The following is a 1,153,433-nucleotide window of genomic DNA, read 5'->3' on the forward strand; positions in this document are numbered from 1 at the left end:
GTGCCCCCGCTGCCTACGGGCACGCGTGAGCACTGGTCAATGCTTAAAAAGAAGGCTCTCCATCTATTGAGTAAAAAGACAGGTGTAAGAGACCAGTTATTTGATGAATTTAAAATGGTGCTCAGAATCAGCTGGGGAGGCCACTCACATAAATCTATAATCTATGGCTGGTGACTGCGTGCTGTTAAGTTTTAGGTCTCCTCTCTTGGTACATCATATCCTGGAAAACGGTTGGTTCTTACCCCTCAGTCGTTGAGGCAATTAAAATACTCCCCCTAGGGTTCTTTTACAATCCATGGTACCCGTCGAGACACAAGGAAGTTCTGGTCCCCAACAAGGTTTATAACCCGTCTTTCCAACCAGTCCAAACCAGCAATCGCTCCGAGTTACTTTCAACTCTCGAAGATATCGATTGACTGAGAGGGAGTGATCAACCACTGTGGTATGAAGGGTGAAGAGCCAAAATGAGGGCTGAAGATAATTTGGAAGTTAGTCTGAGTATAATGATGGGTTGTGGGGTTGCTACCTTAGGTGCTACACCGATTAGTGGTATAAGGCTTGCTTGTATGGGAACTAATTCGAGTGTAAAGGTCATCAACTCTGATGTTGGTACAGTGCCTGTTATTTTAGCGAGACCTGATGACCATGCCACACCCATCCTTAGTACCCCCAGTGCAGATACACAACCAATAGATACATTTAATACTGAGGTGGTGCCTATTAATGATGAGAATGTCCGATCCAGTCCCCCCAAATTACATATGACAGTATCTTCCTGGAATATAGCAGGAATTGCTTCTAAAATAAAAACCACTGAATGGTCAACCTATATAGAGTCAATTGATGTATGGTTATTTCAGGAGACGTGGTCCATAGAGGGAGCTTATCATCCGGGCTATTTAAAATTGTTTAAGCCTGCAACAAGGGGTGTAAGGGGGAGACCAGTTGGTGGGCTGACTTGCAGGGTGAGACAACTCGAGGGGATAAGGTGGTTGAGTTATCCATCGAGTGCCCAGATATCTTGGCCATACGGGTTAGTTCACCAAATGGCTTAGACATAACTATCATTAATGTTTACTCACCGGGCTACCGGGTGGCAGGGGCTCGAATGTAATCAAAGCCTTGGAGGGTCACCTGTTGCATGATGTGGTTACTAGTAACAGGATCATCTCAGCGTACCTCAGGCCCTCGTTTTATTAGACCTGTCCGCCGCCTTTGACACGGTGGATCACTCCATCCTCTTACGCCGTGTCAGGTTGGCGGGCATCGAGGGCCCTCCGTTGGTTTGGCTGGAGTCCTTCCTGTCTGGTCGCTCCCAGTCTGTCCATCTGGCAGAATTTGCTGCCCCTTCTCGTGAAATCACGTGCGGGGTCCCTCAGGGCTCTTCGCTGTCCCCTCTACTTTTTAATTTATATATTTTTCCCCTTATTTTTGCTTTACAGCACATGGAGGTCGCGGTGTACAATTACGCCGACGACCTCCAACTCATCTTTGATTTTTCCCCGACCTCGCCAGGTCAAACCAGCTTCCAGTCCGTGATGCTATTCATCCGTGATTGGATGAATACTAACCATCTCAAATTAAATCCGGACAAAACGGAGCTGGTTCTGACGGGCGGGGTCGCAAATCCATGGTCACCTCTTTTTTGGCCCCCATCCTTAGGCACCCCTCCCATTCCTTCCCCTTCAGTTAAAACGCTGGGCATTACTCTTAATCACCAACTCACCTTACATTCACATATTAGTTCAGTTGTTTCCTCTTGTTTCTTTTCCCTACGGACTATTAGGAAAATTTCCCGTTTTTTTTCTGTGTCAGCACTTAAACTGATCGTCATGGCCATGGTACTGTCAAAAATTGATTATGGGAACATCGTCTTCAATGGTGCCCCCGCATACGCCCTTCACCGTCTACAGCTGGTCCAGAACCAGGCAGCCCGCCTGGTTTATGGCCTGGCTAAGTCACACCATTCCACCCCCCTTTTAAAAAACCTTCACTGGCTCCCTATCAAGCAACGGGCTCTGTTCAAATTAGGATGCCTTACATTTCAAGCCCGAGCGGGCACAGCTCCGGCATTTATCAACTCTGCCGTTACAAACTATTGCCCGCCGAGAGCCCTTCGTTCCTCTTCTTTGGGCCTGCTAGTAGTACCCCGTTTTAAAAAGAAAAGAGCCGGTGGTCAGAAATTCACAGTTCTGGCCCCCACTTTTTGGAACGCCCTTCCCCCTTCAATTAGACTCCTACCATCCTATATGGAATATCGTAGGGCCTTAAAAACCCTCTTGTTCCAGCAAGCATTTACTGGTTAGCCGCGTCCCCCGTTTGTTTGTTTTTACCACTGTAGCTCCCAGCGCCAAGAAACTGCTTTAGTATACGAGCGCTCTATAAATGTTTTTAAATTCCAAATTTAACTGTAGCTTAGGGCCCCTGGATGTTGAAGACGGTAGGCTAGGTGAAGCTGTGGACGCGTTATGGGGCATGCCCTAATTAGACCTCCAACCAATTAGGAAATGGTCCGAGGCTGCCCTCAACTGAAGTATTTTGAAACACAGTTTAAATCACTACCTAGTAGTGAGGAGATTATCCAGCCCATCTTGCACCACGAACCTTTGAATTTTACTTGTAGCGAGGTTGAGTCAGCGATTGGTTGGGCTCCGGTGCCAGACTGCATCCCTGCAGATTTATTTAGACAAGATAAAGATCTATGGGTTCCATACATAAAGATCCTAGCGGACTTTATAGTAAGTGGCGCTTCACTCCCGGAATCCTGGTCTGGTGCAGAGATCTTATCAATCTATAAGAAGGGGGATCGTTCTGAACCAGCGTACTATAGACCCATCGGTCTTATTGACGCTGTTCAGAAGATTGTAGCCAGACTAGTTCTCAGTAGGATTCAAGGCTGGATGACTGAAACGAATATTCTTACCCCTCTTCAGGCTGGGTTCCGGTCACACACAAGTACTCTAGACCAGGCCTTTAGGTTTGTTTTAATCTATTGGAAGGAGGTGGTTTTAGGAGGGGGTATGCTTTTTGCGGCATTTGTGGATTTGAAATCCGCTTTTGATCTCGTTCCACGGATGAAATTGTGGAGGGCATTACAGTAAATAGGGATGCCCCCTAACCTGGTTGCTATCCAGGTTAAACTTCATTAAGGATGAAGCCAATATGGAAGAACTTTGGGATCTTATCACTAAGCCGCGTGATAGTAAGCTTCACCACCTGTTCAGAATAGGCACCCTGCCGCTACGCTGTTTTACAAGCAAATGGAACCCTGTTGGTAGCGACAAGTGCCTTTTCGGTCAAGACCATAGTGAGAACCTAGATCACTTCCTATTTGTATGCCCAGCTTACCAGCTGCCTAGGATAACCTGGCTTAACCACATCGCTGCGGCGGCTATTCCGCCGCAGCGCTAAGCGGCCGCACGGCGGCCGCATGCTGGTGATAGAACCGCTCCGTCACCAGCCGCGGTTGGGCTGTGCTTGTGACGGAGCGGTTCCGTCATGGCCCCGCCCGCTCAATAGAACGCGCCGCGCAGGCGCGAAATCAGCGCCGCGCAGGTGCGGCGGCAGGGCCATGACGGAACCGCTCCGTCATCAGCACAGCCCAACCGCAACTGCTGACGGAGTGGTTCCGTTATCAGCATCGAACGGGTTAAACCAGTGTGCCTGCTCATGAACACAAGATCGGCGATGGTTGCCAGGAGAATTCTTAAATCGGACACTACCAATCTAGTTGTGACTGGAGTGTCAACATTTCTAAGTTGGGCGTGGGCCATATGCAACAAAGGGGGGGGGTCAGTAGTAGTACACAATGTAAGATGGGATCTATCTTAGGGGGATGAGTTGAGCTTGGAAGATGACACGTCCCCTTGTAAAACAATTGTTGTTGAATTAAATCTGTATGCTGGTTCACTAATTTAATCTCTTTTTAAGGAACTGTTTTTAAAATATACTTGTATTTATATTTATTTATTAATTTATGATGATATGTACAGAACTAAGGTGTATCTTTTCTAGTACTATGGTGTATTTTAAGTGTTGGAATGTTTATATTAATTTTAGATACTATTGTCTTTGATGATGAACAATCGCAATAAAGACTTAATTAATTGAATTGATTAGCATAAAAACTGAGTTGTTGGTCGCCTGGCGAAATAATCTGAGATTCCTACCACAATTGCCTGATCACCTCCGGGTTCAGAACAGCGCACAGGCTACAAGAACTGAGGCATGAAGTCCGACACTCGACTTTTAGACACCACATCCATGAGGAACATGGGTAAACACGGACCATTGCTGTCTACACTCTGGACAGGGTTTGAAGGCCAAAGATTTAAGAGGAAATCATTTTGGAAAACATCTATTGGAAAAGGGAGGTAAATCAATTACACGTTTGACTAGTGTCTGCATTCTGGTATCAGTAGCTCGGGAAAAGGGGAAACCTCACAAGCACCGGGGCTACCTTTATTAACTAGATGCATCACCCTCGATGATGACTTCTCGAATGACTAGTACCACATCACATGATTGTCCTGTTTATACCATTTTCCATCCAGTGGAAAATCTTTGTTGCACTATCAGAAGAAAAAATAAGCAAAAAGTCTATGCATACTAATGCTGACTAGAATAGTGGTATTATAATCCAATGTTTTTGATTGATCCCTAGGGGAATATTCCTGTTCAAGTAGACATAATAGCCCAAGCTCCCACAGGGTTAGATGGCAATCCTGATTATACAACACATAATGCCACAGTGGCGTCATCTAGTGCCAGAGACATGATGGCTAGGAAACTGGCCCGGATCCAATCTGCTGCCTGAAGATACTTCGTGATGAGGGATCTATCAGAATAAGTGTCCTTTCTGTTCTACTTCTAGCACCTAGTACTATGTCTTTCTATGTGTTGCTATATTAAATGTTAGGAGTCTAGTAATGTTTTGTTCAGTGTTTATATTGAAAAATCTAAGCGTCCGGTGTTGTGTCCAAAGTACACAGGCATTTAAGATTAGGAGTTAGCTTTAACTTACCAGTATGAATAGATCTACTCTGTGATCCGCATAAAATGTTGTATTGTACCAGTATCTTCGCATACCGAGTTAAGTGTCATGTGTTGTAGTTCATGTGTTTCATGGGGCTTCAGGCCCATCAGGTCTCACTCAATCTTTCTTCCTCGTATAGTCAATGAAGTAAGCCCCAATGATTTGCATAATCTATTATTTACAAGGCTACTGTAAAGCAAGGCATGATCTACATAAACAAAAACTAGTTCATGTATATTATTAGAATTGCATCTAGGATATCATTCTTATTTTAGGAATAGTAACACTACATGCAATTAAAATGAAGTTTAATGAAACGTTTATACCAAAGTAACTTATCAGTTGCCATGTTTGCATATCATTTTTATTATTTTACTTAATTTGCAATATGAATTACAATTATTTAGATTTACAAAATTCTATAAAACCAAATTAAAAGTACAGACTATCTGGACACTTCAGTCATAAAGAGGCTTCTAACATGCAGTTATTTGAATGGCATGATTAATCGCTTAGTGCCTGGGTAGTATCTGGGTATTTCTTTGCACTCATTTTTCTTGGCCCTGGTAATGGATATGACTAAATCTGAAACTCCCCACAAACGTATTAAAAAAGGTGTCTGGCAATCATTCTGATCAGTGACCTTCAGTCTCTATGTTGTGTGTCCACTAGTTAAAAAATGGTTGCAATTGGCCAGTCACAGTTCACTCAGTAGTAGGTCTAAGAATACTGTAAAGGAGTTGCTGATCAAAGGGATTTGTGCAGACCCGCCATTCAACAGCATAGTTCTGATAGCAATGTTGGGTGAAGTAGGTCATTTATACTTAGCCGGACTCATTTTTTTGTAGTGTGATTCTTTGCCAAATTATGTATTGCCTGGAAAATGACTTGATGTAGGAAAGGTATTTCTGTCTTATGTATATAGGTTCCGGGCGTATGTTTCACTGTCCCCATTTGATTGGACTTATTAGTGAAGACCATATTCTCGCAGCTATTTTGGTCTCTGCTTGATAGTGTGTTGCAAAACCTCTGTTTACTGATTCATTGTCATTAGAGGGGATGTGATAAGGAGGGGACACGGAGACAGTGCCACACAGGCTGTTCTGCTTGTGCCATTCGACAGAAGAGTGCATTATTCATAAGTGTAGCCCCTTACATTTCCTTACTATTATTTATATATTTAAAATTAAATATAATTTACACTTTTATTTTACATTATATAAAGTACTTGCCACAGTGCATCGATTTTTCCTTTAAACTTTTTAAGTGAAGTACATATTCATTTGTCTGCTCGTGTATTAGTCCTATGATACCACTAGTTAGACATCTGCATTACTTTCTTTTACTGGTGGCTGTTAATCTATAGTGATATCACTAATGGGCGGAAGCCTGGAGTAACCTAAGTGGCGCACTTCACCATGTAGTGAAGTCCCTGGTAAATGTTGGTCTGGAGGTGACATTACGGAAGAACATAAGCTATAAAAGCTGTCAGAGCTGGGAGTCAATCTTGAGTGATGTCACTGGAGTGGTGTTGGAGTGAACTAATGGGCACCAGTTAATCTCCGGTGAGACCCTAATGGGCGTCAGCTGTAAGTGGTGGCACGATGTCACCGGTAGGTGTCTGTTTGGCATGGTGTGATTGTGAGCATTTGTCAGCTTGCACTTGATGCACCTGGGGTATCAATTCTAAGTTAAGTCAGTGGTGGCCCGAGCATGCAAGTCAGTCTAAATCATGTGTCAAAGACCAGGAATATCACGGATAAATATGATATGGAAATGAGTAATGTTCAGCCTACAGTCTCTATAGTCACAAGTGCACCTGGCTCCGTGCTATCACGATGAAAAGGGTGTGCACGTTGATTCTGTGGTCTCTGGTAGACCATAAAGAGGACGCATTTCTATTGCTGGTTCTTGTCCTTCTTTTCCAGTATCGGCAGCTGATGATAACATGTTCTTATGGAAGCGAAGAGCTGTCCAGGTCTTCCATGATGATGGCAATGGTGTGATAAACTTCTTTAGCCTGTAAAGAAGGGACAAAGACAAACTAGTCATCAGACTGTCTTTACTTTCAATGTTTGATACTTAACCTTCTGCGCATAAACTCCCTTACTTTAGTAGGGCCATTGCCAACAAAAAATAACCTTGAAGTATTATCATGGGACTGAATGTGTATACTAAGGCTCAAACAAAGCTGGAAGTGCAGGAGTGCAGAGACAATCCCACAGACTTAGGAGCGCAGGCGTGTATGAAACCATGCGCAGGGCTGGGAGGGATAAACATTGTTAAGCTCTCACTAAGGTTTTTTATAAAATGTTAATATTTTTATTTATGCTTTTGACATATAACCGAAGCAAAAACATATTGCAACATGCATCATTCATGACTTATTCAAGGACCTCCATGACTCATATCCAATGCAAAGTTGCTACTTGTGGGCCTTCACTAGCCTCCTCAGTCCACCCCTTCCCACCATCAAATCTCTGGTCATTGATGACCAGTCCTCAAAGTCATCAGCCAAATACTCATCTATGCTGACCATTTTCATCCGTATTTCCTCTGTTACAGCCTATTCCATCAGGTCTCTCTCCCAGGGTTCAATATCTGGGCCTGTCTCCCTCAGCCATCTGATTGCTGTTCGCCTTTTAGCCAGGCCCAACAATGCAAACTCTTTGCTATATATAGTCTCTTCCCCCTGGACAACAGTATGCCCAGTAGGGAGGCGGGGGGGCTGAGGGACAGATCGATGGACAGTCCAGTGATCCTGCGTAAGTTTGTATCCACATCTGCCCAGTAGCCCTGTAACCATCCACTTCATATGTAATAAATGAGCACGTTCCTGGCTGCATCTGGGGCAGTCCGAGATTCGGGTCGGGTAGATTCTGGCCAGTTGCAGTGGTGTATAGCATGTTTGGTGCACAAAGTGAAAATGTGTTAGCTGGATTCTAGAGGTCGTTTTGACATGTGCACATGCCTGTCTCACTCTGCGTCTGCTAGGGGCATGGTGTTAGCTCTGTCCCATTGTTTGCAGGCTGGCAGTTCCAGCTTCAGTCTCTCTGCTTTTAATGCCCTGTATAATTTGGACACCCCATGGATGACCGTACCGGATTCCAAAAAATATTATTAAGGTCACAGAAATTGGGTGGTGGCAGGGAATCCGGGGCAGATCTCACTCATCACCTTGGTCATCCTTGCATATTGTAAGAATAGTCCCGGTTCCATTCCAAACTGGTCTGGAGCCTCAGCAAATGTCCCAAGCTGTTCTTCTGGGAACTAGTCCCCAATTGTCGTACAGCCCCCTGCATGCCAATGAACCATAGTCATGTCCATTGCTATCTTCTGGAAAGGCAGAAGCCATTTTAGTTCCACTGCCCTAGAAAAGGGACAGTACCTGAGCACTCAGTGCGTCACTTCTGCCCACATCTTTGCCATGTGCCTCATCACGTACGGGAGGTCTGAGGGTGCTTTTTTTTCCCCATCATCAATACCGTTTGTAGTGCATCAAACAGCTGTTACTCCAAATAGTCTATCTGGGTACACCAACTAATGACATGCTGTAATAGTGTTGTGTAGTACTATCATTCTAGGTTAGGAAGGCCAAGGCCCCCCTCTTCCTTGACCAGATTTAAGGTTGTCAGTGCTACTCTGCTGCATCTACCAGCCCAAAATAACATTACCAACATGGGAGTCCAGTCTTCAGAAAGTGTCTTTGGGGATCTCACACAGTGCGTTCTGGAGATAGTATAGGCACTGCTGCGTCAAAATCATCTGTGCCAGAGCCACTTGTCTGACCAGTGATAGTGGTAGAATATTCCCAAAAGCTATGGATTTTTTCATCCCCTTTACGATCCTGTCCATTTAAGTGCATACTTCCTTCCCCCCCTAATGCGTCACAATTATGGCCTAATATTCAAATGCTGTGTTTTCCATCGTAGCCCTATATTGGTGAGAGAGACTGTAGGGGCGTTCGCCCAACTGCTCTAATGCATTCTTTAGTAGGAGCATCAAGACATGACAGTCCCACATGTAGACCAGCATATCGTCTGCGTACAGCGAGACCATGTGTTTCACTATACCGATCTCTATAGCCCAGTTGGCCAGTATCTTTTGCAGGTGTATCTCAAGTGGTTCCAGTGACAATGCAAACAGCAAGGATAACAGAGAGCATCCTTGTTGGGTCCCCCTTCCATATTCCAGGCCTCTGAGCCCGTGCTCCTGACCTTCGCTGTTGGCATTGTGTATAACAGTCGCACCCACCCCCTAAAGCGTGCCCAGGCCCGCAGCGTTTTGAAACCTATAGTCACTGTGTTAAAGGTTTTTTCTATATCTAGGGCCATATACCTGCTATGGAATGAGGTCTGTGTGGGTGTGTATGTATATCAGTCTGTGAATATTATAGGAGGTGCTCCTCTCAGGGATGAAACCGCACTGATCCTCCTGCACCAATGTGCTAATCATTGGTCGTAGCCTGTTCTCCAACAATTTAGCCAATATTTTAGCCATCTGCATTAATCATGGAAAGGGGTCTATAGGATCCAATTTGCATTGGGCCTCATCGTGGGTGAGAGTTGGGATGCAGTGTTAGCCTTGCAGTACACTTCCAATAGCTTAGCCATGACCAGGGGCGCAAATCTTTATAAAAAATAAAGAGGTACGCTGTGGAGCCCTGGCATCTTATTGTGCAGTATTTCCTTAAGTGCCTGAGTCAGCTCTTCCTGTGTGAGCTCCACGTTTAATTGCACAGATTGCTCCTCAGAGACCCGAGGCAGTGGGCACCCCCGCCAGTATTCCCCTATGTCACCTATCCTCTCTCCCTGCAAGTTTTTATAAATACTGGCAGGGTAATGACTCAATGCTTCAATAATGCCAATCTGCGTGTTAACCTGCATACTGTCAGGATTTGTGACGTAGAGGATCTGCAAGTATGGCACCTCAGGACGCATGACCCACGTAAGGAGTCTACCAGATTTATACCATCTCTGTGCAACTATTGCCGGTATTGCAAAAAACACACAAGATGATGGACGGAATGTTGCACAATGGCAAAACATTCACCCCCAGTCGGCCGCCCTACGCAGTTCGGTCTGGACTGTTCCCATGAAGCACAGGGCCAAGACTGATTTGCATATGGCCATGTCTGAACTGGGGTGGCTTGGTGAGCAAAATAACGATGGATTAAACTCAGGTCTGTGACTGGGGGTGAATGTTTTGCCATCGTGCAACATTCCGTCCATCATCTTGTGTGTTTTGCTGTTCACCCTATGTGGGAAGGGTATGCCCATGTCAGACTGATTTGCACATGGCCATGTCTGAACTGGGGTGGCAGAGTGGGCTAAAGAACGGTGATGGATTAAACACAGATCTGTTGACTGGGTGTGAGTGTTTGATTGGTTCAGATGCTCCGTCCATCACCACCCCCTTTTGTACCGCTTTGTTCGCCATAAGTTGGCAGGGTATGCTCAGATGTGAGTCCCTTGCTCACTTTGCCACTGGATTCAAGCAAGCCTGGCTGAAGACTGCTGTAATGCCAGAAACTGGTCCTAGGAAGCTTGTTTCCGGTCCAGGGAAGGCATGGCTTGGAAGTTCGGGCTGGATTGTTCCCATGACGCACAGGGTCAAACTGATTTGCACATGACCATGTCAGAACTGGGGTGGCAGAGTGGGCTAAAGAACGGTGATGGATTAAACCCAGATCTGTTGACTGAGTGCGAGTGTTTGATTGGTTCAGATGCTCCGTCCATCACCACCCCCTTTTGTACCGCTTTTCAGGTATGTGAGCAGCCTGTTGCGCTTGCTCGTTTAGGCCCGGCATATTCGAAGTAGCCATTCTCAGATAGCTTCTAGTAGCTTGTGTCATTCATCTAGTCTTACTGTGAAGCAAAGTTCCTCTGACCCTCCTAGCATCCTGCTCTGTGATATACCCATGGTTTTCATCCTGTGCAGAGTTCATGTCCTACCACCCTCCCACCCTGATACTCCACCTCACCAGTATTCAGCAATAGTTCTGCAACACAAGGAGTGGAAGTCTGTCACTAGCATGACATCCTCATCCATCGTAATCTGTGCTCTCTGAGTAGGTGCAATCAACTCCATCAGTGTTGCAGGATTAGTTCTGCCCGTCCATCTTCACTGTTGCCTTTTCGCTGCCACAGATGGAGTACCCATTCCGCATCTGGTTCTGTCTCCCATCTCCAGCCGCTCCCATGCGTCCTCCGCCCATGTGAAGAAATGGGAGCGTCCATTGCGGAGTACTTTCAGTTTTGCTGGAAACAGCAAAGTGTACTGTACACCCTCTGCTCTGAGTTTCTGCTGAAGTGTCAAAGGACTTCTGCTGTTTTTGTAATCTGTGCATGTAATCAGGAATTAGTTGCATCGAGCCAGCCTCGCATTGGTTTTCCTCAGTTTTTCATGCATATTGTACTGTGTCCCTATATTTATAATTGAAAATGGGAGCAATGATGACAGTAGGAGGCGCTCCAGGAGGGGGCGCAGGCACCAATGCCCGGTGTGCACGCTCCACCGTTAACATTTTGGATAGTCCTGGTGGGTTCAGCATTTCTGTGATCCAGCGCTCTTTATAGCGCTTTGCCGTGGACCCCTCTGCTCTCTCCGGTATTCCAACAAACCAGAGATTATTTCTACGGGACCGTCCCTCCTCATCCATCAACCTGTTATCCATGTGGTACGAGAGGTCAGCATGGGATTATTTATGAAGCTTGTAAAGCACCTGGTTACACTAGCTAGTGTGTCCCCGCGCTGTATAGACCTGACCGGACTGATTCCTAACGCTCATAAATTCTGGGAGCCCGTGCTCTTTGGGGAACAGGATGGTGTTCAGCTCTTTCCGAAAGACAGCATCTGATGTCTCCAGACGGAGCCTCTGAGGTAGTTTGTTCCAATGAGTGGCGGTCATGACTCTAAAGGAGTGCCCTCCCATTCTCACTCTATTGAACTTGGGGACGAAAACTTGCCCGGTCCCACTTGACCGTAGTTGTCGGGTAGGGTGGTATCGGTTAAGTAGGTTGTGTAGGTACGTGGGGCCCTTCCCCTGTAGGATATGATGGCCTACACACAGGGCCTTAAAAATCACAGGTTCTTTCATTGGCAGCCAGTGCAAGGTTCTGAGCGCCTTCTTAGCTGAGGCTCTTTTAGGAAGAATCAGGCGTGCAAGCCGCATTTTGTATTCGCTGCAGCCTCTGGATGCACCTTCCATTGACTCCCATGTACAGGACATTTCCATAGTCCAGTCTAGATGTTATTAGAGCGTGGACCATGGTTTGCCTGGCAGGCAGAGGAAGGACGTCCAATGTCTACCTGAGGACCTTCAGCATACCAAAACAGGTGCCTGCCACTTGTTTGGTCTGGTGCTCGAACGAGATTTTATTGTCTAGCCAGATCCCCAGGTTCTTCACCGAACTGCTGGGAGTGGGTAGGGTACCCAGCGTAGCAGGCCACCATATTGAGGTCCATACTGAGGGAGTCCTAACCACAATCAGCACATCCGTCTTATTACCGTTCAGCGTGAGGCAATTGTCAGCCATCCAAGTGGCAAGTTCCTGCATGCACATGATGAAGTTGGCGGCACATTGTTCCTGTGGCTGTGACACAACCAATTGCGTGTCGTCTGCATAGGACACTACTTCCACCCCAAATCTGTCCGTAATAGCTGCTACAGGTGCAACGTACATGTTAAAGAGTGTGGGACTAAGGCTGGATCCCTGAGGTACTCCCTGTTTGAGGCTGAATTCTTTAGAACGAAAGGGTCCCTGTGCCACTTGGAAGCTGCGGTCTGTTAGAAATGACTCTAGCCAGTCCCAAGCTTTATCCACCACTCCTCCCTTTTTCAGACATTGTAGCAGTGTGTGATGCGCCACAGTGTCAAATGCAGCACTGAGGTCGAGTAAGATCAGAGCTGCTGTTTGACCTTCGTCCACGTATTTCCGCAGGGTTTCAGTAGATATTAATAGTGCTGACTCGGTCGAGTGGAGGGCACGGAACCCTGACTGGGTAGGATGGAGGAGGCTATTAGCCTCAATGTAAGCAGATAGCTGTTTATTAACTGCCTTTTCCGCGATCTTCACTAAATACGGGAGGAGTGAAATGGGGCGTAGATTATCAAGCTGTTCCATGCTGATGTTTGTTTTTTTTCTAAGGGGGAGGACCACTGCCTTCTTCCAATTTTTTGGCACTTGTCCCGAATCAAAAGAAAGTTCTAAGAGGTGTCTGATATGGGGCTCTAGAATTTCCAGACTGCCTTGTAGTACTTTAGGAGATGCCGGGTCTTTGGGGGAGCCTGATTTAATACTGCCTGAAATCCGGCATAAGGCCTCCCGAGGGGGGACTGAGAATGACGTGAGGCAATATCTATCTGGATTAGTGGAGATTATATCACTTCCACAGCCTACCCTGGCCAATTCCGGAAAGGAGGAGTAGATCTTATCCACTTTGTTAGAGAAAAACTCTGCCACCTGATTACAGAAATCTACTGATCCGGTCATGGGAGCCACGGTATTGGACAGGTCCGACATTTCTTTATATACCATAAACAATTCCTTCATGGAATTGTCAGCTCCCTCAATTCTCCTACAATAGTAGGCTTTGCGAGCCTTCCTAATTAGGGCATGATATTCTCTCAGGCCATTTCTATAAGTGTTCCTTTCTGTCTCAGCGAAATTTCTTCTCCACAACCTTTCCAGATGTTTAGATTCTGCTTTCTTTCCCCAAAGTTCCTCATTTAACCATGGGGCGGATTTGGCGTGCCTGCTGCGTGTCCTGTGGGGTGTGGCCATTTCAGTCACCGGAAGCGGGAGTGGCGAGCAACTAGTCCGCCGACCCACTCCTCATCGAAGATGGCGCCTCCAAAAGAATCCCACCTGACAGCACCTATTCGGCTGCGGTGGTACAGTGCAAGCAACTACAGGTAGGTGAAGCCCATTGAAAGTTACACGCATTAGCACAGTTTTCAGGTAACAGTTAAAAGCCCAATTTTAAAAATACAATTCTGAGCAAGGACGCGATGTTACACTCCTGGCTTCCGCCTCAGGAATGCAAGTCAGCAAATCATAGTTGTTGAGTGCAGTTTGGTCAAACAGAAGGTGAGCTATCGCCAGAAGAAGGGAACTGCTGGTTTGGCTGTTCCTGGAGACCAGAAGTCCAGTGACGACTAGACTTTAGCTGGATCAAAGAGCCCCTCCAGGGTCATCAACCCCTGTGGCCAAAGTCACCCCACCTGGACCAAGGAGTTGCCCCAGGAAGTCCCCTGTCGACCGCACAGCATCTTCGGCATCCTGTATTCCTTGCATCAGGACCACTCCACAGAAGATAATGGCAACTGGCCACTAACTCTGGATGGGAGACTGCTTTTCTTGCGGAGAGAACTGTTCCATTGGACCATGGTGGTCCTCCTGCCTGGCTCCCCACATGGGCGGGTTGCCCAAAATACTCTTACTTAACCGTATTCAACCTAGATGTAACTTTAGTTAAAAACTTTCTAAATGTCAAATTTGTTGAATTGGCCTGTGCTTATTCAGAGTTGAGTGAAAAATACTGATCGATTCTTTAAAAATCTCTATTTTTGGCACCCTCGGGTGGATCTTTTGTTTTGGTGTCTATAAATTAATAAAAATACAGTTTTCTTTAAAAAAAATTAGTGTTGGATTTCTTGAGAGTCCAGTTTCTTTCCACTCCAATTGTTTTGATGCTATTTAAATGCTTTACACGTTTTCCTTTGTTGAAGCCTGAATGCTCAAAAACACAGCAACCCAAGGTTGAGCTAAGGTTTGACAAACTAAGCCAGACTATTTCTAAGATGGTTTTAAAATGTATTACTCATGAGAGGTCTCACAACCACACCATATAATACACCCCTTTTTTTCTCAACCAGGACAATTCCTTGGTGGTCCAGAAATTTCTAGATGTACAGGATCCATTACCCCAGGCTGCCACGCTTGTTTCAGTACCACATGGCAGTGGTGTTGTCCGTAAGAATCTGTACTAGCCTCCCCTTAAATTTGCAAAGGTCTGCAAAGAAAAGGGCTTAGAAATAAACTGCTCCAAAACTAAATATATGTCTTTTAATCCCTATAAATCCAACAAGGGCAAACTCGTGCTGGGCACGCAAATATTGGAGCGGGTCAAGTCCTTTGATTACTTGGAAGTTCGCATCAGCTATAGGCTGGTATGGACTCCGCAGCTGGAAAAGAGTCCTCTGACCCTCCAGCATGTAGATTGTGCTATAGTACGAAGGGCTAGGGCTTCCCCCTACTGACCACTTTCACCTATCCTAGAACTTCATATGACAAAAGGTCTAGGAGCTGCCCTATATGGGGCTGAGCTATGGGGGCTGGAAAATCTGACAGACCAAACCCTTGTCGAAAATAAATGTATTAGAGCCATCATGAACCTGCCAGTGAACATACCTCCCCTGCTGTTAAGACTAGATCTTGGTTTAAAACCTATAGAACACTTCGCCATTCTTAGGGCACTTTTGTCACAAAACCAAACCGGGTCCAGAATGGCTTCGATGAAGGATGGGCACATCAGGGAAGGAGTCAGGTGTGACTTCAGCACATTGATAGTGAACCCTGAAAAAGGCAGGATGTTCTCCATAGTCTGGAGGTGATTGAATATTTCTTAGCCTGCCTTCAACAGCATGTCGTCAATGTAGGGGCAAGACTGTCGCTGTTCAATCTCCACACAAGAGTGTTGACAGTTTTGGGTGGAGAACCCTCCCCTGCTGCTGCTGTAACAAAATCCTCCCGAAGGGGCAGCCTGATCGGAGGACCAATGGCCATGCTCAACAGCTTGGGATACCAAACTCTCCAGGCTCAGTTTGGAGCCACAGGGATGACTTGAGCCTGGTCTTTGCTGATCTTCTTGAGAACTCTGGGCACGAGTGGCTTGGGTGTAAAGGAGCACAGGAAGCATGCACTCCATTCAATATGAAAAGTTTCCCTTTGTGAGAGTCATCTTGAAAACTCCAGTACGCAAAACTGCTCATATTGTGCATTCTCGGCAGTGGTGAAAAGCTCTAACCAAGGCTCGCTCCACTCCAGAAAGAGACCTTGCACCACCTCCGGTTTGAGATGCCATTCATAATCCGCTAGGCATCTTCGGCTGAGTTTGTCTGCCAGGTGTTGAACCACCAGGTATATGCACGGACATTCCAGCCATTTCCAGAGATGCAAGGCCTCTTGGCAAAGTGTCCACATCCCCTGTTTGTTGCAGTACCACATTGTGGTGGTGTAGTCTGTGAACACGTGTACTAGCCTTCCTTTGATGGAAGGTAGAACGGCTTTTAATACCAGCCATATTGCCTGGAGCTCCAGAAGGTTGATGTGCAGTCTGAATCCTGCCAGAGACCAGAGGCCTCTGATCTGCACCTCTTCCAGGTGGTCGACCAATCCCAGCAGTAATGCATCTGTCACCACTGAGATCTTGTTGGGAAAGGGAGAGTAGTCTGCTGCTGACCCATTTGCAGTTTGTTAACCACCACTGCAGATCTCTTGCAGTTTGGCCCAAGATCTGGACCATGTCAGAGAGATTTCCCTGATGCGCCCCCTGGAACTTCAGGCCCCACTGCAGGGGCAACATATGCCAGTGGACCTCTGTCACAAGTGGGATGTAAGAGGCCATAAGTCTCAGCAACCTCAGAGTCAGTCTACAGGAAAGAGGCTGTAGCATCCGTATCATAGCCTGAAAACCCTGAACTCGCTTGTTACATTGCATATTATATTACTACAGCTCTCCCTTTTAATTATCTCTTTCCCTTTTAATTATTCTGTATACTTTGAATCTCAGCACCTGCCATACCGTTTGTTATGACTTCATTTGGAATTGTCTCATGTCATTCTTTCTTGGACTTCAGCTGATGCAGTAGTGTGCCCAGTCCATTAAACTACTTTTTACCTTCTACTGGACTCATCTGCCTAATTTTAAGGAATCCTACACAGGCGACGAGTTACATCGTACCTGCTACTTTAGAGGGCACAGGAGCGGTACAATTTATTTTGGGATTTGCCTATTTTTGGACTTGACCATTGTTCTCTCCATGTGGATAATATTATTATGTTATTCACCACCCATTTTTTCTGCAGTTTCTACGAGGTTCCTTCCCCAGGAAAGGATTTTAAACCGGTTTGGGTACTTTTGGCCTGTATAAACAAAGATAACACTGGCTTCTGGAGAGCGGTCAATGCCCCTTTTTTTAACAATAGAGAGACACATTTTATAGACATGGCTGTTACCGGTGACATGTGGGTAGACTTTTTTTCGGGGCTCTATATGATGAGACTACAGATGATAACATGATAGAGACAGTCGTAATGAGAGCAAACGATAATATTGATCAAGGACCATTTTCCCATGAGATTAAGATCACCCTTGAGGAAGTCACTAAGGCAATCAATGAAAGTGCCAGGGCCGGATGGCATCCCAGTGGATGCTTATAAATCTAACGTAGGGTTATGGGCCCCTCTTTTAACTAATGTATTAATTAGTTGTATCCGACACCGTTTTTTTCCGACCTGGGCGGATGCCATAGTGATACCTATATTCAAGAAAGGGAACAGAAATTAACCTAAGTGCTATCGCCCGATATCTTTATTGGATGCCTTTATGAAGATAGCGGGAAGGGTCATTTTAAATAAGCTTGAGATATGGGCCGAAGATACAGGTGTTTTATCAGTCTTTCAATATGATTTTCGACCAGGTTTAGGCACCATTGAACAGGGGCTTAATTTGTCCCTGATTATTGACAAATACACAAAAGCTAAAAAAGGGCAAACTTTTCCTCACCTTTGTGGATTTAAGTTCCACCTTTGATTGTGTCAAACACATCATGCTGTGGGATACTCTTAAAGATCTAGAGTTGGACCCTCCCTTGCTGCTGTTCATAAAGAAATTATATAGGGGGGCAGGTGCGAGGGTAAGGTATGGGGAACAGGGAGAATTCTCAGCTAAGTTCCCCATAAAAAGAGGGGTGAGGCAGAGGTGCATTCTTGCCCCACTGCTTTTGTCCCTCTATATAAACAGCGTGGGACAGTACATGAGCGAGTTCCATCATTATCCAACCATCAGGGATACCCCAGTTTCTATCTTATTATACGCAGATGACGCTGTGATAATGCCGCGGACACAGCTGGGCTTGCAAAGGTTAGTCTCTAATTTTGACGAGCGGGGCTTAAAGGTAAATGTCGCTAAGACATTTACCATGAGCTGCGGAACAAGATTGAGGAAGACATGTGATATCTTTATTGATAATAAAGAAATCGCGAGCAAGTATAAATTCTCTTATCTAGGGATAACCTTTGACAGGAAGGGCTCATGGAAAGCAGCCATGGACAGCAGAAAGCTGGCCCTCTCGAGAGCCATAGGAGCTTTTACTAACTTTTCAAAAAAACTAGGTGGAAGAACCGTCACGGAGCTGCTGGCAATTTATTAATCTAAATGTATCTCAACAGGGACATACGGGGCTGGCAAATGGGGTATCGAGTGCGTAGACCAAATACAACGCTGTGAAAACGCTTTTATGTGCTACCTATTGGTGCTTCCAAGTTCTATCGCCACTTATTGTTGTCACAGGGAACTTGGTCTTGCACATATTTCTGATTCCATAAAGAGTATCCCCCTCCTTCTATGGCACAAGGTATGGGCGTCGATAGAGATGGGCTTCAATAGGGACGTAATTGAAGATTGTCTCAAGCTGGATGGGGTGGCAAACCTGCCCTGGATTAGTTACATAAAAAGTATGACACACAATATAGGCCACCCGGTATATTTCCATAATCCAAGCAGCTTGGAATCTTTTCCCAGAAAATCCCTTAAGATACATTGTTTGAAACACCTAGAAGATAAACAACGGCTCATCGAGAGGGAAAAGAAATCGGTCATGGCAAATCATTTGATGCCCACTTGCACAGGTATACAACCCTACTTGACATCCGTAGAGTAGTTTCTCCCGTATGCAACTGGCCCGCTTTCGCAGTGGGTCCTTTCTTAGGATGGTCACTTTTCCTGATGTCAACGATTGGACAGAACCTCATCCTATATGCCCATGCGATGATATCTCTAGATTGACCACAATGCACTGCACTTTATTCTGTAAATATTATGTTGTACCGAAGAAATATTTTTTATTGCCCATTCTTAGAAGATGGAACCTAAAATAGCTTTTTTAAGAATACAAATGCTAGAAAATTAAAATATCATTGCGGCCCCCTCTTCCTTCTTAATGTTAAAAAGACTTTTAAAAGCATACGAATACCTTACGGTGTCTTGGCGTTGAACTATAGTAGGGCCTATGAACGTAAGGTTCCTGCACACCATGTGAAGTTATCGAGAATATCTGGTGTTCTTGTAACTTCCTTGTATATATATATGGACTTTTTTACATGTACCCCTGATTTTTAATCAGTTGTATTTTTAATCATACTGTTGCTTATGAGAAATGGTACTTTTTAAAAAATGTTTTTTAATACTGTGCTTTTATGATTTTACGACATAAAATCGTATAAAGCTGATTTTGATTTGAGTACTTTTGTCTGCTGCATCTTTTGAGATCCTGCCGTTACCTGGACTGTATTTTTGCCCACGTGACTTCATTGTTGTCATGGTAGTCTAGGACGTGCTGTGACTCTGTGACGACACTCCTCTGCTGTTGCCTAGCACGCGTTACCTTGGACTCTGTGACTATTTCCTTAGTTGGTTGCAGAGGAATCCTCTTGTGGAAGAACGCATTGCTGTTGCTGTGGAGATATCAGTGCGGTTGCTGCAGTCTCCAACGCGTTGATCTCTGTGTATGCGCAACGTGACCCCGGCGCAATCGTGTCATCACGCGACGTGACCTCCGAGGCCATCTTGATTTAACTCCCTTATCATGGAAGCCCACGACTGCGCTCACATCTTTTGATTATTCTTCACACCGCTGATGCGCACGTCCGCGCATACGTGACTTATTGGTTTCTTCATTCATCTACTCATTGCCGACACGCACAGCTGTGCATGTAAACATTTATAAGGTATTTTTTTTATATATATAATATACACTTGGCCATTTTTCATTTTGACTTTTCAGCGTCGATGTGCACGACAGCACATTTCAAATCCAAGCATTGATTCTTATTTCTTCTGCACGTCACACTGATGTGCACAGCTTTCCATGTTTATTTACCCAACTCAATTACACAGTTGTACATAAATACTCATAATTCTTTGTAATCATTCTTCTGGTAGTATAGTGCTGTGTTACTTTCAACATTTTTCATTAGTGCCTGTATTACCATGCAATTTGAACAGCCTGGTAAATTTCTCAAATCCAAGGGTGATCCTCCCATTCCTTGGTCCAGATGAAAGGAATCATTTTTAACCTACATGAAAGCCGTTGATGGGGAAAGGAAGGGCAATGAAAGAAAGAGTATTCCACTACATTGTTTAGGGTCTGAGGGGCAAGACGTATTTAGAACTTTACCTGTAGTGCCTGGTGAACTCACCACCTTTGAGGAAGGACTTGTATGCATGGAAACACGCTTTAAGCCTACTACTAGTATAGCATTAAAGAGGTATCAATTTCATACTAGAGCTCAAAGGGATTCTGAAGCTTTTGACAACTTTTTAACTGCACTTTGGACCCTTGTAGTTTCTTGTAACTTTGGCATCATAGTAGATGAAATGATTAGGGACCACATAATTGTAAATGTTAAAAGCAAGAAACCCCAAGAGCAGTTATGGGTTCTGGGAAATCGTAATCTGCATGATTCCATAGTTACTGCAAAAGCTTTTGAACAATCCGAGAAATGGATGAAGACTATTGAGGATGTTAATGCCAAATGAGATAGGAGTAATGTAAGTATTGATAAAGTTTGTGCTGCGAATAAACCCACCTTCACCAAGATTTCCTATCAAGGAAATAGAGGTGACAAGTCAGTCATATGTTTCAGGTGTGGAAGTACCAACCATGTAGCCTCGTTCACATTTTGTCCTGCTATAGGTAAGGAATGTATCAAGTGTGGCATAATGGGGCATTTTGCCAGGACCTGCAGAGAAGAACCATTAACAAAGATGGGAATGTTCCTGCTAGCAATAGTGAGGTTTCTTGTTTAAGATGTAGCAACTCCTCAGATGATGATCCACTGAGTGAAAGAGGTATTGTAGTATCTACAATTGATGTATGCTCTCTCGAGGAAACTCTATGTTCTCCCAAGTGTGTTGTCAAGTTCTTAAATAAAGATCTGGAACTCATGGCATATTCCGGATCGCCTTGGACTATCATTACAGAAAATTATTTTGATAAAAAATTCAGTAAAGTCATGTCTGTGAAGGATTTGTGCTCTCTGGACATCATAGCTTAAAGTTTTGATGGGTCTACGATTGATCTTATGGGGTATGTTGCTTCAGATGTTGAGTTTAAGGTAAGATCAGCTTCAATTAAAATGTATTTGGCAAGGAACATTGTTAATGTATTAGGTTGGAGAGACCAATGGACGTTAGGGATCATCCTCAATCCCAGCAGCAAAGAACCAGTCATGGTTGTAGAAGAAGGAGTTGGTTTGGATGTAATTGAAAAAGAATTCCCTGAAGTCTTTTCAGAAACATTAGGGAAGCTCAAGGGTTTCACTCGCGTAATTAAACTTAAGCAGGGAGTGTCTCCTGTGAAATAGAAACTCAGAAATTTGCCCATTGATGTAAGGGATGAACTTGGTAAAACCTTGAAGGGTATGTTAGATGAGGGTATCATCGAATAAGTGGAGTCCTCGGAGTGGGTTTCTCAGATTGTCTTAGCACGCAAACCCGACAAATCGTTGAGACTGTACATAGATCTTCGAGCTCTCAATGCTAACATTTTGGTTGATTGCCACCCTATGCCTAATATTAAAGAGGTAGTGAGCAAGTTAGGGGGTGCCACAGTTTTCTCCACCATGACCTTAGGTCCGCGTATCATCAAATTGAATTGGCCAAAGAATCTCGCCACGTGACTTCTTTCATTACTCCCCATGGATTTTTCCAATTCAAGACGGTGTCTTTTGGATTGGCACCTGCGGCCTCTGTGTTTCAGAGGTCTATGTGTCCTCTTTTTAAGAATATGCAGTCGTGCGTGAAATGTTTCCAAGATGATTCCAATTTACTCACCTAATAAAGTAACTCATGCAGAACATCTTAAAAAAGTATGTACCATCCTCAAAGAATATGGACTTACTCTGTAGAAGAGCAAGTGCAAACTATTTCAGGAGTCAGTTGAATATCTTGGACACACACTATCTAAGGAAGGAGTTGTTTATAAAAGAATCTCATGTCGATGCTATTCTCAAGGCGCCTGCTCCTGACTCTAAAGACAAACTTCTCTCATTCTCGGGTCTCTGCGAGTATTATAGTGAATTTATAATGAATTTTGCATCCAAAATTGATCCCTTAAGAGAATTGACAAGGACAAATACTGAATTTATTTATGGTGAAAAACAACAGGAAGCTTTTGATAACATTAAGGCGGATATGATTGCTGCTCCCACACTCAAAACTTATTGTAATGGTAAAACTTGTATACTCACTGTTGATGCTAGCCTATAAGGGCTAGGTTGTGTTTTGTCTCAATGTGCAGGTAAAGATGAATGGAATGTGGCCTTCGCCTCCCGCACTCTAAACCTTACTGAGAGACGCTACGCAGGGATTGAAAGGGATTTATTTGCATGTGTCTGGGGGGTGCAGTATTTCCGTAATTACATCTGGGGTGCGCAGTTTGTCTTGGTGACGGATCACAAGCCTTTAGTTTCTATTTTGTCCCCCTTTGGTGGTCTCAATGCTACTGCCAGAATAGCCAGGTTAATGTCTTGGTTACAGGAGTGCAGTTTTTCTGTGGAGTATGTCCCAGGAAATATTTGCAGACTGTTTATCGAGACTTCTTAGTAGTGTGAATGGAATGTGTGAGGAGGAAGAAGTTGTTGCCAATATTTCTGAGGTAATGTCAGATAAGTTCAGTTCCATTTCTGAGAAAATCTGGGAAAAAGGCATGAATGAGGATGATCTGTTGCGTCAAGTTATAAATTATACCAGAGTAGGTTGGCCTTCTAAGAACAAAGTATCTGTTGAATTGTTTCGTTTTTGGAAGATTTCCAATGAATTAATTATAGAAGGTGGATTTATTTTTAGACAAGGGAAATGTACTCCACCTTTACCCCTTAGTGATCATATTTTATCTATGAGTCATGAAAACCATTTGGGTATGTCCTCCATAAAAAGACTTATCAGGTCTTTATTTTGGTGGCCTGGATTAAACAGATATATTGGTATAATAGAGAATGCCCTGAATGTTTGAGCAGCGAGAAATTGCTCCAATGTGATCCTGCTCCCCTCATCCCTATTCAGTGCCCTGATTACCCATGGCAAAAGGTAGGTTAAGACATTGCAGGGCCTTTTAATTTTCTGCCTCAGGACAGCAGGTTTGCGCTATTAATGGTGGATTACCATTCCGAGTGGCCTAAAGAAAAGTTGGTCCCATGTGCTACTACTGATAGTGTTGTTTCATTCTTAAAGGAAGTTTTTGCCTGAGGAGGTTACCCAGAAGAACTTATTTCAGATCATGGTGTACAGTTGAAGTCTTGTGAAATGACAGATTTTCTAAAAATCTGGAATATTCGTTATGTCACTACAGCCCTTTAGGAACCTCAAGGGAATGGTCAAGTGGAAAGGTACAATAGAATTCTCAAACAAGACATTCTGTGGGCACGTAATTTTCGTTCTATGTGGAAGGATAAGTTGAGGGAGAATTATGGTTATACCGCATAACTCCCCACTCAACCACTGAAGTTTATCCTTTCCGTTTACTCAAGGGGAGAGAGCTGGTTTCCAAATTGTGCCCATGGTGGTTCAAAAAGGCCATAAAAGTTCATAGTCCAGAATTAAATCAAAATGAAGTAGCCCACAGAGTGGAAGAAAAACAACAAATGAGTAGATATTACTATGATCTCCTCATGAAAGTTAAGGTACCCCATTTTGTGGTTGGGGAGTGGGTGTGAATACGTAAGCCTGGCTTTCTAATCAAAGGTCAAGTGCAGTTTGAAAGACCTGTTAAAATTGTCAAAGTCAATTGCAACAGTGTGGTTATCCAGGACGGGAAAGTTTGGAATGTAAAACGGGTTTCTAAATGTACCATCATGCCTTCATAAAGTTTCTAAGGGGGGGGAAATGTGTTACATTGCAAGTTATATTACTACATCTTTCCCTTTTAATTATCTCTTTCCTTTTAATTATTCTGTATACTTTAAATCTCAGCACCTGCCATACAGTTTGTTTTGACTTCATTTGGAATTGTGTCTCATGTCATTCTATCTTGGACTTCTGCTGATGCAGTACTGTGCCCAGTCCATTAAACTACTTTTTACCTTCTACTGGACTCATCTGCTTAATTTTAAGGAATCCTACACCACTGTTCGGGAGAATAGGTCTGAAATTGCACCATGTCCAGAATAGCTCTGATGAAAGGGATTGCCTAAGAGGGAGTCAGGTGTGACTTTGGCACATTGTTAGGGAATCCTAGAGAATGTAGGAGGTCCTCCATATTGTGGAGGTGGGAGACGACAGGCTGGGGCGAGCCCACCTTCAATAGCCAGTCATCGAGATAGAGAAAGGCTGGCACCCCTGATCTCTGCAAATGACCTGCAACCACTGACATAACCTTGATAAACATCAGAGGGGCGTTGGTAAGGCCAACATGGAGCACGTCAAACAAAGTGCTCATGACCCCCAATGAACTGCAGGTAACACCTATGGGCAGGCACGATGAGAGGGTGGAAATATGCGTTCTGCAAGTCCAACACTCACATCCTGTCTCCCGGGTCCAGGAAAGACAAGACTTGAGTGAGCATGAGTATTTTCAACTTCCCCCTTCCTAAGGAAGAAATTTAGAGTGCGCAGGTCTAGATTAGGACGAAGACCTCTGTCCTTTTTGGGCATCAGAAAGTAGCGGGAATAGCAATTGCACCATGTTTCTGGTGTCGGCACCCCCCTCTATGGCTCCCTTGGCCAAGAAAGCCCTCACTGCTTGGCAGAGCGAGGTCAGTCTGTCTCGAGCAAGTGGCATGGCAAGGGGGTAGTCTGGGATGGAGTAGCCTCTTCAGACAATTAGGACAACCCATCAGTCTGATGTTACATACCTCGAGTGGGGCACATGATGGCATATCCTGCCTCCCACTGAAGGGGTTTGGAGGCTGCAGTTGCCAAGGGAGGGCTGGTGGACCGGTCCGACCTCCGGCTGACTGGCACACAGGGCCTGTGGGTTCTACGTCCTCGGCCACGCTGAGGTGGGGAACCTTGGGTGTTGTGGTGGCTGGGTGGATAAAGACATGCCTGGTAGCCCGTTTAGTGGCCATGAAAAGGAGTTAAAGGCAAACTAGGGTTGGTGGGGAGTCGTGTAAAGGCCCAAGGACCTGGCTGCAGTTCTATTGTTTTAGACTGTAGAAATTAAAAGGCATGTCCATAAATGATGCTTGGACACTGCATGAAAACCCAATCGTTCTCAGCCTGGTACGGTGTCGTAAGGCCACCGTTGATGAAAGCACTCTGCCTAACAAGTTGGTGGTATCTAGTACCCATCTGATCATGAACATAACTGCATCTCTCCCATCCGTAAAAGCTTGAGAAAGTATGGCCCGCGCCTGCTCTGGAACCATGGGTAGCCTCTGTGCAACAGAATCCAATAGAGAACAGAGTAACGTCCTAAAAGGCACGTGGTGTTTGTTCACTGCAGTGCCAAACTTGTGGAAAAAACATTGTCTTGCCTAAGGTGTTCAGCCTCTTGGATTCCCTATCCAGTGGGCAGTAAGGAATGTAGCAGAATGACATTAGAGCCAGCAGTCTCAGTCAGTCTCACCAAAATACAGGCCTGAGGTTGAAATATTGGGATCATAGCCATATGTCTTGGATTCTCCGTTCCTGAAGGGAGGCTCAGAATTGCACTGTGTCCAGAATGGCACTGACGGAAGGGAGCAGCTGAGGAGTTGGGTGTGACTTCCACATGTTAATAGTGACCCCAAGGAAATGCAGGCAGTCCGCCGTAGTCTGAAGGTGGGTGAAGACTGCTTGGGGCTACCTTAGGCAACCAGTCGTCGTGGTAGGGCAAGACTGGGTTGGTTGTAGCCCATCTGTGGAGGTCAGGGATCCCAATCACCCTGGTGAACACCCGAGGGGCACTGGTGAAACCAAAGGGGAGCACAGTTAACTGCAAATGCTCCTGGCCCACCGTAAAGAGCAGGTAATGCAGATGGGCCTGCAGAAGGGGATGTGAAAATAGTCATCCAGTAGGTCTAGTGCTACCAATCAGTCTCCAGGGTTGAGCACAGACAGGACCTAAGCAACTGTGAACATCATGAATTTCTCCTTCCTCAGGAATGCATCAAGAGGCTGCAGGTCTAGGATATAGTTGAGAAAGTAGTGGGAATAAGAACGAGATCGACTTCTGCCGGTGGCACCCTTTTGATGGCTCCTTTGACAAAAGACCTTGCACTTCTTGGTGTGATAGGGAGAGGTTGTCCTTTCTCAGCAGATCTGAGGATGGTGGCGAGGACAGTCTTTTTTCTGTAAATGGAAAGTTGTAAACCCACCGGACAATTTGAAGCACCCACTTGTCTGAAGTTATGGCGTGCCATTGTTGCAGGTGGTGCTTGATCCTGCCGCCAACAGGGTGCCCATGTTGGTGTGAGGGCATACTAAAGCGGAATGGAGGCATCGGCTGCCGGGGACGTGGCAGACTGGGCAGATCTCTGGCTCTGAGTTCCACAGGGCTTGTGGGATCCACAGCTGCAAAAAGGCTTGGAAGCTTGTTGGCTGTTGTGACTGGGTTGAAAAGGGTGTGGCTGGATAACCCTTACAGTTGACATAGGAGTATAAAGAAGAGTATGGCTGGTATACGGCTATGGTGAGCCCCAACGACTGGGTGGCGACCCTACTGTATTTAAAGCGCCAAATCAGATAAGTGCCATTGTAGGAAAGTGCCCCTTTTTGCATGGTTAACCCCGCTTTTTGCTTGATATCTGATGCAACCTGACTTGATGTGCCCTGGGTCCCTGCCAATCAGGTTCCCAGGGCCTGTGTTCTTTCCAAAACTGTACCTTTGTACCCTCAATTGGCACATTTCTGGCCATAGGTAAGGCCCTTGTAAAAGGTACCATGGGTACCAAGGCAACTGTGACCCGAGAAGGCCTCTAATGGCTGTAGCACCTATTGTGCCACCCTAAGAGGCCCTGCACCTTAACACTGCCATTGCAGGCTACCTGTTTGTGAAGCCAACATGGCACACATCCCTGTGTGCCATGCCTATAACCCACTGCCTGAGGCCTAGTTAAGTCACCCATCTAGCAGAGTGCACTAGCCCTCATGTGAGGGTACAGTGGCATGAGCCCTGTACCCATATAGTGTCTAAGTCTATTCTTGGACATTGTAAGTGTAGTAAAGCCATAAAGAGTATATGGTCTAGGAGTTGCTCATTACGAACTCCACAGCTCCATAATAGCTTTACTAAAACTTGGTAGCAAACTTCTCAGCACATTAAACCCCCACTGATAACAGTGTGGGATTTAATGTAACATGCTCTCAGAGGGCATCTTAGTGATCCCCCTGAAAATCTACCGTCCCTGGTGTGGTTCCTGAATGGCTGCCCACGATTAACCACCACCAGACAGGTTTCTGGAACCCTGAGTACAGAGCCTAAGCTCTCAGGGTCCAGAGACAAAGCTCTTCCTGGGCAGAGGTGTCATGCCTCCTCTCCCAAGATGGACTGGGTCCACAACAGGGAAGCTTCAAAGGCCCGCCGCCTTTGGCAGCTGTCCCTGCCTTTTGCTGCCCCTGCAACTGGCTCCCACCAGTTCTGCTCCCCACTTTTGGCAGGAGAATCTGCTGGAAAACCAAGCTAGGAAGAGAGGTGCGCTCACCTTTGCCAACTCAGGTGGGGGAGGCAAGGTGAAGCAAAACATCTCAGTCCCCTCTATCTTTAAGATGAGGGGACTCAGCCAATTAGGGAGAAACTTATGCCACCCTCCAACTGGAGGGTGGCATAACAGGGGGTGTACACACCCCAAGGTAGGAACCCATTGATCCCGACCTGTACACCCCTTTAAATGCCCCTAAATCTAGTATTTAGGGCTAGTATTTAGGGTGAACCCTGAACCGTGCCTCCTGAGATTCGAGTAAGAAAGGAGGATGACCAAAGAGCCGTGCTGACCAGGAAGAAGAGAACACCAACTGCTTTGGCCCAGCCCTACCAGCCTGTCTCGTCTATGACCTGCCTAAAGCAAGAACCTCCGCTGCAACCATCTTACAGACTCTGTCTGCCATGATGACCGGATTTGCTCAAGCAAAAAGCTACCTACAGACAAATCTGGATTCCAACGATTCTGCACCAGACGCCCATGGCCTGAGTTAGAGTGACCCAACACTACGAGGAGTTCTCCCCAGTGATCCATCTGATGATCCCCTACCTCCCTCAAGCTTCAAGACGACACCTGCAGCCGTAACCTGAAGGGTCAGCCCGACCGGAGCTGGTAAAAAAACCTGAAGCCAGAAACCACCCTTGCACCTGACGCGCCACGGCCTTGGGTGGCCCACCCAACGGTGTCCAGCCATCCCCCCAAGAACCCAACTTACCTCTCTAGCCAATGGTCGCCGTCAGGAAGTCTCCTTGCCTGAGCCTGCAGCAACTTGCACAACTAAAGTTCTCCATTGAAACGCACAGGGTGCCCAACGTCCTATTTGCACCCTGCACCCGGCCGCCCCAGTGTCGCTGGTGGTGCAGCTCCTGTGTTGTTCGTTGGCCCCTGCAGTGCTGCCCTTAACCCTAGGAGCTTTGCTCCCACAACCGAGTGGCCAGCTTGTCAGCAGTCCCTAATCGAAGGCCCTCTTAGCACCATTGGCTAATGGTGGGCTCCTGCACTCTGCACCCAGCCGCCCCAGTGCCGCTGGTGGTGCAACTTGAGTGTCCATCTAGACCTTGGGGAACGTTGGTCCTAACCCCCAAAACTCCAACTCGTAAGTTGTGTACTTACCCGAGAAGGGCTAACACTTTTCTCCCATAAGAAGCCTTTTTAAGAGATTTTGAGCCTAAAATATTTGGGTTGAACTGATGTTTGTATTGAGAAGAGAGAACTAAACTGCAACTGTATAACAATTCTTACTTATGGTGTATTGTGAAATCCCAAAGTGTGATATCTAGGCATACCACCCCCTCAAAATAACAAAAAATTAATCTGAAAGTAAGTACTGAATAACATTAACATATATATTCGGAATACGTTATATATTATCTTCCAAACCAGTGCTATTCTAAAGGCGCTCCAGTGGCATACTTGTTCCTTTCTCATTCAAGCCCTCATGGAATATCCCATGCTATCCACAATGTTAAATTTCCAGGGCCTACTAGTGTCTGTGTAATCCCCTCCCCCAGCACCTACCCCCTTCCACTCAAACACCCCTCCCTCGCCATGTCTGGTCTATCTCATCCAGTATAACTTCTCATCTCGTAACCGTACAGTCCATATCCATTCATTATCCAGTAAATCCTAATGGTTTGATCCCCCTGTCTCCTGTGTAACCAGTGCTGTGCCTGCGTATTCCCATCCTCCTCCTCGTTTTGTTCACTATCCACATTATCAGTTGTCAATTCCCCTATCATCACCCTCCATGCTCCCACATAGTCCTCCACCTTTTCATCCTCTGTGTACACTATGCCTTACTTTGGTGTAGTATATACAGAGCCAGCTTCCTACAGTCATCAAATGGCATGCCCATAAGAGATGCCTGAACAATCCCAAAGAAGCCAATTGATCTCTGCCTCACTAAAGATGCAATGGCCCTGCACAGCTCATCTGCCGCGTCCAGCCTGCATCTGATGGTGAACTTGGCTGCATCCCTGTCACCAGCAATAGCCTGGGTCAGGATGGCCCTGGTCGCCTCCAAGACCCCATGTAGCTATTGTGCAACCGAATCCCACTCTGTGAGGCTACATCGCCCCAAGAGGCATGCCGTGTTCATGACCACAGTGCAAGGCCGATGGAAGAAAAATTATTTTCCAAAAGGTATCTAGCCTCTTGGATTACCTATCGGGTAATAGCAGGGAACACACTGAGGTTAACCCTACAGGTAGAGGCCTGTGCCACCTGGTTCTCAGGGGTGAGGTGCAAGGTGACTAAAGCTAGGTCTCAAGGAGCGGGGCAGTGGTGGTGTGCGACTGTCCTTTGCACGGGAGTGCCCATTCAGGGCTTGGCCCAGGCCCTCAGTAGGACATCAGAGAGGGCTTTGTTGAAGGGCAGGAGGGGCTCTGTGTGGGACACCCCAGGCTGAAGGACCTCTGTTGAGACATTGGTGTTGACTTTCACCAAGGGCAGAGTCAAGTTAAGGACCTCAGCCACCCTCCACACCACCAGAGCAAAGGGAGGCCCCTTCCTCCATAAACACACTATAGGAGACCAGGCCAGCTTCTGGGGAGGTATGCAGACTACTGGCATCAGCCAGATTCTCATAGCAGTTGTGTACGGCCAAAGGTTCTACAAGGGGGTCGGCGAAGCTGCAAGGATCCTCAGATCCACCCTGGTCATATTCCTCACAGGGCCTGTCAGGAAAAGGGGCACTTTCCACCAGAAAGATTGTTACCACAGGTAAGTAACGTTTTCTCTAGATGTATACTTCTACCTGAAGATTCCTCTCCTGTAGAATAGATCCCAAAGAAATACCCAGCCCAGGAGGAGGGTTGATGGATGGTTAGACAAGAGAATCCTGCAAGATGGACCTGGCAAAGTGTCTGTCTCTGCTCACCTCTGAATCGAGACATTAATGTTTTGTGAAGGCGTGCAAGGAAGCCCACATGGCCGCCTTACAGATTTCTGCTATCCAGACTCCCTGAGCAAAAGCAGAAGTAGTCAATTTAGCCCTGGTGGAATGGACACTTAACTCCTGCACAAGGCTCTTTTTTGGTTAAGGGATAACAGATCTTATTGCGGAGGATGATCCACCGAGACCGAGGCCTCTTCTGTACTGCCTTACCTTTTTTTTGGCATCACAGTAGCTGGCTCCTTGATGGGTCCAGGTAGTAATGAACCCCCTGCTAAGGACCCAACCAAAGCATCTGCTTCTCCTCCTTCACAGGATGAGGCAGAGGATAAAGGTTAGAAAATTAATGGAATAAGCAAGATAGAAAGTGGTTACAACCTTAAGGGGGGACGCAACCCTGTTTCACAAGCCCAACTTATCTGGAAAGAAGGTAGCGAAAGGAGGGAGACAGTTATGGGCTTGCAACTCCCTAACGCTTTTAGCAGAAGTGGTAGCAACAAAAAATACAGTTTTGAGGGTCAACATACAAAAGGTACAACTGTGAAGGGGCTCATACGGTTTCCCCATCAAAAATGTAATAATGGGGGCGTGGCTATCGGCCGTAGAAAATGTCCGCTTAGTCTGAGAGCTCCGGAGTTGTAGCAGCCCTTAAACAAAAATCTGCATACTAATCCGGTGCATCGGAGCTTCCCGAGGGGTTCCCCCGCCGTCGGAACTCAAGCGGCGTACATCGATGCCTCTCTGCTTCCAAACCGAAGCCGACATCTAAAGATATCCACTCATGACTGTGCGGGGCCTGGGAGACCAGGGAGTAAAGTAATTACAGCGGCTGGCGGCGGACACACAGACTTCAGTACGTGCTAAACGGCGTTCCTGCCGCCTTTGTTCCTCCTTGTGGTTTCCTCCCCTGCCGGCGGGACCTTGCTACAAGTGGTGGACCCCCCCACTCCCCCCTGGCACTGTGGATTTGACTAGCGCGGCCTCCCGACTCCGGCGCCAGCTCCGAGACGGCAGAAGAAGCGGGCCTGGACATGGAGCAGTGGTGTGCCTGAACTACCGGCCTTCCCTGCTCGCCACCATACGACCGGTAGTGGCGGCTGGCTCCTCGGTAATAAACCCCCTTCAATGCTTTGGTCTGTACTGTTGCCCGATCCCGGAGTTATGCGTGATTCGTGAGTGGCCTGCTGGACTTGGGGTACTCCTGGTGTGTCGAGCCCTCCAGCCCGGGTGCCAGACGCGGGTGACCCTAGGGCTGGTCCGGAGGGATCATCAGGATTTGGGGGTGCACCTTCCAATTGACGCGGTTTTGTCTGGAGCTGCTCTGTTACCCAACGCCTTGAGACTATAAGCGGACCCTGGGGGTGACGACCAATGGGACTCATTGATCACTCAGTCATACAGGAGGCGTCTACTCCGTCGCCCGTCCCGCCTCCCCCATCACCCCCGGACCACCAACTCACGCTGCTGCGAACCTTCTCGTCTCCGCACAACTGCAAAATCTGGGGACCGGGACGCTGGGAACGGAGCAGTTTGGGAGCGTGATATCGAACTATCTAGGAGCTCCGCCGCGTTCACATCTGCTGCACGCCCTACAACCCAAGGTGAAATGGCAGGCAGAGGGCCCAGAAATCAGACTGTACAGGCCAAATTGGACAAATATGCATATGAGAAAGGATCTCATACAACGCCACCTCATGGAAAAGCACAGGAAGGCGATGGAGGGAAGAAGGTAACACTGGAGGACATCATGAATGCACTTGCAAATGTACAGACGACGGTCGGAACGATCTCTACGGACGTTTCCCTACTGCGGGCGTCCTCAACAAAATGGCGGATAGGGTGAAGGACGTGGAGATAGTGGCAAAATCCCTGGTTCAGGACACGTCAGACCTCCAAGTGTCGGTGGCCCGCCTGGAAAAGGACAACAAATTGCTCACGGACAAACTAGACGACCAAGAAGGCGCGCAAGACGAAACAACGTCAGAATTATAGGTATTCCGGAGACGGAAGGGACCCAGGCGATGGACCTGTACGTTGAAGAGTTGATAAAAACTAGGTTACAGCCTAAGGGACTCTCCCACTTCTTTTCCGTCGAGCGCGCTCATAGAGTACCTGGTGGATGGCCGAAGCCGGGGGCGCCCCCGAGACCAGTACTGGCACGCATCTTCAACTTTAGAGATCGCAACGCAATTCTGCTAGCGGCAAGGATCTCCCCCCCCCTATCCGGATATTAAAATCGACCCTTTCCTTCTTTCCGGATTACACTGGAGCCGTTTCACGGAGACGTCGGAGCTTCTTCGAAGTTAAAAAACTGCTACGGGCACAAGAGTTGCCATATTCCATGCTATTTCCTGCAAGGCTAAGGGTAGTGGCTGAAGGGACGACATGGTTCTTCGACTCGCCGGAGACAACACTCGAATGGCTGGAGGGCTGGCGTCCAGTGAACAAACAGGACCGGAGACTGAGACTGCACCGCCGCCGAGAGGGGGAGGATTCCCCAGAGGATATGGGCTCCGGGGACCACGAGCCCCACCGTGACATACATCCTGAAGAAGAATAGGGCTGGCTGATCTACGGGCACTCCTTTGTAATAGAAGATGCAGCACTAAGAACATTACCACTTGAGCTGACTTGGGGTTCTGGACTGAGGGGAGCCTGAGGGACTCCAAAAGGCTGCTGCCTCATAGGACTCTTCCCCCGACACGCAAGTATTGCAGTTCTGGGAGGGAAAATAAAGCACTCTGCAAAGTTGGGGTGACGGGCAGTTGTAGGTTCGCCTGGCAGGCAGGGAGGCAGGGAGGGTGGGTGGTACGCGGGATGGGAAGGTAACTTATGCTGCAGCTTTTGTTACGTATGTGACTGTTTCTTATTGGTTTGTTAAACTCACTCTGGTTCTGACAGCACTATGGGACGATACTTTAGCTCTACGGGCCACATGCAACTCTAGATTTTTGCTACACTTCACTGTACACGATGGCTGGCAGGCCACATGCAATTTTAGATACTTGATACACCTCACTATAGATAATGGCTGACATTGCCTCGCATGGGCCGCAGGCTCAACGGACAACCCTCACTCTACTTACCTGGAATGTTAGAGGCTTAGGAGATAAAGTGAAGAGAGGCCTGGTACTGCAGTACCTGAAACGCTGTGGCCCTGCGGTGGTCTTTTTTTGCAAGAGACACATCTGGTTGGGTCAGCGATTCGAGCTATGGACAGATGGGGATACCAGATGTTGGCCCATGCAGACTTTTCCATGGGCTCCAGAGGTAGGGGGGATTCTTATTAGGAAAAACTTCCCACTGATGGTGCAGCAAACACGAGTAGATGAACATGGCCGCTTTGCGGCGCTGACCTGTCAGTGGGAAGGAAGGTTATTCAACTTGGTCTCTGTCTATATACCACCTGCACTCCATGCACAATCCCATTCAGCCCTTACGACATTTCTATTGACACTGCCGGAGGCGACACTCCTAATGGGGGGGGGGCGACTTTAACAACCTAGTTGATGGCTCACAGGACAGATTACCTATTAGGCTGGAAACACAGGGTGGGCGACGTCTTCTTGGCTTAATAGATGCACTCGGGCTTACAGATAGCTGGAGATTCAAGCACCCAACTGAAACACGATACACCTTCTACTCAGCAGTACATAAATGTCTTACACGTATCTATTATTTCCTGGTGTCCGCAGACGCCCTATAGGGTATTGAGGAGGTCACTATCCGCCCCAGGGGCATCTCAGATCATTCCCCAATACTGTTTAAATACACCCATCACCAGGTCTGCCGAAGACGCATGTTCCCGGTGCATGCCGGCTTCCTCCAGATCGCACCCATTCAGTCGGCCCTCGCACGTACCACTAAACAATGTTTTTCAAGAAAACCAGGGCTCGGTGGACTCAACCAGTACGCTCTGGGAGGAGTATAAAGTGGTCCTGCGGGGACAAGCTATGGCATCCATCCTGGGTCACAAACGGGAGCGTCGGGCGGAATTGGACAGCCTCGAGGCTGAACTGGCTGTAGCCATCGAAGAGCAGGAGGCCCACCCTTCTCCGGGTCCCGCCTATACGGTTCGCTTAAAACAAGCAGAAGTCTTGCCCACCAGAGAGAAATGGCGCAAAGCAAGATCCAAGCCACTAGACACAGGGTGTATGAGCTGGGAGATAAGGCAGGGAAAATGTTAGCCTGGCTGGATAGGAAAGAAAGAGCACATAAAGTCATTGCACAACTAACTTCTCCTGCAGGCTCCCCGATTTCCGATCCTGATGGTATAGTCAATCTCCTAGCCGATCACTATGAACAAATCTATGCTCCCCGGGCAGCCTACACGGTTGCAGAGGCATATGAATATATTAAGGATCTATCAATACCTAAGCTCTCCCTTGAGGCAGCGCTTCTGTTGGAGGCCGACATTACCACCAACGAGGTGCAGACAGCTACCTATGCGTTAGCGTCCGGCAAGGCGCTGGGGCCAAAGGGGCTCCCATTTGAAATACACAAGAGACGGATACAATCGACAGCCCCCTTCTTCCTAAGCATGCTATCCGACAGACTTGAAATAGGAGAGCTGCCACGAGATCAGCAACTAGCCACGAATGTGGGATCCATAAGCCTGGTAGGCCTAAAACAGACTGTGCCTCATCCCGTCCAATCTCACTCATCAACACGGAGCCTAGGATCCTCGCCAAATTGCTAGCGTTTCGACTTACTCCTCACCTTGCGAAGCTAGTTCATCCGGACCAATCTGGCTTCATGCCACATCGGAGCACGGCCCTCAACCTCCGTCGGCTTCATGCGGTCTTGGCACGTGCCCCCTATCTTGAAGACCCTGCTGTCATCCTTTCGCTTGACGCCACTATGGCGTTCGATACAGTCGAATGGCTTTATTTATTCGCAGTGCTCCAACATATGGGATTTGGCCCCAAATTTTGCGCCTGGGTTCGTTTGCTATACACTAAACCACTAGTGCATGTTGTCGCAAACGGACACATCTCACGTGACTTCCCACTTGGCCGAGGCACGAGACAGGGATGCCCACTGTCACTGTTGCTATTCGCACTGATCCTGGAACCACTTGCGATCTGGATCAGATGGGAACCCTCCATCAAGGGGCTCTGATGGACTGAAGTATGGGAGGATCGTATATCCCTATACGCAGACGATATCCTCCTGTATCTCACCTCCCCCAGAAAATCTGTTCTCGAATTACTAAATGTGTGCGAAAAGTTCGGTAGTGTATCAGGTTATAAGAATAACTGGACTAAGTCCATCCTGTTTATCCTTGCTGGTCCGCCGCCTGTTCTGCCGTTGACCTGCCCCCTAAGGGCTACTACAGAAGCATTTAAATACCTGGGTATCTTTATAACGCCAGACCCCGACGAATTCTATAGCCTAAATCTCAGCCCCCTTCTGGAGCGGTTCAAGCGTGACGTGAAGGTGTGGCAGACTCTCCCTCTCACGCTTTTAGGTAAGGCAGCGCTGTATAAAATGATAGCGCTCCCCCGCTTCCTTTACGTGCTTGAAAATACCCCGTCATTGGTCCCTGCACGATACTTCAAAACTGTTGCTGCAACAGTATCCCACCTACTGTGGGGAGGGAGGCCGCCCCGAATTGCGCAAGATAAATTAACTAGAAGTTGGTACGATGGGGGAATTGCACTTCCAAATATAGAACTATATTATTGGGCGGCACATCTAAAGCAGATTAATTTCTGGTTACACGCTTTGCAAACTGAGCCTGCATACCTTGCTAATAGACACTCTTTGGAAGGCAGGGGACTGCTGGGTAACCTATACAGCCCTCGTCCACCTTCAGACTTGATAGGCCCGACGCAGCACTCTGTACAGCTATGGTACCGGGCCAACAGGCGTCTCAAATGCTTGGGAACTATCACCCAAATGACACCGCTGTAGAACTCAAGCAAGTTGGGCTTCCTCCGAAATAGTAAGGGATTCCAGGCCTGGGACAACATTGGTATTTCAGTGGTAGGGGATTTATGGAAGAAGAATAGGGTGGTAGACTTCGCCCATCTACAAACACAATATGAGATGTCACAGACGGAGATGTTTAGATACCTGCAAGTTAAGCATGCGCTACAATCGGTTATACCGACGGGCACCATCCTTGAGGAATCGTCTCCTCTCGAAGATAGGCTTCCGACTGAACACATGCAGGACAGGGCCACTTCCCTCGCATACAGGAAGCTCGTTAAAAACCTCCCGGACGTGACAGCCACACTGAAACAAAACTGGTCTGAGGAGTTGGGCCCTTTTGACGACTCTGAATGGCAGGAGGCTCTCGCCTCGCCCCGTGAAGCTGCGATCCCCTCAAGATTAAAACTGGTCCAACTCAAAATATTGCATTGTACATACTACACCAGACCACTCCTACACAAGATAGGGAAAGCCATGCATAAATTCTGCCTACGTGGCTGCGGGGAGGAGGGGACATTTTTCCACACCATCTGGGAATGCAGGTCCATATCGACATACTGGACAGCAGTGATGCGCACGATTTCTCAAACAATAGACATCTCCCTGCTGCCAGAGCCTCGGCGTTGCTTGCTAAACGTGTGGGAACCTAATGACTTGAACCACCGGCAGCAGGACTTGGTGATGTTGGGCATGTTGATGGCAAAACGCAACATCGCCAGGCTGTGGGGTTCTGCAGTGCCACCGACACTGCGTAATTGGTGTAAAGATATGGATGGGGCGATGGTAGCGGAGAGGGCTGTCTACATTCACCGTGGCTGCCCACGAAAATTGGGTAGGATATGGGGTGCGTGGAACACGTTTAGGGGTAACATCTGCGAACCACCGAGCACCACTGGGGACGATGAAGAACCAGACTAGTAGTGCTTGTTCAGATGTACAGTTGAAGTAGTGATATGCTCACAATGTCATGTCTAGTATTTCTGATTCCAAATTGAATGTAATTGAGAAAGGCCCGCTAAAGTATTCACGTATCTGTTGTAATAATCCTGTGCAGATCTGTCCCAATTGCTTTGTTGTTATAAAATAAAAAAAATGAAGAGAAATGTAATAACAAGATTTAAGTCCCATTGAGGAACCACAAAGATAGTTGGAGAAAAAAGGTCTGCCAGGTCCATAAGAAAATGCATAACAGGGGATTTTAACAGGGATGGTTGACCCAGCAGATGGAGGAAAGCTGACAAGGCAGCTAATTAACACTTGACAGTACCAATGGCACATTCACTCTGAACTAGAGAAAGTGCAAATTGCAGACCCTGAGAAAGCCTGGCCTTCTAGAGATCTACACCATTGTCTGAACACCATGCAACAAAAATGCCCTATCGGCCGGAATAAACAGGCTTGAAGGAGGGACAAGATGAAGTCTACCACCTCTGGTGGCAGCTGAAAGGAGCTCAGTCACCTCCGCAAAATCTCAAGAATGTAGGTGAAGGTCTTGGAAATTGGGGTGCACAATCATTCCCCTCTCACTGGGAGAGAAGGCCCGGCCTTAGTGGAAATTTTAGCGGGGGACATGTAGAGAAGTGCAGGAGGTCCACATACCACACTCTTCTTGGCCAATCTGGGGCTATGAGAATGATTTGAGCCTCTCTTTGTGAATCTTCCTGTGAACCCGAGTAATCAGGGGCTTGGTGGAAAACCTGTAATGCAACTAAAAGCTCCACCACAACTGAAATGCTTACCTTAAGGATCTCTTCAACGAATACTGGAGGGAGCTGATCTGCCAGCACTGAGCATTTTCCAAGGAGGTGAACAAGTACACCTGAGGGGTAGCCTATTGAGTGAAATTGTCTTGGACTACCTCCGGCAGAAGATGCCACTTGTGATTGGCAATGTGACTCCAGCATAGGGTGTCCGCACTGACATTCAGAGACCCAGATAGGTGAGCCTAAACTTCCAGGCAAGAGAGGTGAGACCCTACTCCCCCTGCTCGTTGCCGTACCACATTGCAGTCGTGTTGTTAGTTCAGAACTGGACAACGACCCATGACGAAGGAGAGAAAGGCCTTAAGTGCCAGCTGTATTGCCCGTAAAACCATCAGGTTGATCTGAAGAACCCGCTCTTCTAGAAACCAGAAGCCTCTAATCTCCAGATGCACTCCGCACTCTAGGGTGGAAGCATCCAACACTACATAGTCACAGTCGGAGGGGGGAGTGAAGGCCATCCCATACGTTAGGATTGCCTCATAGCCCCACCATGCCAGTTCCACCACAGTGCTGTTGAAGATCACAATGGAGTCCGACGGGCCTCCACATACTGAAAGCATCACTGCAGGCTTATGTGTGCCAACTTGCGTTTGTGACTAGGAGGATGCAGGAAACTAGCAGATGTAGAAAATGTAGGATTCTCAGGACTGGGATTCTCACACCTCACTGGAAAGATGGAATCATCTCCTGTATGTTTGATTCTCTGTGCTGGAGGAAAGGTGAGAAATAGGCGATATCCAATACCGACCCTATGAACTGGAGTAGTTGGGAGTGCCACAGGTGAGATTTGAGCTTGTTTATCAAAAAGCATAGGTGGGCCAGCAGAAATGCTGTCTATTGCAAATGGTGCAATTTTTTCTGGAAAGCTTGATTTGAAAAGCCAGTCATCTAGGTATGGAAAGATGGGGATGCCTGACTGTCTGATATGGGCTGCGACCACTGTCAATACCTTTGTTAAGACTAGGTGCTGATGTCAAAGCAAAGGGCAGTGCTGCAAAATGGTAGTGCATAGAACTCACTACAAATCACAAGTACTTCCGATGCGACAGCAGGATTGGGATGTGGAAGTATGCATAATGTAGATCAAAGGACACCATCCAGTCTCCAAGCTCCAACGCCAGTAGATCATGAGCTAGGGTCAGCATATTGAACTTTTTTGAGGAAGAAGTTCAGATTCATGAGCTCCAGAATTGGACACAGACCGCCGCCCTTCTTGGGCACCAGGAAGTAATGCGAGTAACAACCATGGCCCTTTTCCCTCTCTGGCACTAACTCCACTGCCATCCTCTTGCTGTAGGATGGCCAAATGGTGTGTTGGTGGAGAGGAGGGAGGAGTTGGAATGATGGGTGGAACCTGATGGAAGGAAAGGGTGTAGCCTTTTTTATGATTTTAAGGACCCTCTGGTCAGAAGCAAATAGGACACCCTCCCTCCCACAGGCTCTGTGTGGCATTGGGAAAGCAGACTAGGGCTGCTTTCCTTGGGGGCGCAGGGGAGGAGGAGGGTTGTAGGGCAAATTTGCAGCCTCTCACTTTGCTGCAGCTTCTGTATTACTGCATTAGAGAATTTTAGTGCTGGTGGGTACTGGTGTGGATGATTCAAATTGCCACAATTTCATGGCTTCAGCGAATCTGAAGCCACAAAATCAGCAAAAAGACCCAAAGTCCTTTGTAGGGGTGGAAACTGAAGATCAAGACAGGGGCGGCTCTAGGCTCATGGTGGCCCTGGGCAGGAAGCGTAGGTAGGGGGCCCCTGAAGAGGGGGTCTGGGCGGGGCGGAGCGCGGAGGCCAGTGAAGAGAGGGGGGGGGGTGTTTGGAAGTGGAACAGAGCCAGAGGCCACCAAATCCCTGCCAAGGGCCGCCACACAAATATGTATTTATCCTCAGAGGATTATTATATTAAGGATATATATTGGCGTGGTGGCCCCTGGGATTTGGTGGCTCTGTGCAGGTGCACAGCTTGCACATGCCTAAGGCCGCCCCTGATCAAGATGTAGCTTTGCAGGTCTTAAGCCTCTCCAGCACCTCTCTGTCCTAAACAATCGAGTGAAGTCAAAGGAAAGATACATAGGATTAGCCTGGACAGCTGAAGAAAAATTTGACTGAGCCAAGCATGGTGTTGCACCAAAATAGATGTGCCCATTGCTCGGGCCACAGAGCCCGCTGTATCTAGTTCCAATTTGATGATATGCCAGGAGGCATTCTGCCCATCTGCAATGATGGGCAGATGGACAGGGCGGGACACAAGCGGAACGATCATTTAGGCCATATCCAACAAAGCATATAACTAGCAAGCAAGAAGACAGTTGGCTTTGAGGGATTTTAAAGCAATATTTCACATAGAGAAGACCTTTTTGCCCCGGGCCTCCATACTTTTGGACTCCCTGTCAGAGGGAATTGTAGGGAAAGCACCGCCAGTTTGGATGCCCGTACCAAAAACGTTGGTTACCAGACTCTCAGGAGACCACTGCTTAAAGAAGAAAGCAACATCGCCAGGGGCAAAACAATAATGTTAGGCAATCATCCCATTGACTGCAGGCGCAGACAAGGGGTTTCCCCATTCTGCCATAATAGGATCCAGCTAGGGGAGAAGTGGTTCTGGGGAGGCTGATCAAGGAAAAAGAACCTTCGTAAGGACGCCTGCTTTTGTTTCAGTGGTCGGTAACTAAGTCCAACACCTCTGCAGCTTTCAACATTACCCTGTGGAAGGATATGACCTCCAGCATTGGTGGTCCAAGTGGGGAAGTCTAAAGCTAGTTTAGACCCTGTATCCAACCTACTGACTGGATGTGGATCTTTATATACCCAAAGTACTTCTCTGGATCAGACTCTGTTCCAAAGATTTCATGGACAAGTGATCTAGAAGCCTTGTCTTCCAGTAGTCTTGGGGCCTACTTATGAGAATTAATCTGAGGCTTCGCATCAGGCTGTGGTGCGAACAGTGCCATGTCTGGGGCCAGAGGGAGTGACGGTGGAGGTCAAGTCGGTGGTGGAGGCGTGATCAGCACCGTCCATGGCATCAACTGTTGCACTGAGAAGCAGAGCACATGATCAAAACAGTATTGCACAATCAGCGGCTCCAATGGAAAGGCACTGAATGGGATCGGTTGACAGGGCAAAAAGAGTGGCAGATGAAGTAGGTTTTCTGGCCCAAAGGTGCACCGAAGCCTTTGCTAAAACAGGGTACATCACGTTGAGAAAGTCCTCTCCGGGAACTAAGGGAAAGCTGGGGCCAGAGCCAGCGTCAATGGCTTGGGAAATGGGACTGGGAACGAAGGCTATGGAGGTGGAGGTTTATTTGGGTTCACGGGAGGAGTAGGACTGCACGAAGGATCCTCTGGAGGTATGTCGACCAACTCCAGTTCCTAGGACAACCGTTCTTCTGGAGGTGGAGAAAGACCGGGCTACTTCCCCCTGGAGCATTTCTTTTCCTTCCTCCTGTGCTTTCTCTTCTATTTCTGGAAAATTATGATGGAGGCCAGGAGAGGAGTCTGAAACTTTTTCAATGTCGTCAGTCGCCTTTGCTCGGGCCTTTAAAAGTTGGCCTCTTGCTCCTTGATGGCGTTGTGATGCATGCTGATGCACAAGGAGCAAGATTTATAATCCTGTTTGGACCCCAAAGAGAGGAAATGGGGATCTGTGATGGACCTCTGTCCCTTCTAATACCTACAGGGTTTAAACCTAGACTTTTTTTTTGGGTGGGCGAGGTGCTTTCTGGTACTGCAATCATTTTGGCTGAGGTACAATTCTTTAGAGAGTGAAGCTCTGGAGCCGCGTCAAATGTGTGCAAAAAAAGGAACTGACATCGATGCGCCGTGGTGGGCGCTTTATGGTTGCGGTGATGTCGCCCGTTATCACTTCTGATGCCGACTGAGTCTAGCGCCCTCTACTGGTATCTTCATTATTTCAAAGTTCTCTGGATCCAGTCATATGCCTGGGATTGTTCTACAGGTGAGGAATCTGCAGGTAGAAGTATCCATGAGAAGGTTGGGGTCGACATCAGACAACACCTGTCCGCATCTGAGTCGGGAATGACTATGGGTTCAACATAGGCAGTGACGGAAATGGCATCACTGAACCAAACCCTGGCGAAGGTCGTCGATTCGCGACTGGAGTCAGTTCAGAATCAGGAACAGTTCCAGAGGGCTTGACTGGCACCAAGGGCGAACTTGCTAGCATTAACCCAGTCGGGCCTCCTTCTAGGCCAGATGGCGCTCCAGAGGTGTCCGGCTGCCCAATAATGAGGTGCATGGCTTCATAGAACTCCTCAGTTTGGCTGGGGTTGCTCCGGCTCCAGGAAATTCTGGGAGGCTCCTGGATTGCTTTGGGGTTTATCATTTGGCAGTGAGTGCAGGCCCCAAAGTCGTAGTCTGGCTCCAGGCACTACAAAGATGGGTGAATCTGTCACAGACATTTGCCTGTGACAAGCTCAATAGGGTTTAAAACCCACAGGTCGCTTAGGGGACATCTCTAAGGCACACTAGAAGCAAAAAAGTCAACAAAACGTTGAAAATGTGGTTTAAAAAAGAGCTAGGTACCTCTTCCGGATCCATGTTGTTGTTGCGTAAAGAAAGGGTCTGAGGTCCGCATGGTGGAGTGATGCCTATATAGGCCATGCAAACATCGCATCCAGAGGTATTCAGCGCTTCCTACCAGCACACAGAGGTACTATTCAATATTTTCTAAATACAGTCTGACACCTGGGGAATATTCCAAGGTAAGGGATCTGTGGCTAGAAGTCTCTAGCAGATAAGGCAGATCTGTGCTCAAGGATCCTGTCAACAGGAGCTGGAAAAAAAATCACTGGCTAACCTGCCCCATGCAGGGCATAATGGGACACTGGAGGTCAGAGAGCCCTTATAGGCACAGTATTCTATTGTCATTATTTTCAATGCAACAGCCCATACAGTCACATTGCCCTATCATTCACTTTATAATAAAGTAAAAAGAGCTTGTGAAGGATGTTTCACATGTCACTTTAACCTATTTTAGTGACTTTAAAAGGCTCTATGCTTTTTTCCATCTTTTAAAGTAAATTAATAGAATAGTCAATAAAGCCTGTCAAGTCTGCACATTTTATATTTTTATCACATGTACCTCCTGGCCTTTCTGAAGTAAGCGATATGCACATGATTGAGGAGTATTTTTGGTCAGTGCCCACGAAGAATAACAGGTAAGGTACCAACTTGTAGGGATGGAATGTGAGTAGCTTTAAACCCCTAGAGAATGTAACTTTCATGCCAGTGATACAACATCTTATCCTTACGAATGTATTCCTCTATGGCAGAGGTCTTCAAACTTGTTGATGCCGAGACCCCCTTGTAAAACCTTTATAGGCGTAAGGACCCCCTTTCGAAAAAAAATTCTAGAAACTGGTACTCCTCATCATCAACTTTTGACAACCATAAATGCACCTGTTAGACCCCATCACATCCATCCATCATCATTCATCCACCCACACTTTCACACATCCATCCATCTATCTATCCTTCATCCATCTACCCTTTCATCCTTCCATCCATACTTCATCCATCCACCCTTTCATCCATACATCCATAGTTCATCCACCCACCCTTTCATCCATCCATCCACCCATCATTCATCCCCCACCTTTCCACACATCCATCCATCATTCATCCATGCAACCTTTTATCCATCCATACATCCATCCACCCTTTCATCCATCCATCCTTCATCCATCCGCCCTTTCATCCTTCCATCCTTCCATCCATACATCCAGCCTTCATCCGTCCACCCTTTCATCCTTCCATCCATATATCCATCCACCCTTTCATCCATACATCCATTCTTCATCCGCCCACCCTTTCATCCATCCATCCACCTATCGTTCATCTCCCCACCTTTTCACACATCCATCCATCCTTCATCCATCCACACTTTCATCCTTCCATCCATCCATCATTCAGCCATCCACCCTTTTATCCATCCGCCCATCATTCATCCCCCACCTTTCCACACATCCATCCATGCATCATTCATCCATGCAACCGTTTATCCATCCATACATACATCCATCCTTCATCCATCCACCCTTTCATCCTTCTATCCATCCATCCTTCATCCGTCCATCCTTCCATCCATACATCCATCCACCCTTCCATCCATCCACCCATCATTCATCCACCCACCTTTTCACACATCCATCCATCCTTCATCCATCCACCCTTTCATCCTTCCATCCATACATCCATCCACCCTTTCATCCATACATCAATCCTTCATCCACCCACCCTTTCATCCATCCACCCACCTATCATTCATCTCCCCACCTTTTCACACATCCATCCATCCTTCATCCATCCACACTTTCATCCTTCCATCCATACATCCATCCTTCATCCATCCACCCTTTCATCCTTCCATCCATACATCCATCCACCCTTTCATCCATATATCCATCCTTCATCCACCCACCCTTTCATCCATCCACCCACCTATCATTCATCTCCCCACCTTTTCACACATCCATCCATACATCATTCATGCAACCTTTTATCCATCCATACATCCATCCACCCTTTCATCCTTCCTTCCATCCATCCTTCATCCCTCCACTCTTTCATCCATACATCCATCCTTCATCCATCCACCCTTCATCCATCCACCCTTCATCCATCCACTCCTTTCATATTTAATACAATTCAGATGGTCATCTATACCAAAAAACAGCTGTCTTATCTCAGTGTCAGTCTGTATATACCTTTTTGCTCTGTAAATTAGAAATGAATTTTGTTGTAAAAAAAATGTTACACAAGTTTCAGTTTTGCAATGAATATGCATTACCTAAATTAATGACAGGAGTTTTTCGATCTCTGAAAAACTTAGCTGGGATCTGCCAGCTGCACATTTATCACTCCTCCCTACCAAATTGTTGCTGCTGGCTGGTAACATCCTGTCGCAGGGTTGGGTTGTCTCCCGTGTTCAACAGTACACGTCACAAGAAGCGTTCTGCTTTCTGTAAAAAGCCCGGGATCGGTAGAATGGACATTGTGCCCCTGTTCCTGGAACCTATGGGATCGGAGGGCAAGAGCTGCGAAGCGTTTTTTTTTTTTACAGCAATCGGAGGTAAGTAATCTGTGGGGGTTTAGGAAGGCATACCAACTCCCTCGACCATGACCCCCTCCCCCTTCAACACTCTAAGGGCCGGGTCAGACGGCACAGAAAGTCTGCATAGGGCGGCGCTGAAAAGAAAAACAAAGATGCCGCCCTGCGTCATTCTGTCTATCTGGGGCCAATATGCGAATTGTGTGACTCCCCCAGCCACCCCACCTCGCCCCCCCCCTTGTGTATGTGAGGCTGGCTGAAACAGCTTCAGAGACACACCAAAGCCCAAGCCCGAGTACTTCACATTACTTGTTAATGAGGCTTGGATGTTTTTTCACACCTGGGTGTGAATTAGGCCTCCATCGTGAGCACCCTCAATTAGCCCGACGCCACTAAGGCAAAGGAACTGCACGCTCTAACAGAATCTGGGACCCCCTTCCCAGGACTCCACGACCCCCCTGGGGGTCGCGCCCCACAGATTGAAGACCTCTGCTCTATGGTGAATGATGTAGTCGTTGCCTGAAGGATGTTCCTACGGTGAATGATGTAGTCGTTGCCTGAAGGATGTTCCTACATTTCAGGTGGATTTCGCACACTCAAAACACTTAATTGCGCAAAAATAAAACTATCTGGACTCAGGAAAAAGGAGTGTGATGGAGTATGCCACCACCTGTCTTCATCTGCGGTGCAGGATAGACTCTGAACCTCAACAGTCTATCCAATGATAAAGCAAGACGATTCGCGTACCAGAATGGTCTCAAATGTTGTGAATATGATTATAGGCCTCTGCACTCTCTTTTTCTACAGCATATCAAGGGTCAAGGAACTCAGAAAGAATGGCAAAGGCAAGTGGCCATTTCATATAAAATACCTCTCTATGGTTCCCCGTTTACTAGTTCTTTCTGGAAAAGTACTGGTATTTCTTGTTTGACGTACACATGTTTTAGAGGAAACATTGTGAAATTCTTCAGTTCCCATTCATGACTTGTATTTTTGTTTATGCTGATGGTATACTCCAGGTTGTTTACCAGTCTGGACAACTGCTCTATCACGATGAAGACCTTGTGATCTGAAAAGCCATGCACCATAAACTGTGTGTTTCAGTCAAAGGTAAAATCTAGGGATCCATGTTTTCTCAGGTAGAACATAAGGGTCATGTTGTCCATCCAGCTCCTTACAAAAGTACGATGAAATCAGACATAGAAGACTGATTATATAGCTTGCCTTTTCAAAGCATGTATACGTAGCTTTCTTTACTGTATGTATCAGTAACTTTGGGTAGTATAGCTACTGAGGATGCATCCTTTGTGAAATGGAATTGTGGTCCTAGAAAGGAGAGACCTGTGGAGAGTTATACAATGGCTGTGACCAGGTTAAGGACAATTTTATGCCCCTCGATACCTACAACTGCAACAATTAACCACTGTATTCAGTCTCAATAAACCTTTTTGTAATCACTTGCTGTCTGATAGTGCTCGGGTTGGCCTCACGCAGAATTAGCAGTGTTTATGATGAATACATTCCTAAGTGTTGAAGCATGTACCTCGGCACACCTTGTTTTGGCAGGGTCTGAAGCAAGCCTTTTCTTTATTTAATGATGTTACCAGGTGCTGAGGCAGAGAAGGGCGTGGCTGTTGCTCTCCATTTTCACTTTACTGCAACTCATCCAGGAAATAGAATATGTGACATTCCATGATGATGAGGTATATTGCAACCTGTTACCTCTGTGCCAGGTACCAGCCATATGCAATTCAGCCTTGATCCTGCACCCATAGGAACAGTCCAAGCCGAATTGCTAGGTCGGGTCCTGGTTTTTATTTGACGTGGCATTGCAGGCAGAAAAATGATGGACATGGACATCATTGCAGTTGAGAGTAAATACTAGTGGCTGAGATTTGATCAAGCAATCCAACCTTCACTTTTTTGTTTTCTTCAGTATGACACCGTAAGTGCAGACAGGGGTCCCCGTGATTACTGTGTCATAGTATTCAAACCACCCTAGTGACAAGGTCCAAAAACGCTGAAACGGGTCTGGGGTTGCTTATGTTCCCACTTAGAGAGGACCCGTCCATTAAGGCTGGACTGCTCTTTTTGGAGCAGGAAGAAAGCTGAAGTGCATATTACTGGTTCCTCCCTGAGGCAGCATGATGGGCAAAAAACACAGGAAACGGGACTGCAGCTCAGAGTAGTCCTAGGTGGCTGAGATTAATTCAAGAACTACAACCGACACGTTTTTTGGTACATACTTGAGGTAGCATGCATTTGGAGAAAATCAGTGCATCTGCACTCCATGGCCAGCATGGGTGGGTGGCTGAGCCGCCTGGGTGACAATGGCCTTTCAAGATCACCTGGAGTGATGCTGAGAAACCTGCATGCAATGCTTACAATTACAGGCAGTTGTGGGTGAACAGAAGGTTGCAATGGGGGAAAGGGGGGGTCAAATTTAGGATTCTTCTTCCCATGCTGAATCAACCCTATACTCTTAAAGAGGTAGGAATGTTTGGTCCTATAAATGTCGTTTTTTTATTATTATATCTTTTCAATAGATTGATGCCTGAAGTTCTCAAACTAAAGGGGGACAGGTAATCTTTTATCTCTGTTGTCATTTTGTGTTTAGAGCACATTTACGAAGGCAGTGACTAGTGATGGATGCACCACAACACATCGGTTCTTATTTATTTTTTTAAACATTTTGTTGCTTTTTCCTCAGTCCATTTTGCTCCACATTTTGTGCAGCTAAATTCCATTTCAATTCCCTGTCTCTGATTGATCTCTCCCTGGTTTGGGAAAGATTTTATGCCTTACATATCGACACCTGCTAACATTAGTCATCATCTTCAGTCAAAATTGTTAAGGAGTTTTTTTGTCTTTGTGGCATTTTCTTCCTTCTAGGACCCTCACAAGAAGAAAGGTTGATGTTTTTATGGTCATATTAAGTGCAAGGTGGCACCGTGGCTCCGGGGAGCAGATGCTTTCTTCTCAGGCAGTCACAAAGGAAACGTGAAAGGCCTTCTCAGCTTCCAGCTTTTGACACAGACATTTAGTAGATTAGGATTGATGGTTATATGAAAGTAGGCCTCTTGCAAGTTGGTGGACCCCTGAACCTGCACTTGCTGTAGGACTGAAATGGAGTTTGACCGTTCGGAATAAGTGCTTCCTCAGGGTACCTGTTCAATTTGCATGCATCCAACTTCCCAATTTCTTCCTGACCAGGAGATACTTGGAGTAAAAAACAACCTTGCAGTTCCAAAGGGCATTGTAATGCATTGCGGTGGCAGGCTGAGTGTCGAAAGCTAACATTTTCTGGGTATCCCTTAAGATTTTGACTGAAAAGGACTTTCGGGACACTTCCATTCTACCGTCCAAGGTTTCAGCACAAGCAATAGATGAATTCTAAATAGAAATAATCTAGTCAGTAGGTCTTTTGCCACAAGCTCATTGTGCTAGCAATATCTAGCCATGAGACCTGTGCCCAAAAGTCGTGGGTGTTTGGAATCTCCAGCCAGGAGACCTGTGGCTAGACTTTAACTGAAGGTTAAGTCTGAGTAAGGCCCACTCCCCTGGACGGGCCTCACTTCACCCTAGTTAACCCTAACAAGTTGTGGCCTGCGGCATGTTGCCCTTTTACTGCCATCCTTCGCCCTTGTCTGGAATCCTGTTGAAAGCTCTTCGTTGCTTAACTTTTGGGACTAGTGAAGACAGTTGGGGGCCAAGATGAATCCAGCCAGTCTACAAGATCCTTGTGCTATGCAGCCCATGGGTCCCCGAAGTGCCTGTCTGTCCTCCAGAGGAGACTCATCGACTTTCAGGGCCTCCACAAGTAGACCTTTCTCTGCCCTTCTTTGTTGACTGAAGCAACAGGTCTGTAGGCCTGCAATGTCATCAGAAACCTGAACAATCTCACCTTTCTCTTACTACTTTGAAGGCTGTCATCCGATAATTTACCTACAAGCACACTCTCACTCGTTCTTTCTTCTCAAACAAAAAGCTTCAAAGCTCCGCCCAATTACCTGGGTGTACTAGTTATGGCTACCTCTCAGTGCCTGGACGAGCACCGTGAAATAGTCCCCAAAGCCAGACCCATTCTTCCTGCAAATTCTAAGCATACTCACTCAAACCAAGGGGAAGAGGTACCAATATTAGACTCTGAAACTAGTGCGGAAAAAGGACTAGCAGTGTAGGAACAGGATCTCATTCTGCAGTTAGGAAGAAACAGTGTGAAAATAGCGGTGCACACGTGCTGTTACAGGGACCAGTGTAGGAGAGCAATGCATAAAGTCAAGTCCAGGAGGAGAAAGTGTGGGAACAAAGATCCAAAGTAGACATCTGTAGAATGCTATTAGAACAAAATTTAATGCAGCAAGACCCAGGGATCTATGTCGTTCCCGGTGGCAGTATTGGGATAGGACCACATGGAGTCCGACCTATAAGGGAGTCTGAAACCTGAACGGCATTTACTTGGGAGCAGGGAGTACCCAGAAAAGCTTTTTTCCTATTCCTTAAGGTTACGCCTGGTCTTTCCCAAGTTCTAAAAGATAAATTATGATTACCTCATGTAGCTCAAACCATACACTCTTGGGTTTGTTGGTAGTTCCATAATTCACCTCCACACCAGGGAGTGTAGTGCTGTCCATGGGCCGCAGTGTTTTCATGGTCTGAATGTCCATCAGAGGAATGGAAAGATATGTGTTCTGGTAAAGGAAAATGGCAGACTTAAAGATCAACAGCTCAATTCTGGCAGACAATTACAATCAGAAACATGACTAGATCTCCTAGAGTTGTGACGTTGATGCTACAAACATTGCCACATAAGGCATCATCCACCACATAGTCATATGACCAAGTTACGAAATAATTTCTAGTTCCTTTAAAGCAAATATTAAAAATATTTTACTTTCATTTGTTTCAGATTTCATCTTTGTCATCTAGAATTAAAGCAAACGTGTTTTCTAAATTGTTATTGGGTGCATATGATCCAATGAATATCAGAATTACATCGAGCAGGGCAAGCAGTTACTAAAAGAAATACTCAATTGAGTGTACACGCCACGCTAAAATAAGAAAGAAATGCATGCTCTTTGTTAGATAGCAGATGATAATATATTCAGGTGTTGAAAGATTTGTTATTTTTAGAAGCTTTAATGCATTTAATTCTTCCCAAGCATGACCATACCTCATCTATTCAAATGAATCATGGAAAGCGTTCACAGTTAAGCTTAAAATATATATGCACAAGTGTGGTCTGGAGAAGCATTAAGGGCGCATGCCTCTTTAGCAGTCCTCTCTTGCCTGGCCTTTTAGCAGCAAACATCCCATCACTTTAAAGCGGTTCAAACAACAGCACCAGTGGTTTGGGGAGGTATCGTCCTACAGCTAGTGGCAAGTGACAGGAGGACCCCTCCCAGGAAAAAGGAGGAACCATGGAGGCCTGAATCCATAGACACAGAGTTACCAACTTGCATCTTGTTGTTCTTACGTTAGGAGCTAATACCTCACCCGTAAGGGGAGGGGAAGAGTGTGTTTGGCAGTAGGTTGCCCCAGAGCAAAAGAGGGTTGTGTGGAGTCACCAGCAAGTACAGTGAGGTTATGTAAGTAGCTGACCATGTAGAAGGGATCAGGTGGTGTCTGCATGGAAACCCACATCCTGTCTGTAGCCCCACAAGCTAGAGGTATTAAGATGGTCTAATGGATAGCGATGATTATGGCGAGGTGCTCGACCCAGTCATGGAAACAAAAAGGGCCAAAAATGAAGAGACAAAAGAGTATAACCAGAAATAGAGGTGACATCTTGAGCATAGGATCTAAATGAGGCAGAGAATGGGAGGACAATGAGGGGATACTGTACAAACCTAAAGGGGTCAAAACCCAATACATTTTTATGGCAGTCTATAGACGCAGGCTCCACTGACGAAGAAGGATGTTGATCCGGGTTGTGGGGTGACCTTTTTCCCAGTGGGATACTTTGAGTAGAAACTTTGTGAATCCCAGTGCCTTGGGTTTATGAGAGAGAATTTGCTGCACTACTTGCGGTGGCCACTACTTAGTCCCTCTAGGTACATATGTGGCATCAGAGGAAGGATATTGTTACACTGAAAGGGGTCAAAGGGTGAATACGAGGTATGAGGAGTCATCAACCTCTCACTCAGAGTAACTCAACACATGTATCAAAGGCAGGGTCAAGGAATATATCGCTGAGCGTCGGAAGACATGCTTTACTCACCTGCAGCTACAGTTCTCTTTCGGATTGTTAGATTCCCTTCTTGAATAGTTCCCCTCCCTTGTCAAGCAGGGAGTCCCAATGTGACCTTCAAATAGCAGTATTCATATGACAAAGGAGTGTAAACTCTAAAAACTGTGTTCTTAAGTAGAAAACTACATCGGAAATGCCCCAACTTCAGCCAATGAGATGAAAGCACTCTGAATATCCTTATCATCCCTCTGGAGGCCACCATAACTCTGATTTTTAGCAAACGTGAAAGGATACATAGATCGGCTAAGCTTCTGAAACTGGGAAGGATCAAACATGTGAACCTATGAAAGATACCGATGCGGCAGGGCTGTAACTATAGGTAACATGTTTCTTCTCCAGCACTGGAACTTTATTAGATTTGGATACCTGAATCAGAGTAGTGATATGTAGTCAAGTGAATAAGAAGCACTTTATGCATATTGTATATTCTTTGTGTATATATTTGCAAACAGTGGAAAGAGGCTCACCTGTAGAAACAGATGTCACGGCCCTGCTTGCCCCATAGCAGATTGTTGTTTCTGTATTCAGGATGCAGTTTTTCCTGAATGTGTCAGCTGTTCTGTTATGCTGCCCTGCAGATATCTGCCAAAGGCACCCATCCAGTTGAAAGTGCTGTCACTACATTTCTGAGGGGGTGGCTCTCCTTTGTATAACAAAAGGCAACTATAGGTGCGATCCATCTTGCGATGCCTTGGTTAGCAAGAGAACAGCACTTCTTCTAATGGCCAAAGGAGGCGAAAGTTGAACTGCTTTCCTGAAAGTTTTAGTCTGGTTGAGGTAGAATTTAAGGCATCTGAGACTTTCAAGGAATGTGAAGCTAGCCCTGCTGTATTTGTTGTGTAAATAAACAGTGCCTTCGAAATTATGGATAAATTCAGGTTAATGTACCAATCTGAGATTAGTGTGCACACCACCCTGTCATTATTAAACCTTAGATATGAGTCCTTGATCATAAATGCTTGGATCTATGCACTCACCATCAGAGCGGATGGCAAAGCCAAAAACCCAGACACTTTTCATTATAGAAATGTTATGTTTTCTTTGTGAATAGGTTCAAAGTGGCTTTTCATCAGCTGACTTTGAAGCGTATTGAGTTCCCACCTCGCTGCTGGAGGTCTCACTAGTGAACCTTCTTTAAGGAATTTCTTAATGGTTCTTACACAGAAAACAGCAATAGATTTTCAGGTGTTCTGCAGACCAGAGAAATGGCAGACACGTGCACTCTAATAGAACTGTGTCTTAGTCCTGAATGACTAAATGAATGCAGCAGATGTGGTAGGATTTGGTGTGGTTTGGAAATTATATGATACTATCCTTTAGTCAGCACCACGAGCAGAATATATGTTTTATTTGTTGACTCAACTCTTACTTGAGCCAGTGTAAAATATCGCAAGTTGAGAACTCCAAGTGTTCAGGAGCCATACTGATTAACTGAGTGATGGAGGATCATGACCATGAAAATTTATTTTGCGACTCTAGCCAGAAAATCTGGTTGCCTGCCCAGAGGAATGTGCAAGGCTTCTGACGGATGAAAGATTTGTCAACCAGTATTAGTGGGACCAAATTGGCATTAGGCATGGTTCCCTCTTGGGCTTTCTGATCACCTGTAGGGTGATGGGAAGTAATGGAAAAGTGAAGGTTAAGTTATTGGACCTTGACATTAAGGAATATGCTACTTACCAGTATGCATCTGTTCTTGGCATGTAGGGCTGCAGACATTCATATCTGTGCATAGGTCGACGCCTAGTGTTGGGTTCGGATGATGGCACATTGTTGTCCTGGAAGAGTCTTCGAAGTTCACGAGATAGGTGGCTCCTTCCCCAGACTACATTGCGCATGGGCATCCTCTCCATCCTCAGATTGTTTTTCTCCATTGTGGCAGGGCTGGAGTATGATACAGTAAGTGATGTCCATGCTAAGAATAATTCTGAGTGCTACAGCTGTGACAGGCACCGGGGAGGAGGGAGGGCGATATGAATGTCAGCAGCCTTACATGCCAAGAACAGATGCATACTGGTAAGTAGCATATTCCGTTCGAGGCATGTGGGCTGCTGAATTCATATCTGTGTATAGAATGTATAGCAGTCTCCCCCCTAGCGGTGGTTGCCCATGCCAGCTGCAGCAGCCTGAAAAAGAGTCCTGAGTACAGCCTGTCCTACAGCTGCTTGCTGTTTGGAGTGTACATCTACGCAGTAGTGTTTGGTAAATGTATGTAAGGTAGTCCATGTGGCTGCTCTACATATGTCTTCTAGAGGAATGTTTCCCAGGAAAGCCATGGATGCCCCTAACTTGCGTTTGGAATGCGCTCTTGGGGGAACTGTTAATGTGCGTTTAGCTTTCTGATAACAAATTTGTATGCACTTAACAATCCATCTGGCTATACATGATTTGGAAATGGGGTTGCCTGTGTGCTGTGGTGAAAAGGCAACAAACAGTTGTTTATTTTTCTGAACGGTTTTGTCCTGTCTATATAGTACAGGAGAGCTCTTTTAACGTCTAGGGTATGTAGAGCTCTTTCTGCCACTGAATCTGGATTTGGGAAGAATACTGGCAGTTCGATAGTTTGATTGATGTGAAATTGGGATACCACCTTTGGCATAAATTTAGGGTTTGTACGCAGTACTACTCTATTTGCATGAATTTGTATGAATGGATCCTGAATAGTTAGGGCTTGTAGCTCACTAACCCTTCTAAGTGATGTAATCGCCACTAGGAAAGCCACTTTCCACGTTAGGAACTGTATCTCACACGAGTGTAGAGGTTCAAAAGGTGGTCCCATCAGTCTGGTTAGAACCACGTTCAAGTTCCAGACAGGTGAAGGTGGGTGTCTTGGAGGAATCACTCGTTTGAGTCCCTCCATAAAAGCTTTAATAGCAGGTACTCTGAAGAGTGAAAGGTGTTGTCTGTTCTGAAGATAAGCTGCCACCGCAGCTAAGTGTATACGTAAGGAGCTATAGGCTAGATTGCATCTATGTAAATGTAATAGGTAACATATGATGTTCTGAGTAGATGCATCTAGCGGATTTATGTCATTATTGGTACAATAGATGACAAATCGTTTCCACTTAGCCGCATAGCAAGCTCTGGTCGCAAGTCTTCTTGCCTCTTTGATAATGTTCATACAGTCAGGAGGCAAGTTCAGGTAACCAAACTCTATGACTTCAGGTGCCAGATTGCAAGGTTCAACTGTTGCGGATCTGGGTGCTGAATGTCTCCATGGCTCTGCATTAAAAGACTGGGTGTTAATCGCAGCCTTTGATGAGGCACCAAGGAAAGTTCTAGGAACGTGGTGTAACACGGTTGCCTCGCCCACATTGGAGCAACTAGGATGAGTGTCATGGAGTGTTGTCGCAGTTTGCGTGCCACTAGTGGTATGAGCGGGGCTGGGGGAAAAGCGTACGCAAACCTGCCTGACCAGTTCATCCATATCGCATTGCCCTGAGACTGCGGATGTGGAAACCTGGCGGCGAAGCTTTGGCATTTTGCGTTTTCCCTTGTGGCGAACAGGTCTATCTCTGGGTGACCCCACTGCTGGAAGTACGGTTGCAGCACTGAGGGATGCATCTCCCACTCGTGCATCTGGTGGATGTGTCGACTGAGCAGATCCGCCATCTAGTTGTCCCTGCCCGGGAGGTGTTCCGCCAAGAGGAAGATGTTCCTCTGAATGGCCCACTTCCACATGCTTTGCGCTAGATGTGACAATTGTGGAGAGTGTCTGCCTCCCTGCTTCTGTATGTACTACATGGCAGTCATGTTGTCCGTCCGGATCAACACAACTTTGTTGCACAGATGTACTTTGAAGGCCTTCATTGCCATGAAGATCGCCATCAGTTCCAGCAGGTTGATGTGCATCTTTCTTTGCTGTGCCGTCAATAGTCCCTGCACTGTGTAATGGAGGACATGCCCAGGAGAGATACGTCCGTTGTCAGCACTATTTGTGGTACAGGCTCTTGGAACGGTCGTCCCCTGCAAAGGTTTTGTGGGTTCCACCAATGCAGTGAGTGGTATGCACGACCGGTCACCAACCCTAGGTCTTTTAACTGTCCTTGAGCCTGGTTCCACTGCCGTGCTAAGCATTCTTGAAGCGGACGCATGTGTAGCCTCGCGTGAGGGACTATGAAGATGCAGGAGGCCATCATGCCTATCAACTGCATAAACACCCGTGCTGGGAGCGAGTGTTGGGGTCTGAATTTCTGAATCAGTAACTGAATACCGCTGATTCTTGCTGAGTTTGGCTGTGGTTTTGCTACCAGAGTGTCTATCGTCGCTCCTAGGTACTGTTGTACGTGAGCGGGTTGGAGATGAGACTTTGCGTAGTTTAATGAGAATCCAAGGCTGTGCAGGAGGTGAATAGTGCGCGAAATGTGGTTGGCACATTGCTGGATCGACTTTGCCTGGATAAGCCAGTCGTCCAGATAGGGGTAGACGTGGACATGGTTTCTCCTCAGGTGTGCCGCCGCTGTCGCTAAGCACTTGGTAAACACCCTGGGGGCTGTTGTCACCCCGAAAGGTAGGACCTTGAATTGGTAGTGCTGGTTTTGTATGGTGAACCTGAGATACTTCCTGTGTGCAGGATGTATTGGTATGTGGAAGTACGCGTCTTTTAGGTCTAGCGTTGCGAGGAAATCTCCTTGACTGAGCAATGGTAGAACCTGCTGCAAAGTGAGCATGTGAAAATGTTCTGACAAGATGTATTGGTTTAGGGGCCTGAGGTCCAGTATTGGCCTGAGAGACCCGTCCTTTTTGGGGATTAAGAAGTACTGCGAGTATACCCCTGTACCTTGTTCCTGTATAGGGACGAGTTCTATGGCCCCTTTTTGCAGCATGCTGATGACTTCCTGCTGCAATAAGTCTATGTGCTCTGCTGACATAGGACGGTGTCTTGGGGGTATGTTGGGTGGAGTGGAGGTTAGCTCTAGAGAATAGCCGTACTGAATAAGTTGTCTCACCCACCTGTCTGTGGTAATGCTCTCCCAGACAGGCAGGAAGTGTTGTAATCGCCCCCGACCGGTGTTAAATGGTCCGGGGGCAGTGACAAGGCGTCACTGTTTAGTATTGGCGGAGGATCTGGTGTTGTTATTCCGCCGTCCTCTGCCTTTGCTGCTGTTGCCACGGTATCCACCTCTATTATTTTTATTGTAGGTGGTTTGCGTGCTCCCTTTATTGTATGGGATTTGTTGTGATGCTTGGCCTCGTGTAGCTCCTCTGTTACTGGAGCGACGAAAGGAACCTCCTCATAATTGTTGGGACTGCAAGGCACCCATGGATTTGGCCGTGTCTGTGTCTTTTTTAATCTTTTCTAAGATTGTGTCCACATCAGGACCAAAAAGAAAATCTGGGTTCACTGGCTGGTTTAGTAATGTGGTCTGGATTTCAGGGTTGAATCCAGAGATGCGCAACCAAGCATGTCTCCTGAGCATGACGCTTGTGTTGATGGCCCTGGCTGCAGTGTCTGCTGCGTCTAGCGCACACTTAATGGATGCGCTGGTAATGAGTTTACCCTCCTGGATTAGCATCTCTGCTCCCTCCTTGTAGGCCTCAGGCAAATGTTGTAGCAGTTGCTCTAGAGTGTCATAATGTGCCCTATCGTATCTGGCTAATTGGGCCTGTGTATTGGAAATCCTCCAGATATTAGCTGCTTGAGCAGCCACCCTTTTCCCAGAAGCTTCTAGTACTTTAGATTCTTTGTCTGGAGGAGGAGCATCACCCGTAGTTTGTGAGTTGGCGCGCTTACGAGCATTTGAGACCACCAAGGAGTCTAACGGCAGCTGTCCCTTAATATATGTAGGGTCCACAGGCGCCGGTCTGTATTTCCTTTCAATCCTGGGGTTAATAACCCTTGCTCTAGTGGTTTTCTTGAAGATGTCCCCTGCGTGTTAAAGGACACCCTTTAGCATTGGCAAAGTTTTAACAGATTTCTCTGAAGTGGAGAAAGTGTCAAACAGGAAGTCCTCTTCAACTGGGTCAGCATGCATGTCCACATCATGATTTAGTGCTGCCCTTTCAATTAAAGCGTTGAACGCAGCTGTATCTTCCGTTGGTGAAGTTTTCACAGGATAAGAGGGAGTATCAGGAATAGTTTGTGATTCCCCCTGGTCAGCAGGGTCTGCCCAGGTTTGAGTTTGGTCATCCTGATCAGTGTCTGCATAGTAATGATATTGTTCTTCATCATCATACCCCATATCCTCTGTAGTGGGTGTGGGTGAATATGCCGAAGTGTCCTGGCCATAGTACCACACAGTCTCAAAAAGGACAGGTGATGTTGCAGAATCCCTTTTCTTTTTGAGTGGAATTTTGTATGATTCCAAAGTATTTTCAGACCTGATTTACCTCCGATAAATAGTAAGTTTACCAGATTCTGAGTCTATATGTAACTTGGACTGGTCATCATATGAGGGCTCCTGGTACATAATTCCTCTTCCATATAATGACTCCTTTTTCCCCAATGACACCTGTTTGGGGGTTTCGACCCTAGGTTTTGGAACGAGCGCCTTGGGGCGTGCAGTCGGTGGTAGTCCGAATTTTATCGGTGGCATAGTGTCTTTAGACAGACTGACCTTCTTCGGCGCCGGCGTCGATGTAGGCCCGACCGACTTTGCCCTTTCGCCAGTAGTTTTTTGGGCGTGCGCCGACTTCGGTGCTTGTGGCGTCGGATGCGCGCTCTTCTGCCGCGACTCGACGTGGTCCTTCGAGGCGATTTTGACTTTCGACACGAGGACTTTGACAAGCTGGGGTCTGTCGACCTGATGCTTCGGATGGAGACTCTTCCGAGACTCGAGTCCCTTGTTTATTTCGCTGTCCATCGACGTCGACGTCTTCGGTTCAACGTGCTTGGTTTTAATGGCGGACTTTAGCGCCCGATCTTCGGTTCGACACTCTTTACTTTTGACCCCGCAGGGTCGTCGACACCTGATTTCTTCGTCGACTCCGATGGGTTCGAGGTTTTCGACTCGAGGACTGTTTTCAGCACTTTCGGTTTTGTTATGGGCTCAATAGCTTTCGGTTTCGTTTTGAGTATTGGAACAGATGGCTCATGTAATGTTTTCTTATCCGGGCCTTGACGCGGGGCTATAGAATGTTCTTCACGATCTCGGCTAAGGCCTTCTGGCGATGCCTCGACCTGAGCCTTTGAAACTCTTTGAGTGTCTGTTTCGGGCCCATTACCCACTGTTGGGCTTGTTTCATCGCTCGAGTCGTCATCAACGGCTCCGATGGCGGATATGTCGTCCCTTACCTCGACGACGTTTTCAAATTGGACGTTGTCTTCGTCTTCTTCATAAGAGTCGGAGCTAAGCTCCGAACCGGGATCAGACTGCTGTTCTGGATCCTCTGCGTCGACAACCTCATCGTCGTCTTCATCGAAGATATTCACCGGGTCGGGCGCTGGCTTCGACATTGTTTGCCTCGCTGCGCGTCAGAGTCTAAGCGTCTTCTTTGACCTGAATCGAGCACAATCTAGACAGTTATTCTCGTTGTGCTCCGGTGATAAGCACTTGTTGCACACCGGGTGTAAATCGATGTGCAGTTACTTGGAGTTACAACGGAGGCATTGTTTGAACGGGCTCCGTTCCATCGACGATCAGGCCTCCGGTGTCGAAAAGGCCACGCGGCTCTCTTCGACTTCCTGCTCAAGAAAACTGGAACAAGAACTCAGCACTGATCAAAACAATACCGACGACCCCGAAGGCCTTTTGGTCTTTAGAAAGTTTCTGAACTTGAGTAAAGAAAAGTACATCCCAACCCAATGGCGGAAAAAAACAATCTAAGGATGGAGAGGATGCCCATGCGCACTGTAGTCCGGGAGAGGAGCCACCTATCTTGTGATACTTTGAAGACTCTTCCAGGACAACAATGTGCAATCATCCGGACCCAACACTAGGCGGCGATCTATGCACAGATATGAATTCAGCAGCCCACATGCCTCAAACAAAGGCATTCACTGAGGGAAGGGAGAGAGCATGGGGAGAGGTAGGTGAGCCAACATGACTGATGTGAGTCTTTGAGCCTTGAACGAGGTCCAGTAATATCCAGCACCAAGCTGCCTCGCATCCAGAACAAATACAATTTCCCTTCCCTACCTTCTGTGATCCAAAATGTGGCCTTCTACAGATTGAAACGTGGGGCTGTGGAACACATCTGATCTCTGGGTCAGCTGTTCTGAAGACGCCTTTACTGAATCTGCAGGCACACAATGCCAGATACACCTGGGGAAAGCCAAAGAGCCCTAATCAAGTGCTGGGACAGGAAACATTGGGGCAGCTTACTGGGGACATCCTTGAAGACAGAGGTGTACAATGCAGTATTAAGAGACCTCAACCCAGACATGTCACTAATATCTGAAGCCACTGTGTGTGTGTACTCGCAAAGGTGGTGCACGGGCCTGCTAATTAGGAGGAAGTAGGGGTGGATTCTCATTCCACAAAGGCTGGAGTATTGATTGTCTCCTCTTAGGTGCGTAGGTGGGAATGTGCCTGAGGCGAACAAGAGGAGGCACTCAACAAAGGGCATGAAGTGGTAGAGGCTGTGCGTCTGGTTTGCTGACACCTTAAGAGGTCTTGGGGGAGAGTTCATGATAGCCATGGTGATCCCCTGATTAATGGCTACAGCCACCCATCCCCCCACATTAGAAGAGAGCTGGAGACCGGCATGTACCCCAGGCAATTTTTTCAGATTTGGCTCCCTACATAAATATCTCCACCATGGAGAGTGGAGGTGTCCCTACTTGATGTCCTCTATTTGGTGCTGTATAGCTGTTAAATAACTCAGGAGTCCCTGGCAGAGGCAAAGAGAGGGTGGGGAGCTTGTTCACTCGTAGCACCGGCACAATGTGGAGGTGAGTCCCTATGGACTTCTCTTAGCACTCCAAATCAGCAGTAATTCTGCACGGCATGAAGCTCAGCTAAATGATGCTGTATACCAACAAAATCAAGAGCTTGTTCAACTCCAAAGCACAATTATTTGACACTCCATGGGCTACTTAGGGCTTGGTGGTTGAATAGAGAGCACTGAGTGTGGGATTCAGGCTGAAAGGGGACTCCGCCTCCTTAACCTGTACAAGGTGGGCTTGACCTAAAGATAGGTGCCAGGGTGGTGAATGCAGCAAAGGAATTAAATTTGGTGCAGGCAGTAACCCAGGGCACACAGCTTTGAAGACAGAGTCTGAGTCAAATATGAACTATTTCGACCAGGAGAAAGATCCTGCCAGACCCTCTTCAAGGGATTAAGGGTGAAGCAACGACTACTGAGCCCAACCCAGGTAGGTTGGGGTAATTTTCCTCTTATCCAGGATCATCCAACTTTTGCTCTGCAAACAGGACCAAGTACAACTCTTTCAGCACTTGACTCTGTCATAGCAATGGTCAGCAGTCAAAGGCTTCTCTGGGAGGTAGTGTGGCGGTATGTGTGGGGTGAAGTTGGTCGACATGTTTCATGCCCTAAATCGTCCAGTTGGATCTTGGCATTTCATCAGGACCGGGGGATCCTCATCTACTCTAGAGGAGACAGTATGGGTATGTGTAATAATGTCACGTCCCCTACAGTCTGGACTTGTGTCGTAGTCCTGTGTGAAAGTAAATGGGTTGAAAAAACAGAGGAAAAGTGAGGTATACCTTCTGGGGAAGACCTAGAAGGGGGTTATTTTGGCCCCAACTATGATGTCCAGGGTACTCGCAATATGGCTAGGGAGGAAGCACTCAGCTGGAGGTCCTACGAAGCGTGGGATCTACCCCTGTCTGGACATCACCTGTATTCCCATGCATTACACATACCCATACCGTCCCCTCTAGAGTAGATTAGGATCCCCCGGTCCTGATAAAATGCCAAATTCCAACTGGACGATTTAGGGCATGAAACCGGTCATCCAACTTCATCCCAAACATATCACTCTGAGCTTAAGCGGGTATAATTTCCTCTCTTCAGCCACGACTTTTCAGTCTGTTGTTTTTACTCCTAGCATAGGAACCCAGCGAATAAAATTATTTTTGGGAGTCCTTTAGCTATTTTTAATCTACCCTTTTTGTTTCCCATCTCTACTCACTACACATATGCACCAATACTATTTTTTGGCTTCATGTTGGCAACCAGAGAAGACCTCCGGCAAAGAGCCCTCCTGCGGGGTCCGTTGGGCAATGCAGCACCAGCCCAACGAGGAGCTGCCCCATGATGAATCATGACATCCTTTGGGGTGTGTGAGAGCTCTTGCTCCTAATTGGAGCTATTCCTTCTCTAGTTTTTCTTCTCCATAAGGAGCACCTGGTATCTACAATCAAAGAGTCCCCTGTTCTCCACCTCTGCCAGGTGACGTTCCTAGCCCAGCAGCGATGCATCTGTCACCACCATCATCTCTGGGTGTGAAAGGGAGAGCCACTATCCTATGAAACCTGGATATGTGACAGGCTTTCTTGGTGCTGGGCCCAATGAGACTTCAGATCCCACTGCAGCACCAACATATTCCACCTCACAAAAGTTGACAAGCAGGAAGAAGGAGCCCAGCTGGCAAAGAAGCTTCAGAGCTGCTCTAGCCAAGATCCAGGACCAAGGCTGAAACCTCGGGATCATAGCCCAAAGGTCCTGGACTCGCCCTGAACTGAAGTGTGTCGAGAATGGCTCCAAAACAGGTACTAAAGCAACACAAAAAGATGATGAACGGAATGCTGAACATTGTCAAACATTCATCCCCAGTACAGAGATCTGGGCCTAAATCTATTGTTTTTTTGCTTGCCATGCCATTCCAGTTTGGACCCAGCCATATGCAAATCAGTCTACACCATGCTCCCTATGGAAACAGTCCATCCCCATCTGCCAGGCCAGATCCTCCCTGGACCGGAAACAAGCATCCTGGGACTGGTTTCGGGGTATCACCTCATCAGCCAGGCTATCTTGACTCCAATGGCATAGTGAGCATGGGACCTGTCTGGGCATACCCTTAGCACTTAGGGCAACTGTAGAAACACTAAAAGATGACGGACGGAATGCAGAACATTGTCAAACATTCAACCCCAGTTTTGAGATCTGTCCTAAATCCATCTTTTTTTGCATATGCAAATCACTCTTGCCCCTGCTACCCATGGGAACAGTCAAGCCCGAACTGCCAGGCCCTCCATTTTTTTCTTTTTTTACTTTTTTTGACTTTTAGTGTTGTTATCCCATAAAGGGACGCCTGTGCGAAGGAGACCGGTATGACTTTGGCACTTTGAATGAGAAGGCCAGCATTGTCAGGAGGTTTACTGTAATCTGGAACTTGTCTACGACTGACTATGGCGAGTCCGCCTTAAACAGACAGTTGTCAACGTAGAGGCATATTGGTATCCCCAACCTTCGATGGTAAGGGTGACCACCGCTATCATTTCCATGAACACCAGAGGGGTGCTGGCAAGGCTGAAGGGGAACACAGCCAACTGAAAATGCTCCTGGTCGACCTTGAACCACAGAAAAAAGTATGTGGGATTGCAGGACGGAAATATGAAAGTAACCATCCAGTCACCTGGATCCAGATGAGACAGAACTTGGGCCAATGTGAACATTTTTAATTTGCCTTTTCATAAGAAGGTATTATGAGGGTAAAGATCCAAAACAGGATGAAGGGTTCTGTGCTTCTTCGGCACAAGTAAATAGCAAAAGTAACAACTCATCTCTGCTTCCAAAGCCAGCACCCTCTCGATGGCCCCTTTGGCCAATACAGCCTGCATCTCTTGTAGCAAGATGGATATGTGCTCCTCTGAAATCCTCTCTGATGTGGGTGGAAACTCAGGTAGATTAGAAAGGAATAGAAGGGCATAGCCCTGTTGAATAATCTGGAGGACCCATGAGTGGATTGTAATAGCCTGTCATCCTGGAAGAAAATGTCTAATACTTCATCCCACAGGTCGAATGTGTTCTACTAAAGGCAGCCTTCCGAGGCACTCGCTCAGAGGGCTGCGTGGAATAGTGGCCTTGTTGGACTTCAGAATGTCTGCCTGATCCTTGTCCACAACAGAACTGGGGTAACTGCTGCCATGGTGGCAGGGCTTGGTGGAGTCTGTATGCCTGCCACCTGGAGTAGGCTAGGAAGTATCAGGATGCTGAGGCAAATACTAGCCAATGGTCCAAAGACCCAAGGAACGCACTATTGCTGTGCTCTCTTTAAAGTGTATAATTGCAGCCTCAGCCTTTTTGCCAAAAAGGCAGGACTCATCAGAGGGCATTCGCATTAAAAGTCACTTAAAGGAAAAAGGTCAAATGAATAATGAGTACAATTCACAGTTTTCCTTCTCCTCGAGGCAGTCCAAACTGACATGGCTCCCTAGAAAGTAAAGACTTTGTCCATTACACCGCTGTTTCTTCATGGGTCTCATTATTGACTTTACCAATTTCCTCTAAATTACCCTGTGTGCCTGCATCGCAATACTCATGATTTCTACATTGATGTTGGTTCAGCCTCAAGTTCATCTATTCTTAAGGAACCCACGCACTGCTAAAAGTTTTGCAATATTCCCTTATCGCTTAACGTCACATTTGCATCAATAATTTTGATGTTACCGCATGAGGCTGGCTGGACTTGAGGATACAGACTCCAAGCCTTTATCCCGGTCTGATGCCAGTGACTGTCCAGGTCGTCCGCTTATGGTCTCAATTGACAGGCAGAGTCTTGATCATTTGGGGCCAGATGTAGGTAAGTTAATTTTACCGATTCATAAATACCGAATTTTACCGATTCGGTATTTATGAATCGGTAAAATACAAGGGGGGAGATGTAGAAAGAATCGGTAATTGAATTACCGATTCTGTAGGAATCGGTATTTACCGAATCGGTAAATAGCGATTCGGTAATGCCCATTGATTCCTATGGGCATTGAAGCCCATAGGAATCAATGGGCATTACCGAATCGGTATTTACCGATTCGGTAAATACCGATTTTTGCAAGGGTGTAGGGGGTGTCACTTTGACACCCTCTAGCACCCGATTTAAGGCATGTGTGACATGTGGCACACAGACATGCCCTAAGGGCATGTCCACCTGTCACATGCCATAGGTGTGCATGCACACCTGGAATCGGTATTTTACCACCCAATCGGCCGTTACCGGTCGGTAAATAGCCACCTACATCTGGCCCTTGATGTTGTTCTTGAACCCTATATAAAGACTTATATAGCTCTTGCTCTGTCCTGATGATGATCCTGATGATGATCTCAGAATAACAGAGGTTGAAACAGTGTTGACAACCAGACTAAAATAGACTCCTTTTATGTTGCATTATACCAGTATCTTCGCATACCAAGTTAAGTTCCCTGTGTTGTAGTCCATGTGCTTCATGCGGCTTCAGGCCCATCGGGTCTCACTCAATCTTTCTTCCTCGTATAGTCAATGCAGTTAGCACCAATGATTTGCATAATCTATTATTTACAATGCTACTGTAGCAAGCCAGGGTCTACATAAACAACATCTAGTTCATGTATAGTATTAGAATTTCAGCTAGGACAACATTCTTATTCTAGGAATAGTAACACTAACTGCAATTAAAATGGAGTTGAATGAAGCGTTTATACCAAAGTAACTTCAAAACTCCCAGTTACCTAGCGCAGAAGCTTGAATTATCCTGTGGTGGTTGAGCCTCTTGAAGCACTAACACTTTCCTCTTGAAACCACACATCTTTAGCAAAAAGAGAACCTGCCACTGAGCCTTCTCTGGCGCTGCCCTGAAGATGTGCAACTCGCTTCCACCGAAAAGTACGCAGAACCTTCTACACGGTTGCTTTCAAACTGGAAGCCAAAGGATTCCTAATGAACAAGTTCTTACCTTAATTGGGTTAGGATCATCGGCTCTAGGCCACTGATCCTTCAACCGTTAGACCTTCAGTGGATGCTACTCTACTTTAATTTCATCGTGTGCCCCTCTCTTAGCCCGCTATGTACCTGGTATTGTATTACTCTCCTCTGACCCCTTGTCCTGTAATTTTGTAATTATTCATGTTTGTTATTCTTGCTTGATGTCAATATTGCATTTATTACCTGCCTTCCATCCTTTTGTAAAGCGCTCTGACATCCTTCGGGATCTTGTTCACGCTATATAAAACTTTATAAATAAAAATAAATAAATAAATAAAAATATTGTTAAAACTAATCAAGATAGGATTTATATGTCTTTTTTATAAGTGATGCACTGTTTGTTACTCCGTCCAGCCCACCCCACTGCACTTTCCCTTCACTGAAGAGAATGAGCACTAGTTCTTTTTGATTACAGTATATAAAAAGCAAAGGTTCTTAAAGTAATACAAATATATATTTTCCTATGAAAATTTGTGTCCTTGACTCTGATACCTTAAGTGTCTGTAAAAAAGTTTTACGTATGCAACTCATGTTTTCCGAATGGTGAAACTACTAAAGAGATTAATTCTGTGTGAACCTCTTTTTATATATACGTATAACTATGCAAACACTTTGTCCCGAAGACCACGCCGGAAATATTTGCTTGACATTGATGCATAAAATGTCACATCATCCGCGATTGCAAAATACACGGTCACAAAACTCAGTGCTCGAAATGAAAAGTCAAATAGTTTTTTGCACAGAGAACTTTGTCAAGATTTCGAGAGGACCAGCGTGATTTGCTTTATTTAAATTTTAATGAACAAACAATTGCTGGAACTGAAGAATAGTTCATGAGGTAACATTCGCCAAGTGGCCATACACACGTCTCTTGGCACGGGAAAAGTTTCTTTGGCCCACAGTAAAATCTTCTCCAATATTTCTTTCTAAAACTTAGTATGCATGACCATGCATAAACTTTCTTTGCAACACTACTTATTTATTATGTTTTGGTACTACCCACCCTTTTGAGTATCTAACTCTTTGAATAATAACTTTAGTATTTGACTTTTGTTATGTTTTTTCATCTTGGTGGTATTATACCAACACTGGACTATTAGATTGTCCATAAAGGAGTTGCATGCCAGTACCCATAAGAAAGGATCTCTAATCTAACTAACCTTCAATTTCGAATAACTATAAGCACCTTGGGTAATTACAAATTCACACACCACTTTCTTGTTTTTCAAAAACATCTTTTTGGGAACATATGACTAGATACACGCATGTGGGCTATATAAACCGCTCACTTCCTACTTATGGTGGTGGATCTTGCACGACCGTATGTCCAGTGATAGGAATGCAGGCAATTGGAATTTAAATCACACCTTTCTGAATATCCCCAAAAAATTACATCCGCACTTTCTTCAACTTTTCATCCTTGGAAAAACCCCAGGCAATACAGCCGGCGAAACAGGTATTGTCTGTTTGCAATATACCAACAGTTCAAAATACATAGAAGAATGGGACCTCCCTGTTAAGTAACACAATAAAAAGCATACATTGGAATATATTATCAGTAAGGAAAAATTAAAGAATAAAAAACAAGACAGCGACTATTCTGTGTGTCTCTTTAATTCAACGGGTAGGCACACTCAATCTTTCTTTTCTTTCATTTGACTGTAATGAGGTTAAGTAGGTCCAAACCTCAAGAGTGGACCTCCCCCTACAATCGGTTATTATTTAACAGGATAGGAGTGCTGTGCCTTGATGCACCCTAAATTTAGTCATTCTTAAGGTGTAGTAGCCTATTTTATTGCATCAGGTTCATAGGTTTGGCATAGACCTATAACCACACATAGGGACTCAATAAACAGACTAAGAGTACCAAATGATTGCAAATATGTCACACCTCACATTAATGCAGTTTTACTTCTATGTGTTTGTCCCACTTTATAACCGTCTTGAAAGTTCGATATTTTTTGATTTGGAAATGTAAATAAAGTTGTTTATAAGAAAAAAGGCATTCCCCCCTCGAATCTGGTTCCCAGTGTCTGCTGTCCATTATTTATGTTTTGCCATTCCAAATAGTATCAGATTTGGATGGCGCTAATGATGAAAGACTGTCCAGTGGGGCATGGGTCAGTTCCCATTTGGGACGTCTGGTCAAAGTGTTGCTAGGAGCGCCTGCCCACACATTGTCTCATGTTACTTATTGATCTAACTGCATCCTTTGACACAATTAATCCTTAGACGCTATTTTACTCTCTGGAGAATCTTATGAGCTTCAAATAGAAAGTTGGCTCAAATCTTTTTTATTTAACCAACTGCAAATAACTAATGAACATAGGAAATTTAGCTTCAGACCATAAATAAATCTGGTATTTGTAAAGTGTGAACTGTTCACTCCTAAGGGTCTCAAGGCACTGGGGTGCATCGGGGAGATTTAGGGCCAGATGTAGGTAGCCCTTTACCGATCGGAATCGGCCGAAAATACCGATTTTCGGCCGTTTCCGATCGGTAAAGGGCTATCGAGATGTAGGTGCACATTTTCAGTAATTTTACCGAATCGGTATCATTACCGAATCGGTAAATACCGAATTTGTAAGGAATCGGTAACGATTCCAGATGTTGGGACCAGGGACCTACATCCCATTTACTGATTTTGAAATACCGAATCGGTAGCATTCGGTATTTCTAAATCGGTAAATGGGATTTACCTACATCGGGCCCTTACTGAGCTATTGTCCAGAGTCACATGGTGCTGAGCTTAGCTGCTGCTGGGGTTGGGGTTGGAATCGAACCGTGAGCCCTGCGCTCTGGAGTCAGCGCCCTGCCCGCTGTTAGGACTAAGTTAAGGTGCCACAGAGGCATGACAAAGGGTAAGGCGGAAACGTGTTGCAAACCTTTCTAGAACCTATGAACAACAGGGGATTTAAAAAAGGATGGCTGATCGGGCAACCGCAGAAAGGCAGAGATGGTAGAAAGATAACCCTTTAAAGTGCCAAGAACAGAGCACTACTGGGCAAGGGAAAGGATAAAGAGAAAGACCTGAAAAAGTGGAGCAGAAATAGGGTCAACCTGTTTCTCTCACACCACGCCACAAGCTTGCCCTAAGGGCAAGCCTTAATAGTTCTAATTGAGGGAGACCTGGCTTCCAAGATAGCTTTGCAGACTTCAGGCGAAGGTCAAAAACTGTCAACTGTCACTGCTCAATCTCTATAAAAGCATTCACAGGTTCGTGTGGCAAACCGTCCCCTGCTGCTGCAACAGATGCTCAGAGGACTAAAGGCCATGTTCAATAGCTCGGGATACCAATATCTCTGAGCCCAGCCCAGCCCCACAAGGATGACTTGGGCCTGGTTGGCCTGATCTTCTTGAGAACTCTGGGCAGGAGTGGCATGTGCGGAAAGGCCTACAGGAGGCCTGAGCACCACTCAAGATTGAAAGCGTCTCAGAGCAAGAGCCACTTTGAAAACCCCGGCATGGGGGGCGTGGTCTGGCCACGTAGGAAGATGGCCGCCTGCTAAGTGAGCTCCGCCGAGGGACGGACCCCCGACGAGCTTCTATGACTTGCCTGCTGGAGCGGGACGTCCTTTTCCTCATGACAGTGCTCCGGAATTCGTGAGGATTGCAGCAGTGTTGTTCTTCTCTGGGGAGCGGCTCCTATTCCCATGATAGCGAAGTGACGGTGAGGCGACCGGCTCCCACAGCGTACGCCTCGGCATTCGCGCGCTTTTGTGGCCACGCCTCTCTTCAGCCGAGGCGGCGCTTGAACTACTACAGGGCCGCGCCTCCTTAATATCAGGGCCGCGCCTCCTCAGACGCTTCAGAAACGCTGCAAGCTGCTTCTTCACCATTCTATTGCCAATGAAAGCAGTCAACAGCGCCCTCCTCAGGTTCCTTTCATATTACCATTCCTCAGAAGCTGCAATTAATGCTTTTTACATGGGGAAAAGACACCTCGACAGAAATGAAAAGAACCTAAAAGTCTGGCACGCTGGTTCTTTCACGACAACATCTCTATTTAATTACTTTTAATATTTGTCATTACATATGGAAACCAACAATTACTATTATTTGAAGGGGCAGACATAATACTACTGTCAGACTTACATGCAGCAGTACTGATACATTTCGTCCCCTCACCAGTTGGTTTTCCACCTTTTGTTTAACTGCTCTCTAGACCACAAGTGTCCTTTGGGTTAGATTGGCTTGACCTCCTCCATTTGACTACTTTTATTCTCTGCCTTATTCTCCTAAAATGGTACCTTACCAATTACACTAGTCCAAAGAGAAGCAGACGGAGAAAAATACTAACGACTGAACTCACATTTACAGTTACTATTTTCTATTGTGCGCTTTGTTTTTCTTTGCAACCATTTACTGTCTTTACATACTCTGCTTATGAGGTAGTTTACGTACGCAAAATTGGTTACTCTGATATTTCATTGATTTCGTGACATATTATTCGCCTTTCTATGGCAATGTTGTCATAATTTTCCGATTTCAGGAGTTACCTGTCTGCTGTTGGTATTGGTTATTTTATTGCTACGTACACCTTATTACCTCATCGTTATTTGCTATATTCCTGGCTTCATCATTGCCTCATATTCCAATATCTCCTCCATTCGCTACTGCAGACCCCCATTGAAAAGGTCAACCGTCATGTCTAACAGTAGAAATGGTACTCGTGGACCCAAACAACCACTTTTCACTGATGTGGTAAAACAACCCTCTCCTGTGGCAGTTAAAGGTAATGGTTCTGCGTCATTTCCTTCATCGCAAGCTGCATTGCCTCAGAGTGACAAATCCTTATCTGACACTATGCAACGTATTTTGCAAGAACTTTCTGGGGTCAATCGGCGATTAGAGGGTCTGGATATTGCCATGACTTCATTGACTGCAGAAACTAAGTCCATCAGAGCAGAACTTTCTACTTTTCATTCCAGGATTGATGTCATTGACTCTAAAATAATGGACATAGAGGGTCGCCTGGATTCTGTTCAGGGTTCAGAACAAGACTTACTTTTCCTACACAGCAAGATCATCGATTTGGAAGATCGCAGTCGTAGGGACAATATCCGTTTTTTTGGTTTTCCTGAAAATGTTGAGAAGCAAGACATGAAGTCCTTTCTTTGTGATGCCCTTCCCACTCTGACTGGACTCTCTTTTACTCCTCCTCTTGAGCTCCAACGTGCTCACAGATTGGGTCCGCCACGTTCTGGCTCTTCTGCAAGACCTAGACCTATCATTGCTTGCTTCCTTAGACATGAGCAAACCAGACAGATTCTATCATTGGCTCGTACTCATGGTTCCTTCCTGTTTCAGGGTCATACCATCCATATGGCTGCTGATTTCTCTAAAGAAACGAATGAACGACGAAAGGCATTTCTTTCCATGCGACCCCAATTACGTCAAATGGACATCAAATATGGTTTATTTGAGCCTGCGCGTTTTCGTATTACTAGGAATGGAGAATCCAAAGACTTTTATGATCCTGCACTTCTACAACAGTTTCTGAATGACATCAGGTCCGAAGATATGGAAACGCAGTCTTCTTCTTATGCTCAACCTTCTCAGTCCAAGTCCTCACCTCTGAATCCTTCATCGTCTCAATCACATACCTCTTCTGAATCTAGACAACGTGGCAGAGATTTCACTCGTCTGTCTCGCTCTCAGGATGGCAAGGATTCAGCTCTACGTTCTGTCTCTTCTCACACCAATACACAGCAAAGGGACAAGTCCAGATCGCCTCTTAAGACACCCTCTGATGCTGACTGAGATCTTACTCGTCTGCCTCGCTCTCAAGATGACAAGGATTCGGCTCTACGCTCTGTCTCTTCTCACAATACCACGCAGCAAAGAGACAAATCTAGATCTGCTCTTAAGACGCCATCTGATGCTGACTGAATTCTCCTAATGCTTTAATGCTTTATTACTTTTCTCCTTTTATAAGCTTATAGCAGAGTTTACTGTCCACAATGCTTTTGTGCTTGCTTAACTCCCTGAGGTTTTATTGCATGGTATAATAAGGTTTATATTTCGTTTATGTTTTATATAGTGTTCTATGCCTTGCTACATATTTACTGCTACTATGTGATTTTCAATTTTGTGGTTATTTAATTATTTTCAGGTTTTGCTTCTTATACGTTATAAGGCTTTTATCCATTTTACAGGTGACCTTTATTTTCCCATGTTCATTCCCCTAGATGTGGTGGTGTTATTGTTATTTCGCTTATTGCTAAATCTTTTTCTTTTTCTTCTTATTCCGGTTTTATATGATGTCACTTTGTTTCATTGTTCTTTATGTTTACATTGTCTTTGATCATTTTCTTTTGTTTCTCTTCTGTTGTATGACTTTGTGGTTTTTCCTCCTTTTCTTCTACCTATTATCTCTTCCCCTCCTTCTCTATGACATTGTTGGTTTGTTCCCTTTCCGTGTTTTGTTCCTTTCATTATCTATGTCTTCTCTTCTTCTCATCCTATTATTCTCGTCCAGATTTTATACTAATGTCGTGTTCTCTTTTGAAGTATAATTACTTTTTTCTGTTTTCGTATTGTGGTCTATACCTTCTTGTTCTTTTATGTTTTTGCATTAGCCATTTGGCCTCCCAGAGTCTTTACCTGATTACAGGTTTCCTTCACAGCTATTATCTTATACATGGCAATCCTTTTCTAATGCATTCCTTTTCCTATGACGCTATGCTTGTTGTTAAATGTGACATTATTTATTTCCTCCATCCCGCTTTGAACGGTTTCATGTATTTTTCATAATAAGTTCTGTTGTTTTTTATGCTTCTATTCATTTGCACTCTCATCTATACTTTCTTTTCCTTCTTACCTCCCCTCCTTATCATGGTATCGGACCTCTTTCTTCATCTCATTTAACTTTCATATTTCTTTTACTTCACTTCTTACACTTCTCATATTTCTTATTTTACTTTCCTTGCTTTCACCTCTTTCTTCTCGTATTCTTCTCTTATTATATGATTCTCGTAGCATGTTCTAATAATTTTTCTATAATATTGACTATGTTCCATGAAAGTATTGTATGTTTTCCAATTTTGTTGCAAATATGTTCTAAATGCATTTTATAATATTTCGTATTAACAGTTCCTCCCCTAGATCCCTATTCTTCTTTGCTTGAAGGGGGTCTGACCTCCCTTGGCGGTGCTTTAGGTGCACCCAGACCCGTAGTTAACAGTTTAGGTTTCTTTTTTCTTTCTTTCTCTTTTTCTCTCCTCTCTATCTTTCATACTTTTTCTTTCTATTTCTATTTGCTTTGTCTGTTCCACTTTTCATTCTGCCTTTTTAACTTTTTTATCCTTTCCTTTCCTTTCTCTTCCTTTCCTTTTTCTCTTTCTCTTCTTCTTTCCCCTCACACCCAGAGCAACAACTTTCTTCTACTCCTTTTCTTCTTTATTTTCTGTTCTTTTTTTTCCTTATTATCTTCTTGTTCAATCCTATTGTCATGTCTTCTATTCATTCACTGTCGGTGATTTCCTGGAATGTTCATGGGCTCACCCACTATATCAAGCGCAAAAAAGTTCTTTCTTACTTGCATTCTAAGCGTGTAGATGTTGCCTTACTACAGGAAACTCATTTGGACGATGTTGAATCTAGTAAGCTTAGCAGGGATTGGGTTGGTAAAGTCATTCATAGTAGTGTTTCCAAGCCTGATCCCACCAATCCTAACCCTGTTCGTAAGTGTGGGGTGGCCATCCTTTTTTGGAAATCACTTCCGTTTACAATTATCAAGACATGGACTGATCCAGATGGTCGATATATATTTGTCAAATTGAAAATTGGGAACTCTTTTATTTGTCTTGGTTCTGTTTACGCTCCTCTGGGTCCCAAAAAACAATTCTTCCTTCGACTCAATCGTCTTCTTTCGGAAATAAATGCTTCTCAATTTCTCATTGGTGGTGATTGGAATTTGGCACCGGATCCTGCTCTTGACAGAAGAGGCTGCATTGATCACATCAACGCTTCGGACAGAGCCATCTTCTGTGACATCCTTACTGACACTGGTCTTGTTGACCATTGGAGACTAAGTCACCCACAGGACAAAGAATACACTTTTTTCTCTTCTACTCATGGTACGTTTTCGCGCCTTGATTATTTTCTTCTTTCACAACACTCAGTTCCTTTGGTTACTGATTCCCAGATTTTAGAAGCAGCTATTTCTGATCACTCTCCTGTTCTTTTATCGCTCGACTTGGGTCTTATGAGTCCGGGGCGCAAACCGTGGCGTTTGAATATCAACAAATATAAAACGCCAGCGGGTAAACTTCTTTTGCAATCCCACTTTCGTGATTATCTTCTCAATAATGAGGATTCGGTTTCCTCTAAAAGAATGGTTTGGGCAGCGGCTAAAGCAACCATCAGAGGTCAACTTATGCGAGACGCAGCTCTTTATAATAAACAGAATGCTGCTAAGCAACTTGCTCTAGAAAAGGATATTCGTCGACTCTCTCAATTATATATTTCGAAACCGACTCTTCAAAATCGTAAGTTATTGGAACAAGCACGCATGGCCCTCAATACTCTTTATACTTCTAAGGCAGAATATGCCTTGCAAAAGTTAAAAGGTCGTCATTATGAGCAAGGGGAGAAGGCTGGTCGATTATTGGCTGCGCAGCTGCGTCAAAGAGAGGCCGCTATGGCGATTCCAGCAATTAAATCTAGTGGTGGCGATATCCTTACTCGGCCACAAGAGATAGTTGAGGAGTTTGCCTCATTTTATAGATGTCTCTACTCCCCAGGCACTCAGGTAGATACGCTAGCGATGTCTAAATTTTTAGATGACGTCCATCTTCCACGCCTCTCCGATGATGGCAGAGCTCTACTTGAAGGACCTATCACGATGGATGAAATCTCCTCAGCTATATCTGCCTTGCCGTGCCATAAAGCCCCGGGGGATGATAGCTTTCCTCCTGAATTTTTTAAATGGACTGGTCAGAGCATGATTGATACTCTTCATGCTGCCTTTGGGGAAGCCGTGGAGGAGTCTTCTCTTGGTTCTATCTCTAACAAAGCCATCATAGCGGTTTTGCCTAAACCTGGCAAGGATCCTCTATTGTGTAGTAGCTATCGTCCTATATCTCTCTTGAATTCTGATGTTAAGATCCTTGCTAGCATTCTCGCATCACGACTTCGCAAGATTTTACCTTCTTTAATTCATAACTCCCAAGTAGGTTTTGTTCCCGGTCGTTCCTCCCGCAATCATTTACGTACTCTCTCCCATGCCCTGTGGTCAGCTAAACACTTTCCAGATGATGCCCTCCTTCTTTCTTTGGATGCTGAAAAAGCATTTGACCGCATCGAATGGGAATACCTTTTTACTGTCATGCAAAGATTTGGATTAGGTGATCAGTTCATAGCTAAAGTACGACTACTTTATGATAGCCCATCTGCCCAAGTTAACTGTGGTGGTTTTCTTTCTACCCCATTTCCTATCCGACGGGGTACCCGTCAGGGTTGTCCACTCTCCCCTCTTCTTTTCCTTTTGGCTATGGAACCTCTAGCTGCTGCAATTCGTCAATCGGCTGATGTGCTGGGCATTCCTCTTCCAATTGGTCACTCTAAAATTTATTTATATGCGGATGATATTCTTCTTACACTTACGGATCTTCCCCGCTCTCTCCCTGCTCTCCTCCGTGTCATAGATGATTTTTCTTCTTTCTCTGGATATAAGATAAACTGGGACAAGAGCGAAGCATTACCTATGTCCATTGGTACTACGAAGGATGCCATCTCTGGTTTTCCATTTCATTGGCAACCCTCTCGACTTAAATACTTAGGTATACTCCTCAATAGGGGATTGGATCACGTTGTCACGGACAATTTAACCCCTTTAATTGCGCAAATGCAAAGAGACTTCGACAAATGGAAAGCCCTGGGTTTATCCCTTTGGGGACGGGTTCAGGCGATCAAGATGGTCACCTTACCACGTTTTCTCTATGTTATGGGTATGCTCCCTTTGACCATTCCTTTGGCTACTCTTCGGTCCATTGATTCGAAAATTAAACTTTTTATATGGGGTACAGCTAAACCGCGTCTCACCCTATCCAAATTAAAGTCCCACCAATTGCATGGAGGTTTGGGTCTTCCCTCTATCGAGCATTACTCCCTTGCCCTCCATCTTTCCCATCTTTCTTTCTTTTTATCCCACTCTAAAGATGTCCCCCAATGGGTTCCACTTGAACGTCACTTATTGGCTTCTGGCCCTGGTTTATCCCTTTTATATGGCAAGGGTTCCAGTTCTCTTGACCCCAAAAACCCTATATTATCCGCTATGTATAAGTCTTGGCAAAGAAGTCACCGTATCTTTAAATCTAACTCGCGGCTTCACTTTAATGCTCCTATATGGTCTAACTCAGCTATTCGAGTGCGGGGTAGTACTGTGTCCTGGCCTCTATGGCAGGAGGCTGGTATTCATTCCCTGGAACAATTGTTCCATGGTGACAATTTTAAATCCTCTTCCCAACTCAGTGAGGAATTCCATTTCCCGCCCTCACAATCCTGTAAATATTCCCATCTTCAAAAAGCTCTCACAAAACGTCTGGGTTCCACACCTGAGCCGCTGTCCACCTCTCCTATTTTATCTTATTTGAATATATGGGGAACTTTTAAGGGTGTCACCTCTGGCCTTTATAAGACTTTTTTACATCCTCTATTTTCGCAACACCTTTCAAAAGCTCTTCAATTGAAGTGGCAATCACGCCTTTCTGTGACATACTCAGATGCCCAGCGGGATCTCATTTTGGAAGGATTGCATAAAGGTGTTCGAGAAGCTCGCCTTAAATTCTGTATTTTTAAAATTCTCCATGAATGGCACTGGTCCCCGGTCAAATTACATCGTGCTAAGTTACTTTCCCATTCTTTGTGCTGGAGATGCCCTGCTACCAGTTGTGATATAACGCACATTATCTGTGAATGCCCTCGTACTAGATCATTTTGGCTTTTTGTACAAAAGACTTTGGCCACCTCTATGTCCTTGCCTTTACCCTTTTCCTCTGTAAATATAATTTTGCACGACTTTCGTGGCCTTCCAAAATTTACTAAACCACAGACTCGTCTCCTCCATACTGCCCTAGCCACGACAAAAATTCGTATATTGCGTCATTGGAAATCTTCATTACCTCCTTCTCAGGAGGAATGGTTGGTGGCAATGGTACAAACAGCTTCTTACGAACGTGTAATTTATCATTTGCAGGATCAAGCTTCCATTTTTCTTCAAGTTTGGTCCCCATTCCTGGAAACCACAGTGGACAACGACTCTGTTTCTACTCCTTCTTCTACGGTTGCTTTTCCTTCTTAATTCCATCATTTTCTTTTATTCCTCTTTCCTACTCCCCTTCTCACTCCTCTTGCTTCCATCTCAATTCAAAGTTAGTTTTGTTACTCTGGGGTTCCTTTTCTTTTTCTTTTTCCCTCTTTCTTTCTTTTTCTCTTCTCTTTTTTTTATTTATTATTATTTTTTTCTTCTATTCTTAGTTCTGCCCTATGAATTCTAGAGGACTTGTTGTTCTATGCCTCTTTTGTTACACTTTATGACTCAGTTCCTCATTTATGCTACGTTTTCATTGTATCCTCTGCATATGTATCTCCATTTATGCTTTATCTAAAATATTCTTAATAAAAAATTTCAACACAAAAAAAAAAAAAAGAAAACCCCGGCATGCAGAACTGCTGACACTGCATGTTCTCAGCAGTGGCAAACACATCTAACCAAGGCTCTCCCCACTGCTGAAAGAGAACTTTCACCACCTCCAAATGGAGATGCCGCTCTTGAGCTGGTAGGCATTTTCGGCGGACTTCATCCGCCATGGCACTCAGGGAGCCTACCAGGTGTTGAACCACCAGGGATATGCCCTGACAATTCAGCCAAGTCCAGAGATGAAATGCGTTACTTACCTGTAACTGCAGTTATCCAGTATTGGTGTCTTTCATAGATTCACATGCCTGAATCATTCCCCGTCGTCGGGATGGGAGTCCCCGGTATATAAATAAGTAATGTCCTGTAGACCTATATAGAGAAAAGTAGGCCTAGAGGCCTCACCTTAGTAACATATCCATGTCCTTTTGTAAAAAGGACCAAACTATAGAGAAGAGCCAATCAGCTGCCACCTCCCTCTAGAACCTTCCTGTCAGGAGCCACAGTCCCTCAGATTTTCGTACGCACTAAGCTAAGTAGGCGTGTTACTGAGAGAATTAGGTGAGTCCTTCCAGGGAAGGCGGGAGGGTTGCATGTGAATCTATGAAAGACACCAATACTGGATAACTGCAGTTACAGGTAAGTAACGCATTTCTTATCCAGTATTATGGGTGTCTTTCATAGATTCAAATGCCTGAATCAGAGTATCAAGCAATGCCAAGTGCACATTTCTGATGGAACAGCATATACAAGTCATTAGATAATACATATCCTGAGACTATGAACCATCAATAGACATAAACAATAAGCCTTAGTAAAGAAATGTGCATACCAGAGTAGGATGGTGGGATGGAGGAAGGCTCACCTTACTGAAATAGATGGCGTAGCACTGCTTGTCCCACTGCTGCATCCTTCATCAGCTCTGTATGCAGGCAGTAGTGCCTAGTGAAGGTATGCGGCGACTTCCATGTTGCCGCCCTGCAAATGTCAATGAATGGCATCCTTGCAAAGAGTGCCATAGAAGTGGACATAGCTCTCGTGGAGTGCGCTCTCACTTTGGAATGCAATGGCTGTCCAGCTTGGTCATGACAGAAAGCAATGGCTGCAGAAATCCATCGGGAGATGCTCTGCTTGGTAAGCGGTAGACCCTTCCTAGGTCTGCTGTAAGCTACGATTAGCTGGTTAGATTTTCTGAATGTTTTCGTTTTGTCAATATAAAATTTCAAGCATCGTTTGAGATCTAAAGAATGCAGCGATCTCTCAGCTGCTGTGCTTGTGTTTGGAAAGAAGGAACGTAGAACCACAGGTTCTTTTAGGTGGAAGTGCGACGGGAACTTTGGGATAAACCTAGGATTGGTTCTCAGGATTACTCTGTCATTTTTAAACTGTAGAAAAGGATCCTGGATTGAAAACGCCTGTAGCTCACTCACCATCCTTGCAGATGTGAGCGCTAGGAGGAGTGCTGTCTTCCACGAGACATACTTTAGGTTGGCTCTGTGTACTGGTTCGAACGGATGTTTCATGAGCTGATTAAGAACCACATTGAGATGCCAGGTAGGTGGCAACATCCTTACTGGCGGGAAAGACCTGTATAATCCCTTTAGAAATTGCTTAATCAAACTGCTTGACCAAAGAGATGGACTCATTGAAGTTCTTTTATAACGAGATATTGCTGCCAAATACTTTAATGGAGGAGTGGACTAGGCCGGACTGTGCCAGATGTAATAGATAAGGTAAGATTTGCTCTGGTGAGGAGGAGAAAGGCCGAATTCCTTGATCTGCACACCAAACACAGAAGCGCTTCCATTACAGGGAATACGTTTTGGTAGTGCTATCCGCCCTTGCTCTGACAAGAATGTCTCTACAGTCTTGTGGAATATTCAGATTCCGGAACTCTCGGAACTCAGGAGCCAGGCGGCTAACCTGAGAGACTTCAGATCCGGATGTAGAACTTGTTTGTCGTTCATCGTGAGCAGAGATGGATACTGCCGCAGGTGGATCGGCGGTTTCAGGGATAGACGGTGGAGCTCTGTGAACCAATGTTTCCTCTGCCAAGTTGGGGCTATTGAAATTACAGTACTAGGCTCCACTTTCATTTTCCTTAGGACTCTGGGAAGCATCGGGAATGGCGGAAAGGCGTACGCAAAGACGTTGCGCCATGCGATGGAAAATGCATTCCCTAGAGACCCTGACTGGGGATGCCAACTTGCGAAGTGTGGGCATTTGGCGTTCACTCTCGTCGCAAATAGATCGATTTGTGGCGAGCCCCATCTGGAGAAGATCTGGTCGATAATTTGTTGATCTAGCTCCCACTCGGTTGACGATGTTTTCTGCCTGCTCAACGCGTCGGCGAGCACATTGTCTGTGCCTGGGACATATTCCGCCCATAGGGCTACATTGTTGAGTATGAGCCAATTCCAGATTTTTTGCGACTCGCGAGAGAGTGTCAGCGAGCGCGTCCCTCCCTGTTTGTTGAGATAGTGCATTATCATAGTGTTGTCGGTCCTGACGAGCACTAGGGAGTTTTTGATCCTTGGTAGGAATAACTGCAGGGCCAGGAAGACTGCTCTCAGTTCGAGAAGTTTGATACAGAGTTTTTTCTCTGCCACTGACCATTTGCCGCTTATCTGCAACTCCTGCAGGAAGGCCCCCCAACCTTCCAAGGAGGGGTCGTCCTGATGACATGAGGAGCTGCGGGAAGTAGGAATGTCAATCCTTGAGAAAGGTTCTTTGGCGACATCCACCAGCGTATAGCCTTGACCATTTGCACTGTCACCTTTATGCGGTCGTCGAACGACCCCATGCATTGCACCCACTGCGTGGACAATGCCTCTTGCAGAGGACGCATCCGCAGACGGCAATGTGGTATCAGTAGGAATAAACGATGACATCATCCCCAAAAGGGACTTGAAGAGACGAACCGTCGGGACTTGAAGAGACGAACCGTCAACACTTTATTCGAGGCCACTGTCGAGGCTAGAGAAAGGAGCTTGCGTTTTCTCTCCTGTGATGGGAACGCTCTTGCAGAACATGTGTCCAGGGTTGCCCCCAGAAAGGTGACGGTTTGAGAAGGCTGCAGGGTGGACTTCTCTTGGTCGAGCGTAAGACCCAGATGATCGAAGAGACTGAGACAGGCGTTGGAGGATCTGGAAGCGTCTGTGAAGGATGGTGCCTTTATTAGCTAGTCGTCCAGATATGGGAAGACTTGGTGACCGTGTTGCCTGAGGTATGTCGCCACTGGGGAGAGACATTTGGTGAAGATGCGGGCGCCAATTTGAGACCAAAGGGCAGGACACGGAACTGGAAGTGTCTGCCTGCTACTGCAAACCTCAGGTATTTTTTGTGTTTTTTGTGAATTGGAATATGAAAGTACGCGTCCTGTAAATCCAGTGACACCATGAAATCTCCCTCCTCCAGAAGATGCAGGACTTCTTGTATCGTGACCATGCGAAACGACTGCTTCCTAAAGAATTTGTTCAATGCCCTGAGGTCTAGAATCGGCCTCCATTTCTTCTCTTTTTTCTGGATGAGAAAGGATCAGGAATAAAATCCCTTTCCCTTCTGTGATGGTGGTACCTCCTCTATTGCTTCTTTCCTTAGCATAACAGAGAGTTCTCGCAGAAGCAGTCGTAAATTCTTGTGGTGCATTGGGCGAGGAGGAGTTTGTGGAGGAGTACTCTCGAATTCCATGGAATTGATAAATTGTATTAATTGAAGGACCCAACGGTCCATAGTAATTTTCTTCCATTTTTTTAGAAAGTGGGTTAGTTTTCCTCCAATCTTTAATAATTGAGATGAGGTCTGGACTGGCTGGAAAAACAAGTCATTGTCGTCCTCCGTTGTTCCTCTTCTGACCTTTGCCCCGAAAGGATGACTTTCCATATGAGGACTGTCTGCCCTGCTGTTGTTGGCGCTGCTGGTATTGAGGTCTACTCTGATTGGAAGAGTAGGATGACCTGTTTTGATAACCACCTCTGTAGGAGGATTGTACTCTTCCTCTGTTTCCTCGAAAGGACAGATTCCAATACTGGAGCGTGCCCAGCGCTTTTGCAGTGTCAGTGTCTTTCTTTAATATTTTGTACTGCCTCATCAATCTTGGAACCAAACAGAAGTTGGCCGTCATATGGCATATCCAAAACTTTGGACTGTACCTCAGGTCTGAATGAGGTCGCTTTCAGCCATCCCTGCTGCCTTAACACCGCTGCCCCGGCTAGTTGGCGGAATCCTGTCATTGCCACATCCATTGCACAGTCTATCATCTCTGAAGCAGAAGTTTGACCCTCTAGAAGTATCGTTTTCACTTCTTCCTTCGAGGCATCCGGCAGTTCAGACAGGTATGGGCTATATTTGCCCACAGTTGTCTATTAAAGCGCCCCAGAAGCGCTAGAGCATTTGCCGCTTTAACTGTCATAGCTGACATTGTGGAAAATCGTTTTCCTATGTTGTCTAATTTCCTTCCCTCCTTATCCGGTGGTGCCGATAAGGGAGATGAGGGATTTCTGGAGTTCTTCTGTGCCGCCTGCGTCACCATCGAATCAGGCTTAGGATGTTCTGTCAAGCAGGCCGGTGCCGATGTTGGAGCTTTGTAGTTTTTTGTCCAGGCAAGGAACCACTGGCGAAACTGAAGCGGGATTTTGCATCACCTGAACCCCCTGTGTCCACAGATAATCAATAATTGGAATCGATCTCGTCGATTTCGTAAGAGGTTCTTTAAAATCGTACAGGAAGCAGTCCTGCTCCTGTGATTCCATCGTAATCTTCACCTCCAGCAAACATATCTCCTTCAGTCACACCACAGCCCTCCATTGGACGGACCACAGCTGCGTTCACTTTATCTACAAAAAGACCACAACCCACAACCATCCTCAACCTACTCTGCGAAGAAACTGGAACAAAATCACCATCGACCAGATCTCCTCATCGCTTCTTCAAAACCCCCCTGCCCACTCATCGAACGCCAACCAAGCAGCCATTAACCTCACTCAATGGCTAACCAACAGCGCCGACAACCTAGCACCCCTGAAAAAACTTCAAATCAAACAAGGCAACAAAAACGCCCCCTGGTTCAACGAGGATCTTAAGAAATCCAAGAAACTCTGTCGCTCCCTTGAGAAGACCTGGAAAAAAGACCCAAACACCAGCACCAGAGACGCCTTCAAAAACGCCACCCGCATACACCACCAACTGATTCGAACTGCCAAGAAAGCCGCTTTCAAAGACCGACTTGACAACAACGCCCACAACAGCAAGGAATTATTCAACATCATCAAAGAATTCACCAACCCCACTGCCAACTCCAACGACATCACTCCCTCTCAAGACCTCTGCGACTCCCTAGCTTCGTTCTTCCACGACAAAATCGCAGACATCCACAACAGCTTCGACAACCAACCCGGACACCAACCCACCCAACCTTCTGCCACACCTTCACCCCCCTTGAACATCCTTAATGACTGGAACCCAATCTCCACGGATAATACCATCCGCCTGATGAACTCCATCCACTCAAGATCCCCCACAGACCCATGCCCTCACCACATCTTCAACAAAGCAGATTCCATCATCGCACCCCACCTCCGAGATGTCATCAACTGCTCCCTCACCTCCGCCACCTTCCCTGATAGCTGGAAACACGCCGAACTCAGCGCCCTACTGAAAAAACCCACCGCTGACCCCACCGAACTCAAAAACTACCGCCCCATATCACTCCTTCCATTCCCGGCCAAAGTCATCGAGAAAGCTGTCAACAACCAGCTCGCCGCCTTCCTCGAAACCAACAAATCCCTCGACTCCTCACAATCCGGCTTCCGAGCCAAACACAGCACTGAGACCGCACTCATCGCAGCAACAGACGACATTCGAACTCTACTGGACAATGGTGACACCGTCGCCCTCATCCTCCTCGACCTCTCCGCAGCCTTCGACACAGTCTGTCATAGCACCCTGTTACAACGCCTCAGAAACATCGGAATTCAAGGAAAAGCACTGGAGTGGATCACCTCGTTCCTTGCCGGAAGAACTCAGAGAGTCCGCCTCCCACCATTCAAATCAGAAGCCACTGAAGTCATTTGTGGCGTGCCACAAGGATCTTCACTCAGCCCCACCCTCTTCAACGTATACATGAGCCCTCTCGCGGCCATCGCACGTCAACACAACCTCAACATCATCTCCTACGCTGATGACACTCAACTGATCCTCTCACTCACCAAAGACCCTAACACCGCCAAAACCAACCTACATAAAGGAATGAGAGAAGTAGCCGAGTGGCTGAAGCACAGCCGCCTGAAACTGAATTCCGACAAAACAGAAGTCCTTATCTTAGTACCTACCCCTCCGCCTGGGACGACTCGTGGTGGCCAGAATCCCTTGGAAAAGCACCCATCCCAACAGACCACGCACGAAACCTGGGCGTCATTCTGGACTCCTCACTCTCGATGACCAGACAAGTCAACGCAGTTTCATCATCTTGCTTCAACATTCTTCGCATGCTCAAAAAAACATTTCGCTGGATCCCCACTGAAACTAGAAAAACGGTCACCCACGCACTGGTTACAAGCCGCCTGGACTACGGAAACACCCTATACGCCGGTACCACCGCAAAACTTCAGAAAAAACTCCAACGCATCCAGAACGCATCAGCCAGACTCATTCTAGACATTCCGCGTAAAGATCACATTTCTGGTCACCTGAAAAACCTCCACTGGCTCCCCATCAATAAGAGGATAACATTCCGTCTTCTAACCCACGCACAAAAAGCACTTTACGAACTTGGACCCGAATGCCTCAACACACGACTTTCCTTCTACACCCCCTCCCGCCAGCTACGCTCCTCCCACCAAGCCCTTGCTGCTGTACCTCGCATCAACAAAACCACCATGGGAGGAAGATCCTTCTCCTACCTGGCGGCTAAAACCTGGAACTCACTTCCCACTCACCTTCGCATCACTCAGAACCACCTAGCATTCAGAAAGCAACTTAAAACCTGGATATTCGACAAGTAACTCCCCACCCTTCTCCAAGCGCCTTGAGACCCTCTGGGTATGTAGCGCGCTATATAAATCACTGAATTGAATTGAATTGAAGCATTTAGCGGCCCTTTCTACCACATTGTGGAAACCACTGATGTCCACCGGCGGAGAATCTGGAGATGCTGGGGAAGGTATAACATAATCGCAACATAAGAGGTGGCGGACACTGGAGATGCTGGGGAAGGTATAACATAATCGTCCCAGTCTTCATGGACAGATTGATCGTCCCGCACTTCACCTTCCTCTTGTTGTTCTCCCTCCTCTTCTTCATCCGAAGACTGAGGACTAGGCACATTCACCCTTTCCTGCTGGATAACCAAGGGCGGCGGTCGTGGTCTTCGCAATACTGCCGTGGTAGGTGGAGGGACTGGAGATTCTGGGAATCTCTGCTTGTAGTCCTGAATGAGAAATCTCAGATCTGTAACCAAGGATGCTAGTAGACAGACCATAGGCGTAATTTTTGGTTCAACCATGTGCTCCTGAACATCCTCCTCATCCGAGCTTTGACATTTAGCATTTAGTTCTGAGGGGCTAGTGGCTTGAAACATATCCCCGTCATCAGAATCCTCATCTTGAAGGAGACATGCTGGTGGTAAACGCGGCACTCGGCTAGGAGAAGTTAACTCCGGCATTAGTGTCTTTTTGGTGATTTTGAGACGTACAGAAGCTGCTGGAAATCCAGAATCCCTCAACGGCAATGGGCCCGTCGACGAAGTAGTGTCGACAGTTGTTATATTCTGGAAATCTGTCATCGACGGGATTGTCGTCGTCGACTGTACGAAAGGTATCGTCGACAGTATTGTCGTCGATGGCAGTGATGCAGCCGTCGTCTGTGCCTTCGTCGACGGTGTCGTCGTCGACGGTGCCTTCGTCGACGGTGTCTTTGATGACAGGGCCTTCGTCGATAAGACCTTCGTCGACGGTGCCGATGTCGACGGTGATGATCTCGTCGTCGACGCTGTAGCCGGCGAGGTAATCGTCGACGGCATCTTGGGTGTCGACGATGATTTCTTAATGACAATCGTCGACGATAAAGCCTTACCCGCTGTCGACGATGGGGTAGTCGTCGTCGATGAAGATAATGACGACGATACTGTCGCCGTCGACGTTGAGACATAAACAGGAGACACAGCTTTCCTGAATGCTGATGATGTAGTCGACGAGGTCGTCATCGGCGCAGGTTTCTTGAAGGTGTGAACTTTTGACAGAGCCTCTGAAGACTTTCTTGGTGTCTTCTTTTGAGGAGCGTCCAGAGGGCCTTTTAAGAGACATTTTTGAGGAGACTGAAGAGCCCTCACTTTCCTCAGAAGACTCTAGATTATCTCTGTCCTTGAGTCTTTGGAGCCAGATCAAAAGGTGTCCTTCACGGTCTTTGAGGGTTTTTGTAGAAAATGTTCGACATACCTTGCAGTCCTTAGCTGAATGATCAGGGTACAGGCAGTGCTTGTGTTGGTCATCTGTGTGGAACCTTTTCTTTCCACAAGAGCTACATGCTCTGAAGAGACCCTTCTTAGGAGTGTCAGCCATAGTGTACAGCTTTCACTTAAGAGAAAAATCCAAAAGTTTGAAGAAAAAAGCTTTGAAGAAACAAACCTGAGCAGAACTCAGGGGGAGACTCCCTTAGCACAACGTGCGGTAGAAAATCTGAGGGACTGAGGCTCCTGATAGGAAGGTTCTAGAGGGAGGTGGCAGCTGATTGGCTCTTCTCTATAGTTTGGTCCTTTTTACAAAAGGACATGGATATGTTACTAAGGTGAGGCCTCTAGGCCTACTTTTCTCTATATATGTCTATAGGACATTACTTATTTATATACCGGGGACTCCCATCCCAACGACGGGGAATGAGAATCTATGAAAGACACCCATAATACTGGATAATCAGGGCCTCTTGACAACAGGCCCACTACCCCACCAGCACTGTTTATTGCAATACCATATGGCAGTGGTGTTGTCCGTGAACACCTGCACTAGCCTTCCCTTGATGAGAAGTAGAAAGACATTCAATGCCAGCCTGACCACCCGGAGCTTTGGAAGGTTGATGTGGAGTCCAGATTCTGCTGAAGACCAGAGGCCTCTTATCCCACCTCTCCCAGATTGCCGCTCTATCCAAGGAGTGATGTATCTGTCTCCCAGGTCCAGGCAAACCGGACTTGAGCGAGTGTGACCATTTTGTGACTTCTCCTTCTTGAGGAAGAAATTGAGAGGGAGCAGGTCTAGGATAGGGCAGAGGCCTCCATCCTTCTTGGGTACCAGAGAGTAGCAGGAATAGCAACCACAACCTAATTATGGTGTCAGCAGCCTCTCTTTGGCTTCCTTGGCCAAGAGAGCCATCACTTCCTGCCAGACCAAGGAGAGATGGTCCTCTGTCAACCTGCCACAATCAGGTTGCATGGGTGGAAAGGTAGTTATGAAGCGGAGGGAACATTCCTTCCGGACAATTTGAAGAACTCATCGGTCTGGTGCTATATACCTTCAGTGGGTCAGGTGATAGCACATCCTACCTCCCACTGGGTGTCATGATACTAAGAGGGCAGACTATAAGGGCTTGGAGGCTAAGACTGCAAGGGGGTGGTGGACTGGTTGACCTCTGGCTGTCTGACTCAAGGGGGTCTGTGGGCACAGCACCCTCTGCTATGTAGAGGCGGGGAAGCTTGCGTGCCGCGGTAGCTGGGATGTTATAGGTGCAGCTGGAAACCCTTTACATGGCTACTAAAGGAGCAAAAAGCAGACTGTGGATGGCAAGAGGTCATGGAAAGGACCAAGAACATGGCTGTAGTGCTGCTATCCTCCAGGCTTAATATTCCTTATCTCCAAAGAGACAGGAGCCATCAAAGGGCGTGTCCATAAGTGAAGTTTGGCCATCCCCTAAGAAGCCAGTTGTTCTCAACCAGGTGTGGCACTGAAATGCCACAGTAGAGGAAACTGCTCTGCCCAGCAAATCGGTGGCATCTAGTCCACATCGGATCCGGAACTTAGCTGCAACTCTCCCATCAGCAACAGCCTGGGAGAGTATGGCCCGGGCCTCCTCTGGAACCAACCAACCAAATCCTGCATACAATAGGAGTAATGGTAGAAAAGGCATGCAGTGTTTACGGACATCAGTACGAGACTGATGGAAGAAAAAAATCCTCTTGTCTAAGCTGGTTAGCCTTATGGAGTCCCTATCCGGTGGGGCGTTAGAGAATGCACCAGGATTTACGTGAGATGTAGAGGCTTAGACCACCAAACTCTTCTTGGTAGGGTGTTGTGTGAGAAAATTGGGTTCCCCTGGGATGGGGCGAGACTGCAGGCAATTGTCCTATTCACAGGAGCCCCTGTGCTGGGCTTGGACCAGGTTCCAAACAGGACGTCTATAAGACCTTCATTAAATGAAAAAATTAGAGAAGCGGTTCTGAGAGGTCACTCCTAGCTGAAGCACCTCTGTCAAGATGTTTGTCATGAATGCAACAGAGGGCAGGCTAAGATCCTGGACCTCAGCCGCCCTTCTCACCACCATTGCAAAGAACTCTCCCTCCTCCATAGTCACAGTAGGGGTAGAAAGCAAGCTAGTATATGGACAAATGTCCAGTCCACTGGCTTCCCCAAGTCCTTGTACATGTTGGGATCTAAAGGCTGGTTTTCTTCAGGGTCCATCCATGGATCCAAGAGGCCTGACTGGTGCCTGGGACAGAGCCACTGGTGTGGATCCAGTTGGGCCTTCCTGAACCCACGGGGCCCAAAGGCACGCCGGCGGTAACAAGACACTCAAATATGAGGTGCATTGCCACTTAAAACTAGAAGTTGAGCGGGGTCTCTCCAGTTCCCGGAAGCTCCGGGAGGCATGGACCCGGCCCATGCGTTGGCTCAACCACAGAACCAGGCCTCAAATGGCAACTCTTCCTTGTCGGCCGAAGTGAAGTCGAAGACCACTTCAACTTCTTCTTCTTGCGGTGGGACTTACCAGAGTGGCCTGACGACTTTGAGTGTGACAAACAGCTTGGACTCTGTGACCGAATAAGGGACCTTGCTCTCGACTGGGATTAAAACCGTTGCAGCGTCTCACGTCGAGCCGCCAACAGCTAGAGGGACCGCTCCCTCAAGGCCTTCGGATTCATCGCACAACAGTAGACGCAGGTCTTTATATTGTGGTCACACTCAAGGCACCAGAGTAAACAAGGTGCATATTTGTCACCGACATTGATAGGTGCCACAGGGCTTGAAGCTAGCCTTCCTAGATGACATTCCTGCCACATCAGGAGAAGGCTTACTCAAACTGTGACTGGGGTGGCTCTCTCCATATCTGCAATGACTGGCACGGACAGAAAAAATCTCATGTCAGCTTGCTGGGGTGGCACCTATATAGGCACCATGAACATCACTCCCAGCACAGATGACTCCGATATCGTCACGCGGAGCCGAACACCAGCACCTACCGTACTGGATCAGGCTAACAAAACATTGCTGGATCCAGTCAGATGCCTGGGAATAATTCTAATGTAAGGAATCTGCGGCTAGAAGTCTCAATCAGATTAGATCTGATGCAAGCCAAGCATCTGAATTTTTTCTTTCTTTATAAATTTGTTTGTTACCTGTAGGTCTAATATCAGTCTGTATTCTACCTCTGATTCTTTTTATATACCAGGTAATACCTGAAGTAACCTCCTTGGCCCTCCTGATCCCAGCTACTGACTTGTTTTCTTTTATTAGGACTGTTGAACGGGTAACTGATGCTTCAATGTTGGTTTTGGAGGAACAGTCTTGAAATGTAGGAAATATCCATGACCTACAATATTTAGTACCCACTTGTTTCTTAGAAGTCCTGCCTGTCACTGGAGTGAGAAACAGAGGATGGATATACAATTGTCACTGTCTATTACCAAAGTAGTCCTTTCCTCTGGAAGGGAAAGGTTTCATTGAAGATGACTTGGATTTCGACTACCTTCTTTGGTAAGGGCATCTATGTATTTGGGGATACTGCTGTAAATGAGCCTGGAAAGGCCAGTGATTGGATTGAACTCTGCATTGGTAATACCTCTGCTTCTTACCTTGAATTGTTGTCTGAATAATTTTTTTTCAAGCCCCACTGCCTTTAGAGCTTATGCCTTGTTCTTCATCTTTCACATATTTTCCTACCTGTGTTGCCCATAAAAAATGGACCCTGAAAACATGAGGTTCATCATTTTTAACTGTGGTTCCTTCTTTAAGGTGGTAAGGCCCTATCAGATAGATCTGAAGGTAGATGCACCATGACTGTATCTGCTGTGGATCGCAATTCTGTCAAATCATCTGCTGCATTTATAATCTGGTTGGAGCCCATTGAGTTTTCTTGTAAGATTCCTGTGAAGTCGTGTTGATGTTTCAGCAGATCATCGAAAAAGGTTCTCATGCTCGCACAGATTTCCCTCTGACACCTTCAAGGAACCGCCTTCTTGCTGACAGTTGTTTTTTTAGGTGCATAGCTGCCATACAACATACTTTCCTCTGTGATGTCAAGGCAGTCCAGCACAAATGACGGCAAAGGTTTCGGAGCTGTTCTCGACTGTAACATTTCTAAAATTAAAGAAACTGTCAGTTACAGAGCCCCCAAAGAAATGTCCGGTTTAGCTGCTCCCCCATCTAGGGCCTCATGATATGTTGTAATGTAATCGATGGGAGGGACATAAGAGGGAGCTGCAGCTGGTGAAGTCAAAATTAAAGATGAACGAGTGCCATCCAAACCAGATATAGGAGATCTGGAAGGAAATCCGTCTCGCTTTCTCCTCTCCCGAGAAAGATTGGAAGAAGCTGCAGAGCTGCGAAGAGACCTCAGAGTTGGTCTCATTTCGTACAGTGGAGACACAGGTGTTGGTCTTCACACCACTGTGGGATGTGAGAAACAGAGGATGGATATACAATTGTCACTGTCTATTACCAAAGTAGTCCTTTCCTCTGGAAGGTATGTCAAAGAACCTGAAGTAGACCCTCAACAGCTGGTATTGGTCTTATCGGTTTAGAAGGTAGTTGATGCAGATCCGGTGTAGTTCGATGAGACATAATTTGAAGAGGCTTAAACAAGCACTCTACTTTTTTTAAATTTTATTTTTTTAAGAAATGTTGTTAATGATAAAGATGAAAAACGAGGTGTCACGTCAGGCGGCACACCTTGTTGATTAGGTGATGCCAGTTATGGAGAATGTAGTGGCGATGTTGAGGCTAAAGACTTAATTGACTGCAACAGAGTAGCCGTCATATGTATCAACGTTGTTGGTGATGGTGGCACTCCTAGTCTTTTCAAAAGCAATGGTGAAAGGGACTTCGAAGGAGATCCATGGCGTCTCTTTTTTTACATCGATTGGTGACCTGTCTTTGATGTCAGTGATGGGAAACCTATAGATGTTGATATCGTAGCCGGTTTGGACATCAATACCAACACCAGTTTTATCAATGTCGAGCTATGAGCAGTCTTCACCATCAGAAGGTGGGTTGTATTCAACATCAACAGTGAAGACCATTCAGGCTGCGGGTGTTTGGTGTGCTTCTCCATGACAATTATGAGAGGCCAACATTGAACCCACCTTCATAGGAGAGTAGGCTAGAGCTGAAGCTCTCAACACTGATGCCAATACCTTAATTGCCGATCTCGACCAACGGCAAGAATGTTGTTGTCAATGTTTGCTTGAAAATCTCTTTTCTCTATAGAATCCTCTGTGAGAGTCCTTTTCATGAGCAGGCTGTCTTTGAGAGGTAGCATAGAGGATGGCTTCTCCATCATTCCTGAGTCTGATGCCCATTGGGTTTTTAAAGTCCTTTTGAACAATATGTTTTTGAAGATGTCACAGTCTTTCACCAGGTATGACCTTGTAGAGGCCAAAGTCAGTATTTTTCCTCCCACAGAAGGGACACTTCTCAAAACGTGATGGCAGGGCTGAGGTGAGCATGTCTGAAAATAGCAAAAACTCATCTCACTTGACAGGGTGATGTTAAAGTTGTGAAGTGAAAATGAAAAAAACCTGAGGGGGCGTGGCCAAGCCGGCGTACATGTTAATGTTAATGTTAATGTTAATGTTACCGGATTTCTAAAGCGCATAGCTGCCCGTGAGCGTCCAAGCGCTGAACCATTACAGATGGAATGAAGAGGGGGAGAAGCTCACGGGAACAGCCATGTCTTCAGAGATTTTCGAAATGCCAGCAGGTTGGGTTGTGCACGAACGTCAGAGGGAAGGGAATTCCACAATTTGGACGCGTTGTACGAAAAACAACGACCTCCTGATCGTGCTCTATTGATCTTGGGTACTCGAGTGAGGTGGGCATTAGAAGATCGGAGGGGTCTGGAGGTGGTATAAGGAGTGACCAGATCTTTAAGTATAGGGGGGGCTTTTCTGTTAAGAATTTTGTGCGTAAGGCAGAGCGCCTTGAACTGCACTCTTTCTATGACGGGTAGCCAGTGCAGCTCTCGGATAGCTGGTTTGGCCGAGCAGCGGGTCTTAGTATTGGTCAAGATCCTGGCGGCGGCGTTTTGTACTACCTGTAATTTAGTTGTAACTTTCTGTGGTACGCCCAGGTACAGTGCGTTGCCGTAGTCCAACCTTGACAAAATAAGGCCTTGGATCAAAAGTTTCCTTGATTGGAGAGGGAGCAGTGGTAGGATTTTTCGTATTGAGCGCAAGAGACCGAAACAAACTCCCGCCGTTTTCCTTGCTTGGGTTTGCATGGTGAGGTTTTTAATCTAGCCATAGACCGAGGCTTTTAATCTCGGGCTTGGGAGTTGGAGGTTTACCCATGCAGCGGGGCCAAAGAGAGTCTGGGTGGAAATGGGCCTGATTCCCCATCACCATGATCTCCGTCTTGTCACTGTTAAGCTTCAAGTGAGATTTGTCCATCCAGCTGACTATGTCTCTCAGGCAGGAGTAGAGGTCTATGGTGGGATTTTCCTGCTGGGTGAGAGAGACCACCAGCTGCGTGTCATCTGCGTACGTCAGGAGTTTTATCCCATGTGGGGTGACTATCTTTTCCAGGGGGGACATATATACGTTGAAGAGCGTGGGGCTCAAAGAAGAGCCCTGAGGCACTCCACAACGTATAGGGGTCTCTTTAGATGTATAATTGCCCTCTATAACCTGGAATGAGCGGTCCTGAAGAAACGATTTCAGCCAAGACAGGGCAGTGCCTGTGATCCCAAGATCGCTAAGTCGCTGGACTAGGATCTGGTGGTTGACCGTGTCGAAGGCCGCGCTCAGGTCCAGGAGGATCACTGCCACTGATCCTCCTGTGTCCATGATCTTCCTGGCTACCTCGACCACCGTCACCATCGCGGTTTCAGTGCCCTGGCGAAAACATGGCGGTCGTGTAGAGCGTGAGCTCCGACCAGCCTGAAGATATCCTGACCGTGAATCCTTGCCCTGGCCATCTACAAGGCAGTCCGGTCCCCGCACCTGGAGAGGCTGTCCGGGTGCGGAATAGGTGTGATCTTGGTTCCGGGTGCGGAGTGGCGGCCTGGTGACGGAGCGAAGGGAGTGCGGCCCGGCGTGCCCGGTGAAGCCGGGGCCTCGATTTTGGTGAGCCCAGACGGGCGAGCCTGTTGGTGCCGGCGGCGAGAGGCGTAAGGGCGTGCCTGAGCTCCTGGGGACTGGGCTATTTACCGGAGCCCTCTTGCCTGTGGCGCGGCAGTGGGAGGACCCAGCGGCTGAGGAGCGGTGGCATCCACGGGGCGAGGAAGGAGGCAGTGACCTGGGGCGGCCGGCGGGAGCGACCGCCATCTTGTGACTCCCCTGCCAGACCTGCGTGGGAGCGCGGCCGAGAGCTTCTCTTGGTCGGTGGGGACAACCCGCGCGTGTGAAGCGGCGCTGGTGTCCCGCTACAGGCTGCCCTGCATGGATAGACGTGCTTTCGTACTATCAGGCGGCCCACCTCTTAGTCTTAAATGACTGGTGGTATGGAGATAGGGGGGATCCGGCGTACGCGGTTGAGAGGGCCTTGCTGGGCACCGCGTCCGTGCACACGCTCTTGTACTCTGCACCGCTCAGGAATTCCCTTCCCGCTATCATGCAGGTGGTCTTTCAGGTGTGGCGGCAGGCCCTCACTTGCGGGAGGAGTTTGGAATGCCACAAGCCCAGTTCTTTAAGTATCTCCAGTTTCGACACGCCCTGACCCCATACTTGGCGGGTCTGGAGCGACTCCCTGAGTTCAGTCCGTTGGAAGCTAAACTCTTTATGGGGGACCTACCGGATAAGAAGTTGTCACGCATCTACCAGACTCTGGTGCGGCATTGCTCCTCAGACTTACAAAGACTTAAAACTGCCTGGGAACAGGATGTAGGGGACCTGGATGAGGAGGATGGGGGGAGCCCCTGGAGGGTCCCAGAGGGGCGGCAATATCTACACGTTTGAGGCTCATCCATCTCAGATACCTACATCGCACATATTATACCCGGCAGCGCTTGTGGAGGGCGGGCTTGGTGGCGTCTCCCGACTGTCTTCGGTGCGGGACGGAGGTAGGCACACTGCTACACATGGTCTGGGATTGTGGGGCGCTGAGGAGATTTTGGGATGGAGTGTTCTGATGTCTCAGTGAGGTTCTGGCCTGGGTGCTTCAGAGGGACCCTAAGCTAGCCCTGCTACATGTTATGGCGGGGGTGGGGGGCAATAGATTTAAGCGTCACCTACTTCTATTGGGACTCACGCTGGCCAAAAGGGACATTGCACAATCCTGGAAGGCACCCCGAGCCCCCTCGCTCGGGGCCTGCAAGGCTGGGCTGGACTTCTGCATGGGGCTCGAACTACCTATCTTTCTTGCAACGGGCTGCCCCCGAAAGCACTTCAGAATTTGGAAGAGGTGGGCGGACTATCGGGGACTGGAGCTGGACCCACCCCCTGAAGACTCTGTCCTCCCGACTATCTGATATGTTGCCAACCGCAATGTTGTTGTTTGTGCATTGGTGTACTTGGCATGCTTCATTTACGATCAGTTTTGTTTATGTGGGGCAGGCAGCGGCACGTGGGGGGGAGGGGTTGTGGGAGGGTGGGGGGGGGGTCTATTCCTTGGTTTCTGTACACTTGCTAATATGCATCATTGTGGAAAATGGCTACCGTTGATGTTGTTGCATTGATGAGGGCATTTGACTCTGGATGGCAGAGCTATGCATGGTATGGCTTTTTTCTTTACAGCCAATAAAATCTGTTTTCAAAAAAAGAAAATGAAAAAAACCTACGTTTTGATGTATATTTTTAGTAAAAAAGATAGAGGTGTTAAACCTCACCTGTGCTCTCAGATGCTACTCACAGAAGCCAGAAAAAAAGAACGGACTTCACAAGGCAATTGCCAGTACAATCCGTGATGGATAGGGGAAGCCTCTCGACTCTTAACTAGATAGAACAGGTTTCCACACATTTCAATCTAAGATTATCAGGCTGCATTTTTTCCTTCGGTCTCATATTTTCACATCTTTCACCTCCTTCTTAAGGTTCATCAGTGGATGTCAGGAAAAAATACGCCCGCTAGGCTATTAAAGGGTGCTTGCATGACATTTCAATGGTTAATGCATCTATGAAAAGTATTCCAGGGTCCACAAACACTCTCCGGAATTATTCTAGCATTGACTCTCAATGAAGATACTAGATTGCTGAACTTTTAAAGTCCTCTTATTTTTATATTTTGTGCCTATCTATGTAATAGTAGTTGCATGATGCAATCCTTGCTTGAAAGCAATTGAGTTGTTAGCACAGGAATAAGCCAAAGAGAATGATTAAAGTATTTTACAGACAATAAGTTCTTCTGTGTAGAGGAGTAAACTTCCTTGAACAGGTGTGTCTTAAGTTCTTTCTGAACTGCAGGAGGTGAGAGAGCGCTTTTGATGTTGATGGGGATGATGGATGGGATCCTGGATGCATAGTCTGGCAGTGCCCTGGCACCTGGTGTAGAATTGTCTTCCTGAGGTGATCAGTTTCTTGGTAAGCTATGCACGGTGTCATTGCCAATGTCCTTTTAGTTCATGCACCTGGTTTTGGGCTTGTAGGGAGATAACTGTGTAGGGTTAGTGTAGTTCTCTCAGCTTTGAAGCGAGGTGCTGGTGCAGAGGTCTTTCAGGGGTGCCAGAATGGTGTTTTGGAGACCATTAGCAGAGCATTGCCTTTATTCATCACACAATTTAATGAACAATTGACTTACCTTCATTAAAGCTCATTGTGGAAGGTGGAGCTTTGTACATCAAAAGAAGAGCAGTAGCTCTGTACCACACTATTCTCAGCCAGTCCAGTGCAATGAAGATGACTTGGGCTCAGTCCTGGTGAATATTCCTCAGAACCCAGAAGATCAAGTGTATGTCATGAAACGCGTTCTGAATTGGAAAATTCCACCTTAACCGAAATGTGTCCCCTATGGCTCCTTTTAAGAGACACTCGGGGCAAGAACATCGGGCAATGGGCTTTTCTGTGACTGGTGAAAAGATCTATTTGAGGGGTGCTTCAACAGAGTAAAGATGTCTTGCACCAACTCTGTGTGAAGGTGCCACTCGTCGGCAACATGATGCCAACTGAAGCTGATGGCCCTGGTATTCAGCAAGCCGGTCAGATGTTTTAGCATCAGTGATAGAAAAACTGGCAAGGAGCTTGGTGTCGTACGACTCCAACAGGCATCAGAACAGTTCCTAATGGAACGATAGGGGCGCTCCACATCGGGGAAAATCCCTCGGATGGGAACGCAATCGGACCTCCACACAGTCCCATGGAGCCAAAAGGCATTCCACAGGCGGCCAAGGCACACCTGAATATCTCCCACTTCGCACCTAGGAAGAGTGTGTGATCAGCATCCAGTGCTGGAAACTCAGGGTAGTTCAGAGCTTGCATTTCTAGTGGAGTTAGTAGTGGCAGAGCTGGAAAAGGCTCTGGGGCCAGATTTTGAATTCGAGACTCCGGAAGAGGCTTCTGAGGTGGCTTGATGTTCACCATTCATTCTTTGAAGATGAAGACTTGGCTGGAAAAGGGGTATGCAGATGAGATTTACCCCTCTATTTCGACCAACGTATTGAGGACTCCATACCCTTTCAACTTTTTTTCTACTTTGAGGATTTTGATGATGGAGAAGAGTGAAAATGTGACTTTGAGCTTTGACTAGAATGCCATTGAGCCTGACAGTCGTTCCAAGCACGGGCCATGAATAGCGTGGTCTTACGCTCCTTAATGGGCTTACAGAATATGCAGCTTCACTGGTCACAGCAACGAGAATCATTAGTAGAACCCAATCACAACAGATAGCCTTCAATTAGGTATGTGATGGGTGTTTGTTTGTCACAGATAAAACCATAACTTTTTTGTAGTAAACATCCTCAATTATACCTGACGTATTCATCAATTGATAAATCGGCAGATAGTTAGAAGTGCTAATCATAAACTGGGCTAAAGCCGAATCTATTTAAAGGAGAACATCATATCGGAGGTTGATTTGAATTATCACTGCTCCATTAGCCGTGGGGACAATACTCCAAAACTGGACTGGACTGGACGTGTCTTACATTAATGGAACTGCAACACTACTAATTAGGAAAATATGACACAATGTAAGTAGAATTGCATTGCAGGTTAATTCCCTCGTGCAACTAACAACCAACATTCTTACAGCAATCAAAGCCTTCAGGAGGCTGCTTCTTTGCCAGTGCACAGAAGATCTTGATGCAGAGAACCACCCCTCGAGAGACGGTCCGTTTCTGCACCGCATAACCTTTCTTTTCACCAATATATCCCACGAAAAGTTGATCGTTCACCCAGAGCTCTTATGTGCGGTCAAGGTAGAACGATAACACTCTTTTTGGGTCCAGACGGTGGAGTCGCTCCTCTTCTTTAGAGGGATGTGGAAGAACGTAGAAAGTGGGCAAGGTGACAGATTGGCCCACATGAAGTGGTGTTACCACTTTTGGCAGGAAAGAGGCCCCAGTGCGCAGCACCAGTTTGTCAGCAAAAACGTATAGGAACTAGCCTGAGGGGACAACTGTGTAAAGGCTCAAAGGGAGCACACATCAGAAATATGAGAACCAAATTGAGGTCCTACTGAGGCATAATGAAAGTAGAAGGTGGGAACATATGTACAAGACTTTTTAGAAATGTATTTACAATGGGAGATTTAAATAGGGAGGGTTGGTCAGGCAGCCACAAGAAGGCAGAAAGATACTCTTTCAGAGTGCCCAGAGCACAAAGCTGCTGGGCTAGGGTCAAAATAAAAAGTAAAATATCAGAAAGGGAGGCAGAAAGAGGGTCCATAGACTTTTCTGTACAATATGACACAAACTTTCTCCAATGGCAGGCGTATACCGTCTAGGTGGAGAGACGCTTAGCTGCAAGAATAACATTACAGACTTCGGGATGAAGGTCGAAAGCGATCAACTGCCACGGCTCAATCTCTATGTAAGAAAGTGAAGAGTTGAGTGGCTTCGGTGGAGAACCCTCCCCTGCTGCTGCACTCGGAAATCCTCCCAAAGGGGCAGCCCAATCAGCGAATTGATGCTAATGTTCAGAAGGCACCAGATCCTCTGTGCCCAGTTGGGAGCTGCAAAGATGATTTGGGCCCAGTCATCCATGATCTTCTTGAGAACTCTGGGCAGGAGTGATCTAGGCGGAAAGCATACAGGAGGTGAACAGATCTACCCAGAGCTCTCCCCACTATTAAAAGAGGCCTTGCACCACGTCTGGGTGGGGACGCCTTTCGTGATCCAAAAGGCACCAATGGCTAAGTTAGTCTAGCCTGGCGTTTATGGAACTTGCCAGGTGTTGAACCACAAAGGACATGCCCTGCTTTTCCAGCCATGTCCAGAAACACAGGGCCTCTTAACAAAGGGTCTAAGACCCCACCCCGGCCTGTTTGTTGCAGTACCACATAGCGGTGGTGTTGTCTGTGAACACTTGTACCGGTTCTCCTTTGATGGCGGGTAGAAAGGCTTTCAATGCCAATCGGATCGCTCAGAGCTCCAACAGGTTGATGTGGAGTCCTGATTCCACTGGAGACCAGAGTCCTCTGATTTCCACCTCTCCCAGGAGTGATGCATCTGTCAATACTGTGAGATCTGATTGGGGAAGGAAGAGGGATCTGCCTCTGACCCAATCGCGGTTCGTTAGGCACCACTGCAGGTCCTTTGCAGTTCCCTCTGAGATTTGGACCATGTCAGAGAGATTACCCTGATGCTGCGCCGACTGGAAATATAGGTCCCATTGCAGTGCCCTCATATGCCATCTGGCATGTGGCACTAGCAGGATGCAGGAGGCCATGATGCCAAGCAGCCTCAGAGTCAGTTTCACCAAAATACTGGATACAGGCTGTAACATCAGTATCATGGGTTGAATATCCTGGACCAGCACCTCGGTAGGAAAAGCCCGAAACTTCAATGTGTCCAGACCAGCTCAGATGAAAGGGCACATTTGAGAGGGAGTCAGGTGTGACTTTGCCATTTTGATAGTGAACCCCAGCAGATGAAGGAGGTCCGCAAGACCACAGCCTGGGGCGAGCCCATCTTGAGCAGCCAATCGTCAAGCTAGGGGAGACTGGCACCCCTGATCCACGCAAATGAGCTGCGACCACCACCATCACCTTCGTGAATACCCGAAGGGCACTGGTAAGGCCAAAGGGGAGCATAGTGAACTGAACAAGCTTGTGGCCTACCATAAACCAAAGGTAATGCCGATGGGCGGGCAGGACACAGATGTGAAAATTGGCATCCTGCAATGCTGCCATCCAGTCTCCTAGGTTCAGGGCAGACAAGATTTGAGCCAATTTGAGCATCTTGAATTTCTCCTTTTTGCAGAAGTAATTGAGGGCTTGGAGATCTAGGATAGGATGAAGGCCCTTGTCCTTTTCGGGATCAGAGTGTAGCAGTAGTATAGGAACCACAGCCTACTTCTGGCACTAGAACCCTCTCTATGGTTCCTGTGGCCAAGAGAGCCATGACTTCCTCCCGGAGCAGACAAATGATCCTCCATCAGCAGTTGTAAGATGGAGATATGGAGGGAGGAATAGTCTTGAAGGGGAGGGCGTAGCCCTTTCGGATGATCTGCAGAACCCACCTCTCCAATGTTATGGACTGCCAGTGGTGGAGGTGATGGCGGACCCTGCCACCAACAGGACACCCATGTTCTAAAAAGGTGAGGCTAGGAGGGTTTGGAGGCTGCAACTGTCAGGGGATAGTGACTGGACCAGACCACTGGCTACCCAACCCACTATGCCGATAGGAACCGCACCCTCATCCATGGAGAGGCTGGGAAGCTTGCACTGCTTGGTGGCTGGGATATGGTTGGCGTGATTGAAAGCCCATTCTGGGCCACAAAAGGAGTGTACGACAGGCTGGGGATGATGGGATGGCAACCAAGAGGCCCAAGGACTCCCTAAAGCGCTCCAGCGCCGAGTCTGCCTGATGGGTGCCATCGAAGAGCATGTTCATGAGGGAAGCCTGGACATCCCCTGAAAAGCCAGATATTCTCAGCCAGGCGTGGAAATTGAGTGCCACCATTGATGAAACAGCTCTGCTTACCGAGTCTGTCGTGTTCAAGCCATAGCATATAGTGAACTTGCTGCATCTCTCCCCGTCTGTAACTGCTTGGGAGAGAATGGCCCGGCCTCCTCCGAGACCTGTGGCAGCACTTGCGCAATCGTTTCCCACAGCATGTGGGAATAGCGGCCCAATAAGCCTGCAGTGTTCACTGACCACAATGTAACGCTGGTGGAAGAAAACATTTTCTTTCCCAAGCTATCCAGTCTCTTGGATTCCCTGTCCCAAGGAGTTGCAGGGAACGCGCCTTGGGAAATGGAGGCCTGGATCATCAAGCTCTCCAGGGTAGGGTGCTGGGTGAGGAAATTTGGGACCCCTGGAGAGGGACAATGGTGGCAGGCAATCGTCCTATTCACAGTAGCTCATGTGCTGGGTTTGGACCAGGTCCCCAGAATGACGTCGGTGAGGGCTTTGTTGAACGGGGGTAGGGGTACAGAGGAGAAGACTCCTAGTTGCAGCACCTCTTTCAAGATGTGAGGCTTGACTGCCTCTGAGGCTAACTGAAGGCTGAGGACCTCAGCTGCCCTTCGCACCATCATTGCATATGTAGATCCCTCTTCTGTAGCCATGGTAGGGGGAGAAAGCATGCCAGAATCTGGAGATGTGTTCAGTTACCTGGCATCACCCAGTTCTTCACACCAGTCCAGATGTGGTTCATACTGGTATTTCAAAGGATCGCGTGATCCTCCCGTTCCTCCCCAATGCCTAGTCCTTCAAAATAGGACTCAGACGCTGACCTACGATGCAGGGGGTCCTATCAGCGCCGGTCGATGCAGCCCTTTGTCGTCAGGTGTCACAATGGGGATGGCGATGCCAAGAGCATCAGCGTCGGGGCTGGCACCTGGGAAGTGTGCAGCTGCAAGACCGGTGCTGGTCCCGATCCATGAGCGGATTCATAGTGGCCCATTAGAGCCGGGAATGGAGCATCAGCACAGAACCAAATGGGGCCCCCTCTGATTCCATGGGGGCCTGAAGGGGAGTTGGAAAGGTTGGGCTGCTTAAAAATTAGGTAGGTGCATGGCCTCATAGAACTCTTTGATTTGAGCAGGGGTCACTCAGTCTTTTGGAAAATTGGCCTAGAATGCAGATGTTCCTTCATAGTGTTGGGCGACGGATGAGGAGAAGTCAAAGCATATTTTTTGTGCCTTTTATCCGAGTGTCCTGACGATTTGGAGTGGGAAAAAGAGGACTTCGGACTTCCGGAATGGTCCTGAGACCTTCCTCTCGAGAGGGACCATGACTTCCACGGAGTTGCTTTCCAGGCTGCCAGCAGCTTCAGGGACTACTCCCTCAAAACCTTCGGCGCCATGGCCTGGCAGTTGGAGCATGACTTGAAGTTGTGGTCTCGTTCCAAACACAAGAGGTGTGGGTCAATCACAAACATGGTGGAGTGACAGGCCATGGTTTAAAACCTGTCTTCCTTAATGGCCACCTCAACACACCAGGAGGAAATCTCAAAACAAAATGTCACAAAAATCCTGTCCAAAGCTGATTGAAGTGTACCTCTTCTCTTCGATCAGCACTGGCTGGCGCAGAAAGAAAAGAACTGACATCAGAGCACTCAGTTGTCGCCTATATAGGTGACGAGGTGTCGCCTATATAGGTGACGCGGATGTCTCTTCGGTGCGGACAATGCCATGCGAACCTAGCCGATGACACCCACTGGTGCGCAGGGGTACTGCTCACGAAAAATCTTTCCGATCCAGTCTGACGCCTGGGGAAATTAAAAGGTAAGGAATCTGCGGCTAGATGTCTCTATCAGATAAGAAGCTACTGATTTTATAATGGAGCACAAATAGTGGCATGGGTTATGTGACATAAAACACTGCATGCTGGATTTGATGCATTAACAGATGATATAAATTGGAAATGTCTTTCCCAGGCTTGACACCTATTCAAGAGGATGATAGCTAGATAAGAAAGGTCCATCCTTTGCTGTCTGGCAGAGGTATTTAATTAACTGGATCACGGTAGAGCAGACACATGATGCAACAAGTAGTGCATAGTTTTTTTTTTAAGAATGTATTTCTTTTCAAACTCACAATTGTTTAAGTACATCCACAGTTTTATTTTGTAAACAAGTGTACATAAAAAAAAACATTGTAGCCATCCCGCCCCACCCCGTACAGTGTTCAGAGAAGTTTCCAAAATACCAAAGGCACACCTTAATGTTTCAGTAACATAGTAATATCCTCTTCACTTTTACTCTTAAATCCTTCCTGGGTCTTGTTGTATCTCCCTCACTCGGACCCTGAGTCCTCAGTCACGTGCCTTACCGCCTCGAAAACTGCTATGGCCTCCCCCAAGGTTGCCAGGTCTACTTCCGCATGTTCGTTTGCCCCACACCTACGCTGCATTACCTCCTCAGCCACCGCCCAGAGTAGTGCATAGTTTCTTTTGAATGGATTATGGTGTATAGTTTAGTTTTTTAGATTCTATTCATCCACCTAATGAGAACAAAGAGTTAGAAATACCAGCTAACACATGAGGTAATTGGAAAGTTGGGGCTGATAGGTCAAATTACTGTATTTGATTATTGTTGGCAGTTAAAAGTGTTGAAATCTGAGTGTAGGCAATGAGATAAATGTTAGGGCTTCTGATAACACTTCTACACTTGCGGATATGTACATCACTTACCAAATCCAAATATTATGTATTGTAACTTGAAAAGAGATGTGAAGAAGAATAGGAGAAGAGTGGGGCTGCGGAGCTGCGCCGAGAGCAACACTCAGCTTTATCTTTATGGCCACAGGCATTAAGGCACTCAAGAACCTGAATGTGCCCCTGGGATACTGCTCTTAAATGCTACGCAGCAAGAGCATGCATGCAGTTTGCCTTATTTGATGACATGATACAAGAGTGCTACCAGAATTCCAGTAGAGCCGCATGAAGCATCAACACAGGTGTCGAAAGTGCTGGTTGTAGAACAGAGTCGTTTGATCTCTATCCCAGTGCCTGGCACTGGGATAGAGAACATGACAGAGGGTTGCTGAAGAAGGATTAGTTACTTACCTGTAATCCTAGTTTTCTTCCAGGGGTATCCTCATCAAAGCCATAGGCATTAGAATATTCCCGCCCATGCGCCGGACCCCGGAAACACTATATTATATGTGCCCCAGATATATATATATCTATATATATAACTATATATATATATATATATCACGTCGCAAATTGCTTCGTTGCAGGGGGAGCACTCAGGAGTTGGTGCCATCGCCGGGATCAAGGCAGTATCCCGTATTCAAATCTCCAACACAAGTTCCAGAAATTATGGCACTCCACTCGGGGAAGTTTTCAAAGGGTTTTAATCAACAACTGTGATCGCCTACGCGTTTCGAACGTAGCGTTCTTGATCACGGCAAGTTATCAGACAATGAGTCCCTTTTCCCTTTTGTGTTAAATACACATATTGCATGCATTGCATTATGGGATTTGTAGTTAAATTGATTTCATTTAACATACAGGCATTTTTACATTTCCTTCATGTATCATTTTATGCGCTGCCATTTAACCATATGTGTTTGGCTAGTGATGTGTGAAGATGAGCGTTCAACGGACTAAGGGCCAGATGTAGGTCGGTCGGTAACGGCCGAAAATCGGTATTTTCGGCCGTTACCGATCGGTAAATAGGTGACCACTATGTAGGGGGCATCATTTTACCGAATCGGTAAAATTACCGATTCGGTAATCTTACCGATTTGGTAAAATAAAAAAATCGGTAAATTTACCGAATGTGAGCCACCCAGATGTAGGTGGGACTCTTCAGAGTCCCAAAGGCCTTACCGATTCGGTATTTTACCATCAAATCCAATTTGATGGTAAAATACCGATTATCTACCACAAGTAGCTGGAAGTATGCTTAACTGTGTGTGCTTTGGTTCACAATCTCGGTGCTAACAATGGATATTTACAATCACGATTCAAGTTCTCAATAGTCCAAAAAGTTTTAAGAAACAATGTTCTTTTGTAATTATAGATGTACATGTAGTTCAGCATCTCTGTTCAGTCCCAAGGGCTGCATGGTTTTAAATCTCATGATTAGTTTGGACTCAAGCCGTCTCAATTTTAATTTCCTATCCCCGCCACGTTCATGTGGAGGTATCGCGGCTAGTCCTGAGTATGACATATTCAGCGATGTGAGGCCCGCGTGACTTGTCATGTGTTTTGCCATGGCATAGGAGAAGTCTTTTTTCTGTATGGCACGTGTGTGTTCAAGAATGCGTTTTTTCAAAGGGCACGTCGTGCTACCAATGTATCTTTTACCACAGTTGCATTGAAGCAAGCATACTACGAATGGTGTTTCACACGTTATTGTTTGCTTTACTTCGAAGTTCTTCCCAGACGGATCAGACATGTTTTTCAGGTTTTTACCGATTTTGCATGCCTTACATATTAGGCATTTGGTGAATCCTCCTTGTTTTGTATCTAACCAAGAAGGATTTTTTCTAAGTTCAAAGTGGCTATGTACCAGGTGATCTGACAAATTGGGCGCTCTTTTGCAGGTGATCGACGGTCGTTCTCCTATGTCATTTCCAATGTCAATGTCCTTTTTAGGTTTCGCCTAAGTGAAAGCTGTGCACGCAGCTTTTCACGAAGGTGAAAACCTAATGAGAATAATATGTGCTTGGGAATCCGCCCTCTGTTCCATTGGCTAGCTCCATAAATGGAGGCTAGCCATTGGAACAGAGATCTGTCCGCCATGGCCGGACCAGATTCGTGGGTTTTCCCGCGATTTCTTCCCTCTCCACCCCTTTCCGATCGTCATTGCGGCGGTGGGCGTGTGCAATTTTTTTTTTTGGTCTCGCCATTTCCACCGTGTCTTTTGCAGGGGTGGGCTGTGCACTGAGGCCGCTGATCAGGTAAGCTTTTGTTTTTATCCCGTTCCCGACCCCCCCTCCTGCTCTCCGTGTGCCCGTTCCCGCCCCTGCCCCCCCTCCCGCTCTCCATGTGCCCGTTCCTGCACCACTTGTAAATGCTTGTTTAATCCCTACGACCTCGAGTCCAGCCGCCACCCTTGCTCACACCCTCCTCTCACCTCCCCACCCTGAGTGCATCCACAGCGCCCGTCTTCTGACCCTGCTCTCAGTAACGTCCTTCTGCCCTGCTCCCCCCACTGCGCGCCTGCTGCCTCCGCTCCCCGCCGCCCAATATTTCATCTGAAAGAGTCACTTATTCACTGGAAGAGGAGCCTGCAGGTAGACGGTAGCGCTTGCCCCCCTCAGACCCATTCTTTCCCAGCTTCCAGGCATCCGTCCGATAATCAGTGGCGCAGCTGCGGGCAAGGTCCGGGCGTCGGGGTTATTATATCACATACATGTATCGGATCATCTGTGCCATTCTAGGAGCCGAGGCGGATTTATGTCTCAATGAGCAGAGTTTAAAACTGCTATGTTTCGCTTGGTAACTGTGGCCAGCGGTGGGAACGGAGAGACCGGAAGCCCATCAAGTCCCACCTCTCTCGCTGGGTCCTTTTGACTTGCTCCATTCCTCTATTTGTGTTTCTCTGTGGTACGCTGTTTTGGGAATGGAATCTTGCCTGGTTAGTTCTCCACGTTAAATAGGAAAAAAATATGGGATAATGAAGTCTACCCTAGGAAGACCTAAATTCCACCTCTGACGTCCCCGTGTACCGACCTATAACCCCGGTAACCCTGGGGGATCCATGGGAAATTCCCCAAATGCCAGAAGACTCTTCATTCAATTTACGGAACACGCCCCTTCATCAGTAATCAGACGATGCATGTTTTCACACTGGCTGTTTTGCTGTGTATCTATCTACTGCATGGATGTTTGTGTCTATCTGTCTATCCGTGCACCACCCACCTTCTTCCCCACCAATAATTCTGTCAGCCATGACAATCGTCTGAGTAATTTATGGCCAATAGTAATTTTTATTTTCTAATGATTGGCGTGTGCAGGGTCCGAGGGAGCTCTCCCCAGCTAAGGGAATCACTAGCTACCCGTGGGTGGTCTCTGAGAGGACAGGGGCACGCAGACTAGACAAGACACGCTCAGCAGAAATAAGCCCCCCAAAAGCACTGTCTCGTGGCATGTGGACTCGCACAGCGAGCATAGCAACGGCGTCTCCTTCTCAACTGTTGGCGGAGAGAGAATGTGTGTTTTGCTGTTGTCTCAGAGATCCAGCGCCAACAGGTGTCTTTATCGGCTCCCAGACCTTCTATTTCCCCTCCCACCCAGGAGAAGGACTTTCAAATGTACTTCTAGTAAAAGGACTGGTTTAAAAGGAGGTCAAAATACAGGTTTCTTCAGCAATCACCCAAAATACACACTGTTTAGTTTGTGCCGGCGGGTTTACATAAGGTTTTTGTTCTCATTTCTGCACGGTTCGTGCTTTGCGTTAACTGCAGGAGTGTGCACAGCGCTGCTGTCTGTCCCGTTACAGGGACCCATCAAGCTCCAGGGGCTAGGATGCTTTACTACGTAAACATGCATCCGTTTAAAGGGAGAGGCGTTAATGTTTTGTGGGAGGGGCTGTTTGCATATTGATAAATCTTCAGAAATATACACGCGCCTCTTTCTGCACCCTTCCACGCCGTAACTTCCTTTGCGGCACCCAGTAAGCTGGTGTCCCTTCTGACAGGATCTACCCAGGTGGAGTTGGGGGTTTACGAATGTTTTGCCTGGTGGGGCGGAGTAAAACTCGTCATCTCCGCCGCACTCCTTTCCGTCTCTCTTGTAAGCTTACACTTCGCCAACAGTTGATTCTTACCCCAGTGGCCTCTGTTCATTAATCTCGTCCCCTCCCTTTACTGTCCTCTCTTCTTTCCCTGGTGATCTCATCCTTTCCTGCCCGTCTTCACTCCGTCCCCATCCTCTGCCCGCCGTTGGCTCTCTTCTCTCGTCCTTTTTCCTATCTGTCCCTCGCGTCTTCTTCACCTATAAGACTCCCTCCCTAGCTCCTCCCCCATTCATCAGTCCCGTTCACAATTTTTTTTTTAAATGTCCCCCTACCTTCCCTCTCTTCTGCCCTCACTCACCCCTCTGCCCCAGCCGTCCCCTCTCGTGTTTCCCCTCTATTTCCTCGTTGGTTCCTCGCTCTGCCTTTCCCTCTCTTTCTTCTCCTTGCACCCTGACCAGCTCAACCTCCTCCATTCGCCGTCCCTCCTGCCCGCTCCCCGTTGTCCTCACACACCCCTCTCCATTTAGGATGCCCCCTCCTTTCCTTTCTCCCTCCAATCCTCTCACATCCTCCATTGATACATTGTACTCGCCCTATCTTTCTTTTGCTTTCCTCTTCCAAATCTACCTCTTGTTTTTAAAATGTATATTGCCTGTCCACCTCCTGCCCCTTTCCTGTACCCCCCTAACTATCGCCCTCTCTCCCTTTTGTTTTCACCCTTCCAGACTCCCTTCCCCCGTTCTCTCTCTGTCCCCCATTTCTCTCTCTGTCACCCATTTCTCTCTCTGTCCCCCATTTCTCTCTCCTATTTCCCATTTCTCTCTCCATGTACCCCCCTTTCTCTCTCTCCCCCCCTTCTCTCTCTCTCCTCCCCTTCTCTCTATCTCATGTTCCCGTGACCCATGGCGTTGGCTGCAGGTGGGTTGGCACAACTCCTGTCAGAGAAGTGTCTCAATTCTGCCGTGGATTAGGGGCACGTGCCCCTGCTTGGTCCATGGTGAGGTGCTTTTTACACAGAAAAAGGTGTCTCTGTTAAACTGTAGTTTGAGAGTATTTTTAGTTATTGTGTTTTCTTATTGGACAAAATGAAACATGGTGGAACCGGGAATCTTATGCCAGAGCATCCCGGAAAACCCAAAAAGTGAAAGTGAAAAAAACATTTTGGAGAAAAATCACGTGATGTCACAAAAATCGCTTCATCTCTTAGTGGTGTTTAATGTAGGTGCATTTACAAACCCCAGCCCTCACATAAGGTGTCTGAAATGACTCAGACCTGGCAGATTCTCTTGATGCCCATGAGCAACAGTAAAGAGCATGTTCACCGCTGAAGAGAGTGACCACTTCACCATTCATCCCTTTGTGCCTGCAGACAGAGCTGAATACTTCACCTTTCACCACTTTGCATCTGCAAACAGAGCTGACCACTTCACCAGCTGAGCATCATTTGCACAAGCGTCATTGACACCCCATACTACCGATTTTTTTATTACATATGGTACCCACAATCACTTCAAGTACGTATGTTGTGACCGGTAGTCTCTGTCACCTGCTATACATTCCACCATACAGTTTAAGATTCTTTTTTGTATTTGTATTCATCCATTTACACCTTTTATGTTAAAATAGCTATAGCTTTACTGTATAGTTGCTATAAAAGCTTATAATATGGTATAGTGTGCACTTTAAAAAAAAATCACTCCACTGCAAACAAAAAAGCATGAATAAAAAACATTGCCATTTACAATGCCAGTAGCTCCAACTCCAACAAATGTGAGACCTATTGCAATGTAAATAACAATGCCATTTATTTATAAGTAAAAAAAAAAAAAGAAATGTCATGAGCATTGCCAATAGCTCTAACTTTTCCAAAGGCGAAACCATTGCATTGTAAATGCTTGTTTAGTACATGCCAGTACTTTGTCATTACTTTTTGTATTTTGTAACTTTCCTTCGTGTATCTGATTATCATTCTGGGATATTCCTCTGTTGTTTCCTCCATCGTAGTAGTGCTTTGAGTCATTTGTTCATTCGTGCTTTTCCTTTTGCCAAGTAAAGTTTTTTTCTTAGATATTAGCATTTCATCTCTGTTCCTGTCTCTGGCTGCTTTTTCTCCTCTGATTATGTCTGTATTCTTATATTCACTTAGATTCACCAAATGACTAGCCGCGATACCTCCACATGAACGTGGCGGGGATAGGAAATTAAAATTGAGACAGCTTGAGTCCAAACTAATCATGAAATTTAAAACCATGCAGCCCTTGGGACTGAACACAGATGCTGAACTACATGTACATCTATAATTACAAAATAACATTGTTTCTTAAAACTTTTTGGACTATTGAGAACTTGAATCGTGATTGTAAATATCCATTGTTAGCACCGAGATTGTGAACCAAAGCACACACAGTTAAGCATACTTCCAGCTACTTGAGGTAGATAATTGCGGTGGCAAGGGCACTCAGCCCAGGAATCATAGAGCCCTCCTCCCTTTTTGTGCAACCTCACAACGGTCACTCATTCAACACCAAACCACAGTCCAAATCTAAACATGGCTAGCAAACACATAGCCGCACAGGGAGCGCTCAACACCGCATGACCACACAAAAACTGGAAGCAGCAGATTTATCTCACCTACACACACTTGCAACACAAATACACTTGCATGGCATCAATAAGGCACTTAGTCCGTTGAACTCTCATCTTCACACATCACTAGCCAAACACATATGGTTAAATGGCAGTGCATAAAATGATACATGAAGGAAATGTAAAAATGCCTGTATGTTAAATGAAATCAATTTAACTACAAAGGCCATAATGCAATGCGTGCAATATGTGTATTTAACACAAAAGGCAAATGGGACTCATTGTCTGATAACTTGCCATGATCAAGAACGCTACGTTCGAAACGCGTAGGCGATCACAGTTGTTGATTAAAACCCTTTGAAAACTTCCCCGAGTGGAGTGCCATCATGTCTGGAACTTGTGTTGGAGATATATATATATATATATATATATATATATATATATATATATATATATATATATATATATATATATTTTTTTTAATTACGCTCGATACGGCCAATCTCTATACCTGCATAGATCACCAAGAGGGTGTCTCTGCGATGAAATGGTTCCTAGGCACGAAAAACATGAAGTACCATCAACATAACTGTATGCTTTTGAGGATGGCCGAGTTTTGTCTCAACAATAACGTCTTTCTTTTTGCAGGAAATATGTACAGACAAATCAGGGGGACCGCTATGGGCACGTGCTTCGCCCCCAGCTACGCGAACTTGTTCGTGGGCTGGTGGGAGAAGCACGTGGCCTGGGGGGGGGGGGACCAACGAAAAATGGTTGGACCGGATCATGATCTGGACAAGATATATAGACGATTTGTTTGTCGTATGGCGGGGCGATAGATCCTCGGCTGAGGAATATATTGCGGTTCTCAATGATAACAATCTTAATTTGAGATTTACCAGCACCATTAGCGACACATCTGTATATTATCTTGATCTGGAAGTCTTCGTAAAAGGTAGCTCCCTATTAACAAAACTATATCGTAAGACTACAGCGGGCAATACCGTATTACATGCGGATAGCCATCATCCAAGGAGTATGATAAGAAACATCCCCTTTGGGGAACTACTCCGCCTGAAAAGGAACTGCACAGATCCTAAAGATTTTGCACAGGCACGGGATGAAGCTGTATATAGGTTTAAAGATAGAGGGTACTCAAAGGCAACACTAGCGAGTGCAGTAAGTAGAGCTGACCTCCTGGAAAGAAAAGATCTGATGAAAACCAAAGTGAAGGAGGTAGAAACGGAGGGAAGTGCCAGAATGATAACCACATTTAATATGAGATCTAGTGAGTTAGTGACAATTTTCAACAAAAACTGGCACATTCTGAAAACCGATCCAATAATGAAACAAATTTTACCCCCGAGACCCTCTGTGACTTACAGACGATACAAGTCTCTAAGTGATCATTTGACTGAGAGTCGCTTTGAAGATTCCCCGAAAACAAAGAACAAAAAAACAGTTTGTGGCTTCTATCCTTGCATGCACTGTAAGGCGTGCAAGTATAGCAAGAAACGAACAAAATATGAAGGGAGACCCAATGATTCACGCCCTATAAGAACTATCACTAAATTACTAAATTGTAATTCGGAATATGTGATTTATTGCCTGGAATGCCCGTGCTCTAAGAGATACATTGGCAGTAAATCAATCAAGCTAAAAAACATATCCTGGAGCACATGCGGGCTATAACAAATAGGGACAAGAGCTACCCTGTAGCGCGCCACTTCGAGACCCACCACAATAGCAATAGGGATCTATTGTCATACTTCCTCATTGATCAACTGGATAGGAAGGAGCGTGGGGGGGATAAAATCAGAGTGCTGCGAGCCTTGGAGTCCAGGTACATTATAGACCTCCAAAGCATGCAACAGAGAGGTCTAAATAATGACGAAGAATTATGGGTTCACCTGGAATAAAATAGGGGATCAAGCAATCATTACTACTGTTCTGCAATACAAGAGAGACAAAGCTGTGCATGAGTACTTGCCCATTCAGGGCGTAACTGCAAAGCGGGATTAGAGTGTCCAAACACATATGCCCATACAGGGCTATATTATTTGCTCACATGTACACCTACTAATAACTAAGAGACTGAGGAACTAAGAGGATTTTTGAACATCATGAATTGTAATATCCAATGTTTCCGTTCCCATAATACTGATATAAATGTGTATATTGACAGTAAATGTGCTCATATAAATAATCTTGACGCTTGTAATTCATATTAATTTTGCACAAATGAAGGCGCTTTTTTAATAATGAGCACATCCAAATACCAATGGGAAAGGATATGATGCTAATGTGAAATTTGTATTCCTCTTAGGTTTCCCCTAAAACAAAGAGTGTTGTACATATGATCAATATGAATTATTATAATAATATTTTGGACAACCCAATGTTTTTAAATTGCACGAGCACTTTTTATACACCATTTATTCCCCCATGTATATTTTGTATAAAGGATATTCAAACTAAATGTTGCACTTTATAAGATGGCCGCCGATTTGGCGTGATTCAGTCCTCTTTCTATGTTGGGGAGGAGGTGGGGATATAATGGCGTTTTTTTATCACAATCAGGTTGACACTGACGAAGCCCTAGTGGCGAAACGCGTTTGTCGAGGGGGCAGGGGGTCTGCCAAATAAAATTCTTTTCTTGGATGAAAGACTTGGAGTGCCGTCTATTCTTTCGTTGGAAAGCGAAGCGTGACGAACATATATATATATATATATATATATATATATATATAAAAGCAATTGCAGCCTACTAAACATCAGAGCTGAACCATACATGAATAACATGCATTAGAAACATGAGAAAACTGTTTTAATGCTTAGAAAGCAGTAGAAATTCCCATAAAACCCTGAAAGCATAGAAAGCTCCCAGGCTGCATTGCAAGTACACAGTCTAAAAAGACTGAAAAGCTAACCTATAGCTGCATAGCAATAAACTGACACCGTGCCTTTAAGGCACTCATGGCCCCCAGCTTCCCATCATGCCTCAGGGGTGACAGTTAGGTCAGTTGTTCTTTGCGGAAACTGAAAAAACCATTGAACAAGAGGTTAACAATCTCCAAATTAAAATAGTCCTTTGCCCGGGGAGGCGGGAGGGTTGCTTATGACTTTGATGAGGATACCCCTGGAAGAGAACTAGGATTACAGGTAAGTAACTAATCCTTCTCTTCCAGGGGATCCTCATCAATAGTCATAAGCATTACAATAAAATAGCGATCCTCACCTCAACTCCCTGCGGGCAAAGGAGAACACAGAAAACGTGATCAGTAAGCCTAGTAAAAACCAAGCTAGGATAGAGGAAACCACTATCCGAACAGATTTCTCAAGGAGGCCTGGCCTACTTGAGCATCAGCCCTGTAATCAGATTCTAGGCAGTAGTGCCTTGTAAAAGTATGAACTGATTTCCAGGTTGCGGCCTTGCAAATTTCTGACATAGGGACATCATGCAAGAAAGCAACAGTGGCCGCTTTCCCCCTGGTGGAATGTGCCTTGGGAGGTAAAGGTAAGGGCCTTTTCGCCAGCTGGTAAGCTAAGGTAATGCATGAAACAATCCATCTAGAAATGGATCTCTTAGCGGCTGGGAAGCCTGTTCTCATGACGCCATAATTAACAAACAGTTGATCTGTCTTCCTTATTTCCTTGGTACTTTGTAAGTAGAACTTAAGCACCCTCTTAAGGTCTAAAGAATGAAGTGACAGCTCAGCTGGGGTCGCTGGATTAGGGAAGAAAGATGGCAGGGAAATGGACTGATTGATGTGAAAATCAGACACCACCTTAGGGACTACTCTGTTATGGTGGAAAACAGTGTAAGGTTCATTGGTACACAATGCCTGGATCTCGCTTACTCTGCGCGCTGATGTAATTGCTACCAGAAAAGCGGCCTTCCAAGACAAATGCTGCAAGGAAGCTCTGTGGATTGGCTCAAAAGGAGGGCCCATCAACTTTGATAACACCAGGTTTAACTCCCACGGAGGAGAAGGATTGCGAACAGGGGGATACACTTTCTTTAACCCCTGTAAGAAGTCCTTGACCACCTGCATCTGGAAAAAGGAGGGCTGACTAGGCGACTTCCTGTATGCCGTAATGGCAGATAAATGCACCCTGATAGAAGCATACTTAAGACCAGATCTTGCTAGATACAGAAGGTAAGGGAGGATGACATCCTCCTGCCCTTTCGTAGGATCAAAGTGATGTGCCCTACACCAAAGAAAAATCCTCTTCCACTTAAACGCATATGACGTTCTTGTGGAGGGTCTTTTTGCTTCTTTTAAAATAAGCATACAATCAGGAGGCAGATTTAAATGTCCGTATTGCAGGACCTCAGGAGCAATGCTGTCAAGTTCAGTGAGGGAAGGTTGGGAAGAAGACTCCTCCCTCCCATCTTGGTCAGTAGGTCCGGCCTGCAAAGTAGTCTCCTGTGCGGAAGTACCGACAGATGTAGAAGGTCCGGGTACCACCACTGCCGTGGCCAGTCTGGAGCTATCAGAATCATGGTCATGTTGGATCTGAGTAGCTTGGACACCACCTTCGGGATCAGGAGCAGAGGAGGAAAGGTGTAGGCAAATGTCCCTGACCAGTCCATCAAAAGAGCATTACCCCTTGTCCCTGGACGGTGGAATCTGGACGCGAAGGTGTGGCATTTTGTGTTTTCGGCGTCCACGAATAGATCTATTTCCGGACGACCCCAACGATGGAAAAGGTCTGCCACCACCTCGTCGTGCAGCACCCAGTCTGGCTGATCTTCGAAGTGCCTGCTGAGTGCGTTCCGGGAGAACAGCCAGTGCCAGATCGCTTGTGACTCCAGGGAGAGAGGACGCGACCGAGTTCCCCCCTGCTTGTTCAGGTAAAACATGGTCGCCGTGTTGTCTTTCTGGACCAGGACTGAATCAGACTCGATTGCTGGCAGGAAAGCTTTCAGAGCCAGATGGACTGCTTGTAGCTCCAGCATGTTGATGTGGTAGGTCTGTTCTTTTGCCGACCAACGTCCCTGAATCTGAAGGAACCCCATGTGTGCCCCCCAGCCTTGCAGAGATGCGTCTGTCACCACCGATTGCACTAGTAGTGGTTAGTAAAAGGGACTCCCACCATCAGATTCCACTGCTGAGTCCACCATGAGAGGGAGGATCTCGCCGCCTGGGTGGGAGAGATCTGATCCTCCCAGCGACCTGTCGACTGATCCCACTGGTCCTCCAGAGTCTGCTGCAAAGGACGCATCCTCAGCCTGGCGTTGGGAATAAGAAAGATGCAGGACGCCATGGATCCTAGCAGGGAAGCCACCTGCCGGACTGTCGGATTCTGCACCTGGAGCAGAGGCCTGCATCTCTGTCTCATGGAAGACAGTCTCTCCTCCGAAGGATACACTCTTCCCACACTTGTGTCCAGAATGGAGCCAAGGTAGTGGATGGACTGGGTGGGGTGCTGCACTGACTTGTCCATGTTGACATGCAGCCCGAGGTCGTGCAGCTGCTGCAGACAGAACTGGAAGTCGTGACTCACTTGCAGTGGGGATGGACCTTTTAGCAGCCAGTCGTCCAAGTATGGATAGACAAAGAGACCTTTTCTGTGAAGAAAAGCTGCTACCACTGCCATGCATTTGGTGAAGACTCGCAGAGCCGACTTCAGTCCAAAGGGCAGGACCTTGTACTGATAATGTTTGTGGCCGACCACAAAACGCAGGTACTTCAGATGACGTTTTGCAATGGAAATGTGGAAGTACGCATCTTGTAAGTCCACCGAACACATCCAATCCCCTATTTGCAGATGTGGACATATTTGGTGAAGGGCCAACATGTGAAACTTCTCCTTCACAATGACCTTGTTCAGAAGTCTAAGGTCCAGAATTGGTCGAAACTTGTCCTCCTGATCTTGCTTTCTCTTGTTCTCCTGAGGCGAAAAGCCGGGAGCGTGTTTTTAACCTGTTCTTATCTGTTTTTTAAAACATTTGAAAGTCACCTACTTTACTTGTGTGCACTCCCTCTTCCTGCTTGGCACTTTAAAACTCTTCGCTTGTGAGGCGCTGCAGCGGAGTTCAGCGCTACCGCCCTTCCGTCGTCGAGTGAGGCCACGCCCCCTTTCTCGAGGCCACGCCCCGAGGTCGTAGAGCACTCATAAGGACGCTGACCAAAAGCGCCGGTGGTTGCTTCTCTTGTTCTCCTGAGGCGAAAAGCCGGGAGCGTGTTTTTAACCTGTTCTTATCTGTTTTTTAAAACATTTGAAAGTCACCTACTTTACTTGTGTGCACTCCCTCTTCCTGCTTGGCACTTTAAAACTCTTCGCTTGTGAGGCGCTGCAGCGGAGTTCAGTGCTGCCGCCCTTCCGTCGTCGAGTGAGGCCACGCCCCCTTTCTCGAGGCCATGCCCCCGAGGTCGTAGAGCACTCATAAGGACGCTGACCAAAAGCGCCGGTGGTTGCTTCTCTTGTTCTCCTGAGGCGAAAAGCCGGGAGCGTGTTTTTAACCTGTTCTTATCTGTTTTTTAAAACATTTGAAAGTCACCTACTTTACTTGTGTGCACTCCCTCTTCCTGCTTGGCACTTTAAAACTCTTCGCTTGTGAGGCGCTGCAGCGGAGTTCAGCGCTGCCGCCCTTCCGTCGTCGAGTGAGGCCACGCCCCCTTTCTCGAGGCCACGCCCCCCGAGGTCGTAGAGCACTCATAAGGACGCTGACTAAAAGCGCCTGTGGTTGCTTCTCTTGTTCTCCTGAGGCGAAAAACCGGGAGCGTGTTTTTAACCTGTTCTTATCTGTTTTTTAAAACATTTGAAAGTCACCTACTTTACTTGTGTGCACTCCCTCTTCCTGCTTGGCACTTTAAAACTCTTCGCTTGTGAGGTGCTGCAGCGGAGTTCAGCGCTGCCGCCCTTCCGTCGTCGAGTGAGGCCACGCCCCCTTTCTCGAGGCCACGCCCCCTACTGACGTCATCTACAACTATAAAATATGTGCTTCCCTCGGAAGCGCACCGGACGAGCGCAGCGGGAGCGCCGTTTGCGCGCCGAAGGCGCGCCTAAGGCAAGCCCGTCTGCGCCCGTCCGCGACCGGATCGCGGCCAGCGCTAGTGAGTCACGCTGCCTGTGAGAACAGGGCGAACAAGAGGATCGTCTGGCCAAGAGAGAAATTACTAGAACTGAATAAATCTAATATGTGTCAGGCGATCAGTTCTGACCTGGCCAAAACTGCTCTACCATTGATGTGCTCTAAATGCCGCAAAACATTCTGTGATGCTTCTTCATCACAAGTATTACACTTAAAATCAAAAATGAAACCGTCAGCTCATCACACTGAGACTACTATTAAGGCTGGCCTACTAAACTGCAGATCCCTGCCGAGACATGCTAATGACATCTGGTGGCTATTGGTTGATTCTGAATGGGACGTCTTATTCCTTACGGAAACGTGGCTATCTGAGGAAAATATGGCCTCCATATCATTTGTAGTCCCGCCTGGCTTTAAAATAAGTTTTTCGAATAGAGAAAATGGTAGAAGGGGTGGTGGGGTAGCCATTATCTTTAAAAACAAATTTACATTGGCGTCCTCTACTCCTACCACTCTTTCAGGCATAGAGGGGTTACTTTTTTGCCTTCAAATTAATCCTCAACTATCTGTAGCTGGTCTGATTATTTACAGACCCCCGGATTGCTCCTCAACCAACATCTGTGAACTCATGGATTTTATAGTCCAAAGCTCTTTGGCTTATTCATACTTTATTGTAGCTGGCGACTTTAATATTCACGTAGATAGTCCTGATTGCCCCTTGGCCTTGCAACTTATCTCAACACTGGAAGCTGCGAATTTACCCCAAATTATTCTGGAACCTACGCATAAGGCGGGCCATATGCTGGACCTGATTTTCTCCAACATCATGGACATAACCGCCAATCCCCCACAGCCACTGCTATGGACGGATCACTTTTTTATCCCTTTTTCATTCTCTCTCTCTCACCAGCACCGAACAAATGGGAGACGTTCATATGTACGTAGAAAATGGGACAATATATCAGCAGACTCCCTTTGCCCCGCTCTTGCAGCTACCCCCTTGGTTCTGTCTTCGGACGTGAACATTGATGCGGCAGCGTTGAATTCCTGGATAGGAAAAACGGTGGATATCATAGCCCCGGCAACAGTCGCCATATCACGGAGGGAATCCCCCTCCGCCCCTTGGTTCTCTACTGAGCTGAGGGGAAAAAAAAGCGACTGTAAAAGGCTTGAGCGACTGTGGCGGGCAAACTACTGCAACTCAGCAAAAACTCGCTATAAAGAAGCCCTCCATGGTCTCCACCAAGCCATAAGGAAAGCAAAAAAGATATTTTTTGCGTCTTCCATTCAGCGAGCGGAGCAATCCAGCAAAGAAGTCTTCAAGATTGTTCAATCTTTTTTTAAGCCCTCATCTATTGAGACTGAAGTCACTCCGTCGGAGAAACTCTGCGAGGATATCTCAGATTTTTTTGATAAAAAAATTGAGAAGGTTTATGCCTCTTTCATTAGCCCCGAGCCCACAGTATTGACGGATATGACCGACATAGTGCTGCCCTCCCCCTCCCTAGCCCATTTTTACCCCATTCCCTTGGCCGAGGCCCTGTTGGAAATAAAAAAATTTAAAGCAGGGGCCCCTGACGACCCCTGCCCGCCTAAGCTTTGGTCAATGATGTCGGAGGCGATCGCTTTACCGCTCTTACACATATGGAACACGTCCATTGCATCAGGCATATTTCCGGACTGTTGGAAACACGCCACTCTCCTTCCCCTGAAAAAGAAGCCAAATGGCGCTCCGGATGATCTAAGTAATCTCCGCCCAATCTCCCTTCTAGCAGCCCCGGGCAAAATGCTCGAAAAATTGATACGTCAATTGAACAGATTTATCGAGGACAACGAGATTCTGCATGAAACTCAGTCAGGCTTCAGATCGGGATTTAGCACCGAGACTGCCCTCATTGAGGTGGCTGAGTCGATTAGATGGTCTTTAGATTCAGGAGCATCAGCCATGCTGGTACTCCTGGATCTATCAGCCGCATTTGATACGGTGGATCACGACAGATTGATCTCACGGCTGAAGGATATAGGTCTGAAAGACAAAGCATTGGGCTGGCTACAATCCTATCTTACAGATCGTTCCCAGAAAGTAGCGCTGGGCACCTTCACCTCAAAACCAAAACACCTCAAGTGTGGCGTCCCTCAGGGGTCGGCTCTCAGACCATTACTTTTTAATGTTTACTTAGCCCCACTCTTTACCTTGATCTCAAAATGGGGAGTGAAGGCAATTTCGTATGCAGATGATACGCAATTAGTCTTCCCTTTCTCTGACGTATCTGAGGCAGCCTTCAGCAAATTGAGGGGATGTCTTCGGGATATCTCCAGCTGGATGAATACTAACAAATTAAAACTGAATGCTGGCAAAACGGAGGTTGTCTTTTTTGGCAAACATAATCGCCCTCCCTCTGACCTGTGGTGGCCTCCTGAAATGGGTCCCCCCCCTCCTCCTAGCACCTATGCGAAGAACTTAGGTGTCAGATGGGACGAGGGTCTCTCCTTTTCGTCACACATACAACAAGTCACAACTGGCTGTCTTTTCAAACTTAGGAACCTTCGGAAGTTCCTTGCGCTTTTGCCAGCAGACTGCCGAAAAATGGTAGTCCATGCAACAGTTACATCCAGATTGGACTACGCGAATGGCCTATTTCTTGGCCTACCCAAATATTTGGTACATCGCCTGCAGATCGTGCAGAATGCGGCTGCGAGACTGCTAAAACACATCCCTTTTAGACAGCATGTCTCTCCGCATCTACACGACCTGCATTGGCTCCCTGTGGCTAGTAGAATAAAGTTCAAAGCTCTAACCTTGGCGTTCAGAGCACTTAAGGGGTCCTGTCCTGATTACTTAAAACTTAGACTTCCCAGGTATCAGCAGGAGAGGCACCTGCGTTCTAACGCTCGGCTTCAGCTCCTCATCCCTCGCGCCAGAAAAGCCAGACTCGGTGGCAGGTCCTTTTCTGCTAACACGGCAATACTTTGGAATACCCTGCCGGTCGCCATCCAAGCTGCCACGACTGAATCCTGTTTCAAGAAGCTACTACAGACCTGGCTATTTGCCCAGAAAAGATAAGCACTCTCCCCCCTTTTTGGTTTTCCTGCCTAACAAGAGTTGCCCACTTAGCGCCGGGACACCTCCTTGTGAGGTAGCTGATCGCGCTTTAGAAATGTCAGTATTATTATTATTATTATTATTATTATTTTTGGGGGACAAGAAAGTAGCTGGAGTAAACTCCTTTTCCTCTTTGAGCGGGTGGAACATCCTCTATCGCCTGCTTTTGGAGAAGAGCTTTCACCTCTTTTCGAAGCAGCTTTAACTGATGAGGACAAGACTTTTTTGGTGCTATGTCCTTCAGAAGCGCACGGAAACGTAGCGCATATCCATTGCGTAGTATTTTCAGCACCCAGCGATCTCCTGTGATGCTGGCCCACTCTGCTAGATGTTGAGAAGCACTTCCTCCCACTGGAGTGGGCAACGGCGGCGGAGGAAGCCACTGCTCATGACTTCCCGCCTCTCGTCGTGGTAGAGGACTGCTGTTGGTGACCACCTCTACCTCTGTTGGACTTTCCTCCTCGAAACTGGGTCGTCCCCTGGTTCTTGTTTTGGGACCACTGAGGGGTTTGAACCCTCTGTTGAGGCCCCTTGTGCTGGTTGGATTTGTTGCGGCACTTAAATGCCTACTTCTTCTCCAAACACAACCGCTTTGACCGTGTCCAACAGGGTTTTCATCCTATTCATCTCTTCGTCAGCGTGAGTGCCGAAGAGAGAAGAGCCAGAGAAAGGGAGGTTCAGGATTCTTTGCTGAGCATCTGGCTTCAGGCCTGTTAATCGTAACCAGGATACCTCGGCTCCATTCTGGACACAGGTGTGGGAAGAGTGTATCCTTCGGAGGAGAGACTGTCTTCCATGAGACAGAGGTGCAGGCTTCTGCTCCAGGTGCAGAATCCGACAGTCCGGCAGGTGACTTCCCTGCTAGGATCCATGGCGTCCTGCATCTTTCTTATTCCCAACGCAGGGCTGAGTATGCGTCCTCTGCAGCAGACTCAGGAGGACCAGTGGGATCAGTCGACAGGTCGCTGGGAAGATCAGATCTCTCTCCCCCAGGCGGCGAGATCTTCCCTCTCATGGTGGACTCAGCAGCGGAATCTGATGGTGGGAGTCCCTTTTCACCAGCCACTACTAGTGCAATCAGTGGTGACAGACGAATCTCTACAAGGCTGGGGGGCACACATGGGGTGCCTTCAGATTCAGGCACGTTGGTCGGCAAAAGAACAGACCTACCACATCAACATGCTGGAGCTACGAGCAGTCCATCTGGCTTTGAAAGCTTTCCTGCCAGCAATCGAGTCTGATTCAGTCCTGGTCTAGACAGACAACACAACAACCATGTTTTACCTGAACAAGCAGGGTGGAACTCGGTCGCGTCCTCTCTCCCTGGAGTCACAAGCGATCTGGCACTGGCTGCTCTCCCGTAACCTCTCGGTGGTGGCGGTGCATTTTCCAGGAGAGCATATTCCATGGGCGTAAGAGTGCGCCGATAGCACTGCGCCATCTGCCGCTGTGCTTATCACTTGGTTAGCCACCAAAGATCTCTCTGTGACTATCTCAGCAAAATCTTTTTGGTCTTCCTTTGGGAGCTTGGTTTTGAAACGCTCCAAAGAATCCCAGAGAGCTCTGTCATACCTGCCAAGCAACGCAGCCGCGCTGGAGACTTTAAGGGAGGCAGCAGCAGACGTGCAGGCCCTGCGACCCCACGAGTCCTGGGACCCGCTTTCTTTGTCTGGTGGAACAGAAGAAGTGGCCGAAACAGCATGCGTCTTCTTCGCTGCCGCCACAATGACAGAGTCTGCAGGCGGATCCGTCTTGACGAAGACCGGATCCGAGGTAGCTGGCTTGTATTTCTTCAAGAGACGAGCCGGCACCGCCTTAATGGTTGCTGGAGTTAAAAAAGTGTCCATGACAGGGTCAAGGATCCCAGGAACCAATGGCAGCAAAGGACGAGATGCTGTCTTCTGATGGAGTTTATCCAAAATCACTGTTGTCGTGACTTGCGGGACAGACATCTTAATATTGAGCTTCTGCGCACCTCTCTGCAGAACCTCATGGTAGGTGGAAATGTCGTCTATGGGAGAGACCCTGGAAATCGGGCTGTCCGATAGTGTGGGGGAGTAAGCCGTCCTGGAGGATCGGGTGGAGGAAGTCGAGGAAGTAGATGGTGTTCTCCTACTTCTTCGGTGTGCACTACTCCTCCTTTCTCTCGATCTCACAGTGCGTTCCTCGCGTCTCGGAGAACGTGACCTGTCGTGCCTTCTCTCCGGAGACCTCTCATGCCTGTGTCTAGGAGGGCTCGCTCTGTCCGCTTCATCCACCAGTCTCTGAAGAGGAGACCTATGTGCAGAACTGAAGAGTCCTTGTTCTAGCCCTCTTGAAGCCCTTCCTGACTGGAGATCTTCCACTAGATTTCTCTGCCAGGCCATAAATGCAAATTCTTTCCCTGTCCTTCAAAGTTCTTCTGGACAGGTTCTGGCAGTGAGAGCAGGCCTTCGGGTCATGATCTTTAGGGAGACAGAGAATACAGACCTCATGAGAGTCTGTTTTGGACTTCTTCTTACCACAAGAAGGGCAAGAGTCAAAAAGAGATGGCATTTTAAGGTGTTAAAAATGCCCAAACCTGTCAAAAAAAAGACAGCCTCTTACTTCTACTGATGAAAAACGTAGAAGTAAGGAATAAAAGTTGTTAAAAGTGAAAAAGATTTTCTGAAGAAATCAGAAAAGAGTAGAGCTGTGTTGCCAGGATCCTTCCTGAAGGAGCCGGAAAGAACAACTGACCTAACTGTCACCCCTGAGGCATGATGGGAAGCTGGGGGTCATGAGTGCCTTAAAGGCACAGTGTCAGTTTATTGCTATGGAGCTACAGGTTAGCTTTTCAGTCTTTTTAGACTGTGTATTTGCAATGCAGCCTGGGAGCTTTCAATGCTTTCAGTGTTTTATGAGAATTTCTCCTGCTTTCTAAGCATTAAAACAGTTTCTAAACAAACTTTATTGTTGTTTCTCATGTTTCTAATGCATGTTATTTATGTATGGTGGAAATTCTTTACAGCATGATTCAGCTCTGATGTTTATTAGGCTGCAACTGCTTATTTTATATATATATATATATATATATATATATATATATATATATATATATATATATATATGGTTATATATATGGTTATATATATGTGGGGCACATATAATATAGTGTTTCCGGGGTCCCGTGCATGGGCGGTAATATTGTAATGCTTATGACTATTGATGAAGATCCCCTGGAAGAGAAATAGTTCATTACCTTTGGTAACTATCTTTCTGATGGATGCTCTAACCACAGATTCATAACCTTGCGAATACTCCTAGGTACTAGGCTTGATTTGAGAAATGTCTGAGCAATTCCTTGCACATCAGTAGGTGGTATTGTACAGCTCTGTATCAAGTGTGTCCCACCCCAGAAGTAATTTTGGGGCACCTACATAGTTGGCCACGCACCTTCACATGCTGACGCCAGTTCTGTTCTGATGTCTGCTGTGCCTTAGGAATCAAATTGTGCCAGTGTGCCGATCTCTAGATTGGAATCGTTTTATTATGGACTGGATGTGTTCCATTCCACAGAATGGTGGAGGTGGGTGTGATGTATCATTGAAGAATCTGCGGTTAGACTGCAAACCAGAAAGAGTGTTACAGAAGGTAACTGACTTTTTCTTCTGATGGCTACTTGTAAACGCATGGATACAAAGGGCCAGATGTAGGTAATTTCCATTTTCCGATTGGAAAATACCGACTCATACCGAATCGGTATTCCTGAATGGGTAAATGGTATGTAGCTAAAAAGTCGGTAAAAGTTACAGACTCGGTATGACTCGGTAAGCCAAATCGATAATCACCGATTCGGAATTGACCGAGTCGGTAAAATCCGAGTCGGTGAAACCCAAGCAATCCTATGGGCCACATTGCCCATAGGAATGAATGGGATTCACCGATTCGGAAAATCCCGAATCGCATTTCACCGACTCGGAATTTACCGATTCGGTAATTACTGATGTGGGAGTTTGGAACACGCCATGTGAGCCTGGCAACCTATCAGGGAGAGCCTACATGCCCCACAGCCAAGGCCCTGTGAATCCAACCAATGAGAGAGAAGCACCCCACCCCAGTACCTGGGAGTGGCCACACCCATGCAGGTGGAAACCAACTGAACAAACAAATCTGCAGAGGAGAGAGGAGCAGAGCATCCACAGGTAAGCAGACTGACAGAATGGAGGCACAGGAAGGACAGAAGGATGCTGGTGAGAGGAAAAGGAAGCTGAAGTTCAACCCAGAGGAACTACAGGTGGCTGTGGATGAAATTGTCAGCCACTACAGCCGAATATTTGGGAGGCAGTCTCTGCATGTTGCAGAGACTGAAGAGGAACATCTGGCTAGCTATTCAGGGAAAAGTGAATGCCATAGGAGTCACCCACCGGGACATTGAGGACATCAAAAAGCGGTGGTATGACCTGACCAATAGTGACCAAGAAGAAGATTGCAGGACTGAAAAAGGATGCAGGTGTGACTGGAGGTGGCAGGAGCAGAGCCCCAAAACTGACACCAATAGAGGAGCAAGTTGCATCCACCATGGAGCCTTAATGCATCCATGGGATAGGAGACCTGGATAGCACAGCGAAAGCAGCCAAGAAACAAGGTAAGAGGCATGTACCCACATGCACCCCCAGCTATCCCAACCCTGCACCCCACTGTGTACACACATGTCACACAGGAGAGTTCAGAATTTGTGGCAGCAATGCATCATGGTAGACGTAGTCATGTACACACAGATGCAAAGTACACCACACATGACTCAGCAAGGCATGCCACACACATCCCCAAACAAGCAATGTGGACTGTGCAAAGGTGTGCAGATCATCGGAGCCCCCGCAGAGGATCTTGCAGACCTCTGATTCAGAGGATGAGGAAGATGTCCCCCAGAAGAGTGCGCCAGTGCCTGACAGGCCAAGACCAACTATGTCTGCAGGCTCAGCGCGCACTACTGTCCTTGGCAGGAGGGCACGTGATGGTGGGGAGAGCGTGTTCTGTGGGCTGGAGGGCACGATGGTGAAGGTTCAACGCCAGCAGGCCAAATCACTGCAAGTCATGCAGCGGCAGGTGCGCGGTTTGAGCGCAACAATGTCCAACATGGACAAGGGCATAACCCAAATGGCTACTAGCCTGGACCTGATAGCACAAGGGATCTCTGACATATCAACATACATGGGGGTCCTCTCCGACAAGCTTGACAGGGAACATCTCCAGCGTGCCAGGGAACGGCAGTACATGCGCCAACAGACCAAGGCCATGAATAGGTTCGCTGCCAACACAGCTCTCCTCTGCAGACGCTCCATCTCAATGCAGGAAGCAATAGAGCACTGCTGCACTGACTTAACCCGGGGCATGGGTAGAGTGACCTCTGCAATGGAGCAGATGTTGACCTCAAACCTAGGCAATGCTGGTGACACGGGTGTGGAGGAGACTGAGGGGTCAACCAGCAGGAGTGGCTCCAGTACACCTGTCCAGGAGGTGCGCAGGAGCGGCAGGCACAGCCATGCAGAGTCAGGCACCAGCAGGGAACCTGAAGGACAGACACCTAAATCCCGCAATGTAGTGCGAGGACGCAAGCATTGAACTATGCAGGGGATTGACTCTATTGCACACAGTGACAGCAACTGAGTATGTGCAGCCAGTGACATGGACGTACAGTCATGTGACCATCATGAAGTAGTGCAGAATACACTACTCATGTCCTGAAGTATACCTGTGTGTGTGTCATACTTTACCTAGAAATATCGTTGTGTAATTTCAGTCCGTCTCAATCTGCCATCTAGTGCGGCTGGCCCTGTTGCCTGGGGCTCTGCATGTTCTTGGTCCTCATCTATGTTCTCATGATGTGTCATCTCCACCTCTGTGCCTTCCTTGGTAGCAAGATTGTGCAAGATGGCACAGGTCACTATCATTTTGCAACACAGGAGGGGGGTGTACTGTCGCGCACCTCCACTTTTGTGGAGGCAACAGAACCTGCTCTTCAGGAGTCCAAAGGTTCTCTCCACAACATTGCGGGTGGACCTGTGTGCCACATTGTATCGCCTTTCTGCTCTGTTTGTTGGGTTCAGGTACGGTGTCAGCACAAAGGAACGCAGGGCATATGCACTATCACCTGGGAGAGAACGAGAGGTACATGAGTTTCATACATATTTCACATAGAGCTGAGATCCATTTCAGGGTGTGTGCAACATATTTACCTAGCAGATAACCATCTCCAAAATCGCCATTCAGTAGCCGTGTGTATATTCCACTGTTCTGGAATATGTAGGAGTCGTGCGTGCTCCCTGGAAATTTTGCAACTATGTCGGTGATGATGTTCCCTGCATTGCATATCACCTGCACGTTGATGGAGTGCGTAGACTTACGGTTTCTGTATATGTGTTCCGTGGCTGCAGGTGGGCATAGGGGAATGTGGGTGCCATCAATGCAGCCTATCACATGCGGGAAGTGAGCCAGTCCATAGAAGTCTGTTTTAGTTTTGGCAAGTTCCGCAGGTGTGTCAGGGAACTGTATGTAGTGTCCCATTCTCTGAGTCATGACATCCAGGAACTTCCTGAAGAAACGGGACAGACAGCTCTGGGATACACCTCCTACTGCAGCTATCACACTCTGGTAGCTCCCAGAGGCAAGCAGGTGTATGCTGCACAGCACCTGGACGTGGGGAGGAATGGCGTGGGCCCTGGGTGTTGGATGATCCAGGTCTGGGTGGAGGTCCCTTATTAGGTCCATGATGGTATTGGGGTGCAGCCTGTACCTCTGGAGTATCTCAGGCTCAGTCAATTGGAACAGAGTGATCCTCTGCCTGTACACCTGCTCCTCCCTTTGCCATACCCTCAGTCCTGCTGCCTGTAGCCTTCGCCTCCTCGCTATCACAGAGTACAGCCATTTTGACTGGAGGGTTGCATTTTGGGAGCCTTTTTATAGCATCCACATGGTTACCACCACCTTTCAGTCCATGGTAAATACCGACTCTGAAATACCGAATTTGGTTGAACTCAGTATTTTTGGCCTTTCCTACATCTCTATGGCCATGTTTTCCGATTCCTTATTTACCGATTCGGTGTATGCCGACTCGGTAATTTTCCTATCGGTGAATACCGATTCGGTAAATATGAACTCGGAGAATTACGAGTCGGAATTTTTCCGATTGATATTTAACGATTCAGTATTTTTTTGGCACCTACATCTCTTTCTCGCTATACCGGTCGGTAACGGCCGATTTTACCGATTTTGCGCCGTTACCGACCGGTATTTGGCGACCTACATCTGGCCCAAAATGTGGTACCTACCCAGGTGGTGGGCCTGTGGAATTACTTCAATCAGGAAATCCAGCAGGACAGCCGAGACAAAATGCCCTTCCTGTCGAACCTGACTATCTAGGCAGGAGTGCACCATGAACGTGTGAACTAATGCCCACGTAGCAGCCTGAAGGATGTCTACAGCTGCCATACAGCGCGCCAACACATCAGATCTCTCACTCTGTTGGAGTGAGAGTTAAACCTTCCAGAAGCTGCTTCTTTGCAAGCTCATAAGGGATCCTAAAGCACAGGGCTATGCTTCCGGAGATGTTCCTCTTCTGTGCCACTTTTCCCTTTTTCACACAAGAGAAGTCCTCGAAGAGCTGATCATCCATTCAATGTTCTCTGGTGCTGTTGATATGGAAGCTCAGGACCCTCTTGAGGTTGAGACAATAGAGTCCAACTCCTCCCCGGACATCGCCACCGCCATCCCTGACAGCTACAAGATCATTCACAAGGACCGCATCAACCGACTGGGTGGGGGCATTGCTGTCGTACACAAAAGCAACTTCCGCCTCACCACCCACTCGGATGACCACTCCACCAACATGGAACACCCCCACTTCTCGGTCTAGACCAACCCAAACACCACCCTCCACGGCACCCTCATCTACAGACCCCGCTGGCCCCTGTCCACCCTTCAGTGATTCCATCATTGACTTTATTGTACACCATGCTCTCACCTCCACAGATTACATCATTCTCTGCAACCTTAACCTCCAACTGGATAACCCCAATGACCATAACACCTCATCACTGCTGGAGAACCTCACCATCGTCAGACTCACTGGTCACCTCCCAACCCACTCAGCAGGACTCACGCTCAACCCCATCTTCTCAGATGGCAGGTGATGTGGCTGTGGTGGGGGATATTGAGTAAGAGTCTTGGGTGATGCTGGTGTAGAGTGTGTTACCGTAGTCGATTCTGCTGCTGAGGAGCGCTTGGGTGACCGTCTTTCTGGACTCGTTAGGGATCCACTTGAAGATCTTTCGGAGCAGGCTTAGTGTGTGGAAGCAGGATGACGAGACGTCCTGCTTCCACACACAGGTGGTTCATGGTGAGCGAGGATCTAGAATGATGTCATGGTTTTGTGCATGGTCTGTGGGTGTGGTGAGGAGATTCCAAGTGCTGTGGGCCACCAGGAGTTATCCCAGGCGGAGGGGGTGGAGCCCATGATAAGGACTTCGGTCTTCTCTGAGTTGAGCTTGAGGCAGATGATCCTTATCCAGGTGGCGACAGCCTTCATCCTGTCGTGGAAGCCCGTCTTTGTGACTGTCTGTTCTTTGATGAAGGAGAAATTCAGCTGGGTGTCATCTGCATAGGAGACTATGTTGAGTCTGTGGTTCCTGACAATGGCTGCCAGCGGGCCATGTAGATGTGTAAGAGAGTGGGGGTCAGGTTGGAGCCATGAGGCACACTGCAGCTGATCTCTGTGGGTTTGGAGAGGAACTGAGGTAGTCTGACTCTCTATGTTCGTCCGGTCAGGAAGGAGCGAATCCATTCCAGGGCTTGTCACGGATACCGGCGTCATCGTGGAGTCTTGCGCATAGGGTGTGGTGAGAGATGGTATCGAAGGTGGCTGAGAGCTCCAGGAGGATGAGGGCTGTAGTTGTGCCTTGGTCTTTGTCAGTGGCAGCGAGGAGGGCTGGTTCGGTGCTGTGGTTGCTTCAGAAGATGGATTGTGAGAGGTCCAGGATGTGATTTGCTTAGATGAACTTGGAGAGTTGAGGATTGATGGCCTTCTCGATGATCTTGGCTGGGAAGGGGAGAAGAGAGATGGGCCTGAATTTCTTCAGGTCCGATGGGTTGGCGGAGGGGGTCTTCAGTAAGGGGTTTAACTTTGCGTGTTACCAGTCTTCCGGGACGGTGGCGGTGGTGATGGAGCAGTTGATGGTGCGGCTAAGTTTGGGGGCAATGGTGGTGCCAGCTCTGTTAAAGATGTGGTGCGGGCAGGGGTCTGAGCATGCTCCAGAGTGGATGCTCTTTATGATCTTGAGGGCGTTGTCTGCGGTGAGGGCAGTCCAGCTGAGGAGGGTCAGCTGGGGTCTGGTCTCGTTGGGTGCAGTGGTTGCGGGTGAGGTGGGAGGGTCCTGGGTATCAAGACTGTTGAAGCTGTTGTATACCTCCTTAATCTTGCCTTAAAAGTGCCTGGGGTGTTCCAGAGGTCCTGAGAGGGCGAGATGTCTGCTGTCTCTGTGCTGGGTCTGGCAGAATCTTTTGAGTTTTTTACTGTTGAGTGCGCTGGTGTTGATCCTTTCTTGCAGGGACACTTTCTTTGATGTTCTAATGAGGTGGTGGTGTGTGGTGACTGTGGTTTTGAAGGCGGAGTGGTCTCCCAGGGTTTTGCTGCTTCTCCATCTCTTCTTGAGCTGTCTACAAGTACGTATGAACTTATGAAGAGTGGGAGAGAACCAGCAGGCAATCTTGGGTGTCGCTTGCCTGAGGCTTTCTTCAGGGGAGCCAGGGTGTTGACGCAGTTGGAGATTCATTGGTGGAGGCTGCATGCTGAGGTATTGGCGTCCGTGGGTAAAAATGAGGTGTCTGCCACCAATCCAATTGCAGTTTAGCAATCACCACCAAAGGTCTTTTGCAGCCTCCTACAAAACCTGGATGTGATCTGACAGGTTCCCTTCTTGGTCAGCCCACTGAGACCTGGTATGGTCCAAAAGTAGGATATAGGAGGCCAACAAAGCTACAGAGCTGCTATCACAGAGGTCCAGGTCGAAGGTTGGAACATCTGGATCATAGCTACAATGTCCAGGATTCTCTGAGGTGGAGGAAAATTCTTGGAAAAGCGCCATGTCCAGACTAGCTCCAATTAAATGGAGCCTCTACGAAGAAGTCAGGTGTGACTTCTGCATGTTGATGGAAAGACACAACAATGTCAACCAGTTGGCAACCATCTGGAGGTGGTTTAAGACGAGCCAGCCTTTATCAGCCAGTCCTCTAGATACAGGAAAACTGGTGTTCCCAACCTCTGCAGATGGGCAGTGACCACCACCATCACTTTTGTGAACAGCCACTGTGCTCTGGCACGGCTGAAAGGAAGCAGAGACATGGGGAAAGTGCTTGTAGCCTACCTGAAACTGCAGAGAGAATCTGTGGGACTACAGGACGTGAATGTGAAAATAGGCATCCGGAGGTCCAACTCTATCATCCAGTCTCCTGGATCCAAGGCAGACAGACCTTGGGCCAGGGTGAGCATCTTGAACTTGTCTTTCTGATGGAAGAAGTTCAGACGCCAAAGGTCAAGAATAGGGTGGAGGCCTCAGTCCTTCTTTAGCACCAGGAAATAATGTGAGTAGCAACCGGTCATAATGTTTGGTGCCGGCACCCTCTCTATGGATTCCTTGGTCAAGTGAGCTTGACATTCTCCTTGGAATATAGACAAGTGGTCTCAATGAATTAATGGAGTGGCTCTTGAGGATATCAGCCCAGTATGAAGGATATTAGATTTGACTTTTGGAGTGGGTAATTTAAGGTCTAAGAACTCTATCTCATAACAGTAGCAAAGGAGGCAGATTCCTTTATAGCTGTTGCTGGGGTATGTGAATGTAGGCTAGTGTCTGGGAAAGTGTATAGTCCACTGGCGTCCCGTAAGTCAAAAAAGCGATTTTTGTTGTCATAGATTTGACTTTCGTTGTTGTCATCAGGGTCATCATATTTAGTGGGGCAATGTTTTGGGATCAAAGTGGGGACATTGCCAAAGTGATTGCAACCTCAGCTTAGGATGCATTGGATAGCCCTCTGAGTCTGAAATGACTATCAGCACCCCCCTCCGGGATCAGTGGCATCGATTCCAGTGTCAATGCTCAGGGTTGGTTTTTTGGTCATAGAACCGTAAAGGACTTAGCCCCTTGTCTGGAGTCAGGGCCGATACTGGGGCAGGGTTGAGTCGCACAGTCTAGGACAACTCTGCTGGCGGCAAACTGGCTGGAGGCCACCTCAGATCCTCTAGACCCGTAGGTGGTACAAAGGGATTCAGTCAGGTATAAAAAAGCGTGACCATGACCTTCTTGAATTCGCAGAGTTGTTGTGACATCGCCATTGGCCCAGGGAAGTCACGACGCATAAGGGTTGGAAGTATGTTCTAAGGACGGACACTTGGTTTACCACCTGGAGGTACATCGGGTGTCACATGACTCCACATTGTGGAAGTGGCAGGACAAAGGGGATCCATGCTTTGGCTTCTTGTGTGTTTTTTCAGACTTTTGAGCTTACTAGATGAGTGGAACTTCATGGATGAATTGTCTCGAGATCAACCTCTAGAGCAAGAGTGTGTCCAAGCCCTCGACTGGAACTGCGCCTTCCTCATCTTCTGACAGTATTTTGCGACAAACAGTTTTGCTTTCCAGTCCTGAATGGTTTTTGGGTTCAGCTTTGAATACTTGTGACATCTTTGAATCATGTTTGGAGTCTAGACACCAGAGACACACCTTATGGGAGGTCCATCACGTTATTTGTTTGCGAAAATCCTTACATGGGTTGAAACCTGTCCTTCAGAAGGGCCATGTCCCTTGCAGACTGGGAATTTTTTTCTAAAGAGTTTGTTAGACCCGAACCCACGAGGTGCCGACAGCGCCGACCCGACACCAGCCAGTCTCAGACCCCCCGTCCGGGCCTTGGCGGAAGGCCCCATACTGAGCAAGCTCCAGCCGGCACCTGGTGGGACACATACCAGGGCTGGGGGAGGAGGCCCGAGCCAGTAGAGAAGCTGAGAGGCCGAAGGCGGACAGCGGAGCCATAGCAGTGAGACGCCAGTGGCTCCCAGAGGGCGGGGGCCGAAGCGACGGGCCAGGACGAGGTGGGTGGACCCACTGCGAATCACAGACCGGACGAGAGGGCACGGGCACGGTTCAGATAGACGGACCTCCGGACCGACAACACCCACCCCCGCAACAGCGACAAGAGTTGCCCGACCCCGGTTTGGGCGCCGGCTCACAGACGAGGCCGCGGAAGTAGAACACAGCAGGAAACACCGCAATGGTGAATGCTAACCGCCGGGGAGGCCGTTCCATCACTGATCTCCTGGTGAAGCAGCCGCCAAAAGGAGACAAATCCCAAGCAGCGTCGCCGTCGTCCTCGCTTGCCACTAACAAAGGTGAAACCCGGGAGCAAGCCCCAGTCACGAGGTCCTTCCTTGAATCCTTGTTTGGCACATTGCGGGAAGACTTCCAGACCCTAAAACAGGAGCTGGTGAGCGAACAGAGGGAGTTGCGCAGGGACTTGGATGGACTTGGGGAGAGGGTAGCAACAATGGAGGATTCCAATCACGTCCGATGTGAAGAGCTGGTGCATCTCCAGCAAGAGGTCCTGCGACTCCGCGATCAGCAAATGCACCTCCAAGCTCATAATGAGGACTTAGAAAACCGCTCTCGGTGGAACAACATACGGGTCCGGGGAGTCCCATCAAAAGCGGAAGGGAACAGCGTCACCATGTGCCTCCAAGATCTGTTCCGAGATGTTCTCAAGGAACCTGCAGACTTCCCCATTCGCAAAGACCGGGCGCATCGAGTGGGCCTGACACGTCGAGCTCTGGCCCCTCCTCCTGACATACTGGCTTTCCTCCCGGACTTTCCACTCAAGGAGAGGATTCTCAGAGAAGCACGCCAGTCCCAACCTCTCCGGTTCAGAGACGCATCAGTGGAACTCTTCCAAGACCTCTCTGTGATAACGCTCCAAAAGAGGAGGGAATTCAAGAGAGACAAAGGGGTGCCCTACTCTTGGGGCCACCCGTTTAGACTCATCTTTCGGTGGGACGGGGCTCTTCACCAAATGCGCTCCCTCCAAGACACCTGCGATCTACTGGGGCTCGAGTTACCAGATCAGGAACACAGCGACGACGCCAACACGGAGTCGTCACAGGAGAATCAATCGCAGACCCGACGTGATGGCTGGCAGAAGGTCCGAAGACGGCGACGGCCCAAGTCGAGTGCCCGCCCGGACCAGACGACGATTGCCAAGGAACACGCTGTAGCGGTCCAGGAGGTGGCGAAGGACACATCGGGGCCCTCTTAGAACAGCCACAGAGGGGGCATGCATGGATATCCGCGACAAAGAGGAGGGTGGGGTGGGGGGCCACGAGGGTCGCCAATGCCACATCCCCAGTCTACTTTTGACTCCACAGGTTTTGGTCCAATTTGACTTTGGTCACCCTACAGGTCTACGCTACTTTTGACAGACCTGGGACTATGACTTTCTCTTGGGTTTCCTTGGTTGGGATTGTGGGGGAAGGGATTGTTTTTGTGGGTTTTGGGGAGGGGTTGGATGGCGCAGTTGGGGTTGCCGGGAGGGGCTCCTTTTTGGGGTGGGGGGAGGGACCTCCTTGTCCACTAGTGCTGAGAGAAATCGTTTTTCCCTTTTTCACTTCTTTACTATGGCACTGACATTGCACACGCACAGCACACCTGCCCTTGATACTAGCCCGGGATGACTCAACCCTTGACAGTTCTCTCACTGAATGTACGAGGGCTTAATAACCCAAATAAGCGCAGGGCGATTCTCTCCTTCCTGAGGAACTCGCAGGCTGACATCTGCCTTCTGCAGGAGACACACCTGCTGCCCAAAGATCAGCATCGGCTTAAGTCCCGCTTCTTTCCAGAGCAGTTCTACTCCTCAGCATCCAAGAAAGTGGCGGGAGTGGCGATCCTTGTAGCAAGAACCTTTAGGGGACGGGTGGTGCAAAGAGAAGCGGAGATTAAGGGTAGGCTGTTGGCCCATTGCTTCCTGGTGGCGGTACAGGCGTTGTTGATTGGCTCAGCATACGCACCTAATGATGGTCAAGAGCGATACCTACACACAGCATTGGAAGCGGCCACGGCTAATACACATCCACACTTGCTAATTGGGGGAGATCTAAACTTGGTATTTCATTTTTTTTTTTTTTTTTTTTTAAATATATTTTTATTGCAGGAATCAGTACAACAATACAGTAACGACCAGCATCATATTATAGCCAACTCTTACTAGATATAGCCCACCGACCCCCTTCCATAGCATTGCTATACAGCCAAGCGGCCCATATTCCTGGGGTTGGGCGGCGAATGTAGCTGGGGTCAGTAGGATGCTGGAGCTGGTCCGGATAACACACTGTCCGTCATCTGCTTTTCTAAACAAACCCCAACCCCCAAAAAGATACCCCCCCCCCAAACTACCAGTCATTGTGAAACTCCCCCCTCCCCCCCCCCCTACCATCAGCGCCAGGGAGTTTTATCACTGTAGGATCCACTGCTTGACCCTCGGGGAAGGTAATAGTGCTGTTAATGCTAGTGTCTAACGGGACTCGGGTCTAGTTGCTTCTTCGCTTTCGGAGTCGCTGGGGGTACAATAATCCCTGAGGGCCTGCACCAACGTTTCCCATTCTAACGCGGCCTCCTGCGCCTTCTCATTGCTTTGCCTCCAAGCCAACTGATATCGCAGCGCGCTCTCACCCGCCGCCCATTTCAAAAGTTCACCGTGCCATCTGCTGCCCGTAGGACCAGCACGTGCCTTCCAGTTCCTGGTCACCTCTCGCTTAGCCAGTAGGAGCCCCAGGTCTATAAATTTACTGGTGATTTTATTCCGGGGGGTATGGGGGAACCAGTGCAGTAGCCCTACCGCCGCATCGAACGATAAGTGCCTCCCCGTCACCTCTTCTAAAGTCGCCGCCACCTCCTGCCAGTAGGACGTCAATCCGGGACAGGCCCATAGCATGTGTAGGAGGTCCGCCTCCTGAGCCGGGCACCTAGGGCATTCCGCCGAGGCTGTGGCAAAATAACGCCTGATCCTAACCGGGGTCAGGTACGCCCTATGAAGAACATAGTAGTGGACCAGTTGGAAACGGGCGCTACGTGTACCCTTCCATGCTCGCCTCACCAGCTGGGACCAGGTCGTCTCCGGGATCTCCCTACCGATGTCCTCTTCCCAGCGGGACTTCAGTGTGGTGAGAGGGACCAACCCCTCGGTAATCAACCTGCCGTAAAGGCAAGTGACCGCCTTCACTGTGCCCGCCGACATCATTACATACTGGCACACCTGAGACAACTGAGGTTCCTCTAGTCCGTTTTGCCAGTACGCCTGGATCACTCGCACAATGGCCGAGTGCAGCAGAAAGTCGCCCCGGGGGATCCCAAAGCGGTCAATGAGATCCTGAAAGGACAGGAGCACTCCGTCCTCATACAGGTCCCCGACGAGCTGTAAACCCGAATCCTCCCAGTCCGCCAGTCGCGACCAGTCTCCTCCGTGGGGGAGGGCCGTCAGCATCCCCAATGGTATTTCAGGTGCATATGGGGTCCGCAGGTGACCTCTGTTATGAGCCCGATTCCAACAGAGTCGGATAGTCCGCTCCTCCATCGACAGGTCCCGAAGGACTAAACGCTGTCGCAGCGCGATAAAGGAGAGGACGTGCCTGGCTATACCCGTCCCTCTACCGTCTTCCGGGCCTCTGAACTCCCTGGCTATCTCCTGGGTGTATGTCTGGAGCTGCGCCGCCAGGTAGTACTTCTCAAAGTCCGGCACAGCGAGCCCCCCTTCGTCCTTCGGCCTCATCAGGGTATTGAGGGCCACCCGCCGCTGGCCCGTGCCCCAAAGGAACCCGACCACCATAGAACGCAAGCGGCGAAACGTAGCCGGTGGGACCCAGATCGGCAAAGTCCGAAAGTAATACAATAGTCGGGGGAGCGCCACCATTTTGAGCAGGGCGATGCGTCCTGCCACGGAGAGCGGCAGCGTGGCCCAAAAATCCATGCTGCCTCGGAGTGCTCGTATGCAACGGGCAATGTTTCCGTCTAGGAGGTCGGGCTGGTCGTGGTACACGAATACCCCAAGGTATTTAAAGCAGTCGGGTTCCCATCTGATCTCCCTACTTAGCGCCGGAGTGGGGACACCCCTACGCATCGGGAAGAGGCAGGTCTTAGACCAGTTCACTCGTAGGCCTGAGACTTCTCCGAACTCCGTTAGCGCTAATTCCGCTCCCCGTAATGCGTCGACCGGGTCCTCCAGGAAGAGCAACAGGTCGTCCGCATAGAGCGAGACGTAATGCGGGCCCGCCGCTGTCCATAAGCCCGTATAGTGGGCTCCCGAGCGAAGATGCATCGCTAGTGGCTCCACCGCTAGTGCAAAAAGAAGCGGGGATAAGGAACACCCTTGCCGCGTGCCACGCTCCACCGGATATCGCGATGAAATCAAAGGGCCCGATCTAACCCTGGCTGAAGCGGAAGCGTAAAGAACTGCTGTCCATTTGATAAATCCCTCCCCGAGGCCGAATTTCCGCAATACCGCGCTTAAGTAGTCCCACTCCAGGCTATCAAACGCCTTCTCCAGGTCCACCGACAAAACTACCGGGGACGGGGCATCCACGAATGGTTCCCCAAGCAAGCGAAACAACCTTCGGATGTTCATGGTCGTATTTCGCCGTGGGATGAAACCGGCTTGGTCCTCGTGTACCAGGGAGCCCATATGTCCTAACAGCCTCGAGGCCAAGATGCTGCTCAATATTTTGTAGTCCACCGTCAGCATTGAGAGGGGACGGTAGGACCCCGGGTCAGACGAGTCTCGGCCTGGCTTGAGGAGAGGAACCACCAACGCCTCACACATCGAGCCGGGGAGGCGACCCAGCCTCTTCGCCTCCCTGTAGACCACCAGTAAACGAGGGGCCAGAAGGTCAGCATAAGCTGCATAGAACTCCACCGGCAGGCCATCTAGGCCCGGGGTCTTGTTCCTCGCCATCCGTTTGATGGCCCCGCGGATCTCCCCCAAGCCTATGTCAGAACCCAGGGTGTCTGCCACTTCCTGTTCCACTGTGCGGAGTTCCAGCGGGCGAAGATAGTTATCGAGCCGGTCTGGGTCACGCGTGGAGCGACTACGGTATAGACATTCGTAATAATGCCGGAAGCAAGTAAGAATCTCCGGTTGGGTGCACACCTCGGTCCCATCCGCCCTACGCATCCTAGTCGTCGTTTGGGACTGGCGCGTAGGGTTGGCCAGCCACGCCAGTAACGCGCTCGACCTGTCGCCCTCCGCTATAGATCGGACCGTGTAGGCCTTGTAATCGAAACAGCGGAGCCGTTCGACCTCCACCGCCACCGTCTCCCTCGCCTCTACCGTTTGTGTTTGCAATTCCGGGCGTCCGGGTCGGCTAATTTCGAGCGCGCGGAGCGTTCGGTCCGCTGCGTCCAAATCAGCCAGGATAACACGCCGCGTGCCCACCCTCTTAGAGATACAGTACCCCCTCACCACCACCTTGAAAGCGTCCCATTCGAACGCCCTAGTACTCGCGGAACCGCCGTTGGATGCAAAATAATCCGTGATTCTCTCCCCTAAGTCTGCCTTGAAGACACTGTCCTCGAGGATCTCGGGGCGCATCTTCCAGGTAGGTACCGCTGGCGTCCCAGGGAACCAGCGAATGTCCAGCAGGAGGGGGTTATGGTCCGAAATGGTCCGCGATAAATACTCCGATCGGACCGCTGCCGAGACTAATTCGGACGAACCAAGAAAGCCATCCAGTCTGACATGCAGCTCATGAAGGCTCGAAAAGTACGAATAATCTCTAGACGCGGGGTGATGCGCCCTCCATATGTCCGTCAAACCCCAGCGGGTCTGCCAATCTTGACGGCCCTTAGCCGTCCGCCGGACCGGGGAGTCGGGGAGCGGGGGATGCGAGCGGTCTATGTCTACATCTACCACGGAGTTAAAGTCTCCCCCCAGCAGGAGGGGACCGGTGAAAAAGTGGGCCAACGAGCCCGATAACCCGGAAAGGAAGGCAGTCTGGTCCATATTAGGGGCATACACACAGCAAACATTCAAGTCCCTCCCTCCTAGCGTGCCTGATACGGCCACGAAGCGCCCCTCTGGGTCCAACACTGTCCTCGTGACCTGGAAGGGGACTCCTGCCCTGATCCATATTAGCGCCCCCCTGGCATAAGCAGAGTACGCCGTGGAGAAGACCTGCCCTCGCCACCTACGCTGAAGCGCCGCCCCTTCCGCCTTGTTCAGATGCGTTTCCTGCAGCAGCGCCATTTGCACTCCCCTACGCACTAAATAAGCGTGGACCTTGTGACGCCTAGACATAGTGTGAAGCCCCCTCACGTTCCAAGTAATACATTTCAAGTTAGCAACATCAGCCATTGTCCCAAAGTGTTCTTGCACAGTCTCCCCGTCCGGGTCCCCACAAAGAAAAAACATCAATCCTCCCAGCGCTGTCGGCGGCCATTTTCCCCAACCAGAACCAAACCCCCCAAAAACCAACAAAACCCCCTCCCAACCACCCCAGAACAGGACCCAAACTGCACCATCTAGATCCCATCCAAACTTCTACGGAGAACAACCCCAAAAACCCCACTAGTCCTACGGTCGCCACCGTAGGAAGGCCTTATGGGCCAGGTGCGGGCTGAGCGGAGGCAGTGGGCCCTCGTCGCCCAGGCTACCAGGACTATAATAAGCCCCCCGTGTCAAAATCTTTCGGGGCAAGAGTAGAAGCCTCCCAACCCTCCCTCTTCCATTGTCAGCAATAAAGAACGGCAGCCGCCTCCCCCCTGCCGGGCCCCCACCCAAAACAAGGCAACCTATCCCATTACCCTTGTCCGTCCAAAAGGTCCTCCACCGATTTCGGTGTGATCACCGGTGTGTGGGTACTGTCTGCCACTGAGTCTTCCGAGTCCGATGGTGCCCCCTGAGCACCCGGGTTTTCCTCCTCCTCTTCGACGTCTTCGCCCCTTGCTCCCGACAGTTCCGACAGAACTTCCAACACTCCCCTCCGCTCAGATGATGTCTCCGCTGTCGAGGGTCCTCCCGTGCGGCCGCGGCGGTTCCTGACCCTTTTAGATCGCCTCCTTTGTTCCGGCTCCTCCGCCTGATGGGTCGAGGCGTTGTAACCATCCTTCCCTGTTCGGTACAGTTCGAGCCAGTCACAGGCCTCCTCCGGGGTGTCGAAGAACTGGGTTTTGTCGTCGACAATGACTCGGAGCCTCGCGGGAAATAGGAGTGAATATTGGATGCCCTCACTCCTGAGTTCACGCTTAACCGCCAGGAAGGAGAACCGCTTGCGCTGCGTCTCGTAGGTATAGTCAGGGAAGATATTCACCTGGCTGTTTGCAACCTGGAACGGGCCATTGTGTCTGGCGGCATTTAGGATCAGGTCTCTGTCCCGGAAATGTAGCAACCGCGCCACCACCGGCCTCGGGGCTCGTCCCTGCTGTGGGGGCCGCGCTGGAACTCTGTGGGCCCGTTCTAGAGTGTAAAAGGAGGACAGGCCCTCCGGGACCACCGTGTCTCGGAGCCAGGTCTCCAGGTAGCGCACCATATCGCCTTCCTCAACCTTTTCCGGCAGGCCCACTACCCGAATGCTATTCCTCCTGTTTCGGCCTTCCGCATCCTCCGCCCTCCGTTCGAGGGTCTCGATTCGGGACATGGCATCCTTTATCGTCGCAGCCAGGGTTCTCTGCGCCGGTTCGATAGTCTTCACCGTACTCTCCACCTCCTTGACCCGGTCCGAGAGTTTACCGTGGTCTGCCCTAAGGAGGCCCAGGCCAGTCGCCACCTGGGCAATGTCCTGTTGTAGGGCCGACCGAGTTGCCTCTATGGCTTCCAGTACACGGTCGAATTGTTGCTGGAGTGGTGCGCCACCAGGTCTTTTAGGATCTCCATGTTCTTCCTTGTCCTGGGCCTCAGAGTCCGAGGTGGCCTGGCTGGATCCCTTGGCTCCTTTAGGTTTCCCCATGCTGCCAGGGGCTCTCCGCAAAGGTCCCGGAGTAGTCGCCTCCGTGTGCAAGTGCCCAGCACGACTTTCCCGGGGTTTCGCCCTCCAGTCCGGAATGGGCGATCTCCTTCTCCAGAGCCTGTGGAGACTCCGCCGTTTCGGCTCACGCCACCGCCACGGCGTCCGAGGGCACCGATAAGGGGGCGGAGACACCCGTCTCCAAGTCGGGCAGGCCCGTTCACCCACTATAGCTCCGGGGGGAGGGCCACCAACTCCCCCGGTTGTCCTGTGGCGCCCGAGTGTCGCGCCATCCATGTAGTTGGGGTGGCCAGGAACTCGCAGCTAGTTGCGGAGTCGCGGTGCCGACCACTGCCTAGAACTGAGTGCACCCGTGCCCGGTGCCCTCTAACGCGTGGGCACCCGCCCGGTCGTCTAAACGAGTATGGTCCCGCCGTAGAGGGTCCGAACCAGCCAATGTCCAATGTCTAAAACAACTGAGGCTGGTGAAGCCGGGTGCCGGGCGACACCCGCGAGACCTCCTCAACTCCGTAGGTTCGATCAAGGGGACAAAGGGGTCCGGGCGCCATATTGGGTCGCACTCCGCCACTCCGCAAACTCCGGCATTTCTTCAAAGCCACCTCCGTCCAAACTCCACCAGGGCCCTCGGGAGGGTGTCGTCGCCTCGCTCAACCGAATGCGGGGTCTGGGGTGCCCCTCAGCCTCCGATGTTCAGGATAATTCCGGGCTCAGTCCCGGAGCCGAGCTCTCAGGCGACCATCGCCATCGGCGCCCAAGCCACGCCCCAACTTGGTATTTCATAACACAGCAGACCGCTCTAACCAGCACTTCGGTCAGGTCGGGGCGCTTTCCCCAGAGGGACACACACATCTCGCAGACCTGGGCCTGGTTGACCTATGGCGACTCTCACATCCCCGATCTACAGCCTACACGCACTATTCAGCAGCTCATAAATCGTATGCGTGGCTAGACTATTTCTTATGCTCTACCCAGCTAACGGCGCGCGCGAGAGACATCGACATCCTCCCGGCCTCGCTTTCGGATCACTACCCGGTGGTGGCGTCCTTCCTGGTACCAGACACCCCCAGCCCGCAGCGGCACTGGCGCTTACGTATTAGCTTACTGCAAAGCCCTGCTACGGTCGAGAAAATATCAACAGCCATCAGCCACTTCCTTGCTCACAATGCCAATGATGAAACCTCCAAAGCCACCCAATGGGCCGCACTTAAGGCCGTCCTGCCGGGCGAATTTATCTCGGTGGCCGGGCCCAACAATAGGGAGCGCGCACAAAAGAGAGCCGAACTCACGCAAAGGGTGGCAGAGCTGGAGCAGATGCATCAACGCACGGGGGCGGCCAGGGCCTGGCGCCAACTGTGCACTGAGAGGAAGATGTTGGCGGCCTTAGACCAGGATGTGGCGGAATTCGCAGCCCTGCGTTTGAAACATGCCTACTACACCGGGGGGACCGATGTGGGAAATTGCTGGCGATCAAGCTGAGAGAGCAGCGCCAGAGGCAACACGTTCGGACTATTCAATCCAGCACCGGGGACCCGGTCACTGAAGACGCGGCCATAGCGGCAGAGTTCGGTAGCTTCTATGCCGACCTGTACGACGCAGACACTCTAGACCTACAAGCGGGCAGCGATTATCTAGATGGGGCGACCCTCCCATCCCTGAATGAGGCACAAGCGAAGTTCCTAGATAGACCCATTGGTCTAGAGGAAGTCATCTCGGCGATCTCTCGCCTCAAGCTAGGGAAATCCCCTGGCCCAGACAGATACCCCGCGGCTTTCTATAAGAAATTCTGTTCACAAGTGGCCCCCTTATTGAGGGATCTGTTTAACACGTTTGATCAGCCCGGAGCTATCCCCCCAGACCTACTGGAAGCCGCGATCTCAGTGATACCCAAACCCGGTAGAGATCCGACTAAGTGCGGTTCCTACAGGCCGATATCCCTCTAAAATATTGACATCAAACTGTATACAGGTATCATAGCTAGCCGACTGGCCCCATATATGCAGCAGTTGGTAGACCCGGACCAAGCCGGCTTCATTCCTCAAAGACAGACGAGCGATAACACCAAGCGAGTCCTCCACTTGATCGAGGACGGCTCGCGGGCACAACCGGGCTGCATGCTCCTCACCGTCGACGCTGAGAAAGCGTTTGATCGGGTGCACTGGCCCTACCTAGACCTAGCATTACAGCGGTTCGGCCTCGGGACCACTCTGCGTAACCGCATATTCAACTGCTACAGGCAACCTAACGCTACGGTCCGGGTGAATGGCCACACTTCGCCACGATTCCCGATTGGCAGGGGGACCAGACAGGGCTGCCCGCTCTCCCCCCTCTTATTCGTGCTCTACATGGAGCCTCTAGCCCAGCGGATCAGACAACACCGGCTTATCCGAGGCATCCCATTCGGTGGCGATATACACAAAATCAGTCTATACGCCCTGGCCTCGGGCTTTAAAATTAATGTGGATAAATCAGAAGCGCTGAATGTGTCCCTACCCCCAGAGGTTTTGGCGGACGCTAAAGCGGAATTTGACCTGCGGTGGTCTACGTCTACTGTACCCTACCTGGGGGTCCTGCTGGCGTCCACGATACAGGCCACGGCAGAGGTCAACTATGCCAAACTCACGCCATACCGAGACCCTTAGGAAATGGAAACACCTCACGTTGTCCTGGCTGGGTCGTATTGCTGCTATTAAGATGACGCTGCTCCCACAGGCCCTATACGTGTTCCAGACTCTCCCACTGCACCCCCCGGCAGGTTGGCTCCAGAAAACGCAGGCTGATCTATCCCGCTACGTGTGGAATGGTTGCCGCCCTCGCTTTCAGCACCAAATCGCCGCGCTTCCCCCGGCTCATGGGGGAGTGGGACTGCCCGACCTCACCCTGTACTTTCAAGCTGCACAATTGCGCACGCTGGTAGAGTGGTACCAGCTGGAGTCCGGCAAACACTGGCTCTTTCAGGACCAGGCAGTAGCAGGCCGCACACTCCAGGGTGTGCCCTTCCTACCGCGGCGACATAGGCCTCCCAACCTATATGCCTCGTATATCACCGGTACGGTCATGGGGGTGTGGGATAGAGTGGCGGTCAGGAGAAGCCTCACCTCCTTCCCTTCCCCGCTGACGCCGATATTCGACAACCCGGAGTTTACCCCGGGCCTGGATGCACAGGCCTGGAGAGCTACACCCTGCCGGGAAATAGGCCACATGTTTGACCTTCAGGGCATCCTCCCTTTCCAGAAGGTGAAGGAGGCCTATGGCATACCAGAAGCCGATCGCATGCCCTATATGCAGGTCCGGCACTGGGTCCTACAGCCCTCGATAAAACCGGGAGCGCAGCGCTTTCTTACACCCTATGAAAAATGGCTACTGACACGCACGTCGGAGAAGAAACTGCTCTCGGACATATACCAACACCTGCTCCTCACTAACATATACACTTATAATGCGGGGCAGGCTAGATGGGACAGGGACCTGGGAAGGCAGCTCACGCGCAAGGAGTGGGAGGTGATCTATCACAGGGCCCGCCATTCGGCCTACCACTCGGGCCTCACTGAGACACTCACAGAAGTGGCCACCTACTGGTATCACACCCCAGAACGCATACACCGCTGGGATCCCCAAGTCAGTGACCGCTGTTGGAGAGGATGCGGAGGGTTGGGCACACTGGAACACCTGCTGTGGAGTTGTGAGCGGCTGCAGAACTACTGGACCTCTATTCTAGACCTGATAGACCTTCATTTAGACACCCAACTCCCCAGATTCCCTGCCTATGTGTTACTGGGACTGCCCAACGCATTGACGTATCCCCTGAAGTCTATAAGAGGGAGACTGATAGCGCTTGCGTTGGGAGCAGCTGTGCAAAACATTGTAGCCCGCTGGAGAGATCCTCAACCGCCAGCGCAGTTGGGCTGGCTGCACAGACTCTGGACCATTCTGGGAATGGAGAAGCTTTTACTGACCACAGCGGGCAGGGGAGATGAATTTGCGGACCTCTGGCGGCCATTTCTGACGCTGCTTACTGGGGAATTCAGAGAACTGAGCTGTCCCCGATACCTGCGATTGCTACATCTTGCCGACACACCCATCCCAGAGACCAAGACAAAGCCCCGCAGAAAGGCCCCCCGGATCTAAGGTTCTCTCCGTGCTGCTCTGGCCACTATCACTGGTTTCTTTAGCGCTTACTTTCTTTTACCTCAGCGGACAAGGGGGAGGGGGGAGGGCGGGGAGGGGGGGAGGAGAGGGAAAGAGGGGGAGGGGGGTTTCTTATAATACATGCATTGTTGTTGCAACCGACTGTTCCTCAGCCTTTCATACGCGGCCGGGCCGAATGGGTTGTAGGCGGCATGCCGTGTTTAAATTGCACCATTTGACACTCACATTGGCGATGACGCAGATACCGTTTTGTCACTGTTCAACCTTTGTCTCCCAAAGCACTGGTCGGTGTATTGGCTTTCAATAAAAAAAGATTTAATACTAAAGAGTTTGTTAGACTTGACAGAAGTTCAGGGAGAGAACTCTGGATGCGCATCGGAAGGTGCAGAAAGAAAGGAACCGACTTAAGCATGTGGAGGTAGCCGCTATATAGGGTCCCAATGTTACTTCTGGGGTTGGACAGACCCGATTCAGAGCCGTGCGACACCACCTAGTGAAGCACAAGGGTATTGCTGAGAAAATTCTCTGGATCCATTCTAGAACCTGGGGATATTCACAAGTTGAAGAATCTGCACTTAGAGGTATCCATCAGAAACATTCAATGGAATCCCCTAACTAGTATTTGATAAAAGAAGTTGGTACTGCAGAAAGAGCATGCTAAGAAATCATGAACAGTAAATCAGCCTTAACTCTATGACAAGATTTGAGCAGAAGGAGGCTCAGCAGCCAACATAACTGGAGAATGGGAGACATTGACAGACTTCCCAACTCCATAGAAAAGGGGCATTACTACCATACCAGATGGAGTTGCTAGAGGCTGTGGGCCTGCTAAGAATGACTATGAAGTGAAAGTCATATTATTAGTACAGAAGTAGACCAAGCTACATTCTGCTGATCAATCAAGTGGCAGTGTTAGGAACAGCAAGCATTCAAAACTGCTCACTCAGAAGGTGAATAGAGTGGCAAATTGAGAGATTTGTGCTGCAGGTAGAACTGTGAGATGATTAACTTGATGATATGTTGCACTGGCTGGCGGTAAGGCTGATTTGGCACTCATATTAAGTAAGAGGGATATAGATGGTGATATGTGTTCCCTAACTGGAAAAGAAGGAGGAAGTTGCATGGTACATTTTCTGTGACTTGTCTCCCTAGCTATGCGGAAAAGTGAAAATGAGTGAATCCAAAATGTCTGTAACTCCGGTACAAACAGTTTTACCTACTCTTTAGGAATAAGGTGGAAAGATACTTTACAAATGCACAATCTTCTTGCCGTACCCCTCACATCTCCATTGTGTACCAAAATAAAGAATGTGGCTGAATATAAGGAAAAACAGATGATGGCATAAGGAGCAAATGTAACTGAACTACAGAGAATAGATGCATAATGTCCATCTGCTTGATCTCACATTCAATTGCTAAATTAGGTTAAACAGATCTCCTGTCAGATCTTATCTGTCACAAAAGAGTTTTCAAAGGCCTGAGTACTACAGAGACAGATGATAATCATGTACAGTGTGAGAAAGTCAACTCGAGTTGACACCAAAAGATGAATGCATGTTTGAAACAAGAGCTACAACACAGCCTCCTTGAACTTTCATGTCAAAAAACAGTCAGTGATACATTTAATCCTGATCTTAGCTATGGAAATAAAGACTCAATTGCGGATGATCCACAAAAACAGACTGTGCCACACCGGCCTAGCTCTCATAATGAGAGTTTCCAATGAGATTGGGAATGACAAGGTAGTTTTAGTATTCAGCCGAAGAAAATGTCTCTAAGCGTTTCCTATTAGCACCTGAAGAACTCTTTTCAGCCTCTTGGGATGCTGGCAGATGATACTTTCAAGCCTGGTCAACCTTAAACTCAAGCAGAGAAACCACAGGCATCCACAACAGGTTAGACTAAGCAGGCAGACTTTACAGGTGGCTCGGTGTCTGCAATGTACGTGAATGGAATCAGGGGGGCTCCTGAATCATGAAATCATTAAAGGTCCTGGATCGGACTCAAGAATTGAAATTAGTAGTCCAGCAATTAGCATCTCTTCTACAAGACCTATTACCAACTATAGGATCTCCAGTCTGTTTTCTTGCAAAAAAGGTATCCCAGGCATGCTTAGCATAGGATCCCAACTGCACCTGATCCTAGAATCTGTACTAGGATCAAACAATATCCAGCAAATCACAAGTAATGAACTGCAATCAATAAGCACCAAACTTCAAGTTGTAGATAAGAAAATGGAAATTTGTTGAGACGATTAGATGAAGCTGAGGGAAATTTACCCACCACTAAAGACACTTGAAAATCCCAAAAAGATCAAATTTGGACCATACAAAATAAAGGCACACAAACTTGGAAAATTGCTCAAGATGGCCATTTATGACTTGTTGGCTTACCAATATACTCATAAGGTCAGACCTCCCTGGATCAATTTCTAAATAAGCTCACCTAACCTCAGTTTTTCAGTTAGTCAGGCATGAAACAACTATGAAAAAGTGCAAGAATTGCCATGTACTAGATTAGATGGCTTCTCTGACTATAGAATAAAGAAAGAAGTACTTAACCAAAGTCTGGACCGACAGAGTGTTTAAATCAACCACAGGGGTGACAATATAAATGTGTTACTCTACGGTCTTATAGATCAGTTGATCTATAAGACCAGTGCAGTGGAAGATCTGAGCTGCATAATGAAAGGGGGCTTTCGGCTTAGCACATGTTGGTGTGCACTACTTACACATTCCTATGATTAAACTGTGCAAGCTATATTCTGGCCCATGGCTATCAGTCTCGAAAAAGCATGGGGATATAAGAGACCTGTGTTTGACAGCAGTTACCAAAAATGATTAATCCTTGTCCTTAACTGCTCCTGTTGAGGTTAGGAGGGGACGGCTCTGCCACTGTGGGACCTCATCAGCACCTCCAATTTAAACATTACATGGATATTGCTAGCATACAAATGATTAATGGGATCTTTGAGTACCTACCTGGGACGTCTTGTCCACCACCATTATCCGTTCACGGTTCACTGCCATGTAACTAGGGGCTGGTACACCTGGTACACTTATTCGGTTGACCTCATAGATATTACTGTCAAACAGGGGTAGTTGGGTAACGGTTTCTGCAAAAGAAGGAAATTTAGAGTTGAGTGGCAAGTGACCAGCAACAGTATGTTGGTGTAACTCTAATCTACTGCTGCATGTCAATGAGATACAGAATATGACTTAAGACTCATAACATATTATGTGAGTTAAAATCCACGGAATGGTGTGATGGAACCGCTCATAGCCTTTCACGTGAATGAGTGAAAGAAACAAACCTATTTGTTGTTGCCACAGAGAATTCATGAAGTTGTGCACATGAAAAGCATGGCAGAATGTGATACAGCCTCAAAAGGCTTATGATATAAGTATCATAAGAGAAGAGAGCTGATAGGACGATGGTCACAGAAACAAATGTACAAACCTTTACATGTGTATTTCTTCCCAGATTAATGAACGGTAGAATTATTGCTTGCTGCCCAGACCAACTGGGGCACTTTCAAACAGTTTGTAGAAAATCAATTTTAATTAATTTCAATCTAATCCTGTAAAACATTTGGAGTCCCCTGACCCTGCTGTTAAGCAAGGGAAAGATTATTGGTGAAGGAGGGACTCTCAGAGAGCTCTGCGTCAACTAGACTCTCTTCTTACCTCATAATGTAGCTTTTGTGATATATTATTGTAGGTCATATATAACCATGATAGAGTACTACTGATAGCGAAAAAGACTTAGTTCTCTAGCATTGCTTCCTTCCGAGATTCATATCATGTGTAAAAAAATGCCAGGCATCAAGTAGACACAGGTAGACTTGTAGTACTTACAAGTCTTCTTTATTGGTTCCATGTCCAAGTAGCAACAATCTTATCACCAGCCAGCTCTGGTGTAGTGCCAGCCCTACCAGGAGCAGTCCATCTTCAACTGTCACTACTCATCCACTCAGGCACCCAGGCATTCAACGCATCACAGTCATACCAACATTCCGTGACCAACTCACACTCTGGCTAGGAGGACCTAGGCTGGTGTACATGTAAATGTAATATTGTGGATATAAAAAGTCACTAAAAGTAAAACCAGAGGACTGGATAACACACTCTAATCAGAATTCTGAGAGAGGCCAATTCTGCCTGAAAGTTAAATCAAGCCTGTACTCCCAAGTTAAAGTTCCTGGAAAAAGCATAGAAAAATATCCATGGGTGGCTGTGTAAATTCCCTCTTTCTGGAATTGTGTCAAGCAGCACTATTGTTGTTGATTTAGCCCTAGTCACATAACCCACAGCATTTCCTTCAAGAGCATGGTTTACTCTCTGCAAAGAGAATCACATAAAACAAACTATACTTCATGTTATCCTGACTCAATGCTGCCTAACCCAACATTGTCAGGCCACAGACTACTACCAGCTGTTCAAATAGTACAGCAAGGCTCTTTACGCGTCAATTTACTCTGCTAATGATGCTGAATCTGGTTCATGTACACATCTAAAATCACTCCAGAAGCAAACTTGTGTTAGCCCTTAAGCATGTCTTATTTCACAACAAAACATAAGTGGTTTCTTAGAAAAAGCTTCATTTTGTTCACTCTGATTGATGAAGATGGTTACCTTGAAAAAGATGAACTTTAGTTTCAATCTATGTCAAGTGTTAAAAGGAACCGGTCCAGTATGAAAAAAACTAAATCAAGGTCCCTGGCTTGTTGCCCTCATGTGCTCTTCTGGCATGTGATTATAAGCATTGATTTGAATCTGGGGGAAGGGGGCTCACATAGGCTGGAGATCTCTCCCACCACATGTTGACTATGCAGCGGTGGACACTGCACAACATTTTACCATTTTATGTATTTTTATGACATCCATGAAAGCTGCTGCCATCACCGTTTACAGTACAGGAGCTACACTGTCCTGCCCCATAAAGGAGCCAAAATGGCTAGCTATTTGTAGGCTTAAATTAATGTGTTTCTAGCTTGTAAAAGTATCTCCCATATACTGTTCACACAGCTAAAGAAAACCATGTAGCATAATCACACATTTTTTAGGATGTACAATGTTCACACTGATTTCCTTCAACACTGCGGTTGATTGACAAAACATCTACTGTGCCTGAAAACACAATCTAGTCACTAGGCTAAGGGGTCATTTAGAGTTTTTTGTGGATGTGGGACAACCACTAAAAAGTGACAGATATCCATCTGCTAAAGATCCAACGAGAGTATTCAGTTCCCTTTAAAGACAGTGGAATAAGTGTATAAAGGTACCGTTTATTAAAGTGGGAATATGCTCCAATAGTAGCAAGTGCTTGCACACACCCGGACGGGTGTCGTGCTTCATCACTGTGCAAGCTCCTCGCCGGGCTGGTGCTGCAATGCCTGATGGGCACATACAAGGAAGCACTTTGCCGGAGATCTTTTTCACAGAACTTCTGTTTGATGGTGTAAGGGTGTGTGGGCCAATAGTTCTGATTAGTAAAAAATGATATGAAAAGAAAAAGTGTATTAAAATAGACTAAGTGATCCTCAGAGACAAGATATTTTAGTGAATAAGTTCACTTGTCTAGTTAAAATGGTGATTACTATCGAAAGATATAATGGTCCTAGATAGTTTAGTGGGTCTTAATAGGTCAACATGTTTCTCGCTTATTGTCAACAAAAATGATCATGTGGCAATTCTTCAGGACCTAAAGAACAAGTTACTTCGGTAACGCTTTTTCTGGTAGATACAGTATCTGCCTGTGGATTCCTCACCTTGTGAATATCCCCTTGCGTCAGCAACATTCGGAAATTCTTTTTGTAGCTTCGCGCCGACGTGGACGAGGACGACGTCATAGAGGCACGGCATCGCACGCGACTCCGCTGACGTCACCGACACTACAATAGGCCCACGCCGGCATGATGACATCAGTTCCGCCCTTTTTTCCGTGCCTTCGAGGCACACGGACGGACCAATGACAGTAGAAATATACACAGTATACACAGTACACAAATATCAAGGTAACACACACAGTGTGAAACAAAAGCAATAAAACATTTGAAATAAACAATTCCTTGACAATAAAGTAAATACATTACAGTAACTCTGGTATAGAAGAGTGGACAACGGGGAGGCGGGTGGGTCAGTGAGGAATCCACAGGCAGATACTTTATCTACCAGAAAAAGCGTTACCGAAGGTAAGTAACTTGTTCTTCTGATAGATACATCTGCCAGTGGATTCCTCACCTTGTGAAAAGAGTCCCACAGCAGTCCCCACACCCGGAGGAGGGTGTCCACTCTTCTATACCAAAAAATCCTGGAGGACAGAGCGCGCAAAGTGACCTTCCCTCCTCACCTCGGCATCCAAGCAGTAAGGCTTCGCGAAAGTGTGGAGGGAGGTCCAAGTCGCTGCCCTACAAATATCCTCTACAGGTACACCCTGTAGGAAGGTGGATACCTGACTATGGTTCCCCCCAACTTTTTGCCTGGTGTTTTGCTGGTTTTTCGACTTAGTTGACCTGGGACCCTGCTATTCAGGGCCCCAGGCCTACTGCTCTCTCTCTAAAATGGATTCCATGTACCTTAGGTACATATCCAATTGGTACTGGTCCACCTTATCAGACCCTGTAACTCAGGGCATAGGTGTACCCAGGGCCTACCAGGGGCAGCAGCATGTATTATGCCACCCCTGGCTGGCCATCTAAATCTGACACAACTGGCTGCACGACAGCTGGGGCAAAGTGGTGTAATCACCCTTTGCTGTAGATATAGTATACCCATATCTAACCCGAAAATGGACACATAGATTCCTATCAGTCACTCCTATGGCAGGCCTTAACAATCCTGAAGGCAGAGTGCATGGGATCATGTGAGATGGTGCTCTGGCATGAGCTGAGCCCGTCTGCAGCTTGCGGAACCAAGTCCTAATAGCTGTTTTATGATAACGCGTACCATATACTCTTAAGTGCATTATAATCCTCGCGGTTATTTGCTATCTTTGGTATCGCTTTATCAAAACATGTCGAGTAAGGTGTCATACGAATCGGAATACTAACCCCTCGCCAATTCTGGCGACGGGGTTAGCATTCCACCCTTCTAGAGGGACACGACATGTATGTAACTGTGAACCCCGGTTAAAGTTAACTCGAGCCTCAGCATCACAAAATGGATGCTGCCACCACAGACACAAGTCTGACCTCCTGCTGCTGGGAGTCCTTCCAGCGAGGAGAACTTGGACAAAGGGTTTCCTGTCAGGGGCGGTGCTAGCACCGACCCAGACAGGGTTTTGTGTATCCTAGGTAGGCAGGGCTGAATAGGAAGGTGACTGCAAGTGGCACCCCGGTGCGCACTATGCATCTGCCAGTCTGAACCGGTCCCAGGGGCAAACCAGCCCCTGAGCTGGGGAAAGTCCGGCATGGGAGAGGGGTGTAACCACCCCCCTTCCTGGTCCCACCTATGGGCAGGACCTAGTCCCGTACCAGCCCCTTTCTTTAGTATAAAGGTGGGAGCGGGGACCCCTTCCAAATTAGATAATTCCGAATCTTGATGACTTTCCACGAAAGAACTCTTGAACCTTTCAGAAGACTCTCCCTTGTGGCTAAGGAGTAGCCACCCTGCACCCGCAGGCACCATCCAAGCATCGCGGTTTGCTGTAAGTCTCTCCTCCGGATCAAGACTGCCCAGCTCGATGAGAACCGGCTTCCCTGGCACCACTGACCTCTACCTACATCATCAGTCCAGCTGAGATTCGTGGGTGTGACGAGACCTCGAGGGACCGGCCATCTTCAGGACTGCACGACGCTTGCCCAGCACGACCGCCGAGGGACCATCGAGTGAGTGCTTTGGGGTGTGAGAAGCCCTAACCCTGAGCAGCTCCAGCACCGAAGTCCAGCCCCCCAGCATCCACGAGATCTGCGTGGGGCCCTTCTGCTCTTTGCTGCTCACCGCATTGTCTGGCTACTTGCCTGCTGGCTTGTGACCTTCCCGACGACGAACGACGACATTTCCAACGCTGGTCTGGTTGCTCCAGACTGGCCCTTGCTCCCCTCCAACAGAGGAGCACCCCGGACCCTCCTGGTCCACTCCAGACGCCATTTTAAGTCCACCGCGTGGGCTTGCATTTGCCAAGACTTGTTGCCCCAATCCTGGGTCCAGCGACGTCGACAGCAGATTCCATCGTGGGACAGCTCGCACCTCCATCCTGGTCTCCGACAACGCCTCCTGGTCCGTGAGACTGCAGAGCCCAGCGTCGCCCACTCACCTGGTCGAGGTGGCTCCATCCGGTGCCATCCTGGTGCCCATCTAATCACTGGCTAGTAATTCAGAACTTGGTCCCCTCTGCTTACAGGTGTCTTCCATCTTCGATCCAGGCTTGGATCACTTCGAACTTCAACACTGGTCGCCTGCCAGCAACTTCTTCTTTCAGGCTCCATAGACTGCAACGAGGATTCCCGACGTCTTTCCAGACCTATGCATCCGCAGCCCCTGGGCTAGGTAAACTCAGCATTTCGGTGCTCCAGCATAGTTTTGCTATCCAAAGGTCCAGATCCTTTTTCGTTTCAGCTCTACCTAGTCGGATTCGTCCAATAACACTAACTTTATGAAATCTAGCATCAATAGACTTTGTCCCGCATCCCGCGTTAGAGTGCACACTCTGCACCCGATCTCCCTAGGCCTCCTGCTAGTAATCTGAAGGTTCAGTAGTCAAGTCCTAGCGATCCTAAAGCCTATTAGAGTAGTACTTACCTGCTAGTAATTTCGCATTCCACTTTTAGAGTATATGGTTTTTCGTGCCCCTCGGGCATTTGTGTAAATTGTGCGACTTTGCGTATTTTCTTAAGAGCTTTGTATTGTGCTTAGCGCCCTGTCCTCATAAAGAGTCCAGGGCTGTTGTGTTCTAAATAAATATACTTTATTTTCATAACAACTTGTGTGGTGTCCTTTCACTTGGTGTTCAAGGGGTATATGTGATGGTATAACAGCTGGCTTAACACGCCCTCTAGAGTTTAGCTTAAAGACTGCTCTTGTCCATGCTACTAGGATAGCTGGTCTAACGGTTGACTTACAACCAATCATCAATAAGGGTCGTTTGGAATGATACAAGTGATCACTAGAATAGTGAGCACTACATATCAGGCCAACTTCTCACACACCCCTAAACAAAGCAGAATTTGACGACTTTGCTCTAGTAGAGTGAGCTCTTATACCCTCTGGAGGTTCCTTACCGGCCAAAGAGTAGCCGATCTTTATACAGAGGATGATCCATCTTGAAAGAGTGCGCTTGTGCACCGCTCTTCCTTTCTTGCAGCCAGCAAATCCAACAAAGAGCTGGTCATCCACTCAATAGTCTCTATTCCTATCAAGATAAAAGCTCACAGCCCTCTTAGGGTCCAGACGGTGTAGCTTCTCCTCCTCCTTGGATGGGTGAGGGGGAGGATAAAAGGTAGGAAGGGTAATAGATTGTCCTAGGTGGAAGGGAGTTACCACCTTAGGGAGAAAAGCAGCCCTGGTCCTAAGAACCATTCGTTCAGCATGAATGGTCAAGAATGGGGGCTTGGAACTAAGAGCTTGAAGCTCACTTACCCTCCTTGCCGAGGTGATCGCAACCAGGAAGACCGTCTTAAAAGACAAAAGACTCATGGGACACTTGTGTAAGGGTTCGAAGGGAGAACCCATAAAATAGTTTAAGACTAGATTTAAATCCCATTGAGGCACAATAAAGGGAGGAGGAGGGAACTTATTTGTGAGGCTCTTCAAAAACCTTAAAACCACAGGAGACTTGAAAAGTGACGGCTGATCCGGCAAACAGAGAAATGCCGACACTGCCGAAAGATAACCCTTCACTGTGGCAACAGCAAATCCCTGCTGTGCTAAAGAAAGAGCAAACTGTAAAATATCAGACAAACGAGTCTTCAAAGGGTCAACAGACTTCTTCCCACACCAAGAGACAAATTTAGACCATCTGTATGAATAAATGGATTTAGTGGAGTCACGCCTAGCCGAAAGAATGACATCCACCACATTCAATTCAGGTTGCCCCGTTCAATCTGCAGGCATGAAGGTGTAATGTCTGGAGGTGGGGGTATAGAACCTGCCCCTCCATCTGGGAGAGGAGGTCTGCCCTGAACGGGAGACGGAGCAGAGGGTGAGAGGAGAGGTGGAGAAGATCCGTGTACCACACCCTTCTTGGCCAATCCGAGGCGACCAGAATAACTTGGGCCCGGTCTTGGCGAATCTTCCTCAGAACCCGAGGAATCAAAGGTATGGGTGGAAACGCGTAGAGGAGTTGACTTCCCCAACTCAACTGAAACGCGTCCCCCAAAGCTCCTAGCATCAGATACTGGAGACTGCAGAATGATGGGCAGTGAGCATTCTCGCGAGTGGCAAACAGGTCCACCTGAGGAGTTCCCCACGTCCGAAAGACGTGACGAACCACCTCCGGGTGAAGCCTCCACTCGTGGTTGGCCGAGAACTGCCGACTTAGATTGTCTGCACGCACGTTCAGAACTCCGGCCAGATGATTCGCCATCAGACAAATCTGATGGTCTTGAACCCAGGACCAGAGGCGCAGAGCCTCTCTGCAGAGATACTGCGACCCCACTCCTCCCTGCTTGTTGAGATACCACATCGCGGTCGTATTGTCCGTCAGGACTTGAACTGACCGACCGCGAAGGGAAGCGAAGAAGGCCTTGAGTGCCAAACGAATCGCCCGTAACTCTAGAAGGTTGACGTGAAGCAACCTTTCCTATGGAGACCAAAGACCTTTGACCTCCAGATCCCCCAGATGAGCACCCCACCCTAGAGTGAATGCATCCGTAATCACTGTGGCCACCGGGGGAGGCAGATGAAAAGGATTTCCCTGAGACAGATTGCCTTCCGTGCTCCGCCAAGATAGATCCGCCGCAGTTTCTATGGAGATCCTCACAGACTCCCTGAGATCTCCGTTGTGTTGATACCACTGCCTGCGGAGGCACCACTGGAGCGCCCTCATGTGCCAGCGTGCATGGTTGACCAACAGAATGCAAGAAGCCATCAGACCGAGCAGGCGAAGGACCTTCAGGACTGGAACGACCGCTCCATTGTAAAATAAAGGAATCATTTCCTGTATGTCGTGAATCCTTTGAGGAGGAGGGAATGCACGACATACAGTTGTGTCCAGTACAGCACCTATGAACAGGTTGCGCTGGGAGGGCACCAGGTGAGATTTGGGTACATTTATTGAAAGACCCTAACGGTACAACAACTGAGTTATCTCCTGCAGATGTTGGAGCACTTTCTCTGACGACTCTGCTTTGATCAGCTAGTCGTCCAAATAGGTGAATACTGGAATCCCCGACCTTCTAAGATGTGCAGCCACCACCACCATCACCTTGGTGAAGACTCGAGGCGCAGTAGTAATTCCAAAAGGACGGACCGCAAACTGATAATGTTGCGATCCCACCCTAAAACGGAGATACTTCATGTGCGACTTCAGGATTGGGATGTGAAAATACGCATCCTGCAAGTCGAGCGACACCATCCAGTCTTCTTCCAGCAGCGCCTGAAGAACCTGTGCAAGGGTGAGCATCTTGAACTTCTCTTGTTCCAGATAAAGATTCAAGATCCTGAGATCCAGGATTGGACGTAGTCTGCCATCCTTCTTGGGAATCAGGAAATACCGGGAGTAGCATCCCTGACCCCTTTCCTGCTCTGGCACCACCTCTATCGCACCCTTTCTTAATAGTGTCTGCACTTTCTCCTGCAGAAGTAAGAGGTGTTCCTCCGTGCAAAAACCTTGACAAGGAGGGTAATTGGGAGGGAATTCCCGAAAGGGAAGAGCATACCCATTTTCTACGAGATTGAGAACCCAAAGATCTGATGTAACCGATTAGCAATCCCTTAGAAAGTGGGTAAGCCGACCCCTCACCGGACCAGCATGATCCTGAATGGCGGATCTAGGGCTGCTTTTCTGAGGCTGGAGGGTTGGAGGAGGTGGAGGAGGAAGAGGCTTGACGTCCTCGAGGACGAGCTCTTTGCTTACCCCTGTACGACTTGTACAAGGGATTCTGCTGCTGACCTTGCCGATAGGAGCGAAAGGAAGAGCGTCCGAATCCTCTGAACCTTCTGGTAGAAGAACCCCTGGTCTGAAGTCCTAAAGATTTGGCAGTAGCCTTACTGTCCTTAAATCTTTCTAAGGCTGTATCAGCTTTTTTCCCGAAGAGTCCAACACCATCGAAATGGCAGATCTAACAAAGCGGCTTGAACATCTGCCGAAAAATCTGAAGATTTCAGCCAAGCTGATCTTCTTGTGGCAACCGCAGTACCCATGATGCGTGCCACAGAATCCGCAGTGTCTAGCCCACTTTGTATCACCTGGCGAGCCGCTGCCTGTGCATCCGTCAACACCTCCTCAAAATCCTTCCTGCTGTCAACAGGGATCTTAGGTGCCAGAAGACGCAGTGTATCCATGAGAGCATGCACATATCCCCCCATAAGGCAAGTGGCATTGGTTGACTTTAATGCCAGAAAAGGTCTTTTTTGAAACCTGATCTTGTTTCTTGGCATCCTTATCCCCAGGCACTTGTGGAAATGCACCCACAGTCTTTTTGGAACAGGCTGCCTGGATTATCAAACTTTCAGGTGAAGGATGAGAAGTTAGAAAAGCAGGGTCTTCAGGAGTGACCCTGTACCTTCTTGCCACACCCTTGGAAACTGCTGGTGCTGTTAAAGGCTTTTTCCAAACTTCTATAATAGGCTCCGTTAAGGCTTCATTAAATGAGAGTAACGGTTCCACCACAGAACTGGGTGAATGCAGAACCTCAGTCAGTAGATTGGACTTAAATTCTACTGTAGGTAGAGTCAAATTCAAAAGTTCCGCTGCCTTCCTCATAACTAAGTGATAAGGCTGAACGTCTTTTGAAGGGGCATCAGACACAGAAGGTAATTCCCACTCGGGAGAAAACTCCAGGCCACTAGCCTCCGCCAGATCCTCGAAACAGTCCTCCTCAAGCTCACCTTCTTCCATCTCAGCTTGAGCCTCTGTATATCTCTGCTCCTCGATGAGGCGCTGAGCTTCCCTCCTGTACCTTTCCTTTACACGCCACGCCGTCGGATCCACCAGCGACTCCGATGGAGCCGGAACTGACGTCGGTATTGTATCCCATGGTACAGTGGGTTGGTCTTGAGGTCGTCTCGGAGTAGACGACGTCGGTATCGGCGTTGACGACCTCGGCGGAGCCGGTTATTGCCACTGCGGTGTCGGAACCCGCATGTAGGGCATAAATGGAGCCGGAGCCTAGGAGTGAGGAACTCCTAAATTAAATGCTAGTGGACCCATGGGACCCGAAGGTGCGCCAGAGGGGTACCAAGCCCTTGAAAAGACGCCATACATTGCATTAAAAAATGCTGATGGATCTTGGCCTGGGGCTGGAAAAGGTGGCCGAAGACCCTCAGGCTGACCTTGAGGTGGTTCCGAATTCGGCTCTTCCACGGGCACAGAATCATCACCCACAGGAACTTCTTCCTCATCCTCTCGGGCCGGGGACGGAGCCGAAGATGGAACAGGAGATGGAGCCGGCGACTGAACCTGCGACTCCGAAGGCAAAGCCTCACCTTCAGGATCCAAGTCCTCCTCCGGAAGAATCACCTTTGAACATACCTTCTTGGGTGATTTCGACCTCGAGTCCGAATCCCTACCGGAGTGACGTCGGGACTCATGTCTTCTTTTCTTATGTTTCTTCCTTGACTTCGAAGCGTGATCTGAAAATGACTTCGAAGTCGACTCCACCCGAGACCTTGATCTCGACTTCGATCTTTACCTCGACCTCGCCCTTCTCGAACGAGACCTCAAAGACTTTCTTTCCTTGTCACCTTTCAGCTTTGCCACCAGTAGCTTGGCCTCTCTCTCACGCAGAGCCTTCGGGTTCATCTTTCGACATGAAGAACATCCATCTACATCATGGTCCGAACTTAGACACCAGATGCAATCTTCGTGTGGGTCCGTGATAGACATCATTTTCCCACATTCTCCGCAAGGCTTAAAAGCGGTCTTCTTTGTCGACATCGCGAAGGACACAAAGAAACAGGAAAGTGATGAAAATAGCAACAAAGTTACTAAAAGGCTACAGAGATTCCCCGAAACAGTTAGCATCGACGACGCGGAAAAAAGGCAACGGATGTCATCACGCCGGAGTGGGCCTACTGTAGTGTCGGTGATGTCAGCGGAGTCGCGTGCGATGCCGTGCCTCTATGACGTCGTCCACGTCCACGTCGGCGGGAAGCTACAAAAAGAATTTCCGAATGTTGCTGACGCAAGGGGATATTCATAAGGTGAGGAATCCACTGGCAGATGTATCTATCAGAAACTACCCTACTCTACACAGTGGCTGGAATTTCTGGGTGTGCATTCTCAAGAAGAGATTACTAATCAATCAACCAAATTGTGGTAAATCTAGGACCTCAAAGTATGTAAAAACGGCCATAAAACTTAAAAGACAGCCCTATCAATACAGACTGTAAATCACAAGTAATCATTTTTAGGGCGAGGCTTGCGATGAAATGTCAAAACATGCCCCCAAATGACGTGCGTGCAGAAAGCACTGTGAAACATATATCACCACTTACACACACATAAACATGACAATTGTGAAGCCACAAAATTAAGATCACTTACACTGTGGAGATATATGTAAAAAGGTTGAAATAGTATCAAGGACTCACCCAATTAGGGTATCGGTAATGCCCCTGCTTGTATGCGGGACCTAATCCCCTAATCGCTCCTGGTCCCCTCCCTCTTTTGATACAAGCCCATCTGCTAAACAGATGGTATCCCGGCTCAAATTAGTCATAGAAAGCACCAGATTTCTGACACCACATCTCTGCTGACCAACAGGACAGTGGCCATTGGGCTGTTGATCAGTGTACCTTAGACTATCTACCCTATTTACCGAAGACCTTCAGATGTACATTTTTCCATAATGAGACTGCCAGGAAAAGCCTGACTGTCTTGAACAGGAAAGCAAATAAATTACCCCACACTCTGGGAGAAAACTCCCAGCTTGTCAGGGCTACTCATTAAAAAAAAAAAACATTTTCAATTTAAAAAACTCTTTTTTTCTTCGGAAATTTGTTTTTGAAAAACAAAAAATTCTTCAGAGCATGTACATTAAACATATGACACACTAGATTAAGCTTCAGTTCCTTCAGTGGAGTTGCTGTGGAGGCTTCGTTGAAGGTGCAGATATCCCACTTTCCTGACCGGTCTCTCCAAGTATGACGGGCTGTCATCTAGCAGGGGAGCAGCAGACATCCCTTTCCTGCCTTAGTGGGACACCCACTAAATTATACATAGCCTCTACATTTGATGAAGGTTTTAAGATCAAAAATACGTTTTATGTTAAGGGTTTCAAGACTAAGGGCCACATGTACTATCTGGTTGCCAAAAACTGGCTGCAATTGTGACTAATTTTGGCGACACAAAATGTATTTCACTAACCTACGTAAGTCCAAATAGGACGGTTCACAAAATAAACAATAATGAGTCACAGACCATCTCCCTAATGCAACTCACTAGGGTTGGTCACAATCAGATATTCTGGTCTGCAAAGGTCAGCAGAGCACCATACCCGTCATTGATTTAAAAAAACCTTTTGTAAAATCAGCAGCCTAATTTCCTTAAAAGAAACTATAATGCCTTTAAAAAAAACTTTTTTATTTTTTTCAAAAGCTTCAATGATAGTTGGGAGTAATCCCCTACACCACTGCCTTCGCCCCATCAAACTTGTACCCCAATGTGCAAAGTGAATGGGTTCAAAAGTGGGACCCCTTCCCTTCTGCTAATAAGTTACCATCCCAAATTGGGTGTCAGCTACTTACAAGTTTACAACCAGAATTTCAGTCAAACTATTGATACATAGGGTACAGAATTTCTATTTAGAAGATATGCCAACAAAACGGCCCTTCAGAATAGTAATTAGTAAGCCATTTCTAAACCCATTTTAGGAATCTGTAAATCTTTATTAAGTTCTAAAATGGATTTAGTTAATAGGGAAAAAGTTTTAGCAGTGCAAACTCACAAATGTAGCAGATCAAATAAGTTTCATACATCTGGCCCTAATTGCTATTTCAAAGCTCTGACTAAACACACACTTCCCTGTGTTGCTTTTCAATTAAGCATTTCTTCAAGTAAAGACTGCTTTTCTTTTTTGTTTAATAGTGCATTTTCCAGCTTAAGACTGTACTCCTGTCCCCCATATGACTCTATGGTGCTGGGTTCTTAAACATGCAACATTTAGGTGAGGTTGAACCCAAGCAAAGTGAAATTCAGTTTTACTTGCCAGATTTGTTTTCCATTTGCAATACAAATCCGCAAGCATATATATATATTTTATTTGTAAGCATTCCGTCACAGCTATTTGACGTAGTCTGTGGGAGTGTGGTATCATTAGTCAATGTATTTTATAGTTGGTCGAATTAAAGTTATCAGAACCTGTAGTGTTGAATTTTAATAATGATTTAACATGGCTGCAAACACTCATCTAAGAGTACCACTTTTCTAGCAAATGTATACAGTTATTAAAACCCTGGCCAGCCCTAATCTAAGGAAAAAACATATCTGAACAATTATTTTTGGAGCTAAAGACTAGTCTCAGGGGGTGCTGTTATGCTGTATGTAAAGTGGCTGCAACCAGCTTCCCTATTACTCCAATAAATAAACCAGCTGAGTACGAACTGCTCCTTCTTGGGCAGACTCGGCTACATAGGGTGTACCATTTGGCCTTCAGCCGTGGCTCCCAGGGGGTGGCTATATCACTGTAGAAAACGTTTTCAATGGTGGTGCAACAGGTCTCTCCAGACCCCCTTGTCCTGCTTACGGCACTGTAGATGGCAACATGTGAACACTTCATGGCATACATGCCTCCCCCGCGAGCTACTGGGTCTGGCCCTGGAGAAGGCTCCGAAGCTCCTAGCAACCACCCTCCCGGGGTTCATCCTTGAGTGTGTGGGGGGATTTTTTTTGGGGGGGAAAACCTTTATTGATACTTCAACCAGTTACAAGTATGGGCCTACAACCACCAGGGCTGTCCGCTAATCAATATCATTTCAATCAAGCAATTAGAACCAGACTCGGCCTTCTGGGGGGCAAATACAGCACGACTTCAATTAAAACTGGTAGCATAGCATACTATACAAATAGCAGGATAATAAAGGTTCCATTTTATAATATAAGATAGAAGGATCAGGTGCCATACAATGTCACAAAGGTGCATAAAGGGCGGGCAAAACAGTAGGAAGTCGACAGTTAGATCGATATCATTCAAAACAGCGGCCCTGAGGCATACGAATCAGGATCAAAAAGCATACAATTAATTTCGCACCAGTAGAGCGCCCGCCCGATGGTACTGAAGTACCGTGAAAGTATAGGCACAGAGAAAAAGTCGACAATTGACAAAGGAATAGACCCACTACGCTGACCCGAAAAAGAAGAAACAAAAGAAAAGGCGAAGAAAGATAAGAAAAAAGGCCATAGAAACAAATAGTAAAAACAAAATTCCCCCCCTCGAACCCCCCACCCTGCACCCCTGCAGATGACTACGGCCTACCCCCCTAGCAGCGTGCCTGTCGCCCCGTAAATGAACCCGAAATATAGAAGAACAAAGGGAAAAAAAGAAAAGGGAAAGAAAGAAGGGACTAAAACCCTGCCCAAAAAGGGGAAATGGAGGAGGGCTGTGTCATACGCATTCCCGGACTCTCCCCCCCCGTCTTAACGAAGAATCCCCCGCAATGTTAACACAGTCAAGCAGACCACAATAAAACAGTACATCAGAGGAAACTAGAAATCCTGCCCCGCACTCCGGTAACCAAATAAAGCAGTCCCGTTACCAATAAATCAATATTGTGAAACCTCAAACAACAGTCTCAGCCTTGGTCCCGTCGATCAAATTTGCTGATCCCCTTCGATAAAGAGCGCCCCACCGTAAAATTGTCAAAGGTCAAACAGAAGTTATCGAGACATAGTCTATTAGTCGAAGAAAGGATGGCAAGTCCCAAAGTAGACGCTAGAGTCCAACGATGCCCCTTCCTGGCTCTAAGACCAGGCACTATCCCATCCGCCATCTTGATGGACCAGCTGGGAAGGGGGTGAGACACAGTCCCACACAGATCACAATTACGAGCAAACGTCTCCAAATCGGGAAAAGCAGTGAAATGTTCCGCCAATTGCAGTTCCAAAGATTCCGACTTTGTAGGTGCATTGCCAATCTCCACATGTTCGAACCGTTCCACTTCTGTAGGGGCATAGAAAGCTCCAAGCACCGGGTCAAATGGCATCGCTGGGGTAGCAATAGGGAAAGGAACAGGCCACCGGGTCTCGGGCAGCAAGACAGAGTCTGGTCCCGATCCTCTAAGTCCGTCCACCGCCAACATCAGCTTCCAGGCCTGGGTCTTCATAGTCGCCTGAAGTGCCTCAAGTGCCACCATCACTGATCGCAATGACAGGCCGCACTGGACCCGCTCCGCCGGGTTTCGCATAGCATCAAGCATATTGACCCCCACGGAGAGGCGCCTTCCCCGGGGTAAGATTAGGCGGAGCAGGAATGAACCATGAGGGACCGATCGTCAGTAGGCGTTAGTGCGCACCAAGTCTCCGATCCAACGGCACCCGCGCTACGAACGCCAGGCCCCCGGGTCTCGGACCCCCACACACACCACCTCGGGCATCACTCGTCTCCGCACCTCCGGTACAGTTCCAGGCAGCAGATCGGCAGCAAATCAATCATAAAGATGTCGGACGTTCCGTGGACCGGACCCTGCCGCTCTCTCCGGTCCGCTGTTGTTCAACTAGGACCCGGCTAGACCAAAACTTGAGACCCCGGCTTCCAGACTGGGCTAGGCCTCAAATTAAACCTCGACATAACTCCACTCCACCATGTCAGAAAATCCTCGGGATTGCGCCATCCGTTCGCAGAGTAGTTCATGCACCCGGGTATGGGGCGAGAAACCAGGATATACGACAGGATCTTCGAGCGAGAGACGGGGGTCAGCGGAGCCGGGAAGCTATGCGGCCATCTTGCTTGCTGTCGTAGCTCCTCCCCGTGTGGGGTGATTTTAATGCCATTATGCACCCCAGACTGGACACAAATTCAAGATCCGAGGCCGGCAGGTCACAGTGCCTGTCAGACTTGGCGAGGGCTCTCGGTCTTACCGATTTATGGCAACAACACCATCTCAATGCCCGACATCACACTTTCTATTCCGTACCGCTTCCCGCCTCAACTGAACCTTTGCCCCAGCCATAGACACTGGGGAAATTTCTCAGATTCAGATTCTTCCTAGGGGACTCTCAGACCACTCTCATAGTGGTGACGGCCGGGAAACCAGCTGGTGGTGAGCGAGGTCTGCTCAAACTGAATGCTTGGTGGCTCTTAGGCCACTCATTCAGCGACTATCTCCATGACACCCTTATTGAATACTTTGATTGCAACAATGGTACAGTTTCTTCCCGAACCACATTATGGGAAGCCTGTAAGGCCACTGTCCGGGGAGAGGCCTTGGCGAGCATTAGAAGTTGGGCCAAAGGGGCTGCAGAATCGTCCCAGAGATTCATAAGCCGGGCGGGGGGGCTGCGGGGGGGTAGGGCGGGAGTGCTCCGAGCGGTGATAAATATTGCTGCAGTATTCAGCTCTCATTTTGGTGGCCTAAATGCTTACCGTGGGCCCCACCCGCCTAGAAGGATCACCACATTATGGTGGACATCCAGGTGAGAACCCTCTCAGGGAGGAGACGGCTGACCTAGAATCTCAAATCAAGGTGAAGGAGGTGCAGTAGCCAATTGCCTAGATGTGGTCGGGCAAGACACTGGGCCCTAATGGCTTCCCCTAGAATTCTCTAGGAGGTACTTCTCCATGCTCGCCCCACATTTATTGCTCTTATTCAACGATGCTCTGGCAAGTCATAGACTCCCTCCAGATCTCAGGGGGGCCACCATAACCGTCATCTCCCAGCCCAGAAACCCCCCTGAGGAGTGAGTCTCTTATCACCCTGTATCAATAAAAAAACGTTGAAGTGAAAATACTTACCAAAATGTTAGCAACAAGACTAGCGAATGCAATCTGCTCGCTGTTCCACCTGGACCAGAAACTGAAACTGGCAGGAGCACTAGGCACTGACTTTGCCTCCTTCACCTGGCACTGGTGCAGAGAGAGAAACTGCATGAGGCCAGTGATTTGTTGTTAATCGATGTGGAGCATGCATGTGACTCAGTCCAGTGGCCCGTTTAGCTAGCGATCCTTCGTTAAATGCAACTGGGCCCCAGGTTCATCGGCTGGATAGAAACCAATCGTAAAGACTTATGAGCGCAGCTCATGGTCAACAGAATGCTCTCACCTCCCCACCATTGCTGTTCACGCTTGTAGACGAGCCACTGGCGGTGTAAATCAAGGTAGATGCTAGTGAGCAGGGAATCCGGTGATGAAATGGGCTGTAAGACAGTGTCTCTCTCTACTGTGAAATGCTATTAGATGTTCATCGCGCTGAGGCCACTGTTCCCAACCTGATGGAAATCCTTCAGCTCTATGGTGATGCACTGGGGTTCTGGGTGAATTGGGAGAAGTCAGTGTTGGTGTCGGTGAAGGGGGAGGTACAAGGGGAAAGGACGGATTCTCCACTCCAGTTGGCAGGAGACAGCGTCCGCTACCTGGGTATGACTGTGCCTTTCACCCAAAAGAAATATTGGGAACTAAATGTGGTACCTTTACTTAGTAAGCTGAAGCACAACTTTGTGACATGGGCACCACTGCTGCTGACCATGGTGTAACGGGGAGTGCTATTTAAAATGATTACCCTCCCATAATTCATTTACGCCCTTCGGCATTATACATATATTCTCCTCCCATCCTTTTTCTCAAAACTCCAGGCCCAAATTGGGGCTTTCTTATGGGCCAACAAAACTTTGCAAATGTCATTTGCTAAGGGTTGAACGTCCCCGTATGTGGTGGGGCTTGGGTGAACGGATGTAATGATATACTACTGGGCATCCCATCTGGCGCCAGTGGACGACTAGGCCAATGGGGACAGGGACGACCCGGCGAACCCCTTGACCCCTATGCAAGACTTAACTTATTTTATGGCAAGTCACCATCCAACGCACGTTCTCCTATTATGTGCCTTCCTCTCCTTTGTTGGCACGCAGCACTAAAACACTTGCACTGGCATGGGAAGTTTACAACAGCTGCCTGAAACAGCCGGACAAGCCGGTTTTACCAAATGGGATTTAATAGTACTCTTTATGTTGGTGGATATGTGGGGGAGGGGGGACAGGGTCATCAAGTCCTTCCAAGACCTAGTGACTCTTCCACAGATCACAAAAGTATTGTTACTTGCAGCTTCGGTACAACCTGGAAATATACCAAGGTAAACTTACATCCCTCCCAGAATTATATCCCTTAGAACTTTCCCTCATACACGGCATGCTTGGGAAAAGGGGTAGCTCCTGATCATATAAATCAATCATTATTTACACCCCTGACCCCTTGCTCACACTCAAGGCACAATGGGAGGCAGAGTTAGGAGCAATTGAAGATGAGGAGTGGGTTGAGGCCAAAATGGTGCCCCGTCAATTGGCGAGATCAAAGCACTTTTTGGGCTAACATTTAAATGCTTGCATACATTTACTATTCCCTGCACAGACCATGGCAAATGGGATGAACAGCGAGCCACACTTGCACCAGGTGGCACTTCTCTCTTGAGACTTTCTTCCACACCGTTTGGGAGTGCCCAGTGATTGTTCGGTGCTGGAAAACAATTGGATGTGTTGCAAAATGCAGTAAAGAGGCAGTTAGACTTGAGTCTGAAGATAGTGGGTAATGGACTTGCTGGGAGGCCGAGGAGTACACGCTCGCATCCGTGATGACCACAGGATATTTGGTGGCCAATATGAACATAGCCTGCCATAGGCAAGAGGCTCATGTCCCCAATCACAGTAAGGACCATCAGAATGCAGCATTTTGCAGCACTTGAGAAACTGGTCGACAAAGCCCGGAGGTACACAAGAAATACTTCAGAATATGGACTCTCTGGACACGGGCGAAGGCAGTTCTGGGACAGGCTGCAGGTTATTGATTCAGTCTTCTTGTTGCATAATGGGTGGTAGTCTCATTGGGTCTCAAGGATAGATGTGTATATTGTATTGCTGGGTTAGTGGAGACTCCACAAATCACGGCAATAGCTGTATGTTTAAATTTGCATGTTCTTATATGCAGATAATCAATAAAAAGTTCGTTTAAAAAAAGGTGTCTCCGATGTCCTCTATGTCAAGCATAGAAGAAGAATATAATTGGTGAAGAATATAACTGGTGAAGAGCATTTTGTGAGTCCCTTAACACACTAGGGCCTGTATTACAGAAAGTGCCCCAGGGCGCAAAAGACGTTTGTGCCCACTTTGCACACCCGAGGGGCACTTTGGTATTACAGAAGGGGGTGCAGACACTTGTGCGGACCCTTCTGTAATAAATACAGTGCTGGCGCACTTAAAGGGCCAGCGCTATCTGCAGGGGGCTTTCCCTCATTTGCATGGGTATGTGCCCCATCCAAATGAGGGAATCCTTTTGCCTCTGCTCCCGCGCCCTATTACAGACGCAGACAGAGAGGCAAAGAAGCCCTTAGTAGGTGCACTTACAGAGTGCCCCCTAAAAAGTGGCACACTGCCAGTGCACCCCCTGACTGTAGCCTTCTGGTAGGGAGAAAGTGGGTCCCATGGACCCCCCAGACATTCCCTTGCAGGCGGGTTGCTGCCTGTACTGTGGAAACACTGAGGGGCTGCTCCGTTATTTACCTGAATGTGTTACCTTGGGGCAGCACGAGTTTGCAGCTGCCCTGGGGGCAGCACATTCATCTTAATAGGGCGCATTTTCATTGTTTGCGCCAGGCACACCTTTGTAATCGTGCGCCTGGTGTAAACAAGGCAAAAATGTGCTTATTGTCTAATGTGGCCCTAGAAGTCTATATCTTGTTGCAATGTAAGACAGTCTTTAATATGAAGAGGCTTCTTATACATTACACACTGACACTGAACAAAATAAAAATAAAAGTGGTTACAAAATGATGCTGTGGCTCTTCAAAGAACATGAAAGAATTATACAGCAGCTGTTCTTAAGCTTTTGACTTCTTGGGATCCTCAGCGAATTACTAATGCAAGCTAAAGACCCCGGTCTAAGCAATGTCTAGTTAAACTTCAAAACAATACAGAAAAGTACAGAAAAAAGCATAAAACAAACACATCAACAAGTTTCTTACCTTCCATGACGCCTTATCTGGTAGAGACTCTATGCAGCCTCAGATTCTTTACCGTAGAATATTTCCCAGGCATCAGACTGGTTCCAGAAACTTTTCGAGCAGCACCTCTGTCCGCCATTAGGTGGCATCGATCTGCTCCATGTCAGATAAAGGTGCAGAAAGCGGATCGACCATTTTGGAAGCACACCATGGCACAAATTTGTCCTAACGGCAGGTGTATACTGTCTCCGTTGAAGGACGCCTGCCTGCCTGAATGTCGTCACAGACTTCGGTGGGGAGGTCAAAAACATTCAACTGCCGCCGATCAGTCGCAATGCCTAAAGGAGAAGTGTGCACAGGTTCGGGTGCAGGACTCTGGCCTGTTGCTGTGACACTAGCTCCTCCTGAAGGGGCTGCCTGATTGGAGGACCGATATTCATGCGTAGAAGTTCGGGATACCATACTCTCCATGTCCAATCTAGAGCCATAAGAATTACTTGGGCCCAGTAGTTCCTGATCTTCTTGAGAACACTATGCAGTAGTGGTATCGGCAGAAAGGCGTACAGGAGGCCTGAGCTCCACTTAAAGCGAAGAGCGTCTGAATGAAAGATGCCTTAGAAACTCCAGTACACAGAAATGCTGACATTGCGCATTCTCAGTGGTGGGGAATAGATCTAACCAAGGTTCTCCCTTAACGCTGAAGAGATCTTGCACCACCTCTGGATGGATATACCATTTGTGATCTGCTAGGCATCAACCGCTGAGTTTGTCTGCTAAATATGTCCTGATGTTTCAGCCATGTCGAGAGATGCAGAGCCTCTTGACACAGCCCACCCTGCCCTGTTTATTGCAATGCCATATGCAATGGTGCTGTCCGTGAACATCTGAACCAGCCTTTCCTTGATAGAAGAAAGCAAGGTTTTCAATGGCAGGCAAATTGCTCTCAACTCCAACAGGTCGATGTGGAGCCAAGATTCCGCAGGAAAGCACTATTCTCTGACTCTACCTCTCCCAGATTGCTGCTCCAGCCCAAGAGTGATGGATTTGTCACTATAGTCGGTTCTGGATGGGGGAAGGGAGAGGGGTCTGCTGCTAACCCAATCTTGGTTCTTTAGCCACCACCACAGATCTTTTGCAGCACCCTCCATTATCTTGACCATATTAGAGAGATTTCCCTGATGCTGTGACCACTGGGACATGAAACAAGTAAAGGTAAAGGTACCTCTGGGACCATAAATTGAATGTATTTCTCAAGACATAGGATTAATTATTTTACCTACTTCAATTTTCTATAAATAAAAATGCAATACTTTTGACAGCTTAACAACTTGGGTATATAGACATCAACTCATCTCTCTGCTGTTCCAACAATAACCAACAAAGCAGGCAGGGAAAGACTGGAACCCCTGACCTCCGCAGATGTGCTGCGATCACCGCCATCACTTTAGTGAACACCAAGGGTTGCTGGTGAGACTAAAAGGGAGCACAATAAACTGAAAGTGCTTGTGGTCCACCATGTACCGCAGGTAATGCCTGTGAGTAGGGCATTACGGGGATGTGGAAGTAGACCTCCCACAATCCAGTGCTACTGTCCAGTCTCCAGGATCTTGGGCAGACAGAACCAGAGCCAACCTGAGTTTCTTCTTTTTCAGGAGGAAGTTGAGAATGTGCAGGTCTAAAAGACGGTGGAGGCCTCCATCCTTCTTGGGCACCAGAAAGTAGTAGGGATTACAACCACAACCTACTTCTGAGGCAGGCCCCCTCTCAATGGCTCCTTTGGCCAAAAGAGCCTGTACTTCCTGACGGAGCAGAGACGGGTAGTCCTCCATCAGTTCGTTTGTGGATGGTGACAAAAGTGGTGGGGTTTCTAAAAAGAGGATGGATTAACCAAGCTAAACAATATGAACTACCCATTTGTAAGATGTTATGGACTGTCAGCCGGGCAGGTGAATTCAGATCCTCAACTAAAAGGGTTTTGAGGCTGCATATGCCAGGGGTGGCAAACAGGGTGGACGTCTGGCTGTCAGGCCCATGAAGGTTTGCTGGAGTTGCGCCCGTGACCACGAAAGGGCTGGGGAGTCTGTGGGCTTTGTGGGCTGGGTGAGAATGGACGAGACTGATGGCCCCTACCGTAGCTACAGATGGGGCAAAAGGCAGAATGGGGTTGAAATGGGGCAATGGAGAGACACAGGGACCAGTCAGCGGCCCGACTGTCCTCAAACCACTCCAGCTTGGAATCTTCCTTTTCGCAGAAGAGGTTGTTGCCATCAAAAGGCATGTTCATAAGAGATGCCTCAACATCACCCAAGAAGCCATTTGATCTCAGCCATGCATGGTGTCTGAGTGCCGCTGACAATGCAATTTCTCCGCCTAGAAAGTCAGTTGTATCCAGTGTGCAGCAAATGATGAACTTTGCTGCTTCTCTATCGTCGGCAATGGCCTGGGTAACTATAGCTTGGGCCTCCTCCTAAGATCATGGGCACCGCTTATACAATAGAATTACAAATTGTGTGGGTGCATTAACCCATGAGTCATGCGGTGTTCACTGACTGCAGAGCTAGGCTGGTGGAAGAAAACATCCTCTTTCCAAAGGTAGCCAGCCTCTTGGATTCCCTACCGGCGGTATGTTAGGGAAAGTGCCAGGTTTAACTTTGGGGATGCAGCTTTCTTCAACCCACACCCTGTCGCAGTAAATCTGATTATCCATGCCTCTACCTCCAGAGTAGAATAATGGTGCACAGGAGCCCCTGTACAGGGCATGGCACATGCCCCGAGTAGGACATCCTTGAGGGACTCATTAAAGAGGAAGAGAGGTTCTGAGGGGGTGACTCCCGGCTGAAGCATGATAGTTAAGACATTCTTTGTGACTGCTACTGGGGCAGCATAAAGTCTAGGATCTCAGCTGCCCACCTCACCACTACGGCAAAGGAAGTCCCTTCTTTTGTAGCCACACCAGGAGGAGAGACTAAGCCAATGTCTGGTGAGGTGTCAGACCCATGGCATCTGCCAGTTCTTGTACCTGTTATCTCTGGGCTCTTCTAAGCCGTTCTGGTAACAATAAGTATCCTCAGATTAACCCAATCATACTCCTCTGAGGGCCTGTCGAAGAAAGAAGGCCTGTACTGACTTGGCCAGGTACAGAGTCGACGTCAGGCGATGCCAATCCGGCTTTGTATCGGAGTCGGGTATGATAATGGGGTCCTCAACACTGTGGGTAATTGGCTGGCCTGGAAGGATGTTGCTTGAACAGGCTCAGGGGAAATGAAGGCCTCACGACCACAGCTACAATGGCGCTGAGGGTAGACCCACTGGTGGCAATCCAAAGGGGCTGTCTGCTGACCACATGAGGCTCAAAGGCACTTCAGAGGTGTCGGCCCGCCCAAATATAAGCTGCATAGCCTCATAAAATGCTTGTAGTTGGGCAGAGGTCTCTGTGGCTCCGAGAAACTCAGGGAGCTGCAGACTGGACTCTGAGGTAAGCCCTGCATGGGAGTGGGGCTTATTGTTCCAGCACCTCGTTCAATAACTTGCAACAGCGTGGTGAATTCAAAGTGCTTTTTGACTTTTGACTTTTTGTGGGATTTACCCAATGACTTTGATCATGCTGATGAGCACCTGGAATGGCTCTGTGAAAGTGCCTGGGTCCTTTTTCGCGACCGGGACCTGGAACGTCATGGAGGTGAACGGTGTCAGGTGACAAGGGGCTTCAAGGAATGCTCCTGCACCGGCTTGGGGTTCATGCCGCAACAGTCCTCAAAGGCCTTGTAGTCGTGGTTCAGTTCCAGGCACCCAAGACAAAACAGATGGGGATCTGGCACAGACATCTATTTGTGACAGGATCTACACGTCTTTATAAACCCCACAATTGGCGGTTTTTGGAGTCCCTGACAGACTGAAAGACAAAGCCTCAAAAAGAGGTGTCTAAACGATGAAAAATGTTGTCCAAAAAGTGAATAGAGGTAGCTTTCTCTGGATTTTCTGGATTTGCACTGATGTTGCAGACAGAAAAGAACTGATGTCAGTCCACTGGAGTGGTGCCTGTAAAGGCACCGCACACGTCACTTCAGGCGCGTACGATGCAGAGCTGATTTACACCACCTGCAAGCGTACTGAGGTACTGCTCATAAAGTTTCCGGATCCAGTCTGATGCCTGGTGAAGGTGTGTCCAACCAGTCGATCGTGAGCCACCAGTAGCTCCCTGACACCTTCAGAGTAGCTTGCGGCTTTGAGTTAATTTCTAAATAAGCACAGAGTCACATTTCCTTTCCTCAGGTTAAGGGAAATGCTGTGTTTATTTTACATATTATCATCAGGCTGCAGATAGCAGGTCCTTGTAATGAGCAGTGCTCAGTCAGATTTATGACCCAGACAGGGGAACAGAGGTGAAGAACTGAAGCACTGAGGTATTTAACTCTTCAATAAAAGTCCTTGTCGTGTCAGTTTTGGAGCTGAGAACAAATTATGTTTCAGAATGCTTTTAAATGAGAGAAAATGAAAATGGAATGTTAACTCTTCATTTTAATTTCCTCCCATTTCAAAGTGCTGCATTTACAAACAGTAGGCCTCTCGCTTCTAATGACCAGTATACACTGTGCTATATTATAGAACTGGAAATTACAGTCATTTTTTAAATGGGAGAAATTTGAAGTGAGAAAACTGTGCTACATTTTTAATATTTTTGCAAAACATCTTTCTGCACTTTACATTTCTCTCATTTAAAAAAAAAATGTTTCAATGTTTGTGTTCTACATGTAACGGTGTCACACATGGCGAAAGGTATGTCCAGTGCCACATATGCCTATGACACAGGCTCTCAGTCACTCATACACACATATCCTATTCATATGCACACATGTTCATACATCCCCAAAGACCACACACTCACTGAAACACAATGCAGTCCTGTCATAAGGTCCCTAGTCAAAGTATTTTTTTTCAAATTATAGTATTTGGCTCTATGAACATTAAGCTTAAAGTCAATGAAAATGGGTGTGGGTGTCTGGTAACAATCTGAGAGTTGTTTAGCCTTCAGTAGAGCAGGATTATTTTCCCTGATCAGAAGGAGCTCTCACTACAGCAAAGGCGGAAAACGCCTACGTTTAGGAATCTGCGGCTAGAAGTCTCTATCAGATATACAAATTATTCAATGTATTATTTAATTAATAAACAAAAAAAATACAAAAATCAAAACTTCAATTTAATGGGAAGGTAGAAGCTTTTAAAAATGTAGTTTTATTTCTAAAAAACAAAACAATAGGCTAGACTGTAGATTATGTCACTGTCTTTTTTGCTCCTACTGCAAGCTCTCTTTCTGTTGGTGCACACAGGGCTTCAATTGAGCCCACAAACTGTCCATACTAGATTCCATTTGCTGTACTTGTGTTACTCCCACAAATCATACTAAGGCTCTTAATTTGATGTTTAGCCTCCAGCTTGAAACAACTTCATATTTACAGTGTTTACTTTTTTTCAATTTGTCTTTTTTAATATAAATATACTTTATTAATTGGCTGATATTTACTTTTCTAAACAGTTGGGGATTCCCCGATTAGGCATTTTTGGCCCATTGGGTCTCAAGAGCCCAAGTTAAGAACAAGAGACAGAAAGGCAGCAAAGGAAGCAAGAGAAAGAGTGAGATTAAGAAAAAGAAAAAGAAAGTGTATGATGGAGAAAGAAGTGGCATCAAGTGAACTCAAAACAAGGCAGCCTTGTTATTCAGCGGCTCTGGCATTTGGCAGTGCTGGTGACAGGCTTCTAGGAAAAATGTTCAACATATTAAGTAAAGTAAAGGATATAAATCAGGGATGTTTTTCATGCTAGAGAAATTGTTCACATACACATGCACTCATCTCTGCAGGGATACCCTCTTATCAACAGATGACTTAAACTTCCAGAGCCCCTCGTCTCCTCACCTATAAAGCGGACTTTGGCTTGCCATGGGCTCAAATCCATTATGGTTGCTATCTCCTGAAGCACATACTTCTGTGTGGACTGAAGGTTCACCTGCTGGATCAAGCATCGTGGGATGTAGTCCATCAGCTCCTGTCTGAAAAGAACAAAAATGCCACCTCATAAATAGACAAAACCCTCCTGACCACAGGTAAATAATGAAAATGCAGGACTTCTCAGCCATCTTCAGCATTGTTGGCCATCATGTACCTATCCACACTCTAAAGTCTTGAATGAGATCCCTTGGCAATGTTGTTGATTATTCCTTCTACCTATCCAACCAATACCAGTTCATTCACATGGGCAAATGCAGGTCCCAATAACTATTTATCAAATACAGAGTCCCCCGGGCTTCCACCTTGTCCCCAATACATTTCAACCACTATATACCCCCTGAGTATCATAATTCACCAATATGCCAATGACGTACAAACGTACTTTAAAGTCTTTTCTGCTCCAAACATCTTATGCCTTAAACACTCTTAATCTCATCCAAATCTGGGTGCCCCGCACCAACCTAAAATTCAACTCCACCAGAACAGAATATCTGTGATTTAATGAGAACAACAACTAGTTAAATCCTAAGTCAACCAAATTAACCTAGATGGATTTAAACCCCAACTTTCACCAACATCAAGTCATTTGGAATCACACTCGGCACCAACCTCACCGTTAAGGAAAACATTGTGAAGAAAACCAAGATAGCATGATGCAAGCTCTCTCTTTTAAAGAAAGTGAAACCAATTAAAATCAGGGGAGCAGGGAAAACGCATTTTGATCCCAATTTAAGGGGCACTACTGGTGTAATGAGAGCACCTCACCCTGTCCAACATTGGTTATAAGGAGCAGCAGATATTATGAGAGGGACCCAATGAGCCAGAATAATGTAGGTTTTGCCTGAATAGGCAATGAGATGAGTGAAAACTACCACATCTGCATGCTCTATTTGGGACAGCTCTAGGACTATCTCTCCTGCAGTCGCTGGGGGTGTTTTACAGGTCTGTATAATTTAACAGATGGCGGCGGAATTTCTCCTGCACCCATTCTCGTCACTGTACACTAATATAAACGTCACCTGAATAAAACCTCCTGTAATGTGTCTTACAGGACCCTGGCGTAGTGCCTTACCCATGTTTGAGGGAACACACGTCACAGGTCAGTTATTATTGTGCCTTTCTCTCCTGGGACAATGGGTGGGTGATGTTCAAGAGGGATCTGCCTCCTTCTTGATTGAATGTTGGGAGCCCTGGCTCACTTTCGACTGCTCATGTAGTTATTGCGATTCTAGCGAGTGACATTCATTAGCTCATTCTCATGGAAGCTGGAGCCGTTGAGGAATAATTGGGAATTAATTTGTCCAACCAGCACTTCATCCGACCAACTGTAGGGTCACGTCTAGTCAGGGAGGGAGCAGTGGAGTGAAACTAAAGCGGAAATCAGTTAAGTCTCAGATCACTTTCTTGCTTTGCCACATTCTTCATTGCCTTCTTGCGGGTGAGTATGACCTTATCTATTTTATAATTAATTTGAGACTACTGTGGTATGATAATAAGAAACTATAGAGATGCTTGAAATTCTCACCACTGAATCAGGGGCATGATCTCCTGTCTTGAAATTCTTGTGATATTTTTGTGGGTAGCCAATATCATCTATATTTTGGTTAAACCCTTTCTGCAGTCAGTTTGAATAACTGTTTCATCAGCAAATTGAGGGCGGATTGTCTTTCCATCAATGGAATAGCTTTTGCCTTGATGTCTAGTACTGCCCCTAAAAAAGTTAAGCTTCTAGGCAGGTGTTCGAGAGGATTTCTCATTGATGACGAGTCTCAGTCTTACACAGGCCAATATTGATTTTTTTAGGCATTAAGATGAACCTTTGGTCATTTAGTCGTCCAGGTTTGGGTATACCTGGGTATGCCTAGACGTCAAAGGTAGACTGCAACGGTAACTATTCAATTATATCTTGGAAGCAGATCGGAGGACTAAAGGGAGAACTAAAGGGAATGCGCAAAACTGATAGTGGAGACTTGTTACCTCGAACCTGAGGTAGACGCAATGCTTTTATTGGATAAGTATATGAAAGTAGATGTCCATGAGGTCTAAAGATACCTTGTGCTTGTTCCTCATAAGTAACTTTAGAACCTCTTGAAGAATTACCATTCTGAATTACTGTTTCTTTAGATTTAGTTGTCTGAAGTTCAGAACGGGCGCCACTCTTTTGACACTTTCTTTTTGATGAGAAAGTATTTGAAATAGAATCCAATGTTCTGAAGTTTAGGCACTGGTCCGATAGTTCCCTTCTGTAGCATGTTGCAAATCGCTACTTTCAACAATCTTAGAGGCTTGTGCTTGACCCTGTGCGGAGGAGTCATTTGTGAATGTTGAAGAAATTCTAGTGTGTTTCCACACTGGAACATATTGAGCAACTTTATGTCTGTGGTGATCTTTATTCAACAAAAATATCCTACCACTGCATTATATTATGTCCTTCCTTATTTGAAAGACTGCAATTGTAATGATGGTGTAGAAAAAGTGTTAGACCCCTGCAGTTATTCAAAAAAGGGGGATAAGGGGGGAACACTCTGTGTTTTGAAATATACATAATTTAATGTGAGATATATTTGAAGTTGAAGTTGAAGTTGAAGTTAAGGGACTTGTAAAGCGCTCGATCACTGTGCAGTTTCTTGGCGCTAAGGACACAGACCCAGATGAGTGGAGGAGGTCGCCTAGGGCAAAAAGGCTCGTGAGAAAAGGAAAGTCTTGAGGGCTTTACGAAAGTCAAGATAAGTTGGAGTGGACCTAATGGTGAATGGGAGGGTGTTCCAGAAGGTCGGAGCCAAGATGGAGAACTTCAAGCCCCCTGATTTCTTCTTCCTAGAGCGGGGAACAGAGAGTAAAAGTTACGAGGAAGAGCGCAGGTCTCTGTTGGGAACATACGCTTTAATTTTAGAGTTAATATAAGCTGGTGCAGTGCCTGCCAGGGCCTGAAAGGTCATACAACCCATCTTGAAAAAAGCACGCTCAAGGATGGGGAGCCAGTGGAGGGTTTTTAACAGAGGGGTGACATGGTGAAATTTGGGGAGTTTGTGGATGAGTCGAGCTGCATGGTTTTAGATAAGTTGAAGGCGTCGAAGGTCATAAGCAGGGGCGCCGGTGTACAAAACGTTGCCATAGTCAAGTCGTGACATGACCATGGCCAAAAGAATAAGTTTAAGAGCCGAAAAAGAAAAGAAGCGGGAGATCTTACGTATTGTGCGGAGTGTCAGGAAGCATGATGAGACCACAGTGCTGATCTGGGAGTGCATTGGGAGGTCGCTATTGACTTTGGGCCAGATGCATCAAGCGAAATGCGCTCGCAAAAGGGCCAGATTCTGAGAATCTGGCCCTTTGCGAGTGCAATTTTTGCATTTGGGATGCATCATCCCAAATGCAAAAATCGCAAATAGAGAATTCGCTAAATTGCGATTGTTTGCATTTAAGGAATCTCTATTTGAGATTCCCTAAATGCAATGCATGAAAGTATCAAAAATAGCGAATTCGCTAATAGGGCACGCAAATTAACACGAAGTACAACTTCATGGTAATTTGCAAAAACGTTGAAAAATGCACTTGTGTGCATTTTTCAAAGTTTCATGTTGCGCACACACATGCCCTAAGGGCATGTGTGTGCGCAACATATGTGTACAGATCACATTCAGGGGTGTAACCTTGAACTCGCAATTTCAATTTGCGAATCGCTAATTGCGATTCGCAAATTGAGATTGTCTTCCCATTCATTCCTATGGGCCTCTAGGCCCATAGGAATTAATGGGGAGGTATTCATTAATTGCGACTCGCAATTTGCGAGTCGCAATTAAGGAATTCTAAGGAATCGCTATTTTAATAGTGATTGCTTGATGCATTCCATTTTGCTATTCCTTATTAGCGATTCCTTATTTTTCGCTAATGAGGAATCGCAAAATGGATGCTTGATGCATCTGGCCCTAAGATCCTTAACGTTTTAACCGAAGAAGAGGGTGAAGGGGGGGTACCAAGGGAAGGGGGCCAAAAGAGAGAGGTCCAGGGACTGGAACTGCCACCCGTAAGTACCAGTTCGGTCTTGTCGGGGTTTAACTTGAGGTGATTGTAGTTCATCCAGTCACTGATAAAGGTCATTGTAGTTTTGAAATTGTGAATAGAAGCAGGGGAGGGAGAGAGGTTAAAAATCAGCTGGAGGTCATCGGCATGATTAAATACTGTCACCTCCATCTGCTGCAGAGCATATATAAGAGGGACAATATAGAGGTTGAAAAGAAGGGGGGCAAAGGGAGGAACCCTGTGGTACCCCATAGTTAACATCGCGTGTGGGAGCGAAAAAATTTGCCAGCTGAACAGCCTTCCCCAGAAAGGAGGTAAGCCAGGCTAGGGCGGTTCCTCTGATGCCGGTTCCTTAACTTATAATAGATACCCAAGCAATACCTCTCCAGAGGTTGGTCTGAGAACAGACTAGGAAGCCCTAAAGACAGAACACGCAAACTACCTGTCACAATGGACCCGACTATCCAGCCAACAGGGTTTGGTAAACGTGTGCAAAGATGCCCACATTGCAGCCCGACAGCTGTCCAGGACAGGGACTCCACGAGCTAACACATTGGTCGCACCCTTGGCTCTGGTGGATGAGCATGCAAGCCAATGTGAAGCAGATCTTAATGCAGAGCACTATCCACCGTGAGATGGTCAGTTTGTGCATGGCCTTCCCTTTCTTTGCCCCAACAAGCCCAATGAAAAGTTGATCATTCACCCGAAACTCTCTAGTATGATCAATGTAGAACGATAACTCTTTTTTGGTCCAGTCGGTGGAGTCTCTCCTCCTCTTTGTAAGAGTGAGGCGGAGCAAAGAAGGTAGGCAGGGTGATGGCCTGGCCTACATGAAAAGGTGTTACTACTGTTGGGAGGACAGAGGCACATGTTTTCAGAACCAGTTTGTCTGGGAAGAAAGATATGTAAGGAGGGTGCACAGAAAGTGCTGGCATCTCACTAACTCTCCTGGTCAATGTAATGGACACTAGAAAGGCAGGTTTTATGTTTAATCGGCAAAGATGGCAATTGTGCAAGGGCTCAATGGGGTCACATATAAGGAAGGTTAAAACTAGGTTAAGTACCCACTGGGGAATGGTGAAGGGTGTTGGAGGGAACATATGCTGTAGTCCCTTAAGAAAGCAAGTCACATCTGGTGACTAACAGGACAGGCTGATCTGGTAACCGCAAGGATGCCGATACGACTGAAATGTACTCATTACTGTACCCAGAGCAAAGCCTAGCTGGGACAACAAAACATCAGATAAGTGTGCAGAAAGGTGATTAACCTGTTTGGATAACTATCAAGCCACAAATGTATTCCAATGGCTGGCATATACTGTCTTGTTTGAGGGAGCCGTGGCTGCCAGAAGGACATTATAGGCTTCAGAAGGGACGTTAAAAACTGTCAACTGTTGCTGCTCAATATTCATACATGAAGGCAGAGTGTGCACAAGTTCGGGTGCAGGACCCTGCCCTGTGTCTTTGATAGAAGATCCTCCTGAAGGGGCACCCTAACCGGAGGGCAGATGCTCATGCTCAGGAGTTCTGCATGCCATACTCTCTGTGCCCAATCTAGAACCACTGAATGATGTGGGCCCAGTTGTTACTGATCTTCTTCAGAACTCTGGGCCAGAGTGGTATTGGTGGAAAGGAGGCCAGAGCTTCACTTGACACAAAAAAAGGTCTCTGAACGAGAATTGCCTTGGAACGTCCAGAGCACAGAAGTGCTGGCATTGCGCGTTCTCTACAGTGGCAAATAGATCTAACCAAGGTGCTCCCCAATCTCTAAAGCAGCCTTGACCACAGGATGGAGATGCCATTCATGATCCGCTAGGCATCCACAGCTGAGTTTATCCACTTTGGCGCTCACAGAGCCCTCTAGATCCTGCCTTGATGTTCCAGCCATGACCTGAGACGCAGGGCCTCTTGACAGAGGGTCCATGGCCCCACCCCACCCCACGCTGTTTGTTGGAATACAACATGGCGGTGGTGTTGTCTGTGAACACCTGACCTAACCCCTCCTTGACAGAAGGAAGAAAGGCTTTTAATGCCAGATGGATCACGCTCAACCAGCTAGTTGATGTGGAGCTGAGACTCTGCTAGAGGCCTGATCCAACGATCTCCACCTCTCCCCGATGGTCTCAGGTAAAAGTATATTCTGCCCCCCACTGGCCACAAGTGACTTTCTGACTAGGGCAAAAATGGTCCTAGGTTGCTTGTGTTCCAGTTTAGGGAGGACCTGGTCTGGCAATTCGGGCTGGACTGTTCCAAGGAGGAGCAGGGTCAAGACTGATTTGCATACAGCTGGTTCCAAACGAGGTGGCGTGGAGGACAAAAAGCAGTTGATTGGGAAGCGGTGAAAGTGCCTGCCAGTGTCTGAGATTCATTCAAGCATTCCATCCATCACCTTGTTGTTTTCAAAATTGATGCCCTAAGTGTGCTTGGTATGCCCAGACGGGAGTATGGGCTCACTTTGCCACTGGAAGCAAGCTATAGTTGGCTGAAAAGCCCGAATTAGGGCAAAACGGGTCCTAGGCTTGCTTGTGTTCCGGTTCAGGGAAGACCTGGCCTGGCAGTTCAGACTGGACTGTTCCCATTGAGGAGCAGGGTCAAGACTGATTTGCATATGGCTGAGTCCAAACGGAGGTGGCATGGTGCATACAAAAAAGGGTGGATTTGGATGCGGCCCCAGCGATTGCCAGTGAATGAGATTAATTCAAGCATTCCCTCCATCACCTTGTTCTTTTTGCGGTATGGTGGAATGCACAAGAAACTAAGCACTAACTCCAGCTGCAGAATGGGGTTAGAATCAGAGGACTGGGGTGGAGTCCCACCTATTCAGTGCGAACTGCGCACTCCTTTCCTGGAATGGGAGCAATAGAAGGAAGACTCAAGTCTGGACTTCTTGTGTTTAGGCTTTGCCATAAAAAATGTTCATGCCCACGTTTTAACAGGGATTATTTGTTATAGACCTCTAGGGGCTTTTACGGTGTTTCAGCAGCAGTCGCTGCTGGAGATTTTTACCAATTTGGCCGCGGTCCTTCGTAAATTAGTTATCTTGGGAGATTTCAACCTTTGGTTCAATGGATCTCTTGATTCAGGGTACTTCAATGTTCTTCACTCGTGCGAGGGTCTTGGCCTTTTCCAGCGGGTGGCAAAGGCAACCCATAAGCGAGGTCACATACTTGACTAGATCTTTGCTGAAGAGCGGTATCTTAACGTTATGGAAATTCTGCCTTTGGTCTGGTCTTGAGTGCACAAAAAAAGCAGATACCCCCGTCTATTATTGATGGGTGGGGGGGAGTCAGCAAGTGGTTTCTGAAACCACTGACACTGTGGGTTTCAGTGATATGGGAATAAGGGCTAATGATGTTCCTATTACCCCTACAGACAGCATGAATGGTAATTATTTAACTGAGTTTGTGCTTTTGACCTTGGAGGATTTTTGTAAAGTAGCACGTGGCATTTCATCAGGTTCCCCCTTAGACCCTGTTCCTCACAAAATCTGGAAGGAGTTCAAGGCAGAACTGTTTCCTACTCTACGATTAATTTGTAATCAGCCCCTCATTAGTGGGCTAGTGCCATTGCAGTGGAAACAAGCTTTAGTGACTCCTTTGCTAAAAAAGCCTTCTCTGGACCCGCAATGTCCTAGGAACTATAGACTGATTTCTCTTCTGCCCTTTCCGGCCAAAATCGTTGAAAGAGTGGTTAGTAGGGCGCTCTCCAACCAGCAGCATAAATTACTGGAGGAGGCTCAGTTTTGTTTTCGGACTGCTCATGGTACAGAGTCGGCCCTGGTGACCGTGATGGACGAACTTCGGATGTGGGCAGACAGGGGTCAGGCAGCTATTCTCACTCCGCTTAACCTGTCTGCCGCATTCGACACAGTCAATCATGGGACTCTATTGAGTAGGCTGGGGGTGGCAGGCAGTATCCCTCCCCTTATCGTTCTGATCTGATTAACATCACAAACGGTGTGCCACAGGGCTCGGCAATCAGTCCGATTTTATTTAACATATACATGAAACCCCTGATTGCAGTCATTAAAGAGCATAAGATTAACATCATAAACTATGCTGATGACACGCAGCTTATTCTCTCCTTGGAGGGAGAGCAATCAACCTCATTGGAGGAGTTCCATTGCTGCTTGCGTGATACGGCTCTGTGGCTGAAGAGTAATTCACTGCAGTTCAGTGCAGACAAGACTGAGGTGCTCTTCTGCTCGGCAGATAGGGTTTCCTCTGTGTTGCCCAGTAACTTCTGGCTTAGCGATACGTCAACCGCAGTGAGACCAGTGGAAACGGTTCGTAACCTGGGCATCATGTTTAATAACAAGTTGACTACGGAGGCTCAGGTTACTAGAACGGTGGATAGCTGCCTTGCGATTATCAGATCTTTGCAGAAATTTTTTCCTTTACTTCCCCACCAGGCACGGGCATTAGTTGCACAGAGTACAGTCTTGAGTAGATTCGACTACTGTAATGCCCTTCTGTTAGATTCTCCAAAATTTCTGTTGGATAGACTTCTTAGGATCCAGTCCACCGCAGCCAAACTTGCCTTGGGCTGGCCTAGAAGGACTTCTTCCTCTCGGGCCCTGGCAGAATTGCACTGGCTCCCGCTGGGGCAGAGAATTCAGTTTAAATCTCTTTGCCTAGTGTTTAAGGCCCTACATGGCTTGGCCCGAGCTCTCTGCAGAGGAAATTTGAGTGGTATGTTCCAGCCAAAAACCTCCGTTCCTCTTCGGCGAGACTAGTTAGGACCTCGAGGTTCAGGAAAGGCAAAGCAGGGGGCAGAACCTTTATGGTTGCCGCTGCTAGACTTTGGAATGGGCTCCCTCTGGAACTGAGACAAGTGAGCGATCTCCTTCTTTTCAGAAGAAGACTAAAAACGTGGTTGTTTCCGAAAATGTAGGGGCTGTTATTTTTCTGTGCGGTTCCCCCCCTATCCTCCTCCCCCTCTTTTTTTGTACGCTCCCCACCATGTACTCTGAGTTGCCAGTGCCAGGATGCCTGTTAGGTGACAGAGCGCTTTAGAAATTAAATAAGTAAATAAATAAACTGAAACTTCCTATTAGACTTACTTGAGAATGGGGACACGGATCAGATCTTGGAATGGGACCACGATTTGGACCGTGACCAGCCTTGTTCCTTGTGCTCTGCATAAAAACTTTACCTCCTGTTTCCTGATGATCTTCATATGCATTATAGAGCATTTGTTTCATGACTTCAAATCATTCTTGGATCTGAGCCACTAAAGCCGCTAAAGACAGATGTCATGCTGGTCTCTGACCGACATCATCTTCCTGCAGATGTGGCAAAGCTTAGAGCCTGTAGTTTTCTGGAGACACACCCCTAGCAACTGCCCCATAACCATTTTTTGGAAGTCAGTAAAACACCGACAAAAGTTCAGAAGAGGAGCTCCGTCAAAGGGCATAGAAAAAAGTCAGCGCTCAAGGGTGGTGCCCATATGTGACTCCATGTCATCACTTCCAGAGGCAGGGCAGAGCCACCACAGAATCCGATGGTACCACCTAACCACCTAGCAGTGTATAAGGGCAACTGCTAGGAAGTTTCCTGATCCATTGGCCTGTTTGAATTTAAAAAGTGAGGAATCTGTGGTTTGATGTATCCATCAGAATGTGCAACACCGCCAAGAGCCATAAACCGATATAGAACCAAGCCTGGTCGAAAACAAAACCACTCAATTAGGTCGAATTCTAAAGAAGAGAATATAAGCCCAACCCCTGAAAAAAGTACTGAACCCAAACTAGTGCAAAAAGAACAATTGATGGACAAAATACAGAACAATATCATATATTCACCCCAGTACAAATATTTGGGTCTAAATCCATGTTTTTTTTGCTCCCCTTGCCATTCCAGTTTGAACATAGTCATATGCAAACCAGTCTTGACCCTGCGCCCAAAGGAACAGTCCAACCCAAACGAGACTACATTCTGACAGTTAGAGCTACACTTCTAAATAGCTTAAAGTTCGACAAAAGAGGATGTAAACAAAAACCAGGACCCAATCCGACATAAGGGTCTGTTAGCTCAACTACGCTCAAGTCTGACAGGCTGTCAACCGAAATACGCCTGTTCCTGTCAAGTGGAAATACATCAAATTATGGCAATTGTAACACAACACACTGGCATTTCCACTCGACTCAACTCTAGCAGAAAAGCCAGTATTTTGAACTGGACTCAAGTCTACGAGAAAGGACTTTAAAAAAACTAGGCCAACTTACAGTAATCGTCTATCTTACACATGTGCATTTCAGGACTGTGACACAGCTGCTAAAGGCTTGGTGCAACCTTTGGGTGTTTCGTCAGAGCACATATGAAAAAGGTAAGAGGACTAAGCCATTTGAGACATACTTGGAAGGCGGGTCAGCAAGTCCTTTGACAAGGTGCTGCAATGCAGCCAGGATGCCTGTCTGTTTCTCCAGGGGTACAGTTCTATCCATCATGAATAGCTTGCGGTTCAGATACTCCCAGAGCACCTGTGATAAGAGAGGTAGAACGTAAGGGAAAGTTACTTATTTACTTGTTATTCTAATTCACCACACAGGTATTCTAGTTAAATTCATAAAATGTTTGAACACTTTTGATTACCTTATTAAAAATAAAAATGGACAACATCATTTGGCTCCAAAAAGCAGAATTAGACACCAGGTTACAGAAAAACACAATCAAAAGAAGAAATACATGGACTTGTTACCTCGAGTCACAAAACAATAGGTTGTAGAAGAAATAAGAAAACTCAATCACATTTCTTTTCAGTATTCAACTTGCCTGGAGTGAAAATAATGCACCAAAAAGTCGCTTAAAGAAGGTGATGGGGTGGAGGACAGGGAAGGAAAAAGGAACAGAAGGGTAAGGAGGTAGGCAAGAGCATTAGGAAATACTCTGAATCACAAAACCAGTTATCCAACAGTTGTCATAGCTGTCACATACCCCAATGATATGCACTAGTAAGAACGAGTTAAGACAGAAAAGATTTTTTTTATCAGAATCATCCACAGTTAGGGGAAACCTAAATCCCAGGTCTCTTATGCGCTGCCAATTAGACTATTCAGGTGCGACCTCGCTGCCTCAAGGTCAGTACTAGCCACATTTACCACCAAAATCCCAGCAGGGCTCAAACCAAGGATTCTCACCCCATTGGTTAACCTCTCTCCAAATGGCTTGGAGGTGCTGTTTCTTACTTTGAGTCTCATAGGATCAGGATACACCTGCACTCATGTTGAGTGCTTCTTTTAAGGAGGCGCGTCTTTAATAATACCACTGTCGGTGTCATCAAGAGTTACAATGACAGAATCTCCGTTGAGGATTGGGCGAGAGATCCCTTTATGAGCTTGGATCCTACATTCCCTCCTGACCATTAGTGCAACATGGGCCATCTGCAAACAAAAAGTCTCATCGTAACCATGAAATCCAGTTTAGTAGGGGTGGAAGTTATCCCTCCACCGAAAATTAGCAACCCTCCCTGCAGTTGCCAGAATTACAGTTCTGCCCTCCAACTATGGCACTGCTCAAGTTCTATCAGATGTCGAATCTCCAGATTCGAAGGATCTGCTGGAGTCTCCACTTTACTCAGGTTGACACCACTGCATTCAGACCAATCATTCTACCCTCCATTTTCTTCATCCTTGCCTTCATTGCAGAGCCAAAGTTCTCCACATTACAGAGCTGCAGCGTGATGCTCCCTAATGCTGCCAGCATTTTCTTTAGACCACTAAGAACTTAAGGGCTTAATCATCACTAACTCCTTTCTATTTGTGAGTCTTGGAGAGGTTAAAAGTCCACGTTGTCTCGCATGGATTGTTTATCTGCTTCGCTCAGGTGGAACACTCCTACTAACTACAGTGAATCCTGTTACCTTAGGGAGAAGCACTTCTGCACCAATTATCCATCCCTTCAACCAGGCACCACAGACAGCTGTCAGCTAAGAGGACTCTGTTATCCCATCCTCATCCTCCTCTGGCACTGCAGGGTCTTACCCGCTCCACTGGTGCAGTCGCATCTCCTTAAGGATTCGGGATATAAACAGCCTCCTGTATCATGTCTGGCAGAGACCCGAACTCCAACACCTTTGCATACATTTTAGATAGCTTTGGTGTTAGGAGGGGCACGTACACCAGGTAAAATTCTACAGGTAGGCCATCCGTACCAGGGGTCTTGCCCCACACCAGATATTTGATAGCTTCCCAAATTTCAGGTACAGAGAATAGCTGCTCCGAGCACAACCGGATCGTCCTCAGGCAGCCGCGGCAACACGGCCCTAGCAAGGAAAGCCTCAAGCCCCTCCTCTGGTGTAAGGTCAAGTGCCGCATTAAGCTGTATATAATGTTGTGTAAACACATCATGGACCGCCTCTTGGGAGTACACCATCTCCCCCCCACGCCCCCCGCGGTCCAGCTTTAAGTGTAATGGGACGCAGCCTGTTTTCTGGACAAGTCAGTTATGAGAGCAGCCTACCAGCTCAGCCCCCCTCCACATGTGCAGACAACAGATACTCATGTTTGTTTGGGACATGGAGCCATTCTAGCGTAGTCGTGTGTCTTTCCCATTCTTCGTGTACAGAATACAAGACCTGAGGGTGGTCTGGGACTTCCTTCTCTAATCACTGGATATCATCTTCTAGTCTTCTTGCAGCATTTCCACGGTCCTCACTGATTGGCTGAGGCAGTACCTCAACTCACCACCTTGCAAGCTTCCCATTCAACAATGGTGAGATGCAGTGTGAGCGTTGGTGCTGAAATATTCCACAATCGTGTCTGCTAGGGGATCCCTGAAAGTGGGTTCATTCAAAATACGTGACAGGAGCCGCCAAGTAGGAATGGGCGATATAAGCTTACCACATTGAATTCACATAATCAGTGGGTTCTGGTCTAAGAGCGTTTGTCACACATACTCTGTGTGTGTGACCAGTGCTGTGACGCTTACAGAGCACACTAATTTGTCAAGGCGGCCATCTAAGTCACAGACGAGGGAGCAAAAGGAATACTTCCTCCGCCCCATGTTGTGCATGCACCAGATATCAAGGAGGTCCTAATGGCCCAACCAAAGTTCTGTGTCTGTCAGTTGGGGAGCTACTAATCGTTAACTGTAGCCCATTAGGCCTCCCTAAGGTTATGACGTAGGGGCCTTCGGTGCCAATGTGCATCCTCCCATCCTTCAAGGGCAACACAGGTTGCACCTATAGCAAAGTCCCACTGGAAAAAGAGGAAAATCCTGTAGCATAGAGCTGTCCCCGACATTGCTGCGGCAGTCTGTTTACCTCTCATCCACTAGGAGTGTCTCTTAGAGAAGGGCTATATCTATACCACTGAGTGGCAGGTATACCAATATTTTGTATTGTTTGCTGACTGATCCTATCCTCCGAATTTTCTAGGTGAGGAATGAGTATTTCGTCACTCTCTCTGTCATGTCTGGCATAATCTCCAAGTCCTTCCCCTCTCCCCTACCAGCTGCCCGAGCCTACACTGCTTCCCCACCACCAATGAGCCAACTCGCCGCACCCTGACCTCTCTGGTATCTTCATGACAGTATGTTATAGTATTTACATGCCAAAACTGGGTACTTATAAAACCACTATCCCCAACTCCCCGACCCATGGTTGAAAAGGTAATGTCCTTTAGCAAAAACAGTAAACATAGCTCAGTTATGAAGACTAACCCTCCAGAGTCATATTAATCAATCAATACTTGTATTGCACAGCTTATCACCTGTGAGGATATCCAGGCGCTGGGCTGCGGTTCTCAGTCAAAGAGCCAGGTCTTCAGTCCCTTCCTGAAATCTGTCAACAAGGGTGATTTCGAAGGTGGAGGGAAAGGGCATTCAAGGGTTTGGTGGCGAGGTGGGAGGATTGTCTTCCAGTGCGGCAGCAGCAGATGGGCTGTGTCTGTGAGACGGAGAGGTGAGCAGAGGTTTCTGGATGGTTGGTGGAAGTTCAGAAGGTGGTTCATGTATGCCGGTCCCTGGTTGTGGAGGGCTTTGTAGGCTTGGGTCAGAAGCTTGAATTGGCATCATTTCTGGATGGGAAGCCAGTAGAGGTCTCTCAGGTGCTGGGTTATGTGGGCCCTTTTGGGCAACTGGAGGATCAGTCTGGCTGCTGTGTTCTGGATCGTCTGGAATCTTCAAGAGTTCGGTGATGGTGCCTGCATAGAGTGTGTTGGCATAGTCCAGAGAGCTGGTGATGAGGGCCTGTGTCACTCTTTTCCTGGTTGTGATGGGAAGTCATTTGAAGTCTCTGCAGAGCATGCGGAGAGTGTGGAAGCAAGCTGAGGAGATGACGCTGTCATGCCGTTTCATGGAGAGTTTGCTGTCCAGGATGATGCAGAGGTTACTTGCTTGGTCTTCAGGAGTGGAGGTATGCCCAAGTTCCACTGGCCACCAGGTGTTGTGCCAAAGGGAGGTGTGGCTGCTGAAAATCTGCACGTTGATCTTGTTTGCGTTGAGCTTCTGGCAGTTGTCTTTCATCAAGGCTGCAACATACTTTTTTTTTTTTAAACATACTTTTATTAGAGGGTTGCAATATAGTACATCGCTGGGCATAGAATCCCATCCAACTGCGTCATAATGATACAAGTCACATACAACATAATAGTAATTACACTATTCAAGGTCAAGAATTACAGCAATGTCACATTTTAGCACATGTACACCTGAAATTTACCCAGTATCATTTCTACTTTCATTTTATCTTTAAGATTACATATCCCCTCTTGTCCCTATTCATTGTGGCACAGCTTTGATAGGTTACAAATTGTGATCATGGACCACACCCGGTCTATACTGCAACACCATGTGACAGAGCGTAAAAATGAAGGTGAACAAAACATATCAACTTCCCAACCCATTCCCTCCCCCCGTATGCTCAGCAATAAGAAATTGTGCACTCGTAGATATCACTCAGATCAGCACCCTGTCCATTTGTGACGTCCATACATTTGTACACTGGTCCCTAGCAGCTTCCCCTTCGTATCTCAGAGCCCCAGCACCTCTCCCGCTCCGCACATCCCAGGTTACAACAGTTCACCCTCTAGGGGCAGTACTCTAGTATGTCCACTGCGTCAAGCTCTTCTAACAACACATTCCATTCCATGGATATAGGTGTCTTGCGCAGTCCCCTCTGCTCCTCCCTTTTCAACTCCGCCCCTTCAGCTCTGCCCCACTTCAGCAGTTCTTCATTCCAATCTTTCAATGCCAGTGGTCTGGCCGCTTTCCATTTCATTGTGATGTTACATTTGGCTAAAATGAGCGCCAGGTTATTAAATTTAGTGACCGAACCACCCTTCTTCCCCTTGAGTCCCAGCCCCAGCAAACAGTATTCCATGCTGGCATTGTTTGTTACTGGAGCTATATTTGTTAAAATCTCACATATCGATACCCAATAGTGACGTAATCGTGGACAGTTCCACAGCATATGTGTCAAATCTGCCGGATGCCGTTGGCATCGCGGGCACTCATCCGAAGCATCTGGGTACATTACCTTTAACTTGCATGGTGTCAGATAGGCTTGGTGTAGGAGCATGAGTTGTATGAATTACAATTTCGCATTTCTTGACACCTTTCTTGGATATTCCACCAAAGCACCCCATTCCTAAGGCTGCGACGTCCTTAATGCAGTTGTGAAAGCTGGTTTTCGTCATGGTGGGGTCCGCTGAGAGTGGGAGGACAAGGTGGGTATCATCAGCATAGGAAATGATTTTGATGTGGGTTCTGACAATGTCTGCTAGTATTGTCATGTAGATGTTGAAGAGGGTGGGATTGAGGGATGAAGCTTGCGGGATGCCACAGATCATGCTCTTGGGCAGTGCGGTGATGAGTGGGAGACAGATTCTTCGGGTGCGTACCAGTAAGGAAATAGCGACATAAGGGAGGTGTCAATGGAGAGTGGCTGCTGCAAAAACCACTCATGAGGTCCGTTGCCTCCTGTCCCCCTCGAGCAAATAAATACAGGATCCACTGGCCAGGAGCTACTCCACTCTGCTACAGTAAATGTCATACTGCCGACAGGTGCCTTCAACCACATGTCATGCATCCAGGCTGAGAGGGCCTCAACCAGGGTCCCCTCCTCTTAATCAGTGCCTCAGAAGACAGATCCTGCTCCTCACAGTATTTAGAGGTTGTCTGTTAGCCGGCGCATGACCTGAGGGCCAAATATAAATATTTTTCGTAAGGTGTCAGAATCCAAGCTTTCAGATGCTGAGTCAGTGCGTTGTTCTGTGCAATCATCTTGCGACCACACATGAAAGTGTGTTGCCACCTTAATCGCCTCCACCTTCCCGTACTCTATCTGTTTTCTGGTAGGCCTCGATGTTCAAGCTATTCCTCGCTGTTTCCGTCTCTGGCGCTTGGGGAGCGGAGCACCATCAGTCCCTGCTTTATAGTTATCAAGCCAATTTTTTGCTCTCTATTGTTGGACCATCATGGTTTAATGCAGGGAGATGGTCACTAATGTGTTGTCCACGTTGAAGCAGCGTACCAATCAAGCCTTGTTCAGTATGAAGTCTCTGTCTCTGTAGAATAGCAAGTGTGCCATCACTGGGCGCAGGGCTGCTCCAGTACGCTATGCGCCTGTTCCAAAGCGTTCAATTTCAATAGTCCCTGTGGGCCGATCCCCTTCACCAGCGAGGCTTCCAGGAAGGTGACCATGTCTGCTCCCTTCAATTTTCAGACAATTACACTACTCTGATGTTACTGCAGCAGCTTCTCCCCTCTGCGTCCTTCGTTCTGTGGTCCAGTGTTTCCACTCGGCAGAGCAGGTTTGCTAGTTTGTCCTGTAGGCTCTTGACAGTTAAGCAGACCTCTCCAAAAGCCTCCTCGTTATGCTTCACTTTGTCCGCCAGCTCTTGTTGATTATCACAGACGATGCCGAAGTCCAAGGATAATCTGTCAATTTTATTCTCCAAGATTTCCCAAAATGTATTCATGGCATTGAGGATCAAGTCCAATTTATCAGGGGAGCCAGTTGCTTGCAAGAGTGAACCAGCCGATGTGTCCTGGTCAAGGCGGGTGCCCCTGGGGATGGGGCCCTGTCCGGTCTCACCCTCTCCCCTGCCGCCATTCCCTTGCAACCTTTGTGTGACCCATGTTGGGTCGAATGTAGTCTTTCCCCGAAACGTGGGATGGTCAAATCTCTCCTACTGGTCCTGGCCCTGCCATGTGGGTCTCAAAGCGGTTGCAGCAGTGCCTTCTTTCTCACCCCGTAGGGGCCCAGCGTGTTCAAAGCTACACCCTGCCCTGTTCCCAATTGAGATTAGCAGTCAGTCAGGATCTTTGCATCCAACCGAGATTCCAACCAGGGATGGAGGGGAGAGCCCCCCTCCACCTGCCACCAAAGGATAAACAGGTGTCACTGGTATCTCCACTGGGTGCCCAACAGTTTGTCTGGATACTGTCACCTTCAGCCTCCCGGGCTTGCTATGGTCCTCCTCGATCTTGTCCCTCCTCACAGGGCTGCTGGATTTTTCCAGACGTCAGCACCTCACAGTCATCTTGTTGTTGGCACCTCAACCTAAGGAATGGGGCTTGTCCTTGGTGCTGCCCAAAACATCTCCAGGCTTCATTCTTGGCATCTTTGTCTGTGATAGGCCCAGGGAGCCCAGTCTATTGCCCTCATGCTCTGTTGTGGGAACTCTCACCTTGCTCTGTGCCACAGTGGCTCCTCTGACACTGCATCCTCCCTCCTACATCAATGGGAGGCCGACTGACATCTGCGGCAGTCCCCACACTCCCTGGGCACACCACCAGGCCATCAGCAACATTTGACTCCAACGATGACTGCAGCAAACTATGGAGGGCAGTGGGATCCATTTTGGATACCCCTGGCCTAGACTAGCACAATATGGAGGTTGAGGATTTTTCTACCACACAGTGGAAGTGTATTTCTTAATTACTAGAGCTGAAGGGAGAAGACCCAGACTATGAAGCAGGGGAACTGGAGATAGGACTCCTTTAGATATCCTATGATGCCTTTTGATTAGCAAGAATCTGCTTATTAGTCTTCATGAGCACTGCTATTTACTGGATGATAGAGGTGATTGGTGGTACTGCAGACTGTTGTGATAGGTGAAGCCTGCTCTTTTGTCTTTCCTTGATTTCTCCTTTAGGCAACCTGACGACAGTCAAGTGCTGAAACCTCACTGCTCTTTGTGCCTCTGTTGTGGCGGGTAGAGACAGCCCTAGCGGTACCTTTTTTTTTTTATAACTTTCTTTATGGTGTTTTATATTAACAACAGAGTTAGATTACATTTCTGACAGTGTCCAACACGTGCTCTTACATATACCAGCATGCATTGAGAGTAGAATGGGAATATATTACATTACATCAAAAGGCATAAACATATCCTTGCTATACATTCATAGGACGGCCTTCACTTCTCCAAACGGGCATCCCCTTCTCCATCTGACTCTAATAAATGTTGGGCACGATAGTCCACTGGCCCTATAGTCTCATTTGCATACCAAATAAGTTCCCCGACCCAGAAAACATGTCCCGTACTGCACATTAGCGATCAAACCTCCCCACGCTGAATCCCCGTCATCACCGTACTCTATTTGTGGGAAGTTCACGAAGGGACCATCCCCTGTGATGGGTCTTTATCAGACTCCCTTGGGTTCGCTATTAGGTAACATGTTAGTGGTGCCCAAATATCCCTGGGTCTGGATGAACTAGGCATCAATTCAGCATAGTTGGTGAGCTGTTCTTGACAATAAATCATATCATCCATCCAGGTCTTAAACTTGGGCGCCCGTCCCCTGCCCCATCAACAGGACACACGTCTCTTGGCCATGAAGCGAGCAAAGGCTACATATTTGCGATGCGTCACCTGCACATTTTTAACATACCCCAATAAGGCCATTAAAGGTGACGGTTCAATATGCGTGTTAGTCATCACATTCAAGGCTTCAAAGACTTGCCCCCAAAAGAGATTCACCCCTGGGCAGTCCCAGGCCGGATGCAGAAAGTCAGCCTGTGGAGCCTGGCACCTGTCACACCTGTCCTATGCAGGTATTTATAGTGTATTATTCGCAGCCTGCTGCTAGCTGAGACTCGCTCAGTCTGCGCGCAGCAGTATTCCCAGTGCTCATCAGTCAGTGTAAAACCTAGTTCCTTGCCCCAGTGTGCACGGGTCGGTGTAGTTAGTGCTTCACTCTGTGTGTGAACTGTGCGGAATATCAATGAAACCAGGCACTTAACGGACGTGTTCTGGAGGGTCAAGTGTAGCGGTGCCAGCATTGGGGGTTCCATTGGGAAGTCCAGTGCAGTGGCGTCACTAGGGTTGGTGTCACCCGGTGCGGGTAACTCATGGTGTCACCCCCTCACGACTTACCGCATGGACCAAGGATACCAGTAAAAACCCTGGGGCTTATTTTATTTACAAGCCCCTTGCGCCGCCGGTGCGCCACTTTTTCCCATATTAAAAGTGACGCACTGGTCGCGCAAGGGGCTTGTAAATAAGCCCCCCTGTTCCACTCACTAGTCATAGCTGCCACCAGCTAGCTGCCTGTCTCCCTTAGACTGGTGAGAGGAGACTGTACCAATACCCCAGCTGGCTTCAAAAACAACAATGAGCACGTCCAGTGAGATCCAAGATAGGAAGCGAAAGAACTATGCCAGCTGCAGTGTTCTAACAAGGCGCCATTTTATTGTTGTTTTTAAGCAATCTATGGTTTGTGCACTCATATAATTCACACACATTGTTACACTTGCCATCAGCCCTAGCTTTCCGCTCAAATCATTCTTTTAATTGTTGTTGGCCCTTGAAAAAAAACCTTCCTGTTTGGAAAAAAAAAAAGCGAAAATGATGGCTGCGCAGTGCAGAGCGAACCAGCCAGCGTAACCAGATTGGTGTCACCCCATGATGGGGTGACACCCGGTACGGTCCGCACCCCCCTAGTGACGCCACTGCTCCGGTGGGAGAGAACGGACTCCCTGTCTAAGCCTAACGTACAGGAATGCGTTGAGTGGGTTATGTTGCTTGTCCTGAAAGACACTACCTAAGTCCCTAAACCGTCCATCCTGGTACAGGTCGCCCCAAGTACCAATTCCCACCCGGTCTCTAAAGTTATGAAATACCGTCTCCTGAAGAAGGGGCATGTCCGGGTGAGACACAAGTGGCAAAAGCGGGGAGTATGCCTTGGGCTATTCAGCTGGCGTCGAATGCTCTGCCATGCTGTGATTGCACTGACTTTCCCTGGGAGCGGCAGTGGAGAGGAACTAAACTCCAGCACGACGGTCCACGGTTGAATCCTGCTTGATTGCGTGAATTTGCTTCATTGACCAGCCGTCCCTCCATCCCTACTTTGTAACACAGCCTGCAGCACCAGAGCCAAACATGTGAGCCGCCCTTACAACCAAGTTCGCACCGCGTCACGGGCACTATGCCTTCAGTCAATTACCTTGTCCAGCACAGACGTTTTTCTTGAACTGCGGTACACCTACACTCCGGCAGCCTCCGTGCCCGCTGTGCAGATGAATCCCTTCCCAGTCCCTGTCCTGAGGAGAACCTATAACACCCAAGGTTCGAAACGCATTGACATCCCCAACCTGTGGCAAGAACAAAGGGTGCAGCCAGGGTGTAAATCATAGCACTTCTGCGGGCCCTAGCTGTTAAATCCTACAAACATTCGACCACAGGTCCTGTGAGACAGGCAGGCACCTTCAGTTCACCTCAGCTCCGCCTGTTCATTGGCTTTTAGTTCTAAGGACTAATTCTCTTTCCATGCATAAATAATGCACTTTTCCTAAAGGTGTTTTGCACTTTGCAATTGATTTGGAATGTTATGCGTTGTATCTAATTCTTTTTTGGTGTGATAACATGTTCATTTTTTTGATTCTTCACCTTAATTGTTCGTATATCTGTATATTTGTATATTTTGTATATATCGTATACACAATTGCATGTTGCTGAACTAACTGTGCTGACAGTCTTCCGTTTATGTCTGTTGTTTTTGAAATCAATGAAATCTAAGTATAAATGAAAATAAATTCTTTTGGAATATAATTATTTCGGCCACGTAGCATACATTGGCTGCGTGTGTCCAGATTTTTCTTGTTAATCATCCTGACCAGCCAACTTGTTCTGTTTTTCCACTTGTTGAGATCCGGGCTGGCCGGTTGTAGGATCCAGTACCTTCACTGTTTCACAATGCTGTGATTGTAGCATTAACAGTGGTTTGCGTCTTCTCACGGGCGCCCGATACGGCATAAAGTGCACCTGCGATCGGAACTAGGTGTGCAAGCCGCTACCTGTGGCATATATTTTGGTTGGTTCACCCAAAAGTACAGGCAGTGGGCCTGTGCGCTAACATAATAAAGTTCAAAGTCCGGAATTCCAAATCCACTTTTCGAGTAGGGCCTTATCAAAACATTCCAATGCAACTTTGGTTGTTTACCGCCCCATACTAGTCGCACCAGCTCCGTCTTGAGAGCCTTAAAAAAATGTCTCCCCGGAGAATATGGTATATGTAGGAACAGATACAGCAATTGGGGGAGTATTACCATCTTAATTAGAGAAGCTCGGCCAGCCATAGAAAGTGGCAATATAATCCAGCGGGTGACAATCCCCTATGCGATTCAGCACGATTCCATAATTGAGACGCATTAACTCCTCTCTATCTCTGGTAACTCGGATGCCCAGGTAGCGCAGTTCATCATCGCACCACTCCAATGGGTAGTCCAGTGCGAACCGTTCCACCAGTTTATTTGAATCCCGGACAGTTTCCCAACAACAATAAATTCCCTAAAAAGTGTGTTCAAATTGTGTTCTGGGTCCCTGACATATAAAGTGATGTCGTCTGCATATAACAAGATCAATATCTGCCGCATGTTGCACTGCAGGCCTTTATCATTGTGGTGTTGTCTCAGCCTTGCCGCCAATGGCTCCAAGGCCAAGGCGAAGAGCAAGGAGGACAGGGGACACCCTTGGCGAGTCCCCCGGGTGATCGGGAAAGCCTGAGATGTGTGACAATTCATGAGTACCTTAGCACCAGCCGGTGATACATTAGTCGGATCCAGGATTAAAAAAGTGGCGGGAAGCCCATCCTTAACATTATTCCAAATATGTGGTCCGATTCTATGGAATCGAAAGCCTTGGTGGCGTCTAAAAAGACCGCCGCCAAGGGTAGGTCAGGGGAAGCGGTATAGTAAATAACGTTCTCAGGTTGTGGGAGGTCGCTCTTCCCGGGACGAATCCCGACTGATCCGGGAGGACCAGGTGCTCTAACAACAAGTGGAGCCTGTTGGCAACAAGCTTCGCCAAGATTTTAGCATCACAATTCTGAAGGGATAGCGGTCTATAGGACCCGCAGTGTTGGGGCAGCTTCTCCGGCTTCAAAAGGGAAATAATGAGAGCTTTTCTTATGGATGGGGGGAGGCAGCCCACTTCCAAAGACTCCTCATATACTTCACGCAGAATAGGGGCCATTAAATCTATATAAGTTTTATAAATTTCAATCGGAATGGCATCCGTACCGGACGCCTTCCCAGATTGCATTTGCATGGTGGCTTCCCTGACCTCGTCTAGCTCAAAGGGAGCACACAGAAATTTGTGTTGTATGTCGCTTAAGCACCCCAAGGTCACGTCACCCAAGTATGCCTCGAAGTCAAGGTCATCCTCTCTAGTCGTGGTATATAAATCAGTGTAGTGATGTGTGAAAGCTTGTAGGATATGTGCGGTGTCGCGCCAGATAATCCCATCTGATCCCTCCAGTTCTGCTATGTAATTGGAGTATTGCAATCTCCTAATTGTATCTGCCAACGTTTTACCAGACCTTTCACCCTCCCCTTATCTGCGAGCCACCCATTGCTTGCCCCTAAATCGTGTTTCTCTATGTGCCATATCCATGTATTCCGTAAGTGTTTCTCTGAACTTGTGCTGCGTGGCCCTATCGCCAACGCTTTGTCCAGCGCCTTAAGCTCTGCGTCTAACCTGCGCAGTGTGTTGGTGATATCTTTTAGTATTCCAGTCCCTTTAGAGATACAGATCCCCCGGAGTGTGACTTTAAATGCTTCCCAGATGGTTTACACACTCTTTACACACTCTTCACTGTGCCCTTGTTCCGTTCAACAAAGTCCGAATCTCCTCCCTTAGTTCCTCCTGAAAAACGACATCCACTAATATACGTGCGTTAAGTCTCCATGCACATACGGTAAGCATGACCGGAGTGTGGTCCGAGTACATCCTAGCTAAGTGCTGCTCCTTATGTATAGCTGTGCCTAGCCCCTTGGATATGATCCAATAATCTAGTCGCGCCAATGACGCAGCTTGTGCTGTGTAGTGTGTCCCTTCGTGTTTTAAGGGGTTTGTGTGCCTCCACGGGTCTAGTAGGTGGAAGTTGGCAAGTGTATCCTGAATAATAAGGCGCGCCTTGGTGTAGTGGTGGGGTGCAGGGTGAGATCTGTCCCTGTCGGGGTCATAGGTAACATTAAAATCCCCTTTCCAAAGAAGTTATTCGAGCCTAGCGCGTTGATTTCAACCCATAATGTAGTTAAAAATTTGGGGGCATCCATATTAGGCCCATAACAGCATGCCAGAGTTATCGAATTAGATCCCAGTCATCCCCATGCCAAGCAGTAGCGTCCCTGCGCATCACAAGAAGTTCCGGACACTTGGAAAGGTACCTGCTTCTTAACCAGTGTTGCAGTGCCTCTAGTGTAGGAAGAGTAGGAGGAGAATATTCTGTGAGTCGGCCACCTGTTCGCGAATGTATGGATTCTCTGGGGAGCGAGGTGAGTCTCTTGCAACATAGCTATATGTGTCTGGTGCCTATCTAAGTAATCCAGGACCTGTCTCTTTTTCCTTGGGTCCCCCAGCCCCCTGACATTCCACGTGATTATATTCAATTTCGCTGGGTCAGTGCTAGCCATTTGCCCATCCCTTCAATAAAGTCGGCTCATACCCCCGGAATGACCCGCCTATTGACCATATATGTGCCTTGCATGTCGTTACTCTGCACGCCATGAATCCCACCTGCGACTGTCGTGTCAACACAGTTAGCTCGAAAAAACCATCCTCAACATACTTGTGATGCAAACCTGAAATAACCAGCCTCCCACTGATGCCTCCCCCCTCCCACTGAAGCAACCCCAACTTGCCACAAAGAGTGTCCGTCCCCCCTCCCTTCCTCCCTTCTTCTTTTTTTTTTTTTTAAATTTTTGAAAACCTTTATTGTGCATGAAAAAGGGAACAAATACGGGCCTACAACCGTCAGGCCGGCCACGAAACAGTTAAGCACAAATGCAGACAATCCAGGTCCCCCAGCGGTATCAGGCAATATAGCAACAAGTAACAGCAGTTACACTAAGGTGAATCATGCCGCCAAGGAGAAGGAGCAGTGAAGGTTAATTTTAAAGTTTTGATCTAAACATAAATAGGTAAAAATTGAATCAAGGAGAACTGAGTCCATACAATCCGCTTCGCAACACATGCAGGCAGCAATAAACATGGCAGTAGTGATAAACCCCCCAGAAATATGGCGGCACAGTGCTAAACAACAGGAGCGTCAGTCCGCATTTGCATACCACCCACAGCGCCACCCACTCCTTACGAACCCCCATTACAGACCCAGAACAGAAAAAGGAGAAAATTATAAAGAGATCATAAATAGGCACCATAGAAACTAACGAAAACTAAAATATAACCCCCCACCCTACACACATGCAGAGGCTATGGCCTGCCCCCCCCCCAGCAGAGTGTCTGTCGCCCCATAAACCCGAAATGTAGCAAGAAAAGAGAAAAGGGGAAAGAAAAAGAAAGAGAAAGTAAGATCCGAGGATCGGAAGAAAAGCAGAAAAGAAAAAGCGTCACATTTGACATATAGGGAGGAAGACGAGTATACAAACAAGTCTATGACCCCCCAAAAATGAAGAAGGTGGGGAGGAGCCAACAATTATCAAGCTCTCCAGGCTCGCGAGCAATTCAATGGTTACTACCCCAAACGGAGCTTCAAAATTGGAAGACCTTGCAGCAGTTATAAGCAAGTAGTCCACTTCCAGACCCCCTTTTCGCCCAGGACCAAGATCTTAACCACGTAGACTAACAAGAGGATACTAGAACAGCAGTCGTGAAAGAAGGAAAGCATCCCCCCCCCCGGTGCGCAATTCACAACAAATAACATTCCAGGCCAGGTCATCACCAGTCAGTCGGCAAGGTAGCGTGTGAGCATCCTCAGCCCTGGCCAGAGCGCCGAAACACCTCCAAACATGTCCACCGCCATACACTCTTCATCGGCCAGACAAAGGAACAAAATGGCCTCCTCCAGCAAGGAAGGCGAAGAGGAGGAAGGTGCGAGCGCCCCCAGTCGACCCCACCAGCAGCGCGCAAATGGTGGGGCGCCCTCCCCTTCGTTAGGCGACCCACACACTGCAGGCGCGGAGAAAAAGTCACAGTGAGGGCAGGGAGGGAATCCATCGCCCGGAGAGTCTCTGAGGGGTGCAACAGTGTTAAGCCGGTGGCAACAGTATCAGGCAGTGAATCGAAGGGCGGCTTCGCAACAGTAGCCTCCCCAGAAGTGATACAGTCAACTGTGTTTCCAAGGTCTGATCGCTTCTTCACAGCCCCGCAGTGCAACACTGTCTCCTGAACAGGGTTAGTCAGCGGCAGCAAGGGGCCAGTCAAGCGAAGTTGTAGCGGACCGTCCGTAGCTCCCACTATCCGCCGTTCCAAGATGTAGGTTTGTCGCCGCCATTGCGCCCGCAAATCAAGCAAGGCAGTGAGGATATCGCCGTAGGTCGGTTCCCGTCCCATCGCTGGCTGACTCGTACAGAATGGGCGCTCCCCCCTGGTGACCACCTGGTCAGGCATAGGCAGGATCCTTCCCGTTGAGGACGAGGGATCCGCCATCTTCCCTCTACACGGGAGGGGACGGCATGGTCACCTCCGCAGCAAGCCAACGGTAAAGGCAGGGGGGCGACTACCCAGGCGGGAGTTAGAAGAGTGGGAGCCACCGACTAGCAAGCAGCACACAGGTCCGGGCCGAGGCAGAACAAATGCTGTTAAACCAACCAGCGAAGTGGACGAGTTGCGGCAGGGCGGGCACCCCAAGATGGACTCCGTGCAGTCCCCAGGCTCCCCGGGGGGAAGACAATGCGGGTCGGATTCACATGTATCGTGGCAGCAGGGCGATCCGGCCAGGAGCCTTACCAGTTCGGAAGGGGCGATGTGGCTCCTCTCCGCGATCAGGAGCGCTCTTGTCCAAACTAGTGTCCTGTGAGCGAAATCGGCTGACGGCGCCCGGCCATTTCCAGGGCGGCGATCGGCTCCAGGTCCCGGGTCGGCTGCAGGGGCCGGTAAACAGCGCGAGTTCACCGCGTAGGCGATCGGCAGAGGTCTAAAAAGAGCACCGATGGCATAAGCATTCGCGTGTCTGTGGTTAGACACGGGATAATCAGGATGCGTGGCAGGATTTCGGTGCAGGATCGGACGGCTCGCGGAGCCTGTAGCTTACACGTCCGTCCCGGTCGCCATCTTGGTTCCTCCCCCCCCACCCCCCTTCCTCCCTTCTTAAGCAACAATACCCAACTATCCCCGCCAAAGTCTGCGGTTGTCCTCATTGGGGGAATACCCATTAGGGGCTGACTTCAGGTGCCAGCACAACTACAAGTCCGTCCCAGAGCCCTACCCAGACGGTGGTATGTCTGGGCCCTCCGGGGTAGAGGGTGCCTGGCGTACAGTAATTCAGCTCAATGTGTCCTACCAGTTACACAGGATAGGTAGTTCCTGCAGCAAATTCGACTGGTACATATCCAACAACGTTCATTGTGAATCATCTTCCGCTCCCGTCGAGGAGGACTGCTGCAACGACGCCGGCCCAGAAGCTCTGTTCGTACGTTTCACTTGCTTGAGAAATTCCTCCACTTGCTGTGGCTTGGTAAAAAAACACTGTTTTCCTTGGTGGGTGACCCTGAGGCGAGCAGGATATAGCAACGCATAATCGATCTGAGCTAACCTCAATTTGTTTTTGACATCTATGAATTTGCGCCGCTCCTCCTGAACAATAGGGGTGAAGTCTGGGTATATGGAGAACTTGTTGCCATCATAATGCAGTTGTTGCTTACTCTGGGCCACCCGCAATGTCACACCCCTATAGTTTAGTAGTCTTGCAATTATAGGCCGCGGAGTATTACCAGGCGCCGGTCGTGGCCCCAGCGAGCAGTGGGCCCGTTCAACTATGAACTAATTGGATAAGGACTCCGCTCCAATCGTGGCCGGTAATAGCCGCTCCACGTATTCCTCCATCCTGCCCGTGTTAGTCGACTCAAGAATTCCCACTATACGGATATTATTGCACCTACTGCGTGCTTCAAAGTCCTCGTTTCTGGCGGCAATTTGCTTCATAAGGTTCTCCATCCGAGCGAGCTGCGTTGTACCCCTGGCTGTCGTGTCTTCAGTGTCCGATATGCACCTTTCTGCCTCTGTCAGACGGTCCTCTTGTCCCTCCAACTTATGAGCGATAGCATACATCCGCGAGGACATCCTATCTACTTTATCCACAATAGTGGCAAAGCCTTGGCGCACTTCTTGTAAGATACTATGCACATCTGACGCTTGTGTCGCCCCGCTCGCTTGCGTGTCGTCTCTTCTGTCGCCTTCTTGGTTCTCTTGCATGTTCATGGCAGTGCGCTTAGCCGCTTCAAAATTCAACTTGGGATGTCTGGTGCCAGGCGTGGCCATGGTGACTCTGGACTAAGTTGCATTCCTCTCCAGCTAGATACAACTTGTGACGGGTATTGCGTGAAGTCGTTCAATATCAGGTGCGTGAGGTGGCTGGGGGAGCAATATCACCTCCCAGAGTGCAACCAGCCAATAGGTAGTCCCAGTCTGTCAGGCCGAACTAGCGCCCCCTGCTAGGGCCTTCGCTTCTCAGCAAGCCGGCTTTGTTCAAACGGCCCCCTTTATCCACGTAGCGAAATACCGACCTCTTGATGTGCCTCCCTGTCAGTAGTGCCCTGTGCGTTCTCAGGCCCCCACTGGCGATTTTAGCATGTTTGCTCCAGGGGGGTCTAAGCCTCAGACTGAGGGTTCGTGCTACAGGCAAGGGCACAGATGGTGGGGGGGTGGCGGCCCTTCCAGGTGTGCTACACTCACAGGCAGGCTGAGTCCTGACCCTCGCTCCTTGCTTCGGAGCCTGGCCCAGCCAACGTCTTTTCCCGCTTGTTGCAGGGGGCAGAGACCTCCTACCCACCCACGCTATTGGCAGTGTTCAGCAAGAGCCCACCGGGGGGTCCAACATACGCTGCGCAAGGTCTCTCAACGCCGGTCCCCGCAATTGCCGCCGTCAATTCTGTCCCCTTCCGCAGTCCAATCAGTGATGCCGGGCCTGCTGCATGTCCCCCGGGTCTGCAGTGATCATCAGCAGTGCCCTCCAGCCGCCGGGACAGTTGCGCGCTGCCAGGTTAATCGCGGGGCCGATGTCGCACTCACTCTTTGCCCGCACTGAGACCGCCGACTGGAAGCCTATTATGGCCTCCGTAGCCGCTCAGTTATAGGCCTCAGTAGTGTTGCTCAGCAGTCTTTCCCCCCCCCGCGCCTTACAGCAAACCTGTTTGTCGCACACTGCAGCCCATCCGGATCTTCCTTCAATTCCTGTGTCTGACGGGTCTCTCTTTGCGCCTTTCCTTTTTGCTGCAATTCGGCTACACTCCTTCTTGGGCCCAGACTCCACGCCGCAGACCACGGGCTTGCGCAGATCTCAGAGCCGATGCAGCGTTCCACCGCGATGACCCCCTCACGCCTGGTGGATTCTTCGTCGGGCGCTTCTCAGGCAAACCTTTCCCAAAGCATCCAAAACTTTTGGTGGAGCTCCCACAAGTGTTCCACAGCCGTCCGCCCCATGAACTCCGACTTATTTAAGCTTTATAGTAGGATAAATGTCAGATAAAAGCACCAGGCTGCAGGAGCCTCACTGATGTGCGGCCATACTGCTTGTGCCATGCGCAGAAAAGGTCTGTGTATGAGCACAGAGGCAAAGACTGTAAGGAATTCCCTTCTGAGGACACACTGGAACCCTTGTAGGGATTTTTTAGAAGCCCTCACTCACCAACCTGGTTGGTGACATGCTTCATCATCGGGCTCACCAGGAGAAGCCGAATGCCTCCCTGGTGTGCTACAATGCCAGATTACTGCGGAGCTGGATTTTGTGACAGTGATGTGAAAAAGTGATTTAAAAATGTCTGTGACTGTACTAACCAAAAAATTTATTCACTGGTCAGTCTAGACATGGTTAAAAGATATGTGTGGAAGAACTACCATAAGTTATGATGGAAGTTTCCACTTATAGTGGGGTCGACATGTTTCTGCCCGTTTAAGTGTATGATTTACTGGGCATTCTTCAGGACCGTGTATCGTGTACCTCGGCGGTGTGGGCGCGCTAAGGCCCACCCTAACCAGAGGATGTGAAAGTTAAAATAATGCTATATGTGTAAAAATAAGTGCACGAAAACAAACCACAAGTGTGGGAATTACCTCAGTTGTGAGGAACGGGATCACGGGGTCCGGAGCAGGAGCAGCTAGGTGCCGAGCGGGTGCTAGGCGTTGCGGGCGGTGTGCCATTGTCGCCTCCACCCCCTCCCGAGACCTATGGGGCGTGGATTTTTTAAAAAACAAACTTCACAGGTTCCTGCAGAAACATGTCAACCTTTTCTGCGCATGACACTCTTTCTTTGTTTTATACATTCAACCCGGGGGACTGAGAGTGTCTCTTGCCCTCTCTCTCTATTTGTTTTCGAACATACTGCTTGTGCGCCACCTAGCGCCTAGCCCTAGTGGTACCAGCTTTGTAAAACCTCACTCTAAACAAAGGTTGTGTTTGGAGAACAGCCCCAGGAAGAACACTTGGAAGAAGAACCACCTCAAACCACTACAGTTTCAGACAGGGGAACCACATCCCCGGTTTGGAAGATGTGCTTAAAAGTGAGACCAAAATCACCCCACTCTGATCCAGTTTGAAGATCTCTTGGACCAAGGCAGGTAGTGCAACACAGAGTACCCAGAGAAGTGGTATGCATCCAGGGCTGGTGTCTGTCTGCTAGCCAGTCTCCAAGAGCTGAGGGAAATCACCTGAAAACTGGATGTTCTGCTTAACGCTGCTTGCAAGTTTCCCCTCCTGTGCTGGACAGCAATAAAAACGGGTGTGGTCATGACGAACTCAGCTCGTCATGAGCACAGGAGCACTGTACTGCATGACGAGCTGAGCTTGTCATGAGCATGGAAGGGGCTAAGTTGGGTAACAATAAACATCTGTTATTCAGAGCCAAGATACCCTTGGGTGAATGTGTGCTATACAAATACACATCTTAAGTTTATGTGTATGGCGGACCAGAGTGCCTACCCTGCAGTGCCTACAATCTTGCCTGCCTGCTGAGAGAGGGAAAAACCTGCCTTGCCGAAGAAGAGACTGTTCAGGAAAGAGTGAGGTTCAGCACTTCTCTGATGACTGTGCAACATGAACAAGTGAAATGGAAGGACACTGGTGCCTGTGGGCATCCCCAGACTCATTCTGGCTTCTGAATGGACTCACAATACCCTGATCAAGTGCCAGTCCGGGCTGTGATTGCATGACAATTGAAAGCTCTAGCAAGGTAACTGCGAACTGCTAAAGACTCAAGCGGTATGCATCTGACAAATTGGTGTAGACCCGAATGGAGCAGCAACTGCTGAGTCACTGAAGGCCAATGAATGAGAATGAAGTTTGGCCCATTGCTGGTGGACAGAATAAAGTGCATCTACTGCCTGTGGGGTGAATAAAGGGCAACCCAGCCATCCCTCACCTGCAGAAGATGTTGGGTGCAGCCACCAACTGGCGAGTTCTAGCTGTGGTGAGGATGAGAGGCAGCTGTCATATTTGCGATGGGGATGAGAGGCAGTGTCCTATTGTGGTTAAGCAGTTATACTGTGTTCTACCTGTGGTGAGATTACGAAAGGCATTATCTGGCTAGGGTGTGAATGAAGTGCACATCTGCCTACGGTAAGCAATAGATGCAGTGCCCTAGTTCTGGAAAGAGTCCTAGCTGGGCTGAAAGCAAGATGCAGTGGTCTAGCTGTTGAGGAAATGACATGCAGTACCCTACTTGGGTAGAGAGCAATATGCAGTATCGGATCTGTGATGAGAATGAGGTGAAGCTCTGACCTTGGTCCCCAAATAACCTGCTCACCTGGTTATAGTGGACGGTTGTGTATATATCATTCTCAAAGTGCAGTGATGTCTTCCAGGTGATGCGTCTGAACTCCAGGCTCACCGAGTTATCCTCCAATAAGAAGTCATGGATGTATTCCTCCCCTCGGATGGGCCTCACCACCTGACCTGTGCACACAAGATTGTCATTGGTTACCATGTCCAAAACCCGGATGTATACAACCTCTCAGGAATGACTCTGCATGTTACAAGAGCTCTGCTTGCTTAATACAATGATGATTCACCAAAGTCTGAGTGACCCTCTATTCAAAGGGCACCACAGGGAGAAATCAGCTGAATTGAGACAATATTCAAGAACAAATAGTGTGTTTGTGTGTGGGGGGTGGTAACACATGATTATTAGACACTGACAAAGCACGTGAGAGGGAATACAAGCTCATAGGCACTGAAGAGGTGACTGAGACAAAAACACAGGCTCTCTAGGAATCACTGCTGTATGTAAAGGAAGTGCCTGCTCCTTAGGAATTAACACTGTGAGAGACAGGACATTAGCTCACAAGTACTTAGTGAAAACGTAGCTCATGCTTGGACACATGTGCATCCCAGGGAAACATACCTTCTGTCTAGGCAAGAAGAACATCTGCACCATGGGGGCAAAGATATTGTTTAGGCGAGCGGACATGACTGTGAGATGCCTGTCTAAACCTAACAAAAAACCCTAAACCCTTACAACTCCAACTCATCATACCCAGGAGTAATTTTAAAAACTGACCTGTAGAGGAGAAATTCACTTTGAAAATCGATAGACAGCAGATGGTGTCACAGTCTTCCAAAAGCCATGACTACCAGGGAAAAGCACCCTAATGCATCACTCACAGCAGGCAACCTCCCTGACAAATAAAAAGTATGTGTGGGAGCAAAGGGGGATTGTCAAGGCCTGCGTTTCGAGTCTCCTCCGGTGGACTAGTCTTTGTCTGTCAGAGATATAGGTGACAGACTTTCTAGTAGCAGTGATAACGCTAGTGCAGGGCACTCTCCCAGCAACTAGTGCTATCCAGTTTGATTGATTCCCTGTTGACTGGGACTCGTGGGAAACTATGCTTAGAACCCTGCTGAAAAAGCTTAGCACAAAACGCCTGTAGCACTACGCTCCCATGTGAGGAGTGGCTGGACACAAAACTGGGATCAGCAAGCGTAGATCTGTGGAGCCCGGCCACCAGCCTGCTCTCAGCTAGTGATGGAGTTCTTTCCATGCAGCTAATATCAGGTATAATAAGGCTGTGTTAAAAAGGCAAGAGGGGCTCAGATTACTGTTTAGATGTCAGAAGCATCTCAGTGAGGATGATGGCTTATACTTTGATTGATGGAAGGGCGAGGTCTAAAATCACTCCTGCCCATCTCACCAAGGTATCTTAAGAAGCTACCTCACGGGGTCGGGGGAAGAGAACTAGAAGGGTTCACCATTTCTAGTTCAGGATAAGGATTGGTTCCACTATCAACCCCAAAGGCCTGAAACTCTGATTCCGTATTCATGGACAAGAAACGGGTAGCCTCGCTATTATCATCTATCCTGATGTCATCTATAGGGTCTGAATCAGTCCCAAACAGGGTGCGGATAGTGTCTCCATACCACCCAAAGCTAACAGCTTGTCTTGTAAGCTGCTACTCTTCTAGTAAACATTGATCTTCTCTCATCAACTTGACTGTCATGGTGACGGTTGTCCCGACAATGGAACCAGAGTGTTCCACATTAGCGCAGGCAATGGCGTCAACAGTCCCTTTACTGGCATCAGGGGAGTTTGGGTTGAGGCTCAGAAGTCATAAGTCGCACTGCTGCCAGGTGCGAAGCAAAGGAGGTGGCGCTGGAGAAAGTTGAGGCAAGAAGGGGGTGAATGTCACCACAGGAATTTCCACCAGTGACAATCCAAAGGCACCCGTACCAGTCCCATAGTGGCAATGGTGCACCAGGTGGGGGACTATAGCCTTCTTAAAAATAATGAATAAACATTGCAAGGATCTGTTGCGAGATAAGGGAAATCTGGGAAAATGTTGTAATTTATCTTATTAGCCCTTTCTTTGTGTCCTTTCCCATTTAGTGTTCCAGAGTGTTAGGTTGTTCTATGCTCTTGCCTTTCCCAATGATTCTATCTTGTGTCAGTTACGAGTTGGGTCAGCTGGGAAGAGGATTACTTCTGTTATCTGCTCTAATAAACCTCTACGCTGACTTCTACATATTTGCTGTTATCCTGCCTATTTACTTTACAACAGAAAACCAGTGTCTCTGATCATGAGGAAGAGGGGGACGGACCCGAGCCAACATCAGATCTAATGGCGTCTACACCACTGCATCGTCAGGGACTGAAATCTCCAACAGTTCTGGCTAGGAGGACAACTAAGTAGGGTTGGAGACTCTCTAGACTCTCTAGGACAGCAGTTCTTAACCCTTTGACTTCAGTGGACACCCACTAATTCAATACTAGAAACTGGGGCCCCCCACCTATAGAATTTCTATGATTTGAACCTCAAAACAATATAGAAAATAAAGAAACTAGTATACATCAAATATACAAATGACAAAATATTGTAATTCACAAATAGAAACATGCAAAAATCGAAAGTGTTATATCAATAGGAAGGTGTCCGGGTGTGTGGTAAACCCATGGGTTTTCAAATAGTACTTCTTCGAGAATTTGTAAGGTTTCCTTGTGCATTAAACTAGTATAAAGGCTTTCCACATCAAGGACTATCAGGATGTTGGTTGTTGGATCGAATTGTAAGTCTTGGAGGAGGCACAGCACCGCTTAGGTGTCCCGTAGGCACATGCTCGTACTTTGAATGATTGGGCGTAAGAAAGCGATGGCAAATTTAGATATCCACTAGGGACACCTGACTTATTGAAACCATGCCCCTAGTGAGTGAGGGGACTCAAGAAAGGACATTTTTCCTTCTTTGTTAGATTTTTCACCTATAACTGAGCGATATTCTCCTGGTAGGTTGTTTATCCGAGATTTTGGATTTTGTAGGTCTATAGTTAGAATAGGAGGGTGGACCTAGCTTTTCCCTCTACCTTCCCCCCGTTTTTGAACTACATACTTCCTTAATCAGCTAATATTATTTCATTTTGTAAACAGTCACAGACTTCCCGAGAAGACATGGCAGACCGACCATACGTTAAGAGTCACTGCTTCAAAGGCATTGGAGGAATTACTGTTCCTCTTTTTCTTTTTTTTTTCCAACAACATATTTTTTCTCCATATATATATATATTATACATGAGTCAAAAACACATTTTTATGAGAAATTCACAATCCGCCCGACAAGAACTCCCTTCCCAACTAAAATACCTCACTTTGGAATCTGCCTAGGGTTGTACTTTACTACCCCTTACATTAAGCATGAGTAGCATATAATATCTAACATAGGTTCTCTCTAGTGTTTAAGAATTGGAAGGCTCACAGAGATCTAGGGCACCCATACTCCAGCCCCCTGTCTGTATCGTAATTCAACAAAGCTTATCCTTAGCTCTCAAACTTATGATGAAGACTACTGCAAATTCCTATAAAATGTGGTTGAAAACCTGTGATGGCTCATATCATTATGGCAGAGGTAAAACGGTACACTGTGGTAAATCAACATGCATACTAGTGTCTTATCAAGTGTAATCTTACACTCTTCAACCACATTTTATAGGAATTTGCATGTATTCTCACGGGAGAACACCGTCTATTGTTTTACCCAGGCACATCACATTTTGATTCATTGGTCACAAGAGTATACTTACTAGGAACCTCAGCAAGCCAACATCATTGAAGTAATCTAAATCACACAGTCATATTCGATTTCACCTCATAGTTAATTGCATGGATGCTTTTGAAAATGAGACATTTGTTATGGATTCATACTGAGGACACTTTCTTTTATGTTTGTAGAATCTTGCCCCTGATGAGCCCCTGATGAAGGGCACAAGCGAGAAATGCATTGGGCATATTTATGTGAAGAAAGATTGTTACATTTGAAAACAGCATAAGTTGGATACTTCAAACTGAAATGAAAAGGTGGAATTTGCTATGTCATTATCAAGGACTGGACCGAACTTATGCTACCTCTACTGAGTGGGTTGATTAAAAGAGATTTATTATGGTTGCCACTAACTACCTTTCTTTCCAGAGTATCAAACTGACTCTGCTTGTTGCATACTTTTGTTTTCACCATGTTCCTAATCTTGTTTTAAAATTGACTTGTTTGCATTACTTGTAGGACTCCTATTTTTCTTCTCCTCTATGTCCTTCTCCTCTCTTCTTCTCCTTTCTTCTTCTCTCTTTCCTCCCTTTCTCTTTTCCGTAAACCCTTTTAAAATTGCATTTACTCTTAGTACAGTTTTTACCTATGGGGATATAGTTTTGATATTGCTTTAATATCATGTTTTTGTTTTACTCATATCCTCTCGCTACATGACTTTTTACTGATGTTTTACATTGTTTATTATCTCAATAAAGCATTCTAAACAAAAACTGAAATGAAAAGAAAATAAAGAAAAAATATGGTTTGGAATAACACTAATTACTTTTTTGAATATTTGCAGATTGGGGACGTTCCCTACAAGTTGGGGATATCGCATTCAGTTCATTCTCACATATCTCACACTTAGGAGGATTAACCAATCAGCACCAACAAACATAATACGTGATTAACTAAACCACGTGTGAGTGTGTAAGTCTTATCAATAAGTAGCTGGAAGTAACTCATACGGTCAAGTTCCTGGTAGTTGTATTCCTGTTTACATGGGGCAAAATCTATAATGGTATTTCCCAGGAAAAGATCTCGTAACAAATTTGAAACCACACTCATACCAGTGGACAAGAGCACCTGGTATGATCCCTGGGGTGAAATCTACATTATCCTGTAGCAGGGTAAAAGGGGAGGGGAAGGTTGTCATGTAGTGGTCCCTTGTAAAAGAGTCCCAAATATCCATGGTTTGCTTCAGTATATTGGAAACATAGCAAACTTGGGGTATGGCATATCTGGGAGACTAAGGGATGGTCCTCTGGCACAACCCATTACAGCCATGTCCATATGGATCCAATGGTTTTCATTTTCACATACGGACCACTCAAACAAGACTCCAATCTGGGTCGCCTGGTAGTATTTTTTACTATCTAGGAGGCCCAGACCCCCTGAACGCCTGGAGGCCTGTAATATTTTCCTGGAGACTCGAGCTCTCCCTCCTACTCAGTTAGAGAAGTCTATCACTTGCTTGAGTGCTTTCAAGTAGCTTTCTGGAAATTTGTCTTGGAGCGCTTGAAAAATCTATTAAAGCTTAGGCAAAATGTTCTGCTTTATCACTGCCACTCTACCCAACCAGGGTATATACAAAGGTTGCCACTTGTGGAGGTCAGATTTGATTAACTGTTTAGGTCAAGGGTAATTTATCGCATAAAGTATGCTGTGTTTTGGCTTAATGTAGAACTTCCGGGGATTTTAGTTTGCTGTTGGGGGCATAGCTGCTTTTGATATCCGTGGTTAGACCCATACTGAGAATATGTAACTTATCGAGGTTCACCTTGAAGGGCAACACCTCTTCGTAGGATTCCAAAAGCTGCATAATATGGGAGATGGAGATTATTCCGTCTATTATTGTGACGAGAATTTAATCTGCTAACAAGTATATTGAAGGCTGGTCCCCCCCCCCACAAAGGGCATCCCTCTAATGTCTGCATATTGTCGGATGGCTAGCACCAGGGGTACTACGGCCAGCACAAATAGAAGAGAGAGGGGCCAACCCTGTCATGCCCCCCTTAACAGATAGGTCTCCTCCGATTGTTCCCGACTGACCAGGACCCGCACCACAGGGGATTTGTAACTAGCCAACACCTAAGTCTGTACTGGGTTCGTCTAAGATCCTTTCCAAACCTCGAGCAAGGAAAGGTCAGATTACCATAACTAAGGCCTTTTCGGCATCTAGCTCTCTGCTGTCTCATACATGGAATTGTCCTTTTTCTACGTATTGTAAGACTCGTCTAATGTTGTCCGCGGCTTGTCTACGTGGGATAAAGCCTGCTTGATTGAGGTCTATGAGATACAGCAAGTGTGGTTGGAGTCTGTTGGCCAACCGTTTTGTGAAGATGTTTGCATCCAAGTTAAGGAGCGTGATAGGTCTATATAGGCATTGCATATATGAAGAGATTTCCCCTGCTTGTGTGAAAGGGTAATGTTGGCTGAAACCATTGTGTCTGAATGAGTTAAGCAATAACACCAGGTGAGGGACTTAAAATATTTATAGAAACAGTTGGTGAGGCCTTTCGCCCCCCGGTCTTTGTCTGGGCGCAAATCCTGGATAGTTTGGGGGACTTCCTGGTCGGTAATCAGTTCTTCCACTTTGTCACTGTGGCTTTGGAGATTTTAGGTATGTGGGCCTTGGCCAGAATGGGAGCTATCTTATCAGAGGGAAATGAGTCTCTCGGACACAAAGTCGCATAAAACTCATGGAAGGCCCTCACTTTCTCTTCTTGACTATCAAGAAGAGCTCCCCCCCTGGTGGGAGCAGGTCAGGAATTCTATGGGAAGCTGTCTGGGTTCTCAGTCTCCTTGCCAACAGGGATCCAGTCTTGATTGCCTGCATATAAAGCATGGGTGCACACAAACATTTTCCCCTGGTCCACAAAGTTTGGTCTTTGGTGTGACTGAGGGCCGTAGGGGGTAGGGGGAGCGAAGCAAGTTATGTCTAGGCGCTTAACTCAATTGCACAATATGAAATCAGAAAACTTGGGATGAATCTAGGTTTCTCCACTTGACCAAATTGTGTGACTCTTGGCAATTATTTTATTTCAATTTCTTTCCTTTTTCTTCACAATCACATATAATAGGACCTCAAAATACATGACTTTAGGATACGTGCTGTACAACACAATCTCATGTGCTTGGATGTAATCACTAATGGCATTGTTGTAAGGAGGAGGACGTGGGGGGGTTAGGAAGCCTGAACGTTTCTAAATTCATGTTTGAAAATCATCACAATTTTTTTTTATTCTGAAACCACTGCTATAATTTGATTTACTAGGGTTAAATGGTTCTACAGGTCAATGAAATACATGTTTTGAATTTTGAAAACACTATCGTATTTTTACACGTTTACTCTCTTTAAAAATTGAGGTGTTCCTAGAGTTAAGGGCCTAGTTACTTCCTTTCCCTGAGTACAATAACCTTTAAATAAGTGCTTGCTGTATTTTTTTTTTAAATGTTAGTTCGGTAAACAGCAGTCCAGTACTGCTACTGTCCAGGGGGCCGCATGTATAGGTCAGGGGGGCCGCATGTATAGGTCAGGGGGGTCGCATGCGGCCCCTGGGCCATACTTTGAGTATTAATGATATAAAGCTTTTGGCATAGGCACTAAAGTGCCTCTATGAGTTTTCTGTGATTAAAAAGTCTCTTAAGAGCCATCTCCTCCTGTAAGTCCCTCAGGGGGCCCATCTGTCTATGGTTCTGCACTGCTCCTTTGTGGTCTACTTGCAAGGACACCCTATATGTCTTGCTGGTTTGGAGGAGTTTAGCCTGCTCTTCTATACAGTGTAATTGAATCATTGCCTTGACAGCATTCCAAACAACATTGGACTCTGGGCCCCATTAGGATGGATCACCCCCGCCAGACCGGCGGTAGCCACCGCCGGCCTGGCAGGGGCGATCCGCCCGCCATTCGTGCCGGAATGACCCCCTGCCATATTATTATGGCTGGGGGGTCCACGGCGGACGGAAAGACCGGCTGCCGCTTTTCCGCCCCGCTCACCTTGCGACCGGGCGGAAAAGGGTTGTATATGGTGGCGGTGTCTATCAGACACCGCCAGCCATATTAGAATGGGCATTTTCCAATGCCTTTCCATGGCGGCATTGCCGCCACAGAAAGGCAGGCTTTGGGGGTCCGTTGCTGGCACCCAGGGACTCAGGGAAGTATGGGGGGTGCACATGGTCTGCGCAACATGGCAGGCACCGCGCGGTGCCTGTCAAGTTGTGCATGGAAGTGCACAGCATGCCTTCCTGACATTGTGGCGGGCGGTGCTGAGTGCACCGCCCGCCACAATATCAGGAATGCTGGATGCGCCCGCCACGGTGGGGGGCGCATCCTAATTGCAGGCACGGGACCCCACCTTTATAGCGGGCGGTCACTATATACGATGGGATGGCGGGAGGACAAAGTCCGCCCATCATCCTAATGAGCCCCTCTGTCTCTCCTGTATTATTATTCTCAAAGTACTGTTCTTTCCGCCTATGAAGTTCTACTCAAACAAGGTCGTCCCTAAGCAAGGATTTGTCATATCTCCACAGGGGTCATCTGTTAGGGATTTTATGGCACTTACTCTTCCACCCCACCATGGACTGGTCTTAAACCACTGAGGACCTGTGGGGGTGACAGACACTTTTAGTGCTAGGATATAAGGGGTTCCCCAAAGGAGATCAATATGCAAGTAGGATCTATAAACATGTGAGAAACATGTGAAGAGATGGTTGTTTGGGTGTTTGTGGCACAACAAATATTAGACCTAGGTCTCTCATACCTAGAAGCAAGGCTTGGATCATCACTCCCTGTAAGTACCTGTCAGGCGGGTGTCTATTTAGTGATCCATCAGGTACAAGGTTGAAATCAACAACCCACAATAAGCTAGTGGGGTCTTATTCTCCTAGCTTTAACATAAGACATGGGAGGTGCTGGTCTTGGTCTTGATTGGGGCATTAAATGTATTGTATGGAAGATTCTGGTATAGCCCTTCAAGATAAATGTAGCACCCCACCTCCTTATTAGCAATCACCTTTACCACTTCAAAAGGGGCATTTTTATGTCTGCCAATCATGACTCCTCCCCTCTTTTCATAGTGTTGGTAGCAGCAAAGAATTGATTATAGTACAATCTAGGCTTTATTAGATATGTTTCTGCTCTCCTAAGGTGCGTTTCTTGCAGGCAAAATATGGTGCTGAGACAGAATATCGAGTTGGAAATGTCGACTTACACAAATGTCGAGCAAAAATATTGTGATTCAAAAATATCGACAACAAGAATATCTTGGTCAAGAATATCGAATTTAAGGTATGAAATATCGTTAAAAATTTTTTAGAAGTCAATATTGTTTGCACAAATATAGATGTTTAAAATATCAATTTAATTAGTGGTATGTATTTTAGTTTATATTTTAAATGTGATGTATGTTTTATGTATAAGCATTGTTTATGCTTTTTAATGTATGTGTTACATTTTTAGTAGTTATGAATTTTATTTTAATTATATGTTGTATTTTTTTTAGTTCTGTAGTGGGTTGTGGGTTTAGGGGATTAGGATGGGAAGTAATTTAATTATAATAAATTATTGATTATTTATTTATTTAATGTAGATTTTATAACATTAATTGTGGGAAGTAATTTATTTGTAATGAATTACTAATGGTTAATAATATTAATTAATTATTGGTAATGAATTACGGTAATTGTGTAATATGGTTTAGGTGTGGGTTGTGGGGTATATAAGGGTAAAGGGTGGGAAGTAATTTATTTTTGATTAATAATTCGTTGTTAATTTATATTAATTATTTTATTGAAAATGAATTATGGAAATTGTGTAATTAATTTTAGGTGCAGGTTGTGGGGTTTATAGGGGTAAAGGGTGAAAATTAATGTTTGTTTAAATAATTAAAAATTAGTTGATCATTAATATTAATTAATTATTGTATATTTAATTAGTGTATTTGTTTATATTTTTGTGTGGGGGTTTTATTGTTATAGGGGTACAGTGTGGGGAGTAAATACATTTTACCTATTTTATATTTAGTTAAATACTATTAGTTTTTTAACAAAAAATAAGTTTTAATTGTGTAATTATTTTTTTTTACAGTATAATTTTAGCTGTGGGTTGTGGGAATTATAGGGGTAAAGTGAGGGAAGTTAAACAATTAATATGAGTTTTAATTAGTTCTTTAATTCATAATATTTCTTTAATTGACATTTAATTTTGGTAGTTGATGAAGTACATTTTTTTATTTAGATGTGGGTTGTGAATTGTGTGGTGTTATAGGGTAGGAAATAAAAAAAACGTTTATGTAATAATTCATATTTCTGTTTCTAAATAATTTTTAGTTAAAAATATTTATTAGTTAGGAATCATTTTTTTTTATATAATATTTGTAGGTATTCGTTATATTTATTTAACATTATAATATGATTTTCTTACTTTTTAATATTAAATATATTTGTATTTGAATTTTTAACATATTAATATTTTTTTATTTGTTTAGTTTTTTTAAATATTTTTATTATTGTTAAAATTGTGTTTGTTTTTAATTTTTAACTAACTTTCTCTACTGTTACACTCTCTGGAGTGGGAATAGTAATTGTTTTACCCCTCCACTACCCAACACTTTCCTTACTGTTACACTCACTGGAGTTGGCATAGTAATGTTTACCCCTTTGCTATCCAACACTTTCCCTACTGTTACACTTACTGGAGTGGGAATGTCTACCCCTCCGCTATCCAACACTTTCTCTACTGCTGCACTCACTGGAGTGGGGAATAGCAATTTTTACCCATCCAACACTGTCACTACTGTTGCACTCACTGTTGTGTGAAATTTAAGTTTGAGGATTTTTAAATCGTTTAATGTTTTAATTTATAATAGAATGTTTTTTAAATTAGATTTTATGTTATTGCACAAACACACACACATATATATATTTGAACAAGCCTGCGGGTCAGGCGAAACGCGTCCGAGGGTTGACAAATAAATCCATTTGTCTGGTACATAGTCTCGCCAACGTGTGGTTTTTCTACTCGTTAACGTGGTGATTTTAAGAGACCCGGCATCGGAGGTCTTTGATTCAGGCGAGACACCCGTTGGTCTGGAGGCGGTGACGATTTTCTGAGGCAAGGAGGAGAGAAGATATATATATATATATATATATATATATATATATGCTGAAGGACTAAGAAAGATACTTTATCGGAACTGGCATATACTCAAGGCTGATGTGGTGGTTGGTAAGGAGTTACCAGAACAACCACAGATAACCTTTAGACGCAGCAGATCACTGAAAGATCATCTGGTGACGAGTCATTATCAACCAGTTCCTTTTGTCCCTAGGCTGAATGCCATGACAGGATTCTTTCCCCGCTCTAAATGCAAGGCATGCAAGAACAGCACAAAGGTTCAAACATTTCAGTTGCCAGGCAGAAAGGTCATGAAGAAGATAAATAATTTTCTAACTTGTACCACACCTTTCTGCGTTTATTGTCTAGTATGCCCCTGCATGAAAATCTATGTTGGCAGTACTAAACATCCTGCCAAAAAGAGAATTTTAGAGCATGCCCCAGCTATTGAGAATAAAGATCCCACCTATCCGGTGGCGAGACACTTTTCTGAAATTCACACCAGTGACCGCTCACTGCTGAAATTCTAATGCATTGACCATGTCCCAGCGAGTGAACGGGGTGGAGATAGGCTGCAAAAACTGCGCAGACTTGAATCGAGGTATATTATTGATTTGCACACCATCATTCCCTTTGGTCTCAATTCTGAAGAGCAATTATCAATACACCTGGGATAACAAGATCATGATTCCTAAGATCCATTGGGTTGTGCTTTTCCTGTTTGTAGTAACAAATGTTTCCTGTATTGAGTGGATATTCAGGATGGTCATTGACTGAGATTTATGAATGTGTCATGTATTATTTCTACATTGAAATAATTTTTTCATTTATATGCATTAATTAGACACACCATCGGTAAAGCGATATTAGCCCATCCAGGGCTTATCATGTATCCTTCTATAATTCCTGGAGTGGTGCAAAGCCCATACAGGGATCAATTTTGTTGTTTACTGCATAATCCTTATGCACAGGACTTTAAACGGTCAATCTGGCCTTAGAGCTAACAATTTATTTATTTTCGAAATGAAATAATTTTATAATGGTTACATAACAATGGAAACGGATTGTATATAAATATGCAGTGATAGGTTTGCTTTTTTAACTGCATATGAAGCCACTCTAATATGGCCGCCAAAGTAACATTGATGAATTTGCCCGTCTTTTGTGTTTACGAATTCACAAGAAAAAAATGTGATTATTTTTTGAATGCTTTAAATGGCGGCAGCCTCTGTAATCAGGTTGACACAGGGGAAAAAGGCATGGTCGCCGAAACGCGTCCTGTTTGTGCGATAATAAATGTAACTTTTCTTAACCGACCACGCAAGTGCGGCCGCTTCCTTCCTTGGTGGGGGGGGGGGGGGGGGCTTTTTGGACCATATATATATATATATATATATATATATATATATATATATATATATATATATATATATATATATATATATATTTGTACTTTTTTATAGTTTTAAAATTATAAAATAAATTAAAATTAATAGTTTATTTTTTTAAAGTAAATATATATGAATTATTACGTGTGTGTTTAACTTTTTTAAATTAAGTTTATTATATTTTTTTAAATTTATATTACATCTACCTTATTATATTTATATTAATTTTATTGTTTAACATATTTAATATTTATTATATATATATATGTATATGTATATATCAAATTCGATATTTTGTACACCTATATTTTTTACATCAATATTTTTGTACTTACCTGTTTGAGTATAGGAAGTCGATATTTTTGCATTCTATATTTGTGCATCAATTTTTTTTACTTCTATATTTTTAACATCAATATTTTGTCAGTGAACCGCAAAATATATCTGGTGATACTTCTCTTAACTCCCTCCTGATCTTGTTTTGTTTAACCGGGAAGTTAATCCTGTAACATTCCAAGTAAGAAGTTTAACCATAATTTAAGATTCAAAGGATTAGATGTAAAGCTGCCGATGGAGCAGGTATCGTCCTCCTGGCAGCACATTTAAGGTGAAACAGGTTGGTAAAGACATTGTGTAAGGTGACCATACCATCAACTAAGTACTCATTTATAGTGCCCAACCTGAAACTCGACCCCACCTCCAAAGGAGCTGAACGTATTAACATCCCTTGTGGAGAAGGGATTAGATATATCCCCAACGCGGTGATGAGTAGAGTAATGGTCTCTTTCCCCCCACCCACCACCCCCACATGCCCCTCAAGAGGCCTTCTGCTGCTCTGCTAAGGGCTATCTGGTCTTACAGTGAAAGTGTTGAGAGATTTGTTACTGTACAGTTTGGTAAGACTAGCCTTGTTCTGACATTACACTGTTCCTACCCCTCCCAACTACCAGTAGCATATAAACAGCATCAAACAGTTTCTGAAAACCTCTCTATGTCAACCCAAACCAGGCAAAGCAGTGTGACATAGGCTGGAGGCAAAAGCTGTCATCTGGAATGGGCTTGACCTCATTACATGAAAGATTGGAGTTTGTCATTAGTCTTGATGTTTTTGGTCTCTCCCAATTATCCTTGGGCTTCCATAATTGGCCAGTCTTCTCTTTTGTCAGTGCATGTGGATGTTCCTGCACTGTCCCCAGGATTTCCTGGGCTTCCTCCGGAGTGCGTATCATGTAGGGTTTGAAGTCGATCTGAAACCACAGAGCAAAGGGGTAGGCTCACCAGTAACATATCTGTCGTCTGCATAAGTCAGCTGTTACCAGGTCCAGTGAATGCTTCTTGTTTAGAGTGGTCTGGGAGATGTCTTGGAAGATATAAATCTGCTGATCCAGGTAAGTGAGTTGGTCAAGTTTTCAAGCATCCCTCATGATGTGATCATTTAGTGGGTAGGTGTCACGCTTAGCTATGATGTCTCTCTGTCTAGCCCACAGCCTAGCCCACATAAAAGGCCTTGATTGTCCAACTTTGTGTGCCCTTATGACAGGGATCTCTATGTTTTGCTTTCCTTGAGGACAAAGTGAAACAGGAACATGCAAAAGTGGATATTTAAAAAGAGAGCGGATGGAAAGGACATTTTTTTGTGGTTCGGCACAAATCTTACCCAAAGAGAGAATCTGTAAACAGTTCTAATGTGATGTTTTTCCCAAATTCATCACAAAGCCAAATCAACTCGCAGTAACAATGTCATCAGGCTCAGGGACCTTGGACGCAGGGTAGGACATCAAATGCACTCCTGCCATGCCCAACTGGTCAAGGGGCCATAGCTCTTAGGTTACCCTAAGGGACTCTTAGAACAGACCAAATCGGTCATGGGACATTAATAACATTATTTTTTATACTTTAATTTCCTTTCATTTAATCTAAGGTAAACTAAACACACTCTGTGTGATATGAGGTATTTTCTGTTTTACACAAAACGGAACACAATAGATTAGGGTTGGTTCTGGTCCTGAAGAAATGCTTATGACCCTTTGAGACAAAAAGAGACATAAAACATGTTGACTGCACCGTAAAACCAAAGACTCATTACTATGCCCGCTTGGTTCAGTCCCATTTTTAGTCTTGGCACAGACACTCGCTAGGAATAAATACTGTCAAGGGAAGGCCCAAAGCCAATTTTAACCATACCGTTGCCCAGTCTACCTCCCCCTATTATATAAACTCAAACAGGGCAGTGACCTGAACTGTGGAAAATACCAGGCCAAGAGGAGAAAAGATCTTTGCAAAATTGCCTCATTTCATGGGAGCCCGCAGGGTATTACAGCGCCTCCGCACTGAGGAGCTAGCCCGATGATGAAGCTAGGTCTAATCTTTCAACCAGCTTCTTCAAAAAAGAGGTCAAGATGATCCTATTAAACCGACTCCGTACACGATGACTACGATGCTGTTAAACTGCCGAGCATCAAGTATCTCTGTTCTGGCTTCTTCAAACACCTGGAGAGCAAATTATGAAAGCGTAATCTTTATGCTTAACTGTATCAGCAGACAATTATCTGATGGTCTTTTGTTATGGGACAATGTCTACATATATGTATCTATATATTTGTATATTCCCATTTCTGTTATCAGTTATTCTTTTAGTTACTTGGAGCATGTAACAGGTTTTGTATAGCTTTGTACAGTGCTCTGCTACCTGAGGTTCTTGTTCATGCTTTATAAAGCTCTTAAAATAAAAATAAAAAATACAATTAAGTATCATGCCACTTAGATGGATGAGGCCTTTTGCATCCTTTACAAAGGACTCAGCTTGATTAATGGATGACATTTTATTCACAAGTTGATTCAGCTGATGGTGAATTAGTGGAACAGCACACTAGAACTATTTATAGATACAAAACTGGACCACTTCGCCACCCTCCTGCTTCTTTTTTACATTCTGGATACAAATGTTGCCTCGCCTAGATCTATCTTCCAGGTAAGTGCTCTACTCCCATAGCAGTTTGACTTTACTTTTCAGATTGGTGCCAGATTTGGTAGTTTTTTTTAGATCTAGGCTCATAGCTATGGTGTTGTCCTCATTGGTGGCCATATCAAAAACTAAACAGGGAGAGTAGGGTCAAAGGGAAAAGTTTAAAGACCTACTCCTGGTTCATTTCCCCAGTAACAACATATGAACAACAGACTGAAACCTAGGAGGTCTATAAGCCAAGCCACTTGCTGGCCAAGAACTGGCAAAACAACTATGTCAGTTGGTGCTGCAGTCACCATATAACAGCATCAAGGTAATAGAGAGAGAAAGAGAGACACATGTGTGAAAAAAGAAAGAGCCAGATTCGTGATATCTAAGACTCAATTGGAAAGTCTGGTCAAACCAAATCCAGCACACATAGTTTGTGGATAACCATCAAACAAACCAGGTGATCGGTCCTATAATTTGGCCGTCCACACTGTGACCAGGCGGGTCCTTCGATCATCTGGACCTCATGCCACACAGTCGTAGTAAGTACTGGATACGGTCTACAGTAAGAATGAACCTCCAATTGTTGGTCTGGTTGTGATAGTTAGTGAAAAGTAATGAAAAAACAGTGCAACATACAAAAAATGTGGTGAAGCTTAAAATAGGGTGATATGTCTAAACAAACACTTTAATAGGAACCAGGCACATCCCCTAATTAAAACATAGGAACAGCACAAACGACAGTGCGGAACAAATAGCTGTCGCTATTAGGGCCAACATGTTTCTGCCTACCGGGCAACTCGTCCCTTGGCATTCATCAGGGCCACTACTCTAAGAAAGTTGCTACTGTTATGTGTAAGTGAAAAAAAAAAGATAGAAAGATATACGTAGGAACGATACAACCTGTACCTACAGTTATATACACATCCTCCTAGTCAGTGGACGTTCAACGTGATCCAGCATGACAGGGGACTGGACCTCACCTCACCTGGACCGTGCTCAGGTATATGAGGCCCCGCACTCTCCGTCGGTGCCACCAAACTCGCCTGAGGCTTGGGGGAGGCCACCCAATCACCATAGGTTTGAATTTCCTTCCTGACATCTGACAAGTCTGATGCCAAATCTGCTTTCAGCGCTTGCATCTGGGTAGTCACCATGTTCGAGATTTTATCGTGGAGGTCACACAGGCAGGCCTGCCAGTCTTCCTGCCTGATTGCATGCCCACTCTCATTCTTTTTGGAGACCATCGTCGATGTCGGCAATGGCAGTCCCAGAGACCCCACCAACTGCAACGTTCCTGGATATGTGCCCCTCCCACAATTTGCAAAGTTTCCTTTGGCATTCAGGCTTTTTTTAATGGGCAAAAACATGTCCACCCCAGCTTTTCTGTCCCAAAATTAAGCTGTGACAGCACGGGGATGGCACTCAAGGTGATCACCCGTTATGACAAGGGAACCAGGCACCAATGTCCTGGGACTGGTTCACTTGTGAAGCAGCATTGGTGAGGCAATCTCCTCGGGGACTGGGGGTTGAAGAATCAGTACTCATAGCAGAGTAAGGTCATAGAAATGGATCCTGGGCATCTCTTACACAGATCTCTAGGCTGGAATCCAGGATGACTGTTAATGCCCCTCTGACTTAGGTTCTTTGCCACCGGGACACACTGGTTACCGGGTCTGTGGGGGCAGTACTCCTGAGGCGCATGAGGATCCTGCCATCAAATTAGGTAAGGGCCAACCAAGGTCACATTGTGATTTCGGAGGTAGAAAGGGTGACCAGGGACGGGAGCTTATCGGTCGGACGCCATGTTAATCTGACCACTGACCAAGCAGCCCAGCCATTTTTTCTTATGCTTACATCGCTTTTCTTGAGACAACTTTGAGGATGGTTACAGTGATGATTTTGAATGAAGCCAGGACTTGCATATGGTATGGTGTTCATCTCGGGTCCTGGTGAGAAAGAGTTAAACCTCCGTCTCTTTTATTACCTGGGGGTGCATTGCTGAAACATAACTCTCACAACTTTTTGTCATGATCTGACCCACTGGCGGCTGGCACGGGTCAGGGACGGAGAGGGCAGTAAAAAGAAATAAAAATAAACGTACCTCCTTGCCGCCATGTCTCTTCTCATCATCCCTCTTCGTTGTCGTTCTGCTCCGGCCTGAAGCAGGAAACACCCAGGCTCCCCTGAGACAATCACAATGCTGCAGTACAGCGATGTGATTGGTCTTAGCGCCTTGGTTTGGCCCTCAGCCAGAGACTGTGAGCCTGGGCATGTTCTCCACCCAGGCTGCAATGCAGCCTGCGTGAAGAACATGTAAAGTGCGCAAGATGGTTTGGCCAGCCAAACTATTATGGGAACTGATAACAGTGCATAGCACTCCCCGTGGGTGCCTGTTGTCCCTCTGGCCCCAACCCAAAGACTCCAAGATAAAAAAAAAACGATAATAAACCAAGGTTTAGTATAGTTTTAAAAAAAAGTTGTTTTATGCTGATGGAAGTGGGGCGATGCTCCTCCGCCATAGTGGAGGAACCACGGCTGATCTGACCCCAGGTACCAAAAGCAAATGTTTTGAGTAACTGTAGAGCAACTTATGGATCAGCATTGAAGGTACAATAAAAAGGGAACTGAAATCAGGACACAGGGATGTGTGTTTTATGGCTCTGGTGCCCTCAACAGGCATGAAAGAGCTATTGAAAAGGTTTCCGGATTCCGTCTAGTATCTGGGATATTCAGAGGGTGAGAAAACGGCAAGTAGAAGTATCATGAGGATGCTGTAGGTCCATGGTCATTTTTTTCTATGCGATAGTCTCCTTGTTTTTCAACATAACTTGTTTTGACATACTTTCGGTATTCTTTTCCACCAACTACTGACTTGAGAGTTAGTCACTCATTGAGTTTGTCCTATTTTGGGCTATGCTCAATGGGTTTGGCACTGGGTCAGTCAGAACTAATTGAAAAAATACTGCATCACATTTTTAATGTTCTAAGCAGATAAACGTTATTTCCAGTAACTACAGTCCTCCACCTTAAGTATATTTAATAGATTTGCATGCTTGAACTATTCTCCAACATCAGTTTCCCTGCCTCATGTCAGGGAATAATTCAAGCATGAGAATATGTTAAACGTCCTGTAATTACAGTACTTCCACTTTGGTATCTCCCATAGATTCACATGCTTGAATTAGTCCCCAACATCAGTTTCTGAATATGATGTCAAGGAATAATTCAAACATGTGAATCTAAGACAGATCCAATGTTTGAGAAGAAAAAGTTACTTACCTGAAACTACAGTTCTCCAACTTTGGGGTCTATAACAGATTCACATGGTTGAATTATTCCCTGACATCTGGTTGGGAAACTCTCAGCCGGACGCTGGAGAATAGTACAAGCATGTGAATCTATGAAAGATTCAATGTTGGAGAACCCTTCATCTATGTTGGTTGAGAAAGGCAATATTAGCTGCTTTTCTCTATAGTTGCAGTGAACTTTGGTCTTCCGGGTTTTGAGAGCTTGAAAATGGCTAACAATGTTTCTCCAGGCAAAGAACAAGTGTTCCTTTTGACCACATCTGCAGAGGCATGTGTGGTCAGAAGGTCAGGATATGTACTCAAGTAGTCATGCCCCCAAACAGGGACTTATAAAACGCTGAGTTTAAAGGCTACTGTAATAAGCTCAGATGGAACATACTGTATTTAAGTCAAAGTAAACATCTTCCCCATAGAAGATCTATACTGTGTTTGAGTTGTAAATGGCAGAGATGAATAGATTTTAAGGAAATCAGGAAATTACCCAGAAATGGGTCTTTATGAAAGGGCCAACACATGAAATCTTCATCTTCAACACTAGTGACCTACCAGAAACACATGTCTTATATACGACAGACTTTGAATCAGCCATAGTCAGAGGTAGCTACCTGCTGGAAAACATTCAGATTGACTCACCAACCAGTCAGTTTCTAGTAGACGATTTCTAGTTTAAAACCCGACCTGGAGTCTCAATCCAGAGCTGGAGAATTGGCATTCCTGTTCTTTCCCAGCAGCCCCTAGCTAAGATGCCCTGCAAACACTGACCTTGGCTCTTGTTGGCAAAGATGGCAAACTCCTGGATCTCCAACGGCTCATCGATACCCAGCTGCCCACACAGATCCTTCCCTATATGAGCAGCCACCTGGGGGTGAGAAGACAGTGAAGGTAAGGAAAGGGCAGAGGATAGGTATGCAGGGAAGGAACACAGGCAGTTAGTGAGATTGTATTGACAATGGTAATCACCAGTGCCTTTTCCAAAAACACATCAACAGTGTACAGTAATTTCTGCTACTAGTGACATCATTTCACATTGTTCCTTGCAGATGTAATTCTACTCCACAGTGTTCCCTGCATGAGTTACAGCCCTACAACCACCTGTTGTGTAAGCACTCTTATGCCTGCAAGCTTCATTATTAGTTCTATTGCAGGTGTCCTTTAAGAGTAAAGATGTCCAATCTCCAGACACCGCAATGTCATGGATAAAGTCATAATGTATTATCTCTTTACACCTTTTGGCCTCTAAGATTTCTCACCTTGAGCTCAGCTGGGTAAACTCTACCTATCCACTGCTCTCCAGCCTCTATGATCCCATAGTGACAATTTCAGGAGGCAAAAGTGGGATATCCTTAACTGCTGGATATCTCCATTCTCATAATGTCACTTGACATCCACTGCTCTTCCAGTTCCTTTACCCCAGGATATCACTCATGAAGCCAACTGATACTTGCTGTCCTCTCATTCCGCAGTATGACTCTTGAAGTCTACAGGTGCTTCCATTTACCTCTATTTATCTCTATGCACCCCATCATGTCTGGAGATTTGACATCTTCACTTTTAAATGACACCAGCAGCTCAGGTGTTTTTCCCCACACTCACTGCCCTCTATGTTGTGAGTCATGCGGGATCAGTGAAAGATCCATAGACACCCATTTACCCCTGACCCACCTATTTCGATGAGGCCACTAATGCAGTTTTGGGGTGAGATTTCCTGGTGCCTATACCCTTATGTCAATACTGAACTCATGTCTGTCTTGGAACTCAAGTGAGACATCTCCTTTAACCCAGACGCCTCATTCCCTGATGAACTTATTTCATATTCAAATGCTGTCTCTGTGACGTACCGTGAAGGTTTTGACTTTGGTGGTGAATTGGAGTTCTCCAGGCAGGGCTATCTCCAAACGGCGCGAGGCCCGTCCCTTCTGCAAAACATGAGCAGGGCAGTGTTTAACACCAACACACTACAGATTACACTAACACAATAGAATGCACTGACTCCACATAAAAAGACACACTGGAAGCCAGTACCTACAAGGTTATATTAACAGTGCCTGTAATTCTAAAGAGCTATAAAGACTAATCTGTTCCCTCCTTCTGTGTGAGTCTCTCCAAATCACCACTACTGCAACAGCAATCAACCACTAAAAGAGTACATATATATAGTGATTCCTGGTAAACCAATCATAAGCGTAAGATCCACCAGAGATGGTTTGTCAGATTACAAATTTAACAGAGTCAGAAAGAAATATAACAAATGGTGGACTACAAACAAACACAACATTCACTAATACTATAAAGATCCAACAGAGAAACTGACTAACTCACAAAACATACAGGCAGAACATAATTACCATGGATACAGAAGATAATGGCACTAGACAATATGGGCCTGATTCACAAGGTAAACGTACACTTTACATGCGTGAAGTCTCTGCACATAAAAAGACAAATCTTTTTATGTGAGGAGACTCCGCCCACTTAGACATACCACTCGTAAATCCATTTGTGAATAGCAAATAACCGCAAAGGTACATAATGGTGTAAGTTTACCTTTGTGAATCAGGCCCACAGTACCTCAAGGCACACAGAGCACTAACTTGCCAAACTCAGGAGGAAAAATCACACAGATGCTAAGCAGCAACAACATAAACAGAGCACCAGCACAAGTGAGGGACAAAACAACTAAGAAAGGGCACACAAAGCATAAAGTCAGCACAAAGACACAGATCACCAAGCAGATAGAGGAATACGTTAACTAACTTTCGTAATATTTGTTGCTAATCGATACTCTATCTTTTTCAATATACATTATCTGAGAAATATTCCCAGATCCATGACTGTATCTTGACATTTTAAAAACTCCAAACTGGACTTTGTGCAGCCAGAATTACACATACAATCTATGTAATCATTAGTTTATCCTTCTTTCCATTTGCCACAGAAATCAGGAAAAAACACAAGTTACTGGAGAAATAATACCTACCTCAGTATTGAGATAAACTGGGAGGGTGATGATTAATATGAGAGAATGACTTTCCATGATAAAAAGGCTGACAGGGAGTAAATAGGATATTTATACTGCTTTTCCCGCAGCTTAGAAATACTTCACAAGAGTGTACACCAGAGAAGGGGACCCAAGTGTTCTTATGGTAGAAACAGTCCAACCACCATTTGACTAAACTTTGTCTTATTCCTCGTCTCTAAATCCAGACACAGATTTTTTTGGCAGATGTAGGGTAATTCATTGAGAAGAGGGTTTACCTTTATCTTTCTGGACTGTAGAATCCAGGGTAATGGCAAGTACACATATGGCTATTCTTCCAGATTGCTGCCTGGCAAATGTCTGCTATGGACACTCAAGCGAACAAAGTTGTTAACGTAGGCATACTTCTAGCTAAAGCCCTTCCTTGCAAAGGTTAGCCAGCCAGATCACTGCGGGATACAATGGCAGCAGACAACCAGCAAGCTATAGTCTGCTTCAAACGAGATTGTCCTTTTCTAGGAGGATCATAAATGACAAGAAATCAATCCGATTTTCTAAATGTGTTTGTTTTGTCTGAATACAATTCTAGCCATCCTCTAACAAGTGAAATATTCTTTTCACTGTAGTGCTGGAATTTTTGGAGAAAGTTTGAAGGATTACAAGCTTGTTTAAGTGAAAATTCAATAGCTTGAAGGCTTTATAAAGGGATCCGCGCTCACTCAGTAACGTCTCTGACTCCACTCCAGGTAAAATGGGAGGCGGAACTGGGAAAAGAACTCACGGACAGGGACTGGGCAACTATATTGGAGTTCCCCAAGAAAGTCTCCCGGAACGCTAAATTAAAATGTATACACCACATGATCTTACACAGGGCCTATCTGACCCCACACCGACTGAATTGTATTAAGCCAGATGCCCAACTTTCCTGCCCTAGGTGTCAAGAGGCGGATGCTGATCTCATCCACATGTTGTGGTCTTATCCACGCTTGCGAACTTATTGGCAAACAATAGCTTACAGAGTCCGTGAGGTCACAGTCATGGCCGGACGGCTGCTGATAGCGGTCTACTAGGTCTGCATAAATGCCCCAAGACATTGAAAGTGCAATATAAACTCGCTGACCTGGCTGTGCCGTTGGCAAAACGAACCATCACCATGAGGTGGAAATCTGCCCACCACCCTACAGCAGCGACCTGGTAGGCGGAATTGATCAGGTGGGGCACCACAGAAAGCGCTGTCATTAGACAGGAAGAATATTGAGGCCAACGCAAAACTCTAATTTCTATGGATTGGGATCAAATGCTAGAGACGCTTCAAGCCCTTGTCTCACTCACCCCACCCTTCCCCAGTGTCGCCACCTGAGCCTGTATCATCTTCACCCTCCCCCTTCCCCTGTGACTGATTCGCTTGACACGGAGTAGCAATCTATTATGATCTATTGCTGATGCCCAGGGATGTACGCTATTGCCTGTTCCACTGGCTGGAGTTTGATTCCCACGTCAAACTTGCTTTTAGGTCTTGTCTTTTCAGGCAAAAACGTGCACGTGTTGCATTGCTTTGAATGGCAAGGCGGGCACGTTTGGCAATTCCCTTGCAGGAGCGAGCGGTGCCATGTTTTAGCAATTATCGCGCTCGCTCCCGCAAGGTAAACGCCATGTGTTTCCCTGCTCTCGGCCGCAATCCCCCCACCCCTCCCACTTGTTACTTTTAGATTCACAGGGTGCAAAATATGGTTGCTCCTAAACAAAGAAACAAGTGACAAGTTATCCTGAAAGAAATAAAATGACTGGATGATTTCTGGCATTTTACATTGCGTGCAATTTAATAACCTGAAAACATATGTGCTGAAATTTGCCCTTCAAATCCTTTTCGGATTCATGGGTGAAAGGTGTCTGAAACAGCAACACATGCACTGGTCTCTTCATTCCACCGAATTCCTTGAGGAGTGAGGAGAGGGAAGCATGGCACGAGGCGTCTTTGCTGTGACTGTGGGTGGAGGAATTCATAGCAAACGTTTTGCCAAAATAGGGACCCCAAAAATTGCATTGTGATATGAGGAACTTTGCACTAATAGAAACTCTTGTAGTTTATCTGGGCGAAACACCACTATTACAGTGGTAACAAATTTTCTGGAAGACTATCTAGAAAGAGCAATCCGGTTTATTAAAAACTTTGCTTTGAATGTATTTTTTGTAAGTATGAAACTTGCCGTTAAGCATACTTGGCGTTCATTTTGCACCTGCAAGAATGACCGATTTTAGTTTATTTGCAACAACTTATACCATTAGTAGTGTAATCGGGTAACTTTAAACTGATTTATAAAATCAGAACTTGTGTAGGCATTCTGAAGTTTCATACTGTGAATGCTTTCAAGGAGGTTTGAGGGTCAAAACATTATCTGCTCATAACACTTAAAAACATACCAAGTAGATAGCTAGCACAAAGTTTAATTAGTATTCCGTGCTTTAAGAGAGAGGTACAGCCTTTATGTAAGACACATAAGCCCTTCAATTCAATCAACTTTTAATACAAACACTAACTTCTGTATAACCACAGGACAAGGCTTCATGCTAAATGCAAAAACACATGTTTCAGTTACTATATCAAAACTTTACTTTTTTAACCCATGGATAGCAAATTGCTTTCACATTACTTAAATGTATCCACCCAAACCACCGGATCACAAATAATTTCATGCCCACTGTTGTGGGGTCATCAACTAACCCTATGGGTAAGAAATCAAAGAGAAAAAGTTGCGGAACCGGTTTACCAAAGGGACTGAAACCACCATAAAACACGAATACCCCGATTAGATCCCCATTCCTTCAGTAACCTTGGTAGACCGCCATAGCCTGTAGCTGGGTGATGTGCTGGTTCTTGCACTTAAGTTTTCTTCATGTGCTTGAAGAGACAGCCGAGTTCTCTACAGAAAGAGATCTCTGAAGTGCACTGCAAAATAATTAGGGGTGGGCGTAGTTTGCGAAGTAGCGCTACGCAAAGTGAGTTACGTGTAGCACTACGAGAACTGCGTAGTAGTATGTTTGCACTGTGCAAGATGTCGTTTTCAATAATTGCACAGTGCGGACAAGCATCCGGCACTGTGCAATCATTGAAAACAGCATCTTGCACAGTGCGAGCTGTACTTTTCTGCCGCTCGAGTAGATTTTCACTCGAGCTGCAGCTTTCTCAACGCGGACTGGCAGTTTCTCATCAAGAGCGGTCGCGAGCATGCGCGACCACTCGCAATGAGAAACCTGACCTCCCGCGTTGAGAATCTCGGGCGTTAACATTGTAGTTCACGGTGCAAAACCAAACAGTGAGGAGATGTGGCCGTGAGATGTGGGCGTTAGATGTGGGCGTTAACATTCAGAAAGGCAAGTTGTGGGCGTTAGATGTGGGCATTAACATTCAGAGAGGCAAGTTGTGGGCGTTAGATGTGCGCGGAGAACATTGAGATGCGAGGACATGTCACAGTGCAAAACGTAACACACCATTCGCGCTCACAGTGCAGCGTATTTCAACCGTTCGCACTCACAATGCAGCGGATTTCAAACGCGCAATAATCACAGTGCAGCGTATTGCAAACGCGAAATATTCACTCACACACACATCTTCGGGGAGGCAGATTCATTGACCTGGGCGTTCCCGTTGTACGCTGACATCAGGGACGGGGCGCGACTTGCATTTGCGCGCTCATCGCGCGCTCAGGGCCTCGCGTACCAAAAGGGGCGCGGCTTTCACAGCCGACCAATCACGCCACATAACTCGCATAACACCTGCAAGCCTTGCGAGGAATATTTTATAAACGACTAGCAGCCCGTCCCGACGTTGTCCGGGTTCGAAAAGTAAATTGTGCAATCTTGTTAATGAAGGAATATAGAATGATAGTAATAGTTCGTGGTAAACAACATTTTTCATTTCATTAGAATTTGGATGTAGAATAAATTGATTTAGAACATTTCCTGCCCGAGAGAGTGCAATATATAACTGCTCATGAGTGAAGCAGTCTTCTCTTAAGCCGCAATAAGTGGGAGTGTTACAGTGGTAATACAGATAGCGGCGAAAGGTCCCTCTAGTTAATGTTACTCGTGTTTCCTTGTTTGTCCTTGCCCCCCCGTGAGAATGTTGTTGCTTCTGCCAAGACGATATTTTATGGAGCACTTGGTGATGTTGGCGAGTGAAATATTTGTTTAAGCCCTGAAGTCAATTTTTCTTCTTAGCGCCACAATAAGTGGGAGTGCTACAGTGGTAACACAGATAGCAGCAAGTGAATCCGTAGCTTTGTTCTTAGGTTTAGAAAGCAAGTACTGTGGTGAACGCTGACTTGCTTAAGGGCCAAAACCATGCGAAAGCCTGTTTTTTTATGTATGATATCTCCGTGCGATAAATATTGCAGCTTCAGAACGGCAGAACGCTTACTCTCCTAAGCCGTGAAACGCTGTGTAAGCCGCGCCTCTTTTGCTTGAGGTCATCCATCCCCCTGTGACAAAGCAGGAGCGTGACCAGTGGTGAAATAGTTTATAAAATATTCCTCGCAGAGCTTGTAGGTGTTATGCGATTTATGTGGCGTGATTGGTCGGCTGTGAAAACCGCGCCCCTTTGTGTACCCGAGGACCTGAGCGCGCGATGAGCGTGCAAATGCAAGCCGCGCCCCGTCCCTGATGTCAGCGTACAACGGTAACGCCCAGGTCAATGAATCTGCCTCCCCGAAGCTGTGTGTGTGAGTGAATATTTCGCGTTTGCAATACGCTGCACTGTGATTATTGCGCGTTTGAAATAGGCTGCATTGTGGGCGCGAATGGTTAAAATACGCTGCACTGTGAGCGCGAATGGTGTGTTTGGTTATGCACTGTGACATGTCCTCGCATCTGAATGTTCTCCTCGCACATCTAACGCCCACAACTTGCTTCTCTGAATGTTAACGCCCACATCTAACGCCCACAACTTGCCTCTCTGAATGTTAACGCCCACATCTAACGCCCACATCTCACGGCCATATCTCCTCACTGTTTGGTTTTGCACCGTGAACTACAATGTTAACGCCCAGATGTAACGCCCACAACTTGCCTCTCAGAATGTTAACGCCCACATCGAACGCCCAGAAGGGACTTCTTTACCACTGATGGCGCCCCCCCTTTTAGTGCATATGGTGTCCATTTATATAGCCTATGTCCATCTCCTGGACCTCCCCTTTTCAACGCTGTATTGGGTGTTGCGATTGGTGGTGTACTTTTTGAGTTTACCCGCCTCAAAGGACACAGTTCTCTCTTTATAATAGTAGTATATATTTCACCTTTGGTCACGCTCCTGCTTTGTCACAGGGGGATGGATGACTTCAAGCAAGAGGCGCGTCTTACACGGCGTTTCACGGCTTAGGCGAGTAAGCGTTCTGCCGTTCTGAAGCTGCAATATTTATCGCACGGAGATATCATACATAAAAAAACAGGCTTTGGCATGGTTTTGGCCCTCAAGCGAGTCAGCGTTCACCACAGTACTTGCGTTCTAAACCTAAGAACAAAGCTACGGATTCACTCGCTGCTATCTGTGTTACCACTGTAACACTCCCACTTATTGCGGCGCTAAGGAGAAAACTTGACTTCAGGGCTTAAACAAATATTTCACTTGCCAACATCACCAAGTGCTACATAAAATATCGTCTTGGCAGAAGCAACAACATTCTCACGGGGGGGCAAGGACAAACAAGGAAACACGAGTAACATTAACTAGAGGGACCTTTCGCCGCTATCTATATTACCACTGTAACACTCCCACTTATTGCGGCTTAAGAGAAGACTGCTTCACTCATGGGCAGTTATATGTTGCACTCTCTCGGACAGGAAATATTCTAAATCAATTTATTCTACATCCAATTTCTAATGAAACGAAAAATGTTGTTTACCATGAAATATTACTATCATTCTATATTCCTTCATTAACAAGATTACACAATTTACTTTTCGAACCCGGACAACTTCGGGATGGGCTGCTAGTATTGCTTATAATGTTATGTGGTTCACTTATTTAAAAAAAACAGAGTTTCATTTTTTGCTCTGATGGTCCTACGTGAGCAGGGACAGACACACCCCTATGTCATGGTGCACCGAGATGTTATTATGCCATGTGCTAGATAACTTACTGAACGTGTACAAATATTTTCAAAATGAAACTCAATAAAAAATGGTGTTAAAAAAAAAGTGAAAATTCAATTGTACTTTAGGTAGTAAGCATGAATTAGGTCTAAAATGGCTATAGTCACAGAATTGTAGATAAGGTTCTTTTATTGTAAAAGCATTAATTTCTTCTACTCCTGGTGTGGAGGTTGAGCATATAGAATAGCCAGCATCCAAGAGAGAAATGTTATTTCTGCTTAATGTATCGGCTCAAAAGGACTTTTCATATGCTGAAAAAGTACAATATTAAGCGGCCAAGGTATTTTCAGGTGTGCTCTTCTGTAATTGAAATCGCAGCCAGGTGCACCAGTGTGACTGAGACCAGAGCTGGCAATTGTTGAAGATATGGAAGAATATTATGCAAAGGACAAGAAAGTGGGCTTAGTTTTGTTGAGTATACAAATTACAATACAAAAGCATTTCCACTTGGCATTATACAATTTATTTGTTGACACAGCTCTGGCTTGAGCCAGAATTTCTCTGCATTCATCTGGAAGTTTTAAGCAGTAAACCTCACTGTATTTAGGATCCATGCTGATACAGTTAGAGATGCTGGATCTGGTTGCAGGACTTAGCCCTTGATGCGAGAAAGCAGGTGTGACAGAGGTGGTAACAGTTTGTGTGGCTGCTTTGATAGGAGAAGAAGATCTGTGAACAAGAACTGTCTTTGCCACCATGGGGCTATTAGTATTTGTCAACATGGTGTTCCGCTTCATCTTGTTTGTGACTTTTGGGATCAGAAGAAGAGGAGAGGGAACGTAGGCAAAGGTACCAGACCAGGCTATCGAAAAAACATTTCCCCACAACCACAGTAGGATATGCCTACTGGCATAAAGGTGGCATCTGTTGTCTGATTTGCAACAAAGAGGTTCAATTTCGACTTGCCCCAAAGTCAGACACTGTTATTTAGTTGATCTTGAGGAAGCTCCCACTTATGGCATTCCTTTTATGTTCTGTTCAAGTGTCTGCCCATGCAATATCTTTCTCAGTACATGCACAGCTGTGAATTGAATATGGTGCTTGATTGCTTCTTTGGCCGGGGAAGAGTTTGAGTGCCTCCTTGTTTGTTTATATAGCATGTCGAAGTTGTTTTGTCTGTGCGGAACAATACAGAACTCCCTTTTATTAGTAGAAGAAAGGATTGCAAACCTAGAGTGATGGGTCTCATCTCCACAATATTGGTATGAAGATGAGCATTGTGTGTTGACCATAGCCCGATTACTGCTAACTCTGGTGGATGTGCTCCCCAGTTGCCTAGTAAAACATCTGTTGCCATCATAAAGCCGAATTTTGTTGAAGGAAAATTTGTGGTATTGTCGATAACATAGTGGTTGATGAGATAATCGCTGTAGGCAGTATTGCTGATTATGTTGTCAAAATTGATGTCGTTATTGTAAGAACTACTGTTTTTTCTTGTGTGTCTTAGTCAATGGTAATCCCTTCAACATCTTTGTCTACAATATCGTCAATGGCCCTGACGACTAAGGCCTTGATGACTGTGCACCTTAGTCCCATACCCAGAGGAATTTTGGTGTCAGTGTCTCGGATGCTGACTTAGATCTAGCTGGTTTATCACTCGCAATGATCTACTAAGAAAAAAAAACTGTCAATCTTTTCCGTCCTTTGATCCTTTTTTTGGAAGTTCTTTTGACGTAGATTGTGATTTTTCAGATTTTGAAGGTTCAGAGTGTTTCTCACATAAATACGCCCTCTTATTATGTTTTTTGATGCCTTTTTGAAGCATCAATTGATTCCTCCTCAGAAGAGGAAGCTTCTTTGGATTTGGATATTTGTAGCCTGATTAACATTGGAAATAATGCAATGTAGTTTACAGGCCTTTGTGTCATGGTTAGAATAGAGGAAATAAATATCACCTTTGTGAGGGTCCTCTGCAAGAGGCCTCCTTTTTCCACAGGCCTCACAAGTCCTAAAGATAAAGACCGTTTTTATATTATCAGACATTGTATGAATTATTATCAGGTGATAAATCCTTAGCTGTGTGGAGACTCTTCCTAAATAGCAAAGACAAAGTTGAAAAGTATCAACTATCTGTGAGGAAAATGAGCTGCGCTTAGTGGACTCCCTTCACACAAAATGTGCAGTAAAATTGGATGGTGGCCTCTCAGGGTGTGGTCTTCAAACTGATCGTATCTGACTGGTTGAAGTTTGGTTCTTCTTTTAATGATATGAACAGAATACAAAAAACGTTTTTATTACAACCTTAAGGCTTAGTTTTGTAATGAACTTCTATTTTTAGATTACTATAGTACTCCCAGCTCGACGACAGTGTTGGTTCAACCATGTAAATCTATGAAAGATCACATTTTGGAGGACCTTATTATCCAGATGACAACAACCTTTCCTCAGAATGTGGAGATGATTGGGGTTGGTGATGAATCTGCAGGTAGAAAGAGTATCCACCAGAAGGATAATTGTACTTACCAGGAAACATCTGTTCTTGGCATGTAGAGCTGTAGATTAACATGCTTTGCGTACTCCTGCCATCTAGTGTTGTGTCTGGATGTTTGCAAGTTATTTTTCTTCTAAGAAGTCTTTTCAGTAACAAGGTAGGTGACTCCTCCTTTTGGTGATAGTGCGCATGGTCATCGACTCCATTGTTAGATGGTTTTCCTGCAGAGGGTGAAAATGGAGCTGGTAAAGGTAGAATAGAGATGTCCATGCATATGAATGTAAAGTAAGAAAACTCCAACAGGTATAGGTACCCGGGGAGGTGGGTGGGCGCATGTGAATCTACAGCTCTACATGCCAAGAACAGTTGCTTACTGGGTAAGTAACATTATCCGTTTGAGGCATGTGAGCTGTAGATCACATGCTTTGCATAGACTATACAGCAGTGAATTCCCAAAGAGGTGGCTAACCTGTGGCTGTTGCAGTTGTTTGAAAAAGAGTGTTAAAAGAACTGCCTGGCCTACATTAGCTTATTGACTCACGAACACATCTACACAATAGTGCTTGGTGAATGTGTGTGGTGTAGACCATGTTGCTGCCTTACAGATGTCAGCTACAGGAATATTCCCTAAGAAAGCCATTGTAGGCCCTATTTTGCAGGTGGAATGCGCTCCAGTGGGTATTGTCAAGGTTATTTTCTCTTTCACCTAACATGTTTGGGTACATTTCACTATCCATCTTGCAATGCCCGATTTAGAAATGGGATTGCTTTTGTGTGGTGGCAAAATAGCAACTAGGAGCTGTTTTGTCTTACGAAAATCTTTTGTTCTTTCCACATAATATAGTAGAGCTCTTCTAACATCGAGTGAGTGTGGAGCTCGTTCTGCTACAGTATCAGGTTGAGGAAAGAACACAGGTACCTCAACTGATTAATTGAGGTGAAAAGCAGAAACCATTTTAGGAAGAAATTTGGGATTGGTTGGAAGAACCTCTTTGTCCTTGTGAAGTTGAAATAAAGGCTCTTGTATAGTTAGTGCCTGGAGTTCACCAAGTCTTCTTAAGGAAGTGATAGCAATAAGAAAAGCAACCTTCTATGAGAGAAATTGTAGTTGACACTTGTGCATTGGTTCAAAAGGTGGACCCATTAGCCTTATAAGGACTATGTTCAAGTTCCATACTGGTGCAGGTGGAGCTCTTGGTGGTATTATTCTTTTTAGTCCTTCCATAAAGGCTTTAATGACTGGTACTCTGAATAAAGATAAGTGTTGTCTGTTTTGTAAGTATGCAGCTGCTGCTGCTAAATGCAATCGAATGTATGTGTAGGATAATCCAGATTGCTGTAAGTGTAAGAGATAACAGATGATATTTTGCACTGAAGCATTGGTGGATTTATATTGTTATTGTTACAGTATATAACAAATCTTTCCTACTTTGCTGCATAACATACCCTAGTAGTATGTTTCCTAGCCTCCTTTAGGATATTCATACGGTCTGGTGGTAATTATAAATAACCAAACTCTATGACTTCAGGAGCCAAATCGCCAGGTTGTGTTCCTTGGGATTTGGATACCTGATTCCTCCATGGCTCTGAGTGAGGAGACTGGAGTTGAGAAGCAGCTTTTGGTTTGGAACTACTGAGAGCTTTAGCAGGGTGGTGAACCAAGGTTGACGTGCCCATGTGGGAGCTATGAGAATGAGTTTGAGGGATGATTGTCTGAGCATCCGAACTACCAGCGGAATGAGTTGGAGAGGCAGAAAAGTGTAGGCAAATATCCCTGACCAGTTCCTCCATAGGGCATTGCCTTTGGAGAGCGGTGTGGGAACCTGTAGACGAAGCTTGGGCATTTTGTGTTTTGAGCTGTGGCGAATAGGTCAATGTGAGGAAATCCCCATTTCTGAAAGTAGGGGAGTAGAATCTGGGGATGAAGTTTCCACTTGTGGATTTGCTGTCTGTCTGCTGAGAAGGTCTGCAATTTGATTGTTTACTCCTGCAAGATGTTCTGCTAGGAGATACATTTTGCGATGTATGACCCTTTTCCAAGTGGCTTGTGCTAGGTGTGACAGTTGGAGAGAGTACCTCCCCGTTTTTGTATATAGTACATAGCTGTCATGTTGACTGGTCCTCAACCTGCCAAAACACTGCCACATCTCCCAGCACCTGCGCACACTCCACTGTCTCCCCGTCGAGGCGAGAATCACCTTTAAGATGCTCACCCACGCACACAAGGCCCTCCATGGCACCGGACCAGCATACCTGAACAGCCGGCTCAAATTCCACGCACCCCAAAGGACCCTACGATCAGCCCAGCTCTCCTACGCCGAGGTCCCCCGCACCAGAAAGACCAGATCGGGAGGCTGCTCCTTCTTCCTCGCGGCCAAAGCATGGAACGCCCTTCCACTCCACCTCAGACAGACAACATCGCTCCCCATCTTCGCAAGAAACCTCAAAACCTGGCTCTTCGACACCCCCCCTCCTTGATGGATTGGAACCTGCACCCTCCCCACCCCTAGCGCCTTGAGACCCTTACGGGTGAGTAGTTGCGCTTTAACAAACTCCTGATTGATTGATTGATTGATTGACTAGGACAGTTTTGCCTGTTAGGTGAGTTTGAAAGGCTTTGAGCAGTAGAAAGACCGCTAGTAGCTCTAGGTGATTTATATGGAAGCTCTTGTAATTAGACTCTATAATCCTTCAATTGTATGACTTTGTAGGTGAGCGCCCCAACCAGTGAGGGATGCGTCTGCTGTTAGCACTGTCTATGGAACAGGGTCGAGAATGGGGTGCACTTTGGATACATTTTGTGAGTTCCACCACTGCAAAGAGCGATAGGTGTGGCCATCTACCAATACTAGATTGGTCAACTGACCTTGTAACTGGTTCAAATGACTTGCTAAGCATTCTCGAAGGGGACGCATGTGAAGTCTTACTTGGGGAACAATTATAATGCAAGACGCCATCATCGCTAGCAGTTGCATGAGTACTTTTGCTGGTAATGATTGGTTGGGCTAAAATTGAGTGAGAAGGGACTGCATACTGTGAATCCCGGCTGTATTGGGAGAGGCTAGAGCGTTCTGAGTGTCTATTGTGGCTCTCAGATGAGTTTGTGTGTTAGAAGGCTGTAGATGAAACTTCAAAGCATTTACTGTAAACGCTAGTTGGGGAAGTAAGTGAATAGTGGTTTTAGTTTGTTGGAGACAAATTTGGTAAGAGCTGGCTTTAAGGAGCCAGTTTTTCAGGTATGGGAAGACATGGATGTGTTGTCTGCTGCGACTACTGCAAGATATTTGGCAATACCCTGGGAGCGGTGGTGACTCCCAACGGTAGTACCTTGAATTGGTAATGATGACCTGCTATCATGAATCTGAAGTATTTGAGATGAGCGGGATGAATTGGAATGTAGAAATATGCGTCTTTTATGTCTAGAGTAGACATAAAATCACCCTGCTGTAGAAGTGGGAACACTTGTTGAAGTGTCACCATGTGGAAATGCTCTGAAAGTATGTAGAGGTTTAGTTCTCTGAGGTCTAGAATAGGTCTCAAGGAGCTGTCCTTTTTGTGGAATGAGAAGGTACAAGGAGTACACGCCTGTCCCTTGATGTTGTAACGGCACAGGTTCTATGGCTCTTTTGGACAGGAGAGATTGGACCTCTTGCTGAAGTAGATATACATGTTCTGGTGACATTTTGTGAGAACGTGGTGGAATGTTTGGAGGATTGTTGGTGAGCTCCAAGCAATAACCATGCTGGATAATTCCTAACACCCATTTGTCTGTGGTGATAGACTGCCAAATGGGGAGGAATTTGAGAAGACGTCCCCCGACAGGTGTTAAATGATCGGGGGTGTGTAGGCAAGTCACTGCTTGTTGGGGGAGTGGGAATTACGTGGCGTGGAACTCCTGCCTTTACCTTTGTTGTTGTTGCCTCTGTATCCTCCTCTAAAGAAGCCCCTCATAGAGGAAGATTGATTGTTGCCTTTGTAGGTGGCAGCAGTATTGTCTGAGAGCATGGTTTTTGACCCTCCACGGTAGAAGAAGCGACAAAAGGAGCCCTGATTAGAGGGAGACTGCAGCGCTCCCGTAGACGTGGCTACTTCTGTACATTTTTTCATTTTTTCTAATGACTTATCTACTACAGGCCTGAAAAAGGAGTATTTAAAATAGACTGTTATACTTAAGGTTTGAAACCAGAAATCCTCAACCATGCATGTCTCCTTAATAACACACTAGTGTTGGATCTCGCTAGCTGTGGTGTCTGCAGCATCTAAAGTACATCTAATTGAGGAATTAGGTATGAGCTTCCCTTCCTGGACAAAATCCTGGGCTTTTGCTTTGTGCTCAATAGGAGGTTTTGTAGCAATTGCTCCATTTCGTCCCAGTGTGCCCTATCATATCTGGCTAGCAGGGCCTGGGTGTTGGCAATGATTTGCTGCTTGGGCGGCTACCCGTTTACCAGAGGCGTCTAATAGTTTTGACTCTTTGTCTGGAGGGGGAGCATCCCCTGTAGTCTATGAATTGGCCTGTTTACAGGCATTAGAGACCACCAAGCAGTCTAGTGGTAACTGTCCTTAAATAAAGACTGGATCTGAGGGAGAAGGCTTATATTTTTTTATCAGTTCTGGGGGTGAGAATGCGAGCACGCACTGGATCTTTAAAGATATTATCGGCACGTCTCATCATACTTTTAAGTATAGGTAGAGTGTGGTGTGCCCTTTGTATGCTACTGAGCATTTCAAATGGGAAATCTTCCTCTAGAGATTCCTTGTGTAACTGTACCCCATGATATTCTGCAGCTCTAGCATGTAATTCTAAATATCCTACATTGTCGTCAGGAGGAGAAGGCTTTGCAGGGTAAAGATCTGGGTCGTTATCTGTAGGTGAATCTGTGTTATAATTAGGGCTCCGGGCTTTATGGTATTTATATTTTTGTCATTTCCATCTGTATTTATCCATATTTATTTTAGGTTTTGTGAATAAATGAAGCTGAAATGGGTATATGTTTGCATCTATTTAACCGGTTAATGTACACTTGTGCCTGAACCCCTGACAGGTTTCAATGAAATATATACAAACTCATGATAAAATATGCACTTATAAGAAAACATGCACAATGGTTGCGCAAATCTACTGCAGTTTAAGGCTCTTTACTAGAATTCCTTTATTTTTGTAATCCCCTTGCCTGTTATTCCACACAGCTTTTGGCCTGGCAGTCATGATTGACAGCATTCAGAATCACTCAAAAACAACCCAATTTCCGTTTTTATCCACATTTAAAAATAAATACAGACAGGAAAATAAATAGTTTTCTGTCTGTATTTATCTGTAAAAATCAGTAAAAACGTTATCCTTTCAAGGGTGTGTTGGTCAAATATTGCCCCCCTCCTCCCCATCATCATCATCAAGTGGTGGTGGTGGAGAGTTAGTTGGTGTAATCAGTAAATGCTGCAAAGGTTGAGAAGTTGATGTAAGGAAACGTGGTGGAGGAGGAGGAGGAGAGTGGTTAGTACCTACATTCTTCCTCTTCAAAGGAATATGATAAAGGGTGCCTTGTAACTCAGGTTTGCGTTTCTGAGGTGATTTAGTAAGAACACATCCTGTATCTGGACTTTTATAAAGTTCCTTTTGCTTTGGGTCTGATTTGGGTGTTGGGGCGTTGAAAATCGGATCCTGCAGCTTCGGAGGAACAGTTTTATGTTTCGGCACGGGGATTTCGGTGCCGGGGTAGAGTGACTTTTCGGTGCCGAAGGAGGATTCGTATTTTGGTGTTAATGATATCGGCTCCAAATCGGTTTTTGGCTTCGAGCCTAAAGGTTTCGGCTCAGTGCCAGACTTGGGCCGACTCGATCCCGAGCTGGAAGGCTTAGTGACGTGTTTTGGTGCCGAGCCGGAGGTCGGGGCGTCAGAAACATGTTGTCGATGCCGACCATAGCCCGAAGGCGGTGGTGGGACCATTTTGTTTCGGCTCAGTTGCAGTTTGGGTCAAGGGGCAGGGCGTTCGGAACTCACAGGACATTGACCTTGTGGCAAGTCTTTTTTCATCTCGGAGTCCGATTCTGGAATGGAGGCAAGTTCTTCTTGTTCTTCCTCAGCCCCTTGTGCGTCAAATTTGTGCTTGGATCCTTCGCCAAAGATGTCTGCCGTGTATTCGACGTTTTGACTCTGCATTTTGCAATGTTGAGCCCGACTAGCACAGAGTGTTTTCTTCGATCGGAAACATCTGCATGCATTGCAGTCCTGTTTGTTGTGCTCCGGAGAAAAGCACATTGCGCGGATACTTGGTGTGGCACCCAGGGCTGAATTTGAGCGAAGTACGTTCTATCAACTACAAAGTGGACCTACGCGGTTAGGCCGGACGCCCTTCCCGAAGGTCTTCGATCGAAATAGAGGTTTTTCTCGATGGAAACAATGTGCAGAGAAGTAGGATATGAGTTTGAAACAATACCGACGAGGGTAGAGTGGATTGGGTACCGAGGGGAACTCGAAGAAACAGTTTCAAAGCAGAGCGCAGCAGTACACGTCCAAACCCGATGTCGGAAAAAACAATCTAACAATGGAGTGGATTCCCATGGGCACTATCACCAAAAGGAGGAGTCATCTACCTCGTGATTGGAAAGGCTTCTTCGAAGAAAAAACACTTGCAAACATCCGGACCCAACACTAGATGGCAGGAGTATGCAAAGCATGTGATCTACAGATAACATGTCTCGAACAGATAGTTACCAAAAGTAAGTCACTTTCTTTTTTGACAGGGGCTTCTACCTGCAGATTCCTCAACTTTGCATCAGATGCATTAGTAATACCATACCCGCTAGTGGGTCTGTAGGAATTGCCACACCAGAAAAGTCTTGGCAGAATTATCACGTATGTTGTGAAGATGAGCCTTTTTGGTACTACAGGTAAGTATGTTTTAAGTTATAAGGCATTTTAACTTAGTGATATCAGTGACCATGGAAGTTTAGCAACATTTTTGCTAAAGTACCACGGTACATGCAGATGACAATGCATTATGTTATTGGAAGGGGTGGCTCCTCCTCAATGGCGGAGGAGCGTCGCCTCACTGCCTGGCTCAGAGCCAGCAAATGAAAAATAAAACGGTGTTCTAGCATGGGTTTATTTTTCATTTGCCGGCTCTGAGACTGTTGTGTGCCGATTTAGATTCTGTATGCATTTTCCCGATTCATGCCCTTATATAGGTACAATTCACATTGCCCTTACATAGGCATAGACGTCCAGTCCTTATTAGGCATAGCCCATGCTACCCAAATACAGGCATGGCTACTTCCATCCGTTCAATCACGTCACAACGATTATTTGGAAAAGCAGACTCTTAAGCTGAAAAGACTTCCCCTAGCCTGGATATTGATTTCTCCAAGAAATTCATTATTATGCATGAACAACTATTCCTTAGGGGTTCATCCATGACGTTCATATGCCCGACTTTATGTCAAAGCTGGCATTCCTAAACGCCTTCAAGGTATAAATATACCTTCACTTGCTTTAGCAAAGCACGGTGTGGTTCGGTGCAGTTCAACTATCTACTTGAACGACGCAGCTCGCTACAGCAAGTGCAGAAGGAAGCCAACTCTCCAGCTGATGCACTGATCAGAAGCTGTCCTCCCCTGCTGAGAAATCCAGCTCCAGTGTTTCTGACTCCTCTTGCGGGGTGTTGGGAAATCGAGTCCGAGAAAGAGGTACCAACCTCTCTCATTCTAAGGTATGGAGCGGATTAGAACCTAGAGAAACCTTTGGCAATTCTTGGCAAAAACTAAACCTATGCTAAAGACCACACTTACTTCTTCCGCGTACTAGACCTAGGTTAGGTACATTGGGGTAGGTGTATTTTAGAAGCACCAGTTGAGTATTTTAGCCTGTGTTATTTATGTATGTATTTTTATATGTCATAGCACTAGACAATGCTATTACAGTATTATTTAAAAACTACTATTTACGCTGTACATGAAATACTTCGCATTCTGTCTGACAATTGTAGCAGTTCACCTCTCTTGCATAAGAAAGAAAACTGTTCAATAAACCCCTTTTATTGAAACGCCTGTCTCTCTATTTTTCTCTGCAACTCTGTAGAAACTAAGCATGCCCGATTGACTGAGTAAAATAGTAAGCTATTGTTTCCACGACTCTGAAGATACGTTTTAATTCTTGGGAAACAAAGTTGTCATGTTTATGCGGTTGTCAGAAACTAATTCCTTCTTGTGTATTCGAGAAAGTTTCTAGTGACCTCTGAGCTAGCTGGCACTCACAATTAAGTTTAGTATATTCGATAGAGACTTACTGACCTCAGTCCTATGTCATATCTATAGGGTATATTATTCCAACGCGCAGAGCCTATTGGGAATATAGGAAGTACACTACATGGCGCCCAACGTTTGGTAAGCCACTTATTTAACGCTAGATACTAAAGTAACTCAGTCGTGCTTTTCTCAGAGACCCCTCCTTTTCCTGTAAATACTCCAATAGACGTCTGGAGTGGGTAAAAGGATAATATCCGCCATTGTTGAGTAGGACGTAAAGCCTATGTATTAGCTTTTTGGTTTGTTCAACATTGAAGGATATAGTGTTCCAAAATATTGTGCACCTTATCTTTGTTCCCTTGAAACTTGCTCTGCAAATTTACAATAAACAATATTGAATAACGGCAACAACACAGAGAAAAGTGGAGCTACAGGCGATAACGCCAATAGAGCTTTAAACTATACAGGTTTCCAGGAAACCGACGAGGATGCTATAAGCATTCCTATGAATTTAGGGAAAACCATCACTATAAACTTATAAAAAATGGCCTAACATCAAGAGGTGGTAGGATAGTTTTTGTGATAGAGGCACATGAATATCACCAGACAGAGGTATTCTATTTGTGGATAGTCTTTCCCAAAGCAAACCCAGTAACACAGATGTTTCACTTCTACAAAGAAGATGAACCACCAGAGGAATATATTCCTTTCAAGGATATAAAAATTCCACTAACTTACCAGGAGCATGAACTCTGGTTTAAAGGCGCCCTAAAACATTTTAATCACATCACCAGGCTCGGTCCACTGGGTAGACCAGGAGCAACATGGTTAGCCATAGCCGGCTATATACCTGACCCTGACATTGAAGCAATGTCAGACGAAGATTTACTTAGTAATATACAAAATGTAATTGAATTACACAGTTAAACCCCAACTGTCTGAAGATCCTGCAAAGGTCTTTAATAAAAACACTCCTACTCCTTTAAAAAATAAGTGGGAAAATAGCAAACAAACTTCTAAAGAGAAGCGTTCATATTCCAGAGGTAGGTCTCCTCAAAAGGAGCCCTCTGAAAGGAGGAACAACCTCAGGAATAGAGATCATTTGAGAAAACCTGATAGATTTGGCCACAGAAATCCGAAGAAGAGGCTGGTCAGAACACAAGGAAGAACGCGTGAAGTCCAAAGACGATCAACACGTTCAGAAAAACAAGAAACCTCAATTCACCAAACAGAAGGTAGCTGGTCTAAGAATCAGACATGCCGAGAATCTTGAGGACACAACTCAAGAACGGAGAATGGGCGCAGACAATGTTGGACAGCTCAGCAGAAGTCACCACAGCTCGCAAGAACTTGAAGGATCATCTGGAGACATGGACTTCAATGAATTCATTCAAGTTGAAACTGCAGATGCCAGGGTTAGTTCTCCACATAAGTTATGAAATAACATCCAGGATGGAGGGAGACATACCAAGAAAGATAAGAGCACTCTTTTGGGAGTGACGTTCTAAGGGTTATGACATTCTTCTAGCTGAACAAGACTGGCCACCAGAATTTGTCAGGGAGTGCCCACATGGCGAGGACATCCTTATGCCAGCCTTCTCTATCCATATTCCAATTCATTTAAAATATACTTATGCCAGGAAATGAGCGGTAGCATAAGCTCCTGCATTATACAAAAATTATGTAGGATGGGATGAGTTTTCCCCTCACCATAAAATCCAGTTAAAAAATCAGCCCACTGCACAAAGGCAAGGCAGTTAAGCAAGAAGCTAAAAAACAGGTCAGGGAGATCTTAGGTCAACTTGAATACCAGGGGGTGATTGAAACATGCACCTCGTCAATGAACAATCCTTTGTTTCCTGTCTCCAAACCAGACAATACATATTGTCTGGTATTGGATGACAGACCTGTGAATTCTTGTTGCAAAACATTTGCATTGCAAAATGCTCACAGTACAGCATTAATGAATAACATTGTGCATAAAAAATATTGAACAACATTAGATATCTCGAACGGTTTCTTCTGTCAAAACATTGCACCAGAAAGTAGGCATCTGACCACTTTCTCAATTATGGGGACACAGCGTCACTTCTGTCGTCTCCCTCAGGGATTCAAGAATAGTCCTGGGTTATTTTCAGCAAGGGTAACAGAGTTACTACAAACTTATGATGACGAGGCATTGTCATATGTCGATGACATCTATCTGACAAACGATGACTTGGATAGGCACTTGAACAGGGTGAACACCATTATACTGGGATTCGCCTCTGAAGGGTACAAATTCAATTTTAAGGAATCTAGAATTGCCCATCTCAACGTCCTTTTTCTAGGATATGAGCTTTCAAGTGAAGGAAAAAGCCTGGCAGCAAACTTTCCAGAGAAATGTGCGCTGCTCCAATCTCCAAAAACGCTGAAAAACTTAGTCGATTCCAGGTTTCCTAAATTTCGGAAGAACTTACATGCTAAATTATGCAGAAAGGGTTAAACCTCTCCACGAATTAATCAAACCTGATTTCAAATCAGTTAATTGGACACAAAAACACACCGAAATTTTGCGTTCATTCAAAACAGACATGTTAGCATCAACACATTTGCAAACATGCGTAAACGTACCCAACTTAGTGATCTGAATCATTCCAGGACAATACAGATTCATGTGCATAACTTTTAACGAATGTGAAAAAGTACCAATAGCTTACAAATCACAATTAACACACAAGCAGAAATGAAATTCACTTCAACAGAAAAAATTCTGACAGCTGTCCAGACTGCTGTTGCAAAAGAAAGAGCCCTCGTACAAGGTAAGCACATTATGGTCGTTACACCTGTACCTGAATTAGAGGCAGTGACAAAATTGAGCATTCCAAATGCTAAAGCTTTACATCCGATATGGATACCATGGGTTAATTATCTTGCTGCAACAAACGTTTTTGATCCATATTTGAAAACACAAGCATTTCTACAATACGAACAAGAATGTCCTCTGCCAACTGAAATTCTGCCTCTAGACCAGTATGAATGTATAATTTATACTGACGGATTAGCTCAACCCGCTACGGGGGATAAACACGCCTATAGTGCGGCATGCGTGATCGTTCAAGGTCGTTGGCGCGATGGCAAATTCCAACCAATGGTCACTAAAACGCAATCTCTAGGAAAATTCTACAGCTCAGCGAGCTGAACTACAAGCATTCAAGATGGCACTGGAAAATACGGACCTCGAATTCCCCACACTCATAGTGTGCGATTCATATTATTGTGTTCAATCTTACAATGAATACTTGCAAAACTGGATTCAAAACAGTTACAAAGATGCAAAAGGTGATACAATTAAGCATAAACTGCTTTGGGAACAAGTATTTCAGTTACGACAAGGACTACAAAACACTCACGTGATACATACACTGAGTCATCAACGTGATAGAGTTCACGTTGCAGGAAATTCATTGGCTGATGAAGCTGTGACGGCAGCTGTGCAAACGGCTTCCGTAGCTGCAATCGCTCGTTCAAAAACGATAATAGACGTCATAATAATGCTAGCTGTCAATGCTTCAAGCAAAGACAATGATAAAATATTACCGAAAGGGTTTCCACTCAAATACTCATATATAACTGATGCAAACAATGTTCCGTTTGCTCGAATCCCTGGAGCGGGGGATAGGGTATTTCAAAACATGGAACATCGATTAGGACTAATCTTAGCAGCACATAAAGAGCTCGCTTCTGCAGATGCTGGTGTCTCCGCCACAGTGTCATTATTAAAACAGAGATACTGGGGGCTGCGTATGAGGAAACAAACCAGAAACTATGTTTTGGAATGTGAAATATGCCAAAAGATGAAAGTCTCTACTGTGAAACTTCCAGCGCAGACGACTCTGTTAATTTCAGATAAACCATTAGCTTGCGTTTACTTGGACCACTGCGGTCCCTTACAGAGGGATGGTAACTATAATGGTCGCAGTGGATTCGTGTTCAAGGTTAATTCGAATGTGGCCTGAGCGCTCAGCTGACGCTCAAACTGTTATAAAAAGTTTGCGAGTCTTTATCAGCATATACACAGTAGGCACGCTACATTCTGACCAGGGTCCTGCGTTTAGCTCTCAAGCTTACAAGGAGGCCATGGCCAAAATGGGCGTTGCTTTGCGGTACTCTAGTCCATTCCATCCTGAGGGAAATTCGGTTGTGGAGAGAAAAAAAACGGGACATAAAGCAATCTATAACAGCTAGGGTATGAGGTTCGGGTGACGGGTGGGTCAAGCATCTAATAAGTGTCCAACGTATTCTTAATAACTTGCCAAGAAGTTCTCTATGGGGTATCACTCCATATGAGGTCCTTTTTGGGAATAGGATGCTGATTGCGGACCTTGATTGTCAGACTTCAGTGGTAGACCAAAAACATTTGATATCAAAGACCGTTTGGCTGTTTTACAGGACTTAAAGGAAATAAGAACGAAACAAAGCAACGTGATCCTGAAGCCAACCAGCCCTGAAGAGAAACCGACTGTCCCAGCAAGGCCTGTCTGGATTCCTAAGTTTGGGGATCTAGTCAGGGAAAAGATCGTGAACAAGAAGGAATTTGGGCCTTCTTACAGACAACCAGTACCTGTCTTAGCAATCCACGGATCAAGAACAGTATTACTGGCGCCCCTTGCTGGTAAAAAGGAGAATAGGTTTGTGTCCATCGACCTGGTCAAATCACATCATGTGGCCGATAATAAGCAGTAGGCCAAGTGGACTCCGCCAATGTAGCAGATGCCCAGCTCTAGCTACAATCCAAGAGGTTCAAACTGAGAGACTCATCACCTTTGAAGAAACTGCAGTGCGAAAAGAAGGACTAAGCAACAAAGCTATGGAACTTGTACCTCTTGAGACCCAAATAACAGTTTGTCAAGAAACGCCTGTCTACAATGAAGTAGCATCTGACTACACAAATGTAACAAGTGTTCAAGTGGCTCCAACGATTTCAACGAATCCTGATGCAATCCCAACAATTGACAGAACTGCTTCTTATTACATTAACTTTGATCCGTTTTTCGAGGAGCCCAGCGAGCCTGAAACAACGCCAGTAAAAAGAACTTTGAAAGAACAAGCAACAAACCTTTTTCATCACCTGGAAAAGACTTATCTGGTTTCACCATGGATTGAACTTTGGATTGTGTTGGGTGTACTTTTTCCTCTACTTTGTTTGACTCTGGTAATAACTTTGGGAATGCTGATAAATGGAAGATATGTCAAAATGGACACAGCAAGTAAGAACATTAACATACTCCTCAATTGGCACAGAGGGGAGCAGACTATATGGTGCTGAGCACTGAAAAACTGGAAAGATTGCCATTTACGGTAGCAGAAAATCCAGCTACTGAATGAATAATACATGGAACAATCACTCTGCCTGTTACAATTTTCCATTTTCAATATTCCCTAAAACATATATCAGCAGGCACATATGAAAGGTTGGGTAAAGAATACATCAAGACATCCTGGGAATTACCGTACACAGATGTTGGAGTGGAGGACGTGAAGTGTTTCTTAGCGGTAAAAACTGTGAAAACGCACTAAGCGGTCTCTCCTTTGTCAGGGTATAAACTTACACGGAGCCTGCGATGGTTCCTCTAACAATTTATCCTGCCACCTGCAAGGTTCACCAGCTGCAGTGATTGATCCAATTTTTGGACAACTCTCGAATGGGAGTTACCTCATGTTGAAAGATCACGGCTGCTGTGGCATGTTGCCAGGCATACCATATCTAGTAACTGTGTCAGCGAGGATCACTTGCTGTATGCAAGTATATTTTTCTAAAACCAGGACAGACAGGGAGTCGCCTTTATGGCCTTCACAGAACATCTCTTCTATACGAATTGATACTTTAAGCAGAATGAAAGTCATTCTTTTGCAAAAAATTGTGCCACTGACCTTGGCCAAAGAGACCTATGATCTACAAGTCGCAAGGACTTCTGCCCAGATACATGCCCTCTTGACTACAAACTGCCCTGTACATTTCTCGGAAATGCTAAGTCATATCTTAAACATGTCTGATACGTGCGCTATTGTACAGGTATTAAAGACCGTATTTTCTGGACTGTTAGCACATTTTGAAGCAGTCCTAGGAATATTTTCAAACTTTGTGCACTCTGTGTTTGGCGGACTGCCTCTCATTTTGGGGCTCGCTGCAGGGATACTATTTTTGCTCCTACTGCAAGCCACTTCACCAGCAACACCCAGTTCTCCCTGGAGACAACTCTACTGGCGATTAAGTGTCGTGAGCGCATTGTCTAAATTTTGAGACTACCTCATCTACAAGAATTAAATACCACATGGTTTCTGTCATTCAGACCAATCTGACAAGATTGCATCTTACCTGTTCTACGCTGCTTGCTATGCGGAGAAAAATGCGTGTTGGACTCACGTCTCACACTCCCATCAGTCATGCCAACGGATGTTGATGCTTCGCAACGTTTACCAATTCTGATTCATTGAGATCTCACAGATGCAAAATGCTGACGGTGAGGTACGAGAGGAAACAGGCGCGCAGGTACCATCCATTACGAACATTGCTAATGCGACCAATGCTGAAGGCTATGCTTCACATCTATGTGCGGTTAATCTTCGAAACAAGGTAATCCAACTTTCACCTAAATTGTAGATTACTTTTTTACAGACTTAGAAGATTTGATGTTTTCTCCAAACACTAACACTGACTTTTGATTTGGCCCACAGTGTTCTGGGAGACTTTGATTTCGACCTTTATTTTTTCAAAACAAAGTTCTATCTTTGGGACTCTTTTTCTATGCTTAATTTTTTTTTCTCCAAATTTGTATTTTTCTTTTTTTTGGCACAAGTTATCTGCTTATAGTAGAACTATTCATAAAGAACAAGATTTCTTTGAAATGAACTTACGGAGACAATATTTGACCTTGTCCACATACACAAACAAGTTGACGTGATATGACATGATATGGTTTCAGCCTTTTTTCTTCTGTATTTACGAGCCATTTCATAAATGTATATTTTCTTGATTCATTCAGACAGCGTTTACATATGTCACCTATATGATTAGAATGAACCATTGCTTTAAATGCGTACAGCAACAATGCTCTTTTGTGTACAACCAGTGCTATTGCATTTTTATGTATTTTGGGTGGGTTTTAACACTTCATGTTTAGATATATTTAACGTGTTTAAAACTTAGTAATGTCGTACATAAGAAAGTGGAGTGGGTGTTGTGATTTAGATTCCGTATGCATTTTCCCGATTCATGCCCTCATATAGGTACAATTCACATTGCCCTTATTATAGGCTTAGAAATCCAGTCCTTATTTAGGCATAGCTCATGCTACCCAAACACAGGCATGGCTACTTCCATCCGTTCATCTACTTTACAACGATTTCTTAGAAAACCAGACTCTTAAGCTGAAGGGACTTCCCCTAGCCTGGATACTGATTTCTCAAAGAAACTCATTATTATGCATGAACAACTATTCCTTTGGGGTTCATCCATGACTTTCATATGCCCAACTTTACATCAAAGTTGGCATTCCTAAACGCCTTCAAGGTATAAATATATCTTCACTTGCTATAGCAAAGCACGGTGTGGTTCGGTGCAGTTCGACTACCTACTTGCACGACGCAGCTCGCTACAGTAAGTGCTGAAGGAAGCCAACTCTCCAGCTGACGCACTGATCAGAAGCTGTCCTCCTCTGCCGAGAAATCCAGCTCCAGTGTTTCTGACTCCCCTTGCGGGGTGTTGGGAAATCGAATCCGTGAAAGAGATATCAACCTCTCTCATTCTAAGTTATGGAACTGATTAGAACCTAGAGAAACCTTTGGCAATTCTTGGCAAAAACAAAACCTATGCTAAAGACCACACTTACTTCTTCCCACGTACTAGACCTAGGTTAGGTACATTGGGGTAGGCATATTTTAGAAGCACCAGTTGAGTATTTTAGACTGTGGTATTTATGTATGTATTTTTATATGCCATAGCACTTGACAATGCTATTACAGTATTATTTTAACTGTTTACGCTGTACGCATTATACTTCGCATTCTGTCTGACAATTGTAGCAGCTCACCTGTCTTGCATGAGAAAGAAGACTGTTCAATAAACCTATTTTTCTCTGCAACTCTATAGAAATGAAGCATGCACGATTGACTGTGTAAAATAGTTTTTATTCTTGGGAAACAAAATTGTCAAATTTATGCGGTTGTCAGAAACTAATCCCTTCTTGTGTATTCGAGAAAGTTTCTAGTGACCTCTGAGCTAGCTGGCACTCACAATTAAGTTTAGTATATTCAATAGAACATACTGACCTCAGTCCTCTGTCATATCTAAAGGGTATATTATGCCAATGTGCAGAGCCTATTGGGAATATAGGAACTACGCTACAAGATAGGTTGTGCAGGGAGAGGCGGGGCATGGATGGAGGTGAGCTATGTGTACTCCCAATGTGTGCATATGTCAATATAGCTTTATTCGATTTTGATTCAAAAATCATAAAAGCGTACAGTTTAAAACAATTATAAGTAAAAGCATACATACAATAATACATAATATCTACAAGTTAAAAACTTTTGCCCAGCCCGTGGGAGTAAGTATCTTGGTTATAACATACTATACACAGGTTAAAATTTGATCAACCAATAGTTAATAGGGGTTCCAGTACTTAGAACTGTAGAGCAATGATTCCTGACGGGTATGAGTAGGAAAACTTCTGCCACTCAATGCATGAAGTCCTCTGCCCATTAACATGTTGCACCCTACCTTTAGACTTAGGGCCCGATGTAGGTAAATTCATTTTACCACTTCATAAATACCGAATCATACCGATTCGGTATTTAAGAAGTGGTAAAATGGAGGGGCGGTGATGTAGGTATTTCAGATTCGGTAAATACCGAATCGTTCTGATTCGGTATTTACCGATTCTGTAAATACCGAATCGGTAATGCCCATTGATTCCTATGGGCATTGAAGCCCACAGGAATCAATGGGCATTACCGATTCGGTAAATACCGATTGTTTCAAGGGTGCAGGGGGTGTCACTTTGACACCCTCTAGCACCCCGAATTCAGGCACGTGTGACATGTGGCACACAGACATGCCCTAAGGGCATGTCTGTCTGTCACATGGCACAGGTGTGCATGCACACATGTGCATGCACACCTGGATTCGGTATTTTACCACCCAATTGGATTGGGTGGTAAAATACCGATTCTGTAAGGCCTGTGGGACTCAGAAGAGTCCCACCTACATCTCCAAGTTACCGAATGGTTAAAAATACCGATTCTGTATTTTATCGATTCAGTAAATTTACCGAATCGGTAAAATGGGGCACCTACATCACAAATGACCATTTACCAGTCGGTAACGGCCGAAATCGGCCGTTACCGGTCGGTAAATGGCCACCTACATCTGGCCTTAGATGTGGGGGATCACGACATTCTGGGGTAAAAATCGTGCAAATCCCAGACGGAGATTGGGCTGTTTCCCACTTGGGGTGCACAGGTACGCAGGTACGGAACAATGTGTCTCTGCCTAAATCTAACAAGAACTAAGTCACCAATGATATCTTTTTGGAGGGAACCCAGCCAGCCCACCCTTCTAACACTCATTATTGTACCCACAAGGTTGGGTGGCAGGGGTCGGTTGTTGGTCAGCCAAAATTTGACCTTGTTCAGCAAGTCGTGTTGTCTCTCGGTTTTCCCTGGAGGAAGTACTGGTACTCCCGCGAGGACACACACAAAAGGAGCTGCCTTCGGGGGGAGTTGGATGGAAGTTACTTTGTTATGGTGTGCTCTAGGAGCAGCGAGTTGCGAGAGAGCAGGTATAGGGGAGGTTCTGCGGGGTATTGGGGCTGGTACATTGGAGACTATTGGTTGGGTTAAGACCCTTTTGTTTTGCGTGGTTGGCTTTGGGTCTTTCGAAGTAGAAGATGGGTCGGAACATTTGGGTGTTACAGTACTTTTGTTAGCAAGCATGGTGAACTTGATGGTTTCTTCCAGTCCCGTCAGCCTGTCCCCTAGTGTGTTTATTTTATCTATCAGTGGTGATATGATAGAGCTGACCAGTTGTTCAATAAGGGATAATAGATCCAGCTGTATAGGAGATGTTAGAACAACTAATTTCTCGGCAGTCTCAGGGATCATGGAGGGGTTGCTGGCAGGAAGTGTAGGGCTTAAGCACATTTTTTGGGGTTTAGGTTGGTTCCCCATGTTATTAACCCCATTACATTTCCTTATAGCGGATGAGGAATCGGGAATAGCGAGCCTTTGGGTGTTTTCAATGTTGTCTTTATTAGATGATGGCAGGGGTTGGAAAGAACTGTCAGTGTCGGGTGATATACAGAAGCTTTCGGCAGGAAGCGGTGATTCCACTAAAACGTGTGTGGTTTTGCATAGGAGGTTTAGCTCATCTAACCACGAGGACGCTTGGTCTGCGTCTACTGTTTGTGAGGTCAATTGCTTAGTCCATCTATCCTGTGTGGGCGGGGGAGGTAAGCCTTTATCGACTTCTCTCGCAGTGGGCATTGTTGTATTATCCCCCTTGTAGGTCATATTGTGGTTTAAGTCCTAGGACAAAGGCAAAGTCAGTGGATAATACGCCAAACAGAAGCAAGTGTCCTTTACCTCCTCTTAACATGAAATCATGAAATCAAGGGGGATAGCTCCTTCCCGTCCTCCTCGAGTCTCAAAGGGCTTAAGACGGCCAGCCCTTTGCCCGGGCTTAGACCGGCGTCCCGCTCGCGTCCCGCGGGGCGAAGCTCACAGCAAATATATGCGCCTCCTGGCGCGGTTAGAATGATTCACAGGTGCCGCAAGGGTTGCTGGGACTTGTAGTCCCCGCCCACACTCCCCACTGCAGCCTCCCCGGCAAGATTGCTATAGCTGGCGGGGCGGCGGGAGGAAGAAGAACGGCTCTGGCGGTGTGGTGCTGCCTCTATGGTCGCAGCAGCACTTGAAGCAGAAAAAAAGGGAAGCTGTCAGCAGGACCCTCACAGGATCGACGTTGGTCCCTATTCCGTTCCGTTCGGTTTTTTCGAGAAAAATATCTGATGGGAGATGGGAAATGTAGTCTGCTTTACTGTCCCAACTTCAGCAGCAAATGGTCGTATTAAGGGCTGAGTCTTCACTTTTTTTAGGCACCCAGAGCCCAAAGCGCTGAGCCCAGCTAAACTTGAAATCCTGACTTTCCACAAGGAACCACCTGATAGAGAAATGTTTGTAGAAGTATCTGCTTCAGAACAGAGACAGACACAGAGCCTCAGGTGTAGCGCTGAATCAACTAACTTGCCAAATGGATACTACCGCCTCCGTTGAAGGTAGCACAAAACCACTGCAGCCACAGTCTCAAATTCTCCTCTTAAGGGTACCCCGTACTTTGACACAGCAGCGCGAGGAGATAAGCATGAGTGTTCGCCGTACAGAACGTTTGCACCCGCTCCCACTCCTGCTCCTGCTCTCGTCTCCGCTGTTATTCAGGGCTTTCGTAAACCAAACCAAAGGCGATTTCCTCGGAGCCTGAGGGCATCGGAGTCTCACCGCCCCAACGCCAGAGCCGCCGCTGAACCACAGCTCCACCAAAAGTCGCCGCAGTAATGAGTTGAAAGGTGAAACGCAGAAGTCCGAAACAGCATAAAATTAAAGAACGCCATCGGGGCACCGCCCGCACTCCGCCATGGCTATCGCGTGTGCATATGTGTTTGGCCGGCCGTCTCAGGTCGACCAAAATACACATGTGCACTTGTGCCCGGCTGTGCATTAAACAGCCGGGCTGAAGAAACCCCCATAAACTCCCTGGCCTGAGCGGAGCATTTGTTCAGCCCGCCCAGGCCTAGCAGGAGCGCAGCAGCCCGATTCGATGGGAGTCTGTCCCAGGGGCTGCCGGGACTAGGAAGAGAAGAGGAAGAGCGATGCGGGAGGTGGTCTGCAGCTTCAGGTAAGTTCTTTTATTTTTATATATTCTACCACCCCCGGTGCTCCCGTCTCGTGTTCCCTTCACCCACACAACCACCCTTTGTTTGTGGCGGCCGCCACTGGTGATTGGCTAATGACAGCCTCTACTAAAGTTAAAGACAGCCATGTTGTTTTAACTACTCTTTGGCTGTGTTCTGGGTTAGGGCTTACATATAGGTAAGTATCAGGAATCATATTTTTTCCCCTACTCATTACCACTTCTTTAAAATGATAATAGATAGAAAAAATATTTATAAGTTTATATATATATATATATTTTTTTAAATTACGGAGTATCGCAGTATTACCTAATAAGTCCTGTGGTATATAAGAAATTTTTTAAAAATCTATAAATATGTAAACACAAAAAATACACTGTACTACACTATATTTCAAAACTATAGTGTACTACAGTGTATTTAAAAAAAATCATATTTAATTCTTTACAATAAAGTACTGTAGTAATACCTAAAACTTACCACACTAATAAGGTTTTTTTTTTAAAGCGCGATTTTCCTTAAACTGCTTAAAAATTATATAGAAAAATATAAATACATTCCTCTACCTATTACCACTTTAGCAAAGTGGTAATAGGGAGGGAAAAACAATAACACCTACTACTCAGGTGTATATAAGGCCCTAACCCAGAATGTAGCAAATGTGTTTAAAACTACATGGCTGGTTTTAATGTTTTGTAAAAACAGCCATTAGCCAATTAGATACTGCCTTATCATCGGCATGTACTGTGGTATATAACATCACAATATCTAACTTAGTATTTTGAGACTTAGAACTTTAACAATACTTTAACTATTTACACCCACTACCAAAAATTACACACCATAATCTATATTTCTGCCACATTAAATGTACATCCGTTCACCCATTCGCACGCTATGCTTGATTAATGTATCACACTCCACTCTATGCCACTCCACTTTACGTCACTCCACTATATGCCATTCCACTCTACCCAACTCCACTCAATGCCACTTCACTGTATGCTATTACACTCTACACCACTCCATTCTATGACACTCCAGTCTGCTCAACTGTACGCCTCTCCACTCTCTGCTATTTCACTGTACACTACTCCACTCTACCATACTGCACTCTACACTATTCCGCTCTATGCCATTCCACTATACCGCACTCCACGGTTTTCCACTATACACCATTTCGCTGTACGCTATTACACTGTACACCACTCCACTCTATGCCACTCCAATGTACACCATTCCACTCTACACTACTGCACACTACGGTATTCCACTGCACGACACGTCACTCGAAGCTATTCCACTTTATGTCACTCCAATGTATGCCACTACACTCAATGCTATTCACTTTACACCACTACAATGGCAGCTACTCCACTGTATGCCATTTTGCTCTATGGCACTCCACTCTACGCCACTACACTATACTATTCCACTCTACGCTACTTACACTGTAAGTCGCTACAGTCTACCTCACTACACTCAAACCCACTCCACTCTACAACACTCCACTCTACAGTATTTCACTGTGTGCCACTCCACTGCATGCCACTCCAGTCTATGCCATTTCACTGTATGCCACTCTTTGCCACTACACTGTACCTCACTCCACTCTAAGTCACTCCGCACCACCCCAGTCTACACCCCTGTACTGTACGCTATTCCAATCTACGCCATTCCACTCTAGGCATCTCCACTCTATGACATTCTATTTTAAGCTATTCCACTGTACGCACAATCCACTCTACAATACTGCACTCTACACCACGCCACTTTATACTATCCCACTGTACAAAACTACAACCTACACCACTACACAATATGTCACTCCAAACATCTCCTTGTATGCCACTCCACTCTATGATATTCCACTCTATGTCACTCTTGGCCATTATTCCACTGTAGGCTACTCCAATGTATGCCACTACGATCTATGTCACTCCACTCTATGCTATTCAACTCTACGCAACTCCAGTCTACGCTACTCCACTCTACGTTATTCTACTGCACCCAACTTCACTCTACGCTATTCCACTGTACAAAACTACATGCTATTCCGCTGTATGCCTCGCCACTCAAACTCCCTCTGATGTATGCCACTCCACGCTACTCCACTGTACACTATTACACTCTACCCCACTCCACGCACCTCCACCACTCCACTGTATGCTATTCCAATGTACACCACCCCACTCCACACCACTATATACTATTCCACTGTATGCAATTATTGATACTGATGTTGGCCCCAACTGTAATATCCTGAGCTGGAATATCGCAGGGCTTAGATCAAAAAGGGAGGATTTGAGCTGGTTAAAGTTTGTAAAAAAATATGATATTATTGCTTTCCAGGAGACATGGGAGAGGGAGAGCAATTTCTGGTTAGATGGATTTAAATCATATTGATCGCCCGCTCAACCAACGCCGGCAGGTAGAGCTAAGGGAGGTTTAATGCTCCTCTTCTCCCTAAAGATAAAAGGGTCTGTGAAGCTGTTGGAGGTAACTTTTCATAATTGTCTGATAGTTGAATTAAATACCCCTAATCACCCTAAAATATTGCTACTTAACTTTTATAATTCAGGGGAATGTGATTACAGAAACAAACACCTTTATCTGAAATGCTTTTTAGAAGCATATAGCTTACAGCAATCCACTTTTTTTACACCATACTTATGGGCGATTTTAATGTTCATTTGAGTGATCTGAACTGTCGAATTGATGATGCCTTTGGTCCAAATTATTCATCGCTACCCCATTTTGAGCATACATCTAAGGGAGAAACTCTGGAGGATCTCCTCCTAGGAGCCGATCTCTTTGAACCAGGTTTTCATGATTCAAGTGAGAGGGTAGCAACTTTTAAGGCTAGGGGTAGGGAGACCATTATTGACTATATGTTTTTGTCCCCCTCTATGTTAGGGAATGTAGTATTCTATAATGCGAGGCTGTCTCCCTTTAGCGACCACAAACCTGTTATCCTGGAGTTAGATAAAGATATGGACCTTTTAAGCTCCCCGGGCAAAGACACGGGGGCCAATTCTGTGATAACCAGAGACCAAGGGAGGAGGCTAAAATGGTCTAAGGTAATCCCTGATTCTTTCTTTGTTAATTTTTGTATGTAGGTTAAAAACAATATTGCAAAGTGTGTGGACTATTTTACCCCTAAAGATATGGTCATTAGAGCCTCTGAAGTTATTTGTGGTCAGGTTGCAAGAGATTTAACCATTATAAGTAAGCCTAGGTCTAACCCAGGAGAAAGGTAGTTCGACTCTAAATGTTCTAGGGCTCATCAAAATTTAATACAAGCCCTGAAAAATAAACCTAGAGACAGGCAGCAGTTAGTCAGTCTCAGAAAAGAATATAAATTTGCAGTATACACTCACAAAAATGAGATTAAATCAGAGGCCTGGAATGCCTTAATGTCCGTAAACTTTTGAAGGATAGCGCAAAGTTTTGGGCTATTGTTAATAGTCCTCTTTTCTCGGAGCAGGAGAATGGTAGCTTGGAAACTAACATCTCAGAGGACCAGTGGCTATCACATTTCGAGGGTATTTATGGGTCAAACGAGCTACAAGAGTCTTTTACAGCTTTAGATACTGGTAATGACTTACCTCTGTTGGTCTTTAGAGAGGATGACATTGAGAGGGCAATAATAGATTCATCTAGTAATAAGGCACCAGGCCCTGATGGTGTCACTGTTGACCTTTATAAGGGTGACCCTAAATTCTGGTCTAAAATTTTAGCAAATGTTTTTAATGCTACAGTTGTCCAGGGGTTCCCTGTTTCATGGTCCCAGTTCAGGCAGAGAGGGGACCCAAGGTGTTACAGACCCATCTCATTGATTGACTCTTCCGTCAAAATTTTAGGTAAGATGATTTTGGTCAAAGTCACTGATTGGGTAAACGATAATGGGGTCTTATCCAATCTTCAGTATGGTTTTGGATCAGGCAGAAGTACTTTGGACCAGTGCTTTAACTTATATTTGCTGACAAGCAAATATAGCGTAGCGAATAAAGGTTCCATGTATATGGGCTTTATGGATCTGTAGTCAGCTTTCGACCTCGTGAACAGATCAAAGCTTTGGTCCATTTTACTTGAGATAGGGATTGATTCTCATCTGGTTTATTTTTTAGCTGACTTACAATGGGAACTTTTTGCGGCTGTTAGGGTTACTCAGGAGGGCAAATGCACACGACACTTTAAGTCTGGTAGAGGTGTTTGTCAAGGCTGTATATTGGCCCCTTTACTTTTACGTTATATATTAATGCCCTAGACAAAACTCTGGATAAGGCAAGTCTGGACATCCCGCGCATAGGAAATAGGACCATTCCGGTCCTCCTATATGCAGAAGATGCCGTGCTATTATCATGAACCCCGCTAGGCCTTCAGAGACTCCTGGATGCATTTGGGATCTTTATGAATTCCCTGGATTTGGTGGTAAATATTTCTAAATCTCATGTCCTTAATATGGGCCAACGAAAGAACAAAGTTAATACCTTTTATTGTATTGGAGCTGAGGTGACCAGAGTGACTGTTTTTACATATTTGGGGGTTTTATTCGATGACAGATGCTCTTGGGTCCCCCAGCTCAAACCAAAAAGAATGCAGTAGTGAGATCGTCGTCAGCGCTACTGGGTTTCGAGTGGCGACTGGGAGCTAGGCCTTGTGAGGCAATTCTCGCCATTTATAAGTCGCAATGTTTGGCTATCGCTAAACATGGTGCTTCTATCTGGGGGTACAAGCAAGTGGTAGGGGTCCAGATGGCTGAAAATAAATTTTTCCGCTCCCTCCTGTCTGTCCCCCAAACAACCCCAACTTTCACTATTCATCAGGAACTGGGGATGGGTTACGTGACTGACTTGGAGAGATTGGCTCCCTTGGTCTGCTGGATAAAAACTTGGCTTAACCCAGAATTAACGTTAAACCACCAGATTTTAAGGGACTGTGTTGTTTTAGATTAAGCCTGTAATATCCAGTGGTTGTCGTATGTCAAGGGTATGTTCACTAAACTATGGCGTCCAGACATTTATAATGCCCCTGAAAGAAAACTGATCTAAAATGGGTGAAATCACAGTTTTTTGAATATACAGAGGCTGGAACGGGAGGATCAGGAAATAAAAAAACCTTTGGTCAGGGCTCATTATTTAATAACTTCATTGCCATCAATAGAGCCTTATTTAAGAATTGTGACAAAGCCCTTCCATTGTTGGCTTCTGACCAGGTTTCGCTTCAACCTGATCCACTTCTCTCTGGGTAACTTCCCTGGTTGGGGTAAACCAGAAGATATAGCCTGTGTAACTGTGACAGCTTCTCCATTCAGGACACCATGCATTTTATAATGTTTTGTGATTTTTATAGTGACATAGGAAGAGGTTTTTAATTCCGCTCCTGAGAGTAAAGGGTTTTTTACAGGTTAGACCAGCCCTAATGTACCTTCAACTGTTAGACAATACCTGGAATATTTTTAATATTGCCAGTTTTATTGTTGCTGCTGTCCGCCTCAGGAGAAAAAGATTCCCTTTGATGATTGAACTATGAATTTTTCAGAATTTTATTATCAGTAACTGTTTTTATATGATATATACTTGTAGTATTAATTATTTATATTCCTTGTGTAGTAACTGTCTACATTTATGTGTCGCCCATTTGTATTGGAAAGGGCACATGGTATTTTCGTGTCTTGAGTTTTGTATTGTACTTTTATGTTTTTAATTAATTGAACAAAGTGGTTTGACTGACTGAGTTGAGGTAATATGAATTTTTATGGTCCATTGTGTCCCCTAACGTAGACCCCAACGGCTCCATGTACGTGCTTCAAGTACATGTATGTTCCCTCCACAACCAGTTATGAAGACGCAAATACATTTGCGTCCAACGTTAACATGTACTCTTTCAGATCCACCATGAATGGGTCGAGAATTCCGTTCCTAAGTATGCCTTGCCACCGTCTTTACATGGTACACTTTCACGTTTTCCTGGCTCTGGCGAGCTAGGCCCTGATTTCTGCCATCGAGCCCTTCCTGCTTTCTGCCTCTGAAAGCTGCAGCCTGGAATCTGCATCTGTGACCCTTGCCTTACTCCCTGCGCGGCGAGCGGTGCCAGGCTCGGCCTGCTTGCCTGCCAAGACTGTATTTTGCCTTCAAGTTATCTGCTCCGCTCCTCGAAAATACATTCCTGTCTAGTGATTTAGGAAAACATCTCCCCAGCTGCAGAGCAAAGGGCCCGGCCTTTCTGTCTCCATGCAAGTAATTCATTGCTCCTGTTACCATGGTAGGCCCATTGCCCCCTCGCATTACACGTAGTCACATATGCACGCACTAGCAGTCAGTATAGAATAGCCTCTGCCCGAGAGACCTTTCCTTCCAGATAATACAGTTCCTCAAACACAAGATATCAGATATGATTTGGGTTTAGGTTGTTCTGACACTCCAGACTTCTGTCTCCTCATGTAGAGCTAAATGTCAAGTCCCCTTCACCCTCCAGTTCCACGTCAATCACACGTCATGCTGCTGCGCGCGCATCTCTGCCATATATTTCTGCTGACACTACAGGATTCCTCTATGGATCCACCCACCTGTGACACTCTTATGTGACGTTTCTAGCACACACCTTCGTGTACGCCCTCGTGCACGCCTTCTGTTACGTACATGTGTTCTTATCTCTTTTCTCTCAGCTGTTACGCCTTCTGTATCCTTCACCACTGTATGCATTTACTATATATATTGTACTCTGTTAATAAAGCATTGTCTATCCCTTCCTGAACCTTCGTGGTGATGGAACATGATACCTGGTTCGAACCAATTCCATTTTATGGAATAAAACCCTTATAAACTCAGATGCCACGGACTCTGCCTCTCATTTACGATTGAGTTATTTTATTGAACTTTACCGCATAGAAATTCCGCATAGGTAAATTCATTTTACCACATAATTGGCGCCCGAATAGGGACCCCTCCCCCACCTTACGCGCCGGCGGTGCGTTGCAGGCCTGGTCCCCTGCCATAGCCGTGACGGACAACTACGCGTACCCGCAGGATTTCCTGTATCTCCCTCAGGCCAACGGAGGTGACTGAGGCTGCGATCGACACCCAGACGAGGCGGTGAGGAGTGCGGAGGATCCCGACCAGAGCCCAGCCGAGAGAGCAAGGTCCGAGGTGTTCAGAGGCCCACCAGGTCCGAAGTTCCGAAGTATCTACGTCACGAGTCGAGTCCAGTCCGGTCCAGTCCAGTGTCGAGTTTCCGAGGCCTTCCGTTCCGTGCTTCCCGGTGAGTACCGTTGCTGGGGACGCATCTAGACGGGTGCATTAATTTGTGTCCGGTCAAGACGGGTTTGGGTACACAGACCCGGTCTGCACTGTTTTAGCAGTGTATCTGTACTGTTTAGCAGTATATCAAGTATCAAGTTATTGTTGTTTCCGAAATGTTTTAGTGTGTTTTAATGTCGTGGTATGAGTGATTGTTTGACTTTCATTACTGTGTTTATTGTATTAGTTGTGTCCAAGTCCGAGTAAGTATTAAATATCAAGTATCAAGGCTCGAAATGCCGCTGTTTTCGAAACTGAAACAGATAGGAACTAGAAAAGGGATACTCGAGGAAGCTGTTCCCATCCCACCCAGGGACACTCCCGGTTATTTTATGTACCACAAACACGGCTTAGACGCTGTATTGTATCTCGACTTGTGGGTGGATTACACTAAGGATTTAGCAGAGAATCAGAGATGGCCCGCTACAGGGACATGGGATGCTGATTGCATCATGAGAGTAGAAGAAGCATTATGGAAAAAGAAAGCCAGACAGTCACAGAAAGATGCCATTGAGCTATGGCGTAAAGAATCACACAGACGGGCAGAGAAAGCACTCAGAAAAGCAGAGAGAAGTAGAGAGGATTCTGAAAAGGCCAGAGAAAAAGAACTACTAGAAGAAGGAGAACGAGTTAGGATGGAACAACACGATAGACGGAGTAATGCCATTATGACGGGATTGTATCCAGTCCTGGCCGAGGGCCTGCCCAAGGTGACCCCGGAAATACCGAAAGATCTGCCCCCTCCATTGGTTCCGACTAAATTACGTCACAGGACCGCAGCAGATATTTTCCTTTCTTCCTATTTAGACGACGTAGCTCCCGAATATACTAATGTCCCGCCTGCACCTGTACCACCCCCTGATCGTCGGCCCCCAGGTCCGCAACAGCTTACCCCTCCCGGTCGGCTTCCTCCGCCCTTACCTGTTATACCCCCTATTAATCCGCTTAATCCTTTTGGGCCTGACACGGCCTTACAGACAGGCGATGCTCAAGCCTCCGCCTCAGGAGGTGCATCAGGAGGCTACCATACCCCGCCACCAGTACACCGATTAACCGTTAGAGAACTAGCAATGCAACGTACTCCGAAACCAATCACAATTGAAAGACTTAAAGAGTATCTTACAGACTGTAGATATGACCCAATACCAGGCAAAGACGGTTACATGATGTTAGCCTCATTACGTATAAGACGTGCTGCAAACTATTTAGTTCTATTTCCAGGAATGATAGAGTATCTAGACAGGATATATTGTTTCGTTCAGACTGGGGAAGGTCAGGAATGTATTCACGAGGCCATGGCACATCAGAAAGTGGACACTCAAGGTTTAATATTAAGATTCCTCATAAACTGTTTCATAAGAGAACGAGACCGGCCTGGTGTAAATAAATAAGAAATGGAGGTATTAACTACATGGGGTCAGAATATTGCAGACGGAAAACATGATAAACAGAAATGTATAGATGCCATGTACAGAAAAATCCGTAAAGAAATAACAGTATTTCATGAAAGACAGAAAGCTGAAAATGAAGCAGATAATGACAAGAATGACTCCTCAGAGGAGGAGGAGCAAGTAGTAGACACAGGTACGATAGCATATGTAGGAAAGGGTAGACCTTTTAATAAAAGGATACGTCCAGAAAGCAAGAGACTTTTTCACTCTGCTATGTCAAATCCGAAGACTCCTGAACATCTGTTTCAGGCTACCGATAAAATACTTCAAGAACGAATGGGGTACCACGTACTCAATTCCATGGATGAACAAGAATTAGCCAGGTCAGCAGTACAATGGGCTGACAATTCCGATAGATATAATGATGACGCATTAGCGCAAACATTTTTGAATCTTTCCCCAGACGAACAGCGACTAGCTGGTATGTACATGATACAACACCTCCTTACGTTGTATAAGAGCCAACATTCTGATCCAGGTCCCCTACCTGATGTACTAATAGAGTTACTCATGAATAAATGGAGAGGCCTGGGTACCGATTTAATTAAAGTAATTTTAGAACATCGACACAGATATAGTGCCTTCCTGAATCCACAGTTTGTTCCAGTTCCACCCCCAGAAAGAAAAATGTTCTACATAGACAGACAAAATCCCTTGCGAGAAGTACACCCAGTCAGGAATAATGATAACACCCTTACACGTGTATTTGTATACACGCCCATAACTAAAATGGAATTGTTAGAAATGAAGAAAATAGTGCCCAGCCATGATAAAGACCCTGCAGGTTTCCACCGTGAAATAAAAGACATGCTACTCATGGGAGATTATACCTATCCCGACATTATGAAAATATTGAAGGTTTTATTGCCTGCCGGTATTTACGAGAAACTCAAGGAAAAAGAATGGGAGGTGGGAGACAAAAAGATTGATTGGGCTGCATTAGAAAATAAAGAAACGACTCGAACCCCAGGTTTGGGTCTTGGGGATAAAACTAAAGCATTACCAGGATTATTAGTGCAAGTATTGCCAAGACTGTTGGCAACGAAAAAGGAGGACTGGGATGCAATCTCAGCCTGCAAACAGAAACCCGATGAAGACACTAGTGATTTCTATTCCCGATTTGAGAAATGTTTCATTATTAATAGTGGCCTGAAAGCAAGTAGCGAGTCATACCCGCACCTTTTTGTATCCAAATTAGTCGAGAATTCTCTGCCCCAAGTTAAGAATCGTGTATTGAAAGTCGAGAGCACATGGCAAGCAAACACGCCTTCACAAATGTTACAGATGTTACAGTACCACCAGAACAGAATTAGAGAAGAACATGATCACGAACAAAGACGTATGAAAGACACGAAAATGAAAATGCTAGTTGCTCAGTCAGTTTCAGCCGACGGTCAGAAAAAGGGCATGACACAGTCAAATAATTCGGCAGCTCCTGTTAAAGGGACATGCAACTATTGTAAACAGCCCGGTCATTATGTAAACGATTGTGCAGTTTTGAAACACAATATATCTACAGGTAAAACTAAAGAGAGACCGCGTCAACCTAGACAAGACCAGGTCCAACAACACGTTACACAGAATGTACAGCCTATGCATGCTCCACAACAGACAGTACAGACCGTAGCGGTACCACAATCACAACCGATTGCCGCAACCCAACATGCAACTCAGCAGATGTACCAATATGCTCAAACTGATTATCCCGATTATCAGCGATACACATGAAACAGCCTAGAGAGGGAGGTTGGCTTGCCTCTTATTGAGGTTCCTGTAGATCAAGAGGGTCCTTACGTACATAGTCAAGTATTAGGAAAAGATAGAAAGTTTTTGATTGACACAGGGGCAAGCAGAACAACAATCAGTCACGACGAGGTTCCAGGGGCACCCCTCTCAGGCTCACAGAATGTTTCCCTTGGATTTTCAGGAAAGCCTATTGTAAATGAAGTATCGAAACCAGTTCCCCTTTCAGTTGGTCCGTTGTCTCGCACTACAGATCTATTGCTCACGAAATCATGTCCAGAAAACTTATTGGGTATCAAGACACTGAAAGCTCTAGGAGCTGTCATTTGTTGTTCTCCGGAAGGAGTAAGATTGTTTCTGCGTGACGTTAAGGGTCACTATGTGTTGAGAGATATTGATCCCAGATTACAGAATGTTCCTGCACATTTATGGGCACAAGGCCCCACTGATGTAGGTTGTATGCACATTACACCATATCGAGTTACACTGAAACAAGGTGTTGTTTTACCACGAATCCGACAATACAAGTTACCACCAGATGCTGTAGTGGCTTTACTGAAAATCATTGACGAGCTCATTGCACAAGGAGTGGTTGTAGAAACCGACTCGAATCTATGTAATTCCCCTATCATTCCGATTCTTAAACGTACTGATCCAAATGCACCTCCAGTTTATCGATTAGTGATCGATTTACGAGAATTGAATAAATGCATTGTACCGCAGTACCCTGTGGTTCCAGATATCTCTTCATTATTGACAGCTATTGACTCAGAGGCAACGTTCTTTACTGTAATTGATCTGAAGAACGCTTTCTTTAGTGTCCCAATTGATCCGGAAAGCCAATATCTCTTCGGATTCTGTTTAAATGGCCGAAGCTTCAAATTTGCACGCGCACCTCAGGGATTCACAGAAAGCCCCAGCATCTATAGCCAAGCATTGAAAAGACAACTTGACAGTATTCACATGCCTGCCAACACTGCCCTACTTCAGTACGTCAATGATCTACTGATCACCGCCCGTAGTGAACCAGAATGTGAACAAGCATCGCTGACAGTTTTGTATTTCCTGGCAGAGAAGGGACACAAGGTGTCCCCTTCGAAGCTGCAATTCTGTGTTCAGCAAGTGGTATACCTTGGGCACTTGCTGTCCAAAGGGGGGAGGCAGCTAACACCTGATCGTATCCAGTTAATTGTAAACATGTCACAACCCAAGACACAAAAGGAGGTACGGGCCTTTATAGGCCTCACTTCTTACTGTAGACAATGGATCCCTCAGTATGCATTTCTAGCCAAGCCACTCATACAGTTGACAACTCAGGAGGCAGCGTCTTCGACTGTCCTCCCTTGGACTCAGGAACATACACATGCTTTTGACGATTTAAAGAAAGCCTTATGTCAAGCACCAGTTTTAGCGACACCATGTCACAGCAAACCTTTTACACTTTTTGTCACAGAACGCGAAGGTACTGCATTGTCAGCACTCACCCAGGATCAAGCAGGTTCACATAAACCGTGTGCTTATTTTTCAAGTACATTAGATCCAGTAGCCCAGGCTTTGCCTGCGTGCTTGAAATCAGTAGCAGCAACAGCTCTAGCAATCAGACAAAGTGATTCCATAGTGTTAGGACACCAATTGACAGTACAAGTCCCTCATTCCGTGGAAGTCCTTTTAAATAGGACACAAACCCAGCACTTGACTATAGCACGACTGACAGGTTATGAATTGACATTGTTTCAGCCACACATAGAAATCAGCCGTTGCAATACATTGAACCCAGCTACACTTTTGCCATTAAGTGAGACAGACCCTTTGGCACATGATTGTATCGAAGTCATTACCATTACGACGAAACCCAGACAAGACCTGACAGACATTGCATTACCAGATCCAGACCTGACACTCTATGTGGATGGTTCATGTATGAGAACAAATACAGGAGAGTTAGTGGCCGCCTACGCAGTCACGACAGAAACTGAAGTCATAGAAACACATCGCATTGATACACTGTCAGCTCAAGCAGCAGAGCTCATCGCTCTGACTCAAGCCTGTATTCGAGCAAAGAACAAGAGAGTTAACATATACACAGATTCCCGTTATGCATTCGGAGTCGTACACGACTTCGGTGTACTCTGGCGAGAGAGAGGTTTTTTGACCTCTCACGGAGCCAAGATCCAGCACGGCCCCCTCATTCAAGCTCTGTTAGACGCAATACATTTGCCTACAGCGATATCCATCATGAAGTGCAAGGCACATACGAAAGTTATAGATACCATTTCCCAGGGTAATGACCTGGCAGATCGAACAGCCAAGCATACAGCTCAGACTCAGACTCACGCAACTGACCTGATAAAGACAGTAGTCCCGACACCGACACATTGCATGACAGTGAGGGATCCCGCCCTAGATGTAATTGACATACAGACACATGCTACACCAGACGAAATCAAGAAATGGATTGAACTAGGAGGGATCCAGACAGAACAGGGATGGATGACGAAGGGGAAAGCCACATGGTTTCTCCCCGACTCTATGGTTCAAGTAATCATTAACACAGTACATAGTCCTGCACATTTAGGAGACAAAGCCATGTTAGACAGTATTCAAAACCTTTGGTTCAATAAACATTTACGAGCAGCAGCCAAACAGAAAGTGCGTACTTGCATGATCTGCTGTCAGTTCAACCCAGGTAAAGGCATTCCCGTAGAGCAAGGGGGATTTCTTCCTCCCGATCACCCTTTTGAAGTCCTCCAGATGGATTATATCCAGATGGAACGTTGTCGAGGATTCAAATATGTTCTTGTAGTTGTATGTGCACTTTCCCGTTGGACAGAAGCATATCCAGTCCCAGATTACACTGCTCCGACCACTGCCAAGCAGCTGGTACGTGAATTCTTCCCACGGTATGGTTTGCCCCGTATCGTGTACTCAGATAATGGACAGCCATTCTCATCCGAGCTCATGAAGCAGGTGTCACTCCTGCTAGGTTATCAGTGGAAGTTCCACTGTGTCCGACATCCCGAAGCAGCAGGTCTCGTAGAGAGACATAATCAGACCCTGAAAACACGCCTTGCAAAAATATGTAGAGAGAAGGGAGTTGATTGGATAGTAGCTTTACCAGTTGCACTCTTTTACATGAGAATGATAGCACACTCAAGAACAGGGCTATCCCCGTATGAGGTGGTCTTTGGTAGGCCACCGAATATGTGGGGGACGCCTCTGCCTCGTAAGATAACAGATGTTGACTGTAATATGCTGACAGATTACCTTGCCTCCTTGATGTCTGCACTACAATCATGTCGTTCACATGTAGCTGCAGCCTTTCCCGACAACACGGAGGTGAAGCCACACGAGATTGTTCCGGGGGACCTGGTGTTCATGAGGAATTTTGACAGGAGGAGTCCGCTGGAGCCCCGTTGGCAGGCGCCGAAGCTCGTGTTATTGACAACAAGGACAGCAGTAAAGGTGGAGGGCCGCAAGGGCTGGCTCCACTCGAGTCACGTGAAAAGACACTATGGACTGCCTCCGAAACTAGACTCCCAGCCCTGCCCCCTTCCAGAGACTGATACTAAACTCCCCCTGATAGAGAAAACTCCTTCTCAGGAGTTTCGTATGAAGTTGAGGTCTAGCAAGTCAGACAGTTTAATTGTTTAAGTCCTCCCCTAGGTGAATCGGTTAGACAAGTTTCTGACATGTACCCCCTAGACCCCAATAGAGAGAGAGATAGACAGAAACAGATCAAGAAACATGAATATTGTAAATCTCTCCGTAGTCATTGCATTGTGACATTATTGATTATGTTTTTTCTGAGTCTTATGATTATTGCTGCAAGCATATTACTCCACATGTATTTTCCTATTTTCAAACGTGCACATTCTTCTTCAAATAACACTGCCGAGCATACTTTCAGTGAACTGCCCCCGCACGAGTTATCTTACCGACTTGCACTGCGCAACAATACATTCATTAGTATGTTACATCATTCCCATCAGACCAACAATGCTACCAATTGTTGGATATGTGGCCGACTCCCTCCCTATCAGAAGTATAAGGGAGTTCTGCCCCTCTTTCCGTACCCGTTCACACACAATGGTTCCTGTGGTGCATGGTTCAGTTTAATAAATTCTTTAAATTCTGATTCCGTAGTTTACCAGGGAAATTGGGTATGGGGAAATCTGAATACAGTTTTGCATAGAGTATGTTTCCCTGACAAGGAGGGTCTTCCCCAAAGGACAGGAACTGATCTAGAAAACGAAGTATATGGATTAGGTAATTTTACACTTAACCTCATGATTCTGAATGTCCAGTCCGAAACCGAACCAGCCTTGCCCGCTATGTCAGTATTACCAGTCAAAGGGGAATTATGTGTCAGAAAGAATGGTTCAGTACATCTAGGTCATAGTAAATGTACTACTGTGTTCAAATTCAGTGATAAAGGCAAGTCTACATTCAAAGCTTCCCGTCATTCCTATTTCATTTGTGGTCATACAGCATATATACGCTTACCTCTAGATTGGGATGGTACCTGTTACATTGCATTCCTTCTGCCACCTGTTTTCCTAGCCCCTCCTGACTATCATAGGAACTCCCATCTAGTACACAACAGACCCCAGAGAGATCTCCCGATTGTCGACTATACTGAAACGGCATGGGAGCAGTATACAGACTTCAATAAAGGTTTCTTTCCCTATTTAGGTGCTGTCTTTAATAGTAAACTGATACGTAAATTAACCAGAACCCTCGAGGCAGTAGTGAATGAAACTACATCCGCCCTAGGTAACTTGACGGAGGAGCAGTCTGCTATGCGGATTGTTGTTCTTCAAAATCGTCTTGTTCTTGATGTCATCCTGGCCGATAGGGGCGGAGCTTGTAGAGTCATCGGATCGAGTTGCTGTGTTTTCATTCCAGAAAACGCACCATCAGTATATAGAGCCATAACCCGTCTCCACAAGATTGCAAGTCAGATACACCAGAATCCAGGCACCTGGACTTGGTCCGGTTGGTTCTGGAGCGTGTTATCAGCCTGGGGATGGAAAGTCCTATCCTTCCTCGGAATAGCCCTTCTCATAGTGTTCAGTTGTTGTCTATGTCTACAGTGTGGGCCAGCGATTTGCGGCTTGTGTGCCACATCATGTTTCCCCCATCCAAGTTCACGTTCTAAATCCCGCCTGAAAAAGGAAGAACAAATGATGTTATATGAACAAATAGATGGATTAATGAAGATTGATATATCATGAAGGGTCCGTAGGGGACAAGGAGGGAATGAGCTAATATGAATTTTTATGGTCCATTGTGTCCCCTAACGTAGACCCCAACGGCTCCATGTACGTGCTTCAAGTACATGTATGTTCCCTCCACAACCAGTTATGAAGACGCAAATACATTTGCGTCCAACGTTAACATGTCCTCTTTCAGATCCACCATGAATGGGTCGATAATTCCGTTCCTAAGTATACCTTGCCACCGTCTTTACATGGTGCACTTTCACGTTTTCCTGGCTCTGGCGAGCTAGGCCCTGATTTCTGCCATCGAGCCCTTCCTGCTTTCTGCCTCTGAAAGCTGCAGCCTGGAATCTGCATCTGTGACCCTTGCCTTACTCCCTGCGCGGCGAGCGGTGCCAGGCTCGGCCTGCTTGCCTGCCAAGACTGTATTTTGCCTTCAAGTTATCTGCTCCGCTCCTCGAAAATACATTCCTGTCTAGTGATTTAGGAAAACATCTCCCCAGCTGCAGAGCAAAGGGCCCGGCCTTTCTGTCTCCATGCAAGTAATTCATTGCTCCTGTTACCATGGTAGGCCCATGGCCCCCTCGCAATACACGTAGTCACATATGCACGCACTAGCAGTCAGTATAGAATAGCCTCTGCCCGAGAGACCTTTCCTTCCAGATAATACAGTTCCTCAAACACAAGATATCAGATATGATTTGGGTTTAGGTTGTTCTGACACTCCAGACTTCTGTCTCCTCATGTAGAGCTAAATGTCAAGTCCCCTTCACCCTCCAGTTCCACGTCAATCACACGTCATGCTGCTGCGCGCGCATCTCTGCCATATATTTCTGCTGACACTACAGGATTCCTCTATGGATCCACCCACCTGTGACACTCTTATGTGACGTTTCTAGCACACACCTTCGTGTACGCCCTCGTGCACGCCTTCTGTTACGTACATGTGTTCTTCTCTCTTTTCTCTCAGCTGTTACGCCTTCTGTATCCATCACCACTGTATGCATTTACTATATATATTGTACTCTGTTAATAAAGCATTGTCTATCCCTTCCTGAACCTTCGTGGTGATGGAACATGATACCTGGTTCGAACCAATTCCATTTTATGGAATAAAACCCTTATAAACTCAGATGCCACAGACTCTGCCTCTCATTTACGATTGAGTTATTTTATTGAACTTTACCGCATAGAAATTCCGCATAGGTAAATTCATTTTACCACAGAGTGACACTGTATGCAACTACACTCTACACCACTCCATGCAACTTTACTGTACGCTATTACAATGTACCCACTCAATGTCACTCCACCCTACGCCAGCCTACTCCACACCATTCTACTTTACGTTATTCCACTGTACACACCAACACTCTATGTTATGTTATGTTAGAAGAGTTTTATAGAGCTCTCGTTCAAAGGTTGGTTTCTTGGAGTTGATGAGACAGAGGGATCGCCAGTACGAACAGTTTAATTATATGCGCATGAGAAAAGCCATATTTCAAGGGACTTTCTGAATTTGGTAAGGTTAGTGCTTAGTTTGATTTCCACTGGGATGGAATTCCATAGTGGAGGGGCAAGGGTTTCGAACCTGCAGCCCCCTTGCCGCTTCAGTTTGAAGGTGGGTACTGTGAGGAGGTGGAGGTGGGCTGAGCGGAGGTTGCGTGAGGGTGTATAACGGGAAATGCGGTCAGTGATGAATTCGGCGCTTTGATTGTTTAGAGATTTGAACACCAGGCAGGTGATTTTAAAGGCACAACACTGGGGGATAGGTAACCAATACAGTTTTTTTAGGAGAGAGGAGGCGTGTTGCCATCTGGGTTGTTGGTAAATAAGTCTAGCCACTTGATTTTGCACTAGTTGTAGTCGTTTGGTTAGTCCAATTGGGAGTCCCAGGAAGGTGGCGTTTGCATAGTCAAGCCGGGATAAAACCAAGGCTATTATGACCTGGATCAGTGCAGTTTAGGATAGGAGCCTGCTTATTTTCCTGATCTTGCGTAATTGCAGGAAGCAGGTGGAAATCACGGTGCCCATGTGCGCTTTGAGGGACAGATCGTTCCTTATGGTGACCCCAAGACTTTTTACTGAGGTGGCGAGAGAGGGTGGGGGGCCTAGGTTGTTTGGGCAGTAGTGTGGGTCCCAGTGAGTTTGTGCCGCACCTATCAGTATAATTTTCAGTTTTGCTGGGGTTCAGTTTTAAATGGTTGTGATCCATCCATAGGTGGATGAAGGTCATTGTGTCTTTGAAGTCAGATATTGACTGAGGGGAGTTGTCGATCTGGAAGAGGAGTTGGAGATCATCGGCATAATTGAACATAGTGATTCTTCTCTCCTTAAGGGCGCTCTTTAGTGGGTGAAGTTAGATATTGAAAAGGTGGGGGGAGAGAGAAGAGCCCTGTGGGACCCCACAAGTTGTTGTTAGCTTGGAGGCAGTAAACGGGCCGGAGAGGACTGCCTGGGAGCGGTTTTAGGAAGGATTTGATCCAGCAGAGAGCTGGGCCCCGAATGTCAGCCTCTTCGACCCTGGCGCCCAAGATTCAGTGGTCGACCGTATAAACTTTATAAATAAAGGCCGCTGAGAGTTCAAGCAATACCAGGGCCTGTGGTGTGCCTGTATCTGCTTTTTCACGTATGGAGTTAAGTACAGCTAGGATCACAGTTTCGGTTGAGTGTGCTGGGCAAAAGCCGGTTTGATGGGATCCGAGGAATCCTGTCTGTTCCAGGAAGTTAGAGAGGCATCTGGCCACATGAGCTTCCAGTAGCTTGGCCATGTAGGGGAGCAGAGAAATGGGGTGGTAGTTGGCTGGCAGTTGTGGGTCCGCGCCAGGTTTTTTGAGGAGGGGGGCTACAATAGCTTTCTTAAAGGCATTGGGTACGCTGCCTTGAACCAACTCTATGCTATACAACCCTACTCAACTCTACGCTATACAACCCTACGCCACTCCACTCCACTCCACTCTACACCACTCCACCATACACTATTACACTTTTTCCCAATTCACACCACTCCATTCAACACCATTCCACTGTATGGTGATCCACTATATGCTGCTCCATTGTATGCCACTCCACTCTACGCCAGTCCAATCTATGCTATGTCAGTCTATGCCACTCCACTTTACGCCACCCCACTGTACGTTATTCCAATGTATGTCAGTCCACTCTATGCCCCTCCCCTGTACACCACTCCACTTTAAGCCAATCCAATCTACTCTACGCCCCTCTACACCACTGTACTGTACGCTATTCCACTGTATGTCACTCCACTCTACGCTATTTAAGTGTACCATACTCTACTGTGTGCTATTCCAATGTATGCCAATTCACTCTATGCTACTACTCTATACACCACTCTGCAGTAGTCTGTTCCACTGTGTACCACTCCACTCTACACTACTCCACTGTACACCACTCTATTCTACACAACTCCATTCAACAGTGTACCACTCAACTCTACACTACTCTACTCTATACAATTCCACTGTATGTAACCCCACTCTACCCCACTCCACTCAATGCTTTTTTTGGTCTGTTTGGGGAGGGAGGGAGTGATCCCGTATATACCCCTTTTTTAATACCCTTTAACTCCTTTTACTTCTACCTGCCCTTGAACCATAACAAATAATTTCCCTCTTTTACCTCTACCTACCCCAACCATAAAATGTCTGTGCTTCCCTCTACCTATCCCCTCAACACTAAATGCACCCTTACCGCCTTTAACATCTACCCACCCATTATCCTTAAATATCCCTTAACCCCATTTACCTGTCCCCACCCTTAACTCTAAAATCCCCCTCACCTCTATTATCTCTACCCAAACCTTAAACCCTAAAAATCACTCTTACCTCCCCTGACCTCTACCCAGCCCAAAACCCTAAATTCACCCTACCTATCCTTAAACCCTAAATTCTCTCATACCTTTTTCACCTCAGAACATCACTTAACCCTAAATTTACCCATACCTCCCTCTACATCTACCTACCCCATAACCCTAAAATCAGTCGTACCCACATTTACCTCTACCCGCACCTTACCCCTATTGTTAAAATAATTTACTATTATGTTATTTAAAAAAAAATACCTATAAAGTACTGTGCGGTAAAGGATGCAGAGTAAAGGTAAAAACACATTAAAGTCACTTACCTTTGTGGTAAAGACTGCAGGGAAAAGGCAATGCATGTTAAAGATTGCGAGGTAAGCTGTGTAGAAATGCTGCTTCCACTTGGTAAAGATCCTGGGTGACTATGTTATGCTGAATGGGAGAACCGGGAACTGGTAGTGAGTGGAGCCAATCACAAACCAAAGGTACCTCCTGTGCTACTGCAGGATCAGTATGCGGAAATTTGCATCCTGAAAGTTGACAGACACAATTCAGTCTTCAAATTCCAGTGCCAGAAGCACTTGAGCTAGGGATAACATCCTGAACTTCTTCTAGTGAAGAAAGAAATTTAAGGCCCTGAGGTCCAGGATCGGGTCCAGACTGCCATCTTTCTTGAAAACAAGGGAAATACTGCGAGCAACGTCCATGCCCAATTTCCTGCTCAGGGACCAACTCCACTGCCCCTTTCTGTAGACCTCCATCTAGAGAATGCAAGTGTTCTTTTCCGAGATTGGGAGAAAGGAACTGGGAAAATGGGTGGAGTCCTCTGCTGGAAGGAAAGGGCCCTTTTTCTCCAATTTGCAAGACCGACTAGTCAGTTGTAAAGGTCTGTAGATGGAAAAACACACTTCCCCCAGAGGTCTTGCATGCTCCTTCGACGAAAAACAAAAACAGCTGGGGTGAAGGAGGGCTGATGGTCCTAACAGCCCTCGGATTTGTCACATCATCTGTACTTCTAAGGAATTGTTTAGGTGATTGGATGGCTGGTAGGATTGGTGCTAACTAAAGAATAACCTTTTGAAGTAGCCTCAAAACTTACAGTATTGTTAATGAAGGTCTAGCCGGAGGCAGGGGTTGAATCTCCATTAGGGCTCAGGGGCTGCGCCCTTATGATATGCCTTCACAGTATAAAAATATTAAATAGATCAATTTATTTAGAGATACGATCTGATGACCCGCCTCTATCTGAAGCAAGAGATGGAAGCCAGGCAGCAATCAACCTTCTGAACTGTGATGCATGGCTTACTGTTCTAAAGCCCTTCATAATGAATCATTGCATTTGTAGTCTATGGCAGTCAGGATTCTCTATAGGCCAGTGATGCTTTTAGTGTCATGGTTTGGGGCGCTGGAGTCTCCATCTCTGCGTGAGAGAAGCCGCCCGTCATTCACAGGCACAGAGCCCACACATTCCCATTTGTCACACATAGGAGTGGATGCCAGCACTTGTGTTCTGGTGCCTTGTTCTCGGTAAAGGTAAGTGTTACAAAAATGCTAATCTTCTGTTATGAATAGTGTGCTGAGACCGCTCGCCAACTTCCACCACTGTGACACCCCAGGCCCTGGCTGCACGTTGCTGGCCCCGTTAGAAGTAGAGCTGCTGCATTTGTTATCTGCTGTATGACATTAAAACTGGCCCAATCTTCATGTCCTTAACAATATAAATGCCTAATACATGGATTGAGTGTTAAAACGTTAGGGTAATTCATGTCAGGAATATAGTTCCTCTCTTACTTCAAGTTTTACTTAATCTTGCCATACCTCAAGAGTTGGATATTTAAGCTTGTTGTGTTTCTATCTGTATTTTTTCCTTGCATACTTTGAGCTGTCCAGGTGTTTATAAGGGGCTCTGATTGAGAGCTCTGACACTGGAGCCAAAGCAAAGTGCCTGTCAGTGGGTTGGCCTCTCTGCAGAGCACACAGAACAATGGTCATGTATTCCAGTTGTAATTGCAATTTTGTGAAAATGTGTGTGAAGGGGGTCTCAGATGGCAAAAAATGTACAGGGCAAAAACAAAAGTAAATAAACTGCTTAAATGTGGGTGAGTGCAGTGTAAGTTTGGAAGTGGCGAAGTGAGGGAGATGAAAGGAATTGCATTCGGGGAAGCGTCAAAAGAGGGTGCTGAAGAGGAAAGAGAGTTAGTTGAATATGTGCAGATGGACGAGATGTGCAGAGAAAAAGGACATATATATCTAAAATAAAGCACACATAACTGAAGGCCAAAACGGCTTTCACAGGCCTCAATAGTACTGAAACTTTAGAACTGAAACAATTTGAAGGTTAATTATTTATAACAAATCCTTCTTGTTACTCATTTATGTTAAACATCTAACAACCATTGACAAAGCCAATCGTACTGACAGGTTTCAGGTTTAGGTTAGTTGTTGTGTTATATATCAGGATGCAATTACATCTCAGAGAGAAACCAAAATACCAGTCGGGTAGCACATTATGGGCATCACAAGAATGTATTTTATGTATTCCCTTTTAGTCTTTCATCCCACTTAGAGATCTGTCTTCAAATATTTCTATATGACTGATTGCAACCAACAGTATGGTACCTTCCCGAAGCCTGTTTAGAGCATTTTCTTCCAAAATGTATGCCGCATGCTGTGCAAGACTCTGGGCAAGCACACACTTTAATAGGCTGAAGTTCTCGCATTGTACAATTTGCAGCTTACAGTAATGTGTTGAACATATTAATGCAGTAAGATATAGGGCATTTTTTAACGTGTTTAATATTTGAAAACAACACATTCTTACTGCTTTATAAGCCTTGCGTTATCAACAAATTAGTGTGCTTTAAAATGCACCATTTGCCAATCTTTTTTTCAATTATTTTCTCTGGAGTAGGATCCAGCCTTCACCCCACGTTTTTCCATTAAGCTTGCCTGCATTGCTTACTACATAAAAGCCATATCAAAAGTTTACGCCCGCCACTTTTAAATGTCACCGTCCGCCACTGCTCGGAAGTGCTAAACCCAAAGAACGAGCTGTAGCCTATACTGCTTTAATTCTCCAGAGGGCTGAGCCAGCATTGTTGCCAAAGAGGCAAGACCCATCATGGTCCATTAAACTTGCCTGGACATCCCCGGAAAATTCAGCTCGACAAAGCCAGGCATGCCTTTTAAATGCCACAGAAGAACCCATGGCCATGGCCACGGAATTCATGGTGTCTAGACCCAATCTATGGATCTGCTTTGCCACATCTTATCTGTTATTGACCACCTTACAATTAGGTCATCGGTCGTTTCAGCACAATCTACATAATCTCCCACAATGCATGGGAAAATCTGGCCAGCAAGTAGGTGCTGTTCACTGACCTAAATACTAGGTTCCTACAGAGAACACTTTCTTACTTATTGCCTGCAGCTTCTTCAGTTCCCTGTCGAAAGCTAGTGAAGGATCCGGCATTATATTTAGGATACAAAGAGAACTGCACCATCAGACTTTCGGGTGAAGGGACAAGAACTCCAGGTCCCCGGGTGCTGAACTACAGAGGCGAGCAATCAGCCAATTCACAGGTGGTGCCCCAGGCCACCTTGATGGGATCCACAAGTACCTCTTTGAAGATGAGAAGCAGCTCAAACGCAGCTGAGGCTGGTTGGAGGATCTCTTTTAAGAGAGTTTACTTAGTCTCCTCCACTGGAAGCTGCAGGTCCAGTATCTCTGCAGCCTTCCTGATAACAGTGGTAAACAAACCCAGCTCTTAAAGCAGCCTCTCAAAGGGGCCTTCGATCTCCACCTTCAGTGAGTAGCATTTTGAGGTCAAGTAGTCTGCTTTATGCGTATTTGCAGGAGGGAGCAAATTGCAGTCATCCTCATCATACAAAATTATCTCTGACATCTGAATGTGTTTGGAATCTAACATGACGGAGTCCTCTGCCATTATTCCTCCATGAGCAAAGGCCTGGAATGATTGTTGCTTCTGTATCTGGCCTCTTCTGCTAACTATTTTGCCTGGCACCTAGAACGCATCATAATGGCCTTTGAGGCATAGGCTCAAAAGGCGGAGCTGGTGCCGATGCTGTTTATGGTGCCAGCTCCAATGAAGGCATAGGTCTTAGTGGCGTAGGGCTACTGCTGAAGCCCAGTGCACAAATGCCATTCCAGCGGGGGCAGATGCAAGTCCTTAATTGGACATATGGGGTCAAATGGTGCTAGACCATCAGGGTCCCAGTCTGAGGTCCCATAGAATATATGGGGCCTGGAGGGAACTGAGGACCCAAGAAACAGTGCCATCATTGTTTGCATGAAGGCCAGCAGCTGGGCTGGAAGCTCAGGGAAGCTAGAAGGAGTCTTTGGCCAGAATGATGTCGACCTGCTCTGGCTCCATTAAAGATTCTGCTGGTGGTGGAGAGCACAGTAGAGACTTACCTCTGTAGCAAGAACAGTGTCCAGATGTGGAGTCATCCCACCTGGGCTTCTTCTTAGGTTTCCTTTTCTTGTTCTTGTACAAATCTTCGCCTACCGCTTATTGATGGCTTTTGAATGCTGGAGGCTGTACTGCTTGCGGAACTTGGTGTCCTGCTTTGGCCCCAAGTTTCACAATCTTGATTTTTTTGTAGGAGACATTTCCCAGCACGGCAAAATATATGGAAGTTCTTTGATAAATCTCATTGAAAAGCAGCTCTGTATCTGCATTGAAGGGCATGGTTAAACAGCAACTGATGTGAGTGAACTGAGGTGGTATTTTATGGCTCCAGTGATGTCACATCTGGGGAGTAAAGAAACCGAGACAGAACCAATAGTAGCTACTGGTACAAAATGTGTGGCTCCAGTAGAGCAAAATGGTTATTGAAAAAGTAAGAAATCTGCAACTAGAAGTATTCACCAGTAAAACTGGCAAATAGAAGGTAAGTACTTTCCTATACCTAACCACTAAAACCTCTCCTTCTTAGACAGATGACAAAATGATAAATAAAATGTATGAAAAATCAGAAACCAACTTGCCAGCGAGCCTTAGACCAGGGCTTATGGATCAGTCAGCACAGCACTCCCAAGATGGTAGCCACAAGCCCGTTGGGTCTCAGGGATTTCATTGGTTTGCCTAGGCATGTGAGGAATTGACTCCTCGGTGGTTACCTGGGGCCAGGAAAAGACTGGTAGTGAGAGCAGCTAGAATATCTGCACAAAGGCCTCGCGCTGCTCCAGAGGGCCTAAACCCACGGAGGGCCCAGACACCCACAGGCCAAGATGAGTCTGAAGCATTGGGGCCCTTTACACTAGGATTCAAAGAGCCCCTGCAGGCACAGTGTCCCAATGAAGATATGTTCGACCTGGTTACACACCCTTATGCCCCTCCATTGACCAGCGTGCAACTAGGGCCCTGCACTAAACCCACAGACTAGAGGGCAGCCTGAGGGAGGGATGACTGTGTAAATGCATGCAGGCTCCACACAGGTCCCACTGGTGCCACGCTACCGCACTGCTGCACTGGTATTTCTTTATTTTCCCCTGTATCCCCCCATTGTAGCCTAATAACGCTGTTCCCCCTTATTAGATTTTGTATCCTCTGTTTGTGTCAGCATCACGCTGATTGTGCCCCCTGTAGCATTCTGCTCTTCCTCTACTGACCACTATTTGTTGCGTGATTGTGATTGTACTGTTGTCATTTTGTAGTCTGTTTGTTTTTTGCCATATTCCCAACGCAAATCTTTCCCGCCGCAACCCGCCCCGCCTCCCAGCTGCACGTCCCTCCCCTACTTAATGGCGACCGCTGCACAATCGCTCAGCGGACGTGCCGCTGGCGCGCCAAATGAGCGCCTAAGGCAAGCCCATCTGCACCCATCCGCGACCCAACCGCAACCAGCACCAAAAACCCTGGAACTCTGTGCCACCGCCGATACGACTCTGCCGCCCTCCACGCATTCAACCGCGGAAGCCATACCAACTGCCAAAGAGCCGCACCCAACAGCACCATGGACAGTTCTCCTGCAGACACTGCCAACGATCCGTCACCATCAACGATTCCCCTACGATGGCCCACTGGATGGCAGCTCATCTGAAGCCCTGACCTGCATTCTCCTCAATGTGCGCTCCCTACACAGACACGCCTCAGAGATCTGGGACCCGATCGACACCCTGTCGCTTTCTTTGCGGAAACGTGGAACACCACCTCTGGCCCGACATTGCCACCGCCATCCCCGATGGATCCAAGATCCAGAGAAAGCACCGCCCAGGAGGAGGCCTCGCTATTCCACACCAGACCTCCCTCCAACTCTCCACCTCCAGCACGAGCGGCCCCCATGCCAACACAGAACACCTCCACTTCCAGATCCAGACCAGCCCCAGGACCACGCTGCGCGGCACCCTCACCTACAGGCCCCTGGGACCTTGCACCCAGGCCGCCACAACCATCGCCGACCTCGTCGCACCCTACAACATCACCTCCATGGACTACATTATGTTCTGCGACCTAAACTTCCACCTCGACAACCCCAATGACCCCGACTCCACCACCCTCCTCGACAACCTCCCCAACCACGGACTGAAGCAGCTTGTCACTACCCCACGCACAGAGCAGGACACACCCTCAACCCCATCTTCGCAGGAGGAACTAACTTCTGCTTCAGCCACACCACTCAGCCTCTCTGGATGGACCATCACTGCATACACTTCACTTTCAATACCACCACCGCACCCAAACCCCCATGAAGGTACTGGAGCAAGATCACAGCAACACCTCAATCCCACCCTCCGCCTTGATCCCCCCTGTGCCACAACCGACGCCAACTCCGCAGCCAAAGAACTCAACTGCTGGATCTCCATATCCGCCGACAAGCTCGCACCTCTCTGCCACCCCGCAAAACAACGCCCACGAAGGCCGCCTAGTTCACCACCGAACTCCAAGAAGCCAGACGCTCCTTCAGACGCCTCGAGAAAACCTGGCGGAACCGTAAAACCACGGAAGACTGGAACAACCACAAGAATGCCCAGAAGGAATACCACCGGCAAATAAGGGATACCAAGCAGACCTTCATCATGAACAAGATCCACACCAACTCAACCAACGACAAAGTACTGTTCAACATCATACAGCAATTCGACAAACCCCCCAGCGAAGCCACAGACATCACACCATCCCAGGAACTCTGCAACAAGCACAGCTCCTACTTCCATCTGAAAATTAAGGCCCTCTACAACTTCAGCGAACAGACACCAGACACGACTTCCCTCCCCACCACCGCAACCAGCCGACCGTCACTACTTGGAATCTCTCCACAGTAGAACACGTCACTGCGACCAAGAACAACACCCACTCCAGAGCCTCCACGGACACCTGCCCTCCACACATCTACCACAGGGTCGTCGCTGCCATCGCACCCGAAATAGGACGGACCATTGACACCTCCTTCAAATCAGACATCTTCCCAGACAACTGGAAGCGGATGGAAGTCAAGCCTCTCCTCAAGAAGCCCACAGCCGACCCGACGGACCTTAAAAACTACCGACCTATCTCCTTACTCCACTTCGCTGCCAAAGTCACTGAGAGACTTGTTAAACGCTCAGCTGACCACCTTCACCGAAGATAACTCCATCCTAGGCTTCTCCCAGTCTGGATTCCGCAGCAACCATAGCATCAAGACCGCCCTCCTCGCAGCCACCGATGACATCCGCATGCTACTCGGCCAGGGACACACCGCAGCCGACATCCTACTAGATCTCTCCGCAGCCTTGGACACCGTCTCTCACTGCATGCTCACAGCAAGACTTCACAACGCGGGGATATGAGGAACCGCCCTCACCTGGATCTGATCCTTCCTCTCCGGCAGAACCCAGAGGATCAAACCCCCTCCCTTTTTTCTCCGCACCAACAGAGCTCAACTGCGGAGTACCTCAAGGATCGTCACTCAGCCCCATGCTTTTTAACATCTACAAGGCCCCCCTCGCCGCCATCGGCATGGGCACAGCATAGTCTCATATGCCAACGACACCCAGCTCTTCCACTCCCTCTTGAAGAACCCTGAAGACACCAGACTCGGCTTCCATGAAGGAATGAAGGACATTGCGCGCTGGATGAAAGACCGCTGCTTGAACCTCAACTCGGAGAAGACCCAAGTCCTCATCCTAGGACCCTCCAACTTGGCCTGGGACAACCCCTGGTGGCCCTATACCCTCGCAAATCTCGACATCCTCCTGGACTCCTCCTTCACCATGACCCGCCAGATCAACTCTGTCACCTCCACCAGTTTCAACTGCCTTCACATCCTCCGAAAGACCTTCAAATGGATATCCCCCGAATGCAGAAAGAGCATCACCCATGCACTCATAACCAGCAGACTGGACTATGGCAACGCTCTCTACGCCGGAATCAACAAAACTCAGATCTGAATTTCTAGTCTCTAAAAGAGAAATGCGTGCCATCCACTTGTGCCTTGAGAGACATCCGACTCACTTACAAACCCATATTATCCCTTCAGTTAAGGTTTGAGTTAGGAGACGTTGAAGTAGGTGATGCAGGAGGTTTTTAGACCTAAGGGGACAGATTTGAATGTTGGAAACTGATGAGGTGAATTTTCATTAACAAAACTTCATATAGGGTTCTATGAATTTAGTAATAAACCGAGCTAACGGTGGCTCTCATAGACCTATTTTCTTTCTCAATACAGTTGTTAGAATTACCACTAAAAATTGTGACAGCCGAAAGTAAATATATTGTTAGGAAGCTTATTCACCCAAACAATCCAGCTTTATTATTTAAAGACAAGCTAGCAACAATACCAAAAAAAGTTGTCCGCCTCATTGACATTGGTAACAAGGGGGGGGAGAAATGTTGCCCTGATTTCCTTGGACACTGAGAAAGTGTTTGACACGATTGACTTGGACTTCAAGGAAGACACCCTGCATGAGACTGGGCTGTGGGAGGACCATAGAGGGTGGCTAATGGTAGATATTATGCCCCTAATGCAAGAGTTGGGGTTGATAAGAGACTGTTGCATTGCATTCAAACAGAACAGGGCACTAGGCAAAGGTGGGAAAATCCCCCTTCTTTTTCCTCTTACTCCGGAGCCTTTTGCCCAAAGCATCTACAACAACCTATAGATCAGGAGGTCCTACTAACTGGAGATGAGTTTAAACTCACAATGTTTGCGAATTATATAAAAGTATCACTAATGGATCCCACCAGGTTTCTCATATCCTTGATGAAGGAACTATTGAAGTTTAAAAGATTGGCAGGATTTAAGACTAATTGGACTAACTAAATCAGAGGACCTTAAGAGCTCCTCTCCCCTTACAATGATGCTGGCACTTCCAAATGATGGTACCAGTGCAGTGTTTTAGTTCAACGATTTGGTACATGGATTAGTCCTGGGAAAATAATAGGGGTGTCCACAGAGGATAATTTGTACAAATTGAGTAATACTATGTTCTGCACTCAACAATATGAGAAATAATAATATCTTGTAGTTGGGGCGCGTTGCAGCCTTTAAGGAATCATTTTTATTTTACTGGAGAAAAGAGCTCTAACAACAAATTAATTAAATGATAAGGGTTTTGTTGAATGGGAAGAGAAATTGATTATTGTGGGGGGTAGATAAGTGAGTTGCAGGAAATGTTTTATTATTTCAGGTTGTAATATGAAATACAATACATTTAAAGTAAATTCAGGCTGTAACGTACTCACTTCCATGGGACAGCAGTGTGTCAAACCTGTGGGGTAGCCGTTCTGATGTGAATGCCCAGTCTATGTGATCTTGAAAACATTGATGGAGAGGGGAGGCAGGTATGTAAAGGTGCATTGTAGGGTTGGCAAAGAAATCGTCTAAGTTGAATATTGAATATTGAATATGCAGCCCATAAATTGTAATCCTTTCTAATATAGCACAGTGAGTTATGAAGGGCATGTGGCTCCCGTACCTTTTAACCCTCACTGTCTTATATATAATATATTTTCCATAAAATCACTTAATTTTTGTATTGAACTTGCAGTTGAAGCATTGAGGCAATGCTCCTCTGCTTTAACGGAGAAGCCACTGCTGTCTACATACCACAGAGAGTGATGGTATGAGAACAATAATATGCACTCTATTCAGGTGAAAAAGCAGTATTAGGCAGTTTCTGTGATCTACTAGAAGTAATTCAGAGAAAGGGCTTTGTTTTGGCTCATTTCAACCAGTGGTTTGTGTAGAGCTTTCATGGCTTGCCATTTCTTGTATGGTCTGTCCAGCAAGACAGTGGCATGTGTATCTAAATTGAAAAATCTGTCTTAAGACCCCTCACATGGTGCTGTACATGTGGAAATGCAATTTCTTTTCAGTTAAGTAAAAGTTTGGGGTGCTATTTGCACTGATACTTGTCACTGCATTCACATGCATGATCAGGTTCTTGGCGCACATAGACTTGGCTGCAGCACACAGAGAGCATACATCGCCGCCCACAGAGGTAAAAAATTAGAGGGAATATTGGTGCTAGCACCAACTTACACAGGCTGCAATGGCAGGCCTGTAGTCACAATTTGAAAGGTCTCCCATTGGTGGCATAATACATACTTCAGCCCATGGGGGACACCTGGTGTACCCATGCCCTTGGTACCTTAGTACCATATACTAGGGACTTAGATGGGTACATCAGTTGTCAATCGGTGTATTTAACTACTCACCATGTCCAATTTAGGGATGAAGCACAGAGACTGGGGTCCTGATTAGCAGGATTCCAGTCTGTCTAGTCAGTAAAACCTAATGACACCAGCAAAAAGGGGGTTAGGGGGTGGGGGTGACCATGAAAGCAGATCCTACTTTCCTACACACCCTACACAAGGAGGTGAGACTAATCTTGCCCAGATGAGTCTTCATTTTCTAAGTGGAACTATCTGGAGAGTCTATCTGCATTGGCATGGTTACTCCCAGGCTTGTGTTCCACTGAAAAGTCAATCCCCTGTAGGGAAATGGACCATCTCAGAAATAGAGAATGTTCACCCTTCATTTGTTAAAGCCATAAGAGGGGCTTTATGGTCTGTCTGAACAAGGAAGTGAGTACTAAACAGGTCTGGCCTCAACTTCTTCAAGGCCCAGACCACAGCAAAGGCCTTCCTCTCTATAGCTGACCAACATTTCTCCCTGGCCGTCAACCCTCTGCTTATAAAAGCTACTGGTTGGTCCTGGCCCTCTGCATTTAGTTGTGACAAAACAGCTCCTACCCGTATCTCAGCTGCATCTGTGTGGACTTATGAAGGTTTGGGAGTAATCAGGACTTTGCAGAATGGGAGCAGTGCACGTAGCCTGCTTCAGGTCATCAAATGTCTTTTGTTAGCTAACTGTCCATTGAACTTTCTTAGGCATTCTCTTGAAGGTGAGATCATTAAGGGGAGTCGCAATGGACCCATATCCCTTAACAAACCTGCTGTAGTAGCCAGTCAAGCCCACGAAAGCTCTGACTGAGTCTGGGTAGTGGGAGCAACCCAGTCAATGATGGTCTGGATTTTGCTATCTAATGGCTGAACTTGGCCTCCACCGACCAGGTGACCCAAGTATACAACCTTGCTCTGCCCTATCTACCACTTAGTGGCCATGATAGTGAGCAGTCTAGTGTTATGTTATGTTATGTTATATTTGTCTTGTATAGCGCATGGCTACTCAAAGAGTGTCCCGGCGCTTTGATGCAAACCTGTATCACAACATAACAGAAAGAAAAAAACAGAAAAGTGGGGGGGAAACCCTGACTAACCAAGAAAACTGACATCTAAGAAATAAAAAGCCAGGTTTTGAGGCCCTTCCTGAATGCCAGTAAATTTGAAGTACTGCGCAGTGTCACTGGCAAAGTGTTCCAGAGCTGCGGAGCCAACAGTCTGAAAGATCGACCTCCTATGCGTGCCCTTTTTATACGAGGGACCACGGCAAGAAACAAAGACCCGGACCTCAGGGACCTTGCAGGATGGTAGAAAGCTAGCCTTTTTTGTAAATATTTTGCTCCTGAAGCATGAAGAGCTTTATGAGCCAAGGTCAGGGCCTTGAAAATTATCCGCTTCCGGATGGGGAGCCAATGAAGTGACTGCAGGAGACCCGAGGTTCTAGCACGGCCAGGTAATCCGAAAATGGCTCATGCTGCCGTGTTCTGGACCACCTGCAGTCGTTGCAGCAGATACTCCGGCAGGCCGAGATAGAGAATATTAGAGTAATCCATTCTCGAACCGATTATAGCCTGCACTGTTATCTTCCTGTGATCCTCCGATAGTATGGGAAGAAACTTGCGTAGCATCCGGAGCAGACCGAAACAGGTGCCAGTAAGACCGATAATCTGGGTTCGCAATGTCAAGCCATTATCGATCTTAATCCCCAGGTTCTTGGCCAACTGGGAGGAGCCTGCAGGAGGAAACATATTCGCCGGCCACCATTCCTGCCAGTCTGGATCCGATCTGCAACCGAAGAAGAGTACCTCCGATTTATCCGAGTTGCACTTGAGGCTGTTGAGTTGGAACCAATTAAAAACAGCCCCAAGACAACCCCGGATACTCTCTCCATCAAAATCCGCACCTTTCCCGCTCGTAAAGAGGAGCTGAGTGTCATCGGCATAGGAAACGATCCTATGGATCGTGGCGCTGGCAAGTGCAGTCGCCCTGTCCCAATACACTAGGTCCTGTTGGGGTAGTGGTCACACCTCCCTGTGACAGGAAACCTGTTGTTTGGCCTTCCCCTGCTCGAGCTTGGCTCAGCAGCAGGAAGGCAGAATTGTGTCTCTCGTCGGCAGCAGCCATTGTTTGCTGTCTGGGGCTTGAAGACTGGTACCGGGAGCACGGAGGGCCTCCCAGAGGAGCTTTACAGTGCATGGAATCCTTTGGGGTAGGATTCCAACATGTTTAAAACCAAACACGAAAGGGTTAATTACAGTCAGGTCAGAGTTAGCCATCGCAATGACTGACACACTTACAACTCGGGAGAATGGACTCTGTGGATTGTAGAGGTATCCTGCTCAGTTAGCGGCACCCTCACGCTTATAGCTGAGCATCCTGCCTTTAGGATTGAAAGGCCTGCCTTAGGGGTGACATATGTTTTAAGTGCAGTGACCTCAGATATAAGAAAACATACCTGTCCTATAGTGGTGCTAGGACCAGCTTACACATGCTGCAATGGCAGGCCTGTAGTCACAATTTGAGTGGTCTGGCCTGGTGAACCTATACCCTAGGTACCTTAGTACCATATACTAGGGACTTACACAGGTACATCAGTAGCCAATATATGGTGTATTTAAGTACTCACCATGTCCAATTTAGGGAAGAAACACAGAGACTGGGGTCCTGTTTAGCAGGATCCCCGTCAGAGTAGTCAGTAAAACCAAATGACACCAGCACAAAGTGGGGATGACCATAAAAGCAGAACATACTTTCCTACAATGGGTAAAAAAGTGAATTACAGGGATGTTTTCACCTCGGGTTCTGAGTGACATTCTAGATAACTCAAGCTTCGCTCTTCTTTATCTGAAGTCACTCCAAACCCCTCTGTGAAAAACATCCTTGTAATTTATTGTTACCTATCTATAATTCTACATGTAGTCCCAATTCTGCATTGTAGGAATCTTCATTGAAGTGATAAATGCAAGACTAATTCCCTGGAGCCTTTTCCATAGATGTATTGTCCATTGACATGTCACACAGAGTGTCAGTGTCCATCGGACAATCTGAGGCTATTTTTCCCTGGAAATAGGCTGATAAAAACCTAAATAACTATTTCAAGCCAGCATTGCAATATCTGATGTGCAAGAAAGGGGTGAAAGTGTATGAAACTATAGGACAAAATGCACCTTCATAGGCTTGCACTGAAAGGTAGGAATAAACACCCGGGGCCTCATTTATGAGGCTGTGCGTCACATTTACGCCGCCGGTGCGTCACTTTTTGTGACGCACCAGTGGCGTAGAAAATGCGCCTTGTTGCGCCATATTTACAAAGTGACGCATCTAGGTAGATGCGTCACTTTGTAAACCCCTGCGCCACATTATACCTGCGCCAGCTATAATGTATGCAAGGGGGGCGTATTGACGCAAGGAAGGGTCGTAGAAGTGACGCAGTGAAATCTATGAGATTTCCCTGCGTCACTTTTTGGAAGCCGTTGCGTCAAAATCTTGTGCCTGCCTCACAGCAGGCGTAAGACTGACGCAGGCGCTTTCACATGAGGCTTGCCCCATGTGAAAGGACGCATTGCTGGAGTCTCGTCACTTTTGTGACACACTCCAGCAATGCGTCACTTTTGCGCTTACAGATACGTCAGAAATACTGACTTATCTGTAACTCCTTGCGACATGATGCATAATACATTAAATATGACGCATCAGGAATGTCGCAAGGAGTGCGCACTTAGAAGTGACGCATCGCTGCTTTCACGCAGCGATGCGTCATTTCTCATAAACGAGGCCCCCGTCTCTAAGACTACAGGAGCTTCCCCTACCCATGATGCACTCTACTGGCAGCTGACTGACAGTGTCACTTATTTTTCACAGTCTAACAGGTGATACATTTATTTTCAGATGTCCGATCCTACCCATTTGGAGAGGTGATGAGTTGTTAAAGTAACTTTTCCTTCTGCATTGGAAGATCTTCACTGATAGTCTCAAAATGTTAGCCTAGAGTAGCAGGCTAGTTTTATCCACCAGAAGTTGGCTGTTGGGCAGCAGGAAGAAACAGAAAAGACAAAACTCCTAAATGTACACAGTGTGTTTTGACAACTGGAGATTCTGTATTTCCAGAAATTTCTCATGATTTCCCAGCCATTCCAACATCAACCTGCATGTCTAAATCTAAACAATCTTTTGTGAATGCGTAGATTCATAACCATGTTGCTGCCTTGCAGATGTCTGCAATTGGTAAATGTCTAATTCAAACCATAGTAGTTTCTTTTCCTCTGGTCTCTGTGGCTTTGCTAGCAGATGTTTGATTACTAATTAGTAGCATAATGCAATACACGCTACTATACCTTCTAGCAACATTTAGTTTGGATATGGCTAGACCATGCCTGATTTGGCACCAGTTTACAAATAGTTGATTCATTTTTTGTCAGGTTCTTACGTTTTTTTTAGGTAAAAGTTAAAGTGTCTTGTAATGTCAAGTGAATGAAGGCACCTTCTGCTGCTAAGGACGAATTGGGAAAGAAAGTAGATAGAATAATAGTTTGAATAATATGAAAGTCAAACATTTTTTGGGAGGAATGGAGAATGTGTTCTCATTGACATCCTACGACAGTGAAAAACAGTGTAGAGCCCAAATGACAATGAAGCTTCCAACTGGCTCACTCTCCATGATTGCCACTAGGAAAGCGTTCTTCCAGGAGAGATGCTGCAGTGTAGCCTTGTGTATCGACTCCAAAGGGGAGCCGATCAACAATGACATAACATGATCTGCTTGAATGGTGGAGGTCTAATTGGAGGGAATACTTTGAAGCCTTCCAAAATGTCTTTGATGACAGTATTTTTCTAAATGATTTGGAGATTTTCTGCATGCTGTAACAGCAGCCAAGTAAACTTTTAATGATGTGAAAACAAAGCTTAGAGTGGGCTAAATAAAGCAGATAGGTAACAGGTGATTGGATTATGCCCATTATCTTGACACCATATGCAGAATCATTTCCAGTTTAGGAAATAGCATAATCTTGTGGAGGGACGTTTTACCTCTTTTAAGATTTATACAGGCCTGCAGAAGATTCAGATAGCCTTACTGTCTGACTTCAGGAGCTATGCAGCCAAATTCAATACTTTTAAAGTCGGGGTTGAATTTGCCCCAAGCGTTTGGTCAGCAGATCCGGCTTTCCCTGCCTCGGCAATCTGACACTATTAATATATTTTTACCTCGTATCAGCACAGTTTCAGTATTACTCAGTTGATGCGCGAGACTGGGTAAAACGTGTAAAGAAATTACCTTGAGCAACTGACCACAAGGACATTTCTAGAGACTGCAAAGTGTCTTCATTTCCCCACAGGGACGAGGTCCATAGAAGGTGTTCCCCACTCGTCAAAGATGCAGTTGACGGCAAACAAAGTATGCTTGCCAATGCATTGTCCCTGAAATGTGCACTGCTGCTATCGATAGTTCCCTCGAAATGGCTCAGTACCAGATTGTCTGTGCTTTCATATTCTTGACCTGGAGCTTCCTTGTCTGCCTGGGTAATGCACAATTGTGGTGTTGTCTGGTTTAATCGCTAATTTCATTTTCAGGAATGGTAAAAAAGCCTTGAAGGTCAGGTGGACTACGCTCAGTTCCAGATAATATATGTGGTATGAGGCTTCCTTCACTTTCCACTGCCCCTGAACAATCAAATACTGTGGCATGGTCTCATTCTTGACAGGAAAGCATAGGTCACTATGACTTGTGCCCATATTTCCGTCTGAAAGGAAACTCCTTTTAGCACATTGTGTGTTTTGCACTACCATTCTAGACATTATCTTGCTGTTGGGAATTGAGTTTGGTTTGCCTTCCAACTTGTTCCTCTTCAGAATGTCCTCTCGGCCTTGCTGCGGGGCTATTAAGTGCATCCAAGACAAGAAAAATACAGGCTTCCATACAGCTTTGAAGAAAGGTGCTTTCTCTGTCTGTTGGGTTGAAGGTTCGCTCCAGGGTATTACATTTTTCCCAGACAGATGACACCCTCTCCTCCAAACCAACCACTCTTTTCTGTATGATGTATCACATTGCCCCCAAATAAGATAGTCTCTGAACGAGCATTGAAATCGATTTTTGTTGGTTGATTTGGAGATGCAGCCTGTGCAGAAGCTTCAAAGTTGTTAAAAAAAATCCTGCTTTATCTTTTTCTGACTGAGCTATTACCAGCTACTCGCCCTGGTATGGATAGATCAAAATTCCTCTTCTCTGCAGGTGAGTTGCTACTACTGCCATACATTCTCTGAGAATGTGCCAGAAGAAGGCTTGAGTTTAAAGTGTAGAACTGTGTTCTGATAGTGATGTTTCCCTAAAACGAATCAGAGAAATCTTTAGTGATGCTTCGAGGCAGGCATGTGTAAATATGCAGATCTGTTGTAGACATCCATTCCTTGTACAGCAGATGCAGACCAACCTGATTCAAGGCAAGCATCCAGAATTCTTCTTTCTTGATAAACTCGGTTGTGAACCTTAGGTCTAATATTGTTCTTTATTCCCCTTTTTGGGTCTTTTTGCTGAACCAGGAAACACCTGGAGTAAACTCCTTGCCTTTCATGATGCAATTGAAGTAGCTTGGTTGAATGTTTCCTTAACAAGATTGATGCTTCTTTGCAGAGGACGGGTATCTGATACTTCGATGTTGATACTGGAGGAACTTGTGGTGGAATGGCCTTGAAATGTAGATCCTATTAACGATATGTAATATTTAGTACTCATTTGCCTCTTGTATTTCCAGTACACTCTGCCGATGCAAGGACACAGTTCTCCCCCACTGGAGTGGGAAACCAAGGAAGGGTATGAGATTGTCATTGCCTGGTACCAGAAGAATGTCCGCCTCTTGAAATGGAAGCTTTTGTTGATGGTGATTTGGATTTCAACAACTTTCCCTGGTACCTTTGCTCTTGAGGATACTGCTGAGGATGAAAAGGTGAGTGAGGAGATTGAACCCTGCATTGGAAATACCAACAATCTTTTGCTTTGAATTGTTATCAGAAGAGCTTTTCCATTGTTTTCAGCTGTACCTCTGGCTTTAAGGTGGTATGGTGGAGCCATAAGGACTTGTGAATACTCCATGACCGTACACTGTAGCTGCCAATTTCACCAAATCAACAGTTGCATGTTGGATGTTGTTGGAGACCAGCAAATGTTCATGCAGCGTGTCTGTGAAATCTTGCTGTTGAGGCTTTGGAAGATCATTGATAAAACTTTGCATACTCTCACAGATTTCCTGCTGGTATCTCCTGAAGAGAGTCTAACTGACACTGTGAGGCAAATGCCAGTAGAGTGCATCATGGTTAGGGGAAACTCTTGGAGTCTTAAAGAGACAGGACACTTTATTTCACTTTTCAATTTAAACCTATCAGACTGCATTTTTTTCTACATTTTCACCCATTTTGAGTATATCAGATGCTACAATTCAGGCTTGAAACAGCTCATTAGAAGTTCATCAGTTTATTTGCAGGAACAAAATGTAGCCTCAGATAGACTATTACAGGTTGCTGCCCATGATAAAAACATATGAACATTAACACTCTGTGTGACATTTTTGACAAGGGATCCAGGGTCCCGCGTGCATAGGGGACTTACTCTAAAATGTATGACTATCAAAGAAGACCCTGCAATGCAGGACAAAGGTCCATCTACTTCCCTTTCCTTAATGGGAAGGGAGATGGATGGGCATACATTTAACTCATAAAATGCTAAGAATCTCTACACAATATCCACTTGCATAAAACAAGATGGTGCCTCAATTTCCCCCTCTTGGGGAAAGAGAGATAATGGGAGAAAAAGTATAAAGAAAGGAAACCTCCAGTCTGAATTAACTGCAACCCCAACCCTCCATTCCAAGTAAACTCTCTTACAAAATGTCTGATGCATTCTTTGACCGTGGGTAACAAACAAGGGACCGCACCAAACAAAAAGCTCTGAAACTACTACAAATGTAACTCCCGCTCTTTAGCATTCACCTTCATGCTGCTGAGAATTTCTCAAAGCTGTTGTCTCTTCCTGACACAGATCAATTCAGAAGCAGGTGTACACTCGTGCTCTCCTAAGTCGCAGAAGCTGACACCACCTCTCTTGCTATATAGTACAGAGCAATAGTAGTGTTCATCAATAATTGGACCACCACCCTCCAGTAGATAATATAAGAGCCAGCTATATCCACTTAATTTTCAACATCATGTATCTTAATGTCTCTCCTGATGCAAAGAGGTGGGATCCCCAACCAATTAATCAGTCTTGTGTGTAACTACAAATCTTAGGTCACTGAGATCTGATTCGTTCCTCTCCCAAATACTTTAATATTTATTCAACTGCGAATGGCTCACAGGAGAATTGATTCCACTGGGTACATAGGGTCAACTGAAGGGATATCTTCTGCAACTTAATTTGAGGCATAAGAAAAATTAGTATTGCCAGGAGCTGTAGGGGGTGCAAAAAAGATCATCCATAGGAGTCTCTTCAATGGATGGAACAGAGCCACCATTTTCACAAAGTGATATGATCCTCTTGCAAGGCAACCGATTTGACTCTCCTGCGGTGCACTGTATCTGGCCCAGCTTTACAAATTGGATACGTTAAGATGGCATTAAAGAGAATTTTCTATTTTGATAGGAAACCTTTAACTATGGAGGATGGACAGTTAATCTATAGATGGATTTTTCTTTGAAAAGTCTGCCATGAGGGTATGGAAAGAGAAAGTATAGCTCTTGCCAACAGCAAAGTAAATGTTTATGTTAGGAAAATAATTAGGTAAACTACGCTCTGGATCCTGGCATCTGTGACTTTTGGACAAAAGAACGAAGCACAGGACACTAGGGAAGCTGGGTAGTATGGGTCGCATTTAAAATGTTATGTGATGTTTTATAGTAGATCAACTACATGGAGCTGATTCCGCACTGAGCCTGAAGCAGGCAAACTTTCTGGATATAACTCTGCACTTGGGTATATTTCCTAGATGAGAAATCTGAGGAGCATAAGTCTACATCACAAACATTTAGCATTGGCAAATCGGTTGCACAGACCACAAACAATGCTGACAACAGAGTACTTCAGCATTGAAAGGACAGGACTACAACTGGAGAGACATGAACCATGGACGCATTGAATTAATGAGTATGAACACAACGCAGACTGAATGTATCACAGACTGAGACTCATACATGAATCTTTCATTTGCCCGAGACATTACCAAGAGAGCTTCCATCTCCACATTGAATGGAAAGTGCCGGCGACCCCTGTATAGCATGGTTTGTCTGAGGTGATCTTGGCAGGTCCTGGCGATATCTGTGGCAAAAAAAGAGACAAAAATGGGGAGGAGCCCTTAAAAAAGGTTGACTCAACTGTGGAATGAATTGGTACAGTACATCCAGCCATTTAATTCCAGACTGAAAGGAGGTTCATGACTACTAGAAGAGAGGTCACTAGACTGAACAACTTGCCATTTGTGTAGCTGGAACCCAAAGGCTGGATGTGCCCTGGCACGGACAAGGAATCAAAAATCCTGTCAAAGAGAATGATAGAGGCAAGAGATAGAGTATAAATCAGTTGTGGAGATTAAAAGGCAACAGCCTTTACTCCTGGAGAATGGACGAGACAGAAGACAATGTGTCATCCAGGTGTGGTGGTTTAAGGAGACAAAGTGAAGGGAGTGCAATAAGTGTGGAAAGTGATGAAGCAGAAGACAGACAGACCCCAGTGTGAACAGTGAAGGAGACAGTGGGAATGTCCTGCTGGAATACTGTACCTTGGTAGCTGCTGTCTGCTTGCGAACACACCTCCTGCAGATACTTGGTCACATAAGGCAGTAAGGTGGTAGTCGGAAGGAAGTAACCACTCAAGATGCTGAGCAGGCGCCATCCCCGGGTACAACTTTCCCTGACATAGGGAAAACACCAAATTATAGGATTTAGGGGTTTAGAGATTAGGCTGTACATATGGCAATCTGTAATTAGACTTTCTTGGAAGATATCAGAGATGAGCTAGAACATAGAAGATTTACTGATTAGACTGTTCATCCAGAGATTTCAAAAATATAGGAAACTAAGATTACGTAGCAGATGCAGGGGCTGGGAAATACAGCATTCAGGGATGACAGTATGTACAGAGAAAAGATAGCACATAGATGGTCAACAATTAGTTGGGAAATACAGAAATGTTGGATTAAACAGAATGCACGGGAGTTATGGATGGCAACACCCAGGGGTCGGCAACACATATAGGAATTAGGTACTAGAGTTCAACACATATGAAAAGGGCATTACAGAGCAGATACAGGAATCAAAGATTTGACAGCAAGTATAGAGAATAGAGGAAAGACTGCAGATTAAGTGATTAGGTGGTGTAAAAAATGTTCAAGGATTAGACATCGTATACCGGCAGGAGAGATGGGAATGCAGTTATGATTCAACAGCTATGTAGGTAATAATAATTATATATAATATGAAAATATTGAGAGTTGGCTAGCACAAGCAACAGTCGTAAATTAGAACATTCAGGCAAGAATCAGGGTTTAAATAGCTCTTATATTAAGCAGAGATTAATCAGAAGAAAGAAGGATTGGAGCTGAGACAGGTCATCGAGAAACTAGAAATTAGACAGCATATGATGTATCATAGATAACATTGCACACACTTGCATTATACAGCAGATACAGGGTTCAGAGATTTGACATTAAATTCTAAAGGTAGAAGCAGTGCAAGGACTTAGGCAGATACAAGTAGGTAAGCAACTGTACAGCACATGCAGGATTAGGAATTAGAAAGCAGATATAGCTATCAGAGATTAGACAGCAAACAAGAACCAAAGGATAAGGAATTTTTGCAATGGGCAGATATTATACATATTCATTGAATGTAATGCACCCACAGTAATTAAGAGTGGTTCAGTTTGAGTTAAGCATATCTGCCCATCTCTTTGGAGCTGTCTGAGTCGCTTATGAAAGTGGTATGAGCATGCTTAGACTTTGATCCTGAGCTGAGTATGTCATAGAACTCAAGTTGCCCCTGCCTCTTACTGATGGGGCCCAACGAGGCCAGACAAGTCTGGGGTTTCTTTTACTGTACTTTAGTGTTATACTGGCCAACAGTTTGAGCTAGGTTGTTCCTTTTGGGGTGGGGTGAATGCTGATTTCAAATAAATAACAGGCACATGACAAAGAAACTACATTGACAGCAGGCGCTGACCCAGAATATCAGACAGACAACAAAGTCAGCATTCATAGACTAGTCGACAAGTTGGCAGGTGATTTGGAGTTAGGACAAACTGTATTCATAGGATTTATAGACTAGTTTGAGAAAGAAGATGACTAGGAGGTAGCCTGTTTGCAGTTTCCCAGCTGTTCCCACTGTGGCATGGGGTGCTGTATACTCACTTTTTGGGGTTCTCTGTAAGCTGTTTAATGACCTGGCAGTACACCTCATCACGAAGAGTCTCCTTCTCCCTGCAGAGCTGGACAGGCAAGAAACGGATGGTTAAAAGACATGCATTAGGCAGGCTGAAAGACAGATATCTGCATTACTGCAGTTGCGCTTAGTGCGCTAGCCTTTTGTCCACTGTGTAGAACTAATTTCCCCCACAATTCCCCTCTTTAGAACAATTTTAGAGTCTGGTGATATAGCCTAAAATCAGTCAGGCTTTTCTCAGGATATGCTAATGCTATGGTGGTCCTCACAGGCTGTGCTCTGTGTGCCGTCAGTTAGCTGTTAAGCTGTTACTCCTGACTGCCACCACCACTCATCACATACTTTGATTATTATTATTATTATTATTATTATTTATTTTTATAAAGCGCGATAGTCACCCGGAGGTATCCCAGCGCTGAGGAACCCTGAATTCACCAAGTCAGCGGAGCAAGAGACTGAGAAGGAAGAAGGAAGAATGGGGGAACAGAAGCAGAAAAGGAGGGGAGGGGGTGTACAGGTTAGGGAAAAAGATGAGTTTTTAACAGTTTCCTGAAGCGCAGGTATTGAGGTTCAAGACGTAAGTTACGGGGAAGTGAATTCCAAAGGCGGGAGGCTTGTACCGAGAAACGTCTTCCTCCTGCTCGGGTTTTCCTGAATCTAGGGATGTTAGTAAAGTTTTCTGCATTGGAGCGGAGGGACCTAGAGTTTCTATAGGGAGTGACAAAATTACTGAGAACAGGAGGGCCTTGGTTCTGCAGCGTTTTGTGGACGAGACATAGGGCTTTAAATTTGACTCTCTCCCTTATGGGGAGCCAATGGAGGAGTTTAAGAGCGGGCTTGGCAGATGATCTGGCCGGGGTGTTAGTGATGATTCACATGACATGCTGTCATTCACATGCCGTCATTTTTGGGCTTCTTTGTCATACATGGAGTTTGTCTTTCTCACAGAAGATATGATCACTCCCAGGACAGGTTGTTGCTTGTAGACTGTATTTCTCACCTGTAAGATTTCGTACACACAGACATTTTCATCCGGGGTCCTGTGATGCGGTTGGTCTCCCATGAACTTCATCAGATCTACAAGAAGTGGAAATGTGACTCTGTGACACAGGTACAACCACACAGACATCCCCCTCGTCCCTTCAAGGCCAATGCAGCTCTCCCTGCCCCTGATGAAAATTCTATATTTTCCCAACCATGCCTTTGGTCTACAGGAAGGGGAGTGCAGAGAACAGTTTGGTATGTTTGAGAGAGAGGGAAAGAGAGGGAGAGAGAGATAAAGAGAGGGAGAGAGAGATAAAGAGAGGGGGAGAGAGAGAGAGAGAGAGATAAAGAGAGGTAGAGAGATAAAGAGAGGGAGAGAGAGATAAAGAGAGGGAGAGAGATATAAAGAGAGGGAGAGAGAGATAAAGAGAGGGAGAGAGATAAAGAGAGGGAGAGAGAGATAAAGAGAGGGAGAGAGAGAGAGAGATAGAGAGAGAGAGAGAGATAAAGAGAGGGAGAGAGAGATAAAGAGAGGGAGAGAGAGATAAAGAGAGGGAGAGAGAGAGAGAGAGAGAGAGAAAGAAAGATTTCAGACGAAAGAAATCAGAAAGTGATGTGGCACATCTACACAGAGCATCACTCACTCATGAAGTTGTTGGTGGCGAGCTCATTCAGTTCTTTGTCGTCATACAAAATAAGAGACTCCTGAATTGGAACCTGCAGAAGACAGTGAGAAAAGATGAGTCTTGATGGTGTTTGAGGTTAGTAAATCCTGGATAGAGGGTCAATGAGGTAAAAGACAGAGAATACCACAAAGGAGGGAGTTGGGGTGTTCTGAGATAGACATGCAATTAATTTTTTATGGTTGAGCTGCAGCTACATGGCATGCTATGCATAAAGTGGCCAATGGGAGGTCTACAAAAACAGATTTTCGAAAGTTTGGTTGGGGGTGCACGTAGTCAGAAAAGAGTCCAAGAAAAGTAATGTTTATGTGCAAAAAATGTCTTGTTTATTCAATTTCTTTTGTTTTTCAAAGAGTTCCACATTTGTTATCATACATCAGCCATTGCGTTTCTCTCCCTCACTGGGAGCTTCCTCAGGGCTGAAATTCAAGCATATAAAAAAGTACATATAAATAACAATTTATTATCGGTAGACTTAATAAGGCATATATATTTTACACATTTCAAATACTTTTCAAACAGAAAAAAGACGGCGCATAAAGAAATTATAAAAAAACGATTTCTTTACAAGTGTGGAACTCTTTGAAAAACAAAAGAAATTGAATAAACAAGACATTTTTTGCACATAAACATTACTTTTCTTGGACTCTTTTCTGACTACGTGGCTCAAAATGTACTAGTGGTGTATCCAAAAACACATTTGTTAAAGAACATCTTAGAAATAAAAGTGAGTAAAAATGAGTTAATTACCTACAACGCTACTTCGCAGACATTGATACTGTTCCTGGATTAACATGTTTTAATGTCTTTCTACACCAGGAAAGGCAGGCCACCCAATCATAATAAAGTACATATTTATTTGGTTGGGGGTCAAAGAACATGTGTGTTTTTTTTAAATAGTTTTTTTATAATTTCTTTATGCGCCGTCTTTTTTCTGTTTAAAAAGTATTTGAAATGTGTAAAATATATATGCCTTATTAAGTCTACCGATAATAAATTGTTATTTATATGTACTTTTTTATATGCTTGAATTTCAGCCCTGAGGAAGCTCCCAGTGAGGGAGAGAAACGCGTTGGCTGATGTATGATAACAAATGTGGAACTCTTTGAAAAACAAAATAAATTGAACAAACAAGACATTTTTTGCACATAAACATTACTTTTCTTGGACTCTTTTCTGACTACGTGCACCCCCAACCAAACTTTCAAATATCCAAGTGATCTGAAGCTCTGTTGTGTCATTCAGCAGCTGACGCATATTCATTGAACTGGGACTAAGGTGCAGCATCTGAAGGCCCGCTGCTGCTCTGCCAAAAACAGATTTTCATTCATGCCACTGAGCAAATATAAATGTGTTGCCTTGTGGAAGAAGGCTCAAAATGTACTAGTGGTGTATCCACAAACACATTTGTTAAAGAACATCTTAGAAATAAAAGTGAGTAAAAATGAGCTAATTACCTACAACGCTACTTCTCAGGCATTGATACTGTTCCTGAATTAACATATTTTAATGTCTTTCTACACCAGGAAAGGCAGGCCACCCAATCATAATAAAGTACATATTTATTTTCACTTTTGTATGTCACAGACATCACATGTAGAATGTTGTGATGTTAATGAAACTGTAAACGGCACTGCCTCTGGTAGCTATTATAGATTCCTTGAAGAAAAGTTAAATAAAGCAACATGCATAATACACTCAGTAATGCACCCTATTTGTTTATGTTATTAGAAATGGAATTCTCCTTTGAGTGGTGATGAATAAGATACTTACCTTTGATAATGCACTTTCTGGTAGAGACTTCATCTAGCCCCAGATTTGAAAACTTTTCAGTAATGTCGCTGTGTCGATAGATGGTGCCATGCGCCTCCGCACTTATGTTTTTCCGCTCCGGACATGACATGTGGAGTCTATAGAGGTGCCACTCGTGCATCCTGATCTCAGTTGCTTTTGAGAGTGTCGTGCCCTCATACGTAGAGTCCCAAAAGGAAATTGATGGACCAGTGTGCAGATTTCTAGACTTGGGATGTTATTAATAGATAGAGTCCGATTACAGAATGGGGAGGATGGAAGAGTCAGTGAGGAATCTGCAGCTAGATAGTCTCTACCAAAAACAGCGTTACTGAAGTTAAGTCACTTGTTCTTCTGCTAGAAATGTCTAGCCACAGATTCCTAACCTTTTGAATAGATACCACAGCAGTACCTAGTTGGATGTGGGTCTGTGGATGGACTCAAACCTGCAGGACCGAGAGGGCAAAATGTCTCTCTTGTTGAACCTGGCGGTCAAGACAGTGGTGCTACAGCAACACGTGAAGGGACGTCCATGTGGCCACCTTACAAATTTCGAGGATAGGGACTCTGCCTGGTGCCTGGTAAAACAGTGGTAGCAGCATTGATCCTGGTAGAATAAACATGCAATCTATCTGGAGGCTCCTTTTTTGCCAATGTATAGCAGATCTTAATTCAGAGCACAATCCAGGGGGAGATGGTTCTCTTTTGCCAAGCCGTGCCTTTTGTCGCTCCTGGAGACTCTCCAAAGAGCTGAATGTCTACCCTGTGTCCTTTTGTACGATCAATATAAAAGCTGTGAGCTCTCTTGAGGCCCAAACAGTGGAGTCTCAACTCCTACTTGAAAAAATAAGGCAGAGCATAGAACGCAAGCAAGATGATGTTTTGACCAACATAGAACAGTGTCAAAACTTTAGGCAAGAAGAACGATCATGTCCGCGAAACCAGCTTGTCTGGGAAAAAGGTGATAGACAGCAGGATGCCACTGAGTCTGGAGCTCACTCACACGCAGCACCAAGGATGATGATGGTGAAGAACACTGTCTTGAGGGTGAGAAGTCATAATGAACAGCTGTGATGCGGCTCAAAGGGAGCACACATTTGAACTGCGAGGATCTAATTAAGGTCCCACTGAGGCATGACCAAAGGAGAATGAGGAAACAAATGTAAACCTTTTAAAAAGCGCATAACTATTGGAGACTTTCACAAGGAAGGCTGATTCAGTAACCGCAAAAAAGGCTGAAGGGGCCAAAAGGTACCTTTTAACTGTGTGAGAGCAAAGCCTTTCAGAGCTAGAGCCAAACCAAACAATAAAACATTAGATAACTTTTCCTGGAGGCAGTCTATCCACTTAGAAGCGCACCAGCCTACAAATGTGTCCCAATGACAGGAGTATAGAGTTTTTGTTGAGGGATACCTGGGTGCCAAGATGACACCAACAACCTCTGTGGGAAAGTCAAAGGACTCCCAGCAGCAGGAGGTCAGACTTGTGTCTGTGGTGGCAGCATCCATTTTGTGATGCTGAGGCTCGAGTTAACTTTAACCGGGCTTCACAGTTACATACATGTCGTGTCCCTCTAGAAGGGTGGATTGCTACCCCCGTCGCCAGAATTGGCGAGGGGGTAGTATTCCAATTCGTATGACACCTTACTCGACATGTTTTGATAATGCTATGCCAAAGTTAGCATTTGACCGCGAGGTTCATAATGCACTTAAGAGTATATGGTATAGCGTTATCATGGAACAGCTATTAGGACTTGGTTCCGCAAGCTGCAAACGGGCTCAGCTCATGCCAGAGCACCATCTCACATAATTCCAAGCACTCTGCCTTCAGGATTGATAAGGCCTGCCATAGGAGTGACTGATAGGAATATATGTGTCCATTTTAGGTTTAGAAATAGGGAACTATATCTAAAGCAAAGGGTGATTACACCACCTTGCCCCAGCTGTCGTGCAGCCAGTTGTGTCTGTTTAGATGGCCAGCCAGGGGTGGCATAATACATGCTTCAGCCCCCGGTAGGCCCTGGGTACCTATAGTACACTGTACAAAGACTGATAAGGTGGCCCAGTACCAATTGGTAAATGCACCTAAGGTACATGCTTGTCAATTTAGAGAGAGAACAGCTAGGCTGTGGGTCTGATTAGCAGGCCCACAGCCAGGGAAAGTCGTAAACCAGTGAAGCAAAAAGCAAAAATCGGGGGTGACCATAGGATTGCAGACCCTACTCTCCTACAGTCCCCCTCGAAGGTGGCTTTTCAAATCCCTCCCGTATCTTGGGGACCCAGAGCTGCCTCCTACCCTGAGGGTTGGGGTGAAGGACAAGTCCAGAAACATAAGGGAGGCAGATTCTGTCACCAAGGGATAGCGACATTTGCTGCAACAGCACCTCGAGGCCAGAGTGCAAACAAGCACTATATTAATAACCCTTCGAGGATGCGCCCTAACCCAGGAGCGCCACATTAAAAACATTTTTCATCAAAAGTGACCATTGCGGCCTTTGTCCTCTTTTCAGCAGGAGCCGAGGGGGCCTAGGCAGGCGCAGAGAGGCCATGCTTCTAAAATTAACTACTGAACCCCTGTGCCAGTTCTGGGGCTGGAGATAGTTCCATTTGGAAATGTATGATGAAATTTATGAAATTTAATTATGATTTTATAGCAAAATGTAGTTTACCGGGCTCTCAAGTAACTTTTTTCAATAGCGCGCCCTACCGTTTATAGAAAAAAAAGTCACGCAATCAAAGGAGACGACTAGTTTGAGCTGAAAAGGTCACTCTGCGACCCATTGTCTGTGCAAATTAGTGTCCTGGGTGTCACAAGACGTGTCTTGTATACTAGGGGCATGCTTGCTATCAAAGGTCTGTGGAGTAACAGGAGCTCGTGTAGAAGGAGCTCCTTACTCCAAACCTATGAACTACTACCAGTTCTTTATACTGCAGACAGGCGTGAACACTGAAGGGTGTTTGAGAGCAGTGTGATTGGGAGAGAAGGGGGGCAAGGAGGACGAGAAGTATGACGGAGTAAGGATTGAGAGAAGTGATAAATGTAGGGATGAGTGTTTCCTGAGCTCGCCAGAATAGCGCCCCATACGTCGCTGTGTGCGAAGAGCTGTAAAAGAGTAACGCGTGTGACGTACCAGGGTGAACATCTCCCATTTCCACAATGAGAGGATCCCTCGCCATGGCCGGTTTAGAGGTAGCCATGCTTATTTCTCTCCGGTGACATCTAGTAGCTACAGGAGACTTCATATAATATGAATCACACTGAACAGGGAGCCGCAGCAGTATTCTCCGTTTTCAACCACATGCTCTGAAAATGGGTTACCCCTTCCCGCTCTTTCTCGGTCAGTAGAGTTGCTCCTAACATTTACCTTTGAGCTCAGCAGTGTAGCGCTGAAAGGCTGGGAGCACGCGCTCATTTTATCAATGCGGATAAGGTTTAATAAAATGTCAAATGCAAGGCAGGCTTCTATTCTAATCCAATCGAGCTGAGCACTGCAGTGCAAGCACGGCCCCCAGAGAAGGCTCCTGTGCTTTACTGTGCTCAAGCAGCGCCAGGAGCCATGACAAAGACTGATTTTTATGTTTGTTTTTTTTGCTTGTTTTGTTTTAGCTCCCAGCTCACCAGTCTGGAATACAGCGCAGCTTTTAGCTGTCCCGTATTTGAATAGCAAGGCAGCAGGAAATACACAACTAAAGACAAGGAGAGGCTTACAACAAATTACAAACATTGGCTGCGCGCTCATAAAAGTAGCACTGCGCAGCCGCGAAATGAAATTTAAAAAAACGAGAGTGGTGATGCGAGTTTTGTGCGCCCGCGCGCAACGGGAAAAAGTGCTAAGTAATAGCAAGCTGGTGGCCGGCCTGGGTAGCACTTTTAGACCACATACTAAATTTCTTGCAAGACAGCACATACGCTGACTCTAGCGAGACCTAATAATAAAAACCACCATCTGTACAGCGTGAACTGACCTGGAAATACCGCAGGCCCTGGCACTTTCATTTTTACAAACTAAACACTGGGCAATAGTCAAACAGAGGAAAGGAGTTGTGTACAGTCAGGAGGGAGTCTTTTATACCAAAATCCATCTGCCCTCTACTCCTGGGACAGTGCATTTGAGGTATGTAAGGGCTTGAACATAAGAAGAGGCCACAGCTCCGTAGAAGGCACACTTATCCTCAAGAGACTAGGATGCTCTACATACGCTACATATAACCTATAAATAATGAAAATAGATGTTTGTTTATGATAAGGACGATTATTATGCTGGCTTTTCTTTAAATATATCTCCTGTTGAAGCTCTAAAATTCTTCATATACACAATAATAAACTGTTTGGGTTTTTTGGGATTTAACATTCCGATTTTAGCTAATATGCAACATCAATTTTGAAGATTTTACTATTTTAGTAAATATTACACAGGTGATGAGTTACAATATCTGAAAAGGTAAAAAAAATGCCAAGAGGTTTTTAGGTCAAGCCTGAGCAGCGCATGCGCTGGTCTGCGAGGCATGCTGTATTGAGGTATGACATAGAAGCTCCGCCCATTTCCCCGCCCATCTTTTTAAAGGGCTTCTGTTACTGCTCTTTCAAAATCATTGCTTTTCATTTGTGAATAGGCTTAGTAGTCCCTTCTTCGTACCGCCTTGTCTGCATTTGTAACCTCCCATAATGACTGGAATTTGTATTTGTGTTGTTACATGTTATACGGTCTGCTTTAACTATAGCGCCCACACTTATTTAATTATTTAATTTACGGTGTGGTCCTCTTTCACTTTAGTGGCCACACTTATTTATTTAGTTTACAGCGTGACCACTTTCATGGCAGTGCTACAAAAGGTTTCTTTCTTTCTTTATTTTTACACTTTGTCTAAAAGCACGCCACATGCGCTTTCAATTTAATATTGGCCGCGCCCCTTTCTTTAGACGCTAATCACTGTAACCTGAATACAGCGAGCACCCTCTAAAGAAAGGGCCGTGGCCACGATTAAAGAGGTCTCGTATTTGTGAAAGCTTGAGCTATAAATAATAGAAATGACAATTCCTTTTATATATGTGTTGCTTTTAAAAACAGATAAATAAAAGGTATTTTCATTTATAATGTCAATAGCTTAAAATCTCGCAATTGTGAAGCCTATTGCATTGAAAAGGCTTGTTAACTTAAAGGATACAAACGTGAGCACACCTGTCGGATTTTCTTTTTGGTCCAGAGTCCTACTTAAGCCCTTGGCTGCTGGGGTAATTTTCCTGCTGTGCTGGGGGGCGGGGGCGGGGGGCGCGCACAGTGCCCCGGTGCTCATGACGAGCTCAGCTCGTCATGAGCTACAGTGCTCCTGTGCTCATGACGAGCTGAGCTCGTCATGGCCACACCCGTTTCAATAGAACGTTCAGCACAGCAAGGGAAATATCCTAGTGTGTGAGCGTTCTAATGGCCATGACGAGCTCAGCTCGTCATGAGCACCGGAGCACTGTAGCTCATGACGAGCTGAGCTCGTCACGAGCATGCAAGGGGCTAAAGTCGGAGCATGAATTCTGCGACACAGCATAACGAGCCCACTACCCTCAGGCTTGTGAGAACCATGAACCTCGGGCCTAAGTTGCAGTCACCAGCAGGCCTGTTGTCTGTGAAGCACCTCCACCCACCAGCAGATCTTCCCCATGCCCTACCTTACATTCAGGCCCTGTTCCAACTTTCCGCAACAAAGGAGGCCCCTGCAAATAAATAAACGCTAACCGGAAAAAAATCTGTAAGTCAGATGACAAAACTTTCAAACTATCCATTTTATGAAAGTTGTTACATTTGCAGGTGAACTTAGTTCTAACCCCAAAATCCACGTAAAATCACAGATAACGTCAGCTTTAAAGAGTTTCCTTCTTCAAATGAAACAATTTCAATAGTTTTTAAAAAATGAAAAACGTATTCATAAACACTGGGAACAAGGACAAACATCCTGTTGCTATCTCCACTGAGTCAATTAGTGACTTTTATGCAGCCAGGCTCGCTATAGCCCAAATATGGAAATTCCCGGTCCCTCCCTGTAAAGGACTACTATCATGCAGCCTCTGGGCAAAAGGAAGGAGATGTTAGTGTTAGTCCCCAGCCAACTTTCGAAATAAGAACAAACCTGGATTTTATGAGCTTTTGTTAATACTTTTGAAAACTTTTCTGAATTGCGTACTTAATGGAAGGAGAAGACTTTTTTGAAAATATTTGTGAATAGCAAACTCGCTGGAAGATGACCATAAGTTACCAAACAGAGTTAGTGAGGAGATTGGCCCACCTTAGAGAACCTGGCCCCACCACTAGACTCTTACGTGTGATTGGGCCTCCTTAGAGAACCTGACCCCACCTCTAGACACTTAAGTGTCATTGGGAGTCCTTAGAGAACCTGACCCCACCTCTAGACTCTTAAGTGTGATTGGCCCTCCTTAGAGAACCTGAACATGACCCCACCTCTAGACTCTTAAGTGTGATTGGGCCTCCTTAGAGAATCTGAACCTGACCCCACCTCTAGACTCTTAAGTGTGATTGGGACTCCTTAGAGAACCTGACCCCACCTCTAGACTCTTAAGTGTGATTGGCCCTCCTTAGAGAACCTGAACCTGACCCCACCTCTAGACTCTTAAGTGTGATTGGGCCTCCTTAGAGAACCTGAACCTGACCCCACCTCTAGACTCTTAAGTGTGATTGGCCCTCCCTAGAAAATCAGACCCGCCTCTAGACTCTTAAGTGTGATTGGGCCTCCTTAGAGAACCTGAACCCACCTCTAGACTCTTAAGTGTAAATGATGTAACACAGATCCAAGTTCACAATCAGAGACCTGAATGTGGACTCGTCTGCTTCTCTCCGTCTCTATGAATATATTTTCCTGTCAAATTATTCACAAAAAGCATTTGAAACCCTTATTAATCACAATAACACTGTCCACTTCCCTCAGCTTAACCTTCTGCCACAGCAGAGATCAAGCCAGTGAATCTCCATCCTTTCCTGTACGGGCGGTAACGCACCACCTGGAAGGTCGTCCCTTCCCTCTTTGTGCATCATGCCATATAAAGAGGTGAGCAATCATATACAGTGTTGTGGAAGTTGTAACAATGATATATTCCGGGAAGGCTAAATACACAGTAAATCAGTTCTTCTGATTTTGCCTCACTGCGACAGAGCTAGGCGCTAGGCCAACCAAGACTGGCTATCCTCTGTACTTTACTACCTAGCTACATATCATTAGATCCCCTGTGGATGTTCAGCGTATCAATAGCATCTGTGACAACACAGCCTCATGATCTGATCACTTACTGGTACCAAGAGGTGGTCAGTGTGGTAGGTTGGTGCAGAGAAGCATCATGTCCAGTGCAAAGTACCCAAATGCTGGTGATATAACTTGTCGATGGTCCACCCAGTAGTTGCCCAAAATGTGGTCCCCAGGATACTTACTTTGGTGTGCTGGACCAGGGTCAGTGGTCTCTTCCCCTCCGCACTCATCCCTTTCCAGCCCATCCTAGAAGGGAAGCAGAGAGTGAAAGTGAGAGTGGTGAAGGGAGATGGCCCTATGAGGCACCATCTCATGCGGTGGGGCTGCAGAGCGCCAGACTCTGACCACAACAGACACAGCTACTATGAACTATATGCATGCAGAACAGCCTATCATACATGTACAATGTGTGCTTTTTGGAGGGTTGACTCATTAGGACTGTGTTAGAGAACAGGAGGGGATGGGGATGTGACCATTATCTCTCTATAAGATGCCTACAATCTAGACCAGCAGACAGGCACCGTTTCCTGCTAGGCTGTGCTGCAGACTCCCCACTTTCAATTACACTCTGTAACAGTGAGTTCAGGGCCTGTCATGCAGGAGATCTTGTTAGAGGGTGACACGTAATGTGGCACAGGATGTGGGAACAAGAAATTGGTGCATGAGGCATAATGGGAACCACATAGCCAGAGCAATACTGTTGTATTGGCCCCTAAAATGAGTCTTACTGCAAGATTGTGGGTTCTATTTAACATTTAATTTTTCCACCACCCCTTCCAAGTAGATTTACAGTCATGGGGAACACCAACTTGGAAGGAGCAGGGAGGAAAAAGGATAGAATTTGGAATGGAGACGTGGACTATGCCAGCTCGCTAAATTTGGGGCAAACAAGACGGAGATTGTGAGACTACAGAGAGTCCAAAATGTGGCCGCCAGAACTCTTCCAGGCCTGCCTCGCCGCTGCTCCACCTCCACTGCCATTCGTCAGCTTCACTGGCTGCCAGTGGCAAAACGGGTGGAGTTTTAGTCTCTGTGTTTTGCGTTTAGGATCCTGAACTCCCCGGCTCCTGGCATTCTGGCTGACCTGCTCTCCGCCTACGCCCCCTCCCGTCACCTTCGTTCAGCAGGTCAACACCTTGCAGCTGTTCCCTGGGTTAGGAGGGCTCTCGTCGGTGGACGCTCTTTTCGCATTCTAGCAGCTAAGCTGTGGAACGACCTTCCTGTTTACATCCGGAGTATGGATAACTACCTGATATTTCGGAAGGACCTGAAAACTCATCTTTTCCCATCCCTCTAGTTGTGGTAGTTTCTCAGGCCTCTCTTTTTACTTGTTTTGATGGACTCTTTGCTGCCAGTGGCCTTTTATTACTCTTAGCGCCGGGCAGCTTCTGCGCTTTACAAATCAGCCTAACCTAACCTAACTACCATGCTATATACACCTTAAAAGGATAGCACATCCAAATTTGCTTAGCCTGATGTTTTGAACTGCAGGTTTATCCTATAAACTCATTTCCATGGCCATTATGCTGAGAAATGCTCTGGTGTGCCACTACCACCCAGAAGCGGGTTACGTTTGCTTGGCACACAATGACAGTACTGAAATATTTCATGTATGTTCCTTCATCACATATAGCTTTTCAACTGATTTAGGTAACTACCGTGGAATAAAATGAACAATTTGGTGTCATTCTTCCAATGCTACTGAATCAGGTTACCTCCACCCACACAGAACCCGCTGGAGGAAATCATACTCACTTGCTTTGCTTACTTACAGCTTAGCACATGAATTTAAGCTGCAATGACCACCAGACTCACATCCAAGCCCCTTGAAGACTTCTTGAAAACTCTTTCAAGCATGAAAAGTGGCTCACCCACCGATCCTGCCCCCATCCGTATCCTTAAACAAATTGGCCCTGTCATTTCACACCTAGCAACAAATCTTATCAATGCCTCCCTCACTCAAGGAATAGTTCCCCCAAACTGGAAACATGCGATCGTCAAAGCCCTCCAAAAAAAGCCAGGCCAGGACCCTTCAGATTTCTCGAACCTGCGCCCAATCTCTCTCTTACCAGGTGTGAGTAAGATTGCAGAGAAACTAGTCAACCAGCAACTATCTAGCTATCTTGAAAGCAACAATCTCCTACGCCCATCACAAACAGGTTTTCGCCCCGGTCAGGGGACAGAGACCGCCCTGGTAAAGGTAGTCGAGGAAGCCAGATGCATCTTGGATTCAGGGGGATCGGTTTTACTGATCCTCCTGGATCTAAGCGCTGCATTTGACACGGTGGACCATAAGATCTTGATCCAGCGACTACTCAACCTGGGAGTGAGAGACAAAGCACTCAGCTGGTTTTCTTCGTTCCTGAAGGACAGAACCTTCCAGGTCTGTGAAGGCAATATAAAATCTGACCCATTTTACCTCCAGTGTGGGGTTCCACAGGGCTCTTCATTGAGCCCTACATTGTTTAACACCTACATGGCCCCCCTGGAGGATGTGGTAACTCCCTTTGGGATAAAAGCGGTAACATATGCCGACGACACCCAAATGGTTGTGTCTTTTTCCCTTGAAGGTGAAAAAATAAAAAACCTCCATGACTGTCTTGAGGGAATCTACGAGTGGATGTCTAAATCAAGGTTAAAACTCAATGGCTCCAAGACCGAGCTTATGCTGCTGGGCCACCAATTGTCACCTCTCCCGTCCGCCATGTGGCCCTCCTGCCTAGGTCCCCTTCCTCAGCTTAAGACAGAACTAAAGAGTTTAGGCTTCTGGATAGAACAGGATTTATCTATGAAGACACAGGCCAAAAAAACTGCTGGCACCTGTGTCGGCCTACTCCGCTCAGCCAGGAAAATTCTCCCTCTACTCCCTGTACAATCTCAAAAACTACTTATACAGGGACTAATACTATCGAGGTTAGATTATAGTAACGCCCTCTTCCTGGCAGCCCCAGAGGCCACCTTTAATGTTCTCCAAAGAACACAGAATGCCGCTGCTAGGATGCTGACAGGAACACCTCGGAGACTCTCTGCCAAACCAGCACTAAAAGCACTCCATTGGCTGCCGATTCGAGAAAGAGTTATATTTAAGGCCCTATGCACCACCCATAGGGCCCTGCAAAACCTAGGTCCACCAATGCTGAAGACCATGATATACCCTTACAAACCCAACAGGCCCCTCCGCTCCTCTCAAAGAAACCTGGCTACGGTCCACAGAGTAAAGAAAGCCCGCACTGGAGGACGCCGATTCTCGGTTACAGCCGCTTCTCTTTGGAACGCGCTACCAACTCAGCTTCGGGCCGAACCCAACCACATGAAGTTCCGAAAATTGCTCAAAACGCACCTCTTCCCACAATAAAACTTCTTTTTCTTTCTTTCCCTTTCCCCTCCCTCTTTCCTCACCTCAGCTGTATATGCAATCTCAGCGCTGGGACGCTCACGGGCAGCCATGCGCTATACAAATCCTGCTTTCATTTCATTTCATTTCATTTCATTCATTTCATTTCATTCATTTCAAATCAACTCCTTCTGTTTCCAGCAGACAAGGCAAAGGGAGATAATGATGGGAGGGATGGTGAAGAGGAGGAAGGTCAGGAAATGCTTTTCCCACATGACCAACCCATTGAAGTCAATGAATGGGATGGCTGTGTGTCACCAGATGCTAGACCCTTGGATTCTATTCCAACCTGACTACCAACCTGATTACACTGGGGAGTTTCACAGTCTAATGGGATGACTATCGGCATCATTTGACTTGCCAAAGTCCACATTGGATAAGTCATGTCTTTTTTATCTACTTCAATGACATATCTAGAAGTGCCATAGGGGGAGTGTAGGAGAGTAGGGTCTGCTATCCTATGGTCACCCCAATTTTTGCTTTTTGCTTCACTGGTTTTCGACTTACTGAGGCTGTGGGCCTGCTAATCAGACCCCCAGCCTGCTGTTCTCTCTCTAAATTTATAATACATGTGCTATAGGTACATACCACAATTGGAAATGGACTCCTTGTCAGCCCCTGTACCATGCACTATAGGTGCCCAGGGCATAGGTGCCACCAAGGCCTACCAGGGGCTGAAGCATAGCTTTTGCCACCCCTGGCTGGTTCTTAAATTGACACAACTGGCTGATCACTCAGCTGGGGCAAGTGGGTGTAATCACCCCTTGCTTAGATATAGTATACCTATATCTAAACCTATATCTGGACACATATATAGCCTGTAAGCCACTCCTATGGAAGGCCTCATCAATCCTGGAGGCAGAGTGCGTGGTTTTATGTGAGATGGTGCTCTGGCATGAGCTGAGCCTGTCTGCAGCTGTCGGGAACAACTCCCTAAGCTGATCCGGGATAATGCCATACCATATACTCTTAAGCGCCTTATAATCCTCGCGGTTATATAGCAACTTTGGTTTGGCTTTATCAAAACATGTCGTGTAAGGTGTCATACGAATTGGAATACTACCCCCTCGCCAGTTCTGGCGACGGGGGTAGCATTCCACCCTTCTAGAGGGAGAAGACATGTTACTTTACTGAAACGCGGTTGATTTAAAATGAGCCTCAGATCCACAAAATGGATGCCCCTGCCACAGACACGGGTCTGACCTCCTGCTGCTGACCGAAACCCGGCAGAGGAGGCCTGGACAAAGAGTTTCCTGTCACAGGGCGGTGTCAAACCACCCCAGACAGGAGATAGTGGATTGGAGTAGGGAGGTTTCAATGAAACCAGACACTGCCTGGGGAGCACAAGGCTGCCCCTTGCAGGATCCGGCCAAACCGGTTCTGGGGCCTCCCAGCCCCTGTCCCAGCGCGGCCAGGATCAAAGGAGAGGGGTGTAACCACCCCCTTCCTGGGTCCCACCCATAGGAGGGGACCTAGCAGGATGTCCAACCCCCGAGATTCGAATAAGAGGGGGAGCAGTCCCAACGGACCTCAGATCATCCTGAAGAAACATAAGAAACGAAATCTGGACCCTTCGACTTTCTACACGACGTGAGAAGACTGAAGAATCTCCCTTGTGGTCAAGGAGTGACCACCCTGTGCAAACAGGCACCATCCAGCCCTCGACCCTTGCTTTGTTGCAGTTCCCGCCGGAACTCGAGCGACAGAGATCGACGAGATCAAGCTTGCCTGCCTTCTACCTGCCCGATCCACAGTCCCTGCAGAGCTGAGACCCGTGGAGGCGACCGGAAGCGTGGGGCACGCCATCTTGAAAAGGCCACGAGACGCTGACCGTGCGGCCCACGAGTGACCCTCGAAGCTGTACACCGGGGTTTGAGAAGCCCCAGCCCCGAGCTCCACTTGCACCAAAGCTCACCCCTCCACACTCGACGAGTGCTGCGTGGGGCCCTTCTGCTTGTGTGCGCTCGACGCGTTGGCCCGGTCACTTGCCAGCTGGCTTGTGGCCCCTGTGCCGACGAACTTTGAAATACGACTTGCTTTTCTGGTTGCTCCAGATCTGCACCAGCTCCTGTGAAAAGGAGCACCCACTCTGACCCTCCTGGTTCGAGTGATAAGCAATCTCCCGGTTCCGCGTGGATTGCTTTTGCCAAGTGCTGTTTGCTGCAATCTTGAAGCCGACGGTGCTGACGGCGAGAGCCTACGTGGGACAGATCGTGACCTGCTCCTGGACGTCGCAGATGCCCCAGAGCCCACGTGACAGCGGAGAGAAGCCTATCGACAACCGCCTGATTGCGCCCGACATTGCCTGGTTCCGTCCTGGTTCCACCCTGGTCACTGCTGAGTGACCCAGACTCTGTCCCCTCTGCTTTCAGGTACTTTTCTACTTCGATCCACCCTTGGATCGCACCGGACACTTCTGCTTCACAGCGCCTGCAGCTGCAACAGCTCCAAGCACCAAGAACCTGCGTGACAGAACCCGACGCCACTTCGACCCTGTGCACCCACGGCCTGTGGGTGAGGTAACTTTGCAACGCCGGTGTCTTTACACTGGTACACACCTCTAGGGTCTGTGTCTAAAGTTTTGTGTTCCTAGGTTCAGCGGAAGTATCTTTTTATTCACTTTAATTGACTTTTACGCACCATTGACAGTGCATTGGTGCGCGCTGCACTTTCCGTGCTGCACCCGTCTCCTGTGGGCTACTCCCGACTTCTTCATTGCTTGTCCTGACTGCTCCCAGCGAATCTCTAGGCCCTAGGCCTAACCATTGTTCGTAAAGTGTTACTTATACCACTTTTTTGATATATGGTCTGAGTGGCCACCCGCCCTCATCCATAAACGTGCAACTTTATATGTGTAACAGTGCTTTTGATTTAACGCTTGTGCCCCTTTCCTCATAAAGAGTACTGGGGAGTAATTTAGAAATAAATACATATATTTTTATAATATATACTTGTGTGGTGTCCTTTCATTTGATTACAGGATTGTATGTGGTAAAACAGCTCGCTTAACACGACCTCTTAAGTTAAGCCTTTAAGGCTGCTTAGTCCATGCTACCTCTAGGATAGCTTGTCTACAAGGTTGACTTACAACCTGACATCTTTGGGGTTTGTTTGGACTGATACCCAGTGGTTCCAGAATTGGAAACACTACATATCAGGCCAACTTCTCACATTGGTGTGCAGCGGTGCGGATTTGAGCTTGCTGTTTGTTTTACCATTGCAATCTTTATCAAATTGAAAGATCACATCAAGTACCTCTAGGTACATATAAATCAAAAGCTTAGCATATTAAGTTCTACTGAACTTAGTAGTTGTAGATTAAAGGGATTAGCACACCCTGACTACAACTCACTAGCAAGGTACAGTAGGAAACCACTTAGTGTAGGTAAGTGCACCACTTACACCTCACTAGCAGTCATGTCTGATACAGATAGAGCTTCAGGCTCTGCTCCTGTAATAGTTGATCCTATAGGGACAACATCCAGATATGACAACCTTAGCCACAAAGACCTGAGTGCCTTGTGCACAGCCAGGGGGCTAAAAAAGGGCAGAGGCCCTACCATTCCTTCCCTAGTAGCTCTCCTACAAAAGGATGACCTAGATAAGGTGAGTCAGACTCCCTTAGAAACAGAGGAAGGGATAAACTCCCCTGAGAATGAGGATCTTCAAGATGATGTAGTAAGGAGGGGGGTTCCCAAAATGGAAACAAGAAAAAGAAGAACGATGGCCCAAAGAAACCTTGGTGTAATACCTGCAAATCAGTTTCACACTGGGGCAGTGAATGCACTAAGAAAAATCCAGTCCCCACCACTGCAGCTCCTAAAGCAACTGCACCCCCTAGTACAGTCAGCAGTGGTGGTACACAGCCAAAGGGTTTAGTAGGGTTGACCCTGGGTACTGAGGTGGAATCTGGCCTAGTCAGAATCCCCACACAGGCAGTTCTCCTATATGATGTGGACATATCTTTGCCCACTGCAGTAAGCCCCAGTAACCTGGGCAAATATAGGCAGACTCCCTTAATTAATGAGAAACTGGCTCAGGCCTACAGGGACACTTGTGCCAGTGTCACAATGGTGGCACCTGGCTTTGTGGACCCTGGACAAATTGTACTAGGTGAAAGTTACCTAGTGACCAATGCAAGCAACTCCACTACTTCCCATAGTGTGGCTGTTGTGAACTTCTCCTGGGGAGGGGTAGATGGCCTAAAGAAAGTTGTTGTGAGTGCAGACCTCCCAGTAGACTGTCTGTTAGGCAATGATCTTGAAAGCTCAGTTTGGTCAGAAGTGGAGTACAGGACTCATGCAGAAATGCTAGGGATTTCAGCTCATGTCCTTGCAGTGACAAGGTCTCAGGCTAAGAAGTGCCTTCCTGAACCAGTGGTGGATCTTGAAACAATAGACCAACCACAACCCAAGAGAAGGAGCAAGAGGGTTAAGGCTGTGCCTTCCCACTTGCCCCAGGTTGAGGATCAGGTTTCACAGGAAACTGATTCTGCAGTCCAAGAGGAGACTGTCTCAGAGGAGCTTGAACCTGATCAGGTTGAGTTTCTGGGGACAGGGGGACCCTCAAGGGCAGACCTGGGGCAGGCCCAATTAGATTGCCCTTCACTTGAACCCCTCAGACAGCAAGCTGCTGCTGAGGCTGCAGGGAATGCTCAAGGTACCCATAAAGTGTATTGGGATGAAGGACTCCTTTATTCAGAGGCTAGAGACCCCAAGCCTGGCACAACCAGGAGGTTGGTTATACCTTTGAAGTTTAGGGGCTTCCTTCTTACCTTGGCCCATGATATTCCCCTTGCAGGACACTTAGGCCAGAATAAGACTTGGGACAGGCTTGTTCCACACTTTCACTGGCCTCACATGTCAGAAAATGTCAAGGAGTTTTGTCGCTCCTGTGTCACTTGCCAAGCCAGTGGTAAGTCAGGTGGCACAACAAAGGCCCCCCTGATACCACTACCTGTGGTGGGGGTACCCTTTGAAAGAGTTGGAATAGACATTGTGGGTCCCATGGATCCTCAAACAGCATCTGGGCACAGATTTATACTGGTGGTAGTGGATCATGCCACCAGGTACCCAGAAGCAATTCCCCTGAGGACCACCACAGCTCCTGTGGTGGCAAAAGCCCTCATTGCAGTTTTCTCAAGAGTGGGCTTTCCAAAGGAGGTTCTTTCAGACAGAGGTACCAACTTCATGTCTGGATACTTAAAAGCAATGTGGAAAGAGTGTGGAGTAAACTATAAGTTTACCACACCCTACCATCCACAGTGCAATGGGCTTGTGGAAAGGTTCAACAAGACCCTAAAGGGAATGATAAAAGGTTTACCAGAGAAGCTTAGGCGGAAATGGGACATCCTTTTACCCTGCTTGCTCTTTGCTTACAGAGAGGTCCCACAGAAGGGGGTTGGCTACAGCCCTTTTGAACTTTTGTTTGGCCACCCTGTAAGAGGTCCATTGAGTTTGGTGAAGGAAGGATGGGAGTTACCTCTCAAAAAGCCTAAACTAGACATTGTGGACTATGTACTTGGTCTCCGCTCCAGGATGGCTGAATACATGGAGAGAGCATCCAAAAACCTTGAGGCAAGTCAGGAATTACAGAAAGCCTGGCATGACCAAAAGGCTGTTCTGGTTGAGTACCAGCCAGGGCAGAAGGTGTGGGTGTTGGACCCAGTGGGGCCAGCAGCTCTCCAGGACCAATGGACTGGACCCTACCCTATCATTGAAAAGAAGGGAGAAGTCACCTACTTGGTTGACTTTGGCACCCCTAGGAGCCCCCACAGGGTGCTCCATGTCAATCGTTTGAAAGCATTTGTTGACAGGGAGGACATGAGTCTCCTCATGGCCACAGATGGGGAACAGGAGGAAGAGAGTGACCCTCTCCCAGACCTGCTTTCCCAGAACCCTGATGATGGTTCAGTTGATGGAGTAGCCTTGGCAGGCAGCCTCACTGAGCAGCAACAGGTGGACTGCAGACAGGTGTTGCAGGCCCACAGACACTTGTTTTCACTCACACCCAGTCAGACTAACTGGTGCACCCATGAGGTGGATACTGGTGACAATCTGCCTGTGAAGAATAAGATCTACAGGCAACCTGACCATGTCAGGGATTGTATAAAGGCTGAGGTGCAAAAGATGTTGGAGCTTGGAGTGATTGAGCCATCAGAGAGCCCATGGGCTAGCCCAGTGGTCCTTGTGCCAAAACCTCATACCAAAGATGGGAAGAGAGAAATGAGGTTTTGTGTGGACTACAGAGGTCTCAATGCTGTCACTAGGACAGATGCTCATCCCATTCCAAGAGCAGATGAGCTCATTGATAAATTGGCTTCTGCCAAGTTTCTGAGCACATTTGATTTGACAGCTGGCTACTGGCAAATCAGACTAGCTGAAGAGTCAAAAGCCAAAACAGCATTCTCTACCCCTAGTGGACATTATCAGTTTGTGGTAATGCCCTTTGGTTTGAAGAATGCACCTGCCACTTTCCAAAGGTTGGTGAACCAAGTCCTTGCTGGGTTGGATGACTTTTGCGCAGCATATCTAGATGATATTGCTGTCTTTAGCTCCACCTGGGAGGATCACCTGATCCACCTGAAGAAGGTTCTGGAGGCCCTGCAAAAGGCAGGCCTGACTATCAAGGCTACTAAGTGCCAGATAGGGCAGAGCAAGGTTGTGTACTTGGGCCACCTAGTAGGTGGGGGTCAAGTTCAACCACTGGAGAGCAAGATCCAGACCATACAGGACTGGACTCCTCCAACTACCCAGACACAAGTCAGAGCCTTCTTGGGCCTGACTGGGTATTACAGAAAATTTGTAAAGAACTATGGGTCCATTGTGACACCATTGAATGACTTGACATCCAAGAAGATGCCCAAAAAGGTTCAGTGGACAGTTAGCTGTCAAAAGGCATTTGATGACCTGAAGAAGGCCATGTGCTCTGCACCTATCCTGAAGAGTCCTGACTACTCCAAACAGTTCATTGTACAGACAGATGCTTCTGAGTTGGGGGTGGGAGCTGTGCTTTCACAACTTAATCAAGATGGTCAAGACCAGCCCATTGCTTTTATTAGCAGAAGGCTGACCCCCAGGGAGAAACGTTGGTCAGCTATTGAGAGGGAGGCCTTTGCTGTGGTTTGGGCCCTGAAGAAGTTGAGGCCATACTTGTTTGGTACTCACTTCCTAATTCAGACAGACCATAAGCCCCTCTTGTGGCTAAATCAGATGAAGGGTGAAAATCCCAAACTGCTCAGGTGGTCCATTTCCCTACAGGGGATGGACTTTACAGTGGAGCACCGCCCAGGGACTGACCATGGTAATGCAGATGGTCTCTCCCGGTACTTCCACTTAGAACATGAAGACTTATCTGGTCAAGGTTAAGTTTAATGTCCCTGCGTTTGGGGGGGGGGTTATGTAGGAGAGTAGGGTCTGCTATCCTATGGTCACCCCAATTTTTGCTTTTTGCTTCACTGGTTTTCGACTTACTGAGGCTGTGGGCCTGCTAATCAGACCCCCAGCCTGCTGTTCTCTCTCTAAATTTATAATACATGTGCTATAGGTACATACCACAATTGGAAATGGACTCCTTGTCAGCCCCTGTACCATGCACTATAGGTGCCCAGGGCATAGGTGCCACCAAGGCCTACCAGGGGCTGAAGCATAGCTTTTGCCACCCCTGGCTGGTTCTTAAATTGACACAACTGGCTGATCACTCAGCTGGGGCAAGTGGGTGTAATCACCCCTTGCTTAGATATAGTATACCTATATCTAAACCTATATCTGGACACATATATAGCCTGTAAGCCACTCCTATGGAAGGCCTCATCAATCCTGGAGGCAGAGTGCGTGGTTTTATGTGAGATGGTGCTCTGGCATGAGCTGAGCCTGTCTGCAGCTGTCGGGAACAACTCCCTAAGCTGATCCGGGATAATGCCATACCATATACTCTTAAGCGCCTTATAATCCTCGCGGTTATATAGCAACTTTGGTTTGGCTTTATCAAAACATGTCGTGTAAGGTGTCATACGAATTGGAATACTACCCCCTCGCCAGTTCTGGCGACGGGGGTAGCATTCCACCCTTCTAGAGGGAGAAGACATGTTACTTTACTGAAACGCGGTTGATTTAAAATGAGCCTCAGATCCACAAAATGGATGCCCCTGCCACAGACACGGGTCTGACCTCCTGCTGCTGACCGAAACCCAGCAGAGGAGGCCTGGACAAAGAGTTTCCTGTCACAGGGCGGTGTCAAACCACCCCAGACAGGAGATAGTGGATTGGAGTAGGGAGGTTTCAATGAAACCAGACACTGCCTGGGGAGCACAAGGCTGCCCCTTGCAGGATCCGGCCAAACCGGTTCTGGGGCCTCCCAGCCCCTGTCCCAGCGCGGCCAGGATCAAAGGAGAGGGGTGTAACCACCCCCTTCCTGGGTCCCACCCATAGGAGGGGACCTAGCAGGATGTCCAACCCCCGAGATTCGAATAAGAGGGGGAGCAGTCCCAACGGACCTCAGATCATCCTGAAGAAACATAAGAAACGAAATCTGGACCCTTCGACTTTCTACACGACGTGAGAAGACTGAAGAATCTCCCTTGTGGTCAAGGAGTGACCACCCTGTGCAAACAGGCACCATCCAGCCCTCGACCCTTGCTTTGTTGCAGTTCCCGCCGGAACTCGAGCGACAGAGATCGACGAGATCAAGCTTGCCTGCCTTCTACCTGCCCGATCCACAGTCCCTGCAGAGCTGAGACCCGTGGAGGCGACCGGAAGCGTGGGGCACGCCATCTTGAAAAGGCCACGAGACGCTGACCGTGCGGCCCACGAGTGACCCTCGAAGCTGTACACCGGGGTTTGAGAAGCCCCAGCCCCGAGCTCCACTTGCACCAAAGCTCACCCCTCCACACTCGACGAGTGCTGCGTGGGGCCCTTCTGCTTGTGTGCGCTCGACGCGTTGGCCCGGTCACTTGCCAGCTGGCTTGTGGCCCCTGTGCCGACGAACTTTGAAATACGACTTGCTTTTCTGGTTGCTCCAGATCTGCACCAGCTCCTGTGAAAAGGAGCACCCACTCTGACCCTCCTGGTTCGAGTGATAAGCAATCTCCCGGTTCCGCGTGGATTGCTTTTGCCAAGTGCTGTTTGCTGCAATCTTGAAGCCGACGGTGCTGACGGCGAGAGCCTACGTGGGACAGATCGTGACCTGCTCCTGGACGTCGCAGATGCCCCAGAGCCCACGTGACAGCGGAGAGAAGCCTATCGACAACCGCCTGATTGCGCCCGACATTGCCTGGTTCCGTCCTGGTTCCACCCTGGTCACTGCTGAGTGACCCAGACTCTGTCCCCTCTGCTTTCAGGTACTTTTCTACTTCGATCCACCCTTGGATCGCACCGGACACTTCTGCTTCACAGCGCCTGCAGCTGCAACAGCTCCAAGCACCAAGAACCTGCGTGACAGAACCCGACGCCACTTCGACCCTGTGCACCCACGGCCTGTGGGTGAGGTAACTTTGCAACGCCGGTGTCTTTACACTGGTACACACCTCTAGGGTCTGTGTCTAAAGTTTTGTGTTCCTAGGTTCAGCGGAAGTATCTTTTTATTCACTTTAATTGACTTTTACGCACCATTGACAGTGCATTGGTGCGCGCTGCACTTTCCGTGCTGCAGTCGTCTCCTGTGGGCTACTCCCGACTTCTTCATTGCTTGTCCTGACTGCTCCCAGCGAATCTCTAGGCCCTAGGCCTAACCATTGTTCGTAAAGTGTTACTTATACCACTTTTTTGATATATGGTCTGAGTGGCCACCCGCCCTCATCCATAAACGTGCAACTTTATATGTGTAACAGTGCTTTTGATTTAACGCTTGTGCCCCTTTCCTCATAAAGAGTACTGGGGAGTAATTTAGAAATAAATACATATATTTTTATAATATATACTTGTGTGGTGTCCTTTCATTTGATTACAGGATTGTATGTGGTAAAACAGCTCGCTTAACACGACCTCTTAAGTTAAGCCTTTAAGGCTGCTTAGTCCATGCTACCTCTAGGATAGCTTGTCTACAAGGTTGACTTACAACCTGACATCTTTGGGGTTTGTTTGGACTGATACCCAGTGGTTCCAGAATTGGAAACACTACATATCAGGCCAACTTCTCACAGGGAGGTTTACTTTGAATAAAATAATACGGTAATAGCTTTCCATCTACAAACAATGAACAAATTATTTAAGTTCTGTAATGCTCTTTCTAGTGGATGCTCTTTCTAACTACAGATTTCTCACCCTTTGAATTCTCCAATTGACAGACAACATCTTTAAACCTTCCTGCACCAACTCCTGTGCATTCATAGGTTGGTGCCATCAGATTCTGTGTTGGGTTTATCCTGCCTCTGGAAGTGATAGCGCAGATTCAGACAGGGGTGCCACCCATGCACGCTGATGAAAGTTTACAACAAAGCTATCTGCACCCTTATACGTGCAGCACCAGCAACAGATTGAAAACCATGACAGTGTTCGGAATCTAACATGCAACTTTACTAACAACTAGAAGTCCACTCCACAGGAAAGGGAGAAGGTTGGCTCGACCGAACATCCACCAGAAAGAGAATTACCGAAGCTAGGTAACTTGTTCATCAGGTGGGTATTTCTAGCCACACATTCCCTACCTTTAAATAGATGCCAAAGTAGTACCTCCCAAAAGGTAGAGGGTCTCAGGAGTGGACTTGACACCAGGAAATCCTGCAGGACTGAGAGGGCAAAATACCCCTTTCAGTGAACCTGAGAGTCAAGGAGATAATGCCTGGTGAAGGTGTAGACAGACGTCCCTATAGCCCTCAGGCACATGGCCAGCAGCGGAACACATCTGGCCAAGAAGGTAGTGGTGGCTTTAGTTCTGATCAAATCAGTCCAAACTACTTATGGAGGTTCATTTTTTGGCCAAGGCATAGCACATTTTATGCAGAGAACAATAGTTATGGGCAGGGTCTGTTGCTGGGCTGCCTTTATCTTCTTGGTACCTGAGTACACTACAAGCAATTTGTCAACCACTTGATGCTCCTTAGTTTAGTCAGCATTAAAGCCAAAGAGTCTCTTGGGATCCAACCGCTTCAGTCTCTCCTCTTTAGAGGGATGTGCCAGCAAGAAAGAAGCAGGGAGTGTGATGCACGACCCCATGGAGAAAGCCGAACACATGTTTGGTAGAAATGATGCCCGAGTCTGAGGCCCCAGTTGGTCTGGAAAGAAGGTGGTCTATTGTGGTTCCACATACAGCCGCTGCAGTTCACTGACATGGCACACAAAAGTAATCCCAATGAGGAAGACAGTTTTCAGGGTCAAATGCCGCAGGCAACAAATGCACTTATGCATAAACGACATGCACATCAAGAAGGTTAGAATCAAATCAAAGTCCCACAGCTGCATAACAAAAGGTGCTGGAGAAACCCGAATATAAACCTTTTTTAAGAAACACATGACAATCAGACACTCAAATAGGGCGGACTGATAAGGCAAACATATCAGAGAATTTAGCTTGCAGAAGATCGAACTGATGGACCTCACACCAGATGACAAACTTTGTCCGTCATCCAGAATAGATCACATTTGTGAATGGGTGGGAAGAATCAAGATGACACCCACCACCTCCTTCAGGCAGATCAAATTTGCTCAACTGCTTCCGTTCAATCTCCAGCCATAGAGGTTTGGTTTCGGATGTGGCACCCTGTTGCTGGGACAGCAGGCCTTCCTGAAGAGGTAGACAGAGCAGGGGACAAAAACTCAGACTCAGCAGGTAAGAAGAGCACCACATGCTCTGAGCCAAGTCTGGGGCTATTTCAATGAGCTGAACGCAGTCACTACTAACCTACCTCAAAACCTGAGGAAGAACAGCAAAGATGGGAACACGTAAAGGAGAATTAATAGGATGCAGGATGACATCATATCCAACATGGACTTGAACTTCCTTACCAAAGTGAACTCTTTTGCAGATAGGAATTCAATGATTGATGTTAGGCGGAGAATCCTCTCCTTCGTGGGAAAGGCTTTTGACACTATTAAGTCCAGGATCGCTGCCAGGAACACCGTCGATCTGGACGGAGTGAGAGAGGATTTTTTGTTGTTCATTTTTAGACCAAGAGACTTGAAAAGTTGAAACCAGACCTTAGTCGACTGTTTTACCACCCAAAGAGAGGAACCCCTTATTAACAAGTCCTTCAGGTATGGGAACACCTGGTGCCCTGAACCTCTTGAGAAAATCTGCCACTGGAGCCATGCCTTTGGTGAAGACTGGAAGCCGACTTTAATCCAAAAGGGAGCATCTTGAACTGGTAATGGCATCCTGCCACCTCTTATCTTAGATAATGCCTGTGTTTCGGACATATGGGTATATGAAAGTATGCATATAGAAAATCCAGGGACGTCATGAAGTCCCCTTTGTCTATCACTTGCAGAATATCTTGAAGAGCTAACATCCTGAAGGGCTGTTTTTTGACTTGTTCAATAGCCTCAAATCCATTACTTGCCTCCACTTTCCCGACTTCTTTCTTTGAGAAGAAGTTGGAAAAGAATCCTAAACTGCGCTGGCCATGAGGAACTTCCTCTATCCCCTCCTCGGATAGTAGCGATTGAATGTCCCTCTTTAAACTTGCCAGATGATGAAGCGCAGACCTTTGCAGAGGAGGATTGGGAGGCTTTTGAACAAATTCCAGGATGTATTCATGCAGGATTGCATCTAACACTCATCTGTCGGAAGAGAGGAGTTTCCAGTGATTGAAGAATTTGGACAGGGGATTACCGAATTGAGGTGGGACTGAGGCGACAGGTGCCTGATTTACATCATTGCCTCCTGGGATCATCCTGAGACTTTTCTCCAGCTGGAGGAGCTTGAAGCCCCTGCTGCAAGTAGGTTTGCTGTCTGGCCTCTTGAAAGGACGGTCAAGAAGTGAATTAGCCTCTGCCATGAAAAGACTGGAATCGCCTTTGCTGCAAAGTGCCGAGTGAATGAGCAGTCTCAGTGTCTGATTTTATGGACTGCAAGGCACGGTTCACATGCTTCCCGAAACGATCTTCCCCACCGAAAGGCATATCGAGGATCTTTGACTGAACCCCTGGTCGAAACGACGTCGCCCTTCAGCCATCCCTGGCAATCTAAAACTGGTGCCTCTGACATCTGCTGAAAGGTCCGTGGCTGAAATATCCATGTCTACATCTATTATCTCTGACGAGGCCACCTCCCCTTCCATTAAGATTTCTCGGGTCTCCTTCTTCATATCCTCTGGGAGATTCTCTAGGAGGGGTGACAAGTCAGACTACATCTGATGATCGTATCACCCAAGGATGGCTAGAGCATTAGAGGCTTTAATGGAAGTCGCCGCCATGGCTGAGAATCTTTTCCCTATGTTGTCTAGCCTGGATCCTTCTTAGACAGGCGGAGCTGTGGACAGTTAATATGGATTCTTTCCCCGCCTCTGAGTCCTCTGCATTATAACTGACTCTGGTCTGGACTGACCAATAAGGCAAGTTGGTGAGTTCTCTGGAGCTTTGTATTTTTTATCAAGCTTCGAGAAGACAGCTGCCACTTAAGCTGGCATTTCCCTATGTTTTAAACCCTCCTGCCAGATAAAATCGAACTATAGGTATGGATCTCTTTGAGCACTGGGCCTCAACTTTAAAATCATTAAAAAGCATTCAGTATGCTTTTTAGGCAGAGGGAGGTCGATACGTTTAGACACTCTTTCAAGAATGTCGTGGAATCCTCTAATGTCTGCTGGTGGTGAATCTGCCGGAGGAGGAATGTGTGAATCTGGATGATTTTTGAGTCTGCAAGAATTTCTACACAAGCGAATGGTAGCTGTTCCAATAGAGAAAAGGGTGAGGCATGGTTGGAAGGTATAGTGATTGGGTCTGAGGCTGATTTGTCTTGGAAGAAAGCTCTGAGTCTGACCTTTCTAAAACATTGGTGAAGTACACTATTTAAGCAGAATCTGTCTTCGCAAGGGGTGGGGATAAAGCCCACACCTTTCTGTAAAACTTTCTTCATCTTCAGTCAATATCCGAGGTGATAAATTGACTACTATTTTTTTGATGCTGTTTGACTCCTGGTCCGTATCTGAGGTTCGGGTTGGTCATTGTTCCCGTTTGTTGCCTCCCCTTCTTTTGCTTCTGCTTCTGCGTCTGGCCCATCCTCTGCTGAAAAAAGGTGGCTGAGGAAAAGGTTGTTGGAAAAATAGTAGCTGGGATTGGGGGACCATCCAGGACATCGGGTGCCACATTGGTGGATGTCCTGGATATGGACCCATTGGATGATTCACAGAAAAAGGCCATCGGGTAGCCATATAAGGATGTTGGTTTATTCTCCAGGCAGCTCTTATGGCTGCTCCAACTGTCATTGCTGGATACAGTACTGAAAGAACTGTTCTTCCTGTGAGATGTGGTTAAACCCTCCTCAGATGCACCTTGGGAAACAATCAGGTGAACAATGCGCACCTAGTTGAGAACCAACACACAAAAACAGCTACCCCTCCCATTACCTCCAGACGGGCAGAGAGGGGTAGGTCATAAGTGACCGAGGGGCTCCCACCATGACCACAGGCAAGATTCAGATTTTTGAATCTGGGAAAGATACAATGTCTTGCTAACAGCGTGGCGAGCACACATTCAGGAACCTTCAGCAAATAACAGTACATTGAATAATTCAGACCAATGCAATTTGCTCACAATGCCTTCCTCCACTAAAGTAAAGCATTCTGAACCCAGAAGGAGCATGGACAACAATATTTTCCTATTCCGTTACAAGCAGTGAGGTACTAAATCTCCACCCCTATCAAAATAGTGCAGATTTTGTGGCTGTTGGCAAAGAAGCACAGCTTATTGCCCGGAGCCCACACTCCACTGTGTCCCTCCTGCCCTCTCTTACCCCAATTTAGTTTCTTTATAAACTTTTGGGGTAAACGCACTCTTATCATATTGCAATGTAGTGTACTTTGGCAAAAGCATTTGCTATATAAATATTCGCCTGCTCAAATGTTCTGTGGTCTGCCCTGCTCCTTTGGCACGCTGTAAAATACCAATGCTCCTCGTGATGTGTGCTGAATGGGAAGCAGGATCATTGTAGCTTTGACTACAGGCTGCGCAACATCAAACTTTTATCATCCATATTCATTATTTTGAAGTCTTTTATCCGGAAAGTAGCAACAATAGATATTGTATGAAAAGTGTTATTCCTTTGTAAATAATGTCTGAATGTGCATCAGTACCACCATACAGCCCAAAGGGGAAGAGAAGACGACTAACAGCTCAGCACATAAGTCTGACTTGAGCATCTTCAAGCACTAGTCATTATACAAGATTTATGCCACGTCTTAACATCCCAGCTGAGGTGTTATCCCCCTGTGAATCATAATGGCCTCATGCAAGTAGCCAGAGATTAAAAAATAAATAATCAAATGCAATATGGCTGCATGTGTACTACAGGTAGGAATGTTCTAACTCTCTACCTATTGTGCGGAACACTACTCTGATAATGCCTTGGATTAGGAATGAGGTATATTTCCGCCATTGTATGTAAGAAACTGTATGGAAAGGGAAAATATTCAAATAAAATAAGAGAGATCAAGTTTGCATGAGATGTGGTAAAGCGCTCACACTACAAATGGTGCATACTTACATGATAAGTGGGAAAGGAGTCACCTGAAAATTGAAGGGGTACTCCAGAAGACTTGGACAGATACTCACATGAGAATGGAACAAGTATTGGCATATGATTGGGTGTGTATTCCGATTAGATGGGGGACAATTGTAAGAAAAGCCCATTATGCAAGAAGAGTGGGTCAGCTGTTCCAGATACCTGACCTATTACTCACATGGTTCGAACCTCCCGAAAGTATTTCATGGCGAATTCAACCATAGTGTACTGGTTTCCATCAACTGACATAGCATCTGAGGTCATACTTGGGACAGGGCTCTGCAAAGGAAACACAGACAAAATGAATGAGCTGGAAACACTTCAAAACTATCCTGGGCCTAAGGACGCACCATCTGTCTCACCTAAAGGAGCTTATTTATTTCACCCAAAGGGGAAACACCCTTTCTCACCTAAAATAGCTTCCTCTATCTCACTGAAGGGGACTCCCTCTTTCCCACTAAAAGCAGCTCTTACTAGCTTACCCAATGTAATGTAATGATGTCTTGTAAAGCGCATGAATCACCCCACATGGGGTATCTCCGCACTGTAGACCGCTGGGGAACCCGTCCTGGCTTTCCCTGTGAGATGGTCCCTACTGGGTATCTCCAAGGTGAAACCAGGCATCCCCAGCGTATGTGGGGGGCCGTTGTGGAGATGAGGCAAGCTAATGCCCAGAGTAGCCGAGTGTGATCCCTGGTTAGAGTAGGCACCGAGGCGAGAATTATCGAGTCCGCTGACCCTGGTCCACGACCCTGCCGCGTCAGGAATTGAACCCTGGTCCCAGGCCGTCCTCTGCTTCTGGGTCTGCCGCCTCTAACCAGAGAGCGACACCACTCCACTGGACCCCCATCTAATTTGCCTGAAGAGAACTGCCCCTTCTCACAAAAGAAAACTCCCTCTGAATCACCCTTAATAGCTCCTTATTTATGTAAATATTTATTTTTGCAGATTTAAATAACGTGGACATGACACAAGAGTGTTATGGAGGTTCATAAAAATGGATGAATATTCAGTACAGGATCGGAACATGATATATTGCCTCACAGCTAAAACAAAAAGTAACTTAGGTGTAAGTGGAAGAGAGGTGGGGAAGTTTAATGCAAATAAAACTGATGATTATGTAGGGGGTTTCGATTGCCACATGATGCAAACATCTACAAAAACATGGGAATGAAACACAGCAGAGGTAACATAGCATAGAGGCAAAACAAGCAAATATGATGGAGTGGAAGTAATGCTAGGCATACCATATATACAGAACCAAGGTACTATGAGCATCTATACGCATGCAATCACATTTAGATTACTCCTTTTATCTCAACGACACCGAATTCCCCTCTCTCACCCAAAGGAGACCCTTTTACTCACCAAAGGGATTTCCTCTACCATACCCTGAGGAGCTCCTCTTATCTGACTCAAAGAAGCTCCCTCTGTCCTACCTATGGAAACTCCGCCATCTCATCCAACTTTTCTCCCTCTGAATCACCAGAGAAGATGGCAGCTGTTTTACCCAAAGAAACCAAACAAATGTCTCTTTTACTGAAGAAAACTTGACAGTAATAACTAAGAAAACGTATCTGTCTCACCATGTTGAGTAAGCTCTCTGGCCAGGCTTTGCATGATTCAGAATGGATGAAGATACTTGCCTACCTGAACAAAATATCCTATTTCACACTTAAAAAAGTTAGTAGAATAGATCATGGAGCCTTGGCAAATTGCCTCATTCAAGGGAACTACTTTTGCCATCCAAATGACCACCCCAGTGACAGTAAACCATCAACCTCATCCAAAGGAATACCATGTGTCTTGACCAAATGTGACAACGGAACTCGCTCCCTAAAATGAACTTCCTCTGTTTCATGCACCGCGGACTACCTCTGTCTCATTCAGGTGACATTCCTCAGTCTCTTCAAAAAGGAGTGTTTTATTTTTGTTTATTGGTAACCCCAACTACAAACAATGACAAACTCATCTCTCTAGACAGATGGAAAACCCCTACCTTTCTCTTGAGGGACCTCCATCTCTCAAGCATGGACCCTCAGGGGCCTATTTATAAAATACATTTTGTAGCATGTTTCTTAGCACCACAATAATCCTATTAACGTGCTATAAAATACTATTTACATACCTATGTCCAGAGGTCTATGCCTATGCCTCCTCTATCTTTGATGTGCGGAAATCTTTGCCCAAATGCAGAGATCTCAGCACAACTAAGTATACATTTTAGTACTTGTGGGAGAGGAGTGAATGAAAAATGGAAATACTTAATACTAAAGAGAAGGCGTTAAGGGCTGAAGAAAGAGGGACTGAGGGAGTCTTAGGGAGGGGCATGCACTCACCCACAGAAGAGTAATCCCATTGCTATTCACAAACTGCCCTTTTATAGTTACTTCTGACAAAAAGGGCAAAAAACTGTTGTAAATGTACTCCAACTCAGACTGGGAGTAAGTCCTACAACATTCGTGACCAACCACCTGCACTGCAACATCCTCCCATAGTAAATATAGCAATAAGGATATATAATAAAACCCCAATTTAACTGATAATGAATTATTATAATAAAACCACAACATTTCGATATTTTGGAATTAATAGCTATCATGCAGATGTGTAATGGAAACTGGACAGAACGATTTGAGGTTTTAAATCTCAGCTTGCATTCTGGACTTCATTATCTCTTTCAGGAATGGGATGGATTGGGCTTGTTAAAATGATCATGTTCCCATGCTTCGTATATTTATTTGCAAACCTTCCAACAATTCTCCCACAAACCTTTTTAAAAGACTTAAACCGGATGGCTACTGGCTTGATTTAAAGAAGGAGGTGACAATGCCTGGCTCTACAACATTATAACTTCCAGTACGTGTGGGGGCACAGTGTCTCCTGGGTCATTCGAAATATCATCTAGTGGCACAGCTGCAGTGGGTAAGCAGGTGGTTAGCTGGGCATTCATTAACTGAGATGGGCCTGCAAGGGACAAATGTAAGTGATGGCACATTGAAAAAATGAATATACCCCATGAGACTTCTAATCACTCAAAGGCCTATCTATTATGCACTGCATAATGGAACCATGCTTGGGTTTGGGACTCTAGTAGAGGACTACAATCTTGTCAGACAGTTTCTGCTTTATCAACAAATTAGGCATGTTATGTGGGAGCTATGGCGTGTCAGATCAGTTGAACCACAAACGCATGAAGTATTACAAACATTACATAGTGTGGGAGATAGCAAAATCTTAATTAAGTGGATTTACAGAGCCTACACATATCATCTGGATTTATCTGGGAGTAAGCTCTCAATACAGTGGAAGACAGATATACTCTGTCCAAGCTTTGCAGGATTCAGAATGGAAGAAGATACTTGCCTACCTGAACAAAATATCATGCGATGCGCAGTTTAAATATATCCAATTTAATATATAGAACAGACCCTATTTAACACTTTAAAGAGTAAGTGGAGGGGGGGCGTGGCTTACGCGCCGGCGAAGAATGGCGCTGCCTGGGTGAGCTCCGGAACAGCGCGGGACACCTGAAGGATTTTCTGCAGTTTTACTGCTACGCGGAGACTCGTGGCAACCCTTCCCGAGCGGCGGAACATGGTCCCCGCGCACAGAGAACGGCGGCGGAGATGGTAACTGCCGCTTTCCCATCATTTTGACGCTGCATCTCTCCCTCTTCTTGCGGGACGCGGGCGGCCGCCATTTTGTGCCGCCGCGCTCGCGTCCCGTTTTTCGGCTCGGGAGGTGCCGTTTCAGCCCGTCTGCTGCAATTAAACCCTTACTGCACCAAGGTATGTGTCGGACCCTGCTCACTATGCCCCATGTGCTTTTTCTTGACTTCTGGCGCCGAAGTTCTCCACAGCACCTCTTCTTACATTAAGACTGCTTCTCGGCAGCCATTTTGTGATGCACTTTGCGTAATGCTCCATATCTCCCTTTCCTGTCATATCAATCTTTTCAGGATTATCTACTGACTCCATTGAGTTTCATATTTTATGGACGCTCTGCTGTTTGTTACATATCATATTCCTGGATGATACTTCTTTGGTTACGTACCTATTGATTCCTGCTGTTGCTTGACGCCTGAACTGTCGGTTTGAGGTAGCTTCTCCCCAGTGCTTCTTGGCGCCTCATACTGGTCATCTCTCTCCCAGTACTACTTCTACTCGGCTTGTAGGGTCTCATCCCTTCTCCCATTCTGGTGTGGCTCCCAGTCTTGTGGTCTTCTCAGTTTGCCCCTCTGTGGACATCATGTCTCAAGACGCTGGCCATGCAAGAGCGTCTGTCACCGGAACCAAGCCTAAACGTCCTAAGAATGACCCTCCATCGCCAATTCGCTCCTCTCAGAATCCAGTATTGGACTCCATATTAGAAGAGGTACACGGCCTACAACCCTTCATGGTGGCGACTAATGAGAAACTCAAGCAGATAGAAGATAGATGGGTAGTCATGGAAAACAAAGTCCTGCAACTGGAGCAACGCATCAGCGACGTCCAGGATGTCTCTACAAAAATTCCTCTACTTGAAAAGGAAATTCAACAGTTGAAGCTCCACACAGAGGACCTTGAAAATCGTAACAGGCGGAACAACCTCCGTATTTACGGTGTTCCGGAGTCCCTTGGGGAAGGTGACATGGTGTCCTTCATCCGCAAATTCCTCTATGAACTTCTGGAACTTCCACCGGAATCTACTCCTCTGAACATACAGCGTGCTCACCGTCTGGGACGTCCGACATCTAATCCGGTCAAACCCAGAGGCATTATCCTACTTTTTCTGGAATTCACTGAATTGATGACTGTTCTTAAGGCTGCAAGAGCAAAACGTCGCCTCATTTGGTCGGGCCACACCATCTTCATAACCCAGGATCTCTCCAATGCTACTAATGCACGTCGCAAAGAGTTCCTCAATCTGCGTCCACGTATGAGAGACTTAAACATTCAATATGGAATTCTTCATCCTTGTCTCTGCAAAATAACACACAATGGACGTTCCCGTACCTTTGATGATCCGCAGAAGCTTCGAGAATACCTGCACACCGTCTCTGCTCCTACCATGGACACTAATGACTGAAATCAATTCTTTTCTATTTTCTACACTTACTTCTCTTCTGTCTTGACGACTGTTGTGGCCTTGTCTGGTCTCTGTCGTGTCGTTATTTGCTACGACTTCTCTTCTTGTTGATCATACTCTATCAATGTTCCCGCGCTGTCCTTGCTCTGTGAGGTAGGCGCCCGCGCTGGCGTCTCCATGCTCCTTTTATCTAGACATTCTCTTTCTTCTCAGATCTGGCGCCTTTGCCTTGATCTGTTCCTTATCTATTTCCTTCTTTTTCTTTCCTTTCTCTTTCTTTCTCTTTTCACAGGCCATTTTTGTTTCTCCCTTGCTCATTTATGTTCCGTTCTATTCTTTATGTCACTTGTTTCCTTTCTTTTTGCTAACTCCAGTACTCCTCATTGCTACTCCTTGCTTCTTCTAATGATCGTGATGCTTCCTCGTATATTGTTTCTCTATATTTACCCGATTTGTCTTACCTTTGTTCATATTGCGTATTTGACTCTCGGTGCTAACATGTTTGCCTCCATTGTCTCTCCTTGTAGTTCCCTTCCTGCAGTGTCTTGGACCCAGCTGTTCCCCTCCTCCCTTGCCTTCCAACATGTGTAATTTTGTGACGTGGAATGTTCGTGGTCTTGGCAACCCTGTTAAACGTCAAAAGGTACTGTCCCATTTATCCAAGTTGAACGCTCAGATTGCTTTTCTCCAAGAAACGCATTGTACTGATGTGGAATCGTTAAAACTTAAGAGGGCATGGGTGGGTCAAGTTGTATTCTCTCCTGCTGTTGATAAAAAAGGTGGTGTTGCTATATTATTTCGTAAAGGTCTAGATGTTCAAATTCTATCTTCTCAATCTGATGCTGAAGGTCGTTGGGTTATGTCAAAAGTGACTATACAAAACAAAACAATGGTGCTCCTCAATATTTATGGCCCTGTCCGACCAGACCCTAAATTTTGGACTGATGTAAAAATCCTCATTTCCTCCATTGACTGCCCTAACATTGTCATAGCTGGTGACCTTAATCAATGGCTAGACCCCTTTTCGGATAGACTATCTTCCTCAAAATTCCAGCCTGATAAGACACATAAATCTTTCCAATCAGCTATTGCCTCCCGTCCCCTCTTCGATGTGTGGAAAACTTGTAATCCTGATTTACTCGAATACACATTCTATTCTAATGTTCACCACACCAGGTCCAGAATTGATTATATTCTAGTCAGTAAGTCCCTTCTCCCTGCGATTCAGAAATCTGAAATTGGTTCTATTTTTCTTTCGGATCATGCACCTGTTTATGCCACTTTTGACCTGGCCCAAACCTCCTCCTCTTTCAACCGTTGGAAATTTAACACTTTCCTACTTTCCGACCCTGTCTTTATGCCCAAAGTTAAAGATTTTATCTCTGAATACTTCACCCTCAATATACCCCAAGACACGTCAGTTTCAAACAATTGGGATGCTTTTAAAGCTGCTTTGCGAGGTTTCACAATCTCTTATGCATCCCGGAAAAAGAAACTCAACCGTGACAAATACATCGCCCAACTTTCCAACATTAAGACCCTAGAACACTCTTACTTCTCGTCCAAGAACCCAGATGCCCTCCACCAACTTATCAAAGCTAAATCTGAACTCAATCAAATTGCCACAGTTGAAGCTTGCAACACCCTCTTGAAGGTTAAATCTAAATTTCATGGAGGTCAGAATAAAGCGGGGAAAATGTTAGCAAATTACCTTAAAATTAAATCTGAGCGTAAATCCATTGGTTTTATTCTCAATGAAGTAACCAATACAAAGGTTTCCTCTGATGAGGATATTGCTCAAGTTTTTCATAACTACTACAAACTCCTTTATACTGATGATACACACCCTGACGATGATGATCTCTCCCGCTTCTTCAAAGATCTTCCCCCTCCCCCATCTCTACCTACCGAATTCCATCAACTAGAGTCTGCAATTACCCCTCAGGAAATTCTCAAGGCAATTACCTCCCTCAAGAAAGCGAAAGCTCCGGGCCCAGATGGTCTCCCAATTGAATTCTACTCCAACATGCACACTATTTTCGTCCCCCATCTCCTGCAACTATTTAACTACTTTATAGCAAATGCCAAAGCCTCAGGATCCTTTTTGGATGCCCTAATAATCATAATCCCCAAACCTGACAAAGACCACTCCCTTTGTAAAAATTATCGTCCCATCTCCCTTATTAATTATGATTGTAAAATCTTTGCCAAAATTTTAGCGGCCCGCCTCGAATCCCTTATTCCCCTACTAATCACAACCGATCAAGTTGGCTTTGTAAAAGGTCGACTTGCAGCTGACAATGCCCGTGTTTTTGCCAATATTATTTCCCACAGTAAACACTTTAAAGCCCCTCTAGCTGCTCTATCCCTTGACGCAGAGAAAGCGTTTGATCGAATTCATTGGAAATTCATGTTTAAAGCTTTACAATGGTTTGGGTTTGGTCCCCACTTCATTTCCTTAGTCAAACTTCTCTATTCTGCTCCCCGTGCCAGTGTTTTTGTTAATAATCAATTCTCCAAATTTTTCCCCCTATCCAGGGGGACGAGACAAGGTTGTCCCCTTTCCCCTTTACTTTTTATTCTATGTCTTGAACCTTTCCTCATTAAACTCCGCTCCAATCCCCTGATTCAAGGGTTCAAACAGTCTTCGATTGAGACGAAAATTTCGGCCTATGCCGATGATGTCCTAGTATACATGGCTAACCCGGTCTCTTCCCTTCCTCCATTCTTAGAAGAAGTCCGCCTATACTCCTCTGTTTCTGGTTACAAACTTAATCTCTCTAAAACGGAGGTCCTGCCCCTTAACTCGTCCTGTTATCAATATATGTTTGCATCAACTGATTTTGCATGGTGTCCCTCTAAGATTAAATACCTGGGTATTTGGTTCTCCTCTACCTTACGGGACACACTCAAACTGACCTTTACTTCCCTTACTCAAAAAATTCAGTCGCTCCTTCTACTATGGTCTCCCCTTTTCCTTTCCTGGTGGGGTCGTTTAGACACCATCAAAATGATGATTTCCCCACACATTTTATACACTGTATCCATGCTTCCTGTGAAAATCCCTAAACTGTATTTCAATCGGCTAAACTCCATCTGCTCCAAATTTCTATGGAATAATAAAAGACCTCGTCTTGCCCTCCATAAACTTATACGCCCAAAATCTGAAGGTGGGGTTCGCTTTCCCGATTTCCAATCATACCATTCTGCCTTTTTAGTAAAACAAGCCTTCTCCCTGGCATTCGATTTTAATGTTACCCCCTTACCCAGATGGATTGTTATTGAACGGTCCCTGTTAAAAGACTTTTCTTTCCAACACTCCCTTTTCATGTCAAATTGTTCATTCTTGTCTACACACCCTGTACTAAAATACTCCCATACCCTATTGCACAACATCTTCTCGAAAGACTCTTCCCCCCTACAAACATTTCTTTCCTCTAGTGTATGGTATAACAAGTATCTTAAGTACAAGGGTAAATCTTTCTATTTCAAATATTGGAAAGAAAAGGACATTATGTTTGTGCACCAATTTTTTTCTGATTCATCCATCGTTTCATTTGATGTAATGCAAACTATGTTTGATTTACCTGCACATTATCGCAAAGAATTTGACATTATTACTTCTGCCATTTTATCTCACCTGTCTACCCTTCCTACCTTTGATCTCCTTCCCTCCCTTACTCCTTCCGCTCCTTTATATCCTATCTTTACTAAACAAATACCCAAAGCTGCTCTGATTTATAAAATGTTACAAGAGAATGTTGGTCTTAGACCTAAAACCGTTACTGAAAATGTTTGGGAAAATGATTTATCTTTCTCGTTATCTGTTGATGTTTGGGATCGCTTATGGACTAAACTGTTTAAGACTTCGATTTCAGCTCGTATTACTCAGTCACTTTTTTTTCTTTACCATAGAGCTCTTATTACCCCCGTAAGCATAACTAAATTCTCCCCTTCCTCCTCACCCCTTTGTTGGTCCTGTTCCTCTCACCCAGGCACGCTCAAACACCTCCTATTTGATTGCTCTTCTGTTCTTACTTTTTGGAACTCAGTTTGGAAATATTGTTTGCGTATTTTTCATTTCTCTGAACCGTTTTCATCATTGCATATTTTTCTAGGCTCCTTATCTGATGTTTTGGACCTGCACTCGTATAATGCTAAATTGTTTGATCTTCTCATTGCAACTGCATTCAAAGTAATTTTGTCTTGCTGGAAGGACAACTCTAAATTGTCTGTGCATACATGGTGGAATTTTGTATGTGATGAGCACAGAATTGCAATTGCTTCTGCTTCTTCTGTCGCCTTAAAAATTAAATCTGATCTTACCTGGCTGCCTTTCTCTACTTTTCTATCCTCTTCTTCCTCTCCATGACTATTCCTTTCTCTTTCTATCTCTTCCTCTTTCTCTCTTCTCCTTTCTTCTCTCTCTTTCCCATTACTATTATCTTCCTTTGCATTTTTTCTCTGAACCTTTTTCATCTCCACTTTTATTTCATGATTATCGTATATTGGTTCTGTTCCCTGACATGTTGTTATATTATGCTGTACTATTTTTCTTAAACAAAATAAAACCTTATTAAACTGAAAAAAAAAGAGTAAGTGGAGTACATCCTTGAGCCTGAGCAAATTTTTCCCACTGTACTGCTGAAGAGGATGATTTTGCACACATGAGGTGGTCTACAGCACATTGTCACATTACTGGGGTGATATTACTACAGGATTGTCCTCGGCCAATGGATGTGTAGTTCACAACATTCTTGAGGTGTGCATACTAGGCCTCTTCCCACACTAAAATGGGCAAAGCCGCAAGGAAATTCATAGATCTAGCTTTGCTTTTAGTACAGCTTAAACTTATTATAGATTGGAAAAATACAAACTCTCCCTCTGCTACCAGATGGCACTTGGTAGCCCTTAATAGTTGAAACGGAATGTGGGCATCTGCAGGGAAGAGCGAGCACGCTTGAGGAAAACATTTGATAGTGCATAGCTGGGATGTCATGCTAGAATCAATAAAATCCTATGAGAAGAATGACGAGTGGCCCCTGCAAACAACCCTGACCTGCAGTTTTCATACTTTAACTTGTGTAGGGAAAACATTTAATGGCCAAACGAAAAATATGTACACAGATGTTTAATATACCAGTTAGATGGGAGATTATTCTAAAGCATGTAATGCGTTTATATAATGTTTTTTTCTATGATAAGGTTTGTAGGAGAGCAGCACTATTTGAGGTCTTATGGACACTGTGGGTTGTGTTCTACTGTATGGCGATGCAAAGATTATTGTAACGTAGATAAGGAAGTGTTAGAACATATACAAAATTGTACAAACAAATATCAGAGAAAAATGAGTCAACAAACTTTGCTCTTTTGACTCACGTGCTAATAAACAAATACAAATATATTTTAAAGAAATAAAAATATATGTTAAAAAAAGTTCAAATAAACTTAATTATTTGCAAGGAGGAGCTCGCCCCTATGAGTGTATCAGAAATGTTGTCCCTAAGACAGGGGCCGGGATATTAAAAAAGATCTGTTTATACAAGAAACCTGCAAACTGTCACTCTGTAGAATAAGAACTGTATCAATGGTCCCCTGGTAGGGTGATCACACAGCTACCGGTGTTTTGAAACAATGCATGTAGGATGATCCTTATTTGCTTACTGTCAATAAACATTTTTATTTTAAATAAAACATACATTAAACTATTTAAACTGTTTCAAAATATACATACATTTTATTTATTTAAATATTTATATATTTATTTTATGTAAATCGTCTACAACCTTTTCAAAATATTTTATTAATCTTTTTCAATTTCAAAAATTATTATAACATTAACATATATTAAATTACTGATCATTTAAAACTGAATTCTTAATGCTGTAGCATTGTATTATATTATTCTATGTTTAACAAACATATACTATTAATTAACTCTATTATTTAACAAAAAATATTTTATACATTTTTTTAAAGTTGAATGCACTTTTGAACTTTTCTTTACACTTTACCATGCGGAAATGTCTGCCCTGATTGCAGAGATCAATGGCAACTGTCTGGAACACCACATATGGTCATAAAGTCACTACTAGTAGTAACGTTACAGTCGTATTGGATGTTTTTACAGACTCCACTCCCTATTTCATGGGGTGGGGACATGTAAACATGTAAGGTTTTGAGTAACTCTACATCCTGAAATGGTGAATAGCCAAGAGTTGTAAAGTTATTCAAAAGTGTCAGAGTAAACGTTCACATGTAGATTTACTCACATGCAAGTTTACCTTTGTAAATAGACCACTCCATTAGCACTGAGATCACAGAGCATATGAGCATTAACAGCCAGTCGAGTCTTCAGAATGATCAGCTGACCTGCTAGTAATCTCAAATTAAATTTATTATACTCAAATCGCTGTCATACATATTTGTTGCGGGCACCCTTAATATTCAGTGAGTTCCCAGTAAAACCATACACCACAGGACGTCATATTTCAGCTGCTCAATCTCCCACCCACACAAAGTTCACCAACGGCACATTTCAGCCTTTACAACTCTCATACTCATGCCTTTTATCTCATCCTTTGTTACTTCTGGGAATTCTGTTTCCTTTGTGTCCCATTCTCCAACAGCAATAGAGCATTAACAAGGTCTTCACAGGACTACATAGCACCTTGGTTCCTCACCCTCACATTTATCAGTCCCAAGAGTTTATTATGCAAAGAATATCTTGAGAGTGCACAGCTGAGGGTCTATCCCTGTTCGACCCGCACCATGTGCCTAACATTCGTCTCAGCCCTGTTCAAGATACTCTACCTCATTCCTCAAGGTCTTCAACGAGGGTGATTCTGTTGAGGTTCGCACGGGCGAGTGTCCATTTGTCTGCACAGGAGGCTCGAGCATGCTCTTTCTGTACTCCTCCTTCCGGTTGTTCATCTGGAGGCTGAAGTAATCGGGGGCTGCAGCAGACTGGACTATGTTGGAAGGGAAAAGTCCAGAGCGGCCACCAATGGAACCAAACTGCCAACCTTTCAGGGGAGAATAGCAGCAGAATCTTCAGCAAAATACTTTTCAAAGAAAGTTATCATGGCAATACAGTAGTGATAGTGTCTGTGCTAGCTTTTCAGTGGTAGGATCTGCTCTTCTTACATTTTACACTCCTCTCATGCTGTCTGAAGAGAGTGCCTCTTTGAACATTAAGATATTGTAAGAGTTTTCCTTAGAAAATACAGAGTATATTCTGAACTTCCAGAGGGGTACAGATTGAATTGTGACCATCGCTTGATATTCTGCAGAACAGTCTAGCAGCCCACAAATGCATTCCCACTGATACCTGCACCATCTTTGAGCAACAAAAATACTCTGCACATCCAGGCACACATTGTCCCTACTGTCACATGCAACCTCAGTCTGATGGTCCAGCAGATTGAGCAGGATCTGAACAATCATTCTAAACTCATCTTTTTAGGACAATATACACATATGTACAAGCTATGCCTATCCACACTTGTGGTCTTCTCTCCTGCTCCACTTCACTTCACACCTCTCAAGTGTGCTAGATGTCTACAGTCCAATGTTGCCTTTGTGTTGTTTAATGGTACAGTAGATGTTCAGTGGCACAACGAGGAGGCATGGAGCACAGTATTTGAGTTTCTCTTGGCAAATGCTAGAGGAAGCATTTAATAGCCGATACCTTACTTTGGTAGTTTATAAACATTATATCCAAAACTTTGTGCAAGGGCCTATAAAATTGTAATGCTGTTGTATTTGTTGTGTTGTAGTGGCGAAGTTGTATGTAGTGGTACCTGATATAGAAGAAAAAGTATTGCAATAGGGTCTAGAGAGGATAAATATCTCCAACAGCATAATATCTCTGTATATTCTTCAATGCTACAGTAAATGTGCAAGGGCCCAGCAAACAATCACACACCTACAGTTCTCTTGTTAATAGCCAATTATCAGACCCTATAGATACATTATTCTTTTGGCCTCAGCAATTTTAAAGGCCAACCTAAATAAAAAGGCTTTGTCCTGTCAAAGTTGTGACTGTGACGACAGAATTAACCCCTCAGAATCTGAACACGAATTGCCTCTGATTTAGCAATACAAGAAATTCCACAAACTTCATGAATCGAAAAGATTTGTACATACTATGAATTGTCCAACATTTCTGCATGCCGTAAATTAGCCTTGATTTCTGTTTAACCTAGGTGAATGAGGATCTGTGCAGACTATTATTTAATCAGTATGTGCTCATTCTGTGCATTTGCTATGATTAGTACAAGGATAGATTAGCAGGTTCTCCCATAAACATAGTTGACATCCTCCTCTGTCCGCGGATCCAGTACATAAGGGGGCCAAGCTTGCATGTCAGGAGGAAGATAAAGGTGGGATGAAATCTGAGTGAGTTCTACTTAACCTATGTGCTTATATGTGGAGTAAGACGACAAAGGGAGTTTCTGCCTATTAGCCCACCACCCAGAGCCTCATTATGAGGCCCATAAGAATCCAAGGTGGCGATCCCATACCTGGTCCATATCAATAGGGCACAGTGAAGTTTTCACTGTGCACAGTATTAGAACACTGTTTCAAGTTCACCACCTCAGAATGATGATAAGCATTAATGTTTTATATTTTTACCCTTTCGGATGTCCAAAAACTTAGATTGATGTGTATTTTTGCTATACAAGTTCTGCCAAGTTTCACCTTCTAGCTATAATGTGTGTGTGTGGGGGGGGGGGACCTATAGGTGCAAAACTTAACACAAATCTCAGAATCCTCATTTGGGCTCAAGCTCCCATTCGTGCTCAAATTATGGTTCCCAATTTGGACTGATTCCAATGTCTTATCATGTACTCGTTTAAAAACAACGCTTCCTGGTACCTCGCAAATTGTTCTTTTTTAATTGTTTTGATGCCCTGGGCCTTGTCGAACTATTTAAATTATTAGCTGAGAAATGCAGAAGGCGAGTGATCTGTAGGATTAATCAATACATTTCCAAACTGACGATCCTTTAAGAGTTGCCTCGTTTCAAAATGGGTCATGTTCCATAAATGTATCATTGATCTTCAGGCCTGCACCCCATAATCCCATAGTCCCTTTTCTTTAACACAAGGCTAGCTACATCTTACCTGGCTGAAGTCCCTCTATGGGCAAAAGCTTAATGATGTCACCCTTCTTGAAGTGCAGAAGGCTCTTGTCATCTGTGATGTAACTCCGGAGGGCAATGACGTGGATGGAATCCTGAAAGTAGATGCATTAAAAAGGTTGAAAGATGGAAATGAAGGCTGCATTCACATAGACAAAAGAATTCACCAGTGCAGTGAATGGGTATAATGTGAGGGGTCAAAGCAGAGTCCTTGGGATTATAAGGATGGTGAATGCTCAGCAAATCGCATGCAACAGTGCATGCCATCAGAGCAATGGAAGGAGTCACAGGGCCCCTGGAACAGAAGTATACAATGTCTTTCCCCTCCAGTAACACCACTCATTCCTGTTTATATCTGAGTGACCCCATCTATTTGGGAGAGTAGCTAGTTACTGCAGTTGTAGATGTATATGAAGTCATAACATTTTCACCGTTTGCCCAATGAAAAAGTGTAGTAACTACTCCTACTTTACTGATGTTTTTTCCTGCAGTTAACTGGTTACCATTGGGTGGTCACTGTACTTAGACCTTCTGTACTTGTCGGACGTATAGCACCCATGAAGCTATGAGTGGACACTATTAGTAAACTATAATAATTGTCTGCTTCTGCCTTGAAGTTTAAGCTTCGGAGTCATTACACTGAGAATCTTTGTTTAAAAACATAATTTACTTTTTATTTATTTATTATTTTAAGCTTTTTTCAAACATACAAAAGACACGCATCAACGCATCAACAAACTCCCACGTGACAGCATAGTATAGACATAATTTTTCTTCTGCAAGACACAACAAAATACAACAAGCATTTGCAATGCAACGGTCTCTCCTTTAAGATCTTAAAAGTATTTAGCCATGCAGCACAATACCCAGAGCTCTTAAAGCATATTGAGGGGGTGGCTTTTAAATAAATGTACATGTAAATGTGCAAGGCCACTCCATCTCCCAGGTTACTCATCGCAACTGACAAAAAGCGAGCCCAGCGGAGAGAGAAAATAGGAGAGAAAACAAACGCAGTACATTTCCCTCATGTATTAATGTAGTTTATCTGTGCGGCAAAGCTCCTCTTTCAGCTGGACTGTAAGGTCTGCCTATTCAGCGTCATTATAGGTCGGGTGTCAGGGGCATGAAGGTTTGGAAGTAGGATTTCCCTTTATGCTCGGAAAAATGTGCGCAACGGCAATTTCCACTCGTGAATCACTTCCACTAAGTTCCGTTTTGACTACAGTATTTGCATTGTTGAGTGGAACTCCTACGAGGTCTTTAAACATTATCTACTTACAATAGATTAAAAAGAGAAAGACGTGAGTAAGAGAGTGAGTGAACGAGAGGAAAGGTGCGAGAAACTAAGACGAGGGAGGTCTTGCCACTCATTTGTAATGTACTGTATGTAAGATTTACATAGTGCTTCCTGTCCCTGTGCGGGGTGCCACAGTGAATGCTTTCATGGTTTGCGTCCATGTAGAGTGTCTGAATGAATGCTGTGTTTGTTTTGATTCAGCATGGGAAGTGGGTTTCAGGGTTTGTATAAACTACAACTGAAGTGTTACTAAACATGTGAGGATTTTAGGAGCAGGTGTTTTGGGTCACGGCTGCCTCAGCGGACTGGTGGCACTGGCTGATTGTTTGGAGGTTGACTCTTTTGCCTCTGGTCTCTCAGCACGGGCGTCCTTTGTCTGCAATGGGGGGCGCAGTGGGTGGCAAAGGTGCTAATAATGGGCTGCCTTCCAGGCTCCTTTATCGACGATAACTAGCCAGCCTCCCCCACGGCTTGAGACAGCAACAGCGACTCGGACCAGTGGCACGGCAGGCTTAACCTAAACAAAGCACGTCGTGATTTACACGAGTGTCCGGCTGCTTAGAAAGTGAAAGCATTGCATTGCAAATGCTTGTTGATATCATATGCGCCAAGAGTGCTACTTGCAAATCAGCCTACGTGTGAGAACCCCACTTTGCCATTGAATACCTGCATAGAGTCAATCCCCAGAGCTCTTAAAGCAGATTGAGGGGGTGGCTTTTAAATAAACTCTCTTGTGGAGCCCAGAGTACATGCCCTCACATTCTGAAAAAACCCTTGCCTTAGCATCTCATAGATTGTTATCTAGTGAGACAGCACTAGGGACTAAAGTTCATTGGTAAATCGAAGGGGGCTCTCCTGTATTAGAGGGTTTTTCCAAGTCAGGATTAAGGCCCAAATAATAGTTTGTGGGCATAAACCCTTGTAAAAAAAAAAAAAAAACAGAACAACCAGTGGGAGGGTTGAGAGGAGTGCGGCCGGCCGAGAGCACACAGAGCTTTTCCCTTGCGGGAGCGAGCCACGGGCACCAGTTAATTACAAACATATGGTGTCATGCTCGCTCCCGCAAGGGAATCGCCAAACGTGCACGCGTTGCCATTGAAGGCAATGCAATGCGTGCACGTTTTTGGGACAAAAACCGAAGCGATTGCTACAAGTCTTTTTCCAAGCAGCGCCTGCGTGCTACGCTACGTAGGTAAGACCTAAAAATGCAATGTAGTGTAGCCAATCATTTCACATTTCGAGACACAAACAGCTACCCCAATTTTTATGTTCGGTGAACATCCTTAACCATGGACAGAAGGTGAAGTCATGAGAGGTGCCCAGAAATCCTTGGGCCTTGACGATGTATGTAGTTCCTCGGCATAACACACCAACTGATCTTTGCAAAAGACCACATCCTTCAACCAATCTTTGAATTTAGTTAAATTTTTGCTATCCCAGTTTTGCGCCACCTTTCTTTTGGCTAATATCAATGCTAACAGAACTAACAGGCACATGCATCAATGTTGGCTTTTGCGATTTCTTAATTGCGATTTTCAAGGAATCGCAATTTTGGAATCGCAAAAGCCAATGCATGTAGAAAGCAGTTACAAAATTGCGATTTCTAAACATTCATTAATTGCGACTCGCAAATTGCATGCCAAAATTAAAGGAATACATTCCCATTCATTCTAATGGGCCTAGAGGAATACATTCTCAATTTGCAATTCTCAATTAGAGAATCGCAAATTGAGAATGCAATTTCAAGGGTGCCAGGGTGTTAAAAGGACACCCTGTTGCACCCCTGAAATCTGCATATGAGTACATCTTGCATACACACATGCCCCAAAGGCATGTGTGTGTATAAAATGGAACTTTGAAAAATTCACTTTTGTACCTTTTTCAAAGTTTTTCCAAATTACCATGAAGTTCAACTTTATGGTAATTTGCGCCCTCTAGTAGCAAAATCGCTACTTCAAAGTGGTTCTTGCATTGCATTTTTGGAATGATATTCCTCAGATGCAATCGCAATTTGAAACCATGCAATTAATTGCGAATTCTCAAATTGCGAGGGCCATGACCCTTGATGCATCGCAAAAGCTAATTTTGCAATTGCAAACGCCGATTTTTGCAAATTGCAAATTGCACCGTTTGCAATCGCAAAAGTCTTTGATGAATGTGCCTGTAAGCGTCTATTCTACGGTTTTAAATGCTTCACAAGCCCTAGAGGACACATCTGTGGTGTACAGCCCACCTAATCCAGCACCATTTCAGTCAGTGCCTGTGTGACAAAAACCCAGAACCCATGAACTCTGTAGCACAGCCAGGTCAATTGGATGAAGTCTGCTTCCTGTACATGGCATCTTTTACAACTGTCTGATTCTCTCAGCCCAAATCTTTGCAACTGTGTGGAGGTATAATACAGTTGTTGCACATATTTGAAGTGTATTATGCGCAAGTTGCAGTTAGCAGTTAGCCGTTTTGTCACAGAACAACTGAAGTCCCAGTCCTCATCTTTAAGCGGGATCCCCAGTGAATTTCTGACCACCCCCTTGCTTTACTGGATTAGGGTGCCGTTTCTGCTTGCATAGCGTTATATAATCGAGTGACAAATTTAACTCTCGAGGGGCCTGCCAATAACCATTGCAGTGGGCTCAGCGGGATAGGCTCTACTGGGTGCCTATCATTAAAGGTTCTGAGTGCTTCCTGTAGCTGGTAGTATGGGAAGTCCGACATTGGTAAACTGGCATGGTGGTCATGTATGGCAGCCATCGTGACAAATTTGCCCTCCTGGTGTGCATCACCCATTGTAAATATACCCATTCCCGCCAGTGTCTCCAGAGCTCGTTTATCCTGCGCTACAGAGATGCTGAGGTGATACGCTAACGGAAGAGCCGGAGCATATATAGGGGATCTGCCCACCCGTCTTGCCATTGCACGCCATGCCTGTGCTGAACAATCAGCAGTACACATTTCCTTATGGGGCTAGTTTGTGTGAGCTTTTGACAGCAAAGCCACCAGTTGATCCGGGAACACATCATCTGCCTCCACTCCTACGTGCGGAATTAAAGGGGGAGGGTAAAACCAATAATGTGCAAACTGTGCCTGTGAATATAAATAATACACATACAAGCCTGGAGCAGCAAAGCCACCTTGCAAGTAAGGCCTTTTGATAGTTTCCCAGGTACAGCTGGAATTCTTCCCTGCCCAGATCAAACAGATTAGTACTGAATGTAGCCTGGTCAAAAAAGAACAAGATAGCTTAATAGGTACATTAGTGATACAGAAACCTAGGGAGAATAACCATCTTTATCACTGCAATTCGGTCAGCTAGACACAACAGCAATTTAATCCATCTACTCACCTGCTCTTCAGCCAAGACCAATGCTCTGCCAAAGTTTTCCCTCAACACTATCTCTGGATCATTGTGTACCCACACCCCTAGGAATTTGACAGGTTCCTCCATCCATTCCAGCGGATACTCCAGTGTGAATAGTCTCGTACTAATGGTTAACAGAAAGACAGATTACTTTCCCCAGTTAATTCTGAGCCTGACAACCTTTCATATTTAATATATTCACGGATCAACAAGTATAGTTACTCCTATGGGTTGCATACTTATAACACCATATCGTCCGCATACATGGAGATTATGAGCGGCCGCTGCCTGAAGTGTAATGCAGCGCCCCCATGCTTCTGTTTCCCCAATGGCTCCTTCACAATAGCAAATAGGAGCGGGGGTACCGGGCAGCCCAGCCTGGTTCATTTATGTATTTTTACGAGTCTAGAATGAGAGTTATTAATCTGCACCCTTACCGCAGGAGATGTATACAGGATCTCTATCCATTGTATGAAAGCGAAAGGCAGTCCCATCCTTTTCAGCGTGTCAAACATGTATCCCCATTTAATAGAATCAAATGCCTTAGCCGCGTCTAGCAACACCGCCGCAACTTTAGTGTCTGGGTCTAATTGATGCAACACTGCAAACACTGTTCTTAACGTATGTAATGTGGACCGTGATGGGACAAATCCCAATTGGTCCAGGAGAACTAATGCTGGCAACAGTGGACGTAGTTTGTTGGCAATGATTTTAGCGATTATTTTTGTATCAATGTTCAATAAGGAGGGCAAGCGATACGACTGGCAGATGTTTGATCGTTTACCCGGTTTAAGCAACGTGACAATTTACGCCTCCCTAAGGTTGGGTGGTAGAATTTGCCTCTCATAGGCCTCTCTACACATGTTTACGAGATGCGGGGCTTGTAGGTCAGCATACTCTGTAAAATTATCCCAAAAAAAACATCACTGCCAGCTGCCTTGCCGGACGGTAGTTTCGGTATTGCCTCTTTCACATCCTCCATCGTAAGAGGTTGTATCAGGTACTCCCTCTGCCCATCCGAGAGCCATGCCAGTACGATCTCTTCGAAAAAGGCAAAAGCCTCAGCGCTTTCAGCTGCTCCCCAGGGCCATGTAATTTGGCATAATACTCTCTGAAGCATTCTACTATTTTGATTATGTTGTGGCATTTGGTACCGTCTGGACTCCCTATCTCCATGACATATTCCTGTTTCCTCCGATCTTTTAGTTTTGCTGCTAATGTACGGCCTGGGCAAGCACCCCATGTTTAATCTCTTGAACTGCCATTTTATTATATTCTGTCACCAGGTCCCTTATTTCTGCCAGCCTTTCAATGTTGAATGTGTTTGCATGCTCATTTGCTAAGCGGGTCAATTCTCCCTCAATGTGCCTCATACTGGAACGCAATGCCTTTAGAACACCTGCCTGTAGCCCTGTGCAGGCACCCCTGATCGTAACTTTGAACGCCTCCCAAAGAGTACTAGCTCCTTCTACAATGCCCTCGTTCTCACTGAAAAAGAGTTCAATGGCATGGCGCACCGCTTTATTAAATACCGGATCGAGAAGAGATGAAGGCTGAACGATCCTTTAAAACGGCTGACAATGTCTAGTCGGCATATCGATGTCCAGCACCACTGGAGAGTGATCCGAGAGTGTTCGGGGCATGTGCTTGACACCCTTAACCCAAGGAGCAATTGCTTAAGATATATGCCAATAGTCCAGCCTGCACCATGATTTATAACGTGCGACAGGAAAGTTCCCTCACGGGTGTTGGGGTGTCTATCCTTCCAAAAGTCCCTCAGTTTATATGAATGCATAATGTCATATATAACCCTGGGTGGAGTTTGCGGAGTTGCACTATGCGGAACTCCGCAAAGGGCAAAAAAACCTCAGCTGCACTACGCAGAGCTCTGCAAGCGGCGGAGTACGATAGAAAACTGCTGTCCACGGTGATTGCACAGTGCCGGATGCTTGTCTGCACTGTGCAAATATTGCGAACGGCACCATGACAGCGCAAGAGGTCCCTGCTTTCCTTTTCTGCTACTCAAGTAGACTTTTACTCGAGTGGCAGCTTTCTCAGCACGAACGGGCTGTTTCTCAATACGAGCGGTTGCGAGCATACGTGACCACTCGCAATGAGAAACCTGACCACCCCGCGTTGAGAAATCTCGCTGAGGTGTTGATTTTTCATGCTTACGCTCACCAACTTGATGTTGGCGATCGCAAACGGGAGGTTGATTTTCCTCACTCGCGGTCGCCAACTTGATGTTGATGAACGCGAGCTAGGTAAAAAAATCTGCTCCGCATTTCGGAACTCTGCAAGCTCCGCGTAACGCGGAATGCGGAAAACTCAGCGAATGCGTGTGGAGTTAGTCATGCATTACTTGCGCTGCTCGTTTCCCTTGCCATGGTGTATTTGCACTCTTATACATCACAGAATCCGATTAGTATTCAGACCCCCCCCCCATATCACCAGCTCCAATTGTATTTGAAAGAAATTATTTTTAAGGCATTGATAACAATTGGGTCATAAATGTTGGGGTCCTAGGTTGTGATTATCGTAAGCACCGTCCCCACCAGATTCCCCTGTATAAGTGTAAAGCGGCCTAGATGATCCGAGCCAGTTGCCATCAGTTTGAACGGTGTTCTCCATTTAACCAGGATCATGACCCCCCCGGCGTAGTTAGAATATGGAGCTGCCGCTTTACTAGCGCCCCATCTTCCCCCCACCCTGCATTCGCCCACTCATGTCAGATGTGTCTCCTGTAATAATGCCAACTGCACCTGTTGTCTGTTAAGGTGCACTAGAACCTGTCTGATCTTTTTTGGATTATTCAATCCCCTCACATTCCATGTCAGTAGCCTGGTGTCACCCTCCATTGAACAATTTCTCCTTACCTCGTATCTTGTGCTTGTCTAGGCTCCTATTTTTAGTATCATTCCCCCAAATGATGCCCTGCTATGTATGATGTGTCATGAGTTATGACTTAAATAACGAAACCCCAACCCCACCCACTTCAGCATTCCAATCATGCTAAAGACATGTCCCGAACATATATTCAGAAAACGTAACAACCATTGTGGGGAATACCCTCTCAGGGGAGTCTAGGTACCTGTTTACCACCTGCAGGCTTGGCCAGGCACAATTTACATATACCCCGCGTGCATCCCCCTAGAGTCACAATTATGAGACATCATATACAAAAGAAGTATTGAATACAAAGTCTACGATTGCAGTGAAACAATACAGTAACATACTCCTTCGTGCATTTTCCATCACCACTTCGTCACAACTGGCCAGATCCAGTGCTGTAAGGCCTGCGGTTCATTTAATTAGTCCATGTATCTGTAGAGAATATACACACCCTGCTAACCCACAGCTACCCAACATGTACATGGTTTCGAAACGTTTATGTGCACGGATAAACTTACTATCCGGAGAGTCTGCCAGCAGTCTCGAGATGTGAGTTACTCTGATCGCAGTCAACTATATTCTGCGCTTCTTATAGTACCTGAAGAGATGTGCCAAAGTTATGTCGGGAATCTCCTAGCAAATCTAGAGAGAGTGTACAACTCTAAAGCACAGATATCATTCCATTGCATCTCATCTCTCCGATTGCGTTGGTGAAGTTTTCCTCTTAGCCGCTTTCCTTCCGGCCTGCACTTTTTTCACAAATTCTTGCACTGCTCTCGGAGTCTGGAATATTTTCACCTTTTCCTCCTCTGTGATCCTCAACCAGGCGGAATAAAGCATTGCATACGGGATCTCCAGCTCGCATTGTTTCTTTTTTATCTCCAAACATTCTATGTGAGCCCCCTGTACTTCGATGGTAAAAACAGGGAAAAAAGACACCACATTTCCTTGATAGTTTTTGATTTGCTTCTCTCTCGCTAACCTCAGGATTGTGTCCCGATCCCGGTAATTAAGGATTTTTGCATTGATGGGATGCGGCGGAGCACCCGGAGGTGGCTTAGGTGCTAGAGAGTGATGCGCCTGTTACACAATAAGCACTTGCGAGAGTTGCTCCGCTCCAAACAGGTCCCATAGCAACCCTTCTACATAGTCCTCAAGCCGCCCTGTGTTCGTGCTCTTGGGAACACCCATTAAAAGTAAATTATTGTGGTGGGAACGTGCATCCAGGTCTTCATTTTTGGCCCTAATAACTTCTAGCAGCTTCTCGATTTATTGACATTTGCCTGCTGTGGTAATTGATTCATCCTCAACAGTTGAAATTCGGTGCTCTGCCGTCGGCAGGCATTCCCCCTGCTTATTTATTGTAGCTGCCATATTGTCCATTCTGAGTGACAATTATTCGATCTTGCCATTTATGGCCTGTGGGCTTTGTTGCATGGCTTGTATTGTGGCCTCTAGCATGGAGGTATGCAGTTGCCCCACCTCCAGCTCATTGTTGGACTGCTCACTCGCCGGCCGAGACGTGCTGTTTGATTCACAGGAGAGCTTGGACTGTTGCTTATCAGACTTCCCCATACTGCTCTTTGGTATTGCACACACGGGAATATCTGTTGCTCAATCAGAAACGCACTCCTGCCGCTCTCCACACAGATTGCTGCTCACTGGCCCCACTACTGCCATACACCCCACAGTGGGTCCACTCGCCTAATATCTTTGCCGGTTACAGGTGCAATCATGGGAAACCACGCACCTCTCGGTGGCATTGTGACCTCCTTGGTGGATCACAGCTCCATCCAGACTGCAGTTGAAAGTGCCCAGCACGACCACTCGAGCACCGTTGAGTCTGCGGTGCAGACTTTTCCCTCGCTGACGTATGCGCAGCCACCTTTGTTGATCAACTGCCTCCACTCCCTCGCAGAACTTGCGCACGCTAACGTTGCACAACCCTTCTTCGATAGTCACGTTGGACATCCAATAGAGCCTCATTGCGCATGCAGAGACACCCCGACCTTACTTGTGAATTCTCTGGGCCTCACGATGCACTTCAGCACTGCAACCTGTAGTTCCCCCAACACTGGTCAACCGCCACAGTGCGCGGTTGACACAGCCTCTGCACACAGCATAGAGATAGCCCCAGAAAGGGGTCTACAATGCTCACAGGGAGTTACCGCATCGCAGAGTGTAGGAGGATCTGGCCGCCACTAGATGTCTCGACCATCCGCCCACAGTTTCCGTACCCTCCAAGCCTCGCTTACGTAGCGGCCACAAGCTCACTTCGCAGCCGGAAACAGACTTCGCTATCGTGCCGCCCCAGTTCGCATGATTGCGCGCGTCTTGCCTCGGGGCTACGAGCTCCAGTCACAATGTCTTGACCAAACCGCTGACAAGCCGAGGCGAGTGAATTCAGGTTCCGCACCACTCACCTCCTCCGACACAGCGATCACAGGTCTAACCGCGTCACCATCTTGTGTGCGGAAGGCCGCAATGTTGTTCACGCTGCCCCACAAAAGCAGTCTTACAACAGGTGCATATCACCTTCACTGCACTGGGGTAAGTCCTTTTGCACTCCGCTGTCAATCTCCTTGATTTTTGGCGCTTGGTCAGCAGATTTTTGACGGATTGTTGACCCGCCGGCAGAGCTGCACTACAGTGCGGCCATCTTGCCACAGGCTCACTAGTGCCCCCTAAAAACATAATTTAAACATGATTTTTCAGAATGTTCTCATATACATTTCTGGATTGCATTAGACATGCTGAGCGTGAGCATATTAAAGTTGTCAGGAACCAAACGTATCGTCGCCTGCCACATCATCCTCAGGACTACAATTCCCATGATGCTCGCCAGTGGGAGGGGATATAATCACAGCGGGCCCTCAGGGAATGCGCTTAATTTTGTGTGGACATCGCTCTTTCTCGTCTGAGAGAGAGAAGACTGGAGGAAGATGCCAAAGTTGAAGTGCCGTATGGATACTTGTTGGCTCACAGAAGGCAATCCTATTCGGAGGAAGCGTGAATACGGCCTGTATTAGGGAAAGAGCCGGAGTATGCTTTTTCATTATTTGTTGCAGTTGGGATATAGATTGTTTCGCATCATAGCGGGATACATCGGTGAGGATAACCGCGTATTGCCGTGAGTGTTGCTTCCTTGTTTTGGTAGGACTACGGAATTTGACTTTTTTATGCAGCGTAATGCATGGGGGAATCAACCACGTATTACTGTGTGGGAAACCCTTTTGACCTGTTGTTATTCGGAGGATTTTACTTTACGCACTTACGGAATACAGCGGTGAAGTAACAGCGTATTACCACATATGTGCTGGATGAACAGGATTCTTGCATTCTTTGGGATACCGTCTGTTCATATGCTGATATTGGATTCCAAGATGTCTATAGGATAACTGTTATAGTAGAGACTACGCTTCAGAATCCAAAGTATCTCTTTCATGCGTTTGGGTTAAGACCTCTGGGTATGTATGAGATGTGTGTTGCAGAGTGTTTGATTTAAAGTCTGTTTGATTTTATCAGTGCTAATGTCTGTTAGATTTTTATTTCAGGTCTGATGTTACTTGAACAGACGATTGAAGGTTTCTTAAAGAATTGTTGAATCTGCTTTAAAATGCTAACAGATTTAAGTTTACTCTAGTGAGACATTATTGAGAGTAGATATATTTGACCCTGTTTATAGCAGTGTTTTTGTTGTTACAGGTTCTATTTCCCCCTCTGACCCTTCCCTCTCTTTTCCCTCGCCTGATCACTTGGACACCCTGTGTATACATATTGGGGTGTTGGTTTTATCAAGCGGTGGACCCTTTTCTGCTGCGACTGGATACTGCAGAGCGTAACCTGACAGAATTACGCACCCAAGTATTTTGCTCCGCCTGATCCAGGCGTAGTAGGGAATGGCTACCATGGAGGATGTTCTTCAGGCCTTAGTCATGGTCCAACAAGAATTGGCATCCTCAAAGGCAGAAGCAGCTGCCTTGAGGGAAAGGTAGACAAATTGTCTAGGAATCCTTTTGACGCCTCCCCTGCTGCATCACAGATACAGGTTACGGTGCCTCATACCATTCCATTGGCTAGCCCTCAGCAAGAGACTCACTGAAGATACAGGTATTTCTGACACAGATAATGTTGCATTTCTCTTGTAAACCAGCCTCATTTCCCAATAACCATTCTAGAGTAGCGTTTGTGATTTCTTATTTGTTAGGAGATGTAGACAATTGGGCTGTTCCTTTAGTTAGGAATAACAATTCGGTATTGTCGGATTGGTCCGCGTTCAGAGCAGAGTTTGACAGGGTGTTTGATCATAGGGCCACTACTTTCAGCGCAGATAAAGAATTGCTAGACCTTAAGCAAGGAAGAAACGATTTAGTTACATACCTGACTACCTTCAATAGATTGGTGGCAGAAGCAGCTTGGCCAAAGGATAAGAGGATGTCTTTGTTTTATCAGGGTCTGAGAGAAGAGATGAAAGATGTTCTGGCCCAAAACGGTCCTCAACCCACTACTTGTACAGAAATTATAAATCTGAGCTTACGTTTCGATGGTAGAATTTCTGAGAGAGGGGTGAGAAGAAAAGATGGGACCGAGGTTACTTTAGATATGATAGGAATCCACGCCGACCTGTGACTAACACAGAGACGGTAGCAGCACCCATAGAGATTGGGGCTGTTGGAGCCCCATTGTCAAGAGAAGAACAAGAGAGTAGAAGGGTGCAGGGTTTGTGCATGTATTGTGGGGAGAAAAACACTACGTTAGAGAGTGTCCCTCGAAACCCAAAACCTCAGGTACATGGTTGCAGAATAAAACAGTAGCAGTTTCTACCTTGCTTCCTGCGGTACTTGCAGGAGTCTCCCAGGGTGAAGGGGAGGTAGACAAGGGTTGGAAACTCCCCTCGCTATCTACCACAGAGGTACAAGATACAGAGTCACATATAGTGCTTCCTATGAGACTTGAGTGTAACAAACAGTTACATCAAGTTTGGGTCATGATAGATTCCAGGCTACCGGAAACTTTATAGACAGTGGGCTGGTAACAATTCTTGAATTGCAGAGGGCACCTAAAGAGACTCCTGAAGAGGCCTTAGCTGTATATGGCAAATCTCTGAAAGCAGGTTTAATTGTTGAACAAACAGAGATGGTTCTGTTGACCTTAGCTGTGGCGAATGGAAGACATAGGGATGAGTTATCCCTGAATATCATTGAGGCCCTACAGTATGAGGTAATTCTAGGTATGCATAGGTTGTGCCACCATAACCCCACAATACATTGGAGAACCAAAATGTTACAGCTTCTTTGGGAGGACTGTAAAGGACGTTTAGTTCCGAATTCTCTATCGCAGGCCGCGGCCTTGATGCATCCATTTGTGGTGGCAACTGCGGCTGAGAAGGAAACTATGTTACCTTTGGAATACTCTAAGTTTCAGGGTGTTTTCAGTGAAACTCAGGAAGAACAGTTACCCCCTCACAGGGAGTATGATTGCAGGATTGCCCTGGTAGGGGGGGCAACGATACCTGCATGCAGGGTGTATGCATTGTCTGTGCCGGAAACCAAACACCTACGAGAATACCTGGATCATTATCTGGAGTTCGGGTTCATTAGACCTTCACGGTCTCCAGCAGCCTCTCCACTTTTCTTTATATCTAAGACCAATGGAGATTTGAGGGCATGTGTGGACTATTGAGTGCTGAATAAAAACACTGTGAGGAACAGGTATCCTTTACCCCTCTGTGTTGCTTGATCAGGTGAGAGAAGCTAAAATCCACACTAGGTTGGACTTGAGGGGCGCGTACCATTTGGTGCGTGTCCGGGATGGCGATGAGTGGAAGACTGCTTTTAAGACTCATTATGGATTATTTGAGTATACTGTCATGCCGTTCGGCCTATGCAATGCCCCAGCGGCATTTCAGTATTTCCTCAACAATGTCTTGAAAGAGTATGTGGCCCTGTTTATTGTTGTGTATATTGACGACATTCTCATATATTCCAACACAGTGGAGGGGCATGCAGGCCAAGTCATTAATGTGTTGACTAAGTTGCGTGCTCACAGATTATTTTGTAAGTTAAGCAAGTGTGAGTTTGGTGTGAGACAAGTGGGATTTCTCGGAGTTATGCTTTGCCCAGAGGGATTACACATGGCAGAGAAAGGTGCAAGCAGTGCAACTATGGCCAACACCTAAGAACGTAAGAGACGTGCAGTGCTTTCGGGGCTTCGCAAATTACTATTGTAGGTTTATCCTTCTTTTTTTTCTCAAGTAGCCGTCCCACTTTCGAGGTTGCTCAGAAAGGGAGTTGATTTCTACTGGACTGATGAGGCGGAGGATGCTTTTACCTTTCTGAAAAGAGCTTTTACCACAGCTCCTGTACTCTCTCATCCCAGACCGGAGCATCCTTTTGTGGTGGAAACTGATGCTTCCGATGAGGCTATCGGAGCCATACCGTCACAAAAGATTCAGAACACAGGACAGCTGCATCCAGTGGCCTACTTGTCCAGGAAATTAAACCCTGCAGAAAGAAAGTATACTATCGCCGAAAAAGAGTTGCTGTCAATAAAAAACACGTTTCAAGAATGGAGGCAGTATCTATGGGGTGCAGGTCACCCAGTCACGGTATACACAGACCATAGAATTCTGCAGTACATGAAATCCTCATGACATCTTTCACAATGACAGATGCGATGGATGTTGTTTTTCGCTGAATATAACTTTGGTATTACCTTCAGGCCGGGCATTGAGAACCGCAAGACAGACTATTTGTCAAGACAGGAGACTATGGAAAACACCACGCACAACAAGGAAATAGAGCCTATTATAGAACCATCCAAGGTGCTTTGTGCTGCCATATTGGAGAACTTCTTGGAAGAAGTAAAGAAGCATACATCCAGCTCACTATGGGAAGCATGGGCAAAAGAGAAGATTGAGCGCACCGTAAAACAGGGTCTGCCCTTCTATAAAAACAAACTGTATCTCCCCATTCCTGAGCTGCAGAAAAAGGCCTTCATATGGTGTCATGTGTCCCCGGTGGTGGGACATCCTGGATCAGGTAAAACCATTCAGCTGACACAATGCCATTTTTGGTGGAGCACCTTAAGCAAAGATGTCTCACCTTGGGTAACTAGATGTGAAGAATGTGCCAGAGCAAAAAATGAAAATACCAGGAAAAAGGGTAAACTAATGCTCTTGCCCACACCTCAGCGCCATGGCAAAACATCAGTCTGGATTTCGTCACAGGGTTACCCCTAGAGGATTGGAGTTCAGCTATAATGGTAGTTGTTGACGGACTCACAAAAATGGGACATTTCATTCCTTGTGTGAATCTCCCTACAGCAGGTCAAACAGCTCAGTTATTGCTAAATAGCGTCATCAGATTACATGGAGTACCTGAGGTAAAGAGGTGCGTGGCTTGAGCGCCGATGGAAGAGGTCACCTGAGCGCTCAGCTCCACGATCGAGCCTCCAATCATCCTGATGAATCAACACTGCCGACCCCTAACCCACTTGAGATCGCGTGGGAAGGGTCTCTCAGCTGGCGGACCCACGGTTGGCCTTCCCTGCAAAGCCAGCTGCTGACTAACTGAGCTGAACCCAGCACGGCTGCCCCGGACGGAGCTGCGGCCAAGATGGCGGCCATGCGGGAGTGATGATCCCCGAGCAAGCGGCGAACACACGGGACTTGAGTCATGGACAGGACCCCCCTGACCGCCGACGAGGAGTGAGGTGGCTGCCCAGACCACGATCGGCGCTCGGAGAAACCCGCTCGGCGTCTCCCACACACGCCTGCCACGCGGATTGGATCGGCGGCTATACGTCCGGCTGAGGACTAGCGGGGAAGAAGCTATTGCACGGAGGGCGCTTGTGGCTCTGGCCTACAACCCGGCGGACCCATAGGGAGTGAAACGCCCCCTAAATCGAGATCGGGCGGAACCGACCCGACTTGCTGGCCATTGCGGGGCATAAACGACCAACCACCCAGCTTGCAGGCCCCTGGGCAACGCGTAAAATGGCGGCCAGGGGACTGGCTTAACCTCCGATGAACCAGGAGCAGGGAAAAGCACTACCGGCCTGCGGGTCGGCAACATCCAGCCCGACCCCGCAATGAGACCCAGCGGTGAGTACGCTGCCTGAGGAGGCCACATCGGCAGAACGGCTTACGTGCAGGACGGTCCCGCTCCTGCGACCTATGCTACTGGGCACAAGTTTGACAGAGGTGAGGGGGACGGGCGGGCGGCACGCACCGGTCTGGCAGGGATTGGAAAGGAAGGAGGCGCCATAACGGGGGATTCTCTGGTGGACTCAGGCACGAGGATTACCCGATCGTTCATTGAAGGGCACAACGCCCCCCCAGTAGCCACGGATCGCAGGAGCGGCTGCTGGAACCCTCAAGGTGGAAAGAGAGTTGTCCATTGGGTCGAGGTACAGAGGGGGCACCACGGACACTCAAACCCCACAAGGACAGCCCATACATGAGCCCACCTTCCCTCTGGGTGCCTGAGACCTTGGCGGACTGAGCACCATATTTGCACCCAGAAGGCGAACGCGTGGCTCAGCCACGGAGGGGGACTATCTTATGAACGGCAACGAGCGCAGGAGCATGGCTGAGGTGCAGTACGGCCACAGGTTGGACCATCGTGGCGACACCCACTCATCGATAAGGTACAGGTGGGGGTTCGTGGCTGAACCACACGGCTGCTGCTCGGCAGATCACCGAGACCTGCTGCCATGGGCCTGAGGTTCGCGCCGGCTGGCGTCGCTGATAAGAACCCTACACCCTCACACTTCCCTGAATCTGAAGTTCCTAACCCTGTGGCACGAACGCCTCCTTATAGCCAGATACTGCGGTGCTGCAGGTGGAGGCCCTTGAGCCCCGTAGGCTGGCGGAGCGGGCTAGGGGTTCCCTGGTGACCTCGACTGAGGGCAGATATTGCGAAGGACCCTCAGAGTCGAGACATTATAACCAGATTATCACTGAGGAGACTACCCACACACCCCGGCAATGGGGAAACCCAAAGGAGCTAAAAGTGGCACTCCGCCCCTGGAGGATACTGAGCCAACGGACACTGGGGATCAGACGGGCCCCGGACAGCTGCAGGATCCCCAATTGCAGCTTCATCTAGACAAAATCTTGGCGGCGGCGCTGACTGATCGGCGCTCCAGCAAGATATCGCACAGGTGATCACGAGCCTTGGGCTGCTCCGAGCTGATCACGGCAAATTGGCCGATAGAGTTAAATTGGTGGAAGATGTGGTCCACACCCTAGAACCGGCACAAAAGGACATTCGAGCAACCATGACTAATATTATGGACTGTATGGACATGCTGGAGAGAAGAGCGGAGGAGGCAGAAGGGCGCAATCGCCGAAATAACATCCGGATAGTGGGACTGCCGGAGAAAGTGGAAGGGAGGGACATGGTGCAATACCTTGAGGACTAGCTCAGGCAAACGGTGGCACCGGAGGGATTATCCACCTTCTACACACTAGAGAGAGCTTACAGACTCCCGGCCAGGCCTCCTCAGCAGGGCCGTCCACCGCGTCCGGTGGTCGCCCGACTGCTGCACTATCGGGACAGAGACCTGTTGTTTCAACAAGCAAGGACAAACGGCCCCTTCCAGGTGGAGAATAGCGGAGTTAACATCTTCTCGGAATTCACATACGAAACGCAGAGACGGCGGACCTACTTCCTAGCGGTCAAAAGGGAACTAAGATCTGAGGGCTCACAATACTCCCTGCTCTTCCCGGCCCGGCTCCGAGTAATTGTTGACACCTCCACCAAGTTCTTCGGCACTCCAGAGGATTCCTGCACCTGGCTGGAGTTATACAAGTCCGGCAAAGACGTCCTCGGACATCGACCCGGCAGTGACCCCGAAGGCCTGACGCAACGGAAATCGCGACGCATTCAGAACAGACAAAGGGGACAGAGGAAGCCCCTGCAATTCGTAACCACAGCGGAGCGGAAGGAGGTCCTGGACCTTGTATCGGTCATCTCGGGCACACAAGGCACGCCATCGAAGGAAGAAGAAGAATCCAAGAAAGGCGATGGACATTCTGACACTGAACGTTCTGAAACGGACAGCATGCCGCTACCAGTGGTCACCCCGGCCACGGCGGAAGAAATGATGGACGAAGGCTAAAGACAACTGGTGAGCTGTATGGGTTCCAGACCTGGCCTACAGGGGACATTTGGCTGAGGTTGGCGGGGGAGGGGACTTGAATGCGGTTGGGGAGGGAGATTGTCGGTAGGGCACTACACTGTTCGAGGCTCGATCGCTCGCGACGAACCTGGGGTTCGGGCGGCTGCCCGTTGGCGACCAACCCCCCCCACTGAGCCCTTAAGGCGTACCCACAGCGACTCCTGTTGGGTTAATTCCATGGTTTTCAAAGGGATTGTTTGGACGGGTGCTAGATGGAGATCACTAGGTCCTGTTCTGGAGGGGGGAGGGGGGACTGTTTAGTTTAGTTTTGGGATTTTGGCGGAGCGACTCATCCTCAATACTAACACCTTCCCAGGTTCTGGGGAATCAGATTGTAACGATGGTGGAGTGTGTGGTGCGCTGAGGGACAATGGGTGATCTGACTAATCTAAGATGCATCACATGGAATATGCAAGGTCTCCACAGCATGATAAGGCACCATAAAACCCATGCCTACCTGGTGCATAGAGGAGTGCAAGAGACACATCTAACACGAGCTGAGGGTATAGCGCTGCAGCGTAGGTGGAGGGGACAAGTTTTTAATACAACATATTCAGCATTCGCAAGAGGTGTATTGGTTTGGATCAGGGCCGGAGTTCCATTTCAGGGGACCCAAAAGGTTATTGACCCAGAGGGCAGGTTCGAGGCGGTGAGTGGCAGACTGGGAGGTAAAGATATAACTATTTGCAGTGTTTATGCACCCAATGTTGAACAGATGGCTTTCCTAGCGAGGCTGTCTGGGTTCCTAGCACACTTACTGACAGGACCACTGTTAATGGAGGGGGACTTTAACTCGGTATTAGATACCTCAATAGATAGATCACACCCACCGTTAAGGGACTCCCCGATACACCGTACCACTAAAGGTAGATTGAAATGGCAGGAGAGGTGGGGCCTGACGGACATATGGCGCGCACAGCACCCGCACGACCGGGACTACTCTTATTTTTCAGAGATGCACGAGCTCCATGTGCGGCTGGACGCAATACTTTGTTCCCCAGACCTAGTACCGGTAGTGGTGCGAACTGAATATTTAACACGAACGGTGTCGGATCATAACCCTATGCTATTGGACTTGCGATGGCTCCCTAGTGTATCATGTGTTCCCATTTGGAAACTTCGTCCGGAATTGCTCGATGATCCTGTGTTTAAGGGGGCATTAGAATAGAGGATCATGCAATACTTCGAAGATAATGCCGGCACGACCGAGGTGAGGGCGACGGAATGGGATGCCTTCAATGTAGTCTTGAGAGGGTTCTGCATAGGAGCACAGGTAGGAGTGCGTAGGGTTCTCCTAGATGATCTGGACAGAGCAGACAGGGTGCTTCGAGAAGCAGAACTTTCGAGGCTCGGCAACCCGGAGCTACAAGACATGGTCACTTAAGCTAAGGAACTAGTGGCAGCGGAAACGGAGCGCTTGCATAGTTACGACTATAAGGCATACACGGCCAGGACGCATGCAGAGGGCGATCGGGCTGTGACCTTGTTGGCCTGGCTTGCTAACCCCACTAAAAGAAGCACCCCTATAGTATCGATGCGTACCTCTGACGGGAGGGAGGTCTACACCCAGACCGAGGTTCTGCAGTGCTTCGAGATCTATTATGCGTCCCTATATAGAAGCAGGTTGGAGGTGGGGCCCCGGCTGTGGAAGCCTTCCTGGAGGGACTCTCCTTTCCGGAGTTTGACCGGGACCAGGCCGAGGCGCTGGGCAGAGATATAACAGTGGAGGAAATTCAGGGCGCCATTAAAAGTATGGCGCAGAACAAAACCCCAGGGTTGGATGGCATACCAATAGAATTTTATAGCAAGCAAGTTGACCTCCTGGCACCAAGATTGCTGGAGGTCTACAAGGAGGCGAAGCGGTTGGGACGGCTACCGCCTTCCATGCAGGAAGCACTAATCATACCCCTACTGAAACCAGGAAGGGAGAGTGAGGATAAAGCTTCTTACAGACCGCTCTCGATGCTCACCACAGACTATAAAATACTGAGCAGTATTTTAGCATCTCGCCTACTGAGCCACATGACCACACTAGCAAACAAAACAGGTGATGGACAGAATGTGGATCAATGTCACACATTCACCCCAGTCCAAAGATCTGGGCCCAAATCCATCGTTTTTTTGCACTCCACACCACCCTGGGTTAGACAATGGCGATATGCAAATCAGCTCTGACCCTGTGCCCCATGGGAACAGTCCAGTCCGAACTACAAAAGCCATGTTCTTCCCAGAACGGAATCAAGCATCCGAGGACCGGACCGGTTTCGAGGTAACACCTCTCATCAGCCCGGCTAGCTTGACTCCAGTGGTGTGGAGTGCCTGGGACCCACGTCTGAGCATCCCCAGCGCACTTATGGCGGCAATTGCAAACAAAACAGGTGATGGACAGAATGTGGATCAATGTCACACATTCACCCCAGTCCAAAGATCTGGGCCCAAATCCATCGTTTTTTTGCACTCCACACCACCCTGGGTTAGACAATGGCGATATGCAAATCAGCTCTGACCCTGTGCCCCATGGGAACAGTCCAGTCCGAACTACAAAAGCCATGTCCTTCCCAGAACGGAATCAAGCATCCGAGGACCGGACCGGTTTCGAGGTAACACCTCTCATCAGCCCGGCTAGCTTGACTCCAGTGGTGTGGAGTGCCTGGGACCCACGTCTGAGCATCCCCAGCGCACTTATGGCGGCAATTGCAAACAAAACAGGTCATGGACAGAATGTGGATCAATGTCACACATTCACCCCAGTCCAAAGATCTGGGCCCAAATCCATCGTTTTTTTGCACTCCACACCACCCTGGGTTAGACAATGGCGATATGCAAATCAGCTCTGACCCTGTGCCCCATGGGAACAGTCCAGTCCGAACTACAAAAGCCATGTCCTTCCCAGAACGGAATCAAGCATCCGAGGACCGGACCGGTTTCGAGGTAACACCTCTCATCAGCCCGGCTAGCTTGACTCCAGTGGTGTGGAGTGCCTGGGACCCACGTCTGAGCATCCCCAGCGCACTTATGGCGGCAATTGCAAACAAAACAGGTGATGGACAGAATGTGGATCAATGTCACACATTCACCCCTGTCCAAAGATCTGGGCCCAAATCCATCGTTTTTTTGCACTCCACACCACCCTGGGTTAGACAATGGCGATATGCAAATCAGCTCTGACCCTGTGCCCCATGGGAACAGTCCAGTCCGAACTACAAAAGCCATGTCCTTCCCAGAACGGAATCAAGCATCCGAGGACCGGACCGGTTTCGAGGTAACACCTCTCATCAGCCCGGCTAGCTTGACTCCAGTGGTGTGGAGTGCCTGGGACCCACGTCTGAGCATCCCCAGCGCACTTATGGCGGCAATTGCAAACAAAACAGGTGATGGACAGAATGTGGATCAATGTCACACATTCACCCCAGTCCAAAGATCTGGGCCCAAATCCATCGTTTTTTTGACCCCACTAGTGCATGTAGACCAGGCTGGATTTATCCCGACGCGAAATACGACCTCAAACGTACGCCGACTGATCCGACTGCTGGAGGAGAGTCACCCTGAAGCCGGTCACCCGGTGGTATTGTCAGTAAACATCGAGAAGGCGTTTGACAGCCTCGAGTGGGAATACCTCTACGCAGTACTACGGCGCTTCGGCGTCCGCGAAGAATACCTGAAGTGGGCCTCAGTGCTATACACATCGGCGGTAGCTAGGGTAAAAACGGCGTGATAATATCACAGCAATACCTGGTCGAGAGAGGTACGAGGCAGGGGTGCTCGTTATCACCACTATTGTTCACTCTAGCGATAGAACCTTTGGCAATATCGATCCGATCGGGAGTTCATTACACTGGGCTGAGCGACAGGACAGGATGTCACTATATATCGCTATACGCGGACGACCTCCTGCTCTTCCTTGAGGATGCCGATGGGGCATTGGAAGGCGCTGACAGCTTGCTACAGCGGTTTGGTATGGTCTCGGGCCTCAAAGTAAATTGGGACGAGACATGCTTATTCCCAGTACGCCACGGCAAGCCACAACTGCCTACGGCCAGACCAGTGCGCTGGGAGCCCACCTGCATAAAATATCTGGGCGTGCACATATACCACACACCGGCCGACGTGCTGTAAGGGAATATAGGGCGCGGAATGAGCGCACTGAAGAGCAGCATGGCCTTTTGGGCCACGCTTCCACTATCCATAGAAGGTCGAGTGGCACTACTAAAAATGGTGGCACTACCACGATTTCTAGACTACTTTAGGACACTCCCTGTGTGGATTCCAGCTGCCACCTTCCGACTCCTGAGATCCATGCTAGTGTCCTTCCTTTGGGGGACGGGCCGGCGAAGAGTGGTTCTGAGGACTCTGCTAAGACCAAAACCAGAGGGGGGGTGGCGGTCCCCGATTTGGAACTATATTACTTAGCAGCGCAGCTACAGATTTACACTCAAGAGGTGGCTCTGGAATTTAGCGGCCCGGAACAAACCAGAGATCAAGGCATCCCTCCTCATGTTCTTTCCTTCATAGCACTACAGCAAAAACTAGTAATACACGACTTATCTCTTGAAGAAAATAGGATAAGGCTATGCTGGAACCGCACTCAACGTAAGGCGGGGGTGATACATCCATACGCCCCCGAAGATGCTTTTAGGAATGCTGACAGTGCTCCCGCACGGTGGCGACTGGTCGAGACTGCAGGTTTGGGAGGAGGCGGGAATACAGATGGTAGGAGACTTACATGAGGATGGGGCCCTGGTGCCCTACCCGACGCTACTAGAACGGTACGACTTACCTAGGGGGGACTTCCTGCTCAACGCCGCGTTAACACAAGCGATACAGAAACACTGGAGAGAAGGCCTGACTGAACGGAAAACAACAATGGCGTGCCAATATGCCATGAGTTCTGCTGGAACCTACAAGGCAGTCACCTGTCTTTACTCCAGAATGGTTAATGAGGATTTACCTCCTCTAATGACATTGAAGGGGAAGTGGGAAACAGAGATAGGAAGACCTATACCTGAGACAACTTGGGCGCAGATTGTGCGGAGGGCCCAGAAGAGCACACGCAACGCCAGATTTCAGCTGGTGCACTTTTTTATCCTCCACCGCGCTACCTTACGCCGGGAAGGATCCAAAAATACTTCAATGCAGACGGGGCGGCCTGTCCCAGATGTGCACTAGTTTGAGCGGAGCTGGGCCATATGCTTTGGACGTGTCCGGCACTGGAGCTATATTGGAAGGAGGTGGGAGATACCCTGAACGCGATCACAGAACAAAGTTTAGTGTTCGACATATCAGTAGGTGTGCTACACTGGTTCCCCCACTCCCCCAAAAATAAGATTAGCAGTAAATTTATGGACATGGGGCTCGTATTAGCCAAGCGAGAAGTTACACGACACTGGAAGGCGGCGATAGGTCCGAATAGCATGAGATGGAGGAACGAGTTTCTCAAATGGGCTAATGGAGAGAGTTCGATCAGATTCCAAACCGCGCAGCGACAACATAACGAAAAGGCATTAGAATCAGCTCAAGCATGGGACGCCCTGGAACAAGCGTTGCGAGACTATGGTATCAGGATGACCAGGCAGAGCAGCACTCTGGAGGCGGGGTTTCCCCGTAACACGCCAGTGACATTGCATCATTTGACATACTTTCTAGCGACTCCTGCTCACTCACATTGTCTGAGATGATACCACCTGCAATTAGAGGATGAGGACCCGGGGAGGGGGGAGGGACAAGGGATATCCTGTTAGCCACTTGGGTAAGGCACACCGAGACTAGCACATAATGAGATTCATAGAGGGGAGGAAGAGAGGCTAAATAAGGGCTACCGAGTTAAGATTGTACGGACAATTAGCTATTGCCTCTTGGGGCTATAACAGGTTATGCGTTGTGGAATGGGTGGAAGGGGGGAAAAGAAAAGCAGATGCAAGAACTCCCTGCTGAACAGTTGCAATTGTCTTTTGTTTTTATGCTTCTAGCACTTTTCCGGTTAACGCCACCCGACCTCCGGGATGTGGGTTTACTGGCTGTGTAATGTTTTGTTTAAAGACCTGTGCATTGCTACTGTCGGAAGCAGGACTGGCGAACAGAGAGATTGTGTACTATACAAATCAGCAATAAAAAATATTTACAACAAAAAAAATGGAGTACCTGAGGTAATTGTGTCCGATCGAAAGCCTCAGTTCATTGCTAGATTTTAGAGAATGTGGTGCAAGTCTCTGCACATTGACTCTACTCTATCTACAAGTTTCCACCCGCGGACCGCTGGCCAGACAGAGCGATTAAATCAGACCATAAAGAAGTACCTCAGATGTTATGCAAAGGAGGCCCACGAATCATGGACGGAGCTGCTATGGATGGCGGAATTAGCTTACAACAATGCCTGACATAGTTCTGTCGGTATATCGCCTTTTTGTGCTAATTTTGGATATGATGCCCGAATATTACCTGTCAGTATTCCTGAGGAAGCTGCTAACCAACCCACTGTGTTGTCTCAGGTACGGAAGCTACATGCAGTACACCGTAAGGTTAGAGACCTTCTGTTACAGGCTAAACAGACCTATAAGAAGTGGGAAGACCGTCACAGAATTGATGGACCTCAGTATCAGATAGGAGACAAGGTGTGGCTAGCCACAAAAAAACATACGTTTTAAGTTGTGTAGTATCTTTCATCCTAGGTTCATTGGCCCCTACACCATCATTAGGCAGATCACTCCAGTAGCCTACAAGTTGAGACTACCTGGTACTCTTCGGATCCACCCTGTGTTCCACTGCAGTCTCTTGAAGCCTGCTTTGGGGGCGAGCCGGCGTGCCCCACCACCTGTGTTGTGCAATGGTGGGCTGGAGTAGGAGGTCAAGAGCATTCAAGATTCCAAATTGAGGAGAGGCTTGCTTTGGTATCTGGTGTCTTGGAAAGGGTATGCAGCAGAGGACGACTCCTGGGAACCATGGCAGAATGTGCATGCTCCGGCGGCTGTTTGCTTGTTCCATAGGAGGTTTCCGTTGATGCCTAGGCCTAGGAGGCGCTAGGTGAACGGGACATACTGTCAGGAACCAAAAGTATCCGCGCCTGCCACATCATCCTCAGGACTACAATTGCCATAAAGCTCCCCAATGGGAGGGGATATAATCACGGCAGGCACTCCGGCAGATGCGCGTAATTTTGTGTGGATGTTGCTCTTTCTCGGCTGAGAGAGAGAAGGCTGGAGGAAGGCTTCAAAGTTGAACTGCCGTATGGATTCTTGTAGGCTCACAGAAGGCAGTCCTATTCGGAGGAAGCTTGAGTACGCCCTGGATTAGGGAGAGAGCCAGAGTAGGCTTTTTCATTATTTGTTGCAGTTGGGATTTGGATTGTTTCGCATCATAGCAGGATACGGTGGTGAGGATAACCGCGTATTGCCGTGAGTGTTGCTTCCTTGTTTTGGTAGGACCACGGATTTTGATTTTTTATGCAGTGGAATGCAGGGGTGAATCACCACGTATTTCCATGCAGGGGAAACCCTTTTGACCTGTTGTTAATCAGAGGATTATACATTACGCACTTATGGAATACGGCGGTGTAGTAACAGCGTATTACCGCATATGTGCTGGATGAACAGGATTCTTGCATTCTTTGGGATACCGTCTATTCACATGCTGATATTGGATTACAAGATGTCTATAAGATAACTGTTATAGTGGAGACTACACTTCAGTATCCAATGTATCTCTTTCATGCGTTTGGGTTGAGACCTCTTGGTATATTCTTTCTCGATAAAATTTGAACTATTATTGTTGACTTGGGGGGGGGGATCATCAGCAACATGTGGCTGAAGTTACAGAGACTGTGGATACTGCCGTTATTGTCGAGAGTGGCTTAGAGGCCTCTGTCGCTATTTATGAGCGTGTGACCGTTAACCATCTATCTGAGTTCACACCCTTGGCAGTGGACGACTTTGGCAGGGTGGCAAGTGGTATTCTCTCCGGCTCTCCCCTTGATCCTTTGCCTTATAAAATCTGGAAAGTGTTTGAGAGAGAGCTGTTTCATACACTCCGTTTTGTTTGTAACCAGTCTCTTACTTACGGGGTGGTTCCGCCTCAATGGAAACAAGCGTTGGTGACACCTCTGCTAAAGAAGCCCTCTCTTGATCCAAAGTGCCCTATGAATTATAGGCCTATTTCTTTGCTGCCTTTTCCGTCAAAGATTGTGGAACAAGTGGTTGGTAGCACTCTTTCTAAGTATTTGGAACAGCACAATTTGCTGGAGGAGGTTCAGTTTGGCTTTCGGCCATCCCATGGTACCGAGACGGCCTTGGTGACCTTTATGGATGAACTTTGGATGCGGGCAGACAGGGGGCAGGCAGCTGTGCTTATTCTGCTTGGCCTGTCTGCTGCCTTCGATACGGTTAACCATGGGATTCTGCTGAGAAGATTGAGAGAGGTGGGCGTGACGGGTTGTGCCCTTCGGTGGTTCCAGTCTTTTTTACTGGGTAGACAGCAAGCAGTGTCCCTCTCTCCTTTTCAAACTGCCTTCACCGATATTTCGCATGGCGTGCCACTGGGCTCGGCTATCAGCCCTATTTTATTCAATATCTATATGAAACCCTTGATTGCGGTCATCAAAGAACACAATATTAATATTGTAAACTATGCCGATGACACGCAGCTGATTCTCTCCTTTGAGGGAGATCAGTCGACTTCAGTGGAAGTGTTTCATAACTGCTTGCGCGATACGTAGTGTTGGTTGAAGGAAAATTTGCTGCAATTTAATGCTGGCAAGACTGAGGTGATATACTGCTCAGTGGCCAGGGTTCCTCCTGCCTTGCCTAGTAATTTCTGGCCCACAGATACTTGGACCGCTGTTCTGCCAGTTAAAACGGCCCGCAACCTGGGCGTGATGTTTGATAATAAACTCACTATGGAGGCTCAGGTTACGAAAACGGTGTCTTGCTGCTGCGCTATCATTTGATCATTGCGGAAAAGTTTTCCTCTGCTGCCCCCTCAGGTGTGTGCATTAGTGGCAGGTGGCACTATCCTTTGTAGACTTGATTATTGTAACTCTCTTTTGCTCGACTCTCCTAAGTTTCTACTGGATAGACTGCAGAGGATTCAGTCAGCGGTGGCCAAGTTAGCCTTGGGGTGGCCCAGAAGGTCTTCCTCCTCCTCGGCCTTGGCAGAGCTGCACTGGCTCCCGCCCTTCATGGGCGGGGGCCTGCGATTTGGCAGACAAAGTTTGAGTGGTATGTGCCTACGAGAAGTCTCCGGTCATCATCAGCGAACCTGATCAAGATACCGAGGTTCAGGAGAGTCAGGTCTGGCGGTAGCTCCTTCAGGGTGGCAGCTGCCAAACTTTGGAATGAACTCTCATTGGAGCTCAGACAAGTCACTGACCTCCTTCCTTTTAGACGGAGATTAAAAACCTGGTTGTTCCCCAAAGCTTAGTTGCCATCTGCTGTTGGCACATTTTTTTCTGCTTCACTCGGAGTTTGCTAAGCGCCAGGATGCCTGTTAGGTTGCAGTGCGCTTTACAAATTAAATAAATAAATAAATACATGTGTGTTGCCTAGTGTTTGATTGAAAGTCTGCTTGATTTTACCAGTGCTAACGTCTGTTAGCTCTTTATTTCAGGTCTGATGTTACTTGAACAGACGCTTGAAGGTTTCTTAAAGGATTGTTGAATCTGCTTTAAAATGCTAACAGGTATACGTTTACTCTAGTGAGACATTATTGAGAGTAGATATATTTGACCCTGTTTATAGCAGTGTTTTTGTTGTTACAGGTTCTATTCCCCCCGCTGACCCTTCCCTCTCCTTTCCCTCGCCTGATCACTCGGACACCCTGTGTATACATATTGGGGTGTTGGTTTTATCAGGAGGTGGACCCTTTTCTGCTGCGACTGGATCCTGCGGAGCCTAACCTGACAAAGGTATGGTAAACAACAGAACCACTGCTGACATATAAGCTTTTAAAATGAATGTTTTCCTATTGACCTTTAGAGGCGTCTAGCCTGCCAGTGCATTTGCAATGACGCTCGAGTACAATTCCATCGAGCGCAGACCGAGCCAGCCTGTAACACAGGACATGGACACCATAATACCTGAGAGGACTTTTGCGGGCAGCAGGGGGCATTGTGAACCCCCAGCTTAAGAAGCTACAGTGGGGGTGGGGGGTTATGAGCCTCTTCTGTCTGCAGCTTATCATTAACGTTGGAATAACAGAAGAGCAGAAGGAGGGAGGAACCACAACACTTGGTACATTGAACAGGGAACAAAGAAGGAATATTGGAAGGAAGGGTGAAAAGAAGCAAGTATGGATGAATGAGTGAGGGGGTGAAAGAAGGAGTATGTGGATGAATTAGAGTGTGAAAGGATGATTGGATAAATAGGTGGATGGCCAGATGAAAGGATGGCAGAGTAAAGGGATGGACTGAGGCATGCATGGAAAGATAAGTGAATGGATGGCAAAGTGGATGGCTGAGTTCATGGATTGATCAATGCTGACAGCATAGAGGTTGGATGGCAGAGTGGATAAATGGAAGAGTGAACGGGTGGATGGGTAGAAAATAGATGAATGGATGGATTGCAGAGTGCATGGATGGATGTATAGGAAAGTGGATGGATGGCACAATGGATAGGTGGCAGAATGGACATATCTAGGGGTGGCACAGTGGATGGAAGGCAGACCGGACGGATGGATGGCAGATTTGATGGATGGAATGGGGAAGATTGAATGATGGATGATAGAGTAACAGTGAAATAGTGGAAATCAGCAGGTGGATGGAGGGGTGAATGAATGAATGGATAGATCTATGGATGCAAGAGACAAGGAAGTTATTCCATGGAGGGTTCGGCTCACTTGCTTCGTTTGCTTGGTACCATCAGAGCTTTAGTTCAGAGCATGGGCTTTTTTAATTTTCTAGTTACTCCCTTGGTGCGCAGTGCTTAAATTGATCTAGTGGCTGCCTTTGGGGTCACCGCCACTTACTTTTGGGGACCAGCATTTATTGTTTGCCAAGAATAAGAGAGGGAAATTAAACACATAAATCTGGCAGAGTCAGAAAAAGACGGAAGAACCGTCACAATAGGGAGAAAACAGCACCCTGCAAGAGTGACATAAAGGGACAGGGAGTGTCTGGTAGTGGATTAAAGAGGCATGAGCTGGTTTAAGACAACCAGTCCTGGTATTTGGTGCGCCGATGTTTAATATGTTTAATGGCACCGGCAGCGGGAGTAAGGGGTTGCTGGTAGAGAATCCAAAGAACAGAGATATATACATATGTATAGCTTTGTTGCTCTTTGTTTACTGATAGTTGTTTTACAAACAAGTTAAGTAATCCAGTTTCCTACCTGAAAGCTGTGCTCCACAACTTTTCATATTGACTGTAAAGCTCATTTTCGGTTCTAATGTTGCCAGGATTATTCAATCATATGTGAACACGGGCAAGTCGGGAGGCAAACGCTACAGCCTATAAATGCAGACACAGCAAGTTGCATATAGGAACATGAAAGGATTGCCAAACGTTTTTTCAAAACGCCTTAAATATTTAAACGACCAGTGCGCTAGGTATTTTAGACTATGCAGCGAAGTTACCCAATCCGTCGTCGGAGGTTTAGTCATGTGACCGCCCGCCCGATTTAGAGTGGGCATGCAAATGGCCAGTTTTCACTGTCTGTCACCGCCAGATAAAACCTGGGGTAAGGGACATTGAAAACTCGGAAATGACCCCCACTACACAGGAGAAATCACCCGGGTGAGGGGGGGGGGGGGGGGCGGGTTGCTTTTTTATTTTAAAAAAGAAAATCCAGCTTTGGAATATTGTCTATGAAAAGGTTTGCTTTAGGGTTCCGCCATTTTGATGGAGTGGTCTATCACATTTTCAATTCATTGACAGGAACCGTTGCACCAGCATTTCCTGCCAATGCAAGAGATTCCCGCTGGGCAGGAGAATATCTCTAAATTCGCAGGTGGGTGCTTCATCGATAAAAAGGAGTACTTTACTCAGTTGGGTCAAGAAGTTTCCAGCGTAGTTGTACATACAGGAAGAAGACTGGAAAACTGTACACTTCTTTTTTTTATGGGGCTCTAAGTTTACAAAAGATAGAACACATTTTTGTAATTGCAGAATTAGTAATTGAGGAGTTGAAAGCGAGATTACATGAAGATGCGCCAAAGTACAAGAGGATTTCAGAATATTTAGCTTTGTTGAGGTCAGTTTACATCTGATGTGCAAATTCCTAGGGTGGCTGCAAATAATCATTGCACAGCAACCACACTGGCAGCGCAGCTCACCTTTTTCAGCTCGTGCAGAAAGAGATCCACTAGTGATTTGAGCTGACATGCTTTGGATGACATTAGTACTAGCTGTTCATTCCTCAGGGAGAACTCTAGTGTGTTGGGGGTCCTCAGTTCCACGGACAGCACATCAGCATAGCTGTAAATCAGGAGAAAGATGGGAGAGCACAGTGAGAATTTCCCCTGTCCACTTCTACTTTTTTACTACCTACAACCAACACTGGGTAACTCCCCGGAGGTCTTTATTTTTAACTTTATTTTTGAGTTTAAGCAACCATACAAAAAAAACTACACTACCGAGTTATTTGTCATGGCACAGACCAACTCCAGGTGTGCAGTACAACGAATTGACTTACAAGTGGGATGATTAGGGTTGTAGTGATACGAATTAATAACCAGACATTACAATCATTGCAGGCATGATGTAGGTGCACAATTTAGAAATATCTCTCCCCTACCCAAGTAGTGCATACACACCGGTATAACCGCCAGCAACTTCTATTCACGCCAGATATTGAGGACATCAAGCACCAGAGTACTCAGCACGCTTCAAACAAATCCAACATTATGCAGTGCCCTCATGGTATCTACAGCACCGTTACTCCACCCTCCTCTTCTCCGGTCTCTCCCTCCTCATTTGATTGAGCCAGGTAGGTCTGATATGGTCCCCATACATCTCCTGGGAGGCTACATAACGGCTGTAACTCACAGTACAGATCTGACTGGGTATTGCAGTATGCCATGTCTACATGACAGTCTTTGGTAGTCAGGAGTGGGCTTATTCTGCGCCTACCAAGCAGGAACCCCATGGTCACCAATTGCCTAAAGTGTGACGGAATATTGTTATTGTGCAACAGTGCCTGTAAGGGAGTCCCTGCCATGTGCGCAACAGTAATTTCTCCAAGTTCCGCCAGGACTGTCTGCCAAAAATACTGCACCCCTTGGCAGAACCAAGCCACATGGGCAAACTCTGCCTCCTCGGCTCCTCCACACCACATCTGAGGCAGCTTGCTGTGTTGCGTAATCCATACCGGAATAGGCGAGCCAGCGTAAAATTCACTCTATTAAGGTACTTGAAATGTTTTGTTTTGCAGTTATTAATTTTCCCAAAAGAAGAAACAGCATATATGCAAACAGGTATGGCAGTATCGAATAGAAAGACGAAATTATATTGGCCATTCGGATTACCAAAACAATGGAGTGAAGGGGTACAGTACAGCCAAGGTATGCCATCAGTTGCAACTAAGTAATTTACACATCAAGAAACAGGGAAGGGAAGAAGGGAGTGTGAGAAGCTGGCTCTGTATAGGGTGCACACTTATGTAAGTGGGCACCCTGTACTAATCCAGACAATCCTTATGATGATTTTAGTGGTCTTAAACAACCTTAGAACGCTCTCTAAGTGGTCGCTGTGAAGAGCAGCCTTCAGGCTTAGTCGAGAAGGAGTGTAAAGCAGCTTGTTTTACCAGAACATAATCTTATTGGTATAGATTAAGTGAAAAAGAACCACACAGTGTATTTATGAAAATATGTATTTATTGTAAGACACTCACTAACACATACAGAAATTTCCTAGTAGGAGATATACACAATACTTTTCAATAGAAACAGGTAAGTAGCACCCATACACAGTGGTCACCAGGGGAGACTAAACCATAAAATAATGGTATGCGAACCACAACTAACGTCAAGACTATACCCAGAAGATGTAGAAGTGCTGGGGACCCAATGAACCACCCAAGGTAAGTAACCAGGAAACCCATGGCCTGTACACACATTGTGCAATGTTATTGTTTGTTATTCGTCCATAAGGCGATATGGCTATCACAAGAGAATAAACACTGCCAGCCTGGCTGATGCCTCGACACGGAAGCATGGATACTGTTATTAAAAATATACACGCATTTCCATGTTCAAATCAGAGGAGCACTTGTGTATCTACCTGAGTATGCACGAGTGACTAAGAGAAAAGGTGTGAGATCTGTTACCACGATTCTTGGGGAGTCAGAGAACTCATGTTTTGAGTCTGCCCAAACCATTAGTCACCTGACTAGGTTTTGGGGTACTTACGGGGGCACTGTGAGCTAGCAGGACTATCGGCCAACATATCTTGATGGGGTGCATGGAATTAGTCTAGCACCATCCCAAAATGTATGTTGTCCAAACAAACATACAGTTCCTATTGAGAATGTGGAAACCGTACCACAGTAGGACGCACAGATGTTAGCTGGTTTACCCGGCTTCAGCAGGGTGACCAAGAGAGCCTTGAGCATTGAAGTCCGCATACATCCACCCTTCACCATCTCTTCAAAGAGAGTGCCCAGGTGCGAGACCAAGATATCCTGGGAAGCCTTGTAGAAGGCTACCATTAGCCTATCAATGGCTGGCGCTTTACACCTAGGCATGTCCCTTGGCGCTGCGAATATCTCAGAGTGGTGCAATGGGGCCATAATGTGTTCCGTACGTTGCGGAGTGAGCCACTTCATGTTGATATGCTTAAGATAGTCCGTTGTTGTCTGATCGTCATAAGGGAGACGCAACGCGTATTATTCCAGGCAGTAGCAGAGAAACCACAGTGAAACCTGCTCTGCAGTTCGCATCTTGCACCTCTAGGATTGTGGCATCCTCTCGCTTAGGGCATATGAGAGCCACAGCATCGTCCCAGGGCACTCATCGTCTCCATATGCCCGAACAGTAGCATACTTTCCTAAAATGTATGACCTTACTCTGTGCAACTTCATGATATTCCTGTAGTCTGATTTGAATGTCAGGTAACATGTGCTGCTACACTGTCTCCCGATGCCTTTGCTCAAGATCAGCAGTCTTCACCTCCAGTGGCGCTAGCCTACTGTGTAGCGACCGAAGGACACCAGCATGTTTGGTTATCATGACCCCCGAACATAGACCTTGAAGGCCTCCCATACCTTCGCAAATTTCTCCACTGAGCCGATATTGTTGCGAAAGAAAACCTTTGCAGTTAGTGAAAGCTCTTCCTTAAACACAGCATCTCAGAGTGGGTATGGTGGGAACTACCCCTCAAACGCAAAGGGTCATGAGCTGTGCCGTTCTAACTCCAGCAATACAGGTGAGTGGTCCGAATAAGTTCGGGGAGGGGGCTCACACCTTTGTATGCGCAACACCAGGCTCCGCAATAGTAGCTAATAATCAATGCGCATGTGTATATTGTTAACCATGGAATAATGAGCGTACCCTGCTCCTATAGGGAACTTATGATCACAGACATCAACCAAGCCACCCTTTGCCACTATTGTATTGAGGGCCAAAGCAATGGACAAAGGCAGCTGTGGCAGACCCTTGGAGAGATGCCGATCTGGGTAGGGTACACACCTGTAGCCTTCGTCACAAATCTGGGGTTGGTCACTCCATTGAGCCAGATAAGCTTATAATGTGTGATAAAACTGTAGTTCATCATAGTTAAGCTCAAATACCCCCACCAGCAGCGCTGCCACATCCTCCTTAAAACAGCGCACCATGACATACCTGCCACCCAGGCCAACACACACCTCTTGCAGCGTAACACTTGAGCCTCGCCGAGCCTTAATCAGTACGCCTCTAGCATGTGAAGTGAAGCCAGCCATGCAACAGTGGCCCAGGTTACAATGCTGTGTCAATGGTGCATCAACACACCACTTCCAGCTGCTAGGTGCATTTTCTGCAATATAGCTATATCAATTTTGTGTCGCTGTAAGTAATCAACTATCTTACGTATCTTCCGGCAGTCATTCAATCCTGTGACACTCCAGGTTAGGAATTTTAGCAGTAGAAGGCATCCAACTTCCATCACTACACCACTCGTTTCATCCTCCATCACTCTGCATCACTACATGCCATCTCAATCTCACAGATGACACTCTATTCACCTGTGTCCAATGCCAGTGTGTATGAAAGGATTACCAAAAACACCCCCCACCCACACTGTGAACCCCAACAACATACACCGTGACATGATCCCCCCACGCCACCCCAAAACCTATATTTTACGATCCCAAACAAAATCAAGTGGTGCACACATGGGGCTGATGTTACCTAGCCAGCCACTTCAGGCCACAGAAGGTTGCAGGGGGCCATGTAAACAAACCTAGTGTGTGCTACAGCAAATAAATAACTGTCATATATGAAAACCACCCCAGTCACCCGTGTTACCCATGCACACATAGTTATAGGCCAGCTGTTGTGTTACGCTGGGTACCCACACATACATATTTGTGACATCCAGAGGAGAATAATGGAATAATCTTACTCTTGTTTGTACACAGCTCCACCAGCAGTCTGCCGCCGGGCCACAGGGGCTGCAACCCTGCCATCACAGGAAACTTGGCAACCAGAAGGGAGGGAGCTGCACACCTTCCCAAACCACCCACCCAGCAGGGTATCGCCCAACACATAGGTACAGGGCAGAGCATAAGAACCACAGCAAATTATCAATGATGCATTAGTCCTGTCTGTCCAAGTCTTGGGAAACTGTTTCATTGAAATCATTCCAATGGAAGGGAGCTACAGCACGTCCCTGTAAACACTCGGCGCTGGAGAAACTGGAGCACTTGTTTCGGATCCCCAAAGACTGTTGTCTTCCTTTCGACCATGACCCATAGAAGTGCGGGATAGAACATGCGGTAGACCCTCTGCAGTTCCTGCAGTTTACACTTGGCCGTGATGAACTTCCTCTGAGCCTCCTGGACATGCTGCATGAAATCAGAATAGAGCAATAGTTCTGTGCCCTCGTGGCTAAGCACCATGAGTTCTCCAGCCAGGCAGAGCGCCCCATCCAGGTCCCTCTATTTCAAAAGCCTTGCTATGATGGGACGGGGTGCCACCCCAGGCAGCTTATTTATCCAACCGCTCTGACATACGATCCATCCTATAACATAGTGCGTTGATCTTACCATCTATCTTTGTAAGACTGTGCTGCATAGCTGTTAGGATCTGTCATAGTTCGCTTACCTCCTCAGGGTCACCATCGTCCCAGCTGGCTTCGGAGGCAGTAGCACCATTGTCTCTAGCCTTGGGAGTCTTTTGCTGATCAAAGTTAAATTTTGGTTGTGAACTGTCCGTTTTGCTTATGGCGTGGTGATGTTTTGAAGTGTATTTTCACTGAGATTTCAGGACGTGGCAGTGAAGTAGGTAGCAGAGCAATTGAGGGTGCCAGCAGCACCACCACGTTCTCTGAAACTGGGACCAGTAGTGCACAACCAATGAGAATTGTCAGCGCCCAGGGACCGGCATGCCTAGGATACCTGCAGCTGGTAGGGCTACCAGCTGGAGAGCGCAGGCACCCGCTAAGCAACCTGTGGGCCTTCTACGTTCGCTGGGGTTCCCTCATTTAACTCCCCACTCCGCCTGCACAGGACTCCAAGGGTGAAATGAAGAAATTCACCATAGCAGGCATGGCGACCACAGAATAACTCTTTGTGCATCAGACACTTGTGTAGACACACCTCAAGCAAAGAATCAGGAATTACACAATCTGCTCCCCAGTAGCAGGTTGATGGAGTCATGTATAGGAACACACTGGATCCGGCAGTGGCAGAGAACGAATACAATCTGTGGTAGGTCTCACTCTATGGGGGCAGCATACAGGGGCCAGGCACCTACCAACGACACATCCACATCTCCAGCTTCTCCATCCAGCAAGGCCTCCATTCAGGGTAGGCTATGGGCTCCCTCTCCTCCTCCCAGCTACTCTTATCATTGAATATGGAGTCCTCACATTCCCCTGGGAGGCCCAGAGCAGTCCCACAGGATTTTCACCCAAGACAGTGGCACCGGCAATGCTCTCATATGCTCAGGCCTGTCTCAAGAATCGCTTGCAGAGGCCTCATAGTTGCAGCGCGGGCCTCTCTGGTGAGGCAAAGGAGCAGTGTCAGGGGACTCGGATAACAATGTGGCACAGCCTCGTCCCCCAGGTAGTTTTCGGCTTCTGCTGTCAGCGAGTATGGGACTTGACAAAACAGGACTTGCAGGCCAAGTACGGGGCCTCTTCTGGCCCTACAATGGCCACACTTAGAAGCAGCCTTACGACCAGCCACGTGAGGTGTGACAAGGCCGCACTGATGGTGACCATGCCAACTGCCCATGTCAACAATACCGATGGCTCCTGTCGGGTTGGTTCTCCCCGCATGTGGTGATGTGCACCCCTACCGCACTGGGAAGCAAACAGTCCATTAGGTTTCCAGGCACTCCCAAGGCTGACTGAATGACACCAGCATATTATCACAACGCCAGAAGCCGCACAATGCGGCACGGGCCCAACAGAGAATTCCAGTCTGCGGCAGCCCCCATCAAGCAATTTTACAGCGTACACTTGTGTAATAGTAATTTTCAGGCAAGTAACGGTGGTGGTCCCAAAGCGGCTCTAAGCACTAGGATGCTTCAGGATCGTGACACGGCCAGAGGAGCTCACTCAGGCAGTTCGGCTGGACTGTTTCCATGGGGAGCAGGGTTCAAGACTGATTTGCATATGGCTGGGTCCAAACTGGAATGGCATGGCGAGCAAAACAACTATGAATTTACCTAGTGACCTAGCTTAGGACACCCCCGCGCCGCACGGCCACCAGCTGCTGCGTGTGCCTCCCGCCACTGAGATTGTCTATTGTTTTTGTTTGGATTGTATTTGTCATCGCCTGTCCCCCTGTACTCGCTCCCCCGGTTTCTTCCCGCCCCGCTCCCTGCTTCCCGCCTCCGTTGGTTAGCCACGCCCCTTTCTTTCTGTGCCCTCCCCGCCTCCCAGCTGCTCTGCCCTCCCTCGCACTTCGCCATATATGGCGACCGTGCGAACGCGCAGCGGGAGCGCCGATTGTGCGCCGAAGGCGCGCCAAAGGTAAGCCCGTCCGCGCCTGGACCGCGCCCAGTGCCAGAACCCCTGGCCCCCGCAGACCCCTGCCCACCCGCAGGACGTACAACGCCGCCACCCTCAACGCACTCAATGCCGGCCGAGTCCCGGGCTGCTACCGAGCCACCCCGAGACGCACCCACGGACCCTTCTGCTGCAACACCTGCAAGTTCACCTGCATCCGGACCTGCACCACTCCAGCAGTGCCCAAGACCTCGACGAGCAACAGCAGCAGCCACCTGAGATGCATCCTGCTCAACACCCGCTCCGTCCACAGGCACGCCATCAAGATCTGAAACCTGCTCGACACCACAGCCCCAGACGTCGCCTTCTTCACGGAAACCTGGATGAACGCCTCCTCCGCGCCTGACATCGCCATCGCCATCCCAGACGGCTACAAGATCATCCGAAGGGACCGCATCAACCACACCGGAGGAGGCATTGCCATCGTCCACAGGAACACCATCCGCATCACGACCAACACCGATGACACCCTCGCTACCGCCGAGCACCTGCACTTCCAAGTCCACATCAACCCCAAGACCACCCTCAGAGGCACCCTCATCTACAGACCCCCTGGACAACGCACACAATTCAGCGAAGACATCGCCGACTTCATCAGCCCGCACGCCCTCTGCTCCGCTGACTACATCCTCCTAGGGGACCTCAACTTCCACCTGGAGAACAACAACGACCGCAACACCACCACCCTGCTGGACAACCTCGCCAACCAACTGGTGACCACCCCCACCCACTACGCCGGACACACACTCGACCCCGTCTTCTCATCCAGCAAGAACATCGCCTTCAGCCACGCCACCGGACTCCACTGGACGGACCACAGCTGCGTCCACTTCAGCTTCGCAAGGACCACGATCCACCACCAGGCTGCACGCAGGAACTGGAACAAGATCACAGCCGACCAGCTCGCGTCCTCCCTGAGCACGAACCCTCCCACCAGCACAACGAACCCTAGCCAGGCGGCCTCCAACCTCACGAAGTGGATCAACGACTGCGCGGACGAGCTCGCCCCCCTGAGGACCCCGCCCAGCAGACCCGGCAGCAAGAAAGCCCCATGGTTCACCGACGAACTCAATAGCTCCAAGAAGAACTTCCAAGCCCTCGAGAGAACCTGGCGCAGAGACCCAACACCGGACAACATGACTGCCCTCAAGCTCGCCACCCGGAAACACCACCAACTCATCCGCGCCACCAAGAAAACTGCATTCAAGGAACGACTGGACAACAACGCACACAACAGCAAAGAACTCTTCAACATCGTCAAAGAGCTCTCCAACCCCAACGCCGGAAACAACGATATCACCCCTTCGCAAGACCTCTGCAACTCCCTCGCCTCCTACTTCCACAACAAGATCGCGGACATACACAACAGCTTCAGCACTCAACCGACGAGCACCACGACCGAACCACCGCCCCCCACCACCACCCTCCGCGCCTGGACTCCGATCAGCACCGAAGACACCGTCCGCACGATGAACTCCATCCACTCCGGATCTCCGACCGACCCCTGCCCTCACCACGTCTTCAACAAGGCCGACGCTATCATCGCACCCCACCTGCGGGACATCATCAACACCTCCTTCGACACCGCTACCTTCCCGGAGAGCTGGAAGCACACCAAACTCAGCGCTCTACTCAAGAAGCCATCGGCTGACCCCACCGACCTCAAGAACTACCGCCCCATCTCGCTGCTCCCGTTTCCTGCAAAAGTCATCGAGAAGACCGTCAACAAGCAGCTGGCTGCCTTCCTCGAGACGAACGGATCCCTCGACCCCTCGCAGTCTGGCTTCCGGGCCAACCACAGCACCGAGACCGCCCTGATCGCAGTCACCGATGACATCAGAGCGCTGCTCGACAACGGAGAAACAGCGGCCCTCATCCTCCTCGACCTCTCCGCGGCCTTCGACACTGTTTGCCATCGTACCCTAGTACAACGCCTCAGCAACGTCGGAGTCCAGGAGAAGGCACTGGAGTGGATCATCTCCTTCCTCGCCAGAAGAACACAGAGAGTCCGCCTCCCCCCGTTCAGATCTGAAGCCACCGAAGTCATCTGCGGCGTCCCTCAAGGCTCCTCGCTCAGTCCAACCCTCTTCAACATCTACATGAGCCCCCTCGCAGACATCACACGCCAGCACAACCTCAACATCATCTCCTACGCCGACGACACCCAGCTAATCCTCTCCCGTACCAATGACCCCGCCACCGCCAGAGCCAACCTTCACGAAGGGATGAAAGAGGTAGCCGAATGGATGAAGAACAGCCGCCTGAAACTGAACTCGGACAAGACGGAAGTCCTCATCCTGGGATCCTCACCCTCCGCCTGGGACGACTCCTGGTGGCCCCCTGCCCTAGGCAGCGCACCCAAACCAACAGACCACGCACGCAACCTGGGCTTCATCCTGGACTCCTCCCTCTCCATGACCAGACAAGTCAACGCCGTCTCCTCGTCGTGGTTCAATATTCAGCGCATGCTACGTAAGATCTTCCGGTGGATCCCCACCGAGACCAGGAAGACGGTCACCCAGGCCCTCGTCACCAGCCGTCTGGACTACGGCAACACCCTCTACGCCGGAACCACCGCCAAACTCCAGAAGAGACTCCAGCGGATCCAGAACGCCTCAGCACGACTCATCCTGGACATCCCCCGTCGCAGCCACATCTCCGGACACCTGAGAGATCTGCATTGGCTCCCGGTCAACAAGAGAATCACCTTCCGTCTCCTCACCCACGCACACAAAGCCCTACACAGCCAAGGCCCAGGATACCTCAACAGCCGCCTCAACTTCTACGCTCCCAAACGCCAGCTTCGTTCGACCAGCCACGCCCTCGCCGCCGTCCCCCGCATCCGCAGAGCCACCACAGGGGGACGGTCCTTCTCCTACCTCGCCGCCAAGACATGGAACTCCCTCCCCACCCACCTCCGCCTGACCCAGGACCACCTCGCCTTCAGGAAGCAACTCAAGACCTGGTTGTTCGAGCAGTAGCGGATTCCCCCCCTCCCCCCCCCCCCCCCAGCGCCTTGAGACCCTCTGGGTAAGTAGTGCGCTATATAAATACGATGATTGATTGATTGATTGAGGCCCAGATCTCTGTACTGGGGGTGTATGTTTGACAATGTTTAGCATTCAGTCCATCATCTTTTTGTGTTGTTATAGTCACCCCAAGTGGGAGGGTATGCCCAGACCCGGGTTCCGTAATCACTATGCCATTGAATGCAAGCTTAAGAGAATTAACAACACAGGGTTTGGCTTCTGCGCAGCAAGGCCACGCCACTATAGCCATTAACAATTCAAGAATGCCAGTACTGCACCTTTCCTTTCCTTTTGACGAGCAATGAATCAAACAACTGCCCTCATCAACCACTTTTTCAGTTTGATTGAATCAAAAACTTTATTTATATTAGTTTACATCCATTTTTTTAAATCATCCAAGTTAAAAATACTTGATTGTATTACAAAACCAGCTCGACCCCTCTAAATTGCCCTTGGACACCCATTTGAAAAAATACACTTTACACTCTCTCACTCGTCAACAGGCTCTCACATGTCACACATACTGTGTCTGATTCACATTTCAATTACACTGATTGCCACATTCATGCACCACTTCCACCTCTCATCCTAAAACAAAAAGACAACAAAGATGACCCGCCCTGGGTAACCTCAACAGTTACTTTCTCTGGCAAGGTCACAAATTTTACTTTTTCTTTTACAACAGCAACAACAAGGCCATCAGCTCTTTTAGAGACAAATTCAAATCCTAAACAGAATCAACTTTTTGATTGCCCTAACATGATATCGTGGTCTACGCGTTTCTGAAAGACATAAAAGAATAGTCCCATCTTACTATAAACACTCTCAAGAGAGTCTCCATTGCCTCACACACACTCTGCAGCACTTCACATCTTACCTTCGATCAGTCAATGAAAAGCGTCAGTGTCTCTCTGTAAAATAATCTGTGGAGGAAATTTCAAGCTTGCCCAATCTATTCTAGTTTTTTGAAGGATTAAAGTGTGACTTCTTACTTGTGTTAAATATTCACGTCGCAAACTCTTATGATGTAATCCATCTATGTGCATAAATGCTTTTCTGCAAAAGAAATGCAGACTGGTTTAGCATCTAAGCTTATTGACAGTTAGATAAATGCTTGTGTTACCTAATTAAGGCCATTCTATTCCTGCAAATATTCTTTGCTGATGTAATTGAATGTTGAGCTCCGTGGCTCTGGCTTGTTTGAAGGCTCTAAGGCTGCAAGTAAAACAAGCATTAGAAATGCAATAGGTCTCGCAGCATTAGAGTTAGTGCTTTTAGAATTGTTTATGGGTTTTTTTGTAAATCTTTAGCATGAGGTTGAGGGTGAGTGAGGGTGGGTGAGGGGTTGAGGGTGAGGCTGAGGGGTTGAGGGTGAGGGTGAGTGAGGGTGAGTGAGGGGTTGAGGGTGAGTGAGGGGTTGAGGGTGAGTGAGGGTGAGTGAGGGGTTGAGGGTGAGTGAGGGTGAGTGAGGGGTTGAGGGTGAGTGAGGGTGAGGGGTTGAGGGTGGGTGAGGGGTTGAGGGTGGGTGAGGGTGAGGGGTTGAGGGTGAGTGAGGGTGAGGGTGAGTGAGGGTGAGTGAGGGGTTGAGGGTGAGTGAGGGTGAGTGAGGGTGAGTGAGGGTGAGGGGTTGAGGGTGAGTGAGGGTGAGGCTGAGGGGTTGAGGGTGAGGGTGAGTGAGGGTGAGTGAGGGGTTGAGGGTGAGGAGTTGAGGGTGAGGGGTTGAGGGTGGGTGAGGGGTTGAGGGTGAGTGAGGGTGAGGGGTTGAGGGTGAGGGTGAGTGAGGGTGAGGGGGTGAGGGGTTGAGGGTGAGTGAGGGTGAGGGTGAGGGGTTGAGGGTGAGAGAGAGTGAGGGTGAGTGAGGGTGAGTGAGGGTGAGTGAGGGTGAGGGGTTGAGGGTGAGTGAGGGTGAGTGAGGGGGTGAGGGGTTGAGGGTGAGTGAGGGTGAGGGGTTGAGGGTGAGTGAGGGTGAGGGGTTGAGGGTGAGTGAGGGTGAGGGTGGGTGAGGGTGAGTCAGGGTGAGGGGTTGAGGGTGAGTGAGGGGTTGAGGGTGAGTGAGGGTGAGGGTGAGTGAGGGTGAGGGTGAGTGAGGGTGAGGGGTTGAGGGTGAGGGGTTGAGGGTGAGGGGTTGAGGGTGAGTGAGGGTGAGGGTGAGGGGTTGAGGGTGAGTGAGGGTGAGGGTGAGTGAGGGTGAGGGGTTGAGGGTGAGTGAGGGTGAGGGTGAGTGAGGGTGAGGGGTTGAGGGTGAGTGAGAGTGAGGGTGAGTGAGGGGTTGAGGGTGAGTGAGGGTGAGGGTGAGGGGTTGAGGGTGAGTGAGGGTGAGGGGTTGAGGGTGAGTGAGGGTGAGGGTGGGTGAGGGTGAGTGAGGGTGAGGGGTTGAGGGTGAGTGAGGGTGAGGGGTTGAGGGTGAGTGAGGGTGAGGGTGAGTGAGGGTGAGTGAGGGTGAGGGGTTGAGGGTGAGGGGTTGAGGGTGAGTGAGGGTGAGGGTGAGGGGTTGAGGGTGAGGGTGAGGGGTTGAGGGTGACACGTGCAAGGATTTGCACAGTGCAGGGATTCCTATTTGGATGGCATTTTCAAAGTAAGCTGCAATCCCGGCTTGATCTCCCAGGAACAATTAATTCCTGGCCTACAGTGATCGCGAGAAAAGACCCAACATGCAGACCCTTCCACCATGAGAACCCAATCCTCTGAGTAATTCTGGGAAAATCCGTTTTATGGTAATTACTCTGTAGCACCAGCTGTGCATTTGTGCTTCACTTCCTGGTTGCCGCAGTCTTGCCTTGTTCCACGGATATTCCACGTACATGCCTTGCTTTAAGAAGGTATATTTAGAGCAACATTTTCATATAACTGTGATCTTCGTTTGTTTCATATTTTTTCTTATTAGAATACTACAACAGTATTGCGCAACAAATTATATGCAATAAAAAGAACAAGTATACCAGTAGCAAATATTTCAATTTAGTGATGCTGACAAACGAAATATATTTTCTAAAAGTAGAACCAAAATAGGGCAATAAAATGGAAAGGAAGAAAAGAAGAGAACGCAGAGTGTAGATAGTGTAGAGTGTAGAGTGTAGATAGTGTAGATAGATCGCATTAGCCTATCTATTGATTTGATAGAAAAGTAGTAATATGTAACCGTGGTAGTTCATGTTTAATCTTCCTTTTGCAGCTAAAGCACAATGAGTTACTGGTCACGCATGTCTGTAAATATAATTTTTAGGGTAAAATCATTTTTTTATTGAATTTTACATTTTTGAACAGGAAACTACACCATAGGCGAAAAACCATGCGAGCACTGTTATGAAAATCTTATAATCCGAAACCATCCACAGATATACGTAGTATTACTTTTCAGAATATCCCTCCTGTCATGAGCACGATACCCATTAATCTTCGCCAGCCCATTCCGTCTGTTTATCAAAATAAGTAAGAGTTTCATTGGATATGAGGTTTCAAGTTGGCGAGTTGAGAGACTGGCAGAATAAAGGCATAGAAGGAAAGTAATTTCTCTCCCTCTCTGAAGGGTCTTGTAGCCTCAGCTATGAAGCTTGTTTCTCTTGACTTTAAGCAGGGGGGCGGGGGGGAGGGGGTATAGCAGGGAGACGAGAAGGGTAGCTTTGAGGGGGGAGCAACGAGCGCCAGAACATTACTGGGAACGGATGCAACTGGTTTAGCAGCCAGTTCTGCAAATGCTAACAAACTAGGCAGCGTAATGAATAGACCCTTTCAGAAAGCTGGGTGTGCTCGTGTTAGATGGTGGCAGACATCCTGCAGACTTTATGCACTATGCGCACATCTGGCTGAAGGGGCGGCCCTGCTCTTGTGTTACCAAGCATGAAGGGGTTATAACAGATCATTTCAGCTCAGAGTAAGACAAACTTCAAAAAATGAAATAAACCCTGGAACTTAACTGGTTAGCAGACAAAGTTAATCAAAGATACAATTGCCGTTGCAAAACACAGACCCTTTCACAGCAAAATATCATTCTAGAGAATGCAAAGTATGCAAAAATTGCAGTCCAAGTTCAGGTGGAGTTGCATGTCGGTGGCATGCATGTGGTAGCCTATATCGAAGTCTGGCCTTTTTATTACTTAAAGGTGGTTCGAGAGAGTTGGAACAATGACCGCTGTCAGTGCTTTGTTGACACCGAGCTGGCCACAGTTAAGTCAATAGTTGGCAAACCTCTCGGGGTGTGATGTGTTTTTTTAGGGTAGGAGTGTTTAGAAGCATGTTAGATAGCATGTTTAGACAAGACGGACGGACGGAAGAGAGGGGAGGGGGGAGGAGATGCGAGCACTGTTATGAAAATCTTATAATCCGAAACCATCCACAGATATACGTAGTATTACTTTTCAGAATATCCCTCCTGTCATGAGCACGATACCCATTAATCTTCGCCAGCCCATTCCGTCTGTTTATCAAAATAAGAACAATAGTTACTTACCTGTAATCTGTGGTTCTCCAGTATTGGTGTCTTTCATAGATTCACATGCCTGAATCATTCCCCGTCGTCGGAGTGGGAGTCCCACGGTACATAAAAAAGCAATAAAATGCTAAAAATATATAGTAATACCAAAAGAAATGAACCAGGAAGTAAAACAGCCAATGGTACAGTAGGCAAAAACTTCCCATCTATGACTATCATAGTCATTTTGTATAGTCCAAACTACAGCCAATCAGGCGCCAGCACCCACCAGAATGTTCTCCCCAGAGGCTCAGGCTCTCAGATTTTCTCGCAAGGAGTGAAGGTAAACCAAAATAGCCTAGAAAGCCTCTGAGGGGAGGTGGGCGGGTTGCATGTGAATCTATGAAAGACACCAATACTGGAGAACCACAGATTACAGGTAAGTAACTATTGTTCTTCTCCAGTATTAGGGGTGTCTTTCATAGATTCACATGCCTGAATCAGAGTAGCTAGCAGTACATATCTTTGCTGAACAGACGCTCGTAACACCCAGCTTGTCAGCTAGTAATGTAAATAACAATGCGAAGTGAATAAACACATATCATATAAAGCATAACATAATGCAATCAAGAAAATATGTGAAAACATAACATAAGAAGCGTCTGACAGCAGAAAACAAGGAGGTGGGAAACAGAGGCTCACCTTAATGAAACAGGTTCCGTAGAACAGCTCGACCCACAGAAGTATCAGCCTCGCTGATGGACTCTAGACAGTAATGTCTGGTAAAGGTATGGCGACTCGCCCAAGTCGCCGCCTTGCAGATCTGCTGAAGTGGGACTCCAGCGAATAAGGCCGTAGATGAGGAGACTGCTCTTGTAGAGTGCGCTCTGGGCGCAGATGGTAAAGGTCTCCCAGCCTGTGCATGGCAAAAGGCAATGGCAGCAGATATCCATCTTGCAATAGTCTGTTTTGATACTGCCTGCCCTTTACGAATCGCACCGTAGGTAATGAACAACTGGTCAGAGGTGCGTACAGCAGAAGTTCTTTGTAGATAGAATTTAAGACATCTTCTAATGTCAAGCGAGTGTAAAGCTCTTTCCGCAGGAGTTTGCGGGTCTGGAAAAAATGATTTAAGAACAACAGGTTCGTTCAGATGAAAATCCGAAGGCACTTTAGGAATGTATTTGGGATTTGTGCGAAGTATGACAGAATCGCTAGTGAATTGGAGGAAAGGATGATGAACAGTGAAAGCTTGGATATCACTAACTCTCTTGGCGGATGTTAAGGCTAAAAGCAGTGATACCTTCCACGAAAGATACTTCAAGTCAGCTCGATGGATGGGCTCAAATGGGTGACGCATGAGTTGACCCAGGACCACATTCAGATGCCACAAAGGAGGTGGACGACGTACTGGAGGGAACATTCTAAAGAGACCCTTAAAGAACTGTTGGATAATTCTTGATGAATACAGAGAATTGGACCCATCCTGTCGATATCTGGATATTGCAGCCAGAAATACTTTCAAAGTAGCATGGGACAGACCTGTTCGTGCCAACTGCAAGAAAAAAGGAAGAATTTCCTCAGGCTTTGCCAAAAAGGGGTGAACACCTGCTGAACGGCACCAGATACAGAAGCGTTTCCATTTGAGACTGTAAGTCTTGATGGTTGCGGGTGCTCTAGCTTTGGCCAACACCTCTTTACAGTCTGCTGGGATGTTCAAGTGTGCAAACTCATGGTGTTCAGGAGCCAAGCCGCTAATCTCAGCGATGCTGGGTCCGGATGAAAGACTTGACCTTCCTGAACACTGAGCAAGTTCGGGATTGGATGTAACTGAATTGGTTTGCTCTCTGATAGTAGGAGGAGCTCCGTAAACCAATACTGGCGCGGCCATCTGGGCGCGATCAGGATCAGTCGGCAAGGTTCCTTCCTCATCTTCCGCAGAACCCTGGGGATTAACGGAATCGGTGGGAAAGCATACGCAAACCTCAGGGACCAATCGAGGGAGAATGCATTCCCCAGAGAATTCTTGTGGGGGTGCCAGCTGGCGAAGCTCAGGCATTTGCTGTTGGTACTTGTCGCAAATAGGTCCAGGTCTGGCCAACCCCACTGATGAAAGATGTGGGCCACTGTGTTCTGGTGAAGCTCCCATTCGTGGTTGGTGATTGTGGTCCTGCTGAGTGCATCGGCAAGGACGTTTTCCGTTCCCGGAACATGCACCGCATGCAACTGTACATTGTGGTGAAGAACCCATGTCCATAATTCCTGCGCCTCTTGAGACAGGAGAAGAGATCGAGTTCCTCCCTGTTTGTTGACGTAGTGCATACTTGTTGTGTTGTCTGTTCTTATCAACACATTGGTGTTCTGAATGATGGCACAAAACGCCTTTAGGGCAAGAAAAATGGCTCTCAGTTCCAAACGATTGATGTGCCACCGTTTCTGTTGCACAGTCCATTTGCCACTGATCGTGAGGCCTTGCAGATGAGCCCCCCAGCCCTCGAGGGATGCATCTGTAGTGATGGTGAGACTTGGTGGTTCTTGAAGGAACGCATGACCCTGACTGAGATGACACCTCTGTGTCCACCACAGAAGAGACTCTTTCATGAGTGGTGTGATTTGAATGAGGTCCTCGAAAGTGCCTGAAACCTGTTGCCACTGCAGGGCTAGTTCCTCCTGGAGCGGCCTCATTTGCAGCCGGCAATTTGGAAGTAATGGAATACAAGCCGATGCCATCCCCAGAAAGGATTTGTATAGTCGGACAGAAACTGACTTTCTTTGCATGAGATCTTGTGCTAGCCGACTTATTTTCATTTGTCTTTCCTTGGAGACGAAAGCTTTGCATTTGTGAGTGTCCAACATTGCTCCTAAGAATGCTATTCTTTGAGACGATTGCATCTGGGATTTGGAGAAATTTATTGTCAGGCCTAGAGACTGAAACAGGTGGAGACACTGGTGAAGGTGACGTTGAACGGTGCCATGAGAATTGGCCTTTATAAGGCAATCGTCCAGATATGGGAAAATTTGTATTCCCTCCAGCCGGAGGTGCGCAGCTACTGGAGCTAAAACCTTCGTAAAAACTCTTGGAGCTGACCGTAGTCCAAAAGGAAGGACTTTGAATTGGTAGTCCCTGCCAGCCACCCTGAAGCGAAGGAATTTCCTGTGGCGAGGTAGGATGGGGATGTGGAAATATGCATCTTGGAGGTCTAGGGTGACCATGCAATCTCCTGGTGATAAAAGATGCAAAATTTCTTGAAGAGAGAGCATCCGGAACGTTAATTTCCTTAGGTATTTGTTTAATGCTCGAAGATCGAGGATCGGGCGCCACTCCCCGTTCTTCTTTCTGATCAGGAAGAACCTGGAGTAAAATCCTAGTCCTCTCATCCTCTGAGGAACGCTCTCGATAGCTCCTTTTTGTATCATCATTTTGATTTGGGTAAGCAGCTCCTTCAGGTGAGCTGGAGGCGGGCCCTTTGGCGGTACATTTGGGGGAAATTTTTCGAATTCTAGGGCATGGCCCCTGGCGACAATATCCAGGACCCATTTGTCCGTTGTTATCGACTGCCAATTGGAGTAAAATTTGGAGATTCTTCCGCCAAGTCTTTTGAGAGGGTGAAAAGACGGTGGTGGCAGGTGAAAAATATCATTGTCGCTTGTCCTTGCCGCGGTATGTAGCCCTACCCCTGTTTGGGGTGTATTGAGATTTTTTCTGCCCATAAGACTGGTAGCGCTGATTTTGGTAGCGCTGATTACCCTGACGGTATGTGGATTGTTGATGTTGTTGCTGGTATCCACCTCTATTGAAGGACGTTCCTCGTCCTCTCGCTCCTCGAAAGGGCGGCTTGTGAAATTGTAGAGTGCCTAAGGATTTGGCCGTTTCGGTATCCTTCTTGATAGTCTGTAAGGCCTCCTCTACCTTGGGGCCGAATAAATATTCGCCATCAAATGGCATGTCTAGAACTCGGTTTTGCACTTCCTGTCTAAAGGCAGTGGAACGTAACCACCCCTGTCTACGGAGAACCGCAGCCCCTGCTAATTGGCGAAAACCTGTAGATGCCACATCAACAGCTGAATCAATTATCTCTTCAGAGGTCCTTTGACCTTCATTGAGAATCTGGAGTGCCTCCGCCTTGGATGGCTCAGGGAGTAGCTCGATAAATGGTGAGATGTCAGACCACATTTGACGGTCGTAACGACCTAAGATGGCTAATGCGTTGGCAGCACGGACAGTTGTTGCAGCCATGGTGGAAACTCGTTTTCCTATTGAGTCTAGGCGTCTGCCATCTCTATCCGGCGGTGTCGTAACTGCAGAGGACGGATTTCTGGCCCTTTTCTGAGCCGCCTGGACAATTACCGAGTCAAGTTTTGCTTGTCCAATGAGACAGGCAGGCGTCTTGTCTGGAGCTTTATATTTCTTATCAATTCTTGGCAAGACTGGAGGAATGGAAGCCGGCGTTGACATCACCTTAACACCTTCCTTCCAGATGAAGTCCACAATGGGTATTGTCCTAATTTGTCGTCTGGGCTGATCTTTAAAATCGTAAAGGAAACATTCTTGTTGAGTATGCTCCATTTTCATATGAAAACGTGCGGTTGCACGCTCCATCAGCAAGTGAAAATTTGCTACATCAACAGGAGGGGAGGCCGACGCAGTCTGAGGAGATGTAGAAGGAGATTGGACCTGATAGTCCTCCCACTCCGATAAATCATCCACTTCTCCTTCTTCCCGTTGGTCGTCATCTTCCGAGGATTGCGGGTCCTCTTCGTGAGCAGGTTGTGGGTGTGAAGGTGGGCACACCGATGGGAGCACGGGTGGAGGCGTTTCCGAAATTGGAGTTGCTTGTCCAGAACCTGCCGATTCCGAAGGTGGAAACCTCCGATAGTAATCGTCCAGCATAAATTGTAAGTTGGATATTAAATCCAAAGGCACTTGAGCAACAGGGGTAGTGACAGGCATCGATACTTCAGCAGGAGAGTGAGGATCCTCATATTCATCATCTTGAAGTTTAATATGTAACTCCGATGGACTAGTGGCTTGTCCAAAAGTATTCTGGACCATCTCATTGTCACTGTCAGAATCCAGTAGTTGGTCTGGGACTTCAGAGGACACCTTGTGAGGTGAAACACGCAGGGGTGAAAGCCTCATTACAGTGTTGCGCAGCTGTTCTGCTGCTTGGTGTGGTGTTAAAAACACCGTCGACGGAGACCACACCTGTAGTGCCGTGCATGAGGATAACTGCGGCGTCGTCGGAGGGTTAACTTCCGATGGATTTGTCGTCGACGGATCACCTCTCGTCGACGGGACACTTTTCGGCAACGAAATAGTCGTCGTCGACGGAAGACCTGTCGTCGACGGGACACTCTTCGTCGACGGGACACTCTTCGTCGACGGGACACTCTTCGTCGACGGGGCACTCTTCGTCGACGGGGCACTCTTCGTCGACGGGGCACTCTTCGTCGACGGGGCACTCTTCGTCGACGGGACATTCTTCGTCGACGGGACACTCCTCGTCGACGGGACCGTCTTCGTGGACGAGTCAGTCCTCGTCGACGGTGGTATTTTCGTCGACGGCGTAGAGCCTGACGACGAGCTCGTCGACGGAGTCTTTTTCGTCGGCGGTAAAGCCTTTAAGGACGTCGACGACGAGGCGTCGACGACGGACGTCGACGAAATAGGCCTCACAGAAACAAAAACCATCGTTGGAGATGCCGTAGACGAGGACATAACCATACTAGGTTTAGGAGATGAAAATGTTACTGTAGATGTCACTGAAGTCGTCGTTCTCGTCGACGAAGAAGCTGAAGAAGACTTCACAGGAGGCGGAGATGAATTCTGTGGTAAAATCCTGTCAGAAGATAGGGGAAGCTTGGGTTTTTTCACCTTTGAGGAAGCAGAAGCGCCTTCCATGCCCCTGGAGGTGGGGACAGCCTGAGAAGTGGAAGGTTGATCCAGTCCTTTAGCAGGTGGCTGTTTTTTAGGCAGTTTAGCCTTGGGAGATGACATTCCCTCAGGCGCAGATCTCTTCCTGGAGGCTGAAGTGGAAGCAGAGGTGACACTGTCTACTTCTGAAACAGTATTAGAAGAATCCTTTAGCCTCTTCAACCACAGCAGTAAACGACCCTCTCTATCTCTGAGAGTCTTCTGAGGCATGGTTCTGCAGATTTTACAATCAGAGGCCTGGTGGTCTGGGTAGAGACAATAAATACACTTTTTGTGTGGATCCTTCTCAAAAAGCCGAGGCTTACCACAGCAGTCACAGGCTCTGAAGAGAGATTTCTTTGAAGACATCCTGAAGAGAAGACACAGATGAAGTAGAAGTTAGAAAAACTGAGCAGAGCTCAGGGAGACTCCCTTCACACGACGTGCGGTAGAAAATCTGAGAGCCTGAGCCTCTGGGGAGAACATTCTGGTGGGTGCTGGCGCCTGATTGGCTGTAGTTTGGACTATACAAAATGACTATGATAGTCATAGATGGGAAGTTTTTGCCTACTGTACCATTGGCTGTTTTACTTCCTGGTTCATTTCTTTTGGTATTACTATATATTTTTAGCATTTTATTGCTTTTTTATGTACCGTGGGACTCCCACTCCGACGACGGGGAATGATTCAGGCATGTGAATCTATGAAAGACACCCCTAATACTGGAGAAGTAAGAGTTTCATTGGATATGAGGTTTCAAGTTGGCGAGTTGAGAGACTGGCAGAATAAAGGCATAGAAGGAAAGTAATTTCTCTCCCTCTCTGAAGGGTCTTGTAGCCTCAGCTATGAAGCTTGTTTCTCTTGACTTTAAGCAGGGGGGCGGGGGGGAGGGGGTATAGCAGGGAGACGAGAAGGGTAGCTTTGAGGGGGGAGCAACGAGCGCCAGAACATTACTGGGAACGGATGCAACTGGTTTAGCAGCCAGTTCTGCAAATGCTAACAAACTAGGCAGCGTAATGAATAGACCCTTTCAGAAAGCTGGGTGTGCTCGTGTTAGATGGTGGCAGACATCCTGCAGACTTTATGCACTATGCGCACATCTGGCTGAAGGGGCGGCCCTGCTCTTGTGTTACCAAGCATGAAGGGGTTATAACAGATCATTTCAGCTCAGAGTAAGACAAACTTCAAAAAATGAAATAAACCCTGGAACTTAACTGGTTAGCAGACAAAGTTAATCAAAGATACAATTGCCGTTGCAAAACACAGACCCTTTCACAGCAAAATATCATTCTAGAGAATGCAAAGTATGCAAAAATTGCAGTCCAAGTTCAGGTGGAGTTGCATGTCGGTGGCATGCATGTGGTAGCCTATATCGAAGTCTGGCCTTTTTATTACTTAAAGGTGGTTCGAGAGAGTTGGAACAATGACCGCTGTCAGTGCTTTGTTGACACCGAGCTGGCCACAGTTAAGTCAATAGTTGGCAAACCTCTCGGGGTGTGATGTGTTTTTTTAGGGTAGGAGTGTTTAGAAGCATGTTAGATAGCATGTTTAGACAAGACGGACGGACGGAAGAGAGGGGAGGGGGGAGGAGAAATGCGACACGGAGGGAAGGGGAGGGGGCGGAGCCTTTCACCGTAACACGGCGGGCAGGGGAGGGGGCGGAGAGGGGAGAGGTGCGACACGGCAGGATGTGACCGTTGCGGCGGTGTTGACGGCGTTAGACGGAAGGAAGAGAGGGGAGGGGGAGGATAAATGCGACACGGCGGGAGGGGGCGGAGCGGGTAAACAGACGGCGTGCACGCGCACGCGCTTTTAAGGTCAATGCGCATGCGCATAAGCTCAATGCGCATGCGCATTGACCTTAAAAGTCACGGGCACTGCAAGGAATCGCCACGATTCCTTGCAGTGTAGATAAAGAGTGGATAACTCGCAATAGTCTCGCTTGCTCGATGCGCATGCGCATCGACAGGCGAGACCTAACCATGCATGAGCTGGAGCGGAAGCGTTAGTGGAAAGTTGATAGCGGGTGAAAAACTCATGTCTCAAACACGAGTTGCACCACTCGTATGTGGCTCCGTGCAACTCTAAGCTTTGTTGAATAAACTTCAATTTAAACGTATGGCGGCTGTAATGCAACGCACTACTGGCGTTCCCTGGTCAGGCCCCTCAACTGAACTCAAGGCTGGAAAATGTGGACATATCATGCAATGCTTCGCTTACCTTGGTTTACTCGCGTAGGGCTCACTCAGTAGTTTCCATCTAATGCAGGGGCGACCGTCTCGGCGTTAGTTCATTGCGTGAACTCGCTATATCTTAGCCCATGTCTATGTGCGTCGTCCGCACAGGAATTGTGGGAATTGTAGTTGTCATCGCTTACTTATGTTTCTACGCATGTTTATCAATCACAAAAAAACAGAGAAATGCATAGGGGGGCCACCAAACGGAAAAATAGTTGAGACAGCAACGCTAAGCATATCAATTAATGTTTGATCAATATTGCCACAAGTTTTCATGTGAAAAAATAATTCTCGCATGGATCATGGTGTAATCACGTCTAACTGCCCAGTTGTTAAGATCCTTATTCAAGCCTACGTGTTTAATGTAGGCGAATTGTAGGTGAATGGAGATTCAATATGAGTAGTTATATAAAGGCTTCAAGCTTGTGATGATGCATATGTCTCACAATTCTTTGTGAAAAGCACAATTCGGCAGTCCTGATTTCGTCAGAGTGGTGGATGTTGAAGTCAATTCACAGTACTGATAGAATCTCTGTTCAAAGTGCACCTGGAGGTCACTCTCACATAAAGGCTTTCTTCTGTAATTCCTGGAGAGTGTCTAAGTGTATTCTCGCAAAATACATCATTTTTAGTTCTCGCCTTTCGATGCGCATGCGCATCGAGCAAGCGAGACTATGGGGGCTTATCCACTCTTTATCCACTGCAAGGAATCATGGCGATTCCTTGCAGTGCCCGTGACTTTTAAGCTCAATGCGCATGCGCATTGAGCTTAAAAGCGCGTGCACGTCCGTCTTGTTTTACCCGCTCCGCCCCCTCCCCTTCCCGCCGTGTCGCATTTCTCCTCCCCCCTCCCCTCTCTTCCCTCCGTCTTGTTTGTTTATTTTACCCGCTCCGCCCCCTCCCCTTCCCGCCGTGTCGCATTTCTCCTCCCCCTCCCCTCTCTTCCCTCCGTCTTGTTTGTTTATTTTACCCGCTCCGCCTCCCCTGCCCGCCGTGTCGCATTTTTTTTTAAATCCCCACTTCCCCCCCTACCCCCCATCAATGCCAACACTGACGCCGTGCTCTGCTGCTTGTTTTTTTCTTCCTCACTTCTAGCTGCTGCAATTCCAGTCCAGCAGCCTGGGCGACGGAGGGAGGATTTGCAAGCAGAGCTGCTCCCATTTGCAATCAATTTCCGTAGAATTTGGCAATGATTTAAATGCTTACTTTTTTCCGCATTTTTGTTAGCACAGAGCTGTGGCATTATCGAACCGGCGTCGATCTCTTTCTGCTTACTGAATTTGCCAATGATTTAAATGCTTATTTTTTCCGCATTTTTGTTAGCACAGAGCTGTGGCATTATCGAACCGGCGTCGATCTCTTTCTGCTTACTCAACAAGGCGCACTGTTGACAAACACTGATGAGCCAACTGGTTTAACGAGGATAGCGATGTTGGCCACCCCTCACCCTCACTCACCCTCACCCTCACCCTCACTCACCCTCAACCCCTCACCCTCACTCACCCTCAACCCCTCACCCTCATTCACCCTCAACCCCTCACCCTCACTCACCCTCACCCTCGACCCCTCCCCCTCAACACCTCACCCTCACTCACCCTCAACCCCTCACCCTCACTCACCCTCAACCCCTCACCCTCAACCCCTCACTCACCCTCAACCCCTCACCCTCAACCCCTCACCCTCACTCACCCTCACCCTCACTCACCCTCACTCACCCTCAACCCCTCACCCTCACTCACCCTCACCCTCACTCACCCTCAACACCTCACCCTCACTCACCCTCAACCCCTCACCCCCTCACTCACCCTCACTCACCCTCAACCCCTCACCCTCACTCACCCTCAACCCCTCACCCTCACTCACCCTCAACCCCTCACCCTCAACCCCTCACCCACCCTCAACCCCTCACCCTCAACCCCTCACCCTCACTCACCCTCAACCCCTCCCCCTCGACCCCTCCCCCTCAACCCCTCACCCTCCCTCACTCACCCTCACTCACCCTCACTCACCCTCAACCCCTCACCCTCAACCCCTCACCCTCAACCCCTCACCCTCAACCCCTCACCCTCACTCACCCTCACTCACCCTCAACCCCTCACCCTCACTCACCCTCAACCCCTCACCCTCACTCACCCTCAACCCCTCACCCTCACTCACCCTCAACCCCTCACCCTCAACCCCTCACTCACCCTCACTCTCACTCACCCTCACTCACCCTCAACCCCTCACCCTCAACCCCTCACCCTCACTCACCCTCAACCCCTCACCCTCACTCACCCTCAACCCCTCACCCTCAACCCCTCACCCTCACTCACCCTCAACCCCTCACCCTCACTCCCTCACTCACCATCAACCACTCACCCTCACTCACCCTCAACCCCTCACCCTCACTCACCCTCACCCTCACCCACCCTCACTCACCCTCACTCACCCTCAACCCCCCACCCTCACTCACCCTCACTCACCCTCACTCACCCTCAACCCCTCACCCTCACTCACCCTCAACCCCTCACCCTCAACCCCTCACCCTCAACCCCTCACCCTCACTCACCCTCAACCCCTCACCCTCACTCACCCTCACCCACCCTCAACACCTCATCCTCACTCACCCTCACTCACCCTCAACCCCTCACCCTCACTTACACTCACTCACCCTCACTCACCCTCAACCCCTCACCCTCAATCTCTCACCCTCACTCACCCTCACCCTCACTCACCCTCAACCCCTCACACTCACTCACCCTCAACCCCTCACCCTCAACCCCTCACTCTCACTCATCCTCACTCACCCTCAACCCCTCACCCTCACTCACCCTCAACCCCTCACCCTCACTCACCCTCACTCACCCTCACTCACCCTCACTCACCCTCACTCACCCTCACTCACCCTCACTCCCTCACCCTCACTCACCCTTACTCACTCACCCTCACTCACCCTCACTCACCCTTACTCATCCTCACTCACCCTCACCCACCCTCACTCACCCTCAACCCCTCACCCACCCTCACTCACCCTCAACCCCTCACCCTCACTCACCCTCAACCCCTCACTCACCCTCACCCTCACTCACCCTCACTCAGCGCAACCACAGCATCTTAAACTAAATATATTTAATAAACTTTAAGCTATTGGCAATATAAAATAAAATCCATTTTATTTACGTATTAATTATTAATTTTTTTTAAAGCCATTGATTTTTTTATTTCAATACATATAAGTCACATATAAGTCCCGTTAATACAAAACATGTTGCTTTACAAATGTTAGAGGTGTCACATTTACAAAAATTATAACTATTGGCTTTGTAAAGAAGAAAGCTATTAATTTCGCTATTTAGAAAAAACAACACATAAATAAAAAACAAAAAAATAAATAACACCTATAGCTCAAACTTTACTACTGCGAGACCTATTGCATTTCCAATGCTTGTTATTATTGCATTTTTTCTCCTACATCTTACAAATCAACGCTGTCAATAGGCTGTTTAGGTTGCTCAGCTTATAGATGGTAAATTTCTGATAACTTATTTAAACCCTCGACGGCTGTATTGAACTTTATTATTAGTGTCGCTTCTCTTTGGATCAGTTTGGCCTTCAAGTCACCTCCTCTTACATCCTGTTCGACTTTTGAAATGATAGTCCAACGCAGATCTTTTTCAGCATGCGTATGGCTATGCCAGTGGATCACTAGGGGAGCTGTTTGTATATTCCTCCTAATTCTTCATTTATGTTGCAATATCCGGTGTCGGACTTCTTGATTGGTTTTACCAATGTGTAACTTTTGGCAGGGGCATAACATTCCATACACCACAAATTTTGATTTGCCGTTTGTGAAATGCTCGTGTTTCCAATAAATGCCATTGTACAGAAACAACTCACCTTCCATTGTTGAATCACAACAAATGCATGTCCCGCATTTGCAAAAACAACAGGTGATGGACCGAATGTGGATCAATGCCATCACCTGTTGTTTTTGCTGTCCCGCATTTGCGACGTCCTTTGATTGGTGGTAGGCCAACATAGTCTCGCAGAGTAGTGGTTTTCTGTTTGGGTAAGGCTGCTCTTACAATTTGATTCGCTATACTCCTGTCTTTCTTGAAAGCGAACAATGGTGCTTCAATTAACTTCAAGTCTAAATTTTTTACCAAATGCCAATTCAGATTTATTTGTTTTTTAAGCCAATTGGACATTGAACAGTATGTAGACACACAGACTATCCGATCTGTGTTTCTTTTTTCTTTTTCATTAGAAGAGACTCACGAGGAGTCCACCACGCTCTTTTCATTGCCCGTTTTAAGAGCTTCTTCGGATACCGTGTGTTGCGAGTTTCTCTTTTAGAATGTTGGCATGCTAGATACACTCATCTTTGAAGGAACAGTTTCTTCTAATTCATAAGAATTGCCCTACAGGCAAATTCTCTTTCAAGCTTCGAGGATGGTTACTTGTGAAATGTAATGCTTTGTTCCTGTCAGACTTTTTTTTAATCCAATGAATAGCAGACCATGCTTAGGGTCTGTCCCTTAGGTCACAGCAGTGAGGCCACTAAGGGCTAATCTTTTAATCCAAATGAGCAAGTCAATCAAAAGGTTTTCAGCTAAACAAACATTATTTTCATGAAGTTTGAAATTGATAAGTCGTGGTGAATTGATACAAAGCATTCATCATCATGGGAAAGCACCCATTGGTTTTGTGTACAGGAGATGCACAAAAGCGCTTCCCCGGCTTCGGGATTGTCACCACCGTGGCTAGACGTTGGTCCAATGGGAGCTCGCCCGTCTGTAGACAATCGAGAAACATATCCAACATATATGGGGCCACTATACCTGCTGTCTTTTTATAAAATTCTACAGGGATGCCGTTAGGCCCTACAGCCTTTCCAGATTGTAACAAGCCAATCGCCACCTGCAGCTCGTCGGCCGTGAGGTCCGACTCTAGTTCAAGGGCCACCTCCGGTGTAAGTTTAGGCATTGCAATGTCTTTTATATAGGACAGCGCTTCTTCTACAGTCATTTCTGACAGAGATGTGTAGGCTTGTTGGAAGTGTCGTGCTAACATTTGTACTATCTCGCGCGGGTCAGTTGTTACTGCAGTTGCGCCTGTCAGTAGTTGTGCTATCCACTTTTTGTCTCTTTCTTTTTTGTCCCACGCCAAGAGCTTCCCAGCTTTATCGCCAGTCTCATATATCTTATGTCGTGTGGCTGTCAGTTTTAATTTGGTCAGTTCCCTGAGGTAGTCCCTATGCAATTGTTGTTTGAGGCGTAAGCATTGGGCCGTGTCCTGTGTCGGATTACAAGAGTGTTGGGCCTCTGCCGCTTGTAACTCCGTCTCTTTGGCAGTGAGCTCTCGTTGCTGCTCCCGTCTATGACCTGTAATAGATGCGATGGCCTGCCCCCTTAGAGTGGTCTTATAGGCCTCTCACAAGGTGGTCGGAGAGTGGACCGGCGACACATTTTCTTGGAAGTAGTGTTGCGTTGTTGAGACTATGGCTTTCCTAACCTTGGGAACCTTCAGGTAGCCTGGGAATATGGGGAATATACGCTGTTGCCCCCTCTGGTGATAAGTGTATGTTAGTATTATCGGTGAGTGATCGGAGATGCCTCTAGGCCTGATCTCAATCCTGTCCACGTGTTTCAGACTGTCCGGAGATGCAATAAAATAGTCAATTCTACATAAACTGTTGTGCAACCCCGAATGAAATGTAAATTGGTGCTCAGTCGGATGGCAATGCTGCCATACGACCGTAAGCCCCAGCGCACCGAGAAAGCCCCCCAGATGTGATGCCCCCAGTGTCCGTACCCTCGCGGGGTTCCTATCCAGAACCCCATCTATCGTCACATTGAAGTCCCCTCCGATAAGCAATTCCCCTCTGGGAGATCGAGGAGGAACTCACTGAGGGCAGGGAGGGTAAATGTTTGCAAGGCTGGAGGCACATAAACAGTCACTATATTGATGGGGTGTCCTTCCCACTGCCCAATAACTGCCGCAAAGCAGCCACCTGTGTCAGTCTTTGTCTCTTATGTATAATGAGTGGCGTTTTTTGTTTTCTTTTGCATTTGTTTTAGATTGAGAGGTGGAAGTGGTGCATGAATGTGGCAATCAGTGTATTTGAAATGTGAATCAGACACAGTATGTGTGACATGTGATAGTCTGTTGATGAGTGAGAGAGAAAAGTGTATTTTTTCAAATGGGTGTCCAAGGGCAATTTAGAGGGGTTGAAGTTGGTTTTGTAATACAATGAAGTATTTTTAACTTGGATGATTTAAAAAAATTATGTAAACTAATATAAATAAAGTTTTTGATGCAATCAAACTGAAAAAGTGGTTGATGAGGGCAGTTGTTTGATCCATTGCTCGTCAAAAGTACAAGGAAAGGAAGTTGCAGTACTGACATTCTTGAATTGTTAATTGAATTCAAGCTAGCCTGGCTGATGAGGGGTGATACCCCAAAACCGGTCCCAGGATGCTTGTTCCCGTTCCAGTGAGGACCTGGTCTGGCAGTTCGGGCTGGACTGTTCCCATGGTGAGCAGGGTGAAGACTGATATATGGCTGGGCACAAACTGGACTGGTATGGTGAGCAAATAAACAATGGATTTAGGCCCAGATCTCTGTACTGGAGATGAATGTTTGACAATGTTCCGTTCATCATCTTATTGCGTTGTTACAGCTTCTGAAAGACCATTAAACTTAGGGTGGAGACAGTCACATGCCAGGACTGCATCTCTCGGAAGAGAGAAGGACTGGGGCAGAGGCACTGGTGATTCGCGCTTCTACTTCTGAAAAGCACACAGGCTAGGGTGCCGTAAGTCTAATGTAAGGTTTATTCCTCAGCATGTGCTGCGAGGCTGAGGCAGGGTCAGACACATGACAGGCTATAGTTCCTGTGAGGATTGTAATGTATCATATGGTATGGCTGTTCAACCTTACTGTGTAATACACTCGCAAATCTGTCTTTCGTGCAGTCAAGCTCGTATGTAAATCCTTTAGCTCAACCTAGGTAGTTGTGGCTTTGAGCAGCAAGGCTTAAACAAAGGAACTAGCATAAAGCATTTAGAAGCACCAAACAACAAAATAAGAAAGTCACACTACATGAAAGAAATCTAACACCAATTTATAAAAATGGATTACATTTTTATGAATTTGTAAACACCAAGAAGAGCAAAATCCACCAATGGGATTCAGTGATATAGGTTTTAAAGAAAAATGTAATTCTCAGCTTTTTAGACCAAAGCACAAACCAGCACTGGTCACGATAAAGTTTAGAAACTTTAGAAATGTTTGAAAGAGTTGTGTTGGGTTACTATGGCCTGAATTGGACCAGTTCCAGCAGGGAGAATGTCAGGGGGCCAGTAAAGAGTATTTGGACAGTTATCTGGTCACCAAACAGTCTCAAGTCCAGTTCCACACTTTACATCAAGACTGCCATAGACTTCAATGGAGTGGTTCTGATGCTGGGGATGCAGGATGCAGAAAGATGCCCTGGGTGCTGTGTGGTTGACAGGTGTTCTTGCGGTTATTCCTCAGTCCACGTGTAAGGTGGGGCAACTTTGGCCACAGGGATCGGCGTCCCTCGAAGTTCTCTATTAGCCAGTAGTAGGCCAACTTCGGCTGGGCTACCGATCCCTATACACAATTGGTCCAGCAGTTTCATTTTGTGAAGACTGGTGTCTGTCTTTGGTGAATAATCTGGAATCAGATGACACTCCTGGGTCCAGCAGATTCAGATGCAACTTTTGGCCATCGATGATCAGTCTCTTGGGTTACCTGTCGGCGGTTACTGGTGATTCAAAGAATGTGGCTATTGACTTGCCAAGAGTAGCTACTTCAGCTTTGATGGCCTTGGTGGTGGTTCCACGGGGGTCAGCTGCGGACCCTTAGAGTCGCTTCTTTGGTCTGGGGCATGGGAGGAACTATTCCATGAGCCACAATCACAGTCCACTCTTTGCTAACCCAAGGTGCCGCAGGTGCAGTCCAGCAGCCGGTGCAGCCATTCTTGCCAGGCCCAGCAGGGCCAGCCCTAGGGCGGTGCAATCGGTGCCACCGCACCGGGCACTAACTTGGGGTGGGGGCATCCTTTTCCCAATTATATTATCATTTCAAAAGCATTTGCTGCTGTGTTTCTGGCCTCCAGCCATTTTCAGGCATCAATTAAAATGTCAAGGGAACTCTGGTGATTAATCGTCTTCCTGGAAAGAGACAGGAGGTTTGTCTAGTGGAAGTTTTGACTCGTCCTAAGGTAGCGCAGAGGGTTAAAATGCCTGCTGCTAAGAGCGTGTAACATGCAGATAACAAAGTGCATATAATGTAAAAAGGTCAGTGGGTTCCTACTTTTTTAAGAGAGCTCCTTTTGTCACTCGTCATTAATAAGTCAAAATTCTAATAAAGAAAATGGAGCTATTAACTGTCATCAAAGAGTTGAGTGCAAACTGCAAGGTATATGTTAAAGCTTTATGTTTTTTTGCCCAGTCTTTCATTATCCTAATCTTGCCAAAGGGGTTCATTTGGTTAGAAAACTATTCTTCTTCTTAAAGAAAACCCCGAACAATGGTGTTACGTTTTAAATTGTGAATTTGTGCTTTAAAGAATAAGGACTCTTAAACTAAGTTGCCTACCAGTATCGATGATATGTCACTGCTACATTACACCTTGTAGTCCTGTCTGATGTAGCATTTCCTATACACTGATTTACACACATATGATTGTCTCTGTGCAATGTTTGTGTGATGTAAAGTGTCTGACACCTTACACTGGTATGAGTGGTGCTATATAACAAGATAAATCTGAGAGTCTGTGGTTACGGAGATTTGAGGGGACACTGTTAGAGGGTGCTAGTGAGGGAATCCGTGGCAGAGCTGGTCATTGGGGGGGCGCCAAAAGACACTGTCCCATAGGGCGCCACCAGTGTTCAGTAGGGCAGTCCTTCTTCAGTAATTTCTCCAGTTTCATTATGATGTGCGGTTCAGGGTGCCAGGAGTTCCATATGTATACCCAGAAAGTGTATCTAGCGTGATGATGTGGTCAATAGCCAATGGGTACCATAATCCCTCTCTCCTTATGACAACTTACGGGTATGTGTGGCAGTTAGCAATCCCAGAGTGCACAATTCTACCTCCTCTCAAGATGTCGTAATGCTTTCTTGGATGTTAGGAGCTTGGTAGCCCACCCTAGAGGTGTGGCTACCTGTGGGCTACATGCCCACCGGTAAACAGGTTTGGTCACTGGTTTCACCTCTCTGTACCTGACGCCAGTTGTTGGAAGCCGGCTCTTTATATGCTATACCAAAGTAAGGTATAGTGTGCACAGAGTCCAGTGGATCCCCAGAGGTATAGAGGAGGCTGAATTATAAAATCACTAACAGCTCTCTGTGGCATTTTGGTCGAGCAGTTAGGCTTATCAGGAGGGTGTGTTAAGCATTTATTGTATTTACTCAATCAAGGACTGATTACACACACTTAGAATCAGACCAATTACATAAGTATAAAAAAGGTATACTTATGTTTTATTTCTAGAACCAAGCAGGGCTTGGCACAGGTAGGTAAAGTATACTTTCAAATGCAAAACTTTATAAGGCAATGGAATGGTGAATGGAATTGGCTTTGTTACAGGTTTGTATTGCCTTATAAAACAGTTTTCAATACATCGAAATTACTTTTGATTACTTTTGGATTACCTTTCAGTTATTTAGAGTATTTGAGGTGATATCCCGAGATATCTCACACTGGAGTTTGTAACTTACAGGTAAGGACGACAATTAGGTTAAAGTATAGTTACTTTTCTTTAATTCAAAAACAGTTCAACATTTTTAGGAACAAAACTCGTAACATTGGTTCCTATGGGAAAAAGAATGTTATTGGTTAGCAGGTAAGTAAACGACCTGCAAGAATAGTATTTGGGGGTTAGAACCAAATTCCCCAAGGTTCAGTTAGGCACTCAAATTGCACTACCAGCTGCACTAGGGAAGTGGGGTGCAGAGTGCAGGGGCCCGATGTTAGCCAAGGGGCCCTTCGGTCAGGGACAGCTTACAAGCATGTCACTCAGTTGTGGGAGCAAAGCTCCAGGGGTTAAGATCAGCACTGCAGTGGCCAACAATTAGCACAAGAGCTGGCACGGAGATGGACGGATGCGAAGTGCCAATGAGACTTGGGGTATCCTGTGATTCTCAATGAAGATCTCCTGTTTGGAAAAGATGCTACTGGCTAGGGAAGGGAAGCTTCCTGAAGGCGCCCACTGGCTGGAGAGGTAAGTTGGGTTCTTGGGGGATGCATGGACACCATTGGTAGGGCCGCCCAAGGTCGTGGGGTGTCAGGTGCAGGTGCGTCTTTTGGCATCGGATTTTTATCAGCTCCGGTTTCGGTTGAGGGGATCCTTCAGGTTGAGGCTGCAGGTGCCGGATTGCAGCTTGAGGTAGGTTGGGGATCACCAGGTCACAGGTCAGGATTGCTGGGGGTACCTCCTCATGGTGTTGGGCCACTCCAACTCAGGTCGTGGGCGTGGAGTGCAGAGTGGTGCAAAATCACGGAGCCGCCTGGATCGCGGATTCTGCGACTGGAGTCTATATTGAGCAAATTCGTTGCTCACAGGAGACAGAGTCTTTAAGCTGGGTGCACAGCATTTCCTCTGGGCACTGGGGGCTTCTGGACACGCTGGCATTTCCGCTGTAGGCAGGTCAGATGTAGACCTAGGGCCAAAGCAGTTGGTGTCCTCTTCTTTCTGGGTCTGCACAGCTCTTCGGTTCTTCTTCTTTCTTCCTCAAATCTGAGGAGGCAAAGTTCAATGTTGCTCCCAACTACTAAATTTAGGGCTGTTAAACAGGTGTGCAGGTTAAGACCAATAGGTCCCTTTCTTGGGGTGGGTACACCCACTATTGTGCCACAATCCATAAGCCTCTCCCTAATTTGGATGTGTGCCCTCATCTTCAAGATGGAGGGAACTGAGATCTGTGCTTCACCTCACCTCCCCCACCTAAGGGGTTGGCAAAGGCGGGCACACCTCTCCTCCTAGCTAGGTTTTCCTGACGATTCTCCTGCCCAAAGTGGGGGTCAGAATTAGTGATAGCTAGTTGCTGGGGGACAGCAAAAGGCAAGGACAGCTTAAAAAGGCAGCAGACCATTGAAGCGTCCCCTTTGTGTACCCAGCCCATCCTGGGAAGGAGGCATGCCCCCTCTACACAGGATGGGCTTTGTTTCTGAACCCAGAGAGTGGAGGCCCTTTACCTAGGGACTTGAAACCTGTCTGGTGGAGGCAAATGGCGGGCAGCCATTTGGAAACCGCACCAGGGCTGGTCATTTTTCAGGGGGCATCTCTAAGATGCCCTTTGAGTGCATTTTACATCAACTCCGCACTGGCATCAGTGTGGGTTTAATGTGCTGAGAAGTTTGCTACCAAACTTCCCAGGTTTCAGTAAAGCCATTATGGAATGGTAAAGTTTGTAATGACCAACTCCCAGACCATATACTCTTTATGGCTTTACTGCACTTACAATGTCTAAGAATGGACTTAGACACTGTAGGGGTACAGGGCTCATGCCACTGTACCCTAACCTGGGAGTTAATGCACCCTGCAAGAGGAGTGACTTACCTAGGCCCCAGGCAGTGTGTTGCAGGCATGGCACACAGGCATGTGTGCCATTTCGACTAGTCACTTATTTCTGCGCCAAAACACGCAGCCTGCAATGGCAGTGTGTGGGTATTAAGGTGCAGGGCCTCTAAGGGTGGCACAATATGTGCTGCAGCCCTTAAAGGACTTCCCCAGTCACAGTGCCCTTGGTACGTATAATACCTTTTACAATGGGCTTTCCTGTGGCCAGAGATTTGCCAATTTTGGTTACAAGGTGCAGTTTTGGGGTAGGAACACAGGCCCTGGGATCTTGATTGGCAGGGACCCATGGCACATCAAGTCAAGTTGCATCAGATGTCAGGCAAAAAGTGGGGGGTAACCATGCAAAACGGGGCACCTTCCTACACCAGTCTGTCTACCTGAACAAATGGCCAGCCTTACATGAGTGTGGTCACCATTTGCCCACCAAAGGCAGAATCCCTCAATGAAGCTCGCCTTTTGGGCCAACACCCTGTGTGAATTCCTGCAAGGGGGAGGTAACAACTCCCTCTGTAGCAGACTTGTTTCTAAGGCTGGGAGTCGTTCACATGACTCCTCTGAAGGACAGAAGGCTGTCTGGCAGCCAGATATTGTATGAAGACACTGGACAAACTGGGCACCAAAGTGCCAACTTTCTAAAAGTTACCTTTTCTTAAAAGTGCCATTAAATTCTACTTGGGTATCAAGTCTGGTTTAATGCCACAATTAATTGGTCCTCAATGTTGATATGCACCCAGTGGTTTGAAATGTGGTAGAACATTGGATGAAACACAAATAATTATTATATGATAAAAGATTTTGAATTCAGGAGTTTTAATTCAGCATAACCATCATGAACATGGAAACTACACGAGTAATAGACTGATTGTGATGCATTGCACTGTAATGATATATTATGGAATTTGAGTTTGGTTGAAAATGAAAAACGAGGATGGTAGAGACCGGCATGCTTTTAAGAATGTGGTTTATCTTTGTTAGCCAGTAAATATCCAATCACTAATGTGAGACTACAGTGCGGTGAAGCGTAAAACTCTGAAGGGCTCGTATACATGGCATTCTGGGAAACATAGTACGATTTGAGAATTTAAATAAAACTTGAGGGCCAGTGTTTTGAAGATTCAATTTTGTACTCCAGTACTGGTTTTATTGTTCACTCGCGGACACGTGACCATGAGTAGGGTGGAGGGAGAGGGGTTATAAAGGAGTGAACAGGTTTAAATCAGTTGTAATAACTTTTGCACAACATTTTGATGAAATACGAGTGTATCAGTAAATGGGAACTGAGTGAATCGATTTTAGAAGCTCCACAACACAGTAAGCGTGCTGGATAAACATTGTGGGAGTAAAAAGCAGAAGTTAGGTTTTGGCGCAACATGGGGGCATTGGTTATTGCGTAAATGGTAACCTAGCAGCAGTGAGAACTTCATTGCAGAGATATATGGTGCCTCTTAGTAAGCGGGTGGTTTGACAAGGATTAGAGTTGGTTGACAGAGCTGACTAAATGTAAATTATGACAGCAAATGCAGATAAGCAGTTGATTGAAACATCCTCGAGAGACAATCTTTTTGAAAATATATTATAAGTGTTATGTTTGTGCATTGCAATCAATGATGTATGTTTAAGCTGATGGATGTATTCATTTTCAACAGATACCCCTGACGAAGGTTTCATACCGAAATGCAATGAGTGAATTTTAAATAAGGTCGTGTTTTACAGAAACATCTCCTGTTTATGAATATTATCGAACGAAAAACGGAAATAGATATAATAAATCGATAATAAATGGATAAAAAAAGAGAATCACGTTTAAAATATGGATAAAATGAAGAGTGGAATACAGAATTGGTTTATTGGATTCATTTGGCAGCAGATACGGCTGTGTAGCTGGAGTGGGATCATAATAGGTCCACTGTGTGTTCGTTTTACAATTAATTTGATACCTTGAAGTGCCCATTTTAATAGTCCCAGTCAGAAGTTAGCCTGGCTGAGAGGTCATTCAGTAGCCCGGTATTAGCAAATGGGGCTATAAACCTTTCCACAGCAAAAACGACAATTTGGAGGCTTTGCTGTTAAGACATATTAATGTATATGTTCTACTTAATAATATAACACCTACCTGTCTTAGGGCCCAATAGGCTTTCCTTAGGGGAGTCTTGTATATATTGTTAAGGAAAGTGGGGGCATTGCAATTGGCTTAATTGGAAAATTTGAGCTAGCAGTTTTAAACTGCTCTTCCAGGCTGCAGTGGCAGGCTTAGAGACATTTTGTACTTTGTCACTCGTAGGGTGGCAAATTTAGTGCTGCAGCCGTGAGTGAATTCTCAAACTTACATGCCCTGGGCACCCTTGGTAGCATATACCAGGGGCTTATAAGCAAATCAATTTATGCCAATTGAAGTTAGCCAAATTAACATTTTATTTTGAAATGGCTTAGAACACTGGCACCGAGGTCTGGTTAGGAGGCCTCAGTGCACTCTCAGATTAAAAAACCCAGCAGATTCAGCATAAAACCTTGGGGGTGATCAAGCGTAAAGAGGAATTTCCTTACAGTTCCTCAACACCAATAGGTCCTGGACAGAAAGATTTACAAGTCAGTGACAGGTTAGGCTGTCTCTTAGCATGCAACTGCCTCTGTTCAAGCCATACCAGCTCTGTCTGAGGCACTGTCACAAGATGCCTATTATAAACTTTCACCATGCATCCGTCTTTCTTTGAGTTGGGCACAAGAGAAGCTGAGGCTAGGTTACACAACACTGTAATTTTATCCCTTGGCCAATGGGAACAATCCTGCTGGAGACTGAAATAAGATGGTACCTGTAGCTGCAGAGGATTTTCAGGTGCTCAGGATTGAAACCAGCAGCTTTCACAATCTTCAATAGCCTGATTCCCCTGTGAGAGACGCCAAGCAGCTGCACATCACTCCCATTCTCCCCCTAAAACAAGAGAAATGATTTTCCTCAGAGAAGGCACACTTGGCAGCCAAATGGATCCAGTGAAGGGTTCAGTCTTGGTTGTAATGGGGACATAGGATCTGTGGAATGGCGAACCTCTAGTTGATGGTTACAAAGCAGAGACAGACATAAGTGATAGCTGCTCTCTTGTGACGGTGCAAAGTTGGGATGCAGGAGGCTACTTTGAGTGATGACAAGGAAAGCCCAGTGTTTTAATGATGGCTGCTAATGTCCAGCCGAGATCCTTTATCAAGGTGACAGGACATACATAGGGGATGGGTTGGTTTGGGGGGCAGATGGGATGGGGGGGTCCAGTGCGCTACTGGTGAGAGGACTAGAACATGGTTAAGTAGTGGCAGGCATCATCTACAACCGTTTCTCTACCTTGAAAAAGGCAGGAAATAGAGAGGATTTAGTTATGGTTGCTATGGCGTGGAAGAGGGTGTGTTGCAATTCTAGACAGGTAGTAGATACAAGACCCTACAAATAATTGCTATGGCTCATCTGGACTTTTCGTGCACTAATGGCGTCATGGCACACATATGTCAAAGATTGGTGATAGGGAAGGCACAACGGCTATGCATGTTTCCTACTGTGAAGTATTTATTGACTTCTTTAGATGATGACAAGGCATATTCACAGGGGATGATCCCACATTCATGACAGGGCAGATATATGGGATTTGTGATGGACTCTCAAGTACTTTACTTACTGTGACGGTGAAAAGACGTGAAAAATAGTTGGCCCAGTTATCGCGGGCTGCCACCACAATCCTTTTCTTTATTCCCTCTTCCAAGATGGATTTTGCATCTGTCCCAACACGAAACTCAGCTGTGACCAAGAGAGAGCAAAGTCAGCATTTATCAAACCAAAGAGGATTACCTAATGCATCTCTAGTCAGTAGTCGTAATCTTATGATGGCAAATACCTCAACCAGACAGTGAGAAATTACAGCTGCTCATTAAAAGTCTCAAACAATGAAAACAGACACACATGATCTGGTACTACCAATAAAACAGAGTGCAGAAGTACCCCAATGGTCATACAAGACAGACCTTAGCCAATGAACATCTCTGCTATAAGCGACTTCAAACAATGAGAATCAAAGCAGCGTGACTATCAATTTACGAAACCTGTCAGACACAAATGATCGCCAACAATTAAATAAATCTTTCAAAATATTAATAGATGGAAAATGGAGATTAGAGATTTCAAGTAATAATAATTTTAACCAATGAAATAAAGCCATCAGAAAGATCACCGATAAAACCATAGCACCCTTTCTTGTGAATACCAATAAAATAGAGTACAGAAGCATTTCATTGAGGAAGAGAAATGTACTCTAATTGGAATGCTAGGCCACGAAAGCGCTAAAAATCAAAAGTGAAGCACTGTGCTAACTTTACTAAATGTTTCTCTGAGAAATAAAAGAACTTCAGCAGTAAAAAAAATGCATCATAAATATTACCAACAAGGAAAACAGCGAGATTCTAAGCAACAATACATCCATAGTAAAAACAAAATGAAGCCAGCAGAATGTTATTCGATGATATTCGGATCCACGAGTGTGTGAGTATTGAAGAAACTACGGCAATAAAATGAAGCCACTGTTAACCAAAAAAATGGAGCTAGGTGGTTCTGAGCAATTAAACATCCCCAGTGCATTAAAACCATCAAAAATGTCAATAATGCAAATGGGGGTCCGAGATTCAGAGCAAAGAAACATCCCCACAGCTGTACTTACACCATTAGAAATGTTACACAAACATACATTTCACACCCCAATAAGCTATTTTAGCTGGGGTTTTGTTTACAGCAAAACACTAGACTAACCTACTGGAACATGCAGGAGGCATCAGAGCATAATTGGCAGCCTATTAGCTTAAGGGAAATTAGTATTTGCTTTTTCCTGCTTTTATTCCGAACATAATAAGGTGGTTGTGTTTGGGTCTTGTCTTGCCCGGACTGCCCAGCAGTGTGTCAAGCATGACCCCTGCACGCGCATGCATGCCTCAGCCGAATTGACGCGCTGACGCAGTCAAGCCACAAATTCAAAGCATCAGTGTAGCTTCCTCTTCACCTAGAAGCCTCCGCGCTTAGCCGATAAATACTTCTGCTTAACCATAATTAGCAGCAGTTAACCCTCAAGATGCAGGAGTTTGAAGATGCTCACACGCATTTCTTTTGCGAGTGGCAGTTCCAAGGAACATGGCCTCAAGGTCCTATGCCACGACCCTACACAAACAGCACTTTAGGACATCCATTTAAGTCCTAGATCAGCACACAAGAACTTACTTTGCCTATGTTATGTCTTTTGTTACATACACCCTCATGTCAAACTCTGCTGCTCATTCACTTAAATATACTTTCTTCTCCTTTCCAGGTGCCTACCTGCCTCTCATGCTGCTACTATACAGTTTCAAGAGTTAAAGTTCCACCACTAGACAGATTTCCTACTTTGACTCAACCTTCTGCTACTTCCACTTTTTTTATTAGTAGTACAAATGATTCATATCCATACCTTCCCTTCCAACATTCACACTTCTCATCCTTGTATTATCCCAATCACCCACTCTACATTTTACCTTCCAGGGGAAAGTTTGAAAACACTAGAAAAACAAACACAATCCTTCAATGATCTTATATCTCCACTCATCACATACCTCTGTAGTTCAATGCTCCAATTAAATGTATTTTTACCCTCGCTCCAATCATCGATACCTTTGCAACTAACAACTAACTGCTTTCCTTTCCTGATTCTTCTCTCACAACCTCAAACTTTGCAATCAACAATGATCTTGTAAGGACCCTCTTCCCAATTTTTGGACACACAGCTCCACTTTGTACTGATTCTACTTTGCTACATCCTGCCATTCATCACTTGCTGCCTCATTTGCTTCAATTATGCTAACCCCAACTCAGCATCATCATACCCCTTTTCTCCTCATTTATCCTTTTTATCAATCGTCTCCTTGTACCCAATCACGTTTTACTTGTTGTATGTCGTTATTTGGTTTTCATAAGGCAGATCCCACAGCTGGAAGCGGCAGCAGAGCACTTTGGGTGAACAGTGATTATGGTTACATGGGTGGTATAAGAGGCAAAGCGAAGCTCATGTGCCACAGAACACTACGAACATCAAATGCCATCAGGTATATGACGTAAAAGCCTTTGACCAGTTAGAAATGTCAAGCACCAGAATAGAGGGTCCGGTTTTAGCCAACCCGCCAATTAAGCAATACAGGATAGTGTCGGAAGTGACTATTTAGCGGTGAATTTATAGCAACAGGTTGTAGAGAAAAATTGGGTCTTAGACCTCGGCGGTTCCCTTTTTTGGACACTTACTCTCACCACTGGTCATTTCTTTAAGAATGATCCAATCCTCCATCTACTTACACCACAGTCTCTATCTCTCTCTGTTACCCAGCAACAAATGTCATTTAATTCCATTCTATTTGATCTTCTTGCACACCAGAAACCTTATTTTTTCTGGACTCTTATTTGCACATTCTCATTCATGTCTGATGCTGGCAGTGTCCACAGAAACAGTCCTACTCTCTGTCACAAATTATCTCTCCTCTGTGCATCCCTCAGAACAAATGATTTCTCTTTTTTCTTGATATTACAGCTGTTTTTGACATAGTGGGTGCCAGACTGTACTATCTGTCTTGACCTGCCTTTATTTATTTATTTATTTTATTTATGAATTTTGTAAAGCGCACGGCTACCCCCAACGGGGGTGTCCCGGCGCTAAGGCTGTCAGCAGGAAGAGGAGGAACAATCTAAATAGATGAAAATAGCCACGTTTTCAGACGTCTACGGAACAGTGCTTCGGATGGGGCAAATCTGAGGTCAACAGGTAAGCTGTTCCAATGTTTGGCCGCAAGGACAGCAAGGCTCTGCCACCCATTCTTGTGCGGCGGAATCGTGGCACAAGCATGAGACGAAGGTTATTGGAGCGTAAGTCTCTGACTGAGTGAGATAGTCTCAATCTCTTTCTTAAATAATCTGGGCCGGTTCCGTTCAGAGCTCAGAAAGTAAGAGTGAGCGTTTTAAACTTAATGCGGTTGGCTATAGGAAGCCAGTGGAGCTCTTTGCGAAACGCTGAGATCGGGTGACGGAACGGGATATTGCCAATCAGTCTTGCTGCAGCATTTTGAACTACTTGCAGACGTTCAATTTGATATAGAGGGGCCCCCGCGTATAGACTGTTGGCATAATCCAAGTGGGAGGTAATTAAGGCCTGAGTGACTGTTCTGCGTGCATCCATCGGCAAAAATGGGAAGATCTTTCTCATCATCTTTAATTTACCAAAGCAGGCAGCAGTAACCTTGTTAATTTGAGGGCTGCAGGAGAGCGTATCATCGAACATGAACCCCAGATTGCGGGCGGTGTGCACCGGGATAGGGGGGGGGTTGAGTACCGTTGGCCACCATAATGAGGGTGGTATGGTCATTTTTTGATTAAAAAACAGAACCTCCGTCTTGTCGGTGTTAAGACGCAAGTGGTTCGAGGCCATCCACGAACAGATTTCGCCCAGACAGTGGCGAAAGCTAGAGAGGCTGGAGTCAGAGTGATCTCTAAAGGAGAATATCAGCTGTGTATCATCAGCATAAGAGATCACTCTGACTCCGCATGCCTCCACTACCTTGGCCAGAGGGGCCAGGTAGACATTGAAGAACAAAGGACTCAGCGCTGAGCCTTGCGGGACTCCACAAACAAGAGGTTTGCATCCCGATTTAAACGGTCTGAGAAGAACCCTCTGTGATCGTCCTTGGAGAAAAGAACTGATCCACGACAGGGCAGTGCCGCTCAGTCCAATCTGCTCCAGTCGGTCTAGAAGAATTTTGTGGGACACCGTATCGAAAGCGGCGGACAGGTCGAGGAGGACCAACATGGCCTCCTTGTCCACACATTCTCGAACAGTCTCCGATACTTCTAGCCTTTGCTTTCTGGTTTTAGCCATACTGTTCTGTCTTTGCTGTCCTTGAATCTTTTTAATCACTCCTACATTGGCCAATTATATTTGATCCTTTCTCATCACTACTGTGCACCACAGACCACTGAGACTCACTAGTCTCAGCTCTTGTGGTCTACACTCTTATGTCTAAGTAAACAATTCCCATTAACATGTATATATGGAAATCTGACACTGAATATATTTAACAAACTTGTTTATGAAGTCATTTATATATTTAGGATGCAGAAGCAACAGTCACTTATAGTGGAAGTTCTGCAATGCTTCTTCAATGTAATTCAGTGCAGATTGATTTTATATATTTAAGTGAAAGATAACTTGATAGCTTGAGGTTCTGTAAAATCTGCCTCGTCCTGTTATATTATGGTTCCGTCACGATTTTGGTGATGTTGTACCGTATTTAGCAAGTACGGCTAATATGGAGTGAATTCGTCATGTTAACTAGCGAGTTCATTACGTATTCAGAGACTTTGTCTCGAATATGGGTTCCATTTTGTTCGTGCCTCCATTTTGGTGTTGGCATCACGTAGGCCCATGGAGGTATCTAGATGAACGAAGTTGCATGGGCTTCGTTGTTCATGCACTTATTAACTAAGCCTTTTCTTGACTCTAAGGTGCATTGTAAGGAACTGGCCTCTTTATCTGAAACTGACCCTTTACGCGGCCAATTTCCTTGGTTGATTGCTATCTGAGATTGCAAGTCAAAGTTCAGGACATCGTTAGTTTTTAGCTTTTCTACACATGCCTTATCTTGCTCGTTATCTATCATTGTTTCCTTTTTATGTTCCTTCGTTACATGCATTGTGCTTTCAATTATGGATTTGCCCGGCTTGTGGAAATTGAATTTGGGACATCCTAATAATTAACTTGTGGGGTTGGTACAATGTAAAGTGAGCCTTTTTGGAATGTGATAATGTATAGAAATGTGTTTCGATTGGTCAGAATTTGCTGCAGTGGGTGTCCATTTGTAATGTGAATATTGTGTATAAATACTGATGTCTTGCTCTACAAAATTGAGCAGTTTCTTGAATTGTACACCGTGTTGTGTTGCTGGGATTACTGCTACTAGCTGCAGCTAATAAATTTGATCTCTGACGCCACCTAGAAGTATTCTGTGTCTCTGTTTGCCAAGTCAGGAGAACCCGAAGACTTTGGGCGTGTCCCTGGCGCCGCTGGGTTCTAAAAACCCGGTTCTTCAGTTGGCGCCCAACGGTGGGGCGACTTCAGCGGTACCGGTCCAAGCCCAAGGATCGTGAGGAGCCACGTGAGGAAATTCTGGAGGAAGGCCGCCACTTCATCGACCCCTGCATGTCGACGTGGACCAAAAGTCTTTGCTGCGAGGCTTCCCGCTTTCCGACGGCTACGAAGGACTGCTGCCCTGACTGTCGCCCTGTCTTGGACCCTCGATAGATGCTTTGTAGAGCGAGACGATAGACGGTCTTCTGGTGACGTGACAGATATTTTGCTCCCACGACTTTGTTTGGTTCTTTGTTTGGTTCTTTGTTTGGTTTTTTGGTTTGATTCTTGGTATGGTTTGATTCGGCCACTGCAGTAATCGAAGCCGAGGGGCTCGTATATTTGCGAGAGTATTGATAGTTGATAACCCCTTGAAGTTTGAAGCTAGATTAGTGAGCTATAAGATGCCTGGTCTTAGCAAAATTAGGAAATGGTTTAGTTGTTGTTGCAACAAGGATTCCCGATTGGAGAACTCGTGTCCGATACCTCCGGTTGGAACTCCAACTTATGAGCTGTATTCAAAACACGGAGTGGGTCCTATCACCTATAATGAGGTATGGATCCGCTATACTAGGAAAGATGGTGTCTTACGATGACCCCAACATGGTAGTTTTGAATCAAATATTTTAGATAACCTAGAAGTTGTGCTATTTAAGAAGAAAGCCCGGCCGGCAATGTTTGACTCTTTCCGCCTTTGGCGTTAGGAAGCCAAACAGCGAGAAATTAAGCAAGCAAAGAGAGATAGCAAAGATAAGAATATGTCAGTGCTACAAGCAGCTAGGCAGTTTAAGGAAGATGGAGAAGAGCGTGCGAGTGAAGTCTTAGATAGACAGCGTTGCATGGCTATCGATAAATGTTATCCGGCCTTGCCGCCTTCCCTTTCAAAAGTGAATGAAGATCCTGAAAAAGATCGTTTGATCTCTCATTTACTGAGATTACCACCTCCTTATGTGCAGGGTGCTACTGCGCCTCCATTACCCCTGGTTGTTGCACCTCCTGCTGTTCAGCCTCCTACTGTTGTTCAGTCACCCATTGTTACATAGATGGTTCTCCCTTCTACGGCGCAACCCCCTCCAGGGTCGCCGACTTTGCTACCAGCTTTGTCTCAAACTCCTTTGCCTTCTACTTCTGTATCTACGACTTTTGCTCCTCTTGTTCCTACGTCTCTTTTGCCTCAAAATACTCTTTCTCCTGTTCTTATGGCTACTTCTTCTCCTTCTGCTTGAAAACGAATGACTGAGACTGTTGGTAATCTCTTGTCTCAACTCTTTGGGTCATTGAATATGACCCCTGTTTTTGAACGTAGACAGAGTCGTAGTCAGTTTCCTAGTCCCGAAGAGCGGACAGTGTTGGATCTTTTGGCTCGAAGATGGGTTTTAAATGCTTCGAGGTATAATTTGCAAGCGATTATGGATGTTTTCTTTCAGTGGGAACCACCGAAGCAAAGGTATGTGTTTGATATGATGTGTACTTTTCTTCGTCAGGAATGGGAAAATAATGAGTTGGCTCCGATTCCGCAGGAAGTGCTTGATGTTCAGTCAGATTTTGCTCAAGGGACGATAGTGGAGTCCGATGTTACAGATGCTGTAGAGACGATACTTGTCTTCAGGTCTAGGCTACCGCCTCAGACATTGTACGAACCTGATTCCTCGGTTAGGAGAAAAGTGAAGCAGTATCCCATGAGAGAAGTTCCCCCTGTATGATAGAGGCAGTTCAGGCTAATGTAAATTTGGGTATTCAAGCTGAGCCAGCTCATTTTCAGCGAGTATGGGAACATGTCCCTTGGAAAAGATCAGAGGTCTTGGCTCTTAAGCAGACTTTACCTGACCCACGTAAAAATCCTGCTGGTTATTACAAAGAGTTGTCTCAGACAGTTGAAGCGTGTATCATGAATTTAGCTGACATCGATATGTTGATGGGTAATGTAGTCCCTCAACCTTTGTGGGCGAAGATTCGTCATGAGAATCATGCTGCTGAATTAGGTGATACCTGGGCGAATATTGTTGCTGCATATGGTAGACAGGAGGGAGGTGCTAAACCTAAACCTTTAGTTTCAGAATTACCAGGTAGAATTATTAATTTGATGAAAACGATGATGCCCGCTTTACAAGTGAATTGGGATAAGTTAGCAGCATGTAAGCAGAAGAAAGACGAGAGTGTATCTGATTTCTTCACTAGGTTTGAAGAGACGTTTATTGATCATAGTGGTCAGGATATGAGCACCGAAGGTGGTCAAAGGTTGTTTGTGGATAAATTTGTCTTTAATTTGCTTCCCGAACTTTCTAATAAATTAAAGGACTCTGAGAGTTCATGGGCTGTTTCTTCGTCGGCCCAGATATTGGCTACTGCACAATATTACGAGAATAGGGATAAAGATGAGAAGGATAAAGTAGAGAAGAAAATGAAAGAGTTAAAGACGAAAGTTCTTTTGCAGCAAGCTTATCCACCTTGTCAGAATCAGCCTCAGTTTCAGCAACCTCCACAATTTCAGAGATTGTTACAGAAGCCTGAGCCCTATGCTCCGCGATTCTTTCCTGGCCCTAATCAGTGTGCTTATTGCAGAGAGGAAGGTCATTACAAGAATAGTTGCCCGGCTTTGTTACAGCGTGCAAATGGTGTACCTAGTCAGAGAAGTTGTGGTAGTTTTCAGCAAGCTCCTAGGGGTAGGGGGCGTGGTGTGATCTCCCAGAATGAACGTTCCTCTTCCCTACAGAATTCTGCAAATTATTTTGACAGACAGAATGTTCCGAGTGGTCAGTCTGCCCAGTATTATGTTTGAGGATTACTATGTCGAAGGTGAGAGTTCTGGTTATAATGATCGATAGGACAGCCAAGGACAAAGTGAGGGAGTAGTGTCAGTTCCAGTAGACCAGAGTGGACCTTATGTTGAAGTGAGTACATCAGGTGTGGTAGAACCTTTTCTTTTGGATACTGGTGCGATGAAGAGTTCTATTATGCACTCTAAACTTCCTGGCGCACCTTTGTCTGGCTTGACCAATGTTTCAGTAGGAATTTCAGGCCCCCAGTTCGTAATCCGGTTTCTAGTCCTTTGTCCCTTTCCATTGGCCCTTGTGAATTGGAAGCTCCACTTATTCTAACGACTGGTTGTGGTGAGAATCTGTCGGGTTTGGACTTGCTGAAAAGATTGTATGCGACCTTGCATTGTTCTCCTTCAGGATTACAACTTACCCTTGGTAAGAAAGTGATTTCTCCAATGTATTTGTCGAAGGATTGTTTGCCACTGGAATTGCGTTCGCTTCCTGATACACTTTGGGCCACAGGTCCAAATGATGTTGGTCTTTTGCAGATTCCTCCGTATGTTGTTACGCTTAAGTCGAATGCTAGGTTGCCTCGTATTCCACAATACAAGATTTTGAGCGATGGTGAGAGAGCTCTTTTAGCGATTGTCGATGATCTGGTTGAGAAGGGTGTAGTTGAGGAAACGAGAGGTAATGTGTGTAACTCCTGTTTTGCCTGTCCTTAAACGTACTGATGCTTCTCATCCACCTGTGTACCGGTTTGTGATTGACCTTCGAGAGGTCAACAAGATTGTGGTGCCCCAGTTTCCTGTGGTACCTGATATCACTGCTTTGTTGACTTTGATTCCTGCTTCGGCAGCTTGGTTTTCTGTCATCGATTTGAAGAATGCTTTCTTCAGTATTCCTATTGCTGAGGAGAGCAGGGATATTTTTGTGTTAAATGTCTGGGAAAAGAAAATGGTCTAAGGAGGGTGTGTGTGTGTGGTGTATCAAATGTTAGTATAATAGGGTTGTGATCAGATGTTATTCGGGGACCTACCTCCATTGTACTGTTGTTGAGAAGGTTAGGACTGGCAAAAGCCATGTCTAGCCGAGAGCCTAGCTTATGAGGAGCCGAATAGTAAGTGTTGCCAGGAGAGTTTGAATATAAATATCTCCACGCATCTTTAATGTTATGAATGCGGCTAAATTCTATGATTGAGGCTCTGGTTTTCCGCATCCGTTGATAGCTCCTAGGTTTAGTGGTATCTAATTGATAATCCATGATGCAATTGAAGTCCCCCATTATAATGAGCTCTCCATCCCAATCTAATAGTTTTACATTCAGATTGTCAAAAACCTTGGGTTCATCCAAATTTGAGCCATACACCACACAGACAACATAATTGTGATTTTCAATGCTTAAGTGGGCAATAGCCCATCTACCGTCTTTATCATGGCTGGTTTGCAAGATTTCAGCTTTAAATAGTTTATCTTTAAGGATTGCTACCCCTCTAATTGAAGCCCCAAAGATTGAGCAGCTAACAATATCGTATCCGAATTGACAAAGTAATTTTCTATCCTTGCCAGCAATATGGGTTTCAGACAGCAGTATGAGATGGGGGTTATATAATCTCAGCTCTTCTGTGACCAGACGTCGTTTATTTTTACTGTTTAGCCCCGCTACATTGCAGGCAAGGCACTTTATTTTATGCATTTAAAAGCAGAGTAACCATAATAGAAAAAAACAAGTGGATATTCTTCCATGTGCGTATTTTTCATTGACGTTAGATCCGGTGGCTAGAGCGTTGCCAAGTTGTCTGAGAGCTACAGCGGCTGCTGCTGTTTCTATCCGACAGTCTGCTGGTTTGGTATTGGATAATACGCTGATTGTGATGGTCCCACATGCAGTGGATACCTTATTAAACAGGATTAAGACACAGCACCCTACTAGTGCACGTCTGTCAGGTTACGAGTTGACATTGTTGGCTAGTCATGTGCACATTAAAAGATGTAATGTGTTGAATCCAGCTACATTATTACCTATCTTTACAGAGACGGATCTTCAGGAACAGCATGATTGTTTTCTTCGTACAGAGGAAGAAACGAAAGCTAGATTTGACCTAAGGGATACTCCCCTTACGGATGTTGATGGTACGCTGTGGGTAGATGGTTCGTGTTTTAAGCTTCCGAATGGTGAGACGACTGCAGCGTATGCTATCACAACCTTACATACAGTTGTTGAGACAGCACGCATACCACAGAATTCTGCGCAAGCAGCAGAGTTGATTGCACTGACTAGAGCGTGCGTGTTGTCAGAAGGAAAGCGAGTGAATGTTTACACCGATAGCCAGTATGCATTTGGTGTTGCCCATAGTTTTGGGCGTTTGTGGAGAGAGCGTGGGTTCCTTACTTCGCAACAACCTAACAATGGTTGTTGCCAGACGCGTATGTGCTCCCAGTGGTTACTATGGCTCATGGAATGGCTCACATCAGTTCGAAGGGAATATGCAAGTTGTTGGCTCCAGTTTGGCAGAATGCTGGAATTACGAAATGTGCAGAGAACGTGGTGAAACATTGTATGATTTGTCTGAAGTATAATCCTGGCAAGGGAACTCCAACTCCAGCTGGTCATTTTGCTCCTCCAACGTATCCGTTTGAAGTGATACAGTTAGACTACATTCACATGGAGAGATGCAATAACTTGAAGTATGTCCTTGTGGTTGTTTGTGCCTTTTCCAGATGGATAGAGGCTTACCCCCTAAAGGATAATACTGCCTTGTCTACAGACAAGGTTTTGCTCAAAGAGTACTTCCCTAGGTATGGTTTGCCGAGAATTGTATGGTCGGACAATGGGAGTGAATTTGTGGGTCAAATCATGAAGAAAGTGTGTTCTGGTTTGGGAATAAATCAGAAGTTCCATGCAGCAAATCACCCCCAGTCTGCTGGACTTGTTGAATGTTACAATGGTACCTTGAAGCTGAAATTAGCTAAGGTACAAGCGAGCACTGGTCTTACATGGCCGAATGCCTTGCCGTTGGCTCTTTTGTCAACAAGGATGACAGTACATTCTCGTATGGGACTTAGCCCATATGAAATTGTGTTTGGTCGCCCGGCCAATGTTTGGGGTGTGCCTCGTCCTAAAGAATACAGCAGTATTGAGTACCCTATGTTGGTGGATTACTTACATGACTTGACTGCTAAATTACGTGTTCTCCACCAACAGGTCTATGACAGTTTGCCGACAGCTACTACAGATCCAGGACATTCAATCGTACCTGGACACTACGTTTTGGTCAAGAACTTCCAGCGTACCAAGAATTTGGAACCCTGATGGACTGGTCCTTACTTAGTCCTTTTGGTTACTAGAACCGCTGTTAGAGTAGTCGGCAAAAAGAACTGGGTGCATGCCACCCACTGTAAAAAAGTTCCTTTGCCTTTACCGTATGATCAGTGGGTGAGGGATGGTATAGCTGATACAGATTGCGAGAGAGTTCCCACATTCGTGCCTTTTAGTGATGCTCATTTGACATGGACACGGTCAGAACGCGAGGATGATGATGTTCTGCAAGCTGCTGTGCCTCCTCATCTAAAGATTGACACCACCAATCCGGAACTTTTATTTAAGGATCCAACTTACCTGATAAAGAACGTTACGATTTGAGGCCAAGAAAGCCTGTTGCTATGGACAAATAAAACCGCATTTTTTTATATAGTGAATTACACCTTGTCAGATCAAGAGACTTTTTTCCTTTTTCCTTTTTCGAGTCACCATCCAGACTCAGCTGCAGGGTCGCGGTACAGCCTTAAGGGGTGAGCCACGCATTGACACAAGGTCTGTGGTTCAGGGTCGTTAGTGCGATCTTGGCGCACACTTAAGTAAAGAAGGTAATAGCCGTGAGCAGCACGTTAGAGGATGGAGTTTTTTGAGTCTGATAAGTGTGTTAGGAAAGTGGATTCTAAAGTCCGAATATGTATATTGATTCGTAGCAAATGTTTTTTAATAATGTGTTTTCTTATGCTTGTGAATATTACGTTAGCTTGTGTGGGTTGGATTTTCTATATCACACAATTGCCGCTTACATCTACCTCCCAGCCTACTTTTTCTTTTTCTACTGTTTCTCCACATGAGTTTCATACGTTACCTGAACATGAACAGACACGAAGATCAGAATTTGTGAACAATTCGTTTATACAAATGTTACATCAGCATCAGTTAGTCATTAATACCACGAATTGTTGGGTGTGTGGTCTTATGCCACATACTACACATAAGGGAATGCCATATTTGGTTTTGCCTTTTTCACCTAATGGGTCAGTTTGGACACTCCAATCAATGTTTATCTATGCGAATGAAGCCTCTTCTGTACATTCTGTCAAAGACAATGCGAGTAATAATGCCTTGATAGGAGGAGGAGCCAAGATGGCGACGGGTGAGGACGTGTAGGCTCCCGGCTCCCGCGGCTACCTATCCTCCGTCCCGGAATCCTGATCCCTATCCTGTCCTAGTTGGCGGCGGAATGTGCGCTATGTTGTGCAGGCTTGTTTCGTCGTTCCCGCGCCTCTCAGCTCGCCCGGCAGCCGAAGATATTTGACCGGAGACTTTGAGCCCTGGCCCCGAGACGACGCCGCCGACCGTCCCCGAGCCTGGTAGACTGCGGAGCGGCCGTCCTGCCCGCGATCCGTTGCCGATGAGGGGGTGGCTGCTTCCCCTCGAGCTGAGCTCTTGGTAGTATCGCCTGCTGTGGTAAGCCGTGATCGGCGCCCTGTGCTTCATCACCCCTCGAGGAGCCCTGCAAGCTACGCGTCTTTGTTTGAGACGGGTGGCAAGAAGACCGGACACACGGCCATATTGTGACTGTGCTGAATGCCTACACCCGCGGCTCGGTGAGGCGGCCTGCGGTGCTGCAGCCCTTAGTTTTGGCCGCGCAACTTCCATCGCTTCTCCGGGCTTGCCGCCCTGTGCTGTGGACAGTTGCACTGTTTTCAACTATCAACTTCCCCCGTGCCTCGATCGCCAGGATGAGCGCCATTGCCTCAGAAACTGGGGGCGGACACCCGTCCCAGTCTACTGGATATGTAGCCCGCCGAGCACTGGGGTCCAATTTGCTCGTTCCTCTCCGGGAACATGACTGCGAGAGTCTCCTGCCGCCGCTCTCCTACGGATCTATCCTGGCCGTTCTCACTGAATTGAGGACTGAAATGTGTGTGGGTTTTCGAGCGCTGGGTGAGCGCTTCGACACAATGGCGGCTGACCTACGGAGGGATCGTGCTGCGGAGGGCCGGCCACTTCTGGGTCTCTCCTCATCTGCACCTACGGGGGAAGCTGTGCCTTGCTTTCCTGGCGGGGGAGACACGGCCACTTTAGCCTTTACGGACGCCTGCCACCGGCCGACCAGTGCTTTGACCTGTGAGACTTTGTTTCCCTTGGCTCCGGGACTTCTAACTCTGCCGCCTGCAACAGTGTTGCAGCCTCATGCCCGGGACTCGCAACAGCTGGCCCCCCCGGCGGATTTCTTATTGTTGCCTTTATCCAGCGCTCCGGATACTCCACATTTCCCCGATGGACTGCGGAACTTCATTGATACGGACGTTGGACATATTGGTGACGTTCTATTGATGCTATGTGTGAATGTTTCACTCTCCTTTGCAATGCGGCCATGTTGGTTCTTTGTTTTGATGGGGGCGGGCCTTCTTCATGGGCTCCATTTTGAGATCTGTCCGAGGTCGGGTCAGGGCTAGGTTTCTTCTTGTGCTGCCGGTTGTTTAGCTGATTGGACCGGGATTAGAGGTGGCACGCATTGGTTTCAGTCGCACACGTTATAATGTCCATCCCTGCCTGCTTTCGTGTTACTGTTTACTTCTTAATAATTGCATATTGCGTGGGGATTGTGGATTTGACTGGGGGGCTGGGAATGTTTGAAATGGCTCCTCCTCCCGCTTCATTTGTAGCTTTTGAGAGTCGCAGATTAGAACGGTCTAGTCTCACTCTCTATATTTCAAAGTGATTTTTATTCTTTTTCCTTTTTTCTCCTTTCTTCTCTTTTCTTTCTTGAACTGCATTTCGGGTTCTTTATGGGGCGACAGACACATTGTCGGGGGGGGTAGGCCGTAGCCTCCGCTTGGTGTAGGGTGGGGGGGTATATTTTAATTTCTTTTAATTTCTATGGGCCTTTTTCTTATTTTTCTGCGCTTTCTCACACTGTTTTCTTTCTGGGTCTGTGATAGGGGATAGTTGGGAGTGGGCGGCGCTGGGAGTGGCACGAGCGTTGTTCCTGTTGCCTGCTTTGTTATTCTATTGTATTGCCACTCTGAAGGGGTGTTCCATGTAATTGATGCTAGTATTCCTGTTGCCTACTCATGTGGACTTAATGTACGGACTCGGATCTCCTTTGTACCTATCCTACATTGTTTTCTAGATTTAAAATTAAAATTAACCTCCATTGTTCCTTAGGCGTGATATCCAATATTCTCCAGTGTAACTGATGACTAATTGCTTATCGAGATTGTCAACTATTGCGTCTTCGTATTGCTTGCACTTGTGCTCAACCAGTCTTCGTGGCCAGCCTCAGGGTTGTGGGCCTGTATTTGTACTTTTGTGGATGCACCAATAAAGGTTTTCAAAAATTTAAAAAAAAAAAAAAAAATAATGCCTTGATACAGGGAATAGTTGATATGATTAGAGATATCGATGCGTATAACGCTATCCCCAAAGATGAGGTACGGGCATATGTCGGTTGGAATAAAACGATATATAGTGTTAGTTTGACGGAGAAAGAAAGACAGCGAAGGTCTCCTCCGATTTGGGTTGTACCCCACCGTGGTCATCTTTGTTTGCAAGGTAATGGTCAGAATCCGAGAGCTCAGCTTAGTAAGAGTGTGTGTGTTCACACATACGTTTATACGTCCCAGAAATCTCCTCCGTTTGTGCCAGCCAAAGGCACGTATTTTGTCTGTTATGACAGAGCATATACATGGTTGCCGTCTGATTTTTCAGGTACATGTTATGTAGCGTTTTTGCTTCCCCCTACATACACAGCTGCTTTTGACTACCATAAGACAAGATTTGGTAGAGGTGTTATCGATGCAAAAGATACTGTCGCACAAGAAGCTGGAGACTTCTTTAAGGGTTTCCTGCCCTTTTGGGGTCCTATCGCTAATAGTAGGAATATTCGTCAGCTTACGAGAGTGGTTGAGGCCACTATATATGAGACTGCAGGTGCCCTTAGCAATATTACAACTGAGCTTCAAGTGGATCGCCTTATGACATTACAGAACCGCTTTGTTCTAGATATTATACTTGCTGATAGAGGTGGGGTATGCAAATTGATCGGATCTAGTTGCTGCGTTTTCATACCAGATAATGCCCGACAGTGTACCAAGCCATCCAGAAGTTGCGTAAGTCTGCTGAATCTATACATGTAGATGAAGGTAATTGGTCGTTGATGGGATGGTTATGGGAATTGCTGTCCAAATGGGGATGGAAGATTCTGATGTTCCTTGGTATGGCGTTAGCTATCCTTTTCTCGTGTTGCCTATGCCTCCAGTGTGGTCCCGCCATTTGTAGTCTTTGTGCAACAATCTGTGTGAGAAGACCCGTCCCGAGAGAAGTGAAGGCTAATAAGATGATGTTACAGCAACACCTTGATGACCTGATGAGAATAGACATAGACCTGGATTCAGACTGACGTGAGTTTAGGTTATTGCCTACGTAATGGCAAAAGGAGGGTCTGAGGTTCTGCAAAATCTGCCTTGTCCTGTTATATTATGGTTACGTCACGATTTTGGTGATGTTGTACCGTATTTAGCAAGTACGGCTAATATGGAGTGAATTCGTCATGTTAACTAGCGAGTTCATTACGTATTCAGAGACTTTGTCTCGAATATGGGTTCCATTTTGTTTGTGCCTCCATTTTGGTGTTGCCATCACGTAGGCCCATGGAGGTAACTAGACGAACGAAGTTGCTTGGGCTTCGTTGTTCATGCACTTATTAACTAAGCCTTTTCTTGACTCTAAGGTGAATTGTAAGGAACTGACCTCTTTATCTGAAACTGACCCTTTGCGAGGCCAATTTCCTTGGTTGATTGCTATCTGAGATTGCAAGTCAAAGTTCAGGACATCGTTAGTTTTTAGCTTTTCTACACATGCCTTATCTTGCTCGTTATCTATCATTGTTTCCTTTTTATGTTCCTTTGTTACATGCATTGTGCTTTCAATTATGGGTTTGCCCGGCTTGTGGAAATTGAATTTGGGACATCCTAATAATTAACTTGTGGGGTTGGTACAATGTAAAGTGAGCCTTTTTGGAATGTGATAATGTATAGAAATGTGTTTCTATTGGTCAGAATTTGCTGCAGTGGGTGTCCATTTGTAATGTGAATATTGTGTATAAATACTGATGTCTTGCTCTACAAAATTAAGCAGTTTCTTGAGTTGTACACCGTGTTGTGTTGCTGGGATTACTGCTACTAGCTGCAGCTAATAAATTTGATCTCTGACGCCACCTAGAAGTATTCTGTGTCTCTGTTTGCCAAGACAGGAGAACCCGAAGACTTTGGGCGTGTCCCCGGCGCCGCTGGGTTCTAAAAACCCGGTTCTTCAAGCTTGAATTCATACATCCATTCATCCATCCACACCCAGCCTCTTTTCGCCAGTGGTGCCTGATGTTTCTATCAGATGCAAGTGTTTAACTGGAGCTGGTACATGAGCAAAGCTGCAGAATATTTTGCCATGTACCATGCTTAGGACGCCAGATGAACAAAAGCAGAGCTAACAAACAATATGGTTTACTGAATGTAATGATGCAAGCCAAATTCTTAATATTTCAGAACAAAGAGCTTACATTTGTCCAGAGCGTCTTGAAACTCAGAGATCACTTTTTCCATTTCTTGATATGCCACTGGTAAAACTAAATGATGGTTGGGAGGTGAATTCAGATGAAAAAAAGTCTTTTATAAAGGAGGCCTATGTATGGTACTAGCCAGAGAGCTAGACACATCCTCTTTGACTGCTATATTTATGACTCTAATAATGAATGGGGTGAAGGCAGAAAGTTTATGTTTGAGTATCCACGCACAGATTTGGTCAAATACCGACATTGGAGGTTTACGACTGGTTGAAATTATTCCATTGTATTCTTCCGAACATGGCTGAAACCGTCAGTTTCTCAAGCGGCGTAATGAGGTAAGTCACTCTGCTTGCACCGACTTTTAGCACCGGCCTTTGTCCCATGCTGTAAAATCAGCGCAATCAGCACCAAGCGCAGTACAAGAGGGCGCAGCTTCTTTCTGCAGCTCGAGTAGATGTTCTACTTGAGTGGCAGATTCCTCAACATGAGCAGCAGGTTTCTCAACACGAGTGGTAGCGACCTGCTGCAGCCGCCCGCGTTGAGGAATCTCGCCAGGAGGTGGTATAGCGTTGGATTTTCCTTGCTTGTGCTCGCCAACTTAACAGTGGCGAGCCGTACGAGAGAGGAAGAGCCCCGCTTCACACCAATCTGCACAGTTTTTCAGAACTCTGCGCTCTACACAGTGCGTAGAGTGGGAAAAACTCTGCAAACTGCAAGCGAGCGGAGTTTACTGCCCAGGCCTAGTTCTTTTTCATTGTTACTAGCATTATATGCAGTCAGTGAATTACAAGAAGCACTAGGTTCGCCAGTTGCCTAAATACTTTGCTATTTAACTTAGAATTAAGATATTTGCCAAGACTATGACGTCACATTAATCCTACATAGGAGCAGATGAAACAATGTGATTGGCAGGTGCTAGTAGAATATGTTCTGTTTTGAAAAGTATTTTGAGGGGTCAGTATTTTTTCTTCAAGCATGCCATTTTTGCTAAAGGAAGCAGTAGGGACTAAGAGTAAGAATTTTAAATAATTGACCAACTGTAGTGCACTACACAGCCTGAATGTCTTGGAGTGGGTGGGGTGTTTTCTGCACACATAGAAATATATGATGTTCCTACCTAGAAGAAGTGTTGTGTCCTGAACTAGGTTGCTTTTTGTGCACATTCCACAGGCTGCCTTTGCTCTATTTGATTAGATGAAATATATTACTATGTTTGCATATTTATTCACGTGGAAATAATTCTAAAAAGAACACTGAAAAATATAATGCAAGCCAAATGAAGCCACAATGAAAGAGTTTACACCATGAACCAACCACAAGAAAGGGCCACCAAGAATACAAAAAGCCATCTTGAACACATAAACAGAGCAAAGAAGCCCCCGAAGTTAATAGAGTCTCAGTTTTGAAAAACAAACCCACCAGGATGTGAAGAAGTGTATTGCCATAACCATTATAGATGTGAACTATGCAGGATCTCCCCCAATGAAACAAAAGCAACAAAAAACTTCTATAAATGAACAGTTGTGCCATGAGAGATTTTCAAAATGTAACCCCGGCAGTCAGATGGTGAACACACTTAATTAGTAATTTACAAAAAGAGACTAAAAAGACTGGTAAGAAAGCAAGAGGATTTCTCTATAGGCCAGGACCTTTGAAAGTCCAGGGCATTTGGGCAGAGTCTAAACATGTTAGGAGTGATTGATTTTGCTCTAGTCCCACTCCCAGTCAAAATCCCAGCTCACGTGCATTTCCCAACCATCATTCTATTGTGAAATATTCTAATTTCCATTTCCCTATAAAGCATATGGTCTCTAATAATCTAAAGGCAGCACTTACCCAACAAGTCTTTCATTTTGCGTCTCTCCTCTTTTGAGATTCGGAAGCACGACTCTGAATAGGTATCCCGCATGATCTAGAGGAAAGACATAAGAAGGTAAGTGTGGTTGCATACTGCACTGGAGAGGACAGCCATGGGTTTTACATACTTAGTGATCATTCCCTATCATTGTGAAATTTTGGTGGACTTATTGTGTGAGTTGATAGTGGAGGAAGGCATTGGATTGAAAGGATTGGAGCTTGAAGTCCTTGAAAGGCAGTGTAAATGTGTTTCGAAGCCCACAAGTGTGTCACAGACCTTATTAGCAGAGTGAGAGGGAAGTTCAGACTTCATTCCCACTCTTTGTGAGTCTCTCAGCTGAGATTACCAGCACATGATAACAGAAAGAACAGAAGAGAGAGATGGAGAGAGGATAAAAGACCTCTGCAAAGATACAACAAACATTAGCTACTCCCACTAGGCTATCTCTTATTGGCTGGCAATGTTCTCATTCCACAAGTCTCCTTAAATGGAAAAACAAAAGGGTTATTGATCTACTTTTGGATGCATCCTTGATGCAGCTCACACGTGTCGAATTTTGGGACAGTAATCTCTCAATTTCTCTGTTTTCTGCGCATGATGAAAAAACCTCTCTCAACATTTTTTGATCTGCAAGCTAGGACCAACTGTTACAATCTTCCTAGGAGTAGTCAAGTTCCCAGCAGACTTGGACTGCCTGGGTACAGAAAGGGGTTATGATTTGGGAAGCTAGATAAATGTCAGCTGAGAATATCCGATGACGGAGCGCACTGGAGCGTTTGATCAGGGAAAAGATGTAGGAGGAGGAACCCACTTAAAGACTGTTGGAAGTCTAGAATCATCATGGAGATGAGTGAAACAGATGTAAGATCTAGATGAGACTAACTTACTTGTTCGCACAGTAGATTCAGGCAGTATGGTTGGGTGAATTTCTCTCGTGGGTAAAAGACCTGCATTGAAAGGAAACAATGATTGTGAGAGTTGGGCCATCAGTGGCTGATGTGATATAAATGGCAAAAGGATATTTAAGCAACAGCAAGCAGTAGCACAGAAAATAGGTGAGGTTAGACAGCAGGTGTCAGGCACATTCAGACTCATGATCTACCTGCTCCTTGCATGTATGTCTTACAGGTCTCCTTGCTAATTCTTGCTCATATTGCCCACACCGCTGGCTGAGAATAAGGAGGGGGTCCTTTTGAAATGATGTCTAGCGTCTTCTGTCTATAGCCTGGGCAGCCTGCCCCCACGCAATTGTAATGTGGTCCACTGACGAGGCTCAGATGGACTTTGTTAACCCCTAAATCTGAAGACTGACGGTGCAGCCCTAGTGATGGGAGGGGCAACAACTAGGACAAGCTTGACATCTGCAGGTTTCTGACCTACCTTTGAGGTGATAATTCAGGACGTGTCTTCTCAAACATAGCTCTTTTCTCTGAAGTCCCTTCTAGGATTCTTTGTTTAAGTGGTAAAGTCACTAAATGTGTTCCAAGGAAAGTAAGCGAAGCCAGATTTAGACAAATATAGAGCCATTACCTCTTCTCCGCTAAGCACTGAAATGAATCCCTCCCATAGCAATCCAAACAAAACCTTTTCAGTGTCAGGGCATACAAAACATGTGTCATTAATGTTCTGGACTTTTTCAAGACATCCAAAAAGATATTTGGCCATTCGTCTGTCAGTGGTATGTATCAGTGGTATGTACTCTGGGGAATGATATTTTTAGAAGCAGGGCAGATAAAGCCCCCACTGTGAATTATATATGGCTGTTCATTTGTGCCTACCTAAAGCTGTGAACATATAGAAATAAGCACTGGCATAGCCAATAGGTCTCGTCTTTGGGGCCTTATAAGTATTTAGTTATGCAGCACAATTTCCTTGGTGCAACAACATCAATTTTGCTTGGCTAAGCACTTACAAGGTTCCTAAGACGAGGCCTATTGGCTATGCCAATGCTTGTTGCATCTGTTGCTGCTGCTGCCTACTTCGGGCCTGGAGAAACCCAACAAGGGAGCAATACTTGCTTTCTTTGCACTGCACCCAACCCAGCAGAGGGAGAAGCAAAATACAGAGCAGCGCAGAGATTTCCAATGAAAGATTTTACCTCAAAGAAGTGGCTGGGTTTCCTCTTGAGGGACAGGTAAAGGTGGACTATTGCCATGAACAGAGCTTCTGCTGGGGTGGTGGGGACGTGACGCCATAGCTCAGCTCACAGCCAGGAGTCTCTGGATCTTACACTGTGGTGATAAAAATGTCGAAGCGTGCACTAGCCAATCCCAATGTTATTAACGCCCTTTCGGAACCTCCTGCAGCCTTTGTTTATTCCCTCTTCGGTTCCGGGTTTTTATAAGTCTGCTCAGCTGCTGGCGGGGCCCACAGAGGGCCATTTAAACACAACCCAGGTGTGCCTTCCACTCTGCATGCTCACAGAGGCCCAGCGATTTTACTAGTTATAAACTAGAAGGGAACAAGGGAGGGGAGGGAGGGACCAACGGACACCACTTGCATAAAGCGGGCATTGATGGCCTGAACCACCAAACTCTGGGAGAGTGCACAAAGCACAGAGGTGCACACCCGGGTCCCAGCTGGGTAAAATGTGGCAGTTTACTTTCGGACTCCCATACGAAGTGATTTGTAGAGAGCAGGGACACGTCCACTTCACTGAACAGCCAAAGACAGGCGATACTACCAGGGTCGTCTTGCTGGCAGCGCGACCCTGCCTAAGCACCCGGTAATGTTTGCCGCATTAGTGACCATGACAGAGTTATTTGTGAACTATTGTTTCGGGTACCTCAGATAGCGGAGTCTTTTAAAAAATATTCAACCCCCCCCGCACCCTCTGTCCCCCAACAGTCTAGACAGCTGTGCATTAGACAAGAGCAAAGAAATGTCTAGCGACGGCGCAGGGTACGAGTCAGAGCACTTCTCTGGAAGGGGATGTGGTGGCGCGACTTTGGAAGTGCAGAACTGCTCTCGGGAAACATTAAAAAGAATAAAACGTTTGAAGAAGGCGCAGTGTAAAGCGATGTACCCAGCCAGTATGCTTTTATTCGACAATACCAATGCACCACGTTCAACACTGACCTGAACCAACATTGCAGTCATCCCACTGGAGTGCCATATGTGGTCTCACTACAAAGTGGTAGGTGTTCAATTTGTTTATTTCAACAGAATTGCTTTGCTACTACGAGATAAAAAAATGAATTGGGTATGAAACAAGCTATGTTGCACACAACCTGACGATCCCTTCGTTTCCATTCTCTATTAACAATTAATTATTGCAAGGAGGCAACTTCTCAATTCTCAAACCATGACGTTTTGGTAACTACGTCGTACTCTTTTATTGGACAGACTGATCAAAATGTTATTTTGACCCACGGGGGGGGGGGAGAAGGATTGAAGATAGATGGAATATAGATGGAAGGATAGATAGATGGATAGAGAGAGGATAGACAGAAGGATAGAAGTTAGACAGATATAACAGGGTCTGTTGAGACAGTGGGGACGCTGTGGACATGTTTCTTAGCCCCATATGGCAGCGCATCTCCCCCTTGCTACTTCACAGATTCTCACTAGTGCGCAGGAGCCGGCACTGCACCCCTGGAAGAAATCAGAAGCACACGCAGCGATATGGATGACTCCAATAATGCAGCAGAGACCGCAGCCCTATTAGCCATGGCAGGATCTTAGTTACCAAGATCATCACAAGATGTATGAGTCAGAACAGTGCTGCGTCGAGGACACAACCTATAAACACACACAGAGCAGTCTGTGTTAAGCAGCCAGAAGGTCCTCTGCCGGACAACACAAACAACAAGAGCGCGCCTCGAGCTGACGAGGCGAGGAGGAGGCAACAGGAGGAGGCAACAGGGGGAGGGGAGAGAGGAGGGGGCCTTCGTTTGTTTCCCTTGCGGGAGCAAGCTTTAAAACCATCTGTTAATTACAAACAGATGGTTTCAAAGCTTGCTCCCGCAAAGGAATCGACAAACGTGCACGTGTTGAAAGCAATGCAACGCGTGCACATTATTGGGGGCAAAACTGAATCGATTACTAAAGGTCTCCTATGCAGCGCATGCGTGCTGCGTAGGCGAGACCTAAAAAGGAAAATGGCCATATGAAGAAATACCAAAGCCAAACTGCTTATGGTTAAACATTTTTCTGAACCCAAAGTTGTGAACAGTAAGGAAAATGGGCATATTGCAATAAAATAATAAAATGTTTCATCCAGGGTCTAGAGAATGATATGCAGAAGAATGCCTTTTGTTCTCACAAACTGTCTACCCTAGATGGAAACTGGACATAAGGAGAGATTTATATCTACAACAATTCTTGACACTACAGATGACCACAAAGCTATGAAACATTGACATGAAAACCAAGGTATCATGTGGAATCTGAAGGCAGTGGAGTGTCAAGCAAGAAAACACACATAAAATAATCTCATATCATCTCAGCCTATCTGTAGTGAGGAGGTCCACGCAGAAAATAGTAATTGAGTAAGATTTCTTCAAGCAGGTAACAGGTAGTATAACAAGTAGTTGAGTTCTGAAGGAGAGCCCCACCAGGAGCAGCCTGTCTGCTGCTCAGCCCATGCATAACTGTCACTTCACCTCTCTGTGTCCTAACATTCCGAGGCTCATCAGACTCCAACATTCTAATGAGTCAGAGCACAGGCATTGGCTGAGCAGGTGGTGGAAAATACATTACAATACATATGCAGGCTACTGCACTATAATTTCAAAGTGACGCTTTCTCTGGCCACTTGGATAAAATGTCTTACCATCTTTTGTTTTCTGACACTGCGAAAAGATCTATTCACAAACCTTAATCAATCAATGGTTTGTTAAGCGCAACTACTCACCCAGATGGGTCTCAAGGTGCTGGGGTAGAGGGGTTGCGCAGTTTCTGAGCACTCACGGAGTATCGACGGAGGCAAAGAGGCCTTACCACGGGCAATGTGGAATGCTTTCCTTTTGCTTTTCTGAAATGTCTTTCTTTAGTTGGTCTGCTTCCTGATTCTACATACTTGGAACACGCAAAGCCATCAGGTAAATTCTGAGCTTCATTGCTTGGTTCCACATCTGACCTTCTTTCAATAGTATTTTAGACCCAATCCATACTATATTGCATAGAAAGAACTGTGCAGAAAGAATCCTCTCTCAACTGCCACTATTTTGTTGGCACTGATCTAGATTACCCCAGAGCACTTAATCTGGGTCTGCCAGCCTATTGTTTCAAACGCTTAAAACAACTGCAAAATGCAACCCATCAAAGTCCCTGTCTGGAGGTTCTCAAATCCCGAGTGACAGCATCATAAACTGTGGCTATGATAGAAGCTGGAAATACCCCTTACTTATACGGACAATTTCAAGTACAGTCTGCACTTTCCCATATAAGCATGTCTACATTTGTGTAGATAAAAGTTGGAATTGTTTGGCTGACAATGCAGATAGTGGAGCCACGCGGACTGCTCCAGCAAAAGGCAAGAGTAAATGTGACCTCAGTGTTCTAAATGAGAGGCAACACCCCTATATTTAAAGAAAAAGCTTGTCGAAAAAGAACAGGTGTTTTGCCTATTTTTTTAATGATTTATTTATTATTTATTTTCATTAACAAACAAAGGTCATGCCACATTGTTTACATTGTGATATACAGCACATATACAATCTCTCATTTGCCAGTCTTCCCCCAATAGATACAAATAGTCATTATCTATTCCTCTCATTAACAGTCCATGTAGTCTCTGCGTGCTCCAGTAGGTTCGCCGTTAGTGGGCTCCAGACATCTTTGGTCCTCGTTGTTGTTGGAAGCTCTTCCTCATATGTTTTCAATGTGTCTTTGCAGTACACCATATTCACTATCCACCTATTATATACAGGCTCTGCCTTACTCTCCCAGTGTATTGCCACTTTCCGTTTGGCTAACAGCAAAGCCACTGCTATGAATTAAGGCTGTTGTGGCTCTATCATTTTTAGCATTCCCAACAATGTCAACCTTTTCCTGTCAGAATTTTTGCACTGAGCCACATCGCCACGCCAGATGTAGAAAATCTGCATCAAGTCTCCCACAATAACAACATCGCTTGTCTTCCCGCAGCGCATATCTATATAGTCGTGCAGGTGCGTAATACTCCTGGTGTAGATATTTGTAATGTATGATTCTTAAGTTCCAATTGGGAGTCAGCATCACAGTTAGAGCACAGCAAATTTCCCATTCCTTGTTTGTCAGGGGCTCTTCTAGAGCTTGATATGATATGATAATGATATGATATAGACATTTAATATAGTGCGTGATTAACTCTCGAAGGAGTATGTCGGAGCAGCACTGCTGAGAGAGGAGAAACGTCCTAAAACAACCATGTCTTCAAACCCTTCTTAAAAGAGCAGAAAGGAAGACTAGGGGGAGTTTGTTCCAATGATAAGGGACTATGTGGGAAAAAGATCTACCCACTGATTTGAGGTTCGAATGCAAGTGATAGTCAGAAGTGCCTTTTCTGAAGACATGAGGCATCTTGTGGGCCGATATGGTTTTAAACGCATGGACAAGTAGGTGGGGCTGGATATATGAATAGCCTTATGTGTCAGACAGCAGAGTTTAACAATGACCCATTTTCTGATTAACAGCCAATGAAGCTTCTGAAGAATAGGGGAGGAAGGGGAACGAAAAGGAAGATTGCAAAGTAGCCTAGCAGCGGTGTTCTGGACCACCTCCAACTTGGTCAGCAAGTTGTTGTTTAATGCTGTTAGCTGAGCATTCCCGTAGTCCAGGCGACTGATATGAGTGCCCGGACAAGAGTTTTCCTAGCACTGTCGGGAAACCAAGGGAGGGCCTTTTTTAGAAGCTTCATAGTGGCAAACCAAGAGCCGCCGGTGGCGTTTACTTGGTCCTTCATGGAGAGATACAGTTCAAGCTTCATGCCTAGATTTTTCACAGTCTGCTTAGCTTCGGCCGAGCAGATCTCAGATGCTTTCCCAAAGAGCATAATCTCAGTCTTGTCACTGTTTAGTTGGAGATAGTTGCTAGTCATCCAAACAGCGACTTCCCTCATACAATTAGCAAATTTGCTTTTCTCTGGGCCGAAGGAAATAAGAAGTTGGGTGTCGTCAGCGTACAACACTATCTCCACATCGCAGGCTCTCACGATCTGGGCGAGTGGTGCCAAATAGATATTAAAGTGGGTGGGGCTTAGACACAAGCCCTGTGGCACTCCCTTATTCAAGTACACAAGATGGGACTTGAAGGGGTCCAGGGAGACTGGTGGCGTTTATTTGGTAAGGAAGTTGCAGAGCCAATAAGGGCTCTGCCATGCAGCCCAGCCACATGAAGCCTGTGAATTAAGATGAGATGGGAGACTGTGTGGAACGCAGTTGAAAAACCCAGCAGCACCAGCAAAATTGGGGTACCTAGGACTACCTGTGTCAAGAGAGAGCCTGGAATTATCAACGGCGGCCAACAAAGCACTCTCTGTGCTATGGAGCTCTCTGAAACCAGATTGCAAATAATCCAGGACGTAATTTTCCTCAAAAAAAGGCAGTGAGTTGTTTATTGATAAACCTTTCTAGAGATTTGGCAAGGAGAGGTAACATTGAGATTGGTCGATAGTTGACGGCAACTCTGGGTTTTGCTGGGGATTTCTTGAGCAATGGCAACACTAATACGTGCTTCCATTCCTTGGTCACTGTAGCAAAAGTCAAAGAGAGGTTATATAACTATGTGACCACAGGAGCCATAAAAGTTGCTAAGCTAGTTTTCTGTTTGCTGTTGCATCTATCTTCCCATTACTGTCATTCCTGTCTCTCCGGTGCTCTCTTGCCTTTTCTACTTGCCTTTTCTATTTATTCTCATTTCTTTCTCTCAGTCTTCTATCACTTTCCAGAGCCTCTTCTCACTAACTTTCCTTTGATCTTCTTTGTACTTCTATTTTTTTATTTTTTCCCTAGCCATATTTTCCTTTGACCATGTATGGCAACTGAAACTTTCTCTGGGCTATGCATGGCCATTAGCAGAAGTTGCCATATTTTGTTGACCTCTTTCGCTGTTTCCCAGTCCCAAAAGCCTAACGTGCTGTGAACCTCCTGAAACTGAAGAAGTCTACTACTGTCATGGGGCAAGAAAAGTTAGTGCAATATGGCCATCACATCACTAAAGCTGTATACCAATTCTTGTTGGATAGGACATAATGCTGCATGGATTTGGTGGGTCTTAACTGCTTTAGGGCAGACAACGACCGGCTGACTTTCACCACACTACTTTCACAGTGCGATGGACTACAACAGTGCGAGAAAAGAAAAAGTTTCTGTTAAAAACACCTGACATATTGTCTTTTTCAAAATCAAAATTGGCATGTGAGCGAAATGCTTCTCACACGTTAGATTTTTAGTTTTTCAGTATTACGCAGCACGCTGTGTGCAATGACGCAACACAACAAAGCAAAAGTGTAGGCACACCGCACTAATGGAATTTGTGGGAACTCATAAGCGTCCTACCACAGAGTGCTCCTATGCTTCTCCGAATAACCATAGTGACTGAGCTGTCGCCTGCTAATGGAAAGGTTCCTAAGGCCCCTATGACTCAAGGCAATCAATGGAATGTCTGAAAAGGGAGAAATTATTTAATGCTGGAAACGTCTGGAGGTAAATGAAGGTTTATTTCAAACTTAATAGAAAATAGGAGTTGAGTGCATCCTTTGTTTTTGAAGTACGGTCTACTAACTGTTAGTGGTAATCGTGGTTCAAAGAGGAGATGGAGTGCTCGAGAATTTACAAGGTTAAATAATGTTATGTTATACGAAGGTTTTTATAGAAAGGAGCAGAGCGCATGCTAGAAGCATAATATGCGCGTGTAATGCAGTGGCGGGAGCCTGTGTGCATGTACACTTAGTAACGAGCTCACTACAGTGTCCTAAAAGCCAACGCCACATGTCTGTAGGGGAGCGCTGCCCGCTGGCTCAGGCCTACAGTACGGCCCAGCAGGACCTTAAAATTAGCAGAAATGACTGAATGAGGTCAGAGATCATATCAATACACATGGCAATATCGCTTATTCGCACGTGTGCATTCTGACTGATGCATCCCACCCCTCCCCCAGCACCACGCACAAGAGGTGTCTGTAGGGCAGCGCTGCCCGCTGGCTCAGGCCTACAGTACAGAGATGAGACTGAATGAGTTCAGAGATCACATCATTACGCACTGCAATATCGTTTGTTCTCACCTGCGCAGCCAGGTTTAACCACCCCACCCCTCCCGCCGCACCGCGCTCCATTGGAGACCCTGTGCACCCAGGCCGCTCTGCTTGCCTGCTGTCATTGTTGTGTGAGCAAACACTACGGGCAGCAGTGCTCACAATTCCGATGGGAGTGTTGATTGCAGGAGAGTATACACCTCATGGATCCCTCTCGTAGACGACGGGCAGTAGGGCTCACAATTTAGAGCCCGTGTTGATTGCCAGGATGGTGTACACCTCATGGATCCATTTTTTTTTTTTATTGGGCATTGTGATATGCGAGGTGGATGCAGCATATCACTTGAGGTGGTGTGGAAGAAGAAGGACGTGTGGCATCGTGGTTATCCTATTTATACGTATGCAAAGTGGACTGGGCTTGTGTACGCCAGGCCAGCGTAGGGGTGTGAATAATTATTCCGGGGAACTGGGCATTGTTCAGTTCCAGGAAGTGTACTTATGTGTGTTTCTTTTGTAGTTTTGACCTCACAGAGTGTCCAATTTAGATTAGTATAGCATGTGTCGGGAGGGCGGAAACTATCGTTAATGAGATGGTGTTTGAAAAGATTGAATGGTGAACATTACATGTCGTTGTCAAGGTTGTGAATATGTGCAGGCACGCATGTCAATGGTGTGGGGTATTATTGAAAGTGTTGCTATTGCGAAGTGTACACATGTGAATGTGCTCAGATGGAGGGAGGATCAGCAGTGAGGCTACCTCATACACAGTGATAACGCTCATTACAGTCAAGCAATGTATGTCAAACGTGAATCTGAAAGTCTCACATATGACATACTATAATACTGGTAAAGCCTGACAACAGAGTTTTCAGAAATACAAATCTATACATTACTGTTTACTGTTTGTTACATGTGATCTAGGGTGTGCACTCTGCCCGTGGCTGATGATACTCCTTAGAGCCACCAATACCCAGGCCGAAAGGCAGCACAATAATGTGTGCACACTAATTATGAGCGCAAAATCCGTTCCGCTCGCGGATTTTGCGAATTTTCGGTAAATTCGCGATCCGCGAACTCCCGCGAATCTACCGCAAATTCGCAAATCCGCGAGCGGCGGATTCCGGGGGCAAAAGTTGAAGCCTGGGTGGCCTGTCAACTTGTAACTATTTTAGGATGGCGCCGGCAAGCTGCCAGCACCATCCTAAAATAGTTACTAAGTTAGCTTCAACAGGAAGCTCTAATAGATAAAATAAAGCAGGTGGTCGCACCTGCTTTATTTGATCTATTAGAGCTTCCTGTTGAAGCTAATTTAGTAAGTATTTTAGGATGGCGCTGGCAGCTTGCCGGCGCCATCCTAAAACAGTTACAACATGCCCTTCCTGTGAGCCCAAAAACAATCGTGAGCGTCGTCGAGGCAGGTGTGCCTTCTTCACAAATCTACCGTGGAAAATCAGCTGTGATGCTGGATAGAGGCTTTTGCATCCTTGACTTTCACGAGCGCAATACCCGTGCTGTTTCTGTGACCAGGAGCTTATTTCTCTTCATCTGCTGAACTGATCTTTCTCTGACCTTTTATACACACAAGAAGCATTTGTGAACTCGCATGGTAGCCCTGCCCGTTTGGCCCCGCCCACACACTCGCGGTTTGCACCGTCTTCCCGCCATTCACCCACTATGTTGGACAGCTCACTCAAGGGACCCCTGCTCCCTTCGGGGCGATTGCATAGTAACACACACATGGTCGCTCGAACTAGTTGATGCTCAAATTCAGTGACTCATTTATTAGCCCAAAAACAATCGTGAGCGTCGTCGAGGCTGGACAGGTGTGCCTTCTTCCCAACTCTACCGTGGAAAATCAGCTGTGATGCTGGATAGAGGCTTTTGCATCCTTGACTTTCACGAGTGCAATACCCGTGCTGTTTCTGTGACCAGGAGCTTATTTCTCTTCATCTGCTGAACTGATCTTTCTCTGACCTTTTATACACACTAGAAGCATGTGTGAACTCGCATGGTAGCCCTGCCCGTTTGGCACCACCCACACACTCGCGGTTTGCACCGTCTGCCCGCCATTCACCCACTATGATGGACAGCTCACTCAAGGGACCCCTGCGCCTGTCGGGGCGATTGCATAGTAACAAACACATGGTCGCTCGAACTAGTTGATGCTCAAATTCAGTGACTGTACTCGCATGGAAGCCCCGCCCCAAATCCGCGGATCCGCAAATCCGCAAAATCCGCGGATTTTTCGGATCCATGATCCGCAAATCCGCAAAATCCGCGGATCGTGGATCCGCAAAATCCGCCCATGCTTAGTGCACACAAACACACCAGGGGCATCGTGTACCACATATTTGTTTTTTGATGGAACATTTGAGATGCATGGCAATCACACATGGAAGGCTAATGTACAGAGCATGAATATTGATCAAGATGATTGTTGCATGTTGTGTGTAGCATAAGATATGTGTATACAGAAAAACACTTTTCAAGAAAGCTTTCTAATCCGACGAGGTGTCTCTCATCAAACGCTGTAGAGAGAATGAGTAAAATGGGTGGGGTCGTCCAACTGTTACAATGGGAAATGTTATGAACCAATCAAATGCTTTTTTTTAAGGTCACATGACAATCGCCCACCGAGCGCGCAAGGAGGCCGCACCCGACGCGATTTTGGCAAAATATACTTATCATAATAGAAGTTTATTACAGTTAGAAATATATAAATTTTTAAAATATTTTAGATTATCGCTCGCTCTCATTTACTGTTTAAAGTTATTTAGATATACTGTTGAGACAAAAAAAAGGGAATGGCGTACCCGGTGCAATACTATATGTCTGTGACTTAACACAGGGCCTGGCAGCATGTACTCGTCACATACGCAAAGCGCAGCGGGCGTGACCCCTTACGTGCATGACGTAACGCGTGGCTTGGTACTGCGTATCTGTCGGATACCAAGATAGCATCTGGGGTGACTTCATGCATATATGATGTTACGCGGGATGCGGTGCCACAAAGTCGTCGGATACGAAATGCGCATCAATTACGCGTTTAGCAATATGGCGGATAGGATTCGTGTGGTGATGGAGCTTGGTACGCTACCGGTATGGGAGTGCAGTTTTCTACCCCCCCCCCCCCCCCAAAAAAAAAGATATACATATTTTTGGGGGAAGATATAAAACATTACATAATTTTTAAAGTAAAAAAAAAAGAAGGTGTATAATAGAGTCTAAAAATATTTGAAAAAATATAGGTTTTAGAAACATTAAAATATGGCATTCTTCTGTGTATGGTCTCAAAAATAGTAGTCAGTATTTTAGAATGGGTGTATCAAAGTTTATATTAGAGCATCAGTATGTGCATCAGATTGTCACGTAGATGATGTCATGAGTGATGTCATCAGTGATGTCATTTGAGATGTCATCAGTGTTGTCACTGACCATGTCATGAATGATGTAATGGTTGCCATCATCAGCAGTGCATTGCTGGCACGCGAGTTATAGTTAGCTCAACTAACTATAACAGGCAAATTTCTCTGTTTTTTTATGAGTCAAATGTTCAACTACATATAACGTCCTTGATACCTATGTTTTTTTTGTGAATTTCAAAGGTTTTTAACATGCTAATGCCTCACTAAAACGTCTGTAAAACCTATGTTTTTTTCAGTGAGATATTTTTCACACTTTGCTCAGTCCTTTCTCCACTGGAAAAATTATGGAGCGACACACCAGGAAACTGCACACGTATTTATTGGGCACCAAAACTATTGAGGACAACGCGTTTCGGCGTTTGCCTTCCTCACGTCAGTTCCTGTACTTCCACCGCCTTTAGAAATAGCCCTTACAATTCATAGACAGTGAAAAGATATTTGCGATGATAATAGTATTGTACAAATTACAACATCAACATTTCATATTTCTCCATATACGTCCGAAAATTCGCACCATACTCAAATATCCACAGTGAATTATAAAGTGAACAGATGATACATAAAGCCAACAGTTTCCCAATCGTCAATTGACATAGAAGAGTGACTCTACATCGGCATCTGCACTTCGCTACCTTATTTTCAAACTCAAAACAGCTTTATTGGTGCCCTTTTTATGGGCTTATATAACAGTGTTCAAATAGTCCCCATACCAGAGAGCAAAGGGCAGCCATCAATGGTCTAGAGAAAGATACCAGGAATATCATGGACACCTAGGGAAATGGTACCACCAGGGCCTGATTGACAAAGATGAATACAATTTATTGAGAACGGAGAAACCACGGATACCCTGTATCTATTTCCTCCCGAAAGTACACATCACCACCAGGGCTTCCAATAGTCTCATCCAATGGAGGACTATTGGAAAATACATCTATTTTTCTGGACTTATTTTTAGGCAAATATGTAGTCAATTTAAGATCATACTGCAAAGATAGTTCTGATTTTTTACGCAGAATACATGATGTACAGTGGGAGGATGGATACTTATTGATTGGGTTAGACGTATGCTCCCTATATACGTGCATTGATCAAATCAAAGGAGTAGCAGCATGTATGTATTTTCTGAGAAGCAGGCATATTGTTTGTTGGGAGCATAATGAAATGCTGGAGTCCATGATGCTTTTTTGTCTGCAACAGAATATCTTTCTCTTTGAAAAATTTGTATACAGGCAACGGTCCGTTACGGCAATGGTTACATGTTTTGCCCCCAGCCTAGCGAACTTATTCCTAGGCTGGTGGGAAGAGCATATTGTTTGGACAGATGAGTTTGAGATGTTCACTGATCACATACTTGTATGGATCAGGTACATCGGTGACTTATTCCTTATTTGGAATGGTTCAGAATCCCTGGCTAGGGAATTCATTGAAAAATTGGGGATTAACAATCTGAATTTACAATTTACACACACGATAAGTCCCTGCTTTTGTGAGTTTCTAGACATAGAGGTAGAGGTAGTACAAGGGAAGGTAACAACCCGTTTGTTTCTAAAGGAAACTGCGGGAAATACAGTGCTGCATGCAGCAAGCCATCATCCCATTTCCCCAAACGAAGAGCAACCATAAGGGGAACTCCTAAAGGCCCGTTGTAATTGTAGTACAAATGAGAACTTTCAAAGGGAACAGCAAAACATAATTACCCGATTCAGAGAGAGAGGATAGAGGGAAGATACATTTAAACAGGCAAGTAAAAAAGTTAAAGATGTGACCCAGCAGGATTTGTTATTTAAACCTTTAGACAATTCTGTTAGAGACAGGAAAGAAAATGCGCCCTATAAATCAGGAGCACCGATAATGATTACCCAATTTAGTAGAGGATCATGGGCACTGCGCAATGCAATGAAAAAACACTGGAATCTACTGATAGTCGATCCCATTATTGGAAAACGAGTAGGTGCAGGACCACAGATAACTTACAAAAGAGCGAGATCTTTACGTGATCGCTTAGTCCATAGCTACCCAACAGAAGAGACAAACACACAATGGTTAAGGGCACCCAACGGATTCACTGTATGTGGAACGTGAAAGGCCTGTTGGAATGGGAGAAATTGTAAGGAGTATGTGGCAGGTACCAGGGAAGTTAAAATCATCACGCAGGCAATTAATTGCAATAGTGAGTATGTGATCTACGTATTAGAGTGCCCATGTGGCCTCCGCTACGTAGGCAGTACTAAGCTTTCCCTGAAATTAAGAATTTTACAGCACCTACGAGCCATTAACAATAAGGATTTTAATTATCCTGTGGCCTAAAATTACGCAGAATACCATGACAGTAACAACAGCAGCCTAAGATTCTTTAGAATTTAAAAAATCCAGAAACATATACGCGGAGGCGATCGGGAAAAACAGCTGAGAATTTTGGAGTCAAGGCATATAATTGAGCCGGACTCTAGATCCCCAAAGGGGCTGAATGGTGGGGAGGAGCTAGCCACGCATATAGGTCAGTAATAGTTTCCATACATACTGTATCTCGCAATCAGATTTTAATGTAGCAGACACAAGGGTAAAAATTGGGTGAACATTTATTTTAATGAGGGTAAGAAAGAGCAGCAGACTATACCTTGAGATGGGACTCCAAATTTGGAGTCTGGAAATGGCATTAACCACAATTGTGGAGCCGTATCCTACTACTCAATTGAGTAATATCACAAGGAGTCATGGGCCTATCCTCTCTCACTATACACAAATACACTTAGATATTATAAATATGCACTTACACACTTTATAATTAATCCCATTTCACGCGCAGTACACCATGCACCACTATCCCGCACCACCGCCCATTGTGACAGTGATGGTATTTTCTCAATGAGGACTATGTGAACACTGTTGTATAAGCACATAAAAAGCGTGGCAGAAATGTGAGCCATGGCATATCACTATTACAAAATATCAAATGTATTCCCACAACTAATTGAAAGGACACAGGGCACGTTTCTAATAATAACAATAGGATACGGAGTGTCACTGATATGAAATACCAAATGCTTGTGAATTGTAGGTGTCAATAGTAAAAAGGCACCAATAAAGCTTTTGAGTTTGAAAATAAGGTAGTGAGGTGCCGATGCCGATGTGGAGTAACTCTACTATGTCAATTGACGATTGGAAACTGTTGGCTTTATGTATCAGCTGTTCACTTTATAATTCACTGTGGATATTTGAGTATTGTGCAAATTCGTCGGACATATAAGGAGAAATATGAAATGTTAACATTGTAATTTGTACGATACTATTATCATCGCAAATATCTTTTCACTGTCTATGAATTGTAAGGGCTATTTCTAAAGGCGGTGGAAGTACAGGAAGTGACTTGATGAAGGCAAACGCCGAAATGCGTCGTCCTCAATAGTTTTGGTGCACAATAAATATGTTGTGCAGTTTCCTGGTGTGTCGTTTCATAATTTTTCCAGTGGAGAAAGGACTGAGCAAAGTGTGAAATACGGAGTGGCTGCTGCTGCCACTGGCGACACCAACGTCGTTTGGACAAGAGAACCGCCACAGCAGCGTTTTGAAAGGATATATATATATATATATATATATATATATATATATATATATATATATATATATATATATATATATATATATATATATATATATATATATATATATATATATATATATATATATATATATATATATATATATATATATATATTCCTCTCAAATGCCCTGAGCTTTACAAAGGTCACACAATGCAGCTCTTTATATATATATAGTCAAGATATGTCAAAGTGGAGCTAAGAATAATAAATCTATACTTACCTATGTATATTTATCATGACACAGTACAAGCTGATACTCTTTCCAAATTAGGGCAGGATAGAGACCTTACTCTTCTTCTGAAGGCGCAGAAAAAACTCTTATGGAGAAGATTCTTACTCCCTCTGGGGGGGAGGAAGTACGCTATTTATTTAAGGAGGAAGCTCCATGGGATCCCTCCTTTCAACAAAGGCAGTTGTACAGCCCTCTCCCTCTCAATCGTGGGAGACATAATCATACATATTGTGAACAGCTTGAGGCAGCATAGCCCTCCAATTGGCCACACATGTAGAAATAATGTGACACAGCTATGATTGCAGGAAGGAAAAAAGCAAGTACATCCAGACAGAGCCTCTGCTGTAACATCTAAATCAACATGATGTTTATCAAAGTTTGTATTGCAGTCTGTGCGGCGATCTAGCAAATTTAAGGCATAGATACACCTTTAATGAAAGCACTAATAACTGTTCTTGTGAGTGTCCCTACTGAAGTATTGTATCATAGTTCCTTACAATTGCGGCTCCACAGATTTTGTGCCATATCTGCTTATTTCAAAGTTTCCATGCCCCAGTTGCATATTGCTGGGACTTGCCATCCAGGTTCAGAGTATGACCTTTTACTTCTTGAACACCATCCAGTTGTTTTATATGTGGTTCTACATCTCCTAAACACTTAATAAACTTCTAGTACTGCTCAGCTGAAGACTGTTGTATGGTTTGACCCATGCACTGTTAATGCTACACATCTCTAGAGTCTCTGGTTTATGTTTATCCTCATAGGGATGTGGACTCTAGAACTTGATTCAATATTATAAATGTGACCTCCAGAACTGGGCATAATATTGCAAGTATGATTATCAGAACAAGAGCATGGCTTATATATCTGGGCCACAATACTCTACTTAAGACTTTATCAATAATGTGCATGGTTAACATGTAGTTTTCCTTATTCATCTTAGCCACTATGCAAGGAGATACAAAAGGAGAGAGGTAGACAGCGATTCAAAGAGGCAACAATAGCCACAATGCCCCAATTATGGAGAACCTTAAAATATACTTTTCACTTCCAAAGTATTCTGGTGGATGATGACGATTATTGGGTATAAGTGAGATGCACCTAGATTGAGAAACCCTTTGTTGATGCGAGTGGTGAGAAAATTAAAGCCAGTGACTACTTTCAGTGGCACATGTCTGAGAGCTGGTCCTTCAGCACTGGCAAGGATTCAACTCTGATCCTTGACTATTAAAGATGCTGCCCTGATCCCACCCCTACAGACACCCTGACACAATTTACCTCCTTGCGCAGGAATATCTTCCAGTCCACATTAGCATAGGAGAAGTAGACACTGGCAGAGAGTTTGCAGAGTAGTGACTTAATGTTGGTGTCCTCTAGCAGGGAGCGCGCAGAACCTGACGGAAGGAAGGAAAGAATGATGGTCAAAAACAGAAATGCGCACAAACTCACCACATGTCTGAGACCGTTGTTCACTTGGAAACCACCCGAAAATTATGTCTTCAAATGGAATTTTATCATTACCGTACATATAGCTGATCAATGAATTGTACTTCCATTAAAAGAATAATTGAATTCTTGAAAATCAATTTAGAAGTATGAATGCATGATGAATTACTGAAGTTAGTATGCTGCTCAAGTCAATTTGCCTTTTAGATTTATACTGATCAGGTTTTTCTATATTAGATCCACTATTATACATATTTATTAAATGATTTTTTATTTTCTAAACTATAGTGTCACTACTTTTTATTTGGCATGTTTAGAGCTCTATATAAATTTGCAGTTGCCCTAGATTATTTACAGTACACATTAAGCCTCCACCATGACACCTATGCGACCCTATTACTCAATGCTTTTCTCTGAGACCCTCATTCCCAAACAAGATTCCTGTACACAATCCCATATTGTTGTTTTTAGAATACATTCACAATACCTTCACCCAGAGACCTGAGCCCCTCATACATTAGGTCTAACCCCGAAAAACACCTTTTCAAGAGCCTTTCCAAGTGATGTTACAATCTATTCACAATACCTTACCTGAGAACCAGCAAAATAAGGTCTCATCATCAGAAACCCATGCCCCATCAACGAAGGTCTCAATGCGGAGAATGTCATTTACGTTTGTGTCTGACTAATTAACCATTACCGGTTCTGTCACTGTCTTTCCTCCAAGGAGTTTAAGTTTAAGTGTATATGATGTCCAATCTGTGTGGGAGGCAGGTGTTATATGCATATTGCCTGTTTGAATGACGGGAAGGTTGAGAATGTTAGCACTTATTTCCAATAATGTAATGTGTTTCAAACTTACGTGGGTTCTTCACAAGATTTTGTAAAATTTCAGGGTGTCCTCAAATGGGAAACAACCTTTACAACGCAACTTTTACACCGCACTACCATTACAACGAAACTTTTACAACGCAACATCCATTACAACGCATGCATTTACAACGCAACCATTACAACGCATGACACTATAACGCACACCACTACAACGCATGCCATTACAACGCAGTCATTACAACGCATACCATTACAACGCATAGCATTACAACACATAGTACCCTTACACTATCCAACACTTACCCTACTGTTGCATCCCCTGGAGTTAGAATAGTAATTTTTACCCCCTACACTATCCAACACTCACCCTACTGTTGCACCCCCCTGGAGTTAGAATAGTAATTTTAACCCCTACACCAGGGGTCTCCAAACCGGTCCTGGAGGGCCGGATCCATGCCAGATTTTTAAAATAACTACATGTATCTCAATGGGGATATCCAAAAAATCTGACATGGATCCGGCCCTCCAGGACCGGTTTGGAGACCCCTGCCCTACACTATCCAACACTTACCTTACATGCAATGTAATGTTATGCGTTGTAATGGTATGCGTTGTAAAGGTAGTATGCGTTGTAGTGGAATGCGTTGTAAAGGTAGTTTCAAAGAATTTGTTGTAATGGCATGCGTTGTAAAGGTATGCGTTGTAATGGATGTTGCCGTATAAAAATTGCATTGTAAAGGTAGGCGTTGTAAAAGTATGCGTTGTAACGTCATACATCCCCTCAAATGCACCAATACAACGGGGGTATGGTGCCCAAAATGAGGCTGCTTTCATCATGCTGGTGGAGATGACTCTGTGAATGCAAAGTCCCAATATGCAGTGCACACACTACGAACCCTTGAGAGTCACAAGGGAAAGGGGACAGAAAGGAGTACGGTGACATGCAATGTTTCTGCGGTGCAAACCATGGAATAGCATTGCTTACTCTGGACAAGTGGTAACTCTTCGCCAAGTGTAAGCTGTCGATAGCGAACAGCTTACACTGTATGCACGCAGGCTGCCGACATTGGGAAAAGCAGGCAGAGATGCCACAGACTAATCACTCTCCACAATGTCCAGTTCATATAGTGGTACTGTTTGTGAAATTATGACTGGTGTCCCTTAAGGGCCAGTGGTCATACTGCCATCACAGTGTGAATGCTGATGCTGCAAAGCCGATTGTTTCATGCAGGCCTTGGTCCCAGCACTCGCCAGAGTTACCAACTGAGATGCATATCCGATTCATCCCACATTAATATTAATGAGTTTGGCATTTTACACCTCGTGTGAACAGCCCCTTAGCACTGCGAAAGATTAGAGAATCTGTTGCAGCACAAAGGGTGAGGCAACTCACATAGCAATGCAAAGCTCAGCACTTGCAAGTAGCCTCCCTGTATAGGCCCTGGATATCTTCCAACAATCAACAAAACACGGTAATTCCGCAGGTCATATACTATCACGTTATATTATGCACACACATTTTTCTATCTTCATTGATTTCCATGACCACTTAACAAAATTGGCACACTGTAACTATATAAACATTAGTGCATACTGACAAAATGTATGCAGAAGTTTTGATGGTTCACAACTTCTAAAATGTTAAACAGATATTTCTTAGTATCTTGCTGTACACAATTCATGACCAGACTGATTGGAACACGAGCTCACTGTCGTTTACCGCGTAAACATGTTTTAAAGTCAGCAATGGAGTTTTTAAGCTCAGGAAATCTTTTTCATATATACAAGCTTGACATAATCCTCATGTGCTTGCACATAACACAGTTTCCACAACTCACTTGTGTGATCATCACCCACATGAAAATATTTTCCCTTGAGGTAGTAAACAAGCAAGACAGGACCAAATCAATGTACTCCTCTTGCACATTCTGCATTTAAATAGTCAATTTAAAACAATGCCTGCTGATGTAAGACTCTCTTTATGTCCCTTCTCATCAAGGTAGATGCAGTATGAGTACCAATAAATGGGCCACAGAAGGTGCTTTCTCTTCCTTTGCGGATTTCTGGCTTTTTGGTCAAACTCAAGTCTTGTGCTTGTATGTGGTCTGCCCCACATACATCAACCAGCATGGGAACTTCTACTGTATACAGTACAAACCTTTGAAAATGTAACTCTCCTTTGTGTGGTTGGTGAGCATTTTCGATCCGGCACATTGTTGATTTGTGAGCGAGATAAACAAAGACATCTCCCTCTGTTTATATTTCCAAATACCTGTGAGTGTTATGTTATTTTATTAAATCAGTTTTAAAACAATATCCTTCGTCCAATTGCTTCTTTTGTGAAAAGTTGCAATTTTTACTTTACAAAACTCATTTAAAAACTCATGATAATTTCCAAATCATCTAAGGCTACTAAAAAAATATCCCAGAAATAATTATAAAAGAAGGGGCCAAAGGAGGAAACATTAATCAGGTACTATGAGAAACTGCCTAACAACCCAACTAAAGTTATACAATGTGTACTCAATTAAATAAATGGCATCAGAAAGCGTTATTATCTACTGTATAAAAACAGGTCCTCTTTATACGACACCCTATGATGCAACACTGTACCTTTTACCAAAGATACAGAAACCCGGATTCACATAAAAAGGGAGAGCTATTCTAGCAGTTATAAACTCAGTGTGTATTGGAGAATAAATTAACATCCATTTTAAGCCATCCATCCAAAATGCCTTCTTACATAAGAGATACAAAAAACATACTCCAAAAACTAGATAATTTGAACTTTGTGGAGGAACTTATTCTGGCAACAATGGACTTAGTGTGCCTTTCACACTTCTGTTGACTATCTTCTTGAGAGTGAACGTCTTTGAGATCTTGGATGATGATGACAGTGGGGCTCGTTCTTGACCTAGACCTATGGCTAGGTCTGGTCTGATGGAAGTTAGATCTAGGGTGCCTTGGTTTCAGTGTCACTGGTACAGGATACTGTGGTGGTCGAGAAGGAGCGGCTGGTCTATTAGTATTGGAGGTACCGCTGAGATTGCTAGCTGAGGAGGAGGTGGAGGAGATGAATATGGAAGACAAGTGAATTCCAACGGAGCCTGTGGAGATATTGGTGAATCTGGAATGGTAATTGAAGATGTGGCTGGGATGGAGGATAAGCTCGTAAGTAATCTGAGTCAGACTCTGATGGAAGCCTGCGTACTCTCATCCATGAAAGCCCCCGCTGTCTTTGTCAGAGGAATTCAATGATTTCTTGGCATCGAACCATGTCTTGATGCTGAAGTTCTCAATGTCGTATGATGTCTCCACGTTGATGTACCTCTCGGCACCGACAATGGCCTACTACTTGGTGTCAAGTGTGTCATCAATGTCAAACCAGCTCCTGACGGTAAGCAAGCAGGTGCTCTACCACTGTTCGACGTCGAACGGGAGCGTTCGCCAAATTTTCTTCTTTAGGATCTCCCTCTGCAGGTGTCCTCAGAGTGTGGCATAGGGGCACTGGTAAAGGGAACTGTCTCTACTCACCCTTCACAAGTCTCTCCAGCCAGGGAATTTTGTCTTTTGCAGTGCTCAATTCGGCCATGGAGGTGAATCTTCTCTCTCTCCCTGAAAGAGCATCTGGAAAGAGTCTTGCAGTGGTGACATGCCCCATGATCATGAGAATCAGGCAAACATACGATCAGGGCCGGACTGGGAACCAGAACCGGCCCTGGCAAAGTGCTCGGCCGGCCCCCCTCCCCTCCCCCCTCCGGGAGGAGAGGGGAGGGGGGGAGAGGTGCGACCGCGCTCTGTGACAGGGCCGGTTTTCGGCCGTTTTTGTTACGGGCCGTTTTTGCAGCATAACGGCCCTGTAACAAAAACGGCCCCAGGGGCCCAAAACCGGCCCCCAACCATGCGGCCCACCGGGGAATTGCCCGGTGCCCTCAACGGCCAGTCCGGGCCTGCATACGATACAGATCCTATCTGGTGCGGGTCTGTTTTTGCCATTTTTTTGCCACATTCTGGGCAGTTAACAAAAGGAGATGGCGTTTTGCCAAAAATCTGATACATTTTTTCACAGAAAAATATCTAAAAATACTCTAAAGGACATTGAGTGAATCGCTTTATGAAGCAATAGATGAAAAAAGTCATAAAAGGGCAGAGCTCTGCTCCAGTATCTTGACAGCAGGAGTCAGAAAGCTTCCCTTAAAGGTGAAATGTCCTATTTTTATTGTTTTCAATGATGCAACCTATACAGCCACTATATATTTCTCATTCTCTTACTTTAAAAAGAAGTAAAAAGAGTTTGTGAAGGATGTTTTTGAAAAGGCCACTTTTTAATTGTTTCTAGTGACTTTTGAATGCTTAAGTCCTTTTTTACACTATAATTGACAATATAGCTGTTTTAAGGCTGCAACATGAATCATTTGTGTCACATGTGCCTCATGGCCCTTCCGAAGTTTTGCAAAGTAAATGTCACTTTGAAAGGACCGCTTCGGGATCCCCTCACGTGTCCGGGACTATTCAATACTTATGCTAATCAATGAAGATCCCCATAACCAATATATTTAATTGTCATCACTATTCTTAAAAATCCTACATTAGCATTGGTACCTGCTCAGCAACAACACATCTATCCAGAATGGGATCTAACAATACCCACCAATTGGTTTTAGAAAAGCATGCAATCTGAAGCAACACTTAGGTCTATCTTTACTCAAGGATTAAAGTAGAAAACAACTAACATTCTTGGACAAACCAAAGGCTTCTTTATATGGCATAGCTGTTAAATCTGAAAATTGGTTGAGAACCAAACTACAGAAGTAAACTTGCCTAATGGTTCTGGACACAGAATACTGTTATGGATCAATTACAGAAGCACCTTTGTAATCCACATAATACAACATCCTTGTAAACAGATATACACTGGTACGACCTCCAGACCACTAAAACCCGCATTCGAGAACACTTAAGGAATATCCATAAATAAAACATTAAAATGCCATTAGTGGAAAATTGCCTACAGCACCTTGAACACAACAGACTCTTCAGCCGTTTTGGGATAAAGCAGATACCAAGAGACGTGAGAGGAGGGTATTGAGTACTCATACTCCAAAGAATGGAACATTAACTTAGTATTAGGACAGACTCGGTATGCTATGGACTAAATAAAGCAGCAGAGATGCATTACTGGCTTTACTAACGTACCCAGGATGGATCTTCATGGCAACAATACTTAACAGTTCTCCCTCTCTCTCAACACCTATCCAAGTAATACCACAATCCATTCAAATGGAACCAAGCTCTTCACCTATTATTTTTTTACAGACTCCAATGATCTCTACTTGGATCACATTCTGACCCTCTCCAATTGGAACTGTACACACCCTGAACACTCCCAGACAGTCCAATGTACTTCCACTCTCAAGACTAAACTGCAGATTTATAACCCTCTTACCATTCTCATCAAATATCTTCCATCTTATTGGGATATCTATGACAAATCCTTGAAGGTTCCTATTAATTGGTAATGCTGTTTTTTTGGTTGCTTCATAGTAAGCTCTGTATCATCTACTTTTGTACCACTAACTAGGATGACCAAGAGAAACAATGAAGTCCCATTTCTAACTAATATGCTCATGCAAGTGTGTGTGCTGTTCTGTTGACTATACTTCACGCGTTTCTTGTTCCATACTAATGTACCGCTGGTTAGAATGACTTTAGAAAGAATATATATAACATTATCACCAACAAAATAATGATACCATCTCTGCATTTAAGAATTTTAGACTCACACTTAAATACCTATAAAATTAGGTTCCAGACTCTGCCATCCCCTCAACCCTTCCACTACCCATCCACTACCACTACTGATGCCCCTATCCTGCTGCCCAATCAAGCTGTCTCATCATCTAAAGGGTCACCTTATTGATAAATAGCTCATCATTAGTGTTAAAGTTTAGAAACAAAGTAGCCATATTAAAATTGACGATGACAGAGATGCTCTTGTAGGTGAAGGAGCCAATGACATGGGTATCAAAGCTGAGGTTGACTAAGAAAGAGACATCAAGGGTGAAGGCTGCCAATGGGATGAGTGCAGGAAACACAAGAGAAGTGGTTACAGAAGTTGCGGAGCATGCTGAAAGTCTCCTACTTTCCCAATGACTAAATGCACAGTTCTAGAGGAAATGCTGTTGGGTATTTCTCTAGTAATGGCAGGACTGGAGATTATTCTTTCATGCTAGCTTTTATTTACACTCGTAACATTTGAAAAGACTGGGTTTCTTAGAGATGGCATTATATTCAGTAACGTGGCTGTTCACAAGAACACAGGCCTAAATATATTAGGAAGCAAACCAAGTAACCTATCAGAGCCTAAGGAGAAAAACTTTACAAGGACTTGTTTGTTTAGCATTTTAGGTAACTTGAAACTTGTGTATGGATGACTTAAAGCTGAAACTAACCAGAGCTTAGCCGGTAATTGCTAACACGGCATGCAGTAAAACTATCTGACTAGTCATCTGAGACCAATGCCCAAGGGCCACTTATCTGTTATACAGAACAACAGCCAAAACAGACAGATTGCTTACTAAGTGATTTTTTCAAAACCGGTGAACCTGCCAAATATCCATTGATAAAGAAATGTTATGGCAAAAAAGGAAGCTTTATTGTGCAACAAAACAGGCTCCTCGATGCTTCTTCAAATTAATTTGAAAAAATATACAAAATTGAAAGCAGAACCTCTCTACTTCACTAAGGAGTCCACCAAAGTGGTAACGGTGGAACTGCTCTAAAGAAAGGTGGCAAGTAAAGGGTGCCTTATAATCTTTCCTCTGTAAAGTAGGCAAATCTCCAGTAGACACAACAGACGTTTCAAGAATGTTGAATAACAGCATGTGAGCTTGTGCTGCAATGGAATCTGGTCTTTCAAAGACCATCTCCATATCAAATCAGGGACACGTGCAATATTATCAGGAGGAAATTGCTTTATGAAAGATCAACATGTCTGGGATCATCCTATCTTTAAGGTTGGTGTCAGGACCGCAATAAGAATCACTGTAGTAGATGGTGCCTTCGCTGATCTTCATTACTTGAATCAGCAGTTTGTGCAGTAGAGAAAGAATGCACGTTTTTGCTTTTGAGAATGCCTATTGGTGCCAATAAAATCTACATCTAGAAACAACTGAGAGTTTGGCTTGACCATAACTTGTCTATGGATCATCACATAAAGAACCTGGCTGACTGCTTGCTACTTTGGTCTATTGAGGTGCCTTTAAAAAATCTTTGGGCTTTCCCACAATCCACTCAAAAAAAAGTTGTCCAGGCAATCATCACATCGCAGCTGGACTACGGTAATGTTCTCTAGCTTGGAATCTCTCAGACTTTACTAAGGTGTCTGCAAAACGCAGCAGCATGATTACTGTTTCTTTGTCCCAATCATCAACCTATCCCTGTCCACTAGACTGATTTGCATTGGCTTCAAATTGCAAATCGGGTTCTAATTTATAGCCTTTTGCTTTGCCTTCTGCACGGGTGCCAATACAGGCCCCATCTCCTTGCGACATCTCATTCAGCCCTGTGCTTGTTCTAGGGCACTCCGGTCCTCCGACTCAAGGTTGCCCTGTGTCCCCAGAATCAGAAGGAACAGGGAGGGTAGTCAATCAATCCCTATCAATTAAGTTGTTTCTTCTGACGTCTGGCCCTGAAACTCTGGAATTGTCTACCGCTGCAATTGCTTATGAGTCCTAATGGGATGCCCTGTTAGGGTGCTTTACAATCCAAAACATAAACATCTAGGGTCGGTCGGAGCTATTCCTACTGCATGGTAATCAGCAGGTCGGATTCCTTTCCGACAGACCCATTAGGAGAGTGTCGGTCGGAAAGGAATCCTACCAGTCAGACACAGAAAGGTTGTAGGAAGTCGACTTTGGGGGCCCCAGCAGGGCCCTCATAGGTGCACGACTCCGGTTGGAGGCAAAGGGGCACCTATTGAGCACCCCTGTTGATCCCTGAACCCCGTGGCAGGCACCTTGAGGTGCCTGCCAAGGGGTGCAGGAATGAACAGTGCCTCGCTGTTTTACAATGAGGGCATGCATTCCAGTCAGAATGCATGCTCCCATTGTAAAGAATTGGGGTGCCACTAAACAGTGTTCGGTCGTATCCCAATTGATGGGTCGGTACCGAAATGATGTCAGGCAGACTTCATCGTAATTAGGCCCCTAGTGTTTGACATGGATGATGTTATCTACATTAAAATGGTGTGAGAAGTAAGTGGTAATATGTCAGCCAAACAATGGACAGGAGGAATTTCTTAAATGATTGTTGAATGGAGACCTAAGTGTGGAGTAGGGTTTTTTAGTCCTGCTAATGTTTTACTGAAATCAAGGATTTAATAAAGGATTTGTCGGTGCTGCCTCTTCACAGTGGCAACAAGTAAACAGAAGGACCTCGCCTTCAGCTTACTGAACAGGAAGAACTGTGCAGTGGCTTAGAGGGATTGTGGATACCACACAGCCCTGACCATTTACTTCATAGCTATTCTGGACCACCTAGTCTCAGCCACTCCAGGTGTCATTCCAACGTGCTCTGCATATACATCAAAGATATGTAATTTATACTCCAGTCACAGTTAGTGCCAAATGAGTTATTCAGGTTTGAAATCTGCACATAGGCACCTTATATGGAGTAAAATTTTGAGACTCACCAGCAATGAGCCTCGTAGTGCATGACGTGTCCATCAATGCCACTATTCTAGGTCCATTTGACATGGGTAGAATCATGTAGGGGTTCTACCCTTCCTCTTCCCTTGATTTTTTCTAGAATCATGTAGTCACAAGGCTGGACAGCTCAGTAGCCGCATGGCTCAACAACTCTAGGAATAGGCAGTGGTACAGTAAATTGTGGTTCCATTTTAATGCAATGACATGCCTGTGCTAGAGAAGCTGGGTAGTTGGGAACAATGTTAGGATTTTTTGGGAGTGTTGGATGCTGCAACGCAAGGAGAGGGGTGTCACTGCATCTGAGGTAAGCAAGGAACATGGTGGGAAGAGTATAAAACTATGTTGCAGAGAACCACTGAAAGAAAAATCATTGCACTTTGTGGAGGTTATTTAACAAAAATCAAGAGTGTGATTTGTAATGCAGCCTACTTTTTTGTGGGAGTCACATTTGACGTACGGCAGACTGACCCTTGGCTATTGGAAAAAAAGCACACTGTACTGTATACATTTTGTTTTAAGTGGATTCCCATGGAACATAAAATTAACTAGGAATGATCAAATATGGCATTAAATAAAATGCAAAGCGAAGGTGTTTATTTTAGTGTTTAAATTGTGTCATTCACAGTTTAATTGAAGGCTACAATGTTACTGTCATATAAGTGCTTATTTTGGAAGCTGAAATAGTCAGCGAGAGCCAAACAGTTTTACTAATTAGTGGTCTAAAGTTGATCTTTGGTTTATTAATTTTGCATGGTTTAACTTTTGTGTTGAGTGTCATTATAAAGCATTAGAAACCTCCAGGTACATTAATTCAAAGCGAAGGAATTCATGGATCCCATTATGATACATATAAATCACAGGAAGATACCACTTCGGCTGTCTGTGATGCGAGTTCCGACTTTGGACGAGGTTATTACAGCAGCTGCCAATTCCATGGAGCAATCAGTGGAGAGAGTGAAGTTGAAGTCTGATGCTTGTTTTGTAAACGTGGGTAATCCTAGAAAAGAGCAGGAGAGGAGGCAGAAAGGCTGAAAGTACCATGTGCCTAAATACTGCTTAGCAAAGGGAACGAACGGTATGTATAGGGTGTGGGTAAAAATGGGGCTTTGCATGAGATTACAAGGTTGCTTAATGAAGATCAATAATGGGGAAAAGCAGGATTACTGTAGTATAAATTGAATAATGTGTGTGTTAACGTGGTCATGATGATCCATGAAAAAGAGAGAAAAGAGAGAGACACATTTTTGTGGTGGAAAGAAGTTGGAGTTTAGTGAGATTAAGGATGATTAGGGACGACTTTATCCCATTTTAAGGCAAGACATGTATAATATGCTGCGGGAAGAGCAACATAAGTTAAAGTCTACAGAGCTCATTCAGAGCTTGATAGGCAGTTTCCAGGTCTAGAGATCCCAGCCTACCTGGGGAGCACCTTTGTGATGAACCCACATGTACACACTGTTTGCATTCGCACCTATCCAACATATATTTATAGTCTAAGGCCCCTGTAAAAGCAGGCTCTGGGAGTTATTTGGTGATTCCCCTGGCCTTGCACACACAATGGAGAGGTGGTTCCTATCTCAAACAGTGAAAGTGTATTGCTGATATCCCAGGAGTTGGAGGATTGAGACCTAGATACCGAGGTGGGGAGACAGGGCTTCTTTAGAAATTCAATTAGGCGTTTTGCTGCAAAGGCTGTTGATGAATCATCCTGTAGAGCTGCCATATGGTAGCCGGTGATGTGAAAGGGTGGGACCGCAGCAGTCTCTTGTTCAAGGTAAAAGTAATCCTTAGATGAAGCTAGTTTTGTGTCTTGCCCTTGATCACTCGAGTGTGCTGTATGCCAGCCAGGTTTGACGAGCATCCCTCTGCACAAAGGCTGTGGCTGAAGAACAACCTGAAACAGACACTTGAAGGGAGAATCACTCAACATTGGTTCTGGAGGTGCAGGCAGTGGATCCACATCTTCTGTCTGCTTTGCCTGTGTTAAAGTGGGATGCACTTGTTGTTCCAGTTCTACGTTCTGCATGAACAAGGAGTGACTGCTCTGTCGAGTATTCAGAGGACTGCTGTGCAACCAGAGCTGGTATCTACCTGACAGCCAGATTTCCATAGGTGGGGGTACCTATGTCTATTGTTTGCTGAAAAAGCTGCTCAGTTGACCTTAAGTGTGTAGAAACCAGCCTGACTCCCAAGAGAGGGGTTAAGCCTGCCAACTCTGCAGTGATTGTGCAAGAGGAGCCAGAAGCACTGTGCCCAGAGTTGGTGGTGTCTTTCATAGGAGGCAAATGGAAAAGAATGATCTGATTACCCTGGGTGTCGGTGGGATCATGAAAAAATGGACATTGACCTGCGCCACAGTGACTAAAAAGAGAAAACAGATTGACCTGCACTACTGGGACCAGAACAAATATTGTGGCTTGACCAGTGCTGCTGTGACCAGAAGGTGACTGCAGCAGAACTACATCAATGTGCCCGAGAGAAATGTATCTTCGACCTCAGAAAGCAGGGGAACAAGGGAAAAGCAGCAGGAAGAGGTTCTGCCAACCACAGCATCTATGACACTAAATTTCAACTTGCCAATATTGTGTGTGTAGTATTCAGTTCTACTGAGCATTAAAGTACTCGTCTTCTTCAACATAAAGCACTGGATTGCAGACACTATATTGTTGGTTCAGCTTAATTACTCTTGAGGGATGGCTGCTTTTTCTGCTTCACGTACCCCTTCCATGCAGTCTTCCTCGAGTAAAACTCAGTCACCCTCTTCTGCTACTAACAGGCTAAAACAAGACCATCCATCATCTAAAAAATCTTCGCCTTCGATTTCTTTTGAGTTATGGCTGAGGTGATTCAGGCACCGTGCCCTTTGTTGAGGAAACAAATAAACGTATACTAAATCTGGATGATAACTGGTCATTAATGGAAAATCTGGTTTCCTTGGTGGAGCAGCAAGTGGTGGAATTGCAGGACGAAACTTCTAAAATTCGTCATCTGGAAAAGGAGGTTGTTCAGCTTAAGAAGCATGCAGAAGATTTGGTCAACAAGAATAGGTGGAATAACCTCCATATTTATGGTGTTCCTGAGGCATGTGAAGGTGATGATCCTGTTTCCTTTTTCACTTCTTTTCTCCCAAGACTGCTGGATATACCCTCTTTCACTTCGCTCAACATCCAGAGAGCTCATAGGTTGGGCCCTTATCTTACTTCTTTTGTGTCACCCACGAAGGCACAAGGGGTAATCATGGTATTTTGACAATTTTAAGATTAGCTTTTGGTTCTTGCTGTGGCTAAAGCTAAGAGGCAAGTGTCCTGGCTGGGTCACAAGATCTTTTTGTCTCAAGATTTTTCTACTGCCACTGCAGCCCGGAAAAAAGAATTCCTTATTCTTCAACCTCGTTAAAGAATTTAGGTGCCAGATAAGGTTTATTTCATCCCTGCATTTTTAAAGTGACTTCTCAAAATAACACTCCTGTATTTGAGGACCCAGCAGAACTTAAAAAGTTCATACAAGTTCATACATCGGATACCATGGATATTAGTAGTCCTTCTTTACGTTGATTTTTCCGCTGATACCGTTTTGTACGGTTGACCTTTGAGTTGATTTATTATTCCACTTATGTCTTTACATGTTTTAATATGTTTTCTTTGTTCTTTGTCATGGTGGCATTGTTATATTTTGAAATGTAATTTTTTATGTAATGCCCCTTTTTTTCTTTTACAGAGTCGTCTTGTTCTTCTCCATTATATAACATCCTTCCCGAATGTATATCATCCTGGCATACAGTGGATTCCTCCCTTATAGGTGTGTCATCTATCCTTGTGTCATCACCACCCCATTTCTTTTGTTCCTCTTTCAGGTATGTTTGGATCTGTACTGTCTTCTCTTCTTGCTCACTGCCTCCCTTCTTCTTTTCCTTATCTTTTTTCTTAGTCTTTTTTCTTCTTTTGTTTTTTTTGTAACTTTTCTCCTTTTTCTCCTTCCTATATTATGCTTTTTCTTTCTTATATTCTATGTTGGCCCTTTCTTTTTGCCTTATGGTTCTTCAATTGTTATTATCTCTTTAATGTTCATAATTCTGAGTAATATCTTGGAATATTAAAGGATCTCTTAATCCGGTTAAACAACAGAGAGTATTATGTCACCTAGGTAAGTCTAATCCTGATTTGCTTCTTCTTCAGAAAATCCACTTTAATCATGCTGAAGCCTTGAAATTTAAGCGGGCTTGGGTTTGTCATGTGTTTGTTTCCATATTGCTTAATCAAAAGAATGGTGTTGTTAAACAAGTTACTTACCTTCGGTAGCAATATATCTGTAAGAGACATATATTAGTTATAGATTCCTTACCTTAGAACAGAGGTCTTCAAACTTTTGTCGGTTGAGCCCCTCCATCTAACCCTTTTTACACATCGAGCCCCCCCACCACCACCATCTGACAAAAAAGTTCTGGAAGCTGGTACTCTGAATCATTGTTGGCCATTCCCTCCTGCAGAGCCCCGGTCATATAAGGTCAATAATATTAAATAAAGTAAGAGTGTTTAGTAAACTAAAGTTTTTGTAGTGCTTGTGCTTAATATAAAGGTCAAACGAAAAGTCTCCAAGAAAAAATATGCACGAAAAGTTACATTAGTGCTTTATTTTTCACATAAAACACAACATTTAGGATAGATTAGCAAAAACACTCCCAAAACACAGGTGAGGAGTGTGCCTGTTTTTCTCCATAGAGACGGACAATGTGTGGATATATTCTTGCTTTTGCCATCCTCAAGTTGTGCTCTACTTCCAGTCTTGAGCAGGACCTGGAAACGGGAGTGCTCACAACATTTTGTAATATATTTTCTTCAGTTTTATATAGAGCAAACATGACCCAAAGGTATTGGAGCGCTTTACAGGAGCATCTTTTACATTACACAGACACACATTCATTTTTTGTAAGCACAGGGAGATTAAGTGATTTGCCCAGAATTATAGGATGTTGAGCAAACACCAGGAATTGGTTCCACAGCTCTGCCGTCATCGGCTTTGGCTGTTCCGCCACATCCTTGCCCCTAGACAAGATATCAGAAAAAGGGAGCCTAAGAGAAGTAATGGCACATCTGATCAAGAAATGTGTGAATGTTAGATAATGTCTCTAATATTTCTTACATGTGTCTTTTCCACACCAAAAATCAAAATTTTCTTTTAAAAGAACACATGATCAATAGTATTGAGCATTTACATATTTGACATTTGCTCATAATGCAAAACATGTTGCTCTTAGAAAGGAAAGCCTTATTTCTAAGATGGCACCTAGCTAAACCAAAGAGTCCTTACCATGTGCATCTAATGCACTACTATGGATGTGCTGTCTAGTAGGCTAAACGATACACCAAACTGTCACCAGAATGAGGAGTGACATGTTTACTCTACTGGGGAACTGTAAATACATTTTTTATAACAGTGGTGGAAAAAGGTCTACCAGACAGATGTGCTTAGAATCCAGAGATAAAAAGGTAGAGGTCGTAGAGCGTAATCTGTAACTTATAGTTTATGTAGGTAAATAAACGCCTCAACTCAAGTAAATGTGTGTTGTGTGCTAAATGCCACATGTAGCTGGATGCCTATCATAATTCCGTACAAACTGACAGTGTTTACTCAGGAGTACAGGATTGCGCTAGTTCCCAGATCGAGGGGAACCGGTTGAAATTTTTTATGTCTCATAAGATTCCCCCTTTTAGAGAATCAAATGGTGCAGATGATAAAACACCAAGAAGGAAAGACTAACAGTTCTTGAATAGTTTGCAATATTCCAGGCCCATTTTTCTGAATCTTGCCTTTGATCACCTTCCTGGTACAGTTTCCTGCTAGGAATTTTTCCTCCCTGGAAAACGTGTATTTCCACACACTCTTTATAGGAAGTGCTGTGGAAATCCAGCCAGGCAGGCTCAGCCTAGGCATGCTGGAGATAAGACTCTAGACACTGCCCAGTCGAGCCCCCAGCAGCTCGAGCAGCAGCTCGAGCTGAGACACACGGCGTCGGGGGGGTAAAGCACTTTCAGCCTTATGTGGCGTTTCGCGTTGAAAGCAACAATGGAAGAGAAGTGGTGGGGTGGAGTGCGAGCCCCCCCCTGAGGGGATGCTGCGCCCCCCCAGGGGGGTGCACCCCACAGTTTGAAGACCTATGCCTTAGAATTACCCCCAGGCGTCAAACTAGATCCGGAGACATTTTTACTTAGCAGTACCCCTGCGCGTCAGTAGGTCGACCCGCGTGCGTCGTCGGCGTCATGGTCGCCGGGATGATGTCACAGTATCTACTTAGCCCCTGCACCCTGACGTCAGTTCTTTGTACACGACTGTCCACGCCAGAAGACACTGACAACTGGTGCACAAAATTATGGCCCTGAAGGGGAGTCCCTTACTCTAGAAATCAGCTCGCAGAATGGGGAGGATGGGTGGGGCGGTAAGGAATCTATAACTAATATAGGTCTCTTACAGATATATCGTTACCGAAGGTAAGTAACTTGTTCATCTGAAAGAGACAATAAGTTATAGATTCCTTACCATAGAATAGATACCCCAGCAAAATCAACCCCGGAGGTGGGTCTGCGAACAAAGTTCACACCAGACAGTCCGGGAGAACCGAACGGCCAAAGAAGCCGTCTCTCCTGACTTGACTATGTAAATGTAAATTGATACTTGTATAACGCACTACTCACCCGCAAGGGTCTAAAGGCGCTTGTACGAATACCGCTGTGGAACCCATCCTGGCTTTCCCTGTGAGGCGTCCACTCCTGGGCACCCCCAAGGTGGAGGCCAGGCATCCTTAGCGTTGTGGGGGCCTTTGTGGAGATTAAGCAAGCTATTGCCCAGAGTTGCAGAGTGGGACTCCATGATTGGAATAGGCACTGAGGCGAGAATTATCAGGTCCGTGGAATTTTGAGCCCAAGAGCCGCCAAGGCGGGGAATTGAACCCTGGTCCCGGGCTAGACCTCTGCATCAAGGTCTGCCGCTCTAACCATTGAGCCACACTTCTCCACTATCCAGATGTCACTGAGGGGTAATCCACGTCCCAAAGCGGTAGCGGCTGCTGTCGCCCGGGTGGAGTGTTATGTTATGTTATTTTAATCTTATCTTATAATGCGCACAGCTACCCAAGAGTTTCACAGCGCCGCCAATCAGGAACAGAAAAAAGAAAGGAAAGAGAAAGAAAAATAAAAAATCTACATATCAAACAACTTGGTTTTTAAGCACTTACGAACATTCTCATACATGGCTTCGGTCCAAAGTCACATAGGAAGGGAGTTCCACAAGGAGGGACCTAGACAGGAAAAGTACTGACCGCTCATATGTGACAGTCTGGCCCTAGGCACCGTAAATTTCACCTGTGTGGCAGAACGTAAGGAACGTGAAGGGAGGTAGGGGTGAGACAAGGCATTCAAATATTGGGGCACCTTACCAAATTTGATTTTAAACATATAGCTCAGGGCTTTGAACTTAATACGATTCTCAACCTTGAGCCAATGAAGTTTGGAGAGAGCTTGAGATGGAGATTGTTTTTGGAATCTTACAGAACAACCTAGCCACCGCATTTTGCACCAACTGTAATTTCCGAACCACGTCCTTGTTGGCTCCTAGATACAAAATGTTGCCATAGTCCAGCCTTGAAGTAACAAGAGCATGGACCACGGTTCGTTGCGTGGACAAACGCAACATCCAAAGGATTTTCCTAAGCTATTTGAGAATAGTGAAACAGGTCGAAGAGACTTTCACCGCTTGTTGCCTCATTGATAGCTAGTCATCAATTATAATACCTAAGTTCCGGACCTGATGATTAGGCTGGGGCAAAAGCGCCCATTTCAGGCGGCCAATGTTGGGGTCCCCACAGATATTTATTCTTGCCCAATATCATCACCTCCGTCTTTTCTCCATTGAGTTTAAGCAGGTTGGCTTGCATCCAGCCTGCTATATTCCACAACCCAGATTGTAGAGAGGATGATTTAGACTCCCTTTCAGCAGATAGGGAGAAACCAATCTGGGTGTCATCAGCATAGGAAAAGAGAGACCACTCAGAATCTTCAGCAATCGAGGCCTGACATAGATGTTAGAGTGGGCGCGCAGGCCTACTGGAGGTTCCTTCTTCACCAAGGAATAGCAAATCTTTATGCAAAGAATGACACATCGAGAGATGGTTAGTTTTTGCATGGCCAGACTTTTCTACGCACCCGCATAGCCCACGAAGAGTTCATCGTCCACTCGGAATTGTCGTGTGCGATTAAGGTAAAACGATAACGCACATTTTGGATCCAGATGGTGGAGTCTCCTCTTCCTTGGACGGATGTGGGGGCGGAAAGAAGGTTGACAAAGTCATGGTCTTACCTATGTGGAAAGAGGTTACCACTTTGGGAAGGTCTTCTGTGGGGTACAACCTTGTCCGGATGGACTGCAAGGATAGGAGGCTTTGATGAAAGAGCTTGGAGCTCACTCAGCCTGCGAGCAGAGGCAACCAGAAAGGCAGTTTTAAGAGTTAAGAGCCTGAGAGGGCAGTTATGCAGCGGCTTGAATGGAGTGCACATAAGGTAGGTTAAGACCAGATTCACCCCCACTGGGGCCTCACGAATGGAACAGGAGGAAAGAGATGAGTGATGCTCTTAAGAAAGCGGTTTACAATAGGGGACTTGAAAAGAGAAGGCTGATCAGGCAGCTGTAGAAAGGCTGAAATGGCAGAAAGATAGCCTTTAAGAGTGCTAAGAGCAGAGCCCTGCTGGGCCAAAGAAAAATGGAAGAGGAGAATCTCAGAAAGGGGATCTAAAGCCTTTGCTGCACACCATGCCACAAATTTGTTCCACCTACAGGCGTATACCGTTTTAGTGGAGGGACGCCTGGCTGCCATGATTACATTACAGACTTTGGGAGGAAGGTCGATAGCTGTCAAATGTTGCTGCTCAATCTCCATGCAAGGAGGTGGAGGCTGGACAGGTTCGGGTGGAGGACCCTCCTCTGCTGCTGCAACAGAGATCCTCCCGAAGAGGCAGTCTGATCGGATGATCGATGGTCATGTGTAAGAGCTTGGGATACCAGACTCTCCGTGCCCAGTCCAGGGCCACATGAATGACTTGAGCCCGGTCACTCTTGATCTTCTTCAGCACTCTGGATGGATGTGGTATAGGCGAAAAAGCGTACAAAAACACTGCAGCTTCACTCGTGACGAAAAGCGTCGCCGAGTGAGTGCCGCCTAGGAAATCCCAAAGCGCAGAACTGCTGACATTGCAATTTTTTTTCAGTGACAAATAGACCTAACTAAGGCTCTCCCCACTGATGATAGAGAGCTTGCACCACCTCCGAGTGAATACGCCATTAATGATCCATCACGCATCTGCGGCTGAGTTCGTCCGCCCTGGCATTCAGTGAACCTGTCAGGTGTTGAACCACCAGGAACATGCCCTGATGTTCCAGCCATGTCCAGAGGCGGAGAGCCTCCTGACATAGGGTCCACAACCCTACCCGCCCTGTTTGCTGCAGTACCACATGGCGGTGGTGTTGTCCGTGAACACCTGCACTACTCTTCCTCCGACAGAAGGAAGAAATGCCTTCAGTGCGGGACGGATCGCCCGCAGCTCCAGAAGGTTGATATGGAGGTGGGGCTCCGCCGGAGAGCAGAGGCCTCTGATCTCCGCCTCTCTCATGTGACGTCCCCATACCAGAAGTGACGCATCGTCACTACTGTAAACACTGGTTGGGGAAGGGAAAGTGATCTGCTGGTGACCTAATCCTGGTTCGAAAGCCACCACTGCAGTTGGTGTGCAGTGCTCTCAGGGATCTGAACGCAATCGGAATGATTGCTCTGATGCTGCGCCCACTGGAATTTAAGCTCCCAATGCAGAGCCCGCATATGCCATCTGGCATGATCCACCAGCAGGATGCAGGAGGCCATGAGGCCCAGCAGCCTCAGGTTATTTCTCACGAAACCCGGGATGATGGCTGAAACATCGATATTATAGCTCGAATATCCCGGACTCGCTGCTGGGGAGGTTAGGCCAGAAACTGCGCTGTGTCCAGAACCACTTTGATGAAAAGAAGCTTCTGAGAGGGAATGAGGTGTGACTTCAACACGTTGATAGTGAACATTTTGAACTTCTCCTTCCGGAGGAAGTGGTTGACGTCCCTGAGGCCCAAGATAGGACGCAGGGCTTTGTCCTTCTTGGGCACCAGAAAGTAGTAGGAATAACAGCCACAACCTACTTCTGGCAGAAGGACTCATTCAATGGCTCCCTTGGCCAAGAGAGCCGTAACTTCCTGACGGAGAATGGCCAAGTGGTCCACCGGCATGTGCCGAAATAATGGTGGCATGGATGGAGAGGAAGTCTCAAAGGGGAGGGAGCAGTCTTTCCAGACTATTTGCAAAACCCACTTGTCTGACGTGATGGTACAGTGGGGGACATGATGGCGAATCCTGCCTCCCACTGGTCTTAGGTGGCCCTGAAGGGACGGACTAGGAAGGTTTGGAGGCTGCAGCAGAGGGGGCAGTGTTGGACTGGCTCGCCCTCTGGCCCCTGACCCACGTCCCCGGCCGTGCAAAGGCTGGTTAGTTTGCGCCAGCCTGAGGCTCTGGTTGGAAAGTGGTGGGGCACCCTATCCTTAGCCACAGAAGGGGCGAAAAGCAGACTGCAAGAGACAAGAGGACACTGAAAGGCCTAAGGACCGGGCCATAGCCTTAGAGTCCTTAAAATGCTCGAGCGCGCTGTCTGCCTTGTCAGCAAACAGGCGACGGCCATCGAAGGGCATGTCCAAAAGAGTAGATTGGACATACCCCCAAAAAGCCTGATATTCTCAGCCAGGCGTAGTATCTGAAGGCTACTGATGTTGAAACCGCTCCTGCCTCGTGAGTCGGCAGTGTCCAGTCCACACCTGATAGTGAACTTTGCTGCATCTTGATCCTCTGCAACAGCCCGGGCCTTGTGGCCGCACTTGTGCAACCATATCCCACACAGAGTGTTGGGTACCGGCCCAAGAGACATGCGGTGTTCATCGACGCAGTCCTGAGCTGGTGGAAGAAAACATATTCTATCCAAGATGGTCCAGCTTCTTGGATTCCTTATCTTGTGGAGTCGTAGGGAACGAGCTATCTTTTAAAGACGAGGCTTGAACCACCAAGCTCTCGGGGTAGGGTGTTGGGAGAGGAAAGGTGTGTCTTCCAGAGCTGGGTGGTGGCCTAGGGTGATGTTCCTGTCCACAGGAGCCCCTGTAGCCACAGGGTCATTCTGACCGAACCTGGGTAGAGGCTGAAAGATCGAAATCATAGCCCGAATATCCCGGACTCGCTGCTCGGGAGGATAAGCCCGAAACTGCGCTGTGTCCAGAACCGCTCTGATGAAAAGGAGCTTGAGAGGGAATCAGGTGTGACTTTGGCACGTCGGTGGTGAACCCCAATGAATGCAGGAGGTCGGGCGTAGTCTGGAGGTGGGAGACGACAGCCTGGGGAGAGCCCGCCTTCAACAGCCTGTGATTGAGATAGGGGAAGACTGGAAACCCTGATCTGTGCTAATGAGCTGAGACCACAGCCATCACTTTTGTGAACACCCGAGGGGCGCTGGTAAGGCCAATTGGGAGTACGGTAAACTGAAAGTGCTCGTGTCCTACGTTGAGCCGTAGGTAATGCCTGTGAGCCAGCAGGAAAGGATGTGAAAATAAGTGTCCTGCAAGTCCAATGCTACGATCCAGTCTCCAGGGTCGAGGGCACACAGGACCTGAGCCAATGTCAACATTTTGAACTTCTCCTTCTGGAGGAAGCGGTTGACATTCGTGAAATTCAAGATAGGACGCAGGCCCGTGTCCTTCTTGGGCACCTGAAAGTAGTGGGAACTCGCACAATGGCTCCCTTGGACAAGAGAGCCGTAACTTCCTGTTGGAGAAGGGCCAAGTGATGGAATTGAGGTGACATGGATGGAGGGGTAGCTCGAAGGGGAGGGACTATCTGCAAAGCCCACCTGTCTGATGTGATGTGGAGCCAATGGGGGAGGTGATGGCGAATCCTGCTGCCGACTGGCGAATGGTGGCCATGAAAGGTCGGACTTGGAGGCTGCTGTAGAGGAGTCGCTGGTGGACTGGGCCGCCCGCTGGCCCCCAGACCCACGGCGGTGGGTCCCACGTCCCCGTCCCGTAGAGGCTGGACAGCTTGTGGAGGCCTGTGGCTCTGGGCGGAACATGGCGGGGCACCCCTTCCGTAGCCACGAAAGGGAGAAAAAGCAGACTGTGCAGGGCGAGAGGTGGAAGCGAGGCCCAAGTACCTGGCCGTAGCCCTGGAGTCCTTAAAGCACTCAAGCGCAGTGTCTGCTTTGTCGCCAAAAAAGGAAAAAAAAGGTATGTCCAAAAGTGTAGCTTGGACATCACCCGAAAATCTAGTGGACCTCAGCCAGGTGTAATGTCTCAGGGGTACTGATGTTGAAATCGTCCTACCCAGCGAGTCAGCGATGTCCAACCTATATCTTATGTAGAACTTTGCTGTGTCCCTCCCTTCGGCACCTGCACAGGAGAGCATGGTCGGGGCCTCCTCCAGGCACTATGGCAGCACCTGTGCGACCATATGCCACACAGAGTGGGAATAATGGCCCAAGAGACATGCGGTGTTCATCGACTGCAGTCCTAAGCTGGAGGAAAAAATATCTTCTTGCCAAGGTAGCGCAGCTTCTTGGATTCCCTAGCAGGTGGTGCGGTAGGGAATGCGCCTTTAGAAGTCGAGGCTTGGACCACCAAGCTCTCGGGTGGGGTGTTGGGAGAGGAAAAGGGGGTCGCCCTGGGCAGGGCAGTGGCATTGGGCAATCATCCTATCCGCAGGAGTCCATGTGTTGGGCTGGGACCAAGTGCCCAAAAGGATGTCGGTGAGGGCCTAATTGAACGGCAGCAGGGGTTCCGAAGAGGCGGTTGCTGGTTGAAGCATCTTGGTCATGAGGTTAGTCCTAACCGTCAGCATAGGAAGCTCAAGGTTTTAGGCCTCCACCCTACGCAAAACCACTGTGTATGATGCACCCTCCTCCGTTGCCACAGTAGGGGGAGAAAGCATGCCAAGGTCTGGAGAGGTGTCCAGACCACTGGCCTCACCCAACTCCTATCTCCAGCCCAGTTCTTCTAACTGGTCTGTTAAAGGGTCCACAGACCACCAGGGGAGAAGAGAGGCGCCGGTCCTGACAACGGACGTCGTTGGTCCGGCTCCGTGTCCTCATCGAGGGGAGGCTGGAGTCGACGTCGGCTGGGGACACAATTGGCGGCAGAGGTGTCACCACTGGATTTGGCGCCCGAGGAAGTGTTACAAGGTCGGATCCCTGGGGGCCCTGCTGTGCTGGAGCTGAAGCCGGCAGCATCGTTGGCCTAGAACCCCCTGCCGAGTCCGCAGGGCCCGAAGGTGCACCGGTGGAGTCGGGCTGCCCAAAAATAGAGTGAAGGGCTTCATAAAAACTACGAAGTTGGGCAGGTCCAGGTCCCGGAAAGAGAGGGAGGCCCGCAGCCGACCCAACAGACTCTGCGGGCGGAGCCGGACGACTACCGCCCGCATCCTGCGTCGTTGGTTGTATGTCGTTACAACGCATTCCGTTGCAACGCATGCCTTTACCACGCATGCGTTTCAACGGAATGCTTTTTCTACGCATAACCTTTACCACGAATATTCCTTTACCACACATATATTTTCGTTGTAAATTTATGCATGGTAAGGGAATACTCTTGGTAAAGGTTATACCCCTTCCCTGTACCCTTAAGTGACAACCCCAGCCCCCACTCCTTATAATTACCCCTGCCCTTAATCTTTTTTTTTTTTAAACTAAAATTCCCCTTACCTCTGCACGTCGTTGCCTCTCTTTCATCTTCCTTGGTGTCGGTGACGTCGTATGTCGTAAAGAGGAAGCGGAAGTTGTTTCCTCTCAAACGACGGCGATTGCCTGTGCTTCGTCAAAGCAGTTACTTTTTTTTGAGGATGGAGTAAAGGGAAGCCAGCAGTAGAAAGCAGACCAGCTTGCCTTTCTTTTTTGCAGATAATGGATGCGTGCTTGGATTGCCATGTTTTTTCTAGCTAATGCTAACCAGATCAAGAAGTAAACTCTCCTTTCTCTGGTGTGTGCACAGCTTGTGAGCACAGCAGCGGAAGGCACGGCTACTACGGAGACTGCCTTATGTGTTCGGCCCGTAGGAAGAGAGAAGGGAAGTTCTACTGAACATCTGCATGCACGTTTGAATTTTTTTTTTTACACATCACACACACACAACTGGAAACTCACAGATGCTGATGGAGACTTTGCTGTGTTTTTTGTTTGGGGGGGACACCCCCAAACTCCCCCAACCCCCCTTTTTATTCCTACACTTTTTTTGAGGGGGGGGGGGAGACCCCAAAGCCCCCTTTTTCTATTTTTTTTTCCTTTACCACACATGCCTTTACTACGTTTCTCGTAGTAAAGGTATGCATGGTAAAGGGCTTTCGTTCTAACCACGCATGCATTGTAATGCATGCGTGGTAAAGGTTTTCGTGGAAACTGCCGCGTTGTAGTGGCCGTTTCCTGCGTCGCGTCGGCCAATGGACAGGGAGAACGTGAACCTCGACGGTGCTTCTTTGCCTTCATTTTGTGCTTCGACTTACACGAAGACGAAGAATTCGACAAAGAGTGATCGCGATGGCTCCGCAACCGGACCAGCGACCTCCCTCTTGAGCAGGACCTCGAGCGGCGCGGAGCCGACTGCCCGGTCTCCAGAAGCTTCCGGGACCGCTCCCGGAAAGACTTCCGGGCCATGGCCCGGCAGTTGGAGCACAACTTCGGATCGTGGTCGCTCTCCATGCACCAGAGGCATACAAGATGGGGGTCTGTCACCGACATCAGCTTGTGGCAGGAGCCACAAGGTTTGAAGCCGGTCCGTCGAGATGACATCCCTTCCTGTGCCCCAGGAGTGAAAAGACTCGAAAAAAGAAGTTGACAAAAGTCGTAGAAATAGAGTAAAAAGTGACTTGAGGTATCGCTCTCTTGGTATCTGCGCTGGCTGGCGCAGAAAAAGAAAGAACTGACGTTAGCACGCAGGGGTGGCGTCTAAGTAGATACTGCAGCATCATTCCAGTGACCACAACGCCAACGACGAACGCAGAGTCGACCAAGGCCACCTACCGACACGCAGGGGACCTGCTGAAGAAAAAGTTCTTTGGATCCAGTCTGACGCCTGAGGGTAATTCCTAGGTGAGGAATCCATAACTTATTGTCTCTTTCAGATATTCCTTTCTAAATACCTTGCACAATAGGTTATATAGGGCTAGATGTAGGTAGACTTTTACCGGTCGGTAACGGCCGAAATGGGCCGTTACCAACCGGTAAAAGCCTTTTCCTTTTTCCCCTCCCGCTTCCCCCGTCTTTCCCGCCGCTGCCTCCCGTGCGGCCCGCCCCCCCCCACACCCATTGGCTCTTCCCTCCCGCCTCCCAGCTGACCACTCCTCCGCTCCTCCTTCTTATGGCGACCGCTCGCGCGCAGCGGGCGCGCCGAGCCCGTCCGCGCCTGGACCGCGCCCAGCGCCAGGGCCCCCCCCGACGATGCCGGCCCACATGACGGACTTACGCCGCCGCCACCCTCAACGCACTCAAACCCGGCTGGAACCCCGCCTGCTACCGAGCCACCCCGAAACGCACCCACGGACCCTTCACCTGCCAAGCCTGCAAGTACACCTGCCTCCGGACCTGCACGCACCCGCAAGGCCAGCCACCAGCAACAATCACCTCAAGTGCATCCTGCTCAACACCCGCTCCGTCCACAAACACGCCATCGAGCTCTGGAACCTCCTCGACACAACATCACCAGACGTCGCCTTCCTCACGGAAACCTGGATGAACGCCTCCTCAGCCCCCGACATCGCCATAGCCATCCCGGAAGGCTACAAGATCACCCGGAGGGACTGCATCAACCAAACTGGAGGAGGCATCGCCATCGTCCACAGAAACACCATCCGCATCACAACCAACTCTGACGACACCCTCACCGCCGCCGAGCACCTTCACTTCCAGATACACCCCGACCCCAAGACCACCCTCAGAGGCACTCTCATCTACAGACCCCCGGGACCACGCACACAATTCAGCGAAGCCATCGCAGACTTCATCAGCCTGCACGCCCTCACCTCCCCAGACGACATCCTCCTAGGGGACCTCAACTTCCACCTGGAGAACAACAATGACAGCAACACCGCCGCCCTGCTGGACAACCTCGCTAATCTCGGACTCAAGCAACTGGTGAACACCCCCACCCACTACGCTGGCCACACGCTAGACCCCATCTTCTCCTCCAGCAAACACATCTCCTTCAGCCACTCCACCGGACTACACTGGACTGATCACAGCTGCGTCCACTTCAACTTCAGGAGAACCACGACCCACCACCACCCGCAACAAGTTCCCCGCAGGAGCTGGAGCAAGATCGCCGCCGACCAGCTCACCATCTCCCTCAGCCAGAACCCTCCCGCCAACACAACGGACCCCAACGAAGCAGCCCGCAACTTCACACAGTGGCTCACCAACTGCGCAGATGACCTCGCACCACTGAAGAACCCTCCCAGCAGACCCGGCAGCAAGAAAACCTTGTGGTTCACCAACGAACTCAAAACCTCCAAGAAAAACTGCTGCACCCTCGAGAAAGCCTGGCGCCACAACCAGACTACAGAAAACATGAGAGCCCTCAAGAATGCCAGCCGCATACACCACCAGCTGATCCGTACCACCAAAAGAGAAACATTCAAAGAACGACTGGACAACAACACCCACAACTGCAAGGAACTCTTCAGCATCGTCAAAGAGCTCTCAAACCCCAGCGCCAGCAACAACAACATCACACCCTCGCAAGACCTCTGCAACTCACTCGCCTCGTTCTTCCACGGCAAGATCGCCGACATACACAACAGCTTCGGCTCACAGACCACGCACCCAACCACTGAACCAGCGCCCCCGACCACCACCGTCTGCAACTGGACCCCGGTCAGCACCGAAGACACCACCCGCACGATGAACACCATCCACTCCGGATCACCAACCGACCCCTGCCCCCACCACGTCTTCAACAAGGCCGACTCCATCATCGCACCCCAACTCCGGGACATCATCAACATCTCCTTCGCCACCGCCACCTTCCCGGAGAGCTGGAAACATGCCGAACTCAGCGCCCTTCTGAAGAAACCCACCGCAGACCCCACAGACCTCAAGAACGTCCGCCCTATCTCGCTCCTCCCTTTTCATTCCAAAGTCATCGAGAAGACAGTCAACAAGCAACTCGCCGTCTTCCTCGAGACAAACGGATCCCTTGACCCCTCACAGTCCGGTTTCCGAGCTAAGCACAGCACCGAGACCGCCCTCATTGCAGCTACCGACGACATCAGATCCCTGCTTGACAACGGGGAAACAGCTGCCCTCATCCTCCTGGATCTCTCAGCAGCATTCGACACAGTATGCCTCCGCACACTAATACAACGCCTCAACAACATCGGAATCCAAGGGAAGGCCCTGGAGTGGATCATCTCGTTCCTCGCCGGAAGAACCCAGAGAGTCCGCCTCCCCCCGTTCCGATCCACGGCCACCGAAGTCATCTGCGGTGTACCCCAAGGATCCTCGCTCAGCCCCACCCTCTTCAACATCTACCTTAGCCCCCTCGCAGCCATCGCACGCCAACACAACCTTAACATCATTTCCTACGCAGACGACACCCAGCTGATTCTCTCCCTCACCAACGACCCCGCCACTGCCAGAGCCAGCCTCCAGGAAGGAATGAAAGACATCGCAGAGTGGATGAAGACCAGCCGCCTGAATCTGAACTCAGACAAGACGGAAGTCCTCATCCTAGGATCATCCCCCTCCGCCTGGGACGACTCCTGGTGGCCCCCAGCCCTGGGCACCGCCCCCAAGCCAATAGACCACTCACGCAACCTGGGCTTCATCCTGGACTCCTCTCTCACAATGACCAAACAAGTCAACGCCGTCTCGTCATCCTGCTTCAATACCAACTTCCGATGGATCCCCACCGAAACCAGGAAGACAGTCACCCAGGCCCTCGTCACCAGCCGACTGGACTACGGGAACACCCTCTACGCGGGAACTACAGCCAAACTCCAGAGAAGACTACAGTGCATACAGAACGCCTCCGCACGACTCATCCTGGACATCCCCCGCCACAGCCACATCTCTGCCCACCTGAGAGACCTGCACTGGCTCCCCGTCAGCAAGAGAATCACGTTCAGACTCCTCACCCACGCACACAAGGCTCTCCATGACTTGGGCCCCAAGTACCTCAACAACCGCCTCACATTCTACACACCCACCCGCCAGCTCCGCTCGACCAGCCTCGCCCTCGCCACCGTCCCACGCATGCGCAGAGCCACCGCCGGAGGAAGATCCTTCTCCTACCTGGCGGCCAAGACATGGAACTCCCTCCCCATCCACCTACGACTGACCCAGGACCATCTCTCCTTCAGGAAACAACTCAAGACCTGGCTATTCGAGCAGTAGCGGATCCCTCCCCTCCCAGCGCCTTGAGACCCTAGCAGGTGAGTAGCGCGCTTTACAAATTTGCTTGATTGATTGATTGATTGATTTCCTATGTAGGAGGCTTTTTTACCGATTCAGTAAATAACGAATCGGTATTTACTGATTCGGTATTTACCGAATCATCATTTACCGATTCGTATTTAACGAATCGGTAAATGAGATGTAGGAAGCACTGTAAACAGTGCTTTTGGGCTTTAAGAATTCATTATTTACCAACTATTAGTTGGTGGTAAATAAGGAATTCCCATGTAAATGCATAAATGTGCATTTACACCTGTGCCATGTGACAGACATATCAATCAATCAATCAATCATCGCATTTATATAGCGCACTACTTACCCAGAGGGTCTCAAGGCGCTGGGGGGGGGGGGATCTGCTACTGCTCGAACAACCAGGTCTTGAGTTGCTTCCTGAAGGCGAGGTGGTCCTGGGTCAGGCGGAGGTGGGTGGGGAGGGAGTTTCATGTCTTGGCGGCGAGGTAGGAGAAGGACCGTCCCCCTGTGGTGGCTCTACGGATGCGGGGGACGGCGGCGAGGGCGAGGCTGGTCGATCGAAGCTGGCGTTTGGGAGCGTAGAAGTTGAGGCGGCTGTTGAGGTATCCTGGGCCTTGGCTGTGTAGGGCTTTGTGTGCGTGGGTGAGGAGACGGAAGGTGATTCTCTTGTTGACCGGGAGCCAGTGCAGATCTCTCAGGTGTCTGGAGATGTGGCTGCGACGGGGGATATCCAGGATGAGTCGTGCTGAGGCGTTCTGGATCCGCTGGAGTCTCTTCTGGAGTTTGGCGGTGGTTCCGGCGTAGAGGGTGTTGCCGTAGTCCAGACGGCTGGTGACGAGGGCCTGGGTGACCGTCTTCCTGGTCTCGGTGGGGATCCACCGGAAGATCTTACAAAGCATGCGCAGGATGTTGAAGCACGATGAGGAGACGGCGTTGACTTGTCTGGTCATGGAGAGGGAGGAGTCCAGGATGAAGCCCAGGTTGCGTGCATGGTCTGTTGGTTTGGGTGCGTTGCCTAGGGCGGGGAGCCACCAGGAGTCGTCCCAAGCGGCGGGTGAGGATCCCAGGATGAGGACTTCCGTCTTATCTGAGTTCAGTTTCAGGCGGCTGTTCTTCATCCATTCGGCTACCTCTTTCATCCCTTCGTGAAGGTTGGCTCTGGCGGTGGCGGGGTCGTTGGTAAGGGAGAGGATCAGCTGGGTGTCGTCGGCGTAGGAGATGATGTTGAGGTTGTGCTGGCGTGCGATGTCTGCGAGGGGGCTCATGTAGATGTTGAAGAGGGTTGGACTGAGCGAGGAGCCTTGAGGGACGCCGCAGATGACTTCGGTGGCTTCTGATCTGAACGGAGGGAGGCGGACTCTCTGTGTCCTTCCGGCGAGGAAGGAGATGATCCACTCCAGTGCCTTCTCCTGGACTCCGACGTTGCTGAGGCGTTGTACTAGGGTACAATGGCAGACAGTGTCGAAGGCCGCGGAGAGGTCGAGGAGGATGAGGGCCGCTGTTTCTCCGTTGTCGAGCAGCGCTCGGATGTCATCTGTGACTGCGATCAGGGCGGTCTCGGTGCTGTGGTTGGCCCGGAATCCAGACTGCGAGGGGTGTATGTATGCCACATGTGCACACCAGCACTAATCAGGGGTGCAACAGGGTGTCAAAGTGACACCCTGCCACCTTGACTTTTTCCCAATTTTAGCAAACTGTTTTCTGTCTTAGAACTTTGCTTCAAGCCAATTTGCAATTTAGTACAATTTCTACTGAAGAAGCGGATTCTATCCTACTTAAGCCTTATACACAGTAGTAGCGTGGGCGGAACAAGGCTGGCAAATTATTGGCAAATTATCTTAAGTGAAGAAGGGAGAGACACATTATTGATTTGATTTCAATGTCTTTTGGACAGTTCATTACTAAACAGCAAGATATTTTCGAACAATTTGTTACATTTTATCAATCTTCCTCAGTGATAGTAGATTATTTAGATCAGATCCCTCATCCTATTCTTCCAAATCTCTATTTCGACTCCTTAGAGAATGATCTTACTTCTGATGAAATTGCTTTAGCCTTACGAATGTTGAATATGGGATTAACACCAGGCCCTGATGGCTTCACAGTAGAGTTTTATCTTCATTTCTCTGATATTATCATTCCTTATTTATATCGTTTGTTTCATAATTTCATAATATCTTCTTCCACTTCTGGTATCTCCCAAGATGATACAATTTGTCTTATTCACAAGGATGATAAAGACCCCCATGGATGTAAACATTATCGACCTTTCTCTTTGTTGAATGTGGACTATAACGTTTTTGCCAAGCTCTTAGCTTTTCGTTTGGAATCCTTTCTTCCTCAACTTATAGGGAAAGAGAAATCAGGATTTGTTAAAGAAAGACTTATATCTGATAATGCTAGATTATTTCTTAATGCTCTAAGTAAAGCTCCTTCATTTAAATCTTCCCTTGCCGCTATTACGATAGATGCTGAGAAGTGATTTGATGGAATTAATTGGGAGTTTTGTTTCATTCTTTAACATGGCCTGGATTCGGCCCTAAACGTATTTCTCTTATTTCTTCTCCTCTAAGTTCCCTGACTCCTCCTTTAGATGAAATTTCCTTGTTTTAGAAAGCTTCAGGTTATAACATTAATAAGGACAAAACTGAGGTTTTTCCGCTTAATAAATATTCTTTGAGTCATTCTTACTCTATTAATGGTTATCAATGGTCTACATCTGCTAAAATCAAACATTTATGTGTTTAGTTTACAGATTCTATTGTAGATACTGTTAGAATTAACTTTAAAGAACTTCATATCAAGATTATTAATATTTTTTTCTCTTGGAATCCTTTACTTTTATCTTGGTGGGGTCCTTTGGATTTTATAAAAATGATGATTTCCCCTTTATCGTTTTATCTCCTTTCCATGTTGTAAGTTCAAATTTCCAAATATGTTTTTAAAATAATTAATTCATTAATTCTTACATTTCTTTAGAAAAGTAAAAGGCCCAGAATAGCTTTAGTTACTTTAAAAAAGTCAAAATTGGAGGGGGGAGTTAATTTCCTAAATTGTTATAGTTTATGGTTATCACAGAGCTTTTGCTTTATGTGAAGCAGCCCTTTGGACTCAGGATTTATCTTAGTCTTTCTCTCCATTATAGATAGATATTGAAAAAGCTTTTTTCCCTTTACTTTAAAAAAGTGTTATCTCTATCTTCTACTAAGTCATTTCTTCATTCTCCTCTTTTATCGAATACTGTTATGATGCTTTGATCCTTTTACACAATATTACAGATCCCGAGTGGGAACCCTAGGATGGTAGAGAGGTCCTCAATTTGGATTGAAGGGATACTTCCTCCCTGGTATATACCCAAAAACAAAAAAGAATCCCCTCTGGAACCTGGATGGCTACTATGGAAACAGTGAAGAAATGGGGGTGGTCAGTATGCCGGGTGGCAACACACCCACTATTGTGGGTGGGAAGGGTAAGAGACCCTCTTTATACAACCCTCACTCACTCTAGTAATGAGTGACATGCTGCATCATTGGAATCACCCCAACTCCTAAAGGTCAGGGTGGGCTCGGCCATATTCCAGTGAGCACTTATGAAGAATGGGTGTATGGGGGCGTAACTTTAAAGATAATATTCCTCACCCACTCCAAAGGTATCCTTCATTCGTGGAAGGGAAGATTACAAAATTGTATATAGGGCTAAAGGATGTAAGGGTCCTATGACCCTAAAACGCCAACATTTTTCAGCCCTTTCGTATCTGCCTATGTGAGGTCCTGGGCTTTCGTTAGGGTGGGTAACAATAAGTCACTCCCCCGAAGGAGTGAATGACGTGTGCATGCAATTTGCATGTTATAGAATTACAGAAAGGCTTCTACTTGCCGCAACATCATGAGGGAATTACCTGCAAGAAAAAACATCGTACAGGAGTACAAGCTGTAATTGCTGCTGTAAAGCCAGAGATTGGCGTACCATTGCAGTGGTACTGCATAGTGCAGTCCTCAAGCAACAAGGTGCAGATTGTGAAAATCAAAGTTTTTACACTTAGGATAATGCTTCGGGATTTCAAACCAGACACCCTCACTCATAAATCCTTTCGGCTCAATTAGATACAGTGGCAAGTAAGGGTGAGTAAATTGAATGAGAATTCACACATGTGGTCTCATCCGCCCATATATACCCTCAACGTAGTGCTGCTCACACTTCCACTAACATCCAAAACTTCTTGTGTAAACAGTATGTATTTTTTAAAATATTATGTACAATTTTGTATTTGTGGTGCTAGAGTCACTCACTCAATTTTAGGAGTGGCACCTGCTCCCACAGGGGCATGAGGAGGAGGCCTTGTAGTCACACACTATATACAGAAAAGTAGAAATGCCAGAGTATTGTAAGTAAGTTAAGACTAAAGAGGGCTAGTAAGCATAGAGGCGAAGCTCTGTTAAAGTAAGCATCCAGCTTTTTCCTCAGACACAGAGAGCAAAAGAACACTGCAAACTTACTTCGTCAAAGGTCCCATCCCTGCATAGAACCTACTGTCAAGCTCAGCTCCCTTGCTTGTGGCAGCCGAGAAAGATTTGGTGCTCGGTTTAATGCCACAAAATTTACACCGAGCACCAAATCCTATATAGATTCTATGTATTGCAAACAGATGTGCAAATGGATCTATGAATTTTTTTAATAACAATCGGAGCTCTGCCTCAGATCCTATTGTTTGGGATGTATTCAAGGAGGGGGTCCGCGGGGAAACATTAAGTTATTCCATCAATAAACAGTGAAAATTGCGGGCCGAAGTGCAGGATGGGATGAATAAATTACGGCTTTTAGAAATTGAGCTTAGGAGGGCAGTCACGTATGGTCAAAATATTGAACAAATCTTAAGTGATATAGCTGTCCAAAAAATGAGGTTATATCAGAACTTTGCCACGAAGTTAGCCACTAAAATCACAATATATAGGTCTGAAGTGTACGAAGTTGGTGAAAAATCTGGCCGAATATTGGCCAAAAGATTACATCATAAAGAGGTAGCCAAGAGGATAAATAAGATTCAGGATGATCTTGGGCAGATTCGGGACAAGTTAGGTGAAGTGCTTGATGTGTTTGGCAAATTTTATCATCAGCTGTACACTGAGGATGAAATTATTGGAGTTGAAGGGAAATTGGAGTAATTTTGCGCTGATGTAGGAATCCAAAAATTGATACAGGATCAAATGGAAGAGTTAGATGTAGATATTACTTGGGAGGAAGTGGAGGGAGCAATAACATCATTGGCAGCGGGCAAGGCTGTGGGACCCGATGGTATCCCACTTGAATTCTACAGGACTTTTCGGCAAGTTCTAAAATCAGAATTTATTACTCTATTTTTGGCCGCGCAAAAGGGGATTGCACCAGTGTCTTGGCGTAAGACTACTATTATTTTTTTCTTGAAAAAGGATAAGCCTGATCTATTGCCTACGTCATATTGACTGATTTCACTAATCAACTTCGATAGTAAAATGTATTCTAAGATTATTGCCATGCACCTAGCTGGTGTCATCTCTGTGTTGGTTTCTAATTTCCACACGGGTTTATCCCTGGCAGGGATATGGCAGACCATGTGAGGTGTGTGATATCTTTTTTGGATTGGGCACAAGCAACTGATACCACATTGGGGGTAATCCTGTTGGATGCCAAGAAGGCATTCGACAGGGTTTCCTGGCCGTACATGAGGGAGGTTTTAACCCCTTCGATGCGGCAGCGATTCCCCGGGTGTGCTGTAAACAGCACGAACAGGGGCGGGCCGTGACGAACCCCAGCCGTCATCAGCACACGAGCACCGTAGTGCATGACGGCTGGGGTTCGTCATCAGCATGGAAGGGGTTAAGACTGAATGGATTTAGCCCTAAGATCCGGCAAGCAGTTAGGACACTATATATGAGTCCAGAAGCCAGCATATGAATTTCCAGTCTAGAGTCGAGTCTATTTAAGATTGGTCGAGGTACACGGCAAGGATGTCCCTGTCCACCTCTATTATTTGCCTTATATACTGATTTTATTTTAACAAACTAAATCAGTTCAAAGATATAAAACATAGAGCATTAGCATATGCTGATGATATTGCTGTTGTTACTAGAGATATTGTCACTGCACTCCCTGCAATTGATAAATTGGCATCTCAGTTTGGGAGCTTCTCTGGTTATAAATTAAATATATCCAAAACGCAAGTGCTCTATACAGGTGGTGACCCTCCTGAAAATGTGGCAACTGTCTCAGAAGCTACATATTTGGGAATTCAAATTTCAATGCCTGTTAGCAACATCCCAGAGCTAAACATGAATCCTGTGCTGACTAGGGTGAATTCAACATTGGTGCGGCTGGATCATTTGCCTTTATCTCTTTATGGTAGATCAAACGTATTAAAAATGCTTAAGTTTTTATATATGTTTAGAACGATTCCCCTAGAATTTCCTGTGTCATGTTTTAAGAGGTTAGAGAGGATTTGAGCTAGATTTTTATGGGGGTATAGCCGACAGAGAAGGGCCTATAAGAAAATGATGTTGCCAAAAGATCGCAGCGGCTGGGGTATGCCACATTTTATGCGGTATTATTGGGCAGATATCCTGCAATATATCAGTCCCCTGGTAGTCGGGAACAGGACTGAAATTGCACCCTGCCATAGACCATCAATGTATGAATTTGGGTTGGGAGATGAGGCTAGGGAATGCCTTGTCAAAATAATAGAACCAAATTATTTTAAGAAGACTAAATTAAAATAGTTAAGGCAGCATATTCTGTTTGGAAACAGGTCAAGCTGCAGCTAGGTGTTTTTAAGCTGAATGCATATACCCCATTTTCAGCTCCCAGTCTACTCCTAATAATTTTTCGGGATCAAGTCACCAATAGATGGGGATTGAAAGCAATTCACTGTTTAGGGGATTTAAGTGATGACGGACAATTGGTAACATTTGCAGATTTGCAAGCAGAATTTGGTTTAGCTAAACATTAATTCTTTAAATTTCCCCAAATTCGTAGTTATTTTAATAAGCAAGGGTCTGGATTTGAACAACAGCTTGTCAGGATTCCGCTTATTGAAAGAATGAAGAAAAAAACATCTATTGGTCCATTGTATGTACAACTAATAGAGACATTTCCAGATGATTTAGTATGTTAAAGGAAATAGGTAAAGAAATTGGGGCTAGAAGATGCTAATCAGGTTTTGATGACTGGGAGGATGCACACTCAGCATTACATGGCCTTATATGAAATGTATTATACCCCAAGCAAGAATTCAAAATGGGGGGACATCTGTTGGGATTAAGTGTAATAGATGCGGTTTATATGCAGCAGATGCAGTTCATATGTTTTTTCTATGTCCTAAATTAGTGGAGTAATTTAGAGAAATTGAGCAATTTTTAGGTATAATATTGGGATCCCCTGTGTGTATAACTGGGGAACTAGTTCTTTTAGGGGTTGGCTCGGATATCTCTGTACAGACTACATCAAGATGTATGGTATCTTTATTGTTTATTTGTATGGCAATGGTACGGACTTGCATTACTAAGGATTGGATTAGCCTTGATCCACCGACATTCTCGAGCTGGCGTTCAAGACTAATAGCTATTTATAATTTAGAACTAGCAATCTATAAGGCTAAGGGGAGGAGGAAGCACGCAATCGGAGTCAAGATTTGGTCTACTATAACCGATTGGATTTAGGTGTAAATAGGGGCAGCTATGCACTCGAAAAGCTATTGAACATAGTCAGCCATTATTTTGTTTCGTGATGTAATTTAATTTGTCTTAACTCATCTTTATACCAGCTTGCATTAATTTTGTCTGTGCTGTGCCAAAATTTTGTTAGAGCTCAATGTTTCTTTGTTTTCTAATTTAGCTGCTAAATTTGTAAGTTTCTTAGTATATGTAACTGTTTAATTCCTTGCATAAAAGAGGGAAAAACTAATAAAAACATTTTTTTTTAAAAGATAGCAGATCATGAAAAAAAAGTCAGAGTGAAAAAAACAGTTTGGCTTCTACAGAACAGCGATCGTGTTCTGCCAGACTAGAAAAAACTGACCTGGCTGAGGTGAATGCTTTCAAAATTTAAAGGAGCAGAGCTTGTGATATTTTTCTATAACATATGTCTATTGGGAGGATCACCTTATTGGAAACTGTAGTCCTAACTGTAGTCATACCATTTAAAGCTGTGGTATACTGCATGTCATTAGTTGATATTAGTGTTGTATTAAAAAAGCATGTGTATGAAAAAATTAAAAAATGAGAACTTCTGCTTGCTTACCTTGGATCTTGTTGTCCTTCAGAACTGGAGCCTGGGTATCAGGAGGAGGAGGCATGAAAGGTGGGGGAATGGGTGGTGCTTTGTTGGCTTCAGGGGGGGCTGACGGAGCAGGTGGGACTCCTGGGGGATGGCTCCGGGGCATCGTGGAAAACACGTTCATGAGGGGCAGCTGCTTTTCGCGGATGGAATCAGAGGGACCACTTCCTTTTTTCCCTGGTGGAGGTGGTGCAGTAGGGCCTCTGTAGCTGTTTGGTGGTGATGCTGAATCACCAGATTCAGAACCGGTTGACAGCTTTGGGAACAAGAAGAAAAGTGACAAAACACAATGTCAAAATCATGCTGATTATTTTGCTTTAAGAGTGACGGGTAAAATGCTTGAATTAATATAGGCCACTGGTAAATAATTTGGACCACATTACAGTCCAGACGGAGGTCGGCCATATGCATACCAGCCTTGGATCTGCTCCAATAGAACAGTCCAGCCTGAAATGCCAGTATAGGTATAAAAAGCAACCCCAGACCAGTTTCAGCCTTTAGGTGTCACCAATGACGTATAGCTTAATTCCTATGCACAGTTACCATAGATCCCAAGTTGAGAATACCAACCATAACAAACAATGGGTGATAGGCTTGAATGAATCTCAGCCACTGGTAATTAGTGGAGGCTAAATTCTGTTCATAGTTTTTGACATAAACAGCATATTTTAGAAAAGGCCCATGTCAAATTAGATTCCATGAGAAATGCACCAAATTCGAATTACATTAACTTTCTCTAATAACTATCCTTTCTAGAAACTGCAGTGCCAAAGGTGACCATGAGCACCCTCACAGTTTGCTGCAATGACCTGAATGACTACTCTATAAGTAAGAGCTGGCTGCATTGCCTGTGATGCTGATGCAACTGGGTGCACCTCCTGGAATGTCAATGCTGCTCACATATGGCTAAAATACATAGATGACCTTATTCCTCTGGAGATTACTGCAGAGCCAATAATGCTCTTGTCCTCTCACAACTGGTTTTAGATTCTTGGGTGACAGTGACCTCCTTAAAATACACTTCATGTCAGAGTTGCAAATGCTCCCCTTTCTCTATGAATGACAACCACATCATTCTCTCCTCCAGTTGCAAACCCAGGGAACCCTGGCAACCAAAGCTAGACTCGGTGTGTGTTGTGCTCATACAAACCTAATAGATCCATTCCCCCTCTAATCTTGTTGCTGTGCCAGTTAGATGTAAGTGAGGCTTGGTCATGTGAATTGGGCAAGTGATGCACTTGCCCAATTCACAGTTTGCTGAAATGACAAGGATGCCTACACTTCCACCCACCAACATCTAGCTGCACTGTCGGTTATCCCCATGTCACCCTCACATCCGTTGGCTGAAGAGCCAATGATGCACTTGTCCCCAACCCGACTCTTTTACCCCAGAGCAGGAGGTGGTGTATGTCCTTACCAATGAGCAGCACACTTAACTTAAAATCCAAGAGGCCCATGCAGCTCACAGCTGCTGAAGTATCATGACTGCACATATCCACTCTTGCAGCTGGCTGCAGGGCCAGGGATGCACTTGTCTCCCCCATATTCCTATAGCTGGTTGGAGTGCTAGTAATGAAGCTATTGTGCCAGGGATCTTATGCTCCCCCGCACAACTGAATGCACACTGTTAGTTACCAACCTTGTCTGAAGACTGAGGACCCCTCATGCCCAGCATTGCCAGAGCTTCATCCTTCGGGTCCTTGCGTTTGAAGAGGTTCACTTGTGGCTTCCTGTAGGGGGATACAAGAGCAACACAGAAAGTAAACTCTGTTTGGTCTACTTCAGGATTTACCAGGGAAAGCAAAAGCAAACATTAAAAAGATATCTGCAGTAGAATACAGGTCATACAAATCCAAAGCAGGCATTTTAGGGGAACTGTCCTCTTTGCTAAGAGGTAGAGATCCTAGTTGGGACCTTGAGGTATACTAATTCTGAGTTTGGCAAAGAGTATTTGCAAAAAGTCTATACTCCACTATCCTTACTTTGAATGCTGAACTCCAAAATGGAGGGAGCAGTGACAAAATAGGTCTCTATTGCCAGTCCCAGCACTAGGACAGGCATCCCCAGCGGTCAGTCCTCCGAAGCTTGTTTGGTTAGAGGGGTCCTAGGAGCCCATCAGTAGCTGAAGAGACCATTTGATGGCAAAGCTAGCCATGCAGTAGACACCAGTATCCAAGACAGAACATTTGTACATGGATCCAAATCTGTACCCAGCCTACAAATCAAGCATACTGAAGAAATCTATAAAATAATGTTTGATATGAACGAGACAGAAATAAAAACCATGACCACAATGCCTATATTTCATATTGTTTTAAAGGCATATGAACATAGTGGAGCAGATGTTCAATGCAGGGCAGCAACAAAGTGTGACCAATGCCTGCTTAGCAGCTGGAATTCAAGAAGTGCAAAACCCTGTCCTCAGTCAGAGTATACTCCTTTCTGGGCTCCCATTCTCCTCTCCTATGTTCTACAAAGGTTCCCAACTTCAAACTATGTGGTTCAAAAGGAGAAGAGCTGATTTCCCTAATGTATCCTACAGGGCCCATGTGTAGCAATAATACCTTACCTTTGGACAAGTCACTCTGTTGCATAAAATGGATGCCAGAGAATGGAATTCTTAAAATATTCTCAGCCACAGGTAGTTACCCTGGGAAGTATTCTTTTGTTTTTTGCGCCCCCCACCCTAAGCCTGGGCCTTATGCAAACCCTCCTTAGCCATGTACAATGGCACACTCCAGACTGTATTGCCGGGCATGACCCCTCTGAACAGGACCAGCCCCAGACTGGTTTTAGCCTCACTGGGCCTTATAAATGAGGAGCAGCATGAGCAATGCAGCCTCCATTACAAAGCTAATTTTATCAACACATCATGAATATGCCACAGACGTGGTGCCTAAACAAATCCCTGCCAACCTTGCTAACCCACAACACCTAAGATCCCCAATGCTTCTTCAAGGACATCATCACTCTACTTCCCATACTAAGGTAGACAAAGTCCATCTTCGACAGCACTTGCCAACTGGGATTATTCTTTGACCATCAAGACGCAATACTTAAAATAACATTTGACAAGAAGGGGTGGAGGTTGGTTAAGTGGTTAACACTAAAACTCACCAAGAGCCGAATCTACTGGTTTGTCTTCTCTTCAAATACATCATATCCTCCCACACCCCTCTTTTGTTTCCCGGAAACCCTAATCTACCTCACAACCCTAGTCTACCTCACAGCTGACAACCTAAGAGCAGTAACACACTTCTACCTCCAAAAATGAAGAAAAAAAACCTCTCACTCAGCTTAAAAGCACTCATTCTCTTCCCTCAATGTTACACCTAAAGTTGTGCACTAGTAGGATAACATTTCATCCCTACACAGCCACACATAGGAAATGTCCATACAATCCGTCTACTTCCCACCTTGCAGACAATAGTGCAATACCCCATCACTGTCCTGACTTCCTTCCATACATTTCCTCCTTGCTGTTAATAAGCAGCCGCACCATGGGAACACTCCTGCTCTCGCTACTGAGCTTGCCAGGGACTTTCTACTAAGCAGGCAAAAATGTACAATTCAATATGATGGTCATAGTCTCAACTTGAAGTTGTTTGAGACTTTTTATCCCCATACCGGCTCCTGTGGCCCTGGTAGTATCTACATCAAAGAAAAGGTGCCAGCAGGTAATATGTCGTGAATGCCACCACTTTTGCTGTTTCCAAAGACAGAACCTCCAAAACAGAAGTCCATCTTCTGAAAAAACACAAATAATGTTCTGAATGTGCTGGTACATCCGGACTTGTTTGTGAACACGAACTTCCAGAAATGGTGGTCATACGTTCTCGTTTCTGGCTCCTGCCTCATGGAACAAAATGCCCATTCATCTCCGTGGTATCCCTGAACATGGCCGTTTCCGTAAGATTTTAAAGACGTGGCTCTTCGCAAAATAACTGCTCTATTCCTTTCGTCAGAGACTGCTGCAAGCGCCATGAGACTCCCAGGATGTGATTTGTGCGCTATACAAATGTCCCTGACTTGACTTGACTTTTTATTTATTTATTTTTTTAAATCAAGAACTGGGCCGCACTAAACCTAACCACTGGACCCCAAGCTAGCTGATATCAAACTAGTCACAAACAAGTCCGGATGTCTTGGGCACCTGACTGGGCAAAATGAGTACGGCAGCCCGTTTAGCTACATGGAACTTCGCAAAGTGCAAAAAAAACCTCTGCCGCACTACGCGGAGCTCCGCGAGCAGCGTAGTGTGTTAGATAAATGACGTTTGCAGTGATTTTCAGTGCCAGGGCTTGTCTGCACTGTGCAATCATTGCGATCGGCACCATGCACAGTGCAAGCGGGCTCTGCTTCCTTTCTGCCGCTCTAGATTTTTACTTGAGCAGCAGCTTTCTCATCACGAACGGGCGGTTTCTCAACGCAAGCAGTCGCGAGCATACACGGCCACTCGCAATGAGAAATCTGACTACCTTCGTTGAGAAATCTCACCAGGAGGTTGATTTTCCTCGCTCGATTGCCAACTTGATATTGGCAACGCGAACGAGGAAAAAAACTCCGCCCTGCAATGCGAAGCAGAGTTTTTCAGAACTCCGCAAGCTCTGCGTAAAGCGGAGTGCGGAAAAGTCTGCAAACTCCGTGAGCGGAGCAGAGTTCACCGCCCAGACTTAGTTTATATATGACATCTGTGCTTAAAAAAGAGGTAAACGTAATGAGATGTAAAGTAAAAGAAATCCACGAAGGTATAAATGCAAAATATTCTAAAAAAGAAAAAGTGACATAAGACAACCTGCTGGATACATCCTGGTAATGTGCATCCTCTTATGTGGTGCACTGGGAGCCTGACGAGGTCAGGTGTGGCCTGAGCCTGCGAGCCTGGTTCCCAAGTGTCGCTGGCCTTATCGTGCCAGCCCATATGCACGACCCAGCGCTCTCTACCTGCTGGATATCCCCTGTGTTAGTGCCCAGGGCTGCAACGCGCCTATTGCTGCAAGTAGCATGTGACGATAATTCTTATATCTCCAGTTCCACAGGCTGCAGTGCAGTCGGATGCTCCGTGGCCTGGGGCGGTCTCTCACCTCAGCGGATGGATCGGCTGTGGTTCTGGGCCCGGCCTGCTCTTGTGATTTTTGATGATGTTACTGATCTCCCGACTGGGCTGTGGTTTCAGAGGAGGGGTAGGCTTCTTTTTTGGTTCCTGGCTTCCATTAATATCTTTAGGTTTCTTCTGCACTTCCGGCTTCTGCGTGGGCGGCTTTGGAGGTGGCGGAATATTAACTTCTGCACAAAAAGAGATATTATTGTTACCTTGGGAAGCCATACCAACCAACACTCTCCCTTCCAGGTCAAGGTCATGGGAAAGACAGGTAAAGTGGTCTTTGACTGAGGGCTGAGACAATACACAGTGCTGAGCATGTAGGTCAGAGAAAGAAGCAAACACAAGGAAATGATGGATAAAGCGCTGAAACTTTTTAGACACTCACCCCAGTGACAGATCTGAGTTGTATCCATCATCGTTCTTTAGCTCACTTCACCACCCCAGTTTGGACCCAACCATAAGCAAATCTGCCTGGCCAGGTCCTCCCTGGAACAGAAACAAGCATCCTAGGACCTGTTTTGGGGTAACACCCCTCATCAGCCAGGCTATCTTGAATCCAGTGGCAAAGTGAACAATGGACCCACGTCTGGCCATACCCTGCCAACTTAGGGCAAACAAAGTAAACACAAGGAGATGATGGACGGAGTGCTGAAACCTTTCAGACACTCACCCCCAGTCACAGATCTGGGTTGAATCCATCATTGTTCTTTAGCTCACTTTGCCACCCCAGTTTGTACCCACCCATATGCAAATCAGTCTTGACCCTGAGAAAGAAGCGGGCCAGCAGAGACTGACTGGCATGTAACACAGTGAGATCATTCCGGATCCGCCTGCGCCTCTGAAAGCAGACTAGGGCATAGTTAAAGTCCATCAAATACCAGTCATTCCAGAGCCCTACATGCCACCAAGGCTGTCCAAAACCTGGTGGCTTGTCGGTGCTCTTTCAGAATCATTTCCTTTCTTTTGGTATAGGCTACTTGTCCCACTCTGAGCAAGACCTGATCAACCACTTAGGCCCTAATTACGAGCTGCAGGATGCTGGCGGAGTGCAAACACAGCATGCTAAATTTATGTTACTGCACAGTAACACTGCACCAGTATCAGGCAATTGTGAGTTAAACCCCAAGGAATGGGGATTAACACATGAGTTACCAGTCATAAAACTACACTGAAAAGCCAATTACATGGGGTTTAACACATACATCTGCTACCTGCTCTCAGCTGCTGCAGCTTCTGTGTGGTGTGGGCTGCTGCTGCAGATAAAGCATCATGCAATGTTTCCGGGAGGAATTACTGCCGCTGTTCCAAAGTCCAGGAAAACTGGATGCGGGAACATGGGCCCACTCAGAATCATGTAGCATGGAATAGCATAGCCTAATTCTGCTCTGCTTGCTTCATAATCAAGGTCTTGGTCCTCTCAACCAAGGCAGTATCACTAAATACGAAACAAAAGTAACACCCATAGCCAAGAATACCCCAAGCATCCTCCTAATCCAACAGTTTTTCTAAAGTACTTTCCTGCTCATTCAGGGTAAAAATCATCACACTGGAATGGCCCCATATTCAACACAAACATGAAACATCCTGTTGCTGCAGGGAGACAAATCAGCTCTGCTCCTTAAACCCATTACGGTGATTCTTTTTAGGTCTCGGCCTGAAAAGAGCTGGCAAGACCAAGACTTAATGGGGTAGAGAGAATATCACTAGCGAGGTTAAGCCCCGCCCCTCTTCTCCGTTGGCTGGCCTCCTAAACGGTGGCCAGCCATTGGAGAAGAGGTCAGAGGTCCTAGTGGCGTTCTTCTTTCGATCTAAGCCCGTCCTTTTCAGATTGGGGGGCGTGTTTTTGACTTTCTTTCTACATTCTTTGATGTTTTTAGGTCTCCGCCTACGAAAGACTGTGCACATGCGCAGAATAGCTGGCGAAGACCTAAAAACATCAAAGGATGTAAAGAACAGTCAAAAATATGCCCCCCGTCTGAAAAGGACGGGGCTGTTTTGCCAGGGCTGGTTTTTGTTCCGCCGTGTACCGTACACTTTACTGAAAAGAGTGAAGCATTGTAAATGGAGAAAATTACTGCAAATACTATTTACCCATAACAAAAGCGATGGTAGGAATTGCCTTCACGTTATACAGCACTCTGACTTGTCCCAAGGTCTAGGCTGCAGCAGAAGAAGCCTCACTGATCAGTTACACAAAAAACAACAGAGCCGCGTTGTAATTTTTCCTGTCACTACCATTGCCGGTGTTGTGCCACGGAGCTGTAATAAACCTACAGAAACTGATAGTCTCTGATTCGTTGGAAACTCAAGCCTGCGACAGGTCCTTCAGAAGTCACTTTTGTAAATGTAGGAAAAGTGTGCCAATTTCAGGACCGGTAGCACCCCCTCTGCGCAAAAAGTGATGACGAGAACACCTCGAAGAAACTCAACAAAATGGCGATCAAGAACCTCTTCATGCAGCTGAGCTCTTTGCCGGGGGAGGGTGCCGAGACGAAGTTAGGACGGGCTGAAGTCCCTCCGTCGCCCATCACCCCTGAGCCCCCTGCCGGCCCAGAGGAGCCCGAGCTGGACAAGGCGGCATTGGCCGAGAAGTTCTCAGAGACGCGTCGGCTCTTTGAGCAGACCATTAGCCGGCATCAGAGTCTTTCCGAAAGCAAGTCTCCCTCCCAGGGAGCCCTACTTGAGCCCAGGCAGTGCCTTTCCCAGGCTAGCGGGCTCTGAGCCAGCCGCCCCCGAGGAGCCCCGGGCGCGGACAGCTCCCAATGCAGGCCCCATCTCCCGCAGGCTGGAGAGCTTCATGGGGGACAGCGATGGCGAGGAGGGTCGGAACCCGGCCACCGGGACCGGCTCTAGCCAGCCACCCGAGGGACCTGCTCCAGCCCGCAGCCTTCCTGACAAGAAGCCGAGCACAGAACAAGAACTGGTTACTGCACAGCGGAGCCCCCCTCCGCCTCTGGCCGGCCTCCCGCAGCCACAGGTGGCTGTGGTCCGGGCCGAGATGGTCGTGCTGCTCAATGAGACTTCGGACAGCGAGGAGGAGCTGGAAAACAAAGTGTTTGAGCAGCAGGAGCGGGCCCTATTAACCAAGAAGCCGTCGGTCAAGGAGGCGGGGGGTACCCCCGTAACTGCCACGGAGGGGCCCGCGGAGAAGGCACACCCCATGGCCGAGGCTGAGGAGAGCGACGAGGACAGCGATGCCGATGAGCCGCACAGCTACTCCCCGTACTCGGCTGCCGTTGCCTGCGGGATTGAGAATGCAGCTTTCAAAGACTCTGAAAACCAAGGAGTTAGCAGGAAAGGGCCCCCCGAGGGCGAGGATGACAGATACGGCAGTGATTGTTACAATGAAGTGCCGGGATTGTCAGAGGAGGAAACTGGAGTTTTTATGTTGTTGTTGTCGACTTTGTTTCCTTTTGTTGAGTTTTTTTTTTCTTTAATGTTGTCTTATTTTTAACAGGTTATCCTACACCGGTTTTATGTGCTATGTGCAATGATGCTTTGATTGTTTTCTTGTAGTGAATTACTTAAACAACATGTAACCAACGGGGTGATTTGCATAAAATGTGATCTAAACAGCTACAAAAACATTGACCTGATTTTCTGCATTCCGCACTAACGAGTAGACACCCTGCACCCAGGTTGAATCCACGGTAATGGGTATTTTAGAGTTTTGCATGCCAGTCAATAAGTAATGTGCGGGTAACTTATTTCGTAAAAGTTTTGAATCGTCAGCTTAGTTCTCAGGGGCCAACGTATGTTTTTCTTTGAGGTACCCCCAGTCACTGCCACACCGCCGTTACTTTGACGAACGCGTTAAACTGGCTTCAATTATTTAAATCACTCAGATCTGCTAAAATCATGTTTTTTTTAAAATCAAGTTTTGAAACTTGTTACTGGTCCTGCAGCCCTAACATATTCAAATAACAAATGTTTCGTTTAGGTCAATGGAAACCATCTTAGCATAATGCTTCAGACAATGTTATTTCTGTATAATGTGTCACTTTTTGTGAAGTTAGATGTTTTAGTGTTTTTAGGTCTCGGCCTGCGAAATACTTTTTTTTAGGGAATGAAGTAGGTCTGTGTTGAGCGTAGGAGAGCTACATTTTATTTAGCAGTGAGTCTTCCTGTGTATGTGGCTCTGTGTGTGTGTGTGTGTGTGTCTGTGTGTGTGGGGGGGCTCTGTGTGTGTATGTGTGTGTGTGTGTGTGTGTTGCTCTGCGTGTGTGTGTGGGGCGCTGTGTGTGTGGGGGGCTCTGTGTGTGTGGGGGGGCTCTGTTTGTCGCTCTGTGTGTGTGTGTGTGGCTCTGTGTGTGTGTGTGTCTGTGGCTCTGTGTGTGTGTGTGGGGCTCTGTGTGTGCGTGGGGCTCTGTGTGTGTGGGGAGGGCTCTGTGTGTGTGTGACTCTGTGTGTGTGGGGGGGCTCTGTGTGTGGGGGGGCTCTGTGTGTGTGTGGCTCTGTGTGCGTGTGTGTGTGTGGCTCTGTGTGTGTGTCTCTGAGTGTGTGGGGGGGGCTATGTGAGTGTGGGGGGCTCTGTATTCGTGTGGGGCTCTGTGTGTGTGTGGGGCTCTGTGTGTTTGTGTTTGGCATTGGCGAGAGATTAAGATATTGGCATTGTAAATGACAATGCCATTTATTTATCTGTTTTCAAAACCAACACATACATAAACTTTTTGTCATTTACAATGCCAATAGCTCTAACTTTTGCAAAGGCGAGACCGTTGCATTGTAAATGCTTGTTAGAATGTAGGTTTGATAAAACAGAGGGGCAGTTAAACACAGGAATGCTTGGAGAAAGAATACTCACTCCTTTTGGGTTCACCAGCAGTCTCCATAAATGGCTCACAGTGTACCTTGCCCCACAGTGGCAACAACTGTCTAAAACATTTTCTCCACAGGCTCTCTCTGTAACTGCTTATGAGAGCAATAACTCCCACACAGACCCGTTTATTAACAATGCAATACAGTACTTTAGGGAAGAAACCCTGGGGGCTTTACCAGCCTGTAATTGCACTGGTATAGCCTGAAATGGGAAATCTGTATGGGACAACAATGTTTATAGGGACCCAGGCTTCTGTTAGAGCCTTACTGGGTTTTGGCTCTGGACTGCTTTCTCTGCAAGGTTCCTCCTCCTCTTCTTCATCTTCAGAGTTCCTCCTCGGCAGAAGGATCTTGGAGGTGGGGCGGACTTTCTTCATCTCTGTTTCTCCTTTCCCTGCAGGGAAGACACCATTGAATTCAGTGTTTTATGTCATGCCATACCAAACTGTTGAGCTGGCAAACATTTTCAGATGCTTCCATCTGGTTTTGAAGAAAATATATATTCTAGTGAATCTTCTGCTACAACTTCATTGGTGGTCTCTCAAAAGTGTACATCCCTTTGTCTGGAGTGCATCTCTGTACCTCACCTCAACAGCTGTGAATCCTACATCCCCACACTTTGACTCTGCTTTTTAACCACCCACTCACCACATTCACAGATATTAGTCCCAGCAGAACCTCCCCTACTGCTCATATTCAATCAACAGTTCTGCACATGCCACACCTCCCATACCACACTGTAAGGACAAGTGCTTACTCTACAATCAGTGGCGTAACATAGGCCCCCGCGGTGCGTGGAGAGGGCCCAAGCTCCAGTGGCCCCCCTCAGCACAGTACCCTGGCCTGAGAGCGCCTGACGAGTTCAAAGGGGGGGCCTCCATGTAGTTTGCTGGGGGCCTGCTCAAGTTTCGTTACGCTATTGTCTGCAATTTGCTACTCCACATCAACTAAATCTTCCACACTGCTCTGCCCAGACTCCAACTACTTACCATTCAGCATCTACCCCACACAACACTCTACACCTCCCCCAGCTATTTTGCATCTGTTCAACCACTGCTAATCTTTGAACAGATACCAATACCTTCTCAACCAGTCCGTAAATTTAATTGTTGATACTTAAAATTGTTACAATAAATTAAAAATAAAAATTACACATTACATTAAATAACAGTATCCAGAATGCCAGACATTTGTGGAGAAAGTAAAATGATTGTTAATTTCCAATTACATTCAGCCAGGTGCTGGCAAAGTCAATTGATCTGACATTGCCCTCCAACTTTTTGGCTTTGTCAGTGCTTGTTTTGTATTGTGAATGTGTTTGTGTATTTTATTGGTGCAACCCCTACCAGGCCCTGCCAATGTATACATAACTGGCTAAAAGCAAATCAAATGTTTGGCCTCAAAAAGTACTCACTATCTTAGTATTCCCTGTCACTGAAGGGAATAACTTTATGGTGGATGTGCTCCTTGTGGAGGCCATTGTTTGTTCGTGGTGATACTCTTTGTGAAGGGAACTGCTTTGTGTGTGGGTGTGCTGCTTGTAGAAGTGCAGAATTCTGCCATTTATGCTGAAATTAGCCAATGGATGAAATTGGCTGCCCCACTGCCCCATGCCTTATGCTGCAGTAGACAGATGAAAAAATGAATGGCACAGCAAGAGACCAATGGATGAAAAGGACCAGCTGAAAGCAGCTATAAGCATACTCTACATGTAATGTTAGTGAAATCAAAAAGTCGTGGTAACGTCAGACCTAAAAAAATATAAAAAATGTGATGTACATACTGAAAAACAAAAATACTTGCATCTAAACCATTATCACAATGACGGAAACTTTAGCAACATCAACACAATTCTTATGTTTTTTTCTTGTTCAGACATGATATTACAGCTGCTTTACAGTGACGATCACCTACATTAACCAGTCGGGGAGGTAGGGAGAATATGGGATAGAGACTCAATTTTTAAGAGCAAAGTCTACAGCACCCGACTTGTAGGGAAAGGACTTCCCGCAGTCTCTTCATAAGATTATTACAACCAGGAGGTTATCAAATCAATAGTTGCAGAATTTGCGTAAAACTCTGTTTGAAAAAAGGAGCAAAAACTGCTTTTTGTGAGCCCGCTTCGTATTTACCCAGCAGCAGACGTGGAAGGCCAATACTGGCATAGAGAGGATGCCCAGTTTGGATGAAAAAAGTTACTCACCTGTAACTATAGTTCTCCAGCATTGGTATCTTTCGGAGATGTGATGCACGTGACTGAATAATTCCCTGCTGCGAAGGTGGGAGTGCCACCATAACCTTACAGAAGCAGTATGAGATTATAGTTGCCTTGAAAGGCTTTAAAACATTATCACTCGAGCAGCGCAGTTACCTCGTTCTGAAAGACCTGAAATCCTGTAAATGAGATGAATGCGATGGCTGCCACTCCTCCCAGAGGCCAGCTCACCTCAGATTTCCTGCACAAGTGTAAAAAGCAGAAGCTAACAAGAAGAGAGCCTCTGTTTGGGGAGGAGGGCAGGCCACATGTGAGGAGGGAGGGCCACATGGGAATCGATAAAACATATAAATGCTGGAGAACTTTAGGTACAGATATGCCATGTTTTGCCCTCCAGCAAAAAATCCTTCATAGATTCACATTCTTGAATCAGAATAGCAAGCAGTACCATAAGTTTGCCGATGGTCCGTTAATAATAGAATTGCCCACAATTAATTGAAAAAATAATGAAGGGGGGAGGAGCCTGGCTCGCAACCATGATGGCCGCCTGACTCCTCGGCTCCGCTTACCTTCTCGCCAGTTTCCCGGTTTCCGCGATATCCTGTTCATAATCCTCGGACTGCATGGCGCTGGCGGAACCGGGAGGAGAGCCTGATCCTACCGCTGTGTTTTGATGCCTGCTCCCGGCAGTGGAAGCGCCGCGACGCCCTCGCCTTCTCCGAACGCTGCGAGGCTGGCTCTGGGTCTTTGTCCTTGGTGTGAGCCCGGCCCCGTGTTGAACGACGACTGCCAGTGAGTGCTGGGCGGGGCTGGCTGACATGTCGCCACTGCTACATTTCGATCCAGGCGTCTTGCCTGCAGCTCCCTCTGACCTGAGCGCCGTAGCTGCAGGAGCCACATTGTTGCATCCCTTCGGGTCCGAGCCAGCTCCGCCGCTACTTTGTTTCCCTGAGTGCCGGGATGGGCGCCATCTTCTTGCCTGCCTTCACCCTCCGATGGTGAATATCCAGGACTGAGCCCGCGATAGCGTCACAACGAGGGTGATGGAGACTGCTGCCCCTGCGCCCCCCGTCTGGGCTCGTCATGCTAGGAACCAGCAGGATGATTTAGGGAATGCTGAAAATGCAGGCGACCGACCAACAGAGCGGTTCCGTGTACATCTGCCCCAATTGAAGGACAATGCTGCGCCCTCTCTCCCCAAGGAGCCATTGCGGCTATGCGACATCCTGAGCGCCCTGTGCACCTTGAGGGCTGACCTGCGTACTGCTGCTGGGGAATTGGGGGATCGGATGGACGCGATTCTGTCCGCGACCCCCCTACCTGTCAGTGAAAGTCCGCGGGAGCTGGCCACTACGCCACACCCGGTGTTACATCCTCGTGGCTCCTCCGCCCCGGTCGCCGTTGAAGTGGAGGCGGCGCGGGGCTCCAATCCTGTAAGCGAACTGGCGGGAGCACCCTTGGGGAGATCCGGAGTGTTTGGGACTGTTTTATGGCCGGGGAGACGGCATCGGGCGCCATTTTTTGAAGATCCCTCAATGACTGCTAGCGGAATGCACTCCCCTCTCTTGGAGCGGTTGCGATTGTTTGGACTGGCTGCACTTGGGGGACCATTGCCCTGCGATGCCTCTTCTTGCATCATTGACGTTTTCTCGGCAGCGAGCTGGATGAACTTTTGCGACCATTCTCCCATCCTGACGAGGTCCCCTCATCCACTTACTTCATCCGAGTTGTTTTCTATCCAGTTGGACTGCGTCGCTGCATCTTACCGTAAGGGGCAAGGTTGAGGGTGTCCCCTCTCCCTTCGGAACTGTCTTCCTTGTACTGCTGGGACACTGATGGACTGCCGGGGATTTCACACGTTGGTACTGTATTGGTAGTGGGGTTGGGGTAAGGGTGGCCGGAATAACGTACTTTGGTGGTTTTGGACATGTTCTTACGGCCCTCCCCCGGTCTTATGTGATTTATACTCCTTCTCTTTCTTTTCCTTATGGAACTCTTTCTCCCTTCTCTCTTTACTTGCTTCTACATTTCGGGTTCTCTTTTTGGGGCGACAGACACACTGCTGGGGGGGGGGTAGGCCATAGCCTCTGCATGCGTGTAGGGTGGGGGGTCTTCGTTGTTTCGCTTTTGTTTTCTATGGACCTTATTTTCCCTTATTTTTGTTTCTTCTTTTCCTTTTTTGCTTTCTCTTGGGTCAGTGGGGTGGTTTGGAGTTCGGTGGGTAGCGGCTGGCACGCGCCACTCATTGTTTGTCGTCATCCTGTTGTTCTATCTCTGTGCCGCCATTTTGGCTATGTTTATTGCTCGCTGGATTTCATTGAAAGACGCTGCCCGCTTCGTACTTAGATGGATGTTTTGCGCACTGATCCTTCCTGTTTCTGTATCTCCTTATATAAAAAATCATTTGAAAATTAACCTTAACTTCTCCTGACACTCGGGGCATGTGGAATCCAGGGTGAAACTTATTGTATGCTTTTGTGTACTGACGTGCTATTGAGTTGACGTACATTTTGCTGCTAAGCTTAAGAAGTGTCGAGGCCGGCCGGATGGTTGTAGGCCCGTATTTGTTCTTTGAAAGTGCAAAATAAAGGTTTTCAAAAAAAAAAAAAATAATAAATAATGAAGCATTGCTCTTCCCAGCACTGTATGGCTGTCTGCTCCAGCATCCGAACAGTAGGGTTGAGGGAAGGGATGGCGATTCTTCCAGGTAGCTGCTTGGCAGATGTTAGTAAATGGCACTCCTGCATAGAGAGACAATGATGCTGCCATACTCATGGTGGAGTGCAGTGACTGTCTATAACAGAGGACATACCACAAAGTGCAGACATAAGTCCCTGACCATGCAATCACAACCACTTTTCCCCATAATTTTGGCTATGGGTACCTGCTTGCATTGAACTCGCATTCCCCTGTTGCAAACAGGTTTAATCTTGGTTTTCTCTGGAACACTCGTCTCAATAGAGTGCTATTGCTTTCCTATTTGTGGCATCTCTGCAATGTGCGGCTGAGGAAGTCCATTTGGTCTTTATCTGCTCCTGGTAGATGTTCAGTCTTTAGCAATATCTTGCATTTTATAACCCAGTGTCACAGGTGTTGAGCCTTCAGTGACAGTACCAGAGATCTTGTGAGTCCCTGTTTGTTGTAGCAGCTGCGGCCAGTGCCGGTAAGAGCGGTGGCCCCAGTTGGCGTGGGGGGTATTTCGACAGACGGCGAGGAGGGAAAACTAATTATTTATATAATTTTCGCTCGAGGTTGTCTGTTTATTTAGCTCACCCACAATTGGCATAAGTTAACTTATTTATAAGTTCCCAGAGTTGGTACCAGGGGTACCCAGGGCCTGTAAGCTAAAGTGTCCCTCATGGACTGCAGCACTTATTGTGCCACCACGAGTGTGACAAAGCAAAGCAAGACTCAAAGCCTCAGTTCCGGACTGCTAACATGACTTTATTATTTAAACTAATGACAAATTCCAGACCTACCCTTTTAGTATATATACACCTCACCCCTAAGGCAGGCCTATTGAGCCCTATGGTAGGGTGCTGTATATTAAAAAGTGGTATATGTGTTTTAGTAACTTTACATGTCTTGACAATAAAAACCCTGCATTGTTGATTTTACTATGGAAAGGCTAGTAGCCCCATTGGCAAGTACAGAGTTATATGCTGACAACTCAGCAGTGCTAACTTCTGAATGGGGCTACTAACCATGATACTTCGAGGTATTAAGAATCTCTGTAATAAACCCATAAACCCAACAAGTTGCTCAAGTCGAATTTAATGTAAATGTTGCACAAATAGCAATTTTAGAAAGCTGCCACTTTGGTGCCTAAAGTCTCCAGTGATCATTTATGGTTGCACACAAGCTGCTGTCCTCCAGACAGCCTTCTGCCCCCCTGGGGGAATAGAGAATGACTCCCAGGAAGGAACACAAAAGGCCTGTCAATGGTAGAGGTGTGACCTTGCACTGGCAGGCGGGCCAAACAGGGTGTGAGCCTGAAAGGCAAGCTTCAAAAGCGAAGCTGCCTTTAAAGGGCAAATGGTAGTCATACACAAGAGGTGTTGCTCTTTTGTTTTAGCAGACAGGCTGGCTTTTCGGATATGGAGGGAGAAGTCATGGCCAAACTGTTTTTTTCCATGGTCGTGTAGCCACCAGGTAGTTGCGATGAGCTAGGGAGCTAAACAACCCAAGAAAAGGGTTCTGCTTTGTTGGGGTTAAGTCGAATGTTGCATTCGGGGCCAGCTAGAAGCCACATTTTTCTGTAAGTCGTCACTAGGTGGGAGGAAACCTGGTAGCACCTTGCCTAGTAGTCACCACATCCCTCCAGGGCAAAATCATGCCATAATAGTGGTACCCCTTGCACCCCGACCTCAGATCATGTTGTTACTAGATAGAGGACCAAATTACTTTCCTGATGTTCCCTGGACACAGCAAAGAGAGGCTGCATCAAAGACTGGACTGCACCTGCTTACATCGGGGGCTAGCAAAGAAAGGACTGTGCATGTGGTGTGGCGCTCATGGAAAAGTCGGCTCTAAGCCCCATAAAGAGAAGGCAACTCCAAGAGTCAGTTAGCTGACTCCCTCTTACAGCCACTGGGCCATAAAAGGTGAGAAAGCAACTCCTCCGAGAGTACAGCACCAAGAAGTCTGATCGCTGCAGGACACCAAGGTAGACCCTCAAAAATAACATCCGAATCTGCTGTACCCGGAAGCGTCATCAGAGTGCAGTTTGGTCACTCAACACCGAATTTACTGCAAGTTAAGGAGAACTACTGGTTTTGCTGTAACTAGAAACCAGTAGACCAGTGGTAACTGGTTTTGTGCTGGACTTCTTCCAGACTCTTGGGATATAGACCCCCTGAGGCCAAAGTTGCCCCTCCTTGTTCGTTGGCCAAGGGGTAGCCACAGGGAGACTCCCAACACTGGCTCAGCATCCTTGTGCATCTTCAGCATTTTGCATCCCTTGCATCAAGAACACTCCATTGGTTTCCGTAGCGGTTCGCCCATAGACCCTAGAACTGGACTGTAGACTGTTTTAACTGCTAGAAAACTGTTCAACCGGGGCTTACTAGTCCCTGTGACCGTCTAACTTTTGAAGTTGGTTCCCCCAAGAGTACTCTTATAGCCGTCTTTAAGTTACTTGTTGTGGCTAACCCTAAAACTGCGAGTCTGGATAAAGTACAATGATTTATTACGCTAAGAGAAAGCTTCAATTTATCGTCTTGTTCTTGAAATTCATAACTCTGTAGCCCTCCAGTGGATGTTTGTCATTGAGATGTCTATTTAAAGATAAAAATGCAACCTATTTTTATAAATTAGTGAGGGATTTTTTTTGTGTTGTGTTTCCTTCTTATTCAAGTGTGTTGGTACTTGTTAATGCTTTACACTTATTCCTGTGAAAAGCCTGACTGCCCTGAGCCGCAGCTACCCAGGACTCAGCTAAGTTTTTACAAAAAAACCTGACTGGTCCTGATATGGAATTGTACCTTTCTTACACTGTGAGGTCACATAACCACACAATATAATGAACCACTTTCCTCACAAGTGTAAGTCCTAATTGTTGGAACCGCTTGCTTACTGAGTGTGTCATGGCAACCCTGAATGGAGGTTTGATCAACCAATTGTTGAGGAATGGGTATCCCAGTGACCCAAACACAGAAGGCGCCCTGCTACTGGTGTCATACAATTTGTGAATAGCTTCGGAGCTGATGTGAGGCCAAAATGGATCTCTATGAATTGGTAATGGTGACCAGTCACCTCGCACCTTAATAACTTACATTTGCAATAAAGTGGAATGTGAAAGTTGGCATTTTGAGGTACCAATGATGCCTGAAGTTCTCTCTCTCGTTTACCAGCTGCAACAGTTGCTGCTTAGTGACTATTTGGAAATACTATTTTCTCAGTAAGACTATGAACTGATGTAGATCTAGGATGGGTCTCCATTTGTCTGATCTTTCCTTCTTGATTAGAAAAAATCTAATTTAGAAGCCTACACTTGGCTGATGCTTTGAAGCTGGGCTCATTAGCATGAGGAGGATTTTGTTCTTGAGTAAGCACAGACCTTGGGCAGCGATGACTGTGGGCGACACAGGAGAAATCTCACTGAGTCTCCAAAGGGAATGAGACACAATAACCATATATACAATGTTATTTGCACCCATCATGACCTATAGGCCAATATACTTTCACCATTTCGGTCAAGAGTTCATCAGTGGCAAAAGTCTGTCTCTTGTGATTTTGGGTAGGTACATACCCTTTGCTTAATATTATGGCTTGTTGCAGGATACAGATGGTTGTTTTCTATAGGATGGTTACTGCTGTTGACTGTAGTAGTACTGACAATATTGGGTCCACAGCGCCTGGTATGGTTGGTAACTATTGCTCTGATAGCCCCTGCAGTATGAAGTACTCTTTGCTCTGGTGCTTCAAAAAGGCTGAGGGCATCAATATTGTAAGATGCCTAGAGATTTGGCCATGTAGACACCTCCGGGCATACGTAGCACTCTATAAAAGCCTGATTTCTTTTCATGAGACTCTCCTGATGCTGATGGCACTTTAACTTCAGGTACCACTGAAGGGCCGCTATCTGTCATCTGGCATATGCCAGCAACAGGATACATGAGGCCAAGCAGATTCAGACCCTGCAGAACTGGGATAAGAGGTAGTCAGAAAACTTTGAATCGTTTCCTGAATATCCACAATTTGTTGGAGAAGGAAAGGCTTTCCTGCAGGTCCCGTTCAGTACCAGCCAGCCAAAGTTGAAAATACATGGCCTCCTCTCCACTGCAATGAAGCATCCACAGCCACCAGTACTTTTCTAAAAATGGGTGGAGGGAGCATGGCCAACCATTTATTTATTTAGGATTTGTAATGCGCATGGCTGCCTCAGCAACGAGGCGTCCCAGCGCAACCAGAAACCAAGAGACATGAGACCATGGAAGGCGGGGTAAAGAATTAGACGACCAATGTAGGGAAAAGCCAGGTCTTTAAGGCTTTGCGAAAGGCCAGATGATTCGTAATGCTTCTCATAAAGACAGGAAGCGAGTTCCAAAGCTTCGCCACCAGGTAACAGAAGGAGCGACCTCCGGCCCTCGCTTTCCAGACTCGCGGAACACGGGCCAGCGCGAGATCAGCGGAGCGCAGCAGACGCCCCGACTCGTAAGGCGCCATCAAATGAAGTAACCCTGCTGGGGCCTAAATTGTCAGAATCTTATGGGAAAAGCACAACACCTTAAACTCGATGTACTTTTCAACCGTTAGCCAATGCAGTTTAGGGAGCACATGCGCCACTGAGCAGGATCTAGGCAGTGCAACCAAGAGCCGGGCCGCTGCGTTCTGAACCCTTTGCAACTGCTTGATACTCACCTTATTTGCCCCCAAGTAAAGAGAATTACTGTAATCCAATATGGACAAAATAGATGCCTGTACAATGGTCTGGTGCACCTTGGGAGGAAAGAAACCCAGCAGTGGTCTTAAACCCCGCAACAGCCCAAAACAAACCCCAGCCACGGCTTTTGTTTGTTTATCAAAGGTCAGACCATTAACCAACCACACACCCAAGTTCTTCACAACCTCCTTAGGGAGTGGGGCGGGTTTGAGACGATTCGGCCAGCACTGCTCAGACCAAAGCGCCCGGTCCCTGCCGAACAACAAGATCTCCGACTTGCTCGCATTTAGCTACAAACAATTTGCTGCCATCCAGTCGGAGATGGCCAGGAGATCGTCCTTGAACTTCCTCAAACTGGTGTTGCATTTCTTAGAGAAAGCGATCACCAGTTGGGCATCGTCCGCATATGACACCAGGGATAGCCCCCTGCCCTATGCCATCTCCGCCAGGGGTCTAACATACAAGTTAAACAGGAGTGGACTTAGGACCGAGCCCTGTGGCACCCCCCGATGCAGGCCAAATCCTGGGAATTAAATGGAGGAACTAAAACGTGGAAGGACCTATCCTCAAGAAAGGACCGAATCCAGGCTAAGGCCGCGTCCCCAATCCCAACTTCCAGGTGGCGTTTCAAGAGTATGTCATGGGAAACGGTGTCAAATGCGGCACTTAAGTTCAAAAGTACCAGCGCCGCTGAGTTTCCAACATCCAAGCTGCCCCGAATAGCCTCCGACACAACCAGTAGCGCAGACTCGGTGCTATGCCTGGGTCGGGAACCATGCTGTGACAGATCAAAAATGGCGTTCTGCTCAAGGAACTTCACAAGAGTAGAGTTCACATGGGATTCCACTAGCTTAGCCCAAAAAGGGAGCTGGGAGATTGGCCGATAGTTGCCAGGTTCCCCGGGTCCAGAGAAGACTTTTTAGTAATGGAATAACTTTAGCATGTTTCCATCCCCGAGGGACTGTAGCTGACCTAAGCGACAAATTGGCCAGCTCTAAGCACTCAGGAGAAATCAGAGAGTGAAACTGGTGGAAAAAAGCAGGGGACAGGGCATCACCTGGAGAAACTTATTTCATTTTTAGGTCTCGCCTGTCGATGCGCATGCGCATCGAGCAAGCGAGACTATTGCGAGTTATCCACTCTTTATCTGCACTGCAAGGAATCGTGGCGATTCCTTGCAGTGCCCGTGACTTTTAAGGTCAATGCGCATGCGCATTAAGCTTATGCGCATGCGCATTGACCTTAAAAGTCACGGGCGCGTGCATGTCAGTCTTTGTTTACCCGCTCCGCCCCCTCCCGCCGTGTCGCCTTGTTTAACTATGTAGACGTATACTTTGTTGTATTTCTTAGGTTTGCTGACAGACTTAATATACATAGCAAGTTGTTTTATCATCAACCCCTTACCAAGTGTCACATTCGTTGTTCCTGGTGGTTGGCTTTTCTTTTTTCTCTATCACGCACTTTTTAAGATTTTTCCTACTCCAAGATGGCCGACACCAATTTGCGGCTTAGTCCATTTTCCATCTTCATAACACATATGCGTTAAAACGTCGTGTGATGCAGTCGACGTTTTCTAGCGAGACTCGAGCGGTGCCGTCCTGACATCACGCTGCGGTAGAAAATCTTGCCGAAGCTTTGTTTTGCATGCTGGCGAGTCCCCTCACATTTGATTAAGTTTCACGGCATTTTCGTAATTACGGCACTCTAGATTACAAGTAGCTTACTGCACCCGAAATGCTGTCCTTAAGTCTGAGCTTCAAATGGGTCAAATCAGGCGAACAGTTAATAAGCAGCCTTCGTTCTATGTTTAAGTGCAGTTAAGTTTATCCTGACTCTGAAAGATGGGCTACTTTACTCTTTATTTTTTCATTTTTTATTTTTGAGGCCCCGCGTTTTCCCTCTGTAAGATCGCCGTTTTCTATACAAGCAATTTTCAACCTTCGTTCAGTTAACAGCTTTACCTGTGATTTATGATCTACGGCCGCCATCTTTCCTCTCTAGAACGTGCTGGTTTACGTTCTAGCATTCCGGTGAATCGTTATTACCAGGTGTACACACTTGTACGCAAGGCGTTTTGTATTTAAACCCTGCTCCAGACCTCGCCTCTACCGTTTCCGGCCTGCACGTTCGAGGGGCGTAGCGGCTGGCTTTCCGATCGGGCTGGACATCCGCTTTGTGTGAGGTAAGCACCCACTGTGGGGGTTCGAGTCTATCACTTTATTATCTCTGGCCTGATTCGCCTACTAGCAATACGTTCTTTGCTTTTTTTCAGGCTACCCATTACTACATGATGTCCTGAATCATAAGCTTCCGACTCCCGATAGTTACGCTGTTTATATTTCCGGTACACTGAATTAACATGGTAAATATATTTTGTGTGTGTACCCATATACACACCATGCTTTTTGGGATGCCTCCTTCGGACTCCTTTGTTATTGAGCCTGATTGCCTTTTTTCGATAGTTCTCTTATGTGTGTCATTGCTCTTTTACCGGTCAGAATACTTTGTTTCACATTGCTTTGTTTATCGTCTTCAGATTTGCCCGTATTTTTCTCCCTCTAGGTCCGGATTTCGCATCGACCCCTGGTGCCCCTCAGGTCCCGATTCTTAAGCCTCACTGTGTATAGCTGCTATTTTATCGTTTTCCTGCAATCTGTCTGTACCTTTGGGTGATTGCTTATTCAGGACTTACGACTAATATTTACGGTAAACTTCCTCATTTCATCCTCGATTCTCTGCTATTTAGATACCAGGGAGTCTTTAAAGGCGCCCTCACCCTCACTCACCCCCACTCACCCTCAACCCCTCACCCTCAACCCCTCACCCTCAACCCCTCACCCTCAACCCCTCACCCTCAACCCCTCACCCTCACCCTCACTCACCCTCAACCCCTCACCCACCCTCAACCCCTCACCCTCAACCCCTCACCCTCAATCCCTCACCCTCACTCACTCACCCTCACTCACCCACACTCACCCTCACTCACACTCACCCACCCTCACTCACACTCCCCCTCACTCACCTTCACCCTCACTCACCCTCAACCCCTCACCCTCACTCACCCCCCCTCACCCTCAACCCCTCACCCTCAACCCCTCACCCTCCCTCACCCTCACTCACCCTCAACACCTCACCCTCACTCACCCTCAACCCCTCACCCTCACTCACCCTCAACCCCTCACCCTCAATCCCTCACCCACACTCACCCACACTCACCCTCACTCACCCTCACTCACCCTCACCCTCACTCACCCTCACCCTCACTCACCCTCACCCTCACTCACCCTCACCCTCACTCACCCTCAACCCCTCACCCTCACTCACCCTCAACCCCTCACCCACCCTCAACCCCTCACCCTCAACCCCTCACCCTCAACCCCTCACCCTCAACCCCTCACTCACCCTCAACCCCTCACTCACCCTCACTTACCCTCACCCTCAACCCCTCAGCCTCACCCTCACTCACCCTCAACCCCTCACCCTCACTCACCCTCACTCACCCTCAACCTCATGCTAAAGATTTACAAAAAAAACCATAAACAATTCTAAAAGCACTAACTCTAATGCTGCGAGACCTATTGCATTTCTAATGCTTGTTAAACAAGGAGCTTCAAAGTCCCCAGGTGTCAGGAGCGGGAATGATAACAAACTGTTACCCCCCATGTTCTCCGCCACTTCTGGCATCTCCCCCTCCAAATGAGGGGCCACCGAAGGTAGGCCCTTATAAATGTGGTCAACTTTATTAACAAAGTACAATGCAAGTGCTTCGCATTGATGGTTGGAGGCAATAGGAGAGACACTGGCCACCCCTGCAATCTTCATACCTTTGAGCAGGGAGAAGATAGTCCTTGCGGGGTTTGAACTGGCTAAGATTTTATTGGTCACAAACCCCACCTGTGCTCTCTGAATACCTTTATGATATTGTTTGACAGTCGCCCGATATTCTAATTTAGCAGACACATCATAACAGCGTCGCCTAGCCGCTTGCAGCCCTTCTTTGCTTGTGTGAGTGCCTTATTGAACCACGGGTTGGAGGGTCCTCGCCCCTTGCTTCCCCTTTGGCCGGGATACAGCTATCCAGGCCAGCCTTCAGCCATTTCTAAACACGCAGATTAGCCGCATCTGCATCAGATGTAAGCTGGGGCCTATGCTTGACAAGCCAAGCAGAAAAGAGATCCGGATCCAACTTATGCCATGGGCGTTTAAGGACCTCGGCTTTGCCTTGTAGCTGCAAAACAAATGACACCATAAAATGATCGGTCCAGGCTAGTGGCATTGGCAGACGGACTATAAGAGGACTCAAGTTGGAAAAGATAAGGTCCAGCAAGTGGCCTGCCACATGGGTACCTTCGAGCACATGCAGCAGCAGCTGGAAGGCCTCCAGATCTGCCAGAAAACTGGCGATCTCCGCTTTCCCCCATTCTCTAGGCGAAGATTCAGGTCGCCAAGAATGGTAAAATTTGCCGCCCTACCAGCCAAATGTCCTACTTTGCCCAATAAGACATCCCTAAACAAACTTGACGACCAGGCGGCCTGTAAATTAGAAGACCAGATATTGTAAAATGATGGCTAAGCTTAATTTTGAAGAGAGCACTTTCACAGTCCGCTATCTTTTCCTTACACGGACTAAAAGAGTAAGCTTCCTTGGCAACCAGCGCAATGCCGCCCCCTCTCCCTCCCTCTCTATTGATGGTCTTCAACACATACCCTTGAGGCGAGAAGATGTGACTCCGATCGGCTACGCTCAGAGCCCTGTGGAATTTGGTTCACCTAGCATGTGGAACACCTTGAAAACCACCTGCGATGCTAGAGTGGGGAACGCCATGACAAGAGGACACGAAAAAGACTGCCAAGTAGCTGTAGGAGCGCTTTTAAAGGTCTGATACAAGCCAGCCTGCGGCATGGAGGAAGACTCAAAATGGCAGCATTACCGGCCGGGCGTTGATCGACTCGGTGGAGCTGCCTCCCCTGGACCGTGGACAAACTCACTGCGATGGACCCAGCATGCAGCATAGACCCCCCACCCCCGGGCGGCGAAATAATGGATGGCGAGTCAGAGAGGAAGCTAGATTCGACCCTCAGTGAGATGGGTAGACACCCTCTCGCTCCACAGGGACGTGACGGAGAAAGGGCCAACGAGCAGCCCAACACCCAGGTGGGAGCGCACCAATAAAGCAGCGGAGGGTGGGGAGCTCCCGGGTAATATCCCTGCTATACAACCTGGGCCACAGTGGGGAAATTAAGGCACTAGAGGCATCCCTCATGAGGTATACCAAAGAGGCCCTACTTTAAAATGGCACTAGAAAGGTCCAAAATACCTTGTGAGACCCCCAGCCTGTGGCTGATTCTATAGAGAGAAAGGTCTTGTCAGAGAGGCGTGAACCCTGCGAAAGGGAATGTGACTGCCTGCGTGCAAAGAGCAAACAAGCAGATAGCTGGGGATCTCTTAAATGTACTTACCTAAGCCAGAGCAAGTAGCTATCTGAGGTCCCATCGAGGCAGAGGCCCCGAGCTGACGGAGAGTCGCCCACCCTGCCCCAGATTACCCTGACCTAGTCCAATGCACAAACTGTTTGGGGGACTGCACTGAGCTGACCGACCACCGTGGCCACCGGAAAAGACTCAAACTAACAGAGTCTCCAGCTATTTTGCTCCAACTGAGCCCAGGTTGGAGAAAGAAGGGGAAGCTCACGTGGCAGGCGGGATGGTGCTCACCCGGGACGATCTGCTGGCGACACTGAGTGAGTTCAAGAGGGAACTCAGAGAAGACATCAAGGCAGACATCGGCGCCTCGTTCGACGCATTCAGGGCCGAGATGTGAACAAAACTAGTGGCGCTTCAGGCTGATGTAGACTCGTTCGGTTCCCGCACCTTGGACTCCTCCATGCTAAAATGTGAAGCTTTAGAAAACCACTCCAGCTGAGACAATATAAGAGTGAGGGGCCTGAAAGAAGGAACCAAAGGGACAGACCTGGAAACGTTCATGGTGGGTCTCTTCTCTAGTGTCATGGGAGACGACTGTCCGGAGGTGCAGCTGGAACGAGTACACAGGGTGGGCCCATGGCTGCAAGGGGAAAATAGATGCCCAAGAGACATTCTGGCCAAATTGAGTTCCTTTAAAACTAAGGAACTGGTCCTCCGGAAAAGTCAGGAGCAGCGATACGGTCACCTTTCAGGGCGCAAAGTGCTCACTCTTCCAAGATGTGGCCCAAGCCACACTGGCATGCAGGCAACAGTTCCGTCCGATTACAGTGGCACTAAGGGATCACCAGATTAAATACCAATGTACTTACCCTTTTGCCATAGCCTTCCCGTTCGGTAACAAAAAACACCACTTCACAGAGGTGTAAGGGGCGGCGGCCCTGATCAGCCTTGAGAAAACACCACCGCAGGAGGCAGCAACCTCAGGGATAGAACACGTGGAGCTGGCGATGGAGCAGTGCTCATCGGGCCCCTGACAGACGCCCAAAAGGGGTGGCAAGACGATGAACTCCCCATCTGACAGATCTCTTTAACGAAATAGCAACTACCCAACAAGTATTTCCATCCATGGGGGAAGAGTTAATCACTAAAATCCCCAAGGCAGGGAAAGATCCCCAATTATGCACCTCATACAGGCACATAGCACTATTGAATCTGGGCGCCAAACTATACTCCAAGATATTGGCCAGCAGACTAGAAGATATTTTACCTACACTAATTCACCCCGACCAATCGGGTTTTATCAAGCGATGCCAGACCCACGATAACTTAGGCAGGATAATGCACCTAATTGATAAAGTTCAGAAGAAATGTATCCCAGCGGCCCATTTATCATTGGATGCAGAGATGGCCTTCAACCAGGTCGATAAGCCCTTCTTAATGTGCACCCCACGCCGCTTCGGGTTTGGTGAGTCACGAGTCACAAGGCAGGGCTGTCCCCTATCTCCCATGCTCTTCGCCCTCTGTATTGAACCACTCACAGTGCGGATACGATCAGAGATCAGCGGCATCAGATCTGGACCAGATCAGATGAACACAACATTTTGCTCTTCGTGGATGATGTATTGCTACCCATCACTGACCCTAGTGCTTCACTGCCGGTTTCCTTTATTATTCCAGACAGGTGCTTCCATCGCATTCAAACCACTCTGTTTTTTCGCGATTTTCATCTGGCCTCCCTATTTTCCTGTCAGGCTCAATACCCCCCTCTAAGCCATTGGGACCACCCTCCACCCTTGGGTGACATTTTTACCAACAGGCTTGAATATACCCTTTGCCTGCCATTCAGTAACCTGTGCATACAGCGTTCACTACAGGCTTCAGCAGCCTCGCTTACCTAGCTTCCTTCCTTCCCAGGTATTTATGCCCAGCAGCATCTGTCTCACTGCAGATCAATGCGGAAAACCTTGAACCTTCTCTGGACCACCCTCCAGGTACCTCCCATCACCGCCTCCTCTGAGCCCCCTGAATAGTAAGTTATCTTCCATCCCAACCCTCCAGTGCTGCCTTTGCCTTCCCAGCATACACACTTACCTTCTCTTGCTTTAGGCAGAGGTGTTCCAGGTTTTAGCTGGATTGTTCCGGGACCCTCCTCTAACACGATTGGGATTTCAGTCACGATACGTTGCGTATGTCGCCGTGGTTCCTCCTTGGACATTGCACTTTTTTGTACATATCACCTTCTCTGAGCCTAGCCACGTGGTATTCTTCCTTCGCTTTGATTTGTACGCCGCGATCTATACTTGTCCTCACCTTCCCTCTTGGGCTCATCCATAACTCTCCTTCCTGAATTCCTTATCCCTTCTTCTTTCTGACCCCACTTGGTCCACCATTGAGTGTGTATATTTTTACCTACAGCACTGCTATAAGAAATAAGAGTAACCTGGTCCTGATGATGGCTTGACTACTTCAACAGGCCAAAACACAGTTGACTTTTACAGTGAATATTTCAGCGCTATTACTCAAGGATACCCAGCTTGATTTCCTTTGTATATATTAGCATTTATTGTTTGGGTATCCGGACTATGTAAATCTCACTATCATTTGTGGTTTTTTGTTGCACCCCTTCCTGTCGCTGTGTATACTTCCTCACGTGTCACTTGCGCCGTCACCATTTTTCACGAGCACTTGTGCACAGTATTCCACATGTTACATGCCATTTAATTTAATGCAGTGCTACCCTTACATATGTTTGAATATATGAAGTTAAATATAACAAATATATGTATTTACTAAACTCAATCCTATGTTGTCAAATTGTTTTTTTGTCTCCCTGGTTTCTTCTTCCGCTCCCAGTAATTAATTGTGCTGCTTGAAATTAACCTTTAACTAACATCCTTAGAGACCTTTATGTTTGTTACAGATGTTCGCCCTAGTCTCTACAGGGTTTATGTGCTACCTCCTGTAGTGGGATACATCACAGAATTTATTTGGCAAGGGCAAAGAGCCCGCTTATACCAGCGATTATGAACTAGGCACGCCTGGAGGGAGGTCTGTCACTCCCCGATTTCCTCCTGTATTATAGAGTCGCACAACTTCGGGTCTTGGCCAAGTTGTCCCTTAATGCCTCAGATAGACAATGGCTCCATATGAATAAGCAGATAGCGGGAAGAACTATTTGGGACCTTCCTTGGAAACCGAAACAAGACAGACCAAACAATGTCTATCAGAGCACCCTGACAGCCACCACCCTAAAGGTGTGGAATAGAGTAACCAAGGCATTGCCCCTAATGACCTTTCCATGCCCCCACGCCCCCATTCATTTTCACCCTGCCTTCCCTCCAGCGCTACCAGAAGGTCCCTTTGATAAGTGGAGGGAGGGTGGTTGCCTCATGTTATCTGATATCTTCAAGCTAGGAGAACAACGCTCCTTCGCAGATTGTGCTGCTCTTTTTAAGCCCGCGCCCACAGAAGAATACCACTATTTTCAGTTAAAACACTGGGTGAGCGCTGCGGGGGGAAGCTGCCACCTCTGGGGAGGACCTGCCTGCCAGACGATCCTTGTGCCGTGAGGGGAACGGCTGTAAACCCATTTGGCCCAGCAACCCTCGCTTGGGGAAACGCTAGGCTGCCGCCTCCCTCGTTTACAAGGGGGTGGTAGGCTCTTTCACTCACTTCCTGTTCACTTCCTGGTCCACTGGGAGCGGTTAGCGCTCTAGTGGATCCTCACCGCGCTATATAGCCCTCGCGCCTTCCTGAGCGCGCAGCGATCGCGCGCAGCCCCGCCGAAGACCCGCCAAAGAGCTGCCCGTCTGCGCCCGTCCGCGACGGGACGGGGCATAGGGGCCAGGGACACTGCTCCCTCCATCTTGCCACGTTTAGGTATGTGTCCACATCGTATTACCTATACCACCCACGCCCTACTAGACCTAAAACCACAGACAGCATGTGGTTCTAAAATACCATGGCACACCGTAGAAGGAGCATTCTCATGTTTCGAATGTCATCACCGACTACTCGGTAACAACGCCCCGTCCAATGCTGGAGCCCCTGTTACCGGGCTGAAGGCTTTCCTCCTAAATGTACGATCCCTGCCTAAACACCAGCATGAGGTATGGGACCTGGTAAACTCTATCCAACCAGACATATGTTTCCTCACTGAAACTTGGATGAAGCCCCACACCATCACAGCTGTAACAGTGGGGATCCCAATCGGATACAAACTGAAACATCTAGACAGAGAAGGGAAGACAGGCGGTGGCCTAGCAATCATACACAAGGATGATTTAAAGGTCACCATATTTTCACAATATCAAAGTCTGCAATTAGAAATCATGTTCTTTAAAATTGCCCTTACTAGCCACACTTTCTGGAAAGGAGCCCTTGTTTACCGCCCACCAGGACCAAACCCTGATTTTTCTCTCCTTCTCCAAGAATTATTAGCTCCCCAACTTAAATCCAATGAAGACTTCATTCTTCTAGGGGATTTCAACATTCATGTAGACTTACCAAATTTACCTGAATCTTATACCCTAATCACTGACTTGCTAAACGTAGGTCTAGAGATAAAAAACACTGGACCCACGCATAATGGTGGTCACACGTTAGACCTTGTTCTCTCCAATTGTCCCAAGGTCATCTGTCTTCCAGCTAGAGAGATCTTATGGACAGACCACTCTCTTCTAGAATTCATACTCTCAACTCCCAAAAGACCGATAAATAAAGGACCCTCCCTTCCTTCTTGGCGCCGTCAATGGCACAAAATTTCCCTAAGCAAGCTACAGGAAACGTGGGTACAACCCACCATATCAGCAGAAGATACAGTAGATGTAGCATTGGCTAAGCTTACAGGCTCAATCAAACAAGCCATTGACACTTTGGCCCCCTTAAAACTATACAAAGAATATCCTGCCTCTAAACAAGAAAGCTGGTACACTAAGGAGTTAAGGGAGGAAAAACAAAAATGTAGGCAAGCCGAAAAAAAATGGAGGAAACATAAGACCAAGGAAACAAGAGCGGTCTTTCATCATGCTCAATCTCAGTACTATAAAAACATCAGACAGGCTAGAAAAAATCGTCTTCTACAACAACTAGAAGAAGCCACTAACTGTCCCAAGGAGCTTTTCAAAATCCTCCAAAACTTTGTTAATCCTGCCGCATGTGAAAGCTCAGAGGAGTTCTCACAGACCTTATGTGACGAGATATCATCCTTTTTTGAGAGTAAAATTGATACTATATACGAGAAAATAGTGGCTGCCAATAACAGTACGAATGGCGCTAGCAGGATTATACCTCTAAACCTGCCCAAAGACAAAGACAGTGGAAGCCCCATATCACACTTTCCCCTTATTGAAAGTGCAGATCTCCCCCACCTCATTACCCACATCAAATCAGGGTCTCCAAACGACCTTCTCCCTGCTAAGATGGTTTCTCCCCTGCTCCCTCTCCTGGGCCCCTTCATACAGAATGTCATTAATACATCTCTTACGAAGGGACAAGTCCCAGCAGACTGGAAGAGGGTGGTAGTAAACCCAATACGTAACAAAGCTGCTTCCCCATGGACCGACCTTTCCAACCTGCGTCCCATTTCACTCTTACCATACATCAGTAAGATAGCTGAGAAGCATGTGAACACCTATCTGTCACAACATCTAGAAGCGACGGAGGGCCTGGACTATTCCCAATCTGGGTTCAGGCCAAACCACAGCACCGAATCTGCCCTCCAAACAGTGACCAATAACATCAGAATGGCACTGGATGGGGGCAATTCCATGATTCTGGTGCTGCTGGATCTCTCCGCCGCTTTCGATACGGTGTCTCACAAAGTGCTTCTTGAGCGACTAAAAGACGTAGGTTTGGAGGGCACGGCATTGGCATGGATGGAAAGCTTTCTGTCAGGACGCTCTCAAGAGGTTAGGCTGGGCTCCCACAAATCCATCCACAGGGAGCTCAATAAGGGAGTGCCACAGGGCTCCTGCTTAAGCCCTACACTTTTCAACGTGTATGTGGCTCCCCTAGCCAACCTAGCAAGATCATTTGGGTTTACACCAGTGTCGTACGCTAACGACACCCAACTCCTCTTTCCCTTTAAAGATCTGACACCTGCGATAAAAAATCCTTCGCAGAGGGAATGAGAGCAATATCTGCTTGGATGTCAGCAAACTGTCTCCAATGCAATATAGGAAAAACGGAGGTCATGCTGTTTGGACAAGCAATAACACATTGGACACCGGACTGGTGGCCCCTGGAATTAGGCCCCGTTCCTAGCCCCAAAAACACAGTGAGAAACCTAGGAGTGTTAATAGACCAAACACTTACTTACAAGGACCACGTAAACCAGGTGGCAAGCACCTGTTTCTGAGCCATCGGTATGCTAAGGAGAGTGTTTCCCTACCTGCCAGACTGCCATAGAAAAACACTAGTGCAGGCGTTAATCATCAGCAGAGTGGATTACTGCAACGGCCTTCTTTTGGGAGCAAATGAAGGGCAGCTCAAAAAACTGCAAGTAATCCAAAACACGGCAGCAAGGATAGTCCTCAACGCCCCCCCCAGGACTCCCTCCCTTCCCCTGCTGACCAAACTCCATTGGTTACCAGTGAGGAAACTAGTGCATTTTAAGACCTTATGCACAATTCACAAAAGTGTGATAGGCAAAGGCCCCAAATATCTGGCCAACATCTTCCTGCCTTATGCCCCTGGGCGAACCCTGCGCTCTGGGAACCAACAGCTTCTGCAGGTGCCCAGAATAAAAAAGGCCAGACAAGGAGGGCGAGCCCTGGCCCACCTTGGACCAAAGCTTTGGAACTCTCTGCCTCTTGAGATAAGAACACTGACCAACCATCTGACCTTTCGTAAGGTCTTGAAAACACATCTATTTCCCATTAACTGATCTCTCTCTCTAAATACACCATTCACCTCTTCACTTAACATCTGAGGATATACTCACTGGCAAAGCGCAGAGATACCCCTCTGGGGGTCTATTCATGCGCTATAGAAGAATATAAAATAAAATAAACCCGACCGCCGCGAGGGCAAGGGACTACATCCCCCAGGTGCCCCGGCGGTCGGGTGACGTCAGCGGAGCGCCCGGAGGCGCGGGACAAAGGCGGGAGAGCCGAGCGCTGCTGGTGAGCGCTGCGGGGGGAAGCTGCCACCTCTGGGGAGGACCTGCCTGCCAGACGATCCTTGTGCCGTGAGGGGAACGGCTGTAAACCCATTTGGCCCAGCAACCCGACTGCCGCGAGGGCAAGGGACTACATCCCCCAGGTGCCCCGGCGGTCGGTGGCGTCAGCGGAGCGCCCGGAGGTGCGGAACAAAGGCGGGAGAGCCGAAAGGAGAATAAATTGCTTGCACCCTCAAATTCACCAACACTCTTGGCCCAGATACAAACTATGATTAACGCCGCAATACACCCTTTAATAGAAAGAATGAACGATCTTGGGGATAGGATCACGGCAATAGAGGAAATGACCAAGACAAACTCGCTACTCCTAAAAAACTTGGCAGACCCCAATCTATTACAGCCATTACGCGATACTGTAAAGCCTTTAACAACTCCACAAAGTAGTGTTCTCCAACTCCAACGGGCAACCCCAGGTATGCCAACTCAATCCAGCGAGAAAGTTCCCATCAAAATAAAAACAACACACAGCTGTTCCTTTATAACGGGGCTGAACAATGCAACAATACCACCTAAAGGGCCACTCCCCAAGATAAGGAACATCCAAAGGAAAACAAATCACATCCATTTACCACCGGAGGCTGCCCCGTTCGTGGGTGTCCTTTCTGGGGTGCCTGAACTCACAAAGGGAAAAACTGAAAGTGAACAGGAGCTGAGAAATAAGGCACTATTTTGGCTAACAAAGAATAGACCCCTACCCCCTGACATCGATGGTAGAATACAATGTGTTAGAAGGGTGGGATGGTTAGGTCCGCTTCGAAAAGAGAGATCCGGTGATCTGGTGCTGATAAAGTTCATAAATAGCAATGTTGTCCCTTACCTCCAGTCTTGGAAACCACAGATAGGAGATGGACCTATACACACCTGGGGTCTATCTGATTTTTATCCTAGAGAATCACTTCACCCCCATACAAGATCATCGAAGAGACTAACTTTTGGTTGGGCCAAAACAGCTCCGGGGTGAGGGGCTTTTAATACCCAGACTCTGACTTGACATACTATTGATTTGGTACCTGACCTTTCTCAAAGATTTTATGTTATAATGTTATTTACCGTGATATGATTTGAAATGTAATTGTGTATATATTTTGCAATGTGCTTTTATGATTTTATACCTAAAAATCGAATAAAGCTAAAGTTACTTACTTACTGGGTGCAACAACCCCAGGAGCGGCTGGCCGCAACCAGGGACTTGCTTCCAATAGAGAGGTTTGTCCAAACCGGCAACACAACTAAGGGCTGCATATCCTTTCTGTACTCTATCCCTCTAATGGTGGGTCCACAATAAGCTCCGCGCCACAGAGGTTTCTGGGATGCCATGCTACACACCCCCATAGTAGAGAAACAGTGGAGCTCCCTATACAAAGTCATTGCTAAATATAACTGTTTCATGTTCTTGAGAGAAGCACATTACAAAATCATGTACGATTGGTATCTACACCCCAAGAAACGACATACTATTTTCCCAAACACTTCCGATAGATGCTGGCTGGGCTGTGGACTTTTGGGAGATTTCCGACTGCACGTCCATTCAACCCTTCTAGAATTAAATTCTTTCCCAAATCAAACAGATTCTGGGGTACCCATTCCCTGCTTCCCTAGAACACACACTTTTGGGGTGCGTGGTCCCATTCTGAAGTACCAAACACAGGGGGACTGCTCTATCATGTAGCTATGTCTGGGGGTGGCCAAAATGACAATAGCAGCAGCCTGGAAGAAACCAGAGGCCCTCTCTCTTACCCAATGGCATGCCGGTTTCTGGCGAGCTCGAGCCCTCGAACGGATGACAGATAGTATTGAAGAATCCAGCAAGAGCTTTGATTACATTTGGAGTCCCTAGGTGGGTTACCTGTCGGAGGGGTTACCTCTATTTGCCTGTGGGCCTAGGTTGTGGATCCTCCACCTCTTTCAGATATAACAGATTTGGCTCCAGTCTTGAATTCCCAGGAAGTCGAAGCATCTAGGCCTTTTACTGACTCTTCCGAGGGCGACCCCAGTCTCCCCCCGAGCTTGGAGCGGTGGACCCCTTGGGTCCTCTGGACTCCGGATAACGTCTGCCCTACACTCACCTCAGCAATGTTAGGGTCATATACATGGGGTACCAATGAAATGTTTAGTTGTTTTGTGATATGTTTATTTGTTAGCTCCTGAGGGTAGAACACAGAAGCAACATGAGACATGTAAACTATGCATGTAAGGCACTGTAATGATGGAACGTCTGTGCCTAGGTATGGTGAATAGTCATGCTGAGAACTTGTGGAAAAGCTGTGTGTTGTCTTTTGATAACTGATGATCTTGGCATGCGAACTATGCTCGGCCGAGCTACAAATGTTGTGTATGTTTGTAAAAACCAATAAAAAGATTTTGACAAAAAAATTGGTGGAGCAGTCAGTAATCCGAACAATAGAATAATACTGTACGCCCACTATAAACCTTTGGTAACATTCAGGCAGTATAACAGAACTTTATTCTGGATGAGTGTTAAATACCTTAAAAATTCCCTTCACTGCCAGATTAAAGGTATGCCTTAAATGCATAACAATATTGGACCTGAACATCATATTTTTTAAATGGGTGTCTTCTGTCACTAGCAGCAAAAGCTAGAAACCCGCCTTTGATTCCCTACCTAAGCCCTTAACAAACGTAATATTGCACGTCTGCTCCGCAGAGCTATCTATGCTAGCAAAAGAAAAACGATAATGCTCTGTTTGATGTGAAACTCTGAGGGCAATCTAGAAATGAATCTAGGACCAGTACTGAAAACACCTTATCTTTAAATAATGTGCTAAAAATGCTCTTTGATGGAAGAAGCCTAAAGCTGAACAAGAGGAACTCCATTATTTTGGGTTTCAACTGGCCTCAGTCAACACAGCGAGAAATCAAAAACTAGATTGACTGAGTAATATAGTGTGGACAGTGAGCAGCCAGGGTTGGCTTTTCTGGCCTGGTTATCAGATGGAACACCATAATCCCTTTCACCACCGATGATACCACATGGTTGACCACTGGCAGCAGCCTCATATTAGCTGTGTAAGGTGAAACAACAGAAAGTAATCAAGGGCCTTTGCCCCTGTATACTCTTTATTCCTACTGAAGCCTTCATGGTCCCAAACCGCGGGAAGCAGAACTACTGGCAGCGGTAGGAACTGGCAAGCCGCAGGTTTGTCACCATGCCAACCTTAATTGAGACGGTTTGCTTTCTTATCACTTGGAGTAGGAATCTATCGATGAAACTGCAAGAGCCTGCATGTGAGAAAGAACCACTGAGTGGGGAATCGTTTCCGCTGAAGTCTATTCCCCAAACCGTAGTTCAACCTCTTGTGTAGGTTGCACAGACCTCCCTTAAGCAGTAGCGCCTTCTACCTCCTCTGCTGGGCGATAGCTCATGTCTCTCCTCTAGCTTGCAGCTCACACTCCTCCCCTTGGCAGCATCCCACCCCTGATCCACTCCTAGTCTATGGCTCAGGCACCTTCCCATGCTGTAACCCATCCCTGGTCCTCCTTCAGGCTGTGACTCTCTCTAACATAGAGTACAGCTCATATGTCTCCTTTATGTCTTGACTTACACTGCCATGGCACCAAAAACGACACAGAACAACATCCGCCCTCCTCCTAAGACAAGTAAAGGCATCGGCATTACAATTCAGTATTAAAAACCAACTATGCACAACACACCAATCTTCTGGAAGAATTCTCGCTTTTGCTGGAAGGTGTCCAGTTGTTCGTTGTAGAGGCTGTTGTCATCATCCCTTTCGTCTTCACTCAGCTGATTAACCTGTGAGAAAAAATACAGTGAGATCCCCACACTTCACGTTGTCCTCCACAAGCAGTACCACCTCCTCATATTGACTCATTGGGGAGGCAGGTGTTTTGCTAATACAACAGCCAAGGAAAGGAATACTCTACCGCCCCACATCAGATCCATTCCTAACCTGCTCACTTTTAGGAAAGCCTTACAAACCTGGCTTTTCCCTAAGTAATTGCCATCAGGGTTTCTGTCTTTCTTCAACAGTTCTAGCGCCTTGACATCTTCGGGTTATTCCTGTGCTCTAAAAAACTAATCAACATAACACCAAAGAACACATAAACGTTTCAGTGTGTCTAGATGGCTGGTGCTTTGAATGTCAGATTGTAGGCACATGAGGGACCTGTGTGGAGTGTGGTAATTTTGGGGGACATGTAAGTGATGTGGTGGCAGAGGCTGGGAGGCACCAACATATAGCTGTCAGTGTAATTTATGTGTGTGTGTGTGTCTGGAGGAGAAATGTGGGTGGGGGAAATCTGTGTGTATCTTCTTGTGGTTTTGTGTGTTTTTGTGTGAAGAGGGTAGCTGTGCATCCCATGGCTGTGCAGCCAATCAATGGATCTATTTGCATGAGGGTTCAATGTGTATTTGTAGTTTGCATTGTGCCCACCGCAGGTCTGCATGTTTGGGGCATAAATGTATGCCTGTTGATGGGTTTGTGTATAGGGGATCTATAAGTAAATCTGTACGGGGTGGATTAGGATGTATATTTACGCCTGTTTGGATGAAACATGCATGTGAAGGGACTTTGGGGCCGGATTTAGAGTTCGTTAGACAAGGTACTCCATCAGAAAAGTGACTGAGTATGACAGAGTACTCCATCACAAAAGCAATAGAGTACCTTGGCCGCTAAACCCTTGGTCTGCCTGCTCAATTATGAATTAGGCGGACCATCAGTTTTACAAGGAATTGGAAAACTTATTCTTAAGGAGTAGATGTCTTTGGGGCATCAGAACACCTTCCCTGTTTAGAGCAGACAGTGTGAGGTCTTTTTTTTCTGTCCATAACAAACAGAAAATAAACTCTCCTCACACCCTGGGAAAAAACTCCCAGGCTGTGGGGGGGGGGGGGGGATTCGTCTTTTGTTTCTGAAAAATGAAAAACGTATGCCGTATGGCTGTCAGAAACCTAGCGGATGCACACCAAACTTTTTCGCCAGTGACTCCTGTGATGGCAGAAAGATCACTGTAGGTATGATTGCTTCTGTGAAGGCACAGAGATCACCACACGGGCAGTGCAGTTCAAGGTGCCCATCAGAGTCAATCTCAGAAAAATCAAAAGGTACCACCCTGTTGCTTATGGCTCCCTAACTCGTCTAATCACTAAGTCTCAGAGTAAAGGATTGCCTTGTTACTCCACTCTTACCAAACATCCTCTCATCCACGCTGAGAGAATTGCAATATTTTTCTTCTTTCAGCAAGCCACTTGAGGCCTCATTTCGAGTTTGGTGAACAGGGTATTTGGTTAAGGCAGCAGTTCCGTTCAAGGTACTGAGATGACCGCAGGTCTGGCAGACTTCTCCAAATGTGGTGGGTGGGGTACTCTCAGGATGGTGGAGGTAGTATCCTCCGCCATCCAGTTGGCCACTACTTTGTCCACCCACCTCTAAATCAGTCCCTTAAATTTCTTTACCTCCAATTTCTTGGCAGTGACAGTCAGAGGTCAATAGCGCCTAGAGGGGGGCTAGTCATAAAGCTGTACTCTATGCTCACATTCATCCCTTTATTCAGCTAAAGACAACTCAATTTAGTGAAAGTAAAAGTACTTACAGGCTTTGGAGCAGTGGGTTGAGTCACTGGGCTGGTTTTCTTCTGGCTGGCTCTTGACTGTTTTTGGGAGTTGAGTGGCTTTGGTCCAGTAGGTTCCACTGGGGCAGGGGGTGGCGCAGGGACTGGAGGTGTCGAGCCATGAGGAGGAGCCCTGGGGGGTTCAGGAGCCCGCGGCAGCTCTTGCTGCTTTTGCTGTTTCTCTGGCTGCTTCAGTTGTTTTTGCTGCTGAAGCTGCTGCTGTTGCATCTGCTGTTGTTGCTGTTGTTGAGAAAGCACGCTTGCTTGAAGTGTCATCTGCTGAGCCTAGACGGCAAAATGAACCACTCTTTACCTGTGACACCAGTTTTCCATCAGGAAAAATCGAATTATACTAATATGCAACTGAACTATTTATTTTAATTTTCGTATTTAATTGGACCAAGAATATTTTAATCCTGCTATACTATGTATTAAACTAAATGATGCGTAAATCCAGACCGGAGTGCAAGCACACGGCGCTGTACATACTGAGACAGTGATACACAGCACATGCTACACTCATTTTTGTATTTACACTCTGAGGCACAGGAATATACAATGATCAGCCCAGAACCGCACCATTTTTGGTTATATGCCAAACTCAGGATTGGAAGTCATTTCCCTAGGTTTCCTTGGAAGCAAATACTAGACACTCCTGACAGCCATCAACAAATTCTAAAGCAGTGTATTTATCGCTGGAAGGCTCTACACTGGAAAATATTTGTATGCCTGCTACAGCAAGAAGATCATGCCTGCACTTCACAAGAGCCTCAACTCGCCAAGACATTGGAAACCTACTCAGTGATGAATAGGTGAAGTTTCAGGCTGTTATCCTCATCCTCGCATGTTAGTTTCCATCTCTGGGACGGACACAGTTGGTGAAGAGTCACCTGCATTCCTGCCCATGTATTTAGGCACTTCTGCACTATGCCCCTAAAGAAGCTCCCGCCTTTCATACAGAACTTCCTGCAGAAGTGCATACATACATAAAGTTATGCTATGCTGGAATACTTTCAGAGTGGAAGTGCCTCTGTCCCTATATAGGGTCAATTTCCAATCTAATGTTAGGCATGTCCTAGAGATATACTCCAAGCCAGGGGTCGCCAACCTTTTCTGAGATGACAACAACATATGTTTAGTGAAAATCACCCGAGCTACTAACATTGTTATTGTGGCATAGTGACCACATCAGGCAAGATTATGTTATTGTCCACCATATGAAAGATTACGGGCAGTGTTCACCTCAATTCATCAGGCTTGGTTTCCAGAAGTAAAATAAAAAGGTTTTGGCAATGTGGAATGCTTTCATGTGGGCTGCACTGCCCAGTCACTAATATTATTACTAATAAATCTCAACGCCCCTTGAAAAATCTGTCAAATATCATATTTTCATATATTTTGAAAATGCAACCATTTTCTCCAGATATCAGCTTTTGAGTTCTGAAAATACACACATTTTCTTCCTGAATACATGCTTTTCGATTGTGGTACACATATCATTTCAATCAAGCAAGAGCTTCTAATTTAGTAGGCTGGGCTACACACAGGAAAGCTACATATAGTTAAACTGGAGAGCTACCAGTAGCTCACAAGCTACCTTTTGGAGAAGCCAAGCAATATCCTTCATGGTCGGCTCCACCATTATGGCGGAGGCGCATCACCCCCCTGCTGAAAGTCAGCAGAGGCAAGGACACATAAAATGATAAGAAAAGGTTTTTCTTGTCATTTTATTTTGCGTCCTGCCAGTTGAGGGAGGGGTGTGGACAGCCACAATTATGCTGCAGCACCACAGAGGAGGGGAGAGTGGTGGGCACTGCTATATGCGCATGGTGGTTTGGCCAGCGCCGGCTAAACCGTCATGCGCACGTAGCCTTTCCCCACCTAACTGTGTTGTACAGCTGGGTGGAGAAACCAACACAGGCTACCACTCTATGTCTGAGCGCCGAACCGAGGCACTCAGACCAATCCCAGTGCTGCTCGCATGCTGAAATAGTATTCACAGCATGTGAGCAGCGCTGGGTTTTGGAGCATGGAGCCTGCGTAGTGTGCACCAAGTACCTGACCTGGGCGCGAGGATCAGGAGGAAGGCGGCGGCCATTGGAGCAGGTAAGAGTAGTTTTAATATTTTTTGACTTTTTATGTTTCCCCCGCTCCTCGCCCCACCACTTTACAGTTCCAGTGGCCGCTCATTGATATCCTTACAGACCTTTTGCACCTCAGTCCTCCACCCACCATTTTGCAGATAATTCTTTACTTCTTTTAGTGTCTTATTCTCTCCATCTTCCACTTTCTCCCCATTGGCATGCTCATTCTTATCAGTTGCCGAGGTGCTGCTCACCAGAAGGAGGGCCTGCTGGTTGATGAAGGTCTGCTGCTCAGCTGCTGCCATCGAAGAGGCTGCGGCAGACGGGGCCGGTTGAGGCGGCTGCATCATCATGGGCTGTGGTTGCTGCATCAGCATGGGCTGGACCTGTGGCATCATCATAGGCTGTTGCTGTGGCATCATCATAGGCTGTTGCTGTGGCATCATCATTGCTGCAGGATGGAGAAAGAAAAAGGTCATCTATTGCACATCCCTACCATAAATTCTCTCATTCCAAAGGTATTGTAGCGTTCAGTGGGTCCCTGCATTGAAAGTAGTGCAGATGCTGTCTCTCCAATGCTTGGAAAACCTGACTACGAGGTTTCTAACCATTTTAACACCGATAACCAGGTGAGTACACAAAGGTCCTCATCACAAGTGGCCCGTGTCAGATAGGCATATTTAAAAAAGTGATAAGACAAATGCAAAAAATCACATAAAGTTTATTTGATTTGATTTGATAAGACAAATCAATGTGACATTCGGATAGACATAAAATCACACAAGATCCTTACAGCTTCACGTACAAGTTAAAAAGCACTTAAATTGTAAAATTATGAATAGCAATAAGGCCTTGTTAGGTAGGATTTTGCTAATATTCTATTACTTATTTCTTTTTAACCAAGAGTAAAACAACTATCTGGACACTGCAAAGACCAGATAGGGAGTCATATCAGGTTGGAAAATCCTGATAATTTCCGTATACCTAGTGACACCCAGCTTTCGGCAAATTGGAATAATCCATTTGGCCCATAGTTCTTTATACACTTTCTTTCTTCTGACCACACAAGCTACACTACTGATTTATATTATTTAAAGGTTTTGTCCATTTTGACCTACAACGTTTGAGGTCAGGTTTCCATAACAGAACTGAATCTATAATTATAATAATAAAAACGAAGTAGTTAAAGTACCTTGTGCCAGTGTTAAAATAATATTAAGTTTATAGGTGTAGAAATGTTTTTTTAACTCCTTCACAGTAATATCGGTACAACAGCCTGCCTGGTCAATCCAGAGGCTATCTAAACCCATCCCGATTAAGGTGTTGTTCACATATTTAATCCATGGTAAGTTAACAGGGTTTGGATGTTTGCAAATTTCCATCAACCTGTTTCAATAGGGCAGAAGTTCAGGTGGGGCCCAGATTCGTCTCCAGAAAATGAATGGATTTTGACCCGAGACCGAAACTAAGCCTCAGTGGTACTAAGGGAGTGCTGACTGGTAGACACATCATTTGCCTGATAAATCTGTTCTCAGCCATTTCCAGGGGTATGATGTTCTTATGGCCCCATAGCTCGGCAACATAAAGTGCAGCCGCTAGTGCCTGATATGTATATAGTTGGATTACTGGTGTTATGAATTTACACAACAAAACTTTATACAGCTTCAGTGGACCCCCACTTTGCTGTTCTAATTTTAATCTTCTTTCAGCGACATGTGATGTCCAGTACAACTTCTCATCATGTGTAATCGCTAGATAATCAAAATGAAGAGCCTGTTCTAATGGTATACCAACTAAGGTGGGTTTGGAGCATGTTGAGGGACAAAGGTTAAACAACATAAATTTCGTTTTACTAATATAGTTTCCAACCCCCTTGACCCACATAATATGTTGAAACCATCAAGTATTTTTTGCAGCCCCAATTGTTTTAATCTCAAGCACCACACACCCCACATATACACCAATCCAGATCACTAGGCTCCCTGAGGGCCTACCCTTCCCACAACACCTGGTGTTAACATTGTAGATGGCAAAGTTAGGATAACTAATTTCATGACTTTGCCATGTCTACTGAAAGAGGCAAATATCAAACATATTGATATATGTGCCCAATCAGGATCCCCCAATTTTGAACCAAGGCCAACTGCTGTGACCGCAATTTCAGGGGAAGACCTCAACCCCCCATCAGCCAACGACAGCAGAACATGCCCGGAGGGGCTCTCCAAATTAGCATAGGGCTCCAGCTGCGCAGGCCTGCCATGTCCGCGATTCTGGGGGACCTCAAGCCCATCAGCCACTGTGGCAGGAAGCCGCCAATGACTGCAGAATGTGCCCAGAGGCTCTCTGCAAAATAGTGCATGGCTCCCGCTGCGCGGGACGGCTGTGACGGCAATTCCAGGGTGAGACCTCAACCCCCATCAGCTACTGCAGCAGGAAGCCGCCAACTACTGCAGAATGCGCTCGGAAGCACTCTACACATTAGTGCAGGCTCTCGCTGCGCTGGACGTGGCCGTGTGAAGTCTAGGCCAAAAGCGGTTCCGTCTGCGCCCATCAGCGATGAGGCTGGGCTGGTCCACCCTTCTTGACCTCTTGCACTGAAACAACCAATAACTGCAGGGGTAAGTCTTATCAACCATCTCAAAAGTATACCATTTACTACTGGGTCAACAGGGCTCATTACGATGGGCAAAGGTAACGTCCACTCTGCTTTCCAAATCTAAGGACAATACAGGATAATTGGCACATTTAAAAGGAGGCAAAAATCTGGTTGTACAGAGACCAGTTTGGATAGATGAGTTTATAGGCACTGTAATTGACCAACTGAAGGGGGTGATACCCCATGAATTCCCGCCGCTTCTGGACAAAATAGTTGTCCTCGATTCTTGAGTAATCACACTGACCAAAGCCAATATAGATTGTGAACATCCTCATGCCAAAACTTTATCCCCAAAGGCAGACCAGCTGGATGGAGTTGGTATTTCAAGGACCGAACTATCCCAGAACCATAGAAGCAGCATAGGACCTGACCATGGTCTGGGGGAAGCATGGAACATAGGAGGTAATGGATAAAAGGGAACACATGTCCAATTGACACCCTCAACAGATACTCTGAAGAATTACCATCAAGAAGTAACTGCAGAAATGTAGTGGTCATTCCCAATCCGCCTCAAAATAAGGCCCCTGTACTACTGACTTATTCCCAGAGGTCTCTCCATGTGTAGTTGTGATGTCCGGGGGTCCCTGGTTTGAGAGATGGGCGAGGGAAGACCACACTGAACTGAGCAATAAATATCTTAACTGGCTTGGTAAATTCAGGAACTTTCCAACTTCGATGGCCAGCAACATACTGTGCACTAAGCGTGTGGAGTGGATTGGGAAGGAGACAAAAGACCGTTCCGGAGATAGTGTTGTCATCAACTTTAGAGACCCTACAGTTGTTTATGATTTGCTAAGTAACAGTTCTACTGATCCCTTAAGGGGTAACTGGTGAACTTACTACGCCTGGGATATTTTTATAAGCCCCCTTTGGCCTCCCAAATAAGTCTGTCACAAGTTGTGATGAATCCTTCCTTTTTATCCTGCAAGTATCCTAAAATAAACCAGCAATATATGCACAACGTCCCCTTGTACAATAGGTTTGGTTCTTTAGATCCAAGCTCACTGCCGTAGCAAGGTAACCCAGAGGAGAGTGAAGCACTCATGCCCCAATGATCAGAACATTAGCCTGAGGATATTAATGCCTAGCCCGCTCAATAAAACTTCTAGAGCAATTAGATCTCAGCCTTTCTTGATCTGGACTTTTCCTTGAGGGCGATAACGCCATCTGATGCCAAAAATACCTCGTTAGCCACCAAGCTCCCTGAACTAGTGGGCAGAAATCTGCAGGGGAACCCAAGAAAAATAAGGACATCTTATATCAAAATAATGTATGGATCTCTCTGGAGAAGTTGTTGGATATAGAAAAAGTAATTTAAGCATGATTTGCTCATTCATGTAGAAATCGGAAAGCACTTTAGACATAAATTTCGGGTTAGTTCTTATCATCACTCTGTCAGTCTGAAACTGGAGAAATGGATCTTTGATAGTGAAAGCTTGGATTTTGCTGACTCTTTTAGCTGATGTCCATGTCAAAGTAGGCCCACCTTCTATGAAAGGAACTTTAATCCTGCCCTATTCATTGGCTCAAATGGATCTTGCATAAGCTGAGACAGAACTATATTGAGTTGCCAAACCACTTGTGATTTCTTCACAGGGGAAAAGACTTCAAGAGGCCTTTCATGAATTATTTTATTATCCTACTACTATAAATGAAGGTTTGTTAAATTCCTTTCAGAAATAGGAAACTGAGTCTGTATGAAATTTGATCAATACATGGGCTAACTCTGATCGAGCAAGATTTAAAAGATAGGGAAGGATCTAATGGGGCATAGAAGACATAGTATGAAAACTTTGTTGTTCACACCAGTTACAAACCTTCGCCATTTACTACAGTAAGTCTTATTTGTTGATATAGATCTAGCCTCCGTCAGGATTTTTCTGCAGTCTTTTGGGATTTTTAAACTTGAACATTAAAGGTGTTCAGGGGCCAAGCATGAACCTTCAATGAAGCTGGATATGGATGTTGAATCTGAATATGGATGTTGGATCTGGATGTTGGACCGGAACTTTGACTGTGGTCAAGAGGTCTTGCCCTTGTGACAGCAGAATTTGAAGAGCTTTCCAAGAGCAGAATTTTTTCAGTAAACCAAAATTGTCTTGACCATGCTTGTGGGATTAGAATTAATCAGCAAGATTCCCTTATTCTCTTTTTGGAAAAGTTTGTATCGTTAGTATAAGTCACGCAGTCGAAATGTACTACGTTACCAAGGTCTTCTGTACCAAAAACAAATTTATTTAATTTTTATCTGGTTTTTAGATTCATCAAAACGCATGGGCAAACCAAAGACTGTCACGACAGTGAATACATGAATACAGTATTTACATTTATACACACATACCAATATACATTATTTACAAGGTGAAAGAAACACAATTGAATAAAGACAGTTGTAAAAGACACACCAAAAAAAGCAATAACATTAATCAATATTCAAACATTAATTGCATTTATATACAGTGAGAAAATTCCTACAAAAAGCAAGGGTACAACCAGTCCATGGGGATGTGAAACCAAAGGACAGGCGGGGACAGATGGAGTAGTACGCCTGCCTGCCTGACAACACTGTGGTTGATATTTATATTGGGTTGCACCACTAGGGTCCCAGGTGGTATTTACTTTCTCTTCCTAGGTGCACCCTTTTGAATGACCACAGGATGGGTATGTCGACGCGTTTCGAACCGGATTATTGACGGTTCTCTTCAGGACGGGGACTGGGAACAATGATTCTGTAACAATATACACAGTGGGTGTCAGAGTTAGATATCATAATTGTGTGAAAAAACTTTTAGCAATGACTCCACACCATGAAAAGACTTTTACCTGCACGTGGCAAAGAATGTGCCTTGGTGTCGGTAAATCGCCAGGAAAGGGGTTGATTCTGTGAAAACATACAAAATTGGAGCTTAGCACCCTAGTCCGCGGTGGAACTTTCGGGCTATACTGATACACATCACCTAGTGCCATCAAGGACAAGAGCTCGTACCTGTGGTTAGCCGGTTCGGGTTCTTTAAGGTTTAGTTGTCCGCCACGCGGTACACACACGAGAGTGGGACTGCTTACATATTGACAATGTTTCGATGTGCAAGCTGAAAATGACACACAGAAATCGGCGCGCGAGATTAGACAAGTACTTCAGTGTGAGACAAAATGTGTAAGTTGCGGAGCCGAGTAACAATTCCTACCTGAATAAGTAGCTTGTGCAACGTGTGGCATCTGATGTCAGAAATCACTTCAGAGCTGGTATATAAGTGAGCCGGGAACTGCGTTACAAGAAGGCAAGGGTAATTAAACCAAGCTTTCCCATGGGGCGGAGGGTCATGGCGATATGGCGCTTAGCGCGTTTTGGCAGGGAACCTGCAATCCACTTACTTTATCAGGAGGATTCAATCACTCGGAGTATCTCGGACTGGAACACGCACAGTCTGTTAGTGTGTCTCAGCACTGGCTTGAATATTTGAAAACTCCCGGGCCGGTTGGCTTGTGGGAGTGGCTAGTAGGCGGAGTGAGTGAAGGATCATGGTCAATGTAGTTCGGGCCATTTTTAGATGAATATTGACAGACTTTTGTTGGGCACAGGACCTAGTGAGTACAGCGTGTGATCATACCGGGGCATAGGTATTTACAATCAGATTGACTACGTGTTGGACACTATATCAACAAGACATAGTGAGCCTACCAACTGTTGGACAAGGTGCCAAGACAATGCAACAACAATCATAGTATGTACAACATGTACAGACTATTGTGTAGAAAATAAATAAACAACCGGGTTAAAAACAGCAGCACTACCAAGCTCAGCCGAGGAACTAAGGGTTGGATCACAGACTGGAAATTTCAGACATTTCGTTCAGGCCAGTGTTAGACGTGTCAAACTTCAGAATGAGGTACGCTTCTTTCTGAGACAAGCGCAGATCAGGGTCTCCACTGCCACCCCTGATGACTGCCAGGACTGTCCATCTGATGTCTTGACTGGAATGGTTTTTTTGCAAAAAGTGTGAAACAAGTGGGGCTGTCAGGATTTTATTGTTGATTCTTGAGCGGTGCTGAATGATGCGCTGGCGAACCTCCTGAGTGGTTTTGCCGATGTACAGCATATTGCATGGGCATTGGATGGCATACACAGTGTACTTGGTTTTGCAGTTTGTGTGTTCATTGTGGCGCCAGAACTTCTTCCCATCTGTGAATAGTGACCCCTCCATGGTGAGTTCGCAGACGGAACAGGTCCCGCACTTGCGGTGCCCCGTGACAGGATTTGCTCCAAAGATGGTATTCTGGTGATCCCTTTTAGGTTGCGGTCTAGTCGATGTTATCATTTGCCCAATGCTCCAGGAGCATTGGGCACGGTATTCTGGTGATCCCTTTTAGGTTGCGGTCTAGTCGATGTTATCATTTGCCCAATGCTCCAGGAGCATTGGGCAAATGATAACATCGACTAGACCGCAACCTAAAAGGGATCACCAGAATACCATCTTTGGAGCAAATCCTGTCACGGGGCACCGCAAGTGCGGGACCTGTTCCGTCTGCGAACTCACCATGGAGGGGTCACTATTCACAGATGGGAAGAAGTTCTGGCGCCTAAATGAACACACAAACTGCAAAACCAAGTACACTGTGTATGCAATCCAATGCCCATGCAATATGCTGTACATCGGCAAAACCACTCAGGAGGTTCGCCAGCGCATCATTCAGCACCGCTCAAGAATCAACAATAAAATCCTGACAGCCCCACTTGTTTCACACTTTTTGCAAAAAAACCATTCCAGTCAAGACATCAGATGGACAGTCCTGGCAGTCATCAGGGGTGGCAGTGGAGACCCTGATTTGCGCTTGTCTCAGAAAGAAGCGTACCTCATTCTGAAGTTTGACACGTCTAACACTGGCCTGAACGAAATGTCTGAAATTTCCAGTCTGTGATCCAACCCTTAGTTCCTCGGCTGAGCTTGGTTGTGCTGCTGTTTTTAACCCGGTTGTTTATTTATTTTCTACACAATAGTCTGTACATGTTGTACATACTATGATTGTTGTTGCATTGTCTTGGCACCCTGTCCAACAGTTGGTAGGCTCACTATGTCTTGTTGATATAGTGTCCAACACGTAGTCAATCTGATTGTAAATACCTATGCCCCGGTATGATCACACGCTGTACTCACTAGGTCCTGTGCCCAACGAAAGTCTGTCAATATTCATCTAAAAATGGCCCGAACTACATGGACCATGATCCTTCACTCACTCCGCCTACTAGCCACTCCCACAAGCCAACCGGCCCGGGAGTTTTCAAATATTCAAGCCAGCGCTGAGACACACTAACAGACTTTGCGTGTTCCAGTCCGAGATACTCCGAGTGATTGAATCCTCCTGATAAAGTAAGTGGATTGCAGGTTCCCTGCCAAAACGCGCTAAGCGCCATATCGCCATGACCCTCCGCCCCATGGGAAAGCTTGGTTTAATTACCCTTGCCTTCTTGTAACGCAGGTCCCGGCTCACTTATATACCAGCTCTGAAGTGATTTCTGACATCAGATGCCACATGTTGCACAAGCTACTTATTCAGGTAGGAATTGTTACTCGGCTCCACAACTTACACATTTTGTCTCACACTGAAGTACTTGTCTAATCTCGCGCGCCGATTTCTGTGTGTCATTTTCAGCTTGCACATTGAAACATTGTCAATATGTAAGCAGTCCCACTCTCGTGTGTGTACCGCGTGGCGGACAACTAAACCTTAAAGAACCCGAACCGGCTAACCACAGGTACGAGCTCTTGTCCTTGATGGCACTAGGTGATGTGTATCAGTATAGCCCGAAAGTTCCACCGCGGACTAGGGTGCTAAGCTCCAATTTTGTATGTTTTCACAGAATCAACCCCTTTCCTGGCGATTTACCGACACCAAGGCACATTCTTTGCCACGTGCAGGTAAAAGTCTTTTCATGGTGTGGAGTCATTGCTAAAAGTTTTTTCACACAATTATGATATCTAACTCTGACACTCACTCTGTATATTGTTACAGAATCATTGTTCCCAGTCCCCGTCCTGAAGAGAACCGTCAATAATCCGGTTCGAAACGCGTCGACATACCCATCCTGTGGTCATTCAAAAGGGTGCACCTAGGAAGAGAAAGTAAATACCACCTGGGACCCTAGTGGTGCAACCCAATATAAATATCAACCACAGTGTTGTCAGGCAGGCAGGCGTACTACTCCATCTGTCCCCGCCTGTCCTTTGGTTTCACATCCCCATGGACTGGTTGTACCCTTGCTTTTTGTAGGAATTTTCTCACTGTATATAAATGCAATTAATGTTTGAATATTGATTAATGTTATTGCTTTTTTTGGTGTGTCTTTTACAACTGTCTTTATTCAATTGTGTTTCTTTCACCTTGTAAATAATGTATATTTGTATGTGTGTATAAATGTAAATACTGTATTCATGTATTCACTGTCGTGACAGTCTTTGGTTTGCCCATGCGTTTTGATGAATCTAAAAACCAGATAAAAATTAAATAAATTTGTTTTTGGTACAGAAGACCTTGGTAACGTAGTACATTTCGACTGTGTGACTTATACTAACGATACAAACTTTTCCTATCCAGCCACTCTGTTCTGTTTATTTTGCTGTTGAGATCCGGGCTGGGTAGACGTAGGATCCAAAACCTTTGTTGTTCTACAACTTATTCTCTTTTTAGCACTTGTGGAATTCGCGGAAGAGGCAGAACTGCGTATGCAAAAGTTCCTGATCATACAATCAAAAGGACATTCCCCTCACTACAGTGGTAATTTACACCTGCTTTTGCAGAATTGGCATTTGCAATTTAAGTCTTTAGCGAAGAGATAGATTTTCAATTTGCCCCACACTGCAAACATCTTGTAAATCTGGGGTTTTGGTGATCACAATTGGGTGCACTACGACTGAGGGCATCCACCCACTCATTTTTCTGCCCAGTAAACATTCTGCTACTACAGATACTCTGTACTGTGTTGCCCAGTTCCAAAGCACCTGTGTTTCCTTCTATAACTCCTTCAATCTTATTCCACATAGTTTTATATATAAAAGATGGTGCTGGTATTGTCAGTGTATCAATAGTGAAAATACTTTCAGTCTCGTTAAGAAGGACCGAAGACTTAATCCCACTGCCATAAGCTGCACTAGGTTTATATGCAGGCATCTTTCTTCCCAAGGACACCTGCCATTGATAACCAGTTCCTGGAGATGAGCTCCCCATCCTTCAATGGACATGTCTTCCATCAAAATAAACTTTGCAGGCTCTATGAGGAAACGGAGACTCTTTGATATGTTGGACTATTTCATCCACACCACCAATCCTTTTTTTAATCTTTGTTGTTACTTCAACCTAATCGTTTGAAATACCCTTTTATCTGAATCCACTCTCTCAAGCTGCCTAATATGCCAGTTGCAAAGTGGAATCATTGGAATAGAGGAGGAGCTCATGCCTAAAAGATGAGTAAATTGTTGTACCGTGATCGAACTCTTGAATTGCTAGGTCTTCCAATTTGTGTTACCTCTCCACTGTGGGGCAATGCCTTTGCTTTTTTTGTATTCAAATTTCTACCAGACCCTGAATTGTGGCATAGATTTATTAACAACTACTCTATATTGACTGCTAATCCCACGTTATTGGGATAAACTCAAACATGCTTGTTTTGATTTTCTGACCAAATTGTACCATGGACTTTTTATCACCCAGTCGTTCAAATATGGAAACACTTGATGGCCCTGTTTTCTTAAATGAGCTACAACCAGTGACATGCACTTTTATAAATATCCTTTGTGTAACAGTATGTTCGATAGCTAGGGCAAATAGGAATGTGAAAATAGGCATCTTGCAGATCTAAAGTGGTCATAAATTCTGATTCTATTAACAGCTGAAGACGTTCCTACAGTGAAACCATCTTGAAAAAGTATTTACACGGCTGTAGATTTAAAATTGGCATCCACCCTCCTGTCTTTTTTCTTAATAAAAAAAAAGGGGAAGAGAATTCTGATGTTTTTCGGGGATTTGGGAACCTTTTCCCTTGTCCCTTTTTAGGTCTTGGCTAGGCAGAGCATGCGCTGTCTCTCCGCGACATCAAGTAATCTATTTGTTGGGTGAAACTCTGCCTATTGCCGGGTAATATCTCCTGCTGCTCGCCATTTGTTTAAAGTTGGCATACCTCTTGTTAGCTGGGTTTTTACTGGCTGTTGATCCATACTGACTTCTGTTTAGTTTGGAACCAGCAGGGCCTAACTACTGTTTTCGTCCGCTTTTGTGTTTTTGATGTGTTTGAGGGGAACTTTCTTTTATGTTTATTGCAGCCCAGCATGCGGAGTTGCAGTTAATATAGGTAGTAAACAAGAGCAGCCATACACATTCATATTCTTTATGCACGTGTCAATATGCATTTTTTTAAAGCAGCGCGTCAGCAGGACTTGCATTGCTTAATCGTGAGCAATGTCAGCTGTGTGCTTTTTTTTTCTTCAGCGCACAGCTCGCCCCACCTCACCGCCCATTCCCGTTTGTCCTGTGCAGTAACACGCTGCTTCTTGTTTTGAACTACCAACAGCCAGAGGGAGCAGCATGCAGTGCTATTTAGTTTTAACATCAACAATCCATTACAGAGGTACACAGAGAGAGATTAATTGATTTGGCAAGCAATATGGTATTTCATGCCTCCCTCTTAAAAAACGAACCCTATTTGCCATCTTCAAGGGCTGTTGCTCTTGCCACATCCTCTCCCCTCGAGAAGAATATAGAAGATGGCTGGCACTCCTTTGGAATGCACAAGCATAATACATTTACATTATGCGTTCCAAAGCAACGCCGGCCAACTTGTTTTCGACTGCAGCACCAGAATTCAGGCAAAAGGTCTAAACTTGCCATTCATAACAAAGCTTCCGCAATCTTAGAGTAAACGTAAACAAAAGGGCCAACTTACACATTCACATGATCTGTGCTGCAGTGCAATGCATGTTTTTTTTTCTTTCAATTGACTTTCCGCACAAAAAATGGTTGTCTCAGCGAGTTTTCAAAGTATTGTACAGACTCTGTCCACTCATCAGAAAATGTACATTCCTGGAGAATTCTATAAGCGCTTGCAGATGGTGCCTGAAAACAGCGGGTGCAGTTTTGAGCACGGCACACATTTAATTGATGCACACAGCATGACGATTACAAACACTAGTCATGCTTGTTTATGTTGGGAGTAGTGGTTGCATGTTCTTGTTTGGTCATAATTGTAGCAGGAAGGTGGAATTATTTTCGCATCCATGCCGGTCCCATTCACACTGCCCGGTTTTCGTCACCCGGTGAGCACCTTTTCAGGAAGCATGCATTCTAACAGTGCCTTCGCCGTGCTTTAATCATGTCCGTTTCAGTTCAGTGCACAGAGGGTTTTTTATTCTTGGGTAATACAGATCTTTTCTAAATGATGCCAGGTGAATCCACAAGAGGCTAGAATGTTTCTCAGGGAGCTGACACACACTCAAAGCCATTACATTAGGAGGCGCAGATTTTGAAACTTTAAGCGTGAGCGCTGGGATACTGTATATCTAGTTAGTTCATTCTTATACACCAATGGGACATCACGTTACATTTCTTATTTAAGATCTTGACATAGCATGCATGTGAGGATCTTAAGCACAGAGTGGCAGGATGCTTAACAACAAATAAATAACAGTGAACAAACAAATATCTCATAAGAACAGGAGTTTAGTCTCTAGAAAGATATTAGTATCTTTGTAATGCAGACTGAGAAAGACCAAATCAACAGGGGAGCAAGGAGATACACATGTATTGTGCATGACAGCATTTACTCAAGGAAGCTGCTGAGTGTATTGTTTGACTGGAATTAAACTGTATGAGGGAAGAGCTGAAACAGCTAGGGCATAGTTTTGATAATTAGTCAATCAATCAATCAAAGCATTTGTATAGCGCACTACTCACCCGGAGGGTCTCTAGGCGCTAGGGGAGGGGGGGTCCGCTACTGCTCGAACAGCCAGGTCTTGAGCTGCTTCCTGAAGGCGAGGTGGTCCTGGGTCAGGCGGAGGTAGGTCGGGAGGGAGTTCCAAGTCTTGGCGGCGAGGCAGGAGAAGGATCTTCCCCCTGTGGTGGCTCTTCGGATGCGGGGGACGGCGGCGAGGGCGTGGCCGGTCGATCGAAGCTGGCGTTTGGGAGCGTAGAAGTTGAGGCGGCTGTTGAGGTATCCTGGGCCTTGGTTGTGCAGGGCTTTGTGTGCGTGGGTGAGGAGACGTAAGGTGATTCTCTTGTTGACCGGGAGCCAGTGCAGGTCTCTCAGGTGTCCGGAGATATGGTGGTGGCGGGGGATGTCCAGGATGAGTCGTGCTGAGGCGTTCTGGATCCGCTGGAGTCTCTTCTGGAGTTTGGCGGTGGTTCCGGCATAGAGGGAGTTGCCGTAGTCCAGTCGGCTGGTGACGAGGGCCTGGGTGACCGTCTTCCTGGTCTCGGTGGGGATCCATCGGAAGATCTTGAGTAGCATGCGTAGGATGTTGAAGCACGACGAGGAGACGGCCTTGACTTGTCTGGTCATGGAGAGGGAGGAGTCCAGGATGAAGCCCAGGTTGCGTGCATGGTCTGTTGGTTTGGGTGCGCTGCCTAGGGCGGGGGGCCACCAGGAGTTGCCCCAGGCGGAGGGTGAGGATCCCAGGATGAGGACTTCAGTCTTGTCCGCGTTCAGTTTCAGGCGGCTGTCCTTCATCCATTCGGCTACCTCCTTCATCCCTTCGTGTAGGTTGGCTCTGGCGGTGGTGGGGTCGTTGGTGAGGGAGAGAATCAGCTGGGTGTCGTCGGCGTAGGAGATGATGTTGAGGTTGTGCTGGCGTGCGATGGCTGCGAGGGGGCTCATGTAGACGTTGAAGAGGGTTGGGCTAAGCGAGGAGCCTTGAGGAACGCCGCAGATGACTTCGGTAGCTTCTGATCTGAACGGGGGAAGGCGGACTCTCTGTGTCCTTCCGGCGAGGAAGGAGATGATCCACTCCAGTGCCTTCTCTTGGACTCCGACGTTGCTGAGGCGCTGTACTAGGGTACGGTGGCAGACAGTGTCGAAGGCCGCGGAGAGGTCTAGGAGGATGAGGGCCGCTGTTTCTCCGTTGTCGAGCAGGGCTCTGATGTCATCGGTTGCTGCGATCAGGGCGGTCTCGGTGCTGTGGTTGGCCCGGAAGCCAGACTGCGAGAGGTCGAGGGATCCGTTCGTCTCGAGGAAGGCGGCCTGCTGCTTGTTGACGGTCTTTTCGATGACTTTTGCGGGAAACGGGAGCAGCGAGATGGGTCGGTAGTTCTTGAGGTCGGTGGGGTCGGCTGATGGCTTCTTTAGTAGGGCGCTGAGTTCGGCGTGCTTCCAACTCTCCGGGAAGGTAGCGGTGTCGAAGAAGGTGTTGATGATGTCCCGCAGGTGGGGCGCGATGACAGCGTCGGCCTTGTAGAAGACGTGGTGAGGGCAAGGGTCGGTCGGAGATCCGGAGTGGATGGAGTTCATTGTGCGGACAGTGTCTTCGGTGCTGATCAGGGTCCAGGCGCGGAGGGTGGTGGTGGGGGGCGGTGGTGGTTCAGTCGTGGCGTGCGTCGGTTGAGTGCTGAAGCTGTTGTGTATGTCCGCGATCTTGTTGTGGAAGTAGGAGGCGAGGGAGTTGCAGAGGTCTTGCGAAGGGGTGATGTTGTTGTTTCCGGCGTTGGGGTTGGAGAGCTCTTTAACGATGTTGAAGAGTTCCTTGGTGTTGTGTGCGTTGTTGTCCAGTCGTTCCTTGAATGCAGTTTTCTTGGTGGCGTGGATCAGTTGGTGGTGTTTTCGGGTGACGAGCTTGAGGGCAGTCATGTTGTCCGGAGTTGGGTCTCTGCGCCAGACTTTCTCCAGGGCTCTGCAGTTCCTCTTGGAGCTCTTGAGTTCGTCGGTGAACCATGGGGCTTTCTTGCTGCCGGGTCTGGTAGGCGGGGTCCTCAGAGGGGCGAGGTCATCTGCGCAGTCGCTGATCCACTTCGTGAGGTTGGTGGCCGCTTGGCTGGGGTTCGTTGCGCTGGTAGGTGGGTTCTTGCTCAGGGAGGTCGCGAGCTGGTCAGCAGTGATCTTGTTCCAGCTTCTGCGAGCAACCTGTTGCTGTTGGTGGTGGATCGTGGTCCTTTTGAAGCTGAAGTGGACGCAGCTGTGGTCCGTCCAGTGGAGTCCGGTGGCGTGGCTGAAGGCGATGTCCTTGCTGGATGAGAAGACGAGGTCGTGTGTGTGTCCGGCGTTGTGGGTGGGGGTGGTCACCAGTTGCTTGAGTCCGAGGTTGGCGAGGTTGTCCAGTAGGGTGGTGGTGTTGCGGTCGTTGTTGTTCTCCAGGTGGAAGTTGAGGTCCCCGAGGAGGATGTAGTCAGCGGAGGGGAGGGCGTGCGGGCTGACGAAGTCGGCGATGTCCTCGCTGAATTGTGTGCGTGGTCCCGGGGGTCTGTAGATGAGGGTGCCTCTGAGGGTGGTATTGGGGTTGATGTGGATCTGGAAGTGCAGGTGCTCGGCGGGTGCGAGGGAGTCGTCGGAGTTGGTCGTGATGCGGATGGAGTTCTTGTGGATGATGGCGATGCCTCCTCCTGTCTGGTTGACGCGGTCCCTCCGGATGATCTTGTAGCCGTCTGGGATGGCGATGGCGATGTCGGGCGCTGAGGAGGCGTTCATCCAGGTTTCCCTGAGGAAGGCGACATCTGGGGCTGTGGTGTTGAGCAGGTTCCAGAGCTCGACGGCGTGTCTGTGGATGGAGCGGGTGTTGAGCAGGATGCACTTCAGGTGTCTGCTGCTGTTGCTCGTCGAGGTCTTGGGCCCTGCTGGAGTGGTGTAGGTCCGGATGCAGGTGAACTTGCAGGAGTTGCAGCAGAAGGGTCCGTGGGTGCGTCTTGGGGTGGCTCGGTAGCATCCCGGGATTCGGCCGGCGTTGAGTGCGTTGAGGGTCGCGGCGTAGTACGTTCGTCGGGGGCCGGGGGTCCTAGCGCTGGGCGCGATCCAGACGCGGACAGACGCAGACGGGCTTACCTTTGGCGCACCTTCGGCGCTCATTCGGTGCTCCCACTGCACGCGTCCGCTGCGCGGTCGCTCAAGGGGCGTCATAAGAAGGGAGCCAGGAGGGAGGGTGCGCTGGGAGGCGGGAGCGTGTGAGCCAATCGGCTCGTGGGGGGGCGGGCCGCAGGCAGGTAGCGGCGGGAAAATCTGTGCGGGCTTGGCGGGCAGCCCTGCGGCGGCTGGGGAGCGGGGATCGGCGAGCAGGCAGCAGGAGGCTCAGGCACAGGCAGCAGGAGGCTCAGAGCAGGAGAGCGAGGAGCGTGGGGGCAACCAGGCCGAAGCCATATCCACACTTCACTACTGCTTTGTTATTTTTCTTTTCAATTCAACCAAACGCTCCTCACATTATTCTTGTTGAAGTTACTTTATCTGGTACCATAAATCCCACCGTTTACAATAAATTTAGGGTATCATTTGTAGAAAAGCCTCACATCCTGGATACTTCTATTGCAGTTTTTGCAAACTGTCCCATTGCAATACACAAATCATCATAAGTTGTCTCATGTAGACTAAAATAGTAGATATAAAGTTCCTCGCTGCAAATAAAGATAACAATTTCAACCCAGCAGCTTAATATATCTATATATAAACTGTGTCTTGGCTTACCCTATTTTAATAAAATATGTCTTGTCATTTGATAGCTGCAAAGTTGAAAGGACCCTTATTTTCTGAAGACAAACATAGAAAGGTATATAAGCGTAATCTATCATTTTGAGCTTATTTTTACTTTTTTTTAAAAGAGAAACTCTTTTTATTACTACACTACTAGTAACTTTACTCAACTTAAACTCATGTTATCACTCCGGGGTAGCTTGCTCTGTATTCTTGCATATAGGTCGATTATTAATGGGTGCTTATGCGTGCAAGGAGTCTATTTATTGTTGCAAATAAAAAAGCAAAAGTAAAAAGCATAGTTATTTTCGACGCCAACAGTTCTACCTTTAAAAAATGCGAGACCTATTGCATTACAAATGCTTGTTTATCATGGAAAGAATTCCAGCTTGCACATTTTTGCAGATGTAGATGTTGCATGGTGGTTTATTTGAAGGTCTTTTAGCAAACTAAAAAGTACAACCCTTTCTCACTAGTTCACAGACCCATCTGTCAATTTTGATCATGTTCCAAGCTCTTAAGCACGAGGACATTTTCCTACCAACTGGGCAGTGACTCTTGGTGACCAGTGCCTGTGCTCCATCAGCTTCTTCTTCCAGTATCCTGTGATCTAGATTGCATAGCAGTTCTTCGTCTTGGCATAGTTCTCAAATATGATGTTGATGGTCTTTTACCGAGGCTGGTATTGCAGATGGCATGGTTGATACTGGAAATGGGCTGGTTGATCCCTGCACAGCCGATATCCTGCTCTATAGGATAGCTGTTATTTCCCTCTGTAAGGCCTAAAGGATTGTTGTCTGCATTGCTGAAGTACTACAAGCGATCTGGCAGTTTCCAGGTTTGTTTCCATGCCTTGGAGTGCCTCCTCTGCATGTTTCACATAAAGAGATTCACCATCAAATAGCATTTCCAAAATTCTACTTTGTAGTTCTGGTCTATATGAAGTGCAATACAGCCATCTCTGTTTTACGACAGCTGCTCCTGCCAGCGGCCTGAATTATGTTTGCTACAAGTATAGACGCATTCATGATTGTCGCCGATATTCATTCACCCACACTCAAAATATTGAGCGCCTCATTCTTCTTATCTTCTGGTAGGTCTTCCAGACTTGGGGCTAGATGAGAACAAGCTACTTACCTTTGCAAATGCTCTTTCTGGTGGATACTCTATCTAACCGCAGATTCCTCACAGTTAGAATATCCACGGGCACTACACTGGATCGGGAAGATTTTAACAGCAATGCACTCCATGCAGGTAGGTGGAATCGTGCGGCTTCACAGCTTCACGTTGACTTCATTCTTCACCAGAAGTGGTGGAGCCAAATATAAGTGCCACCCCTGTGTGTCGTCCTCAGTTTCTTTCTTGACTCCGTCTGCTCACTCAGATGCAGAAACCAACAATAAACAGAGGAACCAGTGTGCAGATTCCTAAATTGGGACTTTTTTTTATGTAAAAGAGACCATTTCATAGAACAAGGAGGTGGGAGGTCTGTGAGAAAACTGCAGTTAGATAGAGTATTCACCAGAAAGATCGTTACTGAGTGTAAGTAACATTTGATGGATACTTCTAAAAGCACTTTCCTCACCTTTCAATAAATACCAAAGCAGTACCTCCCAGACCTGTGGAATGTCTCATACCAAAATGTTTTTCAGGACCGAACGGCCCATCCTGTCGGACCTGACTGTTAACGCAGTAGTGAACATCTGTACAAATGCCTACTTCGCATCCTGACCGATGTCAGCGGCAGGCACTTCACAACCTTGGCCCTGGTGGAGTGTACACCAATCCCTCTGGAGATTGCGTATTGGCCAGTGCGTTGCAGATCGTAAGGCAGAAGGACTAGCCACTTAAACAGAGTCCTGTTCTGCACTGCTTTGCCCTTCTTTGCCCCATGGTACCCCACAAAGAGCTGATCGTCCACCCAATGGTCTCTGATCATTGCAAAAGCTTAAAACTCCTTTGAGGTCCAACCAAAGGAGTCTCTCTTCTTTCACGCAGTAAGGAAGAGCAAAGAACATTGGGAGAGTGTTAGATTATTGAACATGCAAAGCAGTCAAAACTTTTAGTTAAAGGGCCACCCTGGTCCTCAACGCCACTTTATGTGGGTAAAAGATGGTGTAAGGTGGCTGCACGGAGAGAGCTTGGAGTTCACTCACGGAGGGCTCAAGTCACTGTGACCAAAAGCCCAATTTTCAGTCAGGAGATGCAGCAGACAGCTGTACATTGTTTCAAAAGGTGTGGATATGAGGAAAGTGGGAACTAAAATAAATTCAGATTCAACTGTGGCATTAAAAAAGGCTTTGGAGGAAATAAATTAGTCAAACCTTTCAGAAATCTCATCACAAAAAATAGGACAGTTGGTGCAGTAAACATAAAAAGGCTGAAAAGTCCGACAGATAACCTTTAAATGTGGTCAATGCAAGTCCTTGCTGGGCTAGACATAAAACAAACAGAGGGACATCCACCAGCTTGGCCTGCACAAGATAGTTATTAAGGGCACCACACAAGTCCACTAAAATGTCCCTGGGCTTGCAACCAGGTTGACATGCTCAACTTCGGGAGGAAGATCAAATGCAGTTTGATGCTGCCACTCCCTCTCTACACATGGAGATGCAGACTCAGCCCTGCTGCTGTGACAAAAGGTCCTCCTGAAGTTAAAGCCATAGTCTGATCGGAGGACAACTGCTCATTCCAAAAGGTTCCAGGTACCACTCTCCCACTCTGGAGCTAATAGGATGACTTTGAACTTCGTTGTTCTTGACCTCCTTCAAAACTTGGGGCAGAAGACAGTGGAAAGGTGCACAGGAATCTTGTGCTTCACTCTATTCTGAATTTGTCTCAGAAACTCTAGAGTGCAAATGTTTTTACATTGCGCATTCTTACCAGTGGCGAAAAGATCTAGCCAGGGCTCTCACTTGCTGTAAGATGCCGTCTCCCACCTTGGGGTGTAACCACCGCATGTGATCTACCAGGTGAGAGCAGTTGAGCTGAGTTCATCGCCTTGTCATTCATAAATTCAGCTAGGTGGTTAATGAGCAGGGATATGCTCCGGCATTCCAGTCAGCTCCAGAGGTTAAGTGTTTCTTGGCATAGGACCCAGGACCCTCCACCACCCTGCTTGTTGCAGTACCACGTGGTACTGTTCGTGGGACCCCAAACTAGTCCTTATTTAATGGGAGGTAGGAAGGCTTTTAGCGCCTGATGGATGGCCCATGGAGGCGGATTTCCACAAGAGACGAGAGTCTTCTGATTTCTACTTATCCTAGATGTCCTCACCAACTATACAATAATGCATCTGTCACCACTGTCAGCTCTGGGTGGGGAATGGAGAGAGGTCTACAGATAGTCCAATTACAGTTGAGCCACCACTGCCGGTCTTTTGTTATCACCTCTAAAACCTGGTTTGGGTCAAAAACCTTCAGGACTGAGATCCATCCCAGGAACAAGGCTGAAACATTGGGATCATAGCCTGAATATCCTCCGCTTATTGTGGTAAAGGGAAGGATGGAAACTTCACTGTACCCAGGATCACTCTAATGAAAGGAAGCCTCTGCAAAAGGAGTAAGATGTAACTTTGGATTGTTCATAATGAAGCAATATCAGGAGGTCACCTTCGTCTGGTGGTGGTAAACAACTGAATGTGGTGAGCATGCTTTCAACAACCAGTGGTCAAGGTAGGGGAAAACTGGAATCCCCATCCTCTGAAGTTGTGCCACAGTCACTGACATCACTTTCATGAAAACACGTGAAGGGCACTGGCGAGGTCAAAGGTAGCTTCTCTGGGACTGCAGGACGGTACACAAAGTTTGGCATCCTGCAGGTCCAGCCACCATCCAGTTATCTGCATCTAGGAAAGACAGAACCTGGGTAATGTGAGCATCTTGTATTTGTCCTTTACAAGAAGGCACTTAGATGACACACACACAAAATAGGAGGAAGGCCTCCATCCTTGTTTGGCACGAGGAAATAGCACGAGTAACAGCCAGTCCCAGTTTTCAGGACCTGGGATACTCTCTGTGGCTCCTCTGGCCAAAATAACCTGCAGTCCTTGGAGCACGATGGCCAGATGATCCTCTGAGAGATGCTCTGATGTGGGAGGGAGGTGCAGTGGTCTAAAAAAAAAAGCCAAATCAGCGTTCTTGCCAAACATGCAAAGTCCATCAAACTGAATGTCCATTTAAGAGATTTGCATGAGACAGAGAAACCTGTGGATTGCATCAGAGCATGCATTTAAAGCACCACGCTAGTGCCAACTGCTATGCTCATGCAGCCAATAGGGTCTAGCCCAGAGAGGATGTGGTGTCTTGACTATCATCCAGGGTTTGAGCCAAATAGCCCAAAATTACTCTGAGACCGCAGCTAAGATCTCGCCACCCAAGTCCCATAAAGCATGGGTATATCTCCCCAGCAAGCAGCTGGCAAAGACTGACCAGATAGTTAGGTAGGAAGAGGAAAACATCCACTTTCCAAAAATCCCTAAGACAATCTGACTCTGTCAGGAGGAGACATATGAATAGACTTGGGGTTCATCTTACTGGTGAAAGCTTGAACTATCAAGCTCTCTGGTGTAAGGTGTGGAGTAAAGAAATCTGGATAAGATGGCACCAGCCTGCAGCATCTAGCAACCTGCTGGTTCACTGGGAGGCAGAAACAGGGTTTAGACCAGGTCTGATAAGACTGTCAGTCAGGGTTCCACTAAATGGAAGTAAGAGTTCAGGTGATGTTTATCTGGACAGCAAAAACGTCTGTTAGTACTTTGGTTTCGACTTCCATACTTGGCAGTTGTAAGTCCCAAACCTTTGCTACACATCTCTTATCAAAGCAAAGGAGGCACACTCTTCTGTTGGTGGTCCAGAAGGAGGACACTACCTAGTATACAGGTAAGTGTCAAACCTACTGGCATCTTTCAAATCAAAATATAAACTGGGCCTTCTGAGGCTTGCTTCAGTGTTCGGGGACATACAGGTTTACAACCCTAGATTGCCTTTGACTTTATAAGGACGCCCTTCCCGCTGGACTTGTAGCCATGTGCCAAACACCAGAGGCAGATCTTGTGGGGATCTGTGATAGACATCTGTTTCTGAAGTTCCCACGAGGCTCACATCGTGTAGTTTTAGGAGGGACATGGTTCCCTTGAACACTAGAGAAAATAATTTTGAACAGGGCCGGACTGCCCGTTCTGGACATAGGATGTTTCTCCAGGAGGCTGGAAGGGTGGGGCACGGTTTTGTTACTGGGTGCCAGTTTTGCAGTGGTGTTGCAATATTAGCACCAGTAACAAAAGCAGCAAGCATAATACACTCACTTTCGTTTCCAGCCTCTCATGGCCCTCAAGTGGTTTACACTTGCACCCCCCCCCCCCCCACCCAAACTCCCCTTTTAGTGGGTAGTGGTCAGACTCGCTCACTGCGCACCATGGGGGAGGGGAGGGGGGGGGGCGGCTGGTCAGAACAAAATTGCCAGGGCTGCTTTGGGTTCCCAGTCTGACCATGATTTTTGAAGAAAAAAAGCATGTTAACTGTAGTGGAAAGTAGGGAGTGAGCTCTGTACCGGAGTATAAAGGCAAGGAAAGAAAAGAACTGACACTGATGGTGCTCATATGCGCCTCCATTGTCACTTCCAAGGTTGAAAAAGTCAAAGAGAAGCCTCTGACACAGAAGAACTTTGCTGGTAAATTCTTCTGGATACTGTCTAGTGCCTGAGGATTTTCTAAAGGTAAGAAAATTGCAGTTACAAAAATCCATCAGAAATTGCAAGGATATTTGCAGCTTTGATGGTTGCTGCTGATGGAGTAAAAACTCTTTTCCGAATATTGTCAAGGCATCTGTCTACTCTGTCAGGGGGCACCGTGCAAAGAGCTTAAGGATTCATCAACCTTCTTTGTGCTGCTTGTACTACTGCTGAGTCCACTTTAGAATGTCCTACTAAACATGCTGATGTAGTATCTGGAGCGTTGTACTTTTTTTCTAGGTTAGGGACCACTGCAGCACAATTGCTGAATTCTGCATAACCTTAAGTGTGGTAGATGGATGTCCCACTGATGATATTGTTGTCAACAGTTCCTTTATTGTCAGCAAAGATCTTTATTTGGTCTTGCCTTTAAGCTGCTTTGTCGACCTCCCTATTGTAGACTGAGATAGGGATTGGATTGTCGATGGTGTAAGTTTTCAACAGCACACTTCTTGCTGTAGTTCACGAGTGAGCTTCATCGGTGCAATGGTTCTCATTAAAGGTGAAGGAAACATGAAGGTCAAAACTATATTTCCTGTGGCTCTGAAAATGGCACTTTTGAGTATGGAGCTTGGTCTTTAAAATCCCTCTTGACCCTAATAAAGTTATTGTTGTTGTTTTTTTTAACTTTTGAGTATGTGCCTGCTTGGTGATGATGGTTCAAGTTAAAGCTTTGGCTTCTTGAAACTCTGAGTTACCTCAGCAGATTCACTATGCTGCTTGGATTCCTTCATAGTTTGTTTTGAGTTAGATGGGTCGTCTGTTCTTGAAACCTTCTCAGAGACTATTTTTTCTCGGCAGTGAGACCTCTGCTGGGCCTTTTTATGTCTTTGAAGACAAGCTTAATTCCTCATTTGAAATACCTTCCTCCCTTGATTTCTGAAGCCACAAGAGCTTTACCTCCCTATCCTTTAAAGTTTTTATGGAAAACGTTCTGCATCTCTGGCAGGCCTTAGGCTTGTGAAATGGGTAGAGGCGATAAATACAATCCTTATAAAGGATCATCTGGGTCTTGTTTGTGCTATCTAAGACGGCTAAATTATTATCAGAACATAACCTCTTTTTGGCACAAGAGCCACAGGGTCTATTTTTGGTAGTATCTGACAAGATGAAATGTGATAAGAGTTTAAAAGCTTCTTCAGTAACTAAAGTTATCAACGAACCAGTAAGAAGAACCCTGTAGCAAAAAAGAAACATACGGAGATACTAGCTGGGGGAGTGGCAAAGCACAATGTTACCGTGCATGGGGGGCGTTCGCACCTCCAACAGTAGCAGCTTGGAAGAAGGACCTGGACTGGTGCTGTGGGGCAGAGCGTGTGATCTACCAGAGTCGGGGATGCCGACGGAAAGGAGCGAACATTTGGGACGCATGGGTTAAATACAGGGGGCTCAGCTAGAGGCGTGGGGGATGTACACTGGGGGAGGGATATGATTGTTATTTAGGGTTTCCTGGGAGGGTAATTGTGATATGAATCGTCTTTGTGGAAATATTCGCAGCGCTATGCAACTTTTGTACTGCCCGCCTCTCCGAATCTGTACCTAGCTCAAGTAACTCTGATGAAGCTTGTTTTTGTTTCAATAAAAAGACCGTTTAAAAAAAACTGAGTGGAGCTCAAGAGGGCTCATTACACACACTATGTGTAGTAGAAATTTGGTCGACTTTCAGGTTGTGTTCTTCAGACTGATCGTCTCTGATTGGTTCAAGTTTGGTTCATTTTAAATCATGCGACTAGGCTACTAAAGAGACACTGGTATAGCTTTAGGACTATGTTTAACATAGAACATCTATTTTTTTTTTTAAATTTCTGTAATTTTTTATTGTATATAAAAAAATATATATTTACATGGAGCATACATGAGTGGAGGAAAGAGAGAGGAGAGAGAGAACAGAAAAAAGGAATGAAAAAGGCGCCACGGGGGGGGGGGTGGAGGGGTATAGCAATATTGTCCTGCAATAGTTCGGTCTTTGCAATGGTACGAAAGGTCGGATAGTTCGAATAGTTCAAAAAAGTCCGTTTTCCGAGTCTTGCTTGGCGTTGTCTTCTGTCTCCCCTTTTGCGCTGCCTGGTGGGTATACTCGTCCACGCCCCGGACGATAGAGAGGATAGAGAGGGATAGAGGTCGGAGAAGAGATAGGAGAGGATTCTTTCTTGCTGGTTTCTTTTTGTTAGAGCGTGGGTCCCCATAGTGTGTCCCTTGCTGGGTGTCTAGATTCTGCGCCTAGGGGGGTTTATGTGATGATAGGTAGAGGTCTAGGGGCCCCCATATGTTTGACTGCCTGTGTGTTTTCGGTGAGTGTTTCGCTGTAATGTTATCTGCCCCTCTTAGGAATGTGACCCAGTTGAGCCACGCCTGTGGTGTAGCTTTCGTGGTGTCTTTCCAGTTGCTTAGGATTATTTTGACTGCAGCCGTCAGCAGTAGGTCAATGAGGTCACGGTCTTCTGTTGTTGTGATGGACGGGGATGCAAAGCCCAGGACTAGACTTGGGAAATCTATGTGTATGGCTACCCCAGTGATTTCATTGATAAGCTTCCCAATTCGATCCCAGAATTCCTTGATCTGAGGACAGCTGAGCAGAAGATGTTCTAAGTCTCCCCTTCCTTTGTCACAATTCCAGCATGTGTCACTCTCTCGGATCCCCAGGGTGGACAGGCGGGCCGGTGTCCAGTATGCCTTATGCACTAACCAGTATTTGGTCTGATGTAGCGAAGCAGTTATCTTTTTCCTAGTGGTCGATCTCCATAATTCTGCCTTCTCGGTCTTGCTTAGTTCCTTCCCTGCTAATGTCCCCCAGAAGTTTGTGACCTTATCGTTGAGTTTGGTGTTTTTGGGGCTTTGTATAGGTGAGCCACTTGGTGTCCTAATGTGTTGAGACTGGCTGCAAGTTGTATGAGCGATGGTGTCCGGCTGTTAAGGTTTGCCTTCCTAATTGCTACTTTGATTTTCAGGAAGTTGTAGAGTTCTATGTTTTGCAGGTTGTGCGTTTCCTTGAGTGTGTCGAAAGTTGTGTTCGCGCCCTGTCTCTGAAGGTCTTGGGCCGTGGATATACCATGTCTGTACCATTCATGCATGTCTAGAACCTTATCCCTGTATCTTAAAATGGGGTTGTGCCAGAGGGATTCAAATTGGCCTCCCCTGATGCTTGTTGTCAGTAGTTTGTCGACGCTCAGAAGCTAGAACATCTATTGTAATGTTAACTTGAGATTCTCAGTTTGACAACAGGAATGATTCAAGCATGCGTGAAGAAAAAAAATCAGAAGCAGCTGCTGTCAGAGGGCCCTCCCTATGCCAACTGAGAAACATATATAAACCCCTCCACATCATCAACCTCATGCTTTAAACAACTGTGTCACCCTTGTACCCCCAAGTGTGTTACCTGGCATGGTGGGCATCATTTGCATGGTGTTCATTGCCTGCATCCCGCCTGGCATCATTCCACCCATCATTGGCATAGATGAATACCCAGGCATCTGTCCCATGGCCGGAAAACCTACATGAAAAGAATGGACACTATGAGCAACTGTTGTTTAGTACACCATCTAACCCCAAAGGACCATATCACCAAATGAAGGACTTTTCCATCTGTGATACACCTAGGATCTGAAACAACATCTCCATATCCATAAGGACTGCCCCAAGCACCTCCAATTTAGGAAAAAGTGGAAGACACAACACTTAAAAAAGAGTATTGCAGAATGCAGTAACAATCCACCAACAAACTACTTTTCGTGTCACTCATTGACTGTATGGTAGCCTTGGACCATATACAGTGCTAAGCTACCTTTTTTGCTAGTTTCACATCATATATTAACATAAATGAATGTGCAACAGCACAAAATAATGCCATGCAGCGCCACACCACACCACACCACAAGCCAGGGACAGAGAATATGCCAGCTCGCCATTCCTAGGAGAAAAGTCCAGTTCAACCAGAGACAAGTGAACTCACAAAAAGTACAGAATGGGTGTTACTAACCCACCGAGTAGCTGGGCATGAGAGGAATGCCTAGAAGAAAGCAATAAGAAACATGTTAAAAGCCCTGGGCTCCATAATACAGTAACTGATTGTGATTCCTGCGGTTGTATACTCTCTTTTACAATAATCTTTGCAGAGCGCATAACTCCCTCTCACCACTATGATTTTTTGACAGATATAACAGTAAGCTCACCTAGGCTTGCAGTTTCCACCTGCGTCTGTGCCTTTTCGACTTCTATCACTGTAAGCCATGCAGGGCAACCAGCTCTGTCTCACCCTTGTGTCAACATGTATGTGTTACATTTGACTTTACAGGCCCAGAGACTTTGCATTACTGTACAATCTACCAGCATTTTCTCTTACTCGTGCCTGTTAGAATTGAATTGTATTTCAGTAATCTCTGTAGGGCTGGGAGCTCACTTTTACCAGGTACTTGTATTACTTGTATTACTGAGCAGCTGTAAAGGAGGAAGCTCTCTGTCACTTCTCTGCTTCTGCGGCACATGTTCATGTAAACGAATCTCTGACAGAATATCGAGAGACAGGATATCGACACTCAAAATATCGACGTTGGTATATCGAAGGCAAGTATATCGACACCCTATCTACAACATGGTAAGTACAAAAATATCGAAAATAAAATATCGATGTTAAAAATGTCGTAAGTAAATATATCGTTTTTTTATTATTAAATAAATAAATATAAAGTAAATAATACTTTAATATAATTTAAACTTATGTAAAAATATTTTAGAATGTTTACAATGATTAAATAATACACATTTAATGTTAAACATTTAATTAAAATTAAACGTACAATAGGTAATATATATTTAACTAATTATAATATATATTATTTTCTTAATTAATTTAAAAATATTAACAAATACTATAAATTACAAAAACATCAACACTCATAAAATAATAACATAAATAATAATAAATATTTAATACATCAAAACAATGAAATATACTTTCATTATTTAAAAAAATTATTTGAACACAACATTATGTTACATAATAAAAATATTATAAAATACATAAATCATTATAAATTATATTGGATAGCATAAGGCTAAAAATTACTATTCAAACTCCATAGGGTGCAACAGTAGGGAAAGTGTTAGATAGCAAATAGGTAAAAATGACTATTCCCACTCCAATGAGTGCAACATTAGGGAAAGCGTTGAATAGCGTAAGAGTAAAAAATACTATTCCAACTCCAAAGGGTGCAACAGTAGGGAAAGCGTTGGATAGTGTAGGGGGTAAAATTACTATTCCCACTCCAGAGAGTGCAACAGTAGGGAAAGCGTTGGATAGCGGGTGGGTAAAAATTACCATTCCCACTCCAGTGAGTGCAACCGTAGGGAAAGCATTGGATAGCGTACGGGTAAAAATTACTATTCCCACTCCAGTGGGTGCAACAGTAGGAAAAGTGTTGGATAGCGGGTAGGTAAAAATGACTATTCACACTCCAATGAGTGCAAAATTAGGGAAAGCGCTGGATAGCGTAAGGGTAAAAATTACTATTCCAACTCCAAAGGGTGCAACAGTAGGGAAAGCGTTGGATAGCGGGTGGGTAAAAATTACTATTCCCACTCCAGTGAGTGCAACAGTAGGGAAAGCGTTGGATAGCGTACAGGTAAAAATTACTATTCCAACTCCAGTGAGTGCAACAGTAGGGAAAGCGTTGGATAGAGTAAGAGTAAAAATTACCATTCGAACTCCAAAGGGTGCAACAGTAGGGAAAGCGTTGGATAGTGTAGGGGGTAAAATTACTATTCCCACTCCAGGGAGTGCAACAGTAGGGAAAGCGTTGGATAGCGGGTGGGTAAAAATTACTATTCCCACTCCAGTGAGTGCAACAGTAGGGAAAGCGTTGGATAGCGTAGGGGTAAAAATTACTATTCCAACTCCAGTGAGTGCAACAGTAGGGAAAGCGTTGGATAGCGTAAGGGTAAAAATTACTATTCCAACTCCAAAGGGTGCAACAGTAGGAAAAACGTTGGATAGCGGGTGGGTAAAAATTAGTATTCCCACTCCAGTGAGTGCAACAGTAGGGAAAGCGTTGGATAGCGTACGGTTAAAAATTACTATTCCAACTCCAGTGAGTGCAACAGTAGGGAAAGCATTGGATAGCGTAGGGGTAAAAATTACTATTCCAACTCCAGTGAGTGCAACAGTAGGGAAAGCGTTGGATAGCGTAAGGGTAAAAATTACTATTCCAACTCCAAAGGGTGCAACAGTAGGAAAAACGTTGGATAGCGGGTGGGTAAAAATTAGTATTCCCACTCCAGTGAGTGCAACAGTAGGGAAAGCGTTGGATAGCGTACGGGTAAAAATTACTGTTCCCACTCCAGTGAGTGCAACAGTAGGAAAAGTGTTGGATAGTGTAGGGGGTAAAATTACTATTCCCACTCCAGAGAGTGCAATAGTAGGGAAAGCGTAGGATAGCGGATAGGTACAAATGAATATTCCCACTGTAATGAGTGCAACAGTAGGGAATGCGTTGGATAGTGTAGGGGGTAAAATTACTATTCCCACTCAAGAGAGTGCAACAGTAGGGAAAGCTTTGGATAGCGTAGGGGGAAAAATTACTTTTCCAACTCCAAAGGGTGCAACAGTAGGGAAAGCGTTTAATAACATAGATTTTTATTGTCACATACTTCTAAATAATGTTTATATTCGAAATAATGTATAATTAATGTTTCAAATACATCTACATCAATAAAATACAATACACCTATAAACCCACAACACGCTCAGGTACTCAAACTTAAATTTAATTAAAATTACCATTAATTACCAATTATATAATTAATTTATCAATTAAAATAATTAATTGCCAATTAATAATTAATTACAAAATACATTATACATAATTTTTTTATTATTAATTACAATTAAATTACTTCCCACCCTATTCCCCTATAAACCCACAACCCGCTCCAGTCCTAAAACATAACATTTAATTAAAATTAAAATTACTTACCAATTATATAAATGATTTATCTATTAAAATAAATTATTACCAATTAATAATTAATTACAAAATAAATTATACATAAAAAAATATTTTATTAATTACAATTAAATTACTTCCCACCCTATTCCCCTATAAACCCACTACCCGCTCCGGTACTAAAACATATAATTTACTTATACATTTTTTTAATAATATATAAAATGAATACGCATATAATATTATTTATTTTAAATACTTAACTAAAACATATAACACATACATAATAAAAAAACTAAACAAAAAATACAAATATTGATATTAGTGTCATCGAAATTAGTTACATCGATATATATACTATCGATACTACTAATTTCGATATTACTTACATCGATATAAATAATTTCGATATTACTTACCTTAGGGTCGATATTCTGTCCAACGATATTCTTGACAACGATATTCTGCACCTTCGATATTTCAAACACGATATTTTTGTAGGTCGAAATTTAAAACTCGATATTTTGACTGTGTACCCATGTAAACCATATCAAACTCTTACTCTCTTACCCCCATAGCTAAGTGGATTGTCACAATACGGTCTGAAGCATGCTCTCTCATCTAATGTGCTTTTATGATCTTAGAACTGTATTCTCAGTAGTGATTTACCTTGAGTCCGTATTCTTGGTGCTACTGTAAGCGCCTTCTAGTGTCCTGTACAGATTGTATGACTGTAAATATACTGGACAGGAAATGTCTTGCACTTGTGCCTACATGACTAAGTTGTCCATGTAATATGTTGTGTTCTGAGAAAGGGATGGAGGTGAAGGTATAGGTTTATGGAGTTTTCTCTTTGTCTACTTCCCCTACCAGTGGAACCCCCTTCTCACCTCAGACTCACCTGTATAGGATCCTTGGTGGGTTGGTCCAATTTTGCCACCTCCCTTCATGCGCGAGTTCAGTGGTCCTGGTCTCTGCAGCTCCTTAAAGATGAGAAATCATGCCTGAATCTGCTTTTTACCCAACTCCAATGCAATGAGAGTGGACTGGCCAAGAGCGAGATGAAACAGGAAGCTGAAAGGGTGTAGTTTTATGGTAGCAGACACTCAGAGGGACTGCTAATGATCACTGTAGTGCAGAGAGGATGGTACATGCATGGGCTGGCTGTGGTACAGTAGTGCATGTGGGATTTGAATCAATCTAGATATTTAACAGGGGAAGAAAGGTTAATGTGCTTCAGAGGAAACTATCATGGACAGCATGACTATTGTGATAGAGACTGACCATGAACAGAGAGACAGTGTGTTCATTGTGGTACAAAGGAATCTCGTGTAGAGAGAGAGAGAGAGTGTGCTTTAGCAACATTTCAAAAACATATTATTACAAGCAAGTTAAATAATTAAGTTGTGCTGCCTTTTTTCATCTAGATGATAAGGTCCTGTTACTGAGGCTCTCTAGAAGACATTGCATAAGTACAAGATGGCTGACTAGGAGAATGCCAAAGAGGATTGACATTGCCTTCACCTTGAGGTAAACAACTTCTCATGCAAAGGGCACTTCTGGACAAGTTTATTTTCTAAAACAATCTCTACATGAAAGACTGGAGTTGGCCATCTAGGGAGACTTGGCTTTAGTCCTTGCAACAAGTTGTCGAAAGCTTTTGCTGAGACAAAATTTTCACATCATGCTTTTTAGATGCCATGTTCTATGTACAGAAAATTTGGAATGTGATTATGAGCATGAGAAATGCAGATCTTTTTAGATTTCATTTTGCTGTCCATGTAGTAAAAGTGCAAAGGGCAGTTCATTTTAGATAACCTCTGTTCGTCATTTTAGAGACTTGAATTCATTACACTCATTATTAAGGATTCCCCTTTGAGCAACTACCAGTGTCAATATTGTGAACCAATGTGGGGTAAGTTAATACTCCTCCTTCATTACAGTGAGCAAGAAAATACTTCAGTGGAACAATTGCAACCAAATAATGCTTAAAAGACAGTTGTGGTCAATTAAAGATGGAGGTATTCTGTCCTTTGTATGCTTGCATCTCTACATCCACAGCCATTTGTTCAATGCATTGTGCTTCATGAACAATAATGAGGGAGGATTTCTGGTAGTGGTAGTCAAATGATCACTTTGTTCGGTGTCAGAATTATGCACAACAGCACAAAAATGTTGGTTGCATCCCCGATGCAACACAAACACTGTGTTCTGATGAGGTCAGCCCAGTAATATTTCTAGCACCAAGTCTTCATATACGGGATTCTGCAACCGTTACAACTAGGCTTAACATCCACAACCAGAAGGTTCTAGCACCTTCTGGAGCTGGGATAACATTTCATACAGTTTGGTGAAACTAAGGAAATATTTTGATGCAATTCAAACAATATGCACCTTTCAACATAGAGTGATCCTAGGTACATTCATTTGTAAGTTGTGAGATATCTTCCCAAGTCTTAGGTGTAGTTTCATTGCTATGGAATGGTTTACAGTGCCAACACAACACAACATAACTTAAGAATATCACAATTTATTAAGGATGCAATGATAAGTCTGGCCTTTGTCCTAGTTCATCAGCAGTTCTTGTAGCAATGAGGGACAACTGAATACGTTTGAGCCCTAAAACCCAAAAGTGTAACAGGATCCTGTCCAAAGAATATTATGGTTTAGGGCTTTAGATGTCAAAGACGTGGGCATAGGGCAGAGCCTAGAATTGAATCCTAACATTATATGAATTTCTGAGACAAGAAGATGACAGAGCAGGATTACAAAGGAGGAAAGAAGTATCAACACAGAAAAAGCCAGCCACAGCATTCTGCTCTCCCGCTGCACCCCTGCATGCAAGAAAAAGAAATGTTGCACTGCATAAGGGACAGTAAAAGTTCAGGTTAATATTTTTTCACCCAACGACATAAGCCACAAATATCTCTTCCGTCTCGGTTGACCATTAGTACCCCAGTGCATGAATTCACCACTCAAAAAGGGCTTGTTGATTAATTATACATATTGAATCAGGTACATTGAGAAATCTTGCTATTGGATTTGGATCACCTTTGCAATAAAGAGTTGTGTCGGAGGAGCTGAAGTACAGACAGGCATTAAACTCACTGTAGGGGATGTTGTCACTGGATTGAAGAGGTTGTCAACATAGTTGTCAAGTCCAGAATACTCAGCATTGTTTTGAACTAGGATTAAAAAAAACAGAGACACATTTAGAAACATTGCACTATTTGCTGGGTCTCTCCACCAAATATATACAGTTTTCTGCACGTGCCATCCATCTAATATAGGTACTTTTTACATCTGCTTCTCAGCCAACAAAGAGACCTTTAAGAATATGCTGGGAGATTATGTCAAATTAAAAAAATAATCACACATGCTGCTGCAGCAATATTTTCAGAAGTAGGAATGGATGGGGAGGAGCTCATGAGTGCTAAAAGGTTATCCGAGGTCAAACGCTGGTGTATCGAAGCTCACAATGGGTTCTACCGAAGACTGAATTTATGAGGCATCAACAGGATCTTTTTAAAGCTAGTAATGTTTTATATACAAATATGTGAAATACCAAGAAAGTCCAGTGGGTTTAGGAGTGCATACATTGGTTGTTCAAAAGGAGGTCACGTGATGCTGCCAGGCTAGGAGGCTGTGCTGCTGCAGAGCCTCGACTCTCCTGCAAATACTTCAAATTTAGAGCACAACTCTCAGGTGTCATCTGTAACCAAAATCAAGGAACAGACAGAGGAAGATATGCCACCTGTAGTATGGGCAAATCTCAGAAGAAAACAGTAGATTTTACAGCTGTGGAAAGCAACCAACTGGGGTAGCCGCTTGCAAGTAACAGGGACCCCCTGATATTGGATCAAATTCCAGGGTCAGGGTAAAACAATGTATGACAGATAACAGGCCCAGGCAAAATAAGGGAAAAGGCAATGTAAGCAAACAAAGAAAACAAATGTACACTTTAAATTGCAGAATTATTCAGTTTAATAAATTTTATAAAAATAGGATAAAATAATTTCTAGCGTGTTTACTGTTAAAAAAGATTAAAAATTCTCTATACACAGAATCAAGGCTAATTGATCATTAATATTCACTGTATCCAAATTAATATAGAGAAAAGACGGATTTCATCAATTAACTGGGGTAGCCACCAGCAGACAAAATGACCTGCAGCTCTTCAGGAAATAAGTCACTTCAGTCAATATGCTGCTCTGGTGGCAGAAATTAAGGATATGAAAACCACAATAGGGAACAAAGTAGATTAAGTACGCATCACATTGGACCAGATGCAGAAGCATTTGGACTCTGCACAGGGAGAGTCAGGGACCTCTAGAGCAGAGTGAGTCTTACAGAAGACCGTTCATACACAAACTCAGGACCTAAAAGCTGCACATGCCAGACTAGAATATCAAGAAGGAGGGAAGAACAGTTTCTTACCTGGGGTGCAAGAAACTGTGGAGTTGGGTCCAATGGCACCTTTTTTTTTATGGAAAAGTTGATTCGGTATCTCCTACCACAACAGAAGGAGGGGAGCAAGCACACTGCCTGTCATACCAGCACACAATTTGCTATATGTGTATGTATAAAAAGGGGCAGATGCACAGGGAAAAGATTCCCTAATTAGCTGTTTTATCGCCCTTTATTGGGCTTCCTTTGTCATTAGGCTTATGGGACTTCTAGTTCTGTCGCTACGATATGACCCGTGGTGGGTTCTGCCTCAGGCATCATTCTGTCAAACTCTCCATATAATATTCAGTGCGCAGCCAGTTAAAAATCCATCAATCCTGTTTAACCGATTCCAGTGTATCTGACATCCACAGTCCACTGTTTCTCTTCGCATCTGCCCATTTGCATGCTGTCCCGTGAGCAAGGAGCATTATGGCATATGCTTCTCTTGATGTTTGTGCTTGTGAGCTAAGGTGGAACCATCACCGGTCCTAACTCTAAGTGCTGATTTTTAATTGAAGACTTTTGTCATCATGCCTGGCACAAGGTTAACATTTTTAGTTGGGCTGCCAGGCGTTATGCCTGTTTCTGCTTAGTGTGAGGTCTCTCAGGCCTTTCTTTAACTATGCACGAAAATTAACCTCTCTGGAATAGAATTGAAAACCGCGTCTTAGGTAACACCTGAGTGTAGGGGAGAAATTTGATGGGAGCTTTGTGGTGATAACTTGCCCTCTAGTGATGACATTAGTTTCCTGGGCTTGGTCAACAAAGGGCTTCTGTGTAAAACATAATGATCGTAATTGACATTTGTGGAGGAGTGTCACTGATGGTTGGGGTTGGTTGGTGTGGATTTGGGGGTGGGGTGGTGGATGATGTTTAGACTTGTTCAATGTTCTGTGAGTTCTAACTTGGTGACGGAAAGGCATTTTACTCAGATCAGTGATAGGGTATATGCAGTACGACAAAGGGGGTGGGTAGACTTCAACAAGATCCTAGATGATACACTAGATCGGACTGGTTAATTCACCCGTCCGCAATCTGAGCAGTGACATGGCTGTGTAAAGTGAGTAGCTACTTTGTAGTGGCATTGCAACCCTTGTGTTAGTGCGTTAGAGCTACACCTTTTATTCGAATGTTCATGATATACACTTCAGGATCAGTTTACTTCTTATGTAAGGGTATTGTACAGGATGTCTATCAGGTTGTTGTCAATGTCTACATAGAACATGGCCAGATCACTCTCCAGTGATTGCAGAGCTAAAGCTCCCCACCTCATCTCACCAACGAGGATCTGAAAATTCAAAAGTGAGGTCCTGACTGGTGGAGCATTCCAAAATTACAGAGGTCGGAAGTGAAGAGCTTTTTTTAATGCAAATCAGGCATGGTTGAGAGTGGCGGTGCACTGTGGGAGGCCTTTAAGGAGTACATAAGGGGTATCTGTAACTCATGGCAGCACGCAGCCCTTTGATACATGAGAGCACAGCTGAACAGATTAGAAGGCAATTTGAGTAGATTTGTGGATGCGGACACTCCCAGTGGAGATAAATGCATCCTGCATCAGACTGGGGGTGCTCTGGTGGAGTGTCGCAATATAGCAACACCAAGACTAAATGTATGCAATGGATACACCGCCCCGCTCACCCCCCAGAGCCTTGACACCCTTACGGGTGAGTAGTGGCGCTTAACAAACATCTGATTTGATTTGATTTGAATGTTGGGGTGAGGAGATATGGTGAAGGGGATCATCCTGGGTTCATCTTGGTATGGGATGTGGAGAAGAAAAGGGGGCGGGCTGAGGTATTGGAGGTAATGAATTACGAAGGGAAGGTTTGTAGAACTCTCTGCCTAATGACAGAAGTATCTGATTTGTATTATCATGTGTTGCATTCTTTTACGTCCTCTCAATCTTTAGCTTAGATTAAAGAATACTTAGACCAGGCTGTTTTATCATGGATTGAGGACGAGCGATGGGATTGGCTAAATGTGCCACTCACAGCTGGGGAGATAAGGGATGTTAAACGTTTTAAGCAAACAACATTGCTTGTTAATGAAAGGTATTTGGACAATTTAATGTGACTGAAAGGTGTGGATCTGTTTTTTTCGGTGTACTTTCTGGCACATTCAGTAATTCTGTGGTGGGGAGCAAGGGGCGGGAGTGAGGGGGCTTGGGCCATGACAAAGAGTGCTGGGGCAGCTGCCCCATCTAACCCCTCTTTAGAAAAGCGGGCTGGACGCAGCTATCGGTACTTGAGAGAACATAAAGAGAAGGTTATCTGGGGTTATGAGCAGTGTTAATGTGGGTCTAAATGAATAAAGTGTTATACGTAATTTAAAAACAAGCGTCCTATGGACAATAAGCAGTCACAACACTTGAAATGCCATTAACTCTAACCATCACAGTGCACTGCAACCTACACCCACGAATACACTACAATTTACAACATAGATTCATTAGCCATCACACCGCACTGTATCCTAATTACATTGAACTTAGAGCTACTAATTTATCACACTGCACGTTGTAATCCACAGCGTTGCACTGTGTAGTAGGGACACAAATCCATCACAACACACTGCATGCTAACAACACCAAGGAATCCCCCTCCTGTGACATTTGGTTGTGTATACTGGCAGAAGGAAGCAGCCAATATATTCTGAAGCACGATTAGATCTGAAAACCTTGTATTCAACACACTTCTGCAATCAGATGTCTTAAAAATATACATTAGGGTGATAGATAAGAGCCCACAAAATCACACAGACTACTTCACTATGTTAATAGCACAAATGGCTCTTGGCCTGCGACTTTACCCTTGGGTACACACACACAATACTTGAGGTTAGTGCCTGGCCCAGGCTGTTTTGAAAGGTTATCCCTTTTTAGGTCTCCCCTAGCGTTACAGCGCGCATGCGCTGATCACTCTGTGAGACATATTGTAGTAGAGGAGATTTCAGAAGGGGACTAGAAGCCCGGCCTATCATTTATTGGCTGGCGTCATCATTTAGTAAACGGTGGCCTCCGATTGAAAATGTCCTATTACATATGGTAATCTTCATTACTCCGGGTCCCGTAGTCCTCGACACCTTCATAATAAACAAGTGGAGATGACCATCTCCCGACAGAAAAAAAACAACAAGAGGCATGCTGGGACACTAATACTGCCCCTCCCCCCGGGAGTACATAAGCAGTACTTACCCAGCAGACCTCCTGTACTAACAAGCCCAGACAGGAAGGCCGGCCGCCCGGGAGGGAGGGAGGGGCGTATGAAGGTGTCGAGGACTACGGGACCCGGAGTAATGAAGATTACCATATGTAATAGGACATTACCCCCAGGTCCCTCCGTCCTCGACACCTTCATAATAAACAAGTGGAGAATACCAAAGCAGAAACCCGGCCTTCCGCACGCATAAGCACACCCAGGAAACCACAACAAAAGCAGCCACCCAAGGGAGCACCGAGAAGGAGGAAAGGAAGACCGCAGGAAACATCCGGCCCGCAACCCCGAACATGACAGCAGGGACAAGGACCGGGGAGAAAGAAAAAACGGCCGAGGGATCCAAACAAAAGGAGGCCGCCAACCAGAGAAACCGGCAACCGGGCCCCGGACCAGGACACCAAGACCAGCCAAAACAACCCACCGGAGAAGACCGCCAAGGTCAGAACCAGCAGGAAGGCACACAGAGCTGGCCACCAGAAAGACGAGACAACCCGGAAGGAAGCCAAAGAAAGAAATGGCCAACAGAGCGCAGGCACAAGCACCCAGCCCAAAAAGGAAGGAGAAGCACAGGCCAGAAACACGGCCAAACTCCCAAAAAGAAGGACTCGAGCCCAAGAGACCCGAGGAGGAAACCCGGCCGAGGAGGCCCAGGAAGCAACAAGCACCCAGGAGCCGAACAGGAAAGAGAACCCGACCCAAAAGACAGGGACGGGGAAGAACCCCAAAACAAGGAGAGGCCAACAAGACCGGAAACCAGCAACAAATAAAACACAACCAGGTCGGGAACAGAGAAACCGACCACAAGCCCAGAAAACCCCAACCCCAAAGGGATGGAATACAAGGCAGAAGGGGAGCACAGAGCAACCGAGAAACCCCAGCAGCCGCCCAACGAGGCACAGAGGGCAGCACAAAGAAGGCGCCTAAAAGACAAAGGACCGCCCAGGAACCCCACACCCAGGCCAGGCCAGCAGCAAGGGCAGGAGCAGCGGGAAAAAGAAAGCCCAGGGAGCACAGCACCCAGACCATCACCACAAGGCCCCAACCCAGCAACGCCGGAGAGGAGCCAAGCAAACCGCAAAAAAAGAGGACAACAAACGCCAACAGAACCGGGAAGCCAGGACCAGAGTCAAGCCACCCAACTACGCAGGAGGAACAGCAGGCCCAAGCAAACCCCTGAAGGAGAGCAGAGGACCAAGCAGCAGGAAACCACAGACAACCAGCAGCCAGGAGGGAGGGACTCGCAGAGGCACGAGCACCACAGAACCGCACCCCAACCAAGGAGGGAGGGGCACCCAAACAGACCCACACCGGGAACAAAGCCCGGGAAAGCATGGGAGGAAGAAGCGAGCCAGGACCACAGAACCAGGAAACAACCCGGAAAAGGTCGGCAACAAACCCCCCGAGCAGGCCGAAAAGGGACAGCACATCCAGAAACCCAGGAGGCACAGCCCGAGGCCACACACAACCAGCAAGAAGCCGGCAGAACCGGAGCCACAGAACCCCACACAGGCCCACAACACCGGGAAAACAAACCCGGGAAGAGAACCAACAGCAGGAGAAGGCCCAGAAGGAACCACAAGGAAGCGGCCCCAACGCAGAACACCCCGCCAGGACCCAAAGGGAGGCCAGCAAGGAGGCAGAGCCCAAAAAGGAGCCCAACAGGCCGGAGCGGAACGCCCCAGCAAAAAACCTCATCCAGGCACCCACCAAGGGAACCAGACGAGAATAGAAAAATCCAGGGAGCAAACACCCCCTCGAGCAGAAGGACCAAGAAGCCCAACAGCACCCAGCAGCCCCAGGAGGCCATGCAGGCACCAACCCGGCCCGACCAGGCACACCCACCGAGCAGACAGCGGAGCACGGGGACAGCACACCACACCGGAGAACAGGTGTCACGACAGGACACGGCAGCAGCCAGGAATAAACCAGGCAGGCACCAACGTCAGAAACAGGAGGAGCGGCCAGGAAGCACCAGAAGCAAACCAAAGGTAAGCACGGGGAGAGCCAGAGCAGAAGCAACCTGGCCAGGCACACAGAAGGCCCCAGGACAAATACCAAAGCCCCAGGCCGGAGCAAAGGGAAGCCCAGAGCACCAGGAATACCACCAACCAGGCCAGACCCAGCAAAACTGCAGGGAACAGAGGAGAACAGGCGCAGGCAGGGCGGAACAGAACAGAACAGCCGAACCCAAGGCAGCACAAGCCAACCAAGTACAGGCAGAGGGGACAAAGCACCCCAGAGAGCCCCCGGCACGACACCGGCAAGCAACCAAGGACAGGAACCAGGTGCAGCCCAAAAGCGGACCAACCCCATAGAAGCCAGGAAGCGAAGGCGAAGAACCAGGGCACCACCGGAGCAAGGCCACCACAGCCAGCCCGCCGAGGAGACAAAGCCACCCACAGAGAAGGCAGACGCTGAAGAAGCGACCCAAACAGACGAGCAGCAGAGGGCAAAGCACAAGCAAGCAGGCAGGGAGAACCCAACAACAGAGAAAACCCCAGGAGCAAGCAAAAAAAGGCAGAGCAAGCGAAAAGGAACCAGCCCCCACAGAGGCGACAGGAACCCACGTCAACCCCGGAGGGGAAAACCCCCAAGCGCACAGCGGCCAAGAGCAGGGGCACCACTAAAGCGAGAAGCACCGAGACATGCCCGCCCCCCGACAACAGAACAGAGCCGGGGCGGGCAGGCGGCAAGGCAGCAGGCCAGGAACAGAAACGTGACCCCGCAGACAAAAAAGAGGAGCACAGGAACCACAGCGCCCGACCGACCAGCACCCACCAGACCCCCTCACACCACGGGAGGAGGGGGGGAGCACCAGAGAACACCAGTGCGTCTGAGCACCACAAGCACACAGAAACACCAGCCACTGAGTACACACAGGAAGCAAGCAGTGCGGTCACCGGAGGCAGCAGCAGGACAACCCAAAAAAGAAGAGGGGACGAAGCACAGCGCCAGACGCATGCACCCCAAGCAGGAGGCCCCGGCACAAACCACGGCACCCCCAGGAGACAACGACGCCGGAACACGGCACATCCAGAAGGATAGCCAGCCACCACATCCAGGACCAGCCCACGAGACACATAGAAGAAGAAAAGGGGGCGAAACAGCCAGAGCAGGGGCCAACAGCACAAGGCCGCCACCCGTACAGGAAAAAAACACCACAGACCCAGAGAAGGGCGCAGGTGAAGCCACAGCCAAGCTCGAGCAGCCATAGAGATCCCAGAACACCGACAGGCAAGGGTCAGGGAAAGCAACACAGCACCCCAGCGCCCGAGACCACCAGCCAAAAGGCCATCCAGCAGCACGCAAAAAAGAAAGGCACCCCAGGGACGCCAACCCCTCGAAACCCAACCGGCCAAGCACGGAAAGGCCAGGGCCAAACGGACGAATCACACAGGGACCCCAGAAGAAGAAAGAACTGCGCGGGCACCAGCCACGTGTGTGTCCAGAAGAAACATTGAATAGTGACCCAACTCAGTGGCATTCACATGAACGAACCGAGAAGGAGAAGAGGCTGAGTGGACCGGCAGGAACCCGAAAACAACCACAGTCACTGAGTCTGAAGCCCGGTCCCCAAAACAGCAGCCCCAGTAAGAATGGGACATCCCATCCACAGAGGTAAAGCCACCAAAGCCCCGGGCGTGTCATAAACAGAGGGGTAAACCGGAGCCCAGAGGACTTCCAGCAGAAGCAGCCACAGCCGAGGGGCAGCGCCGGCCCCGATTCCGAGGCAGCCCGGGAGCAGGGCGGGTGCCGCAGAGGCACAGAGCCGGGGCCGCGACTGGAAATGGATCAGGAACGTGGCAACTCGGGGACTCGAACCCTAACAGGAGATCGGCATACCTGAAGCAAAGCATGTAAACTCGCAGTGCAGCAGCAGAAAGTGCACGAGTGCGAGGGTTGGTGAAAAGCGAATAGGCTGCAGAGGTGAACACCGTGTAACAACACACGCCTCCTCAAGAGTAGCCGAAAGGACTCCAACTGCCCTCCTGTAGCATGCTGCGCCATTCCATTGTAGCTAACAAGCAAAATGCAAGAACTGTTCGCGGCACATAGCGCTACACAAAACAGAAAGCACATGCAAAGCACGGGGAGAAAGTGATCCGCCCAGAAACACAGCACGCCCAGCGCCATCGCCGAGACATGAACACTGCACCCCAATCAAAGGCGGCAGACACATGCCAGAATGAAAGAAAAACCCGCAAGCGGGACTCACCCAGAGCGGGGGCCAACCCCAGGAACAAGGCCCCCACTCCACCTTCTCCACAGCCAGGAACAGCAGGAGCCCATCGAGTGAGGCAAGTCTCCCCGGCCAAGCTCGGGAAGACGAGTCCGTGACCCGGAAGCAACATCCCGGGAACTCCAGCCCCAGCCGCAAAGGACCGGCAGGTGCACAAAGTGCACAGCAGAACACCGGCTCCAAAACAGACCGACTCCCAGCAAGCCCGGCAGGCCAGGAGGCAGTCCAGGGAACCCCGCGCCCACACAGCCAGGCAGCAGGGCGGGGGGAGAAGAGAAGCACCGCCACTCAAGCCCAGCAGGAGCAGCACCAGCACACCATCCAATCTGTACAGAAAAAAAAGAACAGGAGGTCTGCTGGGTAAGTACTGCTTATGTACTCCCGGGGGGAGGGGCAGTATTAGTGTCCCAGCATGCCTCTTGTTGTTTTTTTTCAGTCGGGAGATGGTCATCTCCACTTGTTTATTATGAAGGTGTCGAGGACGGAGGGACCTGGGGGTAATGAGGCTTTGTTACCGCCCTATTTCCTTTTCGGAAGCCCATACGGACTGGATCGTTTGCTTGACGGCTGTCGTGAGCAGCCATGGCCCGTGGAGGGAGTTTCGGTGGGGCAGAGAGGCGGGGCGGGGGAGGGGCTGGGTGGGGGGTGCTAAAAACCAGAATATGGATAATTGGAGGTAAGTAAGCAATTTAATTAATAAAACGAATTTCGTAGTGTGCCCTGCATCTTAAAATGCGATCCAGGGCGCGCTACGAAATTTCGTTTTATTTATTACATTGTTTACTTACCTTCAATTGTCCATATTCCGGTTTTTAGCATCCCCCATCCTGCCCCTCCCCGCCTCTCTGCCCCACCGAAACTCCCTCCACAGGCCGTGGCTGGTCGTGAGGATATTTCTTATCTAACGGAGGCTGTAATGACGGATCATGTTTTTTTCATCTTTCACCGCGCTTGTTTATTTATTTTGCCGCCAATTTGCATTCACCACGCTTGTTTATTCAATTATTTTGCCCTGCGATTTGCTTTCACTGCTCTTGTTTATTTAATTATTTTGCCCCCGATTTGCTTTCACCGCGCTTGTTTATTTTAATATTTTGTTGCCCAATTTCCTTTCCCTTTTGCGGCCGCGCTTGTTGCTCAGGTTTTCAAGCTGTTCTCCCACTACTTACGTTACTCCGGTGTAACTGCGTAGCACTAGGCACCATCCCTGGCTTAAAAACTGTAGGACTACTGCTCTTACCACTAACTTCCACTCCTGCTACAACTTTAATTTTGCAAATTAGGCATTATTTTACTCATTTGACGTTGACTCCTGCTTTGTGCATGTTTCAATCTTACAAGTTTCACCGTCTGGCTTTATCCCACACTGGATGCATTTCATTGCTTATAAGGGGTATTTCTGAAGAACCTTTGCTTCGAAGCGTCGTTTGTGCACGAATGCAAACAGCCTACGAGCAGCCAGGGAGCAGACCATTTGCACTAACTGCACTGACTGCCTGTTTGTTCAGTGCGTATTCACAGAGAGAGCGCTTTTTAGTTATTTATTTTAGCACTGCACACATGGCCGGCCGCTGAGCCCCACGGTGGTAGCAGACTGAGGCAGACTAGGAGGGCTTCGGACACAGTTCGGGGAGACTAGCTGCAGGTATCCCAGATCCTGAGCAGACAGCTGTGAGTTTCCAAGTTAGTGCTTTCAGCCGATCCTCGCCCATCCGACCCCTCTCTTCTGGTTCAGCAAGCACTCATGCCCCGGTTACTTACCGGTAATCTTCATTACTCCGAGTCCATGTCTTCCTCGCCACAGTAATCTACATATGAGCCTCCGGCTCCACACAGAACTCCAAGTAAAATTAAAAGAGCAGCGCTCTAGTCTCCCCTCCCTCCTCCAATATGGCCCCCGAGGCTTCCACCAATCCCATAAAGGGACACATATCCAGCAACTCAGCCTGAAAACCAAGCCGCAGACATGAAGCCACCACCAGGGCCGGGAGGGAAGGGAAACTATACTGTGGCGAGGAAGACATGGACTCGGAGTAATGAAGATTACCGGTAAGTAACCGGGGCATTACCTCCTCGTCCTGTCTTCCTCGCCACAGTAATCTACATATGAGCCGATACCAAAGCAATCAGCTTCATGCAAGGAAAACAGACCACCACATCAGTGCAGTGAAACATATTTTAATATACAGAGGCACAACAACCCAAAAAAATGGACAACCTCTTAAGGCACCCCAGCAGTCAAAACCGAAGAGGCAAACGATCCGACAGAGACTGGAAATCCTTGAGCAAGGACTGGATAGTGTAAGAGGAATAGGCCGCCGCCCGGATAGAAAAATTTGCAGCCGCAAAAGTGCGTTTCACAGCACCATCCACCTTACGGTCAACCGGGTCCGCAGGAGAAGAGTCCTCCGAGACAACGGACCCATGTGTAGACATGCTCGCCAACAAAGAGTCAACCTTCACGGAGGCAGGGTATTACACCGCAAAATCCTGAAGAGGGTACCTCCTACTCAAGAAACGAGGAAAGGAACCTTTGTCCACATCCTTCCATTCATTCTCCAGGACCTTCAAGACAGAGGAATGGAGAGGCAAAGAATCAGGCTCAGGACGATGATATTGCGAAAACAGATCGTCTTCCAGAGGCACCACAGAAGCAGGAAACACCAAGTTATCGCGAATGTGACCCAGCACCTCCTTCAGGTCGGCACCCTGCACAAAGCGACCCCTGACATCAACCTCCTCCTCATTCTCAGAATCAGCAGGAGCAGCAGCGCCATCAACCCTCGCCTTCTTCGCAGGAGGGACAGGCACCTGACCGCTTAAAGCAGCAGACACAGCAGAATTGATCATCTGCTGCAACATCTCCATCGAAGGAATTTGCACCCCAGAACCGGAAGCCACAGCCAAAGAATCAGGAGCACGAGCATCAGATGAAACATCCATGATAGCCAGCCACGTGAAGTAGTGCAAAACAAACACAGGCAAAAGGTAGAACAGCCCGTTAAAATAAGGACCCGAGGTTGCCAAGCAACCCCACAAACCCCACCTCGACGCATGCTCAAAGAATAAATGCAGCCGGAAACGCCGCGCTCGCACCCATAGCCACCGACTGAGAGCAGAGCCCAGCCCAGCCGAGCCCTGAATGCGCCCCTGAAGGAGCAGAGAGCGAAGAGGCAGCAAACCATGCCGACGCCAACCGGCAGCAGGTAAGACAACGCCCACGGAAGCCTCCGGCCCCCACAGACAATGCCCCCGGCCGCGCAACGTCCGCTCAGCAGGACACGCGGCCGGCAAAAGGTAATTAACCAAACGGCCGACAGGACACAAGGCGTCCCGGCCACACAGCATACTCGCAATGAATGCCACGTACGTCCGCTAGGCAGGACACGAGGCACATAGGCAGAAGAAGGGGGGAAAAAAAACCATTAAACATACACGCATACGAAAAACGGAAGCACAACGCAAAAGTGAAACAAACACTACTTTCCCCCAACCAGATACCAACGGACTAAGGGAACCGCTACAGCAGGAACCCAGCCCACTCACCTGACCAGCAGGGAACACAGCACTCGGAGAAGTGCAGAAAAAAAGAACAGGCTGAGTTGCTGGATATGTGTCCCTTTATGGGATTGGTGGAAGCCTCGGGGGCCATATTGGAGGAGGGAGGGGAGACTAGAGCGCTGCTCTTTTAATTTTACTTGGAGTTCTGTGTGGAGCCGGAGGCTCATATGTAGATTACTGTGGCGAGGAAGACAGGACGAGGAGGTAATGCTTTCAGCCGATCATCGCCCTTTGACCCCTCTCTCCTGGTTCAGCAAGCACTCCACGGTGCTTTCAGCTGATCCTCGCCCCTCCGACCGCTTTCTCCTGGTGATAGGCATCCCTGCAAATACATGTGCTAAAATACACTTCCTTCAGAGCCGAGGACACTACCAGCTGCCTGTTCCCTGGAACTAAAGGTGGAACATCAGCTCTATCCAGCCACAGCCTCCCTATCCTAGCAACATGTGTAACTGCAATGGTGACAACTGCAACCAGACGTAAAAAGCCAAGGTAGGTAACCCTAGTTATTTCGTTTTAACACTCCATATGAGAGCTGTTTTTTATGAGCCGATTCACTTTTAAAATAATGCTTCTTTCACAAGACATGTTATTAACTTTCTGCTTGTTTCTGCAATCCCTAATGCTTCCCTGCCATTCGTGCTGCAACGCTTGTGTTGGTTCCCTTCCTCCCCAACCCGGCCTCCCAGCTGTCTCAGCTTGCTTACCCACCCCTACCACACTACTCCACCCTCTGTCCAGCTTTAATTGCCACCAACATCCCTCCCTCGTGTTTGTAGTTTACTTTTTCTCTAGAACGGTAGAAAATCAGTGCCTGTTGGGCCTCACACTTAAGGGAGTGAAAGCTGAAAGCATGTATTGTACCATTTAAAAATAACAGCTAATATACAATATCAATGTTAATAGAATCGGAGTGTAGAGCTGCTGTGTCAATGCGAACAACTAATAGGGCAGCCTCGACGGGCCTGTTGATTCTCATCTGCCGCCAGTTTCTGTGTAATTGAGGAATGTTATATCAGTAAGAAATTAAATCCTCAAGCTTTAAAAAGAAAAGGATGGCGAAACGGGTGTGGCGTCTGGGGGGTGGGAGGAGGTGGGGTGAAAGTAGTGGTTGGGGAGTTTAGTATTAGAGTAGGTGGCCCATTTACACCTTTTTAGGAGAGTTGTGAAAAATAGGTTGTGGTTCTAGAGCATTGGCGAACCCCATGGGTTGGCTTTGCAGAGAAAACGTAATCATGGGAGTCAGGTTTACAAAATTATTCATGGGGGTCCATGCCAGGTCATATACGATTGCTGAAAAAACAAGACTTCGGAAACATGATCCGAAACGACGAAGTCTGCTTGCAGGTGAAGTTGCTGTCCGTTCAGTATTCTGAGGTGCTTTCATCTGCGCAGCTCGGGGTGTTTGCTCTTTTACCTGATATATCTAAAGCGCCCTCTCTGTTGGTATAGATGGTGAGGTTCATTGCATTTTTTAAGCTATTAGTATTGTAAATAACAATGCCTTGTATTTATGTTTTTAAAACCCAAAACATAAATAGAAGGCATTGTAATTACAATGCCAATAGCTAAAATCGTGTGAATGCCAGACCTATTGCATTGCAAATGCTTGTTTAGACAGCTGCTGAATGTACCAAAGACAATGGATAAAGAGTAAAACCTTCTGTAGTAAGATTCAGACAGCAGGAAAGTGTGAAACATCAAGAATTAGAATTAGGAAAGTGAAAGCTTCTTTTCTGGACACTTTACAATCTTTTGTTGCAACCGTCACTGCATGATGGTTTTAATATTGCTATTTAAAAAACCATGAATCTGCTTATGAATATATAAAAAACATCTACTTAAATGGGACGTCATATGGGGTAAGCTCCTTTTGAAGGAGCTCTGGGTTTATCACAGAATCCAAATACAAGCATAAAAAGCACCCATATGAATTAAAAACCATCAATACTGCAGTGATGTCTCATTCTTCAGTACACCTTCACACATACAAACACACATTCACACTTCACCATCTTTCTGAAAACGCCTGAACCACTGACTCCGACAATGCTCATTTTGTGGGCAGGTTGATCTTCCAAGGCACAGGGGGCAACAATCCCTCACATGGAGGTTCGAATTGAATGTGAATGTGAGTGAATACTACAAAATCATCAACCCTTACTCAGTGCTCTCATCATTGTATTAATGCATTCTTTCAAAACAGTAGCTGATGCTAACTGGATTCTGCAAAGAACCTAGAACATTGAGCTCATGACAGGTACACTATGGAATACCTGTGTATAAGGATCATATGGCCGATGTCTCAAACTTTTATTTTCTTCAGACACTTAGCTGCACACACTAGCAAGCTTTACAAAGGATTTTTTTTCATGTATGAAGGAGTATTACATGTGATTGAGAAACGCAATGCATGCAGTGCGAGTCATCGCAAATTAAAACAACCATTGGCATAGCCAATAGGTCTCACCTTTGGGACCTTCTAAGTGTTTAGCCATGCAACAGTTGACTTTGTTGCACCAAGGATATTGTGCTGCATAACTAAATACTTATAAAGTCCCAAAGACGAGACCTATTGGCTATGCCAATGCCGATTTATTCTACTAATAATACAATTACCTGGGTAGAATAATTCTCTGGCACTAAGATAAATTAAAAACAACCTTTCAAATGTATCTTGCAAGTTAGTGTGTTATATGGGAGAGTGTGTGTGTATGTGCAAGAGTGTGTGTGTTTGTATGTATAAAAATGCATGTGCATGAGAGAGTAAATGTAAATGTAGTTGTAAAGCGCACTGCGACTCCATGGAGTATCCTGGCGCTGAAGACCGCTGGGGAACCCGTCCTGGTTTTCCCTGTGAGATGGTCCCTTTCTGGGTATCTCTAAGGTGAAACCAGGTATCCCGGCATCTGTGGGGGGCTGTTGTAGAGATGAGGCAACCTTAATGTCCAGAGTTGCCGAGTGTGTTCCCTGGTTAGAGTAGGCACCGAGGCGAGAATTATCGAGTCAGTTTCTGACCCTGGTCCACTATCCTGCCGCATCGGGAATTGAACCCTGGTCCCGGGCCGTTCTCTGCTTACGGGTCTGCCGCCTCTAACCAGTGAGCCACACCACTCTAGTGGCAGATAATGAGAGAGAATGCTTGAGAGCCAGAGTGACTGCAAGAGAAAATAAATAAGAATGAGTGTGCATGAGTACCAGAGAGTAAGAGTAACTGAGTGAGAATGAGTGAGCCAGGGTGCTTTAGAATAAGTGAGAATTAATGTGCGTGTGTAAGAGTGAATGAAAGAGAGTGTAAGCAAGTGATTATTCAGTGAGACTAAGACTGTGAGTAATGTGAGTCAGTGAATGTAAGTGAGCATGAGCGAGAATGCAGTGATTTTAAATCTACCATCGTCCATGGCATGCTGAAGGCAATTCTTTGGCTCCTAAAGGCACCCATGTCAAAATACTGGAGTAGGAATACTGGATGCAATTCATGGCATGACAGAGGCTAGTGATAAAATAATATTATTGGCAAACTTGAGGTAAATCCTAAGATAATGGTCACCCATGTTAAAATACTGTTACTACCATACTATAGGTAATTCTTGGCATATGGGGCCATATGTTTACATAATCTAGGACATTCATGGAATAGAGGATACCTATTGCAGAATGATGGCAATTGCATATAGGAGTTGGATCCTGGCATAAGGAACGATCACTGTGTCATATGGGGGTGGGTGGCATGACAAAGTGCTGGTCCTAAAATACGGAGGTGCTTTTGACATAAGGGCAATCCCTGGTATATGGGTGACATTATGGCAAAACTCTAAAACTGACATAGGTACATCATTTTTTGGCGTAATGGAGATCTACGGCAACATACTGGCCCTGGCACACTGGATATCTTTTTTGACATATGGAAGCTCCTATAGAACATTTTGGAAAACCTGAGGACAACTCCACGGGACCATCAGGTTTCTTTGGCTTGGCAGGTGTTGAAAGGAATGATATATTTAATGACTGCACTTCCAGAGCCTATGGATTTTTGTTAAATTTATGGGAGAATTGTGCTTTCAAATTTAATATTTGATCCATTTTTTTCAAACATTTCACTTGCAGAGCACCCCCTGGAACACTCCCAGAAAATATCTGGCTTGCTTGCCCCCTACAATTAAAGAAAATGTTTACATCTCAAAACATTCATAAATCATGTTAGGGTGCATGTCGAGGCGGAGATCATGGAGTTAGACTCCCGATTAGAGGCGGGTCCCGAGCCTGCTCTGTTACATAGCCTCTCCCTTAAACAATCGGAGTACCATGACCTTGCTACTGACGCTGCCCTTGTCCTGGGTAGGGAACAGCAGGGTCGGATTTACGACGTTGGCGACAAGGCCGGGAAGTTGCTGGCCTGGCTTGATAAGAAAGAAAGGGCCAGCCGCGTCGTCCCTCAGATACTGGGAGAGGATGGAGTGTTAGTCACTGACCCGAGCGCCATTGCTGAGTCCTTTTCAGATTACTTTCAGGGCGTTTATGCCTCTGTCTCGGATCGGTCTGAGGCCGATTCGGTTGCTTTCCTATCTGACATCGATCTCCCGTGCTTATCGGACGCGGATCGAGACGATCTAGACAGGGACATATCCGTGGATGAGGTTGCACTTGCAATCCGCTCATTGAGGTCTGGCAAGGCGCCGGGTCCCAACGGCATTCCGGTAGAACTGTACAAGATTAAACCGGATGTGGTTTCCCCACATTTGCGCAATATGTTCCTGAAGGCGCGGGAGGAGGGCCTACTTCCCCCTGACCAGAGGTTGGCCACCATTGTGGTCATCCACAAGGAAGGGAAGCCGAGAGACTTGTGCCGATCTTATCGTCCTATCTCTCTTCTGAACGCGGAGCCTAAGATTCTTGCCAAAATGCTCGCCAACCGTTTGATTGGCGTCATCGGCGACTTAGTGCACCCGGACCAGTCGGGCTTTATTCCACACCGCACCACTGCTCTTAACTTGCTTCGACTTCACTGTGCCCTGGCTAGGGCCCATACACTTGAGGAGCCGGCTGTCCTGGCGTCATTGGATGCCACGATGGCTTTCGACTCCCTCGAGTGGAGTTACCTGTGGGCAGTGTTGGCGAAGCTCGGTTTTGGCCCGGAATTCGTGGGGTGGGTCAAACTCTTATATGCCGAGCCGCTGGCTAACGTGGCTGTCAATGGCCGAGTTTCAGCGACTTTTTCTCTCCAGAGGGGCACCAGGCAGGGCTGCCCTTTGTCGCCCCTCCTGTTCGCACTCGCGCTTGAACCACTTGCGGCCCTGTTGCGGACCCATTCCGACCTACATGGTATCAGATGGGCCCCTGACTTTGAGGACAGAGTCTCTCTATATGCAGACGATATTCTCCTGTACCTCACCTCCCCCTGCAAATCCCTTATTGTGGCCTGTGACGTGCTGCGACTTTTTGGCCGGTACTCCGGCCTGGTCATCAACTGGACCAAGTCGCACTTATACGTCCTAAAAGGGGGAACGCCGCGCCTTCCAAGGGGCTGCGGCATACAGGTGGCGAGCCAGGGCTTTAAGTATCTGGGGATTTATATCTCCTCTAATTCAAAAGCGCGCTATGAGCACAATTTGCTCCCCCCTCTTCTCCGCCTCCGGCGTGACGTGGAGGGATGGCGCAAACTCCCGCTCTCCCTGCTTGGGCGCGCGGCGTTGTTTAAAATGATGTCCTTGCCCAGGTTCCTCTACACCCTGCAAAACACCCAGGATCCGGTCCCAGCTCGATACTTCGGCGAGATCGAGAGGCTGCAATGCGCCCTACTCTGGGACGGCCGCCCTCGCATCGCTATCACGAAGCTCACGCTACCGTGGTACGATGGGGGGATAGCGGTACCTGATGTGCGAAGGTATTACTGGGCCTCCCAGTTAGCGGCTATCAACCACGGTCTGTACGGTCCGGAGAACAACCCAGGATACGCCATGGATCGGTGGCTCCTGGGCGGTGGGAACTACTACAGGGCGCTCTACTCGAGGTCTCTCGACAAGCGGATGTCTGGTCCAACGAAAACCGCGGTCCATATTTGGAGGGCAATCACCAAGGCTCAGGGATGGAAGGATAGACTGACTAAGTTGACCCCATTGTACGACTCGGACATCCTGGGTAAATTGTGGCATACCAAGGGCTTTGATAAGTGGGATTTGATTGGCATTTCCAGGGTGGAAGATATGTTGCTGCGTGGCGGGGTTAAGACCTTTGCCCAGTTACAAGCAGAATTCCAGCTGGGTGAGGCGGAATTCTTCCGGTATGCCCAGTTAAGGCACGCATTGCTGTCCGCTAGACCGGAGGAGGGGGCGATTCTTGACAGCTCCCCTTTGGAGGATAGGGTGCTGGACGGCCATATGCCGGACAGCGCCATTTCACTGTCCTATAAAAAACTCATCAATGTCCGTACCAACCTCCTCCTGAGTGTGAGGGACCAGTGGACACGGGATGGGTTAGAAATTGATGATGAAGATTGGCAGAGTGCGGTGTCCTCCCCTAAGGAGGTTGCTATCTCATCCCGTCTCCGACTGGTGCAGCTCAAAATCTTGCACAGAGTTTACGTTACTGGTCCCAGACTTGTGCACATGGGCTACTCCGTCGATGGACTTTGTAGACATGGCTGTGGTGCCCCCGCCACTTTCATGCACATCCTGTGGGAATATCCCGCAATAGCCTCCTACTGGCGACGCGTGCACTCGATCATGAGCGAGGTGACTGGGGTAGTGTTGCATGCGGAAGCCAGGAGATGCCTCCTTAACATCTGGGGTCCGACAGATCACAACGTGGCCCAGACCCAATGGGTGACCCTTGGCAACATGGTAGCTAAACGGGACATCGCGCAGAAGTGGGGAGCCATAGCGGCTCTGAAGGTGGTACAATGGAAGACCAATATGGATTGGTGTATGGTTCGGGAGAAGACCGTGTATGTTGCCAGGGGTAAACCTAAAAAGTGGCAGAAACTGTAGGGGGCTTGGAATGCATACAGAGGGGACATTTGCGTACCCCCAGACCCCGCCCCGCGGGAGGAACGCCTGTCACCGTAGCTTGAGACACCAACTGTAACACTTTACATTGTTATCCTGTGTTTTCCCCCTTCCCATTCCTAGTACTCCGTTCCGTTGGTCATACCTGTGCTCGCTATGCCCTCCTGACCCCTCACAACGCCTCACTGTTTCTCACATTCCATTGCCTCTGTCTTTGTGCCAGGCTTGGCGCTCCTTTTCTTTTTCTTTCTCTTTACTACGTTTCTCTATAAAAAACTTAAAATCAACCTCAATCGTTCTGCTGTACCAATTCTTGCACTTTTGTTTTCCTGATTCGAAATGCTGCCTTGCCTCAGGGATGTCAGGCTGAATAGCTGAGTGCACTATTTTTGAATAAAGGTTTTAAAAAATTAAAAAAAAAAAAAATCATGTTAGTGTTGCAATATAGGCTGGGCACTGGAATTATGAGATTGTGTGGTGCAGCGTTTTCAGAATAAATATGGATTTTACGTATTTGACACATAATCCATCATCTGCTGCATAATTTGTAGATATACAAAAATATATTTCTAGGTCAAAAGGGTCAACACAATGCACATTGTTTTTTCATGCCTCATAATTTAGTCAACTCTTAAGCAACATTAGGTCTTTTCCTGTTTCATAATTCCAGTGGGCCTGAATATACGTGGTATCTAAAACGAACATTTGTCTGTGTTGTGTTGTTATGAGGATGAGGGTCCTTTTACTTAACCAGCTCGGAAGATTCAGGGTCAAATTTCATTTAGTGTCATTTCCTACGATGTCATTAAGGTCAAAAACTGTGAATCAACGTCTGTGAATATGCTAAAGAAACACCACATTTAAAATATTGCGCTATGACGCAGTTTTTGTCCTTCACAGTTTGACCTTGAGCTTATCACCGATCTACCAAGCTTTCATTCGACTTACACCCAACACTGATTACTCATTGATGTGGGTCATAGTTTTGTTGTACGTTTCCAGTTAAAGCCCATTCATTATCAGCATGCAGACTGCAGACTCGATGATGTCATAGACCACAATGGCCTCATCTAGAGACACTTTCCCCTTGCAGTAAATAGGACACACTGACTCGGATTCCGGTTTCACTGCTGGTATCAACTCTGTAGAGCTACACCCAGGAGTCTCTCGATAAAAGGAAGTGTCTGAAAAGCACCAGGTGTCTGGATGCCTAGTGGATAGGTGTAATATTCTACATAATGAACGCTGTATTAATTGATTAATCTCTCACGGCCAATCGCTGCTTTATTTGCATTGTGCAGAGAAAAGAGTGCCATGTGACAAGCATAATTACTTGAGCAATGCATCAAAATTAACAAAAATAATAAAAATGGTAGTGGCCATTGTATAAACTACAAACGGAATAATTTTGCCACTTTGAAACAATTACTACGATTGCCCCGCTCTGTGGCACTTAAATTATCATCCTGAAATGTGTGAAAGGCAGATTTGCCCTTCCATTTTGCAAACTAGTCATTACTGGTTCGTATTTGCTGAAAGGCATGGTGGTGCCGTTTTTGGACAGATTCTCGGCTGTCCTGCAGTTCCCTCGGGGCACAAGCAGGCATCCACTTCTGTAATTTCAGTTGATCGCAGCAAAAAGACAGAAGTGGATGCCTGCTTGTGCCCCGGGGGGGCTGACATAACAAAACAAGCGCGGGCGCCTCGCGCTGGCAGCAGGGGGGAGGGAGATAGGAGGGGGCCTGCGCAATTCTCTTGTGGGAGAAAGCCAGGGGCACCATGTGTTTGTAAGCTAATTACAAACATATGATGGCAAAGCTTCCTCACGCAAGGGAATCGCCGTACGTGCACGCGTTGCCATTGAAGGCAATGTAACGCGTGCACGTTTTAGCCAGAAAAAGGCAATCGATGGCTACAGGTCTCTTTCCCATGCAGCGCATGCGCGCTGTGTAGGCAAGACCTAAACAGTGAAGGGAGAGACAAAGTAGTCCTTTCATTGCAACTTGAGCAAAATGTGCATTCACAAAGCACTAAATTGTTTCAGACTGCTTCGTCAGTCCCTAAACATCTGCAAAGTGATAACAGTCAATGAGGGTCAGCTTCCACTATATGCATGAAAGCTACTAAATTCTGAGGTATTTACAACAAGGGGTGGTGAGGGACAGAGTCTCTGAATTAAGCAGAAAGCTCTCACCCAGTCAAGAGATCAGGGCTAGATCCAACACCGTTTTTTGGCTCACTGCACCATCCCAGTTTCAGAACCTGGCTGTATGCAAATTAGTCTGTTCCTGTCCCAGTGCATGATGGGAACAGGGCAAACCAAACTACAAAAGCCAATTCTTACACTGGGAAGGAAACAAGCTCCCGGGGACCGGTTTCTGGCATTACAGCCGTCTTCGGCCCGGTTTGCTTGAATCCTGATGGTGCAATGAGCAAGGGTCTCACATCTGAGAATACCCTTCCACGCTTAGGGTGGACAAAAATATTTACAAGAAGGGGTGGTGAGGGACAGAGTCTCTGAATTAAGCAGAAAGCTCTCACCCAGTCAAGAGATCAGGGCTAGATCCAACACCGTTTTTTAGCTCACTGCACCATCCCAGTTTCAGAACCTGGCTGTATGCAAATTAGTCTGTTCCTGTCCCAGTGCATGATGGGAACAGGGCAAACCAAACTACAAAAGCCAATTCTTACACTGGGAAGGAAACAAGCTCCCGGGGACCGGTTTCTGGCATTACGGCCGTCTTCGGCCCGGTTTGCTTGAATCCTGATGGTGCAATGAGCAAGGGTCTCACATCTGAGAATACCCTTCCACGCTTAGGGTGGACAAAAATATTTACAACAAGGGGTGGTGAGGGACAGAGTCTCTGAATTAAGCAGAAAGCTCTCACCCAGTCAAGAGATCAGGGCTAGATCCAACACCGTTTTTTAGCTCACTGCACCATCCCAGTTTCAGAACCTGGCTGTATGCAAATTAGTCTGTTCCTGTCCCAGTGCATGATGGGAACAGGGCAAACCAAACTACAAAAGCCAATTCTTACACTGGGAAGGAAACAAGCTCCCGGGGACCGGTTTCTGGCATTACAGCCGTCTTCGGCCCGGTTTGCTTGAATCCTGATGGTGCAATGAGCAAGGGTCTCACATCTGAGAATACCCTTCCACGCTTAGGGTGGACAAAAATATTTACAACAAGGGGTGGTGAGGGACAGAGTCTCTGAATTAAGCAGAAAGCTCTCACCCAGTCAAGAGATCAGGGCTAGATCCAACACCGTTTTTTAGCTCACTGCACCATCCCAGTTTCAGAACCTGGCTGTATGCAAATTAGTCTGTTCCTGTCCCAGTGCATGATGGGAACAGGGCAAACCAAACTACAAAAGCCAATTCTTACACTGGGAAGGAAACAAGCTCCCGGGGACCAGGTTCTAAGCTGGGATGGTGCAGTGAGATAAATAACGGTGATGGATCAAGCCCTGATCTTTGGACTGGGTAAGAGTGGTCTGCTTAATTCAGACACTCTGTTCATCACCACCCCCTTTTCTGAATCGTTTTTGGCCACTATAGGTGTGGCAGGGTATACTCAGACATGAGTCCCTTTCTCACTGCACCATCAGGATTCAAGCAAGCCGGGCCGAAGAAGGCTGAAATGCCAGAAACCGGTCCCCGGTAGCTTGTCTCCTTTCTGGTGAAGAATTGGCTTGGTAGTTTAGTCTGCCCTGTTCCCATGATGCACTGGGCCAGGGACAGACTGATTTGCATATAGCCAGGTTCTGAGCTGGGATGGTGCAGTGAGATAAATAACGGTGATGGATCAAGCCCTGATCTTTGGACTGGGTAAGAGTGGTCTGCTTAATTCAGACACTCTGTTCATCACCACCCCCTTTTCTGAATCGTTTTTGGCCACTATAGGTGTGGCAGGGTATACTCAGACATGAGTCCCTTTCTCACTGCACCATCAGGATTCAAGCAAGCCGGGCCGAAGAAGGCTGAAATGCCAGAAACCGGTCCCCGGTAGCTTGTCTCCTTTCTGGTGAAGAATTGGCTTGGTAGTTTAGTCTGCCCTGTTCCCATGATGCACTGGGCCAGGGACAGACTGATTTGCATATAGCCAGGTTCTGAGCTGGGATGGTGCAGTGAGATAAATAACGGTGATGGATCAAGCCCTGATCTTTGGACTGGGTAAGAGTGGTCTGCTTAATTCAGACACTCTGTTCATCACCACCCCCTTTTCTGAATCGTTTTTGGCCACTATAGGTGTGGCAGGGTATACTCAGACATGAGTCCCTTTCTCACTGCAACATCAGGATTCAAGCAAGCCGGGCCGAAGAAGGCTGAAATGCCAGAAACCGGTCCCCGGTAGCTTGTCTCCTTTCTGGTGAAGAATTGGCTTGGTAGTTTAGTCTGCCCTGTTCCCATGATGCACTGGGCCAGGGACAGACTGATTTGCATATAGCCAGGTTCTGAGCTGGGATGGTGCAGTGAGATAAATAACGGTGATGGATCAAGCCCTGATCTTTGGACTGGGTAAGAGTGGTCTGCTTAATTCAGACACTCTGTTCATCACCACCCCCTTTTCTGAATCGTTACTAAATTCTGAGGGGCAGATAACAGGTCTTTTGAGGACGTGCTATTAAGGACCAGGGTCACAATGGTACAATAAAAAGGCAATATCGATTTGGGTGTTTGGTATCCCGTGCAGGCTTCTATATCTTCAATAGTAATCATTTGCAAAAATTTGCAGAATGGCTACGACCTCATGAAGGCTAATGAGGCAAAACTTCGAAGACTCACTGCAAGTGACTCCTCTCTGCTGTGCTGGCCAACATTGCAGAGGCTGCACAAATGAAGCATTGCAATACGGTCCAGCCAGTGGTACACTGCACAGAGGGGCATATTACCGAGGTGTGCGTTGCAAAACGCACAACGCACATCTCCATATCCCCGGCTATCGCCGGATTTCATCGCCTAATTAGCGCGCAATTATCAATGTGCATCAGGCAGGCGATTAGAAATCCGGCGATAGTTGGCAATATGGCCCATTAGCGCATGAAAACGTTGTTTTCATACGCTAATGTGGGCCTTGATAATATGGGGGGTGGATTCAGCTTTATGATCCACACCCCCATGTTAACAATGCATAACGCCTGGTCGGAGCAGGCGTTGGGAGACCTGCGATAAATGAGTTTATCGCAGGTTTCTGTGTCCCAACGCCTGCCTTGGTAATAGGGTGTTCCCACCTCCAACCACATTTTACATGTGGTTGGACGTGGGAACGCCCACCTTGCATGTCATTAGCGATGTTTATTGCCGACATGCAAAGTGGGCTCGGCCCAGGCTTTAAAGTGCCCTTGGTAATAGGGCTCTAGCTATATCGCCGCTTTCTCGGCACAATTCGCAGAGAAAGCGGCGATACTAGCCATTGGTAATATGCCCCAGAGTGCTTAGAATTCATAGGGCATGGCAATGCTGCCACAATGCAAACCTACGGCCCAGTATCTGTTTGCATGGGTGATGCATATTCAGCAAAACTATGTTTCAGTTTGTAGCTCAAACATTCATAAAGGTACGCAACATTAACACATATATCTATTATCTTAATTACAGTATGTCATAAACTAACATCTTAAATGTTCATCTTCATGTGAGAAACATCAGTTAAGTGCTTATTTCTCAATGTAATTCAGGTTGTTGTTCAAAAGTATGAAAGAGGTACGAAGCCGGGACAAGTCAGCAAACCTGCTAGCATGGTTTGGGAGCAGGGAGAGGAAGAGGATGCACATTAGAGAGCTTGCACAGGACACTGGTGTCAAAGTATTGGGAGTGGGAATATAGTGCAGGCCTTTGTGATAAACATGACACATTTCTACAGGACCCGGCAGGATGCACCCCCAGAAGTAGTGCTGGGGTTTGTACAGGACTGCCCAGGTGGCTGAGCCAGGCGCGGGGGAGGAACTGGAAGCGGACCTCAAATGCAGGCAGGAAAGACCCCAGACCGGAATGGGCTCTCTATAGACTTTTTCCACAAATTAACTAGACAAGTAGCTGTCCTGCTGCTTACAATGTAAGAGGAAGCATGACACACTGGGGTGCTGCCAGCGGACGTTCGAACAGTGACAATCATCCTACCCCCCAAAGCAGGGAAACCGTGTGATAGGTGCGATTCCTATAGGCCGATATCCCTGTTTAATGCTCTTGGCAAAATTGTTAGCTTACAGAAGGCGCCAAGTTGTGACTGATCAAGTACACCCTGACCAAATGGGATTTGTGCCCTTTAGGTCGACTAGACTGAACCTGAGGAGGCTCCACAACACTCCGGCCGGGGCAGGGAAAGGCCGTGTCCATGGACCGGTGCCTCTTTAGATTCTAATAGGATAAGGCCTTCAATTCGGTCGAATGGCCATTCTTGCCTGTAGTGTTGTCTAAGATGGGATTTAGTCCCGGCTACATTTAGTGGGTGAGATTGCTTTATACTGGACTGAGAGCAAGGGTGAAGTTAACAGATGTCTCTCCCAGGAATTTCATATTGAGAAGGGAACAAGACAGGACGACCCTCTATCGCCGATGTTCTTGGCGCTGGCGGTGGAGGCGCTGGCCGCATGGAAAGGAGTGGACATACAAATCTGGGGTTGGCCGGGAGACACAAGCTGGGAAGAGAGAATATTGCTGCATGAGGATGATATTCTGATGTACCTTCTCTAAACCAGACCAGTCCCTTACTAGATCGTGGTATGTATTTCGCACTTTTGGGATGTGATGCTATGAAACTTCCCTAATTTAGGATCCCGCCTTGGTATTTTTCTTTGCACATATTGTAACGAATGCAATCTGACCCGGGGAGGGGGTCCCAATAAGGTACTGGCATTATCTAAATTACATAATGCCTGAGTGCAACGTCATATATTCAATTGCAGGCTCAAATGCCCCATTACGACTTAAATGTCAGAAACAGCCTCCAAAGCACAACTGTCCAATTCCTGGTCAGAACCACTGCATGCCAGGTGATTGCTGCATATGCTGAGATGTAGCCACATCTCTCCAGTGCAACCTCACCAGTGCAAATTTAACGAGATAGGCTCCTACATTGCTTGAAATGTTAAGGGATAGACTCAAATACACATTGCAGCTTTAATATGGTCAGATTTGGCACAAATACCCAGTGCAGCCTCCCTGGGTTCGGTTATAGCTTTGAACACCGAGGGAGCCATCAGTGAAGAGAATACCTTGTCCTTCATGGAAGCTGGGGGCAATGTCACAGGAGAACTGAAGCTGGCATCATGTACAGCGGAAGGGTGAGGAGCCACTGACAGAACATGCTACACTAACCCTCGCACCTGCTGCCACCATTCACGCCTTTCCTTTTCCTCCATCTGGCGCATCAAAGGGCAGTGCCATTTTTATCCATCGTCCCATCAAACAGTAAGCTGTTGAAGATCTAGGGGATACGGGAAGGGAAGGATGAGACCTGCGGAAAGTGCACCCGCTTTTCAGAGTCCTACTTCCAATTTATTCCTGGTGCTGCTTCATATAATCTGAGTCAGGGCTCATACATAGGAAGAGCCAGGGGAAGTGAGGGAAATGAGATTCTGTCAGGAAAGTAACTTTAAGTGACTAATAAATGCTGCACTTGTGGGAAGCCATAGGGAAAAAGCTAATTGTTGGGAAAATAATATTTTGGTGGCAGTAAATAAAAGTGACCTTTTTTCTGTTCCCCAAATGTACAAATCTGGTGCTATATTAGTAGAATCTTTTCAAATAACTGATTATTGTGTCACACACTTGATAGTTTTTCAGTTCACACAAAGTAATATTATTAGGAAAGGTCAAAACGAATTCCTGAGCGAAGAATAATGATCAAAGATTAAAAGGAAAAATACTACCAAGGTTCTGGTGCATAGAAATGTCTTAAAATTAAATGTAGTCGCTATGAATGTATCAGGATGAAAAGCAGTGCAAAAACAAGATCTCTGCTTTGCACCAGACCAGAAAAAAGGTTCTGTGCCTGAGGAATTAAAAGTGAAAGGTGCTCCCAGCTCTTGAGGTTTGAGACAGGTGATAAGTTTCTTGCCTAGTTATTAAGTAAAGGTTGACAAAAAAAACAGAGTAAATTGCAGAATAAATGTATAATTTAGGAAGAAACAGACAATGGTCGGTTGATGCTGGATCACATGTTAAGTGGAAGGCCACTCTGGGAGGTGGTGCATCTGCCTAAGCTTCAGTGAGACCAGAAGCTTCGTTTCCCCTGTCACGAGGGCAACGCAGAGGGAATGGGTCCTTTAGAGCACACGTGGAGCACTGACTATGTTCCTGTCTTAGTTTGAGCTACTGTGGGGTAATGCAGACTTCACTACTGGTTTGGGGAGGAGGGCGTTTTCGGCATGGAGAGAGGGAGCGTGCACAAGGCTGAAAGATCAGTCCTCGAAGGGAAATATAAAAATTTTGCACAAGAAAAGGAAATCTTTGGGTTGGTGGAGAGGGAACACTTCAGTTACATTCAGTTGAGCATCTAGATCCAGAATCCACCAACAGAAAGAAGTGATGAAGCAGCTAACAGAATTTAAGAAAATAATGGTGATGGCGCCTGGAGAAAAGCATACTATTTCACGTCTATATAGAATTACACAGCTTCAAAGGCCCATAGACGCAAGGCGAAGACAAGCTCCTTTTCGGCAATGCTTGGGAAGATGACCTCAGAATACATCTAAACAAGGATCAATGGTGAAACTTTATGGGGAGGACCAATAACTTTGTGCAGCATTGAGAATGGGAGAGACTCTTTTTTTAAATCATAAACAGAGAGCTAAACACATCCTCACACGTTGGAGAGGGGTTTAGGGAGAGTTCGGTATACACTCAAAATATCGAGATTTTAATATCGAGTTACATTAATATCGAGTTAAAAATATAGAATGGACACAATATCGAATGGACAGAATATAGACTACAAAAATATTGAATAGAATAGCATTAATATCGAATCAAAAATATAGAATGGACAAAATATCGAATGGACAGAATATAGACAACAAAAATATAGAATGGACAGAATATAGACAACAAAAATATAGAATGGAGAGAATACAGACAACAAAAATATCGAATTTGAGGTAAGTTAATATTAATTTTTTAATAGTATTCAATTTTTTAAAGTATTATTTATGTTAGTATATGTGTGAAAAGTGTATATTTATTTAATAATTTATTTTAATTAATTAATTTTATGGTATTTAATTGTTGCATAATAAAATTCTGTAGCAGGTTGTGGGTTTATAGGGGTAATAGTGTGGGTAGTAATTTAATTAAAATTAATTAAACATGTTAATTTATTTTGAATTAATTGTTAATTAATTATTAATTGGAAATTAATTAAAATATAATTGGTAATTATTTTGATTAATTGATTCATTGATAATTATGTTAATTTTATTAATGTATTTTCAGTAGCGGGTTGTGGGTTTATAGGGGAATAGGGTGGGAAGTAATTTAATTATAATTAATTAAATTTTAAAATGTATTTATTGGTACTTATTTTTAATTAAATGATATTTCAATTTTTAATTGGTAATTAATTAAAATATAATTGGTAATTAATTTTAATTAATTGATAATTATGTAAATTTTATTAATTTATTTTCTGTAGCGGGTTGTGGGGTTATAGGGGAAAAGGGTGGGAAGTAATTTAATTGTAATTAATTAAATATTTTAATTTATTTATTGGTTTTGTTTTGTTGTAATTTTTAATTATGTTTTAATTGTTAATTAATTTTTAATTGGTAAATAATTTGTATTATTAGGTAATTATTTGTAATAAAAAAATGTTTTCTTTTTAATTGATTAATTGTTATATTATATAAAATTGTGAATTACTTTAAATTAATTTGTATTTGGTATTAATATTTAATTTATTTTTATTCATATATGAAGTATTTACTTTCCCTACTGTTGCACTCACTGGAGTGGGAATAGTAAATGTTATGCCTACGCTATCCAACGCTTTCCCTACTGTTGCACTCTCTGGAATGGGAATAGTAATTTTTACCCCTACGCTATCCAACACTTTCCCTACTGTTGCACTCTTTTGAGTGGGAATAGTAATTCTAACCCCTACGCTATCCAACGCTTTCCCTACTGTTGCACTTTTCCGAGTCGGAATAGTAATTTTTACCCTACGCTATCCAGCGCTTTCCCTACTGTTGCACTCTTTGGAGTGGGAATAGTAATTTTAACTCTCTCGCTATCCAACTCTTTCCCTACTGTTGCACTCTCTGGAGTGGGAATAGTAATATTTACCCTCCCGCTATCCAACGCTTTCTCTACTGTTGCACTCTCTGGAGTGGGAATAGTAATTTTTACCCCTACGCTATCCAACCTTTTCTCTACTGTTGCACTCACTGGAGTGGGTATAGTAATTTTTACTCCTACGCTATCCAACACTTTCCCTACTGTTGCACTCTTTGGAGTGGGAATAGTAATTTTTACCCCTACGCTATCTAATGCTTTCCCTACTGTTGAACTCACTGGAGTGGGAATAGTAATTTTAACCCTCCCGCTATCCAACGCTTTCCCTACTGTTGCACTCTCCGGAGTGGGAATAGTAATTTTTACCCTCCTGCTATCCAATGCTTTCCCTATTGTTGCACTCACTGGAGTGGGAATAGTAAATATTATGCCTACGCTATCCAACGCTTTCCCTACTGTTGCACTCTCTGGAGTGGGAATAGTAATTTTACCCCTACGCTATCCAACGCTTTCCCTACTGTTGCACTTTCTGGAGTGGGGATAGTAATTTTAACCTTCCCGCTATCCAACGCTTTCCCTACTGTTGCACTTTCTGGAGTGGGGATAGTTATTTTTACCCCTACGCTATCCAATGCTTTCCCTACTGTTGCTCTCTTTGGAGTGGGAATAGTAATTTTTACCCCTACACTATCCAACACTTTCCCTACTGTTGCACTCTCTGGAGTAGGAATAGTAATTTTAACCCTCCCGCTATCCAAAGCTTTCCCTACTGTTGCACTTTCTGGAGTGGGAATAGTAATTTTTACCCCTACGCTATCCAATGCTTGCCCTACTGTTGCACTCTGTGGAGTGGGAATAGTAATTTTAACTCTCCCGCTATCCAACGCTTTCCCTACTGTTGCACTCTCTGGAGTGGGAATAGTTATTTTTACCCTCCCGCTATCCAACGGTTTCTCTACTGTTGCACTCTCTGGAGTGGGAATAGTAATTTTTACCCCTACGCTATCCAACGCTTTCTCTACTGTTGCATTTACTGGAATGGTAATAGTAAATGTTACCCTCCTGCTATCCTATTGTAAAAATATAGTATATTTCGTATTAATATTATGTTTATATATATATATATTCACTGAAAAAACCATTGGTTATAGACCATATATAGTTAGGGATTAGCCTTTTCAAAACCTTATTTTACTCACACAAAACCATTGAAATTTCATATATAGTTAGTTCCACTAACTATATATCGCGCACCCGCAATCCACTGCTGATGATGTCACATATTACATCATTCATGACATGGTCAGTGACATCACTGATGACATCTCAAATGACATCACTGATGACATCACTGATGACAACATCCAGTGACTGTATGTTTCTGTAAAGTTAAAATATGTCTTACATATTGAAGAATGAGTGGATGTATAAGTGTCTGGATGAAGGATTTAGTAGGTGCATGACTGACTGTATGAGTGAGTGATTAAATGTGTCTCACTGAGTGCATGGGTTAGTGACTAAACTGTTTTAATTTGTGCATCATTATATCTGTTGTTCTACAAACTGCTGCATATGTTAATCAGTAGCTATATGAGTAACTGTATGGGTTATTCATTGGTTGTCCAAGTATTTGTATGGGAAACTGAGTGTGTGTGTATGGGTGGCTGGGAGGTGTGTGACTCTGTACATAGATGTGTGAGTAGTTGATTCACTATATGCATGGGTTCAAAAGTGCATGTGGAAACAGCTGTATGGGCGGTTGACTGTGCATGAGTGTATTTGTGAGTGAATGGATATCTCAGTGCTACATGTCAAAGTAAGTACATATGTAAAACACAGTACATGTGAGAGTTGACATATATAAATAACTGTGCATAAGAGCCAGTGAATGTGTGAGTGGCTGTATGGATCATTGTGAACATGTATCAGGGATTGTATAAGAGAGTAAAGTAAATATGTGTTAGTATATGTTTGAATAAGTAAGGTGTGTATAACTGTATAGTTGAGAAAATGGAGGTGTGATTGATTTTTTGCATAACTGACTAGGTGTGTGAGTAACTCCATGGATGAGTGACAGTCTGTGACTGTCTGTTTACACTGATTGTATCTAAGGTTATATTAGAGTCTGAAGAGGTTCATGGTATTATCTCATGAATGATATCATCAGTGATGTGATCAGTCATGTCAAATGAGATGTTATTAGTGATTTTATCAGTGATGTCATTTGAGATGTCATCAGTGATGTCATTTGAGATGTCATCAGTGATGTCATTTGAGATGTCATCAGTGATGTCATCAGTGATGTCACTAACCATGTCATGAATGATGTAATATGTGACATCATCAGCAGTGGATTGCGGGTGCGCGATATATAGTTAGTGGAACTAACTATATATGAAATTTCAATGGTTTTGTGTGAGTAAAATAAGGTTTTGAAAAGGCTAATCCCTAACTATATATGGTCTATAACCAATGGTTTTTTCAGTGAATTTTCAAGGTTTTGTAAATGCAAATTCCTAACTATATATGGCCTATAACCTATGGTTTTTTCAGTGAATTTCAATGGTTTTTTAATAGCAAATATCAAAAGCTGTCAAATGTCAAGTACGTGATAGGTAAAAACTTTTTCGTGTTTATGCACGCTGATGTGCTTTGAACGCTGCCCCCCCCTCTTTTCTCTTAGTAGTACTCTCTCTTTGCAGATAGTGAAGAGTAGTTAACGCAGGCCTTTACCCCCGTTGTAATCCGTCGTGCCTGCTTGTCTCTCCATTTGATTGATTGTTATCCAAGCATTTACTGTTTTACAATTGATTCTCTTTGGTTCATTCTCTATTTACAAACAAGCACAAAGTCGCAATACTCTGTTTAGTCTTTGCAGATAGTGAAAAATCGTGAAAAATCGTGTAAAAAAATAAAAGTAATCGAGCAAAATCAGTAGGCCACTAATTGGATCTCTTTTTGACCTCGCTAAAATAGAAATATTAGGAACAACCCTTCATGAGAAATACGAAAATAGTGAGATGAACTGAGCTCCACACCATGAGGGCTGCAAAACAGCTCGGCTCCGTCACCCACCCCGCCCAAAATAACGACAAACCCTATGCAAATATTAAAAATATATACAATACACCAGCAAAGAAACAGGGTAAAACATTTTATTAAATAACTATTTACATAACTATTTTATACTTTTTGTTGCCCGATCCGGCTAGCTCAATCGATCGAGCATGAAACTCATAAACTCTGATAGCAAGCTCTGGATGTTGGGTGCCATAGTTCAGAGTTCTGAGCAGCGCTTGTAACACTGTCTGAAGCTTATTTGCACGTACTGCAGCTTCACTATTCTCAAAGTAAGTGAGGGTCGTTTGTGGACCTGACTGCATTTGAAAACAATGTGATGCGGTGCCTCCCTGAACCGCTTGACGAAGGCCCCCGAGGGGCGGTGTGATCGCACGGACTCGGAGAAGACGCTTGGCTCCGACCCCCTCCCCAAGTCTTATAGCACCGGTTTAGCCTGAGATCGCCCCCGACATAGGCGGCCGGCTCCCGGGGTTGGGCGGAACTTTTTGCCTTTTGATGACTCTTCTATTCTGGACCTTGTCCCACAATCCGTTTGACCTGAAGACACGCTGTAGTGGGGCGCCCCTTTACCGTTTTAGTTGCCATTCCGCCCGCTTTTGCTACACTGTGCCTCTTCCGCCATTCAGCTGTTTACCGCCCGCTCTTGCGACTACAGCGTCTCGCTCACCATGTAGTTGAGTTGCTCCCGCTCTTGCGATGCAACGATAAGCGACTGCCACAGGACCCTCAAAATGGCGGCCGGCTCTTCAGATTTGGGCGTGGTCCACTAAAATGGCCCTGGGACACCTTGGAACTCGGACGCTTCCCTGATAGGGCTTGGGTCCCATTCTCGAAAGCGTCCCCTCAGCCGTGAAGATTCTACAAAAGTCTTGGGGGCCCCCGACTCCCGCAGGCTTCTGGTGGGGAGCGGCTGCCATGTTTGCTCGTGGAATGGCCACGACGGACCTACCAGATGGTAGTGCTCTCATGCTGACGCCAGCTTTAGTCTGAAACATCCAGAAACACTGTAGACTACCAATTCGATCAGTTCCGGTAGCGCCCCAACATGACCCGGTAGAGAAGAACTTGCCCTCCCCTCTTTGACTGATGGTTCTTGTTGCCTGTCCCCTCTGTTGTCATTTTACAGAACTTTTTGGACTGCTGAAAGGGGTTGTGTTCCGAACGCTGGTTGGTGGAGACATTTTGACTATATTCTTGACCTACGTTGTCGCGTAATGCGTTATATGACACGCCGCGTTAGCGCACCCGGAAGTGATCCGGGGCGCAGCGCGTAACGTAAGCATAACAGGTCATGTGACTTGTTAATAAAACTTTTTATTGGTTCATTTTACTTTTGTTATTTTAATAATGAAAAGCTTGGTCATATGACCTAAAAAATACGCTTTTTATTGATTTCGAACTTTTTTTTAAAAAACATATATGTTATAATATTCCAGGCTAATGTACTTTCCCGGAAAATTTACAACTGTCCTGCAAGTAAAATATATTCCTTTTTCGAGAAAAAGGGCGTTTCTTCGTTCCATGACGGAGCCGTTGAGTAAAAGAGACTCGGCCTACTGTCTTAGTCGCCGATACGCCTGATTATCAGATTCTTATCGATCACTTTATGTTGCAGGAGTGGAAAACACAACTGCCCTTGACCATTTATCTTTACTGCGTTCCTACATATTATACCTTTTATCCGTCATGTAATTGGACTGCTTTATTTCACTTGCCTTTTACTGATTCGAAAACAGTGACTAAAAGTAAAAACTTTACCAATGTAAATACTACTACCATGTTTTGTTTTAAAAACCTTTATTGTGAAAATGTCAGTATACAAATACGGGCCTATAACCACGTGGGCCGGCCACGGAGCAAACTGAAATCGTATATGATGAGGAGACATTTACATTATAGAGGAACGTAACGAGCGAGCCATTAGGTTGCAAGAACTAAATTGTCTAACAGTTGCGGAATCGGTGGACGTACATTTTGTAATTAAATTACGACAGGGCCACTTACAAAAAAATTATCTAGATATACATTTGCGGGCAAGTACCATGCGTGACGTTAATTCGAACTTTCAATACTACAGTAATCAATAACACATCAGAACTTAATATCAATAGGGATGTCAAAATATTCAATCAATTCTCGTCCCCGCCCGCCTTGAGCATCAAAACTGCATTCATATCTCGTGATATCAAGGTTGTTCAACCAGTACACAACAAGGAGTTACGAGTCCCATTTATACCGGCGCCATTTTGGGCGAGGCCGGGCAGGTCCAAGATATAGTCAAAATATCTCCACCAACCATCGGCCAGACCAGAACCCATTTCGGCCCTTTATGCTACAAGATGGTGTCTTCCATTCAGAAAATATTGTTGGCAGCATTTTGAAAGGAAAGATAAACAGCCGTTCTCCTAGTGAGTCTCACATTGTTACATTTAGGAAGAATGTTGAAGAGTAGTATGTGGAAAATCTGAAGCCATTTTTCTACAAACTCTCAATCAGCCTTGGATGGAAAAAAAAATCCTGAAGAATGTACAAACGGAAAACCAATTTTTGTCTGTATAGCATCAACAGCAACGCTTGAGTCAGCTTTGTGTCAAGCCGCCATTTTGATTCAATCAATAACGTCCCCCTGCACACATTCAGGGACCTGGTCGTGTCTTCAGATGAAACGGATTGTGGGACAAGAAGCAAAAAGGAAAAGGAAAAAAGTTCCGCCGGACCTCGGGAGCCGGCCGCCTATGTCATGTGCGACCTTTGGCCACACCAGGGCAATAGTGAAGCTGCAGCAGGTGCAAATAAGCTTCAGACAGTCTTACAAGCACTGCTCAGAACTCTCAACTATGGCACTCAACATCCAGGACTTGCCATTCGGATCTTGGCGCCTTGTGCTGGTTCCGACCTATTCACACATCGGTCCACTACTGACATCACCTCATAAGCCAACGGGGCACCCCACGCCGACTTTCGGCGCAGCATTGTAGGATGGCCACACCAGTGCGGCAACTTGCTGGACACCACCTCGGTGCCATCCGGATCTCGGCGCGTTCGAGTCACTGTACCGCAAGAGCGGGAGAAACTCGGCTGGACACGCCGTCTTTCGGCGCAGCATTGTAGGATGGCCACACCAGTGCGGCAATTTGCTGGACACCACCTCGGTGCCATCCGGATCTCGGCGCGTTGTGCTGCCTTCGGCCTACTGTAGCCGCAAGTGCGGACGCAACTCAGTTGGACGGCGAGTGAAACGCTAAGGGGCGCTCCACTGCAGCCGAGGAGCCTCCATCTTGGGGGAGACGCACAGCCCCCACTGACTGACGCGACCTCACAGGCCAATGGGGCGCCCCACGCCGACTTTCGGCGCAGCATTGTAGGATAGCCACACCAGTGCAGCAACTTGCTGGACACTAACTCGGTGCCATCCGGATCTCGGCGCGTTGTGCTGCCTTCGGCCTATTCGCACATCGGTCCGCTACTGACGCCGCCTCACGTTCCAACGGATTTTCTACGCTTTTTGTAGCCCTATGCCGCATAACAGGTCATGTGACTTGTTTATAAAACTTTTCATTGGTTCATTTTACTTTTGGTTTCCTAAAGATGGAAGGCTTGGTCATATGACCTAAAAATAACACTTTTCATTGGTTTAGAACATTTTTTTTTCCCAAACGATGAAAGCCCCACCTTGTTTCTGGATGATTCAGACTGAAGCTGGCGTCAGCATGAGAGCACCACCATCTCGTGGCTCTGTCGTGGTCATTCCGCGAGCAATCATGGCAGCCGCTCCCCACCGGAAGCCTGCAGGAGTCGAGGGCCCCCAAGACTTTTGTAGAATCTTCACGGCTGAGGGGACGCTTTCGAGAATAGAGCCCAAGCCCTAGCAGGCAAGCGTCCGAGTTCCAAGGTGTCCCAGGGCCATTTTAGTGGACCAGGCCCAAAACCGAAGAGCCGTCCGCCATTTTAAGAGTCCTGTGGCAGCCGCCTATCGCTGCACTGCAAGAGTGGGAGCAACTCAACTACATGGTGAGCGAGACGCTGTAGCCGCAAGAGCGGGCGCAACACAGCTGGATGGCCGCCACCTGGGGAGGCCCGATCACGCCGCCTCCCCCACGCCCCCCCCCGTGCCGCCCCACGCCAATTTTCGGAGCAGCATTGTAGGATACCAAAACCAGTGCGGCAGTTTACTGGACATCACCTGGGTGCCATCCACATCTCAGCGCGTTCTGCTGCCTTGGGACTATTCGCACAACAGACCGCTACTGACGAGGCCTCCCCCCGCACCACCCGGGACGCCCCACGCTGTTTTTCTGAGCTGCATTGTAGGATCCCAAAAACCAGTGCGGCACCCAGGTGACATCACCTGGGTGCCGTCCAGAACTCAGCACGTTGTGCTGCCTTGGGACTATTCGCACAAAAGACAGCTTCTGACCATTGTTGCTTTTTTTTGTCAAAAATGTTTAAATGTTTTTACAGTTTTTGTTCCGTTCGTTATATTTAAAAGTTAATAAAGTTTTATAATCCTACTTTGTTGGAGTGCTATATATTTTTAAAAAATCGGGTGAATGGGGCCTTGAATCGGGTTATTGTCATGTGTGGGCTTTGCAAGTGTACTGCTACAGGATCGGACATTTCAAACTCAAATGCACGTTCTTTTTCTTACCTTTCCGAAGCATGGAGCGCAATAGCAGGCAGAGAAAGGGTGATGCAAGTTTGAACACTGCCTGGCCTGGCAAGTTGCTGGCAGTGCCCCCCCCCGCCCGCTCCTGAAAGAGGACACACACACACCGCCGCCCCGAGTACTTCACAGATCTTTAAAAGACCATGCGCTTGTTCATGAGGCTTAAATGGTTTATCACCCCTTCTAGAACCCCTGCATCGACCCTCTGACGTTTCCTGGAAGAATTACCACGTAACACAATACCAAGCCTTGTCAGCTGAAACCCCCGAGGAATCGTGGGGCATATTATCAAGGGGGTTTATCTCCGCTTTTTTGGCTTTAAAAGCCAAGAAAGCGGAGATAAAATTATCTCCCTATTACCAAGCTGTCGCTAACACCAGTTAGTGACAGCTAAAAGGAGATAGCGACCATCTTGGGCCCCGCTTTGCATGTCAGTGATATTTATCACTAATGACATGCAAAGTGGGCGTGCCAAGATGTTAGCGACTGGAAACAGTCCCTAACATCGCTATCTCCTATTACCAACTTTTGAAGATATTCGCGCTAAGCGCGAATATCTCCAAAAGCTAACACCTGCCCTGAGCAGTTCTTAGCCATGTTATCCAATGGGAGGTGGATAACATGGCTAAGAGCATTTGCTCGATAATGCATGAATATCGCTGACTTTTCAGCGATATTCATGCATTGCGGCCGTTTTTTATCGCATTTGCGATAAACCTTGCTAATAGCAAGGTTTATCTGCGATAAAAATCGCCGATGTGCGGCGATAATTTTTGTCTCTAAACAAGTTAGAGACAAAAATTATCGCTAGTTGTTGGTAATATGCCCCCGGGTTTTTGCTTGCAGAAATCGGGAGGCGGGAGACTAGCACTGAAATCAGTAGTCTCACGCCTGAATCGGGAGGGTTGGCATGTCTGGATTCTCTACAGCTGGGGCCATAAACTACATCCGCAGGGCTAGGTGATAGCCTGGGACCGGCCTGGCATCTAAAATGGCTGCCGTGCACGACAAAATTGTGGCATTGGAAAAAAGGCAAGATGGCGCAGACAATGTTTATCAATAAGGATTCATTTATAACAAAATATTTTATCGCACTGACAAATTGGCGGTCAACACTTCCTGATTTCCATCGAATCGAACGTTAACAGACGTCACGCAGCAAAAAAAAAAAAAAGCTCACGCACAGCCGCTGGAAGACATGTATCAACATATATGAGCCTCCTCAGCCACCCTCAGAAAACATAAGGGATTAGGATACGTCTCCCGCACCCCCTTATACCTAGTAATTTAATTAAAACGAAGCACAAAATGGCGAATTCCCGTTTCGCTACCAGTTTGCGGCCCAGTTCGCGGCCCGGGAAGCGCTTCTACCGTGAAAAATATATTTTTTTTTATTTTCCCCACGGGACCCTTTAATAACCCCAACAACATTCCTAGGGGGTCAAGAGGGGTATACCTTGCCCCCTTTCATTAAATTCCCCCTTCGTTTTTCACCTCTTCTTCTCTCTCGATCCTACCGAGAGATAAGATAGCGGCCGCTCCGGACTGTTTAGAATGTTGACAGACACCGGGGAGCCAATCAGCTTCGCATCGCAAAGTTCCGTTTCGCGAAAAGTAAGCGGACCGGAGCGCAGCCCGGAGCGCTGTTACAGATATATATCTCGTTTTGAACGTTAATTTCTCAAAATCCACTGGAGCACATATATTGAGACCTAGCAAAGGCACATCGGGCTAACAGTCCCTACAATTTTGCCAAGTTTCGTGCAAATCCATTCAGCCGTTCGAGCTAAAAGTGAGGCCAAAGGCCCTATGGAAATTAACATGGGAAAAACGCGTTTTGGGACCCCCCTTTTTTCTCGGCCCCCCTTGACGAAACCCCCCCAAATTTTCAGGGGCTGCTCAGAAACAAAATGTGCCATTTTCCTGAAAATTTCAGCCGATTCCGTCCACAAACGCTAAAGTTATTAGACATAGAATTTTCAAAAATCCCATAGGGAAAAAATCCTAACTATATATACCTACTGGCGACCGCCAGTAGGTAATATATATGTTTTAAAAAATGTAATTGTATGTTTATTTATTTTTAACTTAAATTAATTATTTCATAATTTTAAGGTGATTTAAGTATTTTAAGTATGCTTAAGTTAATTATATTTATTATTTCATTACTTTTACATTACTTTTAAGATATTTTAAAGATTCGCTATTTTGACTAACTATATTTTTTACATCGATATATTCGATATTTGTCCTTACCTGTTTGGAGATAGGAAGTCGATATTTTGGTATTCTATATTTTTTAATCGATATTTTGCTACATCGATATTTATGACATCGATATTATGTCAGTGATCCGGAAAATTCACATTGACTGACATTTTCTGATCATACCACCACATTACACAATTCTGAAGAGAGGTGAAGCAGACATTTAAGGAAGCAGATTGTTGCGAGGAGATCCTGTTGGGACGCCTATCCGAAGCAGAGTTTCTTTAATACTCTTGGAAGGGAAAAAGCACCTCTCACATGTTGCGGGCAGGTGAACCTAGAATGGGGAGGGGATTTTTGGTGAGGGTGTCAGTGGGGTAAGCTTGGTTACCTAAACTTTCGTGGATCTTAGGGAAGACTGTAAAGGAGAGAGAGCAAGGCTTTGGGAAATAATGAAGTGTCCACCTTGCATTCCTATTCAATACATTTAGAGCCTACTGCTGCCTTAAACACCTACTGGTGTTCAACATAATATGTAGCCCTGAAACATATGTCACAGACAAAAACGAGGTTGGTAACTGTTAGACCTGGCACCATTGGTGTGGGTCTCCCTTCCATTTTTGCTGTTGCCTCATGTATTTTTGCTAGTGTTAGATGCTTTGGGCACTGTGCCACTGCTATTCAGTGCCACAGTGCAATTGCTCCCTATTGTAAATTGATGTATTAATAAGTGGTTCCATGTTTGACTATTTGGTTTACTTGTCAGACCCTAGTCTAGTGCACTGAGTGTGCCCAGGGCTTGTAAATCCAAATGCTGCTGGTGGGCCTGCAGCACTGGTTGTGCCACCCACAGAAGCAGCCTTGTAAAATATGTGTACGGTCTGCCATTGCAGAGCCTGCATGCAGTCTGGTACTGCCATGCTGACTGGGCAAGTGCACCTACTTGCCAGTCCCTAAACCTTCCCTTTTCTTCATATCAGTCACCCCTATGGTACGCCCAAGGGCAGGGTGCATTGTAAGGATGCCCACCAGCAATCCTCGTTCTTGTGGCAAATATTGTAGCTGCTGAAATATTTAACTCAATGTTCCTCACTGTTATTTACCCTGCCATATGGAAGAACACCTTGTTAAAACCCCTCCTAAAGAAATCTCATCTAGACCCGGAGGATGTTAAAAATTATAGCCCTATTGCTAGCTTGCCCTTTGCAGCCAAGGTGGTCGAAAAATTGATGAATACTCAAATTTCCCAGTATATTGAACATCATTCTTTACTGGACGACACCCAATTTGGCTTTCGCCAAGGGCATAGTACAGAAACAGCCTTGATCAAGGCCACAGACGAAATAAGAACAATACTGGATCAGGGTGGGACAGCCGTCCTTATCTTGTTGGACTTATCAGCGGCCTTTGACACGGTCGATCACAACATCTTGATCGGCTGTGTCAACTCCATGGGCATCCAGTATAGAGCGGGAGATCTGCTGCTTTCCTTTCTCTCCGAACGCTCCCAGATGGTCATGTTGGGCAAATATCACTCTGCCCAAATGACCTTACCATGTGGTGTCCCGCAAGGCTCATCCCTGAGTCCATTGCTTTTTAACATTTATGTTATGGACTTAGCAAGAATCATCAAGAAATATGGGATGAGCTTAACATCTTATGCTGATGACACCCAATTGGTGCTAGCGATAAAAAACAACGGAGAGAGGGTAGCAGCTAATTTCCAACAAGGTATGCTTGCCATCAGCAAATGGATGACAGAGAATTGTCTTAAGCTTAATTCCGAGAAAACAGAAGTTATGATTTTTGGCACCTCCATCCCATCTGGTCCAGTTCCTGGTGGCCTGCTGACTGACTTAGGCTCTCCTCCCAATCCAGTTGCTAAGGTTAAAAATCTTGGAGTTATTCTGGACGAAAAGCTCACGTTCGCTGTTCATGCAAATGCCATTGCATCTGCTTCCTTTTATAAAATTAAAATCATCAAAAAGATCTTACCTTACTTACCTCCTTGCTCAGGCAGAACATTGATCACTGCCTTTGTAATGTCCTCATTGGACTATTGCAACGGTCTGTTTATGAACACCCAACAGAAAGTGATTCGTAAGTTGCAATCGGTGCAGAATGCTGCTGCCAGAATGCTTTCAGCAACTCCTAAGTTCATGCCTATCGCCCATGTAATAAAAAGTTACCACTGGCTTACTGTGAAAAACAGAATAAAGTTCAAGGCTTTGTGCATTGCTTATAAAGCAACCCGCAATCAAGGACCTCGCTTTTTTTTAAATGCCCTATCATTTCATGTCCCCAATAGACCATTACGGTCTGCTAATGCCTTCCTGATGTCCGTGCCTAGAACCAGAACGGTTTCCTGGGGTGACAGACGTTTCTTGGTGTCTACCACAAAACTATGGAACTCACTGGACCTGGATATGCGATCCTCTCAATCCTTGATGATTTTTCACAGAAAAATAAAAACATGGTTATTTAATCAATAACTCCCAGCTGCTCGCCTTCTAGAGTCTTAGTTTACTGTTACCAGCGCCGAGACGCCCTTGGGCATTTGTGCGCTCTATAAGTTTCATAAATAAATAAATAAATATAAATAAATAAATAAGTATAAGGTAGGTCAAGCCCCGATGTGTGTGGCATGTCCTAATCGGGAATTACAGCCGTTTTTGTTTTTTACTAATACAAGGCTACCTGTTCTCCATAGGCCCGAATGGGCTGTTAGAATTATTACATTTTATAATCCTAACTGACTCAGAGAACATGGTAGAAATTCGAGTTTAGTATGCCTGAACTCAGAATGATAAAATACATCTTTTAGCTAAGTTGGTTTTAACATTCTGTGTTTGCAAATACCACTTTTAGAAAGTAGGTATTTGCTTGTCTAACCTTTCAAGCCTGCATCTACTACGTTGTGTATTCCTTGTCTGGTTTTGTGAGGGACAGGGCTGGGGGATTCCAAGAGACAGGATGAGTCAGCCCAGTGGTAAATAGAGAGATCTGCATCTAGATGGGAGGGAGGAGTTGCACCTGAACATTTAATAGGGCTGTGCCTGCCTTCCACAATTCTGGCTCCACCTCCTGGGGAGCGGCTGATGTCTCTGCCCTGCACACTGAAAGAAGAGAAGGAGTCCTGTAAACAAAGTGCTCCAGGACTGTACTTGCCTTCCACAATGCAGGCTCCACCTCCTGCCATGAAATTAGATTACTTTTGGACTACAAGAAGAAACCTTTACAGAGGAGAGGAACCTGAAGAAACTGAAGAGAGACTATTCCCAAGCTGAAGTGCTGCTTGGGGGATTGGCCTGCAGTGGTTGCCTTACTGCCAAAGGAAGGAGAAAGGAACTTTGTGTACTTTGCTTTCAACTTGTGAAGGACCTCCTGCTGAAGACTCGGGGACAACAGACTTCACCCCCCCAGCTCCCCGGAGTTCTTTTGGAAGTGCCTGCTTCTGTTTTGGGCCTTCTGAGGAACTGCGTGTCGCAAGGAGCTGTGCCTGCCGTCACACGTGACTCATCGAGGAAGAAGAGTGTCGCCGTCGCTGTGCCTGCCGTCACAACTCCAAAGGAGGGTGTCGCCACTGGAACTGTCGCACTGCACCGCATCGAGAGAAGCGTGCCGCAACGAAGAGGAAGGGTGTCTCAGTCGCTGCTGCTACCGTCGCAACTCCGAAGGAGGGTGTCGCCACTGTAGCTGTCGCATAGCACCGCATCGAGAGAAGAGTCTCGCAATGAGGTCGGAGCGTGTCGCCGTCGCTGTGCCTGCAGTGGCAACTCCAAGGGAGGGTGTCACCGCTGGAACTGTCGCAATGCACCACATCGAAGAAAAGTGCCTCGCATCCCCGAGAAGCGCACCACCGTCGGAGCTGCTGCTGTCGCATCGTGGATGTCACAGCTGTAGTTGTTGCATTGCGCGGAAGCTTCACGCATCGTGGGAGAAGAGTGTCGCAGTTGGAGCTGTTGCTGTCGCATCGCTGAATAAGGGTGTCGCCGCTGCAGTCCACGCATCGAACCGAGAACTTCTCGCATCCCCGGAGAAACGTGCTGCATCTGGAAGATCTTCACGTCTTTATTTCTCTGCACCTGAACTTTGCCGCATTTCCCTCCCTGCGACATTGCTTGTCTTGGAAGCGCAACGCAACCTGAGGTACATTGACGCAAAGTACCAACCTGAGCCAACTAGAGACCCCCAAATCTAACAGTAACACATAAGATTAGAACAGATGTTTGATGTTGTGTTCCCCCTCGAGGTGATGAATGATAACTCGTCTTTCTACAGCTGTTATGGTTGATCTTTGTTGGTTCGAGATAGAAAGGGAAGAGTGCAGGAGAGGTATGATGTTAACATACTTTTCTTCTTATAGAGATGCTAATGCCTATTTATATGTTGTAGAAGTACTTTGCTTGCGGAAATCACTGGGGCCTCTGGCAGTGCTGAGTCGCTGTTGGTCAATGATTGCGGTGTTTCCTGGAACTGAGGCGCTCGTGTATGCCGGCCGTGCTGTGTGCCGCTCACCCTCGGTTCCGCTACTGACGTCGCTCTCCACTGGCGATCTCCCCTGTTGTTGGGTTCGCTCCTGTCGGTGCCGCCTCTCAGGTTCAGGTAGGCGCTGATCTTCCGTGGGGGTTTTGGGCTTAGGAAGACATCCCACCCTCGCCGCCAGTGTGACGTCCTAGGAGCACCCCAGTAGCAGGTCGGCATATGGGGGCAAGACAGGAACTCGCTGACACTGCATGCATACAAGAAACCACATACACAGGATGGTGGTCATCTGGTCTGGAAGTCCCGAGCGACCCCGGCCCCTTTATTTATGCTCTCTGGCCAGGCCTGGCCAGAGAGTGATACAAAGTGTGGTGGTACTTGAGGGGCTATCCCATCGGGCAAACAACTAGACTCCTACACTGCTCACAGACTTTGACGCACTGCTTTTTAAGCAGGAACTCTAGGTGTAGGCTGTTATTGTGAGGAGTAGGGAGGGTTGAGTTAACACCAGCTAGGAAATATTTGTTGACTTCGCAGGTGTAGAATAATACTTCCTGTAGGGAGAATGGAGGTGCCCACCACAAAGGCTTCATTGTGAGATACAGAGTGGACAGGTCACTCTGATTGAATGTGATTATTACCTATCACCTGCTAAGTTTGAGGGGTTGCAAATTCCTACATTTTGTTATCCTGCCACCCTGAAATTCACATGGAAGGTTTCCTGGAGCCGGTCACCAGGATGTAAGCACAATGATTGTTTGCACATGACATTATTTACATCCATATAATATGTTGGTCGATGACGACCTTGAGCCGTGAAGCAGTATGTGACTCATGAAGTAGGTATTTTCTGCATACTTGAGCAAACAGGTAATACCTTCAGCAGCATGGACATGACTGGCCCGTTAGAGCGTTTGCAGTTTTAGGTAGATTACCGGATAGGTATATGGCTGTCCAAATCCAAAAGCACATCAGTACCTATTACTTGTTGAGCATTTAGAAATCGGACTGAGGCTCCTAAAGTTCATATGGTGGACAATGCTGAATGCATGCTGCTGGGGGAACACCAGTGTCCTCACAGATCTTTTAATGGCCATTGACACAATCGACAATAGGGCTCGCCTTGTCACTTGCATCGGTGGGTATTGATTGAGTGCCGGAGCTTAGACTGTTTCACTTCTTTCTTTTTGGATGAACCTTTTAGAACAGAGTCGTATAGTTGGAGCTACTTACCCCTGTGTCTTGACCTGGGTGCCTTGCTTTCACCGGGTAGCCTCACTGTGGGCGAGGATGACCTAGCAGAAGATTGCTGTAGTACTCACCACCTAAGTGTCATTTGTTGGAGGCTGAAGACCTCAAGCTCCTCAGTGATCATTTGTAATGCTTGGCGATGCCACCCTAAGATATATGCATTTATGCAGGTCTTTAAACACAATTTATAAATGCTCCTACGGTGCCCTTCATGTCTAAAAACCTGACTGGTATTGCAATCTTCCATTCATCTGACATCTATGTCACTGCAAAAGCGGCATATCATGGATTACTGCATGAATGTCACTGAGTGCAGTTAAGTCAAACAATTCCACCTTTATATTCATTAAATATATAGAAAACCACAGGAGCAACCAGTAGACCACGTTTGGACTGGGTACCAATGTATTCAATATGCAAACTGGCAATGGAAGATAATAAAAATAATTCTTAGGACAGTCAACGCAAAGACTTAATTATAAGAGTAGAACATACATACAAAAATAGTTATTTTATTTTTTAGGCACAATTAAGCACAAGACATGGGCAGTAATCAAGTAGAACAATTGGCAAGTGCTCAAAAGTGACTGAACACACTGTAATAGTGAGAAGGAGAGTATTGTCCGACTGAAGTGATAAAGTGAGATCAATGATGGTGGACTGAACAGGTAAGGCAAATGAGCAGATCATCAAGTAAAAATGAGGTCACGTTGTAATCCATGTGGTCTTTAAGGAAAAAATCATTTTTTGAAAAAGGCTTTGCGCCTATGGGTGTTTACAGCGTTTCAACTCCTGAAAGAGTGATGGGGTCATCATCAGGTTGAACAAAGTAAAAGAGCACTCTATCGGCCCTATGTCACTGAGAAATTAATAAGCATCCAATACTATATGCAAGGTAATTAATTAAAATATCATGTAATTAAAGTATATGGTCTATACCAGAGGTTCACAGTTACCTTACTTCAAGTAGGAATCAGAATGCCTAAAAAACACCTCATAGAGAAAAGTAGATCTCGGAGACATTTGAAAGAGACTGAAACATTGGGTGACAAGTGTCTAAGTTGTGGAAATCACGCACATGTGAGGCCTATTTGTAAAAAGTTACTCCAGTCATTGAGGTTGAAAAAGGGGGAGTCGTAGAGCCTGAAAGTGTAATTACATAACCAAACGGTACATGGAGCACCGTGGAAACAGGGGCACTCATGAGGGCTAAATATGGGTCTTATGTAGTGGTTGTGCTGTAGAGAGACTCTGTTAGCGTAGCGAAGAATCAAATTCTACTGGCTTCAAAGCAATCACGAAGATTTTATGGCAGTGGCCTTGATCAGTTCAAGTATATAATGGCACCATGTGTGTGTTCATATTGTTCAAGTAAGCATGGAGAGCTGGAAACCCATCTCATACAACACTGGTCATGTGTTCCTGGCAGTGTATGATGTCAACACATTGGAGTAGAGGTCTCTATGCTCCTCTGCCATCTGGACAGGACTACGCCTAGTTGCAAGTTTCCATATGTCACAAAGATGGTTTTGACCAGTTGTCAAGCTTTGTTTATGTGCCTTCTGAATGGAAGGTGTACAGATATCTGCACGGATGACTGATGCATGGTAACTGATTATATGCCAGGTAACACTGCTGTGGAATTTGCTATTGGATTGCAAGTGCCCTTACTACCCTGCCAATAACACAGAACGAGAAATGGCTCACCTTTAGCTCGGTTGGGGTTGAATCCAGGGGCTGGGAAGGGCGGTGGCGGCAGGACCGGCGCCTGCATGATGGGTGGTGGTGGGATGTGCTGCTCCATCCTAAGAATACAACATACCAAAGTTAGATGTGATGTGGAACTCAAAGCACCAAGTCTGGAACAAAATCAAAACAAAAGAGGAGCTACGGCCCCTCCGTCCTAGGTACTCACATGTTCAGAGGGGACGAAGGAGAGCTGCCCATCCTTGACCCATTCATTAGGGGGTAATTGAGGGATGAGCTAGAGGGGCTCAGGTACTCTTCGGTCTCTGCGATCAAATCCAGGACAAAGTCACAGCCAGTCAGGTCCTGCCAGTCATCACCTGTGAAGAGGGAGACAGACCAGCCTCGGGGGGTTTCCAACACACCCCTGGGTGGCAAGGGGAGACCAGGAAACAAGAAGCAGTATAGAGAGAAAAGGGAGGCAAGGGGGAGAGGGGAGTGATGGGAAATAAGGAATATGATAGGAGAAATAATGTGCAGTGGTTAAGAAGCATGGAGAAAGAAAAGAGGAAAAGAAGAGGTGGAAAAGGATAACAAAAGGAAGAAATAAGTCAGTAAAAGGAGGTAAGTATATCCGGAGAAATGAGGTGGCAGGTGATAGAGATTAAGAAGAGAGAGATAACGAAGGAAGAGGATGGAAAAGATTAAAGGTGTTGAAGAAAGGACAGAGAAAAGTAATGATGTCAAAATTAAGAAAAATGGATGGAAAACAGGGTGGGGGAGTGACAACACTCGAAGAATGGGCACAAAATCAGAGAAGAGAATGAGGGAGAAAAAGTAAGAAATGGAGGAAGAGAGAATGGAGTGTCAAAAGAGACAGGGTCAAGAATAAAGAGAAGAAAGGAAGGGAAATATGACAAAAATAAAGTAGTGGCGGGCAGAAAGAAGGGTTGAAAGAGGGAGGAGAAAGTGAGAGGGAGTGGTGAAGGTAGAATAACGTAGACAAGTGGACGTGTGAGGAAGGAATGGAGACAGGAAAACAGAGGTGATCAAATTCAGAGGCAACATTTAAGTATCCAAAACATATGTAGTCCATTCATCAGTGTGCACGGTGAAATACGCATAATCATCGAAAAATATTCAAATATTGTCATGCAGATACACTTCCACCTTCATGGCTTTATTGAATCTCAGATTAACACTAGCCAAAGCACACAAACTCCACAAGGCCTCCCTTGCTGACACACATTCTTAGACGTTTGCGTTTTCAGGCTTACAAATTGAAAGTCTTTATTCACATGACTGCGGTGGCTGGGATGGAAGAATGCAAGGACGTTTCTCTCAGTGAGGTTTCAATGCACTAAATTATTGACTCACCTTCTGCACTACAAGTATTAAATCTCGATACTAACTTCTATATCCTCAACTGTGCTTGTCCAGGTCTCAGGCTGCAACCCTGATAATGTCGCAATGCCCGTAAAGGGACATCCTTGCAATGGTCGGTCTTGTGGCCGACATGGGTGGTGACATGGTCTGACAGAAGAGTGTTTTCTCAACTATGAAGTGTTTGTACACTTAGCGGTGTCATCCACCATATTACCAAATGCCTCTTTCTGGCGGTACCCAGCCAGTACTAAATTTGTAAAAATAAATATGTGCTGGGGCCCAAAGTTTTCTTCCGAAGCCCGCATCCAGCACTATAGAAGATCGTGGTTGGTAAATAGCAAGGCTGCATAGTCTTGATTCGAACCATGTCTCCTTCTTCTGCTACCAACTCCTCCTGCCTCTGTATCGCACTCTTGCAGGTTCATTTTCGTCTCTGTATCCTCCCCCTTTTTTCAGATTTATATAGCGCGAACTCAACCCAAAGGTATTGGAGCGCTTTACATGAGCACCTGTTACATTACACAAGAACATATTAATTTTATTGGGTAGGCTGTTTTCTCATTATTCTCTTTCTCCTTTGTTCTCCCTTTCTCTCTCTTGTTCTGGGTCAAAGTCTGGTGATGAAAAATGAGCACTGGTCCCAAAAAATGACTGCCTGTGGGCCCCACCAGCAAAACACTAGCTCATATTAAGCACTTACCCTAGTTAGACACATTTTGTTGCTTTGGACGTCTGCTGCTGACCCTCTGCCCAGTCCATGTTGAGGTAAAATGTTAATGGTCAAGTGGCCTCCTCCTCTTTGTAAAATGTCCTTCAGTACACATATCTGGGTTTCGGTTTCTAATAACCTGTCTGGGGTAGAACCCACGTATTAATCTGCTAAACTGGGTGATGCTCTAAGCATTTGCTTTTCCGACAAAACAACAATGACCTTCTCTTCTATCTGCACCAGGGCCAATTCTGATTCTGGAGTATCTCTAAGCAAGTGCACCCCTCCTGTATCCCTGTGATGTTTCACCAATCTTGTGCCGGAGTGGACCCGAGCAATGGTGAGGAGAAATGTCTACTTTTTCTTCAGACAAACCCACTGCCGCTCAGAATTGCTTCTGACCTAAACAACACGGTGGTTATTGTGTGGTGCAACAACAAATATACTCCCACATAACCTCACTGGATCATGAGAGTATAGACACTGCATTTGCCGCCTTCACAGTGAAGTTTTCGAAAGCATGAAACTTTTTCATTAAAGTTCAGTGGAATGGGGGAGACAAGTACTGGTTTGGATGAAGTTTTCTCGGCCCCAGCTGATAACATCGAACGTTTTGTCTACCCTAGTATTAAGGAAGGGGGTAGGAAACGATGATGTCAGAATTAAAACACTGCCTCCAAATATATTTTAGGTTTTTCCATAATGGTAAATAGGGGAAAAAAGTTCATTTTATCTTTCACGTTGCCAGATGAGGTGGCTCTATCCTTTGATTTTGGGAGAATATCAAAGCACCAGGAGCAGACATCTTTGGAGCATAATATACCTTAGAGTTTCCTTGGCCCCACACAGTTTTCATGCTAATCTTCTTTGCATGACCTCATTGCAACGTTGATGGTCTTTGTCCATATAACTCCCTACCTACAGTATCAGCTTCAAAGACATCTGCTGGGAGCACTCTATCACAATCATTTGCTTTTCAGGGTGGAGTAGGTGAAGATGAATTTCAGTATTCCAACCTAGAGGCGGCGAGGGAAGGGCAGGGGCAGGTGGAAAAAAGCCTTCCATGAGCTTTCCAATATTTAAAGGAGAATTCACAAGTCCCTGGCACATAACTGGGTCCTTGTCACTTGGAGGTAATCCAGAGTATTCTACTTGCCACATCAGTACTGTAAAGTCGACAGCCACCTGTGCTTGCGAGTGGTATCTCTTCCTTTATTCACAGTAATGAGATGTCTATTGATGATGGTGGCTTCTTTGGAGAAGACAGTGCATATTTGTTCGTCATTGATTGTCTCTTGAACATCAGGAGGTTAAAGGATGGGAGATGCAAAAAATGTTGCCTGAGAAGCTGGGTTGGTTAATGATGGAGACCTTAAAGGTGAAGGCTTCGATAATGTGAAATGTGTTGCTGTGTCCTCTCACAATCAGGGGGGAAGCTTCCTTTCCCCCAAGTACAGTGATGGAAGAAAAGAAGGCATTGATTATAAAAGTCACTTCAATGCAGGTAGGGGTGGGGGGCTAAAAGGAATTACATTAGGAGTGCAGGTTAGATTACAGTTCTTGACGTTCTCCTTGCTAAAAATCCCTTAATAGAGAAAGAGCGTCCTTTCTTTATCAATAGGCCGGAAGGGACTTTTCTCAAGATATTGCACTTTTATTTGCTTGAGGAGTGGCGGCAAGGCACACCAGCAGGGACCTCTTACCTTAAGACGACTCTATTAGATACCGATGTGTGAGAATTGAAATTGGAGTTCACAACGTCATAAACTACTGGGTAAAAATATGACAAGGGCACGCACATATACCTTAACCACTAAGATCAAGAAAAAGGTGACCATGTGTACTCTTTCACGTCATGACTGTTCACCAGCAATGTGCCCCACTTGTGTGTCACACTGATTACGACTTGTTTTTCAGGATGTAAACTTAATATCTACTCCACAAAGTTTAAACTGTAATGCAAATGACTGAAAATGCAATAAAAAAACGTATTAACAAGCCTGTGAAATGGAAAGCTGCTGTAGCTGACAGTCAGGAGCAGGTTATATGGTTCACTATGAGGTAGCCTTTACCATTGAGTCTGGCCGCCAGGGCTATAATTGAATTTAAACCCACATTTCATAATTTTCTTTGTACTGTATCTGGGATATTTTGTTCAATTCATCACTGGAATGTAAAAAAATATGATCGCTGCCTAACAGGGGAGCCAGGAGGCGCGGAGGCTTCACCAATGGGCCTTAGCAGAGGTTAGGTTCCTGGCTGAAGTGCTCTCACCTTTGTTTGCTCCTGGGCGGTGGTTCCACACTCATGTTCCTGTGTTTAAAGCTGAGGCGGCCAGAGTGACAATGACTGAGAATGTGGCTTTAGGAGGCCTACTGTCCTTATGTGTACGGATGGTAGAGTGGTTATGTGTGCTTCTGTGTTAGTTTAAGAAATAATTTGTGATGTGAATATACTCCAACTGCAGAAGGTGGACATGGCCCTAATGTTATCCTTAGCAGTTCTTCAAAGTCCTCTATGACCATTGTTGATAGGAGTGCTGATGTCATATACCTGTATTTGGGGGTGATCTAAATTCTAGAATTCTTAGGGGTCTCTGGAAACAGCGCTGTCTACAGTAAAGAGACTGTGGCTGATGGAGCAGATTTCAACTGCAGCCAGGCATTGTTTATTTTTGTGCTTCCGACAGACTGCATTTAAATTGCCACGCACATTTTGGTGCAAGTTAAAAACACATGGCCCATGAAAAATATGAAAGTAAGGCCTAGTCAGTCTGAAATGCTTGAGCTGAATTAACAAGTGTTTTTGCAGTGTAGAGAAAAGTGGCCTTTTTAGCTTTCAAGATTAATAGAATGTTTCTCTCTTCCCAGCTCATCCCTTGTAATCTAAATTAACTATTTCTGTCTTAAGAGACTTTGACTTATTGCATATTTTGATAAACATTTTTAGTTTAAAACACCTCTTTTTATAATGTGTGTCAATTAACAAATTCACCAAACACTACACATGGGGCTAAATGCTTTTTTGCATTAAAAGCTATCTAAAACATTAAAGCATGTTGCTGTGTGGGCTGTATTAACTGTGTGCGCTGTATTAACTGTGTGCGCTTTTAAAATTTACACTAAAGCATAATAATGCTATGTTGCATATTGCACATTTATTTTGCATGTCGTCATAAATAATAGAAAAGCTGCTTGAAACTAATAGCTTGGCTAGGTAAACATTTATAAGGGGTATTAGTATAAGGGAGGGAAACATAATGGGCTGATTTACATGAAATTAATATTCTCTTTTGTGTCTTTTTTTTTTGGCCCAACCATTAAATGGCTGCCTGTGAATCCAGAAAGGCTGTGACTTGATTTAAAGAGAAGAGAGAATACGTAAACTGTGCCACCTTGACTCAGGAACAGAAGGAGTCAAGGCCACTTTGAACTGTGCATTCTTGCGATTGAGCCAATGTACCAGTTAGATCTTCTGCTGGTTGAACCTGATTGGGAGAGCACTCTGATAGGCGATAAAGCTTGTGTACCAGTATTGTATTGCCCGCGCTGGGACGATGAGACTGAGACGACACAGTACTTCTTTAATTTTTTGTATAATTCTTGGAATGAGAGGGAACAGGGTGATACGTAAGTGAACATCCCTATCCAAGAGAAGTGGAAGGCGTTTTCCCACAATCCTGGCTGAGGAACGCTGCTGGCGAAGACTGCATTTTTGTTGAGGGATGTAGGAAATAGATATAAGGTTGGATAACCCCACGACTGGAAGACTCTGTGCTTGCTTGTGGTTGAGCTCCCACTAGCGACATTGTTTGGTGTCTCTGCTGAGGAAGTCTGCCCACTCGTTTTGTACTCCAGGAACATGCTCCACCTTTAATTAGATGCCATTTGTTATCAGCCACTCCCATATCTGTTGTGCTTGGGCTGAGGGAACCTAAAATCTTGTCCCACCCTGTTTGAGCAGGTAGACCATGGTAGTGGTGTTGTCTGCCCTGACGAAGATCGAAGATCCTCTGATCCTTGGAAGGAAGGCTTGAAGGCTGAGAAATACTGCTTTCAGCTGTAGATTTATGTGGCATGACGCTTCCTGTCATGCCATGTATATCTATGTCCTACAGGGTGCTACCCATCCTTCCATGAAGGCATCCAAAGTCATCACATTCTGTGGTGTTGTATGGAGAAAGTAGAGGCCCTGAGAGATTATATCCTTGTTCATCCAACAGGAAACTGCTGAGGTCATGTCTGAGGTTATGGAAATGATGTCATTGAAGAAGCCCGGAAATTGAGCCTACTGCGCATCAAGCTGTTCTTGCTGAGGCCTCATGCGTAGGTGGCAGTTGGGGAATAATGGGATGCAGGATGACATCATCCCTTGCACAGATTTGTATGTCCTTACAGAAACTGACTTTTTTTAAGAGGGTAAACGTGGTATCTTTTGGAGATGGGAAATCCTTTCTGCTGTGGGAAAGGCCTTTGCATGCTTTGCATCCAGGACATCTCTTAGGAAAACCAGCACCTGGAAGGGGTGAGAGATTATGTTTCCTTGTTGAGGTGGAGCCCTAGAGACTGAAATAGTTGCTGGCAGGGGTCTGCAGGCTGCTTGGCTGCCTTGAAGGAAGAGCTTTGAGCCAATCGTCCAGGTAGGAAAATACCTGGTGACCAGACCGTCGGAGAATGGCTGCCACAGGGGCTATGCACTTGGTGAAGCTTGCCACTTAAAACCAGTGAAACCTGCGATGCTTGGAAAGTATGGGGATGTGAAAGTATGCTTCCAGCAGATCGAGGTAGGGGAGATAGTCCCCCGCATCCATGAAAAGCAGGATCTCCTGGAGAGAAAGCATCCTGAATAGTTGATTTTTGATTAACCAGTTCAATATCCTGAGGTCCCTTATTTGCGTCCATTTCCCTGTCTTCTTCTTGATGAGGAAGAAGTGGGAGTAGAATCCCAGATAGCACTGATCGCGTGGAACCTCTTCTATTATTGCTACTGTAGAGGAGTAATCGAATTTCCTTTTTGAGAACTGGAAAATTGCGATGTCTTCCGTGGTGGAAAATCCAGAGTTTGTTGAACAAATTTCAGTGTGTGACCATGCTGGAAAACGTCTAACACCCATTTGTCTGAAGATATGAACTTCCATTTTTCAAAGAATTTGGACAAGGCGAACCGAACTGAAGTGGAACTGTGGTGGCAGGAGCCTGCGGCTTCTTATTGTCTCCTGTTGGTATCCGGAGATTTTCCAGCCGCTGGTGGGCGTTGGCATGCCAATGTCCTTGAATAAGATGGTGTTGTGTTCAGGCGGTAGGCCTGGGTTAAATACAATGGACGATAGGCCTGTTCAGAGTAAGTCTGAAACCTTTGTTGAAACTGCGGTTGAGAGAGATATTGCATTTTACCTCTGCCTCGAAAGGACTGAAATTTTCTCTGCTGCAAGATGCGAGCGATTTGGCTATGTCAGTATCTGATTTGATTGACTGGAGCGGCTCATCGATGTGCTTACCAAAAAGACATTCTCGTCGAACGGCATATCAAATACCTTAGCCTGCACCTCAGGGAGGAAAGTGGTGACCTTAAGCCATCCCTGGCAACTCAACACCAATGCTCCAGCAATCTGCCTGAAGGTGGTGGACATGGCAATGTCAATCTCGGTAGAGGCCTTTCTCGTTCCAATAGAATGTCTCTCACCTCCTTCTTCCTGTCTTCAGGGAAATACTCCAGCAAAGACGAGATGTCTGACCACATCTTGAGGTCGTATCTCCCTAGGGTGGCCATGGCATTGGAAGCTCTAATGGAGGTGGCCACCAGGGCAGAAAATCTTTTGGCATTATTGTGCAGGCGGTAACCTTCTTTATCCGGTGGGGCCATGCATGGCGATGCATGATTTTTGGCTCTCCACCGGTCAAAGGTGGCCATTTAGGCATGTGGGGGAATTTTCAGAAGCCTTATATTTTGTGTCGAGCTTAGGTACGACAGTGGTAATGGACGCGTAATTGCGCAAACTATGCGCTACGCGAATCACATGTAGCACAGTGCAAAAACGTGTAGTGTAGCGGGCATTTTTTGCTTGCTCAAGGTCCTCAATTTTAAGTTGGCGATTGCGAGCGAGCAAAATGACATCCAGGCGAGATTTTTTCCTCGTTCGTGATCAGCAACATTAGGTTGCCGATCGCGAGCGTGGAAAATAAACCTCCCGGCGAGATTTTCAACGTGGGAAGGTCAGGTTTCTCATTGCCCGTGGTTGCGTATGCTCGCGACCCCTCGCAATGAGAAACTAACCGTCCGCGTTGAGAAAACTGCCACTCGAGTACAAATCTACTAGAGCGGCTGAAAACGACTGCTTGCACTGTGCAAGATGCTGTTTGCAATGATTGCACAGTGCGTACAAGTATTCGGCACTGTGCAATCATTGCGAACAGCATTGCCTACCACACTATGCAGTTTGCGTAGTGCTACGCATAGCCTGCAAAGTGCGAAGTGCACTTCGCGTAGCTACGCGTAGCGCTACTACGCAAACTACGCCCAGGGTTAGACTCATTAACACACAACGTGCGGTAAAAAATCTTAGGTCTGGTGGCTCTGCAGGGGATGAGTACTACAGGGTCTCAGCTCTGATTGGCTGAAGTTTGGATGTTTTAAAACAATGTAGATAGGTTACTAAATATTGTTGTTTTTAAATGGAGTTAATGCTAAGGCTTTAGCACTACTATTATTACTGTTACTGTGGGACTTCCACCATGACGGGGAAGATTCAAGCATGTGAATCTATAAAAGATACAATACTGGAGAACAGAGAGATGACGTCTTCGTGGAAGGTTTTGACATCAAAGTGTTCCTCTGGTATAGTTCATCATGTTGATACAATATCTAATTGGTTGTATCATCAGGTGGAAGATGTCATAATGGGAGTAAGATGTGAGGTGAAAGGCCTGAGTCAATTTGTCTTTTTCGAAGACTGTGCACTCTATGCCAAATCACCAAGTTTGTAACATGCCAAAGACAATTCTTTTTCAAAGGACAACTGTGAGACATACTGGCAATTCAAACTCTTCAAAGTAGATTACTCAATATTGCTTTTCTCAAAAGAAAACCATCCCTAAATCATTCACTGCTTCATTTGCATCCTTTTATGTTCTTTGGGTAGTTATGATACGGAATGAAAACCAGATGTTAGGATCTTCAACACATGTGAATTTGGAATGGAACTTTGATTCAAGCCATCATCTACAAGCTCAGACATACAAGTCCAAATGCAAGCACATAAGAATAACAGATTGGCGCATACATGTTTAGGCTAGGAACAACCTTACACTCACTCATACACTACCTTGATTGGAGGATCCATGAGGCAAACTCTTCACCTGTCGCCCAAGAATCCACCTCAGTGGAGTACATCTCCTCTGTGAAGCACAAGAGATGAAAAGAGAGCGCATTAGTGAGCCAGGTGAGACTTAGAAAGCACTGATGGTGCACTCATGAACATGAGTTTATCATGTATGGGAGGGGCAGTAAGGAGGGATGACATCAGACCTGATGACACTTTTAGCACTCACCGGTGAAGGTGTATGCCTCCAACACTATCTTCCCCTTTCTCTCATTGGCCGTCCATTCCAGCAGGGTGGGCGGGTGTTTGCGGCACACGTTAGGGGCAGCAGCTGCCTGCTGACTGGATTTCAGGAGTTTGTTCTGGCATATGGCCCGATATCCATCCAGCCCGTGGTCGGAAACGTACCTGTAAACATAGTAAGGGGTCGAAGGTTAGTGTTGATGTGTGGTACAAAGTGTTGTGCAATGCAAAGCTGAGAGCCCATGTCAAAGGATGAGGAAGCTTAAAGCTATCCAAAGGTGGGAATAGGGCAATATACAGTGCAAGTTGAGGTAGAAAGGGGTGCCGTGTTAGGGTGGTATCTCGATCAAATGACAACTGTGAATATCAAAATAAACAAACTCGCTAAGACTTTTTGGTGCAAACAATTGTCCGTAAGTAAGGTAGATCGAGGCTCCCACTACGTAGTTGAGGAGTGTAAGCCAATGACGGTTACAAAAGAAATCTTATTCCGTCATAGCAACACCTCAGTCATCAAACCAAGGCTTACCGGAAACACGTTAAGTGCTTTGCTATGCTAATGGGTTTCAGTGCGCTTGCTGACTATAGAAGTAGACTTATAAGGCTCCGATTCAAGGCAGCATTTCTATTTTTTAATAAGCATTTATTGACATTTCAGTGTAAGTGTACTGTAGATATTGAAAGCAAAACAATATGGCAACTGAGGAAAAACCAGCTTACTACAGTGCCATTAAACTGTCACTCTTGTCAATTAACTTATGTCTCAGAAAAAAAAATCAGTTTTTTAAAAGAACCCTCACCCACTAATCTCTTTCATGGCATGCTTCATCATCGGGTTCCAAAAGGGGTTCCCACTTAAGATGCCGAGTGCATCTTAGGTGTGCTGCAACGCCTAATTACAGCAGAGTTGCTTTTTTCTTGTGATGGAGTAAATTTGTGAGTGAATTTTTAAAACTACCTTCAGGATATCCATCCTTGAGGGATAAATTTTAATAATGGACTCCTGGGTAGGTTAAACACAGTGGTGGATGAGCAGTGAGAAATTAGTTGTCTATCACATCCTGGTCTTTGGTTGACGTGTTTCAGTCAATGGCGCGTGCTGGTTGAGTCACATTGGCTTTCTTCAGGACCAAGGTGTTAGGGCAAAAAAATAGTGAATGCACACTCACTTAGGCATGCGTATAAGAGGTGGTTTATTCACGACTTACGATTTTCACCCAACTTCGTGTAGTATCTGTAAAGATCGAGTACAGCGGGACAGACAATGCATGAAGACATGGTAGAATTAAAAAGCACTGTTTAAGATTATACAGAGCTGCACAGCAGGCGTGTAACGTGCAACATACTCAACATGGAACTGGACGAATGTATCCAGTTTTCCACACACACATGTAGTAGTCAAGTTGCATGCAGTTGTCTAAAACATTTATGGGTCTATGTGTAAAAATCCTCACCCATACCATTTCGTTTTGGATAGTCCTTTATAATATTAAAGAGCAATTTCAGTTTAAAGCGCTCCCTGCCACATATCACTAGTTGTGACAATGAGCAGCTCTCGGCACTTTCTGCCCATTTAATTCAACTGTAATCATAGCCGGTTGTGTAATCAGGCAGAAAGCCAGTGTTGTGTTGTGCCCTATGGCGTATGTGGCCTAGGGATCTGTGGTCTCTTTCCCTGTGTTGTTGCTTAACTTATTTCTTTATGGTAAAAAGATGATGCGGCACAACATTAACTGTGCGACATGCCAGTAGGTATAAGTGAAAGGAGAAGCAGAATATAGGCGGACGTTTTCCCCTATGTCATCTACACATGTTGTTACCAACTAGGGCAACGTGGATCCCGAGGGAGGCTACACCTAAAGTCTCACTCTGAGGAGGGGAACAAACAGAGTACAATCAGCACAATTCTTTCCTCAGTATTAATTATAAAAACTGCTCAAGTCTAGTGATCCCTCCCATATGGTTTGCGACCTCCAGCAGGACCTCCTCCCTGATTTACTTCGTCAAGGTCGTCCCTCTGCCTTTATACCTACTGCGGTCCTGCTCGGAATCTGGATATTGCTACGACCCCGGCACGAGCAGACTAAGAAGCAAGGCCAGCATCCCGGGGTTTGCGCGCCAGCGTGTGTGTGCCAACGTCATGCAGTTCAGGCGACTTTTTTCATTGGACACTCCTGTCCAACTGTAAAATGAACCCACTATTGTCCTTCAGTCTCATGTTTGATTTCACAAGCGTGTTATAAGGATAACATTACAAGTGTGGACGTGTGTGATAAGAACATTTTTGCTCAGCTGATTCAAAGTAGTATGCACATATTCTTGTCATTTGGGTGCAGACAAACATTAAAAGATTTATGTACATTTGGGGGTGCATTATATTCAATCATACTACTCACAGACTAGGTTGCTACTATGCACTGCACCGACGAAGGGAACTATGATGTTGCTTCCACATATTGCGGAATTCACCATAACTAGCTTATGGAATATGGTCTAGTGTAGTGTATGTAAGGGGTTACAAGCAAATTACAGAAGTACCGAATAAACTTCTTGTTGAAGCTGTAAAAATCGAATACAGTGATATAGACATAATGCATCAAGACATGGTAGAATTAAAAAGCAATGATGAAGATAATGCAGAGCTGGCGCCACAGGAATGTGTCGTGCAACATACTCATCATGCAACTAGAAACATGCATCTGGATTTCCACACACATGTGTTGTATTCAAGACGCATGCCATTGTCTAAAACATTTACGGGTCTATGTGTAAAAATCACCGCCAATACCATTTCAGTTTCCCTGGGATCCCACTCCAGAACTAAGAAACAAGAACAAAAGTCAGAATCTAAAGGTGACATCCCAAAGAAAGAGTCAGACTTTCATGTCCCAGAATGTCGTATTTCTATACACTCCCTACGATTGATAAAAACCGGACGCCACCACCGTGATGCCCAGTAGTTTTCTTCCTTGAGCCACTTTCACAGTTTAGTGACTTTTTTCTGAAACCTTTGGTACAGGGCACCTCAACTTATTTGACGGACACCAGTATTTGCTTAGCCTACCCAACAAAGTTAACTATGATCCGGAGAACAATCTTTTGATGAGCTTTGACATAGAGAGTCTGTGCACCAGCCTTCTGCAGGTGGAAACCATGACCGTCATCAGGGATGCACTGGACGAAACAAATTGGGAATACAATAGCCCACGCCGGTTCATAAGGGACTGTGCACATTTGGTCCTGATGGAGAATTTATTTGCCTTTAAAGGGAATACTCTACTGACAGACAATTCGGAACATCAATAAGGAGCACATATGCCCCTAGTGTGGCAGGACTTTGGGTTCATCTTTGAGAAAATACATATCTTGGGTACTAACAACCGCTACAGAGGAAGAATAAAACTATGGAAACGATGCATAGATGATATTCTGATCATCTGGAAGGGACAGACACAGTCACTGGACCCATTTTTGGAATGGATCAATGAACGTAACACTAATTTGTAATTTACACATACAGTAGATGGCAGAACAATCACTTTCCTGGAAGTAACAATATTTGCAGAGAATGGAAAACTACATACAAGAACTTACAATAAAGCAACGGACAAGAACACCTTACTATAATTTGACAGTTTCCACCCAAGAGCACTAAGGGAGAATCTACCCTATGGCCAATTTAAAGACTAAGGAGAAACTGCAGTAAAATTGAAGACTTCAATGCACAAGCAAAATCCCTTCCAGAGAAGTTACTGGTCCGAGAGCAGCCAGAGAAAATCATAAGGTCTACCCGGAAACGTGCATGCAATCAAAACAGGGAAGGCCTGTTAGAGGAACATATCAGAAGGGAGGCTGCCACTGCGATAACATGATTCACAACCTACAGTACAATTTCCAATTAAGTGACAAAAGCCATAAACAAGCATTGTCTCAAACTAGAAACAGGGAACTTTAACTGTGAGAAACCCCTGTTCTCTTTCAAGACGGCAAGCCATCTGAAGGACTGTCTAGTCTCCACACACCCCAAAAGACCCTCAGAACAAAGGAACACTGTATTGAATAACTGGGGTCTACCTAATGACGTGGGTCATTACGCTTGTGGCAATTGCAGCGTCTGCCACTTGACTTCAACTACAAGGATGTTCAATCTGGAACCAGGCAAGATTTGGACTATAATAAAACATGGCCTTGTCAGTTACGATTCATAGGAATGACCAGCAGGAAAGTCAAAACCAGGATTTGCGAACATCGCAGCAATGTGAGATGCAAACAAAACACCACGAGGAAGGCCACACACAAAATGACATGCGCTGGGTTGTAATTGAACAACTGGAAGCTGGTCAGGACAACCTACTGAGTCGGCTCTTTGAGAAAGAACAGTGATGGATCAATCACTTGTCCATACAGAATATAGGGCTGAATGATGACATACCTTGGAACGCGTTCTCTGTGAGATACACAGGCCATACCTCTCTACATCCAATGATCTGCAAGATTCATGTACAGGTCTTTCAGATACCTGACTTACTTGAACAAATATGAGTGTACAAGATTTATTGTACGAGCCCTTCCAAATCTTGCTACTTGGAACAGTAAAAGGCCCCAAGACCATGAGAGTCTTTTTTTGATAACTGTACTAGTGCGTATAGGGGCACTTTTTATGAATACCAGTACTCAGGGGTGACATCGCATAATACATGCCTTGAAAATAATACTGTCCCTAAAAGTATTGTTAATAAATTTTGATTGCTTAACCCTGGGCCTTCTCTGATTTGCTCGTAACCCCTTAGATACCCTAAGGAAACTACACTAGACCATATACCATGAGCTATATATGACGTATTCTGCATTATGTGGAAGCAACTTTGTGGTTCCCTTCCCCGGTGCAGAGCATAGTAGCACCCTGGCCTGTGAGTTATATGATTGAATATAATGCATTCCCAAATGTACATTTCAATGTTTGTCTGGACCCAAGTGACCAGAATACGTGCATACTACTATGAATCAGCTGAGCAAAATGTTCCTTTACACACACACCCGCACCTTACATTTTCTCCTTATAAAACACCTGTGAAATCTAACACAACTCTGTCTGTAGTGACTTAATTTACAGTTGGGGGTTACCAATTAGGGACATGACAAAAGTGGCCAATGAGAGAAGCCACGTGGCCGGCATGACGTTGGCATACGCGTGCTAACGCGCAAACCCTGGGACGCAGACCTCACTCCTTAGTCCACGGGGGCCGGGGTCTGAGAAATATCCAGATCCAAGGCAGGACCGCAGTAGGTATGAAGGCAGGCGGATGACCTTGATGAAATAAGTTGGTGAGGGGGAGGATGTCTCGCCTGGAGGTCGCAACCCGTCTGGGAGCGATCACAGACCTTAGCAGTTTTTTTGTATCATACTGAGGAAAAAAATTGGGCTGATGGTACTCTGTTTGTTCCCCTCCACAGAGTGCGACCATAGGCGCTGCCTACCCCTGTGATCCATTTTGCCCTACTTGGTGGCAGAGCAAGTATGTGACATAGGGGAAAACTTCCATCCATTTTCTGGTTCTCCTTTCACTTATACCTAATGGCATGTCACACAGTGAATGTTGTGCTGCATGCTTCTTTTTACCATAAAGAAATAAGTTAAGTGAAAACACAGAAGAGCGAGACCACGCATCCCTGTACACATCCACTGTATGGGGCCAAGCAACACTGGTTTTCTGCCTGATGGCACTACAGGCTATGATTACAGTTGAATGAAATGGGCATAAAGTGTTGAGAGGTGCTCGTTGTCACAACAAGTGGTATGTGGCAAATGCAAAGAGAGAGCGCTTTAAAATGAAATTGCCCTATAATATTATAAAGGACAATACAAACTGAAATGGTATGGGTGGTGGTATTTACACATGGACCCATAAATGTTTTAGACAACTGCATGCATCTTGAATACAACACTTGGGCATGGAAAACTGGATACATTTGTCCAGTTGCATCATGAGCATGTTGCACGACATGCACCTTCTACGCCTGCTCTGGGTTATCTTCATCAGTGCTTTTTAATCCTACCACGTCTTCATGCATTATGTCTGTCCCACTGTATTCGACCTTTATTTTTACTCCAAGAAGTTGGGTGAAAATCTTAAGTCACGAATAAACCACCCCATTTATGCATGCCTTAGTGTGTGTGCATTCACAATTTTGTTTATATTTTTATCTTAACACCTTGGTCCTGAAGAAAGCGGCTGTGACTCAACCAGCACTTACCCTTAGCTGAAACAGGTCGACCAAACACAAGGATGTGAGAGACTACTAATTTCTCACTGCACATCCCCCACCGTTTGTAACCCTACCCCCGGAGTCCATTATTACAATTTATCCCTATAGGGCGCATGTCCTGGAGGTAAGTAGAAAAATATTTTTGTAAAAACATCGTTTTACATTAATATTGTTAAAAAACATGCAAAAATATTGTTTCTTAATATACATATACTTTAAAGTAGACATTCTTAAATGTTTTAATATATACCATTACTATGTTATTTAAATAAATCTCACTAATATTTAATCTACATCTAAATATATACTTATATAAACACACATACATATATATGTTTGTATTTTTACATATACATATATGTATATAAGGTAACACAATTATTTAAAAAATATATTTTATATTATATTATTATTCATATTATTAGTAACTTTTACCCCACCGAAGTACAACGCTCTTCCTACTGTTGCATTAAATACACTATACCCACTCCAGTCTGTGCAACCGTAGGAAAAGCATTGGACTTCGGAGGGCTTAAATTTACCATTCCCACCTCTGTCAGTAGAGAAAACGTTGTACTTCGAAGGGGTAAGATTTACTATTCCCCCTCCAATCTGTGCAACAGTAGGGAGAGTGTTGGACTTTGGAGGAGTTAAATTTACTATTCCCACTCTAGTCTGTGCAACAGTAGAGAAAGCGTTGGACTTCGGAGGGGAAAGATTTACTGTTTCCACTCCAATCAGTTTAACGTAGGGAAAGCACTGGCCTTTCAGAGGGGTTACATTTACTATTCCTACTCCAGTCTGTGCAACAGTAGGGAAAAAGGGTTGGACATTGGAGGGGTTACATTTCCTATTCTTAACAACCATATTAATTGACTGAAAAAATTATATTCTTGCCAACAATATTTCTGCATCACAATATTTTTGTATCACAATTTTGTTTTCCTGATATTTCTATTTTCCGATATTTACAACTCAATATTTTGTCTAAATACCCCCGCTAGGTGTCTGTGTGCTTGTGAGAAGTACAATACATGAAAAGACAAGCATTATACAGTCTGCGCATGGTGAATATGTGTGTTAGTAAAGGGTATGTTTGCATGTAGTACACGGTGGCACAATACAGATAGGCTACAGTAATGAGCAGTGCATACAGAATGAATGGCATATCGACTGTATGTTATGTTGATTTGTATAGCACGGCTGATCACCTGGTAGCTGGAGTCGGTGCATAGGTGTGGGCATGAGGGTGTAGGGAGTCAGCCTCTGAGAATTCATTGAAGAACCAGGTCTTCAGCTTTTTGCGGAATTCAAGAAGCAAAGAGGAGGCCCTGATGTGTAGAGGGAGGTCATTGCAGGCTTTGGGTGCAATGGGGTAGAATGCAGACCTCCTGTTCAGCTTTTGCGGATACAGAGAAGTGTTTGCAAGTGACAGTGAGGCTGAAGACAGGTATTTGGTGGGTTGGTAGAAGTCAATGCAGTTGTTTAGGTATTTTGGGCCTGTGTTGTACAGTGCCTTGTATGCGTGTTTGTGGTGCACAATACATGGAGGTAATAGAGTTGGATAGTGCGTGTGTTGTGTACATACACCGAGTCCAAGTGTGCCTGTAATGATACATTACAAGGCAGACCCTGTGTTTTATTTTGGGAGACCCAGCCTGCATGTCGAAGACATGAGGAGAAGAGAAACCTTTCCCCGACAGATTTATGTATGGCTGCATTCCTAAAAGCTGGGTGTGACACAATGAAGAAGGGAGAGAGACTCCAACAGTTTACTTTAAAGGGTGCTCTTTGATTCAGTGAGAGATCACAAGAAAGGAGATGGAGCTGGTAAGGAAGTCATAAAGAGTAAGGCTGGGACCCTGGGATTAACTTTTTAAAGCACATATCATTGTGGCTGACATACAGGTGTGAACTCTAGTCACTCCTATGGCCTGTGTTGTGGAGCTATGAGCTTTGAAGTCTCTCTCGCTGTGACAGACAGCCTTTCAAAAGGAAAAGGAAGAAGAAGAGTGTACACTTTAAAAGAAGCAGAACCCCAACATAACACTTCAAAGGCTTAGACCCTATATCACAATTGGTGTCTGGAGTAGACTATATGAATTCCTCTTCCTCTCCTCCTCACTCTCTCCTCCCTCGGTTCAATCTTGGATGGATCAGGTGAATCTACTTAACAATAAACCCATCAAATGCCTTGGTGTCATACTCGACAAAAAACTCAATCTAATCTCCCACATCAATTCCACTGCAAAGTCTGCTCGATACCAACTGCTCCTTCTTTGGGGAATTTGTCGCTTCTTCCCGGAGCAGGACCTTAAAACCCTGGTGCAATCGCTGGTCCTCTCCAGACTGGACTACTGCAATTCTCTTCTCACTGGCCTCCCCAAATCCCACTTGTCCCCCTTAAATCTGTTCTCCATTCAGCAGCTTGGTTCATTTATGGGGCCAAAAGAAGCGACCACATCACACCGATGTTATCCACCCTCCGCTGGCTTCCCATCGAGACTAGAGCTATCTACAAGACTGCCTGTATCACCCACAAAGCCTTGCACTCCTCCTCTCCTCGCTACCTGGCGAATAAACTGAAACTCTCTGGAGGCTCTAGACCATCACGTAATCCGGAAAATCTACTGCTTGAACCTCCCATTTTCAAGAAGGAAAGATTGATGACCCAATCCTTTTCAGGCAACGCAGTGAGAATCTGGAACTCCCTTCCGCCTCAGCTCCGGACCACCACCTCCTTCCAGGCCTTCAAAACGGACCTCAAAGTTCTCCTCCTCCAAAGTCACCTCCAAAAGTAACTCACGCCCTCTCTATTATCTGAAGGAAGACCTCCCATTATTGAAAAAAATCCTATTCTCCATGACTATGGAAGTGCTTTCCCAGTGTGTTCTTGTGGTTGGAGTATTTGCCATTTATTCCAGTATTATCCTTGTACCTGTGTTTAGTACTCTTTTTTAACATGCACACGCCACTTTTCTCTTGTAACACACTGTTTGCTACCTCTCACATTTTGTTTGCTTTTGATACTTGCACAAGTGTCACGATTGTCTACGTAACGTTTGTTCTTGTGCCTGAGTGTCTAGCATATATTGCAGTATTATACCTCTAATTGTACTTTGTTTTCTCTTGTAACCTGCACACTTGTCACCTTTTCCTCCTGTAATGCACTGTTTGCTACCTCATGTATTTTTTTTGCTCATAATTGTCTCTTTTACCTCATGTAACTTAACGTCTGCTTTTGTAATTTGTTCACTTGTAATTTTCTCCTCATGTATCATCACAGTTCCTATTGTGAAGCTCTCTGACGCCTTCAAGCAAAGTCCGCGCTATATAAAAACGCATAAATAAATAAATAAATAGAATAAACCCCAGAAATTTGTCATCTGCCAAGGAGACAGACAAGCTGCGTGAGGAGGTGAATCTTTGCAAAACGTCTGCCTTTGACCAGGTTAGGGGGGCCAAGGCTTGCTAGTCTCCCTTCAGGGTGAGGGGGCATCATCAAGGGAAATGAAGACCATCTGCTCTGGAGTACCAGTACCTGCCGGCTTGCTTGCCAATACCAGTGTGAAAGAGGGGCGAGTTGAAGGGAGCCCGGTCCAGTGGGGAGCCCTGTCGAGCAGACTCCTGGTGCGAGGTGAGAGGAGAAGGCTGCTGCACCAAACAGGTTGTTGCCTATGTGCAGAATCAGGCCAGCGACCGCCGTATGCTAGGAAAGGGCTGCCATGAAGATAGTAATGAACTGTATGCTGTGCAGGGAGAGTGAAACCAGTACCACATTGTTGCGGTACCTCGTATGCCAGGAGGGGCCACCATGGAAGTTATTGCTGTCGTCAAGTGCCAAGACTTATGTAGGCCTTAGCTGGGACACTGTATGCCAGGAGGATCGATTGTGTTATAGACTGCCGTGCAGTGAGGACCAGCACCTTGTTTGCATGTACTGCTGCACCACGTATGCCAGGAGGGGCTGCCGGTACTGAGTGTGCTGTGAAGTTCGGGCGACCGAACAGAGAAATGAAAGCGGTGACCTGCGGGTCAAAACAAGCAACTAGGAGTTTCACTGTTCAGAAGACATCCCAAATATTCCACTAATGTTTTGCAGAGACTGTAAGTTATTGGCACTGCTCTATGTATGTTTGTGATGATCTGCAAAAGCCAGTGCTAGAAAATATAGTCCCTTTTCATATGAAGCTGACTAACTGCAGCGTTCCCGAGCCGTGAATTGTTTGGATATTTTCCCTTTCGTTACGGATTTAAGGACCTCAATCCGATCCAGTCCAGGTGATTCAACGGCACTTGAATTCTAGGACTGTCGTGCTTGTTACATCTGTCTTGAGAAAGACCCGCTGCGACCTCATTCATCTTGGCACGCGAAGGGTCGAAACGTCGACACTTTTTCCAATTGGCCCCAATACTCCAGAAACCCAATAGAATTGACAAAGCAACAAATGGGATTCTGTAAATTTGGATTAATGGATGGCCTCTTTTGAAAGTTGAACTTGTATATATGTGTATAAACTATCTATATTGGAAATCATTTCTGTACATATTGTATGTGTCACATAAGCACTATTCACCATTGTCACATGTTGCACTATTTTACTATGATATTGACAGTCATTTATGAATTACTTTGAACGCATTTTGAAAAATATAATGATATAAAAAGTTCTATACAGGCTTTTCTTTTCATTTATTGCAAGAACCTGTTGTGAATTCCTGTCAGAGGGAGGTGTTAATATCAAATGCAGATAGAATCTACAAATTAGTTGTTTCACTACCCGACAGAACCAATTTTCCTTTTAATCAGAAAATATAGTCCAGCCACTCTGAATGGTTCTGTAATCAGTGTCCCTGAAAAGATCACTAATAACGGGTCTAGAAGTAAAGCAAAGAGACCAGAGGCAGAGAATGTAACTGCCCAGTCCTTCCACCAAACCCGTCCCACAGTCAATGTTTTGCCAGGCCCAGCATTAGCATGCTCTCACTTTTGGACATAAACCACCCAACAAGCACATAAGGGCCATGAAGTCTAAGTCTTTGGGCAAAATTTTAAAACGAATCCCCCCCCAAATAAATTGACTCAGAGGTCAGAATTAGCCATGTTACCCAAGGACGATAGCGGCCTTAACAAAGAGTCCTCAATTATCTTGAATCTAACATTAACAGGGAGTGCACGCAATAATGACTAGGAGGCATCACAAAGCCTAGCTAACCATTACTTACTTGAGAAGTGGCTTTTCCAGAGTGGGTGAGGGAGTGATGCAGTCCAGCAGGGCAGCGGTAAGTAGCCAGGCACGCCTGTTCTGTTCGGCCACTGGATTCTGCCACGTCAGGGACACCAGCTGGCTGAGAACCTCATCACGCAGAGCAGGGTGGGCTAGAACCCGCTGAGCGATGTAGTTGCCCAGCGTTACCTCCTGCCAGTCTTGTAGCCGGGTGTCCCCCACAAAGCGAAGGATCTGAAAAGAAAATAGAGATATGAGGTGGATGAGAGGGTGCAAAAAGTGTTAAACAGAGGCCTGAGCAAAGAAAGAGCTATACACATAAAACAGAGACCACAGGCGAGACAGAGACAGCCAGGCAAAGGAGATCCTCCTCAACACTCGCTCCGCTCGCAAACACGCCATCAAACTCTGGGAACTCCTAGACTCCACCGACGTCGCCTTCCTAACGGAGACCTGGCTGAACACCACCTCAGCACCAGACATCGCCATAGCCATCCCACAGGGCTACAAGGTCTCCCGCAGAGACCGCACCAACGGAGTGGGAGGCGGAATCGCCATCGTCCACAAAGACTCCATCAGAATCTCAACCAACACCGACGATATCATTACCACCGCCGAGCACATGCACTTCCAGATTCACACCGATCCCAACACGACCCTCAGAGGATCACTCATCTACAGACCCCCCGACCACGACCACAGTTCAGCGACACCATCACCGACCTAATCAGCACCCACGCCCTCGCCTCCACGGACTACATCCTCCTCGGGGACCTGAACTTCCACCTCGAGAACAACAACGACGCCAACTCCACCACCCTGATGGACAACCTAGCCAACCTCGGACTCAAACAGCTTGTGACAACACCCACCCACACCGCTGGACACACACTTGACCCCATCTTCCCCACAAGGCCCCATCACTCCTTCAACTACACCTCCAAACCCCACTGGACCGACCACAGATGCGTCCACCTCACCTTCAGGAAACCCACCACACACCAACGCACCCAACAGCTGCCGCGCCGCTGCTGGGGAAAGGTCACCGAGGACCAACTAACGACCACCCTCGCCCGGAGACCACCCACTGACACCACCGACCCAGACACTGCCGCAACCAACCTCACACAGTGGATCAACGACTGCGACAACACCCTCACCCCTCTCAAGACCGCCACAACCAGCCACACCGACAAGAAAGCCACCCGGTTCACCGAAGACCTCCAGATCTCCAAACACACCTGTCGGAAACTGGAGAAGAAATGGCTCCACGACCGAACACCAGACAGCCACACAGCCCTCAAAAGCGCCAACCGCAGGCACCATCAACTCATCAGGACTGCCAAGAGGACCGCCTTCAAAGACCGCCGAGACAAGAACGCACACAACACCAAAGAGCTCTTCAACATCGTGAAAGAACTCTCCAACCCCAGCTCCAACACCAACGACATCCCACCATCACAAGACCTGTGCGACTCCCTGGCTACCTTCTTTCATCGCAAGATCACCGACATCCACGACAGCCTCAACTCCGACCCCCCCGCACCCACCACCGAGTCCACCACCTCTGCAACCACCACCCACACCAGCCGCCTGACCGCCTGGTCCAACGTCAGCGACAAAGACACCATCAAAACCAGGAACTCCATCCACTCCGGATCCCCATCTGACCCCTGCCCTCAGTCGCCCACGTCGCACGACAACATAACCTCAACATCATCTCCTACGCCGATGACACCCAGCTGATCATATCCCTCACCGAAAACCCCCACACCGTCAAAGCCAACCTCCACAGAGGAATGAAGGCCGTAGCCGACTGGATGAAGGACAGCAGACTGAAGCTGAACTCAGACAAAACGGAGATCCTCATCCTCGGACCCACCCCCTCAGCCTGGGACGACTCCTGGTGGCCTACATCGCTAGGCGCAGCCCCGGAACCCACAGACCACACACGCAACCTGGGGGTTATCCTCGACTCCACCCTCTCCATGACCAGGCAAGTCAACGCCATCTCCACGTCCTACTTCAACACCCTCCGAATGCTCCGCAGAATCTTCAAATGGATCCCCACCGACACTAGAAAGACCGTCACCCAGGCCCTCATCACCAGGAGACTAGACTACGGGAACGCCCTCTACTCAGGAACTACAAACAAGCTCCTGAGACGACTGCAACGAATCCAGAACGCCTCGGTTCGAATGATCCTCGACGTCCCCCGCCGCAGCCACATCACACCCCACCTGAGAGGCCTGCACTTGCTCCCCGTCAACAAGAGGATCACCTTCAAGCTCCTCATCCACGCACACAAAGCACTACACAACACCGGACCCACCTACCTCAGCAACCGACTCAGCTTCCTCACCCCCACCCGAAGCCTCCGCTTAGCCAACCTCGCCACAGTCCCTCGGATCCGGAAAACCACAGCCAGAGGAAGATCCTTCTCCTACCTCGCCGCCAAGACCTGGAACACTCTCCCAACCAATCTACGACAGACTCAGGACCTACTGGCCTTCAGAAGACTCCTCAAGACCTGGCTCTACGACCAGTAGCGCCCCCCCCCCCCACCCTCCCTCCCCTCCCCTAATGTCTTGAGACCCTCACAGGATTTGATTGATTGATTGATTGAGAGCCCACAAGTTAGACTGAGCAAGCTAGACACAGGAGCGATGGCCAACCACAAAAACAGGGCATACAGGTAAACCAGAGTGAACCAGACAACCGTCGGTGAGGTGAAGACAGTTAGGCAAAGGATAGACCATTAGACCGTCAGTGAGACAGAGCTAGCCTGGTAAGCAAGACACCATAGGTAAAACAGTAAGCTGGGCAAAGCAGGAGCTGTGGGTGAGAGAGAGCCAGAGCTCTGGCAAACAGAGACTGTCAGTGAGCCAGACCAGCCAATCAAACCAGAAACTACAGGCGAGACAGGGTCTTATGGGCAGTTAGACCCTGTCTCACCTATAGTATCTGCTCTGATTGGCTGAAACTCAGCTAAATGAACAAAGTAGAGAGTGTGGGTGAATTGAAGCCAGACAGGCAGTGTGAGCCTGTCAATACATAAGCATCGGGTAAGAGAGAGGCACCTTGGCAAAGCAGACACCTCACGAGAGACTGTCCTAGCCAAGGAAGTAAAGACAGTAAGTTTGAATGCTCCAGCCGGGCAAACAGGAGCCTGAATCTGATAGAAAACCAGCTGGGCAAAGCAGACAGAGCGGCTAAAAGAAACCAGAAGGGTACAGCAGAAAATGTGGAAATGTCGCATCCGTGCAGAGCTGAGCCACTGAAGAGCCTCAGTCTCTGGAGAGTGGTGGACTCTGGAGAGACCCCGCTACTGCTGAGACTGAGCCACTGAAGGGTCAAAGGGCCGTATTTAGAGTTGGGCAGATATGGGAAACCAGCCAAAAAGTGGTGGATGTTCCATCCGCTGTGGTTAAGTGCCATCACTCCTAAGTCATTGGGCGGGACATCTGGCTCTTTTTGGCAGTCTCCCATAGGCCCAGTTATAAGTACGTCCCAAAGTCTGGGTCGCACAACAATCAAAAATGAGTCCCAGTCACTGGAGAGCGGTTCTACCAAGTCTGCTCTTTGCTAATTATGAAGCTACTAATGTGGGGTTCCTACTTCTAAACATTCCGTGGCCAGATCAATACTCTTTTATTTCCATATTTTACCCAAAGGCCAGCACACCCCTTTCGGATAGACCTGCAGCCCACTCAACCACAAGAAAATGCAAGTGTTGCTATTTCTAAGAGGAATGTTCCAAAGAAATCGGCAAGGCCCGAAGAGCAATCGATAACTTTTTAACATTATAGTGGGCTTTGGATTCTGACCCTAGAAAGGACACACAAGTAGATCAGACTTCACTAACTATTTCTATCAATAAGGTTGTACATCCGGATCATGTTTTCTCGTTTGGCTTTTCTATGCCTGTTCCCAGCAACCGAACAACTTAGAGGATGAGCTTGTTGGTCTATTGTTATGAATTGTAGGCCATTATCTCTTTATATATATAAATAGATTACCCACTGCCCCTATAAATCCTGGCTGTTCTTGTATGAGATAACAATATAGGGCCGGATGTATCAAGGCTTTTTGAGTTCGCAAACGGGCCGATTCACAAACGCAAAAAATGCTATGCGGATGTAGCAAAGCATATTTTGAGATACGGTAACATGCTACCGAATCACAAAAAAGGATTGCCATTCGCTATTAGGAAGGGGCGTGTTTAGGGCGTCCCTTCCTAATACCAAATCGCATTAGTATGTATGAATGTTTTGCGACCAAAATGCGGTCGCATAACATTCACATTTTACTACCTACTTCAAAGTAGGTGGTAACCCATTCGCAAATGGTAAGGGGCCCCTAAGGGATGAAAAACGTTTTTAATTTTTTTTTAAACGCATACCGTTTTTTTTAAGGAAAAATGTCTGCATTTAAAAAAAAAAGAATTGCTTTATTTAAAAGCAATCACAGTCATGAAGGTCTGCTGAGCCCAGCAGGCCACCATCCCTGTGATTTTTGCGATTCCTATGGGGTCGCAAATTGCGACCTACCACATTAATATTCATGAGGTAGGTAATTTGCTATCCCCTAGGAATCCCAGGAAGTGTTAAACACACTTTCTGCATTCCGTTTTGCGATTTCTTAATTGCAAATCACAAAGATTCGCATTTAGGAAATCGCAAAACAGGGCCTTGATACATCTGGCTCTAAGATCCTTGGGCCAGATGTACGACCCATCCATTCTCGAGTCGCAAATTGCATCGCATTTGCGACTCACAATTTGCTGCTTGCAAATTGGGATGCACAACAGTGTCTGAGACACTCTTTGCGATTCCCAATGGGTCGCAAATTGCATTCTCACGCATATTAATGAGGCAGTCGCAAATTGCGACCCCATTGGGAATGGCTAGCACTCCCAGGTATGGTGGCCTGCTGGGGTCAGCAGACCAACATGGCTGGGACTGCTTTGAAATAAAGCACTTTTTTTATACAGTCCGTTTAAAGGGTGCTTTTTGATTCAGTCCTTTAAAGGAAATTGTCTTTTGATCAAATTAATTGTGCATGCATTCCTAAAGGGGAAGGGGTCCCCTTCCAGTTTGCGAGTGCCTTACCACCCTTCTTTAAAGGAGTCGCTATTAGGAAGGGACACCCATGGAACGCCCCTTCCTAAGAGCGAGTCGCTAACCCTATTTTGCAAGTCACAAATTAATTAGCGACTTGAAAAATAGGGTTGGTACATGGGCCACACGTTTTTTGCGGTTGCAAATGGGCCAAAAAGCCCTTTCCGACTGCAAAAAGCTGTCGTACATCTGACCCCTTGTTCTCTTTTAGCTGTCCAAAGTAACTGATCGTGACACTGCACTGCCCTCTGGCACCACTTCCTTTACATATTTCTTTTTAAAAGGAGAAATTAAAATACTTTTTCAGACAGGAACCTATCTCTTCTAATTGAGGACTGGGACACAGAAAATTTCTTTTGATAAATAATGTTTAAAAAATATTTTTGAAAATAGATACTTTTTTTAGGAAATATAATTACGGCGACCCGCATATAGATGAAACTACCATGCTGGAGTTTACCCCTTCAGACTGTTTTAATTCTTAAGAGAAGGGCGTCCATAACTCTAGGAGGGTCGCTTCCATGCGAAATATTCTGGGTACCCGCCTAAGATATATTTACTTATAATTAAGGTTACAAATTGGACACTTACTTGAATGTTTTAAATGTATCCTTGCCAGGCCCTAATGAAAGTTACGTTTACCGAAATGGGGAATAACTTTGCAGGCAAGGAATTCTGCATGGCATTCCCTATATTCCTAGAGGTTTCACTCTCTGTAAAGGGTGACTTGTAGGGTAGGAGAGGGAAAGGGAAGAATAGTTTAGGTAGGGGTGAGCACTGCAAGCTCCCACCATGCCAAAGAAAACCTTTCTAAAGTACATGGGTAAGATGCTTGGTTGCTGATGAGGGTAAAAACCTCAAGTGATTTTACCAGCAGGAATGTGGGAACACTAGGCCAGTCTTGATCAGGCGGAGCAGAAACCCGTTCCACTTGAGTGTTAATCAGGGACCTTACCTGCAACTTAGTGGAAGGACATTTGCATGTTTTTTTTTAATATCTTTCTGTATTCCAGCCTAATCCTGTGGCATAGATGCACTGCTACATGCAGGTTTTAGTTTAAGATCTACATGTATCTGACTGGCCAGCTGTAGAATCGACAATACAGAACCTACCTGCCAGGTCACCTACCTGCTCACCTCTACCGAAAGGTGCTAGTGCTAGCCTCCGATAGCTGTCATCTCAATGCTAGATCAGAGAATCACCCACTCACCAACTTGTAGATCTCCAGCGCGTGCTGGCACTCCTCCACGGGCAGGCGCGTCAGCGGCTGCTGAAGAGGCTGTCCCAGCTCGGGTAGATTGGCTGCCTAGAGGGAGAGGAGAGCATGAGTGGCATGTAGACTGGAGTGTCCCTGGACCTGCAAGTTAATTGAGGTACTACTAACACCAACAAGGTTGGTTACTAGCCACATATAGCAAATACCTTACATACATACATACATATGACGACCTGTAGATCTCATAACCTGTACACTGTACATATCATCATAATATCCATCAGCCACATTTACCCACAACGTTCTCCTTTTACTTAGGCCCAGGGCATCTCCTCAAATACCACCTATTGGCCACACATTGCTCTCTCCTATCTCTTCAGTAAACAATTGTAAGAAATGTGTCTTTTCTGCATAGTAACCCCAGATTTTGTAATGTTTTCTGGACCCTTTTTTGGTGGATTTAGGATTCTGTGCATTCTACCACTGCTAAACAGTAGTAAAGTGCCTGTGCTTCCCCTACAAATCATATACTGTACATTGGAACTCCCTATTTGGCCTATTTAACTTTCCTGTAAGTCCATTGTAAAGACTGCCTTACCTATGACTAATGACGTGGAAAGTTAAATGTCATATCTGGGCAGCCGTGTGTATTTACAAACAAACCCACACATATTACCACAAATGTATTTATAGCAAGAGCACTGTGCTCTGACTAGGCTACAGTTTAATTGAATTGATATGACACATAGCAGGGAACACTACTTCTTCCTTGTAGAAAAAGCCTATTTGTATATAGTCATAAGTCATCCCTAAAGTGTGCGTTGTAAGCCCATAGAAGCAGAGTGCTACTATACAAAAATATGGCACACTTCATTTTGGAGTTAGTGTGCCCTACAGTAAAAATAAATGGCAAACGCTATTTCAATTGATGGGCCTGATAAGACCTTTCTTTAAAAGGCCTAAGTCGAATTAACCGCATCGCTGCGGCGGTTATTTTTGCGCTACGCAGCTTTTTTCTAAAAGCCGCGTTAGATGACGAGCTCAGCTCGTCATCCGCACACGCCCCCCCGTGGCTGATGACGAGCTGAGCTCGTCATCAGCATCGAAGGGGTTAACACCTCCAGAGCTCAAATACACATCCTTGGCAGGGATATATAACAGCACAGTATGAGGACAGTGCTTGCCTCTGGGCCCAGGAAAAGCCAATGGGCAGGGGGGTAACACTGGCCCCCGCAGCCCTCACGTGCGGGTGGGTCCCCGAGCTGCACAGGGCCCCCTCAGCACCGTACTCAGGCTTGAGAGCTCCATATTAAATACGGAGTGGGGGCCCCCTTCATGTACCTTGAAGGGGGCCTCCTCAACTTTTGTTACGCCAGTGCCAATGGGTATTCAATGCAGACCAATTAGCAGGGATTCGCTATTTGGGAGTGGACAGGAGCAGTTGGCAGAACAAACTGCAGCTTCAGCAATAACTCTTTGGACTTGCAGATGCCAAGGAGAGCTTCTCCTTTTCATTCTCAGATCTTCCCAGACAATTAGGCTCCAGCAACAGCGGGAGGAAACCAAGTCTTGACCCTGTAAAGCAGGGGAGTGGCCAAGAAGCTGAAAACAGGCCTGCCTGGTGGCAGCTGGGTCTCGTCATTTTGAAACAGGGGCTCTTGAGTAATTTCACAATAAGGCAAAGAGGAAGTGCTACAAAAGGAGATGGGGGACTGCAAGAAAATGGTTTGGATTTGGGGGTAGAATTCCTCCAATTACTGGTTAGTGAACAAGATAAATCTGGCACCTCCACCTCCTCAGAATATTCCAGGGTTTCGGAAGACCACATCTAAAGAAGAAGGCCCTGCAGGAAGAAGACTTCTGACTCCTACTGCAAGAAGAGGAATGACCTGACACACGGACTCAATGACACACAGACTCAAGGACCAGTGACTACAAGATAACCCAGTTGACTAAAGAGAACCAACCCGTTTAGGAGACCTGGCTGGAGAAAGACATGGTGCTCCGAAGCTTGACCTGAGGAACTAGGGGCTGTAAGACTGAACAGAACCAGCTTTTCCAGCAGCTGGAGACTAGGGGCCCGATGTAGGTAATTCCTATTTACCGCCTCTTAAATACCGAATCATACCGATTCGGTATTTAAGAGTAGGTAAATAGGAAGGGGGCAGATGTAGGTAATTCTTATTTTAGAATTACCGAAACTGTAAGATTCGGTATTTACCGATTCGGTAAATACGGAATCGGTATTTCCTATTGATTCCTATGGGCCTTGAAGGCCATAGGAATCAATGGGAAATACCGAATCGGTATTTACCGATTCGGTAAATACCGAATCTTGGCAGGGGGAACGGGGTGTCACTTTGACACCCTGTAGCACCCAAATTGCAGGCTTGTGTGCCATGTGGCACACATACATGCCCTAAGGGCATGTCTGTGTGTCACTTGGCATAGGTGTACATGCACAGATGTGCATGTACACTGGAATTCGGTATTTTACCATCCAATAGGATTGGGTGGTAAAATAAGAATTCCTAAGGGCCTGTGGCACTGCAAACTGTGCCACCTACATCTAGAATTACCGATTCGGTAAATATACCGAGTCAGTATTTTACCGAATCTGTAAGTTTTCCGAATCAGTAAATTTACAGATTCGGTAAAATTCTGGCCCCCTACATCTCAAAAACCAATTACCGGTCGGTAACGGCCGAAATCGGCCGTTACCGAACGGTAATTGGCGACCTACATCTGGCCCTAAGTCTGAAGGTTACACTTTTGACCGGGACAACCGGCTGAGTGTATCCAACCTCTATTGCATCGGAATTAGTCTCAAATTGTACCCAGATCCCAGTCAACTGCAAACTGTTCTTTTTTCATAGTGTTTGACATTTTCTAGTAGATTTTTGCCTTGAATTAAAAAAACCCATATATCTGGTTCCCCTTAACCTATTCTGATGATCTTCTTGTCTTTTTAGTCCTTAAAACGTTTCTATATTTTTTTAATTGGATTGGGAATTTGTTGTGTCGTTTGGTGTTTATCCGTTTGAAATTGGTGGTCCTGCTTGAAATTAGCACAAACGTCTCTGCTGCTTTTGGCATAGGCACATGGAGTTGAGCAGATGTTGATTCTGTCCTACCCCAGGTTTGATCTAACCAGAGTAGAATGATTGAGCTAATTGTGGTACCCCCTCCCAGAATAATACCATTTCTGAAAACAATCATTGTACACTCTGAACTTCTCTTGAAGAGTCCTTGCATTTGGACATTTGGTTAGATACTGACTAGGAGATTTATTTAAGTTTTTGTAACATGCTAATAGCCATCTTGCAATAAATATAAAGTGATAAAATTATGCTTCAAGTAAAAAAGTGAATAACAGGGTTCTGAGTGATATCCTAGACAACTCGAGTGCCGTTCTCTTTGTCTAATTGAGGTTTCTTAGAATCCCTCTGTGAAAAATATTCCTGTAATGTATTATTACCCATCTATTCTATATATATATTAGTCTCTTATTATTCTAACAGACATTCAGAGTAGGAGTTGCCTCAGATACATCAGGTTCCAGTCCTAGCAGTCTATCAGAGAAACATGTGAAAGATGAATGGCTCACCTCCAGTCGGGGGAGGTAATAAGATTAAAATCAGTTGCAGTACCCTCTAGGATATCTACCATTGTCTTGTATGTAGCAAGACAAGCATTTCGTTTACTCTGCTCTCACTCTATTTATATTGGAAAGGAGAGATGCTGTGCTAAACTCTTTGGCTTGGAGAATGTTCCCTCAACACCAGGGAGTGGGGGGGGGGGGGAGTGCTCTGACACTTTCAGATTAAATGAAAAGGCTTGATTATCTTACTAATTTGGGTACCTTACTGTGATGGTGATACCTAAAAGCTCCAACACATACTCCATTGGAGAAAGGAGAAGCAAAAACTGGTCCAAGTGGCCCCCTACCTCTCCTAGCCTCCACAGTCGGCCACCTCTGCGTGTAAGGGCTGGTGAAGACCACTGCCTTGTGTAAAGGCATTCTTTGAGGGTAAAGAATACAACAGAAGTGGTGCACACTCAGGGCCAACAAACAAATCAAAATTTGTACCACCACCTCACAACATCCCCAAACAAATTGGGGAATTCAAACAAGTGGTGTTATCAGCAATTTGCCAATTGGATAAACAGAAATATTACCTCAAAAAGAACATAACACCACAACAACAACAAGCTATACGTGACTTAAAAAATTAGGATTCAGTAGTTATAAAACCAGCCGACAAAAGTGGGGCCCTGGTGCTGTGGCCCAAGACCATGTTAAGGAAGGCCGAAGTCAAGTCCACAACCAAGAATAGTACCGATCAATCCAAGGTGATCCCACAATACAAACCCAAGAATTAATCAATGGGATACTGAAAGAAGAGTTTGAGGAAGGTTATCTTGGTCCTAAGGAATATGATTTCCTGTCTAAGAAACATCCACGCATCCCAGTAATTTACTTTTTGCCAGAAATTCATACATGACTTGAAGATCCACCAGGTAGACCAATCATCTCGGGATGTGACTCAATAATGGAGCTCATCGCTAAATATGCAGATATCTTTTTTAAACCTTTCATAGAAGACGTTCCTAGGAGATACAACAGATTTTATTACCAAAATCGAAGGTCAACCATTTGATTGTCAATTGCATTGGATGGTTTCGTTTGATGTCTTCAGTTTATATACACAAATACCACAAGAAGAAGTGCTGCAAGTAATAGAGCTCTGTTTAGAAATCCGACAGAGACCACACAGAGTACCAATAGAGTTCATCCTGAGGTTGGCAGAAGTAGCCTTGAAAAAGAATTTCTTCAAATTCGAGGAATCATTCTATATGCAGACGAAAGGTACTGCTAAGGGATGTCCTTTTGCACCGGAAATGGTGCTCTACATGGCCCAATACGAAGACAAATTTGTTTTCAATAACAATCCGTTTGGAGAAAGTATCTTACAATGGTACCAATACATAGACGACATCTGGTGCTTATTGAACGGCACAGAAGCAGAGTTGGATACGTTCCATGGTTGGTTGTACAGCAGGCACCAGGCATCAAGATATAAAATTAAGCCTAACCAAGAGCAAGACCAGCTTAACCTTCCTGGACGCCGAAGTTGCACAAAGGGAAAAAAATATTGATGACTACATTACAGCAATAGTCACAGATCGAAACACAATTTTACATCACACTAGCTGCCATCCGAGGAATTTGAAAGAAAATCTTCCGTATTGCCAGCTACTACGGGTACGAAGAAATTGTTCACGATGAGAAGATTTTGAAATTCATGCCTCAACATTTTGCCAACAGATGATTGAACGAGGTTATTCCAGAAAATCGATGAAACACGCAACTAAAAGAGCCTGGTTCACGCCATGAGAATCCCTTCTCAAAAAAAAAGTAAAAAAAACAACACTTGAGAAATTGGTGTGTGTGTCCACCTAAGGCCCGCAACCAACAAGTTCCGTCAGATAATTCTCAAAAATTGGCACTTACTGGAAGGATTAGAGTGTCCATTTCCTAAACCATTATTCGCAATGAAGAAAAACATCTCAATAGGGCAACAGTTAACTAGAGCTAACTTGTCACAGACCCGCCCCAAGAGTGACTTACGAACACAATGGAAAATGAAACCAGTGCAGGGCCATCACAAATGTGGGAAAAGTTCCATATGTGATCTGACATTAGAAGGTACAGAATTTCACCATAACACCATCAGATGGACACATAAAGAATTTACGAACTGCAAAATAAAGAACTTAATTTATGCAGTAATATGCCCTTGCAAAAAGATTTACATTGGCAAAACAAACCATCAGATGAATCAACGGATTGTGCAACACTGCTCAAGGATCAGGAAGAAAGTTTTAAATGCACCCAGGGTTTCTAACTATATTGAAAAAAATCATGGAGGAAAATGCTTGAAATGTACTGTGCTAACAGCAATTGCGGCAAATGCCAGAGGAGGAGATTTGGAGGAACTACTCCTGCAAAAAGAAGTGTACCTCATTTTAAAATTCAATTGTACTAGCTCCGGCCTTAATGAAATGACTAAACTTTCAACGAGTAGACCTGTTGCTCAAAACTATGAGGAAACAGGAATTCGTCAAGGCTGCCACAATGGTAACAGAAAGGCTGCGAAGGAAACATACGAGTGAATGGACAATTGTTAAAAAGTAAGAAGATAAGGCGCCATTGCTAAAGATTTATTTAATCTTTGTATGGGTGGGTTTGCTTGTTAAAAAGATCTGCATTGCCGTCAACAGGGTCCGTGTGCATTGGAAGGCCCCGTAAATTAAATGGACGAACAGAGCGTCCCAACAGAATAGACACTGCCTTCGTACAAACAGGTACGTGATCTCGCGAGTTATACAAACAAAAGAAATTAAATTGTTGAAACATATCGCGTCGCTGAAACTTTGTTGCAATTTCACTTAATAGAAAAGAGAATAACAGGACCGCCCGAGAATTGAATTTGACGAACAGCGCGTTTCAAAGGAACTGGCGATGCAAGTTTACAATCAGGTACGCAAGAATGCGAGTGATACAAACAAGAAAAATTGAACTGTCTAAATGTAACGCGTCTCTAAAACGTTGTTGCAATCTCATTTAACAGAAAAAAGCAAACAACAGGACCGCTCTACAAGTAATAAACCACAGGTAAGACACTGTCCCTCCCGACCTGTTTTAACTCAGGTAGGCAGTGTAATATGAAGGTTCAAAATGCCTTGAGAATAAAACAGAGCTGATAAGTCGTCCAAATACTTAAGCTGTTCCTTTTTCTTGTCTTCACAGGCCCTTTACTGAATAAGAAATGACCCCTGTCGCACACTAAAGATTGAGGGTGTTAAGCTGTAGACAGAAGGTAACTCTTCTTCAATTGTAAGGCGTTAATACATTGAGGTAAAGGGAGGACCTATAATGCACTGACACACAATGTTTGTTTGTTTATTAATAGTTTTTATTCACACACTAAGCCCAGAAAACAGAAGACTAATAACCCAGAAGCCACGTTGAGAGTCCCACAAGTTATATAAGGACTTGAAACGCATAAGCTTTTTTTGTTTGAGAATATAATCATTTGAATATGTGGAAATTCTAATGTGATGACATCCTTTCCTAATGTTTGTAAAAAGGTTATGTTTAAAAGCATTAGTGAAAACCAGTGGGTGAAGATATAGGTGCATTTTTGTATGTTGTAAAAGTTTCACAAGTTCAGTCACAGTATTATCATTATATGTGTATATGTTGTATATAATTATGTCTATTAATGTTTAAATGAATAAGTGTCTCTTTGACATTCAGACGCCTTTGAAATAATATAAAAGTGTCTTTAATCGAGAAAAATAAAAAATAAATGGATAATCAGATCCAAGAGGATTAAAACATTGGGTTTCATAGTGTATGTTCAAATCAAATAACAGCACTTTAAATTAGTAGCTAGGTATTCCCCAGATTTTCAATGTAATAAGGTCCCACCGTGCTACTGTCCCAGGGTCAACCCTCCTTTTAGACAAATTGTGTAAGAAGGAGGCACCTAGAACTCTTGGCAATGTTTCTACAGTAAGGAACCAAAAGTGATGATCTAAAACTGCTGTCTGTGTTAAATCCCTAACCCATAAACTCTATTCTTGCTCACACTCCATACAGGGGACACTGAAGACAGCTGGCCTTGTTCTGCCCCTCCCTGCTACACCTGACTAGTTCACAATTCTTTCCGCACAGAGAGTGGTGGAGAGAACTGAAGGGCAGCCATCATTGCACAACATTAAAATCTATCTGAGAGGACTGGAATCTCTAAAGAAAGGACCGGACCACAGCTAGGCTGAGTGGTAGTGGGCACAGTATTGCTTGATAGGGAGCAGCCTGCTGGCTGACTGCTGTTCCTAGGTGCTGATATGGGCTATGATTCGCATGAGAATTGACTGACAGGAAACTGTTGACTAAAGATGGATAAGTTATGGGGGGTGGAGTTTAGGTTTATGGATAGAATACTGGCCAAGGCATGTGCCACTAGCTTAATGAATCCGAAGAGGGAAGAACCAGACGTTGACTCAAAGGGTTCGAGAGATCAATTATTCAGAATAAAATTTAGGTTGCACATTGGTTGGAATTTCTTACTATGTGAAAAATGCCAAAGACCTTCAGAGTGCTTTCTGATGACTTCATTCTGCAATGAAAGAAATTGGATTGATGTGTTCCTGCAAGCTCCATTTCCATCATGTATTTATACTTTGTTCGACTACCTTAGTGCCAGAGTTCATTAAAAAAGAATAATACAACAATATTGGATGAACTGACAATGTTAAAGGATTGATGTCTCTTTCCGCAGCCCAATACAAAAACTTCACTCATTTGGTCTTAAACTGGTCTCTATTAAAATAGTTCTGCACTGATTCAATTAATTTTGATTTTTGATTGAAAGATTAAAGTCTCAGGTGCTTCTGGTCACGAAAGTAATGAAGTATTTCCCTGCTTTCTCTGACCGATGGTCCTCCCTAGAGACCAAGCCAACTCTGCCAGCTCTGAGAACCAAATCTCTCAATTGGAAAACAAATCTTTTTTTAAAACTTTATTTCCAAGTTTCCTGAGTACATCATTGAATATGCTATTAGAACATTGGAATGTTGGGAGCTCCATTGAAAACAATGGAGTGCTCTGGGCTTATAATGGCTGGTATAAGCCTGGAGCTCCAACATTCCAATGTTTCTTTGTTAACTGCTCTGGCTGTGAACAAAGGCTTCAGGGAGCCTGAGGGGATTCCAATCCCCTCACGCTCCCAAAAGGCTTTATTTTTTTTGTTAGAACATTCTGTCCTCTAGTGGCAGAATGTTCTAATAGCCTTATAGCCCTTCGTAGATGGGCTATACCGCTATTAAAGTCCCTCTCCCTTGTTAAAGGCCATCGCCTTCGGCTCGGGGCCTTTAACGCTGGAGAGGGCCTTTAATAGCCGGTATAGCCCTCTACGGCGGGCTATAAGGCTATAATAAAACATTGCTTATTTGCAATACACAATGTGAAATCTGGACATAAAGAAAGTACATCTTCACCGTCCGTCACATTTGACAACTATTCCAAACTGTGATAGCATATCAGCCATTATCCTCCGATCCACCTGCCCCCTCCCTCAAGCCCGTCTCGTTCTCCGCGGCAATACCTGCAAGGTAGTGTCTAGGAACACAGATGTCGTTAAATTATTGGATTAGTCTAACCCCGTGCGTGATCTTGTTCAGCGCACACCCACTGGGACAATCCCATGCTCCTGTTGTGAAGTGTTTAAGGACTTGAATGTGTCTGTATAGTTTTTGAGTGGACCCCAAATATCTTTTAGACAGGAAGCTCTGGGTAAGGTACTGCAATACAGTTCACTGTTGGTATTGCAATATGTAAGACTGCCTAACCAAGTCTGTTATGTAGGAGCTACCTTTGTCCGTCACCTGAGCGCAATCGCCCTCTTTGCCAACAACAACCCCAAGGCAATGAATTTTCGGAACCCTTTCGGAAAGTTTACCACATACCCCATTATTGCGACCTCTGGAGTGGGTGTAATATCCATTTCTACCATGTTTCCCAAGACTCGAAATATTTCTGCCCAGTATGCTTTAATTTTGCCTGAGTTCCAAGTGAGTTGGAAAACACATCTTCACTAAGTGGATTTACAATTTTGCCATCAGAATTTCTGTCTCTGGCCTGTGAATATCCTCCATCACACTGAGTGCGGAAACTCTACTGTATTTTGATTTCTAGGCCATGACACAGGTAGTTCATCACAAGGAGGCTGTCTGCATCATGAATGGATCTACTTTCGATGCATATATTCTGGTGGAAATATAACCATTGCTAATGGTGTATGATATAACATCCATGACCACCTATGGGCACATGGAAAGCACCCTGAAAGTGAGGTTCATTGTTAGCGCCTACTTATCTAGTCTCCCAAACACTTGCAGAGTTTAGGGATTCCATTGCTAATAATCATCTTGTTTAAGTATGCTTAAATAGATGCTCTGCTTCCGCTTTTGTCCTGTCAATTCAGCGATACCCTTTTTTGAACAAAGTTATGAAAATCTAAATTGACAATGCAGGGGTTAACTGGCCATATAGGACTTCTCCAAATCCCCCACTAAGCAATGGGAGAGGGAGCAGCTTTCATGGCCAGATCGGCGTCAGCTAATCCATCCCTAATAGAATGGTCCTCAGTTTTCTCAAATCAACTTCCATGATTTTCTGCTGCAGAAATATTTTATTCCTGTGTACTGTGCCAAATCTTGATGAATGGGGTTTTTCTGGAGAATGTCCTGTAAACGTGTGGCTCTTTTAGGTAACATATTAACAAAACTGTGCTATCAGATGAATCAATTAAAAAATGAAGTCTCCCTCCACCTGTATTGCCAGGCTCTTCAAAAGAGTTTCGGATTGAACTGCATCACTCAAACTTTGTAGCTTGAAATAGGTATTAAAACATGTTCATGGTTGCTTTTAGCGTCCAGTGGAACTGTGCCAAAACAAAAGACATTGTACTGATAATGGTTAACTGCAAGATCTATTTAAACATGCCTACAAGCATATTGCAGAATGATATTTTATATCACTGCACACATGCAATCCTTTCTGCCCTGGGTTTACTGCTACATGAAAACTGAAAAGCACTGTATGAGAGGCACCAACATACAGTGAACACGTTTTTATTAGTCCCAGCACTCCCTCCACTAGAAATCTGCAGTGCAGCGGCATACAGAGACATGACGTAGGCGTTGTGCGATTCTTTTAGCAAGGGGGTCCATTTACAGAGCCGTTTTGGGCAATAAACATAATTTTACGTCTGAAAATGGCTCCGTTTACCCCTCTTGAGTATTCACAAAAGTTAAGGAGTAAACATGAATGCATTTACTCATATGTAATTGTGTGCCACGTCTGTGACAATCATGCAATAGTAACCCCACACAAGTCATTGGAAGTGGGCAGATCAACCCGTGGATTGCCTATAGAGCTTTTGGACTGTTGACATTCACAAACAATTTTTGGACCCTTCCACATCCTGTAAACTGCTGAAGGTGGCTCCAGCAAGTGGGTAGAGTAAATCCCTTGCAACGTGATAATGTTAATGTTAATGTTATTTGGCATTTATTAAGCGCTCGTACGCCCGGGGGCTTCATGGCGCTGTAGGGAGGAACAAGGCGCGACCGTCAGTTGGTGGAAAATGAAGCAGCTTAGTGATGCGCCTGAGAGAAGAGCCAGGTCTTCAGGGAGTGTCTAAAGCTGAGGATGTTATCACAAAGTTTCAGATGAAGGGGGAGAGAGTTCCAGAAGGCAGCTGCAAGGTGGTCAAAGCACCTGCCTCCGAGACGCTTCTTCTTATACGGAGGGACGGTTAGGAGGGATTTGTGGGTGGACCGGAGGTTGCGGGAGGGGCTGTATCTTTTAAATAAGTCTCTAATGAATAGGGGGCCAATATCATGTAAAGACTTGAAAAGGATACATCCAGCTTTGAAGGCCACGCGTTGCTCAACCGGTAGCCAGTGAAGCTGTTTCAAGCCAGGTCTGACTGATTGCCTCCTGGGGATGTTCAAAAGAAGTCTGGCTGCCTGGTTTTGAACCAGCTGGAGGCGTTTGAGCTCTCCAGTTTGGAGCCCAAGGTATAGACTGTTGGAAAAGTCCAATCTGGACAAAACCAGGGAGATGACGATCTGAGTGAGGGCAGCTGAGGAGAAGAAGCAAGCAATTTTTTTTATTTTCTTCAACTGAAAAAAGCTGGAGGAAACAACTGCTCCAACCTGTTTTTTCAGGGAGAGATCCTCGCTGATGAAGATGCCAAGGCTCTTAACTGAGGATGACTTAGATGGGGGGGCGCCCATGCAGGAGGGCCAAAAACTGGGATTCCAACTGAGTGTGCTCTGTCCAGGCAAGACCAGTTCGGTCTTGCCTGGGTTAAGTTTCAGATGATTGCAGCTCATCCAGCTCAGAATGTGGGACATGGTGTTTTGAAATTCTACCACAGAGTCCTTGGTGTTCAAAGGAAAGATGAGCTGCAAATCATCGGCGTAATTAAAGATGGTAACCTTAGCATACCTGAGGGAGTACAAAAGAGGGCGTAGGTACAAATTAAAAAGCAGGGGGGATAACGAGGAGCCTTGAGGTACTCCGCAGAGGGTAGATATGGTGGGAGCCGTGAAGGAGCCCAGTCTGACCGATTGAGTTCGGTCAGTGATGAATGAACGGATCCAGCTCAGCGCAGGGCCCCTGAGGCCTGCCTGCTCGACACGGTCGACCAAGATGGTATAGTCGACCGTGTCGAATGCAGCAGAGAGGTCCAGTAGCACCAGAGCCTGATGGATCCCTTCATCCGCGTTCCGCCTCAGAGTATTCTGCACCGAGAGAATGACCGCCTCAGTAGAATGGCAAGGGTGGAAACCAGCCTGATTAGGTGCAAGATACTCTGATTTCTCCAGAAATGTGGAGATGCTGTCACAAACATGAGACTCCAGAAGTTTGGCGCAGTATGGCAACAGGGATATAGGCCTGTAATTGAGCGGATCTAGTGGGTTGGCTCCTGCCTTTTTTATAAGGGGAATAAGGAGGGCTTTTTTAAAGTTATTTGGGACTTTACCCTGGGTAAGTGATCCGTTCAGCATGGAAAGTAGGCCCCCGGGGATGCTGGTACCCACTTCTATCAAAATGTGAGGGGGGCAGATGTCGTCAGGGGAACCGGATTTAACCTTAGAAAGGAGTTTGGATAGGTTGGCACTTTCGATGAGGGGATAGGAGTCCAGGGTAGCAGGGTTATAAAAGGAGTCTGCAAATAAAAGTGGGGGCTGTGTAGTAGGAATATGTTGTTTAATGGTACAGATTTTATCGAAGAAAAAGGAGTTTAGTGAATTACAAAGTTCCTGAGTGGGGACTGTCGGGAGAGAGGTTCTGTCACTGGTGCTAAGATCTTCCACGATGTTGAACAGTTCTCTGGATTTATTATGGGCCTTGAGAATTTTTTCCGAAAAATAGTCGGTTTTGTGTTTTAAAATAAGCTTTTGGTAGTCTTTACGAGCCTTGCAATAGTTAGCCCTGTCTTGTTCTAAATAGGCTATTCGCCACTTTCGCTCCAATTGACGGACTTCCAGTTTGAGGGTTTTCAGAAGGGGTGTAAACCACCTATGAGCGTCATTGGGGCGAGAGCGGGGAAAGTTGGTACAGGGGGCATGTGCATCCGCTGCCTGGAGTAGCCACCCTGAGAAAGCTTCTTCCATTTTTTCGATGTCCTGATCAAGTGAGGGAAGGGAGGAGGATAAAGAACCAATAAAAGTGGGAATATCAACGTTCTTCCACATTCTAGTTTTTCCTCCTAGCTTGGGCAGAGGATTTCTACTTCTCTCAGTGGTCATAATGAAGTTGATCAGATAATGATCCGACCAAATACAGGGCGTGATAGACTTAATAGCCAGGGAGATGTTTTGAGACCAAATTTGATCTAGGCTATGCCCTTTGTCATGAGTTGGAAGGTGAATATGTTGGGTGAGGTTCATGTCCAGGAGGATTTCTTTCAGCATAGCTGCCTGAGAGTCAGACTCAACAGAGTCCAACCAAAGGTTGAAGTCTCCCAGCAACACGATTTTATTATGGGAGATTATCAGGGGGGCAAGTTGTTCAGCTAGGGATGCCGTGAAAGAGGGCATATTTTGAGGGGGACGATATATGAGGATGAGAAGCAGTGATCCAGTGTTAGTGTCCAATTTGAAGATCAGGTTGTCTGTTCCTAATATGTCGAAGGATGGTAAAGAAGAAACTTTATGGGTGCTGCGAATAATCGCAGCGACCCCCCCGCCTCTTTTGCCGGCTGGTCTGTCGACATGTAAAATGTAGTAGTTCGAGGGAACTGCCGCTAAAATATCGGGTAGGGAGCCCTCATTAAGCCAAGTCTCTGAGAGAAACAAAAAATCAGGTTGTTCGGCTTGGAGCAGGAGAAAGATATCCAAATGGTGTTTAACCATGGATCAACGCCCAGGCCCAGCGCAGGAGGATGATCCAGGACAGGATCTTCAGGGTGCGCATCACTTTGCTAGGGCAGACCGAGGAACAGGTGTACGACAAGTATAGACTCAACTGTGCCATGATAATGCGCCTAATAGCAGACCTGGAACCATTACTGCAGCACGAGACCCGTAGGACCAACGCCATACCAGCCCATGTGCAGGTCCTATGCTGCCTGCACCTGCTTGCGTCTGGAAGCTTCCAGGGGGTAATAGCTGAGACTGGAGGCGTGTCGCAAAGTGCTTTATCACGCTTCTTCCACCGGTTCCTAGAGGCCATGCTGACATTAATAAATCGCCACATCACCTTCCCCACAAACCCCCCAGCAGCTGACCCGCACCAAACGGGAATTCTACCAGGTGGCACAATTCCCTGCCAGCATGATCTGCCTGTGACGCCGGAGGTCACTTTGTTGGCCTGCGACTACGGCATGTGTCAGTTCTTGCAGGCAAAGCTTGATTTAATTGTTGCCGGCAGCTACGGCAGTGGTGTGCTCACCGACAGCGTCAGTCATGTTGCCTAGTTTGTTGCAAAGTTTGGTCATGGAGAGTTTCATGGCACCCATGTGTCTCCCCTGCAGGCGCTGGACACGCAGCATCCGGGTCTCCACAACTCCATACCCTTCGGACAGATCGACTGGTCTTGCAGCAGCCCGACCCGGGGGCACAGCCCTCTGCCTGATGCGCTGTCGTGCTGCAGTTTGGCTGGTTGGAGTGACGACAGCCTGGCGTGGAACATTTTGGGGTGCTGAACTGTGATCCAACTCCATCACGGGCAGGGAGGAAACATCTGCTCTGCGTCTGTGTGGAGTGGCCCGCACTGGTGGTGGAGGTGGTGGTGTCTTGGACCGCGAGGATGGTGGTGGCGGTGGTGGTGTCTTGGACTGCGAGGATGGTGGTGGTGGTGGTGTCTTGGACCGCAGGGATGGTGGAGGTGTTGTCCGCCGTGGTGGTGAAGGGGAGGACATGGCTTCAGCTCCCTGTGAGCACTCCGCATCTGACAACACTGGCGTCTCAGAGATGACGAGGCGGGCACTGTCGTCAGAATCAATGGGGGATGCATCTGTGTGTGAAACAGTGCATAGTTATTATCATGGTAAAGTATGTGAAAATAGCTTTGGCATCTCACAATAAATTACTTTTTCTGACTGACATTTGGCCCTTTGCTGCTGTATTCATCTCTGGGCTCTGGCATGCACCCATTCATGTATTGACTACAACTCCCATGGTGCAACACAGTGGTGAGGGTATGTGTTTAGGGCAACGCTACATGTGCACTGGGTCTGGCATGGGGGATTGGGCAGGGACTTAGTACACGCTGCATTGTTACGCTGCCATGCTTCTTACCTTGTCCTCCTTCCGCAGCACCAGAGGTGTCCAGACGTGTGACCCCCACAACAGCTTCCGGTTCTATGGTGGACTCCACTAGATCCTCCAGGGCTGTGTTAGGCGTCACATTGGATGTGCCCCCTCCTGTGCCAGCAGCATCCTTGACCCTCTGCGCAATCCTCTCCTTGGCCCTCTTACGCAGGTCATACCAGCGTTTTTTTAAGTCGTCGATGCTGCGGTGGGTGACTCCACAGGCATTTACCTTGTCCTTGATGCGCAGCCACATCTTTTGTTTTTCTGCCTCTGGCACCTTCAGCGACAACTTCCCAAACAGTCGGTCATTGTTGCTGGTCACAGACTCTATTAGGATTTCCAGCTCCTTATCAGAAAACTTGCGTTTTCTCTTTGGTGTGTGTCCTTTCCCTGCTGGGGGACCTCCTTCTCCATCTTGTCCTGCTTGCCTAGTCCTGGTTGCTACTGGTTCTGTCTGGGTCCTCAGCTCCTGTGCTCTGCCCTCTCCTCTGTGCTACTCCAAACACTGAATGCAGCGTGGCTGTCATACTTCCTGGTTGTGATGTCATCGGCCTGCTTCCGATGCGTCGCGTAATTTTCCCGTTTTCGCTATTACCGAAATCGCAAATACCGGATTCACTAATACCGAATCGGTATTTGCTAACTCGGTATTTGCTACTCTCGCAGACGTACTTTCGCTATTTAATAGCAATTTTTACCGATTCGGTAATTTTTACCGAATAGTTTGATGCATCGCGGTTTGCATGTCCTTAATAGCGATTCCTTAATTTTCGCTATTACCGACATGTATTACCGATTGTTGATGCATATGCCCCTTGGTGGTGTAGGGAATGGAGTTTTTCAACAGGGAAAATATTTTCCTCTTCGAAGGAAAAATGGGCAATTATGTTTTTGACGCATCACCTTCCCTGCGTCACGCAGCGTCTTTGAGTTATAACATATCTAAGGTACTTTGTACTGGACAATCACAACCAATGATGTCTAAAGAATTATAACTTTCTTTAACTTTGAATATTCATATCTTGAGTTGTGTATGTTGGAATTTTGTCATTTTGGTCTTGTTTCAAGCAGATAAATACAAGCTATTTGTCTAAACTAGTGTGGAGTTATTTTGTGGTGTTTACACTGTGTACTGTGTGTGTGTGTGTGTGTACAAATACTTTACACCAGTGGTGGCTCCTCCGCTAAGGCAGAGGAGGGTCACCCCACTGCTCTTAGAGCAGTGAAAGAGGGGAAAATACAATGATATTAACTGAACTGTTTTATTTTATTTTTGGTTCCTGAGGGGCTGGTGGCTCAGGGAGGAGGAGTGGACTATGCACACTAAGGGGCTCATTATGAGGTCTGGCAGAATTGCCTCTGAGCAACACTGTCTCGAGACCGACCGACACGCGGTTCGGGGCTCCAACCGCCGGATTACGATGTGACCGAACACTGTTCTGTTGGAGTCCCATTATTCTCTATGGGAGCTCGTGTTCTGCTCGATATCCGGCCATAAAATAGGCTCCTATGGGAAATGGGGTGTAAGCGGAAAACCCTGCACCCTGTCGCAAGCACCCCACGGTGCCTGCCACACAGTGCAGGGTTTTAGAGGGGGGTCCCTTAGGTACCCCCTCGGCCATCAACCATAGGTCGTGAGGGGTAGGGGGCCTGCCAGGGGCCCCCAAAGTCACTTTCCTGCCATCGTAATGAGCCCCTTAGTGTGCATGACTGCTTGGCCGGCTGTTTTGGCCGGCCAAGGGAATATGTACAGGCTCCCTGTCCTGATCTGAGTGCCAATCCACAGCACTCAGACCAATCATAACACTGCATGCGCAGCATTGTGATTGGCTCAGGGGAGCCTGTGTGCCAGGGTGCTTCATGAGATACAGGAAATTGGTCCAGGACCTCTATATTTTTTATCAATACCTGAATTAATCAGTACATTTTTAATTCAACAAACTCAGAAGCTTGTCATTACAGATCAGCTCAACACAATAAATGTATCTCACTCTACAAGACATGAGAAGTTTGAAAGAATTCGAAAAAAGCAGCAGAAAAAGATTTTTTGTATTCAACCCAAAGTAATATTTAATATTACCAGGTCAGCAAAGTAATCATTTCGAACATTGTTTTTATAAATAGCAGTGGTTGCCCAAATAGAGCGTGCAGATAGAAAAGCTATAGGTGAGAACGTGTGTAAGAGATTAAGACGGAAAAGGAATTCACAGAAAGTATTTGTGACATAAAATAATCATAACAGTTTACTATACAACAAACGAAAAATTAATTGATCGTAGTGTACAACCTGGCCAAAATAAAAACAAATTTGCTCAATTGTTTTCTTTAAATGTTCATGACTCCTCAGTGTCAACAATAAGGTCTGCACATCAATATACAGAGACAAAGTGGTCCAGGTATTTATTACTAGGGGGGTGACCTTTGGACTCGTCTTTACGGCCTGTCGGTCAATAAAGACTTGGCCATGCGAGTCTTCATCAGGACAAAAAGACTGGCGGGGCAACCAAGGGTAGTAGATGACCCCTTTCAGAAGAATGGGGTGGCACTTATTCCCACGTTCCCAAGGATTTTCTTCAGTCCAAAATGGTGTTGGAGGGGATGGCTTCTTCCATAGATTAATGATTCCGGATATGTGGTTGAATGGATGCAATTTCAATAGCGAATAAAGCACTTAAAGTGTTCAGGGTGTCCTTAATACTCAATCCCAAGATGAGTCAGGTTCACTTGAAAGGTACAACGGTTCAAAGCCTGAATCTACGCTGTAGAACCCTGTGTTTAGTGTTCAATCAGATGCTCCTCCTCACAGTATATTAATCACCAAACCGAGTGGGGACAGTACATTCCCACATCTCGTATCGCGTGTCAGCATCAAGTAGCACAACCAGCTAGCTGTGGGTCACGATAGACACGTGTTTGTAATGTAAGCCATGCTTTCGCAGTACTGTCGAATTTCATTATCCTCGCCTTGTGCTATTTTTCAGCTGTATATAGCGTGAGTTTTGTGGAATTAAGCATAGTGTAACCTACCTTTGGGTTTTGGATTCTTGTGTAACAAGACATGTGTTCAGCTGTTCTTTGTTTTAGCTCCTGTGTGTCAGTGCACCGTGTAAGCGCACAAGCATACCCTGCTCTCTCTGGAGCAGTCACTATGCACTCTGCCCTCAACACTCTGCCCTCAACAGCACTCTGCCCTCAACAGCACTCTGCCCTCAACAGCACACAGCACTCAACAGCACTCTGCCCTCAACAGCACACAGCACTCAACAGCACACAGCACTCAACAGCACACAGCACTCTGCCCTCAACAGCACACAGCACTCTGCCCTCAACAGCACACAGCACTCTGCCCTCAACAGCACACAGCACTCTGCCCTCAACAGCACTCTGCCCTCAACAGCACTCGACAGCACTCTGCACTCAACAGCTTTCTGCACTCTGCACTCAACAGCACTCTGCACTCAACAGCACTCTGCACTCAACAGCATTATGCACTCAACAGCATTCTGCACTCAACAGCATTCTGCACTCTGCACTCAACAACACGCTGCACTCAACAGTATTCTGCACTCAACAGCACTCTGCACTCAACAGCACTCTGCACTCAACAACACTCAGCACTCTGCACTCAACAGCACTCTGCACTCAACAGCACACAGCACTCTGCACTCAACAGCACACAACACTCTGCACTCAACAGCACTCTGCCCCAACAGCACTCTGCACCCAACAGCACTCTGCCCCAACAGCACTCTGCCGTCAACAGCACACAGCACTCACCAGCACACAGCACTCAACAGCACACAGCACTCTGCACTCAACAGCACTCTGCACTCAACAGCACTCTGCACTCAACAGCACTCAACTGCCCTCTGCCCTCAACAGCACTCTGCCCTCAACAGCACTCTGCCCTCAACAGCACTCTGCCCTCAACAGCACTCTGCCCTCAACAGCACTCTGCCCTCAACAGCACTCTGCACTCAACAGCACACAGCACTCAACAGCACACAGCACTCTGCACTCAACAGCACTCTGCACTCAACAGCACTCTGCACTCAACAGCACACAGCACTCAACAGCACACAGCACTCAACAGCACATATCACTCAACAGCACACAGCACTCTGCACTCAACAGCACACAGCACTCAACAGCACACAGCACTCAACAGCACACATCACTCTGCCCTCAACAGCACTCCGCCCTCAACAGCACACAGCACTCTGCCCTCAACAGCACTCTGCCCTCAACAGCACTCTGCCCTCAACAGCACTCTGCACTCAACAGCACTCTGCACTCAACAGCACTCTGCACTCAACAGCACACAGCACTCAACAGCACACAGCACTCAACAGCACATATCACTCAACAGCACACAGCACTCTGCACTCAACAGCACACAGCACTCAACAGCACACAGCACTCAACAGCACACATCACTCTGCCCTCAACAGCACTCTGCCCTCAACAGCACACAGCACTCTGCCCTCAACAGCACTCTGCCCTCAACAGCACTCTGCCCTCAACAGCACTCTGCACTGAACAGCACTCTGCACTCAACAGCACTCTGCACTCAACAGCACTCTGCACTCAACAGCATTCTGCACTCTGCACTCAACAGCACTCTGCACTCAACAGCATTCTGCATGGAAACCGCTATGCTCAATGTATCTGACGATATTCACAAAGTTTTAGATGAAGGTGATGACTGCCTACTCATCCTTATTGACCTATCTGCTGCATTCGACACAGTAAATCATCCAGTGTTCTGGAGACCTTGTCGAAGCGCTCCGGCATCAGTGGCACAGTACTAAAATGGTTCACCTCCTTCCTTCAACACCGCTTGCAACAAATTAAAATTAACTCCTGTCTCTCAAAGCCAACAAAAGTCACACTTGGGGTCCAGCAAGGCTTGATCCTCTCCCCGTCCCTCTTCAATCTCTTCATGGAGCCCCTCACAATCATCTTGAAAAAAGCTGGAGTGAATTACCACCTTTATGCTGATGACACCCAAATCTATTTCAAAATCAAGTCTCCCAGCGACACCCGTCAAATCAATGCCACTCTAACGGAGATTCAATCTTTTTTTTTTCAAAACTCTTTTTATTGAAAGATCACAATATCAACGCAGCCCTCCGAGCCCGGAAAGCACTGCAAGCAGATCATTCCAACAACAATTACGATCCGTAAATTATACAGTTATATGCCCCGGCTCTTAACAGCCCACCTCCCAGAAACCCCCCCCACAACTCCCATCCCGTCCCCAACCCCCCGCCCTGCCCAGTGTTGCCATGTCCCCTAGCAAAACAGCAATGAAAAGAAAACAAATGCATCGTGTACTATATCACCCCCTGGCCACATCTCGCCGACCCTTCATCATCTCTGGACAGTGGCGGCGGCTTCAGCCATATCCCCCGACCGAGATCCAATCTTGGTTCAACGCTAACCACTTAAAGCTCAACCCAGATAAAACGGAACTAATCCTATTCTCTCCAAAAAGCAACCATTGTCCTATCCAAGAGTGGCTCAAGAATCTGGTCGCACTAAACTGCCCCATCGTCCTATCCGACTCAGTTAAGTCTCTAGGCATCACCCATGACAAGAACTTATCTGTGCAGGCCCACATCAAAAACTCTTCAAAAAGTGCTCTTTTTTCTCTAAAACACCCCATGATGACCACAAAACAGTAGTCCAATCCCTAGTTCTCTCTAAAATAGACTACGGGAACGCCATCCTAACAGAGACTCCAAAAGATCAACTAGCACCTCTAAGGGCAGTGCTGAACATGGCTGCTCAACTCGTATCTGGAGTAAAAAGATTTGAACACATAACTCCGGCTCTCAACTTCCTCAACTGGCTTCCCATGGAAGGGAGGTGTATTTACAAGCTGGCCTGCATCACACACAAAACCCTTCACTCTCCGGCCCCCAACTACCTAAACAACAAACTGGTAAGAGCACGTCAATCCAGAACTCTGAGAAGCTCCAACTCACTCCTTCTTATTCCTCCAAAACTGAAAAAGAAAACCACTCAATACTGAACGTTTTCTGGCAATGCTCCCAGGATGTGGAACGCTCTCCCTAGAGTCCTAAGGTGCAATCCCTTCTTCTCCTGCTTCAAAAAGGACCTGAAACTCCACCTCCTTAACAAATACGTTCCTGACCAACATCAACTAACCTAAACTTCAATATCCGAGTTTACTCCTCTCTCTTGACATTCAAGGATAGTTGGTGACCGGACTGTGTAAACCACCTTATTTTTCAGGCTGTATTTGCCTGCCTTCTTTGTAATGCAATTTCCGTATGTTTTAAAACTTTTAAAATAAAATAAATAAATAAAAATAAAATGTCTTAAGCGGAGGAATCTGAGGTTACAAGTATCCACCAGAAGAACAATTTACTTACTTTTGGAAATGCCACTTATGGTTCATACTCTGTCTAACTGTAGATTAATCCCTGCCCTCCCACCTCTCCATTCTGTGGACTGAACTGCAGAACATCATAATAGGATCTAAATTTATTTTTTGGCACACTGTCACCTGCTCCACATTTAAAGTTGCAAAAGAATGAGAAACTGACCTCAGCGCACAGGGGTGGTTCTTATATGTCTGAAAATGCATTATAAAATGCAAAGCACTGTAATAAAAGTTGGTGAACATATCATAAAACATGTAAATGTCCCCAGTGCGGCTGTCCCTTCAAATAGCTTAATAAAATATATATACCTATTGTTAAAAGTTGGGTGTCTCTGCCACTATCACTAAGAAAGATCAAGGAAGAACTCCGTTTCAGAACACATCTCTAAACTTATCTATTTGAGTAGTACATTTCTTTTAGGGGGGACTATGCGACGGACATGGCATTTAGCGCTGGGAGGCCCGATGGGTAGCCATGCGCTTTGTAAGTCGTCAGTCTATCTTTATTCGGCATTTGTGCCATAAAAGAATATATTAAAAACATCAAAATAGACACAATAAATTTGTTGACATGCTTATTAAATTATTGCATCAATAAAACAATATATTTGTAACATTCTAAAAACTGTTCTTAACAATAATTTAAAAGCATCATCATAACATACAAAGTTTAGCATAGACGTTCATTAGAGATTTACAAGCTCGTAGCTTTTTCTGATTTGAAACGCACTCCTAATAACATTTTTAACTGTAGAGCATATACCTATCGAGGATAATTTTTTGTAAAATACCATTGCTGTTAGGTGTTGCGTAATATCAGCCTGACGCAGAAAAGATGCCAAAAATGCAACTATTGGACCTGAGCAGAAAGGGCAGAATAATGTAAAGTGGCAAATGCTCTTCTTTGTAACATTGCTGTAGTGACATGGGGGTAATTCAAGCCTCCATATGCATTGTAGTGGGAAAGCAACTTTAAAATGAATTACATTTAATCTAAAGTAGGTTAAATATGATCGATAGGTTGTGTTCTCTATCCACACCAACTATAGTACAACATCTTTGACCGTTGATACGTGAAGATACAACTCAACTGTTTTCATCTTCAGGACTCCATGTAATTTCTCCTCCTAACAGTGCTCCGCGTGACGATGTTTCACAATTGCCTTAGCACCTGCCCTAATATGTTGGGGTGTGTAAACATTTCTATTCGACCCAACGGTATGCTATTGAAATTTTCAAGAGATAAGCAGTGTGACATACATGCTCTCACTAGACCCACCTCTGGGTTCTGCCAACATTTAATCCATAGAAGAAGTGGGGCAATTCGTATCTGTTCCCCTATAAAAGATAAGCCCAACTCCTCATGGCAAAAAAAATGTGCGGTATTTTTATGAACTGCAAGCAGCCTACGTGTACAATAATTTTCTGCATGTTGGTGAGCATCTGCATTTTGGTACCCCAACACCCCTGCCCCGTAAAGAGCAGCAGCCGTGCTTTTTGGCTTATACGGGGCTATCATCTCCACTAAAGGTTAATGTTTTAAGATCCTTGCAAAGCGAAAGATGGCTTCCATGTTTTTCCTGACCTTTGACTCTAGAGTAGTACTTCCAGGGTTATGATCACTGAGGCAGTTGGGGATGATTTTATGATCCAAGACGAGGGGTACGGTGTCTGCCGATACAAATATAAAATCTATGGTATTCCCTCAGGCCTCTGCCATAAACGTAGGGATGATGTGACTGGAGATTGGCAGGGTCTAAATTAAACAAGCATTGGAAATGCAATAGGTCTCGCAGTAGTAAAGTTTGAGCTATAGGTGTTATTTATTTTTTTGTTTTTTATTTATGTGTTGTTTTTTCTAAATAGCTAAATTAATAGCTTTCTTCTTTACAAAGCCAATAGTTATAATTTTTGTAAATGTGACACCTCTAGCATTTGTAAAGCAACATGTTTTGTATTAATGGGACTTATATGTGACTTATATGTATCGATATAAAAAAAATCAATGGCTTTAAAAAACAATTAATAATTAATACGTAAATAAAATGGATTTTATTTTATATTGCCAATAGCTTAAAGTTTATTAAATATATTTAGTGAAGATGCTGTGGTTGCGCTGAGTGAGGGTGAGTGAGGGTGAGTGAGGGTGAGGGTGAGTGAGGGGTTGAGGGTGAGTGAGGGTGAGGGGTTGAGGGTGAGTGAGGGTGAGGGGTTGAGGGTGGGTGAGGGGGTGAGGGTGAGTGAGGGTGAGTGAGGGTGAGTGAGGGTGAGTGAGGGTGAGGGGTTGAGGTTGAGGGGTTGAGGGTGAGTGAGGGTGAGGGTGGGTGAGGGTGAGGGTGGGTGAGGGTGAGTGAGGGTGAGGGGTTGAGGGTGAGTGAGGGTGAGGGGTTGAGGGTGAGTGTGAGTGAGGGTGAGGGATTGAGGGTGAGGGGTTGAGGGTGAGGGTGAGTGAGGGTGAGGGGTTGAGGGTGAGTGAGGGTGAGGGTGAGTGAGGGTGAGGGTGAGTGAGGATGAGGTGTTGAGGGTGGGTGAGGGTGAGTGAGGGTGAGTGAGGGTGAGTGAGGGTGAGTGAGGGTGAGTGTGAGTGAGGGTGAGGGGTTGAGGGTGAGTGTGAGTGAGGGTGAGGGATTGAGGGTGAGGGGTTGAGGGTGAGGGTGAGTGAGGGTGAGGGTGAGTGAGGGTGAGGGGTTGAGGGTGAGTGAGGGTGAGGGTGAGTGAGGATGAGGTGTTGAGGGTGGGTGAGGGTGAGTGAGGGTGAGTGAGGGTGAGTGAGGGTGAGTGAGGGTGAGTGTGAGTGAGGGTGAGGGGTTGAGGGTGAGTGAGGGTGAGGGTGAGGGTGAGTGAGGGTGAGGGGTTGAGGGTGAGTGAGGGTGAGTGTGAGGGGTTGAGGGTGAGTGAGGATGAGTGAGAGTGAGGGGTTGAGGGTGAGGGGTTGAGGGTGAGGGGTTGAGGGTGAGGGGTTGAGGGTGAGTGAGGATGAGTGAGAGTGAGGGGTTGAGGGTGAGGGGTTGAGGGTGAGGGGTTGAGGGTGAGGGGTTGAGGGTGAGTGAGGGTGAGGGGTTGAGGGTGAGTGAGGGTGAGGGGTTGAGGGTGAGTGAGAGTGAGGGTGAGTGAGGGTGAGGGGTTGAGGGTGAGTGAGGGTGAGTGAGGGTGAGTGAGGGTGAGGGTGAGTGAGGGTGAGGGTGAGTGAGGGTGAGTGAGGGTGAGTGATGGTGAGTGAGGGTGAGGGGTTGAGGGTGAGTGAGGGTGAGTGAGGGTGAGTGTGAGTGAGGGTGAGGGGTTGAGGGTGAGTGAGGGTGAGGGGGTGAGTGAGGGTGAGGGTGGGTGAGGGTGAGGGGTTGAGGGTGAGTGAGGATGAGTGAGAGTGAGGGTGAGTGAGGGTTTGAGGGTGAGGGGTTGAGGGTGAGTGAGGGTGAGGGGTTGAGGGTGAGTGAGGGTGAGGGGTTGAGGGTGAGTGAGGGTGAGGGCATTCACATGTACTGCGCGTGGGTGTCCTTCCTTTCCTGGAAATGCTAACTTTACTGTCTTAAAAGAAAGTGAAAGCAAAGCAGACTAAAGATCGAACAGAGATCGTCGGGGACTTTCCACTTCGACGCAAGTGTGGCTTTGTTCAGCTGTTAGGCAGAGGGTGTTTGTGGAGTGTGGGGGGGGCTACCTGTATTTGATGGGTGACATCACCTTTCGTAGGAGTTTGGAGCTTAACATTGGCCACAGGCTAAGCCAATAGGCCCTAGAGCCCTAGTCTTCAAACTTTTTAAGCCCCCGCGTCAATACATTTCATTAGGGCCCCCTAAGTGTAAAACTATCCCCAGAGTGATTCTGTACCAGAAATCGGGCTTAGGGGGTCCTCGAGGACTGTGTGCACTCAGAAAATAGCGCTAAATGCAACAGAAGGCAAGCAGCCTCTTGCACTTGATAAGTCGTTGTGCCTGTACCCCTGTGGTAGGATGTTTGTGCCAAATTACTTATAATTATGCAAACGCCCATAAACAAATACTTTTTAGTTATTCTGTCCCAAAAAAATAACGGGAATTTACTCCGATAGCTGACATTATTAAAATTTCTCCTGGGTCTAGTCCTAAACCAAAAAACACTTTGATGAAGAGTAGCCGGTTGGGAGTAAGTGGTACAAAAATACGAAACGATTGCAAGAGGCACCCAGACATCCACCACAAAATGCAGTATCTTTAAATCTTAATCTATTTAGTTATTTATGATAATACCTTACATTATTTCAATTGGACAGGTACATTCTTCGCATTTTTTGGACAATTTCCATAAGTTATGTTATCTTCAATGTGATCAACAGAATGTATAACATAACGATTAGTGACCATACATCTTTTGAGATAACAGAACATTAAAAATTCCTTTAGACACTATCAATATGTGCAGCGCCAGAAGAGCCAACACGTGTTTTATGACAAAACTACAACAAAACAAAAACATACGGTATGCCAGCGCTGGTCATAGAATATATCATTCAGCTGGATCAGTCAATTACATAAAATGATTTCACTATGGTTTGAGGTGAAGGCGGTTTCCAGCTAAAAGTGTATACTTAACTTACATTCGCAGAGAGGGCAGTACACTGGTAATGTATGTGGGGCAGCTGACCTCACTAGAGAAGTAAAGGCTTAGCTTGGAGTTGGCGAAACCAGAAAATGGCTGTGGCTGGCGCAGGCTGAGACATACATATCGAGGCTGATGCTGTACACTTTAATACTATGTTGAACCCTTTAAGAGATTGGGAGGGTGGAATGTCATTGGGTAGAGATTCCAGTGTATGGGCCCTAGAGGGCAGAAGGCCGGGAAACTGAGGCAGCACAAGGGGGCGTTGGTATGGTAAGAGCTTGCGCCAAGTGACTCGAGTCATAATGGCAGTGTACCGGCACTTCCCCGCAGCAAAGAGTGGAGAGTGAGTACCGGCACTTCTATATTTACATTTATAGCGCTGCTTAAATGTGACAGAAGTGTGCTATTAGGTTCCATTTAAACAAAGGGGTTGTTTATATTCGTTTTTCCCGTGGCATTATAAACTGTTTACTACCCCCGAGGAGACGTGAAGAATTTTAGCCTAATGTGGGAGCCATCACTCTGAAGTAACCCCTGCCTAAGATCCGGGGTCGCGGGCGATGTGATCTCTGCTGCTAGTCAACTCTTCCGAAAATTTATGAAAATTGCTTTTGTAAGCCTCGAATTTCCAGCGTGAAATGAGCTACTCGTGCAATATTGTGGCATTGCTTACTGCCATAAACCCCGCGCAGTTTACCAATTAGAAGGTCGTTAGTAAAGCGCTGTCTGGAGCGGAATGACTACCGCACAACAAGCCGTCCGGTTTACTTTACTTCCCGCATTAAAAGCAGCTCCCACTTATAAAGCCGTTTTATTGGCCTTTTAACGTGTGCACTTCAAACAGGGACGCTCTGGAGAGCGGCGGGGGCAGAGTGACGCTGCAGCCCTGGCATGGGTAATGAGGTGAACCTCAGCCAAGGCACCGGGGCGTCCCGTGCACTCTATTGCTCAGTGTTCAGTAAAGATAAGTACATTGCATCAGGGAGCACTGTGTGTTGTTAGGAGGGCATTGCTGTGGGGAGGGGGGAGGAGAAATGCGACATGGCGGGGAGGGGCGGAGCGGGGGAGAGGGTGTTAAGCAGCAGGGTACAGACGGCTGAGGGAACAGACGGCGAACAGACGGCGGGCAGGGGAGGGGGCGGAGCGGGGAGGGGGTGTGAAAGCAGCAGGGGCCTGGAGTGCGGCTGAGGGAACTGATGTGCACGCGCTTTCAAGCTCAATGCGCATGCGCATTGAGCTTAAAAGTCACGGGCACTGCAAGGAATCGCCACGATTCCTTGCAAGTTGGATAAAGAGTGGATGAGCCCCCATAGTCTCGCTTGCTCGATGCGCATGCGCATCGACAGGCGAGACCTAAAAATGTAGGTCGTACTTTAATATACAAGTGTTCAATTAATATCCCAAACAAGTGAGTTTAAAATGTACCCTATCAACCCCGTCCTCCATCAGCAAGCCACACATGTGTTTGTCTCCCAGAGAACATAGTGCAAAATCCCCCACCCACATCAATATCACTCACTTATTCAGATGAAGATGAAAGCTATCTAAGAATGAATCTTGGCCATCAATTATGTTAGACACCTGTTGGTTACAAATGTTATTATAAAGGTTTATCAGAAAAACATCATATTCCCCCTTAATGAAATCTGTGAGAGCAAAAACTGCGGGGAGGACCATTTAAGTACGACATTGACCTTTGACATTTTAACACATATCAGAGTACCAAGACCCCCCCACCCAGTAGCCTTCCCGCTGGTGAAGCAAGTGCTGGTTGAAATAAAGGGAAAATTAGAAGGATTAGTCATCCAAGTCTCCTGGGCACAAAATATATCAAAAGATGAGACAAAATGTATCCAATCTGGATTTGTTAACTTTAAACGAGCACCTGCAATGTTTTATATGGCCATGGTCAAACCTTTAGGATGACCTTTTGTTTTATCATGTGGTCCAAATACTATGTTTCGATTCCCAGGGCCATGGACATATGTGGCCCAGCCGGTTGTCTCTGGCATCTGAGTGTACCGGTGTTGGCCCCAATGAAGAAATTACGTTTATCAGTGTCTTCCCATCCAGGGCCATGAATCTATTTCCCGCCAAGACCTGGAAGTCCAGGTGCCACCTAATGCCGACATCAGTATAGGGTTGGTCATAGTTTTTCCTCATCATGAGCGGGGTTAAATGTCTGGAGAAAAAAAACCAAAGGTAGAATTTTTTTAGAGCTTGATTTTTTAAATACCAGCTCTGGCCATTGCCATAACTTCCCCTACTGTCCGTGGGTTTCTAAAATGTCGGACAACAGTGTCACCTGCAATTGTTTTTCCAGAGGCCTTATGCCACCCTCCCGGCGAACAAAAATATTCTCATTAAACAGGCCCAATCGACTACTCATGTTATTATTCAGCCAAAATGCCACCTTATTTTTCAGGACCAATGTTGACTCTGCTAAACCGGCAGGTAAATTGTGAACATTATCTATTCTAGGACAACTACATAGGGAGTGGCAGCTGGATGGAGACTAATCACCTGATGGGGGGTTATTTTAACTGGACAACTACTTGGAATCTCTCAGGTGGTTGAACTAACTGTCCTCAATAAAACTGGTAGCTTGGAGATATATGGATTTGTATAGCTTAGAATGTGCCTGTTTTACCTATCCACTAAATTTAATGGGAAATGCATCAAGGCTGTACGTTAACGATGGAAGGAATTCCACATTTATCACTCCGAAAAGCGTTGATCGAGAGTTGCATGTACAGTGATTTGTCACTTTGTTACAGTAAATCTAATTCTGGCAGCTTAGGTGGTAAGTGTTGTCGTGTGTTGTTTGTGATGGCCTGAAATTAAGGCAGGCCACAATGCGCAATTTCTGCTGTAGTTCAATCAACAAAAATGAGAGGTACTCTTTGTTCTAAGTATTTGTTCTTCTAAGATGAACAGTGTTCAGCACAAAGGAGAGGTTGATGGCAACATGTTTATTTTTTGCATGCTTTGTTTCCCTACTGGAATAAAGATTCTTGTTAACACTCCTTCTTAGCTACAGCCTTTTAAATGTAATTTACATTAAACTGATTCTCATATGTTTTTGCAGGAAAATACTAATTGTTCTCACTACATATTCCACTATTATTCTTCATATCTTCAACATTCTATCCCTTTCATTTTCAAGAGGTAGACAACAAGACTTGAAGTGGTTTGCAAAATTGGTGATAGTTTGACTATGTATTAGAAGGAATAAAATACAATGTGCCTCATGTTCATCTATATGTTAAAGGAACACCTTAGTGATTTGTAATACCCATGTAATGTATGACAGAAGATACTTTATGATAGATAGAAAGATAGATAGATAGATAGATAGATAGATAGATAGATAGATAGATAGATAGATAGATAGATAGATAGATAGATAGATAGATAGATAGTGTTACAGTGGTGTTTACTTCAATTGTTGTGTGCTGGCCTTTCCGTGACTCAAAGGAAAAGCCTCATGTTGGTTGTGATGCCCCTCCCTCAACCATTGTAGTAAACAGCCTTTTTTACACTCCAGAGAATCTACATATATGGTTTATCCATGGCATATTGTAAAATGTATTTGTTTCCAAAAAGATTTTTTTAACCAAAGCCAGAATGCAAGAGTCTAAATCAGTGCAATCATTTAAAATCACAATAAAGAGACTGCATAATATTAGGAGTGTTGTTTCCGTGTGTTAAGCCATTGCAACATGTGAAGCAGTAAACACTGTTTTCCCATGTTATTTTTAGGTCTTGCCAGCATTGCAGCGCATGCGCTGCTTCGCCTTGGCGAGATCTATAGTTGTTGCTTTTGTGTCCCGCCTCTTTGAAAGGGGGGTTCGTGTCCGCCCTGTCGCGCTTAGGCCCCGCCAATCGGGACTGGAGATTTAGCTTGCGCACGCTCGTGCACGGCGTCTCTTCCAGACACGCATATTTATTTTTGCATCGCGCTTTCACTTAAGATGAAAGCGCAATGCATAAATAAACAAGCGGCAGACACGAGCAATGATGTGCACACGCACAACATCTGTTGTGCATGGCCTCTCTTCCGTCTTGTTTGTGAAAGGCCTCACTGTGTTTGATTACGTCCATTTCTATTATCGAGCTGTAAGAAGCGTCACAGGTGTAGTGATGTGTTGTGATTTCTGCCAGACTGCTCACACTAGCGTCTATTCCAATATGGGCTCTTGGCCAGATTTTCCCTGATGCACAGTTAGAAGCGTCTTCAGATGGATTAGAGCCGCTGTGTATTGGGTCATTAGTCGTCATTTCCTGTAGCCCAGCTTTGCTGTCCTCTGAGTCTTATCTCTGATGAGGTCGGGCACCCCTTGTTTTGATTAGTTACGGATCTCATCACGAGATTTGGTCCATTTGAAAAAGAGTACGCAAAACACTCCTGGAGTACTACTTTCCGTTGTAATGCTTCCCGTTGCAGCTGTAGGAAACGAGAGTTACAGATAGACGGGAAGAAGGCACAGCAATCGGTATAATAGAATGTAAATGGGTAAACCTTCTCCTTACGATGATGGTATAGAAATTGAACCTCTCCAAAATATTGCCGCAGGCCAGGACTGGAGTAATGTATTGCCCCGGGCATTTCTGTATATTGCTTCAAGTCGGTGCCTGACTTTACATTAACTATACGGATATTTCGCCTCAGGCGCACCAGACTTCTATCAGAATCACTGATTTGCCAGGCGGAAATGAATGGGGGACTTTACTTTGTGCAGTCAGCCCATACCTGCCTGTCAGCACATAGCCGACCGCACCTGTCTGTGTCGGTGTCGCCAGGCTTTTCTGCCTCTCACCATAACACAACACTGTGTGTGCATAGAGGGCCGGCCTGGAAGAACACAGGAGAGGACTGCTAGCAGCACTACCTCGTACGGGCCTAGACCGGGATGTGTGGGAGGCAGAGAGGGGAAGCGCAATGGGAAAGTCTGTGAAGCACTATAGGATATGCCCACTATGGTGGTGAACTTTGCATGAAACCATCTGGCCAAAGGTGAGAAGGGTGGGCACAGGTACTGCAGCGGTGGAGAACACGACTCATGTGCTGCACATGCCAATTTTGGTGACAGACCCATTTTCCCAATTCTTCAATTGAGAAACTAAACTAAATAACCATTGTACATCAACCCCTTTCTTCCCGGCAGCCATCATCGCTGTCATCTCCCTGTACTTGGTCATCGGCTATGGTGCCTCCCTGCTCTGCAACCTCATCGGATTAATCTACTTTGCATACTTGTTGTAAATTCAGACTTTGAAGCGTCGACTCCACATCCTGTGATTTGGGGCAAATCACTTAATTTCCCCATGCCTACCAATAAATGAATGTGTCCTTGTGTAATGCAACTGGTGCTCATATTAAGTGCACCAATTCCTTCGGTTCCAGTTTGCGCTGTATAAAACAGCAAATTGCAATGCAAAACTCTCGCATTTACATGAGTTTAAGCTATTGGCATCGTAAATCACAATGCCTTTTATTTATGTTATAGAAACCAAAACATAAATAAAAAGCATTGTCATTTACAATGCAATTAGCTCAATCTTGCATACATGCGAGACCTATTGCATTGCAAATGCTTGTTACTGTATTGTAGTTATAAAAGTGTGAATGTGTGCTAATTAGTAAAGAAACGCAATATTAAAATTTCTTCCCACACACACACATACACACATCACACACACACACACACACACACACAGTGGTGACTGGCATCTGCTGAGGGGCGGGTACAGGAAATAAAATTAAATAAAGAAAAAAAGAAAAGCACTTACAGGATCCTGGGATCCTGGCGACGTCCTCCTCACTCTGACTTCGTCTGCTGAGACCAGGGCCGGACTGGCTAACGGGCGTTTTGGTGTGCTGCCATGATTTTGTTGATGGGGCTGCATGTGCTAAAAACCATTTGTTTTGCTTTATTTTTTTAGAAGCACACTTAGGTCCCCATCAACGAAATCAGCCTCCACTGCAGTGAAATCAGCCCTGAGCTTGGCAGCACACAAAACGCTTGGTAGCCAGTCCGGCCCTGGCTGAGACTGCAGTGCAGGCCATGGCAAACTCACTCCACCGATCAAGGCCTGCTCACGTGCTGTAAGCCAGCATGTGGGCAGTGCCCTTATTGGTTGGAGTGGCCTCTCTTGGCATTCCTGAGGGCACTGGATGTCTGCACTTGCTCTCAACCTAGCTGTCTTAAGACAGCTGGGTTGAGAGGTTTAAAGTGCGCATGTGTGGCTGGCCGTCTCAAGACGGCCCGGCCAAAGACACATTCTCACTTTAAACAAGTGCAAAGGCAGCTCTCTGCCCACCACTCCTCCCGGCTCACTCAGCAGGCCCCGCCCTGTCCTGATGCTCATTTCAGGAAGGTACGATAAAAAATTAAAATAGTAATTACCATTTTAATTTTTATCTCTGGGGCTTTGGTGAGCACGTAAGTGGGGCGACACGCTTCCGCTCCAATGGAGGAGCTGCCCCTGCACACACATATATATATATTTTGTAAATAATAAAACATACAAAATCCCCGAAATTGGTCAGTTATATAAACCATAACTTGCGCCCCCACCATCAGCCATGCATAGTGGGGATGAGCTGCATGCATTGAATTTGCCCAGGCACTAGACCCAATTCTCTATATGTGGCCAGCCACCACTGTGTATGGCCAAAGAAGGGACTGACTACAGTGTCTGCCCTTTATCCAGTACATGCCCCCAAGTCTTTGGAGGAAGCTAACTCCAGTTGTGCATGGCTTAGAGCCGTGAGGAGTGGCGGATAGCAGTAGGACCTGCACCTAACCCTCAGCAGGAAGCCATTCTACACTGTGTGGAAGGCTGGACACAGAGACTAGATCCTGCTAGACCATTCTCCCAAATCTACACAGGGATAAAAAAAAAACTATGCACGTCCTTTAGCTGTGCACAGAAGGAGTTGTCTGGAAGGCTTGGCCTATGGTCAGGTCCTGTGCTTAACTCACTGCAAACGCCCAACATCACCTTTGGCAGGGGCCTGACCCAGCTCCAATGTTCACAGCACACACTGAGCATGGTATTTGCCATGCATAGTTGGGCTTTTTTATGAAAGTTTTTTAAGAATTTCCAAAAACACAGAAAACAAAGATATTGAACGTGTGCATCTACCCCTGAACGTACGGATTGGGAATTGAATCTGAAAGTCTTGCAAAAAAAAAATAGGGCTTTTTTCACTTGTGGGGGATTATATGTCCTCTGGGAGCTCCCTTCCCCATACATTTCTTAAAGGTCAAGGGATGGTCACGGCCCCTTTCTATCCCCCTTCATATTCTTTCAGGACAGTGCCTGGCTGCCATAAGAAAGGATTTCAATGACAGCCAGACAGTCAGATTACTCAGATCCACAAATTCTCTGAGGACTGTAGATCCCGTGTTGGCTGAAGGGGAAAACTTGCTCTTACCTATTCCAATGGAATGGGTTTATTCTTTAAATGTATTATTCTCAAAGGATTTAAGAATCTAGGGGCCATATGTATCAAGCTAATTTTTACTCGCAAACGCTGCGAATCGCAAAAATTTGCGTTTGCGAATACAAATTAGCAAATCCCAATGTATGAAGCAAAAATTCATCGCAAAATAAGGAATCGCTAAAATAGCGATTCCTTACATTGCGAGAGCCTGTATTCTGCAATTTCCATAGCGATTCCTTAATTTGCGATCATCCCAGTTAGCGATAATCGCAAAACTGGAAATCGCAAAAAAGGAATCGCAATGGAATGTATCAAAAATTCGCAATTTGTGAATCCACGAAAATCGCAATTGTGGAAATCGCAATTACCACCAAGTGGGAGCAGGTGGTAACCAGGTGCAAAGTATATAAGGAAGCCCACAATGCAACAGACTTTTTTCCACAATGTCTGGGATCTACGTGGTAGCGAGGAGGCGAAGACTGAGAGCTGCTGCACAGAGGAGGAGACGCCAGGAGAGGATACTCCGTGAGCGCATCACCATCTACCAGCGCACTGAGGAGGACATCTACACCCAGTACAGACTGGAAGAAGACAGTATACTAGATTTAATGTTTAATTGAAGAACTGACCCTATCTTGAACACCCCACACGCAGGACACAGGCCATACCCACTCACATCCAGGTCCTGTGTTTACTACACCTGCTTGCTTCAGGTAGTTTCCAGGGGGTGATGGCCACAGCAGGAGGGGTGTCACAAAGTGCCCTGTTGCGCTTTTTCCATGCGTTCCTCGATGCCATGGCACAGAGGATGCAACATCACATTCAATTCCCCAAGCTAGCCCAGACCAAGCAGGACTTTTACAATATTGCCAGATTCCCCCACGTCATAGGATGCATAGATGGGACTCATATTGCAATATCCTCCCCCCTCAAACAATGAGTACGAATTCAGGAAACGGAAATGCTACCATTCACTTAACATTCAGGTGGTGTGTGATGCCAAAAACATCATCACTGACATAGTAGCAAAGTATCCAGGCAGCACACATGACGCTTTCATATTCCGTCACAGTGGGCTATACCGTAGACTCTCAAGAGGTGATTTTGGCGAGGGATACCTACTAGGTAAATGCATAGAAACATAGGGAACATTTCTACTGACTACCATGTGCATTACAGTGACTGACCATTCACATTTCAACCCACAGGTGACAGTGCCTATGCACAGGGGCGGCCTTAGGCATGTGCAAGCTGTGCACCTCCACAGGGCCACCAAACCCCAGGGGCCACCATGCCAATATATATCCTTAATATAATAATCCTCTGAGGATGGATACATATTTGCGTGGCAGCCCTGGCAGGGATTTGGCGGCCTCTGGTTCTGTTCCACTTCCAATCACCCTGACCCCCCCCCTCTTCACTGGCCTCCACGCTCCGCCCCACCTGGACCCCTCTTCCGGGGCCCCCTACCTACGCTCCCTGCCCAGGGCCACCATGAGCCTAGAGCCGCCCCTGCTATGCAGTCCAGGATTTCATCATGACACCCTACCTCAAACCTGCTAATGCTGGGGAGCGTCGATATAACCGAGCACACATTTCAACAAGAGGCACCATAGAACGAACTTTTGGCATACTGAAGAGCCGATTCCGCTGCATACATAAAAGTGGAGGAGCACTCCAATACAGCCCTGCAACATGTTGCAAAATAGTCGTAGCATGTGCCATGCTGCACAACATCGCTACCAGGAAAGGCACACCAGTGGAGTTGAGCGAATCGGAATCCTCTGACGTGGAGGGGCCTGGACCAGGACGCATGGCAGCTGGTGTAGCTGGTGCTGCAGCTGGCCACCAAATGCGTGATGAGATTACACACAACTACTTCTAGGTAAGAAATAATGACACAATGACAAATCTAATTTGTGTGACAGTGTTTTTATTCCTTAATTGCAGGAGAAACAATGCCACACATCCCTCCTGCCAACTACTCACACTCCTAATATCATGCACATGTTTAACTCACAGTGCTACAATTCAACCTGGAGTGAATGCAAAGTCAGGTCTTAAGTTGACCTCTCTCGAAGCAAACAAAATGCAGCCCCTGCTGGTTGTTAGTGTTGCACCGCTTTATTCTAATTGCACGTAGCAGGCCTATTGTTCCTGCCACTACGGTGCCTCTCCATTATGGGCGGTGGAGTGTTGCTGCTCCACACTGACTGGGCGTCGTCCTCACTGGGAGTCAGTACTCCAGGGCCTGTAGTGCGGACGGCCCACAGCTCGTCAAGAGCAGATGTTGCCTGCACAACAGCTGTCACAATGTCCTGTATGGCATGTGCAAACTCCCGCTGCATCACAATGCTGCGCCTGGTCTGGATATTGGTGGCAGAGGCCAAGCGGTTGATGGCCCGTGTATAACAGTCCATGCGCTCCATCTCTCAGCGCCTTGCAGCACGTTCTGCGTGCAGCTCTCCACAAAGCGCATGCATGGCACCCCTCAGTTCGCCTTGTATACCACTGAGCCCTGCCCTCACCTCTCGCTGTCACGCCTTTATGTTTTTTGCTTGCAGGCGCTACACCTGTAGCATGTTCAATTCCAAGCCGGCAAATACAGATTCTTCAGCCTGATCTCCGAAGCTGCTGGCCCTGCGATGTCTGCGCCTGGCTGTGCCTTGTGGACCTTGGCTGTCTTGTGGCCTGGACTGTTGCTGTGGCCGTGTGTTTTCAGACTGCAAATTACTATTTCTGTCCTCTGCCTCTTCCTCCATTGGTGGCAGTGGCCTCACTTTGTTCCTCCTCTGTCTCTTCGGAGTTTTGACAGGGCTCTCCTCCCCATCAGTTTCTAGCTCCTGCCCTGCGTCTCCTGAGTCTGGAGGTTCCATCACTCCTCCACTGCCTGTAGGCTGTGTAGTTACTGGTGCTGTAGACAGAACAGCACACATTAATCAACTGTACTCATTTGCAATGTGAAAATACATTCTTTCACAGTTTGGGGTTGCATTTCTTTTTCATTTCCCTTTCCTGCACATGCAAAATTTGCCTAGCGTGGCTGGTTAACACAACTTTTGTTTTCATGTGACTATATCTCCCAAGATGCATTGCTGTGTCTGCCTGTGTACCTGCTCTAGCATGAAATGTGGTTCCCAGGCCACTAGGTCGCTGCAGGGAGGTGTGGGGGGTGGGGTTTGGGGTGTGATGGCATGCTTCTTACCCGGTCTGGATGCTTGTTGATCTGAGCTGTCTAGACCAGCTGTCTGAGAAGTGTGGCTCACTGGTTAGAGGAGGCAGACCCGGACGCTGAGATCAGACCCGGGACCAGGGTTCAATTCCCGACGCGGCAGGGTCTTGAGCCAAAATGTCCACAGACTTGGTAATTCTCGCTTCGGTGCCTACTTGAATCACAGGTTCACACTCTGCAACTCTGGGCAATAGCTTGCTTAATCTCCACTACGGCCCCCCGCGGCGGGATGCCTGGCTTTCACCTTGGGGATACCCAGTAGGGGCTATCTCACAGGGAAAAACCAGGATGGGTTCCCAATGCAAAGCGCTTTGAGACCTGGCGGTGATATTGCGCTATATAAAAACCCATCCATCCATAGGTCAGCCATGCCCGTCACGCTCTCTGGTAGCAGGGTACCCTCAACAAGTTCCTCCAGAGGTGTGGATTCCGGCACAGTTGAGGTCCCTCCACCGGTGTGCTGTGACTGCTCCAGCCTGGCAGCTAACTTCTCTTTTGAGCGCTGGTGCAGGTCGTACCAGCGCTTGCGTAGTATGTTCACACTCCGGTGTGTCACTCCCAGCGCAATTACTTTAGCCTGTATGGTTGTCCAAATGCGTCTTTTCCGGGTCTCTGGCACCTTCAGGGAATTCTTCCCAAACAGCAAATCGTGATTTGGCACCATCTCCTGTATCAGTGTCTCCAGTTCTGCTTCTGAAAATTTCAGTTTTCTTTTTCTGGAAATTTCTCCTCCCTGCTGCTGCTGCTGCTCTGTTTCAGGCATTTTCATGTTGCCACTTTCAGCCATGGTGTAACTGTAGCAATGTTCAGTCTCCCACTCTCCCTCACTGTGACTCTCACTCAGCAACACTGTTGCAGCATGGGTAGGCAGTCACTTCCTGGTAGTGATGTCATCAAGCTGCACCAGGTTTCCGATTGGTTGATTTGCGAAAATCGCAAAATAGCAATTTTTTCTGTTAAGAAATCGCAATTTTGCTATTTTTTGGGTTTAAGAAATCGCTTTTTGGATTCTCGCAGATAAATACCGATTTTTTCCGAATCGCTAGTTATTTGTGATTTATGTCATACATATCGATTTGCGATTCTGAATCTGCGATTCGGTAAAAATCGCTAATTCAAAATCGCAAATCGTGACCTTCATACATATGGCCCTAGATCTTTAAAGGATCAGTGAATTAATGTTCATGCCCATTCAAAACCTTTCGGTAATGTTAACTTCTCAAAAACGACTAAATGGATTTATGTCCCAGCAAGCAAATGTACACTACTAGAGGGATCTCACCCCCGGGGGATGGAGGAAGGGACTTTATAGAAGACACAGAGCAAAGAAGTAAGCCAGGGTAACCCACCCTGCCTGGCGTCGAGATGGACACATTATCCTGCAGATCTGAATGCAGCCTGCATTAAACGGGCAGTGAAGTTTTGTTTCAAGCCTGGGAAAGTTACTTCTAATCTAAACCTCATTAGACATTTTGATAAAATCTATGAAAACATTTCAATAACCATTATATTTGTAGTGCTCTGCTTGCGGCGTCCCTTTCATATTCCAATTCCTTATTGTATGTGTTAGTGTTCTACGCCCAAAATCTGGTCTCAAAACATTAACATTTTACCACCACCTCAAATAACGTGGTAACGCATGCGCAAATGGGAAGGGCTCCCCAAGGGCCCTCTTCCCCTTAGTTAATGTTTAATAAAAACATTTCTCAGGAGTTGGCAGTTGTCCACGGAACCACTGCGTACTAACAAAAATGTTTGTAAAACATCACATTTATCTTTTTAAACGCATCTTGTTTTGTATTTTTAATCCCCTACACTCCAGCTTCTATGTTGCTCCTCCTCCTCTCCCTCTCAACATTGTTGTACCAGGGCATGCAATTGTCGTCCAACCTCGCCTCCTGCTTCTCAAATTGTGTACCCACACCCTTCCTATCGTGTTATTATAATGTTTTCTATAGTGCGCTTTTGTGGACTTTTTCTTGTATTTTTTAATATACTGCTTTACAATGGAAGTCAACCATCTCGTAACAATATATTTTTTAAATAGGCTTAAAATGCCCGCCACAGCATTATAGCGTACACTTGCCAATGTGCGGTGACACAGACTTGCGCCTACGTCATCATCCTGAGGTGATTTTTGTTTTTGTTTTTGTCTTTTTACATGTTGGGCGGCAATAGCTGCAAACATTGCTTCTTTCCGTTTATGCATTTGCAGCAAGTGATGGCAAAGCCAAAAGGTTGGCTACCTTTGAAAGGCAAAAAATATTGGTTTTGCCACAGCTTTTATTCAATTCTCCACAGAGAAGTTATTTACCTGAGGAGAAACCCCTTCTATAATACATACGCCAATTTGAGATTAGGGGGGTGCTGCTTCCACATTCCAACACTTGATCGGGATTTACTCCTGTACTTGCAAGAAGTAAATGCCGGACGGTAACACGGTTAGGAATGGGCTGTGAAAACGTTTGGAATAAATATAAACTTGTGAATGTGTGGGTGTTCACCGAATAACTTGGCATTCCCCCTAGTAATATCCACTCCACGTCCCTAGGAAAGTTACTGCCATTCACCCTACTGGTGTAATATTATATTATTATGTGATTAAACAAGTAAATTCACCTTTTGTAGAAATAAAAATGAATTTGCACACATAAATCATGTAATTTGTGCATATGTCCGAGGCTATTAAAAAAACTTCTGCACAGCTATCACATTCCTTTAAACACTCATTTAAAGCATAAGAGAATTTCAGTAGGTGAGCCAAGGAAAAAAATAGTTTGTTTTATGTCGAAATTAAATAGAAGAAATTTTTTTGAACTGAACAATATACCCAGAGACAACTACAACAAGCCTCCAGGTACAGAGTAAAGAAGTGAGATATTGCCCACTCTCAGGTTTTAAGCTAGCTATAGTGATTAGAAAGAGACATGTAGGGGGGCATGACCAAATCGTGGTGCAAGATGCCCGCTTTACTCGGTAACTCCACGCCGGTGGGAAAATATGCTGTGATTTATGACTATTTCACAGGAATCTGAATCCCCATCACGAGGATCCAGAAGCGGAGAGTAGCGTCCCTCCCAGTCTAGGAGCATGCAAAAAGAACACGCCACTGCTGGAGCTCGTAACTGACGTCTTTATTCACCAGCGTATATCATTCAACTGAACTTATCAATATCTCCTAACTGTTAATAACCACACCTTAACACCTCCCCAAATGGTTATGTAATTCTTTTTTTGAGTCCACCCAGAAGTACGGGGTCCTGGCACTCATAGTCTTAAGACACTACATCTCCCCCTTGTTAAATAAAATGGTATAACAGCAGCAGCATTACATTTCTTCAATAAGTCGTCTAGGTACTCGCACTGTTTGGCCAGATTGTGTGGTCTGAGGTAGCTGAGATGCACCCTGAGCGGACACCACAGGTGCTTTTTTTTTTGTCCTCATCTCACCAAAGACTCTAGCAGTTTTTACAAGTCGACTTATGCTTTAACTGGGTGCCCCTCGACTCACTGCATTAGTCTGGCCCACCATGGCCTTCCTCTCGCTCCCGAGGACTGGTGTAATCATAGGACGGCCCATAGAACCAAGGTGCATTAACGGCTTATTAGGTTATCAAGCGCAGGCGGCGATTCCAAATTAACAGGGGAGAACAGATGTTATCTTGGGAATCCGAAGTACCCTCTTGGTCGAGACTAGCCATATGCAATGCCGCTTTCAGCCAGCTTTCTCTTGTGGGGGGGGGGGATGGGGGGGGACGGGGGGGGGGGGCAGGTCCTCCCATTTAATGCAGATCTCCCTCCTTGCCAAGATCACAAGATACAGAAGCAGGCCCATATGGGGCTGTGACATCAACCTTTTTACATAGCTATTTATACTAAAAATCACCAGGTGGAGATCGATCTCTAGCTGCATTCCAAACATGGATATCAAAGAGTCCCCCACATTTTTCCAAAATGGAGATAGTTCCACACATTCAAAGAACATGCGCATATCGTTTGCCTTACTAAAGGAACATCTTGGGCATACTGGAGCAGGGACGGGTGCAAATTTGGCACTTTTAGCTGGGGTGTAATAGAGCCTATTCAGTACAAAAAAGTGATTCTAATTTGGCCATGCAGGCTTTATAAATGTATACAAAAACCTGAGGGAGGCTTCAAAAAAGGGTTCTATGTCAAGGGAAAGAGGAGAAGAGTTCCAAACCGATGACTGGGGAGGGACCCCGTGATCTTCTGCTTCTAATAGGCTTGAGTACCACAGAGATATTTCTTTCTTCCTCCGGCGGACATCTTGAAATAAGTGCTCAAGTTCCCAGTTGCCTACAGTTTCCTGAGCTTCCGCCTTGTGCCATGATTTTAATTGGAGGTACTTAAACCTAGAAAAAGAGGGGCCGATCTTATCTAACAGTATCTCCCAAGAGAGAATCTCCTCTGTGTCCACCAGATCCGACCACCTCTCCAAACCTGCTCTCTTAATCGGGATTGCCAAGCTATCACCCAGGCAGGGAGGGGTCCTCGGAGAGTCCCAGATTGGTGCAACGGGGGAGAAATACCCTATACCCCAGAAACGTCTTAATTAATGCCAGGTCAACAAGGCCGCTTTTAAAACCTTAAGACGTACACGTTTGAAAAATCTGGGTGCCCCAAATTTGTATAAAAAACCCACTTGCCCCTTGCCCTTTACCCTCCTCCGCTAAGGCCAGTTCACCCAACAGCCTACCCCATGTGGAGTAGCCAACAACATTCTTATGCCCTTAAATTGAGTGGCCAGTAAATACCAATTAATATTTTAAAAGTTTCCTTCTTAGCTTTTTTTCCAGGATAACCAAGCGCTTTTCTGACCCCAAATAAAACTGCCAATTTTGCCCTGGATTTTGCTAATGATTTTCTGTGGAAAGGTAAGAGGCACTGAACTAAAAAGGAAAGTCAATTTAGGTAATACCCTCATCTTTACCAAGTTGACCCTCCCGTAGATCGTCAAAGGGAGGTTTTTCCACTTGGCAAAGAGGAAGTCAATATCTTTTTCTATTTTTTTAAGATTTATCAGAGGGATTTTATTCAAATCCTTAACTATTTTAATTCCTAAATAGCTACATGTTCTACTAATAGGGCCGTGGCTATACCGTGTATTCCAGCACATGACCTCGGTTTTAGCCGCGTTGGCAAGATATCCTGAGATCGAGCCAAACTCCAACAACAAGGTTTCAAGTCGCGGAATGGCAATATCGGGATCAGCGGTATAGATTATAACATCATCCGCATAAAGGGCGGTTTTACACTGATATTCTTGCGATTTAAAGGGCCTTATGATATTATCCAGCCTAATCGCCTGTGCGAGGGGCTCAATATACATATTGAATGAGAGGGGAGAAAGGGGGCACCCCTGTCTTGTCCCTCTCTGGATTGCAAAATTTGGAGTCAGGGAACTATTTAGCAAAATCTTCGCCGAGGCCCCAGTGTAACAGTTCTTTAAAGTTTGGACAAAAAAAGATATTTCCAACACACATCGAACACCTTGGCGGCATCCAAGGCCACTACTGCCAAGGGATCCCCTCTAGTTTTAGCAAGGCCGATGGTGCCAATAAGTAATTGAGATTGTTCTTGAATGACTCTCCCTACCACAAAGCCTTTCTGATTAGTATTTATCAGGCCTGGTGCCAATTTTGCCAATCTCCCTGCCAAAATACTCATAAAGATTTTATAATCAGCATTTAGCAGGGAGATTGGACGGTAGGAATCGGCCATCAGGGGATCCTTACCAGGCTTCAATATTAAAACAATCGTGGCCTCTTTCCAAGATCTCGGAATCACCCCTCCAGAGCAGTAAACCAGATTAAATAAAGTGAGGCGGACACTACAGGTGCTTGTGTTTGATCTAGGCCATCAGGTGGGACACTCCCATCAGGGATTACAGGGACGGATGAATGTTGAGGCAGATGTCTGAAATGTGACAAATCCCTTGTGACGGATTGTCTAGGACCCTGCGCTGTTATCATCTGTCCCTTGCGTGTCACAGCTCTCAGAGGCTCAACAGTAAATGGAGCATCTGTTTTCCTCTTCTGTCTTTGTTTGACAAGAACCCAGTCACCTCAGTCGACGACGAATTCCTGAGTTTTCCGACGTTGATCAACATACATCTTCATTTGACGTTTTCGAGCAGTCAGTGGCACTAACTTTGTCACGGGTTCCAGTTTGTTCAGTGGTTCACTGTGGTAGTTTGGTTTTTTCGGCTCTCCCAAACCGCACGGTGATAGGACTCTCACCAGTGGTGGAGTGAGGAGGTGAACGATAGGCACGGAGGGCTTGACATAAGGCCTGGCTCGGCTCGATTCCCTCCATTGATGCATGTTGGAATAATATACCATTTCATCACACATGCAATTACAATGCTGTTGTTACAACAACAGCGTTGTAAGAAGGCATACCATTACTCCACAAGTTGTAACAACAACTTGCTCTGGGGGGGAGGGAGGAGGGGTTGCTGGATGTTGGAATAGTATAATTTACTATACCAACTCCAGTCTGTGCAACAGTAGGGCAGGTGTTGGATTTTAAATTCAACACCTTCTGACCCCTCCGCAAGTCGTTGTTCTGACTTGTGGAGTAATGGTATGCGTTGTTACAATTTGGTTGTTGTAGCAACCGCATTGTAATTTCATGCGTTGTTCCAGATTAGTGGTAAATAATTTTACCACATCAGATCACTCTCTTTATGGTGCCCATAAGTCATTACCTGACATCGTTAGCCTGGGGCCACAAGGGTGTACTTTTTTGATGCTGGACATTTAGTCGAGTTAGAAACTCCTTAAACTCCTTGCTATTGGACGGTTGAACATTATCTAATAATAGCAAAGTGAGAAGGGGACCCATGTCTGGGTATACCCTGCCAACTTGGGGCAAACAAAGCCAACACAAGGAGATGATGGTTGGAGCGCGGAAACTTTTCAGACAGTAACCCCCAGTGACAGATCTAGGTTGAATCCATCATCATTCTTTAGCTCACTTCGCCACCTCGGTTCAGACCCAGCTATATGCAAATCAGTCTTGAGCCTGTGCCTCATGGGAACAGACCAGCCCGAACTGCCAAGCCAGGTCTTCCCTGAACCAGAAACAAGCATCCAAGGACCAGTTTCGGGGTAACACCCCTCATCAGCCAGGCTAGCTTGAATCCAGTGGAAAAGTGAGCAAGGGACCCACGTCTGGGCATACCCTACCAACTTAAGAGAGCTTGGTGAAAAGATCAAAAAGAGAAAAAAAAAGATAAAGTATTATTCACCTCCACATATAGAAATGGGAACACTGTGAGGGGTATGAACTGAATAGAGTACCCCTCCATGTAAACTACTGAATGTGTATGCATAGGTATTACAAAAGAATACTGAGGGTGTAAAAAAGAAAACTACTTTAAGAAGAATAGAATCACATCCGGGAAGTTGCTTTCGGCATCTACGTGCATTCTTTGGATAACAACTAAACAGAGGATTGTTGTCAATAAGTTAGAGTCCTGAAGAAGGTGGTTAATATTGAGTACCATCCACCAAATCGCTGTGTCGACAACTACATGCTTCTTGTATTATCTGTTAATATGAGTGATCATGTGTCATATTTGAATATGTATTTTTTTATGTGACTTTTATGAGTTAATGTGTCTTTTCTTATGTACATAGTGATGGTTAAATTGTATTTACACAAAGAGTAGAATTCGGTGGCTTGCACCAGGAAAAAACAAGACCCCATTTTCAATTGTAATAATATTGTTTTTAACAATTGTTTTAATAGGATTTTTATATTATTGGTATAGTAATGAAATGAAACATTGTCACATATAATTGGGTTCAGTATTTTAGTGTGTGCATGGTTGAAGTGTGAATAGAAGAGTGTTTAGTGTGAAAGGGAACTTAAGAGCCACTGGGGGACACCACTTTGACTTTTTGCTCATAGTCTAAAGACACTACACGGACAAGTGGTAATCATCCATTCATTGCTGGTGAAGCGTCACTAGAGAAAATTCAGCTTTTACGAGCGCTCTCGTCTCCATACAACCCGACTGGGTGATCACATGGTGAATCCCTGAGGGAAAACCGGTCAGTGTGCCTGCACATATGAGTATTTTGCCGACCTGTCTACTGACTGCATGGTCACTTCAGGAAAGGTGGTAATATGAGCCGTTTTCCATGAAACTGGTCATTTTTTTATGTTTTACAGTTCTTGTTTGTTGTGCTACGTTTGGTTTCCTTTGGGCTATGAGATCCTACCAGGAAGAAACTGCCCAGATAACCATTGAAACCTGTCTATTTTCCTTACATCATGGGAAATTGCTTACTCTAATCATTATATTTTGCTGCTGGGGAGTTGTTTGAATCCAGAATGCCTACTTAGAGCTGTATCTATTGACATAGCCCAATCTACTGAATCACAAATCATTTGGGCTGCCACATTGCTTTTTGGCTTACAGAATCCTACCAAATTAAATGTTTCCCATTCATGTGCATTATTTTTTTTCTCCTGGATCAACTACTTTTGAATCATATGTATATGTTGTATATTGCTGTGATTTGACAGTGCGCATTAACTGCTGTACCTCATATCCTATCTAAACTAGTCCACTTACTTACTCCAACGCACGTCTGTGGTCTCATAAGAACCTGACCTTAGTATTTTCATCTGTAGTGATCATTTTAACCCCCAACATGGCTGATAAGGTACAAATGGAGAAAAGAACAGGTATGAAAAAAACGAAGGTAGAACTGATCACTGACATAATATCGAAATCAACTATATTGTGTAACAAAAATATTGTGTCAAAAATAATGTTAATAAAAATATCAGTTTCCTATCACTTTAATGGTAAGTTAAAAAATATCGAGGGGGAAATTGTTTCACACTAATATCGTTAAAAACATACAAATTATTGTTTTTTAATATATATATATAGTTTAAAGTAGTAAATATTGGAATATATAACATTAATATATTAATTAGATAAATCTTACTAATATTTAACACTAAATATAAATATACACTTATATCAACACACGTGTGTGTGTATGTTTTTATATATATACATATATATAATGTAACAATTATTAAAATTATGTATTTCATATTACATTATCTTTGCTTAATTCTCTACATGTACTACTATAAAAAGCACTATATATATATATATATATATATATATATATATATACACATACATACAATTCAATTCTAAAACATTCAATACTATATCAAATTGGAAAAAACACAATTTACAACAAATATAAAATGTAAAAATAAATATATAAACCAATACTATCAAATACAAATTATAAATAATGAACAAAAAATATATTTAACCAATGTTAGGAAATGTATTGGAGTCTGGTAATAGTAGAGGGAATAGTAGAGAAATTGTAGGGGCTACATACATTACCACTCAAAACAGCATAACAGTAGGGAAAGCATTGGACTTCAGAGGTGTTAAAGTTACTATTCCCACTCCAGTCTATGCAACAGTAGAGAAAATGCTGGACTTCAGAGGGGTCAGATTTACTACTCCCACTCCAGTCTGTTCATCAGTAGGGAAAGCGTTGGACTTCGGAAGGGTTACATTTACAATGACCACTCCAGTCTAAGCAGCAGTAGGTAAACTACTTCACTTCAAACACATTACATATTTGAATACAGCTATTAATTTAAAAAACGTATAAGACTCTAAATATAAACATTATTAATAACATAAAATATATATAACATTGTTTTTCAAAAATAACCAATTATCAAATTTGCTAAATTCATAAACAATGTAATAATTAATTTACTATAAAAAAAATAATGGCTACTTAAACATTACTTAACTTTCCACCTGATCCCCCCTACAAACCTAGCAACCCACATTTAAAATATAATAAAGATAAATAAATAAAACACAATTTCCATAATTATTTATCAATTAGATATTTAATTAAACATTAATAATTGTTTTTTAATTATTTAATTAACTTCCCACCCTATACTCCTACAAACCTAGCAACCTGCAACTCAAATATAACTAAAATAAATCAGTATTGCATAATGTATATAATTAATAATCAATGTAATAATTAATAAGAAATGATTGTTACTTAATTATTACATAACTTCCCACCCAAAACCCCTAGAAGCCCAGCAGCCCAAACCTAAAATGTAATCGAAAGGTATGATTATTACATAATTGACATAATTCATAATCAATTAAATAATAAATGATACATTACACTTGATTTGTAAATTATTACCAAATTAACTTCCCATCCTATTACCCTACAAAGGTAGCAACCCACACCTAAAATATATGTATAATAAATCCGTATTACATCATATACATTATAAATATCAATCATATACTTACTTCAAAATTATTTATTAATAATTATTACTTTACTTCCCACCCTATTATCTTACAAGCCCAACAACCCGCTACAACACTATACATTACTATTAATAATTCCATTACAAATTCTAACTCACTTGAAGTTACAAACTACATTTAAAAAATTAACTAATTATTCAAACAATACTAACATAAAATTAATATATCAACTAAAACACATTAATTTACAACTATATTATTGACAACAATATTCACAACAACAATATTCTTAACAATGATATTACTTACCTGAAAAAATTATTTTCTTGACAACAATAGTTCTGTCTCCCGATATTTACTGGCAGAACTACTAGTTCCTGACTCTCCCAACAAAACAACACCCAACTCAATAAACTCCATGGACACCGTACTTGAAAAATTGGAGCAAGTACATGATTTGGCCAAATCTACCAACATGAATATAGATGCCATGCAAACTGACATTACTATGATAAAAACACAAAGTAAAACAGATTAGTATCCGAATTACAGTGGCTGAGGATCAAATCAGCAATCTGGAGGACATAGAATTGTTGCATGTGAAACAACTTATTTCTCTTTTGGGTACCTCACTCTCATTATGAAAAGAGGTGTCAGATTTGGAGGATCAGAATAGAAGAGGCAATTTGCATATATTTGGTCTTCCAGAGGTCTTAGAAGGACAAAACATTAATGCATGTATCACATTCCTGGAATCTTGGATTCCTCAAATGGGCGCTCAGACGGACTTTGAATTGAAAAGGGGGCCCAGGGTTACAACTAGAACAATTCCGAATAAAAAATCTCCAAGACCAATTTTCTGTAAACCTCTCAGGTTCCGACATACAGATTTTGCGCTCGATATTCCAAAAAACAAAACTGGGTTTGCAAAGAAAATTTTACATAGATATCAATAATGGTTAGGACTTACTGGGTCACAAATAATGTTATCGTTTTTGACTCCAGTTAAATTGTCCTAAGAATTATCAAAAAGAATTATAATTAAATTTCTTAGTTCAACAAGCAAAAAGATTTGTATTGGTCAAGAGCATTACTAAAAGTTGTTTTTCGAGTTTGACTCAATGCTTTTTGTTCCCTATATGAGGTATTTTTAGCAAAATCTAATAGTATCCATTGTGGTTTCTGTTCATCTATAGATGTTACCCCATGGTATATTGTCATTCAATCCATCCTGATTGGTGCCAAGTCTATGTACCCACCGTTGCTCTTTTTCAAAGAGGATCCTTTCAGCATTGTGGTCTTTATTTTGCAAAGTTTCCAAAATTATCCACTTCAGATCATTGACTGTGTGCCCTGCTTCTAAATAGTGGTTGGACATCTTTGTTGTCATCTTTTTGCACTTGACATTACTTCAGTGTTCACACAGACGCTGCTTGATCTTTCTGCAGGTCATTCCTATGTAACGTTTTTCACATGGACATGTGATCATATAGATCACATGGCTTGTGTTACAATTCGTGTGACTTAGAAGTTTCCATTTCAAGTCAGGCAGTAATTGTATCTCTTTTGTGGCCTTTGTTAGGGGACATACTGAACACGACCCACATGGATAATGGCCAGTAACTGGACTGGTATCCCACGGTGAGTTTGTGATTGCCAGTGGTTTCCTCGGAGGGGGTCTAGTGTGGACCAATATGTCCTTGAGGTTGCGAGTTCTTTTATTCGCAAACCTAGGTTTGGGCCACTGAATGTTGGCTGAGGTTAAAATCCTCCAGTTTTTGGTGACAATCTTCTTCAGTTTGTTGCTGGCAGGGCCATAAGTTGTTACACAGGTTGTGACATCAGGTTCTGGCTCCCGTAGTATGGCTTCTAAAAGTCCGTCCCTACGTTGATTCCGAGTTCTTTTTTTACATTTGTCAATGATTCTTTTGGGATAGTACCTTTCTTCGAGCTTTCCACTCAGGTCGTTAGCTTGTTGTTTATATTCAGTCAGTTTGCTACAATTCCTGCGTAGCCTCAGAAATTGGCTATAAGGGAGATTCTCCCTTAGTGGTCTGGGGTGGAAGCTTTGAAAAGAAAGTAAGCTGTTCTTTGACGTTGGTTTGTAGTACGTCTTGGTTTGCAAAGTCTGACCCTCTCCATAAATAGTGATGTCTAGAAAGTCAATTTGTTTTTTGTTAGCTGTATAAGTGAATTTTAGCCACTCATCACGTGTATTGACCCAGGTGTGAAAATTGATCAAACTCTCAGATCTCCTTTCCAGATTAGAATGACATCGTTGATATATCGACGTCAGAATAATATCTGTTCTTGGTAGGGATTGGTGGAGTTATTGATGTGTTCCTCTTAAAATTTGCTCACGTATAGTCCTGCTACACTGGGAGCGAATGTACTTCCCATGGAAGTTCCATGGCATTGTTGAAACATGGTGTCGTTGTACTTGAACTAATTCTCAGTAAGAGCCATCCTGCAACACTCTAGAACAAAGAGTCTGGGTGTCTTGTAATCCCAGTCAATATTCTAAACTATAGTCTCAAGAGTCTCAAGTGTCTTTTGTTGGGGCAGACTGGTGTAGAGACTCTCTACATCGGGTCCTGCTAAAATCATGTTCTCCTCCGAATAGTTGAAGTTTTTTAAGAGGTTCAGAAGATCCCTGGTGTCCTTCAGATAGGTTGGAGTTTTCTGAACTATAGGTTTTAGGTATTGGTCCGCAAATTGTGACAATGGTTCAAGTACTGAACCAATGCTCGACACAATTGGCCTACCTGGAGGTGGTATGCGAGGCTTATGTGTTTTTGGTAAGGAATAGAAATAAGGTATTCGCGGGTTTGTGGTCTCCAGAAATTCCGCCTCTTTTTTGGAGATCCAGTCATTTGTTTCAGCCTCATTCACCATCAGTGTGATAGTCCTCTGTAATCTAGGTGTGGGGTCAACACTTATCTCCTTGTAAAATTTCTGATCAGAGAGTAGGTCTAAGCATTGTTGATTGTAGCCATCTTTAGAGAGGAGAACTACCCCTCCCCCTTTATCTGCTTGTTTAATGATGATACTCTCATCATTTTTCAATTCATTCAATGCCTGTAGTTCCACTCGGGACAAGTTCTGGAAAGGTTTATTTGTGTTGTCTTTCAAGCCGTCTATTTCTTTCATAATGGCTTGTTCAAACGCAAGTATCTCTATGGGTACTTGTGTGTTCAGAGGGCAAAATGTGAATTTTTTGCGTAGAGTAGTATCTCCATCAGGTGGTTGGGGAGTCTGATTGCTAAAAAAAGCTTTTAGCTTCAGCTTTCTGCAGAATTCGGCAATCTCACATTTCATTTTTGCTTGTTGAACTAAGAAATGTAATTATAATTCTTTTTGATAATTCTTAGGACAATTTAACTGGAGTCACAAACGATAACATTATTTGTGACCCAGTAGGTCCTAACCATTATTGATATCTATGTAAAATTTTGTTTGCAAACCCAGTTTTGTTTTTTGGAATATCGAGCGCAAAATCTGTGATCCTTTAAAAACTCTCTCGACTATTTTGGAGCAACGGACCAACTAGAAGACAGACAGCCGTTTGCATCCACAAGTCTGTCTACCATTTTTTCTTTGTTTACAACAACAAATACGCGACCCCGGAACCAGCGTTGGCAGAGTCAGAACAAGCAGTATGACGGAGTGACCGAGGTAGCGGGAGAAGCAGAATCGAGCAAACCGTAATGTATCCTTACGACTTTAAACACTTACTGAACTACTATTCATTGTTATAGTGTGCCTCCCTGACCCACCTGGATCCCGATGAGGTTTCATATAACCATTAACGAAGGTACGTTACTGAATGATATTGACGTGTGAAATGAGCGCCATCTTGAGTAAGAAATACACCACTTTACGAGTAAGGTTAACATTTAACACGAAGCGAGTCAGGAGTGAAAAGCAATAAGTCTAGCATCTAAATAAATCCCGGCCGCTTCTTAATGAAATTGTTCTACGATTATGAAATATAGACAAACCTTAACATATATATTTTTTACAAAAGCCTATACTGCCCGGGGTCAAACTTGAAAGCCTTAATTACCATCTATGACATCTGGTTAAACCATAAGACAAACAGTTGACCTTTTAACTTACTTACCAAAAAATGTCCATATGTTGAAGCGCTAACAATGAGAGAATTGACCCTAATCTAGATTTAGGGTAGTCAGTTCGAAGTATTGCCATTTTATAGTTGCGACGCCATTGTGCGTTATATGTGTTCCTGGCATTTAAAACCAGTTGACTAGTCATAAGTGTTTTCCCATACCCTTTCCCATTGTCTAGTGTGTCTTTTTTCTTTACAGGTACTATTTGACCTTTTTAGGAACAGCATAACGACATGTTCCTTTAAAACCAAATCTATTTGATATTTCACATATAGAGACGTGAGAGGTCTCTATACACTTTGCACCGTGGTCCTGATGAAAGCCCCACCGAACTTCTGGCGATCCAAGGGCTGAAACATGTCGACCTATACCACAATCCTAGTGTGAAAAAGTCAAAACAACTCTTGTTCACCTACATCAATTTTAAAATTTTGCCTCAAGAAACCAGAACTATTAAAATATTTGTCTGGAAGAGAGAGACTTTTTACTAATTTTTCACTTTATCACGTCACAGTCACTATCACTGATCACTACTGTTTTTAACTGAGGGTATTGCCTCCCAGTTGGAGGTTGCATAAACCACTAAACCCTATGATTATGCAGACACGTGTGAGGGACAGCGGAGAACCAAGATATACCGCTTAACATCGCAACTTACCAACACGTGCATGAGGGTTTTTTATTGGGACTAGTAAGAACCATTCCCGCATACCCGATGTTATGCAGGACAAGTGATCCTTCCCTTTTTGATTAGATTATATATGAGTCCAGGAAACTGAACGGTTCACAAATTCCTCCCCTCCCTCGACATTGATCTTGTTATTTCCAACTCCACTTAGCTTAACATTTTGGATTAAGCTACTGCGTATCTCAGATCGACTTCAACTCCAACTGGAAGAGTATCTTGCACTTTTCCTCACGTTTCCGATTCCTATTACTGAGAGGGGTTAGTGGGAGGGAGTTTGGGTATCTAATATTTTACCTTTTTCCTCTTACCATGATTTTTTGCGGATTGTAAATTTTGATCTTAGAGATGCTTTGTTGCTCTGTGAAATTAAGTCTACTTCAATCTTTCTTCATTCTCTATTACTCTCTAACTATTCTTTTTCACTTGTGGGTGCTTGTCCATCTGTATGATGGTAATATTGCTCTTCTTACATATGGAGTCCTATAACTTGCTCTTAGTGTACTGTTTTTATTTAGACGTATAAACTCCTCACTTAGCCTGTCTGGTGGATATACATGTTATGCCAAATCTACTGAATTAAGTAATGAGTCAATCTAAAAACAATCTTAACATCCTGTCACCCAATAATTAAGATCTCAACCATCCAGTTAAGAGACGTAAATTCTCTGATTATCTTTACAAATTGAGAGGGTATATTAAATTAAAGTCCATAAATCTTCACCAGTTCTCCCGGCCTCTTAACATAGCTGCACATGCTTGGGAGTGAGACCCAACTATATCTAAAAAAAACAACATTTGTTTGATTTCAAGAAAGTCACAGCACACACACTTTAACGACACAGAGTGTGTTTATTCAGCAGCAACACAGACTATTGTGCTGCTGCTTAATATACATGCTCTGCATCATTAAAACTTTAATGAGGCAGAAAGTAAAACTTTAACTATCCAGAGCGTGTTTATTCAGCAGCAGCACAATAATGTGTTGCTGCTGAATAAACACGCTCTGCTTTGTTAAAGTGTGCATGCAATGACTTTCTTGAAATGGAAGGAATGTTGCTTTTTTTTAGGGATATTATGTTACTCCAAGAGAATAAAATTCAAACTAGTGAAGCAACCTCCTTTATAAAGAAGTAGATACGTGATGTAGTCTGCTCTCCAGCAAAGAGTACCAAAAAACACATATTCAATAAGTTCACACAGAAGGCAAGTGATTACTATCTGAAATGTTTAAAGAAGGGAAACCTTTCTAGGTAATTATGTATGTACCAAATGGAGACCAACAAGATTCTTGGAAGGAACGTTATTTGAATATGACTTTTATACATGATGATATATTGATTCTATTTGCGAGTGGCTTTAAACTCCCCATGGGCTGCAAACTTGATGGTTTCACAAAGCATAACTACTGCCCCTCCAAGGCCCACAAACTAATATATGTTTGAAGCTTAATTAAAGATGCATAGAGATTACAACACCCAGATACATAATATTTTAAATTTTCTTCTCCGCCATACCGCTCTTACTCAAGAATTGATTTAATGATTTTTGGCACTCAAACACTAAATATTGATACAACTACTATAGAACCTCAACACATTTCTAATCACTCATGAATCACTCTATCACTTACACAAGGAGCTCCGCTCACCAAACGGAATATTTGAGATTGAATGACAAAAATTATAAATAACAGTAAACAGAGAACCAAAATATGTACTGAAATCCTTCATTTTCTTGATGTTACTCCTGTCACTGATACGTATCCTCTGACCAGATGGGTTGCTTTAAAAGTCACTATTAGGGCATCCCTCATTAATAGCCAGTCTTTTATGAACAAGTAAACTAAAGAAGCATTAAATAAATAAGAAAAGGAATTTAGTCACCTTGAACTTCAACACAGGCATTACACTACTTATAACCTGTTGTTAATTAATTTAAATAGGAAAAAGTCTGAATATAATAGATCACTGAGTAAAAGAGCATGTGTCTCGTTCCAAAAACAGAAAAGCATATGCATATGTGAGGCCAACAAAGCTGGTACAATTCTGGCCTCATATTTGAAATGTAAACAAAATAAAGTATTGATCACTAGTATTAAAGACACAGGTGGCAAGATACATATGAATTGTGATCAGGTAGCTGAAATTTAAAACATTCTACACAACTCGATATGATAACAATCAACAAATTGACCCGAAGAAATATCAAGACTTCCTTGACTCCCTGGATCTCCCTACTATTACTAATAATGAGCGAGTGTGACTAGCTTCAGTTTGTACATAAGAAGAAGTCTTGGCAATTATGAAACAATTAAATGCTGCCATAGCCCATGGTCCAGATGGACATACGGCCTCTTTCTTTAACCTTCTCTGGATGAAACTAGAATCCCGAGAGCAGAGGACGGCCCGGGACCAGGGTTCGATTCCCGGCGCGGCAGGTTTCTGGACCAGGGTCAGCGGACTCGATAATTCTCTCGCCTCGGTGCCCACTCTGATCAGCGATCACACTCGGCAACTCTGGGCATTACCTTGCCTCATCTTCGCTAACGGCCCCACCAGACCGCCGGGGATGCCTGGTCTCACCCTGGAGATACCCATTAAGGGACCATCTCTCAGGGAAGCCAGGAAGGGTTTCGCAGCGGTCGAAGCGCCTTGGGACCCTCCGGGTAAGTAGTGCGCTATATAAATGCCTATACATACATATACATACATATCATACATTCTCCTCCTCTGGAGAAATAACCAGTACACCAGCAGAAGAAGTGACAGCAGTGATGATACTACATGAAGAAACAGATCTTTCTCTCCCGAAAAAATTGTTCGCCGATCTCACTAATTAATATGGATTATAGAATTTATGCTAAAGTCCTCGTCAAAAACTTGAATACATTAATTCAACCCACTCAAGTAAGTTTTGTCAAAAACAGATTATCAAGCAATAGCACTATCCTCTTGTCATGTCTTTTAAAAAGGCTCTTCGACGACTTCTCCTACTATCACAATACCTCTTGACGCCAAAAAGGCCTTTAACAAAGTAGCCTGGCCATTACTGAAAGCTGTACTTAGCAAATGCAACCTGTGAGAGTACTTTATTAGAATGGTCATGGCCTTATACATGCCCACCTTAAAGCTAAAGTCTGACTAAATGGCACCTTATCAGACTACTTCGACATAAAGCAGGGTACAAGATAAGTCCCACTTTCACCTGCACTTTCTTGGTCTTGCCTAGGCAGCCCATGCAATGTCTCTTCGAGACATGCTGTTATTAGAATATGGGCTTTATGCACCGTCCATTTTTCAATTGGCTCCTCTTACTAAATGCCAGCTTTTGATTGGTAAATAGGTTTAGTAGTCCCTTCTTTTGGACTTATGCATCCTACCATGAGGACTTCCCCTTTTGCATGTGCTCTTACTCTTCAGGTTATTTATACTTTGAGAGTAATCTTTTCTTTTTTTTTTGCCTGCCTCTGCTCGTGTTCAGTATAATTTGTGCACGATCTTCATAAAACATTCGCAGTTGCCACTTCTTTTGGTGTGCTGTTGCCAGTCTTTCCCCCATCCAACCATTACCCCACCAACCCCAAATCACTGCTTTGTTAAAAAAAGTTTTCGTTTTTTGCAGTTTTATATAGCACAAACTCAACCCGAAGGTATCTGAGTGCTTTACATGACCGCCAGTTGCATTACAGACAGACACATTCAAATTTCAGGCATTAAGTGATTTGTGCACAATCATAGAATGGTTGAGCCGACTCTTAGACTCAAACCTGGTACCCCAGCATCAAGGTTGGCCGCACCTGACCTCTGCTCCCTCCTCTCCTGTTCCTCTCTCTTTCCTCATCCTCATGAGGCCACTCCTTCTAGACATGCCTCGCTCATGATTTCTCCCTCTCCCTGGTCCCGGCCAACTCTCCGGTTTCTCCCTCTTCCCTCCTCCCTCCTCTTCAGGCCGTCCCTCCTTCAAGCCCCTCCTCGCTCAGTTTTTCTCCCCTCCCTCGATCCCTCACCTCTCCAGATCCTCCCTTTTCCCTCTTCCGGTCTAGCACCTGCTCACAATGCTGTGTGCTTCTAAGTCCGGTGTCAGACACCCGCCCCTCCTACATTGCTTCCTGCCCAAGGGGCTATTTGTCCAATGCCCCCGCCACAGCTCTGAAATGTATCCCATTATTAAGGTTTATAAGAGTCTCCTGCAGACCATTTGTCCTCAAATGCACTCCCTGGAATGTGTCATTTATAGTGCATTGAGACCAGGCACTCCTGCGATGCAGAAACTCATGATAAGGTGGAGTCCACTTTCCAAGAGCAGTTTTATATTATGTATAGGGCGTGATTCGTGGGAGCGCCCACTGAGCGCAGCGGACACGGCAGCTATGTATGATGGTTGTACACCTGTCCTCCTAATAGGTTTTCTTGTCAGCAGCTAATTTGCTTCCTTAATCCTGCACAACCTACTGAAGATAAGAAGCAGCAGTTCTTGTTCTCCTTTGCACATTCTGTTAATTCTTTTTGTGTTGTGTTTGTGTTCTGTCACTCTTGCTCTGTGAGCTTCCCTTTGCTTTAGTTTTTAATGCGATGAGCAAAAGAGAAAGCAATGGATACCGTGCTGCGCTGCCTTGTCTGTGTTTATTAAGGAAGACAGCATTTGTTGACAGATCACAAGTGTGGACATGAGGTGTGAATTCGACAAAACGCTGCCTTCGTTCTTTATGTAGAAGACGAAAATTATTCTTTCAAGTTTAAAGTGCAGGTAACATGCTGGTTCTTTCAGGATAAAATGCCTGGTTTGCTGCTTGGGACTTACATATAGTAAAAATATACCGCTTGCCCTGCCTAATAATAACTAACAGATATACCGTTCGCAGCGCTATAAATAACAGGTGTATTAGCAGGACTCGTTTTCTTGACCCAGGAAGTTGTTAGTCGTAAGTGACTTTTCTCAGCATTTATATTTTTTATGTTATATAAGTCTTGTTCGACAGAAGTGGTTAGTAAACTGATCTCGGAATGCTGAAACGCTGCTTTGGCACTGTGCTGTTCGAACTTGCACAGATTTCAACAGTGAACACAAAGTGACTGACCTTTCTTAATCAAGTTCACATTTTTCTGCACGATTTCGGTCAGCAAACATGGTGTACATCGGTTTGGGTGTGTTTTTTAAGGAAAATAAGAAATACGTTACTATAATGTGTTCCCCTTTCAATATAGCGTTTGCTACTGCAGCCTTGCTATTTCATAGCGCTGTAAATAGCAAGTGCTACAGTTACCCCTTTTAATGATACTCTGAATGTTACCCCCGCAGGGATAAAAGGGTTGCACTGCAGAATTACACTTAGTAAGCACTTAACTCACTGTTTTCTTTGGAAGGCCAGTATTTCCTCCTTTTCTAGCCTTGGCGCTTCAAACAATACATGCTTTATTTGCCCCTAAGTAAAATATGCCTGTGCATGTCACCTCGACACATACAACACTTACAATCAGCCCGGAAACTGCCATCTAACACCTCTCTGTGCACTTTGTGTGTTTAACTTGGCAAGACCTGTCTGGCCGGCTTTGCCAATAAAATATCACCAGGTTGGCACTGGCATTCCTCTCTGCACACAAGACAATTCTCGTCGTCCTTTTCCCAAATGGGTCCATTTGTGGCACGTGGTATTTAGAACATTTACTTATGAGCTGTCAGACAGCTGAAGGTCGCACAGTTCAAATCCTAGTGGTTGAAATCAACAGACACTATTTGTTAGCAAACAAGGCAATAAATTGCCCTAGAAACTATGTCTAAGATGGCTATATATTTCCCACCGTGGCAGTCGTCCACTATTAGTTCTTGTTTGTAACATCACTTCTGCATTTTGACATCTTTAGAATGGTACCTGAGCAGGGAATCATACAGTGATGGGGCCGGGATAGAGGGCAGGTAAATCAATTTTATAGGAAATGTAAAGCACTTTCCTGATCAGCTGCTATTTTTTAATTTTTGTGTAGCTCCAAAGGGCAGGGCAAATGTTGCAACCATAAACCTGAATGACTGCTGTGATTGCGAACTATAGGTTGTAAGAAAGTAACATATGGCATGCTAAAGAAAAAAAGTACATTAATTTTGCAGATCGAATAATGTGCCACATATGAGACACATACCTTACACATTGTGATTAAAGAAATGTGTGGAAAAAATTAGAGAACTGACACAAACCCCTTTTTCATGCATCATTTGTAAGCAAAAACAAGTGTACTAATATCTCAACTTTCCAGCAGCGCACCGATGCAACAAGTATGGACTCCTTGTCACAGTGCTCGTGTGGCTTTTGTGACATGGCGGAAAGCTGTACAGCTGGGTTTACCTGTCTGTAAATGCTATAAAACTGGTTTTATTTTTCAAAACTAGTGGTCACGGGGTCACGCAGGGAGCATGCAAATTCCTTACATACAATTCAGTTGAATGGACTACTCCCAGAATTTACCAATGTTAGTCACAGTTTGTTTTAAGGTTTATTTTGTGTCAATAAATTATGCACTGAAGTTGAGTCTACCGTTATTTTGGACGAATGGATGGAGGCTATTCGTTTGAAGGGGGAGACCCAGAGTAGTTAGTCACCAGGGACAGCGTGCTTGCCAACCTACTCTATCTACAGTTCATTCACCACTTCACACACAAACTACCTAGGCCTCTCAATCTTACTTTCTATCTATTTTATACAACTCCAAGCCCCTATCTATTCATCCTACCACATAATTCCACTACACACAAATACACTACACACCACACAATTCCATCCCACACAATTCCACAACTAACAATTCCGATTCAAACCACATTTTTCCACAACAAACAACATACATCCACTACAAACAAAACAAACATAAGTAAAACAAGAATTTGCAATGCAGTAGTTCTCGCATTTGTGAGAGTTTAATCTACTGGCATTGTAAATGACAATGCCTTTTATCTATCTGTTTTGATAATTAACACATAAATAAAAGACATGGTCATTTACAATGCCAACAGCTCCAACTCTTGTAAATGAGAGACATATTGTATTTCAAACAAGCGGCCGCCATTGTCCCGGGCTGCTTGGAAAGTGAAAGCATGCATGGCACCCCGAGTGTCGCAAGGAAGCATGCCATGCCTGGAGTAGGGGAAACTCATTAAAGAAAATAGTGCTTACAGACTAAAATAAGAAATGCCATATAACAGAGGTAAATGGGCCAGTACTCATGGGAGGTTACAATATAAGACAAGGCGGTACTAAGGAGAAACTAACAAGCCTATTAACGAATCAGAAGCCAGCATTAATAAAGGACAATGACACCAACCAATGAAAAATGTGGGCAAAGCTCAAAGTCCATACTCAAATACAGAATGCCTTGAAGAGTAGTGCATGCGCTGCCCAGGCCTGACCTAAAAATGGGGCAGAACATATCCAGGACAGTGATAACTGACATAGGTATATTTTTGGAAAGTGGGCTACTAAGAAGAGTAAGTCAGGCACTAAGAAGGGGAGATTGGTACAGCCGATTTAGACAAAGGGATGAGTGAAGCCTGGCCTTAACTGGTGGTCATAAAAAGAGTGGGCAAATGGCTGAAAAAAGGGCTGCAAGCTTTAAATACAGGTGTTATAAGTCACACAGAAGACACAAAAGTGTAAATTGCTGATGAGCACAGAGAGGACTCCATGTAAGCAGGAACACCGAGACCAAGTCCTTAGCTTTTTTTTCGGTTGAATAGTGTTTGAAAGCAAAAATCCGGGTCATTCCACATACATAGTAGTAAGACCACAATTGTTAATCGGGCAAGGGGCGCATGATGACTTATTTGACACTGCTCACCAACATAGAAAACAGGCAATGAGGCACAAAGGGGTATTACATGCCATGCTGACTCACAGCATCACGCCAGATTAACTAAATTGCTTAATACTGCATAGGAACACATGAAAATTCACAGGAACACATGAAATACTGCACAGGGACACTTGAAAATGTGACTCTCTGTGTGTTCAGTCAACCCTAACTGAACAAAGGGACACTTGCTAAATGTAAAGTAAATTGAATAGAAAGGACGTACAACATAAGTCCCGAAACATCTAATAGGCCTGCCTGCTCATACTAACTTATTTGCCATCAAGTTCTTCAAGGCATAGCACTTGCCTCAACTTCATTGAGCTGATGCTGATTAATAATTTGCTCAAAGTAAAACTGAACCTCTGCCAGGTAGCAGGTAATAATGCGGAAACCTCAACAATGTTCAGGAAATAGGACGGACAGATACTAAGGCATGCGGAACGTGTAGACATTGAGACCAGGGGCTGTGTTGAGTGAGAACGAAGCTGAATATAAGATTGGCACTAGGAGGTGAATAAATGGGATCCAGATGTGAGCTGCAAGCTGGATCGGGCACTGGACAGGAAAGGTCAGACTCTAGGGTTAATGGACCAGGCTCTAAATAAGGATAGGAAACTAACCATTCTCATCAGTAACATACGGGATATTCGTCATCTTGGAATCCCATCCACATCCGGCCACTGTCTCAGCTCACCGGAAAAGAAGGCAGAAGGAGGAGGAGCGTGAAGCACTAAGTAACTCAGCCGACATATCTGAATGGTGCTTCACCACAGAGAGCCTGGGAGTAAACAGGCGAGCCTCCAGGAGGACATGCCAAGGGTCCGAAGAACGAACCAGAAGTGCAACACTGTGGCGGGAAGACCAAATGAATCTGAATGCTGGAACACTCCAGAACACGCTGCGCGACAAACGCAATTAACACAGGTCCGGCGAAGCCGTCCCTTAAAGGATGGTTGTCATGGTTATTGAGCTTACGCCACAATGGTGTTGAAGTCCGTTATTTGTTTCCGTGACTTCAGTTTGATTGGAGCCATTTGTCTATTTTAAATCACCGATATTCTGCCGTAATTGAAACAAGCACTGAAATACAAGCGCGGCCCTGCGGCCCGCGAAAGTTAATTGTGAGAGAGAGGGGGGCAGGAGGTGAGCCCGCGAGTGGTGTGTGCGCGCGCGCTGGGGACAGCATTCTGCTCTTTTTGGAAGCCCATACTCGTGCTTGTGGCGCGCCCCTGCTCGCTACCGCAAGGTGGATGCCGCCACAAGCACGAGTATGTGCTTCCAAAAAGAGCGGAACAATGGCTAAAGGTCTCCTTGCAGAGCATGCGCGCTGCGTAGGCGAGACCTAAAACGAAATCATTTACAACACCAAGAGCTCCAAATTTCACGAATGTGAGACCGGTTGCATTGCAAATGATTGTTCTTCTAGTTATTGACCCTCTATTACAGGTAATAAGGGATAATAAAGACATTGCAGGCATCACATTTGGTAACTTCACAGTTAAAGCAGCCGCTTATGCAGACAATGTATTAATTTTTACCGAAAATACAGAATCTATTCTGGCCTGTCAAATACTACTGAAGCTTTCTCTCAGGTATCATGATATACTTTATCAAACAATGACGGTGAGGGCAAGACCAGGTATGCACAAGGGTATATTAAAAAATTATCCACTTGAACAAAGTATAACTGCCGTGGCACTCTACTCCTGTGGTTCGCCGTCCAAGCCACAAAATTGTCCACAAGTAAATCAAAAGAGAAGAAATGCCCAAATATTGAAAGAAGGTTTTTCCAGTCCAATACTGTAGTCCGTGAATACTTTATTTTCAATATCCAATATTGTCCAACAAATCAAGATGTATCAGATCCAATGTAGAAAGTTCATGATCATAAATCCAATATTTCAAAAAGTTCAAAATGATACAGCCAATGCGTTTCGTCCTACTTGGACATTATCAGGGCTTCATTATTGTGCGATCCATAAAGCATGAATACATAAGTCATCAAATATGCGCGAGTTTTAAACACTTCCACCATAGAGTAGCTATATCCCTTTCCAATGGCGTTAGTGTAATTAAAAAACTTCCAATATGCGTCAATATCACCACTTAACATAAAAACCAGTCTCATCTGATTTATCAGGATCGGGCGAGTCGCGGGACCAGAAGGAAGCGGAATTGAAAACTCTTGATTGAAATAAGCTTAATATTCAAATGAGAAAGACTGGTCCCTAGTGAAGCAAGATCCTTTTGGGGAACTGAACTTAACAAAATCAATGGTTTTTATGTTAAGTGGTGATATTGACGCATATTGGAAGTTTTTTTAATTACACTAACGACATTGGAAAGGGATATAGCTGCTCTATGGTGGAAGTGTTTAAAACTTGCGCATATTTGATGACTTATGTATTCATGCTTTATGGATCGCACAATAATGAAGCCCTGATGATGTCCAAGTAGGACGAAACGCGTAGGCTGTGTCATTGGCTGTATCATTTTAAACTTTTTGAAATATTGGATTTGTGATCATGAACTTTCTACATTGGATCTGATACATCTTGATTTGTTGGACAATATTGGATATTGAAAATAAAGTATTCACGGACTACAGTATTGGACTGGAAAAACCTTCTTTCAATATTTGGGCATTCCTTCTCTTTTGATTGACTTGTATCAGGATATACTTTAAACACGGATAAATATGAAGTGATGGCCCTAAAAAAAATGGGTGCAGGGAGGTCTTAGGAAATTCATGTATGTACTGTGGCAAAGTAAATGAATAAAATATCTTGATATCAAATATAATGTTAATATTAATGACATTCTCAAACATAATGAAAACATCACTCAGCAAAAAGTATTGAATATTCTAAGAAGTTGGTCTCCAAAATGTTTAACTTGGTGGAGGGAAGATGAAACGCTTTACCCTACCCATGATAAATTATTTGATTTCTATGATTCCGATTTAACTGTCAAATGACTTATTTTACAGATTAGATGTTATTTTAAACAAGTTCCTCTGGAATAATAAAAACAACTAAATCACCCTGAAAAAATTAGGACTACCCAAAACCTTGAGAGGAGTTAGATTGTCTGACTTCTCCTTATATCACAAGGCCATTCGCTCCTTCAAGCATAGCTCTAGGGGGCTGTCTCAATCGGATACATATTAACCAATATGGTTAGAGGTATAGAGACGAAATTTACAACACTCCAGTTTGATTTATATTTTTAACATCCTGTAAAGAAACCTCCTTCGCTCTGTGAACATATTTAAAAACACAAAAAAACTGATCTTATCCAATGACTCAAGACTAATTACTAAACTCAAAAATTACACTCTGGCATTGATTTGGAATAATGGCTCAATCAAATTGAATTGCTTGCCTGTTAATTGGCCCACTTGGATTGCTGCTGGTGTACATCTCTCCACCATAAAATAACTCCGCTGGCCCTCCCTTTGGGCTCACATCCAGTTCAACACCAAGTGCCTGATCTAGAAGATCAGATACTGACAAATTGAAATACACAGAAACTAAACTAACGCGGTACCCTCAACACGCCCCCTAGCCAGGAATTCTCAAGGATCGTGACCATGAAATGTTAACTACTATGCAGAAAAGATCTAAAAAAACAGATTTATTATCTTCCTTCTGCCTGGAAGCAGCCCCTATACACTTCTGCTACTTTGAAATTGCCACAAATTAAGTAAAAACTTCCATGCATGCTCCATGCCCCCTCTCACCCCTGCTCTTTGTTATTGCCATCAAGCCTTTGGCTGCCTATGCACGATCTGGCCGTGCCTACAGTGGATTGCAAACTGTGAGGCATCATCATCGCATAGCACTCTATGCAGATGACCTACTCATTTTCCTTTGCAGCACAGGGGAGGATCTGGATGGGGCCAGAACAATGGTGGACAGGTTCGGACTCTTGTCGGGCCTCAGCGTAAATTGGCAGAAATCCTGATTCTTTCCCACAGCACCGCACAGTGACCCACCGGAGAGACTGCCTCCACTACAGTGGGAGCTCCACTGTCTGGCTTACCTGGGGGTCAAGAATTATCGTGCTGATCTTTTAGATGGTAATGCGGGTCGCCCTGTTTGATCCATCCACTCCCATGTGGATTTTTGGAAAACACTGCTGCTCTCTGTAGCAGGTCGGATAGCACTCCCAAAGATTTATTTTTATCTTATTTAGCTAGCATTTTACAGCGCAAATTTGACCTTTGCGGGTATCAGAGAGCTTTACAGATTTATATATTTACACAGAGCTGGACAGTGATAGTAACGCAAACAATATCAATGTATATGTGTCAACCAGGGAAGGGAGGAAATGCTTTACAAGGTTCGTGGAGTAGATGGGAAATATCAACAGAGGACAAAAATAAGGTTAAGTAAAAATATAGAAAATAGGCAATGTCAATAAACAGGAGGATAGAGTCTGAACTGAATAAGTTGAGAACCAAGAGGTCGATGTTGAAAGAAGTCAAGAGTGTGGTTGAGGGAGGAAGGGTATCCTGGAGTCTAGGGAAGGAATTTGTTCATAAGGAGTACTTTGACTTCTTTCTTAAAGGAAATAGTGGAGGGATTCATTCTGACTTCAGGGGGCAAGATGTTCCAAATTCTCTGGGACATCTCAGAGAAAAATCAGTTGTAAATGTTCTTCTTTCTTCTTGAGGAATCTCTGTGTTTTCAAGAGAAGGGTGTTGGAGCTTCTGGAGCCGACATAAAGTATGAGCTTTTGACCAAGGTACCGGGGGGTTTTGAATTGGGGGGCTTCACACGTCATTCAGGCAATTTTTAGCTGAATTCTTGCTTTGTATGCTAGCCCGTTGAGAGATTTCAGGTAAGGGGTGATGTGGTTGTTTCTTTTTGAGCCGGTAATGAGTCTTTCAGCAGCATTGAGCGAGGCACTTCCTATTAGGCATGTGTGCACTCTATTGCACTTTCAACAAGCATTTACAATGCAATGGTCTCGGCATTATTAAAGGTAGAGCTATTGGCATTGCTCATGACATTTTTTTTTTAAATCATAAATAAATGGCATTGTCATTTACATTGCCAATAGCTACATCGTTAAATAAATGGCATTGTCATTTACAATGCCAATAGCTTAATAGCTCACAAATGCATGACCTATTGCATTTGCACCCACACAGAGCCACACATACAGAGCCACCCCCACAGAGCCCCCCCCCCACACTCAGAGCCCCCCACACACACCCAGAGCCCCCACACACACCGAGAGCCCCCACACACACCCAGAGCCCCCACACACACACCCAGAGCCACACACACACCCAGAGCCACACTCAACAGATCTCTTGGATGCTCCGAGTTAGCTGAAGAGCTAAGGCTTGAGGATTTTCCTGAAGGTGTGCAGAGTGGGGGAGCTCGCCCAGTCCTTTGCCACAATGTAGGAGAAGCCTCTTCCAACCACTCTGGTTCTGCGGATGCACAAGGTTTCTGCTAGGGCAAGGTAGGCGGAGTGGAGGTTTCTTCTTGGTATGGGGAATGAGACTCTTTTGTTGAGGTATTTGGGTCCGGTGTTGTAGAGGGATCTGTAGGAATGGGTGAGTAGCCTGAACGTTCATCTCTTCTTGACGGGTAGCCAGTGGATGTCTCGCAGGTGTTGGGTGATGTGATCATGTCGTGGGATGCCGAGGACGAGTCCGGCTGCGGTGTTCTGGATGGTCTGGAGTTTGCGTAGCAGGGTTTTGTTGATTCCAGTGCAGAGGGCATTTCCATAGTCCAGTCTGCTTGTTATGAGTGCATGGGTGATGGTCTTTCTGGCGTGGGGGGGGTCCATTTGAAGGTCTAGTGCAGGATGCGGAGGGTGTTGAAGCAGGTAGAGGCAACGGCGTTGATCTGTCGGGTCATGGAGAGGGAGGAGTCAAATATGATGCAGAGGTTCCGGGGGTGGTCCGTTGATGTGGGGGTGGGGAGTTGCCGAGGATGGTGGACCACCAGGTGTTGTCCCAGGCTGGGGGGGTGGGTCAGAGGATGAGGACTTCTGTCTTCTCCGAGTTGAGCCTCAGACAGTTGCTGTCATCCAGGATGCAATGTCTTTAATTCCTTCCTGGAAGCGGAGTATGGGGGCATCAGGTTCCTTTGTGAGGGAGAGTATGAGCTGGGTATCGTCGGTGTAGGATACTATGCTGAGTCTAAGCTGTCTGATAATGGCGGCGAGGGGGCCAGGTGGATGTTGAAGAGCGTGGGACTGAACAAAGATCTTTGGGGTACTATGCAGTTGATCTCTGTGGGCTCAGAGAGGAATGGCGGGAGTCTGATCCATTGGGTTCAGCTGGCAAGGAAGAAGCGGAGCCAGTTGAGGGTGGTTCCCGGTATGCAGGCGTCATGCAGTCTGGCTGCGAGAGTGTGGTGGGAGACGTTGTCGAAGGTTGCGGAATGGTCTAGTGGGATGAGGGCCGCAATGTGGCATTAGTTGAGGAGCGTTTGGATGTGGTATGTGGTGTCGAGGAGGGTGGTCTCGGTGCTGTGGTTGCTCTGGAATCCGGATAGGGAGGGTGGAGGATGGTGTTCTCCTCAATGAAGTTAGTCAGCTGGGCATTGATGATCTTCTCAGTGACTTTGGCTGCAAAGGGGAGAAGAGAGATGGGTTGGTAGTTTTTCAGGTCTGTCGGTCTGCAGAGGGTTTTTTGAGGAGGGGCACGACTTCTGCGTATTTCCAGTCATCTGGGAAAGTGCCGGTTTCGAAGGTGGCTTTAATAGTCCATCGTAGCTCGGGTGCTATGGTGGCAGCGGCTCTGTGAAAGATGTGCATCGGGCAGGGGTCAGTGGGTGCTCCTGAGTGAATGCTATTCATGGTCGTGGCGGTATCTTTAGTGGAGACAGGGGTCCAGGAGGTGATGCTGGGCTGGCTGTCTTCGCTGGAGGAAGAGGTGGTTTCTGGGGTCTGTTCACTGAAATTTTCATAGAAGGCCTTGATTTTCAGATGGAGGTAGGAGCCTAGGTTGTTGCAGAGGCCCTGAGAGGGTTTGACGTCAGTGGCTTCGCTGGGGGGGTTTGGTGAATTACTGGATGTTGCTGTATAGTTCCTTTGAATTGCTGGAGTTGGCGAGGATTTTGTTCTGGATAAAGGTCCTTTCAGTGGATCTGATGAGTTGGTGGTATTCTGTCATGGTGTTTTTGTAGGTGGTCTGGTCTGCTGTGGTTTTGCTGTTCCTCCATCGTTTTTTGAGACGTCTGCAGGTGTGTCTGGAATCTTGGAGGTCAGTGGTGAACCAGGTGTCCTTCATGGGGCGCTGTCTGTCGGGGTTCTGGAGGGGGGCGAGCTTGTCTGCGCAGTTGATGATCCAGCGGTGTAGTTCTTTGGCTGCAGGGTTGGAGTCGGTTGAGGCAGGAGGGGGATCGTGGTTGAGGGTGGAGTTGACCTTGATCCAGTCCTTCGCGTAGGGCGTGGAGTGGGTTTGTGTTCAGTGGCATTGTTGAAAGAGAAGTGTAGGCAGAGGTGGTCCGTCCAGAGGGGCTGCGTAGTGTGGCTGAAGCAGATGTTGTTCCCTCCTGTGAGGACGGGGTTGAGGATGTGCCCTTCCTTGTGGGTAGGGGTGGTGACAAGCTGTTTCAGTCTGATATTGATGAGGTTTTCCAGGACGGCGGTGGAGTTGTGGTCGCTGGGGTTGTCGAGGTAGAAGTTCAGGTATCCGATGAGTATGTTGTCCATGAAGGCGATGGCGTGTGGCGTGATGAGGTCAGTGATGTTAGAGAGGAACGAAGTTCAAGGTCCGGGGATCTGTAGGTGAGGTTGCCATGAAGCGTCATTTTGGGGCTGGTCTGAATCTGGAGGTGGTGGAGGGCGAGTCACTTGTGCGGGAGGTGGATAGTCGGAGAGAGCTCTTATGTGCGATGGTGTGTCCTCTTCCCTGGCGGTCCTTCCGCTAGATCTTGTATCCTTCGGGGTTGGTGGTGGCGATGTCGGGGGAACAGGAGGCGTTGGTCCAAGTTTCAGTGAAGAAGGCGGCGTCTGGCGAGAGTGTGTCAAGGAGTTCCCAGATCTCTATGGCATGTCTGTACAGTGAGCACACGTTGAGGAGGATGCACCTCAAGGCTACGGTGGGGGGAGGGGCTGTGGTGGCAGCAGCGTCAGGAAAGGATGACAAAACGGGCACAGAGGACACAACAAGGCCGCAGGTAACAGAGCACAAAAATCAGGGAACTTAAATAAAAAATACACAGCAGTAACAATTAAAAGGCAGAAAACAATTACAGGCACAAAAACGCTTACCTGGCACAAAAATGAGTAGACAGGCCTTAAACACCTACTTACTAGGAGAGGTGTGAAGGCAGCGGCACTACAGCTGAGCTGCTGGGGCACAGACCAGAGTGCCAGACCAGGAGCACAGAGGTATTTCTAAGCACTCTATGCATTTTGGTGTCTAGCATCTAAAATCTAAAATTAACCAGCATATACGGAAGGTCGACTAAGATGCAGCTCTGAAATCACTGAAATAAAAAAAAACTAAACTACACACAATTCTGCTCACAATTCTATTAATAAGCATCAAGTGTATTTGTTTCAATAAACCAATCTAATTCTTTCCTTTCTCCTGAAGTTACTAGACCCCAAAGTAGCTTTAATATCCTATTTACCAGGTTTTACATGAGGACTGTTGTATGGTACAAGATTTTCACAATTTTTGGGTTACATGGAAATACATTAAGTCTTTCTAGACCTAAATTTCTTGAGTATTTAACTGCACACAGAACACCACTGTGATGGTTTATACAGTTAAGGAATATAACACACAATAGCAGTATCTTTGGAAGATAGCATTTGAGCTTTGGCGATCGACCGAGGCATCACTGTCAGGTTTCCAAAATGCGGATCCTGAATTCAATGACCATCCACAACTCTTTTAAAATCTTGTGATCGATAAAAGAACAAACTTGCTACGGAAGAAAGAAACCTAGCAAAAATGTACCTTAGGGAGGAGAAGAAGAGAGAGAGAGAGAGAAAGAAAACACAGTATTCTTCAGTACTGGTTTGGTGGTAAAGTGCAGCTCACATCGGGTAGAATGTAAATACATGAAATGCAGGTCTACATACTGTAGCTCAGGAATACTTGATTACTGAAGTTTCTTGCGAGCCTTTCAATCATAAAGCAACCACAGAAACACTGAATACCAGTTTTCGGCAAGGGACGAGCTATTAATGAAAGCCAAAATACCAGGATATTTTCAAGTCTAAGTGGAACAGTGGGAGATAGGGTATGCTGTAATAGATGGTACTAAGCAGAAGTGGATAGGAACGCTCCCAATAATGTCAGTTTACCACAGTTGATTAGAACAACTTGCAGGATCTGTGAAAGTGCCAGTTTAATTGCAGGGGTGAAAAGTGTGGCAATTTTTCATCAATTATAATTTGAGCATTGGAGATGAAACCAAGGGTGTTTTCTTAGGAAGAGCAGCATATTGGCCATTGGAAATGTGATAAATATGTACAAATCTGTAACTTTGAGGGCATTTGCAAACATTTGCAATGGTAGTTTTTTATCTCCTTTCACACATCTGGCACTATTAAAGAAAAAGGTTGTCTATCGTGAGTAAAGTGGATATACAAATCCCCAAATATCCCCATATTTACATACTGTGGTAGGGGATATATTTCTACACAGGGGGAAAAAAACTTGTGTACAAAAACAGAACAAAGGTTAAGGTACATTGCAGCTTAAACACAACCATAAACTTGAGGATTTTCACCTGCATTTAGAGTGAGATATAACCAAATAAATATACTCGATTATGCTTCGGTAGGTTTATGAAACCTATAAAAGTTGTAAATCTATTCAGACCATTGGAAGAAGTCCATAATATTCAGAACAATACCTTTGCGAACCAGTCTTATGTAAGGAGATGTTTCCCCTTCCTTACAGCTGGCAAAGGTCGAACTTTCCGGACTTTTTAAAATTACATTTTCTTATTTCAAACACAACTAATTCAGATGTATTAATTAGTTAAGATTTAGAAAATGTACCGCTGGCTTTGTGTTTTATTTGAAAAATAAATGTAAATGGTTATTTCTTCACATTTTAATGATGGGAAATGCACATGCTTGGAATCCAAAGGACAGCAAACGTGAGTGTTTCAAAATGGCCAGGGCTCCCTTTGCAGTCACCTAACACTCAGTTGCTGCAAAGGGAAGCATGTATTACAGCACTATTTTCTTTGTTTGCACTTTTATTAAACAAAAACATTTCTTTGCACCTTTCAGACTTTAAATAATTTTTGTCTGGCCAGGAATTGTTTATTTTTTATTTGCGGAATAATTTGAGGTTCTTTTAGCAACGTATTTTCTCCATTGTTTACCGCTATTCTAAACAGGCCTTTTTGAATGTTTTGCCACTTTTACGAACTAATTTCAAACAAATTATTTTTTAGATAAATGATTTCAATTTTGTTCTTCTATCACAATTGGTGATTCATTCTCTTATTATAAACACTCCATATTGTCTTTCATTAGCACCCAGTACACCCCCGCAACAACCAGCCACTTGTCTATAAAATTCCATAAAAGCACTTTTGGCACTCTTGAGTTAATGATGGACAAACCTGGAAGTTTGAAGCAACAAATTTGGAGAATGGGAAGTTGTTGATATCCGGTGGCAGCTTGAGGTTAGTCTGTACCTTGATTTCTGGAAGTGAGACCTCAGTGATGCGGCTGACCTTGGCATGATGTAGCCCTACAATGGTATAAAAACAAATTTAATCACTGTACACTTCAGAAACATGCTGCAATTAAATTCATTATACAGGATTAGCTGCATCTTCTTAGTGAACAAGCCCCTGCAGAAGGTAAGTACACTGCTTTCCCAACTCAAACATATCTCAGTCTTTATTGATGTCTGAAGATTAAACCCAAGGCCTTTTGCTATGTTACCATAATGACCACAAATCCTTCTTTCTGTCTGCTAGTCGGTTGTCTGCTCTTCTGAGTTTATCAGCCTGTTTTCCTCAAGCCTGTCTCTCTTACGTTTCACCCTGCTCTTTCTACAGAACACCTTGCCTTCTCTCCCACCCCATTTAAAGGACTGTGATTTGGGCTCCAGCCGTACAATTATGGTGGTGCCTACATTCACAAAGGAAATATGCACAAGTAAATTTACTCATAGGTATATTTCTTATACACCTACGTATAACTACATTTTTTTCTATTCATGATTTCCAAGTGTAGAATGAGAAGTTTTGACTTACATTTCTCTACCCCCTCAAATCAAGGGTGTAGCCTCCTATAACAGGGTTAAGAAGTGTAAAGCCACTATTAGTAACTTTGCACTTGTAGGTGGAGATCTCTGTCACAGTAGAGAAGATCTCTCTATTGGGATTTGTAGGCAACATTTTTAAAGCTTATTATGCTATAAAAATATTGAAAATAATGGACTGCATAACATGAATGTAAATTAATTTTTAGTGGATTTACCATATAAATAATAAAATTAAATGTTACAGCAAATGAATTCATTAACTTAAATGTGTATTAAATAATTTAAATGTATTTTCATTTATAATTTTGAAATAATAATTGAAAAAATCCGTCCCACACTAACATTTTTATTTTGATATAATACGTAGTAAATATTGTTAAAAATTATGTGTTTAACTAATTTAAAATATTTAATTTCCTAATAAAAGTTTATTTATTTTTGATTACCTGCATTAACTTTCAAAATAAAATAATTATTGAATAATTATATAAAGTCGTTCTAACTATATATGTGTGGTAAAAAAATGATAAATAATTATTTTAAAAGTTAATCAGACTTAATTTAAATAAATATACCGCTATGGCTGTATTGACTCCAGAATTGAAGCCTGTGAAAGGAATGGTCTTACGTTTTTGAGAGTTGTTTTTGTATTAGCATGTCCCTCCCTAAACCTCCCCTTAAATCTTACTAAACCCCTCCCATTTAGAAATTAAGTATTCTCAATTTTCCAGTCACTCCTCTTGTTCCTCCCACATTTATAACTGAAGGATATTCCTGTGTGTGGGGATATCTGCAGAGAAAAGGTAGGACAGTCAGAGGTCACCTCACATAGGTTTGCGAATAACATTTTGTAGTGCGAGTAGTACTACTGTAGCCTTAATTCACGTACAACAGAATGCAGTTTGTGAATTAGCCCCTTAAAGTCAATCGAAATATGGATAAACAAGTGGACAAGCACCTGTGCACATTGATGCAGTGATGGTGTGGTTAGAACCCAGGCAACTGCTGGTAGGCTGAAAGGTAGGAATGTATATCCCCACTCATCAAGGTATGTGCAAGTGCGTATAGACACATTTTTGGGTGTATTCACTGTGGGACACTGCGAGAGAGCTGCTAATGGGAACTGCATATGCACAGCGGCAGTTTCTTTATGAGTGTGGGGGGACACCACCTCCCCGCCCACTGCGAGCCGCAATAAGTGTTAAAAACAAAGTGGCATTGAAATTATTTCAGCAGCCTCCAGCCTGCCCATGAGGCAGGAGAAATGGGGGCATGTCCTGACTGTCCTCTGCTGACGATTGGGGGCATGGAGAACTAGCCAGATACTGCAAAGTATGTATGTCAGTTTGGCTGACTGTCTTACGACAGCCAAACTGACATGCGCACTTTGCAGCTCTCCACTCAGCTGTCTTAGACAGCTATGTGGAGAGCAAGCATAGGCCTCCAGGGCCTGAAGGAGCATCGGTGCAATCCGCTCCATCTAATCCTGGTGCTCCTCTTTTGCTGGTTAACAGCATGAGAGCATCATCTGAATTGGTATGGGGAGCTCTTCCTGCCACAGACTGCAGGAGAACACCGAGGAGGACGCGTCATAGCTCGTGGGTAAGTACAACTTACTTTTATTTCTATTAAATGTGTAGTGCATGTGCTTGTATTTCATTTTGGGCTTTTGAAGGGAGAGGTTGTTTGTATTTTGGCTTTTGGAGGGAGGGGTTGTTAAATGTTTGCTTTTTGGAAGTGGTGGGACATTTGGCTCGCCTCATCACTTTCAAAGGATACTAGTCGCCTCTGCACATACAACCAGTTTGAGGCGGTGTCCTCTTTCTTATAAAGGAAGCCTGTCAGAATATTCAGAGCAACTGATCAGGATCCTGCAGCTCATTTTTCTCATGCTGGAATGTGCATGGTAGCAGCTTGAGCATCTCATGTTTTTCTTATTTAATTTGACTGATTTCCAAGAGTTCTGTATTTCAGTAGTTTTAAGTTTACACTTCCAGTTGCCAGGCAACATGTGGTCTATAGCCTTCCAGATTGAACAAATTACAATAAATATGAAAGGGTACCCTATTCACATCTTAGGTTTTGTTCTACTCTTCTGGATGACGTTGTATAGAATGAATGTGGGGCTTTACATCTTGTACTGTTCTATGTTATTTTTAACATTAGAAGACAGTGCACACTTTCATAACATCACAAATTATAAATTAGTGCAGGAAACATGGTGAATTGAGGACCAAAAGTACAGAAGAAATTCCATTTTACCTGGATAGGTCTAGCTTGGGCAAAACATGTTGAGTGAATAAAAGACATAAAGGGTCTTAACATACCCTCTCGTTTTTACCAATCCAATCCAAACAAGCTTTATTCGACATCTAATCATAAAAGCACAGTACAAACAACATTTAAATATGCACACTTAAAAATGTCTTAGCTGGGTTATACATAGTCCTGTTGGTGGAAAAATTGATTAAAACTAGGATCTGGACAAGCAGAAAAAATACAAATTTCATATTACCAGCTTCCTTTCAGTAAAGATCTGTTTCGAATAAAACTAAAACAGTTTAGTATTAAATCAGTCACATTCTAAATTCGAGCTAAACAAACTAGATATTTTGCTCAAGATTGATTTCCCCAGATATTGAATTCAGCCTGATTACCCACACCCACACTAGATATTTTGCAACCGCCCATGTAATGAATGGCAAAGTACTGGCGCATATAAGCCTTTCAGCTTCAGCACTCCTATTTGTGCTAAGTAGTTTGCACATAGGGCTCAGCCAAACCCTCCATGGGGTGCCATAGGCTGAACATGAAAAGAGAATATGGGCGACTGTTTCTTTATAGATCCCAGAGGCCGGGCAGGTGTAATCGCTTGGTGGCTATCACCTGGAAGTAAGAGATCTTAGGGGTAGTGAACCTACCCTCAGCTGAAAATACAATTTCCTGTCCCTTGGTTTACTAATAGTATCCCAGTAGGTTTCAAGTCTGGGAATATATTTTGATTCCAGAAAGATTCCCGCCATTGAAGATGAATCCGTATTAGTCCATACATTATGGGTGACCCTTTCCCAATACTTCTCTTTTAAGATCTTTTTAGAGGGGAAAAAGGCCTCTGTTGGATTCTTCCATAGCGTTTTCATACCTAAGCCCACTAGGCTATTTCTAACTCCCCTTAGCCAGCCAATTTTATGCAAGCCAATACATTTTATTACATCAAGGAAACCCGTGGCGTATGATGACAGTTCAGGTGTTGTCCACAACCTGTGCCAGTATAGAATAGGGCGCAGTTTGGCAACATCTGTAATGGCATTTCTACCCAGATCATACCTTAACGGACTTAATGGAGTGCTTTGGGGGAGATTAGTAATACTACGGAGGAACTTATTTTCAGAAAGACTTAAGCAAGCTACGTTCTCGAAACCCCAGATTTCAGCACTGTAGAGAGTGGAGCAACTTTTGAATCATGAACTTGGAGCACTGGTCTAATGGGTTTTTGTGTTCTATACTTAAGGCACCCGTAAGTTGCTGATGTTTTAATGCTGCTATCGATGTGATAATTCCACTTTAGGTCCTTCTCTACATGCATATCCAAGTAAGTGAAAGCCCTGACCTGTTTGAGTGGTTGGTTATTCATTAAAATGTTTCCTTTAAAATTTCTGTGCGGGTTAAAAGCCATAAATTTCGTTTTTACCACATTAACTTCCAGGCTGCGAGCAAAAAAATAATCTTCAAAAATTACTAAGGCTCGCTGGAGGCCACTAGGAGTCTTTGAAATAATTAATGTGTCATCCGCGAACATTAAAATCGGGGTTTTTACACCAGCTAAGGTCACTAACAACAAGCAATCCACTATTCAGTTAATTTACAAAGAAAATAACGTTAGTGCCATAGCACAACCTTGCCGCACCCCGCGTTCTACGGGAAACTGGGTGGTGACCCTACCCTGTCCCCCCCACCAAATTCTAGCATAATTTGCCTCATGCAACCTCATTATAAGAGTTAGCAGCTCTTTAGAAAGACCTAGCTCACTCAGCGGGGCCCCCAGACAGGAACGGGGAACAAGGTCAAATGCTGCTCTTAAATCAACAAAGGCAGCATAGAGGCTACCTTTGCCCAGGGTCACTGTCTTCCAATACAGAAGGATAAAAGGGAAGCCTTGATCGATGGTACAAGTGTATTTACGGAAACCTGCTCGAAAGGGGAACAGTATACTACTCTCATCTATCCAATCTAGGATTTTGTTCAGAATCAACCTCCCAACTACCTTTTGTATCATATCTATCAAACTGATAGGTCTGTAGTTCGCTGGGAGCGATTTGTCTCCTTTTTTGTATACTGGAATTATTTCAGCCCCTTTCCAGGAATCTGGTACCGGGGCACCCTGAGCCATTGCATTTGCCATCAGCAAAATGAGCTAGTGAAACATCATTATTGTTAAAAGCCTCATCCAAGTAAAATACATAACTAGGATCTTCCCTATGATTCTCTGAGGGGATGCAGGCATATTGGGGTCTGAAATAATTAACCCAGTCTTCCTGCGAGACATGATTTTGTTATTCTGCGAGCTGGCTTCTTTAAGGTCCTGCCATCTGAGCTCATCCCATAAGCGCTTGACTTTATGGATAGCTTTTTTATATTCATACCTGGCAGTAAGGACAATATATGTTTCCCCGCCCCTGATTGCACTACCAAGGGTGATTCTAGATAGCCTGCATTCTTTATTATACTACCGTGAAGGCTTCAGGTCAGCTCGTTTCTTGGTCATAATGGGCTTAATGAAATGGGATTTTGTGCGCATAAAGAAGCTATCATGTGCCTATGTTACACGCCCCAAGTCCCCTCCAGAAGACAGAATTTGCTCAATCTCTAGCGTGGTGCAGTCTACATCATTGAATCATATTTTCGAGAGCCTCAGGATTTTCAATTATATATGACCATTCAAGCCGACGCATGTCATTGGTGGAAACAACATCCGGGGCATGGGATTCAATCTCCCCCATATGTGGTTGCACAGACTTCCACTAAACTTGAGTAACGCACAAGGGATTATGGTCCCTTTCAAGGCAGTCCTTTATTACCATATCATCAATTGTATGCCAGAAATTCATACTACAGAGAATATAGTCAATCCTGCTTTTACTGTACCCATTATTATACGTGTTGGCCCCAAACCTATCCTGCGGCATCCTTCCATTGAGGGCCCTAAGCCCCCTTTCATAACGGATGATGTTAATCTGGATGACCACTGCCGTCCATTTTTTTACAGGGTCAAGTTCTAATTTTGGGACTCCCATTGGGCATCTTCTTGATCGGTAAGGTGCCAGTCAGGGGTAGCAAGTGGTTCAAAGGTTGAATTTAGGTCACCTGTGATAATGATACTATTGTCCGTTGAGTAGAGATCGAGGAGGCTGTTCAAAGCATTTAGAACTTAGGACTTGCCCCCACGGACTCCCCTCACATAGACATTGTAGATGTCAACATAACCTAGGGGATCCAGGTTCATCCTTATCACCTGGATATCGCTACTCTTAGATGGTAATTCTTTAATGCTCAGGCCCAGCACTTGACGGACCCATATAGTAAGGCCACCTGCTGGGCGACCTTTTGCACCTTTGGTAGCTGGAACATGAAAATTTAAGTAGCCTGCACAAAATTGCGGTGCCAGGAGCCAAGTCTCTTGGTAAAAGCAAATATCAAACTCATTTACAAAAATGAGCCAATCGGGTATTGATATTTTTGAACCCAGACCTGCAATGTTCCATGACATAAGTGAGCCCCTGGTATGGGCATAACCAACATGTAATGGATCATTACCTTGCCATAGGAGATTGGCCATAGACTGACGCTGTAAATCAGAGCCAGAAGCATCCATAGATTGCATAACATTGGAAGATCTTGCTTCCGGGATATGACTAGCAATGTCACAGCTATCGGGCTGGTGTATAGCTTTGGGGGCAACTGAATCCTTATCACTGACAATACATAGCCCTTGTGCGTATCTCTTGTTTTTACTATTTGTGGCAGGGAGATGTCACAGTATTTATAGGGTAGTAAATCTGCATACGAGATTTACATAACCATGCGGTAACGTCATTAAAGTACTAAGCAATTACAAGTTAAACCTCATGGAATAAGGAATTAACACTTTGAACCAGATTTACAGGTCAAAAAACCCAAAGGAATTTTAAATTCAAGTTTACCGTATATGCAGATGTTACTAACCGATCATCAACAAAGGTTAAAATATCGCAGAAACACAAATGTATGCAAATCGGAACAGCATAATCTCAAAAAGACAGCATGCACACAAGCATCCAACTATGGTGCTGAAGTAACAGGTGCAGGTGAGTCTGAAGTCTGTGTAATGCAGTACATTTAAAATGAACATGGTTGGTGATTATTTCTCTATTTTAAAAGTTTACCAGTATTGCTAGAATGATAAACATCCTTCGCAAGGACACACGGGGTTCTCTTGAAACTTATTTTTCCTCTCAATTCTCCACAGATGTTGATTTCAAACCAAAAGAGAGACTGCATGTATTCATGAACATCTCACAAAAACTGTATCAATGGAAGGGCTTCTGTTAAGCTGTTGCTGTATTGTAATTGCAGAAAAATCAAGGACAGGGAGAAATAGGCAACAAGCACACTGGAAAGAAACCTATTCCCGATTCTACAAGACACAAAGTGCTAAAGATGAACTCTCAAAAGGACACCAAGCCTACTAGCTGTGAGGGAACAAGTGCTTAGAGCTTGACATTTCTGTTGAAAAACAATATCCTACCACTGATGTTTTTTCTTGTGGTTCTCAAGTGGCTGCACTGAAGTAGTCTTTGAGTAGAAATCAGGTGAAGAAGTAAGGTTCAGAAGACAGTGATAACTGAGACACCATTCATGGACGCAAGGAACTCTCTATAGTGCTCCATTCTTTAACAAAGTGAAGATTTCATACATTAAGATGTTTGTGTGAGAGGAGTTATGGGAAGCAGGGATGGACTGAGGCCTTCATAAGATGACCCCTATGTTATAATCCGTGGAACACATTAGTCCAAGAAAATCTCCTTCCACCTTGAAAGCAGATCTGGCATCCTCCCCATTTATCTAGAGGATGACATGCTTTACAGATATTTGAAGTAGAGAAAAATGAGCTTCTATACCTATATGCTGTTTCTGCCTCCCACTAGTGGAGTTTCTACCACAATTTGGATGTGGTAAGTTTGTGACTGATAACTGTTATGTTTAAAAGTGAGCTCGGATACATCACATGTCTGCATTCAACTAAAACCTCTAGTGTTAAGAGTCTATACCATTCTTAAAGACATGCATGAGAGACAGGTCTCTTTATGTATTCCTGCAAGTTTGCTACCGAGCAAATTAACCACCTTAACTAGGTACTGAGCAAATTAACCACCTCAACTAGGATGTGAGAATATCTCAGAAATGTGTACACAGAGAGTTGGCAGGATACAGCATTAGGATACAAAAGGAAATAAATGTCATGATCATTCAATCATTTTTTAAAGCCTGGTTTACTGGCCAACAGGCAAGTAAATACCAAAGTAGATACAACACATCATACCCAGCCCTATCAAACATAGCCACTACTCAACGAATGAAGAAGCAGAAGCACATGAACTTTTAGCTTCCTGCTAGTAAGACAAGGTAGCGAAAAAGGATGTCAAGCACAAAAGAAAAAATCTTACAACCATGAGTAGAATCAGACCCACCAAGCCTTCACACATCTCTCCAGTCACGTCCAAGACATAGGATCCTGCAGAGCTGTAATGTTAGGCTATAGTTACTTATATAGTCTTTGTTTGACCTGACATCATTGGCTTGAGTCTCTCCTCCATTTTTCTGTTTGCCTCTACTGTTTTACGATGTTTTGCTGGTATATGCTTTGGGCGCCGTCACCGTGTCACTGCTGATCAGTGCCATAGCGCAAGTGCTCCCTATGTTAAAATGATGTATCTATTGTATCCATGTTTGGCTTATTTGGTTTACTGTCAGTCCCTAGTCTAGTGCACCAGGAGTGCCGGGGCTTGTAAATACAAATGCCGCTCGTGGGCCTGCAGCACGTGTTGTGCCACCCACAGGAGCGGCCTCGTAAAAGAATGTCTACGGGTCGGTCATTGCGAGACCCACGTGCAGTCTTGCACTGTCACGCCGGCTGCGCAGGTATACCTACTTGCCAGCCCCTCCAACCTTCCCTTAACTTCATGTTAGTCACCCCTATGGTAGGCCCGTGGGCAGGGTGCATTGTAAGTGTAAGGTAGGACAAGCCTGACCAAGTTGGCATGTCCTGATAGTGAAGTGCCGCCATCTTCGTGCTTCACTATTGCGAGGTAGCCTGCTCTCCGTTGGATAGAATGGGCCGCCGGGATTATTAATGCTATGATCCTAGCTGGCTCGGAGAGTACGGTGCAATGTCGAGTTTGGTATCCCTGAACTCGGGGTTTAATTACGCATCCGTTGGTGTGGATGGTTTTTGGACTCTGGGTTCGAAAGTAGTACTTTTAGAAAGTGTCTATTTTCTTGTCTAACCATATCTGGTCTCTGCTGGTCTTACGTGTGTGTGACAGGAGCTGGGTGGCTCCAAGAGGTCTGGATGAGTCAGTGTGGGATGAGTGGGACATTTACATTGAGAGTAGGGGGAGAGTAGTTGTTGATAGCCTGCCTTGCCTGATACAATGCTGGCTCCACCTCCTGCCAAGCGACTGATGGCTCTGTGCCTGCCATGGACGATCCTAGCCCCACCTCCTGCCAGGAGGGCGATAGCTCTGCTCCTGCCAGTATCAATGCTGGCTCCACCTCCTGCGGGGCGTCTGAGGACCCGGCCCGGCTCAATGAATAGGCCAGGTGCTACTGCCTAGCTCCACCCACCGCAGACCCAGGGTGTTGGGAAACCCCCGGCATAGACAAAGGGATCAAAGACGAAAAGGGGTATAAGAGAAGGACCCCTGAACTAGGAAATCAGATCACTTCTGACAAGGAACCCTGTAACCAAGGACAAGAAGCCTGCTGATCTAAAGGACTGCCTACCCCTTCTGCCAGTGTGCTGTTGTTGGGGGAATCCTGCAGTGCTTCTTTATTTTTGCCAAGGAACCAGGAGAGAGGAACTGTGTGTGTACTCTCACGCTTGCTAAGAAAATCTCCAAGGACTGGAAGAGTGCCAGTCTCCTGCTGAAGTCACAGGGCTAAAGGACTTCATCTGCTAAAAGTGCTATTTGCTGGAAGTGTGAATCCAGCACCTCTGAAAGGACCAGCAATCACGACGATCGGACGCTGGGCCCGACCGACGCCAGCAGCAACGCCAGTGAGTGGGAGTACGGCTCTAACTCCAGAGGACCTCGTGTCTGCCCCGCTGCTGATCGCATCAACCGTGTGCCCTTCGACGCCGTGAGCGCTGCTCACTCTGTGCAACTGCATCATCGACAAACGCCTGCTGAGGCCTGATCGACACCGAAGACGCGACGCCGGATTGCTCGACGCCGCTGATCATCGTATGCTTCATTTTCCTAAGGTACTGTGTTGTTGGGGGTCCGTGTGACTCCAGGCCCGACGTAGCGCTCCTCGCGGTCGACGCCGAACCTGTGGATTATCTTTGCCCCGGCGTTGTGTAGCTCCCGTGTGAGTTACCCTGTTGCTAAGAGCTGTGTTTCCAAGAAGAAGATTTGCTTGATACTAAAGACTTTTTGTGCTAAAGAAGAAACTACCTTTGAACTATCCTTTTTCCTTCCTGAACGTATTTATTCCGATTGTGTACAGTTTTGCCGTTATTTGGTCTTGTGCTAAGTCTTATATAAAAATACTCATTTTTATAATACTACAGTGTCGTGTCCATTTGTAGTGTATTCACTTTATTACTGTACGTGGTCGTAATTGCTTAACACACAGCCTCTGAGATAAGCCTGTTCTGCTCTGCCAAGCTACCGAGGGGGTGAGCAGGGGTTATCGAAGGGTGTGATCCCCTTGCCCTGACTAGAAAAGGAGTGTCCCTATTTGCCAGAAGTGCATACCTCTGCCAACTAGAGACAGCCGGTTCTAACATTGGATGCAGCGGTGAGGATTTGGACCTTGCATTTATGACCCATGTACAGTGATTAGTGTGCGCTACGTAGTGAAAGCAGACCATAACGCAGTCACAATCTGATTCGGAAGGATCCTATTTTTGTTCTCCGCTTTCCTGAAACTTGATTTTCTGAACACTGCCAGTTTTAACCATGAGTGACAACGGAGTCACTGCCCCTGCTATCGTTGTTGTGGAAGAGTTCGAGAGGAGTAAGCTAAAGAAATACAAGAAAGATGAGCTGAAACACTTTTGCAACCAGTTTGAAGTTCCTACCACCGGCCTCTCGAGAAAAGATGATTTTTATAAAGCATTGCAGGCCTGGTGGGAGTCCAGAAATCCCTCTGATGTGGTGGTGGTACCCACAGAGGAAGGGGATGAGGAGGTGCCAGTGAATGGACCTGCGCCCTCTCCCGGAAGCAGTGTTTCCTCCAAAGGTCTTTCCCCTGAAGAAAGAGAAGAAAGGGCGAAAGAGCGAGCTTACAACATGGAGATGGCAAGGCTAAAGATAAATGGGCAGTTGGAGTTAGAAAATGCAAGAGGTAGAAGGGAAGCTGATTTAGAGATCAAAAAGTTGGAGTTTGAACGAGAGAAGTTAGCTTTGGAGCGTGAAGCCAGGTTGAGGGAACTGGATATCCAAGCTAAAAAGTTAGAGTTGAATCCCTCTGGTGGCAGCATTCCATCCGAGCCTGCAGAAAGTAAGTTTTACTTCCCGAAAGATGTGATCAAAGATTACAATAAGAATGAAGATATTGGTCAATGGTTTAAAGCATATGAGTTAGCATTGTTGGCCCACCAGGTCCCTGAGAAGAATTGGGGAGCGGGGTTGTGGGGTCGCTTTGTGAATGAGGGAAGAGATACCCTGTTAGACATGCCTGTTGCGGATAGGATGTCGTATGCTCATATGAAAGATGCTTTAATGTTGAGATATGGTTTAACCCCCGAGCAGTACAGACAAGCTTTTAGAGAATGTAAGAAGTTGCCTGGTACGACGTGGGTTGAATATGTGTCTTATTTTTGCAGAGCCATGGATGGTTGGGTAAAGGGCAGCAAAGTGGAAAGTTATGAAGCTCTTTATGATTTGTTTGCGTGGGAGCACTTGTCTAATAACTGTTTTCCAGAGCTGCGCCAGCACCTGATTGATAGCAAGATATCTAACCCTAGAAAACTTGATGAGGAGGCGGACCGCTGGGTCAGTACCAGGGTCCACAAGGGTCCAGTGGGAGACTCAGCCAAAGGTGGGCAGGGTCCCCAGCAGAAGAGTGGGGGGGACAAGGGTAAACAGAAGGAGTCTCAGAAAGGGTCCCAAAGTAATCCCCAAGGGAACCAAGGGAAAGGTTCCCAGCCTCCCCCTGAGAAGAAGCCAGGGGCCCGACGGGTAAACCTGTTCATAGGGGCCCCCTAACCTGCTACGGTTGTGGGCAGGTGGGACACCGGTTTTATGACCCCCAGTGTCCCAAAAAGGATTCGAATGCACCGCCGCGTGCACCCCCTCGTCAGTTGGCAAGTGTAGCCTTGGGAGGGGAGGAGATGGTTGTCCATGGTGGGAGGGGTCCCGCAGAAATGTCCCTGGTCTCGCTAGGAGACATGCAAATGGTCCCTCCACCCCCTCTGCCTAGTAACACTAGTAAATATAGGCAGTGGGTGACCATTAATGGCCATAGAGTGGAAGCTCTCAGAGACACCGGAGCGAGTGTGACAGCTGTCAAGTGTCACTTGGTGTCCAGAGAGCAGGTGGTTCCCCACGCATTCTACCCCGTGATAGCTGCCGATAACTCCCAGAAAGAGTGTGAGGTGGCTCAGGTTTCCTTTGAATGGGGGGGAGTTTCAGGTACTCTTCAGGTTGCTGTGAGGCCCGCCATGCCTGTCGATTGTCTCCTGGGCAATGATTTGGAAGACTCCCCTTGGGCTAAGGTGGAGCGAGCGGCGCACTTGAAAATGTTGGGTGTGCCAGAGTGGGTGTGTGCAACCACTCGATCCATGACAGCGAGTAAGGGTGTTGATGGGGTCCCGGAGCCTGAAAGTACGGCCCAGGACCCAGCTGTGAAGAGAAGAGGCAGGAGGCGCGGGAAACCGGCCCCCGTTGTTCCCGTGGTCCAGGAGGAGGTAGACCCTGAGGGGGATGCCCTGGAGCCCACAGGGGAACAAATTGCCGAACTGGGAGATCTGCCCGAGCTGACCCACTGGCAGCAGGATGGTGGTCCCTCCAGGGAGGTATTCTGTGCGGAGCAGAAGGTGTGCCCTTCTCTTGTGGGCATGAGGCAGCAGGCCTCAGCCCAATCCTCAGGTGATCAGTCAGGGTCACATTTTGTGTACTGGGAGAACGACCTCCTATATAGCGAGCCTAAGGCTGCTGAGCCTGGGTCAGCCCGTGTGCTGGTGGTACCCCAGCGCTTCAGAGCCTTCCTACTGGGTTTGGCTCATGACGTACCGTTAGCTGGACATCTGGGGCAGGACAAGACCTATGACAGGCTTGTCACCCATTTTTATTGGCCTCAGATGCGTAGGGATGTAGACATCCATTGCAAGACTTGTCGCACTTGCCAGGCAAGTGGGAAAAGCGGAAGGAAGCAGAAGGCTCCCCTCCAACCTTTTCCGGTGGTCAGCACCCCCTTTGACCGGGTGGGTATTGACATTGTTGGGCCCCTGGACCCCAAGACAGCCCTGGGCAACAGGTTCATCCTGGTCTTGGTGGACCATGCCACGAGGTACCCGGAAGCCATCCCTCTCAGGACAGTGACGGCCCCCGTGGTGGGACGGGCACTGATGGGTGTATTCTCCCGGATGGGGTTCCCCAGAGAGGTGGTGTCCGACCGAGACACCAACTTCATTTCGAACTATATGAAGTCTCTGTGGAAGGAGTGTGGGGTAACCTACAAGTTCACCACTCCTTACCACCCTCAAGGAAATGGGCTGGTTGAGAGATTCAACCGGACCCTGAAAGGCATGATTATGGGTCTTGAAGAACCAATGAGGCGGAAATGGGACGTCCTCTTGCCATGCCTGTTGTTTGCTTACCGTGAGGTGCCGCAGAAGGCTCTAGGGTTCAGCCCCTTTGAGCTCTTATACGGTCACCCGGTAAGAGGACCTTTGAGTCTGGTCAAGGAAGGCTGGGAGCAATCTCCCAGGAAACCTCCCCAGGATGTATACAGCTACATGCTGGCCTTTCGGAACCAGACTTGGCGCTTCAGAGAACTTGCTCAGGCAAATCTGGAGGCCAGCCAGGAGGAGATGAAGCAATGGTACGACCGGAATGCCACTCTGGTAGAGCTTCAGCCTGGTCAGGAAGTGTGGGTCATGTCCCCTGTGGAACCTTGTGCGCTCAAGGACAGGTGGACTGGACCGTTTAAGGTTGTGAAGAAGAAGAGCGATGTCACCTACCTGGTGGACTTGAAATCTCCCAGGAACCCCTTGCGGGTCCTGCATGTCAACCGTTTGAAGCCCCACTTAGAAAGGTCCGAAGTGGGCATGCTCCTAGCTACAGATGATGGAACGGAGGAGGAGAGTGAGCCTCTTCCTGACCTCCTGTATGCTAAAGAGCAAGACGGGTCAGTGGATGGTGTGGTCCTCTCTGACACACTGACCCTTGAGCAGAGACAGGATTGTCACCAACTGTTGGGGCAATTCCCGGATCTGTTTTCCTTGGTTCCGGGTGTCACGCATTGGTGTGTCCATGACGTTGACACCGGAGACAGCCCTCCTGTGAGGCACAAGGCTTACAGGGTGACTGACAAGGTCCGAGCGTACATTAAGGAGGAGGTCTCCAAAATGTTCGCGTTAGGGGTGATTGAGTCCTCTAGCAGTCCTTGGGCCAGCCCAGTGGTCTTGGTCCCGAAGGCTGCAGCGCCTGGTGCTTCACCGGAACTCCGGTTCTGCGTGGACTACCGAGGGCTCAATTCAGTCACGAAGACTGACGCGCACCCCATCCCCAGAGCTGATGAGCTCATCGATCGGTTGGGGGCTGCCCGGTACCTTAGTACGTTCGATTTAACGTCTGGGTACTGGCAGATCGCCTTGACTGATGGGGCAAAAGAGAGGTCAGCATTCTCCACACCAGATGGGCTATACCAGTTCCGGGTGATGCCTTTTGGGATGAAGAATGCCCCTGCCACCTTCCAGAGGTTGGTCAACCAGGTCTTGGCTGGACTGGAGGAATTCAGTGCCGCCTACCTGGACGACATCGCAGTGTTCAGCGCCAGCTGGGAGGAACACTTGCGCCACCTCCAGGAAGTGTTGTTGGCCCTGCGCGGAGCAGGCCTCACAATCAAAGCCAGTAAGTGCCAGATTGGGCAGGGTTCTGTGGTGTACTTGGGGCACCAAGTAGGGAGCGGTAAGGTGGCCCCCCTGCAACCCAAGATTGATACCATCCTGGCTTGGGCACCGCCCAAAACCCAAACGCAGGTGAGAGCCTTCTTAGGACTCACGGGTTATTACAGGAGGTTTGTCAAGGATTACGGCAACATTGTGCACCCCTTGACTTCGCTGACTTCCAGGAAGCAGCCACGAAACGTGATCTGGACTGATGCCTGTCAAACGGCCTTTGACACCCTGAAAACTGCAATGTGCACAACACCTATACTCCAGGCACCCGACTTTTCGAAAGAATTCATTGTTCAGACGGACGCTTCAGAGCATGGCGTGGGGGCTGTTCTAGCTCAGGTGAATGAAGAGGGCCGAGACTTGCCTGTAGCCTTCATCAGTAGGAGGTTACTTCCCAGGGAAACGAGGTGGAGTGCGATAGAGAGAGAAGCATTTGCTGTGGTCTGGGCGCTGAAGAAGCTGAGACCCTACCTGTTTGGGACTCACTTCCGGGTTCAGACAGACCACAGGCCCCTCAGATGGTTGATGCAAATGAGGGGTGAGAATCCAAAACTGTTGAGGTGGTCCATTGCTCTACAGGGGATGGACTTTACGGTGGAACACCGCCCTGGTACAGATCACGCCAATGCTGATGGTCTGTCCAGATTTTTCCGCCTTAGTGATGAGGACTCCCTAGGTTAAGGGTAGTTCTCCCCACATTTCAGCTGGAGGGGACACGTGTTAGACCTGACATCATTGGCTTGAGTCTCTCCTCCATTTTTCTGTTTGCCTCTACTGTTTTACGATGTTTTGCTGGTATATGCTTTGGGCGCCGTGTCACTGCTGATCAGTGCCATAGCGCAAGTGCTCCCTATGTTAAAATGATGTATCTATTGTATCCATGTTTGGCTTATTTGGTTTACTGTCAGTCCCTAGTCTAGTGCACCAGGAGTGCCGGGGCTTGTAAATACAAATGCCGCTCGTGGGCCTGCAGCACGTGTTGTGCCACCCACAGGAGCGGCCTCGTAAAAGAATGTCTATGGGTCGGTCATTGCGAGACCCACGTGCAGTCTTGCACTGTCACGCCGGCTGCGCAGGTATACCTACTTGCCAGCCCCTCCAACCTTCCCTTAACTTCATGTTAGTCACCCCTATGGTAGGCCCGTGGGCAGGGTGCATTGTAAGTGTAAGGTAGGACAAGCCTGACCAAGTTGGCATGTCCTGATAGTGAAGTGCCGCCATCTTCGTGCTTCACTATTGCAAGGTAGCCTGCTCTCCGTTGGATAGAATGGGCCGCCGGGATTATTAATGCTATGATCCTAGCTGGCTCGGAGAGTACGGTGCAATGTCGAGTTTGGTATCCCTGAACTCGGGGTTTAATTACGCATCCGTTGGTGTAGATGGTTTTTGGACTCTGGGTTCGAAAGTAGTACTTTTAGAAAGTGTCTATTTTCTTGTCTAACCATATCTGGTCTCTGCTGGTCTTACGTGTGTGTGACAGGAGCTGGGTGGCTCCAAGAGGTCTGGATGAGTCAGTGTGGAATGAGTGGGACATTTACGTTGAGAGTAGGGGGAGAGTAGTTGTTGATAGCCTGCCTTGCCTGATACAATGCTGGCTCCACCTCCTGCCAAGCGACTGATGGCTCTGTGCCTGCCATGGACGATCCTAGCCCCACCTCCTGCCAGGAGGGCGATAGCTCTGCTCCTGCCAGTATCAATGCTGGCTCCACCTCCTGCGGGGCGTCTGAGGACCCGGCCCGGCTCAATGAATAGGCCAGGTGCTACTGCCTAGCTCCACCCACCGCAGACCCAGGGTGTTGGGAAACCCCCGGCATAGACAAAGGGATCAAAGACGAAAAGGGGTATAAGAGAAGGACCCCTGAACTAGGAAATCAGATCACTTCTGACAAGGAACCCTGTAACCAAGGACAAGAAGCCTGCTGATCTAAAGGACTGCCTACCCCTTCTGCCAGTGTGCTGTTGTTGGGGGAATCCTGCAGTGCTTCTTTATTTTTGCCAAGGAACCAGGAGAGAGGAACTGTGTGTGTACTCTCACGCTTGCTAAGAAAATCTCCAAGGACTGGAAGAGTGCCAGTCTCCTGCTGAAGTCACAGGGCTAAAGGACTTCATCTGCTAAAAGTGCTATTTGCTGGAAGTGTGAATCCAGCACCTCTGAAAGGACCAGCAATCACGACGATCGGACGCTGGGCCCGACCGACGCCAGCAGCAACGCCAGTGAGTGGGAGTACGGCTCTAACTCCAGAGGACCTCGTGTCTGCCCCTCTGCTGATCGCATCAACCGTGTGCCCTTCGACGCCGTGAGCGCTGCTCACTCTGTGCAACTGCATCATCGACAAACGCCTGCTGAGGCCTGATCGACACCGAAGACGCGACGCCGGATTGCTCGACGCCGCTGATCATCGTGTGCTTCATTTTCCTAAGGTACTGTGTTGTTGGGGGTCCGTGTGACTCCAGGCCCGACGTAGCGCTCCTCGCGGTCGACGCCGAACCTGTGGATTATCTTTGCCCCGGCGTTGTGTAGCTCCCGTGTGAGTTACCCTGTTGCTAAGAGCTGTGTTTCCAAGAAGAAGATTTGCTTGATACTAAAGACTTTTTGTGCTAAAGAAGAAACTACCTTTGAACTATCCTTTTTCCTTCCTGAACGTATTTATTCCGATTGTGTACAGTTTTGCCGTTATTTGGTCTTGTGCTAAGTCTTATATAAAAATACTTATTTTTATAATACTACGGTGTCGTGTCCATTTGTAGTGTATTCACTTTATTACTGTACGTGGTCGTAATTGCTTAACACACAGCCTCTGAGATAAGCCTGTTCTGCTCTGCCAAGCTACCGAGGGGGTGAGCAGGGGTTATCGAAGGGTGTGATCCCCTTGCCCTGACTAGAAAAGGAGTGTCCCTATTTGCCAGAAGTGCATACCTCTGCCAACTAGAGACAGCCGGTTCTAACAGTCTTCTAATCACCGGTAAGGTTATCCAGGCACTTTAGCAAGAGGGCAGGCGACTGATGCCTGGACAGGTTAGTGTATAGATGTGTATGCAGGTATGCAGGGCTGGTTTTGTGTAGTGCTTTGTATGTATGCGTGAGCAGTTTGAATTGGGTGTGTTTGTTGATTGGGAGCCTGTGTAGTTCCTTGGGGTGTGGGGTGATGTGGGTGTGGCGAGGGAGGTTGAGTATGAGTCTTGCTGCACTGTTTTGAATGGTCTGGAGCTGGTTCAGTAGCTTTTTAGTGATTCCTGAGAAGAGTGTGTTGCCATCGTCGAGTCTGTTGGCCACGGAACCAGAGAAGCAGGCAGTCCTTTGCGGTCGAACAGTGAAACGTTTGTTTCCACCATGAGGACATGACGTAAGCGCCCCTGGTTCCCCATTTTAAATGAAAAGGAAAGCACCCGGCGATGCTTAACCATTGCTAAACGCTCAGCGCTCCTATATCAGGCTACTTAACTGGTAGCTTAACCAGGAGACGCAATTGTATTATGGAAACATGAAGCCAACATTTCACAGCCCAGAATAAATATCATTTTAAAAAGTGAAAATTTGATTATACCCAAAAGTGGATTCAAAGGGAGATTATATTGACCCCTGAATTACAACAGATAGAACCTGTAGTCTTGACAAAGGTGGATAGAATTGAAAACAACCACCGAAACGCGTCGACGCATTCTCCAGTATAATTCTTGACTCGGATACCTTTGTTGATACACTATATCATTGTGCACAAAATATTGGTGTCAGATAGAGTTTGAATATACGCCTAGTACTGTACGAGTTAATGTCTTACTGTTTTCTGTCTTTTTGTATCAATTTTGCTGGTCAATATTGAATCCTATGTGTTTTAATGTAATAATTTGTTTTATTGTTCCAATTGTTTTAACTTGTGCTAAGTGGTCCTTTTGTCCACTTTTTTTACTTATTGTGTGACTAATAAATTGTGCTCTTTTGCTCTTCATATGAATTGTGTTATTGGTTCTGTGTACAAAGTTTATGAATTTTATTTTTTGCTCAAGGGATTCTCTCCTTTCTACGTGCTGGTGATCAAGGCCTGAGAGACTGTTTTCCCTGTGTTGAAGAGTCTTTGTAGCATCTTTGTAGCATCTTGAGTATGTGGAAGCAGATGAAGGTCATTGCATTTACTTGGGATGTCATGTCAAGCTTGTCACGTAGAATGAATCCCAGATTTCTTGTTTTGGTGGTGGCAGTGGGTGAGGGTATGAGGTTAGTAGGCCTCCTGGTGGAGTCTCAGTGGGATGTTTTCTTTCCAAAGACTACTTCACTTGTGTCTGTATTGAGTTTGAGGCAGTCTGGTTCTATCAATGAGCTTACGCCAGTCCTGCATGTGGCAAAGTTTTTTTCGTGGTGGGGTCTTCTACGTCAGTGAGAATGTCAGCATGGTGTCATCTGTGATCGATATTAAGTTAATTTTGTAAGACCTGATGCAGTCTGCCATAGGGGTCATGTAGATGTTGAAAAGTGATTGGCTGAGGGATGATTCTTAGGGTACCCCGTAGATGAGTTGCTTGCCATATGATGTGAGGATGGAAGGCTGATTATTTGTGTCCTTTCCTGTGAGGAAGTCAAGAAACAGATCCAGTTAACAGTGGGTCTTTGTACGCCTGTCATGTGTAGTCTTCTGATAAGGGCGGGTCTTTGTATCTCTGTCTTGTGTAGTTTTTTGATTAGGGTGTGGTGGGGGATTGTGTTGAAGGCGGCAGAGAGGTCAAGTAGTGTCAGGGCTGCTGTGTCTCCATGGTCTAAGATCATCCTGAAGCCATTGGTTGTTGCGATGAGGGCAGTCTGAGTGCTGTGGTTTGGCTGGAAGCCTGATGGCAACTTGTCAAGGACCTGGTGTGCTTTGAGGTGGTAGGAGAGCTGTGCATTTATGGCTTTTTCCATTACTTTGGCAGGGTAGGCTAGAAGGGAGCTCTGGCATTAATCTGATGGTTTCCTAGAGTCCGCGGAAGGTTTCTTGAGCAATGTGTTGACCGTTGAGTGTTTCCGGGCACCTGGAAATGTCCTGGAAGTGTTCATGATGTAGGTGAGGACTTCACTGTTGGAAGCTCCGCCTTTGTGTAGATGTGGTGTGACCCGGGGTCAGTAAGTACACAGGAGAGGTTGGTTCACATGAGGATGGCCGTCTTTTCCTTGGTGAATGTTTTTCGAACAGGCAGTGCTTTTTTGTGCAGAGTTTGTCCATGTACCATCTGGCTTGATTCCATGCTCTTCTCTTTGTGTTGTGTTTCTGAAGTCACAGGGAGTTGGCGCATTTTGTGAACCAATTATCCAGGTTTTTTATGTTCTTTTTAGATCATTGGTGCAGTTTGGTTGATTGCAGTGCAGGAGTTCTATCCAGTTGGAGTCCTGGATGTTGTTCCAACTTCATTTGGCCATGTTCATGGGGGTGGGTCTTATTAGGCGGGGAATGCTGAAACATAATTGGATGAAGACAAGTTCAAGGGTGTATCTGGCGGAATGTGTGGGTCCAGAGACGAGTTGGGATAGTTCCTGGTTCTCTAGGCTTTCGAGGAGTCCATTGGTGTTTGAGTCACTCTCATCTTCTTTTTAAAAATATTGAAATAAAAAAAATGTCCCCACATATAGCACAGCACAGCATAAATAGAAAATACTCTTATATACTTGCACAACCAAGATGCATAAAGGAGAAAAACAAAAAGTAAACATGATATAACAAAGCAGAATATAAAAGGCCACAAAAATTACAAGTAATTTGCTTGCGAATTCCGATGGCATGGTACAGGAACAGCCTATGAACCCATAAAAGCATCCCATCTCTATGCTTCCACTCTATCTCCTTTCCACAACATTAATGGTTTCCAGATGTTCCTCCCTAATGCCCTCCCCCTTTTGCCTTTTCTTTCATATATACCTTTTTCCAGATTATAAACCACCAGCAAGCTAGCAAGCCATCGTTGCATGGCTGGAGGAGATTTATCCAACCAGGCCCTGGCAAGCAGTAATCTTAGCACGGCCATAGCTACAAATAGAAATTCTATATGCATTCTGGTATATTCTGCTGCTACCCCTAACAGCATTAGACCTGGAGTAAGGGTAATGTTAGCCCCTAACATCTGTGATAGAGAGTGCTCTACACCTTTAACCAGTGTATACAATTGTGGGAATGTGGCAAAGATATGTATAATATCTGCTTCTGGTGCATCACAACGAAAGCACGTAGTCCCTGAGGTGCCACCCCATTGAGCAATTCTCGCCGGCGTATAATAAAGCGAAAAGAGTGTTTTATAGTGCTGAGATTGCAGCGGGGCTGAACACAGCACTGTACAACCTAAATCCAGTGAATCTTGAAAACTATCTACCTCAACCCCTAGCTTCTCCGCCCCATTTGGTACCATGCTTCTCAATATCATCAGGTTTAGTTATTACCAAATCTGCATACAAACTGCGTATCGACACCTCCCCTCCCCTTGCTATCAGGTCTAATGTATTATTATTTGTAAATCCTGCCGCCCCCCTCCGCTTATTACACAAGAAACTGCGAACCTGCAGATATTTAAAGAAACTGTTCCTACTTACATGGAATTTATCCTGTAATTCCACAAATTGAACGATTCCTTGAGGGTCCATTAGGTCGCCCAATTTTCTGTTCCCCTTTCCTGCCCATTCTGCCATAACTGAATCTGAAAAGATTTCTGGGGAGGGATTTATTTTTGTATAGTCGAATATACCTTTTGAATCTTCCTAATCCAGCTCTTTTCAAAATGGCCACCCATATTTTATACGCTGCCCACACTGTCTTGAACAGTGTCATTTAGAATCACTCTCATCTTCAAGGGTGAAGTCTCCTAGTAGAATGTACTTGCTGGAGTCGATGGCGAAAGGGGTGATGAGGTCTACTAAGTGAAGTAGTGTGGCTCACTGGTTAGAGGCGGCAGACCCGAGAGCAGAGGACGGCCCGGGACCAGGGTTCGATTCCCGGCGCGGCAGGTTTCTGGACCAGGGTCAGCGGACTCGATAATTCTCTCGCCTCGGTGCCCACTCTGATCAGCGATCACACTCGGCAACTCTGGGCATTACCTTGCCTCATCTTCGCTAACGGCCCCACCAGACCGCCGGGGATGCCTGGTCTCACCCTGGAGATACCCATTAAGGGACCATCTCTCAGGGAAGCCAGGAGGGTTTCGCAGCGGTCGAAGCGCCTTGGGACCCTACGGGTAAGTAGTGCGCTATATAAATGCCAATACATTGTTACATTGTTACATCAGTGATAAGGCTCTAGGACCCGGGCAGTTGATATATGAGGGTTCCAATTAGTGTGCATGTTGCTGACATCTGAATCTTGATGTGTAGATGTTCCATAAAGGGGGTTGCAGCTTCTGTGGTTGTACTGCAGTTGAAGGAGCCTTTGAAAATTATTGCGATTCATCCTCCCTGTCTATGTTGTCAGTCTTGGTGCACAAGTCTGTATCCTGCAGAGATAGCTATAGTGATGTGCGGTGTTTGACTCGTGGTCAGCCATGTTTCTGTGACGAAGAGGATATCCGGGGTGTCATTGTGTAGGATGCCCCTGATTTCGATGGTGTGTTTGATGAGTAAGCAGGTCTGGAAGATCAAGCATGAAAGCTTGTATTGGGGTACATGCTTGTAGGTAGGTGCGAAAAGTGTGTTGTTGGGGTGTGTGGTGTGAGTGTGGAGGGTATTGTGGTGAAGGTGAACTGGCAGTGGGTGTAGCCGAATACTCCTTCTGTGTGGTGCGGATTGGGCCACTTGTAGTGTGTGAATGGGTGTCCTGGGTTCAGGGACCAGACCAGCATGCTGGGTTGGAAGCCAGGGTTTGGTGTGCTGGTCACGGTCCAGCCATGGACAGGTGCAGACGGCTTGCCTTTGGCACTGCAGCTTCCATGAAGTAGTTCCTGAGATACGGAGGAGCATAGAGGGTGGTGTACAGGGCTAATGTAGAGCGCCAGAAGGAGTAGCACCCCGGGAGCAACAGGAAAGGAACAGGAAAAGAAAAGAGGATGAGCAGGACGTGGGAGGAGGGAAAAAGCGTGAGATATGAGTGAAAACGTGTGAAAACTGAGCAAACAAAATACAAAGGCACAGAAGAGAGGCACAAAAGAAAACGACACAGAAGAAAATGCGAGGAAAGAGTCACAAAATAAAGAGAGGGAAAGAGCAAAAATGGCAGAAACGAAGGTGTGTAAAACAAGGTGAGAGCGTGTGTGAGAAAAGAGTGAGAGGCCCCGGAAGGGTGACAGAGTGTGGGAAGGGAGCAAAAGGCAACAAGAAAGACAAAGGCAACAAACAGCAAAGGGCAACTGTAGGTTGAGAGTGTGAAATAAAAGAGCAGACTGGCAATGAGTAAGGCAAGAGAGTCAAAGGAAGCACAAAAGACAGCAGGCAGACGCCAAGGAGAGTCGAGATCAAGGACAGAGGCGCGAGAGAGCACGTGCGCAGGAGAAAAGTCGGAAGTTCCAAGGCACTGGAGCCGCGTCCGAGAGGGCCTTGACCAATCAGAAGACTGATCCCGGTAACTCAGGGACATGGGCACCTAACAGTTAACATGTACATTAAGTATTGTACCCATGGCTTTTCCATTACCCATCTGATTTTATTTTCCAGGATGTCGTGAGCAGCTTCGGGCTGCGTAAACAAAAGGGCCCCACCCTTGTCAGAAATTCAAACCGGGGCAGAGAAATAGAGAGAGGGGTCAGCTCTCAATCCTCAATCTAATTAACTATTTGTATTTATTTAAGATCTTCCTTCCCTCCAAGGTCTGGGCTTCTCTTCGGGAAATCTAGATTCTTTATAGACCTCCAATAATAGCAACTACGTCTCAGATCTCCACTACTGGAAGTAGAGCAATAGTGCTTTGACATCATCATCCTCTCGGACTGGTGAAAGTACTAACGAGAACTAGGACCTGACAACATTATACATACAGCCATTAAGCGGGTTCTTCCAAGCAGACAAAGAATATCACATCACAGTTCTTAAAGAATTCATAACTTTGTGAAACCGACTCTTCTTTTAGTTAGGAGTCTTTCAATTGCACCTCCTTCTGATCTAGACTCACTACTCAGTCAAATTCTGCTCTAAACTATACATATTGTGGTCCATGCAGTTCCCCCTTAGGAGAACTATATGTAGGAACCTCCATTACCTTAAGGGAATCCAGTAGCAGGGATACACCTTGCATTACGTTAGGCAACCTGGAGTTGCCACGTCTTCCAACAAAGTTTCACAATGGAATAAGGTTACCCAATTCAGCCCAAAAACTCCCTCTTATCTTTTGCAATACTGCTTATTTTCGTTAGCATTCATGTTGGGGGAGTTTGCTCTCTGTAGAAACTACTCCTATAGTTGTACCCAAACTCAGTGCTTGGACATGCCAGAAAAACACAGAAGAAACTAATGGAGCTAAGGTCATGACCCAGAGGGAACAGTCACCAGCCCAATACCAGGGCATCCCTCCTATCCATAAGAGTATCAACTCTCCTCGCTGTTTCCATTGCAAAGCAGTGTCCGAGGCTGGTTCCCTTGTAGGGCTTCTGGGTGTTCTCTCCAGCTACATTGTGCCATCCCTAAACTCAGAATGTCATGCAACCAGACTCTTCATCAATTAACACTCCAACAGCAACTTTACTAGTGGAGCAGTCCCCTGCATACCACTGATCTCAGCAGATGACATCTTGCCCGTGGGTGTGAGCAGGGTCTTGCAGTAACTAGCAGCTTCAGAACGAGGAGGCGACTCAGTGCACAAACATCTCAGACACTGTCTTTGGCGGATCACTGAAGCCAATCAGACCTCCTGCAACAGATAGAGAGCCATGACAGAGCTTCAACAGGAAGTATTCATTAAGAAGAATTCATGCAGAAGAAAGGAAAGGTCAAACCCTTTTTCCTCTTTTTTGATTACCCATCTGGGTAAGTGCATGTTAGATCACTGGGGTTAGACTTGGGGAGGGAGGCCCACCATATTAATATGCTCTATGAAGCTGGGTGATGCTCCAAAGAAGCTGAAGAACTTGAGGTCTGAAGATGTGAGCCTGTCTTTCTCTCAACCTACATCTACATTACAGAATCTGAATGTGGTCTCTCCTACAATGCGAAAATAGGAACAATAAGGCCTACTTAACCCTTTCGATGCTGATGACGAGCTCAGCTCGTCATCACCCACGGGTGGCATGTGCTGATGATGAGCTGAGCTCGTCATGTAACGCGGTTATTTTAAAAAAGCCGCACAGCGCAAAAATCGCTGCAGCAGCGATGCGGTTAAAGGGCAGTGAAGGCGTAACTACTTGCTGAGAAGAAGGTAATATATTGGAAAACAGACTCAATATTTTTCTCTAAGGTACAAAGATGGAGGTTCACAGACTTTAAAGGCTTGTGAATTACTTCTGCAAAGGATCTGAATTCCTCAGAAGCATTCTAAAATTCTGGTGACTTATCTACACTACTTTCATTCTGGTGGTCTACATGAGAGGCAATATCTGAGTCAACATTTAGAAGTAAATGGTCGACCTCTGACTCATCATAAAGCCTGGAAATCCCTAGGAATCTGAAAATCTCCAGAAGTGTTCACGAGTAAATGTCTTCTTTGCTTTGGTTACTTTGTGAGGGTCGATCTTCCTCACTATTTTAGAGGGCCAGTTGCAGGTTAGTAGAGGAACTGTGAACAATCTTGGTCCCTCTCCTGGATGGTTTTAGAATGTATTATGGTAACGACCTCACAAGTCTGTGTGTTGTGCTTTACCGCCACATAAGGAACCATGACAAAATAGTCTGGCTAGAACAAGTCATTAGGTACCAGGAGTAGACGGTCTCAAGACGTGGTGTTTTCACCTTCCCAGGTATTACTTTAACCAACTGAATTGAGCCAGTAAGGGTGACTTCCACTGGGAAAGGGGATAGATAGGAAACATGTGCATACATCACCAATAGCAGGTGTACTCAGGCGAGCGCCTTGTGAAATACAACCTGCATTTACCTCCTGACTCCTCTTATTGCCTGACAAATTCAATGTTCATTACAGTGTAGGAACAGCGTTGCTCTGCATGCAGGCCAGGTGGTTCGGAGGTACAACGTACATACCGAGCGCAGGCCTGCACTTGATAACTGCTCGTGAGACATGGGGGGGCAGAGGTAATATGTGTCAGCTGCTGCAAATGGCGGATGGCATGACAAGCATGGTTTAAAGCAGGAGTAATACCAGCACAAGCTACCCAATCTATAAGAAGGAGGAGATGGAAGGAAACCATCAGAAAAAAAAGAAAAATGACTAACATATACTAGAACTTGTTTGTGTTACAAACCTGCAGTGAGAAATGCATACTCGGGTCTATGTGGTTCTACCTGGATGTTTTCTTCTCCTACAAAAATCATACAGTGCCTGTCTCTTGTTAGGGGCATTGCCATGTTTGTGCACCAGCCAGGACATTGTCTGCTCCACCAGCAAGGAGCCAGACAAACATGTTTGCGGGTCAGTGAGGAGCCAGACATGGTTTGAATTTTTTAATGTTGAAAGATAAAATCCAACACCATCCGGCTCCTCACCGTGGTGCAGACAGATATATGCATCCCAGCAAGAAGCCCAGATGCCATTTGTTTTTCTGTTTGGATACGGAAAAAAAATCAAATGACATTTCGCTCTTTGGTGGGATGCAGACATACACATCTGCGTCAATGAGCGATCAATGTAGTCTTAATTAGAGCCTTCTTATAGCAGGTGTTCTTTATAGCATGAAACATCCTCAGAATTGTATGACTCGCCTTCATTCCATTTTATGGGTTAAGAACTGGTCTTTTTCTTAGGAAAAGATAAAAAACTAATATTTTGTGGCATGCTAACCTTACTGGAGGCTGGTTTGAGAAGCTCCAAATGAAGTGGGTCATAAAGCTCTAAAGTGTACTTGGTGTTGCTTCCAGGTGCTTTTTTTGTGAAAGATCAATCAGGTATCAAAACATGAAGCATTCAGGTTAAGGGTATGCTATCAAAGAAGGGGAGAACCGATGCACTTTTCTCAGCCTTAGGAAAGGCTGATACATACTCCCACCAGTCAGGGGAGGTTAGGGCAAGTAGAGAAGCAATGCAGGGTCACCAGGAGCCAGTCTTGGAAGTCTCTGTGAAGATCCTCAAACATCCTTGTTCACACATGTCCTTCTGTTTGTTTACATTTGGCAGGGCTACAAGTTCCTTGTGGCTTCTGGTAGGCTCACATCCTACAGTTACCCTCCACACAAGTCTTATTACAGCTTGGCCTAGTGATTAGTCCAAATAGTCAGTGCTGGTCTACTCCTCGTTGGTCTTCCTGGATTCTTGAGTATCAAAGGAACACAATAAATTTGAACAGGGTGGCCACATTTAGGTATTCACTTATATAAAGCCAGCATCAATTCAAAGATGTTCTACCTTGAAAAATCACAACAGACAATCCCCTAAAGGGAACGTCTTCTTTACTGGAGGGGACGGTGTGCACCAAATGGCCAGATCAGGCAGACCAGACTACCCGAAAGGGGTGTTTGATATTTCTAGACAGTCTTCAGTACATTTATTTTATTTTATTTATAAAGTTTTGTATAGCGCGGACAAGACCCGTGGGTATCAGAGCGCTTCACATGTAGGATAAGTTACAAACATTTGGAGGCAATTGTATCAGCAGACATACATGAGTGTAAGGTCTAAGGCGGTAAGCTGTACAGGGGATTATAGGTAATAGTTCTCCCAAAGAGAAATTCCACAAATGGCCAAAATGTGTATACTTGTACCCCAAACAGTGTAAACACTTTGAGCTAGGTTAAGATTTCTCTGTGCAGATCTCAGGCCAGAATTGCATAGGCATTGCCACCGGTTTTGATTACTTGGTTATCATCAAGGAAGATATCTTTGTGCTGGCTGAGCTGGCTGCTGTGCGCACGGATGCCCATGTGCACTCCAAATCCAACTATATATCAGCATGAACCACATCTACAAAGGTTTGAAGATTAAAAAAGGGTGCCTTAAAGGAAGGGATTCTGTGCAGTGAAGGTTAAAAGGGCCTAAATATTGCCCGCTACTGCATTTTGCTTGTGGGGTGGGGGTGGTAGGCTCTCTTTGAACTTTCCTGGGTTATTTGAGCAGCAAGGAGAAATCAGTGGGTTGCAGCAACCTGTCCATGTCAGTCTAAGAACGGATTTTATCCTGTCATCTTTCACTTTAAATTATGTTCAGCTGTGCATTTCCAGCTTTTCCTTCTTGTTAAGATAGAGCTCTATCCATTTTGACATGGCGTCTCATTCTCAATTTCAAGAAAAATTGTACACTGCTTAAGGTTGCAAATGAGGACCGAAGTCAGGAGGAATTGATGCCCTCTTTGACAAACATTAGATATAGCAGTTGGAGAGAGGGGAACTTCCAGATACATATGACTATGCCCATGTTACTCTTGCTTCAAGTGCATCTGCCTTTGTAGTATGGTTTAGGGCCTACTTTTGTGTGCATGTTATGTTAGTATGGCTTATTAGAAGTTTAAATGCCATTTTACCTTTTGCTGCTTTTGCACACGGCACTGCATAGCTGTTTATGTACGTTAGCCTTCACGAAGGTCTACACATAAGAAAAGGTTTGTTTTTCGACATCTGTAGACATACATCGTGCCCCTAGTCGGCACAGTGAGTGCTGAGCCGTCAAGGTTATCATAACATGTGAGCCTGTTTATCGGCATGTCTGTGTAACACATTCTAGACACAACATTTTGGCAGATGCTAGCCAAGTAAGATTCTGGCGCCTTTAACATAGCACACTTGCCATGATTTCACACACTTGGAAGATTCCAGGGATACAGAGAGCCTTGCTGATCCAGATGTAATTTACTTTTACTGAGCGGAAAGGTAATGGGGTCCCCCAAAACAAGCACAAGAGACCTTCTTTAGTTTATAATACATAGTTCCTATAGAGGGAAGAGGTGTGGCGCCGCTGCCAGGGCGACTGACTCCGGAATCTGGGGATCACGGTTCGATCCCCGGCTCTGGCGGCAGATTAGCCCAGCACCATGAGACTCTGAGCAATAGCTTGCTTAATCTTCCCGATGGCCCCCAGCTCCTAGAGACCCTTACGAGCGAATGTGCGCTTTACAAATGTGGATTAATATTAATATATAGGGAGGGTGTTGAAACCAGGCGCTATATAACCTGTTTGCACTATCATTGTAATATGATTCCTCCTTTTGTATTTTATGGAATTGTAACCATGCTGACCATATTATTCTTAATCATATGTCTGCTTATGTTGTCTAAAATACTGCTCATGAGATCACGTCGTTAAAATAAATATTTTAACCTGACCGTGTCTCTTATTTTACTCCTGTTGTCGACTGATGAGAGACTATAACAAAAGAGTGTTCTCATTTCCCACCATTCCTGATTTGGTCCTAAGTCGCATGTTCTAGGTTGTCTAATCATTGGTTACTTTGCTATAGGACGAAGCGCTGATGTGACACTGATGCTAGCTGGTTGGGGTTTTCTAGGTACTGAGGTGAGTTTCTGGTACACCACAATTCACTAATGTCCTAGGTCTCAGTGCACAGTTCTGTGTATGAGCAGAAATCCTTGCAACATGGCGCCACCGACGAGTGTGGTCTTATTGTGAGACGCTTGAGTAATGCTTATATAGGTCTACGACCCCCTCACTATTGTTTCCGATTGACACTAGTGACGGATAAAACCTAGCTATAGTTACATAGGTCTCTTCAAGCTTGATATTTTAAAATGGTTTTCTATTTGAATTACTACCCAGTTGTGTCTTTTTATATTGCATTGTACTTCTCTATTACTGCATCGATATGGCTGCGGTTGATATCCCAGCAAAAAGACGAGTGGCTGTGCGGATTCATTTGAAGAAATACCTCGTTTCTTTAGAGGGACAGGCATTGGTCTTTGTAGTTTCAGCTGATGCAGTGTACACGTTTGAGTTGTTTTAATCATGGGTTACATTTCCTGCGGTAGATGCTGGTACTGTTGTGTTTCACACTTACACCCCTGCTGATGCTCCTGCAGCGTATGCTCCATATCGGACAGTGGAAATTCTGATTTCTACTTGGCAGCATGCCGTTTAGTTTAATGGTGCCCTCCCACACGTTATAACAGCAGTCAGACAAGGGCCGTTGTTGATCCCAGGCGCTACTTGGCCTGTTTTAGCTGCTTACACCCCACATCCTCAGGCGGGTGTGTTAACAGCTCCGCAACTAAGACTCTGTATGCCTCTGCGGTATCAGTTATTAAGGGTCTGATTCATTACATTTCCTGCAACCTCTCGGGTGGGGTCCCGGGTGGTGTGGCGCATCCAGTTGGCGGGGGAGGGCTGAAGCTTAGTCCCGTCATGGTTAATGTGGTCATGGGCAAGCGTCCCTGGGATAAGGATGAGGTGCCTTTTTGGCTTGCCGAGCAATTCGACCAACTGGAAGCAGTATTCCCAAATACTAGTCCTGTTGAGAAACACAGGATCCTCACAATTAGTTTGCAGAAAGACTTAGTGCCAGACGTAAATGAGTGTACAACTTGGGGTGTGATTTTTGCGGCAGTCAATACTAGGTGCTTTGGCACTCCGTCAATGACTGTCCTGCCCTCTGTGATCAAGCGTGTTCAGGATGAACACAGACCAGAGGCGGCTGTGGAGTTGGGAATGCGACTCGTGGGAGCGTTTGACATGGTACGCGATCTCGTCCTTGCTAATGTCAAGGGGCATGCAGTTTCTTTCCAGGTCTCTAATGTGTTGCTCGATGTCTCCAACGCAGACAAACTCCGTCAATTACCGAAAATTATTGTGGAGGCTTATAAGACCGTTGGCCATAATAGTTAGGGTGTTAAGCCCTTCGCTAAGAAAGAAAAACATCAGCAAACTCAACAAGAGTCATCTAAAGATGACCGCCCAAAGTTCAGAAACAAAATTGGAGTAAGAACAAAAAACAGGGGAAACAGCAACAGAAACAGGGGTCCCGTCCTGCTTCACCTACACCTGCCCCTGATGAGCGTACATATGAGTTGCGCGACCGCAATCCTATTAAGTCACCTGATAGGTTCCAGGTTCCTGAACAACGTTCTCCTCGCTCTTTGCAGGAAACATCGTTAACAGCCACCGGTGGAGGAGGCGGCGGCAGAGGTCAAGGTGCCAGACAGAGCCGTGAGCAGCCTCTCAAGGCTGACCGAAAAGGCAAGCAGGACGAGGCACCGCATCAAAGGCCCCTGTTTCAGAAGAAGAAAGTTGCTGCGGCAACAGCGATATATGCCACAGACAGTGTAAACGAAGCTTCGGAATCTGACATGGGCGCTGACGCTGCTGGACAGCGCGGTGGAGATTACCATCATTCGAGAGGCGTTGCATCCACTACTGAAGGTGACAGCGACTGACACCTTTGTTGTGGTTGAGGCAGCTGACACTGAAGTGGCTCCCCCTGACAGGCTTTATGAAATTGTCCTAATAATTGAAGGTGACATAGAACGTACCATAAAAGGGGTCTTTTCGAAACTAGAACCTATGATATTTTGTTGGTGGAGGTCGACTGGCCCCCACCCTTTGTCTTAGCTGCTCCGCAAGGGGACGAGGTAATCCTTCCTGCTTTCGCACACACAGTGCCAAAGGAGCAGGCACTGCAATTTGCAGAAGATTGGGCTAAGGCGCTTGCTGTGGATTACTGTGACCAAACCAGATGGTTCGTACCATTTGGTATTGTATTACCACCACTTAAACTCTCATTGTCGTACGTGCGGTGCAGAATACTCACAGTTCTGCTCTTGTGGATAGTCTCGTGTGTAAAATGTTCAAAACCACACTTGACATTTCCAATGTTTTTTTGTCCACAATCTGTCCCCTCTTAGTAGTCAATGAACAGCTTTTACCAGTGGTGGCAAACAGCATCACTTTCTTCGTTTGGCTATGGGCTACAAGAATAGTCCTGGCGTTTTTGCCACCGCATTGTCTCTCTCCTAGAGAGACTCGACGTAGATGCATGTTCATATGTGGATGACATCTATCTCACAGACGACGAGTTATGGCCGCATCTGTGCCGTGTTGACCACATAATTTGCTTATGCTATGAATTTAACTTTGCAAAATCACACATTGCAGAGTACACAGTGTTGTTCCTGGGCTACGAGCTCAACAATGAAGGTCAAGATTTAGCTCCTCACTTCTTGGAGAAATGCGCACTTTTGCGAGCTCCGACAACACTGAAAAAGCTACAATCTTTGCTGGGCTTTTTGAATTTCGATCGTACCTACATTCCGGAATATGCCCAGCGTATCAAGCCGCTTTGCGCGTTGATACAACCTACTTTTTCCAAATCTTGCTGGCTGCCAGAACATTCAGTGTGTTATAATTAACAGGAGTATGACCCATATACCTGATTAGGACTGGGTAAGGAAGGTACAATCAAAAAACAATGTCCCAATAGGTGAAATTTAAACAGTCAATTAAACAAGCATGCACTTTGCATTGCTGTCGGGAAAGAAGGAGAACACTCTAGAATTTTAAGACAAGATAGTCAAATCATCTTATTTATAACATACGGTCATGGTCGAGAGTATACAGTTATATAAGCAGCACTGTGTAAACTCAATTACGTGACAACCATACAAACTTGGTGCTCTACAAAAGTGACTGTTGTGAAAGTGAAAGTGGCGACGCAAGTGAGGAAGTAAACAGCGTGAACGGCGCACTGTGAGTGAAGTGCAAATTATCTACAGTGGGTGGCTCGTATCATGTGACAAGGTGATATCACAGATTACAGTTTTTTCCTTTTATTTGAACCACATTGGTAAAGTACGCCAATTATTAAGCTGTGGAGTCGACGGCGTTTCGATCCACGTTACTGAGGATCATCATCAGGACTTGGTTGTCTAACTCAGGAAGTGCTGGGAGGGAACTTGATTTAGAAGCGATCAGGGGCGATCGTCATTAATGGGTTGGAAGCCTGCCCGGGGGCATGGCTCGTGGGGTATGAGCGGTCGTCTGTGATCCGCCAGTTATCTGAACGTGTCCTTAAGTCGTTTTCAAAATATATTTCAATTGATTTAAAACAGGACCCGGAAGCAATCCAATGGGTCAGGGCTCGCCGAGTGGCTGCGCGTGTCCTTACAATCTGCGTGCTGGAGCCGGAGTAAATCCTCGGGTCTAGTGCCAGAACATTCAGCCATCTTGCAATCGTTGCAGACTGATCTTCTTGAATCTAAATTCTTGTCAACTCATGATAACCACACCAACCTGGTGATAAGAATCGTGCCAGGGGCAGAGGGTTTCACGTACCTCACCTTTAATGAGGGTAACACAGTCCCTATCGCTTACAAGTCACACTTGTACACTTCGGTTGAGTTGCGATTTTCCACTGTGGAAAAGGTTTTGACAGCAGTGCAAATGGCGATTCTTAAAGAACGCGCACTGTCGCAGGGAAACGCATTTTGGTTGTTACTCCGTATCCTGCCTTGGAGGCAGTGACTATAGCCAGTGTACCGAATTTCAAAGCTTTGCACCCTCGGTGGATACAATGGGCCACATCCTTGACATCCCCGGATGTCATGTTCATTTTTGATTCCTCACTGCAGACTCAAGAGTACTTGCAGTATGAATTTGTTCATCCTGCTCCTCTGACTATGTGCCCACTTGAGGATTTCCGTTGTATCATTTACACTGATGGAAACGCGCAAGCGGCTACGGATTCAAAGCATGCATATTCTTCAGCCTGCGCAATTGTGGTTGGTACTATGGTGGATGGTGAATTCAAGTCCAATATCGTGCATACACAGACATTAAGGGACTGTACCGCCCAGTTGGCAGAACTTCGTGCTCTAATGCTTGCAATGGAGCACGCCGATCTCAGTGTGACTACTCTTATTGTGAGTGACTCTTACTACTGTGTTCAGTCTTACAATGACAATCTGCCCTTTTGGACTCAAAATGATTATCGTGACTCCAAGGGTCACACAATAAATCACAAAATGATCTGGGTTTGAGTGGCTGAGCTCAAAGAACGACTCCCACTCGTCTTTGTAATTCATACTCTGGGTCATCAGCGTGTTGGAGTTCACGCTGTTGGCAACTGTCTCGCGGACGAAGCTGCAAAGACAGCAGTAGCAACATGTGCAGTGGCAGCGGTTACAAGTTCCAAAAGTAAAATTGATGATGACATCTTGCCAGCTATTGCCGCAACATAGAAGGGAGGTAATTAACCTAAGGGTTTCCCTTCTAAGTACTCTTACCATTTAAGTCCTGATAAAATTCCTTATGTGAGAATTAACGACGTTGGTGACATGTTGATTCCCAACGCGGACCGCAGGCAGGCTTTGATTACAGCAGACCATGCCGGGATGGCTTTGGCGCACGCCGGCTGGTCAGCTACTATATCTTTTCTCCAGCAACGATATTGGTGGCGGGGTTTGTACAAACAGACCTGTGAATTTGTCCTTCAATGTGGCATTTGTCAGCAAATTAAACCTTCTGCTGCTGCACACCCGCCCCAAACTCAGTTGTACATATCTAATAAACCACTTGCGTACATTTATTTAGATCACTGCGGTCCTTTCTCCTCTGATACTGCGTATAAGTACATCTTAGTAGCAGTTGACTCTTGCACGTGCTTTATCTGGGTGTGGCCTCAAAGGAGTGCTGATTCTAGAACTGCTGTAAGGGATTTGCTTGTCTTTGTGGGAATTTTTGCGTGTGGTACCTTCCACTCGGACCAGGGTCCAGCGTTCGCCTCTAAGTTCGCGTACTAGGATGGCATGGCTTCATCGGGGTCCAGGTTAAATTTTCGTCTCCATACCGGTTGAATGAACTGTGACTTAAAAGAATCCGTGACAGCAAAGGTATTGGGTGCTGGCAGAGATTGGCTAACCCACCTCAATAGCGTTCAACGTGCACTAAATAATCTCCCTAGAAGGTCTCTGGGTGGGTGGACCCCATACGAAATGCTCTTTGGCATCAAAATGTTTGTCGAGGCCCTTGATGGTCTAGACAAGGCGGCGGGAGCCACATCCTTTGACGTAGATGAACATTCTAATGTTTTGCAGAACCTATAAAAGACCAAAGACAGTCTTGCAAAGGAACACTTGCCCTCCACATCAGATGCTGCGTTGCAGATTCCGGTAGTCGGCTGGCTACCCCAAGTTGGAGAACTGGTCCGAGAGAAGATTGACAACAAGAAAGAATTTGGTCCTTCCTATCGAGCTCCAGTTGCTGTGCTTGGCGTGCAGGGTACAAGAACAGTCATTTTACCTCCTCTTCCTGGGCGAAAGGGGAACAGGTACATCTCCATTGACAATGTCAAACCACACAGGGTGGCCGATTCTTTATAGTATGACGCCTGCGGTTTCGTGTCCAGCAATGGTGCGACACTCCGGCCCCGGATCCTGCCATCGGGACTAATGTTGTCATTGAAATGAGTCCACTTACGAATCCTTTACTGAATCTACCTGCTGGTGATCCTCTTAATGACTCTGAATATACTTGATAGAACTTTGGCTCCCCACTCCTCTTCGCAGATCATGAAGAGGGACCAGACTTTTGTGAATATAACTGCTTGGCCCGTTCTAGATGGGATTGTATGCAATGCTGTAAAGTTCTAGATACATGGTCCCACAGAGGTTATTAATGTTCCCAATGTACTCCGTGTTTCTATGGGGGTTGTGGTTAAACAAAATATTTGCTCTGATGATTGGGACGTTAAAGCTGTAGAGGCTTTATTTTCTGATTTGAAATGCTATGCTGCTTTCGATGCTGAGGATTTATATTTGGAATCTGCAAATTATAGTGATTTGTTCTGTTACCAGCATTTTGGCAATCACTTTCTGCATAAGACAAATTCATTTAGAAAATGTAGTTAACTACACACAGTGGAAGCACTGTCCCGCACCTGTGGAAGGCAGCTCGAAAACACTTTTGAAAAAGTTTTCTTATTTTACTGATTTTGATCAATCAAACTCTAATGCATTTTATTTTAAGATGACGGAGAAGTCCTCTTCCAAGGTTCGACTTACCCACACTAAATTACTGTATTCAAAGTTCTTTATTGACCAGTTGGCTGTTGGAGGCTAGGAACTGTGGAAAGATACTATTGATCTTAAATCTGTTGGGGTTTTAAAAGTTGGCAAGTGCAAGGCACTGAGGCTTTGCATCTTGCATGTCTCATCCCAAACCATATGCTGTTTCTGAATGCCACTATTTCACAAACCACATGCTTTGGATTTGCTACTTCTAAAAAATTAAATGCTCCTTCATTTCCTGATTTGGGTGAATTTCCCCATTGGAATGATTATACCGGTACTTCCCTAAGTGACTTACAAGCCCTGTTGAGAAATTAAACTTTTAATGTTTCCAGCATTACTCCCGAAGGCTGGTTGCTATGGTAAAAAAAGTGCAGATTCCTGCTAGCACTGTTTTCTGGGTCTGACCCCTGGCTATACAGAGGTTAAAGTTTATCCCCGCTTTCAGACTCAACATTCAGTCACCACCCATTCTGTAGGTAAATTATGCCAGAGTTGGCTCAGACATTCATCCTTAGCGTTTGTTAAGCTACATTTATCCAAACTCACTGACACTGTTGACTTAAATGAGTTTGTTAAGGGTCCTGCAGCAGGCAGATCGAAAAGAGATATATATATGCTGCTTACAACGAGATTTGGAAACTGTCCCAAAGTGAAGCTGCTTCTAGGCTTAGGGCTATTAATCAGGCCAATTTAGAAAAAGTGCTTGCCGTTGTAGATAATAGCATTAACACCCTTTCTTCCCGAATTTACACATTAGACAATATTGTATCATCTGTGGTTGATATTGTGCAAGAAGGTGTTGCCGTATTGTATCATGGGCAAAATCAATTGCGTTCAGATATGCAGTTTGCATGGAATTTACAAACTTTGAAAAATGGCAGGGTGCCATGGGACTGCATGAACACAAGTTTGTTATTTCTGCCTTTTAATTTGACTGTTAAACAACAATTTATGTCAATGAAGGATGCCACGTTTTCGCTATGGCATATTGAAAAACTAGAGCCGTTACCATTTTCAGTGGCCGAGTTGAATTCTGCGGTTTAGCTTATCCATGGGTTGATCACTCTACCTTATTCCCTGTTTAAATTTGAGTCTTGCATGAAACATTATGCTATAGGTAGATTTGAACCTTTGGGTAGTGCTTATCTTCATGAAGTATGGAATCTCCCATTCTTATATAGGTGCTTAAGGGAAGGAAAGGAAGTTTATTTAAAAGGTGAAGATTGCACATCCACACCAGATCACTCATTAAACCCTTCCATGCTCATGACGAGCTCAGCTCGTCATACAGTACGCTGGTCGTGTGCTCATGAGGTGCTGAGCTCGTCTTGAACAATGAGAGTCAAGAGAGGTCAGCATCCGGGAGGATTTGCTGTAGCATTCAAGGTGTTAATCTGTGGGAATCTGCAATTGCACAGTTCTTGTAATGTCCTTGCACCAAATCTTGTGCATGTTTTAAAAAGGCACCCCCACCCCAGCTATTACACCGACTTTCACACTGCTTGCAAACAGTAGTTATTGTATCCTTGCAACACCTTCAAAGGTCTATGCTTGGGAGGTAGGTTACAACTCTTTGGTGTTAGACTCCCTGGAAGACTGACATACTGTGTGTGTCTTCCTGTTTTTGTATGTGCTCAATGCTGTGTTTCTTTGCTTGTGTATGCACCTACAAAGCTGTATGTTTGTGCATGAGACTGTTGTCAAACAGCATGGTTTTCCTGGTAAAACAATGTTAAATACAAACATGGTCTGATTGTACATAAACGTGTGAACAATAACTCTTTATAGTGTGTATGTGTGTGTGGCTATTAGAGCTAGAAAAAGATTTTTTAAAATGACAATGCTTATAGTGTGTGCAAGATCACCATATTATTTTCAGGCATTATTTTGAGAGTAGTAAATTAATATTATTCACGTTACAAAACAGAAAACTGGAATTATCTGTTCTTTGAAAGCTGCAGGGCTACGTGCAATGATTCGAGCTGCAAGGCCATCTGGGCTTACACAAGTCAGGCTTGGAGGAAATAAAATGGCAACAATTGCATGCCTTCCGTTTACTTCTGCAACAGAGGCATTATTTGGATCCAGCGTGATGATACGAGCAGCTCCTATCTTCGCAGAGAATCACTGGAGAAGGTATAGTCAGTCAGTTATGGAGAGCTTTATTTGACTGCTTTTTTAACAATCATAAAAGCACATATAAATATACCATATTCACAATTAAAATACACAAAATAAATACAATAATCAGGTAACAACAGTAGAACAAATTAGAAGAAAAAGAAAAAATAACACAGCAGTGATGAAAGCTATCTAAAAAGAGGATGAGTGCCCATTTAGTTATAATACATCATTAATAATATTTTTCCTTAGGTGGAGCACCTTGTTCAAAAACATAGCAAGTCTCCAGGCTATGTGTTCGTTCTGAAGTTTAATAAAAATCTGGGTGACATTGCTTCAACCTCTGTTTTAAAATTGGAATTATCCACACTTTCCTTAACTCTGTATGAAATTTGCAAAATAAAACTAAATGAATGGTAGATTTATCACAAGGACATAGTTGTAATGTTCGTGACCAATCATTTATTTTTGGGAAAGGTCACAAGTCCCACAGTACCCAACGTTAATCTAGTTAATAGCAACCTATCAAAAACACCAGGTACAAAAGTTAAATATGGCTCCATCCCTATGGTAGTAATATTAACTGGTGTTGTTTAATGCTGGGCTTTAAAATTTCCCCTGACACACTTATTGTGTCCAGTAACTGGATACCCTCCTTTTTTTAATACTTTCCTTGAGATCCCCTGCATGGACCCTGGGTCGGTGAAATATTCTAAGTGACCTAGGTCCTTCATAAAATCAAGTACAAACCTTACCCAAGGTATTTATAAAGACCCTTAAATTTGAGGCTGTCCTGCAGGATCTCCCTATTTAGCTTAGTCCTTTCTTTTGACCAGATCCTATGCCACAGGAGTATGGGTTCCATTTTTATAAGATCGGAGATAAAAGTAAGGCCCAGCTCATCATGGCAGACATGGGAAGGTGTGCTTTGTGGGACAGATAAATATATACCTTAAGAAGGAGTTTTCCACAAGTTCTAGCGGGTGGGTATTGGCAAAACTCCACACCCCCGCCCCATACATTGGGGTGGAGATGCACTTGGCTTTATGAATTTGAATGAGCTCAGCTGGCGGTTTCCTGCCTAATTTCTTTGAAAAGGAGGCAAGGGCAGCTGTTGTCCTTGTAAACGACCAGCCTTTAAGTAGATATTGTTTGGGCCCATAAATCATTATGGTTAAATAAAATGCCAAGATATGAAAAACTCTTGGTCAAGGCTAGCTTCAGGCTGTCTACAAACATGTCTCGTGACCTCTGACTTCCTGGGCCGCATCTCATAACGAAGGTCTTTGATATATTAACTACTAAGACCGCGGTCCTTCGTATAATTAGTAAAACTATTTAGGACCATCTGAAGGCCAAATTGTGTTCGAGCCATTAATTCCGCATAAAGGAGAGCAGGTATAGGTTGGCCACCGGCTTGAGGGAAGTCTTGTCCCTTCCTAAGTAAAGCATCTTCCAATCCATTAATGTAAAGGTTGAAAAGAAAGGGGGCCAGGACGCAACCTTACCTGACCCCCCTCCTGATGGGAAATGCAGCAGTACGCTCCCCATCCAAACAAAAGCGCATGCTGGCTGATGCACCAGTATAAAGACGCCTAAGAAAAAGGATGATATGCGCGTCAACTAAGTATGGGCGGAAAATTTGTTCCGCTTAGGAATTTGCAGATTTTCCGCGATTTCGCGATCCACGAATCGCGCAAATTCGCGACAAAATCTGCAAATCCGCGAGCGGGACAAATTTTGCTCAGGAAGCAGAAATTAACTTCAACTTGGGCACCTGCTGTAGCCCAGTAAGTGCTTCCTGAGCGGCGCCTCGTTGCCTACTTGCAACTATTCTCTGACCCTCGAAGCAGGGTCAGAGAATAGTTACAATTAGGCAACGAGGCTCCTGTCACAAAAATTAAACCTCAGCAGGAAGCATTTAAAGATATAAATCAGGTGCCCGAGTTCAAGCTCAAATTCATTAACGCATTATAATCAACAGCCCAAGAATCTAGTGAGCACTGTTGATGCTAGGCAGGTGTGCTTTCTCCCCACATAGCTGTAATCCGTGATGGAGGCCTAGGCATCCATGAGTTTCTCGAGCGCAATCCCCCTGTACTTCCAGTGACCAGGAGGCTGCTTTCTCCACATCTGCTGCGCTGATTGGCCTCTGACCTTTATAAACAAGAGGCATGTGAACTCGCACAGAAGCCCGGCCCCACACACACTAGGCTATGCAACCTCTTCCCGCCCTTTCCCCCACTGTGATGGACAGCTCACTCGAGGGACCTCGGCGCCTATGGGCGCGGTGGCAAAGTTACAGACACACGGGCTCACTGGAGACAACTCTTCTGGGCCTTTACAAAGCTGTAGTGCAGGAAAAGCACGATACATTTATCCAACGAGGTAGCACTTACTGCTTTCTCCTCATCTGCTGCGCTGATCGGTCTCTGACCTTTATAAACAAGAGGCATGTGAACTCGCACCAGATTTCCCGGCAGGAGCGCGATTAGGTGACTGGCGTGGCTCATGGAGCATCAAGGACATCAGGATCAAGGTGTCCCTAAACCGAGCTTTTGGTGACAGTACACGCTCCATCACAGAGACGGGTTTCCACAAGAAGGAACTTGACACATTTCTTTTTTTTTTTTTTTTTTTTAAACGTTTATTGACATTTCAATCAAATACAAGTATGGGCCTACAACCCCCGGGGCTGGCCGCTAAGCAGTTAGAGGAGCAGAGAGCAAATTTTAAATCACATGCAGCACCTCGGGGAGCAGAATCACCATGCTAGCGTACTCTTAGTCACTGAATAGCACAATTAGAAAAACAGGATATAAAAGGTTCTCATTTTATAGTATAAGATGGAAAGATCAGGTGCCGAACAATTTCCCAGCAGCGAAAAATGGCAGGCAGAATAGTAAACGTGTCAACAGTAAACATTAATCGGTCAAATCAAATGGCGCTAAAACAGGCGGTGCAGGATATGAAGAAATATTACGATCAATTCGCGCCTGCTAGTCACCTGCCCGAAGACCCAGCGAACACCACGAAAATTGAGGCACCGATGAAAAAGCAGTGATTGATACCAAAGGAAATCCACTACACTGACCCAGAGAAAGAAAAAGACAAAGGAAGATAAGAAAAGAGAACAAAGGCCATAGAAACAAAATAAAAACGAAAAATACCCTCCCCAACCCTGCACCCCTGCAGATGACTACGGCCCCCCCCAGCAGAGTGCCTGTCGCCCGAGAACCAAACCCGAAATATAGAAAAACAGAAAAAGGAGAAAGAAAGGAAACCCCACCCAATGGGGAAATGGAGGAGGGCGATAGTCTCTGCGCTCCCGGTCTCTCCCCCCCACCCTAACAAAAAGGGCCCCCCTAAGCCAGTACGAATAAAGTTGTCCACCGTACAAAAATACCCCAGGGGGAACCACAAACCCCCCGCCCCGGAATCCGTCTGTTAATGAAGCAGTCCCGTTACCAATAGGTCCATCGTGAACAAGTCAACCCACAATCTCAGCCTTGGCCCCGTCTATCAAAGTTGCCAAGTCCCTCGGATAAGCAAAGCCCCATCCCCGAAAAGTCAAAAGTCACACAGTAGCAGCCGAAGATTGGGCCAGCAAGTGGGAGAGGAGTAGCAGATCCCAAAGCACACGGCATGCACAAAAAATGTCCCTCCCCGTCTCCGAAGCCAAGCATCTTTACATCCGCCATGTTGGGAGACCGATTGGGGAGGGGGTGCGACTCGTTCCGATACAAGTTATAGTGTAGGCCAACAGTGTCCAGGAAGGGGGAAGCAGTAGAGTGTTCCGATGACTGTAGGACCGATGTTTCAGAGAACGTAAGAGAGTCACCAATCTCAGCACACACGATGAGTTCCACGTCCTCGGGGGCAGGCACAGCTTCCAGCACCGGGTCCAAATGCGCCACTAGGGCGCCCAACAGGAGGCAAGTCGGCTGCCGGGTCTCAAAAATCAAGTCAGGGCTTGCTCCCGGTCCTATGATCCCATCTGCTGCTGACAGCAAATGATTGACCTAAGCCCTCATCGTCGCGCGAAGCGCCGCAAGTTCCGCCATTACCATCCGCAAGGAAGGGCCACATTGAGTCCGTTCCGCCAAGTTCCGTACGTCCGCAGGCATAACGATCCCCACAGGAAAGCACCCCTCTGGGGCAGGATACGCCGGAGCAGAATCAAGCCGTGAAGGACGGGCCAGCAGCACGCAGCAACGCACGGCGGGACCCCCGCCCCGGGGCACCAGCGGTGTTAATGCCGGGCCTCTGGGCCGGGGCCCCCCGCGACACAGCACCACGCGCCACCCGTCACCTCACCACAGGTACAACACCAGGCAGCAGATGGTTGCAAAGTAGTTCAGAGAAAATTTTCAAAAGTTCCAAGGACCGGACCAAACCACTCTCCTCAGTCCGTTGTTGTTCACTTTGGACCCAGGTAGACCAGCAATCGAGACCCCGGCTTCCAGTCTGGGTTAGGCCTCAAAACATTTTCGATGTCACTTCACCCCAGAACATCAGAAAAATTCCGTGGTCACACCATCGGGGTGCCGACTAGTTCACCCACACGAATCCGGGGCAGGAGATCAGGATATTCGACAGGATAAGCGAGCGTAGGACGGAGGTCCGCGGAGCCGGGAGACTACGCGGCCATCTTGGTTGGTGTCGTAGCTCCTCCCTTGACACATTTCTTGACTAGATTTAACCATTGGACGTCTAGTAGTGTAGATAGTTTCAAACAATTGGTCCTGAGGAATTGCAGAGTATCTTTTCGAACTCATACGCATAAAACATGTCGACCACGGAATAGAGTAGGTGACTGCTGTAGCGGACTATTAAGCCACTTCAAGCAACCACTCTCACTTTGTTTTTATTTAGGTGGGTTACCACTATATTAAAATTTCTTTTGTGGACTACCTAACCTATTTTAACTTCACCCTAGCACATCTACACTCTCTCACTCCCTAGGGCCCTCACCCCACTGCACCATACAGCAGGAATAAAAGATCCCGGACAAGGAGCCCCTGCAAAGGGTGCCCGCTGGGTGTTGCACCGCCGACTCAGCGAGGGGCAGAGCCATATGATGAAGCATGACACCTAGCTTGCTGGGTGTGTGAGGCCCTTAAATCCCGAATAGGAGGATCCCCCTCCGGTGTGTCTTCACTCACTTTTTTCATTGTCTACTGTCCCATTTTTGAATTTTTCCGAGGGGAACAGTGCATCACTTTTGTTGAACAGCATGCTATTAGAGCATATGCACTGGAACCCGTTAAATATTAGCCCTAATTAGTCCCCCTTTTTGATTATAATAACTCGTACAGAAGCCCGGCCCCACACACACTAGGCTATGCAACCTCTTCCCGCCCTTTCCCCCACTGTGATGGACAGCTCACTCGAAGGACCTCGGCGCCTATGGGCGCGGTGGCAAAGTTACAGACAGACACACGGGCTCACTGAACAACTCTTCTGGGCCTTTACACAGCTGTAGTGCAGGAAAAGCACAATACATTTATCCAACGAGGTAGCACTTACTGCTTTCTCCTCATCTGCTGCTCTGATCGGCCTCTGACCTTTATAAACAAGAGGCATGTGAACTCGCACAGAAGCCCGGCCCCACACACACTAGGCTATGCAACCTCTTTCCGCCCTTTCCCCCACTGTGATGGACAGCTCACTCGAGGGACCTCGGCGCCTATGGGCGGGGTGGCAAAGTTACAGACACACCGGCTCACTGGAAACAACTCTTCTGGGCCTTTACACAGCTGTAGTGCTGGAAAAGCACGATACATTTACCCAACGAGGTAGCACTTACTGATTAGCCAGTATAAAGTACTCCAGTTGAGTATAGTGTGCAATTGCAACAAAATCCGCAATTTCGCGGGGAAATCCGCGAATTCCAGGATTGTTTTTGCAAATTTGCGCAAATTTGCGAACCGCGAATTTGCAAAATTTGTCCATACTTAGCGTCAACCCCCGCAGTCTCGAGGACCTCCCACAGTTTACCAGGCCTTACCGAATCAAAGGCCTTGGTGAGGTCCACAAATGCCAGGAGCAGTCTTCCCTTTTTTGCTCTTTTGTATTTCCCCATCAAGATAGACAAATTTAAACTTTGTTCAATTGTTCCCAGCCCCTCCTGGAAACCATACTGTATGTTGGATAGAACCCAACTTTCCTCTGCCCAATCTTGCAGACGTTCCAGGGTAACACACCTTGTCACTTTTACCATGGAGTCAAGTAAAGATATTGGTCTATAACAGCCGGGGTCATGACGGTCCCCTTTTTAAAAAATTGGGCCGATAATAGACTCTACCCAAGACTTTGGTAACAAGGCTTGGCAACTAGCATTAATGACCTGAATAATAATAGGTCCCACAGAATAGTATTAGACTTGAACAGGTCCACTGGGACGCCGTTTGGGCCGTGGGCCTTTCCACCCAGGCTAAGTGCAAGGGCTCTGTTCACTTCATCCAAAGTGAACTGCAGATCTACATTGTCATTTTTTTCTGTTACCATAACACAAGGTTGCAAAAGCAGGGTTTCCTTGTCCATTATATACCCTTGTAAAATGCTTAATCCAAGAGTCCTCGGATATAGCAATCTCTAATGAAGGACCATCTCCAGGGAATAGAAACAGAGCCTTCACTGCTCTCCCGAATGCGGCGCCATCTCTCTGTTGCAACGCTCTGTGGAGAGCTTCCCAAGCATCATTCCTCATGGCACACCTTCTGCCTATAGACCAGTCTCGCCTGCCTAACATTGTTAGGACTTCGGGCTGCCTGTGAAGCTCCTGCTTTAGATGGAATATGCTTGTGTGCATTTCGTATTGAACCACCCCGGATCTTTGACTTTATTACAATGCTGGGCAGTTTGTAAATTCCTGACCTCATTTGATATTTCAAGAAAAGACGCTAGAATACTATCATAAGAGGCTAATTCACTTAGGGCCAGATGTAGGTAGGCATTTACCGGTCGGTAACGGCCGAATTCGGCCGTTACCGACCAGTAAATGCAATTTGAGATGTAGGGCCCTGTATTTTACAGAATCGGTAAATTTACCGATCGGTAAATTTACCGATTCTGTAAAATACCGAATCGGTATTTTTTCCGATTCGGTAAAATTGATATGTAGGTGGGACTCTTCTGAGTCCCACAAGCATTACAGAATCGGTATTTTACCATCAAATACTATTTGATGGTAAAATACCGATTCTGGTGTGCATGCACATGTGTGCATGCACACCTGTGCCATATGACAGGCAGACCTGCCCTTAGGGCAGGTATGCCTGCCACATGGCCCCCAAACCTTTTTTGGAGGTGCTAGAGGGTGTCAAAGTGACACCCCCTGCACCCTTGTCAGAATCGGTATTTACCGATTCGGTAAATACCGACTGGTAATGCCCCATTCATTCCTATGGGCTTCAAAGCCCATAGGAATGAATGGGGCATTACCGGTCAGTATTTACCGAATCGGTAAATACAGATATTTACCGATTCGGTAAAAGGAACATCTGGATGTTCCTACATATCCACCCCTCAGATTTACCGATTTTTAATTACCGAATCGGTAAAATTCGGTAATTAAAAATCGGTAAATCTCATTTACCTACATCTGGCCCTTAGAGTCAAAAGCGGATTTACAAATCGTTACCAATTGTTTTGTCATCGCAACAGGATCCACTTTCGACCACCTTAAAGTATAACCGTTGGTTTTGTCGAGTTTTATCTTTCCTGTGGTATGGGTGGCATTGGCAACCCTTTTGGGCCCGTATAATGGGATGTTAACCGTTAAACAATGGGGAAAATGGTTGCTCCGAGAATTATCGCCAACCTTAAAAGAATGCAACCTAGACGCATGATCACATGAGACTAACATATAGTCTATAGTTGAGGCTAAGCCTCTTTCGTTAAAAGTATTAGGCATAGGAACAGGTGTATCCAATAATTCATTTACAAAACTCAGTTCAGTACTGAAAAGCAACTCGTAAAAAAACTCCCCCGCCACTGAGTGGCAAATGTGGGTGTTACACAAACCTTCTTCATTAACCCTTTCGATGCTCATGACGAGCTCAGCTCGTCATGATGCACAGTTGAGCTGTGCTGATGACGAGCTGAGCTCGTCATGAATAAAGGTGAATAGTGATTTACAGCACAGGAGGGGGAAAACGCCTAGCAGCCAAGGTGTTAATAAAACCACAAATTCTGCTATCCTCAAAAGGGCACAAAACGCAATTAAAATCGCCAACCAAGTTTAACATTCTATCTTTAGAGCCAATATTACAGATTGAATTTAAATCATCACCACGTTTTTTTACCACCTTACGGAGTTCAACTGGTGGGATGTTGTTATAGAGGTTAACCAGGACAATGCATTGTGTTACACTCAAATTATTTTTGGCTATCTGGTAATAACTATCCCCTAAATATGATTCGGTTTTATCTATTGCTAGCTTGTTATAAATATATATGCAGATCCCGCCCTTTGGCCTCCCACCTAGATTATTCACTGCCTGTGTGTGAAATGTTTTAAAACTCTTTATATGATTTGTCTCTATAGACCAGGTTTCCTGCAGACAAAGTATATCGTAGTTCACAATGTAGTCACACCATACTTGGTTTTGTAACTTTGTGCGCAGCTCTGAGATGTTTCAAGAGATAAGATTCCAAAGGAAATACTCCGGGTTGATCAGGGAAGTGGGGGGAACAAACTTGGGAGTATTAAAATGATCAACGCAAGGTGGCACTAGTGGTTGAGTTGGGTACTCACAAAGTCCAGAAGAGGGAGCCAGGCTCAACGTACTAGCTCCCCTCTCTATAACGTCCTTCGTACAGAAAATTGGAATTGTCCCACTCGCTGTTTCAAAAGAGTCAATTCTGCTTTCCTGCACTAATATTCCATCAGCGCAGCACCCAGCTAACCAACTACCCTGATTTAAATGCTAGTTCTGGGATGCCAGTCAATCAATGTCTTCTAAAGTATTGAAGACATCAAAATAATTACTGACTGGGACTGCACACCTGGACTGTCTTGGTCCACAAAGTTTATCTTCCTCTAGGCGATACTGTGGGAATCTATGTAATTTATAGAAGAAACCCAGAGGTAAGATGCTTATCCCATTAGCTCTAACGGACCAGTTGCCTACCCTATCTAGTATAGTTGAACCAAACCTGGTGACCTAAATGTTAATACAATACAATCACCAGATAATGACTTGGTAGAAGTCCCACCCAACCAATCCGCTGTGCCATCTTAAACTCTGTAAATAGCTCATTCGATATGCTTGTCTTCGCGCTTAATAAATGGAGAGACGTGTTCCTCAATGTTGACCAATGTTCTACGTCGTCAAATGGCAAAGGAAGAACATTAGCCAGAACAACTGTATATGGTGTTGCCTCAGGGGGAAGATGCAGCTTCCTTGGACCTGGCAGATTTCCCCTACCAGAGTCTTTATGTCTGTGGTTGCCTATAGTCTGGCCTCTAACTCCAGATATATAACCCTCCCTACCAGAGAGGGCCCCCTTTGATCTTCTTGCCCTGTGGGCCTACCCTGTTTCGGGTGAAGTGGCTCCGCTTGGTTTAATTAAGGGGACGCTGCTCTTCTCCTCGGCAATCTGGGCCGGGCCAAGTTGTTAGAATTATTAGAAGAGTAGAGTACTTGTTGTTGAGAAACACTCCCGTTAACAGGGTTGCCTTCAGGTTGAATGGGAAGTGGGTTCCCATTTCTGCTAGAAGGAACAGTCTTTATTCTGCATTGACAGGGATTGGGCGGGACTGAAGGAGCACTGTTTACTAGTTGTTCCAAATTAACTAGCCTCTCCGCCAGCTGAGTTAACTTTTGCATCAGTGGATTCAAAAGATCTGCATGCTCCTGAATGAGGACTGAACTTGATAATGCAGTATCCTTTGGGGTTGCAGTATGTCCCTGAGTAGACTCTTTCTCACAGATTTGGGTTTACGTCCCAACGCCTTTGATGGGGGGTTAATTTGCCTATTGAGGCCCTGCCCCTTCCTCTTCTTAGATGGTGGCGCAAGGCTACTCCCTTGACAAGCTTTAGCTTTCTGACCGCCTGTGGTTACATTTGGCTTGGGCAAATTGGTAGTTAAAAAAGAATTTTTCCCTTTGGGTGAATCGTATATCATCAACATCAAACACGTTCAATCAATACACTAAGCCAGAATCACTCCCCTCATGGGATTCAATCCACCTAATACATCATGTGAAACACTTACAAAGAAAAACATCAATTATATCAAAACAGACTGTTTATTTTCATGTTAAAAAACATTCCACTGAATGTGCAATCAATATAAAACACTCGTTTTTTTTTTAAAAGACCAAGGGCCAGATGTAGGTAAAATATATTTACCGATTCTTAATTACCGAAAATTACCGAATATTACCGATTCGGTAATTGAGAATCTGTAAATCTGAGGGGTGGATATGTAGGTATTCCAGATGTGCTGGAATAACGAATCGGAAAAATTCGGTATTTACCGATTCGGTAAATACCGAATCGGTAATGTCAATTCATTCCTATGGGCTTTGAAGCCCATAGGAATGAATGGGCATTACCGATTCGGTATTTACCGAATCGGTAAATACCGATTTTCACAAGGGTGCAGGGGGTGTCACTTTGACACCCTCTTGCACCCCTAAAACAGGCTCGGGTGCCATGTGGCAGGCATACATGCCCTAAGGGCAGGTCTGCCTGTCACATGGCATAGGTATGCATGCACACATGTGCATGCACACCGGAATCGGTATTTTACCATCAAATTGGATTTGATGGTAAAATACAGAATTGGTAAGGCCTCTGGGACTCAGAAGAGTCCCACCTACATCTGGGTGCCTCAGATTCGGTACATTTACCGAATTTTTATTTTACCGATTCGGTAAAATTACCGAATCGGTAATTTTACCGAATCGGTATAAAAATGCCCCCTACATACCTGTCACCCATTTACCGATCGGTAACGGCCAAAATTGGCCGTTACCGGTCGGTAAATGGCCTGAAACGGCCACCTACATCTGGCCCCAAATTGGTAGTTGCCTCAGAAACCTCTGGCGCATCAATAACTTCCAGTTCAGTTGGCAAAGAATGCAACATGTTTATTATATAATAGAAGTTAGCTACTGGATTCATATTAACTGCGGGGGCAATCATGGGCAATCGATTTGGAGGAAAATGAGGCCCTAATGATAATCTAAGCTCAGTGAGTGCGATTTCATGAATCAATGCAGACTGGGCCCTTAATAGAAAGGCATCTAAAGTTCCTACCACACCCTGCCCCGATAGCGATTTACGTTTACTCATGATTTGATGCACCTTCAATACAGCCCCAAGTTAACAATAGAATACTGATCCCTCGTTCCTTGTGCACACAATTCAATGCATATGTCCTAGATCATAAAATGTTAATAATGTGGCCCAGCCCGGCCTCCTTCGGACTCTGACGGGCTTGGACGGGCCCGCCCTTGGCCTCGGATTTGCCTGGGCGCGTCCCGCGCCGCAGTGATCGAGGCAGCGCTTTATAGTGCAATGGTCACGCCTCCCCCTACGGCAGCTGTGGACTATTGGCAGCGGTGCACCCTGGGACTCTGAGTCCCATAGGGGTGAGATTAAAATTAAAGGGCCGGTCACCAACGGGGCAGCAAGGAAGTAACACGAGTCCTGCACTCTTCACAGAACGGCCAGGCAATGTCCCCGCTAAAGCCCTCAGATGCCAAACACAGTTAGTGGCAAAATTGATGGAAGCAAGGTATAGAGAAATCAGAGGTTTTGGGGAGGTGAACGAAAGGACTGATTGTTAAGGGGACATGCTAAAGTACTGCTATCCCTAGCAGACATAATTGCTTTATGAGGTATGCAGGGATACTTCTATGGCTTGGTATATAAATAGTTTTGTAATTATAACAAATTAGAAGCAGATTTAGATTATGGAGTACAGTATTTCCTCTATGTTGGCATGACAGATTAACTATACTCTGAATTTAGAGATGTCTGCCACCCCCAAGGAATATCAATGCATTGAAGGTGACCCATGACTATATCAACATGCTGCGCACACATTCAATCTCAAAGCAGCATTTTCATTTGAAAATACAAAAAAGCAATGGTGTGGGGGTTTTTACTTTCACTTAACACCAAATTTGGATGGCAGTGTGTGAAAGCAGCAACTGGACATTCGTCCACCCTGTTTAAATAGGGCAAATGGCCAAACCTCTAATGGCTATTACTCTGTTGGACCATCAGAGGAATATATCAGTGGTGGAGACAGAGCAGTCTCAGTTCGCAAACATAAGTTTCTTCCGACTCTAAATGAGCGGACGGAATTTCAGTTGAGGAGAGAGGGTACGCTGTCACCATTTTTGCTATCCTGTACTCATATTTTGATGACCTCAGCTAAGGGCTGTGGCTAGTGTATTTTCCTCAAAAGATCATCTTTTAAATACCCAAGTTTGTTTTAATTTAATTTTGACGAAAACATTTCAAACCATTAATAATAATAAGTTTAAGTCAATTTCTAAAGCGCTTGGGGAGTGTCACCGCGCTAGTATTGTCCACCAACCTACACCCAAACCGGGATACATAACGAAAAAAATCAGACTAAAAAGTACTACTGCAAGCAGGCGGAGTTATTCGGCATTTTACGGAAGGCTACTTCCGAAAACTCCATCCTAAAATTTGGGGGTGAGATGGAGGTGGTGCTATTCCACAACTTAGCAACACGAAAACCAAAAGAGCCGCAACCCATCCGGGCTTTTTTCACAAAGGGAACCACAGCTAATTTGGCTCTAGATAATCTAAGACTGTTTGGGAAGAGAAGGTTTCACCATAGATGATAAAAACAGAGGGCGCCTGTCACTAATGATTTTATAACACAGTCAAATCGCTTTGAACTAAATTATCTTATTTTGGGGAGCCAATGCAGTTTAGCAAGAGCCAGAACCAAGGGCGTGCATTTGGGTAGATTCAACACTAACCGTGCTGCCGCATTCTGCACTCTATGCAATTTTTGCAGTGTCTTCCGGGTTGCTCCAATGAGGAGAATATTACAGCAGTCCAGCTGAGCTGTCACCAATGCCTGGAATAGCTGCTAAAGGCGATAGATCCATAATCTGCTTCAAGATTTTCAAAGTGTTTAACCATTTCTCTGCAACATACCCTATATGGCTATCAAAAGTCAACTTGGTGTCAAACCAGGCTCCTAAGTTCTATACTTTTTGTTTAGGAACTGGAACACAACCCAGGACCAGACAGAAGGAGCTTTACCAGCAATTAGAACTTCTGTCTTATTGGCATGGAGTCTGAGGCAGCTCCTACCCATCCACTCTACCAACTCGACCAAGTACAACCTAATTTGTGCAGCTGGACCTTCAATTTCCTGGGAAAGAGATGGCATATTGCTTAAAAATATTAAATAAGTCTGCAATACTTCTCTCAAATTGAAGGGCTCAATTTAAAACGTTTGTTTCCTTACAAAAAAATCCATCAAATAGTGTTTCAAGATACAAAAGCGAATCTACCAAATCTACTCTGCAATGAGCTAAATCAAAGACCAGGGGGTTCTTTAAAGCTGACCCTGAAAGAGTGTTTTTGTCTTTTTCCAGCTTTTAGGTCCTGATGAGAACCCCGGGAACTGAGGGGCTTGAAATGTGTAGACCTTCTTTTTTGGCCATAAGAATTGTGAACCATTTGAAATTGTTTAATCTATTGTACATATGATGTAATATATTTTTCTATTGCGTGTTTTTCAATGATTCTAAGAGAAATAAATCATTTTTGTTTGTAGTGTGATTGCTTCGTAATGTGGTGAGCGAGTGACAACATGGAATGAGTATGTATGGAATCGTATGAAGTGGGAGGAATGGATGTGAAGAATGCTAATGATAATGTCTTAACTAGAAGGTGTTTGTGGTGTGATGTATAAGGGTTTGAAGAATTGGAGATTTTTTTTTGGTATATAAATGTGAGAAATAATTGAAATAAAGAAAAAGATTTATTCAGACTGAAAAAGAAGTCTGATGTACATATTGTTTGATTTCAATATGGCCCCTCGTGAATAAATGAGTGTGAATAGGCATCAGTACTGACAATTATTCAGTTCTTTGGTAAATTGAGGCTTGGCCTTACTGATTTGAGTCCAAACCCAGTTTTGGTATTGTTGACCCTGTGATTAAAGCATACGGTTTTGTCTCATTAACAAGTAAATCCAGAGAGTCCATGAATTTAGTATACTCCTCTATGAGTCTCTGCAGTGCTCTGGGGGTTCTAGCTAAAAGCACTGCATCGTCTGCATACAGGAGTATCGGGAGGGGTGCTGAATCGATATATGGAACATCCTTGGTGCATTTTCTAGGGCATTCCTTACCCTGTTGATGCAGAGGGAGAACAGATATGGAGCAAGAACAAATCCTAATCTCACTCCATGCTAAACACCGAACGTTTTTGAGCATTTCCCCTCTCTACAAAACCTGACACAGTCCGTTGCCCCTACATATAGCTGTCTTATAAAATTAATTATTAATGGGTCTACCCCCAAGGACTCCTTGATTTCCCGTAGCTTACAGTGGAGCACATGGACAAATGTGGCTGATAGGTCTCTAAATGCCATGTAGGGATGGCCCTCGTGTGTACCACGCGTTCTTGAAGAAGACACACTTTTACACCCTTCTTCATCACAGTATACTTGGTGATTACCATACTTAAGACATTGGTTGATGGTCCCTTTGCCCTTCCTTAAACCCATATTGCACCATTGACAAACTTTTCCTCTCCTCAACCCATTCCTCCAATCTATTTAAAGTAGGCATCCCACCATTTTAGCCGTACTATCCATCAAAGATATCAGTATTTAATTTTTAGTTAGGGCACTGGATTGTGCTAACACAAAGATACCTCAGCCATCTCAAATGCTAAGAGGGTCTTGTATTTCTCATCTGCTTGAAGGATAGTATAGCACACTACCTCCAGAGTACTTTGAAAGATACTTGGAAGTATGCCACCCATTCAGCTTCTTCAATATGCGTATCTAGAGAGGGACCAGCAGCATCTTTTAAAAAGGGAATATTTACAACCTTCCAAAACTATCTGCTATTTCTATTAAATGTTGCTCATCTTAAATCCGCCCAGGCTTCCTCCCTTTAGTTTTCAACCTATTTCCTCTAGCCTCCTTGCATTTAGCCCTTAGGCTCAGCATAAAGGGCACATCTCCGGGGATCCTATGTAAAGCATTGTGAAGGTTTGATAGCGCCTTTGTAAATGATGTGACAAGCCAGCGTTCCGGTAGGGGATTTTTAGGCAGAAATGGCTGAGTCAGATGAAGTGTAATTTCAATTAATACCTCCACAAAGTTTACTTTATCATGTTTGGGGTTCACATACGCATCTAGGCAAGTCATGATCTCTGCCTGTTTGCATTGCAACACCTTAGGGAGGAAACTCGCTTTTACCACCAGGTCCCATTTTACAGATATATCAATTTTAGCTCACTAATAGTGGTTTTGGAACTTAGACTGGGTAATTCTTACATCTTCCCTCCCATTTCAGATGACAATCAAGAGTAGCGTGGTCTGTATGGCCCAAAATGTTACCCGTATATTTGTCAATCTCCCACCAAGCATTTCCGAGACAATTATATGATCTATTGTAGACCTCCTATTTGTGCTCCCTATTGTTGCATCCCTGACACAAGTAAGTGAGTTTAAACTATTTAATATCACCAAGTTCCACATCACCAATACCCTATTCAAAGTGTTCCCATAGGTACAATGTTCAAAATAGGTCATGTGGTAACCTTCACAGTCTGTTAACCCACAGACAGGACTCCCTATATTTTGGCAACATTTAGCATTGAAATTCCCCGCCCGTTCAAAATCCAGGGCTTTGTGATGAGAGATATTTTTGCCAATCGCCTGTTCCAAAGAATCAATCACTAGTGCCATATCCTCCTCAAAGAAATTATTATAAAAATGCATTATGATCACATCAGTATCTCAATTCCCCTTGCAGACCAGAAAATGAAAATAAGGAAAATGGTTAAAAACTTCATGATTTTTATCTTAGTAGCGTTAGCTAAGAGTGTCAAGATGCCACCTTTGGCCCAACCGGACCTAGTTGGGATCACTGGGGATTGATAGGAGCGAAAGTCGTCTAAAAAAGCTGGACCCACTTCCCACACCTTCTGAAGACATAATATGTCATATTTAGTTGACTCCTCAGCCAGTCCAAATTATCCTTTGTTCCCTAAAACCTGCTATATTCCACGTAACTAGGCTTATGGATCCTGTACGCCCCCCTTCCTTGTCCTTTTTCCTTATGGAAACTGCCCTAGGCTTCCCTTCTCCCTCATCGTTTTTGTCATTATTAGCCAGTCAATCGCAATCCTCTAGGTTCTCCAGTGGGGCATACCTATTTCTAAGTGGAATCTCATCCCTTCTCACTTGGGAGTTACTTTGCTGGTTAGAATAGCTGAGGGTCCTCAGTTTCCCCATCTCTGCCCTCTGAGAGGTATGAAGTATATAACAGTAGCTTAATGGCAAAGCAATTATCTGAGAACTTATGGATGGGAAAATTGGGAGGTGGCTTAGCATATTCTCCACTAGGGCTGGACTATCTAAATTCACCACGATGCAATACCCCATTATATTTTTAGGAGGATGGCCCACCCATGTTACTCTTCTTGCCATTAAAATGTGCTTATGTAAATATGGACCCCCTCTTGTGAGTTTAGAGAGCCAGCGTAACGCCTTCACCAAACGTTTTTCAGTGGTCTTAACCTGAGACTGTCTAAGCTCAGGAACGTTTACCAATACCAGGGCATATGAAAAAGCTGCCGCAGGCAGCTCTAGTCTGTGCCCTCATGAACCTCCCTTCCCATTTTCCCCCTCTTGCTGCTCTCATAACTCTTGGGTTTTTAGCTTTCTCTAAGGGCATGGGGAGGGAAAGTCATTGTTTTAAGCTGGGTCTGACCAAATTGGGGATTGCGTCTATCCTGGAGTCAGGCTGCACTGCTGTCAAGGGGGCATTACCCCCGTCTTGTTTTGGATACCCTAATACCCCTGTTTGATCAACTGAATGTGATGCACTAACAAGAGACTGCAGATGACTCCCTTGCTAAAGTACCTTGGTTCCACCCCTATGGCTAACTTTGTTTCCTGCCTCAAATGTTGCAACAAATGATTTTGATAATGGATCCCATTCTATTGAAGAAATCATCCTTATTTACAGATCGTAAGCTCTGGAGTGGAATTTTAAGTCCAGCCGACTTCTTGGCTTTGGGTGAACTATTTTGTCTAGTGCCACCCCTATTTCTTTTTGTCTGGAGATCTGTTAAAGTCATGTACGCAGAGGCTGGTGGGGCAAAGTGGTTATCAATTGAGTTTGAGAGCAGGTCCTTCACCCCCTCTAACCCCGCATAAACATTGCTTCCCGTCAATGGCTGATCGTCCATAGTAAGCTAGCCAGTTCTTATCTCCTCAACAGAAAACCGCCGTTCTGTGAGCTCGATTTCCTTAGTTAATATATTTGCTGCTCTTACAAGGAAGGAGTCCAGTCTGTCTATTATTTCTTCTCCTGTATCCTCACGCTTATCTTTTTTCTTTCCCATGGAACTTGTCTGCACCAGTTCCGGATATTAAGCGTTAGGGAGGTGGCCCAGCCCAGCCTCTTGCAGGCTATGACAGACGTGGACAGGCCCGCCTTTGGCCTGCGCTTAGCAGGGGCTGAGGGGCTTGTGATCCTCCAGGGGTGCTTCAGATATGATGCATGGCTTCCTGCTCTCTCAGGTCACAGGAGCTGCTGGATTAACAATAACTTGCACCTTCTCCATGCACTACTTATCTTCTTTTATATTATATGACTTATATCATGTAAAATAAAAGTATTTACAACAATAGTTATGGCATCGCAAATCAAATCTTTTGTGAGTATATAGTGCATGGAAGAGGGGCCAGTTATGGTTAATGGAGTGTGGCTACTGAGTTATATTCTGCGCCACGGTAGACTACAGTAAGTTAGCAGTATTACGCAGTTCCTGCGGATGATAAGTAAATATGTGACTGGCTAATGGCTGTGTTAACCAAAGGTAAAAGACAGTCATGAAGTTTTAGCACAGTTTCGCTTCATTCTGGGCTAGGGTCTTTGATATAGGTACGTGGTAGGTGTTCTTGTTGTTCACTACCTATTACTACTTTATTAAAGTGGTAATAGGTAGAGAAATGTATTTATAATTTTCTATATATTTTTCCAGCAGGGAGAACAGCACATTTTAAAACCAAAATTCTAAGTAGTGCTGTAATTTGTAGGTGTTGCCTCAGTACTGTGTATACTTTATTGTGCATATTTAAATAACTTAAAGAAAATACACTGCAGTATACTATGGGCCCTATTCACAAAAGCAATTTGAGTCAAAAGTCTAACTTTACGACATTTGGTATTCACAAAGGTCATTTACGAGTCGTATCTTTACGTCCGCAGTTGGGCTGGACTCTCCGGCTTTGGCCACTCTCCACACCCGGGACGTACTCTCCGGCTCTGGCTGTACTCTCTGGCTTGGGCCAGATGAAGTGTAATCAATGGGTCGGAATGCAATATTTACAAAAAGGAACATTAGGAACGTGTGATAAATGGTAGAGGCGGTCACAAAAATCAGTTTAGGCAGGTAAAAGGGTGTGGTTGGACACTACATCATATCCCAGAAAAGTTTGCTCCTTTGCATCATGGTACATGTAGCTTGCAATGCAGACAAGAAGAGTAAAGCTATATGCTCTGCCCATCCTGCCCCTCATGTTTCTTTAATACATGTACGCAAAGATTTAATTCAAATGTTGATATGCTGCTCTTGTTTCTTTCTTTTGGTCTAATTTTTCTTTTGATGGGAGGAGCCCAATCACTGGGCTTAGGATGATGCTATCACTGTGGCCAAAACACCGATCTGAGACTTTATCCCCAGGTCCAGATTTCAGCTTCAGAAGTGACAAAGGAATCCATTTATGTTATCAGTAAATCAGGATCTGGACAAGGGTTTAAGGATCAGTCAACATTTCCATCACTTGTATCACCCTGCATCCTCAGGGAAGGTAGAAAGATATAATGGGAAAGGAAATACAAAATCTTAGCCATGTGACAAAAATAGGTTTAAATGGTTTGAAGCACTTCCATTAGTCCTACTGTTGACGAGAGCCATTATTAATCAAAAGACTAAACTAGTACTACATGAAATTATCATGGGCCTTTGAATCTATGACTGAATAAGTGATCTATGATTCACCCATCCACTCTTTCCAGGTCTTGATTTGCACTGGCCTGAAGATGTGCCTTTAGAATATTGCAATGAACTGATTCACTAATTCAATAGCTCCTGTTCTAAAATACAGAGCGCACTGTCCACTGACCAAATCAAAGTCTATAGGAATCTGCTGTGAGGTGACTGGATTTATTTAAAGGACCAGCAGTGAATGTATTTGCCTCACCCAGGTGGCCAGATCAGTATCAAGTCCTACTGATCACCAACACCGCTGTTAAGTGCTAAGGACTGTCCACCTGGACCCACACATCACATTACAAGTGGACTACAGGGCTGAGAGACACTGCGAACAAAGCATGCCCTCACAGACAAAGACAATGAAGATGCACATGTTGTGGCTTTGGTCTGTGATCCTGATAGTGGGAAGACTCCCAGCTACCTAGTTCATTGATCTGCCCCTCAAAGCAAGCTTGTTTGGTTAGTTCACAGGTCGCTGTATCAGGCGACAGTGGGTTTCATGAAGTCAACATGTGATCAGTCTAATAAGATAATACTTTACTTCAGGTTCTTGATCAGATCAAACAATACCTGGCCATTTATTTCTTTATGCTAGCTGAGTTCCCATGTGCCCACTGACACAAACTGAAGAGTACCAATGATCCCAATCCATTTTGAATTGGTAAAAGAAAATACTCTTACTTAAACTCACAGAGACTTCACTCCGGAACGTGTAAACTATATTACTCATAACTATTTTGAGGACCTTATTGTGCCATTGCCCTTACAGAAGATTTTGCATCCTGCTAGCCATTTGGCATCGGCAGCCCAAGGACTTGTGAGGAGGGAAACAAAGGTATTTTCATTGGATGCAGTGAATGTGATGGGACTATATCTAATTATAAAGATCCAAATACCTTTTCAATCTTCACCCAAATTGATATTCCAAGAACAACTTTTCCTTCTGGTGTGCTTAAAGGAAGTGGAGTACCTGTCCAAAATTAGACTTACTATGTTTGTGTTACCCAAACATATGTGTGCTAATCCAAAGACAGGCCTAACAGCTACAGCGGTCAACCTTGAAGCTGGGGAACTAGGTTCGAGTGTTGGCATGGACACTTAACATCCTGTGATTCTGGGCAAATCGCTTAATGTTCCCATGCCAAACAAAACAAATGTGTCCGTCTGTAACACAACTGGTGCTCATGTAAAGGACTCGGGTCAAGTTTGTGCTGTATAAAACTACAAAAATATAAAGTTACTCTAATTACACAGTGCTAGCCATCAAAACTCTGTCACACCACCTTCTACCTTGTACGAAAGAAAAGAAACATTTCACAGATTTGGATGGGGTATGTGCATGAAAATGGGCAACCTTAGAGACTGAGAAGAAGAAACCTCTTTTTCAGCCTGCTGACTGTGGGCTGATTTATATAGAGCATTTTTTACTAATCCATTTTACTTTGCAAGTGTGGATTTGTGTCTCATCCTCATCACCAAATTGAAGTGATGACCAGATTCAGTAACTAAGTAAGTACTTCAAATTTTTTTGCGAATACCAGCAGCATACATGGAGCTCCTTTATCTGTTTTCCAATAACTACTCCTATCACCTAGAATCCAGTCACCCCACAGAACTCTGGTCACTAAGGCAACCCTTAGAAGTGTGGCTCACTGGTTAGAGGAGGCAGACCCGGACGTTGAGATCAGACCCGTGGACCAGGGTTAAATTCCCGACGCGGCAGGCTCTTGAGCCCAAAATGTCTTCGGACTCAGTAATTCTCACTTCGGTGCCTACTCAAATCACAGGTTCACACTCTGCAACTCTGGGCAATAGCTTGCTTAATCTCCACTACGGCCCCCCATGGCGGGATGCCTGGCTTTCACCTTGGGTGTATCTCACAGGGAAAAACCAGGACGGGTTCCCAATGTAAAGCGCTTTGAGACCCGGCGGTGATATTGCGCTATATAAAAACCTATCCATCCATCCATCCACCCTTTGCAAAACAACACTCTAAAGGCTCATCATGCTGGATGATACAGCCACTATAATGCGATATAAGAATTATAACAGAAGTCATCTAACAGTTCTTTCATGAGCTCAGCTGTGCAAGTGACTTTGGTGAGAATTTAATTAGGTGGTTAATACTTCGCAATAGAGAAAATATCTACATCCTGCCTTCTCTAAGGGAGCTTATTTCCATTACAGGTGTAGGGGGATCCCCCTGTGTGCTTTGTGACCCATGGGCAGCTATTTTTTGCAATAAATACTTTATTGACTTGAATAAAATGTGTGACAGTTTACTTCAACATTCCACTTTCCATAGGGATATATCTTGGAATTGCCCTCATAATATTTATTTATTTAAGAAGTTTAATATAGCGCTAGCCTGACCGGGGGTATCGGAGCACTTCACATCAGTTACAGAGCAGATGAAAAGAGAGCAGAACATAATACAATAGCGCAAGACAATCGCAATGACAATGATGAAGAGTTACATTTCAAAGACTTGTTAACACCGCATTCAAGAGGGGTGAGGTGTCAATCTCAAGGCTCCAGCTGCTTCTATTTGTTAGGGCTCGATCGAAGAAGGGGGTTTCGAGCAGATTTTTTAATTTAGCGAAAGAAGGAATAATTCTGATGTGCGGGGGAATAGAGTTCCAGATTTTGGGCGCGTTACCAGCGAAGGACGTGGCCGCGTTTTTTTGTTTTCGTGATTTTAGCAGGATGAGAAGTAGGGTGTTAGAGCTTCTGAGAGTTCTGTTCTGGCCAGCTTTTTTAAGATTGGCTGCCATATATTCAGGTTTGCCTGTGTGAAGGGCTTTGTGGGTGAGGCAGGCTGTTCTGAAGTTTGCCCGCAATTCTATTGGTAGCCACTTGAGATCTTTGAGTGCAGGAGAGATTTGATCAAATTTCTTTACTCTCGTAACCATTCTGGCAGCCGCATTGAGAGTTGTTTTCAGAGGAGCAAGATGTGTTTTCGCTATTCCAGAGAGGACTGCATTTCCAAAGTCCAGTCTTGACAGCACCAATGCCTGGGTGGCTTGTTTAAGATCTTTGGGCGGGATAAAAGGTTTAATTTTGTTCAGTAGCTTCAGGTTGAGGAAGGCGCTCTTCGCCAAGATCTTAATGTGTTTAGTGATGTGGAGTTTTGAGTCTAGGAGATGCCTAAAGATTTAACCGAATCAGCCAGGGTGAGGTTCCCATTGAGCGCATCAATAGCTTTTAGCCACTCTACCATTAGTGGGTTCTCTTCTTTCTTCGAAATAAGGAGTAGTTCAGTTTTGTCCGGTTCAGTTTTAAGTGGTTACTTGTCAGCCAAAGTTGCACTTGTCTTAGTGTTTCATTGAGTCTTTGAATGTCTTTGGCGAGGAGATTTCCAAGTAAATTTGAGTATCGTCAGCATAAAGGTGGAAAGGGATGTTGGCTTTTCTGAGTAGGGAGGTGAGGGGTTCCATGTAAATGTTGAAGAGTTGAAGGGAGAGCACTGATCCTTGGGGTACTCCCCTTTTGACGGGATGGGGGTCGGACTCAAAGGTTTTGATTTTGATTCTCTAGAAGCGGTTGTGAAGGAAAGAGGAGAACCATTTGAGGACCACCTCGTCTAGACCGGCCACACAATATGTGGTGAGAGTTCAGCTTAATTAAAGGGGAAATGGTGTGCATGCTTGACACAGAGGGATGTGGCATGCAGTATGTGATAGGACTTATGTTATTAGTGGCACAGGGACATTAATTGCCCCGTTCACACTCAGCTTTAAAGGCATCGATGGAGTCAACTCAAATTGTAGAGAGGTACTTAAATCATTGGAGGTTGCATACACACACAAATACAGAAATACACACACATACACCCTGCCCATTCTAGAACCATGGCACAGAAAAGTAGGTCATTCTCTGCAGGTCACAAAGTATCAGTGACAAAGCTCTAATACCCAGCAGTCATGAGTAACTCCAGCCTGTAATCATGAGCAGGATTACCACTGTTCACACTTTGGTGTCAGGTTTACATTATGGTATAAGGAGCCAGTCACTTTATAGGGTGGAGAGTGGGAGTGAGTTTCTTTGGCAGCTGTTCTTACCTTCAGCCGTTCGGAGAAGTACAGCAAGCTCGGCTGGAATCTCCAGTCTTCCAAGATCCTAGAACAGAAGAGAATAGGGATAAGATACAATTGTAAATGATACACCATTCTGTGCCATGGAGAACATTATGTGAACCTAATAAAAAAATATATAAAGTATGAGATGAAAACTGAATGTAAACAAAATTAAAGTTGACAAAAGGTGTTTTTTGATGATTTCATAAAACAAAGACCAGGGACTGAGTATCAAATCCTGAGTCAGGCTCAAAGGTAATGGAAATCCCCCAGTATATACAACAAGTCTTACAATGAAAGAAATTTAAAGTGACATTAACAAAAAAGAAACAAATACTGACATCAACACATGGGAGGCCTACGTGCTATGGGTGTTTTGAGGCCGGAAACAATGCAAGGTCCAGATGTGATTTGCATCGCTGGCTATCCTACTAGCAGAGCAAGGGATCACTATGCATTGGCAGGCTCCAGCAGAGCCCCCAGTGGGAGCCTGGATAGGAGCTGTCAGTAAATGGGGCACAGCAGAGTAGGTGTGTAGGAGAGTAGGATCTGCGTCTTATAGTTACCCCCACTTTTTGCTGATGTCTCACTGTTTTTGACTTAGACTGACTGGGATTCTGCTATCCAGGACCCCAGTCAAGCTGCTTTCTCCTCTAAATTGATTGCACGTACTTTAGGTACCCTCCCGGTTGGATACTGGGGTACCCTTATCAGTCCCTAGTATATGGTACACTACGTACGCAGGGCTTAGGTACCCCAGAGGTCTCCCAGGGGCTGCAGCATGTATTATGCCACCGCTGAGAAACCATTCAAACTGACACCACAGGTCTGCTACTGCAGCCTGTGTAAGCTGGTGCATGCACCCCTTACTAAGAAATAGGTTTCCTATATCTATCTAAATCACTGCACATATAAACCTATCAGTCACTGCTATGGCAGACCTTATCAATCCTGAAGGCAGGGTGCTGGGTTTTGTGTGAGAGGGTGCCCCTGTATGAGAAGCGGTACAAAAGGGGGTGGTGATGGACGGAGCATCTGAACCAATCAAACACTCACACCCAGTCAACAGATTTGAGTTTAATCCATCGCCGTTCTTTAGCCCACTCTGCCGCCCCAGTTCAGACATGGCCATATGCAAATCAGTCTGACCCTGTGCCTCATGGGAACAGTCCAGCCCGAACTGCCAAGCCATGCCTTCCCTGGACCGGAAACAAGTTACCAAGGGCCGGTTTCTGGCATTACAGCCGTCTTCTGCCCGGCTTGCTTGAATCCAGTGGCAAAGTGAGCAAGGGACTCACGTCTGAGCATACCCTGCCAACTTATGGCGAACAAAGCGGTACAAAAGGGGGTGGTGATGGAGATGGAGGTGTATGAGAAGAGCACTTCTGCAGCCTTCAGAATCTATTCCCCAGGGTTGTCTGTGATGCAGCCAAACCATATATACTTAAGTGCATTATAACCTCGCGGTAAATGCTAACTTTAAAACGGCTGCTTAGAAACATGTTGTGTTTGGTGTCAAACACCTTGGAATCATACCTCCACAACAGTAACTGCTCCACACCAGTAACTGGTGTGGGAAGTATGATTCCTCTCTTGTAGAACAACTACTGTGGGGCACCGGTCTACCCGTTGCCAGCTTTCGCGACCTGAGCATCACAAAATGGATGCTGCCAGCTACAGGCACGCATCTGCCCTCCTGCTGCTGACCTGAGCTCGAGCAGGGGAAGGCTAGACAATAGGTTTCCTGTCACAGGGAGGTGTGACCACCTCCCAGACAGGATTTAGTGTATTGGGGCTTGGTGAGTGCACTCTGAGAGTGCCTGACAGTCTGCACTGGGGCACATTTGGTGTCCCTGTGCATAGTCCAGCTCAAACCGGTTGCAGGAGCCATTTGCTCCTGCTCTCGTGTGAAACTGGACAAAGGACATGGGTGTAACCACCCCTCTGTCCTGACTCTCCCATATGTGGGGCCCCAGAGTTGTCCAACCCCTTCCTTGGGTATATAGTCGGAACCCTGACTACAGGACTTTAGATTTTACCTGGACTAAACTCTGCAAGCAGAAACCAAGTACTTCTATGATCTACACTATGCTGGATGACTGAAGAATCTCCCTTGGAGTAAAGGAGTTACTCCCCTGCTGAAGCAGGCACCTCAACGCATCTGACCAGTTTGCATCTCCCAAGCTCCTGAGGACTCCATAGATTTCTGCAACACAGGAGCTGAATTCCTGAGTGTCTCTGAGGTTGATCTGCTCTCTCAGCAATTCTAAGACCAGTATCCCTTGTGGGGACTGTGCAACCTGAACACCTGTGCAAAGTATACTTTTGAAGCAGCATATGCTTTGTGGCAATCCCTGAGGCTGTACTTTGGGCTATGTGTAGTCCTGATCCCGAAAAGTATTTCCACTGAAGATTTCTGGCCTCCACTCCATGAGTGCTCCGTGGGCCTGTACTTTGTGATTCAGCTTGAGGTCCCTTTGCGATCCCTGGTCCGTTGGCCTGTGGGTCCCTGTGAAGATATCTTTGATTTCTCTTGGGCTTCCCTGGTTGCTCCAGATGTGCCCGGACTCCCCATCGCTTGGAGAGTCTCCAGGACCTTGCTGGTCCACACCGTGACTGGTTTCCTCTGCCCGCATGGGTTCCATTTGCCAAGACTTGTTGGTGCTAAATCGGACACTGACCCGTCAGCACTAGACATTCTTTGTCGGACAGCTCACCTCTGGACTTTGGTCATCATCGACATCTCCTGGTATCTGTGGCTGCAGAGTCAAGCAACCAATCTTCTCACCTGAAGCACCCGACATCGGTGGGCATTCGTCTACCAAGCCCCTAGTCACTCTGAAGTGACCCAGACTCTGTCCCCTCTGCTTTGAGATTCTTCTCACCATGGATCTAGGCTTGGATACCATCGGACACTTCATCTTCCCGGCTGCAGCACTTCTTTGAGTCGCGCCATTGAAAACGACAACGGTTTCCGACACCACTTGACCCCTTTGCACCCAGCTCCCCTGGGATAGGTAACACAGTTACTTCAGGACTCACAAGGGTGATGGCCTTCGAACCTTCTATGTTCCAAAGGGTTTGCTTGAAGTCCTCTCCGAAGAGTTCTTAAACTGTAATTTTCCAACTGCGAATTTCCCACAGAGTTGTACAGAGTTTGCGTCTGTGTTCTCACACTGCACCCGTCCTCTGTGGGTCCCCTGTGTCACTACTTTGGCTGGTTCCTTGGGGTCCCAGTGATTCTATGTGCTCTAGGCGCTGTGTCTAGTCAAGTTGTTGTTGTTATATCACTTTCTTAGTATATGGTTCGGTATCCCCCTAGAGCCCGCTGTGTATTGTGCTATTTACTGTCGTTCTATTGATTAAGTATTGTGTGCCTGGTGCTCTAATCTAGTATAGAGGTTAGTAGTGAGTGTTTAGTAATAAATACATATATTTTATATATCTCTTGTGTGGTTCTCCTTTCATTTGGTTATTCAGGAGGTTCTGATCTGGTAAAACAAGCTGCTTAACATTCCTTTGAGACTTAGCCTGAAGACTGCTCTCCACAGCTACCACTAGGATAGCTTTCTATAAAGGTTGTCTTTAACCTAATCATCAATAAGGGTTGTTTGGACTGATACAAGGTGCCCACTTTAATTAGTGGACAGCATATACCAGGCCAACTTCTCACAAGGTCGCAATCATGCACGAAAAGATATGGGGGGGGGGGTGCCGGCACCGAATTTCCACATAATAGGCCGCACTTCTTCAGCACGTCCGACAACAAATGGCAGAAACCCAACTACACACGGCGTTACCAGCTCCTATTGGGAGAGCTCGACCAGGTTCCTCCTGCTGAGGCCCCAGAGAATCCTCAACACCGCAGAGGCCCCCGGGCAGAACAAATAGACATGTGCCCCATCAGGCCCCACAGGGACAGATCCCGTCGAACACCAGGACCGACCTTGTAAGTCCTACAGCATAGCCACCAGTACCAAACACTTCTCTGCCAACTCACATCCCCATCCCCAACCACTTATCCCTGGTTCATTCCCACGTGAGTAACTAGTTGATTACACCAGCAGTTGCGCAAACTGGACATATTATAGGAAGGAGAACCTTATCTGGGTCGAAACCTCAACACTCCCCGACCCTAAATTATTTGTAGCTTACATCCTTGCTGGCTTGTACTCATATCTCATTGCACTATGCATGTAATTATGATGTATAACAACATGTGATAATCTTGTGACGTAAAAAACCCATTAAAAGGGTTTGCACAAAACAAATTCTGAATGTATTCATTTGAAATTAAGAAAAAATACATGACTGACAAAGTGCCTTCTCTCTTTTTACCACAGCTATATCACAAGTCTTCTTAGTTTCAGGTACCCATCAGTACAAGGAAGATGCAGTGTTAATAAAGTGCTCTACATGAACACATCAGGAATGTCAATGTTTTTAGGAAGGGAAAGGGGTGGTGAAGGAGGAGCAAAATCACGAATAAGGAGGAGAATAACACTAGAGAGCAGGAAAGAATTCTAGCCCAGGTCCTATCAGGTAAGTTAACTGTTTGGGCGGCAGTAAGGGAGAAATGCAATTAAAGAGAGGTTCCGATGAAAGGCAGAGGAAGGCTGAAAAGACCACAAATTCGAAATGAAATGATTATTACACAGATCCATTGGCCAAGGGATGACGTATTGCTTTGTGGTTGCCTATGTAACTGCTAAGCATTAAAAGACTGTTCTTATTAGTGGATAACTATTTAAACAGTGGAATCTATACATAAAGCACAGCTTCTATTTTGCAAATGACGACTGGAGAAATATGTGGAACAGACATCGTTCCTGCATACTGCTATTAATGTCCTCTTTGTGCAAGCAAATGCAGAAATGGATGTGGAATAGAATAGAGCTATTAGGTGAAGCATTCACCAATTGAGGCGAACAAAACATGACTTAGAGGCATTAAAGCAAACCAGCAAATGTGCAATTAACAGAGCTGGAACATCTTAAAAGCCTTACGAAACATATGTGGCACATAATGCATTGGATCCCCTAGAATGATCATCCCAAAGTTGTAAAGTAAGCATGGAAAGGAACTGGCCAGCTGATCTGGCTTGCTTAACATGTGGGAGGAAACATATTAGCTGTGCAATGGATAGAAGAGTTCCTGCTCGATTATATTGCTTGATCTGAAGTGCTGGTGGGGATTTTTCAATGCCATTAAAAATTGGGTGCATGACACATAGCACTTAAAGACCACCCTCTGTCTCACCGAGATCCACTGTGGATAGATTCAAGTCTGAGAGACATGATCAAACCTCATAACCCACAAGCTACTTGGGCTGCAAAATGTTGGATCATTTGTAGTCGGTGTAGGTAAGAATCAGGAAGCTCAAAATAAAGACTATTACAGTAATCTATTCTGGAAAAAAACGCAATCGAAAACAATCTTCTTGTAAAACTGAAAAAAAGGCAATTTTTTTTCTTAGTATTTTAAGAGAGAAAAAACAGCTTGGATTTGAGGTTCCAAAGATAAATGGGAGTCCAGTAATACACAGAGATTTCACCTTGGCATAGGGCAAACGAGCATTGCCAATAAACTGGGTCAGACGGAGCCCTGCAAGCTCTCTGTGTTGTTGCCAACAAGCAAAAACTCCGATTTTTTGGCATTCAGCTGAAGAAAATTTAGAGTCATCTAATTTTGCACAGCTGAAAGGTAAGTATTTAGATTGCCGGCAAAGATGGATGTTTGCTGGGCAAGAAGAACAATCAGCTAGGTATTATTGGCATGCTGTCTCAAACAGGTCTTTGTTTCTGCACTTGCATCTTCTCACAATGATTTGCAGCAGTAATTCTGTTTCATTCATTTTCATGATTCAAGATTTAGGTACATCCTTTTAACCAAACTCTTTGGGCTGTGCGGTTATTTCATCCCCGCACAGTACAAAAATTGGCAACGTCATTTCGCATTCCAGAGTCAATAAAACAATGAACCCTTGTAATTTAGACACGAGCCTACAGAGTGTAAATTGAGGAGCTAGGAGTAGACTCTATATCGTCTCACACTTTTAACTCATGCACTAGCCTCACAAAGTAACATTTTAAGGAACAAGAAGGTTGGTCTACTCAGGAGAGACACATTTAACATGCACAACTTTATTTACTTGCATGCTATACATAGGCCACTAACTTATGATGACATAGAGGAAGAGGTTGCATCTCACCGATGATACTCAAAAAGATGAAAATACATTTGGGATCTTGTGCAACTCTACAGATGGAACTTCACCTACCAGTTTGGTCTGGGCTAACTAGTACAGTTATTCGCCTTCTTTACTGAAGCAGACATCATAAAACAAGGAAATGCATTGTTACCCAGGAGCATTCAAGAGTGCTCAAGTAATTAATGCACTGCTGTGTGCTTAACTCGCCCTGTGCATATATCATGATAGCATGTATTGCTGTGCAGCAAGCGTGAGTTTGCGTGTGCATGCTGAGATGTATGTGTGTCTATGAGTGTTGAATATATGGAGGTCTGTGGGTTCCATCTGAGGAACCCAGGTGCCTTGAAAGGGCATGTGGAGAAGCGCCGAGACAGATTTGTGGATTGCTACATTCCCAAGAACTGGATGGGACACATATTGGAGGAAGGAAAGGCCAGACTCTTCTGTGCACCTCAAAGGGGCTCTTTGATTCAGAAAAGGTATCAGTGGGGCCTGGACACCTCTGATAAGGGAAACACTGCACAGATAGAGAATCACAAAGAGCAGGGCTGGGGCCATTTTAGCATTTTGTTAGGCATATATCAGGGAGGCTGACACCAGGTGTGATCCTCTAGTCACTCTCATGGCCTGTGTTGTGGAGCTATAAAAATTGGAGTCAATCCTGCTGTGACAGACTGCTTCCGGATAAAGGACAGGACAGAGGAAAGGGCACTTCCAAGGAGGCAACACCCACCACACAACTTTCAAAGACAGAGACACTAAATCACATCTTTGCCTGGAAATAGATGCACCAGTTTCTGTCCTCTTGCGGAGACCAGAGGACCCTGTGAGCAGGAGGACTGGGCCTGAGGGAGCAAGGTTCAATGGGGATTCTGGGGAACACCTAAAGCAAAGTGTGAGATTTACAATCCAGATAATGGCTGCCACACCGAGCGAACCATTGGCCCCGTGCCCCGTGCCACCCAAAGTCATTGATCTGGTATGCCAAAGGGATCCTCTAAGAATATTAGTACTGCTGCACCATCCGGTCCATTGCCCGTATGTCGATAGGAGGGCCTTGGACCCCCAGCTGCTCTGCCTGCAGTGATGAGACTATTGCTCATCGCCGACACACCAGCATAGTCTGATCAATGGGCTGGGGAACTTGCCCTGACTCATAGCACTAAGGGCACTGGGACACTTTGACTTCAAAGAAGTCATCATAGAACTTCTAGGACTCGTACCTACTAGTGAGGCCTAACCTGAATGTTGCCTAAACGGGAATAACCACTGTCAGTAGACGGGGACGTTGGACTCAGGGCCTTATCTGAACAACACTAGAGTGCAGGCCTCACAAAGCATGTGTATTGTTTGTGTGTGCCAAATTTCACTTTGTATTTGTATATAAATACTAGATTTATCATAAAAGCAAGTATCTGGGCATTCATTTAGTGGTGTTGTTGGATGTATTTTGAGTCTTGTGCCCATGTAATCTGCTCCTATTCTCCAGACCCAAGCCCTCCCATCTTCCCCATGGGGAGCCTTAGACTACTCGATCCGAGCTACCACTTAGACTCAAGTGCTAAAGGGGTAGCACTTGGGCTAGTTGCTCAGAGCTCATTGAAGGTCGACGCACTAAACACCAGGAGTGATAGGCCTCAGCCCCCACAATTGAGCCCATCAGCTCTTACATTCTGTAGCCCTCTGAAAGGGGTTCTTACATAAAATAAGATTTGGTTCTGGAACAAAAAACCTGCAGGTTAGGTTAGCTATGTAATAATATATACAGCAATATTATATATTGTGCTGCCGACTGATATGTTGGTGGAAAGGGTACTCTGTTGTGATGGAAGCGGAGTACCCTTACCGCAGCATAACAGTCCGCTCGTCCCATTTAAATGAGGGCGAACTTTGGTGTAATGACAGCGGAGATTACTGTGTCTCTGCTGTGGGTACACCCTCCGATGGCCCGATGGAGAGAGAACTGTTGGAGGTTAACCCAGGCCAGAAAAACCTCAGGCACCTGTTTTGGCCTCATCCGTATGTCCCGAAGGATTCTCCACCTGATCCCCTTCCAGTCTAGGAAGCTACTGATGCAGGGGCTGGTGAACTCCAGATTGGACTATGGTAACGTCTTGTATCTGGGAGCCCCAGCATCAGTCGTTCAGAGACTACAGGTGGCTCAGAACGCGGCAGCCAGAATCCTAACGGGAACCAAAGCAAGATGCTCGGCGAAACCAGCTCTCAAAAGCCTTCACTGGCTCCCAGTGAAGGAGCGAATCACCTTCAAAACCCTGTGCATTTCCCACAGGATAATGCACGACAAAGGCCCCCCAATTCTCAGATCCCTGATGAAACCCCATCAGTCCATCAAAAATCTAAGATCGGACTCTCTCGCCGTTGCCAGCATCCCAAGAATAAGAAAGTCTAGATCCGGCGGCCGCCTGTTTTCCTACAACGCACCAAAACTATGGAACACCCTCCCACTGGCCATGAGGAGAGAACACAACCTCCTCACCTTTTGGAAACAATTAAAAACCTGGCTCTTCCCCTAATTCCTTCTTTCTTACTGTCCCTCTCCCTCTCTGCAAACAAGGTCTTGTTAGCGCTGGGATGCCCGAGGGTAGCTACACGCTTTTTAAATCCCAACTCACTCACCTGTATATCTGCCCACCGAATTCATATGGGCGGACATACACGTCAGTTTTCACTGCCTGTCAAACTCCCATGGCGACGTAAGCATTGTTTTTTGTTTTTTTTATTAACAAATCCTGCTTTGGGGTCTTGCTTTTGAAAATCAAAAAAAATTGTTAACTTGCCTTACCGTTCCATCATGTTTGATGGAACCGTACAGCAAAGTGACAATACATTGGCAGGAACAGCCTTGACGGCGGTTCCTGTCAATGCTTGAAATGTCCACTGGCATGAGGACATTTCAAAATTTGGTCATCGGGACCTCTGCCAGCTTGACAGAGTAATTTAGTCCATCGCCCTGGCATAGGATAGACGACCGCCCAATTTTACACATTGGGCATTCCTTCGCTTTTGATGCATAATGTCAGGCTACTATTGCTAACTCTCCCCTTCTCTGTATGTAGTTCAATATCCACTCATTCACATGGACCCACCCAGCAACTCACTCATGATCTCCAGTTTTCAACTCATTCATTCATCAATTCCCTCACCAAATCACCTACCCAGACAGTCACACAATCAAGAGATCCTTTATTTGGTCATTCATTTACTCATGCACTCCCTCACAAATTAATTCACTAGTTCATCCAGACAACTGAAAATCCTCTCGCCCAACTAAATAACTCAAGAAGTTAGTAACTGAAACACGTTACCATGGAGTTGGAGTGCAATCAATCACCTGATAAGTTGATGCAGCCGAAAGCCCATAAGACTTAAGGAAAAGACAAACCTTCTGAAAAAAACAGTGGGTCTAATGAAAAAATACTAGTACTTAGAGACGGATATGCAGGCTGTTTATCTACACAAAAACAGAAGTTGTTGCCAAAATCAGTGTGCTAAAAAAGTCAATTGTTTCTAATGAGTAAAAAAGTACTAAAAGGAGGAAACAGAGTTAAAGGGAGAAGATCTTGAGAAAAACTGAATTCAGCAAAAACAACAGCTCACATACTTAAGAAATAAGTGCAGCAAAAAAGTGGAGCAAGAATCCCAAGCTTCACCCTAACTGATGAAAACAGGCCCCACATCTCTCCTCTCAGCTAAAATCTATACACCTGGAGGTCTGAAACAAGGCTGCGTGCTGGCTCCCCTCCTTTTCAAGCTGTATACGGCAGACTGGGAAAAGCTCTTGTCAACAGCAGCTTTGTCTCCCCCCCCCCCTATGCAATCGATCTCTACACATTCTTCAGTACGCAGATGACATAGTCATCATGGATCACACCAAAGTGGGCCTCCAACGAGCCTGACCAGCTTACATGATTACAGCATGTCGAGTTAACTTACTATCAACTTAGAAAAGACCAAGATTATAATAATAAACAGGCAAAACACAAAAAACATAGTGCATGTACCATAGGCCCCAGGACAATCAATTCAGGGCAGAAATACAAGTACTCGGGGTTCTGGTTTACAGAAACCGTAAGACCCTCTGGCCATAAAAATAAACTGACCAACAAATCGACTGCCATAACATACTGTCTGATAAAATTGAACAACAAGTTAAAAAGTCCCTCAGCTGTGGCCATCAGAAAGGTCACTCAAGCTTCTCTTCTACCAGCACTCTCGTACATCCGAATTCTAAAATCTCGGAGGGAATCCTTAAAGAGCTGCCTCAAAGGCATATTCGAAAAAACTGGCTCACCATGGCACAAACAGCTTACGAGAGCCATGGCCTCCATTGAAATAAACAAAGCAGCACTTGCTCTTCCCTGAACCTCATACGCCACTTGGAAATCGCGAATCAATAAACAAGTCCAACTGCTCTCATTCCAGCAAGACCAGGCCATATTAAAAATCTTATCTTTCCTTACCCCACTGAACAACTCATACTTAGTAAACAAACCTCAGCCCTACCTTACCGTTCCCCCAACCCTAAAACCAGGAGAGAGATTATTTGCATGTGATTGCTGGCACTTCCAATTACGGATTTCAGCAGGGCCTGGGCAAACCAAAACACTGAAGGAGTATGTTGACTGTGGGGCTACAAATGTGAATCATGGCTACACCTCCTGGGCTGTTGCCCGACCTTATCCACTGAAAGGAGGATTATTTTGAGAGAACTATGCCTAAGAGAACAAGTACCTACCTGCCGTGAGGCTTCCGCCGTATGTTTCGCACAAAAAGAACCTCACATCCTGGCCTGCTGTGGAAGATCTGTACAATTGAACAGAGGTGCTATTTACCCCGGAACAGCCCCCTTCTTCGGCCCTCGTAAGGTGCAAATGCTGATACTAGACTATTTTTAAAAAACAGGACCACGAAAGAACACTTCCCAACTCACTCGATAAGCACAATCGCTCCATAAGAGGAAGAGTATCAGCGTGCGGAATGGTAGCAAAGTAAGTCCAGCGGACTTTGAGCCAGACGGCTGATACTTTCACAGGGGAAAGGAGAAAGAACAACGCCCAACAGCAAACAAGTGAAGAAGCACAGAGTCAAACGTTAGGATTCAACTATTGCACCTTACCAGAGTTTTTAACTTCTAGGAATTGTGTCTTTTTTTTTGTTTTTTGTGTGTTTTCTTTTAATGTTTTCACTGTAATGAAATGGTTTTAACTAACAGGCAAATAAATAAATTCAATTCATTCATTCATACCCTAACTGATGAGGCTACTCTGGAGTACTGCACTATTGTAGAGTCTGAACTTTGAAAGACATAGCATCATTTTTCTGCACAATCGTCTACTCTCAAAGTTGTTTTAAGATGACATATTGCTTTAAAGATTGTTTTGGGATTTCCCTGTCTGCAGGTAGGTTTTTAAAAATCAAGGCTCTAAGAATAAACCCATGATGGAGAATCTGGTAAAGAAGGCACTGTAGAAGGACCTTTCTTTCTATAGAAAGCCTTATTATGGTACACGCCTAAAAGAAACCTAGAATCCGCAAGCTCCTTCTGAGTAAATGCTATCAGATTTAAAAAATCAAAATGGGGTGGTAGCAGCTTTGCAGTGAGAGCAGCTATATCCTGGAATCTCCTTCCACTCAATCTTAGGTCAGCTCCATCCCTGCCCCAGTTCAGGAAACTTCTAAAAACTTGACTTTTTCATCAGTAGGTCCTTTTCTTCTGCTCTTTCGCGGTCCTACATACTCAGCGCCAAGACCCCTCTGGGTATATGTTGCGATTTATAAATTAGCTTAACATAACATAACATAACATAGGTGCTGAAAGTAACAGACTTGACATTATCAGAGATCCTTCTTGATAATACACATGCTGCTTCTCATCAAGCACTAACCTCTTTTAAGTCTTGTATATATGAATGTTAAAGCTCAAATGTTTCTCTCACAAATCAATGTACAAATACTCATGACCTTGTAGCATAACTGTTTCTCGAAACTTGCTGTACACTGATTATTTTTACTAAATCTGCATGGTGTTCATTTTGTTCGAAGTTTAAAGATATGTAAATGTAAAGTGCTCTGATACCCTATTCAGGGTCATAGTCGCACTAGATAAAACACCAAATAAATAAATAAATAAATGGGTGCAACAACACCCCCAAAATAATGCTGAGGTTCAGAAGGTGAATCAGCAATAAAAATGCATGTTTATCATGTCTCATTTCTTATGCGTTCAAAGTTAGAGATCAAACGTCAGGCTATGTATTCTGACACATTGCTGCTTATTTTTTAACATGGAGATGCTGTATACTTTTCTTTCTCTGACTGCAAATTAAGAACCATTTGTAAACTGAACTATATGACAATCTTTCTGGAGTACATGGAATGTGAAAGGATCGACTTTAGGATGTCAATTATTTTTTAGAACAACAAGATTCCAATATCTCTAAGTAAACTGTACACAAATTTCAAAATATAGTAGGAGTTAGGAAAGCACAAATGAAGAGGAATTTTTTGCAATTGTGAAGTGTGATGGAAACAAAGGTTTTAATAGTATCAAAACAAATCAAGACACTTTACTGGTGTGAGAAGAAAAAAATCCTCGCAGACCTCCAGGCAGGTTTTAGGCAGAAAGTTAGTGCTATGGATCAGGTCTTTCGGTTTCTCTTGGTCGAATGGAAGGTAGTAGAGTTGGCCAAGGTTTACCTTGATGTGGCGTTCGTAGATTTGGTTGCCACTTTTGACCGGGTCACCAGGGGGAAGCTCTGGGAAGTCCTCCAGGGACAGGGCATACTGCCTGACCTCTTCCAATTGATTAGATTGTTCCATGAGAGGAACTTTGCGAAAGTAAGGAGTGGGGAGAAAGGAGTGTTAACTGATGCCTTTCCTATATGACAGGGTGTTGTCCTTGCCCCAATCCTTTTTCTTCAATATATAGAAGCAACTGATTCACCTACCTACTGAACTGTGTGAGTGACTCTCCTTCCTTGGTGGGAGTAAAAATACCAGCACTCCTCTTTGCAGATGACATGTTGTTGTTGAATAAAGCTAGGAGGAGGCTTCAAAATCCGTTTGATAGTTTAGGCCAATTTTAGAGAGACTTTGGCCTCGAAATAACACTGCTAAGACCAAATATATTGTGTACTCCAAGAAAGGTAGGGTGAAAGGGGTCATTAAGGTGGGTACAGAGGCATTGGAAAGGGTTCAGGAGTTCGACTGCCGGGGTATCAGCGTAGATGAGACAGATAATGGAATCTGCCGACTTTAAAAAGTACTTTAATTGCGAAACAACGGGAGGATGCCATACAAAAACGTTGCCAAAAAATGTCTTGGTACCCTGCTCATTTAGCAGTAGAAATTTATAAGGCGCAAGCAAGGGGGGGTGGGGGAGGAGTGCAGCAATTTATGGGGTGGAATTATGGGGCTACTGCAACAATAGCTCTGTCCATATCAGAAAATATTTTCCATAGGGGACTTTTGGGTCTAGGAAAGGGCAAGTCAATGGCCCCCCTCTGCCTAGATTTATGAATTCACAAGATAGAGACAGTGCTATTGTTCAAACCTTTGCTCTACTGGATCCGAGTGTGGAGTACCGATGAACTGTGTCATCTTAATGAGGGCTCGAGGGATGTCATCTCAGCCAATGGGGCATGGAGAGTTAGTTGGTGAAGGGTGTTTAATAAACATGGCTTGATTTGGGCCTATGGAAGATTTGGAGTGAGCCCTAGACAATTTGGGTAAGGGACACCATTGCAGTGAAAAACATGATGGTAGAGATAACTAGCCACTTAGAGACCACAATTTTTCAAGAGGGAGTTTGACAAGTGTGTTCCACCTTCATAAGTCTGTTTGCAAGGTTGAGGAGTTTTTGGATGTTATATGCATGGCACAGGCACAAATCCTATATCTACAATTTAGACATGGGTGTCCACCTGTAGCACCCTATGCTGTGAAGTGGAGAAAGGTGAACCACGAATCTGACTACTGCTCATGCTGCACAACTACTTACGAAAGTGATGAGCATGTGCTTAGGCAAGCGTCCAGAGCACACAATAAGAGTAAACAGACCAGTTTGTCTGAAAGTGGTAATAGTAGGGATAGACCGAACAAAGCGTATAGTTTTCAGATGGTTTTATTCACCCACAGTATTCCCAACCTGGGAATCACTGTCAAACAACAAATCCAGCCGACACGTGTTTCGTCACAGCATATGGCTGTGACTCTTCAGGGCTGATGTGAATGATCAAAGGCGTGGTCGGGGAACCGGTGATAATTCCAACCCGGTCCTAATCGGGTGGTGTAAGACTTAAATTGGCGGCACCAATCGGGTTGTAAATAACAGGACTTGTTATATCTACAAGTTCTGGGGGACTGTGTCCGTTTTGGCCAGGGAAGTTACGTCGATCAATCGGTTTCCAAGTGCTGTCTTTTGCCCCCTCTATGTGAAACCATCGTCCAAATGGATTGTCCCCATGGGCAGATCTCTCTGCCGACTGATGAGGGGAGAGGCATATAGAATATGCAAAGGGGACACCAACTCGCTCTTGGTCGTGGCTGTTTCCAAATTTCTGCACTCAGCAGGGATAATCAGAAGCAAAGTGCTACAAGCTATACACAGATAGGCACTGAATGCTCCTTTTGTGACTACAGTTGTTTGGATAATCTTTGTATATGGGCTTTTATGCTCTCTATTGGTGCGTTTTGTGTGTTTTTATCTTGTTTTAACGGTTTTTAATGGATGTATTTTTGAAATATCAATACATAATACGAAGGCACTTTCCTTGGTTATGCACAAATGATAAATATATGCTAAAACCCAATTTTCATGCATTATCTTTTGTGCACTACGTTGTTTTATCAGCGCAACTAAAAGTTTGTGCACATTTTGTGGCCATGTCGATGAAAAATGTTCTGTCTTTAAATGGGAGTGTGCTACCAGACCATGCTTTAGTAATATATTCGCAAAAGTGAGCCCCAAAATGCACCCCTGTCTATATTGTACAAACTTACTACTCTCCTGCTCGATGTGCATAGTTCATTTAACATTCGCTACACTTCTTCTTTGTGTGGTGCTTGGATTTTTCACAATTCCTATGACGTCAGCGATGTAACACTGCAGCACCCCCACTCTCAAAACTGTTCCAGCGCCACCGGAGGAGTGTTCCGGTGTTTTGACCTTTGAACGCAGCGAACGCCTTCCTGGTACAGAATGCCCTTTGGTCTTAAAGGGGGGCACTCGAAAGCCGTCACTATGATGAATTGAGAGTTAACATGAGTGCACCTGGGAAGTAAAACATGATTGCAAGGTTTATTTTTATTCCCTTGCAGCTCATCATGAACGAGGTGTTTAACATTTGCATGCCAATGCTCAGGCTGCCTGCCGTATCTTATCTTCCAGGATTTATTTCCCTGATCCTGTCCATCGCGTGTGCGTCAGCTCAGATTCCGGGCGGTGGTTTCGTGCAGCAGCCTGGCTCATGGGAATTTGTCACGTTTTCGAAGGCTTTCAGCGCATACTGTTTAGGACTGCTTGATGGAGTGGTAACATTTATCTAGAGCTTCTGTAAGTTCTCTAGTCAATGGCGGCAGTGTCTTACCAGAGAGATCCTTTCTCAAAAAAAATAAAGTCAGTTGATTTATAAAATATTCTAGGGATGGACTCGCTGGACTCTTCAGGGCAAAGGAATGTCTCTCAAAGTATTGCTCCCCTTATGTACCAGTTCCAGTGGGTTTTGCGGTTGCTGTGTTCTGGCCCCCACCTGCAGTTTGGGGCTCAGAACATAGGGCCCGATTCCCAAAAGTAATCTGAGACAAAATCCTAACTTTACGATTCCTAACTTTACTACTCCTAAATGCATTTTGTGAATACCCAAAGTCATAAAGTTAAGATTTTATCTCCGATTTCTTTTGGAAAGCAGGTCCATTGTGCGTAGGCCTCCAGCTGCGCAATAGTAAATGGCACGCACACGCAAGCCAGGATCTGGCGCGGGACGGCCTATGCACAGTACCCTGCCTATTTATTTATTCCTGCAGTCACATGACATGGGTGGTCTCAGGCAGGTGAATGAACTACAACTTCCCTTCAAAGCCTATCACATTACATTCCTTCCTTATTATAAACAGAATAAACATGAGAATGTAATCAACTAGAAAACTGTGCCAGCAGACAAATGACAGTCACACAAACATTTCACGTGTGTGACTGGTGGTTGATCTCGGCGTTCACAGCTGCTGGCTGCACCCTTTCGACTAGTCCCGTACATAGTCCTGGAACTGTTGGGATGGCATTGGATTCTGCTGGAGGTTGTACCTCGGGAGGCCTTGATCATATCCAGCTCGTTCAGGACTACTGGGTATTTCAGTCTCTGCCTCTGTGGCAGATAATCCGACTGCAGCAGGATCTGTCTGGGAAGGCAGTGAAGAGGGCAAACCCTCCTGAGGACTGGGTGGTGAATCAGTCATATGTTGATCATCCAAGGATCCTGCAGGTGTTGCTTTTGAGACTCCAGTGGGTCTCCGGGGTTTCCCTTGACAGCTTGAAGTGGGATACATTTTGCGTTACAGTCTCTTGGCCACTGGAGGCTGTTACCATGGTCCCACAGACCCTGGAGATCGTCCCCAGCTTTAACTCGAACCCAAGCTGGAACTTGCTTCCCGGGGGCCGGTGCTTTATGAGCACCCAGTCTCCAACAGAGAGCGTTGTGGCTTTCGATCGCCTACATTGAGACGCCTGGTGGTTCTGAACATCTCTGTGAGCTTGATCATGGTTGGGTGACAAGGGAGCTTGTTCCCAAGTGGGGTGGGTTTGGATGACATCCTGGGTTTTTCAACGAAAACGAAGGGTGCTTGGTGATACTCCAGTGGTTTAGTGTGGAGTCAATAAGGAGTCTTTTAAAAATGTGTAAAAATGGGTGGTCTTAGGCCAAGGTGTGAACTACAACACCACTTCAAAGCCTGTGACACAAACAAGGACCCCCTGATATGGATCAATTTCCTGGGTCAGGGCAAACAATTAGTGTGAATATAGCACCCAGGCAAATCTTTAATAACCACTAGCACATGAATACTGGCATTTGCCAAACAAAATAACGATGATCAACAACTGTTTTTGCACATCAGATACATTTTAATTACCTTTACAAGACATGATTAAATGATAAAAATTTGATACATGATTATACATAAATGGTAAAATATTTCAGCATTGTTGCATATGCATAAATTCAGACACTCATCAATTACAATATAAAAAACTAAAAGATGGTTTCCTGTCTAAACAGCAAAAACAGTTGTTGATCATCGTTATTTTGTTTGGCAAATGCCAGTATTCATGTGCTAGTGGTTATTAAAGATTTGCTTGGGTGCGATATTCACACTAACCACTTCAAAGCCTGCCACATTACAAGGGTGCCCAGGACAGTAGAGTCCTTATGACATCTTTCCCCAGGGGACGATCGGCACAGACCTGTGCTAGATAGGCAGGTATTGGTTGGTGTGTTGCCAGAGGGCGGGTTGGGGGATAGTTAAGGCCAGGTCAAAGTCTCTCAGATCTCCTTCCAGGCTGTGATCCTCGCTGTTGGCTGGCCGCCAGAGACACTTAAAGGGACAGATTAGTGGATATTAGTGTGAACCCTAAAAAGAAATCTCCAAAAAATGAAAAATCATGGAGAGTAGTGAGGGTGGTCAGGAAAGCACTGAGGGCTCTAAGCAATGTGGGATGGGAAAATATAATAAAGCCTGGCACGTTGGCTCAGGCATGAAGGAAGAAGACCAGTCTACCACAATGGATTAAGCATGGGCGAATTTTGCAAATCTCGCGTTCGCGAATTTTGCGGATTTGCGAACTCGCAATCCGCAAAATCCGCGAATTCTCGCGAATTTGCGGATTTTTTTTGTGTGTTTGCGCGGGTTTCTGCCAGTTCGCGAGGGTTTTGTACAATGTCGCAAATTGCGAACTTACCTGTCGGGTCGCAAGTTTCGCGAACTTGTTGTTTCTACGTGTCCAGCCTGTTTGGGACACTCTTCTTCATCACTGCCACTCTCTGTCACCACTGCCACTCTCTGACTACTCATGCCACCCTCTGGCCCACCCATGCCACCCTCTGTTTCATCACAGCACCCTCTGGTTGTCCAGTCAGTGTACATTATTGTGGCAACGCAAGCACACCTTCCCTGCCTCAAGTGACCTGAATTAATTTGGGGCTGATTAATGTGTCACAGAATATTTTTTTAGCTGGCACCTGCTTCCTTAGTGCTTCCTGATTAGTGATCTTTTGAACTTGCTAAGTGCTTTCATTGTTGCAAAATTAGTTACAACACCTGCCCTGCCCCAACTGACAATAATGAATTAGGGGCTGAATAATGGATTTGAACCTCCAGCCTGGCTCCTGCTTGTCTCCCTTAGCTGTAATTCAGGACCTTTGTGGCATAAGTGTAACTATTCTGAGGTTCAGAGCAGGGTCAAATAATAGTTGCAACTGGCAACTGAACTCTGGAGGGGCCCCTCAGGAAGCACTACAGGAAATGGCTACTAATGATGAGCCTGAACTTTTGAACCTGGTAAGTAGTTTCAGTTTTGCTAAGATCGTATTTCTGCAATTTTGCACTTATTCGCGGGGCGCGAAGTTGTACTGGGAAGCCGCGAACTCACGCGAACAGTGCGAGCAGTGCGAGCAAAATCCGCTGCTCGCGGATTTGCGGATTTTGCGGGAGATTCGCGAATCTCGCGGATTGCGAATTTACCGAAAATCCGCAAAATCCGCAAGCGAAACGGATTTTCCGCCCATGCTTACAATGGATCATAAACTATTCCAGCACACATGAAAGGCTGCGTAGTAGAGGAAGGCATCGACATATGCCCAAATAGTAACCAAATTGATTTATATGAATAACATGGTTCTTTTCAAGGGTCCCTGTTGGCCTAGTGACCTCCATGACCCCGGGGACACCTCCTTCTTAGTGGTGTGAGCCGGAATAGAGAGTTTTTTGTGTGCTTTTTTCTGTTGTTTTCCCTCGTTTTCTTCTTGGTGATAGAGTAGAGGGTTTTTATTTGGTTTTCTCTGGGATGGAGGAGAGTGGAACACGTTTCATGCCTTCCTGCCCTCTGACACAGTACTTTAGACAAATGGTTTGTATAAATGCATCATGTTCCGAAGTATGGGAAGGGCAAGTGGGGTTGTTTATTAGTTGTTAGGTTGAGACTACCTAGACACCCGACAAGCAGGTAAAGGATACTAATAACACCTACAAGTAAAGCAATTCCCCAAGGGGGGTGAGCCTTCTCAATCACGACGCCAGCCCCCGGTGAAATGCATTTCAAGGCCAAATATAGGAGTAGTGCTAAGAGCAGCCGAATAATATGGCACTCGTATACTCATGTTACAAGAAACTCAATTATCCACTAAAAAGTGGATAATTATAGAGGCCTATCTAGAAATGGGTTCAACACAATGCTACTTGCTAGAATTGACTGTGGTTCTAGAGGGGTGTTATTGGTGAACAAACACTGCTCACTAGAAGTGACATGAACGTAGCACGATACAGCAGGACAATATGGCATGGTGACAGGCATGTTGTACAGTAAAAAGATCACAATGTTGCTGGGCTACGCTCCACCACATTTGCGCAAAAACTTCCTGGCCATGGTTGGCTCTGGTTAAACAATCGTGTGAAGAGTCTTTAAAGGTCTCATAGATTACATGAAAGCTAGGCCTCCGCATGCTACAATGCCTTCAGCGACACCCTTTGCTGACATCTTAGGACACATGGCAATTACTAATGTTTGGCGACACTATCATCCAAGTGAGGAGGGACACCCCTTTTCTTGGATACATAGATCATTCTCCCACATAGACTATTTCCTAGTGCCTACTGCTGACTTATGCCAACTTAAAAATATGGCCATCCATGCTAGGGGCTATCACATCACGGTCCAATTAACCTACAATTCATGAGTAAACCACCGCTCACCCCATGCAGCTGGTGAATGAGCTCGTGAGACACTCTAGCAAGAATGTGTCACAATATTAAGTACTGTAGACTCACCCGCGGTGTTGTGGGAAGTCTGCAAAACGGTCATAAGGGGACAAATGATCAGCATAATCACACATAACAACCTGAACCAATAACACAAAATTAGTCAGTTTGAGAGGGCTGTCCAAAAGGCTGAGAAAGATTACAGATCACAATTGCATACTACTGAGCCAAGAATATGTAAGCTCAGTCAAGTGAAGTTACATCAGGAACATCTAGAATGCGCTTCCAAAACATGTGTAACACTTATGTTTTATGAGCATTTTAATAGGCACAGCAATACAGTATGTATTTTACCCCTGTCCGTCACATAGAAAGTTACCAAATTGACTGTGCTTGCACTGAATTCTCCCGAGTACATGTATTTACAACATTTAAGTACTAACACCCATGATGCATTCGGGCTAAAGCAGTCTTCCGCGGGGAAAAGGGGTGTGACTACAGTGCCAAGAGGTCTATATATAATAAGTAATAACAATGAAACATCCAAGTTAACTTACAGACCACAACAGTCTCCATGTATGCCCTAGACTAGAGTGTCTTTGGGTTGGTCAGTCAATGCCAGTACTGGGAGGTAAAGGTTGCTTGTGGGAGGGATGTTGGAGGAGTTGGAGTGGAGGAGACATTTCTCTTCTGAGAGGGAAAGCTTACATAACATGGCTCTTGGCATTTAGCCAATTATACAAGTGGGGATGGCGGGGGTGGAAGGGAACAGCCAGGCTGACCCACTCGCTGATGAGAAGAGAAGATGAGGTCAGGTACACTACTCAGTTAGAAAGAGGAAATGGAATCATCCTTTCCTAGCCATGGGACATAGCCAACAAATGTGCACAATACTACAGCTTGCTCTACAGGATGTCTTCCCCTTTTTTTAATAGATATCTGACCTCCAAATCCATGCTGGCTTTGTCTGAAAATGAGCGAACACAATTCGACAATCCTATATAAGTAGAAGAGGTTCTATAGGCCAACAAACAACTTTCTTCATTCAAGACGATGAGGCCTGACGTATTCCCAGCAGAGTTTTATAAAAGCCAGGCCACACCACTAGAGAAGTTGCTCCTGGACTTGATTGAAAAAGCCAAAGGCCCGACATAAGTGAGGTTCATCGACAACCATTCTGTCTCCATGATAAATAAGAATCATAATGCCCAATTTCCGATAAATGAGAAGGCTAAAATGCTCTCTAAAACACTTACAACTCGCCTTAACATGGTTATCACAAACTTAATTCACCAAGCAGCTTCATGTGTCACCAGAGACAATATCCGCTTTGCATTTAATGCCCTGACATCGGGAATTAAATTGAAGGAAAACCTGGCACTATTACTGATCGATTTTGAAAAAGTTTTCAACAATATTTCCCCGGACTACCACTTAGCTATTTTGGGCTGTATGGGTTTTGACTAGCGTTTTCTCACCTATACCTCCAAGCCCTCCTCAGAACTTCAGTTTTGGGTTCAAGTTTATGGGCCATTGTAATCATTCCTGCTAGAGAGGGGTAAAGCAGAGACACTCATTATCTCCGTTATTTTTATTGCCATTGCCATTGAACCTTGAGCTTGATGAATCCAACAAAGTTAACAGATCACTGGGATCAAGTGGTCTGAGTCTATGGAGGATAATCTATCCCTATACCCAAATAACCTCCTCATATACTTAAACCACACACTAGACTGGCACAATTGTGATGCAGATCCTAGAGGAAGTTGGCCACTTTGCAGGGATAGGTGTTAACTGGAACAAACCTAGACTTTTCACCCTATGTACAATAGATGATGAAGCGCCCTAGGCTGAGACTCCTAGGATTTGTGTGAATATGTAAAGTATTAAGTACTTGGGTGTGCATCTCTCCCCAGTGAATGAGATAGCACAAAAAGATAATATATGCATTCTTACAGACACGCAAAACTGTCTGCCTCACCCATATATTTCTGGGACCAAGTTTCCACATGTAAAGCGTGTTTTGGTTTGCTAATAACTTTGGCATCATTTGACAAATCTTCATGAAATGTTCCCAGAAAAGTGCCCCACTTTGTCTAGTTGTGCATAGAAAGCGCTTTGCAGTGAATCGTGAAGTGAGGGCAGAGAAAAAGGGAGGCTCAAAAAAAGTCCTCTTCTAATGGTAATTGCCATAAAGATTTTGGACACAACTACAGTCCGAACGGTAGTACGCCCATGCCTCGGGGAGGTGGTGGCCCCCCAGCCACTCACACACCCACACTCAAAGGTTACAGTTAGGAAATAAAATTGAAAGACCCTTACAAGTTTACTGGAAAATACACAAAGGTTACATGGACATTATAGTTAGGAAATTGATTTGAAAAAAACTTAGTAATTGACTGAAAAAACAAAGATTACAAGGACATAATAGTTAGGCTCAAATTTCCCACATACAAAAAAATGTAAATTCTGCAGTTATACTGACCTGTGCTAACTATAACTTATGTCCCCGCAATGCACTGCTTAGGACCTCCCATATTATATCACTCATGACATGGTCAGTGACATCGCTGATGACATCCTAGCCTAACTATAACGTCCCTGTCACTTTCGTGTTTTTTTCAGTAAAAAAAGAATATATATATAAATTATAAATCCTGACCCTCCTATCCCCCCACCCCTACAGAAAGACTCTGGTCCTTTGCAGAAGGTCCTGGACCATAGTGTCTAAGATGTAGGAGTGACATTTTTACCACATGATTTGGGGCTGCACAATACTGAAATTGTGGGTGGTCAAATTCGACATAGTGTACAGAGTACTTAAGAGACCAATAGAATTTAATCCAAAGCTTGCCATATTAAATATCTTAGAGGATGAAGGTGCAATATGAACTGAGAAAACCCTTTTGAGACTGGGGCGAATAATGGGGAAGAGGGGCATAGCCAAGAAATGGAGAAAGAAAACACCTCTAAGTGTCGGGAGATGTGGTATAGCTCAATATAGGATACTTGAGCTTCCTTCATAAAAGGCCTGGGGATGTCCCCAAAAGCACTGTCAAATCTGGGGGAATTGGGATCACGTAGCAAAAGATGAAGAACGATGTCTACTGTAAAAATCGCCTAATAGGTTGGTTGCCTTATTAAGGACAGAAACATAATTAGAAAAGCACAGATGGATTTTGAGGGTTTAGCTGGGCTTAGGCAAGAAAAGGAAGCAAATGCTAGGATGGAAATATACCCAGGTATACAATGAGAAGAGGTAGACAGTGAATACCGACTACAATAGATTGCACCCACACAGCTGGTACCGGCTTTGCATACTGCATTTGATGTCCCACTGCATACAGGTCATGTTTTGGGCATTTTACCCTTGGGGATGAAGGGGGCATGAGGTAGAGGACAGAAGAGATCAGAGGTACGTGTTGTGTTTTAGCAAGGGTTTTTTTGGCAGAGCCCTGTGCAATTATAAACATGATAGTTCAAAATGCAGGGACAATATGCAATTAGGGGATGCCTGGGAACACTGCCATACCAGGCCAAGAAAAGCTAGAGTTCAGGAAGGGGCAAAAGCAATACATTGGATGTAAGTGTTCATACACCAGTTTAAACTGGCAAGTTAGTGAGATGGTTGCATGTTTCTCCTGAAGGTTTTCGCCTATGTCACTAGGGTATAAAAGGGAGACTTTTTGCAGAGAATTTGAAATCAGCAAGGGTACATCCATGGGTTGTGAAGTAATAATTGTTTAATAAATTTGAAGTGCTGGGTCTAATGGCTCAGTGAACTAATGTTCCCATTGTAGGGGCCTGTGTTCGACCTCATGGTCATAGGTTCAAATCCCGGCAACTCCACTTAGCCTTTCATCCATCTGAGGTTGATAAAATGAGTACCGTTGGGTAACAATAAACATCTGTTATTCAGCCCCAAGATGCCCCCTTAGGGATCAACGTGTGCTTCACAAATACAAGTGTTATGTTAAGAGGACAGATGGCAAGACCATCTGACTTTTGGGCATTGGAAAAGGTGATGATTTTCCTGTTGGGGTGGTTACTAAAATAAAACACTCCAGGTGAATTTTATATGATTGCCCTTGTAGACCACCATACCTCGGATTTCACAGCACAATTTTGAAATGTAGGTAGTTTTTAGGTGAGCTTGAGCTGAGGGGAGAGTGTGGGTCGCATGTGAACCTATGAAAGATAAAAAAAAATGGAGAACAACAGTAACTGATAAAAACGTTGTTTTTTCTCCAGTATTGGATCTTTCATGGATTTACATGCTTGATTCAGATTGGCAAGCAGTAATCAAAGTGTTATATAAAATATTTTAGAGGATGGTGGGAAACAGGAAAAGATTAACAAAAAGGCTCATCCTTATGTAAAAGATGTTGCTTTCTGGCAGTGGCAATTAGAACAATCTCTACCTTGATAGACTTCTGCTTGAGACAGACGTTGGATTGCAAGGCGGTTCATCTGGATGATGTCATGGCTAGATAAGACATTTAATCGAGGCTGAATGATAAAATAATTAATTGATTTACCCTGAATTCTGATTACACACCAGGAATATCAATTACTGTTGACGATTAAGCATTACTGTATTTGATTATGTGTGTCTATATATGCAATTAAAAATGTTTGAAACAGAATATCCCATGCCTTCCTGCACTGATATACCAAGTTTCTTTCTTTGCCATTTAGTGATCGATGAGCATGGACTTCCACTGTAAATACAAAGCATCTGTTGCATATATATATTCCAAAACACTCCTTCTGCTGATATTTGCCACAGTATTTAAGACTTTTCAGTAGTAAGCAACTGATGGAGAATCTTTTGAAAAAGCTGACCCACACATTAGTTGTTGTTTTATGGTGAGTTCTCCGATTGTATCCTAAATGCGATCGCTACAACGGCATAGAGTAGGTTAGCGACCCACAGAAACATCTTTATGTACATTTCTTACATCTGGTCTAGACTTTTAAGTCTGTGAATGATAAATTGCTCTGGGGCAAAACTTGTAGCATTGGGAGTGTTTACAGACACTCATCCGCTAAGTCCACATGGAAAGAACTATATGGGTTTGTTGTTCTAAGAAATGGCAGTCTACATTGCAATAGAAGGTTTAAAAAGGGGGTGCGAAAGAGCTACCTCCTTGCACAACTATTGTTCATCTATGTATGCTAATAGCACCCTCTGCCTTCACATCTGCCAGTTACATGGTATTGTTTACCTAGAACAATGGATGAAAAATCATCTATTGAAAAGTCAGCTAAGAGTGTCATCTAAATGGTTGTATTGAGTATCAGTGTATCACACAGGGTTGTGAAGCAGAAGTATTACCACACTGAGAAATTTTAGCTCATTCACAATGTTCAATATACAGGGCAGTCTGGGCTGTCCTGGCGATTGGAACATGTTATACTAATGCTTCAGGTTTTATTTCAAGGGCAGTTGTAACATTGTTAAGGACATGTGCATGCCAGACAAAAGCCTTTGTGGAGTCTGTGTTAAAAACTACTTGTGTGGCCTCTTTCCGACTCTCCCCATAAGAATATATTTGGAAAATGTGTCAGCTATCATTATAAAGCATTTTGAGCTAGTAATATTGATCAATACATAACATGAATCAAAGACCACAAAATGTGCCCCCTCCCTCCTTCTCCAATCTTGGGAAATGAAGTGTCAAATGGTTAATTTTAAAGTACATCTGAATAATAACATGTGTTGAACCTTATGGCCTGGTAGTACAGAAGCAACACTTTAAAAGCCATACATGAGTTGGGCTGAGGAGTGATATTTCAACACAGTACCAAGGCAAATTGGCAAAGAGCCTCTGGTAAGGAGACCATTCGCTGCCCTGGCACCAAGGACTCAGTGCTCCACTCCAGAATTTTAGCTTAACAACTTTATGCTCTGTGGGTGTTTCACTGCTGGCGATACAACTGAACTAAAACCCAAAAACAATGATTTGCAGAAGCAAACACCAGTGGAACAATGCGTCCGGGTGACAGAATACTCTAGCAGGGGGCCTTAGAAGACGTGAGTCCCTTGTTCACTTTGCCACTGGATTCAAGCAAGCCGGGCTGAAGACGGCTGAAATGCCAGAAACTGGTCCTCAGAAGCTTGTTTCCGGTCCAGGGAAGGCATGGCTTGGCAGTTCGGGCTGGACTGTTTCCATGAGGCACAGGGTCAGACTGATTTGCATATGGCCATGTCTGAACTGGGGTGGCAGAGTGGGCTAAAGAACGGTGGTGGATTAAACCCAGATCTGTTGACTGGGTTTGAGTATTTGATTGGTTCAGATGCTCCATCCATCACCACCCGCTTTTGTACCGATATTATCAAGAAAGGGCAATACATTATCGCCGATTTTATCGGCAGGAAACTGCCGCTAAAGCGGCTATAATGGGCGTGATAATATGCCCTTGTGAATTCCCATAGAAGCCCAGGTTAACACCAGAACCTGGGCTTCTATGGGAATTCACAAAGGCATATTATCAAGCCCATTATCGCCGCTTTAGCGGCAGTTTCCTGCGGATAAAAGTGGCGATAATGTATCGCCCTTTTTTGATAATATGGCCCCAAGTGTGTATGATTTTGGCTTGTTTACATTTTGTGGGACATTTGGACCAGCAGTATTAATTGTATCTTTATAGTATTGTATTGAGAGTTATTTATGAGTTTGATTTCATATTTGTAGTTCAGTTATCCAATTCCTGGTCCTTATTGGATGACTGTTGAAACCCTTCTAACCAATCCCCTCTCAACACATAGCAAGGTCGTTCGGAGGACCAAGAGAGCGGTGATGACTAAAGCTATAAAAATGATCATAAAATGCATTTGGTAAAATTTGTAGTTAGGACCCAGCTTAGGTTACAGCACGAGCGTTCGTAGTGCTGTTGATTGAAGAAAATACAGGAACAGCGGAAGGTTCTAGAGAATCTCTTAGCAACTGTGTATATGTTACTTGTTGCTTTGCTTTGCTATGCTTTTCAGATCATACAAATAAGATCAGTGTCAGGCTCTGCCTCCCATTGACCCTGAAACCAAGGAGGAAGAAGAGACTCTGCCTCACACCTATGTTTTCTTTACAGCCCCTGGAGGATCCCAGTAACGTATGGTATGCCGTGGATGATCTTGATTTTCACTGCTATGGTCCCTTTAAGAACCAGCTGCCTCCCGCTGAGGCGTCCCAGAGCCACACCCCCTGGATGAGTGAATTGTCCACGCCGGAAGAGGAAAAACGTTGCATACAGGAGAGCCTGAAGTCTCTGAAGCTGAACCGGAGAGGAGGAACCCCCGTCTCAGAAACCGGAGATCCTGTGCAGCAGTCCAGGGAGGAAGCAGCGACCAATGATGACCTGCGGAGAGCGGATCACTGCTGCAAACCAGCGGAATAAGTGCCAGGAGACCCACGACCCCACGAGTCAACCAGCCACATTCCAGGAGGAGTGTGGCTCCCACAGGTGCGTGCACGGTTTCTGGGGAGCGAGAGGCGGGTGGAGAGAAAGTCCCACTTGCATCAGAAGGGTGGGGGTCCTTAAAAAACCTGGGTGAATAGCAGCTTGTAGCCCTCCTGTTTCTTTCCATGCTGTCTCTTTGGCAGCGTGTTCTCAAAAACTTTCCTATACCTGAGACAGCATAGTGCGTGGTGCTGACCCTTGTTTTTGTTCTCTTTTATGCCTCTCCCTCCTGGCTTGGTCATCATCCTCCTGGTGGAGTACGACCATAAGAAGGAGAACATCATTCCCCAAGGAGAGGAAGAACCATTTGAATTGCTGTACTGTCTAATATAACAATAAAGGCATCTCAAAAGACCTACACTGTCCTGTGATTCCTGTATCCCGTGACAATCTCATCTTCCTACTTCCATGCCCTTAGGATCCTGAGGAAGGTGTTTAGTATCATTCCGGTAGACTTGCAGAAGACAGTTATTGTTGCATTATTTATTTATATATTTATTTGAGGAGTGTTCTATAGCGTTAGCCAGACCTGAGGATATTAGAGCGCTTCACAACAGTTTTTGAGCAAGATTCATACAATAAAGTAGTATTCTATATATAGGTTCGGGAGTACTCCTCTCCTGCCCGCCCATCCTCCTCTCCCTGAAGAGCCCGACTCACCAACAGAACTCACCCATCAATCCGGTGCACCCTAGTAATAACACCTACCTCCCGCTGCGAGACACCACCCCAAAACTACCAGAAAAAACGAGACCCCTCTACCTCCCTCTGGCAACAACCCTCACCCGCCCCCCGCCCTCCTCCCTCCAAACCCACTTTGAACGACTTCCTCACACAGTTCGAACGACCTCAACACACAGTACGTGACTCCCAATCCCTGCCCCAGGCCCTCATGCAATTTAACACCGACGCCCCTGTTATGTTGTTGTCATTTGAAGTTGGCACGAGTGCTGTCGTGCTCGTGTCTACTTCAAATGTCGTTGCATGTGTGATGTGATGTTTTTAAAAGTGAGCGCTAACATATAGACATGGTGGATAGCGGTTGCGCGGATTGATAACTGTACCTGTAACTTGAACGGTTGATTAAAGAACGCTCTGCAATCTTTGAAGTTCTTGCCTCTTCTTTTTGGATTATACTGCAGCAGGAACTTTCTCTACAGCCCCGTCATGGCCCCCGCCTCCCCACACCCCCAGCCCCACCTAGAACCCACACAGACAGCTCACAAAAGGGCAACTTAACAATGTTAAGATCTCCCCCCCAGGTCCAACTTACCCGCTCAGAACACCCACACCATTAGTTCTATCTAGAATAGACTATTGCAACGCTCTTTATCTAGGCATACAAAAAAGTATTAGGTGAAACTTCAGAATGCGGCTGCTCGCTTGATTCTTAAAATACCCAAGTTCAGCTCGATCTCCAAGGGCATTTGTGACCTTTATTGGTTACCAGTGACAGAGAGGGTTACATTTAAAGCCCTCTGTATTGTTGACAAGCCCTTTTACACTGGAGGTCCTGCATATTTCCAGAAGTTCTTCTCTTGGCTTGTGCTGAATCGCAATTTAAGACTGATAAATTAGTATTGGTCCCCAAAATCAAGAGATCGAATTGGGAAAGAAGAAGTTTTACTTTTTTGGCCTGCAGGTTGTGGAATTCTTTACCTATTGTTTTGAGATCGCAATCCATTATATCTTCTTTCAGAAAATTGTTAAAGACCTGACTTTTCCCTGTTCTTTATCAGTAGATTTATTTTAGTCCTCTCCAACAGGAACGCTCAGCGCTAAGACACCACGCCAATTGCACGCTTTATAAATAATGTTAATGCAATGTTGTTGGGCATTTAATGGCCTCCAGTGGATGTGATGTTGCTCATTGCATGCAGTAGAATGTATTATGTAAGCTATCTATGAGGTAGAATAGAATGTGTGACAAGTAGTGTTCTGTGGAGGGCAGTTGGGAGAAGGAACTTGTACAAGGAAAGTGCTGCTTCCCTGCTGTTCCCAGCTGCTGCTGAGCTAAGAATAAATGATCTTTGATAGAGTTTGTATCTTGGTGACGAGGATGGTATCAGATCTAGTATGTTCCAGGAGTGTAGAATAAAGTGGCAAAATGCTTAAGACGCATAGCTTTACCTATCAAAGAGCTGCTGTGGAGATGAATGAATGAAAAAAGAAATTTATTTAGCGCACGTTCACCAACGGCTTCTTGGCGCTGAATAGTGGGGTTGCTTATGCAGATGATGAAGATTTGAACTCTATTGGGAAGGGAGAATGGAGGGTAACCTTTGAGCGTGATGCTGTACTGGGAAAGGTGAAAGAGTGTGTGTGTAAGAAGGGTGGGTGGGCAGGAAAAGTTGACCAGGTATCGTAAAAGGACTTTGTTATGAGGGGTGGAAAGATTGTGCCCCCTCAGAGTTTGAAGAAAAAAGGGTGGAATTTATGCTATGAAGGGCATTTGGTATTGTGAGAACAAAAAGGAGAGTGAAGTATTTGTATACTGGTGGCCAGGAATGGATCTAGACATAGAGGGTAAAGTAAGATTTTGTGTGCAATGTGCTAGTTCGGACAGGAGTGTACAGACTCTGATTGTAATGGAATGTCCTAAAATGGTTTGGAAATAATGGTGGATTTTGTGGGTCCAGATCAAACCATGATGGGGGATAGTAAATATCTCATTGTTTTAATAGATTACTTTAGTAAATGGATAGAGCTAGACATTGTACAGAGGGCAGATTCAGAGACTGGGTGAGATTTTTGGATAGCATATTTTTGAGATAGGGTTAGCCAAAGCAAAGTTTGAGGGATAATGGACCACAATTTAAAGCTACAGGAGTGGTGAGGTTTCTTAAAAGGACCGGAGTTAAACATGTAAATACATCTGTATACCATCCAACAGGGAATGGTGTTGTGGAGCGCATTAAACAAGTGATTAAAGGAACCATTTAGATAGCCAGTGGGAAGGGCAAGACGTGGGAGGTTGAGATAAAGAAGATGTTGTTGACATATTGAGCGCTTGAAAAATTCTGCAAGGTTAAGCGATTAATGTGTGTGGCATTTGAGTAGGATGGCAAGATGCAAGGAGACTAAACAAGCATTTACAATGCAACGGTTTCGCCTTCGGAAAAGTTAGAGCTATTGGCATTGTAAATGACAAACTTTTTATTTATGTGTTGGTTTTGAAAACAGATAAATAAATGGCATTGTCATTTACAATGCCAATAGCTTACTCTGTCGCATATGCGAGACGTATTGCATTTGCACACACACACACAACACAAGAGCCCCACACACACACAAGAGCCCCCCCCCACACACACACACACACATGAGACCCACACACACACCACACAAGAGCCCCCCACACACACCACACAAGAGCCCCCCACACACACCACACAACTGCCCTACACACACACACGCAAGCGCCCCCCACACACACGCAAGAGCCCCACAGACACACGCAAGAGCCCCCCACACACACGCAAGAGCCCCCCTGTATTTTTATGTATTCAAGCAGGATCCATGCCAAATCTGAAAAGTCCAATTTCTGTTCAATTTAAATTATTTTCTGGCTTGGAAATTATGAATTAAAAACGATAAATTGACATTTATCTGTTATAAATGCGGCACCATGTCTGCAGGCTGCTGTGTGCAAGAGTCTACTGTTTGTAAATGCAACACTTCAAAATGGAAGAAAATGTAATTGATGATTTTATGGAACCAATATAAACAAGTTAACTCTTCAGTTTCATTTTTTCCCATTTCAAAGTGTCTCATTTACACACAGCAGGCATCTTACTCCAAGTGGCTGGTAGACACAGTGTCATATTTATAACTATATTTTTTAGTGACAGAAAATGAAAGTGTAGAAAAATGTTCAATATTATGAATTTTTTTTGCAGAACATTTTAATACACTTTAAATTTCTCCCATTCAAAACATTGGTTGTATGATTGTGTTATACATGTAACAGTGCCACATATGGCGAAAGGTATGTCCTGGGCCACTAATGCATACAACACAGACTCTCAGTCACCCATACACATATATTTGATTCATATGTTCATGCATCCCCCAAAGACAACGCACTCACTGACAAATATGGCAACCCTGTCATAGTACCCCTAGTAAAAGTATTTTCCTCAAACCCTAGTCTTTGGCTACATGGACATTAGGCATAGATTCAATGAAATTGGGGGTGTCTGGTAACACTGTGGAGTGGCTTGACCTTCAGTAGCTCACAATGATTTTCCCAGATCAGAAGTAGCTCTCACTACACAAAAGGTTGGAGAACCCCGGTATAGCTAATCAGATTTTGCATACTGGGAATTATTAGCACCTACTTGGAAAGGGAAAAAAAACACTCAACTAACACTCAAAATGCAACATTCTGTTCGCTAAAAAAAGTTAGCATTGGCTTGGAGAGAATTTTTAATCCTTTAAATCACAGCCCCCTGTGGTACTACTTTAAAACGATGTGTAGTTATTGCCAAGGTTAATGTCATGATGTGATTTTAAAATGATTCATTTGCCATAATGGTTCCCAGAAATTTTCTACTGTAGATTCCCAAATCCCACTGAAAAATTGCATTATGCTTTGCCTCATACTATTGGCAAAAGTGTGCATTAAAAAGTTCAGATTACCACTTATATTCACAAATAAATTCCTTGGGGGGGCCTAAACCCTCTGCAAAACTGTCTCAAAACCTTATTGAGTTTTGATCTATTGTGTTGGTCCAAATAGTTTTAAAATGCCCATTTGTAAACATTGTCCCAAAAGTCTTGCAGAAGCCTGAAATGACCCTGTAAAGTCATGTTTTGATTGCCTACGTTTTGTCTCATCATAATACAAGCCATGGGTGCTTAGAATACGCTCCTTACAGCAATTTTCCCCAAAAGCTCTTTAAAAGCTCTTGGAGAAAAATACTGCATTTCCCTGTTCCCATGTGTACCTTAACAACTTGTCCAGTTTTAACGTGGTCCTTTCCTAGTGCACCTATCATGCATCAGTCCCAATCCTTCGGCCAAAGTCCCTTATTGTGGTGTGAAAAAAGTTTATTTTATGATCTGTGCAGCCAAGAAAAGTATTTGCATGCATTAGGAGAGGATGAAAGAGAGACTCTCTTGCACAAATTATTTTAACTAAAAACTGACAGATTATAAATCTATACATGGATATCAAAATCACCTTAGGCCTTCAATAAGTTAACAAGATCGCTACTGAGAGATGGGTAAATAAAAAATAAAATAAAAACAGTATGCCCAAGATCTTGCTTGCTAGTCACCCTTTACCCACAGAATTCTGCACAACTTCCCTTGGTAAGAATCGACAAACTTGACTAAATTGTGATGTCTTTCATAGGGTTGAGTGTATCAACTGAGGACTAGCTTTGTCGATCTAATTTAATGCGGCACCAATAAAGTGCACATTTCCAATGTGTGTCGTGGTGTAAGGCAAGGCAGGATTTTGTAGATAGCTATTCAGTGAGCCATCTAGCTAACAGAGTCTCTCGATGGCTGCCTATGAAGCAGACACCATTTCGAATACAATGGTCTTTGTAGAACATGGAAAGGGACCAAGTGGGGTTCTATACTGCCTGACATAAAAGGAGCAAACAGCTGGGTAAAAGTAAGGCTCAACAAACTTGACTGTACTGCAAGGACATTCACGGATTTACACGTATCATTTTTGGTCTCAGAGTGACAGGGTACCTTAAGGAGACATTAAAAACGTGAAAAACATCCACTTTGGGGCAGAGGACTAAGTCAAATTGGTAATTGGAGAATAATATGTGAACCGATGTGGTAAGTCAAGGCCATCTGAATACTAAGGTCACTGGTGAACAAGTAGAAGTGTGTAACCACTAAAGGAGAGTGAGAGGATGAAAAATATAAGCACAGCCTCTTTTTCATTTCAAAGAAGTTTTATTGGTTGTTTCAGCATCAACATACAATGAGTAGATCCAGTAGCATAATTACAGTCAGAATTTCACGGGCGAAAATTACAGTACGTCACTTAACATCAAAAGGAAAATCTCAATACAAAAGTACATAGCTGATATCTTGTCGAATGTAGTAGAGCATATATCTTATACTCAACAACATTTTAGTCACAGTCATTTTACTCAAACAACATTTTACTCATCCAAAAAACACCATGATAAATAATACAATGATGGGAGTCTGCAAACACATGTTAATGGATCGTGGACGGTGTGGGACCAGTTTAAGGTGGCTTGTGTGTCAGAAAACTCACAACACAAAACGTGCTTAGGATGACAAGGGAGGAAAATTGATAGTTTAGCTATCTGCTTCGCTAACGGAAGCCACTTTTATTTTGGTTTCCGGAACTATTTTTTGTGCCTGTCCGACGCTGGCGACAGCCACGTTCCATAACAAAACAAACATTGCAACCCTATGCGGCTAGGGGTAGCAGAAGGTGACGCACAGGATCAGCCTTTTGCACAAGCAGAAAAATCTGTTCAGTATTGCAGTATAAATTTAAAGCATAGGCTCGCTGTTACAGTTCGATAGTTGTGTCTGTAAGTTAACCAGGAGAAGCGCACTGTCTATCACGTGAACGTGAACAGAGAGGAGCGCTTAACACCAGAACCCCTCAAGCCTTCTTTGTCAGACGACTGACATCCACCATAACATTCTGCTGTTGATATTTTTGCAGCGTTCCCTAAACTGATCAGTTTGCTTAGCACAGACATAAGCATATGCTTGCTGCTGCTGGTTTAGGAGCTGTTTTCATCACTGCACTGCGACCTGTCAGCGTTAATTAAGAGTCTATGTAGGTGATGAATACTCACTCAGCTCATATGAGTGAGCACTTCCCTTTAATTGAGGCGGTCACAGTTTTTGTTACTATTCGTCTTAAAGAAAACCGAGCACCAGCTGCTGAAATATTACACAAAATAGAATCCCACGCTGGACTCGCAAAAAAACATGGCATTGAACAAACTGGAACCTAGACACTAAAAATTGTATTTTAAGAATCTTTGTGCAATGATATATGCTCATACCAGTTCGTACCAAGTGACATGAAAGGGCCAGCTTTGATGCAATGACGTGGACTTAAAAACCTAATACCGTAGAACCTTGGTCACTATAAAGCGCTCTGACATCGTCTTTGGATTCTGTCGGTGCTACACAAAAATCAGAAATCGAGAAACTGTAGAATGAAGTGTCGAATCTGGATGATATAAACCTCAGAGGCTTCACTAAGATATTTATATTAAAAACAACAGCCAACATCGAAGCTCGACAGTTACACTGTAAACAACACGAGTTTATCGGGTACACTTGTATCGCATGTACTGCCTGAGCAACAGGTGGCCTCTGCAAATTTAAAGGGGTCGTGAATGAACACAACGCGCCGCCCTGGTGAGATATAATCACCATGTTTGAAACAACAACAAGGATTTGCATGGAAATCCCGCTGTTCACTGAGGCAATAAATCAGATCTCTCTTTGCAGTGCTGCCAGACTGTCCTTGTTCTGTCGGCTCATCAGATTTTCCCTACCCTCCTCTGTTAGGACATTTAGGACCTCTTTCTTTCAGGATACGGTAAAACATAAAGCACACTCACCGGAGTCGGAAGTCCCCACTTCCTCCTCCTCCCCGAGAGAGCGCCCTGTGTAAGTTGCAGTTGCCCTGCGGCAGGGCTTTGGCTGTCTTAAAACGTGGCCTCGCCCCTGCTGCAGCCGTCATTGAACACAGAGGGGGGCGGGTGTCGCACAGTGACACACCCAGAGGACGCCGAGCGAAAGCAGTTCATTCCTATAGAAACAGCTTAGTAGGACAGTGCCTTCTACGAAACAAAGCAAACTGGGGAAAGGACAACAACTGGTCCTCACGTCCCTCCTTGAAAAACAAGTCAGGTCCCGGGCCGGCAGCCAATCACAGCGTGGCCCGGGAAATGACGTCACGGGGGTGTCCCGGGCCGGCAGCCAATCACAGCGCGGCCCGAGACACACGGCATCAAGGGGCGGGATTTAAAAAAATAGTCAGAAACGCCCACGATTCGAGTTCTGACCGGGAGAAAGTGATTGACGCTGATGTCTTCAAATGGCTAGCCTCCATTTATGGAGCTAGCCAATGGAAGACAGAGGCGGAACCAAAGCCCCATATCTAAGACATAAGATTTCGCCCTGGGCGGAGCAACGGCCAGGTCGAAACCTAAAAATGTGAAGATGGGAAATGAGGAAAATGATTTGCATCAGAAAGATTGGCTATGGGAAGAAGATGTGGTGATTTGGCATGAAGGTGAGTTAGTGAGTTGGAAGCATTACAGGCAGTTTCTAAAGAAATGGAAGAGGTTCGGTGGGAGGATGGCGTCAGGATGGAGAGAACTGTTACACTAGGTAGAATCATTCGAGCTCCTACTATATTTAAAGAATTTATATTGCAGTAGAATGGTCATCATTGTGATCTGTATATTGTTTATCATCAGTTTATAGTACTAGTATTGAGATGCCATTATATGGATATAGAAATCTACATTTTATGGTGTTATTTATCAATGCTTTTATTAGATTATTGTTATTTGTTAATGTGTATTAAGAGGAAGGATGTGTGGTACTGCTTGCACGCAGTGGAATTTATGAGATAAGCCACCTATGAGGTAGTGCATAATGTGTTACAAGATAGGGTTCTGAAGAAAGCAGTTGGGAGAAGGAGCTTATACAAGGAAGGTGCCGCTTCCCTGCTGTTCCCAGCTGCTGCAGAGTTGATAATAAAGGATCTTTGAAACACTATGATGGATTCTGCATCTTCTCTACAGTGGACAGCAGTGGTGGATTTTGCAATGGCGGATGCTTCAGTAGGGGTGCGGAGGGGTGAATTGGAGTAAAAATAAATGTAAACTTACCTTCTTTGCAGCCGCCGCCCCCTCTTCTCCGTCCTCACTCTGCAGCGCCAGAAGAACCCAGGCTCCCAGCCTTTCCCAACGAATCACAACGTTGCATGAGCAGCGTCGTGATTGTTCTGAGCGGCCTGATTGTCCACTCAGTCAGTACCTGGGAGCTTGGGCATGCTCTCCATGGGCCTTGGAGAACATGCTAAGTGTGCATGATTGTTTGGCCGGTCCAAGAGTGCAAAAACCACTTATCAGTGTGCTCGGCCCTGCCCCGCCCGACCTGGCTCCAATCCCTTGCAGAATAATAAAATGATAATAATAGCTTTTTGTAATCATTTCTTTTTCTTTTTCACACTGCTCAAATAGCAGTGGGACGACGCTCCTCCATCTTAGCAGTGAAGCTGCCACTGGGATTTTGGCAAATTGAGAAGAAGATGAATGCCATTTTAGCTAAACAGAGAGCACATTTCAAAGTTTTCTTTGAAGTGAAAATCAACATATGACCCTGTGGTGAGGACATCTTCACTCGCCAAACAAGGACAGAAAGCCAAAAGTATGAGTTTACTAAATTTTGCCACTGCTTACTGCACTGGCTGTTTATTCAAATCAATGTTAAGCACAGGTTTAAAAGAGTAAAGACAGAGCAAACAAAAACACAGCGAGCGACAGCAGCCAAAGGAAAGCAAGGAGTTAATGGAATGCCATTCCTAAGGCCTTAAGTTAGTGGCAGAGCAGCAAACTGGAGGTTGGGGGTAAAAATCCAAATATGTGTAAAATGGAGCAGTCCAATGCATCAATATGGGTTTATTTAAGCAACATTTCTCAAGTTAGGTCCAGTACTACCGGGATTCCATACAAAGCAAGATAGGAACCTCTGGAGTGAAAGCATTAGCTGGCCTACCACCAACTTGTACATAGACAACCATGACCTCACTGTATATTTTGTATACCCTTTGAGCACTATTGTCACTCCATTCACTTTGCATCCATGTAATTATTTCGTTTTGACAGTTTACTGGTTTTTGTTTACTGTGAATATCAATGAATGATTTATTTCTGATAAAAGTAACAATACCAAAACTCTTTATCTCAGTCCTTATTTAATAAGTGTAGAGTGCTTTATCCCTCAGGCGTGTTCTAGAGGTTGGTCCAAACTTTTATAATTGCACTTTGAGCTACTTTAACTAACGTACTTTCCACCCGAGAGAAATTATTTTTTGTTTAATTGAAACTTACCCAGGTTCTGAGGGACACGGGGTTACCCCTATTATTTCCTAATCTTAAGGGCTAAATTAGTCACTGAGAATATTTTCTTGCCTACCACTTGCAATATTTTAGATTCTCTATCCGGTGGGGCAGTAAGGAAACCACGGGGTTTGTTTGGTACATGAAAAGGTCTGTATCACCAAACTCTCTGGTGAAAGGTAGACAGAGAGAGAGAGAGGTGAGGTATCCAGGCTTTGGCCTATATTGTGTCTTAATCATATGGTTCAAAGCTGGGGCAGAGGTAGGATTGTACCAGTCCAATTAAATAGGATTGAGCTGTTCCTCAATGAAAGGAAGCGAGGAGTGTGATACAGCTGACGCAGGCTGCATGACCTCCATCATTATGTTAGACCAAGCTGCTGCTCCTCCACTATGGCAGAGGAGTGTCAACTATGGCAGAAGAGTGTCACTCCCTCCTCCCCCTTCCAGCAGCAACTCATCCTCAAAAAAACGATATTAAACCCGGGTTTATTATCTTTTATTTTGTTTCCTTGAGTCTTGTGGGTGGGGTCGGGGATAACAGGCACTGACAGGGAGTAGCAAGCCCTGTTATCAGTGCGCATGACAGTTTGGCCAGCCGTCTCATAGCGGCCAAACTGTCATGCGCACTGAAGCGGTCTACAACCCGATCTGCGTTGCCGGGTTGGAGAGAGCAAGCACAGGCTCCCGGTCTCCCTAGGAGCGCAAATCATCGGTCCTCAAGCCAATCCTGAAGCTGTTCTCATGTGTGAGAGAAGCTTCAGAATTGGCTTCAGGGAAGTCTGGGAACCTGTGCCTGCAGTGGAGCCACGAGAGGAGCAGAAGACCGGTAACGTGGCAGGCTGTAGGAAGCAGGTAAGTTCTCCCCCCCTTTTTTTATTGTCGCCTCCCCGCCCAGCCGCTCTCCTCTGACACTGGCTGGTACTGATGAGATCTAGTTTCTACTGTTATCAAAGGCATATCCAACACTCCTGCCACTTTCCAGTCAACCGGTATTGAGCTTGGTTGGCGGAGGAAGCAGATCAAGCAGTTCAGGGACGCCTTTTAGACATCGGGTGCCACCAGATATTCTTCAAACAAAAAAAAAAACAAGGAAGGAGACATCACGCTTTGCCACTGTGATCGCCAATCTGCGCCCTCACAGTTGTGAGGTGGGTAGGTTGAGTATCCTGGATAAAATTATTTTGTGTAACCGGATAAAGTGACTTAAGTAGCAGTTTTGAATTGCTCTGCTCAATTATCTATTGTTCTTTCACTGCTCTGGCAGCTATTAAGTGCCAATAAGCTCTGCAAGCTCTTCAAGAGTACGTGCAGCGGTGGCAGCCATTTTATGTACTGGTCACAGTAGCTGTCATTCTTTTACAATACATTACTTCAAGAAAAGCAGATTATAATAGTGGCATAAGGAAAAGAGGTTCAGGGAAATGCATAATGCATTAATTAACATATCTAACCAATGGTAGCGATACTAGCAATGTTACCGAATAAAACAGTTATGACACAATGCCTCTTCCATGCGCCTGACCTTAAGATGGAGGAAAGTTGCAATACTGCCAGCAATCTAACTGTAATCCGGGCATATCCTGACTTCATTCCAGTGCATTTTGTCTGCAAATAACTGCATTTAACTGCAAATAACCGCATTTTGACTGTAAATAACCTCACAATGGTGGAAAGTTGCAATACTGCCAGCAATCTATCTGTAATCTGACCATATCCTGACTTCATTCCATTGCTTTCTGACTGCAAATAACTGCAAACATCTGCATTTTGACTGCAAATAATTGCAAATAATGGCAATCTGACTGCAAATAACTTAGAGAACCATCACCTATTTATTTTCCTGCATGCCAATACCCAGGGGAAACTTGCACCACATCTCATCTGGTTTATCTCCAAAAGCCAATAGTGTACCAATTTATAACTTGGCACGTGCCACACGACCTGCTCGATCACTTGCACTTAAAGACTCAAAGTACCAAAGAAAGGATCTGTACCGACATGGCTGAGAAAGACTCTAAGGCGCACCTAAAAAGAGTGAAATCGTACCCGCCATCACTAGACTCTCCATTCAAACCCAAACAAGACATCAACACTACCATGGAGACCATCTTAGTAAAACTAGCAGAAGCCCACGAAATTGCTAAATGTACTAAAGATGAGATATCTGCAATTCGCACAGATATGAAAGAGGCGAGTAATAAAATTACTGAAGCTTAAATAGAATCAGTCAGCTGGAAGACGATAGATATGGTGACAACAAAAAAGATCACAAGCGTGAATCATAAGTCTGAATCTTTTAACAAGCAAATCTCAGAATTGGAGGACAGAAATAGAAGAGGGAATCTCCGCATCTTTGGAATTCCTGAAGGAAGTGAAGATGAAGCGGGCTCCTGCATTGGTTTCCTAGAGAAATGGTTGCCACTAATGACAAAAATAAAATTTGACAAACCACTGGAATTTGACAAGGCCCACAGAGTCCCAACAAGGAGAAACCCTACTCAGTCTCATCCCAGACCAATTGTCTGCAAAGCGCTAAGGTATCAGCATGTGGAGGTAATATTAGCTTTTATGAGGAAGCAAAATCATCTGCTTTGGAACTCAAACAAAATCTTCATCTCACAGGACTACTTGAAAGCAACCGTTGAAACAAGGAAGAGCTTCCTAGTACTTCCAATATTCTTTCACTGGCCCGGCTAGATACTGTGTTATTGCCCAAGGAACTACTCATGTCTTCTGCGATGGCTCAACACTCAAAAACCTCTTAGATAGTTTTGAAGACCTCTCAACTGATGATCCCTCAATGGACACGTCTAAGATCCAAGTTCATGATCAGAGGGGCAACAGTGTGAACTGAGCAGACCCGAGGCTTGAATCACGGACGTATGATCTCTTGTTGTATCCTGTTATATCTGTTATACATGGTGATCCTAACTACACCCACTAACATGATCCCATTATATTTCAGGCTAACAAGAGATTAGCAAGAATTTACAAGAGTTTAAAACACCTCTCATGACATTCGACACTCCTCTACTACTACTCGTATGCTAGTCGAATTACACCAAGGTTTCATTACTGGACCATTTACTAAAGAGCTGCGAATGTACTAACACTCAAAACTAAAAAACGCTCAACACTCAAAATCTTCTTAGATAGTTTCGAAGACCTCTCAACTGATGATCTCTCAATGGAAACGTCTAAGATCCAAGATCATGTTCAGAGGGGCAACAGTGTGAACTGAGCAGACCTGAGGCTTGAATCACAGCCGTATGATCTCTTGTTGTATCCTTTTATATCGCTGCTATATCCTGTTATACATGGTTATCATAACGAAACCCACTAACATGATCCCATTATATTTCAGGCTAACAAGAGATTAGCAAGAATTTACAAGAGTTTAAAACACCTCTCCTGACATTCGACACTCCTCTAATACTACTCGTATGCTAGTCGAATTACACCAAGGTTTCATTACTGCACCATTTACTAAAGAGCTGCAAATGTACTAACAATGGTTTTAGGTATTGGATCTGGAATACTTAGACATTGCTCGAGTTTTACCTTGTGTCCTAGTAGGCACTACCAATTCCATTATACGTATGTCAAGCAGTCACTACAACACAAATTCAAAACAACACAAATTCATATAATCCAATCATTGATATTGCACATTTCTCTTATGGTTCAGCATGGTTTAAAGAGTTCCCAGAAAATGTTGCGCATAATGTTAAATGTTAATAGGGATTTGACAAAACATAAGTTTTTACCTGTTCCGGGAGGAAGTTGACATTTTCCTGCAATCGCCATGTCATACTCCACGCATTTGGGGGGGTTGGTGGGGAGGGAGGGGTGGGTGTGAGGGGGAGTGGAGGGAAGGGGGGATCCAGTTTATGGGGTTGTTGACAGGTTTAATGAGATTGTTACTACATTTTAAGCCAGACTTAGACCCCTTGACAAGATATGTCCCTCCTGATGTTATTTTTCGTTGCTTCGTTGTTTCTTTCCATGCATCTCTTTTTCTCACCCTTCCTTTTCTTCTTTTCTCTCTCTTTTCCTTCTTCTTTCTTCCGCTCGGTAGCCAAAGTACAATGAGAATATTTTGTCTTACAAATATTTTAAGAAAAGGATCACATACACACATTACTCGGGGAGATGGTCTTCTACTATCCTCATTACCAACACAACAGACACAAAAATGAACTCACTGCTTAAGCAAATTAAAATTGTCTCTTTATATGTTAAGGGCTTGAATCACCAAGTAAAAAGGAGGAAAATGATGGACTACATTGACAAGCAGAGAGCTGACATCATTCTCCTACAGGAGACAAAACTAGATAATAAACTAGAGGAATCGTTGAAAGGCAGCCCTTATTCAGAAGTTCTTTGTTCAGGAGCAGAAGGGAAGAAGAATGGAGTAATAACTATGATAACAAAAAGATCTAGGTTAGAAATATTATCATTTGTTACAGACAAGCTAGGGAGGTGGATTACCGCTTAATTACAGAGAGAAAACTCAGTCCTCTTTGTAACCAACATCTATGCCCGACTAATGATGACAGCTTATTCTGGGAAGACCTAGAAAATAACATTATCACAATCCCGGGCTCTGCTCCCTCCATAATCGCAGGAGATTTTAACCTACCTTTAGATCCTTGTCTTGATAGGAGTTCCTCTTGTAAATTCAAAGTTAATAAATCACACAAGGCACTGATAAACCTATGAAAAAGATTCAATATGCTAGATGCTTGGAGGTTGCAAAACCCCATGGAGAGGGACTACGCATTTTACTTGTTTCCCCATAACTCATACTCAAGGATAGATTTATTTTTGATATCAGGGAAGGATATAAGCAGGGTCGACCAATCGACGATTGAACCGAGAGTGGTTTCCGACCACTCCTGCATTACATTGACTCTTACTGACACATCCTCACAAACCAAAGAATCTCTCTGGAGATTTAATGATGAGGTCTTAGATTCACTGGAGCACAAAAAAATGATTGAGAATTCCATCATTAATTTTCTGGTTGAGAACAAAGTGAATGATACCTCTCATCTTTCTAGACTGGAGGCCTAAAAGCCACGGTGAGAGGAGTAATTATAAAACTTAGATCTAAGATGAACAAGGAGGCTAACTCGAAATTACAGAAGCTAAAGGAAGATATTTTAAGACTGGAAAAAACACATCATTACTAACGAACCCGGGACTCTAACAGAAATCCAGAATAAAAAATACGAATATAACAAAATTATTAGCACGAGAGCGGGTATCTAGGTAAACAAACAAAAAAGACTTTGCCTGTGTGAAGCAAACAAAGCCGGGAAAGCTCTGGCTTCTTATTTAAAATTCAAAGCCCAGAGGCACGCTATCAAAGGTATCAGCGATGGAAAAGGAACAGTTCAGACAACCCCCAAAAAAATCTTAGACACTTTTAAAGAGTTTTACGAAAAGCTATATAGTCGCATTACCGAAATAAAATCACATAAAACACAAGAATATTTCTAAAAGGCAGCATTAAACTCACTAAGTGACCATGAGAGGGACTCCAATAATCACGATGGATGAGCTCAAACAGGCCATTAAAAAAATTAAAACTGGTAAGGCCCCAGGACCCGACGGGTATAATGCATCCTTTTATACGAGGAACACATAGGTGAACCTCTGCTACTCCTGTACCAACAGTTTGCAACCTCTGGCCAAATAATTGGTACACCATCGGAAGCCATATTCACAGTAATCCCAAAAGAAGGTAAAGGTGACTCATTGACAAAAAACTATAGACCAATTTTGCTCATAAATCTTGACTGCAAATTCTATGCAATGATTTTATCCTCCAGATTATAAAAATATATAACTAAACTCATTAACCCCTCTCAAACAGGATTTCTAAAAAACCGGTTGGCCAGTGATAACACCAGAATATTTTGCCATGCGATAGAGAAAGCCAAATTACTAGGGTCACCGACGGTCGCAATAACGCTCGACGCTGAAAAAGTGTTTGATAAAGTCGACTGGACATTCCTAGAGGCATCTCTCAGGAAATATAATCTAGGTGAGAACATGATCAAGATGATCATGGCACTATATCTTGAACCAAGAGCTAGAGTGAGAGCGGGAGGAACGCTTTCAGAATCTTTCCCGTTAGAACAGGGCCCCAAGCAAGGCTGCCCATTATCGCCCTCCTTATTCTTACTAGCGATTAAACCTCTCCTCCAACATCTACGGGCCAATGAGGAGATAAAAAGCATAGATTTTGGGAAAATCAAATTCAAGGTCGCAGCATACGCGGATGACATTCTTGTTGTGACCAAGGATGCAGCAAACAACATTCCAGCCCTCATGAAGTCGATTCAAGCCTATACCGAAGTTTCAGGGTATACCCTCAATAGGGATAAGACCAAAGTAAAATTACTCAATCTATGCGGCTCCAGAGAGATCTTGGGCGAATCTGGACTGTCATGGCAACCTGGACCAATAAAATATCTAGGACTGGAATTCACAAACTACCTCATCTCCACTCTAGAGGTTAACGAATCCATCATTTTTAAAAAATTCACAAATCTTCTAGATGGGTGGTCTCCAAAATTCTTATTTTGGTGGGGAAGAGTTGAAACGGTCAAAATGATGATCTCTCCTCTCATAAACTATCTCGTTAGCATGTTTCCCATGATGCTATCGGATAACTTTTTAAAGAAGGTGAACAAGGCTATTAGTAATTTCCTATGGCAAAAGAAAAAAGCAAGGATCTCCACAAGTAAATTAAGGCTTGAGAAGAATATGGGAGGAGTTGGCCTCCCGAATTTCAGAAAGGATCAAATAGCATTCCTCTGCCACCACGGAGCTGTATGGTTCTTAGATTACCCTAATTACAAACTACAATGTGTAGATGTGGAATTAGAGCTCACTAAAGGAATCCCCCTTCAAGCGATTATGACTATGCAGACAAATAAATTGGAACACTCTAAATAAATCATAACAAATACAAAAAAAGCCCTAAAGCGACTAGAGACTATCCTCACAACAAAAATGGGTGCCTCTAATTTACAGGAGATCTGGTACAATCCTGCGATAAAAATAAATAAAGAAACTGTATTTCTAAAGATTGGTCACACAAAGGGATCAACTTCCTTAAAGACCTATATAATGAGGCCGATCCGATTCCGTTCTCCACACTTAAAAACAGAGTTAGATTTGTTTGACTTCCTGAAACTGAAAGTCCAGATCTCGAAACTTACCTCTAATTTGAACCCCCCTCATTCCCCTCAAGACTCGCCCAATTAGTAGGAGCAGGCCACGCAGTCTCAAGGATTCACAAACTTCTGATCCGAGAGCCACGCAAACAACATTTGAATAACGTGGCAAAGTGGAAAGCAGAACCAAGCAGTAAAACAATTACACTGGACTGGAAGAAAATACACACAATGCCCTTCAAACACAAAATCTCCCCTACTCTCTCACAAACATAATTTATGATCATAAATAGGTCATATTGGACCCCCGATTGTTTATTTAGATTAAAGCTAATCCAATCACCACTCTGCTGGAACTGCAACGCCCACACAGTTGACTTATCGCACATGCTTCTGATGTGCCCAATGCTAGAAAAGTTTTGGAATCAAATTTTCAAATACATTTCACTGACTTTTAACATCCGACCGGTTAAAGAACTATCTTATATCCTGGCTGGCTTTTTGGACCCTGACTTGACAGGAGAGGATGAACGCTTTCTGCTTGACTTAATGTTAACACTTGAGTGTAAAATAATCCTTTGTAATTGGAAGAACTTTGGTAAAATCACATTCAAGAAATGGCAAGAATGGTTAATCTTTTTAAGAGGAGCAGATAATATTGTGCTAAATACCTCCCGCTGGAAACAGGAAACTATGGAAGGCGCTTGACGCTAACACGCAGGTTTTTAAACCCCCTTGAGCTGCTAGATCAAAATGATCAAGCCGCATATTACCTCACGACCCTAACTGCCCTTGGAGACCTCCCGCGGGATCGAATTGAAGGCTTCCCCCTTTTTGATCTGACTTTATTCACTACCTCAAGTTCTTTGGCACCGAGCTCTAGCCTACCTCTTTTCAATTTCTCCTCCTGCTGTACCTCTTTGCTCTCCGCTTTCCTTTCCCTTTATTTTTCTGTTGTTCTATCCTTATTCTGCGGGTCTTGTGCTGTGCAGAATTCGAAACTTGCTAGAATTTGATCTACCACAAACTCGTGGATAATATGCTGTGCATGACGTCCGGTCCGATTGTAATATGTTGTCCATTCCATCACTCGTTTCTTCTAGTATTGGTTACATGATTGACGTGATGTACATACAATACTTCGCCCGCTCTTTTATGTTTTTTTTGTGCTGTAAGAAAACTCAAAAAAATGTAATTGAATTAAAAATAAAAATAAAGAGGCCAAAATTCTGGCGAAACTACTGGCTACTAGACTAATGCCTCATCTCGCCCACTTGATCCATCCGGATCAATCGGGCTTTATGCCGCATAGGAGTACGGCGTTGAACCTCCGAAGAGTGCACGGAGCGTTGGCAAGAGCCCCATTATTAACGGGGCCAGCAGCCATCCTGTCGCTAGATGCCAGGATGGCGTTCGACATGGTGGAATGGCTATACTTATTCGCAGTACCGGCCCACATGGTCTTCGGCCCCAAATTTATCTCCTGGATACGGCTGCTATACGCGAGTCCAGTGGCACACGTGGCGGCAAACGGCCATATTTCCTGCAAGATACCGTTGGCAAGGGGAACGAGGCAGGGATGCCAGCTCTCGCCTTTATTATTTGCTTTTGTCCTGGAACCGTTGGCCACTATCATTAGAGCTTCTTCGCTACTGAAAGGAATTCTCTGGGGAGACAACTGGGAGGACAGGATCTCCCTTTATGCTGACGACATGCTAATCTACTTGTCAGACCCAGAGAGGGGTATCCCGGTGCTTCTGGCACTGTGTGATATGCACGGACAGACCTCCGGATACACAATCAATTGGACGAAGTCGGTCATTTACGAACTTAGGGGTCCTATACCGGATCTTCCCGCCGACTGCCCGTTGGCGACGGCGGGCGCCTCCTCCGATACTTGGGGATCAACATCACCCGAGACGACAAGGTCTTTTTTTAACTGAACTTGCTGCCACCGCTTTTTAGACTTAGGTCTGTCGTGAGGCACTGGAAGGCCCTTCCTCTGACGTTGCTGGGGGGTGCAGCGCTGTTCAAAATGATGGCCTTTATGTACTGGAAAACTCCGGTGCCACCCTCATACTTCCGGAAAGTAACGGCTGGGGTGACCGGCCTGCTGTGGGGCGACCGCCCAGCTCGTGTAGCGCACATGAAGCTCATCCGTGGCTGGTACGACGGTGGAATAGCTCTGCCGAATATACAATTATACTACTGGGCGACGCAGCTCAAGGTTATTAACCAATGGCTGCATGCCCCACAGGACGATCCGGCTTATCTAGCAGACAGAGCACAGCTGGGCACACACAGTCTATTGGACTAGCGGCGAAACTGACGGGCCCGACCAAGCACACAGTGGCGCTATGGCATAAGGCACAGGCGAGGCTCAAGTGGGGTGGTGTTATGACAAAACTTACACCTCTATGGGACACCAAGGCGCTGGGTCTTTTAAGACGTAGTAAGGGGTTCACCCAATGGGACAATATAGGCATCTTCACGGTAGGAGACATGTGGACAAAAGAAGGGGTGATCCCCTTCGAACACCTCCAGCAGCAATACAACCTAGGCCCTAACGAAACTTACCGCTATATCCAAATATGTCATGCGCTACTGACTCCAAACGAAACGGGTGCGGAGTCCCGGAATCCTCCCCGCTGGAGGATCGCCTGCTTACAGACTATATACAAGCTAGCGCCACCTCCCTCACTTATCGAAAGCTATTAAATAACCTGCCTGACCCCTTGCTTAAACTGAGGGAGAAATGGGAGGGCGAACTGGGTGAAATGGATGAGACGGACTGGAACGCTGAGATGGCCTCTCCGAGGGAGGCGGGCATATCGGCTCGATTCCGGCTGGTACAGTTTAAGATATTACTCAGGGTCTACTTCACGAGGGTCCCTTTACACAAACTGCACAGAGCTGACCACCCATACTGTCTCAAGGGCTGTGGGGAGGAGGGCACACTGTTACATACACTTTGGGAATGTCCGACTATTTCAGAATACTGGCGACAGGTGCTACGTACCATTTCCCAAACTCTAGAGATATCCATTACACCTGATCCACGCTCGTGTCTGTTGAATGTATGGGGACCGAATGACATGACACACCAGGGGCAACAGTGGGCCATTGTGGGCATCATGGTAGCCAAGCGAGATATAGCGCAAAAATGGGGGGCGGCAGATACATCAACATTGGCGCAATGGTGCAGAAATATGGATATGCTTCTGTGGTTGAGCGAGCAGTGTATAAAATAAGAGCTAACCCTTGCAAGTGGAATAAGATCTGGATGCCCTGGAACAGCTACAGGGGAGATCTGTGTGAACCTCTACCAGAGGACGACATAGATAGTTCGGAGGATGACTAACTAATTTGCTATCTAGATACCCATAACAGATACAAGGGAATGACAGGCTGGCCTGCCAGTTCTTCTAAGGGGCCCCGGGGACTAGTTGGGTGCCTGAGCGAGCGTGCCGATGTGGGAGAAGGGAAACATAGTTGAAAAAGTATACGCTGATCATCGAACCTAATGAGTCATGTTTAGTTTTGGTTATAAAATAAAAAAGTGAGACGGAATTTGATTCATCAAGAATTTGATACCAAGCTCTCTGCTGCAATGTTAATAAATTGCTGCCGGACCAAAGGTTGTCGGCTGAATAGCTGTGTATTATATGTGGTAAACTATCGCAAAGTGTTGCAGCCGGCCTCCGGGTTGTAGGCAAATGCTGTGTATAATGAGCAACCGTCAATAAAAGTCTTACACCTTAAAAGAATAAAAAAAATAAATAAAAGCCTCCCTAAAAATTTGACTTAAATATGGTAGGTGCTGTACCCAGGCTGTATTATATGATTCCAAACTTCAGCTGCTGATGCGAGAGATTTAAAATGCACCCAATATTGAGCAAATCTAGAGATTTACGCGCATGCATGGATTTTATTATTTTACGGGATGATTTAGCTCATTCTAATTCACTATTTAGCCGTTTCTTATAACTAAGGATGGCAATCTTCTCTTGCTCCAAGGTTGCTAATTTGTGTATCTAGAGCAGGGTCTGATATTTATGTGTTTAATTCCAGAAGGTTAAATTCAATTAAGTACCAATTGCCTGAATCATTTAAGTTATAGGCAAATTTATGAGTATCTTCAAGTAAAAACTCTCACAATGGGCCCAATTGATGTGTCCTTCAAGACTAAGCAGATTCTTACCATTTAATAACATAGTTTGCGCCATGGCTTTATAATCATTTAACAGGGGTGCTGTGGAAGAGCCTCTGAAGGTGTAAGTAAACTTTTTTAAGCATGCCAATGAGTCCACTTCGGATCATTTTGAATAGAAGGCCTAAATATTTGTATGATGTAACCTCCTCCACTCTACAACCCTGCATAGTCCAAGAAGACATCAGCAGTATCTGAAGATGGGGATTGCAGCAAGTTTGCGGACTCACTGATGTCATCTTTCGCATCGGGATATGGCCCAAGTAAGAAGCAAAGATGTAATCCATGGCCTGCCGGTAACACTGACGCAATGAAGGGTCCAGCTCAGACTCCTCTCTATACCCGTCTCCTCATCTATCCTTTAGGTCTCCCTCTTAGACCTCATCAGAATCACCTGGGTCTTTGAGGGTCTTGTCTGTGGAGGCACTGGCACCAGTGGACGGAATACTAGCAAGGGCCTTGAAGCGCATAACCATTCCATGTGGGAAACCTCTGGGGTAGAATGGTGCAGAGGGCGAACTTGTCAGTAAGACTCAGAAGATACCCCAGACTAGGGGCCTAGAGGCGCACCAGAGGGGACAACAGCTTGCATAAATAATGCTATCTTCACATTGAGATATTGAACTGAGTCTGCACCAGGTGCGAGATATTCCAGACAGGCCAGCAGCAGTGCCAGCACAGCCTATGCTACAGGCAGCCACAGGCCCAAAACAGGCCATGTAGAAGCTGGTGGAGTCGGCAGCACCCCTGAGATGGGCTCCTCAGATGTAGTGATGTCAACATGCTCCAGCTCTGAGGGGGACTCTGCTAGAGGCAGAATGTGTCAAGGTGACGTACCTCAAGATCTTGCGAAAGCTCAAAGGGCATTGTCATCTTGCCTTCTCCTCTTCTATTTCCTCTTCTTCTGCTTAGAGTATTTAAGTTTAAGCACAAGAAGGAACACAACTGACCTTACTGCAACCAGCATCAAGCCTGATGCTGCTCACTCATATTGGCCATAAACAGTTTGGCCTTGCTCGCCATAGTTGCCTGCCCTGCATTATGCCTGATTTGGCACATGATTTTGACTCGTGCTTTGACCCCAGGCACCCTAGGCAGATCCAATGGGGGTTGGACATGGAAGGAATAGCAGGGTTGGAATCATTCTTTTTTTGCAGGAGGGAACATCCCTACATACTGCACTCAAATTTTCAAACAATTTGAGAGAAAACTCAGAAGAAACGTGAATGCAATGATGGATAACAGCTCCAGATCTGAGTAAAAGGCAGGGGAATAAAGGGATCTTATGTCAGTGCGATGAGGTGGGGCTACATAGGTCCAGTGATTTCCTGCCTGCAGTGTTTCTGGCAACAGGATGGATTCAGCACTACCAACTGGTGCAGCAGAATTCTATGCTCCAAATTCATTATGCCCTGATGATGACCTTTTCAATGTATATACAGGGTCAAATCACCATTGACACGTGTATAAACAGATTAGGGGTAAAGTTAGAATGAATTATGTAATGTGCATTCCAGTACTTGAAAATCGATTCTTGTGTTGCGCCTTGATCTTTTGTACTCGCGCACATACACACTCAGTCACTACTTTTTACCATTTCATTGTGTAATTACTCTTTCAAAACTGGCACCAGGACATACGTACTTGAACGCCGCCGGTCTTCGATTTGAAATTAACAAGCATTTGCAATGCAATAGGTCTAGCATTAGGAAATTTTGAGCTATTGGTATTGTAAATGACAAATACTTTATTTATGTGTTGGTTTTGAAAACAGCGAAATTAATAGCTTTGTCATTTACAATGCCAATAGTTATAGCTTTCGCAAATGTGACAGCTATAGCATTTGTAATGCAATATGTGTTGTATTTACGTGACTTAGATGTATTGGTATAACAAATAACAATGGCTTTTAATTTTTTTTAAGAATGAATACTTAAATGAAAGTTATTGTAATTTATAATGGCAATAGCTTAAACTTTTGTAAATAACGTTTGTGAAGATTATGTTCAGTGTATTTTATTGTGACGAAAATCAAAGAACAGAAGTGAAATATTAAGATTTTTTTGTGTTATTTGTAATAAAGCTTGAAACATTGAGAGAACATATTTGAACCAGTTGTTGTTGAATGGTTGCACAGATTGATGATGTGGTGGCGCTGAGTGATGTTGTGGTGGCAACAAGTGATGCTGTGGTAGCACATAGTGATGTTGTGGTGCCCCTGAGTGATGCTGTGGTGATGGGATAGATAGATAGAGTGAGGGTGATAGATAGATAGAGGGAGGGTGATAGATAGATAGAGGGAGGGTGATAGATAAATAGAGGGAGGGCAATAGATAGAGGGAGGGCAATAGAGTGAGGGAGGGCGATAGAGTGAGGGAGGGCGACAGATAGAGTGAGGGAGGGCGATAGATAGAGTGAGGGAGGGCGATAGATAGAGTGATGGCGATAGATAGATAGACAGATAGAGTGAGGGAGATAGCTAGATAGATAGATAGATAGATAGAGTGATGGCGATAGAGAGTGCAATAGTTATGCTATATTTTGTTCTGTTTTGTTATGATATACCATGCTTTGTTTTGTTATGCCATGCTATGCTTTGTTATGCTATGTTTTGTTATGCTATGTTTTGTTTTGTTATGCTGTGCTTTGTTATGCTATGCTATGTTTTGTTTTGCTATTCTATGTTTTGTTATGCTATGTTTCGTTGTGTTTTGGTATGCTATGCTATGTTTTGTTATGCTATGTTGTGTTGTGTTATGCTATGCTTTGCTTTATTTTGTTACACTATGCTATGTTTTGTTATGCTATGCTATGTTTTGTTATGCTATGCTATGTTTTGTTATGCTATGCTATGTTTTGTTATGCTATGCTATGTTGTGTTTTGTTATGCTATGCTATGTTTTATGTCATGCTATGGTTTGTTTTGTTATGCTGTGCTTTGTTATACTATGCTGTTTTGCTATGTTTTCTTTTGCTGTGTTTTGTTGTGTTTTGTTATGCTATGCTATGTTTTGTTATTCTATCCTTTGCTTTGTTTTGTTGTGTTTTGTTATGATATGCCATGCTATGCTTTGTTTTGTTATGCTAGGTTTTGTTTTGCGATGTTTTGTTGTGTTTTATTATGCTATGCTATGTTTTGTTAGGCTATGCTATGTTTTGTTATGCTATGTTTTGTTATGCTATGCTATGTTTTGTTATGCTATGCTATGTTGTGTTTTGTTATGCTATGCTATGTTTTGTTATTCTATGCTATGTTGTGTTTTGTTATGCTATGCTATGTTGTATGTTATGCTATGGTTTGTTTTGTTATGCTGTGCTTTGTTATGCTATGCTATGTTTTTGTTTTGCTATCCTATGTTTTGTTATGCTATGCTATATTTTGTTGTGTTAAGCTATGCTATGTTTTGTTGTGTTAAGCTATGCTATGCTATGTTTTGTTATGCTATGCTATGTTTTGTTAAGCTATGCTATGTTTTGTTATGCTATGTTGTGTTTTGTTATGCTTTGCTATGTTTTGCTATGCTATGCTATGTTGTGTTTTGTTATGCTATGCTATGTTTTATGTTATGCTATGGTTTGTTTTGTTATGCTATGCTGTTTTGTTTTGCTATGTTTTGTTATGCTATGTTTCGTTGTGTTTTGTTATGCTATCCTGTGCTATGTTTTGTTGTGTTTTGTAATGATATGCCATGCTATGCTTTGTTTTGTTATGCTAGGTTTTGTTTTGCGATGTTTTGTTGTGTTTTGTTATGCTATGCGATGTTTTGGTATGCTATGCTATGTTTTGTTATGCTATGCTTTGTTTTGTTGTGCTATGTTTTGTTGTGCTATGTTTTGTTGTGTTTTTTAAGCTATGCTGTTTTGTTGTGTTTTGCTATGCTATGCTTTGTTAATCTATACTATGTTTTGTTATGCTATGTTTTGTTAAGCTATGCTTTGTTATGCTAGATTTTGGTTTGTTATGATATGTTTTGTTTGTTATGATATGCTATGTTATGTTATGCTATGTTTTGTTAGGCTATGGTATGTTTTGTTATGCTATGCTATGTTTTGTTATGCTATGCTGTTTTGTTATGCTATGCTTTCTGATGCTATGCTATGTTTTGTTATGCTATGCTATGTTTTGTTGTGTTTTGTTATGCTATGTTTCATTGTATTTTGTTATGCTATGTTTTGTTGTGTTTTGTTATGCTATATTATGTTTTGTTATGCTATGCTATTTTTGTTTTGCTATGTTTTGTTTTGCAATGCTATGTTTTGCTATTCTGGTGTGTGATTGTGTGTGTGTGTGTGGTTTTGTGTATGTGTGTGCGGTTGTGTGTGTGGGGTTGTGGTTGTGTTTATGGGGGGGTCGTGTGTGTGTGGGGTTGTGTGTGTTGGGTTGTGTGTTTGTGTGGGGGGTTGTGTGTTTGGGGGGTTCTCTGTGTGTGGGGTTGTGTGTGTGGGGGGGTTGTGTGTGTGTGTGGGGTTGTGTGTGTGTGTGGGGTTGTGTGTGTGGGGTTGTGAAGGGTCTGGCCTGCGGCTCGGAGAAGGGGCTCAATTTCCTGAGGGAGGGCTACTGCCTGCTTGGCCCAACACCTTCCCCGTCCCTAAAGATGTGCCTCTCTCCCTGCAGGCTCTGAAGAGACGGCTATGTAATGGGAGGGACTGTCTGTGCTGGTTGTGAAGTCTTAGGGACTGTTTGAACAGGCTCGAACTAAAGACACATAACGTGAGTCTCTGCATGGTCTGATGACTAAAGAGTGAGACTCAGGAGAAGAAATTTCCCCAAAAAAGACACACCATTACAGGCCCCGCCCCCACTGGGCACTTCGCAGAAGTCACCGTCTGGAATTCCGACAGAATTCCCCCCAGAACAGCAGGTAGAGTTCGCAGCAGTCAACGTCTGGAATTCCGACAGAATTCCCCACAGAACAGCAGGTAGCCGAGCGGGGGAGGGGCCACTGTCGTTGTGAGGAGAGTTGAGTGCCTCAACTGAAATGTATGTGCAATATCCTGAATCACCACATCAGAATGCAAACACCGCTCTCTGCAAAGGGAAGGACGTTTCCAACAACACGCACAACACAGAACAAATACTGGGCGTATACCACACTCCTAACACGTCCAAGGAATCATGGCCGGTGTCGGGAAGTAAGCCAAAACTGGCGAAGCTTGTGCTTGTTTAAAAGGCACGTTGTCTATCACGGGTGATATGGGACCATTTCCAGACAGTTTAGGGCTCACAGGAGGAGGTGTCTCACAGACCATCAATGTCCTGTTCACATGATGCCCACAAGTGCTTGCCACAACATGCCTACGAGAGTGCCCAACAGCAGAGTTGAGCAGGATTATAGGGACATGCAGGGCCTACCAAGGTCTCATCATCCAGGATCAGCCGAGGAGTACAAAGCTTAGTGAACAGGAAGGCCGTCGACGTCATGTACATGCCATGGATTGTCCCGGAATCCGAGAGACCTGTTGTGGGGGGAGCAGCCCTGTGTAGCGTCCTCACAGCATATGCTTGGTGATAAAAGTATGAATTTAAGTGTAAATTTGCGGTTTACCAAAAACAAATCCGTAAGTGCTCCTACAGGCACCATATTTCCAAATAAATTCAAGAGAATGGGACTGTGACACGTGTAAACTAAAAGCGAACCGATCAGAAATACTGACTAAATGTCTATGCTCCATTAAAGATACAGCATATGGTCACAGTACTCATAGCTTGGAGATGAATATAGCTGCGGTATTGAGTGCTACACTTGCTATGCTTTTATTACACCACAGTCATCCAACGGACTGCATATGCAATGTTCGTGACAAATGTCTGAGCCTGTGGCTGCGGGGATGCTTTCATGAAATATTCACTTAATCTCCCTGTGCCTACCCAAACAAGAATAGTTGGCATTATGTGTATTTACAAACTGGACGTAACTGAAAATATGGAAGTTCCAACTTTGTGAAAGACTGTGACAAGTGAGGCATTTAGTGTGGGACGTGGGTAGTTACTGGGGGTATTTGGCAACGGGTGGTGAGACGGCATACTTACCTCCCATCTGCTGGTACTGAGTGATCACATAAGAGAGTTTTAGAGAAACAACTATGGCACTCGTAAACTCTTAGTGAAAAAAGCGGCTGTGAAATGAAATTAAAAGCAGCCGGGAAATGAAATTACAAAAAAAAACAAGGGAATGTTTGAGAATGGAGAAGGGGTGGGGCGATGAGAGACTCGGACAGGACAGAAAGTATTTAACAGCGGGAGGGGGTTGATAGGGTGACGGGGGAGAAACCAGCTGCTGAGCGTAAGCGCGAGCCTTTGAAGTCTGTTGCGAGGCAAATGGTGGTTTGTGACGTGGCTGGTGTGGCGGGGGGCGGGGGAGGGAGCGAGTGGGAGGGAACTAGCATATGGGGATGGGGTGCGAGGCCAAGCGTGTGCCTGGCCAAGCGTCACGCTTCAGTAGACAACATGCATTGGGAGGAATCCGCTTGTTTCAAGAGTGTTGTTTCCTCTGCAATAGTTCAGAGCTATAAATAGCTCGACCTAAAAAGAGCTCGATATTATAAAATAAGAAACAATTGCAGGTCCCTCAGAGAAACACTTGAAAGAAAACATTCTGATGTAATACTTCCCATAACAATTTAAGGAAGCTTACCGAACTGGGCGGACGAATATTGTTTTTAATAAGTACAGGGCTGAGGCGGATACTGTGACTCCCCAACGAAGGCCAGGTTGCCGCTATACACCAGTTGCCCGAGTTTTACATAATTTAAGAGATAAAATATGGAGTAATCGGGACGAGTTTGCTAGAAGGTCATTTGAAGACTCGAGGGCAGATTTATCGCCTTAAATTTTAAAAGAACGATAAAACTACTGTCTTGAAAAAGTAGGTGTTATACGATTATTCCTTCGAAAAGCGTTGATGCTCTCATTTTAGCCACAAATTCGTTAGTATACAACATGACCTTAGATGCCTAGGATTTGTATAGAACTAGGACTTAGGTGGTTTAATTCTCTCTTCGATTGTGGCAACTGGTGACAAATGTTACTGTCTGTTTTTAAACTCTCGTGCAATATTTTTTGTATTGTAATATGATTATTTGGTTTTAAATACTGAATGTATTGTAATTGCTTCACTGTGATTTTTTGATTAAAACCTGTTTTTATGTAATGGTTTTTTGATAAAACATATTATTTTTCATAAATTTCAGCCACCAAACGACTGACTACAGGTTTTGTGCCAATACGAAACAGACATAAGATTGACAGTGGTGTATAATTCTGGAACTGAATGAATGTGATGTGGACTATGAATGTGAAGTAAGGAAGGGATATTGCAATTTTCCCAGAGGACATCTTTATATAAAATAATTACTCTTTCGAGCACGTTGAAGTTATGTACAAACACTGATTGTTATTAAAACCTTAATAACCATGCTAAACAAATATACACTCATTTCTTTGAACATCAGCAATTGTTTATCTGCTGAGAAATTATGCTCAAATGAACCCATAATAAATCATTGTACTGCAACATATTTTCAAAGTTCATATCTGGTGTATTTGGGTTACTCATGCACTTTCAAACCTGTGTAACATCTGTGCTCCAAGCACCTCGATCACCACTAAAGAAAGTGCCCTTGGAAGTGTTTGTCCTGAAGTAAACGAACCAGGCTGCAACTCATCCTGCAGCCTGCCCAACCTTCTGATGGTTCTAGGCAGAACACAGACTGAACTTCCTAGTAGTATTTGCCATTTACGTTTGAACACAATAACTTGTTAGAATTATTAATGGTAATGACCCCAGATAAGGAAGCCACACACACTGTTAAATAAATATTTTGTGGCTTGCGTGATTTCGACAGGACTGATTCTGGATGCAGTGCGTGTGTATTCGAAACCTAATACTTGATCAAACATTGTATTATTGTGCACTTTAGGCCACACCCATAGTTACACAGTGCAGTCCTCGGCAGTTAATCCTACTAAGGCACTCCATCAAATAAATATTGTTTCCTGAAGCTTAGGTCATCACATGGACACAAGTTATTCTCATTCCTCTTAATGCATTGAACAGAACCGTCCTGGTACCTCCCCGAAAACAGGGCTTTGCATCAGACATAGTAAATGTGGACATAACCTCCATCAGCGTGACTATAATAACCCATGCATGTGACTATGAAATACCCAATGCTCCATGTGCCATTACAGACACTATTTACATTCATATTCACATTCCTCGGATTTCACTAACAAATAACTGCTATCAAGTGTGCTGACCTAATTAGGCCAATAGAAGCAGAGCAAGACTACTTTATCCAGCATGCACTATATTTTCACACGTAATCTCATGCCTGGAAACCGCACCCACGATGCCATGAAGTAAGGTTGTCAACACAGCTGGAGGAATCAAGAAATACTTCACTTACCATCCCTGGCATTCCTGGATGTCTGTCGCACGGTTGCCCCCTCTGCTGTCTGTCCTTAGAATGCTGTTTTGGGAACACAGAAACAAGGAAAACAATAAGGTGTTGAAAATTCCAAGGAAATACAGCATTCAGAAACAGATGGAAATGGATTTCTTTCTTTTTTTATATTGGGTTTTCCTTAGGAGTGATATTATCCACAAGGGTGTAGAGCGCTTTACAAAATATAGTAACTAACATGTATGATTAGTCCTTCAACAAGTAACGAACGATACAAATCTAGGAAGGGTAGCATTAAAACAACAGAGAATATCAGAGGTGTTGGGTAGCTGTGTGTCAAAAGTTTACTTGATGCCTGAATACGGTCACAATTTACCCTCTGTAAGGCCTACTCCTCAGAACAAATTATTCGGTAGCTTTGAACTTGAAATAAGAGGATGAAAGAGTTCTTAGATAACAGTGTATATGGATTCCGGTAGATTGGCGCCCGCGGTTGTCCAGGCTCTGATAATCAGTCGCCTGGACTATAGAAACGCATTGGATATGGGCGTGGCAGAATATTTGTTTACACGCCTTCAAACGACCCACAATGCAGCCACTAAACTTATTTGCTATAAAGGTAGATGCAACTCTGCAACTCCTTGCTTAAAATCACTGCACTGGCTGCCAATATGTAAGAGGGCACTGTTCAAGCTCCTCTGTCACACTTATAGGTCTTTGCATGACTGGCCCTCTGAACTTAGAAATAGGGTCGAATTTCAACAACCTATAAGAAATGTGAGATCATCCAGTGTGACCATAGCTAAAGTTATAAAGATCAGGAAGGCCAGAGCTAGTGGGCGCTCTTTTACTTTTTTGGCAGCCACTCAGTGGTACCTGCCCCCCTTGACATTCGATGCATCGAAGACTATGTCATATTCAGGAGAAGACACGGCTCCTCCCTGACCAATGTAGTTCTGACTTTCACCTTTACATCTGCTGAAATAAATGGTAGTTACTAGCGCCATGATATCCGTGTTGGAATGAATGTCTGCGCTCTATAAACACCTTCAAACAAATAAAGAGAGAGAAGGGAGGATGGAGGAGGTGGAGAGGGAACAGGTTATGGAGGTGGAGAGTGAACAGGTTATGGAGGTGGAGAGGGAACAGGTTATGGAGGGGGAGAGGGAACAGGTTATGGAGGGGGAGAGGGAACAGGTTATGGGGGTGTAGAGGGAACAGGTTATGGAGGTGGAGAGGGAACAGCTTATGGAGGTGGAGAGGGAACAGGTTATGGAGGTGGAGAGGGAACAGGTTATGGGGGTGTAGAGGGAACAGGTTATGGAGGTGGAGAGGGAACAGGTTATGGAGGTGGAAAGGGAACAGGTTATGGAGGTGGAGAGGGAACAGGTTATGGGGGTGTAGAGGGAACAGGTTATGGAGGTGGAGAGGGAACAGGTTATGGAGGTGGAGAGGGAACAGGTTATGGAGGTGGAGAGGGAACAGGTTATGGAGGGGGAGAGGGAGCAGGTTATGGAGGTGGAGAGGGAACAGGTTATGGAGGTGGAGAGGGAACAGGTTATGGGGGTGTAGAGGGAACAGGTTATGGAGGTGGAGAGGGAACAGGTTATGGAGGTGGAGAGGGAACAGGTTATGGAGGTGGAGAGGGAACAGGTTATGGGGGTGTAGAGGGAACAGGTTATGGAGGTGGAGAGGGAACAGGTTATGGAGGTGGAGAGGGAACAGGTTATGGAGGTGGAGAGGGAACAGGTTATGGAGGGGGAGAGGGAGCAGGTTATGGAGGTGGAGAGGGAACAGGTTATGGAGGTGGAGAGGGAACAGGTTATGGGGGTGGAGAGGGAACAGGTTATGGAGGTGGAGAGGGAACAGGTTATGGAGGTGGAGAGGGAACAGGTTATGGAGGGGGTGAGGGAACAGGTTATGGAGGTGGAGAGGGAGCAGGTTATGGAGGTGGAGAGGGAGCAGGTTATGGAGGTGGAGAGGGAACAGGTTATGGAGGTGGAGAGGGAACAGGTTATGGAGGGGGAGAGGGAACAGATTATGAAGGTGGAGAGGGAACAGGGTATGGAGGGGGAGAGGGAACAGGGTATGGAGGTGGAGAGGGAACAGGTTATGGGGGTGGAGAGGGAACAGGTTATGGAGGGGGAGCGGGAACAGGTTATGGAGGTGGAGAGGGAACAGGTTATGGGGGTGTAGAGGGAACAGGTTATGGAGGAGGAGAGGGAGCAGGTTATGGGGGTGGAGAGGGAACAGGGTATGAAGGTGGAGAGGGAATAGGTTATGGGGTGGAGAGGGAACAGGTTATGGAGGGAGAGAGGGAACAGGTTATGGGGGTGTAGAGGGAACAGGTTATGGAGGTGGAGAGGGAACAGGTTATGGAGGTGGAGAGGGAACAGGTTATGGAGGGGGAGGGGGAACAGGTTATGAAGGTGGAGAGGGAACAGGGTATGGAGGGGGAGAGGGAACAGGGTATGGAGGTGGAGAGGGAACAGGTTATGGGGTGGAGAGGGAACAGGTTATGGAGGGGGAGAGGGAACAGGTTATGGAGGGAGAGAGGGAACAGGTTATGGAGGGGGAGAGGGAACAGGTTATGGAGGGGGAGAGGGAACAGGTTATGGGGGTGGAGAGGGAACAGGTTATGGGGGTGGAGAGGGAACAGGTTATGGAGGGGAGAGGGAACAGGTTATGGAGGGGGAGAGGGAACAAGTTATGGGGGTGGCAGATGCATTCAGGATGAAGTCACAGATTATTGGGGTTCATTTTACGTTTGGCAGATGGCTAACAAGCTGCTAGGGCTATGAAGTCTCTGCCAGCCCCAAAGGACCAATCTGTTAAATGTATTTATTTTTACTTATTGAGTTCTATAGAGCGCAAACCTGACCATCACGGTATCAGAGCGCTGTACAATAAGAAAAATGATGAGGGTTGCAGTACAGTAAGAACAAAGGTCACTTCATCTATGATGTACATAGAATTTGAAGAGCATGTTAAAACACAATAGGGTACAGTATCAAATAAGATGAAAACGACAGTTTCTATTGTTCTCTTATGCCACATGTTTTTCTAGTAGTAGGGCTTTTACTTCCTTCTGAAAGAGCCTGAGAGAGGTAATTGCTCTCGTTGAGGGTGGTAGGGTGTTCTACATTTTTTAGGCAGTTTCGGCAAAAGTGCTGCAATACTTTTCCTTATTTGAATCTGGGTAGTTCTAGTAGGAGGGATTTGGCGCTCCTCGAATCCTTTCTACCTCCTGATAGCTTGATCCCATTCGCCAAGTATTTAGGACCAAAATTGTGTAGCGGTTTTTGTGTTGTGCATGCACTCTTCAGTTGGATCCTCGCTTCATCCGGGAGCCAGTTGAGGGTTCTAAGTGATGGGGAAATGCAATCATAATGACGTGTGCAAGTTAGAAGTCTTGCTGCTGCTTTTAATTTCGTTTTCATCAGGGCTAGGCTCAATATAGGCAGACCTAGGAATATGGCATTCCCATGGTCTAACCTTGAGAGCACTAGAGATTGCACCACTGTTTTGAGGTCTCCTAGTGGTATGACGGGTTTTAGTTTTCTTAGAAGGTGCAGATGTAGGTTAGCGTTTCTGGTTGCAGCTTGATGTGATCTCACATGTTTAGATTTGAGTCTAGTGGGAAGTCTAGTGATTTTAGTCACAGATGGTTGAGGTGTAGTATAGAGATTTGATGTTAAGAGAACAAGGTTGTGGTTGTTGAGGTCTAAGGGGTGGGGCAAAAAGAATGAATTCTGTTTTCTGCAGATTTAGTTTACTATGGTTGTGTGCCAGCCAGTCTTGGGTTTTTTTCAGGGTGTCATCCAGTCTCTGGATATCTTCTTGACAGGAGGGTTTTATGCAGAGCTGAGTGTCATCAGCCTGCATGTGATAAGAGATTTTTTGGTTCTATAAGGATTTCAGTGAGTAGTTCCATGTATTGATCGAAGAGCATAGGAGAGATTGTAGATTCTTGAGGAATGCGCCTGTTGACATCTGCTACATCTGATATTTTGACTCTTTGTTAACTGTTCTGTAGGAAGGAGGTGAACCAAATAAGGAAAGCTCCAGATAACCCCAATTTGAGTTTGTGACTGACCATGTTCAACGCTACTGATTAATCTATAAGTATCAGGAGACAGAATTTGTTTTGGTCTAGTGATGTTTGTATATCATCTAGGATGTTTAGAATGGCAACCTCTGTACTGTGTCCATGCCTGAAACCTGATTGGTATTTGTCTAATAGGTCAGAATTCTAGATGTGTTTAGATAGCTCATCATGGGCACGTTTTTCTATCAGTTTAGCCAGGAAACTGCAGACTAGGCGGAAGATGCTTAAGTAAGTCTGGTCAGTGCCCGTATTTTTAGTACGGGAGATAGTTGGCTGATCAGCAAGCATTCGGTGCGGGATCCTTACGATTTTTGTCCATAAGGGAGTTACGGCTTGGTGGATCTCTTTTATTTATTTATTTAAAAAGTTTTATATAGCGCTGGCTAGACCCGAAGGTATCAGAGCGCTTAACATGAGAATCAACAATGTAACAGAAAGAGATCAACAATTACACAATACATCAAAAAATAGGGAATACATTAGGAGAGGAATAAAGGAGAGAGAAAAGTAGTGGAGGGGGCAGGGGAGGTGAGAAAGGGAGGATAAGGGAAGAGACAACAAGGAGAGACGAAAGGAAGTCTGTCTAAAGACCGACTGGGTAGGTGACGACCAAGGAGGGAATCCATGGCCCATCTCCCCTATAGCTAAACCAGGTAGCTCCATCGGGCATCAGACAAAATAGTTTAGTCTCAATACATTGAGAGAGGAGAGACGGAAAGACTTAAATAGAGAGAGGATGCGGGAAGAGATGACAGGAGAAATGAAAGGAAGTCTGTCTTGAGGCCGGCTGGGTAGGTGACGTCCAAGGAGGGAATCCCCGACCTGTCTGCCCTACAGCTAAACCAGGTAGCTCCATCGGGCATCAGACAAAATAGCTAGATCTCAATTGACGAGGGAAAGTTCACAGAAAAACAGGGTGGGGACTATGGGCTAGGACAGGTGGGGGCAAAGGTCAGTAGCAGGAAATGGTTTTTTATATATCCCCCTCAGACACTGATCTAAAACTGTTCCGGAAAGCTCAGTTTTTTTCTTGGAACAATTGGGGTGTGTTAGTCAGTCTTCCAGCTGTGTGCTGTGAGAGTGGGATTGATGGATTCCTGGGCACTGGATACTGGCTTGGGTGGGAATAGAGTTGCTAGTAGCTGTGATTTTATCTTTAAAGAAAGTGCAGGAGTTGTTACAGGTGTGTGTTGGATGGCTGGCACATGTGGGTTCTGCAGGTTTTCCTGATTGATTTTTTTTATGTCGAAGAGTTTTCTGGGCCTGTTCTTTTCTCTGTCTAGCCGAGATCTGATCAACTGTTTGAGGTGAGTAGGGCTTGGGTCCTTCCTCCAAAGTCGTACCATAAGTCTAAGTTGTCCTCTGTCATCTATACTACTATTACAAAGAGAGAACACAAACCTTTTGGCAAGGTAAACACGGGAACCACAGCGCCAATCCACACACCCAATACATTGTTGTAATCCTCAGGGTGTGTAGATGGACATAGGCTATAGAAAATAAAAAACGTAAATTTAAAAATATAACTTTAAAAAAAAGTAGTGCCCTGAAAGTAGCGCCGGCCGCGACGCTGACGGCCATGACGTAGCGCTGGCCGCAACGTATGTGATGACGAGGAGGAGCGGCGGTGAAGTGAGGAGCTCGGGGAGGAGCGGCGGCTCAGGTAAGACTCTGGGACACGGGACGGGAGGGAGCCGGTGCGGGAGGTTGGCCCAAAACAACTGCGGTAGGGCTCAGGGTCTGGGGGCAGCATTTCAGGCTTGCGAGGAGGAGCTGCAGTGAAGTGAGGAGCTCGGGGAGGGGCGGAGGCTCAGGTAAGGCTCTGGGACACAGGACGGGAGGGAGCCGGTGCGGGAGGTTGGGCCGGAACAACTGCGGTAAGGCTCAGGGTCTGGGGGCAGCATTTCAGGGTTGCATGCACTCCCGCCCCGGCCCCCGCCTGCCACGACATTGTCCGGGACACAGACAATGTCGTGGCGGGCGGGGGCCGGGGCGGGAGTGCACGCAAGCCTGAAATGCTGCCCCCAGACCCCTTCTGCCCCAGGCAACGCTGGGGCGGGCTGCTAGTTTTTTATGTTTTGTTAGAATCACTGTACCGAAGATTTTTTCTTTTTCCTTTTAAGATATAATGGGCAACCTTCTGAACCATGTCGGTCATACTGCTGTTGTAGGGGTGCGTCAGTTCTTGAGCCAATGTTGTTTGTTGCTCTTGAAGGGAATTTTTACCTTCTTTCAGCAAAAACATCAGTACCGCCACATTAAGACCGCCTCCTCAGCATTGCTTTTGTTTCCCAGAAACAAACCCTCCATTGGGGAATTGGGTTTGCTTGTTGCTGTGAGGGAAGAAAAAAAAGCAATTGCCCTGAAGCGTTGAAAGTTTTCTTCCAGGACATGGGACGCCTCTCCTGCCTCACTTGGAACTCAAACAGAAAAAAATTAGCTATCTTCATATACAGCTGATAATCTGACGATCATAAGCCAGCAGGCCATGCCAGTGTAACGGCATTTCATCATACTCAACTGAAAGGGACCCATACTTGTGATTGTTTAGAGCCGGCAGTTCCAGCTAGAGGCTGGCTGGATGCATTCAAGGTATGTTCTTCCGCTCACATGAGGCACTCACATAGTGCTTGTCATTAAACAGCTTGTTTTCCATGTTTTGCTTTTTCTGCACTATTTTAATTGCTATTATATAGCGTTTACTATTCTGATGAGGGTTTGAAGTGTTTTACGCTGGGCAGCATACTCAAAGTTAGTGGAAGTCCAGTGTTTACTGGTGGTTATTGGGATTATTCTTGTGCTCTTGATGAACACTCCATGCATTTACCGGGGGTGGCTCCTCCACGCACCCATTGTTTCCATGGGGCCGGACTAAAATTAATCAACTATTTACTACACCTTTCACAGAAGGCTGAAAGGCATACCGTAAGTAAGCTGTATGGTATGTGTGTGACTCAGAGACGGGTGCACCTTAGCGCGTGCATACCCCTCGTGTCACATTCGTGGTCCTGAAGAAATCCTCGCACTGTCTTTGGAAGGCTGAAACATGTAGACTGTGTCTTTTCTCACTAAGTTCACTGTTTAGATGGCCTAGGTCAATCTATATATTTAACAAGAAATAGAGAGCAAAGGGATTTTATCCACTGAAGTGGACGGAAGGGTACTCCCAGTCCCCTGGTTAAGTAGCTATATAACAAATATAAGGAGTACCACCAAAGATGAGGCTGAACAGCCAGTATTGGTGGAATGAGACCCTGATGTGAAAGAAGAAGTCCTTCTTTGTTTTTTAAGGAACCCCTCACTCACCGACCTGGTCGGTGACATGCTTCATCATCGGGGCCACCTTGACAACCGAGTGCCATCAAGGTGTGCTGCGACACCTGAAATACAGTGGAGCGGGTATGTGAGTGATGAATGTGAAAAAAAGAAAAAAGGTCAGTGGGTTAAAAATTGTCCTGGTATGACTTATCCAAATATTATTTATTCTAAGGCTACTGGACAATGATAAATAGTGTGTGTAGATACAATAAAGGCTTTAATAGGACCTAGTGTATCTGAGGTATGTGATAGGTCTACATGTTTCAAACCATAGGTGGGAGTTACCGGTTTTTCTTCAGGACCATAAAAAATGAAAGGAGTTGGGTGGTCAGGGTACACTAACGCCCTGCCATACCTGCAACCCTCTCAGGACCCTAGATAGCGAATTTGCTAAATGGGTGAAAAGAATTGCAACCCAAATGTGGTTACAATAAAAATTGCAAGAACCTGTGAAAAAAATAGAGGATTATAAGTCACAAAGGTTGTTTACATGCCTGTAACGTAGTGAAGTGACGTAGTCCGTTCTATCTCTGAGTCATTCCACAATCAGTAAATGCGAATTATCCAAAGTGCGGTGTACCAGCATAATTTATAAATGGGAACAGATTGTTCCTAGGAAAACACACCTATCAATGTTGGTGTGAAAGTGCACATATAATTCTATATTTAAACCAGTCTTACACAAGCTACATTGTGCGTGCCTAAGTCATGACTCTGTTTGACTAGTGTCAAGAAATTACCGACGTGATAATATGCCAACTTGATCCAAAATCACATTAAACACAAGACAAAACAACACACAACACATATATTGCCAGAAAATTAAAGGTTAAAAAATGCTCACTCCTCAGTGGAGAAATGCTTGCTGCACGGGGATTGAGGGGAGGCAGCAGAGCTCAAAAACGTATTCTGTGGAGTCAAGGAGAAAATAGGGATAGAGATAGTATCAAAATACAGACTGTTCTCCTTCTCTCTTGGTGGAAAAAGTCCGGAAACGGACGCGTTTCCATAAGCATGGGCTCTACTTACAGTTTTTCAGCATTGAGAACGGCTTTTAACCTAATCAGCCCCTCCGCGCACCCGTGTGTGGCAGAAGAGCAGCGCCGAAGTTAAAGGCAGCCGCCATTGCGGGCGCGGAGGGCGTGGCTGGCCGGCGCCGCGTGATGACGTCACGTGGTCACGTGAGCGTCACACGCGCGCCGGGTTGCTACGGGGACCCAGTGTAAACAAAACCTCCGTGAAACGGAGTGAGCCGCTTTCTGTGATTAATTGGAGTATGGCGCAATAGTGGGAAAAGAGAGTCTATTTTAGCATAAGTACCTTCTGATTTTTGCACAAAAGTGGGAAATGAGAGTCTATTTTAGCATATGCACCTTCAGATTAGGCTCAGAGGTGGGGAACAAAACGGAAGTATTTTACATGTGAGAGATGAGAGTCTATTCTAGCATATGCCCCTTCAGATAAGGCTCAGAGATGGAGAACAAAACGGAAGTATTTTACATGTGCACTTTGAATGAGGTGCTGAATATTCCGTAATTAGGAGTCAAAACGAGCACAAGAAAGGGGGTTATATTACTGCATGAATACGTATGCTTAGAAGGCAGGGTATTAAGGAAAATGCATTAGTTCCATATGAGTTTAGGAAGAGTCAAAAAACGAGCCAAAAAAGGGGGAAATGCATTCTTTCTTTTTGTTGTGAAGAGTCATAGGGGGGTGAAAGGCCCGCGCCTAGCGACTACTGTGTGCCAGAATTCATTGACAGTGGGAACCAAGTATTTTAAGAAAGTACAGAGGCCCAAGGGATATTGTCATTTAGACCATGTTTGTTGGTGGACAGTCTTCTGTATGAACTACAGACCATCACCTTTGAGCCTGATACCATCATTCTAGCAACTCTAGATATAGAGAGCCTGTACACCAGTATCCCTCAAGATGAAACTATCAAGGTACTGGGCACAGCTCTCAATTCAGTTACATGGGAATACAATACCCCCAAGGAATTCGTACTGCAGTGCGCCACTATCGCACTCAAAGAGAATTTCTTTGCTTACAAAGGCCAGCTATTCCTGCAATGCTCGGGTACCTCGATGGGCAGCACGTTTGCGCCCAGCGTGGCGGGGTTGTATGTATCAGACTTCGAGGCAAAAAACATCCAGTCCGTAAACAATCCGTTTGCAAGGAACATCACCTTCTGGAGACGATACATAGACGACGTGCTGCTTATCTGGAAAGGCAGCATGGAACGTCTGATGGAATTCTTGGAGTGGATCAACACCACCAGTAGATATTTGAAATTTATCCACACAGTGAGCACCACGGAAGTGGTCTTCCTAGATGTGGTAATTTCGAACAGTGGTACCGCACTAACCACCAAAACCCATTACAAGGCCACTGCCAAAAACAATTTATTGCAGTTTGCCAGCTTCCATCCTCGCCCATTGAGGGAGAATTTACCCTATGGGCAGTACTTAAGAATCCGACGAAACTGTAGTAATCTAGAGGATTTCAAGACCCAATCATCTGATCTGACAGCCAAGCTGACACAAAGAGGCTATCCAAATCACATTCTCCAAAAAGGCTTCAAACGAGCACGAAACCAACCTCGCGAAGCCCTCCTTGAACCAGTTACAAAAACAACGATGGAAACACCACTCACGTGCGTGACCACTTACAGTACTCTATCCAATCTGATGAAGAAATCGATAAATAAAAACTGGAAAATCATCACGAGCACGAAGAAAGATTGGCAAAAACCTCTTTTTTCGTTCAAAAAGGGACACAGTTTGAAAGACGCTCTCGTTCATACGAGACCTAGACAACTGACAGTCCCTCTAACAAGAAGCATCACTGATGCGTGGAATCTCCCTAAAGTTACAGGTCACTTTCCATGCGCGAATTACTCCGTCTGCCACCTGACTGCTCCATCCAAAACTCTAGATCTGGAACCGGGGAAAACATGGTACCAAAAAGCACATACCAACTGCAACTCCACTAATGTTGTTTACCTGGTCACATGCCCCTGTTCTCTCTGGTACGTTGGAATGACAACAAGAAAAGTAAAACAGAGGGTATGCGAACATAGGAGCAATATCAGGTGCAAGAAGGCAACTACCAAAATGAGCGATCACTTCTTACTGAACAATCATACCACAAACGATCTTAGATGGACTGTGATTGAACAAATCACTGCAGGTTCTAACATTGCAGATAGACTGTTTGAAAAGGAACAGCGGTGGTTATACCGCTTGGGAACCCATATAAATGGTCTCAATGACGATATACCCTGGGCCTCTGTCCTTAAATAAACTCAGACTCAGTTCTAATTGCTTTTCATCAAAACATAACATTTACATTGCCTCCTGTACTCCATGAACCTATATTTATGCCTGTCCGAGTCTGCTTATTCAGTTGCTCCACAAAACTGAACCTTGCCTACGCATGCGCACTACAAATCTTCCGACCCGGAAGTGGGTACGCTTCTCTCTAGTCTGTTTACGTTCTATTCCATTCACTATGGCGCATGCGCACCACACACGCCTTCCAACCCGGAAGCCCGGCCACAGCCTAAACCTCCCCTTTTCCATAAAACGGCTCATACTCCTCCAGCCTGGATCGGCGAGACCCGATCCCGAGGGCTGATCAGGTGTATCAACTGGAGACTGGCGTAGTGGGCGTGAGTGACACCGCAACCGCTACAGACTATACGAGCTAAGTACTCTTTACAGCAAATTGATAGTGTTTGTCCCTTGTTCTATCCCCTATTTTAGGATGTGCCAAAAAGCGCTGTCCCCCCCCTCCCGAGGTCTATGGGGTGTAGTATCATCCCATGTGAAGTGAGAACTTTCCCTTTTCACCCTCTGAGTTGTTTGTTGAATGGCCACCGGCCTTTGGCCCATTGATCGCCCGAGTGAAAGAGATGTGTGAGAATGCCTATCACATCGCCATTCCCTCCTCTCTCACTACCACAAATGCCTATGCTCACTTGCACTGTTGTTATAAACAGAGGGGTCCCCAACCGATATGGAGTGGGTGAAGGAAAAGGAAAATCAACAAGTATTTCAAAAGATTAAAAAGAAAACAAAATCAGAAAAGTTCTGGAAATGCAGTGTTTTATTCACTATGCATCCATTGCGTCATAGTCGAATTATTCAATAGGAAAGATCAAATTACACACTTGATTGTCGTTAGTTCATGTGCCCATAGAGAGAAGGAAAAGGAAAGGGGAAGTAGTAAAGTTAACAAAAAGTTGTGACTCACTCTACATTCAATAAGAACAAAAATACATTGAAATTCATGTATGAATTCTAGATGATCCCTATCCAAACAGGGTCATATACAATGTCCAAAATGTCTGGAAATTATTCAAAAGATTCAAGCTCCTATGAAGCCGTACAAATCATGCTGGTGATAGGAGTTGAGGGTGGGTAGATGAACAGTCTACGTTTCGACCCAAGAAATTGTAGGATAGTTGATCCTTACAGTGAGGGTCTTCTTCAGGACATACGGGGGTGGGGCGATGGGCAGACCTCCTAGGGTTAAGGAGAGAAATTTGGGTCAAAAAATATACTTAATGTAGGGCTATATGTCCCTAGCAGAACCGTAGCGGGGGAAGGGCCGCCCGGGAACAACGTTAAAAACACTGAGGACTATACATATTGTCTGTGAGGACTGTTACCTGCTGTGTATTGCAGGTCAGAGTGTGACCAGAACGGTCATGAACGAGCCGTGGGTAACGATTAGAAGGTATCAGAGTTGTTTGGTACAGTTACATTATTTTCATAAAACAATCCGTATCTGGAAAGGAACATAAGGGTTTGTATGAGATTTAAACCGGTTACCACTCTAAACGAAGCTTTTGCTGGACACTCTTACCCATAGGTAACCCATAATAAGGGTCATACCTTATTATGATGGACGTTTCAAGTCGTGCAGAGAGGGGCTACCTTGTATTCAAAAAAACGGCTCATCTAATTCCAAAGTCCGTATCTAGAAGGAAACACGGGGGACTGATTAAATAAATAAACTCCCCCACCGCGATTGCTGTTAAAGAGGCGATTTTCAGGACAGAGCTTACCTATAAACACCGGTCCTGCTTAATTAGAAGGGTGTCTCCAAAAGGGGCAGCCTCTCCCGAGTTCTAGGAATGGGCCGGGAGGGGAGGGGGCGGGCTGGATGACTTCGCAGTCCGTATCTGGAGAAATGGAGCGAAGTGCCGGTTAGATCAGTGTAAGAGTTGGGCTCTAAACGAATGAGAGATTCGTTAGCTGGCTTACCCGTAGGCGCAGTGCTCTCCAAATCTGCCGGGGTGTCTCGCGGTCAATGGCGTCTCCCGTAACCAGGAAGTGTCCTGGCGGGGGGCGTGGTAACCCTTATGTACGCGAGTCACAGAGGTAAAGGAAGGACTTCGAAATGGTAACCCGGCAACCGTCCTGGTGTAAACAGTGAAGGGATTAGCGAGCCGGATATTAAAGGAGTTCTAAATGTGTTCGAAATAACAATGCATGTAGTCAAAACCTAATTTTGCCATAACGAATAATCAAAGGTGAATCTAGGTCGCCTTGCATGCTCATTAAATCAAAATGTACAAGCATACGTTGTGGTAATTCATTTGCTAAAAAGGACACACAGTTAAACTGCCCCTTGTCAGCATGAACCTGCCAACAAGGCGGTTAAATGCATGACAGATGCACAGATTACTCCATTATACATTACAGTAGTTAGAAGGAAAAATAAAGCACTTTGTGGACAGAAGGATCGAAATGATCGGCATGAACCTGCCAACAGGGCGGTTAAATGCACGGCAATTACGCTGCTAGAGGACAAGTCTAAAATTCATGAGGGCATCATAAATTGGCCAATTGGGCAAAAGTATTCTCAGACTCATTTAACCCATTTTTTACTGAGTCGAAGAAATTGATCCATTTCAGTTCCCTGACATTCAGGACCGGGGTTATACTACCGCCCCTAGGGCCCAGTTTGACCTGTTCTAGAATGACCCATCTCAGGCTTTCCGGTAAGTGGTTGTTTACGGTACAGTGTTCTACCATTGGGGCCCCTTGTACCCTACATTTAATCCTACTACAATGTTGGAGAAATCTCACTTTTGCACGTTGCTGTGTCTGTCCAACGTAGGGTAAATCGCATGGACATATGATGCAGTATATCACATTGGTCGTGTTACAGTTTGTATGCGATTTAAGGGTCACCCGTAGTTGTTTGTGAATGAATTCTTTGGTTTGAATGGTCGCAGGGCATGCTTTACAAGAGCCACATCTGAAGTGTCCCACAATCGGTGGGAGATTCCACATTGAGGTGATGGTGGGTTCATTGATGGTGTCAAGGAGTGAACAGACCACATGGTCACGGATGTTCTTGGCCTTCTTAAAGGAGTTTAGTGGTAGATCTTTGCTGTCAAGGTCCTCTGAAATCAAATTCCAGTGTTTATTGATGACTTTCTTTATTGAGTTGCTCTGGGTGGAAAAGGTGGTTACACAAATCAAGCCTTCTTCTATGTTACTTTTGTGCTCATTAGGTTGTAACAGGATATCTCGGTGATTGAACCATGCTCTTTTCCTGGCTTTTGTGGTCAGGCGTTTTGGATAACCACGTCCACTCGTGAGACTGTTCAGTCACGACTAAAAGCTTAGTTATAAACGTTCTTGTCTAGACCACAGGCAGAGCCACGCACCTCTGCCAATTTGTACGAGTTGTGCACCCCCTGGCACTCTGAGCACAAGTCACAGGCTTTAACATGTGAGCCTTTTGTGACAAATGATTTTAACTTCTTGTTTGTCTCTCTGTATGTCTGTCTGTACCTTTTATCTTCACAGGTTTTAATTGTGGTCTCTGAATTTTTGGAGACTTGAGGCTGTTTGCTTCCCGCCTTTGGCTGGTGGAGCCCTCCTCTTTTTTACTTCACAGACACGATTTTTCACTTTCAAGGCCTACGGTCGGGTGGGCCTTAGCGTGCTCATACCGCCGGGGTTTACACTCTAGGTCCTGACAAATGCCAGGTTAATTATACCACACTGGCTGAAACATGTTGACCAACCACACTCTCACTTAATGTTATTGGTACGAGACCACCCAATTAGTTGGCCTTGTTTACCATCACATTTTTTACTTTGTCCTTGATGATCACCTATTAAATAATTTTTGATACATACAAGGCAATTTTAAACTACCACTCTTCACACTTTTCACGTTACTTATCACATAGCCCCTCCATCCTCACAAGACCAGCTCCGCAGTAATTCTGGCGTTGCAGGACACCGGGGTGACATTCGGTCACACCCGGTGGGGCCCGATGATGAAGCAAGTCACCGACCAGGTCGGTGAGTGAGGGCTTTAATAACAAACCAAGTGGGCTCTTGTTGACTCCTTGTGCTCTGTGCATACCTCCATCCCATCTGCACAAGAACACTCTTTTGTTGTTATTTTCAGACAGTCTGTACACCCATCTTTGTTCTTTTTCATACAGGCGTTTTTGGATGTTTGGTCCAGGGGTGATTTTCTCAATGACAGTCCAGAACATATCATTCGGAGTGTGGCCTTTTTCGAGGAAATGGTCTGTTAGTCGGGTCGCATTTTTCTTGCAGCGAATGGTGCTGCGATGCTCACAGATTCTTTGTTTTACCTTCCTGGTCGTCATCCCAATGTATCATTTTTTGCTAGTACATTCGATCAGATATACTACATTCTCGCTGTTGCAGTTAGTATGCGCAATTTGCTTCCAAGTTCTTCCAACCTCTAGATCTAGAGTCTTTGTATTTTTGGTTAAATGGCACACACTGCAGTCTCCACAGCGGAAGTGTCCAGTCACATCAGGTAGGCCCCAGGTCCTGGTGATAGAAGCTGTGGAAGGAGTCTTTCTTATCTTTGGTCTGGTATTTACAAGTGTATCTGTCAAGCTTTGCGATTTTTTGAAGGAAAAGAGTGGTTTCTCCCAGTGTAGATTTCCAGTGTTTATGATATTCCAATGCTTGTTTATACTCTTAGTTACTTGATTTGATATTGAATTGAAAGTAGTGACACAGGTCAGTGGTATCTCTGCATCACTTCTGGTTTTCTCTTCAAGAAGTGCCTCTCTGGGCTGGTTCCTGGCCCTCTATTGACATTTGTTCACTATCCTCTTAGGGTATCCACGATTGTATAATTTTTTTGAGAGTTCATCTGCTTGTGTTTTATAGTCAGATAGTTTGCTGCAGTTTCTACGCAGTCTTAGAAATTGCCCGTAGGGTAGGTTTTCCCTAAGAGGTCGAGGGTGGAAGCTCTCAAACCTCAAGAGGTTGTTCTTTGAGGTTGGTTTGTAATGGGTTTTTGTTTCCAGACGATTGCCCTCCTTCGTTATTACTACATCGAGAAAAACTATCTCTTTTTTGTCGTGGCAACTCGTGAATCTGAGGTTCCTATCGCAGGTGTTGATCCAGGTGATGAATTGTTCAAGACGTTCAGTTGGTCCTTGCCAAATGGCAAGGACGTCATCAATGTACCGCCTCCAGAAGGTCAGATGTTCACGATATGGATTCATGTCGTTCAAGACGAATCTGTTCTCGAAATCATACACGTACATACCAGCTATGCTGGGGGCAAAAACGCTGCCCATTGAGGTCCCCCCGGTCTGTAAAAAGAGCTTTCCCTCGAATTCGAAGAAATTGCGTTTGAGGGCCAGGGTGGCGCATTCCAGAATGAATGCCTTGGGAGTGTGGAAAGGCCAGTCTGCATCCTCTGGCTCGTTTTTTGACTCTTCCTAAACTCATATGGAACTAATGCATTTTCCTTAATACCCTGCCTTCTAAGCATACGTATTCATGCAGTAATATAACCCCCTTTCTTGTGCTCGTTTTGACTCCTAATTACGGAATATTCAGCACCTCATTCAAAGTGCACATGCAAAATACTTCCGTTTTGTTCTCCATCTCTGAGCCTAATCTGAAGGGGCATATGCTAGAATAGACTCATCTCTCACATGTAAAATACTTCCGTTTTGTTCCCCACCTCTGAGCCTAATCTGAAGGTGCATATGCTAAAATAGACTCTCATTTCCCACTTTTGTGCAAAAATCAGAAGGTACTTATGCTAAAATAGACTCTCTTTTCCCACTATTGCGCCATACTCCAATTAATCACAGAAAGCGGCTCACTCCGTTTCACGGAGGTTTTGTTTACACTGGGTCCCCGTAGCAACCCGGCGCGCGTGTGACGCTCACGTGACCACGTGACGTCATCACGCGGCGCCGGCCAGCCACGCCCTCCGCGCCCGCAATGGCGGCTGCCTTTAACTTCGGCGCTGCTCTTCTGCCACACACGGGTGCGCGGAGGGGCGGATTAGGTTAAAAGCCGTTCTCAATGCTGAAAAACTGTAAGTAGAGCCCATGCTTATGGAAACGTGTCCGTTTCCGGACTTTTTCCACCAAGAGAGAAGGAGAACAGTTGGTATTTTGATACTATCTCTATCCCTATTTTCTCCTTGACTCCACAGAATACGTTTTTGAGCTCTGCTGCCTCCCCTCAATCCCCGTGCAGCAAGCATTTCTCCACTGAGGAGTGAGCAATTTTTACCAACCTAGAATTAACAGAGAGTCCAACATAAACAATGTACCTACATATACAGAAAAAAAAGGGAGTAGTTTTAACTAAAACGAGTTCCCATCAGTCCACCATCGAGACCGCCCTTCATCATCTGGGATCTCTTTTGCATATATAAATCACAATCAGGGGTAAAAAACCTGTGTCGGCGGATAACTACCATACACAGGAAAAACCCAGTGTTGATGCTGATGTGAAATGCTGATGTGAATAGAATAGCGTTTCTAGTGGTGAACTGAATAGCAGTGCTTAGAAAAAAGTGAGTTTGTGAAAAGAAAGAGAGAAGGCTCTAAAATTAGGTCGTGATCGGGGAGACAATTTTAATAAACACCCTCACACTCCTAAATCAATAAAAACAGTGCAAATTAGTGGTATAACAAATGTCCACTAAAAAAGATATAAGGTCGACATGTTTCTGCAGACGAATGAGAGCTTAGAGGGACGACCGGTGCACCGACGGATAGTGCGGTGCATCCACTACCTGAGCTCGTGCCAGGTGAGGTGGGGCTGTTCCTTCCCATCACGTGGGATGAGAAGATGATTACACATACACTCTCAGGTGATATGGTTTACGTTATTTAATTCAGCAGTAGCTCTAATGGTCCTGAGGAAGCAGCAGGGGATCTTTAGACCTCATTCGTCTGCAGAAACATGTCGACCTTATATCTTTTTTAGTGGACATTTGTTATACCACTAATTTGCACTGTTTTTATTGATTTAGGAGTGTGAGGGTGTTTATTAAAATTGTCTCTCCGATCACGACCTAATTTTAGAGCCTTCTCTCTTTCTTTTCACAAACTCACTTTTTTCTAAGCACTGCTATTCAGTTCACCACTAGAAACGCTATTCTATTCACATCAGCATTTCACATCAGCATCAACACTGGGTTTTTCCTGTGTATGGTAGTTATCCGCCAACACAGGTTTTTTACCCCTGATTGTGATTTATATATGCAAAAGAGATCCCAGATGATGAAGGGCGGTCTCGATGGTGGACTGATGGGAACTCGTTTTAGTTAAAACTACTCCCTTTTTTTTCTGTATATGTAGGTACATTGTTCATGTTGGACTCTCTGTTAATTCTAGGTTGGTGTCAATTCTGTTCAGGGGGCTTAACAGATAGGGTCTATAAACTTACCCCTGGGACCTTTCTTGTGTTTGGTGAGCAATTTTTAACCTTTAATTTTCTGGCAATATATGTGTTGTGTGTTGTTTTGTCTTGTGTTTAATGTGATTTTGGATCAAGTTGGCATATTATCACGTCGGTAATTTCCTGACACTAGTCAAACAGAGTCATGACTTAGGCACGCACAATGTAGCTTGTGTAAGACTGGTTTAAATATAGAATTATATGTGCACTTTCACACCAACATTGATAGGTGTGTTTTCCCAGGAACAATCTGTTCCCATTTATAAATTATGCTGGTACACCGCACTTTGGATAATTCGCATTTACTGATTGTGGAATGACTCAGAGATAGAACGGACTACGTCACTTCACTACGTTACAGGCATGTAAACAACCTTTGTGACTTATAATCCTCTATTTTTTTCACAGGTTCTTGCAATTTTTATTGTAACCACATTTGGGTTGCAATTCTTTTCACCCATTTAGCAAATTCGCTATCTAGGGTCCTGAGAGGGTTGCAGGTATGGCAGGGCGTTAGTGTACCCTGACCACCCAACTCCTTTCATTTTTTATGGTCCTGAAGAAAAACCGGTAACTCCCACCTATGGTTTGAAACATGTAGACCTATCACATACCTCAGATACACTAGGTCCTATTAAAGCCTTTATTGTATCTACACACACTATTTTAACGTTGTCCAGTAGCCTTAGAATAAATAATATTTGGATAAGTCATACCAGGACCATTTTTAACCCACTGACCTTTTTTTCTTTTTTTCACATTCATCACTCACATACCCGCTCCACTGTATTTCAGGTGTCGCAGCACACCTTGATGGCACTCGGCTGTCAAGGTGGCCCCGATGATGAAGCATGTCACCGACCAGGTCGGTGAGTGAGGGGTTCCTTAAAAAACAAAGAAGGACTTCTTCTTTCACATCAGGGTCTCATTCCACCAATACTGGCTGTTCAGCCTCATCTTTGGTGGTACTCCTTATATTTGTTACATAGCTACTTAACCAGGGGACTGGGAGTACCCTTCCGTCCACTTCAGTGGATAAAATCCCTTTGCTCTCTATTTCTTGTTAAATATATGTCTTGGCAGCACACAGCTGCGAGAGTTTATCCTGTCCTTCTTTGATCCTCAGTCCACTTGTTAGACATTTCACACACACACATTATTTTTGCTCATTTTTTCTCAAACATGGGAGAAAACCAAGGTCTCACATACTCCTCGGAAGAGATTGATGCTATTTTTGGCGAAATCTCTGGTTTTGCTGATGCCAGCATTTCCCAGACAATATCACAAACAGGCGATTGGGAAAAACTCACAGAAATGAAAAGGGAACGTATAAGAACAATACTACATGGCACCATCCTGAAAGAATATGTCACTAACAATATGGCACCCAAGGGCCTTCTGGTTACAAATGCCCCACGGATTTTTCTAAATGATGCTCAATTTCGAAAAGACTGGGCACTAATGGCCTGGCATTGCACGCATGATTGGATTGTTCTAATATTGAAAACAGCCTTAAGACTGTCAGAAACCATCCAAATTGATATTCAAAAGACGGAAGCACATATAAAGACCACTATAACTGGGTACAAAAGGAGACTAGATGAAATCAATAAAGAGATAACTGAATATAAAGACAATTTGACCCAGCAAAAAGTCACGAAATTCCAAAAGGACCTAAAAAGGTTTTCATTTGTTAAAACATACCCCTACTCGGATCCCGACTATAAACCACCTGATAAACCTACATCTGACTCTGACGCATCAAGTGTCTCATCAGGCAGCAGTAATGGGTCCAACACCAGTGTGAATAAACAGAGGAAGAGGAGGGAGAAGAGGGCAAGGAAACTTATGGCCTGGATTCCACCCTCCAATGTTCCAAGACCCTTTTAACCAATCAGCAAACTTCCAGATGTATGGATGGCAACCTCCCTTTCAACCACACTTCCAACCCCCGCCTTTCCATCAAAATCAGTTCCGCCCTCCTTTTTTTCACAGGGGCAGAAGGGGAAGGGGAAAAAACAGACAATCCAATCAAGTACACTGGGAGGAGGACGACCCAGTGAGCAACAGAACAAAGAGCAAGGCGGGCACAAGCAGTGCAAAACCTTAGTTACAAATTTGTCCACAAGACCACTTACGAGCATTGAAGAAAATGTTCTTAACAAAGGGCTTGGATATGTCCCCACAGCACGACTTGCCAAATTCCAGTTACACTGTGAGCTGGCCGTTTTTTTCAGGAAATTAAGGCTAAAAGCGTTCTTTGAAAAACAAGGTCAACCAAGAGACTGTGAAGTGGTAAATGAAAGTGGACTAAAGCTGAAATCAACTTTTATGCCACCTCAACACGCAACACCGGTTGAAATAGTGACATTTGAACAAGCTGTCTATAATGATGTTGAGAAGATGCAAACAACCTCCAGTTTTCAAAACCTAAGCAACATGGAGAAAACAGCATTAAAAGAACTACGTGCTTGCGAAACAACTATTATAAAACCTGCTGACAAAGGCGGTGGACTCGTCATTATGGACACTACTGCCTATCGCGAGGAATGTGTCCGACTTTTGAGTGACAGAAAAAACTACCAAATTTTGGATACTGATCCATCAAGCGATCTGAAAGCGGAAATTTGCCAGCTAGTTGAGATTGCAGAAACTAACGGAGCAATATCTAAACAGGAAGCGGACTACTTGTGCACCACTGAAGGGAAGATCCCTTACTTCTACATCTTACCTAAGATGCACATGGGGAGACTACCCCCCCCAGGACGCCCAATAGTTTCTGGCATTGGCTCCTTGCTAGAACCTCTTTCCAGATTCTGCGACTTTTTTCTCAAGACTATTGTACAAAAGTCAACCACTTACCTGCAAGACACAAAGAGTTTACTAAATCTACTACAAGAGGTGGAAGTGGATGAGAACACTGTACTACTGAGCTTTGATATTGAAAGCCTATACACGAGCATACCCCAGGACGATACCATCCGAGTCCTGGGGAACACTCTAGAGGATGCAGACTGGCCTTTCCACACTCCCAAGGCATTCATTCTAGAATGCGCCACCCTGGCCCTCAAACGCAATTTCTTCGAATTCGAGGGAAAGCTCTTTTTACAGACCGGGGGGACCTCAATGGGCAGCGTTTTTGCCCCCAGCATAGCTGGTATGTACGTGTATGATTTCGAGAACAGATTCGTCTTGAACGACATGAATCCATATCGTGAACATCTGACCTTCTGGAGGCGGTACATTGATGACGTCCTTGCCATTTGGCAAGGACCAACTGAACGTCTTGAACAATTTATCACCTGGATCAACACCTGCGATAGGAACCTCAGATTCACGAGTTGCCACGACAAAAAAGAGATAGTTTTTCTCGATGTAGTAATAACGAAGGAGGGCAATCGTCTGGAAACAAAAACCCATTACAAACCAACCTCAAAGAACAACCTCTTGAGGTTTGAGAGCTTCCACCCTCAACCTCTTAGGGAAAACTTACCCTACGGGCAATTTCTAAGACTGGGTAGAAACTGCAGCAAACTATCTGACTATAAAACACAAGCAGATGAACTCTCAAAAAAATTAGACAATCGTGGATACCCTAAGAGGATAGTGAACAAATGTCAAAAGAGGGCCAGGAACCAGCCCAGAGAGGCACTTCTTGAAGAGAAAACCAGAAGTGATGCAGAGATACCACTGACCTGTGTCACTACTTTCAATTCAATATCAAATCAAGTAACTAAGAGTATAAACAAGCATTGGAATATCATAAACACTGGAAATCTACACTGGGAGAAACCACTCTTTTCCTTCAAAAAATCGCAAAGCTTGAAAGATACTCTTGTAAATACCAGACCAAAGATAAGAAAGACTCCTTCCACAGCTTCTATCACCAGGACCTGGGGCCTACCTGATGTGACTGGACACTTCCGCTGTGGAGACTGCAGTGTGTGCCATTTAACCAAAAATACAAAGACTCTAGATCTAGAGGTTGGAAGAACTTGGAAGCAAATTGTGCATACTAACTGCAACAGCGAGAATGTAGTATATCTGATCGAATGTACTTGCAAAAAACGATACATTGGGATGACGACCAGGAAGGTAAAACAAAGAATCTGTGAGCATCGCAGCACCATCGCTGCAAGAAAAATGCGACCCGACTAACAGACCATTTCCTCGAAAAAGGCCACACTCCGAATGATATGTTCTGGACTGTCATTGAGCAAATCACCCCTGGACCAAACATCCAAAAACGCCTGTATGAAAAAGAACAAAGATGGGTGTACAGACTGTCCACCAACAAACATGGTCTAAATGACAATATCCCTTGGGCCTCTGTACTTTCTTAAAATACTTGGTTCCCACTGTCAATGAATTCTGGCACACAGTAGTCGCTAGGCGCGGGCCTTTCACCCCCCTATGACTCTTCACAACAAAAAGAAAGAATGCATTTTTTCCCTTTTTTGGCTCGTTTTTTGACTCTTCCTAAACTCATATGGAACTAATGCATTTTCCTTAATACCCTGCCTTCTAAGCATACGTATTCATGCAGTAATATAACCCCCTTTCTTGTGCTCGTTTTGACTCCAAATTACGGAATATTCAGCACCTCATTCAAAGTGCACATGTAAAATACTTCCGTTTTGTTCTCCATCTCTGAGCCTAATCTGAAGGGGCATATGCTAGAATAGACTCTCATCTCTCACATGTAAAATACTTCCGTTTTGTTCCCCACCTCTGAGCCTAATCTGAAGGTGCATATGCTAAAATAGACTCTCATTTCCCACTTTTGTGCAAAAATCAGAAGGTACTTATGCTAAAATAGACTCTCTTTTCCCACTATTGCGCCATACTCCAATTAATCACAGAAAGCGGCTCACTCCGTTTCACGGAGGTTTTGTTTACACTGGGTCCCCGTAGCAACCCGGCGCGCGTGTGACGCTCACGTGACCACGTGACGTCATCACGCGGCGCCGGCCAGCCACGCCCTCCGCGCCCGCAATGGCGGCTGCCTTTAACTTCGGCGCTGCTCTTCTGCCACACACGGGTGCGCGGAGGGGCGGATTAGGTTAAAAGCCGTTCTCAATGCTGAAAAACTGTAAGTAGAGCCCATGCTTATGGAAACGCGTCCGTTTCCGGACTTTTTCCACCAAGAGAGAAGGAGAACAGTCGGTATTTTGATACTATCTCTATCCCTATTTTCTCCTTGACTCCACAGAATACGTTTTTGAGCTCTGCTGCCTCCCCTCATTCCCCGTGCAGCAAGCATTTCTCCACTGAGGAGTGAGCATTTTTTAACCTTTAATTTTCTGCCAATATATGTGTTGTGTGTTGTTTTGTCTTGTGTTTAATGTGATTTTGGATCAAGTTGGCATATTATCACGTCGGTAATTTCCTGACACTAGTCAAACAGAGTCATGACTTAGGCACGCACAATGTAGCTTGTGTAAGATTGGTTTAAATATAGAATTATATGTGCACTTTCACACCAACATTGTGTAACGGGGTGTACAAAAGGGTACAGGGCAGGCAGGACTCAGAGCCTCCCGGTGCTGGTCTACCTCGTGAAAAGGGGACGACCGAGGGGAGGTCCGACTTAACTCTTGTTCCCTCCCCTCCCCTCTCTCTGTCTCAATCACAGGACCCGGTGGCGAGCTGGACTGAGCCGAACGACTTGGACTGGCCCTTTAACCCTGAAGCACATGCCGAGTGGGAGGAGCCGACATACCTGCCCTGCCCCTCAAAAGGAGATCCAGACAGGTCACAGGTGTGCTTGTTCACCTGGAGGACGAAGGGAGAGAGCGTGCGGAGGACGGAGAATCGAGAGGAGGAACGTACAGATCGGAGGATTGGAGCCCAGGAGGAGAGAGCGGGAGACGCCACGGGAAACATCGAGAGCTGGTTAGCTGGAGAGAAAGAAGGGAGTCAGACGACGAGAGTGGAAACACGAGCAGAGTCGGCGCCTGCACCGGACGGAGGAAAGCCAGGAGGCCACCGTTCCCACGAGCCGCCCAGCCACTCACCCAGGGGAGGTGCGTGGCTTCTCCAGGTACGTGACCGTTTGAGGGGCTGGGTAGGAGGTCAGCGTACGCTAGGTACAACTCCACGGGACGTTTAAGTATTACGGTTTTTCTTTCATGCACCTTTAAAACCGCCGTTCACTCGTTAATTGGAGCACCGGGAGTCCCCTCACTTCCCCCTCCCCTGCACCGCTTGATAGTTGGAATACAACCCTGACACTTGTCTCTTTCCTTTTTCCCCTGGCTGGGAGGTCGCTGGAGAGCTACTCCGACAGTCGGGACGGACTCCGAAGCAGAAGAGACCCCACCCCGAAGACCGGACGTGACCCGGAAAAAGGAGAAGGTCGTCCACCGAAGACGGAGTAGAAGCCGGTCTCCAAGGAAATACCCTAACCGTAAAAGCTGTACGGACCAACTGTTTGCATCAATAAAACCTAAATTGCCACGAGCTCGACTCTTGCCCCTAACTTTAGCGCCGCAACCCGCTCCCAGTGTAACACATTGATAGGTGTGTTTTCCTAGGAACAATCTGTTCCCATTTATAAATTATGCTGGTACACCGCACTTTGGATAATTCGCATTTACTGATTGTGGAATGACTCAGAGATAGAACGGACTACGTCACTTCACTACGTTACAGGCATGTAAACAACCTTTGTGACTTATAATCCTCTATTTTTTTCACAGGTTCTTGCAATTTTTATTGTCACCACACTTGGGTTGCAATTCTTTTCACCCATTTAGCAAATTCGCTATCTAGAGTCCTGAGAGGGTTGCAGGTATGGCAGGGCGTTAGTGTACCCTGACCACCCAACTCCTTTCATTTTTTATGGTCCTGAAGAAAAACCGGTAACTCCCACCTATGGTTTGAAACATGTAGACCTATCACATACCTCAGATACACTAGGTCCTATTAAAGCCTTTATTGTATCTACACACACTATTTTAACATTGTCCAGTAGCCTTAGAATAAATAATATTTGGATAAGTCATACCAGGACAATTTTTAACCCACTGACCTTTTTTTCTTTTTTTCACATTCATCACTCACATACCCGCTCCACTGTATTTCAGGTGTCGCAGCACACCTTGATGGCACTCGCTGTCAAGGTGGCCCCGATGATGAAGCATGTCACCGACCAGGTCGGTGAGTGAGGGGTTCCTTAAAAAACAAAGAAGGACGACTTCTTTCACATCAGGGTCTCATTCCACCAATACTGGCTGTTCAGCCTCATCTTTGGTGGTACTCCTTATATTTGTTATATAGCTAGGTCAATCTAACCCACTCATGCGTCCCATTCTGTTTTTAACCTTGTCTTATTTCTCCATTATATACATTTTAGGGAACAATAAAGACAATTTTATTCACTTTTTTCCTTCACGTACTTGCACTTTGCCACCAAAAAAGCCTGCTCTGCTGTAATTAGGCTTTGAAACACACCCGAGTGGCATTCGGCTGCTAGGGTGGGAACCCGATGATGAAGCATGTCACCAACTAGGTTGGTGAGTGAGTGTTCTTTTTAGAAAAAAGGAATATTCTTTGCCTTTTTTTGCCTTTCTCCTTTTTTATCTCTCGTATTTCCTTTAGTTTTCATTTTGGCATAACTCCCTCCTGTGATTAATTGTATACCTCTCAGGGGACTGGGAGTATTCCCCCAGAAAAAAAACACCTTTCTTTTTCCTTGTTATTATATGTTTATGAAGAACGAGCCACACGCATGCATGCTGCGATTCCGCGGACTCTGGAGAGTGTGGTTTAGAATTGAACGTGTTTAGTGGCTGGTATTCCCACTACATATACTTTGGCCCTCATTACTCCCCTGTGAGGCACTGCTGCACCAGTCTGCTCAGGGTAGTATCAATGTATTAAGGTCGCTAAGAGTGTGAATTTCAGGCAGCTCCCTCCACTTTTAAATTGTTGCATTTTGCCTTCCTGATGTTATACACTCTTCACTAAGTGTTTGATGGTTTTTTTCCACTCTACTGTTGTTCCACTTATTGACTAGAAATATGGCCCAATATGATCCATTTGAAGATGGTATGGAGAACTACCAGGAGGAACCTGAGTGTTTCCTGGAACAAGCCCTTGTGGATGCTCTGGATTCAAGAATTCAGCAATCGGTGAATAAAGCCCTGGCTATGAAATTGGGGCCATTCACCCATCAACTGCGAGGCAATGCCTGGCAGCAGGGCTGGATCCCTTACTTCCCCTATCGGAGGATAACTTTGTTCCCCCTCCAAAACCCAACAAGGCTAAGTCTAAGACCACTAGATAGACTCAGTCTGAAGCGTTTGAGAAACTGTCTGGCACTGTGGTTGGCGATCATGGTAACAGCACCCCACCACTGAGTGTCTCCGCCCACCCCCTCTCCAAGAATGATTTCTTTATGGACTAAGATTCGGCCGCAATGCAATCCAGTGATAGCATCCAGGAAGATCAGTCTGGGCCAAGTAAAAAGAAATGCTCTGAGCGCCTGAGTGAAACCCTGTTGACCTTTAAGGTTTTTAAGGTGTTAGATTTTGCACCCAGTGACATCGTGCATTGCTGGTCATCTAGTTGGGTTCCCCCTCATGACGTGGCGGATTACTGACAAGCCCACATTTGGAAGAGATTCGAGAAAGAGGTCAGAACCCGACTCCATGTGGAGTGTCCTAGACCAGACCTCCCAGGCAAAGTTAACGAGACCCCAGAGGCAAACCCTACGATGGTCACTTTCCTGAAGAAGTATTTGAAAGACCTCATAAAATGTCTAAGAGCAAACTGCTTGATATGTCAGGCCCCCTGAAAAAATCCTCCAGCTTGACTAGCAAGTATAGGAATTTTCTACCCCTGTAGACCCAGATGTCCTAGAAGGTTGGGCCCAGCTTTCCTTATGTCAATTGGGAAATGCTAATTGTGCTATTTCAACAGAATGCAAACGATCTATTCTGATGTGTATTAACCCTTAATTGAATGAGTTAGGCTCATCTGAAGCTGGTCCCGTGGCACAAGGTCTCCTCTTTGGAGGGGTGTTTGTAGAGGACCTGGCCAAGTTTGTGTCCACTTACAGCACTCTGGATAAGGCGCAAATGACCCTTAAGAAGGTTTTCAGGCAGTCCCTTTTTAGCAGGGCCAGGCGAATTAGGGGTCACTCGTTAGGCCTTGGACTCTATCAGGACTCCCAGTGAGAATATTCACCCCATGGTTTGGGGGGATGGTATGACTCCATCTCCAGCACCACTTTCTTCCCCTCTCGATCCTGTGGAGGCAGGTACTGTTTCTGCAGAGGGCACGACAGGGGATCATAGGGAACTAGAAAGGACTCTAGAGTTGCAGGTGAGACTCCAAATCTCATGTGCAACTGGGATTGCTCCCAGAGTCAAAGGTGACGGTGGGGGGGCAGAACTCACTTATTTTTACACAACTGGCAACTTCTGACGCAGGATCTGTGGGTCTTGGAGTCGGTTTAGGAGTACAAACTAGAACTTTACAACACCCCTTGTTAACTCAATCTGACCAAAAAGATGTATTTTTCCCTAAGCGAGCAGAATTTCATCTCCTGAGAAATTCAGGCAGTTTTGAGGAAAGACGCAAAATGCATTTCCGACCCTCAACCCCACGGATTCATCAGTACCATCTTCTTAGTGGAGAAGGCTCTAGTCTAGCCCTGAACTTGAAGGACTTCAATGCCTGGATTATCTACAAGCACTTCAAGATGGAAGGAATCCACCTTCTACGAGATATTCTTCAAGAAGGCGACTGGATGGTCCATTTGGACCTGAAAGACGCTTACTTGGTGATTACCATCTTTTCTCCGCACCAGCGCTTCCTGCATTTCATGTGGGAGGGCCATTGCTTCGAATTCAAAGTACTCCCCTTTGGCCTTTCCACTGCTCCATGGTGTTTCATCAAGCTCACGAGGCCAGTGGTGGAATCTCTGCGAGTGAAGGGTCTGATCATTTCCCTTGACAATCTTATTCTCTCATATGGTGCTTTGTCACCTGACCAGGCCTATTCAACTCTTGCAAGACCTGGTTTTTATAATAAACAAACAGAAGTCTATCCTGAGGCCCTCTCATCGTCTGGAGTTTTTGGGATTCTATATAGACTCAGTTCTGTCTCAACTAATTCCCCTTCCACAGAAGATTCAGACAATTAAGAAAGACCCAACAACATTGTTGCGATCTGTAGCCAGGATCGTGGGCCTATTGTCTTCCATGATTCAGCCCATTTTTCTTGGTCTCCTTCATTTCAGGGCTCTCCAAATGCTCAAGATTCAACATCCGCAGGATAGTCTCACATATGCAAATCAAAGCAGTTTGTCGGAGGAGGCAAGGATGGAAATCTCATGGTGTCCTATTACTTACCGGTAATCTTCATTACTCCTGGTCCCGTTGACCTCGTCCCATTCCTTAAAATATGGAGATGACCATCTCCACGACAGAAAAAAAGAAAAGGAGCATGCTGGGATACCCTACCTGCTCCCTCCCACTGGGAGTACATAAGCGGTACCAGCCCAGCATGCAGCCTGAAAACACCAAGCCAACAACAGGAAGGCCGGCCGCAAGGGAGGGAGGGAGGGAGGGAGGGAAGTAAGGAATGGGACGAGGTCAAAGGGACCAGGAGAAATGAAGATTACCAGTAAGTAATAGGACATTACCCCCAGGTCCCTCCTGACCTCGTCCCATTCCTTAAAATATGGAGATGACCATCTCCACGACAGAAAAAAAGAAAAGGAGCATGCTGGGATACCCTACCTGCTCCCTCCCACTGGGAGTACATAAGCGGTACAAGCCCAGCATGCAGCCTGAAAACACCAAGCCAACAACAGGAAGGCCGGCCGCAAGGAAGGGAGGGAGGGAAGTAAGGAATGGGACGAGGTCAAAGGGACCAGGAGAAATGGAGATTACCGGTAAGTAATAGGACATTACCCCCAGGTCCCTCCTGACCTCGTCCCATTCCTTAAAATATGGAGAATACCAAAGCAGAGAACCCGGTCTTCCGGAACATCACCAACAACAAGGGCACCAGACCAAAAAACAGCGCCCCACAGGCCCGAACCAAGACCCAAAAGGCCAGAAGGGGACAGCCACGGAAACAAGAACCACCAACCAGGCAAGCCAGAAGGGAGGCACAGAAGCAGAGCCAAGCTCCTAAGGGAGCAAGCAGAGGGCCAAAGCCAAGGCCCCCCACCCCGACCAAAGGAAGCCCAGGAGAAGCGCGCGCGCCCCAACAGAGAACGGAGCCAGGAAAGGGCAACCAACCAGCGAGAAACCCCCAAGGGTGAAGCCCCCGGACCCAGGCCGCCAAACAACCAGGGACCAACAGGCCAACCCAGCCCAACAGGAAAGAACAAAGCAGAGGGACGACCCCAACACAGCAGGCGAAGCCCCCAGCAGAACCGAAAAGAGGGCAGCAACAGGGAACCACAGAGGAACCAGGCCACAGGGCAGGACCGACCAAAGGCCAACCCCCGCAGAGAGACCGAAGAGCAGCAGCACCCAAAAGGCCACCAACCGGGAGAAGAATGACCCAGAAACGACCTAGACCGGGGCAAACCCCCAAAGCAAGAGGCACCCGGACAAAAAACCAGCAACCCCCACAACAGAGGTCAGGGAGAGCAAAATGCCCAACCCAAAAACAGACCCGGCAAAAACCAGGGCGCAGTCAAGAAAGACAACAAATGCCCACAAGGAACCAGAGAAACCAATACCCCAGAACCGGAAAGGAGGAACCGACCCCCAGGAGGAAAAAAAGGAGACACAACGGAACCACCGAAGGTGAAACCCCAAAGGCAGAAGGCCAACAACAAGGCCCACAGCCCAACCCCAAGAAACCAGCCGCAGAACAGGCAGGCCAGCCAGGAGGCACACAACACCGCACCACCAGATTTCAGTCATGGCGGAATATCTTCCAGGTCAGAAGAATACAATAGCAGATTGGCATTCTCACTAACTCACGGATTTCAGCGATTGGAGACTTCATCCGAAGATCGTCTACGCTATAAATTGTCTGTGGGGTCCATGCAAAGTGGATCTGTTTTCCTCCTGTCTCAACTGTCAGATTCCTGCTTTCTTCAGCTGGCATCCAGATCCAGCAGCAGATGCCTTTCTCCAGGATTAGTCCCCCTTCCTGAGATACGCATTCCCTACATTCATAATGATAAGCAGAGTTCTCTCTCAAGTGCAACATCAGAAAGCGGAGATCATTCTTGTGACTCGCTTTGGAAAGCACAACCTTAGTTTCTGGTGATTCTTAAATTGTCATGTACCCTTCCAGTGCTGATCCCATTCCATCAGAATCTATTGCTGGACCCATTGGGCCAGCCTCACCCTTGATCCTCTGTATCCACAACACCCAGACAGGATCCGGGATGAGGGAACCAGAGGCATGGGGTGCTGGGAGCCGGCAGCATCCAAAAGTATCTGTTAATCACAATAGAGCCGCTCCCAGTGGGTTGTAGCTAGTGCTAGTGCTAATTAATTAGTGAGTGCAGGAATCACACAAAAAGTGAAGGACTGGTCTCACACACCACCTGGTGTCATGCTTCATCATTGACCAGTCCTTCACTTTTTGTGAGATGCCTGCACTCACTAATTAATTAGCTCTAGCACTAGCTACAACCCACTGGGAGTGGCTCACCCTTGATCCTATCAGGCTATCTCAAGATAATTGCATTGAATTTTTCAGGAAGAGATTGCGTTTGCAAAGATTTTCGCAACACGCTGGTTTCTACATCAAACCAGCCTCGTCTATTAGCACCCACAAACACTATGCTGTGGCATGGAGATGATGGTGTACTGAATGGAGTGCTGGTCCCACTGGGGCAGATTGCTGCCTGGTGATTAATTTATTATCTTCTTTAGCAACCCCAGGATTGGTTTACAGATCAATTAACAACTTCCGGTCTAAGATCTCCACTGGGCATCTCCCAGTTGGTGGAAAACTGATCAGTGAACATCTGGTGGTGTGCAAGCTCATGCGGGGTATTACAATGCCCAATCCTCCACAACTAAGATAGTCAGTGTTATGGGATGTGAATATTGTTCTCAATTTCTTTGACCGTTGTCCATACAATAAATACCTTTCTTACAAGCAACTTTCCGCTAAACTCACAAAGCCACTCTGCTTGATTTCATGCAAAAGGATTTTGGATCCGAACTTTTGACCTTTCTGGTAGAGTGTTCTCTCCTCAGGGAGCTTCCTTTGACATTACTAGATGAGCAAAATTGAATACCAGATTGGTTTCTTATCTGTCTTTCCCAGATAACGCAAAATGGTGTGTCGTTCAACATCTAAACGCATACAAAGCTTGAATGAGCGAGTGTAGAAAGCTGTGGAAGCGGCCAACTTAGCCAAATGGATGCGTTAGGTTCTTGGCAGAAAAGCAGGTTTTGATACTTCTGTTTTTGGTGCTCATTCAGCTAAAGGAGTGATGGTGTTCAAATCTTTTGTCTTGGGTTACCATTTAGATGATATTCTGAAATTGGTCTTCAGAATCAACTTTCAAGGCCTTTTATTATAAGCCTATTGTTGATGTTTCATCAGTGGTGATGGCACAGCTTGAAACAAGCACAATCAGAGTTTCTGGTCCAGGCATAGAATAGAAACAAATTCTAGCTTACGCTGTAAGAATTTTGAATTCTATTAAGGACACAGAGGCAAGGTTTATCCCACCCAGGCTTGTTTTTACATATATATGTTTATTGATTATAGTTATACGTACTGTACGAATATATGTTATGATTGCATTGTTATGTTTGCCCACCCACCCTGTATGTGGACATTTGTTTGCACGTTTACCCAAAGGTGATTGAGTTTATGGCATTTATTTCCATTTCTTCAGGAAAAGAACAGAAACATTCCTGAACCAGGATGGTCTCAAGCGTTTGCCAGTTGACAGTAACATACCAGAGTATTGGTCCAGTCCTTCCAGAGGAGTTGCAGTCTGCTATTCAATAGGAGATGTTCTTCAAAGGCCACTTTCAGTTGGGAATTTGGATGTGGGAATTCTATTGGTCCATTCTTGGGCTGTTGGACTGGGTACAGTTACAAAATTGTATTACTCTTTATTCTAAGATGTTGGGTTTAAGTTAGGTTTGGCAAAGAAAGGGGTCCAAAATGATGATGTTAACTCTTAAAGGGCTGGCTTTATAGTGATTGGAGCATTTGACTGTTAATGTGTTACACTTTTCATGGGAAATGTAGTTTAAAGTGTTTCTTGATTGTAATTGGCTGCTACTTAAAATGTGAAGTAAAGATAGAGAAGCATAATCCTTGCCTCTGTGTCCTTAACAGAACTGAAAATTCTTATCACATAAGCTAGTATTATTTTTACTAATGCACCACCCCGGATTGTTATCACTTTTACTGTGTTCTAATATGTAGTGTATTTACAAGACGAGTGTGCGATTGATGATTGGAGGAGTACACTTCCGTTTGTTATGGTATTATACAGTCGATGAGCCCAAGAGCATACTGGTTGTTCCGTTTTGCAGAATGTGACATATTATGGCATGGCGATCTCTTCCAAAAGCCATATGGTAAGTGGAGACACATAACCTCATATGGGGCAACAGTATTACGGTCAGGACTTGTTAGATATAACATTTCTCACCGTTTGTATGTTTACAGTACCAGTGACGCTGCTCTGATGTTTTGATTGGTATTACGGCGCATCAATACGGATTGTATTCCCTTCTGAGGTTTACTCGTGTCATTGGGTGTTTCACTTGCTCATTCCAGTAAGAGGAGAAGGCTTACCAGGTAAAGAGTAAGAACAGCATCAGGAGCCAGAGCCAAGGAGGTGTCACTGCCCTGCATCTTCCTGGTGCAGATGGGCTCAGGACGGGCCCGCCCTTGGCCCGCACTGCAGGAGTCTCCTGCATGCTATATAGCACTGATGAGTTGCCCTGAAGAAAGCCCAGGACCCACTCGGGCCATTCTCTAAGGCGGGGTCTTCAAACCGTGGGGTGCGACCCCCAGGGGGGCCGTGGAGTGATGTGAAGGAGGTCTCATTCACAGTCACACTTCTGCCTGGCCTACAGGGCTTCAGCTTCCCTCCTCCCCCGTCCTGTGTCTCAGCCCAGGCTGCTGCAGTGCAGTTCGCGCTGCTGTGGCCTCAGCTGGGCAGTGTCTGGAGTCTTATCTCCGCGCCCGAGTTTTTCACAGGTCTTTAAAGCCCATTTGCATATTTACACGCCTTTGTTAAAAGGTTACCAAGGCTTAGTTTTTTTATGGTTCCAGTGCCCCCTGGGCCCCCACTCTGCCTAGTCCTTACATTTGAATGTTTACACTTACTGCTGTAGTGTGAGAATGCATTTAATGAAAAGGAATATAAAGTTGGGTTTCCAAAAGAAAAATTCCTGCCATGTGTTGTTTAAAGAGCCTGCAGAGACCTGCTCTTGACACTAAATAGAGTTATAAATAAGAAAGTATGTATTAATAAGTTATGTGACTTTTCTGTCATTGTTCTCTTTTATTTTCAGTCATGGATCATTGAGGCAGCCCTAGAACACAATTAAAAGTGACACAATTAAAAGTGTTTTATATTTATATTTGCTGTTCTAAGTATTCACAGATAAGTGCTAAAAATACATCTTTAGGTGACTGCTTATTTCTAGACCATCAAAACAATGAGCTGGTAACCCTAATCATAAGACTGGTAGTTTGTTGCAGGATCAGCACATTATTTATTTCTTCCACCCTCGATCCCTGATTAATGCCATTATAGCAACAGTTTAACTTATATCTGAAACCCTACGCTTCAAGTTTCTGGGAATGCACCCTGCATTCAGACAACTCATTCCTCATTCTCGCCTTCCCTTTCACGCTCACCCTGCACTACCATCACAATGCACTCACACTGATCACCATGCACTCACAGTGATCGCCATGCACTCACAGTGATCACCATGCACTCACACCATTCACCCGCTCACCCTGCACTCACAGTGATCACAATGCACTCACACTGATCGCCATGCACTCACACTGATCACCATCCACTCACACTGATCACCATGCACTCACAGTGATCACCATGCACTCACGCTGATCACCATGCACTCACACTGATCACCATGCACTCACACCATTCACCCGCTCCCTCTGCACTCACAGTGATCACAATGCACTCACACTGATCACAATGCACTCACACTGATCACAAATCACTCACACTGATCACAAATCACTCACACTGATCACAAATCACTCACACTGATCACAATGCACTCACACTGATCACCATATACTCACACTGATCACCATACACTCACACTGATCACAATGCACTCACACTGATCACCATGCACTCACACTGATTACCATGCACTCACACTGATCACCATGCACTCACACTGATCACCATGCACTCACACTGATCCCAATGCACTCACACTGATCACCATGCACTCACACTGATCACCATGCACTCACACTGATCACCATGCACTCACACTGATCACCATGCACTCACAACATTCACCCGCTCCCTCTGCACTCAAAGTGATCACAATGCACTCACACTGATCACCATGCACTCACAACATTCACCCGATCACCCTGCACTCACAGTGATCACTCTGCACTAACAATGCGCTTGCATTGTTCACCCTGTACCTCACCCTGCAGTCACACAAGCAGACTACTCACCCTGCATTCATGTGACACTTCACTCACCTGTCCCCCCCTCACTGCTCAATCTGTAGATCACTCAAACAAGGCCATCACTAACCATGCATTAATTCGTCCCACTCTACACTAACAGCCGAACCCAAATTCATATGGTCACCTCACTCACCCTGCAGTCACTCCTTTTACCCTACTCTCACACTGTTGCATCGCTCACCGTGCAGTCACATGGGCTCTCTTGTCACCCACACAGTGCAGAAGATTAAAGTGCCTGGTACAAAGAACATGTACCATGCACATCACAGAACTGAGAGTGAGTAAACTATGAGTAGCGCTATAAAAAAATGAAATGTTTGTCAGAAAGGTGCTATCGAGAGATGAGGTGTAGTGTTGGTGAGGGGTAGTGAGGGAATTCATGGAGAAGGTGGAAAGACTGTTGCACCATGTGCAACCAGTGCTAGGGCCAGCCCTGGCTGGGAGTGTTAACCCCCCCCCCCCCCCCAAGTACGGGTCAAGTGGATCTCCTGCTTCTGCCTATTATTATTTACATTTGAAGTGCGCTACTGTTACCAAAAGGTGTCCTGGGGTTAATAACCATCTGCTGCCTGAAGGCAAACGAGAAACACACAGAAGGAGATGGATAACCAGCCAAATGGGGTGATCTACAAAGCATAGAGCCAGGTTTTTACATCGTCCTAAAGGATAATAGATTCTTGGTGGAGCGAAGCAAAGGAGGGTGCAAGTTCCATAACTGCGGGGCCTGCACCAAAACAACGAGACAGACAATTCATGCCTTCCTGAATTAGGAAACAATAAGCAGAGTGGCACAGGGCGAGAGCAGCATACGGGTCAGACCCGTATGCTCCATGAGGAGAGATAAGCGAACAGCAAGGGAGTGGGAGAATTCGATTGAAGAGGTCAGGGATGAGGTGAAATGTGAAGTTCTGAAGCAAAGCGTGGACACGCAAGAAGTAAGTGTGAGCAAAAGATGAGGGCTACTGTTAAACTGTGAGATAAGATAGCTGAGAGATGATCTGTGACCTAAAAAGATAATTTGATGGGACATAGGTGAGGGACAGCAGCGATAGGGGAAGAGAGGGAGTATTGGGGTGTGTGCTGAGCAGTGATTAATTGGTAATACAACATATGCCAGGGCCCTCACCAGTAGGCCACTGCAACTTTAACCACCCACCATTGCCTGGCCTGTGCAGCCAATGACAATAACTATGCAATAACCAACCATAACACTCGTACAAGTGTGACTATTCAGGATATTTCAAGCTCCCAAAGCTATAAAGAATGGCATAGGTGTCAGGAGGTTATCATTTTTAGTGTATATTGAATTAATAAACAGCTGTTCTGCTCATCTCTAAATTACACAGACAGAGCCACCATCTGGAAGTCTGTCATAGTGCCAGTGTGCATAATTAGGTGCCAGTGTGGAGCACCGGAAACTACCTGCTCAAATTAGGCACTGGTGCTGAGGTAACAGAGGAGCGGGACGTTGGTTCAAGAAGGTGTGGAAGACAAAGGGGAGATGTGAAAGATGAATGGGAGGACTGGAGAGGTGTAAGATACAAATGGACAAAAATTTGAATGGAGAGACTTGAGGTGAATAAGAAGTGATGAGGTGCATGGGAGGTGACGGGGCCAGAGTGGCCATGAAATAAATTCGAAAGACTGTTAGAGATGAGGGCAGTGAAAAGACAGAATGGCAAGAGGTGAAGTGAGAGGTTGAACGGGGAGTTCAGAAGTTGTAAAAAGGGACCTCCAATGTGAGAGAGGGATCAGGGGTTGGGAAAGGAGAGAAGAGAGGGATGTAAGGAACTGGGAGAGAGGAAAGGGGCATGGGTAAACTGCTTAACTCTGCACAAGACCGCCAAGGTTTGAAGGGACCCTTGCTGCTCCCGGCCAGGGCCAGGTGAGCTTCTAGTGTGGCAGCGCGTATTCGTGCGGAATGGGAGGCCCTTCACAAAGGTTGACTAGACATCTTTTTGATGTTAATTGTTGTATTTTGGTTATAAACTGGTACTGGCGGGGTGAAATCTTTCCTCAGTGTTACTGTGTTTAAAACATTTCAAAATAATAAAGCAATGCTATCCCAAAATACGTGGCATCACAGAACATTATTTACATTTTCTACGCACACAATTTAGTCAAGCCTGTCCCATAATTTAGTCCTAACCTGCCTCATAATTCCAGTAGCCCTGCCTACAGGTTTAGAAATTTTTGTCAGGAGGCGGTCCTTACGCCTGAAAATGTTGACAGGGGGGTCTCGGCATCCAAAGGTTTGAAGACCTCTGCTCTAAGAGCTGAAACATGTTGGTATTAGGGTCATAGGACATTGCATCCTCAGTACCTTATCTCTTATATTTAAATCCCCTGTAACTCTGACAATAAAGGGATACCTGGAGTTAACTGAGGATTCTTAATCTTTAATCCCCCTGGCATATTTCTTTTGAGTGTTCCCTGAAATACCGTTGAGCCCAACCTGACCTTTAGTAGTCAGGGTGAACCCGATGATGAAGCATGACACTACTAGAGTGTGTGAGGGTTATTTAACAAAAAGAAATTGCTTCCTTCCCCGCTCATGAGCGGACGGTGTACCACCTGATGAGACTATTTATGAGCTCATCTTGTAGCTACACAGTTACTACCACTTATTTTTCACTTTGTACTAGATACTCCTATATAAATGAGTCAACCCAACTTGTAGTTTGATTGGTTTTCCTTCCGGAGCGAGAGGCCCTTACTATGCACTTTTAACTAACTTACCCACTGCAATATCCACAAACGTTAAACATTTTCCAGTAAAACTTAAATCTTCTCCCAGCAAGCCTGCTATTACTGGCTGAAGGTGCGCTCGAGCAGCATATTGATTAAAATCCGATTTTAACAGGTTTTTACGATCTGCTGGCCAGCTACAAACTATGTTACACAAGTCTTCTCTTACAGAGGCAACATGCCATTGTATTACTCAATCTTTTCCATGCAGGAATGTGACTAAGAAATTAATGATGGGCACGTAGGAGTTTGGGGAGTTTTAGCTTCGCGTTTAGTCCATTTAGAACCCCCAGATAATTCTGGGGTTTTAGTTGGCTGTAAGTGGCAATTACCATCCATGCAGGTGGCATTTTTGGCTAGTGCCTCTCTGTTCAGCAGTGATGACACTTTTGTAGTACTCCCATTAATCACTCTGTTAAATGCAGATTGTGAAAGAGATAGGGCCATAATTCTCCTGCGTTAAAAGTAGATAAGGCTAAATTAAAATATTTATGAGCAGTCACATTTTTTTGATTGCTTATAGCCTCCCAAGCAACAGTCATAAGGGTTGAATTATGATCTTTTCTTAGCTTATGACAAAATTTCAAATATGCACCTAAACTATTTACATGTTGTCTTCTTAGGCCAAGCTCCAATCGGATTTGTGCTGGCGAATTCTGCTGTGGAAGATGAAATAAGCTTTGAAATGCCCCTACCACAAGATTGTCTATAATTTTAATCTGCCTTACCTCTCAAGATCTCCACACCATTTGTCAATGATGGCACATGTTTGGCGGCCATAACTTGTAATAATGGCTTGAGTGACAAGCCTTTTAGGGCGTTCCTCAGGGAACCGAGCGCTGCATTTAATGAATTGCTTCTTCTTTGCAACACGGCACACTGGTTCTTAGATGAGCCTCTTGCATCAAATATTACCCCAAGGCATTTATATTCTTGCATTGATTCAAGCCCAATCCCTTCTATACAGAATTTGGGAGGTGAGCTACACCTCTTGTCAAAAGCATCGTTTTTGTTTTACTTAAATTAACTTTTAGCCCGTGGGACGAGGCATGCGGAGCCATTTTACTAATTAACTTCTGGAGCCCCACCTTTGTATAGCAAAGTAGGATGATGTCGTCAGCATACAAAAGGTGCGAAACCTTAAAGCTAGCCACAACCGTGGAGTGCGAGTTAATGATGTTCAAGTTGGGGGAAATATCCGCAAGATACAAATTGAAAAAGAAGGGGGTAAAGACATAACCTTGTATTAGGCCATTCGTTTTTGGAGTTTTTTTTTAGATTGTTGTGCCTTGGCCCAATCTAACTCTTGTCCATGTATCTGTGTACATTATTGTATAGCTCTTAGGACTTTAGCAGAAATTCCCCAACTTGATAGCTTAGCCCAAAGGATATTCCTCTGCACAGCATCAAAAGCAGATCGAAAGTCAACAAAACACAAATGTAAGTTCATTGAGCAATGCCTTGCTTGTTCAATAATAAGTGCCAGAATGTGAATGTTGGTTGAAGTACCCAAGCCCTTAAAAAACCCAGTCTGATTTCTAGATAGCAAGTTTTTTTTATTACACCCAGTCCGTAAGTTCGCCCAGCAGACATTTGGCGAAAAACTTAGCCTCGCAATCCACAAGAGCTATGAGGCGATAATTGGCAGGGTCCGAAGTTTGACCAGCTATGTGTATATTGGCCATAATTGAACCTATCCAGTTATCAGGAACTTCATGGCTTACCAGGATGTGATTAAATAGTGTTGTCAATTTCTCTGCCCAGAGTTGTGGATGCTCTTTATAAAGAGCTTGAGCTAGGCCGTTCGGCCCCGGAGCCCCGCCCTGAGTAATTTTTTCTAGTAATTATTTCCACTGTCTTAAGTTGAATCACAATGGAGACTTCTTCCCTGGTATTATTTTGACTGACTATTTTTAAAGGACCTGTTACATTAGCTGGCCCCCGTACTTGTCATCAAGGTGTTTGATCCAGGTTATTTCTGAAATATTTAATGTTGAGTGCTGGGATTTCCAGTTGGCAGATTGGTTGACTAGCTTCCAAAATACTCTCGAATCTTTGTGTTTGTAGGCATAAAGAATTTTGCACCAGTACTGGTCAAACTCGATTTTCGTTTTGGATCTATCTCTTTTTTGTATTACATCCTTAGTTTAGATTACATCTCTCTCTCGACACTTGAGGACACGTTGTTCCTCAATATTCTCAAAGTGTGGTTCAGTTATTTTTTCAGCTAAAGTGAGTTGCACTGAGGTTTTTTTTTTAGTAAAGAGTTCCCTATTGTTGATCTAACTGCCTGTCGGGTGATGTCTTCCTCTAATAGGAGCTTTGAAAATTGCTCCCAGTGGTCCAAGGGAATTTCCTGTGACTCTTGTAGTTTTTTCCACAAAATTCTGGCTTGCTGGTCGACTTCCGTAATACCGGCTACCAACCACTGTAGTTTTATAATTTTGGAATGTGGCGTAGTCACTTTCCAACTTGTTACGCAGACTAAAACTTTTGACCATTGACTATAGGGCGACCAATACTAAGGAATAATCTATGACTCTGTAAGATTTTATCTAGTGATGTGATGGCTGTGCTGGTATATCCGGTGCCACTCGCCCATTTAGTACTGGTAAGCCTAAGTGCTTCAGGTTACTTGCTGCTGCTTTCCCCATTGTGTCCGTCCTTTTTTTAAATACTTGGATAGGCGGCACACGCCAAATGTGATCAATAATGCCCATTATATGATCCCTGGAAGTAACCGGACAAAAGGATTAGGGGCGCTGGTTAAACCAATCCTTTATCGCCTGTACATTTGCACGATCTACCTTTACTTCTTCAGTTTTAACGTCAAGATCCACTGATATGTACAGCGCTAAACCCCCTTCAGCGTGCCTCATTGTATTTGCTTTAATTGCCGATTTGGCATAGCATAAATATGTTGGGAGATCAATTTCTTCTTCAGCCCATGTCAAATACAGAGTAGGAATTAATGACACAGAAGCACACTACTTTCACACAGCAGGCATACTATGACCAACATCCATTTAACAAACAGAAACCAAGCATATATGGCTGACGCCCACACAGACACCCCAGATTCTTACAGAGTGTATGTGTTGCTTGCTGACATCAAGAAACAGAGCAGAAGTTGCTGACATGCATAAGTACCTCAAATAATTATTGGCATCCATGTCCCCCCCCCCCCGCAAACAGACGGAGAACAGCGGTTACTAACAGTATTTATTTATTTAACCCCTTGCGTGCTGCCACGATTCTGCGCCTGTGTGGCACTACTGAAGAGTGGGCGGGTTCATGACGGCCCCCAGCCATCATCAGCACACGCTGAGCACGTCAGCAGCACGCAAGGGGTTAAGGAGTTTTATATAGCGCTGGCTAGACCCAAAGGTATCAGAGCGCTTTACATGAGAATCAACAATATAACAGAAAAAGATCAACAATTACACAATACATCCAACAAAATAGGCAATACAATTAGGAGAGGAGAGAAAGGAGAGAGAAAAATAGTGGAGGGGGCAGGGGAGGTGAAAAAGGGAGGATAATGGAAGAGACAACAAGGAGAGACGAAAGGAAGTCTGTCTAAAGACCGACTGGGTAGGTGACGACCAAGGAGGGAATCCATGGCCCATCTCCCCTATAGCTAAACCATGTAGCTCCATCGGGCATCAGACAAAATAGTTCAGTCTCAATACATTGAGAGAGCAGAGAAGGAGAAACAAAAATAGAGGGAGAATGTGGGAAGAGACAACAGGAGAGAAGAGAGGAAGTCTGTCTAGAGACCGACTGGGTAGGTGACATCCAAGGAGGGAATCCCCGGCCTGACTCCCCTATAGCTAAATCAGGTAGCTCCATCGGGCATCAGACAAAATAGCTAGGTCTCAATTGACGAGAGAAAATTCATAGATAAACAGGGTAGGGACTAAGGGCCAGGACAGGTGAGGGCAAAGGGCAGTAGCAGGAAAGTGGAGAAGAGTAGAGCAGAGAGAAAAGTTTTGTATAGTGCTGGCAGACCTGGGGGTATCAGAGCGCTATACATAACGAGGTACAGTTGCTTCAAGAACGTAGTTACATAATTACAACAGTTTCAGGAACAAAAATAAAGGAGAAATAGGAGTGATTTAAAGGCATGGGTTAGGTGTGGGGAGAGGAAATGGAGGCAGGGGAAAGAGAAATTAGGGGAAGTGAGGAGTTAGGGAGGAAAGAGGAGAGGGAGGGACTGGGAAACGGAAGGGCGAATAGAGAAGAAACAGAGTCAAAAGAATGGATGGGTAGGAGACGGTCCCGGAGGGGGACCAGAGACAAGCTCCTCAAAAGCTACATAGGGTAACTCCATCGGCCAGAGGTTGCTCGGTCGACTGAAGAACATCAAAGGGTAAAGATAACAGCCTAGATGGATCGAGAAAAATGACAGTGAGGGGGCCTACCACGATGCAACGTGCAAACAGTGACAGAGCTGGGAATACTGAAGAATACTACAGTAACAGGGCTGATATTACTGACACCCAAGGAGACAGCATGCGAAGTCACTGATAGGTTGTTGACGCCAAGACAGAACCACGCAAACAACAACAGAGCAGGGATTACTGACTCAGAGCCCACAGACTTCGAGCAGGGACTATTGACAGAGAAAGGGCAAACACACCGCAGGGATCAGTGGCACAAACAGATCCCATTAACGGACAATGAGCAGAGATTACGGACGCACATAGACAACTCCCAAACTGACACACGGCGCGCATTACTGCAGGCAAAAAGAGACAGGCCTGCCCTACTGGCAAAAATATACAAAGCAGGTTTTTTTTCTCGCAATAGTGGGATTGTTTTTGTTGTTAACAAGAAACTCGCGTGATCATTCGGGTATTTAACACATATCTACCAAGAGCAGCACAATCACCGACTGTATCCCCACTCTCATGGGAGAACATTCGCAGAAGTGATAAACACAAAACAATCTGCGGCTTCCCAAGGTTACATTCATAAAAATGCACGATTCCCCAAACGCTAAATTAAAAAAAATCATAATACGCTTGCACATCCCTGGGTTAATCGGATTTTTCCTTCGACTGGTAATCGGTGTTCCCTATGCAGCCACACAGCAGTCCATGACAGATGTCACAGCGCGCCTCCAAACACAAAAACAGATTCTGATATTTCGAAACCAAACAGCATTGGTGTTTTTTTGTCAAACTATTTTTATTGAAAATACCGGGCAACATCATGGAACATTACATTGTAAATCATTTTTCAAGCCAAGAGCAACAATTCGCTAGTGATAGTTTCAGATTATCAAAAAATTAATATGGCAAGTTTCACTCAAATCACTTAGTACAAATAAGATATGCAATATTTAAATGCGGCGAATAGAATACCCCTTTTTAAGTGAAATTTTAACAGGCAAATAAACAAATGACATCAGAATTCAAAAAAAACATTAACAAAATGTGCAAAATGCATCTAAAATATGAGAGCAACCTTGTAGACGGGAGGTGCAATCAAGGGATATCTCAACTCACGCCATAAAGGGGGGAGGGGGCCAAGCAAAGATATTTATTTATTTAGTTATAGTCTTATATAGCGCGAACGTGACCCACGAGGGTATCGGAGCGTTTTACAGTAGAAGAATAACAATGGAAGAGGTAGTCAACGCAAACAAAATGTCAGTATATGGAAGGGGTGAAGTGCTCCAATTCGGGGGTGGCATGAAAATAGGGGTAGCCCCCCTCGACAGCCCATACATAAATAAAACCGTTCTGTATATTATTAATTATATTAGCCATAGTTCTAATGCTAAGGCTTGCCAAAGTTGGGTATGCCATTGGGGAATCGATGGGGCGCCAGGCCTCTTGCGTGCTCCAGCCATGGCCATTTTGCTGGCAGAGCCACATGATAGAACAGCCCCCAGCAGGGGCGGCCTTAGGCATGTGCAAGTTGTGCACCTGCACAGGGCTACCAAACCCCAGGGGCCGCCACGCCAATATATATCCTTAATATAATAATCCTCTGAGAATGGATACATATTTGCGTGGCGGCCCCTGGCAGGGATTTGGCGGTCTCCGGCTCTGTTCCACTTCCAAACACCCTGACCCCCCCTCTTCTCTGGACTCTGCGCCTGCGTTCCTCCGGGGGGCCCTACCTACGCTCTCTGCCCAGGTCCGCCATGAGCCTAGAGCCGCCCCTGCCCCCAGGGTCTGATGTGTCAATGATGGGTCTCAGAGGCCCAGCAGAAAGCATTTTGACGTTACATCAATGGTGGATTGACGTCACATCAATGGTGGATTGACGTCACATCAATGGTGGATTGACATACAGATCCTTTCTCCAGGTCCGAAACTCCGCACAGCCACAGTGCGGGGTAAACGGTGCCAACAGGTCCGCACTGCACTGTATCGGAAACAAATCAGTGGTAAGTTTCCCGTATTTTACCAACCGTGGGGTTGTTTTAACAAATAATTTATAATATTTTCCACTTTACCAGTCGGAAGCTCTAGCGCGTCTCCGGAGCCGATACTGGACCCCCACGGACACACCAGAATAGGCAGAAAGCGTGGGGTAGTAAACCCAGACACAACAAGCAAACACTGCCAGGGAATCCTGCCAGCCAGGGAAGACCACATACAACAGGTGTAAACACGCTCCGGCTCCCTCTATCCACCGTCCTCGCAGGTTGCCACAAAAAGACACAGAAAAGCCACCCCTTAAAACGGCAGGGCTGCGACAGCTGACGTTCAGAGGGAGACAAAGTCACTGTAGGCATTACTAAAACTACCCCTGCCCGTCTCCCATCCGTACGAGAGCTGAAGTGACTTATTTACACTCGTGAGTGGTAGAGCCAGGGGGCAGTGACGGATAGGCCTTTACCTCCTCCAAGCCGGCCGGGCTGGGACAGAGTCAGCAACACTCCACTCCAGCCACCTGACATGTAAACGGACTCAGACTCAACCCCAATCCCACCGGTATCACCTGGCGGCATTCATAAACCGCACCACAGAAGGGGGTAGGGGTTACACCCAGGGCGCCTGGGCTTACCTGCGCAGCGCCGTCCTCGCGCTCCGTGCGGCTGTCCTGCCCGGATCCTTCTGCCCGCGGTGGGTACGCCCTTCCTCCGGGCTGGGCCGCACCAGCCTGGAACGGCGGCCCTGGCAGCGGCTAAAGTCCAGGCGGGCAGGCTGGGCGAAGACGTCGTAATCATGCCAGGAGGACTGAACTTTGGAGCCAATAATGTCATCCACTAAACATCCAGAGAGCAAACAGGGCGGGGATGGGCTCGGCCGAGCAACACCTGTGTGTGTATACAGGAACTCTATATGTGTGAGCAGCAGCGCTGAGATATGCCCTGCGTGTGTGTTTGTGCGCGCAAGAGCACTAGTGTGCGCGAGGTGTGTCATGCATGCTTCTGGGCGCTATGAAGGGACACTAAAGATTCCTGACACGTATCTGCATAGAGGAGCACCGGGGACCTCTGCCGTGTCATGCATGTGCACAGTAGTACCCTAGGAATGTGCCAATCCCTGTCGGTGTGTAGGCGCGCTGAGGTCTGTCCCAAGTGTCTACAGAGCTGAGGACATCTGTCGTGTGTTTACTGCAGTTGTCAAAGTGAGCGGGATTGGTAAGAGGAGAGGCGTACCCTACTTTTTAAAAACAATTTAATAGAATCTATCCCCATACCTTTTTATCTACAAAATGCGTCCCAGGACCGCAGGACGACGAAATAGCCTAGGCCTATAGATGAGGCTATGGGTTCCTGGCCGTTCAGGGACGGGCGGGGTGGGCAGAGAGGGCAAAGGACGCTTCCCTTCCTGCCCAGAGAAGACACGGTCAGTGACCACTTCTCCTGCTCTGCTGCGGTCAGCTGCCTCCTCTCTTTTGGTCTGGCTCCTCCTCACTTGCTGAATGAAGACGGTGACTTCAAAAAACACTCTCCACTCTCCTTTCCTTCATTTGTCCCCCCGTGAAATTAATCGAAAAAAGAAAGAAAAAAGAAAGAAACACGTTTGCTGGAAATGTATTTTTCTGAAATTTTTCGATTCCAAAGTGCAGCCTTGGGATGGACAGCAAAAAGGTTCAAAATACCAAAAATAGCTAATTAAAGCAAGACAGGGTGAATTGTATACCATATTTGAAAAAAAAGAAAGAATCTTGGGTCGGATGATATTAAATCATACAGAAACTTTATGTATCTGATGTTTTCTTCTTCTTAAATGGTGTATGCATTTTTCAATTTCTCTCACCTGTGAGATAATATACCAAAGAATTGACTAGTGATGTAGGATCTCTGAAATAGGCCATTTGTTCAAATTAAATTACTATACAGAAAATTGCCTTTTATTAAATGTTAGAGAGCTGAGGTACCCTTTTTTTTTAACTAATGTAACAACGGGTTTCCAGAAATACATGTTGACTCAACATTCTTGGTAGTGGGATCTTTCTGTTACCTTGAAGGGCACCGTAATCTAAAAAAATGATGTACTAGAAGTAACTAACAGATAAAGTGAACTATAGAATTCGATGTGCGACTGTCGAAACCACCACTACCGATGTGTGAAATTGTAAAAAAACATGTGTATCCATTGGTTGAATTAAATAACGTAATAAGCTGTAACTGGTCAGTGAAATGCCAAACAAATACTAAAAATTTGGATGTTTTGCTCTTTCTGGCCACACCTCTGACTCCGCCCACTGACTCCATCCTTAGGTTATTCCCACCCTCCGATTCTCTGCCCAAGTTCCCCTACTTTTTATTCCCCTACTTCGACCATCGGTCATGTAAATGTGTAGGAGCACTGAGGAGTTCACAGAGGAAGTCACTGAGGAGATCTGTATGGCGCAGTGCCAGGAGCAGAGAAGAGATCTATCATGCAAGTATACAGATCACCCAAGAGATCTGTCATATGTATAGGAGAACTGAGATCTGTCTTGTATGCACGGAAGAGCAGAGGAGATCTGGTATGTATGTGTGTAGGGGCACTAACACCATGCACCCTGTATGTACGTAGAAGCTCTGAGAAAATCTGTTAAGTCTAAAACAGCACAAAGGGCACCTTGGTCAGATCGAGATGGGAAGCATTTAGAACGGTGTATGTGCGAATATAATAGTGCCAGGTGGTATGTTTTATACAGGTGCCCGATATAGGCTCAGGTAGCAACCAGACCTTTCACCTATATTCCCCTGACATGACACTACATAACGGTTCTTAGTACTGAGCTTTTACCTCTTTACTGTAATGCCTAAATGGCATGGGTTTTCTCAGAAAACTTGCCTCATCCATTATGCAAGAGGATTCTTGGAATCACAGCAGGACTACCATCTCCTGCATAATACTATGTATAAGGGTCATTCCATCCGTCATCCTAGTCTGACATGACACAGCAAGGTATATCACCCCGAGGTACCGCTTTGGGTATATAAACACCATACCTCTGCTGAGGCAGGAGAGGAGAAAAAGGACTTCCATGCTGACGCAATATGCTGAGGTTCCTACACGCAGACACTCCAGCACACAATGGTCTAGCAATCCTCGCGAGGCGGCCACCTCAAGGCCAATACATTCTATATCTATTTGTTGAGCGCAGATCTAAGCACTGAACAAACAGACGAGAGCCCATGATGAGTAAAAGTCAGGTCATTTACAATAAGACAGTTTATGGGTGAGGTCTATTGTGTGTGTGTGTGTGTGTGTGTGTGTGTGGGGAGGTGATCCTTCTTGAAGACAGGTGGGGATGTTGTTCCAGAATTTCAGTGCATAGATGCAGAAAGCCTGCTTTTGTGTTTTTTTCTAGCACCTCTTTGTCTCCAATAAGGCAATGTCCTGACTCTTGGTGTTACACTTTTCTCCTGAGGTTAATTTCCATTAGTTTCTTGGCTTGTGGCATTGCAGTGCCTTTTCGGATGACCTTACAGGTGGTGATGTTGGTCTTGAAGATGAAACAGACTTAGAAGGGATCCCAGTGCTGTAAGTGGGCCAGGGTCTGCCAGGGCTGGGCCCTGGCAAAGCCAAAAAATGGACAAGGAACCAGGGCCCTATGGTTCCTTCTACTTAAGTTGTATACCTGCTAAAGAAAAAAACATATCTTCCTGTCTGTCACGTACTGTCACCAAAAGTCCTATTTGTGACACAGTGATTACGTGACAGGAGGCTACTGTTGTGTACCACTGGTGTTCCAAGTCCCGAAGCATTATTTAATTTCAATTAAATAAATAATGTATTGCCACTGACTTTTAAACGTATCTTTATAAAGTTTTTGTATTGCATTTGAACCTGGACAAAGGTGCTGTATAAACAATGATATAAATGTCCTTTTGATTTTGATAAGGCTTTGTCTAGTCAGATCCAAAACATATCATTGTAAAGCACTGTAATGTACATGTATCAATTACATAGGCCATGCTCGTGCAAAGGCTTCTCAAGCCACATCTGTTTTGGGGTCTGCCACATTTTTTTATTCCATTTAAAGCACTGAGAAGCCAGTGTAGATTATTGAGTTTTGGGGCGAAGCGCTCAAATTTCTTCAAGCCGTTGATGAGCCAAGCCACGGTGTGCAGGATGATTTTCAGGGGGAGCAAGAAGGTGATAAGAATGTTACTTCTATCCAGGTGTGAAAAGACCATGGCCTGTGCCATTGTTTTGAAACAGGGTTCTCAAATAAATGTCTCATTGTCTTCTGGAGGGAGAGCTGGTACTATGCTGTTTTGGTTCTTCTGGTAACGTACTTTTTTAATGGAAAGTATGAATCAAATGTGACTCTTACTGGATGGTAGGGGTGAAGGCACGATGTTTGTGTAGAAAAACTAGGCTAGGAAGAATGGTAGTTTGGAGCTATTGCCAAAAAAGAGGGAATCAGTTTTTGCAGTAAGGAGCTTTGGGTGGGACCTGTCATCCTTGGGATAGTTTCTTCTGAGTTTTTGCCTTTAGACCTCCTGTTAACCAGTGCTAAAGTGCTTGTGCGCTGTGCTTTAAACATGGTAACATTGGCTTATTCACAACTGGCATATTTAATTTACCTATAACTTCCTAGTAGAGTGCACTACATGTGCCCATGGCCTGCAAATTAAATGCTACTAGTGGACCTGCAGTACTGATTTTGCCACCCACTTCAGTAGCCCGTTGAACATGTCTCAGGCCTGCCATTGAAGAGCCTGTGTGCAGTTTTAAATTGCTATGGTGACCTCGAAAATTAACTCTCTTGTCAGGTCCAAACTTTCCTTTTTAATAGATATAAATCACCCTTAAGTTAGGCCCTGGACAACCCAAAGGTAGGGTGCGGTGTAGTTAAAAAGTAGGACATGCACTCTTACGTTTTATATATCCTAGTAGTGAAAAACTCTTAAATTCATTTTTTACTACTGCAAAGCCTATCTCTCCTACAGGTTACATTGGGATTAACTTATTACACCCTATAAGTGCAATTTCCAATTGGGAAGAGGTAGGATCCCCAAGTCTAGTGTCTCTGGAATCACAAACTAAAACCCCAACTTATGGTAAAGTTAGATTTTAAAAAGTAATTCTGGAAATACCACTATTAGAAAGTTGCAAAAAGAACAATTGATGGACAGAATGCACAAAAAATTCATACATTCACCCCAGTACAGAGATCTGGGCTTAATTCCATTGTTCTTTTGCTCCCCATGCCATTCCACCTTGAACCCAGCCATATGCAAATCAGTCTTGACCCTGCACTTAATGGGAACTGTCCAGCCCAACTGGTAGGCCAGGTCCTCCCTGGACTGGAAACAAGCATCCTAGGACCGGTTTCAGGGTTTCACCCCACATGGGGTGGCGTGGTGAGCAAAAGAACAATTGATTAAACCCAGATCTTTGTGACTGGGGTGAATGTTTGCATTGTTCAGCATTCCGTCCATCATTTGTTCCTTTTACTATTAGAAAGTTGCCATTTTCTTACTTTAGCTATTTGGTGCCTTCTGCCCATTTCTGAATACACGCCTGGGGTGGGTGACAACTGGGCTTTGTGCATTACCTCTAAACAGCCACTCACAAAGGGAGCTTAGGTGTGACTGATGGGACATCCGTCACACCTGGGTGGAGAAGTGTGGCTCAGTGGTTAGAGGCGGCAGACCCGGAAGCTGGGATCGACCGTGGACCAGGGTTCGATTCCCCGCCTCAGCGGGTCTCGGGCTCAAAAATTCCACGGCCTCGATAATTCTCGCTCCGGTGCCTACTCGACTCACGGGGTCTCACTCTGGGCAATAGCTTGCTTAATCTCCACTACGGCCCCTCGCGGCGGGATTCCTGGCTTTCACCCTGTGGACACCCTGCCGGGGCCTCTCACAGGGGAATACCAGGACGGGTTCCCTAAGCAAGCGCCAGGATGCCCTTTGGGTGACAGGTTGCGCTATATAAGTACACCTACATTTACATTTACATCCACATCCTGATGAGATGGGGGAGCTGACACTTACACCTGATTGGATGGAAGGTTGGAGCTGACACTTACACCTGGATAGTTTGTGTCCTGTCCCCAAACAAAGGGCTGAATACCCCCTGTAGTGAATCTGCGGGAAGGACAGGAAGGGCAGAGACTCTGTGCACTTCAAAGGCCTCTCTTTGAAGTCTCCCCCGCTTTAAAGGCCCAACTGATTAGAAGCACTGGACTCCTGACACTACCAACTCAGTACACTTGTGGACCTGTAGACATTCTGCTAGGAAGGAGGACTGCTGTGCTGCTGAAAGGACTGCCACACTGCTGGACTCCTGCTTGCTCTGCTGACTGATTTCCTCCTTGTCTGGGAGTAAGACGAACTGGACCAGCATCTCTCCTACCCAGAACCAAAGGGCTTGCTAGTTTGCCTCCTGTTTGAAGTCTCAAATACATCATGGACTTCCAACCATCAACCTGTAGCACAACTGGACTCTGCCACTTGAGAGTCTTGCCCTGCTAAGTGGTACCAATCCAGTCTCAGGCCCTGGAAAGTGGGTATAAATTGCTGCAACTGCCTAAATCCACATATAGCTGTTGTTGCCCCGCTCAGAACCAGTGCATCTCCTTCGACAACTAGGCGTTGCAGCTGCTGCGAAGATCAAGTACAGCACTTCACCGTCAGTGCATCACATACAGCTTCAATGCATCTTCAACTTTGTGCTGCTCGGCACCGAGGCATTGCCTACATCCAAAGGATCGATGATAATGTATTGCCTCCTCTGCTCCATGCATCGGGTCTTTGTCAACGACGCAAATAGAGTACTTTGCAGCAGTTGCAGAGGTTGGTCCTTAAATCCGACCCACGCTCCAACGTGGTCGGCCTGAACTTTTGTATTTGACATGGTCTAGTGGAACCAGATAGCCCAGGTTGGCGCATTATGCTTTTAAGCACTACTTTTCAGTTTGTTCTTTGAAAATGAATACCTCCAGTTCTACTTATTGGATTTTTGTCATTTTGGTCTTGTATTGTCCAATAAATGAAGTTCTATTTTTTCTAACTAGGTGTGGTATCTTTTTTGTGTGATGTTTTCACTTGCACAAACACTTTGAATATTGCCTCTTAAGTTAAGCCTGACTGTTTTGTGCCAAGGTACCAGAGAGTGAGCACAGGTTAATTAAGGGTGTGTATCTGACTTTTTTTTAACACAAACTTGATTGCAGTTTTCAAAGATATGACAGTTCTCACATTTATAACTGATAGAAAAATGGCACAGAGCATATGAACAAGTGTTACAGAAAGCATAATTCAAATTGTACACGCTTAGAGTTAAAATATTATGCATTAAAGAAATAAACATTGAACTATATCCTCCCCCACACCCAACAAGTTCACTATGTCACCTAATCTGGAAATAACTATGTATGTGGATGTCCTCAGGCAGTGTATTTGGTGTTTCTAAGGGTATGTATGACAAGACGTAAGTGATGACATTCATGGTGCTGCAGAAGAGGTGTGGACCTTCCTGTACCCAGTATCATGGTCACAATCCTTAAAAAAACTGAAATGTTGTTAGCAGCATATAGGATAGGTGTCTTGCCTTAAGGGTGTCATTATAAAGTGGTGTGCAATTGATACTCAGTCTGGTGTCATGTCCTCCGTTTTAAAACCAACCCTCCACCAAAGCATCCCATTCTAACGAGATGGTTCTTCTGCAGAGACCCTTGTATTCCTTCTGGCGGAGGGCTGAGCTCTCTGTGAACCCTCACTGAGCCACTTTCTCCTGCCATTTATCTAACCGCGGGACCTTCAGGGATTTCCAGTGTCTCGTTATAAGGTTCTTCACCATTAACAAGGCCTAAGTCCGCAAATCGTAGGATTAGCTTGGAACCTCTGGGTCGTGGATGGAGGCCCAGGAGACACTCTGCTGGTGTGCTCCATTGGCCTAATCTGGTAATGCCTGATAATGCTGATGCAATACCTGCTCAATATGTGGATCGGTGGGGGTATGTCCACAGCATATGTAAAAGAGCAGTATCTAAAGCTTTACAATGGGGGCAAGTCGAAAAAGCAGCGGGAAACATTTTGGTAAGCCTATGCGGTGTCAAATAAGCTATATGGAGTGTAGAGAATTGAATGAATTTAAATCTGGAATTACAGGAGGTATTAGAGTATAGGGACCCAGTCTTGATCCGGTATTTCGTGGATGAGGCCCGTTTCCCAATTATGTTTTAAGGACGTAAGCGACGCTCTCAGATGCGCCCAAAGCCCGATATAAAGCCAGATATACGCTTGTGTCTGCTATTCCCCATAGTGTGCATTGCCTGGAGCACTTCATGTGTGATGGGTTCTTTCCTGCCAGGTGACCAATGCTTTTGTACATTTCAGATTGTGCTAGCATACATTCAAAATAGTGTCTTGGTGAGTCCATGTGTGCACAAAGTCAGCATGCAACATTAATGTGCCGTCCTGGAATAACAAACCCAATGTTGACACTCCCTCCTTTTCTCAATGACACAAACAGCACATTGCTAATGTGCCAGATGATGTAGGGAGACAGAATAGCTGGTCATTTGGTGAATAAAATGGAGTATCTCAGAGCCAGTTTCCAGTAAGATAGGGCCACGAGCAGAAGTAGAGGACATGTTTGCAGAGGGGCCACTCCCAGGCACACCAATCTGTGGAGATGGCCACGGTCTATCTGTCCTGTCGTATAACCTATCTCCGACAGGTTGTAACCAGCTAACCAATAGGACAGCCATTGAAGTTTCCCCCAACACAGTAAGCCTAAAAGCCAGGGGGCCTCCCAACCACCGCTCGTCAGAAGCTGCAATTTAGTAAGGCCCACCCTGCGAGACCCAGCTCCCCAGGCAAGCTCCCACAGTAATGTGTTTAATAATTTGAGCACCCATGCTGGCACTTCTAGTGGGAGGTTTACAAAAGAATACAGGAGACCCAGCAACATAACCAGCTTTTCCAGGGCCAGAGAGCCCGCCACCGACAAGCGCAAGGTGACCCAGAAAGAATCTGTGAATGAAGCAAGTTAACGGCCCTCACAAGGATGGCTTTGAGTAAGTCCTGTGTATTACGATATATATGGATACCCATGTAGCGGAATGTGTGGGACGCCACAGGGAGAGCCACATCTCTGAACCGCAAGGTGGGGCCTATAGGAGTGTCATTGAAATGGAAGGCGCAGGACTTGTCGCCATTTGTGTGGAGACCGGAAAGTGCACCATAGGCGGTAAGTAGTTGAGTCAAGCCCGCCATCCCAGTCCGGAGGTCCCTAAGGTAAAGGTTCATATCATCTGCGTAAAGAGACACAAACTGTAGCATACAACCCACTGGTATCCCCAATCTCCAGATTCTTGATTTATACGCTGTGGTAGTGGCTCCATCGCCATTTTTAAAGATTTCTATATTGATAGATGGATCATAGCTGGATTACTAAGATAGGTTGCTTCTTCTCCGCAGAAGGGATATATTCTTTTGAATTTTTGAAAGACAAGTATCATCTTGAATGGAGAGATTTTTTTAAATATCTCCAAATTAGAGATTTTTTAATACGACGAGTGAGGAGAGAAGACAATATGCCTAAACATCATAGCTGAATCTCTTAGCCATCATCAGGAAAAAATACGGATTGGGGGATTTTATCAATTATTACTTACATATTTACCTGATGATAGGCAGAAGATTATTCAGAAATTGCAAAAGAAATGTATAATTTCAACTGATGAATTTGAGTATGTAAATGAGCTATCACAAACTGTACTCATGTCAACCAAATTACAGACACAATTCTATAAAATATGCTTCTTCATGTACTATACTCTAGATAGAATTGCCAAATGGGGTAATGAGAGAGGAACATGTTGTTTTCGCTGTAACTTGCAAGATGCGGATTGTATGCATATCTTTTCATCTTGTCCCGTTTTAACCTCTCTCAAATCAAAAATTGAACATTTCCTCTCATTAATCCTTAAAACTGTGGTCAATCTATCTGATCAAACAGTTCTATTAGGCTTAGTAAACTGTACTAATTTGAATACTGGTCACGAACTGATTTTTATCTCGATGGCAGTTCTAAGACTCTGTATAGCATCGGCTTGGCTAGATCCTATTGCCCCCTCATATCAACAGTGGTTTTCAAGACTGTTAGCAATTTTTAATTTAGAAATGGCAATATATAAAACTAAAGGTAGGAAACGTAGAATAAAAGGCTTAAAAATATGGTCTTCTTTAATAGAATGGTCTGAACTTTAGACAATCATTTAACAATAATATGGCTAAAACTGTTTAGATGTAATGTATACCCATCTATCCTAATGTATATCTGTATCTTGATGATTCATCTGTTAATTTAAATATTCAATTTTATGTACTATTATTATTTATAAGCTCTTGAAATTCTTTTTGTTCTACATTCAATCTGCCCGATCAGAGGGGGGGGGGGGGGGGGCTGGGGGTTGTCTTATGTGTTGTATTGTCTTTTCGTTGAATAAAATCCAATAAAAAAGAGTAAAAAAAAAAAAGAGACACAAACTGTAGCATACAACCCACTGGTATCCCCAATCTCCAGATTCTTGATTTATACGCTGTGGTAGGGGCTCCATCGCCAGTACAGATAGAAGCGGTGATAGGGGGCATTCCTGCTGGGATCCACGTGTGGCCGGATAAGTGTCTGAGATGTGAGGTCCTGTCCTAGCTCTGGCTGTAGGACTTGTATATAGAAGGGTAGCCCATGAACATAGGCTGGGGAATTTCGCACCGGTTCAGCGCCACCAACATAAAATCCCATCCCAGAGTGTCAAAGGCTCAGCGAACTCCTAACGATAAGCAGCCTGCTAATGGATTTTGATCACAGGCTTTTTTCATGATGTGGAATAGACAACAAATATTCAGTGAGGTATTGCGTCTAGGTACAAATCCACATCAATCCCCATGCAACAACTTTGGGAGCATCGGGAGAAGTCTGCTTGTAAGGATCTTACTCAAAATCTTGAATTCTGTTTATATTTGCAACAGGGGTCTCTATGAGGTGATGTCTGCTGGCGGTATCCAGGGCTTTAGAAGGGATTTCACTAATGTATTTCACTAATGCCCCTCTGGTGGAGGGAGGAAGGAAGCTCTCCCTTAAGGAGGAGTTTTTTTTTTTAAACTTTGTTTATTCGTTTTTTAACATAGTACAATACAAGAGTGCGGCTGTACAGTCGGTGGGGTAGCATCAAGAGCATATATCATTCACAGTATATGACAATGTAAACACATGAATATCATACTTGGCTTTCAGGGTAAGTAAATATAACTCGCATACACTAGAAGGGGGGTCATGACTCAGTGTGTAACAATGGAAGGTAGGGGAATACATCAGGTGTGCACAAATACAACCACGATCCATTATCTATGGCCCATGACAGTCAGTAGAGCATGCATATGTATATTTTGCTAGCGCGTGCAATCGAAAGTCTCCCATCTGTGAGTCCATCTGAGGGAATGCGTGTATTATGTCTGGGCATCGTTATCCTCTCAAAGATCATTCCCAGTTTGGGCCAGTAGGTAGGTTGTTAGTGGTCTCCATATTTCCTTCGGTCTGGTAGTAATCGGAAGTAACTCAGCAAAGGTTGTGTGTTGTTCTTGACTGTACGTCATGTCCGTAAGCCACTCCTTAAATTTTGGGGCCCTGCCATGACCCCATCTGCATGCCACCCGTCTTTTCGCAAGCAGCAGTGCGATATCTACGAATTTCCTACATGTCGTGGGAATGTGTGGTGTGTGTCCTAGGAGCCTTAAGGAGGAGTTATATAACTTTTCTAGTCATGGCACTGATTTGTAGGCATATGTAGAGTTAAACTCTATCAGGATCCCATCCAATACCGGTGTTGTATTCTTAGCAAGTTCTTTAATAGACCCACGTATCTCTCCCAGTGATATGGGGGCACCCAAGGCCTCCCTCTCCTCTGCAGGCACCTTAAGCAGCACTGCTTGATGCAAAAATGCAGCAATAGCTATGGGATCTGGCGGAGGCAGGTGGTGTATAGAACGGCATAGAAGTCACGGAAGGCCCAACTGATTTCCCACTGTGCGCATCCGTGCTCCGGGTCGGTTCATTTATGGCCAGAATGGGTGTAGGTTGTGTGGCTGACCGAATTAAACGTGCTAAGAGAGGTCCCTATTTGTCTGCATCTGTATGTGTCTTCGGAGTATAGGCTTTATAATCTATTTACCTGAAGAATTAGTGAAGCTCAGCGTAATAAGTATAAGCCTCCTGCAGTTCACCAGCAGCTTCAGCATTGCACAGTACCTTTGTCTCTAGTGGGCCCAGCTTGTGCTCTGTTTGCAGGAACTCCCTCTCAATTTCTCTCCTAGAACCTACCACAGTGGTAATAGAGGTCCCCCTAATCACAACCTTAAAAGCCTCCTACTCCACTAGTGGAGAAGCCGAATTGCCAAGATTATCCATGAAATAGGTGTCTACAGTAGTGACAAGTGTCTCCCTAAAACAACGTCATCCAAGAGGGTCAGCTGCAGGTGCCATAGGGGTATTGGGTGTTTCCAAGATAGTGCTATTGCCACGGGATTGTATTTGGAAATTGTCTTCCCTAAGTGTGTGGCATGTGTCATGTTAGGTAGGAGTGTGGTGGGATGGAGAAATCTGTCAAGGTGAGAGTGAAGTGTATGGGGTTATGAGTAAAAGGAGTATTCCCTCATTTCAGCATTCTGGCTCTGCCATATATCTGACCCTGTATCCATTGTTTCTGTTCCTTGGACTGATGTACCGGTACAGTGCCAGGCAAGGGGGATGTGATCGATCTAAGGTGGTATCTAGTACTGCATTAAAGTCACCACCCAACAATACGTAGTCCAGTCTACCAGTATTGGAGGGAGATGGGACAAGAAAATGTTCTGCTTCATATTGGGTGCATATTTGACACTCCTAGTACAATTGGTGCTCCGTCCAGTGTCCCTCTTAGTAGGACAGAGCACCTCTGCAAATCTATCCTATGTCTAGGACTACAAACGGGACACCCGCCCAGAGCCAGATCGCAGCACCCCGAGCAAAGGCGGAATAAGAGGTATGAAATAATTGCCCTCTCAATTTTCTACGCAACCTCTGGGCCTCATGAGTGGTGAGCTGGGTGTCCTGCATGAATGTTATGTGGGCAAGACACCTGTTTAGTTGTACCAAAACCCTGAATCTCTAGTACAAAGAACCAAAGCAAAGCACATTCCAGGTTATGACGTTGCAGGCATTCAATATTGTAGCCATCTTTTAAGAACCAAGTGCATTCCCCTTCTTCTTTAGCCATCCCTGCACTACATGTGGCAGTCCCACCAAATGGTGAAATAGATAGTGTCAAACAGAAAACTCCCAGTCCTGGACACTCGGTCCAGCAATTATTCGGCACTAGACCAAACATAATAACCAGCAATAACATATTAACCATTGAAAAACAATTGCCTTTGTAAAAGGGGTGTGCTTTTCTGTACCTCTGGGGTAGTTCGAAATTAGGTGGTGAAGTCTTATCCACCATGAAAGGTCATCAGGACCTGAGCCCAGATTCGTGGGTCAAGGAAACACAGTAACTTAATGACACCCACCACATTTGAGACAAAGGCAATGCTTTATCAAGGATCATGGCCATGAGCGAGCCAAATAACTATACAATTAAGGCACATGCTATTCAAATGACAACAGAATTCAGTCTACAAACTGCCGGAGGGGGACAGTCCAAGACCCCAGTGCTATAAGCAGTGCCTGAAAAGAAAGGCATTATTGCATGCACTTTACTCACACCCTTCCGCCCAGCAAGTCATGTGCTATTTGTAGGGTGATCAATGGGGAACAACACCATACTGCCGGCAGAGTCTGAGGCTGAGATATTGCCCCGTGGCAAGCTGGAGTTGACTGGTTTCTTGTTGAGTCTCAAGGAAGTCGCTGAGCAAATTGTTGTCTGTTGCCTCTCATGGGCCTGCTGTTAGGAGCAAACCGCATTCGAGCTACCTCTATTGGGGGTACCCTATTGTCTTCTCCACTGTGCACGCTCAGTCTTGGGCAGCTCAGATCGAGATGGTCGCCATCTTTGTGAATCTGGGAAGTGGTGTTCCAGCCAGACCCAAGCATTTTTCAGTGTATCAAAAAAGAAAGTGCGCTGTTCATGGATGACCTGGAGACAAGCAGGGAACAATAAGGCGTACTGAAGGCGGACCGATCCCAGCTGCTTTTTGACCTCTTGGAACAATGAGCACCTGCATTGGACAGCTATTGTGCTGTTTGGGGACAAGGAAATCCTGCATTCTCCATAGGGATGGGCACCCTTTCATGCACTACGAGCAAAAATGCGTCCCGGTCTTTAAAGTTGAGGATTTTGGCCACAATGGGCCGCAGTGGTGCACCCGATATGGGCCTTTTTATAGGGACCCAGTGCGCCCTCTCTACTGTGAACAACTCAGACAGCATGGAAGGGACCACCACAGTCCGGAAACAGTCCTCTATAAATTGGGTGGAATGAGGGCCCTCCATACCCTCCGGAACACCAACAATATGTACATTGTTTTACGAGCTCTCCCCTCCGCATCAGCCACGCGGTCCTGGAGATGTTCCATTTGCTGACATGGTGATAGTATGGGGAGAGTCAGTTAATTAATTTTTAATCCGTTGGACAATTTGCGCTGGTCATCCTTGAGAATGCTAATATCCGTTGTGATGGCCCCTAGGCACAGCTCTATTGCCACATGTGAATCGCGTATTTCCTGAAGAATGACCTTCAGTTTTCCATTTGAGATGTTATTATGGTGGGGGGATAACATCCTCAGGTGTCTGCATTATGGAGCTCTCCAAAGCAGTGGACTTGGAGCGCGACTGTGGAGACGATTTTGTCGCTTTGTTCCTAATGCAACCTCTGGCAGCTGTCTGTAGTATCTGGGTGATCAAGGCTCTACTCCGTAAATGTCATGTTTGGAACAGCAGCCTCCGCAGTCCAGTGCCGTGCACTGGGACATGCCTGTGCCAGTTGCACAGTTGAAGCAACCAGATATGCGAGGGCCTTCTACTGAGACACACCATCTGAGTCAGCCCTGTAGAATAGCCCCAACACACAAATCACAAGTTCTGCCAGCCACAGGGCCCTTGGCCACCAGGAGCACAACACACTGCCCTGTTATACACCACGATGATCACATGGCAAAGCCACTTCACAGTAGCAGACAAGGGAACGAAGAATCTGGCAATGGGCCTTGACGGGTCTCACAACATCTAAGCAGCCAGAGTGCATCACCTAGGGCCCCAGCAGATGCCACACCTAAGCGTTACCAATACGTCACCAACCCCCGGACCGGTGGAAGGCTAGAGTCCTCTGTCATAGCCTGTAGGGCCATTTGCATCCACAGGCAGATAGGTACCACTCAGATTGATCTGAACCGCATTCCAGGGGGAGGACGGGCTCTCCGTGGCAGGGGGCCGAGGGTATAATCGTTTTCGTGCCCCTGGTGCGATGGGGTTGAGTAGAGCCCCCCAGGTAGGACTAAAGGCTGTCAGTGAATGCAGCTCAGTCTTATGGGTCGCATCCACCCTCTGCAAAGTGGGATCCACATCCAGTCCTGCCCGTGCCACTCCTCACCTCAGTCTGCAGTGCAGTAGCCGGTATTTGATCCGCTCCGAGTGCTGTCTGAGATTGAACAGTTCCAGGGGGACCAGTGGACAACGCAGCCAGCCCCTCTGCTCTGTCCAAGGCCCGGGCTTTACTCGGGTCCGGACGCAATTCCTGGACTGACTTGTGCTTCAGGGGGATTGGTGGGGCTTGGCACCAGCACTCCAAGTTTATTGAGGTTATCGCGCCTCTTCTCTAATGGGAACACACAAACTTCCCCAGGCTGGTCTCAGTGGTGCTGTTGGGTGCAGTGTAATCTCTTGAGCCATTGCGATGCTACACCAGGCCGGAACCACACTCTCAGGATCGCCTGTGCAGCTCCTCACCTTCGCCCGTAGTGCAGAACCCAGCTGTTGGGTTCTGGGCTTGCGGACAGTGCTACATGGGAAGTAGCTGTCCCAGGAGGACTCATGGACAGTGCGACCGGTCCCGCAACTCCGCCCGAGGTTAAGGGCCTCACACGGGCCTGGAAGACATCTTCACCCCAACGTGCAGGCGAGCCGATGACAACGTGCCCAGCTGTTGCAATGGCACAAATTGCCAAGCACGGTCTGCCAGGCTGCCTGGACCAGCCAGAGCAGCGGCGTGCATCCCAATTCTGCGCTCAGTGGGTCTTTATCATTGCAGTACAGGGCCCAGAGGCGTAGCTAGAGCTTGTGGCGCCCGGGGATATCCTTCAGATTGCGGCCCCGCCCCCCGGAGTGGGTGCTGGGGAAAAAGGACAGCGAGCACCTGAAAGAGGTCCGAGAGACACGTAGAATCGCCGCTAATAGTTACCTTGATCATGCAAGTTACATGCACATACATGACACGGCCCGTCCCCAAAATAGTGCGACAAGTTGAAGGGCTTTCAAGAGACCCGGCTTCAAAAGGTGCATCACGTGCTGGCCCGCGAGGTCTGATGCGGTTCACAGTACTTTATGTAGAAGTAGAACCTGGCTGTAAGAACTCAGACAGGCAGCACTGGATGAAGTTAAACAATATGTCCCACAACCCTCTGAATTTGATGTTCACTTCCGACATACCCACCCTAGACAATCTGCTAAATTAAACAGCGATTTCCTTGGACACATACCTCACAAGACTACAAGCCCATGCCCATGTAAAATAGAATGGAATATAATGCATTATATTTAATATGGAGTAGGGAGGACTTCATATCCCAGAATGCACCATGCATCCCTCATATAGCGTAAATATATTCAGTAGCCTGGGTTAGTACACAAGATGGGAAATGACAAGTCACGATTTGACACCAAATACTAGGTGTGTTCCCATGCGTATTACAACTGTGACTCAATCCTCTCCCAAAATTAGAAGGTACTACTACTACTAAAATGTGGTACTAAAATGTGGTGGAGGCATTCCAGCCTAATCCCCTCTGCTCTTGTGCCCTTAGAGCAGTATTGCATCATCCTCAGCCCATCTGTGCCCTTCTAGAAGGCAGCCAACAATTTGGAGACCAGCTAGAACCCTACCTTAATAGAGCATAGACCCATATTTCCAGGGAGCGTCTCTTCTAAGTGATGGTACCCCAGATGTGACTGCATCATATTCAGCATAAACAATGAGGTGTAGCTAGAGGCTTCAGGTAAGGTGACTACGTGGCATAACTTTCAGCTAAAAAAGTCTTGATAGTTATTACTGTAAAGAAATGGAGATTTGTGAGCCAATACATGTACAAAAATGAGAGCTGTTCCATGTGTGTCCTCAGTGTAGCATTGCCTCATTAATTAGGGATTTAGTTAGAGTTTGTCACATATGGAGCATCTGGCACAATAATAGGGTGGATTGCTAAGATAGCGCCCTGGGAGTGGGCGGAGAAACATTTGGTCAGCCCTTGCTGACTAGCGAAATAAAAGTGGTAGCAGGGGGTCCCTTATGTATTCACTGGTCAGCACCTGGATGAGCAGGGACTGGTCCTGAACACAAGCATCCATGGACCTCCCCCAGCTCAACTAAATCAGCAATAGCTTAGCTGTTGACGCGTGAACCCTCCTTCTCTTCGAGCCATATCATTATTAAACCTCCTCTGGCTGTTAGGGACCGCCCTCTACACACCCCAAAAACAGCACGATTTTGCGGTCACAGCAGAGAGGCTACAGATAGAATGGTTGTAATATTTCCACCCCACCTGCCTTCCGCTTCACAATGTTGCAGAAAGGCTCAGACTCCGGTGCTGCAGTCCAGAGCCATGAATACCAGACCCGGGCACACACACACCATTCCCGCGTTGAGCACCTAGAGGTCTCTACTTGTACTTTGTACGCTTTTGTAACCTGCACAGATGGCACTTTTTCCTCCTGTAATGCACCGTTTGCTACATCTTGTATTTTGTTTGCTCACGGTTGTCATTTTTGCCTCATGTAACTTAACATTTGCGTTTGTAATTTGTTCACTTGTAATGTTCTCCTCATGTATCAGTTCTGTTCCTATTGTGAAGCGCTCTGACACCTTCAGGTAACGTTTGCGCTACATAAAAACGCATAAAATAAAATAAATAAATAAATTGTATAAGCAGTGTGCACTGGACAATGCACCGCACACTTACCTACCTGGCAGAGACACAGGGCGAGCAGTGAGAGCAGACAGCGGCGCTCCATGACCCTGCACTACCCACTTCGGCACCAAGGATCGGTCACGCTCGCACAACACCACCACCTTTTAAGGAGGAGCATCGTTGATGGGCAAATGGCGGAGCCAATGGCGAGCGCGCAAGAAGAGGCGGCTGATTTAAATCTGAGGCTCAGGGCACGCAACAGAAATCCAAGGCCCTCCTGGTAAATTCAGGGTGCCTTACCACCCTGATTGTACAGGAAGGGTTACTTCACAACAAAACATATTTTTATTGTGGAGAAACAACATATTCTAGCCTAAAAATTAATGTTTGTACCATATTTATTCCCGTATACAGGTACACCGCTTACATTTAAACACGTGTAACAGTCTACGCATGTGATGTCTGTAGCCTCTCCAGGAGAACGCATGGAAGTCACTATTGATACTTGCAAAGAAACGTGCGCCAGCCACCCGCCCAAGACTCACTCACTTTCACTTAGGCTCAGCAGCAGGAACATTCAACAGCTCAGCTGCACAGTGCTGTTCTTCAGCGGCCGTTGGGTCCGTGGTTTGGGTCGCGGGGTCATTTATTTCAATTTACCGCAGAGGAGCGCCAGCGCTGCTAACATTTGCCGGCCTAAAACTGCCACAAGTTTAACTGCTGCCCGCGGAAGCGCCGCCTCCAAAATAGTGCCGCCTGGGGCGCCCCCCTCCCCCCCATACCCCCCTAGCTACGCCAGTGTCAGGGCCACAGTGCCTCCAGGTTAATCAGCTGCCATCTTAGGAGGTTAGCCAATCCCCTCCCCCATGGTGTGTATCTGACTCACCCTGACTAGGACTGTGATTCATGCATGGACAGGGCACAACCTCTGCCAGCCAGAAACCCAATTTCTTACAGGTGGTATATGACATCCCAATCTGAATTGCATAGAGTGAGGTTTTGAGACACTGGTTGTTATTGGTAGGGTAGATTTGTGGGTTAAATTGACAACTGTCTGCCTATTGATGCATTTTGATGTTTTTGTTGGTGGGTATAGAGTGAAGCAGTTACATGTAGAGTTTGAAGATAATGGGGGAGTTGATGGAACTTGGGATTCTCAAAAGGCGACAGGGAGATTTTGGGATCTTGTGGTTCATGTACAACCTGAAAGCAATTAGCAATATAGAAGGTGAACCACTAAAGTACTGTGTCAGAGAAGCCTGTGCATGTTTTGAGGGTCTGAATCAATGCTTGGGCCACAGAGACCTCCTTTATGTCAAAGAAAACTAAGAGGGGCAAGACGAAAATTAGCTTTACGATAGTTTGGAAACTTAGAAGGGCACTAGTATGATTAGCATTTAGGAAGCAATAGGAGCGCACCACAACGAGGGTGGGTTGGATGCGCAGGCCAGAATAATAACCGCAGTGAAACGTAACCCCATTACTAAATATACAAGGCATCTTAATGCGAGAGGATGGGTATTAGGAATCCCTGGTGCACCAATAGTCTCACACTTGAAACTTATAGCATCTGCATGTGCACTGGAGTCACAACAATAATATCTGTGTTGTTTGAATGACAAACAGTTGTAGAAGGTAATGGTATACATCACTCCTTTATTACAGATGCAAAGGAGCAACCTTTCAACCATCTGTATAGATTAAATCATTACAGAGGTATGTATGGGAAACCTTTGACCATGGAATTAATAGGTTAAAGGACAGCATAATTAGGAAGTGAGTAACACCTACTCCTTAATTATAGGTTCATTCAACATCTAGCCGGCCTGACTAAGACGGACCGACAATAGGATTCAGAAAGAGACCAGGACTCCATGCAGAGCTAGGTCTGCAAGAGGTGAGCAATGTTCGCATGCTCATAATTGCTTTAATGTTAAAACACTGACCAATATCTGACACATGTCCATTATGATTAACAGGCTGTCCCACATATATATACAGTCCTGATGAAGACCCGCCCCTGATGCTTGAAAACACTGCATCGCCCCCCAGGGTTGAAACGTCGACGCAATCCCCGCTTTTGGCGTGAACAAACTATTCAAAACCCTGTAGGATTCAAGATTGAATTGATGTACCTACAGGATTATTGTATATATATAGTTGTTGATTCCAAAACGTATATGAAGTAACACATTTTACTTGTTGTTTTTAGTGTGTATTATGCTTTAGCACAAAGGTTTTGTGCCATATATGTTTTAAATATTCGTTTTGGGACAGTGATTGAAGTAGTTTGTCTTCACATGTGAAAGTATTTGAGTAAAAATTTGCTTTCATTTTTCTTAGTGGTCAGTGTGTTCGTTTGTGAATGTATTAGTACACCTGTCTTGATATCCTGGTTAGGAACGAGACCTGCAAAAGGAAACATTGAAATACTAAAGCAGTGTGTATTTTTGTCCGACAGAACCATTATTATTTTGTCTACTGCTTGGACAGGGCACAACCTCTGCCAGCCAGAAACCCAATTTCTAACAGGTGGTATATGACATCCCAATCTGAATTACGTAGAGTGAGGTTTTGAGACACTGGTTGTTATTGGTAGGGTAGATTTGTAGGATAAATTGACAACTGTCTGCCTATTGATGCATTTTGATGTTTTTGTTGGTGGGTATAGAGTAAAGCAGTTACATGTATAGTTTGAAGATAATTGGGGAGTTGATGGAACTTGGGATTCTCCAAAGGCGACAGCCGAGATTCTGGGATCTTGTGGTTCATGTACAAGCTGAAAGCAACTAGCAATATAGAAGGTGAACCACTAAAGTACTGTGTCAGAGAAGCCTGTGCATGTTTTGAGGGTCTGAATCAATGCTTGGTGGTCAACTGTCTTGAAGGCAGCAATAAGGTGTAGCAGGATCAGGACGCAGAGGTTGTTACTGTTATTGGCAGAGGCTGTTACTGCTATTGACGAGGAACAGTCTCTGTCCTTCAGCAATGGTCTGAAATTGAAATAGTACTCCTGTAGATCTAATGCTGTAGCTAGGTAGAGACAGCTTTTTAAAATAATTTTTTCTATGTAGGGAGGGTAGGTCATGGGGCAGTTTGGCAAGATCCTGTGGGCCCAGAGTCTCAAGTGGAATGTGTGTTATGTCTTGTACAGTCTTAAGGTTAGTTGTGAATGTTCCTTGTCTGAAGGATGCATGGTCAGTGTTGATGGGTGTCAGGGCAGCTCCTCAAAGAGATTTTTCAATGGATAAAGGTACAATGTCATCCTATCCTTTCGGTACGCATTACTGAATGGTTCCGTCATGCACAACAGTGCTCGTGTGTGCAATACGGAACCATTCCGTCATGTGCACACGAGCACTAAATCCCTCTGCTGAGGGATTTCCTCTTGTTTTTGCCTCAGGAGGTAGGGAAGAGCTTCCCCAACCTCCAGAGACATTTTTTTCTCAATGTAATGATGATCGCATGCATGGCGCACTGACGTTATTACATTGAAACTCAAACTGAAATGAGCGGATCAGCCCCTTTCAGTTTCCCTGTTTCAGTTCTTGTGAAGCTATCGCAGCCCCCCGAGCACCGAAATACATGGAAAAGGTATCATTGGAAAGGGAAGATTCTCCCATTTCCAATGGTACCCCTTCCTGGTGGATCCGTCTTTGGGGATGCCACAGGAGGGTAATCTCCAAGCAAGGATCCACCCACTAGACACCAGGGAGAGGGGAGCAGCCTCTGGGCAAGAGATTTCGCTCCCCATCCCAAGGTTTCTGCCGCTTCCACGGGGGCAGATGGGGACAAGAGCCCCCCATCTGCCCCACCCCGTGGGGGCAGAAAGCACACTATGCAGCATGGATTTATTTTATTTGTGCATATAGGGGTGGGGCCTGCCCAAAATGGGCATGACAATGCCCCCACTGCCCCCAAACAACCTCCGCAGTCTTCAGTTATTACCCCGATCTGCCCACCGGGGAGATCCTTGCAGGCCACACCTCCCTGGACTCCCCCGGGTTTCTAGTGTTCAGAACTTTGGTAGGTTACCCTAGATGGCGGTCGAGCCCGGGACCAAAAAAGCAGATGACCCCCTTGCAAAACCAGGTCGTTTTGTGAGAGATAATTTTGATGTCTCCATAATACGTTTTGGACCCCTCCCAGTTGTGGGTACTTGGTCCACCCACACAAGTGAGGTGCCATTTTTATCAGGAAATCTAGGGGAACGCTGGGTGGTAGGACATTTTTGTCAGTCTGGTTATCTCACAAATTCTTCACAAAGAAATGTGTGGAAAATGTGATTTCTTTTTAGCAAAATGTGAGATTTGCAGGGAATTTTGTGTAGGAAAATGTTGGGAGATCCAAGCAAGCCACACCTCCCTGGACTCCCCTTGCTTTCTAGTTATTAGAAATGTATGGGTTTGGTAGGTTTCCCTAGATGGCCATCAAGCCCTGGACCAAAAACGCAGGTGACTCGCTCGCAAAACCAGATAGTTTTTCAATAGATTATTTGGAAGTCTCCACAGTATGTTTTCAGCCATTTCTAGTCGTGGGCACTCGGCCTACCCACACAAGTCAGGTACCATTTTTATCGAGAGACCCGGCGGAACTGCTGGGTGGTAGGAAATTTGTGCCAGCCCAGTGATTCCACAACTTTCCCACAAAAAAAGTGAGGAAAACAGGATTATTCTAGCTAAATTTGAGGTTTGCAGGGGATTCTGGGTAGGAAAATGCTGGGAGATCACACACGCTACACCTCCCTGGACTTCCCTGGGTGACTAGTTTTCAGAAATAGCTGAGTTTGGTACGTTTCCCTAGATGCTCGCCAACCCCGGGACCAAATACGCAAGTGTCTCTCTCACAAAACCAAGTCTTTTTGTGATTGACAATTTTGAAGTCTCCACAGTACATTTTGGGGCATTTCCCACCGTGGGCACTAGGCTTACCTACACAAGTGAAGTACCATTTTTATCGGGAGACTTGGGGGAATGTTGAGTGGGTAGACGTTTGTCGCTCCCCGCAGATTTCAAAACTTTCCATCACAAAGATGTCAGGAAAATGTGCTTTATTTACAAAGTTTCAGGTTTGCAAGGGATTCTGGGTAACAGAACCTGGTGAGAGCCACACAAGTCACCCCATTGTGGATCCCCTGGGTATCTAGTTTAAAAAAATTTACAAGTTTGCTAGGTTACCCCATGTGCCGGCTGAGCTAGGGTCCGAAATCCAAAGTGAAAAAATTGTATGTTTTCACTGGAAAAATGTGTTGTGCCCAAGTTGAGTTTTGGGCCGTTTCCTGTCACAGGCACTAGGCCTACCTGCACAAGCAAGGTATCATTTTTATTGGGAGACTTGAAGAAACACAGAACAGTAGAACAAGTGTTATTACCAATTGACTTTCTATGCATTTCTGTCTTCCAAATGTAAGATAATGTGTAAAAAAGAAGTCATTTTGAAAAACGTCCTCTAATTCACATGCTACTATGGGTATCCACAATTTCGGAAATGTGCAAATAACCACTGCTTCTAAACTCTAGAAGATCGCTCCGTTCAGAGGGGCAGCATCTTGCGATCATCCCCCGCACCAGACTGGCCAGAGTGGGCGGCCGATCCTTCAGCTTCCTGGCTGCCAAGTTATGGAATAGTCTGCCCGAAGCTATCCGTGGGATACAGGATCTCTTAGCCTTCAGAAAGGCTGTCAAAACTCATCTTTTTCAATAACTGTTCCATTTTCTGCGCCTCTATTTCTCTGTAAACTGTCTGTTCGCAGCGCCGGGACGCCCCTTGGCTGGGGCAGCCGTGCGCTATACAAATCACCATAACATTAACATTAACATATTGTGTTCCCATTTAAGAAATACATAGGTTTCCTCGATACCTATTTATCTCTCTTTACATTTTACCAAATGAATTGCCATATAGCCAGTACACAATGAAAAGTCATTGCAAGGCATAGCTCAGTTATTGGCTCTGGGTAACTCTGGTTCTTGCTGAACCTACAAGTCCTATATATCGCTGCAACCAGAAGGGTCCAGCAGACATAACTGTATATTGCTTTTAAAAATCTGTCATACGTACAAGAAGTTAGAGCTGAAAACTTTGGCACAATTGGCTGTTTTTTTCAACTCAATTTCATTATTTGTTTATTTCAACAGTTAGGTTTTATAGGAAAACCTTGAAGGATCTACACAAATGACCCTTTGCTGAATTCAGAATTTTGTCTACTTTTTGGAAATTACTAGCTGTTCAGGATCAATTATTTCTTACACACCCATCCCACTACCAACCGGAAGGAGGTTGAAAGCACAATAAATAGGAAAAATAGGCTATGTTCCAGTAAAATGCCAAAACTTTGTAGAAAATGTTGGTTTTCAGACAAAAGTCTGCCTGTTCCTGAAAGCTAGGAAGATGGTGATTTTAGCACTACAAACCCTTTGTTGATACCATTTGCAGGGGGGAAATCTGATGCTTTCTTATGCAGCCATTTTTTCCACAAAAACCTAAATGTAGCTTTTTTTGGCTAATTTCTCAGTCCCCTCCATGGCATAGCACTGAAGGAGGGTGGGTGGGGGGAGACGTAGCAGCAATGGGGATAATAGGAGGTAGCCTTGAGTGGATTCAAGATGTTGGCAAGTTTAATGTGCGGTAGGAGGTTTAAGATGGACCACTGAGCAGTGAGCGAATGGAGGAAGTATGGATTATTGCTTTATACTGTTGATGTGGGATCTGATTGTTGAAGATGTGAGTAAAGGCGTTGCTTTTGTCGACTGATGGTGAGATGCGAGGGTCTCGATTGATGGAATGATTGACAGCTTTGACGAATGCTTGGCATGGGCCAACTTTGCCTTAGCCTTCCTCCCCTTTAAGGGGCACTAGATTTATTGCAATCCTTATTGACACATTGCACCAATACATCCTGCTGCAGCCAAATGTACACAATATTCCATAAGTAAAAGGTATATGCTCGTACAGATCATTCAGAGGTAGGTATGAGATAGGAACAGTTGTTAAGAATTATTGCAGGAAATGCATTGGTGTAATTTCGTTGTCAGGAAGAGTAGATCAAAGGTTGCACATTCCAATTGTTCACCACCCTTGTTTTAATCATGGCCGTGTGTTTGTGCTGTAGCATAGCTTATGGCCGGAGGCTGCCAAGGTCATAGTTCGCTTGGGAAAGAGATGTGTGGTGTGAGGAACCAGGGATGGAGAGGGTGCAGTCAATCTTGCTTGCTAATCTACAAATCACCATGATTCTGAAAATGAAAATGTTAAGAGGCATACACATAGAACATGACTCCCATCATGTACTGCTTCCAAAAACCTGCTCCTTGCAGTGAGCCTGGACTCTGACTCCAGAGAAAATACCCCATCATGGAAGAAATAGCACAAATAATGGGGTGGGAAGAGATCAAGCATTCCCTTGGAAGCTATTATACTTGAGAATTTATAAAGCTACTGACAGAGGAGGCAGGAAGATCGCATAGGTATTTATAATAAAACACACCAATGCTGGAGAAGTGCTGTTACAGATAAGTAAAGTTTTCCTCTTTCAGGACTGCATCTTTCATAGATTCACATATTTTAATCAAGTAGCTAACAGTATGAAACCCATATCATAATCAAACGTTAACCAACCAGGGCCGGCTTTAGAGCGGTTGCCACCCGGTGCGACAATCATTTTTGGCACCCCTCGCCCCCATGACCACCTCCTTGGATTACCTCCTAACCACCGGGCAAAAGTGCCTCTCATCTTGCCATAGCCCCTCTCTCACATACATTTCATTTGTTTTAAAGCACTGGTAAAGGCTAGCTTTACTAATACGAAGGTATATTTAACCAAACAAACCCTTTTCAGCAACATTAGGGCTAGATAATGAAAGAATGGGGGAAAAAAAAATCAGAACATCCTAACGTATTTTATGCAGTTTGCATGCAGCTCTTTGATGACAATTCGTAACAGTCGCTGTCCTATATTAGGGTTATAATATCTTATGAACTGTGGTAACAAAAGGATCTCTGTGACAAAAGCAGTAATCTACTCAGCTATCAACATAAAATACAGATCTGTGATATGCACGTTACGTGTTCTTTGCAGCAAGCACCCTTTGTGCTAATTTATGCTAAACACAGTGCCCTCCTCCCTGAGGTCAACGCCCCCTCCCCAGGTCACCACCCAGTGCAGCCGCACCAGACGCACTGCCCTAAAGCCAGCACTGGGCATGGCCCTTTTATTCCTTGGTCAGGGACGTGGCTTCCATTAGTGTAGCAGTGCCCAGAGACCCGAGGGGCCCACTGAATTCTGATTATGGCTGTATTTCACAGTTTAAACAGCGGCCAGGGTTGTCTTTCTACCTTGCACTAGGGCTCATGGGACAAAGGCTACACCACTGTCCATGGCAGGTCAGCACTATCCGTGTTCTACATCAGTTCTTATTATATGTCCAAATAATTATGATGACATTATTATATAGCTCAAAGCTTGCTTCGACAATATGTGAGCAGCCAAGGTTTGCTGCTCTGCCTTTTATCTTTCGAAGTCAATTAAAAAGACTACCTTTGAACTGGGTAGCAATAACAACCAGTGCTTAATCTGGAAAATAGCATAAGGTTTTTGGTATTTACAAAACAAACGGCAACAAATTGAGTCAAATTACTTCTGATTTGTTCTTTTGGTACTTGCAGTGTACTTGCAATAAAGCTGTACTACCCCTATTCTTCAGGAAGAGCTAGTGTTCAGTGTTCTTCAGTCTTTGCTTCCGGTTGTTTACTGGCATTCATGGTCAGTGTCTTCCTACAGCTGATATGTTATGGTGGAACAATGACGTCAGCGCAGTGCGTGAGCGAGCACCCTCTGCCCACTGATGTAATGACCATCTGGCTGTGAAGATGGCTGTAGCAACACGTGCCCCTGAGATACTACCAATGAGCAGGGCAGGCTTTAGCACTGGTGGCGCCTGGTGTGACAATGTTTGTTGGTGCCAGCCAATGACCCCCTCTGCCAAAGATTTCTTCCCTACTACCCTTTAACAGTGCCCCTCAAGTATCCATAACCACTCTCTCTCAGATGCATTTAATTAGTTTTGTCGTGCCACTGCCGCCCATACCAGTTTAGGGTGTCAGAGCTCTTTACATCGCACACACTACACAGAGACAGTCAATGATAGGTGTGTGACAAATGTTATATAAGACAGATGACTACAAGGTTTAGGAGTGACATGACATCCACGCTGGTAGGAAGTATGGTTTAAGAGTGCTTGGTCTGGAGATGCACAAACTCAGAATTTAAAACGTAACACCATGGTAGAAGGTGCTCTTTAATAATAAGAATTGATTAATATCCAAATGAACCCTTTTTACAATATTAGGATAATGAAATACTAGGGAAAATCATAACGCTCTAATCTATAACTTGCAGTTTGCATTCAGCTCTTTGATGAAATTTAATTGCTCACTGTTCTGTACTTGGGCGATAACTTATGAACTGCAAGTAACAAAAGGATCTCTCTGACAAAAGCAATAACCCACGGAGTTATTTAAATTATATGCACTTTTGTGATCTGCAGGTCACACATTCTTTGGAGCAGGCATATTAACCCTCTGCACTATCTTATGATGAGTCAAAACTTCCACTAGACAAAGCTCTGATCTCTCTCCAGGAAGACAGAGTTATGTTGACATTTTTATTGTTGCTTGAAAACCACTGGAAGCAAGGACCGCGCTAGCAGGTGTTTTTAAAACTCTGCGCCCCCACCTGAAGTCAGCACCCAGTGCGGTGACACCAATCGCACCACCCTAGAGCCAGCCCTGTATAAAACAGTGGCTGGCAAACATTCATATCACATATTTTGATGATAAAGTAAGAAGAGGCTTACATGAGTGACATAGATTTTGAAGGACTGTCTTTCCAACTGCGAAGTCTGTAGATGGTTCTGTATTTAGGCAGTAGTGCTTCACAAATCAACGGATTCCTTTTCATGTTGCCACACTGCATGTGTTGTGACCCCAGCAAACATGGCGGCCGTTACTGCAACACTCCTTGTGGAATGAGCCGACACAGACGTTTTCAGTGACTCAAAACAGGTCATGAAAAGGGTTATCCATTTAGTTAGCCCCTGCAGGAGACGGGCCACCCTTTTTTTCGGCGAGCTGAAGGCCACAAACATTGTCTTTTCCAGAAAATATTGTGCTCTCTACTTTGGCCCATTTCATTACTTCTCTGTGAAATTTGCTGACTGGGGAGCCTCCGTCACATTCCAAAACATTGCAGTTGGGCGCTTAGCTATTAACAGGGCCAGAGCTGTGAACTGAGTCTCTACTTCCCTTGGTGTTGAGCAGGGCTAGATACCCAACTAACAGCAATCAGGACGGACTAGCTTGGCTCGTCCAGAAACCTTGCTCAGGCAGTCAGAAAATAAGGGCTCAGGCACCAGCTTAGTGGTGGTGTAGGAAGGTGCCCTAGTTGAAGAGAAGCTGTGCCGATTTCGACATTCGGAATCCTGAGAGGAAGAAGGGTAAAAAATAAACAATGGATGTCCACTATCAAGTCAACTGTGAGAAAAAGAAGGTATGGGCTTGCATAAGAAACACTTGCAAGTTACCTAACTGCACACACTGTCACAGAAAAAAGCCAGACACATTCAGTTACAGAGCTGTCACTAGATCTTTCTGCTTCAAAACAAGTCTTGTGATACAATTTTACATGATTGCTGCAGGCATAAGCAAAACAGGAAATATGGTGAGCTACATATCGACCAATAATGAGGATCTATGTGAGATATTGCTTGTAAAATGAAAATTTTGCAGGCGCCTTCTAAGAAGGATCTTTTTTAGGTTTTCATTCTTTATCCAAGGGTGGATCCTACTGTGAGTTTCAGACACAGTTCCAAAGTTATCAGTGGGCTTTAATTACCAAAATGTTCCTATGAGGAAACAGGAGGATTTGTCCTTCAAAAATTTGCACTTAGCAATATCCTTAGCCTTCCTGCTTTTTAGGTTTTGTCCTGCGCAGGCTGCGCTTGCGCAGACTCGCCGGCGAGATCTTATGTCTCTTAGAAAGGGGCTTGAACCTGCCCCTCTTCTCCATTGGCCGGCTTCCTAAACGGAGGCCAGCCATTGGAGAAGAGGGGCGTCTGTCAGTTTAAGCCCCGTCATTTTGGGATTCGGGGGCATGTTTTTTCATGTTCTTTCTCTCCTCTTCCCATTGGCTGGAATTTTACATTCCAGCCGATGGGAAGAGGAGAGAACAAAAACCACGCCCCCGAATCCGAAATTGACGGGACTTTCTCCGAGGCTTTCCTGCTAATGTTATGTTATGTTATGTTATGTTATGTTATTAAAAATTTATAAAGCGCACGTACGCCCAAGGGCTTCTTGGCGCTGGAAAGATAAAAAACATAACAAGGGGTGAATCTGCCGGACGCGTTATTTTAAGTAAGCTTTTGTAAAAAGATGAGTCTTGAATGCCTTTCTGAAGGCGAGGAGATCTTTACTCTGTCTAAGGGCTAGTGGCAGAGAATTCCATAGGGTGGCTGCTAGGAAATGGAAACTACTGCCACCTTGTCGTTTTTTCTTAAAGCGAGGAACTTCAAGAAGGTCTTTGTAGGCAGATCTTAGGTTCCGTGAGGGAGCATATCTACCAATCAGCTGTCTGATGAATAGAGGTCCCTTGCCTTGCAGAGCCTTAAAGATAATGCACCCGGCTTTGAATTCGGCTCTTTGAGCCACGGGTAGCCAGTGCAGGCTCTCTAGGCCTGGTTTAATTGATTCCCATTTGGGAACTTTGCAAATCAGCCTGGCGGCCTGATTCTGCAAGTACTGCAGTCTTTTGAGTTGGCCTACGGGTAGGCCTAGGTAGAGGCTGTTTGAGAAGTCAATGTGGGAGAGGACCAGGGCCATGACTACCTGGATTAAGGCGGAGGGAGTGAGAAAATGGGCGATTTTCCTGATTTTCCTAAGTTGGAAAAATCCAGAAGAGACCACGGTTCCAATTTGAGATTTTAACGAAAGGTCCTCGTTGATGGTTATCCCCAGACTTTTTACAGTGAGAGATTTCTTGGGGGGGAGGCCCATATCAGACGGCCAGAAGTTAGGGCTCCAGCTGATTTCGCTCTTGCCGGGCAGGATCAGCTCAGTTTTCCCTGGGTTTAGTTTGAGGTGATTTGAGGACATCCAGCTCTGGATAAGAGTCATCGTGGCTTGAAAGTCCTCCACCACGTTAGGGGAGTTGAGAACAAAGACGAGCTGTAAGTCATCTGCATAATTGTATGCAGTGACTTTGTGCTTTCTCAGGGCAAAGAGAAGGGGCCGCATGTACAGGTTGAATAACAAGGGTGATAGTGACGAGCCCTGGGGCACCCCACAGAAGGGCTTGACTTTGGTGGCAGAGAAGGAGCCCAAGCGGACAGACTGGGTACGTTCAGAGATGAACGATTTCAACCAGGCTAGGGCGGAGTCTCTGAGACCCGCCTGTTCGACACGGTTGATCAGAATGGAATAGTCAACCGTGTCGAATGCAGCGGACAAGTCAAGGAGTACTAGGGCTTGATGTAGATTGTTGTCAGCGTTGGACCTCAAGGTGTTCTGGACGGCCAAAATTACAGCCTCAGTGGAGTGACCAGGCCGGAAACCTGCTTGGTTGGGTTGGAGATATCCCGTTTCCTCCACGAAGTTAGAGAGGCAGTTGGTGACATGCGCCTCCAGCATTTTCGATAGGAAAGGCAGCAAGGATATGGGCCGATAGTTCGTGAGGTCTAGCGGATCGATACCAGGCTTCTTGGTGAGGGGAATCAATAAGGCCTGTTTGAAGCTGCTAGGTACTGTTCCTGAAGTAAGAGAATCGTTGAGCAGGGGTATCATGCTGTTGGGCATAGCTCGACCAATTTCTTTCATAATTTGGGGGGGACAGACATCCGTAGGAGATCCTGATTTGACTCTGGACAATAATGCCAGGAAAGTTTTCAAATCAATAAGGGGAAAAGAGTGTAAAGTTAAGGGGTTAAGAAAGATGTCATCCACTGGGGCGCAAGCTGGAAGTGTGGAAATGTTCTGCTTAATCATTAAGATCTTGTCTCGAAAGAAGTCATTCAGGGAATTGCATAACGCTTGTGAGGGAACTACCGCCTCGGAGAAAGATGGTGGTGTTTTGGTGCTTTCGCAGGCTATCCATGTCAAGTGAAAACAGCAGCGGCATGAGCCTGCGTATACACTGGTGGTTGGCAAGAACTGCGTCCTATAAATCTCTCTCTTTGCAGTTGTTAGACTCAAACACAACCCTCTTGTGCCGCCTAAAGTGCTCTGCGCCCTTGCAGTGCCACACCAACCCTTGAACAGCCGCAGCATGGCAAAGCTCCACATGTCCGCAGCTTGACAGGCAATCGCTGTTCTCACCAGTGGGGGCCGACTGAAGGACCGGGTTTTAGAACCCAGCGGCGTCAGGGAAAACGCCCGATGCCTTCGAGTTCCCCTGCCTTGGCAAACAGAGACACGGGACACTTCTTGATGATGTCAAAGACCAAAGTTTATTGGCTGCAACCAGGAACAGAGATCTACGAAGCACAACACGGGTGGTTCGCTAGAGACTGCTCAAATTCAATGAGCAGAGCATGGACTTTTATGCCAAAAATCAAGCCTCAGGCAACATTCCAAAGTAGCATTGGGTTCATACAAACCGACCAATCGCAGAGTGACATTTTGAAAATAGCGTTTGACAACAATCCCACTTTCCGTTGTCCAGCCCACCAGAAATGACCAAGCACATTCCAATATTCTTGTTCGCTCAGGCCGGACAAACCCATCATAAAACCCTTAACCCAAATCAATGATTATGTCATAAAGGAAGGAGCAGAAGCAGATTGGAAGTGAGATAGAAAGGTGGGTGCAGTGTACCGTAAACTCGGGCATGTCCTGCTCTTTGATTTTATCTGACCAGCTGCTTAACAAGGAACTGGCTCAGCGAGGTCAGCCTCGGGCAAGGGAGTCAGTTCGGCCAGGTCACTCAGAAGTCAGCTAAGGTGTACGTGTCCCAAGGACTCGTTCGGCTGCAGTCATCGGCCTATGTGAGGGCAACCACACAAAATGGCTGCCGTACACAAAATGGAACTCGAGGGTTCAAACGAAATCCCTGAATACGTAGTGTTCTCATTGATTGATTAATACAAAAACACTCGTACCCACTACACTCGTCATTTGCGGTCTGCTGACACCAAAATCGTCTATTTCCGACGATCTTTATTGAACGGGTTCGGAACCACCGAACCTCACTCACAAACCACGGAACCACAGACCCTCCTTTTGCCCTTAGGCAATAAACCCAAACCCATGTCAATCTGAATCTGGATCTATGTTCATCAGATCATCGATATGTTGCTGTAGCATCATCCTATTACTTAGTACCTCTCTCTGGACAGGTCTTCTTGCACACGAAGTAGCACAGAGGCCACAAATAGCAGGAGCACACTGTACACAGAGACAGAACAGAAAAAGGATAGCTAAGACCATCCCAATGACCATCAAAATCTTCCAACCCCAAGTGGATATCAATCCCCATAACCATCCCATCAACGACCAATCTCCTTTGTCCAAATGGACAGAATCGGAGATCTTATGTAACTTGGAAATGGCCTGGAAGACTGACAGAGCGTTGTCTGGAATAAAAACGCAGCAGCTCGATTGAATCAGTTTGCATACTCCACCTCGATCTGCTAGTATGACATCCAGGGCAACTCTGTTTTGGAGTGTCATAAGTGTATCCGACTGGAGCTCAGCAGTCAAGTTACTAAGGGCACCAGCAGTTTCGACTATGGTGGACTCAACCACTCTCGTCAACTGGCGAATATTCCTGCTATTAGCCATCGGTCCCCAGAACGGCAGAAAACCCTTAAAGAAATCTCCAAACTCTTGCCCTGCAGTGTCTTCTTGACTAAAGACACCTCTAGCAACTCTCGTCTTATGGTAATCTGCCGCAGCTGTAAAAGTGGGAGGCAACAGGAAAGAAATGGAACGTGCCCGAAAAATCAGGGGGCAACCATGTATACGCTTTGTCATAACAGACAAAATAAGTACCCTTAGCGGCTAGAAATGCTGGGGAAGACTGAGACGTAAATACGTAGGTGTCAGTACAAACGCTCTTCCCTAGCTGAGCTCTCGGATTCTTGCCACTACCCTGCAGACAATAGCGACCCTGATGGGGCACTATCCAAATCGGTGGAGAACTTTTCGCTCGCTGGTAAACACTCAGTCTAACTCCATATCCAGTAATATCCCAACCACTATATGGTTGTCTCTCATCCATCGGAATAGTTTCAATGGCATTAGTCCCTTTGACCATGTCGACTATGCCTCTAGCAACAGCACTATTCTTCGGATTGTTCTTCGGTGAACGTTGGGGATAGACACTATGGGCATAAATAAACTTCGTTCTGTAAGCCCAAATTGAACCATTCAAACTAAAAGGTGGAACCAAGTACGGAATACCTTTATCGGTCGTATGGGGCATTAGACCACAGATCCAACAGTTTGTCGTGTTCATCACTAACTGGTGTTGGTGCAAAAGTTGAATAAAGGAATTATTGGCAAATTCCAATCGTCTAACTACCTCATGTTCAGGCAAAGGATGAAAAGAATGAGAAGAAATAGTAGGTGGAGGTGTAGGTTGCACAGTGGGAACAAACGTCACTTTAAAAGAGAATGTCACATAACCAATTATAAATATCATTAAACTTATTAGCAAAAATAAACACGGTATTAAAAAACGCTTCTTTGTGATCAGTTTACATATCTTCTTCTTAAAAATCATTGTCCTTGCAGGTCTCTCCAACTCGAAAAAATCCATCCTTAACTAAATATGCTGCTCGCGATGGTAGGGTGTTCTATGCTAAGGAATGCCTCTGTCAACCCAGGGCAACTCCCTTAGGCCAACCAGATCCTTCGACCTAGTGTCTCAGGCTTGCACTCCAAAGACTTTCGGCAACCGCGACCCCACAGCTGAACCCGGATGGCGGTTCAAAAAACAAAAATGAGTAGATCCTCGGTTGAGAGTTAACCTGCAAACAGAAAAATCATAAAAACTTTATTTGTGCTTTATTTGTCCATGACTCTCGTTCGCAAATTATAGCGGCTTCTTCCAGGCAATTCTTGATCTTTAAACAACAAATCAGGCTCAATAGTGTTCAATCGATTCGAGGGAGGCACAGCTTCTTGTAAAAGATCGTCACTTTCTCTCTCAGAGTTCGTACCAATCAGACGAGCATCGCTGAATGGCAAAAATCGTGGAACAGTTTCTGTTTCAGAGTCTGGAAGTCCCTCCTGGACCCACTGATCGTACGGTAAGGGCAAAGGTGCTCGCTTGCAGTGTACGCCGTGGATCCAGTTTCTCTTGCCTTGCACTCGAACTGCAGAACGTGTAGACAGGAGCACTTGATAGGGTCCCATCCAACGGGGCTGATCGTTCTTGCTCCGCTGGAAATTCTTCACGAAGATCCAACTGCCAGGTTCAATAGCGTGGCCTGGATCCTCAGAAGCTTGTGGTAGGCTATCGTGCACCTGTTGGTGTAAAACACACAATTTAGTCGACAGTTCGCGCAAGTAGTCAATCAACACAGGGTACGCGATTTCACTAAACCTGGTTGGCCTTGTTACGTCCCAAATATTTGCTGGGCAGCCAAAGACCACTTCATATGGACTCAGACCCATTCTCGAATGCACAGTCATTCTTGTGGACAAAAGCGCTAAAGGCAAAGCATCTGGCCATTGTAAACCAGTGCTCGCTTGGATTTTAGCTAATTTTAGCTTCAAAGTGCCATTATAGCACTCGACTAAACCAGCTGATTGGGGGTGATTTGCAGCGTGGAACTTCTGCCGGATTCCTAGTCCCTCACACATTCTCTTCATGACTTGACCCACAAATTCACTCCCATTGTCACTCCAGATAATTCTCGGCATTCCAAACCTCTTTTATTAGGATTCTTTTATTAGGACTTTCGCTGTGGACAAGGCAGTATTGTCCTTAAGGGGATAAGCTTCTACCCATCTAGAAAAGGAGCAAACAACCACTAAAAAATATTTCAAGTTGTTGCATCTCTCCAAGTGGATAAAATCTAGCTGCAAAGCCTCGAACGGATACGTAGGAGGAGCAAAATGACCAGCTGGTGTTGGAGTTCCCTTACCAGGATTGTACATCAAACACACAATACAGTTCTTAACCAAGTTCTCTGCACATTTTGGAATTCCCGCATTCTGCCAAACCGGAGCCAACAACTTGCAAATCACTTTCACGCTGATATGTGCCATCCCATGAGCCATTGTAACAACCGGAAGCACATACGCGTTAGGCAACAACCATCTCGGATGTTCGGACAAATCAATCCAACAACCATTCGAGTCCAATCTACCCTTGCTTTCTCTCCATTCATTCAACTCTTTCTCTGTAGCTTCAGCTTGAATGGATTTCGCACTCTCAATCGTATCTTCACACATACTCTTCTCTGGAACCCATCTTGCCGGACCCGCAACATACATTCGACTCATCACATTTCTCGCAGTTTCTTTCGCAACTTCATCCGCAAACGCATTTCCGCGACCAACATCATCCGTGACTTTCTTATGGGCACTGCATTTCACGATCGCTACTTGCAACGTCAAAGTAAGTGATTCAAGAAGTTCATTCACCAACTGCCCATGCTGGATCTTCGTTCCATGCGAAGTCAAGAACCCACGTTCACGCCACAAACGCCCAAAACTATGAGCCACGCCAAAGGCATATTGGCTATCAGTATACACATTCACTCGTTTTCCTTTCGCCAACACACATGCTCTTGTTAATGCAATCAACTCCGCTGCTTGTGCTGAAATATGTGGAATACGTGCAGCTTCAACAATCGTATGCAAAGTCGTAACAGCATATGCCGCAGTCGTATCACCATTCGGCAGCTTAAAGCACGAACCATCAACCCACAAAGTACCATCACACTCTGGAAGAGGAGTATCTCGTAAATCTACTCTCCCTTTCGTTTCTTCTTCAGTTCTCAGAAAACAGTCATGCTGTTCTTCACTATCTGTCTCAACTGAATTTGGCAACAACGTGGCTGGATTCAACGTATTGCATCGTTTAATGTGCACATGACTCGCTAACAACGTCAACTCGTAACCCGACAACCGAGCACTAGTTAAATGCTGTGTCTTGGTACGGTTCAATAAGGTATCCACTGCATGTGGAACCATTACTACTAACGTATTGTCCATAAGTAAACCAGCAGACTGTCGAATTGAAACAGCCGCTGTCGCTGTGGCTCTCAAGCTACTCGGCAACGCTCCAGCTACCGGATCTAAGGTCGACGAAAAGTAAGTACATGGACGCTGCTTATCGCCAAACTGCTGAGTCAAGACTGACAATGCACATCCCTCTCTCTCATGAACATACAATGTGAAAGGCTTACTGTAGTCGGGAGTACCCAACACAGGAGCCGAACACAACGTATTGCGTAATTCAGAAAAGCTCTTTTGACATTCGTCAGTCCAAGGAATAGGATTTGGAGTATCCTTAACAGTAAGAGCTATCAAAGGCTTCGCTAACAAGGAAAAATTAGGAATCCACTGTCTACAGTACGACGTAATACCCAAAAACGCACATACTTCTCTCTGTGTCGTAGGCACACTCATTTTCGCAATAGCTTGAATTCTCTCTGGGGTCAGTTTCCTTCCCTCCTTCGATAAGAGGTGACCTAGGTAGGTTACTTCTTGTCGACAATATTGTAACTTGGAGAGAGAAACTTTGTGATGAAAATCAGACAAGTGGCGCAGCAATGACAAAGTGGCTTCCCTACAAATCTCTTCAGTATCAGCGGCCACTAGCAAATCATCAACATACTGAATAAGAGCTGCACCATCAGGTAAAACCAACAGATCAAGTTGTGTCTTCAAAGCTTGGCTATAGATCGATGGACTCTCGCAATAGCCTTGAGGAGCGCGCTTAAAGCGAAAACTTCGTCCTCCTAAAGAGAATCCAAGGATGTCCCTACTCTCCATGGCAATCGGGATACTGAAGAAAGCATTCTTCAAGTCGATCACCGAAAACCATGTGGCAGTAGCCGGAATCAGAGTCAACAAGGCAGTGATATCAGGCCCAACAGGAAATTGTGGAACAACAATCTTGTTCACTTCGCGTAGATCAATGACAAACCTATATACAGGAGGCTGCAAAAAATCAGTTCTCTTCAGAACAGGCAAAACAGGGCTATTACACACATTACCTCTCGTTTCTTCAATCACGCCCTTTTCGATCAGATCATAAATGATCGCTAAAAGTGAACGCTCACCATCACTCGAGATACGATACTGTGGAATGCGCGGTAACCTAGCATTCGCCTTCAGTGTCACAACATATGGGGGAATTTCAGTAGGCCCACATCATTCGGACCAGTAGCCCACAATGAATCTGGTAAAGAAGACAATTCAGATGGAATATTATCTTTCGATATGTACATCGGAGAGATCACTCTCTCACCCAAAGTAAGATGTACTCCTGACGGAGAACAATACAATGTCGAACTTACGAGGTCCAACAGAAAGAGACAATGGAGCAGAAATAGGATTTGTAAAGGGGCGCCAGAAAAACCTACAGAAACATTGTCAAAGCCAGACAAAGGTGCGCCAGGGAGTTTAGAGTGCATAATAGAACTCTTTGTAGCACCAGTATCTAGCAGAAAAGGTTCTGACACACCTGATGCAATCACTTCAACATAGGGTCCACTCTGATCTACTGGAACTGAAACAACTCCCTCTCTTTGTCCATGGCTGTCCTAACAAATTATCACCATTCGCTTCATCACCTTCAACATAATAATCATCCATATAGTACTGTGCTGTCCTACCAGACGAACCTTGCTGCTGATCAAAACTATTCATCGAGTTCTGTGGAGGGAAAGAACGTATGTTCTGTCCGCGACCTCTACCTCTAGGCACTTGTTGAGCACCTCTACCTCGTACACCAGAAGCACCATTCGTACGCTGTAACAAAACCGGACAATTATTCTTGTAATGGCCCTCTTCTTTACAGTACGCACACTATTAGGCCCATACGGGAAACGCTGTTGAGAAGACTCGCTCCTTTGCGAGTTTCTCGAATATTGCTGAGGTTGCTGATAATCGCACTGATTACTATTACGGAGTGGATAAGCTTGTTGTAGAAGAACTTTAGTCTTCAATTCCTTAGTCTTCTTATCCGCTTTCTCTAACTCATCCTTGCGCCTATTTTCATAGTACTGGATAGAAAGTTAAAATCTGCGCTGACGTGGAAACAGCCCAAGCACTCTCAGAATCCTTCAACTTAGTGCACAACTCGGGAAGCAAATTATGCACGAATTTGTCAACGAACAATCTCTGGCCACCCTCGGTAGCCATATCCTGACCACTATGATCTACAAAAGTCTCTTCGAACCGCATGAAAAAGTCAGACACAGTCTCATCTTTCTTCTGCTTACATGCAGACAACTTGTCCCAATTAACACGCACTTCGGGCATCAAAGTCTTCATATAGTTTATAATCCTACCAGGGAGTTGAGCAATTAGATCTTCAGGCTTAGCACCTCCAACTTGTCTATCATTTGCAGCAACAATATTAACTCATGTATCACCCAATTCATTATCATGATCCGTATGTCGAATCACATTCCAGATAGGCTGTGGAACAACATTGCCTAACAACATGTCTATGTCTGCTAAATTCATGATGCACGAACTCACAGTTTGAGTGAGCTCTTTATAATATCCCGCCGGATTTTTGCGCGGATCAGGTAAAGTCTGCTTAATCGCTAAAACTTCAACGCACTTCCAAGGAACATGTACCCATACTCACTGAAAATGCGCAGGCGCAGCTACAATATTCTGCGCAGCATTAGCCTGAACTGCTTCTTTATACACCAGAGGAACCTCACGCATCGGATACTGACGCACTTTTCTGCTAACTGACGAATCAGGCTCAAACAATCGCTCAGAAGGAGTGTCATTACGGAACAACAACAACGTCGCAATTGCTCTCTCAATGTCATGGAGACTCACAATAGTCCCTTTCGCAAACTCGGAACGCACTCGATACAACTCTTCAGGAGCTTTACCTACTTCGTCCATCTATTGTTCATGGAGGAACACACACATCATTTCAAAGACGTATCGTTGCTTTGGTGCTTGCCATTGCCGGAAAACATCCATAATACCCTCAAGATCATACTGGGAGGTATACGTAACCCATCTACGTGCCATATGATCCAAAACTGTACGCTCGTCTATAGCAGGCAACTGACTACGTGATTGTCTATACTCATTCACTGGAGACATACCCAATTGTCCCAACAAAGGAGAAAAGAAACCGGAAACAGCAGCAGTCACTCGCTGTCTAGTAGAAGGAGAAGATGAAAGAATAAGGGAAGATGGAACAATAGTAGAAGAATCCAAAATCGGAACAGAAGGAGTATTATAGACAGACATAGGAGTAGCAGACAAAGGGGGAGGCAAAGTTGGCGGCCCCTGAGGAGGCTGCACCAAAGGAACAGTAGCCAACGGAAGAGGAGCTGGCTGTGGAGGAATTACAGGTGGCACAACATCCGGAGGTTGTACAGCCACAACTGGTGGCGGTGGTGCCGTAGCACTCTGTGCATAAGGGGGTGGCGAACTCAATAGATGAGACATTAAAGGATCTTCCGCAAGTTCTTTCTTGTCTTCCTGCTCTTTAGGCGGCAAAACCAGGTAGCATCTAGCTACCGCTAACTTCTTCACCCTAAGCATCTGTTCGCTCTCTTGCTCTTCCTCATTATCCCTGAACACAATAGCAGCTTGTACCATTGACATACCTCGTTCTCGTTTATTCTTCTTTGCTAATTTAATTTCTTTCTGTTTGGCCTCTTTGCTCCATATGCGGAAAGAGTCAAACATTGCCGGCCGGGCTTTCTTCTTGAACAATTTCACTTCGAGATTGTCTAAAATCTCAGCTTCAAAACTACCGTAACGGGGCCACTGTAGGACACCGTCTTTTCTCGTATACTTTACCCAGATCTCATTATAACTAATGGGGCCCACACCATGTTTCACGTATTATTCATATGTAGGAGTTCCTCTAACCGGGAATCCTTAGAACAACCACAACCAAATATCTTTCCAAGTCTACTAAGACCAGGCATCTTGCTCACTAGTCTAGCTTCTAACTACAAGGGAAATCTCAAAACGATAGTCTCGCGAATACACGAGTCCCTTGGCTTTGGGGCCTGCAGGTACCAAATCAAAGCGATCCACTAAAGGGATACCAAAACACTTAACTGAAATGTCGATGGCGTCACCAGAAGACCTGTCAATGGTCTCGCTCTACAAACGTCTAAGGAGTCAATGCAGCAGTCCTTCGTAGCCGTCGGAAGGCAGGAAACCTCGCAGCAAAGACTGTCGGACCACGCCGACATACAGGGGTCGATGAAGTGGTTGGCCTTCCTCCAGAATTTCCATACGAAGCTCCTCACGATCTTCGGGCGTGGACCGGTACCGATGAAGTCGCCCCACGTGGGACGCCAACTGAAGGACCGGGTTTTAGAACCCAGCGGCGTCAGGGAAAACGCCCGATGCCTTCGAGTTACCCTGCCTTGGCAAACAGAGACACGGGACACTTCTTGATGACGTCAAAGACCAAAGTTTATTGGCTGCAACCAGGAACAGAGATCTACGAAGCACAACACAGGTGGTTCGCTAGAGACTGCACAAATTCAATGAGCAGAGCATGGTCTTTTATGCCAAAAATCAAGCCTCAGGCAACATTCCAAATTAGCATTGGGTTCATACAAACTGACCAATCGCAGAGTGACATTTTGAAAATTGCGTATGACGACAATCCCACTTTCCGTTGTCCAGCCCACCAGAAATGACCAAGCACATTCCAATATTCTTGTTCGCTCAGGCCGGACAAACCCATCATAAAACCCTTAACCCAAATCAGTGATTATGTCATAAAGGAAGGAGCAGAAGCAGATTGGAAGTGAGATAGAAAGGTGGGTGCAGTGTACCGTAAACTCGGGCATGTCCTGCTCTTTGATCTTTATCTGACCAGCTGCTTAACAAGGAACTGGCTCAGCGAGGTCAGCCTCGGGCAAGGGAGTCAGTTCGGCCAGGTCACTCAGAAGTCAGCTAAGGTGTACGTGTCCCAAGGACTCGTTCGGCCGCAGTCATCGGCCTATGTGAGGGCAACCACACAAAATGGCTGCTGTACACAAAATGGAACCTGAGGGTTCAAACAAAATGCCTGAATACGTAGTGTTCTCATTGATCGATTAATACGAAAACACTCGTACCCACAACACTCGTCATTTGCGGTCTGCTGACACCAAAATCGTCTATTTCCGACGATCTTTATTGAACGGGTTCGGAACCACCGAACCTCCCTCACAAACCACGGAACCACACGACGCCGAAGCTAGTGAAGAGACAAGCGCGGTGGGGAGAGAGAGAGGCCAAGCACGGATTCCGCCACAGCCAGCAGCGCCCCCGCCTCAGCAAACCGGGACCCCGACACAGCCAGCAGCGCCCGACGGACCTGGCTTAGCTCCGCCGCAGCAGCTGCAGGTTGAATCTCCAACTTGCCCGACATCGCCCCCGAGCTCCCAAGGCTGAGACGGTGAGCGCAGGACTCAACAAGGAGATCAACACACCGCCCTCCCCCATGCATCCGAGATCCCGGAGCCTGAGCTGGCTCGAGGGCCATTACGCTGTGCTCTCGGACGTCCTGCCACAGCACGGGGCAGCCGACTCCCATGCCCTGAGAGACGGCCGGTTGAGTCAGGCCCTTGGCAGAGTGCACTGACTGTAGGCTTGTAGACTGTGGGCTTTAAGGTGTCGTAACACCCCTGATGCTGGTCTGCCGGTTTCCCTTTCACCCGCTCTCTCCCTCTCGCTCCGTGGCAGCCCATCTCCCTCCCTCCCTCTCCCACTCCTCAGGCCGGCCGTCATGTTACGCACCGGAGAGGGAGTGAAAGGAGGAGGGGCAGTGAGTGCAGAACGCGTCCCTCTGGAGCCGACGCTGAGTCTCTCCTGGTCGCGGCCCGCAGCTTGGATAACGCAGGTAAGGGGTTTGTGCTTGCTCGTTGTGCTTGCTTTTCTGCCCCCTGCCCCCTCGTTGGTTGTGCTTGCTCTCCTGCCCCCTCGTTGGTTGTTCTTGCTCTCCTGCCCCCTCGTTGTGCTTGCTCTCCTGCCCCCTCGTTGGTTGTGCTTGCTCCCCTGCCCCCTCGTTGGTTGTGCTTGCTCTCTTGCCCCCTCGTTGTTTGTGCTTGCTCGCCTGCCCCCTCATTTTTTGTGCTTGCTCTCCTGCCCCCTTGTTGTGCTTGCTTTCCTGTCCCCTCGTTGTGTTTGCTCTCCTGCACCCTCGTTGGTTGTGCTTGCTCTCCTGCCCCCTCGTTGGTTGTGCTTGCTCTCCTGCCCCCTCGTTGGTTGTGCTTGCTCTCCTGCCCCCTTGTTGGTTGTGCTTGCTCTCCTGCACCCTCGTTGTGCTTGCTCTCCTGCCCCCTTGTTGTGCTTGCTCTCCTGCCCCCTCGTTCATTGTGCTTGATCTCCTGCCCCCTCATTGGTTGTGCTTGCTCTCCTGCCCCCTGGTTGGTTGTGCTTGCTCTCCAGCCCCCTCGTTGTGCTTGCTCTCCTGCCCCCTCGTTGTGCTTGCTCTCCTGCCCTCTCGTTGGTTGTGCTTGCTCTCCTGCCCCCTCGTTCATTGTGCTTGATCTCCTGCCCCCTCGTTGGTTGTGCTTGCTCTCCTGCCCCTTGGTTGGTTGTGCTTGCTCTCCTGCCCCCTCGTTGGTTGTGCTTGCTCTCCTGCCCCCTCGTTGTGCTTGCTCTCCTGCCCCCTCATTGGTTGTGCTTGCTCTCCTGCCCCCTCGTTGGTTGTGCTTGCCCTCCTGTCCCCTTGTTGGTCGTGCTTGCTCTCCTGCCCCCTCGTTGGTTGTGCTTGCTCTCCTGCCCCCTCGTTGGTTGTGCTTGCTCTCCTGCCCCCTTGTTGGTTGTGCTTGCTCTCCTGCACCCTCGTTGTGCTTGCTCTCCTGCCCCCTTGTTGTGCTTGCTATCCTGCCCCCTCGTTCATTGTGCTTGATCTCCTGCCCCCTCATTGGTTGTGCTTGCTCTCCTGCCCCCTGGTTGGTTGTGCTTGCTCTCCTGCCCCCTCGTTGTGCTTGCTCTCCTGCCCCCTCATTGGTTGTGCTTGCTCTCCTGCCCCCTCGTTGGTTGTGCTTGCCCTCCTGCCCCCTCGTTGGTTGTGCTTGCTCTCCTGCCCCCTCGTTGGTTGTGCTTGCTCTCCTGCCCCCTTGTTGGTTGTGCTTGCTCTCCTGCACCCTCGTTGTGCTTGCTCTCCTGCCCCCTTGTTGTGCTTGCTCTCCTGCCCCCTCGTTCATTGTGCTTGATCTCCTGCCCCCTCATTGGTTGTGCTTGCTCTCCTGCCCCCTGGTTGGTTGTGCTTGCTCTCCAGCCCCCTCGTTGTGCTTGCTCTCCTGCCCCCTCGTTGTGCTTGCTCTCCTGCCCTCTCGTTGGTTGTGCTTGCTCTCCTGCCCCCTCGTTCATTGTGCTTGATCTCCTGCCCCCTCGTTGGTTGTGCTTGCTCTCCTGCCCCTTGGTTGGTTGTGCTTGCTCTCCTGCCCCCTCGTTGGTTGTGCTTGCTCTCCTGCCCCCTCGTTGTGCTTGCTCTCCTGCCCCCTCATTGGTTGTGCTTGCTCTCCTGCCCCCTCGTTGGTTGTGCTTGCCCTCCTGTCCCCTTGTTGGTCGTGCTTGCTCTCCTGCCCCCTCGTTGGTTGTGCTTGCTCTCCTGCCCCCTCGTTGGTTGTGCTTGCTCTCCTGCCCCCTTGTTGGTTGTGCTTGCTCTCCTGCACCCTCGTTGTGCTTGCTCTCCTGCCCCCTTGTTGTGCTTGCTATCCTGCCCCCTCGTTCATTGTGCTTGATCTCCTGCCCCCTCATTGGTTGTGCTTGCTCTCCTGCCCCCTGGTTGGTTGTGCTTGCTCTCCTGCCCCCTCGTTGGTGTGCTTGCTCTCCTGCCCTCTCGTTGGTTGTGCTTGCTCTTTTGCCCCCTCGTTGGTTGTGCTTGCTCTCCTGCCCCCTGGTTGTGCTTGCTCCCCTGCCCCCTCGTTGTGCTTGCTCTCCTGCCCCCTCGTTGTGCTTGCTCTCCTGCCCCCTGGCTGTGCTTGCGCTCCTGCCCCTTGGTTGTGCTTGCTCTCCTGCCTCCTCATTGTGCTTGCTTTCCTGCCCCCCGTTCCCTCGTTGTGAGCGTTTTTTCTGGTCTCTGTTCCCTGTGTGTGGCTGTGTGTGTGTGTGTGTGTGTGTGTATGTGTGGTTGTGTGTGCGTGTGTGTGTGTGTGTGTGGCTCTGTGTGGGTGGCTCTGTATGTGTGTGTGGGTGGCTTTGTGTGTGTGGCTCTGTGTGGGTGCATTTGCGAGCGAATAAGCTGTTGGCATTATAAATGACAATGCCATTTATTTATGTTTTAAAAACAAAAACATAAATAAAAATAATGTCATTAGCAATGCCAATAGCTCTAACTTTAAGAATGCTGAGACCATTGCATTGTAAATGCTTGTTAATTTTAAGCCTAAGAAGTCACATTGGGAGCGTGGAGGTGCCCCAGTTTCAAGTGGGATGTTTGCAACATCATGCCAGACACTTTCGGTATCAGAGCTCTTTTGATGAAACATTACTGATGAATCTTTGAAGATTGTCCTTATTATTAGCAGCGTATGCCCTGAAGTCATTGGTTAGATCCATGTGATAAAACACTTGTTGGTGGTTAAAACTTCAGCTAAGAAAGAGAGAAAATTGCCTATTAAGAAAAATCATTTATATTGTATGCTAGACTCTCTGGTGAACTCTGAAGGCATGCTTGCAATTGACCGATAAGGGTGCCAGGAAAATTAAGTCACAGTTTGGGGTACTTTGCGCAGCAGAAGCTACTAGCAAAAGATAAGATTAGTGTAGTTAAGCATGTACAATCAAATCCTGATAAAACCCAAGAAAATATTTTGCGTGGAAGGTACAGGGAACTTGTTGCGGTAATGAGAAAACAGATAATGATGCACAAGGCTCTCCTGGAATAGCCTGCGGTGGAATCTTTTCACATTCAGTAGTGATGAGAGATCAGATACAATGTAAGGGTAGATACTCTCTTTGCCTGCAATGGAATCCTTACCTGCAGGTACCGGCGACACACCAAGGGTAAACGGGATATCAAAAGAACGGCCCCAAAGTTCACAAGAGTCTTTTTCAATCTCCTGTAGCGCCTCCTGAAACCAAAGAAAAAGTTATTATTGGCACATAAGCAACTACCAGAGAATTAGAAAATTGTAACTGGAATCCGTTATAAATGCCACAGGCCTACTGACTTACAAAAGATTGAGAGAGGTTTTGCAACTGGCAGGGGCCTCTGAAGCTACTGTGAAGCTGGAGCACGGATGCCCACATATTAGGATCTACTTGTATAAGACTGATTTTCCTGGAATTTTTGAGGAACCTCCTTCACTAGAGAAATCAGATTTCTTTATGGTTCCGTCTGCCTTTTACAAATGGACACCCATCAAACCCAATGGTTTGTTATTCATCCATCATGGATGGGAATTCAGGCTAAAACTGCAAGCATGCCCTATTTTACAGTCTGATTCTTCAACAAGAGGACCATCTTCCCATGTTCCAAAGTATTGTTATGTACAATCAGAGAATTAAAGTCTGGCACACTTCTCTACACCAACACTTGCCTATATCTGGAGTCATCAGCTTTCGCCTCAGAAGTTAATTGGGCGCTTCTTCATGCCAGATGCAGATTCTGTTTTAGTCTGTAAATTCCTTGATCCACAAGTACCACAACTTCCTTAATACCTGTGCTCCAATAACAAGACTCTTTGTCAAAATGTGAGATTTAACCCAACCTAATCCCTAACTAGGTTAAGCAAAGAATGACCTGGTTTCACCCTTGACAGCACATTGCATGACTATTTAAATAGCGCTCTCCAGTCTCCATATACCCATTCAGCATATTTACACTCATAGGCACCCAGACCCTAGCCAAAGGGTTCATCATACATCTGTACTCTCAAGACTTAGACATACAGTGAGTTCTGCAAGTGGAGAAATCCACACCACAGTACCTATAAATTGGTCTTCAAATGCCTTAGCAACTTATCTTAATCAGTATACCACCTCAAGTACATCAGTTCATTCCAATGTTATGTCCAGGGCTGGCCCAGGCAATTTTCGCTATCCGCTTACAAAGCATTACCTGTTCAGTATCACTCACTCTTCCTCAAATATCACCACCAGAACGTCACATTTAGCAGTAGTAGTTAATGTGTAAAGTACTGGGGCTCTGCTCAGGAGGCAGCTTGCACCAGCCAATTTCTCCCGTTAGCGCTGCCTAAAACAGAACCTATTACTAACCATGAAGTGGGAGAGGATGTGGCATAATGGTCAGGTCTGCCAACTTCGAAGCTGGGGAACCAGGGTTGAGTCTCGGCATCCGCTCAATAGCCTCTGATTCTGGGCAAATCACTTAATCTCCCCATAAATGAATGGGTCCTTAACCGGTGTTCATGAAAAGTGCTGGTGTTGATGATTAAGTGCGGCTGTTGAGCACCGGAAACCACTGGCTCAAATTAAGCACTGTTTAGCAGACTGTTCACTGCCCACTTTTCTCTCATACACAACATCTCCTTCAGAATATCCACAAAAGCAGATACCCATACTCTGACTGACCATCCCATCTTCAGCTCCATTCACCCCTCAAATCATGGAAGCCACTCATTTTCCCCTAAAGGATCATGATCTCACTCCCAAGTCTAAACACCTTTTTCCTCTCACGCACCTTTCCACGATGCTTTGAACTGTCCATCTAGTTTCTAACATCTCAACACTTAAGGACTGATACCTGAACATTTCAACAATTTCCTGTCTATTAAGCTACTTAATCAAATGGTTTCACTAGCTCCAATGCACTGAGATGGGTTTAGATGAGTACGTTATTTGCCTCTTTTCACCACAACTATCTCTCTCCCATTCTCATCCTCCTGGAACTCTTAGAATAAATTACCACCCGACCATTGCATTAACCCAAGTCTCCTTAGGAACCGCAGGCGTAGCACTGGAGGGATTCTCCAGCTGCTCCTTCTTTGAGCCCTAGTGCTAGTTACGCTACCAGCTCACTCATGCCAGTTATTTACCCAAAGGCTTAGTCCTCGCCCCACTTCTATTGTCCATCCACACTATATTCTTCAGCAACAAAATCTCTTCTGCTATCTTTCCATATCAACGCTACATTGAGGTCACCCTGGTCTTTCTCTCCTCCTCTTTTACACTCCACCATAAAACACAAATTGCAAGCTGTTTCACAGTCACCTGGCACAGGAGGGCCATCTCCTCCTTTATACTCAACTCCTCAAAAACAAAGATTATTTACTTTAGTGCCACTGCACTAGCCCCCTTTAATGCTAATACCGACTTTTCGCCTTCTGGTCGGACACAACCTTAGCATGCAATTCAACCCTAGCAAGAATTGGACCCTTTTATCACTGTTTAAAGCTGTCAGGTTCCAGCTGCTAAACACTAGAAAAATTCACTCAACCTCTCCTAAGTTAGTTTTACTGGTTATGATTAGGGTAGCCTGCTAAAACAGAGTTCAAGTGCAAATTCCAAGGTATTTTTCCCTTACACCAAACAATTTCACAACAATTCGTATACATGTGCTTATGTAACTCCACCAACACTGAGCAGGATGGCTGTATGTGCATCCTAAGGCAAACGTATTGACGCGCCTACTGTTCAAAGCAATAAATGTCCATTCTCCTTATCTCAGACTTTCACAAGCCTCTCAGCTTTTACAAGCTGCACCCAGGCACAGTCACTACACTTGGTCAACCACAACTTCCTGGCAGTACTCAAACCTACATGAGCCGCCTCCTCCCACGTGGAGTTCATGCACATCCATGAAAACAACTCCTAAATCTCAAAATCCCTTAAAGCTAATAATCCTCACAATTGTTGGTAAAGGCAATTAACGAATGACTTAGGAATACTTTGTAATATTCTCGGAGTGTGCAATAATGCCTTTGTTTATATTTTATTACTCATCATCAGGTATCATCACTTTATCAATATGTAGACACCCCCCTGAAAATGTTGCTCTGTTTATTGCTTCAGCTCAAAGGGCATACCAACTTAATCAATAATTAAAATAAAATATTTTAAAAAGCCAGTAACGCTGAGGCTTTCTCCTCAAACATTGCCAATCACTCTCAATGCACAATCTTTAAGCTTGCTTATATCCATAAATGCTACTATGAACACTCAAGTCAAGTTCTATGGCTACCCAATTATCGATTGAGACTGTCCACAATCATAAATAATTCACCCTGTAGCACGTGGCTTGTGAAATCATAGCATTTTTTAAGTTAACATTTTTACAGTGGCCCTGCAGTTCAGCTTGAAACCCTTAAACTGGGGTTTTGGGCCTATCCTATAAGCATCAGGGTTTCTCGCAGAAAAGAAAAACTCCTCAGTCAGAGCCTTGGTGTCCAGTAAACGATTGCCTCGCACCTTGCTTGGTAGCCCCGGATATGAGCCTGGATGATCGTGATCTTCTTGCGGAAGGCCTGGAATTTCTTACGGTTTATGAATGCTCTCAGGTTCTTCTGTATGGTGATGATGGCCCAGCTCTGTGTCTGATTCCATCGTCTCTCCAGCATCTGATGAGCCTTCTCCCTCATGAAGACCTGGATGGGACAGAGAAATAATAGAACAGACGACCAATGTATCAGGAACCTCAGCACTAGATACTTTTTTCTAATGTAAATCTAGGACAAGGCAGAGCAATGACACAGCCACTGATCAATATATCAAGAATAACATCCTTGCTGAGATATGGGGCAGTACAGAACAATCATGGAACCACAGACTGTTGTATCAGCAACTGCAACACTAGAGACATTTTCCTCATGAAGACATGCAAGTTGACAGAGAAGCGATACTACTTCTTACCAATGTTTAGGGAGCCTATTGTTTGAGTATTCCCAATCTTAAAGGCCTGAGATGGAACAGAGTAATGATAGCACCTTTGGTCACACTTTCAGAAACCCCAGCGCCACAACCATCACAATCCTGAAGATGTAGGATGAGATAGACAAACACAAAAGCCCCCTGTCCCTGCCAGCTGCCACAGTTCACAGCTGTCGGTAGGCCCAGGAATTAAGTAAGATGTACTTGGAAATAGAAGACCTACAGATGAACAAAAATGCTTATTTCTAACAAGGTATGAACATTCAGATTAAACGTAATCTATAATAAGCATAAGTATAAGTAGGTTACTGTTAGAAAGTGTGGCTGTGCCAAATGTTTACAATACCAGCTGTCAGACATCCATGCCTTTTAAAGCAGCAGAAAAGGTTTCTCATGAGAGGTTTTTCCAGAATACATTGTCTATTCTTGGCTGCAGAATAGTGAGAGACCATCCCCGGTTTTATCTTAACTCATAGAATTCCTTTCTCACAGGAGCTCTGTCAACCCTTGTCTCCATTAAGGCTGAAAGAGATGTCCTATAGGGTTCCCCTATTTACATTTTATTTAAATCCAAATATTGTCATCTAAACCCAGAAACCACAAAGAGGGTTTAGGCCCTTCCCTGTGGATATTCGGCGTTTTGGAAAGGATGAGCTAGCCGCCAACCACTGCCCCCGGGCACTGGCTGGAGCTCTTTTATTGTAATAACCGGCTTACAGGGGTGACACCCGATCAGGGCTGTAGGGCCACAGAGGAACACAAGATAACAGCAGCATACGCTGTGGTTGGGATTGTCTGGGCCACTACTACGTACAATGAGTGTGCGACTCAGAGTGTCTCCACGACTCTGGAGTTCCACCCCAGTTGTACTGGATACAGGTGTGTCGTTGGGGATGCAGATGATGTGGCTCCAGGCATGGGTGAGAGAAGTTGCCAATTCTGGGTTGTCAAGAAAGGCCAAATGGGGTGAATTCTCCCACTGCTGTTTGACGAGAGGATGGACCCTAAAAATAGGACAGCAACAGATCCTTTTCAGCATTAAAATACCTCAAAAAGACAAGAGATAGAGGGGCCCAATACACGCAAAGGCATTTTTATAGAACTGCCCAGTCATTGGCCCACAAGGGGAAAGCAGTGACCATCTAGAGAAGCAGGGAGATTTACTGACACAAGAACAGTCCTTGATAATGACTTTACTGGGAGCCCTACAAGGCATGACCAGCAGCACTGGCGAAAGAACCGCCTCTTTGGAGACTGTTATAGAAGACATTAAAAGTCATGTCTCTGTGACTGAGAGGGGTGTGGGATCTCCAGAACAATGCAAGTAGGTGCAGGAGCAAGAGACAGAACATCGCAGAGGCAACCCATAGATACTATAATCTTGAAGCCAGTGACTTTGTGTCCATCGCAGATCTAGAATTCAATGTAGGGCTCCTGAAAAACAACGCTCTTGGCAGCTGAGGCGCACAAAGAGTGTAGAAACACATTAGTTCAGAGTTTCTATAAATAAAGTTAGAACCAGCAAGATGGTGCCCGGCAGCTTTTCATTTGTTGCAGGGCTCCTGTTCGCACACGTTCATCGCCAACATTGCATCCCTCGCAGCTGTTTAAGGTTCTCTTCCTCGGTTCGCTTCTTTCCCCTCTATTTTCAGAGTTTCCAAAGACTTCCTTACCTGTCACCTCACCTACAAGCGTTTTGAATTTCCGGACCTCACGGCAGTGGATCCATGGCATCTTCATTGCCAGTTCTTTGGGGGTGCAGGGGTGTCTCGGGTGCCAGCAGAGGTTCAGCACTGTATTCTCTTCTGAAGGAGCTGGTGAGTAACTTAACCATCTAGTATGGCATATGTGTTGTTGTCAGGGCGTATTCATTTAAAAATGCTGTTATGGAACTTGTTATCCTAAGGGCCCAGTTGTTACTCTGTCAAAGCCAATATCTACATAAGTGTTGAGAAGCTCCTCCTGTGACAGAAGTGTGTTCTGTCTTCTCACTCTATTCTTCTCTTCCTCATGCAGGAGTCTCTCAGAGTTTTATACATTCATTCAGTGGACCTACACTCTGTGCATGCCCATTCATGGAGATTGTGGTGTTGATGTTCAAATCTATTGCACCTTTTTTCTCATGGGACGGTGCATACCTAACATAATGTTTATTGTGGCTTAGCAGGACCTAATCTCAAATTCAAAGGTCCCCTATTAAATGTCTTTTGACGAATGTGCTCTAAAATGCACCATTTCACCCTGCGAGTTGAAAAAATGCTTAGGGGCGGAATTTTCTTAGAACCTTTCTTGGGGTAGTTGGTCGTGCTCGTGAAGAAAGTTTTGGTTTGATGTTATCCAGAACGATAACACTCTGCTAAAACCGTATCCTAGAGAAATGTTGAGTTCCAAGTTGGGAGCAGTTTCTGCACGGCAGGGTGCTCAGTGTCTTTTATGTATGCTTGTATGGAGATAAGTATATTAGACACTAACAAGAGGGCTAATTTTGACAACGGCCACCTCAGGAGTTGACCCCCAACTAGACTTGGTGCGTCAAGGTGAGTTCTGCAGTTAAGACCTAAAGCGATCCTCTTGACCTTGCCAAACCTAGGCCTAATGGGCATTTTGGTGGAGGCCACCTGGAAAATTTGGTACTTACGGACCTTGGCTAATGCGTCTCTTGCGTCTCAAACACTCAAGTAATGTCCAAAACACAAAGGACTCTTAGGAAGTGCCCCTTACAAAACAAATATTTTCCCTTTCTGAATTACTTACCGTTATTTGCTAATTCTGGAAATCCTTAAGCTTACCTTCCCTGAAGATCTTCGTTCACTACAGTAGGAGGAGAGATCTTTGTTAAGATTGGAAATACTGTCTTTAAAGATTTGAAAGGCAAGAAAGGTTGTCTTTTGGATACATCTCTGCTGTATGAGAGGCTGCTGCTGTCAAGTGTAGTCAATGAAGCTGCACTTTAGCTGATAATCCTCTCTTCAGGTGTAGAAAGACAGTAAACTAAACTGGTGTCCATGTGCAAAGCAGCTTAAGGTATTACAAAAATGACACCAGCAGTCACTAAAACAACACCCTATCTAGGAAGCTACCAACTTTTCTGTCGTTCTCCGTGTTCCGTGTGAAGCTCACTCACGAGGATTAGGCTCTGACTTTCTTTACTGCATGAACATCAGCCAACATTAATGTAAGAAACCCTTTTAGTGTACCATGGGGCACACAGGTGCTACTGAACCCAACCGTGGTGGTTGAGGCCTTTTACTCCTGATGTCCCGGGGCCCGACCTACTATGGATCTTTAGCAATTGGGTCAGGTACCCCTTCTGCACTTCACACAGTTTTTCTGTGGTACTGGACAGAATGGGAGCAGGTTCCTTTGGAACACACACCCCAGCCAAGACCGCTACGAATCTCAGCACTTCTCTCAATAGCAATTTTACTGGTGGCCCCTCCTGGTATACAGGGTGACTGCAATGTGATGGTACAGACACATCAAGTCCCGCACGGTGCTTAACTCGCGGTTATACATACGGTGGCCACCTTCACAGGGGCTACACCCCAATAGGTGCACAGCTGAATCCTAACACCACACACAGGGAGTTCTTACAGTAGGACTCCCCACTGGACCTTGCTCCCTCCAATGCTCTCCTCTCCTCACAGGTCACATTGGTCTTGCAAAAAGGAAGGTGCTGGTGCTCCAGGCTCCATGGCAAGTGTTCTTAGCTTCCCTGGGTGATACCCCTTCACCTATCAGGGATGCTAGCAGGCCTTTTCTCCCAGTTCTGGTTACAGGCAGAAATCTTGCAAAGCACCCTTCCTCACAGTCCAGCTGACTTCTTAGCACATGACAAATGTGGGGGTCTCAACCTCTCCTTTTATAGCCCTTTTTCAGACACCAAATGTGATTTAGGTCTGAGCCTTTAAAGGTTTATGTTAGGGTTCTGCTTCTTTTAAAGTGCACACTTCTCCTTTTATTCTTTCCTCCTTAAAGGATGTTTGTGGCAGCAGGCAAGACTCCGAAGCTGACTGACCCACAACACAATTCATGGGCGTGAGCAGAGCTCACCACTGAAAGTCTGCCACAGTGATATGTGAGTCTGAAGATTAATCCCATCCTCCCAGCCCTATTCTTTATGATTCTCTAATCAGATCCATCTCCCTTCCTGAGATGTGTCCAGGCCCCTTCCCTGTGCTTTATCACTGAATCAAAGAGCAACCTTTTGTAATGTAAAGGGAGGGTTCCTTCCTTCAGTGTGTTTTCTAGTGTGCCCCACCAGCTCACAGGAATGCACGAATCCACAAATCTGTCTGGATTATTCCTCTACTCATGTCTTCATCAGGCAGGCCTGGGCCTCACAAAATGGAACCCAGGGTCCTCCATACAATGTACCATTCCAGGTACCCTCACTCAGTGTACATTCATAGCACACTTTCTGTTCAGCACTAATACCTATATGTACTGTACCCTCACATGTACCCATGCCTCTAGCACATACACTGTTCAGCACTGAAGCTTTCCTATCTTTAAAAAAACAACAGTTGATGGACAGAATGCAGAACAATGTCATACATTCACCCCAGTACAGAGATCTGGGCCTAAATCCATTGTTTTTTTTGCACTCCACACCACCCCAGTTCAGACATGGCCATATGCAAATCAGCCTTGACCCTGTGCCTCATGGGAACAGTCCAGCCCGAACTGCCAAGCCATGTCTTTCCTGGACCAGAATCAAGCATCCAAGGACCGGTTTCTGGCTATCAGCCATCTTCAGCCAGGATAGCTTGACTCCAGTGGTGTGGAGAGCATGGGACTCACGTCTGAGCATACCCATCCCACTCGGGGGGACAAATGCAAAAACAACATTTGATGGACAGAATGCAGAACAATGTCATACATTCACCCCAGTACAGAGATCTGGGCCTAAATCCATCGTTTTTGTTCACTCCACACCACCCCAATTCAAACATGGCCAAATGCAAATCAGCCTTGACCCTGTGCCTCATGGGAACAGTCCAGCCCGAACTGCCAAGCCATGTCTTTCCTAGACCAGAATCAAGCATCCTAGGACTGGTTTCTGGATATCAGCCGTCTTCAGCAAGGATAGCTTGTCTCCAGTGGTTTGGAGAGCATGGGACATCTGTCATGTATTGTATTCCTCTCAGGCATACATACTCCCAGCACATGTACTTACCACAAATATACTGCATAGTACTTCTCCATCCCTGTAGTGTACCTTTCCCAGATACACATACAACTAACACATTCACAACTACTGCACTATGCAGCTCCACATTTACCAGATGTAGGCCAAGGGTGGGTTAAACACACATCAGTGGAACTTTAAAGAAGTAGAGTGAGCCTATAGGCTGGTGACACAGGGTAACCAGCATTTGCAATGCAATAGGTCTCGCATTTGCGAGAGTTTGAGCTATTGGCATTGTAAATGACAATGCCTTTTATTTATGTGTTGTTTTTAAAACCGGCAAATAAAAGACATTGTCATTTACAATGCCAATAGCTTAAACTTTCATAAATACGAGACCTACTACATTGCAAATGCGTTTTGTGCAATAAAAATATTTTTAAAGAGTTAGGAGAGAGCTTGCACTGCCTGCATCAGCAGGCAGGGCAAAGCTATATGAGAAAATAGTGCTCGGAGGCTGTAAGAAATGCGTTACTTACCTGTAACTGCAGTTATCCAGTATTGGTATCTCTCATAGATTCACATGCCTGAATCATTCCCCGTCGTCGGGGTGGGAGTCCCAGGTATATAAAAAATAGTAATGTCATACAGACATGTACATACTAATAGGCCAGAGGCCCCTCATTAGTAACTTATCCATGTCCTTTTGTAAAAAGGACCAAACTTTGGCCAGGAGCCAATCAGCTGACACCACCCTCTAGAACCTTCCTGGAAGGAGCCCTAGTACCGCAGATTTTCGTAAGCACAGTGCTAAGTAGTACCTACTGAGTAACCAAGGTGAGCCCTTCCAGGGGAGGCGGGTGGGTTGCATGTGAATCTATGAAAGATACCAATACTGGATAACTGCAGTTACAGGTAAGTAACGCATTTCTTATCCAGTATTATGGGTATCTTTCATAGATTTACATGCCTGAATCAGAGTAGCAAGCAATTACTAGCACATTTCGAAAAATACATTATGTAAAGTCACCTGATAATAGTATATCAATTGTGAAATACAACAAGTAATAAGATACTATAAACATGGAGAAATGTGCAAGAAGGCAATAGGACAGAGGGATGAAAGGAAGAAGGCTCACCTCTAGTGAAAGAGATGACGGAGCACCGCTTGTCCCACTGCTGCATCCTTCATCAGTTCTGAATCCAAGCAGTAGTGCTTGGTGAACGTATGAGGTGTCTTCCATGTCGCCGCTCTGCATATGTCAATGATGGGTACTCCAGCGAAGAGCGCCATTGAAGTGGAGACCGCTCTAGTGGAGTGAGCCCGAACTTTAGAATGCCGAGGATGTCCTGCCTGTTGGTGGCAGAAAGTAATGGCTGCAGAAATCCAACTTGAAATGGTCTGCTTTGTTAATGGAAGACCTTTTCTGGGTCTGCTAAAGGCAATAAATAGTTAGATTTACAAAACTGTTCTGTTCTATGGATGTAGAACTTCAGACATCTCTTTAGGTCTAAGGAATGGAGAGACTTTTCTGCTGCGGTGATTGGATTCGGGAAGAAAGCACGCAGAACTATAGGTTCATTTAGATGAAAGTTTGACGGAACCTTTGGTATGAGTTTAGGATTAGTCCTTAGGATAACCCTTTCCTGTTTGAACTGTAAGAAAGGGTCTTGAATGGAGAAGGCTTGGAGCTCACTCACTCTCCTTGCTGATGTGAGCGCTACTAAGAGAGCTGTTTTCCATGACAGGTATTTGATGTCTGCTTTGTATATTGGCTCAAAGGAGTGTTTCATTAACTGAGCAAGTACAATGTTGAGCTGCCAGGTAAGTGGCAGAGCCCTCACTGGAGGAAATGCCCTGAACAATCCTTTCAGGAACTGCTGGACCAGTCTATTGGACCAGAGAGAAGTACCAGACGAAGAACCGCCTATACCGAGATATAGCCGCCAGGTGGACTTTTATTGAGGCGTGGGCCAATCCCGAGTTAGCCAAATGAAGCAGGTAAGGCAGAATCTGTGCCGGCAATGATGAGAATGGGTGTATCATGTTTGTCTTACACCATATACAGAATCTTTTCCACTTCAGGGAATACGTTTCGTTGGTACTGTCGGCCCGAGCCTGGGCCAAGACTTCCCTGAATTCTTGAGGAACATCTAAATCCTGGAACTCTCTGAACTCAGGAGCCAAGCCGATAATTTGAGAGATGCTGGATCCGGATGTTGGACTTGCCCGTGGTTCATTGCGAGGAGAGTCGGGCTTGGCCTGAATGGAATTGGCGGTTCCAGCGACAGAAGGTGAAGTTCCGTAAACCAGTGTTGGCACGGCCACGCTGGGGCTATCAGGATTAGGGTGCAAGCTCTGCCTTCATTTTCCAGAGAACCCTGGGAATCAGGGGAAATGAGGGATATGCGTATGCAAAGACGTTGCACCATGCGATCGAAAATGCATTCCCGAGAGACCCCTTCTGGGGGTGCCAGCTTGCATAGTATTGGCATTTTGCATTGAGTTGCGTCGCAAATAGATCCAGGTGAGGCCTGCCACAATGGGAGAAAACGGCGTTGAGAAGATGTTGATCTAGCTCCCACTCGTGGCAAATGGAGCGTTGCCTGCTTAGAGAGTCTGCCAGGGTATTGTCTGCCCCTGGGACATACTCTGCCCGTAAAGAAATGTTGTTTTGAAGTAGACATTTCTAAATACATTGAGATTCTTGCGATAACTTTAGAGATCGAGTTCCCCCTTGTTTGTTCAGATAGTGCATTGTAGTGGTGTTGTCTGTTCTCACAAGCACAGGGGAATCCTTAATCCGGGGCAGGAATGCTCGTAGTGCCAGATAGACTGCCCTTAGCTCGGGAAGGTTGATGTGCAGCTGTTTTTTTGCCAGAGACCATAGCCCGCTGATCTGAAGTTCCTGCAGAAATGCACCATTCCCCTCCAATGAAGCATCTGTGGTGATCACATGTGGTGGGACTGGTAGTAGGAATGGAAGGCCCTGGTTCAGATTTCGTGGTTGAAGCCACCAGTCTAGGGCCTGCACCATGGATGGAGTGATCTGGATTAAATCGTCGAAGGATCCTGTACATTGGATACACTGAGTGGATAACGCCTCCTGCAGCGGCCGCATACGAAGGCGGCAGTGTGGAATCAACAGGATGTTGGAGGACATCATCCCCAATAATGACTTGTACAGGCGCACCGTGATGGTCTTTTTGGCCTGAATCCGGGCCGCCAGAGACCTTAGTTTGAACTGACGTTCCTGTGACGGGAAGGCTTTTTCCTGAGCTGTATCCAGGACTGCTCCCAGGAAAATGAGGCGCTGGGAAGGCTGTCGAACAGACTTTTCCTGTTTTAGAGTGAGTCCCAGGTTTTCGAAGAGTTGCAGACAGGCGTCGGAGGACCTGCTCACGCCTGCGAAAGTAGGTGCCTTGACTAGCCAGTCGTCCAAGTACGGGAAGACTTGATGATGGTGTTGGCAAAGGTATGCTGCCACCGGAGACAGGCATTTTGTAAAAATGCGTGGTGCCGATTTCAGCCCGAAGGGCACCACCCGGAACTGGTAGTGTTTGCCCGCCACAGCAAACCTGAGGAATTGTCTGTGGTTTTTGTGGATCGGTATGTGGAAGTAGGCGTCTTGGAGGTCTAAAGACACCATGAAGTCTTTCGCATTGAGAAGCTGCAGCACCTCCTGGATGGACACCATACGAAACAACTGTTTCTTGAGGTATCTGTTGAGGTCTCTTAAGTCCAATATAGGTCTCCACTTTTTCTCCTTTTCCTTATTAGGAAGAATCGAGAATAGAATCCTTTGCCCTTCTGATTCCTGGGGACTGTTTCTATAGCTCTTTTCTGGAGCATTAGAGAGAGTTCCTTTTGGAGGAGATGTAGATTTTTGTGGCTCATCGGACGTGTAGGATTCGAAGGAGGAGTTTCCACAAACTCCAAAGAATGTCCGAACTGGACCAGCTGAAGGACCCAGCAATCTGTTGTAATTTGTTGCCAATTGTGGAGGAAGGATGAGATTTTTTCTCCAACTGCGTAAGGTGGAGAAGAAGTGGAGGCCTGTGGGAGAAAGAGGTCATTGCCTTCTGGTTGTGTCTTTTTTCCCTCCTCGTCCACGAAAGGAAGATTTTTTGTATGATGACTGATTTTGTTGCTGCTGCCTTTGTTTGTACTGGGGTTTGTACTGCTGGTTTGAGCCGTACGATGATTTGTACCCCTGATATCTACCTCTCGAAGGTTGTCCTTTTCCTCTGGAGCCCCGAAGGGAAGTTTTCCTGAACTGGAGAGTACCCAGGGCTTTCGCGGTATCAGTATCTTTTTGAAACCTTGCAGCATCTCGTCTATCTGCTCCCCAAATAGTAGCTTGCCATCAAACGGCATGTCCAATATCTTGGCCTGCACTTACGGCCGGAAAGACGTGGCTTTAAGCCATCCATGGCGCCTTAGGACCGCAGCCCCTGCCAGCTGTCGGAATCCTGTGGAGGCGATATCCATCGCCACGTCGATTATCTCCGAGGCTGAATGTTCACCTTCGAGGAGAATCTTTTTTGCCTCTTCCTTTTGATCTTCTGAGATAGTTCCCAAATATGGGGCAATATCCGCCCACATCTGGCGGTTGTAGCACCCTAACAAAGCTAAAGAGTTAGCCGCTCGTACTGTTAGGGCCGACATGGATGAAAAACGTTTGCCAATATTATCCAGTTTACGACCCTCCTTATCCGGTGGTGCAGACAACGCAGCCGATGGATTATTAGACTTATGCTGCGCAGCCTGGGTAATGACAGAGTTTGGTTTTGTGTGACCTGTAAGGCATGCTGGAGCTTTGTCCGGAGCCTTATACTTTTTGTCAAGCCTGGGTAGAAGTGAAGGTAAAGATGAAGGATTCTTCATTATTTTCACTCCCTGATCCCAAATGTAACCAATAATGGGAATGTATCTTACAGCCTTTTTAAATGGCTCTTTAAAGTCATAGAGGCAGCAATCCTGAGGTTGTGTGGTCATTTCAATCTTAAATCTTGACACAGCCCTTTCCAAGATGTTATGGAACCCTCCGATGTCTTCCGGAGGCGAGTCTGCCTGCGCTTGGTCAGGGGAAGCCGGATCTGGAATTACATAATCATTCCATTCGTCGTCCTGTAGTTCTCCTTCCTCTTGTTGTTCCTCCTCTCCTTGTGCTCCATCTTCTTCCTCATCAGAAGATGGTAAAGGAGGTAAATAAGTAGTTTCTGGTTGGAGGACCAGCGGAGCCGGCCTAGTGAGAGGAGATGGGGTAGGTGTCACGAGTGGTGGTGGTGGCACTACTGGAGGAGGCGGATTGGATGGAAACCGCTGTTTGTAATCCGCAATGAGAAATTGCCGATCCGTCACTATGGATGCAGGGAGACACACCATAGGTTGTGACGTTGGAGGAGGAGGAGGAGGCTGATATTCCTCCTGGAAATCCATTTCTTCCTGACCCAGGTCTTCACAGTCAGAACTTTCATGGATTTAAATGTGAAGTTCTGATGGGCTGGTTGCAGTTTGAAGCATTGAGCCGTCCTCTGAGTCCTCCGTGTCCAACAGATGAGCTGGTGGCAGTGGCTGGACTCTGCTTGGAGAAGTCAATTCAGGCATTAGATTACGCTTAGTTATTCTGAAGTGTGTGTAAGAGTGCTTCAATGGAGGTGACCGTCGTCGACGAGGTGGTCGTCGACGGGGGAACGTCGATGGCCATAGCAGATGTTGTTGGCGGTGTCTTCGTCGACAATGGTACTGTCGACGGCAACGTCGTCGACGGTGTTTGCTTCGCTGGAGACATCTTCGGTGGTCCCGTCGATGACATCGTCGACGCTGGTGTCGACGTCGATACGTCGGAACTGTCGACGGAGTCTTCACTGTCGACAATGAGGGTCTCATCGACGACGAAGAAGGTTTCATCGACGTCGATGGAGCTTTTGCCGTCGACGATGACTTTGGCGTCGTCGACCAGGAGGCGCTCGTCGACGGTGGCTTCGTCGACGATTTTTTAATTATAATAACAGATGGAATGGACCTACCCGTCGACGCCGAGGCTGAAGTAGTCGTCGACGTGGAAGAGAAGGACGATGCCATTGATGTGGAGATAGTTGTCGTCGACGTTGCCACAGCCATAACTGAAGACGTCATAAGAGGCTTTTTGAAGGTAGTATCCTGAAGAGAAACCTTCTCAGCCATGACCTTTGAACAAACCTCTGAAGACTTGGGCGTCTTCTTTTGAGGTGGCTCCAAAGATGGTCCTGGGGATGACGTTCTAGGCCTTTTGGGAGAGGAATGAGTGCTTTTAATGGAACACTCACTCTCCCCTGATGAGAATACCTAGTCCTTGTCCTTAATTCCCTGGAGCCAAAGGAGCAGGCGTCCCTCTCTGTCGTTCAGAGTTTCGACTGAAAAAGTGCGGCAGACCTTGCAGTCCTTTGCAGAATGGTCAGGGTAGAGACAGTAAAGGCAGTCCTCATGCTTGTCATCAATATGAAGTCTCTTTTTCCCACAAGAGGCACAGGATCTAAATAGCCCTTTTTTAGGAGTGTCAGCCATGGTAAACTGAACAACTCCTCACAGAGAACAAATTCTGAGAGAAAAATATTAAAAAGGTATGGAAAAAATCCAGAAATACCAGAAAACTGAGCAGAGCTCAGAGGAGACTCCCTTAGCACGACGTGCGGTAGAAAATCTGCGGTACTAGGGCTCCTTCCAGGAAGGTTCTAGAGGGTGGTGTCAGCTGATTGGCTCCTGGCCAAAGTTTGGTCCTTTTTACAAAAGGACATGGATAAGTTACTAATGAGGGGCCTCTGGCCTATTAGTATGTACATGTCTGTATGACATTGCTATTTTTTATATGCCGGGGACTCCCACCCCGACGACGGGGAATGATTCAGGCATGTGAATCTATGAAAGATACCCATAATACTGGATAATTAAAGTCTACCAAGTAACAATAGATGTAAGAGGGGGTGTCGCCATGGGAGGTTACAAAATGAGACAAGGCGGGACTATGAAGGACATACCAAGCCTTTGACCAATGAACAGCCACAGTTTACTGGTGGTAATGACACAAGCCAATGAAAATATGGGCAGAAAGTGGGCGGAGCTTCAAGTCCGTACCTGAATAAGAGCATGCCTCGCAGAGCAGCGCATGCGCTGCCGAGGATCAACCTAAAAAGGTCCTGCTCACTACACTGAGCACTACTCAGTATGCTGGCACCATCATGCTTGTGCTGCTTAACTCCTGGTACCACTGCAGGCACACTTACGCAGTGTACATTAACAGCACACTTACTCACCAACTCTGTCCCCTCAATGCATTGTACCATTACTAGTACACATACATTCAGTACACCCATTCATTCCATATGCACTGTTCAGCACTGAAGCTTTTCTATTTTGTACCAGGGTGTGCCATTTGCAAACAGACACACTGCCAGCACACACTCTTGCTATGTGTGCTGCCCAACACTTCACCCTATATGTATTATGATTCACACCAGCACACATACAGCCAACACAAGCTTTAATTGCGCACACGCTACACAGTACATCTTTCATTTCATGTATTCCTCGCTGTCATACATATAATCAGCACATGCTCTGATCCTACATGTACTACACAGTACTGCTCGATCCCTATACTGCACCCTCCCCAGGCACACATACATACAGCTACTCCTACCCATACTCCTGTGCTGCCTAGTACTCCAAGGGTGAGTTAAGCACACAGCAGCGGAACCTTTAAAGGGTCACAGGGTTAAAAGGTTCTGTTCACTGATACTGATCTCTACACGGTATGCAGCCACCACCATGCTTGTGCTGCTTAACTCTTGGAGAGGGCAGCAGCCTTCCACAGCTATGAGGGTAGCGCTTTGGGTGACCCGCCCGGTCCAACAAGACCACAATCTATGAGTCAGGCTTACACCATGGTGCACATGCATGATTGGGGCTTATCTCTGAAAAGAAAAATCAGCATCAGGGATCCAGACAACAGTGCAGTTGGGCACTCAGGGCAGGGGTACATGTCTCCTACCATGCGGAGAACTTTTCTGTCCCAACGATGAACCAAAACGAAATCAAAACATATCACCCAGCAATCACTGGATGTGAATTACGAAGGACATGGCACTGAGGCGATGTCTCATATTCCTCCGAAGTACCCTGGCAGAACAGACTGGCTCAATCTTTGATGTTTAGCAGCCAGTTAGGAGCTTTTATTAACTTGCTTCCTCAGCATCTACTATTTTCTGTTCTTATATTTCATGTGTGCTTGCTTTAATAGCTCTATTTAGGTACCTATTACTAGCATTGTCTTTTGATTTCAGGTTTTTCCTTCATGCGTCGGGGTCATGCTTAGGTTGAGCATAATAGACAGTGCAAGCTGGCTGGCTGTAAAAGACTATTGAGGGCTTACCAAGAACACAGAAAAGCTTGCAGCCCAAACACTTTTCACTACTAGTTGGCTTTACTGTCACTCATTTGCCTGCTTCTTATGTGATGCCTTGCCCATCTTGTGCTTGTCCTTTCCATGAAGCGTAGCCTTTTTATCGTAACTTTGATTGGCCGAATTCTATGCTTTATAAATGAAAGCAGTGATTAATGTGAGCTGATGGTTGCCGGTGGATCTAACGTCACTCATTGTAGGAACTGGCACTTATTTGTCCTCATCTGACATTTCCCAAGAGCAAATGAGGGAGACACATGCAAAGAGCAAAGAAGGAGAAAGATAAAAACAGGAATCTTGCCACAAACAGAGAAAGCAGGAACCTGCAAGAGTGAAATTAAGGGATGGTGGTGTCTGGCTGCAGATCAAATAGGCATGAGGTGGAATTCGGACTATGTAGCCTTCTACTATTCACTACGTCCACATGTTTAGCGGTGGCTGCAGGCTTCTGAGCAGTGCTCTGGGCACTAGCACTCATTCTTTTACAAATTAAGCACTGAATAAAAGTATCCCAGGAACAAGAATTTGACTTACTCAGTTTAGAGTGCAGTCAAACTGTAAATAAGCCCTGGAGTCCAGCTCGAACGTCAAAGTATGAGGGAATGCCACTGCAGCATTGTAGGGAGAAAGCTAGGAAATAAGTCATAGAAATAATAAGAGCTGGGAAGCAGACGGAACCGAGAAGAGAAAAAACAGTAAAGGTGAGAGCACCACCGTGATAAGCGGTCATGTCTTCCTACTCGGACGCCACACCACTCGATGCCGGAAATACTTATGGTACTGGCATTAAATATGGAATAATTATATTCCTATCTGGTTTTGCACTACTGAAGGTGTTGATAGTGCCGAAGTCTGGGTCAATCTTTACTAGGAACAATTAAGAATTATTATCATTAATTACTAGCTCCACTAAATTGATTGGCAGTATTCTATTAGGTCTGGTATCAAACAGTGTCTGGAGACGATTTCTGTACTTTAAGACTCACCGATTGTTATTATCTTGGCGTGATATATATATATATATATATATATATATATATATGCATTAGCCATACCAGGACCCTTGAAATAAACGGCTGTTTGTTCTGTGTTCCCCGCGTGGCTTCTCATCTTTTTCGTGGCAAAAGGATTTTCAATCATGTTTACTGCACAGCCAGACGTGCAGAAGAGCGAGCTCTGCAGCACCAAGTGACTTTGGGTTTAACTGGCAAACCGGCTGCTTGCAGCCTAAACGACAATCGAGGGATCGATAAAACCCAAGAGTCCGCCAGGAGTCCCAACGAGGAGGAAGCAAGCTGAGGTATTTCATCTCTACGGGGCGTACGGTCTCACATTTGACTGCTCCAGCTTCTGACCGGACTTGGGAGGAGAGGCGCAGCAGTTCAGCGGGGACACAGGGCATGCACCGCGATGTTCTCTCGTCCGTCAACCAACCTACCTACCTGTTTGGGCACGAAACGACATGGACTCTACTCCCCCACACCGGCTACCTGACATGTCCAAAACTGTTGCATGTTGGGATTTGGAGTTCCAGATATTCAATACGGACTCTGATTGGCTGTGCAGACTGCAAGGGGGAGGGAACACAGTGCTTTTGAACATTTAACGGGAGCTAACTGGAAAGCAGGTTGTTAAGGGACAAGGCGCTGAGGAAGGCAAGATAGCCGAAATGCATTCGCCATACCAGGACCCTTGAAATAAACGGCTGTTTGTTCTGTGTTCCCCGCGTGGCTTCTCATCTTTTTCGTGGCAAAAGGATTTTCAATCATGTTTACTGCACAGCCAGACGTGCAGAAGAGCGAGCCCTGCAGCACCAAGTGACTTTGGGTTTAACTGGCAAACCGGCTGCTTGCAGCCTAAACGACAATCGAGGGATCGATAAAACCCAAGAGTCCGCCAGGAGTCCCAACGAGGAGGAAGCAAGCTGAGGTATTTCATCTCTACGGGGCGTACGGTCTCACATTTGACTGCTCCAGCTTCTGACCGGACTTGGGAGGAGAGGCGCAGCAGTTCAGCGGGGACACAGGGCATGCACCGCGATGTTCTCTCGTCCGTCAACCAACCTACCTACCTGTTTGGGCACGAAACGACATGGACTCTACTCCCCCACACCGGCTACCTGACATGTCCAAAACTGTTGCATGTTGGGATTTGGAGTCCCAGATACTCAATACGGACTCTGATTGGCTGTGCAGACTGCAAGGAGGAGGGAACACAGTGCTTTTGAACATTTAACGGGAGGTAACTGGAAAGCAGGTTGTTAAGGGACAAGGCGCTGAGGAAGGCAAGATAGCCGAAATGCATTCGCCATACCAGGACCCTTGAAATAAACGGCTGTTTGTTCTGTGTTCCCCGCGTGGCTTCTCATCTTTTTCGTGGCAAAAGGATTTTCAATCATATATATATATATATATATATATATATATATATATATATATATATATATATATATATATATATATATATATATATATATATATATATATCATTACCATTTAAACCCTGATGAAGTTCCATAAGCTGTTGCTTTTTGAGGAACGAACCGCGTTGGCTTTCTTTGTGCACCATTGTCGTTTTTGAAATAAAAGACAAAACTAAAGAAAATAATTTGGACATTTTGTATTAAGTTCGGTGCCCTTCCATTTGTTCAAAACAGCCACTGTTGCCAAACAGCTTTCCTCTGCACATGGTAGGTCTTTATACAATCACTGTCTTTACTGTCCTGGAAGTGCTACTGCAAGGACTGGTTCTACTGTGGCTAGTGTTGGTCCGAGTACTTGTCATTTCTTTGCAGGTCTGAATTTTACAGTCTGTGTTACACAATCTCCAAGTTTGATGTCTTAAGTGTGTTGTTTGTGCTACCGTGTCTGTTGAGCTGACACAAAAGATGCTGCTAGAAAAAGCTGAAAGGAAGACACCGAATATTATTAAACAAATGAAATGCCTCGGCCTGTGTAATAAGAACAAAAAGGTGTGAATGTTAGACAATGCAACTTTCTTTACAAGTGCTTTAGGAGGCTCTGTCTATGATCTTAATTGACACAATGCACTAAATCTTTGAATCTACATTGAGTGGGGTCTCAGTAAGCGATTCACAGGGGAGGTTGCACGACACAACTAAGGTGTGTTGGTAAAATTTTGCGGTACCAGTAAATAAATAATAGAGCAGCGGCAGGTCAGAACTACGGTCTACTGACACAGCAGAGTGTGTGTCCGTGCAGGATGGCAGGGTGTGAAGTAGGATAGAATTGAAGAGTATTCAGACACCTAGTGGGTGGTTTTGTAGAGATGTGTGAGGCCTAATACTGTACTAGAATGAATGCTGTAGGTGAGCACTGAAGATCACTGAAAGAGCTGTGCAGGGGTCTAGCGTCTAGAACAACCAGGGGTACGTATTATAGATCAGAAGTGAGGTACATTAGCAGAGCAGTGTGGAGCCTCTGTGTTTAAATCAAGGTGGTAGATCTGTAACTGCATTATCAAATCTGTGTGAATCCCAGTACTGCAATCGGAGGGGGTTACTGCAGGGAAAGTTGATGTGCTTCTGTGTGGGTTCCACTGCTTGTCCAACAAGTAGGTGCTACGAACCAGGACTAAGTGGCATGGAGAATGCTCAATGAATATGCAGAGAATTGACCCCAATGACTACTGGATAAGGCGCACCACACACTGCCGATATGACCCAGCAGATTCATACACAAAATACTGCTGTAGCAAATTTCTCATTAAAGTTCATTGATAACTAGTAGCCTTTTTGAAAGCAGAAGGGAGACATAGAACCCCCAGTCATATGTCCAGAAATGAGTACCTTGGTGACTCCAATCTGGAACAGATCAGAGGGCTCTCCAACTATCTTCGCCAACACAGCGGCACAGAAATCTCCTTCCTGTTCCCAGGTCTGGCCTCTGCCTGCAAGATAACCATATCTGGAAAAAATTGAAGTACAGGTGGTCACTACCTAACCATAGCAAAGGCAGGGAGGGAGGGTGCACGCGTGAAAAAAAAACCCAACAAAATGGAGACCACCAACCCTTCACATTTTTATCAAAAGGAAGGCACACTTGAATTTACAGGTTGTCATGGTTTGGTCTATTTTTTGAAAGTAATGGGAAACAAAGCTGCATGAAACAGCTGCCTCATGCGCACAGGGACAAAGATAACCAACTATTTACATTTTTAATTCTTTTTATTGAAACATTACTCAGCATGCAGTAAGTACAGGGATAACATGGAAGAGAACGTTCAGTATGCACTTCAGTTAAAGCAGACAGTAGCAAAAGTAAATCATGGTTGTACATTTGAAATGGAGCCTTTATGGCCAATGACATTTTGTAGGTCACAGAATAGAAGACATCTAAACGACAGCTCCCTTTCTTCCCTCCCCAGCTCCAACCCACATACTCGGTACCCTTGAAGGTTGCGCCAGCTAGCCCACACTTTTTTCCACTTCTTCAGGCAGCCCCTGCTTTGATAGACCCCTCAAAGCTGGACCATACCCAACTATTTCATTTCTACACAAAGGCTGCCTAAGTACTTTCTATCAGAATTCATTTCGATACTTGAGTGCTCCAGCCCTTCAAATTCTAATTTTATAATCACATTAATTCTCGATTTATTACTTGGATTACAATTAACTGTTTGCTCTAGCTGAGGTATGCAGATGACTTTGGACTTCCTTTGCGGACTGTGCTCTGGACTTCTTTGCTGAACCACTTCTGTAGACCCAATGCAGAACCTTACTTGGGCTTATACCTGAACCATTCCCTGAATCTCTACTGCCCGTTGAAAGGACACTTTGAGAAATTCCGCTATGCCCCGTTGTTTTTCCCTAAGTGTGGTTTACACACTTATTTCCGACCTACTGAAGAGTCCTGACCGAGCTTCTGCAATGCTACTGCTAGTGTGCATTGTTCCTATCGTTTTTCGTACAACTCTTTGATTGCTGAACTTTTAGAATTCTCATGTCTTGAACTGTGCTTGGAAGAACTTTGATAATGTATAGAAAAGACCAATTGAGATTATTGCTCATGCTATCGTTTTGTATTGCAGCAACTGAGCTGCTTGTTTTTTTTTATTATTGTCCATCTTCTTCAGAAGGCTTGGTCTCCCTGTTGTAATCTTATACGTTTACAGTATGGTTCTAGGAGTGATTTATTTGAACTTGAATACTAATTTATAATAAACACCCTTGAACTTGGGTACCGATTCCTGGTTCTCATTCTGTAGGCAATTGGTTGCACTGTCAATCATATTTTAGTTGATCGAATATAAAATAATAACGCTCTTTTTCCCCTAAGGGCAACTTAAAGATCTATTGGAGGACCAAGATAGAATGTAAATATGAGTTTAGTGATCCAGAAAAGGAGATAAGCTAAACTGTCATTGGCCCAGAAAGGCAGGATTATCATCATTCTCCTTAGTTGCATAATCTCTGGCACATTTCTGATGGTACACTGACATTTGTTTAGTATGAATGAAGAAGTGATGTTATGACTTGTTGGTGTGGTTTTTGTGTGTGCTGCGCTGTTCCTAGTCTTTTCATTAGGGAATGCAGAAAGTACTTCACCTCCCTATGTACTTATGGCCCATATAGGGCAATTCTGTGATGTTCGAAAACTGGTGAGCTTTCTGTAGTCTCTAATATGTTGTAATTTTATTGGGGGTCTGTTATAGGTTTGGACCAATGCTGGTGTTCTCATTAGTGCAAAAATGTGATCAATTGCTGTTGTCACTACCTCTACTGAAGTGTTTACCATAAAGTCTAAAAAGTCTTAAAGAGAATACTCTGGAATGTTTGCCCATGAAAACCATGATGCTTTTGCCCTTTGAGACGTGAAGTAGATCTACACTCACCGTTTCCATGGATTGCTGGGGCTTGGCATTGTGATTATGGGTGCGTGCAGAGGTTCTTGTGAGGTGGCGTAACACCAGATCCAATTTGCCATGAATTCTTCGACCATCATGTTAATTCCTGGGAATCAGGGTAATGTCTTGGGGCCTGATTTACAAAGAGGCGACGCAGTCTTGGAAGAGTCTCCACACTCGTGGTAGAATTTCCACGATGAGAATTCTCACTGTGCAGGGTCCGCCACGAATGTGGAGACTCCAACACGATTGAGGAGGCAATTTGTGAATTCGGCCCTAGGTTATATGGCCTTTGATGTGGGAACACCACCAGGACTCCCTACTTCTTGCAAAGCAGTTCTGTTGCCTTTAAGCAAACTGCCTTCTGGGGTAAGAGACAGTTCATGCTTAATATGCACTAATTATCGTAATATGATTCTTATAATAAGTCAATGATTTCCCAAGTGTTCTATTGATAAGCTTCAATTGCTAACTGCAGACAATCCTTTTTGTTTCCTTCCTATGACATTTGTTTCAAAGTGATGGATTTTTGTAGCACATTGTGCCGTGAGAAATTGATATGTTGCGCTGTTTGACTTGATTATTCAATTCATGGTCTTGCAAGCTTATTGGTTTGTGATGTCTTGATTTCTTTTTTTCATTTCAAAGTTTTTTTTAAAGGCATACAATCAGATAATATGGCGAAACTATCAAAGGGTAGCAAGAACAGATTAACCTGAAATGTTTTTGGTTTACATACATTACTTATAACAATACAGATGATCACTGAATATATGAGAGTAATCCAGGTTCAGAATGACTACAATCTAAACAGTGCCTTCAGTAGATCTAGAAGAGTGTGTGCACTGTAGGTACAAGGATACTATAATTTGTCTGGACTGGACATAATAAGTAAATTCAATTTAAAGAAATACAACATTTGAATCACCTGTATACGAAGAAATGCCAAACATGAACAGGGGTAGAGAAAGAAGGACAGGAAAAGGGGGACAAAGAGGGAGGAGACGTCGTTGAGAAGACTTAGGAAAAAGACCCAGTTATAGGTTGGACTATAAGACGTTCGGTACTTAGTTTGATGTATTTATCCAGGGTTTAGTACACACAAAGGGAAGGGGTGAAGGTAACGGACTCACCTACTCCGAACCCCCTGTCTATACTTATTACACCAAAAGGAGTAGGGAGAAATAAAATGTCTGTGTCTCGATGTGGCACGTGCTGTGTGTCTTACTACTGCCCTCACTCACACTATTGTGTGACATGCTTTATCATAGGGCTGCTTACAATACACCCCGGTACAGCCAACGCCTGGGGTGGAGCAATAGGGTGGTGGAAGACAATACAACACAAAAGAGAAACAATAATTATTTCAAAAGTGACTGCGAAAGCCGGAAGTGAAAGTGCAGTGTGGTGAAGATTAAAATTAGCTTGGAGGTGTCACTGTGCCTATAATTTTATTCCTGGAACCCCCGACTAGGATTATAAACGTGAAGGATGGTGGTGATTGGGAGATGCAATGTGCTCCTAACACCCCTCCTTACTGCCTGGTGGTCGACATGTTTCGGCCGTGAAGAGAAAGGGTGTGAGCATATGTTCCTCCTTTCCAAAAAGTGTATTCTGGTCAGTAGGGTGATTCCTTATTTAAATACAACACAGTAATCCAGGTTGATTTGAGTGAGAATAGTTCTTTTTAGTCACCACTTGATTAAATCCATTTCACTAATTTAAAATTTTTGACCGAATAAGTTATTAGGGAGAGAGCACAGCCGACACGTGTTTCACCCTATGTGGCAAGTAGAGCCAGGGCTTTCTCAAGGCTAGTCATTTCGTTCCAGTGTCATGGTGTCAAACGATTAGTCTGTACATTTTCAAAATTATTATTATAGGAAAATGTATTTAAACATCCAATTCGTTATGTGGGGAGATGCCAGAATCCACACGACGCGGATGCAAAGGCAGCTGGTTGGAGCAGCGGGAGGACGAAACAATGCGCCCTTCTCCTTAGAGGCAGTGTGTCTGTTGAGGGATAAAAAATAGATTTCCCATACATGAGGAGCATCAGACCTATATTATGTTAGCATGATGCATCTATACGTACCTTTTTTTGCTAAAATTATATGTATATATTCTATATGTGCTTGCAAAGGGGAAAACGTTTATTCGCTCCTTGCGTATCTATTGCTAACAGAGTAGGCCAAGAACCATACAGACGCCATTTTCGAATCTATGCTCGAACACGGGCTGTGATCACGTGTTAGTCTCTGGCAGTTGTCAAGCCCCAGTTCATCTGAGATACTGGGAGCAGCTGAACGTAGGCTGTCTACTCGACTGTCCTGAGACTCAAGGCCGCATCTGGCTTTGGGTGCGATAAGCGCATTCCTGGAGGCGCTGTGCCTACACTCCTGGGCACCAAGACGAAAGGGAGTCACCCCTCCTGACCTTCCCAGTGATAAATAGTTAAGCTTTGAACTAATCATGTGTGCCATATATGGTCCCTTCCTGGAGCTCGAGGGCCAACTGGTGTTTTTCTTTTTACAGTGACTATATGTGTTGAACTGAAAAGTATATAACCTCATGTTTGAATGCGAGCCAAGAGTCTTCTCCGCGCACCTGATGGGTTAGGGTTGGAGAGGCTCCTCAATAGAGTATTTTTGCTTAATAAATGATTGAACTTTTTTCACTGGCAACTGACTGATTATTTGGTAAATGGGATTGGGGCTATTGGTAGGTATAGCCCTTTATGTTATTTTTATAGTACTTCAGTTGGCGACTCTGGTGGGACTCTGTGATAGGGTCGTCCTCCCGTAACCGGGTAGAAAGGACAAAGAAAGGGGAGCTCTGGTCGAGCGGGTGGACGGACCGAATTTTTTTTACTTACTCTGCTCTCGCGATCAGAGTGCCCCAGCGGCTAGTGACCCTTCGCCGGAGTCCTACGGGTGTAACCCAGGAACTGACCGTGTTGGTCTTCAGGAGTTGGCAGTGGAGAATACGCAATTGTACCTGCGTGCACCAGGTGAGTGGATTGTTTTTGATGTCTTTTGGAACGCGCTGTTGAGCAGTGCTTTTGAAGCAGTTAACTGTGTAGGATTTGGTGGTCGGTGTACCTCAGAAAATTCTGGGGGTCTGACGGGGCAGCATTGTGGCTGCACAGGTAGATGCTCCACGGACTTGTTTTGTGAACAATAGAGACACCATACGGACGCCATGGTGTGGCTCGTGTGGTGTGCACCCGGCCGGACTGGCCTCGGAAAGGCCTGTGGTTGTACCTGGGTAGCTTTGGGGACATATCTGAAGTGATGCTAAGGAAGCGGGCTTAGTCGGAATAGTCCCAAAAGGTGAACCAGGAAGACTGCAGGATGGTCTGTAGGACAGTCTGTGGTTATACCTTTCCAACGGTCTCTTGGTAGTCTTTGGACTGCTTGATTTTGGTATCTGTTGGTCTGGAATCTGAATTGATTGATTCTGCATTAACAGGAGTCGACGGGCTCTGTTCTTTGTTTGGAAAGGCAGAAAAGAGACATGCCATTTTTAATATCTTTGTATGTACATATATTACTGTTCTGTGTATGTTTGAATAGGAGTGAGGTTGAATATGTTGTAAATGTTTGAACATGGCCATGTTTGGAAGTATGTTTTTTATGATTGAATGAGAAATACATGACAACAATCATTATGCCATGTGTTATCAAATTAGTTGTTTTGGATGTTGTTGTCGCCCTAAGTATACGTGATTGGCTTAAAGTCAACCTGCCCCGCCTGAGGGAAGCCCGAGTTATGATATGTATGTAAAGCGTGGTATTACACATATATTGTTTAACACACTATGGTATAAATATACTAAGGATAATGTAGAGTAGCAATGGCCTTTAACCCGGCCTTTTGATGGGAAAAAGATACATTTCCTGTTGGATCGATTGTTTTCTAAACATAGTCGACAGTCAATGTTTGATTCCCTAAACCTATGGCAGAAGGAAGCAAAGCATAGACGTATATGGGAGGAGAAATTATGCAGAATGAAGGGAGGTCAGACGATTACGCAGAAAGCCATTCCTTATGATAAAGCTCAAACCGAGGCAATTTAGATTGCAAATGGATAAGACCTATGTGGCTAGGACTGAAGCGGAGGATGAGATGGAGGGTTTATTGGATATTCGTCTCCCTTCACCTTATGCCCCACACATATATACCCAGTTGTTCCCCCAGCTCCAGTACAGGTCCCTTCAGCCTCTGCCCCTGTTGTTTCCTCTTCCCCTGTCTCTCCGGGAATGTCCTCTGTTGTATCTCCCTCTGTGTCTGAGGCGGCTACCTTATGGTCAGTTACATTGCCATCTTCGGTCATGTCCACAGCTGTTTTGTCTCCCCCTACCCTTGCGTGGGCTTCCCATTCCGCGAGCACGACCCCATCCTTAGCTGTTTCCACTCCAGCTCGTGCTCCAGGGGATTTCGACACACAAAAGTTATTTACTAGTTCGACTGTAGGATTAGACGAGAAATATATGATTGAAAATCAGTCATCCCAGTGGATGCGATAGCCTATTTATACTATAACTGATATATGGAGCACTCTTCGAGACTTTGAGCCTGTTATGCAGCAACATGCCCTGAAACACATGGCCACATGTCTTCTTACTTTATGGGAACAGTTTTTTGCAGGAGGGATGGCCGCCCAAGTGAAGCATGAAATTTGGAACAGGGCTCATAAGTCTGAACTTAGACAAGAGGAATTGTACAAAAATGTTGAGGTTTTATTAAGTTATCGAGGGCGGATGCACCAAAAATGTCCCTCATGGGACTCTCAGCACCCTATGCGAGAAGTTCATCCTATTGTTCACCCTGAAATACCGGAATTAAAAAATGATCAGGATGTGGTGACTAGACCTCGTGTAGAGGCACGAGTACAGGAACAATGGGTTTACACCCCCTGGAAGAGGAGTGAAGTCCTCTAGCTAAAACCACAACTACCTGACCCCGGTAAGAATCCCACGGCTTATTATAAAGAACTCACAGAAGCAGCTTCCTCGGCCGTTATAACCCTAGCTGACATAGAGCTATTTTTTGCGTTGTTAGTCCCTGTTGATGTATGGCGTCAGGTGCATGATCAGGACCATGTTCAGGAGTTAGGCGGAACATGGAAACAGATAAAAGATTGGAATAAGGAACGCAAGCCTGGTGATAAACCAAAACCCGAACTATTGGCGTTACCTGTCTGTATTATTACTTACATGCATTCCTTAATCCCGCCTCGTAAGGTGGATTGGGATAAATTGACAGCATGTAAGCAGAAGAAAGATGAAAGCGTTTCCGATTTCTTCACTAGATTTGAAGGAGTGTTCATTGATTTTAGTGGACAGGATTTATCATTGGAAGGCGGGATACGATTATTTGTTAATCGTTTTGTGACCAATTTGTTACCAGAAGTCTCTGCACGGCTACAGGCCGCTGAAAGTACTTGGACCGCGTCTACGCCTTCGGTAATATTGAGTATGGCCCAATATTACGAACATAGCGAAAATCAGAGTAAGGATAAGACGGAAAAGAAAACGAAAGATCTTAAAACAAGGGTGTTCTTACAGCAAATTGTTCGAGGACGAGGCAGAGATAGAGGTGGTAGAGGGTTCGTCCCGAGGGGGGCGGGAACCGGACGAGCGGAGGGCCTGCTGTTGTTTTAGGAATAAACCAGTGCGCCTATTGTAAGGAGGAAGGGCATTGCCGATTTCAGTGTCCATTGTTGCTGGCTCAGAATGGGGCTATGAGAGGAGGAGGAGGAGGTTGAGATGGTGTGGATCGCAGTGATATGCGACGAGAGGAGGGGACGCATGTCGGATTAGAAAATAATTATTTCGACAATCCGAGAGGTAGGCAGTACTATAATGAGGACTGTACGACGGATGCAACCGAAGGGTATGCCTATACATAGGACAGCCAAGGACAGAGTGGGGGCCAGGTGTCAGTACCCGTTGATCAGTAAGGTCCTTATGTAAAGGCGCATTTGATGGGAACATCTGAAAAGTTTTTAGTTGATACGGGTGCGATGAATAGTTCTGTTTCTCGCTCTCTGGTCCCAGGAGCTGCTCTGTCCGGGCAAAATAATGTTTCGGTGGGATTCTCAGGAATTACGGTGGTGAGCCCCATTTCCAAACCTATTCCGTTTACAATTTGTCCAGTAACAGTAGATTCCCTGTTTCTTTTGACTTCCAATTGTGGGGAAAATCCATTGGGCTTGGATTTGTTGAAGAAATTACATGCAAAAATTCTTTGTTCACCTGATGGTGTTTATTTGACTATCAATCTCCTTGGCAAGCATACTTTGCAGTGTTTCACCAAAAATGAACCCCTCCCTCCGAGTTTGCTGCTATTCCAGCGATGCTGTGGGTCACTGGAGACACAGATGTAGGATTATTAAGGATTCCACCCGTTTCTATTACTTTTAAACAAAACGCTCGGCTTTCACGTATACCTCAGTACAAAATTTCTCCGGCAGGCGAGAAAGCTTTGCTCTCCATCATACAAGATTTGATCCAAAAGGGTGTGGTGGAAGAAACAGCTGCTAATATATGCAACTAGAGTAAACGGTGTGCTGTTATGCGGAGGATTCTGCACGCATCCTTGAATGGAAACCCGAGTGAACTTTGAAGGGGATTGTTTAAAAGACACCGCTCAACCCGCTCCATGGCGCGCGGCAAGTCATTAAATTAAATGGTACACGGATGGACAGCGAGGAGCTTTCCCGCTTTGTTCGATTTTCGGATATATAAACGAACCTAGGAGGTCTTATTTAAAGGCAGTTTTCCCGATTAGCGATTTGGAAGCAAGAAGTCACTGCCAGCAAATTGTTTTGGCTCCTTTTGTTTCACCCTCATATATGATGTGAGTTTTCTGTCATGAATAGAAGCGTTCCCATGCATAAACAGCACCTAGGATCACTGCCGCGTGAATAGGATAACGCTCTCTTGGCAATAGGAGCCCTTGGCCCAACATCAGTTTCAGACGGAGCCGCTAGATTCACCGTGCTTCGTGTGCCCCTTTTTGTACTCCCACACCCCACCACCACCCGTCCTGAGGAAGACCCCGCTGTAGGGCAATACCGTTGCCTGCGAAACTGGGGTCGAAACGTCGACATACTGTTATCCTTTCTTACCTGTGGGCAAACTGAATACTTGTGGACTGTGCCTGATTATTACAGGATAAGATTTTCTCAACCTATGAGTTGATATATGATAATGTATATATATCCAGTGTGGCACTATATGTTCAAATATTGATGAGACCACATATTATGCTATTCCTTTATGACTAATTTAAACCTATGCTGCACAATTTTCCTTTCTTCACCTTCCCCCCCCACCCCCCTTTTTCTGGGCTTATCATGAAATGTTTTGAATTGTATTATTGCGAAAAGGATATGGTAATGAATTTACAAGGAAGGATGTATATTAAATAACATTCTTTGAAGTTTATGCTTATGAGGTTAATTTTGCTGATTTGTTTGTCTTATGTTGTTCCGTCTGGGACCCCTTCTCATATACCATTGATTACCCAGGTCCCAGTACTAGTGGGTTGACCCATTTATTATAATAATATATGCAACAGCCCCATTTTACCGATCTTAAAAAAGGCCCCTGTTGGAAATGATCCTGACTATGTTGATACTTATCGTTTTGTGAATGATTTGAGTGAAAATAATAAAATAGTGGTGCCCCAATACCCTGTGGTTTCTGATATCGCTACTATTCTCACTATGATTCCTCCCACTGCTAAATATTTCTCTGTGATTTATTTGAAGAATGCTTTCTTTAGCATTCCGATACATCCTGATAGCCGCCATATTTTCGGCTTCTCATTATCTGGTCTCAGCATTCGGTTTCGTCGCGCTCCCCAGGGGTACGCGGAGAGTTCTAGTATTTATAGTCAAGCTTTGAAGACATTGTTAGAAGATTTGGTCCTGCCCCCTGGTAATGTGCTTTTGCAATATGTTGATGATCTGTTACTGGCCTCTGATACAGAGGAGGGTTGTAAGGAAGCCACTGTACAGTTATTGTCTCATTTGGCGGCTAATGGCAATAAAGTAACTCCTTCTAAATTCCAATATCGTCGACAGGAGGTGAACTACCTAGGTCATCTACTGTCGAAAGAAGGGAGGAGACTAACCCCTGAGCGTGTGACTACCATTTTTAGTATGTCTGTACCTCGTACTCAGCGTGATGTTCGTGCATTTCTCAACATAACTTCTTACTGTTGCCAATGGATCCCTAATTCTTCCCTTCTCACTAAAGCTCTCCTGTATTTAACCACTAAAGATGTGCATGAACCTTTACCCTGGACTGATGATTGCCAAAATGCTTTTGACTCTTTGAAATCTGCACTTTGCTCTGCACCTGTTCTTGGTACCCCTGACTACCAAAAACCTTTTGTGCTTTATGTACACGAGGTGGATCGTTGCTCGCTTTCTGTGTTAACAAAAGGATTTGGTGGCCAACAGAGACCTTGTGCCTATTTCTCGGCGGTGTTGGATAACGTCGCCAGAGCACTTCCTAGCTGTTTAAGGGCTACTGCTGCGGTCGCAGTGGCTATCCGACAGTTGGAAGGGCTATTTCTGAACACTGATCTCACTGTGATGGTACCATACGCTGTGGATACATTATTGAACAAAACGAAGACCCAGCACCTTACGAGTGCGCGTCTTACAGGTTACAAATTGACTTTGTTTGCTCCCCACATTACGATTAAACGATGTGCCATTCTGAACCCTGCCATGTTACTACCCCTCCATTCGAACAAAAGGAACAATGATGTTCATGATTGTATATTTCGGATGGAGGAAGAGACGAAGGGATGGGTAGACCTGACAGACAATCCTCTATCTGATCCTCAAGGGGAGTTGTATGTCGATGGCTGTTGTTTCAAATTAACAGATGGCACGACAACTCGAGGGCCAACTTGTGTTTTTCCTTTTACAGTGATTATATGTGTTGAACTGAAAAGTATATAACCTCATGTTTGAATGCGAGCCAACAGTCTACTCCGTGCACCTGATGGGTGAGGGTTGGAGAGGCTCCTCTATAAAGTATTTTTTGCTTAATAAATAATTGAACTTTTTTCACTGCCAACTGACTGATTATTTGGTAAATGGGATTGGGGTAATTGGTAGGTTTAGCCCTTTATGTTATTTTTATGGTACTTCATCTGTACCCCTCGATTGGGGTCACGCCGGCCTTCTTCAGGACTCTACCGGTCCCAGTGGAATTGTGTAACTCTCTCACCTCTGGTTGAGATAAGAGGGTGTCAAAAACCCTAGTTCTGTATCCGAGGGATTTCCTCAAAGATAATCATGGAAATAACGAGTTTCACCCCATTTCATATTTAAAATGGCAGTGGGCAAGGAGAGACCCCCTATAGTCACACTTACTCCAAGGGTAGTGCTCTTCTTATCAGCTGCTCGCCTGCTGCAGCCGAGTAGGTCAGGCTATATGAGAGTAATCCAGGTTCAGAATGAATACAATCTAAACCGTACCTTCAGTATATCTAGAAGAGTGTGTGCACTGTAGGTATAAGGCTACTTTAATTTGTCTAGACTGGGCATAATAGATCAATTCCATTCAAAGAAATACAACATTTGAATCACCTGTATACCAAGAAATGCCAAACATGAACAGTGGTAGAGAAAGAAAGACAGGAAGAGGGGGACAATGGGGGAGGAGATGTCTACTTCATAAACATCGTTGAGAACACTTAGAAAAAAGACCCAGTTATAGGTTGAACTATAAGACCGTGGGTACTTAGTTTGATGTATTTATCCAGGGATTGCCATACTGTGCTAGAGATTGGTGGTACGGATTGATTCTTGAGTTGTAACGTGTGTGCATTTTGGCGAGATGAAACCCATGCCCATAGTATCACAGATGATTAAAGCATTTCCATTCTGGGAAGATAACTTTAACTGCAATTGATAGGAGTAGATGTAGCAGCGCTATATCATTTGGACCTAGGGGCAGTGGAGTCAGTGAAGCCCAGGGACTCAGTGTTACCATAGAGAAAGATAGGATTATGGTAGTATTAAAGATCACTGACAGATGTTTTTAAATCAGTAACCAGTATGAGTCTAGCAACTGGCATCTCAAAGAACATGTGTTGATGGGAGCCCGATTCCTGGTTGCAGTTACAGCATTTATTGTTTTCTCATAGTTTCAATTTTTACAAATTGGCCGGGGTCCACTGCAAGAGATTCGTTGTAAATAATTTTGACTGAATAAGAGATGAGGCAATTTTAATTGCTCAAGGAGAATTTGGCAATCTTGTACCAGGAATCAGGTAATATGTGTTAAAAGATTCCTCTCTCAAAATGCTTAGCCCATTTGGTGCAAGTAATTGAATATTGTGAAGGTTGAGGATCGGAAAGGAACTTATATATTTTGAAGGCAACATGTGCAGAGCATTGCCAACGGGCAAGAACGTGAGTAGAGTACATTTTTTTGAGAGATTAAGTTTGGAGAGCCTTATTTTAATTTTTTGAAAACTATAGAAGTCCAATTTGGAGAGATTGAACTTTCTAGCTGGGGTTGAAATGGGGAGGGGGTCATTGTTGTTATTGTAACGGTCACTTATTAATCTGACGCCTTTAGTGGTCCACTCGGATTGCAATGGTAGGAGCAACTTCAGGTTTAACTTTTGGGTTAGACAATAAAGACACCTATTTTAAATTATAGATGGGCCCTGGGAGGAGTTTGTCTATCAGTTTCAGTGCACTTGCAGTATCAGTAAGAATATGGTGAGAGTGTGGTAAGTAAAAAGTCAACATTGTAATAAAGAAGGATTTCCCAAAAGTCAAACAAATCACATGTTCAATATGTATCCATGGTGATGTATTCTGAGAGTCTGGGAGAAACCAGCCAGCCCCATGGGCAGCTAAAAAAGATGACTGGTCCAAGTTCCCGTTTGGGAGATTACAACCCCCTTGTGTCACTGTCTTCCTGAGGTATTTGCAGGCAATCCTCATTCTCTTATCGCTCCAAATAAACCAGGAGGTGAGTGTAGTGACAGCCAAAATGAGTCCAAAAGACTTCACTGTGGTAAACCAAGCAGGTTTATTAAAGATCAGATCTTACACTGCGACCTCAGCCACAGCCTCCGCTTTGCAGCTTTTCACACACAGCTCCCGGCGCTCGCCTTAGAACGCTGGTCGCGGTGACATTCCAAGTGATATCACCGCGAGCAGCTCATTACAAGCGGAGCCGCCGGGGGGGCAATTAGAGTGGGAGATACCACACATCCCCCTCCCCTGTGGAGGAAAACAATGGAACAACGCATGAACAACAGTGTGGCAACCATAACACAGTACAAACTGACAAAACCCTCTGGAGGGTCTGGTCAAAGTCCTGCTGGGAGGATAATACAAGAATAACAGAATAGCAGGGGTTACATCATAATATATTGATCCAAGTATCTGGGGGGTCTGGTCACTCTCCTGCTAGACCTATCACCTGGGTGGGGGAAGGACAACAGCTTCTTAGTGTCAGGACCTTCGTTCTGTCTGGCATCACCCCCTCTCCCCCTTTCACTACTAGAGTCATGCCCTGGTGGGTGGAACCTCATTACTCTCCCTAGGTTCCAGATCTTCCCCTCTTGAGTCTTGACGGCATTCTTGAATAGTTTGGTGATTTTGGTGGGATTACTGTACTCTGACCAATTTGCCCTTCCAGTGGGGGTTCTGATCTTGATGCTATCCCCTACTTTGAATATGGCCTCCCGTGTGGCCTTGAGCCGGTCGTATCTTTCTTTCCTTTTTTCCATGGCTTGCTCTTGTCTCTCTGAGCATTCCGCTCCTTTGGAAGGGTCTGACCATCCTTTGTGCCACCCCATCCACCCTGGGGATAGCTTGGTGTTGGGTATTCTTGCACGGAGCAGTTCGAATGGGGTGACTCACGTCGTCTGGTGCGGTGTGAACCTGTATGCTTCTAGCCGTCTCCAGGCCTCTTCTTTCCAGCTTATGCCACTGGCTTTGGCCAGCTGGATGCTTTCCTTGAGGGTTTTGTTAAATCGCTCGACCATGCCATTGGTTTCAGGGTGATACAAAGCGCAACGCTTGTGTTTGATTCCTCTCTCCGCTAGGAACGCTTCCATCTATTTCGAACACAGTTGTACCCCATTATCCGTGAGAATGTTGCTGGGTAGCCCTTCCGTGATAAAGACCTCTTCCAGGAATCCGATGACTGTCTTGGTCGTGACTTCATTCACCAGTTTCATTTCAGGCCACCTAGAATACAAATCCATGAGCACCAGGACGTAAGGCGTCCGCAGTTCTCCAGACAATGGGCCCACGATGTCTAGCGCCAGCTCTTCCCAGGGTCCTGACGGTGGCGGCCTGCATACCATTGGGGGCGTCAATTGCTTCAAGACTTTGTCACTGTTGCTACACGGAATACAGTCTCTAATTTTCCTTTCCGTGACAAGGTCCATGTTGGGCCACCAATAGTACTCCCTGAGTCTTTGTTTAGTTTTAGTGATACCCAGATGCCCTTCGTGGGCTATCTCAACCAGGTCGTCTCTCACCGACGTAGGCGGTACAAGTCTCGTCCCTCTGAACAGGCACCCATCTACCATGGACAGCTCATCTTTGACAGCCCAGTATGGTCGCAGGTTTTCATCTCCTTTATCTTCGTTCTTCCACCTGTCTTTTATTCTTTCGCACACCTCCTCCAGGGTCTTGTCTTCCTCCATGGCCTTCTTCCACGTTTCTTCACCCAACGCTCTTTGGATGGTGCAGACATTCTCCATCTGAAGTTCATCCTCTTCATCATCCACATCTCTTTGCTTCTCTCTCGCCTCATCTTCGCTGACGAGTCTCGACAGACAGTCTGCCGCAACATTCCTCGTCCCCGGGACGTACTCGACACCGAAGGTGTATTCTTGGAGGCTGACTACCCACCGTCTTATCCTGCTGGAGATGGCATCCAGCCCTTTCCTGCTGAACACTTCCACCAACGGCTTGTGGTCAGTACGGAGAGTGAACTGAGTTCCCCACAGGAAGTCTCTGAATTTCCCCAATGCCCAGGATACTGCTAGGGCTTCTTTTTCTATTACTGAGTAGTTGTTCTCGGACTTCTGGAGTGACCTTGAGGCAAACGCTATGGTTTCTTCTCCGTCCTTTCCTACTTGGGTGAGAACTGCTCCCAGCCCCTTGGCACTAGCATCGGTGGTGACTACGGTCGCCCGGTTGGGTATGTATGACTTCAAACTGGGTGCTTCTGCAAGTGCCCTCCTTACGTCTTCAAACTCCCTCTGGCACTCCTGACTCCAGTTGAATTCAGCCTCTTTCTTCAACAGCAGTCTGATGGCGTAAGTCCTTCCTGCCAGGTTCCTTATGAATTTCCCGTAGAACTCCACCATTCCCATGAATGACTTGATTTCATCTTTGCTTGTGGGAGGTGTCAAATTCACGATGGTGTTTTGTAGTTCGGCCTTGGGGCATATTCCTTCTGTCGTTACTTTGTGCCCCAAGAAATTACAACTCTGCACAGCCGAACACGCACTTGTCTTTTTTCACTGTAAGACCTTGTGACTGGAACCTTCCTAGCACGCGTCTCAGTCTCTCATCATGCTCTTCATGGTCCTTTGCGAAAATGAGCACGTCATCTTGGTAACACAAGACACCTGGGATGCCTTTCAAGATGCTGCCCATGAGTCTCTGAAATACAGCGGCCGCTGAGACTAGCCCGAAAGGCATCCTTTTGAATTTGTACGCACCCATCGGCGTCACGAAAGCTGTGAGTTCCTGTGACTCTTCGTGTAGTTTAATCTGGAAGAATGCCGAGGCGAGATCGAGAGTGGAAAACACCTTTGCCCCCTCTAGCATGCTCGTCAATTGGGTGATGTTCGGTAGAGGGTATCGGTCGACCACGACCTCCTTGTTCAATGCCCTCAGGTCGATGCAGAGCCGGACCGACCCATCCTTCTTCTTTGCGGCCACAATGGGCGCCAACCATTCCGTCGCTTCCACAGGCTCGATGACTCCAGCCTTGCACAATTTCTCCAGTTCACATTTCACCTCTTCTTGGATGGCAATGGGGAGCTTTCTGACTTTAGCCACAACTGGTCTTGCGTTCTCTTTCAATTTTATCTTGTCGCAGTAGTTTTTTAGGCATCCTACTTCCTCTCTGAACACTCCTTTGAACTCTGTCACTATGTCCGTCTGGTGCTCTTGTATTTCCTGTATCAGGATCTGGGGATTACTGTTGGGATTGAGATAAACCCCTAACTCCTTCTGTGCTCGCCACCCCAAAATGTTGTCCCCTACAGTGGACACATAAATCTGGACACATATGTCCTGTTACTGCATTCAATCTTACTTAGGAAATAGCCTTTCATGGAGATGGGGCGACCAGCATACCCCCCCAGGCCTCAAATCCATTCTTCTCAAAATTATCTTTCCCATGGACACCCGAGAGAATTCCTTAGCATTGATAATGGTTATCCTAGAACAGGAATCGAACAATGCCTCCAGGGCAATCCCCCCTACATTTATGGTGTCTTTAGGGCTGTTGACCTGACCTTCGTCAACCTGCACCACTATTTCTTCGCACGTGGTGTCATTGAGGCTTGGGACCTGCAACTCTTTGACCTGCACCACAAATTCGTCGCACACTACATTCGTCCTGTCTCTACTCTGCCTACTGACTCCTTGCCCACTCTTGCAGTATTGCTTGAAGTGACCTTTCTTGCCGCACTTGTTACATGTAAATCTGAGGGCGGGGCACTCTTTGTCGTTGGCTAGATGTCCCTGCTTGCCACACCTATAGCAGGTGCCCTTGAATGACCCCCCCATTTTGTTCTCCTTCTGCTCTCTGCTCGCTACCTTCTGCCCTTTGACCACAGATACTGCCTCACATTCAGTCACCACTTCACTGACATTGGTCTTGTCATCGCACCTCTTTTCCCCAGTGTCTTGCTTTATCTCTCTGACACACTGTAACATGTGCTCCACCTGTTTGGCTATGATAAGAACCTCCCTCAACGGCGGGTCATCCTTAAGCCATAACTCTTCTCGCACAAGCTCCATCCTGCAAGCCAAAACAAATTGATCCCTAATTCTTTCCTCACTTGCCCCACCGAACTTGCAGGTAGCTGCTAGTTTCCTCAAATCAGAAACAAAATCTTCTATAGATTCTCCCTCCTTCTGTGCTCTCTTCCCAAAGTGGTACTTCTCCATAATTGTGCTGGTCTTGGGGAGGTAATGCAAATCTAATTTCTTGAGGCTTACTTCAAATTCATTGAGACCCCTTGCTTCCTGTGTCCCTAAGTCTGGGAGGTGATCTAAAACCTCCTCTCCTTCTGCCCCTAGATAATAGGCTAACAATGCTACCTTCCTTTCTAAACCAAGGTTGGGCCCACATACAGTAGCGTAATTCAAGAACACCTTCTTCCATTTTTTCCATTGGATAGTGGGATCACCTGGGTTGGTCAAGAAAAAAGGTGGAGGGGTCACACTCTGCATGGTTCTGTATCACAGAGCGATATTGCAGATCTACACCCCAGCTGAGGATGCACGGGTTCTACTAAACACAACGTAAAATTAGGGCAGAGCACAATTTTCCTGCACCCAATGGAGCTAGCATGCATAAACTACTCTCTTGTGTAACTTCTACCTCTAACATAGGTTCGAAAATGACAGTTGGAGAGTGTCCAGGTGAATGTTCAAAACCACATAAATTGCGCAGTAGATTAAGCAGCCAGCAAAGGAAAGCCCTTCAGACAGTTTCTAGTTTTTTCCTGCGCAGCCCACACTTCATGCAGCAGACTGTACTATCCTTTAAGCTGAATGCAGGAGGAAGCTGACACCACAGCATGAGGCCTCCCCCCTTAACACAGTCATGCTTCGCAAATTGTGTGCTCAACAGCGCGTTCAATTCTCCTTTCAGTCCGCCCAGTTCGTCTAGAAGCGCTTCCGTGGAGACAGAGGAAAAACACCTCCTTCTTAACACACCCCTGCCAAAGTCAATCGTTAGCACACACTTTTAGACGAATACTGCTCAATTAGTTCTTCAAATACTGGCACTCTCCACGTGTGACAGGAAATACGTGTGGATCCGGTTACTTCGACCGTGGGTCACTGGCAATGTTTATTGTGCAGTTACTCTCCGGGGAGAAAGGAGGGCTGCCTTAGTCAAACGCACCTCACAGCTTTACTGGAAAACAGCTGTCTGTTTATACTCATTCTACGTTTACACGGCAATGAGCAAAGGCAAAGTCACATGAAAAGGTGGATGATTCGCACAATGTCCCACACGCTGCCTCCACGCACAGGGTAACCGCTGGGAGCGAACATTAAGTTCTTAGTCAGCCTCTCCCTAGCGCCATGTTTCACCTCGCTCGGCTGACAAACCCCATACACAAATCGTAAGGCAATTGCGCTTAGCCTTCAGCTGTTCAGATGCGCGCAACCTAGGGGTGGGCGGAAAATCCGTTCCGCTCGCGGATTTTGCGGATTTTCGGGAAATCCGCAATCCGCGAGATTTGCGAATCTCCCGCAAAATCCGCAAATCCGCGAGCAGCGGATTTTGCTCGCACTGCTCGCACTGTTCGCGTGAGTTCGCGTGAGTTCGCGCCCCGCGAATAAGTGCAAAATTGCAGAAATACGATCTTAGCAAAACTGAAAGTAACTACTTACCAGGTTCAAAAGTTCAGGCTCATCATTAGTAGCCATTTCCTGTAGTGCTTCCTGAGGGGCCCCTCCAGAGTTCAGTTGCCAGTTGAAACTGTTATGTGACCCTGCTCTGAACCTCAGAATAGTTACACATATGCCACAAAGGTCCTGAATTACAGCTAAGGGAGACAAGCAGGAGCCAGGCTGGAAGTTAAAATCCATTAATCAGCCCCTAATTCATTATTGTCAGTTGGGGCAGGGCAGGTGTTGTAACTAATTTTGCAACAATGAAAGCACTTAGCAAGTGCAAAAGATCACTAATCAGGGCGCACTAAGGAAGCAGGTGCCAGCTAAAAAAATATTCTGTGACACATTATTCAGCCCCAAATTAATTCAGGTCACTTGAGGCAGGGAAGGTGTGCTTTGCTTTGCCGAAAATAATGTACACTGGACAACCAGAGGGTGTGGTGATGAAACAGAGGGTGGCATGGGTGGGCCAGAGGGTGGCATGAGTAGTCAGAGAGTGGCAGTGGTGACAGAGAGTGGCAGTGATGAAGAAGAGTGTCCCAAACAGGCTGGACACGTAGAAACAACAAGTTCGCGAAACTTGCGACCCGACAGGTAAGTTCGCAATTTGCGAAAGTGTACAAAACCCTCGCGAACTGGCAGAAACACGGGCGAACACAAAAAAAAATCCGCAAATTCGCGGAATTCGCGGATTTTGCGGATTGCGAATCCGCAAATCCGCAAAATTCGCGAACGCGAGATCCGCAAAATTCGCTCATGCTTAGGCAACCCCCCTTCTTCTCACTCCGCGCCTTAGATCACTAACAGAGTGCCTTACTTCTGTCTTCAATTAAGACTGATGCGGCAACATCCGAGCAGCAGTTGCTCTCTGCTCCACTTCCTATTGTCTTTCCTCACGCGAAGAAATTATCCCGATGCTGTCCGCTTCTTCCGCACTGACAAGCAACTTGCTTCTACCCGTCAGCCGTTTATTTCTTTATTCCTTGGGCGTGTTGAGGTCGCTGGAGAGTTTCCCTCGTCGCCAGTGTAGTGACGGCCAAAATGAGTTCAAAAGACTTCACTGTGGTAAACCATGCAGGTTTATTAAAGACCAGATCTTACACTTCGACCTCAGCCACAGCCTCCGCTTTGCAGCTTTTCACACACAGCTCCCGGCGCTCGCCTTAGAACGCTGGTCGCGGTGACATTCCAAGTGATGTCACCGCGAGCAGCTCATTACAAGCGGAGCCGCCGGGAGGGCAATTAGAGTGGGAGATACCACAGTGAGCTTATATAATTCCTGGAAAAAGGAGGGGGAGAGTTTGAGAGGAAGCATGGATGGCAAGAGATTTACTATTGCACTGATCATCCTTTTGAGTGATTGGAACCTACCCAACCAGGAGATAAATGTGGGTGAACAGGCATTTAGGAGGTCCCTAACCTTGGCAATGGTTGTCTACTGGATTTGACATTCCTGATCTTGTAGGGATGCTGTAGTTCAAGTAATAAATGTTCCGTTCTCATTGGGGCCATAACATTCTTTGTGTTGAAAATGAATGTAAGAGGTTTGTGGTCAGGAACTGTCCTCCTAAGCACTCTGTGTGCATCAATAGGAAACTCAGTGGTGAAAGGATTACTTCTATTTACTGAGAAATTCCGTTTTTGCTTTCCGGTGGCAATTGTGGCTTCTGCCTGCACTCTGTATAAAAAACGAAAACACTGCTGTGGTCATGCACCAATGTGACAAAGAACCAAATCCAGACAGCAGTGGCAGCTCCTCTGCTAAGGCGGAGGAGCGTCGCCCACTGCTCAAAAGGAATAATAAAATGATTATAACGTATTGTTATTAGCATTTTATTTTTCCTATTGAAGACAGTGGGTCTTGGGACAGGGCAGGGCTGCCGGGGCAGGGGAAGTGGTTTGCACTCCTTCAGTGCGCATTGACTGCATAGCCGGCCCAAACAGTCCTGCGCACTTTGCATCTTTCCCACCAGGCTTGCTTTACACAGCCTGGCGAGGAACATGCAAAGCTTTCCAGTCCTCATCTGAGCACCAAACCACGGCACTCAGACCAATTGTTGTGATTAGCTACGGGGAGCCTCAGAGCCAGGGTACTTCGTGCAGCCAGCGGAGACAAGAAGAAGACGGAGGAGAGGCGGCAGCCAGACGTCCGAGGCAAGTGTTTTTTTCCCATTTCGTTCATGCACCCCCATCACAGCCCCCCACCATGCCCCACCTCACCACTTCCGCTAGGTAGTAGCCGCTACTGCCAGATAGAAGTTTTACCTGCTTATGAAATCTTTGAATGGTATTCGAATGGGATAGCCTTCTTTCCGCATGTGAATGGCCTCCAATATCCCAGAATGCCTTAGTTGGCAGGCGACATACTCCACATCAAATATACCAGACACCTGCAAAGAAGAAACAGTAAAATCAGAGCGAGATTAGTATGGTCTACTCATAAACAACAGAAAACACTAATCATTGGAGAGTGGCATAGCTTGTTTGTCAGGGAGTAATAGAACCTATGCTTCAAAAAGAATTACAGTCAGCCTCTCAGAGAGCAGCACCACAGGATAGTCAGAGCACAACATAGTCAGCTCATCAAAGAGCAGTAAAAATTGTCCTTCAGAGAACAACATAGGCTGCATGTATAGAGCAGTTGTGCAGGGACATGAGCAACCATAGAGCAGGGTACCAAGCCTGTCAGAGAGCAGCAAAAAGCCCACATAAGAGAAAGCAGTGTTCCACCCAGTCACGAAACAGGACAGACTGGTAAGAGAACAACTTGACTATGGGAAGCCGTGCAGCTCATCCATAAAGCGCAAGCACAGCCATCACCCTTTAGTTAATAATATTCCTTTACAACATGTTTTTATCTTACCTTTTTGGGGTTCGGAGTGATGCACTGAACAAAGAATGTATGACTCCTACACAACAGAAAAGAGAAAGAGGATTCATGTTAGTCTTTCATAACTTGCTCATTCACATGAGTGGGATAGAGTGTGTGAGAGAGGTTATGTAACCATTAGCATTTATATGTAACTAACAGCTATTCATCATCAACTCTTGGCATAACCTTCTAGCAATGATATCTAAACTTAACTCCTAGAGGCTTCTGCTGTTCCAAATTAGGCTGAGGAAAGCATTGGGGTGAACAGCAATGCAGTGTATGAATATTTATTTATAAAAGACTGAACTCATGTCTGTTGTGTTAAGCATGCATCTTTCAGTAACAAAATTAAATAAACATGTGCTAAACTATCAACAAATTCTCTTGGCTTGGCAGCTGCAGTGCCCAAATTGTACAGAGCGCCAGGCAAAATTGCTTCTTGGTGTTATCTTCCCACAGCAGGAAATCTTTTCTTGAGGCCTTTGGTTATCACCGGGCAGCTTCTTGTGGTGGCACCATAAGGCTGTTACCTGAAGCTGCCCTAATGAAGCACTAGCCAATCCCAATCAGCTCTCTAAAAATTCTAGAAGACGAAGAATAAATGTTCTAACCAATCACCGAAATTCAGTGAACTCTCATAAAAGTCTTCAAAACTCACCGAAATTCAGCAGCGCAGAGTCATATTCCAATATCTTGGCAACAATCAGTTATTGTTCCAATTTTCAAAAAAGGGAACCAAGCAGACCCAGCATGTTATCGATCTATTTCTTTATGCCAAAATGAAAGTTCTTGCCAGGGATTGCACAAACCCTTGAATCCTCCGTTTTGCTTATTTGATTTGGCTGCTTCACTAGACACTTTACTTATTATTTTTTTTTGCCTGAAATGGGTTCGTTTACAATATAAGTATATATTTGTCCACTTTTTTGCGTTTGGATTTTAAGCAAGCAAAGCCTGATCTACTGTATCTTCAATTTGTTAGATAATTGTAACATCCGTTTTTATTTGTCATGCATGATTCTTAGCTGGGGTGTTCCCTTCTTACTCATGAAATTTGATTATTTTCTCTAGAAACAATTGTAAATGATGCTATTGAAATATTTTTACTGTACTTTTATGATTTGCTATGCTAAATCGAATAAAGTTATTTTGACTTGAGCAGACATCATAATCATGGTATTGTTAATCCTTTTTTCGGGGCTACGTTGTAAGTGAGGGGCAAAGAAAAACACTGGAGAAGAATGACAGAAGTGGTTAAGGAATCTGTGATTTTTAGGTCTCGCTTAGGCAGCACACATGTGCTGCCCTACGAGAGCCATTATGGTATATGAAAGGAGGGTCCCAGTAGAGTTTGATGCATTTGTTTAAATTTATTATAGAAAAATCAAATGTCATAACAAGCAATGTCAGTTAATCACAATGCATGAGCCATATCATTTGGTAAATAAAAGTGCCCCAAGAAAGGAAGGAAAGTGGGATAGCGTGATGCTGTGAGGGAAAGGACAGTGAGGGAATAGAATTAGTGACAAATCATATATTGCAAAGTTAATTCAGAATGCAATATGGTTTCATGGCTTCAGATCCCTGAGCCGAAGAATTAGGGGATTATAACATATCCCAAAGATATTGAACTGTTTCTGTTGACACCGAAGTATTCAGAATCTTGGGGGAGTGTCAACCAAACCAAATATGGAAGTAGCCGTCGACGTTTCGACCCCACGCTACACTTGTAGGCGTATATATAGCCTTACATCGGGGTCTTCATCAGGACAGGGTAATCAGCAAGGGAGCACTACAATATCTGCTCAGGTAGAGCAAATTTCATGGCTATGACCACAATATGCACGCTGGACGATCAGGCTGAGCCTATAGAGACCACTAGGTTGCAAGTATCCTGCTCTTTGATATCGCTACGCAACGGCGGGGCGGCATTAAGGATCACATCAGATATGCCGCATCTGGTTTTTGAAATCACGGAGTTGTAAATCGAAGCCTGACTGCAGAAGATAAGCGTGGCTGGTTGGGGAAGTTAATCACGTTGTTTTGACACCCCGGATCTATATAGCCCGTGAGAGTTCGAAGTATGCAGTTTCATAGATTTATCACTTGTCTCGGCGGAGCGTCCATAAAGATCGCATCACGTTTGCCGCATCGTGTGTAGACGATCATGGAGCTCAAAACTTCAGCCTTTCCGCGGTTGCAGATCCGGGGTGTCAAAACAACGTGATTAACTTCCCCAACCAGCCACGCTTATCTTCTGCAGTCAGGCTTCGATTTACAACTCCGTGATTTCAAAAACCAGATGCGGCATATCTGATGTGATCCTTAATGCCGCCCCGCCGTTGCGTAGCGATATCAAAGAGTAGGATACTTGCAACCTAGTGGTCTCTATAGACTCAGCCTGATCGTCCAGCGTGCATATTGTGGTCATAGCCATGAAATTTGCTCTACCTGAGCAGATATTGTAGTGCTCCCTTGCTGATTACCCTGTCCTGATGAAGACCCCGATGTAAGGCTATATATACGCCTACAAGTGTAGCGTGGGGTCGAAACGTCGACGGCTACTTCCATATTTTGTTTGGTTGACACTCCCCCAAGATTCTGAATACTTCGGCGTCAACAGAAACAGTTCAATATCTTTGGGATATGTTATAATCCCCTAATTCTTCGGCTCAGGGATCTGAAGCCATGAAACCATATTGCATTCTGAATTAACTTTGCAATATATGATTTGTCACTAATTCTATTCCCTCACTGTCCTTTCCCTCACAGCATCACGCTATCCCACTTTCCTTCCTTTCTTGGGGCACTTTTATTTACCAAATGATATGGCTCATGCATTGTGATTAAATGACATTGCTTGTTATGACATTTGATTTTTCTATAATAAATCTAAGCAAATGCATCAAACTCTACTGGGACCCTCCTTTCATATACCATTTAGCACCCAGGTCCCATGTGTATTTCTTGGGTAGAACCCCCCCCTTAAATCATCTACGAGAGCCATTAGCCATCGGTTTCACTTTTCAAGAACTGCACTCGTGCTTGGGGCAGCATCCACCTTGAGGGAGTGAGCAGTGGCGCGCCACAAGCATGAGTGCAGTGCTTGAAAAGGGAAGACAGCTCTCCCAAGCGCGTGCGCGCATCACTCGCGGGCTCACCTCCTGCTCTCCCTCTCTCTCACAACCTCTTCCTCGTCCTAAATCACTCCCTCCTCCTGACACTCAACTTATTTCTCAGTTTCTCCAACCATGATATTTCATTTGCACATGAGTGCCATTTCCTTTTCGTATTGCTGCGCTTTTATCTTTCTCGATGCAAAAACAGTGTCACAATGTTTAAAATTAGTCAGCCTCTGTAGACCTTTATCCAGCACGTATTTCCCTCCAGACAGCCTATGCCTGAAAGCGCTGGTATACTGTCTAACACTACTCATGAAGTATAATCTGACTCATGTCAGCAGGCTTGCCTTCACTGCGGCGGTTCAGCAGTTTTTCAATAACTTGATTACATAGCACTGTGGACCAATGCCACTGATCCTGCCGAACTACTTGAGGACAGGTGCTCCAAAACGTGCAAGTGGCTGCACTTATAAATTAAAAAGACAAATCGCTTGGAAACAAGGAGACTAAAGTTGCTTGTAGAAACATGTTTGATGGATTGTTTTCCTTGGAGACATCTACAATATCTCGACAACACCCCCCGTGCGGGGGACACCTCTCCAATCCAAGTACTAGAGCGCAGATTTCAGACCTCTGCATTACTCAAATAGTAGTTAAATATTTTGTTTCACTGCTTCAGTACTCAAACATTGCCCCTTATAATTCACCTTTGTGCAGCAATGCTTTGCTTATGGACAGCTAAGAGGAGAGGAGAGACTGCCCCCCTCAGTAAAACAAAGTTATTTTTAGCTAGACCCATATCCGAGGTACATGAGCGAGACACTCCACCCGTGGAGGAACAAGAAAGGCTCAGCAGTGTCCTAGAAAGCAACAAATCTCAATGGTGAATTAACTGAAAAGTAGACAGTGAATTTTTCATTATCTTCACAACTGGATTGACTTAAGTACAGATACAAACTTGGCAGTTGCAATCTAGTTACTACGTTAAGTTTGGTTAAACTTTTCTAAAATTCAGTTATAACCTCCATGTTTAAAAACTCAATTTTAGTGGAGACGAGGCGCACAAGCATGATGAAGTTACCTCCATCATCCATGGATCTCTACTGAACACCATAGCCATACACAGGGGGGTCGACCAAGAAGGTACCAAGGGGGTAGCGTTGTTCAAGTGGGGAACCACCACATCTACCACCACCACGTCCACCACCACCATCACCACGTCCATCACCACCATTTCCACCACCACCACCACGTCCACCACCCCGTCCACCACCGCCACCACGTCCACCACCACCACGTCCACCGCCACCACGTCCACCACCACTACCACATCCACCACCACGTCCACCACCACATCCACCACCACCATGTCCACCACCACGTCCACCACCACCATGTCCAACACATCCGCCACCACCATGTCGAACACCACCACCAGCATGTCCACCACCACCATGTCCACCACCACCACCACGTCCACCACACCACGTCCACCACTACCATGTCCACCACCATGTCCACCATCACATCCACCACCACATCCACCATGTCCACCACCACCACGTCCACCACCATGACGTCTACCACCATCATGTCCACCACCACGTCCATCACCACCACGTCCATCACCACCACATCCACCACATTCACCAACACATCCATCATCACCATGTCCACCGCCACCACGTCCACCACCACCATGTCCACTGATGGAGCAAGGTTTCATAAGTACAGAAACTTGCTCGGACTTAATCCTCTCGAAATAACATGTAACTTATTAATCAATGTTTTGTGAATACTAATAATTGCACCACACAACATTTTTAGTATCTTTTACTAACAGTAACCAGAGTGTCTTAGTATGGCCACCGAAAACGTGAGAACTTTACTGCGCATGCATCTACCACATCAACGTGGTGTGATGTATCTTTGCTTTTGGTGGGAATTCTTGCAGTTGCGCACAAGTGCCAAAGATGGCCGCTTAAAACTTCACATTCTAATGCATATGCCAAGCGTGAAATAAACCTTGTGTGTTCTGCTTAACCATTAATGCTATAGTTAAAATAAAGTAATGGGGTTAGAGTAGAAATAAGTAGTATTCAGTGCAATCATTTATTTTTGTATTCTGATATGTCTCTCTTTGACTTTATTATTAGCTCGTATTTGGGCCTGATGGGTATCGCAAACTCCATTTTGAAAAGGCTGCGCCTGCGCAGATGATCCCAGAAATCCCTAAAGTCATTGTCATAGAACGGCAGCCAAGACCCATCTTATACCGATGTTCCTGGGAACCTGACCATTTGACCCCAGGAGAGGAAGAAATATGAACTGTATCTAAATACAGTGTATATGACTTGAAACCAATATTGCTGGGTGGAATAAAATCATGGGAAAGTAAAATTATGGGCGGGAACATTGATCAACTATATCGAATGGAAATGATCTCATACTAGTATGATGTGATGACCTCTCCTCATCTTTCTGCCCAATCAAATGAAGGGAACACATAGAATTTGCAACATTAAGGGGGTGGTACACACTCTGAAATGATATAACTAAGGTAGGCTTAGTCAGTTAGATTGTCCGACTTGTCACAGACCCGTCACTGACCCAACGTATTCTGAAGGAGAATCGAGAGCAGGGAGCTAGTCGAGCACTCTAACAGAAGAATCGGGAGTCTTACCGAGGGAGAAAATTCGGTCTACCCAGTCGGGGTCCGAGAGTAGCCATAGAGAGGGGTGTAACACTGGCGTGGCACTTATCGGAGGTTACCTGTCCTGTCTTGCACCTGTCCTGTCCATTTGGCACCTGATTAGTCAGGACCCCTTTTCTTGTCCCAGCCCGCGGCCAGGGTTGGTCTTCGCACCATTCTAGGTAAATATAATCTATGTGGTATGTCCTTGTGACGTTTTCCCTTTCAACCCTTTCCAGGTACCAATGTTTAAATGCATTTTCTTTAAGTCCTGCAAGATTTATATTTTAATAGTTATTTTCTTACTTGCAAAGTTTCTGATCACTCTATTGTGGCCCTTGACTCATAAAATATTGCTTAGATTAAGTGTTTAAAATTTCTCCTGAGTCTGTGGTTATTTCCTATGAAGGTAAATGTCAAATCGCTACCTATTATTCTAACTCCCTGATCCTTATATTTAGGACTTAAAGCACAAATGACAAGGATTTGGTAAGTCATGGTGTACAGGTATAAGTCCTAAAGTGAATAAAATTCTGATAGGCAAGACGTTAAGCTGGATTACTGGTTCAATGTGTGAATGTTTATGGGCCCAGGTGAGTATGGTAAACTGAGCTGGTAATCAGCGCCCGCCATCAGTATTCCTTTGGTAGCACCACCACCACCATTGCCACCACCACCATGTCCATCACCATCACCACCACGTCCACCACGTCAACTACCAACACCACGTACACCACATCCACCACCACCACGTCCACCACGTCCATCACCACCACGTCCACCACCACCATGTCCACCACCACGTCCACCACCACCACCATGTCCAACACCACCACCAGCATGTCCACCACCACCATGTCCACCACCACCACGTCCACCACACCACGTCCACCACTACCATGTCCACCACCATGTCCACCATCACATCCACCACCACATCCACCATGTCCACCACCACCACGTCCACCACCATGACGTCTACCACCATCATGTCCACCACCACGTCCATCACCACCACGTCCACCACCACCACATCCACCACATTCACCAACACATCCATCATCACCACGTCCACCGCCACCACGTCCACCACCACCATGTCCACTGATGGAGCAAGGTTTCATAAGTACAGAAACTTGCTCGGACTTAATCCTCTCGAAATAACATGTAACTTATTAATCAATGTTTTGTGAATACTAATAATTGCACCACACAACATTTTTAGTATCTTTTACTAACAGTAACCAGAGTGTCTTAGTATGGCCACCGAAAACGTGAGAACTTTACTGCGCATGCATCTACCACATCAACGTGGTGCGATGTATCTTTGCTTTTGGTGGGAATTCTTGCAGTTGCGCACAAGTGCCAAAGATGGCCGCTTAAAACTTCACATTCTAATGCATATGCCAAGCGTGAAATAAACCTTGTGTGTTCTGCTTAACCATTAATGCTATAGTTAAAATAAAGTAATGGGGTTAGAGTAGAAATAAGTAGTATTCAGTGCAATCATTTATTTTTGTATTCTGATATGTCTCTCTTTGACTTTATTATTAGCTCGTATTTGGGCCTGATGGGTATCGCAAACTCCATTTTGAAAAGGCTGCGCCTGCGCAGATGATCCCAGAAATCCCTAAAGTCATTGTCATAGAACGGCAGCCAAGACCCATCTTATTACCGATGTTCCTGGGAGCCTGACCATTTGACCCCAGGAGAGGAAGAAATATGAACTGTATCTAAATACAGTGTATATGACTTGAAACCAATATTGCTGGGTGGAATAAAATCATGGGAAAGTAAAATTATGGGCGGGAACATTGATCAACTATATCGAATGGAAATGATCTCATACTAGTATGATGTGATGACCTCTCCTCATCTTTCTGCCCAATCAAATGAAGGGAACACATAGAATTTGCAACATTAAGGGGGTGGTACACACTCTGAAATGATATAACTAAGGTAGGCTTAGTCAGTTAGATTGTCCGACTTGTCACAGACCCGTCACTGACCCAACGTATTCTGAAGGAGAATCGAGAGCAGGGAGCTAGTCGAGCACTCTAACAGAAGAATCGGGAGTCTTACCGAGGGAGAAAATTCGGTCTACCCAGTCGGGGTCCGAGAGTAGCCATAGAGAGGGGTGTAACACTGGCGTGGCACTTATCGGAGGTTACCTGTCCTGTCTTGCACCTGTCCTGTCCATTTGGCACCTGATTAGTCAGGACCCCTTTTCTTGTCCCAGCCCGCGGCCAGGGTTGGTCTTCGCACCATTCTAGGTAAATATAATCTATGTGGTATGTCCTTGTGACGTTTTCCCTTTCAACCCTTTCCAGGTAGCAATGTTTAAATGCATTTTCTTTAAGTCCTGCAAGATTTATATTTTAATAGTTATTTTCTTACTTGCAAAGTTTCTGATCACTCTATTGTGGCCCTTGACTCATAAAATATTGCATAGATTAAGTGTTTAAAATTTCTCCTGAGTCTGTGGTTATTTCCTATGAAGGTAAATGTCAAATCGCTACCTATTATTCTAACTCCCTGATCCTTATATTTAGGACTTAAAGCACAAATGACAAGGATTTGGTAAGTCATGGTGTACAGGTATAAGTCCTAAAGTGAATAAAATTCTGATAGGCAAGACGTTAAGCTGGATTACTGGTTCAATGTGTGAATGTTTATGGGCCCAGGTGAGTATGGTAAACTGAGCTGGTAATCAGCGCCCGCCATCAGTATTCCTTTGGTAGCACCACCACCACCATTGCCACCACCACCATGTCCATCACCACCACCACCACGTCCACCACGTCAACTACCAACACCACGTACACCACATCCACCACCACCACGTCCACCACGTCCATCACCACCACCTCCACCACCACAATGTCCACCACCACCACCACGTCCACCACCATTCCCTCCACCACCACCACATCCACCACCACCACGTCCACCATTAGCACCACCATGTGCACCACCACGTGCACCATGTCCACCACCAGCACCACATCCACCACCACCGCCACCACATCCACCACCACCACCACCATGTCCACCACATCCACCACCACCACTTTCACCACCACCACCACGTCCACCACCACCACCCTTGACATATCGACCCCGGCTGCACATGGGACATTTAAGGATGCATTGGGTGCAAGAAGACGGGAATAGGGGCTAGAAGTATTACACCAGACCCAAGATAAATTTTGAAGAGGTGCAATGTCACAGGGGCTCCTGTAAAAGCACTTGCAGCATCTCTACCTCACAGTGGCATATCTGCACAAGCCACTCACTAAATAAAAGCATTGGCATAGCCAATAGTTCTCGCCTTTGGGACCTTATAAGTGTTTAGCCATGCAACACTTGATGTTGTTGCACCAAGGATATTGTGCTGGAAAACTAACACTTATAAGGTCCCAAAGGCAAGACCTATTGGCTATGCCAATGCTTGTTATCGAAAGGGCGTGAGCCATTTACTCACTACTGAGGACTAAACTTTATTGGAAGGCCTACTTTCTAAAGTTTCTTCCCCATCAGTATATGTTGCTCAAACTAATCATTGCTAATTATCTTTCATAGTTCAACTACGCAACTAAGCTTTCAGCCTGTTGCTCTGGAAGACTGAAAGATGCTAGAACTTAAAGATCATTAAGGCTTGACATTCTTGCTCTCTTCTCCATGCTCCAGGCCCTGGCCAGCTTATAAAACTGTATTTTGAACCCTGAGCAGACAAGCCAGCTCGGTGAGCCAGGTAGGGAAGTGTCAGACTAGTGATGGAAGTTGGTGGTGGTGGCACTGAGCTGTGATGCTCTGGTAATGAAAGGAGAAGAAACTGTAGAAGAGTATAGAAGGTCAGGAAAGGTGGCAGATAAAGAATAACTGGAAGGTAGAAAGGATGTATTGACAACAGTTCAGGTTAAGAGGTCTGTGTGGGAGGTTTAGGAGTATATTGATTGTTAGTGATGGTATCCAAATGTACTACATTGACAGGCATTGTTACCATTAGTACAGATCTATCTCATTAAAGCAGCCTTTACACACTATAGCTACGTCTATCATGGTTACGTTTTCATGCTCAATATGACATTTATATGTAAAGACTGCGGCTGGGTGCAGAGAAAGTATGCCAGGACTAGGGGTTTCAAGGATCTTAAATTGCAGATTTTCAAAGCCATTTTGTAACAAAGAGTCCCGTTTTTAAAAAAGACAAAGGCGGTGAATATTATGCAGTCTCTTTTCCTACTGCTTATTGATATAGCACATTCAAAGTAAATCTAAATATCCCCTAATCCTCTTCCCCTGGGCAGGAAGTAAACAACAAATTCAAAGGACATCATGTGTTATAAATGGGTATGGCCCATGATCAACTTCTTCTTTTCTAGCTTATTGGTGTTTTTAGAGTGGAAAAATCTGAAAGAACACAAATAGTACCAAATGTTTAAGAAGTAACCACAGAACTTGATTCTTTTTTCGTTCTTTTTGTTGTTTAGCTAAATGTTCTCCATCAGAGGCAAATTGCTCTTTTCTAACAGGGTTTGCTCTGATGGCTCGTGCTGCCGTCGGATGAGTTGAGGCCGGCACTAGAAAATACCCGAAGGACGTGTTACCATACTGCCAAAGGGCGGGATGTATCACAAGAGGATGGATAGTTGCACACACGGCTGTAGGAATCTCATCACACAATTTAGGATGTAAAGGAAATGCTGGCGACTGTATTGTAGTGGACAAATTCTTAGTATTCTTAGCATGGCTTGTGATAGTGAAGAGGCACCATGCTGGGGAAAAATACATCCAGGAGATGGCTAAAGATCATCCAAGTCCAACACTGTCCTAAAAGACACCAGGCATAACATAACCAATTTAGCATATAACAATTTAAATGAAAGCTTGTCATTACGATCCCACGATTGAAAGAGCTGCAACACAGCAGCAAGAACAGAGGAAGCTGACAATGTGAAAGAGCTGTAACAGCAGCAAGGAGATGGGAAACTGACAAAGTGAAAGAGCTTTTACAGCAACAAGGAGAGAGGAAACTAACAAAGTGAAAGAGCTGTAACAGCAACAAGGAGAGGAAAATAAAGTGAAAGAGCTGTAAAAGCAATAAGGAGAGAGGAAACTGACAAAGTGAAAGAGCTGTCACATAGCAGCAAGAAAAGAGGAAGCTGACAATGTGAAAGAGCTGTAACAGCAGCAAGGAGATGGGAAGCTGACAATGTGAAAGAGCTGTAACAGCAACAAGGAGAGAGGAAACTGACAAAGTGAAAGAGCTGTCACATAGCAGCAAGAAAAGAGGAAGCTGACAATGTGAAAGAGCTGTAACAGCAGCAAGGAGATGGGAAGCTGACAATGTGAAAGAGCTGTAACAGCAACAAGGAGAGAGGAAACTGACAAAGTGAAAGAGCTGTAACATAGCAGCAACAAGAGAGAATGCTGACAATGTGAAAGAGCTGTCACATAGCAGCAAGAAAAGAGGAAGCTGACAATGTGAAAGAGCTGTCACATAGCAGCAAGAAAAGAGGAAGCTGACAATGTGAAAGTGCTGTAACACAGCAGCAAGAAGAGAGGAAGCTCATAATGAGTCGCACATATTTATTTTATATGGTGTGCTTTGCCTATGTTGTTTACTTCCTGTCCAGGGAAGTCGGATTATGGGATAGCTAGTTTTACTTTGAAGGTGCTCTATAAATAATAAACACCACGAAGAGAGGCTGCATAATAGCGGCTTCAGTCTTGTAACAACATTTAGCATTTTAGTTGAAAACTTTTCTGTGCAGTTTTCCTGGCCGTCTTTCTGAAAGCAAGTTTCCCAACCGAGCTGGGAAGGAGAGAGAGTTTGATGTAAGAAAACGAAAGGGTTCTCCTTTTGAGAGTAGCTACAGATACCCATTTTCAAATGCTGATCGAAGTTGTGCAGGCCAGTTCAAAAATGTAATTTTTTTAATGTTTATTTACAAATGATGTAATGAGTTAGAGACGCCTCAAACCTACCCTTTGCTTTCTGTTCAATTCATGCCTGCATAATGTTAACTGTCGACCAATTCTTGTACTGCAATTGGCAGAGGCTAACTCACCTGAAGACCTTTATTTCCAGGAAAAAACTCATGTATTAATTAACGGTGAATGCTCAATACCTGCCTCGGTGCGGCACCTGTTCAAAATGTTGTAGGCTGTCACTGTTCTGCGAATTAGCTTGAATATCAGAAGCATTGTGGCATGCTTTTAAGCCTATGGTACGCACAACTGTTTTAATCTGTAAGTAGACAAAATAGAGCTCCATAGATTCGCAGTTCAATGAATAAAGAGAGCATCCAGTTCAGGTAGTTTTTTTTATCATTCCTTGGTTAGCAGTCCTGTTGATTCCATTATAAAATCAGGACTACAGGTCATAGAACCCAAAACAAAAACCTTACTAGTATAAGCTACACATGTGTGGTTCTTGGAATATTGAGACCTCTGACAAAAATGTAACTAAAAGACAGACATGACTGAATACATAGAGGGGCACATGCATGAAGCGATTTTGGAATCGCAAACGGTGCGAATCACAAAATGGGCCGTTTGCGATTCCAAAATCACTTTTTGGGATGCATCATTTATTTTTCATGTTTCGCAATTTAAGAAATCGCAATTTTTTGCGATTTCTCAAATTGCGATAGCATTTAAGAAATCGCAAATTTTGCGATTTTTTAAATGCTATGCATGATTAATTTTATTTTGCGAATTCGCAATTTTTAAGGGAAAAATTACCATGAAGTACACCTTCATGGTAATTTGCGAAAAGTTTCAAAAATGCAAAAAAATGCTTTTTTGAAACTTACATGTTACACACACACATGCCCTTGGGACATGTGTGTGAGTAAAATGTACTTACATGACATTCCAGGGGTGCAGGGGGGGGTCCTTTGAACCCCCCCCTGCACCCTTTGAATTGCATTCTCATTTTATTATTCCTTAATGGCGAATTCGCAAAATGAGAATGCCTTCCGATTGATTCCTATGGGCCTCTTGGCCCATAGGAATCAATGTAAAGCATTTCCTTATTTGCGATTCGCAATTAAGGAATCGCAAATAAGGAAAATTAGGAAATCGCAAAAAAAAATGCGATTTTTTGATGCATAGGAATTTGCGATTCCTAAATTGCGATTCCTTAATTTTCGCAATTTAGGAATCGCAAATTCCTACAATGATGCATGTGGGCCAGAACTTCTGAGTCAGCTGACCAATAGGTTAAGTCCACCGACTGTGTGGCTTCATTAGCTCATGAGCTGTCACATAGCAGCAAGAAAAGAGGAAGCTGACAATGTGAAAGAGCTGTAACACAGCAGCAAGAAGAGAGGAAGCTCATAATGAATGTGTGACTTCATTATGGATGTAAACGAACAGAGGAGGCAATCTAAAAGCTTCACAATAACCTTTTTCTGCAAGGAAGAAGCTCCCAATAATTATTCTATTCAAGCCATTGGATTGGTCTCCTAGAATGCGACTTGTATGTGTGCGTGTCCCAAAGCAGAAACAAAGAACTGACCTATATCTTCTGAAGCCTACTTGTCCAGCACCTCGTAACAGATTGGCGCACCGAGATCTCATGTTTAACATGTCCATGTTCAAGCAGCTAAATTAGTGATGGTTTTGTCTTTGCTGCTTCTTTTTTGCCTCTCGTGCCTTGCAGTGGCTTCTGGGTGAATTCAAACACAATGCAATGCCTGAGTTCTGTGTTTGTTGCTCACGCCACGTTTTTCTACTCTCTTCTCAACAGCCATTTGCTGTGGAAAGAGTGGCACTCCTCTTCTTAACAGCCACTTGCATTGCACAGCGGCCAGGTGCAATAATGTTTCGTTACTTACTGGTAATTTTTATTACCCCGATTAAGATCCTCCTCGTCCCAGTCCTTATAGAACTGAAACAATCATTACCCCTCATATCTCCTCCTCGTGCCAGTCCTTATAGAAGTGAGGACGTCACAAGCAAAAAACACCAAGAAAACGCATGACACGAGGGATTATGCAGATATACAAAAGTCTAATCAAAAACAAGATTAAGACATAGCAGCATTCGTAACGACAACAGCAAAATTGACCACAGAGGCATGCAAGACATCAAGGCAATAATGCTGGACAAAAGTATGATGGGATTGCCAGGTAGCCTCCCTACAAATCTCCTGGACACAATCATCAGCTGCCTCAGCACAGGAAGCAGACATCGACTGCATCGAACGCCCCTGAACCTGAGCCAGACCCACAGACTTATAGGACTGGGGAACTGCCAAGCGAACCCATGGACCGATGGTGGAAGTAGACACCTTCTTCTGCTCAGCCACACCAACACAGGATACAAACAGGGCAGGAGAAAGACGAAAACCCTAGGTACGCTGGAGGTAAACCTAAAGAGCCCGGCAAACATCTAAGGTAGAAGGAACAAGACCATCCCCAGGAAAATGAGGAAGAATCACCTCCTGTTGTAAATGGAATTTGGAGGAGACTTTAGGGAGAAATGCCGGATCAAGCCGCAATACCACCCTGTCCAGCAAAAACTGCTAATAAGGAAAGGAAACAAGCAAAGGCCCCCAATTCTTCCAACCATAGAGCGGAGGTGATGGCCAACAGGAAGGCCAATTTAAAAGAAACCATAGCAAATCTGCCTCCAACAAAGATTCAAAAGGGAAAAACTGGAGACTCTGCAGAACAGTAGGCAAATCCCAAGAGGGCACAATCACAGGAGTGACCGGATAATGAAGCCGAAATCTCCGCAGGAGTCGATCCACCAAAGGAGGAATACACTCCAAGGAGGCCCCCGAACCCTTACACGCCCGGACAGCAGTCCACTTAGTAGACACAGTAGAAGGTGAAAGATCTTTCAAAAAATCATCCCTGAGAAACTCAAGAATAGAGGCCGGATCACCAACCATGAGAGGCACACCAATTGACAAAAAAAACAATGTTTACTGTAACTCTTAAGGGTGGAAGGCCTACGTGAACGCTGGGTATCTCTGGCCACCTGGGAAGAACAACCCAAAGACTCCAACGTCAAACTTTCAAGGGATAGGTCGTCAGCTTTAATTGACAGAGACAAGGCAAGGACAGAAGTGGAAACTGAAGCAGAGACAGGATCACAGGAAGCTGGACAAACCCGTCCCAGACAGCCGCATCAACAGTGGGAACCAAAGGCGGCAATGACAAATAGAAGTATTCAGGAGAACTTGACACCTTCTCCACCCGAATCTTCTGCAGCACCCTCGGGAAGAGGGTTATCGGGAGGAGAGTATACAGAAGGCCTGGGGGCCTAGGAATCAAGAGGGCAGTCTCCACCCATGCCTGAAGATAAACGATCTCAGAGCAGAACCGAGGGAGGAGGGCGTTGTGTGGAGAAGCAAAAAAGTGAATCCAAGGCATCCCAAACTGAAGACAAAGGTCCCGGAATAGGGGAACAGACAGATGGAACAGAATCAAAGGAAGGTTGCAGCTCAAGCTGTCCGCATGAAAGTTCAGGTGACCCTGAATGCAAACAGCCTTCAAGGCTGAGATGTGAGACTCCACCCAGGCACAAATCACAGAAGACAGGCAGATTCAGAGACTTGCACCAGGTCCCCCCATGGCAGTTCAAGTAGCAGCGATCCACCTGATTGTCAGTATGAACCAACAGATTCGCCCCCTGGAGGGGAATCAGAAAGAACAGTATCCCCTGCCAAATGGCCGCCAACTCCCGCCAAATCGAGGAACGGGCGCTGTTCGCCTGAGACCAGTGCCCCTTGGCCTCCAAAGACCCCAATGTGGTCCCCCAAAGACTGCATCGGTTGTCAACAACAGGGGAGGAGTAAGCTGAAAACTGACACCCCCCTTTTCAGATTGGGAGTGTAAAGCCAACAGCCCAAGTCCAGAACCTCAACAGGGGAGAGCGGAAACAGAGAGTCGTAACCTGCACTGGAGGGGTCCCGGGAGAGACAACAGATGATTCAACAAATGCGTGAGGTGCAGGTGATCCCCAGGAACCACAGTCGTGGTCGCAGCCATCAACCCCTGGACCCGCAACCAAGTGTGAGCTGGAGCACACTGCAGACTCAGCAGATCCTTCAGAAGAAGCTGCAGGGAAGAGATGCGAGCAGGAGGGAGAAACACTGCCGCCAACAAGGTTTCAAAGTCCCCGGATAAACTGCAGTCTCTGGACAGGGCCCAGATGAGATTTTGCCAGATTCAACTTGAACCCCAGACCCCGGAACATGACCATGGGCGCCTCCAGGGCCAGAAGAGCCGTAGGAAGGGAGTAAGCAGAGATCAAACAATCATCAATCTAGGGAAACACAGAAAAACCACAAAGCTGCAAAACCCCCACAGTAGGAGCCAATACCTTGGTAAAAGTCCAGGGAGCAGTAGAGAACCCTAAAGGCAACACCTGAAACTGGTAATGGACCCCATCCACCTCAAACCACAGGAACCGTTGGCTTCCAGGATGGACAGGGACATGAAAATAGGCGTCTTCCAAGTCCAAGAAAGCCAGAAAATCACCCTCTTGGATGAGGGGAATGATGGACTGCAAAGTGGTCATCTGAACGTGATCCAGCATCACCAACTTGTGCAGAGTCTTGAGATTCAGAATCGGGCAGTTCAAACCATCTGGTATTGGGACCAAGAAGAGCGTGGTATAGAAACCCAGGTCCTGTTCCGCCTCTTGAACCAGGAGAACAGCACCCTTCATCAGCAACATGCCCACCCCAGACAACATAGCAGTTCCCTTCACAGGGTCTTTTGACAATGGGGTAACCAATAACAGGACTGAGGGGGAGGGCCCTGGAACAGAATCTGGTCCCCCTGACCAATAACTGACAGGACCCATTGATCGGAAATCAGAATCAACCATTGGTCCAGGAATAAACGGAGCCGGGCCCCCAACTTGGCATAGTCATTTCTGCTCAGCGCCCTGTGGCTGCTGCTGCTGCTGAGGCCAGGAGTAGTTATGGAACACAGCTCCCCCCACCATGGGCCTGTCCACGAAAGGACTGAGAAGAGGAGATAACACCCTGAAAGCTCTGCTTATGGAAAAAGGACTTCTTCTGGGCACACTGAAAAGGCTTCAACAACTTCTTCTCTTCTGCAGAACGCTGCACCATCGTGTTCAATTCGTCACCAAAAAGCCAGGGACCCTCAAAAGACAATTTATTAATCAAGGCCTTCTGGCAGCCTCAAGACGCAGAGGCCGTCTGCCCCAGCATCCGAGGAAAAGGCCCACAGCATCTCAAAAGTGACATAGGACAGAAACTTCACCAAGACCTCCATCTGTGCCAAGATAGGAGTGGGATCCCCCTGATCCTGAAGATAGTCAAACAACTTCTCAAAATCCTTGATAAGGACCTGGGAGGCATAAGTGGAGTAAGTACTAGCCCAAATCACAAAATAAGACACATCGTAGGAATGTTTTAGGGCCGTCCCCACCTTCCGTTCAACCGGATCAAAAAGGGAAGCCTCCTCAGAAAATAAGTAAGAGGAAGGAGCCATTGAGGACAAAATCGAATTGACGTTAGGCGCCTGAGAAAACTGTACATTAAACTCTGCCAAGCGATATCTCTTGCCCAGAAAGAAAGGAATCCCATGCTTGTCGACCTCAAGCCATAATTTAGCCAGAATATTCTTAATAACATCATGCAAAGGCAAGTTATCCACCACCAAGGTACTATACTGGAATACAAACCATCATCCATCAAAGATTCAGGATCAAATCCCAGGACCTCACGAATATGGGCCAACATGTCTGAAAATACTTTACCCTGGGTATATTTCCCTTTTGGGGATCTGTCCAAGTACTCATCCTCCTTTCCTTTAGATTTCTTGGCAGAAGGCTCAGTCAGCGCAGCCTGAACAGCAGAATTAATAAAATCCTGCAAATCCGGCCTGGAAATCTGCAACAGTTCATCCCCCAGCAGGCCCTGCACATTTTTCTTTTTGGAAATAGATTTGGCAAGCTCAGGGGACCGACTCCTCATCCCACATGGCCAAGGTAGAGGAACAAACACCAAACAGGAACTAACAGACAAAGAGGAAGTGCTCAGCAACACCCAAATACACCATCTCCCAACAACTTGATTTGCGAAAAAAGACAGCCCTGCCGCCTCCCCCGCAGCCAAATGCACACAAGACGTGGCCGCGGGAGCCGGACGCTGCTGAAAGCCCTCCGCACCGGAACGCCCTGCCCACCAATCGCAGAGAAAGCTCCCCGCTTTCTCTGTGATCTCTGCAAGGGACTCATTACTAATGCTGTTACTTTGGTGCCAGGAGAAGTGCAGCGATGGTTTTTATATATTGCCCATATGGATGCATTCCACATTAATAAAACCTTTTTTTTGCATTATTGCAAGCAACACTGCCAGATGCACGGATGTGTTCATTGCTGTTAATTTTGCTAATGAAATGCCTGATTTGGTCATTATTCAAACATTAATAATATTTGTAGCTCTAGAATATTTGTATTGCAATATGAAGCTTTTATTATAGAAAGAGTAGGAAACCCCTGCTACAGGCGTCTTTTCTTCTAAATCTGCCATAACTCAATGTTATCACTTTCATCCAAGGCTTTTTACCCCTACGACATATGTTACTTCAAGGAGCCCTCAGCAGGCCTGCCTTACCTCCCCAGTCTGTTTGTCAGATCCTGCAGGGACTGCTGGAACCTGGAGGCCAGGGTCGGTGGCGGCTGTCGGAACCCTCTTCCCCGGAGGCCAAGTTCCCGGTGGTGACTTTGATGCTCTTTGGCTTTTTCGAACAGAGAGGCCACCATCTGACAACAGGGAGAACATGAGGTGAGATGCAAGGAAGGAGGTTATAAATAAGAGGGAAGCAGAGAATGGTAAAAGAGGAAAAGGTGACATGAGAGGTACCCTAGGAGAAGAAGATTTAAAATAAAAAGAGGTAAATGTAAGAAAAAAAGAAGGTAAGGGATAAGAAAAAAAAGAGGCATCAAGAGGTGGAAAATGGTCAGGGGACAAAGCAAGATAGGGCAGCTGGAGAGGCGACAAGGTGATAGCGCTCATAACAAGGCGACAAGGTGATAGCTCTCACAAGGCGCCAATAATACATAAATATTCCCGGAAGAGTGTTATTCCCTGAAAGAACTGCAAGTGGTCCCCCTACAATATCAAGCTCGGACAAAGGGATTCACACATTCACTGCATGATAACATAAGACTGAATGGGAATTTTCCAGTTTGGAAGGTAATTAACAAGTGAGGCAGACTGTGGGTTGCCACTGATGAAGGGCATGCGCTTTAACCCCCAGTTCTATACCTTCATTTTGTTGGGTCACCTTAAGGAAAATGACAGTATAAAAGAGTGATCAGTTCTGCTTGTCCCTCCAGTTCGCACTCTGCCTTGCACTAAATTGTTGTCCTCCCTTTTGTGTTCCCCGAGTCACTTTTTTGGTCCAGACCTTTGTGTGCCTTCGCTGTCCTGTGTGTGCTTTACTGTAGACTCATCTCCCCCTTGTCCAGGATACTGGTTGGCTCCTTGCCTTTCATGGGCTTGTCAAGGCTTCCAACTATGAGATGGCGGTGAATGACTGAGTGACTCTTATGTAATTACATATTGTAGAATACTTATGTTCCTCTCTTCCTATAGTCGTACTGTCTGTGCCTTAGGGGAACATTACCCCTACGTTACTCTTTCCCTGAACCCTACGATCTTCCAACCAGAAGTGATGGAACAATGTTCGGATGGGGGTGCTGCCATTAGTGTCAAAGCACTGAGGTCAAATGAGTTGTGGTAAATCCAAGCGTCGTCACACTAAGAACAAGAGCAGCAAATGAGCCACGCCCATTCATCAGGATAGTGGCACGGGTATAGCCAGTGGAGCATTTTGGAGCACAGTGTCGCAAATATTTTACTAAAGCATGGTGTGGTAGCTTACTGACATTTACAGACAGCACATTTTCTAATTGACACCCTATAGCCTTTCTTTCCACAGTCCCTGAACCCCAGCAAGATTGTGAGATATTTCATTATTCAAATGTCTCTCCCTTTAGAGTCAGGGAAAGAAATGTAAGCACCAATCCCCATATTAAAAAACAGCAATTTGCCAGAAGACATAGCCTGACTTTGAACGTACAGCAAATATGACAAGATGAAAACAAAACTTAAAGGCATCTTTATTGCTCATTCACTTTCTGAGCTCCTGCGTGGTTATTTTGGGGGTGCTGCAGAACCGCCACATTCCTACCTCCAGCACCTATGCTTTCAGCTCCAGAGCAGTGGTTCTCTTTCTTTGCTATTCCTTTCCCCAGGGACCTGGGCTGACGCTGGAGCTCCCATGGTTTTGGCAGAGTTTAGGGTAGGTAGGGACTGGCTTCAGATCAAGAGTCACTACATCTGTTCCATGATGCAAGGTCATATCCTCTGCCTGAAGAATCTTTGGGAGGGAAGATTATTCACGAGGTCTCCTATCCGTCTGGCGTATTTTTGACTGTTTTAGCAGCATTTTTTTGACAGCAATAAAGCCATCTCTCAAAGTGGAGGAGTCACTCGTGTATTTATTAATATATTTTTTTCATTCATTCATCTTTTTCCCTTACATCAGCTGAACGATAGTTCGTGAATCGTAATTGGCAAACAACGGTTATCCACCATCTCCAATAGCATTACCCAGATTGAAAATAAATATTTTATTGGTAGTTGGAACTATAAAAGACTGAGCTACTCATCAGTGAGTTTTTACTGGTATTGATACAAGTAAAGCAGTCAATAAAACATTAAAAAATATATCATTGAAATACAATGCAAATAATTGCAATGCGACTCAGATATCAAGTCCTGAACAAGTCTTAGATTTTCACCAAATACTCGGCAGAATCTCAGTTTCATTTAATATAAATATAGGCAGGAGCATAGCTTGTATACATTAATTACAGCCAGAACGATACACTTGCTGTTTGATTCTCAAAAAGTCGAACAGTAGGATATACTTACACAAAATAATTTTATATAACATTGATTTGGCCAAGTTAACTATAAGGGCTAACCTAAAAATGTGTTCCCAGGGAGATAAGTCCTGCGCGTAGCTGTGTTACTGCTATTTTAGAAACTTTTCTTTTGCCTAGCACTAGTGCAGGCAGGACACTAGTTCCCATGTTAGGGCTAATCAAGAGAGAGCATGCTGAAAAGTAATACTTAGCATTTAGGGATTTAATCCTCCATTGCCCTTTCAATATTTTAGCAATTATCAAAGGTTTCGTCTTGGCATTTATCTCATATGTTCAGGTAAGGTATGACAGCCTTACTTGTGATGACAGTTAAAACTTTACGCAAGCCAAGGTACTTTGTCCAGAGGTTCTTCTTCAATATAAAGCATAACGTCAGTTGCAAATAAGGAAGGCATTCTCAACCATATAATAAAACGGAGGGCACTTTCACCTCGTGGTTACTACGGCCTCCCCCCCCTCCCTCTCGGACACTGCCATCGGTGCGTCATTGTTAGGAGAATCATTGTGTGTCTGGAGCACTGGAATCATCAGCTAGGAATTCATGCATTGAACCTGTTGTGTTACGGGGAGGCAGTCTGGTCGTTACCCCCCTTCCTCTAAGTCACTTCCTATGTCAAAATCTCGCAGCGCTTGTACTAAGGCCTCCCACGCCTGCGCAGACTCTAGTGCTTTAACATTCTGTTGTCGCCGCGCTAGTTGAAATCTCAGAGGGCTCTCCCCCCAGCCCAATTAAGTAATTTGTTGCGCCATCTAGCATCCACTGGACCCGTTCGTGCCTTCCAGTTCCGCGTGATTTCACATTTCGCTAGGATAAGACCCATATCTATAAATTTGCTAGTGACTTTGTTCTTGGGGGTATGCGGGAACCAGTGGAGAATCCCAACTGCCATGTCAAACTGTAGCGCCTGTTCTGTCACCCCATTCAAGGTATTTCCCACCGAGTTCCAGTAGTGGGTTAGATTAGGGCAGGTCCATAACATGTGGCCAAGCTCCGCTCCAGTAGCTTGACATCTAGGGCAAGCCGCTGTGTCTATAGCAAAGTATTTTTGTATTTTTCCCGGGGTCAAGTAAGCTCGGTGCAAAATATAGAAGTGTACTAATTGAAACCGCGCATTACGTGTACTCTTCCAGGCCCGGCGCATCAGCTGAGCCCATGTTGTTTCAGGGATTTCCTTTCCTATATCCGCTTCCCATTTACCTCTAAGCACCTCCAGCGGGGGAAGTCCTTCATTAAGCATTCTGGTGTACAGGCAAATGACTGCCTAAACCGTCTCAGCCGCCATCATGGTATATTGGCATACCATTGTTGTCTTTGGTTCTTCAAGCTCTCCCTTCCAGTGTGCCTGTATTGCCCGTGTGATCGCCGCGTGGAGTAGGAAGTCGCCTTTGGGAATGTCAAAGAGATCTAATAGCGCTGGAAACGACAGTAGCAGCCCATCTTCGTAAAGGTCACCTAGGACTTGGATCCCTGCTTCCTCCCAGTTCTGCAGTTGTGACCAGTCTCCACCATGCGGTAATGCTGTGAGCATTCCCAGCGGAATTTCAGGGGCATAAGGGTGGTTCACCCCCGCTTTGCGCTGTGTTCGATTCCAGCATAGCCTAAGTGTACGTTCCTCTTGCGTGAGGTCTCTGAGATCTAATCTCTGCTGCATTGCTATGTAGGAGAGCACGTGTCTAGGAATTCCCAGGCCCCGTGTTTCCTCAGGTCCTCGAAACTCCAGAGCTATTTCTTGTGTGTATGTCTGTAACTGCGCTGCTAGGTAATAAGCTTCGAAGTCGGGTACCGCCAGCCCCCCTTCTGATTTAGGCGTCATCAAAGTTGCAAGTGCCACTCTACGACGGCCCGTCCCCCAGAGAAAGGACACTATCAATGATTTCAGGTGCCAAAACACAGCCGGCGGGATCCAAATCGGGAGCGTCCTAAAATAATATAGCAGGCGAGGTAGTGCCACCATCTTGAGCAGCGCTATACGACCCGCTACCGACAGTGGGAGGGTGGTCCAAAAGGTCATACTGCCCTTGAGCGCTCTGATGCTACGAGAGATGTTTCCCTCCAAGATGTCCGCCGGGGTGTGATAAATATATACCCCTAATTATTTCAGACAGTTAGGTTCCCATCTGATCGCCCTGGTCATAGTGGGCTGGATTTCACCCTTGCGCATTGGGAATAAGCACGTCTTGGACCAGATCACCCGTAGGCCCGATATCTCACCAAAGGTGGTCAGAACGGTGTCGGATCCCTTTAGAGCTCCGTCTCCGTCTTCCAAAAAGAGCAAATGGTCTTCTGCATATAGGGAGATGCACTGTTGCCCTGATAAGGAACGTAACCCTTTATAATGGGCCTACCTTGTGACCATCGTAAGTTGGATGTTATGAAACTGTTCCCTATTCATCTTTGTCCAGGCACCTGGGCTCTCATAGATCTCAAGAAAAACAGGGACATGACTAGGCTGGGGAGGTTTTAGGTGAGACTTTTGTCTAAAAATAAAGCACCAGTCCACCTACTAAATGCCATCCCCACATCAAGCATGAGATAGACTGTGAATATCTTGCGTTTGGTGGCCAGATCGATAAAATTCACCACCAACCTTGTATTACTGCAATTGTGTTGTCCCTGGGCAAACCCCAATTAAAGGGGAGAGCAGCTACGACCAAACCTGATTCAGCTTGCGACAAGGATCTTTGTGAATATCTTTTTTTTACTTCTTTATTTATGTAGTTTCCAATAGAACAAACAAAGAACACAAAGACCAGGCTACCCAGTTTCACAACAAATGCACCCCCCCCAGCCAACTTAGTGCAAGTAAATATTTGTGGAATGCAACAACAAAAAAATCACACAGCACAAAAGGGCCTCAACTCTCTTAGCATATTATAGTGGCATATAGCTAGCCAGTACTCGACCAGGCATTCACACTGGTTCAGACGGCACTGCCTGTATATCATCGTGGAAGGTCTCAGCAAGTTCGTGCGGGACAGCTTCTCAGATTGCTAGATCGTCCTTTACTTTATCATCCCTCCTGGGCATTCTGATATGTCACTCTTCAGTCAATGCCCATTCTAGAGTCACCCTCACCCAGAAAGCAATAATAAGATGAAATCTGCCATCCAGTCGATGGCAATGCACCCTTTAGCCAGCAATAAATCTTGACTGCAAGAACTTATTTTGCATTTTCTTCTTCTGAGGTCGACTAATAATGCCCAATAAGCATTGTTGAGTAGAAAGAGCAATCGGAATCCCTATCACCCTGTGTAATTTTGTGCTAAGCTTAGGCCAGAAGTCGACGAATATGGGACAGAACCAAACCAAGTGTAAAAAGGATGCTCCTTCTGCTCGACATCAAGGATTGCCCGCAGACCCGGATGGGTAAATGTTACTCAAAGGAATCGGTGTTCGATAGGTACGATGTAAGAAATTAAAGTGAATAATTTTAAAATGAGCATTCCCCCAAACCTTTTGACCAGTTCACAGGCCTCTGTCTATTTCTTAACTGTGAGCTGTGCACCCACGTCGGCATCCCAGGCATGCCTAGCCTTGAATATGGGTCCAACCCCAAATGAATCCTGTGCTTCCTTAAAGGTGATGAAGGATTACCCATGGTATAAATCACCAATTAAATTTCACCTCTCTTGTCTCCAATGAGCAATCAATCATTATTGTCAGACCCCCTTTTAGAGGGTCATGGGGCATGCATGGTCTACTGGTCCCAAACCTAAGGGTTGAGGCCTTTTACTCCTGATGTCCCCAGGCCTGACCTACTATGGCTTCTGAGCCCGACGGAGCTTCAGCGGTATGGGATCAGCGACTGGGGCCCATGGCAAGTGGACTTAAACTATAGAAACTCACGCTCCTGCAGCAGGGAAATTTGATATTGGGGCCAGAAGAAGAGCGTCCCCGTGACGACAACAGTGGGGAAGTCGGTTTGTGGTGGAAGGGGTGAGTGTGTGTGTGTAAATTCCCAAAGTCAGACGGGAGCTGCAAAGATAAGTGGGAGTACGCCGAGTGTGACGAGAGGTCCCCCCCTGTGTGATGCATGACCCTAAGATGGCGGCCGGAGTGCGCCCCTGGTGAATCTCGACACAAAGATCCCAGCGTGATGTCTTGTGAGGCGGTGGGAAGACTCTGGGGCCCCGAAGACCACATGGGGAAAGACACAACTTGACTTGTTCTGAGAAGCGATGCCGCTGCCTGCATCACCAAGCTGGCTTTCCTTTTGTGCTGAGTTGCTTGTCCCCCGACTCTGCAGCTTCCTTCTCTTCCTATAACTGCTTCCTTGAGTGACCGTGTGGTCTCCCCCATCTTGGATTTCTTGGGACAGATCGGCGACCTTCAACCTTACCAACTCCCAGACCTATCTGCCTACCCCATATAGCTTTGCCTATGGCGCATGTAATCCATTTCCCTGGTTCCTCCATCTTGCGGTTGCGACTGTCCCCATTATTTTTTTTTTCATATATTTTTATTGCAGATGATCGTTACACATTTATGTCGGTCAGGTTTTACTTAATCGTCATTTAGCTTCAATGACATAAAAAATATTTGGTGTACACAGCCATTTAGCCCACAACCCGGAGGTCGGGCGGCAATAGTCAGGAATGTAATATGTCCACGTGCTTCATATTATCATGGCAGTTAAGGATCTTGCATCTGCTTTTCTGTTCCTTCCGGATCCCCAACAAACAAACTACTTTATCCCTATAGTCTGACAGTAAGATATCTACGTAGCTGTGCTCACTTGCTCCCCCCTCTCGCTCGGACCCTTAAGTAAAGCTAGATGTTGCTGTATGAAGTGCTCCTGGTCAATTGGATACTAATCCAAGGAGGGCTTCCTTAACCAGTCCACTGTATCCTTGCTGTGTATAAGAATAGAGATTGAAAATTAACCCCCCCTCCCTCTCAGACACTGCCATCGGTGCGTCATTGTTAGGAGAATCATTGTGGGTCTGAAGCACTGGAATCATCAGCTAGGAGTTCATGCATTGAACCTGTTGTGTTACGGGGAGGCAGTCTGGTCGTTACCCCCCTTCCTCTGAGTCACTTCCTATGTCAAAATCTCGCAGCGCTTGTACTAAGGCCTCCCACGCCTGCGCAGACTCTAGTGCTTTAACATTCTGTTGTCGCTGCGCTAGTTGAAATCTCAGAGGGCTCTCCCCCCAGCCCATTTAAGTAATTCGTTGCGCCATCTAGCATCCACTGGACCCGTTCGTGCCTTCCAGTTCCGCGTGATTTCACGTTTCGCTAGGATAAGACCCATATCTATAAATTTGCTAGTGACTTTGTTCTTGGGGGTATGCGGGAACCAGTGGAGTATCCCAACTGCCATGTCAAACTGTAGCGCCCGTTCTGTCTTCCCATTCAAGGTATTTCCCACCGAGTTCCAGTAGTGGGTTAGATTAGGGCAGGTCCATAACATGTGGCCAAGCTCCGCTCCAGTAGCTTGACATCTAGGGCAAGCCGCTGTGTCTATAGCAACGTATTTTTGTATTTTTCCCGGGGTCAAGTACGCTTGGTGCAAAATATAGAAGTGTACTAATTGAAACCGCGCATTACGTGTACTCTTCCAGGCCCGGCGCATCAGCTGAGCCCATGTTGTTTCAGGGATTTCCTTTCCTATATCCGCTTCCCATTTACCTCTAAGCACCTCCAGCGGGGGAAGTCCTTCATTAAGCATTCTGGTGTACAGGCAAGTGACTGCCTAAACCGTCCCAGCCGCCATCATGGTATATTGGCATACCATTGTTGTCTTTGGTTCTTCAAGCTCTCCCTCCCAGTGTGCCTGTATTGCCAATGTGATCGCCGCGTGGAGTAGGAAGTCGCCTTTGGGAATGTCAAAGAGATCTAATAGCACTGGAAACGACAGTAGCAGCCCATCTTCATAAAGGTCACCTTGGACTTGGATCCCTGCTTCCTCCCAGTTCTGCAGTTGCGACCAGTCTCCACCATGCGGTAATGCTGTGAGCATTCCCAGCGGAATTTCAGGGGCATAAGGATGGTTCACCCCCGCTTTGCACTGTGTTCGATTCCAGCATAGCCTAAGTGTACGTTCCTCTTGCGTGAGGTCTCTGAGATCTAATCTCTGCTGCATTGCTATGTAGGAGAGCACGTGTCTAGGAATTCCCAGGCCCCGTGTTTCCTCAGGTCCTCGAAACTCCAGCGCTATTTCTTGTGTGTATGTCTGTAACTGCGCTGCTAGGTAATAAGCTTCGAAGTCGGGTACCGCCAGCACCCCTTCTGATTTAGGTCTCATCAAAGTTGCAAGTGCCACTCTACGACGGCCCGTCCCCCAGAGAAAGGACACTATCAATGATTTCAGGTGCCGAAACACAGCCGGCGGGATCCAAATCGGGAGCGTCCTAAAATAATATAGCAGGCGAAGTAGCGCCACCATCTTGAGCAGCGCTATACGACCCGCTACCGACAGTGGGAGGGTGGTCCAAAAGGTCATACTGCCCTTGAGCGCTCTGATGCTACGAGAGATGTTTCCCTCCAAGATGTCCACCGGGGTGTGATAAATATATACCCCAAAGTATTTCAGACAGTTAGGTTCTCATCTGATCGCCCTTGTCATAGTGGGCTGGATTTCACCCTTGCGCATTGGGAATAAGCACGTCTTGGACAAGTTCACCCGTAGGCCCGATATCTCACCAAAGGTGGTCAGAACGGTGTCAGATCCCTTTAGAGCTCCGTCTCCGTCTTCCAAAAAGAGCAAATGGTCATCTGCATATAGGGAGATGTACTGCTGCCCTGATAAGGATCGTAACCCTTTATAAGGGGCTCCCGCACGTATCATCATCGCAAGGGGTTCAACTGCCAGTGCAAATAGCAGCGGGGATAGTGAGCATCCCTGTCTCGTACCCCTTTCCACTGGATATTGTGGGGATATCAGCCCTCCCGATCTCACTCGCGCCAATGCTGATGCATACAGCACAGAGGTCCACTGAAGATATCCCTCCCCCACCCCATAACACCGAAGTGCTCTGTGGAGGTACTCCCATTCTAGGCTATCAAATGCCTTTTCCAAGTCGACCGATAGTATCATTGGGTGGGGGGCCTCCCCATGTTCCTCCTCTAACAAAGGAATCAGACGGCGAATGTTCATAGTGGTGTTTCTCTTAGGAATGAAACCCGCTTGATCCCCATGAACCAGCATGGGCATGTGCTTCAGCAATCTGGAGGCTAAAATACAGCTTAATATTTTATAATCTGTTGTAAGCATCGACAACGGTCTGTAAGACGCTGTGTCATTGCTCTCTTTATCGGGTTTAAGCAGGGGGATTACTAACGCCTCACGCATAGTGCGCGGTAGGCAACCCAGTTGTCTCGCCTCTTTGTATATTATCGTAAGTCGAGGAGCCAACAAATCTATGTATTTAGCGTAAAATTCGATAGGTAGTCCATCTAACCCTGGGGTTTTATTTCGTGCCATCCGTTTTATGGCGCCTCGGATTTCCCCCAGTTCGATGTCCTTGCCCAAATCCTGCGCTTGCTCGGGTTCCAACTGCGGGAAAGGGAGTCCTTCTAAGAAGTTATCTATGGCCGAGGTATCAGCTGTCAATCTACTCTGATACAATGTTGAATAGTAACTCGAGAAACAGTGAAGAATTTCAGGTTGGGTGTATACTTCGGTGCCCTCAGACGTGCACATCGAGACTGTGGGCGAGCTACGTTTCATGGGGTTGGCCAGCCAGGCCAGCAAGGCTCCCGATTTGTCTCCCTCCGCAAGGGACCTGGTTATATAAGTCTTATGGTCGAAACTGCGCAGCCTTTCCACTTCAACCGCCACCGCTTCTTTCGCTGCTGTGCACTGTTGTTGAAGCTCGGGTTGCCCAGGCCGCAATATCTCCATCTCTCGGAGTTTTTTATCAGCTTTGCTGAGGTCTTCCAACAGCACTCTACGCATCCCTACCTTTTTGGCTTTACAATATCCTCTCACCACTACTTTAAAGGCCTCCCACTCCGTCGCCCTTTCCCTAGTCGTACCCTCATTCTCTGCAAAGTAATTAGTGATCCTCTACCCCAAATCCTTGTGGAATAGTGGATCCTCTAGCATTTCGGAGCGTAATCTCCACGTAGGAACACAAGAGGCGCCCGGAAACCACTGCACCTCGAGCAAGACAGGATTGTGATCCGATATCGTCCTCGTCAAGTATTCGGTGTTGGTGACCATGGGCGTTATCGTTGCAGAGCATAAGAGTGCATCTAATCTCACATGAAGCTCGTGCATTCCCGAGAAGTAGGAGTAATCCCGGGTATGCGGATGTTGGGCCCTCCAAACGTCAGTTAGTCCCCACTTTGTTTGCCATTCCAGTCTGCCCTTAGCTATTCTGTGTGTTGAGGAGTCTGCCAGTGGGGGGTGTGATCTATCGAGGGCGACATCCGCCACTGAATTAAAGTCACCACCTATCAGCAGTGGCCCCACTAGGTAGTGGGTCAGAGAACCCGACAGCGTCGCAGGAAAGGCCAACTGGTCCACGTTAGGTGCGTAGATGCTGCAAATGTTTATTTCCCTGTGTGAGAAGTTGGCCCGATATGCAGTGCTCACTATTCTAGTGATCAGTATGCATCAGTCCAAACGACCCTTATGGTGATTGGTTGTAAGTCAACCTTAGACCAGCTATCCTAGTAGCGTGGATACGAGCAGTCTTCGGGCTAAACTCTAGAGGGCGTGTTAAGCCAGCTGTTATACCATCACATACCCCTTGAACACCAAGTGAAAGGACACCACACAAGTGTTATGAAAATAAAAAGTATATTTATTAGAATCACAACAGCTCTGGACTCTTTATGAGGACAGGGTACTAAGCACAGAACAAAACTCTTAGGAAAATACTTCAAGTGCACAATCAATACAAGTGCCCGAGGGCACGGAAAGTTTAGTGGTCTCCAGCGGACTCGATAAGGCAAGTCGGAAGCGATAGGGACTCGGGACCCTTAAATAAGGAGGTTATGCAGGCACCGAAATGCCGAAGTTACCTAGCCCAAGGGCTGCGGCTGCACAAGTCTTTACAGACGTCGGGAGTCCTCGCTGACGAGCCAGGAGCCGGAAGGAAGGAGTTGCTGGCCGGCGACCAGTGGAAATAGTTCGTAGAGATCCAAGCCTGGATCAGAGATGGATGACACCTGAAAGCAGAGGGGACCAAGTTCGTACTACTAGCCAGTAGTCAGAGGGTACCAGGAGGGCACCGGATGATCGTCACCTCGACTAGGTGAGTGGGCGACGCTAGGCTCTGCAGTCTCACAGACCAGGAGGCGTTGTCGGCGACCAGGATGGAGGTGCGAGCTGTCCCACGAAGGTTGATGCTGTCGGCGTCGCTGGGCCCAGGATTGGGGCAACAAGCCTTGGCAAATTTCAGGGCCACGTGGTGGGCCTAAAATGGCGTCTGGAGTGGACCAGGAGGGTCCGGGGTGCTCCTCTCTCAACAGGGAGCAAAGGCCAGTCTGGAGCAACCAGACTAGCACCGTTGGTTGTCGGATGTCGTCAAGGAGGTCACAAGCCAGCGGCTAGTAACCAGACAACGTACTGAGCGGCAGAAGCAGAAGGGCCCCACGCAGATCGTGGAGATGCTGGGAGGCTGCACTTCGGTGCTGGAGCTGCTCAGGGTCGGGGCTTCTCGGACCCCAGAGCACTCACCAGAGGATTCCTTCGGTGGTCGTGCTGGTTAAGAAAGCATGCAGGTTTTGATGATGGCCGGTCCCTCGAGGTCTCGTCGCACCCACGGATCTCAGCTGAGCTGACGATGTGGGTAGAGGTCAGAGGTGCCAGGGAAGCCGGTTCTCGTCGAGCTGGGCAGTCGGATTCCTGAGGAAGGACTTGCAGCAAACCGCAGAGTTCTTGGATGGTGCCCTGCAGACGCAGGGTGACTACTCCTTAGCCACAAGGGAGAAATCTTGAGAAGAGTCTCGAAGTCCTTTCGTAGAAAGTGTTCTTGATTCAAAGATGATCTAATTTGGAAGGGTCCCCGCTCCTGCCTTTATCCTAAAGAAAGGGGTGGGTACATGACTAGGTCCTTCCCTAGGGGTGGGACCAGGAAGGGGGGTAGTTACACCCCTCTCCCCTGCCGTACTTTCCCCAGGTCAGGGGCTGCGCGCCCCTGGAACTGGTTCTAACCGGCAGATGCGTAGTGAGCACCGGGGTGCAACTCCGCAGTCACCTTCTTGTAAAGCCCTGCCTACCCAGGATACACAAAACCCTGTCTGGGATGGTGCGAGCACCGCCCCGGACAGGAAACCCTTTGTCCAAGCTCTCCTCGCTGGAAGGACTCCCAGCAGCAGGAGGTCAGACTCGTGTCTGTGGTGGCAGCGTCCATTTTGTGGAGCTGAGGCTTCAGTTAACTTTAACCGGGGTTCACAGTTACATACATGTCGTGTCCCTCTAGAAGGGCGGAATGCTAACCCCGTCGCCAGCATTGGTGAGGGGTCAGCATCCCGATTCGTATGACATCTTACTCGACTTGTCTTGATAACGCGATACCGAAGTTACTAGTATGGCACGCGTTATCATGGAACAGCCATTGGGTCTTGGTTCCGCAAGCTGCAACCGGGCTCGGCTCGTGCCAGAGCCCAATTCACACGATTCCACGCACTCTGCCTTCAGGATTGTCAAGGCCTGCCATAGGAGTGACTGATAGGAACTCGGGTGTCCATTTTAGGGTTAGATATAGGGATACTATACCTAAAGCAACGGGCGAGTACGCCACTTTGCCCCAGCTGTCGCGCAGCCAGTTGTGTCAGATTTAGATGGCCATCCAGGGGTGGCAAAAATACATGCTTCAGCCCCTGGTAGGCCCTGGGTACACCGATGCCCTGAGTTACAGGGTCTGACAAGGTGGCCCAGTTCCAATTGGGTAATGCACCTAAGGTACACATGTCAATTTAGCGAGAGAACAGCTAGGCTGTGGGTCTGATTGGCAGGCCCACAGCCCGAGAAAGTCGTAAACCAGTGAAACAAAAGCAAAAAGTCCGGGTGATCATAGGATTGCAGACCCTACTCTCCCACATGACCTCCCCCCAAACGTTGGGACAATAAACTAACCTTGACCAGGTGAGTCTTCTTGTTCTAAGTGGAAATACCTGGAGAGCCCATCTGCATTGCCATGATCAGTGCCAGGTCTATGCTCCACTGTGAAGTCCATCGCCTGTAGTGAAATGGACCACCTAAGCAGTTTGGGGTTTTCACCCTTCATCTGATTTAGCCATAAGAGGGGCTTATGGTCGGTCTGAATCTTGAAATGAGTGCCAAACAAGTATGGCCTCAGTTTCTTCAGGGCCCAAACCACAGCAAAGGCCTCCCTCTCAATAGCTGACCAATTTTTCTCTCTGGGGGTCAGCCGTCTGCTTATAAAAGCAATGGGCTGGTCATTACCATCAAAATTCAGTTGAGAAAGAACAGCTCCCACACCCAACTCAGAAGCATCTGTTTGGACAATGAATGGTTTGGAGTAGTCTGGACTCTTGAGGATAGGTGCCGTGCACATGGCCTGTTTTAGGTCATCGAATGCTTTTTGACAGCTCGCTGTCCACTGAACCTTTTTTGGCATTTTCTTACTTGTCAGTTCATTAAGCGGAGTCACAATCGATCCGTAATTTCTGACAAACTTTCGGTAGTAACCAGTCAGGCCCAAGAAAGCTCGAACCTGAGTCTGGGTGGTTGGAGGAGCCCAGTCCCTGATTGACTGTATTTTGCTCTCCAGTGGTTGAACTTGGCCTCCACCGACAAGGTAGCCCAAGTATACAACCTGTGTCTGCCCTATCTGGCACTTGGTAGCCTTGATAGTGAGACCTGCTGCTTGCAGAGCCTCTAACACTTTCCGCAGGTGGACCAGGTGATCCTCCCAGGTGGAGCTAAAGACAGCAATATCATAAGATACGCCGCACAGAAGTCATCCAGCCCAGTGAGAATGTGATTCACCAACCGTTGGAAGGTGGCAGGTGCATTTTTCAAACCAAAGGGCATCACCACAAATTGATAATGCCCACCAGGGGTAGAAAATGCGGTCTTAGGCTTGGCGTCCTCAGCTAACCTGATTTGCCAATACCCAGCTGTCAGGTCGAATGTACTTAAGTAGTTGGCAGAAGCCAATCTATCTATAAGCTCATCCGCCCTCTGTATTGGATGGGCATCAGTCTTAGTGACTGCATTGAGACCCCTGTAGTCTACGCAGAACCTCATCTCTTTCTTACCACCCTGGGTGTGAGGCTTCGGCACTAGAACTACGGGACTAGCCCAAGGGCTATCTGAGGGCTCAATGACTCCCAACTCCAACATTTTCTGCACTTCACTTTTGATGCAGTCTCTAACGTGATCGGGCTGCCTGTAGATTTTACTCTTGACGGGCAAGCTGTCACCAGTGTCAACCTCATGGGTACACCAATTGGTCTGACTGGGTGTTAGAGAGAACATATGCCGGAAGGATTGAAGAACCTGTTTACAATCCTCCTGTTGATGTTCAGAGAGGCTGCCGCAAAAGACAACACCGTCTACCGATCCATCGTCAGGATTCTGAGTGAGCAGGTCTGAGAGAGGGTCACTGTCTTCCTCCTGTCCCTCATCTATGGCCATGAGCAAGCTCATGTCCTTCCTGTCGACATATGCCTTGAGCCTGTTGACATGGAGCACCCGGTGGGGGCTCCTGGGAGTTTCAAGGTCCACCAGGTAGGTGACCTCTCCCTTTTTCTCCAAGATGGTGTAGGGCCCAGACCATTTGTCTTTGAGCGCTGCTGGGGCCACTGGCTCCAACAGCCACACCTTCTGCCAGGCTGGTAAACAGTCAGGACAGCCTTTTGGTCATGCCAAGCTTTTTGGAGTTCTTGGCTGGCCTTAAGGTTTTCAGATGCCTTTTCCATGTACTCAGCCATACGCGAGCGGAGACCAAGCACATAGTCCACTATGCTGGTTGCAGGCTTTTTGAGAGGTCTCTCCCATCCTTCCTTCACCAAACACAGGGGTCCTCTTATAGGATGCCCGTACAAAAGTTCAAAAGGGCTGTAGCCAACCCCCTTCTGTGGGACTTCTCTATAAGCGAATAAAAGGCAGGGAATCAGGACGTCCCATCTACGCCGGAGCTTTTCAGGTAGTCCATGAATCATCCCTTTTAGGGTCCTGTTGAACCGCTCAACAAGCCCATTGCATTGTGGATGATATGGTGTGGTGAACTTGTAGTTGACACCACATTCCTTCCACATAGCAGTCAGATAGCTCGACATGAAGTTTGCACCTCTGTCAGAGACAACCTCCTTAGGGAAGCCCACTCTGGAGAACACTCCAACTAGGGCTCTTGCCACAACAGGTGCTGTCGTGGTCCTAAGGGGAATAGCTTCAGGATACTTGGTGGCATGATCCACTACCACCAGTATAAACTTGTGCCCTGATGCTGTTTGGGGTTCCATTGGACCGACAATGTCAAACCCCACACGTTCAAAGGGCACCCCCACCACAGGCATTGGTATAAGGGGGCCTTTGTCGTGCCACCTGACTTACCACTGGCTTGGCAAGTGACACAGGAGCGACAAAACTCCTCGGTATCTTCGTTCATGTGAGGCCAGTGAAAGTGCGAGACAAGCCTGTCCCACGTCTTTGTCTGGCCTAAGTGTCCTGCTAAGGGAATCTCGTGGGCCAAGGTAAGATGGAAACCACGCTGAGACAAGGGGATAACCAGCCTCCTGGTCATGCCAGGCTTGGGGTCTCTTGCCTCAGTGTACAGGAGTCCATCCTCCCAGTATACCTTGTGGGTACCTGTGGCGTTCCCGGCAGCCTCAGCAGCAGCCTGCTGTCTGAGGGGTTCAAGGGAAGGGCAGTTTAACTGGTCCTTCCCCAGGTCTTCTCGTGTGGGTCCCCCTGAGCCCAGAAACTCAACTTGATCAAGTTCGAGGTCTTTAGGTTCAGTTTCCCGCAATTCCTGGAGGTCAGCCTCCTCTGAGACTTGATCCTCGACCTGGGGCAAGGGGGAAGGCGATGCCTTAACCCGACTGCTCTTCTTCTTGGGAGGTGTCTGGTCCATTGTTCCAGGATCCAGCACCGGTTCAGTGGGGCATCGTCTGACCTGTGACCTAGTCACAGCAAGCACATGCGCTGGCAAGCCTAACATTTCCATGTGAGTCCGGTGCTCCACTTCTGACCATTGCGATGACTCCAAATCATTGCCCAACAAACAATCCACTGGGAGGTCTGAACTAACAACAACCTTTTTCTGGCCATTTACCCCTCCCCAGGAGAAAGCAACAATCGCCATACTATGACTGGTAGTGACGTTGCTGGCATTGGTCACCAGGAAATCTGTACCTGGCATGATCTGTCCAGGGTCCACAAAGTTAGGCGTCACCATGGTGACGCTGGCACAAGTGTCCCTATAGGCCTGAGCCATTCTTCCATTGATCAAAGGCGTCTGTCGGTATTTGCCCAAAGTATTGGGACTGACATCAGGGGATATATCCACATCCCCCGTACAGACAAGGACAGCCTGAGTGAGTGTGCCAACTAAGTTGTCACACCCCTCAGAACCCAAGGTTAACCCAACTAGTCCCTTGGGAGGCGCACTACTACTGCTGGCTGTACTAGGGGGCACAGGTGCCTTAGGGGCTGCAGTAGCAGGAGTCTGCCCTCTTTTCTTGGTGCACTCACTAAACCAGTGAGTTTTACTTTTACAGTATTGGCACCACCTTTTCGATTGGCCTTCTTGATTCTTCTTTTTCTGGGAAGCCTGACCCCCCCCACCCCCTCCCCTCTTTGGGTTGTTGGGGACCTGTCGAAGACTTCTGGTCATTTTGTTCCCCTTTCGAATCTTTACCCTTCTGGTCTGCTTTCTTCTGACCACCCTGGTTCTGGCCCTGGTTTTGCTTAACCCTTGTTCTGACCCATCTGTCTGCCTTCTTTCCCAATTCTTGGGGAGAGGTCAGATCCGAGTCGACAAGGTGCTGATGCAACAACTGGTTCTGACAATTGTTTAAAATCTGTTCTCGCATGATCAAATTATACAATCCTGTGTAATCAGTAACCTTACTGCCCAGCAACCAGCCCTCCAAAGCCTTAGTGGCACAATCAACGAAATCAGACCAGTCCTGAGACTGAGTTTTCTGGGTATCCCTGAACAGCAACCTGTACTGCTCAGTGGTTAGGCCGAACCCATCAATCAGTGTGTTCTTCAGGACCTGGTAATCGTTAGCGTCCTCAGCTCTAGTAGTGAGGAGCTTATCTCTACCTTTACCTTCAAAGGAGAGCCACAAGATAGCTGCCCACTGACTCTGGGGGACGCACTGTACAGTGCAGGCCCGCTCCAAAGCAGTAATCCATTTGTGGATGTCATCCCCTTGCTTAAAGGGGGGCACTATCTTACTCAGGTGTCTAGTGTCTAAACTCCTGTTTTCCCGTGGGGGAATTCTGCCACCAGTGAGGTTTGCCCCACTCAATTCTTGCTCTCTAGCAAAGGCGAGTCTTTCTTTGGCTAGGGCAAGTTCTTACCTTTCGATCCGCAGATTGACTTCCCGCTCCTTCGCTTCGTACACTCTCCTCTCAGGGGATGTCATCCCTCTTCGAGAAGAGCCTTCGAGAGCCATTGGTTCGAACGGATCTATTAGAGCCTCTCGACAGAGACCTAACTCGTCCATTCCCAATGTTAAGCTGGCCTGAGAGGGGCCCCAGGGGTCTCCTAGTACCATTCTCGTGCCGGCTTAAGTTGTCCCTAGTTAGCTGGCTAACCACTACTGCACCTTTGTCTGCCTCGTCCCCAGATGTCTCTGGCTCCTCGTCCTCCTCTTCACCTTCTGTGGAGAGATGGATAAGGTCAGGGTCACCTCGGGTTCCCTCAAGGGGGGGCATGTTCCCTTCTGGATGAGAAGGGTCGGTGTTACCCGCCCTCCTAGCATCATAAGTCTCCAAGAGACCAATCAGAAACGGAATGGTAGGGTTTGCACCCTGTTTTAGCTTCCGAGATGTACAGATTTGTCGCATCTCTTGGAAGCTAAGTGCAGCATATCTGGAGGTGACCTGTGGAAGGTCGACTGACACAAGGGGAGACTCAGAGTTTCCTCCTTTGTCTGACATGCCGCTTCTAGTGTGGTGTAAGTGATGCACCTACCTACACTATATGTTTACCTACTGATCCCTTGCTAAGAGTTGTAGCCAAGGTGTGCTAAGCCTTGAGGAGCTACAACAGCTGGTTCAGTAGAACTCAGAGTATTCTAAGCTAAGTTATATGTACCTGGAGTACTTATGCGATCTTTCACAAGATTTTCTTAGGATACGCGTGGTAGAACAACAGCAAGCTCAAATCCCACCGCTGCCACCAATGTGAGAAGTTGGCCCGATATGCAGTGCTCACTATTCTAGTGATCACTATGCATCAGTCCAAACGACCCTTGTGGTGATTGGTTGTAAGTCAACCTTAGACCAGCTATCCTAGTAGCGTGGATACGAGCAGTCTTCGGGCTAAACTCTAGAGGGCGTGTTAAGCCAGCTGTTATACCATCACATACCCCTTGAACACCAAGTGAAAGGACACCACACAAGTGTTATGAAAATAAACAGTATATTTATTAGAATCACAACAGCCCTGGACTCTTTATGAGGACAGGGTACTAAGCACAGAACAAAACTCTTAGGAAAATACTTCAAGTGCACAATCAATACAAGTGCCCGAGGGCACGGAAAGTTTAGTGGTCTCGGGCAGACCCGATAAGGCAAGTCGGAAGCGATAGGGACTCGGGACCCTTAAATAAGGAGGTTATGCAGGCACCGAAATGCCGAAGTTACCTAGCCCAAGGGCTGCGGCTGCACAAGTCTTTACAGACGTCGGGAGTCCTCGCTGACGAGCCAGGAGCCGGAAGGAAGGAGTTGCTGGCCGGCGACCAGTGGAGATAGTTCGTAGAGATCCAAGCCTGGATCAGAGATGGATGACACCTGAAAGCAGAGGGGACCAAGTTCGTACTACTAGCCAGTGGTCAGAGGGTACCAGGAGGGCACCGGATGATCGTCACCTCGACTAGGTGAGTGGGCGACGCTAGGCTCTGCAGTCTCACGGACCAGGAGGCGTTGTCGGCGACCAGGATGGAGGTGCGAGCGGTCCCACGAAGGTTGATGCTGTCGGCGTCGCTGGGCCCAGGATTGGGGCAACAAGCCTTGGCAAATTTCAGGGCCACGTGGTGGGCCTAAAATGGCGTCTGGAGTGGACCAGGAGGGTCCGGGGTGCTCCTCTCTAAGCAGGGAGCAAAGGCCAGTCTGGAGCAACCAGACTAGCACCGTTGGTTGTCGGATGTCGTCAAGGAGGTCACAAGCCAGCGGCTAGTAACCAGACAACGTACTGAGCGGCAGAAGCAGAAGGGCCCCACGCAGATCGTGGAGATGCTGGGAGGCTGCACTTCGGTGCTGGAGCTGCTCAGGGTCGGGGCTTCTCGGACCCCAGAGCACTCACCAGAGGATTCCTTCGGTGGTCGTGCTGGTTAAGAAAGCGTGCAGGTTTTGATGATGGTCGGTCCCTCGAGGTCTCGTCGCACCCACGGATCTCAGCTGAGCTGACGATGTGGGTAGAGGTCAGAGGTGCCAGGGAAGCCGGTTCTCGTCGAGCTGGGCAGTCGGATTCCTGAGGAAGGACTTGCAGCAAACCGCAGAGTTCTTGGATGGTGCCCTGCAGACGCAGGGTGACTACTCCTTAGCCACAAGGGAGAAATCTTGAGAAGAGTCTCGAAGTCCTTTCGTAGAAAGTGTTCTTGATTCAAAGATGATCTAATTTGGAAGGGTCCCCGCTCCTGCCTTTATCCTAAAGAAAGGGGTGGGTACATGACTAGGTCCTTCCCTAGGGGTGGGACCAGGAAGGGGGGTAGTTACACCCCTCTCCCCTGCCGTACTTTCCCCAGGTCAGGGGCTGCGCGCCCCTGGAACTGGTTCTAACCGGCAGATGCGTAGTGAGCACCGGGGTGCAACTCCGCAGTCACCTTCTTGTAAAGCCCTGCCTACCCAGGATACACAAAACCCTGTCTGGGATGGTGCGAGCACCGCCCCGGACAGGAAACCCTTTGTCCAAGCTCTCCTCGCTGGAAGGACTCCCAGCAGCAGGAGGTCAGACTCGTGTCTGTGGTGGCAGCGTCCATTTTGTGGAGCTGAGGCTTCAGTTAACTTTAACCGGGGTTCACAGTTACATACATGTCGTGTCCCTCTAGAAGGGCGGAATGCTAACCCCGTCGCCAGCATTGGTGAGGGGTCAGCATCCCGATTCGTATGACATCTTACTCGACTTGTCTTGATAACGCGATACCGAAGTTACTAGTATGGCACGCGTTATCATGGAACAGCCATTGGGTCTTGGTTCCGCAAGCTGCAACCGGGCTCGGCTCGTGCCAGAGCCCAATTCACACGATTCCACGCACTCTGCCTTCAGGATTGTCAAGGCCTGCCATAGGAGTGACTGATAGGAACTCGGGTGTCCATTTTAGGGTTAGATATAGGGATACTATACCTAAAGCAACGGGCGAGTACGCCACTTTGCCCCAGCTGTCGCGCAGCCAGTTGTGTCAGATTTAGATGGCCATCCAGGGGTGGCAAAAATACATGCTTCAGCCCCTGGTAGGCCCTGGGTACACCGATCCCCTGAGTTACAGGGTCTGACAAGGTGTCCCAGTTCCAATTGGGTAATGCACCTAAGGTACACATGTCAATTTAGCGAGAGAACAGCTAGGCTGTGGGTCTGATTGGCAGGCCCACAGCCCGAGAAAGTCGTAAACCAGTGAAACAAAAGCAAAAACTCCGGGTGATCATAGGATTGCAGAGCCTACTCTCCTACACCCTGCCTCCCAATTTCCCAGCTATGGCCACGAACCGACCCTCAGGGTCCACTATGTGTCTGGTCACCTGAAAAGGGACTCCAGCTCTAATCCAAATCAGCGCTCCACTAGCATAAGCTGAATATGTAGTGTTGTAAACCTGTCCTCTCCATCTGCGTTGTAATGCTAGTCCTTCTGTCTTTGTTAAATGTGTTTCCTGTAACAACGCTATCTGGACTCCCCTGCGTACCAGGTAGGCATGCACTTTGTTTCGTCTTGTCATAGTGTGTAGTCCCCGCACATTCCAGGTAATGCATTTTAAGTTAGATATCTCACCCATTGTCCCACGATGCCCTGTGCTCGCTTCTCAACTCTATTTCCACTTGGTTTAAACATGTAAAACCCCTTGCACCGATGGCGGGTCCACCCTCTAACAAAACAACATTTCCAAGTCCCCCCCCCAAGAACATGACCCAAAGATCGCAATCTAGTTCCCATCCAAACTCACCCAAAAACAATCAAGAAAACCTGACGGTAGTCACCGCAGGTGTGCCTTAGGGGCAATGTGGGGGTCTGGCGCCGACGGGAAGCCTCCCTCTGCCCAAGCCTCCTGTGTGCGATCAAGCTCTGTTGACTTATGGTCAGCGCGATGCTTTGCCCTCCACCCAACTATTAGCTGGTCAACAATCCCCCCTTTGTGATGCACAGTTAATCTCCCGCAAAAGTCTTTCCCTTTTGAAAATAACAGCTCACCAAGAGTCTTCATTGTCCGTCGATTATTCCTTCAGCCGTCTCCGGAGTGATCGTGGGCAAAGGCACACTGTCAGTTTCGGAGTACTCCGTGTCCGATCGGTCATCGCCTCTGCCTGATTCTGTGCCCTCGGTTAAGGGCTTCTCCTGCGAGCCCGATATACTGGACACCACCTCCAACACTCCTCGCCTTTCCGCTGCTGTCTCCAGTATCGAGGGACGCCCAGCTCCTCTGCGGCCATTACGTATCTTCAGCGACAGTTTGAAACAGCGAACCAGGGCCGTCCTTTCCGGCTCTGAACAGTTCCAGCCAGTTACAAACCTCGTCTGGTGTGTCAAAGAATTTTGTGGTGTCATCCACTATTATTCGGAGTCTGGCTGGGAACAATAGGGAGTACTGTATACTCTTGATTCTCAACTCGTGCTTAATTGCCAAGAAGGAAGCTCGTCTGCGTTGCGTGTCATAAGTATAGTCTGGGAAGATGTTGACCTTACTGTTTTCCAGCTGGAAGGGACCATTCAACCGGGCATTATGTAACAGCAAGTCTCTGTCTCGATAGTGCAGCAGCCTCGCAACCACTGGGCGAGGGGGCCGGCCCTGTTGCCACGGCCTAGACGGGACCCTGTGTGCTCGTTCAAGCGTGTAAAAAGAGGACAGCCCTTCTGGCGCCACCACCTTCTGAAGCCATTCCTCCAAATAGCGGACCATATCTCCCCCTTCAATTTTTTCTGGTAGCCCCACTATTCGGATGTTGTTCCGGCGATTGCGCCCTTCAGCGTCCTCTGCCCTTTTCACCAGAGGGTCCATTCAGGCCAACACATCCATCATGGTGGCAGAGAGTGATTTCTGCGCCGGCTCCAGGGTTCAAACCGCACTTTCGACCTCCTTGACTTTATCAGAGATGCCATGATCAGCCCTGAGCAATCCGAGGCTCGTTGCGACTATATCCTGTTGGAGAGCCGCTCGCGTGTCCGTTATCGCCATCAAGATCTTGTCCAGCTGGTGCTGGAGGTACGGGTCTCTAGGTGACTCGTGGTCCGGTTGGTCCCCCTTGTCCGGCATCTCCACATCAGATGTAGATTGTGTGCTGCCCTTGGCGCCTTTCGGTTTCCCCATCTCAGTTGTGATGCCCAGCGTTGTTCCCGGCCAGCAAAGGGAAAAGCCACCAAACAGCAGGCCTATTCCAGCGGGCTTCCCCTCGGGCAATGGGTCTCCACTCTCCGGTGTGGGCACCCCCCGCTCGCACTCTACTCCAGCTACTGGGATCCACTACAAGGGCTCCCCTGCCCAGTTATCCACTCCGTTACACAAGCGCGCCGGGTCGGGGCAGTAATAGTCAAGGTCTCCGATCAGCAGGGTATCTCCACCAAGGGCGGTTGGCCAGACAGCAGTAGCGTCCGCGCCAGGCCCCTCATCTGGTTTTAACCTGCCATGACCCTCATGCCGTTCGACCCTGTTCCAGACACTGCCACCAGCAAACTAGTTGATAGTTCTCATCAGGTACGCAAGACTCAGCTATTGATTAGGGGCCTGTCCAGCGCCTACAATTTTATCAAGCCGAGTTCAACTGTGTAGTTTCGGGGCCGTCTCCTCCGCCCCACCCCGCGCCGGACCTCGGGCTCTCTCCTCCGATCTCCTGGGTCTCAATTAGGCACTGGGTGCCGATCGCTCCCCTCCGCCATTTTGTTTTGCCACAGCCCCCAGGTCATTATGTAGGCTGTGGAGCCTCCCTAGCTCCCATACTTCCATTGGAGCCAACAACACCTCTCTCTTCTTATTGGACTTGGTGATGCACCCCTTGTCTACCCCGATCTTCACCCGAGACCGAGCAATATGGCTGATGCCCGGTGGAGCTGCATAGGCAGCTGTAGAGATCGGCTTAGGTTCACCCCTCAGCTGTCACCTACCAAGCTGTACATTGGGCACTGTTCTCCACGTCTCTATGCTGTGTCTCCCTTCCTCCCCATCCCTCCGACCGCGTAACAATGTCTTTTATATGTCGCTGTACGGTGTTACCCTGTAACTGATGTGACAGTTTTCGCGCTATATAAATATGCCATACAATACAATACAATACTTGTATCGCACTTGTCCTCATGTAACATGTAACTCACTTGTCCTCATGTAAAGAGCTCTGATACTTCCGGACCTAGCCAGCGCTATATAAAAATCTTCAACTAAATAAATAAATAATGGATCCTTCTGCACTTGACTTTCGGTGGTAGCTGTGGACAAGCAGTCAAAGGCTCCCTTGGGGAACAAGTGTAGATATAGGCTAGTGAACATGACTTATAACTCAAGGTGAGCTCAGTAATGTCAATAAATCAATCTCCAGTCATATTCTTGCTCTTTTTGTAAACTCTACACATTCAAAGAAATAACGACGTTCATAAGCAACAGCACAATCCCTTTAAGGTCGGGACTGTAGTGTTTATCTGACAACCCCTGCCCCATCCTCTTCCCTGCAATGTGGTTGGGGTTATTCCCCATTCACTACCCGTTCCAGCAGCATGGAAGCATTCAGCATTTCAGCGCGTGCCCCGACCACTGGCATTTGTAAGCTCTGGTTTTGTTTGGAGGACACTGGTTGCTCCCGGTATAAGCAGCAGCACGCGGCAGGCGTAGTCTCTCTCCCGAGCGGTGCTACTGGCCTTAAAAGGATGAGAGGTGCTCCCAGCGTCCATTGGTGGTTGGTCAGGGGGCATGTCTTGATGCATAATTTTGACCCACAGGTCACAACTTAAATTTTCCCAAGTGATGGCCCGATCTTGGCAAAACTCAGTATCAGCAGCCCCTCCTGGCATACGGAGGTTGCTGCTATACCTGTTGGGTAGACTTCTCCTGTTCAATCACTGATACTACAGCAGCCCCTTCTATCATATGGGGTAGCGGCTAAGGCTCACACAAGTCTTGGTGTATTGTTGGTACAGTCACTTCTACGGTGGCCCCCTCTGCCGTACAGGGTCACCACAACAAGGCAGTATGGGTTTGTCACTCCCTGCATGGCACTCAATGCACAGCTCATTCCACAGTGGCCCTCTTCTGGTATACGGGGGTTCACTGAATCACTTCTGCACATTTGAAACCACCCAATGAAACTCAACTACCCAATCAATGCACAGCCGCCTCCTCACACCTTACACTTGGAGTTCTCTTGGTAGGGCTCCTCACTGGAACACGCTCACCCCAGCGCTCTTCTCTTCCTCACAGGGCACACTGGTGTTGGTAAGCAGGCAGGAGCTGATGCTCTAGGCTACAATGCAGGTTGTTTTGGTTTCCCTGGGTGAAGTCTCCTCACCCAGAAGAGACAAGAAGGCCTTGGCTCCCATTCCGGGTTAGAGGCAGTAGTCTTGCAGAGCTGCCCCTTCTAACACAGCCCATCTGGCTGCCCGGCAGATGGCAAATTTTGGAGTCTCAACCCCCCCATTTTTAGGTCTCGCCTGTCGATGCGCATGCGCATCGAGCAAGCGAGACTATTGCGAGTTATCCACTCTTTATCCACACTGCAAGGAATCGTGGCGATTCCTTGCAGTGCCCGTGACTTTTAAGGTCAATGCGCATGCGCATTAAGCTTATGCGCATGCGCATTGACCTTAAAAGTCACGGGCGCGTGCATGTCCGTCTCTGTTTACCCGCTCCGCCCCCTACCCCTTCCCGCCGTGTCGCATTTCTCCTCCCCCCTCCCCTCTCTTCCCTCCAGCTTGTTGTTTGTATAATTTAACCCGCTCCGCCCCCTCCCCTTCCCTCCGTGTCGCATTTCTCCTCCCCCCTCCCCTCTCTTCCGTCCGTCCGTCTTGTTTTCCTCTATTTGCTTTGCCGCAATCTTCTGGCGATTTGTATCGTTTGCTTGTTTTCGTTTACATGCTGGAAGCTCTAATCACCAAGTTCAATGCGCCTGTAAATGAAGACAATCGAAACACACTGTGCCCGTTCAGTTGACGGGCAGGACGGCCTTTGCTGACTGGGAACCAAAAAGCAATTGAGCGAGTGTTTTTCTACCGCAGGTTTTTCTCATCCTCGCCGGTTACTCCATATCCAACAATGTGCATTTTTCACAGAAAGCAACTCCATTGTTTTGTTATGACAGTTCACACGTTAAACTCCACGAGGCACGCCAACTGGTCTGCGCATACGGTACACGCGCGTCCTTTTCGCTCCTATCTTGTATCGTTCCCACGCCACCACAGACCGCCCCACTCCCCACGTGGGGCTTCCTTTACCCCACACACAGGCATCCGCGCAGATAGCTGCAGATCCATGGCAGATGCAGCACTGCACTGATAGAAGTGCGTGTCTACAAAAGTGTGTACCACGTTTGTCTCCCACCCACCACACACCTCTTGTTTTTCAAAGGGCTATGTTGCACGGCTATTCTGTGGCACGCAGCCCTACCGGCTGCACCTCTGGCGTGAAGCCCCCAGTGCTCTGTGAAGGCTCACTTTGTCCGCCAGAGCCTTGAAAGGAAGCAGGCCGCCCCCGGAGCCCGCTGTGTGATGCAGATTTCACCCTTTGTATGGAAAGCTCCGAGGAGCCCCGCTCCGTGCGCCCCTCCTAGCTCTGACACATTGCAAATGAGGCGCCGGGCAGAGGGGTCAGGCCTGGCAGCCGGAGGGGGAGGGGAGCAGCGACGCCTCCCCTTCCTTCAATGTGACTTCCACACCCGCATCAAAACACCGAACAAAGCCAATGCAGGCCATTTCAAACCGCGAATGCGAGATGAAAACATGCAGTGTGCACCCGTGCCCGTCTTTCCAGGGTTTTCAAGTTTCGAAAATGTATTTGAGCGGTACACGTGTTCTTAAATATTTTGCACAGCATTTTCCATTTTCGGCAGTTCCTTTTCTCTCTTGGAGGGTTTGGTCTGAGGATGGGGGGAGGGGTACCCTATTGGCCTTTGAGTTCTGGTTTAATTTTTTTTTCAGTGCCATTTAGCTAAGCTTTCAATACAAATCTTCGGGATGAAGGGTTGCACATTTATCCATAAATTGGTAGTAATTGAAATATTCATAAGGGTTGTGTGTAAAACATAATTTCAACAAACATTCCAGTTCAAATCGTCACATGGGAGACAGTCAAATAAGCAGTCTGATGTCCAGTGAGACTTGCAATGCTTTTTATGCTTATTTTCCTTGAATTATAGTGTAACTATATTATATAGCGCAAATTCCACCCAACCGGGTTCCACGGCGGTAGTCATTGCATATTGAAAATCAGATAGTGACATTGGCGGCATTTAAACAAAGATTTGTCATTATTATTGCAAGGCTAATAATGTTGCATCAAAGCTGGTATGGACAAATAATACAGTGTACATGGAATATTTGGCCAATTTTGCCATGGTTCATAGAAACACGTATTTCACATGAAAAGGGAGCAGAAGGCGCAATGGTAGTTGGCGCTTTCCATATTATCGAGCCGGTTGTATGTTATAATATTGTAGTTTTAATATAGACTTGCACTTGTATTGCTTAACCAATAGCTACTAATATTAAATTGTCAAGTTACGAGTATATAGGGAAGTATGGATTTACTATTCTTAACTCCACATTTACTTACCTTAATAGGGTGGACGTAAGAATATATAGGGAAGTATAGATTTACTGTACTTAACCCCACATCTACTTACCTTCCACTCACCCTCACTCTCACTCATCCTCACTCACCCTCAACCCCTCACCCTCACCCTCACTCACCCTTAACTCCTCACCCTCACTCACTCACCCTCAACCCCTCACTCACCCTCACTCAGCCTCAACTACTCCCCCTCACCCTCACTCACCCAAAACCCCTCATCCTCACTCACCCTCACTCCCCCTCACCCTCCCTCACCCTCAACACCTCACTCACACTCACCCACCCTCACCCTCACTCACCTTCAACACCTCACCCTCAACCTCAACCCCTCACTCACCCTCACTCACCCTCACTCACCCTCACCCTCACTCAACCTCACCCTCACTCACCCTCACTCACCCTCACTCTCACTCATCCTCACTCACCCTCACCCTCACTCACCCTCACTCACCCTCAACCACTCACCCTCACCCTCACTCACCCTCACCCTCACTCACCCTCACTCACCCTCACCCACCCACCCTCACTCTCACTCATCCTCACTCACCCTCACCCACCCTCAACCCCTCACCCTAACTCACCCTCACTCACCCTCAACCCCTCACCCTCACTCACCCTCACTCATCCTCACTCACCCTCACCCACCCTCAACCCCTCACCCTAACTCACCCTCACTCACCCTCAACCCCTCACCCTCACTCACCCTCACTCACCCTCACTCACCCTCAACCCCTCACCCTCACCCACACTCACCCACACTCACCCTCACTCACCCTCACCCTCAACACCTCAGCCTCACCCTCACTCACCCTCAACCCCTCACCCTCACTCACCCTCACTCACCCTCAACCTCATGCTAAAGATTTAGCAAAAAACCCATAAACAATTCTAAAAGCACTAACTCTAATGCTGCGAGACCTATTGCATTTCTAATGCTTGTTATAGTCTATTTCCAGAAACCCAATGTGATTTAGGGTCTCGGTCTTTGAAGTTTTATGTTGGGTTTCTGCTTTTTTTTAAGTGTACATGTTTCTCTCTCTTCTTCCTCCTAAAAGGCAGTCTGTCAAAGAAGGAGAGACTTGGAAATCCCACAGTACAGGCAATGGGAAGGCCAAATATTATCTCCTGGATGTCAGCCACAGTGATGTGTGCATCAAAAGGTTAATCCCAGACTCCCGGTCCTACCCTTTATGATTCCCTTATCAGCCCCATTTCCTTACTGAGATACGTCCAGGCCACTTCATTATGATCTATCACTGAATCAAAGAGCACCCTTTTGAAGTGTACAGGGGGAGTCTCTTTCTCCTTTCCTAAAGCGTCGACCACCCAGCTCACAGAAATGCAGTAATACAGTAATCTGTTGGCGATTGTGGGGGATTCCTCTACTCCTCACGTCTTCACCAGGCAGGCTGGGCTTCCCAAATTGGAACCCATGGTTCTCAGTGTAATGTAGCAGTGCAGGCCCCTTGCGCTCAGTGTACATACACAGACCACATACTGCCCAGTACTGTCCCCTAAACGTATTGTGCCACCTCAGGCACATATACATACAGCACACACAACTACTCTGTGCACACTTCTCAGTACTGTATCCTTTCTGTATTGTGCTATGTTGTAATGTATCCTTTCTGTATTGTGCTATGGTGTGCTACTTGCAAACGCAAACACTTCCAGCACACACACTTACCATTCATTTGCTGCACATCACTTCACCCTTCATGTATGGTACTTCTTGCAAGCATGCATACACCCAAGCACATGCTTTAATTTAGCATGCACTGCACAGCACTTCATCTCCCAGGTAATGTATTACTCACAGGCATATATACATACAATCAGTAAATGCATTAACAATGCTGGTACTGCATAGCACTGCCCTATCCCTGTACTGTACCCTTCCCGGGCACATATCCATCCAGCTTAAAGTCACCACTCCTGATCCAACTGATGTAGGCCAAAGGTGAGTTAAGCACACAGCAGCGGAACTTTAAAAACGATGAGTGAACCTGTAGGCCTCACTCAAGTGACCCAGGTTAAAAGGACCTGTTCAGCCTTATTGATCACGACATGGTATGCTGCCACCACTGCGCTCATGCTGCTGAACTCTTGGTGAAGGCGTCAACCTTCCACCACCATGAGGGAAGTGCTTTGGGCGACGCTCCCACTCCGACAAGACCGCAATCCATGAGAAACGCCTATTTCATGTTTGCCTATGACAACAAAAATCAGCTTTCAGGAATCAGACAACAGTACAGTTGGCCACTCAGGGCAGGGTTACATGTCTTTTATCATGTAGAGGACATTTTCGTCCCAATTGTCATAGCGCTACATAGGAATTACAAGGGTTGCAAATCGGAAATCTAAACCTCTTTGGCAAAGGGTGATCGTTTGAGAACTCTCGTAGCAATCCTTTCCCAGAAACGTGCAGTATGTTGCACTACATCTGGTTGTGCGGTGCTCAAGTCACCACCCCTCATACGTAAAACAGGTAGGGATTCTCCACCACATGCTTTGTGAATATCTTTACCACATTATTAGGAACAGCTATAGATTGACTGGAACTACTTTGCAGGAGATCTTTGCCTGGTTTTAGGAAAACCTTGGTCATGGCTTCAAAAATAGTGTCAGTGACCCATGAAATGCTTTGTAAGATTGCATAGGAAAACCACCAGAAGCCTTGTTCTGTGGCATTCTCTGAATGGTGGCCCAAAGCTCTAATGGAGTAGTGGGTGCTTCTGGTTCCTGGAGGATCTCACGTTCTTACGCTGGAGATCATAGTGATGTAAGTATGTGCCCTGCTCTTGTGTGTCTAAGTCTTGCTTTCTATACAGTTCCCTATAGAACTCAGAAAGACTGCAATTTTTTTTTTTTGAAGACGTTTATTATTGTAAAAGAAAAAGTGCAGTACATATAGCAGAGCCTACAACCCTGCGGGCCGGCTGCAAGAAATCCGTGAATTGTGGGTGCATAGGGTTACAGGGGAAGGCATTATGCATCATCTCACTCGTTGTCTGGCGTGCTTCTTCACTGGCGGATTGTGTATACTCTTCACATTACGCACACGATCTGATCTATAATTGACGTCTTATTTTACATTTTTCTATAATTCAACCAGTAACTTTGCAACATAAAACAGGGATGATCATGTCAGTATGTCCCAGTGTGTCCGTGTTGCCAGTGCCGTGCCACGTATCATCTGTGCGCACGGCACCAACGTCCCATCAACATGCTAGGCATGCGCTGGTGGCGCATCGATGAAATGCGGGGTCTATAGCTCGCGTATGTGAGTAGCTGTGAAGCTGGTGTGGAACAGGTTTGGTGAGCGGTGGCAACCCCCCGTTTGTCGGTTCAGTGTACGGTGTGCGTGGCAGACACATGTGTCGCCCCTGTTGCATTTTCGGTGGGTGTCACCCGCTCCCGTGTTCCCTGCTGAGTGTCCGGTCAGTGGCACTTGACCGCCGCTGTGTGACGGTGGGTGTACACGCATCTGGTAAGAACAGGAGTGCGAAACCTTTAACTTGGGGTTACGTGAGGGGGTCGGACATGAGGGGGGGGGGGGAAAGTGTACTCGTGGGGGCTGGGTCAGGGCAAAGTGGCTAAGATCTGTGTTCGGGCTATTGTGTGGTGGAGGGTCCTCGTGTGTGCGGCCGATTGTTGGTCGCGGCTCGTGTGTCGGGGGGAGTCAGTGCTGCCCACATTGAGGGGGGGGGGGGCCAACGTGGCGCGTAGTCCTGCCTATGGTGTCTCCGCTCGTGGGGCGTCTATCCTTCTCAGCTGTCTCTGCGTAAGCCCCCTAGCCTCGCCTTCCCCCCGCAGGGACCCCAGGATATCATCCCAAACATGTGCGATCGGGAACTGCCTCAAACCCGCAATCTCCTCACTTCGCAGTGCCGTGCCCTCTGCTCTGGCCCAGTTGAGAAAGGATGTGTACCAGTGTGCGGGGGTTGGTGGTTCTCTACTTTTCCAGTGCCTGGTGAGCAGGCGCTTGGCCGTGATAAGGCCTAGGTCCCAGAACCGGGCTAGTGTTTTATTTTGTTTAGTTCTCTTGTATAGCCCAAGAACGCATGCCTCCCACGTGTTAGGTAGCCCCGGGCCTGTGCTGTGTGTCAGGAGCGATGTCACCTCCCCCCAGTATGTGGACAGAGTCGGGCAGCTCCAAAGCATGTGTAGGATGTCGGCATCCAGCAGGTCGCACCTGGGACAGGCTGTGGAGTCTGTCGCAAAGTACTTATTTATTCTGTCTGGCGACAGATATGCCTGATGCAGTATATACAATTGAATAGTGCGGAAGCGGGAGTTACGTGGGATGTTCACAGGGCTGGCTAGGACCAGTTTCCATTCTTTGTCTGTCCACCCCCTCCCCCGGTGGGTCGCCCACTTGTCCCTGATCGGTTGTGTGGACCTCTGGGTGTGCATGAGGAGCGCCTGTGCCAGCCAGTGTGTAATGTGTGATCCTCTGCCCATAACATGCAAGTACTGGATCAAGTGATGAAGTTGTGGCTCCTCCTGGATGTCCCCCCAGGACTCCGTGTACGCCCTCACCACTGACGCGTGGAGCAGGAATTGTCCCGCTGGCAGGCCAGTGCTCACCGATAGTTCCGCAAAAGGAAGCAGGCCCCCGTCCGCGTAGAGGTCTCCCATGGTCTCCACTCCGGCGGCCACCCAGGGCTCCATGCTGCGTGGTGACACCATCCCATTCCTCCGGGGGGTGCCCAGCAGGGGAAGGGCGGGGGCGTGCGGCTTGACGTTCTTCGTCAACTTCAGGCAGCGAAGGAAACATTTGCGGGCTACGGCCATGTGCAGGGGCAGGGGGCGAGGCCCTTTGGTCAGTGGGTGAAACAGGGCACACACCTGCGTGTGTGTCCATTGATAGTCCGCGTTGGCGGTGTCTTCGAGGTGTGAGTCGCTAAGCCAGTACGTGACCCACTGCAGCTGTGCTGCCAGGTAGTATAACTCCATATTGGGGACCGCCAGCCCCCCCTCCGCCGTCGGGGAGTACAGCTTCGCCAGGGCTACTCGTGGGCGCCATGTGCTCCAGATCAGGCCTCGGAGCATCACCTCCAGTTCTCGGAAGATCCTGGTGGGGACATATATCGGGACGTTCGCAAAGTGGTAGAGCAGTCTCGGTAGCGCAATCATTTTAGACAGAGCGATCCGGCTAGGTACATTCAACGGCAGGGTCCTCCAGAAGTTCATCTGGGCCCTCAGCGAGGACACGGCGCGCACCAGGTTGCCTTCCAGTATATTCTGCGGGTCTCTATAAATGTGGAGCCCGAGGTACTTGAACGTGGTCGGGTACCAGGTGAGCCGGGCGCCTCCAAGGTGCACTTCGCATTCCTCCAGGTCAGGGCTGAAGGCGTATACTCCGGACTTAGTCCAATTGACTCTGAGGCCCGACACCCCTTCAAAGGTCCGGAATATGTCCGACAGTGTTGCAGGCACCGTCGTGAGGTCTCGCACATAGAGTAGCAGGTCGTCTGCGTAGAGCGAGACCGTGTGCACCCCGTCAGCCAGTGGGATCCCCCATTCCACTCCCTTGTCCCTCAGTAGAGCCGCCAGGGGTTCGATCGCCAGGGAGAAGAGAAGGGGCGACAGGGGGCAGCCTTGTCTGGTACCCCTGCGCACCCGTACCGTCTCCGACAGCAGCCTGCCCGTCCGTACGCGGACGTTCGGTCGCTGGTATAGCAGTCCGACCATGTCCATGAAGGCATCCCCGACGCCGAGTTTGTCGAGCACCGCTCCCAAGTACGGCCACTCCACCGAGTCGAAGGCCTTCTCCAGGTCTAATACGAGGCACCCCGACCTCGGCCAATGTAGTGTGGCCGCTTCCTGGACCCGAAAGAGACGTCGTAAGTTACGGGAAGTGCTCCTCGCCGGCATGAACCCGTTTTGGTCTGCATGTACCAGTGCCGGGACCTCTAGGGTCAGGCGGCGGGCCAGCAGGGAGGTGAACACTTTGTAGTCCGTGTTCAGCATGGCCAGAGGTCTGTAGGACCCCATGCACGTGCCATCCCTGCCCGGCTTCAGCAGCGAAACCAGGTTCGCCTCATTTAGTGAGTTTGGGAGCGCCGAGTCCTCGATCGCGTGTGTGTAGAGCTTGAGCATCTCCGGGACCAGTACGTCCGAGCAGGCCTTGAAGAACTCGGCAGGCAGGCCATCGGGGCCGGGGGACTTGCCGTTGGACATTGCGAAGATTGCTTCTCGCAATTCCTCTTGGGTGAATGGGCCCCCTAAGTCCTCCTGTTGCGCGTTCGTCAGAGAAGGCAGTTGGATGTCAGCAAGGAAACCCTCAATGGTGGCTGTGGAGACCCTCAGCTGTGACTTGTATAGGGCCTGGTAGTGCCCCACAAATGCCTGGTGTATCTTGCTTTGCGTGTACACGATCTCCCCTCCAGTTGTCCGAATGGCGGATACTGGTTCCGTGCGGGATTCCTGTTTGACCAGCCAAGCCAGCAACCTCCCCGGTTTGTCGCCATGTTGGTGTACCCGCGCTGAGTGGGCCGCGAAGTTGACGTGCTTCAGTCTCTCTAGTAGCACAGCGTGTTCCTCACGGGCCTCGCGTAGCCGATCACTGCCTCCCGCTCCCAGCGGAGCAGGTCCGCCTCCACCTTGCTTAGGTCCGCCTCCAACTTTTTCTGTATGCTCCCTTGTGTGCCCAAGCAATGACCCCGTATCACCACTTTGAAGGCGTCCCACTCCACACTTGGGGAGGACGCCGTGCCCGAGTTGTCGGCGAAGTACTGCGCTACTCGGGCCTGTAGGGCGTCTCTGAAGGGTGCGTCGAGCAGCAGGGCGGGTTGTAGCCGCCATGTGGGTATGGGTGGGTGTGGGCGTTCCCATGCTATTGCCAGCGTGTGTGGGTTGTGGTCTGAATGTGTCCGGCCGAGGTATTGCGACTCAGTAATGTGCGGTAGCATTTCCGTTGTCACCATGAATCTGTCCAGGCGGACGTGTAGCGTGTGTGCCCCCGAGTAATATGAATATACCCTGGTGTCCGGGTTGTGCGCGCGCCATGCATCCCTGAGGTCCCACTGTGCCGCCCATCTTGTGAACGCCTTCGCAGCCCCCAAAGATGTAGCATCTGGCCTGGGCGGGGTCGAGCGGTCCAGCGCAGGGTCTAGCACCGCGTTGTAATCACCTCCCAGTACCCAGGGGACTCCGTGCCAGGGCGCCAATTTTTCCGATAGGTGCGTCAGGAAGCTTCCCTGGTCTGTGTTTGGAGAGTAAACGGATGCCAGAACTACTGGCTGCCCGTCCATCCGGCCCTTCACCAGTACATACCTCCCCCCCTGGTCTGTGAGCACTTTAGACATTGTGAAGGGGGTGCCTGGCCTAACCCACAGTAGTGTTCCACGGGCAAACGAGGAGTATTCCGTGGCGTACAACTGACCCCTCCACCTGCGCCGCAGTGCAGCCACCTCCGCCCCACATAGGTGTGTCTCCTGCAGGAGTGCGATTTGTACATGCTGCCTTTTCAGGTAGGAATATATCTGGTATCTGCGCGCAGGTGTGTGCATTCCCCTGATGTTCCAGGTGCATATCTTAATCGAGGTCATACTGGTGGTGCGTACTCCTCCCCCTCCCTCGTACTAACAGCCGCTCCACTAGAGGCCCTCCCTTCGCCATCCTCAGCATGTCCATCTCCACCCCTCGTAGTACACTTTGCATTGATCAGGTAGACATTAGGTGGGGAAAAAACAATAACCAACATTAACCAACTGTGGGCAAGACCCACTGAAATACCAAAGGGACCGTGGCGAAACGGGCCACCGTCCATAATCTCAATTGAGAGGGACAACAGTTCCAGTCTAAGGGGCAGTGCGCATAAGCACGGTTGAGGCTAAGAGGAAGTTAAGTCAGTTAAAGGAGTTCCGGTTCCATCCCCGAGCCTCAGGGTGCAGGCCGTTTGCTGGCCACCGGCTGTGGACCGGCACACGACGTGTCTCTGGTCCTAAGGAGCCCCGCTTGTGTGGACCCCAGCCATTTGGGGGGAAGGGTCGTAGTTCTGTGCGAGCTCTCGGCCCCAGTCAGGGAGGGCACCTCTCCCCCCCAGGCCGCGCCTGCAGCCGGCCAAGGATGAGCACGGGTCAAGGGGCAACCCCACCATCACCAATCTCATCAGTTTCCAACGCCACTGAGGCAGTACTCACTGTGTCTGTGGTCCGCTGTCCATTCGGCAGGCAGGGGGGGTAGAGGAGTGCACTCCCAGTTGCACCTGGCGCTAGCTGCGCTTCAGCGCCTCGTCCGTCATTGCCGCATCCCCCTCGCCTGGACGGTCCTGTTCCAGACTGCTTCTGTGGGGCTAGTGGATCAGGTCTGAGGTTTGCGGCGTGACCACCGGCAGTTCCACAGAGATTTGTGAGTTCGGGATCCCGTATATGGCTTCGTCGTCGTCGCTGGGCGCTGTCTGCAGTCCGTCCTCGGGGTGTGATTCCTGGGAGGGTGGGTTGCTGAGCTGGGAAACTTTCCGCATCGCGTCGCGTTGTTCCTGGAGCATTTGATCCAGCGGGGGAGAGTGTCGTGACCCTCCCTCTGCCCGCTGGGACTGATGTGTTCCGTGCCTCCGGCGGTGTCGTGGGCCGCGTCGCCTGGGCCTTGTCTCGCCCCCCCGATGGGTCTTGGGGGCCGTGTCCGTGCCTCCGTCCAGCCACTCGCTGACCTCCCCGGGGGTCCCGAAAAAGTACGTGTTGTCCCCCGCCACCACTCTCAGCTTTGCGGGGAAGAGCAGTGAGTATTTGAGGCCTGCAGTGCGCAACCTCCTCTTAACTTCCAGGAAGTCATGTCTCTGGCGTTGCACCTGGATGGTGTAGTCGGGGAAAAACATGATCGCCACATTGTCTATGCGGATTTCGCCCATTTTCCTCGTTTCCCGCAGCACTGTGTCACGGTCCCTGTAGTTCAGTATCCTGAAGAGTAGTGGCCTTGGGTTGGCGCCGGTCGCGTAGGGTCTGGTCGGCACTCGGTGCGCTCGTTCTACGACAAAGTGGGGCGAGAGCGTGTCTTCTGGCAACAGGGTCCGTAGCCAGTCTTCCACATGTTGTGCAGGGTGGTTCCCTTCCCATTTTTCCGGGACACCCACGAGCCTGATGTTGTTGCGTCTCGCCCTCCCTTCCGCATCTTCGGCCCTGTCTTCCAGGAACTCTACTCTGTTCAGGAGGTCCTGCACGTGCTTGTCCGTTTGGGTGAGTTTGGGCTCTATCTCCTTCACCGTGCCCTCCAGGACCTTTGTCCGGTCGGACAGCTTCCTGTGGTCGTCTCTCAGGAGGGTCAGGTCCACGGCCACGCCGTCTATCTTGGACTCCAGGGAGGTCCTGGTCTGCTGGAGTGATTGTTCCATTCGCTCGACGGCCGCCAGCACGCTGTCTAGTCTCGTGGCCAGTTGCTCGGCAGCCATTTTGTCAAGCTGCTTGTTCGTTTTCCCTTTCTGCGGGGCCCCACCAGTCCCGGTGCGGGTCCGCACCCCTCCTGACATGTGCGGGGGTGAACGATCAGCAGATTTGTCGTCTCCGCCGCTCTGGTGGCTCCTCTGGGATCACCCCCTGGGTTGGGGGTTCGCTGGTCCGTGTTCCTCCCCGGCCGCGGCTGGTGTCTTCGCGGGGGGGGGTTGGGGGGGTCCGTCGGGTCTTCGCCCCTCCGTGGCCCAGCTCCGCCACGCAGCCCCTGATGTAGCGGGCGCCCCAGTGGTCCGGGTGTCTCTTGTGAGGCCGGTCGCTCCCTCCCGACCTTCCTTCCTCCCTGCACGCGTGCCTGTGCGGAGGGGGGGGGGGGTCCGCAAATGCCTTTGCGTGTGTCTTCACTGCGGGGGGGGGGGACGCCTGCTGTGCCACCATCCACCGATTGCGGGCCTGACCGGTGACACCGGCCCGTGTCAGCGAGTTGTGTGTGGCCTCCCCGCCCCAGTCTCTCCGCGCCTGCACCCCTGCCTGTGACTCCCGGTCGGCGCTCCCCGGTCCTCCCAGGCGTGTCGGAGGCAGCGCTACCGGACTTGTGGCGTGAGTGCTGGGTGCTGGGTCCTCGGTGCCTTCCGGGCGGTAGCGGGTTGCTGGTGGACCTCGGGGAGCGTGGGCCGGGCGCGGTGGTGAGCTGTGGGTGGCCTCTCCTCCCCGGGCCCTCCGCGCCTGCCTCTGAGTCTGCAGCTCCCCGGGTAGCACCTGGCGTCGGGCTGCGTCCCAGGGGTCTCCCGACTCTCCTCCTCCTCACCGGGCAAGTCGTGTTCCTAGGCTGCAGCGTAGACGCCGGGCTGCCGTGGTTCGCTGGCCGGGGCAGCAGCAGCGAGGCTGGTCGTTGCTGGTGCGGCGGCAGTCTGCTGGCGGCCCTTGAGGAGTGCGGGCCGGGGCCTTCACGCTAGGCCCAAGCCCCGGTCTCTCGTGACCGCACCGCCGGTCAGGTGGCCACAGGGTCCGCAGGAGGGCCGTGGGACAGGCCGGGGTCCGGCCCGACGGAGCCTCAGGACAAAAGTCGGCCTGGCTGTCGGGATGGTCTCCGCGGGTGTCCGCCTGCAATTTCCGGCGGCCCCGATGTAAATTGGCGGATAACTGGCTCGGGGAAGGGGAGCTATTCACAGAGCTCTACCCGAGCACGTCCTCCGCCATTGCGTGCTTAGCCACGCCCCCTCAGAAAGACTGCAATGAATCATAAGTGTGTGACAGTGTTGTACCATCTGCGCCGTGCATTTCTTGTATAAAATTAGGCATCTGCAAGGGCTTCAGTTTGAATGCCAAAATACTGCTTTGACTTTCTTTTCAAGATGCCTCTGACCAGTATATAGCATTGTATGACTGTTTTCCTCAATTATGAGGCGTTCTAGCTCTCCTTGTGCCCTTCAGAAAGACCTATGTGTGCTGGATTGACAATCCACATTATGTTGTGGTTCTAGAGCTCAAATATGGGACCCTAGCTCTTCCTTCTCTCTTGCCAGCCTATGAAATGTGGAGGTATGAGAGATCAGTTGACCTCTCAAACTCACCTTCACCTCATCCCAAAAGTTGCAGTCAAAAGTTACCCTGTGTCAGACTCTTGAAAATAGCAATGTCTGCTATCAGTTATTGTAGCCCTCTGGGGCATATCCCTAAACGTTGTCGATTTTGGCTTCACATTCTCGGTGTTGGTGGTTTAGGGATCAAGTGCCGAAAGTGGAGCAACATGGGTTGTTATCTGACAATGAGCATGTCTCTACCCCTGCTTCCAGTGCTTAATGTGAGCAGGTGCTTTCAGGTGCTCAGCACCGGCACTTCTTTCACAGCTAATCAGCTATGATTTCTGGTCCTGCAGGTGATGGTCTCAATAATAATTGCCCAATTTTAAATAAAAAGAACCACATACCTTGCATGGTCACGGGCTGGTATGTTTTCAAAGGAAGGCATACATCTTTTTAGGCAGGAATGATTGTGTATCATGACTTTAGTGAAGATGTCGTCACGCCGGTCATGAATCCAAGAAGTCATCACTAACGAATGGCTTACATTCTATTCCCCAAGTCTGCTGCACCCTGCCACTGCCTTGGCCTAAGACTCCCATTGGATAATTGTAGTGGGGGCTTGCAGTCCTGCATTGCTACTATCCTCAACGCGCTTGATGTGAATGTGGCCCACTGCAACTTTTGTGCGCTTTGGGGTCACCTGCAATTTCCGTGCGCTGCCTCCAAGCATGCTAATTGCTGAGTGTGCTTGACAGGCATTGCAGCATTACGGTTGGGGACAGTGCTTTTGCTGTAGCAGGCAGGGTCACAGCAACGTGAGCAGTGGATGCCTATGCCGTTATCATAACTGGACCAAACTAATTACAGACGGCACTAGCAGTGGCATGACCTGCTGTGCTCAAGCAGCCTCCTGACCTGCAACAAACCCAGTCAGACCGCACTGAATAATAGATTCAAAAAAAGCATTTTCATTTGGTATACATTTTGTTTTCGCACTCATCTGTCGGTGTAGGTAAAGAAGTCAAACTCATGTCTTATGGGACAGATAGCACAGCATGGTTACAGGATAGAGATTGAGTCAGTGCAGGTGTTGAAAGTTGTGCACACCGGAGGTAGAAGTGAGCTGTAGCCTCCTTGGCAGCATTTTCGGCCCCGGCACTTCATTTTTTTACAAATTAAGCACTGCCTGCTTCTAGTCAATATAATAAAATGATTATGAATGCCCCTGAAGGGATAGACCTAAAAGCTTGAATAGTATAAATACTGAGCATACAAGCTAGCATGTACCCAGGAACCGCTTCAGGCTGAGGCCCAACAGAAAGGAGCCAAGGACGATTTGGTTAAACATCGACTTCTGTTCCGGAAGAGCATATCTTGACAGTCATATTATAAGTTCATGGTCTTGAGTCCCAAGACTTTTCATTTCACATTAACTCCCATATTTGTAAAACTAGTAAAGATTGTGAGTGGGAATTGGGCAAAGAGATGGATGAACTGAATAAGTTGGCAGCTACGGTGAAGATACAATTTTCTATGATGTTTCATATCATGTGGCAGCATACGATGCATAATTTAAGAACTGTGAAGGAGTTTAAATTAGCCGACTGCAGCTATCAGGAGAGAGAATGGGGTGGACGTAGAGAAACAGGGAGGCCTGTGGAGATCAGTGAGGGGTCCCATACTGGCACTATGAAAGGGGCAGAAGGGGGGGAGGGTGTATGCAAGTGGGGTTAAAAAACAATAAGAATGAAAGTCTACAGGTTTTATAAAAGGTAAAGGAACTAGGAAAGGATGCCCTCCATTCCCACTGCTCTTGAATCACTGAAATCCTGACATAACTTCTGACACAAGGGAGTGATCCTGCTCCAGTGCAGAGGATATAGCAATAAAATGGCTCTTCATGAAGATGGCTTTAATATTTATACTTCTGATTCAAGTATGGCAAGTCCTCAAGTTGAGTAGTTGGTTCGATATTTTGGATCTTTGGGTATCTGGTGAATGAGTCAAAATCAGAAACTATTCACTCCGATGAGCAGTACGAGTCTACGCACAGCTGTTTTGAAGTGAGGTATCTGGGCACTGACAACAACTCAAGATTTAGGTAGAATTCCAGAATCCAAGATGAGTAAAGTGACAAAGCAGGTTAAGAGGCTCCAGAGAAAGTGGTAGAATCTTCCTTTGATTATGAAGGGGTGAGTAAACTTGGTAAAAATGGCAATTTTTCCTCAGTTCACTTTTTTGTTTAACTCTATTACAGAAAAACATAATTTTAAGAAGCCTTTCTATTCTAAAAGACGAAGAATGATTCGTTGCTTTTTATGGCCTCGAGGGGACAATATGTGTAAGGAGAACTTTGTCCATACATTTTCCCAACTTTAAAAAAAAAAAAAGTATGTCTGAAAATATTACAGGATGTTTTGGGGAGTCAGTATTATTCAAACATCGCCCCTATATAGAGTTCACAAGGTTCTTCAGCCTGTGCGAAAGACATACATGGTCTTTCTATGCAAGCGGCTGCAGGACTAAGGGACGAGAAGATGAAGAATGGAGCTAGGCTGTTGTCCCAGAAATGCCCACGCTCATTGACTGAGGATTCTGTTTCAAGATTTAAATATGTAAAATCAACCTCATTGGTATCACCACAACACTGAAATGGTGATTGAATTGCAAGAAGCAATTCCAAACTCCAGCAACAGAGATGCCTACTATTCTATCTTGGTGGCCGGACATGAGATATGTATAAAGTGGGCCTCTAATAAACCTCCCTCGGCACATGGATAGTAAAAGTCTGTAGAAATGATGCATAAATTACGTAACTGCAAAATGAGAAAAAAAATGAATTGTGGATATTTTGAGAGCTGGTTAGACAGGTATAAAGTGACTAAATCCTAATTGTCCAATGATAAATCCTTCTTTTTAAGTGGACATTCATGGGTGTTGCTGTCCATGAGATACAGTCTGGTTATTCAATAGTTTGCTACTGTGTAACGATCGGAACATCTGTCTGTTGTAAGAAGACCATAATAAAAACATATACAAGTATTTGTGTTTGGGGGGGGGGGGGGGGGGTTTGTAGTGCCCATCACATGATAGGTAGCTAGCCAGATTCAAAGAGCCACAATAAAAAGCAATACAAATATAAAACAATAAGGACATAAAAACGCATAAAGAAATCACCATATATAATGTGAAAGAGCCAATAGGACACTTACATTCAATATGCTGCAATACAGCCAACTGAACCAAATACGGTGTCGGTGAATACTGCTTTAATTTGATTTTAAAATTTGCATATTTAACAATGGTAAACCAAAGACAGTGTCAGTCAATATTGTTGTCAATTGATTTTAAAATGTTGCAGATTTAACATTGGTAAACTAAAGACAATTGCAGTAAATATTGTTTCGATTTGATTTGAAATTTTTCAGAGTTACCAAAGGGAGCAAAGAGGAGGGGAGATGATTCTACAGCCTTGCACCAGCTTAACTGAGTAGTATACCAGTTACCTCCCGTTGCCATCATGGAATTATCGTCTGCAGCACAATAGAAAGGCTGCAATAATTACATTGTGTATATTAACTGAATTAGGGAGGACATCCCTGAAATAGTACTACTTCAGAAAGGTTACACCAATGAAAACGGACCCCATTTATAGTTACTTGAAGCTCAGAGAATAAATTTGAATCAGATATGACACCCAGGCTCCTAACAAACTGCACTGCTGGAGGAGGGGCATCCAGTTTTATAGGGCACTCGAAGCACAAGGATGAGACTTCGTCAATACAAGTAGATATAATTTCCATTTTTCGAGTGTTAAATCATAGATATTGGATGTCATCCAAACATTTATAGCTAACAAAAATGGGGTGCTGGAGGATGGATAAGAGACATCACTCAGATCCACGAGGTTCTAGGATTCATCTGTGTGCATTTGAATCTATGGGCTGCAATTTTTTGTGCCAAGGGGACCATAGAAGCACTGAACAACAAGGGTGAGTGGACGTATTTATTTATTTTATTTATTTATTTATAGAGCGCAGCATTCATCTTGGAGGATATCACAGCACTATGTAGCGAGAATTCGTGGTAGGGCTGCCAATGGGAGTGGTAGAAGTAGAGCTGTTGGGTATTAGGCCTTAGGGAACAAATACGTTTTAGGTTTCTTTCTAAAAGCTAAACAGTCAGCCGTGAGGCATAGGTCTTGGGGTAGTTCGTTCCACTTCCTAGCTGCCAGATATGAGAATGAACGTACTCCCTTTCCTTATACGCTTTGTCCTGATCTGTGCTTGATGGCTTGACCTTAAGCACCTTGTGGGGACGTAAAATTCGATTTTCTTCTGTAGAATTCTAGGGCCACAGTGGTGCAGGGCCTTGTGTGCATGACTGAGCAGCTTGAACACTGCTCTTTGCCGCATGGGTAGCCAGTGAAGCTGTTTCATGCACATCGATGCTGAGCTCAGTCTGCTTTTATTACGCACCAGTTTGGCTGTGGCGTTTTGTAGCACCTGCAGGAGTGTAAAGAGGTACTCTGCCATGCCTACAAATAATTGTGAGGGTGCCACACTAGCCCACCAAGGGTGGATGAAAACCCTCCTGCATTGACCAGCTGACTCACTCCATTAAAAATGGTCGAATCAGGCGAATGCCACTCCCCAAGCCAATAAGCAATATCCGGTCCTACTACTGGCGTGGCAGCCTGTGATCGACAGTGTCAAATGCCTCGGAAAGGGCCAGTAAAATAAAAGAAGCTGGACTTGTTTTGTCCATGGTGGGTCCGGCTAGGAACTTAGGGGTCTGGTTTGACAGCAACTTGAAGTTTGAAAACCATATCAAAAGACTCACGGGGTGTGCTTTGGTACACTAAAAGCCCTGCGTAGATTTTTTCCTTTTCTCCCGAGAGAGGCCAAAGAGACGGTGTCGCGGGCCCTCATCCTTTCTAGGCTCGATTATGCGAATGCTCTGTTCAGTGGCTTACCATCTTACCTGATTCAACGGCTACAGGTGATCCAAAATGCAGTCGCTAGACTACTGTTTAATCTGCCCAGGAGGGTTAGCGTTCATCCCCACCTGCGTAGCCTCCATTGGCTCCCTGTAGCTCAGCGAATCATGTTCAAGGCTTTGGTTCTTGCTTTCCGAGCTATCCATCAGCTCGGGCCCCTGTACTTGAGAAGACGTTTCTCTTTCTTTGTCCGTAATCGCTGCCTCCGATCTGCCAATCAGTGCAAGATGGTGCTGCCCAGATTTAAGTTTGCCAGACTGGGAGGCCAGTCTATCTCTGTGAGGGCTGCCAGAGCCTGGAATGCGCTTCCGCTCCGCCTCCGTGCAGCCCAGTCTATCCCCTGTTTTAAGAAAGGGTTAAAAACTCGTCTGTTTAATGCGGCCATTTAACTGCTCTCCCTCTCCTCCTAGCTGTCTTTTCTCTTTCTTTGCCCAGAAAATTTGCCACATTCCTCTCCACCGCGCCAGGATACTAGCTAGTAATAGAGCGCGTTATAAAACCCTTTAAAACTAAACTAAAACTGATGGTATAAAAAAATCTTCTCCGATATCTAAAGCTGTTGTCCTGATTGGACAGAAACCTGGCTGCGAGACAAAGAACAATGTATTGGTCTCAAGATAATCCTGCAGTTGGGATTTAACAACTGACTCAGCAAATGTAATAAGGAATGTTATTGTCGAAACGGGTCGGTAATTGGCTGGATAACTGGTGCATAAACATACCTGGAAAGTTAACACGACGTGCTTTCCTTTACAGAAGGTTAAAGCCTCTTTGAAGAAATGCCTTTATACCACATAAGAGATGGACTTTACACGCTTGTTTATCTGACTCTGATTTACTCTTCACCCTTCTCTTCCCAATTGTCTGTCGTTCCGTTTTACATTTAAAAGCACGAGAGTAAAGAAACCAGGGATTGGATTAACTGGCATAAAATTTTGGGATAGCATCTCCTTATTCGCAGGAATTAATTTATCTGAGGTCTATTTTCATTTTAGGTTGAACTGAGAAAGCACGGCAGTCGCACGGTACTAGGAGTAGTACGGACATCTAACTGAACTGAATTCTGACGCATGGTTTAATATCTAATCCAAGCCTCTGCCGGCCAATAGTAGGCACAGGCTGAGAGCTCTGTAGGGAAAGATGGAGGTTCCTCGGCAGCGGTGCCTCTAAAAGGCACATAGTGATAGAGCCGTCACTCACACACCAGACAATCGTGGACTACAACTGCACCAGCCACACGCACCTGACATATCGCTTGCCTCAGTCATAATGCTTTCTATCAGGCACTCAACCGCCACAAAATGCCCACCCCCAAAAAAATAAAACTGCAGAGTGAAGTGGGCACCACTCGAGTGCCCTGCCTACACCTTTGTAGCGCCACCAGATGCTGCCGACAATGGCGTGACGTCTGAAAGGAGCCTTAATCTATTGCACACAAACGGAAATAAAACAGTTGGAGCGGCATTACCCCTCACCTGGCGCTACCCGCCCAGCTACACTGCAGGAGCAGATGAATGCACTTACATCCAGTGTTTTAAATGTAATTACAGAAGTGCAGGTACTCACAATATAGAGAACCTCTTTGCTGCGGAGACATGCAGGAAGTATCTCATTAAATCTATTGCAGCAGCTCTACCTTTCAAATTGAAATACCGCAGGTACTCAGTACCGGAAAGTACCTGCCCGTTTAAAGCACTGCTTATCTCTAACACTACTCCGCAAGTAGTATATTTCACAGATTCCTAACGTATGCCTTGGAATGTGACACAACAGGTGGCAAAAGCTGTGAAAAACCAATGGAAGGAGCTTGGGAAAAACTGCGAGAGACTGAGACAAAGAAGAGAGAGCGAGGGGGCCAGAGAGAGACAGACAGACAGAGTGAGAGAGAGAGGAGACAGACCAAAAGAGCGGGAGAGATGAAATTGTGGCGACAGGGAAAGGAGGTCAAAGGAAAAGGGCACGTGATCTACCTTCAGTCGGCTTTTGGAAAAAATATCCAGAACTTCAGGTCGCAGCTGGTCATGGTTCTTATTTAGAAATTTGTGTACCTGTAAAAATCAAAACCATACATGTCAATCCTAGAAACAATGACGGGCTTATCACATAGACAGAAAATTCACGAAATATCACGTGCAGGGGCATTCAATATTTTATCTCACAGCGACGCAATGCCTCTCATACTGGGAATAATTACTGGAACCCAACTCCAGTGCACTGTTTTTACGTCACAGCAAAGAAACAAAAGCGGGGTTCACAGCTGTGAACATCTCAGGGACATTCTGCCGCACATTTGTTCCTACATGAGGAAAAGGAGCCTCTATCTTACCCAGATGTTTGACCAAAGCAGTGGACTTAAAACAGAATCATGTGTATGGACAAAGACCAGACTGACCTTGTTGAACGGTTAACAATGGGCAAGGACAACTAAGGCGTGAGAGAAAAGGGAGCACAATAGTACCCTTTAAGAACAAAAAGAGGGTATGTGAAGGTTGCACCCTTGGCCTCATCATTTGTGCAACCTATGGAACTGATTTCTGGAGGATCTCCCCAGGGCGGTGCTTTAAATAAGTGCAAAATTTGAAAAAAAAAATCCAGAGACCCAAAGTTTTTTTAGTGGCCTAATGGGGATGTACCATGTTACAACGCATACCGTTACAACTACCTACCATTACAACGCGACCATTACAACGCATACCATTACAACGCATAGCGCTTTGGGGTGCTGGATAGTGGTAAGTATAATTTACTATTCTAACTCCAGTCCCCGTGGACCCTAGGGAAGGTGTTGGATAGTAAATTATACTTATTCCCTATCCTATAGCGCCCCCCAGCGCAATGCGTTGTAATGGTATGCGTTGTAAAAGTCGCGTTGTAATGGTAGTGCGGAGTAACGAATGCGTTGTAACAGGTGCATACCCCTAAGGGTGTCGAATGCCAGAGTTTTCAAATACCAAGGCCGCCAAGTTTTGATTTCCCCGTATGCTTCTTTCTTCGCTCCTTCTAAACTTCCTGTCTCGTTATCTCACTTTTGTACATTATTTTTCACCCCTGCTTTGTCCCTTTCCCAATGTTTTCTCATCTTTCACTTCATGTTTCTTTCTCCCATTGCTGCCTTACTTTCGTTTGATCTGGGTCAACGTCTGATGAGGAAAATGAAGTCCTGGTCCCCAAACATGAGTGTTGGTCCTCACCAAATGAACAAATTAAACACTGCCTCTGATGTTCCATTGTTTATTAAATGTACATATATGACACTGTAGGCAGATGAAATGGCCTTAATCTTGGTAACCACTAAGGGTTCGAGGGATAATGTAATTTGTAATCATTCTCCATTTAAACCTCGAAAAGGAAGTTGCAGTGTTTGGCAGGACCCCAAGTAGAATGTCTTGGTTTAACAAACTAAGCCACAGACTTTAAAAATTAAACTTCTATTTAACATTGAGGGCCTGATTCTGATGCGGTGAGGAAAGCATTCCCTCCTAGGGCCTGATTCTGATCCAGTAAGGAAGGCCTCATAATGGCCTTTTCTCCTTCCAAATCGGATCGGGAACGTGTCTTCCTGACCCAGGGCCCAATTATGATGCGGTTAGGAACATATGCTCCCATTGAAATCAATGGGAATCCAACCAAATTGTGTATGGAAGCATCCGGATGCATCGTACTCCGTCGGTCAGACTCTTCCGAAGTGGGTCGGAAATCATATCCACACCGATTCGGTCGGGAAGCTTTCCAACCCGCATCAGAATCAGGCCCTTAGTAGTTGAAGAAAATGGCAGATGAACAACACAAATCAAGTTCTAGGTTTCAACAGTAAAATTAGGCATGGATGATGACTCCTTTATCTTATTATAAATTTGGAGGGTCCATTACAGATGGTTGCTTTGATGTTTTTAATCTTACATTTTTGACCATTCTACGTCATGGTGACTAAGTGAGGAGAACAACCCAAGCTCCTGCTTAAGGAGAAACTCGAATTATATTCATGCGTACAGTGTTGAAGATGCCACAGTACACTACGATTGTATCTTTAGTCTGACATTTAGGACTTGAATCTATGTCTTCACAAATGGGAAAAAATGCAACAGTGAGTTTCAGCATGGAGTAGAGGTCTCATATGAGTCATTGTAAAATTCAAATATTACTACTGACATATTTTATTATGGATTATCTGCCTACTTACGCCGTGCTAACGGACATCTGACAACTCCTTGGAACCTGGGGCTTTCCTGAACTCTATAACCAAAAAGTGAAGCTCTACTATCATCAGGTACCAGGTTTGGCAAATGAATCAGCCGAGTACAAGGCAATCCTTGTTGAAGGATTGGAGGCTGTCACTTAATATGTACATCCCAATGAAGTGGCTAGAGCCCACATAGCGCAGATCCAGTGACCAACAACAGTCAGACCCTCACACCACCACCAAAAGACATGGTAGTAGTAAGTAATTTTATTCGATCAAATGAAAAATTGATCATTTACATGAATAAAAGCCATCATAATACAATATCAGATAACAGTCGGATAAAATTAGATAAAAACATCATGTACCAAATAGGAACAATTACAATTAAGAAGTAATAACAATTCATTTCAATAAAAACAGTTTTACATATACTAAAATTAATTTGATTAAAACTTCAAACGTTTACGCGACGCATACAGAAGATACCTAGTTAGTGCAAATACAAGCCACCTGGTATTATCAGACGTAAATATCCTAATGGCATCAGAGGGGCGAGTACAAGATAAAATACGACAAACAGGGATGATCTATTTTTTCCGATAATCATTATATGCAGTACAGAAAAAGATAAAATGTTCTATGGTCTCTGGTTTGTCCAAACACAGAGGGCATGTAGATGAAACAAATGCATTAGCCCAATTACTTCTTCTAGTGTACAATGGTAAAATCCCATATCTGAACTGAAAATATATAGCTCTAGCCTGAAGGGGCTCAATATCATCTAAAAACTGTTAAAAGGTAAGTTCTCATTTGAAATTAATAAAAAAGTATTGTGAGCGAGCCATTAGTACTATTTAACAAGAATTCATTGTCCATAAAAACCCAGAACATTTTTTTAAAAAACGGAATAGTCGCCTTCTGGATACACCCTGGATCATCCCATAGATAGGTCATACTGAGCTTGGTGAACCAATCCCTAAATTGTTTAAGCCATTTGATGCACCCGTTTTTTTAATGTAAATCAAGAAGTTCACCCATAGCACACCTTAATGGTATCTTCGTTCTACTCACCTAAATTCTTAACCAAAAGGTGAGCGCCCTTAAGAGAGCATAATATCCTATGCATCTTAACCCTAAATCAGATTTAAGGGGTATTAGAGGAGTACATTCTGGGACGCTCATGGATGTTGATTGAGAACTCCACACAGGTAAGATTACACCAAAAATAATTCCAGGTGACGTTAGCCAACTGCATCCCAAAACACCAAGAAACAAAACTAGAGACAAGTACAACAGAACTGTTTTAGATCGTATAAAATATGATGCTGCACTATTGTATAGCGTTTCAGTCGGAACTACATGTTGTTCAAAAAAAGGGGCAAAAAAGGAGAACCATCAAGCTGACCAAGGATAAAACACCCAAAAACCGACATCCAGTACAGAGCCAAAGCACAATGCAAAAGAGGTGCAAACCATCGAACACTCAAGGAACACAAGCACCAAACTTCAGAAGCAGGGACCTATCCAGGCAACACTAGGTAAGAGAGGGGGTGCACAAAGTGGGGGTCGAGTTAAGGAAGCAGTAAGAGACCAACATAGAATCAAAAACCCAATACCCCAGAAGGCCTGAACATATACCAACAAAAAAGGAACCCAAGCACATCCTCCCAACCCTTCACAAAACAAAAATTGACAGAAGCAATAGTTCTTGCTTTGGCACCTTTAAGCTTTGCCAATAGTTTTTAGCAATGCTGTGTAGCATGGATAAAGAGGAAACAAAAGGTGCTATGACCTAGCTGCTGCAGCCGTGTCATTTTGCAAGCGCATGCACCACACATGTGTGTGTCTAAAAAAATGTGTGGGTGTTTTTTTAATTTTTTGTAAAATGTACTGATCCAAGTTAGATTGGTAGATAAAAAAAAGTAGTGGAAAAGCGCTAAAAAAAAAGAAGTGTGTGTATGTGTGGGGGGCAACAAGGAGGACAAGGGAAGAAGTACATAATATGGTCCAGAAAGAGCAATATGAAGTGTAGGGGAACAGAGGCACATGGGCGCGAGAGAACGCAACATGGAACGAGGAGAAGCACATAGGCGAGAAAGCGGAAAGCAGTGTTGGAGGAGAAGCACTCCAGGGCAAACAGAACACAGAGGGTGTAGAGAAGAAACACACAGGCGACAGCAACATGGAGTGTGGCGAAGTAAAATATATGCGGATAACAGCTGTAAAACACGTGCACTCTCAAGGAGTGCTTAACCAAAAAGAAAAACAGAGTGTGTGGAAAGCGTTGGAAGGACACAAGTAATGAGGCCATACGTCAAGGCGCTTGAAAAACACAAGAAGACAAAGAAAAGACCACACAACCAGTCTTCGAAGCAGGATTGACTGCGTTCATAGTTTGATTTGTTAAAAGCATACCACATAAAACAATGAACACTATGTTTTCTGATACTCACTACACAGCAATTAAAATGTAGAAGACAATCAAATATGAAGTTTATGCAAATGTGAATCTGCCCAGTGAGCACTCACCTTAGGGTTCACAGAAACATCCTACCACAAAGTTCCTCCTCAACACTCATTGATTTCTATAAAATAGTCTGACAGGTCATTACATAGCTATAGATGGCGTGTAAATGTTTCTTAAACTTAGATATGGCTTACCTTTACTAGATACCTAGATGCATAATTTCATCTGAGAACAAGATAGTCGAGAATAAACAAATGCAAATGTAGATATCAACTTTCCATAAAAACACCTCTCTTCCTTTAATAAGGCGGCTGGTGATGATACACTCCCCATAGAGCTATATTAAATCTGCGCGGATGAAATCCTGTCACTTCTTTGTTCGGTAATTAATTTAATTGGTGCTACAGGGAAGGCCTCTTGGAAGCCAAAATTATGTTCTTTAAAAAAAAATTTAAAAAACACCCGTGGAGTGTGGGTCTTATCGACCTATATCTCTGATAAATGCCGACGCTAAAGCTTATTCTAAACTCTTAGCAATGCAAATGGCTCCTCTCATGCCACAACTTGTAAATGATTAACAGCATGGCTTTGTTGTTGGGAGGGACACCACCACACATGTCAACATGGCTATTACTGCATTCGATGTGGCTGCAACTAATCTCACCCCACTCGGTATGATACTTTTAGATGCAGAGAAGGCGTTCGACCGAGTGGGTGGGATTATTTGTGGGGAGTCTTGAAGCAATTTGGTTTTAGAGGGCGTTTTTTGAGAAGTATACAGGCACTATATAGGGATCCTAATGCAAAAATTAGCTATGCTGGGGAACTTTCATCAACTTTTTCAATTTTACGGGGGACGCGGCAGGGATGCCCGCTATCACCCCTGCTTTTCGCTCTTTCCATGGAGCCATTTATTAATGCCTTACAAGCTCAAGTTAAGATTGTCCCTATCCAGCATGAAGGCAAAACTCTAAAAATCACAGCATATGCGGATGATTTAGCTAGCTATACCACTAATGTGGTGGACGCACTAGTAGGGATAACGGAAGAAGCCAATAATTTTGGGGCCATCTCAGGCTATAAATTAAATATAAATAAAACTCAAGTTATTATGAATTATCAGGCCAACTCACCAGTGCGGGGACTCTGCCAGTCTGCAGTTTATTTAGGGGTAAAAATATCATCTAAGATTGCCGAAATAAATGCATTAAATTATGATCCTTTATTAAAAGAAGTGACTACTCTTTTGAAAAAATGGCATAAGATTCCGCTAAACCTCCTAGGTCGTATGAACTTGATTGAGATGAACATTTTGCCGAAATTTTTATATTTTTTCCGTTCCATACCTTGCTGCGTTAATAATTTTTTTTTTTAAATTAGACTGTATTTTTAGTAGCTTTATTTGGGGCTACAAGAAGTCTCGAAGATCTATGTCAATATTAAAACTTTCACTTGAAAAGGGAGGCCTTAATTTTCCTGATTTCAGAGCTTATTTTTTTGCTTCTTTTTTAGGCCGGCTTCGTAGTTTGTTCACTGTTAACAACCAATATTTTTTTCATCAATTCATGCTCGTTAGTGACTCAAAACAATTCCTGGCAAAAGTGCAAGATCCAAACTACTATAAACGTGTAAAATTTTAGACTGCGAGGGACGCAGTACGTATATGGAATTTGATGCTGACTAACTGTAATACTTATTTTTTCCATAATGAGCTGCCATTATGGGATAATCCAGGGCTTTCTGTTATTTTTAGAGATAAAATTGGTCGTGAATGGGCTAACTATGGTATTGAGACATTAGGAGATCTATACGGTACTGATGGCTTTCAACAATTCGCAACATTGAAACATCTGTACAAATTGCCTGAAAAAATGCGATATAAATATATCCAAATTAGGGATTACCTAATACGTAAGATGAATTTGATAGAAGTTAGCAGCTCAGATATATGGACTTGTTTTTACTCTGCAAATAGAAAATCATTAATTAGTTTGGGCTATAAGTCTCTCAGTCAAAATAGGTTGGATGAAGCCCCTAGATTGGCGCTAAAATGGACTACTAGTTTAGGATTTAATGTGACAGCCCAGAATATCTCAGCTGCCTTAGCTAATATTAGTAAAGTCGTCCAGTCTTCTAGTTTGAAACTTCAATCGTACAGGACGATTAGCCATCTTTACTATACTCCATTACAAATTTCAAAATGGTCACAAAATAAGTTAGGTAACGATCGTACTAAATGTCCTAAATGCGGTCTGGTGGCAGCAGACCTCATAGATATGATCTATTCGTGCCCATCATTAACTAAGTATTGGTTGGAAATAGAAAATATCTTAATTCAAAATCAATTGATTAATTTTCCACTAACTGCAGCTTCTGTTTTACTGTCTATTTACCCGGTTAGTTTTACTAATAAAGATTTGTTAAATATTGTCTTGGCTTGTGCCAGACTGGTGATAGCGAGGGCTTGAATCTCTCAGAATCCTCCTCATACGACCGAGTGGTGGACACTTGTTCATGAAATGTATACTATGGAAGGTGCAATTGCCAGGACCAGAGGAACAAAAGCAAATGCAAAGTAGGGTAATTTTTTGTAAAGTTTACACTGATACGGATTATGGATGCTCTGTGTTTATGATGTTATTAATGATCTATATTGTTCAGGAACTACCTTTCTTTTTCTCATTTGTGCTTCTTCTTTTCTTTTTGTCTATTGTTTGTTGTATATTGATCTGTACCTGTATTCAATGTGAATTTGCACTAATTTGAAATTGATTTATTTCTTTTTTTCTTCTTTTTTTTGTATATGGAAAATGTTAATCTCCTTGACTTGCTTGTCAATAAAAAATTAAAATTAAAAAAAAACAACAATCAAGGAATGAGTTTAAAACGGATGTCTAAAAATGAAGAGTTCTACAGGAATTGAGAACCATGTTGAATGATAAGGTGGTGATGCTGGTGGTTAGAGTATTGTGGTTACAGTAACGGTGGTGGTGGTGGTGATGGTAGGGTAGTGGTGGTAATGGTAGAGTACTGGTGGTCAGTAGCAGCCACTCGTATTGCAAAGTGTTGGGGTGGGGGAACACAAAAAAACCTGAATTATAAATAAAGAAAATATACCTTACCTGCTCCAACAGCCGTGGCCTTGCCCCCGATCCTTGCGTCCTGTCCAGGAACTGCTGCACACTGTGCAGGCTTCCAGCTCTCAATCTCAGCGATGCTAACATGCTAGGAAAACTATTACATTGACTGGGAGCCTGTGTTGGTTTCTCCACACAGCTGTATAACACCACTCCCCTTCCTCCCTGGTGCTGCAGCAGCAGCGCCAGTATGGGTGGCCAAACTCATCTCTCGGCTCGCAGCCTGCAGGGCTAAAATGAAAATGACAATAAAAATGTTTTATTTTCATTTCATTTTTGTCCTCTTCTTTGGCTGGATTTCTGCAGGGGGGGGGGCACGACGCTTCTCAGCTATAACAGAGGAGCCGCCCCTGGTGGTGGTGAGGGGGTAGTGGTTGTTAGGGTGGTATTGGTTAGGGTGGTCGTTAGGGAAGGGCGGTGGTGGGGGTGGTTATGGAAGGGTGGTGGTGATTGATAGGGTGGTAGTGGTTAGGGTGATGTGGTTAGGGAACGATGGTGGTAGTGGTTAGTGTGGTAGTGGTGGTGGTAGGTCTAGAGTGGTGGTTGGTGGGTGGTAAGCTGGTGGGGGTGGGTGATGGTTAGGGTGATGGTAGGTTGTTTAGGGAAGGTTGATGGTGATATGGGTAGGGTGGTGGTGGTTCAGGAGAGGGAGGTTAGTGTGGTGGTGGTTAAGGTGGTGGTTAAAGTGGTTTAGGGAGGTGGTGCTGGAGTGGTGGTAGATCGGTTCGGTTGAGGTGGTGGTAGACTGGTTAGGGTAGTTAAAGTGTTAATAAGATTGATGGTTAGGTGGAGGTGGTGGTTAGGTTGGAGGTGGGTAGGGTGGTGATTAAGAGGGGGGTTGTAGGCTGGTAGTTAGGGTGGAGGTGTTTGTGGTTACGGTGATGGTGGTTAAGATTGTGGTAAGGTGGTGGTGGTAGTGTAGTGACTGTAATGGTAGTAGGGTGGTGGTGTTGGTATGGTGGAGTTCCTAGGATGGCTGTGGCAATAGGGTAAAGTTGATAGAGGGGGGGAGGGGGGTGGTGGTAAGGTGATAGAGTGGTAGTGATGGGTGGAATTTGTGTTTGGTGTGCCAGCATGTGCCTGAGCTGGTTTGTGCGAGATAGTTTGTTTAGATAATTATGATCCCCCTTTTCCCCAGAGAAATTTTATCCCAGCAATATTTCTCCAAAAGCCAACATGGAAAATTTCCACCTGTACTACAAGGCAGCCCAGCTAAGGGAGATCTTGAGTGATCCAAACGTGAGTCAGATAAACACTGGCTCCATATGGACAGAGCAGTTGCGGGGACATTAATCTGGAACTTGTTGTGGAAGCTTAAAGGGGAGTGTACCCTTAACATGTATCTGAGCACCCCATACAGGACTACCCTCAGGGTCTGGAATGATGTGAGTAGGGTAGCCCCATTGTCAACCTTTGCCACTCTATTCACCCTGATCCACTGCAAACCAGCCTTCATCTTAGCACTACAACCAGGCCCTTATGAGGCCTGTAGAGTTGGGGGTTGTTTGATGATCTCACATCTGTTTCATAATTGGAACATATTAACTTTTGAGATTTGTCAACCGGACTTCTAACTATAGCCCACAGAATTTTTGGGGTATAATCAACTAATACACCGGGTGCATCAACCAGAAGTACGAGCGGCCGCAACTAGAGAGCCGACCTCTATTGAGAAATTTGGTTAGAAGGGGGACTGGCACTAAGGGGTGTATCTCCTTTCTGTATGCTCTCTTGTTAGACACATTACACACTCCCAGATGACGGCATATGGAGTTTTGGGCGGGGACCCTGCTGAGGAACATCCCAGAGGCATACTGATTCAAGTTGTAGAGGGATATCCCCGTTTTAATCACTCGACAGGTATGAGGATGGCTCATTATAAGTTATTATACAATTGGTACTTTTACTCAACCAAAGTTTAAAAAAATCTTCCCTAACTCGTCTGATCAATGTTGGAGAGGGTGTTGGGTGATTTTAGGCACATTTGGTGGGGACTGACCGATTATTAGTCCTTTCTGATCTGAAATTTTAGCCCAAATCAAAGACATACTGGGGTATCCAATACCCTATAATCCCGGTTTTGCACTTCTGAGGCTGCGAGAGGGTTCTCTTAAATGTCAGTCAAATGGAGATCGGACAGTAATGTGGCTTTGTCTGAAGACTGAGAAAATGGCTGTGGTGGCCACGTGGAAATGTAAAGAAGCACTGTCACTTGCGCTACGGTATATAAGGCGGTGGCGTGCAATTACAATGGAACATATGGCCGACATCCTATATGTCACATATACATTTTGAATACGTTTTGGGAACCTCTGGCCTCCCCTTTTGTGCGTGTCCAACGCGAACAAGGGTGCTACATCTCTTTCAATTTTAAGGTTCCCCGCTGTTCATGACCTCAGGAGGGATGGGTGTCCCAGGAAGTCTTCTTTTGTACCCACTTGGTGCCTCATCCAGACTAGGTGCCAAGCCCTCCTATAGCTCCACAAAGGTCTCCATTGATCAAATATACTCCACTGGACAAGACAATTCAATCCTGATACCATACATAACAAAACATGAACATAATGAATGACTGTGAATTTGTGCATTAAAGCAATAAACATCAATCTAAATGGTGGTTCCATATACACTAAACATACACTGTCTAAATGGTGATTCCATATACACTAAACATACACTGTCAACATAGGCTTGAATAAAATAATCAGAACCAGTCAAACAATTCAAAGCTAGAGGTGACTCTCACAATTGTTTTGAATGTTGTGACCCTCTTGGAAAAAGCTTGGGGATTTCAAAGTTATTTGACAAGAGTGGAATTTTTGTGCAAAATGTTTGCCCACTGTCCAAACTGATTTTGATAAAAAAAAGTCCCCAAGGTTTTATTGTTGATGCGCTTCGAAACACTAAGGATTAAGGGTTCTTATCAGGACCTTGGCTGGTCAGTTTCTTATATCCTCTGAGACGGACAGATTCTATAAGTTGTTCATGAGTTTGTTAACACTTCTTATCAGCAATCATACCACTGTTAATAGCCATACTCTGATCAGCTCACCAGGGGAAATATTGTTTATTGCACTTTTAAAAAGTTTTAGATTGTTGGCATTTTCTTGCCTTAGCCCTATGGTGCCAGCAGCCTGTCTCTGGGTCACATGACTGGGTGTAGTTGACAGCTGGGCGTTATGTTTCCTCCTACACATCCACACACAAGGGGAGCTTAGGTGTGACTGGTTGGGCCATCACTAGCAGGATAGGAGGGAGGAGATGACTCCAACTGCACTTACACTTGAATAGGCAGTGTCCTGTCTCCACATAAAAGGCTACCTACCCTTTGTAGTTTGTCTGGAGCCAGGGCCAGGAATGCAGGGCACATGTACACTTCAAAGGCATGCCTCTAGAAGCTTCTACCCACTTCAAAGGGACAACTGGGTATAAATATTGGACCTGAAACAACATCTCTTCAGTACATTTCAGGACCTGTGGATACAGGAAGAAGGACTTCTGTGCTGCTGAAAGGGCCGCCATTCTGCTGGACTGCTGCTCTGAAGGACTGCTGCCCTGCTGAACTGAACTGCTGCCCTCTTGCCTGGGTGAGGACTGGACCTGAATCTCTTGAACCCAGAACCTAGAGTGACTCCAAAAGCTAGTTGGCTGGACTCTTGATCTGCAGCCTCATGGACATAACAGGCTTCTAACAACCATGCACCTGCACCTGGACTCTGCCATCTTTGAGTCTACCCTATCAAGTGGGCCACCCCAGTCCTAGACCCTTGGCCCACTATGGATCCAGCGGGAAACACACATCTCCTCGGCTGCACAAACCTGAGCAGAACTGACACATCGCTGCTGCTGTATGAATTGGACCTGTCGCAAAGACCAGCATTCCCATCGCAGCCCCATTTAAACTGCTGCTGTGCAATGCAACCTCGGCACAGACACGCACATTCATTGTTGACGGCAGTTCAAAAAGTAATGCTTGGCAAAGGAATGAATTGAGAGGCAAGTGGCAATTGTGCAGCTCTCTGATGTTGAAAGTCTAAGTTTCAATTTCTAAATATTTCGTAGGTGGTTGTAGTGGCATATTACCATTTGGGATGAGGCATCAGAGTTTACCTACTCCTTATGGCAGTCCTCTGGAGATAGGATAGGAATTGGTATCCAGCAGTAAGATTCAACCCCTTGCACATGACTTTTATCCATTTCTATAACTGGTAAGTGCACCCCGAGCTAGTTAAGCAACAGGGACTGGGTAGCAGGGTAGTTTTGGGAAACAACTGTAGGGAATTCGTTTAACACTCTGGTATTAATGTTTTCTACACCTTATGCTTTGAAGGTGCTGGAGTGTGCATGTGTGAATGTATGTGTGTGTGTGGCACCCTACCAAACTGCCAACACCCATGCTTGAGACTGCTCGTGTTTATCATCACATGCTGCGCCAGTCCAAGCCCTCTCCTAGTGCCAAGTGATCCTAATACCACATAGAGGGCTCAGGAAGTACTAAAGGCTACTTAAAGCTGCCTACGAATGATGGCTGGTTTACTCCTTGAGGAATGTGCTCTTGGCATTCTTGACCGTTATTATATATGGGGTAACCCAAAGGAAGTCCTAGGACCTGGGTATCAATTGTTGCAGATATGGTGGTCCTAGACATAAAATTCCACACACAATGTTTGATATTATTTCAAAAATACTTTTCTCAATTCTTATTCCACATGCGAAATCAATCCTGCAATAAAAGATTTTGAAAGCAAAAAAAGGGAAAACACAATAGCCCAAAAATAAACAGATGTCCAGTATACACACAAAAAGATTTGTTCAAACGTTTTAAAAGTAGAGGAGAGAAGACTCTACTGTTTATTCTCAATAAAATTCCTCCTCATAGGACAGTACATAAATACACAATATATACAGTTCTTTGAAACAGAAGGGCTTACCAAAAGAGGTAAGGTGCATAGAGTGAGAAGTTTTTAGTGCTCGTGTGAAAGAAAGAAAGGACCAAACGGTCGGGGGATGGTGAATTGTACACTTGTCTTTGAGTCCAAGGCTGAGATAGTCCTTGGTTTGGTTTAAGCAAGAGCCTGCCCTCAACAGTTTGTTGCAAAGAAATGTCAATGGGGCTCTGTCTGTCGCCAACAGACAGAGCCCCATTGATAGGCCGCGCAGTTCTACTGAGGAGACACAGCGTGTATACTGTTCGACCGATTAATCAATTTTCATCCATCGCCAACGCAGCGAGGTACTCGAGAGCACGTTTGGACGGCTTTCATACACCGAATTGATCTGTTGACATAATGGCACACCATTAAAGGGTGTCCGCCTACACTACTGGGGTTACATGAATGCAATGTAACTAAACTCCTTCCCTTCACCTCCCCGTCCTGATGAAGACCCGCCTATGAGGATATAAACTGCCCTTCTTATCCTTGGGTCGAAACGTCGACAATCTCTCTCACAGTGAGCCTGCATCTCCTATGTCCCTGCCCACTCACCCCCTCTGAAGACACGAAACCTCCGAGCGAAGTGACCGCCGCAAAGATAAAAAGATTGACATTTCTTTGCAACAAACTGTTGAGGGCAGGCTCTTGCTTAAACCAAACCAAGGACTATCTCAGCCTTGGACTCAAAGACAAGTGTACAATTCACCATCCCCCGACCGTTTGGTCCTTTCTTTCTTTCACACGAGCACTAAAAACTTCTCACTCTATGCACCTTACCTCTTTTGGTAACCCCTTCTGTTTCAAAGAACTGTATATATTGTGTATTTATGTACTGTCCTATGAGGAGGACTTTTATTGAGAATAAACAGTAGAGTCTTCTCTCCTCTACTTTTAAAACGTTTGAACAAATCTTTTTGTGTGTATACTGGACATCTGTTTATTTTTGGGCTATTGTGTTTTCCCTTTTTTTGCTTTCAAAATCTTTTATTGCAGGATTGATTTCGCATATGGAATAAGAATTGAGAAAAGTATACTTGGCATTCTTGACAGCTGTCTCCCAGCCAAGTGATAGCAGAAGCAAATAAGGCCACTGCCTATCTTGATGAGCTTGCTTTAGAAAATGCCTTCTTACCGTCTGCAGGGCATACAAACACAATCAGTTAGTGTGTACTTCTAATGTTTGCAGTTGTGTCAACGTAATCGCTTAGGTCCTTCTGCCATCCAGGCTGAGTAAACTTGCAAGCTTTTGAGTATTCAAAACTTATTGACAGGTGCATTCCCACACTAGATATGGTCAGAGAATTATTCCCGGTTAGGGCAGGATCAAACCCTGAGACGGGATGGGAATTGTTAAACATCACTAAAAATGTGTGGATGCCTTGAGGCAGTGCTTCAGAGAGCCGGCATTCGGCCTACCTTTCACAGATTGGTGAGACTGCTATACAGAGCCACCTCTGTACAGGTTCAGGTAAATGGGATCCTCTCCCCACCTTTCCCAATCTGTAGAGGGATGCGTCAAGGCTGTCCCCTGTCCCCGCTGTTCTTTGCTCTTGCCATAGAACTGCTTGTGTTCCTGCTAAAATGCGATACACACATTTGGGGCTGGAGGTGGGGAGGTGGCATGGAGGACCAGATTTCCCTCTACGCAGAAGATGTCCTCTTTTTCCTTAGTGAACCACGATTGTCAGGTCCTAGATGTCTTGAGGTCCTCTAACTTTATTCTGAGGCATCTGGTTTGCAGGTGAATGCCAGTAAGTCTGTTTTGGTGGAGGTTGCTGGGGATGCTGGAGGGCAGCATTGGTGTCCAGTTATTCCAGTCAGAAGCAACTCATTGATGTAACTGGGGATTCACATCTCCAGTCATCCAGGCCTGGCATGGTCCCTAAAATTCTGCCCCCTCGCCTCCACACTTGACCATGATTTACACAAGTCGTCCAGTCTGCCATTTAACCCATTGTGGCATATTGCGGTCTTCAGTGGCGGATCCTCGGCTAAGGTGGAGGAGTGTTGCCCCAATGCTCAAAGGAAAAATACAATGATCATAACGTTTTGGTATTATCATTGTATTTTTCAGATGGAATCAGTGGCTCGTGGGGCAGACTGGGCAGCGCAGGGGGTGGAGTGGTTTGCACTACCTAAGGGCCATGACTGTTTGGCCGGCACTCTTAGGCCGGCCAAGCAGTCATGCGCACTTTGCATCTTCCCCTCCAGGCTGCATTACACAACCTGGTGAGGAACATGCAAAGCCTCCCTGTACCCATCTGAGCAACAAACCACAGCACTCAGACCAATCACAATGCTCAATTGCAGCCACTGTGATTGGCTCAGGAGAGCCTGTGTGCTTCCTGCTGCTGGCTGGGATTGCGACCAGAAGATGAAGGATGGAGGAAAGCCAGCCATTTCAGGTAAGTCATTTTTTTTTTTTCCATTACCCCTTCCCTCCTCACCCTAACACCTGGTCTGGTAGCAGCTGCTACTAAACTGATGTGGCTCCCCTGGCATCTTCACACACTGGCATATAACTCCCATCCTATTCCATGCGCATGGTTTTGATCCCTTACCTTGCAGCGGACATCCTTTGCCTGGGCGGGTGGGCTTCATTGTGCAGCTTTTGCCTCAGCCTACAAATCGATGTTTGACGGATGCCTCGGCATCCCCAATCTATATGGCTACTACCTTGTGGCACCGGATTCTGGTGAACGACTGGTTTGCTGGAGGATGGGATGATCCCCCATAGGCTTGAGTTGCATCTCTTGGGCTTTGACGGGCTCCTTGACCTTCTCTATGGTAGTCTCTTAACCTCTACGACACTCTCATGCACCCAAGTGTCACAGCTCTGTTGGAGAGCAGTCTTGCACCTTACGCAGTGGGCTCATTGCCTCACGGACATGACGCCACTGTTGAGGGGTTACTTGGCTATGACAGGTGTTGGGTCTGAGGGGCTTTGTCCACTGGGACCGCATGGGTATTACCTATAGAGGCGATATTCTCCAGAGTGGCACCCTGATGTCCTTTCATGAGATGCAGGCCCAATATGTTCTATCATTATTTTTTCGTTCTCTACAGATGCAGCATGCGTTATCAGCCCACCTCTCGGCTTCCGCTCAAATTCCTGAAAACAGCCCAACAGAAGTGAAACTCATGATGGGACAACTGGCCAGGGGTGCAATTTCGACGATTTATCACTCTCTGATGATTAATGCACTGTATCTGTTTCTCCCCCTCTGGCGCAGTTGGGAGACCTGGGTGGGTGAGTTCGATGGCGAGGATTGATGGGAGGCTTGTCTGGCTCCGAGGAAACTGGTGATCTTCCCATGCCTACGGATGATCCAGATTATCTCCATGTGACATACCTGTCCCCCCAGAGCTTACAGTGCATGGGTCATACAGACCAGGCCTTGTGTCCACGTTGTTCCACACCCTCTACCAATTTTTTATCACATGGTCTCGTTGTGTCCAGCTTTGACACCCTTTTGCAGCAGGTGAGTCATGAAATCTGGGAGGTGTTGGGTCACCAGATTGAATTGGGCCCTCAAGAAGAACTTTTGAGTCTCCTGGAAGGGTTGGGTGAATCCTGCTCCGACTTGACTTTTATACGGGTGGCCTCTTTGGTTGCTAAACGCGATATTGCACGTACCAGGAAAAACCCTAGAAACCCTCCCCCCACCCTGGTGGCTTGGTAAAGAGATGTTGACTGATGTGCGTGCCAGGAGCAGCCAATTTACGTGGCTCTGGGATGTCCCCGGAAAAATGCGAAAATATGGGTTAGATGGTGTGCCCCCGATGGATTGCCAAACTGTACAGCGGTGATATGTGATTGTGACTATCTGATGCTCTGGTGCCATATGTTTCTGTCATTCATTTGTTAATCTCAGTGGGTGATTCTGTATATAAAAAATTGGTTTGTAAAAAAAAAATTGTGGATATGTAGGGGAACGGATTTTTCCACAGAGAAAATACGTTTCCTATAGAGAAACCAAAAAAGAAGTAAGTACAAATGCATTGAGTGGCGCAGATACACATGCACAAATGTACACTTGCTATTGCGTGACAGTAATATGGAATGTTTCCAGAACTACCCCAAAGAATATGGGACTGCGGCAGCTTCCTCGAAATACACCTAGAATTCTCTGTGACTCGATCAAAAAATAAAACACTGAAAGGTACTCCAAATGTAAGCATTCCCCTACTTTAGGAAAGTTCTAATTATTCGGCGGAATCATGGGAGTTTAATTGTTAGATATGACGCCTTTTTCAGAATTAAAGGAGTTGGGGTTACCAAACCTTTCTTCTATCTATGGTACGGTATACAAGGTTCATCCACCCAAAAGTCTTGTAATGAGCGGACTCACCGAGTAGACTCTAAATAATTTAATACAGAGCACCTTAAATAAGCGGTGGTTAATATCATATCTGAACAGTGCTCAATGCAAGTTCCATAAATGTAGACAAAAAGCTCCCATGATGCAGCTGGTTGACTGACTGCAGAACGTTTTCTCTGTAATCATTCTGTAAGTTCAAGGTTTCTATGTGTTGAAAGAGAGTGATGGCTGGCACCAATGAATGGGAAAATAGTGAAGCTACACAAGCATAAACGCCATATTAGGGTTTGTCAGGAATAGGAGCTGCTACTGCTGGTGTGTGCTCTCACACCCCTGGCACTGCCCTTGCTACTCTAGTCTCAAGGACATGAAAGCAGCAAACAGAACAGAAAGTAAACAGGATTCAAAGAGCCCAGTTTTCTTTCCATAGTGTCCTATCCTTGTCTTTCTCCTAGCTTCTCAGCAGGAAGTTGGGGGGCTAAAGTTGGAGCATGTCAAGTCAAGTCAAGTCAATAAATTTATATAGCGCGCTACATACCCAGAGGGTCTCAAGGCGCTTGGGGAAGGGTGGTGAATTACTGTGCTCCTGGCAATTTAGTGGATCAGCGCCCGTGTACACAAACAATACCTAAACAGAACATAATTTGTGAAATGTCACACTTTAAAGTACTAAAAGAATCTAACTTAATAGAATACTATCTTCTAATTAAGGCATTCTAGCATCATAGTGGAAGCCTCATACATCCTTGAGACACAGTCAAATGGTCAGATTTGCAGGACAGTGAAGAACCCCAATGTCCACCTAAGTGACTGATGCTTCGATAAGGGCATCTGTAGGCAAAGGTAGCCAGACAGCTGTTAAACTGGATTACCTTTCAGCCAACATCAAAATGTCTGACAACAAAATGCTTCACTGTCACCTCAACTACCGACCACCAGGAAACAATATCACATTCGGTGAACAGCTGGCTGACCTGATCTCGCACTGCTCACTCTCCAACGAGAACAACCTAATGCTAGTAGACTTAAACCTTCACTGAAATGAGACCAACAACCCTCAAATACAAACCTTAAACGATCTCCTTCACAACAACAACTTGATCCAACACTGCACTGAACAAACCCACGACAAAGGCTCAATCATAGATGCCATCATAGCCCATGAAGATGCAATCACCATCGTTCGCACCCTCCCTGTCCACTGGTCAGACCATCATCTCATCCTCTTCTACATCAATCAAAAAACACATCGAATCCCTAGCGGAATTGATCACTTCCATTGGACAAGAAACCTGAGACGGATCCCCGTAGAAGAACTAGAAGAAAGACTGAGCACACTTTTCCCCCCCAATGAAGGTGAAAGATCTACAGTAGAACTTACCTCTCAATACAATGAGGCCCTGACTGACATGTTGGACAAAATAGCACCCTTGAAACAAAAAAGAGCAAGACCCTGCCATCAAGATCGTGGTTCAACACTGGGCTAAACGTGGAAAGAAGACAACTAAGAGCAACTGAAAGACTCTGGCACAACAACCCCTCGACAACACACCTCGAACTACTAAAAAAGAAACGTAGGTTGTATAATAAGCATATCGCGCACAAAAAATTATTCTTCTTTTGCAACTCACTGAACAATGCGAAAAACCGTCCCAAAGAACTCTTCAACATTATCAGACAACAAACATCCAAACCATCACCTGCTGCAATTCCGGCCTCCAAAGAACTATGCAACGAATTTGCTAATTTCTTCAGTGAAAAAATTCTAAAGATTGAGCTCTCACTAACGGACCATTCGCCTCTAGCCAAGGCAGGCCCGCTACTCACCAAAGATGAGGCAAACCCACCTAGCCAACCAACCAACAACTGGCTAACCTTCACTCCCACTACTGAGACAGAAATTATTGATCTAACCACCGGATCCAAACCCTCATCGCACCTTGAAGACCCTCTCCCCGCTCAACTGAAATGAAATGAAATGAAATTGGGTTTTGTAAAGCGCGTTACTTGAGGAAATATAAAATTTTATGGTCAAGAAATGTTCCCTAACGTGTACCCCACCGTCTCCATGTACGAGCTTAAAGTACATGTAACTTCCCTCCTGTGCCAGCTATGAAGACGCAAATACATTTGCGTCCAACGTTAACATGTTCTCTTTCAGATCCACCCTGAACGGGTTGAATATTCCGTTCCTAAGTATGCCTTGCCAACGTCTTTATGTGGTGTACTTTACACGTTTTTCAGCTCTGGCGAAGTAGGCCCTGAATTCTGCCATCAAGCCTTTCCCTGCCTTCTGACTCTGAATGCCTCAGCCTGGGCCTGCCTCTGTACCCGTGACCTCTGCCTTACTCCCTGCGCGGCTAACGGCGCTTAGCTCAGCCTGTTGCCTGCCAAGACTGTATTCAACCTTCGAATTATCTGCTCCGCTCCTCAAAAATACATTCCTGCCTACTAGTTCAAGTAAACATCCTTCCAGCTGCAGAGCAAAGGGCCCGGCCTCACTGTCTCCGTGCAAGTAATTCATAGCTCTTGTTACCATGGTAGGCCCATGCCCCCTCGCATCTCATGCAGACACGTAGACGCTTATACACGCACTCACAGTCAGTATAGAATAGCCTCTGCCCAAGAGACCTTTCCCTCTAGATAATATGGTTCCCAAACATCAGATATCAGATATGATATAGGAACGAGTTGATCTGACATGCCAGACTTCTGTCTTTTTCCTCTAGTGTAAATGTCAAGTCCCCTGCACCCTCCAGCTTCACGTCAATCACACGTCATGCAGCTGCGCGCGCATCCAGATCTCAGATTTCTGCTGACATTGCAAGATTCTGCTATGTACCCACCCACTTGTGACACTTTCATGTGACGTATCTAGCACACACCTCTATGTTCACGCCTAGTTCACGCCTTCTGATTACGTATTGCTAACACGTGTGTGCTCTTATCTTGTTTCTCTCAGCTGTTACGCCTACTGTATTGGTTTCCAGTATATGATTTGAGTATAAAAGTTATGTATTGTCAATAAAACTTTGCTCTATCCCTTCCTGAACCCCAGTGGTGTCAGGAACCCGATATCCGGTCCAAGAACCATTCCTTTTTAAGGAATAAAACCCCTAAGAACTCTAACACCACGGACTCTGCGTCTTTCTTTCCGATTGAGTTATTTTATTTTTAGTACTTACCTGCATAGAAATTAGGACGGTAATTAAATATTTACCACATTATTTTGGCGCCCGAATAGGGACCCCTCCCCCACCCCACGCGCCGGTTGGTGCGTTGCAACCTTTGCCCCCTGCCATAAGTCAAGACGGACAATTACGCGTACCCGCAGGATTTCCTGTATCTCCCTCAGGCCTACGGAGGTGACGAAGACTGCGATCAGCACCCAGACGAGGCGGTGAGGAGTGCGGAGGATCCCGACCAGAGCCTAGCCGAAAGAAGCAAGGTCCGAGGTGTCAAGAGGCCCACCAGTTCCGAAGTATTCACGTATCGAGTCGAGTCCAGTCCAGTCCGGTCCAGTCCAGTCGAGTTTTCCGAGGCCTTCTGTTCCGTGCTTCCCGGTGAGTACCATTGCTGGGGACGCATCTAGACGGGTGCATTATTATGTATCCGGTAAAGACGGGTTTGGGTACACAAACACGGTCTGCACTGTTTTAGACAGTGTATCTGTACTGTTTAGCAGTACATCAGGCATTCAAGTTCTTGCACTGTTCTCAACAGTGTATCTGTACTGTTTAGCAGTACATCTAGTATCAAGGGTAGTCATATGTGTTCAAAATGTTTCATGTGATTAATGTCGTGGTATGAGTGACTGTTTGATGTACATTACTGTGTTTTTGTGTAACTAGCTGTGTTCAGAGTAAGTAACAAGTATCGAGTATTCAGTACTAAGTAACAAGATGCCGTTTTTTAATAAATTAAGACAGATAGGAACTAGGAAAGGGATACTAGAGGAAGAAATTCCTGTCCCCCCTAGGGACACTCCTGGAAATTTTATGTACCATAAGCATGGCTTAGATGCCATACTGTACCTAGATTTATGGGCTGATTACACCAAGCACCTAGAAGAGAGACACAGGTGGCCCGTTACAGGAACATGGGATGCCGAGTGCATCATGAGAGTAGAGGAAGCGCTATGGAAAAAGAAAGCCAGACAATCCCAGAAAGATGCCATAGAATTGTGGCGTAAAGAATCACATAAACGTGCCGAAAAAGCACTCCGAAAAGAAGAAAAACATAGAGAAGAGTCGGATGAAGTCCGAGAAAACGAATTAGTTAATGAAGGGATCCGAGTAAAAGCAGAACAAGTAGACCGCATGCGAAACACTCTTGCAAATGGCATGTACTTTGTGGCCGAGGGTTTGCCTAAAGCCACTTCAGAAATACCGAAAGATCTGCCGCCACCATTGGTTCCAACTAAAGTAAGTCACAGGACCACCAAAGACATATTCCTTGCTTCCTATCTAGACGATGTAGCTCCCGCTTACACCAATCCACATGCCCACGTACCGCCTACTGACGGTGACGGAGGTGGCAACCCACTCCAAGACAATGTCCCGCCATTGCCGCAACAAAGTTCACCCGTTCGACAGCCTGCTCCACCTGCTCCTCCACCTCCACCACTTCCCACATCTAAGATTAATACACTAAATCCGTTTGCGCCTGATCCTAGTAAGAGACAAGTTCAGGTACAGATACCGACTCCACAGACACACAATGCTCAAGCCCCCGTCTCAGGAGGTGCGACAGGAGGTTTCCAGACTCCGCCATCAACACACAGATTAAACCTTAGGGACATAATGAAGCAACGTACACCCCAAACACCACGTTTCGACATGCTTAAAGAACCCCTTCCAATTTGCAGATACGATCCAGTACCCGGTAAAGACGATAGAATGTTGTTAGCATCACTACGTTTACGAAAAGTCACGGATTACCTAGTGCTATTTCCAGGAATGACTGAACACCTAGATAGAATATATCATTTTATCCAGACTGGGGAAGATCCTGAAAGTATTAAAGAGGCCCTGGCTCACCAGAAAGTTGACACTCAAGGTTGTATATTACGTTTCTTCATAAATTGCTTAATAAGAGAACGAGACAGGCCTGGAGTAGACAAGGAAGAGATGGAAGCACTAAACAGGTGGGGTCAAAATATAGCCGAAGGAAACCATGATAAACTGAATTGTATAGCAAGCATGTACAAGAAAATCAGAAAAGCAGTAATAGAAATACACGAAAAAGAACAAGAAAAAGAAAAAGAAAGCGGCAGGAATGACTCCTCCGAGGAGGACGGACCTGAAGAACCTGACACGGCTAAAGAAATGATAGCGTATGTGGGTAAGGGAAATTACCTTAAGAAAGGCATTCGCCCAGAAAGCAAGAGAGTTTTTCTCTCTGGCATATCAAAACCGAGTTCTCCTGAATATCTGTTTCAAGGTACCGATAAAATTCTTCAAGAACGAATGGGGTACCATGTACTCAATTCTATGGATGAACAAGAACTAGCCCGGTCAGCAGTACTATGGGCTGACAATCCTAGCACATACAATGATGATACAGTAGCACAGACATTTCTGAACCTTTCCCCAGACGAGCAGAAATTAGCTGGTGTGTACATGATTCAGCATCTCATCACGTTATACAGACAACAACATTCTGATCCAGGTCCCTTACCTGATACATTAGAAGCACTACTTATGAATAGATGGAGAGGCCTAAGTACCAAGTTAATTCAAATAATTCTAGAACAACGGCACAGATATAACGCTTTCTTAGGCCCACAATATGTTTCAGCTCCGCCCCCAGAAAGAAAAATGTTTCATTTTGACAGGCAGAATCCTTTACGAGAAGTACACCCAGTTATGAACCGATAATACCCTGGAACGTGTGTTTGTGTACACACCTTTAACAAAGTTGGAATTGTTAGAAATGAAGAAACTAGTACCCTGTCATGATAAAGACCCTGCAGGTTTTCACCGAGAACTTAAGGACATGTTACTCATGGGAGATTACACGTATACGGATATCATGAAATTGTTAAAAGTACTGCTGCCCACCGGCATTTACGAGAAACTCAAGGAAAAAGAATGGGAGGTGGGAGATAAAAAGATTATTTGGACTGAAATAGAAGACGAGGAAAAAGCTCGTACTCCAGGGCTAGGCCTTGGGGACAAAGCTAAAGCATTACCAGGTCTAATAGTACAGGTTTTGCCAAGATTACTGACAACTAAAAAGGAAGACTGGGACGCAATCTCAGCCTGTAAACAGAAACACGATGAAGATACTAGTGACTTCTATTCAAGATTCGAGAAATGTTTCATTATTAATAGTGGCCTGAAACCAGGTAGCGAGTCATACCCACATCTTTTTGTAACAAAATTAGTCGAGAATTCCCTGACACAAGTTAAGAATCGTGTCTATAAAGTTGAAAGTACATGGCAAGCAAATACGCCATCCCAGATGTTACAAATGTTACAATATCACCAGAACAGAATTAGAGAAGAACAGGATCACGAACAGAGACGTATGAAAGACACGAAAATGAAAATGTTAGTGGCCCAGTCGGTTCCAGCCGACGGTCAGAGAAAGGGTGCGACCCAGACAGGTAATTCAGCAGCTCCCGTTAAAGGGACATGCAACTATTGCAAACAGCCAGGTCACTACGTAAATGAATGTCCAGTCCTGAAACACAATATATCAACAGGTAAAACTAAAGAAAGACCGCGTCAGCCTAGACAAGACCAGGTCCAGCAACAGACTTCACAGAATATACAGCCTATGCATGCTCCACCACATACAGTACAGACCGTAGCGGTATCACAGCCACAGCCACAGCCCATTGCCGCGACGCAGCAAGTTTCACAGCAGATGTACCAGTATGCCCAATCTGATTATCCCGATTATCAGCGATACACATGAAACAGCCTAGAGAGGGAGGTTGGCTTGCCTCTTATTGAGATTCCTGTAGATCAAGAGGGTCCTTATGTACATAGTCAAGTATTGGGAAAAGACAGAAAGTTTTTAATTGACACAGGGGCAAGCCGCACAACGATCAATCATGATGAAGTTCCAGGGGCACCCCTCTCAGGCTCACAGAATGTTTCCCTTGGTTTTTCAGGACAGCCTATTGTAAATGAAGTATCGAAACCCGTCCCCCTAGCAGTAGGTCCATTATCACGTGTTACAGACTTGTTACTCACGAAATCATGTCCAGAAAACTTGCTAGGTATCAAAACTCTGAAGGCTCTAGGAGCAGTGATATGTTGTTCTCCGGAAGGGGTTAGACTTTTTCTACGTGACTTTAAAGGTCACTATGTATTACGAGAGTTTGATGTCAGATTGAAAAATGTACCGAAACACCTATGGGCACAAGGCCCAACCGATGTAGGTTGTATGCACATCACACCATACCGTGTTACACTCAAACCAGGAGTTGTTTTACCCCGAATCAGACAATACAAGTTACCACCCGATGCTGTAGTGGCTTTACTGGAAATCATTGAAGAGCTCATTGCCCAAGGAGTGGTCGTAGAAACCGACTCCAATATCTGTAATTCCCCTATCATTCCGATTCTTAAACGTACTGATCCCAATGCACCACCAGTATATCGGCTGGTGATTGATTTACGAGAACTGAATAAATGCATTGTTCCACAGTATCCTGTGGTTCCCGACATCTCATCCTTATTGACTGCTATTGATTCAGAAGCGACGTTCTTTACTGTAATTGACCTCAAGAACGCCTTCTTCAGTGTACCCATTGATCCAGAGAGCCAATATCTCTTCGGATTCAGTTTAAATGGACGAAGTTTCAAATTTTCACGCGCACCTCAAGGATTCACAGAAAGCCCCAGCATCTATAGCCAAGCACTGAAAAGACAACTTGACTGTATCCAAATGCCAGTTAACACTGCCTTACTACAGTACGTCGATGATCTGCTGATCACCGCCCGAAGTGAACCCGAATGTGAACAAGCATCACTGACAGTTTTACATTTTCTGGCTGACAAGGGACACAAGGTGTCTCCTTCGAAGCTACAATTCTGTGTTCAGCAAGTTGTGTACCTGGGTCACTTGCTGTCCAAAGTGGGGAGACAGCTCACTCCTGACCGCATCCAGTTAATTGTAAACATGCCACAACCCCAGACACAAAAGGAAGTGCGGGCCTTTATAGGCCTCACCTCGTACTGCAGACAATGGATTCCTCAGTATGCATTTCTAGCTAAACCACTCATTCAGTTGACAACACAGGAGGCAGCGACTTCGACTGCCCTTCCTTGGACCCAGGAACATACACAGGCTTTTGAGGAATTAAAGAAAGCTTTATGTCAAGCACCAGTTTTAGCGACACCATGTTACAGCAAACCTTTTACACTTTTTGTTACAGAACGTGATGGTACAGCGTTGTCTGTCCTCACACAAGATCAAGCAGGTTCACATAAGCCTTGTGCTTATTTTTCAAGTACATTGGATTCAGTGGCCCAGGCTCTGCCTGCGTGCTTAAAATCAGTTGCAGCGACAGCCCTAGCAATCAGACAAAGAGACTCAATAGTATTAGGACATCCATTGACAGTACAAGTTCCACATTCTGTAGAGGTCCTTCTAAACCGAACACAGACTCAACACCTGACTATAGCACGACTGACAGGTTATGAATTAACGCTATTCCAGCCACACATAGAAATCAGACGCTGTAACATTCTAAATCCTGCAACATTGTTACCTTCGATTATGACAGATTCAGCCCCGCATGATTGTATAGAGATCATTAATGCAGTAACAAAGCCCCGACGAGACTTAACAGATGTTCCACTGACAAATCCAGACCTGACACTTTACGTGGACGGTTCATGTATGAGAACAAGTACAGGAGAATTGGTGGCCGCGTATGCAGTGACCACTGAAACCGAAGTCAAAGAAACACACCGTATCGATACACTGTCTGCTCAAGCAGCAGAGCTCATCGCTCTGACCCGAGCCTGTATACTAGCCAAGAACAGAAATGTTAACATATACACAGATTCACGTTATGCTTTCGGAGTTGTACACGACTTCGGAGTGTTATGGCAAGAACGAGGTTTCTTGACCTCTCACGGTGCCAAGATCCAACACGGTCCCCTTATTCAAGCACTGTTAGAAGCAATACATCTGCCTTCAGGCATATCCATCATGAAGTGTAAAGCACATACTAAAGTTACAGACTCTATTTCCCAGGGTAACGACCTGGCAGACCAAACAGCAAAACATACAGCATTGACTCACACCCAGACAACTGATGTAACAAAGATCATAGTGCCGACACATTGTATGACAGTTAGGGATCCCACACTAGATGTAATCGATATTCAGACACATGCTACTCCAGATGAAATCAAGAAATGGACTGAACTAGGAGGGATCCAGACAGATCAGGGATGGATGACGAAGGGAAAATCTACATGGTTTCTCCCCGACTCTATGGTTCAAGTCATAATAAATACAGCACATAGTCCAGCACACCTAGGAGAAAAAGCTATGTTAGACAGTTTACAGAATCTCTGGTACAACAAACATTTACGAGCAGCAGCAAAACAGAAAGTGCGTACTTGCATGATCTGTTGTCAGTTCAATCCAGGTAAAAGCGTCCCTGTAGAGCAAGGTGGATTTCATCCTCCCGATCACCCTTTTGAAGTCCTCCAGATGGATTATATCCAGATGGAACGTTGTCGAGGATTCAAGTACGTCCTCGTAGTTGTTTGTGCACTTTCCCGTTGGACCGAAGCATATCCAGTCCCAGATTACACTGCCCCGACCACTGCCAAGCAGCTGGTTCGAGAATTCTTCCCACGGTACGGCTTGCCTCGTATCGTGTACTCAGATAACGGACAGCCATTCTCATCCGAGCTCATGAAGCAGGTTTCACTTCTGCTAGGATACCAGTGGAAATTCCATTGCGTCCGACATCCCGAGGCAGCTGGCCTTGTAGAAAGGCACAATCAAACACTGAAAACCCGTCTTGCAAAAATATGTAAAGAGAAAGGGGTCGACTGGATAGTCGCCCTGCCAGTTGCACTATTCTACATGAGAATGGTCCCACATTCGAGATCAGGACTATCCCCGTATGAGGTGGTTTTTGGCCGGCCACCAAATATGTGGGGGACGCCCATGCCTAAGAAAATAACCGATGTTGACTGTAATATGCTGACAGATTACCTTGCCTCCTTGATGTCTGCACTCCAATCATGTCGTTCACAGGTTGCCGCAGCCTTTCCCGACAACACTGATGTGAAGCCACACGATGTCCGTCCTGGAGATACTGTCCTGATACGAAATTTCGATAGGAGGAGTCCGCTGGAGCCCCGTTGGCAGGAGCCGAAGCTCGTCCTTTTGACCACGAGGACTGCAATCAAGGTGGAGGGCCGAAAGGGGTGGATTCATACGAGTCATATTAAAAAGTGTAATGAACTGTTGCCAGAGACTGGCTCTTCCACCCCCTCAAAGGACTGCCTCTGTATCCAGTGTGGGCCGGCACTCTGTGGAATCTGTGCCGTGTGTCTAACCCCCACACCTGTCAACAAGCAAAAAGAAAAGAAACAACAAGAACAAGAGATCCATGAGCTCATGCAGATTTGTCTCTAGGGTTTGCCATTCAATGACAAAAGGAAGGACTGAAGGACTTTGGAAAATTGCTAACAATGACTATCGTACCGCCATCTTGAAAAGTTTTCACGAACGTTGCCCTTGAATGTACAAACCCTGCCGATCCTGCACCCTCCCAACCTCAGGCACAGCTGTGCACACAAGAACCCCCTTTATGACATTTGCCACCGAGCCGACCCAGGAATGTGGCCCTGAACTGTTTCCCACACTCTGCTCCCGGGTACACACATCTGCCTTCGACTAACAGCTGAAAGCTATGAACAGGATCATCAAACACCCTCCCCGTGCTGACTTAACACCTCCTCCCTGGGAACAGCGGAATCTAGCCATTTACGACTTGGGAATACGACAACATCAAACACATGTTGCTTCCTCCATCCTGTTTCAGAGACTCTTGTGTCCGGACATCAAAGGCGGGAGGGGTGGAGCTTTGGGTATAAGAGATTGTACACCACGGATTCAAGTGGCAGCCTCAGCAGATCAGTTTTGTGTATTCCAGGAGACTGTCCTAACCCGGGTTAGCAGAATAAAAGCTGGTGTTCTAGTTTCAAGCCTGAAGTCCTGAGTCCATTTCTTTTCCTGGAAGAGGTGAATGTAGACTTGGGCTTGCCCTGCGCCGCTGGCCCGTGGGAAGTCTTCGGGGGTCCGTTCTACAGAAATTAGTGGTAATCATGCAAACGACCCTCCGCTATCTCCTTTTTGCGCAGTCAAACACTTACTGGAGAAAAAGGAAACACAGTACTGGAAGAAAAGAGAAACTCCTACCCAGACAGTCTGGATGCATAGTTTGTGACAGACTATAAGGCTGGATAACACATTGCCTCATGAAATCTGAAAACAAGCATTGGCCACGCGATCGTGAAAGCGAAAGTGATGGCAGGGACGCGCTCTGTGGTGGGGGAGGGGCAGAGCGAGGCACTTGGGAGAGCAAGGCTTAATAAGCCATGAAAGCCACATGCCGGCTACACGCGTGCATAGTAGATTGTGGTAGCACTTTGAAAAGCCACTAACTAAATGTCTCACAGAGAAGCGCATGTGCATGTGCTTGCTCAGCAAGACCTAAAAAAGGAAGGGTTGACTTTGCCATCACTTTAAATCGCACAGTCGAATTACCAGTTTAAAACTGCCCTTTCAGCCTGCCTTGGCAGACTAGGAGCCATGCTTGCCTTGGTCACACCCAGGGTGGCACAACCAGTGCTGCAGCCACTGGTAGGCCCTCTAACTTAAAAGCCATGAGTACCAAATACTAGGGACTTACAAGTAAGTTAGTATATGCCAATTAGGTATTAGCCAATCAAACATACACGCTTTAAGGTCAGGGCACAGGCATGGAGGTCTGGTTAGTAGGCCTCCGTGCACTCGGAGTAAAAAAAACAGCAGCTTCAGGTCAAAACGTTTGGGGTGACAATACAAAAAGAGGCATTTCCTTACTCCACTCATTTTGGACTGGAGCATTATCCAGCATACTGTTTCGGCTTTCCGAAAGTGGTATGAACAGAATCATCCTCACAGGAATCCACATGTAGATTATCCACAGTCATTCCACTATTAAAGCCATTGTCAGCTGTACTGGACAAGGGAGGATGGACAAAATGTTCACAAACTGTAGAGATTTTATCCTAAATAAATCTGATAATTTGCGAGAGAGATTTAGAATGCTCAAAGGACTGCAGGAAGCAAGGAGAGGACAACGACCACACTATAGAAAAGATCTCTGCAGAAGGGTTCTGTGCAGTCAGAACTTTATTGGCAAAAAGATATGCTTTAGGAGAGGAGATACTTTTCCTATAAGTCTTATATGCAGATTTGAGCTCAGGTTTGGCCTCCAGAGCATAGTGGGAATGGCAGATCTTTTTGAGCTTTTTACACCCAATGTTTACATCTTTGAGAGAAGGAGTGTACTGGGCGGCAGATAGTTTAGCCTGTTCGTTTTAAAAGCACCTGAAAGAGCAATATCTGAGGCAGCATTGACACGTCTACATAGCCCTTGTAGTCAGAGCTGACCAAGCCCCGCTTATTGCCCTATCAACAAAGTTAAGAGATTCCTTTACCTGTTGAAAGACCTAATTTAGGCACCTTCTGAGAGTAGGCTTTACACACTTGTGGAACAATGTTCTTACAAAATACCCCTCCTATAAGATCAAAAATAAGGTAAAGAGTATGGCCATCTTGCTGGGTAGGCCTTACTATTTTTTTGCAAGAGTTCAAGAGCTTCAAGGGTGTTAATAAAGTGCATGGTCTGTGTGTTGGAAGGCTGCTCCCAACAGATGTTTAATTCACCTAATACTATGAAAGCAAAATGGGAGATGAGTAGTGGCAACACTAAATCTGCAAATAACTCCATCAAGTCTCTGAGGGGACACTAACATACTGTCCGACTAATTAGAACCCAGGTGGGAATTGAGATGGCAAAACCCAAAATAATGCATCAGAATTATAGATTATGGTAACTCCCCCCACCTTGCTGGTGTGGACAAGGATGATGGATTTATAGCCTTTACGGAAGACTTCAGATATATCTGGTGTCGAATCATCTGTAACCCATGTTTCAGTAAAAAAAAAGCAAATCCAAATTGCTCAGAGTAAGAACATCAAAAAAGTCATTTGCATGTTTAACTAAGGAGCATGCTCTAATTAAAGGCACAAGTCAAGGTGTCGAACCAGGAAAGAGGGGGTGGGGGGAATCATAGTAGTCCACATCATTAGAGCCTGCCATTGCACAATTTGCAGGTGTAAATTGCAACTGCCCCACCAAGGCCGCAAAAATGGAAAAGCTGAGCCAAGACTGGCCAATAAGAAAAAAAAGAAAGTACTTATCTGTAACTGTAGATCTCCAGTATGAGTATCTTTCATAGATTCACATGCTTGAATCATTCTCAGTCGTTGAAGTGGGAGTACCATGGTACAATAGTACAACAGTATGGTATATTACCATAGAGTATAATGCCAATAAACATTCACTTTGGTAACTTAACCAAAATTCATTCAATCAGGCGACAACACCCTCTAGACTACTCCTCACAGAGGCTTATTCTCTCAGATTTCCAAGCACTAGTTGGAATTGTAATCCTGCAACAATAAGGGGACACTCTACAGGGGGAGAGTCAGTGCAGCAGCGTAGCGCGTTCTAGGGCCCGCCCCAATCACAGCATGCGCAGTTTTGTGGCGCCCCCCGCCACCGTAAAGGAGTGGTATGCTGTAGAAAAAGGCATCTGTCCCACTATGCACGTTGGTGGTTACAGGTTGCAATGCTTGTTTAGGGTGTTGCTACACTTTGTTTTCCTTCTGTAGCTGCTGGGGAAAGGGTTTACCTGCTGCTGAAGACAGTCACTTAGGACGTGGCCCAGATCTATGTAAGCAGCCCCACCCTTGGGATGCTCCTCACTATTCCTCGATCTTGGGCGGAGCAGGAGCTCTGGGTTTCTTCCTCCTTCAGGTTCCAGTGATGGCGGCCGGGCCCAGGGGTGTTTCTGGAGTGCATCTTGGATTCCGTCTCCGGTGTGAAGTCCCGTCATTGCTCAACAGCGCTCCAGTCTTGGTCCCGTACTGGTGTGTGTCCTCCGTCGAGAGCTGAAAGGTTCCTCGGCTTGCTGCAGTTCCATTTTCGGCTACGCTCTGGTAGCCATAGTCAGAGCAGGCCGTGCTCTGAGTGGTAAGAACCAAAGGTGGGGAACGCATTCCTTTCTGCATTATGGTCACGCCCTCTCTTGAATCTCCGTAGGGCAGAATTCTCAGAGAGTGTTTTGATGTATGTGTGTCTCAGGCTTGAGATTCACTTCTTATTATGTAAGTCAGTGGCTGTGACCATTGAATGAAACAAGAATGAACCATTCCTCTGCCTCCTTCAAAAAAGAAGTGAGAGCGATCCTCATGGCTAAATTCACGTGAACTCTATGACTGTTTACTGTATTTAATTACTTGTTCTGTTTTTGCACTCCATAGTTGTCCTTCTGGTTTTTTTTTCGCTAGCTTAATATTTTTTGTTTTTGATTAGGAGCTTCGTATAACATCTTCACATAGATCTCTGTATGCTATATCTTGCTATATCTTGCCTTCTACATATGACTTGTAAAGCGCTCTGATACTCGCAAAAGTCTTGTTCGCGCTATATAAAACCTTCAACATAAAATAAAATAAAATTAATTGAACAGGGTGATGGAATACACCTGCTATATGTAGTGCTTGTGTATCGCCATGCTGCAAGTAGGCATTGCAGAACATTTGGGTCTCTTATAGTTCTGTAAGATGTTATTGCAGAAATCATTTCGGTTTCTGTATGAGAAGGATCATAGCAGATCATAGAATAAATCCAAGAAATATTTAGGATAAGAAACAGAAACTAATCTTGAAGACTATTAAGCTTATTGTTTATGTATGTGTGTTAACTGATTTTTCCTTTTCAGATCTCCTTCCCGGCAGTTCCCTTCCCACACCCTTCCTCCCCGCCTGGCCTCTCTAAGCCTCAGTGCTATGACAGCATACTGAATTGGAGCTGCCTGGAGGTGGGCCACAATCTCGTCCTGTAGATCCCGAGGAGCAGCTGTTACAGGGAGGATGGGTCACATGTGAATCTATGAAAAAACCTATGCTGGAGAACTACAATTACAGGTAATTCATTTTCTTCTCCAGTATTGGATCTTTCTTAAATTTCAAGCTGCTAGCTTGAATTAGAAGGGCTAGCAGTTAGAGTATTTGTACAATCATCATAATAACATCACAATAGCGGATGGCGGGTGCAATATATATTGACTTCATGTAAGATTTATTCCACCACCTTGGCACATCAAAAGTTCGTATTCAAATGCAGTTCTATAAACACCTGGCAGACGCGTTTCGGCTAAATGCCTTCCTCAATGCCAGCGTCGTGGGAAAGAGTTTGTTTTCAACAGGGTTTTGAAATGTTCTCTTGTTAACTCCCATTGGAGAATGCTGTGCGGTGATAGAGAGCGGACTGCAGAATCTCTGTCAGCTGTAAATACTGTCCCCTCTCAATCGCATGATTTCATTGCCCCCGGGCTCACAGCATAATGTGCCTCACGTCCAGCCACCTAAGTATGAAGACAGTCCAAATCCGCGAGTAAGGTCAAATAACCTCTCATGCTCATGATAATGCCCTGACTTCTGTCAGCTGTCAGACTGCATTCTCACCGCTGCGGCAGACTCAATGGCGGTTTACCTCACACAGAAGCGTCCCATTCAGCAGTCAATTTGCTGCTCTCTCCCCATTGCAACAATGTATACTCACTGCCGGGGGTGGGGGGGGGAGGGGGGTTGCAGTGTGTAGCTTCGTACACTCTCTGAGAATTGCTGGCATGCTGCGGTGCATCAGACCGAGAGGCGCGTCAGTTTTCAGAGAGCGGACTGCAGAATGTCTGTCAGCTGCGAACTTGAATTAGAAGAGCTAGCAGTTAGAGTATTTGTACAATCATCATAATAATATTACAATAGAGGATGGTGGGTACAAAATATATAGATATACAGATATATATTTTACACATACATATACATATGTAATCAAACAAAAAGGCTCACCTTATTGAAATAAATGGTGTGACATTGCTTGGCCCACAGCTGTATCACTGCTTGCGAAGAATCCAGGTAATAATGTTGCATGAACGTATGCCTGTTCTTCAATGTCGCTGCTTGGCATATACCTTCAATAGGCACCCCAGAGAACAAAGCGTTCAAGGTAGAGACCGCTCTAGTGGAGTGAACCTTGACATTGATTATCAAAGGTTTTCTGGCCTTGGAATGGCAGAATTGGAGAACAGCTGAAATCCATCGAGCTATGCTTGCCTTTGAGACTAGACCACCTCTATGGTGATTCCCGTAAGCTACTAACAATTGGTCTGTCTTTCTGAATGTTATTATTTTATTATTTATTTATTTTAAGGTTTTATAGAGTGCAAACCTGACCCCTGAGGGTATCAGAGCGCTTTACATAATCAAACAGTACTATAGAGCGTAGTATATCATAGGACCTGTACATCAGGGAGCTTACAGCAATTGAGGGGTCGTAAGGTAGGCAGGAGCATCCAACAATATTATACATTTGGGGAAGGAGAGACTGTACAAAGGGGCATTTTACAGAGAGCAAGATACATACAATTGGCAGGAAGTCACACGAGTACTGTACAAAGTGGCAGGATGAGGCAATAGTCTCTTAGGTAGCTGAGGAGCAGGTTTAGCCAAGGAATTTACCCATGAGGAAGGATTTGGTCTCCTTTTTGAAGCGTGCAAGGGAGGGGATTGTTCTGATGTCCGGAGGGAGGGAGTTCCATATTCTTGGTGCTGATCCAGCGAAGGCTCGATTGTAAGTTTTTGTTTTCCTAAAGCGAGCAGGCCGGAGGAGGAGGGTGTTAGCCGATCGTGAGTTTCTGGTTCCTCCAGATAACACAAGCTTCTGTGCCAGATACGCCGGGGAGTTAGAGTGTAGGGCCTTGTGCGTTATGCATGCCAATTTGAGGTGGATCCTGGCCTCGATGGGAAGCCAGTTCAAAGCTTTCAGGTGAGGAGTGATGTGATCGAATTTTCTAGAGCCTGTAAGTAGTCTGGCGGCTGCATTGAGGCATGTTTTTAAGGGAGCCAGCAAGATCTTAGGAAAGCCGGAAAGGGTGGAGCAACCATATTCAAGTCGAGAAATGACTAATGCTTGGACTTCTAATTTTAGGTCGGGAGCGTCAAGGAAATGTTTCAGTTTCCATAGGTAGCTCAGGTGGAATCTGGCTGATTTGGCCATTGCGTTGACATGGTCTTGCATGTTCAAATTGTGGTCCAAGGTGAGTCCCAGGGATTTGGCCGAGTCCACAATGGTTGGAGAACAGTTTAAAGCAGTGATGGCTTTAATCCATGTCTGGATCTCAGGATTGTTTTTGGGCGGGGAGACTTAAAGGAACTCAGTTTTCTTGGCATTGAGTTTAAGTTGGTTAGAGCAGAGCCATCTGACGGTCAACTTTAAGGTCTTATTCAGGGTGAGGATCTCTGGAAGGGAAGAGATTTTTATGTAGATCTGAGTGTCATCAGCATACATATGGAAGGAGATATTTGCTGTGCGAAGGACTACGGCTAGAGGTTTGAGATAGAGATTGAAGAGGGTGGGGGACAACGTTGATCCTTGCGGGACTCCCATCGTGACCATGGAGGGGGCGGACAGTTCGCCGTTGACTAAGAACCGCTGAGATCGGTTTTGAAGGTAGGAGCTAAACCAGTCGAGGACTGTACCATCTAATCCCATTCTCAGTTTCAGGCGTTCAAGTAGCATCTCGTGGTTGACCGTGTCGAAGGCGGAGGAAAGATCAAGGAGGATCAAGAGACAGGTTTTGTCTTGGTCAAGGGCAAGAAGAGCATCATCGACAATGTGGAGCATGGTGGTTTCAGTACTGTGACCCGGTCTGAATCCGGATTGGCAGTCGTTGAGTAGATGGAAGTTGTTGATGTGGAGACTTAGCTGTGTCTGGACACACTTTTCCAGCACTTTGGCCAAGAGAGGAATGTTGGAAATTGGTCTAAAGTTGTCTGGGGAGGCTGGGTCCAATGATGGCTTTTTCAGAATGGGGAGGACTTGGCCAGCTTTCAGAGAGCCCGGTATTGATCCCTGCCGGAGGGAGGCATTGATAATCGCAGTCCAGCTGGGAATAATAGATTTGGCAATGGTCGTGAGACAGTTCGAGGGGAGCGGGTCGTAAATGGTTGTTAGGGTTTTTTCTACGGACGACTGTGGATTTGAAAAGAAAGTCTATATAGCACAATAGGTTTATTAAGTTGGAAATCTGTAGGGACTATGGGGATGAATCTAGGATTGGTCCTGAGGATTACAGCATCATCTTACAAACTGCAAGAAATGTTCATTAATCGTGAAGGCTTGTATTTCACTAACGCTTCTGGCTGATGTTAGAGCCAAGAGCAATGCCACTTTCCACATCAGAAACCTGACCTCTGCTCTATGTATGGGTTTAAATGGATTCTTCATTAGTATTAGTTGTGCATTAATGTATTAAGTTGCCACATAGGAGGAGGAGCCTTTATTGGAGGGAAGACACAGAAAAGACATTTAATGAACTGCTTAATGACCTTGTTAGACCATAAAGATGGTGAGCCAGATGAACGTCTATACCTTGAGGTTGCTGCTAGATGCAATTTAATAGAAGCATGGACTAAGCCTGATTTTGCCAATGACAAAAGATAAGGCAACAGGTGCTCTCGGGTGCCAAAATAGGGAGAATATGTGTCTTCTGGCACAATAAACAGAAATGCTTCCCCTTTAGTTTATATGTTTTATTAGTTATGTCATCTCTAGTTGTAGCAAGAACGTCTCTGCAGTCCTGAGGTATGTTTACACCTGCAAACTCATGGTATTCAGAAGCCAGACAGATGAGGGCAGGCTAGATAGGTTTGAATGAGGTACCTGGCTGTGGCTCATTGTCAAAAGTGTACTGCTAGGTTTCAGCTGAATGTGATTTGTCTCCAATAGTAGTAACAGCTCTGTGAACCAGTGTCTGGGCCATCTTGGTGCACTCAAATTTATTCAACACAGTTCTTCTCTCTTCATTTTGCTGAGAAGCCTGGGTATTAGAGGTATCGAGGCAAAGCATAGGCAAAGATCCCTGACCATCTGATCGAAAATGCATTCCCCCACAACCCTTGTTGTGGATACCAACTTACATACAATTGGAATTTTCGGTTTTCTTGTGACATAAAGATATCCAGAGTTGGTTTGCCGCATTCATTGAATATCTTTTTCAGTATTGACTGATGGAGCTCCCATTCGTGGCTGTTGTTTTTGGTTCTGCTCAATGTATCTGCCAAGATATTTTTTGTGCCAGGAACATGTTCTGCTCAAAATATTATTTGCCGCCATTGTTGGAAGAAGCTTGGTGATTTGTAAAGGGTTTGACCTGCACTTCTATAGGGTCACTGCTTCCTGCCAGTGTCTCTTGCCTGTGAGGCATGCTTTCTGCTAGGTGTTTGCTTCATGTAAGCTGCTGCCGGTGGTTATCTAAACACCTGTTGTTTGGTAGGATGGTTGATATTGCTGCTGAAAGGGCTGGTATTGTTGGTACTTCTGGTCACTCCCTTTATATGAAAACAAATCTATTCCTCATGCACCTCAAAAAGGCGTCTTCCTGAATTGCAGAGTGTCCAAAGATCTTGCGATGTTTGTATCCGCCTTAATTGCCTGTAACTGACACAAAAGGGGGGTTGGGCCCAAAGGGACAAACACCGGGTAGGGCAGTAATACTATCATGAAAAAAGAGGAAACCCAGTATTTATACAACTTCCGCAATTTCTTTACTGCATACAATCAGAATAAGAGAATCTTTTATCTGATTCGGTTTTTAATTAAACCTGAAATATTTTCACCTTATAAATTTATGTACATTTTTTAGAAAAATGTGGATATGACCCACTTTTAGTCCATCAACACAACCACATATCAACAATACATATATTTACATACATTTACAAAAGTTACAACATTTAACACAACTACATGTAATCACAGTGACATCAATCAAGCACATAAACCTAATGTGGTCCACCTAATACATTCTTAGCTGAAATACGCAGCCAAATTCGAATGCCAATATTTTTCACTAATGATTTCTTTTAGTGATTCGACTTTTAATTGCCTGTAAGGCATGTCAATAGGTTTGCCAAATAATGCCTCCCCTTCATAAGACATAGCTAAAACTTTGCTCTGAACTTCAGGCCCGAATGACGTCCTTCTCCCCATCCTTGTCGCCTTAGAAATGCAGCTCCTGCCAGGTGTTTGAATCCTGTTGACGCTATATCCATAGTGCAGTTTATTATTTTGGAAGCAGTTCTTCTTCCCTCCTGAAGAATTTTCTTTGCTTCCCCAATTTTATCTGCAGGTAAAAGATATATATATATATATATACGGTGATGTCCGACCACACTTGCTTGTCGTACCTTCCCAATGTGGCTAACGAACTGGCAGCTTGAACTGTAGTTGCTGATATTGTGGAAAATCTTTTGTCAATATTATCAAGGCGCCTGCCCTTTCTGTCTGGTGGAGTTAATATGGGTGTCAAAGGATTATTGGACTGGCGCTGAGTCGCCTGTATTATCACTGAACCTGTTTGTGGGTGCCCAACCAAACATGCAGACATGGTCTCTGGTGCCTTCAATGTCTTGTTCCGTCCTTGGCATCGTAATCCGCTATTGGGATCACTCTAACAGATCTTGTGGTAATCTCTTTAAAATTATATAAGAAGCAGTCTGACTGTTTCACAGTTAAAGGTAATTAAAATCTTTGTGTAGCTCTTTTCATGAGATTATGGAAAACTCCAATGTCATCAGGTGGTGAATCCAACGGTTCCAGTGCAGGTGGAGATGAAGTTGGAATTAAATAGTCATCCCATTTGTTGGGGGGAGTTTGACTGTTGGGTAGTTCCCCCTCTTGTCTGTCATCATCCGAAGCGGATGGGCCGTCCCTAGGAGTCACTGCAGTGTTGGAAGATTGAGTCATTCTAGATGTTAAAGGTAGAGGAATAAGACGAGGATTTCTTGAAGCTGGAGGTGAATGCATGGGCTGCACTGGAGATGTTGTCTTTGTGGGTTCAGGAAATCTTTTACAATAGTTTTGCAACATGCTTTGGAGGACCAGGCTTGTAGAAATTGACACATGCCTTCTTGGGATGGAAAGTGAACATAGTGTTGGAAATGTTCCACATATTATTTAGGGCTTTCCATGTATTGCTGTTTTTGTGGAGCATAGTACTCTCCGTAATACACTTCCACATCATTCTCCTGATACTTGACATTTAGTTCGTAGGGGCTATGGGCTGGTCCAAATGGACCTGCATCGTCTGAATCATCCTCATCAAGAAGGTGACTTGGCAGAAGTGGAGAGACCTTGCTTGGCAATGTGAATACCAGCATTTGTAAAGCACACAGCTACCTCTGGAGAGGTGTCCCGATGCTAGGGGTCGTCGGGAAGATTAAGCAAGCTAACCTGCTAGAAAGCAAAAATTCATGAAATGGTACATCCTTTGTCAATGATATAGTCGAAAAGTCGTAGTTGATGCTGTGGTTATGTTCCCCGATTGTAGAAGCTTTTTTGCTGGTTTCATTGTCGACGACAATGTTTTCGTCAATGGTCCTTTTGTGGACTGTATCATCGTTGACGGCTGGATTGCTGTCAACGATGCCTTTGCCAAAAGGATAAACGTCGACAATGTTGTCGATCTGGTTATCGTCGACAGCGGAACGGTCATCGTCGCTGTATTTTCAACGGCGATGGTACCGTTGCCAACATGTTTAAAGCCAGTTTAGCCTTCATCATCGAACGTTCTGAGGAGGATTTGTTTAGGCATATTGCCAAGTTGGAAGACAGAGTGCTAGGCTCTGACCACACAGTTTCTGGGGAAATTTTTTCTTTCTTCTGCCTGTGAGAACTATCTCCTGCAGATTCAAGATAAGTCTTTTCAAGGTCTTCCTAGACACATCTGATGACCCTTGATCGAATATGCCTCATTACCCTGCATGCTTTTTTTTACACATGCCATTACAACGGGGTCATTACAACAACCGCATTGTAACAACGCATGCCATTACTCCGCAAGTTAGAACACCAACTTGCTCTAGTGGGGGCGCTGGATGTTGGATTAGTATAATTTACTATTTCAACTTCAGTCTGTGCAACAGTAGGGAAGGTGTTGGATTTTAAATCCAACACCATCTGACCCCTAGAACAAGTCATTGTCCCGACTTGCGGAGTAACGTCATGCGTTGCAACAATGCGGTCGTTGTAACGACCGCGTTGTAATGGCATGCAGGGTTCTGGTTTCGGGTTAGATGATGTTTACCCCCTTGGTCATGCAACCTTTCTCTTTTCAGTGACCTTTGCTGAGAGTGAGTAGAATCCTCACTATCCTCCTCCTCAGAGAGACCACACTTTCTTGATCTCAACTTCTGGAGCCATAAGAGGAGCCTCCCTTCCATACGTTTAAGAGTTTTGGAGGAAAAAGTGCTACAGATTTTGCAGGTCTTTACCTTGTGGGCAGGGTGTAGGCAGTATATACACTCCTTGTGTAGGCCTTCAGAGTGAAGACTCTTTTTCCCACAGGGTCGGAAAAGTCCTTTTCTTGATGGCTCTAATATGATAATAGTCAGTATCTGGTAGCTGTAAGTAAAAGTTAACAATAGAATTGAAGAAACTGAGAAGAACTCAGGGAGATTCCCCTCACATGATACGTGGTAGGAAATCTGGGGGAATCAGCATCTGTGGGGAGTATTCTAGAGGGTGCTATCACCTGATTGGCTGAATTTTGGTTCATTTTAAATTATGTGGATAAGTAACTATAGTGAATGTTTCATTGCCCTTATAATCTATGGTGAAATACGATATTTCTTTACTATTGTACTGTGGGACTCCCATTTCAACGACAGGGAAGGATTCAAGCATGTGAATCTATGAAAGAACTAATCCAGGAGAATCACTAAATACTCTTTTTAAGTAAAAAATGCAAACTGATGGCCCAGCAAAAGAGCAAGGCCTACCATTAGCTGAAAAACAGGTAGCATGGCCGGAGCTGAGTGCAGCCGGAAGGTGGACACGTGCAGATGGGCTTGCCTTTGGTGCACCTGCATAGCAGGTGTCCTTAAGTAGAATACCTATTGCTTGTACATTGAGCTCCAACAAACAACAAGACTGATTACCAAAATGGCGTCCTGGTTGAGCCTAGATATGAGGAAGTAAATACGGTGTTGTGGTGACACATACTCTGCATCAGTCTGATCAACTAAATGTATTAAAATGTTATCCGACCACTGAGAGAGATGCTGATCCCTCATATTATCACCCAACATACCACTCTGCAGCACCCAGCTGATTGTCAAAATGCAGGAGTAGCCCCAGTTACCTAATCCCACTAAATAGAAGTTAAATACAAATGAACATTTAAGCAATGCAAGTTAAAACAATGGTCAGCGCAAGTACAAGGAAATAATGATGTGAGAAATACACAAATAGAATGCCATTACTTAAGCATCCACATATCAGGCGTCCTTAAGTAAGTCACCTCTTGCTTGCACACTGGGATCCAACAAACAACTAGAATAACAACCATCACAGTGTCCTGGTTGAGTCGGAGTATGAGGAGGTATAATGGTGCCGAGCTGACGGGTACTCTGCGTCAGTCCAAACCAGGAAAAGTATTAACATTTTATCTGGCCCACCAGATATGTTAATCACTCCAATAATCACCATCCTACCACCCTGCAACACCCATCTGATTGCCAAAATACAGGAGAAGCATCCGCTCCCTAATCACATTATAGCAATTTTAAAATCAAGCCAACATTTAAGCAGCACTAGTTAAAATAATGGTAAGCACAAATACAAATAAAAAATGATGTGAACAGTGTACTAACAGAAGGCCTTTATGAAAGCTTTAAATCACACGACAGGTGTATAATCATCTGAAGATCCAGGGGCCTGCAAAGAATCGAATACTTTCAGAAGAGAGTCTTCTGTAATCACATTGAAATGGTTCAATTAAGCTGTTTTTAAATTGATTTAGAGGATATTTCTTCTTGCATTGTTTACATTTTGGTCTTGAGTAAAGGGTAACGACCATTGCAGAGTTTGTCAGAATGACTTGTATGGGATCTAATGGACTGAGGAAATCATAAAACGTTCCTTAGATAAATTAGGAGTTGTTAGAAATGGGATCTCTGGTTGGCTGAGGCTTGCGCCAAAGCCAGGCAGAGACCATCACTCTAGTCAGGGCAAGGGAGTTACACGCCAAGATAACCTCTGCTCACCTCCTTGGCAGCATGGCACGAGCAGTAAGGCTTATCCCGGAGGCAATGTGTAAAGTGTTTGCGCAACACACACACACAGAAGCAACACACTAGGCACACCACAAAAAGGAACTCCACACAAGGTTATATATATAAAAATAGCCTTTGCATTACCATAAACACATTAGATCATAATTACACTGTGCCAACTGGCACCGGGCAGTATTTACAGGGGATTATTTACACATGACAGGGCCACGTGGGCCACTGTCAGAATCAGCACTTAGTAGAAATAGGACTTCTAGAACATAGAATAATTATAGCGCAAAATAACAAGTGTAGGACACAACCAGTAACCACTGGTAAAAGGTAGGTACACACTACGCAATACTAATCACCGTAGGCATAGGTCACGTAGAGAAACATAAACTGACTGGCATAAACTATACTAGGCAAAACCACTCCTAAGCATGAAAACACAGTTAGATGTCTAAAACAGGGTGCATACATACATTACGCACAAATCACATTAGGCATAGACACAGTGCGCCCCAGGCAGGGGCACAACTCAGGAAAACTGTCCCCAGGCCAACTGGCTTCTCATGGGACTCAAAACGCCCTTTGTCCCAAATAGTCAGGGCTGGCTGCGCATGCAGGCAAAAGCAACAACCCCAAAGTACATGCCTAAACGTGGCAGCTGCCCACTAATTGCTGGGCAGCTGGGAGATCACCAAGAGGGGCACGGGCATGGACTGTGCCCCCTGTAGAAGAATTGATCAATGTTGCAGCTGTCCACTGCCAGCCAGGGTAGCTGGAGAAAAATGGCACTGGCCCAAGGAATACTGGCACTCCTCGCGCCTGGTGAGCCCCCCCTCTGGGGACTCTGTCCAGAAAATGGCCCCAAAGCAAATCAGTGGGGGCACTACTGTGGGCGCGAAGCTTCTCTGGGATTTTTAATAACAAGGTGGGCCCCCAAAGACGTTAGTGACGGCAGGCGGGGACGGGCACCGGCAATGTGCCCCGACGCTCCCTCTAATAATGAACACAGGAGCCCTACTCACCGAGCTGGACTGTCGGGGTTCTCGCTCTCTCTGGCTCTTCCCGGTCCCCCTTTACCGTCGGGGTCCTCCTCATCGTGCAGGCGGGGCTCTCCTCATCGTGCAGGTGGGGCTCTTCTCTCTGGCCCGCACTGGCTCCTCTCTGGGGCTCTCACTGTCACCGGAGCCCTAGAGGCTCCTATTTGGAGACAAGTCTCCAAACACGGGGCTACTGACAGCCTGAGGAGCCCGCGAGGCTTCCCCCCAGCACTCGAGCTTCACCCAGTCTCTCTCCGGGGACACGGGACTTTGCTGGGAAGCCCGCGGGACTCCAGACGGCTTCCCCAGCAGGCAGCACGTCCTCTCTCGGCTTCCGGGTGATTACGTGGGCGCGGGGCTTCCTTCGGGAATACGGAAGTCCCGCCCCACGGCAGGCAATAAGCAGCCTGACTTCCGGCAATCCCCGACTGCGGCGGTGATTTCCTTCAAGGTTTTAGCAATAAGGCACAATACGGGGTAGGCTCCCGTTTTAGGACGAAGCCCCTGGAGTGGTGGGCACCCGCTAGGGGTAGATATAAAAACAAACAATGGCACAATGTCCTTGTCCTTGGTGGACACCCGCTAGGGATATACGAAAAAGCACAATGCGGGGTAGGCACCCGCCCTTGAGGTACCGATGCTTGGTGGGCTCCCGCTCGGATTTTCAGCACCGAGATGCAGAGTGGGCACCTGCTTGAAGATAATAAAGCCCAATCCGGCAGGGTAGGGACAGAGTGCTCACCAGGGCATAAATCCAGCGCTCTGTCCAGGAATAAATAAAGCTCTTCTTTTCCCCACTGCAGAAAGTAAAGCGCTCTTAGGCGCCAAAGTCCAAGAACAAGTCCTTTAGAATGTAGGGGGGGGGGCAAAGGCTGGGACCAGGGAGGGCCCTCCAGCAGGGAGGCAGTCCCCAGTGGCGGTTCCTCCTGTCGCCCAGAAGCAGCAGGCCCCCCTCAAGTCAGTAACAAGAATGAACCTTTTTCATGGGGTCACAGCCCCTTTTTATAAACACATTTCCTTTGTCTAAGGCTGTAGGGCAGGGGGAGAACCAGTTACAACTGGTTCTTGAGCACTTTGTTTTGCTCAGCCCCTCTCCCTATTCACAGGACAGGCTAGGGACATCAGACGCACCACAGGGGTGGAGCCAGCATTGTGGAGGGAAGGCCCACTCCTATTCAGGTCCCAGGTGCACTCCTCCCTCCCATCTACATGCAGATCTCCTTATTCACCACCGGGCAGACCCATCCTGACTCCTGGAGCCAGGCACACCAGCCAGCTCCTGTCACTCACAAGCCAGCCAGGCAATTCACAATCACTGCACACAGACATGCCAACTTCTAGAAGTGGCACTTCTACACTAGCCATATTAAATCTGCGCACACCGTCGCTCAGCATTTAATCTCACGAGTTCGCACATACCAAACTCGCCGCAAAAAGTTTAGGGGTGAACCTGCCAAAAGGGCCAAGTCCAACAGGAGTATTAACAATCCAGTTTGTAAACTGTATTTTTCAGCAAAGTTGATTTAAACTTTATACACCTTAATCATACAGTGATTAACATATTTGGCTTTAAATACTGGATTATATGATTGGAGCCATTTGCTCTCCAGCTGGCGATCTCAAACTTTAAGCTTGCTCAGTTCACTGGTAAACAGGGATTGTGTCTGGGTGTTGCTTTGGACATAGATATTATCCTCGGTATGGTGTTGTTCACAGAGTTATTTAGGTACTCAGTAAATCAAAGAAGTGTGATCTCAGGGTCAGGATTTGAACATTTTATATATTTGATTTCAGGGGCACCTGCCTGAGGAGAGCCGGAATTTTATCTTTTTACCAGTATGGGCTTGATGTTGGAGGGTCCTCTTCAATGTAGTGGGTAGAGGGATCTCACAGGGGAAGGTTTTACGATTGGTTCATGGAAGACTAATAGGTTGACCCGCTAAGAATGAAAGTAGTGTCAAAAAGACAGGGTCAAAAAGATGGCTGGCAATGATGGCAGGATTGGAATTCAGTAGATGAAAGTCAAAAGTCTCTTATCTTTCTTTAAAGTGAAGAATTTATTCAAACTGCTTTAGGAGAATCAAGTCAGAGGTTTAAGTCAGCCAAAAGAGACAAGTTATGTTTGGCAATTGCAAACTGGCCTATTACTTGTGCTAGCTCAGTCAAATATGATATGAAGGAGACCGTAAGCAGATACTTTAAAGTAAAATCAAAAGAAGTGTTAGCTATTTTCTAAGAAAAAGCCAGCCAATCATTGATAGGCAGTGCTTGAAATTATTCAATATTAATGGCAATGACAGGATGGGTAACAATAGCAACTCTTTCACCTGGCATATTAAGGCAACCAGCTCTATAAACACTACAGTTGGGAGGATCTAATTTGTCCAACTGAGGTTGTTCTTTTCGGAAAGCCACATTCCCGACATATATAACATTTCAGGACTCATTTCTTCAAAGAGGTCTTCAATCTGGTAATGATGAGCTTTAGCAGATCTCATGCTCTATAGTACTGTTCATGGCTTAGCCTAAGTGTATATTTTTGAATGGCTATGATCAAGGACCTAAACTAAGGAACAAGGGAAGTAATTTTAATTCTTGAAAAATATTTTGTGGTAGTGATATCAAACAGGCCTCTCTAGGTAACAGTCCATACAGATCATGAAGCAAATATATTAAGCAGGACTAGACTGTTAAAGCATGAAAGGCACTGTGAGAGTCCATTTAGGCCATGTGTGTGGCTGCTGTACACATCCGGGCAGGGACAGGCACAGAAGGACTTGCCTTTGGCGCAACTTCGCACGTCATTGCATTGGCCTGATTTAAATAGCACCGTTGGCCGGTCAGTATATGAAAAACTAGACCGCCTACTGTGAATTTTACCACTGAAAAAAACAATGATGATGCAACCGTTGAAAAGATCTGTCAGGTTTAATGGGGGAGACTAGAGGCACAAAAAACTGAGACAAAGTTTAAAAGCAATTGAAACATTAATAAGAGAGAATAAGATTTGACGTCAGTGTCAGACTGACCATAATAACTACATAAATAAAATTAAAAACTTGCTTTAAAAAATAGTGGTAACAGAAAATCAAAAAGGAAATACAGAGCACAACAGTCAGCATTCAAACCACACTCTACCAGATTGTAGTCTCAATGGTAAACCTGACATGTCCACAGTGAGAGCTGTGAATATGTGAGCTGGTTGAAGGGTATAGCAGGTGTGGGTGTGACAGATGTGGGCCTGGCCTTATCTTAAGCCCTTCCGTCACAAGTCAGTAAGAAGCTGGTTGTCACATTACTGGTTGCTGCCATGGCCGAAAGATGTGCACCGCTGCCTTGGATGGGATTAGGTTGGTTGTGATTTGTTTATTCTAGGCAAACATCCATGTGAGACAGTCCTGTCCAGGACAGCACTCCCAAATTACTCCTGCAACTACATACCTGGTAGGTGACAGGACCGGCGTAGTGCTGCACAGTGAAAACTGGCAGAGGCACTTTGGGTTTTGTATAGTACCGGCTGCCCCCATGGTGGTAATGGCACTTCTGCAGGAAAGTGTGATCTGTGGCCTGGAAAGAAAAGGAATCAGGTGAGAGGGTCGGGTGGAGAAAGCATGAATGTTGATTCAACAAAATGTCAGGGGTAGCAGAAGTGACATCACACGGCTCACCCCCATTAATATCACAGGAAATGCTGTCACAAGGCCTCTGCACTTGTGAACACTCAAGTAAAATGAATTACTAGTGCAAGATCGGTAAAATCCCTAGCAATATATGAAAGCTCGTAAAAGTATTTTAGTTGGTAACCATATATCAACTAGGTAGATGTCAGAATAGGCTCTGCATTCAGCCATCATATACATCACTATAGCAATTCTATACATAAGTACATATATATATATATATATATATATAGATATATATCTATATATATATATATATATATATCTATATATATATATATATATATATAGATATATATATATATATATATATATATATATATGAGAGAGAGATCTAAGTATATATATATATATATATATATATATATATATATATATATATATATATATATATATATATATATATATATATATATATATATATATATATATATATATATATATATATAATACACACACATAAACACACTCAGCTATGGTCTGTAATGCCTAGGCACAGTCATTATATATCCATGCATTGATTCAAATGTCCAAACAATTTCAAATGCCCATGCCAAGGTCCAACCTAGTGTTTTGCATTAAGAGAAGCAAGCATGTCAATAAGGTTATGCAATTTTAGAGACTTCAAAGATAATACAGGCAGAGCTTTGGGCAGCAGACTAAGTGCTCAGGTAACCACATCATACTGTCTCATAAAGATAGTAAATATAACTCCCAGGAGAAACAGATCTTATGTGCTCAGGCATAGATTGTAGTAGTTTCGATCAGGTTACACAGATGTTAAATACTCCCAGAGGTGATGTAGGGTCAAGTTTTAGACAGCAGTACTGTTTTTCAAGTCAACTGTATTTGCCTATTCAGGCTTTTGCCAGCAGAGCTATCTCTCAGTTTACATATGTTTTGAACGTTCCAGGTATATTAAAATAATTAAAATCTGTGCAGCCACTTAACAGATCTGAATTGTGTTAACATTACAGGACCTATTCAATAATATTTACCCCCTCGACCGCTACTAGGGGAGTTTGGGGGGTTCTCCCCCCAAGGAAATTTTGGGAAAAGACAGACCAAAATGGTGAATTTTAAAGCACATTTTTCCTTACATATTCAATTGTATTAACTTTCAAAGCACAGTAAATAGTGGATGATGACCTTAAAGAGCACCAGGTTACCCACCCAATCATATGTACCCATAGACATTCTTTCAGAGAGCACCAAAAATAGACACAAGTAGTGAATCAGAGAGAACAAAGTAAAAGTGAGACGAGCTCCCACATGGTGTGTTGCGAGCAAGCGCAGTGGGCAACCGCTACTAGGGGGAGTTTGGTGGGTTGTCTCCCCGAGAAAATATGAGAGACAGAAAGGCCAAAGCAAAGCATTTTTCAATACATTTTTCATTACATATTAGATTGTATTAACTTTTAAAGCATAGTAAATGATTACCTCATGAAGCACCAGGATACTCAGTCATAAATCACAGACATTCCTACAGAGAACACTAAAAGATGAAATGTGAAGCACGAAACATGCTAAACTGCGCCCTAATTGTCTTCTAATGTAAACAGCCATTGAAACTCCACTTCAGGGATCGCCTTGAATATCTTGCAATCAGACGTATTTGTAGTCCTTCAAAGTGGTCCCCAAAGCAGTGGCTTTTCAGTGCATGAGAAGCAGAACATGGCAGTTGACTGATAGGGAATAGAGGGCAGGTTTATTGGCCACACAATCCTGGATTATTTCACTATTATATCATGTCTACTGTGTTCCCTACTCCTAGTTTACCGCATGAGACTTTAGGATACGGTCTTGTGGTTTAATCAAGTCATGTGCATCTTGGAAATGTTGCTTTAGTGGGGTAATCCGTTTCTGCACCACCATGAAGCTGACTGGTGCAACATTAGTTTTTGTTTGATTCTTACCTTACTGATCGAGGGACAAGCATTACTGTCCTTCTTCATGTGGACGTTGTGACCGCGTTGGTCATCAAACTCTGTGCCAAACAAACCTTTCCTAGAGATGGTGACAAACCAGAGGTGCACTTTCATGGGACATTTTATATGAGCAAGACCTCATTGTCACTCAGACTGCAGTTGTGCCTGTGGTTCACCCTTTGGGAGAACTATTTTACATCCACTAAATAGGTGCACAAAGTGATAGTTACTTGGACTGCACTACCAGAGAGATGTGAGCTTTCTTTAAAAGTTAGCTAAGAGTGCCCATTTCCAGCTAAGGTTTTTTGGGTATGAGGAGCCCCATCCCAGCACAAAACCTTAAATCTTTTGTCCAGGCACTTGTGCTCCCCAGACTCGACTAAGGAATTGCACTCGTTTTCTGTATTCCTAAAGTGTACCTAGGTCCTCTCATCACAGTACTACATGTGGCACTCCGCTACATGACAGGTCACTAGAAATTCGACCACATCTCTCCCATTCTACACTCCCTTCATTGGCTTCCCATAGAAGCGGGGCCTCAATTTAAAACTGCCTGCATTACTCATAAAGCTCTGCACTTTATTTTACCCTTTTACCTCTTTGAGAAACTGAAAATCTTAGGCGCCGGCTGTGACTCACAAAATGCTAAATTGCTCCCCCTCAAGCCCTCCACCTTCAAGCATGAGCAATACATAGGTCAATCCTTCTCTGGAAATGCCACAAGATTATGGAACTCTCTGCCACCAAGCCTCTGCCTGATTATGTCATGTTACCTCAAAACTCTTCTCTTTGATCGACACCTGAGCTAACTCCTCACCCTCCCACCAAACGCAGACCAGCCTTAACCAGCACAAACAATTGATATCCATCTCGTGGTACTGAACCACCAGATTGTCTCTGCTATGTTCTAATGAACACATGTGAAGTGGTCTTCTTCTTCTGGTATTTCAACCTGTGAGGAGAAAGAGGTGTGTGAGCAAGAGAGACAACAATCGAAAGAGTGACTCTCTCAACAGGGGCTGATTTATTGTTTGGTGGCTGCCCGCCCTCTGTTATGGTGTCACTACACCTGCCACCCTGACAGACTACTACCCACCATATCAAGAGGTCTCCACTGGCCAGCAATGATTTCTGTGACTTCAGAAGAACTGTTATTCCTCTGACGGCACTGCAAATTTAGGGCGCAGTCATCATCTTTGAGGCTGAAGAGTACCAAACCATTTTTGTTTTTCAAAAGCAAACTCCCAAAGCTAAATTTTACAAATTGAAAAAACAAAAAAACAATGACCCTTACACCCTACAGTGTGGGGTTAAAACCTATGGGTTTTTCCTGGAGGTGATGGACAAAAAAAATCAACAGGCCATCCAATCTAAATAGGTCGCTTGGACTGATGTCCTTACTCTCACTGACACTACTCCATTGGTTTCGCCATTGGAAAGCTTATTCCGACTACTCCATTGGGCAGTCGGAGTAAACTTTCTGGCGGTGAAACCAGTGGATCCACCACTGTTGTAAGATGATGGTACGCCTGACTCATGAGAGAACAACTCGACCAAGGGTTTGACTGAAAGGTTACTCTGTTACTTTTCTGGCAGATTACCCTGCTCACCAACCTCTCGTGGACTTAAGTAAAAAACAAATTAAAATGACTCCCCTGGGTGTCAGGGTCATTTGTATTTTATTTACCAAAAGTAAACTCTCGCTTTAGGCATATGTTTTTGTGAAACAAAAAAGTTTTAGAGAGCGTGGACTGGCAGCCTAAGATGTCGGCCGCAGGTGAGCTCCGTGCTGGCCCCAAGAATCCTGAACCATCCGGCCCAACAGCACTCTGTGGAAGAAAATAAGTCATCCACCCTTTATCCTCATCTACTTCCAGGGCCCCTAACCCTGTAGGGTGGCGAACACTTGAAGCGGCCCAGGCAGATGACATCATGAGGCACCAACGGTCCACGAGGACATGATTCCGGAAACCCAAGGCAAACGCAGCCCAGGTCTGCATGGACACCAGTGGCAGACCTCACCTCTTCAGAGACTAGTGGCTGCGCAGTAGTGAAGGGGGAACAGCGAGTGGCTGGCCCTGCAAGACACCGTAAGTCCAGGAGGGTGACTGGCGCCGGTGTGACCAGTGAGCGGGAACTCTCCCTTTCCCCATTTGAGATTAACGCGGAGTGAAGCTGCTTGACAAACAGCATCAGCCCCTCTCTCCCTATGTTCGAGAGTCTTGTGGACGTGTAGCGACAGAGGAGGGGCCGCAAGTGGCCGGCCTGGGGAAAAACAGCTTGGCCGCATGGGAGACCGGCACAAGAGCAACAGGAAAGAGACGACTCTCCTCCCATGACTACACCAGAGATGCCACTGAAGCAAGGCCGCAAAGACCGACCTGGGTATGCAGGAGGTAGAGACCTGCAGCTGAACTCATCAAGGGGGTGGGCCCTTGCCAGGCCCTGGAGGTGAAGAGCGGGAGGCCTGGAACACAGCATAAAGGCGAGCCGCCCCCCTGGCCCCAACTTGGAGAGCAGACCCAGGAGACCCAGCGGGGGACTGAACTTCATACATAGAGCAGGGGCTGGGGGACTTCTACATGCCTCCTTGGCCCCTGGAGTGCTTACTTGGGCGGCACTGTGAGTGGTGCTCCTTTGAGAGAGAGCTAAGCGGAGGGTTTCAGTCCAGTGAGCACTGCCCTGATACTGCCCCATATAGGGCCCCCCCAGAGGGGGCAGACTATCGATCCAGATTGGGTGGAGAGAGGCAGTGGACTCGAAGGCAGGCAATGATCCAACTTGTCAGGTTGGTGAAGAAAAAGATGGTCACAGGATGGGGTGGATAGACAAATATGCCAAGTCGACAACCTCGGCTGGACTAGAAGATGGGGGGGACGCAGAGATCCCCATTTGGGATGCAGAAGGAAATAGACTTGCTGGCCACAAGACTTCAGGCTATAAAAGACTCCTGCAAAGACCTAAATGATAAAATTGGAGGAGTGGGGGTAGAGGTGTCCTTCCACCGCCAGGGCTTTGTAATTTATCCACCCCCACCATGGAGGCAGAGGGGCATATCTCCTTCCTGGAAGATGGAGAAGGAAACGCCAGTAAAGGGAGCAAGCAGCTGCAGGAGCTGCTAGCTAACCTTGAACATCGAATCGAGGTTGCAGAGGGCCAATGACACAGAAACACTGTGGCTGGTAGGCATGCCAGAGAGTTTGGGGGGCCAGCGACCAGAAGAAAGTTCAAGCCATGGATCATGCACAGTATTATCCTCATGCTTCGTCTTAAAGAGGGCCCACCGGGTGCTGACACCGAAGTACCCTTGGAGGCTCTGCCCAGACTTAACATCACCTGGGTGCTCAACTACATGGACAGGTACACAATCTTGTAGGGTGCATGTCGCCTTCCAGCTATCCGGTGTGCAGAAACAAAAGTCAGGATCTTCCCGAATTACGCAGCTATGGTACGACTTCTCTGCAAATCCTTCCTGGAAATAAAGAAGAAACTAAGGGTAATGAGCATACATGTACCCAGCTAAATTGAAATTACTGTATCAGGGGAAATATCTCCTCTTTGAAAGCCCAGAGGAGGCCTGGGATTGGGCAGGAGAAAATAAATTTGCTAAAACGGACTATGGAACCAATGGCATCCCAAAGGAGTGAATGGAGGAGACCGCACTGCCCAAGGGGAAACAGAAGCTGAAGGCGATGCTGCAGGCGATGCCAAAACCATCAAGGGCTAAAGTTGGAGAACAGGTGAGAAGCATCTTCTTCAGAAGGTTCCAGTGACAGGCAAGAGGGGGACCCGTAATACGGTCACAAACGCTTGCTGGGATGGAATGGATACACCCTTCCTCCTCTCCACCAACAGCTTTCTACACTCATATTCTACAGGCTGCTGTCGTTGGGATATAGGAAACCTCGCTAGGGAGGCTGGCATTGGGAAAGGTAACCCCTGCTACCTAAGACTATGGTTTTGTTTCATTTTATGTTTTTGTTCACATTGGTTATGTTTGCTTTCAGGGTGACAGATGATTCCAGTTTCAAAGTGTTGGGTGGAGAGCAGTTAAAGGGACAATTGAGGGTACTCCCTGTAATTCTAGTTATTACACTGCGCATGCAGGGCACATTCCCCAAGACTTATGCACATATTGCAGATGACTCGCCATGACCAAGGATGATTGCGCCATGCACTATAAGATAGTGTCTTGGATTGTGAATGGGCTTCTGGACAAAGTTAAAGGCACTGTGATCCTCCGGCAGGCACATAAACTGACGCCAGAACACCTCCTACTACAGGAGACACACCTACGTCTTATACATTCAACACCCAGATCAGTTGATTCCCACAGTTGATTTGCATGTTAGAGATCTATGACGAGGCGGCTAGATTGCATGTGTATGATTCCAGTGTTGGGCGACTCACCAGATCTGCCAGCAGGATCCCGAAAATTAGGCATGCAATAAGGGCCTTCAAATATCTGGGAATGTATATATCCAGGGACCTAGAAGACTGCTGGGAAAGTAAAATAACTACTCTGCTCCAAAAAATATGGGGGCACATGACACATTGGAGCTCCTTCCCCCTGAACATGATGGAGCATATAGCCCACCTAAAAATGGTGGCACTACCACAGATGCTTTATGTCCTGCAACATTACCCCTTTACCATACCCACGCGATGGTTTGACACTTTGCAAGTGAGCGTTAATGGCTACATGTAGGCGAGGATCGGCTCCCAGGGTCCCCCACAAGACCCTGGGAGACCCAAATGAGGGCGGGCTGGGGGCGGTGGGCATGTGCATATACTATTGGGCAGCACAGCTGCTTCTGAATAATGATTGGATCTTCGGAGACCAGTATGATCTGACCACAAGGCTTGAGCAAACCTTTCTCACTGGGCAAGCACAATAGTCCTCGTTATATGGGGAAGCCCTCCCGCCCATCCTCCCAGCCCTTATGGCTATTCCTACTATCAGTTGGAGAGAGGTGCTGAAGTAATAAAGTAGTGGGGGACTTGAAGGGGAAACGCCGTTGTGAATGGGCTCATGGCTGTGTGAAGTAGCGAGGTTCCAGGTTTTCCAGAATTGGGAGAGGCAGGGGATCTCCAAACTGGGAGTGCGGCAGACAAATCACATGATGTCATATGAGCAACTGTCTACAGAACATGATCTGCATAGATTGCAGTTCTTCCTTTAGTTACACCTCCGCTGTATTCTGGATAGGTACAAAGCATGCACAAGAGTGATCCCAGGATGCAGCCCACTGGAGGTCAGACTTACAATGTTGGTCATTAAAGGGAAGGGCATATCCTGTTTATACAAGACTCTGGTGATACACACCACTGACCTGCTGGCCAGCTCAGGGAGCATTGGGAGTCGGCTCTTGGGGCACTTGAAGAAGAAGAAGAATGGGTTGGTGATGCCCACCCGCCTGAGATTGTTCCAGTTTAAATGTTTTCATAGAATGTATTACACCCTGGAGAGGTTGTGGAGGATGGGGCGGGGTGACAGCCCAGACTGCCTCCACTGTAGCCAGGCCAGGAACACCATGAAGCATGTGTTGTGGGAATGCTAGGGGATATGGAGATACTGGAACTCGATCTTCCAGAATTTATTAGGCGGTGACAGGAATCCTGGCAGACCGTGACCCGAAATTGGCAATCTTAGGGGGTGTTTCCAGGGTGCGATAGAAACAGAGGACAAAAGTTATTGTTTGGGACGGTTGTATGCTGGTGAAACAAGACATTGCTGATCACTGGAGATCTAGCGAAGTCCCTCCAATCTTGAAGTGGTTAGGAGGGATGGATCATTGCTCACTAGCTGAAGAGGAGATATACTGGTTCAGCGGCTGCCCTCAGACATACAATAAAATCTGGAGTCATTGGAGAGAACATCAAGGTCTACTGAGCTCTGGCCACCATGCAGAGCCCTCTGGAGAAAGAGGGTGATGATAGCTACAAAGCGGAGAAGGGTATGGGGAACTGGGGTTGTGGGTGGGGTGGTATAAAAAACAACAAAAGGTCCAGCCTGCGAGTCACTGGTATCGGGGGGGGGGGGGTGGTAGGGAGGAGGGGGGACCGCCTAAGTGGTGGTAGCGACTCCTTGATGTTTTGTATTAATGAACTGTTTGCAACATTAATAAGAATGGTTATGATGTACTTGGGGGATGGCACAGGCAGTGGTGGCGCTTTATGGAAATTTTGTACGACTGAGCAGTTAAAATTAGAAATCCCAATCAAAAGAATTTTGAAAAAAACCTATAAATGTTTGATGAACAGCCGCAAGGAACATGGCAGTCACTCCATAAACCATCAGTTTAATCCCTTGCAGTGTAACTTCGCTTGTGAAACAGTAACATTTCACAGACAGCCTTCCGAGTGTGTAAGCTTGAATGGAGCCCCCTGCCACCCTTCCGGTTTTGAAACAAGTACTCAGAGGTAATACTCGATGTTTTGCACAGGGACCCTTTAATAATGCAACGTTCGAGCAACTTCAGAATTATGCTGATCTGTAGGGATACGGCACTGCATAAAGGATGTATGGAATATTGACTGTGAGTTGCCTTTTTAATGCCTTTTCACTTGCCTGCCTTTAGTGGTGTGAAATGCACTGGTACCAGCATGCTGCACAGAGGATGGACGCATTCTTGAAATTGCAGCCCTTTTGCTTTTCCTTACACACACTCACCTAGCACTATTTGCATGCACAACAAGCATTGGCATAGCCAATAGGTCTCGCCTTTGGGACCTTATAAGTGTTTAACCATGCAACGGTTAATGTTGTTGCACCAAGGATATTGTGCTGCATAACTAAATACTTATAAGGTCCCAAAAGCGAGACCTATTGGCTATGCCAATGCTTGTTTAAATTCTATAATGTGGCCTAAAAAAAATGTGTCAGATGCAGGGATAGGCCGAGAATGGGTGGAGTATGTTGGACTATATCCTAGCAAAGAATCTAGTGTGAGGGGTGCCGTGGATGTAGAAGCACTATCAGTGCAATCTCTACCATTCTCCTCTGTTTGCTACATTACTGGGAACATGAGACATGTTGAGTAAGAGGGTTGGGAGCACCTTGCATCTGTCACCCTTTACTCTGTAATGCGGATACACCAAGGAAATATGGTGCATGCCACTACACATCTCTATAAAGTCCTACAAGTGACACTGAGGGGGCATAGAGCCACATTTCAGACTGCCTGGGAACAGGATTTAGGCATGCAGATTAATGTAGAATCAGTGGCCAGACATCTTCACCAGAAACACAAATCATGCCAGACACGCAAAGGGCAGACACACGTCATTTAGAATGCAGTATTGATGACTTTTAACGCCAGCAAAATTGAATTTGAGGGATCTGGGTAGAATGGATAAATGTTGGAGGGGATCAACAGAAGTGGAAATATCTCTCTCACATATTACTGCAAAGCCGCAAAACAGAGGAGTTCTAGTAGAAGGTACTAAGAACTACTGAAGAGGCCACAAGACACCAAATAGATGCTTGCCCTGAGGTGGCCCTATTAGGTGACCTATCAGAAGTTATGACCCCATTTTATATGAAAGAAAAGGAAGACTAACAGCAAACCTCCTCAAGCAGCGGAACCGGAAATAATAGTGTTATTGGGGAGGCAACAGTGCCAACTTTGGAGCCTTGGTGGGTAGGATATGGCCTACTGGGTATTTAGAAATGGGCAGATCGGGCTCACAGTAAGGGGCCAGGGGTGACATTTATGAAGATTTTTGGCTCAAACGCTCATAGCTCTCATAGTTTCTACATATTGTTAAACAACCCCATGAAACGATGCAAGTGGACACTGGTAGAGTGCGCGCTCCAGATGAGATAGGAAAAGGACGTACTCGGAAAAAGATGCATCTGTTGAAACGCTCCAGTGATGGCTAGTGACGTGGGGGAGGGAGAAGGAGGAGGGAAGCAGTTGGGTGGATGAGGTTCTTCTTTTCTTGAGTATCTTTTTGCTCCTCTTATATTAGCTGTTTATTATAATTTGGGTGATAGCAAAGCCCGCCGAATGGCTGCATATTATAAAACAAATACACATTTTATTCTGCACTAAACAATATTTATCTATGTTGCATTCATGGAAAAACTTGTTTGACAATATTTTCGGATAGCTTCTCCGTCTGTTCTGCCATTTTATTCCACGTATCAGGTCACGAGCTCCAATCTAGAGCATTAGCCTACCACTCCTACAATCCATAGTAAGTGGGTAGTTCTTACCCATTGAACAACACATTCATTAGCATATCTTAGGGGCAGATTTATATTTAGGGGCACTACCTGCCCTTCCGCCATGGGAACGGAGCAAAATACTCCACCTCCAGAATGGATGGACTGCCTGCCACATTTTTAAATTACCACCAAGCAGACGGTCACTTCTAAAAGCATTGGCAGGAACCGCCATTGCAGCGGTTTCTTCTAATGCATTTTACTCTTCACTACAGTGCTGCATCAGCAGAAAGTACAGTATTTGTGCCTTATTTACAAAAAGTTATGCTCCCTCAGCATGGCAGTCTTCCTTCATGGTGGGGGAAACATTATTTGGTTTTTACGTCCCTCGCCACCGGGTTTTCGCCTGGAAGTGACAGACAGTATTAAGTATTGTCAAAGCCACTAGGTTTCACCTATGCCAATGGTATTGGCTTTGTCAAAGATTTTTTTGACATGTTGCACAGCAGTGTGAGCTGCGTTTAACATGGCTTCAAGTTAAAAACAATATATATATATATATTGCAATATGGGGTGGGCAGCAATGACGAAATCATATCGCATTTTAGATTTTATTTAAAGCATGTTGCACAGCAACTGTGCAACTTGGAATACAATAGGGGGTTGTGGAGGTGAAGCAATTCTGGGGAGGAAGGTGGGAAAGACATTGGGCGGGGGTTGGGTGAAACCACAGGAAGCAGGAAAAGGTGGTGGTGAAACCACCAGGAGGGTGGCAAACATTTAAAACATGTAACAAACAACAATGTCTCAACTGGAAATCATTAATATAGGACAATACGGGAAAAGGGAACTAAATCACAACGGGGTGAGAAACAAAGAAAGGGAGACCACAATGATGAAGTTAGAGTGAAAATGATATCATTTGTAAGTAGTTATTACAGCACTACAGTATAATAAAATATACAATGACCATAACACAAAGTGAGCACTGGACATGTTTTTAGTGATAGTGAACGGAGCAGTGACACAAGAGTGATGAGAACAGCGTGAACGGCGACAAGGAGTTATAGAAATGTGGTCAAAATTTACAAAAAGATATATACAATGTTGATATTTTAAGTTTCAGACTAAATAAATTGATCACAACAGCGCCAAAGTTCTATGCTGGCTAGTCAACGGCGTTTCAACCTGGATTATTTCAGGTCATCATCAGGACCATGATCATTAGTTTTTAGGTAGTGCTGTATTGAAGGGGGAAGGGAAAGGGGAATAACTAAAAATCTGAAAAGCCCAAGAATGTAGCAGAAAAAACGTAGGTACGGATTGAGTAATATTTACCTGAACTAGACAGGGATAAGTCAAGTGTCTGGGTCAGGACAATCAGGGAATTGGGAACCTGCGATGGTCAGGTATCCGCCTGAGAACTGAAATCGAAAGGGTCCTTAGTGAGTCGGGAGCCCAGAAATTATACATACACAAGGCAGGCTCATGACAATCATTCTCAGCGTGCATTTATAATTGCCCAAAATCGATCAGGCAACGTGAAAATAAGCATGGCATAACCAATAGGACTCGCCTTTGGGACTTTAGAAGTGTTTAGTCAAAGCTATTGGCTATGCCAATGTTTTTAAACTAACTATGTTGTAGGGTAGTGTGGCTGCTGTGCAGCATGTTTAAAAGTTATTATTAAAAGTGGTACAAGCATTTTTGGTACCTTATGCATAACCAAGCTGGGGGCCACGTGGGAAGGTCAGGAAGGACACACTTAAAATACCATAGCTTTATTTTATCATTGTATGTGTAGACATGGAACAAAATTTCTAGCTCATCTGATGAACGCTGGTATTATAAATTAAGTTTTACTACATAGTCCTGCCAAGTACCACACATCAGGTGCTAGACTAAGGCATTTTAGTGTGGTGTCCGAAGCACTGCACTAAAATGTGTTAAACACGCATTATAGCACACCAGGTCCACTGCACAAGGCGCGCTTATCTGGACTTCCATTTAATCAGCAAGCACGCCATCCGTAAGTGCGCTGTGATGACTCTCAAAATACAGTTCATCGACAACTCTGTAGCTATAAGGAGCTGCGTACCAGGTAGCCTATTGCAGCCTGTGGCATAAACAAATACTATCCAGAGGTCCCGGCAGCACTCTGAAATTGATCCTGGGGGCCGTACCTTGACTGTTGATCTGTGCAAGCAGTGTGTCTGAGGCAGTGGATGGCAGCTTTTGTTTTTCCATGCCGTGCTTGCCGAAATTAGTGGTATCTCATCCAGTCCACATGCAACCCCACCGTGTTTTGAAAGTTCTGCCTATTTCCTACCCCAACACTTCAGCAGCCTGGCCCCCAGGCAATGCATCGTAGACGTCATGGGGCTTGGGAAGTAAGCAACATTTTATCTGCCCTCCTGCCATGTGAATTGAGGGTCAGATTTGTGCAGGTGAGGGCAGTGTCACTGTATTGAAAGGTTCGGACGAGCCAGTGACTGTCCATGACTGGCGACTGCCGTGCCGACACTCAGCTCAGACCACGAACTGCTCTGAGCCCCATCAATCTGTCAAGAAAGAGGATCAGCGCCTGCCTATCAGTGTGACACAAATACCAGTGCACCAGCACTGAAACAAGCAATTTAACAAGACGCTGCTATAGACCACTACACCAGGCCTGCAGCATTTCTCAGTTGGTAAGTGAGGATATGCCCATCAGTCAGAGCTACCAACTTTAGAACTATAGAACCAGGCTCGAGTCTCTGTGTCGGTGCTCAATATCCTGTGACTCTGGGCAAATCACGTAATCTCCCTGTACCCAAAATCAAAAAGAGAATGTGGTGATCATATAAAGCACTCCAATACCTTCGAGTCCTGTTTAAGCGATATAAAAGTGAAAAAAGTGCCCAGTCAAGAAGGGTCAAACACTGCCAGTGAGTGAAGCCTGTTTGGAGTAGTTTAATGTGGTATACACATGAAAGGTTACACGAAGGGGTTTGAATTTAATGATAAGTCTAGTTCTGGTCAGGTGCATGTAGCCAAACATGGTCTGGCAATTTTACACTCGAGACTGCAGTGTGGCCTGTCTGTGGTACTGCAAACAGGTGCACTGAAGTGCACATAGAAATGTAGGTTGTCACAGATCAGTAGGTTAGTGTCCTAGATGGAAGGTGTTTTGCAGTAAGTGCAGCATCTTTTTAGAGGTTCTCAATGCTCAAGGGGATGGGAAGAAAGGCAACAGAAACTAAGGCGGGAGGGGTGGGACCAAAGTGAACATGGACCAGGCACGCCCCGTGCCGGGCGTTATACTGGGGTGTGACGTCAGGCAGGGGAGGGTCAGGGTGGGGGGGGATGTAAAATACGGGATAAGGACCATTAGAGGTAAGTATCGAAATAAATAAATAAAACGAATTTCGTTGCACACTCTGCATCGCCAAATGTGATGCAGCGTGGGCAACGAAATTCGTTTTTTCCCCCGATACTTACCTCTAATGGTCCTTATCCCGTATTTTACATCCCCCCACCCTGACCCTCCCCTGCCTGACCTCACCGCCCCAGTATAACGCCCGGCAGGGGCCGTGCCTGACATGGACAATGAGAGGGAATGGGAAGAAAGGCAACACAAATTACAGCATGGGGGGGGGGTAACAAAGGCAAAACAAACTAAGGCAGGAGGGGCGGTAAAAAAGGCAACACAAACTACAGAAAGAGGGGCAGGAGCAAAGGCAACACACGCTACGGTGGGAGGGAGTGGTAGCAAAGTCAATACCCACGGCGGAGGGAAGGGGGTGAGAAGAAAGGCAACACAAATACGGCGGGAGGGGGCGGGAGCAAAGTCAACACAACCTATGGCGGGAGGGGGCAGGAGGAAAGGCAACACTAACTACGGCGGGAGGGGGCCGGGGCAAAGTCAACACAAACTACGGTGGATGGGGGGCGGGAAGAAAGGCAACACTAACTGCGGCTGGAGAGGGGGCGCGAACATAGTCAACACTAACTACAGTGGGAGAGGGTGGGAACAAAGTCAACAGGGACAATGGGAGGGGGCGGTAACAAAGGCAACACAAACTATGGCAGGAGGGGGCTGGAGCAAAGTCAACACAAACTACAGTGGGTGGAAAAGCAGCACAAATGGGGGCAGGAGGGCGTGAACAAAGGCAACACGGACAGACAGCGCTCGGAGATAGCAGCAGAGCTCAGAAGATGAACAGGAAAGTCTCAAAGCAAGCAGAGGAAGTCACTTTATATGGCCATGCAAACAAAACATATGGCCCATATCGAAAGGATCTATGTAGCAGGGGTAGTCCGCAGGGTGGGAACAAAAGAGCCAGAAGGTGGGACAAATGTACTCTATTCACAAACAAAAACTATGGAATTTGCAAAGGCGGACCATGCAACCAATGAAAAGCTGTGGGCGAATGGTGGGTGTGTTAAAACCCCACAGAGGGATTACAGCATGCCTCGCAGAGAAGCGCATGCGTGCTGCCTCTAGGCCCGACCTAAAAACAGCACAGTGAGTTAGGAGGTCAAGCAACACAGGGGAGGAACAGGCTGGAAAGGCAAGAAAGAGCGTGATGGGTGTTTTGGTGAAAACACAGTGAATGGAGGGGAAGGTAGGTTTTCAAGGGGGGTTGGCTGCCCACAACACTTCTACTTCAAATGAAGGATTTAGTTCTGCGACTTAAATGTTCACTCTACTGCCTTATAATGAATTGCTCTTTCATGCGCACCGATATCTCCTATTTAAAGATAACGAATGTATATTTAACACATGTAATGAACTGAGACCTCAAATCTAGGCGCAAGCCTGAACTCTTTCGGGACCTCTCCAAACTATCCCACATCACCCCCCACATGAGAGACCTCAATTGACTCCTCAACCAGAAGTGATGCCAGTTCAAGATTCTCCCGCACCCCTACAAAGCCCTCCATGACGTAGGACCTGCCTACATCAACCATCGATTGAACTTCCACTAACCCTCCAGACACCTGCGCTCCTCTTTACTCGCCCTTGTACACACCGCCTGCATCCGTCACAGCCGCAGCAGTGGCCGCTCCTACATCGCTGCCAAGACCTGGAACAACCTTCCTCTCCAGCTCTGTACAGCCTCCTCACTGGCACACTTCAGAAAGAAAATTAAGACATGGCTCTTTGACGGAGACACAGCACCCAGATAACACTAGGGTGTGACAGTGTTGTGCTTTACCAATGCTGATTAATTGAAGCTTATCTTTTATATATTTCTTTAATTTTATCATTACCATATTTTTATTTGGTTAAATAATCGAAAATGCTGATATACTTGCACTACCTTTAAGGAGAAAGTGTTTTAGGGTAGGTCGGTGGCTCTTCACGCTGATGTTTAAAGAACATGGCTGGACCACATTCAGCATAATCATGCATGAACTCCAGCTTATGCCTTAGCAAAGTGCTGGAGGCAGTCTTCCAGTGTTCTTGCATGTTTCACGATTCACAGCTCGGATGGGAAGCAATAGTTGTAGTGTTCCTGTATGTGCTGGAACAATATACTGTATGACTGTGGGTAAACTGTGCCATTTGTGTTGCGATAATACACACGTGTACAGGGTAATATAGGATTGCATGCTGAAAGAACAAATTCATGAGATACAACAAGCAAGACGGTTCGGGTAATGCCAGCATGTTAATAGTGGATAACATGTATGAGGGTGATTGCTAATTCTCGTGTTTGCCTATTAATATAGGCATGTGTCTGTTGGGTAAAACGAGCAAGCTCGCTGGTGAAACACAGGCATGTTTATTCTGAAGAACATGCATGCTAAAATGCATGTGAGGACTAATTTGTGCATTCTATTACCCTTTTATGAAAAGTAAATTGATCTTGCACCTTAGCATAATATGCATATGTAACGTGTATTGGTGAGAACACTGATGCTGAATGATAGAGTTATGTGCTTTTGCGTATGTGTGGCACCACCAACAGAGATTGCTGGGGGCAGGGAGAACACCCCAACCGAAGGCCAGGCCTCCCTGACTGCCCACACCCCTGTCACAGCGCAAGGCTCCTCCAGGAAGGGATCCGTGGAGAAGTGAAGGGACCCGGAGACTGCCCCTAGCTTCGTCCTCCAGAAGCGATTGTCTAAAACACACATCTCCAATCCCGAAGCTCTTAATATGTAATGTCTCCGGGCATATGTAAGAACAAAGATTGTTGGGAGGCCACGAGGGGCACCAATATCCCAAGGGAGACACATCATTTCTGACTCTTGAAAAGTAGGCATTGCGGAAAAAGTGAAAAAAGATCCTGAAAATTGGTTTAATTCACTAAACACGCTGGGCAACAAGGGCCATGCAAGATGTTCAATGCCTGCGCCACACCAAGAGTGAACACTGAAAAAATCTCACGGATTAGTCAGCAGCCTACTTCTGATTTAAACTGGAAGAGGGGGGCTGAATGTATTAAATCTAATCCTCCCAGACAGTCGCAAGCTCCTAGATTGTCTGGGGTTGCTACTCAGGACTCCAGAGACTTTCACTCTTGGATGTGCCAAGTCATTGCTGAACGTGTCCCGTCCACAAACCGTTCTAGCAAGGGCACCAGGAAAAAGTTGAATGCACCTTGGTATTCGCAGGTGTTAGCAGAAAGTCATCTACTATGTAAAAAAAGTGAAAGGAAATGGAGAAAAACCTATGATCAATCAGCCAAAACCCTTTACTTACAGCAAAGGAAATCCTACCTGGACAGTATTAAGCTGACCAAAAAGGAATATTACATCAATGCTATCAAAGAGGCAGAGCAGAAGCAAAGAACTGTCTTCTCTATAGTGAAGTCCTTCACGCATCCAAAAGCTCTGGAGCCACAAATTCCTCCTTCGGCGACCATCTGCAACCAGATTGCCGACTACTTCGAGGAGAAAATCGAGCGAATACAGAGAGATTTCCCAGTCCCTCCTCCCCCCTTTGATAATAGCCATCTAAGGCCAGGGGAAATCAAACACCCTGAGTGCCTTTCAATTGGCTTCTCTTATGCAAACCCGTGAGGTCATCCTGGCCTGTAAATCAGGAGCCCCCTCCGATTCATGTCCTCCTCAAATACTTCATCAGATAATTGATGTAATTAATCCTACTACCAATGCGATAGTCAATGCTTCACTCAGCTCTGGAGTGGTTCCTCCTGATTGGAAAAAGCAATTGTGAAGCCTTTAATGAAGAAATCTAACAAATCTACCACGGATCTATCTAATCTTCGACCAATATCCCTCCTCCCTGTCTTGGGTAAAATTACAGAGCAGATAGTATACCAAGAATTGAAAACTTTTGTTGACACTCATAATATTTTACATCCTCAACAGTCAGGTTTCCGTCCTAAACATTCGACCGAAACTGCTCTTAGTGAGCTTACTGACTCTATCAAATTCTTGCAGGATGAGAGCAAAAACGCTGTCTTGATTTTACTGGAACTCACGGCAGCGTTCGACACCATCTCGCATGAGATCCTGTTTGACAGGTTGAGAAGTATAGGCATAACAGAAGTTGCCCTGGCATGGTTAACATCTTTCTTGACTGACAGATCTCAAACAGTCTCTTTAGGCTCTTTTTTATCCAAAGAAAAAAAAGTTCCATCTTAAGCCCGTTATTATTTAACATTTATATGATCCCCCTCATTACACTAATAGAGTCACATGGGATACTAATTACATCATACGCTGATGATACTCAGCTAGTGGTCTCTATGGATAAAAATTCCATCAATATGGAACAAAACTTCAAGAGCTGTCTGATGGAGGTCTTCCGATGGATAAACACAAACCATTTAAAATGTAAAGCAAACAAAACGGAGATTTTACCTATGGGAAAAGATGTCCATTTCTGTCCCAGGACTGGTGGCCTGAGGACTCACCTACTCCACCGAAATCAGTTGAAACCACAAGAAATTTAAGGGTCCTCTTTGACTCCGCTCTCTCCTTCGACCAGCATGTAAGGAACACAGCAGGAAGCTGTTTCAGAATTATCAAATCTCTAAAAAAGTTTTTCGAGTTATGCCCACTAATTCCAGAAAGACGGTGGCAGTAGCATTGATATTATCGTGTTTGGATTATTGCAACGGCTTGATGGCCGGGGTCAAAAAGTCCACGCTAAAAAAACTTGAAAGTGTCCAACACGCAGCCGCGAGATTGGTTCTTAAACTACCCAGAAGATCCTCGGCCACCAGTGCACTCAAGACCTTGCATTGGCTGCCGTTGCATAAGAGAATCTTCTTTAAGATCTTGCTGACCTCTTTCAGAGCTTTAAATAAGATAGGTCCAAAGTATCTTGCGAGACGTTTTGTTCACTATAACCCTTCAAGATGCCTGAGGTCGGCAGGCGGCAACCTAATTAATATCCCCAGATTTATTTAGAAAACCAAGGGAGGTAAGACACTTACCGTACTGGCCTCTAAGGCATGGAATGCCATGCCCAAAAACCTCAGACTTCTGACTCAGGAGAATGCTTTTAGGAAACAACTAAAAACTTGGATTTACAGTCTGTCAGACAGTTTTGTAATGGCTGCAATCTAGGTTTTAATATTGCTTTGTACACTGTATCAGCGCCAGGATGCTCCTTTCGGAGCGACAGTTTGCGCTTTATAAATGCCACATACAAATACAAATACAAATAAAACAGTAACTCACTGTTAATAAAACCTATCCCAAGAGCAAGGTTGTTGTTTTAAAAAGGATTTATAACCATTACTAGTCATGTGGTGGGGCAGGGATGAAATCCTCACAAAAAGTTCAGTCTGTGCTGACAGTGTAAGGATGTCCATCATCTGCACCCAGCACACCTGTACTGTATGCGGTCACAAAAATACATGTTACAGGAAAAAAACAATAACTGTAACCTACAAGGGCACTCATAAAAAATGCACAACTGCACTACTAGCATCCACGTGCCAGTGGTCACATAAATCATGTAACAGGTGCCTTATTTAAGGTACACACCATGGCCTTTATCTTAACACCACCACACCTTCGACACCTGTGTAACTCTCCTGGCGGCCACCGACCCTGCACTGGCGACTCACTACGTGTAGCGTTGTTTGAGGAAAATGAAGTATTTCAAATAGTATGTACGGGCAACAAGTTCTCACTTGTGGTTGAAGTATATGAAGGCATTCAGCTGCACTTCAGGTGCGCTTTGTAATGGCAAAAGGGGCACTATACATTCACTATATATAGCCACTAAAACGTGCAACCTGCTGACAGAACCTAGCAGTTGCACCCATGTAACATGTAAATACAAAAAACTGCAGTACAGGAAGCCCTTTTGTTCCAGTCCATGTGCAGTATATGTAATGGCAAAGCGCAGTTTGTTTGAACTGCCTGCGGTCACCAAAGTATTGCCATCGTACTTATCGGAGGCCACGCAGCTGCACGCTGACACTAGGTTTCAGGGTTCAAGACATTGTCCTTCCCGGGCACTGCAGCTCTGAGTAGCAAAGGCCAGAATTAAAAAAATACAAATAAAAAATAAAAAGAGTGCCTGCACTTTAGGAGCCTACAATGGAAGGACACTACCACCAGAAGCAGTACTTGGTCCAGGCTCCATGCATGAAGATGTGAAGACCCAAAACCAGGAGGAATACGGAGACGCTGTCCAATAGGAAGCAAGGAAATGAGAGTGACGTATCAGCCATGTGGGAGCCATCCAATGGTAAGCAAAGTGACGTGAGGAGGGATCGAATTCCCTTTTTAGATTTTTTTGTTTTTTAATACAAGAGATTTCGCAAGCGATGTGCGAGTGAAACATAAGAAATGGCAGGATGTACGCCAATCCTAATTGGACAGGTGGATATGTAGTAATTTCTCCAATGGCCATCCAACGGCCCTTACTCTGCAGGGCCGTCGTAGAAGTTTGGCCACAGAGGAGTAGTAGTCTCTACATGGTCAAACTTAAGGTCCACCCACATATAGATCGGATAGTCACACCACTATGTTGGTGTTGAATAAACTGTCACTTCTGCAATGGACTTCCTTTCCCGTCAACATATAAATCAGATGAACAAGAGTCCCATGCACACGTTTAAGTGTAAAGGGTTTTAGTGTAAAAACCAAAATTCTAAAACAATGATCTTGTAGAAATAATGAAGGTTGACATCTCGAGAAGTTTCAGCAGATGGATTTATAAATCAATCCAGATCAGTACAGAGTACACTAAACCAGCCGGTGTCAGTTTTCTCAGGTTTTGGCAAGGTGATAATGATTGCATCCCCCAACTTTTGGGGCAGTATGCCCAAATACCGGGCCTCCTCGTATACCGCCAACAGACGAGGTGCAAGCTCCTCCACATACTTTTTATAGAATGTGTTTGTCAAGCCATGAAGACCCAGGAGCCTTGTCTAGGGGCAGACTTTTTATCACCTGAGCCACGTCTTCAGCAGCAAACAGGATGTCCATATCCCCTTTGATGCGAGCATCGGCCAACAGCCGTCGCAAGCATTACCTTGCTAGTGCTGCGCACGTCCGTTGGCCGACGCGGCCCCGCCCACTCTTTCAAACTGCTGCACAGCGGCGGAATTCGCGCTGCGGGTAAGCAGATAAATTCCGTGTGATTGTTATTAAACCAAGTGAGTTGGAGTGTGGAGAACTCATTAAGAATATCCATTTGGCCCCTAATTGTTTCACAGTGTGTGTTAATCACCTCGGGAACATAAGTAGTGGACCGCAGATTATGAATCATGCCAGCAAGTGTCCGCCCCGGCCTATCGCCCTCCCCATATCTTCACGCTTCTGCATGCTTCCCAAGAAACTTCACTTCGCGCTGAGCTTCTTCAACATAGTCTAGCAGTTTGGTTTTCGGGAGAGCTAAAGTTTCAGAGTTATCAACGGCGTAGAATGGTGTTTCAAGGCCTTTAATTTGGGATTCAAGTGAGGCAAGCGTACCCCTAATTGCTTTCAGCACCCCGGCCTGAGGGGCGATACATTGACCTCTAATGACCACCTTGAACACCTCCCACAGTGAGGCTTCTGTGTCGACAGAGCCTGCATTAAGAGTAAAATAGTCAGTTATATCAGTTCGTATTTCTTCCTTAAAGGTCTCGTCCAATAGCGCATGCGGGGGGAGTCTCCAAGAGAATGCGCACGGAATGGAGTCTGGAAGTGTCAAAGACAGAATGCCCAGAGTGTAATCGGATAGAGTGCACGGTTAATGTGACACATCCATGACCCATCTGTCCACATCTCTAGATGCCAGCCAAAAGTCCAATTGGGACCAAGCCCTGTGATGCTCAGAGAAGCAAGAGCCCTCCCTAGTCAGTGGGTTTCTCAATCGCCAGACGTCAACTAGGTTCCCATAAGCGAGTATGGCATGCAAAGCATTGCTAGTAGCGGGATGAAGAGTCCACGCTGTCCCTTGTCTGTCCATATCATCATCCAACACAGCGTTAAAATCCCCCCACACACAAAACCGCACTGCGCCCAGTCGCTCTAATTTTGGCCCAGATATCTTAAAAGAACGTGGGGAGTCCACATTTGGGCCGTATAATGCTACGAACACAATGGTAACACCACCCAGTGACCCCAATAGTATATTGTACCTACCCTCTGGATCTCTGTATGCCTCTCTCTCTCCCCAGTCTAGACCTCGCTTAACCGGTACCGCCACACCATGGGCGTAATTAGAGTATATAGAGGAATAAACATGTCCCCATCTATTGTGTTTTAGCTTTGAGGAGGGTCTGACATTGAGGTGGTTCTCCTGCAGGAGGGATATGTCTATATATGTCTGGTCAGGTAGGCGTGCACAAGCCTACATTTTCTTCCGTCATTTGAACCTCTAATGTTCCATGTAAAAAAGTTTAGGCTGTTAGAATGGTATACAATATTACCATATGCATAAGATCACATTGTCAAGGGCAACACTTCATCTTCGCAAAGTTGGTTGTGCATTTAGTCCAATAGCATTCTGGTACATGGCCAAAACATACATCAACAGTCCCAACCGTCCGCCCGCCACCCACTCCAACCCCCCAATCAGGTTGAAGGGAACCCACCCAACAACATAAATAGAAACAACTGAGATACGGGAAACTTCCCATGGGGATGTGGGAGTGCTGGCACACTTCCCCACCTAGGCATGGTGGCAAAGAAACTGAAGAGTTAGGTCTGCAGCTTAACTAGATAATAGGACAGCGGTTAAAAATCATGAGTTTCTTGCATGGCATTCCAACCCCGCCCATCCCAGCATGGCCTCACGGTGGCAATATTAGACCTACAGTCCTCAGATTGATAGCAGATGGAATAACAATTCCCCATATCAAACAAGGCCCTCTGCCCATTACAGGTGCATCCATCCCTAAAAAGATATATTGATCTACAAATACTCTAACTGTTACCAATATGAGCTAGCAGATAATATGACAACATACTGGCATTCAAATAACAGGGACAATAGAGATCCATATTAAAATAGGAGAGGACCTAAAGAGCCATCGTATCAAGTCCCAAGTGCTCTCAATCATTGTCACTTAACTGGGTTTCTGCTGAAGCCTCCAGTCTAGGGCTTCGCTTCGCCTTTTTACCTCCTACATGTTTTGCAAACTTAAGCGCGGATTTGGAATCAGTAAAAAAGTGCGAGGAGCCATCATGTGACACCTTAAGTTTAGCGGGGTACAGCAGCAAATTGGGAATGTGTGCCTGCATAAGGATTCTTGTAGTAGGCAGGAATTTGCGTCTCGCCGACTGAACCGCTGGTGTAAAGTCCGGATAAAAGAAGATCTGGTTCCCTTTGTGCATGATTTTCCCCATCTAACTAGCCTATCCCAAAATTATATCTCCGGTCCTGATAATTGAGGAGTTTCACAAGATTTGTCGGGGTGGCCCCGATCAGAGGTTTAGGACCTAAGGCGCAATGTGCTCTTTCTATCGCAAACACCGGTGAAAGATATGCATCGAATAGAGTTTTTGCAGTAAGTCCTTCACATATGACACCATTTTAATGATGGCCGTGGACTCCGGGATGCCAGTAATGTGTAAGTTGCTGCCGTGGGATCTCGCCTCCAAGTCTTCATTCTTGGCGCGTATCATGCCTAATAATTTGTCCAATTGCAACAACCGCTCTTTAGTCTCCACTTGAAACTCTTGGAATTCTGTTTGTTTGTTTTCTAGTACATCCAATCGGTGCTTGTGAACTCCCACCTGAGATTTGACAGATTCCATTTGGGTTGTCAGTGCGTCCAATGTGGCATCAATGGTACGGAGGCTAGACCTCATTTCAAGCATGAGTGTCCGAATGTCTTCTCCCTGATCTCCCTACTGACTCTCGGTGGATCCACCCGCACCGGTCTCTGGGTCGGATTCTGTAAGTCGGGTCGTCCTCCTTTGATCAAAGCTTATTTTGGGATGTTTAGCATCTTGTTTTCCCATGGCTGCTAATGAGATCCGCACCACAGCGGCAGCGTTAACACCACACGTTGTGTCAACTGCACACACCATCCTTCCACCTCCGCATGGTCGCCTGGCGCTGGCGAAATGCTGAGACGTAAAAGGGGATAGTAGCACCCAGTTCAGCCAAGGTCCTCACTGCTCAGTCCACCAGGAGGTAGGCCGGACCTCAGGATGTTTCTCCCCAAGTTTGGGCCCATTTGCAACAGCGATGTGAGTTGGCTTATGGTTCGATAACCACCTCCCTCCAGTCAATTGCCACAGCTGCACCAGTCCATTGCCTCTCCAGACCTGTTAACTGTGCAAAATGGTCTCAGCTCACCGCATATTCCGGCAGGGGTAGGCCAGCAAGCTGTTATTTGTCTCGTACGTACTTCGTAATTGACAGGGTCCACAGCGGCGCTTGGAGTTGAGCAGGAGTTGCGGGCCAGCTGTTTAACTCCAGCCGGATCACCCAGGGAAAAGCTGCGGTAGGAGATCAGGCCGCACGAGCCCAAAATGGTGCCCACATGTCTCGGAGCTCCTCGCAGTTGCCTCCCTGCTCCGGCTTATCCTTGTGATCCAACGCCGTTCAGCTGAGTGATGCTGCGGGTCCGCCCGGCACTGCAGGCTCGTCCAGTACCGCAGCAGGAGGCGTCCAGGCTAGAGGACATTCGTCGAATAGCCAGATGAGGCCTGTATTTCATCCGAAGCTGTGGTCTTGAGTAGGGCGGTTCTCCAACTGTGTGTCATCGGGACCCACCCTTGTCTTCAATCCTCTTACCTCAGGGCATGTATCTCATCGCCAGAGCGGGGCAGGCAGGCAGAATCGGCGCCACTTGGTGCAGCAGGTTTTCCGCTACAAGTGGGTAGGTTCTGGCAGGACCACAACTCCCCTTTTGTGCGAATATGTTAGGGATAAGTTCTTGGCCGACGGAGCTCGCTCACAGAGCGGCCATTCCGTAGCTCGGCAGACCATGGCCCAAGCTCCTGGATAATTAGCATTCCACATGTTCCACTAATCAACGCTGCAACAATAGATAAAAGGTGCCTTCCAGCATTCGGCAGTAGAGGTATGAAAGCTGGAAAGGGTGGAGAGTCTCTAAATGTTAGCAAAAATCCTACTTCCTCTTATTAAACATAAAAATTACAAAGAGGGATATTGTAAACTTGTGTTCTGGGCTCCCACTCCACTTTCTCGTTCTCCCAAAAAACAAAGAGAAGTTACCGAACGGATGAGCATTCGTATTTAATCTGCTCTCCCCTTGCCATTAAAGAAAAGTATTTTGACGTCATTACTCCATGAGCTCACAAGTATCTGATGAAAAGTGAAGCCTTCTTCTCTGCCAGGTTTTGTAACCCCTGAGAACTCTGGGTCCTTAATACTTGCACTACGAGCCCCTAGCAGGGTCTAGGGCATTGTGGTGTGGTTGCATATTAGTGCTTAGCCCACACAATATCTCCCAAAGAAAATAGGAGCAATGTGTCTTAGGAGAAGAAATGGTTTTTTTCTGCTGCACAAACACCCTCTCCCCAGCAGCTTGGAGGCAGGCATTGGGTCAACAACCCACATTTGGCCTGCCTGGTGCAAGGGACATATATTGTTGTCGACTCCATTGATTACTTGTGGGCGACTATGCACAATAGCGACCCCCAAGTTCACATTTAAGGAGGGCAGTTCAGAGAAATTGAAAAGAAATGGAGACGATGGTTGTGGGATTAGACAAAAGGATGCTGAAGCTGGAATTGCAAATAAAGAAGCACGAGGTCGAACTGCAGTGATATGATACATTTAGACACTGTAGAATCCTCTATGATCTGCATGGAATACAAAGGTGCACTCATGAAAAATGTAGCACAGTCTTTGTGGCTCAAGATTTGTGGGGTCTCACTAGCCATGTGAGAGGTCAGAACATTGCTGTGCCTGCTCCACTTGTAGACAAAGGTGGTGGGGGCTGATTATTCCACCACGGTGGAAATTCACAAGGTGCTCCATATCCCAGCATATAGTCCTGGGATGAAAACGTCTGGGGTGGTCAGTGTGCCGTACAACTTAACAAGCCCGCTACAATAAAATGCCACACAAGGGGCTTCCAAAAATAGAGATTTCAAATTTTAGAGCTGTAACATTCTAGTTTTCCCTGATCTTAGTTGTGTTACTCAAGAGAGGAGGGAGGAACTCCAGGGCGTTACAAACAACTGGCTATCAAATCAGAGCCCTCACTCTGGCCTGTTGCTCAATACAAGAGTGGTGAGTGACAGAAAACTCCACTGAAGGCTTTCTAGAAAACAAGGGGTTCCATCATTGTGGCAGGAGGTCAACCAGCGGTCCTGTTGTCTGATTCTTTATTTGTACACACTTAGCTGCTTGATTCACTGCCCCTTAATGACTGGGGAATTCATAGAGGAGGGTCAATGTTTTGTTGAATGTAGTTTGTCTTTCCTCTCTTCCTTTTCACCTTTTCTTTATCTGCACCTGTTCTGGTGGGGGAGAGGGATATTGCTTTTGTAACGTACTTGAGGGAACTGCTGAGATGCTATGCTTTGTCATAAGGACAACCTATTCCATTCTGATATTTAAAACAGGGATTTATCATTTTTTTACAGCCCAATGAACAAGAATTAAACATACCTGGGGCAAGGCAGTCTGGTCATCAAGTATGCGCAAGATCCCATGAGGTTTCGCACAGATCAGATCCAGACAGGATTCATCGTCTGACCTTGACAGTGGGATCCAGCTCAGTTGTTCCTGTCTGTACTCCATCTGGGGTGAGATGAACACACATGGAAAGTTACTGAACGACAAAAGGGTGAATGGGATGGCGACCAAGAGGTGAGAAAAGTAAACTGGCATGCATAGACATGCATGCACAGAGGGAATAGGGGCTATGAAAAGTTAAAGGGCAGCTGAGGACAAAAGGGGGAAAGGACTAGATGGGGGAGAATGGCGAATCGTAGAAAAATGAAAAAGGGGGTGGGTGGAAGGATTAAAAGAGAGTCAAGGCAAAGGGTAAAAAAAAGAGCAAAAATGGGCAATGAAAGGTGGGAGAAAGGAAGAAGAAAGAAAAGAGAAAAAGGCAAAAACGTCTAAAAGCAGCAAACAAGGACAAAGTGGTCAAAAATGCAACAGTGAACGTGCAAAAGAGAAAGAAAAAATGGGAGAAAAGCCAAGTAAGAAGACAGGGTGAATGAGACAAAGGTCAAAGTGGAATAAAGAGAAAAGCAGGAGAGTGAATTAGGGTACAAAGTACTCTGCACCTAATTTTCTCTAATGAGTGACACATCTAATTAGTGATCTCCTTTGGCAACTGTACTCCGAAATTCATCTGGAATATGAGACACCTCCTCGCCATCTCGAGAATCAAAAAGATAACACAATTACTAACTACGCTCAAATAGGACTACTGCAGCTCCCTCCTAAAAACTTAACATTTCTCCTCATTCAGACATCTTCAAGTCCTGAGAGCTCAAAAGCTTGCCTCATCTCAAACTTTGGTCAATAGGACCAAAATCTGACTTAACCTGTGTACATGTTTGCTGTTAATTCTTTTTTTCTTGCACTTTAGTTATACAGTTTTTATTTTTTCATTGTGGTCAAAAAGGGAAACACATCAAACCAGACACGGGTAATCCCAGGGAGTATTAAACAAAAGAAGGGGAAGCAGTGGGGAAAAGAGAGAAACAAGGGGGTTTGTTCAGCAGTCCATTTAGTCATGGGAGGAAAAGGAAATAGTGGTCTTCTATCTCTCATTTAGGTGATTGTTCCAGACTGTTAGAACTGGGGGAGGAACCATAGCTCAAAGTTCTCATCACACTCAGCAAACCCCCTAGGTTGCTTCAGTGTCTGTGGCGTCATCTTTGGATAATCAATTTTTCCACATAGTTAATTGAGCCAGATCTTTGCTCTCCATAAACCAAGTGGGGGCAAGGAACTTTGCTTCCACAGTGGGCCAGTGTTGTTCTGCCAGCTAATAGGAAAGGTGTGGTCAGTGTTTCCACGTGTGAATGTACTGGGAACACCCTGTTTTTTCCCCCGAGTCATGCAGCTGTGTTGGAGTTGGATTGACTTGTATACCTATGCCCATCATATCCATTATGAGACACATTAAGGACACCCTGCAAGGTTGGAACTTGGGACAGACCCATCAAAGGTGCCCCATCATGGCCCTCATCTGAGAGTTTATTCAACATGCATCAGAGCCGATAGCATTGCCTTAAGAGTGACTGGAATCCGATAACACTTTGTTTGCACTTTGTAAGCGTTCTATTGTACAGATGGAAGCGAATCGGTCACTGCCCTCTCCCACTCAACCTTGTCACGGCTTCTCACCAGTTCTGCCTCCCACCTCTCCTTTTAGCTGTGCTGACTTTGGTTTGAGCTCATGTCTAGAGTTTATTAAAGATGGGAGATACCCCTCTGAATGGAGTTATGCTCAAAAATTGTTTGTAAAGGAATTTACTCGGGGCATCCTTAGGCTCACCTCTACCATGATGGACCTAATGGAATGCTTGTAATAGTTAGAACCCATGTCGATTATGGATTTGGTTAGAGTCCTCACGTTCAACTCTGGCTTTGAAGATTCAATTTTCAAATAAAAATCTTCCAATATACATGGGCGGACCAACCCACTTAAAAAAATTGGGCAGTGTTGAACTGATGAAAAGTCTGTATTAATTCTTAGGGGAGAAAGTAGTGATGCGCCTTCTCTGAACCAAATCCTTCTAGTAATATGGTAATGGTGTGTGGGGGTGTATTTATATGTGTCCTGTGATGTGTAGGGAGCCATAGCAGGTTCAATAGTCGAGTGGGGGAGAAAGTTTCTTAAATAAAGAACCAGGGGTTTGTTATAACAGCTCTCATCCATTCAACGGATGCCCGAATCTGGGCTGCATTTATATATCATTAGGTATCAGGGAGATCGAGGCCCCGTTTCGTCAGACTCTTAATGTGAGTTGATTTAGAAATCCTATGAGACCTACTTTCCAATATAAAGTGCAGTGGTGGAGACTGGATCTCCCTCAATATCCGACTAGGAAATTCTAGGGGAAGGGTCAGCTTTACATATAGCATGGAAATTAATCTTAATAGTATTAATCTGGCTGATCCAGGACAGATCCAGTCTACCCCATCAGTAGAGCTCCTTAAAAAAGACATCCCGCAGAGCAGGCATCCTGCTGTTGTACAAGGTTTTGCTTTTTGCTGGTATACAAACCTCAAAGCAATGCAAAGGCCCCTCTGTGCAAAGTCTTTGATTTGCAAATATCTTCTCAAGTTCTTAGATGGATTTGTTACAGCCATCCTAAGGACTTGTTATAGTTCATTTGAAAACCAGACACCCTCAAGAAGGCTTCCAATTCTCCTTAAGAGCAGGGATGTACTCAGCCAGGTCTGTTAGGAAATACAAAATGATCAGCTAATAGAACAAGTTTAATTGTTTTGCCTTTAATGGGCTGTAGGAAAGGAGGATCTGCTTTCATGGTTACCCACACTTTTTGCTGGTGTCAGTATGCTTTTTTGACTAATGTGACTGGGGTACTGCTACCCAGGACCCCAGTCACTGTGCTTACTCCTGACATTGACATGGTAAGCACTCTTGTACCTCCACAATTGGCTACTGGTGTATCCTTATACTTCCCTAGTATATGGTACTGAGGTACCCAGGGCATAGGTACACCAGGGGTCTCCCATGGGCTGCAGCATGCATTATGCTACCCATGAGAGACAACTCAACTGTGACTACAGGCCTGTCATTGTAGCCTGTGTAAGCTGGTGCTTGCACAATTTACAACAGATATAGGTTTTCTTATATCTGAGGTCACTACCCTTAAAACCTATAAGTCAACCGTAAGGTAGACCTTTCAATCCTGAAGGCAGGGTGCTGGGTTATAAGTGTGAGGGTGCCCCTGCATGAGCAGGATACCCCTACAGACTCCGGAGTCGCTTCACCAAACTTAGAAAGTGCAGCTAGCCATTTGAATACATATAGTGGCCATCCGTCATTACGCGATGGCTAACTATGTAGAGGCTGTGCCGAACCTGGGCACGTTTGGTATCAAAAATGTTGGAATCATACCCCAACACCATTACCGGTGTTGTAGGTATGATTCTATGCACTGGGGGGCTCCTCCTGGAAGCCCCCAGTACTCCCGGTAACAGCCTTCCAGGGTCTGCCAGCAAGTTACTGCTGCTGCCGACCCCAGACATGATTCTGCCCTCCTGCTGCAGAGCTGAGCTCGAGCAGGGGAAGGTAGAACAATAAGTTTCCTGTGACAGGAAGGTGTGACCACCTCACAGACATGACTTAGTGTATTGGGCTGGGGTGAGGGTGCTTGCCAGCGCCATCAGACTGCATTGAAGGGCACATTTAGTGCCCTCCTTGCATACACTGGTGTGAGCTAGTTCAGGGAGCCCTTGGATCCCACTCTGGTGTGAAACTGGACAAAGGACATGGGAATCCCTCCTCTCTGTCCAGCCCCTCCTCTGGGAGGGATCCCTGAGTCGTCCTAACTTTCTTCCTAGGGTATTTAAGGGCTTACCTGGGGCCGGGTCCTCATATTATCGTGGGACAAGACTTTAACCTGAAACCACATCAATCTTCGACCGTCTGGACACTTGGACTTCGCCTGAAACCGAGACTGCATCACTGAAAACTCCTGCTGCTCATGGTCTCGCTGTTCTGCAAGTCTTCTTTGTTGTCTGTGTCTGTGCCTCTTCCAGGATCTTCACTAGACCTGTGAGCATCAAGGACACCCAAAGCAATCTCCCTTGGAGTGAAGGTGTCACTCCTCTGCATCTGCATCTGCATCTGCTGCTCCCGACTTCTCACAGACTTTAAAAGGCTCAGCAACACAGGTGGTGGTTCTGCAACTCCCTTGAGGCCTGACCTGTTCTCTCTGCAATTTTGAGGCCAGTATCCTTTGTCGGAACCACTCGAACTTAACCCATGTGCACCTCATTAACTTGCTGTTGCAAAGCTCTGTTGGCTGTTCACTCCAGAGATCTTCGGGCTACAAGAAGCTCCAGCCTCCAGGATCTCTTCCTACCAAGATCAGCATTCTCACTGCATCCTCTGCACCGTGGGCCTTCATACTTGGTGAGCTGTTCGAGGTCCTCTCGTGACTACTGTGCCTTCAGCCTGTGGGTCCTCGAGGGTTTTCTCCTGCTCTAGTGGTCTCCCCTGCTTGTGGTGAGTCCCTTGGACCTTGCTGGTTCCAACGTTAGCCCTTCTTCACTTTCCACACCTGTTGCAGCTGTCAAGGCTTGTTGGCGCTCCCGCCGGACATCGACCCCCTGGTTCTCAACTTCCAACGTGGAACAGCTCGTGCACAGCTCCTGCTCTTCCTCAGCGTCACCTGGTCCCCAGAACTGCAGCGACAAGGTCACTGTCAACTCTCCTCAACCATCCAACATCAGTGGGCATTGCACTTCTGTTCCTCTTGGTCACCCCCGAGTGGCCTAGACTCTGTCCCCTCCGCTTGCAGGTTCTTCACTTCAAGAACCCACCCTCGGATTCCACTGGACTCTTTCACAGTCTTCTCAAGATGCATCTTTTCTGAAGCCTTCCATTGTGGTCAATTTCCATCGGCACTTTGCATCTATGCACCCGGCTTCCATGGTGTAGGTATCCTGGTTCCTGGGGTATCCACGGGTGGGGCGACTCCCAAACCTTCTATCTTCCAAGGGGTTTCTTCAGGTTCCACTGGGAAGGGTTATTTTTCTCCAAAACTGCATCCGTCTGGCAAAGATACCCTTCATTGTGAGTCGTACATGCCCATATCGCTTCTAAATAACGACTATAAAATATTCACACAGATCTTAGAAAAAGACTTGGGTTCCTATCTAATAAACTTATCCATAATGACCAGAAGGGAGGGCTTCATAAAGGGGGAGACGGTTGCATGATCTCACTCACCAACTTATTGGAGCAATCGAAATTGCTGTACAGGAAAAATCCCCTCTTGCGGTTCTTACTTTTGATGCGGCCAAAGCCTTTGACCGCGCGAATTGATCCTTTCTGCAGGAGGCTATCCTTTACTACGGCCTAAGGGAAAATTACTCAAAAGTAATAGTGAATATATACTCGGCTCCTGTGGCAAAAATACTTATTAATGGTAGCTTAACAAAATGTTTTCCGATCAAAAGAGGCACCAGACAGGGATGCCTGTTCTCCCCCCATCTTTTTAATCTCTATATATAACCTTTAGCTAACATGATAAGGCGGTTTCATGAAATCATTCCTTTTAATTTCAAGGGATGTAACTTGAAAGTTGCATTATACGCCGACAACCTAATGATCTATACTAGCAGCATGAATAAATCCCTTAACAGCATAATGTGTCTATTAACAAGATTTAGGAGCATCTCTGGTTACCAGATTAACCACCAGAAGACCGAGGTTATGCATTGGAACACAACCACGCCAGTGATAGAATCTAAAAACAAAATCAAATATTTGGGGATAGAAGTCTTAAAAAATATTGATGAAATTGCCCAAGTAAATTTGGACTTAAAAGCTAAAGAGATGAGGAACCTATTAAAATCATGGAGCTTTTTATCCCTTATTTTCATGGGGAGAGCTAACATTATCAAAACAGCTATTCTACCAAAGTTTACTTTTGTATTCAATGCTATTCCTTTGGAGTTTAAATCACACTGGATAAAAAAGATTCAGGGCAAATTAAACACCTTTATCTGGGCCTCTAGATGAGTAAGGATAACCTGGAAAAAGCTCTGCCAAAAGAAAAATCGAGAGGGATAGCAAGCCCAGACCTCATGATGTATTATAAAGCCTTCCATTTTAAGAATATCAGGAATCTTTTTCGACCGCACAAACTTTACTCCACCTATTGGAAAGCAGTAACTGAACATGATCATTGTTTTTATAAGTTTGGCCACCCTAAGTATTTTTAAAAAATAAGACCAAAGTTACTGGGATCAGCGTACAAGTTATGGTACGAGATAAGGAAAATATGGAAGTTCACGTACTACAGTCCGCTAGCACCAATATGGAATTCTCTGGGAACACCAGATCAGAATGCCTGAAAGACTCCCTAGCAGGCCCTTTAAAAAGAGCAGGAATAGAGAAATGGGGAGAACATGGTAACTTAAAAAGTTGGGACACTTTATCTGAAAGAACTAATGCAGAAATATCAAGGTTCAAATATTACGAGTTGGCTAGCTGGTCTAAAGAACAAGTGACAATGTCAGAACATATCGGGAAGCTAGAGGAAGAAATACAAAAAGACCCAGCTCGAAAAGAAATCTCAAAATGGTACTGGTAACTGACTCCGAGGAATGAGGTCGAATTTAACACACCAGACGTCATTTGGTAGAATATCTTTATGGCTCAAGACTTGCAAAAACTTTGAAAAGTATCCTGCACTTTTTTTATGGCATTTTATAGTTTCTGCACCCCTTAGGAAAAAACATCTTTTTACTTTGCACAGGTCCAACCGGACGCCTGAAAGACTAACAAAAATGAACAGACAGGTGACGAAAAAGTGTCCTAAATGTGGCGAGATAAAGGCAAACGATATCCATATGTTTTATTTATGTGCCCATCTTGATGCTTACTGGAATGAAATTGGTACGATTGTTGATAACGCTCTAAACACCAATATTAAGGTAAGGACCTTTACTGTTTTTTTTTGGCATTTTGGACACTAATGAACCTAATATTGTTTTAAGTAAAAACCATAAATATCTTTTATTTACTTTAATGTTATTAGCCAGACTTGAGGTGTGTATAAATTGGATTCTTCCATCTCCTCCGAAGGTGGAAGACTGGCTCTGTTCAGTTGATAAGTTTAGGAAATTGGATAAATCTAGAGGGGAAAGCAAATGTATGAAGTATTGGGAACTTTGGGACATGATCTATGTGGCAGGGTAGGAAGGGACGTCCAATGATTTCAACTAACGCGATCAAACAAATTCAAGGGAATCATCATGGTGGCTACGTGGTGTAAACTCAAAGAATTTGTAGGTTTTTTAAGACATGGTCTTACCTCGCTATCCAAGGGCAGTCTCTTTTCTAATGAATAGGAGGTGGCCTTGCTTGCCATACATTTACTAAGAAAAGAGGAGCACTCAAAGTTATCGCAATCTTGAAAGGTAAACCAAGGGTGCAAACTGCTAGACTATGTTGGCTACATAGTACAAACACAGAAAATGAAAATGCAAGCAGAGCCTACATGCAGGATGCACTGTTCCTGAGAGAATAATATTCTCACATAGTAAACAAATTATGCGAATATATTAAATCAAAAATCTATAAAATAGTATTGCCAACATTAATTTTATTTTACACAATGATTATTCGAAAACTATACTGTGTTCTTAGATCATCTTGTGAATCATGAGCTAGAGACTTTTCATAAGTCTAAGTAATTCATAACTTGAAAGAAAATACAAATATCTATGTCCATATAAACCACTATATTACATGGTTGTCCATTTGAAACAATAACATTATGGGTGGTCTCTTGCTGCCGCCCGATGCATTTCGGGAAGCCCTGTTCCCTTCTTCAGGGGCGGAAGCCTAGACAGATATAATACAAAGAAGTGTCTATATCAAAACATAATCCAACACCGAATAAATAGTCATTATACACAGGAAGGAACAATAACATTAATTTCATGAATTGTCAATTAGTGGAATGAAGAATATCAAAAATATCAGAACAATCTGTTATATTTCACAGAAGAATCATTGTACAAAGCCTTAGCAAGAGTGGACGAGCAGTTCATCTAGTAGTGCTGTGTGACCCACATACATGGAAATACAGATGATGAATGTGATTTTCCATTAAATATGTACTCAGTCATAAAAAACCAGACATGGTTCAAGAACAATAACACATAAATAACCATATCTATGAATTCATGATCAGTAACTGTGGGGTTAAACCAAAGCTGATGTCCTATTTAACTAATCAGTGTCCGACATTAACGGAATAAGGGGATAATACAACGTGTATACATGTGCCAAAGCTGGGACATGCATGGTATCGTCAAAAGAAGGAAAATAGGCAACCTACCAAGTGGTGGGAAGTAAATACTGCGTTATATGAATCTTCACTGGTATGTATCACGAGTAAAGCTGTGAAGCAAATGATATAAATGGACAAGGTGAGCTATACGTTACTACAAAAGTGGGGTCTGCTCTAAAGAATAACAGGACTTGTTAAATAAGCATGACACTTAAATTACGAGTGATTATTAAATCTCAACCGATTCATAAACATGTTGTATATGCAGCCTGATGATAACTGGACATGAACGTTCCCTGAGTTTTAATCGACAAAAGTAATGTCAGGCTTCGTCTTGAAAATGAGAAAATAAATACCTGCTGCCGAAAGGGCATATTATGGTGTTGAAACGGAGACTTGTGCTGAGATCAGAATCATTCTGAAATGTGCGTTTAAACTCCTGGCGGTATGAGTAATGGACTTCTACGAAGAAATGCAAGAACGTGCTTAGGAGCTAATCCGGGAGGCTTAACTACAGTAAACGTTCGCGCTAAACTATGTCTTACCGGTTCAAAAAAATGCGTTCATTGCTCCTGGCGGTATTGATGGTAGACCTCTGCGTAAAAAAAAAATAAGAAACAGTACTAAGGAGATGAACCGGGAGTATGGTAACTACGGGTAACATGGGCACTAAACTGTGTCTTACCGGTAATGTCTCACTTCACAGCGTGTCAAGCAAGGATAGAATCCAAGTGCGGAAATCTTCGCGGAGGGATACCATACGGGATATAAAAATAGTTCCAGAATGGAACACGTGTGTGGCCATACGGGAATGTGGGAAATGTAGTGTATAACGAAGGGATGCTAAGAAGAGGGAAACCCTCACGTGTTGTCAATGTATATCAAATGTATTTCAGTGGTAAAAGAGTAAACTGAAAACAAACATGTCAAATACACTTAACAAATAAAAATGTATCCCGAGGTGTATGTATGATATGCGAGCTAACATACAGAATGTGGTAAAAGCTAATGCTGGGTCATATGTATATAAGGCTTGTATAGGTAAAAACATGCCAGATGGCTATGCATACACCAACATGCAGAGACAGCACTGTATAGTATGGATGAGTGTATACGTCCTGCTGTGAATAATACTAGATTACCCTCTACGGTATGTAGTTACATTCTATAAAAGGTGGCAGTAGCTCACTGATTACTATCATTAGTAAAACATGACACAAATCCACTAGAAAACACTCTACCAAGGTAGTTACATTCTATTATGGGTACATCAACATATCCTGTTAATAAAACAAGTGTGGACTGCATACGAATGTATAGAAGATTCATATATCAAGATCAAATAGCTACCTACGGAGACTCGTAAATACAAACAAATGTGTGGAGATCTTGGGGACGCAGAATTGATGTGATAATAACTATAACCAGTCTGGGATGAGAGTAAATATGCTGGGGTTATGATGTTACAATGAAAGTGAAACACAACTATAGATGCTGATGGGAGATAGTTATATTTGTGTAGCTATAAGAAACAACTGTAATCAACCCTATCATTGAGACCTATGGGGATTAAAGTGACAAGATGTTCAATCCAGTACACCTCCCTCTGCAATAGTCTGGCGTTGTGATCTTGGCCTTCTAGTTTGGGTACAACTTCAATGATTTGAGCTCTCAGTTGAGCGATGTTGTGTTTAAATTCTAGCCAGTGGGTTGCTACTGAAGTAGTTCTGTTTTTGCACCTGAAATTACTTTTGTGCTCAGTGAGCCTTGTTTTGAATTTGCGAGCAGTTTTGCCTATATATAATTTACCACATGGGCATTTCAGGCAGTAAATGATGTTCATGGTATTACAGTCACCCGAGTGACGTAACTCAATCTTCTTGCCTGTGGTCGGGTGTGTCATGCTATTGCCAGTAATAATGTTGTTGCAATGCACGCAATTGTGGCAACGCATGGTGCCTGTATGGGGTTCTGTGATCGTTTTGATAGTGGGAGTTCTCAACTTGTCCATTAAGTTCTTACCTCGGGTGTATGCAAAAATGGGTTTATCCGCAAAAATGCCTCTAAATTCGCTTTCGTTTTGTAACAATTCCCATCTGTTCAAGATTATTCTTTTGATTTTACTAGACGCAGTCGAGAATTTTGACACAAATGTAATTCCTGTCTTCTTTGGTTTGGGTAAAGGATTAAGCAACATTTGCCTATCAACAATTGACAATCTATCAATTGTGTGATCTAACACTTGCGGAGGATAGCCTCTACTCTCAAACCTGTTACGATGCTTGGGGATTTGAGCATTCAATGCTTCATCATTAGTACAAATTCTTTTAAGTCTCAGAAAATGCGAGTATGGTAAATTGGTGATGAGACTCTTAGGATGGAAACTAGTAAATAATAATGTACCATTGCGGTCTGTAGGCTTTGAGAAGATGTCTGTGTGCAACCTGCGTGCCTGGTCATCTTTCTTGATGAGTACATCTAGATAGTTAACCTGAATGTCACTCATGGAATGAGTGAATTGTATTCTAAGGTTCCTGGTGTTGAGTTCAGTGATGAGTCTATGGAGTTCACTGATGTCTTCACTCCAAATCAAAAAAATGTCATCAATATATCGACAATATTGAACAAGACCACTCTGCCATTCTTCATTAGTTAGAATGTATTCATCCTCGAACTTGGACATGAATATATTTGCATAGGCTGGAGCCCCAGAAAATCCCATGCTTGTCCCTGTCAATTGGCCATAGAAATTGTCTCTCCATCTGAAGTAACTGTTGTTAAGGCAAAAATGCAATAGTTTCAAGATAAATATACTTTTATCCTTTGAGAGATCTAATTTAAGCAATGCCCATTCAGTTGCATCCATACCTTCCTGGTGATTTATCGAAGTGTATAGTGCGGTAACATCGATGGTGCATAATGTCCACTTACGACTATACATGCTTTGGATAATCTCAATTTTGTTGAGAAAATGTGTAGTGTCTCTGGTGTATGTGCACCATGATTGCACAAATTTTTGGAGATAGAAGTCCAGATATTTCCCAATGGGGTCGAATATGGATCCGCAGCCAGCCACAATGGGGCGGAAAAGAGGGTCAGTTGGGTGTTTGTGTATCTTGGGCGTCATATAAAGGCGCGGTCTTTTGGGATTAGGTGTGGTTAGAAAAGACTTTTCTTCATCAGTGATAATGCCATCTTGTATGGCTTTCTGTAGATAGGTTTGCAGGATACCCTGTAGGGTATTGGTGGGATCATTGGCCAAGATAGTGTAAGTATTAAGATCATGAACATGGTCATCAACTTTCCGCTCATAGTAATCTGTGTCCATAACAACGAGGGCACCTCCCTTATCTGCAGGTTTAAGGGTAAGAGTGTCATCTTGCGAAATTCCCTGGATCGTTCTATGTTCATATTGATTGAAATTCGATCTGCCAGTTGATTTGTAACGGATCTTTATAAGATCACGTTTAACAGTTTCCTCAAAAAAATCAATAATTTTGTGTGACACGGGGGCTTGGAAGGTACTTTTGGGACGAAAAATTCTTTCATTATCATCCATGTTCACATCATCACATACTTGGAGAATATTAGAAAAGTAATGACGAAGTCTTAACTTTCGTGTCAGTTTATAGAGAGCAACCTTGGTGTCTAACAACGTGGTATCATTAGTGGGTACAAAACTCATTCCCTTGTTGAGGGTCATGAGTTGTTGTTTGGTAAGATCTTTGGTGGAAATATTAATGATCAGACTACATTCTTCCCACTTCTTAATACTTTTCCCCTGTCCTCGCCTGGTGGGCCGTTTGCTGGTTCTGATGTTGGTTGTTCCTGTGAAATTAACGGGGGTGGTTGTCCTGATTGTGGCACCTGGGATAAAAAAGACATCGTGGTGGTAGAAGGACCTGATGCTGTTGTGACTCTCGCTTGTTTGTGGGTGGATGGTTGAATCCCTGTGTCTAGAGTGTTAGTCGAGACCGGTAGTCTGGTTGCGGCAATGTCTTGGTCTGTGGTGATACTCTCTTCACTAGATGTGTTCACTATGGGTTTGCATGACACACCCGACCACAGGCAAGAAGATTGAGTTACGTCACTCGGGTGACTGTAATACCATGAACATCATTTACTGCCTGAAATGCCCATGTGGTAAATTATATATAGGCAAAACTGCTCGCAAATTCAAAACAAGGCTCACTGAGCACAAAAGTAATTTCAGGTGCAAAAACAGAACTACTTCAGTAGCAACCCACTGGCTGGAATTTAAACACAACATCGCTCAACTGAGAGCTCAAATCATTGAAGTTGTACCCAAACTAGAAGGCCAAGATAACAACGCCAGACTATTGCAGAGGGAGGTGTACTGGATTGAACATCTTGTCACTTTAATCCCCATAGGTCTCAATGATAGGGTTGATTACAGTTGTTTCTTATAGCTACACAAATATAACTATCTCCCATCAGCATCTATAGTTGTGTTTCACTTTCATTGTAACATCATAACCCCAGCATATTTACTCTCATCCCAGACTGGTTATAGTTATTATCACATCAATTCTGCGTCCCCAAGATCTCCACACATTTGTTTGTATTTACGAGTCTCCGTAGGTAGCTATTTGATCTTGATATATGAATCTTCTATACATTCGTATGCAGTCCACACTTGTTTTATTAACAGGATATGTTGATGTACCCATAATAGAATGTAACTACCTTGGTAGAGTGTTTTCTAGTGGATTTGTGTCATGTTTTACTAATGATAGTAATCAGTGAGCTACTGCCACCTTTTATAGAATGTAACTACATACCGTAGAGGGTAATCTAGTATTATTCACAGCAGGACGTATACACTCATCCATACTATACAGTGCTGCATGTTGGTGTATGCATAGCCATCTGGCATGTTTTTACCTATACAAGCCTTATATACATATGACCCAGCATTAGCTTTTACCACATTCTGTATGTTAGCTCGCATATCATACATACACCTCGGGATACATTTTTATTTGTTAAGTGTATATTGACATGTTTGTTTTCAGTTTACTCTTTTACCACTGAAATACATTTGATATACATTGACAACACGTGAGGGTTTCCCTCTTCTTAGCATCCCTTCGTTATACACTACATTTCCCACATTCCCGTATGGCCACACACGTGTTCCATTCTGGAACTATTTTTATATCCCGTATGGTATCCCTCCGCGAAGATTTCCGCACTTGGATTCTATCCTTGCTTGACACGCTGTGAAGTGAGACATTACCGGTAAGACACAGTTTAGTGCCCATGTTACCCGTAGTTACCATACTCCCGGTTCATCTCCTTAGTACTGTTTCTTATTTTTTTTTACGCAGAGGTCTACCATCAATACCGCCAGGAGCAATGAACGCATTTTTTTGAACCGGTAAGACATAGTTTAGCGCGAACGTTTACTGTAGTTAAGCCTCCCGGATTAGCTCCTAAGCACGTTGTAGTAAAACCACTACACAGAGAGTAGGTTCAAGTAGATTTATTCAACAGGAGAACAGCTTATACAACCACAGGTAGCAAGTGATGTCCTCGTCCTCCAGACAAGCTGTAACTGACTACAGTCAAGGGAAAACATTCTAAAGTCCTAACACTCTACTGAGTGACATGGGAGGATTCTAGATGACATAAGTCAGATGACATGGGTAATGGAATACCACACACCTCCCCCCCTTAAAAAAAACAGAAAAAAAAACAAAATAAAAAAAAAAATAAATAAATAAAACCCCAAAAGAAACAAGATAATACAAAAAGGAATCAGGTTATAATGTAATCTTTAAGTTTTGAAGGAACACATTTCACTCGCACGCTACGTCTTAATGGAATGTCTTCACACTCTACATTTGATTGGTTGTCCACAGTGACACAAGGAATAGGTTGCACATCAGGGTTAAACACAACATCAGAATTATTTACAATCACCTTTCCTAAGTTGTCATAAACTTCATGCATGCCGGAGAAACCATCGGAACTGTAATTTGATACAGGTTTGTCTGAGACAACCCTGTCTGGAACAAGTCTGTTAGGAACAAACCTCTCTGGAAGAGTGGATTTCTGAGGAGGAGTGACTAAGGGTTTACATAGTGAAATCCTTCTTAAATTCCATATTTTCCCACCTTCAACTCTGACAGCCTTGCTAAAGATTTCGATAACTTTGATAGGATCAGACCACCTAGATACATTTTTGTGGAACAAACCACCCATCTTTACACGAACACGATCACCAACTTTTATGCTGCAGTTATTGTACTTCTTTTTAGCAGAATGCTGAACCATACCTTCCTGGTATTTCCCAATTTTCTCCCTCAAGACCTTAAAGTCTACCTCGTAGGGAGAATCACCTTTTAGCCACCAAGGAAAAAGCCGAGAGCCTGGTTTCCTTCCGCGCAATAATTCGAAAGGAGACAGACCAGTGACTGAATTGGGGGATAAACGATAAGTCAATAAGGTTGCTTGAAGAGCTTTCTTCCATTTCAAGCCACTTTTAATAGCTAGTTGACAAGATTCTTTGATGACTCTGTTGAACCTTTCAACTTGGCCATTGGCTTGCGGGAAATAATTAGAGGTTCTTTTGTGAACAATACCACAGTTTCTGAGAAAATGCTCAAACTCATTACTTATAAATTGTGGACCATTGTCTGATATAAGTTCCTCCGGTAAACCTTCCCTTGCAAATATCTCATCAAGGAAATCAATGACATGTTCAGAAGAGGTTTTCTCGACAATTTTTAACTCAGGCCACTTAGAGAAGTAGTCAATTAAAACTAAAGCAAACATTTCCTTACCAGACTGATAACTGAAAGGTCCAATGATATCAATAGCTAACCTTCGCCAAGGACCATTGGCGTACTCAATGGGAGTGACATCAACAGACATACTCTTTACAGATTTGTCACTTAAGGAGCACGGAGAACAATTCCTGACCCAACTATCTACCATGGCATCAATACCAGGCCACCAGTAGTGTTCCCTAATCCTTCTTTTAGTGGTAGACATCCCCATGTGCCCCTCATGTGCCAATGTGCAAATTCTTTCTCTCAAACTAGAAGGAGGTATGATTTTGTCTGATCTGACAATAATATCACGACATAACATAAGATCATCCTTAACTTTATAAAACGACCCCAACTCTCCAGAAAGTTTCCTTTCTTCAGGCCAACCCCTAATTAAGAATTGTCTAACCTGAGTCAAAACAGGGTCATTCTCCATAGCTTCTGCCCAGTCCTTCTCTGAGAGAACTAAAGAACTTTCTTGATCTGAAATGATGTTGACATCCGCAAGAGAATAAGCAACATCACAATCAACACTGTCACCAACATCTACCCTAGCTGGAAAACGCGACATACAATCCGCGTGGACATTCATACGTCCAGGAATGTACACCACCTCGCAACGGTATTCCTGTAATTTGGCTGCAAGTCTCGCTAACCTAGCAGTAAGAACTCTTCCACCACCAGCAGCTAACATGGTGATCAGAGGCTTATGATCGGTTTTCAAAAGAAATTTTGTCCCCCACAAAAATTGTCTGAAGTGCTGAGCAGCCCACGTACAGGCAAGTAACTCTCGCTCAATAGTAGAGTAGTTTTTCTCAGCGTCACGTAGAGCTCGAGAAGCATACGAGACAACAAACTCACCAGAATTATCCTTTTGCATTAAAACAGCCCCTAATCCAATGTTGCTTGCATCCACACAAACAATACATTCTTTGCCCACAGAGTAAGGTTTCAAAAATGGAGCCTCAACAATTTTTTGTTTCAAAATTCCAAAAGAATCTTCTTGCTCTTTGCCCCAAATAAATTTTGCATTTTTTTTTAACAAGACCCTCAAAGGATGCACAATATCAGAATAATTTTTAACAAGTTTGCCATAGAATTCAGTCAATCCTAAAAAAGAAAGTAACTGTTCTTTTGAGTTGGGAGAAGGAGCATTGACAATATTTTGAACATGATTAACTTTGGGTTTGATTCCATAACTTGATATTTCATGGCCAAGGTACTCCACTTTGTCTTGCCTGAATTTGCATTTGTTAAATTTCAAGGTAAGACCCTTAGACCGGACTCTTTCCAAAACCAAAGCTAAATTCTCATCATGTTCAGCATAGTCTTTTCCAAAAATCAAAATGTCGTCTTGGAAGGCTATAGCCCCCTTGCAATCTGTCAATAATTCCTTCATAAGACGCTGGAAGACGGAGGCCGCACTTGCCAAGCCGAAGGGCATGCGTAAGTACTGAAACATGCCCTCTGGAGTGACAAAGGCAGTAAGTTTCCTTGAGTCTTCATCTAACTCCACCTGGTGGTAGGCACTAGCCAAATCGATTGAGGAAAATACAGTAGCACCAGATAAAGCAGAAATCAACTCGTGAATATTAGGCAAAGGATGTTTGTCTATCCATATTTCCTTATTGAGACTGCGTAAATCTGCACATAAACGAAGTTCGCCTGAACTTTTAATTGAAATTACAATGGGTGAAACCCAAGGGGAAGATTCAATTGGCTCTATTATATTCCTTTTTACTAAATCGTCTAGAATAACTTTTAATTTGGATCTGTAAGCTAAGGGAACATTTCTCACTTTATGCCTAACGGGGACAGCATTATCAAATAGAACTATTTTGTGCTTGAAATTAATATATTTTCCCAGCTTATCATTGAAAATTTCAGGAAAATTCTTGAGTATGCCTTTGGTGAAGTCCGAATCACTAGATGTATTCAAAGTTAAATTAATTAGAGAGTCAGTAATGTGCCTTTCAACTCGGGGCTCTTCAACATAAACTGGTGGAACAGCATTTGGATCTAATTTGATCCCTAGAATACGTTGATGGGGCCAACTTAGGATGGAAACACCTTTGGTGGCAACATAAACTTTTGCTCTGACATCCCAGTTTCTAAAAAACAATTTGGTCCAAAAGAAACCCTCTAAAGAAATTTTCCGTCCTGTGTACCCACCAGGATATATGTCAGGACTTAAGAGTTCTCTTTTGTGCCAAAGACGTTCAAAAATATCTTTACCAATAATACTGTACCAAGCACACGAGTCAACAAAAATATCAATAGGTTTGTTGTCCATAAAAATAGTGCAAGAGGGAAAATTATTTTGAATACATTCATCAATAGATAGTATGCAATTTAGGCTATTTAAAACTTCCTCTTCTTCAGGAGATATATAATTAATTCTTTGACCAGATCTGCACACATTCCCAAAATGACCTTTCTTTTTGCACTTGATGCAAATCTTATCCCAAGCGGGACAACCTTTGTAATTCCCAACGTGGTTAGTACTACCACATCTGTAACAAACAACAGTACTTCTTTTGGTAAAATTCCTATTATCACTAGTGTTTCTTATATATTCTTTCTTAAAGGTAGGTCTGGAACTGAAAGTGTTTGAAGTGGAATTACTAGAATGAGTTTTAACAATGGCTACTTCAACTTCGGGAACATTAGCTTTCAGACTTTGCCCCCTTATTTCAGATACAAATTTTTCAGAGTGCTCTATTCCCTTAGCTATGTTCACCACTGCGGCAAGAGTGGTTTCAGTGCCCAACCAAAGCCTTTCTTGGATCTTTTTGCTTTTCGTTTTCATCATGATCTGGTCTCTGAGGACTTGCTCATAAGATATAGTTTCAAAGGAACAAGTACAAGCAAGAGAACGCAGTGCTGCAACGTAATCCTCAATTGTTTCATCAGGTTTCTGTTCACGAGAGTAAAATTTGAACCTTTCCATCACAGTATTAATCCTTCTACCAAAACGAATTTTCATTTGTTCGGAAGCTTTGTTGAACACATCTATATCACCTGCATCTTCCAAAGGTGGTAAATTATCAAATTCTTTTATACCTGCCCCGCCAAGACAATGTCTTAGAAGAGCAAGTTTTCTTTTTGCTGAACAATCCTCTTTTTCCAAGACATCCACGTAAGCAATAAACATGGGAAACCAAAGATCCCATTCTATTGGAGGATCGCCAGCCACCTGGAGAAAATGAGGTGGTGCCGCAATGTTTGACATCCTGTAAATAAAGGTTAATATTAACACATAAATTAGAACAGTGTAAATAAATTATTAAATAAATGAATAACTCTATATAAGGTTTTGTTTTCCTTTTCTTTGAAGAAGGTGTGCAAATCACCGTGGAAAGATTTGCAACTAAAAAAAAAAAAAACTTAGTAAATGTACGTTAGATAAAATTGCAGCAAAGCGTTTGATATTTGGAAACAGAAAAATAGATTTAATTCGCCTTTTCTTTTCTTCCAAACGGCGTGATTGCTTCAAACCGAAGCTTGACTACAATCAATGTTGGATTGTGAAGGAAATACGAAGAAAATGCTTCGTACTACATTAAGATGGCCGCCTTGAACGTGAAGAGGTGCGCGATGACGTGCACTATGTTGTCATCCCAGAATGCAGTGCGCAATGACGAGCGCGAAGGAATTATCCCAGGATGCAATGCGGGATAGAAACGGACTCGTTGAAGCTCGAGCGGGATCTCGAGGTGAGTCCTTGAAATTGTTTACTTTCAACGTTTCGTAGAAAGAAATGGCACATCAAAGTTGACAAATACACCAAACATGCTCGTAGAAAACCGCTCGATGAATGCGGTCGACAATAACGGTGACTGCTTGCTGAATGCGCGCGAGCTAGGCAAACTGCTCAATGAATGCGCGCGAGCCAGGGAAACTGCTCGATAAATGCAGTAGAAAGTTGAACACAAATGAATGCTCGAAGGATAAGAATTGAAAAGACTCACGGACTCAATTAGGACGAGCTGCAATAAAAGTTCTTTCCCACGGCATTCAAATGGGTCGAAGATCTTTTCCAGTAAACAAAGTCCAACTTTGCATAAAACAGGAGTGCAGATAGGCAGGTGAACGCTGTCTCCCGAACTCCACTGCTCCCGACGTCGCCAGTAATTGTGTAGTAAAACCACTACACAGAGAGTAGGTTCAAGTAGATTTATTCAACAGGAGAACAGCTTATACAACCACAGGTAGCAAGTGATGTCCTCGTCCTCCAGACAAGCTGTAACTGACTACAGTCAAGGGAAAACATTCTAAAGTCCTAACACTCTACTGAGTGACATGGGAGGATTCTAGATGACATAAGTCAGATGACATGGGTAATGGAATACCACACACGTTCTTGCATTTCTTCGTAGAAGTCCATTACTCATACCGCCAGGAGTTTAAACGCACATTTCAGAATGATTCTGATCTCAGCACAAGTCTCCGTTTCAACACCATAATATGCCCTTTCGGCAGCAGGTATTTATTTTCTCATTTTCAAGACGAAGCCTGACATTACTTTTGTCGATTAAAACTCAGGGAACGTTCATGTCCAGTTATCATCAGGCTGCATATACAACATGTTTATGAATCGGTTGAGATTTAATAATCACTCGTAATTTAAGTGTCATGCTTATTTAACAAGTCCTGTTATTCTTTAGAGCAGACCCCACTTTTGTAGTAATGTATAGCTCACCTTGTCCATTTATATCATTTGCTTCACAGCTTTACTCGTGATACATACCAGTGAAGATTCATATAACGCAGTATTTACTTCCCACCACTTGGTAGGTTGCCTATTTTCCTTCTTTTGACGATACCATGCATGTCCCAGCTTTGGCACATGTATACACGTTGTATTATCCCCTTATTCCGTTAATGTCGGACACTGATTAGTTAAATAGGACATCAGCTTTGGTTTAACCCCACAGTTACTGATCATGAATTCATAGATATGGTTATTTATGTGTTATTGTTCTTGAACCATGTCTGGTTTTTTATGACTGAGTACATATTTAATGGAAAATCACATTCATCATCTGTATTTCCATGTATGTGGGTCACACAGCACTACTAGATGAACTGCTCGTCCACTCTTGCTAAGGCTTTGTACAATGATTCTTCTGTGAAATATAACAGATTGTTCTGATATTTTTGATATTCTTCATTCCACTAATTGACAATTCATGAAATTAATGTTATTGTTCCTTCCTGTGTATAATGACTATTTATTCGGTGTTGGATTATGTTTTGATATAGACACTTCTTTGTATTATATCTGTCTAGGCTTCCGCCCCTGAAGAAGGGAACAGGGGTTCCCGAAATGCATCGGGCGACAGCAAGAGACCACCCATAATGTTATTGTTTCAAATGGACAACCATGTAATATAGTGGTTTATATGGACATAGATATTTGTATTTTCTTTCAAGTTATGAATTACTTAGACTTATGAAAAGTCTCTAGCTCATGATTCACAAGATGATCTAAGAACACAGTATAGTTTTCGAATAATCATTGTGTAAAATAAAATTAATGTTGGCAATACTATTTTATAGATTTTTGATTTAATATATTCGCATAATTTGTTTACTATGTGAGAATATTATTCTCTCAGGAACAGTGCATCCTGCATGTAGGCTCTGCTTGCATTTTCATTTTCTGTGTTTGTACTATGTAGCCAACATAGTCTAGCAGTTTGCACCCTTGGTTTACCTTTCAAGATTGCGATAACTTTGAGTGCTCCTCTTTTCTTAGTAAATGTATATCACTTTTTGGCGCCTGTAGAGGTAGCACCACATTCATCTAAATATTTTATTAATTGATACAAGTATGGCAGCATTTGATAACATAACACGCATCACCGAAAATAGAGCCGAGACCATGACATATTCTAATGAAGAGGCAACGGGCATTTACGCTCTTATCAAAGAAATTCAATTAGTTGATACACAGGGAGGATCCACCATTCAAAGACTCAAACAATTAGAATACCTCACACGTAGACAACTTAATCAAAGGTTGCATGCCTCAACTTTGGTACAATACCACCGAGCCAAAAGAATTCCACGAGGCCTTAGGATAGCCTTACGACCCATGCTTTTTAGATTTCACTTAAATTCCAAGTTCATGGACAAATGGTTTGCCATTCTTAACAAGTGCTCGCTTGATCTCATTTTGTTGATCATAGAAGAGTTGTCTAATACTATCAGAGATCTGGATGAAGAAATCTTCGATCTAAAAAAAGATTTGGAAACATGTATTGATCCACAAATTTGGTCAAAAACATTAGAAGATCTCAATGCTAAACTTGACAAATACAACAAAGAATTACAAGAAGGCAAAATTAGGAAGTATCGACGAGATACTATTGATTATAAACTTAATGAGGTCTACACGTGGGCTGAAATTTATGCTAAAAAGAGATTCACCAAACCCATAGTGAACACATCTAGTGAAGAGAGTATCACCACAGACCAAGACATTGCCGCAACCAGACTACCGGTCTCGACTAACACTCTAGACACAGGGATTCAACCATCCACCCACAAACAAGCGAGAGTCACAACAGCATCAGGTCCTTCTACCACGATGTCTTTTTTATCCCAGGTGCCACAATCAGGACAACCACCCCCGTTAATTTCACAGGAACAACCAACATCAGAACCAGCAAACGGCCCACCAGGCGAGGACAGGGGAAAAGTATTAAGAAGTGGGAAGAATGTAGTCTGATCATTAATATTTCCACCAAAGATCTTACCAAACAACAACTCATGACCCTCAACAAGGGAATGAGTTTTGTACCCACTAATGATACCACGTTGTTAGACACCAAGGTTGCTCTCTATAAACTGACACGAAAGTTAAGACTTCGTCATTACTTTTCTAATATTCTCCAAGTATGTGATGATGTGAACATGGATGATAATGAAAGAATTTTTCGTCCCAAAAGTACCTTCCAAGCCCCCGTGTCACACAAAATTATTGATTTTTTTGAGGAAACTGTTAAACGTGATCTTATAAAGATCCGTTACAAATCAACTGGCAGATCGAATTTCAATCAATATGAACATAGAACGATCCAGGGAATTTCGCAAGATGACACTCTTACCCTTAAACCTGCAGATAAGGGAGGTGCCCTCGTTGTTATGGACACAGATTACTATGAGCGGAAAGTTGATGACCATGTTCATGATCTTAATACTTACACTATCTTGGCCAATGATCCCACCAATACCCTACAGGGTATCCTGCAAACCTATCTACAGAAAGCCATACAAGATGGCATTATCACTGATGAAGAAAAGTCTTTTCTAACCACACCTAATCCCAAAAGACCGCGCCTTTATATGACGCCCAAGATACACAAACACCCAACTGACCCTCCTTTCCGCCCCATTGTGGCTGGCTGCGGATCCATATTCGACCCCATTGGGAAATATCTGGACTTCTATCTCCAAAAATTTGTGCAATCATGGTGCACATACACCAGAGACACTACACATTTTCTCAACAAAATTGAGATTATCCAAAGCATGTATAGTCGTAAGTGGACATTATGCACCATCGATGTTACCGCACTATACTCTTCGATAAATCACCAGGAAGGTATGGATGCAACTGAATGGGCATTGCTTAAATTAGATCTCTCAAAGGATAAAAGTATATTTATCTTGAAACTATTGCATTTTTGCCTTAACAACAGTTACTTCAGATGGAGAGACAATTTCTATGGCCAATTGACAGGGACAAGCATGGGATTTTCTGGGGCTCCAGCCTATGCAAATATATTCATGTCCAAGTTCGAGGATGAATACATTCTAACTAATGAAGAATGGCAGAGTGGTCTTGTTCAATATTGTCGATATATTGATGACATTTTTTTGATTTGGAGTGAAGACATCAGTGAACTCCATAGACTCATCACTGAACTCAACACCAGGAACCTTAGAATACAATTCACTCATTCCATGAGTGACATTCAGGTTAACTATCTAGATGTACTCATCAAGAAAGATGACCAGGCACGCAGGTTGCACACAGACATCTTCTCAAAGCCTACAGACCGCAATAGTACATTATTATTTACTAGTTTCCATCCTAAGAGTCTCATCACCAATTTACCATACTCGCATTTTCTGAGACTTAAAAGAATTTGTACTAATGATGAAGCATTGAATGCTCAAATCCCCAAGCATCGTAACAGGTTTGAGAGTAGAGGCTATCCTCCGCAAGTGTTAGATCACACAATTGATAGATTGTCAATTGTTGATAGGCAAATGTTGCTTAATCCTTTACCCAAACGAAAGAAGACAGGAATTACATTTGTGTCAAAATTCTCGACTGCGTCTAGTAAAATCAAAAGAATAATCTTGAACAGATGGGAATTGTTACAAAACGAAAGCGAATTTAGAGGCATTTTTGCGGATAAACCCATTTTTGCATACACCCGAGGTAAGAACTTAATGGACAAGTTGAGAACTCCCACTATCAAAACGATCACAGAACCCCATACAGGCACCATGCGTTGCCACAATTGCGTGCATTGCAACAACATTATTACTGGCAATAGCATGACACACCCGACCACAGGCAAGAAGATTGAGTTACGTCACTCGGGTGACTGTAATACCATGAACATCATTTACTGCCTGAAATGCCCATGTGGTAAATTATATATAGGCAAAACTGCTCGCAAATTCAAAACAAGGCTCACTGAGCACAAAAGTAATTTCAGGTGCAAAAACAGAACTACTTCAGTAGCAACCCACTGGCTAGAATTTAAACACAACATCGCTCAACTGAGAGCTCAAATCATTGAAGTTGTACCCAAACTAGAAGGCCAAGATCACAACGCCAGACTATTGCAGAGGGAGGTGTACTGGATTGAACATCTTGTCACTTTAATCCCCATAGGTCTCAATGATAGGGTTGATTACAGTTGTTTCTTATAGCTACACAAATATAACTATCTCCCATCAGCATCTATAGTTGTGTTTCACTTTCATTGTAACATCATAACCCCAGCATATTTACTCTCATCCCAGACTGGTTATAGTTATTATCACATCAATTCTGCGTCCCCAAGATCTCCACACATTTGTTTGTATTTACGAGTCTCCGTAGGTAGCTATTTGATCTTGATATATGAATCTTCTATACATTCGTATGCAGTCCACACTTGTTTTATTAACAGGATATGTTGATGTACCCATAATAGAATGTAACTACCTTGGTAGAGTGTTTTCTAGTGGATTTGTGTCATGTTTTACTAATGATAGTAATCAGTGAGCTACTGCCACCTTTTATAGAATGTAACTACATACCGTAGAGGGTAATCTAGTATTATTCACGGCAGGACGTATACACTCATCCATACTATACAGTGCTGTCTCTGCATGTTGGTGTATGCATAGCCATCTGGCATGTTTTTACCTATACAAGCCTTATATACATATGACCCAGCATTAGCTTTTACCACATTCTGTATGTTAGCTCGCATATCATACATACACCTCGGGATACATTTTTATTTGTTAAGTGTATATTGACATGTTTGTTTTCAGTTTACTCTTTTACCACTGAAATACATTTGATATACATTGACAACACGTGAGGGTTTCCCTCTTCTTAGCATCCCTTCGTTATACACTACATTTCCCACATTCCCGTATGGCCACACACGTGTTCCATTCTGGAACTATTTTTATATCCCGTATGGTATCCCTCCGCGAAGATTTCCGCACTTGGATTCTATCCTTGCTTGACACGCTGTGAAGTGAGACATTACCGGTAAGACACAGTTTAGTGCCCATGTTACCCGTAGTTACCATACTCCCGGTTCAGCTCCTTAGTACTGTTTCTTATTTTTTTTTACGCAGAGGTCTACCATCAATACCGCCAGGAGCAATGAACGCATTTTTTTGAACCGGTAAGACATAGTTTAGCGCGAACGTTTACTGTAGTTAAGCCTCCCGGATTAGCTCCTAAGCACGTTCTTGCATTTCTTCGTAGAAGTCCATTACTCATACCGCCAGGAGTTTAAACGCACATTTCAGAATGATTCTGATCTCAGCACAAGTCTCCGTTTCAACACCATAATATGCCCTTTCGGCAGCAGGTATTTATTTTCTCATTTTCAAGACGAAGCCTGACATTACTTTTGTCGATTAAAACTCAGGGAACGTTCATGTCCAGTTATCATCAGGCTGCATATACAACATGTTTATGAATCGGTTGAGATTTAATAATCACTCGTAATTTAAGTTTCATGCTTATTTAACAAGTCCTGTTATTCTTTAGAGCAGACCCCACTTTTGTAGTAACGTATAGCTCACCTTGTCCATTTATATCATTTGCTTCACAGCTTTACTCGTGATACATACCAGTGAAGATTCATATAACGCAGTATTTACTTCCCACCACTTGGTAGGTTGCCTATTTTCCTTCTTTTGACGATACCATGCATGTCCCAGCTTTGGCACATGTATACACGTTGTATTATCCCCTTATTCCGTTAATGTCGGACACTGATTAGTTAAATAGGACATCAGCTTTGGTTTAACCCCACAGTTACTGATCATGAATTCATAGATATGGTTATTTATGTGTTATTGTTCTTGAACCATGTCTGGTTTTTTATGACTGAGTACATATTTAATGGAAAATCACATTCATCATCTGTATTTCCATGTATGTGGGTCACACAGCACTACTAGATGAACTGCTCGTCCACTCTTGCTAAGGCTTTGTACAATGATTCTTCTGTGAAATATAACAGATTGTTCTGATATTTTTGATATTCTTCATTCCACTAATTGACAATTCATGAAATTAATGTTATTGTTCCTTCCTGTGTATAATGACTATTTATTCGGTGTTGGATTATGTTTTGATATAGACACTTCTTTGTATTATATCTGTCTAGGCTTCCGCCCCTGAAGAAGGGAACAGGGCTTCCCGAAATGCATCGGGCGACAGCAAGAGACCACCCATAATGTTATTGTTTCAAATGGACAACCATGTAATATAGTGGTTTATATGGACATAGATATTTGTATTTTCTTTCAAGTTATGAATTACTTAGACTTATGAAAAGTCTCTAGCTCATGATTCACAAGATGATCTAAGAACACAGTATAGTTTTCGAATAATCATTGTGTAAAATAAAATTAATGTTGGCAATACTATTTTATAGATTTTTGATTTAATATATTCGCATAATTTGTTTACTATGTGAGAATATTATTCTCTCAGGAACAGTGCATCCTGCATGTAGGCTCTGCTTGCATTTTCACTTGCTTGCCATAACCATGAAGATCGCATAAATGAGGACTAAAAAGAAAAATTAAAAATTAAAAAACTGCCTCCATGACTTCCCCATTGACTTCTATTGGACATGCCACTGTGTTTCCACTCTGCACACAGCCTACATGGGGACCCCGGGTGGTTCCTGGTGTCCCCAGTTCCTCTGAGTCTCCTGGTCCAAGTCCCGACTTTGGTCGCAGTTCGTATTCCACATTTTTAATATATGGTTTGGTTTCCCCTCCCCCTGGAGACCACTGTATTTTGTGCTTACTTACCCATTGCTAATGAAGTTTTGTTGTGTATTTGTGTTTATATCTCAGGGTAAGAGATATACCAATGTGTTAGTGAGTGTTGTGTAACAAATAGACATATTTTTTAAATTTACACTGTGTGGTTCTTTTTCGTTTAACCTACACTACATGATTAGATCTGGTAAAACAAGCTGCTTAACACTCCTTCTGGACTAATCCTGAAGGCTGCTCTCCACAGCTACCACTTAGAGAGCTTTCTAAGGTTGGTTGTCTAAGACCAATAGAATCACCATAAAGGTTGTCTGGGTTGGTGCACAATGCATCCCTTAATTAGTTTTGCACCATATACTAAGCCAGCCTCCTATATGGTCATAATATGTATAGATTGTTTATTGTTTATCCTATAGATGAGGGGTTCCATGGCAAAAATAAGTGGGGGCAAGGGCATCCCTGTCTACATCCTATCATAAGCTGGATGCTGTACAACTGTTCATCCTTATATTTTATCCGAGCTAAAAGGCCCACAGACATCACCGTGATAAACAAGGACATGACAGGACCAATAGGAGTTTTACAATAACAAATCTGTGAACGCCCTCAAAATATCTTGAATGCATGAGAGGATTGTTCCATTAGTGTTTTACAGTTTCTATATATAATTACATGTTTGCAGGTCCTTCAAAATAGATGCTAAATTATAGTCTGCATTGCCTCCATCCTCATATTAACTTTGGCCGGTGTACAACATTTCTTTGGGCGGTTTCCCCAATCAAGAGGTGCTCCAGTTTCCCTGAAGGAGACAGTCTTGCTGCTCTAGAGCTGGGATTCGAGTTCCTACTTCTTTTCATTTTCAAGTTTCTGGATTGTGGACTTAAGCAAAATCAGCTCGTCTCTCAAAACTGCCTTTGCAGCATCCTAAACTGTCTCAGGTGGAGTTCACCTGTGCCGTTCCCTTGAAAGTAATGGTGGATAGTGTCAGCTATCGTGACCCAAAGGATGATATCCCTAATAGCGATCTTGTTTAAATTCTGTGATCTCCATGTTGGGGGCCTGTGGACTGCAAGCCCGAGGTGCAGAAACACAGGCGAATGGTCAGATAAAGTGCAAGTCTCGCTCTCTGTGACCAAGGCTAATTCAAAAGTGGGACTATTTGCCAAAAATAAAACAATTTTAAAATGAGTTCTGTCTGTGTACCAGCAAGAAGAAAGTGTAAACCCTTTCATTCGTGTGCTATAGGTGCCAAACCTCTAAGAACCCAAGAGTTTTTAAGCCCTCATACAGTGTCTGTGGCATGCTATGAATGCGCTGTCTTGGAATGGATCCATCCATGATCCTGTCCATGGATAATTTCAATTATGGTTTCTCATACAGTAAGTTCTTAATAACAATTCTTCCTCTGCTCCAAATATTTGTACTACCCTCGTCCTCGTGGGTGCCACATGTTGCACCCTATAAACAGAATAAGAAAGAATGGAAAATAAGTTTAAAGAGCAGAATGGGTGGAGCAAACAAAGGGAGGGAAATGACAAAAGGGGAAAAGGAAAGGGCGGAATTGCAAAAAAAGTAAAAATGTGTTGCATGAAGGAAAAGAGATCAAGATTTCTGGCACATGTATATTTTGAACTGAATAATTTGAAGACACTCAGGTAATCACTCATGTGAATTTAGGGTATACAGTCGGCACTACAGAAGGTGTTAGAATAAAAGCATCAGACACTTGAAAACTTAAATTCTTCACAGTACAGCAGGCTTCTAACAGCCCTCTGGCATGAATTAATGCACTGCCCATTCAACCATTGTGTTCCTTCCCTGACGATACTGCCTAGTACAAGACATCTGACCACTATCTTACTACCTCCTCCTGTGCAATGACCGTGCGTCTGTAGAAATTCTGGAGATGTTCATTGGCAAAGTTGATGCAGAGTTGCTCCAGGCTGTTCACTCCTAAATCCTAAGCAGAGAAAAACAAGGCAAAGTTAGCATTCCGCCGATACTATGATAGGAACGAGCAAACGGGCTGCAGACTTGCACACAATTATTATTAGTGAACATGCATTATCTCCCTACATACTATAATCCGGACTGTCAAAAGATATGGCAGCATGTGATGAGAAGGCTAACTATCTGGCTACAGAGCTCGCCTTCGAACTCTGAGATTCTGCAATACCATGAGCTGCCTAGTATTTCGGCTCCTAAAAGACTGGGTCTGGAAATTCCAGATCCAGTTTTACAGGGTGCAGCCCCACACCAGGTAAACGTGCAGGTGAATTGGCACTAGCGCCGTGGACACAGGTTTAGTCCCGAGCCTGTTAAGTATTTGTACGAAAAAGCAGCAGCGGACCTTAAAATGCCGCACCTAAACTCCAGTGCCAATAGGTTTATGTTCAAGTCAGTTTGATATTGTGCTGCCAACCCCGACACCAGCTGCTGTTTGGCGTCGCTGTGCTCTCCAGATCAGTTAAACAGTTTAGATACTCAAGGGGGCGCACCAAAATGAGAGTCCAAATAAAGTAAGTAGAGAAATGTTCTTTATTTATCTTTGTTCAGCAACAAAAGGCATATCAATAAAATAGGTAGTGAGATCAGCCAACGCGTTTCACTCCCTACCAAGGAGTTTCTTCAGGGCGCTGCGAGTATATCCGGTAAGTTGTCTTTTATAAGGTCCCTCTGTAGTCACACTGGTATTTTTCGGGTCATTTCTTTATTCCAGCCTATTTCTTTAAAAGCCTTTGGAGTATCTCTCTTCCCTTATCTTTTCTTTGTATCGTGGACTTTGTAGGTCTTGTCCGAAATCGTTCTTGTTCTGGAACCAGCCATGCCGAGACGCCGAAACTGACAACGGTAACCACAGCACTGTACCCACCTGTAACAAATACAACCAGGGACGGGTAGCTTTTTGAAATACAAGAACGATTTCGGACAAGACCTACAAAGTCCACGATACAAAGAAAAGATAAGGGAAGAGAGATACTCCAAAGGCTTTTAAAGAAATAGGCTGGAATAAAGAAATGACCCGAAAAATACCAGTGTGACTACAGAGGGATCTTACAAAAGACAACTTACCGGATATACTCGCAGCGCCCTGAAGAAACTCCTTGGTAGGGAGTGAAACGCGTTGGCTGATCTCACTACTTATTTTATTGATATGCCTTTTGTTGCTGAACAAAGATAAATAAAGAACATTTCTCTACTTACTTTATTTGGACTCTCATTTTGGTGCGCCCCCTTGAGTATCTAAACTGTTTAGTCCCGAGCCTGCCTGGCCCTCTCCAGCACTACAGGGAAGCAGAAAACCCTCCCTCAAGCGAGGCCACAGCCTTTACTCACACCAGACATTTCCCAGCCAAGGGCAGGTAGTAAATACTAGCAGACTAAAACCCCAGAATCGGGGAAAACTAGCAGATTTTCACCCAGTTTTCCTGGGTCTCCATTATTAATCTCCATTCCTGGGACTAAAACTCACAATGGTAGCGTGGAGGTGCAGGGATACTGGGTAGAATCGGAGATACCACCTCCCCCAATCCCTTAACACACCCTGGTATCCTTGCATCTAAGTTAGAGCAACTCGTAAGGAAACTCACGCAGTCTTTTATAACAAACTGTTGGCTTTCTATAGAGCAGACAACAGGATCTTTGCACCCACACAATACTCAGGCTCACATCGCCGTCTCAGTTTAAAAGCTGCCATTTTAGTAACTATTAGCTTGAGGTTTTTATTTTATTTCTCACGCAGTATGGAGACTCTGATCACATTACATAGAAGTAATTATCTGGTAGCATCTAATTTGTGGTGGGCGTGTGCTTGAAAAAAACTAATATATTTTGCTTTGTTACTTCTGTCAACAGTGAGAGCTCCAGTTATTATTACAAAATATGCACAGCTATCTTATATATTATAGATACTGCTTACTGCTTGGAATTTTTTTCATTTCCTAACCACAAGCTGCAATAAAAATACAATAAAAAGTAATTGGTAACACCAAGAGGAAAACAAAAAGACACTTAACCTGTGCAGCACCTGGCAGCACGAAGACCATATTTCACAATAAACCGGATTAGCTTCCATTGTCTCAGTTCTTTTGGTCTACGTCCAGCAAGGTGGAGTGGATAGGAAGACTTGAAAGTGGGAATAGGTGGCAGGTTTTAAAAAAGGAATGGGTCATGCTGTCTACGAGCTGCTGGTAAGTCACTTGTACAACTCTTGTCGGCAGCACCCCTATTCCTATACTTTTGGACAATCTTCAAGTATAGAAGACAATGTGGGAGAGGATTCTCAGGCGAATGTTTCTTAGAATGGCTTGCCCAAGTTGAGCATCAAAGCTGCAGCCCGTATCCAGCACAAAAAGCCTTATTTGAAACGCAGTTGGAATACACCTTTAGAGCAAATAGTGGTTCTGCATATTTTTGCCTAAAAGCATAGTTACAGATTTGCAGTAACACCCGAGTTATCACGTCTTTCTTGTGCATTCGACAGTCAGCATTTTTATGGTGCTAATCCAACTAACACAATTTAGCAAAGTATGCGATTTAGTCTTTACTGCATTTTATACTAATGTTGGTAAATCCTGTAATGATCAAACAGCAGGACCAATTGGTACGGTAATAACAATCACATTTGATATGGCTGAGATACCCGCCACCCCCTCTCAACACAATCCCCAAAGGAGGGAAACCGGAAACAGTTCTTGAAGTTTTTGGAAGTGGGAGGGAGTGACCCTCCCGGCCGTATTTATTAAAACAAAAAATTAAAACATTTAAACATTTATGTACAATTTCATACCACATTGCGATGTTTGGCTAACCTTAACAGATTCTCTAATACAGAGGTTCTCCTAGCCGAACTAACATCCTACAAAACATTTACTTGAAATATTGAAATTGTACATCCTAACGTTTAAGGGCCAACGGCAAGGTCGTAACCGGTGTCAAGATCCCTAACCAGACATACCCCCCCCACTTGGAGGGGCGACAGCACTGAGGCGTACTCAAGTGCAACTACTACCAATTTCCCTTGACTTGACGGGGGCACTTATCAACTCGACGCCAGTTAAAGGTCGTTCGAAGACTCGTGTGAGGTATCTAGAAGGTATCGTAGACCTCCCCCCAACCCCACACAACTTACCGCATCTGCCGTCGCAGATGTCACTGGCCCCGGGAAATTCCCCAGGAGGGGGCTGTAACCCCTCCTACACAGGAAGGGGCCTTGACCGCCTTTCCTCTTCTTTCGGCGACCCATCCTTAGAAGGGACCGCCTCCCCGTTGAGGGGCCAAAGGCCACCTCCCCCGAGCGCTCCCATCCGTGTTGGGTGACGCCCACTCATAGGGATCTTCCAATTAGTGCTCACCGATCATGACCTTACCGCCCGACCAAAATAAATACGACAAATGCTAACTAAACGAAACTACATTGACCACTATGACCAAAAAGCCTGTTTATAAATGGACCTTACATCCGAAGTTCTTTAATCACATACTTGTAAAATTAGACCAATCTTTATTACACATTCAACATCAACACAACACTACAATAACCTGTAAACGAAATAGAATAATTGATCAAATTTATTAAAACAACTGGCTGTCCTCAGGGGCTGGTGGGTGGGTCAAAATTGGCTCTTCGTTCCGTCTCGAGCTCACGTGCAGCGAGGAGGTGCAGCTTCAGAGCACAGGAACAAGAGGATGTCTTCTGGTCTTGCGTCCCTTTTTATCCATCTTCAGGGCGGGCGTAAACCCGCCCCTGCCTGCCCCGAGGGCGTGGCCAGCCGCGTCAGTGTCTAGGCCAGCCCACTCTAGGGCGGGAAAAAGCGCGCCCCGGCTACGCCGCTTCGGGCATACCAGCCGAGACGCGCCTCCCGCCCAAAATGGCTTCCCGGGGGGATCGAGGCACTCTGCCATACGTTCGGGGGGACCGAGTGGTCGCCCCTTTCCATATGGCTGAGATACCCGCCACCCCCTCTCAACACAATCCCCAAAGGAGGGAAACCGGAAACAGTTCTTGAAGTTTTTGGAAGTGGGAGGGAGTGACCCTCCCGGCCGTATTTATTAAAACAAAAAATTAAAACATTTAAACATTTATGTACAATTTCATACCACATTGCGATGTTTGGCTAACCTTAACAGATTCTCTAATACAGAGGTTCTCCTAGCCGAACTAACATCCTACAAAACATTTACTTGAAATATTGAAATTGTACATCCTAACGTTTAAGGGCCAACGGCAAGGTCGTAACCGGTGTCAAGATCCCTAACCAGACATACCCCCCCCCACTTGGAGGGGCGACAGCACTGAGGCGTACTCAAGTGCAACTACTACCAATTTCCCTTGACTTGACGGGGGCACTTATCAACTCGACGCCAGTTAAAGGTCGTTCGAAGACTCGTGTGAGGTATCTAGAAGGTATCGTAGACCTCCCCCCAACCCCACACAACTTACCGCATCTGCCGTCGCAGATGTCACTGGCCCCGGGAAATTCCCCAGGAGGGGGCTGTAACCCCTCCTACACAGGAAGGGGCCTTGACCGCCTTTCCTCTTCTTTCGGCGACCCATCCTTAGAAGGGACCGCCTCCCCGTTGAGGGGCCAAAGGCCACCTCCCCCGAGCGCTCCCATCCGTGTTGGGTGACCCCCACTCATAGGGATCTTCCAATTAGTGCTCACCGATCATGACCTTACCGCCACAGGCCGGATAGTTGACCGGCTATCCGGACCCCCCACACAACTCCTACCTATAGGTCATGTTTCAACGATTTTAACCATGCTAAGAAGTCTCCTAAGAGTAACTCATTCCCCACCCAAGACAAATGCACACCATCCCCCAAATACATACTGTCATCATTAATACAGCTGTGAGAAATAGAATGCAATGTCCTGGAACGGAACAACCTACTCACTTTATTGTTAAGCTTTCTAACAGAATGGTTCAAAGCAGGAATAGAGATAGCCCCCCGCCACACCTTTCGTGGAATCAAATGGGACCATGCAATCGTGCACCCCGGAACTCTCCTCGCCAACCAACTTACAGTGGAAAGCATTGCCTCCAGGAGTAGTCGTCTACCGATGGTGACCAAATCATTGCCCCCAACATGCACTATAACTATAGACGGCGGTGACCTTGTCCGCCCTAACAAACCCTCGAAAAATGTTTGAAACTGGTCAATACAGAGACCGCCCCTTCCGTAGAAGGACATCCTGTACCCGTATTCCCCAGCTACGTGAATCATGTCACCTGCTTTGAATACGTCTGCGGCACGCCTCACGTATGAGTGGCCCACGACCCACACCTCCTTTTTCACAGCCGGTGATGTCTGACCGCTGGCCCGGTGTAGGGTCGACTGCATAGTCCGCCCCGCCTCGTAGGCTTGCGTAACTGAAAACCAAACAAAAACAAGAAGCGTGAGTACATTATTACAGCTTCACAACATGTGCAACCGCACGTATCTTTTATAACAATTGGAGGACCAACGCCCCACTCGTTTCACTTGCTCAACATTAAGACCCCTGGCTGTAGCTTCCGTAGCAGCCCCTATCCGAAAGGAATGGGTCCCAAATTCGCCCGGGTTCAAGCCCGCAGCGGCAATTGACATCGCAAGCACCCGCTGAAACTGAAATTTCGTCAGTGGGGTGGCGTCAGCGTGTCTTAACAAAGTCCCCCCCCATGATGCCACCCTTCGTGCTAGGTAATCCTCTAAACACTTTACCGGACATATGGAGGACCCAGGAATCCTGCGTATGATGACGCAGTCACCTATCCCATCTTGATCAGTCTTGGATTTTACAAAGGAGACAGTCATTGTTTCTCCCCTGATCTGAACATGTTCCTGGCACAAACCCCCTGCCACATCCAGTTTGTTCCTTGCAACTAGTTCGCTTACCCGCATTGCTCCGTGAAATGCTAGCGTAAAAGCGGCTCGGAACAGCACCGCCTCAAACTGAGATGAACATGTGGCCGGGAGTGTGGCCAACAACTGGGACAATCTATCCAAACCTATCGGGCGCCTTTCATCTACTCTGCGACCCTCAAGGCGTTGCCACCCACGCAGTGCTTTCTGTACAACGAAAGACGCTGTTGGGTCCTGGATAGCGTGTGCTCTGGCAACAAAGGAAATGGCAGCACGATGCCTCTGGGCCGTAGCCACCGATTTCCCAGCCCTACGTAAGGACATCAGGAAATTCACTACCCATTCCTCGTGACCCCAAAGTCGCTCTCTATCACTCCCCAAAAAGGCTAAATAGGCCCGAAACGCCCCTTCGTATGCCTTCCTCGTCCTTGGTGCTAGACTCTCTCCCACGAGGTGACGAAGTTCGGGGCACCGAGAGACCAGAGAGCTTCGGGAAAGGGTGCCGGCTCTGGGTCCGCTGAGGGGAGGAAACCCGAAAAAGCCTGCATTTGAAAACGAGACAGTGCGTCAGCCGCCTGATTCATCACCCCTGGAACATGTTTTGCTCTGAATAGCACGTTCAATTGCATACATAGTAAAACAATTTCCTTAAGCAGTCTTAAAATCAGTTTACAACGTGCTGCCTGACTATTGATGCACTCGACCACGGTCATATTGTCAGACCAAAATATGACAGAGTGATCTTTGAACCCATCGGGCCATGTTCTCAAGGCCACCAAGATGGGAAACAGTTCCAGGAAAGCAATATTACTCGTCAGACCATTCTCATGCCACCATGTCGGCCATCTTTGTGCCGACCATTTCGTGCCGAATATGGCGCCAAAACCTATGCTTCCTGCTGAATCTGTCCACAGCCCCAGCTCTTCAGAAGACACGGCTGGTTCATTCCAGACGATTCTACCATTGAAGTCCGCCAGAAATGCTAACCAAATACGCATGTCCTGGCGGATCTCGGCCGATAGTCTCGTGCGATGATGGCACTCTTTAAGTCCGACCATTGCTTGGGCAATCGAACGGGAAAAGGGGCGGGCCATTGGTATTACCCTCAGGGCAAAATTCAACTGTCCCACCAACTGCTGTAACTGTTGCAGCGTAACTTTTGATGCATTTATACACACTTGCAGCGCAGCCCTGAACTTCAACACTTTCTCAGCTGGCAAACGGAAACACCCTTCAATGGAGTCCAACTCGATCCCCAGAAACTCGAGGCAAGTCGTAGGACCCACTGTTTTACCCGGCGCCAATGGCACACCAAACTGTTTCATTAACACACAAAATTCGGCCAAGGCCCGGCCACATTCAAGATCCCCGGCTGCCCCAAGAAACAGAAAATCATCAAGGTAGTGCATTACATCTTGGAAACCTGTTTTCTTTGTGAAGACCCATTGTAGAAAACTACTGAATTTCTCGAAATAAGCACAGGATATAGAGCACCCCATTGGCATACACCTATCCATGTAATAACAACCCTGAAACATGAAACCTAGGAGACGCTGGTCGTCTGGGTGTACCGGGAGCAATCGGAACGCTGACTCGATATCTGACTTCGCCATCAGCGCCCCGGGCCCCAGGCGATTCAAAATGGCTACGGCCTCATCGAAGGATGCGTACCGCACCGAACACACTTCTGGATCGATTGCATCATTTACGGAAAGACCTCGTGGAGCTGATAAATTATGAATCAGTCGGAACTCACCGGGGTCTTTCTTGGGGACTACCCCTAAGGGAGAACAAACAAAATTCTGGACCGGGGGTACACTAAACGGGCCGGCGACCCGACCTCGAGTCACCTCTTTCCGGATCTTAACCTGTACTACGGTCGTATGCTGCAGGACGGAAAGTTGATTTTTACACTTTTCCACACCCTGAAAGTCCCCTACCGGGATGCGGAAACCATACGAAAAACCGTTCCGCAGCACCCCAGCAGAAGTACGATCCGGGTATTCACTGAGCCAGGGAATCATCGCCAGGGTATCAATCGGGGTAGGTAAAGGCGCCCCTCGGACTATATTAGACCTGTTTGGCACCTCCTCTCCCCCCATTATCACCCGTTCTGGCTCTGCACGAGGACTCAGGATGGGACGACCCACAACCACTACATTCATGTTTGAATTTACACGATCCCTGGGGTCTAGTACATTTACCTCTGTTGAAATTAAAGCAGAAACCCCTTTTTCCGGTACTGCCGGCAGGTTTCGAGTAATCGTCGGCACCCGTACCTGATCGAAAGGGCGTCCCCGCATATTGCCGGGAGGATTCGCCAACATTACTTCCCACCAACGGCATTTTCAACATTCCTGACTCCTTCATTTTATCCCAAGTCAAGGAATCATAACAATCCCAGGTTAAACTTTTATTATGCTCCTTTTCCTTTCTGAACAGATTGTCGTAACAGAACCAATGATTACCCTGGTGCGATGTCGAGTACCCCATGATTCGCGATTGATAGATTGGGAACTCGGAAAGCAACTCAGGTCTACGTTCCCCCAAGATTGATGTAAAGATTCCCCAAGCATTGCCCCAATTGCCGATATTCTCATTCACTTTAAAGGCGGCCATTTTTGCGCGCCAAACACTCGGATGCATGAGATCCTTCTGACTCTTTACATGCTCTACCTCATAATGATCAACAAGCAGTGAGAAAATGTTCACATACTCCCCCGCCCAAATCTTTTCCTTAATTGCCAAAGGAACATGTTGCCCCAACTTTTCTCTCCGAGAGGGTGTTGACTCATCCCTCGCGATCGGCAATGGCCGCTTACCTGCACCTGACGCTGCCTCTGTGGTCGCAATCGTCCCTGGTGTCTTGTCCCCTACTGCAGCCGGCACGGGCACCTTGGCTGCTTCCCGTTTCTCACGCAATTGCTTTATCAGCGCCTGCGCATCGACAGCCGTGGCGCCCTCGTTACCTTTACCCAACCACGCTGCCAATTGTGCTGCCAGCTCGGGCGGCATATCATCCTCGGACACGGGGGTGACCACAACGGGGATTGGATTCCCCTCCTCCGGCACGGGAGTTGGAGCCTCGAGCGGGGCACTGGGACCCGGGATGTCTTCCCCCGCTGACCCCCTCCTGGGCCTCTTGTTTTTCCCTCCCGGGGCTGCTCCCGCCAAAGGACGTTTTGGACCCCCTTCCTCATTCTTGTCCACCCGCTTCTTTAGCTCGGACATCTCCTTCATGAGAACCCGCAGCATCTGGTCAGTAGTCATGCGCTTTCCCACCTTCTTCGGCATTCTCCAACAAAGTAACTGTAAAACAAACAAGAACGATTAAAACGCTCAAAATTGGCTCTTCGTTCCGTCTCGAGCTCACGTGCAGCGAGGAGGTGCAGCTTCAGAGCACAGGAACAAGAGGATGTCTTCTGGTCTTGCGTCCCTTTTTATCCATCTTCAGGGCGGGCGTAAACCCGCCCCTGCCTGCCCCGAGGGCGTGGCCAGTCGCGTCAGTGTCTAGGCCAGCCCACTCTAGGGCGGGAAAAAGCGCGCCCCGGCTACGCCGCTTCGGGCATACCAGCCGAGACGCGCCTCCCGCCCAAAATGGCTTCCCGGGGGGATCGAGGCACTCTGCCATACGTTCGGGGGGACCGAGTGGTCGCCCCTTTCCAGAATTACTGCTCTGATCTATGCCAACCTCTGAATGAGGCTGATTAGTGTCTACGTAAAATTATATGACTCAGCCCATTCCACTGCCATGCAGATTATCTCAATAAAAACTGTTATGAAGTCTAATAGCACCAGTGTAATTCCTTTTTAAATACACATTGTTCAATGAAAGCCTTATGAGTGACCGGTGGGGGAGCCTGGCAAGATGCCCAACAGGATGTGTGTCCATGTTTTTACAGGGGAGATGTGCTTGACACCAGTACAAAGAGAAACTGACCTCTATTCGAGAGTTCAACCTGCTGGAGGCAAAGATTACTTTGGAGGCGACAGACAGTCATAGCATTTTCCACATCTACTGTTCCCTCACTATAAATGCAAAAGACTGGTTTAGCTCCCTGCATTTGGCCTGAGAGATGGATGTAGGACTCTGGAGAACGAGGAGTGGCCTTCGGCTAGGCTGGCTCATTGTGAGCTTGCGATACCCATGCACCTACATACAACTAAAATTTTTACATAGATTTATTATCCCCCACCGGGTCCTGGAGAGTAGGCAGCATTGAGTATCCCAACTGTGTACATTATAGGGAGGATTGTGGAGACGGATTTCAAATTTGCTCTTGCTCAGGGATAACAGAGAAAGTGGGGTGTACATTATCCAGGGATCTAGGAAGACCTGTTGCGATATCCTCAAAATTGTGCCTAGTTGGCATAACTGAGGGTTGGAATGATTGCACATATTAAAAGATTGTATTGGGTTTGGGGTATCTTGTGACAAAGAGACAGGCCAGGCCGGGTTCCGCCCCGCACACTCTACGGAGTCCGTAGTCCTCTCGGTCCTGGACTACCTCAGGGAGGGTATGGATACCAACCAGCCCCAGGCCTTGGTCCTCCTCGATCTCTCAGCCGCTTTTGACACGGTGGATCATACCATCTTGCTTTCCCGTGTCAAGGCGGCGGGGATCGGGGGCACCGCACTGGTCTGGTTATCCTCCTTCCTGAGCGACCGCACCCAGGCTGTATGCCTGGGTGATTTCACTGCGGACGTTCGGAAAGTTCAGTGCGGGTCCCCCAAGGCTCCTCCCTTTCCCCTCTTTTGTTTAATCTTTATATCGCCCCTCTTATCTTCTCTCTGCAACAAATGGAGGTCGCCGTATTTAATTATGCGGACGACCTCCAGCTTGTCTTCAATCTGTCTTCCTCCCCCTCTTCTGTTCTTAATTTCCAATCTATTATGATCCATATCCGGGACTGGATGAACCACAACCATCTGAAACTCAACCCAGACAAGACCGAGCTGATGTTGACGGGTGGTTCATCCAGCCCCTGGTCTTCTTTATTTTGGCCCCCCTCTCTTGGCCCTCCACCTATCCCCTCTACCTCAGTCAAAACATTAGGTATTAAACTCAATTCTCAACTCACTCTTCACTCCCAGGTTAGCTCTGTGGTTTCTTCTTCCTTCCTTTCACTGCGCACTATACGCAGGGTGTCCCGCTTTTTTTCCTTTGCTGCCCTCAAACTGATCACCTTGGCCATGGTGGTCTCCCGCCTGGATTACGGCAACGCCCTATATGCAGGTATTCCTGCATATAGCCTACGGCGTCTGCAACAGATCCAAAACCAGGCGGCGCGCCTGGTATTCAAACTCCCGAAATCCCACCACACCACCCCCCTTTTAAAGTCTCTACACTGGCTCCCTGTTCGTGCCCATGTCCAGTTTAAGCTCGCCTCCATCGCCTTTCAAGCACGACTGGGCACGGCACCGGCTTTCATCTCATCTGAGATCACCCCTTACGTTCCCACCAGGGAACTACGCTCATCTACCCAGTCCCTTCTTACAATCCCACGGTTCCAGAGAAAGAAATGGGGAGGTTCGAAATTTGCGACCCTCGCCCCGCTCCTCTGGAACTCTCTGCCCCCTGAGCTCAGAGCCTTAACCCTGTATCCGCAATTCCGGAAGCAGCTCAAGGCTCACCTGTTCACGAAGTCCTTCAATTAACCCACTAGCAGTTTGTTTTTCGTTTATCCAGCTCCGGTCCTTTGTTAGTTGTAGCGCCAAGAAACCGCTGGTGTACGTGCGCTTTAAAAATAATTTTAAATAAACAAATTAAATTCAAAGAACTAGAGAGCGGAATAAACTTCATGACATTGGACTTGCTTTGTTAACAGTGGTTTTGTAGCACACTAATAACCTGTGAGGGTATCCAGGTGCTCTGTAGCCGGTGTGTGAGGCCTGCCCTGGGATCTTACTAAAAAAAACAGGTCTTTAGGTCCTTGCAAAAGCCAAGAAGAGAGGAGGAGGCTATGATGTATTGTGGGATTGTGGGAGGTTGTTCCAGACTTTTTTTTTAAACTTTATTTTCCAGTTTTCAAAAACAAAATAGTCGGGAATCAATATCAGAGCGGTACATTTTTAAGCGTTTCATTATACAGCAATACAACTGTGGCATGCACAACACAAGATTTAACAACAGTAGATACAGTACTGTCTGCAGGGGGAGCAGTAACAAATTGACAGACCCTGTTCCATCCAAACAGCAAATCAGTGATCTACAGCGATTCCATGTATGATGACTGTTATATAATCTGCCAGTAGTGGCGTCCCCCCGAGACAAGCGTGGTGCAGTATAGTGAGCATATATTACATCAGTGAACAGGAATCACACACCTATGTAGGGTCAACTCAGCCCACACCTTCTGGCACAGTGCCGCGCTCCACTTGTGTGCCAGAGTCCCTGGTTTTCACAGCTATATAAGCCTTGTAGGGGCCCCATATATCTTTAGGACATGAGGAGCTTGGCATTAGGGATGCATTGACTTCACAATTTACATTACAGTCAATCAATCAATCAATCATTTAATCATGGTATTTGTAAAGCGTGCTACTCACCCGTGAGGGTCTCAAGGCGCTGAGAGGGGTGTGGGGGTTTCGCTACTGCTCGAAGAGCCAGGTCTCGAGGAGTCTTCTGAAGGCGAGTTGGTCTTCGGTCTGCCCTAGGTGGGTAGGCAGGGTGCTCCAGGTCTTGGCGGCGAGGTAGGAGAAGCATCTGACGCCGGAGGTTGTTCGTTGGATGCGTGGGACTGCGGCGAGGGCGAGGCTGGCGGAGCGGAGCTGGCGGGTGGGGGTGTGGAAGCTGAGTCTGCTGTTCAGGTAGGTTGGTCCGGTGTTGTGGAGTGCTTTGTGTGTGAGGAGTTTGAAGGTGATCCTCTTGTGGACGGGGAGCTAGTGTAGGTTTGTCAGGTGGGGGGTGATGTGGCTGCGGCAGGGGACGTTGACGATCAGTCGAGTGGAGGCATTTTGGATGCGCTGTAGTCGTCGTAGGTGTTTGGCTGGGATTCCGGCGTAGAGTGCGTTGCCGTAGTCCAGCCTGCTGCTGACGAGGGCCTGTCTCATCGTTCTTCTTGTTTCGGTCGGGATCCACTTGTAGATCCTGCGGAGCATGCGGAGGGTGTTGTAGCAGGAGGAGGAGACGGCGTTGACCTGTTTGGACATGGAGAGGGAGGAGTCGAGGATGAATCCTAGATTGCGTGCGTGGTCGGTGGGTGTCGGTGCTGTCCCGAGAGTGGTCGGCCACCAGGAGTCGTCCCAGGCAGAGGGGTTGGGTCCGAGGATGAGGACCTCCGTCTTGTCAGAGTTCAGTTTCAGCCGGCTGCTCCTCATCCAGTCGGCGATGGCCTTCATTCCGTCGTGGATGTTGGTTTTGGCGGTGCGTGGGTCCTTGGTGAGGGAGAGGATGAGCTGAGTGTCGTCGGCGTAGGAGATGATATTGAGGTTGTGGTGGCAGGCCACTTGTGCGAGGGGGGCCATGTAGATGTTGAACAGCGTTGGGCTGAGGGAAGAGCCCTGGGGGACACCGCAGATGATGTCGGTAGCCTCAGATCGGAAGGGTGGGAGGCGGATCTGCCTGAGAGGAAGGATGTGGTCCAGTCGAGGGCCTTCATTGGATACCGGCTTCTTGGAGGCGTGTTTTTAGAGTGCGATGGCAGACCGTGTCGAATGCGGCCGAGAGGTTCAGGGGGATGAGGGCTGATGTTTCGCCGTTGTCTAATAGGCGCCTGAGGGCAGTCTCGGTGCTGTGGTTTCGTCTGAATCCGGATTGGGACGGGTCCAGGATGTTGTTGTCTTCGAGGTGGCGGGTCAGTTGCATGTTGACGATTTTCTCGATGACCTTCGCCGGAAACGGGAGCGGGGAGATGGGCCGGAAGTTCTTGAGGTCCTTGGGGTCCACCTTGGGCTTCTTGAGGACGCAGGACGGGGATTCGGGCATCCGGGTGGTACCACGCATAAGCATAGCTACACTATGCAGTTAAATAGTATAAATACATGTCAGGGACTCCAAAACCACCCCTCTCATACGGAAGTGTCAAAGCCTGCCAGTTAACCCGTGGATGCTTACCTCCCCATACCAATCTTATAAAGAGTTGCCGCAGCAGCAGAAAAAAGGACTGAGTGAGGGGAATGGGAATATTATTAAAAAGATATAGTAATTTCTGCAGGACTATCATTTTAATAATGGCAACTCTACTTGCCATTGACAATGGAAGACGGAGCCCCCGCTCTATTTGTAACTCTAAGAAGCTAATGGCACAAACAAAGTTTAGCCTAATTATAGCAGCTGAATGGGTACTCGCAGTCCCATGGAACAGTGCTGCACGTCAGCGGAAAGATCACAGACTTGTGCCAGTTAAGCCCAAGTCCCGAAAACCTGCCAAACCACAAGATTTCCCTAATAATTGGATCAAGGTTAGGGGGAGGGTATCTCACATATAATATAGTGTCGTCCGCATATAGGGACACTAGCAGTGGACCAGTTTTAAACTGCAGGCCAAGGTGTAAATGACGCCCCTGGAAGTGTCTTATCAGGGGATCCATTGCTAAAATAAATAATAAAGGAGATAAAGGCCATCCTTGCCTTGTCCCGCGGGATAATCAAAATGGTTGGGATAACGTACCGTTGCAGCGCATTCCGGCAGTGGGGCTGGTATACAAAAGAGCGGTGGTGGAAACAAAACCCTCAGGCATCCCCATGCGGCGCATAACTGAAAGAAAAAAGGGCCACTCTAGAGAGCCAAATGCCTTTTCGGCGTCTAATAATACCGCTGCAGCTGGCGTCGATCCTATGAAGAACAGCGAAAAGGGTCCGTAAATTAAGGGACGTGGATCGATGAGGAACGAAACCGGACTGAGCCGGGGAGATAATATACTCCATTAATAAAGAAAACCTGATAGCAATCACTTTGGCCAATATTTTATAATCCAGGTTCAATAGCGACAGGGGCCTGTATGAGCCACACAGAGAAGGGTCTTTACCTGGTTTAGGGAGAAGAATAATGACGGCCTCCCTGAAAGAGGGGGGAAGAATGCCTGTATCCTGCGCTTCTGCATATACCTCTATTAATCACGGGACCAGAATGTCTTTATATATCTTATAGAAATCTGCTGTGAACCCATCCAGGCCAGGAGTAGAGGACCCCGTAGTGCATCTGTTGCCTCCATCACATTCTCCTGTGATATGGGAAGAGCCAGAAGGTCCAAAATGTATTTCTCAAGGTAAACTAGCGCAATTTCGGACAAATATTCCTCCTGGGCGCTAAGATCACTCCCTATTCTGGAAGTGTATAGGGTTTTACAGTAGGTCAGGAATGTGTCGCTTATCTCAGGAGTGGAGTACACTGGCTGATCAGCAGAGTTTTTGATTTCGGTTATGTAAGCTCGGCTGTAGGGGGGGCGAAGTATGTGTGCCAGTATTCTGCCAGGGAGTTCGCCCTCGCCGTACCTCCTGGTTGTGTGATGTTTACCCAGCTATAACAGTTCCCTGTCTGCTGCATCTCGAAAATCTACCAGCAGAGCCAAGCGTCGAGCCTCCGCGTCAGCTGAGGCCCCAGCAAGCAATTCTGCGTCTGAGGCTGCAATGTCCGTCTCAGGGTATTCCGCACGTCTTTTAGGACACCCGCACATTTGGCAACACAGACCCCCCGAATATATGCTTTAAAATCCTCCCATAGCACCGCCCAGGTGTCCACTGATCTGGTATTAATGTCAAAGTAGTCTTCGATGGCAACCCTCACCTCGTCCAGATAGACCTGATCATGAAGCCCCCCCCCCCCCCCCGGGAAATCGACCTTTGTCTTTCAAATCCCCCAAGGCGAGGTATTGCAAGCCTGAGCACCACGGGGGAATGATCTAAGAAGGTCCGCGGCAGTGTATCTAGTGACCGGAATCAGCCTGTTATCCCAGGTGAAACCAACCAATAATGGATTCTAGTCCAGGTATTGTGGAACCCAGAATAATGGGTGTATGAAGCAGCAGCCAGGGAGTGAGTACGCTCTATGTCTACCAACGAAAATTGCCGACATATATCTTGTAAGGCCAGGCGAGGGCGGGGCTTAGTGTCTGAAGCGGTGGAGATGCTGTCTCTTGTATAATCCAATAATAAATTAAAATGCCCCCCCCCATAATGATCAGACTCGGGGCTAATGTTAATAAATGTACTTGCAATGAATAAAAAAAATCTGAGGAATCAACGTTGGGACCATATATGCCTATTACTGCAACAAAGTGACCCATTAAAGTGCCTGTAATAATCAAAAAACGGCCCTCATTGTCTTCAATGACTTTGCCCGGTGAAAAAGGGACTCGTTTGTGAATAAGTAGTGCTACCCCGCTCACGTACCTACTATAACTAGAGAAATATCTGTGTGTCCCCCAGCTCACAGCCATAGGAGCTGCGTCAGATTTGGACAAATGAGTCTCTTTCAGGCAGGCAATGTCAATGTTATGTCGTAATATGTAATTGAGTACCTGGCGTCTTTTATGGGTGTTATTCAGACCCCTGACATTACATGACATAAGGGACAGCCCAGAAGGCCCAGACAGAGTACCTAACTGTGCCATACTAAGATAGAGACATACATCATGTGCATATAGGAGCTAAACAAACGCCTTAAGACAATGACCTGTGTCCCAATCCTCCTAAAACGGTAAACATATTGCAAGAGTCCCCCCCCCACCTCCCACCACCCAGCTTCACCATATCCCTGGCGAGGCAAACCTATGCCCTAAGGAACAACTGACGGTGCCAAAGGAAAAAGCATTTAATTGTGAAAGGAACACATGAACACCGTGATGTTTGCAACAACTGAAACCAAATCAGGGTATACATCACGAGGTGTGGCAACGTCACGTCGGTCGGACCTCAATTGTAATTATAGTAAACAGTATGAAACCACAGATTAAAACATTTACTCACAGAAAAACAAACGTGTCAGTGCAAAATCAAGAGAGAAAACCAAATTGCACAAGCACCCTCTTAACAGTCCATTAATCTATGAACATGAATGTAGTCATTTCCAAGGTTATTGCACCAACATTATTCAATGGTTCGATGTCAATGTAAAATATGGATCCAAAACCGAATCTTGTTCTTAAAGTTCTTTATTGTTCAAATAGGTTAAAAGATTCCCAGCTTATCATTGCCGACACGTGTTTCGCCCTCTCCAGGGCTTTTTCAAGGCTATCTTGTTCTGGTCTTATGCTGCTCTGGTCTTGTGCTGCTCTGGCATCGGACTGGTTTGTAATCAAAAGGATATGGGTATGAAGCGTTTTGTGCGAAACCTATTGGAAGTTTTGGTCACAGCGAGCTATTCAGCAAATAGATTCCCTTTAAGTAACAAGGATCTAGTTAAGTCCCTCATGGATCATTGAACGAACAGAGCTGGTTTAGATTAGTCTTGTTATGAGGGTGCGTCTCGCTGCGTGGAGATACGTCCTATCTTGTTAGATGAGAAATTCATTAAGACCTTGATAAGTCTTCTTCATGTTGTTTCCGGGCCCCTAGTCTCCACTGCAAGGCAAAATCATCAAGTCCCAGTATTGGAAAAGAGCTCCATACTGGCTTCAGAGCCACTTCAAGGAGGAGATGTGACTCGCTCTGTTCCAGCCGCCCCATTGTTGTCTTTCTTGTAATTGTGGCAAAACTCCTGTGCTTCAGTCGGTGTGTCAAAGATGCATGATCTGCCTCCCACATCCACTTTAAGCCTGGCAGGATATAGCATTCCTTACCGTAGTCCCAGGTTCCGTAGCATAGCTTTCACACCATTAAATTTGTGACGCGCGTCTTGAACCACCACTGTGAAATCCGGGAAAAACGATAATTTAGATCCTTGCCACTGTATGTCGTCACGTTCACGGGCAGCGCACAAGACAGAGTCCCTGTCCCTGAAGTTCATAATTCTCGCAATTATGGGTCTAGGAAGAAGGCCAGGGTTGGGACGGGGGCCCAATGATCTGTGAGCAGGTTCTACTACAAACCCCTGAGTGAAAGTCTCCCTACCAAACAAATCAGATAGCAATTGCTCGACAAAGGTTTCCATGTGACCAGTGTTGGACATTTCTGGAACCCCCAGGATGCGCACGTTGTTGCGCCGGCTACGCGCTTCCAAATCCTCGTTCTTTATCGCGACTTCCTTCAAGATTCTTTCCACTCGGTCCAGTCTTTTCTGGGACTGCGCAACACTATCCTCCACATCCTCCACATCCGATATCCATGCCTCCGCCACATCTAAGCACCGGTCATGCGCCTGGACCTTGGAGCCCATTTCAGCCAGGTTTTTATCCAGTGCATCAAACCTGCCATCTAGGGCCCTGAATCCTGCTCTCATTTCCTGAAGCATCGCAGCTGTTAGGGACGGTGGATCTCCCATATCTTCAGCTCCCTGGGCGCCGTCCGCCATGTCGGCAGGATCGTCAGGCGCATTGTCCGTGACTTTCTCAAAGGGCAAAGTCCTTTGTTTGGGATCTTTGCAGCCCATGCCTCAGGGTAAAGCAGGACACAATCCGGGGAGGGCCCTGTGTGGCGAGTGCACGGTCAGGGATTTGGAATAGAGTAGAGGTGTCACCTAGTCAGGCTCAAACGTATGGCGGTGTAGGCAGGTTTCGCTATGCGCAGCCCACTCAGCCATGGGCAGACATGGTGAAGGTGTGGGCCTCACCCCGACCCAGGGTAATCAGGCCAGGCAGAGCGTAGTCGATAAGCAGAGAGGCCCCATGTCACAGCATCCGCATGTTTCAAATCCGGAAGGGCTGCATGCATGGAGAAGCAGATATCAGCTCCTGTAGAATCCGCGACCCACCAAACTAAGTGGAGCTGCCAGCAGAGTAGCGTCTTGTGACCTCTTGCTGTAACAGATGAGCTGCGGTAGTGCTACGTCTACTCCGGGCACTATCAGGTGAGGAAATGTTAGCAATGTGGCGAGGCTGTGGAGGGGGACTTGTAGCAGGGAGCGAAGGGGCCTCCCCAGAGGCATGGGCAATGCAGCTCAACAAAGGAGTGTAGACTGCCAGCACATAGTGAAAAGCACAGACCGTGATCTCATTGTAGGCTCAAATTAGGCAGATCAATGTGGAGAGAAGCGTCCCCAGTGTATTATTGCCAGCATTGATATGTACGAGTTCCTGGGGCCTTGATGATGTCACCACCAGGAAGTAGGCCAGGTCAGGCCTATCGGGAACAATTTATTATTTATTTATGAATCTTACAAAGCGCACTGTCGCCTTGTAGGCATCCTGGCGCTAAGGCTCCATGAAAGGTGGGAAAAAAGGTATGTCATAAAGTACAAAGAACTCGGACCCTAGGGAACAGCCAGGTTTTCAGGCATTTTCTGAACGGGAGGAGTTCCTCAACTTGTCTAATCTCCAAAGGTAGACTGTTCCAAAGTTTGGCCGCAGCCACCCCAAAAGATCTACCCCCTGTCCTGACTTTCTTGAATCTAGGTACTCTCACCAACCGGGCCGAAGAAGAGCGAAGCACCCTGGTGGGAGTGTACCAGGCAAATTTAGATTGCATTGATCGAGGGCCTAGCCCATGAAGGGCTTTAAAAACAAGGCAGAGAGACTTAAATTGTACTCTCTGCCTGAGGGGAAGCCAGTGGAGTTCGGTCAAAGCTGCAGACGCTCTTCTGGGCCATCCCAAAGCCATTCTAGCAGCCGCTGATTGGGCTCTTTGAAGTCTATCTAACAGAAAGCTAGGGGACTCAAGTAGGAGGGCGTTACTGTAATCGAGCCTACTCAAGATTGTGCATCTAGCCACTAAAGCACGAGTATGGATGGGTAATAATGGCATAATCTTACGCAGGGACCTAATCAGGGCAAAACAGCAAGACACAGTTTTCGCAACCTGAGCCTCCATGGTCAGTTTTTTATCTAGCATGACGCCTAGGTTACGGACGGTTTTAACTGGTAGAACCTTAATCGATATTTCTGGGGGCCAGAAATTGTCAGGAAAGGGAGGCGAAATCCTGTTCCCGCATAGAAAAGCACCTCAGTTTTGCCCGTGTTACATTGAAGGGAATTGTCCTGTAACCAACCGGCAGTATCCCGCAGACACTCATGAAACACCTCCAACTGTGTCGAGTCCTCACCCTCAAAGGAGAGGATCAATTGAGTGTCATCCGCATAATTAATCACATTGATCTTATGTGATTTGATCAATGATATCAAGGGTTTTAAATAAAGATTGAACAAAATAGGGCTAATTGCCGAGCCCTGAGAAACCCCGTGCGGCACAGGGAAAACCGCAGATTGGAAAGGGGGAAGGGACACAGCCTGCTGTCTGTCCTATAGAAAAGATCGAAACCAACGCAAGGCACAGCCTCTCACCACAGCCTCACTCAGTCTACTCAGGAGGGTTTCATGGTTGACCATGTCAAATGCGGCAGACAGGTCGAGCAGAATCAAAGCTGCTGTCTGACCCCTGTCTGTACGTATTTGAAGCTCATCCATGGCAGTAACCAAGGCCGTCTCCGTCCCATGGGCAGGGCGAAAGCCAAATTGCATTTCCTCGAGCAGCTGATGTTGCTCCAGATGTTTAGAGAGTGAGGAACTGACCCTGCATTCAACAATCTTTGCGGGACAGGGTAGCAGGGAGATCGGTCTGTAGTTCTTAGAACACTCTGGGTCGAATGATGGTTTTTTCAACAGCGGGGATACAAGGGCTTGTTTCCAACGAGCGAGCACCATACCGCTGGCCAGAGACTGGTTACAAATCATGCGGAGAGTAGGAAATAGTTCCTCTTCATACTCTTTCCAGACCTTGTGCGGGACCGGGTCCATGGGCGAGCCAGAGGAGATGCCCCGTGCCAGCCTACTGAAGTGTTCCTCCCTTAGGGGCGGAAACTCCGATAGTTGATTAGCAGGCTGCCAACAAGGGCCATTATCCCCACTCTCCAAGGCCTGATCCCTCAGAATCTGAGAACAGCTGGATTCAGTAGAACACTTGAGCTCTTTGATGATTATCTCAATTTTTTCTCTGAAGAACTTAGCCAGGTTCTCACAGAGTTCCTGCGAGGGGGGTATCGAGTTCTTGGAGCAGTCAGGACTGGAGAGGCTGTTCAGAATGTTAAAAATGCTCCTAGAGCTGTTTGAAGCATTGCAGATCGTGGAGCAGAAATAGTCTGCTTTGGATTTATGAATCAAGGTCTTGTGCTCAACAATTTTGAGCTTCCAAAGCAACCTGTCTGATTCCTTATAGCCCCACCTCCATTTCCTTTCTGCCTGTATACATGCTAATTTAGTGGATTTCAGAGTATCATTAAACCAGGGGGCAGAGGCTCTGCCCTTACAACTAAGTTTTTTTAGAGGAGCATGAGAGTCTACCGCCGCAGTGATCCTAAGGCACAACGAGGCATAGTTCTCGTCGACCTGTTTGTCCTGGGAGAAGCAATCTCTGGCCTTTACACACCAAGTCCGAGGATCTCAGCCGTGCCAGGGCCTTCCAATCCCTACAAGAAACTTCAGTGGTGGTACGCGCAGGCCGGGTCTGGGCAACGTTAAAATTAACATAACATTTAATTAAGAAATGGTCTGTCCAGTCCATGGGCAAGATTTCTCCCATGTGCAACAGATGAGGACCCGAAAAGAGAAGGTCAAGGCTATGACCCTCCTTATGAGTGGCACCCACAACTTGCTGAAAAAGGCCGAGGCCTTCGCAAGAGTGGAGTAGATTAAGGAACCCAGTGTCAAGGAAGCCATTTAGCCACAGATTGAAGTCCCCTAAGACTATCATTTTGTTGTGGGTGGCTGCCATGTTAGTGAAAGTATCTAACAGAGATTGTTGTTGTTGAACAGTAAAGGCCCCAGGGGGTCTATAACAAATTACCCCAGTAAAAATAAGCCCAGCTGCATTTTTTATGGACAGGCCAAGGAGCTCCACTCCATTAACCGGATCCATACCAATGGTCCCGATTTGCCAAGAGGTCCTATAGATGACCCCCACCCCACCTCCCCTTCCGTTAGGTCTGGGGAGATGTAAAATTTTTAAATCTGGCAGACAGGCCCAGCCTGGCTCGATCTCGCAATCAGGGCGAGTCCAGGCCTCCATCATGAATAAGACATCAAGATGGTGAGATTCAACTAACAGATGAATTTCGACCCAGTGTTTTGGCAGAGATCTTACATTAAGAAGTCCGGAGGATAGGAGCTTTCCAGCAAGGAAATCGCTCAATGGGTGAGCTAAGTCAGTAAAAGTAAGAAATGCGTTACTTACCTGTAACTGCAGTTATCCAGTATTGTTGTCTTTCATAGATTCAATGCCTGAATCATTCCCTGTCGTCGAGACGGGAGTCTCCGGTACATAGAAAAGTAATGTCCTATAGACCTACATAGAGAATAGTAGGCCTAAAGGCCTCACCTTAGTAACATATCCATGTCCTTTTGTAAAAAGGACCAAACTCTAGATAAGAGCCAATCAGCTATCACCTCCCTCTAGAACCTTCCTGGCAGGAGCCTCAGTCCCTCAGATTTTCGTATGCACTAAGCTAAGTCGGCATGTCACTGAGAAAGTTAGGTGAGTCCTTCCAGGGAAGGCGGGAGGGTTGCATGATAATCTATGAAAGACACCAATACTGGATAACTGCAGTTACAGGTAAGTAACTCATTTCTTATCCAGTGTTATGGGTGTCTCTCATAGATTCACATGTCTGAATCAGAGTAGCAAGCAATGCAGAGTGCACATTTCTGATGGAACAGCATATAATAATACACATCATGTGAGCATAAACCATCATTAGACATCCACAATAAGTATTAGTAAAGAAATGTGCATATCAGAGTAGATGGAGGGACAGTGGAAGGCTCACCTTACTGAAATAGATGGCGTAACACTGTTTGTCCCACTGCAGCATCATTCATCAGCTCCGTATCCAGGCAGTAGTGCCTAGTGAAGGTATGCGTCGACTTCCATTTTGCTGCCCTGCAAATGTCAATGGCTGGCGCCCCTGAAAAGAGAACCATAGAAGTTGACATAGCTCTCTTGGAGTGCGCTCTCACTTTGGAATGCAATGGCTGTCCAGCTTGGTCATGACAGAAAGCAATGGCTGCAGAAATCCATCTGGAGATGCTCTGCTTGGTAAGTGGTAGACCTTTCCTAGGGCTGCTGTAAGCTATGAATAGCTGGTTAGATTTCCTGAATGTCTTCGTTTTGTCAATGTAAAACTTCAAGCATCGTTTGAGATCCAAAGAATGCAGCGATCTTTCAGCTGCCGTGCTTGGGTTTGGAAAGAAGGAACGCAGAACCACAGGTTCATTTAGGTGGGAGTCCGACGGGACTTTTGGGATAAACCTAGGATTGGTTCTCAGGATTACTCTGTCATTTTTAAAACTGTAGAAAAGGATCCTGGGTTGAAAACGCCTGTAGCTCACTGACCCTCCTTGCAGATATGAGTGCCAGGAGGAGTGCTGTTTTCCACGAGATATACTTTAGGTCAGCTCTGTGTACTGGTTCGAACGGAGGCTTCATGAGCTGGTTAAGAACCACATTGAGATGCCAGGTAGGTGGCAACATCCTTACTGGCGGGAAAGATCTGTATAATCCTTTTAGAAATTGCTTAATCAACCTCCTTGACCAGAGAGATTGACTCGTTGAAGTTCTTTTATAACGAGATATTGCTGCTAAGTGTACTTTAATGGAGGAGTGAGCTAGGCCCAACTGTGCCAGATATAATAGATAAGGTAAGATTTGCTCCGGTGAGGAGAAGAAAGGCCTAATGCCTTTATCTGCACACCAAACACAAAAGCGCTTCCATTTCAGGGAGTACGTTTTGGTCGTGCTATCCGCCCTTGCTCTGGCAAGAATGTCTCTACAGTCTTGTGGAATATTCAGATCGTGGAACTCTCGGAACTCAGGAGCCCTGCAGCTAACCTGAGAGACTTCAGATCCGGATGTTGAACTTGATTGTTGTTCATTTTGAGCAGAGATGGATACTGCCGCAGGTGGATCGGTGGCTCCAGGGATAGACGGTGGAGCTCTGTGAACCAATATTGCCCCAACCAAGTTGGGGCTATTAAAATTAGAGTACAAGGTTCCACCTAAATTTTCCTGAGGACTCTGGGAAGCATCTGGAATGGCGGAAAGGCGTACGCAAAGTTGTTGCACCATGCGATGGAAAATGCATTCCCTAGAGACCCTGACTGGGGATTCCAACTTGCGAAGTGTGGGCATTTGGTGTTCATTCTCGTCGCAAATAGATTGATTTGCGGCATGCCCCATCTGGAGAAGATCTGGTCGATAATTTGTTGATCCAGCTCCCACTCGCGTGACGATGTTTTCTGCCTGCCCAACGCGTCAGCGAGCACATTGTCCGTGTCTCGGGCGTATTCCGTCCTTAGGGTTACATTGTGGAATATGAGTCAGTTCAGAATTTTTTTGCTACTCGCGAGAGAGCGCCAGCTAGCGTGTCCCTCCCTGTTTGTTGAGGTAGTGCATAGTCGTGGTGTTGTCAGTCCGGACGAGCACCAGGGAATGTTTGATTCTTGGCAGGAAAGCTTGAAGGGCCAGGAAGACTACCCGCAGTTCGAGCCAATTGATATGTAGTTTCTTCTCCATAGGAGACCACTTCCCGCTTATCTGTAGTTCTTGCAGAAAAGCTCCCCAGCCTTCCAAGGAGGCGCCTGTTGTGACAACATGAGGAGCAGCCGGAGGCAGGAATGACAAGCCTTGAGACAGGTTTTGAGATGACATCCACCATTGCAGGGCTCCGACCATCTGAGGACTCACTTTTATGTGGTCGTCGAATTAGACCCACTGCTTCGAGAGCGCTTCCTGTAGAGGTCTCATTCGTAGTCGACAGTGAGGAATCAGGAGGATACCCGATGACATCATCCCCAGGAGGGATTTGAAGAGGCGGACTGTCAAGACTTTCTTCGAGGCTACTAATGCAGCTAGTGCAAGGAGCTTGTTCATCCTCTCTCTGGATGGGAAAGCTTTTGCTGACCGTGTGTCCAGGGTTGCACCTAGGAAACTGATGCACTGAGAAGGTTGTAGGACCGATTTTTCCTGATTAAGGGTGAGACCCAAGCAATGGAAAAGCTTTAAACAGGCGCTGGAAGACCTGGACGCGTCTTATAAGGATGGAGCCTTGACCAGCCAGTCATTCAGATACGGAAAGACTTGGTGATGGCACTGTCTGAGATATGCCGCCACCGGCGTATGGCATTTCGTGAATAGGCGCGGTGCAGACTTGAGCCCGAAGGGCAGAATGCGAAATTGCAAGTGTCTGCCCACTACTGCAAATCGGAAGTACCTTTTTGTGATTCCTGTGATTTGGGATATGGAAGTAAGCGTCCTGTAGGTCTAGGGACGCCCTAAAATCCTGCTCTTACAGTAGTTGCAAGACCTCCTGGATCGTTACCATGCAAAACAACTGCTTCTTAGGAATTTGCTGAGGGCCCTGAGGTCCAAGATTGGTTTCCACTTCTTGTCTTTTTTTTTTTGGATCAAAAAGAAGCGGGAATAAAACCCTTTCCCCTTCTGAGATGGAGGTACTCTCTCTATTGCTCCTTTTTGCAGCATAATCGAGATCTCTTGTAGAAGCAGCCATTGATTTTTGTTATTTCCGCTGTCCTATTCTACTAAAGGACTGGTTCTTATACTGAAGAGTGCCCAAAGCTCTTGCAGTGTCTACTTCGTCAATTTTTTGTGCCAAATAGTAACTGGCTATCATATGGCATGTCCAAAATCTTTGTTTGCACCTCAGGACGGAAAGAGGTTGCCTTTAGCCATCCTTGGAGCCGCAAGACTGCTGCTCCAGCCAACTGGTAGAACCCTGTCATAGCGATATCCATCACGCAGTCTATATTTTCTGACCCCGATGCTTCACCATCTAGCAGAATCCTCTTTACTTCCTCTTTGGATGAATCTGGCATCTCCTACAGGTATGGGGCTATGTGTGCCCACAAACTATTATAGCGTCCCAAGAGCGCTAGGGCATTCGCGGCCTTTACCGTCATTGCCGACATTGAGGAAAACCTGTTCCCAAAGTTGTCCACTCTTCTTCCCTCCTTATCAGGAGGAAGCGACAAAGGGGATGAAGGATTCCTGGAGGTCTTCTGGGCCGCCTGTGTCACCACGGAGTCCGGCTTAGGATTCCTGTTCAACACGCCAGTGCTGTATCTGGCGCCCTATACTTCTTATCCAACTGAGGGATCACTGGTGATACAGAGGAGGGGTTCTGCATGACCTTTACCCCTTCTGACTATAGGTAATTGATAATCGGTATTGACCTTACTGCCTTCTTGAGAGGTTCTTTGAAGTCCTACAAGAAGCAGACCTGTTATTGAGAGACCATTGAGATCTTAAAACATTGAGCAGCCCTCTCTACCACATTATAAGAGATTCCAGAATTGTCGAAATGCCCCTCGTCGACGAGCCCGTCGACGAGATCGCCGTCATAGACTATGCCGGCGTAGACGAGCACTCATAGACGAGGCAGTCGTAGGCGACGCCATAGACGATTCGTCGTAGACGAGGCCGTTGTCAACGACGCCGTCGTAGATGAGCCATCGTAGAGGAGCCATCGTAGACGAGGCCATCATAGCTGAGGCCATGGTAGACGAGGCCATGGTAGACGAGGCCATTGTAGACGAGGCCATCGTAGACGAGGCCATCGTCGACGCCGTAGACAGGCCGTCGTAGACGAGCAGTCATAGACGAGGCCGTCGTCGACGACACAGTCGTAGACGAGCCATCGTAGACGAGGCCATCGTAGACGAGGCCATCGTAGACGAGGCCATCATAGACAAGGCCATCATAGACGAGGCCATCATAGACGGGGCCATCGTAGATGCCTTAAACTGGGAGTCGTAGACGAGCAGTCATAGACGAGGCTGTCGTCGACGCTGTCGTCGACGAGCAGTCGTAGATGAGCCGTCGTAGATGAGCCGTCGTAGATGAGCCATTGTAGATGAGCCATCGTAGGCGAGCCATCGTAGACGAGCCATCATAGACAAACCATCGTAGATTAATCCATCGTAGACGAGGCCATCGTAGATGAGGCCATCGTCGACGCCGTAAAACATGCCGTCGTAGACGAGCAGTCATAGACGACGCCGTTGTCTTCGACGAGCCATCGTAGACGAGCCATCGTAGATGAGCCATTGTAGACGAGGCCATCGTAAATGAGGCCATCGTAGACGAGGCCATCGTAGACGAAGAGGCTGTAATAGACAATGATGATGGTTTCTTCGTCGACGATCCTGTTGACGATGTTGGCTTCTTAGTCTTTACCTCAGGAGGTATAGAAGACGCCTTCCTGAAGGGTCCTATGACCAGAGGAGGTGATTTTGACGGCTCCGAAGTCGTCTTTTTTACATGATTTTTCTCCAAAAACAAGTCCTTTACTCTCCTTTTCCACAGAGTGAGGAGATTTCGAAGAACTGCGCCCAGAAGACCCAAGAGTGGTCTTTTTGAGGGCCTTCTCAGGACGTTGCCCTGAGGAATGAGTTAGATGAGATTTTCTTCTCTTTTGAGATCTCCTAGATGTTGAGGTCCACGTCGCATCACTTTCACTGGAGAAAATAAAAATACTCCTTTCTGGTCTTAGTGTTTGACACCATATTAAAAGTCGACCTTCACGACCTCTCAAAAAACTTACTTGAGAAAGTGCGACATACCTTGCAGTCTTTACTTACCAGACCTTCTTTAAAGAACGTATTTGAAGATACTCCATAGTAGAAAAGAAACCTTGACAACAAAGTTATTTAATGAAGTGAAAAAACACAGAATCTGAGCAGAGCTCAGAGGAGACTCCCTTAGCACAACGTCCGGTAGAAAATCTGAGGGACTGAGGCTCCTGCCAGGAAGGTTCTAGAGGGAGGTGATAGCTGATTGGCTCTTATCTAGAGTTTGGTCCTTTTTACAAAAGGACATGGATATGTTACTAAGGTGAGGCCTTTAGGCCTACTATTCTCTATGTATGTCTATAGGACATTACTTTTCTATGTACCCGAGACTCCCATCTCGACGACAGGGAATGAATCAGGCATGTGAATCGATGAAAGACACCCATAATACTGGATAAGATTATCCTTATTGGCATGGCACTCACCTATGTTCAGCAAGGTCTCACTAGAATAATGTAGGGAGTCCGCTTTTAGAGGAGAAGCACTTCCACTGACACAATGGGCAGCATGGCTGGCGCAGGGCGCTGCCTTGGCGTGGACGGGCGCAGACAGGCTTGCCTTTGGAGCGCCCGCTGCGCACGTCCGCTGCGCGTTCGCTCCAGCGTCGATTTTATGGAGCCCTGAGCGCCCTGAGCGCGAACCACTAGAGCGCGAGTGAAGACTCCCCTCAAGATGGCGGGTCCAATCGCACGGACGGACCCAGCCAGAGGGAGTGGAACGCGAGGAGCAGAGCCGCTCCGGTCCCCTCTCAAGTGAGTAGATTAAAAACACAGTAAAACACAGTAAAAGGAAATCAGGAACCTTTTTTTAGAAGCCTTGTTGCAAATAGCGCCACTAACAGAGGATGCGTGAACTGTGCTGGTAGAGCCCTACTTGACACACACTGCCACCCTCAGGAGCCGATCAAGGAGGGAGGAGGGAGCAGGCGCCCACCAGCCAGACCCACTGTGTACTAGTTCCGGAACACGGAACCGAGCAGGTTGCCCCTGGGTGCCCGCAGCACCCCCAGGCAACACGGGGACCGGAAGGCCCTATCCCCAAAACGGTCCCCCTCGGCAGAGCCGCGCAAGCAGGGTAGGATGCGCCCCGTAGCCTCAGCACAGCGCCGTCCGGGAGGCAGCCGATCACAAGCGGGGGGCCAGGGAGAGAAGCCGCACAGCAGAAGAGGAAGCGGACACAGTATCGGGAGCCGGCCGGCAGCTCCCGCTCACCTCACAGCCCGATCTACTGTGCCAGGCGCTGACGTCAGCATGGTGTAGGCCCCGGCCTCGTGACGAGGAGACCTCACATGCAGTCACTGGTGGCGTAGATTCACAGCATCGCCGCGGCTCCGAAAATGCAATCATTGCGTTCCACCTTTCCTCATGAGTGCATTGGGGGTAATTCCGCCTCAGGAGATGGAGGTTATCATGCTGAAAACAGGCTTGCAGTGCGCCCGGCTGATGGAGCTTCAGTCGCAAGCGTTCATCTTTTGCGCTTGCGTGGCCAAGCCCCTGTTCCAGACTTTAGGGGCTAGTCACGAGTAGGTGCATCCCCCTGCTCTGATTTTGTGTATGTGTGGGGGGGGGTGTGAAACTGGCAGAGCGAAAGTGTCTGGAAGGTTGGTGGAAGTGCATGCTGCTATTCAGGTGGACAGGGCCAGTGTTGTGGAGAGCTTTGTAGGTTTGGGTGAGGAGTTTAACATGTGTGTGCTTGTATATCAGGAGCCAGTTGAGTTCCCCAAGGTGTGGTGTGATGTGGGCTTAGCATTGGAGGAGGAGGACTACTAGCCTGGATGCTGCATTTTGTACAGTCTGCAGTCTTTTTGGGAGCTGGTTGGTAATCCATGCATACAGAGTGTTTCCATAGTCTACTCTTCTGGTGATGAGGGCTTGGGTGTTCGTTTTCCTATTGTTTTCTAGTAGCCACTTGAAGATTTTCACCAGCATCCTTAGTGTTGGAGCAGGCCAATACCACTGCATTGCACTGGGCTGTCTTGTCCAGTTAGTTGTCTAAGATGATTCTCGCTTGCAAGTAGGGCATGAGGAGTGGGTCCAAGGTATGTGGGTCACCAGGTGGAGTCCTGTGGGGAGGCATTCTTCCCGAAGGCTACCACTTTGGTCTTGTCTAAGTTCAATTAGAGGCAATTGGATTTCATCCACGTGGCTACTTCTCTCATGCATGTGGTGACCTTGTTCCTAGTGTTTAAAACATCTGCTCCCAGGTGAAATTGTGCTTTACAAATACACATGCTATGTCATGTGTTGTCCAAGAAGGACAATATCTTTGGCGAAAGTGGGGCTGTGTATCTTGTGAGCTCGTATGGTGTCGGCAAGCATGCTCATAAAGACCTTAAGCAATGAGTCCTTTGGGGCTCCACAAATGAGATGTGTAGAGGAGTAGGTTGGCGGTTTGGGTTCATCTGGTGAGGAAGGAGCAGATCCATTAGAGAGAGAGCCTTTGGATGCGTGCTTCATGGAATCATTGGATTAGGATGATGTGGGAGATGGTGTTGAATGCTGCTTATAGGTTTATAAGTATGAGGGCTGCAGTTTCTCCCTGTTGAGGATCAGCCTGATGTCATCCGTTGCTTCTATAAGGGCATTTTCTGTGCTGTGGTTGCGTCTGAAACCTGATTGAGTGGTGTTGAGAAGCTGGTGCTTGGCAAGGTGGTCAGAGGGGCTCTTGTTCATGGCTTTTTCCAGGACTTTGGCTGGGTAGGGCAGGAGAGAGATCGGTTGGTAGTTGGAGAGTTTTGGTCAAGTTAGCGGAGGGTTTCTTTGGGAGGGCACTGACAGCTGCATGGTTCTGCGAAGGTGGTTGCACTGATAGACGTGTTGAGGATAAGGGTGAGGCCTCGCTGATAGGGAGTCCTTCTTTGTTGAAGGCGTGGTGAGGGCAGAGGGCCGCTGTTACCCCGAAATGGTCTTCATGATTGTTGTGGTTTGCTCTCTGCTAATGGTGTCTCTTGTGGTGATTGTGCAGATTTCCTTTGTCACTGGGAAACTTCTGGAGAGGGCAATGGGTTCCAATTGTAGGGGGGAAGTTGCAGTATATGACTTCTACTTTGCTGCAGAAGGCGTTTGAGAGGTAGTTGCAAATATTTTGTGATAAGTTGATGTTTCTGGTGGCACCTATGGGTGTGGTGAAGTCTTGGACGATTTCAAAGATTTCTTTGCTGCTGTTGGAGCTGGCACTTATTTGTTAGACTAGGGCCTTCACATCGGATTCTCAAAATAGCTGGCGGTACCTCTTCTGGGTGGCTTTGAAGGTGTCTTTTTCCACTTCCCCTTTGCTGGTTTTCCCTTTCCGTTCCAAAAAGCAATGGCGTATTATGCTGTTATAGAGAAGGAGACTTACTGAGCTTGTGGCTGTCTGAACAAGCAAGCCAAAATATGGAATTGTTGGTCGGGGGGACTCATATTTGGATACTTCTTGGCTAAAGTAATGTGGGAGAGGCTGGGTGCCATTTGGGGATCATATGGGATTAGTGATGGTGGTCAATATGCTTATGAACATCAGTGTCTGTATTGTGCTTCTGGAAAATCAGTTAAAAAACATTGTAAAGACATTAAAAAAAACAGACCTCGAATCCATATATATCAATGACCCCAACAGTGCTGTCAATCTCACGCGGAAGCAGCCAATCGTTGATCCTCGCCAGCAACCAGTCAAAGAGCAGGAAATACAAAGTTTTAGCAATAGAATCTCTGAAAGAAAGAGAGCAAAACCTTACAATGCAGTCCACAAGTAAGATACACAAAAATTAAAAACTGATGGGAATGGAAATAGAAGGCACTGGAGAAAGGATAACTAGCAGATCAGTGTGCCAAGAATCTTTCAGGGACATAAAAGCAGAAAGGAAATGCCTCGGTAAAAAAATGAGAATATGGATCTACAGCCAGATGTACAAACATTAGGAATACCTATTTCCTAATTTTGATTCTCTCTGAATCGCAATTAGGGAATCGGTATTTCCAATGTGTATGAAACTCTTTTGAGTTTCATTAGCGATTCCTAATGGGTCACAAATAGACCTACCTCATGCATGTTAATGAAGTAGGTCACAATCTGCGACCCATTAGGAATCACAGCAATTACAGAGATGGTGGGCTGCTGAGTTCAGTAGACCACAACTGTGATTGCTTTTTAATAAAGCAATCTTTTTTTTTTTTTTAATACAGCCCGGAATCCTTAAAGGAAAATGGGATGCGTTTAAAAAGACAAAATAAAACTTTGCAGTTTCATTTTTTAACATTCTCAAAGGGGAAGGGTTTCCCAAGGGACCCCTTACCCTTTGAGAACGAGTTACTACCAGTTTTAAACTGGTGGTAAAATTTTACTGTTTTGCAGCCGGAATTTGGTCCCAAAACATACCATTCTGATTCGGTATTTGGAAAGGAGACCCCTTCCAAATTCCGAATCGGAATTTGGTAGCAAATGCAAATTGAAATTCGGTAACAAGTTACCAAATCACAATTTGACTTTTGTACATTGTAAAAAGCTTCTTTACAGTTGCAATTAGCCCGATTCCGCGAATCGGGCCGTTGGCGACAGCAAAAAAGCTTTGTACATCTAGCCCTTGGAGTAGAAAGCAGAGTGCATGAGGCCCTACCATTGGGCAAAGTGCCTTACAGCAAGGCACAGTGATATCTTTACCTGAGACCTGGGTGGGGTACAGATTGAAAGTACACTGGCACACGAACTGTTGTAGCAGTGTTTCGAGCAGGCGCTGGGTTCATCAAGAATTCCTTATCCTTTAAGTGTAATGAGGTTTTTTTGCCATTCATCTGCTCAGGACTCTTTATGTTAATCATCTAGCTCATTTAAGGTAGCCATAGCAAAAGGCTGTCCTAGATTGGATGAATCTACAGTGACAAGGAAAAAGGGCGCGGCAGTGAAATCCGTCTCCTGGGAAGTCACAGTGGCTTACATATTGAAGTAGTACCAGGTCATATATCTTTTTAGCAGTGTAGTGCTTGAAGTACATCTGGGTGCTAGTGGACTGTAATAGATTCTAAGACAATCCTGAGAGGAACCCAAGTGAAGTACTCCTTCCAAGGAGCAAGCCTCATTCAAAATAAATGCAACTGCTACCAGGATGTTGAATCTATATATCTCTAAAAGACTTACAGTTATTGGCTAGTCTGAGCCTGGAGCTCTGCTAGCATAGTTCGGATGCTCCTGCTTGGCCAAATGACGACTACAGACTCCACTGAGGATGTATGTAAGACACATTTTCATGGGAATCATTTTCTTCAGTCAATATCATCTTACATCGTACCTCGTTCTCTGCGTCATGCCATTCTGACATTGATATAATGTGCATGTTAAGCTTGTATTCTGTGAAGTCACATTAATACTAGAACTTTACTACGTCACCCAGAATTGTTCCAAGTCAGAAGGGCTTACAGTTCCAGGTGTTTTACTTGCTGCCAGGCATATTTAGTGGTTTCTCACGTAAAGTGCATTGAAACATCCTTACCTATACCTACACTGCATGTAACATGTAGTGACGAGTACGGGAAATGCATGAGAGGTGGGCAAAATTGCACCACGAAACCCTAAATTTGTCAATCAATAAGTGCAGAAGGGCAAGCAACCCTTGCTAGGGGCACTGACAGATCACACACTGCTGTTATGGACTGTTACTTGTATCCCTTGAGAGGACAAATGAAGAAGGGGACACAATTTAAGTGATGAGTAGAGTTATTTAGACCATCAACATAAAGTCACAAAGTCAGATGCTTTTGTAGAGCGCACAAATAACCGCTAGGTCTCAGGGCGCTTTGCAGTAAAAGGACAACAACCTTGACATAGGCTTGGGACTAATAGGCAGCAGTTATTTCGGGACAAGCCAGGTTTTTAAGTTTTTTCGAAACAGCTAGTGGTTGGTAATTGACAAAAGATGGGGGTGAGTTTATTCCAGAGTTGTGGAGCCACATAGGAGAAGGACCGACAGCCATTACGTGACGTCCAAACCCGTGGCTGAACTAGGAGAGATTTTGAGCTAGATCTTAATGATCTGGTGGGACGATACCAGACCAGTTTTATTGCAAGATATGCTGGCCCGGGGCTGTAAAGAAGTTTGTGGGTCAGACTTACAACTTTAAAATGGCTTCTCTGGTGAATTGGCAACCAGTGTAGCTGCATAAGGCTCGGCATAGCGGCTGATCTGGGGGAAGGCCAAGCACCAGTCTTGCCGCAACATTCTGCAGCGTGTGTAATTTAGAGAGTAAACACTCATTGATTGTTGTAAACTGGGCGTTGCCGTAGTCCAAGCGGCTTATAATTAAACCTCGCAACAGTGGCTTTCTGGTTTCCAGAGGTAGCCATTTAAAAATGTTACACAATTTATGCATGATCCCGTAACAGATGCCGGATACTTGGTTAATATGGGTTTTCATGGAGAGAGAACAATCTATCATGATTCCCAGATCACGAACCACCTCCTTGGGTGCGGGGCAGGGTCCCAGTTCTTGGGGCCACCAGTCCTGTGACCAAACTTCATTGGCCTTACCAAACAGAATGATTTCCGTTTTGCTGTAGTTCAGTTGGAGTTTGTTGTCACACATCCATTTGCTGATGTCAATCATACACTTTTTGAATCTAGTACATGTTTCGGAAAAATCAGCACTACAGGTGATAAGCACCTGAGTGTCGTCGGCATACAACACTGTTGTAAAACCATGAAATTTTACTATATTGGCCAACTGAGTTAGGTATAAATTAAATAACATGGGGCTAAGAATTGAACCCTGAGGGACTCCTACGGTAAGAGGCAGACTACTAGATATGAGGTGTCAACCTTAATGGAATTGAGGCGATCCGCCAGGTAATTTTCAAACCAGGATAGGGCCTTGCCTCTGACACCTATCTCCCACAACCAATGTTTCAGAATGCTGTGGGAGATGGTGTCAAAGGCTGCCAACAGATCCAATAGAACAAGAATTGCAGAATTGCCTTTATCTAGTGTGAGTCTAATATTGTCCACAATCTCTATTACAGCTGTCTCAGTGCCATGATCGGCGCAGAACCCCGGCTGAGAGGGGTCCAGGAGCTCGTGCGTTTCAATACAGGTAGTGAGACGCTTGTTCACCAAATATTCTAGTACCTTCCCAAAATAGAGCAGTAAAGAGATAGGTCTGTAGTTAGTCGGGAGAGTAGGATCACTGGAAGGCTTTTTTAAAATAGGTTTGACCTGGGCATGCTTCCAACTTCTGGGTATAAGGGATAACTCAAATGAGGTGTTAAAAATGTTAGTAAGAGAGCTAGCCAATAGCTGGAGTATCTCTGTGCAATTGCGGGGAGACAAAAGGTCTGTAGAAGAGCCGGATTTAATTTTCCTAGGGCCTTCTAGAACTTCAGAGGCGGTGGTGGGATCAAATTCTCTGAGATACGGCGTATCCGTGGCTACCTCGACAGTGAAATTGAGCGAAGGATCGTCATCATGTTGTTATGAGTCTTGGCTGGTGTCCGGGAATGCAGAGTAAATCAACTTAATTTTATTATCAAAATAGGAAGACAATGAATGTACCCATTCCACAGTGGGAATAAATTCTGATTGTTCTACCTGGGGGGCAATGAATTCCTTCAGTCTTTTATAAAGCTCTTTTCGAGAGTGGACTGCTTTATTAATTCTTTGAGTGAGATAGAGTTTTTTCGCCACTTTTATATTTTTTATATAATTAGAGTGTGCAAGTTTGTAATTCTCCATTGTTTTGGTTTTTCTCCACCGGCGTTCTGCAGATCTGCTGATCAGCTTTTCTTTTTTTAGGGCAGCAGTGAACCAGGGGACCGCAATGGTTTTTACATTAACACTGGTGTCAGGTATTATTTCGTCCAGCATTTCCCCGATGGAGGTTTCTAGCTGAATTCACATTTGTTCAACGTTGTTAGATTGTTCTGTGAGAGGTTTAAAATGGGTCAGGAAGGCTTCCGAAGTTATTTTACGCCATGGTCTGACAAGAACTGTTTTATTTTTATGGTTCCTAAAGCTCACTCCATTAGGTTTAGGAAAACTAAATTTTAATAGAAAATGATCAGTCCAGATCATGGGGAGCGGGGTTTCATTGACTAAATTAGGCAGATTGCTGAAAATCAGATCCAGGGTGTGTCCGGCCTGGTGTGTTGGTCCTGTTACCCTTTGAGTTAGAACCAAGGTTTCCATGGTGGTAATCAGGTGGCTGGTATCAGAATCTAGGGATAGTTCTGCATAAGGATTAAAATCTCCTAGTAAAATAAAATTGTCGGTTGCTAATACGTGTGAAGCTATTATTTCTAGAAGATGATTAACAAATTTAGACCTTACGCCAGGGGGTCTATATACCAAGGCTACTCTTCCAAAAGTAACCTTATTAATCTTCATATTAATAATCAGAATTTCAAAACATAGGGTTGGAAAAAGATTCTTGTAAGGTGATCTCAATGGGGGCTTTAACTGCCACTGTAATACTACCTTCTCGGTTTCCTTCTCTATCCAGCCTAATGAAGTGATATTCCTGAGGGAAGGCGGAAAACATATCTGGTGAGGCTTGGCTGTGGAGCCACGTTTTGGTAAAGAAACAAATATCCGTTTTTTCACTCTCTAAAAGGCTCCACAGCTCGAGTGCGTGTTTTGGTATTGATCTGGTGTTGAGATAAAGAGCAGAGAGGAGATTGGCCTCCATTTTGATGTTAGGGCTCAATTTTTCAAGAGGGTTAGCTCTGAATACACTTTTCGGACAGGTTTTAGACATGATAGTAAAGGGGGGTTTTGGTAGTTCACTTGAGGATAGGAGCATTTCGGGTCGACCCTCCTGTTTAACTGAAGGGTTATGAGTGTTTAAGGAAATTAACTCCTGCCTCGTGTAGCGCAACATTATTATTATTATTATTATTAGATTTTGTAAAGCGCGTAGTCACCCGTAAGTATCCCAGCGCTAAGATCCAAACAGCTAAGGGTAACAGGGGGGAAGAGGAGGAAAGGCAGATCAGGGGAAAAGGTGCGTTTTCAGCCGCTTCCTGAATCGGAGATAGTCTGGTTCCGTCCTGAGATCACGGGGGAATGGGAATGGAAACAGCACGCTTACCCAAAATATGTAAGGTATGAACCAGGTGTCCGGGCGGCGGGCGGCATCCAGGCGCGGACGGGCGCAGACGGGCTTGCCTTTGGTGCGCCCTTGCGCGCCGCTGGCGCGCACCTGCGCGCGTCCGTGCTGGGGAGGAAATTAAGTAGGGAGGAAGGCGGGGTCAGCACCGATGACGCTGCCCTATATGCATCTGCTTCCTGTCCCTCCGTACAACCGGCACGAGCCGTGACGGACCGGGGACCCAGCAGGGAGAAGATATTGACAGTAAGTGAGGAGCGTTTCTTTCTAAGGTGCACAGTGCAAACAGAGTTTTAGCAGGATTTCAAACAGAGAGTTAAATGAATTAAAAAAAATTAAAAGCAAAGCACCATAGAACATTGAAAATTGCGGTTGCCTGTAAATTTTGTAATCAAATCCAGACGCCCTGCGCTAGCTTAGCAGCCCAAATACTAACAGCGTGGAATGCCGTTCTTGCTGCCATAGGTAGTGAACAGCTCTCAGGCAATTTGATGTGAAGGAAAAAACATAATATCTGGTGCTAGAGTGAAACAGTTAGAGACAGATGGACCACATGCCCTTTGTACACGTTTTTTGATGCAAAGGGTCAAAAAGTCACTCCCAGAACTGAAAGAGGGAGAGCAGGATTCAGATAGTATGATTTAGAGATAGCATACTGAAAGGGGTAAGGAACACGGCTTGCCAACCATTTATACCAACTGCTGGTGGATGATGGAGTTATTTTAGGACAGGGAAAAAAGATGTGGGGGACAGAAAGTGCGTTGCAGGAAAAAGAATGGAAGGGTGCAAAGAAAGTAGATGAGGTACTGAAGGACGTTATGAGGAAGGTGGTCATATGGTGCCAGTAGAGTAAAGGTTAGAGGAGAGGGAAAATGAATTGTGGTGTGTAAGTGATTAGCGGAACAGTCAGGAAGCTTCAGACAAGTCACAGGTTAGTTCTACAAAAGCCAGTCTGTGAGATGATTTTACACTTAGCACATCAATGGCACCTGGAAGGAGTTTCTCTAGTGCCAGTATATGGGACGTTTACCTGTGTCCTAGACTGTATTTGCTAGCTGAAATTCAGTCTGGTTAAAATCTGTATCCATGGAGCTGCAAGTGACAAATTGAAGGGAAGTAGAGAGACTATTCTCACCTACTGTGAATCCCACAGACACAGTGGAGGCTTTCTGGGTGAATATTACAGGGTCCTTTTAGCTGTTACCTCTGCATGAATTTATTTGCTACTAGTGTTGGTGGATTACAACACCAAACGGTAAGTGGTGAAGAATGTAAGAAGGCCAATGATACATATTTTACTGAGTGCCTCAAGGATGAATTAGCAAGTGCCACAGATCACCATTATGGCTAATGATTTGTGTCGAATGACATTAAAAGATTTGGGTAGTGAGGCAGAGGGACACCATAACATGGCTCTATATTCTACTATAGTAAATCGACTCGTGAAGAGAATGAGCAGGATGATTAGATAGTCCTGTGTGCAAAAGGCATTGGTTGAAGTCAAACCAGCGAAGAGTGTGTTTTGTGAGACACAGGAACTTCTTGAGGATTTTAGGGGCCTGGGGCAAACATATTTTGGGGTCCCCTTTTTGGAACAGCTTTGAATTTATGATCCAATTTCAGCTCTTTCATTCCCCCTTTATGCAGGTCACTGACAATGCACATGCACACTCGTCTAAATATGTTTACATCTCATCTTTAGGGATCGTGATGTGTTTCAAATATTGAAACACAGCAGCAGCTCACTAAGATTACTTCAAATAATATCTGTGATACCCTCCCATTTCTCCTATATCATGTCCTGTTTTGATCTACAAAAAAAACTTCTTTAGGGATGTTGCATGAAACATAAATACAACATTTCTCTGCAAAATGTCTGTAATAGATTCTCACACATCACCCACATTGAAAATAAAAGTTAAAGTAAAACTGTATTTAAAACAATCTGTTTAAGCATTATTCAAGGTCATCGGGGCAGGACCTCTGCAGAACAGAGCTGGCTCTTTCTGGGGTCCCCCCTGAAAGGCTGGGTCCCTGGGCCAGAGACCACTTTGCCCATGCCTTAAAACGTCTCTATTTTATTGTCAGCACATCTAAAAGTGCTTAATTCTGTAAAGGCATGTTGGTTTTTGTAAGTTTACGATGGAATTACAAGGGTCTGAAATTTCTTGTAACAGAACTTTTCAGAGTGATAGTAGTGGCAACAGTAGCTCACAGAGACTGGTTAGGTAGAGATATCAAAGGGGAAGAAGTGACAGTGGCTGTAGCAGCTTTAAACTCATGCTCCTGTTTAACTTCTTCTTAGACATTTGCGTCCACCGGAGCCCAGTGTTCATCAATCTATTTAACTTGTTTGAAGAGTCAAGTACAGTGAAGGAGACATTGATGGAAGCTAACAAAACGGAGATACCCAAGACAGGCAACAACAGTGCTGAATATTCATGGCATCACCCAATTACCAATGAACAGAGATGGAAAAAGTATTTAAAAATATCTTATCCTCCTGACTTAAGTTAGTGCCACCAAGAAGGAAGACTTAAAGAAAAGAGGATTGAAAGGATTATGATTCGGAGACTTGAACTGTAATTCAATCAAGTATTTAAAAAGCAGACCATGAACAAAATTAAGATCCCTAGGGGCTTAAGTGAAAATATATTTTGCAGCTGCTTAATAAACTGCAATGGTCTCCAATCCAGCTAGGAGACCAGTCATAACCATATGCAAGTAGAAAGTCACTCATTCCTTGTATAATTTCTCCCCAATGTTTGTCTCGGGGTACAGTTTCCAGATTTTTTTTCTGATTCTTGCTTCTGCCAAACAAGAGTATTTCATCTAACAGGACGATCTTAAGCACCATTTTCCAGAATTTGATCACAGGCATGCCAGCAGATGCCAGGGCCCACGGAAACTCTAGAAACAAGCCTGCCTCACAGAGCCAGGCCACTGAGTGTTATAGGTGTCAAGAATATGGATGAACGCATATCTATAAAACTGTTTCTGTCTAATAAACTGTTTATTGAAAGAAGGAAGAGGCTATTGATTCACTAAACTGGGAATTTATTGAATGCAGAGATTACTATAAAATGTGCTTCTATTTATCTTTCCCAAGGCAATCAAAGTAATTAAAAAGATCTGTATCTGCTGTGCTACGTTAGTGGATTTCACTAATATCAAATTTTCTCTGAATACACCTCCCGTTTGTCCTGCTCAGGGTTAAAAGTTCCATGCAGTCCAATTTTAATAGCGCTTTTGCCAGGTTACAAAGTACAACCAAGTTATGACTCATGATCATGTCCTCATACATCCAGACCTGCTGTTTGGCATAACCGTGATCTGTAGTTATGGAAGCTTTACTGCACTCTTGTACTGATTCTGCGAGCGGATCCCAGCCTCTGTCTGCTGCTAGACCATTTCATGCAGTCAACAACAGCCAAACAAGAAGGAGGGAGGAGTCAATGCTTTTAATAGGTAGCCTATTAATAGGCAGCGGGAGGGAGTAGTAGGGAGGGCTATGTCAAGTATTACAGAGCGATTAGGTAAGAAATTTGAATGCAATAATGGGGTGTGTGA

General features: G+C 45.8%; 1 protein-coding gene across 2 annotated transcripts; it reads right to left on the reverse strand.

The window, feature by feature from the left end:
* Positions 1-5,326: 5,326 nt before the first annotated feature.
* On the reverse strand, positions 5,327-967,113 carry MYO15B (myosin XVB). 2 transcript variants are annotated; one of them, XM_086930750.1, is made up of 48 exons: positions 966,984-967,113; positions 948,545-948,590; positions 947,947-948,071; positions 926,965-927,082; positions 909,123-909,298; positions 905,731-905,824; positions 816,479-816,541; positions 758,888-758,945; positions 697,421-697,551; positions 626,787-626,882; positions 620,454-620,689; positions 608,947-609,125; positions 608,721-608,793; positions 599,534-599,731; positions 599,326-599,423; positions 552,337-552,413; positions 550,130-550,211; positions 545,667-545,780; positions 520,511-520,707; positions 518,155-518,457; positions 516,256-516,355; positions 490,649-490,774; positions 485,543-485,744; positions 482,098-482,188; positions 480,423-480,714; positions 443,933-444,048; positions 427,109-427,168; positions 426,200-426,275; positions 407,275-407,393; positions 406,426-406,544; positions 369,556-369,697; positions 339,552-339,663; positions 337,237-337,448; positions 325,532-325,632; positions 306,488-306,551; positions 297,229-297,301; positions 296,601-296,677; positions 295,570-295,646; positions 293,944-294,074; positions 293,389-293,483; positions 224,115-224,192; positions 223,039-223,135; positions 203,744-203,892; positions 182,956-183,080; positions 172,487-172,620; positions 146,313-146,446; positions 50,150-50,290; positions 5,327-7,055 (listed from the first exon to the last, which is right to left on the reverse strand). In XM_086930750.1, exons 3-48 carry the CDS (start codon positions 947,997-947,999, stop codon positions 6,990-6,992), a joined length of 5,655 nt encoding a protein of 1,884 aa, XP_086786876.1. In that variant the 5' UTR covers positions 948,000-948,071; positions 948,545-948,590; positions 966,984-967,113; the 3' UTR covers positions 5,327-6,989. The 2 variants fall into 2 exon arrangements, with proteins under 2 accessions (XP_086786876.1, XP_086786877.1); XM_086930751.1 differs by lacking the exons at positions 905,731-905,824; positions 909,123-909,298; positions 926,965-927,082; ... (1 more) ...; positions 948,545-948,590; positions 966,984-967,113 and adding an exon at positions 861,077-861,214.
* Between the last annotated feature and the right edge of the window lie 186,320 nt (positions 967,114-1,153,433).

Source organism: Lissotriton vulgaris, chromosome 7, assembly GCF_964263255.1.
Source record: "Lissotriton vulgaris chromosome 7, aLisVul1.2, whole genome shotgun sequence".
NCBI lineage: Eukaryota > Metazoa > Chordata > Amphibia > Caudata > Salamandridae > Lissotriton > Lissotriton vulgaris.

What these genes read in the sequence shown, in the direction of transcription:
- MYO15B (XM_086930750.1), bottom strand. Translation starts at nt 947,999, where the DNA reads ATGCGGAAAGAAGGCTATCCCATTCGAATACCATTCAAAGATTTCATA. An exon ending in CCCTGGTCCAGCACACCAAA is followed by an intron (nt 297,302 to 306,487) that starts GTAAGTATCCTG and finishes TGTCTTCTGCAG; the next exon opens with GTTCCAATTCAGGAGTCTCT. An exon ending in AGCAGACAGCAGCTACCAAG is followed by an intron (nt 293,484 to 293,943) that starts GTACAGTATTCC and finishes TTTTTGCCACAG; the next exon opens with ATATCGCCAGGACCTGCCAA.